This window comes from Lissotriton vulgaris, chromosome 4_1 (genome assembly GCF_964263255.1).
Source record: "Lissotriton vulgaris chromosome 4_1, aLisVul1.2, whole genome shotgun sequence".
NCBI classification, from domain to species: Eukaryota; Metazoa; Chordata; class Amphibia; order Caudata; family Salamandridae; genus Lissotriton; species Lissotriton vulgaris.
Genome location: NC_141691.1, coordinates 1,739,092,435 through 1,740,198,570, shown reverse-complemented (window position 1 = coordinate 1,740,198,570; position 1,106,136 = coordinate 1,739,092,435). Strand labels below are relative to the sequence as shown.

Sequence of the window (1,106,136 nt, the reverse complement as noted above, 5' to 3'; positions counted from 1 at the left end):
ACATCCCTTACATCGCAGGCCATTACAACGCAACCATTACATCTCATGACACTACAAGGCATACCATTACAACACATGTCACTACAACGCAGTCATCACAACGCATATCTTTACAACCCATACCATTACACTATCCAGCACTTAGCCTACTGTTGAACCCCCTGGAGTTAGAATAGTAATTTTTACCCCTATACTATCCAATACTTACCATAAATGCAATGTAATGGTATGCGTTGTAATGGTATGCATTGTAAAGGTAGTATGCGATGTAATGGAATGCGTTGTAAAGGTAGTTTCTTAAAATGCATTGTCGTGTCATGCAATGTAATGAAATGCGTTGTAAAGGATGTTGCGATGTGAAAAATGCGTTTTAAAGGCATGTGTTGTAAAATTATGCATTGTAACGTCAAACAACCGATACAGGAGATGTGGCCTCGATTTGGATAGCTCTTATCTAAACAAGGCTTTAACATTTGACTCACTGGTGGTAGTTGGAACAATTTAGCGGCCATATACTGTTGGAAGGCCTGGCTGTCCTTCAGGTATGATGATAAGGGTGTCGTCCCCAAGCCTCCAGCCTATTATGACTTCAGAGTCGTAAGTCAAATCCTGCGACCCGTAGTCTTTTGAAAGTCCCTCTTTTTAGTGTTAGGAGTCTTGCTGGCCTTCAAAAGTTAATTACAGTCTGGATCCTCATGGACTTCTAATCAAGAGTTGGACCTCAGTGTCACTCTGTCGTCTGTCAGGGTGCACTAATGCCTGTGTTTGAGAATCAATGTTTTTTCCATCTCTCACCACCTGTCCTAGTGATCATATACACAGGAATATGAGTAGACCTAGGAAAAATTAAATGATGTCAGCCTATTTTGTACAATTTCGAGAATTGTATGTTAAGCTTTCCATGCGAAATTCCTGAAATGACGCCATTACGGCACTTTGTGCAATTATGTACCATTCACGGTAAAAATGTAACACGAATGGCGCCATTTGTGGTAAAACTTACAGCAAACACAAAATTGACTTCTGTAGGGCTGCAGGGTGATAAACAATGTTAATATTCTGTTGTTTTCTAATCTTCGCACTTACTTGTGTACACAAGAACTCTAGTAATTTATGTGTGATATTCATGTATAAATATGCAACATAGTCCAGACTAATAGACCATGCTGTTCCATCACAGGAATAGCCTTAGTGAAGTTTACCCAGCCCCAGTCTTAGAAGAGTTTATATAATATTCGATACATATCTCAAAGTTCATTTTTACCAAAAACGCTAAGCGATATTTGTCGCTAACGATGCTTAGCAACTAATTTTTTAACGCTAAGCATCGCCAGAAATTATCGCAGATAAACCTTGCTATTATCAAGGTTTATCGCAAAAGCGATAAAAATCGGCCGCAATGCATGAATATCGCTGAAAAATCAGCGCTGTTCATGCATTACCGAGCTAATGCTCTTAGCCATGTTATCCACCTACCATTGGATAACATGGCTAAGAACAGCTCCGGGCAGGTGTTAGCTTTTGGAGATATTTGCGCTTAGCGCGAATATTTCCAAATCCTTGATAATAGGAGAAATGTCGCTTAAGAACATTTCTCCTATTATTTTTCTCTGGAACGCCCCCTTTGCATCTCATTAGAGATGCAATGGGAAGCGTAGAGAAAAAGGGTGCTAACATGCGAATTTGCGTGTTAGCACCCTGTTGCTGATAGGGAGATAATTTTATCTCCGCTTTCTTGGCTTTTAAAGCCAAAAAAGCGGAGATAAATCCCTTGATAATATGCCCCATGGTTTTCTGAACACTTCTCTGTATTCTCAATGTTTATCAGTATAAATGTGTAAGAAGCAATAGGTATTGGAAAATAAATTTCAGAGATGAATGGAGAGATCCTGGCTGCAGCAGCATTTAATCATGATGGCGCGATGCTCCGGGCAACAAGGAAGTTACCCAATGGTATCCAAGCCACCCACCAGAGTTCAGGTCCTGCTGGAAACTCTAGTTCATTGTTAGAATGCTGCTGCTCGCGCACCTTCCTGGTGTGCAGCGTCAGCCCAGATAGTATCAACACTGTATGATGCTCACTGTCCTTTCTTTCTCAGAAAGAAACTTACCACGAGCAGTCTTGAAGTGTAACATTCCTGCATTCGAGCCATACAAAAGGTAAGCCGTCTCCAGCCCGTCTCCCTGGCACACCTCACAACAAGTGTGAAACAATGGTTAGGAAGTCTCCAAATTGTGCCTGCCTTGAGAAGGGGGGGGGGGGGAGAGAAAGAGAGAGAGAGAGGGCGGAGAGAGAGAGAGACTTAAAAAAAAAAGGTTAAAGTACCGTATAGTTAGGTGAAATGTTGAGTAACCGCGTAATGTCCTAAAATAAAAAAACACAAACATTTACCAGTTAAAGTTTTCTGAAGTAATTATAACTCGTGCTCTGAGGTAATAATAACTTCGGGCCCCGTCATGCATAGTTTTGTCATCAATAATTTCATAGCAAATGTTGCAGTGAAGTCATAGAAGGTGTCATGAGTGATGTAATATGTGGGGTAATTAGCAGTGCATGTAACAATAACATTAGTTTAACCTTTTTTCCCCGGTGAATTTCTAGTTTTTTTTTAAAGTAAAGCAATATTTTATTACCATATGTAAAGCAAGCCCCCTGTGTGCATGGCTGGGGAGTGTGCCGCAGTTGACTGTGACTAACCCCCAAAGGCATTCAACCCCATGCAGGGATGACTGGCTGCAGGGCCTGAGCTCTGGAGGGGTTAGCCCAGGGCCATGCACAGTGTGGGGTTGGCTGACTCTGGGTGGGTTGGCCGCCGGGCCGGCAGGCAGCCAACCCCATGCTGAGAGGTTGGCGGCAGGGACTGGCCTGTGCCCAACCGCACCACAGGCTGCCAACCCCATGCTGCACTCAGTCTTCGGTCTTAGACAGTGCACTGCAGGGGTTATCCACAGCACCTGGCTTGTGGCCCAGCTCTGTGGCTAATTCACCCAGAGGCAACCAACCCCACATAGCACAGAGCCTTTGGTCGTGTGTAGCAAGAAATTGGCCAGAGAACCGGGTCGTAAGCCAAGCCCTGTGGTCAACCCACACAAGGCAGCTAACTCCCCCTGTAGGCTGCCAACCTCATGCCTTGTAGAGTCTTTCAAAACATGGCGGAGGGGTCCCCGGGGCACAGTCACTCAGAGAGGGATGAGGTCTCCTCTGGGGGAGGGATGGAGTCCTCCGTGTTTTTGAAGGCTCAAGGATGGGCCCGCCCCCCTCCCGTTTAGTTCTGAATACGGGATGGGAATTGGGTCCCTGTGGCCCCCTGAGGCTTGGGGAGGGAAGCTGCATGGGCTCCCTCTCCTTTCATTTGACCCAGGGGAGTGGGATCCCGGGGCCTAAAATGGGCTGGGGCAGAGGGCCCCTACTCCCCCCATACCCCATATATATTTAAAAAATGGCAGCCATCATTTCTTTTGTTTTTGCTGCGATCACGACGGAGACTCCACACTTGTAAAGATACTACTCGTAAAACATTTCTATGAATCTCCCAAAAATGTAAACTTAGCCGAAAATGTATGTTTACCTTTGTGAATCCGGCTAAGAGCAAGTAATATGAAATAATGATAAGTTAATCACATTTCTAACTATTGTTTTTAACACAGGACGGATGGAAAGGAGGCAGGAATAACAGAGTGGAGTAGATGGTTCTGAGTGAGGATATGATGAAATCCAGAGAGGGGCAGGCCTGGCAGATGGTGTAAGGGGTTCTAAAACCCAGATGCAATTAGAGGGAAACAGCAGAAAACAACTGGGCAGGGGGGATCTCGGAGGCAAAGGGTAGCATCTGAGGTCCGAAACGAAGAGTTTAACCCCTTCCATGCTCATGACGGAACGGTTCCGTCATGAGCGTCAGTTGAGCTGTGCTCATGACGGAACCGTTCCGTCATGTGCCGATAGGCTCATTAGAACCTTCAGCACAGCGCGAAAATTTGCGCCGCGCTGAAGGGGTTAAGAGTGTCAGAAAGATAAGCAAGTGCACATCCAGTGACACATTTGTTGAATGTCTTAAGGAAAGGTGAGATTCTGGCTGACTAGAGGAACATAAAGAGAAAATGGAAGAGCGACTGAAGAGTGACTAGAGACCAAGGACCTATTTTTTGAGGAACTCAGAACGAGTTATGTAATGTTATGTTATATTTATTTATAGCGCACACCGCTGCTCAGCAGAGTGTCCCGGCGCGAGCAATGGAAAAAGAAGCATGGATCTAGAAGAGGCTAAAAAAGAAGGGTTTTTAGTTTTTTCTTAAAGATTGTAGGATCCTGAAGGCCGTGCAATGTCAGCGGCAGAGGGTTCCAGGCTATAGCAGCTGACCTAACAAAGGAGCACCCGCCCAGTCTTCGGCGGTTAAATCTGGGGGTCTGCATCAAAAGCTGAGAGGAGGAATGCAGCTGTCTCGCTGGTATGTAAAAAGCAAACATCTTTTGTAGGTAGAGGGGACCAAGACTATAAACGTCCTTATGAGCAATTGTCAGCATTTTGAATTTTATCCTAGACTCCTCTGGGAGCAAATGCAGGGAGTGCAGGTGTGCACGCACACTACTCCTATTTGACAAACCCAAGAGTCTGGCTGCCGAATTTTGGACTACTTGCAATTTCTTTAGGAGGTAGCCAGGGATACCCATGAAGAGCGCATTGGCATAGTCCAGACGGGACAAAATCAGAGCCCGGACCACCGTTTCTTTGGCAGATCTAGGGAGAAGAGGAAGAAATTTCCTCAGTGCCTTCAAGGTGCCAAAGCAGGTCCTCGCCAGCTTCTTAATCTGTGTAGTAAAGTTCAAATTTTCATTGAACCAGACGCCCAGATTCTTAGCAGCCTTTCTCTCTGCACTAGGTATGGGGAAGCCAGGGGGCCATAGTCTTTCTCTAAAGTTGGCCGAAAACGGACCAGAGAGAAGGACCTCAGACTTCTCCTCATTGCATTTCAGTTGCCCCTGAGCAAGCCACTGAAACACGGAGGAAAGGCAGTGTTGTGCCGCAAGAACTGAGTCATCGTCCCTGCCCCAAGTAGGCCATCAACTTAGCCCATAATGATTATGCTAGAAAGACCAGGGGAGTGATATAGATGTTGAAAAGAAGGGGACTAAGGGATGAACCCTGTGGGACACCAGTGTCCACCCGCTGGGGCACCGAGGAAAACTGAGGAAGCCAGACCTGCTGGGAGCGGCCCTCCAAGAAAGATCTGATCCAACACAACACAGCAACGGAAACCCCAATCTCAGAGAGGCGGTCAAGGAGTAAGGAGTGGGGCACCATGTCGAACACCGCAGAGAGGTCTAATATGACAAGAGACGCTTCCCATCGGCGTCCAGACACTCCCAGATCACTTCAGACACCTCTAGCAATGCTGACTTGGTGCTGTGCAGAGGCCGGAAGTCAGATTTTGTCGGATGCAAGAGCCCCAAAACCTCAACATGATTAGTAAGTTGGTTCGTAACCACCTTTTCACGGGCCTTAGGCAAGCTAGGCAGGAGTCAGATGGGATGGTAGTTACCGGGAAGCTGTGGGTCAAGAGAGGGCTTCTTAAGCAGAGGAAGAATTAGTGCCTGCTTCCAAGATGCTGGGACCACGGCATCCCGTAGAGACATGTTGACCAATGCATCAACTTTGGGATTGATAACATCCGCAGTGACAGCCAAGAGTCTAGCAGCGCAGGGGTCATTTGGAGAGCCTGACTTGAGGCCCTTAAGAATTTTAAGTGAGCAGGCAAGATCAATAGGCATAAAAGTTGAAAACAAATTGACCTGGGCAGCCCCCAATGGCTCCAGAGTGGCAACAGCCTGCCCACTGGCAGGGGCTGTAAAAGTGCATTGAATGCTGCGTATTTTATCTAAGAAAAACTTGGAAAGAGTGTTGCACCAAGACTCTGACACCAGTGTGGCATAAGACTGAGCAGTGGGGGGCATACAACTTTTCACAATTGCGAATATTTCTTTTGAGTTACTATTGGCCAGTTCAATGCGTGACATATAATACTGGCCTTTAGCAACCACAATGGCAGCGTAATACCTTTTTTGTTTAGCTCTAAGAGCAAGTTTAGCTTTACCGCAGTAACCACTGGAGCACCAGGCCCTCTCCAACACTTTGCAGTCATGATTCAAAACCTTCAGCTCGAGCGGGAACCAGGGTTTGGAAGGTGAGTCTCTTGACAATTTGGTTGGACGCGAAGCGGATAGGCAGATACCGAGTCCGCAATCCAGTCGGAGAACCGGGACACATTACCCTCAAGGATTTAGTGGAGAGAGGGACGGGAGGCGGTAAGCGAGCTAATGAATTGCAAAGGATCAATTCTGCTGTAAGTTGGACGGCGCAAGCTACATGCCGGTCATGAGGGCCGCGTGACTTCCCAGGAAAAGAAAATAGGAAAGTGGTCTGACCAGGAGACAAGTAAGGGCTTGGCGACCAAGACGGGAAAGTTCGTACAAATAGGGTCTAAGGTATGACCCCCTTGATGGGTGGGGTAACTAACCCTTTGCGAGAGCTGAACCATGTGGAGAAAGACGAGGAAAACAGCTGAATCGCCCACCTCAGATTGGTCGAGGTGGAGGTTTACATCACCAAGGACCAAATAGTGAGAGAACCACAGTGCTCGCTCAGCCACTGCATCCCCCCATGATTGGAGAAAGGCACCAGCTGGGCCAGGGGGCGGTATATATGGGAACCACCTAGCGTGAAGTAAGCCGAGAGCTGGACACTGAAGTCTAAGGCCTCACAGCCATCCAAAAGGCTTGATGCATCATTATGAAGAGCTCAAGTATCTCTAAACAGAACGGCCAGACCCCCACCCCTACCGGCAGGGCGGTCAACTCAAAGGCATTTATAACCGCCCAGCGTGGCCAGCGCAACAACAGGATTAGAAGAAGTATCCAGCCAGGTCTCTGTGACAAACAAGAGATCTAACAAATTGTCCGATACCAGGTCGGCAATATCAACATAGTGCTTCTTCAGAGATCTCGCATTGACAAGTGCAGCTCTAATGTTTAGAGGCACTGATGGTTTTATCGGTGAGTTGCAAATGGGGGGGGTCGAGTGTAAGGGAGAAGCCACACTCTGGGCAGGAAAAATCCAAGACGAAGGACAGAGAGTGGGTACTGTGAGAAGAGCAAATTGAGGGTCTGAAAGTTTTTAGGTACTCACTCGTTAACTGTGAAATGTTGGCGGTTGAAGGCTTGAATCAGGCAGCATTCCTGGCCTTGAGCGACCCTTGACCCTGCTTGCAGGCCAGGTCGCCCCCACGCTGAATAGCTCCACGTCTGTGTTTGCACCTTCACTGTTCTCGCCTTCCTATACTCTGGTCTTATATTTCACTGCCTTTCACTGTTCTCGCCTTCCTATACTCGTTTTCCCCATTAGTATTGTTATCTGTTTTTTGAGTTTCTTAGTTACTTTTGCGTCCAGCTCATTTTTCCCCCACCCCCTCTTCTCTTTTGTATCCCACTACCCATTCCCGCCGCAACTTCCCTGCAGCCCCGCCTCCTCGCCGTGCATTCGCCGCCCCGCTCCCACCTCCCAGCTGCTCCTCCCTTCCTAACCTTAAATGGCGGCCACTGTGCGGCCGCACCACTGGCGCACCAGAGGCGCCCGTCCGCGCCTGGACCGCGCCCAGTGCCAGATCCCCTGGACCTCGCGACCACCACAATGCCAGACCCCGATACGACGCCAGCACTCTCCACGCACTCAACACCGGGCGAGACCACACCTGCTTCCAGGCCGCCCCAAAACGCACCCAAGGACCTTTCTCCTGCCGCACCTGCAGCTTCACCTGCGACAGAACCACCAAACCACTAAGGACCGGACCCAACAACCTCCGCTGCATACTCCTCAACACACGCTCCGCACGCAAACACACCATCGAGCTCTGGGACCTGCTCGACACCTCCGTCCCCGACGTGGCCTTCCTGACTGAGACCTGGTGGAATGACTCCTCGGCACTTGACATCGCCATAGCCATACCTGACGGTTACAAGATCTCCAGCAGAGACCGTACCAATGGAATTGGAGGAGGAATAGCCATCGTACACAAGTCCACCCTCAAGGTTTCCTCCCACTCGGACGACACCCTCAGCACCGCCGAACACCTGCACTTCCAGATCCACACCGACCCCAACACCACCCTCAGAGGAACCCTCGTCTACAGACCCCCCCGGACCCTGGCCACAGTTCAGCGACTCCATCGCTGACCCTGCCAGCACCCACGCACTCACCTCCACGGACTACATCCTCCTCGGGGACCTGAACTTCCACCTCGAGAGCATCAACAACGCCAACTCCACCACGCTGATCGCCAACCTCGCCAACCTCAGCTTTAGACAACTCATCACCGTTCCCACCCACGCCCCCAGCCACATGCTTGACCCCATCTTCTCCACAAGCCCCCACATCTCCTTCGACCACACCACCGAACTCCACTGGACCGATTACTGATGCATCCATTTCACCTACAAGAAGCCCACCACGCACCGCTGCACCCAACTGCTGCCCCGCCGATGCTGGAGCAAAGTCACCGAAGACCAGCTGACCACCACCCTCGCCCAGAAGCCACCATCCGACCCCACAGACCTAGACACCGCACGCAACCTCAGACAATGGATCAATGACTGCACCAACACCCTCTCCCCGCTCAAGAAACCCTCCAACAGCCGCACTAGCAAGAAAGCCACCTGGTTCACCGAAGAGCTCCAGACCTCCAAAAGAACATGCCGGAAACTGGAGAAGAAATGGCTACACGAACAAACATCAGACAGCCACGCAGCCCACAAGGAAGCCACCCACAGACATCACCACCTCAACAGATTAGCCAAGAGATCCTTATTCAAAGCCCGCCTTAACAACAATGCACACAACAGCAAAGAGCTCTTCAGCATCATGAAGGAACTCTCCAACCCCAGCGCGAACACCAACGACATCCCGCCCTCACAAGAACTATGCGACTCGCTGGCCACCTTTTTACACCTAAAAATCGCTGACATCCACGACAGCTTCAACCACACAACCGCCCCTACCACGCCAGACTCCACCTCCCCAGCGAACACCACCCACATAAACCGCCTGACCTCCTAGACCAACGTCAACGATGACGAAACACGCAAGATCATGAACTCCATCCACTCAGGATCACCATCAAACCCCTGCCCACACCACATCTTCAACAAAGCAGACGGAGCCATCACCCCCCAACTACGGAAGGTAGTCAACATCTCCCTCGAGACAGCCACTTTCGAGGAAAGCTGGAAGCTTGCCGTGATCAACACCCTTCTCAAGAAACCCAAAGCGGGCCCCAAGGACCTCAAGAATTTCCGGCCCATCTCCCTGCTCCCGGCAAAGGTCATCGAGAAAGTCATCAACACGCAACTGACCCGCTACCTCGAGGCCAACAACATCCTAGACCCGTCCCAGTCAAGATTCCGAAGAAACCACAGCACCGAGACAGCCCTCATCGCCGCCACAGATGACAACAGCATCCAACTAGACAACGGCAAAACATCAGCCCTCATCCTCCTGGACCTATCAGCCGCCTTCAACACAGTCTGCCACCGCACAGTAAAGACACGCCTCCAAGAAGCCGGAATCCAAGAGAAGGCCCTGGACTGGACCACATCCTTCCTCTCCGGCAGAACCCAGAGCGTCCGCCTCCCCCCTTCCACTCCGAAGCCACCGACATCATCTAAGGCGTACCCCAGGGTTCATCCCTCAGCCCGATGTTATTCAACGTCTACATGGCCCCCCTCGCACACGTCGCCTGCCAGCACGACCTCAACATCATCTCCTACGTCGACGTCACCCAGCTGATCCTTTCCCTCACCAAAGACCCAAACACCGCCAAAATCAACCTCCACGAGGGATTGAAAGCCGTTGCCGAATGGATGAACAACAGCCGACTTAAGCTGAACTCGGACAAGACAAAGGTCCTCATCCTCGGATGCACCGCCTCAGCCTGGGACGACTCCTGGTGGCCTACCACACTGGGAACAGCACCAACACCCACCGACCATGCACGCAACCTGGGAATCATCCTCGATTCCTCCCTCACCATGTCGAAGCAGGTCAGCACCGTCTCCTCCTCCTGCTACAACACCCTCCACATGCTCCGCAGGATATACAAGTGGATCTCCACCGAAACAAGAACTGAGACCCAGGCCGTCGTCAGCAGCAGGCTAGACTATGGCAACGCACTCTACGCAGGCATCCAGGCCAAACACCTGCGACGACTACAACGCATTCAAAACGCCTCCGCCTGTCTGATCCTCGACGTCCCTCGCCACAACCACATCACCCCCCCACCTGAGAAACCTACACTGGCTCCCCATCGACAAGAGGATCACCTTCAAGCTTCTCACCCACGCACACAAAGCCCTCCACAACACCGGGGCAGCCTACCTCAACCACCGACTCAGCTTCTACATCCCCACCCGCCAGCTCCGCTCCGCCACCTCGCCCTCGCCGCTGTCCCCCGCATCCAACGAGCGACCTCCGGCGGCAGATAATTCTCCTTCCTCGCCACCAAGACCTGGAACACCCTCCCTACCCACCTTCGGCAGACTCAAGACCTTCTCTCCTTCAGAAGACTCCTCAAGACCTGGCTCTTCGAGCAGTAGCAGCTCCCCGCCCTCAGTGCCTTGAGACCCTCATGGGTAAACTAGCGCGCTTTATAAGTATAATGATTGATTGATTGATTGACTTAGCGCTGACGGGCTTGCCTTCGGCGCGCCATCGGATGGCCCGCCGCGCTCGTCCGCTGCCTGTCCATGTGGCAGCCATTAAGTAGGGTTAGAGCTGTGATGGCGTGCAGCATGCAGTGACTAGAGCGCTGAGCGCGATTAGTGCGAGGCAGGTCAAAGAGTGCAAAGAACTGCCCTGACCTCGGCAAGAGTGCAAAAAGCAAACAAAGGAGACTAACACACTTCTAGCAAGTTATTAAAAGTTATTAAAATGAGATCAGCAATTGTCTAAATCACAGTGGTGACAAACAAGGCTGTTCCATTTGTGCAAAGAGTCTCCTTTCTTTTTATGATTTCTTCCATCCTTTTGTGTTCCTCTTTTAGGTCTGGGCTGCAGACAGCTTTAGCTGTTTTCTAGCAGATCTACTGTATCCAATACGTTTCACCCCCTCGAGGCGAGCTTTAGGGCAGATCCTTGCTCATGATTGGATGGCTTTGCTGTACATCATCGGTGTCTGCTTTTGATTCCATGGCTCTGCTCCCTATTCTTTTTTGTACGACCCAGGAGCATTTCAGTCTTAAGTTGTTCTGATTGAGTGAGTTGTATCCTTCCACTGCTGCTGTGAGAGAGCTCTTTTTTCTTGGTGTGCTGGCACAGTGGGCAGTGCATGTCTTTCATTGCTCTCTTCCTCACTACGTTTTATTTTCTAGGTCTGTCGTTAGCCAAGATCTCTTGATTGAAGCCAGCTCTCTTAATCCATTGGTCTAATTATCGCCTCATTCACATTTGTCAACTGCCCACTACAGCACACACAATGGGGCACTGGTAAATACACTGCAGCTATTGGCTAACTTCACCACGAGCATCAGCAGGCTGCTCTTTTACAAGAACCACATCTACCCACAAGTATTTCCCTTCATTGCCAAGCCGCACTGTGACAATGTTTGCTATTTCAGACCAAAAAATTATCTGAGTGGAGTATTAAAGTATGCATTGGTTCGTGAAAACCCGTTAGTTGCATGAATATGCTGAACCCACAAAACCCATGACCCAGATGAGGCATATATTCCAATCCAATCCAATCCAAAATTTCTTTATTTCGGTCCCTAAGACCATAAAAGATTCACACAAAATACATTTATACAACCACATTTTTAAAAGGTACATTGCAATTTAAAATACAATAGTAGATGGGCTTTAAAAAAGTACCAAAGGTAAAAATGGATTGGAGAGTCATTTACATAGTATTAGAAAGAATAAATTCAAAATGTTAAAAGGATGGTTATGATTGGGAGAAACATTCAACTTTTGTATATTTAGGCGAGTAACAGTTTTCTTCTTATCAGCCACATAGCCATAATGAACTTAGCCACAGCAAATACAATATGGGGCAAGGTACTTGTTTTTAGAATTCTATATACAGACAGATAAGACCTAGATCCCAAATTCCTGCATAATGGCACCAGCCAGTATTTTCTGGGTCTATTGTAGGCAGGGCAGAAGAAAAAAAGGTGAATTTCCTCCTCATCGTACATGTTGCATCCAGGACAGGATCTATCCCCCTCCTTAAGCCATTTACAGGTGAAGGTTTTTATAGGTAGAGTGCCTAGCCTCCGCTGTATGAACAATTTTCTCGCTAGGATGGGGAATATTATGTCCATAAAATCTTCAAATTCATAGGAATTCTTAAATTCCAAAAAGCGGTCAGTCAGGGTGCCGTTGGTGGTGGCCGACAGGTGAAGAGCCAAACTAGATTCCTTATGGATTCGCACCAGGTTTTTACAGGAAATGTTTCGACACCCCTGCTCTGGGTCCTCCCATAACTCCTGGAGTTTCAACCGATATAGTTCCTTTTTGACAAAGGCCAGCCAAGGGATTCTATCGCGCTTGTTCAAGCTCATTACATGGGTGAGATCACGCCTGTAGTGAGCGAGCTCGCTGGTGGTCCATAGCCTGCGCCAGAATCTTAGTGGCTTTGACTCTAATTCTATGGAGATGGAAGGTAATCCCACATCTAATCTAAGGGGGAGCAAGGGTGTGCCACGAGGAAGTGCCAAAAGGCGTCTTAAGAAGTTATTTTCCACGTTAGCCAATTCACGCCCCGCTCTGTACCCCCATAAGATGCAGCTGCTTTGGCTTGAGTTTTGTAGAGTTCTAGTGCCGGGCTTATGGGTTTGAAGGTGGAAGTATTCACAACCTTTAGAATAGCACCTGAAAGTTGGCACAATTTCAATCGAGATTTTAGTATTTGGGGGTCCCAGGAAAGATTCTCTTGCAATGTGACCCCCAGGTATTGAAAAGTTGTGACCCTTTCCAAACTGGCTTCGCCCAGGGTGGGATTTGATCTAGTCTTTGGGGATGGGTTGAAGATCATGAACTTGGTCTTTTGGGTGTTGATCTCTAGACCATGCTGTGTACAGAAGAGACCAAATCCATCGACGATCCTTTGTATCCCCATCGGAGATTTGGAAAGCAGGAGGGTGTCGTCAGCAAACATGACGGCTGGCACCCTCCTGCCTGCCAAAATGGGGGCATCATTGTCCTAACGTTGTCCAGGTGGGATATGATATTGTTAACAAAGAGGCAGAACAGGGTCGACGCCAAGACGCAACCCTGCCTCACCCCTCTGCGTACAGGAAACCTAGATGACAACGCTCCATCTCTCCCACACCTAACCTGTGCGTAGTTATTGTCATGGAGCGTAATCATGGCATGCAATATTTGTGTGGGAACACCAAGCTTTTTCAGGACCTCCCAAAGTTTTTTGCGTGGGACCATATCAAAGGCTGACCTCAGGTCCACGAACACCATGTACAGTCTCGCCCCCTCTATCCTCACCGTTTTCCAGTACAGGAGGACGAGGCGGAAGATCTGGTCCATGGTGGACGTGTTTTTCCTGAAGCCAGCCTGCAATGGGCTCAGGATTTCATTAGCCTCCATCCAGTCCATGAGATGATCCAAGAGAAGACGGGAGAAGAGTTTTTGGGGGACATCTATGAGACTGATCGGCCTGTAGTTGGCTGGGAGCAGGGGGGAACCCTTTTTAAAAATGGGCACTATCTCCGCCCCCAGCCAAGTACAGGGGATCTTCATGCCTCCCAAGATGGCATTAAAGAGGATTAAAAAATATGGGCCCCAGATCTCCGGATGGTATCTGAAAAGATCGCCAGGCAATCTATCCAGTCCAGGGGCCTTCCCCCTTGTTAATCTCTCCATTGCACCCACCACCTCCCCTAAGGTGAATTCCATATCAGTTGCTGAGGTTGGTAGATCTCCAAGGGCAGCATCGTCAATTGTGGGTTGTTCGGTCTCTTGGTATAGTTTGCCAAAGTGCTCTTCCCACGCAGAGGATGCAATGTTTGGCTCCACTGCAGCTTTGGGTTCTCCTGTGCCAAAGTTAACCAGGGACCAAATTGTTTTAAGGTCCCTGGATTCTAGTGCTAGGGAAAGCTCCTGCCAGTGGTTCCAGTCCCACTCTGACCTTGCCAGTGCCGCCTTATACTCCCGCCTAAGTTCCACTACCCTACCCCTGTCTTTGCCAGCTTTTATTGAGGCAATGAGCTCTGTTTTGGCCTTTTTACAAGAGGAATTATACCAGGTGGAGGTTCTGGTCTTTTTGCGTCGCAAGGGTACCACGGGATGGAAAACCTCGCCTAGTGCTCCCACCAGATTATCGTGGATTTGGCCCAGTTGCTTGTTAAAATCCGGTTGCCTGGGCAAATTGATTAAATCCTCCATTTCTTTGAATTTGGGGAGTGCTGCTTCATAAATTCTTCTTATGTTGTCTTCTGCACTAATTATGTTCCCCCATTTAACCCTACGTCTGTTGGACGTGAGAACCAAGTTCCCAGGGTCGCCACCTTGGTTGGAGGGAAGTAACTCGCCTACAGGAGCGGGGTGTTTCATTTCTAGTAACAGGGCGTTGTGGTCGCTATCTGTTCTAGGCACTATCCCCAAGTCCTGGACCTTGGATCATAGGGAGATGTCGACAAAAATATAGTCCAATCTTGATTCATGATCCCTCCTATTAAAAGTACACAGAGAGGGGCTATCGGATGGGGTTCGTCCGTTACAAGCCCTCACCGCGTAGTTCAAGGTAAGGGACATGATTTGTACTGCAAGGGGGGACCTGGTGTTTGGGTGAGGGGATTGACAAGATGGAACACCCCAGTAGTCATCTTCAGAAGTGATAGCGCCCTCTTTTAGACCTTCCAGAGGTTCAAAGTGACAATTAAAGTCACCGTCCATTACTATTTTACAATCACTTGGAAGTTGGCCCAGGAAGGACGAAAGGTCGTCAAGAGTAGGTGATTCCAAGGCCACACTGACAGGGCGGGAATATACATTAACAATTGCCAGGTTTACAGCATTTGGCCATCTGAGAAGCACACACTGGATGTCCCGGGAGGACGTGGGTATACTCTCCACGGAACACCCGATGTGTGTAGCCACCCAAACCGCCAAACCCCCCGAGGGCCTCCCCCTACCACTCCAGCTGGCCGGGATTTCAAAGACTGCATAGCCCGTTCTACTCAGGGGATCCCTTGCCCAGGTCTCCTGAAAGAGACAAATATCGCTCCCTTCCACTAAGAGATCCCAATCCTCTGTGTGAATTTTATTTGCAATGCCCGCTACATTCCAGGACAGGAACTTCAGAACCTCAGTATGAGTTTTCGGTTCCTGCCCTCCGGATGATCCCAATGGATTTTCCGCTACATCGTCCGCTGGTCGAGATGCGTGGCGATGAACAGGAAATTTAACAGTGGGCTGCAGAGTAGGAGTGGTGTTAAGGACACACAAGATTTGAGGTGTTGGGGTACTGTCGGATTGGCTCTGGTGTAAAGTGTCTACAGCCCCGCCATCAGTGGGTGGCTTTAGTATACTCCCTTGGGAAGGTTCCAGGTCACTAATATTTCGAGTCTCCAGTACGGTAGTTACCTCCCCCTGTCCCAGGGGTTCACTCTCACTATTTCTGTTAGATTGCAAGGGGACACCCCTACAGAGTCAATCCACTTCATCAAGGCAGGTATATCTGTTGGGATCTACATAATTAACATGGGCGGGGAAGATATTATGCCTAGGCCTGTATCTTGTCCCATCCACAGCAAAGCCCACCCGTGTCCAGCCTTCATCCCTCCTCAAGGTGTGGGTTGGGGCATTAGGGTAGAAATAGGAGAGGGAAACCAACTCAATGGTAGTATTACCTTGATTACCAAGCCAGTTGAAAATGTGTGTAACTACCTGGGGGTTCCTGAAACTAGCAATAATACAACCCCCCACTCTTTTCTTGACGGTATACCCAACCCATGGGACCCTTCTGACCATAAGGACCTCTCCCTTTAGGTGCGGTGGTAGGGGTCTGTGAATATTTAGCCAGCTGAGTACCTTGTTGCGTAAGGATTCATAAGGTTCCGTTACGCCACTTGCCAGCTCAGGTACCCCCATCAAAATTACAGTGTATCCCACCGCCTCTGGAGGTAGATGAACTGCCTTATGCCTAGATTTAGGGCCATCTGGCCTTTTAGAGCCGTTATCCATCCCACTCGAAGGTCTCTCCTGTCTGGGTTGCTTCGACCTCCTAGGAGCAGGTATCGGTGGCACTAACCTGGATGTTGTTACAGGTACTATTTGGCGCTCTGGTATAGCGCCATTGTTGGTATTTTCCCCAGGGAGAACTGTCGATGTAGTTGCAGCTACGGCCAATGCGGTCGTTGGAGAATGGGATGGTCCGGCGATAGGCCCCCGTGTTACCAGTGTACTATCTCCCCCCCCATCTGAACTTCAGTGCCCGTACTTGATTTTTCAAGGGCTATTAGTCTTGATTCAATTAAGTCTAATATAAAGGCGATGGGGTTTAAAAGACTCTTAAGGATGTCAGTAAGTGAGGTAATGAGAAGTTCTATGTTGTTAGTGGAAACTCCGCCGAAGATAAATGGTTCAGGAGGCACAGGTACAGAGGGGATGGATGGTGTTGCCAGCACTTCAGGATCATCATCATTACCAGAAACTAATAGCACAGAAGTACTTGAACTTTCTTCCCTCACGGGCAGTATGGAATCAGTTTTGGCCCTTTTAGCATTTTTAGATTTTCTTGATCTTTTCCTTTTTAGTTTCAGTACCGGATCCGCTCTACACCCCGCATGCACCAAAGAATTAGGCTCCCCAACCTGGGCCCCGGACTGCACCAGCTCCACAGCAGGGGAGAGCTCCACATCACTGATAACCCGAGATGTGTCCCTATCCCTCTGTGTGGATGATGGAGTCCTAAGCTGTTGAAGTACGGACTCAATAGTTTGGTCAATACTGTCCATTAAGGACAGGTGGGTGGCATCAAGCATTACTGGAATACTAGTGTTTGCTACGAAACTAGGAGAAGAACACACAGCATTATTATCTACACCCCCCTCTGTGGATGTTACAGGTAGCAAGGGGCCATTGCTGCCCGACATATTAATTTTGGAGAGGAATTTGTCCATAGTCCCTGAGATCGCAGTCACAGCCTTGCTTCTTGTTTCCCTAGTGGCCATAATATATCGTCCTACTGCCTACAGGTCCACAAGGGGAGCCGGGTGATAGGCCTTAGAGGGGTGGCCCGGACCGGACTCTTCCGTCCTCTAACGGCCTCAAACGGCCCGCCCTTTGCCCGGGCTTAGCCCGGCGCGCGCCCGCGCGCGTCCCTCGCGCGTCCCGCGTGGCGCGTTACCTTCTGTGTTTTTATTCCCAGTGATTCAGGATGGTTTCCTGGGAGGAGGAGGCGGGGTCAGGGGGGAAGAGTCACACAGGAGTCACACAGGCGCGGCCGATGACTGTGCCGCAGGCGTTCCTGGGACTCGCAGTCCCGCTCTCCCTCGCCGTCCAATCAGGTCACTAGGGCTCCCGGGGACACCAGGCACAGAGCAACAGAATCCGTCCAGCAAAGTCCTTCACGCAGCTTCGAGCCGCACCAGCATATATTCCCTTGGAAATGGGATCTGGTGTTGGTAGCTTGCACTTCTGCCAAAGTGGGCGGTATCGCCAAGTGTAGTAGGAGAACAGTGTGTGCGCCCTCCTGCTTGAAGGATTATGTTGTTTGGCTATGGCTTGTTAACACAGTTAAGTGCAGGACCCATTATTACCAATGTATTAAAAAGTGCAGGAAGTGAGCTTTGGCTCCTCCAAGGGGAGTGCGTCTCTCACCACCTGCTAGTAGCTGCTTGATGTATCACTACTCCTTCCAAGGTTGCTAACCTTGCCCTGCATCTCAGAAGTACACGGAAGGGTCAAACGTTATTTTTCTCACTGCATGCCTCTTTTTTCATGTTCCTTGCTGTGCGTGGTAGTTTCCCGTTTCAACATGGGGGGCGTGCACCTCTGACAGGGGGCGTGCCTCGCTCTCCTGCAGTCTACCATGGGTCATCCCTGCTTCGATTGAGCCTCTCTGGCTGAGAAGTCCTGCCTCCCTTCCTGCATCTTGCTTCTCTCCCTCTCACTGGGAGTAGGACAACTCCCATCGCCGGTGCTTCTCGGCCTTGTGCAGCTTTTCTGCTGTCATGAGGTCAAAACTTGCAGATGCCACGTGGAACTAGGTGACCTTTGACCTACTTGTGTGATAAGAACCTTAAAGGAATCCCCACATGCAGAGGCAGTGTGGAGAGTGCCTGACATTGATTGACACGTCTTTCCTTGCACACTTATGGCGCGCAGCACTAGACCGCAGGTGCGTTGATGTCATGTACAAAGGACACTCACTACACTTTACGTCATCGCAGGTCTGGTGATGTCATGTAGAAAGTAAACTTAATGTCATCTAGCTGTGTGTAATGCCATATACATGATTCTGCTTACCCGCAAGCCTGTTGCTTGTAACCCATACTTCTTATTAAAGAATATTGTAATATGTTGTCTATGCACACATAAACCAAGTATTACCAGTGCATAATTTAAAAAAAATGAAGTGCATGGGCCAAAAGTTGTTGGAAGGAGCACTCTACCAGTGCCGATGAGTACCAGAATTGCTGAATAACAAAGCTAGTAAGCTGGATTTCACACCACGCCTCTTCCATCACCTTACACATCCAGTGTCTATATCTCGCTCTTGCGGATTCTTATTAGTCGCCTCTTTCTTCCTTTGTACGGGCCACACACACTTAGGCTGTCTGCACTGCCGGCACTCCCAGATGTTTAAGTTGTCAGTTGTGCCTTCACCAGCACCTCCTGCCACGTGTGATCAGATTTGACGCCAATGACCAGAGCTAGAGGATGAACCACATGAGATTATGTGAACAGGACGCCGTCAATGTGTGCCAAGTGCAAGGGACATTCAACCGAGAGCTCACGCGGTTACTGTGGGTGATGTGCAAGTTCAGTGTGCAGGGCCATTTAACTGAGTCTCATGTCACATGCTGCATGTGTCACACAACATGTCTTACACACCATGTATCCTGCTTCCACTGGCATGGGTGGGTTTCCCAGATGATGCATCAGAGGAGGCCACAGCACCAGTTGGCACAGAGGCAATGGTGCTATAAGAGGTTTCAGGATATCACCTTACACTGAAGGCACTGGGTTACTGATAAACACAGGAATGTGTGGATGAGGCTGGGGCCCTCCATGAGTTACCGTACTCATCGCAGCAGACATGAAGTGTTACCCACAACAAGCATATATGAGTGGACACCAACTCTGAGGCCGTTCCAGATGCGTTACAAGGCCACGCTGTAGGGTAAGTGTGTGCAAGCCACCAAGATCATCTGCGGCGTACCCCAAGGCTCATCCCTCAGCCCGACATTGTTCAACATCTACATGGTACCTCTCGCCCACGTCGCCCGATTGCACAAACTCAACATCATCTCCTACGCCGACGACACCCAGCTGATCCTTTCACTCACCAAGGACCCCCTCACTGCCAAAACCAACCTCCACGAAGGGATGAAAGCCGTCACCCAGTGGATGAAGAACAGCCGACTGAAGCTAAACTCAGACAAGACGAAGTCCTTATCCTCGGCCTGGGACATCTCCTGGTGGCCGACCACACTGGTAACAGCTCCAACACCCACCGACCACGCACGCAACCTGGGGTTCATCTTTGACTCTACTCTCTCCATGACAAAGCAGGTCAACGCCGTCTCGTCCTCCTGCTTCAACACCCTCCGCATGCTCCGCAAGATCTACAGGTGGATCCCCACCAAAACAAGAACTGTCACCCAGGCCCTCATCAGCAGCAGGCTGGACTACGGAAATGCCCTCTACACAGGAGTCAAACTCCTGAAACGACTTCAACGCATTCAAAACGCCTGATCCTCAACATCCCTCGTCACAGCCACATCAAACCCCACCTGAGAGACCTGCACTGGCTCCCCGTCAACAAGAGGATCACCTTCAAGCTCCTCACCCACGCACACAAGGCACTCCACAACACCGGACCAGCATACCTCAACAGGCGACTCAGCTCCTACAGCCCCAATCGCCACCTCCGCCCTGCCGACCTCGCCCTCGCCACCGTCCCCCGCATCCGAAGAGCAACCTCCAGGAGCAAATTGTTGTCCCATCTCGCCTCCAAGACCTGAAACACCCTCCCCCTCCTCCTACGGAAGACCCAGAACCTGCTAACCTTCAGAAGAATCCTCAAGACCTGGCTATTCGAGCAGTAGCAGCACCCCCAGCGCCTTGAGACCCTCACGGGTAAGTAGCGCGCTTTACAAATGTTCTGATTGATTGATGATTGCAATGAATGTTGGTAGGAGGATGGAGAGAGGTGGTGACTGAGCGGATGCGTAGAGTTGTTTCATTGCATAGATCTGTTTCATCGAAAGTGTCTTGTTCACTCACTCTTCAGAGCTGGTGTGAAAATCACCAGTAAACACCACTGGGAAGGTGTTAACAAAATGGTGGAAGCCATAACGAGGAAGGCAGACAAAAGCACTCACAACGGAGAACAAACTAAATCTTAACAGGCCACTGCCACATTCAGTTTCAATTCATTTATAATATTTTTATTACGGTTTAAGAAAGTGACATCAGAGTCATGCAATATAAACACCAGTATAAAGAGAAAGTGAAAAAGGGCAAACAATTACGGGTATAGCCTGGCAATAAGGAACCTTTTGTGCATTTAAATAAAATGTGCATTAGTATCAGTTGCTCTACACTTGAATTCACAAGTGAATACAGACATAGAGCTAAAGCAATTGAGATACAATTATTAAGATGTGTTTGAGTTAGGCGTGGGCGGAAAATCCGTTCCGCTCGCGGATTTTGCGGATTTTCGGGAAATCCGCAATCCGCGAGATTTGCGAATTTCCCGCAAAATCCGCAAATCCGCGAGCAGCGGATTTTGCTCGCACTGCTCGCACTGTTCGCGTGAGTTCGCGCCCCGCGAATAAGTGCAAAATTGCAGAAATACGATCTTAGCAAAACTGAAAGTAACTACTTACCAGGTTCAAAAGTTCAGGCTCATCATTAGTAGCCATTTCCTGGAGTGCTTCCTGAGGGGCCCCTCCAGAGTTCAGTTGCCAGTTGAAACTATTATGTGACCCTGCTCTGAACCTCAGAATAGTTACACATATGCCACAAAGGTCCTGAATTACAGCTAAGGGAGACAAGCAGGAGCCAGGCTGGAAGTTAAAATCCATTAATCAGCCCCTAATTCATTATTGTCAGTTGGGGCAGGGCAGGTGTTGTAACTAATTTTGCAACAATGAAAGCACTTAGCAAGTGCAAAAGATCACTAATCAGGGCGCACTAAGGAAGCAGGTGCCAGCTAAAAAAATATTCTGTGACACATGAATCAGCCCCAAATTAATTCAGGTCACTTGAGGCAGGGAAGGTGTGCTTTGCTTTGCCGAAAATAATGTACACTGGACAACCAGAGGGTGTGGTGATGAAACAGAGGGTGGCATGGGTGGGCCAGAGGGTGGCATGAGTAGTCAGAGAGTGGCAGTGGTGACAGAGAGTGGCAGTGATGAAGAAGAGTGTCCCAAACAGGCTGGACACGTAGAAACAACAAGTTTGCGAAACTTGCGACCCGACAGGTAAGTTCGCAATTTGCGAAAGTGTACAAAACCCTCGCGAACTGGCAGAAACACGGGCGAACACAAAAAAAAAAAAATCCGCAAATTCGCGGGAATTCGCGGATTTTGCGGATTGCGAATCCGCAAATCCGCAAAATTCGCGAACGCGAGATCCGCAAAATTCGCTCATGCTTAGTTTGAGTATGTTTTTTTGGCTTAGATATAGGTAGGCTTCAATTAGGCCTCAAAGCCATCTTGTTTAGAATGGATCATTCACAATGTTCCTTTTGTGTTTATTTATTTTTTTACTTGACACTACATTCAGCAAGATGTGAATTGTTTATTTCTGTATGGCACATTGTTCTCAAAGAACTTGCTAGGCGTAGCCTTTTGCTACAGGTTCTGCCAGATAACACTGTAATGTATTCATTCATTATAGTTGTCTGTTGGTTATATAAAGTTTGTCCTACCATCTTCAGACGACAGTAGGTCAAAAAGAGGGAGCATCATCCTATAGATCTGGCATAATGTTCAAACGCATGTAAATGTACGCCATCAGAAATACTGTACATGTGCTGCATGCTCAAATGCTGTTTATTACATTAAAACGTGCGTAATGACTTTGGTAATGATGGGGGACGTATCAAAAGGATTGCTTTTTGTATAGAATCCATATAGGAGAACAATAGGCAAAGTGACAAACGGGGTGACGGCTGAGTGCACTTTTCAGGTGTAAATGAGTCCCTCATGCAATCCAATGCAAGCTCTTGCTGCAAGTTGGATTGATGCACCAAACAACCAATGCTTGAAGTGAGGGAGTCATTCACCCTTGGTGGATCCAACCCCCCCTTACTCTATGTATAAGTTAAAGAATTGGTAAAATTTGAATTCCAGACACCGGTACTCTCAAGCAAGATGTAATGAGTAAGTATAAAGGAGCAAACAAATAAAGCAAATAAAAAAGAGCAATACATCCTGGATAGCTAGTTTACTTTCAATGCACGGTTGGCTTTAACCCCTACTTTTCTGTGATAATACACGTGGATCTAATGTTGAAAAAAAGCTAGGCGATGCCCTGAATGTGATTCAATTGCCTCTCGAAGGACAATCTGGCAGTGTCTTCACTGCTGGCCCTCCCAGTCGACGCTCAGAGTACGGTAAGTTGAGTCCAGGCAATACTCGAAAATGCTGTTTCAGCAAACTCTAGCTTCTTGTACGGTTACATATGCTTCTTATGCTTGTTTGAGCGAGGAGACACATTTGTCAGGCAGACAACGAAGGGAGAGGTGGGGAACGCCCTGCTGCAGGTTGGAGGCACGTTTGCCTCTGGTGTAAACGCGACCTTTCCCAGGGCACGCAACCTGTCACTTCCGGTAGGGTAAACACAACAAGCGAGCTTGGGGGTTAATGTAACTTCAGGCCATGTTTGTCAAGTAGTTAACGTATTTTTTGTAAAACATTGGTCTTTAAAGTAGTTTCATACTGTGAATTTTGAAATGTGCACACGTCCCTTTTACCAAAATGGACTTAGCAATTGCGGGAGCCGTGTATCAGAAACTGCGTAATAGTTTATTGGCCCTGAACAAGTCAGACACCGCAGGCAGAAAGACGTCACTGATGACGTGGTTAAAGAGCAAGAGCCACAAAGGCCACTGCTCTGTTGCTTGTGCTCTTCAACAGCAATCAATTTTAAGTTCACGGTCACTCCTGCTGCGCCCCATGTGAACTACACATCCTTCACTCAAACCCATACTTTACCCAACAAGCTATGGCTAAGCCAATAGTTCTTTCTCTCTTTTAGGACCTGTTTGATTTACAATGGCTTTTAGCCATGCTGCACAGAACCAGGGATGCTGCACAAAGGCAAAGCCAGTAGGTCTCAAATGTGAGGCCTATTGACTTTGCCAGTGATTGTTGCTGATTCTGTCTGCCCAGGCCTGCCAATTGACCCATGTCACATGTGACACCAGTAGTCAGTTTTCACTAGCAGCATCTTGCATGCTAGTATTCGCCAGCTGGGACATATAGTCTTCATTTTCCTATTCCAGTTAATGGCCTAAAAGTTCCAACTTTCACATAGCTGCAAGCTAAAAAGCGAACGCTGGATGGAGGCGTCCAGGACATGAAATGCGGCCATTTGGCAGCGGCGCATCTACCTCTACACGCAACCTCTCCTGGGGATCCTATATTAACTCTTCAGAGTCCCTCTGGAAGTTCCTTCATTGCTCCTTTTCTAATGTCACTGTCCTGAGGGCCTGTCTCTGCTGTTTTGTATTAAGGATGTGGTAGAAGATCAAGTGGGTGTTTGGGGGCGGAGGTGCTGGTTTATTTTCCTGTTGCAGTTTTGCTGAGTACATTTAAAGTCAGTCTCTATTGTTTGTGCTCTGGTTCTTCAGACATGAAGCTCATCGCTGTGTAGTTCTGGCTTGAAAGCCATCTGTCACCAGACATAAAGTGATCAACCTAATAAAGAGCTCTCAGGAGTACTCAGAGAGGGGCTTTGGCTCCGCCCACATGTTTTTATTCAGGAGTGCATTTTTAGATTGGGCAGAAGTTGTGTGCTGCAACTGAAAACAAGCATTTGCAATGCAATAGGTCTCGCATTAGGAAAGTTTGAGCTATTGGTCTTGTAAATGACAATTCTTTCATTTATGTGTTGGTTTTGAAAATAGCTAAATTAATAGCTTTGTTATTTACAGTGCCAATAGTTATAACGTTTGCAAATGTGGCACCTATAACCTGGGTGTCGTGTCCCACAGCAGTAACACACGGACACGACTGGTATATCCTTAAGCTCTTTATTGGTGCTGCTACACAGGTCCCTGTCCCTACTCTAACTGTCCCCTGGATCCTATCCCCGGCTCCTCCTGTTCCTGCTCCTCCCTCTGACTCCACCCTGCAACCACTAGACTGCATCCCACAATACTACATCTCCCCCTTTCTTAACAAAATGAGCTTAATGTCCCCAGTGTTCGCAGTTCTTCAATCCGCCACACAGGTTGGCGGACAGCCTGTTCTTCAAGCCTCAGTAGTGTCGAATCCGCGGTGGGCTTGACTTTGGTCAATCTTTCTGTTGTCTTGATCAGGGCATCCTTGATCACGTTGCGTGTGGACTGTCTGCTCTCACATTCCGCAGTCAGCATGTCTCTTTCCAGTGGTGTAACTACTGTTGGTTCAGGTGCTCGATCTCTTTCGTGGGTGGATAGTGTTCTGGTCCTCCTCCGAGCACCCGCATCCACTTTGGCTTCCGTTTGTCTTGTCCGGTTGAAGGCAACGCTGTCCTCCGGTTCCGGGTCATGTATGCCAGACAGTATGGTGCTATCTGACGAGACTGTCTTGGCTTGGTTCAGTAATTCATTCACCGCATTTATTTTTGCTGCTGTTTGCTTCGTCAGGTCAAGAACAATACTGTCTTCCTGTTTCGAGTCTGGGGTGCCGGCTGGTGAGGTATGAACGGTGGAGGTCAGTTTGGTATGATTTGGAGATTGATTTGCTGTCTCGGGTTGTCTCTCCAACGCCTGCTCGCGCGTGGAACAGGCAGACCCTGGGGTCGGCTGAAGGTTAGCGTGTCTTGTTCTCATCCTATGATGACTTAGTTCTCCTGACATGTCTGGCTTCCTTTGCGGATTGACTGGTTGGTCCGTTTTTATTTGGGTGCTATTGGTCACGATGTCGGATTCCATTTTATAAGACCAGGACCAGGGCCTTCGAGTCAACCTTGCTGCCCCTACCCGGGGTGACGGTGTGGTATTAGTGTCGCGATGCATCTGTGTTCGATGCGACAGGTTGTCTGGTGGAGTGATCGAGTGTGCATTGACATTGGTGTGGGACACATCGCTCTCGACGTGAAGAATGTCCCTTGGTTCTCTGATGTGTTCAGGTGCTTGGCGCCATGGCCGGTGTCGGGACCACGACTCTGTCGAAGTGCTGTCTGAATCAGAGGAGTTCTCCCTCACTTCCCTCAGAGAATATTTCTTTACGAGTGTTGCACGTGGCCGTTGTCGGGACCATGACTCTGCCGACTCAAAAGATCGGACCGACGTGTTGTCTGAATCAGAGGAGTTCTCCCTCACTTCCCTCTGAGACTGTTTCTTTAAGAATGTTGCACGTGGTCGTTGTCGGGACCATGATTCTGCCGACGCAAAAGATCGGACCGACGTGCTGTCTGAATCAGAGGGGTGCTCCGTCAGTTCCCTCTGTGAGTGTTCATTTGGGAATGTCCTACTAGGTGGTCTTCGGAACCGGGTAGTCCGTGACGAGCCGCTTTCCCCTTCGGAATTGTTTTTGAAAAGCTTCTCCATGTGTCTTTGTTGGAATATCTTCAATGCTGTCTCATTTGGGAGATTGTTTGAAGGTTCCGTGCTTGTTCCTTGTGCTTGATCCCAAGCTTTTGCCTCTTCGTCCTTCTCGTCTGATGTTGCCCATCTACGCTCTGTTTCTTCGTTGTCGCGGGGCCCATGAATGCATGGATCTTTTCTTGCTGGTTGTTGTTGTTGTGAGGGATCAGTCCGTCTTGTGTGATCTGGTTCTCTTTCCCAATTGCTTGATGCTCCAACACCTCTGATTTGGGGTTTATGTGTTCTCCGGCCAGATGTTTCCTTGGACTCGTCTTCGCTGCTTGTCGACTGATGTCCCTGCGCCGACTTTCGGTGTTGACCAGTGCGACCCCTTCTTCTATGATTAGTCTTTCTCTCCCCCTTGCTGTGTGGGATGCCTTCTTGTCCAGGAGTGCGATCTGTCCCACTTGATGCTCTTTCTTCCTCCTTTGAATGATTCTTTGAGGAACCCCTGGGGGGTGAATAGCTTTTTGGAATTGTCTTTTGGATGGTTGACTCTGGGTCATCTGACTCCGAGCAGTCCTTGGTTGACCTTGAGTAGTCGGATGCTGAGAAATCTGACTCTGAGTAATCCGTGTTATTTTCTTTGTCACTGTGTCTTTCCCGTTGTCTTTTTGCTGGTCTGTCTTCCCTCTCTCTCCTTTCAGTTCTGTTTGTTTTCCGAGGGTTATCTGTCCGGGCGTCTTGATAATTTGCTTTCAGATTCGAGGCCTTTGATTTGTCTCTTACCTTGACGTGCAGTCCAACTTCAGCCTTCCTGATGATTTCTTCCAGTGACCACTTTCCTCGCAAGATCTTGAGTTTCGTGTCGGGGTTTGCGCAGCCTTCAATTATCCGGAGTCGGACTGCGTCCTCATTCGTAAAGGTGTTGAAGTGGCAGCCTTGTACCAGGTTTTTTAACCGAGTGATGAAGGTTGGCAGTGATTCACCTGGTTCCTGCCGAGCTGTGTTGAAAGCGATGCGCTCTCGATCCTCTTCCGATTGTGCGGAGAGACGGGCACATAGCTTCTCTTGGAGTCTTTTATAGATGTCTGTGTCTTCTTCGGAAAATGTTTCGATTGGGCATCGGCCCTCTGGACCCACCAAATGGAGGAGCAGCATTAGGCACTTCCTCTCTCTTTGTTCTCCATTGGCATCCAGGAAATCACTCAATGTGGCCAGCCATTGGTTCCGTTTGAGACACAGACTCCACGTATCCGTCTGCATCCCTGGGGGTGGTGCTTCAAAACAGGGATTGAACTGTTGTGCGATTTCTTCCCTCGCCATAAGAGTAGGATTTTGATGAATCATGCTCGCAGAGCATGGGCTGTTCACTTGTCTTCTCGTCTTCGTAATTGATCTGTATTTAGTCGAAGCCTGCGGTCTAGTCATGCGCAGGGACGTTAGCAATGCTTGTTTGGCCTTCGCCAGTGCTCGCTTGGTCTTAGCCAGTACTTTGTCTTCGCATGTACCAATGCTTGTTGATTCGCATGTATCAATGTTTGTCTTCTTAGATTGCTTCTTGCATTTGCATGGGCTTGTTTGTCGTCTTTTCAGCGCTTTGTTGTTCTTCACTTGCATTCGCCAACGCCTGTTTGCATGCGTCAATGTTTGTTTTGTTGCAGTCACCAATGCTTGCTTCACTTACAGTTGCCAATGTTTGTTTATTCTTCACTTGCATTCGCCAATGCTTGTTTGCATGCGCCAATGTTTGTTTTGTTACAGTCACCAATGCTTGCTTCACTTACAGTTGCCAATGTTTGTTTATTCTTCACGTGCATTCGCCAATGCTTGTTTGCATGCGTCAATGTTTGTTTTGTTACAGTCACCAATGCTTGCTTCACTTACAGTTGCCAATGTTTATTTTGATTCACTCTGCCAATGCTTGTTTTCTTTCTCGGTGCCTTACTTTAAAATGGCCGCTGTTGTGTTGCACGGGGTTGTCCTTCTCAGACGCCTGACTCTAAGATGGCCGCCGTCACTGCAGGCACACACGAGGCTAGCTCTCCAGGCTCATCCACTCGGGGCATTCAAGACTCACCGGCGGTCGGCTTCTGGGGCAGTCCACGCCAGGATTCACTCCTCCACGGTCACCATGGACAACAGGTGAGATCGGGGTGTGCTCCCGGCTCGCCTCCGCAGTTCCCGGTCGTCTTCGCCGATGACCTCCCAAACCTCACGCATCGGGCGTGAGGTTTTCCGACGTCCGATGTCTCTCGGGCTCGGATTTCAGCGCGCGCAGCAGCACTTGTTGGCGGCACGTTGTGGACGCCGTCCACACTTCAGGGACACTCTTCTCACCGCTCTGGGCACTTCACAGGGTCGGAGTAGGCTCCCGATCCCTACACACAGGCTGCTTTACCTTCGCGCAGTTTGGCGCTCGTCTTCCCAGCGCTCCGGCGGTCACTGCGCGGCTCCAGGCATCACAGTAAGGTCGGGGTGGGCTCCCGATCTCATCTCAGTGTTACTTCTGCCCACTTCAGCCTCTCGCCTCACAGGTCGATTTTCGGCGCGAAACGGCGCCAGATTTGAAAATGCACTCCCCGCACTGGCTCTTCAGCAGCCTTCCGCTCAGCTGCGCCAGGAGGGGGGGGGGGAAAGCTCCACGCGAGTCGCTACTCGCGGAGCACACGGGCTGATCGCTGGTCTTCCAACAGCGATTTCGGCGGGCTCACAGGTCGCGACGGCGACCCGGCCAGCAGGACCCTCAGGGACCGGACACTGCTTCTTCTGGGGTCTCGGGATGGCAGCCAGCCACATCCCACCTTCGTCGCCAGCTGTCGTGTCCCACAGCAGTAACACACGGACACGACTGGTATATCCTTAAGCTCTTTATTGGTGCTGCTACACAGGTCCCTGTCCCTACTCTAACTGTCCCCTGGATCCTATCCCCGGCTCCTCCTGTTCCTGCTCCTCCCTCTGACTCCACCCTGCAACCACTAGACTGCATCCCACAATACTACACTGGGGTTGCGCTGAGTGATGCTGTGGTGGTGCTGAGTGGTGCTGTGGTGGTGCTGAGTGATGCTGTGGTGGTGCTGAGTGGTGCTGTGGTGGTGCTGAGTGGTGCTGTGGTGGTGCTGAGTGGTTCTGTGGTGGTACTGAGTGGTGCTGTGGTGGTGCTGAGTGATGCTGTGGTGGTTCTGAGTGGTGCTGTGGAGGTGCTGAGTGGTGCTGTGGTTGTGCTGAGTGATAATGTGGTGGTGCTGAGTGATAATGTGGTGGTGCTGAGTGATGCTGGGGTAGCGCTGAGTGGTGCTGTGGTGGTGCTGTGTGATGCTGGGGTGGCGCTGAGTGATGCTGTGGTGGTGCTGAGTGGTGCTGTGGTGGTGCTGAGGGATGCTGTTGTGGTGCTGAGTGGTGCTGTGGTGGCGTTGAGTGGTGCTGTGGTGGTGCTGAGTGGTGCTGTGGTGGTGCTGAGTGATGCTGTTGTGGTGCTGAGTGATGCTGTGGTGGTGCTGAGTGGTTATGTGGTGGTGCTGAGTGACAATGTGGTGGTGCTGTGTGATAATGTGGTGGTGCTGAGTGATGCTGTGGTGGTGCTGAAAAAAAAGGCCAGCACCCGAGCTTAATGTCGTGTCTACCGTCTTTAGTTATTTAAAAAATATTCGCTATTAAAATGGGATCATAGGCGGTGCAGTTCCAATGTTTATAAACATAAAATAATATCCTGTGTTGGACAACTGTAGGGTTTGCAGCGTAGTGCCAGAGGACAGAAATAATTACCCACAGTCAAAGTATAACAGATGAACAGTTGGCAAAGGTCCATCAGAGCTCACATAACTGTAGAATGACTCGAAGCTCCCAGGGCCGCCAAGGAATGAGTTGTTAGGACCAGCAAGTAAGAAAGGGTTTCGCAGGCTTTACAACACGGGGAGGCTGCACCACACCAGCATGAAATGAACAGGGACATTTTTATCCAGAACAGCAAAAAACAAGTGTTGGACACATTATTTTGGCTCGGTGGAAAAACTGAACTTACATATGATACTGTATGCAGTGGAAGATAATAGGAGCGAGCATTTGTGCCACACAAAATTTTAACTATATAGTCAAAAATAAGTCTAAAAGTGTATAACAATTACAAATCGGAAACAACCTTGGTCAGACTCGCTTCCTACATATGTACAGGTCGGTCCATATTTAGCTTACATGGAGTACAGCCAACAGACACCAACCACGTGTGGCAGAGAATGAAGGCGAGAATAAGGTAGCATAACATGCTCTTGGCATTGCTGTGGGGAGGGGAGGGGAAATGCGAGACTCGGCCTCCAAGACAGGATGTGGCATAACGGCTAGAGCGGTCGCTTTTGAAGCTGGGGAACAGAGTTTGAGTCTCGGCGGGAGGGTCAAGATCCTGTGAATCTGGGCAAATCACTTAATCTCTCCATGTATAAAAAACAGAATCTGTGTGTGTGTGCACTGCAACTGGCTCATCATGTAAAGCGCTCCGATTCCATCAAGCCGAGTTTGCGTTATATTAAAGTGAAGAAAAAACACAGGAGACTGAGTTCAAACACATGCACTTGTATGGAGTGTGGGGGCAAAAGGACGGCCGTATGTGCTAGCATAACATGCTCTTGGCATTGCTGTGGGGAGGGGGAGGGGAAATGAGAGACACAGCCGGCAAGACAGGATGTGGCATAACGGCTAGAGCGGTCGCTTTTGAAGCTTGGGAACAGAGTTTGAGTCTCGGCGGGAGGGTCAAGATCCTGTGAATCTGGGCAAATCACTTAATCTCTCCATGCATAAAAAAAAATGAATCTGTCTGTGTGCACTGCAACTGGCTCATCATGTAAAGCGCTCCGATACCATGAAGCCGAGTTTGCGTTATATTAAAGTGAAGAAAAAACACAGGAGACTGAGTTCAAACACATGCACTTGTATGGAGTGTGGGGGCAAAAGGACGGTTGTATGTGCTAGCATAACATGCTCTTGGCATTGCTGTGGGGAGGGGGAGGGGAAATGCGAGACACGGCCGCCAAGACAGGATGTGGCATAACGTCTAGAGCGGTCGCTTTTGAAGCTGGGGAACAGAGTTTGAGTCTCGGCGGGAGGGTCAAGATCCTGTGAATCTGGGCAAATCACTTAATCACTCCATGCATAAAAATTAATCTGTCTGTGTGCACTGCAACTGGCTCATCATGTAAAGCGCTCCGATACCATCAAGCCGAGTTTGCGTTATATTAAAGTGACAAAAAAACACAGGAGACTGAGTTCAAACACATGCACTTGTATGGAGTGTGGGGGCAAAAGGACGGCCGTATGTGCTAGCATAACATGCTCTTGGCATTGCTGTGGGGCGGGGGAGGTGAAATGAGAGACACGGCCGGCAAGACAGGATGTGGCATAACGGCTAGAGCGGTCGCTTTTGAAGCTGGGGAACAGAGTTTGAGTCTCGGCGGGAGGGTCAAGATCCTGTGAATCTGGGCAAATCACTTAAGCTCTCCATGCATAAAAATGAATCTGTCTGTGTGCACTGCAACTGGCTCATCATGTAAAGCGCTCCGATACCATCAAGCCGAGTTTGCGTTATATTAAAGTGAAGAAAAAACACAGGAGGCTGAGTTTAAACACATGCACTTGTATGGAGTGTGGGGGCAAAAGGACGTCCGTATGTGCTAGCATAACATGCTCTTGGCATTGCTGTGGGGAGGGGGAGGGGAAATGCGAGATACGGCGCCAAGACAGGATGTGGCATAACGGCTAGAGCGGTCGCTTTTGAAGCTGGGGAACAGAGTTTGAGTCTCGGCGGGAGGGTCAAGATCCTGTGAATCTGGGCAAATCACAGAAAGGGCGCCAATTAGGTGAACATGGAGGAGGGATAATAGGGTCGGATTGCAGGGTAAAGGAGGGATGAGAAGAGTTGGGGGAGGGGTCCGTCCAGGACAATGAATGCAGAGAGATACGCATATGGGTGCGGGCAATGGAGAGACTTTTTGTTACCATTCCGAGATTTGTTTATTTATGCGTTTTGATATAGTGCAGACTTTACCAGAAGGTGTCATGCCTCCAAAAGAAAGGGAACGGAAGTGAGATACAAAAGACTTGCCTGGGTGGGAACGGGTAATCAGTGGCAGGATGAAGCCTCGAGCCTGCTTAGAGAAGAAAAACAGATGGCCTGAGAAGCGTCCGTGAAGCAGGGGGCGGGGAGCCGAACCCTTTGATGTAGCACGGCCGTGAAAACAAGCAACTAGGGGGAGGAGAAGGGAAGCCAGCGTGCATTGCGCACGCTGGGGGAGCCTTTGGGTGGGAGGCTGATGGCTTTGAGGTGGGGAAATGCGTGTGCTTGTGGTCATGTGATTTCATGTGAACTGTTGAAAATCCGCACTCGGTGAAACTTTCTGGTTTCACCGCAATAGGTCTCTCTACGAGACCTAAAAAGTGCTTCCCTTCAATGCAGCTGTGATTATTTTGTTTATGTATTCAGCTGCCTGAGCCAGAAGCAGTTTGGCTGTCTGAGCTTGAACTTGCAGGAGCCCACACAACACTTTCTAATTCTGTTAATGTGTCTTGGATAACTGTATCATTTTTTTCAGCCAGCAGCTCCAGCAGGAGGAGGCAGTCATGAGTAATGTATTACAGTCCCAACACCTTCCACATACTTCATTAGCTTTAGACATCAGCGTGCATTTATGTCCTTGATAGCAGTGTGGGATGGCTAGGGCTACTCTAATGTACGTGATTGTTTAGGTCTGGCTTGAAATCGCAACTGTTGCTTGACCTTATGTTATCAACAAAAAGAGCTTTCAGAGTACTATTGAGAAAGGGGCGTATTCTCCACCCACATGTCGGTACCCCTGAGTACAGGATTTGATTGGCCCGAACGTGTGTGCTTCCACTAAAAACACTGCTTGTATTGCCCTCTTTGGCTTGTGGCAAAGCGTATGCTCGATGTAGCAGGACTGATTTGGTTACGGTGCCAACCCAGTGATAGAAGGTCATAGGCCTCGTGTTCTGCATTCCTTCACTATACTCACTAAAACCTCCAACATTTCCGAATACTTAGTGAGTACTGAAGTTTGCGGCAGCATCCTATCGAATTTTGTATTATGGTGTTAGAGGCCAGTACTGAAAGGGATGCAGCTTTACAGAGCCTAGTGACAGTAAGCAATCATCACCCAGCGACTTCTTCACTAAGGGCCTGTGTTTGCTCAAGGCTTCTGTTTATGCCTTACCAGCACCTCCACAGAAGGCAGCACTCTTTGGCCAGTGTGCATAAATTCTGTATTATATCCCGAAATTGCAGAACTTAACTTTTTTTTGGCACTGTAATTGTCCTTTGACACAGGGCTATGGATCAACTTCAGGTTTCTTCCATTTTTTCTCCATCATTAACACAATTTAGAAACTCTGCGGAGAACGGTGTAAACCCAAGTTTTAGGTCCCAGAAAAGAAAATAATTGTTGTGATTTCTGCACATATCTTTCAAGCTTGGAATCTTGATAATCTAGGCAATGGAATTGTTGTCTAGTGGTCTTGGAATGTGTTCTAATACTAGTAATATTTATTCTTGTGGTGCAGCGCTTTAGCATCACTAGGTGAAGACTACTGGAGTCTGTCTTTAAGGAAACTGACATCTGAACAGAAAGTAGCAGAGATCATCATATATCCTTACAATGGCAATGAGTGCTTTCTTCGTAATCCATGGGCGGTGAAGGATCCATTCGGTTCAGTAAACAAACATTAATTTCATCGATGCACATGGCTGTTTTGGCATTTGCAATAGCAGTGTCTCAGTTGTCCATGACAAGCCCTGCAGATGTACTTGTGCATGAATGCGAAGTCTCAAACATGCAAGCCTTTCTCTTCCTACAGCTTTATCCCATCTCACCGACCTCCCCAAAGCATCACGTTCAACATGGTTACCGTATTGGACCCCTGAATTCTATTCTACTCTATTTCTCTCCCTTGCAGCGGAGTTATGTTCATTACTACTATTTAGCCCTGTGAATCGTGGCTTGTAGATGAAGTGCAGTGAAATTAAGGGTGTCTTCTTGTGGCTATTTCACTGTCAACATGGATTAATGTCTCGAATAGCCAAGGGTCAGTACCCCTGTCCTGTGCTGTTCTTTCCCATGGCATCTTTCACTGTGCCTTCCCTTTCTTGTTCAATAACCTAATTACTTTTCTCCTACAGAATCACTAAATGTGCACTCTTCAGTTTTCTTAATGTCATCCAGACCAACGGGGTGGGTTATACTGCCCATACCTATGGATGGGTCACGTTACACCTAGATTGCCTCATCAGAGCATAGATTATAGCTGGTCCTATAATAATGACCCCCCTATACCCACAGTGGACCCATCAGAGCATACACTATCACTGGATGTATAATGCCCATTCCTACAGGTAGCTCCATGCCACACCTGGGGTAACTCCTAAATGGTATAGACTGTGTCCTCTTAAAAAGGCCATTCCTCCCTTCTGCTGCATTGACTCCCCAAAGTACACAGTGGCATGTGGTGAGGGTTGCTCCCTGGCATCCTAAATAGACTCCTCAGAAAATATTGCAATATTTTCCTGTGGGTTTCTTCTGTATTGCTCCTATGAGAATACTGTGTAGAACATTTACCATGCCATGCAGCATAATGCCTTTTCCTTGGCATACTGAGGTAAACTGTGCACGCATGTACTATAGATGACTGTACAATGCCCGCTCTTATGGGTTGCTGTATGGGAAATGTAGGTAGATCCTTAGATATATAATATAGCTGACTATATAACAGCTTTCCCTCTCGCACTCCACCATGCACACATTAAAACATGTACTATAGATGGTAATATGCCCTGTCCTGTGGGTTTCTCCTCCCTAGATCTTGTAGCTTCATCCTATCCCCGTGTGCACTTTTCGCAGCATTTACTGTGGAAGGTGGCATAATATCTACGTTGTGCTGTTGCATGGGTAGAAACTGTAGGGCATATGCTGTGGTTGATTGCATAACTGAGTGGACCTGAGATATCAGGGCAAGTAATTAGCTGGCTCTTCTCTTTTGTGATCAACCACACCCAACTAGTATCCCTACTGCCATTTTGTACCAAGAGTTACTTTGGTTACATGCAGACCACCTCATCGCTCACCACTCTCCCCCGTCTGTTTAATACATACGGGCCCCACTCCTTTAAAATATCACACCACATGTCTCCTGGGCAGCAGCATACATATATGGCACCCAAGTTATGGTCTAGATTATTCTTGTTAGAACTATTGTTACAGAATGCTGCTGTACTTAAATATCACTTATATAAAATTGAAAATTCTGCATCCAATCAGACACTATTTTTGTAAACAATACTTAGAATACAATATTCCTGTGAGGGAGTCGGGTTTTCTTCACCAAATAACCCCCGCCACTGGTAGTATGGATCTTTGATTGTCGACAAGGAGAAATAAGGAGCAATCGTCAATATCAGTCCAATAACAGCTTGAATAGTAAATTACTTTTTGTTCAGTCAGTAAAAGAGAGTAATGGGAGTTGAAGAGTTTTCTTTCAATTCTTTTAGTTTTTCATCATTTATTCATTAAGGTTTGATCTTTACATTCCAGCATTAAAAGTTAATATAATACATCAATGATAATTAATTATGAAATAGAATACAATATATTTTTAAAATAACAGTCAATATGGTAATAATACAGTAAGTGTGTTCCATAAAGGAAAATGCCCTAGTCTAAATTAAATTGGAATAGCGAGAGAAAAAGGTGTCAGTTCATTTACTCATAAAGAGTACTGATGAGAGAGTCAATGGCACAAGCATGAAGCATTCGTATAATCAAGAGTCAATTGCACAAGCATGAAGCCATCGCATAATCAGCTGAAAGTGTTCTCAGTTTATAATTCAACAGACAATCAGCAAAATCTAAATAAGCAGCCTCTCATGAAGAAAGGCATCAGCAACTCAAAAGCGAGTCTCCAGTTAGAGTGGGGAAAGGAATCCGGAATCTCTCTCCCACTCTAGGAACAGGAACAGGCACTAATATAAACACAGAATATTCTATGTTGCATCATTATTTTCTTTCGTCTCTTTAGTCCTCATATAGAATTTGAGTAAACTCCTGGGAATCGTCAAACTCCCCCTTTTCTCAGACTGGTACAATAGTCTCTAGACACTAGGCCGTAAAATATAACATCATTGATATTCTGTGGTCCCGACTGTTCTTCTCATTACTCCTTCTTTCTGTTGCCTCCTCTCCGCCCGGTGTGAACCTTGCTATTCCTATTTCCTCTGTAAAGGTAAAATCTTCATGAGCCTGACACCGCTTTGCTGAAGTATCATATTAGCGATGATTGAAGCTAAGATAAGGCCTGCTATTTAACAGCTGCTCCCCTGATGCCCCTTGTGAAGCCTTCCGTGTCTGCTAGGGTAGTGTGAGGGGTTGTTCCCTGCCACTGCTGTGTGAACGCCTCAGAGCTAACACCAGTGCTGCAAGATTAATGCCCATTGGCATGGGGTGTTCCTCTGTACCTTTGTGGACTCTAGGGTATGCACTACTGCTGGTGCAAGATTGCACCTGTATAGGTAGCTCGTATCATCTTACGGCTCTTTCCTGGGCCTATTTCAACACGATTGAAAGGGCATATAAAGACCACTCCACAGATGGTAGGCATGACTGCAGATATCCTTACACTTTTCTCCAATACCCATGTGCCCATGCTTGTTTATTACCAGCAGGATTACACTTCGAGATATGAATCAGTTCTCCAAGAAGAAAGAAAGGCTTCCTTGTATATTGCTACATAGGAAACAGCGCAGACCTGGAAGCATAGAGCGAGACCTGGGATGGGTTGGAAGGTGTATCAGACAGGCTTGAGGAGACTAGACGGAGAAGGAGCCATTGGCTGAGAACCAACCATGAAAGATCTCTCTAACAATAGGTCTGCGTGGGTCCTTCCAGGTCACTTTAGGTTGCAGCAGCCTGAAACAGCCTGTGCCGCACAACTTTCTATCTTGAACAGGTCCCACTCCCCTCAGTTTACTCACTATTACCATATCCCACACCTTTATTGTTTTCACATTTTCCTCTTTACATTACGTTTCTTTTCTGTTTGTGTTGTGACATTGAATTCGTTCCTGGAGTGTCGAAGTTGACTAAAAAACTCCCTTTTCCACCTGGTGTCCCATCATGCACCCTATCTACCTAAACACCGACTAGGCAAGCCGATTTTCCTACTTCAAGCACAAATCCTGTTATACCCCCTCTTGTTTATTTTCCTCTTCATTGTACTGGCACATGCAAAGAAATAATGGCCAGCCATCGTGCATCTTATGGGTTTCCGTCCCGTTCGATATTTTCCCTTAAAGCAGAACGGAGTCAGTTAAGATGGTTGCCTCGCCAAAAACCCCCATCTCTAACTCTGTCACAGAACGAGCAGCTCACGCTCGTCAATGATCTCTCAGCTTGCGAGGACAGCCATGGGTTGGGTCAACAATCAAGGGAAAACCCGATCAAGCACACGAGACAGCCACGAAGAAGAATAGTTTACCACAGCCCATTCTCCTTCCTCCCAGCTGCACACACATACCATTGTGAGACATCACCGCCCTTGTGTAAGAAGTAAAGAACGCACAATGCCTCGTCCTCTTTACCTTTCCGACAGAAATGATCCTGTAACAATGCCTCGATTCTCTGTCCTCAGACACTAGTAACTCTGTAACTTGTCACCACAATCACCCCGATGCAATATGTTTGTCTATGTGTAAATGTAATTCAAGTTATTCTTTAAACGAGAACAAGCATGCTATGTCTTCCGTATGATTACATCATGAATGATTGAATCAAGTCCGGGGGAACTCCTTCTTTTGATTGTACTCATAATGTATATAAGTGCTGTTATGTTCCAAGTAAAGCAGACTACTCCTGAACCCGCTTGGTGAAGGAGCTCTCCCTTCACTCGAGTTCTGGAATAAAACCCCTTTCAACTCAAAGACCACAGACTCTGCTCCTCATTTTATGCATTACCATTTCTTGGGTAATTATAGAAATCCTGACAGCGTAAATAATTAGTTTTTTATTTACCACAGGAGGTACTTGGCTTGTCTCCCTTGCCGTATGCACTGCCAAACTCAGAGAGGGCTCCTGGTATTGTATATGTTTGTCAATGGCTAGTTATCAGAGCATGAGGCAAGTTGTGCACTGTATGATATCAAAGATCTGAGACCGGCTTTATTTTCATATAATTAACTATTCTTTGTTTCCTCAAAGAATCCATCCTTCTACTGTGAGCTGTTAAATCAATACTCTATTGCAGACTGAACTCCGCCCGATTCCAGTTGACGAAGTGCAGCAGTCACGTTTTCTCTTCTTTCTCTATCAAATCCTTAGCCCCTTCACCCCAACAAGGTCATCGGTCCACCCAGAGAGGAGTTTGCTGGACTATCGTCAGAACCTATCTCCAGTTTACCCCATTGGCTGAGTCCTGACTGTCTACAACGAGGTATAAGATTTGGTGTGCTGGTCCCATACAACCGGGTCCCTTCCCCACCTATGTGAGACATGGATGTCACATGTGTATACTTATCTCCTTTTGTAGAGGAAATGTGTGGAGCTTGTGTAATCCATGTTGCCATAGCCACAATGTAATTTATTTTGTATTTGCTACATCCAAGTGGTAAATGAGATGGAGGTTTGTGAGCGCACAGACACAAGATATGAATTATTCTGCTCTTCCAGACTCAGTCTTTTGTGAGTGGAGGAGAGAAGACAGAGGGACCTTTGAAGATTAGGGAGATGTCCCTACCTTCCCAGCTCATTGTTCACTGGAAGGGCCACACACCACGGTTTAATAGGTAGTAAGTGCGACAACAGACTCCCTTACTTTAGTTCCCTTGCTTTCCTGCTAGGCGACTCCCAGCACCACCCCACCTTCCTGCTAGCACCTAGTAGAAAATACTTTAGCTTGCCCAGTTTCAGTGGAATAAGCAGAACCAGTCTCAGAGAAGACTATTGGAATATGCAACTATCTTCAACTTTAGTATAATGATGTGTCAGAAACTTCCAGGTTGGGTGTCAAGATTATTTTACCAGAATCTTTGGTGTCCATACCGAGAAATTCTTTGTGCTACATGGTTGGTGTATGCACCGCCAACTCCCCTTGCTATGTTTGCAACTAGAAGCTTAGGTACTTCATTCAAGACTGCCAAGAAGAGCTGATTTGACTATGCTCAGGAGAGGCATTGTAGATGTTGTTGCATGAGGGAGAAATAGTCAAAACGAGAGGACCCCGTGTTGCCAAGATGGGATAACCCAAAGATGTATAATGCAGCACCAAGGAAGAGACAATCTGTCAGGATCTTCACCCCTATGTGAGGGTGAATCCCAGGAGTCCCCAAAGTGTCCCCACAGTATAAGATAAACGGCATACTCCAGTAGACAGTAGGTTCTGAGGAACTTGAGTCTGTATAAGTTTTGTTGCAAAAAATAAGCACGAGGAAGCCACGAGGTGCAAGCAGTAACGGGACCACGATCTGCTTTCACCACAAAGGATAAACAAGAGTGCTGTAGGAGAACGGGTGAAGATGCCAGCTCCAGGATCTAGGTATATGACTAAAGGGTCAGAGGGGGGCACCTAGCTTGTTTGGGAGAAGGGTTTAGTGTTTGGCCTCAGGGAACAACCCATGGAGCAAAATCCACCAAGCTGCGAGCGCCACGACTGAACCGCAGTCCCCTCGACTGGCGCATGTGCTACACCCACTGACCTTCAACACCAAGCTCACACCATGGATGTTGCTTCCGCACCAGGTCGGCTGCTCAAGATAACCATATGTACACCACATGGAGGGGTGCCGCCCCACAGAACTCCGGAAACTGCAGGCACTGCCTGCCCTACCCAACAACTGAATAGACAACACAAGGACTGTGCAACCCAGAAGAACCCAGAATGTGGGAACGTAATACCCATTAAACGTGAGGGAGAAATTGCAAGTGCTGGCCTGTAACCCAGTCATACTCTTCCAAAGATTTACTATATTCCACACCCACTGCAAGGGAGAAACATACAGACTAATTGTGAACTCTTGCACAAGAAGTGCCTTGATTGTCTCTCCAGTCACTGTACGCTATTGGTAGTACATTGTATAATTTGCTGCTCTACTAGATATTATGTACAATAGATTGTGGCGTGTGATTTGAGCAAAATGATTTGTTTTAAAATGGAGTTAATGACTTACACTTTTTAGTTAGTGAGCAATTGCTTTTGCCAGTGATTGTTGATTTTGTAGCCGTCCATGCCTTTGTGTAGTCATGCCCTTCAGCGTCAGTGTATTTTGGGCAACATATATTCACACAAAGAAGGGGAAGCTTCCATATACTGTATTTAACAAACTCTGGGAGTGGGAAACCCTAAGGGTTTGTTAATACTGCCCTCAACCACTAGATAGTCTCATGCTTCATCATAGGGCCGCTACTACACCCTGCTGTAGGCCAACATAAAGGGTGGAGCGCAAAAATATAGATCCACTTTGCAGAGGCAGGAATGAGATAAAATGATCTAGGAGGGTACCCTCTCTACTATTTATTCCAGGGTCCTTCCTAACAGGGTTAAAATGTTTCTATATTTCGGGTGTACTTAGGGAAGTAATGTCCCTGTCACCATCTCTGCTTTGATCGACATGTTTCAGCCAATTCCATCTGCCCCCCTAGGGGTCATTGGCATTCCTTAAGATATGGATCCTATTATCTCTCCTCCCCCAAAATATTCTACACATGGAGGTTTTATAGGTTACTATACTTGCCCTTTGTAGTAACACTCTAGGAAATTCCTGAAATACAATAATTGCCTTATTAGTAAATGTGATTTAAAAACCATTATTTTAAGTTGTATACATTTATCTGTTGACTTTCATGGCCCGTGGGAGTTACTCTATTCCCAGACTTACTAAATGGTGCACTTTTACAATACCCATCCAATCTCGTTATAGGTCTAGTGCTGATATCCTAACTAATGGTAGTGCTCCTTTTAATATCTGAGTTTCAGGGATACGAATATCTCAGAGTTAACATCTCTTTTGTTGAGTACTCGCTACTCCAAGGTCCAATCGTCGCCCATGAGGTCCACTCTTCACCCTCCGGTGGGGGATCTCTGGACCATGGTGATCCGTTTTCATTCAAACCATATCCAAATTGTTTCCCCTCATGTAACCTCGCCATTCAGGTAGAGGTCACCCACGTCCTTCTGGTCACATGATCTCCCCCACGGTGATCGATCCCCGCCATATTGGAAGGTCTTACATATATCCACTCCGTGTATATGGGTACTGTGTACCTCATTCCCACGCCTTTTCATAAACTGGATTATCGTCATTATATTCCATAGAACTGGAAATCAGGAGTGGCGACAAGCATGTTCATAGTTCTGTGCTCTTTGCGAAGGTGATAAATCTCCCCAGTCACCTGTTCCCACCATACAGGGTGGTATAGAGTCATCTTTTATGTACATATCCTCCCTTACATATCCTTTTGCATAGAACTGACAGTCAGGTTATTAATATCATACCTTCTTGGGGGATGAGGTGTTCTAATTTTTTTATATTTACCAATCGGGATTTGTTATTTACCAATCAGGTTAATGTTCCACATTCGCCAGTCCCCATAATTTATATCTTTTTTTCTATGGACTTATCATGGAGTCCATAATGTGATCCAGCGTGTAGAAAACCATGCAGAGATAGGGTTTAAGTATGGGTAAACTCTCTGCTCCTCCTTATCTAGTCTTTGTACCAGAGAGCACCTCTTATGTAATCATCTGTATTTCTCGCAATGTTGGATGTGGAGGATCTTGGTGATTATTCTCCCTCTCTGTATGGGCAGATTACTCCAAGCATTTCAAATGGTGCCTAGGAATTGCATCCTTCAATCCCTGTGTGTCACTCCTTAGCCTATGAACCCACCTTTCTTCGTGTCTAAACAGGAATGATTTCACATCAGTTATGTTTGTTTGGATAAAAGGTTTACCAATTACCACCCATTTTATATCCCTGTGTGTGCTTTTTTCATTAAAATGTGTTGTTAGTCTAGTTGTTGTCTTTTTACATCTTATATTACTCATATGTTTCAGGATCCTAATATTTATCTGTCTTGTCATGCCTACATAGAAGTAGTTACAAGGGCATTTATCACATATATCACATTCTCTGAATTGAAGTTAGTATGTGTATTTAGATTCCACGTGAACCTCAATCCTACATCAACTGTTTTCACATTATTTGCCAGTGGGCAAGCTTTGCATGTCCCACTACTGGTGGCCCTACAGATTAGCTTCAGTTCTTGGTTTCCTTGCTGGTGGTTGCGTGTGTACCAGGGAGTCTTTAAGGCTCGCCCTCTTCTTAAATGCGAACAGTAGTGTTTGTAGCTTCACACCTCCCGATTCTTCTTCACAAGTTTCTTGATGCAGTTAGAGGGTGTTCTAAATGTTTTTGTAATAACTCATCTTGGGTAATTCCATTCCTGCAGTTTGTTGCTCAGCTCTTTTGCTTCCACCTTGAGGTTGTTGATTCCTGAAGAATTTCTCCTGATCCTAAGGAATTGTTCATACGGTGGATTCTCTTTAAGAGCTTTTGGGTGTAAGCTTTTCAAAACAACAACAAGTTGTTCTTGAGTGTGAGTTTATGTTACAACCCGCTCACCAGTCTGCCATCCTTTGGTTTGATCTCTAAATCCCGGAATGGTAAAGAGGTCGTCGTTATTGTAGATGTGAAGAGCAAAAAGGCATTCATACTGTCCATTTACATCAGGAATTCTTCCAATGAGTCTCTATTTCCTTTCCAAATTAAGAAGACGTCATCAATATAACGACACCAGCATTTTATTGTTTCAGAGTAGCATAAATGTATTTGTCTCAAATTCTGATACATACAGATATGCCAAACTAGGGGCGCATGAGCTGCCCATGGAAGTTCCATGTAACTCTAGAAACAATGTATCCTTAAACTTAAAAAAAAAAATTGTAAGGACAATCACTGCTAAATTCAAAACGAAAGCTCTTGGGGTTTGGACCTGGCATTCTTCTGAGTATATGATTTTCTCTCTTACTCTCAATGTTTCTTCTTGGGTTAATTGATATACAATGATTCAGTATCTAACCCGACCTGAAGTTCCCTGTTTGGATTGAAGGCAATGTCTTTGTTCAAGACATCCTTCGTGTCTTTAAGGTAGGATGGCTTTTTCACTACTAATGGTATGAGGAAAAAAAACGCAAAATTGTGAGAGGGGTTCCAATACTCAATTGATTCCCGAGACTATGGGTCTCCCAGGGGGTGGCCTTGTCTGCTTATGGACCTTCGGTAATGTATAGAAATAGGGAGTCACCGTTTTTTTCTTTACACAGCAACTCTGCCTCTTTCTCACCTATCCGTTCATTAGCTGGGCCTTCTTCTAGCACCCCTCTTGTCATTCTCTGGAGTTCTGGGGTGGGATCACTTCCCAGAATCGTGTAATTATGTCTGTCTGAGAGTAGGCCTCTACTCTCTGAATTACTGTAGATAACCCTTTGTCCGCTGGCTTGATAATTATTAAAGCCCTCACTCAACTCTTGAATAGCTTTATTTTCTTCGTTTGTTAAAAATGAGGAAAGTTTTTTTAGGTATTTTATTCAGTAGCTCAATTTCACCTTTTGGGCAACAGTCACGCAAGTGTGATGGTAAATGGAATAACGTAGCTTGGTTTTGGAGAAACTGAGCTCTGTTCGACGTGTAATTCCCTTTCAATTCATCATTTTGCCGTTGACTTTGTTTTTCTCGATTGAGCCGATTATACAAAATTAAAAATGGTTGCCCTCAAAATTAAAGCAAAACAAAAAATTATAGCAAATATCTTCTGCGTCCAGAGTTTTTTTAAGAATGTTTTAAAGAAACCAGAACTTTGTACAATGCTGACGGTACAATTGATTATAGGAATGCTTGCGTAACACAAGATGCGGTGTTTTGCACTCCACTGCCACCCAGTGGTATTTTATTATAGGGACAATTTTGTGACTTTATTTTGCACACATTACAGTTTATGCCAGAGGTCTTCAAACTTTTGTAGGTTGAGCCCCCCCAGCTCAATATATTTTGCTGTTGCCCCCCCCCCCCCCCCCCCCCCCCGCCAACACCTGACAGAAATTTCTGGAATCTGGTACACTACATAATTGTCCGCCGCGCCCATATCCTAGGCCATATCCAGCAAATAATGTTCAACACAATAAGAGCGTTTAGTTGAGTGCAGGTTTGTGAGTGGATGTGCTGAAATGACAGATTATTACACAGCTCAAATCACCATTTTCCTAGATAAAATGTGCGCAAATAGTTTTTACTAGGGTGCTTTGTTTTACACAGGACATAGATTGATAACACGACCAACATAAATGTGCCGGGGGTGCCTGTTTTTCGCCACAGACGGTCAATCTGTGGATGGATTTTTGCTACTGCCATCCTCAGGTTCTGCTCCACATCCAGGGGCAGATTTACAAGGAAGTGCCGCAGCGTGGCACGGCAAGCCATTTGGCTGCACCACGCTGCGGCACTTCCGAAGCACAGGGATGCGACATATTTACAAAAATATAACGCATCTCTGTGTTTCCCCCTGCACTGGCGCACAAACTGCAGCCATGCGCTGGCTTAGGCATCCTTGCACCATGGTGCAAGGATGCCTGCGTCCTGGGGAGATTGTTAAGGATTTTGGGTGCCCTGGGCCAAAACTATTTTGGGGGCCCCTGTTCAGTACAGCTTTGAGTCTAAATGATTTACTTTCAGCTCTGCCATATCCTCTTTAGCCAGGCTACTAACGATGTACAGGCACTATGGTTGAAATTCTAAAAGCGTCTACATCTAATATTCATAGATAGTGATGTATGTTTTCACTGTTGTAACAAAGCAGCAGCCCACTAATTTTACAGTCAATAATATATGTGATATCCTCCAATTTCTCATATGCGAGGACTCGCTTGGCTCTAAAATAAACTTTTTTATGGTTGTTGCTTGAAACAAACACATTTCTCTGCAAATAGTAATAGACTCCTTACATCAATCACATTAAAAAGAAATTAAACAAAACGGTATTTACAAGAATCTGTTTAGGATGTATTCCAGGCCATTAGGGCAAAAACAAAGCTGTCTATCAAGGGCCCCCCTGGAGGACTGGATTGCAGTGCATGTAAATGTGTCCTTTTGTAATTTAGGATGAAAACCTTGATGGGGCATGACATGCCCATACTTGTGTACAGGTGCGCAACTAGATTCAAACTTCAGGTGGGGGCTAGCACTTGTTGCACACAGTGCCCCCTCCCACATTTCCTCCTTCTCCATGAATTCCCTCACTACCACTCACCAACGATGCACCTCATCTCTCTTCCTTTTGTTATAGCGCTACCCATTGTTTACTCACACTCCGTTGTGTGATCTGCATGGTACACCTTCTATGGAGCTGGCACATTAACCCTCTGCACTGTGTGGGTGGCAGGAGTGCTCAAGTGAGTGCATGGTGAGCCATGCGACAGTTTGCAAGTAAGGTAAGAGGAGTGATTGCAGGGTGAGCGAGGTGACCATATGAATTTGGGTGCAGATATAAGTGCAGAGTGGTACGAATGAATGTATGGTTAGTGGTGGGCTTATTTGAGTGAATTGCAGATTGAGCAGTGAGGGGGACAGGTGTGTGAAGTGTAATTTGAGCGCAGGTTGAGTAGTGTGCTTGTGTGACTGCAGGGTGAGGTACAGGGAGAACAGTGCAAGTGCTTTGTGAGTGCAGAGTGATCACTGTGAGTGCAGGGTAAGTGGGTGGATGGTGTGAATGCATGGGGATCAGTGTGCGTGCAGGGTGAGTGTGAAAGTGAAGGGCGAGAATGAGGAGCACGTTTTTGATTGCAAGGTGCATTCCCAGACACTTGAAGTAACTCAGAATGTTATTGTCGCCAGCATAGGGTTTCAAATGTGTTAAACTATTGCTAATATGGAGGTAAGCAGGGATCAGGGTGGAGGCAATTAATAATGTGGTGATCCTGCAACAAACTCCCAGTCTTGTGATTAGAGTTGCCAGCTCATTATTTTGATGTCCCAGGCGCTGCAAAAATAAGCAGGCACCTCAAGCTGTATTGTCAGTACTTGCCCATGCATACTTTGAATAGCAAATATAAATAGAAATAACTTTTACTTGTGTTCTAGGGCTGCCTGAATAATCTATGGCTGATAATAAAAGGGACCATGCTTCTTTATTTATAGACCAGCAATTTGCAGTCTGTTTAAAAGAACAAATGGCTGGCTGGCATTTTGCGCCTGCCTGCCTGTGTAGTTTTAAAAGAAACTTTTTCTCCTTTCTGGGAAGAGCTAATCCTCCCAGGAGCAGTTCTGTCAAGTACTATGCATCAGGAGGTAGACTAACCCATTTCAGTGAGTTGGTTCGCATCACCACACTGAAATGCGAAGTCACGCATATAAGCTCCTATGCCTGTCAATCACTGTGGCCCGAGTGGTGTGACTGTTAGAATAACACTTTTGTTAGTGGCATGGACAACAGGCAACCCACGCTGCTTGGCAGACTTCTTGGGGGCAGGGCTCTGAGTTGATTTAAATAATGTTGCGGGACTCCGGGACTCCGCCCTCTCCAGTCTGCAACCCGGAAGAGGGGGAATGACTGAGTTCGTGGCCGGTACTCCCGCCACTCAACCGGGATAAGGACACGTGGTGGACCGGGGAGCACTGCAGGTCAAAAGAGCAGGTAGGAAATATACAGTTCAAGGTTTAAAATATCAATATTCATTTAAGAGACAACAAAATGCCCCCAAAGTGCATGTAAGTCACACACACTCAGCTGAAAAGCACAGCACACGTCCACTCGCGAGAGGGAAGCATCGATTTAAATAATGTTGCGGGACTCCACCCTCTCCGGTCTGCAACCCGGAAGAGGGGGAATGACTGAGTTCGTGGCCGGTTCTCCCTTCACTCAACAGGGATAAGGACCCGTGGTGGACTGAGGAGTAGTGTGGGTCAAAAGAGCAGGTAGGAAATATACAGTTCAAGGTTTAAAATATCAACATTCATTTAAAAGACAACAAAATGCCCCCGGCGTGCATGTAAGCCACACACACTCAGCTGAAAAGCACAGCGCACAGCTCGCGAGTTTAGACTGTAGGATGTGTGTCCCGCTGAGGTATTAGATCCATGCCCACCAGGTGTGATACAAGAAAAGTTTTAATGATTTCCATTCAGAGAGAATAACTTTCACTGCAATAGTTTAAAACCTGTCTTTATTAGCAATGTTGCTCAAGAAAGGTCTACAGAAAAATACACCCCGTAGGGTGTCATACATTTCAATTATAAATAGGGCTCCCGGTTTTATGATATTTCTTTTTTTGCCATTTCCGTCTGTATTTATCCATATTTATTTTTGAGGCATTTTTTCTGTATTTATCCACATTTATTTTTGCCACAAGTAAAAGACGATGCTACAGCTAGTATTTTTCCACATTTATTTAAATTGACAATGCACACATGCGCTCACTTAAACTAGCGATTTGTTGTGGCTTTAGCAGTGCTTTAAATGGTCCGGTAATGAGTAATTTGAAAAGGAGAGTACCTGTGCTCCTCAGTTCTGCTATAAAAACACTTAAGGATAGAGTACAAGCACTTATCAAGAGCAAACATGTGCCAGTGCTTCTGTATTTCCATCTAAAGCCAGCTAGAAATCTGCCTTCAAATGTCTATGTTTTGTACACAAAAAGTATGTAAGGTTACCTATATTGGTGGTGGTGTGTTTGTGTGTAGATAGACAGACAGATGGATGGATCCCAAGCTACACGCCAGGTCCTTTTGATACATATCACATATATATATATATATATATATATATATATATATATATATATATATATATATATATATATATATATATATATATATATATATATATATATATATATATATATATATATATATATATGTAACAATTAAGGACATGGCGTGTAGCTTGTGAGCTCTCTGCTGCCAAAAGCTGTTTTCAATACCCCGGGAGGGGAGCGTCGGCTCCTTCTCTGCTCATAGCTGTCAAGGTTTCACATTGCTATGTGTGACATTTTCATAAATTCAGTGTAATTATGAGTGACATTTCAACGACTATGAGTGACACATTCACACAAGCAAAATCAAGCAATGAAGATTAGAGGAACATAAAAATATCAAAAATTACACCCATTTGAGCAACGAGAAACTCTAAGAAGAGCTTAAAACTGCTACAAAGCACCTGAAATGGAAGGGCACCAACTAGAGATACACTGGTGACTGCATTTTTCAGTAACCGAGGGCAGGCAGACACTGCTGCTGTTCAGAAGATGACCTGATCATTCATGACCACGCATTAGCCTAAAAAGCACATTTTATAGTATGGGCAAGCTTGGTATTGAAACTACCCTCAGAACCCCATCACTTCTGCATCTCTCCCACCCCGAGAAAAATACCAGACTTCTGTTCTCATTCTAACATTTTACAAAGGCCCAGATATGATTCTCACAGCCATCCACGCCATCAGTGGAAAGCAAAGTAATTTTTTTGTGCCAGAACAACTAAGCATATGGGAATAACATGAGGTAAAATTAGTGACAGCTGCAGCCACGTTCAGCGCCCCGTGCTAGCGACATCGCAGACTGGTCCTTTTCAGGGTACCACACTGTGCATTTCTGAGAGGGGTTGCTTTATTCTACAGCTTATGGTTGTGCAATGTATTGCAGAATGTATATAGCTCTTCATACCACTGATGAGGCCTGAAAGCGCTCCAATTCACATCTGTTTCGTTGGGGTGCAGGGTTGGTAGGCTGCTGCTGGGTATAGTTTGGCCAGTAAGGGGGTCTCTGATGCAGGGTATGACTTTCAGCCTTGTTGGTGAGGTGAATGTCCTCTGTACTGCTCTGTGTTTCTAAATCATCACTAGCTGAAATTTCTATTTCCAGTGCTGCCACGGATGACCGGCTCTGTACAAATTCACCCCGCGTAACCTTGGAGCTGTTGGCTTGGGATGAAGGCCGATGCGGTCTGTGATTGTTCAGTTTCCCTAAGGTCCAAAGTTCTGTCCTTGTAGGTGCGTACATTAATATTATTTACCGGCACCGCTCTGGAAATGGGAAACCGCACTTGGCAGCAAAAGGCGGGAGATCTCTGGTGGATGCATGCCCGCCTCTGCCAACGTGTGCCAGGTTTGCTTGTGCACTCACTCGCCGAGTAGGGCACCGAGGAATTCGTTTTCTCTGAACAATGAAATCAAAAATCAAATTTGGACTTCCGCACAGTCAAAACGAGCTCCCGCCTTCAGTGACATCTTTACTTACTTTTAGGGTATTAAGTAGCTCTGGAGCCAAGTGAAACATTCAGGTACGAATACTGTCTGCCAACACCAAACCAGTCCAGACTGTGGAGAGCGGGGGACATTGTAACATTCAGGGGCCTGACAAATAGCTCAGTGGGTTCAGCCATGACTACTGTCGAAATCTCACCCTAATCCACACCTCGAGCGTTTCGATCGCGGCATTTCATGCTGCTCAGGTCGATAAAATGATGGATCAGAGCATAAGGCTCTTCGAATAGCACAGGACATAACTTTAGACGTGCAGGCTACAAGAGGCCACCTCTTGCTAGCCAGAAGGCTTTTAAGGGGACGAACGGCATGCGTTTGAACAGTCTTGTTTTCACACTGCGAGGACCGACAGACAATACAAGCACTGGCTTTGCCAATAGGTCTCGCAGTAGGAAAGTTGGAGCTATTACAATTGCAAATAACAATGCCTTTTATTTTTGTTTTTATTTTAAAAACATAAAGGGCTTTGTCATTTACAAAACCAATAGCTCCAACTTTCCTACTGCGAGACCTATTGGCAACGCCAGTGCTTGTTACACGGAGCAGCCAAGTATCAGAGCCGCTTGAAGTGTTAGAAAAAAAATAAAAGTTCACCTCCAGGCTTGTGTTTTTCAAGGCGGACTTTCTTGCCTGCTTCCCTGGGCTGACGTTTTAAATCCGCGGAACAAAAGTAATTAATAACCCCTTTGGCCAGACACCCACTGCCTAACCCCACCTCCTCTTGCCCAACTCAATCTAATGCAGATCAAACAGCCTGGCAGTGCTGCCCCCATTGAACTATATCGGACCAAGATCCCCCTAATACCAACTATCCTGGATGAAGAAAATTCTTTCTTATCTTTTCATGTTCCTAAAATCCTTCCACCTGGCGATTCCTCACTGAAGATCTTAAACTGGAATGTGGCTGGCCTTGAACGTAACCTTGATAACCCAGAATGGAACACCTTCCTGGCACCCTACGACATCTGCTTGCTACAGGAAACATGGTGCCAGGAACCCAGACATAGAGTGGGTTTCTCGACCTTCTATGTCCCGGCTGTTCATCAACAAGGTTCCAAAGGACGCCCGTCAGGCGGTCTCCTTATTTGGATTAATATAGCTCTAGACCTCAGCGTTCTCCAAAGAACCACTGAATCTCCTGACCTCCAATGGCTAACACTCCAACACAAAGGGGGAAGGAAGCTAGAACTGTTTAACATCTATTTAAGGGACAGCAGGAACGGAGGATCTGCAACCTTATTAGGTCTAAACAACAACCTGGCCGCCTGCAATGCTGACTCTCTCGTCCTGCTGGCAGGCGATTTTAACTGCTGTTTTGAGCCTCTAGCTACAGAAGATATTCTGGATACCAATGAGGAGGACAACAGGAGGGGAATCCCCATCTTGAATCTCGACCCGATCCCGAAATGGTCACAACGGGCGATCGATATAAACGCTCTCTGTATGGAGCATAACTTGAGAGCAACGAATGGGCGTTCTAGGTCAGATTCCATGGGTGCCCACACATATAATAGGACGGGCCACTCTTCCAGAATTGACTTTGTCATGCTCAACTATACCCTCTGGTCATACCATCAAGACATGGAGGTTATAGAATCCTGTGATAGTGACCACAACCCTCTTGCTGTAACCATTTCTGATCCCTGGCACCAGGACTTCCAAGAAACCACGAACCAAATATGGAAATCGTCACGTGAGATCTTTCCCTCGAATTGTGGGAGACGTCTCAAATGGGCAAGAATCGCAACAGATGAGGCACGGATGACGCAAGCTAAAACCATCCTACTACAGGCTGAATCTAAGTTTAGTTCCACAAATGGTGATAGTAAGAAGTTTTTAACACTATTTTTAGAGACAATAACAGCGCTAAGTGGGCTATTCACCATTTCCAAACCCAGCGCCAGAAGCGCTGCAAAAGGCGCCCCGAGAACAAATGGAAAGTGGTTTACAGCGAATTGCCGAAATGCTAAGAGTGAACTCGTGGCTGCAGTAAAAGGGAAAGACCAAACTGCTATCAGGTCTGCAAGGAAACTCTACAGGAAATCTGTGTCTGAGGCCAAGCGGTCATATGATTTCAATTTCTGGCGTGATCTAACGGAGGCAAGCATAAAGAAAGATGCCAAGGGTTTTTGGGACTTGCTAAGGTCAAGAGACAAGCCCGTAGATCACCAATTGACCTGTAACATCCCTGGCGCTGTCTGGTTTGCCCATTTTTCGAACTTGTACACAGCACAAACAGGGCCCACCCAACCAGACCCGCTACTAGGGTTCAGTTCCATAGCTCTCCCACCAAATGAAGTTGCATTTACTACCGTAGAAGTGGAGAAGGCAATTAGTTGTATTGTTCCCAACAAAGCGGCAGGCCCGGATGGGATTCCGGGCGACCTGATAAAAAATAATCCACCATTTTGGAGCAGACTAATTGCAGAACTACTCAATGAGGCTACATTGGGGGGATCCTTACCTGATTCCTGGAGGGGCGCTGAAGTCGTCCCTATATTCAAGAAGGGTAACAGGGAGGACCCAGCAAATTACCGCCCCATTAGTTTGTTGGACACAACGCAAAAGGTGGCGGGGAAAGTAGTATTGGGCAGGATTCTGGAGTGGGTGGACGACAACCAGATACTATCCGATTTCCAAGCGGGGTTTAGATCAGGGACAGGTACCGTCGAGCAGACTTTCCGCCTTCTAATGCTCTATTGGAAGGTAGTGGTGCTAGGAGGAGGCAGTTTATATCTAGTCTTCATAGACTTGAAAACGGCCTTCGACCTAGTCCCACGAGCATTACTGTGGAAGGTCCTTGACGGTCTAGGCCTACCTCCTTACCTTTTGGCCTTATTGATAACATTTCATGCAAACAACTTTGCTCAAATCAGATGGGGTGCCCAGGGAGAAAAAACACCGTGTATCCCAGTAGACAGGGGCGTCCGCCAGGGGTGTGTGCTTGCCCCCACTCTGTTTTCGTTATACGTGAATGGAGTGGTGGAGCATCTTTTACAACATCCTGCTGATGCACCATCCCTGGCTGGAAGGAAAATCCCGACACTCCTGTTTGCTGATGACACCCTCCTGATTTCGAAGACACCCATAGGCATACAGGCGCTACTTACTAGCTTTAAGGCCTTCTGTGATACCAAGGGCTTAGCAATAAATATTGGTAAGACCGAATTCCTTGTTCTAAATCCCCCGAAGAAATCTGTAAAACCCCCCACTCTAGACTCCGTTCCATTAGAGCGGGTCAAAGAATTTGACTATCTAGGCATACGCCTCTGTGACAGTATGAATTGGAAGGCCCATCACCAGAAAGTGTTTCTAACCCACAAGAGGGTTGTTGGCGCTCTACTCAAAGAACAACGTGCCTCTTCCACAAAACCGATCGGGGCACTGCTTGACATCTATAGGGCCAGGGTCGTGAGTGCAGCGTTGTACGGTGCAGAACTTTGGGGAACCCAGAGAGTGGACACTTTGGCCCACCTAGAAAATAAATTTCATAAAGACTTGATGAGGCTACCCCAAAGCACTCCCACAATCCCACTCTTGCTTGACGCAGGTACTCGCCCTATCTGCGACCAAGCTAAACTACGTCCCTTATTGCTGTGGTCCAGAATTTGGAACGTTCCTGAACTCCATAGCTATGCGGATGCCTTAGAAGATGTCTTGTCCCTCCCTGGCTGGCATAAGATCGCCTGGCTTAGAGAGGTTAAGAAGGCGCTTACCTTGCTTGGTCTAGGATCTGCGTGGGAAAACAAAACTGCACCTCCCAAACAGGAATTGAAGAAGGCATACTGGTCCTGGGTCGACAGCGAGAGACTGGGTAAACCAAACCATCCAAAAACTGTTGCCAACTTCCTGATGGTTAAATGTAACCCCTCCAGAGAAGCTTATTTGGACCTGATACACAGCTCTCATGATAGGGCTTTATATTTTAAATTCAGGGCTGGGGTTTTACCTTTGTGCCAGTTCACTTCTACCTGGAAACCACCCTTGCAAACTGTTCCCGACTGTCCATTTTGTGAGCTGAAAACAGAATCCGTTGTACACTTCTTATTTGAGTGCCGAGCCTATCTAGCTCCCAGACGGAGGTGTTGAAGCCTCTTTTTAGGAGCCTAGGAACTCGTTCACACCTGGAAGCCTTGAGAATACTGCTCTCAGACACAAGACCCTTTTATTCAATCTGTTTGGCAAAATTCCTAGGATGGGCCTGGCGTATAAGAACCACTAAAAAACTGATGATCCAATAATGTCTCCCCTTCTTTTTAATATGTTTTTAGTCCAATGGACAGATTCCTTTTATTGTATAATGAATTGTAAGTTGTTTCCTCGATTATTGTTATATTGTGATGTTTTGCTTTTATGATATGTTTTTATATATCGAAATAAAGCTTACTTACTAATAACCCCTTTGTCATATTTAAATAGAGAAGACTTCTTTTTAGTATTTGTATGTCATCATACCCGGCCTCGGAAATTAGCCTAATTTATTATTTAAAACGCTGGTGAGGCTCCTAATTGCATTTATCATTCGCTATGACACGCTCAGAACTGAGAACCAGACCCGGTGAGATTTCCCCCCAGTTTGAATTTTGAAATAAAAATATTGTTCGCGTGATCCCTAGCTATCAGCGGTCGCCATGGCAACAGTCCTATTTGTCTGAGAGCTCTGTCCGCTGCCAATGAGAGAGACAACGGCGTCAACTAAACATAGGAATACATCAAAGGCAAATTGATATGCTCAATCTGATCAGCTTAATTAATATGAGAACAGAAGCTGAAGGGGGTTAACAGAGGGCACCTATTCATGGTAGACGGAGCCCCTTTTAGCTGAATGTGTGCGCCGGTAGTCGGGGTGGGGGTGGGCGATTTAGCGCACTGTCAAAAACATTATCAGAGGAGAAGTACCAGGCCTCCCACACCTAGCAGATGTGAAGCTGTCAGACAAAGAATAGCACTATTCATTAAATTACACTTATTTTCTCCCACTTTACAAGAATACAGCGAACAAAACAAGCAAGGGGAGCAGCTGAGAGAAGCGCTTTTTTCCCTTTTACTAGTGATGACAGACATGCAGCAATTATGGTGATAACCAAGGAATACTAAGCAAGAAGCCAGGCTCTGGTCTGTTTATCAGCTATTTTTTTTTTAATGTAACGACGTTTGCACCACATCCCTTGTATTTTTTTGTTTTTATTATTTATGTACGGCGGAGTAAAGTACGTCCTTTTTATCTTTCAAATGTGGTGCTTTGTGGGTGGCCTAGAGGTCCGTAAATTATACATATTCTCGAGTTTTCCCCCAATTAATAGCGACGCGCGGTGTAATTACATGTAGAATTAGACGTCTGTATGGAAGAGTAAAACGCTCCAGTAACTGTAAGCATGGAATATCGGAGTGGGGTGCAGGGAGCATGCTAGGGAGTGCCAGTGACTGGGAAGGCGGAACGAGGATTGTAAATATGTCTGCATTTATATAATAAATGCAAGGGTGCAATGGAAAGTGTTACCATGGGCCTGCGCTTGCTTCCATCGAATGAACATACGAGCACCCGTTATTTTTGAAAGAGCACCTTCTGGCGGAGGTAGGCGTTGCCTTGGCACTCCTGTGTGTGCAGTTTTAAAGAAGCTCCCGGTCATGGCAGCCCCCGGGGGTGCCACTGCCCTTTGAACATGCAGTCCTTGCAGTGAGCCGATTTCAGGCCTATTATCAATAGTCTGTTGTTTATATCTATCTGCACGAGCGCTGGCTGATTGATACAGACTGTGCACCACGTGCTCCATAATGCGCTGTCAGGAAATGCTGACAGACGCAATGAAGGAGCAATAAATGTGGGGCAGCAGTAATGCAAAGGTCCGGTCGGGCTGTATGAAAACTGAAAGCTGCGATATTGCTTCCCATATTACCTCACACTTGCCAGTCTCTCAGAGAATTTACTAGGTGAGTGAATTAAAATGGTCTCCTGATATGCGGAGAAGAGAAACAAGACGGAGGGAAGGCAGAGAAGGGGAGGGGGGAGGAGAAATGCGACACAGTGTGAAGCAGCAGGGGCCTTTGAAGTGAAGCTAAGCTTCACTTCAAAGGTGTGGGAGGAGTGATGCTACGGCCTGGGGGAAGCTGGCTGGGGAGGGGGAGGAGAAATGCAAGTAAGGCTGTGTTTGCGGGGAGAGAGAGGGGAGGTGCTGGAGCTGGGGAACAGAGTTTATGGCCCAAAAGCGCATGCCTGTGGCCACGTGAACTCGAGGAAAACCGCACGAACGAAACCCTTGGTTTCACGAGTATTTTGAGCACTTGAATTCTCTCTCCGCTCAATGCGCTTGCGCGCATTGATAGGTCGCGAGACCTAATAAAGTAGTGACAGATGAGAACAAACATTTTTTTTCTACTGCTGCAGCACTGTGAATTGAAGGGCTTAAACGTGCACTGTATGGGGCCTGGGACAGGAGGAGTCAGGGGAGTTGGGGGAGGCTACGGCATGGGGTGAAACAACAATAAAGCCTCGTAAACAAGTAAATGGTCTTTCAAAGACCTGTGAAGTACTCGGGTTCGGATGTGTGCGCGCCCGGGAAGGAGTTTCCAGAAGCAGGAAGGGGGCTTAGCTGGATTCGAGCAGGGCAGTGTGGAAACATTTTCTAGTATTTTTCCGTTTCTAAATATAAATACAGACAAAGGAAATATAGATTTCCGTCTCTATTTATATGTAAAAATCCGTAAAAACAGAATACCTGGAGCCCTAATTATAAACCATCCTTTTGCCGGCACAAGAGATCTGGACTTAATATTTGTGTGCCATAAGTTTTGCTGTTACATTCTCATGAAAGCTCGCATAAGTGTGACAGTATTTGGGAGTCTATCCATCTCGGATTCTTGCGCACAACCATTTTGTCTCAAGTACAATAATCAAAAAATAAAAAGGGAAAAAGAAGATATGAGAAAAAAGGTGGGGTGTATTCAAGATGAAGGAAACACACAGCGGATCCAACTTGGTAAGTTTATTGGTGCATCTACATCAGATAGGGCTCCCAGGCAGACAGGATGAAATATATAACATCATAACACATCTTCTTCTATTACTTCAACAAGAGAAAAAGAATAAAAGTTAACACAGTGCAGAAAAATAACTAATAATCTTTAACTTCTAAGGAAAAGATAATGTAGTAAATTCTTACATGTGGGACGAAGAGGAAACTGAATAAAAAATAAATACAATGTGAAGTAATCATATCTTTTGGTAGAAAAATGAAACAACGATGAAATCAATACAATATGAAATCTTCATATTTTTTTTTTATCACCAGAGCAAGTTATACCAGCATTCTGTTTCTGCTGAACCACCTTACCAACCGATGTTCAAATACTACACTTAGAATATAAAGCAATTCTCCTAAAATTCCACTTCTGGCCCTTCTCTAATATGACATGCCACGTGTGTACTTCTTTGACTTCAAAAGGATCAGAAAACTTGTTCAAGCCTTGCTCTCTTCTGCCAAGCTTCACTTTCACAAGGTCACCCACTTTGATTTTGCTACTTTTGCTAAAATGAACAGCAGAAGAAAAAAAACCTAAAATCTTCATGCATCCACTGGAGAGTAAGTTTGGTTTTAGGTATTTTTCCTCTCATTTTTACAAGATGAACTTTATTAGTGACACTGTGCACAGTGGTATTGTAGGACCAAGCCATGTCATCCACACATCTTTGAACATCACAAGCACCCTGAATAGCTAATTGTATAATACATTTGACCACTCTATTCATGCACTCAACCATACCCTTACTTTGTGGGTTGTACAGTCAAGTATACATATGCCTTATACCATTGCCTTCAAGAAAGCTACGCATGGCAAATGAAGTAAGTTGAGTACCGTTATCTGTAACTAAAATACGAGGAAAACCTCCCTTAAAAAAAATGTACCTCAAATGTTTGATAACATTACTGGTGGTACTACTCCTCAAAAATTCCACAGCAACCCACCTTGAAGAAACACCCTCTAGGACCATCACAAAACGATATTCACATGAAAGAAAATCCATGGGACCAATTAAGTCCAAACAAACCTTTTCCCATGGCAAACTAGCATGACCAGTTGAAATAGAACCAGGATCTTAACTTTTAATCGTTTCTCACTATCCTTACATAATATACAATTTTCGACCCTACCTCGAACATCATCATCCAGACCGGGCCACCAAAAATTGCACTTAAGGCGCTTCATAGTAATAGTTTGTCCAAGATGACCTTGATGTGCTAAAAGGAAAAGTTTTTTTCTGAGTGCCTTAGGGGGACCGAATCTTTCACCTCTCATAACCAAATCATCAGTAAAGCCAATGCTGAGTTCATCTTGCAACTTAATAAAGCCGCGTAGAGATGATTTGACATCACCTTCCAGCTTCCAACCAGAACAAATAGAATTAACCAAATCTGGATCATCTATAACAGCTCAATGCCATTCATCCTTAGAAATAGATTTGAACTCTTCAGAACATACATCCTACACACTTGCTATAACACACACCACTTCATCATCTGATTCAGAACATTGTTCAGAGTTGAGTGGCAATCGAGATAAACAATCCGCTTGTACATTCTTACAACCGGAAATATACTCAAGATTATAAATAAACTCTTGCAATCTTGCAGCAAATCTCAATAAACGAGGGGAACCATTGTTTGCACCACCTGGACACAACATTCTTATGAGGGGCTTGTGATCGGTCCCAAGAGTGAAATGGTGAACAGACAAAATATCGACTCCAAAATATCGACTGCACATAATATCGAGTTTTAAATATAGACTGGACAAAATATCGACTGGACATAATATCGACTACAAAAATATCGTTTTTCAGGTAAGTGAAGTAATATCGACTGTATAAAATATAGATAGCAAAAATATCGAATTTTTAATAATATATAATATTTTATAGTGTATTTTTATGTAATAAAATGTGTGAAAAGTGTGTATTAATGCTATAAAATATTTTATTAAATGGATTTTGTTTTTTTAATAATTGCGTTATGTAATTCTGTAGCGGGTTGTGGGTTTATAGGGGAATAGGGTGGGAAGTAATTTAATAATAATTAATTAATTAATATATGTTTGTAAATATTTATAATTAATAATTAATTGATAATTAATAATAATTAGTTAATTAATTAATATAATTTTGTACATATTTTGAATTAGTAATTAATTGGTAATTGATTAATTGTAATTAGTTAATTACATTAATTAGAGTACATTTTAATATATATAATTTTGTGTTATTGTTAAGTAATTAATTGGGAAAAAATAATATTAATTATTAAAATAATTACAGCTAATGTGCTAATATATTTACTTTATTGTTATTGTTAATTAATAATTATTTGGTAATTAAATAATATTGATAAATTTTGAGTAAAGGAGTATTTTTAGGGTTCAGGGTCAGTTTTTAGTTTTTGGGTAAAGGGGCATTTTTAGGGTTCAGTGTCAGTTTTCAGTTTTTGGGTAAAGGGGCATTTTTAGGGTTCAGGGTCAGTTTTCAGTTTTTGGGTAAAGGGGCATTTTTAGGGTTCAGGGTCAGTTTTCAGTTTTTGGGTAAAGGGGCATTTTTAGGGTTCAGGGTCAGTTTTCAGTTTTTGGGTAAAGGGGCATTTTTAGGGTTCAGGGTCAGTTTTCAGTTTTTTGGGTAAAGGGGCATTTTTAGGGTTCAGGGTCAGTTTTCAGTTTTTGGGTAAAGGGGCATTTTTAGGGTTCAGGGTCAGTTTTTAGTTTTTGGGTAAAGGGGTATTTTTAGGGTTCAGGGTCAGTTTTGGGTTTTTGGGTAAAGGGGTATATTTTAGGGTTCAGGGTCAACAAATAAGATTGTAAGAAATTATTTTTATTATTTTCATTTATTATTTAATTATTATAATTTAATTTAAGTATTTTTAAGTATATTTTAGTAATTAAAATTTAATATTAATTTAATTTAACACTGTTTTTAATAAAGTCAATATTTTTTACATCTATATTATTGTTAACGATATTTTGTACTCGATATTTTTGTACTTACCTGTTTGTAGATAGAAAGTCGATATTTTGTCTGTCGATATTTTGGCAACGATATTTTTGCAGGTCGATATTTTGGCAGTCTATATTATTTCAGTGATCCGAGTGAAATATGTGCCCCACACATAGGTACAAAAATGTTGAATGCCCCAGACAGAAGCTAACACTTCACGTTCGATCACAGCATAATTGCATTCAGAGCTACTAAGCGTATGTGAAGCAAACGCAACAGTTTTTTCAAATCCATTCTTAGTTTGAGAAAGAATGGCACCTATGCCATGTGCACTCGCATCCACTATAATAAAAGTATTTTTCCCAGGTTCATACTGAATGAAAATACCAGCATTAATGATCTCATCTTTGATATTTTTAAAAGCTTCATCTTGTGGACCTCCCCAAAAAAATGAGTACCTTTTCTGAGTAACATGCGTAGTGCCTTGGTTTTATGTGCGAAATTGCTGACACATTTAGAGTAGTACTCAATTAGCCCCATGAAGGATTTAAGTTGATCCTTTGTGAAGGGAGTGACTGCTAACCTAATGGCTTTTAGCAAATCTTCTTTGGGTTTAACACCACTCTGCGAAATACTGTATCCAAGATAATCTACTTCTGTCATAATAAATTTAACTTTTAACTTTTCTTAACGTAAGACCAGCATTAAGCAGAATTTGTCTAGATTAGAATTGTGTTCAATTTCGTCTTTGCCAGTAACCAGAATATCATCTTGGAAATAATGCATGTGTTTTGAACCTTGCAAGAGAGTGTGCATTATGCGTTGGACGACGTATGCAGCTAAAGCTAACCCGAAAGGGAGTCTCTTAACCTGAAAAACGCCTTCCATGGTCAGGAAAGCTGTACGTTTACGGGAATGAGGGTGCAAAGATACGAGATGATATGCTGATCTAAGATCAAGTTTGCTAAAAAATTTCGCTTTATCCATCAAGAGCACCATTTCCGAAATGTTGGTAAGGGGAAAATTATCAACAATGATGTTCTGATTAAGGGACCTATGGTCCACACAGAAGCATAGTTCACCATCTTTCTTTTTAGTAACCACCACCAGAGAAAGCCATTCAGAAACTTCCACCGGTTTGATAGTATCTTGCTTCTGCATGTCCTAAAGCATTTCCTTGACTTCCTGACAAATCGAAATGGGAATTCGTCTTAGTGGATGCTTAACAGGATGGACATGATCTTTAAGTTTTATTTCATGAACATACCCAATTAATTTCCCTAAATCTGTACAGAATACGTCATTGTATTTAGACAACACAGAATTAGTGCTAGGAAAGTTTTCTACAACTAAAACCTTCTCATCAGATCTGGGATCAATAATAATGTGGAGGTTGTGCTGTTGAGCCCAACCAAGTATAGCAGGCCCATCGCTTGAGATATAAGCTTTACCTAAAGAAGATTTACCTTTGAATTCAAATTTGGTTTCCATGACACCTTTGATATCAATAACTTCACCACTGTAACCTTTTGATGTGATATCGCTATTTGAAAGAGGAGTGTTGGGCCAAAATTCCTTTAAGATGTGAAAAGGGATGCTAGTAAACATGGAGCCAGGGTCACCCATAAGAGTGACAGGAAGATTATTCAAAATAAAAGTGGCTTTCGGTCTCTGCAAAGGGCCAGAACAACTGTCTTCCACGCACAAAGAAATATAGTGAGAAACACAATCTTTATCAACGAAGGCAACTCTATGCTTAGAATAATTTTTGCAAACTTTGCTTATGTGACCTCTCTTTCCACATTTTTTACACATTTTATCTCTCGCAAAGCATCCTGAAAAGTCTGCAGCATGACCCATACTGCCACAACGATAACACCCAACAAATTTGCTTTTGTCATCAGAAGAAAACTTCGACTTAAATTTAGAAGTAGATGGCTTAAATTTAGGGTCACTGTTTTTAGAATCATTGTCAGGTGAAGAATCTTTCTCTTTTTTACTGACAACTGACAACATTGACAGTATCTTCTTTTTTGCACTCGAGTGAATGCATTTCTTGCATACACTTTCCTCAACAACGTTGGGGATGTAGATTGCTTCAAATAACGTGGAATTCGTAGCGGGCCAAAGTTTTTCTTGCATCTTTTTGTTTTTACACTGAACGATCAACTGATCTCTGATGAGTAGATCAGTCATAGGACCGAAATCACACTTGATGGCAAGCTCTCTTAGATGAGTAACCATCTGCTCAACGGTCTCTCTGTACTTCTGAGGCAAAGTGTAAAATGTATGCCGTTGCATGACAATGTTAACTTGTTTCCCAAAATATTTAGAAAGTCTTTGCTTAGCTTCAATGTACGGATTGTCGATAGGTTCACCATCAGCACCTAAAAACTCTGGTAAAAATGTAAAAGCATGTTGACCAGCTTTACTTAGAAAATTAAGTAGGGGGCGTGTCCAAGATGGTGACCGCATAGGACGTGTTTTGTGGTTTCTCTGGTCTGCCGCTCCTATAGCATTGCTATCGCATCCCATCTGCCGTTCCAACGGGCGGGGAAACGAGGAAAGCTCTGCTGCTGACTGGGGGGCCCCCGGACAAGTCTTGCAACCCTTGCGAGTGAGCCGAGACCACGTGGCTGCACGGAGATGAGGCCTGCGGTGCGGCGTAGTGCACAGGGGCCTTCCAGAGGGCAGCGCTCTGTGGTGGCCAGAGAACAGTAAATGAGCACCCCCGGCTGAGACGACAGGACACAGCAGCATCGCGGTGGACGCTGCCTAGTGGTCCAGCGTACATCACGCCCTAGGCGGCTCCCCCATCTTCAGCCACAGATCTCGCCCGGTGCGGGACTGGCCTAGCGTGCGGCCTGTTGAATGGGGCCATGGAGGTAGGCAACGGGAGCAGTGGGGCAGAAGCGCACATGTGGTGGAGACCCGGGGGCACCTGGAGAGCTCTAGCAGTGGGGCCCAGCAGCCATCGGTACATCCAGCACCACAAGTGCGGCGGCCTGGTGGGCTCACAGCAACAACCGGTGAGTGAGCAGCGTGGGATCGGGGCGGTTGCACTGCCCCTCTGCTAACACACACAGCCTCCATGGGGTGGCCTTGAGGAATATCCTGGGGCCTGCACTTTGCCTGGTAGCTGGAGACAGCGCAATAGTGACCAGCGATCTTGGAGTAGAGTGTGGGCACTTGCTGGGGCCTGCGGGACCCCGGGTGGACGAGTTACCATGGCAGGGACACACACTTATCCATGCAACACGTGGAGCTACCGGCTGCGTCCTCTCCCCGTGGGGGTCTCCTGGGGACAAGGTGGGCAGCACTGGTGAGAGGCCTGGACAGCTCCGGAGCCCCCCTGGGCGGCGGATGTCACGGTCATCGGCCCAGCAGCGTGTTCCTCATATTCTGATCGTCACCGTTGATGGTCAGGTGTCTGGCCCTGTAGTGAGGGGATATCTGATCTGCCTGGAGGGGACCAGCGGACAGCGGCAATCACCACACAGGCCCACATGGCGAGTGTTCGGCCCAAGAAGGATCACTCTGTGAAGGACATGCTGCAGTCTAAGGCCGCGGGTCAGGGGGTAGAGATGACTACGGGGCCGCCGGACGGAGCGGATCCACCGGCTACATAGTTCTTCATGACGTCACTCTTCTCAGTGCTCAAGGAGGATCTTCACGAACTCAAGAACCAGCTGGCGATGGACCTCCGGGAAGTGCGGCGCGATGTCTTGGAGACTGGGGACCGAGTAGCGATGTTGGAGGAACACGAGAATGGGCGCGACGAAGAAATGGAGATGATGCAACAGGAAATATTGCTTCTCAAAGAACAGCACATTGAGGTACAGGGTCAGGCGGAGGACTTGCAGAACTGCTCCCGCTACAATAATATACGCATCCGAGGAGTGAAACAGGGGGCCAAGGAAGGTGACATTGGGGAATTTTTCCAGGCCCTCTTCCGCCACAACCTGGGCCTGGAGCACACGATTGAGGTGCAGGTCGACAGGGTTCACTGTGTGGGTCCACCCCGCTGGAGCGCTGCCCCGCCACCGGACATCCTAGCATGTGTGCACAACTTTCAGCTGAAAGAACTCATCATCCGCAAGGTCAGAGACACTCATCCTCTGCAGTTTCGAAGATACTCCACGCTGCTCTTTCAGGACCGGTCCGCTGTCCCCCTGCTTGAGTGGTGTGAATTTCGGCTGATAACTCAACATCTGAGGGGGAAGGGATTTCCCTATGCTTTGGGGCATCCATTTTGCATTATCTTTAAATATGAGGGCACACTGTACCAACTGCGATAGCAACAGGAGTCCGCCAACTTTCTGGGCCTTCCTCCTCCAGATTCCTCCCATCAGCAAGCTACGGCCATCGCCGGTGGCACCAGACCTGGCTGCTGGCAGGTAGTGGGCAAATCCTCCTCTCCGTCTCACATACCAGATGAAGCGGCAATGGCGTAAGAAAGGGAAGCTGTCTTGGCCTCACTGACCGGCAGTCTCACTCATTCGCCTCCAGCCTCATGCTGTTGTCTAGATCACCTCTGGGATCCTTACTGAGGCTGGGCTGGAGGGCCACTGCTTCCTGGCTCTCTTGGACTTAAGTAGACACACTATCCCAAACTGTGTCATCCTGACGGACTTTCGTCATTCCCGCACTGTTGCGCTTGCTCCCCATTTGGTTCTTGTGCAGTCCTGCCCTGGGTTGTTCCTTATTTGTTCATAATGATTATTGTTGTGCTGTTCTTGGGGGTTTTTTTCGGGATAGGGTGAGCTCTCTCCCAGTGAGCCCTTTTTCTCTGGCACTCACCCCTGTCTAGTGTTGTCAATCTCCCTCTTCTTCGGAGCCCCTCTTGGTACCCTACCCCCACTGTGTCATCCGAGGCCCCATAGTAGCCTAATCGGTGCCTCCCTTCATGAATGGAACTCAAGGTAGTTAGCTTCAACACCCAAAGTCTTAACAACCCCACTAAACAGAAAGTGATCTTTTCTCTGCTTGAGCACTCGTGGGGGTGATATTTGTCTTCTTCAAGAAATCCACTTGATCCACAGTGACACACACCGCATGCACCTTGGTCACTTCCCCTTCCAGTTTTGGTCCTCGAGGAACAGTAAGCGGAGAGGGGTGGCTATCCTTTTTTCCAAACGCTTCAGAGGTTCTGTGGTGGGGCCTGTCGCTGAGATTAAGGGGCGCCTACTGGCGTTTCGCTTCCATTTATGATCCTCTTCCTGCATGTAGCCTCCATTTACTCCCCTAATGACCGATCAGAGAGGTTCTTGCTGGACGCCTGCACTGATGTGCTGCACACTCCCGATCCTAAGTTGGTGGTGGGGGTGACCTCATCTTGGTGATGATTGCTGGGCTAGACTGCACTGGCTCACCTCCTGGGGGTGCTAGTGCTCTGTCGGCCGGAGGTGGCGACTGTCTGCGTGATGTAGGAATTAAAGATGCTTGGCACTGCTTGCACCCTGATGAGCGGGACTTTTCTTATTACTAATGCCCATCTGGATCATTTCCTTGTTACTCCAGCCGCTTGGACCTACGTTACAGACTCCACTATCAAGGCCCGCTCCCTGTCTGATCACGCACACATTACTCTGACTCTGCGCCTTCCTTCTGTGCTATCTTCCCCCGATTCACACTGGCGGTACAAGACTTACTACTTTGGTCCCTGGATGTCGTGGACGATGTCAGACGTTGCTTGACCGACTACTTAGCAACTAATGATGAGGGCTCTATGCCGCTATCCTTGGTGTGGGAGGCACTTAAGATGGTTGCGAGGGGACTTTCATTTTCAAGGCGGCCTACGAGAACAAGATCAGGCAGTCTAAGCGCGCAGAGCTCGAAGCGACCGTTAGAGAATTGGAAGCTATTCACCAACGTACTGGTGCTCCCAGCTAGAAAGTAGCGACTCCAGCTTTGGTGTTTAGATCTTGATTGGGCTGAGCATGCAGTGGTCCGCTTGAAGCACAAATACTTTGTTGGCTCTAATAAGGGTGACCGCATGCTGGCTCATTGCCTGCGCAGCCAGCAAGAAGCACAATCTATGAAAACGTTTCGGGTGAGGGCTGACAGACGATTGCGGTAGATGCAGGTATATTGGCCGCCTTCCGTTCATTCTACCAAACTCTTTACACAGCGTACTCCTCCATGTTGCCCGACCCTAGTGAGTATCTGCAGGGTGCAGCTGTAACCGCTCTTCCAGAAGGTGAAGCTGAGGCCCTAGAAGCTCCTATTCACATTGACAAAGTGATCTCTACTATCGCTCGGCTGAAGGTCCTGAAGGCCCCAGGGCCCGGTGGCTTCAGCCCTCTCATTTACATAACCTATTGCATAGAACTCGCCCCGCTACTCGCCTGTCTGTTTAATTCCTTTGCTAACACGGGGTCCCTTACAGCTTCTATGCTACAGGTCATCCCCAAACTGTAGTTTTGGGGATGTAGTTCTTATCGACCAATTTCCTAGTTGAATATAGACGCAAAACTGTTCTCTAGCATTTTGGCGCACAGGCTGAATTCCCGAATGCCTGTTCTGGTTGCCCGAGACCACTCAGGCTTCATTCCGGGACAATAGTGTGGGGGCAATACCAAACCTCCCTGCCACTTAATTGATAAGGTGCAGAGGTTCAAAGAGGAAGCCCTCCTGCTCGCTGTCGACGCAGAAAAGGCTTTTGACCGTGTGCACTGGCCATATGTATTCTCTACTCTCGAGTGTTTTGGGTTGGGACCCGGGTTTCGGAACTGGGTAGCAAGCATTTATAGTGCTCTTATGGCAGCTGTCCGGGTCAATGGCTCACTCTCGGATAACTTCGCAGTGGGGTGAGGGATGAGGCAGGGTTGCCCCCTCTACTCTTTGCTTTTCGCCCTTTCCATGGAGCCTCTAGCTCAACAGCTTCGAGACAAACCTTTGGCACAAGGTATCCCATTCGGGTTAGATCACCATCTCACCATCCTCTATGCAAATGACATCATTTTCTTGGTAGCGCACCCCTTGACCTTCCTGACGGCTATTGTGGATGACCTATGGAATTTTAACACGGATTCTGGCGTTAAAGTTAACATGCAGAAGTCTCAGGTACTTAACCTTACCGCAGGCCAGCCAACGGTGAACACCCTTCGGACTCGCTTCGTCTTTGATTGGTGTTGGATGGAATTACATACCTTGGATTTGTCCTCCACAAAAGCCTTGCTAAAACAGCGCAGGTGAACTACCCTTTTATATCGCATTCGCGCAGACCTGGCCCACTGGAGGCACTTGCCCCTGACTTGGTTTGAAAGGTTGTCTGCCGTTAAAATGAATGTGCTGCCCGGGCCCTGTGTCTGTTTCAAACTCTACCCCTGGAGCCCCCACCTCATGCGCTGTGCCACATTCAGACGGTGGTCGAGCGCTTTGTTTGGGGTCCATTTTCGCCTCGGTTGCAGAAAACTCTGCTTCAGCGCCCCAAGAAGGAAGGGGGCCTTGCCTTCTCTAACATTACCTGCTACTTCCAAGCTTCACTCTTACAATATCTTGTGGAGTGGAATCGTCCCATGACAGAGAAATACTGGTTCTTCATGGACCAGACGGTCGCGGGCCACCACATCTGGCGGGAAGCCTGGCTGCCGAGATCTGCACGAGTCTGGGGACTCTACTCTTCGCCGGTCACTCGCACCACAATGCTCACATGGGACTGGGTTTCTCACCGGGCCAACTTAACTACATTCCCCTCACCCCTGACCCCAATTTTCTCAAACCCTGCCTCCCACCTGGGATGGACAATAAGCTTGCTGTGCAGTGGTTGGCGGGGGATTGTAAGTGCCTAGGGCACCTGTTTAATATCAAAGCTCTCATCTCCTTTAAGAAGCTGCAGGTGGACTATGATCTCCCCAGAGCTGGTCTCTTCCTCCACTCCCAAATGATGCACTGGATCTCCGGGGCAACAACAAGCCCCCTAGCACTTCGACCGATGAGGCAGTTTGAGAAATGGCTAATTGGTGAGGAGGACGATCAGATACTTATCTCTGAAATAGGCTCCTTTCTCACAAGGGTCATCCTGAAAACCCACGCAGCTGGGCAGAAACGATGGAAGGCAGAACAGGGGGGCTACATTGTCTGACAAGGAATGGGAGGATGTCTTCTATAGGTCTCACCACACAACACATTCCATGGGTCATGCCGAAACGGCTTTCAAAATTGCGTCATATTGGTACTACACCCCCGACCGACTAGCCAAGTGGCAATTCCGCTGTGACAGCCTTTGTTGGCGGGCATGCAGTAGCCCTGGAACACTACTCTGTCTGCTATGGCACTGCCCAAAGCTTGGGAGTGAATTTTGGATGATATTTATAAGGCTTTCAACACCTTCATTCCCAGGCTCCCGGATTACACTCTTTTATGCTTACCCAATGCACTGACCTCTCCCCTGCGATCTACTAGAGGGAGACAGATGGCGCTTGCGTTGAATGCTGCACACCGGGTGATACTGGCAGGGTGGAAGTCTGACAGGGTCCCGGAAAACATGCACAGGCTGCATCAACTCTGGAGTCTTTTGGGGATGGAGAGACTCTCAATGGTGGCTTTGGGGCAGGGCAAAGACTACACTAAGACCTGGGCCCCCTTCATAACCCTCCTCTCCACTGAATTCCAGGAACTGACCTGCCCTAGTTATCTCCGAATCTTGAAGTTAATCCCTGAGGACATAGCTACCACCCGGTAAGGTTGCATGTTGCCAGACTTCCACATCCCTATAGCATACTGGAGTTTCGCGACGCACAGGGCACATAGGCTGAACCCACATCTTTTCTTTGTTCTTGCTCACTGGGGAGGGAGGGAGGGGGAGGAATTGGATTTTCGTTTCGTTTCGCTTTCTTTGTTCTTTGTTTACATGCAGAATGCCCCAACATTTCTATCGACCACAGGCGGTTGGCTTACTATCGCTCCGGAACTCATGGCTCGCTGGACTTCAAGCTTACCCACTCACAGTACGAGCGGTCTGCTGTCTTCCCTCGTTTTTACACACGGCCGGCCCTTTTGGGTTGTAGGCAACATGCTGTGTTAATTATTAGTGGGATAGTACCTCCATTTTTGTCGTGCCAACATGAACGGACAAAATGCTAGCCGGCCCACTGGGTTTTAGGCGACATTGTCCTGTTTGCCTTGCTTTGTAGTCTGCCAATAAAAAATAGATTAAATACTAAAGAATTAATTAAAATAGGTTTCTTTCTTGAAGCTTGAAACCTAAGACCATCAATGACCTCAAGGTAATTTTCAAAAATCCCAATCCACTCCTCCTATTCAATCGAAGAATATCACCTTCAATGAGGAAAGCTGGAGGAGGTGCTATCAATGGTTCCCCTCATTTAATGAGATTTGCTGCAAGATTGCTAGAGTTTATTTATAATCTTGAGTATATTTCCGGTTGGAAGAATGTACTGGCTACTGGTAGCGACTGGCTACTGGTATCGCCATGTGCAGGAAATAGACATCATTTAGGGATTGGCTGTCAGGGACTCAGAGGGGTAGCCTTGTATTGAGTGGAGGATTCATAAGTCCCATCTTTCCTTGGCATTTGCCTATGTGTGTGTAGGAGCGTAAGGAGGGGTATCTACATTATCTAGACTCTGTGCGAGTTGCGTAATGTCCTCGCCGTGTCTTCCCCATCTGAAGGTTGGTCAGCAACTGAATGGAGGACCTCTAGAATACGTTTCCATTCGTCCAGATCTCTTTCTGCATTGTCATCCGTACGCAGCATTTTTAGGTGAACTCCCTCAGCCACAACCCATTCTTGCTTAGCCTTCCTCTATTTAGGTAAATCAGGGAGTGCATTATGAGTCCAATTGATTGCGATTCGACGCTGGGTCACAATTAGGCAGAGGAGTGCAAATTTATGCCTCATGCATGCCCCTTTTGTTGTTACTGGAAGTACTTCCAGTAGACAATGCTTAAGGGATGCTTCAACGAGCAGCGCTGTGGCTGCACCTATCTCCTGTCTCACCCGCCGCCAATATACATGAAGGTGGACGCAACTCCAAATCATATGGAGGAACGTGACTGGATCTGCGCCACAACTGGGACAGGCTGCAGATCGCTCAGGGACAAAAAGCGCCAATCGCTTGGGCGTCAGATATGCATGATGTAAATAATAGAATTGAGTACGTTTACATCTGGTATTACTGGCTAACTCACGGACCTGTGCAAATGCTCTCGTCCACTCACCATTTGTAAGCAGGGCGGGTAAATCTGTTTCCCACCTGCCTTTGGTTTGAGAGCGCTCAATAGTATGGTCTTCATTTAGGGATTTTTATATATGCAAAATGAGTCCTCTGGTGGAACCTGGATCGAGAAGTAAGGTCAATGTGTGGGATTCTACTGGTTCATCTGTGAACGAAGTCCACACCTCCCAGGCTGTGCGTGTTATTTTTGCATACTGCAAGAACTGGCCATCCGAGACCTGGTACCAGTCTTTTTCTTCATTGAACGTTAAAAATACTCCGTTCGCGTCTAAGTTTCTGATCGCCAAACATCCTCCTTAGTACCACTTTGTGATTTCCATTACTGTTTGAATGAATGAAAATCCTTGCAGCCACTGCAGGGGGAGTGCCTTGGGATATGGGGCCCTCCGGATGATCAGTGTGACTGCCTGTTCCCAGGCCTCTGTCACCTGCCGGACTACATGGTGGCAGGCGTCAGGAGTTGGACAACCCATCATGAGGTAGCCTGAGAGTGCCAATCCGTTGTTTTGATCCGCTAGCAGTTCCTTCCTTATGTTCCGGCCTTCCTCACACCATTGTCCACAGATTGCAAAAGTCCCACCAGATAATAAAGCCTAAAATCTGGGAGACCCATGCCTCACAATTCTGCATCAAGCTTGAGGACACCTAGTGTTACTTTCCTGCTCCTCCAACCCATACTAAGGAGATTAGGAGGCTGTTCAGAGTGTCGAGCGTGGCTTTTGGGATTGTACAGAACAATTTTGGTAATGCATAGAGGCATCTCGGGCGCATCTCCATCCTTGCCATGGCCACTCTGCCAATGGCTGAAAGGGGAAGTTTATTACAAAAGGTTACTGATTCTTTGAGGCCATTGATGACTTTACCTACATTCAATAGATATTGCTCTTCCAGTCAGTGTGCCACTTGTATGCCTAGGCACCGAAAGTGACAGCTCCCCAATTAAATTCTACTTCAGGGAGGTCCTATATCATCTCCTTTGCCAGAGCTGCTAGCGGCAAAACAACAATGTTCTGGCAGTTCACATATAGGCCTGATGCTGATCCAAAGGAGGCTAAGATGCCCTGGAGCATTGGGATTGCTTCTATTGGGTTGCGGACGTACAGGTGTGCATCGTCTGCGTATAGTGAAATTACACGTGTATGGCCATCCACCACAGGTATACCCCACAGATGCATATTGCGTCGTAACCTAATTGTCAGTTGCTCCATTGTCAAGGCAAACAAGAGCAGCGACAGAGAACACCCCTGTTATGTGTCCCTCTCAATTGGAAAAGCTTACAATATCATTCTCCCATTTCGCACTAGAGCACTCGGTAGATGGTAAAGCAACTTAATCCAGGAAATATATCCTTTGGCCAGCCCTTCCTCAGGATTTCCCATAAATATTTCCACCGTAGGGTATCGAATGCCTCTTGGATGTCTAAAGCGATTGCCGCCTCTTGCATTCCACTGTCTGCTACTGAACGCAATACATGTGAGAGGTGCCGTATATTCATATGTGTTCCTCTCCCTGGCACGAATCAATACTGATCTTCATGCAACAGCGAGGTTACCACTCGGGCCAAGACGTATCGCCAAGACTTTAGCGAGGAGGTTTGTGTCAGCGTTCAGCATTGATAATGGTCTGTAGGATCCTAGGTCCCTCGCGTCTTTACCTGATTATGGGATCATAACTATTTGTGCCTCTCTCATAGATTGGAAAACACACAAGATGATGGATGGAATGTTGCACAATGGCAAAACATTTCACCACCAGTCACAGATCTGGGTTTAATCCATCGTTATTTTGCTCACCAAGCCACCCCAGTTCAGACATGGCCATATGCAAATCAGACTTGACCCTGTGCCTCATGGGAACAGTACAGCCCGAACTGCCAAGCCATGTCTTCCCTGGACTGGAATCAAGCATCCTATGACCGGTTTCCGGCTATCAGCCGTCTTCAGCAAGGATAGCTTGACTCCAGAGGCTTAGTGAGCAATGGACCACGTCTGGGCATACCCTTCCCACATAGGGTGAACAGCAAAACACACAAGATGATGGACGGAATGTTGCACAATGGCAAAACATTCACCCCCAGTCACAAATCTGGGTTTAACCCATCCTTATTTTGCTCACCAAGCCACCCCAGTTCAGACAAGTCCAGGGAAGACATGGCTTGGCAGTTCGGTCTGGACTGTTCCCATGAGGAACAGGGTCAAGACTGATTTGTATATGGGCATGTCTGAACTGGGGTGGCTTGGTGAGCAAGACAACGATGGATTAAACCCAGATCTGTGACTGGGGGTGAATGTTTGCCATGGTGCAACATTCCGTCCATCATCTTGTGTGTTTTGCTGTTCACCCTATGTGGGAAGGGTATGCCCAGACGTGGATCCCGTGTTCACTAAGCCACTGAAGATAAGCTATCCTGGCTGATGAAGGCTGATAGCCAGAAACAGGTGTGTTTTGCTGTTCACTAACCAGGAGGCGTTTTTTCTGTAATTGCACTGTGAGCCTCCACGTCACAGTAGTCAGCGCACTAGCTCCGGAGACACGTGTCACACATCCCATGATGAGGACACGCCCCTTTCAGGAACTAGACGTAACCTACCATGGAAACCGGTACAGTTACCAGCGGGATCCAGGCCAGCTCACAACAGGTTTGCTCGGTGGGAATACATCCTTGACCAAGTAAGTTCTTTGGCTCCTTAGTGATTTCGCAGCAAAGGCATATGTTCGGTACTTTTGCCCCGCTTACTCTTTGCATTTTAATTTACCGCCCGCAGTGTGTGACTACAGGAGGTTCCCCCTGGCTGGATTTGTCAGTCTTTTTTAACCAGGGTTGAAGTAAGGTCTTTTTCTGTTTTTGATTAACTCTTTTTTCCTTTCACATTGGTCAGCCCTCTGACTATAGCGCTCATTATTAATGCTGGCATAAGCGTGATCCAAGTTATGCGCTCATCACTTATAACCCTGGCATACCTCACTCAAAAATAAGTCATGTATATGTGGGTTATAAGGCAACTAGCATTAGCGCAGCAATTCACGTGCACTTGGCAATGATCACTTAATGAAAGCTGAACATTGTAGACGGCCCAAACGGGTCTCTGGTGCATTTTTGTGACCATGCACGGTACCGAACAGTATGTTTATCATGCATGCCAGTACTTGTCACCATGCATGGTTATTTGATCACCGCTGCAGTAAAGCGCTCAAATTTTAACCACGGCTCCTTTCGACTCATGAATACCTACTGAGTACACAACAAATGCACAGCATGCAAGTATGAGAAGTCACATGATTTGTGCATTCATGTGTTATATGTTCTGTGTGTCCTTTATGTTGTGTGTTTTTTCTTTTACAGATTACAACCTATAATTGGGTCCATAAGTATGATGCACCCACCACACTCACAGCACATCTTAGTGTGTGTGTGCTGATACTGCACTCACGTGGCTGCCTCCACTTTTTTTACTTTTTTCAGCCACTGCACTATTCACTCCATGGTCCTGATAAAAGTCTTATGATTAACGTAAGAGGCTGAAACATGTCGCTCTCCACCTAAGGGATGTTGAAGTACATTTTTCAATTCACCATTTGTTATGTTATGTTATGTTATAACAAATTTATAAAGCGCGCGTAGACCAAGGTTTAATGGCGCTATTCTGAACTGGTCGCATACTGAGGCAGGGCTTACTTGTGTGCTTGTTTAAATAGCCAAGTTTTAAGAAGTTTCCTGAACCGCAGTAGTTCTGTGCAGGATCGGATCTCCAAGGGAAGCGAGTTCCACAGCTGTGGGGCCAGATATGCAAACCGGCATCCACCATGTATTTTTAATAATGTCCTAAGACCCCTTTTATTAAAGTTTTTTCAAAGGGGCACTTCTTAGAGACATTGGTATTTCTCACCTGCTGCTCACCAAGCACACACCTCACTCCTAAAAAAATGCTCTGCTGAAATCAGCCCTTGTAGCCCAGCTGGATTGCATTTGGCAGCCCAGCTGGAACCCCAGTGATGAAGCATGCCACCAACTAGGTTGGTGGGTGAGGGGTCTTCTTATACATCCACTGGATGTTTGTCCTCTGTTTAAGGATATTGAGTTATCAGAAGTGGTATTATTTTTGGTGGCCTCATCCACATTGTTTCTACTATTATCTCAGGAGAAGAGGACGTAGCCCCAATCTCTCTTTTTCCTTACTCTCTTGTTGTATTTCTATCTAGGACCCTAATTCGATATTCCCGATTCATGCCCTTGTGCGGTTATAATCAATAATGTCCTTACAAAGGCATAAGAATCATATCCATATTCAGTAATAGCCCATGCAGTCCAAAGCACAGCACGGCTACTCCCATCGACTCCTAGAAAGCACAACGCGTTCTTTAAACAAACCAAGCCTCCAGTAGCCCGGGAAATTCCCCCCGCTTTTGTTTTGATTTGAACAAGAACTCCTGGAGTCCAGCAAGATCTGTTAGTTCTTAGTGACGCCTTATGTCCAACCTTACGTCAAACCCGGCACCTTTCAGGTATAAAATACCAACGGTTGCCTTAAGCAAACACACTGTGTTTTGGAGCAGAGCGGCTATCTACTTGCCCGAGAGCCTAGCTGATGTGAGAGCCCGCGGAAGCCGCCCCTCCCCTTTGACGCGCTAGAGAAGCTACTTTTTCTCACGCCGAGAAAATCCAGCTCCGGTGTTCCCGAGTCACCCTTGCAGGTTGCTGAGAGATCGAGTCCTGAAGAAAGAGATACCAGACCTCCCACATTCTATTACTAAGGTAGGGAGCTGACTAAACCCTTAAAGAGAATTCTTGATTCAGATCCTTGGCAAAAACAATCTTAACCAACTTAACTTAAACTGCTACTTACTTACTCCTTCCCAAGTATTAGGCTTAGGTCGGGTGCATCGGGGTAGGCGTAGTTAGAAGCACCAGTTGAGTACGTTAGTCAATGGTTTTATGTATGTATATATATTTTATCTATTTTAAGTATCATATGGCTAAGAAACCATATCTATGCTTTTACAGTATTATTTCGTAATACTACTTTTACTGTACGCACTCTACTTCATAATAAGTATTGTAATTGTGGCAATTCATTTCTCTTGCATGAGAAAGAAGACTGCTCAATAAAATAACACCTTTTTATTGAAAACGCCCATCTCTCTATTTCTCTGCACTCTGGTGAAACTAAGTATGCACGATTGACTGAGTGAAATAGCCGTCTATTTATTTCACACGATTCTAGAGATACACTCTTTATTCTGAGGGAGCAAAGTTGTCATGTTTATGCGGTTGTCAGAAGCGGAATCCCTTCTTGTCTAAATCAGGGAAGTTAACCCCTTCCTATTCATTCGAGAAAGTTTCTATTGACCTCTGAGCTAGCTGGCAAACCTAAATTAAGTCTAACATAGTCATAGAGACCTAGATGACCTCAGTCCTACGTCTACACTGCTGTTTATGTTATTCCAATGCGCAGAGCCTACTGGGAAAATAGGAACTACACTACATGGCGCCCAACGTTTGGTAAGGCGATAATCTAACGCAAGACACTAGAGTAACTCATTCGTGCTTGTTCACACAGAACCCTTTCTCCGTAAAAACTCCAAAAGACGTCTGGAGTGGGTGAAAGGTTAATATCCGCCGGAACTTAGTAGGAAGAGATTCCTATGTATTAGTTTTTGGTTTGGTCAACGTTGAAGGATTCAGTGTTCCAAAAATATTGGGCACCTAATCTTTGTTTCCTTGAAACTTGATCTGCAACAAAGAGCTTTCTGTCAGTAAAATGGTGGAAAATGACGATGAAGCTGAGAGAGCTAGAATGGTAGCTCAACTAATAGAGGATGACACAGCCATCCAAGAAAGTGACCCGAGCGTTATACTAACTCCTGTAAACGTAAGAAGAGCTATAACTCTTAAACTTATAAAAAATGGACTGACATCAAGTGGTGGTACAGTCATATTCGTGGTAGAGGCCCATGAATATCGGCAGACAGAGGTATTCTATTTATGGATACACTTTCCAGCAGCAAGCTCTATAACAAAAGAATTCCACTATTACAAAATAGAGGAACCTCCGGATATATATACTCCTTTCGAGGACGTTGAAATCCCACTAAATTACCAAGAGCACCTACTCTGGTTTAATGGCGCCCTAAAACATAATAATCACATCACCAGGCACGGTCCACTAGGTAGGCCGGGAGCAACGGGGGCGGTTCTAGCCAGTTACGCAACAGACCCAGACATCGAAACAATGTCAAGCGAAGAACTCCTAGTTAAACTGAAAGAATTAACGAAGGCATACAGAGAGTTAGTTCAACTAGCAGCATCTATGGAGATCCGCCAGAAATTGAAGGAGACAGATATAGCAGAACAGCCATCTGAACTTGCCAGAATCATAGAAAAATCCTATGAAGAACTAGGGAGAGACAGTTTGGGTGGGAAACCGGTAAAACCCCAACTAACTGAAAATCCTGAAAAAACCTTTATTAAAAATAATCTGAATACTCCAAAAAGGAGCTGGGAGGGTAATAAACAGTCCACTCCCAGGGAAAAACTATTCCAGTCCAGAGGAAGGTCTCCTCAACGGAGAGAAAAATCTCCAGACCGAGGAAACAAGTCCCCCCAAAGGGAGCCCTCTGAAAAAAGATACAACTTTAGAGATAGGGATAAATTGAGAAAACCCGATAGATATCAAGATGTTGACACACGTCCCTCTCGATCCCTCTCACTCAATCTTTCTCGATCTTCCTCACAGAAATCGGAAAGGAGAGGACGATCAGAACACAGAGAAGAGCACGTCAAGTCCAAAGACAAGGAACCTGCTCATCAAAGTAATAAATCACAATATCCCAGAAAGAAGGTAGCAAGTATTAAGATTAAACATGCCGAGGATTCTGAGGTCACAGCTGAAAAACGGAGAGTGGGCCCAGACAATGCTAGACAGCGCAGCAGAAGTGACCATAGCTCGCAAGATCCTGATGAATCATCTTGAGACAGTGGACACGAATGAATACATTCAGGTGGAAACTGCAGATATCAGGGTTAGCAAACCCCATAAAATATATGAAATAACATTACGTTTAGAGGGGGACAAAACGAGGAAAGTAAGAGGTCTCTTTTGGGATAACCTTTCAAAAGGCTATGACATCCTGTTAGCTGAAAAAGACTGGCCACCAGAGTTTGTCAGGGAGTGCCCTCATAGCGAAGAAATAATTATGCCTGCCTTCTCTAATCACATACCAATTCATAAAAAATATACACTTGCAAGAAAATGGGCAGTAGCCCAAGCTCCAGCTTTATATAAAAACCATGTAGGATGGGATGAGGATTCACCTCACCACAAAATCCAGTTAAAAAATCAACCCACTGCACAAAGGCAGTACCCAGTTAAACAAGAAGCTAAGAAGCAGGTCAAGGAGATTTTAGATCAACTTGAATATCAAGGGGTGATTGAAACATGCACCTCACAAATGAACAATCCTTTGTTTCCTGTCTCCAAACCAGACGATTCATATTGTCTAGTTTTGGACTACAGACACCTTAACTCCTGTTGTAAAACATTTGCAGTACAAAACTCACACAGTGCAACACTAATGAATAACATTGTGCGCAAAAAATATAAAACGACATTAGATATCTCTAATGGATTCTTTTGTCAAAACATTGCACCTGAAAGCAGGTATTTGACCGCTTTCTCAATAATGGGATCACAAAAACACTTCTGTCGACTCCCACAGGGATTCAAGAATAGCCCAGGATTATACTCAGCAAGGGTAACAGAGTTACTACAAATATACGACGATGAGGCATTATCCTATGTCGATGACATCTATCTCACAGATGATGACCTGGAGACTCACTTAAAAAGTGAGTCTCCATAATACTTGGGTTCGCTTCAGAGGGTTACAAATTCAACTTTAAAAAGTCACGAATTGCCCATCTAACAGTCCTATTTTTAGGATATGAATTATCAAGTGAAGGCAAGAGCCTGGCAGACAATTTCTTAGAGAAATGTGCTGTACTCCAAGCACCAAAAACGCTGAAGAATTTACAATCAATACTAGGTTTCCTGAATTTTGAAAGAACATATATACTAAATTATGCAGAGAGAGTTAAACCTCTCTATGAATTAATAAGACCTGATTTCAAACCAATAAATTGGACTCAGAAACACACAGAAATGTTAAGATCACTACAAACAGACATGTTAACTAAAACAAAACTACAAACACGTGAAAACACATGCAATCTCGTAATCCGAGTCATCCCAGGAAGATGCGGATTCACATACCTGACCTCTAATGAGGGAGAAACTGTACCTGTAGCTTACAAATCACATTTGTACACTAAAGCTGAAATTAAATCCAGTTCTACAGAAAAAATTCTGTTAGCGGTTCAAACTACTGTAGCAAAAGAAAGAGCCCAAGCCCAAGGTAGAAGAATAACTGTTTTTACAGCAGAATCAGCCCTTGAGGCATTAGTGTGCTCACGCAATTTAAATGCTGTGGCATTAGATCCAGAATGGATACAATGGGAAAATTCTCTTGCTGCAGAAGACGTGAAATACTATTTTGATGCGAAACTGAAGAAACTAGATGATCTAGAGTACGAACAAGACTATCCTCTGCCAATCGAAATTCTGCCTCTAGAAAAGTACACTTGTGTAATCCCCATGGACAGATTTGCACAACACTACAATGTAGTGGAAAAATCGTACAAAGCAGCGTGCGCGATTGTTAAAGGTCGCTAGCGCTCTGGTTAATTCAGACCGATGATTACCAAAACTGAATCAATCAGAAACTGTTCAGCTGAGCGAGCTGAAATAAGATCTTTAAAGATGGCGCTTGAAAATGCCGATCGTGAATTCCCGACACTAATAGTGTGCGATTCGCATTTCTGCGTCAAGTCTTACAACAGTGACATGCAGACATGGAGTAAAAACGGTTACAAAGATGACACAGGTGCCACTATAAAGCATAAATCGCTTTGGGAACAAGTAGTTCTTTTAAAGAAAGAACTACAGAAGACTCACGTGATACACGCACTGAGTCATCAAGTGATGGCGTTCACGTTGCAGGGAATTCATTGGCTGACACAGCCACAGCGGAACCGGTCAACCGGCTTCCTTAGCCACTGAAAAGCGTTCAGAAAAACATATAGATGGGGAAACCATGCTGGCAGTAAAAGCCTCATTAAAAGGAAATTGTGCAGCATTACCTTTCAACTATCCACTCAGTAATACATACATAATTGATGCAAACTCCGTTCCGTTTGCTCAAATCCCTGGAGTGGGGGATAGAATATTCCAAACACGAACCGGAGAGTTGTCTTGATTGAAAGCGCACACATGGGACTGGGTCCGAGGCACCAACCGATCTTGAAATCTTTAATAGAAATACAATCAGAGTACTGGTGGCCGGGAATGAGCGTGCAAATTTACAAATTTGCAATGGATTGTCCAGACTGCAACAGAGATCGCAGCTGTGAACCGGACCAGAATACTGCCTGGACATCTTTGTTAGAAAGCTTCAGGCTTTCTATGATACAGAAATCCAACCAGAGAAATGCGTCCCAATAATTATTAAGACAAATTAACTTGATTATGTAGACCAGCAGCATTCAGCTGACGCCAGAACTGTTATAAAAAGATTTGCGAGTCTTTATCGGCATATACGCAATTGACATGCTACATTCTGATCAGGGTCCTGCGTATAGCTCTCGAGCTTACAAAGAGGCCATGAACAGCATGGGCATCGCATTGCGGTACTCTTCTCCCTTCCATCCTGAGGGAAATGCGGTAGTGGAAAGAAAAAACCGGGACATAAAACAATCTATAACGGCGAGGGTATTAGGTTCAGGTGATGGGTGGGTCAAACATTTAACAAGTGTCCAACGTAGTCTTAATAATCTGCCAAGAAATTCTCTAAAAGGTCTCACTCCATACGAACTATTGTTCGGTACTAGAATGCTAATTCAGGATCTTGACTGTCACACTTCAGTGGTAGAAGAAAAATGCTTTGATATCAAAGACCGTTTGGCTGTTTTACAGGATTTAAATGAAACAAGAAAAAGCCTGAGTAACATAAAATTGAAACAACAGCCGACAACCACTGAAGAAAAACCACCTGTCCCAGCAAGACCTGTCTGGATTCCAAAGATTGGGGATCTGGTCAGAGAGAAGATCGATGTGAAGAAGGAATTTGGGCCTTCTTACAGAAAACCTGTACCTGTCTTAGCCATCAGCGGAACGAGATCAGTTGTACTACCGCCCCTTGCTGGTAAAAAGGAGAACCGAGTTGTATCCATCGACCTGGTAAAACCACAATCATGTGGCCAATAATAAGTAGGAGGCCCAGTGGACTCCCAAGAAATAGCAGAATACCGAAATTTGCTACAATCCAAGGGGCTCATGCTGAGAGACTAATCAAATTTGATAAACCTGCAGTGAATAAAAAAGGACTATGCAATAATGCCATGGATCTTGTGCCTCTTGAAACCCAAATAGTAACAGTTCGTCAAGAAACACCAATCTACAATGATGTAGCCTCTAACTATTCTAATGAAACAAAGAAAAATGCAAAAGCAAATGAAAATCCGGAAAAAATCCCAGCAATTGACAGAACTGAATCTGGCTACTTCATCAACTTCGACGACTTCTCAGAAGATCCAAGTGAGCATGAAAAAACGCCTGTAACAAAAACGTTCAAAGACAAAATAATTGAACTTTCTCTCCAACTAAAAGAAACATATCTGATTTCACCATGGATTGAATTATGTATTGTTTTAGGTGTACTTACTCTCCTGCTTTGGCTCATCATGGTTCTATGTTTGGGAAAATTAATTGATGGAAAATATAGTACAATGGACATAGCAAGTCAGAACATCAACTTGGTCCTAAAGCCTCCCACATCCTCCCACATCGAGAAAAGAGAACTGTCATCAGTAAACATCTCAGCCAAACCAATACCCGGTGGGGTAGCATGGGACAGAACTGAATATGAGATTTTTGGCCCGGTTGAGCTCTTGAAGTATCCACACCCGTTCAAGATTTCATTAAGTGACTTTGTGACACCAAGTGCTTTCTCTGATGATTGGGACTTTGAAAACATTAATAATATGATGTCAGATTTAGTAATGTCAGCCAAATTTACTGAACATGATTATTTACAGGGTTCATCGAATTATGATGCTTTATACTGTTATAACCACTTTGGTGATCACTATTTGCATAAAACTGCACAGCCTAGAAATGTTTTATCTTATACCCAATGGGAACACTGTCCAACGCCGCCAAAAGGCAGCTCGAAAACATTTTATGAGAAATTCCAGTACTTCTCAGGGTTTAATAACAGTGATCCGAAAACGTTTCATTTTAAAATGTTAAATAGGACAGGAATGAAAACAATGTTGACAAATACTAAATTGATTTATTCTGAAAAATTGTATGATAAAATGTCTACATTTGGTTTCGAATTTTGGAATAACAACATTGAAACAAAAACGATCTGGGGTAACAAAGATTGGCAAGTACAAGGCCTAGAAGCATTATTTGGGGCCTGCATGATCCCAGAACAAATGATATTTTTGAATGACACAATTCAACGAACTACTTGTCTTGGCTTAGCTAAGATAAAAGACTTAAATACACCGTCTATTCAGAAACCCATAACTGATGGTGATAGCACTACAGATGTGGAGATAGACATAACCCATATTTTTAACCAAAACAGAACACATCCTGAATGGAAAAAGTGGTTGATCTGGCCAACAGATACTAATAACTGTCAAGATAGATTCCTGAACAAAACACAAGGGTTAAAAATGACCAGGCCAGACCCAAGATACTCCCAGAGACAACATCCAGGGGTAGTTACAACATACAGTGTAGGGAAGCTATGCCTTGAGTGGCTACAGAAATCCACACTTGCTGAAATTAGGCAACACTTGACTTTACTTAAAGACGGTGCTGACTTGCGTGATTTCATAATGGGACCACGCAAACAGCGTCAAAAACGTTTCATAGCGGCCGGTATATACGCTGCATACAACGAAGCTTGGAAAGTAATGCAAATGAAACAGCAGAAAAAATACGAGAAATGGATCGTATTAATTTGGAAAAATCACTTTCTGTAGTGGACAATGGGTTAACGACTCTGTCCTCCAGAATATATTCATTGGACAGCATTGTATCATCTGCTATTGATATAATAGAACAGGACTTACTAATGTTACAACATGGACAGTCTCAATTACGTTCTATTGTACAGCTTGGTTGGACGTTGCAAAATCTGCGTTCAGGCTACGTACCATGTCGTTTAATCAACACAACGTCATTATTCTGTATCTTTAACCTTACTGATAAACAAATCAGTTTGGCACAAAAAGGAGCAGATTATATGATTCTGAGCATTGAAAAACTTGAGAGATTACCATTGACAATGTCAGAGAGCCCTGTCATTGAATGGATAATACACAGAACAATTTCAATTCCGATAACAACTTTCCAGTTCAAATACTGCCAAGAGTATATACCTGCAGGCCAGTATGAAAAGTTGGGTAAAGAATACATCAAATCAACATGGGATTTACCCTATACACACAGATGTTATAGTGAATGGAAAAGGGATGTATTGCTTAGTGGTAACAAATGTAAAAAATCACTAAGCGGTACACTTCTGTGTCAAGGTATAAACTTGCATGGAGCCTGCGAAGGGTCTTCAAATAACCTTTCTTGTCACCTGCATGGCACTCCTGCAAAACAGATAGAGCCATTTTTCAAACAACTTAGTTAGTAACGGGAGTTACATTTTAATAAGTGACCACAGCTGTTGTGGGATGGTGCCAGGGAAAGCTTATCTCGTGACCGTAACTTCCAGGGTTTTGCTGTATGCAAGTATTGTATCCGCACAGCAACCCAGATACGGGGGCTGGGTTATGGCCTTCGTTGAATATCTCTTCTATTCGAATTGATACTTTAAGCAGAATGAAGTCTATTCTTTTACAGACAACTGTGCCTCTAACGTCATCCAAAGAAACATATGATCTGCTAATGGCAAGGACATCGGCAGAGATACATTCTCTTTTATCGACAAATTGCCCCGCGCATTTCGCAGAAATGTTAAGCCAAATCTTAAACATGTCTGATACCAGTGGCATCGCACATGTATTTAAGACAGTTTTTTCGGGACTGTTAGCACCCTTTGAAACAGTTCTGGGCATCTTCCCGAATTTTGTCCATTCTGTCTTTGGCGGCCTACCATTAATCTTGAGACTCGTGGCAGGAATTTTTTTTTTGTTCCTTCTGCTCCAATATGGCAAGCCAATCCACAGACAAGACTCTAGCAATGATGGAAGAAACGATCCTAGCAATACGATACCGAGACCGTATCACTAAGGTCCTCGGATTGGCCCGGCTAAGAGATCTAACTACAAACTGGTTTCTTTCATTCAGACCAATCTGGCAGGATTGCATCTTAACTGTGCTTCGATGTCTGCTATGCGGAGAAGAATGCGTGTTAGACATCTGTCTTACACAACCATCAGCAGAACCAAAGGATATCGATACTTTGCTAGGTCCGGTAACGACTCATGCATCGTGTTGTCCCCAGAGGCTACCTATTCTGATGACGGCATTCGTATAGTCTTCACCACTACGAGTAGGTGGTGGTGAGGTACGAGAGGAAAGCAGCACCATACAGGTACAACCTTCTGTGAGCATTGCTGATCCAAACATCGATGATAGCAATCACGCTCCAAACTGCACAGTCGCAGCATTTTTGAACTTGGTCGAACTTTCACCTGATGTTGTAGACCATTTTTTTGCGAGTCTGTCTGATATGATGTTCTCTCCAGTCAACGAGAATAATTCCTAAAAAACAATGATCACACAGCGTTCCCTGAACTCTGAATTTGGCCTTCAGTTTTGATAAACAAAGCTACTGAAAAAATGTTGAACTATTTTTCACCTGAAAACGAAATAATTTTTTCCATTTCCAAAATATTTACTTTTTTTGGCACATGGTACTCTGCTTACAGTAGAACTATTCTTAGAGAACAGAGCTTCTATTTTTAGGATACTAGAGACAATATTTTACCTCAGCCTCTAGCACATACAGCATTTTGTATAAATATGTGATGGAATGGTCTCGACCTTCTTTTCTGCATTCAGAGCCATTTCATGTGTACATTTTCGCAAATCATTCTGCTAATATATATATGCATTTTAATGAATGATGACACTGCTTGAAAAGCGTACAGTACCAATACTCATTTTTGTGTATTTACCATATACCATTTCAAATGCGAAATATGTATTTTGGGGTGGGTTGGAAAACACACATGCATTGTTACATGTTTATTATTGCTTAGTTTTTAGTAATGATGGACATTAATCCGTGGAGTGGGTGTTGTATTTCTATCTAGGACCCTAATTCGATATTCCCGATTCATGCCCTTGTGCGGTTATAATCAATAATGTCCTTACAAAGGCATAAGAATCATATCCATATTCAGTAATAGCCCATGCAGTCCAAAGCACAGCACGGCTACTCCCATCGACTCCTAGAAAGCACAACGCGTTCTTTAAACAAACCAAGCCTCCAGGAAATTCCCCCCCCTGCTTTTGTTTTGATTTGAACAAGAACTCCTGGAGTCCAGCAAGAACTGTTAGTTCTTATTGACGTCTTATGTCCAACCTTACGTCAAACCCAGCACCTTTCAGGTATAAATACCAACGGTTGCCTTAAGCAAACACACGGTGGTTTGGAGCAGAGCGGCTATTTACTTGCCCGAGAGCCCAGCTGATGCGAGAGCCCATGGAAGCCGCCCCTCCCCTTTGACGCGCTGGAGAAGCTACTTTTTCTCACGCCGAGAAAATCCAGCTCCGGTGTTCCCGAGTCACCCTTGCGGGTTGCTGGGAGATCGAGTCCTGAAGAAAGAGATACCAGACCTCCCACATTCTATTACTAAGGTACGGAGCTGACTAAACCCTTAAAGAGAATTCTTGATTCAAATCGTTGGCAAAAACAATCTTAACCAACTTAACTTAAACTGCTACTTACTTACTCCTTCCCAAGTATTAGGCTTAGGTCAGGTACATCGGGGTATGCGTAGTTAGAAGCACCAGTTGAGTACGTTAGTCAATGGTTTTATGTATGTATATATATTTTATCTATTTTAAGTATCATATGGCTAAGAAACCATATCTATGGTTTTACAGTATTATTTCGTAATACTACTTTTACTGTACGCACTCTACTTCATAATAAGTATTGCAATTGTGGCAATTCATTTCTCTTGCATGAGAAAGAAGACTGCTCAATAAAATAACACCTTTTTATTGAAAACGCCCGTCTCTCTATTTCTCTGCACTCTGGTGAAACTAAGTATGCACGATTGACTGAGAGAAATAGCCGTCTATTGTTTTCACACGACTCTAGAGATACACTCTTTATTCTGAGGGAGCAAAGTTGTCATGTTTATGCGGTTGTCAGAAGCTGAATCCCTTCTTGTCTAAATCAGGGAAGGTGACCCCTCCCTATTTATTCGAAAAAGTTTCTAGTGACCTCTGAGCTAGCTGGCAAACCTAAATTAAGTCTAACATAGTCAGTAGAGACCTAGATGACCTCAGTCCTACGTCTACACTGCTGTTTATGGTATTCCAATGCGCAGAGCCTATTGGGAAAATAGGAACTACACTACACTCTTGTTGTTTTTACTACAGCTAAAATCATAGGCAGCATCATGATATTGGACTGCATAAACATGATGCCCCCAAGGTATGTAAAGGTACTTAATTCACCAGTGAAATTCCAAGAAAATATTGAAAATATGAGTTGCCCAAAACCGGGCATTACCTTAAGATGTGCATATCACCGTAGATATGCCTGCACAATACGTGGCCAAGAAGAGGTTATCCAAGAAAGGTGTGCCGGTCACTGAGTAAAATGGCAGTGTACTCGAACCGGTACTAGCAAATACACAGCGGTGAAATGTGGAAAATGCCGATCCGATCTGTGCAGTCATATAAGAGAGCGGGTGGCTCAAATGGAAGATGGCGGCACGTATTCGACGTAATGTTGTAACGTGGCAGCGTTATCGTGGATAGGTATGCAAACTATGCGACGTGAACTGAATGCTCCGCCCTGCGTTTCAGTGACGCCTGTAATGATGCCAACATATGACGGGATTTCAGCAGAACCTTTCGGTCATGAGCCACAGCATGTGACTCCAACAGCATCTCCAACACAATAGGGCAATTAAAAAGACAGTACCTTTTGCCAAATGTCAGTCATAAACACTCCCACACGAGGCAAAACTCTGGGTTCGGGAGCACTCGACTATGTCTCCTTCGTGTAGACTCTGGAAAAATCCTAGAGATGCCAAATATTATCAGGTTTTGCTTCCCAGTATTCGCGTTGACAGAAGATTGTCACCAAAATTGTTATGATGAATTGTCCAATGATAGCCCTGCCAAGTACCACGCATCAGGCGGCAGACTAACTCATTTCAGTGTGGCGGTCTGCATCACTGCACTGAAATGCGAAGTCACGCATAATAAGTATAGCGCCTGAGGGCTGTAAAGTTTTAGCGCTGCTAATCATGCACCTTTAATGCTGATTAAAACTAAAGCTGGTACGGCAGCGCGCCATGCAGGCTGCTCCCGGCAGGCTTGGGGGCTTGCTGAGCTGCTCTGCAACTCTAACTGCTACAATGTAACAGTAGGATTTGTGCGCCATTAATGATTCGTAACATCATGATGACTAACAGCAGGAGAGGGAATGGCGGCGCCAGTGAGTGGCAGCAGTTCAGGAAATGAATTTGTGGAAGGCTGCAGCCCATGGCAATGTCAGCGCTGCTCCCACCGCAGTAACATTTGCCCAAAAGAATGAGAACAATCCCTGCAACTGGACCGGACCCAACCCCATGGACTGCGGTGCCCACTGAGCCTAGAGCACACCTCTGTGCTGCTGCTGAGCCTGAGTTTGATTCGTGCCCAGGGGCCGTCGTTTGTAAAGTGAGTCAGTGGGTGGAGTGAGGTACCTCTCACTTGCTGCTGCTTTTAAGAGCACTCTGCTTTCTATAAGTTATAATAGCGCTTATCGTGTGTTCATTTTCAGTTGCCTCTGCCCTGCAACCTGTCACAAACTCACAAGTCTCAGTCTGTCTAGTAAACATTTGGGCCGGTCAGGGCGAGCTGTTGTGACTGACTCTGTGATTCCTGCCGGTCCAACAAAATACTTTAACAGCACCACAGCTGTGACACTTGTCAGCAGAGCCTGGTGTAGCACTGTGACAGTCTGCTTGTGTGATTTTTGCCACTGGCTGCCCAGGTAGTGGGCGCCGACCGAGGCGGACCTCTCAGAGTTATTATGATTTGAGTTGGAGAGTTTTGAAATAAGAGACTTAAACAATGTGGATGAACCCACTACAAGTATATGTTACAATCACTTACTGTGGTAAGTACATGGACCAATTCGGTGTACTTAAAAGACCCTCACACACCAACCTGGTTGGTGTCATTGGTGTCCCAACAGGGTGGCCGAGTGCCCCCCGGTTGTACTACGAAACCTGATAACAGCAGAGTTGGTGTGGTGTGAATATATAATGTGCCGTGAATTGATTAAAAATATCTCTGAGGATCCTTGCCTGTAGAAGTTATTATTGGCAGCTCAGGATATGGTTACAAATATGTGGTGCAACTACCAGGAGATTATTACCTTTAGTTAACTATGTGATGTGGTCCACATGTTTCAGCTCATAAAAGAGTGTATGGAAGGGCTTTCTTCAGGACCGGGTTAGTGAGACTAGTGAGTGGCAAAGGTGAAAACAGCCACGTGAAAAAAGTGAAGTACCTACACATGCTCTAAGATGTGTGGTCTGGGTGTCGATGTACTTACAGACACTTCTCAAAAAAACACTATATTAAGATTTTTGGCAGCTAATCGAGGCTTTGGAGGGGTCTCATCTGGTTTCCCAATTTGGTCTTGGTGAGAGTCCCACTTTGAACCTGCTGTGGTCTCCCGTAGTCCTGTCTGTAAGTACGCCGACACCCAGATCACACACCTTAGCGTGTGTGTAGGTACTTCACTTTTTTCACATGGCTGTTTTCACCTTTGCCACTCACTAGTCTCACTAACCCGATCCTGAAGAAAGCCCTTCCATACAGTCTTCTATGGGCTGAAACATGTAGACCACATCACATAGTCAAATAAAGGTAATAATCTCCTGGTAGTTGCACCACATATTTTTAACCATATCCTAAACCGGCAATAATAAATTCTACAGGCAAGGATCCTAAGAGATATTTTTAATCAATTCACAACACATCACATCTTCACACCACACCAGCTCTGCTGTAATCAGGCGTCGTAGCACAACCGGGAAGCACTCGGCCACCCGGTTGGGATCCCAATGATGAAGCATGACACCAACCAGGTTGGTGTGTGATGGGTCTTTTAAGTACACTTAATGGGTCCATGTACTTACCATAGTAAGTGATTGTAACACATACTTGTGGTGGGTTTGTCCACATTGTTTAAGTCTAGTATTACATTGAGGATCAGGACGTACCCCACTCCCTTGCTCTCTCCTTGTTTTCCCAGAGATTTGAAATAATACATCTCCCTGGCTGGCTGTGACCTATGCCAGCTAGCTGGGGAATTCTCAGGAGTGATAGTTTTCTTTTATGTTTATTTATTAGTGAACTGCATGAAACATGCCGCAGTCGTGAAGTGTGTGATACATTCAAAAGGAAAGACAGTATTCAGCCTCTCGCGACTGATCTCGCAGTTGTGTGGAAATGAACCCATCTGCTTACCCGTTTGTCAGCCACAATCCCACGCCCGCCGATGTGTCTGGCACACTCCAGTGGCACACTATAGACAACAACGAGACTAACAGACACATGCTCTTGAAGTGCCCACTGATATTAGTCTGGGTCTTCTCAGATCCTCTTTGTGCCTTTGTTCTAGTTTTAAGTGGTTCGAGCTCACGGGCCTATTTGAATCCTACTTGGACACCCGATGGCCTAAGCAGCAGTTTGGCACTATTCTGAGCTGCTAGGCCTGGAACTGCCAGGCTTTCATTAGAAAAAACCCTAACCCAGGTCTCCCTAGGCTGCTGACACCTAGCTTCACCCCCTGCCCTCCATGGGAAATAACTAAAAATAAATGGTACATGTGACCAGACACTCCTTTCTTTGTCTCGCAATCACAGGTTAATGCACTGAGGCTGGTTATTTGAACCTGGTAATGCTTACCTAATTCCTGGGTTGGCAGCTCTAGCCCCAAGGCCACAACTCCTCTCCAGGTATATCCCCAATGCTTCCTCCCTGTGGTGGGCCGCTGTGGGGCCTTGCACGAGGTCCCACTGAGCCCAGAAGAAGGGACGCAGACACAGTATGTATGGGTTAGCCGGAAAGACCCCGAGCGGTGTTCCGCCCTGTTTATTTATACCCCGGCACCAGCCCGCCCCGGGGTATGCGTGGATGCATTTAAGGTGGCAACATTGTTATTGTTGTTATTGTTAATTTGGATTTGTAACGCGCCCAATCACCTACAGGTCTCCCGGGTGGCCAATCACCTACAGGTCTCCCGGGTGGCTCTCTACATCCCTCCTTCAATTTAGTCAGTTCTTTCAAGTCTGTATTGTCCTTAAGGTGATGTCCATGCAAAGTCTCTCAATCTCTGGCTGGGCCCCGGGTTGGGTCGCAGGCTGTACCTCTGGCTCCGTGCAAATGGAGACGCCACAACCCCAGCCGGGGTTGCTTTCACATTCTCACTACTGGAATCGACCCTGGTATTTTGGCTCGCTGCCCGGGGTGAGTCTTCTCTCTCCTGCCTGTCTGTCCAGAGGCGATCTTGAGAACGATGTCCCACCGTCCGGACCAAACTCCTCCATAGCCTCCGGGTCCTCAGCCATTCTTCGGGCTGCCGCTGGTCCCACCGCCTTCTTGAAGCATGACACGTTGCAGGTGACCATCTGTCCGCCCCGCCGGGCGGTGACCATGGTGCCCTGAACTTTGTCTACTATCCACACTTCTGGTTCGTACGGGGTTCGGAACTTCCACCCCGGGTGTCGATCCCGAACCACCACGGTGTCCCCTACTGGCAAAGTCGGCTCTTGGGCGTGTCTTGCCTCACTCGCTTTTCGATTTGTGTCTCGCCTCCGAGCTTGAATGGCCTCGTCGTTCCTGTCTTCTGGCTTCCACGTGTGGTCAGTCGGGATGCTATCTCGGGGTGCTCTCTTGAATAGCACGTGTGCTGGGCACATTTTGTTGTGCTGTGTGGCGTCTGCCGATATGCCCCTAGGAACTGATCAAGTGCGGCTTCAGGATCCTCCCCACTGTCCACAGCAATCCTCAGAGCGCGGTTGAGGGTCCTCATCAGTCTTTCTACTTCCCCATTTGCTTGAGGCCATAGTGGGGTGATCTTCTGATGTGCGATCTGGAGGTTCTGGAGGTAGTTCTGAAATTCTCTGCCTTGAAAAGGTGGCCCATTGTCTGATTTGATTTCCTCCGGGAGCCCCATGGTGGCGAATATGCGATTCAGGGCCCTTTTGACCTGTGGAAACGCTGTGGAGGATATTACTTCCACTACCGGGAACTTGGAGAATGAGTCTACCAGGACGAGTGTGTGTCGGCCATCTGGGAAACTCCTGAAGTCAATGCTGAGGTGGGTTCATGGCCTCTGGGGGGCTTCTTCTGTTATCACCGGCGCTGGCGCTGGTTTGCTACCTGTGATGGTGCAGGCATGGCAGAAACGCACCATCTCGTCCACCATGCTGTCCTTGGCTGGGAACCAGACCTTGCTTCTCAGGCGTGCATTTGTTTTGGCCGTCCCCTGATGACCCACGTGTGCTAGCGCCAGTATCCTAGGCTGTAGATTTTCGGGTATTACAATTAGGTGTCCTCTTAGGATGACTCCTTCGTCACCCACACTCAGCTCACTCCTGACCTGCCACAGTTGCTGGCACATGTGGCTGACTTCCACTCGAAGGCTTTGTGCTCCATCCAGGAAGTGGGCCCATCTGTTTCCTTCTAGAGCGTGGCGGACTCTGGACAACGTTTCATCCATCGCAGTTGCTTCTCCTATCTCTTTCAGTGTCATTGTTTCCAGGCAAGCTGCTTGCGAGATCATGTGGACGAATGCCTCGGCTCCCATTCCGTCTTCTAGTGGGTGGATCCGATTGTTGTTGTCCGGGTGCCGGGACAGGTAGTCAGCCGGGTTGTGCGCCTGAGACAATCTTGAAATTATATCCTTGCAGCTGGACAGCCCAGCGTTCTATCCGTGGGGTGCGAGCCTGGCAGATCCTACAAACAGAGGCAGCAGTGGCTTGTGGTCTGTCACCACACTGAATTCTTGACCGCACAGGTATAGGTGGAAGTGGTGGCACGCCCACTTTATCGCGAGTGCTTCACGTTCCATTTGTGCGTATTGTGTTTCTGTGTCGGTCAGGGCTTTGCTGGCGTACGCCACTGGCTTCCATACCTCCGGTCCATGCTCTTGTAGAAGCACCGGTCCTAGGCCCACCGGGCTGGCGTCGACTATTAACTCCGTCTTGCGACAGGTTGGAAGTAAGCCATTACTGTTCTGTCCAAGAGATTTGCTTTTATGTCCTGAAAGGCTTTGTTGGCCGCTACCGTCCACTCCCATTTGTGATCTTGCCGCGTGAGTGCTCTTAGTGGTTCTGCCAGGGCTGCCAAGTTGGGGATGAGACGGCCGCAGTATGTGGCCATGCCCAGGAAGCTCCGCACTTCGGTGGGGTTCTGCGGGGTGCTGGCGGCCTTGATCGCTTCTGCTTTCTTGGGGTCTACCTTCAGGCCCTCTCTCGTGAAGGTGTATCCGAAGAAATCGATGGACTCCTGGTAGAAAGAGCATTTCGACCAGTGTAGGGTCAGTCCACTGTCTACTAGTCTCTGTAGAGTTGCTCTTAGATGTGCGTGGTGTTCCTCGAGGGTCGCAGAGTATACCAGGATATCGTCGCTTAGGTTGATTACTCCACTCAGTCCTGACAGCACTTCGCGTATGGCATTTTGGAATACCTCCGCGGCTGAGGATACGCCAAAGCTCAGCCGCTTGTACCGACGTAGCCCTACGTGGGTTGAGAAGGTGGTTATGTATCGGCTCGCTGGCTCTAGTTCAAGCTGATGGTATCCCGAGTTGAGGTCCAGCTTTGAGAACCATTTTGCCCCATTTAGGTCGGCCACTATGTCGTCCATGGTCGGGGTGATGTGTCGCTCCCTTTTGACGGCCACGTTGGGTAACCTCATATCTACACATAGTCTGATTGCCCCTGGTTGCTTTGGTTTGGGCGCTACTACGAGTGGGGACACCCAAGGTGTCGGGCCCGACAACTTCTCTATCACCCGAGGTCTTCCAGCTTCTGGAGCTCCGCGTCCACCTGGGGTCTCAGATTGAACGGCACCCGCCTATGTCTCAGGGCGACGGGCTGTACCGACGTGTCGATGTGAAGCTTGAACTTCTTCCCTTTTAGTTTCCCCAGGCCGTGGAATAGTTTGGGAAATTCCCTCAGCAGAGTGTCTGCATGGCCTTGATGCACCTGGTTCGCAACGAATACGAGACCTAGGTCTTCTGTGGTGTGGCAGCTCAACAGGGTGCCCTTCTTCCCTTCCGTGATGTGAAAGCGTGTCTCGGTGGAGTATTCCCCATTCACGACGGTTGTCTCTATGCCGCCTCTCAATGGTAGCAGGTCCGTTCCGCCGTAGGTGTATATCCTGGCGTTGGAAGGTGCGAGAGGGGGTTTGGGTGACATCTTGTCATACTGATCTGAGTCCATCACGTTTACCGACGCTCCCGTGTCGATGAGAGCTCTCACTTCGGTGCCCTCTATAGAGACAGGAAAAAGTTAAGAGTACCAACCACTCAATTTTTTCAATCCTTCTATTTCAGGAAGAAAAACAAACCAATATTACTCTTAGGTTTGTTGGGTATATCTTATTCGTACCCTTTTAATTTCTATTTTTTCATTTTTCAAAAAAGATTTTTATGTATGAAAAAGAACACAACACATTTATGACATTTACACATAAATACAAAACATTATTCACAAATATATACACTAATGTACAATATTCACTTTGTTTTTCACTTCATATACACAGATCCTTGTCTAAACTTGACAAAGTAACGCTCAGTGTTAGTTTCAACAAACCACATATAAATGCAGACAATCAAAAATAATTTTGGAAATAAACCATATATAAATTCATTGGTCTATCAATCAATTGATGTCTATTTTATATGCTGACGCGTTTTGAACCAGTTGACCTCAATTCATAGGTTCTCTTCAGGGCTCTGTCTTTAGTAAGTATCTAAAAAATATGTACAAAGCAAAAAAGTTCGTTTTAGCTTTCTATTTTAATCACTTATATTCTCCATCTATTCAAACTGTCACTGTTTTATACCTGTTTTTCCAGCAGCCGCCGGTCTACAGGTTTGACGTTAATTCCCCAATTCTAGTGATCTTAATCCTGCACTAAAAGTGAAAATAAATTCATCACCATTTGTGCAGGATATTTTTAGTCCAACAGTGTCCGGCCTCATATCCCCCAGACATACCTTTCTATGTGTTTCAGTGCTCAGGGTTCTTTTCCCGTTTCTTTATGCAGAGATGCTCATTCTGTATCTTAAAAGCCGACCTAAAATTTGGACAAACGTCATAAAATGTATCCAAAGAGTGGTTTGTATTCACTTTTTCTAGCGTGTTAAACTGGAGAAGCATACCTGTTGTAGTTTTACAATATAGTCAGCGCTCTCTTGCTTTCCCAAGTTTTTATGTAGGAACGATCCTCCAATAATCTTTAGTTAGGCTTTGGACCTGTAAGTCACGAATGGGTCTCTGTTAAATCTACCGGTATAACTATCATTTCATCCTTCCTTCCCTTCGCACTCGAGGCGGCATACCTGTTATATTTTAGCGGTCCTCCACGTGTTATTCTCTTTCTTTCGCGCACCAGTCGGAAGTTTGCGGGCACTCGTATCTTTTAAACCTATTATGGAGACCTGAAGTTAGTTTAGTTTGCGTGTTTGTAAAGCAAAACCTTTCTAGTGTTAGATGTTTTGCACTCCCCTTACCTGAGCTCACGGCGATCCGGTGACTGCAGAAACAATCTGTGGACACCGTCCCCATCTTGGAACGGTCTAATATAGATGACCCATGTGTTACGTGTCGGCCATTTTGAGAAAGGTAAACATTTCATGCCACCTCTTGCCAGACACAACAAATTGTTTTAAAACGCATTTGTGCGCTTTAAGCTTATATGCTTGATTTTCAATAAATCATTATAGATGAAGGCCCGAGTTCTAATAGTATTTACATTGTGTGTTCACTTGTCAGATACATCGTATGCGGCGGCCATCTTTGAATGGACTTTTAGACCGCAAAGGATATAATTCCATCACCCAGTACCAACTACATACATCTTTGACATGCTGAAACTCCAGTATTTATAGTCTTGAGGTTTCGAGTTTGAGTATTTATAATCTTGAAATCTCAGATAGTGAGATATGAGGTACGCTTCTTTTTGCAGTAAAACTCTTTCAGGGTCCACTGAATATTTCTTGTTCTGGACGCTAAACGAACAGACCATCTGAAATCACTCTCCCCGTGACAATTTTCTACAAAGTATTCGACCATTGGGGCAGTTAGAACTTTGTTTTTTATTCTGGATCTGTGCTGGGTCATGCGTGTATTTACTTGCTGACTGGTTTTTCCAATATAAATTTTGGAACAGGGGCACACAATTACATATATGACATTGCGAGTTTTACAATTTGTAAAACATGGGTGCTTCCAATTCACATTGCCATGGGTGAAATCCTCACCTTCCATTGTGCTGGCACATGCCACACAATTGCCGCATCTGTGGTGTCCTGCTATGGGTTTTAAACCCCACTTTGTCAAAAGATCATTCTTTGGTTTTGGTACCATTATATCTGCTCGTACAATCATTTGGCCAATGCTTCTATTCTTCTTATATGCGAATAGCGGCCGGGGGAAGGAGCATTCTAGGTTCTCCAGTAGGTGCCAGTTCTTTAAAACTGCTTGTCTGATCTTGCTGGTATCCGGACCAAAAGTAGTCACACAAACCAGTCGATCCAATTCCGGTTTCTTAGTGGTCTCTAAAAGGCATTCTCTCGGTGTGAAACGTGCCCTCTTGCTTGAATGTTTCAATAATTTGCGTGGATAACCTCTGAATTTCATTTCCTCGCAGAATGTTTCGGCGTGTTGTTCATAATCTGCGACATCCGTACAATTTCTTCGTATACGGAGTAGTTGTCCGTAAGGCAGATTAGCCTTTAGATTTCTTGGATGAGCACTTTGATGGTGCAACATCGTATTTTTGTCCGTCTTTTTCCTATACAGTGAAGATTTTAGTCTTCCTTCTGCACATGTAATCTCTACATCAAGAAAAGTCATTTTTGTGGCACTAGATTCTAGTGAGAATTTAATATCCTGATGCTTGGTGTTGAGCCACATATGGAACTGCATCAACTCTGTGTGACTCCCCTGCCACAGGAGCCACACCTCGTCGATGTAGCGGTACCATTGTTTTATATGTGCAATGTAAGGATTGTTGTAATCAATGAACTTCCTTTCATATTCCGCCATATACAGTACAGCCATTTCTGGGGCATAAGGACAACCCATAGCAGTTCCTTTGGTTTGCATAAAGAATTGCTCATTGAATCTAAAATAATTCTTTCTAAGGGCAATCTCAGCTAGTCGTAAGATAAATGAAGTTGGTACTTGGTGTGGTCTAACCCGGGCCTCCAGATACAATTCCATCACTTCCAGTGCCTCGTCCTGGGGAATCTGGGTATATAAGGACGTAACGTCCATTGTGACTAGTAGTTCTGAATTTGAATTAAACTCAGTACCCTCCACTTTAATTAGAAAGTCTGTGGTGTCTTTCAGATAGGACTTTACTTTGGAAACAAAGGGTTTTAAAAAGAAATCAACATATTTAGCCAGGGGCTCTGAACATGAGTCGCACCCTGAAACAATTGGGCGTCCTGGGGGTTCGTTCAAATTTTTGTGGATTTTCGGGAGAAAATATAGGATCGGGGTTCTTGGAAATTTCTTAATCAAAAAGTCTCCTTCTTTGGGACCCACAAATCCACTTTCCCTCCCTAGCTTGATTATATCTGCTATAATTCCCTGTATACTTTTAACAGGATCTTCTTCTAGTAATCTGTACCACACTCTATTGTCGACCTGTGACCGGGCTTCTGTTATATATTTATCCCTCGGCCAAACCACCACAGCACCGCCTTTGTCAGCCTGTTTAATTACAATCGAGTTGTCCTCCTTTAAGTTTTTCAGAGCAGCTCTTTGGCCTTTACTTATGTTCTGTTTGATGAACCCTTTGTTCCTTTCCAATTTATCTATAGATGACAACAGAGTCTGCTCAAAGGCATAAATTTGCTTGGGGATTTTTTGGGTTGGTACAAAAGTGGATTTATTCCGTAAACCCGTAGTTTCCTTCTGTACCAAGGATGGTTGATTCGTAAAAAAGGCTCTGAGCCTAATCTTCCGACAAAACTCTATTGCCTCAAGTTTCGTTTTTGTAAAATCCGTATATTGCCAGGGGACGAATTTCAGTCCCAAATTTAGGACCGATTCCTCGTCCCTTGTCAATATTTTCTGGGAAAGATTTACTACACTAGTATTGCTTGTTATGATTTGTAGGTGTTTTTCCTTGTCCGCATTTCCCACGGTACCTTGTATCTTACTTTGGATTGTTGGCCCTTCTCTAAAAAACTGACTTGCTTCTTGTTAGGATTGCCACGTGTATCTGAGCCTGATGATTCTGAGGATGAGGTCTCAGAGAAAGTCTTAAATCGATTGCGGGATCTTCCTTGGTAATTATGTAAAGCCCCTCGTGAATCAGCCTGTGTATAAAAATCGTCTTTTAGGAAAGGGTATGCCCCTGGTTGCTTTGGTTTGGGCGCTACTACGAGTGGGGACACCCAAGGTGTCGGGCCCGACAACTTCTCAATCACCCCGAGGTCTTCCAGCTTCTGGAGCTCCGCCTCCACCTGGGGTCTCAGATTGAATGGCACCCGCCTATGTCTCAGGGCGACGGGCCGTACCGACGTGTCGATGTGAAGCTTGAACTTCTTCCCTTTTAGTTTCCCCAGGCCGTGGAATAGTTCGGGAAATTCCCTCAGCAGAGTGTCTGCATGGCCTTGATGCACCTGGTTCGCAAAGAATACGAGACCTAGGTCTTCTGTGGTGTGGCAGCTCAACAGGGTGCCCTTCTTCCCTTCCGTGATGTGAAAGCGTGTCTCGGTGGAGTATTCCCCATTCACGACGGTTGTCTCTATGCAGCCTCTCAATGGTAGCAGGTCCGTTCCGCCGTAGGTGTATATCCTGGCGTTGGAAGGTGTGAGAGGGGGTTTGGGTGACATCTTGTCATACTGATCTGAGTCCATCACGTTTACCCACGCTCCTGTGTCGATGAGAGCTCTCACTTCGGTGCCCTCTATAGAGACAGAGCACATGGGTGGTGGTCTTTTCTTCTTTGACACTCTGCTGACATAGGAGATGACATATACTTCGTCATCATCGTCCTCTTCGTACCGCGGTCTTCTCTCTTGGGCCGGGTTATCGGGGGGAAACGGCTCTTGGTCTATCGACAATTGTCGAAAGCGCTGCGTTATGTTCTTGGGCCTCGGGCCTGCTGGCCGGTATCGTCCCCCTCAGCATTCTGCTGCAAAGTGGTTCAGTCGGCCGCACTTCAAGCACGTTTTGCCTTTTGCCCCACAGGTCGCGGTCGCCGGGTGATCTTCGCCGCAGTAGCCGCACTGATTTCCTCGTGTGGTTACGGTACGTTGGCGGTTTCCCTGGGGTCTCCTCTGGATTGCCTCGATCTTTTCCTCCTTGATGATCGGCGGTGTTCTGGCCTGGGCTGGCACCGCCACCAGCGTCCGCAGGGCGACCTCCATTTCCTCCGCCTTGCGTCAGAGAGTTCGTGTGAGCGGGCCAGGACTAAAATTTCATCCAATGAGATTCCGGGTTGTCGGAGTATGAGTTTTCTCAGCAGTTTGGATCGACACCCCACTATGATCTGGTCTCTGATCTCTTCCCTTGGGTTGGTGAAAGGGCAAGAGCAGGCCAGCCAGCTCAGCCGCGCGTAGAACATATCTACCGATTCAGAATCTGTCCGCCATGCCCTTTTGAATTTGAATTTTACAAAGTCGTGGTTGAGTTGGGGGTCGAAGTGGGTGTCAAGCGCAGCAACCGCTGCGTCATAATCGTCTTCCCGTCCAGTGTTAGGGAGCGTTTCGAAGAGATCATAAATCTCAGGCCCTCCATAGAGGATGAGGAGTGACCTTTTAACTGTCCCATCATTTTCTCGTGTGCCTTTGAAATAGAGGTTGAGCTGTCCCACCCAGGCCTTCCACCTCGACGCTGCCGTTGCTGGATCCGCTGCCTGGCTGAATGGGGGAATCGGCGCCGCACCCATGTGCGGGTGGCTGAGCGGAGGTGGTGCAACCGCCGCGGCTTGATTTTATGTTGGCGGCGGTGGTGGTGGTGGTGCAGCCACCACTGCTTGATTCTGGCCGCCTCCAGCTTGACCAGGTCCTGACGCTGGGACAACAGACATGGCGGCCGCTCTCTGGGGGAGCCCCTCTGGGCTGCTTGAGCGATGGCATGTTTGCGTTTGGTTTTCTCCTCTCCACGTGGCACTGAGCGAGTCCTGCCTGCCTACGCCTTGTGGTGGGCAAATCACTCTCCAGCGGTGTGTGGCTACCAGCCTCTTGTTTGTGGCCTGGAGGAGTGGGGTCGTAGAGGCAGTCTGCAGTGGCCCCTCGCCTTGCGGGACAGCGATGGAGCCGGGCCATGTGATCTCCTAAAGTATCCCTGCTGTCTCCTCGGTTTGCCAGTGCATGTTGGTCTGCAGCCCTCTGTTCGGGGGGTGAGCAGAGTGGACTTCTTCGCCTGCCAGGTCGCGCTGGGGCACGTGCGGTTGCGGAGCGATGTGGGCCTTTCTGCCAGCTGCAGGCTCTAACGCACCACGCTCCACTTCACCCCTCCCCCTGGGGCCTTGAACGTGCAGCCGGTTCCTGTTGTCGGCGTGCACAGTGAGGCGCCACAGTGAGGCGCACGCCGGGTCAGAGAGGGCGCAGAGTGCGGCGCGTGCCGGGGGGCAGAGACGACAACTCACCCACCCTAGGTGAGTCACGCACTCCGTCTCAGACTCTGCATAGTTCACTCATCTGATCTCCGCAGCATGTGCTTTAACCATTATTAGGTCACTGCAATTACTCCAGTTAGTTTCCACAAGAGGCTTGTTATTTTTCCAAAATGCCTGGGGTTTGAATTAATGTTTTGTTTGTACCCAGAGAGAAATATAGTTCAGTACTGGTTGGCACAGTGATGAACATCGGCATCTGTAATATCCTGCTAGGAGGCCCCAGCCTGCAACAGAAAGCACTGTGGATATGCACATTGTTTTAAACTGAAATTGCATACAGTATTAGATAGGCTGGTGCAAAATGCAGAAACGGAGCGGTCATTATAAACCTAGTCTTAACTTTCCATTTTAGGGGTTTTGTAGAAGCATTGCTCAAAAGGGTGTAATTTCTGACATTATCACTATATCTTTCCATGCACTTCAGTATTTGGATTTATCGTGAGAAAGTGTCAGTCATAGTCTTTGAAATGTCACTCCTAATTACACTGAAATTATGAAAATGTCACACATAGCAATCTGAAACCTTGGCAGCTATACAATGACCACAGGACAACAATTGGGAGAAAAAAATCTGAATGTTCCTAACAGATATTCAGTTAAAAAAAAAGAAACCAGAAAATGCAGTGAAACACTCTTTCGTGTAACATTCCGTGCTTTAAGTTAGCATTCTAGTTTTACTTAGAACTCAGCGACGAGAAACGTAAGGGGCGGGACGTCTCCCCTCGTAGGATGGCGGAAAGTTAGGACTGCGGCAATGTTTACACTGTAAGAAGAGGTGCAGTGCGCCTGGTCTTAACATGGCCACCTCTTCCGGAGACCTGTTTCAGGGAGCCTCACTGACGCCACTCTTTTACTGTGCGCAGGCGCTTTTCCGCCTCCGTGGTCTAGCTTCCTGTCCCAAGGCGGGCGGAGTCTCCCGGACCACATGAAACGCGTTGCATTGTGGGGGCTCCTTCCTTTCTCTCTACCCGGCCATATTGGCGGTGCAGTACTGGTGAGTTGGAGCTCCGACTTCGGGACACCCTGATAAAGAGTGAGGGTGCAGCAGGGTTTAGGGCGCCCATGGAGTAAGCTGGGGAAGCTTTAATCTATCTGGTTTTGTCTCTTGCAGCGCTAAAGCATCTCCCGGCGTCAGGATGGTGGCCGCCAAGAAGACGGTGAGTGTCCGACGGGCCTCACGTGGAGCTAACACGGGAGGGAAGCATTCAAGGCAGTCTATAACTAGTGGTTAGCCTAGCGCTTCTTCCAGACGGATTTTTTTATGCGTAGTTCCTGTCCATCCAATTTGACTGTAGGTCACACAGGCTGCACACAGCTGCCCTATGCCCCTTAAGTTGCACTTGAGAATAGTTGGGTAAGATTTATTTTTTCTACAAATATCAACTGTAAAATGTAAATGGGTCGAATGGGGTTCTGGCAGTTATGCAGGTATAGAGTAATAAAGCTCGCGCATTTCCGGCTTATTCTGTTGGATAGAACAGCAGTGAGTACTGTTTATTAGGTGTTTCGTGTACCCTAATGTTTTCCAGATCACTGTTGTCCCGTTCTCGTAGTGCACGGGTTTGTAGCCCTGTTGAGTGGATTGGTTAGTTTGCGAACTGACACCTGCAACCTACTTGTCAAAACAGGTCGTGTTTATTTTTTTGTCCGAATGTACCCAGTCTCTTAAAATATACTGTTTTTTTTTTTAATTCAGTCCAACTAGAATGGGACTAGCTTGACCATGTCAGATTGCACATTTGCCACTTTGACATCAGTGCTGTGGTTTCTGCTATACTACAGAATTGCTAATATCGCACCCGTTTCAGTTATATCATAACATGCTGTGACTTGAGAGCAGATTCTCTCAGGGTGGTGTTTTGTTTTAGTTCTGCTTTTCAACTTTTAGAACTTGTAACGTTGGGTTTCTAACTGTAAAAAGAAAACCCACTGGTTTGGCGATTTCCATACTACTGACACAACCTAATGTGTGTGCAGTGTCGGGATTGTGCGAAACGGTGAGGACCAACATGAGACAAAATCATGTTGACACTAATGACACCCTCGGTGATGCGCCAGGGGTAAACGTGTAGAGTATATGACACCCAATGTGTTTTTATTTATTTAAACTATAGCGTTGTCTTTCAGAAAAAGTCCCTGGAGTCTATCAATTCGAGACTCCAACTGGTAATGAAAAGTGGCAAGTATGTGCTGGGATACAAACAAACGCTGAAAATGATTCGCCAGGGGAAAGCCAAACTGGTTATCCTTGCCAACAACTGCCCTGCTCTGAGGTGAGTTCTCTAGACTGCCGTTACTACTTTATATTTTGTATGGAGTTAATTGAAGGCAGTGCTGTTGGTGAGCAGTTTTATTTGTATGTGAATTCACAAATGCAAACTATTTCTTGCAATAGTTAGTATGTTTGTTCACTATAATGCGGCACTGGCTTGTTTGCGGTACTTGCATCACAAACTAATTGGCGATGTAGTGCAAATTATCTGGTGCACTAATGTCACCAGTTGCTTGTACAGAAAATGGGTATCTGCATTTTACTATCACTGTTGCAGTTTGACTGAGTTGATGAAGCATATGTGCCAGCAGTTCTTTTAACTGAGCATACATGAAAGACCGTTTAACAAGTGATTTGTAGTTAAATAGTGTCGACGTCTTTGTGTGTGTGTGTGTAATAAACCAATCCAAGTAGCTGCGCTGTCCTCTTGCAGCATTGGCAAATAATTGCTTAATCATAAAAAAACGTTCCTGTACAGAAAAGTGCAGCTGACGATTTTATGTTCGATTTAATCCGCGATAATTTAATATTTGATCGCAATAGACGAGTACAATGGTCTCACACCTTTAGTGTAATGATTGTGGTATTCCGTTTTTACTCAAGAACTTGTCCTTTTTCTTAGACCGGAGTGCACAGATTTTTATTGTTGCTGTTCACTTTGGGCCTTGTGGTGCTGTTCTCTTCTGGGTGTGGTATGACGTTCTTTTAAAGGTTTATTTTGTAGATTCATGGAAGGATGCAGTTCATTCTATTTCCTTAACACTTAACCAACTGTATGGTTATGGTGTCTTGTTGGGTGATTGGGTTGTCAGAGGTTGTATTTGTGTTACGGTGGCGGACGGCGTGAATGTGCTGTGCCCCATTCTGTTTTGTTACATTGTTGAGGGCATGATGCTTCTCGGTGTGTAAAAGGTGTTTTGGTATAGATTGGTAAGTAGACTATTGCTGGCTATGCACACCTGTGCAGCGTTTGAATATTGTGTTCTCGGCCTATTGCTGGGATTTGGAACGCTTGCAGTGGTTCAAGCCTGCAATGTTTTGGGCGAGGCCAAGCACTCGTCAACGGAGTGAATCATAAGCCTTTGAGTTAATCACCTTCCCTGGACCTGTACCTGTCCCAGTCTCAGTGCCTAACTGGGAACGCAAAGCACCCATGGCAAATTTTCAAACCAGCTCCCAGTAAGCCTCACTACTACAAAGGGGGGCATTTAGGGATTCTCCGCCCAAGACAATTTGAGAGAAAATTATGCATTCAACTCAGTTGTCATCATGTTCAATTGTCAGTTTCTAAGCATATTAAATGATTAACTTATTGTGCACCAGGATACAACAAACCTTGAGGCTCAGTGATTCCCTTTCTATCACCTCTCAACGGTACCTCATCTCCCCAGAACTCCTCTCGCATGTATTTTTTTATAGCATCTCCCCTACCAGTGTAGTGTCAAAGCACTTTACCTCGCACACATACTGAGGATGACTCAGACACATGTAAATCAGTGTGTAGAAAAGGTTATTTTAGGCAAAGGGGATATGATTCAGGATTCACATATCTATACTGGTAGGCATGTTTCTTGGTCTCGACATGCACAAACTCTGGATTCAGACATAATACAGTAGTTAGGGTTGACTTTAAGAATGTATTTATACTCCAACCTCTTGTAGCAACATGAAGATCGTGAAATACTGGGAAACTTTCTAACCTGTGTTATGCAGTTTGCATGCAGCTCTTTCAGTTCATAGCTCACTGTGCTCGAATACAATTGTAACTTCTGAACTGCACAGTAACCAAATGAGACAAAAGCAGTAACGCACTGAGTTATGCACATAAATTACTGTTTTTGATTATACATGCTACCTTAAGTCAAAACCGCCCACAGACACAATCCTATCTCTGCTGGCTATATAAGAACGTTGCAGTTATTTTAAAACTGATACAAAATCGCCCCCCATTAACAAAACCACCAGCCACCTTTCCAGTCTCCTGGGAAAACGCCCGGTACGGCCAGTCTGGCCTTGCCCAGCCCTTAGCCACTGAGCGTGGTCACGGGGAGCCCTCGAGAGAGGCAGGAACTAGTGGGAGTTGGGATTTGGTGACAATTGGAGATGAGGGGAGTTTGTAAGGAGTAACATTTCAGAGTAGAATATAGGAAAGGAAGGAACTCGGAGGTTTTGTAAACAAAACATTGGCAATATCCAGAAGATTTTTTTTCCTGAAAGATTTGGATTTTGAGGAATCCCTCTCCTTACCAGACGTTTAGAAGCCATGTACAACCTCTTTAGGAGCATACTTCATTAGACTCCTTAGCCAGGACCTTTCAGTGGCTTAAATGAGTCCGTCTCATAAGCTATGTGGTGCTTGAGATCAAATAAGCAGTTGGGAGACTGGAGGGCTGCCTACATCAACTGTTAAGCGTTGGGGCTTGTATTGTTAAGTAGTTGGCAACAACTTTGCTATCAAGTATCTAAAGTAACAAAATTGATGCAGCCTTTTCTTTATGAGCACTAACTATTTTTGGTCTCCCTTTAAGTGTGAGACTCCTCGGATGCTTTGATAGGCTTCACTTGCTACACTAGAAGTACTTGCTCCGGTCATGTTTTGGAATGTCAGAAAATGTATACTCCACATGAGGGCTATTTGGCCTGTGATTCACTCCCGACATAGTTAACCATCATTCGTGAAGCTCATTCATGTGAGCTTTTGTGCATGTGACTTCAAGTTTAAATCTCGTAAAAACGCCCAATATATTTGTATAACTGGGATTTATTGAATGGTAATTTGTCCCCGCAGTTTAATAGTAGTATTGCTGTATTTATGCAATGTAATTTGCTTAATTTATGCATTTGAGTGGTGCAAAGAGTGAAATGACAATGCTTCTCTTTTGCCGTAACATAATACATTATTTCTACAGGAAGTCTGAGATCGAGTATTATGCCATGTTGGCAAAGACTGGTGTGCATCACTACAGTGGGAACAACATAGAACTGGGCACAGCTTGTGGAAAATACTACAGAGTATGCACATTGGCAATCATTGATCCAGGTAAGTAACCACCTTCCCACTTTACTGTGGGCTATAAAGCGTGTTCGAGACAGTTTTAATGCTGCTGAAAGGCACTTTTACTTTCATACATGTTAATTTTGTAGCATCCTTTTAATTCTTTGGGAATGCTCTTGATGAGTTTGTAAATTGTTGTGGTTCTGTGATTGGTTTTTACCTAGTCTTAATCTGTCATTTAAGATGTATGCATTGGAGGTCTATAAATGAGCCTTTACATTAACAATCCTGAGATTTCATACTTATTCCCTCCCTCCAGTGATGCCTACTGGCAGAATACGAGTAGAAAGTGTGTGTGTGTGTATGTGTATATATATATATATAATATACATACACACACAGCTGTGGTCGGTACTTGGTGGCACGGTCCTCGATAACCTCTCAAAATCAGATTAACAAAAATGTGGTCCTTTGTTTAAAATTGAACTGCGAATATATTCTCGCTGGTTTGATCTGTAGTGATCAGGTCCAGGCTAGACATTCGCTATATTAAAACTTAGCATTGCGTTCTCGGGGCTGGTTTTTCAACTGGTTCTGATTATGCATTTGCAAGTGACAATGTTTCTTTGCAGTAATTGTAGTTGGCAAATGCTGTCAGATTTGTTTGGTGGTAGCGTTTTCATTGAATGTTATATTTTACTAATGGTTGAATCGTAACTTGTTTTGCTGTAAATTTCAGCTACCTATTCATATCAAATTTGTTTATTGCAAGTGGTTTCCTATTCATTATTTTTAAAATTTATTTTGAGCCAGTTAAAAACGTAAACCTATTTTTATAGCGCACGTTCTGCAAAGAGTATGGATTTGCAGCACTAAAATATAGGTTTTATTCTAGTTCCAGTAGTGGTTATTAGAACAGTTAGTTCATGGAGAGGGTAGTTACTAAAACTTGAGCCATTTTGCATTCTTTATTTTTGCTTGAACACCTATCAGCACATTTAACGATGTAACAGTGTAGTTAATACATTTTATTGGCTACCTATGTCGGTTGACCGCTGATTTGTGATGCAATTTAATTTGAGCGTATTTGAAAGGAACAATTCAGCATTAAAATTCTGTTTCGTCCAATAAAGCCCCAGCCTTGAAACCTTTTAATGTTAATGCGGATGGTTTATTTTCATACCTTGTACAAATATGTATGCTTGATACCCAGTCAATTTTTCTCAAACCTAAACCCTTGTTTGATGATTTCTGAGCAGTTTGAGACTTGTTTTAATCTCATTAATGGATTTGAACGTGTGATGAATTTCCTGTAAACGATTTAGTTTCTCCCTTCGTGTTTTTCGATTTATTAGGGGCTATGCACTTTTGACAAATCATTCTTTGCGCACATGCTGTATCTTAAATTATTTAAGAGAATGGGGATAAAGTACTGTGCTCTGCTTTTTATACGTGGTATTTATGGAAGAATTGTGTATTTCAAATATGAACTTTTCTGACAAAAGCATTAATGTTTTTTTTCTCAAGTGAGTACCTTCATGTGGCAGTAGTAACCGAAATCTTCTTTTCATTATTGCAGGTGATTCCGATATCATTAGAAGCATGCCAGAGCAGACTGGCGAGAAGTAAAATCTGTGCGACTTTTGTTCTAAATAAAACTGGTTTCACAAAACTTGCTCTTAAATGGCTTTTTTATCAGACTTGCTTTGGTTGGTGCAAATGAATAAGTTTGGAGCTGTTTGCGACACATTGAGGAACTTTTCCATTCCTGCCACTAAAAGCGTGGTTACATTGAACAGTTGTCAAAACAATGCTGCTAAAAAATGGAATGGTTCAAGTTGCCAGTGAGTAACTCACTTACTGATAATTTAATTGTGCTCAGACTAAACTACCACTATTGAAATAAAAGGCAAGCTTTAAAATTGAGCATGCATGTTAGCTAGTTTTAAGCCAGGCAAGCCTTTTCTGTGGAAGCACTTGGGTTTGTTACAAACACTGGAAACCTTAGGCAGTGAAAAGAAACAAGACAAGTTTACTTGACTTTAGCTTACTGAATTATTGGGAGCTACAATGCTGCTGCCCTTTTACTCCCACCAATTTGCATAGTTATAATGACCTTCTTTTCACTTTTAATTGAGTTGACCATTCGCACCACCAATATTTTCCAGCATAAATGTATTCTACCTCGCTGCAGACTTTTGGTGTAGCAGCCTTGACCTTTTCATTAATCGGTCTGTGGGGCTTGTTTTGTTTCTCTGTTCAATCGCTTAGTGGGAGGGGTGAGCTGTAGAAAGTCAGTACAAATACAACATTTGCCATCTTGTCTGCCCCAACCTTTCTCAAGAATGTCACGTTGCTTTCAATTGCCCAGGGTGATCTATGGTTCTTTTTCATGTCCCCAATCATTTGAACTTTACTTTGCCTGTGCTTTAATATTGCTGGGTATTTGTCTGCATTGGTGTCAGTTTTCCCAGCAACATAGACTTTCAATAATCTGTAGTGATTCGTTATGATCGAATTTGTTCATGTTGGGTAGTTGTTTGCAGCAGTTATGGGTTTAGTATAATACAGAAGTGGGTATCAGTCTTTTAATGCAGGACCTGAAGTTCAGCATTTTCTATAGTTGAGTAATACCAAAGGTGAGTGATGTGATGGTGCAGATGGGGAATAGCAAGCAGCAGCATGACTTATCCTCACGTCTACTGTATCTTATCCCCTTCTGCAGGGCTCTGGGAGTAAATGAGGATGGTGCAAGTGGAAGAGTGAAAGTTTTACATTTGACAGTTGTATAAGCTGCCCACGACAGGTTTGATTCACCAACTTAGTGGTTAAGTTATCGCCCTACATCCTTAATTTAATTATGGTTCGTTGGTTTCATGGATTTAGTGGCTTGAATTCTCCAGTTAAACGCAGATATGGCTGGTTTTAAGAGAAGTACTTTGATGTGGTTTGCTTGCATGCAATGCACCTGCGGTTTTCGGGCACCCATTTTATATGAAAAGATCGATCCTCTTCAGTATCGTTCAGCAACAAAATATCTAAAGGATTGAGTAATTGCCATACACAAGCACTTTAAAACAAAATGTAAAGTGATGGATGTCTCAGTAGATGGCCGTTGCATATACCTGGAGGATCTGTTAGGGTGATTATCTTCAATATTAAATCCTAAGCTCCCACTTGGGGGCAGGAACACTTTCTGTATAAAGGTGAAGCTAAAATATTGGGCTCCAGATGGTCGTCCTTGAATTGTTGATGTATTATTGGCGCGGCACGGCCCTTGAGAAATGTCCTCATGTCTTGTGTTATAACAAATGTCCATGTAAGTGTCTTGTTAAGCGCACTGCTACCCGGAGGCGTCCTAGTGCTATAGACCGCTGGGGAACCAGTCCTGGCTTTCCCTGTGAGATGTTCCCTCCTGGGTATCTCCAAGGTGAAACCAGGCATCCCCGGCGTTTGTGGGGGGCCGTTGTGGAGATGAGGCAAGCTAATGCCCAGAGTTGCCGAGTGTGATCCCTGGTTAGAGTAGGCACCGAGGCGAGAATTATCGAGTCCGCTGACCCTGGGTCACAACCCTGCCGCGTCGGGAATTGAACCCTGGTCCTGGGCCGTCCTCTGCTTCCGGGTCTGCCGCCTCTAACCAGTGAGCCACAGCACTCCACTGGAGTGACTGGTTGGCCTATAGAGTCCAATACCCTGACCGACACAAGTTCTCTCGTCATGTTCAGATCCTGCTCCCGAATAGATTTGATAGAGGGCACTTTGGAGATGGACATGACCCATAGTATTGAGCATGGTCCTATAGTGCACTCTGACCATGTGATTGTGATATGGGAGGGAGACTGTGAAAACTCCTGGACGTTTGATAAATCCCTAATTCAAGATCGATTCATCTAATCCAATAGTCACCGCATCACTCGGGGGGGGGGGGGGGGGGGGCACCACCGCATCACTCGGGGGGGGGGGGGCACCACCGCATCACTCGGGGGGGGGGGGGGGCACCGCATCACGCGGGGGGGGCCACCACCGCATCACGCGGGGGGGCCACCACCGCATCACGCGGGGGGGCCACCACCGCATCACGCGGGGGGGCCACCACCGCATCACGCGGGGGGGCCACCACCGCATCACGCGGGGGGGGCCACCACCGCATCACGCGGGGGGGCCACCACCGCATCACGCGGGGGGGGCCACCACCGCATCACGCGGGGGGGGCCACCACCGCATCACGCGGGGGGGGCCACCACCGCATCACGCGGGGGGGGCCACCACCGCATCACGCGGGGGGGGCCACCACCGCATCACGCGGGGGGGGCCACCACCGCATCACGCGGGGGGGGCCACCACCGCATCACGCGGGGGGGGCCACCACCGCATCACGCGGGGGGGGCCACCACCGCATCACGCGGGGGGGGCCACCACCGCATCACGCGGGGGGGGCCACCACCGCATCACGCGGGGGGGGCCACCACCGCATCACGCGGGGGGGGCCACCACCGCATCACGCGGGGGGGGCCACCACCGCATCACGCGGGGGGGGCCACCACCGCATCACGCGGGGGGGGCCACCACCGCATCACGCGGGGGGGGCCACCACCGCATCACGCGGGGGGGGCCACCACCGCATCACGCGGGGGGGGCCACCACCGCATCACGCGGGGGGGGCCACCACCGCATCACGCGGGGGGGCCACCACCGCATCACGCGGGGGGGCCACCACCGCATCACGCGGGGGGGGGCCACCACCGCATCACGCGGGGGGGGGCCACCACCGCATCACGCGGGGGGGGCCACCACCGCATCACGCGGGGGGGGCCACCACCGCATCACGCGGGGGGGGCCACCACCGCATCACGGGGGGGGGCACCACCGCATCACGGGGGGGGGCACCACCGCATCACGGGGGGGGGGGCACCACCGCATCAGGGGGGGGGGGGCGCCACCGCATCACGGGGGGGGGGCGCCACCGCATCACGGGGGGGGCGCCACCGCATCACGGGGGGGGGCACCACCGCATCACTGGGGGGGGGGGGGCGCCACTGCAACAATTCAACAACTGGGTCAAATATGTTCTCTGTTTCAAGCTTTATTACAAATGTCACAAAGATGTTAATATTTCACTTCTGTTATTGGATTTTAGTCACAATAAAATACACTAAACATCTTCACAAAAGTTATTTACAAAAGTTTAAGCTATTGCCATTATAAATTACAATCACTTATTTAAGTATTTAAAAAAAAATTAAAAGCCATCGTTATTTGTAATATCAATACATCTAAGTCACGTAAATACAAAACATGTTGCTTTACAAATGCTATAGGTGTCATTTGCGAAAGTTATAACTATTGGCATTGTTTATGACAAAGCTATTAATTTAGCTATTTTCAAAACCAAAACATAAATAAAAATATTGTCATTTACAAGACCAATAGCTCAAACTTTCCAAATGCGAGACCTATTGCATTGCAAATGCTTGTTTTTTTTCTTCTAATTTTCTGAAACCTATAGCTTACGGAGTTCAAACATGGGTTTCACACCTGTTTCCACCACAAACTGCAAGTAAGTTGAAGAACCAACTATTAGAAAAATGGACTACCCGTTAGAGAAATGCTTTCGTTAAAGATTGGTTTTCTTTTACAACTTTGCTTGTTCCTGAAAACTGGAAGAGGTGTTCTTAGCACATCAAGCCTTTTGTTGATACAATTTTTAGGCAAAAATAAACGTACGCTTTATTGAACAGCACCTTTTCCTATCTTTTCAACAAAAACATAGTGCTATATTTTGGTTATTTCCAGGGGCATTCACAAACCATATGTACCTTTTATATTCCCTAAGGTGCGGGGAAAAGAGACAAATTTGCCCTGGATTCCTTTTTGTGAAAAATAGGAATTTCTATGTGTGAAGTTTCCCAAACACAAAAAAAGCTTAGCATTGGAGTAAAAGCCTCAGCAGTTTGGGGTTTAAAGCAAAATGTTTAGCCTGTATACTCTTCTACTCGTGGTGATCATGGAGAGCTTTGTTGATTCCATTCATCAATTTGAAAAGCTCAGCCAAAGAAGCCTTCAATAAAGAACACAAGACTGTTTGGCAAGGACAGGATTTTGCTGCCTAGAACTTCCTGGGGGAGAATTCTGTACCACCCCAAATGTGTCTGACGACTTTGTTTTTCACATTTCACAACTTATCTGTGGAAGGTGAGATGCCAATTAATGAATATCCAGACTGTAGAAGCTCAAATAAAATAGATCGACTTTCTCAAGGTTTATAGGAGAAATTTAATGTACGTGTACACGGAAACAGCAGGCTGTGCAACAGTGTCCAATTTGCAGAAGTTCAGCATGGATTTTTATTTCTGTAAACCACAAAATGGTGTTTCGGTACATGTCCAATAAAATCAGAAGAATTTTTGTAACTGGACCAATCATCGCGTGTTCACCATCTGACAATACAGAACCAATCGGAAGAAGTGAATATTGTGTGCCACCTGCAAGCTACAGTGTGGTGGTGCTAGTCTAATTCATGTGTCCAGTGATTGTGCCACGGGGGATTTTCCAATACTTAACATCTATCTATATGTAAATGTGGGATTCTTGTAAAGCGCACTGTTACTCTACCCGAGTGTCCTGGCGCTGTAGACCGCTGGGGAACCCGTCCTGGTTTTCCCTGTGAGATGGTCCCTTTCTGGGTATCTCCAGGGTGAAACCAGGCATCCCCGGCGTCTGTGGGGGGGCCGTTGTAGAGATGAGGCAAGCTTAATGCCCAGAGTTACCAAGTGTGTTCCCTGGTTAGAGTAGGCACTGAGGCGAGAATTATTGAGTCTGTTGACCCCCTGGTCCACGACCCTGCCGCGTTGGGAATTGAACCCTGGTCCCGGGCTGTTTTCTGCTTACAGGTCTGCCGCCTCTAACCAGTGAGCCACACCTCTCTACCAAGGATTGCTGTTGCTGGGCCAGAGAGCTATTATTGCTCAGTGTCCTTGGGCAAGCCTTGCGTTAGAAGCTGGTTGGTAGGAAAGGGTGCAGTGGTTCACTGAAGGTCACTTGGCTCTTGGCACATGTTCTGCAGGTCCTGCCGTCATCTAGTATCACAGAGCTGATAAAAGCAAAATGGATTTTTAACCAAATCAAAATGAATTCCACAAGACAACACATGATCACACAAGAGGCTGCCACAAATAAATGCACCAGTAGTGATACAGAGGCGCAAGATGGACATTGTGCTCAACTTTTACATTTGTTAGTCTCTTACAGTGATACATTTTCATCATATTTTATCATGTTACTAGCACATGCTTCAACAATCATGTTTTCCATATGTAGGAGAAATCAAATAAAAACAAGCAAAAGGTAAAGTGTCACATAACGAGCAAAGTTACTGTGTTTTTGTGTCTGAATGTTTTGTCTGCTGCACCTCTTCCTCTGTCACCTTCTGTCAGCAATGTGAAGCTACAGGGTAGCTTGTCATTGTTCGACTATGTGACTTCATGTGGTACAGTAGCATCAGCTTCTTCCTGTTTCAGTATCACCATCTCCCATCAATGATTCCATGTGGATATACCAGAAACTGTTATTTCCGACAGGGCTCAAGTCCCTATTTTACCCACCGTGATAGTTCTGAGCCACAGTGAACCACGAGGCAAACGGGATAAGTGAGCCCATCCCATAAAACTTTGATTAAGACTGGCCCATTGATTACAACAGAAGGGAAGAGGAAGCAAACAGAGAGCAGGGACTACTCACAAGATTAACAGTCAGTTGCCCAAGATAAAACGATCTAAACTAACTCACCTATCGGGCAAAGTTGTTAAATCATGTATAGGAGGGGTAACTAATGTCGGGCAGGATGGGTCTGATATTTTAACAGGTAAACTCAGTAAGTTGGTCCAGGAGGCCCTAGCATCAATTTTGGTAAGGCTAATCAATATAGAAGTCCAGTCCTAGTTCCCTACATAACCCAACTGAGCGAGATGTACCAACAAGCGATCTAGCCGAAGGTCAGTGTGCTAATTTAGTGGATGTCTCATCTAGTGCAGAGCCCCCTGGGAAGGTTAGATCTACCCTCAGTGCCACTTCCCACCCTTGTGGGCGTACCCAGGAGGCTATAAATAAAAGCATACCAGTTAAGTTATCAGAGGACCCTATTGTCCCAGGAAAAATCCCCTGACACCCCCCCCCCCCCCCCCCCCCAGTCAACACCCGGGTCAGGGCGTTTTGTTTCCCAAAACATCTAAACCCGGGGGTAGGTGCAGATCCCTTGTAGGGGACTCCACGTCCCACACTCACCTAGAAGGCCCTTCATGTGGGAGGGGGACCATTGACTCCAGAAAGTACCCCCTATACTCTGATTTTAGCCGGGGTTCCTTCCGCCCAACAAAAAAGCTGCCAGAGCCTTATAAATAAATCTGCACATTGGTGCTCCAGGAAAATTCCACCCTACTAATAATGGTTCAAATATATCATGGCCAGGTGGGTAGGTCACACTAAAAAGTTTCCGGGGGGATTGTGTTGTGCTCCATTTCAGTGATGCAAGGTGTGTGCACCTTGCCATAAATCAGCTGAAAGATTCACCCAGCCACCAACGGAAGGCGCGACCCTTGGGTTTCTTCTATCCTCCTAACCAGTTTTTCTCCCTTGGCATGCAGCCCACTCAGCCTAGACAACGTTTAGATGTCCCTACCCATCCCACCTCCTTCCACCCTAACCGTTATGAGGTACACTCAGACCTAACTGAAATTGATTGCTTAATAAGACAATCTGGTTGTCAACCAGATAATCGTAGTAGAGTTACATGTATGTTGAATCAGGGGGAATACCAACAAATGAGGTCTTTGTCAACACAAAACCCCCCAAAAACCCTGTCTCAAACTACGCTGGTTCAATTGATAAGGAGAACTTGGATAATTCTAGAATCTGCTCTCTGGTCACAAATGTAACCATTGAGGACATTTGTCAGGATGAGGGGCGACCCAGATACCTGTGGCTAGTCCATCTGCCACAATGGTTATACCACCGGATACTGGCCTCGGCCATTCAATACCCCCAGTTAAAGTAATCTGGAATGTTGCAGGTTCTAAATTATTGGATGAGGTCTGACTTGAATATATCAAGGGATTTCTTGTTATTTATTTGCAGGAAACCTGGGCTAACGAGAATATTGTGATGGGTGGCTATCACGCCTTTAACATGCCTGCCGCACCATCTTCTGCTGGGAGGGCAAAAGGAGGGCTGGTAACCCTACTCACAGTTAAATTTGGGTCCATAAAAGCTAATTGTGTAGGTTCATCACAGTGGATTCAATTGATTACGATTGTTAATATGATGCAGGTTAGAGTTCTACTTGTAAATTGGTAACAACATTTTTACCCAAAGAACTGTCATCCTATAGAAGCCCTGCAAGTGGAAATCACTAATGTTTCTGGGAAGTGGCAGCCTTTGTGTTCTGTCGGTGGGGGGAGTTTAATTGTACGTCATGTGAGCATAGCAATGAAAGAGTTTGTGGTCACGTGGACACAGATGGACAGGCTTTGTTGCACTTAATCCACGTCCCGCAGGGTGTGGCACTAAATTCCATCATTGAGAATGATTTGGACAGTTAGACCAATAGTTTCTCTATCCAGTGCCCCACTTTTGTTTGAGGGGGTAGGGGAACGTTTTATTGATTTTGTTTATTTCAAGGGAGTGTTCATCATTTGTTTGATTTTTATGTAGAACCAAAACATTTGAGTGACCACAACCCACTCATTGCCACACTTCAAGTAATAGCTCAAACTCTTTGAAACACCCCAATCCTTCCTTTAACAAATTTGGAAACTTTTTAACCCATTTGTTATCGTCGGAATTCGTTAATAAAACTTGCAAAGGATGATTGGGATCGAGAATGATCCCCAAGTTTTTCGTTTCCTTCCATCCCAGTAAACATTTTCCTACTTCTACCACATACATTTTAGCTTCAGTTCTTCTCTCCTTGAACGACACCATTGCATTAAAATATCCTAACACAGGTAACTTCGTTCCACAATACCCTTGAGGTTCAACATCAGTAGAGATTAGTTCCACGACTCCTAACTCCCTCCACTTCTCTTTGTCTATCAAAGTAAAAGGGGAACAGGAATCTGCCCACATGGGAACATCATAGTCATTTATGGTAACAATGCATTTAGGAGGCACATAAGCACTAGACGACTTATGATCAGGAGTATTAATATCTCCCACTACCATTACTTCTAAATCAGAATCCCTCCCAACTTGTGCTTCGCCTGTGGAACGAGATATAGAAGTGTCATTAATAATGTTTACAGATTTCTTACTATTGTGAAAATCTTTCTCCCTTACAAACTCTGAAAAATGACCTATTCTTTTGCGCTTGTAGCAACGACTTTTTGAGGCAGGACAATGACTAGCCTTAGCAGTGTTTATTACTACCACATCTATAACACAATTTCTTATATCCCGTTTGTTTTACAAAAGGAACTTTCTTATCTTCTGTGTCTGTCTTTGTACTTTTCTTAGTGGAATTTAACATGCATATCTTACTTTGGTCAAGATCATTTTTTTGTTTATCAGTCAAATCTTTAACATATTGACAATCTCCAAAGACTTATCTAACGCGGGATCTTTCAAATCTAATAACTTTTCTGGAATCTTCAGTTAATTATTAGGACCAACAACCTGATCTCTAATTATCTCATCTCTTAAATCTTTAAACCTACAAGGTACTGCCAACCTCCTTAAGGCAGCTACATATTGTTCTATCTTCTCACCTTGTTTTTGAGTGCGAGAAAAAAACGTATGCCTTTCAAACACTTAACTTAATTGTTTACCAACATTTTCAGATAATGCTGACATGGCACTCTCATACACGTCATACTGATCATCATCAGAGTCAGAATCAACATTACTTGCACTTGGCTGGAAATTAGGCAATGTGCTTAACACTTTCCTACCCTCCACAACCCAGACTGAGTTTCAAAATGGCAAATTTTCTCTTTGCCAAAAATACGTCTCCTCCAATAGCTTCCAAATATGTAACAAAAGCTTCCTTCCAATCTTCCCACTCCATGCAAGTGGGACGGCGTTTCTGTAAAAACGTAGGTGGTGGAGGAATATTCTGTGTTGCCATTGTTAATGTGTAAATGTACCAATTAATAAATATTCACACTGGCACAGAATATTAACAGTCACTAAAGATGGACACATTAAAATGCAGTACAAACGATTATGCGCAAAAGAAAAGGAACACATGCTGGGAAATGTAGCCTTCCCAAAGTTGTAAGTATCATCATTTAGGAACAAATTCTTTGAAGTGGACCTAAGCATGGATGCTATATATTAGATACATGTCATCAAATACGTCTGTATCAACCAATTATGTTTTAATATCTTTTTATTTGGACTTTTATAAATATATATGGGGTGCAATAAATACAGAATAATCAAAAAATAACTACGTTTGTTTTCAGTAAAATTCATCCATAGGTGTGAAACAATAAGGTTGACAATCACAATGCAATTCAATTTCTTTACATCAAAATGTGCAAAAAAACAACCATTTAGTTATTCAAATTTCTTAAAACACACAGTTGTCGTATCATAAGGTACAATTTTTAGCATGGCTAGGAGATACGTTCCTACGCGCGTTTCGGCTGGGTGCCTTCATCAGGAAAAATGTGACCTAAGGAATGAAAAAGACAGACTCTGATGCATGTATCACACATTTGTGTATAACTTTAACAAGGGCGGTCCTACACGATTTAATTAAAAATAGAAAAGCAAAAGGTTATGTGCTTAAATACTGGAAGGGAATAAAAACATTTGTTGCAAGCCACTACAAAAAGTTTTTGAACTAAGCATTAGATGCTGTGAATATGGTATAGAACCACCACCAGATAATGACGCAAACAAAAGAAGAGAAAAGGGAAAGAAAGTAAGAATCAAAGCCAGAAAGGATGTGACAATAGAGGGGTATCTGTCATGCAGTAGAGTGTTTGGAGAGAGGATTAAAGTTCCAGCATGTACCAGAGATTATACTGTATACATGTACAGTATAATCTCTGGTACATGCTGGAACTTTAATCCTCTCGGAATGAAGCCATGTATTTATACAATGGGCCAGTCATACCTTGTCTATGATACTAGAGAGTCTATGATGAAAGATCACGGCGGGCCCTGTTTGGTATTTGTTTAGATCTAAAAATGGGAAAATGACACACAGATGCCAAAGCATATTAGTAATCTCGCTTTTTGGTATATATTAGAAAAGGCTGCAATCGCTTAGGTATATGATAAGATCCTATTATGTATTAAAGCCTCAAGAATGTAAACGTCCTAAATTCCAGTAGCCTGAAAAAGGAAAGGCTAGGGTCAAAGAGATAATGATTAGGCCAGTGTGTTCAGATCACACATCAAACTATGGGGGCATGTCTCTAGTACTTATCCTTATAGTTACTACTATGGCCCGGGTTTAAATGGCAATATATAAGGCAAGGATCTGATGAAGTATTGAATCTTAATGCATATCACCAAAATACTAAAATATAGATTAAAGATGAAAGAAAGATATATTACCAGTCCCGGTCTGGTTAGCAGTAAGCTCATAACCATTACCTTTTATGTTGCACTCTTGTTACCTTCAAACCTGCAACCGAATTAAGGGGACATATTAGGACTCCTTGTTCTGTTTTATGTATCCTTCCTGTAGAGGGCCTCTGTAGACTGGAATTTCAGTTATCCACATCTCGCCTTGATTGACTCCTAATAAAACAGGTAATTTAGATGGGGATAACCATGGGGACTTACATAATGCACCTTCACTGGTAATATATCCAGGTCGACGATTTCTACGGAAATCAGTTCAATTCCTCTTTCCAAACATAATCCACACAGTCAGTAATGAGTAGATTATCTCTGCACGATGGTTGCAAACCGGAGGTCTCCAGACGTCCAAAATATTAAAAAAAAAATACTCAGGAACTGTCGCAGTCATCCTAGTGCCAAGGCAGACATTACTTCCTGTCCTGGAAGTATGCTAGCCTTCTTCATGGCATCCCATCCTCGTCGCCAATTTTGAGAGCACAGGACACTCTTCCAGTATTTAAAAAGATTTATTGAAGGTACAACGACCCCAGAAGCACCCTCTCAGCTCCTCAGCCAAGCTTCACTGCTGGTCTCTACAATCCAGATTCCAGCAGTAGAACCTTGTTGCTAGGAGATAGGAAGCAGCACAGTGAACACAGATTGAATGAAAACATAACACTAGGTCAATGGGGCGTAAGAATAAACTGGGGTGAAATACTCCTCTACTACTTGAGTGGCAAATGGTTAAAGCGAATCATGATTTGATCCCTGCCTTCAGCAGGATTCTCCCTCAGTAACGATTGCAAAAAATTTCTAAAGAATTTGTATTAATGAAGCTAATAGACTAACACGCCCGACCAGGCCCAATCAGCATCCAGAGACACGATGGTTCAATGCAGAATGTTCTAGAGCCCACAAAAACCTAAACATCGCCCTCCATTCTATCCCCCATAGCAGAGAACAAAGAAAAAGTGCTAGACGTTTATACAAAAGAAAAGAGGAGTTGAGGCGTCAAGCATGGAAGGATCTGGAGAGAGCAAGTTCTCTCAAAGATAGTAAAAGTTTTTGGGCCATTATTAACCGACCTCATTTTAGTGAGGAAGTGAATAAAATTGACTCAATGATCCTGGGAGACATTTGGGAATCCCATTTCGCAACCATTTTTAACCCAAGTGGTGGGGAGTTGATGGTGAGCACCCCGTAGACTTAGTAAAAGCAGCTGAGCTTAGTGCCTCGATTACGGTGGCAGACGTGGAAGAAGCCTTAGTGAAAGGAATTAGTAAGAAGGCCCCAGGTCCAGATGGAGTTCCATTAGATCTATTCAACTAAATATTAATCTTTGGGAACCCCTGCTGACCAATGTTTTTAGATCAGTGGCGATTGATCCAATCCCAGCCTCCTGGAAAGAGGCCATAGTTGTACCTGTGTTTAAAAAAGGGAATCTAATGAGATTATCTCTAAAATTCTGTATGGTTTTCGAAGGGGGCTGGGAACCACAGAGCAGTGCTTAAATGTGTCCCTGATTATGGGCAAGTGCTTGAAGGCAAAGGGTGGCTCTATCCACCTTGCCTTCATGGACTTGTCCAGTGCATTCAATACCGTCAACAGGCAGAAACTGTGGGCGTTAATGGGAGAAATGGGCTTTGAACAGGCTCCGATCCTACTTCTAAAAAGACTCCACGCTAACACCTCTGTCTCCATAGAGTTTGGTTTACAAGGGTAAAGTACGAAGTCCATTGCCTCCACTGAAGGAGTTCAGCAGGGGTGCATTCTAGCTCCTTTTCTTTTCCTTATTTATACGAATGGTTGGAAGTGTTTTTATTGGGCAAGAGAATTGATTTTCCCCATATTAGAGGTAACCCAGTACCGTTACTTTCATATGCGGACAACACTGTACTTATGGCCTTGACAGCCAATAGTCTGCAAATGTCATTGGATGCTTTTATGGATTTTATGTCAGCCCCTGACCTGAAGGTCCATTTTTCAAAGTCATTTATAATGGCATGCCGCCCAAGAGAGACTAAAACCCAAAGTTTAACGTAAGAGGCAAGGTAATAAAAAAGGTGGAAACCTTTACATATCTGGGGAATTTGTTCAATAAGGAGTTGAAATGGGATTCTCCTTGGTCAGGGGAAAGGCTCAGCAAACAAGTAGAGTTGTGGATGAGCTGTTTAGGTTTGCCTGTAAGTTAGGCCATAAGCCAGTGCCAGAGCTTGTTACTTTATATAAAGCAAAATGCCTGTCGGTTGCATCTTAGGGGATGGCTGTGTGGGGCTACCAAAAAAATCGTCTGTTACAAGTGGTGGAAAATAAGTTTATAAAACGCTTATTGATGATTCCAAATAGCTCTGCCACTTCTTTCTCTCGCCAAGAAATTGGATGAAATATATACAAGACCGCATAGGCTCTCCTCCCTGCTCTTATGGTCCAAAATATGGGTGTCAGACGAGCTACAGTTTTCCAGGTAGATCATTGAAGGCTGTATTAATTGGGACAAATCATTGAAGATCTCTTGGCTCAGTTTTGTGAGGGATAGGCTACTTGAGATTGGGTTGGGTGAGTACTTTGACTCTCGGATGAGTATCCCCACAAATGCCAAGGTAATAATAAAAGAGGGCATAACACCTGGGCAACCTTACCTCATTCTCAATTGGAGGTGTCCGGTCCTAGCTGCCCTTTTATGCCTAAACCACAATTTTACCTATCCTTCACCACGAATATTCAGATACTTTTTTTTTTAAACAAGACTCCGCTTAGGCACTTTGCACTTTTTAGTGGCATTTCCCAGACAATCTGGATGGACAATCTTACTCACTGCCCTTTGGACAATATGGCAACCCAGAGCACCCTGCATTTTATTCTTTTTTGTGCACTTTATAAGGAACCGAGGAGAAGATTTTTGGTACCCTTACTAAAGAACATTCATCCATGTACTCATGTTGAGGGGTTTAGATACTTGCAATCCCTGACCAGTTCTGTTATTTGCAGTGCGGTGTCAAATTTGATTAAAACTGCAACGGGTATCAGGAAACGTTCTGAAGCACAGTAACCGGTTGGGGAAAAGAAATATCTGTTATAGCTCCATTTTAAGAAACAGGAAATTTTATGGTCGATGAGGTGTTTATTTTTTATTATTTTTAATTGTGATTTTATCTTTTAATCAGGATTTTTTAACATCTTAAGAATGTATTGTCTGTTTGCTAAAATGTTGTGGTCTTGGTGCCGAATAAAGTTATTTTGGACTTGGTAGCATCAGCAGAGGCTATAGTAAATGCATGCAAGGGATGCTGGAAGGGATTGGAAGTGTGTAGCAAATAGGACTGGAACCCATTGCCATCTCTAAGAAGGGAAGAATGAAGTTAAAGGTGTACACAATTGAAATGAACAATGAACCCCTGAAGGTGTGTACCTAGAGTCCATGAACTTAAAATGATGAGCCAAGGCAACCCACCATACAATCCCATGTTGGATAGGTGTGCCTAAAAGCAATTCTATATTGAAATGTACAAAGAGCCAACACATGAATGAATGTTGCGTAATCATAGCCAAGCATACAATAGGCATAGATACTGAATCACATTAACGTTTGCTGACTGTTGAAGTTTAGGGTGGTTGTGTCACCATAGTCCTGTGACACCCACTGGAGTTCGAAGGTAAAGCTTTGCAGAGATACCGAACAGCTTACCTGTAATGTAACTCGCTCGTGGACTGGCAGCACAAAGAAGAAGTCATACATGTATTGTGGCGCCCACAAAAGATATGTAGAGGCAGTACACAGTGAGACTAAAGTGGGCCCAAGAAAATACAGCCACAAGATGTACACACTATATTCTCCACCCATCTGTTAAAGTAACAATAAGACCGCACCTGGGAAGTGCAAGCGTTCCGAAGCAAGGATGGTGTAGGCCGACAATCGTTGACGATCTCCAAAGGCGAAGAAAGGATGCAGCTCGAACACTGCGCTGCACCGGAGGGCACAGCAAACGAGTAAAACCAGGAGCTAGTGGTTGTGTGCTGTTGCCAACCATAAGATGGCAGCACCCATGATGCGCTGTGCAGGATGGCTCCCGGCGTGCGCCAAAAAGTGTCCCTCAGCAAGTGGTGTGTCGTCATAGAGGGTTCTCATCGTCGAGATGACCCGCACAGCTATACAAGTGAGGTAAGCAGCATGCGCCATGACAAATGGCTAAGTAACGGATTCACTGGCCGAAAAGTCAAGTCAAGTCAAGTCAGAAATTTGTATAGCGCGCTACATACCCAGAGGGTCTCAAGGCGCTTGAGGGAGGGAAGGGAATTATTTGTCGAATATCCGTTTTAAGTTGCTTTCTGAATGCTAGGTGGTTCTGTGTGAGACGTAGGTGAGTGGGGAGTGAGTTCCAGGTTTTAGCAGCGAGGTAGGAGAAGGATCTGCCTCCCATGGTGGTTTTATTGATGCGAGGAATGGTAGCAAGGGCTTGGTTGGAAGATCGTAGCTGGCGAGGGGGGGTGTAGAAGGAGAGTCGTGTGTTGAGGCATTCGGGTCCAAGTTCGTAGAGTGCTTTGTGAGCGTGGGTTAGGAGGCGGAAAGTAATCCTCTTATTGACGGGGAGCCAGTGGAGGTTTTTCAGGTGGTTAGAGATATGGTCTTTAAGCGGGATATCTAGTATGAGTCTGGCTGATGCGTTCTGGATGCGTTGGAGTTTTTTCTGGAGTTTTGCGGTGATACCGGCGTATAGGGTGTTTCCGTAGTCCAAGCGACTTGTAACCAGTGCATGGGTGACTGTTTTTCTAGTTTCTGTGGGGATCCAGCGAAATGTTTTTTTGAGCATGCGGAGGATGTTGAAACATGAAGATGAGACTGCGTTGACTTGTCTGTTCATAGAGAGTGATGAGTCCAGGATGATGCCCAGGTTCCGTGCGTGATCCGTTGGGATGGGTGCTTTTCCAAGGGTCTCTGGCCACCAAGAGTCGTCCCAAGCGGAGGGGGAGGTGCCTAAGATAAGGACTTCTGTTTTGTCTGAGTTCAGTTTCAGACGGCTGTGCTTCATCCACTCTGCAACCTCCTTCATACCTTCATGTAGGTTGGTTTTGGCGGTGGTGGGGTCTTTGGTGAGTGATAGGATAAGTTGGGTGTCATCTGCGTAAATCAGCTGGACGTTGAATTCTGTGGAGAACAAACAATGTATAGGAACTCACAAGGGTTGCGATGTGAGCACTTGTAGATGCACTATCTCCCATAGCAATGGTAATAATGGCAACTGTAATTGCAACTCCTCAACATCAAAGAGGAGAAATTTCATAACCACAGACAATAGGGTGATGTGGTAGCCGTAAATAGCAGTCATTGTAAAAGAGGTGCAACCAGCAAAAATGGACAAATAGCAAACGCTTACTTGAACACCGCTATCTAAGTCCTGAGGGGTCCCTTAGATTTCTTCGGTGACTGAGTTCACCAGACGAACACCATGATCCTCCGCTTGCGGTGCAACTCATAAGCACTTTTTTGCCTCAGTGCAGCTAGGTGACAGTTAAATACCAAAGCACCGTGGTGGCAGGGTGTAGCCATAAACAAATGTATTGTAGAACTAATTCCAAAAGCGCTGTGTCACTAGCCATTGTACACAACATAGAAGTTTGCCTTTGCTCCATAACGAATATGTATGTCCTTAGGGTCATCGAATATGTGGCTGGAATAATACAAGCATGACCCAGATGAATTTACTGCTGTAGATTAATGATCAAGCAGTACTGGTTACTCAAAAGTCCAAATTAAGTAGAGTAGATGAGCACAGCACACCAGCGATAGGGCTGTCCGATGGTGATGACACTGGTGGGGCTGAGAGACGTAGTGCTTCATCTTAACTTGTATCTTGTTGTCTTCTTTGATTTTCTGTGAGAAACTTCTTTCTTTCTTGTAGACGTCTTTGTTGTTCAGTGAAGAACTCCCTTGTATCTTCTTTTGTGTTTTCCTTTCCTGTGGATACCTCCTCCTGTACTTTGTGTTGGCAGCATTTGTAGGCTCTGTCGTTTGCTTCATCTTCAGGTCCTATTTTGTTCGCCAGGTCCCTAAAAATCCAGTTGTACTACGTAGGTAGTCACCTCCTCATCGCCAAAATAATGTAGTAATGAAGGTCCAAGCAGTTAGGATGTAGTTTAAGTAGGTTTATTAAAGAAGGTTGAAAGTAGAAGAGTTGTAGTGAAGCAGGTAGTTGAGTTCTGTAGAGCAACCCCACCAGGAGCAGCCTGCCTCCTGCTCAGCCCATTCTAAACTGTCACTCTACCTCTCAGGCACCCAACATTCCGAAGCGCCTCATCACTCCAACATTCCATGCAGCACACAGCACAACACACAGGCTAAGCAGGTGGTGAAAATGGCATAACATTAACATGGACAGGATACTAAGAAGTGCTATTGCACCAGGGGCATCACTTCAATGTAGATACAAGAATTACCCACCCCAATGGAAGATTGGTGAGCTGTTCTTTAAGTCTGATTGTAAGGTTTGCTTCTGGTACAGCTGATAGGCGTTTCACACTAATAGCCCTCCTACTATTTAAAGTTTCCAACATTGCCAGTCTTTTACCAGTTAGTCAAGGGCCTCATATGCAACATAAGGTACTTCAATTAGTGCTCTAAATTACATTGGTTCGGTCATCTGATTCTGTGGCTAAAATGGGATTGCTTATGTTATATTAAGTTAATCCATTTGTAGAGTGCAACAATTACCTCAAAGCTTGTCCTGGCACTATCAGAGAAAAGAATCCCAACACATCAAGATTTGGAAGTGGCAATATAAAAGGAACCAGAGTGCTTCAGAGAAATCAAAGAGCACTAGTTCCTCTGGAGCTAAGTCTTGAGAAACTTTCCAAAATTGAACAGGAACGGAATTTGCGTTAGGGTAACAAGAAATTGATTCCAAAGTTTGACTACTTTGAGTGAAAAAGCGTTGCCTCCTGAGTGGCTATGCTTGGTTCTAAGGAGGACCAGCAATTGAGCCTTCACAGAGCATGTTTAAATATAATGATTAAATATTTCTGATAAGTAAGCAGGGCCAATACAGTGGACTGATCAAAAAACATGACCGAGGGATTTGAATATTTGCTTTTCCACTGGGAGCCAGTGCAAGGTTTTTAACATACCTGACGAAGAGGAGAAACTGGGAAGGCCAAGGGCCATACTGGCACCTTCATTTTGTATTCTCTGCAGCTTCCCATTGGTCCCCATCCATGCCAAGATAGAGGGCATTGCAATAGTCCAGGCGACTAAGTATAATCACCTGGATCCCCACTTGATGCACATTCTTCGGAAGGAAAGACAGAATTTTCTTAAGCACCTTAAGCAAAAATAAACAAGTTGAAGCTACATGCTTGACCTGTTCAGCTAAGGAAAGGTACGATTTCAAATACACCCCAGACTGCCAAATGACCTTATTTGGAGTAGGGTGGACAGTCCTGGAGACAGGTCTGATGTTTGATAGCAATGGAGTAGAAATGTGTGAAAGTTGTAACCAGAGAGCTTCAGTTTTCTCTGAGATGATCTTTAAGGAGGTCTGTTGAAGTCAGACCGAACCAACTATCCTGGATTGATGGAAAGGTTCTAAAGGGTCCCTGTTCGTCTTGTCCATTGTGATGATTAGCTAGGTGCCATCAGCATAGGTCATACACTGAAGGCCAAACACATCGATCAGTTGCACCAATGGATGAATGTAAATGTTGAAGAAAATGTTGGCTTTACCCCTGTGGTACGTCTTGATGCACAGTCTTGTATCCCAACACATAAGGAGGTAGGGCAACTGCTTGTGTCCTATTGATTACGCATGACAAATCAAGTCAAGTAGTAGCAAAGCTAAAGGTTTAGCTTTGCCCAACAGCATCAGAAGTCCATCTACCACGGCGAACAAGCCTGTATCTGTACTTTGAAAAGGGCGAAAACTCGTACAGGTTCTAAGATATGTCTTTCAGACAAAAAGTTGGTTAAAATGCCATTTCAAAATCTTTATCGTGAAGGGCAATAAAGCTATGGGATGAAAATGAGGATTTTTCGCCGGATCTACTGACGGTTTCTTTAGCAAAGGTACTATTAGTGCCTTTTCCAATCTTTAGGGACAAGTCAAGGGGACAGAGAGCTATTGCATACCTCTAATAAAGGAGGTCCCAAAAGCCCTGAAGCTGCATTCCATTGCAATGGCAGTAAGGAATCCAAAGGAGGCCCTGACTTGTGTACACCAGTAATAGCAGAAATTTCAACCCAAGATAGTTGTGCTCAGTGGTCAGCGGAGGAAGCCTGCTTGTTATTATACTTTATATTAGGTGCTCCCTTAGTCTATCCTCTACTCCAAAATCCTCCCCTTGGCTGTATTAGTCCCATCTGAGGAATGTAAGACCAATGGGGAGGTAAAGACATCAGCGGCGGGGACTCCGCTAAAGTGGAGGACCGTCGCCCCACTGCTTTGAAGCAGTGAAAGAAAGGAAACAAAAGGATAATAACTCAAGGTTATTATCACTTTATGTTTTTCTGCTGCCGCAGGTTTGCGGTTGGGCCAGGGCTGCTCCAATGACAAAGGAGCACGGGGAGGAGTGGTTTGCCCACTCCAAGTGCGCATGAATGTTTGGTCGGCCTTCTCAGGCCTGGCCAAACATTCATACACACTTTGCATGTTCTCCACCCAGGCTGCATTACAGCCCTCATGGAGAATATGCTGAGTCTCCCATTACCCCACTGAGCACCGAAACAGTGCGCTCGGACCAATCACAACGCTGCATTGCGGCTTTGTGATTGGCTCAGGGTAGCCTGGGTGCTTACCAATCACAGCTCTGCATTGCAGCATTGTGATTAGCCTTGTGGAACCTGGGTGCTTCCTGTTCCAGCCACAGGGGAGAGACAGTGACGCAGAGGAGAGATGCGGCATTAGGTAGGTGTTTTTTAAATATGTTTTTTTTTTTTTTTTAAAACCTTTATTCAAAAAATAAGGAGATACATGCGCAAGCCCACAACCATCATGGCCGGCCGCAAAGACAATCAATAGAAGCAGGAGAACCGTAGGCCAATCTACAATCAGGATATTCCAAGGTACACCAGATGTGACTGTGAGGTGCGCAACACAGGATATGAGGTTTTCTTTTTTAAATTTTAGAAGAAGAGAGGGGGCTGCAACAACAAGGACTTCACACCTTACATGAAAAGGACACAAAAGAAACAAGGGGGACGTACCCCATTTACAATCGGAGATAGGCTATGACTACAGCAACTATATAATCTAAGCAGCCGCAGCGGTAAGACTGGACAATAAGCAGTATTACAGAAAGCAACATTGCTAAGTATCACCCCAGAGAGCCCACCCCCAAGAACAGAGAAACAGAGGCTTGTAGAGATGCCAGAAAAAGAAAAAAGGTGCGAGACCCAGAGACAGCCAACCCTACTAAAGAGGAAAGAACCCTCCCAAAGCCGGAAAAGAGCGATAGGGACCATAGAACAAAACAAACTAAAATAACAAACCCCCCCCCCCGTACCCGCCACCCTGCACCCCTGTAATGGCTACGGCCTAACCCACTAACAGCGTGCCTGTCGCCCCGGAACTGCCCCACAGTAGGGAAAAAGTATAAGAAGTGGAGGAGGAGAGAAACAGACCCACTCCCGGACACCCAGTGCCCCCCGCCGGCAGTGACCTCCCCAAGGCACAATCATCAGTAATCGAAGCAAACATTCGGCATTATCACGGGGAGAACATTCACCATTAAGAAACCCCCCCACCCCGCCCCAGTCCCGGTGAGATATTCGGTGCAGTCCCGGCAAAAGTGAACTGAGCTATACCATTAAAGTGGAAGTCAACCCTATAAGCATCACAGGGAGATCAATCGCCAAAGTCATAACAAACGTAGTAAAAGGGAACGTCTCAGGTGGTCCAAAACAGTGGCAAGGAGCCAGAACAGCTCAAAGTCGAAATCAGCCCTGTCCAGTGCGAATCCGTTCCGGAGCACGCGCCAACCAAGCCACAGCCGACCAGAAGCAGACTAAGCGTCCATGGCAGTCCGAGGCACTGAAGATGGAACAAAGTCCGGACACAAAATGGCGGCCTCCGTTATACAGGGGGGTCGGGAAGAAGAAAAACGGTAGTCCCCTTCGACAGGACCCTGAGACTCGGCGTTGACGAACAGAACCTCCAGCGACGATACTCCATCGACTAGGAAGCGTGAATGTAAGATCAGGCACTGTAGCGGGTAAAGGAGAAGTGAGGCCGACTCCCGAAGGAGCGAAGTCGGGCCGCCGCTCGGGCACCTCAAGATGGCGAAGCAAATCGCTTGGCTGGACCTCAAACTGCTGTTCAGGTGTTGCAGCGTCAATGGCCGGTCGCGAGCAGACATCATCCAGCTTTGCCGCCAGGGAGACACATGTGACGGCAAGTTGTGAGCGGAGCGCCCCAATCGCTGCCATTACGGAACGCAATGAGTGTGCGCTATCCATCCCCTCCATCCCGGGGCCCAAAGGACGGAGGGGAACACAATCTCCAGCCCACGTCGCCGGGCTCCGGACACACGTTTAAGCGATCTCAACAACAGGGGCGCCCCGAACTGGCACGCTCAGCACAGTCACCGGCCGTGGGTGCAGCCCGTCAGCCCCCGGGCCAGGAAACGAGGGCCAGGCACACAGCCCCCAGCCACGGTGCAGGAGGATCGCAGCACGTCACAATGTCTCTCCCTCGGCACCATCCATCAATGAAGTCACAAGTCGAAAGCGGAAGGAATTATCCAAATCCGGAAGACCGGCCACAATCTCGGTCCCACAGCTGATGTTGATCAGTTCCTACACGGACAGTGCAGAAATTGAGGTCCCGGCGGCGGCCCAGGAGTAGGCCAAAAATGGGACACGACAGAACTCCGTCGCCGAAGAAGGTAGAAAGTCCGGGATGGCACCGTTGGCATCAGGTAACCTTCATACATCCAGGCGTAGGGCGTGGGTAGAGGATAAACAACAGGATAGACGAGCCGCCGGCGGAGGACGGCGGAGCCGGGAGTTTATGCAGCCATCTTGGTTCGCGGCGTAGCTCCTCCTTAAATACGTTTTTTAAAGGTAATGCCAAATGGAGTTTACGAGCATTGTGGAAAAAATATCTGCAAAGCATTAATTTTGGTGTTTGGGGAGTTGGGTGTGTTCTTTTTGGTGAAGGTAGCATTAGTCAGTGATTTATAATTTAGTGCCGTTTTTGGTCCTTACTTTAGTCCTAACATTCATACATTGTTTTTTTCTCTTTGAACATGTTTTTATTTCTATTCAATAATCTTTCCCTCCTCAATATCATAGTACCCATTTTTGTATTTGACCTTTTGCTTCTTTTTTTCGATCTTTTTATTTTTATGAAGTTATGTTTTTTTCCCAATCCGCATGGCTGAACAGCGGAAGCTCCAGGGCAAGGGAGAGGGCCACTATCATGTATTCAAGCACCTCTCCAATAGCAGCTGGAGGCACAATCCACGCTCCGGAAGAGATGTATCCAGTGGGGGTGAATGCACCGCTGTTTTCAATGCAAAACTAGAATTTCATGCTCTCACTGGCAAGAGGAAGAGGCATCTCTTGCATCACCTCGGCCTAGAGGCTCCGGGACAAGTTGGACAGACATTTTCAGTATTTGTTAAGTTAAAATGTAATTTTTTACAATTTAAATTGGCCGCCTTGTGTGTGTGTGTGAAGTCGCAAATCACGTGCTTTGCAGAATTGTCTATTTCATGAAAACTAATGTCAGCTTTGTAAACGTGGGCAGTTGGCAAAACATTTTCTCAGGTGTGGAGTCAGGACACGAGGGCCCTCCTTTTTGCAGGACCAGGTTTGGAAACTTCGTGGATGCTACTGTTGTGTTACAGACACTGTAAAAATGCCTGAGGGAGGAAGAGGAGGACGTTTATTTCTGGGACTGTGATATATTAATAGAATAACAATGAGGGAAGATATTGTTACAGAATACATAGATCACAAGCCAGCATGTGTAAGCTGATAAAAGTTAGAAGGAAATGTGTTCAAGTTGGGAAGCGTATAGTATCTTAACACAGACATTAACACCATGAGATATGCACCCTGTGGGAAAGGGACCACTGGCGAACTTGAAGTCCTACATAATTTGATAATTATAAAGTTAAAGAAGGACTTTAATGTTGTGTACGTGTGTTTTTATATTAGAGCAGGCGAGTTATGCTAATTACCCACTATACCTGCCTGCCTGCCTTGTGCTTAGTGCATAGTCAGTGGAAGCGGGACATATTACCGAAGGTGGACCAGCAAAGACCAATGAAGGGAGAGAGAGAAAAACTCTGTTTATTTAGACCTTAGTCTTTAAACAAAATCGAATAAAATTCAGAGCACTGTACAAAACCAATTATTGGCAAGATAATACACAACTTTTAAAATCCAACAGTTTCTTCTGTACACTCTACCTAGCTACTTCTATACAAAAATCAATTTCATCAATATTCACATTTTTAAAATCTTTAAAACATATAAACCCTTCTATACATTCTAAAAAAGGAACTAAACCTTCTAAGAATTTTAAAATAATAGCAAGTTCTTTACATTCTGCATTCTTCCTTTGCCATAAAAATCTTAAGACCCTTTGAGTTTGCTTCACCTCTTTTACCCTTCGACTTTTACTAGATATAATGTAAAGGGAGGTTCCTCACTGTGCTTCCTTGAGCTTTTCCCTAGCTAGTTGAGTAACCCCTTTCAGATAATAACCAATTGCTATTTCTAGGTGTTCCATTCTTAACAGTATATTAATTGCTTGAGCTCTCAATCTTATGTCATATTTTATAAATAAGGGTCGCAAAAACCGTTTCCTCACTTCTACACACTTGAGGCAATTAAGTAGTATGTGCATTATTTCACACTTAGTCCCCATACCACACTTGCATATACCATCAGGGTGCATCATTTCTGCAATAACTCTCCCCTCCAATCGCCAGGGGATGATGTTGATTCTCATTTTTAAGATATCCCACCTGGGCTTCTAGGTAAGGATACCCTGCGTCGGCTTCCCATGCTTCTATCATGTTTTGTACCAATTTTTTATTTCTTAAGCATCCTAGGTCCTGTGTTCTGGAATGCTCCCTTCCTTGTGCTCTAAGTGCACTTTTTGTAAAGTCTACATCTAGGGGGTTTTGGGTTACACCCAGGTTTAGGCAACAGATTATCTCCTTTAATTTCTTTTTTGCCTCAGTTGCCCAACTTAGGCTACTATGTCGGATTTCCTTGCTGCACCAATGTGAGACATTTTGGGCTTCCCCTTGGGATTGCGTTTCTAGAATCTTGCCACCGCCATTTTGGCCTGGGTATTCCACCCTATCAATCCTGTTTCAAGTCTGATTGCCTGTAACATTGCTGACTTTGGCAAGGACAGAAGCATTTTTAAAGCCTTACCTTTCTCCCGATCCCAACCCCCCTTACCACTAAAGAGGAGCACCTCCTCACCATAAAATACTTGGGGGGAACCATGGGTGTAAAAGCTTTTAGCAAGGGTTTGTGTGACATATCTCCATAATTCTTGTTAATTTTTTTCAGACCGCCAATGGAGGAAGAAGCTTTTGCATTTTGGTTTTCCACATGTTTGTCCCATTTTAAGGAGGATTCGAACCATAGGCACAGATATTTATATTCTTTTACCATTTCTAATTTGGTTTTATCTGGATACCAGCAAAAGCTCTTTGACCTTTTTCCAAAGCACATGACCTTTGTTTTTTCCATATTTACTATTAACAATTTGCTCTTGCAGTATTCATTAAAAGCATTTAATTTCCTCTGTAACCCTAGCTCTGTCTGGTCGGTAATGACTAGATCATCTGCGTACAACAAGCATGAGACTTTTCTTCCACTCATTCTGGGACTAGCGCTTTTTTCCACCTCCAATGCTGCTGGCAGGTCTGCTAAAAAGATTGAATAGAGTAGGCGGGCCAAGACACATCCCTGTCTTAGCCCGTTACCTATATCTATTTTCCTTGTAAGAGCCCCCTGGGTGTCGTTTATTACTTGGGCCCAGTTCCCTCTATGTAGTTCTTTTAGTATTTCTAGTAGGTAAGCTGGTATATCGTATTTAATCAGGCACTCCCAAAGTTTCCCACGGTCCACCGAGTCGAAGGCTGCCCGGAAGTCGACAAAGCAACAGAACATATTTCCCCTTTGCTCTATCGACTTCCGGGCTAGAGCCCAGAGGGCATAACAGTGGTCCACCGTGGAGTGCCCTTCCTTAAATCCCCCCTGTTCCACAGGGATAATTAGGTTCGCTTCTACCCAGTTTTTTAATTTGCCTATCACTATTTTAGCAAAAATCTTCTCTCCAATGTCGAGTAGATTGATTAGTCTATAGTTTTTTGGGCTATGTATGTCCCCTTTCTTATGTATGGGCCGTATTATAGCCCCTTTCCAGGTATCGGGGAATCTCCCAGTGTCTAAAATCATTTGGAACATATTTGCGAAGAATTTTGCCCACCAGTCTGATTGTGTTTTAATTATCTGTGCCGGGAGGTTATCTGGGCCTGCCGCTCTTGTAAGGTTCAAGCTCTTTATCGTTTTTCTAACCTCAGTGACTAAAAAATTGAGTTTCATATCTACTACCAGACCGCTCCAGTCTGTGTACAGATTCTCTTCCCGATCTGTTCCAGGGCTATACAAGTCCTGTAAGTATTCCTCCCAAGCAGCTTCTTCCACTATACAATTCATTGCCCCTGGCTGGCGCCCTGCTGATGAATGCACTAATTTCCAGAACTGGCGTAGGTTTCTTGTTTCAATCGCCTCAAGAAGCTTTAACCAACAACCTGCTTTAAATTCTCTTTTTACCCTCCTAGTTAACATATTGTACTCTCTTTTTAGGGCCACTAAAGCATTTCCACGATCCTGATCCCTGTTTCGGGTATTCCGGCGTGCCATTCTCCTAACTTCTCTTTTCTTCTCCTGACATTCCCTTGTGAACCAGCTAGTTAATTTCCCCATCTTTCTATTACTCACTTTAGTTTTATTTTTTCCCCCATTTCCATCTTTCAGTCCCTTGCTGAGTATTTGGACCACCTCCTCGATTTTTCTTACTTACCAATCTAGAGTTTGGCCACTAACTGTTTCCAAATCTAGATTTTGTTGCAACTTTATTAATCTTGAGACATATTCTTCCGTTAGCCCGGTTGTGCAACGTCTGGGATAATCCATCTGTTGTTCCATCACTTGTGGGCGGCGTTCTAACTGCGCATCGAGGAACTCCAGGATTAACACATTGTGGTAATTTCCCTCTCTATTCATGATCCTAAACCCCGAGATTAGGTGGAAGTTCCAGGGTGCTAAAAAAACATAATCAATAGGGCATCTTTGTGCACCCAGCTTAAAGGTTCTTTTAGCAGGGCAGTCTAAGTGTTCTCTTCCATTTAGACAAAAGAGGTTTTTAGCTCCCAGGAAATTAACCAACTGTGTATCCTTTGCTCCTATTATACATTCTGGGAAAGTCGCTTGTGGTATCTCATAAGCCTCTAGTATTTCTTGTAACCAGCAATCTACATTCTTAGGATGTAGTTTATGATTAAAGTAACCAAGTAGTATAATCATGTCCTTACAATACTTTTCGCACAAAAAATCCATATCCTCTTTAAAAAGAACCATTTCCTCCGCATATTGCTCCATAGAGGCCCATTGCATATACACATTTATAGTCAAGATTGTATCCATATTTATGCACCCTGATAACAGTATTCAACAGACTAGCATACATTTACATTTTACAGTTATTTTGATTACTTTTTTCATAATTTTTGTTGACACCAAGGTCATTATTCCACCAGCAGGACGCCCAAATCTATACTTCTTGGCAAGTAGGTTTAGCTGGCAGAATCCATCGAAAATTGGGGTCTTGCCACAGAACCAAGTCTCCTGGATACACATGATCTCTATATTCTCTCCAAGTTCCCTTATGTTTTTCATCATCTCCCAGCCCATTTGTATTCCAGGAGGCTAATCTTATGCTATGTGGCGTACCTTTTTCCTATTCGATGTCATCTAGCCAACCTTCCTCCCCCTGCTCTTCCACAGATTTCAGTGAGGGGCCCGCCTGGCCTAACTCATTGCTCCAATTCCCCCACCAATGATCAATATTTGAATTGTTTGCTACTATTTTGATGTTTCCTAGCCGCACTTCATCCTCTTCCTCAAGCTCACATAACCTGACCTGTCTCTTTCCTAGGCCTGTGTGACATTTTAGAATGTTTTTTTCCCTGCCATCCCTTCTCGTCTACGTCTGCCAATACTTCGTTCTCCTCAAGTAGTCTAATTCCCTCCTTCTGTAGCTCGTTTGCTGCTTTCTTGATAGTCTCTTTTACCACATTGGAGTACAGTGTAATTCTTGTGATCTCCTTCCCTTCTCTTGCCTGTCTGAAACCCACTACCCTTAGGTTGTTCGTTCCTATTGCTTTCAGGTTCTGACATTTAGCAAATCCTTGCAGCAATTGTGACTTATTTAAGGGAGGTCTCTTTCCTAGTTTCTTCCCTCCTTTTCTTATCAGGATTTGTTCAAAGTATAACCCCATTTTCTCATCCTTCTCTTTTCTTACCCTGCTTAGTGGCAGCAGTTCTTTCATTTTGGTCTTCTCTAATTGTTTGATTGGACTATTAAGTCGTACCTCCCTTGTAACCCAGGCCTGCAGGTTTCCTCCCAGTTGTTTCCCTGCCACATTGGGCTGTACTATTGGATTTTTGCAGTCTGGGTTTTTCTGGGTTTTCAGGATCTTAGGAGGAGGCATAGATTTTATCTGCCATTTTGGTGTTTGTTTCTTTGATATACTTATATGGTGGTTGGGTCCCTTTGTATCCTTTCCCCTCGTACCACCTTCCTTTTCCACCCCGGTTCTTCCTCAGTGGTTTGCCTCATTTTCCTTGCTGTTGTTTTACCTGCGCCTCTTACTCTACTTGTTTGCCCATGTCTAGTTAGCTCTACTCTCCTTATTATCTTCATAGGCCATTTTGATATATATACCGATGACTCTCTTTAGATTGTTTATCATTTTGGACCTGGCATTTCCCCCGAGTATCCGGGTCTGGGTTAGGTATTTTATCTACCATCTTTGTCATGTGTTCACTTCCTATAGGCGGTTCATTACATTCCCCCTGTGCCTGTATTTGTGGCTAACGGTCAGGGATTTGTCTTACCATATCTGGCATATGGGGCCTTATCCCCTGAAGCTCCCCCTCTATTTTAGCTAAATACACTTTTTGATTTTTTTAAAACAGTATTATTAGACAGGGTTACTTCTAGCAGTCCTTGCAGAGTCCTTTGTAGTATCAACATTAGATCCAACATGGAGACAGCTGATGATGATAAGTCATGATTTAGTTCTGGATTCAACTCTGGTGTTGTGTTCAGTTCATCATCCTGATTCAAACTGGAATATCAAGCTTCCAGCCGACTTTTATTTTCATTTCTTTTCTGGCTTGTCCTGCTGCTCGTGGGAATTTCTGGCACTCTCTCAGTCCCTGCCATAGGAGTTGGGCTGTCCGGTCGGATGAGGCTGTCCAGGGTGAGGAAAATTAAATTTTGGTCATGATGTGTTCCCTAGCGCGTACCCCACCGACTCCATGTACCAGCTTAAAGTGCATGTAACTTCCCTCCTGTGCCAGCTATGAAGACGCAAATACATTTGCGTCCACCGTTAACTTGTCCTCTTTCAGATCCACCATGAATGGATTATGTAGTCCGTTCCTAAGTATGCTATGCCACCGTCTTTTTGTAGTACACTTTTCACTTTTTCCTGCTCTAGCCAGAGTAGGCCCTGAATTCCTGCCATCTGAACCTCTTTTGTGGCTCCTGACTCTGCCCAGGCTACCTCTGTACCCGTGAACTCTGTCCTACTTTCAGCGCGGCCCCTCGCGCTCAGCTCAAGCCTGCTTTCTGCCAAGACTGACTATAACCTTCGAGTTATCTGTTCCGCTCCCCGAGAATACATTCCTGCCTACTAGATCCTGTAAACATCCTCTCCAGCTGCAGAGCCAAAAGGGCCGACCCGTCTTGATGCAAGTAATTCATAGCCTCCGTTGCCATGCTTCCATGGAAGGCCCCGTGCCCCCACGCTTCACATGTAGACACTTAGGCGCTCATACACGCATCCACAGTTAGCATAAGAACAGCCTCTACCCTAGAGACCTTTCCGCCCAGATAGTATAGTTCCTAAACATCAGATATCAGATATGATAGAAGTACAAGTTGATCTGACATGCCAGACTTCTGTCTCTTTCCGTCAGTGTAAATGTCAAGACCCCTGCACCCCGTCAATCACACGTCATGCAGCTGCGCGCGCATCCAAGCTTCCGATTTCTGCTGACATTGCAACATTCTGTTAGCACCACCCCTTGGTGCCACCCACTTGCGTCACCTATCAGTGACGTTTCTAGCACACACCTCTAGTTCACGCCTAGTTTACGCCTCTTGATGATGTATTGGTACCACGTGTATACTGTTATCTTGTCTTCTCTCAGCTGTTACGCCTCTTACATTGAACCTTATGATGTAAATCAAGTATATAAGCTATGTATTGTCAATAAACGAGGGCGCGCTCATCTATCCCTTCTGACACCCCTGTGGTGGTCAGAACATGATATCCTGATTCCTTTATGAGGAATAAAACCCTTAGAAACTCTAACACCACGGACTCTGTTTTCTTTCCTTCTGATTGAGTTATCATTGATTAAGTACTTACCTGCATAGAAATTAAGAGAGTAAATTAATTATTTACGTCATTTTGGCGCCCGAATAGGGACCCCTCCCCCACCTCACGCGCCGGAAGGTGCGTTGCAATCCGTGTCCCCTGCCATCAGTTAGACGGACTACACGTGTACTGGCAGGATTTCCTGCATCCCCCTCTGACCCACGGAGGTGACGAAGACTGCGATCAGTACCCAGACGAGGCGGTGAGGAGTGCGGAGGATCCCGACCAGAGCCCAGCCGAAAGAAGCAAGGTCCGAGGTGTGAAGAGGCCCACCAGTTTTCCGAAGTTTTCCGAAGTTCCGAGTCGAGTCCAGTCGAGTTTTCCGAGGCCTTCTGTTTTCCGTGCTTCCCGGTGAGTACCATTGCTGGGTCGTATCTAGACGGGTTTGGGTACGCAAGTCCGGTCTGCACTGTTTTTAGGCAGTGTATCTGTACTGTTTAGCAGTATATAAAGTATTCCGAATTTTTGCACTGTTACACCAGTGTATCCGTACCGTTGAGCGGTACATTCAGTGTAGGGGGTAGTTAGCTATGTCTTTAATGTTTTTATGTGATTAATGTTGTGGTATGAATGTGACTGTTTTACTGTGTAATTATTGTATTTCTTGTATCAACTAGCAACTCGTATCAAGGAATAAAAGACCTAGCGTTCAGCAATAAGTAAGCAGGATGCCGTTCCTCAGCAAGTTAAAACAGATCGGAACTAGGAAAGGGTTACTAGAGGAAGAAATTCCTATCCCCCCTAGGGACACTCCAGGCAATTTTATGTATCAAAAGCACGGCATAGATGCCATATTATATCTAGATTTATGGGCCGATTACACCAAGCACCTAGATGAGAGACACAGATGGCCTGTTACCGGAACGTGGGATGCTGAGTGCATCATGAGGGTAGAAGAAGCATTATGGAAAAAGAAAGCTAGACAATCTCAGAAGGACGCCATAGAATTTTGGCGTAAGGAATCACGTAAGCGTGCTGACAAAGCACTCCGTAGAGAAGACAGACTTAAAGAATCAGATAAAGAGCAAGAAAACGAATTAGTTACTGAAGGGATCCGAGTAAAAACAGAACAAATAGACCGTGCCCGAAATAATCTTGTAAACGGTATGTATCTCATAGCAGATGGCACATCCGAACCTGAATCAGAGATACCGAAAAATTTACCGACACCATTAGTTCCAACTAAAGTAATGCATAAAACTACTAAAGACATATTCCTGAATTCGTATCTAGAGGATGTAGCACCAGCTTACACCAATCTGCCTGTTCGTGCCCTGCCTACTGACAGGGATGGGGGTGGCACTGCGCCCCCAGATAATGTTCCGCCGGTACCGCGACAGACCTCCCCTGTTCCGCCACCTCCGCCACTTCCTCCACTCAAGACGGATCTACCGAAACCAGTACTACCTGATCTTACTAAACGACAGATTCAAGTCCAGATACAGACTCCGCGGAGAGATAATGCCCAAGCATCCGCCTCAGGAGGTGCGACAACGGGTCTACAGACCCCGCCACCGACACACAGATTGCATTTAAAGGACACACAGAATCCTTTCCAGTCTCCCTACTCACCCCGGCTTGAGGCATTCAAAGATAGGATGTCATTTTGCAGATATGATCCAGTACCCGGAAAAGACGATCTAATGGTATTAGCATCACTGCGCTTAAGATCTGCCACCGATAACTTGCTATGCTGTGTAGGAATGCAGGAAGCTCTCGACAGACTATACAAATTCATACAGACAGGGAAAGACCCCGACAGTGTCAAAGCTGCCATGTATAAACAGAAAGTTGACATTCAAAAACAGATATTACGATTCTTCATTAATTGTGTGATAAGAGAACGAGACAGGCCCGGGACAGATCAAAGTGAGTTAGACGCATTGAACAAGTGGGGTCAAAATATAGCAGACGGAAGACATGACAAGGGGACTTGCATAGCCACTATGTCCCAGAAAATTAGAAAGGCAGTATTAACTGCACATCAGGAAGAAACTGATAAAACTTCCTCCGAGGAGGAAGATGAAGATGAAACATCAGGAAAGTCTACAGACATTATAGCATATGTAGGTAGGGGAAACTACCTTAGGAAAGGTGTCCGTCCGGAGAGCAAGAGAGTCCTTTTCTCTGCTTTAACAAATCCGAATTCTTCTGAGCATCAGTTCCAGGAAACTGATAAAAGGCTTCGAGATCGAGTAGGGTACCATGTACTCAATTCTATGGATGAACAGGAACTAGCCCGGTCAGCCGTGTTGTGGGCCGAAAACGCAGACATATATAATGATGACACGTTAGTGCAGACATTCTTGAACCTTTCCCCGGAAGAGCAGAAAATAGCAGGTGTATACATGATTCAGCACCTCCTCATCAAGTTCAGAAACAATAATTCTGATCCAGGTCCCTTACACGAGACATTAGAAGCACTACTCATGGACAGATGGAGAGGTTTTAGTACCAAATTAATACAAATAATTCTAGAACAACGGCGCAAGTATAACACCTTCCTGAGCTCTGAATATGTTCCCGCCCCGCCTCCAGAAAGAAAAATGTACCACATGCAATGCGGTGGTGGCATTGAAAGTCAGAATCCCTTACGAGAAGTACATCCAGTTATGGGTGAGGATCATACTCTGAAACGTGTGTATGTTCACACACCACTGACTAAGTTAGAACTGTTAGAAATGAAGAAATTAGTTCCGTGCCATGATAAAGACCCTGCGGGTTTTCACAGAGAGCTCAAAGACATGTTACTGATGGGAGATTACACGTATGATGATATTACAAAAATGTTGAAAGTACTGTTGCCCACGGGCATTTACGAGAAATTAAAGGAGAAGGATTGGGAAGTGGGAGAGTCAAAGATAGCATGGGCGGAGATAGAAGACGAAGAAAAGAAACGAGTCCCAGGGTTAGGCCTTGGGGATCTGACTAAAGCATTACCAGGTTTAATAGTACAGGTTCTGCCAAGATTATTGACAACCAGAAAGGAAGATTGGGACGCAATCTCGTCCTGTAAACAGAAACAAGATGAAGATACTAGTGACTTTTATTCAAGATTCGAGAAATGTTTCATTATCAATAGTGGTCTAAAAACTAGTAGCGAGTCATATCCACATCTTTTTGTAACAAAATTAGTAGAGAACGCCCTACCACTAGTTAAAAATAGAGTGTACAAGGTTGAAAGTACTTGGCAGGCAAATACGCCATCACAGATGTTACAAATGTTACAATATCACCAGAACAGAATCAGGGAAGAACAAGATCAGGAACAGAAACGTATGAAAGACACGAAAATGAAAATGTTAGTAGCTCAGACAATTCCAGCCGAGGGTCATAGAAAAGGTGGGGCCCAGACCAATCATTCTGCCGCTCCCGTTAAAGGGACATGTAATTATTGCAAGCAGCCAGGTCACTACGTCCATGAATGTCCAGTCCTGAAACATAACATCGAGACAGGTAAAACTAAAGAAAGACTGCGTCCGCCTAGACATGAACAGGGTCAACAACAGACCTCACAGAACGAACAGGCAATGCAGAATACACAGCCTATGCATGATCAGTCCCATACCGTACAGACAGTAGCAGTACCGCAGCCACAGCATGCTCAGACACAGCCCGCTGCCGCAACACGACAAGTATCACAACAGATGTACCAGTATGCCCAGTCAGCATATCCAGATTATCAGCGTTATACATGAAACAGCCTAGGGAGGGAAAGTGATTTGCCTCTTATTGAAATTCCTGTAGATCAAGAAGGTCCTTATGTACATAGTCACGTATTAGGAAAAGACAGAAAGTTTTTAATTGACACAGGGGCAAGTCGCACTACTATAAGTCATAATGAAGTTCCAGGGGCACCCCTCTCAGGCTCGCAGAATGTTTCCCTTGGTTTTTCAGGACAGCCTATTGTAAATGAAGTATCGGAACCAGTACCACTAGCTGTGGGTCCATTATCTCGAGTTACAGATTTGTTACTTACGAAATCATGTCCCGAAAATCTGTTAGGAATTAAAACACTGAAGGCTCTAGGAGCTATAATTTGCTGTTCCCCGGAGGGAGTCAGACTCTTTCTACGGGATTTCAAGGGTCATTATGTTCTACGTGACTTTGATGTCAGACTGAAAAATGTACCAGATCACTTATGGGCAAAAGGCCCAGCAGATGTAGGTTGTATGCATATCACACCATACCGTGTTACACTCAAGACAGGAGTTGTTTTACCCAGAATCAGACAATACAAGTTACCACCCGATGCTGTAGTGGCTTTACTGAAAATCATTGAAGAGCTTATTGCCCAAGGAGTGGTCGTAGAGACCGACTCCAATATCTGTAATTCACCTATCATTCCAATTCTTAAACGTACAGACCGCAATGCACCGCCAGTATACCGGCTGGTGATTGATCTTCGAGAACTGAACAAATGCATTGTACCACAGTATCCTGTGGTCCCCGATATCTCCTCCCTGTTAACTGCCATTGATTCAGAAGCAACGTTCTTTACTGTAATCGATCTCAAGAACGCCTTCTTCAGTGTACCCATTGACCCGGAGAGCCAATATCTCTTCGGATTCAGTTTAAATGGACGAAGTTTCAAATTTTCCCGCGCACCTCAAGGATTTACAGAAAGCCCCAGCATCTATAGTCAAGCACTGAAAAGACAACTAGATTGTATCCAAATGCCAGTTAATACCGCTTTACTACAGTACGTCGATGATCTACTGATCACCGCACGAAGTGAGCCCGAATGTGAACAAGCATCTCTGATAGTTTTGCATTTCCTAGCCGACAAGGGACACAAGGTGTCTCCTTCGAAGCTACAATTCTGTGTTCAGCAAGTTGTGTACTTGGGTCACTTGCTGTCCAAAGTGGGGAGACAGCTCACTCCCGATCGCATTCAGTTAATTGTAAACATGCCACAACCCCAGACACAAAAGGAAGTGCGGGCCTTCATAGGCCTCACCTCGTACTGCAGACAATGGATTCCTCAATATGCATTTCTAGCTAAACCACTCATCCAGTTAACAACACAGGAGGCAGCAACTTCGACTGTCCTCCCTTGGACTCAGGAACACACACAAGCCTTTGAGGAATTAAAGAAAGCTTTATGCCAAGCACCAGTTTTAGCGACACCATGTTACAGCAAACCGTTTACACTTTTTGTTACAGAACGTGACGGTACAGCATTGTCTGTCCTCACTCAAGATCAAGCAGGTTCACATAAGCCTTGCGCTTATTTTTCAAGCACATTGGATTCAGTAGCACAGGCACTCCCTGCATGCTTAAAGTCAGTAGCAGCAACAGCGTTAGCAATCAGACAAAGCGACTCAATTGTTTTAGGTCATCAGTTAACAGTACAAGTTCCACATTCTGTAGAGGTTCTGTTAAACAGAACCCAGACTCAACACTTGACTATAGCACGACTTACAGGTTACGAATTGACATTATTCCAGCCACACATAGAAATCAGACGCTGCAGTATCTTGAATCCAGCAACATTGTTACCTACAGTTATGACAGATCCAGCTCCACATGATTGTATAGAGATTATTAATGCAGTAACAAAGCCCAGACGAGATTTAACAGATGTTCCATTGACAAATCCAGACCTGACACTTTATGTGGATGGTTCATGCATGAGAACAAGTACAGGAGAGTTAGTGGCCGCGTATGCCGTGACCACTGAAACTGAAGTTAAAGAAACACATCGTATTGATACATTGTCTGCTCAAGCAGCAGAGCTCATTGCTCTGACCCGAGCCTGTATTCTAGCCAAGAACAGAAATGTTAACATATACACTGATTCCCGTTATGCGTTCGGAGTCGTACACGACTTCGGCATGCTCTGGCAAGAACGAGGTTTTCTGACCTCTCATGGTACAAAGATACAGCATGGTCCTCTCATTCAAGCACTGTTAGAAGCAATACATCTGCCTTCAGCCATATCAGTTATGAAGTGTAAAGCACATACTAAAGTCACAGATTCTGTTTCCCAGGGTAACGACCTGGCAGATCAGACAGCAAAACATACAGCACTGACTCACACTCAGACAACTGACACCACAAAAACAACAGATCCGACAATCTGTATGACAGTCAGAGATCCCACACTAGATGTTATTGACATTCAGACACATGCTACTGCAGACGAAATAAAGAAATGGATCGAACTAGGAGGGATCCAGACAGATCAAGGTTGGATGACGAAGGGAAAATCTACATGGTTTCTCCCTGACTCTATGGTTCAAGTCATGATAAATACAGCACATAGTCCTGCCCACCTAGGAGAGAAAGCAATGCTAGACAGTTTGCAAAATCTCTGGAACAATAAACACTTACGAGCAGCAGCAAAACAGAAAGTGCGTACTTGCATGATCTGTTGTCAGTTCAATCCAGGTAAAAGCGTCCCTGTAGAGCAAGGTGGATTTCATCCTCCCGATCACCCTTTTGAAGTCCTCCAGATGGATTATATCCAGATGGACCGTTGTCGAGGATTTAAGTATGTTCTCGTAGTTGTCTGTGCTCTGTCCCGCTGGACCGAAGCATACCCAGTCCCAGATTACACTGCTCCGACCACGGCCAAACAGTTGGTTCGTGAATTTTTCCCACGATACGGCATGCCTCGTGTCGTGTACTCAGATAACGGTCAGCCATTCTCGTCTGCCCTAATGAAAGAAGTTTCCTTGTTATTGGGATACCAGTGGAAGTTCCATTGTGTCCGACATCCAGAAGCCGCAGGCCTTGTTGAGAGGCATAATCAGACATTAAAGATCCGCCTTGCCAAAATATGTCAGGAAAAAGGGGTCGACTGGATAGTCGCCCTGCCAGTGGCACTATTCTATATGAGAATGGTCGCCCATTCGAGATCAGGGCTATCTCCGTACGAAGTGGTCTTTGGCAGACCACCGAATATGTGGGGGACGCCCATTCCTAAAAAGATAACCGATGTTGATTCTAATATGTTGACAGATTACCTTGCCTCCTTGATGTCTGCACTCCAATCATGTCGTTCACAGGTTGCCGCAGCCTTCCCTGACAACACCGATGTGAAGCCGCATGACGTCCGCCCCGGGGACGTTGTCCTCGTCCGTAATTTCGACAGGAAAAGTCCATTGGAGCCCCGCTGGAAGTCTCCGAAGACCGTTCTTCTGACTACAAAGACCGCAGTCAAGTTGGAAGGCAGAAAGGGGTGGGTCCACCTAAGCCATATCAAAACATTCCCAGGACTGAAACCGGAACAAGACACACCCACCCCCACCAAAGACTGTGATAACAAAGACTTTACCGAAGTTAAAAGAGAAAAGACTCCTCAAGAACAATATCGTATGAAATTGCGATCTAGCAAGTCAGACAGTTTAATTGTTTAAGTCCTCCCCTAGGTGAATCGGTTAAATAGTTTCTGACATGTATCCCCTAGATCGAGTTAGAGAGAGAGAGGAAAAGAAAAGAACATATTGCAAATCACTTCGTAGTCACTGCATAGTGACACTAATAATTATGTTTATTCTCAGTATTTTAATCATTGTTGCTAGCATCTTGTTACCCATATATTATCCTATTTTCAAGCGTGAACAATCTGCTTACAATGTCTCTGCTGAACACACGTTTAGTGAGTTACCTCCTCATGAGCTTTCCTACAGACTCGCGCTGCGCAACAATACATTCATTAGTATGTTACATCATTCTCATCAAACTAACAATGCTACAAATTGCTGGATATGTGGCCGACTCCCTCCCTACCAGAATTACAAGGGAGCCTTGCCTCTCTTTCCGTATCCGTTCACTCACAATGGCTCCTGCGGAGCATGGTTTAAGATAATTAATTCTTTAGATCCCGATATTGCTGTTTTCGATGGGGGTTGGGTTTGGGGAAACCTGAACTTGGTCCTACTAGACGTCTGTTACCCGGATAAGGAGGGACTCCCCATTAGAATAGGAGCTGATCTAGAAAATGAAGTATATGGATTAGGTAATTATACAATTAGCCTTATGATTCTTACTGTCGAATCCGAAGCCACACCTGTTCTACCTATTATGTCAGTACTGCCAGTCACTGGTGAATTATGTATCAAGAAGAAAGGTTCCGTACACTTAGGTCATAGTAAATGCACTACTGTGGTCGAATTCAGTGATCATGGAAAATCGTCTTTCAAAACTGTCAGTCATTCCTACTTTGTTTGTGGTCATACCGCATACATACGTCTACCTCCAGATTGGGATGGTACCTGTTACATTGCATTCCTTCTGCCACCTGTTTTTCTAGCCCCTTCTGATTACCATAGAAATAGCAATCTAGTAAAGAATAGACCCAGAAGAGATGCCCCCCTTGTCGACTACACAGAAACGGCATGGGAACAGTACACTGACTTTAATAAAGGATTCTTTTTCTTTTTAGGTCCTGTCCAGAATAGTAAATTAATACGCAGATTAACTAGAACACTTGAAGCCGTAGTAAATGAAACTACCTCCGCCTTAGGTAACTTAACAGAAGAGCAGTCCGCTATGCGGGTTGTTGTCCTTCAGAATCGTCTTGTAATTGACGTCATCTTGGCAGATAGAGGTGGAGCCTGTAAGGTCATCGGGTCAAGCTGCTGTGTTTTCATTCCACAAAATGCACCATCTGTATATCAAGCTATCACCCGTCTTCATAAAATTGCAAATCAGATACATCAGAATCCAGGCACCTGGACTTGGTCCGGTTGGTTCTGGACAACGTTAACAGCTTGGGGATGGAAGATCCTATCCTTCCTAGGCATTGGCCTAGTCCTAGTATTCAGTTGCTGCCTGTGCCTACAGTGTGGGCCAGCGATTTGTGGACTATGTGCCACTTCTTGTATTGAACATTCTAGTTTCCACTCAAAACGTAACCGAAAGAAAGAAGAACAAATGATGTTACAAGAACAGACTGATCGATTCATGAGGATCGATATTTCATGAAGGGTCGGTAGGGAACAAGGAGGGAATGAGGAAAATTAAATTTTGGTCATGATGTGTTCCCTAGCGCGTACCCCACCGACTCCATGTACCAGCTTAAAGTGCATGTAACTTCCCTCCTGTGCCAGCTATGAAGACGCAAATACATTTGCGTCCACCGTTAACTTGTCCTCTTTCAGATCCACCATGAATGGATTATGTAGTCCGTTCCTAAGTATGCTATGCCACCGTCTTTTTGTAGTACACTTTTCACTTTTTCCTGCTCTAGCCAGAGTAGGCCCTGAATTCCTGCCATCTGAACCTCTTTTGTGGCTCCTGACTCTGCCCAGGCTACCTCTGTACCCGTGAACTCTGTCCTACTTTCAGCGCGGCCCCTCGCGCTCAGCTCAAGCCTGCTTTCTGCCAAGACTGACTATAACCTTCGAGTTATCTGTTCCGCTCCCCGAGAATACATTCCTGCCTACTAGATCCTGTAAACATCCTCTCCAGCTGCAGAGCCAAAAGGGCCGACCCGTCTTGATGCAAGTAATTCATAGCCTCCGTTGCCATGCTTCCATGGAAGGCCCCGTGCCCCCACGCTTCACATGTAGACACTTAGGCGCTCATACACGCATCCACAGTTAGCATAAGAACAGCCTCTACCCTAGAGACCTTTCCGCCCAGATAGTATAGTTCCTAAACATCAGATATCAGATATGATAGAAGTACAAGTTGATCTGACATGCCAGACTTCTGTCTCTTTCCGTCAGTGTAAATGTCAAGACCCCTGCACCCCGTCAATCACACGTCATGCAGCTGCGCGCGCATCCAAGCTTCCGATTTCTGCTGACATTGCAACATTCTGTTAGCACCACCCCTTGGTGCCACCCACTTGCGTCACCTATCAGTGACGTTTCTAGCACACACCTCTAGTTCACGCCTAGTTTACGCCTCTTGATGATGTATTGGTACCACGTGTATACTGTTATCTTGTCTTCTCTCAGCTGTTACGCCTCTTACATTGAACCTTATGATGTAAATCAAGTATATAAGCTATGTATTGTCAATAAACGAGGGCGCGCTCATCTATCCCTTCTGACACCCCTGTGGTGGTCAGAACATGATATCCTTTATGAGGAATAAAACCCTTAGAAACTCTAACACCACGGACTCGGTTTTCTTTCCTTCTGATTGAGTTATCATTGATTAAGTACTTACCTGCATAGAAATTAAGAGAGTAAATTAATTATTTACGTCAAGGGGATCTCCCTCCAAGTCGTATTAGAAGAGGTCATGCAGTGATGACGACAACCGTGGTGATGGTAGGCCCCCCTGAACCAGTAATAACTGTAGAGAGTGATTGACCATATTAAGGGAGTCGGTCCTGTGTACCTCCACTGGTAGGGAGGCACATACTTTCTCTTCCCTTTCTGAGCTCCCAATCAAAGATGCTAGTTTACTTGTATTCTTTTCTTGGTCTTGTTCATGTACTTGTGCTGGTGTAACAACTTTTTAAAAATGTCTCCCCACAAATTCCTTTATTGCTGTGGCTCTGCCTGGGGGGTTGGCCACTGCTTTAGTCCTCTTTACTCCTTTTCTTTTTCCTTTCGCTGGAGTCAGCTCTATACTCCCACCGCTCTCTTCCAGGGAGCCCAGGCTTACTGAGTTTGCTGCATTCAGTTTTGACCTCAGATTATGTTCTGCCACTTTTTTCCCTTTTTTTGAGACCATCCTGGTGATTTCCCCAGTGCTGTTATTTTTCCCCTGGGCTGGTGTCTATTTCTGGTTGTTTAAAAGGGGTAGTATTGTAAGTTTCACTACCAGTGTAGCCTGGATCAAAAATCCTTGTTACTTAGGCTCTCCGTGTACACTAAAGTTTCCTCGCTGGGGGTGCCGGTTCAACCACCAATTAGTGTCTGTATTGTCTTTACCTGGCCCCAATCTCAAAAAGAGCCCGCCAGTGCAGGCGAAGGTGCACACAATTATACACAATTACAGGGAGGTTCACACTCCTCCTCTCCTCTTCCCCACTTACCTCTGTGTGTCTGACTCACTTGATCCGCCTCGTGCCCGGCCCCTCTGCCTGCCGCTTTGCGCAGGGAGCCCCCTGCACCCCACCGTTCACCGCATCTCCTTCTCCTCTCGTTTTTGTGTTTGTTTTTCCTCGCGTTGCAGCCTTCCTCGCGTTAGGGGCTGATTTCTGTCCTCTGCGCCGTTTAGTCCCAGCACACAGCTCTCGACTCTCTCGGCTCTCTCACGGCCCGCTCACGCTGTCACATCACGTTGTAAGGAAGGATGGGTCTGAGGCAGAGGCGAAGGCAGAGTCAGAGACAGGCTACCACGGGCTATGGGCTACGTGATCAATCAGAACACAACAGAGGAAATCTGCAATGTAGGGGTACGTTTTCTCTAGTACTTTTTTGACTTTATAATTATCTTATGAACTTGACACCCAGATTCCTGTTTGGGAAAGCCAATCTTGCTATTCTCTGGTTGTTTCTAAAGTAAGAACTTAAGTTCTTCATCCCCAAGAAATTGTCCTCCTCCAAGGTCTCCTCTGTCTCCACTGTCCACACAGAGGAGGAATGCTCTGCGGGATTGACCAAAACATTGCAAAGTGGTGTTGCTTTCCAGTTATTACACAACATGCCTGTGGCGCAGCATCGGAGCTACACAAGACCTCCGGGACCTCTGCTGCCCACCACCAGCACTGTGGCTCGTGCTGCGGGACACCTTAAGGATTTTGGGGGCCCAGGGCCAAACATATTTTGGGGGCCCCTGTTCAGAACAGCTTTGAATTTATTATCCAATTTGAGCCCCTGTTTCCCATGCAGTTTCCACTTCCTCATCTGCGTTAGCGATCCAGTTTGCATCATAGGCATTATCCTATATATTCCAGATGCAAACGGACGCGCACAGCTGACAGCGGTAGGATTTAGTGTTTCCTGCCCTGCTACTAGGTTTTTAATACTTTTAAAATTGTATATGTGTGGCTGAATTACTCTGTGTTTTTTAACCATTTCTCCTACCTACGCGCACTTGCACTTTACTTGATTCTGCTTGCCTACACCTCCTTAGCTGCTTCGATTCGCTTTTCACCTTTCCTCCAGTCCTGGTCCGCCGCGGCTAATATGCTAATTGTGAGGAGGGCTGGGGCTACTATAGGGCTCCTCACTTCCGCCTATGCAGTTTCCGCTTCCTCAGCTGCATTAGCGGTCCAGTTTCCATTATAGGCATTAGCCTATATATTCTTGATGCAAATGGACGCGTTCAGCGGACGTGTGCAGCTCTACTCCGGCGAGTTTCTTCCAGTATATTACAATAGGGAAAAACTGTTTAGCATTAGGCAGCTATCATTATGTCAGTGTACAGTAGCTGATCTGAGCTTGGAGGTAGACTTTCGATGCAATAAGTGCAACTGGTCCCTCCTCCAGCCCAGGAAACTCGCACCCAAGATCCTCCCACGCAACAAAAAGTGTAAAGACAATAAGATAGCAGAGGCCTTAAAGGCCACCCTTTTAAATTGTCACTCTATGCAAAAGCATGGACCACAGTTTATGGCCTACTTTTAGACGAACAGCCTGATCTTTTATTTCTCACTGACACCTAGCTATCTGAAGCCTCTAACCCTACTATCACCTCGGCCATCCCTACGGGTTATAAAATCCTTGGGAGGGACTGACCGAGTGGGAAGGGGGCTGTGTCACCATAATTTACAAACAAAAACTAGACTGCTCTCCCATCACGATGTAAAACATCGAGGGCACAGAGTCCTTAGGCTTCCACTGTACCTTCTACCCCCATCATAGCATAGCTGGTTTTCCGATTTACAGATCTCCCAGTGCAATTGGAAACGTTATTACTACGCTCAATACAGCCACCACCTCCCTGGCCTTCAAGTACAACTGCCTTATTCTGGGAGATTTCACAATACATATAGACAATGGAAAAGACCCTCAAACAATTTCCTTGTTGGAGACACTGCAGGCCTGCAACATGTTTACATCTATTTCTTCGGCCATCCACGAGAAGGGCCATACCCTATACCAAATCTTTCACAACTTTGACATATCACTAAGCCTACCTCTTCCATTTACCTGGTCTGACCACCTCCTATTAAAATACGTCATTCCCAACTCTGCCACAGACCCTCGGGCTAACGCAGGGCAGAGGGTCTCTAATTACAGGACGTTCCATAAAATATCCATCCCGATGCTAGCAGACACCCTCAGTCGTTCCTCACCGGAGCTGTCTGGCTGCCCGACTCGGACGCCCCCTCAATAGATTCATGGCTCCAAACTAACATTGATGCAGCAATACCGGTTGTTTCCTGCTCCTCAAAGAGGTCGCCCCCAACAGCTCCATGGTTTAACGATTCCCTTCAGATCTAGCAAAAGAAATTGTAGAAAAATGGAACGGAAATTGCGTAAATCCTATCTACCTGAGAACAGGAAGGTGTATAAAGACACCTTAAAAGCTCATTACATTCTCGTGTAGGCAGCCAAGAAAAATGTCTTTCAAACCAAGATAGAAAATGCCCAAAATAAGAGTAAGGACATTTTTAGCATAGTTAAATCCTTTACCACCCCGATAGCTGGCACAAAGGAAGAGCCATGCATGGAAGAATGGTCTAAGCAAATAGCTCAATACTTCCACAAAAAGATCTCTGTGATCCAACAAGCCTTTACTAATATCTCAGAGGAAGAACTGACCTTCTACCTTAATTCTAAGAGCACATTTTACCTCTTGGATCCTCCTTCCTTACAAGCTTTCCCTGAGTTTCAGCTTGAAGAGTCACTGACCCTTCTCCAAAGCATCAAGTCTGGCTCTCCTACCGACCCATGTCCAACGAATATCCTGAGCCTATTAGCTCCCACCATAAACCTCACAGTAAACCAACTCTTTAATGCTTCCCTCTCCTCAGGTAACATGCCAAAATTATGGAAGAATGCTAAGATTCTTTCACTGATAAAAAAGGCTAACGCCAAACCGACGGACACTGCCAACTATAGGCCAATCTCCCTTCTTCCGGCCCTCTCCAAAATATTAGAGAAGCATGTAAATAAGGCCGTCCAAAAACACATTGAAGATGGGAAGCTCCTTCATGAATTCCAATCCCGTTTTAGGGATAACTACAGAACAGAGTTCGCTCTTCTGGAAGTGACTGAATTTCTCAAGGGTAAGCTGGACCAGGGAGGCAAGGCTGTTCTTATACTGCTCGATCTGTCGACGGCCTTCAATGTGGTCCCACATGAGAGGCTCCTGGAGATACTTGCTAACATCGGCCTGGGGGGGACTGCCTTAACATGGATGTCATCCTTCTTGACAACTAGATCTCAGGACCTCTGGCTCCCCCGTTTCTCATCCCCAGTTCCGGCCATGAATGTAGGTGTCCCTCAGGGCTCCATTCTCAGTCCTACCCTTTTAATATATATATACTCCCCTTGCATTTCTGGTAGAGGAAGAGGGTGCCAAAATTGTTTCCTAAGCTGATGACACTCAGCTTATTTTTACATGTGAAAAAGGAACCGACTTTGATGAGGCAATGATTAGGTCTCGCCTCACAAAAGTTTATAACTGGCTTAAGATCAATCCGCTGAAGTGCAATCCTGACCAAACTGAAGTTGTTTTCTTTGGTAATCTAGAAATGCCTGACTGGAACTCTTGGTGGCCAAAAGATCTGCCACCCCGCCCGCGGAAAAGGAGAAAGTCAAAAACGTAGGAATTGTCATAGATAAGACACTCTCCATGCGCTTTAAAATTCAAAATCTAACTGGCGCTTTGTGACGTGGGTGAATGAATGGGACGGAAACTGAGTTGAGGAAAGAAGGCTTTATTGAACTTACAACACGTCTCCTCCTAGACGCCAGTCTTCCGGGGAAATATGGGTCGAGACTGTTTGGTGGGCTGACGTCCACTCGTCCCCAGGCTCACTCCGGTCCTTCTCCCACCGAGTCTGTCGTCGGGTTCCCGTATGTTCCGTGATGCCGGTTGTGGGGAGACAAAGAAAAGAGACTGTCGTGAGGGTTCGGTTAGGTCCAAACCAGAAGGGATGGGAAGTGAGGGGACACCGTAACAACTGTGACACACTTCTAACGAGGAAGGAAATACGTGAGGGTGCTCAAGGTGAGGTGAAGGGGGGGATAAAGGAGGGGGAGTTCTCAGCGTCTACTCTGTCCGCCTATCCCTCCTCCCAACCCAGCCCGTGAACTTCTCACGTACCTGTGACAGCCACGCTCCTTCTGGAGCGTGGCTCGGCGAGTTGCGGGTTCGTTGGCCTCCTGGCTCTCCCGGGGCTCCAGATGGTACTGTTGCACGGTCTGATCTCTCTCCTGACGCTCCGCTTTCCCCGTAATACACAACGCTCTGCTCACACGCCTCGTCCTGCTCTCCGGTGTAAACACACATCTCCTTCCTGGATGCCTTCCTCCTTATCGTGCCAAATGTAGTGATGTCGGTTGGGGGCGGAGTCTCATGAGGTGCGAATCCCCAATCACAGACGTCTTCTTCCTGGAAGTCGACACCGACGGAGGGGATGCTGGTAGTTGTAGGCCATGCATCCCGCGTGTGAAAAATAAGAGGGGAAGGGAGTGGTGTAGCAGTCCACCAGTGTGCATTGTCATTGTCTTTCCCCTTTGTCGACCCCACCTTGTCGCACGCTTGCTTTGGCATACTCTGGATGCTCAAAAAATTCCAGCCACTGTTACCGCTTGAGAGCAGAAAGATTATGGTGCAGGTTCTGGTGACATCAAAGCTTGACTATGTCTACAGCTTGTACCTCGGTCTTCCCAAATCCCAAGCACCTACAAGTGGTACAAAATGCAGCGGCCAGAGCCATCCGGAGACCTAAACCTAGACCTAGTATGGCCCCTAGTCTTAAGTCTTTACACTGGTTCTGCATAAAAGAACGGATCGACTTCAAAGCGATGACAATCTTCTTTAAAGCATTCCATGGTTTAGGAGCGGGCTACTTAAATAAGCGTGTTAATCGCTACACAACATATAGACCCCTAAGATCTTCCAATGCCAACCTGGTCATAGTACCTAAAATATGCTGTGCCAGCACTGGAGGCAGATCCTTCGGCTTTCCAGGCGCAAAATAGTGGAATAGCCTTCCTGAGTCTCTGAGACTAACCACAGACCTACTCTCTCTTTCAGGAAGAACATAAAAACTTGGCTTTTTATTAAATTATGGGTCTTTTACACACGTTTTCCTCCCTCTGTCCTGCGCCAGGACACTCTAGTCTGAGTTGCTGCGTGCTTTATTTAATACACTATTTCATTTCATTAGGTCCCTGACAGTGGAAAGGAACACTTGTCCAAATTCTAAGGACCTTATTTATGAAGCTGTGCTTCACTTTTAACCCGCCGGTGCATCACTTTTTGTGATGCACCGTGTTGTGATGTTAACTCATGTCTTTCTTCTTTCTTTATCCCTTTACTGGTGTCAGCCTATGTTGTTTGTGGAATGTGATGACTGCATAGAATGTTGGGTGTAAGAGGTTAGGCAATTGGTGTCAGCAGGCTGAGCAGTAAGGATACTGCTCCTGGTGGGTCGTACTTTATGCCTATTTACCATCTTGGCTCTACCATAAGCTTCCTGTAACTTAATTACAAATAAAGATATAACTTGGAACCTACAACTTGGCATCCTGAAGATTCTTACTTGCAACATTTGGCGACGATCTGGTCTTGAACCCTTGGAAACCTCCTGATTTAACTCCAAATCTGCCTGATCTTTAAGGAATTAATCTGAATTAAAATATATTCAGCAACTAAGGATTCAATCATTGCGACTACACTTCAGCAACTCACAGATTATGGCTTCTTCAGAGGCTTTTGAACTTGGCAGCCCCAGCCCCACCAGAGACCAACTCAGGCGTGCCAGTTCTCCTATTTATTTAAGCTGGGTGAGTTACTGTATGCTTCTGCTTCCGATATTACATTCATACAGTGTCTGTGCTACTTTTGACTTCTTTATTTCTAGCACAGTGTAGGCATCCTATGTGCCATTCTGCGAATTATTCTACACATTCTCGTATTCCTGCCCTCTGCGCTTCCTCCATGAACTTATCTTATCTAGTTTTTTAACTTTATATGCTGTCTACACGTAAATTGAACTCTGCCTTTGTGAGCTCTTCCAGCAGTGTTTTTAATGTTACCTTCAATGTTAAGCAAGCGTTCTAATTTTCATTAAATCTAAGTACCTGTTGTTGTTGTGAGAGACAGACCTTCCTTTAAGTAAAGTGCTACTTATTTTTTTTTACTGTGGCTATGCTGCGATCTCATACTTTGCCAACCGTCAATTTCAAAATCCAAAAAGTAAGATATGGCTCGAGCTTCCATTGTCATTCTGCCTTACCTGTTTCCTTCAAGCCTGGCATGGATCCTCTATGACATCTGCCCTTCCTGGCTGTTTTGGACGTTTGGGTGCACAAGTACACCGAAAGCCATCCTGCAAGCACGTTGTGTGCGTGCCGCCATCTTACGGTTGACTCCATCGATGCAAGTTGCCTTGTTCACTTCTGCGCATCCTTTGGCCAACCATGTTCCTCACGTCACCTTTTGGCCTCCATGCTAGCTCTTACACTACTTGAAAGCCACTTTTATGACAGAGTCGCTTGTTATATCTATTTGCCGTCGTTCTTGTGATGGACGTCCTGCTGATTTTACTCCTCTTCACATCCTGCACAGCGCATTCACGTAGGAGCAGTTGTTCATCATTATGAAGTGAGGGTTTTCGTATAAAGTTGTTTTCCACCAACGCGCAGTGTCATTCAGAATTAGACAAGCAGGAAGTTCTTCTTTGAGACTGAACCACGGCTTCTTTGTTCAAAAGCATATTTTCACCAAACACTACCAAATACCACAGACTACGGTGACTACGTTCTCTTATTTTAATTTATTCTTCTGTGGATACGATGTTCTATTATGTTTGGACATTAGTTGGCGGTCATGATGTTGTTTCACTTCGTTGCAGTTTATTTTTGCTTCTCTTAATTTTTGTGCCGTTGTTTTCAGCTTTAAGATATAGTCATATTTTAAGGCACAGTTTAGATTCTGACATATTTTATTTCTGTGACAACGTATTTACTGGTTCTTTTGTTATCAATGCTCTTAGCATTTTGAATGCCATTATACTTTAAAGTACGTTTAGTCCGTCATCTTTTGGCATATTTTGGTACTGCACTACTTAATTTTTAACATGTACTTTATTTCTTATGACAAGAATCCTGTGCACACGTTAAGCAAAGTGCATACACGTATCATGCTTAATCAAAAGAACACAATAGGTAGTAAATGGAACAAAGTGGACACAGTAGTAAGTCTTTTTGTTCTTCAAAGGATTGTATTTGACCTTCCTGGTTGGAAATATTACCGGCTACATGGATCGTTACCCCATTTGTGCTTAAAGCCCTGAAGAGTCACGGGCTCCTTGCCCGCTTCACGAAACACGTGTCGGCTGGTCATTTGCTTTTGAAGTTACCTTTCAGCAAAGGAAGGTCAAATACAATCCTTTGAAGAACAAAAAGTAAGGATACTGCTTCTGGTGGGGCGTACTTTATGCCTATTTACCATCTTAACTAAACACCACTGGGTATGGGCTCCCAAGCAGCAAGGCCAAACCCTGCCTTATATGTATCACAAAAGAAAATGCCAATGCTGCCAATGTCAATCCATAAATTGTTTACCTTACTCACACATGAATAAAACACTATGTGGGAATTGTCTGATTTTTTAATCAATCTGTCAGTTTTTTATTTTATTTAGAATAATCTTTTTTATATTTGATTTTTTCACATTGTAAATATTTCAACGAGACATTTCAAAAACATATCACATAAACAAACATTAAATCATTTGTTGTTAAACCTCCCCTTTTGTTTCATTCATACACACTCATATTAAAGATCTTTTTCAAACAAACTTCGCACACATTCATACTCCTAGCACACCAATATATTTACAATCTTGGCTCTACCATAAGCTTCCTGTAACTTAATTACAAATAGAGATATAACTTGGAACCTACAACTTGGCATCCTGAAGATTCTTACTTGCAACACACCAGCATCGTAGAAAATGTGCCATGTTGCGCCCTATTTACAAAGTAACGCATCTAGGCACATGTGTCACATTGTAAACCCCTGCACCGCATTATACCTGCGCCAGGCATAATGTATGCAGGGTGGGTGTTGCTCCGCAAGAAGCCACGAAGAATTGGCACATTGAAATCTATGAGAACTCAATGCACCACTTCTAGGACGCCATTGCATCAATATCTTACACCTACCTCATAGCAGGCGTAAGACTGATGCAGGCGTAAGACTGATGCAGGCCCTTTCACATGGGGCTTGCCGCATGTGAAAGGACACATTGCTGGAGTTGCGTCTATTTTCAGACACACCCCAGCAATGCATCACTTTTGTTCCTACAGATACGTCAGAAATACTGGCATATCAGTAAATCCTTGCATCATACAGTAAATATGACACATCGATCATGTCGCAAGGAGGGCGCACTAAGAAGTGACGCATTCCTGTATTCACACAGCGATGCATCTCATAAATAAGGGCCTAAATGTGTTAAATCTAATATTCAGAGATAGTTATGTGTGTTTTCAATATTGTAACACAGCAGCAGCCCACCAATATTACTGCAAAGAATCTCTGTGACGCCCTACCATTTCTTATATGTTAGGCCTTGTTTTGATCTAAAAGAAACTTTTTAAATGTATATTGCATGAAACATAAACACCACAGTTCTCAGCAAAATGGCTGTCTTAGACTCTCACACATCAGGTACATAAAAAATAAATTAATGGAAAACAGTATTTAAAAACAAACTGTTTAAGAAATATTCAAGGCCATTAGGGAAAACTCTGGAGAACAGAGCTGACTCTATCAGGGGGCCCCCTGAAAGGCTGGGCCCCTGGGCCAGAGCCCACTTTGCCCATGCATTAAAATGTTGCATTCATCCTTCCAGTGACGCTAGGCTCGGCCTTGCGTAATCCAGGCGGTTTCCGCGAGTAGGGGAATTTATTTCCAACATGTTCTGCCTAAAAGCAGCTGCTGCTGAAAATGGGAAAACAAGTCTTTTTTTTAATTGTTAATGAACTAAAATATATTTTGAATTTTTTTTTTAATGAAGCGAAACATAATGAGAGCTCACTCATAAGTGTGAAGAAAAAGCCTGCATACGAGGATGCATCGTCTCATACACATGTGTGCATGGATGCACGCGCACAAGGCCTCACATGTGGGTATGCGCGAGTGGCAATGGGGATTTTAGGGGCACTATATTGGGTGAAGAGAGGAGCTGACATTATTTGAACATGGTCGAAGCATACAGCTGTAAATGAAAGTTCAAGAAAAGCAAGGAAACCGAAATGAAAACAAAAGACTCTTTAATAAATAGAAGAGCCACTAAGACAGAGCTTCTTTAGTCCTAACGGGCTGGACGAGAGGTGCAGTAGTGACTTAATAGACGACAGTGGCACCAAAACCCCCAGAATTAGCTAGCTCAGAAGAGTGTACTATATAAATGACGACTGTCACAAGTTCTCTGTGAAACAAGGAGACCTGGGGTGGAATCTCGGCCACCCACTGACATTCCTCTCTGCTATGCCACTATACCTCGGTGTACCAGAGCGTAAAGTATTTAAAGATTACAATTCTAAAATAATACAACAAGCCTACTAGACATTCTCATTCCTGTACTCTTCATCGTAAAAACATACCTCAGAACCTTCATGGAACACCAAACAGGGATGGGAGGGGGGAGGGAAAACAGGTTGGGGCAAGTGGGAGGGTTGAGAAACAGGTTGCGGGCTGGTGGGGGTGAAAAAAAAACAATAAGACACAGCCAGCGTTGAATGCATCATACAGCCTGATTCATCAAGCATAATTGCGCTTGCAAAGGGCCAGATTCTGAGAATCTGGCCCTTTGCAAGTGCAATTTTTGCTTTTGGGATTCATTATCCCAAAAGCAAAAGTCTCTATTTAAGAAATCGCATATTTGCGAGGAATTGGATTTAAGGAATCTCTAATAGAGATTCCTTAAATCCAATTCATCAACCAATTAGAAAATGCGAAATCGCAATATTTGGTCGCAATTTACCACCAAGTCTGACTTGGTGGTAAATTGCGAAAAAAGAATAAAAAGCACTTTAGTGCATTTTTTTCTTTTGCATGTTACACACACACATGTCCTTTGGACATGTGTGTGCGCAACACCTGTTCAAATGTGCATTTAAGGGGTGCTACAGGGTGTCCTTTGGACACCCCTGGCACCCTTCAAATCGCTATCTTATTTGCGATTAGCAAATTGCTAATCGCAAATAAGGAATACACCCCATTCATTCCTATGGGCCTTTTGGCCCATAGGAATGAATGGGGAGTTTTTCCTTATTTGCGATTAGCAATTTGCTAATCGCAAATAAGGAATTTGTAGGAATCGCATTTTATTTTGCGATTCCTACATGAATACCGTTTTGCAAGTCTCTAATAGCGATTCCTTATGATTCTCTATTAGAGACTCGCAAAACGGTACCTTGATGAATCAGGCTGATAGTGTTTAAAAAGTAAAATAAAGAAATAGCACCTGAATTACAGCGAGAGCAGTGGATGGCTGAAGGAGGGAGACTAATTAAAGTGAATTAATCTCTGCTTGGACTATGCATCACCCAAAGAAAAAGAAGTGACACATGGCAATGACTGCCCAATTAAAAGACAGCAAAGAAGAGTGACAAGTCTGGAAATGAATGGTAAGCCCATTACAGAACACAACAGTCTTGCAAGCCAGAGTGCATGTGCTAGCGCATGCTCACATACACTAGACCTAAAACCGCGGTCAGCAAACCAGCTTGAAAACATAATCAAGACCCAAAAACAGGCCTCTCTAGAGAGCACGGCCTTCTCAGGCAAAGAATGCATTGTCACATGTAGGTGGACACACACTGAGCTGTGTTAAACCTATTGTAGAACTGGTGTGATATCATGGAATGTGAGCACGAGATGCAATACCATGAACTATGTGCAGCTGAGGTGTGATGCCATGGAGTCTGTGTCAATGAGGAGTGATACATGGATTGTGTGCAGGTGGGTGTGATAGTAGTTAGATAGTGTAGTTCTTGGCCCACACTGTAAACAGGGGTTACGGGTCTACCCCTGTTCTGGTTGCACCGTAGAAACATTTGCTCCTCATTTACTCACTGTACCATAACGTTAACCTGCCCGAGCGCCACTATCCTGCTTGTCTAAAAAACCCTCGCCGCAAGCATACATAGTTAGATTGTGAAACCAAGGACTGTTTGCAGGAGACGTGTTTTCTGTGTGCTGATGTGTTGCAATACTACGGACTGTATTGGGGTAATGGAGTGCACGTATGTGCAGGGGTTTGTGAGACAATGGTGTGTGTGTGTGTGTGTAAGCAGATGAAGTGTGAACCATGAGCAGGTAGTAATGATTCCATGTGTTCTGTATTGTATCAATGGCACCATGGGCCCTTATGCAAGGAATGACACTGGCCCCTCATATCCTGCTTTTGCAGTAAAAACATGAGCTACTAATTGGGGTGGACCCTGATGTTACTGCACCTGCTGCATGTGTGCGGCGAAAAATATGGCTGGGTTTGTCTCATCTTTTTTAGGAAATTAAGGCTGGGATACTGGGGGTTCCTTATAGGTGGAGGATGATCTGTCCTTTGAAAGATGGGTTATCAGATCCGAATTAAAAACCTGATAGAATATTGTTACTGGAGGCAATGCTAACTTATGGCATTGGCAATATGTGCTGGCCATCTCTGGGTCATTATTACAAGATAGAGGGGGAGTTCTGCTGACTGAGTACATCAATCACAGGCACAGGAAGGTTAGCTCTTCTGAAAGGATCCAGCAACACTGTCACAAGAAGGTTAGCTCTGCTGGGTGGGCAGAGAAACAATATGTATTCAGTCCTTAAGTTAACATCCCATCATAAGAATAATAAGTTATTAGGAACATGAAATACTCCACTTGCAGCTGTGCTACCTTCACAGTGCTTGATGTGTATGGTGGTTGCAGGTGGTGGACGCTGGCAAACATTGTTGGGGCAGTTAATCAAGAGAGAGAGAGAGGACTAGAAAGCTAGTCCGTATCCCCAAGGTTTATATGTCTTATCAATAAGGACTAGCTTAGTTGTGAAAAAGAGACTCAGCTAAGTGCGTTTGTAGGTAAACCATTTGGTTTGGTCATGAAGCCCTCATCCATCAACCTGGTTGGTGGCATGCTTCATCATCGGGCCTACCCAGTGACACCGAATGTGTCCCGGGTGTGCTTCAATGCCTGGTTACAGCGGAGCAGGTATGATTGCTGAGTGTGCAGTGCAGTGAAGTGAAAAGTGAAGTATTTAAAAGCTATACAGTAGGTCCCAGTACCCAAGGGTAAAGTTAATTTATTTTTAATCACTGGGCCTCTGTTAGCATTAAAAAGGCTGTTGGATGTATGGGAGTGTAGATTATGACCTCCTTCATCCAGGTGTGGTCTACATGTTTCAGCCAGGCCTTTGTCTTTGAAACTGGCTTTCCTCAGGACCAAAAGAACGTGGTGGTGCAAAATATGATAAATTAAGTGATAGTGTAATTATTTACAAAGGTGTCGCACTCGCTAAGGTGCGTTATATGTTAGAGGGGGATTCCCTCTTGCATTACTGAACATATAACATGAAGGACAGGGACACAAATACAAGGTAGAGTCATTAGCATGTGAGCATTGGATCACAATAATGTATTGCCGGTATCTATAGTGCGTGCACGAAATAAAGGTGGCTAAAGTGTATAACGATACTGGTGGTATGATTATCGTAAGTGGTAACCGGATATGCGGTTGTATTGGTGGTGAGCTAAGCAGCCGTTTATAGCACATGGTGAGGTAGTGGATACAGGAAAAATCTATACAGTATCCTCACACTGGCTAGTTGCTGTTAATGCCTCCTGGGAACACCTGGCAGAGGTTGTGACCCTAAGAGATTAGAGGGGGGGGGAAAGTTTAGGTCCAATCCTGTAAGGAGAGAAGAACACATGGCTTACCCAGATCGTCGCTGGTGGCATGGTACTCACGAAACCGGCCTGGACCCTCCTTGAACCTGTTGTCCTGCCGCGGTATCCCAAGTGAGAGGCTCGGTCCGCTGTTCTTCTCTCCTTACAGGATTGGACCTAAACTTTCCCCCCTCCCATAGTATCAGGAATTCAGTCAGTGCTTGAACCATTGTCACGGTACTGTGACCACTTTCTCAATCCACTGGTCCACCAAACGCCAACCTACATCAAGGACACAAAACATCTCCTGAACATCATCAAGGATGAGAGCTTTGACCAGACCACACAGTTACTTGTGGGATTAGATATAGAGAGCTTGTACACCAGCCTACCACAAGATGCCACCCTCCAAGTACTACACGATGAACTAATGGAAACCCCCTGGACTTACCATACTCCAAGGCGTTTCGTTCTTGATTGCGCCACCCTAGCACTCAAACACAATTACTTCGAATATGAGGGGCAGTACTAATTGGACCTAAACCCCCCCCTCTAATGCCTTAGGGTCACAACCTCTGCCAGGTGTTCCCAGGAGGCATTAACAGCAACTAGCCAGTGTGAGGATACTGTATACATTTTTCATGTATCCACTACCTCACCATGTGCCATAAACACTGTTTAGCTCACCACCAATACAACCGCATATCCGGTTACCACTCACGATAAGCATACCACCAGTATGGTTATACACTTTAGCCGCCTCTATTTCGTGCATGCACTATAGATACCGGCAATACATTGTTGTGATCCAATGCTCACATGCTAATGACTCTACCTTGTATGTTTGTCCCTGTCCTTCATGTTATATGTTCAGTAATGCACGAGGGAATCCCCCTCTAACATATAACGCACCTTAGCGAGTGCGACACATTTGTAAATAATTACACTATCACTTAATTTATCATATTTTGCACCACCACGTTCTATTGGTCCTGAGGAAATCCAGTTTCAAAGACAAAGGCCTGTCTGAAACATGTAGACCACACCTGGATGAAGGAGGTCATAATCTACACTCCCATACATCCAACAGTCTTTTTAATGCTAACAGAGGCACAGTGATTAAAAATAAATTAACTTTACCCTCGGTTACTGAGACCTACTGTATAGCTTTTAAATCTTCACTTTTCACTTCACTACACTGCACACTCAGCAATCATACCTGCTCCGCTGTAACCAGGCGTCGAAGCACACCCGGGACACATTCGGTGTCACTGGGTGGGCCCAATGATGAAGCATGCCACCAACGAGGTTGATGGGTGAGGGCTTCATGACCAAACCAAATGGTTTACCTACAAACGCACTTATCTGAGTCTCTTTTTCACAACTAAGCTAGTCCTTATTGATAAGACATATAAACCTTGGGGATACGGACTAGCTTTCTAGTCCTCTCTCTCTCTCTCTTGATTAACGGCATATTTGGCAGCGCACAGCTGTGAGGGACACGCTCCATAAACATGGCAGAAAACCATGGCCTCACCTTCAGTGAGGATGACATCAGCGAGATCCTTGCTGACTCCTCCCTCTTGGCAGACTTTAACATCTCTAACACAATAGCACAAACCTCCGACTGGGAAACATTAACTGAGAAAAAACGGAACAGGATACGGACCATCTTACACAACGTCATACTGGCACAATACCTATGAACAAACACAGCACCTAGGGGACTCCTCCAGTGGCGTCACTAGGTTTGGTCTCACCCAATGCGGGTAACTCATGGTGTCACCCCCAACTCGTCCATGATCGGATTACAAGTTCTAATTTTCACTTAATTCATAAAATACATTCAGAATGCCCCTTTATTTTGGCTTACATCATGCACGGACATGCCCATAATGAGATATTTGCAAAGCTCTCATAATGCATATGTATTATGACACACCACATGCAGGAAAAGAACACCACTGAGCAATCAACAGAGTTCATGTTATGCACATCAGTATCAGTCGTACACACTGCATAGTTTAGTACTTACACAGCAACATTATTCACAAGGCACTGGGTGTTTCAGATTCCAATGCACGCACCTTTGCAGGGTTATCGTATTGCACCTCAACGCTGATACGCCATGCCCTAATATCCCACCCCTGTGACATCAAGAGAGCTCTAAAAAAAAAGTCACAACTAGGATACTGAGGTGGTTCTCGCAATGAACCTCTATCCTGATTCGCATCATGAATGAGCATGCCGGAAGTGGGGCGCTACACACACTGCTCAGACACATGTATTTTCACAAATGCATTTTTACGTTGTTAGTTATCCAAAGAGTTCTTACAAAGTCACCCATAGCTTGCAGTATGGATGCCTGCTTTCTACGGACACATCTGCAGAGCCCTCATTCGTAGTGCACTTTCCTCTTGCTGCTCTGAGAGTGACAAGGGTCTTAAAGTGCCTCAGTCCGGTTCGCAGCTCGCCTCTGTTCAAAGCTGCGCTGTGTGCTGCACTCTGTGCGCTGAGGCATTAACATTACCTACCAATTAACACCAACGTCGTAGCCTAATTAGACAATAATCTTGGCCGGTGGCCGGGTAAGGTTCGACAGACAATAATATTATTTTGCATTTTGGTGTCACGTGACACCAAAAGGCAAAATAATATTACTGTCTGTCGAACCTTACCCGGCCACCAGCCAAGATTATTGTCGACACGGACCACGGGGTGTCACCCAATGTGATGGTGTCACCCGGTGCGGTCCGCACCCCCGCACCCCCCTAGTGACGCCACTGGACTCCTCGTCACCAATGCCCCCAGAATATTTCTAGACGACATCACATTCAGAAAAGATTGGGCACAGATAGCGTGGCACTGCACTAGAGACTGGCTAGTACTTATCATCAAAACGGCCAAGCGCCTCTCGGATGCGATAGTCATTGACATCCAGGCCACAGAAAGCCATTTCAAGACCACGCTAACTGCCTTCAAAAAGAAACTAGATGACCAAAACCGAGAGATGGCAGAGTACAAAGACTACCTCACCCAATCAAAAATTAACAAGTTCCAAAAGGACCTAAAAAGATTTAGCTACTCTAAAACATACCCATATGCTGAAGACGACTACGTAGCACCCACAAGAGCGGAAGGAACTACCGACAGCTCGTGTGACAACACTTCCATTTCCAGTGACTCAAGCTCGGGCTCCAACAAACCACGAGGCAGAGGATGCAGAGGCAACGCTGGCAACAACCTTGGCAGGGGCCCCCACAGACCCACAACTTCGGCCCCCCTCCCTTTGGATCAATGCAGCCTCCTTTCTTTGGCTATCCTCCTCTCTACCAACCAGGCCAAATGCCCTATTACCAAAGGGAATCAAAACCAAAGATATCCTTTTTTAGGACAAGGCCGCAGAACACGCGGCAAGAGAAGGAACTCCCAACAGGTTCATTAGGCGGAGGAAGAGGACCATGTGAGCTCCTACACACGTAACAAATCCAGGGAGCAAGCGGGGAACAAGCAAACAATAACCCCCAATACCAACCCCCTTGTCTTCAACCTCTCGAGCACACCCCTGATGGAAGGGGAACTCGCTGTCCTCAACAAAGGACTCTCGTTTGTCCCCACCACCAGATTAGACACCATCAAACTCCATGTTGAACTGGCAGAATTCTTCAGGAAACTTAAGCTAAAAGCCTTCTTTGAAAAAACCAGTACAAGTGAGAACAACAGCAACAACCCCAATGAAACAGGGCTAAAATTGAAATCCACTTTTATCCCCCCTCCAACGAGCATACCAGTGGAGATTTCTACGTTTGAACAAGCAGTGTATACAGACAAAGAGAAACTCAATCCCAAGAACGCGTTTAATAACCTATCCAAACATGACCGAGAAGTCATTAAACGCCTACAGAACAACCCCACCCTCATCACAAAACCTGCTGATGAGGGCGGCGGGATCGTTGTAATGGACAAAACCGACTATGACCCGAATGCCGCAGACTCCTCAGCGACAATCGGAACTATAGATGCCTCACCAAAGACCCGACCAGTGAACTACAAAACACCATAGATGCCTTGATCAAGAGTGCCAGCGACACTGAGCTCAACTCCAAACAAGAAGCAGATTACCTATGCACCAAGAATGCAAAAGTACCTTATTTCTACACAGTACCTAAAGTGCACAAGAGCATAATACCACCACCAGGAAGACCCATAGTATCGGGAATTCAGTCATTGCTTGAACCATTGTCACGGTACTGTGACCACTTTCTCAATCCACTGGTCCAACAAACGCCAACCTACATCAAGGACATGAAACATCTCCTGAACATCATCAAGGATGAGAGCTTTGACCAGACCACACAGTTACTTGTGGGATTAGATATAGAGCTTGTACACCAGCCTACCACAAGATGCCACCCTCCAAGTACTACACGATGTACTAATGGAAACCCCCTGGACTTACCATACTCCATGGCGTTTTGTTCTTGATTGCGCCACCCTAGCACCCAAACACAATTACTTCAAATACGAGGGGCAGTACTAATTGGACCTACACTCCCCCCCTCTAACCCCTTAGGGTCACAACCTCTGCCAGGTGTTCCCAGGAGACATTAACAGCAACTAGCCAGTGTGAGGATACTGTATACATTTTTCCTGTATCCACTACCTCACCATGTGCTATAAATGCTGTTTAGCTCACCACCAATACAACCGCATTGAAGCACACCCGGGACACATTCGGTGTCACTGTGTGGGCCTGATGATGAAGCATGCCACCAACCAGGTTGGTGGGTGAGGGCTTCATGACCAAACCAAATGGATTACCTACAAACGCACCTATCTGAGTCTCTTTTTCACAACTAAGCTAGTCCCTATTGATAAGACAAACATTGTTGGGGCCCAGGAATTATTTTTCATCATGAGACTTTTACAAAGAGAGAGAGAGGGAAACATGGAGAGAGAAGGAGAACGAGAACGATAAGAAGTGACAAAGGAAAAAGGAGTAATGAAAAGAACCTGCAAAAGGGAGATAGAGGCAGGAAGGAGGCGTGAGGTGGAATAAAGACCAGGCAGTTTTGATATTCAGAAACATCGTAATCACGTAGTCCCAGTAGCAGGCTGCGAAGAATGTTGTTAGGGCTCTTTATTTATTTTATTTAACAAATTAACCATTGTCCCTTTCCTCTTCTTATTGGATGGCCCCAGTTTGCTGTTGTAGCCTTCTCACATCCTCACTCCCCTCCTAAATAACTGCCTGTGAAGCTGTATCTAACTCTCATCATATTGTGCCCTAAGTTTTTGTCAAGTGTGTTTTAAAATGTAGGATTTGCCATGTAATTCCAAGTACTTTAAGGGAGAGCTCCACACAGCCTTTCTGTATATGTTCCTGTAAATACTGGGGAGGTGGGGTGGGGATCTTGACCCCCGAGGTATATATCCTAGCTACGGGCCTATCCCCAATGTGTTCAAAGATTGCCAGTCATCTGGGCATATATATCCAATTGCTGCTGCAATGTTACCGCCATGTTCTTTGATAAGTCTGACACGGAAGGATGTGCCCTTCAGTGGTTTATTGTCCTATCAGGCCTCTTTTATGTCCATGAGTGTATTGTTTATATCAGTGAGAGAAGGGATCATGTTATTTAAATGTGTGTCTATAACACTGAAAGGCTCCTGCTTCACTTGTATTTCTTCCTTTCTAGCTTTGATTGATATTCAGCCATCATGATATTCTAGAATGCAATCCTCACATTGTTGTGCTTCTAGGCGTCAGAGAGAATACAAAGCACTGTTGAATGAAATGCTTCGAATAATCTCAACCACTGGTAGTCACTCGGACCACATCCCAATCCATTGATATTCTGCACATCATGCCACCTCAGTTTGGACCCAGCTATATGCAAATCAATCTCAACCCTGCCCTAATAGGAACAGTGCAGCCCGAATTGCCAAGTCAGGTCCTTCCTGAACCGCAACACAAGCAACCCAGGATCGGTTTCGCCCTAGTTATGGGTTCTTCAGAGTGGTCCAGCTTTGTTTCAGTGGCATAGTGAGCCCAGGACCCACATCTGGCTGTCGAGCCCTCACACGGGTGAAACCAGTCCTAGGTTGCTTGTGTTCCGGTTCAGGTAAGACCTGTCTTGGCAGTTCAGGCCAGATTGTTCCCATGAGGAACATGGTAAAGACTGATATGCATATAGCTGGGTCCAAACTAAGGTGGCATTGTTGGCGAAAAAACTATGAATTGGGAAGCGGCTCCAAGCGATTGCCAGTGGCTGAGATTAATTCAAGCATTCCATCCATCATCTTGTTGTTTTAGCATTTGCCACCTTAAGTGCGCAGGATATGCCCAGACGTGGGTCCCGGGCTCACTATGCCACTGGAACCAAGCTATACGTGGCTGTAGAGCCCTAACCAGGGTGAAACCAGTCCTGGGTTGCTTGTGTTCCAGTTCAGGGAGGACCTGGCATGGCAGGTCAGACTAGACTGCTCCCATGAGGAGCAGGGTAAAGGCTGATTTGCATATGGCTGGGTCCAAGCCTAGGTGCCACTGTAGGATTGGGTGCAGCCTGAGTGATTGCCAGTTGCTGAGATGAATTCAAGCATTCTATCCATCACCTTGTTGTTTTAGCATATGGGTATCAGAAGACATGTCAGCCTGTGCACTGGATTGACAGGTTTTACTCCCATCAGCGGTTAACCTTTGATAGGCCTACAATGCGGCATGACACCATTCACCTGTTCCTTTAAAAAACACCCCAGTCTCGGAAAAAACAATTAAGCCCCTCCTTTGCTAATCTCTTTCTCCGTATCCACATGCCATGATTATAAAACCAGCGTCCCAGCCCCAATGCACAAGGTACCTGTCGTGTCCTCAAAACAAGTATAACTTTATACCACTAAAGCTATTGGTATGAGCACCTATTCAACCTGGGATCTCACAGGGACAGAAGATTCCAACCCCCCTCCCCACGCACCTCCACCACCACTCTACCAACTCAACTGGTATATCTTCGAAAAAGGAACAAACACATGAATAAATTGTTAAGCAAACATCTTACTGACTAATAAACTTCAATTAAACAGCACCATTGTTTCAAACCCCTCAACCACAATCCGTAATGATGCTTTGCTTTTCACTAATGCCGTCCCCCTTCCATTGACCAGTTTCATGCTGATATATTGCCTTTTGGGTCATCAGTCATATTCATTAGGTCATCTCTCCTAGAGCCCACATTTGTCTGATTATACACTTTAATTGTTATTCAAGTAGGTTCTGGTACCGCTCCCTCTCCTTAGTCAGATTCCTCAAATGAGGGAGAGGGTTCTTCACCCCACATCTCCCCCTTCATCTCATTGGGCATGTTACTCATTTGTTCCTCTTTTCCTATGCACTATTTTCCATCACTTGAGACATTCTCAGACACCCCCAGGTGACCGTAAGGGTCCAGTTTTCCCATCCGCTTCTACTCTCAGGAGTGCTGGACAGAGCGTCAAATATTTGATTTTCCTTTTCCAGAGTTCACGCTTCTCTGCGTTCAAGGTTTGTCACTGCATACAATCTTGAAACATCAGAGGCTTCGCACTCTCCACTGTCGCTGGTCCATGCATTCTACATGCTGGCAGGATAGCATCACTGCCTCTCAAACTGAAAATGCTTACAATATTTGCCTCTGGTGCCCCAGGTGCAGGGCATGGTACAGAGGCCATATGCATACCTTCCACAGAGAAGAATGTTGAGGACACCTTTGGTTTAAGCTTGTGACAAATTTAGTTTTCTATAAGTAGTTCTTTGCTCCTCCCCACTCACATTTCCGGAACGCCTATTATGGGTATTAAATGCACATTGTTGCCATTCACTACCCAGGGTGCTGACTGGATCTGCCAGTGCGCTGCTGCCCGCTTGGAAAAATGATCAGATGTGCCCAACAGTGGCCAACTAAAGGAAACGACAGCATCCCCCAATAACTGTGCTCAGAGAAAATTGCTTTTACACTGATTTGACAATCCTGCCTTTGATTTTTGGGAAAAAATGTGAACCAGATTAAAGTTCCGGATAGTCCTGATGAGACCCTAAGTTATCCATGGGATCAAAACGTGTCAACAACGCCAATAGGAAACTGCTTAACAAGTCACAGCTGAACTGTTTCTTAAAATGTGGACATGGATTGACTGAAATGAGTTATGTTTCAAAGATTTTTACTTTCTGTAGTCCCTTTGTGCAATTACTAACGGGGTCACCACTATAAGTTTTGGATTCTGAACAACATCCGGCACAGACAAGATATTAGTGTTGTCTTCTGATTCAATCGGTTTTCATGATTTGGAATTTTTTCCATGCAATAGTTCAGCAATTCTTCTCATTTTTCTCCTACGTCATTATAGTGTTTGGTATTACAATTATTTCATTTTTCTTTTGGTGTTTGGTGTTTTACTGTTCAATGACTACAGTCTGTCTGCTGTACTACATGTACGTCGATGCTGTAGGACTTCGGTTTGCCACACGTAGACGGATTTATTGAATGAAAGGTTACATCAATTCCTAGATGTTTCATCAAATATATGTTACAATTCCTGTACAAGTAGTCAGTGGCATTATATTCAAGAATAGGTCTTTCATGTACAGTCCGATGTATTTGCACAAAATGTTTGTATCGCACGTTTCAAGAACAGACATGTAAGGCGCCAACCCGTTTAGACTGCCAGACCTGGTGACCAGAATAATATTGTACATACACATTGGAAATGTCGCTCACCCTTACATATAAAGACTTCCTTCACTAAATCCCTTGCTCTGATCCAACTTGTCCACTAAAGTAGAACTACCAAAGCCTGACCCTAACCCGATACTTATACTACACAACACAAAATGTTTGAGCCTAAAGTGTGAAGAAGTCATTCAAAGGGTAATAAATGAGGGGGTAAGAAGCATGTGACGAATTTTCGGACTTCACAAATTCGAAGTTTAAAATTTTGAATTTCTAAAATTTCCACAGTCTTGAACAAAAGGCTGTTAGTGGAGGACTATGATGTCTGGTGTACATTGACCGGCTCATGACCGTTGCTGTGGCACAATGTTGGCTTGCGGATGAAGATTAGGGAGGAATGGCTGTGCCATCACCGTAGCCCAGAATCATGCTCGCCACTACAGCTCTCTTCTAGCCACACACACTCGTCTCTTTCTATCCTTCTGACGAAAGTCCATTCTAAAGTTGGACAAGTTGGCAGGAAGCTTTGCGGTGATGTTCAATTATGTGAAGGAACTTGAAATATAGTTTTATTACTCCACCTCTTGACTAACATTTTTTCTTACTTTGGACATATTTATAGTTGTTCTTATTGCAAGAGGCAATGAGCGTGGGTGGGTGTGTTATTGTTGGTGGTATTTGTTAGGGTGGGTGTTTAAGGTCGTGGCACATGTATTGTTGTTAGTTGTATTTGATTTTCTAGTAGGCATTCCTTTCATTACATTTATTTTGTGATACCTAATTATAAGGGCTGGGTGTAGTTTGCGAAGTAGCGCTTGGCAAAGCTACGCAAAAAGCACTTCGCGAGCCACGCTTAGCACTAAGCGATCTGCGTAGTACCCTGTTCCCACTGTGCAAGATGCCGTTTTCAATGAGTGCACAGTGCGGACAAGCATCCAGCACTGTGCAATCATTAAAAACAGCATCTTGCACAGTGCGAGCTGTAGTTTTCTGCCACTCGAGTAGATTTTTACTCGAGCTGCAGCTTTCTCAACCCGGACTGGTAGTTTCTCATCGCGAGCGGTTGCGAGCATACGCGACCACTCGCAATGAGAAACCTAATCTCCCCGCGTTGAGAATCTCGCCGGGAGGTTTATTTTCCACACTTGCTATCAGCAACTTGATGTTGCTGATCGCGAACGAGGAAAAGTCTCGCCGGGATGTCATTTTGCTTGCTCGTGGTCGCCAACTTGAAGTTGAGGATCACGAGCAAGCAAAAAATGACCGCTTCACTATGCTACGCGTGTTTGCACTATTCTACGTGGAGTTCACGTAGTACGAAGTAGCGCAAACTTCGCAAACTACGCGAGCGTAGCGCTTTGCCCAGGCCTACTAATTATGGCATCCTCCATCCACAAATGTGAAATGCCCCACCAGAGAGAGTTTCCGCAGTAAAATAATCCAATCCAAACAATCTTGTATCCAAAATACTCTTTACTTTTCACAGGAATTACATGAAAGCAGCCAACACGTTTCATCTAATACCTGTGGACTGCATCAGGGCGTAGTATTTTATCATGTTGGTCCCTCCAGTGTATCAAGAATCATCATCTCCAAACATGCAGAATCCCGGTTGGTGGTACACCCCTATTCCTCATTGGGCCCTCACGTTTACAGGTCAAAATTAAATCCCTTGTACAAACATTTGTATTAAGAGAGGGATGGCACCTTAATAAGCACTGGTTCCTGCTTCGTGAGTCGGCATCTCCCTGTGCCTAATTATGGCATCCTAATCCATTTTACTGTGTGGTAGTGCTTTGTTCAGAGTACTGTTAAAAAATGGCATCCAGACTATACAAGAAGGAAGGGGCATTACAGAGGCCATCACGAATGAAATTCTGTTGTGTACTCCAACTCCGTTCCATGAGTTCATGTCCCTAGCCAACATGATGCTGTTGTATTCCGGTTTAGGTGTCTGTATATAGGTTTTCCGGATACATGTCCTTATATAGACACAATTCACATTGCCCTTATATGGGCATAAGAGCCCAGTCCTTATTTAGACACTAGCCATGCTATCCACATACAGGCATGATCACCTACATCCGTCCACCCCAGCGTCACAACGAGTTCTTAGAAACCAGACCCGTAAGCTGTTGGGAGTTTCCCTAGCCCAGGATTATTGGTTTCTCCAAGAACTCATTTATTATGCATGAACCGCTATTCGCGAAGGGTTCATTCCTGACGTCTTACTCTGCCCGACTTTACGTCAATGCTAACATTCCAAGGCACCTACCAGGTATAAATATAACTTCCTTTCCCCAAGCAAGTAGGAGGAGACCTCGACTTTAGAAGAGCACATGCCCCGGCCTGATGCACTGACAAGACGATGTCATCCCTGCTCGCAGAGAATCCAGCTTACAGTGTTCTGACTCCCTTTGCGGGGTGTTCGAGTTCGAGATCCGGAAAGAGATTCCCACCTCTCTCATTCTCAAGGTATAGAGCTGACTAGAACCTTGAGGGACTCTTGGCATACAAACTTGGCATACAAACTATAGCCTACCATACTTTAGCCTATATCACCTACTTCTTACCTTGTACCATGGTACACTGGGGTAGAACTAGTTAGAGAAGCTACTCGCATTTTTAGCATATGTTATTTATGTATATGAATATATGTGTCATAGCTAAAAGATAATGCTAGCGCAGTGTTATTTCTTCCTACTGCTTACGTTGTACGTAATATATCTCGCATACTGTCTTTCGATTGTAACAGCTCATATCTCTTACACGGGAAATAAGGCTGTTCAATAAATCCTTTTTATTGAAATGCCCGTGTATTCTTTCTTTGTAACTCAAAAGAAACTAAGCATGCATGATAAGCTGAGTGAAACTGTTATTTGTTGTTTCCACGATTCTGAGAGTGTTCCGATTCTAAAGAGGAACAAAGCGGTCATGTTTATGCAGTTGCCAGAAACTACTCCTTTCTTGTTTACAAGGAGTTTCTAATAGCTTCTGAGTTAGCTGGCACAAAAAGTAATTAAGTTTAATATACTCGATAGGGGCATACTGACCTCAGTCCTATGCCAAACCTATAGTGTATATTATTCCAATGCGCAGAGCCTATTAGGGAAATAGGAAATACACTACAGTGCACGTACTAGCATCCCGCACTGGAGATCCTATCATGCCCACGTCCCATCTCTCTAGTTTCGAGCCCCAACATTTTGCTCCCTCATACATTCCTGCCTGCAGTGGTGTGACGCAACCATCAGAATTAGCTATGTCCTGCTGCCAATTGCCTTCCTGCTGAATCCACCTCTAAGTACCTATGGACAAAAGGCCATTGTTTATTAAACTACCCCACCCCTTTACAGTGTTAGATAGTTTAGTGCAGTGGCAAAGAGCTACATTTTTAGAAACGTGTCTTGTAAGTGGGAGAATGTGCAGTTATGACAAGAACATGATACTATTGGGATATGTGGCTACAGGTACCAGAGAGTTTATATGTGGTATATTCATATACATGTGGCGAAATTATTAACAATAGGCATACCCATCTACATATGTTAAATTGACCAATGATGCACTGTTATATTTTTTTAAGAATACAAAACTATGTAATTCATTGTACTGATTCTCTATTTTTTTATGCTTTACTCTTTCCTTCTGTCTACTATTGAGTCACAAAGAATCTTGATAAAGTATCCACTACCTACAAATTAGTGGCTTTAATGTGACCGAGTATATTTATATGCACACCAACACAATATAAAATAAAACGCCTCCTTTAAGATGGCGCTGAAAAGCATGAGTCTTAGTTTAGCTTTGACTCTTCATATAAATTTAAGTGTGTTTTTTGCGTTAGTAGCGGGTCCTTCAATATGGCGCCGATTAGTATGAGTCCCAGTCCGGTTTTTATTTTCACAATCGGGTTCCCCATAGAAATCCAAGTCCGTCCTTTGTGTTAACACCGAGTCCGACGCATCAAAATAAATAATGGACTAGACAACCCTACGTGCATCACGAGGGCAGACGCTGTTACAACGCGATTCCTTTTCCATTTACCGGTAAGCACAATCGCGAAGGAGACCTGTTCATGAAGATAGTTGTTTTTTTAAACTATCGAGTACTAAACGGGCAATGTATTTCTTTGTCATCCCGTACAGAGTGGCAAAACGTGAACTTCTGGCGAGATCCTGAAAAGTTAAAATAAGGCTCGCAGGTAAATCGAAATCTTTTGCGTTCGCTTACATATCTTAAACGCTGAATTGTACACTGTGGAATAGTGTGCGTATATGGCCTTGACCTTCCGTTTTCGTTTATTTTTTACTAGATTCATTCAACGTTACAGTTTAACACTCATGACTAAGAGGTGAGCGTTTATTTTAACACAAATCAAACCTTATTGGTTTGCTGTAGACAGCTACAAAAGGACAGCGTTCTAAATTTCATTTATATAATTTCCCACAGGGAGTAACGATCGGCATCCAGAAATAAAGGTAACGTGGTATTGAGTATACCACTTTATAATGCTTTTCACAAGCTGATAAGTTCATAAACTTTATGCCACTATCACAAATCTTTTCAGAGTCAACAAAGAAGTTTTCACCACATATGATTCGCATACCAACCAGTTAGTTAGGTAAGAATTGAGCACCTACCAATTTAAATAGTGATTAACTTTCTCTTCAGTATTGAAATTAATTAGGCTTTTCTTTTTCTCTTCTTTTCTGTCTTCTCTTATAGGCCCCTGACGAAGGGGTGCAAACCCCGAAATGCATTGGGTTGTAAACTAAAACTGTGTTGTGTTCAAATTGCTGAGCAAAAAATGTACTATCAAAGGCACTAATTGCATGTCGTTTATATGTATATATTGTAATGAATCACGCTATACTTGTTTGAATTTAAAATGAAATAAGCTACAGAATATGTCTGAATTAAATACAAGGCAATTGATATAATTTGAAATACTCATTCTTCAGTTGGTGCGCACTAGAGTCCTTGTGATCTTGCGATCCTTGGCTATATACAGTATTCATGGGTGTAGGCAGGCACCAATTTAGTGCAGCACACATACCGTAAAAGTGTTTGATTTAACTGAATTAATAGAGTGCAATACCACCAACCATTCATTATTAGTCTCGTACTGCACACTTGTGGTATTAGCACCGTAGATAAAATGTCGTTTGAATCTATAGCATCAATTACAGATAATCGTGCCAACACGAAAGTTTACACTTCAGATGAAGCAACACAAATATATAAACTAATAAAGGAGGCCAAAACTTTTGATGCCCAAGGAAGTTCAATCACTCAACAACTAAGACAATTAGAATACCTGACTAGACGCGAATTGAACCAACGGTTACATGCAACCACCCTGGTCCAGTACCACCGTGTGAAGAGAATCCCCCGGGGTCTGAGGCTTGCAATCAGACCCATGCTATATCGATTGAACAACAACCCTAAGTTCATGGAAAAATGGTTTGAAATCTTAAATAAGTGCTCTTTGGATCTAATATTGTTCACCATTAGCCAGGCATTGGATCGAGAAGAATCACACTATAGCACAAGTTCGTTTTCAGATCATAGAACAAATTCCACAGCGTCTAGGGTTGGATAATGCTAAAATTCTGCTTAGGAGAGAGATATATTGGATTCGTAAATTACAGACAGTAGTCCCAGATGGGCTTAATGACAAACTTGATATGATATGTTTTCTTTAAGTACAGTTTGGAATTAGCATCAGATCACCCTAGGGTTGTCGTTCACATAATGGCACCTGGTACCAGAGAGTTTATATGTGGTATATTCATATACATGTGGCGAAATTATTAACAATAGGCATACCCATCTACATATGTTAAATTGACCAATGATGCACTGTTATATTTTTTTAAGAATACAAAACTATGTAATTCATTGTACTGATTCTCTATTTTTTTATGCTTCACTCTTTCCTTCTGTCTACTATTGAGTCACAAAGAATCTTGATAAAGTATCCACTACCTACAAATTAGTGGCTTTAATGTGACCGAGTATATTTATATGCACACCAACACAATATAAAATAAAACGCCTCCTTTAAGATGGCGCTGAAAAGCATGAGTCTTAGTTTAGCTTTGACTCTTCATATAAATTTAAGTGTGTTTTTTGCGTTAGTAGCGGGTCCTTCAATATGGCGCCGATTAGTATGAGTCCCAGTCCGGTTTTTATTTTCACAATCGGGTTCCCCATAGAAATCCAAGTCCGTCCTTTGTGTTAACACCGAGTCCGACGCATCAAAATAAATAATGGACTAGACAACCCTACGTGCATCACGAGGGCAGACGCTGTTACAACGCGATTCCTTTTCCATTTACCGGTAAGCACAATCGCGAAGGAGACCTGTTCATGAAGATAGTTGTTTTTTTAAACTATCGAGTACTAAACGGGCAATGTATTTCTTTGTCATCCCGTACAGAGTGGCAAAACGTGAACTTCTGGCGAGATCCTGAAAAGTTAAAATAAGGCTCGCAGGTAAATCGAAATCTTTTGCGTTCGCTTACATATCTTAAACGCTGAATTGTACACTGTGGAATAGTGTGCGTATATGGCCTTGACCTTCCGTTTTCGTTTATTTTTTACTAGATTCATTCAACGTTACAGTTTAACACTCATGACTAAGAGGTGAGCGTTTATTTTAACACAAATCAAACCTTATTGGTTTGCTGTAGACAGCTACAAAAGGACAGCGTTCTAAATTTCATTTATATAATTTCCCACAGGGAGTAACGATCGGCATCCAGAAATAAAGGTAACGTGGTATTGAGTATACCACTTTATAATGCTTTTCACAAGCTGATAAGTTCATAAACTTTATGCCACTATCACAAATCTTTTCAGAGTCAACAAAGAAGTTTTCACCACATATGATTCGCATACCAACCAGTTAGTTAGGTAAGAATTGAGCACCTACCAATTTAAATAGTGATTAACTTTCTCTTCAGTATTGAAATTAATTAGGCTTTTCTTTTTCTCTTCTTTTCTTTCTTCTCTTATAGGCCCCTGACGAAGGGGTGCAAACCCCGAAATGCATTGGGTTGTAAACTAAAACTGTGTTGTGTTCAAATTGCTGAGCAAAAAATGTACTATCAAAGGCACTAATTGCATGTCGTTTATATGTATATATTGTAATGAATCACGCTATACTTGTTTGAATTTAAAATGAAATAAGCTACAGAATATGTCTGAATTAAATACAAGGCAATTGATATAATTTGAAATACTCATTCTTCAGTTGGTGCGCACTAGAGTCCTTGTGATCTTGCGATCCTTGGCTATATACAGTATTCATGGGTGTAGGCAGGCACCAATTTAGTGCAGCACACATACCGTAAAAGTGTTTGATTTAACTGAATTAATAGAGTGCAATACCACCAACCATTCATTACAGGGCTTTTATTGACACATTGTTAAATTTGCATTGCTTACCTTGGGTTGAAACATTGTCCGGGTCTGTTGTGTCTTGCTGTTAAATTCAACTTTCAAACTCCAGTACAAACAAGCTTAAAACAGAAGTTCAAGATGGTGATGCTGTTGTAAAGACAATACGCCTTACACTGCATGGTCTAAGATGCATTTTCTAAATAAGAGTAGGACCACATTACCATTGTAAATTTCAGTTGTTTAATTTATTTGTTAGGAACTGAAAATCGAACGTTGGTCTTAGACTTACCTGTAAGTAGCTTTAGTAACATCCTTTTCTCATGCCTGTGAAGCTCTTGTAACTTTTTGAGGTAATGATATCAGATTTGTTTTTTATTTAGGGGAAGGGGAGTGCAGAAGAATTAAAGCAACATATGTTTTGAAAAGTCGGTTAGAATACATTAAGAAATGGGGCCAGGTGTACGACGCGCAAAATAGCGCTTCGCAAATTAAGAGTCTTTTGCGACTCTCAATTTACGAAGCGCTATTATGCATGTACAACAGTGTTATTACACTGTTTTGCGATTCCCAATGGGGTCGCAAATAGAGAAGCTCATGAATATTAATGAGCCTCTCGCAATTTGCGACCCCATTGGGAATGACAGGTCCTCCCAGGTATGGTGGCCTGCTGGGCTTAGCAGGCCACCATGTCTGGGACTGCTTTTAAATAAAGCAGTTTTTTGTTTTTAATGCAGCCTGTGTTTCTTAAAGGAAAACAAGGATGCATTTTTTTTTTAAAAATGAAACGTTTTCGTTTCATTTTTTAAGGGCAGGTAGTGCCCTTTGTACATGGGGTTGCACTCACTATTAGGAAGGGAACGCCCTCTTTCTAATAGTGACTCGAAGTTCCAAAATAGCGAGTCACAAATAAATTGGGACTCGCTATTTTGGTATTGTACATACCCCTAACGCTTTTTGCATGCGCAAACGGGTTCGCAAACCCATTTGTGCATGCAAAATCCGTTGTACATCTGGGTCATGGTCTTTTAATTTTTTCTATAACCTGTACTAAAGCACTTCAAGGGAAATTAGAGGTAACTTTGCTTCGCTAATACTTGATTGTGTTATAACATAATAAATAATTTAGACTACATTCGGTTTCCAGTTGTTTTGTCAAAAAATTGGAGAAACGTTCTCCAAGTGGTTTTATTGATAAAAGGTATCACACGCCATTATAAACTCATATATAATACAGCGGTACATATTCTTAAACTTTACAAATGTCCTTGGTCCTGATAACGTTGTGTGATGTTGCATAGGTCACAATGATTTGTTCTCATTGTAGTCAACTTTAAATACATTCAGAAGTTGTTTTGTCGTGTTGATTGTCTTCATCGTCCTGGGTAGTGGAGGCACTGAGATGTTGTTTAGTTGTTCAGACACAGAATAGCCTTTACAATACTGTGTGGTACTAGAACACATTAGCTTTAGTCACTGTTTTTGGCCCAAATAGGTATTTCAGTACAGTCCATATAATCTTCATCGCACACGATTTTCTAGGGCTTGCATCCGCTTTGTTATCTCTTCCAGTAATGCTTAGTTAAGAAGAATAGACAGACTTGTATGCCTTTAGTTATTATTTCAACAAAAATCTGTAATTCAGGGAATTGGCGCAAAGCTGTGAATGTCAAATTTCTTACATTTTAGTAAGTGTTTTGGAGCTGAGTAAGCATTGATCATACTTAGAATAATCTACTGACAACATTAAAGTAGTAATTCCAACCTGGAAACAAAAAGAAAGGGTATAGCATAAATGGAGACCTAAACAATGTCTCTCCCTGTAGTAGCCTTCTACAAGTAATTCTGCCATTTTGACTGAATCAGGCTGCCAAAATTCCATTACGGAGAAATATCAAAATCACCAAACACATATCCACAAAAATAGTATTTTTTGTGGGAAATGGTATATATCTATTTGAAAGAATAGGAAGGAAATCAGCATTGGGCAACACTAGGGGTAGCCTGGAAAGGGGGTTTAGGGTAACTCTCGCCCCCTTAAAAAGGAGGGTAACGGGTGGACCCTCCTTTTCAACAGGTAAAAGACAAAAGCAAAAACGAAGAAACATGTTTCTTCAAGAGTGATTTTCTTCAGGTTGGTTTCAACAACCTGGTGAAAGCCATTCTGACAGAATAATTCAGAATAAAGGTTCGAACAACATTTATCAGAACATCCAACCTTCTACAATTGATCCATCGTTGACTACTGCTTACAGATTCTCTGATCACATAGGAGCATTACAGCGACATATATAAAATCACGACCTGCCCTCTGTTAAGGTCTTTCCACTTAACACTTCCGTGATATCCTACTGACCCCAAGCAGTGTCATATAGCCAGAGATCTCCTAAACATCACCCCTCAAACCTGCATCGGTTTTACACTCAGCCTTACAACTGTAATACAAAGCTGCTACAACTTGCACCTCCAAGGCCATTATCAAAACGTGAAAATTACTGTGGAAAAATGGATCCACCCTTATTGCATCAAAACTGCTCTTTAGCCATTTTATTAACAATACACAAACTTAGCTTGTTATCTAGATAAGACATTCTTGAAGATTATGTCACCAGGCTAGGAATATCAGATATTGTTCTCTGTCATAATAACACCTTGTTAGTCCCAGCTTTAAAGTTTTTATAAATTTCAAAAGAACTGACCAAACCACTTAAAAGGGCTGCCTCTTCAAGGTTTCAGAAGACATCCTCTCTCCATCACAGTTTGAAGAGATTGTAGACCTATTAGCTTCTCCAATGACACGACATGTCAATGAGTTCTCTGTATCCAACAGATTTAAATGTATATCTTTACACTGCTACTTAAAGACACCTACACTGCACTTGTCTGGGTTTTCAAATGGAATTATTTGCTTTCCAGCCATGCATTGAAACTTATCACACCTTTACACTGTGGCACTCTGCATTTTGTAAAGAGACAGAAAAACCTTTCTAGCTGTGTACGAGGGACCCATTGCCATGACTGATGACAGCTTTTTAGTCATTCTCTTTGATTTGGCAGTGGCATGCAAGACTGGAGTGCACAGCTTCCTTAATGAGCGAATCACCGCGACATTGGGCAATCAAGGTCAGTGCCTCAATATAGGAATTGTATAATTCCTCGTTGATCCAATGATCATTACCTGTGGTGTTCTGCAAGGATGCCTCTTGTCCTGCTGAATATATTTATATTTGTATGGTGCCCCTTGTAAGATGAGTTCAATGCTGCCCCATTACATCAACACATTTATATCGTACTCAGATTGGCCTGGTTCTTTTTTCAGAAACCTCTCACTGTGGATTTTTATAAAAACTGGATGCACCATATGGTTTGCAGCACTTTGATTCTAATAATGACATTCCACTTCCTTTACTAAATCTGCATAATAAAAAGGTGTTATGCTAATTAATGACCTCAACATGCCATCCTGAGTCAGCTTCATCACCAAAAAATCTCTTCTTGTTTTCTTTGCTAGCTCAAACGCATGCTCCCATAGATATCTTAAAAAACTGTCCATAGATAGCACAGTTAGTTGCCTAGACAACTTCAAGCTAGAATATGGCCAAGACAACCTTCTGTCTTCCAACATACCAATTCTGTTAGATCCAGAGTGTTCAAAATGCAGTTGGAAACTGATAAACTCAAAAAGAGACATTTTCTCACCTAAAGAGTATTCCCTGATTTCCTTTCCGCCAACCAAGGATTACATTGAAAATTCGTAAGTTTGATTGACTCTGTCAAGGCTAATTTAGCCATCCAACAGCTGTCCTTAAAGCAGGGATGTTTGGCATTTTTGCACCCACTTGAGTGAGACAGGGAAAAAAAAATGTCAGCCAGAGTAGATGTCAGCACCTTATGGATCTCTGCAACTTGTGTAAGAGAGGTGAAACTGCCATCGCTAGAAATGGACTGTTCTGCTGCCACCAAACATGGGATGACTGAGTCTTAAAGGGAAGCCATCCTATCACAGGATTGCTGTATGGTATTCTGCAGCAGGAATAGAAAGAGGTAAACGCCAGTAATGATTGTTTTGTGCAGGAAGACGTCCTTTCCTGCACAAAAACAATCATCCCCGCAATGCAGGCACCCTTGCAGCATGACGCAAGGGTGCCTGCGCTTGCAGCATATTGTGTGCCAGTGCAGGGGAAAGCACAGGGATGCGTCCTATTGTTGTTAATACAATGCATCCCTGTGCTTTGAAAATGACTCAGCACAGCGCAGCTAAAAGGCTTGCGGCGCCACGCTGTGTAATTTTCTTGTAGATGAGACCCTTTGATCTTAACATATGCGATCACATTTTGAATTACTGCAATCAATTTAACTGCCCATATTTTATACAAGAGGCCTAAAAAAGTTTGAAGACCAAAACCTTAGAAGGATGAGATCTGGGAACTTTCGCAACAAGGATCTGGGAATCAGCATTTTAACAAAAGTTTGATGTTTCTGGAAATAATTATTACCAACGTTTGTTCCCCTTTTTTCTCGAAAAAGGAATACAAGCTTGCGCCTCTGCTATTTGTACTTTCTTATTGGGGCCCACCTAGCATTCTCCCCTCTCCCTGGAAAAGCTAAAAAGTAAAAGCTGAAATACAAACTAGACACAAAGGAGTGGACCAGAAAGGATATGTTGTTGGGTTAGTTTCCGTACGTCTTCATTCGCATGGTTCTGTAGATCCATTATGTTTTTACATTTGCACTGCTCCTCAGAGGCGTCAAGGAGATTCTCTGGAAGAAAGGAAACCACAGTTACCACCATAGATCAGTGGGGGCATTAAATAAATACTCGATTAGCTCCGAGTGTACCCCTGTCCATGAAGGATGCTACCCTACTGCCATTTACTAACCATGGGATATGCCTGGGAGCCAATTTAAAGGTTAATTGTGATACGCATCATGTTGAAAATGAGCAAAAATACAATTTTCTCAACATTATTTTTTCCAAAATTGTACTATTTTACTTTTTACAAATATAAGATTCTGGATAAACAAATAGGGGTTTAGATTTCCTTCCAGTTTAAGTTGAGAGAAAATGAAAGCAAAGGGAGGCTCGCTTTGCTACTTTTTTAAGTAGTTACCCTTTTCTAGAAAAGGCAGCGCTTTTTCACTCAAGCTCTCGTTCATTTTCTCCGAAATTAAGATAATTTCCTGTGAGTTACTTCTTGGGCCATATTGGTTAATATTTGAATGTAAATGTGGATTTTCTAGCGTAATCCTGGGAAGTTCAAAAACCTAATTTCTGGGAAATTGCGAGCTCCGATTAGCTCATTTCAACTGTTCTGCAGGCCATATTATATGCCCAAAATGCATTTATTTCAAGGATAGCACTAAATACAACGTGTTTCTGTGCACCGGGCTCCTGCAAGTCACTCAACAGGTGATTAGGAACTCGAAACGTGTGCCCAGAGAGGAGTTTTGCCATGTGTCAACGAAGGCTGAAACGATCTCACCTTCTATCCGTGTCTTCAAACGGATGATGGGTATCGAACAGGACCCAGAATCTGCGCTTCCTTTGCTTGGCACGGGCTCCTCGGCGACTTCTGTGCAAGAGGAAGAAACAAAGCCACGTGTTACTTCGTTTAAAGCGTCACGTTAACGTTCCCATTACTAGCAAACCTCCAAAGCTTTATTGTTGTTGTTTTTCCTATGGGTGCAACATACATGTATGGCTAGGAGTAATATGAATTTATAAGTAGGTGTAAAAAGGTCTACCTGTCCACTCTGGTATAAAAAAAAGAGTGCGTTTATTATGTCGTAATTACATTGTTAATGTAGGAAATTGTTAGGGCTAGTAGTAACAATGATTGTATGTCCGTGCAATACATTACCAGCAGATGGCGCTGCTGGCTAGGGGCTGGATATTGTTCCACTGAAACGAGTCACGGTAATGCCAACGCTGCAAAACCATCTTTTGAACGCTGACGGGCCTGATGCTAGACATTCGTTCTGTGATATCAATTTTGAAGTCAAGACTTCAGGGTGGAAGTTTGTTCGCAGTGCAGAGTAAATCATAGAAATCACCACGTCTAATGACAGCTTAGGCAAGCAGCGTTACATTATTTTTGTTAGAATTCCAGCGTGTCTAGACTGCCCCCTACTCCTGGAAGCCCGCAGCATGAAGACAGAACCTAGCTAGCAATTTTTGTGTTGTCGCGCTACGCACCAATATTTAGAATAAATGTTATTTTTTCACAAAACTCCATAGGCTGCAGGAGTGGCTAGAGTATCTTTCGACAGGGGGCAGATCCCAGTGACTTTGCCTGTGGTTATATATTTTTGTACTTTTATAGAACAAGGGCCTGTGAAATTTCCAACACAAACCAGCATCAGTCTGCTCCTGAGTGTTCAGCAGAATCAAATCCCCTCCCCCCTCTCTTGCCCATCTTACTGAGGCGCGTTTCTGGGTACCACCAGCCTGCAGCTAACGAAAATCAGTAACCTCTTCATCCAGCAGCCAGGGCCTAATTTAAAACACATCTATCTATTCTCACTGTCTTGAAGTGTGTAATTGTTCGTTGCAGGTTTCGAAACTATCAGAATCCGACATCTTTGCAAAGAAATTACTTATCAGTACACAAACAAACGTATAGGCAGGTGTCTTTTTTGAGTTTGAAAAGCTTTATTGAGTTGAATAAAACAATGTAAAACATCAGTACAACGGCATAAGTAAAGGAAAACAGGAATGAAAATAATTATGGAGAGTATTGTACCAACATAACAAGAAACGCCCCAAAAGGGGAAAACACTATACAAATGAAAAAATGCTTTTATACCTTTTCATTTTGTGGGGGAAAGAAAGAGAGAAAGAAGGAGAGAAGAAGGGACAAGGGGGAGGGAAGGGGAACAGCAGTAAATAATAAATGGTAAACAGAGTAAAGAGGTATAAAATAATAAAAGTGCATATTAATAGTAATAACAGTAATACTAATAATAACAATAACAGGTGATCATGAGGCACTTTTAGATAAAAAGTCTGTTAAAGGGGACCAAAGTAAATCACGTTTAATCAACATGGGAATAGAAGAAACACATGCACGATCTAATCTATGATGATGGCAGAGTAAATTCCACCAGGCATCATAAACCACATTTTTGGTATCTTTCCAATTAGTTGTTATGATTTGAAATGCAATAGCAATGCAAAGGTCAATGAATTTACGAGTAGGAAGCGGGACATCCCAAACTGGGGCCAAACCACCCAGAAATACAGAAGAAATAAGAAAGGGAACATTCGTGGATAAAATCTTGTTAAGTGTATACCAAATGTGGGACCACATAAGTTGAACCTTAGGACAAAGAAAGAACATGTGAAACAAATCACCAGAAATGCATGAACAAGACCAGCACTTCTTAGTATCTAACAATTTAAATTTGAACAAGTCACAGGGAGTATAAAATAATCTATTATAAAAAAAAGTAAAGCGATTGTGTGGTACTAGCAGACGAGAGGTAGAATGAAGTTTGGACTAAATAGAGTCCCAGGTGAGTGAGGGAAAAGTTTGATTGAGATCCGATTCCCAGATAAGTTCGAGGTTAGTTTTAGACCTATCAATAGGCAGGCGTCTTAATATATGTTTTTGAATGCCGCGCAACAAAATTTTTTGGGAATTTCTAAAATGATCTAAATTTGCTCAGATGCTAATTATTTGCATGCATGAGGACTTATATTATTTACTTGTAGATTTCACGTACATAGTGGCGAATGGCTTCCTTTTCTCCAAGCTATTGGAAGCATGCATGAAGATACTGTGTTTGAATCTCTAGGAGCTGGCAGCTGTTTTTTAAGTCGCCTAACCCAGGTAGGACCAAGTGCAGCCTTTCCTAATGCTTTGTAATCAACCAAGCACTGCTTCATGACTGGAAGGATCCTCACGAAGCATCAATGTAGCAATATACAGCACTTGTACCGGACTAGAATATCATCATGGGGCCATATTGCACTAAGGGCGCACTGTGGGAGCGCATTGATGAAAAGCGGACCAGCTGATTCAAGCATCTGGGCCGTCTTTCACATATGTAGACGGCACCTTGCCTGCGCTTCACAGGGGGGCAGAGATCTTTTTGGAGTCATGTGCAGCGAGTGACTGCACCCCCAGCAGGGAGATGTCTGGGGTGGCCTTCTGGTACGGAAGAGGGCCCCTGAAAAACAGTTCGGGAAGAGGCAAACCAGAGGAAACAAACAATACAGCTAACAAAATTGCCTACTCGTATTTTATGTCGGTATAACTCATACATTTTAACACAATTCATTATTCCTGAGCAAGAACATTCACCCTAAATTTTTATTACAAAAATAACTTTTTACGTTTTCTTGAACATTGCTCACTTTTTCATATCATGTGGCATAGATTTATATATTTCACTATAACATATTCATTTTAACAGAAATGTAAGATACATATACAGAAAATTGGCCATCCAAAATTCCACTCACACTAAAAAAGTGTGTATGAGCACCTCAAATGACTCCATCTCATCCCATTCAATCAGACCCATACACACAAAAGACCATTAAAAGCAGTACGGTTTGTCAAACAAGATCATGCATTTAACCATAACTTGATTTATTATTTACTTCAATTATTGCAATATGATTCTATGCTATAGCCTCATAGCCTGCCGTTGCGGGTTATACCGGCCATGAAAGGCCCCTCCAGCATTAAAGGCCTGAGCCGAAGGCGAGGGCCTTTAAAAAGGGAGCTGGATTATAATGGGTGGTATACAGTGGTCGAAGTGGGGAAAGAAAAGTAGGGGAACTGTGGGCGGAGAATCAGAGGGCGGGAATAACCTGAGGATTGGATCAGTGGGCCGACTTAGAGGTGTGGCCAGGATGCGCAAAACATCCCAATCTTTAGTATTTGTGTGGCATTTCACTGACCAGTTACAGCTTATTATGTTATGTAATTCAACCAATGGATACACATGATTATTTAATGATTAATATGAGCTATTGACATTAGAAACATATTCCACTTTGTGAATTTATTTTAATCACAGAATGTCCCAAAAATACTTAAAAGTGGAAGGACAAGCCATTTGTTTCCGAGCCATGGAGTTTCTGTCGTCAGAAATATACACAGAGACAATCAATTTTACGTGTGTAAATGACTGTATAGGAAATGTTACATAAGACAAAGGACTACAAGGTGTAGGAGTCACATTACAACCATACTAGTAAGCAGTATAGTTTAATAGTGATTGGCCTGGAGAAACACAAACTCGGAATTTAAAATGTAATACCATGTTTGGGGGTTCTCTTTAAAAATCATTATTGATTTGTATCAAAAATAACACTTTTTGCAACATTAGGAGAAGCAAAGACTTAGGGAAAAAACCATAACATTCTATTTTATACCTTGCAGTTTGCATGCAGCTCTTAGATGAAAGTTAGTAGCTCACTGTTCTTTGTTAGGATTTTAACATAACCTGCAAGTAGCAAAAGGATCTCACTGACAAAAGCAGTAACCTACTAACCTAGTTAACATTATGTGCACTTTGTGATGGGCCTGGTAAATTTTCTTTGCAGCAGGCACATTAACCCTCTGCGCTATCTTTCCATGAGTCAAAACTTCTACTAGACAAATCTCCGATCTCGCTCTAGGAAGAAGTTATCATGACATTTTTATTATTGCCGAAAATAGCTGGAGACCAGGAAGGAGGCAGCAAGTGCTTTTAAAATCATAATACACTCCGCCCCCACTGAAAGTCAGCGCCTGTTGCGGTCACACCAGTCACACCGCCCTTGAGCCAGCTCTACTCAGGGGTCCTGTGACCTCAGTGACAGAGTCACTGTTGCTCTATGGTCTGCTACTTCGTAGGCCTCCCTGCAAGACTGGAGGTGAACTTCAGTATGGATTGTGGTGGGCAAGCCTTCAAGGTGAACCCACACTTGCCACTGCTAGGGTCCACCTGATGGTGCTAACACACCAGGGCTTTTCTGGTGCCTTCTAGGGTCTGGCATGGGAATATGCTCCCTCAGGAGAGTGGTCTGGGAGACTGTTCATGAAGTCTGAACCTGGTTCCCCAGTTCTTAAATTTAGCAGCTCTTCCCCCCAGTGCTACATCTGCTTCCTCACTGAACACCATACTGCCCCACTGAGTGAAACTCATACTGCCTTCAGCTACACTCCAATTTGATCTGCTATAAATAACTGGATGCGACTCAATTCAAATTACTCACTAGGAAAGAGCAATATGCTGCTTAAAAGAAAAGGTAACAACATCCTGGAAAAAGCAAACACTCATAAGGAATGAAAGATTTAATAAAGCATGTAAAATGTAAGCAGGAACATGGTGAACTTAATGCTTCTACAGTCATTATTCAGAAATCAGCTAGTATTTTTGCCTGAAAAGTTAAGGACATAACACAGGGCCCAGAAGGGACCCATTTCAATGTCCACTGCTTATATGCTTACAAAACGTAAGCAGTATGGTTTCAAAAGATCACATTTGTGAACACAAAGCCGCCGTACACATTTCGTTTTCCAATCCACCCATCAACCAGGTATTGCAGTACCTCCAGGCAGAGCCAGTCCTAGGATTTTCGGGGCCCTGGGCAAAAGGGAATGTGGGAGGCCCCTGAAATCTACATAAGTGACACCTTCTGATCTCGGGGAAGCTGCTTTGTGCAGACTCCACTTGGGTCGCAGCTCCACCTCTCAGCCACCTCAAGCACCTCTTGTACAGCCCATTTCGAACTGAAGGTGTGAGAATTGCTTGGGGGCTGAGTTAAACTTGAGTGGGCTAAAGTGCTGACAATGGGCGCCCTGCCGAGTCTCTGAACTGGCTGCCTGAGAGGTGTACCCTCCCCATGGCTTTCCCACACCATCCCTTATTGGCCCCGGGAGGGGGGGGCCCCCTCCCATGAGCCCGTTAGTGAAGCATTTCTTTCACTCTGATCGGCAATGTGTTGGGGTTTGAAAAAAAATATCTGGCCACTTTAAGAACACTCGATCTTGCTTTATTTAATTATTTTTCAGAGTTTGAACATTTTATTTCCAAGGCTGCACTTTGGAATAGAAAAATGTCAAAACGGCATTTCCAGCAAAAGTGGTTTTCTTTTTTGCATCCATTTCACAGGGGTACAAATGGACGACAGGAAGAGACGGTGAGAACCATTTCTTGATTCATGGTTTTCGGAAAAGTGAGAAGGAGTTAGACAAAATGAGAGGGAATAGGAGTAAGAAAGAGGGGGCAGCTGCCAGCAGCAGAGCAGAAGCAGACACCTTCCTTGTCTTGGCTGGGCAGGAAGTAAGAGATAGAGGCCTTTTCCTTCTCTGCTCCCCAGTCCCCGCCCGTCCACGAACAGAATAATTCTGACGTCCAGGGACGCATGTTCATAATAAAAAAGTAGGGGAACGGAATCTACAGAATTAAAGAAGTAGGGGCACGCCGTGCCCTGCCGTTCTCGCCCACTTCGACCACTGGCGGTATAGCCCAGCTACAAATGGCTATAAGGCGATTAGAAGATTTTGCCACTATAGGGCAGAATGTTCTAACAAAGAAAACAAAGGCCTCTTGGAGCACGAGGGGGTTTACATCCCCTCGGGCTCCGAGAGGGCTTTGTAAAAGAACATTGGAATGTTGCTTTGCGGGCTTTAACCAGTCCGTTGTATCTATGTCCCATGAGATGAAAAATTGATCAATGTTCACAAATGTGTAAAAAGTTATTTTGGAATAAGTGGTTACTATGAATGTTCTGGCTAAATAATAATTAATTGTTTGAAAATGTATGCGTTATACCAACATAAAATTAGTGGAGTAGTTAATTTTGTTAGCTGTATTGATGTCTAGTGGGCCCTAGGACCTCAATTCTCCCCCCCCCCCCGCCCCCTAGGTGTAACGTTTGGACATGCACTAGCTGTGCACCACTTTTTTGTGGAGCACACTCAGTGCACTAATCACAGGCTTGTCTCTTGTCCTGCATCCCTAATATGGCATGGGTGCAGAGGTTTCCCCTCGGTTGCATGTGTCCACACCCCCATGCAAACAATGGAATGCCCCTCTAGAACACTGCCAGTGCTATCGGAATTACCGAAGGTGCATACAAGAGTCTGAAGCACTTTCTGTAATACCAAAGTATCCCAGGACACAGAAAGCGGGCACACATGCCTGTTGTACCTCTGTGGTACTTTGTTATACAGCCCAAGTTGCACCATTTAACAACGTCTGCAGACACTATAATGCCAGCTATAATTGTGCTCACTAACAGATGCCTATAGCAAACCAACTTCATTAGTAACTGAAAGAAAAAGACAAAACTAAAAAGAGAGAACCAAGCAGGTGAGGAAGAGCCGCACAAAAATTCAAATGTGAGGCTGAGTGAGTGTAGCGTGTGGAAGAGAAATAACTGAATATTTCTTCACAGTGGCAGATGTTTAAGCCTTTCTGCGATATTGTATGAGAAAAAGAGAGAGAGCGTGACTCACAGTTAAATGTGCATAAAATGACAAAAGTATGGGTTGCTACCAATCAAAAAGTAGTTGAAACAACTAAATAAACCACGTGAAGCTTCGAAAACTACGGTGGTCATGAAGTCAAAAGGATGACGCTTAGAGACCCCTTTTCAACTGATGCCAACCAAAATGACTGTATATAAAGTTCTTCTTAAAGTGTCTAAACGATCACGGTAGCTAGCTACAGGGTGCAAACTTACCAGAGCTCCAGGAGCTAATGTTGGGTTGTACAGTCAGTAGGAGATTGTGGGGGTGGAGGAGGTATGAGGCCACACGATTAGAAAACAACATTCACCACGTATAATAACCATCATGTGCCATAAAGGCACTAGTATGGAAAGGGTGACAAATAGAGCTACCTAGACATTATGATCCACTTGAAATATCACTGGAATTGGTCTCCATGATTCAACAAATGCCCTAACTAGTCCACAATAGCACTAACTACACTCAACCAGAGAAAAGCAGAAGCACGATCTTTCAGGAAATACTGAATTATACTGAGAAGTGAAGACGAGGTGCAGAGCTATGATCTGGCGCTGGGACAGCCCTGGCCACAGATACATTGCCATGGGCACTGCCGATCATGAATGAATGAATACGCATTTCTATTGCGGATGGCTACCCTAGAGCATCCCAGCGCATTTAGGACAGGAGAACATACCACTACTCAAGGAAAGAGAAAGGTCTTCAGCAATTTTCTGAAAAGGAGATGGTTAGGTTCCAGGCGGATGGGATTGGGGAGCTGATTCCACAAGTTTGCAGCATGAAAGGCGAAACGTCGGCCACCCGTGCGTGCCAGACGAATCCTGGGAACCGTCAAAAGATTTTTGTTATTAGATCTAAGTGTCCTAGGAGCCTGATAGGGTTGCAGCATAGGCATGATCACCGGGGGGCCATTACTGGTGATCGACTTAAGCACAGTGCACATGGCCTTAAACCAAATTCTTTGTTGCACTGGAAGCCAGTGCAGCTGACAAAGGGCAGACCTAGCAGAGGCCCGCCTCTGTACATTCATCAGAAGTCGGGCAGCACAATTCTGGACCACTTGTAAAACATTGATAGTCCCCTGAGGAGCACCCAAGTAGACCGCATTGGCGTAATGAAGCCTTGACAGAATGAGGGCCTACACCAGCAGCCGCCTAGCGTCAAAAGGAAGGAGTGGCAGAATCTTCCTCATCAGTCTGATTAGGCCATAGCAAGTAGCGGCCACTTTGCGTGATTGTACGGAGAGACTAAGATTGGAGTCCAGCCATACACCCAAACTCTTGATTTGTTTCTTGGGCAAAGGGGGTGGGCCACCACAGGTCTAAGTTCGGGGGGGGGGGGCTGTATGTCCAAGTAACATGATTTCCGTTTTGGATCCATTCAATTTAGGGAAGGAAAGATCCATCCACTCGGCTACTTTGGTCAGACACGAGGTAAGATTCTTATCACTCGTGTCACTTTTGCTGAGCGACACCACCAGCTGGGTATCGTCAGCATACGTGACCAGCTGGACTCCCCAAGGAAGCACAATGTCTGCCAGGGGCCACATATAGATGTTGAACATTGTTGGGCTTAAAGAGGATCCCTGGTGGACACTATACTGTAAGGGGGTCTGTTGTGAAAGAGCCTCCTCTTCAAAGACCACGAAGGATCTATCAGTGAGAAAAGACTGCAGCCACTTGAGAGCAGTCCCCGCCACTCCCACATCCCTCAGTCTTTGGATCAAAATGCGGTGATTTACCGTATCGAAGGCTGCGCTTAGATCTAATAGAATAATCGCAGCACAGCCTCCGGTATCCACAATTTTCCTCGCCTCTTCCATCACAGCAATGAGGGCCGTCTCCGTGCCCTGCTTACTACGGAATCCCATCTGAGTGGGATGTAGAGCATTATTATTCTCAACATAGGCAGCCAGTAAAGAGTTTACATGTTTTTCAGCCAATTTGCTGATGCCTGGCAATAAAGAGATTGGGCGATAGCTAGCCCAATCCCCCTGATCTAAATTTGGCTTTTTAAAAAGTGCCTTAATTCTTGCTTGCTTCCAAAGTGGAGGAACCACTCCGGCCGCAAGCGAAGAATTAATTACATCACAAATAACTGGGGAGACAATCTCTGAAACAGAATTAAGAATCGAAGGGGGTGCGACATCGGCTGGGGATCCGGATTTAGGATTTCCTAAAAGACGCAATGCGTCGGATAGAGAGAGGGGGTGAAAATCTCCAGCCTGGCATATGGAAGGGAGGGAGAGGGTTGTGCATCAACCTCCAGTTGTGGAAATAGCGAATAGATATTAGTGACCTTAGTGGCAAAAAATTAGCAATCTCGTCACAGCGCTTTTGCGCATTCGTTGGATCAGGGAGGGAGCTAGGAGGGGTAATAAGGGATTTAAAGATTTAAAAATTTCCCTCGGAGAATTAGAGGCCAACCCAATCTTTTCCTGATAGGAACTGGATTGAGCCGCTTTTATTTTGTTCTTATACAACCTAAGTGCAACTCTATAGTCTGCCTTACTGGAATCGGAGAAATCCTTCCACCATTTCCGTTCGAAATGCTTGCAGGATTGCTTGAGCACTCTAAGCTCAAGCGTATACCAGGCTTTCTTGTTGTGTCCAGCACGATGAGAAAATTCTTTCTTAGGAAGAATACTGTCCAAAGAGGATTCCAACCAACTATTGAAATTAGCTTTGATGGGGTTGGGCAGGGTCCGGGGATGCAATTATTAAGATTGATTACCCATTCGTCCACTGGAAGTTTAGACTAAGTGCGATCCAGTTTTTTTGATTTCATAGAGAGTTGTGGCGAATCATGAGGGGTCCAGACAAAAGATGGTAATGAGTGGTCTGACCAGGGGACTGAAATGGTGTCCTTCAAGATAATATTGTCCAGGTTAGTAAAGAAAGGATCAGGCAGATGACCACATTTATGGGTAGGACCAGTTACAATTTGTCTAAATTGAAAGGCTTCAAGACCTGCTACAAAATCTTGCACATAAGTGGAGTCTAAATCGTCCAGGTGAATGTTAAAGTCACCAAGGATTGAAAAATTGGGGGCAGGGCTAGCCAGATTTATGGCAGTACCCGGAAGATCATTACAAAAATTAGCATGTCCCCCTGGGGAGCGATATAGAAGGATTCCAGAGAGAGTACAGGTGGGAGAGAAGCTAATGGCAAAGGATAATCTCTCACAATCCAACACAGAGCACTTAGCTGATCTACAAATATAGATAGTTTTAAAAATAATAGCAATTCCCCCACCGCGACCATCCTCCCGATCCTGCCTGACCATAGTGTAATTAGAAGGAGGAGCATGGACTACATCAGGATCAGAAGCCCTATTAGCCCAGGTCTCTGTAAGAAAAAGAATATCAGGACATCTCTCTTCAAGCAGCAGATGGATTTCGCTCGCATGCTTGGGAAGGGATCTACAGTTGAGATGTAAAAGGGAAAAGGATTCAACTTCACTCGTGTGTAAGGGCGGAAGCTCAGATGGCATAAGTGAGAAAGTGCAGTGAGGACAGAGATTAGCTTCAGCCTCAAATGAAATGGCATGCGTAGAAATATCCCCAAATGCATCTCTAACCCCCAAAAGCAGGTCCCTGCTATAGCAGATGTTGCCCGGGAAAATTTGGCCAAGGGTTCCAGCCCCTAGCCCTATCCTGGCGCAGACGGGCTTGCCTCTGGTGTGCTTCCGGCACGCCATTGGCGCGCCCGCTGCGCGCGCGCACTACGCGCTTGCATTTCCCTTGATAAATACACTGGCCAGAGAGTCCTGACCCAGCCACTAGAGCGCGTCCCAAACTGGCGCTGACTAGTGGGCGAGTGCCTGACCCTTCCTCATCCAAAATGGAGCGGCCAAAGTGTAGACTGTCATTGATCCCGCTCGAGCAGCGGGTGCAAGATGTAATTTTTAAAGTGCGGGTAAGTGGGAGTATTCAGTCTCGCAATCAGACGAAATACAGAAAAAAGTTAAAATGAGCAGACCGCTCGTAACACAGTTTAAAACACGCAGAACACTGCAGTCTTTCTGTTAGCTCCGCGAGATCGCAGTAGGTTGTCTGTCCTAAGGCGTGCGCTCGCGCTTCCCAAGTTAAGTACACTGGCCAGAGAGCCCTGACCCAGCTACTAGAGCGCGTCCCAAAATGGCGCTGACTAGTGGGCGAGTGCCTGACCCTTCCTCATCCAAAATGACGCAGCCAAAGTGTAGACTGTGATTGATCCCGCTCGAGCAGCGGGTGCAAGATGTAATTTTTACAGTGCGGGTTAGTGGAAGTATTCAGTCTTGCAATCAGACGAAATACAGAAAAAAGTTAAAATGAGCACACTGTTCATAACACACAGTTTAAAACTCGCAGAACACTGCAGTCTTTCTGTTAGCTCCGCGAGATCGCGGTAGGTTCTCTGTCCTAAGGCGCGCGCTCGCACTTCCCAAGTTAAGTACACTGGCCAGAGAGCCCTGACCCAGCCACTAGAGCGCGTCCCAAAATGGCGCTGACTAGTGGGCGAGTGCCTGACCCTTCCTCATCCAAAATGGCGCGGCCAAAGTGTAGACTGTGATTGATCCTGCTCGAGCAGCGGGTGCAAGATGTAATTTTTAGAGTGCGGGTAAGTGGGAGTATTCAGTCTCGCAATCAGACGAAATACAGAAAAAAGTTAAATTGAGCAGACCACTCGTAACACACAGTTTAAAACACACAGAACACTGCAGTCTTTCTGTTAGCTCCGCGAGATCGCGGTAGGTTCTCTGTCCTAAGGCGCGCGCTCGCACTTCCCAAGTTAAGTACACTGGCCAGAGAGCCCGGACCCAGCCACTAGAGCGCTTCCCAAAATGGCGCTGACTAGTGGGCGAGTGCCTGACCCTTCCTCATCCAAAATGGCGCGGCCAAAGTGTAGACTGTGATTGATCCCGTTCGAGCAGCCGGTGCAAGAATTTTTACAGTGCAGATAAATGGGAGTATTCAGGGAGAAAATACATTCAGGGTATCATGGGTCTGAGTAGGACAGCTGAATGACTTGCATGTGCTGGTTTATTGAAATTAAAAACTTAGTCAGCTCCAAACTGATGATGACATGAATAGATTTATCTTGGCTTTAAAAGTGGCTTTATTCTCTGGAGTGGAAGGTACAATTAAAGGTACTTAAGTTGTCTCTTGTGAGTGCTAATGAGACCGAAAGCAGGTCATAGCATGCTGCAGCTGGTTACACGGTGGAACTGACTTGAAGTCAGTGATGATGTAGTGTTTAATGGAGTTTCTATAGCCATTTTCTAATTCACAATTTATTTCACATGCATGTTAGAATGGATCCATCCTGTGCCTATAATGCATATTACAAGCATACATTTCTTGTCAGCCCATGTGACATCAATATCATGCTCAAAGACACACAATTGATAGACAGATTGCAGAACAAATCAAAACATTCACCCCAGTCAAGAAATATGGGTTAAATCCATCATTCTTTTGCTCACCATGCCACCCCAGTTTAGACCTGGCCATATGCAAATCAGTCTTGACACTGTGCCTCATGGGCACAGTCCAGCCCGAACTGCCAAGCCATGTCCTCCCCTGGACTGGAAAAAACGCCCCCTGTTGTACTCAAACTGCCCACGTGATTATGTCTTTATGAAGCGGGTTTGATTTAAAAGACTCCCAAGACTTGAAGGAATTTGAGGTTGGATTTTAGAATGGACCCAATCCGGAACTGCTTTTTACTGTTGCTGAGAATTTGGAGGTACTCGATACTTTTGAATACTATGAATCAGATCGTATTTGTCTTTTTGTGGAATGCTGAGGCGAGCTGCGCTCTGGTATCAGTGTTGACAGAACATTTAAGATATCTGTAAGCGTCAGAGAAGGAGGAGTACTCCTTTCTGGATCATATTGAGGCTGAATTAGCCCAATGTTGTGGAAACTACTAAGAAGTTGATTTGTAAACTGGGAGGTATTATGTGTTTTTTCCTGAAGAAGGTGATTGTCAAAATATAGCGCCCACCGAAACGTGTCGATGATCTGACAAGGAAAGCCTACTATTAAATCTATGTGGACAACTGTTATTGAGAACAAGAAACGTTTAAGAATGTGCTCATAATATAACAATTGATCTGTGCAAGATTTAGTGGTTCTTTCTGTGACTGAGAAACATTTTCCTGCTTGTTCTCCCAATCTTTTTTGCTGTTATTATAAAATACAATCGCTTTTTCTGTGTTTTTTTTCAATTTAGTGAATTGTATTCCTTACCTATTTGGTTTTTAAATTGTGGTTTTATGATGAATATAGAAAGGTACTGTAATTTTTAACATATGTTTTTTTAAATAATCCTTTTTAGAATGTACTGAATACATTTGTACTGAATACATTTGTATTGTCTATTGGATCCCATTTAATTACTTGACTTCTTGATTCCTATGTTCATTGTCCTCATGTGGGTGATATAAGGTTTCTATTGTGAGCCTCTATTTATGTGTATGTATTCACCCAAAGGGTTTTTTTTGTGACTAACGTTTACAAAAATGAATGCCTGTGCCTAACACCTACCACCTGCAACCACTGGCACAAACTAAACACGGATTTTCAATCAACTTTCCATTATGTCCCCCCTCTGTGTATGAGCAAAACAGTAGTTTTTGCCTGTGAGTGCCCTACTCCAGACCCGATGTGCCTGGCTTGAGAGGCCCAAGCCCAAAAATAACTTTGTTGTCATATAACACTGGAAGAATACCACTACCACCTTCGCCCCTTCCTAAATATATTTAGGAACCCAATAATATGTGAATTCCAATAGTGTAGTGAACTAGGTTCAGACTATCCTAGCAGCTCTACATGTATGGAATGTAGGACAACTTGGGAGTATATATTTGATCCTGATGTTCTGAACCCAGACTATACCGTGCACAGAGCTCAGCCTGTGAACCTTCTCAGTAACAAGTCCTATGCCAACACCTTTATTGCTCAGGCCTGATTGTATGGAAGACTGTGAAGGCAGGATACACCTTGTTAGACATCTTGCTCAGAGACAGTTTTAAGCTGAACTTCACCCTGTGTGAACTTAAATAAATAAGGTATTTTACCTAGGAATATATGTGTGGCAACTGTCAGGGTAACCAGCCTAGTTTGGACCGTTCATTAGCTTTTCTTGACGTGCTGGAGAAAGTCGGGTTCTGATGTTTAAATAGAACAAATTGCAGTCCAGGAGCCATATTATGAGTAGGGTGCACTTTCCTTGTTTGTGTCACTGTGCACCGTTCAAAAGGTGTGCGGTGTGCAAACAAGGATTGTGTGCCATATTACAAAGAATGAGGTGCCCCCAGAGCAGCCACAAAGGCAGCACATTCAAGTGAACAATCAACCAGATGTTTAAAAGCTGCTCTGTGTTTCACAGTGCAGGCAGCAATCCTCCTGCTCTTTCAAGGGGGATTGGAGATCCCCTTGCTGGCAGGTGATTGATTGAGTGATGCACCTGTCTGCAGTGGAATGTCTGGGGGTCCCTGGGACCCCCTTTCTTACTCCTAGAAGGATGCCTTTAGTAAGTGCACTGATAGTGCACCACTTTCTTCTGGTGCACTTTCAGTGCATCTCCTAAAGGCATGTTTGCCTCTGCACCCACATCTGTAATATGACGCGGGCTCAGAGGCACAATGATTCGTTCATTTGCATGGGGGCACGGCCTCATGCAATGAGGGAATACCCTATCATGATAGCGCTGGCGCTACATGCGCACATGCGCTATCAGTAGTACAGAAGGAGGTACACAAGTGCCTGCAACCCCTTCTGCAATACCAAAGTGCCCCGGGGCGCACAAAGCAGGCACGCATGCCTGTTGCATACCCAGGGCACCTCCTGTAATACTGCCCCAGATTGTTAAAGGTTTTGACCTGTTCTTTTATGGGTGCAAATTTCTTTTTCAAGAGACATACCAACACTATTTGGGATGCTAATCAACCCAGATATGTATATTACAAGCAGCTGTGAACCAAAATAGTTTCCGTCTAAAAAAACGTGCCATGCGACCAGAACTCACAACACTAGTCTAACCAGATAACCTGAGACTAAGAACGTCTGATGAAATAGAGCATTCTCACGAATGCAGCCTCCATTACAGTGCATATAATCTAGTCCCATCTCGCAGCTTTCACCTAGCACTCTATTTTGGAGAGTACGTTTAATAAATGCCTTTAACTTAGAAACTTTCAGTCATTCTTGTCAAACACCAAAAGGAGTCAAAAGTAGGAAAAAGCACCGGTGCGCAGAGACCGTCTATAACAGCATTGGATGAAGCATCCTTCGGGAGAATGACTGTATGTATCTATTAATGTGTGTAGAGCATCAACGTGGATACAGCTCAGCAGAGAGCTGTAGAACAAATCGTGTGTCAGAGACATAGGTATAAAGAAAGGACAACAGAGTGGGGGTTCAGCAAAGGCTTCATCATGCTCCATCATTAAATTGACAAATGGTCAGAGTAACTAGGAAAGATGAATAGATGAATTAGGTGGGGGTGCTCCCACTGCAGCAAAGATGCTTACCTGGGAGGAGATGTTCTGTCTGGCCATTTCTTTGGGTCAAACCTTGGCAAAAAAACAGAAATGTGTTCATAGAGGTTAACAAGAATAGCTTTTGAAATCATATAAACAAAGTGAAACCAACCTTTTTCAACACAGGATCATGAGCTTGTGGACATTGTGTGTTAATGAAATGTTATTCCTAGCTGAATGGCCGAAGAGCTGCAGTAGTTTCCTGGCATACATTCATTAAAATACTCAGTTGAAGCTAAGAGAGCCCTTGTATTTAGGGGGTGCCTGTATCGTGTTTTAGTCTTCCTGTATGTATTTGCGTTACGCTTGTTTTTCACAATTTGCATATTATGGTATACCATGCTAAAACGTCATACTTTAATTTCCCTTTTTAATTTGCAGAGTATGTACAAATCACTTCTGTGACCTGTAACTTGGAGCTCACTCCTATATAAAGTTCTCTGTAACTTAAGGGTCTAGACCACGCTATATACAACTGATAACATATAAATCCAAAAATACAGAAATCCAAACCACGGCCAGACCTTCTCATTCCTCCCAGCTGTATACGTATGTACAGAGTGCAGACCTAGTTAGAGAGTAATGGTGAGCAATGGTGAGCAATGGTGTTCTGAACAAGGGATGGGAGCCCAGAGTTCAAAAGTAAACCTCATTTATGAGTTTAGAAAGCAGGGCTACAGGAGTACCCTTCTTCAGACCCATCCAGGGTTCACAAATATGCCTTGAAAGGCCCATCTCCCTATGAGTAAATGCACATTTAGGGAGCAGTCCTTTATATGTGTACTCATTTTAAATAAATGTTCGTGAAATATTCCCTTTTCATTCCACTTTTAGATATTTTGGAACCAATTTGCAAATGCATGTAAGAGTACTCCATTGAGTACTACAAGAATACTACTTCATGTACTAAATGCCTTTGTGAAAAGGCCCACAGTGCTCTCTGAAGAGGTGGATATTCAGCTTCTTTCTGACTTGCTGAAGGGCTGGGGCAGTGTATAAAAATACATACACCAAATAGGGTTTTCAGCATTATATTTATACCCAAGAGCTGAGAGAGATTTTATGTTATGCATTTGGTATCTGCAAAGGGCAATTTCTGTGAGTGTCTGGGATTGTTTGTGCTGAGGGCAGGCCATGATATCTGCATTCAAAGTCAATGGGAATTTCCCTGGACTAACTTATGGAAAATCATTTTGTATCCTAAATAACAGTTAATTATAACACAAGCATATTATTCAAAAATAATTTCTTGCCACCAACTAAAATGTAACGTTTACACGCTTTCTTTATTTAAAAAAATCTTTTTCCTGACTTGGCAGGGTGTTATCCTTAACATAAGGAACCTAAAGACAATTAAAATTTCAGAGAAAACTGTTTTTCTGAAAGACAGTTAATATAAACCTTTCTTAATATACAGTAAAAATTAATAAAACATTCATCAATACATAAACGCTATTACAGTATGCATAAAGAACATATATCACAAAATAAATACATATGACTTGATTAAAGAAAAACAGACAAGTAAACCCCTTCTTTTCAGAGGAACAACAGATGTTGCTCCCAGATAATCAGATCCAATAGCCTTATTGTCATTCGTGTGAGCCTTCCAATGTCCAAGATTGGCGTATTTATGGAAACCATTCGGTTTTACTTGGATTCTATAAACATTGTGCTTCGACGCGTTTCGGTGTTTTAGCCTTGGATATGGTGTACACCTTACTCAGGACAAAATTTATTGGGGTCATCAACACCAAATTGGTGGAATCCTTCTAAATATTAGAAAAATATCAGTCAATACATTGTTTTGTATCTCCTCTCCAGTTGCATAACATGTTTTTCAAATAACACACCACCTTTTTACTCTATTTTTCATACATAGGTTTATCTTAAAATTAACTGTGTTCTAGGTACTCTCTCTACGTATATCTTAAGTATAGTCAGTATATACATTCCAAAGATCTTTGTTACACATCTTGCATTGCTGATTCTCTGCAATTGATTATATATATTCTCTCACTATACATGGTGACATTCTATTACCGTTACATTTTAGATGTTAGCTTCCTTACATTTGCAAGACTGACATATAGGCAACCTCTACTGACCTTTATATAATACCTTTACAACTGTGGAGTCTCCGTATATCTAGGACTACAGGACTATCCTATCTTTTTATGTGCTGAGACTTCACAGTGTAAAGTGTAAAATGTAAAGTGTAAAGTGTAAATTTACCTTTCTGAATAATGCTCTTAAGGGTACTCTATTCTATAACATATACTACTGTGGCCATGCAGTGTTGTAGCTCTGCAGTTAAGAATAATAATAATCATCATATTGTCCATCATCAGCATTTTTAACATGCCAGATCTCTTTTGAGATTAAGGAACGGATAGTAGAGATGGCCACAAAGAGCCTGAAGTGAACTGGAAATATTGGCAGGATCCTACTGACATTTGGTAAGGTGATAAATATTTCCAGAACTAGACTTAAAATTAATGAATGGTGCTATTCCTTGCCAACATTTCATTATGGGATGCCTGGTATAGTAGCAGAGTTAAAAAGAGTGGTTCCCATCTCTTTTCTTTTGTGAAAGAAGCCTTGGTTTATCCCGCTACATGCAGTCTGCAATCCCCTGTAGTTTATAATTCGCTCAATGCGAGGAGCGCGCAACGATCCAAGATGGCCGCTACCTGAAGTGCTCCGACCCGTCAAGCTCTGCTCGTAAAAAAAGGAACCTCTTCTCGGCAGCGCTGCTGCCTGGCAACAACGGGACTGCTCGGCTGACATCACCTGGCACAACTTGGCAAGTTTGTGGACCGAAATATGGTCTTTTGGACATTTTATCCCTCAAACTTGCTTCTTACCATTTTCGGCCGCCATTTTGTCTGCTCTTACACGCAGCGTTTTTTTTTTCACTGCTGAAATGTCGTCTTATGAACCCTAATTGTTTTTTTAAAAACACATTTTATTAGTTTTATGTAGTCATCATACAGTAAATAACATCCAGCAATGTGGGCTAGTCCCTGCAATAGTCTACCCCGTGCCCTTACACTTCTATTAAACAACCCGGCTATGATAGCATATTCTGGAAACAATTTATCAATGACTTGAAACTGCCAGTCATACTTACTACAAAATACCCCCAGCCGTCAGTACACCCCCCTCCCCCTCACCGGTGCGTTCCTCCTCACTGCCACGTTCATCTTGTGCTACATATCAGTTATAACTGACCATACCTCTCTAGATACCTGTACTCGCTCGGGCGACCCCCACTACTTTGTTAATCCACATCCTGCTCTTCATCCCTCTGATAGTCCTGTAGTGCCTGTAGCAGTGCTTCCCATGCTGTCGCTGCCTCTATTGCTTTTTCGTTATTAAGCCGTCTTGCTTGCTGGTACCTAATTGTACTCTCGCTACTCGCCCACTTTAAAAACTCCGCCTGCCATCTCTTGCTACTAGGTCCCTCTCTCGCCTTCCAATGCCTTGTTATTTCTCTTTTTGCTAATATTAACCCCATGTCCACGAACTTACTAGTTACCTTGGTTTTAGATGTGTGAGGGAACCAGTGCAAAACGCTTGTGGCCATGCCAAACTTCAGTTGCCGCTCCGTGGTGGTATTCAAAATATCACCCACCTCTTCCCAATAGTTTCCAATCCCGGGGCAGGGCCATATCATGTGCTCCAGTTCTACTCCTGTCCTCGCACATCGAGAGGGCACGCTGCCTCTTCTACCCTAAAATATTTCCTGATATCCCTGGTGTTAAATATGCCCTATGAAGTATATAGAAATGCACCAGCTGGAATCTCGCATTCCTCGTGCTCTTCCACGCTCTACGCAATATCTGTGCCCATGCCGCCTCAGGAATAAGTTTCCCTATGTCTACTTCCTATTTTTCTCTCAGGGTATCTAGTGGGGCTAGCCCTTCATTTATCATTCTGGTGTAGAGGCAGGTGACCGCCTTAAAGGTCAAAGCTGCCATCATGGTGTATTGGCATACCATTGTTGTCTTAGGTTCCGCCAGTCCTTCTCGCCAGTGCGACTGTATTGCCCTTGTCAGTGCTGTATGTATAAGAAATCCTCCCCTAAGTAGGTTATATCGTTCCTATAGGACCCGATAGGGTAATAATACTCCATCCTCGCACATATCTCCAATTACATGGATCCCTGCAGTCTACCAGTCTTGTAATGGTGTCCAATCGCCGCCATGCGGCAGCGTTGTTACCATCCCCAGTGGGATTTCTGGCGCATAGGGGTGCAAAACTCCCGCTCTGCGCTGGGATCTATTCCAGCACAGTCTCAATGTTTTTTCTTCCATAGAAAGATCTTTAAGGTCCAGCCTTTGTTGCATAACTATGAAAGACAGGATGTGGCTTGGGATCCCTCTACCTCTCTGCTGTTCGGGCCCTCTAAACTCCCGCGCCACAGCCTGCGTCAATATTTGTAATTGGGCCGCCAGATAGTACAGCTCGAAATCAGGGACTGCTAGTCCCCCCTCCGCCTTAGGTCTAATTAACGTTGCCTGTGCCACTCTCCGTCTACCAGAATCCCACAGGAACCCCACTACGAGTGATTTTAGTGTTTTAAACACCGAACATGGGATCCATAGTGGCAACGTTCTAAAAAAGTAAAGTAGCCGAGGAAGCGCTATCATCTTCAAAAGGGCTATTCGGCCTGTCACCGACAGCAGGAGAGCAGCCCAGAAGGTAATGCTGCCCTTTAGTGCTCTCACGCACCTTCCCACATTTCCCTCCAGCATATCAGAGGCTCCGTGGTAGACATGCACTCCTAGGTACACTAAACAAGACGGTTCCTACCGTACTTCTCTATGTGTAATGGGCTGGATCTCTCCCTGCTTCATTGGAAATAGGCATGTTTTTGTCCAATTCACTTGTAGCCCTGATATGTCTCCGAACTCCGAAAGCAAATTCGCTGCTCCTTCCAGTGCCCTCCCTGCATTCTCGAGAAAAAGCAACAAGTCATCGGCATAAAATGAGATATACTGCTGGTCTCCCCTGTACCATAAGCTGTCATAGTTCTCGGCCAATCTGGCTCTTGCTGCCAACGGCTCCATAGCTAGGGCGAACAACAAGGGGGAAAGCGAGCACCCCAGCCTCGTTCCTCGTGCTACTGGGTATTGAGGTGAGATCAACGACCCCACTCGCACCCTGGCCACAGCAGATGTGTACAATACTTTCGTCCACATCACAAAGTCAGTCCCCAGGCCAAAATGTTCCATCGTCTTGCATAAATATAGCCATTCTAAGCTATCAAAGGCTTTCTCGATGTCGACAGATAACACCATTGGGTGTTGCGCCCTCGGTTGTTTTTCCTCAATTATCCGCACCAATCTCCTAACATTTGTGGATGTGTTCCTAGTTGGGATAAACCCTGCTTGGTCTTCTTGGATTAGCGCAGTCATATGCTTTAAAAGGCGGGTCGCCAAAATTCTGCTCAATATCTTATAATCAGTGGTCAACATTGATAGCGTCGGTAAGAGGCCGTGTTTTTCCCATCTCGACCAGGCTTCTGAAGCGGGATCACCAACGCCTCGCTCATGGAGGAAGGCAGTCAACCCAACTCTTTCGCTTCCCTGTATACTTCTACGAGCCTTGGCGCCAGTACGTCCACATACTTCCCGTAGAACTCTATTGGCAGGCCGTCTACTCCTGGTGTTTTATTTCGGGCCATGTGCTTGATAGCACTCCTGACTTCCCCTACCTCTATGTCCTGGCCCAGACATTTCGCCTGTTTTTCCTCCAAATGTGGAAGTGTTACCCCACCCAGGTACGAGTCAATTTCAAGGTCTTCCGCCACTAATGAGCTTTCGTACAGGTCCTCGTAATACTGCAAAAAACAGTGTAAAATCTCGTTTTGGGTGTAAACCTCCAATCCATCTCTATCCTCTAGGGCCAATATGGGGAAGCCTCTCTTCGCTGGATTGGCCAGCCAAGCCAGCATTGTTTCCGGCTTGTCCCCTTCCGCGTGTGTCCTCGCAGTATAAGTTTTGTAATCAAAACAGAGCAATTTCTACATTTCCACTGCCACCTCTTCCTTCGCTGCCATAATCTCCGCTTGAGTTTCAGGGTGGCCAGACCTTGCTAGTTCTGCCCTGCGCAGCCTGCCTTCAGCTCGGGTTACATCTTGCATCAGCATCTTTCGCACCCCTACATGTTTCCCAATGCAGATCCCCCTGATGACTACCTTAAAAGCGTCCCATTCTACCGCTCTCGTGGAGGCCAATCCAGCATTCTCAGTAAAATAGTGGGTTATCCTTTACTCACCTCCCTCTGAAATATCGGGTCCTCCAGTGTCTCAGGCAGTAGTCTCCAAGTGGGGATGGTCGACACCCCGGTCATCCAATGCATAGTGAATAACAGTGGATTGTGGTCCGAGATCGTCCTCGTAAGGTACTCTGTGTGTACTACGATGGGCACCACTAATGGCGAGCACAACACTGTGTCCAAACGGACATGCAGGTCATGCATCCCCGAAAAGTATGAATAGTCCCGGTCTAGTGGGTGATGCATGCGCCACACGTCCACCAGGTTCCACCTGCTCTGCCATTCCAGCCTGCTTTTAGTCAATCTGTGTACCGGGAAATCTGCTAGTGGAGGATGTGCCTATCCAACGATATATCTGTCACAGAATTAAAATCCCCCCATCACCACCGAACCCGCTAAATAATGAGCTAACGATCCCGACAATCGCTCCCAAAAATGCGATTGCTCAACATTAGGTGCACAAATGCTACAGAGCGCTATGTCCCTACCGCGGAGTCTGCCTTCTATGGCCACAAACCTGCCTTCTGGTTCTATTTTTACCTGGAAAGGAACTCCAGCCCTAATCCATATCAGTGCCCTTCGTGCAAATGCTCAGTATGTAGTGTTAAATAATTGCCCTCTCCACCGTCTCTGCAGAGCTACCCCCTCTGCCCTAGTGAGATGAGTTTCCTGGAGTAATGCTATGTGGATACCTCTGCGAACTAGATATGTGTGAATTTTGTGGCGCCTTGTCATCGTGTGGAGCCCCCTCACATTCCAGGTGATGCATCGTAAATCAGCTGTATCCCCCATCGTTAACAGGTATTGTCTGCATCTCAACTTGTACTCCAGAAACCGCACCGGTGAGCCCCCAAACCCAAGTCCCCTCCCAACAAATCAACATGTCCCCCCCCAAGAACAGGTCCTAGAACCAAACAGCTAGTACCCATCCAAACCATTGAAATAGCTAACACACGTCTAACCCCGCCAGCAGTCGCTGAGGGAATGCCTTATGGGCAATGAGGGGGACTTTGTGCTGACGGGCCACCGCCCAACTTTTGTACCTCGTCCGCCCCAAATAAGCCCCAAATAACGAAGAACCTCAATTAACCCCACCCCCCGATCGCCATCAGACCCCTCCCTAGAGCATTTTAGAAACTAGTACACCTGAAACACAGATCCTTTTGAGAATAATATTCCCGCCACCTCCCATATCCGCCTCAATTCCCATGGGCTTTCCTGATCCATGTCCCTTAGATTCCTCATCTTCTCCCCGCCATAACCTGTTCTCCACTCCAGTTACTTTAACCTTCGACCTTCGTGCAGTATCCCATCCGCTGTCGCTGGAGTGATCTCCGGCAGTCATACACTATCTACTTTGGAGGTTTCCGTGTCTGATTGTTCCTTGTCCTTCTCCGAATCAGTCCCTCCAGGGGATCTTCAGCCTGATTCATGTACGGGCCGTTTTGCGTGGCCCTAATAGCGAATCATAGCGACTCGCTATTGAGGACACGCAAAACGGCATTCATGTAGGAATTGCTAAATAAATAGCGATTCCTACATGTTCTCTATTTGCGAGTAGCAATTTGCTACTCGCAAAAAAAGGAATAACTCCCCATTCATTCCTATGGGCCAAAAGGCCCATAGGAATGAATGGGGAGTATCCCTTATTTGCGAGTAGCAATTTGCTACTCGCAAATCAGATAGCGATTTTAAGGGTGCCAGTGGTGTCCAAAGGACACCCTGTAGCACCCCTTAAATGCAAATTGTAACAGGTGATGCGCACACACATGTCCAAAGGACATGTGTGTGTGCAACATGCAACTTAGAAAAATGCTTTTAAAAGCATTTTTCTAAGTTTTTGCTATTTACCGAGAGGTCTGACCTCTCGGTAAATAGCGGCCCAAATTTGCAAAATCGCAATTTTGTAATGTGTCATGAATAGCATTTAAGGAATCTCTAATAGAGATTCCTTAAATGCTAATCCTCGCATGTTTGCTAATTCTTTAATAGCGATTTTTGCATTTGGGATCATGAATACCAAATGCAAAAATCGCACTCGCAAAGGGCCAGATTCTCAGAATCTGGCCATTTTGCGAGCGCTTTTAGCTACATGAATCAGGCTGCTTGTCTCCCGCTCACCCGACATCGCTGATATCTCCTCCAGCACCCCTCGCCGCTCCGCCTCCGCTTGTAGCACCGAGGGTCTCTTCAAACCTCGCCGTCTCTGCCGAAGTCTCTGCGATTTTCGCTGTGGCAATCCTTCAGGGACGTTTCGCATCCTTTGGTCTTGGCCATCTTTCCCAGCTCTGTAAGATTCCAGCCAAGCACATGCATCATCTGGAGTGTCATGGAAACATGTTTTGCCATCCACTATTATTCGCAGCCTCTTCTCTCAGTTCTCGCTTGATGGCCAGGAAGGATGACCGACCTCGCTGGGTATCAAAGGTATAGTCCGGACATAGGTTGACCTTACTATTCCCGACATGATAAGGTCCATCCGTGCAAGCCTTCTGGAGCAGCATGTCCCTGTCCCGGAAGTGCAGCAGTCGGGCCACCATCGGCCGTGGGGGTCGTCCCTGTGGAGGTGGGCTGGCCAGTACTCTGTGCGCTCGTTTTAGGGTGTAAAAAGAAGATAGACCCTCCGGCGCTACTACTGTCTTCAGCCAGGTCTCGAGGTATTGTACCATGTCCGGACCCTCTGCTTTTTCCGGAAGACCCACGATGCGATTGTTGTTCCATCGGTTCCTACCTTCGGCATCCTCGGCCCGCCTTTCCAGCACCCCAATACGATCCAAAGCATTAGACACCACGGACTTCAGATCCTTCTGCGCCGGCTCAACTACCTGAATCTCTCCCTCCACTGATTTCACTCTGTCTACCAATTTGGCATGGTCCGCCCGCAGCAGTCCCAAACCTGTGGCGACCTGCGCTATGTCTTGTTGAAGAGCAGTGCGGGTGTCTGCTATCGCGATAGGATTTTGTCGAGTTGAAGTTGCAGGTTGAGGTCCTGCGGCGCTCCAGGCCCATCTTGTTCCGTCCGTCCAGGGGATTCGCTGTCGGACAACGGTTGAGCTCCGTCTTTCTTCCCCTTCAGTTTCCCCATGGTGGGGGGCGTCAGCAATAGTTCCAGCCACCCCTCGCGGCCTGTTCAAAGCTATGAGGTTGTCCATGAGCGCTCCCTCCTAACTCACTCTGAGGATGAGGATCTGCTGCGTAGCTCTCCCCCCGCTGTGCTGGCGCCAGTCTCCGGCGTGTGTGCGCTACAACCTGCTACAACCCCGCATAGCCCTTCGCCTCCAGAGCCTCGATTGCCCTCCCAGTCCAACCACACATTCGGGTCCTGTCGGCCTATAATCGCCTCAGAGATGTTTCTTCCTCCGGGATCCATTTGTCAGAGCCAATGATCAGGGTTCCATGTCTCCCGGGTCAAACCGGGTCAAGCCGCTTCCTTGTTTCCTCCCAAGTAGGATCGTTCAGTCTGCCGTTCTGGGCACCTCAGCCCCCGATTCCCAGGGCAAGCAGCCTCCACTGCCTCCAGCGCCCCTCTCCTGGGGAGCTACTCTCACTGCTGTATCGCCGCTTTGGGCCTTCCGCCGCTCCATCCGATTCCGGGTCCGAGGCCCTCCTCACGGCCCTCGCGAATCGCCCGTGATTTGGGCAACAGCGTTTCTCCTCCAGCCGCAACTCCCTAGGAATCTCCCCCTGGGGCTCACCGGACCACCATTTGCGCTTGGTTTGTCTCTTTTTCCCGGGTCACTACTTGCGGTAGTCTCGGGATCCCGCGCCCGCCTCCACAGCCCGCAGACTCGGGCTTTGCTACTCCCCGCTCACCGGCACTAGTCTGGGTCCCCCACTCGGCCTGGGTGACCGGCCCCGTTTTCAGGTCCCGGTGGGAGATGCACTCTGCGTCCGACGGTGTCGCAATCTCCTCCACCGCAGCTTCGCCAGGCTCACAGCCGCACCTCAGGCGATCGTCGGCCCGATCTCCGGTCGCCCACCATGGAGGGTCACTCTACTCCTCTCCTCCGTCTCCCCCAAGCTGTCGGGGGCTCCCAGGTCACCGCCGCGATTTGCTCAATCTCCGCTCCGTGCCCGCGCCGGGACTGGGAAGCGGCCGCCACTGCAAACTCCGCTCCCCGGAGTTTCGATTTCAATCTGTAGCCGCCATCTTGTGCTCGTCTTCGTTCTCCGCCGCCCTCCAAATATCATTCGAGAATCACTATTTTGCCTGCTCCAGCTTTCATTTGCTGCTCAGGCGGGCGTGCTCTGTTCCCCCAGTTTTCGGTAGCGTTGGGGGCTCGATAACTTAATTTAGCAGGATAATTGTGGGCTTAGCCGCGGAGCTCGTCGTTCAGACGGCTTCCCCCATCAGCCCCCAAGCCACGCCCCGTCTTATGAACCCTAATGATTGCAATTAGCCTATCCATCGAGGAAACTGTTTTTTTCCCCTTCTTTCCTTTTGGAACCCTGCTATGTTGGTGTTTTGATCTCCACTTTTCATTTACCTCAATGGGATAGCCACAAGTACTGACAATACCTACCCATAACTATGTATAAAGGAAGGCGGTGTGAGTGCCTTTCTTCTCATACAGTAGTCCTTTCTTTTTCGCAATTAGCACTATTGTCTTTCAGGATAATACTATTTCTTGCAATGGTTTTCACAGATATTTTCCTGTTCTCTCAGTGAGCTATTTCTGTGTCCCATATTACTTTGTTTTTTATTGCTGCATTGATTTGACCACTTGCTAGCCTTTGGTTAATTAGACTGCTGACCTAATTCAATCTTTTTTCAACGCCTCCTTTCAAATATCAGCGTTGTTTCTTCCAATGCCTTCACTTCTGTTTTGGATTATAACGTTCCTGAGGTTTAACCTCCAACATGGATTCCTCACATTCTAATAAACCTCATGGGTCTTCTTCTGGAGGGCGTAAGGAGTCAACGGCGTCTTCTGGTAAACGCGTCAAGAAAGACCCACCTTCCCCATCGAAATTGCAGCTTCCTCTCACGGTGGAGGACATCATGTAGGAATTGCGCCTTATTCGTCCCTTCATGACTGATACTGCAGCTACTCTCCAGAGGTTGGATGACAAGTGGTCTAGTCTTAATGCAAGACTTACTGATCTGGAGCAGAAGGTTAGTGATGCCCAGGATGTTGTTGCAAAAGTTGATACCCTTACAAAAGAAGCTAGTCAACTTAAAAAGGTCACAGAGGATTTGGAAAATCGCAACAGGCGTAATAACCTCCGCATTTATGGTATTCCGGAAGGTTCTGAAGAGTCTGATATGATTAATTTTCTGAAAAACCAAGTTCTTCAAATTGTTGGCTTTTCTAAGCCCATAGACTTCAATATACAAAGAGCTCATCGCCTGGGGCCAAAAACCACATCTTCAACTTCCAAGTCCAGAGGTATAATTGCTTATTTTCTCCTTTATTCAGATCTTATGATGATTTTCAATGCAGCTAAACAACATAAACAAATGCTTTGGTCCGGTCATAAAGTTTTCTTCACCCAAGATGTCTCCAAGCCAACTGCTACTCGGAGAAAAGAATTCCTAGACTTAAGACCTGAGTTGAGATCCATGAATGCACGCTACGGATTAATTAATCTCTGCTTCTTTAAAGTAACTTATAAAGACAGAACCTTCAGCTTCGAAGATCCCGCTGACCGCCGCAAATTCATTCATACTCACAAAGGAGAACTTATGGAATTAAGCAAGCCTTAACTGTTATGTTAAAAATTATTTGTCTCTTTTGTTTTTTGTTTATTCTTCCCAAGTTTCTTAGGTCTTCCCTTTGCTGTCACTCTGTGTACACTTTCCATCCGTGTTGCCTGATGTTTGTATTGTTTTATCCAAATCCGCTGCTGTTTTCCCTAACTGTTGGTAAGTTCCCTTCATTTTGTTATATTTGGTTACCTTTAGTCTTCAGACTTCCTTCTCATTCTGTCTTTCCTATTTTTATTGTAAACTGTCTATCTCTCGGTGTCTCTTCTCGTGTGGTTATTCTTGTTCTTCGCTGCCCCCCTCTCACATCAATGTTTTTTGTTGAACTGTCTTTTATGGCTAAAGCCACTTGGCTTTCCGCCATCCTCTTCCTTGGATTCTTTTTGGGGTTTTTTCCCCTTCTTTTCCCCCTTTTTCCCCTTTATCCTCCTTTTCTGGCAACGGCTTTCTTATTTTCCATTTTTATAGTCTTTTCTTATTCCTTTCAACCTCTGTTCCTCTGCAGCGCCTTCTATCTGTCTCATTTTTTTCTTTCCTCTCTCTCCTTCTCTCCTTTGGCGAATGTCTGTTTTTTCTTTCACAGTCACCTATTCTATCTGTTTCTTTTTTCTTTTTTTTCTCTCTTGGTCTTTTTTGGCATAGTGTTCTCTTCTTACCATTTGACACTTTTATGATGGCAATTTTTTACTCTCAATTTTACTCACTTCTTTTGTTGGACCTTTCCATTTTATATTCTCTTTTTTCCTTTGGCTATTCTCTTTCTTCATTCCCTTCCTTTTTTTACACTGGCATCCTCTTTGGTTTCCCAATACTTTAATATACATCTTTCCTCCACCCTTTTCACTTAGGAATTGTATATCTTTCTATGCACCTTATCTATGACAAATCTCCACATCATTTCATGGAATGTAAAAGGTATGCGTAATCCTGTTAAGAAACAGAGTGTTGTCTCACCTTGCTAAATTGAAATGTCATATTGCTTTGCTACAAGAATCCCACCTCAGGTTACAAGATTTGGCTTCACTACGTAAACACTGGGTGGGTGAAATGTTCTGCTCTCCAGCTGATAGTAATATGAATAGTGTAGTTATTCTATTCCATAAGTCATTGACTGTTCAATTACAAAATGAATTCAAAGACACCAATAATAAATGGCTTTTGTTAGATGTAACAGTTAATAACTCTCCTTTTTCTTTTTGTAATGTATATGGCCCTACCGATATTGATTCAACCTTTTGGTCTGAGTTTTCCATTTTTCTCTCCTCACACGCTACTGACAATTTGATTTTAGGTGGAGACTGCAACCAACTAATGGATCCTTTTATGGATCAAAAATCTCAAGCCAAATATGTCCCTAAGAAGATGCAGAAATCCTTTCATAAAGCAATCATTACAAGAGGTTTAGTGGATGCATGGAGAACTTCCCATGCGGATGTTATAGAGTATTATTTTTTTCTCCCGCCCACAGATCCCATTTCCAGATAGGTTATATTTTCCTCACTCAACATACTCTACAATTCATGAATAGTATTGAGATTGGCTCCATTCTTATTTCTGACCATTTCCCCATCATTTTGGACTTAGACCATCCTTCTCCTGTGCCTTCATCTAGGCGTTGGCGCTTTAACAATTCTCTTCTCTTAGATTCTCAATTCTTGGAAAAGTTTTCACTCTTTGCTCAAGAATTCTTTCTCCATAATATCTCTTCTGTCTCTCAATTTCACTTAATTTGGGAAGCCTTTAAGGCTTCTGCCAGAGGTTTTGTTATTGATTTTGTCTCCCGTAAAAAGAAGAAGGTTTTCTCGGATTCTACTTCACTTCGTAAACAAATTAAATTGTTGGAACATCAATATTTCTCTGCTAATTGTCCGGATACATTATCCAAACTTATTAAAGCAAAAATGCAATACATCAAGCAATCTTTAGATTCGACCTGCAACAATCTTCTTAAATTCAATGCAAAAATGTATGGTGGGCGGAATAAAGCTGGTAGATCTCTCGCCAATTGCCTCAAAATTTAAAAGCAAAAAACTAAAATTGTTGCTATTAAGGACACTTCTGGAGTTTTGCATCTCTCAGATTCTAAAATTCTTGATTGCTTTACCGATTTCTACTCCTCTTTGTATACCCCAGAATCTTCTCCGTCTCCTGACCTTATTGATTCTTATTTTCAACAAATTCCTAAGTCTCCCGAAAATCAAGTTGATCTTTCTTCCTAGAATTCCCCCATATCTGAACAAGAAATTACTGATGCCATTTCCATTCTGCCCAAAGATAAAACCCCAGGTCCGGATGCTCTCTCCGTTCGATTCTTTCTCCAATTTAAATCACTTCTGACCCCTCATCTCTATCTTTTATTAATCACTTTCTTAGTACCGGTACAGCACTTGGTACTTTTACTCAGGCTATGCTTTGCCTGATACCTAAAAAAGATAAAGATCCATCCCTTTTCAAAAATTATAGGCCCATCTCTTTGATTAACACAGATTGTAAAATCTTTGCAAAATTACTTGCCATGTGTATTAATAAAGTTATCCCCGATCTTTTTAATATATACCAATCCAGATTTGTCAAAGGTCGTTCCATTACAGATAATTCACGCGCCTTTCTTAACATCCTCCATCTGGCCTCTAAATTAGATTTTCCTTTAGCCGCCATAACATTAGATGCTGAGAAAGCGTTCGATAGGGTCAATTGGGAATTTGGCTTTGGCGCTCTTAAATGGCATGGTTTTGGCCCTCCTATCCTCCAATACATTCAAATCCTCTACTCAGCTCCTACTACTTCTGTTTGGGTAAATGGTCATCAGTCCAATTATTTCCCTCTTCTCAGTGGGACTAGACAGGGTTGCCCCCTTTCCCCCCTTCCTTTTGTCCTTGCATTGGAACCCTTTCAAGAATCAATCAGACGCTCCCTCCACTATTCAGGTTTTCAATTCAAGTTACTCGACATTAAATTTACTGCTTATGCAGATGATATTCTTTTGTACATCTCTAACTTATCTACTTCCTTGCCAGCCTTTTTTTCACATTCACAGGAATAATCTAATGTTTCTGTATATATACTTAACGTAGATAAATCTGAGTTCCTACCTCTCAATAAATTCTGTCTTCCTTCTATGTTCTCTACTACAGGTTTTGAATGGAACTCTAAACATATCAAATGTCTTGGTATCCTCTATGCTAATACCATCAAGGAAACAAATACAATTAATCTTTATGACATCCTTATGAAATTGTCCGCTCTGACTGATGGTTGGTCTCCTCTTTTCCTCTCATGGTGGGGTAGATTAGCTACCATCAAGATGATGCTCCTTCCTATTATTAATTTTTACTCCTCCATGCTTCCTCCTTTTCCGTGTTATTAATAGTTCTCTTTCCAAGTTTCTTTGGAACAATCGCAAACCCAGGATTTCTTTGGCTCGTCTTCAGTTTTCTAAAGAATTGGGTGGTGTCAATTTTCCTAATATTCGCCGTTATCACTCTGCTTTCACTCTAAAACAAATTTGGACTTCTTTATCCGAAACTTCGGATCCTCCTTTAACTGTATGGAGCTCGTTGGAACAAGCTCAGTACTCTCCTTTTTCTTTTCTTTCTGCTATTTGTTTGTCCCAGCCACCTCAACGTTTCTCATCTCCCATTTTTACCCATTCCAAAGCAATCACTACCTCTCTGCTGCACTCTCACTTACCTCCTACTGATCCCTTTTTACGCATTCCAATTTGGTATCATAAACACATTAAGATTAATAAACTGTCCTTATTTTATAAAGTGTGGATTGACAAAGGTATTATTACACCTCATCATTTAATGAAAGATGGTTCTTTTATGGATTATTCAGATCTCCAAACCTCGTACAACATTTCTTCTTTTCATGCCCCTCATTATCCTCTACTCAAAGACTCTCTCATTCGCCTTTCCCTTCAGGAATCCCCCACGATCACACCTGATCAAACTCTCTCTCCCTCTATTGATTTCTCCACTCAATTTAAAGCTGCTACCATTTATAACATACTCTCCCGCCCTCTCCAGGTTAGGACCAAGTCCAAAATAGAGCTTGTATGGGAAAAAGATCTGGCCCTAACAATCCCCTTATGCATGTAGGATAACATTTGGACACAAATTCACACCTCCTCACGTTCTGCTAGCACTACGCAGACCTTATATTATTTTTACAACAGACTTTTTCTCACCCCCTGTGATATGTATAAGTTTAGATCACTAGATTCCCTGAAGTGCTGGTCCTGTCTTCAAAATAATAACCATTTCCTTCATATGTTTTTCCTTTGCCCTTTAGTTAAAGCTTTTTGGTCTCAAGTTTGTTCAAAACTGAATGATATTTTATCTATTAATGTTACTTTTGATATTTCACATGTTTTTTGGGTAGTTGTTCTTCTGTTTGGAATGTTCAAGTTATGGGGGGTAAATTCATTGACTTATTTTTTGCCATTACTCTTCAGATTATTACTACCAACTGGAAAGACACTTCAAAAATCTCTTTCCAAGCCTGCTGGAATTTACTCTGCCATCACCACAGACTTGATCGTGCTTTTGCTAATTCTACTGCTTTGTTGATCAAAAAGGACTTGCTATGGTTGCCTTTAACTTCTTTTCTCTCTAGGTCAAACAGTTAATGTTTATATATGCATTTTTATTGGCTTTTTATTCTCAGTAGAGTTTCACCGTCACTTTTCCTCTTTCCTTCTTTATATGACCCTTCCTTTTGTTTTTTCTCTCTTCTCCTCCTTTCTCTCTCTCTTCTTCCCTCTCTCCCTCTCTCTTTCTCTTTTCTCTTAAAATCTAAAAATGCATTTGACTTTGTATAGTTTTTATTTCCAGCTGAGGTGTGATTCTTTTTAGGCTTTTACCTTGTTAATTTTTTATTTGAGAACTGACACCTCTCATCATATAATCTGTATTGATGTTTTACTTTGTTTATTACTTCAATAAAGCTTTCTAAACTAAATAAAAATAATTCACTCAATGCCAAAAATAACATTTTCACAAAGAGTTTTGTAGGAATCAACTGGAATGTCTGTTGCAAGGAAGGAGATGATGAAACATCATGGCTTAGCTGGTGCTAGTACCTTCACAGATGCTGGCTTTCAGCTTCTCGGTTATTGCACCCATAGAGCTGAAGTCCTCTGCGTAGAAGAGATGTCGGTTTTCCGGCATGGATGCTATTTCTCGCAGCTCCTCCTCAATAGCCTTACCGACCCCAATGGCGTAGATTATTATGCCTGTTGAAGAGAATATTTATCATTATATAATGTCTGTATACTTGCTATATGGTATAACTCATTTATCTTTACTACACTTAAGCTTCTACTGATAATACATTAATCAATGTATGAGTTGTGCATTGCATTGTAGTGTGTCAACAACATTTATTACGCCAGTTTGTTGTGTCTTGTATATCCACGAGCCTGCTTCACTCTTCTGAATACTTGCTGGATGATTGATGGATCATGTGACAACATTGTATAAACAATTGAGAACCTATATTTCTCGGCCTGGTTAAGGGGGAATTAAAAATGTATCCTGGTTTTAGCAGACCCCCAAATAAATATTTTCAACCAACTGAGGGGCATAAAATAAAAAAACTTCAGCTTAAGACCTACAAATCAAATTTTATTTTTTAAGTCTTAGAGAACACGTGGTGTGCAATCATAAGTCGCTTGCTCCGGGCCACAAGTTTCAGTTCAGTCGCTCACCAGATCAATATCACTGCATCGCTACAAATTCTGTATGCAAATAATCAGAAACCTCTTTCAAAGTAGACAAATTCTTCTGTGACTTGGTCATAGTATTCTGCATTGTAAATCTATGTTACAATTAATTTTGATTCTTAAGGTGAAATTTCTTAATTATGTACCCCGCCATTGATTGAATTTATTTTGTACTTGAAGGTATACTTGACAGGGCACGTGGCTGTTCACATTGTGTGCATAACACAAGTCTGAACTCTATGACTGCTGAAATGAATGTCATACCTTGGTATTCATATATATGGAAGGTGTCAGACTCCCTTCAGAGGTCCAAGGGGCACGCATGGGTTCCTGGGCCCAACTGTGGTAGTTGAGGCTTTTTCCCCCATATGTTCTGGGATCCAACCTACTATAGTCCCACTCAACTAGGCCAAGTACCTCTTCTGCACTTGACTCTCAGTGGTAGCTGTGGTCAAGCAGCCAAGGGTCCCTTGGAAAGAGGTTGATGCAGATACAGTGGTGAACAAGACTCATAACTCAAATTGCAAACAGTACGAACAATAAATCAATATCCAGCCAAATTCTTGCTTTTATAAGAAAAAGTTGTTTTTTATTTCTAACTCTACACCTGCAAAGAGATATGACAGTCAAATGCAATAACACAATCCCCCTTGCGGTTGGGCTCTAGTAGGAGTCAGACGAATCCCTGTCCTACTTTCCTTTCTGTCACACATTCAGGGTTACTCCCCATTCACTTGGGGGTACATCAGGGAATGCAAACTAGTAGGCCATACTAAGGAGTTCTCTTTTGACTCTTCAGGATTTCAGGCAAAAGTGTCCATGGTGCCACAGCACCTTTAGCAGTGACTCCCCTGGGGCCCCAACGGCACTAGTTCAAGTCCTAACCCACTTCTTCAGCACGGAAGCATTCAGCGTTACAGCAGGGGCCCTCAGCGAAACACTCACAAGGTCTGATCCTGCTGAGGGAAGTCAGACTGCTTGTGGTACACGCTGCAAAGTCAGCAGGTGCTGGCTCACTCTCCGGAGTGGCGCAGCTGCTCTCCCCAGCGATTGGAGCAGCTTCCAGCTCTCAGTGATGCAGTAAGTAAATTCTTCGACAGCGGGGGGAATTCTGTCCTTTGGCTCCTGACTGGAGTCCTGCAGCTCCCTCTTGGTCAATGGGGATCAGTCAGGGAAGATCATTTGGTATGGCTAGACCAGCTGGTCACAACTTCACTCCAGTCCTGGGCGACTGCCTGAAGTTTTTGATGATTTGGTCCGGGCAGCAACTCTTGTGATATGGGGTTGGCACTGTACCTTCTAAGTGCAGCGTAGACTCTTCAGTTGCGATTGCCCACACAACAACGGACCCTCCTGGCATTTGAGGTCACCGGTCAGCCGTTCAGGAGGCCTGGCAGGTTTGTCACACAACTTCTCCAGTGGCCCCCTCTGCCATATGGGGTCACCACTAGAAGGCAGTGTGGGCTTGGTGCCCTCCACACAGTGCTTGATACTTGGTTCAGAAATGGTGGCCCTCTCCTGGCATGCAGGGTCACCACAGTCTTGCACACGGGCTATGACCCGATGGGTTCACAGCTGAATCCGCATACCTCACACAGAGAGTTCTCATGGTAGGGCTCCTCACTGGACCTCAATCCCTCCAATGCTCTCTTCTTCCTCACAGGTCACATGGATTGTGGCAAGCAGGCAGGAGCTGGTGCTCCAGGCTCAAGGGCAGGTGGCTTTAGTTTCCCTGGCTGATGCTCAATTACCCAGGAGGGAGACTAGCAGGCATTGGTTCCCAGTCCTAGTAACAGGCAAAGGTCTTGCAGCAATACACAAACCTGCCTGGGGGGATTCCTCTCCTCCTTGTGTATATATCAGGCAGGCCTGGGGTTCCCAAAATGGCACACAGTGCCCTCCATATAATGTACCATTGCAGGCACATTCATTCAATGTACTTTCACAGCACATTTTCAGCCCAGCACTGCTCGCCTACGCACTGTACCTTTACATGCACTCTTGCATTCAACACACACCATCAGTCTTGGCACACTGTTCAGTAATGACAGTTTTCTGTCTTTACCTTGCAAGTAACAGGGACCCGCTGGTAATGGATCAAATTCCTGGGTCAGGGTAAAACAAATTATGACAAATAACAAGCCCAGGCAAAGCGAAAGAGGCGGCAATGTGTGCAACTAAAAGAGACAAATATGCACTAGAAATTACAAATAGAATCAAATGTATTAAATATCATAATGATAAAAAGATTCAGGGTGTATATATTTTGTTAGGTAAAAATTAAGAATTTCTTTGTACATGAGAATAAAACAATGTAATCAACAATTCATATGGTACAAATCAATGTTGAGAGGAGATGGTTTTCAGCGACGCGTTTCGACACAGAAGTGTCTTCATCAGGAAAGTATCATCTCTGGTGGAAATGTATGGACCAATGTAGGATGTGATAAAAATTATGTCGAACATAGGATAAGGATCGGGAAAGTGACAACCAACAGGATATAGCGGTGACACTAAAGCTGTATAGGCGACCTTGCGGTTATATGAGGTTAATTGAAGATACAGCAGACGTATTAAAACCGGGTCGAAATGTATAAATCAAAATGCTGCAGGTAACCTGAGTATTATATGATTGCAGAAGGTATTGTAATGGGACCAGCCGTAGCCACGCCGTCCTGAAATTTCGGTGTGTGCGCAGATTATTTAGGGCGTTTTAAATGGAGAGGCGTGTCGGAGAACGAAAACAGGCTCACGTGTCGGAACAACGCCATCCTTTGATATTGACGTGCGCGCAGATAATTTTGGGCTTTAAATGGCGGAGCGTTTCGGATAGTAGAAACAGGTTCTCCAGGCTTGGCGAGGGGCTAGATAAGCCTCCTAAGCCTCCTAAGTTCTAACGCGGGCTTCTATGTGGATCGGCAGCAACACACAGTTCCCTCCATATAATGTACCATTGCAGGCACGTTCATTCAATGTACTTTCACAGCACACTTTCAGCCCAGCACTGCTCGCCCACGCACTGTACCTTTACATGCACTCATGCATTCAACACACACCATCAGTCTTTACACACTGTTCAGTACTGACAGTTTTCTGTCTAAAACCAGGGTGTGCAGGCACACAATGTACTTCAAAAAGGCACACATACATCAAGCACATGCTGTCCCCGTGAACGCAGTGTACAGCAGTAAATCTCTCATGTAATGTATACCTCTCAGGCATACATACACCCAGTACATGTACTAACCACATATGTACTGCACAGGCTAAAAAGGCCCTGTTCACTGCTACTGATTATTACATGGTATGCTGCCTCCACCGTGCTCGTGCTGCTTAGCTCCTGGTGAAGGCGGTAGCCGTTCCCCACTATGAGTGTAGCGCTTTGGGGGCCCCTCCCTGTCCTGCAGGCTTCCACCTTATCTATTGCCATGTTCATCAATGTTTAATAAATACAGGAAACCCCTTTCTAACCAAGCTGTTCCAGAGTGATCTAATGTCCCAGTGGCGATGTGCCCTGATGATTGCATATCATTGAGTCTTACCTGTGCACTGCATGTTTTAACTCCAGGCATATAAATTCCTGGGTATCATTCAGTAGGTATCTTTTCTGAAGGCATGCATCACATATCATTGGGTTGTCAAACCTATCCCAGCTTCAGAATCACTTTAGATTTCTTAGGGTCGCCTAGATCAAAGATAACCACTTGGATGTCTCCATTGTCACAACATTCTCACATCCCACGTCTCTTCCCGCACTGTTCCATATGAGCAGGGCAACATTTTCTTTAGGGTTCATTAGATGTTTGGGAGCCCATCATCGATATATTAATTTAAGGTTTCTCTCCAAACACATTGCAGGTCTATTCAAATTTAGAGAAGGCTTATTTTGTAATTGAAATGCCCAGTGTTCAAGACTATATATTGTGACTTTTTTATATTTAATTAAACCTAGGAGTGATATCCCCCATTATATACTCCTCTACGTAGAATATACAGCACTATCATTGAACTGCCTCTATCCCACAACAGAACCCTTAATATCTTGTTTCTGGACAATATAGATAAGCCTGGGTAAAAAATTAATTTTACATTTAAATAGCTTTTCCAAGAACAGATATATGAGTCGTCCTCCAATATGTTGCATCCTCCTCAAAACGATTCAACACTGTGTACAGATTTTCTTCAAATAAGTTTTTACTCGCAATATATATACCAAGGTGGCTGAAAACCCTGGAACTGACCTAAAAAGGGCATACATCATTCCATATGGGATTTACACCCGTAAGTGGGAAGAAGACTGAGTGGACCAGCTAATTTAAAATCCAGAAAGCCTTCCATAGGTGTTGAAAATCTTAAATAGTTTGCTAGTCGTAGAGTCTGGGTCAAACGCATGAAGAAGCAGATCATTATCATAAAGTGACACTGCCTCGATCCAAGTGTAGGACCTGAACCAGGCCATCTCTACATGACCAATTAGGTAGGCGTTCCACCATTAGCTCAAAAAGCAGATGGTACAAAGAACAGCCCTGATTGGTTCTTCTTTCCAATGCAAATGTCGAGGGCAATACACTGTTCAGCTGAACCCTTACCCTGGGATGTGTGTACATCAAAGTAATCCATGACCTAAAGCTAGGACCCAGGCCAATTTTATGAAGTGCAGCCACCATGAAAGACCCACTTGACTGAGTCAAAGGTCTTTTCTGCAAAAATAATTTGCCCCCTTTTCATGCCAACCCCATTATTTATGGCAGGCTCTTCTCCTCATTCTCGCACTTACTACTGGCTTGCTACTGAGAAAGTTTACATGGAGGCAACTACCAACAAGAGGTATACAAATACCTACAAAATTGTGTCTTTTACTTCTGCAGACTGGCCCACTCAGGAATGTCCAGAATCTGACTCCTTACAAGCATAGACTCAGAATTGAGATTTTGTATTGGCAAACTGGCATTTTGCACAGATATCTTTAAGTTTGGTGCGTAGAATGCTTTGTGGATCACGCCCACAGTTATTATTGCCAACCTGTTCTGTCCACACCTTTGCCCTCACTCCTCCCAGTTCTGCTTGGCCCTTCCCCTTCCTCTTCAACCATCTTCTTCTCATTAACAGTGCAAATTCTAAAGTGCAAAACATAAAGTGCAAGGTTTTTTATTATTACACTATGCCACAGAAACCATCATGTCTACTTGTAGGAAAATATCCTTTTTTGTGTGGTCACCCCACCCCCCACATTTTTAGCTAGATTTCTTGCTGATGCAAAGACTTTGAACACTGTAGTGCTGCCATTTGGCACCCTGTGTGGGTGTTCTGGCCCCTAAAACAGGTAGAATTGGCTAATACCTGATTAGAATATTTAACTTACTTATATGTTCCTCCTAAAGGATGGTACTCTGTATACCCAGGGCCTGTAAGATAAATGTCACTAGTGGATAGCAGGACTTATTCTTCCTCCTCTCAAGTGGCAAGTGAAAACATGACTATAGGCCTACTACTGCAGTCCAGCAAGGCAGTTTTAAAACTGCCAATTTGACCTGGCAAAATAACCCTTTTGTCAGCCCTAAACCTTCCTTTTTCATAGATATGTCACCCTATAGAACAGCCCTACATTTCCATATGGCAGGCTGCATAATATTTAAAGAGTAGGACATGGGTTCTTAAATTTTACATGTCCTGGTAGTAAAAAGTGTCCACAGTCGTTTTTCGCTGTGGCAAGACTGTCTCCCCTATAGAAAAGCACTGGGTTACATTAGAACACCTTATACCTTCAGTTTGGGAATAGCTAAAACCATGGTTCAACGATTCAGATTTATAGAAATTTAAAATCTAATCTGATGGTTTATGTTTATGGTTATGGGATTTGTAAAGCGCATGACTAGCCTTGGGCATCTCAGCGCTGGAAGACAGAGGTGAGGGGAGTCAACACTTTTTTTAAAAAGACAATTCGTTTTTAACGAGTCGAATCTCTGGATCTAGGCTGTTCCAGTGTGGGGGAACCAGATGTGTGAAAGATATTCTTCCCCATCTGGTTCTTTTAATTGTGGCCGCTTTCATCAGAAATTTTGAGCTAGATCTAAGGTGCCGGTGGGGTGAATAGTGAGTGATCAACTTTTGGAGGAGAGCAGGGCCTCTCCCATACATGGCCCTGTGGGCAAGACTCAGAGACTTGGCAAATTGTTTTTTTCCTGCTTAAAGGCTCTAGGCTTTTCAGAGTTATTCTCCAGCTGTCACCTGACTGCCTGCTGGGAAATGTGAATGGTTCCCATGAAAGGGAGAAAAAGGGCCTTGGCTGGGAGGAGGTGTGACTTCCTACTTATAGGAGGCGTCCACCAACTGCATAAGCTTCAAAGAGTCATCCGCGGTCACAAGTAGATGTAACTCACACCTAGACCTGCCCCTGTCATTGTCCAAGTAGTTAGAGTGGCACCAATCCCAGTGGGGGGAAAACATATTCCAGAACTTGTTTGCTGAGGGATTCAGCATTTCAATAGACACACCTCAGGAGTGTGCCCAGAGCTCTGACCAGTGGGAGAAATGTTCTGCCATCTTGGAATTTGACAGAGAAGGGCACAGGGGTAATTTTAGGGCCAACCCCTCAGTAAATGATGGCAAAGTGGGTAGGGTTGCTCCAGGGAACGTTTTCCCTATTTGACAGGGAGTTTCCCACACCCAAAAGATAGTGCCAGGCATAAAGGTGGCATCCCTGGATACCTTCTTCAGAACACTGCTAGTCCTGATTTAGATAGAAGAAGGACTGCATCTACTAAACCCTGATTTCAGAAAGAGGACTGCACTTGCTGTAACTTGTGGAGAGAAACCCCAAGGGCTAAACCTGCTTCCATTTGACCTAGGACAGAAGAGTGGACTCCAGGGGCTAGTTAGCTAGCCTCCTGTTAAGCTCCAGGAATGCAAAAGCTGCAAGAAGCCCAAGTATCTGCTGAGCCCAGCTGACCAGTTCCAACTGGATTTGCTCTGGACCCTGCTGGCGACTTCTGAGAATTGAGTCCTAACCCCCAAAAGGTCTGAGACTCTAGACTTGTGTTAGGAGTGTACTCCTCCAACCTCAAATCTGCAAGAACTGGACTCTGAGAACTTGGTTCCAACTTCCTGTAAGAAGAACAAGAGGTTCATATTGGGATACTGCTGAAACCTCAGCCGCTGTCGAAGAATCGTCGCTCAAATTCATTTGTCCGGATGTCACACACAGAGCTCCTCATGTCACCAACAACCAACCCGAGTCTCCTTATGAGCGTAAATAGATTTCACCAAGGCCAACGCGGAAACTGTATTCTGCTGCTACTGAGACTGCCCAGATGCAGGATCCGGATTTTAGCTGCACAGAGCTCTTCATGTCGACAACAACTACCCCATGTTTTCTGCCAAGTTCCGAACCTGGACTAGGACTTCTACAGCCTGCTGTTGACAAACTGTTCTTTGGATCCAGCTTGCAGCCCAACCTGCTGACAACCCTGTCAGTAAGCATTTTTCTCCAAGTAAAAGTCAGAGACTGAACTTCACACCGGACCAGATGTGGTCCCTGCATCAGAACTGCGCTCCATCGCAGTCAGTTTTAACTTTTGACTCTGACCCAGTCTAGCATGACCAAATGGCGTTTTTAACTTTTTGGTCCTTTCTTTCCAAGGTCAGTACATTAGGCATTAGGCAACATTAATTTGGATAATAGTAACACCACTTATTTACACTGCTTCAAAATGGCAGAACTAAAGGTTTGAAGCTCTGTACATTAACATTATCAATTGGCTTCTCCGAATGACCAGGATTTTGGATTTCCAGTGTTCATCCCCTCTGCTCTTTGTACCGTTGCTTACAGCTCACATCATGGGAAGGGAAATAGCAAGGAATAAGATGGGAATCATTGCATTAAAAGAAATGGGAGTCACATGATTGGGCACCCAGGGTGTTCTCGAAGGTGCAAAACCAAGATGAATATCAAGCGCAAAATGGAACATATATCTATTTCACAATTCTTTATTTAAATATCAAAATAAAAAAGGGATAAGGGAACGAGGCAAGGAACATAAGGCTTGATACATGAAGCAATCAGACAGTGCAAGGCCCACAATGTAAAATTAAACATAGCACCAGATGCATAGCCTATGATGGTCTCACAAATCAGGGGCCTTGGAGGTCAAGGAAGGACGGTACCAAGTAGAACGCATGGGTCACCATCTGTGCACATGACGGTTGATGAGGTAAGAGGAGCTGTAAGAAAAACAGGATATGACAGAAGACGGAGAGAGAGAAAAGCAAACAGGGAGCCCACACTCACATACACGCCCTGGGTGGGAGGGGAAAGGGTGGGATAAGAGGGAAGAATAGGGAAGTGAATAAAGAAATGAGAGGCAGAGGGAGAGCTGGTGGTGGAAAAGCAAAAGTGGAGAGTGGGAAGTGGGGAGTGAGTGAGCACCCTCAAGGGCCATGACCATGGCAGGGTCCCAAGGGCAGAGGCAGCGTAGTATAACATCGGGCCTCCTCATAGGGAGTCAAGGGCTCTCTCAACTAGGAGCTAGAGGGAATCATCCTGGAGAAAAGGTGCCCTGGTAAGGAGGAAGGTCTTCCTAGTCCTGCAAATTGTAGATGACCTGCTCATAGGAGGTCATCTGGTACATCGTTGAGAGCCATTCGTCATGGGAGGGGGGGTAGGTGACCGCCAGTGACAGAGAATACTGATCTTTGCAGTGGCGAGCTCCGTATGCAATAGATGGCCCTGAAGGCAGGAGGGGTCCGAGGAGGCTGTGAGGTCATGTAGGAGGATCAGGGGATGGGATAAGGGAGTTGTGACAGGTAGGGTCTCTCTCAGCGTGGCACCAACCACCTCCCTAAGAGGTCGGACTGTGGAGAAATCACAGAGGATATGAATCGGGTCACATTGAGCATGGGCACAGCACCAGAAATTTGCATGAGGTAAGAGTCCTGCTGCCTGTAGTTTTCCTGGAGTTCACAACCAGTCATGTAATGACTTAAAGAGACAAAACTTAAACCGCGCTTTTCAGGCTGCATGGTCCAGTACCTCCAAAATATCCGCCTAATATTCTGTCTGAAGTCTGGTTTGCCATTTGCCACTGAGGTTATTCAGGAGGGGCAGAGAGAAGAGTTGGCGGCTCAAGAGGCTATAGAAGCAAGACATCACCCAGCGGAAGCGATGCCCGCCCTGAGGTAGGAGACTACAGGAGAGGGGTAGAGGACCTAGAAGCGTGCGCACAGGCAACAGGTGAGGCATTGCTTTAGCTGCCAATACTACCAAGAACTCTTGGGAAGCTGTTGAGTGAATACTGCGAAGGATGTAAGGTCACCCTAATCTAGCACTTGTTGGAAGTTGTGGTTGCCCGCACACCTCCCAGCTCAACTTCTCACCACCTATGTGAAGGCCAGAGTTACCCCATAATGGTGTGTGTTAGTATAGAAGAGGATCCACCCCGAAGAGGCAGTGGGCCCGTCGCCATGAGGAGACTATTGCTAACAGCATCGAGATGTTGGGGCCTGGCATGTTTGCAGGGCCGGACTGGTGCTTTCGGGCACCGGGCAATCCCCCGGTAGGCTGGAGGGGGGTGGGGGCCGGTTTTGGATCAGGGGGCCGGTTTTGTGAGTGAGGGCCGATTTTCGGTCCGACCCGACCGTCACAGCGTCAGTGTGTGTCTGTGTCACACAGGTGCGTGTGTTTCGTCCTGTCTGAGATTGAGTGAGACTCTAGTCTACTACTCACTCAGTCTTAGACTCCGTCTCCAAGTTCAGCAGGCCTGCCGCTCCGCCCATACTGCAGCAGCAACAACCAGCCTGATTGACCGGCAGTGTGTTTGCACACTGAAGTGCAACCTAAAAAAAAGCGGAAGTGTTTCAGGAGGGAGGAGGGAGGTGCCTGTGCGCAACGCGCAGTCATGCCCTACCTCCTCCAGCGCGTCTGCGCGCCGCCGCCTAGGGTGCAACTGATGTTCCCGCATGCGCATTGCATAGTGGGCAATGAAAACTGCGCACAGTCAGTGTTTCCTACAGGTTGCAGCCATCATCAGCACGACGAGTGACGAGAGCCAGCCAGGAGAGGACCGGAGCGGCCACCATAATTTATTTATTGTACTGTGGTGGCTAGGCCGCTGCCCGCCCTCCCCTGGAAGTAGCCCTCCTGTCCTCCTGTTTCTGCCAGTGCCACCAACAGCAGGAGCCGGCCCGACCCGTGACCGTGGTCCATGAGTGAGTAAGTGTATTTTTTCCGCCCTGGCCCCTGTACCGACAATAACTTTTAATCATCATTAGATTCATTACTAATCACTCATTGACTGTCTTTAATGTATTCACTATCACAAACACTGAAGTTGGCGGGCGGGGCGGGGAGTCGCGCAGTGGTGGTGGTGGTCTGGACCGAGGGACCAGGCCTGAGTGATTCCAATCCGACCGCATTACCATACAGTGTGTAACATACAGAGCTGTGCTGTGCATATATGGCCAGTGTTAAGTTACCTACCAGTGACCGTATATGCACAGCACAGCTCTATGTCACATGAGGCCTCTCGTAGTCGTCAGCTCGAGCCTGCCCATAGCTGCCAAGGTTTCAGATTGCTATGTGCGTGACATTTTAATAAGTTCAGTAATTATGAGTGACTGGCGTTTTTCTCGTAAGACGACAGCAACATATACATATCAGAAATTAGTTTTGCACCCATTTGAGCAACGAGAAAGTAAACTCTTAAGATCTTACAGAAAGAAGCCTGCGCGCCACGCCGGGGATTATTGAGAATACCCCGCTTCACAAAGTGCCTCCGAGTCCAAGTATTGTTCATAATGTGCCAAGTGTCTGGAGCGGCTCCGGCAAATGACACGCTGACTCATATATTTTCTTTAAGATTTGTAACAACACTCAGTAATAATTTGCACCTGCTGATATTTGTATATTCATTCAGAAATCTTGATTGCACATTTTTCCTCAATCACCACCTTGACCCTGAGAACTTGCTGGAACCATAGTCAAATAGCACAGCAAATTACAGGCTGGCTTGTAGGGCGAGTTAATGTCTGGGTTTAGGAGTCACAGCCTGCAGAGTGCTGCGGGCTACAAATTAAGAAATCTAGATCGTAGATGAGAAGGTTCAAAGGTCATGGGTGAACTAGTTCGTCCAGCCCCGCATTTGTCATATAACTCTGGGACTTGTAGTCTTGTTTTTATATTAAGACTGCAATTGCCAGAGATTGATGGAAAAACTCGACTGCACTAATTAGTCATGCACGGATCTGGAAAACTTGGGAGCTGTGGTACAACAATAGGGCGGCTTTAGACTTCCCTCCTTGGGCACAATCATCAGTTGCCGAGAATGACTGAGCAGAGCTGCTGAGCCAGAAAGCCACCCTGATGCAGGACATTGCCATAAGTCCCCTGTGGAACTACAATCGATGGTAGAAAAGACTACAAGTCCCTGCTTTCCTCTGGACCATGCATCACTAAAAACGTCCCTTCCAGCATCACACAACTGCTGCCTGTCTGAGTTCTAAACACCAAACTTGGAATAGTGAACATGGAAAACAGGCACTTGAATGAAGATAATTCTACTCGGAAGTGGTGATTTGCTGGTGCGCTGTTACCTGGACGCCTGAGGGTTCATCATGAGACGCTCCCATCCCTGCTCCTGGGTCTACATTCCCGGAAGTGATGGCCATGGAGGACTCCATCCGCTCTGAAACACTGGAGGTACCCGAGAGGCAGAATGGTCCCTTCAAGTGAGTTATTTTAGTGAGCCCCATCATAGAGGCTGAAGGTGACAAGTAGTTAACACTGGGGGAAAGAGCGGCCTCTGGTGGTAGACCCTAGTATGACACTCTGAAGATAGCATCTTAGATCAGAAGTGGTATTTACAAGGGAAGGTGGAGTCTGATTTTGGAGTGTTGCAGGCTGCAGTGAGTGGTTGAAGTAAAGATGGCTCCCTGCTCTCACTCACTCGCCCAGACTTCTATTCAGTAATCACTGTTGCATGGTAAAAACGCCACTCCCGTGTCTTCCGCAGTATTCATTGAGAGTGTGGCAGGGGTTGGAAAAAGTGTTGATTGTAATCAGGGTGATATTGTAAAAAGAAACAACACATGATGATCTGATCATCCATCGGTTTAATTTAAAAAGGGTAAAACAGAAACAGAGTGTTCTCTGAATATCATCAAAGCGCCGCACTGCCTTTACCTACTGTAATCAGAAGCACTCCAGTAACAAAGTTTTATATTATTGACATGGAAATGTACTTATGCATGTCTGTGCCATATAGATATACATTAAACAACAGAGTAGCAAAAAAAATTACAGATTCAGTGAGAGACAGGAATCACGTAATTTTGCGCTCAGTCTTAAACTGATTTTTAAAAATGGGAGGTGAAGTGTATCGAGTAAGGGAATAAACCCACAGACAGCAGCAGAAGTTAAAATCCCTATTTGTCCTTTACAAACTGCGTGAGCTTGGGAAAGTTACTCCCTTCTCTCTTTTTCACTGTTATCTTAACTGCGAAATGGCATCTGTTAGGAGAGGGATTTCCTTGAGAAGGGCCATGTAATCAATATTGTAATCCGAGATCTGTTTCAGACTTGACACGCCATCCTGGGCTAAGAGACAGGGTACGTTGGAATTCCTCCAATCAATGTTCAGTTGTTACAATTTGAACTTGGAGACACTCACTACAGCAACAGGAAGATTTACCTCTGCTGCTGGCTAGGCAAGAGTCTGCACACCATCACCAGCCATGACACTACGGCTGCATAATTTTACCCTCTCCACATGAATAATTCCAGGGGCCCATGTGATGTCATAGCCCAGATCACCTTTGCTAACATAAGAGGAGTTGCAAGGACGTGGAAACTGCCCAGGATTGTGACATTTTCAGCAGTTATTTCTATTTTAATTGTAAAAGTCAATAGGGCTCCTGCATTACTTTAAGACAGGGCCGTTGCTCATACAGACCCCAATGGTTATGTGTCACCAGTAATTGACATTGCCAATTGGGCCATTATTTCACGTTGCTTCCTTCTAGACCCCTAGATTGAAGGCGTGTTTCCGTCCCTCTCTCCCCAGCCTGCCTCCACGACATTCCTGCCCATCCCCACACAGGCACTGGAGTTACCTCAAGCCACTGAGAGTTCATTAGCTGACTAGACATCTTTTTAGACAGGTTAGCAAAGGAGAGGTCAGTTTTGCCCGAGTGTGGATCTTGTACATTCCCATGTTGATATCATTCTATTCATCTTTAGTCTGTAAATTGGAGCAAGAGACTTTTTCAGCCAGCATTGGTTAAATTCTCAACAGTCCGCTGGCTGTCCCAGAAACTCTTCTCTTTCAGAAGAGAAGTTCAACCCCCCCAAACTCCCCCTAGTGGTTGCTCACGGCGCTTCCTCGCTACACACCATGTGGGGGTTGGTCTCACTTTTACTTTGTTTTCTCTGATTCACTACTTGTGTCTATTTTTGGTGCTCTCTGAAAGAATGCCTATGTATACATATGACTGGGTGGATAACCTGATGTTCTTTAAGGTCATCATCTACTGTTTACTGTGCTTTAAAACTAGATGCAATTTGAATATGTAATGAAAAATGTGCTGTAAAATTCACCATTTTGGTCTGTTGTTTTTGAAACCCCCCTTGTGGCCTTCGGGCTCGCTCGCTGCGCTAGCTCGCTACGTGCCGGACGGGGGCTGGCTCGCTACGCACTGGACGGGGGCTGGTCTGGCAAAATTTGCCAGGGCTGCTTTCAGTTCCCAGTCCGGCCCTGCATGTTTGCATCACTCTTGTAGAAGTGGTACAGTTCCTGTGGGCAGCCCAGCAGGTTGCGCTCTGGCAGCACCCAAAGCCATAGGTCCAGGGCCCCAAGTGCAGGGCCAGGACATAGTGCTCAACCGAGGTAAGACCCAGACCCCACAAGATCGGTGAGCCAAGAGTTTGCTATTGGCTAACTGGGTGTGGGACGACCCCAGACGAAAGACCATGTGCTCTGGCCTATGTTTCATAGCAATGAGAGAGGTACCAGTAGGTGTAGCATGCTAAGGATAAAGGTGTATTGTGACAATGTCACCATCGTGACTGCCTGTAACCTGCCCCATAATGAGAGGCTGAAGTGGGACCACTTCTCAAAGTCTAACTTTATGCACGCCAGCAGGGTGTTGAGGTTATCCACCACTATGAGGTCCAGCCCTTGGTTTGGTTAGACCCTCAAGTACTTATGGCGCACTGGAAAGGGTAAATGGACACTGCCGCACTGATAGTCACCCACAAGATTAAGCTGGAGAAAAAACTGCCACTTGGATCCTATTGGTGCGTACACCAAGGCAAAACATTGTGGCCGGCTGCCGAGCCATTGTTTAAAAAAGGCATAGTGGCCATTTTGGTCTGTACATTTCTTGAGGATGATAAAAGGCAGGGATCTACACAAAAGAATTGCAATGCCACACTTCCTAGGCTGCCCGAGGCTGTCGCCGGCGCTGCCAGACAACTGCTGTAAACCACCCATCCTACCCAATCACACCACAATTTTTCAGACTCCACTTGGGAGAGGTGGGTTTCATGTAATAGGGCCATGTCGACATGTTTAGACTGCAGATGGGACAGCACTTTCTTACATTTGATAAAATGTGTCAGGCCATTAACTTATCAGGAGACAACATACAGGGGTGGGAGGGGTGATGCCGGCAGCCATCATAGTAAAGGGGTGGCTGGGAGGGTGCGGGGAGCAGGAAGAAAGGACGAAAAAAGAGGGAGGTAGGAATAAAAGAGAGAAAAGGGAAGAAAATGAATCAGGAAAAGAGAAAGGAAAGAGAGATAAGGAAAGAAAAAGGAAGAAATCCTTGGACACAGTGGGGGCAGACAACACAGAGTAGGGGTGGGTGCCACTGCCAAGCACAGATTTAAGGGGAAAAAAGAAAATTGGGCGGTATGGGGGTGGGCAAGACAAAGGAGGAAAAAGGGAAATAATATGACATGGAACCTAGGACGAAAGCCTCAGGGGAATCCGGCAACTGTGTACCTTGGGCCTCAGTCTGGAAGTATAGGCGTGACAGAGGTACCACGGAGAGGGGCATAGAGCAAGGGGGAATACATCAGGTTGTGGTGATAGAGCCTTGGGGCCAAAAAGAGAAAGTGCAGAGGACCAGAAGTTCCAAAGGCCCTCTGAGGGGGTGTGGGGAGGCAAGAGAAGAGGGCATGGATAATACCTCCTGTGTTGGGGAATACCGGTGGGAAGAAGTGGGGGACCTCAGCGGGTGGGTAGAAGCTAGGGAAGGAGCTCTGGTACAAGACCCAGAGGGCAACAACGGGGCACTTTAGAGGCAATACAACAGCAGTAATTGAAACAACAATACGCTGCTCAGCAAGGCACAACATCACAAAGCATAACAATGCTTGGCAGAACACTGCAAAATGCTGCTGAACGTGGGAAAGCCTATTATGACACAGCATCAATACAGTTCAGGAAAGAGGCATGCATACAGTACTGGTATACTAAGCCATCCATCCAGAGGGTGCTGCATGCCCTATCGTGCAGCAGTCAGGGCAGACGAGCAGCAGTCATAGTAAATGTTAGACTTGGGGTTCTCTAGTTGGCATAGGTAGGTACCTGTGACAAATAGGGATCCTTGCGTCTAGTCAGAGTAAGGGGGTACACTCCTGAAATAACCCCTGCTCACCCCCTTGGTAGCTTGGCACGAGCAGACTGGCCTATGTCAGAGGCAGTGTGTACACATACAGTAATAAAGTGACAACACTACAGATGGACACCACACAGGTTGTATTATAAAAATAAGTATCTTTTATATAGTTTTAACACAATTGACAAAAATTAAAATGGTAGAATTAGCTTAGTTCCCTTAAAATGGTAAATGCGACACTCTGAGTTCAATGTACCTGAAGATGCGTAAGGCAAGACAACGAAAGTGTTGCAAGGACGGCAATGCGTTGAAAATCTGTTGCAAAGAAATAAAGATGTTGTCTTCTTCTTGGTGCGATACAATGCGAACCGCGACAGGCCCTGCAACACGCCTCCCGGTGATGTGGCGGTGTCTGCTGTGACGTCGATCCTCTTCTACGGCGATGCACGGTGCTTCAACAACATTGCGAGCCGCGACAGGCCCTGCAACACTTTTCCTGGTGATGCGGCTTCGTCTGCTGTGACATCAATCCTCTTCTCCGGCGATGAGCCGCGCCAGGCCCGGCGACACGCTTCCCAGTGATGCGGCGGCATCTGCGGCAACGTCGATCCTCTCCCCTGGTGATGCGAGGCGCTTCAGTGGCTCTGCGATGACTCAACGATTCTTCTGCGACACGCTTTCCAGTGATGCGGTGGTGTCTGCTGCGATGTCGATCCTCTTCTCCGGCGATGCGAGGCGCTTCGTGTTGTGAAGCGGCAGCGGCAGTTCGGCAACACGCTTCCTGTTCTTGAGTCACGATTCCAGCTCCTTCCGACAAGCAGTTACTCAGAATGTCCAGCACAACTGCAGGCACTTCCTAAGAACTCTTGGGAAGCTGTTGAGTGAAGTCTGTTGTCCCGGAGACTTCAGCAGGAGGCACGCTCTTTTCTCAAGCCCTTCTCAAGTGGATGAAAGTACACACAAAGTCCCTCTCTCCTTTCTTTGGCAGTCAGGCAACCACTGCAGGCCAATCCCCCAAGCAACACTTCAGCTTAGGGATAGTCTTTCCTCTCTGGTTCCACTCCTCAGCAAAAGGTTCTTCCTGTTGCCCAAAGTGATCTAAAGTTCTGGGGTTTGGGTCCCCTCTTTTATACACAGTTTCTCTTTGTTCTCTGAAGGCAGAGAGGCCTTTGCCTAGTCCAAACCAGTTCTGGTCAGTCCTGGATTACTCTGTGTATATAACTCCGTCTTTCTTTTCACAGTGCAGGGCAGAGACATCAGACACACCACAAGAGGTGGAGCCAGCATTGTGGAGGGAAGGCACAGCCCTATTCAGGTCCCATGTGCAACTCCTCCCTCCCATCTAAATGCAGATCTCTCTATTCAGCACTGGGTTGAGTCACACTGTCTCCTGGAATCCCTCAGCCCCTGTCACTAAAACGCCAGACAAGGAATACACAACCTAGAAGAGGCAGGCTTGGATGGTTAGACAAGAAAATACCTACTTTCTAAAAGTGGTATTTTCAAAAACAGAATGAAAAACCAACTTCACTAAAAGATATATTCTATCATTCTGAGTTCAGGCATACTAAACTTGAATTTCTATCTAATTCCCTGAGTCAGTTAGGATTATAAGATGTAATAATCAAACTGCCCATTCTGGCCTATGGGGAATAGGTAGCCTTGCAATAGTGAAAAACGAAAATGGCTGTAATTCACTATTAGGACATGCCACACACATCAAGGCGTGTCCTACCTTATACTTACAATGCACCCTGCCCTTGGGCCTACCATAGGGGTGTCTGATATGAAGAAAATGGAAGGTTTAGGGACTGGCAAGGGGGTGCACATGCCCAGTCAACATGGCAGTACCAGACTGCACACAGGCTCTGCAATGGCAGACCTGAGACACATTTTTACAGGCTGCTTCTGTGAGTGGCACAACCAGTGCTGCAAGCCCACTAGCAGCATTTGGATTACAAGCCCTGGGCACATTCAGCGCACTGTACTAGGGTCTAACAAGTAAACCAAGCCAGACAATCATGGAATCACTAATCCATACATCAATTTACAATAGGGAGAGCATATGCAAGTTAGCACTAATCAGCAGTGGTAAAGTGCCCAGAGTCTTAAAACAGCCAACAACAGTTCAGAAAAAATACAGGAGGAAGGCAAAAAGTTCAGAGATGACCCTGCAAAAAGGGCCAAGTCCAACAGTAAGGAAGACTGCGCCTCAGTCCTCGGGCTGGTTGGGTTTTCAGGGGAGAACAGAATTTGTCATGGCCTGGTCCTGAGTAAGAGCAGCCACTGCTTTGAGGACCATGTCCTTGCCAGCCTGGGACCGGTCCAGCTCCCTGCCTCAGGTGTGGCCCTCACCAGAGTCCCAATGGTTACCTGAGGTATTGGGTGTTATTTCCCTGAAGTGTGAGGTCCGGCAGGTAAGTCCAAAGGTGCAAAGTCCATCTCTTGTTCAGAGAGGCTATCCAGGAAGAAGCGTAGGAAAAAATCCTTGGACCTGCCATCCTTCGTGATCCAAATGAAGAGTCTGAATTCGATGTACAGCTTCTGCAGTTGGGGCTTCAAAGCCAGGAAGGCCTTCCTCATGTAGTTGGTTGTTCGGGAGAAGTCAGCGGATATGCAGATCTCATGCCCCTCATAGGCTTTCAATTCATGGGAGCGAGCTGTAGTCAGGAGCTGTTGTGCCTGCTCATGGTGGTGGAAGCAGGCAATAGGAGGGCGTGTCCTCTCTGACATGGCTGAGCGGGGATGGAGGGGAGGGGACTCCATACGGTGAACCCACTGTATCTGGAGAACGGGGCATCCCCATGAGTGTGGGGAGAAGGTTCCTGGGAAGCTCATGATATCCGAGCCCTTGGCGCATTCCGGAAATCTGTAAAAACGGTCATTTCCCCTAGCTTCCAGCTCCGTGAGCTTCTCCTGCAGGTGCCAGAGCTTTTGGTCCCTACCCGGGATGCTGTTGAGATGCTCTTCCAATGTCAAGAGATAGCACTGCAGTCCCCCCACTCTGTCCTAGAAACCTGCGATGTCAGCCCGGGTGGATTTAGTCTCTGTGGAGAGGTCTGGGTCCATGCCTTCCAAGCTGCAAATGATTGCAATGATCTCCTGCACGATACTTTCCATCTTAGCATTCAGCTGTGGGTGGGGAGGAGTGTCCGCAGTGGCTGAAGTGGTGGACACTGCCAGAGGTGCTGCCATAGGAGGAGGTTGGGAAATGATCTCCGTGAAGAGCAGCTGATGGAGGATTTGCCGAAGGGTATTGCCAAAGTGTGAGGTGAAGAAGGAAGAAGCCCAATCACCCCATGTGATGGCTCAAGATGTATCTGGCCAGTAAACTGGCCCCTCTGCTGCAAGGGAAGGCGGAGGAAGAGGTAGGTCCCCCTCGGTGCAGCTGAGTCGAGAGAAGGCCGCTGCTCAGAGAGGACAGAACACTCAAGTGGGGCAATGCCTTTTGGGTGGCGCATCCAGGTAGGGCTGTCCAAGTCACAGGGCACGCCCCTTATCCATCCAGGGCCGCTCCAAGGGAGATGGTTCTCACCCTACGAGCTGCACATCGTCCTCAGGGTCAGGGGGGGGGTGAAGTGATGAAGGCCTCAGGTGCCGTGAGGGCCAACCTCAGGACCTACGAGTCACCATTGGCCATATGCCACTGAATGTGCAAAGGGTGCAGGGGCTCCATGCTCTGGGGCAGTGGAAAGCAATAAGGAGGGCAAGGAGGGAGTGCGCAGTAATAGGCTGCAAGCCGCACTCACCACAAGATGGCTATACAGTCCAGGTCTATGAGAGGTGGAGAGAGCCAGAATTCCTGCGCTGTGTCCTATGAGTAGACAGCACAGGATGGTGGTGGTGTGGGGGGTGCAGTGCCCTCAAGGACCTGTCCATACTACTGCAGCTCTGCCCCTCCGAGTCGCAGATTATTGATGAAGCTCTGAAGCTGTCTTATCCTTTGGTTCCCATGACCTCACATGGGCCAAAGAAAAGTCCATTTGGCCTGGGGCATCAACAGTGTCAGCAGCGTGGGTTGGGGGAAAGGGGAACAGTAGCGGTGGTGAGGGGGTGGACCACTCTAGGGTCCACCAGGGTCTTAATGGATTCGGTAGCAGTGGTGAATGGGTAGAACTCCCATAGGAGATTCCAGGAGATGATTTGGAGGGGGAATACTGGGAAAATCTCCACCTTCATCATTACATAAGGGGCCGCACAAGCATCTGAGGCCCCTTCTGTAATAGCAAAGTTCACCGGGGGCACGCAAAGCGGGCTCAAATGCCTGTTAAACCCCGGGGCAATTTATGTAATACGGCCCCAGGACCGTGATGAGTAGAGCACACCAGACTCCAGCCTGGATAAGAATAATTGACCTCCCAGCACAGGACAAATGCCAATATCCTTTGGCCCACCCACCTATACAGATAAAGCACAACAAAGATACACAAAGCTCAAAGGCAATTTACCTTCACAAAATCCACATATATCACAAATAAACGACATTTTAAACATACTCTCTACTAATCTAAAAAAAAAAATCAAGCACCAAAAAATATCAGACACAATCAATTGATATATTTCCTAGTTTTGCAATTAAAGGCTCACGGATAGAGCATATGTTATGTTATGTTATGTTATGTTAAAGAAGCTTAGTACCGCGCGCATACACCAATTGGTTTCTTGGCGCTCGGAGACCAGTGGAAGGACACAGGGGAGTGAGTGCAGCTAGCCATGAACAAGACGGAACAGATGAGTTTTCAAGAGTTTACGGAAAGTAGAATAGTCAGGAGTGAGGCGGATAGAGAGAGGAAAGGAGTTCCAAGTGGACGGAGCAAGAAAAGAGAAACAGGCACCACCGTGCTTCTTGCGATTGAACCTAGGAGTAATCAAAAGATTGTGAGCAGAGGATCTGAGGTGTCGGGAGGGAACATAGGGGTGCAAGCAGAGGGAAATAAAGACAGGAGCAGAGGCAAAGAGAGATTTGAAAATGGTGCATCCCAATTTAAAAATACAACGTTGCGCAACCGGGAGCCAGTGTAGAGTTTTTAGCATCGGGGTGACGTGTTGGTGTTTGGGCTGCTGAAAAATTAATCTGGCTGCCTGGTTTTGCACCAGTTGGAGTCGGTGGAGATGGTATGCAGGAATCCCCACGTATAGACAGTTAGCATAGTCTAAACGTGAGGTGACCAGGGCCAGAATGACAAGAGTGAGAGCCTCTGGTGATAGGAACCTTCGGATCTTCCCGATTCTGCGAAGATGATAAAAGCAGGCCGAGGTAATAGCGTTAATGTGCGGCCGCATCGAAAGGTCACTAGAGATGGTAACACCTAGGCTCTTCACTGAGTTGACTGGGCGGGGAGGGGGACCAAGGGCAGGGGGCCAGAAGTTGGAAGTCCAGGGATGTGGGAGCCCGCCAATCAAAACCAGCTCTGTCTTGCTAGGGTTGAGCTTCAGCTGGCTGAAGTTCATCCACTCGTAGATGGTAAGCATTGTGGTTTGAAAATTGGAGCAGGAAAAAGGAGAGGGGTCGATGGGAAAAATAAGTTGCAGATCATCTGCGTAGTTGAAGGTGGTGACAGAGGAGTGACGGAGAGAGACAAGGAGGGGCTGCATGTAAAGATTAAACAAAAGAGGGGACAAAGCAGAACCCTGGGGAACACCACAAGAGAGTGAAATTAGGGGAGCAGAGAAGGAAGACAGGTGAACCGATTGGGAGCGGAGTTGGAGAAAGGACACAATCCAAGACAGGGCCAGGCCCGAGATGCCAGCGTTTCTGACACGGTCGACCAAAATAGCATGGTCGACCGTGTCAAAAGCGGCCGAGAGATCTAATAGCACTAGGGCCTTGGCCAAGTTCTTATCAGCCCCCTGTCTCAGCGTGTCCATGACCGCCACCACCACTGCCTCCGTGGAATGGGCCGGTCTAAAACCTGCTTGTTGATCATCGAGGAAGGGAGTTTCCTCGATGAAAGTGCTCAGGCAGCGGGTGACGTAGGTCTCCAAGACCTTCCCCAAATAGGGGAGGGGGGAGATGGGTCGATAGTTACCCAGGATCGCAGGGTCAGAACCAGGTTTTTTAAAATGGGTACCACCACAGCGCTTTTGAAAGCATTAGGGACAGAGCCTGTAGAGAGTGATCGATTTAGAAGGTCAAGAGGAGGGCCTGGGCAGGCCATAAAAGCATCTCTTAGGATTGAAGGAGGGCAACAGTCATTAGGAGAACCAGAGCCAACAGCCTGGAGTAATGAAAAAAAGGTATCCAAGGAGATAGGGGGAAATTCGTGCAGGGAGTGAGGATTCGGAGAGGGAAGGGCACTGACCTGAGACATGGTGGTAGGGGGGATATTATTTTTAATTTAAAAGCTTGGTGTAGTGCAAATGTGAATACCACAAGATAAAACTGGGCAGCTATTCCCCTGCCTCAAACAGAGTGCATTGTGTGTGGTTGACAGTGGTTTAGATTATGGCTTGTCCAGAGCTTTTGCTAGGAGTTTGCATAACTCAATTCTTAGGTGGGAAATCTTGGGAACGGTCTTCAGCACACTGTGCTTGGTGCACGGGTACCTGTGGAGTGTTGACATTCTCATTACATTCTCTCTTATTACAGATCAAGGACATGGACATTGTTTGCTATAGAACAAATCCCCAAAACAAGCTGCAAGAAAGCACCTCGTGATGTGAATGAGAAGATGATCTATTCCACACAGACTGGTGTTCTGAGGTCAGCTTACCGTGGTGCTTTGCTTTCTTAGCCCAGACTGCGACATCGTCTTGCGCCCGCCCATCTGTAAACACAATCGCCACCTTGGGCACCTTTAATGCAGGCGCTCTTGCCCCTTCGGCTTCACTGAAGCTCTTGTAAAACATGTGCTTGAGGGCATGCCCCGTCATCGAACCTTTCCCCATGTACTGCATTTGGGACACAGCCTTCTTCATCTCCTGGGCTGAGCTGTGCTGCGCCAGGGTGAACTCTGTGCGGACCCGGGTGGAGTACTGCAGCAAGCCCACTCTTGCAGCTTTGGGGGAGATCTCCAGGGAATCCAGGATTCCATTCACAAACTGCTTCACTATTTCAAAATTGTCTTCCCCAAGGCTTTTGGATCCATCAATGACAAACACAAGATCGATTGGTCCTTCGGTGCATCCTGCATAATGAAAAGAAAAGGATTACACAGTGGAGCTCAGTGGGCACTCAAGAAGCGTTCGAGCCATGGGCATGCAATGTTGTAAACTATAAGAGAAGGCAGGCTCAACCTCAATACACATACAATTTTTTAATAGATATTTTGAATTAATATCACAAAATTGCCAAAGTCGTTCACTGTAAAACTTATGATCGTACAATGTAATGACACATGGTTAACCTTGCAACTAAAAAGTACTATTTTCGATTGTGAGATAATATTTGTGGTTGAGCTGTACTATAAATTCCAGATACCTAAAAAGGTTAACTAAAATGAACACAAACAACGGGCTGAGATAAAGGAAGGGGGAGAGAGTGACAAAATCCTCAAAAGATATCTTAGAAATTGACATATGTAAATATACACACATAATAAAAAAACAATTTTAAACAGAATCAGGTTTGATAATCGAACCGATTATATTCATGGAGGTTTTTGTTCTTTTACTTTTATGATATTATAGGATAGAGATATTTGTAATAAAGACCAGCATTTGTTGACGTTTAAAATTCTATAGTCGAGTTTACTGAATTCCTTTCAAGTTGATGTGTGCTCAATTAAACTATGTTGCCATTACAAAAGAGAAAAATAGCTATATTCTTTCCAAACTTTGTGTTAAAGTAGCTGTAGCAACTACTATCATAATATCAGAAGGTTTACTTATGTTTCTAGAAAAGGTGAGAATTGTAGACATAACACAATTATTTTCCAAGAAAGTGGAATTATTGCCTTAAAAAGAAATTTAATTTTATCTTAAATATGCGTTAATGTTTAGAGCGTCAGGGATATTATGCATATATGAACAAATCCCGTTTTTGCATTGGCAACAATTCTTGGCTAAGGTTGTGCTTAAATAAATATGCAGGTGGCAATGAGGATCGGTTACAGAAAAAATACAGCAACATGTTCATATTCATCATCTTAGAAGCACATAGAAACAAAGATGTCATTTAGGGGTCATCAGAGGTACCAGCTGCTTTATTTATTTATTTATTTATTTATTTATTGACATTTTTAGAGCGCGGCGAATACCCGTGGGCGTCTCGGCGTCTCGGCTTTCCCTGACTTTCCCCTTGTTACCCCTAGATTTCACCCAGAGACCACAAGGGGCGGTGCCACAACAAAGTGAAACAGAGGGTTTCATGAGCTTGTTTACTTCCATTAGCCTGCAGTGAACATAGACATTAGGTAGTCTTCTTCACAGTGGCAGCTGTTTGCTTTGGGCAAAGGGGCTCTACGCACCCAACTCCTTTCATAACCAACATGCCAATTTTCTCATTACTATTGTAATGACTACATTAGCAATTAGCAAATTCATTCTACCTGGCTGGCTATCACTCTCCGACTCTCGTTTCAGAGCGGGTGAACCAGCCAGGCACTTTTCACAGGCACACGCACTAGTGCACATGTGCCAACGCCAGATGCCCGGTCCGGCCAGTCTCGCATTGCGGTTGCCTTCAAATGGTGCCCCTCATCTACACATAGACCCTCTTTCATGCGTATTTAATTTATTTTATAGTGCTACTCATCCCAATTTTGAAGGGAAGGGTGTCGGAGTGTGTTACATCACCCACATATTATATAGAGACAATAACTCATATAAATGTGAAAGTCAATGTTTAGGAAATGCTACCTAAGATAATGGAGGTTGCAAGATGTAATCATACTTTAATCCATCATTCAGTCTTTTACCATTCATTCTGTCCTTCCATCTGTGTGCCCATCCATATCCATATTCAATCATTCACAAACATATCCATCACGTATCCTTCCATCTATCATTTCACTCATCCATCCCGCCATCGACCCTTTGACTCATCCATCCATCCACCCTTTCACCCAATCCATCTGTACACTCATCCATCCACTCTTTCACCCATCCATCTATTCACTCATTCATCCAGCCATTTACCTCACTCATCTGTCCATTGACCCTATAACTCATCCATCCTTTCACTCATTCATCCATTCTTTCTCTCATCCATCTACCCGTTCACTCCTTCATTCATCTATCAATCCTTTTGCCCATTTACCCTCCCTTTGACTCACTCATCCAGCCTTATATCCATCATTTCACTCATCCACCCATCCATCCATTCACCCAGCCACTTATCAATTCATCAATCCAGCCAACATTTCACTCATCTATCCATTCATTCACTCGCCCATCATCCACCCTTTCACTCATCCATCCATCCTTTTACCCATCTATCTGTTTACCTTTTCTCTCATCCATCCATCCCTCCACTCACTCATCCATCCATCCATTCTTTCTCTCACAATCCATCCATCCATTCTACCTCTCATTTATCCATTCACCCTTTCACTAATCCATCCAGCCAGCCATCCACCCATCTCTTCACTTACTTACTAACCCACCTTTCACATTAATTGTGAGCTGAGAGTTTGGCTGCAGAGTTGCTGACAGAATAGACCAATCAAAAACTCCACCCTTGCTGTAGTTCCTAAAGCAAGGGGTGGGGTGGGGGTGTTTCACTATGCCCCTGCACATAGGCAATTTGAAAAAGTGGAAGTCATGAGTCATGCATGATGCACAGTGCCAGAACATGAAGCGACTCTGACTTGGTGTTGTTTCCAGAGCTTTAAGTGGGATGGAAAATCTGGGGGGTTCTCTCTAAAGGGGGTGATCGATGTAATTAAGGGCGTGACTTAAAACACATAAGTTAAAAATGTGTCCTTAGCATAGTGTGCCGCCCGACTGGTATGTATATAATACAAGAAGTTAACAATACACCTACAACAAGCCTTGGCTATTGGCTTTGTCAATGGTTGTTAATTGCATACAATAAAAAAGCAGCAACCATGGCTTGGTTGAATATAATATTGAAAAGGCATCAGTTCTAAAATGATGAGACTGCGAAAAAACTATAACCTCTTCTTTTTAACTTGTTTTGCCCCCTTCTTTTCATGAACTGTATTCTCACGTAGCAGCATGGGCGTTTTCGTACATTCCTTCCATCTAACAGAATGCCCTGCCCTAGACCGGGGCTGGAGGAGGCCAACACATGCAGTAACAGCCCAGACCGGCTCATTGTCATTCTGTATGTGGGAATCAGCCGCATACGGAATGATGACTAGGGCGGGGTGGGGCTGCTCTTGTGCTCAGAGGAGCACGAGGCGGCCCCATCAGGGAGCTGAGGCTTCTAACAGGGATCAGCGCTACTCCCCAATGCCCAACATTACGGACAAAAGGCGCCTGTAAAAGGGATCGCCACGTACAACGGACGTGAGGTCTAAATTCAGACGGTCTGTGAAATTTATGGAAGTTGGTCACCCTATCGTCCTATCCTTACGACCTTTCCCCTCTGGGCCCTCTGCGACCTGCTGCAGACAGTGTGCTACATTGGAAGTGGGCCGGTCACTGAAACCTTTCGCCAGATGCCTGGCCTAGCTTAGCTTAAGAGCTTCTTGACCCGACCCAAAACCATTACCAAAGCGTAACTTAACCACATTGTGCACCTTACGCGGAGCATTCACAGAGACGACACAGGCGCAGCGACCCTTCGGGCCTGAACACCTCGAGCTGCCTCCTTCCTTTCCCAAAGTCACTGTTAAAATGCACCAGGCCAGAGCCACACCCAGAAAGATACTTTCTAAACCGAGAGGAGGAGCAACAAAGTCATTTTGTAACTGGAACCCAAAGCCTTTAGCCTATCAAACTGATACATGCCTTGCTGACTTCGAAGGTGCGGTTATTATGCATTTTGCTTGATTTGTTATCACTTCAAACTTATATTAGGTCAGATTTTGAGAATGTGTTGTCATTTTGAAGGCCATGTGGCACTAATATGAACAGTGTGCATGCTACTGTGTGCACAGGGCATGCAGTAGGTGACATAGCAAGATTCTAGAACTCCAGAGGAGACATAAAAAACACTTTTAATATGAATGTTTGTATTTAAGTGGAGAGGACAGCTTCGGAACATTACTCATGAGAAAAACTTGCAATGCTTTTTTGAGGAAATAGTAGATTCTACACCAGGATATTCATTTATAGAATGTGGTAAATAAATATTTACCGTATACTGAATTTCTATGCGGTATAAGTTCAATAAAATAGCTCAATCAAATGAGAGGCAGAGTCCGTGGCATCTGAGTTTATAAGGGTTTTATTCCATGTAATGGAATGGTTCGAACCATGGTATCGTGTTCCTTTACCTCGAAGGTTCAGGAAGGGATAGACAATGCTTTATTAACAGTGCACAATATATATAGTAAATGCATACAATGGTGATGGATACAGAAGGCGTAACAGCTGAAAGAAACGAGATAAGAACACATGTGCGTAACAGGAGGCGTGCACGAGGGGGTACACGGAGGTGTGTGCTAGAAACGTCACATGAAAGTGTCACAAGTGGGTGGATTCATAGAAGAATCCTGCAGTGTCAGCAGAAATATATGGCTGGATGCGCGCGCAGGCAACATGACGTGTGATTGACGTGGAACTGGAGGGTGAAGGGGACTTGACATTTAGCACTATAAGGGGAAACAGAAGTGTGGCGTGTCAGAACAACCTAAACCCAAATCATATCTGATATCTTGTGTTTGGAGAACTGTTTTATCTTGAAGGAAAGGTCTGTCGGGTAGAGGCTATTCTATACTGACTGCTAGTGCGTGCATATGTGTCTACATATCTACGTGTCTACGTGTAATGCGAGGGGCCATGGGCCTACCATGGTAACGGGAGCTATGAATTACTTGCACGGAGACAGAAAGACCGGGCCCTTTGCTCTGCAGCTGGGGAGGTGTTTACCTAAATCTCTAGACAGGAATGTATTTCGAGGAGCGGAGCAGATAGCTTGAAGGCTGAATACTGTCTTGGCAGGCAAGCAGGCCGAGCCGGGCACCGCCCGCCACGCAGGGAGTAAGGCAAGGGTCATGGATGCAGATCCAGGCTGCAGCTTTCAGAGGCAGAAGGCAGAAAGGGCTCGATGGCAGAAATCAGGGCCTAGCTCGCTAGAGCCAGGAAAACGTGAAAGTGCACCATGTAAAGACGGTGGCACGGCATACTTAGGAACTGAATTATCGATCCATTCATGGTGGATCTGAAAGAGGACTTGTTAACGTTGGACGCAAATGTATTTGCGTCTTCATATCTGGTCATGGAGGGAAATTACATGTACTTGAAGCACGTACACGGAACCGTTGGGGTACATAGTAGGGGACACAATTGACCATAAAAATTCCATTACCTCATTCCCTCCTTGTCCCCTACGGACCCTTCATGATATATCAATCTTCATTAGTTCATCAATTTGTTCATATAGCATCATTTGCTCTTCCTTTTTCTGCCGGGATTTAGAACCTGAACTTGGATGGGGAATGCATGATGTGGCGCACAAGCCGCAAATCGCTGGCCCACACTGTAAACATAGACAACAACTGAATACTATGAGAAGGGCTATTCCGAGGAAGGATAGGACTTTCCATCCCCAGGCTGATAACACGCTCCAGAGCCAACCGGACCAAGTCCAGGTGCCTGGATTCTGGTGTATCTGACTTGCAATCTTGTGGAGACGGGTTATGGCTCTATATACTGATGGTGCGTTTTCTGGAATGAAAACACAGCAACTCGATCCGATGACTCTACAAGCTCCGCCCCTATCGGCCAGGATGACGTCAAGAACGAGACGATTTTGAAGAACAACAAGTCTCATAGCAGACTGTTCCTCTGTTAGATTGCCTAAGGCGGAAGTAGTTTCATTTACTACTGCTTCAAGGGTTCTGGTTAATTTACGTATCAATTTACTATTCGAGACAGTACCTAAATAGGGAAAGAAACGTTTATTGAAGTCTGTGTATTGTTCCCATGCCGTTTCAGTATAGTCGACAATCGGGAGATCTCTCTTGGATCTACTGTGTACTAGATGGGAGTCCCTATGATAATCAGGGGGGGCTAGGAAAACAGGTGGCAGAAGGAATGCAATGTAACAAGTACCATCCCAATCTAGAGGTAAGCGTATATAAGCTGTATGACCACAAATGAAATAGGAATGGCGGGAAGCTTTGAATGTAGACTTGCCCTTATCACTGAATTCGATCACAGTAGTACATTCACTATGACCTAGGTATACTGAACCATTCTTTCTGACACATAATTCACCTTTGACTGGTAATACTGACATGGCGGGTAAGTCTGGTTTTGTATCGGACTGGACATTCAGAATCATGAGGTTAAGTGTAAAATTACCTAATCCATATACTTCGTTTTCTAGATCGGTCCCTGTCCGTTGTGGAAGACCCTCCTTGTCAGGGAAACATGCTTTATGCATAACTGTGTTCAGATTTCCCCATACCCAATTGCCCTGGTAAACTATGGAATCAGAATCTAGAGAATTTATTAAACTAAACCATGCACCACAGGAACCATTGTGTGTAAATGGATACGGAAAGAGGGGCAGAACTCCCTTGTATTTCTGATAGGGAGGGAGTCGGCCACATATCCAACAATTGGTAGCGTTGCTGGTCTGATGGGAATGATGTAACATACTGATGAAGGTATTGTTGCGCAGCGCAAGTCGATATGATAACTCGTGAGGGGGCAATTCACTAAAAGTATGCTCAACAGTGTCATTTGAGGAAGAATGTGCACGTATAGAAATAGGAAAGTACATGTGTAACAATAGGCTTGTAATAATAATCATAAGACTCAGGAAAAACATAATCAATAATGTCACAATGCAGTGGCTGCGGAGAGATTTACAATATTTTTGTTTCTTGATCTGTTTCTGTCTATCTCTCTCTCTATTGGGGTCTAACTTGTACATTCAGGAACCTGTCTAACCGCTTCACCTAGGGGAGGACTTAAACAATTAAACTGTCTGACTTGCTAGACCTTAATTTCATTCGAAATTCTTGAGAAGGAGTTTTCTCTACCAGGGGGAGTTTAGTGTCAGTCTCTGGAATGGGGCAGGGCTGGGAGTCTGTACTTGGCGGAAGTCCATGGCATTTCTTGATGTGACTCGAGTGGAGCCAGCCTTTGCGGCCCTCCACTTTCACTGCTGTCCTTGTAGTTAATAAAACAAGCTTCGGCTCCTGCCAGCGGGGCTCCAGCGGACTCCTCCTATCGAAATTCCGGATGTAGACTAGATCTCCAGGGACGATCTCGTGTGGCTTCACCTCGGTGTTGTCGGGAAAGGCTGCAGCTACCTGTGAACGACATGATTGTAGTGCAGACATCAAGGAGGCAAGGTAATCTGTCAGCATATTACAGTCAACATCTGTGATCTTGCGAGGCAGAGGCGTCCCCCACATATTCGGTGGCCTGCCAAAGACCACCTCGTACGGGGATAGCCCTGTTCTTGAGTGTGCTATCATTCTCATATGAAAAAGAGCAACTGGTAAAGCTACTATCCAATCTACGCCTTTCTCTTTACACACTTTGGCGAGATGTGTTTTCAGGGTCTGATTGTGTCTCTCTACGAGACCTGCTGCCTCGGGATGTCGGACACAGTGGAACTTCCACTGATATCCTAGCAGGAGTGATACCTGCCTCATGAGCTCGGACGAGAATGGCTGACCATTATCTGAGTACACGATACGGGGCAAACCATACCGTGGCAAGAATTCACGTACCAGCTGTTTGGCAGTGGTCGGAGCAGTGTAATCAGGGACTGGATATGCTTCTGTCCATCGGGAAAGTGCACATACAACTACGAGGACATACTTGAATCCTCGACAACGTTCCATCTGGATATAATCCATCTGGAGGACTTCAAAAGGGTGATCGGGAGGATGAAATCCACCTTGCTCTACGGGAATGCCTTTACCTGGGTTGAACTGACAACAGATCATGCAAGTACGCACTTTCTGTTTTGCTGCTGCTCGTAAATGCTCATTGAACCAAAGGTTTTGAATACTGTCTAACATGGCTTTTTCTCCTAAATGTGCAGGACTATGTGCTGTGTTAATGATAACTTGAACCATAGAGTCGGGGAGAAATCATGTGGCTTTTCCCTTCGTCACCCATCCTTGTTCTGTCTGTACCCCTCCTAGTTCAGTCCATTTCTTGATTTCGTCTGGTGTAGCATGTGTCTGTATGTCAATTACATCTAGGGCGGGATCCCTAACTGTCATGCAATGTGTCGGTGTCGGGACTACTGTCTTTGTCATATCAGTTGTGTGAGTATGAGTCTGAGCTGTATGCTTGGCTGTTTGATCTGCCAGGTCATTACCCTGGGAAATGGTATCTGTAACTTTCGTATGTGCTTTGCACTTCATGATGGCTATAGCTGTAGGCAAATGTATTGCTTCTAACAAAGCTTGAATGAGGGGACCGTGCTGGATCTTGGCACCGTGAGAGGTCAAAAACCTCTTTCTTGCCAGAGGACACCGAAGTCGTGTACGACTCCGAATGCATAACGTGAATCCGTGTATATGTTAACTCTCTTATTCTTTGCTTGCATACAGGCTTGAGTCAGAGCAATGAGCTCTGCTGCTTGGGCTGACAAGGTGTCAATGCGATGTGTTTCTATGACTTCTGTTTCTGTCGTGACTGCATATGCGGCCACTAACTCTCCTGTACTTGTTCTCATACATGAACCATCCACATAAAGTGTCAGGTCTGGATCTGGTAATGCGATATCTGTCAAGTCTTGTCTGGGTTTCGTCGTAATGGTAATGACTTCAACACAATCATGTGCCAAAGGGTCTGTCTCACTTAATGGCAAAAGTGTAGCAGGATTCAATGTATTGCAACGTCTGATTTCTATGTGTGGCTGAAACAATGTCAATTCATAACCTGTCAGTCGTGCTATAGTCAAGTGCTGAGTCTGGGTACGGTTTAAAAGAACTTCCACGGAATGTGGAACTTGTACTGTCAATTGATGTCCTAACACTGTGGAATCACTTTGTCTGATTGCTAGAGCTGTTGCTGCTACAGATTTCAAGCACGCAGGCAGAGCCTGGGCTACTGGATCTAATGTACTAGAAAAATAAGCACACGGTTTGTGTGAACCTGCTTGATCCTGGGTGAGTACTAACAATGCAGTACCTTCGCGTTCTGTGACAAAAAGTGTAAAAGGCTTGCTGTAACATGGTGTTGCTAAAACAGGTGCTTGACATAAGGCTTTCTTTAATTCATCAAGAGCTTGTGTATGTTCCTGAGTCCAAGGGAGGACAGTCAATGTCGCTGCCTCCCGAGTTGTCAACTGTATGAGTGGCTTGGCTAGAAATGCGTACTGAGGGATCCATTGTCTACAGTAAGAAGTGAGGCCTATAAAGGCCCGTACCTCCTTTTGTGTCTTGGGTTGTGTCATGTTTACAATTAACTGGATGCGGTCAGGTGTTAGCTGTCTCCCCCTCTTGGACAGCAAGTGCCCAAGGTACACCACTTGCTGGGCACAGAATTGTAGCTTCGAAGGAGACACCTTGTGTCCCTTGTCAGCCAGGAAATACAGGACTGTCAGTGATGCTTGTTCACAATCTGGTTCACTTCGGGCGGTGATCAATAGATCATCGACGTACTGTAGTAGGGCGGTGTTAGCAGGCATGTGAATACTGTCAAGCTGTCTTTTCAATGCTTGGCTATAGATGCTGGGGCTTTCTGTGAATCCTTGAGGTGCGCGTGTAAATTTGAAGCTACGGCCATTTAAACAGAATCCGAAAAGATATTGGCTTTCCGGATCAATGGGGACACTAAAGAAGGCGTTCTTCAGATCAATTACAGTAAAGAACGTTGCCTCAGAATCAATAGCTGTCAATAAAGAAGAGATGTCTGGAACCACAGGGTACTGCGGTACAATGCATTTATTCAATTCTCGCAAATCGATCACTAATCGATAAACTGGAGGTGCATTCGGATCAGTGCGTTTAAGAATCGGAATGATAGGGGAATTACAAACGTTGGAGTCGGTTTCTACAACCACTCCTTGTGCAATGAGCTCGTCAATGATTTTCAGTAAAGCCACTACAGCATCAGGTGGTAACTTGTATTGTCGGATTCGTGGTAGTACCACTCCTTGTTTGAGTGTAACTCGATATGGTGTAATGTGCATACAACCTACATCAGTGGGGCCTTGTGCCCATAAATGTGCAGGAACATTCTGTAATCTGGAATCAATATCTCTCAACACATAGTGACCCTTAAAGTCACGCAGAAACAGTCTTACTCCTTCCGGAAAACAACAAATTACTGCTCCTAGAGCTTTCAGTGTCTTGATACCTAACAAGTTTTCTGGACATGATTTTGTGAGCAACAAATCTGTAGTACGTGACAATGGACCAACTGCAAGGGGAACTGGTTTTGAAACTTCATTAACAATGGGCCTTCCTGAAAATCCAAGGGAAACATTCTGTGAGCCTGAGAGGGGATCCCCTGGAACCTCGTCGTGACTGATTGTCGTTCTGCTTGCCCCTGTGTCAATCAAAAACTTTCTATCCTTTCCTAATACTTGACTATATACATAAGGACCCTCTTGATCTACAGGAACCTCAATAAGAGGCAAGCCAACCTCCCTCTCTAGGCTGTTTCATGTGTATCGCTGATAATCGGGATAGTCGGATTGTGCATATTGGTACATCTGCTGCATTGCATGTTGTGTGGTGGCAATGGGTTGTGGCTGTGGTACCGCTACGGTCTGTTGTGGAATCTGCATAGGCTGAACATTCTGTGAAACGTGTTGTTGGACCTGGTCCTGTCTAGGAGGAAGCGGTCTCTCTTTAGTTTTACCTGTGGCTATGTTGTGCTTCAAAACTGCACAATCGTTTACATAGTGACCTGGCTGTTTACAATAGTTGCATGTCCCTTTAACAGGAGCTGCCGAATTATTGGACTGTGTCATACCCTTTTTCTGACCGTCAGCTGGAACTGACTGAGCAACTAGCATTTTCATTTTCGTGTCCTTCATACGTCTTTGTTCGTGATCATGTTCTTCCCTGATTCTGTTCTGGTGGTACTGTAACATCTGTAACATTTGGGAAGGCGTGTTTGCTTGCCATGTACTTTCGACTTTCAATACACGGTTCTTAACCTGGGGCAGGGAATTTTCGACTAATTTGCTTACAAAAAGATGTGGGTATGACTCGATACTTGCTTTCAGGCCACTATTAATAATAAAACATTTCTCAAATCGGGAATAAAAATCACTAGTGTCTTCATCGGGTTTCTGTTTGCAGGCTGAGATTGCATCCCAGTCCTCCTTTTTAGTTGCTAACAAACGTAGCAAAACCTGTACTAACAAACCTGGTAATGCTTTAGTTTTATCCCCAAGCCCTAAACCTGGGGTACGACCAGTCTCTTCAGTTTCTAATGCAACCCAATCAATCTTTTGGTCTCCCACCTCCCATTCTTTTTCTTTGAGTTTCTCGTAAATACCGGCAGGCAATAATACTTTCAATATCTTCATAATGTCGGGATAGGTGTAATCTCCCATGAGTAACATGTCTTTTATTTCACGGTGAAAACCTGCAGGGTCCTTATCATGACTAGGCACTATTTTCTTCATTTCCAATAATTCCATTTTAGTTATGGGCGTGTACACATACACACGTGTAAGAGTATCATCAGTGTTCCTGACTGGATGTACTTCTCGTAAAGGATTCTGTTTGTCAAAGTCAAAGTGAAATGGCTTCCTGACTGGGGGTGGGACGGAAACAAGATGTGGAGTCAAGAAGGTTCTATATTTGTGACGTTGTTCTAAAATTGTTTCAATTAAATCGGTACCTAGACCTCTCCATCTTCTCAGGAGTAAGTCTTGCAGTAAATTATATAACGGACCTGGATCAGATGCTTCGTTTTCATACTGTATGATGAGGTGTTGGGTCATGTATATACCAGCTAGTCGCTGTTCTTCTGGAGTAAGACTTAAAAATGTTTGCACTACTGAATCATCTTTATATATGCTATCATCTCCGGCCCACTGTACTGCGGACCGGGCTAGTTCCTGATCACGTAGAGTATTGAGTTTGTGATAACCTACTCTTTCTTTCAGTACTTTGTCAGCAACCTGGAATACATGTTCAAGGGTACATCGCTCTGGTATCGGGCAAAGGTAACGTTTCTTGTTTTCTAAACGAATGGGTCTATCGATATGATACGGTCTAAGGAGTTTCTCTCTACCTACATATGCCATCATGTCTCTACTTGCTAGTTGCGAAATTTCTGCTGTCTTCTCTGGTTCATCCTCCTGTGAGGAGTCCTGATCGTCTGATTCGAGTGGCTCTTCAGACTCTCGACGGACATGTATTGCTATTATTTCTTTACGAATCTTTCTGACCATAGCATGTACACATCTCTCTTTATCATGTTTACCATCAGCAATATTCTGACTCCATCTATTCAATCTATCCATCTCATCTTGCGGAAAGCCTGTCTGATCTTGTTCCCTTATCAAACAATTAACCAAAAATCGCATAATTAAACCTTTGTTCTCAACTTTCTGACGTGACATGGCTTCACCAACACACTCTGATCCTTCTCCTGTTCTAATAAAATGATACATATGGTCTAGATGGTCTGGCATTTTTGGTAACAATTGTAAATATTCTGTAACACGTCTTAAACTCAGGGAAGCTAACAGCATGGGCCCTGTTTTACCAGGCACTGTGTCATATCTACAATCTGTGAGCTGTTCTCTAAGCTTTTCGGCTGGGGCACCTTTAGGTGTTCGCGACATTGCGAATTCTCTCATTGTCACTCGTTGTAACTGTGGCGGGGTGCGGTAACCTATAGTAGCACCTCCTGAAGCGGAGGCTTGGGCATAACCTGACTGTAAGGTCGGTCTCGGCTGTAACGTAGTTGGAACCTGGACCGTGCTAGACCCAAAAGGATTAAGCGGATTAATAGGGGGACCAACAGGTACGGGTGCAGGAAGCGGTGCAGGGAGGGTCGGTTGTTGCGGACCCGGGGGCAGATGATCATGGGGTAGGTTAAGGTCAGGGGGGGCGTGGCTTGGGCGCCGATGGCGATGGTCGCCTGAGAGCTCGGCTCCGGGACTGAGCCTGGATTTATCCTGAATATCGGAGGCTGAGGGGCACCCCAGACCCCGCATTCGGTTGAGCGAGGCGACGACACCCGCCCGAGGGCCCTGGTGAAGTTTGGTCGGAGGTGGCTTTGAAGAAATGCCGAAGTTTGCGGAGTGGCGGAGTGCGACCCAATATGGCGCCCGGACCCCTTTGTCCCCTGGATCGGACCTACGGAGTTGAGGAGGTCTCGCGGGTGTCGGTCGGCACCCGGCTTCACCAGCCTCAGGAGTTTTAGACATTAGACACTGGCCGGTTCGGACCCTCTACAGCGGGACCATACTCGATTGGACGTCCGGGCGGGTGCCCACGCACTGGAGGGCGCCGGGCACGGGCGCACTCAGCACTAGGCAGTGGTCGACACCGCGACTCCGCAACGGGCTGCGGGTTCCTTGCCGCCCCAACTACATGGATGGCGCGACGCTCGGGCGCCACAGGATAACCAGGGGAGCTGATGGCCCGTGCCCCAGAGCTGTGGTGGGTGAACGGGCCTGCCCGACTCGGAGACGGGTATCTCCGCCCCCTTATCGGTGCCCTCGGACGCCGTGGCGGTGGCGTGAGCCGAAGCGGCGGAGTCTCCACAGGCTCTGGAGAAGGAGATCGCCCATTCCGGACTGGAGAGCGGAATCCCGGGGAACACGTGCTGGACACTTGTCCACGGAGGTGACTACTCCGGATCCTTTGCGGAGAGCCCCTGGCAGCATGGGGAAACCTAGAGGAGCCAAGGGGTCCAGCCAGGCCACCTCGGACTCTGAGGCCCAGGACAAGGAAGAACATGGTGATCCTAAAAGACCTGGTGGCGCACCACTCCAGCAACAATTTGACCGTGTACTGGAGGCTATAGAGGCGACTCGGTCGGCCCTACAACAGGACATTGCCCAGGTGGCGACTGGCCTGGGTCTCCTTAGGGCAAACCATGGCAAGCTTTCGGACCGGGTCAAGGAGGTGGAGAGCACGGTGAGGACTATGGAACCGGCGCAGAGAACCCTGGCTGCGACGATAAAGGATGCCATGTCCCGAATCGAGACCCTCGAACGGAGGGCGGAAGATGCGGAAGGCCGAAATAGGAGGAATAACATTCGGGTAGTGGGCCTGCCGGAAAAGGTTGAGGAAGGCGACATGGTGCGCTACCTGGAGACCTGGCTCCGAGACACGGTGGTCCCGGAGGGCCTGTCCTCCTTCTATACTCTGGAACGTGCCCACAGAGTTCCAGCGCGACCCCCGCAACAGGGACGAGCCCCGAGGCCGGTGGTGGCGCGGTTGCTACATTTCCGGGACAGAGACCTGATCCTCAATGCCGCCAGACACAATGGCCCGTTCCAAGTTGCAAACAGCCAGGTGAATATCTTCCCTGACTATACCTACGAGACGCAGCGCAAGCGGTTCTCCTTCCTGGCGGTTAAGCGTGAACTCAGGAGTGAAGGCATCCAATATTCACTCCTATTTCCCGCGAGGCTCCGAGTCATTGTCGACGACAAAACCCAGTTCTTCGACACCCCGGAGGAGGCCTGTGACTGGCTCGAACTGTACCGAACAGGGAAGGATGGTTATAGCGCCTCGACCCATCAGGCGGAGGAGCCGGAACAAAGGAGGCGATCTAAAAGGGACAGGAACCGCCGCGGCCGCACAGGAGGACCCTCGACAGCGGAGACATCATCTGAGCGGAGGGGAGTGTTGGATGTTCTGTCGGAGCTGTCGAGAGCAAGGGGCGAAGTCATCGAAGAGGAGGAAGAAAACCCGGGTGCTCGGGGGGCTCCATCGGACTCGGAAGACTCAGTGGCAGACAGTACCCACACACCGGTGATCACACCGAAATCGGTGGAGGACCTTCTGGACGGTCAGGGGTAATGGGATCGGTTGCCTTGTTTTGGGTGGGGGCCCGGCAGGGGGGAGGCGGCTGCCGTCCTTTATTGCTGACAATGGGAGAGGGAGGGTCGGGAGGCTTCTGCTCTTGCCCCGAAAGAATTTGATACGGGGAGGCTCATGATAGTCCTAGTAGCCTGGGCGACGAGGGCCCACTGCCTCCGCTCAGCCCGCACCTGGCCCATAAGGCCCTCCTACGGTGGCGACCGTAGGGCTAGTGGGGTTTGTGGGGTTTTTGGGGTTGTTCTCCGTAGAAGTTTGGATGGGATCTAGATGGTGCAGTTTGGGTCCTGTTCTGGGGTGGTTGGGTGGGGGTTCTGTTGGGTTTTGGGGGGTTTGGTTTTGGTTGGGGAAAATGGCCGCCGACAGCGCTGGGAGGAACGATGTCTTTTCTTTGTGGGGACCCAGACGGGGGGACTGTGCAAGAACACTTTGGGACAATGGCTGATGTTGCTAACTTGAAATGTATTACTTGGAACGTGAGGGGGCTTCACACTATGTCCAGGCGTCACAAGGTCCACGCTTATTTAGTGCGTAGGGGAGTGCAAATGGCGCTGCTGCAGGAAACGCATCTGAACAAGGCGGAAGGGGCGGCGCTTCAGCGTAGGTGGCGAGGGCAGGTCTTCTCCACGGCGTACTCTGCTTATGCCAGGGGGGCGCTTATATGGATCAGGGCGGGAGTCCCCTTTCAAGTCACGAGGACAGTGTTGGACCCGGAGGGGCGCTTTGTGGCCATATCAGGGACGCTAGGAGGGAGGGACTTGAATGTTTGTTGTGTGTATGCCCCCAATATGGATCAGACTGCCTTCCTTTCCGGGTTATCGGGCTCGTTGGCCCACCTTTTCACCGGTCCCCTCCTGCTGGGGGGAGACTTTAACTCCGTGGTAGATGTAGATATGGACCGCTCGCATCCCCCGCTCCCCGACTCCCCGGTCCGGCGGGTGGCAAAGGGCCGTCGAGATTGGCAGACCCGATGGGGTTTGACGGACATCTGGAGGGCGCATCACCCCGCGTCTAGAGATTATTCGTACTTTTCGAGCCTTCATGAGCTGCATGTTAGACTGGATAGCTTTCTTGGTTCGTCCGAATTAGTCTCGTCGGCGGTCCGATCAGAGTATTTATCGCGGACCATTTCGGACCATAACCCCCTCCTACTGGACATTCGCTGGTTCCCTGGGACGCCAGCGGTACCCACCTGGAAGATGCGCCCCGAGATCCTTGAGGACAGTGTCTTCAAGGCAGACCTAGGGGAGAAAATCACGGATTATTTTGCATCCAACGGCGGTTCCGCGAGTACTAGGGCGCTCGAATGGGACGCTTTCAAGGTGGTGGTGAGGGGGTACTGTATCTCTAAGAGGGTGGGCATGCGGCGTGTTATCCTGGCTGATTTAGACGCAGCGGATCGGACGCTTCGCGAGCTCGAAATCAGCCGACCCGGACACCCGGAATTACAAACACGAACGGTAGAGGCGAGGGAGAGGGTGGCGGTGGAGGTCGAGCGGCTCCGCTGTTTCGATTATAAGGCCTACACGGTCCGATCTATAGCGGAGGGCGACAGATCGAGTGCATTACTGGCGTGGTTGGCCAACCGTACGCGCCAGTCCCAAACGACGACTGGGATGCGTGGGGCGGATGGGACAGAGGTGTACACCCAACCGGAGATTCTTACTTGCTTCCGGCATTATTACGAATGTTTATATCGCAGTCGCTCCGCACGCGACCCGGACCGGCTTGTTGACTATCTTTGCCCGCTGGAACTCCGCACGGTGGAACGAGAAGTGGCAGACGCCCTGGGATCTGACATAGGCTTGGGGGAGATCCGCGGGGCCATCAAACGGATGGCGAGGAACAAGACCCCGGGCCTGGATGGCCTGCCGGTGGAGTTCTATGCAGCTTATGCTGACCTTCTGGCCCCTCGTTTACTGGTGGTCTACAGAGAGGCGAAGAGGCTGGGTCGCCTCCCCGGCTCGATGTGTGAGGCGTTGGTGGTTCCTCTTCTCAAGCCAGGCCGAGACTCGTCTGACCCGGGGTCCTACCGTCCCCTCTCTATGTTGACGGTGGACTACAAGATATTGAGCAGCATCTTGGCCTCGAGGCTGTTGGGACACATGCGTTCCCTAGTACACGAGGACCAAGCCGGTTTCATCCCACGGCGAAATACGACCATGAACATCCGACGGTTGTTCCGCTTGCTTGGGGAACCGCTTGTGGATGCCCCGTCCCCGGTAGTTTTGTCGGTGGACCTGGAGAAGGCGTTCGATAGCCTAGAATGGGACTATTTGGACGTGGTGTTGCGGAAATTCGGCCTTGGGGAGGGATTTGTTAAATGGACGGCAGTTCTTTACGCTTCTGCTTCAGCCAGGGTTAGATCGGGCCCCTTGATTTCATCGCGTTATCCGGTGGAGCGTGGCACGCGGCAAGGGTGTTCCTTATCCCCGCTTCTTTTTGCACTAGCGGTGGAACCACTAGCGGTGCATCTTCGCTCGGGAGCCCACTATACGGGCTTATGGACAGCGGCGGGCCCGCATTATGTTTCGCTCTATGCGGACGACCTGTTGCTCTTCCTGGAGGATCCGATCGACGCATTACGGGGAGCGGAATTAGCGTTAACGGAGTTCGGGGAAGTTTCAGGACTACGAGTGAACTGGTCTAAGACCTGCCTCTTCCCGATGCGAAGGGGTGTCCCCATTCCGGCGCTAAGTGGAGAGATCAGATGGGAACCCGACTGCTTTAAATACCTTGGGGTATTTGTGTACCACGACCAGCCCGACCTCCTGGACGGAAACATTGCCCGGGGCATGCGAGCACTCCGAGGCAGCATGGATTTTTGGGCCACGCTGCCGCTCTCCGTGGCAGGACGCATTGCCCTGCTCAAAATGGTGGCGCTTCCCCGACTATTGTATTACTTTCGAACTTTGCCGATCTGGGTTCCACCGGCTACGTTTCGCCGCTTGCGTTCTATGGTGATCGGGTTCCTTTGGGGCACGGGCCGGCGGCGGGTGGCTCTCAATACCCTGATGAGGCCGAAGGACGAAGGGGGGCTCGCTGTACCGGACTTTGAGAAGTACTATCTGGCGGCGCAGCTCCAGATATACACCCAGGAGATAGCCAGGGAGTTCAGAGGCCCGGAAGACGACAGGAGGACGGGCATAGCCAGACACGTCCTATCGTTTATCGCGCTGCGACAGCGTTTGGTCCTTCGGGACCTGTCGATGGAGGAGCGGACTATCCGACTCTGTTGGAATCGGGCTCATAATAGAGGTCACCTGCGGACCCCATATGCACCTGAAATACCATTGGGGATGCTGACGGCCCTCCCCCACGGAGGAGACTGGTCGCGACTGGCGGACTGGGAGGAGTCGGGTTTACAGCTCGTCGGAGACCTGTACGAGGACGGAGTGCTCCTGTCCTTTCAGGATCTCATTGACCGCTTTGGGATCCCCCGGGGCGACTTTCTGCTGCACTCGGCCATTGTGCGAGTGATCCAGGCGTATTGGCAGAACGGACTAGAGGAACCTCAGTTGTCTCAGGTGTGCCAGTATGTAATGATGTCGGCAGGAACAGTGAAGGCGGTCACATGCCTTTACGGCAGGCTGATCACCGAGGGGTTGGTCCCTCTCACCACACTGAAGTCCCGCTGGGAAGAGGACATCGGTAGGGAGATCCCGGAGACGACTTGGTCCCAGCTGGTGAGGCGAGCATGGAAGGGTACGCGTTGTGCCCGTTTCCAACTGGTCCACTACTATGTTCTCCATAGGGCGTACCTGACCCCGGTTAAGATCAGGCGTTATTTTGCCACAGCTTCGGCGGAATGCCCTAGGTGCCCGGCTCAGGAGGCGGACCTCCTACACATGCTATGGTCCTGTCCCGGATTGACGGCCTACTGGCAGGAGGTAGCGGCGACCTTAGAAGAGGTGACGGGGAGGCGCTTATCGTTCGACGCGGCGGTAGGGCTACTGCACTGGTTCCCCCATACCCCCCGGAATAAAATCTCCAGTAAATTTATTGACCTGGGGCTCCTACTGGCTAAACGAGAGGTGACCAGGAATTGGAAGGCACGTGCTGGTCCTACGGGCAGCAGATGGCACGGAGAACTTTTGAAATGGGCGGCGGGTGAGAGCGCGCTGCGATATCAGTTGGCTTGGAGGCAAAGCAATGAGAAGGCGCAGGAGGCCGCGTTAGAATGGGAAACGCTGGTGCAGGCCCTCAGGGATTATTGTACCCCCAGCGATTCCGAAAACGAAGAAGCAACTAGTCCCGAGTCCCTTTAAACACTAGCATTAACAGCACTATTATCTTCCCCGGGGGTCAAACAGTGGATCCTACAGTGAGAAACTCCCTGGCGCTGATGGTGGGGGGGGGGGGGGGGAGTTTCATACTGTTTGGTAGTTGAGGGGGGGGGGGTTTCTTCTTTTTGGGGTTGGGGTTTGTTTAGAAAAGCAGATGACGGACAGTGTGTTATCCGGACCAGCTCCAGCACCCTATTGACCCCAGCTACATTCACCGCCTAACCCCAGGAACACGAGCCGTTTGGCTGCATAGCAATACTATGGAAGGGGGTCGGCGGCTGTGTTGTGTAAGAGTTGGCTATAATATGATGCTGGTCATTACTGTATTGTTGTACTAATTCCTGCAATAAAAATATATTTAAAAAAAAAAAAAAAAAAAAAAAAAAAAAAAAAATGGGGTAGGTTAAGGTCAGCAGGTGGTACATGGGCGGGTACATTGGTATATGCGGGAGCTACGTCGTCTAAGTAGGAAGAAAGGAAAATATCTGCTGCGGTCTTGTGACGTAATTTAGTTGGGACCAATGGAGGGGGCAGATTTTTCGGTGTTTCCGGGGTCGCCTTGGGCAGGCCCTCGGCCAGGACTGGATACAATCCTGTCAAAATAGCATTACTCCGTCTATCGTGTTGTTCCATTCTAACTCGTTCCCCTTCTTCTAGTAGTTCTTTTTCTTTGTCTTTTTCAGAATCCTCTCTGCTTTTCTCTGTCTTTCTGAGTGCTTTCTCTGTCCGTCTATGTGATTCTTTACGCCATAGTTCGATGGCATCTTTCTGTGACTGTCTGGCTTTCTTTTTCCACAATGCTTCTTCTACTCTCATGATGCACTCGGCATCCCATGTCCCTGTAACGGGCCATCTCTGATTCTCTGCTAAGTCTTTAGTGTAATCCACCCACAAGTCGAGATATAATATGGCATCTAAGCCATGCTTGTGGTACATAAAATATCCGGGAGTGTCCCTGGGTGGGATGGGAACAGCTTCCTCAAGTATCCCTTTCCTAGTTCCTATCTGACGTAGGTTAGGAAACAGTGGCATTCTGAACCTTGATACTTGATACTTGATACTTACTCGGACTTGGACACAACTAATACAATAAACACAATAATGAAGATCAACAATCACTCATGCCACGACATTAAAACACATTTAAACATTTCAGAACGAACAATAACTAGATAACTGGATACTGGATATACTGCTAAACAGTACAGATACACTGCTAAAACAGTGCAGACCGGGTCTGTGTACCCAAACCCGTCTTGACCGGATACAAATTAATGCACCCGTCTAGATGCGTCCCCAGCAACGGTACTCACCGGGAAGCACAGAGCGGAAGGCCTCGGAAACTCGACACGACTGGACCGGACTGGACTCGACTCGACACGTGACATAGGTACTGGTGGGCCTCTAGACACCTCGGACCTTGCTCTCTCGGCTGGGCTCTGGTCGGGATCCACCGCACTCCTCACCGCCTCGTCTGGATGTCGATCGCAGTCTCCGTCACCTCCGTAGGCCTGAGGGAGATACAGGAAATCCTGCGGGTACGCGTAGTTGTCCGTCACGGCTGTGGCAGGCGGCAAGGCCTGCGACGCATCGCCGGCGTGTAAGGTGGGGGAGGGGTCCCTATTCGGGCGCCAAATTATGTGGTAAATAAATATTTACCGTATACTGAATTTCTATGCGGTATAAGTTCAATAAAATAGCTCAATCAAATGAGAGGCAGAGTCCGTGGCATCTGAGTTTATAAGGGTTTTATTCCATGTAATGGAATGGTTCGAACCATGGTATCGTGTTCCTTTACCTCGAAGGTTCAGGAAGGGATAGACAATGCTTTATTAACAGTGCACAATATATATAGTAAATGCATACAATGGGGATGGATACAAAAGGCGTAACAGCTGAAAGAAATGAGATAAGAACACATGTGCGTAACAGGAGGCGTGCACGAGGGCGTACACGGAGGTGTGTGCTAGAAACGTCACATGAAAGTGTCACAAGTGGGTGGATTCATAGAAGAATCCTGCAGTGTCAGCAGAAATATATGGCTGGATGCGCGCGCAGGCAACATGACGTGTGATTGACGTGGAACTGGAGGGTGAAGGGGACTTGACATTTAGCACTATAAGGGGAGACAGAAGTCTGGCGTGTCAGAACAACCTAAACCCAAATCATATCTGATATCTTGTGTTTGGAGAACTGTTTTATCTTGAAGGAAAGGTCTGTCGGGTAGAGGCTATTCTATACTGACTGAGTGCGTGCATATGTGTCTACATATCTACGTGTCTACGTGTAATGCGAGGGGACATGGGCCTACCATGGTAACGGGAGCCATGAATTACTTGCACGGAGACAGAAAGACCGGGCCCTTTGCTCTGCAGCTGGGGAGGTGTTTACCTAAATCTCTAGACAGGAATGTGTTTCGAGGAGCGGAGCAGATAACTTGAAGGCTGAATACTGTCTTGGCAGGCAAGCAGGCCGAGCCGGGCACCGCCCGCCACGCAGGGAGTAAGGCAAGGGTCATGGATGCAGATCCAGGCTGCAGCTTTCAGAGGCAGAAGGCAGAAAGGGCTCGATGGCAGAAATCAGGGCCTAGCTCGCTAGAGCCAGGAAAACGTGAAAGTGCACCATGTAAAGACGGTGGCACGGCATACTTAGGAACTGAATTATCGATCCATTCATGGTGGATCTGAAAGAGGACTTGTTAACGTTGGACGCAAATGTATTTGCGTCTTCATATCTGGTCATGGAGGGAAATTACATGTACTTGAAGCACGTACACGGAACCGTTGGGGTACATAGTAGGGGACACAATTGACCATAAAAATTCCATTACCTCAAGAATTTTATAAAGTGCAAACTTGACCCAAAAGTATCATACAGATGTACATACTGAAAGAAACCGCAAACCCGTTGTAGTACATGAGAACTATTAGTCAGTCCATTGGCTGTGAAATGATAAATCGCAGACTCCACAGAAAAACACTGTAGAAATTAAATATTCACAGACTTCGAAACTACCCCCCTTTTGACGGCGAGGCTGCGAAACCTACAAGCTCTTCAGGATACGGCAAGGGTGAAGGGTGGTCGCCCTCAAGCCCGCCCTTGCAAAATTAGTTCAGAAATTTGGTTAGCAGAATCTTCTTGATCTCACTTTTAAGGTGTGTATTGCTGGGTAGGACTGAGACTTTGATGGTAACAAGTTCCATATTCGCGGTGCAGATTCTGTGAAAGTGCAGACATAGGTATTCTTTTTTCAGAATCTTGGGGTTCCAGCAAAAACGAACTTGACTCATTATGGAGCATATGCATCCTTCGATCTTGAGCTCGTGGTGTAAGACTTTGTGTTCCGTGCATCTTATCTTCAACTAGATCCTTGCTTCAAACAGGACGCACCGGAGCAACTTGAGAGAGGTTGTTATGTAATCAAAACATATTCTGTCTGTTATCAGCGTGCCTGAAGCGTTAAGGGTCAGCTTGAGTTGTTTTAGGCTTGATTTAGGTACTCCTGATAATGTTGTGCTCCCTTAATCCAGTTTGGAAACAACCAAAGACTGTATTGCAGTCTTGAAGTCTGGAGGTGGGATGAAAGGTTTGAACTTCTTAACTTGTTCAATTGGAAAAGAGCACTGTGTGTGGATGAGTTTACGTGTGCTTGAATGATAAGGTTCTTATCCACGGTGGTTCAAAGAGATTTTGTAGATTCAATATTGATTGGTTTGCAAATGAAGGCATCAAGGTGTAAGATCCAAACTTGTAGATGAAGGGTTTTGTGTTGAAGAGAAGAGTAGGAATTCAGTAGGGTAAATTTAAGATGGTTACGGGTCAGCCAGGATTGGGTTTTCAAGCGAGTCATATTGAGTCTAGTGAAATCTTCTATGGAGGCGATCTTCATGTATAGTTGGGTGTCATCTACATACATAGGGTATGGCAGGTTAGCTTGTTTCTGATCTCTATCGGTGTTTACATGTATAGATTCCAGATCTCCCACTTCAACTGGGATTGTGCTAGATAGGAAGCACACAAATTGACATGTTGTTGGCTGATTTGAAGAAACAAAGTGAACCAATTGAGATCTGTGCCAGATAGCCCCTTTCTCTGTTGCAGCACCTCAAAGAGGCAGTCATGGTTGACTGCGTCAAATGCTGATGGCAGGTCAAGCAAGATGAGAAGGCTGGAGTCGTTATGATCAAGAGTGCTGAGTGCGTCGTCCATGGATGGTAAATTCAGTTTGTGGTCCAGTGTGAAGCCAGATTAGAGCTTGTCTGGGAGATTAAATTGTTCGATGTTTTCGCATGGATGGTTGTGAACTCATTTTCGAGCTGTTTCACAAGGAAGAGTATTTTCGTCACAGGGAGAGAATCATTTAGGTCTGCTGGATCGTTGCCTGTTTTTTCTATGAGGGGCGACATGTGAGCCATTTTAAGGCAATCTCAAATGTTTTTTTGGGTTAATGATGGATTCGCAATTTTCTTCCCAAGTGATGTGATGAGATGATTGATATCTTTTGAGATTGTGGAGGGTATTGGGTCATTAAAGTGTGTTGTTGGTTTTATAAATTCTATTATCTTGCAGTTCTCCTCTTCAATGAGCGTTCTGAATGTGTTCCAGGTCGCCTCATTTTTGGAAGTAGCAGGGTGTTGGAGTTGAGTCAACTGTTGTAAGTTATTGTGTCGAATAGTGTGTGTGGAATTCTGGAATCATTTTGCAGTCTGATTAAACTTTTTTTTTAAATTTCGCGATTTTATCTTCAGAGAAGGCCAGGAAGACTGCATTGCTCTCATTGGCGGTGTTATTGACCACAGTGGGATTTTTGGTTCCTGACTGTTGTTTTATTATTTCACTAGCTGATTTTTGGCTTTGTCTAGTTGGGTTCTAAAGAAAGATATTTTGCTGTTCCACATGATCTTTTCATAGGTATTTCTTCGCTCTCTAAGTTGGTACAAATGTGAGGTGGTAGGTTTGTTTCTCCTTAGACTTTCAGCTTGACGGCGTCTCCTCCTCTCTTCGATTAAGTTTTTGATGCACCATGGCGGAGATAATTTATTTTTGTTTGTTTTGAGGCATAGAGAGCCTAGTCTGAAGCTTTTTAATTTGTTGTAGTGCTCATTTAGTTATAATACATTATGTTGAACATTTGGGGAAGAGAGGCTGCTATGGCAGAGGGAGATTAGGTTGGCCCTGTTGGTGGATGAAGTACCTCTAGCCCATCTTTCTAGATTTGATCCCCTGGAGTTTAGAGTTCTGCTTAAGTGATGAAATGTAGAAAAAGATTTGGTGATGACTGACCAGTTAGTCGGGTTAATAGAGTCAATGCTAATAGCTCCATTGTTTGATATAATTAAGTCAAGTATGGCACCTTTGGTGTGTGTCTGACCCTTGCATGCTTGCATAATATTTCAATCGGTGAGGATATTCTTTAAAGTGGACACGTGTAGCTCTTCATTGTCGTCCCAGTGGAGATTGAAATCTCCTAGGGAGATGTTCTTAATGTCCAGAAGAGAGTATAATGCGATTGTCCCCATAAATTGTTCAATAAATAGTTGGTTGTCCCAGGGTGGGGGGTGGGGTGGTATAGGAGATGGAATCATGTTAGCAATCTGCCAGCCTTGAGAATCTGGACTCCCATACATTCACAGCAGAACAGTTTCTCCACTGGTATCGGGTTCACGTGTAAGGAGTTTCAGTGCATGATTGCAGTCTCGCTACCTAGATGCTGTGGGTGATCTAGGCATTTTATGGAGAGTTTGGGGGGGGTCTTAGTAGATCCATCAGGTGTACTGACGACTGATTTCTCCATGTTTTCATGAGGAAAATCATGTCCAGTTCATGGGTCAATAGGGTTTCTGCTATGTTTGTGGCATGTTTTGTTGCAGATCTGCAGGTATGTAACATGCATTACAGCGTCATCCCCGACTATCAAAACTTGCTTGAGTGGCCAAGGATAAGTGGTATCATGATCAGGTTCCCTTAGCTGGTGTTCTTTGTGTTACAGTGTGCTCCATGGGTGTTGTGATCAGTATGTGGAAGGTCTGTGAGGAATGTAACTGTGGGAGTTCTTGGTAGGACAGCAGTAGATCTTCATTTTCTTCCACAGTGATCTGATGGAAGGATATTTTTAGGAGGTTGTGGGTCATTAGCTTTTATTTTGTTGAATATTCGGCTGAAAGACACTAAATGCTGGTTGGAGATTTGTACTAAGATATTGCAATTTTTGTAAATGTATATTATTACCACATTGTTGAGAAAGAGGGATGGGGACATGGATACCTCAAGACCTTGAGGTATTTCGGATTTTTTTGCTACTACCAAAAGTGTATACACTGACATTCTCCATCTGGTTGTACGGTGTGTGTAAAAGATAAGTTCAGGCTTAACTGTTCCCTTGTACATGCAGAAAAAAGGTGTTGGAAATTAGTGTTTTCGGGAAATATTGTGTTAATTTATGTTTGAAATTTCTTGCAGCATTTTTGGTGAGGTTGGGTGGGAATATTATTTTGTTGGAGTTAGGTCCAGAATATGATAGACTTTTTTTCAGATTGGATGGTTTGTGATAATTTATGGTTAAATATCAATTTGTGTGTGTTCTGAGAGGAGACAGCACACTTATAACCAATCTGATAGTGTTATTGTAAATAGTAGGTGGTACTGCCCAATAGGTTAGTGAAGTATAGTTCTGAAGCAGAAAGGCTACATCTCTAGACAATAATCTGAGGAGTGCGTTTAGTCCAAAAATGAAAGAAGTGTGTTCCGAGCCCCTCAGGAGGATTGCCTTCTTATAGCTTTTATTGCAAGTGCTCTCCATTTCCTTGTGTTTAATGGGTGTGGACACTTAGGGCTTCATTTGGATGGTGGGCGGATCGCCCGTGCCAGGCAGGCGGTAGTGACCGCGGGCCCGGCGGTGGCGATCTGCCCAACATCCCTGCAGAAAAGACCCCCGCCATATTACAATGGCTGGGGGGTCCACGGCGGATGGAAAGACCGTCCGCTGATTTTCCACCTGATCGACATGTCGACCGGGCCGAAAAGGGTTCAATATGGTGGCAGTGTCTTAAAGACACCACCAGCAATATTAGAATGTGGCCTTGAACATGCATTTATGCCGCCACGGAAAGGCATGCAGAGTCTGCTTGGGGGACCCGTTGCCATGGACTCCGGGAGGGGGTGGGGGGTGCACATGGGGGGTACCCCCCTGCCTTTCAATGAACAATGTGCCAGGCACCGGGCGGTGCATGTCACATTGTGCATTGAAACACACAACCTGCCTCTGTGGCATTGCTGCACCGCCCGCCACAATGTTGCAGATGCTCTATGTGCCCACCAGTGTGGCGGGCGCATGCTAATCGGGAGTGCGGTACCCCCGCACCCTCAGCGCGCCGTCCCGGTTCCCGAGGGTATGGCAGGCGGGCAAAGTCCGCCCGCCTTACTAATGGGGCCCATAATTTATGTTCATTATAACTGCTGTGGTAATCTGATAAATATATACTTGTACTAGCATTGGAACTATGAGCTGCATTTGTGGTTTGGTAGGCATCTTTGTATATGATTGGTCATGTAGAGGTACTGAGAAGCAAGGATGGCCTTGTGAACATGTGTCATACACAACTGGTATATATGTGTCTGGCAAGTATTTTCAGGAGGTTAAATGGGGAAAAGAGTGCACAATGTTTGTTTGTTGTTACCTGCAGCTCCGCAAAGATTTAAGAGAGGGAACAATCAGTGGTGGCCTCCACATACAAAATGTGCTGGGCAGGGGGACCATAATAATAATAATGATAATAAAACATTAAAAAAAGAAAGTTAAACTTACCTGCCACCGGATGCCTCCTGCATGGCACCTTGGTGATGGGCCTACATCACAGACTCCCTGTCTAATTCATGCGCTACAGAGCAGGATTTGCCTGAGGGGTTTCTCTAACTCGGCTGTTCAATACAGCCGGGTTAGAGAAATCTAAGTGTGCATGTGAGTTTTGGTTGGTCTGAGGCGGTAGGCCAAACACACATGAGCACTTAGGGAGTGCACTCGCACTCTTTCTCCTCCTCTCATGCCTCGGCTCCGCCCTTCCCGGCACATGTTGATTGAGCCGCCCAGTGGCTTTAAAAATTAAAGCAATACTGAAATATCGTATTCTATTTTTTGCTGCTGGCTATGAGCCAGTGGTACAACGCTCCTCCCCCATTGCGGAGGGACCGCCCCTGGAAACAATGTTTGGTTTTGGAGCTAGTTTGCCAGCAATAACCTCAGGGGGTTATGCAAAGTTGTTGTTTTTTAGAAATGTTATTAGGCACATCCAGCAGGATTGGCGGTATTGGGTTAAGACTCTCAAGCAGTGAAGTCACTTTGTGAAGGATAAACATGAATTCTTGGGAAACCTGCATGCTGTTAATTCTTCCCATAAACATGCTCCAGCATCAGCTTTTCAGCTGTAAGGTAACCTCCTTGGGTTGGAATAGCGAGACCAAGGCCAAGCCACAGGATTATACCAAAGTATGTCCTTGCTTCTGCTCGCAGGTACATTTATGTACGATAGAGGGCACCAGACACTGTTCTGAAACAATGTCTGCTGCAGAAGCAGAAGGAATTCTTTTCTATTTCACTTCCACTTTCTCACGTTAACATTTCAGTGAGGATCAAGGGCCAGGAAACACGCTCTTCCTAAAGCCATGCTGTTTTAAAAAGAACAATGCGAAAGGAAGATGTTAACACTCTTGTGAGTTTCAGTTCAGCATGCTACAAACAGGAACACCCACTTTATCATTTCCAAAACTGCAGCTGGTCCGACATTTGATCAAATAATACATACAAGAGAAATGCAAGACAATTTATTCACACGGTTTTTTGCACCCAAAACGTATTGTATTTGAACAAATTCAAACATATCAGGTACCAAGTATGTGTTTTATGAATAGCATATACGTTTTTTTCCATAGTCCTAATGGAAATTTATTTGAATTTTGAAACAGTGAAACATAGGCCCATTCTTAACAAATGACAGCGTCACTCCTTGTACATTTACTAATGGAAAAACGAATTTAAAAGGAGACTTTGGATCTTAAAATAGCTGCATGTCTATACTAAAAATAAGAGAGTAATATTTCATAAATAGAGCTAGGGGGATTATTTTGTTATTACCAACTACCCACGGGTTCTTTCATGAGGATTATATCTCGTTTACGGCTTTATACCTCTGAGCAAACAAATTAGCTCAGAAACGATTATATCAGAAAACATATTCTTTCCTTAATACCATCCCTAGACTAGAATATATATATATATGTATATATATCAAGCTCCAAAGTTGCCCACGCAATGAGTCGCACTCAGAATCAGCGGTAACCAGAGTCTTTATTCAGGTAAAAACATCGCCTGCAGCATGATCCGGTTTAACAGCCTTTCCATCCTGTAAGCCTGACGCGTTTCAAAGGGTAAACCTTCTTCCTCAGAGGCTGGATGGATCCGGTTTTCGCATGCCACACCTCCTTTCTTTAAAGCCAATGTCCACGCCCTCAGATGGGCTGTTCCTATGACTCAGTGGGGCTTATGGGAGATGTGGTCCTCGCATTACATACTGTTCCTAAAGGTTTAAAGCCCACAGATGGGCCTCATGCAGCAGTGTCCGTTCTGAATCCTGCGCTGAAACGCCACCAAAAGGCTCCATAGCTGCGGAACCCGTGGCCCTCCAATTCTCTCGGGGTGGTGCGTCCTCGGCGGCTGGGTCTGCCGCCAGTATATCAAGCTCCAAAGTTGCCCACGCAATGAGTCGCACTCAGAATCAGCGGTAACCAGAGTCTTTATTCAGGTAAAAACATCGCCTGCAGCATGATCCGGTTTAACAGCCTTTCCATCCTGTAAGCCTGACGCGTTTCAAAGGGTAAACCTTCTTCCTCAGAGGCTGGATGGATGCACCACCCCGAGAGAATTGGAGGGCCACGGGTTCCGCAGCTATGGAGCCTTTTGGTGGCGTTTCAGCGCAGGATTCAGAACGGACACTGCTGCATGAGGCCCATCTGTGGGCTTTAAACCTTTAGGAACAGTATGTAATGCGAGGACCACATCTCCCATAAGCCCCACTGAGTCATAGGAACAGCCCATCTGAGGGCGTGGACATTGGCTTTAAAGAAAGGAGGTGTGGCATGCGAAAACCGGATCCATCCAGCCTCTGAGGAAGAAGGTTTACCCTTTGAAACGCGTCAGGCTTACAGGATGGAAAGGCTGTTAAACCGGATCATGCTGCAGGCGATGTTTTTACCTGAATAAAGACTCTGGTTACCGCTGATTCTGAGTGCGACTCATTGCCTGGGCAACTTTGGAGCTTGATATGTATGTATATATATATATATATATATATATATATATATATATATATATATATATATATATATATATATATATATATATATATATATATATATATATATATATATATATATATATATATATATTACCTACTGGCGGTTGCCAGTAGGTAGTTATAGTTAGGATCAAGTATTCATAGGAAGTACATTTTTTGTTATGCTTATAACTTTGGCGTCGTTTGATGAATCTTCATAAAATTTTAAAAATAATTCTTTGTTCATATCAGCTCCTATGTTGAAAGTTTGGGGGTGGTTTGTCAAGGGGGGGGCCGAGATAAAAGGGGGTCCCAAAACATGTTTTCTCCATGTTAATTTTCATAGGAAACCAGCCGCGGCCGGCAGTGGGAGTACCTGCAGGGCGGTGACGTGGGGAGGGGGAGGGGCAGGGTAGGGGGTAGTAATGTATGGATTATGGAGTTTCCCAGGTAAGTAAACATCTAAATAAATAAAACACATTTTGTTGAGTGCACTGCAACCCCAAATGCGATGCAGTGCGCGCAACAAAATTTGTTTTATTTATTTAAATGTTTACTCACCTGTAAAACTCAATAATCCATATATTACTACCCCCCACCCTGCCTCTCCCCCTCCCCACGTCACCGCCCTGCAGGTACTCCCACTGCCGGCAGTGGCTGTAGGAAACTTTAGACAAGGCTACAGGTCGAACAGGTGAAAGGAATTACCCCACATTTGGCAGGGAGAAGGGTCTTGGTCTAGAAAGCACGCTTTTGTTTATTTGGTGTAAATCCATTCAGTAATTTTTGAGAAATATCGAAATTTACAGATATTGATATTTGGGAATTCTGGCATCTGATTGGCTGAGGTGTTACAAGGGAAAAAAATGGCAAAAAGAGTAGGAAAGAGGAGGGTAGGAGCACTGTGAGCTCTGTAGGGTGGTTAGGGTGTGCTATAGAGGAAGTGTGAAGCAAAGTATTTACCCTTACCAGTGTGAAAGTGCTATTTTGCCCACTGTGAGATGGTGCTGAGGTGAGGTGCCGGTACACTAGGGGATGAAAGTGTGTGCCTAAAGTGTGAACTGAGTGCTGTAAACTGATTTGCTGTGGGCGCTGTACCATACTGGCCGAAGCGAAGTATTTACCCTTAGCGGTGTGAAAGTGCTGTTTTGCCTTCTGTGAATGGTGCTGAGGTGAGGTGCCAGTACACTCGGGGATAAAAGCGTGTGCCTAAAGTGTGAGCTGAGTGCTGTAAACTGATGTGCTGTGGGCGCTGTACCATACTGGCCGAAGCAAAGTATTTACCCTTACCGGTGTGAAAGTGCTGTTTTGCCTAGAGTGAGATGGTGCTGAGGTGAGGTACTGGTAAACTCGGGGATGAAACTGTGTGCCTAAACTGTGATCTGAGTGCTGTAAACTGATGTGCTGTGGGCGCTGTAGCATAGTTGTGCAGGTGGTGTTAGTATGTGTTTACAGTATAGTAGGAGTGGGAAGCAAACTACTCACTGGTACTGGTCTGAAGAACAGGGGCGGCTGGTGACATTTGAAAGTGGCGGGGCGTAAACTTTCTGTCAGTGTGCACCGTGGCGAGCGAGCTCAGCAATGAGCCCGGACATCTAACATTTTGAAAAAAGAGTGGGTAAATGGTGCATTTTCAAGCTCAAACTCCAAAGGTTTTGCGTGGCAGTGATCAAAATTCAAGTGGTGAAAGTGGTGTTATCCTCCCTCACCTCCAGCGCCTAGTGGCAGCTGTGGGATTCCTTTTGTAACATGTGTCTTGTATCACCCTTAGGCCTTAAGTAGAGGGTGAGCCTCAGAAGGTGGTGTAAATCCAGATGCATAACCTGGAGGAAGTAGGTGCTCAGCCTGAAACCTGGCAGCACGCACAAGAAATGAAGTGAGTACGGCAGACAGTATGCTGGATACAACTGCTGGAGTGGAATTGCAATATGGAACTCACAGACCTTGGTGCACTATAGCACTCAAAGGCAAACAGACTTAACAGCACACACATGCAAGCATGCACTCTGCACAGCACTATATAAGCAGTAACACCATATAGGCTTAGGGTGAGTTAAGCATACAGCAGCTGAGGGAGTTTTTGAAACGGAGCAGTATTATTTAATTCAGCAGGCAATACTCTGGTATCCTGCTAATCCATGAACATAATATCGTTGTTTCACCACCCTTCAGAGAACTCGATGTGCGTACTAACAACCTATTGGGACTTTTAATAAGAACTTCGATTCTGGTGTTTTCCCTTAAAGCCTGTGGAAGGTCGAACTATTCAGTCTTGCAGCAGGTGATATAGGCTTGCAAAATACAGACACAACATATGCCTGAAGTGAACTGGAGAACATGGAAACAGAAATTTGACGGGTCAAAAAGCTGTTGTGCGCACAATCACAAAAAGTGGTATTGTGTAAGGCATATCTCTGTCTTTGACAGCACACTCCACTAGCGCTTTCATTAGGTTATCTGCACAGCTCACTCATCACAATAGTGCTGCACGTAATACCTATGTCACCACCTAACATGCAAACAAACGTCATAAAATCAAAATGCCTTTTGGCATCATAAGGACCATGTGAATAAATCGAAATTACTTTTTGACATTAAAGGTTCTGAGTTATATCATGTTCTTAGAATCACAAGTCTCGACTGTTTACTCTTGTGGCGAGATATTACATAGATATTTTTCCCAGTAGGCAGGTAGCTTGTTTGGACTGTAAAAAATGAAGCCGACTCTGTGCGATGTAACTGGTGCTCATGTTAAGCGCTCGTATGCCCTATTGCCCATGGGCCGAGTTCGCGCTATAAAACTACAAAAACAAAGAAAAAAGAGAAAGAGCATGCAACAGAAATGATTGGGATTCCCAATTCCCCATGTCTTATAATTTGTCTGTAGATTAGGCAAGTATGTTTTAGGGTGTGACAATGCATGTTTGGGGGGCGAGGGTTGAGGTGTGTATGTAGGAGGTAGTTTAATGTATGTTAGTGTGTGTGCGCGTATTTGTGCATGTATGCAAGCAGACGAGACAGTGTGTGAGAATGTGTGGGATAAAAGTAAAACAAAGAAAGAAGAAGCCGCAGAGAAAAATAGTTACCAAATTAGAAATAGCGTGATTTAATTGAAACCACCTATTCTCGTTTTTGACGTTTCAACATTTCTAAGATAAAAAGAAAGAGGTTTATTTCACTGGCAGCCCAACAAATCAATACCAGGGCCCGCCAGCATCTGTATAAACATGTTACCATTAACCAGTCGCAGCCAGCATGATGGGGGGAGGGTGGTATGCGCGGGGAGGGGGGGAGACTATTAATTAAATAAAACAAAAACAAATAAACTTACCAGGATGAGGCATCTCCTCCGCCGGTCCCATGTCGCATCACATCTCCGAGCCCTCTCATGGCAAGTGGCAAATCATAAGACCGGATGCGACTGGGGCGGCTACTCAGCGAAATCCTGCCATTTGACAGGGCATGGGGCGAATGTATGTCACCGCCCGAGCAGGATCCTATCTTCAGGCTCCTGTACTACACTAGGCATGCGCAGCGTGCCTAATGTAATGTAAATGCTGAAATTAAAAGTGCCCCTTGCAGACCCGCAGTCGGAGACCAGTTCTGGACTCCTGCTGCTTTCGCCTGCGTGCATGCACTGTGCGTTTTTTGAATGTCTCTGTCATGCACACTTGAGGCTGTGAAACAGCTGACAGCACAGGCCAGAAATGTAAACAGATGAATTGCGTCTGTCGTCTGCTTACATTTCTTGATGCCCGTGAGCAGTTTTCCTTGTTGATTCTGCCGAGTGGGGTGCTGCGCCGGCACCCCTATGGACCAGCCGCCTCTGCTGAAGACTTGGGAGTGAAACTGTGAGTCTAAGTCGTGAGCTTATTGCTGTAAAGTGATGTGCTGTGGGCGCTGTAGGATACTGGCCGCCGTAGCATACCTGTGCAAGTAGTGTTAGTATGCATTTATACTATACAGGGAGTGGGAAGCGAACTACTCATCCCTTCCGGTCTGAAGACTCAAATGCAGTATTTTAGCATGCAGGAATAAATAAATAATCATGAAGAATATACTGAAGAATGCTCCAATGCCACAGAAGTCAAAAGGTGAAACGAGGTGTGTCGAAGAAAGTGGCTGTGTGTAATAAAGGGATGGAGTTTGAAAATTATATAGAAAGTGTCTTTATTTAAGTGTCAGAATTGGACCCACTGGTGCAAGGGCATCCAGCTGAGGCAAACTCCAACCGCTTCTGCTGTATTCAAACGTAAGCTCCTGCATCAGTGAATTTCATTTTACATGTTACAATGCCATGTGACATAAACAATACCTATTAGACTTGAATGACTCTAAATTTTATAAGGAAAATAAAGGTAGGGTACGATTACCACATGAATTCTTTAAGAAAAGTAAGAACAAAAATTTCCAAAATGTAATCATTAAACTTTTTATGTACCCTAGTAATGCTTTTTGTAATAGAAAATTATCAACAGTCGAACAGTCAGCAATCTGTTGTACAGTAGATTCAATGTGGTGCATGTCAGAATTGGTACTAGTTCTACCCACATTGGAACTTTGAGGAGGAATACAAACATTGCGCTTCTGAGAAGATCATTCGGTACCTTTCAAGTCAAACCATACATTATTGTCTTCAGCTGTTTTAAAAAAAACATTCTTGTGTACAGAGCTAAGGCTTTGAGCTGAGACAAACTCCAACCGCTTCTGCTGTATTGAAACCCAAACCCCTGCATTAGTGGATTCCACATTACATGTTACAGTTCTATGTGAGATAATCAATAGCTATTAGACATGAATGATTAAATTGTATAATGAAAATAAAGGTAGGATACGATTACCACACTGTGCTAACCAGTTCCTAAACAAAGTCGTCTTTTTTCTTTTTTATCGCCAGGTTGTGAGCAGAGGCTGAGTATGAGCAAATTTGTGTGAAAGGGCTTCGTGGGTAACAGGCAGGTCGAGAGACGTGTGCACAAAGAATAGACGTGGTTTCTAAATGGATGTCGGATTAGGATAAATTAGCAAGTAAATAGCGTTTTCCATAGGCCATACATCACCGATCTCTGGTTAGAGTGGAGAGATAAGGGGCAATAATGATGACAGAGTTCAAATGTCTGAGTATACTTAGAAAGTTATTATATCAAAGTAGTAGAATTGAAGTGTATTATAAAAACATTAAAGGAAAAAGTAAAAAAAAGATGGAAAAAATCCATTCCAGAATAACATGAGTTTCTTGCAAGTCAAGGAGATTGCAGTCCAGAAGTTCTTCAACGGTTTGAGATGCGTAATGTTCCAAGAGGCTATTGTTGCCATTGTGTGAGAAAAGTTAAGCGATCCAATTCATATCCTCGAAGGGACAGTAATGTTCCTCGAATGTTGGAGCGCAATTTGAATTGGCTGGCAATCTGCGAGGTTGTGAAAGGTCGCACGTTGCAGGAGATCTTTTGCGGCTGCACAGAAATCCCATTTCGCCACGATACATTTTTGCATTGCATTTGCCATTGCTCCACTGCCAGAACAATCACGTTCATAGTTTTCAAGATACTGCTTAACCTGCTGGATATCGGGTGCTATTGTTGGGATTTTGGCAAGGCATAGATCCATTTGCCAGTTGAATGGGCAAGTTTTGTAAACAAAAGATGGTTGTACGTGTATTGCGTATGTGTAAATAAATGTTATGTTGTGGCTGGCTCCAATAATAGACAGAGGCAGGAATCCAAAAAGTTTTTCCATTTTTTTACAGTATTGATGTAGCTTGGCGTAGAGGCGTATTCTGTCGGACATAGTTGTTACCGCAAAGAGCGTAGCCATTTTTTATAGACAGAATTCGTAGTAGGATGGCCGCAAAGAGAGCGAGAATTATGGGCACTGTACCTGTTATTCCAGAGATGATCGAATGAATGAAGTCTGGTATTAAAAAGAAAAACAGTTTGAAAGCGTGTTAGAAGGCAGTAGGAGACCGTGTTAAAAAAGTGTGCCAGATCTTGAGTGTGAGATGTGTTGAAAATTGTGTAACAATTCACAAAGTGTAATTGTAGGTTCGCATTTAAAAGGGAGTGTATTTTACTTGAAGTTTGTGGTATCTGCAGTCGATAAATTTCTCTTGCAGAAGTGAGGCAGACTTCTGTTGTGAATAAAAGCGCTTTCAGTTTGGTTTGTTTAATGAAATCTGTTTTCAAAGTAGGGATTGAAGGCCAAGTTGAAGTTTGGGAGTTAGTTTGTGTGGGTAGGAACAGACATTACCACAGGATGTTACTGGGTTTGAGACAGTAAGGACATGCGGTATGCCAGCTCACTTTCCGTAGGAGTGCATGTAATTGAGAAGCAGATAAATGCTGTTAGAAAGCTGTGTGAATGTTGGTCTGATTGTGGGAGTTGGCGTGCTTTTAAAAAAGCAAGCAAGATTGGGGGCTGTTAGCTTAGAAGCGCCGTGTAGTTGGACATTCTTGGATAGTAATGAATGACTGCCATTGTGGTCGCACTTTTCACATGTGAAAAAAACTTCTGTGTGCTCTTTAAGACAGCGATATGTAAATGGGAGAAACCACTGCTCGTGAATAAACGTGGTACCTTATATAATCACATACAATAAGACAAACGACATGTACACCTAGCAGACTCAACGACACAACATACTGTGGGAACCGTGGCTAGCCATGTACACAAGGCAAACATGGCATAGCACCTCTGCCACATAATGCGGAATGCAGGGAAAGATGGGAGCAAAGTATGTGCGAAGGTGGCAAGTGATTCTCGATTATAAAAGTATACAATGCAAAGTGTTGAGGGGATGTGCCGGGCAGACTTGAGTATGCAGACCACAGAGATGTACATGTCAACATACACTGATGGTCTATTAAGTGAAGTAGACAGTGGACGCAACCATGATAGTACAGTCAGTAGGGAAGATTACGAAAAGGTAGCGCATATGTGCCTTCCCCCCAAATGTTTCGCGTAGTGGACTGGCTCGGCGTACGCAAGGGTAGCGTAGGGGTATAAAGAAGAAGCACGTTTCTCTGGGTGTGGTTTTGTTCCAGAATGGCAAACAGGTCTGCCAGGTCTGCCAGGTCTCGCAGCTTACACTGCCACGAGGTTGACGCCGTGAGCAAAGGTGGCTGCGTGAATGATGCTCTCAGCGTGCTGGTATCTAGAAACCGTCATGGCCACTGCAACGCATATATGTCCCACAGTTCACCTTTCGACACAGTCGTATGTGAAAAAGGGCCCACCACGTGCCGGCGGAAAACTCCTGGGCCAAGGTCAGAGAGCTCGGAAGGCTCCTGAGATTAACACTGGCTACCGCGACACAGGCACACAGCGCACAGCCTGAGGCTCAGCAGCGTGGAGTGAATCGTATACTACTAACACAGTAGTCCAACAGGTATCAACAGTGGAACGGTGTTTTGATACCATAGTGGACGATGCTAGAATTGTATCTGAGAGTGGAGATGAATGTACTCCCTTCGACCAGGTGCAACCAACTCTAGGTCCCAAAAGTGGAACCGTGTCTTGCCGCCAGATTCATCATGCTTTTTTGCGCTCGCAAGGGGCCGGATTCTGAGAATCCGGCCCTTTGCGAGAGTGATTTTTGCATTTGGGATTCAGCATCCCAAATGTAAAAATCGCTAATTGCGATCTCGCAATTTTGCGAGGAATGACATTTAAGGAATCTCTATTTGAGATTCCTTAAATGCAATTCAACATCCTATTTACATTTGCGAATTCGCAATTTCTAGGCGCAATTTACCGCGAGGTCAGACCTCGCGGTAAATTGCGAAAACTCAGAAAAATGCATTTAAATGCATTTTTCTGAGTTGCATGTTACACACACACATGTCCTTTGGACATGTGTGTGTGCAACACCTGTGTGTAATGTCATTTGAGGGGTGCTACAGGGTGTCCTGTGGACACCCCTGGCACCCTTCACATCGCAATCTTATTTGCGATTAGCTAATTGCTAATCGCAAATAAGGAATACTCCTTATTCATTCCTATGGGCCTTTTGGCCCATAGGAATGAATGGCGAGTTATTCCTTATTTGCGATTAGCAATTAGCTAATCGCAAATAAGGAATCAGTAGGAATCGCATTTCATTATGCGATTCCTACATGATTACCGTTTTGCGAGTCCTTAATAGCGAATCGCTATGATTCGCTATTAGGGGCTCGCAAAACGGCCCATTGATGAATCAGGCGGTTGATCCCACAATGGAAGATGTCCTATATTACCTGCTGCTTGGTTTTCACTGAACTCCCTCCGTTGAGGTGCATCAGACTCTGTGCTACCATAGCTAACTGCTGCACATGAATATTGTGCTTGGTTGACACCAGTTGGTGCAGTACAGCAGGTCCGAACAGTGAAACAGGGTCTTGATTCTATGATTAAGGATGTCAGAAGTTAAAGTCTGTGTTGATTTCTGTGTACCCCCTCTGATCAGGTGCAACCAACTCTAGGTCCCAACAGTGGAACGGTGTCTTGATCCCACAATGGACAATGTTAGAACTGCATATGAGAGTGGAGATGAAGGTACTCTCTTAGACCAGGTGCAACCAACTCTAGGTCCCAACAGTGGAATGGTGTCTTGATCCCACAATGGGCAATGTTAGAACTGCATCTCAGAGTGGACATGAAGGTACTCCCTTCGACCAGGTGCAACCAACTCTAGGTCCCAACAGTGGAAGGGTGTATTGATCCCACAATGGACAATGTCCAATATTACATGCTGCTTGGTTTTTATAGAACTCCTTCCGTTGAGGTCCAACAAACTCTAACTGTTGCACATGATTATTGTGCTTAGTTGACACCAGTCGGTGGAGTACACCGCGGTACAGCAGGTCCGAAGAGTAAAACGGGGTCTTGATTCTATGATTGAGGATGTCAGAAGTTACAGTCTGTGATCATTTCTGTTACCACCGCCGATCAGGTGCAACCAACTCTAGGTCTTAACAGTGGAACGGTGTCTTGATTCCACAATGGAAGATGTCCGATATGACTTGCTGCTTGGTTTTCATAGCACTCCCTCTGTTGAGGTGCATCAGACTCTGTGCTTGCGTAGCTAACTGTCGCACATGATAATTGTGCTTTGTTAATACCAGTCAGTGGATTATACCGCGGTACAGCAGGTCTGAACAGTAAAACGGGGACTTGATTCTATGATTGAGGTTGTCATAAGTTAAAGTCTGTGTTGATTTCTGTGTACCCCCTCCAATCAGGTGCAACCAAGTCCGTGCTTTCGAATCCAGCGGTACATGGCTGTGAGCGTTAATGACCACTGCCTCTGGCCTACACTGCGGTAAGCAGGGTTCACAATTTAGATCGATGGGAGTGGTTTAATTACAGAATCCAGTAGTCAAGTAACTACAAAGTCTAATGAAATATACACAATATTGTTTTAGTATAGTTGCTTGAAGAACTTTTTTTAGATTAGTTATAGGTTTAATAAAGTGACCTAATTAATCTTGCAAGTCAAAAGTAACAGTGAATAGTGTAAACTGTGGACAGATGAAATCACAATTCGAATTGTGTTGATTTATGTATTGCAGAGTTTTCTGTAATGTATGTTGTATTTTGTGAAGAGGCAGTGAAAAAAAGTATTCATGGTTGTGTGTGTGAGTACTGCCTTCTTTTAACACTGCAGACAGCAGTGTTCACAATTCAGATTGAGTCTCTTTTGTAGATGACGCAGTTCTGTAGGAAAAGACATTGCTCTAGTGCACTCTGTCTAACTCATATGCATCATTGCAGGCTCCGCACACGGTCTTTGTGGCTTCGCGGATTAAAAACTGTGGAGCTCAATTCAATGCCACGTGACTGTGGGCCCTTGCTGAACGCTCTCTCTGGCCTACACTGCAGACAGCAGTGTTCACATTTGAGATTGAGTCGGTATTGTAGATGACACAGTCCTGTTGGAAAATACATTGCTCCAGTGCGCTCTGTCTGCACCACTCATACGCATCATTGCAGGCTCCGCAAATGCTTTTTTGTTGCTTCACGTATTGAAAACTGTGGAGCTGAAGTCAATGCCACGTGGCTGTGGAACTTTGCTGCCCGCTCGGTCTGGTTTAAACTAGACACAGCACTGTTCACAATTCAAATTGAGTCTCTATTGCAGATGATTGCATTGTTGATGGCCAAAGATATTGCTCCTAGTACGGCCACGGGCCTAGTACGGCCCGTGGCTGTGCACATGCTGAATGCTTTTGATGTGGTTATGCGAGTGCACTAGAACTGATGCAGTGTTTATGATATAATCTTTTTGTGTATTATTTCAGACCTATTGATTGTGTCAGTATACCACAAGTTGTGGTTCTTTTCCGATATAATTTTTTCTGTATTATTTCACATCTACTGTCCCTACCTTACTGCAGCACAATTTATCGATTCTTTTAATATTGAATCTCTGTGTGTGATCCAATGATTACTGTTGTAGTTGATGCTAGCAGCAACCATTCCCCAACGGCTGCTTTACACTCACCCCACACACATCCAGCACAGACGGCACTGAATATGTGACCCTCGTAATAGAAAAGTGGTCTGTGCTACTGTGTTCATTATCTATGCATTATACTGCCCCTGGGCCGTACCGCATTACATTGTGCTGTGGACAGTGTATGCAACCTCTGGTAGTGGAGAAATCTTCAGTTATGTAACTTTTAGGTGTATGGCTATCACCTGTGGAAGGTTACTTTACAAAGTATGAATATTGATGAAGATGATTGTTGCATGATGTGTGTAGTGTAAGATATGTGTATGTAGCAAAAAGTTTAGAAAAAAGCTCTCTAAGCAGAATAGGTGTGTCTCATCAAATGCAGTACAGAGATTGACTAAAATGGGTGGTGTTTACGATCTGTTACAATGGGAAATGTTATGAACTAATGAAATGCTTTTTTTTATGGTCACATGGCAATCGCGCACCCAGCGCGTAAGTAGACCGCACCTGACGTGATTTTGAGAAAATATATGTACTATAATATACGTTTATTACAGTGAGAAATATATAAATGTTTAAAATATTTTTGATTATCGCTTGTTCTCATATACACTTTAAAGTTATTTACATATAGTTTTGAGACAAAAAAAGAGGGAATAGAGTACGCGGCGCAACACCGTACGTCTATGACGTAACATAGGGCGTGGCAGTGTGCACTCGTCGCATACACAAAGCGCAGCGGGCGCGACCCTTTATGTATATGATGTAACGTGCGGCTTGGTACTGCGTACCAAACTAGCAGCTGGCGCAACCTCATATGTATATGTTGTTACGCGGGACACGGTGCCACAAAACCGTCGGATACGAAATGTGCCTCATTTAAATGTGGTGGATAGGTTTCGCGTGCTGATCGTGCATGGTAGACTACTGGTACGGGACTGTAGTTTTCTACAAAAAAAATTATATACATATTTTTGGGGGAAGTTATAAAACATTCGATAATTTTTAAAGTTAAAAAAAGGATAAGACAGTTGCAAAATATTAAAAAACAATTAGAAAAAATATAGGTTTTATAAATATTAAAATATGAAATTAACATTTAAAAAACCTTTGAAATTCACTGAAAAAAACATAGGTTTTACAAACGTTATAGTTAGGAATTAGCATTTAAAAACCTTAGAAATTCACAGAAAAAACCATAGGTTTCAGGGACCTTGTAGTTAGTTGGACATTTGACTCATATAAAACCAGAGAAATTCGCCAGTTATAATTAGTTGAGCTAACTATAACTCGCGCGTCCGCAATGCAATGCTGATGATGTCACATATTACATCACTCATGACATGGTCAGTGACATCACTGATGGCATCTCAAATGACATCACTGATGAAATCATGCAGTGAAGTGAATGTGTGTTTCTGTAAAGTTTAAATATTTTTCATATATATCTATGCCAAGGTGTATTGAAGAATGAGTGGATTTACATGTGCCTGATTGGATTATTTAGTAGGTGCGTGACTGTTTAAGTGAGGGATTGAACGTGATTGAACCGTTCCTAGAATACTTGTTTGCAGTCCAGAGAGGACCTGGCCTGGCAGTTCGGGCTGGACTGTTCCCATTGGGCGGAGGGTCAAGACTGATTTGCATTTGGCTGAGTAAAAAAATGATGGATTTAGGGCCAGATTTATGACTAGGGATGAGTGATCGCCAGTCACGTATCAAACGGTGGATGGGGGAGGGGGCCCGGCCCAGGTGGAACGAGTTTTGGGGGTTGCGGCCTCCTCTCCACACTCTTACCTCACACTTAGCCATGATGGGCAGAAAGCGTAGGGGCATAAGGCCTAGCTATACCACTGGTGTTTCACATTGTTCAGCATTCCATCTTTCAGTTGTTCTTTTTGCATTTGTAAACTATTTCAGACTGCAGATGTATGATGGAATACAATGTGTTCCCCCAATGCAAAACAACTCTCTACTTGGCAAGGGCACCAAAATAGGCTAAAACGACAGAGAGAGAACTACCACGTGTGGTGCTATATGCCTTACCTCTGGTTTACATGTGGAAATCCAGCTTCACCCCAATGTTTGATTGAGATCAAACACAGCTGCCTTATTGTGTGAGCCTGGGGAATACAATATGGCAGATCTGCATATGTTTATTGCTGTACTAGCATAACAGTAGGTGTCATATACTTCTCATGGACTGCAGCCACACCTCTCACGAAGGCTGCTAGATTTGTAGCCACAAATACAATGAATCTTTACCCTATAGAACAGGCATTGTGGTTGTGCCACATGCCGGTCCTCAATATACTACCTCACATGGTGAGCAGCTGAGTTGGCTGCATCAAGAATCAAATATGTAACCAACATATCCAATCATGCAGCAGCAGAAAGTCTCCACTCCAGATGATCCTTAATAAAGCAACCAATTCAAACCAACAAAACAAAAATACTGGCCCAGGAAGCTCCATGTACAGCAAACAGGCCTGCAACCAAGACTCCATGCAGGGCTTTGGAGTTTACCGCTGCTGGACCTGTAACTATGTGAGCCCTACTGCAGTGGGCAGTTCAGGGGTAGGAGGACAGTTGTCATCTGAAATGCAATAGAAGCACAGTGCCACCCTCCTATTTAATATTACTGGGGAAGGGGAGAGAAGACATCAGACAACTAGTCCACCAACCCAATAACTTGATCCTGTGAGCATCAGGGTGCATATTGCTCAAGGAGATGCATGCACTCTGAGTTGGGGATCTATGCTGCCTCTTGGAGTTTACCGCAGCAAAACCTGTTCATGAAAGCTGAGCCGGAGAAGATGTATGTTCGGATGTGTATATCTAATATCCTGTGACCTGCCCCCAACAAGCACTAGGGTGCATAGTGCCCCTAGGAGTTTGGAACACACGGAGCACGGCCTCTTAGAGTTTGCAGTGATGGGAGCACGGATAACACTATCGCAGAGGCCACTCTCAGAAGCAGCTCCATCATACAGGGATCTGCCTAGAAGCACTGCATGTTTGAGATGAAAATGTGGGGCTTATATTGTGGTGCAGATGACACAGTAAGAGAAGTGTGAAATGAGTAGAGATTTGAAGGGATGTAGTCTCACAAGTTAAAGATAACAGATTGAAAATGGCGCACTGGGACGCTTCCAAGTTGATGGTGGTTCTGCATTAGAAAACATCTAAGCAGGTTGCAAGAGCTAAAAACCACAACATCAGGAGAATAGGGAGAGTGAATAAATCACAAGAATGTTGTATTATATGTGTAGGACAAATATTGTAGAGGTGTTGCTCATGTGCAAGGCGTAATGAAAAATGAATCAACAAGTGAATTATCAGGAAAAATGCTAGAAAGTCCAGCACGTCCACTACCAGGATTAAAAAAAGCATAGGAATGCAGGTTATTATTGCAAGAATAATTACAGACTTTGATACGGAATAGAGTATAAGGTGCTGCAGTAGGCAGATAAATCAGCCCAGTAGATGGACTTTGCAAACATGCAGGGAGGAAGCTGTCACTAGTAGTTCAACCTTTCATGTGTGATTGAGTATTTTGCTGGCTTGTGGAGCTTCAGGATATTGACATCTACCACTCCCGAGTTAGGTTGAACTGAACTGATTTCTCCATTTCAAGGTTCACGATTCAAGATACAAAATGGTCAATATTTAATTTGACATCGAGTGCTCTATTCCGAATTCCTACTTTTTTAAGTCCAACGCCGCAACAGCACTTTTTATATGATGTAATGTGAATGCACCCACTTTTTCCTATTCATCAAATCTAAAACCAGTAGTTAAACGCTACTGCACTGGCCACACCTGGCAGCAGATGGTTGCTTCTTGATTTGCTGGATGAGGTCTACTCCTTGCTGCTGAGCTCAGTCTGTCCTCAAGCCGGGCGAAACACAGACTAATAGTAATCACATAATCATATGCATTTGTCCTGCTATATTTCAGGGTCAAAGGAACTTAACACGGACCCATTACAAATAAATGTACCAATGTAAAAATAAATCTCTTTAATTACATAACTTGGCTGCATTCGACCCAACTTTATTCCAAACTTGCATTGAAAACTTGCATTGACATAATGTGTTGCAAAGTCAGAGATGCTCAGTTCTTACTGTGGAAATGTAAACATTACGGCTAGAGAAGGTTGGTGGGACCATAGCAAAGAGTAGGGGTGTTACTTACTGCGGCACTCTTTCCCATCCTCTCCCAGTGTGTATCCTTCAGAGCACGAGCAGACGTACGAATTCTCATTATTAACACAAATGTGTTCACAGCCATGGTCAATGGACTTGCACACGTCGATCACTACAACAATAAAACATTTGTTAATGAGACATGATGGTTATAAGACCTGTTTTCCCATAAGGCAGAGGTCTTCAAACTGGGGTCGGGCCCCCTGGGGGGGCCTTCATTGATCGCAGGGGTGGGGGCACCAGTGCCAGGCCATCGGAAGCATCATGAAGATATCAGTGCTCGGTTTTCAATGAAAACGTGTGTGGCAGTAAGCCACTCTGTAATGGCCCATCAAGAACAACTGTTGTCCTTTATATCCTGTCTGAAAGTGGGTGTGAAAGGGGAAGGGTCTACAAATATTCCTCAACCGCCCCTTCCCCCCGACCTCATTTCTGATAATCAAACTGCCTGGCTGACCAGAATAGTATGTTTGGCAATCATGTATTTGATTGCATTTTTAAAAGAGGTAACACAGTTTAAGTGCAATATTTAAATATGTTAAAATAATATTTAAACATTGCCAATTTAATAGAACAATTGTGAAAAATGTGCTGCTGTATGGGGTCTGATTATTTTTTCTTTTTTTTTACACACAGGGGTGGCACTGCAATAAAATGTCTGAAGACCACTGCCATAAGGTGACCACCTCACTCCTTATTGGCAATTAGTCAAGGTCATTAAGGGTAATGTCTCCAGTTTTCCCCTACAAATCATTATTTTCTGGTGTTTTAGTCTAACTAGTTTAATGAAACCAAAGCAAGACTACACCACTCATAATGCATTAGGTTGTCACAAGAATGTTCAGGGCTGAAAAAAGTGTCTGTAATGGTCTATATGGAGATGCTCATCCTAATTCCTCCCATACTCTTCCCTTTGTCTATTGCGTCATGCCCTTTGAATGCTACCCTCATCAAACATACACCTCGCAGAGCTGGTTACTTGTAAATTATTAGACATGCTGACCTACTCTTTTTAGGGCTACAAACAGCTTAACCTGTCTGAGCTGTATGTCAGAGTATCGACTACAGACATTCCGTGCTACAAGAATATCATAACAAAAACAATGACAACCAAAATACCGAGCAGGTGAGCATGTAAAGTATAGATTTACTACTTGATTCGATCGCGTGGGGTGGGATTACCTCTGGGCAGCTCTGGTTGCATTCGGCATAAAAGGTCAGTACTTGAAATGGGTTAAATCCCTGTATGATCAACCAAGGGGTAAAGTATGCTACTCAGGACAATGCTTACCTATCTTTCCAATTAAACGTGGCACACGACAAGGGTGTCCTCTGTCTCCTCTGTTATTTGCTTTAGCAATAGAACCCTTCTTGATTGCATTGCACAAGCAAGAGATGATTGTACCGTTTAAAAATGGCCTTAAAGCACTAAAAATAACTGCTTATGCAGATGATGTCATCCCCAAAAAAGAAATTAAGTTAACATTTTTAAACTTTAAAAAAGGGGAGCGGGACAAGGTGTACGGTAAATTAGCCACCGTGAAGTTTTATAAAGACCTGAATCTAACTCCGGGGCTACAACCCTACCTTGTGAACGTGACTCGCCCATCACACCAATTTGTATTAATCCGTGTCAGATTGGGTATTGTCCACCACCTTGTTGCGTTTCCAACTCAGAAAGTCAGATCAGAGACTCCCTGCCCATGTGACAACATTTCACGCCAGAGTTGCTGCCATTTTTTACTCTTTTGTAAATTTTATTATTTCCTTAGGTTAAAATACCTCAAGCCTATTTTTATAAAATACAATACTCGTACCACAAAGACCGCATTAACACTTCTATCCTCAATGGAGAATGTGGATATTTGTTTTTTTATGGCTACCTATATTTTGAAATGTACAGCTGCCAGGAAAAGTATAGTACTGTAACCTTTTGATACTTACCTGTCTGTAAATTTTTGAGATGTACAGCTGCCAGGAAATGCATAATGTTGTTTTTATTTTATACATCCCTGTCTGTACATAACAGTTTTTTTTTTAATAGTTAGAATTTTGGAACGGTCACTTGTGTTTTATGTCTATAGTATGTATTGTAAGGTCCTTTTTATACACTAAACACTCACTTTCCTATGCCTTTAGAGCGGTTTGGATTTGGTTTGTTTTAATGTACAGTTGCCAGGAAACTCCATTTGTGTGTTAAATTAATTGATTTCCTGTCTGTACTTATTTGTATATATCCCTATTTCGCTTTTATCTCTTTTTAAACTTAACTGCTGCCCATGATTGACATATATGTTTCTATTCATATTAGCTTTTTTACACCATTAATGTGAATATTGTGTACTAATTGTGTATATATGGTGATGTATTTAATGTCGCTTGTATGATTTGTATTCTCAAATCGAATAAAAGCTTATGAATATGAATATGAAACTGCTTATGCAGATGATGTAGCGGTTTTCTCTACAAATGTCCCTGATGCGATATCAGGTGTAGGTATCGAAGCAGATAAATATGGTATGGCATCAGGGTATAGGTTAAATATCAGCAAAACGCAAATAATTACAAATTTTACTCTACTTACACCAATGGATGGAGTATGTAATGTGGCAACATACCTCGGGGTAAAAATCTCTTCCAATCTTGATTCAATAATTGCACTTAACTATGAACCTTTATTAAAAGAAACTTCTCTTCTTCTTAAGAAATGGCACAAACTTCCAATGGGGATCTTGGGGCGAATTAACTTAATCAAAATGAAGATCTTACCTAGATTTCTATATCTTTTCCGGTCTATACCCTTAAGAGTATGTAATACTTATTTTAGCAGACTGGAGGGTATCATCAGCAGCTTCATATGGGGGTATAAGAAAGCACGACGGGCGATATCTCTGCTTAAACTCCCCTATGACCAAGGTGGACTTGGGTTACCAGACTTTAAATTATATTATTGGGCTGCTTTTTTAACTCGTTTTCGCAGCCTACTTATTCCCGACAAATGTCTTTATTTTCATAAATTCATATTAGGGGGGGAGGCTATTATGTTTTTGTACAGACTCAATGACCCCAACTACTTTAAACGAGTACGGTTCAAGACGATTCGAGACACAGTAAATATCTGGCGATCTATCCTTAATAGGAATAATATCTCCCTATTTCATGCTAAAACACCACTCTGGTATAATCCAGGGTTACCAGGTGTTTTTCAAGATCCAGCTAGTTTTATGTTTTCGGATAATGGCATAAATAATCTGGGAGATCTGTATGACCATACTGGATTTTCTACTTTTGAAAAGCTAAAGATGATGTATAAATTACCAGAAAGGGCTTGCTTTAAATACAATCAGATCAAGGATTATATTACCCGTAGAACAGGCCTTGATAGTATATCTGAATCCGAAATCTGGAGCTGTATGTATAGGGATTCTGACAAGGCACTGATCAGCTGTGGTTATAAGACTTTCTCTATCTTACACAAGGATGATATCAGTAAGGTGGCAGAAAAATGGAGTACAAAGCTGGATGTGAATGTAACACCAGATATGATAACCTCCTCACTAAATAGCCTAAATAATGCAGTTCAATCGTCTAGTCTGAAATTACAGCTGTTTAGAACTTTGTTTCAACTGTATTATTCTCCAGACAGGATTCTAAAATGGGCTTGTAATAATGAATCGAACGAATCGAATGATCGTACAAAATGTCCTAAATGTGCACTCAAGGGGGCAAACATTGTTCATATGTTCTTTTCATGCCCCGAGTTATCCATTTTCTGGAAGGATGTAGCTGGTGTTATCTCGACCAAAATGGCTAGGCCAATTATACTCACGCAACTGGAAATTTTGATCGGAGTTGCTGGGGTAAAGAATAGATCTCGGGACTTGATGAATATACTTTTTACATGTGCCAGATTAACTATTGCCAGGGCTTGGATACAAAGTCATCCCCCCACGGTCATGGAATGGTGGCTTTTAGTTAAAGACATTTATAATATGGAAAACTCTTTGGCGATAACTAAGGGACGGAGGCAAAAACGGAAGGTACAAGAAATTTGGGGAGTAATTATGTCTTAATGATTAAACAGAAATATTGATTGTTAGTATTGTTTTTGATTGATGCCTTATCTTATATGACTTGTCTGATATTGTATATATATCTATTTGATGTTACTCATGATACTAATAAAAAACACTTAAAAAAAAAAAGATTTACTACTTGATATCTAATTACTTTCAAGATAAATGATTCGTCATGGCACTTACCTGTGGAGTTAAGTACAGTGCACCTAAGATTACCAACATATACTTACCTTCTTGATATTTTGGTTGTAGCTATTGTTGCCACAATATTTTTGTAGCACGATGTATGAAACTTGATATTTTTTAAGACCACACCATTGTTGGTAAGCAGACTCATTGTCTCCAAAATATTTAGATTGGCCTTTGATTCAGTCACTCGCTCATGATGGGGTGACTTTGTTGTCTATCTAAGATGTGGTTGTACGGCTTGTACTTTTCCAAGTAAAACTGTGCGTTTGTTGGACAACATAACCATCAAAACTGTGCAAGACTGATTCCACGTACACTGTCTGGATATGTTGGCCAAAGCCCTGCTAGCTCAAAGTGCACCATCTGTAACTCTAACCTTACAGGGTAACAAATGGATGTGCAACCTCAGAACATGACAACTCTAACTCCCCCAGGAAATCATGGTAACAGATTTCGAACCCTTTCACTTAGTTACTTATGCATACCCCAAGAGATACACAAGAAACATACAGTACAGCGTTTCAACATTTATTGAAGCATTGTGATTCTTAAGTAAAATACTTGTGCTGCAATAATCAAATGAATAAACAGAATGATGTGATTAACATTATGAGAATGGTGGAAAAGATTAGCAGTTCAACCATTTTGCTTATTACAGAAACGATATGCTTGCATATAAGCACTGTAATATTTTGTACTCCTACCTAGCGCATCCTAACCTATCATGTCTACGGTGATCTAATCTGCCAAATCCCTGTAGGGAGATCTAACTCCCTGTTACCTGTGGGTTAGTGCCATCAAGCTTCCAGGCTTGGTGTAGAGTTGGACAGCATCCCTCGCACTAGGTAAACAGGAATAAGCTGAGCTGGAATTCCGGCAAAGATTAACCTCTCAGTGCCTGTGAAATGCTTCTCTGTCTAAACAAAGGCATGATGTCATATATAATAACATCCTCCATATTACCGTGCCGAAGCCCCAGCCAGGACGCTGTTGTTTATTCTATTGAGACAACTCTGTCTCAGAGCGACCAAAACAAATAACAACATATTGCGTGATGAACTTAGCCCTTGTACAGAATGTTCAAGGTGTTCTGATTGAGTGCCTATGAAGTGGTAGTGTAAGCAAAACTGAGTTAGAAGAATATTAACCTGTATGTGTATGCATATGAATATGTGTCACATGTCATCGTATTTAGGGAGCGAAGGTTACTTAAGAACGTGATCATGTAAAATGGTGTTTCTTAACCAGGCCTAATGTAGCCATGTGAGAATGTGTGCTCCTGATTCAATGACTTTCCTCCCTAGTCTTGATCATGTCCTGCCCAGGAGCATTTTGATTTACATTGCCTCTATGCTCCCCAATATTCCCTGCCCTCTCCTGTCCCACTCCCCTTCCAGTGTCGCATATACATTTTTTTAAGGGGGCTCGGCAGCTGCTAATTGCTGCCAGGCAGCTTGCAGCCACTCAGACAGAGGTCACAAAAGAGATAGATTGGTCAGGTGAGTAGAATAGTAATTGAACTACTCCATGGAAAGACACTCCAAGGAGTCGAAATTCTATTGCATTATCAACATCAGTTTGGGAGACTAAGGCAAAGAGCATAGTGACCTCCTCGAAGACATAGTAGATCAACGAACCCAGCCGGCAGCCAGAGTAGGTAGAAAAGGTTCCACCTCAAGCGATGCAGCATGGACCTTTATAGGCCATGTAGGCCACTTTCAAAGCCTCTGTACTTAATATGAAGCTCCAAGGAGACATTATTTAAAATGTTTTAAAATGCACTGAAGGTATGTGGATGTTCTGCCCTCCTCTGCACTTTCAATGAACCAGGGCTCCCTCCCCATGTCACTGCCATGTGCTGCCTATCTCCCTGGTGTGGAGGCCCCAGAGATTAATCCGGAGTGCATGGGGCAATGCCACTAACAGTAGCCCAACAATGGTGCTGATGTTGGCTGCGGGCATTGGTGTCACTGGAGCTGCTTGCCATTGGCTGTAGATGGAGCACAGGTGCAGGCACAATGTAGCCCAGGGCAACTGCAGTGCAGTGGTGGGTGGTTAGCTGGGCAAAACAGGGGGTTAGAGAATGTATGGGCACAGGCAAATGTGGTTATGCATTAACAGAGGGGCTGTGCAGACTGTAACACTGCACAATATTTACTGAGGGGTTAGTAGTGCACCCCAAGAGAAATGAAGAGCTGCAGTCTGACTGCACTGAGTCTCATCTACAGCTATGGAGAAGGTGTGCTAGTACCCTGAGCCTGGGTGCCACTGTTTTCACCCCCATGGATGGTGTCTAAGAGTTACAGCTGAACATGTATCACTGACATGGAAGGGAAATTCAGAAGCGTACTGAGCTTATTCGTTTTGTGTTCGCTGTTCAGCATCACCTCTTGGTTTATTTCATGTGTACACGTAGGTCGGTGTGTGTTCACCATACATTTGAACTCTTTGCTCCCCATTATTTCACTGGTTAAATCCAACGAGGCAGTAAGTTGTTTATTGTGGAAGGATGAATTGCACAGGTGAACAGCACACCCCTGCATACTATGCCCAATACATTGAGAAGACATGGATTGGCAACTTCAACTGAACTGTTCGTAAACATAAAGGAAGCAACTTTAAATAATAATCCATTTCTTTATATCAAAGGAAGCTTGGATGAGGCAAACTGATCTAATCCTTAATCCTGTAAATATAGAGAGAATTTGATGGTGGGAAACCCTTCCACATCTTGAAACCTACTTAAAAGTGATTTCCATTCCTAGTGTTTATCCTTAAAGGGTCCAGGTCATGTCAATCAGAACCGTTTATATCAATAGTGTCTCCGACATCTCAAAAGTACCTGTTGCAGAAGCTGCAGCATCTGCACAACGTGGTGGCGAGGATAGTTCTAAGGCAGAGAAGTGGGATCATGTTACTCTGGTCCTGAGAGCCCTTCATTAGTTCTTGATGGAAGAGAAAATAACATGTAAGGCATTATGCGCGACTCATCGAGCCTGGCATAAAAGCAGGATCACTCTTCATACAGTAACCAAGCAGAACCTGTAATGTGCATCAGTATTCTTGCCAGTGGTACCTAAGTTCCAAAAACAAGGAACAGGAGCATAAGCATTCCCAGTACTGGAGACCAAGGCCTGAAACTATCTCCCGGTCAAAGTGTATATGTTACCACCTGCAGTTCAGAAAGGCTCAAAGAAAAGTTTCTGGTGTGAGGTGACCCCAAGAACAGCTCTCAGAATGCCAAAGACTTCAGTTTTGTGGTCAGTTAAACAGTGCCAATATGCCTCTTGTTGCTTAACGGCACACATACAAGATCTGTCTAATGCACAGTTGATCCCTTCTCCGGTGGCACATGACCGATGAATAATAATGAGCTGCTGCTCAGAGGACACAAGAGATAGACTGGTCAGAAACTAGCTCTATTGTATTTTAATTTTGCATGTTGAATTATCTTGTGTAGGATAAGGTACGTCCGGAGAACCATTCTGCTTACTAGTTCTGTCTAGAAACTCAAGTGCATCTCACCGGGACACCCCAGGAATCCATATTGGGTGTTGCTTCATATCTCTGCAGACACATCATCACTTAAGGCTAGACTAGACTGTGCCTTTTGTGTAGAGTCGGTCTCATGACTGTATATTTGTCGCCTTCCGTAATATTACTTATTAACCTAATAGTAATGAACTGCTGCTTTAAGAGCATAAAAGTAATAGCATCACAGTCTTCTAATTGGATGAGTTGTATTCATCCATGCTTACTTCACAGGACTTTTTCTATTTTACTTTCAGCCTCCATCAGAGTGCATGTTTCCTTGCTCTCTTTGGGTCCGATTCATAGAGGTAAACGTACACTTTTGTGTAAGTTTACTACTTTTCAGTATCCACATAGGTAAAGTTTGACCAAAAGTTTAACTTTACTACTTTTCGGTATTCACAAAGGTAAATTTATACCAAAGTTCCAACTTTACTACTTTTAGATATTCACAATGGGGAACTTTGACCAAAAGTCTAACTTCTCTACACGAGGTTCACAAATCGATCCCCGGTGCCGGCAGCAGGTTAGCCCAGCACCATGTTACTCTGGGCAATAGCTCGCTTAATCTTCCAGACGGCCCCCAGTGACGGGACAATTCTCCGGAGGCAGCTGTGCACTTTACAAATGCTAGTATTTCATTTCATTTCAATCAGAGTGATAACAGGCAGACAGGAGGAAAGGTCCATACTCATTTTCAATCAAAGTTGCAATGCTGCCTTGCTCTAGGGGAAGAATGCACGTCAGAACCATGCCTACTATGTCCCATATTTACTCACACTTTGCTCCAGGTTTGCATTACTTTTGTAATGTAAACCCAGACCAAAGTGTTGTGGTGGTATTTACTTTCCAACTTTGTATTACTTTGCATCATGTCCTTATTATTCAGATTAACATATCTCCCAAAACACGTTAAAACTACAAAACAAAATACAATTCCACATGACAAATACTGCCAGATGTACGAACCTTAGTGTTTTCAACTTGTAATTTACATTTAACGTGGTTCGGCGCTCAGATGGGGACTTTGAGCCTGTGTATGTTCTCCACCCGGGCTGTGCAATACAGCCGGTGAAGAACATGCAAAGTGCGCATGACTGTTTGGCCGGCCCAAGACGGCCGGCTAACCATCATTCGCACTTATGTATCCCAACCACTGCTCCCCTGCTGGCTCTGCCCTGCCCCGCCCTGAAAACCTGCTTCAAACAGAAAAATAATATGGTAATAACATAGTGTTATCATTTTAGTTTTCCTTTTTCCATCGCTGTCTCTTCCCTCTGCATTCCGCCGGAAGACCTCACCTGCGTGAAAGCAGTAAAATTTACAGACGGATTCCACTCACCTATTCATTCCATCTAAATTTATAATTCTGATGAACCTAGTAACTCCATTTATGGAGCTCATCAGATTTAGCGGGTCATTAGTAATGAAGGTCTTAATGGTGACTGTGGGTACAGTTGTACCCTTTAAGATCCCATCAAATGGGGACCTCTTTTGGGGGCTTTTCAATCAGATATTTGGTGAAATATTCAGAGAACATTGCATTTGAAGGGACCCAGTCCATTTACAGTAAAAACTATAAATGCATACCATAATAGTTTTGAAAAGTTGTAAGTGTGATCTCCACATAGAATTTATTCAGTTTTCCAGGATTAATATCCGTTTTATCCAGCTCATAGTATGGAGGACAGAGACATTTCTGTTTGTAGCAAAATTTCTTTATTTTAATTCATATGACAAAGACAGCCGACACGTGTTTCGCCCCCTCTTGGCGAATTGCGCCGGGGCTTTCTCATGGCTGTTGGAAAAGGAATGAGACAGAATGTTTTAGATTATGTGGTCTATGAGCAGTTTGACCCCAAGAGAAACCAAAGATAACACCTAGTGTACAGGAGTGGTTGGATTGGTTTTGTGATACCATATCACCTAAAAAGATTATGTTCGTGATCAGGAAAAGTCTTAGTGCCAAAGTCAAGAGCAGTGATTAGAGAAATACCAAGAAGCCGTGCGGGACAAAAGTCCAGAGAAAAAAGCCTTATGGATGTGTTTCAGTATTTATTCAAGAGGATAGCTAGATTCGGTTAGCGTCAGAGGAAATGTCACTATATTTGGTTAGTCAATCAAAGAAATACCAAAGTATCAAAGCAGAAGAATAAAGTGAGTAGAGAAATACAGTGTGGTCGAAAAATACAATCATCATACCTAAATGGATTAAATCACGTTGGCAATTCTTATTTCCAGATATGTACAGTGTCCGAAATTTTAAAAATCTAATTCTTCAATATTAAAATATTTCCTGTTGATTTAAACAGAACGATTCATAAGTGCAATTGTATTGACCTCCAGTCTTGTATACAGCGTATTGAGTAAAACATAATGACAGGCAACCTTGCAATATATAAGGACAGTGTATTTTTAAAAAAACAGTTTTCCAACATAAATATCCGTATTTGTGGTGTCTATACATGATGTTTATCTAATCCATTGACAGTAGTGCCTAGTAGTTAATATGCTTTTGTCACAAGAGCTAAGCATTCAAACGATCTTGTATCAGCAAATATTTCAAAGGATGATAGTCCTAATACATTAAGTTTAGGTTATAACACCTATATTGCAAAGGCATGTATTAGCCTGTTTTCAGCAGTATCTGATTAAATGTACACATGGTATAAGGGTTGTTTTCGCTAATCCACAGCACATATTTTTGCACATTTTTTATCACACGCATTTTTTTACACTTTTATTACACATATTGTTCCATGGTTACAAGCGGTGTGTACTAATAATTCCTCAAAACGGACCTTTGTTTATAGATGTTGTTTGGTACTGTGAGTTGTTTTAGTGGCGGTGAGGGTTAATAGGATTAGAGAAAATAATAAGCCTCATATCGGTGCATATATTGAAATATTTTAAAGAGGCAAGGTCGCCCTGCTTAATCCGCCCGTTTGGGAGAAAGTATGTAGCTTTGACCGGCCGAAATGCCGTAGGTCGTAATCCTATTGTGTATCAGGAAGTTCTCGATAGAAGGTTTTGTGGGTTGGTGTCACGCGAGCAAACAAAACGGCGTGCAACCAAAATTACCCCAAGTATACACATTATGTCTAAGTTACGTGATGTTAAAAAGGATTAGTTACGAGCATATCTGTCCGGAAGGGACGGGGATGAGAGTCATCCGTATTAAAACGAGCTGCAACGTGCAGTTTAAAACAATATGCACACACACACGACTTACTGGTTTAGGCTAATGCCCTCGATCCTAGAGTCCTCCCGGCATGGTGGTTCTTCGGTCGAAACCTCCCGCATCATACGAACGCGGGATCCGGCAGTTAAAGGGAGCGACCCGGAAATGAATGTATTAAAAAAAAGGGTTGTTCTTTTTGGGGATGTTTATTTGTTTTTTATTTTTTATTTTTTATTTTGTTGACAGGATGGGCATGTAATGGTACTCGTACTAAGTTGAGATTTAAAACGTAGGCGTTTTAACAGAGCGAGGGTGTTTAAGTTGGGGAAGTTAGATCATAAAGGTGTCCTGATCAGATCGATACGGCGGGCGCCATTTATAAATGGTAAAACAGCCGACCAAACAAGTGTAAAGTTTGGACAGCTTGTGTACAATAAATCGTGTATATACCTATTCACTCGTATGTTTATTCAGAGCAACAAAAAAATATTAGAATGGTTTATTCCAACTAGCGTATGTTCACTTTCATTAATTAATTATATTTCCACCGTTTGTCAAAAATTAAACGTAATGACTAAGCTTCCAGATAAAAAGGCCTGGTAGTTTGTATTGATATCATATTAGAACACCCTTAATGTCCCGCATAGATTATATTATGTCAGTGTACCTCTGCATTTACCTAGGGGGAGTAATAATTTAGACGTAATGACTTAGCCTCAAGATGTTTAGGTGAGGGTAAGGGCGCACAGTTCTTATGCATCCAGGGGTACATCAGAGATCTTTTTATTGGGGTAATATGGGCTATTTACATTTTTCGACACCTCCAATGTCACGCGTAGAATCTATTATGTCATAATACTTCTACATTTTCCTAGGCAGAATGACAATGGGTGAGCGTAATTAGACATGATAGCTATCGCTGGAAAGATGATACTGTATAAGAACCCAGATGCAATTATAAAACTCATCTATTATGTGAATGACTTAGTCCATGATGTTATTACAGTATCTCACATGCGAGAGTGTGAGAATTTTTTTTTTTTTGTAGTCTATGATTCGTTTCCAATTATGCAGACCTAAGACTATGACCACGATATTATGGTGTCACCCTCACAGTTACAGCATATCGTCCGTTACAGCCAAAGATGCCACTCTTATTCTTGACCACAAAGTTATGGTCTCACCCTCACAGTTACAACATATGGTCAATTATAGCCAATGATGCCACTCGTATTCTTGATTTTGTTACAGTTTCCATTCCAATGATTAGTGAGCTCTCTTCTCGACGAAGCATCTGGTCCAAATCACCTCCTCGTTTGGGAATTTTGAGTCTTTTTAGGCCTACCAAAGTAAAGCTCAGATTGTTTTTGTGGTGCCGAAGGAAATGATCTACAAGGGACTGTCTAGTGTCTGTACCATGGATGTTCCTGTAATGTTCCTGTATCCGGACTTTCAAAGGTCTTTTCGAGCTGCCAATGTAGTATTGTCCACAAGGGCATGTTATTAGGTAAACGACGTAAGTACTTTCACAGTTGATGAAATCTCTGATCTTGTGTTTGTTGCCATTGATTAGGACCTCTTTAGTTCTAGATTTGCCCAATTTGCAGATTGAACAGTTCATACAGGTAAAAAAAACAATGGTCTGCGGTGGAAATGTTCTTGGTTTTGGTTGGGTGTCTAGAAACGATGGACAGATCATATCTCTTAGGTTTTTGCTGCGCGAGAAACCCATCTGAGGTTTTTCTTGTATTGTGTTGGACAGAGTTGGGTTATCTTTCAACAGATGCCAGTGTTTTTGTAAGGCCTTACGAATATGTTGTTGACCGTTGTTGTATTCAGTTGTAAAGCGAATAGTTTGATTTTTCTCTTGTAGTTGGTTATTGTGCAATAAGCTCTGTCTGTCAGATGTTTTGAATTTAGTAACTGCTTTGGTAAGTTGTTGCTCTTTGTAACCTCTTTGTCTCAGGCGTTCAGTTATGTTTGCTGAGTGAGTTTCATATTCTTCCACAGAGCTGCAGTTCATTCGTGCTCGTCTAAATTCCCCTCCTGGGATGTTTATGATGGTATGGGCAGGATGACTGCTGGTGGCATGTAAGATGGAGTTTGCAGAACTCGGTTTTCTGTACATTCTAGTGTGTAGCTGATTCTCTGAGATGTAGATAGACAGGTCCAAAAATTCAATTTCTGTTTTAGAGATATTATGTGTGATTTCAATACCCCATTGATTAGGTGACATGGACTTGATGAATGATCTTAGTTTGTCCTCAGTTCCTTGCCAGATCATTAAAATGTCGTCAATGTAACGACCCCACATTATTATATTGTCTGTCACTTCTTCCGATCTTTCTTGCCACAGCCAATGTTGTTCAACCATCCCCATTAGGAGGCAGGCATATGGGGGTGCAAATTTTGCCCCCATTGCAGTCCCCCGCAGTTGTAAGTAGTATTTTCCATTGAAGAGAATGTAGTTGTTGAATAGACAGAATTCAAGAAAGTCAAGGATCATTCTGTTGCGCGCCGTTAGATGGACTGAACGAGTTTGCAGGTATTTCCTAGTGGCAGCTATACCATCTGAGTGTTTAATTGAGGTATATAAACTGGTAATGTCAATAGCAATAAGAAAGAAATCTTCTTGCCATGTTATGTTGTCCAGTTTTTGCAGTACATCCTTTGTGTCCCTGATGAAGGACGGGAGGGCTTTCATCAGGGGCTGTAGCTCTGCGTCAATGAAAGCTCCTAAGTTGGAGCAAACAGAATCAATACCGGCGATTATAGGTCTTCCTTTTGGTATTCGCCCTGGTTTATGCACCTTAGGTAGCAGGTATAGAGTTGGTACAACTGGGTTTTTGATATATAAAAGATTTTTTTCTTCTATGCTGAGAAGTCCTTTTTCATACCATAGGTCAAGTAGTGCAGATAGTCTTTCTTGGATTTGTTGCGTGGGGTTCTTTTCCAAAACTTGGTAGCAGGTGTTATCATCCACTTGACGTTGTGCCTCTAGGAGGTAGTCTGAAGTGTTTAGAATAACTACATTTCCCCCCTTATCCGCTTCTTTTATTGTCAAGTCCTTATTTTGTCGTATTTCCGCCAAAGCCAGTCTTTCCTTAGTTGTTATGTTTTTTGGGATATATTTCTGCTTGGCTTTGTATTTGTCAAATTCCTTGTTTAGGTCTTCAGTTACTTTGGAGAGAAACATGTCGATCGAATTGCCTGGTGGTAGCGATGGGGTGAATCTTGATTTTTTCTTTAAGGGATTGGGTTTGGTATGGAAGATATCAATACCTAGTTCATCTGCAGTTGTGGTGAGTGATTCCAAGTCATCTGGTGTTTCTTCAGAGGAGAGATGAAGGAGGAGATTGCTGTTTTCCAGGTTTTGTGCAGACAGTTCACTAGTTTGGTTATTTTGATTGGTCACCGTCCGTCTTCTCGGATTTTCTTGGAAGAAGGAGTGTAGTTTCAATCTTCTAGTGAATTTAAAGAGATCTATTTTGGTTTTCACTAGGTCCCATTGAGCAGTTGGGCAAAAGGACAGTCCTTTGTTAAGGATTTGATTATGTGTTTCCGACAGGGTAGTATTCGACAAGTTGAGTACCAAGTTATTGGTTATGTTTTGGTCAGGTGTTGTTCCTTTTTCCTGGCTCTGGTTTGTACTCCCAATGTATTGGGTTTTGGTGTGCCCAGGTTTGGTGGTCGTGATCGGTTGTCTTGTATATTTCCTAGGCGGTGTTGTTGAACCTCCTCCCGAAAATTTACCTGCGGTCTCAGATTGGATGATAAGGATAGGTTTTCTACTGACCCTGCCTCAGATGACGATGGGGTCTGTATGGGTTCGTTGGTTGTATTGCTTGTTGTGGATGTATTGATATTGTCATATTTTTGTGCAAAAGTGTACACTCTCCCTTGTTGATAGTCCTGCAGGTCACGTCTGAATTTCCGATTTTTCCTTTGTATAATATCTTCCTCATATTCATCCAGGAATTTGTTTAAGATCTCAACATTTTTTGTTGTAATCTCACCCCAGTTTGCATCTTCGATTCTTTTGGATAAGTTGTCAACTTCTTTTTTATTGGTTTCATACTCTTCCATCGCAATGTCAATTAGTTGTCGAATCATGTTATTGGAGGCAGTGCGGAGGTTATCTTCCCATAGTTGTAGTTTTTCGGGAGCTGTAGTTTCAATTGGAGGGAAGATCAAGATGCGTAATCCCCGTGGGATCAAGTTGTGTTCTAGGTATTTTTTGAGGGATGCTACTTCCCACCACTTAGAGGTCTCCTTCTTTGCAACTTTTTCCAAGGCCTGGAAAGTACTTTTAGCTGAGGTTAAGTTGGTGGTGCTGGGTGTTCGACTTATAGTTGCGCCTGTGGAGGCAAATGCTGCTTCCAGTCTGTCATTCCGTCTGTCACGTCTCGAGTTGTAGGATGCCATTTTTTGTTAGTTTGTCTTCAGAACCACAATGGTAAGTTTCTTTTAGTGTTGATCAGTAGGTTGAAAGAAGATCATATGTTGTAATGTAGAAAGAGTAGCAAAGGCCCAAGGGTTTTAAGGCTTTGGACAACACTTGAATAAGTATAGTTAATCTGTGGGTGGAGACACACTCGAAGCTCTGGACCTCTTGGGCTTCAATTTAAGGAAACAGTTTTGAAAAGTTGTAAGTGTGATCTCCACATAGAATTTATTCAGTTTTCCAGGATTAATATCCGTTTTATCCAGCTCATAGTATGGAGGACAGAGGCATTTCTGTTTGTAGCAAAATTTCTTTATTTTAATTCATATGACAAAGACAGCCGACACGTGTTTCGCCCCCTCTTGGCGAATTGCGCCGGGGCTTTCTCAAGGCTGTTGGAAAAGGAATGAGACAGAATGTTTTAGATTATGTGGTCTATGAGCAGTTTGACCCCAAGAGAAACCAAAGATAACACCTAGTGTACAGGAGTGGTTGGATTGGTTCTGTGATACCATATCACCTAAAAAGATTATGTTCGTGATCAGGAAAAGTCTTAGTGCCAAAGTCAAGAGCAGTGATTAGAGAAATACCAAGAAGCCGTGCGGGACAAAAGTCCAGAGAAAAAAGCCTTATGGATGTGTTTCAGTATTTATTCAAGAGGATAGCTTGATTCGGTTAGCGTCAGAGGAAATGTCACTATATTTGGTTAGTCAATCAAAGAAATACCAAAGTATCAAAGCAGAAGAATAAAGTGAGTAGAGAAATACAGTGTGGTCGAAAAATACAATCATCATACCTAAATGGATTAAATCACGTTGGCAATTCTTATTTCCAGATATGTACAGTGTCCGAAATTTTAAAAATCTAATTCTTCAATATTAAAATATTTCCTGTTGATTTAAACAGAACGATTCATAAGTGCAATTGTATTGACCTCCAGTCTTGTATACAGCGTATTGAGTAAAACATAATGACAGGCAACCTTGCAATATATAAGGACAGTGTATTTTAAAAAAAACAGTTTTCCAACATAAATATCCGTATTTGTGGTGTCTATACATGATGTTTATCTAATCCATTGACAGTAGTGCCTAGTAGCTTAATCCGCCCTGCTTAATCCACACATTATGTCTAAGTTACGTTTTAACATCACGTAACTTAGACATAATGTGTATACTTGGGGTAATTTTGGTTGCACGCCGTTTTGTTTGATCGCGTGACACCAACCCACAAAACCTTCTATCGAGAACTTCCTGATACACAATAGGATTACGACCTACGGCATTTCGGCCGGTCAAAGCTACATACTTTCTCCCAAACGGGCGGATTAAGCAGGGCGACCTTGCCTCTTTAAAATATTTCAATATATGCACCGATATGAGGCTTATTATTTTCTCTAATCCTATTAACCCTCACCGCCACTAAAACAACTCACAGTACCAAACAACATCTATAAACAAAGGTCCGTTTTGAGAAATTATTAGTACACACCGCTTGTAACCATGGAACAATATGTGTAATAAAAGTGTAAAAAAATGCGTGTGATAAAAAATGTGCAAAAATATGTGCTGTGGATTAGCGAAAACAACCCTTATACCATGTGTACATTTAATCAGATACTGCTGAAAACAGGCTAATACATGCCTTTGCAATATAGGTGTTATAACCTAAATGTAATGTATTAGGACTATCATCCTTTGAAATATTTGCTGATACAAGATCGTTTGAATGCTTAGCTCTTGTGACAAAAGCATATTAACTACTAGGCACTACTGTCAATGGATTAGATAAACATCATGTATAGACACCACAAATACGGATATTTATGTTGGAAAACTGTTTTTTTTAAAATACACTGTCCTTATATATTGCAAGGTTGCCTGTCATTATGTTTTACTCAATACGCTGTATACAAGACTGGAGGTCAATATAATTGCACTTATGAATCGTTCTGTTTAAATCAACAGGAAATATTTTAATATTGAAGAATTAGATTTTTAAAATTTCGGACACTGTACATATCTGGAAATAAGAATTGCCAACGTGATTTAATCCATTTAGGTATGATGATTGTATTTTTCGACCACACTGTATTTCTCTACTCACTTTATTCTTCTGCTTTGATACTTTGGTATTTCTTTGATTGACTAACCAAATATAGTGACATTTCCTCTGACGCTAACCGAATCTAGCTATCCTCTTGAATAAATACTGAAACACATCCATAAGGCTTTTTTCTCTGGACTTTTGTCCCGCACGGCTTCTTGGTATTTCTCTAATCACTGCTCTTGACTTTGGCACTAAGACTTTTCCTGATCACGAACATAATCTTTTTAGGTGATATGGTATCACAGAACCAATCCAACCACTCCTGTACACTAGGTGTTATCTTTGGTTTCTCTTGGGGTCAAACTGCTCATAGACCACATAATCTAAAACATTCTGTCTCATTCCTTTTCCAATAGCCTTCAGAAAGCCCCGGCGCAATTCGCCAAGAGGGGGCGAAACACGTGTCGGCTGTCTTTGTCATATGAATTAAAATAAAGAAATTTTGCTACAAACAGAAATGTCTCTGTCCTCCATACTATGAGCTGGATAAAACGGATATTAATCCTGGAAAACTGAATAAATTCTATGTGGAGATCACACTTACAACTTTTCAAAACTGTTTCCTTAAATTGAAGCCCAAGAGGTCCAGAGCTTCGAGTGTGTCTCCACCCACAGATTAACTATACTTATTCAAGTGTTGTCCAAAGCCTTAAAACCCTTGGGCCTTTGCTACTCTTTCTGCATACCATAATAGTGCTGCAAATTGTTACGGTATGCATTTATAGTTGTAACTTGTCTTTCCAGTTTACCCACACTAGGCACCTTGCATAGCTGCTGTATGTATGCTGGGATCATATGGTCTTTATAAGAAGTGGATTACACTGTGGACCGGTACCCCTCTTCTTAAGCTACATTATGATCAAAACAATAACATTTCTACATCTCTCTCAAAACTTTAACCACTCTTCCAACAAATATACACAATATAACAGATCTAGAAAAAGATATTTGTTTTTATTATTTTATATTAGTTCATAGTCAAATTTGCTTTTGATTCATGAAAATATGTCATTAATTTCACATGATACATTTGACAAAAATCAACATGAATGAATTTATTCCAAAAATGATTACGATAGACGTAAAGATGACTTTCCTCAGTATTCCGCCAGGAAACCTCCCCTGTTTGAAGAAAGTGAAATCTATGGGTGGAACTCACCAGCAGTGTTCCCTCTAAATTCCTCATATTAATGAACCTGCTGCCACCAGTTAGGGGGCTCATAGGAGTTAACGTGTCATTCGTAATGAGGGCCTTAATGGTGTCTGCGGGTAGCGTTGCACCCTTAACCATTCCATCAGATGGTGACCTGGGTTTTGAGATTTTGAATCTCAACTGATCTGTACAGGACGTGACATCACTTGAGTTCCCATCATCCATCTGCACAGGAAGGGACAGCACTCATATCTCCTCCCAGGATCTCCTCAATGGCTGCCATATGGTGGACGCTGCCAGTGTGCCAAGTGCAAACCCGTACGCGCATAGAGAGCATTCAGCGCCACGAACCTTGGTCCTCCACAATCCGCCACTACCATACTGCAACCCTCCATGCTCTCCACCCCAGCTGCTGCGACACACGCTATTGCCTCACCACCAAACACCAAGGAGCATTCTCTTTAGCTTCCCGCAAGTTTTCATTCACTCACGCACCCAACAATCACTGCACCAACAGCACCCAACACCCCACTCTCTCACGCTCACACAGTTCTGCAACCACCCTCACAACACTCCACACATGCATGCAAGCTCCTCAACACCCGGCACCCTCCAAACACACCACAAAGATCTGGGACCTGCTAAACGACAATGCCCCTGACCTACTTTTCCTCACGGAAGCCTTGCTGGACCCTGCATCGGCACCTGACATCAACACAGCCACCTCCCCCAACCTTTCCCAGGCTACAAGATTGCAAGGCAAGACAGACTTAAAAAGCTTAGAGCTGTAATCGCCATAATTGAAAAGAACATCATCAGCTGAACCACATCCAAGGACATGTCATCCTCGAACATGGAACACTTGTCGTTCAAGCTCCAAGTCACACGCCACATCACCCTAAGCGGAACTTTACTCTATAGACCACTAGGGCTGCACACCAACTCCACCGGCACGATTACAGACTTCGTCACACCACTCGCACTCAATGCTAGCAAGTACATCCTACTCAGATACCTTAATGCCTACCTGTAAGACCACACCAACCCCAACTCAAGAACACTTATTGAAGAATTTGTAAGCCTAGGCCTCACCCATCAAGTGAAGCGACCAATTCACATCACCAGACACCTCCTTGGCCCTATTTTCACAAACTACGGCAACATCCAAGTCGACAATACCACACCAATCCCCTTGACAGACCATGCGCTTGTCAAATTCAGCATCCCAGTCCAATGCACATGCACCACCGCCAGACCAGCCTGCTGAAACTGAAACAGCATCACTGACAAGTACTGGAGCACCGCTCTCAACACCTACTGACCCGAATACAGCAACAGCCTCCACAAAGCAATCAATTGGATCACTTCCTGCTCTGACTCCCTGGCTCCCCTTAAACACAGCAATGCAACAAAAACCTGACCCCAGGCCAGTTGGTACACAGAAGAACTCTATGCATAGCTGCCATGGTTTTAGATTGCTATGTGTGACATTTTCATAATTTCTGGGTAATTATGAGTGACATTTAAATGACTATAAGTGACACTTTCTCACGAGCAAAATCAAGCAATGAAGACGAGGGAAACACATATATATCAGAAATGACACCCATTTGAGCCACGAGAAACTCTAAGGGCCTAATTGTGAGTCTGGCAGTCCGAGGACCGCCAGACTCATGGTGGTGTGGCGGTAGCAGTGTTGCGACCACCACATTACGTCCCTGGTGGTAGTGCTAGTGTTTGACCGCCGACTCAGCCATGGAACCGCTGTTCTCTGGTAGTTGGTTGTGCCATTGCAAACCCGCCAAGCATATTACAACTTTCATCTCCACCACTGATTTCATGGAGGTCCTTCCTCCATGAAAACAGTGGTGTAGATAAAAGAAAGGGGGCCCTGCAGGGCCACTTGGTGCCTCACACCTTGTGGATGCACACACGGGCACAACATGTTCCCACCTGTGTGCATGCACAGAAGTTCCAGCACAGCATGGACTTTCAAGTTCATGCCGTGCTGCAACTTACTTTGTTCCCATAGTGGGGCCTATTTTGTAGTCACCGCCATGGGAACAGCAAAGAAATCGCCCACCAATGACAAAAAAGTAATTATTTGGCGAGCAGTTTTCACATGGGTTTGGCGGGCGGTCCCACTGTCGCACCGTCAAACTCGTAATCGGGCTCTAAGTTAACTTCTGCAAAGCATAAGAAATAATTGTTGAACGGCTTTCATTTATCAGACTCTAGCTAAAATTGCAGAAAATAGTCTGGAAGAAATTCATAATTTTGCAGTAAGCACCACTGCATTGGAAAGCTAAGAGTTGGAGGCACTCATTAAGGTCACAGCTAGGCAGGTTTAAAGTAAATTTGAGCTTTGAGTCAGATTAGCACTCTCCAGAGGCGCACTGTCTGAGACTGAATTGAGATTGGCTTACACATGTGTGCCCCACAGTAACTAGCTAGCTCCAAAGCCAGGTCCAAGTAAAGTGCAATCCCTACTCCTAGCTGGGTCTGGTAGCCCAGTGCACTACTACATCCACTATTCTGTGATTCACCTCATGGTCACAGGTACAATTACTGGCAGGTTCGCTCAGTATTTCTTTGCTCAGGGTTGGGTGGCATGAGTACCACTGAGCCGAGTATCAATAAACATCTGTCATTAAAGACCAAGGGCTGAACATCTGCATTTCAAATATGCATGTTATGTTGTATATAGTCTACAGCATCTGCTTGGCAAGGCACTGCTATGAATGGAATGGGATGCTATTTTGAGCAATCTTTTTTTTACTTGCTTGTTCGGAAAGTATTTGTGCTTAGTAAAAGATATTTGTAAACAAGGCCCTCGGTGCTCGTGTTCCCAGTAAGGCATGTTCAGCCCTATCGGTCCCTAGTGAAACTGTCACCATGATTTAAAATACGTGTGGGAAGAGTCAGCAAGTTACATACTTGACTGTTCTCCTTTGATGTCACAGGAAGTAAGTTTGAAGAACACCATCACCTAAATAAACTGCTACCTTCCTTGTAAACATATATGGAGTCAAATATTCTGCAAGAATCACCACCGTGAAAGTACCGCACGGCAGAGGGGAGGCCTAACCACAAGGACCAGTCAACTTTAACCTAGGCTGGAGCCGCCCCGGCAGAGGGCAGAGCTGAGAGCTGTGGGCAGGGATCAGATGCTGGTGCCCCCGCCACATTTATGGAGAGCGTGAGGGATTCAGGAAGGTCATGTGCATTACCTTTCAATCACTGCCTGGACGGCTAACAGCAAAGCCTCCCTCCCCAGAGTACGGTGAGGATGTCTTGACCCTCAGGCAGTGCAGCAGGGGAAAGCTGAGCCTGGAGGTCCGACCTTTTTTAGTTGTGACACTTACTCTCAGACAGCGAGTGCTGTTACATCTGACCACCAGTCTGAGCAGGGCCGCGGTCCAGGACTCAGTGGGCCCGAATCACAAAGGTAATCTGGGACTAAATCCTAACTTTACAACTTTCGGTATTCACAAAAGGCATTTAGGAGTTGTAAAGTTAGGATTTCCTAACTAAACTACTCCTAAATGCCTTTTGTGAATACCGAAATTTGTAAAGTTAGGATTTTTCTCAGTTTAGGAGTAGTAATAGTAGGAATCCTAACTTTGCTACTTCTAAATTCCCCGTCACGAGGACTACAACCCATCATCGTCATGCTCACACCTATTGTGAATACATACCTGCACCTCTTCTGCGACCTTGAAGCTTGGAAATAAACAACTGTCCTCCCATTGCTGAAGAAATCCTCTGTGGACCCCTCAATGCTTGCTAACTACTGAATGATTTCTCTGCAACCATTCTGAGCCAGGGTCTTAGAGACAATCATCAACAGATATCCCATCAAATATCTCAATGACTACTAACTCCTCTACACCAATAAGTCGGATTTCAGACCCAACCACAATACAGAAACTGCCATCATCACACCCACAGATGACATCCACATCCCCTGTACAGAGGAGACAAGGTGGCCCTCATCTTTCTGGACCTCTCCAGAGCATTTGACATAGTCTCTATCCTCATCCAACACCCTCATAGCATCGGAATCCAATGGAATGTACACTGATGGATCTGCTCCTTTCTGCCTGGAAGGACCCAATCACTCATCCTGGAATCGTACAATTCAGATGCCCACAACCACATCTGTGGAATTCTACAAGTATCATCCCTAAGCCTGACCTTCTTCAACGCATACATGATACCTCTAGCCAGCATCATCTGCTTTCAAAGTATCAATGTCCTCTCTTACATTGTAAATGTAAATGTAAATGTATTGGCATTTATATAGCGCACTACTTACCCGTAGGGTCCCAAGGCGCTTCGACCGCTGCGAAACCCTTCCTGGCTTCCCTGAGAGATGGTCCCTTAATGGGTATCTCCAGGGTGAGACCAGGCATCCCCAGCGGTCTGGTTGGGCCGTTAGTGAAGATGAGGCAAGCTAATGCCCAGAGTTGCCGAGTGTGATCGCTGATCAGAGTGGGCACCGAGGCGAGAGAATTATCGAGTCCGCTGACCCTGGTCCAGAAACCTGCCGCGCCGGGAATCGAACCCTGGTCCCGGGCCGTCCTCTGCTCTCGGGTCTGCCGCCTCTAACCAGTGAGCCACACTACTTCACATTGATGACACACAACTAATTCTCTCCCTCACAGACAAGACACCCAGTACCGGGATCAAGTTCAATGCCTACATGACTGAAATAGCTCACTGAATGAAGACCCACTGTCTGAAGCTGACCAACAAGACCGAAATTGTGATCTTCGGGCAGAATACATCACTGTGGGATTCTATTTGATGGCCAACAGAGCTAGGACTGACATCCACCCCCACCACCTATGCCAAGAACCTGGGAATAATCATCTATCGCAAACTCAACATGACCTCCAAAGTCAATGCCATCACCACCTCATGCTTCCATACCCCAATTGATGTTGAGGAAGATTTTCACTGGCTTCCAATCAGCCATCAACCATCACGCACACCATGGTTACAAACAACCTGAACTATGGGAACACCCTCTATGCCGGGATCAACAAAAACTCACCAGAAGGCTTCAGACCATTCAGTACTCAGCGGCCAGAATCACTCTCGACCTCCCACACCACAATCACAGCATGCCACACCAGAAGGAACTCCACTGGCTACCCATCAACAAACTAGCACACTTCAAACTCCTCAACCACACTTTCGGGGCACTATGTAACACTGATACCTCAACAATCGCATCTGCTTTCACAAACCTTCCAGACATCTCCGCTCGTCCAGACTCCTACTTGCACAAATTCCGTACATACGAAAACCAGATCCGGCAGTCGTGCATTCTCCTACATCATTCTTAATGCATGGAACAACCGGCGGCTACACATACAAGCCTTCTCCTCACTTCTTGAATTCCACAAGAAGCGGAAGACCTGGCTTTTCGAGTAGTCCCACTGGGCCATAGGTGTTCCTAGACTCACACCTGCTCAGCGCCAGGATACCCTACCAGGTGATAGTGCGCTCTACAAATCAGCATAACATATCCTGGTCATATATTCAGAGGATCTAACATTTGAAGGGACCTAACTAAAAAAAGGTTTTGCCAACCTACTTTTGCAGCTTTTCCCGTCATCCTGAAGTGTGTATCCTTCAAAGCAGAGGCACATGTACGACCCGTTGCTGTTTGCGCACTGGTGCTCGCAGCCGTGATCTGTTTGGTCACAGTGGTCCACTCCTGAAAGACCAGAACATTAAGTCAGTTGGAAGCCAAGCAAATTCACAGATTTCTCATCTACTGGTATTATTTTTAATACATGATATTTATGTAAGACATTTACCTTACAAAATTGCATTTAGAACCGTAATGAAATGTATTTCCTTAATAATACTGACAATTTAAACTGATACTTAATTCATTTGCTCTGTTTATGATATTGTGATCATGTAATCCATATTTTCTTTGCCTAGTCTTTTTTAAAATGATACTGTGACACTGGGCACTTCACCAACACCAATAAAGTCATTGCTCACTGTATGATGCTAACACCATAGCTTTTAGAATTTGTGGTTCAAAATATGAGCACTTTAGAGAAGTAGAATTCTTCCGACCCATACCACATATGTACAAAACCTGTGGGAATGTTAGGCCAGGCTCCAACCTACATATTTGTAGGAGTTTTGCCCAGCCTAAACTTGCACACTTCTTGTGTCCTGTGGGTGTGAAATGTACCAAAGTCATGACTCAACACACCTATTTATTTTAAATGCGCACATTATTGATGAGGTCACTAAGTAAATTTTCAAACTACTAGGCAGCAAGCACTGTTAAGTAGTTTATTTTAAATTGTGCCTCATTTGGAATTTCATAGGTGTTGCTCCACCCATATGTTTTCAAAACGTGCACCTTTACCAACATTTCTCCTTGCTGATTATCCCTCATTGTGAAGTGAGAAACAATGTAACTACAAAAACAGTAAGTAATATTTCTATAAAATATAATATCATACAAACTCTGAGCTACTCTGTTAACATTGATAGTTATTGGATACCCATTCTGACATGGAAAGTCACCATTGCATACCCTTTTCAAGGCTAAGAGTTCTTCCCAACCGAGGTCTTTAAAGGGTTGAAGTGAGAGGGCCAACCATAGTAGATCACCACAGTCAAGCACCTCTTAATTAGACAGAAAAACCTGTTGGCAGTATTTGACATAGGTGTATTACCAGTGGGCTCATACCTAACCTTTCAAACAAGAAGACTAAACTGGAGTCCTTGATCCTGACAGTTTAGGTTTCATGCATCTATTTGGGAGATTAGCACAATCAAGTGCTGCCTCTCTCAACACAGGGAATCACACTTAGTTCAAACACAGAAAGAGAGTCAAGGAGTCCAAAGTGAGAGAAACTGATTTTTATTAAGGCACTGTCAGGTTTCTATACAAAATGTATGGCTGAAGCAGTAATCCCAAATCAGACAACCTAATGATACTTATATGCCATGATCCTGCGGAAAAAAACACAGGCTATGCCCTCTATACAATGAAGACTAGTCCAGCTGCTTTGACACCTTTGATCAGACTATAGAGATTCAACCTATGACAGCATGTGTGACACCTCCTTAATCCTTCTTTTGTTAAACCTGACCATAAACATCAGGATCACTCAGAACATCACTGACAGAACAACCCCTAGCCACTGGTGGGATGACCAGAATTCCTTGTTGCTAGGAGACGGAGTTTCAACACTAATGGAACATGTGTTTAGCCTGTACTATCTGGCTTATTTCTGAAAATCCAAGAAATGTGTATTAGCGAGCCCGATAAATATTGTGATAACAACCAACGAGGGATTAGTGAATCTCTGGTTCTGTGATCCAACCACAGCCACATCTGTCACGGTGTAGCAAACTACAGGACCTCCAATCAGTGCTTAAGAAAGACATTTATATCTTGCATGGGTGTAGTGAGCAATATTAACTTCTTTGCTTCATCATCGGGTCCCAGCCAGGAAGCCGAATGCTACCCGGCTGTACTGCAACACCTGTTTGCAGTGGAGCGGGTTCTGAGGTGTAGTGAATGTGATGAAGTGAGTGAAAATACAATAAAAATACCTCCAGATTGCTACCCGTTACTTTATTCTTCGTGATCTGGGGTATGGTTAAAAGAACAAGAGAGTGGATAATATGCTACAGATACTATGTGTAACAGTATTTATTATCAGATGGTCAACATGTTTCAGCCCGTGGAAAAAATATTAGGGCTTGTTTCAGGACCTCTCTAAACAAAGTGAGTGATGTGAGAAAAAGTGAGTGGTAAAAAACCATGTGAAAAGCATTTTAACATTCATGCTAAGGAGTGCTTTGGATGCGTGGAGGACTGACCATGTGTGGGTCCTCTCAAAATGTAGAATACATGCAAAGGAATAAAAATGTAATAATACTATTAATAATTTGGCTCAAACCACAAAAAAATGCAAGTACTCATGCCACACTTATCTCTAGTACTGGGGTGTGATATCCAGTGTACGTTCAGTTCATATCTTGAATATCGCCAGTACTGGTGGTAAATATCAGGTGCTAAGTACTGATCCCTGTGTCAGACAACCTTGTATTCTGTGAAACTTATTTGGACATGCCATGCCATGCACACAACATAATAATAGGTGCCATGCACACTTTATAACACATGCGGTGATGGTGCCTTTCTATTATGTAAAGAAAGCGCTGTTTGTGTATTTAGTTCCCGTTTAGAGCTAGTGGTAACACCTGTGGGTTTTGTGGGTGTACCACACTTGCAAATATAGTGCGCTGTGTTGGGGACTGGTAGCGCTAGTTACACGTGTCAACATTCAGTAAATACTACTTAAATATGTTATATTTACATTTGTCCAGTATTAGGCTGGCTAATCTTGTCCCGGGGTGGGAGGAACTTGCGCCTCTTTCCTGTCACATACTGTTGAGAACGGGTTTATTAAAATTGCGGAGAAAGAAAAATAAGCGGCATCAATAATGACTCGCAGACCGGATCTGTCTAGAAATGCAATGCTACGTGTTAACATTGCAAGCGGGAGTCCAGCGGTACTAGACCTCTGTACTCCGAATGATCTTACTTGTAGTGGGAGAGGTATCCGCTGTTAGACCTATTTAGGTGTCCGCGTGGAGAAGGCTGGCACTCGTTGGAGTCCGGGGCAAACTTTCATGGAAGTTGCTCCGGTGTGCGACTGCTTCCGGGGTGTGTGTGCGTCATCACGCAGAGGGCGTGTGACCAATGCAGCGATTACTGTGGTAATTCGTGCCTGCATGCCCTACAGTGCCTGACTCTCAGACAGCACATACCATAGTTAGCAGTCTAGTTCCCCTCCACCGCCCGACAGGCTGCATACGTCACAGGCCTCCACTCTCTTGTTCTTTTAACCATACTCCAGGTCACCAAGAATAAAGTAACGGGTAGCAATCTGGAGGTATTTTTATTGTATTTTCACTCACTTCACCACATTCACTACACCTCAGAACCCGCTTCACTGCAAACAGGTGTCGCAGCACAGCCGGGTAGCATTCGTCTACCTGGCTGGGACCAGAGGAGGAAGCATGACACCAACCAGGTTGGTGTGTGAGGCTTTTATTAACAAACTTTGAGGTTCCAGACACCATAACTTCAGACGATTCAGAAAAGGGGGTGGTGATGAACAGAGTGTCTGAATTAAGCAGACCACTCTTACCCAGTCCAAAGATCAGGGCTTGATCCATCACCATTATTTATCTCACTGCACCATCCCAGCTCAGAACCTGGCTATATGCAAATCAGTCTGTCCTTTTCCCAGTGCATCATGGGAACAGGGCAGACTAACCTACCAAGCCAATTCTTCACCAGAAAGGAGACAAACTACCGGGGACTTCAGACAGTCATTTTTTTGTGGCCATCTTCTTTGGTTACGAATATATATAGGGACAAGGACGGAGGTCCTACAGTCCTAGCTCTCTACCTTCTGGTTTTGAATATGTTTAAGATAACCAGCATAATCCTAATCAATACTTTTCTGCTTGGAATCTCCTCTAGTCTGCCTACTTCTATTTTGAAGTCATTTCTGAAGACGCAAATAATAATAGGGTCAAAGCAGGCGGAGGTTTTTCCAATATGGCTTGAACCTTCTGTTTTAACCTCTTGTACCTTCCATTTGAATTGGGTGTTTATATAAATTGTCAAATCACTGATGACTGCTGTTTTTCCGATCCTGGGATGGTTCATATTCAAAGGAGCCCTGTGATTTAGTGAATCAGCTGTGTCCCTTACACCCATCCATCCTTTTATCAGCCCACATCGGTCCTCCTTCACACCCTTGTCTCTTGCAGACCTCAATGCCCTCAAACCAACCTCCAATGAAGATGATGTCTTACTCTCATCCTTCATCAGAGTCCTCTCCAGAGAAGCTCTATCACCCTCATTAACGATTGCAAATGCCTCTTATGCTGGAGGCATCACCCAGAAGCTCTGGAGAAAAGCCAGACCGTCTGACTCCTGAAGAAACCACCATTAGACCATGGTGAGCACTTCAACTACCTGCACTGCAGTCACCTACCCTTTAATAGCAAGAACATTAAAAAAGATTATCTCAGCAGCATCATCCAGCTTCTGCACGACTAACAATCCAGCTTCAGATCATGCTTCATGAGTGAGACAGGAACCTTACAAATCACAGACAAAACTCTCATGCCCACAGACAAAGATTACCACAACTCCTGATATTGCTGGACCTGTCAGCCACCTTTGACACAATTGACCATCCCACCTTCAGTCACACCCTGAAGTCTTGAATAAGATTCACTGGTACTATCATCCACTGGGTTTCCTTCTAGCTATCCAAGCAGTACTAATTCGACAACTTGTGCATCTTATGGTCCCAGCAGTTCCCTATCACCCGTGGTGTCCCCAAAGTTCCCCCTTTGCCCTCTCATCTTCATCTTCTACTTGGAGCACATTAGGACTCGACTCACCAACAACAGTATCAAAGTTCACCAATATATCAAGGACAAGCTTCTCTAATTGAAAGTCTCAGCTGTTCTAGGCATCCAGGGCCTCAAACGCTGCCTAAACCTTATACACACCTAATATCAGCCACCTACCTGAAGCTCAACATCACTAAAACAGAATTCCTTCTATTCCACATTCAGTCCAAACATGGTGCAAAGCACAAACTTCAAAGGATTTGAAGCCCTCCTTTCACCCTACACTAAGTCCCTTGGCTACACCATGCACATCAACCTTACCCTCAATAAACACTCATATTTACGAGTTCTGGCGCATCTCTGCATATCAGCAGAGATGGGGCAGAACAAATGCGTCACGCAAAAGTACCCTTGCGTCACGACAGATGCGCCGCATTTACAATGCGGCGCGCCGTGGCGCAAGGGTAGGCAGATGCGTGACGCATCTCGTGACGTAAGGGCGGCACATCGCTGGAGTCGCGTCGCAAGCGCGACGCAACTCCAGCAATGCTCAGGGCCGCCCAATACTTAACAATCTGCGTCAGTCCTTACGCCTGCTTCAAGCAGGCGTAAGGATTTGACGTAGCATCGTCGCGGAAGTGCCTGCGTGAAATCTTGTAGATTTCACGCAGGCACTTTTGCGAGGCGCACAGGCGCCGGAACGCCCACCCTGCGTGGGAACGCCCCCATTGTGGCGCTGGACTTTATAACGTGATGCATCTCCCTCGAGGCGTCACGTTATAAATGCCTCGCAGGGATGCGCCACGTTTACGCCGCTGTTGCGTCACGCAAGGCGGCGTAAACGTGGCGCGAGGGGCTTGTAAATCTGCCCCTCAGTGAAGTAAAGCGAATGCAGTTCAAGCCCTCATACGCTGGCATCTGGATGGTGACAATGCCCTGCTCAACAGTATCCCTGACTCCACACTGGCCTACCTTTAGGAAGCCCTACAATCCACAGCACATCTCTCTCATCAAGGTCCTGAAAAAATGTGAGCACTTTACCCTACCTTGATAGAACTCCATTGGTTCCCCTTGTCAGCTCGCACCATCTTCAAAACTAACTGCACTGGCTACAAAGTCATCTCAAGCAGCAGCCACACCTATCTGACAAGCTCACCATCTTTAGTGGCTTTCAGCATAACTGCAGCAAAGACACTTTCAGACTATGGATGAAGAAGTTCAAAAATGAAGTCTACAGGCCTTTCCCATCTGTACACCTGGGATGTGGAACAAAATTCCTTAATCAATCAGGACTGTTCCAACCCATATCCAATTTAGTAAACTGCTGAAAACACTACACCAAAACGCAGTAAGAGCCTTCTTTTGCTTTCATGACTCAACTACCCTTTCATTCTGTCCTTGACCGTATTTGTTTCTTTTAACCTGTACAGCTGTCCACTGCCTTTTGTCTAGGTACATGCTATACAAATGCCATGCGCACGTATACCTACATACAAGGCTAGTTGTTTCCTATGATGGTTTTAGTTTTATGTTAGGTCTTGTTTCTATGTGAACTAATATGTGTGTTTATCATCTTAAGATGAGCTGTTGTTTAAGTTCACGGATTTTTAACCTCAGAACACAGTCTCTGAAGTGTTTTTTTTTTTTTTAAGTAAAAGGCCAGGAGGTTATGATCTTCATTGCCACAAGGCTTGCACATTTCTTTTACTATTTGTTCTGTAGCCTAGTAGCAGTCTCCCATGTTAACATGCCTTTTGGCTATACCACTATTGCCTGATATTTCTGTTTTACCATTTAACTTTGTTAGTTCAATTTAATTTCAGTTTTTAACTAGTTCTCTACTCTTTGATCTCTTAATCAGTCCTTCACAGTTCTGGGGAAGGAGGTTGCTTCTTTTTCTACGATGCTAACTGTGATAAAAATCCCAAAAGAGGCACCTATTATTATAAAAAAATTCTATAAGAGACACCTAAGAAAATCGAGAATACAATTTCATGTTCTCAAAATTCATTTATGTAGTTAAAATATATCAATCTCAATTATGGCAAACAAATGTGTGTGTACTCATCGATATGTAATAAATAGTTTAATCACATTTACCAGTATTCTTTATGTACCTTTACCAAACCAATGTTTTCTCAACATCAACATGTAATAGATATTTGAATCACATTTACCATTATTCGTTGAGTACCATTATGTGTATTAATTTGATTAACAAAGAAACAATATTGTACATAAGCCCTGAAATTAACAAACCAAAAACAGCCAAAACGTGTTACGAGACATTTGCCATTTTTTCAAGGAAATATCTGCACAGTCCTTAGTAATTATTGAGCTCCTGCATTGAAATCTAATACACACTTTATTTTCATTTGAAACTTCATTCTCTGGATCCCCACATATGGGCAGTGATATTTCATAAGGAGCAGATATTCCTACATCAACATGCCGTTTCTACTGCTGTTTTTCACGTGATGTCCAGCTGGTCACTCTACCGACTCATCGGTTTGCAAATATATTGAAGCTGTAATTGGAATGCGTAATGTAATGTAATGGTGTCTTGTAAAGCGCATGTATCACCCCGCCATGGGGTATCTCAGCGCTGTAGACTGCTGGGGAACCCGTCCTGGCTTTCCCTGTGAGATGGTCCCTACTGGGTATCTCCAAGGTGAAACCAGGCATCCCCGGCGTATGTGGGGGGCCGTTGTGAAGATAAGGCAAGCTAATGCCCAGAGTTGCCGAGTGTGATCCCTGGTTAGAGTAGGCACCGAGGTGAGAATTATCAAGTCCGCTGACCCTGGTCCACGACCCTGCTGCGTCGGGAATTGAACCCTGGTCCCGGACAGTCCTCTGCTTCAGGGTCTGTCGCCTCTAACCAGTGATCCACACCACTCCACGTATATAGTCTGGTACAGCTATTGTTGTTTTAGAAGGTATTTTAGGCCAATTGATCACTTTCTTTGAAATTGGTTGTTGGAGCTTCATTAGAAACTACTTTTGCAAGTATGTCCTGAATCAAATAAGTAAAGGGTGGAGGACAGTTTGGATAATAAGTCCTTGTTAATAATGAGTAGAGAATTTGCAGACATCGCTTGATGCTTGCTAACACACCAAGACGGGCAGTGCTGATAGGGAGCACTGATCTGATTTGTGCAGCACACTTTTAATTGGCTGCACAGCAAAGAATTGGCCCCTGATCTTGAGGGAGCACTTTAGTGAAAAATATACAGGCTGTTTGAAACAGTCGTTCTGACTTTCATTGTGCATGCAGCATCTAGCCTTCGAATTAAAGGTGGCAGAGTTCCTCCTGCAGGCATGTGCAGTGAGTTGCTGCACCCAGCTCCAGGGTGATGTCTGAAAGGACCATAGGATTTCCATACACACTCTACAAGGGTCTACCAGTATGTGAGGGGCATACTGACTGTGCAAAACCTCTTAATGGTGCAGAGTAAATGCATCCCGTGACAGATTCTTTGTCCCTGCACCCACATGTACAATAATATATGAGTGCAAAGGAAAAGTATTTGCTCATTTGCATGGAACCATGCTAGCTTGAGACGCACACGTAGTGTCGGACAGCGCGATTGGTGTTAAAGAAGAAGTCGAGATGCTTTTCTTTTTTTCTTCCTCAGCGGCATGCATGAAGTACTTGTCCACGTTTCTAACACATGGCGCTGACTGTGACATTCATTGGGAGAGTCACCTACTGCCATAAGAATTTCAGTTACGAAACCGTTTGGCTAGAATATGTTTTTTCATCTTTTGCACAAGCCCAAGGCATTTGGTAATCTTTAGGTGGCTACACAACTTATTTTACTGGCTGATGAGAAGCTGGGTATTAGCTGGACTTCATAGTTACTTGATACCCTTGTAAGATGGAGCACATACCTTTTGGACAGAGATGGAGACAGAGACAAGATTGGTGACATGCATTGAGCCAGTGTATGTTTGAAGAAACCTCAGTTCCAATCTATACCTGCAGACTCTGATCAAAAAGGAAAGATTGCATCCCTTTCAAGGCAATGTTGGCAAATTATGTTCATTCTTTCGAGGAGAATGGAGTGGCCCACTGTGTCATAAGCTGCAAGAGGTCTGTGAATATGAGGGTGGTTTGTTTGCTTTTAACAAGGTTAATGAAGAGAACTTCTCAAAGGGTGGCAAGGATGATTTTAATTCCTCCAGCCAGCCGACATCTCTGTTGGTCAAGAAGCAGTATGTTTTGTTCAAGATATAAGTGAAGTTGCTGTGTTGCTTCTTTCTCCATAAGTTTGTTGAGATAAAGAAAATTTGAAATCACACAGGAGTTGATAAGATAGTGAGTTGGCTGTTGGCTCCTTGAGCAGTGGGGGTGATGGTTGCATGTTTGAATATACCTGGAGATCTGCCATCTAGAAATGATTAGTTAACTGGGTTTGTGATTTCAAAAGCCAGTGAAGGAATGTATTGTACAAGTGTTTCCAGTTAGTGTATCATTGGTGTACCTGCTTCTCTTATGATGTCCTTATGGTAGCCCTTTGTTTCTTTTGTACCATATTTTATCAGATTTGGACTGTGTTTTTTGCTGTATTCCTTACAGTTTATAATTGGCTCCCGCTGCTCATTGATACATGTTTCATTGTCTTTTGACCTTCTGTTAGTTTTTTAAGTTTAATAAAACCGTGTTGTGTGGTTGTAAGGCTATGGTGCATATTCTTTAGAATTGTCTCAGGATCCTCAATGCTTTGATTGTCAGGTGTGAAAGCTTTCAAACTCTTTTCAATATCATAAACCTTTATGTTATTCAAATGTCTGATTAGGATAGACTTTTACTTGGGATGGTTGCAAGGTTGAGAATGATACTGAAGGTTAGCTATCAAGAAGTGGCTAAGCCATGCGTGAGGCCATATGGAGAGCTTTTGATTTTGAAGTGATGTCAGGTTTTCAGATTTACCCTGAATTTGAGTACAGCCTTTGAATACCTGATTAAAGAAGAGTACTTGTATATGATGCTCTACAATGGGTCAAAGAGTCTGTTCCAACTCTTCGGTTCTGGGTTATTTGCATTTGACTACCATTTGATGTAAATTCAAATGTAACCAACTAAGAACTTTGTACACAAAAGATGGGGAAACGACCTTGTTTCTATGCTGGCAGGACTCAAGAGGATCTTTATCTAGTGGGAGTTGACGACTGGATTAGCACTTTATACCAAACGTTTAACCTAGAGAAGTTCACATTAAAACAAATATTGCTTTGAATGGCAAATAGGATCTAACCCCACCAAGATGGCAAGTACTGGAGCATTTAAAACGCCTCTCTTTGCTTCAGTTGGATATGAAGGCTTCGGCATCACCCGTTCTGCTTCATATTCTTTGCCACATCTATGCAAATAGCTCTTTCTAAATCAGTATAGACATGCCATGCGGCTTGATATCTAAGCAAAACATTCACATATCATTAGGTTCTTGTCCTAAACAATCCTACCCCAAGTTGACCATGGTGACATTTTTGGGGATTTTTAATCTCACCTGGTCACATGTCCAGACAATCTGATAGTACAAAGTACTTGGGATACCCAGAGCAGAAACTATACATACATTATTTACATGATTTAAACGGCTACTGGCAACTTACGTTTGCAGCTTTTCTCGTCATCCTGCAGTTGATATCCTACTTCACAGAAGCACTTGTACGAGTTGTCAATGTTTGCGCACATGTGCTCGCAGCCAGGCTTCACCAGGGCACAGTAATCCACAGCTGAAGGAGAAGGAAAATGTGAAGTCAGTATGAATTTATATGAGTGCACACAGTTTATAATTGTTACTGCATGTCAGAAAAGTAAAAGAATAAAGGATGCTCTTTTTAAAATTAGTACCACCACCTAATACTTAACATTTTTGACCTGTACACACATGTTGTAGATTATTGAAAATAAACGTGATTATCCATCTTTTTTTTTGCCCATTGTTCTAGCTTTAACAAGAGTGGAACCACGGAAGATTCCATTTGTTGTGTGGAAAGTGGTGGAGGTTCTGAATTGAGTTAGGATCAGGCTGGCTTGGGCAATTTACTGCTGTTAGTTGTGTTCTTGACCAAATGTCTTGAACCTTTTGCCTGCATTCCAATGGCATTACTTCAATTTACTGATGAGCTAGCCAGCTAATCACATGATCAACACTAAACAAAATGATGTCAAGAAATGGACCTGCGAAGGGGGCGTGGCTTGGACGCCGATCGGGATGGCGGCGTGAGCTCGCAGCTCCGCGCGGAATCCCGCTAATTCTCCTGTTTTCGGAACCCTAGGCGACCCGGAGACAACGCTCCTGTCCTCTGAAGTGTAAGGGGACAGCTGGGCACAATCGGAGAGTCGCTGGGGGACTGCTGGCCCGAGAAAATCGTGTTGAGGAGGCGGCCGAGAAGTTGCCGAGGGTGCGAAGAAAATGGCGGCGAGGAGGTCGGACGGCCCCGAACTTCAGCCCTGAGCCAAGTTGTCGCCGACTGGCAAGAGATCCTGCAATCGGCTGATTGAGGCACTAGGATCGGCGGTGCTGTGTCCTGGGACCAGGGGACGCTGACTTGACTCGCCCGGAGCTGGGGGACCCTCGTTGGCCACCGCCCTAAGACTCATCCTTCCCCCCTCAGGCTTCCAAGGGGGGCGGCGGAACGGAGCTCGTCTAACTGGTCATTGCTTCTGAGAGCGTTAGTGGGGACATTGCACGGCCCGGTGCCCGGAGACTGGCACGGAACTACTGGCGCCAGCGCAGGACGGGCTCCTGGACCTGTGACGCAGCACCCTAAGATGGCGGCGATCGGAGGGCCGGAGGCCGAGAGACGAGCTGAGGGGGACTCGGCGACATCAACTCGGCTGGGCGAGAGTCCCTCCCCGGAGCTCGACCAAGAACAGCGGCTGAACCGGCGTTTGGATGCCATACTTGATGCGATCACCTCAACTAAGGAAGCGCTGCATCAAGACATTGCCCAAGTGGCCACGGGCCTGGGGCTGCTACGTGCGGATCATGCGAAGCTAGCGGACAGGGTCAAGGACCATGACCAACTGTTGCTGGACCTGAAGCCCTCGGTGGTGACCGCAGAGCATAGGATCACGGACATATTGGCCCGGCTGGACTCGCTGGAGCGGAGGGCGGAGGATGCCGAAGGCCGCAATAGACGGAACAACGTGCGGGTCGTAGGCCTGCCGGAACGGATTGAGGGGGAGGATGCGGTGGCCTATATGGAGAACTGGTTCCGCACTGTGGTAGCGCCGGAGGGGCTTACTCCTTTTTTCACTCTGGAGCGGGCTCACCGGGTACCTGCCCGCCCGCCAGGGCTTGGCCGCCCCCCCCCGACCGATGGTGGTGCGGCTCCTCCATTACAAGGACCGGGATCTCCTCATCCAGCGGGCCAGGATGTCGGGCCCGTATGAAGTGGAGAACAGTAAGGTTACAATCTTCCCGGACTATACTCAAGCGGTCCAGAAGAACAGGGCATCGTTCCTAGCGGTGAAGAAGGAGCTCAGGGAGGAAGGCATCCAGTACTCCTTGCTCTACCCGGCTAAGCTGCGGATCGTTATGGATGGCTCTACGCACTTTTTTCAGACTCCGGATGAAGTTTGGCAATGGCTGGAGTCGTATAGAGCGGGGACGGACAGATCGCATAAAAGTAGGCGAGACCAACCCAAGCAGCCCCGGGTAAGGCAATCACAACGCATCAGATCCCGCAACAGGCGCCAGCGGGAGAAACGGGAGGCTCAAATGGCGGCGGAGAAGAGGGATGCGCTCGCAGCGACGGCGGCCATTACAGGGTCGCAACAGAACAGCGAACGGGCAGAAACGGACTCGGGAGGGGAAGGAAGCAGGACGGGAGAGGAACTCTCAGAGGCAGAAAGTTCGAAGGGGCCGATAGTGACCCCACAGACATCGGATAGTATCTTCTGCGGCTGAGATTGAATTGGGACTAGATCGAGACTTCATGGTAGGGTGGTATCCTGTTGATGGAGGGCGGGATGCCGGGTGGAGGAGCTGTGTGCTTCGGAGGGGATGAAGGCGCGGGGCGCGGGCTCCGCTTGCTGGGGTCGGCGGTGAATCACCCCCCTGGGGCCCTTAAGGCCGTCTGTGGTGGAGACCACAGGGTAAGTGTGCGAGGCGTTGGTTCAAGGTTTGGATGGGGCGGACATTGGGTTCGTGTGCTCTGTCCTGGGCAGAGGGGTTTGGGAAGTTTTTCTGTTTTGGGTATGTTCGGGGGGGGGCAACTGCATTGGAGGGGCTATGAACCATCGTTATTTGAATCGGACTGTACGAAGCTGGAATGGGGACATTACCTAATTTGAAATGCCTGACCTGGAATGTCCGGGGGCTGCGAACTATGGTGAAACGTCACAAAGTCCATGCCTATCTAGTACGCAGGGGGGTTCAGATTGCTATGCTCCAGGAGACTCATCTCACTAAAAAAGAGTGCGCTGCCCTGCAGAAAAGATGGCGGGGCCAGGTGTTCGGCACCACTTACTCAGCGTATGCCAGGGGGGTGTTGATCTGGGTGAGGGCGGGGATACCCTTTCAAGTGCTGAATCAAGTAGTGGATCCGGATGGCCGGTTTGTGGTGGTGGAGGGGAGGTTGTATGGACGGGATGTGGTTTTCTGCTGTGTATATGCACCGAATACTGATCAAGCTCGATACTTTGATAGCCTCTCGGGGTCCTTGGCCTCTTTCCTGGCGGGCTCGATAGTGTTAGGGGGGGACTTCAATTCGATCACGGATGTGGCTCTGGATAGGTCCCATCCCCCCCTGGTGGACTCCCCGGTGCGCAGGTTGGCTGCGCACAGGAAGGACTGGCAGGATAGATGGGGGTTGCTAGATGTCTGGAGGGAGCGGCACAGGGGAGCCAGGGATTATTCCTTTTATTCTGCTCTCCATGATCTGCATGTCAGGATTGATTCGGTGCTCTGCGGTGGATCCCTAGCCCCATTGATTTCCCATGCGGAGTACCTGGCTAGGACTATTTCTGATCATAACCCCCTATTGGTACACATTCAGTGGCAGAGAGAGCGCTCAGTGATACCAACATGGCGGCTTCGGCCGGAGACGCTTGAGGATTCTGTGTTCAGTGACGCGGTTCGGCAAGGCATTGATAGCTATTTCGGAGTGAATGAGGGCACGGCCACGAGTAGGTCCACTGAATGGGATGCGATGAAAGTGGTGGTGAGAGGGGTGTGTTTGGGTAGGTTTTCAAATGCTCGCATGACTGTGTTGAACGACCTCACGAAAGTGGAAGAAACTTTGAGGGACTTGGAGCGCCGCAGGCCGGCTAGGCCAGATTTACAGACCCAGTTATTGGAAGCGAAGGAAGTGGTTGCCACCGAGACGGAACGCTTGAGGTGCTATGACTACAGGCAGTATATCATCAGGGCACATGCAGAAAGGGACAAGGTGGGTACCCTTTTGGCCAGACTAGCTAACCCGGAACTTAGGGGCTGCCCGATCCTCAGCATTTGTAGTGCGCAGGGAGGCATGGTGTACTCCCAGGCAGCGGTATTGGAACGTTTTAGGGGGTATTATGAGGAATTGTACCAGAGTCAGTTGGGAGTGGAGGTTCAGGACATTGCGGAATACTTGGGGGAGAGGCAGCTTCCGGTCCTGGACGAGGAGGACGCGAAGGAGCTGGGTAGCCCGATCACGCTCACAGAAATACGAGTGGCCATCAAACATATGGCCCGCAACAAAACACCCGGGGTGGACGGACTGCCGATTGAATTTTATCAACAGTATGTGGATAGCTTGGCTCCCAGGCTGCTGGTGGTGTATACGGAAGCTTTCGAGGCTGGGGTACTGCCTGGGTCCATGCGGGAGGCCTTGATTGTACCGCTCCTAAAACCTGGCAGGGATGTCGCGGATGTGAGGTCTTATCGCCCGCTATCCATGCTGACGGTAGATTAGAAGATTCTGAGCCGTATCCTAGCCACCAGGCTGGCCCCACATATGACGGGCCTGGTACACAGGGACCAGGCCGGGTTTATACCCACGAGGAGCACGGCGCTGAATATCCGCCGCCTAGTGGGGATAATGGATACCATCTTGGACGAGGAGGGAGCTCCGGCGGTCCTGTCCGTAGACATCGAGAAGGCCTTTGATAATTTGGAATGGTCTTTTCTGGATGGAGTGTTAGAGAGGTTTGGCATGGGCGAGGGGTTCCGTAGGTGGACAAGGGTCTTGTATACCTCGGCGACGGCGAGAGTGCGTTTGGGCGGCCTGGTGTCTGCGGCGTACCCGGTGGGCAGGGGCACACGACAGGGTTATTCTCTGTCCCCCTTATTGTTTGCTCTGGCGATGGAACCCTTGGCGGTCCATGCGAGGTCAGGTGACAGGTACGCGGGGATAGCCAGTGGCGGGCAGTGGCATTACATATCGCTATATGCGGACGACTTGCTCCTGTACCTCGCTGACACCTCGCGGGCATTGGTCGGAGCGATGGATCTACTGTCTGAGTTCGGCCGGCTGTCGGGCCTTAAGGTCAATTGGGCGAAGACTTGTGTGTTCCCGCTGCGCGCGGGATCGCCAGACCCTGGCGGCGACTTGGGCGTGGTGTGGGAGCCCTCTTGCTTCACCTATCTGGGTGTTCGCATCTACCACGCGACTGCGGACTTATTGGAGGGCATCATTGGTCGATGTGTCCGGGCACTGAGGGGCAGCTTGTCCTTCTGGTCGACCCTCCCGCTGACGGTTCTGGGTAGGATTGCACTTCTGAAAATGGTAGCGCTCCCCCGCTTCCTCTATTATTTCCGAACGCTGCCTGTCTGGATTCCCCAGGGGATCTTTAGAGACCTGAGGTCCATGATTATTGGCTTCCTGTGGGGGCATGGCCGCCGTAGAGTGGCTCTGAACACGCCACTTCGCCCCAAGCTAGAAGGGGGCATGGCTGTGCCCGACTTCGAGCTGTATTATCTAGCGGCACAGTTGCAGGTCCTTACACAGAACGTGGCTAGGGTGTTTCGGGGTCCAGAGGAGGATCGGGACCGGGGGATTCAACGCCACGTGCTGTCCTATATCATTATGCAACAGAGGCTCGAGTTGCGGGCCCTCACCATGGAGGAGCGGACGCTCCGGCTGTGCTGGCAGAGGAGCCTTCGGAGAGCGAAGGCGTCGCGGCCTTATGCACCGGAGATCCCGATTGGAATGCTGACGGCCTTGCCGCATGGGGGTGACTGGTCCCCGTTGCTGGATTGGGAAGAGGCGGGACTGCAGGTAGTAGGCGACTTATACGTAGACGGGGCTTTGGCGCCGTTCGAAGCGCTCCGGGACCAGTTCGGGCTGCCCGATGGGGGGTTCCTCCTACACGCGGCAGTGGTGGCTGCCATGCAGAAGCACTGGAGAGGGGGGCTCATGGAACCAACAACGACTATGGCGTGCCAATATGTGGTGATGGCAGCAGGTACGTTCAAAGCTGTGACGTGCCTCCATAATAGGATGCTGAACGAGGGACTGGAACCGCTCCGAGGGCTCAAGGCTAAATGGGAGGAGAGCGTGGGCCGGCCTATACCGGATACGGCATGGGGCCACATCCTGCGGCGCACGTGGAAGGGCACGAGAAATGCGCGCTTTCAGCAAGTGCATTTCTATCTGCTTCATAGGGCTTATTTAACTCCTGAGAAATTACAGCGGTACTTCCAGGTACCGGAAGCCCGATGCCCACGGTGTTCGTCTCTGGGAGCGGACATGGACCATTTGTTTTGGGGGTGCTCACACTTGAGGACCTATTGGGCGAAGGTAGGGGAACTCCTGAACGAAGTGACTGACAGAGAGGTGGAATTCGATATGGCGGCGTGCCTGCTGCTCTGGTTCCCGCATACCAAACACACCAAGGTGACGAGCAAATTCATCGACCTGGGTCTGATATTGGCGCAGAGGGAAATAACGTGGCATTGGAAGTCCAGGGGGGGACCCTCACTGCGTAGATGGAAGAATGAATTGCTGAGGTGGTCGGACTGCGAGAGTGTGCTCCGGATGAAGCAGGCTGTCAAGATGGGGAATGAGAAGGCATTGGATGCGGCGCGTGCATGGGAATTAGTGGTACAGGCTTTGCGTGACTCATTGGTAGAGGATGAGGATGGTGAGAACTAAGCCGATGGACACCGCGGGGCGAACACAAGAGTATTATACCCCGCACTGTAGTGGATCCATTTAGCTCGACAGGACGAGGCATACACCTTAGCAGTTGCCAGGGGAGGGGGGGTTTTGGGGGGTTTGGTTAATGGGAGTTTGGGGTGGGCCGGAAGCCATTAAATGGTGGCCCGCTAGGGCACCTTGGATCTACTAGGATGGTGGGTACTGTGTGGAGTGTGGAATGGCTGGGGGGAGCGGCTGGGCGTGACAGTCCCATAGCGCCTAGGCCAGGTCCCGACAAGGCGGTACCCCTGATTATAACTGGGATGGCTGACGGGCGTGATGTTGTGGGTGGGGGGGTAAAAGCAGATACGCAAAACGACATTTCAACCATGGTCCCTATGGGACGTGCACCGTGATGTTTTCCTATTGAATGAAGTAATATGCCGCCCGGCCTCCGGGATGCGGGCTGAATGGCTGTGTACGATCTGGACTTCTCATTGAATGGGGGGGATGTCACGAGTGAACTGGCTGATTTACTGTATCCTGTGGTTTATAACTCTGCAATAAAAATATATTTAAAAAAAAAAAAAAAAAAGAAATGGACCTGCGACCCCGAAGTGTCTGGAATGAAGTTTACTGGCAGAAGAATACAATGAAAATTCTAGCTTGAGTACAAAGGTGTAAGAGGAGCAATGGGCAGCCAGGAACCTGACTCTCAATGAGGACATAGGGGTTGAAAAATTTGTAGAAGAGTCAAAAGTGCACGAGGGAGATTGAAAATGTAGAATATAAAAGAAGGACGGAGTACAATAGTAAGGTAAATATATGAGCAAAAGGAGCAGAGCAACAGCTAAAGGAAGTCTTTCATGAAATAGTAGTATAAAAGGGGTCTAATACAAAAATCATTCAGGTGTAGGAACAATCTTCACTATTCAGAGTCAAAATTATAAAGAATGCAGGCAATGTAATAAAATACAGCATTCTGCCAGAATGTGCAGGGAGAAAAATAGAAGCAATGGTGCAACAGCTAGGAAAGAATTAAATGAAGCAGCGAGGAAATTTGGGGCCTCATTTATGAGAAATTATGCATCGCTGCGTGAAAGCAGCGATGCGTCACTTCTCAGTGCGAACTCCTTGTGACATACCTGATGCGTCATATTTACTGTATTACGGATCATGTCGCAAGGAGTTACAGATACGTCAGTATTTCTGACGTATCTGTATGGTGCTAAAGTGACGCATTGCTGGAGTGTGTCACAAAAGTGACGCAACTCCAGCAATGCATCCTTTCACATGGGGCAAGCCCCATGTGAAAGGGCCTGCATCAGTCTTACGCCTGCTGTGAGGCAGGCTTAAGATTTTGACGCAACAGCGTCCCAGAAGTGACGCAGTGAAATCTCATACATTTCACTGCGTCACTTCTAAGAGACTTTTTGCGGGGGAACGACTACCCCTGCATACATTATACCTGACGCAGGTATAAAGTAGCGCAGGGGTTTACAAAGTGACTCATCTGCTTAAATGCGTCACTTTGTAAATAGACTGCAACAGGAGGCATGTTTTACGACGCTGATGGGTCACAAAAAGTGACGCATCGGAAGAGCAAAACTGCCGCAAGGCCTCATAAATGAGGCCCTAAGTGTATAATGGGGAGAGGATAACTCAGGTTAGACACAAAGGTAGGAGGGTGGAGGCAGCAGGTAGGGAAGATGTAAAAAGATTTTTGAAAGAGATGGTGTCTGACGCGGTGATTGAACCTATGGAGGCAGCAGAACGGATTTCACTAGTAGTAGTAATGAACAAGGGTGTTGGAAAGTTAATGTTTTGTGTTGACCAAGAGAGTCTCAAACGCAACACTGTCATGGATAGCTTTCCATTGCCTAATATAAATTTAAATATGTTTACGTTAAATGTAGGTAAATATTTTTCAAAGCTAAGTTGGAGAAGTGCTTTCTACAAAATTAAATTGCATCACAAGTTGAAACCATTAATGCTTTCATAACCCCAGATGGGGTACTTTTTTCATATGCCTTCATTCTTGGCTTGGTTGTGCAGCAAGCATATTACAAAGAATGAGGAATTCATTATTTGGTCACCAGAAACAAGCTTTATTCTCTGAAAAAGATGTATTAATTTCTATGAGTATGATGGAGGAGCAGAATATGGCATTAAAAGAAGAGTTAGATTGGTTGCAGATAAAGTATGACATTGATGAAACAGAAATAGATTATGTGGGATACACTATTTCTATAAGAGTAAAAACAAACATGATGGGAGCAATTAAAGCAACACCGACACCAAAAGGCAAAGACCAGGTAAGATTGTTTATGGGATTGGTAGAGTATTATCTGAAATTTCTGACAAATATTGCTGAACAGAATTAACCTTTGCGATTGTTAGAGACAAAATGAAAACACATTGAGTGGCTCCCAGCTCAAATGAAGTTCTCTGCAGACATAAAAAGGGAACTATATGAAGCTGATATACTAACCCTTTTTGACGTTAATAGAACACATATATCATGGTGGATGCAAAGACCCACAGGATTTTGGCGGTACTATCAAGAAGGAATGAAGAGGGTGGTAACCTGTGCTTCTTGACTGTTGACAACAGTCAAGGCAAACTCTTTGGTAATTGAGGGGGAAGTACTGGCTATTATTGAAGGTAAAGTTTGAATCGCATTTAGTCATTGCTAAGGGTTTTGCAGCCGAATAGAATATTGAACGTGTCAGCAAAGTTTGGCAAGGATAGCAACCACATTCCAAAGATGAATCTTTGTAATGAAATACATTCCAATATGTAATAACAAACACGATTATTGTTAATTACATTTGACTTTAGGAGTGGAAATGAGGAACAAGGAGTGGACTGAGTGAGGAATGGCTAATGTGTGGGACCGTCTATAGGAGTAAACTATAGCAATCGCAAGAGAGGAGTAGCTACAGGCAGATGAGTCAGACAAAATGTTGAAGGCGCTTAGGAAGTTGATCAAGGATGGAAACAAAGGGTGAGTTGTGTGGAAATAGCAGTTAAACCCTTTTTCGAGGTGAAGGAAGAAATGACAATTGATGAGTAAGGTTTTGTGAAGATGGGAGAAAGGTTGGTCCTGTCAGAAGATGTTCTGGTTAAGGGTGATTGAATTGACAGATGAGGGGCATTTAGGACAAATCCTGACTTTGAGGATAGTGAAGAAAAAGTATTGGTGGCTTGGAATGTACTAAGATGTTTTAAAATGGGCAATGAAAGGTATGCAAGGAAAGTAAGAAGAGGATCAAACTAGGAGGAGCTAAGATGCAAGAGATACAGGATTCCTCCGTAGATGATGTTAGTCCTAGATGTCATAAGTCCAATATGGACTTTGCCAGAGGCAAGTTATTTTGCTGTCGTAATGATAGATGTGCTTGCCCATTGGCTGGAAGTGAAGTGTGTTTGAGAAATAACCATGACAAGAACCATCAAGGTGTTAAGGAAAATAGTCATAAGTGAAGGAGCCCGGAAATATATAACCAAAAATAATGAACCCAGTTATTTTTGGGAAAGATGGAAAAATATTAAGAATTTGAGATGAATCACATTAGATTTTCGGTCTATAATTCATAGTCTAAAAGAATGGTAAAAAGGACAAATTGAACAATAAAAGGAGTGTAAAATTAGATTGGACATTGATAAAGCAAAAGATTTGATGTGGGTAAATCCTACCTGTATGAATAGGGTCACCGGTCACACAGCTATTGTGCTAATGAGGGGCAGAAAGGCTAAGACTAGGCTGACACTGAGTTGCTTGAAAGATATCACGGGAGATAAACAGAATTTGAAAGAAAAGAACGGAAAGGTAATGGATAAGTGAACTTGGGGCAAGGAAAGAGACTAGATAAATAAAAGGTGGACACACAGGTCAGGGGTTGTCGAAATCTAAAGGGCCATTCAAAGTGGCCCTACAGAGTAGCTAGCGACACTGGGGTCTACTTAGAGAATTGACACAAATGGATCAGAAGAGTACCTTTGTATCAGAAATTAGAGTTATAGGAGGCGATGACCAAGAAGGAATATGACGACAAAGGTTGTAGTACGTAATGAGGATTCAAAGGGAAGCAGCCACAGAGGAAAGGCACTGTGGTGATAGGAGTGGCCGAGAGGAAATAGAAAAAGACATTGCAATAACGAGCAGCGATATAGGGTTACATGATTATGTGTGCTAACTGGCAGAGGTTTGCACTTCTGCAAATTGCATCCAAAACTTGTGTATATCTTTCTCTGTCAGTTTTTGTGCAACTTCAGCCATCTAATTGCTGTCTTTGAATATGGTTAATTTTGCCTTCTAGTCATACATTTTGTATCTTACTGAACATACTGTGTAAGGAATGGGGATGTTTTGGAGATTTATCAAGAGTGAACCTCAGCAGGTTCCATGTGTTGCCATAAAGAATGTGATGGGGGTTCTGAAGTCAGTTAGGCTGAAGCTGGCTGGGGGAGTTTACCAGCTGTTGTGTTCATGAATAAACATGCAGGGCCAGACTCCTCCACTGCCTCCATAGTAACGGAGTATACTTTATGATAATTTTTTATCTTAAACCTTTCAACCCTCTTGTTTTAATTATATTTAATTTCCCATTAATATTACTGACTAGAGAGCTGGTCGAGCAATAACTGAATGACTGGACTCCAGTTTGTATTTTACTTTAACCAACGCTCTTTCACTTTGTGCTTGGTGCAGCGCATCACAGTGGCTTGTTAATCTGGGGTCACACTCCCTCTAAATTAGAAACACAGTAAAAGTCTAGTGCTGTTTATTTTTGATTTTGTAAAAATATATAATTTTTTTTATATAGGGGTCGATTCCAATTCGGGTAACTAATCCGTACGACGATTCCAATTTGTAGCCGTTTCCGTACGAATCGTACAAATCCGTCCGAATCGCGTAGTACGATTCGTAGTAAAAAAATACATCCGAATCGTTGTGAACCGTACGAAAAGCAAGGGGAAATCGGTACGATACGGACCCTGAAAGTGAACCGTACGAATCGTAAACATGCCGTACGACCCGACAAGTACGATCCGGACTGGGGACCGAGAACGCGATTCGTACGGGAAACGTCGTTTGAGCAATTCGTACAGAGAGCCACACATTCACATACGCACCATACCCCTGCAATCATGGGGGTACGCACCGTACCCCTATGCTCTGTACCCCTATGCACTGTACCCCTATGCACCATACCCCTACGCACCATACCCAGTGGCACCGTACTCCTACGCACCGTACCCCTGCAATCATGGGGTGTACTCGTGTACAGGGGGGGGGGTCCGTTTCACAAGCGGTTCGATTCAAAATCTGCTTTTACAGTCGTTTTAAACTCCCGTAGAAAAAGAGTCGTACGGATTGCTGTCGTAACGAATCGTACTTGCTGGGTCAGAAAAAGTTGCTTTGATCCGTACGGATGTCGCGTACTGCGTGTTCCGAATGCGATTTGTACGTATTTGTAAGTCGTACGGTGTTTGGTAGAATTCGTACGGAGATCTGCTTTGGGTTCGGATCGTACTTCATCGTACGTATGGGGACGTTGAAGGTGTATGATTCGTACGGGAAAAAGGCTCCGTATAGCTATTCGTTGGGGATTTCACCGAATCGGAATCGACCCCTTAGTATTTATATATATATATATTTTTTTTAATCTGTCATTGTTTAGTTAAAGTTTACCTTAATAATAATATTCAGTTTTTTAATTAATTGCGATGTATGTTACTAATTTATGTTTGATCAATTTAATTGTTCTTATTGTTGCTATTATAAATGTAATGTTTTTGAATTGTTTAAATATTTGTTTATGTTTTAAATGTATATATGTATATATAATATATATATAGTTGAAAGTATTTTTAAAGCAATATTTTACATTCTTTTCAGTATTTAAATTAAATTGCATGTATTTTTTGGCTATGTATATGTTAGTTCATTTTTAATTTATCATTAATATATTAAATGTAATGTATTTTAAAAATTGTTTAACTATTGTTTTTATATTTTTTAAAGAATATACATATATATGTACATATTTTATTTACATTATTTGTTAAAAATACTTCTTTTTATTTGTTATTTTTTCATTTATTATTTTAAATACATTACTTATAATGTTATGTATATATGATATGCTCTGTATATATCGGATACCTTGTGACTGCTGGTAGTTTGAGCCCTTGACCTTTTTTTTCCTTGTATTAGTTGGAGGCACCTGATTCCACTAGCAGGACCCGCTCACTACTTCCATAGCAATGGAGGTCACTTTATGCTCTTAACCCCTTCGATGCTGATGACGAGCTCAGCTCGTCATCAGCCACGGGGGGCGTGTGCGGATGATGAGCTGAGCTCGTCATCTAACGCGGCTTTCAGAAAAAAGCCGCGTAGCGCAAAAATAACCGCCGCAGCGATGCGGTTAAACCAAACTATTCCTCCTTCTTCTTTCAATAACATTTACTTTCCAAGTAATACTGTAGACCAGGAAGATGGTGGGGTGGAAAAATGACAAAAATTTGGAATAAAAAATATTGTCAATCAATGAAACATGATTTTTAAAACTGCTAGTCATCCGTGAGGGAATTCAGGCACAGTTATCCTTCCTGTTGTGGTTGGAATTAGTTGCACATTCAGGTCTTGAGTCCCTTTCTGAATTCCTGAAGATAGAGTGAGGTCCAAAGGTGTAGACTGTCCCGGGACTTTGCAGCGAGGTAGGAGAAGGAGCGTCCTCCACTATTGCTTCGGCAGATGCCTGGGTGTGTGCGAGGAAGGGGTAGCACAGGTGTCTGGAGGTTTGGAGAAGGCTCAGGCGGTGGTTGATGTATGCAGGTCCTTGATTTTGCAGGGCTTTGTAGACGTGGGTCAGCATCTTTGATTGTCAGTGGAGTTTCTTGAGGTGAGTGGTGATGTGGATCCATTTGGGGAGGTCAAGGATGAATTCAATATGGTCTGCAGTCTCTTCAGGAGGTGTGTGGTAATTCCGATGTAGAATGCTGTCCTACCGTTGATGTGGATACACTGCTGGTTACCATACCTTTCTAAGACTACTAAGAGTAAGCACAGCAAAAACAGAAAAATTACCTTAATATGCTGTTTTTGAGGAAATTTACCATGATGTATTGATGTATGATTACCATTTCTCATTGAAGCCCTGAAGAAGTCTCATTGTAAGAGACGAAACGCGTTGGCTGGCTAAGAAGTGAATCCATTTGTGTTCTTGGATTTTTTGTGCTGAAATACTATAATAAAGAACTTGAACAAGAAACTCTGCAAGAATTTAGATCCTTTTTTACAAGATTGTGCATTTCTATATGTTCTGTGGACATTTGAGACTATAAAGACAATACTTTCTGGATAGGTGCTGATTTCTTATTATATACTAGAATGCATTGACGTTGACTGATGGCGAGGGCTTGAGTGATGGTACTCCTGATGCTGATGGGGAGACATTTGAAAACCTTTTAGAACATGCAAATGGTGAGGAAGCAGACGGAGGAGACTGAGTTGTTCAGGCTTTTCGTGGTGAGATTTCTGTCAAGTATGATGCCGAGGTTGTGGGAGTGGTGTGTCAGAGTGGGTGGGAGTCCTTGTTCAGAGGGCCACCAGGAGTCATTCCGTGTAGACCTTGTATTCCAGAAGATCAGTATTTCTGTTTTGTTTGTGTTGAGTTTTAGGCAGCTGTTTTGCATCTTGACTGCGATACTGGTCATGCACAGACAGAAGTTGGCCATCGGGTGATTGGGTCTTCGGATAGAGAGAGGATGAATTGGGTATCGTCAGCGTAGGATATGAGGTTCACTCTGTGGGTTCTGATGATGTTCGCTAGAGGGGTCCTGAGGCTGAGGGACAAACCCTGAGGACACCTCAACTGATGTTCTTGGGTTTCAAGTTGAATGGTGGTAGGCGGATTCTTTGGGTTCTTCCGCTGAGGAAGGAAGCGATTCATTTGGTGCGTTCCCTTAGATTACGATACAATGAAGTCTCTTGGTCGGGGTGTGGTGGGATATGGTATAAAATGCTACCGAGAGGTTGAGGAGGATCAGGCCGGCTGTATCTCCCCTGTCCAGGAGGATTCTGATATCATTGGTGGCAGCAATCGGGTGGTTTAGGTGATGTGGTTAGTGCAGAATCCGGATTTAGATGAGTCCAGTAAATTGTTGTTCTCTAGGTATTCCGTGCGTTGACACTTGATGGCCTTTTCAAGGACTTTGTTGAGGAAGGGGAGCAGATTCTGGGCCATAGTTCTTGAGCACGTTGAGGTTTTTGGAGGAAGGATTTGACTTCAGTGTGTTTCCATTCTTCTGGGAAGGTGGCCGTGGTGTTGGATGTGTTGAACATTGCGGTGAGCTTCTTGCTAATCATCCTGCTACTGAGGTCGAACATGTGGTGGGGACAGGGGTCAGTGGGTGCTCCTGAGTGGATGGATTGCATGATGGCTGTGGTGCTCTGTGTGGTGAGCTGGTCCCAAGTTGTGCTCTGGTGGTCGCCTGCCTCCCATTTCCCCCGCCACAATATGATGGCTGGGGTTACCGCTGCGGATGGGAAGACTGTCCGCCGTTTTTCTGCCCGGTCAACTCGCCGACCGGGCGGATAAGGGTTGAATATGATGGCGGTGTCTGCTAGACATTGCCATCCATATTACAATGCATGCGGGAAGCAGCCTTTCCGTGGCATCGTTGCTGCCACGGAAAAGCATGCGGTTTCGCAGTTGGGGGCCCATCGCGGGACCCCAGGATGTTAGGGGGTGGGGGGCACATGGGGGGTACCTATGGTACCCCCCCTGCATTTCCATGCAGAACGTGGCAGGCACCGCACGGTGCCTACCACATTGTGCATGCAAATGCACAAATGCCTTTTTTGCATTGGGGCGGGTGCTGCTGACAGCACCACCCGCTGCAATGTAAAAAATGTGGGATGCGCCGGCCAGTGTGCCGGGCAAATCCCAATTGTGTATGCAGGACCGCTGCACATATAGCGAGCGGTCCCATTTCACAATGCGATAGCGGGCGGACACAGTCCGCCCGCCATTGTAATAGACCCCAAAGTTTTCAAACTTGACATTTTTACATGCAATATTTTTGACACAATATTCAGGTGTCACAATGTTGTAGTTGATGATATTCTGTCATAGAAGCAGTCGTGAGGCTTAGGAGGTGCTGGGCTCCAATTTGTATTTTATTTTACTCCACCATCCTTCATTTCAAGCGCAATGTAGTATACAATCTTCCCAATCTTGCCCACACCCCCACTGAAACTGGATTTTTGAATAATGTGTCTGTACGACTGTGCAGCAGGCGTGCCAGCGGAACTCCAAAAGTAAGCCCGTCTGTACCCCGACCGCACCTAGCACCAGAAACCCTGTTTGATCTACTCCTGACCCCATTGGCGTAGCAGACCTGCCTCTTCTCTTCACTTCCTCAATCGAGGTAAGCCATCTTGCAGCTCCACATTGTATACACCCAGTCTAGAGGGCTGTTTTATCTGTATTAAATGAATCATCTCTTCTCCCAATTCCCTCCATAGCTCCCTCTGAGTGTTAAACTGACTCCACATTAATGTATTATCCCTAGAGCATCATTAACTCAATGTTTAGGACTTTATATCTACCAAGACACCTGGCATTCTCTTTATATCAGAAACCTGGTAAAGCTTGAGGCTAATCTGTATATTGTGAGCGCATGATGCTCAGTGGGCTTATAATCGAAAAACATCAATGCTGGGCTTTAGCACACATATGGAGATGCTTATAACGTATCATATAAGTCAGCAATAAAAAAATCTCAACACATTCTAAAGCATAGTGGCCATCTTTACTTTATAGAAATGCTGTCATAAAAGCTCCTCCACCAAATAGACCATTGCTATCTGAATTCATTTACTCATAGTCCTACAGCAACAAAGCACCCTCCTCTTTGGAGCTCAGTAATACACTCTCTGAACATTTCTCATACAAAATCGCCTCCATCCCAACCCTCCTCTGATTCTCTAGACTTTCTGATGATAATATTTACTTCACCAAGTAGAGCCTGTATAACTAAGATCAGTCTTATCACCTTCTGATCCCTACTCCCCCTCTAGCCTACACTCAGGGATCACTTATATGGGCTCTGCTCCCACGCAACAAGGTATGGTCCTTCCTCTTCTTAAAACAAATCTGCTGACCCTTTTGACCCCACCAACCAGTATTACTCCTTCCTACACCTTTCAAAATGGTAGAGAAAACAGTGGACAAACAACGTATTAACGATGTGGGACCCAATGCTTCATCTGACCTATCCTGGTCAAGATTTTAGACGTCCTTGAGCATGGAATCATCCTTCTTGGTCACCACATATGACTATCGCATCCTCCTGGATCAAGGAGGATCCGCAGCTTTGATAGTGTCTCCTATTCTATGTTTCTAAAGGGACTTTTTGACCCTGGCATTTCCTTTAATGTTGTGTGCTGGTTTGCTTCCTTTTATACTTCAAAAACCCAAACCATCTCCTTGCCATCTTTTCACTCCCCCACATCTAAACTATCGTGTGTTGAGTCCCATGGGGATCCATACTTAGACCTGCACTCGTCAATGTTTATGTAATACAGTTTGCTGAGCGTTTTGGATCTTTTTGTGTGCAGATGACTGTATCTATTTCTGATTATATGGAGGAGCTTCAAGGCAATTTCAAACCCTGCTTGACAAGCATCTCGCTATGGATGCAGGCCAACGGCTTAAAAGTAAATAGCTCTAAAATGATAATTATTATGTTTGGTAAACTCTCCACCAGCTGTTCTCCATCTTATTTGCCAGTCTCTCTAAGCCCCACTCCTTCCTCTACCATAACCACAAAATATCTGCAGGTATCATATTTTATACCAACAGCTCTACAACGGAATTGCTAAACATTCGGCAAACTGTTTTTCCACTTTAAGAATGTTAAGGAAAGTCTTCTACTGGCTTCCATGTTCAGTGCAAAAACAAGTCATACATGAGCTAGTCATCTCTCATGCTGATTATTGTAATGCCTTATATCTTGCCATTCCAGACTACCTGACTGACCGGCTTCTGTTGATTAAAAAAATGGCCACCAGACTAATTTTCATTCTCCCAGCTAGATTTCACATCTTTCACCATTCACAAGAACATCACTGGCTTCCTATCAAAAATCGCTCCCTGTTTAAAATCCTTTATTTCACACATAAGGTGTTTTATCAAACTGGTCCTACCTACTTGAATAATAGTCTGAAATCTAATTCCCAAAGTGGAGTCTTTAGTTCAGCTAATTTTGCACTCTTTGCCATTCCTCATATCAAGATCAATAGGTTTGGTGGCCGTGCCTTCTTCTTTCTGGCAGCTAAGAAGAGCTGGAATCTGCTTTCCACCTCCATCCATACAGTTCCTGATTTTCATTCCTTTTAAAAGCTATTGAAAACCTGGCTTTAAACAGTTATAGTCTTCTAGCCAGGACTCCTTCGGCCCAAGGACACCCTTCTGGGGGCTTTGTTCATGCTATCTATACTAATATAATAAAGAGAGAGCCAAAACCTTTGAGGCGGGTAATCTCAGGAACCACAGCACCAATCACAACACCCAATACAGTGTTGGAAAGGGCAGTTGCAGCAGAAGGACATAGGCTATGCAGATGCCCACCCTATACATTTTAAAGGTAAAAGAACCGTGCCAGCAAAGTAGTCCCTTGTGGGCGTGTCTGCGCTGTGCTGTGGGCGTGGGCTGGGGCGTGACAAATGCTGGGGGCGTGTGGTACGTTCCGCCCTTCATGCCATGTCTCATATCGTGTGCTAATCCCACCCTGCTCCCTTTAAATATCCCTGCACCCCATAATCATAACCCACCCTTACTCCTTAAAATACTCCAACACCCTTAAACACTAACCAATCTTAACCCTATAAATATATTCTGTACCCCAAAACCCAAACCGATCCCTAAACCCTAAAAATACCCCTGTACCCCAAAACCCAAACCTAGCCCTGAACCCTATAAATACCCCTGTACCTCAAAACCCAAACCTACCCCTGAACCCTAAATATACCCCTGTACCCCAAAACCCAAACCTAGCCCTGAACCCTAAAAATACCACTGTACCCCAAAACCCAAACCTACCCCTGAACTCTTAAAATACCCCTGTACCCCAAAACCCAAACCTACCTCTGAACCCTAAAAATACCCCTGTACCCCAAACCCAAACCTATCCCTGAACCCTAAAAATACCAATGTACCCCAATCCTACCCATGAACCCTAAAATACCCCTGTACCCCAAAACCCAAACCTACCCCGAACCCTTAAAATACCCCTGTACCCCAAAACCCAAACCTAGGCCTGAACCCTAAAAATAACCCTGTACCCCAAAACCCAAACCTACCCCTGAACCCTAAAATACCCCTGTACCCCAAAACCCAAACCTAGCCCTGAACCCTTAAAATATCCCTGTACCCCAAAACCCATACCTATCGCTAAACCCTAAGACTACCCCTGTACCCCATAACCCACAACTATATCTGAACCCTTAAAATACCCAAACACCACAAAACATATACCTCAGTACCCCAAAACATATACCCCTATACCCATACTTACCTTATCCAAACATTAAAAAAAACATGCTTTTACCATTCATGCATTTACAACGAATTTCGTTGTAAATGTATGTGTGGAAAAAGCATATAAAATATAATGCCATGCGTAATAATGGCATTGCGGAGTCATGGTACTTTCGTAATGAAAGTATGCGGAGTGATGGTATGCGGAAAGAAAGTTGTGGAATAATGGATGTTTACCCTCCCCCGGTAAGTACATTGGTGGCACGGCGGCCCACATCTACAGCAACATACTCATATTTTTTCACCACCCATTTGAAAAATGCACAGGTCTCTCTCATTGATGGCCAGCACCGACATGCACTTTTGGACACACCTCCCGCCACAAGTTCTAGAATTGCGAACTTTAGAGCTGGGGAGCTACGTTAGAACCTCAGCATCAGCTCAACATCCTGTGATTCCAGGCAAATCGCTTTGTCTCCCCGTGCCTACCACAAATGAATGTGTTCTTCTGTAATTTAAATTGTGCTCATGCCATGTTGTCGAGTTCGTGCTATATAATATTGCAAGGAAAAATAAAGTAGGGAAACTCGAGTTGACACACTACTGAACGCACACTTTTAAGTGCATCGGCAGTGCACTGTGAATCGGAGCATTTCACAGGCCTGTCACAGATAAGAAACGCTATCAAAACGAAATCCTACAAAACAATATACTACTGGCCGGCAGCAATTCATAACTGGACAATGTCGGGACGGGCTGCTAGTAGAAATATAAAAAATAAATAAATACATTGAATAAAAGAGTTGAACCTATTCACTACATTCCAGGGGAGTTAAATCACCCGGCTGTTTAAAAAAATTCTCTCCTTTTTATAAAACCACTCCGAGCAATTTTCTAACATTAATAAGGCTATTGCTCACTAACTACGCGGTGTCACTGAATTCAGGTTTACCTTTGGGCAGGGATGACCTAACTGAACAATTGTGTTCACGGGCATACCCTCCTGACGGGCACCAGTTCGAGTTTATGTAGCTCATAAAATTGTGTATGTTCTCCCCGTTACTTTGGGGATATTCTCTCCACTGTATGATTGAAAAAAAACCTGGATGAGTATGGATTTATGAGACCAACTACTTTCGGGAAACCCAGCGACCGAACTACGGTACAGGGTGACGAGTGGATTTGACTGCGACAGTCCTGAGGAAGACCGAAGTGACCTCTTGGGGCACAATGGAAGCGGTCGAAACATGTTGACTCTAGTAGTGGTAGGAGGGAAGTCTTGAGGAACCTCATTTTCTCAATAAGACATTGTCCCATCCTTTCTCTTTACTTTTAATCCTGATAGGGGTATCAAAATTGGGTTTAATAAAGCAATATTTTCTATTGGCACCCCTAATCAGTTTTAATCACATCCTAACTGCACTTTTTTCGTCGCACTTACATCAGATTCACGAGGTGTTCACTTATACGCTTCACCACTCATGTATGTTATTCATTGTACGTATTAATTGACTGTATCGTACGTCTTGTCACGTGGAATTTATTATTTTTCCCCCTCCCTAATGCTCCGCCCTGGATGTGGCTACACCAGGGCGTTTGTAGCAGGCCCTATAATGAAGCATGTCACATACTTCGGTATGTGAGTGAGGGCAGTTTTTCCAAATTGGGGAATTTTCCTCTGTTGTAGTTGTGTACTCTATATACCCCCTGCGTGTGATTAACTGGTAGCCTTAGGGGGCCTGGGGTATTGGAGTTTAAACTTTTGGGGCCCTCTCCCTTCTTGTGTGTAGATCTATTGCTCACTACTATAATGTTCTAACTCCATAGCTGTACCATATTAGTTTTAAAATAGGTTCTGTGTTCTGACACCACGACAGTCAGAGGAAGGGCAAAGGAGAATCAATCATGCCCATCTCACATGCACACAATATACTATCTATGAGTATGTTGTACTCTAAAGAGATCATGTGTAGGTACTGGGACAAGCCTAAATATGAAAAATGCCCACCTCATTTGGATACTGCAAGTAGCAAAGTTATAGTTCAACAACATCATCAGTCATAAAGTTCCAATTAGCGCATGGTTGATGTGATCTGTAAGTCACCTTCCCAGCCACTATGCCCCTGGTTAAGTCATTTATTTTGTTTATCAATGTATTTATATATTTTCAAACATTATTTCTAGGTATGTTGATAAAAACACACACATATAATCAGCATTTAGTGGAGGAATCAGTGAGAGCAAAGGCTAATCAAAATGATATACTGTGTTTACAGAAGCATGAGTTTAAAGACTATATGCAGTATTTTGTCCACTTCAGACAAGTTATTAGAAACATTACTGCAACCCCAAAGGTCTCATAGTGATAAGAACGTATTCCTCTGAGAGGGAAAGGATAAGTAAGAGCTGGTATGAGAATATGCTCCAACATGCATTGGGGATTCTTGCAAAAGTCTAGATGAAGAGTTAAAGGACCACCAATGACCAAAGCGGCTACATCAAAAAGAGCAAAAATGGTGAGGGGTTGAAAAACAAAGGCAAATTCGGTGAGTGTCATGAACAGAAGGGCATAGGTTAACAAGCATTGGAAATGCAATAGGTCTCGCAGCATTAGAGTTAGTGCTTTTAGAATTGTTTATGGGTTTTTTTGTAAATCTTTAGCATTTTTGTTTCCTGTAGCCAATGCTAAAGAATTAAAAAAAAAAGCCATAAACATTTCTAAAAGCTCTAACTCAAATGCTCCGAGACGTATTGCACTGTGTGAGGGTGAGGGGTTGAGGGTGAGTGAGGGTGAGTGAGGGTGAGTGAGGGTGAGGGTGGGTGAGGGTGAGTGAGGGTGAGTGAGGGGTTGAGGGTGAGTGAGGGTGAGGGGTTGAGGGTGAGTGAGAGTGAGGGTGAGTGAGGGTGAGTGAGGGTGAGAGTGAGTGAGGGTGAGGGTGAGTGAGGGTGAGGGGTTGAGGGTGAGTGAGGGTGAGGGGTTGAGGGTGAGTGAGGGTGAGTGAGGGTGAGGGGTTGAGGGTGAGTGAGGGTGAGGGGTTGAGGGTGAGTGAGGGTGAGGGGTTGAGGGGGAGGGGTTGAGGGGTTGAGGGTGAGTGAGGGTGAGGGCGAGTGAGGGTGAGGGGTTGAGGGTGAGGGGTTGAGGGTGAGGGGTTGAGGGTGAGTGAGTGAGGGTGAGTGAGGGTGAGTGAGGGTGAGGGGTTGAGGGGGAGGGGTTGAGGGGGAGGGGTTGAGGGTGAGTGAGGGTGAGGGGTTGAGGGTGAGTGAGGGTGAGGGGTTGAGGGTGAGTGAGGGGTTGAGGGTGAGTGAGGGTGAGGGGTTGAGGGTGAGTGAGGGTGAGTATGGGTGAGGGTGAGGCTGAGGGGTTGAGGGTGAGTGAGAGTGAGTGAGTGAGGGGTTGAGGGTGAGGGGTTGAGGGTGAGTGAGGGTGAGTTTGAGGGGTTGAGGGTGAGTGAGGGTGAGGGTGAGTGAGGGTGAGTTTGAGGGGTTGAGGGTGAGTGAGGGTGAGGGTGAGTGAGGGTGAGGGGTTGAGGGTGAGGGGTTGAGGGTGAGTGAGGGTGAGTGGCGTCGGTGCGGTGAGAGGCGGATGTGTGGCGACACAACAACAAAGAAGCAGCGAAAACAAAGCAACATATGGCTGGGGAGTTGCAAAGACCGTAAATTAATTATAAAGGGAGGTGAGATAATGAGAGCACGTGCTCAGTCCCCTTGAAGGGGAGGGGGCAATGGCGGGCGCGAGGCAGAGACTGCTGGCTCCTTGACATATTAAGCATGAAATTCCCTCCTTTGCCACTATAGAGAAGAAATAATGAGTGAAAACATTAAGCAGCTCTCTCAACCAGAATACAAATCTCGGTAGCGAAATTCGGAATCATGGCAATATTATAGGGCGCCTAGCGGTTTTGCTAGCACTTTAAGGTAAGGAATTTAAAGACACCATGGCAATAACTTTTAAACCATTAAAGTTTGGAGTGCAAAGCAAACTCACCACCGTTACGCTTGCGAGGAACGAAACTTTTAATCAAACAACATCCCCTTAATTGGTGAAGGAGGATCCTGTTCCGGGAACCGGTCAGATATATTCATTTATCTGAATGTAATCTGGCCCCACAATTACTGCAGTTGCGAACCAATAATAATATAGTCTCCCTTTTAAATTGAGCTCTGGAATGTGATGGCAATTTTGAAACAAAATGAATAAAATATAAAAGGCCAAAACACGAAAGAAAAGTGTAAACCCAGATAAAGAACAGAGCTAGGAATTAGTGTAATCAAATCACTACTCGTAGCAAAAGAGCATTTCAAGACCACTCAATGATAATCTTTTCATGAAACATCAGGGGTATTACAAGAATCACCTTAACTTCAGAAGCACTGAACCACATATCATATATAATTATATAATCTGCTTCCAAGAAACCTAGGCCACAAGCAATAGCTCATTAGTGGGCTATAGCGAACATTTCAAACCTGCTCTCAAACAACGTTGAAAAGGGCATGCAGTAGAAGGTTTATCACTGTGATTAATAACATACCAAGCAATCTGTGAGACTGAAGGATGACCTGGATTCGTAGCCTTATAATCAATTTAGACTTCAGTCAAAATTACGGTTATATCTTTAAAAGTATGATTATTTTAAATATATAGTGAAACTCAAAACTCAAACGAAAAAGTGGCATATTCAAGCCTGGCCCTGCTGTCCCCTGGAGCAGATTGGATCAGTCTGCAAAGACCAGGGTCTGAGGTGAGGCGGAACCGACCAGCGGTGGTGATTTCGCTTCCGTGAGGCTGCACGTAGGCTCTGAGGTGGGTACGGCGACCGGGGCCTCGTCGTGTTGGATGCCACTCATGTTAGGACAACGCGGAAGCCACAGATCCTTCTGCCCTGGAAGCTGCACCCCCTCTGTGAGCAGAGACCAGTGCGGAAACCAAATGGCTGGGGGCAGGCTGCCTTGGAGGCCCTTGGACGCAGTCTTCAGGGATCGCTTCCTTGTCTTACCCTCAGTGGTGGGAGACTCTGCGTTCTAGCAGTGCAGGAAGAGCGGAGCTGCTGAGAGATGCTGGGACTGGTGCTGGGAAACATTTGTGCAGAGCAAGGCTGGCCCATGATGTCCGGGGGCGAGGCGATCCACAGGATGTGACAATCTACTCCTAGCACCGTGCATCGCCTAAAAAACGAGGAAAAAGAATACAGGAAGGAAATACCTGAAAGGAGAGAGACAAACGGAAACAAGCCTTTCACCGTAACACGGCGGGCAGGGGAGGGGGCGGGCAGGGGAGGGGGCGGAGAGGGGAGAGGTGCGACACGGCAGGCAGGCAGGGGAGGAGAGTAGGAGGAGGAGGGGGGAGGAGAGTAGGTGAGGCACGGCCTAGCGGCAGGCAGGCAGGGGAGGAGAGGAGGAGGGGGGAGGAGAGTAGGGGAGGCACGGCCTAGCGGCGTGAGGGGGCGGAGCTGGGGGGAGGCTATGGAAGAGAGTAGGCAAGGCGACACGGCGGGAGGGGGCGGAGCGGGTAAACAAAGACGGACATGCACGCGCCCGTGACTTTTAAGGTCAAAGCTTAATGCGCATGCGCATTGACCTTAAAAGTCACGGGCACTGCAAGGAATCGCCACGATTCCTTGCAGTGTGGATAAAGAGTGGATAACTCGCAATACTCTCGCCTTGCTCGATGCGCATGCGCATCGACAGGCGAGACCTAAAAAGGTCATATACCAAACCTTTTAGATCCTGCTCCTGTATATTGCACTTCTGTGGATCTAGGTATGATTGAACCCATTTTTCTAAGAAAGCTCTTCAGTCTTGCTACCTCAACCCACCCTCTCCCTCTCTTCCTTCAAAGCATTGACCTGCAACAAACGCCTGAAGACCTGTGTGACACTTCTGCAACCTCAGGTGCTCTCTCCTACATAGCAGTGAAGGTAACAGGGATGGGTAGTACCAAAACAATACACCCCAAGTTGAGTTCCCTGAGCTTCTTAAGAACCCAAGAGTGATAAAATAAATATGATAGGATTCCACCCACTCGTTGCGTTGACTGAGAACAGCAGGACATCGAATGCTGGGAAGGCGTCAATGGATCACTCACAATATCAGGAGGGAGTAAAAATACTTAAGATGTCAAGCAAAGCTCTTGGATGAGAGCTTTTTTTAAACGTATTGGCAGCGGAAGAACAAATAACAGTAGATCCTTGCATCCCAGAAGGTCTGCATGTTTCACCAATATTATGTATTAATATAAATACAGAGTAGGCCTGGGTGGTGAACTCTGCTTGGTTCACGTAGTTTGCAGAGTTTTCTGCACTCCGTGGGGTGCACGGAGTGTAGAAAACTCCGGTCCACGTAGTCCGGTGGAGTTTTTTTCCCCCGCTTGTGCTCCGTGAACAGTAAGTTGGCGATTGCGAGCTGCTGCTCGGGTAGAAGTTCTACCCAAGCGGCAGGAAGATCAGCATGAATGCCAGTTCGCACTGCACTCTGCCACTTGCGGAACTTCGCAGAGTTTTTGTGTAACTTTGTGGAGTTCTGCATAGTGAAAGTTCGCAAACTACGCCCCGGGGCAAACTCCTTGCAGTACCTTAACCCCTGGAGGATAATCGCAGAAAATGTATTCCTCTCAGGTAGTCCTTTAATATTTTCTCACAAGCTACATTTGGCATGGGACCAATCAGGCTGAAGTCCAACATTCAAATGCAAGACCAGTTAGATACGGTCAATTTAGTTCTTATGGATAGTCAAAACAGTTTACAGCACCCAAAACCCCCATTCACAGATGCTTAGAGAGGTTAGAACAAAGTTTTGTGCCAGCCAGGCTAGATGATGGCAAATGTCAACTTCCATAAGTTTTAAATAATTGTTCTAGCATCATTTTTGATTCTTATGCAACTGGTTGTCATACCTTCAATGCGTTTGTTTTCTGTAAGAACTTTGGAACAGATGCTGAAGGAGTATGTTCTCTTAAGCTGTGTCCCTAAATGTTGATAATCTAAGCATCTCAAGTTAGACAGATTCCAAACCTCAGTGACATTTTGTCATGGTTATGCAGTATGGCTCCCGAAAATCTGACCAGCATAAGAACAGGGATGTAACTCCCTCTGGAAAAATCACACTCACAATAGCTCTCTCTCCTGGAAGACCTCAGCATCTCAGGGCTCTTACCATGAGTGAATGACCCCATCCACCTGACCGACCACCTCCTTAACTCCATGTTCATCAACTTCTTCACCATCACAATAGCCAGACCTACCGCACTCACCTGGGTGGGCTACTCCCTCGTTCACTTCAGCATGCACTTGCCCAACCAGCTAGGCATGGGCGGAAAATCCGTTCCGCTCGCGGATTTTGCGGATTTTCGGGAAATCCGCAATCCGCGAGATTTGTGAATTTCCCGCAAAATCCGCAAATCCGCGAGCAGCGGATTTTGCTCGCACTGCTCGCACTGTTCGCGTGAGTTCGCGCCCCGCGAATAAGTGCAAAATTGCAGAAATACGATCTTAGCAAAACTGAAAGTAACTACTTACCAGGTTCAAAAGTTCAGGCTCATCATTAGTAGCCATTTCCTGGAGTGCTTCCTGAGGGGCCCCTCCAGAGTTCAGTTGCCAGTTGAAACTATTATGTGACCCTGCTCTGAACCTCAGAATAGTTACACATATGCCACAAAGGTCCTGAATTACAGCTAAGGGAGACAAGCAGGAGCCAGGCTGGAAGTTAAAATCCATTAATCAGCCCCTAATTCATTATTGTCAGTTGGGGCAGGGCAGGTGTTGTAACTAATTTTGCAACAATGAAAGCACTTAGCAAGTGCAAAAGATCACTAATCAGGGCGCACTAAGGAAGCAGGTGCCAGCTAAAAAAATATTCTGTGACACATTAATCAGCCCCAAATTAATTCAGGTCACTTGAGGCAGGGAAGGTGTGCTTTGCTTTGCCGAAAATAATGTACACTGGACAACCAGAGGGTGTGGTGATGAAACAGAGGGTGGCATGGGTGGGCCAGAGGGTGGCATGAGTAGTCAGAGAGTGGCAGTGGTGACAGAGAGTGGCAGTGATGAAGAAGAGTGTCCCAAACAGGCTGGACACGTAGAAACAACAAGTTCGCGAAACTTGCGACCCGACAGGTAAGTTCGCAATTTGCGAAAGTGTACAAAACCCTCGCGAACTGGCAGAAACACGGGCGAACACAAAAAAAAAAAAAAATCCGCGGGAATTCGCGGATTTTGCGGATTGCGAATCCGCAAATCCGCAAAATTCGCGAACGCGAGATCCGCAAAATTCGCTCATGCTTACAACCAGCCCAGAACGGCCAAACACTCACATCATCTGACACTAATGGAACAAAATCCCTGAGGAAATATGAAATTCTGAGCCTCCGTCTTGATGCCTCCCATACCACGACCACATGGACTTCATTTGGGAGTAGTCAGGAGTCTCAGCTGTGACCTCTAGTTTGCATCCTGCTACTCCTGGTACTTCCTTTGCAACCCCTGGCCTCAGAGGAGGCAAAAGCCTTGCCCCCTCTAAGGCCAGGGGTCACAAACAAAGTGCCAGGAGTAACAGGGAGCAAGCTAAAGGTCACAGCTGTGACCCCAGAATGCTCCCAAATGACATCCATGCACTACCACATAACCTGCTACATCATAAACATCAACACGTGGATCACCTTCTGCATAGATGCCCGACTCCTCCGAGAACCAACCCCCCTCACTCCAAGCCAGTTGGTACACAGAGGACCTCTGGCTCATGAAGCATCACTGCAAGCGGTGGCTCCACTCTAACAGTAACACCAACAGAACAAATGGGCCATCCAGATCTTCCACCTGCACCTTAAAACTACCAAGCACCTAGCCTCAACAAAAAGATTCAGAGTACAGAGCAACTACAACTCCACCAAAGAAATCTTTGCCATTCTGAAGGAATTCACGTCCTCCTCTGCCAGCCCCAAGACTACTACCCCCCACCCCCTCCCGGAACACTGCACCTTTCCCGTTACTTCACAGACAAAATCAATACCACTACAACAACTTCACCCCCCAATCGGACATCTACACCCTGAAAGTGGTCCGCTCTAAAGACAGGGAAACCCCAGAAACTGCACCTACCTGCTGGCCATCCATCAACACAATGGAAACCGCTAACACCATGTGTTCCATCCATTCAGGAGCCTCATCAGATATGTGCCGGCACTAAATCTTCACCAAAGAGCACTACCACTTCTGCAGAGCCCATAAAGCTTTTTTCAGCTTATCCTTCTCTATCCCCACCACTCTGGACTCCTAGAAACACACCACCAACTTATCGTTCCTGAATAAACCTTCGGCCAAGACCCTGACCATGGGCAACTACAGACCCATCTCTCTCCTCCCATACCCAGCCAAAGTCCTGGAGAAGTTCCTAAACTCCCATCTGACCAATTACTTCAAAGCAAACCACCTCTTGGACCCTTCCCAATCCGGCTTCAGACCCAGAAACTGTACCAAGACAGCTGTCATCGTAGCCACAGATGACATCTGACTCATCATGGACCAAATAGACCTGTCAGGACTTATTCTACTAGACCTCTTGGCAGCATTCAATACTGTCTTCCACCCCATCCTCATCCAACATCTTCACAAGGCTGGAGTGCATGCCAGCACTATGAAGGATCAGCTCCTTCCTCTCTGGGTGCACCCAATTGGTCAGCCTAGTCTCCTACTCATCCGAAGGCCACCAACCTAATCTGCAGCATCCCACAAGGCTCTAGCATGAGCCCCACCCAGTTCAACATCTACATGACTTCCCTCCCCAGCATCATTCCAAGGATTTAGCATCATCTTCTATGCCGAAGATACACCACTCACCCAGTCCCAATGAGAATATATGTACGCTACCCAAGCAAACTTCGACAACTGCATGCCCTTTGTAGCAGACTTGATGAGAAGGAACTGCCTGAAACTCAACAGCAACAAAATCAAAGTCTTCCTGTTTGTCAAAGACACCTTGCTGTGGTCACCAGGTTGGTGGCCCATTGAGCTAGGACTGGTTCTCCACCCATCCAGTGCTGCCAAGAACCTTGGAATAACGATCAATAGCCGAATCTGCATGTCAAATTAAGTCAACACAGTTGCTTCCACCTGCTTCCACACCCTTTAACTGCTCAGGAAAGTCTTCAAATAACTCCCTCTGGATATACGCAGATCATCTTGCAGGCCTCGTCACCAGCAGTCTCGACTACTGCAATGCCCTCTGTGGTGGCATCTCAGACCAGCTCACCAAAATGATCTAAAAGCCACAAGACTGACACTGAACCTACCCCACGACACTCCTATATCCAGAAACTTCTAAGACCACCCAATCTATAAGCACTCTCTTTGCGTGCAGTGCAGTAGAATAAGAAATACATTTCAAGGGGGATTTTTGAAAATATCTTCAACTTAGAAGAAATTGTAGTAATGTCTGTAAGCCAGCTGCTACACAAGTGTTTAGTCTAGCACTGGGCTAGCATTTAGACAGCCACAGTGTAGGAGACAGATATCAAAAACATGTGCAAAACTAAGAAAACATGAAAAATTTGGGCTAGATAGTTCAAGGACCTGGGTTACCACCTTTTAAATTCTGAATGGAAGAGGCTGAATGCAAATAACAAGGATACTTTTTTTGCATTTGCAGAATGTAGTATACCTCCACCAGCCTAAATAGGTTCTTGGTAAGATACTCAAGTGCTCAAGATGCCACAAGGCTGATGGGAATTGGGTTCATATGCCGTGGCTCTGTCCTTTATTAAAAGATATCTGGGAGGAGGCTAGGGAGAGTCTTGAGGCTAAGCAAGGCGATCAACATCTCGATGCCCCTTGCTACGCAATGATTCTGGGCAGATTCCCATCCTCAAGCAACTTCAGGTCTTCGGTGGTCAGCTTGATGATTGCTCCTATGTGGAGACCTGAGGATCCTGCATATCTTGCGACATGGTGGAAGAGACTTATTACATGCAATCTAATCCACTGGATGACTTCGACCAATTATGGGAGATTATAAAGAGCCATTTTGTTTTAGATTGTAACTGTATAATTAACTTTGCCTAAACTCATGAGTAATAAAGGGCACTTCTTCCTAATTTATTTATTAATTTAGTTATTTATGTATTTATCTAATTCGTTGTTTATTTTTTGCTGTATTCCGCCCTACTTATTTTCAGCTCAAATATTGTGATAAAGTCATGTTTTTTTAATATTAATTGTGTAATTCAACAATAGACAACTATTGCAAGGAAAAAAATCATCTTGGCCATCCCAGTTCTGATCGTGCATCGTTGACAATTTTGTGTCTTTCGCAGTAAAAAATAAAAATAAAAAAGATTGCTATTAAAAGAAGAAAGCCCCATGCACTTTGAAGGTGGCATTCTGAATGTAATGAGAACAATAAGGTGTTCATTGCGCTGACATAGCCATGATATTAGATGCGTTGTATGTGCCCCAAAAAGTGCGATACTGCACAATAATTGTTCGAAACATTGCAAGCAGGGCGGGGTACATTGGGGTGATTTTAGCTTGTTTTTCATGTTATAGAAAGTTAAAGTGACACTTTTAATGAACTAGTCTGTTCAGTCTGCTGATTTAATGTCTAAGTAAATTTTTTACATCGATTATGTAAAGGCTAATCTGGTTGTTTATTGATTTCAAATGATCTTGAGTTTCATCAGAATGTATGAGGAGCAGCACCGGATACATAGCTCATAGTTTGAACCCAGAGTATTGGAAATAGAACCATAACCTATAGACGATTAGTCAGACATCAGTTTAGAATCTCCATGAATTCTGCAGGGTTTAGGCCAGAGAGCAAAACCTAAGGATAAGGTGGAAACCTCTGTCAGACACACACATATATTTGTTTACCCCAGACCCAGAACATCCCTATGATTGCTGTAACAATTTCTATATTCATGGGCTCTGCTCGTGATATATATATATTTCATAATACCAATCCAAGTATTTGTGAAGTCCACCTGAGATATATTTTACATAATCTCAATCTCTATAATCATTGAGTACACTAGTGATATATTTTACTTAATCATACATCTCTATATTGATGGGCTATGCTCGAGGTTTATATTTCATAATACCAATCTATGTATTCGTGAGGTCCACCTGAGATATATTTTACATAATCTCAATCTCTATATTCATTGGCTACACTTGTGATATATTTTACTTAATCATACATCTCTATATTGATGGACTATGCTCGAGGTATATATTTCATAATAAAAATCCATGTATTCGTGAAGTCGACCTGAGATATATTTTACATAATCTCAATCTATATATATATATTGACTACACTTGTGATATATTTTACTTAATCATACATCTCTATATTGATGGGCTATGCTCGAGGTATATATTTCATAATACCAATCTATGTATTCGTGAGGTCCACCTGAGATATATTTTACATAATCTCAATCTCTATATATATTGACTACACTTGTGATATATTTTACTTAATCATACATCTCTATATTCACAGGGTCCATCCAGGATATATTTTAAATAATCTCAATCTCTATATCCATGGGATTCACTCATGATATATTTTACATAATCGTAAATAACTGTATTCATGGGGTCCACTCGTGATAATCTTTACATAATATCAAACTCTACTTTCATGGGATCCAATTGTAATGCATTTTACATAATCTCAATCTCTGTATTCAAGGGGCCCCCCTGTGATATCATTTTCATATTCTCAATCTTATATTCATGGGCTCCAATCTTAATATATTTAGAACAATCCGTGATCTCTGTTTTCATGGGGTTCACCCCTTGACATATTTTTTTCCAAACCTTGGCCCACTCCTTACCTTATCTTTTCACCCTCATCTCTTCTGCTGATACATTTTCTCCCATAATAAATACATTGAAAAAATAAATACAATTATTCCTAGCCACTTACTTGTGCAGCTTTTCCCATTATCCTCAATTTGATATCCTTCAAAGCAGAGGCACTTATATGAAGTGTCAGTGTTTGTGCACAAGTGCTCGCAGCCGTGATCCGTCAGGGCGCAGTAGTCTATTCCTGAAAGAGTATGTAAGTATTCAGTAAGAACTCAAGTGCTGGCACTTGTTTAGCATCTTCAATTATTATAGCATTATAGCCCGTTGCCGAAGACTTTGAGGGTTAATAATGGCCCTCCTTCCCAGTTACAGACCCAACATTCGAACATCCTGGCCTCATTGCTGCAAAGGGAAAGCCAAGAACTCCACTGTATTCAGTCCAGCCTCAATGAGTGGAAGCCTCTGAGAGGCAATCAGATGGGACTATGGCTCATTTATGGTGAAACCAAACAGTGTTAAAAGTTCCACCTTTATCCAAAGGTGGAACACGACTGACTGTGGTGAGCTTGTTTTCAGCAACCAGTGGTCGAGGTACTCAATACAACAACACCCGACCTCTGAAGATGGGCAGCAACCACCACCATCACTTTCGTGAACACTTATGGGGGATGGGGAAGGGCGAAAGGGAGCATGGCAAATTGAAAATGCTATTGACTCATCTAGAACAACAGGTAATGCCTGTGGGACTGCAGGAATGGTATAAGAAAGTACATTTCCTGCAAGTTCAAGGACACCATCAATTGCCCTGGTCCAGAACAGATAGAATCTGGGACAATGTGAGTATTTTGAATTTGTCCTTCTGTAGAAAGGTCTTGAGGGGATGGAGGTACAAAATAAGCTGAAGCTTCCGTCCTTTTTTGGGATGAGGAAATAGCAAGAGTGACTGCCCTTGCCTTTCTCCAAGTCAGCTACCGTGTCCATGTCACCTTTGGAGAGCAAGATGCGTTTCTCCAATAGTAGGATAGAGAAATGTTTTTCTGAAATCTGTTACAGGGTTGGAGGGATATTTGGCGAGGAGCAAAGAAAAGGTAGGTGTGGGAGGGATGGGCAGGAAAGAATCGAGGAGGCTTAATGTGCTTCTCAATCTTGGCATACTTTATTTGGGGCGTGGACAGAGTTTGTCAGCAAAAGTCTAGGGGCCTCATTTATGACTTTTTGCCGTAGGGAAGCGCAGCAGGCCTTCCTGCTGCGCTTCCCTACGGCAAAAGAAAAGGGCAGAAATGCGCCGTATCTATAAGATACGGCGCATTCCTGTCCTTTTCCCCTGCGCCGGCGCACAATGGGCTGCCTGCGCCAGCGCAGGCACCCTTGCACAATGGTGCAAGGGTGCCTGCGTTGAGGGGAAGATTATTTTTGTACAGGAAGGGAAACCTTTCTGTACAAAAATAATCACAAGAGGCTTTTCCTCTTTCTATGTGTGCTGTAGAATGCAGCACACATAGAAAAAGGAAATACGAGGAGAAATAAAGACATTTCTCCCTGTTGCGTCTCCCTTACGCCTCTCCTGGGGAGGCGTAAGCTTTTGGCACTGCTTCAGAGTTACGATTTCACGTAAATCTGGGACAGTGTCAAAAGGCCATGGATGTTGCTGGGAACGCCCCCAGCAACACCCATTGCACGCCCCTTTAACGCAGAACACTGCGTTAAGGGACTGATATTTATCAGGCAGCAGTACGCCACAAAAACTGGCGTACTGCTGCCTGATGAATACCACGCAGGCTTCTGCGCCACGGAACTTCATGAAAAGTGAAGTTCCGATGGCGCAAGGGGCCTCATAAATGAGGCCCTCGGTCTTTTTCCCTTAGGTTACTTGTCCCTTCTTCTTTTCTTCTAAATTGTCTTCTTCTTCCAGGAGGATGTTGCCAGGAGGCTCAGTAAAAAGAAGAAGGTGGCGGTAAGTATCTCGGTTTATGACACTTAGGTATAGGATAGTATCCTTCAACACACCCCAGAGTGATGGAAAGGGAACACAAACAGAGCTTAGGCTTTGTGAGATAGAGATGTGAGGTCCACAACAGTTGGGTTGGCAAATTTACTGTCTCGGGTTTCTTATATTTTCTCCCTTTTCTCCCCTCCTATTTCTCGAAGGAAGCGAGTTGAAATAAAAAAAAAGTGAAAGTGTAAGGAAGGGGATTAAATCATAGGAGTGACCAGACTTTTCATTGTTTCATGTCCCTTTGCTCACTACAGTGTATATCTATTTCTTTAGTCACCCGTCAAGGTTGGCGTGCTACCCTGTTCTCTGGGATCTAGTGAATAGGCATAAAAACTTACAGAATTGCCACATGGCACATAAGGATAGCACAAAAAAACCCCACTTCTTTAAAGATACCATATGGTGCTCTTGCTGCACTCCTCTTGGGCCTGCACCGCTTAATTAGAATTGCGTTTGCTCGAACCCTCCCTTGGACTCCCTCACCCACCCAGAGTATGTACAACAAATGCTGCAACTCTCCTGAGTTGCCACTGCATGAATGCATCCCCTGTGGCCATCCACCACTCCTCACTCCTGTCCTCTGGAACTTTGGCGTCTTTCTCCATTTCCCTCAGTCAGGCTTCTCCAGTTGGCAGTTCCTCCCTGTCCGCCAGCGTTTTTCTCAATCCGCTATTCTCAGCATCTTCCGGAATTCCCCGACTCTAACCTCCGTCTTCGTGCCTCCCTTGTGGGTTGGTGACGTCCTTTTCTCTTCTGTTTTGTCCCCGGTCTGGGTAGGCCTGCCTTCTTCCTGTGCAGGAGAGTCCGTATTTGTAGAATTAACCCTTTGTTTTTCCTCTCTCCAGGGACGGTGTCATCGGCGTCCAGAGCTGGTGCAGGAGTACTTAGGTGAAAAAGGTAAGTCAGGGGATCCTCTTGCGGTGTACCTAGTTCCTTCTTACAGTAGGGCATAACCAGTTTGAATAATTTACACAGTGCATTTGTTAGATGTGATGGGCCACCAACTCGGAAGATAGTCTCTAATCCTGCCTCCCGTTGGGTGTGGATGCATCGCTGAGGGCAAACTAAAGTGGCTTGTTCACCATTGTATCAGGGGAGGAGGAGATGGAAGACTGGTGCTCCTACTTTCTCACATGTTGCCTGATGGACCTGCATCCGTTGCGTCAAAAGAACTGGGCTATCTGTTGCATCACTGGTTGAGAAAGCTGTCTCTATCTATACACCAGACCTCTGGAGTAGCCTCCAAATTTCCAAAACTCTTCAGAGAATTGTTTGGCACAGGCGTATAGACCCAAGGAATTTGCTGAACCTCTACAGCCTTTAAAGCATTCCAAATGACTTTCCTCCTTCTCCTTGAAGAAGTGAGACCCATCAAAGGCCACGTACATCAGTGAAACTTGGAAATCTCTGGAGAAATCAGTAAGAACTGAGTGGGCCTCGTCTAGTCACATTGATGAAGCACCACACTTGTACAAACTAATCTGTGCAATCCATGGTACCCAAACATGCTGGGATAACATATTTGTTCGAAGTCCAGCCCATCATGTATCCTCTAGGCTAAAGAGGCTCTAAGGTCTTCCAAACGGCCAGCAAGATTTCACTGGCCATGCCTCAAAGGGCACTGGTATATCAACCCTATAGGCACTGCATTTACAAATTGCAATGCTATACTGGCTGAAGGAAACATATGCTTGCAAAGGAGCCATTTGTTTTAGATTCTCAATCTGGGAGAGTGGTAGGAAATTAATTAGGATTCTCTTTACTGGTCAAGATATGTATAGTAAAGCGTTCTGGCATAGGGTGCATGGTGAGAAATTACGGCTCACCTGGCACCGGTCAATGATGTTTAGTCACATTTCTGTTCACAGGTGGGCTAGAACATGCTTTAGTATATCAGGTACAATTCTTTACATCCAACTCATTGTTCTGGTACAGCACAGATCACCACCTGGTCTAATTGATCTCCATCTATTTTCACAGATGACTCCATGACTTTGCTCTGATGACCCTTGTAACCGCTTAAGGGTCAAAACATTGTGAACATAATAAAGGCAAACCAACATAGGAATCTTTATCTATTGTACTTAAAACTATAAGTGGTTGCTTGTTAGCAACAAGCCAGCCCCTTTGTAATTGCATTACGTTGTTGAGTGTTTCATTTTGTATAATTTTGTGTTGGGTGTCACACTGGGGACACATTACACCAATTGATGTTTTTGTATGTGTGCTTTCGGCTCGTCACTGATCTTGAATGGACAACTGAGGATATTAAATTGCTCTTTTTATTTTATAATGGTTTTCTGTTTATTTATTGTCACACAAGCATTGATTGCTTGAGATAATTTGACCTCCTAACATAAAATTGAGCGTGAATGATACATATTACAACCTTTGTTGCATATTATTGGATACCCAGGTTTTCATGGGTGTAAGGGTTGCTCTTGTAGCCTTGTAGCTTAGCATGCCAAGTAGCCATCAGAATATCTGTGAGAGCATCATTAAATGGAAGTGAAGTCTCGAAAGTTGCTTGCCCAGGCAGCAGAATTTTTCTTGAAACATTTATTTTATTCAAAATGGAGGGCAGCTGTAACTCTGGCACCTCGGCCTGCCGCCTAACCACCACTGCAAATGAGGCACTCTTATATGTTTGAGACCCATGTGGTGAGTCAAGCACTGTCTCAAGGGAGGTGTCAAGCCCACTGGCGTTTGTAAATCCATGTTTCAGGCATCATCAACATAATGAGGTTAGAGCAAGTAAGCGGGTAGCATCGACCCCAGCATCGGAGTGACCAGAACCTGTGTAGATCGTATAGCCGAGTAGAAGTCTGCACCAGAGTAAGTATGGAGCCAGTAATGGGTCTTAAAGGGGCAGACAACACCAGGGTGGGACTCACCGGCAGTAACCTGGCTAGAAGTCTCTTTACTTCCATGGGAGCTGAAAGCACCCTAGAAGGAGCTGGAACATACTCAGATTGCAGCATGACATCTTTGAAGGCTTCAACTTGTTGCGTGGTCGAAGATGTCCCAGAAAACTCAGGCGCATCAAGACCAGCTGATGAACCAACTCTGTGACCGACGACCTCAACGGTGTGCAACTCACACCTGGACGCCCTCGTCTACAACTGATGCACAGCCTGAATTCCTTGTCTAACGGCTTAAAGCATGTATGCATACTAGTCATTGTATACTAGTGTATATGCCTCAGTTCTGCATGTAGCCTAAACAATGGTGAGACCACGGTTTATGTAGACAGTGGTTAGAAAATACCTCTCGATCCAAAGGGACACAACAGCTAAACTTATGAAGTAGAGCGATTTTGTAAGATTAGGGTTTATTGGTTGGAGCAAATCTGAAGAAGGAAAAGATTAATTGGAAAGCTTAACCTTTGTAGCATCTTTAAAACCAAACGTTTCTTCGTTAGCTGCTCTTAAAATAAATATATTTTTGTGATAGCGCCTTGATTCTCGGGTAAAAGCCTGTGTTAAATATCTACAAGGTTTTACATGCAGTTGCTTTTTCCAAAAGTTATATTTCTTTTATTTGTGTACTTGGCACACATGTTCATGCCTATAAAACTGAAAATGATTGTGTTTCTTTCCTGCTAGTCATGGCTGCCTGCCAACAAAAATAGTAAAACTATGACATCTTGAATTCTTGATGGTAGAGTGATGAAAGTAACATGCACGGCACACCCACTGCATTCCATTAGATAAACAGACAAAGGTTCCTGGCCCTTTTCAAGTAGCGTGCCCCTAGTAAGACAGTATTATAATAACACCATCAACCACAAGGTCATCCATAGGTGGCCAGGTCATTCAGCCTGGTATCTTTCAGGAGGTTAGCATCCAAATATCACTTGGGTTACCAAGATTTTTGCTTCCCATAGGAAACTCATACCGTATATTCCAAATGGGAGCACCCTTGTTTAATACCAAAAATGGATCAGGCATCATAAACTGCACAAACCGAGTCTTGCCCGTTGCCGCTAATTTGATAGGCCCTCTTGTATCCGTTAGAATGTTCCTTGAGATTGTTGTGGGGAGTTACATAATCTTCGTTACTTATTGAGGCAGGCATATGTTCTTTATTGTTCCTATCACACTTGCAGCTTCAAAATCTCTTAGCAGTGTACATGAGGTAACACCACTAATGTACACTAAGCTCTTTAACCATGACTGCCTTCATCAAGGGGGGAGAAGCTTGGTTTATTTCACTGGTGGCCTTGCCTGCTAGGCACGCTGAGGCCTTGATCCCGTGCTCATTGAGCTAGTACGGCTCCTATCCCTCGATATAGCGACAGAGTGGCGTACAAGTGAGATATCCATCTGGTCGTGGCCGCAGAAGTTATTCGTTGCATTAGCGGGAGGAGCTGGATAAGATTGTCTCCCAGATTGTGTTGCGTAATCTCCTGAAGATAAATATGTCCAAGGTGGTGGGGTTCCCATGGGTCTGGAAATGTTGCTGTGTGAGGAACTGCCCTGCCACGTATAAGTGGTCTAGTCCAGATAGGGCCATCTTGCATAAAGATGTGTGCACCGTATTGCGGGGAAGTAGGGGAAGAGAGCTCCTACTCTCCGACACACCATGTGCCACGCTCAGCTTGTCATAGCAACCGTTCTCACCTCCCTGTGGGGCCTTGGCTGCCTACTGGGCAGTACTGACATTAGGGGTATGCCCAAGGTCTGTTCGTGCCCCAGCTTCAGATAGGGAAGGTATGCATTTGGATGATACAAATATGTCACATAGTGAAGTATAATTTGAAATCCAGAATTTCAAAACCTCCCTGCTCACACACCCTTGTTAGTGTGTCCCAACAAATTCGAGTGACCTCACCAGCCCAGAGGACGTTGACCAGAAGGACTTAAGTGTATGAAAAAATTGTTGATAAGAGGGCTGGGGATAATTGGAAATAAGGAAAGGAACTTAGGCAGAACAACTATTTAAAGCAGAGCCACTGGACAGCGGGGACAATGAAAGCTTAGCCCACGCGGCTAGTTAACGCTGTATCTATGGCCGGACAATAAGTTAGATGGATTGTGAATGCCACCTCCCTGTGTAAGACGATCACTAGGTTCTTCACAGAGTGTGCGTCCCATCGAAATAGGCATTCCATTGGACACTATCTCGTATCATCAGTAAGTGGAAAAAAAGAACAAACCTTAATGTAATAAAAAATAATGCTATAATTGTTGAACGAATACAAACTTTTTATAACGGCTAAGACAATGTTTATGTTAGCTGATGCCATGAAGAAATAACTTACTGCTGCAGGTCTTCAGATCCTCATTGATGACAAAGCCTTCAGAGCACTGACAAATGTAGGACTCGGGGCTGTTCAGGCACAGTTGCTCACAGCCATGATTGGTTTCCGCACAGTGGTCCACCTCTTCATTCAACCATTCATTCAGGAATGCAATCCAGGAATTGTCAAAGAAAAAGAAAGAAGATGTTTCAGAACACTTCCCAATGTGCACTTCATGAAGACAAAATAGTCTACAAAGCATCAATGACATTCGCCACTCAAGAATGAACCAAGCAGTGTACACGGGAAACATAGTTTACAACACGGGGATTACATCTTGATGCCATTACATCACGTTTTTTACAACGCAAGTCGTTACAACAACTTGCGCTGGATGGCGCTCTATGACAAGGAATAGTATAATTTACTATCCAACACCTTCCCTACTATACATAGACTAGAGTTGGAAAAGCAAATTATACTACTCCTAAGTCCAGCGCCCTCCAACGCAAGTCGTTGTAACAACTTGCGTTGTAAAAACCGCGATGTAATGTACCGCGATGTAACTGTATGCGTTGTAATGTCATACATCTGGGTACACTTGTGCTGATCTCACAAGGACAGGGCTGGCCTGGCCACTACCTCTTACAGTTCAGCCAAGTTCTTCTTTCTGAGAGTGAGAAGATGATTTCCATATTCAGATCACAGCAATAGTTCAACACCAATAAATAACAAGTTCTAGAGAAAGAAGGTCCATGAAGCTGTCCTGCTTGAACTATATACTGAGATGGAAAAATTAGTCTAAAATAGTGTTAAAAACTTCAGAGTAGTGTATACTCCCTCTGCTACACCATGTGTTGGAGAGGCGCGATGGAAGATCGTGCGAGGGTTGATTATAACTCAGGCTAGTCACACAAAAAAGGAAAGAAGGGAACAAGTAGCTATTTTGACAAAAAATATGAATCTTGCTCACAAAAGATGTGCAGAACACGAGGTAACAAGAACCTAATATTGCCTAAAATAAAGGACATGTTAAAAATGGAGCTAAACTCCAGTTGAGAGCCCTAAGCACTTTGGTATCCAGTCTTATTATGAATATGAGAATTACTCGCCGTTGTCATTGATAAATATTGAAATGACCTCTTTAGTGAAGATCTATTTTAGGAGGCTGTCTCCTCCTCCACTTTCCATCCCCTGCAGCTCAGGCTCCCCCCTCTACTTGGTAGTGTAACCTTTGTCTGTTCACCCTTCTGATGTTTTGTAACTAGGTTTACCACTATATAAAACCCAGTGGCAGCCCCTCCATTAGGATGAAGGCGCGTCGCCCACCCTGGCACCACCCTCAAATAAAACGATAATAAACCGTGAATTAAACCTGTTTTATTGTAATACCCCAGGACCCAACCCAGGACTCTGACAAATCTTGGGGGTGGTCCAGGGGATGACACTGCTGGTGGGAGAGCGGTGAGCTCTCCCTTCACTGTGCAGGACGGTTTGGCCAGCCGTCTCAGGCCGGCCAAACAGTCCTGCGCAGTGAAGCTCTCTCCAGCCCCAGCTGCGTTGCTGGGGCTGGAGAGAGCACGCACCGGCTCCCAATCTGCCTGGGAGCACAAGTTGCCAGCGGTCAGGCCAATCCTGACGCTGCTTTCATGCAGCGTCAGGATTGGCTGCAGTGCAGTCTGGGAGCCTGATCCCAGAACTAGGAAGAGCACGATGCTGCAGGCAGCATTAGCATTCTGGCAAGTCATCTTTATTTTTTATGGGGTTTTTTGTTCCCCGAAACCCCCAACCCCCTCTTTCCCACCTCCCTCCTCTGGCCCTCCTCGCCACTAAGGCAGGGGACGGACCATTACTGATAAAACCACATGCCAACATACATGCAATAGACTGGCCCAGGTGATTGCCAGGTGTATATATCCCAGGCAGACTGATATGCCATGAATCTAAGAAGCTGTGACAAAAATTCTGAAGCTATGACAGCTGTTCTCTCAATCGGTGCTGTGAATGTACTCTAAAGATTGATATGGAGTTATCTTGAATGTGGATTAGAAATTATTCAGAATATTCAAAATGTTTTACTTGGAAACTTGTACAAAGATCTAGACCAATGGTGCTGTCTCAGACCATCCCACCCTTATAGGCTCGATAGTTATTCACCAGCAATGTCCTTCTGTGGTCTCCTCCTACCTTTCCAACCATTACCAGTATGTTCACGCGGGCACCACCAGGAACAAAAGATCCTGATCAGCGAATGAGTCCCTGGACCTTCTGTCCCCTGATAAAACAGGGTCAAGAGAGGACAACTTGGATTCCTCAAAGTCTTGTATTGGATATTAAGGAGGATCCCTTCTCTCCCCATTAGCTCTGATGCTCTTGACCATGAAATGACACCAGACCACCTACTTTATCATTTATAGAATATGCTATTCAATCGAACTGCTCACACCTTGTAGGTGACATAGTGTGTGTTGGGCAAATAACGATTTGGGGCGGTTCCCTACATGAATGAAATATTATGTATAATATATGTCAGATCACAATAATATAAAACACAATCTACAAACTATCTAAGGGTTACCTTCAGTTTCAGCACTTATGTGCAAACACGTTATTGTTCTTTCTTCAGGTCAACAATAAAAACGAATTTACTGAGGTACACTGATTAGTACTCAAAGGACATATTCTTCGAACCGTGCATATTTGGATATTTCCCTATGGGCTCGCTGTAGATCAAAACAAGCATTGGCAAAGGCAATTAGCCAAGCTTTCATCAAATATATCTTACACACACACACACACACACACACACACACACACACACACACACACACACACAGACACACACACACACACATAACTGTTAAAACACAAGATTCACACACGAACACGCAAGAACATCTTGGTGATGGTGTTAATGAGGGTGATAGTAGTGGTGATGCTGGTACTAGTGGTGATAGTGGCAGCCATAGGGATATTAGTAGTGGTGGTAATGGTAGTGGCATTAGTGGAGATAGTGGTGGTAGTAGTGTTGATAGTGGCTGTCGCTGTAGCAGTGACCACAGATATGATTGTACTAGTGCAGGCGGCAGTCGTAATGGTGATGATGGCAGTAGCTGTGACAGTGCTAATGATGGTATTACGTGTAATGGTAGTACTGCTAGCAGTGGTTATAAAGATGGTACTGTTGAGGTTGACTCTGATGTGGTAATTGTGGTGGTGGTACTGGTAGAGGAAATGGTGGTGCTAGTGGTGGTGATTGTGGTATTGTGATAGTGGTGGGTGTAATGGTGGTAATGCTGGTAATGAGTGTGCTGGTGGTAATGGTGGAGGTGGTAAAGGTAATGGTGGTCGCTATGTGTGTAGTGGTAGTGGGAATGGTGCTGATGGGGCAATGATGGTGATGGTAATGGTAGTAGAAATGAAGTTGTGGTAGTAGTGGTGGCTATGTTAGTCATAATGGTGGTAGTGGTAATAATCAGGGGTAATGGTCGTTCTAATGTTGGTAGTGATGTGGTAATGGTGCTGGTGGTAATGGTAGCAATGGCAGTAATGGTGGTAAAAGCGGTGACAGTAGTGGTGATGGTAATAGTAGTGGCAGAAATAATGGTATTGGTAATTGTAGCGGGAGTGGTTATGGTGGTGGTACCAGCTATAATTTGTTTTGTAGTTTTCTTGACATTTGTTTTACTAAAAAAGATCTTATGTAGCCATACAATTGCAAATAAATTAGATATGGTGTCAACTTTTCTTAAACTGGGATTCTAATGAGCATTCTTGCTACTTAATTGCCAGTCAATTGATTTTTTTTTTACTGCAATGTTGTTCTTGATAGATAAATAAGAGCGGCAACACCATATGGCTTCAGATTGTGACAAATCTGTCTCAATTGCTGCAACTAAGGCATTTTTTTCACTCTTTAACATGAATATGCAATGCTGCTATGTATTTTGTTGCAAATATTCTCCTTTAAACTTGTGAAATGTGTAATAATACATACAAAATAATTACCAGTGCTTTAAATTGAGATGAAATAGTGACATTTTGCCCATTTTTAGGTATCGCCTGCACAGCCCTAGCCGGTAGGTTAGGTACCCCGACTCACTGCCCCATGTTGTATGCTATGGTGGGTGGAAGCAAAATGTGAATGACAATTGAGCAGACCACTAGATGAAGAGGGATGGAGCTCCTATATGTGTGTTTATAAGTATCCATCATTTCATCTTTTTTTATTTTTAGAAAACATGTGACTGATGACGCAGCGAAAGTTACCTTTAGGTCAACCCTAAAAAGGTTATATTTCTCTAGGCCAGACTTGAAAAGGTTATATTTAAAAATGTGTTGGTACAGCCACATTTACAAAGAGCACTTTTGTAATTTGGTACCTCCAAATGTTCAAGTCTTTAACCCTCCAGGGTCTGCAATCCGTTGAATATGAAGGCATTTCAGTTTATACGGGACATGGCTGGAAAATTTGGGGAATAGCTGTCTGTACCACTGTTTATTTCAGTTCTTTCAGCACCATGCCTTTGACCATCTAAAAGCATTGACATCCGCAGAAATTACTAGGAATTGAGGGGTATTACTGTCAAGTCACCATTCCTCAAGGTCCAGATCTCTGGCCCTCACACAATTTACAAACGGCAACATGACTGCTACTGAGACCCTTACACTTACTGTCCCCCACTTGCCTTTAGCTTGGTTTTATCATTCCAGGGCTTTTATTATGAGGGGTGTTCCAGCAAAACTTTGCCAAGTGCAGCGTAGCGAAATTTATTCTCACGTGTGGCCTGCCAACGTTAAGTTGGCGAGCATGAGCGAAAATGTACATCCCTTAGGAGGATTTTCAGCGGTGACATTTTCTCAACGCGGGCAGTCACAGCAGATCGTGACCGCTGAGTTGAGAAAGCTGCTGCTCGAACAGAAAATCTACTCGAGCAGAAGAAAGGAGCAGCGCCCTCTGGCATGCGCTTGGTGCAGTCTGCGCTGATTTTACAGCACAGAACAAGCTCCCATCTCTAAGAAACAGCACGAGCAGCGTGACGTGACAAATTCTGCCTGATAGCAGAACTCCGCCAAGTTTTTATGGATGCATGTAAAACTCCACGAGCTCCCCCCACCCCTAGGTATTATGCTGTGTTTGGAAGCAGAGGCCAGCCATTTTAAGTAAATGAAGGTCCATCATCAAATAACTTTATTTTCGATCACAGAAATCTTACAAGGTGCGAAGTGCGACACAAATATAAAATGGTACAGGCAATAAAAATCATTTTACGAAGTGCAAAACGGGACAATAGTTAAAACAATAGAAAATTCATAAGTCATTGTTCAGGAAGTGAGCCAGAATCATATGTATACAGTTCATAACAGTTAATAAAAAAACTGCTCATATAATACATTTCAAATGTTTGATCCATAGTGCATGCCAGAATCTGGCCAGACCAAAAACTACCACCCTGCGAGTGTCAATGGCTAGAGTTCTAAAAACCTCTAGGTAATGGTCAGTGTGAGAAGTTGGCCCGATATGCAGCGCTCGCTATTCTAGCGACCACTATGTATCGTTCCAAACGACCCTTATGGTGATTGGTTGTAAGTCAACCTTAGACCAGCTATCCTAGTAGCGTGGATACGAGCAGTCTTCGGGCTAAACTCTAGAGGGCGTGTTAAGCCAGCTGTAATACCATCGCATACCCCTTGAACACCAAGTGAAAGGACACCACACAAGTGTTATGAAAATAAACAGTATATTTATTAGAATCACAACAGCCCTGTACTCTTTATGAGGACAGGGTACTAAGCACAGAACCAAAGCTCTTAAAAAATACTTCAAGTGCACAATTAAAACAAGTGCCCGGGGGCACGGAAAGTTTAGTGGTCTCGGGCGGACCCGATAAGGCAAGTCGGAAGCGAGGGACTCGGGACCCTAGAGTAAGGAGGCTATGCAAGCACCGAAATGCCGAAGTTACCTAGCCACGAGGGCTGCGGCTGCACAAGTCTTACAGGCGTCGGGGGTCTTCGCTGACGAGCCAGGAGCCGGAAGAAAAGGAGTTGCTGGCCGGCGACCAGTGATGAATAGTTCGTAGAGATCCAAGCCTGGATCAGTGATCGTTGATACCTGAAAGCAGAGGGGACCAAGTTCGTACTACTAGCTAGTAGTCAGAGGGTACCAGGAAGGCACCGGATGGCCGTCACCTCGACTAGGTGAGTGGGCGACGCTAGGCTCGGCAGTCTCACGGACCAGGAGGCGTTGTCGGCGACCAGGATGGAGGTGCAAGCTGTCCCACGAAGGTTAATGCTGTCGGCGTCGCTGGGCCCAGGATTGGGGCAACAAGCCTTGGCAGATTTCAGGGCCACGTGGTGGGCCTAAAATGGCGTCTTGAGTGGACCAGGAGGGTCCGGGGTGCTTCTCTTGGAAAAGGGAGCAAGGGCCGATCTGGAGCAACCAGACCAGCAGCGTTGGTTGTCGGATGTCATCAAAGAAGGGCACAAGCCAGCGGGTAGTGACCAGACAACGTGCTGAGCAGCGAGCAGAAGGGCCCCACGCAGATCGTGGAGATGCTGGGAGACTGCACTTCGGTGCTGGAGCTACTCAGGGTCGGGGCTTCTCGGACCCCAGAGCACTCACCAGAGAATTGCTTCGATGGTCGTGCTGATTAAGAAAGCGTGCAGGTTTTGATGATGGCCGGTCCCTCGAGGTCTCGTCGCACCCACAGATCTCAGCTGAGCTGACGACGTGGGTAGAGGTAAGAGGTGCCAGGGAAGCCGGTTCTCGTCGAGCTGGGCCGTCGGATCCCTGAGGAAGGACTTGCAGCAAACTGCAGAGTTCTTAGATGGGGCCTGCGGATGCAGGGTGACTACTCCTTAGCCACAAGGGAGAAATCTTGAGAAGAGTCTCGAAGTCCTTTCGTAGAAAGTATTCTTGATTCAAAGATGATCTAATTTTGAAGGGTCCCCGCTCCGGCCTTTATCCTAAAGAAAGGGGCGGGTACATGACTAGGTCCTGCCCTAAGGGTGGGACCAGGAAGGGAGTAGTTACACCCCTCTCCCCCTGCTGGACTTGCCCCAGGTCAGGGGCTGCGCCCCTGGAACTGGTTCTAGCCGGCAGATGCGTAGTGAGCACCGGGGTGCCACTCCGCAGTCACCTTCTAGCAAAGCCCTACCTACCCAGAATACACAAACTCTGTCTGGGACGGTGCGAACACCGCCCTTGACAGGAAACCCTTTGTCCAAGCTCTCCTCGCTGGAAGGGCTCCCAGCAGCAGGAGGTCAGACTTGTGTCTGTGGTGGCAGCGTCCATTTTGTGGAGCTGAGGCTTCAGTTAACTTTAACCGGGGTTCACAGTTACGTACATGTCGTGTCCCTCTAGAAGGGCGGAATGCTAACCTCGTCGCCAGAATTGGTGAGGGGGCAGCATCCCGATTCGTATGACACCTTACTCGACATGTCTTGATAACGCGATACCGAAGTTACCAATATGATAACCGTTATCATGGAACAGCCATTGGGTCTTGGTTCCGCAAGCTGCAACCGGGCTCAGGTCGTGCCAGAGCCCAATTCACACGGTTCCATGCACTCTGCCTTCAGGATTGTCAAGGCCTAACATAGGAGTGACTGAGAGGAACTCGGGTGTCCATTTTAAGGTTAGGTATAGGGATACTACACCTACAGCAACGGGCGAGTACGCCACGTGGCCCCAGCTGTCGTGCAGCCAGTTGTGTCAGATTTAGATGGCCAGCCAGGGGTGGCATAATACATGCTTCAGCCCCTGGTAGGCCCTGGGTACACCGAGGCCCTGAGTTACAGGGTCTGACAGGGTGGCCCAGTTCCAATTGGGTAATGCACCTAAGGTACACACATCAATTTAGCGAGAGAACAGCTAGGCTGTGGGTCTGATTGGCAGGCCCACAGCCCGAGAAAGTCGTAAACCAGTGAAACAAAAGCAAAAAGTCCGGGTGATCATAGGATTGCAGACCCTACTCTCCTACATGACCCCCCCCAAACGTTGGGACAATAAGCTAACCTTGACCAGGTGAGTCTTCTTGTTCTAAGTGGAAATACCTGGAGAGCCCATCTGCATTGCCATGATCAGTGCCAGGTCTATGCTCCACTGTGAAGTCCATCCCCTGTAGCGAAATGGACCACCTAAGCAGTTTGGGGTTCTCACCCTTCATCTGATTTAGCCATAGGAGGGGCTTATGGTCGGTCTGAATCTTAAAATGAGTGCCAAACAAGTATGGCCTCAGTTTCTTCAGGGCCCACACCACAGTGAAGGCCTCCCTCTCTATAGCTGACCAATTTTTCTCTCTGGGGGTCAGCCGTCTGCTTATAAAAGCAATGGGCTGGTCATTACCATCAAAATTCAGTTGAGATAGAACAGCTCCCACACCCAACTCAGAAGCATCTGTTTGGACAATGAATGGTTTGGAGTAGTCTGGACTCCTGAGGATAGGTGCCGTGCACATGGCCTGTTTTAGGTCATCAAATGCTTTTTGACAGCTCGCTGTCCACTGAACCTTTTTTGGCATTTTCCTACTCGTCAGTTCATTGAGCGGAGTCACAATCGATCCGTAATTCCTGACGAACTTCCGGTAGTAACCAGTCAGGCCCAAGAAAGCTCGAACCTGAGTCTGGGTGGTTGGAGGAGTCCAGTCCCTGATTGACTGTATCTTGCTCTCCAGTGGTTGAACTTGGCCTCCACCGACAAGGTGGCCCAAGTATACAACCTGTGTCTGCCCTATATGGCACTTGGTAGCCTTGATAGTGAGACCTGCTGCTTGCAGAGCCTCTAACACTTTCCGCAGGTGGACCAGGTGATCCTTCCAGGTGGAGCTAAAGACAGCAATATCGTCAAGATACGCCGCACAGAAGTCATCCAGCCCGGTGAGAACGTGATTCACCAACCGTTGGAAGGTGGCAGGTGCATTTTTCAAACCAAAGGGCATCACCACGCACTGATAATGCCCACCAGGGGTAGAAAATGCGGTCTTAGGCTTGGCGTCCTCAGCTAACCTGATTTGCCAATACCCAGCTGTCAGGTCAAACGTACTTAAGTAGTTGGCCGAAGCCAATCTATCGATAAGCTTGTCTGACCTTGGTATTGGGTGGGCGTCAGTCTTAGTGACTGCATTGAGACCCCTGTAGTCTACGCAGAACCTCATCTCTTTCTTACCGCCCGGGGTGTGAGGTTTCGGCACTAGAACTACGGGACTAGCCCAAGGGCTATCCGAGGGTTCAATGACTCCCAGCTCCAACATTTTCTGCACTTCACTCTTGATGCAGTCTCTAACGTGATCGGGCTGCCTGTAGATTTTACTCTTGACGGGCAAGCTGTCACCAGTGTCGACCTCATGGGTGCACCAATTGGTCTGACTGGGTGTTAGAGAGAACATATGCCGGAAGGATTGAAGAACCTGTTTACAATCCTCCTGTTGATGTTCGGAGAGGCTGCCACAAAAGACAACACCATCTACCGATCCATCGTCAGGATTCTGAGTGAGCAGGTCGGGGAGAGGGTCACTCTCCTCCTCCTGTCCCTCATCTATGGCCATGAGCAAACTCATGTCCTTCCTGTCGACATATGCCTTGAGCCTGTTGACATGGAGCACCCTGTGGGGGCTCCGGGGAGTTCCCAGGTCTACCAGGTAGGTGACCTCTCCCTTTTTCTCCAGGATGGTGTAGGGCCCGGACCATTTGTCCTTGAGTGCTGCTGGAGCCACTGGCTCCAACACCCACACCTTCTGTCCGGGCTGGTAAACAGTCAGGACAGCCTTTTGGTCATGCCAAGTTTTTTGGAGTTCTTGGCTGGCCTTAAGGTTTTCGGATGCCTTCTCCATGTATTCAGCCATCCGCGAGCGGAGACCAAGCACATAGTCCACTATGTTGGTTGCAGGCTTTTTGAGAGGTCTCTCCCATCCTTCCTTCACCAAACACAGGGGTCCTCTTACAGGATGCCCGTACAAAAGTTCAAAAGGGCTGTAGCCAACCCCCTTCTGGGGACTTCTCTGTAAGCGAATAAAAGGCAGGGGATCAGGACGTCCCATCTGCGCCGAAGCTTTTCAGGTAGTCCATGAATCATCCCTTTCAGGGTCCTGTTGAATCTCTCAACCAGCTCATTGCATTGTGGATGATAGGGTGTAGTGAACTTGTAGTTGACACCACATTCCTTCCACATAGCAGTTAAGTAGCTTGACATAAAGTTTGCACCTCTGTCGGAGACGACCTCCTTAGGGAAGCCCACTCTGGAGAATACTCCAACTAGGGCTCTAGCCACAACAGGCGCTGTAGTGGTCCTAAGGGGAATAGCTTCAGGATACCTGGTGGCATGATCCACTACCACCAGTATAAACTTGTGCCCTGATGCTGTTGGTGGTTCCATGGGACCGACGATGTCGATCCCCACCCGTTCAAAGGGCACCCCCACCACAGGCATTGGTATAAGGGGGGCCTTTGTCGTGCCACCTGACTTACCACTGGCTTGGCAAGTGACACAGGAGCGGCAAAACTCCTTGGTATCTTCGTTCATGTGAGGCCAGTGAAAGTGTGAGACAAGCCTGTCCCACGTCTTCGTCTGACCTAAGTGTCCTGCTAAGGGAATCTCGTGGGCCAAGGTAAGGAGGAAACCACGCTGAGACAAGGGGACGACCAGCCTCCTGGTCATGCCAGGCTTGGGGTCTCTTGCCTCAGTGTACAGGAGTCCATCTTCCCAGTATACCTTGTGGGTACCTGTGGCGTTCCCAGCAGCCTCAGCGGCAGCCTGCTGTCTGAGGGGTTCAAGAGAAGGGCAGTCTAACTGGTCCTTCCCCAGGTCCTCTCGTGTGGGTCCCCCTTAAGCATGAGCGAATTTTGCGGATCTCGCGTTCGCGAATTTTGCGGATTTGCGGATTCGCAATCCGCAAAATCCGCGAATTCCCGCGAATTTGCGGATTTTTTTTTTTTTGTGTTCGCCCGTGTTTCTGCCAGTTCGCGAGGGTTTTGTACACTTTCGCAAATTGCGAACTTACCTGTCGGGTCGCAAGTTTCGCGAACTTGTTGTTTCTACGTGTCCAGCCTGTTTGGGACACTCTTCTTCATCACTGCCACTCTCTGTCACCACTGCCACTCTCTGACTACTCATGCCACCCTCTGGACCACCCATGCCACCCTCTGTTTCATCACCACACCCTCTGGTTGTCCAGTGTACATTATTTTCGGCAAAGCAAAGCACACCTTCCCTGCCTCAAGTGACCTGAATTAATTTGGGGCTGATTCATGTGTCACAGAATATTTTTTTAGCTGGCACCTGCTTCCTTAGTGCGCCCTGATTAGTGATCTTTTGCACTTGCTAAGTGCTTTCATTGTTGCAAAATTAGTTACAACACCTGCCCTGCCCCAACTGACAATAATGAATTAGGGGCTGATTAATGGATTTTAACTTCCAGCCTGGCTCCTGCTTGTCTCCCTTAGCTGTAATTCAGGACCTTTGTGGCATATGTGTAACTATTCTGAGGTTCAGAGCAGGGTCACATAATAGTTTCAACTGGCAACTGAACTCTGGAGGGGCCCCTCAGGAAGCACTCCAGGAAATGGCTACTAATGATGAGCCTGAACTTTTGAACCTGGTAAGTAGTTACTGTCAGTTTTGCTAAGATCGTATTTCTGCAATTTTGCACTTATTCGCGGGGCGCGAACTCACGCGAACAGTGCGAGCAGTGCGAGCAAAATCCGCTGCTCGCGGATTTGCGGATTTTGCGGGAAATTCGCAAATCTCGCGGATTGCGGATTTCCCGAAAATCCGCAAAATCCGCGAGCGGAACGGATTTTCCGCCCATGCCTGGTCCCCCTGAGCCCAGAAACTCAACTTGATCAAGCTCGAGTTCTTTAGGTTCAGTTTCCCGCAATTCCTGGAGGTCAGCCTCCTCTGAGATCTGATCCTCGACCTGGGGCAAGGGGGAATGCGAAGCCTTAACCCGACTGCTCTTCTTCTTGGGTGGTGTCTGGTCCATTGTTCCAGGATCCAGCACCTGTTCAGTGGGGCATCGTCTGACCTGTGACCTGGTCACAGCAAACACGTGTGCTGGCAAGACTAACATCTCCATGTGAGTCCGTTGCTCCACTTCTGACCATTGTGATGACTCCAAATCATTGCCCAACAAACAATCCACTGGGAGGTCTGAACTAACAACAACCTTTTTCTGGCCATTTACCCCTCCCCAGGAGAAAGCAACAATCGCCATACTATGACTGGTAGTGACGTTGCTGGCATTGGTCACCAGGAAATCTGTACCTGGCATGATCTGTCCAGGGTCCACAAAGTTAGGCGTCACCATGGTGACGCTGGCACAAGTGTCCCTATAGGCCTGAGCCATTCTTCCATTTATTAAAGGTGTCTGTCGGTATTTGCCCAAAGTATTGGGACTGACATCAGGGGATATATCCACATCCCTGTACAGACAAGGACAGCCTGAGTGAGTGTACCAGCTAAGCTGTCACACCCCTCAGAACCCAAGGTTAACCCAACTAGTCCCTTGGGAGGCACACTACTACTGCTGGCTGTACTAGGGGGCACAGGTGCCTTAGGGGCTGCAGTAGCAGGAGTCTGCCCTCCTTTCTTGGTGCACTCACTAAACCAGTGAGTTTTACTTTTACAGTATTGGCACCACCTCTTCGATTGGCCTTCTTGATTCTTCTTTTTCTGGGAAACCTGACCCCCCCCCTCTTTGGGTTGTTGGGGACCTGTCGAAGACTTCTGGTCAGTTTGTTCCCCTTTCGAATCTTTACCCTTCTGGTCTGCTTTCTTCTGACCACCTTGGTTCTGGCCCTGGATTTGCTTAACCCTTGTTCTGACCCATCTGTCTGCCTTCTTTCCCAATTCTTGGGGAGAGGTCAGATCCGAGTCGACAAGGTGCTGATGCAACAACTGGTTCTGACAATTGTTTAAAATCTGTTCTCGCATGATCAAATTATACAATCCTGTGTAATCAGTAACCTTACTGCCCAGCAACCAGCCCTCCAAAGCCTTAGTGGCACAATCAACGAAATCAGACCAGTCCTGAGACTGAGTTTTCTGGGTATACCTGAACAGCAACCTGTACTGCTCAGTGGTTAGGCCGAACCCATCAATCAGTGTGTTCTTCAGGATCTGGTAATTGTTAGCGTCCTCGACTCTAGTAGTGAGGAGCTTATCTCTACCTTTACCGTCAAAGGAGAGCCACAAGATAGCTGCCCACTGACTCTGGGGGATGCACTGTACAGTGCAGGCCCGCTCCAAAGCAGTAATCCATTTATGGATGTCGTCCCCTTGCTTAAAGGGGGGCACTATCTTATTCAGGTGCTTAGTGTCTAAACTCCTGGGTTCCCGTGGGGGAATGCTGCCACCAGTGGGAATGGTCCCACTCAACTCTTGTTCTCGAGCAAAGGCGAGTCTCTCTTTGGCTAGGGCAAGTTCTTCCCTCTCGATCCGCAGATTGACTTCCCTCTCCTTTGCTTCGTACATTCTCCTCTGAGGTGATGTCATCCCTCTTCGAGCAGAACCTCGAGAGCCATTGGTTCGAGCGGATCTGTTAGAGCCTCTCGACAGAGACCTAACTCGTCCGTTCCCAATGTTAAGCTGGCCCGAGAGAAGGCCCAGGGGTCCCCTAGTACCAATCTCGTGCCGGCTTAAGTTGTCCTGAGTTAGCTGACTAACTATGACTGGACCTTTGTCTGCCTCGTCCCCAGATGTCTCTGGTTCCTCGTCATCCTCTTCATCCTCGGCGGAGAGATGGATAAGGTCAGGGTCACCTCGGGTTCCCTCGAGGGGAGGCATCTCCATTTCCGGATGAGAAGGGTCGGTGTTACCCGCCCTCCTAGCATCATAAGTCTCCAAGAGACCAATCAGAAACGGAATGGTAGGGTTTGCACCCTGTTTTAACTTCCGAGATGTACAGATCTGTCGCATCTCGTGGAGGCTAAGTGCAGCATATCTGGAGGTGACCTGTGGAGGGTCGACTGACACAAGGGGAGACTCAGAGTTTCCTCCTTTGTCCGACATGCTGCTTCTAGTGTGGTGTAAGTGATGCACCTACCTACACTATGGGTTTACCTACTAATCCCTTGCTAAGAGTTGTAGCCAAGGTGTGCTAAGCCTTGAGGAGCTACAACAGCTGGTTCAGTAGAACTCAGAGTATTCTAAGCTAAGTTATATGTACCTGTAGTACTTATGCGATCTTTCACAAGATATTCTTAGGATACGCGTGGTAAAACAACAGCAAGCTCAAATCCCACCGCTGCCACCAATGTGAGAAGTTGGCCCGATATGCAGCGCTCGCTATTCTAGCGACCACTATGTATCGTTCCAAACGACCCTTATGGTGATTGGTTGTAAGTCAACCTTAGACCAGCTATCCTAGTAGCGTGTATACGAGCAGTCTTCGGGCTAAACTCTAGAGGGCGTGTTAAGCCAGCTGTAATACCATCGCATACCCCTTGAACACCAAGTGAAAGGACACCACACAAGTGTTATGAAAATAAACAGTATATTTATTAGAATCACAACAGCCCTGTACTCTTTATGAGGACAGGGTACTAAGCACAGAACCAAAGCTCTTAGAAAATACTTCAAGTGCACAATTAAAACAAGTGCCCGGGGGCACGGAAAGTTTAGTGGTCTCGGGCGGACCCGATAAGGCAAGTCGGAAGCGAGGGACTCGGGACCCTAGAGTAAGGAGGCTATGCAGGCACCGAAATGCCGAAGTTACCTAGCCACGAGGGCTGCGGCTGCACAAGTCTTACAGGCGTCGGGGGTCTTCGCTGACGAGCCAGGAGCCGGAAGAAAAGGAGTTGCTGGCCGGCGACCAGTGATGAATAGTTCGTAGAGATCCAAGCCTGGATCAGTGATCGTTGATACCTGAAAGCAGAGGGGACCAAGTTCGTACTACTAGCCAGTAGTCAGAGGGTACCAGGAAGGCACCGGATGGCCGTCACCTCGACTAGGTGAGTGGGCGACGCTAGGCTCGGCAGTCTCACGGACCAGGAGGCGTTGTCGGCGACCAGGATGGAGGTGCGAGCTGTCCCACGAAGGTTGATGCTGTCGGCGTCGCTGGGCCCAGGATTGGGGCAACAAGCCTTAGCAGATTTCAGGGCCACGTGGTGGGCCTAAAATGGCGTCTTGAGTGGACCAGGAGGGTCCGGGGTGCATCTCTTGGAAAAGGGAGCAAGGGCCGATCTGGAGCAACCAGACCAGCAGCGTTGGTTGTCGGATGTCGTCAAAGTAGGGCACAAGCCAGCGGCTAGTGACCAGACAACGTGCTGAGCAGCGAGCAGAAGGGCCCCACGCAGATCGTGGAGATGCTGGGAGACTGCACTTCGGTGCTGGAGCTACTCAGGGTCGGGGCTTCTCGGACCCCAGAGCACTCACCAGAGAATTGCTTCGATGGTCGTGCTGATTAAGAAAGCGTGCAGGTTTTGATGATGGCCGGTCCCTCGAGGTCTCGTCGCACCCACAGATCTCAGCTGAGCTGACGACGTGGGTAGAGGTCAGAGGTGCCAGGGAAGCCGGTTCTCGTCGAGCTGGGCCGTCGGATCCTTGAGGAAGGACTTGCAGCAAACCGCAGAGTTCTTAGATGGTGCCTGCGGATGCAGGGTGACTACTCCTTAGCCACAAGGGAGAAATCTTGAGAAGAGTCTCGAAGTCCTTTCGTAGAAAGTATTCTTGATTCAAAGATGATCTAATTTTGAAGGGTCCCCGCTCCGGCCTTTATCCTAAAGAAAGGGGCGGGTACATGACTAGGTCCTGCCCTAAGGGTGGGACCAGGAAGGGGGTAGTTACACCCCTCTCCCCCTGCTGGACTTTCCCCAGGTCAGGGGCTGCGCCCCTGGAACTGGTTCTAGCCGGCAGATGCGTAGTGAGCACCGGTGTGCCACTCCGCAGTCACCTTCTAGCAAAGCCCTACCTACCCAGAATACACAAACTCTGTCTGGGACGGTGCGAACACCGCCCTTGACAGGAAACCCTTTGTCCAAGCTCTCCTCGCTGGAAGGACTCCCAGCAGCAATATACCAAGTACCAATATAGCTTAGACGATACAGAGAATGACCTTTGACAAGTGAACAATAAAGTTTTTGTTTGCGCCCTTCCTTCATGTCAAAATACGGAATTAAACAGATAATACCGATAAAAGAATAAACAATAAACACGAGACACAAGGAATGCCCGTTTTAAATGTGAGCAATAAAGTTTTCAGTTGCCACTTGAAATCCGCAAAATAGAAAAACATAGCGGTTTAGGTCAATTGTGAAGATCCATCTAAAAATCACGTGACCACATGACGAGTTTTAAAAGCGACGACTAAAACAAGGCTAGTCGACATATCATTAAACGAAGCGGTGATCGAAGAGACGCCACGCAGAGCAGCTCCGGGAAAACCAGCCGTGTGCTCACATTAGGTAAGAAACCGATTACGGGAACCGTGCCACTATTAATAGAAAGTTTAGTCATTATCTAACCAAGCTACAATCGCGTAGCGAGCGAGCTAGTAATCATTAGCTAGATTCTCCAATTAAACTTTAAAAACTGAGCTACAATACTTTTGTATATTTTCTATGCAGCCACGTGAACGTTACTACCCGGCTGCCAAACAGGAACCCCATTTCGGACATTTGACCCACAACTCTAGGTAAGAAAGAATAATAAGTATAAAATGCAGTTGGGGAATAAAGTTAGATCACGCATCCCTCTAACTAAGTGAAACGCTCCTTTTGAAATATCGTTGCAGCAAAACACAGCGCAAAGAGTGAATGGGAGGCACCAAATTGAGTACGCCCCTTTGTGCAATAAATAAGGTAATTTTGCTGTGACAAAAACCACATAATAGATCCATGAGACCTGTGCCATCATCGATTAATAAGCGAGAGGCAAACAACTAATTGATTTTCTGTAATTCATGCAGGAATGTACAAAGTCCGTCGTTGAATAAACCTTTAAACAGACTGGTTTTGGAATAAAAACGCCTTTATACATTGAGGTAAATAAACACAACGCTCACTAAAAAAATGAGGTCAGGGTAACCCATACCCAAATATTTAATGTTATACCCCTCCTAATTGCAGATAGGATTGTGGAAGCTTGATACCACTACAGGCGAACACCAGAGGAATACTACACATTTGGTAGATTACTACTGGAAATATAACCATTACGGTTAGTAACCATATATATTAGAGTGTATGAGTGGTGTATGAGTGGTGTGTATACATGACATGAGAATGTGGACAACACTAACCAGAAGGTAAAATTCGGGTACAATGTTTTAGAATAATCAGAAATACAAAGGTTCTTTTGGAGTATGTTTTGCAATTTAGGCTTGACACTTTTGGGAGTAATAGGAGTTTTTTGGGAACTACAATGACATAAACATGTGATATACTGTCTCTGTGTGTAAAAAATTCCCCCTGATGATTTTTCGATAGACAATGTGGTAAAATTGTATAATACCTAAAAAAGAGACTGATCCATGCACATAAATACCTAAAAAAGAGACTGATCCATGCACATAGACCCCTTGTGATTACAAATAGGCCTCCCCTTGATTTTTCGAACTATGACTGATAATTGTATTCGGATTGGAAAACATTCAAGTATAATTGTTTCAAATATCTTTCTCCATGACTGAATCATGAATAATGTGGTAAAAATCATAACAAATACATAGAATTGTGGATTACCCATAGACTGTCTGTGGTCATATATAGTTGTTTTTTGTCATCATATATCAGGTTTGAAACTCAAGTACAAATTTAGAGACGGGAGTAAATTTAGTCCTGTTTAAGATAGGGACAAGATAAAGAAATGTGAAAAAATGTGTAACCGGCATACATTAAGTCAGAATCTAATAGTTGCATTGTATTTTATTTGTGCATTAGGTTTGACATTTAACCTGTGGAGAATACATATACAAACTGTCCTGAAGAAGGGAGCCATTATCATTTAAAGCTTCCGAAACGCGTCGACGCCAATCCCCAAGTCATATTCGGCGTTGTCAATAATCAATCTGGTCCAAAGGAATATTATTCCTCCCATTGTTGACAAACTAGGGCCCGAAATGATATAACAAAGACAGATATTAGTGTCTCTTTTGATTAATTTCTCCACGTCCACATTAGGTGGTTTTAATTGTGTATTTTATTTGTGTATTTCATGTTTTTAATTGATGATCCATTGATATCCTTGTATTTTTTTACAATAAATTGTACACTTTTTAATTATAATTAGATTGGGTGTGTTCCTTTCTGGTAAGTGTTCTCCAGTTCCACAAAATGAATGGTGTGATTTGTGTTTGTCAGTTTGAGTCCTGATCTAGGAGCAGGAAATAATACATTCCCATAGGGAAAACTCTTTGTTTTACTTTTCAGTATATTGGCGCTCCATTTCCCTATGGGTCATTAAGAGCCCCTCTCTTCCCTTTATACATATTAGTCGGAACCAAAGGAGTAGAAGTCGCGAGGGGCCAAAAATCATGAGGAAGGGGCGGAGGGACCTTGTCCGAATTAAATTGTAAAAATTTGCTCTGAAGTCACTGCGCAGTATCAAGCATACAAGCGTGGAAATTCTCCAGGGAGTTAGAGTGGGATCCACCCAAGGATAAGATAATCTGAGTGTCATCAGCATAATTAACTAGCTTCACATTGTGAGACCGAATAATGTCTATTAATGGGCTCAAATATATGTTAAATAGAATCGGGCTGATGGCAGACCCTTGGGGAACACCATGCCTAATGTTGAGAAAGGCAGATTGGAATGGAGGTAGAGCCACTGCCTGACCCCTACCGGAAAGATAGGAACGAAATCAGTCCAAGGCCGTGCCTACTATTCCCATCTCCTCTAGGCGGGTCAACAAAATGTCATGGTTAACCGTGTCGAAAGCGGCAGACAGGTCAAGCAGAAAAAGTATTGCTGATTGACCCGTCTGTCATTAGACGAAGCTGTCAGCAGCCCATACTTTGAGTACCACTGGATTAATATATGGGCCTCGGGCGCCCGATTTACTTGACATGGGGATGCCCCCAGGAACACTATAATATCTGGAAGGAATGGGCCGGGCCAAGGGGCATACAGTTGGAACCTTGCACAGAAAGGCCATGGTTCACTTTCGGCGATACACGCCTACGCAGCTTTAACACACTTGGTTCACACGCGGGATGAGAGGCTTAGATTTTGTTATATAGCTCAGTGTTATTTTGCCATGTTTTTCTGCACTATTGCTTAATTGCGCTGTTGTAATACTATATACGGTGATATGTCCTGTACCTGTGTCGCACGCAGTGAGCCACTACTCATTTTGTAAAATTCTATCAAAATACTTTTTATTAAAAAAAAAAGAAGAAAGTTGAGCAAATTATGGATATTCCAGCAATGAAAGAAGTGTCTCAGGATTTCAAAGATAAAAACACAAAAGCGGGAACTTGTACAAAGTTTCTTCATAGTGAATAATGATAGCAATCTTGATTTGAGTGAGTATAAAAATGAAAAAACATGGCTCAGGATGACTCTATGAGGAACGTGTTTGGCACAGAATTGGCAATAGATCTCACTAGGAGAGTTTTGGCGTTATTCTTGAAGGTGAGGTCATTTGTCCCAGTACACAAGTCGATGCAAAGCTCATTCTACTTTCAGATTATCCCAGATGAGGGTGCTTCTTTTTATTGGCAAGGATGTATTTTTTAGGTAAAGCAGGTTGCTTCTAAGGATAGTTAGGTGTCATCGAGGAGCCAGAGAAATGGTATCGGAGGCAGCTGGGTGGCAGTTTTAAGGTCTCAGGCTTTCTTTCTAGCTACCACTGTTGGTCCTGCAGGACTCTGGAAACTTGCAGATGGAAACTTTATGGGGGTCATTAGGATGACATCCTATCGGGACTAGGGAGCGCCCGCCAAAAGGGCGGGGGTCCCGTGGGTAGAATTAGGATGCAGTCGCTACAGTGGCGGCCGCATCCTGCATTTCATATCATTGTAGCGGGCGGTGCTCTCTGCACTGTCCGCCACAATGCCATAAATGCATGTATGCATTTGCATACACAATGCGGCAGGCACCGTGCAGTGCCTACCGCATTGTATATGCAAATGCAGGGGGGTACCACAGGTACCCCCGTGTGCAACCCCCACCCCTCCTTCTCTTTGGGGGCCTGCAGGGGGCCCCCAAAGTGAAGACCGTATGCCTTTCCGTGGGGCCATGGAAAGGCACCTGCCCAGGCTCATCGTAATATGGCTGGCGGTGTCTAATAGACACCGCCGCTATATTTTTCCTTTTCCGCCCCTGCCGCAAGGCGACCGGGGCGGAAAAGCGGCGGACGGTCTTGCCGTCCGTTAAGGTCCTCCCCGCCATACTAATATGGCAGGGGGAAAATGAGCGTGGATGTCGGGCGGATTGCCCCCACCAGCCTGGTGGGGGCAATCCGCCCGACATCATAATGGGGCCCTAAGTTTCTGTATGTTTAGGCAGACTATGTAAATCGAGGTTGTGTGGCTCAGCAAGGAGTTTATGGCATGTCCCAATGATATCAATTTGCTCTTTCCTGCATCTGAGGGAAATGGAGGATGGAAATTGATGAAAATTATGTAATCCAACATCAAGCGTCACTGCTCAGCCAACGGGGAGCACTAGGCTTTTCGAGTGTGGGCTAACAGGCTGTCCTAGAATGGGAGGCAGAGTAAGGGGGTAGTCTGATAACCAAGGAAATGGTGGTTCTGACCCATGAACCGGGAGCAATTTATTTACACAACAATTTAGATTGATGAAGACAGGGGAAGATCATCTGCTTTGATTGAATGCTGGGAGCTTGGGTGTCATTTGAAGGACCAAATGTTATTCTGAGTGCTGTTTAGATCAAATGTTAGCAAGTGATCCCATGGATATGTGTAGCGCACTGTGAGGATGGCTAGCACATAACACCTCAGACAGTTGCACCACTGTGGTATCTACCAAAATTTATCACAAAGTCCAAAAAAAGCAAAAAACAGCCACAGTGTATTAAATTGTAAGTACTGGTGTAATTTAGCTTACAGCGCATTAACTGATATACTTGTGCCCCGCATTGTGCCCACAAGGGCAAAAACGAAGTGGGTACTGACAATAGTTCTTCCCAGTTACTATTACACACAGTGATAAAATAATTTCTGGCGCAGGGTCCATTTTATCTCTATAATGACTTGTTGCACAATGCATGAAATCAGCCAGACGAGAGTTCACAAACTCTAAGACGAAGTAAAGTTGAGGAAAATGTAGACGTTTAGTAGCAAAAATCCTCCTCACGATTATTGCATTATTTTTACTTGAACATTAAACACACTGGTGGAACTATAGACTCCTGAGGTGTCAAAGTACCTGTGACACCGGACCAGGGTAACAAAGAGGTAGGTTGAACCTAAAGGTTATTTGGAATGATGGCAAAATAACCATCACTTGGAGCTGACTAAGTCCAATCAGCCGCAAGTGAACAAGCACTTACAAAGCCAACAGTTCGGGCTTTTATTTTTAAAACAGAAAGTGCTCCCTATTCATTGGCAAGTTTGTGTGTATGTGTCTTTGGTTGTGTGAATCGGCTAGAGAGTAAATGTGTCAACTGTTGCAAGAATGAGTGCATGGGTAGATGAATAAATGGGTGAGTGGCTTAATGTACAGAAAAATAGATGGGTGACGAGACTACATGCACATAATAATGCATGAGGACATTCATTGATAGTGCATGGATGAACATGAGTGGTGACAGTTGCCTGTCTTCAGCCTCACCACCTCACGGCTCCCTGCTCACCAACCTCAAAGATCCATGAGACTGGTGTGTGGGAGACCTATGCCAATCACAGCAGCTTGTCACTGCACGGGGTAGATTCTGAGCTCACGAAGTAAGTACAGAGTGCATGGATCATTACAGTAGTGCATGGTCAAGCGCCACATAGCGCTGGAGAGCACCACAGACCGCGTCTGTCACATTTCATGAGTCCGGGATATATGTCTTAAACTTCACTGCCTCAAGTCACCTCACACAGCTTCTCGAAGGGCTAGTGTTTGACAGGGGTGATAGCCACCAGAGACGGACTCCTTTGTCGTGCGCGGCTCACGCCTCTGTGAGGATTCATACATCTGCTCTACCAATCAACTAGCCAAATGCGTGTGGAGAGGAACATCTCCGTAAGCCTTGAATGACAGCGACCAAACCCAATGGCTAATCATTAATGTACATAAAACAATAAGTAAGCAACCACATGTTGAGGGGCCTGACTAGCTGCCCCACTGTCTGTATATTTTTACTGATGGTCATAGCTCTGGGACAGAAGCTCCTGTCTCTAAGCAGAATTGAAAACAGAAGGAAAGGATCGTTCGTACTGCAGTAGTTTGATGCAGTCAGAGGTAAACATCCTAGAGGAGGTGCAGAGCTTTGCCAACAACCTCATCAAGCGCCAAAAGTTGTCAACACTGTCAGCAAGTGGAGGATAATGTGAAACAGCGCTCACCCCATGTCACGTGTAATCTTTGAGGATAGCTATGAGAGATGAGCCAAGTCCAGGAGCATGCCTCTGTGTCACTCAAACCCAGTAATGACTCTTGTATTTCATTCTATGGTCTTCAGAAGTAGGAGGGGGAGCAGGCCTTGTCATACTCGTAATTGTCTGCACTCAGATGATGGAGGTAGGTTCTTGAGTCAGCAGGGGACCTGCCTCAGAACTGTTTCTGTAATGATTTGAATTAAATGCCTTTGAAACAGGGATTCAGAGAAGCAACTACCCTTTAGCAAAGCAGATCAAGGAAATTGGATGCAAGCGTTTTTCCTGTCCTGCGCATCGTTGGCTGAACCATAATGGGATCAGCATCTTTTCCAAAAGTACATCATTTCTTTCAGCAGGCCAGTCAACAGCTAGTGAATTTTATTTGGGTATGATCTAAACTCAGTTTGCTCATTAAAGGCGCATTCTCTGAAAATGTCATTGCAGGTTTCAGAGCGCGCTTCTGTTATTTACAGAGCACTGTACAGCCGTAACCGTATGAATAACACTTGAGATGGCTCTGACTGCACTGCACGCACTGCATTCTAGTATGCAGTTAACCTTTTGTCTGAGGCAGCCTTTGAAGTTACCCCGGGCGTGGGGGGCGTAGCGGGGCTACGCGGAGGGCCACGGAGTTAAGAACAAACTCCGTGGAACTATGAGGAGAACCTCTAGGCCACCCGCTCTATTAACAATTGCTTACAAGTTAAATAAAACAACTTGAAATTAAATAAAAACACCTTACCTTAGCTGCAACATCCCCGGGCTGCCCTCCTCCTCTTTATCACATTCTCTAGAAAACTGCGTATGTGAGCGCGCTCGCGCATTTCTCGCGAGAAAGGCACATGTGTATTTCCACAGAGTTTGTTCTCAACTCCGTGGCCCTCCACGTAGCCCAGCTGCGCCCACCACGCCGGGGTTACTTCGAAGGGCGGGTGGGAGGTGGGGGCTGGTCACTACTCCAGTTCACCGCGGAACGTGGAGTAGGCAAATCTCTGCCCGGGGTTACTTTGGAGTCTTACAACCCAAAAGTAGGGAAAACTAAAGCTGAATTATGAAAGATAAACCACCACTCATCATCATCAACCTTCTTTATTCGATTTTAAGAGATAAAATCATAAAAGTCAGACACAAAAAAGACATCATACAATTAGATTGACTTCAATACGCCAGAAAGACAGCAAGATAAAAAATAGCGCACAGTGGGAGTGGATAAGAACTGAAGAAACAGTAAGGCAGGTCTCACTTGGTTTAAATTCATGTTCTTCAAGAGTGGAAGTATATATTTAACGCGCAAATGGTTGTATTTTGAGTAGACTATGACTATGTGCAAGGTATCATCAATGGAAACATTAACCCAATCACACACAGGGAGCTTAGAGTCATTTAAACCGCCACGATTAAAAGGCACAAGCCGCTTGAATAAATTAGGTCTGAAGAAAGCAGTCGTCGCTGGTGACGGGGCATGTCCAAGGTAAGGTACGGCTCCAAGCCGCTTACACTTCTCACTAAAAGCTTGCTCTGAGCTGAAGCATTTCGATCTGCTGTCATCTTATCTCTGAGCGCTTTTTTGACCCATCTTTTATCTGTTTGAACAATGCCACTTGGATCATGATAAAGTTCTGGTCTCCCTAAACTTTTCATTGTGTAGAAGACATAAGTCAGCCAAGGGATCAGAGAAAAGTTATCAAGGTTCATACAATCTTGCATGATGATCAGTCTGTTGAGGCCTAGCTCCTCCTTACACCAGACTGAAAGCCGAAGCAACAGAGGGCAGAGCCGAATAAAATCAATCACATGGCCCATGTCCAACTCTTCATGAACAACCTCAGAAGGTATACTTTTTGGGACCCCTAAGAGGCCCCTGAGGAATTTGTTTTCCGCCAATTGGATCGGGGTAACTTCCCCATATCCCCAAGTGCCACACCCATAGCTAGCTATTGGGATACCCTCTGCCTTGAATATATCCAGGACTGTTTTTATGTGAGAGTGTCCCAGTCGCCGGGAGAAGTCTCCAATACTAAATATTGCCCTGTTAACAGCTGCCATGTTGTGATTTATTAAGGGATGCCAGCTGAGACCAGAGTGTAATTGAACACCCAAATAGCAAAATTTGTCAACCTGGCTAATATGATGAACATCCACTATGAATTTCATTGTCTTTATCTTAGGCGGGCCAAACTTCATCAAATGTGATTTCGAAAAATTAATGGAGAGATCAAGGTTGTTCATAAAATCAGTAAATAAGTCTAAAAGTTTCTGTAACCCACTAGCAGTCCGAGCAATTAAAACTGTATCGTCTGTGTAAAGCACAGCGGGGATCATGCGACCGCCAGCCATGGAGGCGTCAAAGTGAGGGTCTGTAAGAACTGATTTGAATTGATTAATATAGAGAATAAATAAAAATGGTGCAAGCTTGCAACCCTAGCGAACCCCTCCCTTCAGTTTAAAGGGTGGTGTGCATTCACCATTGGGGCCATATCTGATAGAGGCCAAGAGGTCCCTGTGAAAATCATGCTAAAAGTATACTAGAGGGGCTCTATGTCCAGCTGAGCCATCATGGACCACAGCTTGGAACGGTTAACTCTATCAAAGGCTGAGCTGAGGTCCATGAAAGCCAGATGGATTGCCCCCTCTTAGCCCTGCTATACTTGCAAATCAGCAGATAGAGATTCAAATGTTGCTCGACAGTGCCCCTTCCTATATTGCAAATTGGACAGGATATTATGTTCCTCCGCCCAGTTAGAGAGTCGCTCCAGCAGGATCCGGCCTATGATTTTCACCTCTGGATCAATAAGGGATATTGGTCTATAGCAGGCAGAATCTGACCTGTTTCCCTTTCTAAAAATTGGGACTATAACTGATTGACGCCAGGTTAGTGGGAGGGAACCTATAGCGATTGCATTTAAGTGCTAGGTTATTAAGGGAGCCCAGAGATCGACAGAACATTTCAATAAATCCCCATTTGGGTGTGCAGTCAAGACTTTTCAAGGGGGCAGCCGGGGTAATTTGCCATCGGCACCACACTTTTTCTGGTGCTACACTGCAAACTGTATTTATATATCACAAAAGTAAGCCTAGGCATTTTGAGACATATTCATGATGCAGGACATTATAGCCCCACTAGTGGACGACCTATCCCTGATCTTCTACCAAATGTATCCCCAGGAATTGCTTCTAGTGCAGCCAGAATACCAGAGAGGGGCCACACTTGAAACCTGTAACGCAGGCCCCGTAAATGTTTCTGACAGGCCAGAGTGCAGTGTTTCCTTTAGAATGGCAGTAAGACCTGGAAAAATAAGTATTTATTACCTTTCTGCCCAGGTGCTTTCTAAAATAGGCCCTTTGATCATTTCAAATCTGTCAGAATCACTGCAACCCAGCCCACTAACTGATTGTCGGATAGAAATTACACCACTGGGACCAGGCAGACCATGTGATTTGCCCACCGGGCAAGAAGTATTCATGACTGGATTCCTGACCCTCATGCGGTGTGCAGAATGGGTCAGCTGGGACTCCCCTCATCCCTGTCGATCTCAGGCCAGCTGATGGTCCCCTTGAATATATGCTCAGATGGAGACCACACTCCCGGAGCCCATTTCACATAGATATTTGCACTTGTAAATGTTGTTGCAAAAGTAAACAACAGGGTTTGGAAATGCAAGGTGTGAGAAATTGAGTTATTGGTTGAGGGATGTGAAAACTTTCTCAAGTAACAACCACAATTTTTGTCAGGTTTAACCACAAAATATCACTACATTAACCTGTGCTTAACCTTTGGTAGCTTGGCAGAGAAGGACTCAGCTTAACTTAGAGGCAACGGGTAAAGTATTAATGGAGACACAAACAGTATTAAAGTGAAAACACAACACAAGAAAAATCCCAACCCAACCTAGAAAATAGAGCACATTTTAATAAATTAAATGATTTTAGAATTACAAAAATCCAGTCATTAGAACTGGAGATATTGAATATTAAAGGTTTGAGTGAAAATATCGCCAAGAAGCAGAAGTGCCAACTGTGGATATCTGGTCGTGCTGGACCGGGACAAAGTCACAAGTTCAGGCTGACCACGATGGAGTACAGGCCTGGCACAGGACAAAGTATGATCCACTGAGTATTGTACAATATGCCCTCGGTGCATGGTGCTGCATTGCGAGGCTGCGCATTGTCTGGCATCAATTCCGATGAAGCTGTGCAGTGAGGCTTTGCTGGGTTTTGTGTAACTAGGCATCAGTTTTGATTAAGCTTTCACATAAGCGTCAAGGCTTTGCAGGGCCCCGCGTCACTTGGTATAGGTTCTCATCAAGCTTTCAGCTGTGTGGCGAGTCCTTACGAGGTTTTGAGTCGCTTTGCGTCAGTTCTAATGAAGCTGTCAGCTGGGCGGCTATACTTTGCAGGGCTTTGCATCGCTTCCTACTGGATTTGTTTGAGGCAAGGAGAAGCTCTCTCTGATGCCAGCCAAGGGTCCAGGACCTTGTGAGGCACCACTAGGGGATCAGGAGCTCACTCAAGAAGAGGCCAGAAGCAGAGCTGCCACGTTTTCACAGCGCATATCTGTGTGACATTTCACTGTGCGGGTGTGCCTACGAGTGGCATCTGCACCCTCATGTGTGACACTTTGTGTACCACTTTATCACATGTAGTTATAAAAGAAAATGTGTGGAGCACTAATAACTGGCAACCAAATTTGTGATATATCAAGCAAAAATGTGTACTTAGTAGTTCACGAACTGAGCACTTTTCCACTGATCCATTTCTAAAGAATCACAGATTTATTTATTTAAATAAAGACTTGTCCTTTTTTTCATCTTGCTCTTTTAGTGTTCAGTCTATATGGAGTAACATATATCCTTAAGTTAATGCCAAGCGGCTATTCCAATTCACACATTTTCTTTGTCTTTTGAGAATTTTAGTCTTGGTTACAGTGTTATAATTTAGGACTACAAGTCCCAGAATACAACGAAAGTCTGGAAGTGTGTGAGTTAGTCAGGGACCGAAGAGGGAAATATGAGAGGCGTGCATCTTGTTCAGTTAAAGTTTGATACAGAAGCGTGAAATTATGTGCACTGCATAATGATAAAGGAACAACCACCACTTAAGGCGGGGTGTGTTCAAACGACACAGACAGTGCAATTGACATCATGTTTAGTGAAGCATTCCAATTTATTAAAGAATTGCTTTGAATTTCTACCTCAAGTAGAAAGGCTAAGAAGCGCTGTGAGTGCCATCAGGAGCAGGAGGCTTTATCACCCCCACACTACTTCTAATTTTATATTCTTGCAGTTTTATATTGGGCAGACTTGGCACAAGGGCATTGGAGCACTTTACGTGAGCCCTGATTGAATTAAACAAGGTCAGATTCAGTTAGATTTATTTATTTATTTACATGGAGATGAAGTGATTTGCCCAAAACCACAGGATGTTGAGCTGACGCTGGGACTCCACCCTGATTCCCACTTCCGAAGTGATTATTTATCACCGTAATGCCACATCCTCGTCCTATTTGAAACCCAGATAGCCTCGTCAACTCCTTTACTTATCCTTGAGAAAAAGACAGCCTCCAACTTAATGATACACGCCCTGAAGATCCTCTGCAGAGATAGTGCATATCCAAAATGCACACAAATACATGCTCTCTTCGACTTTAAAAGTATTTCTAAACGGTAGGCGCGTGAGTTCCTGCGCAGTGTGTGCCCCCTTTGGCCTTTGCAGCCCTCCACTTCATCAGCGAGTAAAGACAGTAAACAGAAGGGCCTGGAGTCTAAATTGCCTGAAACACCAATTCAGGTGAGAACAGGTGTTACGACAGCAGTGACAGTCACCAGCCGTGCACCCACCCAAGTAGGAACTCACATGATTGTAATATTGCAGTGGCCAGACTTGTAAGTGAAGGAATGATTCTGAGCAGGGCATACATGGAGAGGTGTGTCTCTCATGGGGTATTTCACCTTGCTAGTGTATGCCGCGCTGCTGCCATATCCACATGTCCATGAGATGTGCACTTCAACACAGCATTTATTTTGTCCAAACTGCGTGGTGCTGCGGAAACACAGATAATTAGGCATCACAGTGACACACTTCAAACTACAGTTACCATAGCAACAAGTCCAGGCCTGCAGGAAATTGCCTGGAGCAGGTAGCAGCAAACACCAAACCCAAACGTGACCATGCTGTTGTTAATTATTCTTACAGCGCCACACCCAACATTGATGAGGTCGGAAGAGCTATAACGCGTGACTAATGAATTTTAGTGCAGAGATGCGGACACCAGCACTAAAATGTGTTAGTCTAACCCCTCATGAGTGGTAGGTGGCAGGGCTGCAGCAGGGCTCAGGCAGGTCCAGTGCAGCAAGTCAGCTAGGCAGTTGTAGGGAGGCCTCTGGAGTGTGTTGTGTCCCTGTAGCTCAGAACAGGAGGCCAGCCAGCTGACCCTTGGAGTCTCTCTGGTGGTCCTGGGTTCAAGGAGCAGGTCCAAGCTACCTTCCTCATGCAGAATGGCAGCAGGGCAGTCCTTCCAGTAGTAGGGCAGATAAGGCAGTTCTTGCAGCAGTAAGGCAGCAAAGCAGCCCTTCTTATGGGTCTTCTACAGGTCCAGCAATGATCTAATGATTGTCTCAGAAAGTCCAATACTTAAACCTGGTGCCAGCCTTTGAATTGGTGGGGTTCTTTAAACTTCTCTTCTCATGTCAAGACTACAAGTAGTCAAAAGAATGGTGTCAAGTTCATTTGTGGATGTGCTGGAGGCAGCCCTTTGAAATGTAAGTGGGGCAGGGAAGACCTCTGCCCCAACCACCCTGGTAGGATGGCCCATTCTGCCAACACCTGGTCCTCAATTGTCTCACTGTCTGGGAGGAATACACAAAGACCAACAGCTAAGCTAATACTAGTCATGTGACCCAGGATACTGGCAGAAGACTCAAATGGTTAGAACAAGAAAATGTAAACTTTCTAAAAGTGCTATTTTCAGATTTGTGATTTAAAAATTCAACCTTTACCATTCAAGCGGGTTTTAGATAATAATTAATTTTAGTGTAAACATAATTTTTCTAAACGCTCCGAATCTTCAATTATCAATTATTAAGCGTAATAAGCTAACCGAATTTTATCCTTAAGGGAGAGATAGGCGTTGCAATACTGAAAAACGACCTTAGGAGCTTTTCACTACCAGGACATGTAAAATGTAAAGACACATGTCCTAATTTTTTTTACAATGCACCCTACCCTATGAGCCTTTATGGACTATCTCAGTGGTGATTTATATGTATTAAAAAGAAAGGTATAGGCCCGGTTTATTTTGCCAAGTCGAAATAGCAGATTAAAACTGCACTACATTGTGCAGTGGAAGGGCTGAGACATGTTTTAAAAGGCTACTTTGGTGGGTGGCACAATGAGTGCTACAGGTCCACTAGTAGGATTTTAATTTACAGGCCCTGGTTATGTGGAGTACCATTTTTTCACGGCATATGCACACCGATTCGCACAGTATACAAACATCAAGCTCATTAGCTTTTCCAATTCATTTTTACTTCTCGCTCACTCAAGCTTCAGTGAATAATTACACAGTCTAGACATTTGCGGAGGGCCTGCCCTCAGTCTCAACTAAGAGGTTGAAGAAAACATACTACCTGTGTTGCGTCAGAGTTTAGCATTTTTGGTCAAAACAAACTGTGAAGTACTTTGAAATGTTTCCCGATTTGACAGTTGGCAACGATATGAATCATGGTAGTTTTTCAGCCTATTTACGTATGTGAATTGCGAATAGCATTTTTATTACCTCACGGACACGTTTGGTTTCTTGAGGGCCGATCTATTACATTGATCAGCTACATTTACAAGACTATATTGTACTCCTTTTTACGAAAACAATTTGTCCTTGTCACAATTTGTTGTATGTTTCAGAATAGTACATACATGTTTTTGGAGGTGAAATACATCTTTTAAGGTATGAAGCAAATTTAGACTCAAGAAGGGATGTAGGCACGGCGCACAGCCTAGTTTGATGGGGAGGTTTAAATAAGAGGATGTTCCTGGTTAAGTGAATTTATAGGTCCTGGTACGCCAAATAGTTAATCAAGGGGTGAGTGCATTACATCAAGTGTAAATGCAACCCTGCAAGTGGGCACTCTGTGATGGTTCGTTGTAAAAACAACAGACTCCAATGAAAATAATCAATGAATGTTCCTTTGATTTAAAGAAATTTGCGCTTTACTTGAAATTTTTTTTGACTGATACATTCTCAGTTTTCAATGTTCAAAACGTTTTTCACAGTTCATCATGTGTCACAAAGGTTAACCAAATGGGCTCCGATGCATTTCGAGCCGGTTGGCTCTTTTTCAAGGAGCACTATAAAAGGAATGCAAAGTAATGTACTCATCAATATATATATATAGGAATACCATAATTCAATTACATCAAATCACGTATTTAACATTTTCAGAGCATGCTTATCAAAGGGTGTGGGGTGATATGCTGAAGGATCCGGGGTGAAGGGGTGGGTGGTAGGAGGGTAGAGCGGAGTGAAGGGATGGGAATGTGATGAAGTTTGCAAGTAAAGGGTGAGAAGAGTTGCGAAACGAGTGTTTGGCAGATAAATTTAACAAGTGTGTTTTTTTTTTATGGAAACGAAGGTTGGTGCCCGGAGTGTGGGATCGTATAAAATACGAGCGTTCTCAAGGGGGGTGTGCAAGGCGTTAATGCGGCGTGGTGAAACAAGTCTAAAAAGGTTCGAAACAAATGCTTTGTACTAAGCGAGACTTACGGTTGTCGTGGCCTGTCCACGGTCGGAGAATCTAAAAAAAGCGGGTGAACACCACTGGTTACAACAGTGCGGTAAAAGTTACAAATGCGTGTGTGGGATATTAGCGAGGAGGATGGAACTTACGGGGGTGGTTGGTATCTCAGGCCGGACTCCTCACACGGAGTGTGGCTGGGCTGACGGAGTTCGCGTAAACTCCGCTTCGTTCACTCATGGAGTGTTCAATGGGATCGGGATACTGAGGGAAATATCCGTAAACATAAACGATGGACTGATGAGTGGGTCGTCGGGTGGGCGGCCATCTCAGAGTGGAGTCGGATCAAAAAGTGAATGGGCGGAAGGAGGGATAGTGAAGGGTTAGTGAGGAAGGTGTATGAAATCCAAGTCTAGCAAACCATTCCAGGCAGCAAAGTGCATAACATGTACCAGGGGGGTACTATAAATAACAACTTAATTCCAAACGATCATTGAGGCCATGCTGCTTCATGGCTTGGAGTCTATAAATCCAGGATGTTTCTCTTTGTAGAAGTGTTTTGTTAATGTCTCTTCCTTCCATTTTTGGTACCATCTCTAGGATTAGGAATTTTAACTGTGCAATGTTATGATTCGCTTCAATGAAGTGAACAGCAATGTTGGATTGGGTGTTTTTAGTTCTGATGCTCGATTTGTGTTCGTTAATCCTAGTTTTTATTTTCCTGGTGGTCTTGCCTATGTAAATCATGCCACATGGGCATTTCAGCAAATAGATCAGATTACTTGAATCGCATGTAGCGTTGACTCTTAATTTTATGTCAAATCCCCTCGTAGGGTGAGTGATGATGTTCCCTTTGATTATATTATTGCAATTGTTGCAATGGTGACATGGGCGGATGCCAGTGTATATACATTGTTCCAAGGTTTTTTTTAATAAAGTTTCTTTGATGTTTTACGCTCGGGTGTAAGCGAAGATAGGTGTTTCTTTAAATAGGTCACCAAAGTCTGGTTCTGAGGATAAGATGCGCCAGTGTTTCATTACGATGTTTCTGTATGTTTGGCTGGAAGTAGAGTATCTGCTGACTAGCACTGTCCTCTTATTGTCCTTCTTCATAGTCCCCTTCAGGGCTTCTGCTCTGGGGATGGTAGAAACATGCTTCATGGCTGCATCGATGGTTGCTTTCGGGTATCCTCTCTTCAGGAATCTCTTTGCCATGGTTTCCATCTGATGGATGCTGGTCTCAGGATCTGATACAATGCGCTTGACCCTCAACAATTGGCTGAAGGGGAGATGTTTTTTAAGGGAATTCTGGTGGAAGCTGGTATAATGTAAGGTATTGTTCCGGTCTGTGCTCTTGCGATATAAGTCTGTTTGTAGGCCTTGGTTGGTTGATTTTATAAGTACGTCAAGGAAAGTTATTTCTTCGTTGTTAATGTTCCAGGTTAAATCGATCCGGTTGTCTTTAGTGTTCAAAGTTTCAAGGGCAGTTTCCAAGTTTTCGCATGAACCTTTCCACATGAAAAAAAGGTCATCTATGTATCGGGCATAGAATTTAAGGTTCTCCGTCCAGTTGCTGTCAGAATAAATGTAATTAGATTCGAATTCACCCATGTAAATGTTGGCGTAGGACGGTGCTGCACAATTTCCCATGGCCATTCCAGACATCTGTAAATACCATTTCTTGTCATGTGAAAAATAGCTATGGTAAAGGGTAAAGATCATCAACGCCAGGATGAAGGTTTGAAGTTGTTCCGCAATATTACTGTGTAGTAGGGCTTTCTCTACTGCCTCAATGCCACCGCCATGTGGGATGGAGGTGTAGAGGCTTTTGACGTCAGCTGTGCATAAGATGATTTGTTCATTCTCACTGATGGATATTTGAGACAGTTTGGTAAGAAATTCAGTGGTGTCCTTAATGTAACTTTTGAGGTTGGTGACAGACGGTTGGAGATAGCGGTCAATAAATTTGCCAATTGGTTCATGTATTGACCCTCTTGTAGAAACGATCGGACGGAAAGGTGGGTTTCTTAAATCTTTGTGAATCTTCGGTAACATAGTTATAGTAGGGCTTCTGGGGTGTTCCACTATCAAAAATCTTTTCGTTCTCTCATCAATAAAGTATTGGAACCTTCAACTGACATTAAACCAGATTTGCTACCAGGTCTAAGACCACAAAGCACCTACATGCCTCCTTGTAGCCACAAGAGCATCAACACATTTGAGACACTGGTTAAGCAGGACATCTCAAAAATAAACGTCCGAAAAAAACACAAACAAAACTTGACCACCAAAGACAAAGACACTTTAAGAAAGATCGCCAATAACACCTCAATTAAATGCTTGAAAGCAGACAAAGGTGGGGCCTTAGTCATTCTCAACACTGACCTATATAACCAGAGAATCACGGAACATATCCAAGATCCGGACACATACATGCCACTAAGTGGGAACCCCACTATGGAATTTAAAGCTGATTTAACGTCCCTGATTACAAGAGCCTTCGACGATGATATCATCGATGAGAGAACGAAAAGATTTTTGATAGTGGAACACCCCAGAAGCCCTACCATAACTATGTTACCGAAGATTCACAAAGATTTAAGAAACCCACCTTTCCTCTTTTTTTAGATTCTCCGACCGTGGACAGGCCACGACAACCGTAAGTCTTGCTTAGTACGAAGCATTTGTTTCGAACCTTTTTAGACTTGTTTCACCACGCCGCAGTAACGCCTTGCACACCCCCCTTGAGAACGCTCGTATTTTATACGATCCCGCACTCCGGGCACCAACCTTCGTTTCCATAAAAAAAAAACACACTTGTTAAATTTATCCGCCAAACACTTGTTTCGCAACTCTTCTCACCCTTTACTTGCGAACTTCATCACATTCCCCTCCTTCACTCCGCTCTACCCTCCTACCACCCACCCCTTCACCCCGGATCCTTCAGCATGTCACCCCACACCCTTTGATAAGCATGCTCTGAAAATGTTAAATACGTGATTTGATGTAATTGAATTATGGTATTCCTATATATTGAGGAGTACATTACTTTGCATTCCTTTTATAGTGCTCCTTGAAAAAGAGCCAACCGGAGCCCATTTGGTTAACCTTTGTGACACATGATGAACTGTGAAAAACGTTTTGAACATTGAAAACTGAGAATGTATCAGCCAAACATTTTTTCAAGTAAAGCGCAAATTTCTTTAAATCAAAGGAACATTCATTGATTATTTTCATTGGAGTCTGTTGTTTTTACAACGAACCATCACAGAGTGCCCACTTGCAGGGATGCATTTACACTTGATGTAATGCACTCACCCCTTGATAAAGCAAATTTAGACCACAATTTGTCCATTTGACTTTTGAGTGAATATGATTATCTCATATATGCAAACATTCTGCTCGCTTTTGAATTAGAAAGCAACTATTGTCCACGTCGGCAATAAAGCTGGTGAAGGAACTGCCTTCTCTTGTAAAAAGGATTCCTGACAGATGGTCAGATAAGAAATAGGCTGGATTAGGCCCCATGCCAGGGTTGGATTGGTATCAAAAGCCGTCCCGGGCACACCAAAAAAAAGTGGCCCACAGTGGCGTATTGCCTTTCCGCAAAACACTACTTTGGGGAAGTTGTATGAAAAGAAAGGAGAGTGGGGGGCATGTTTTATTAACTTCACTTAGATTTTAAAAAAATGCACTGACTAGTTCATACTGCTGAGCCACACATGAATGCAAGTGAGACCACTTCTGCTCGGGCTCCCTGCCCCCACTCAATCAGCTTACATTAATGGGCCGGCACAGCGAGAAAAAGGGAGTTATACTTCAGCCCATCTGCTTCTAGAAAGGCCACTCAGGCAGCCACTGGGCCACTGGCGGCATCCTAACAGCACAGACAGCCCCCAGTCTTCTAAAAAAAAGCAGCCCACAGCTGGAACTCGGCTACCGGCCCTTCGGCCATTTTCTGAGTGCCTTGTTACCAATTCGACCCTGCCCCATGCTATTCCGTCAACTTTAGTTGTGGAGCATCTTATCATAGCATATTGTACTCAATTTATCCACCTTTGAGGGATAAAAGTCTGTGTGTACTTGCTGGGATTCAAATATATTACCTTGAAGTCAAACACAAATTCCTGGAGTGGGTGCATGTGTCCACTGAACCACCAGTAAGCACCACTGCAAATAAAAATTAAAGAGTGCTAATACAATGAGGAAAGTTAATAGGTAACAATCCTATAGCTTAATTCATTTATGCGGTCTTGCCTACAGACAGCCATAGCTGCCTGTTTGAAGCATATTGTTTCCAATACATTACATATACTTAGGGGCAGATTTATGTCGGACTTGCGGCACTTTTGCGCCGCCGTTGCGTCACTTCTGTGACGCAGCGGCGGCGTAAACCCTGCGCCACGTTGCGACATCCTTACATCGTGATGCATTTTCAGGACATTTATTGGACCCGGTATTTAGCAACTGTCTAGGTCTAGTAACAGAATCTCCTATTGCTCTCCCATGGACAGATCATCAACTCATCCGGCTAAACTGGCATATCCCCAAACCGCCTATCCTTCCGACAGGTTTACGGGAGGCTCGAGACTGGCCGAAACTGTCAACTGATGAGTGGGCTTGTGAACTCCAAGCCACAATCCCTCTAATCACTACAGACCCTATTGAAGCAAATGACACCTTGAACAGTTGGATCACTCAGTCATTGGACACTACTCTTCCTGTAGTAAAATCTCACACCAAAAGATCCATGACGTCTGCACCTTTGTACACTACAGAGCTTAGGGAGGAAAAACGCAAGTGCAAAAGGCTGGAAAGGAAATGGCGTCTGGGATATACAGAATCCGACAAAATAGCATATAGAAACTCCATCAGAAACTATAAACTTGAGATCAAAAAAGCTCAATCCCAGCATTACACACAAAAGATTAATGATGCTAGGTCCAATTCAAGGGAAATATATAGAATAGTAAAAAATCTCACTACACTTCCCCAGCCTCCAATAAATAGTGAGGATTTACAAACTCGTTGCAACAAGCTGGCAGATTACTTCTTTAATAAAATAGATAGCATCTATTCTGCTTTCCCAGCCATTCACTCACAGAATCAAGCAGCTACTGCCGGTTTTTCCGAATATGAAGCAGCAGAAAATAAAACTCAAATTCTGGAGAATTTCCCACTACTACAGCAGGACCTATTAGCTAGCCTAATGACCCAGGTAAAATCGGGCTCCCCCAGCGATTCGGCCCCTCCCAAATTCCTAAGGACAGTCAGTCAGATCATCCTACCGGTCATGCTAAAAGTACTTAATGCCTCTATCTCCACCAATATAGTTCCCCCTAAGTGGAAGGAAGCGAGGGTAAAAGCACTTGCTAAGAAACCGAATATTAGTATCACCAATCTCAGCAATTATCGCCCTATTTCCTTGCTCCCCTGGGCCAGCAAGTTACTGGGAAAATACATCAATGGCCTTTTGACCAAATTCCTTGAGGAAAATAATCTCCTTGATCCCTCGCAGACCGGCTTCCGCCCCAAGCATGGGACGGAATCGGCTCTCCTGGCGGTCTTGGAAGAAACTAGGGGCATCTTGGATCGGGGAGGATCGGTGGCAGTCGTCCTCCTCGATCTCAGTGCCGCTTTTGACACTGTAAATCACACTATCTTGTTGCAGCGCCTCAGGGAAATTGGGATACAAGGAGGAGCATTGGAGTGGATCCGCTCTTTTCTTTCCAGCAGGCAATTTCAGGTCTTTGAGGGAGCAATTATCTCCACAAGCAAGCCCTTGAACTGTGGAGTACCGCAGGGCTCCTCATTGAGTCCGACGTTGTTTAACGTCTACATGAGACCACTGGCGGGGGTCGTCCGTCCGTATGGTATTAAGATCGTTACCTACGCGGACGACACCCAGCTGGTGGTTTCCCTCACGTCGGCCGGAGACCCTGTAGGCACAGTGGACCTGCCCAAATGTCTGAGCGACATTGATCGATGGATGACCATGTCTTGTCTCAAACTTAATGGAGACAAGACAGAGGTCATGATGCTGGGACATCTAGCACCTCCCACGATTAATCAAATCTGGCCAACTTGCCTGGGCACCCCTCCAGTCCCCAGAGATACCATCAAGAGCCTGGGAATCTGGCTGGACAAGTCCCTAACATTCAATCATCAGGCCGCTGTATTATCTGCTACCTGCTTTGGCCTCATTAGAGTGCTGAAAAAGATTCTCCCATTACTACCGTTTGAGGCCAGACAAATCGTGGTCCAGGGACTGATACTTGCCAGGCTGGACTTTGGAAATGTGCTCTACCTTGGGACCCCTGACTCCACACTTAAAAAGTTGCAGGTAATCCAGAACTGTGCGGTCCGAACCCTGCTCCAACTCCCTCGCAGGACCTCTGCGAAGGCCGGACTGAAAAAATTACACTGGCTTCCGGTGACAGACAGGATCAGCTTCAAATCCCTTTGTGTTGCCCATCAATCTTTTTGGGAAACCGGGCCACTGATTAGTCGCCCCCTAATTACCCCCTACCTCCCCAGCAGACAACTTCGATCCACAAATGCATTACTAGCTGTAGTACCAAAGGTCAAAAGATCTAGATCAGGAGGTCGCTCTTTTTCCCTGAACGCGGCCAAATTATGGAACAGTCTTCCCTTCCACCTTAGGTCCAACTCTGACCTCACCTCCTTTAGGAAAAATTTAAAAACCTTCCTGTTCAATAAATAAGTAACCTTTCCTGGACTCAGCCCCATAGGCAATCACCTGTTAGTTTTTCAGCGCTAGGACGCCTCCGGGCAGCTATTTTGCGCTTTATAAAACTCATTTTCATTTCATTTAATTTCATTTCATCTATGGAGATGCGTCACGGTGTAAGGCCCTGCGCCACATGAAACCTGCGTCAGGTTTCATGTGGACATTTCCACACAGGGGGGCGTTCCGTCGCATGAACGCGCCTGAAAAGTGACTCAGTGAAATCTACAAGATTTCACTGAGTCACTTTCCCAACACTGATGCGTCAAAACCCTGCGCCTGCTTGAAGCAAGCGTAAGGTTTGACGCACCACGTTAGAGATAGGGCAAGTTGGAATAGTGCTCGAGTTGCGTGCCGCACGCAACACAACTTCAGCACTGCGCCAACTTTACGTCCTAGATGCGACACGCATCTGTTTATTCCTGCGCCATGGTGCGCCGCATTGTAAATACGGCGCATCATGGGTGGCGCAAGGATAAACTTGCGTGCCGTATCTTTCCTGGCGCATCTCTGCCGATTTGCAGAGATGCGTCAGGCAACATAAATGTGCCCCTTAGAGAGAGTTTTCGGTCAGCTCGTTGCTCAAGACTGGATGGCATTGTTGACTATCTCAGCAGTGTCATTTTAAGGATTTTAGGAGCCCCAGGCAAAAAATATTTTGGGCGCCCCTGTTTGGATTAAGGTTGAATTTTATTACATCCTTTTTCTAGTCCAAGCTCAATGTTGCCTAAAAATATTGAATTACGTGATGAAGTTTAAGATACCAAAATACACACACATGAGCTAGAGAGAAAGTTCGCTTTCCCAGGGGGCCCCTTCGGCATGTGGGGGCCATGGGCTTTGTCCACTTTGCCCATGCCTAAAAACGTCTCTCAAGTTTCTGCTCTTGATTCAATTGCTTTCCTCGCTGTACTTGTGTTTGTCCTGCCCAGGAGTATTGCTGTCTTACAAACTTCTGATTTGACCTGTGATGGGATGAGTTGTATCCTTCCACTCCACTGCTGACATAAGGAGACTCTTTTTTCTTTGTTTATACTCCCATAAAAGTTGCTTCCTATTTCAAAATGTTTGAACTTTAGTACTTTTTAAAGCAACCATCGCCACTGAGTTGGTTGCTAACATTTTGGTGCTCCCACATAGTTTATTTTTAAATTTTTCAGTTACCGTTCAAACAAGCTTATTGACGATGTTTGAACAGTAAATTAAAAATAGAACAATAGCTACATTTGCCAGGATGCATGCGCATGCCTGCATTATGAGGCATGTATACGCATTTGCCCCAATCCTTGAAAGGCTTTTATTTATTAGAATACACATTCCAAGTTGGTTGCACATGCATTTACATGCTTGTGCATGCATATGTGTTGTGATGCACTGACAGTCATTTTGAATTAGCTAAAGCCAATGCAAAGAATCATTCATAAAGCCAATAGCTCATCCTTTTAGTGCTCAAACATACTGGCTTTGCCAATGCTTGTTTTATATATCTCACCAACATTTTCAGCGTTGGGGTGTCTGGTCACTATTTAAATGCAAACAATAAGGGTACAAGTTAAAAGAAAACAGACTTCAACCCTCAGCATGGCATAACAAACAACAGGGGGAGAGAGATCATAAAAGAGTTAGGGCCATATGTATCAACATACCCTTTTGCGATTCCTTAATAGCGATTTTTAAGGAATTGCTATTTAGAAATCGCAAAATGGTATGTATGAAGAAATTCGCTATTTTTAAGCGATTCCTTATTTTGCACCCAAATTGTTTGATACATACCATTTCGCGAAAATGGGTTCGCAAACGCCGAAATTCGTTTGGGAACCCATTTGGCCTTGATACATACAGCCCTTAGTTACTTGTTGAAATCACACAGAATAGCGGTAGTTTAAAACTTCTTATAATGTGTATGTAGTTTACACGTGTGTATTTTTCTTTCCGATGTTCGCTTTCAGTCCACAGGTTGAGTGGGAGCACTGCCTAAGCATTATCTCATGAACTTTTTGTCATGTACAAAAGTCTAGTGCATGAGAAGTGTGGCTCACTGGTTAGAGCAGGCAGACCCTGAAGCAGAGGTCAGACCCGGGACCAGGGTTCAATTCCCGACGCGGCAGGGTCTTGAGCTCAAATGTCCATGGACTCGATAATTCTCGCTTCGGTGCCTGACCTAATCATGGGTTCACACTCTGCAACTCTGGGCATTAAGCTTGCTTAATCTCCACAACGGCCCCCCCCCCCGTGGCGGGATGCCTGGCTTTCACCTTGGGGATGCCCTGTAGGGGCTATCTCACAGGGAAAAACCAGGACGGGTTCCCAAGGCAAGCGCGGAGATACCCCTTCGGGGGTCGATTCTGGCGCTATATAAGAATATAATAATAATAATAATAATAATAATAATGAGTGCCTAAAGTAGGTACTGGAGGGCCGAACCCACACCACATGTTCAGGATAACCACTGACTATGTAAATGATTGTGTTGGACGTGGCTCTTTTTTCAGGATTATCCCCAAACCTTTTGCCCTCGTCCTCCTATTTATCTGACCTGTTTTGTTGTTTTTCTGACTTTTAGCACTTTACCACTGCTAACCAGTGCTAGTGTTCTCTGTTTAAATGTTATTGGTGATTTGTTTATCAAGGATTGGCATATTAAATGTATTAGTAAGTCCCCTAGTGAAATGCACAAGGTGTGCCTAGGGCCTGTAAATCAGATGCTACTAGTGAACCTGATTGTGCTATCAAAATGAGAAACCCTGCCAGATATGCCTCAGACCTGCCACTGCAGTGTCTGTGTGTGCAGTTTTCAAATGCAATTTTGACCTGGCAAATGCACCCACTTGCCAGGCACAGGCCTTCACTTTAATTACATGTAATTCACCCCTAAAGTAGGCCCAATGCAGCCCCATGGGCAGGACGCAGTATATTTAAAAGGTAGGAAATATACCAGTATGTTTAATATGTCCTAATTGTAATATACTGCTAATTATAATTTTCGCTATTGCAAAGACTATCTCTCCCATTGGGTAACATGGGGATTGCCTTGAAATATCTTTTAAGTGTAGCTTTCCATTGGGAGTAGATAGAGATTTGGGGTTGCTGAACACACAATTTAAAAATACATCTTTAGATGAAGTTGGTTTTTAAATTGCGTGTTTGAAAATGCCACTTTTAGAAAGTGTGCGTTTTCTTGCAACCATTCTGTGCCTCTGTCTGTCCGTAGAATGCATGTCTGGGTTGGCTGACAGTTGGGCTATTGTGCATTCATTCTAGACAGTCACACAAAGAAAGCTAAGGTGTGCCCTGCATATCATGCTGATGGCCCATCACCAGGTTGATGGACCTTCCTGAACTAGAGTAGTGGGAGGATTTGTCACTGAAAACTGAATATGGCTGTGCCTGTCCTCACACAAATCAGTCTCCACCCACTATAGTGTGTCTGGAGCCAGGTCAGGGAAAGGCTGGGTCTTGTGCACTACAAAGACTTTGCTTTGAAGTTCGCTCACTTCAAAGGCAGAAAGGGCTATAAGTATTGGACCTCTGACACCCAAAATCAGAACACTTCTGGACTGAGGACATTCTGCCAGGAAAACGAGCTGGATGCTGTACGAGGGACTTCCACTCTGTTGGTTCGTTGTGCTGGCCTGCTGCTTTCTGCTTCTGTCATGGGACTGAAAAGACTGGGCTTTGCTTGCTACATCCTGTTTCCAATGTTCTCCAAGGGCATGTGAATGCTTGCTTCCTGTTTAGCAGTCTCAGCCATCAAAGACTTCACCTACCAGAGTCTGGCCTCTTCTGCTGAAAGTCCTGACTTACCAAGTGGTGCCAAATCCAGTTCCTGCTGCCTTGAAAGTGTAACCTGGTGATTTTAAAGAGAAAATCCAAGCATCGATTCCAGCGTCGGTTTTCTTCATGCATCGCTGCAAAAGATTGACGAACCACCGCAGCCTGCACCAAAGCATGGTTCCCATTGGAAGCATCAACCACAGCATGCACTGAAAGCGCCAGCTCGCGTTTGCACTGCATCAGAAAAATCGCTGCAGTGTGAGTCCTGAGCACTGTGTCACCGACGCCCATGGCACCCACTCCGACTCCAACGCAGCACCTGCTTGTGGCTGAAGAATCAACGCAGCAATTGCTCGCGGCAGAAGAATCAATGCAGTGCCTGCGTTGCGGCTGCAATTGATGCAGCACCTGCACCGACACAGCACATCTGGATTTTCAATGCATCATCCCTTTATGCTGACTCTTCATCAACACCACAGTAAGGAACCGAGGCCGTGTGTCCAGAAACCTACGCATCACCTCCCCTGCCACTAAGGAACTGATGCATCACCTCTCCTGCCAGTAAGGACCCGACACATCACCTCCCCTGTGTAGTAAGGAACCGACACATCACTTTGCTTTAGTGGCGAGTCACCTCCACTGAGACTTGCACTTTCTTTATTTTTTGATGCATCTGAGGTACTTAGTGCTTAAACGAACGCATCCATTGATTCCGTGGACTAAATTTGCTAAATCTTTAAAAATGTATATTTCGACTTGTGTATATTGAAGATTTGTCATTTTGATCTTGTCTTTTTCAGATACATATTAGCTATTTTTCTCTGACTGGTGTGGACTGCTTTTGAAGTGTTTTCACTGTGTTACTGTGTTACTGTCTGTGTGTGTACACATGCTTTACACATTGTCTCTGAGATAAGCCTGTCTGCTCGTGCCAAGCTCCTAAGGGGGTGAGCAGGAGTTATCTTAGCTATGTGACTCCCTAACCCTGACGAGAGTGAGGGTCCCTACTTGGACAGGGTGCAAACCACTGCCAATAAGAGACCCCATTACTAACAGATTCCATTTAAGAATGTCTGTTGGCTACTATATATTTTTGGTTCACATCCTGGAAATCTAATATGCATATGGCCCTCCAGGATCACTGTTGGAAGCCCCTTGTCTAGTGTTATTGACATCAAGGCACTTCCTTTCACTCCTGATGCCAACAGATGCTAAGATACTACACTTGTCTTTGCTTTGCAGTGAGATCTTCAGTCTCCTTGGAATTCAAATATTTAGGTAAGGGCATAAGGACCTGACAACTCTGTACGTACAGCATATGTTTACCAATTTGTTTACCAGCAACATACAATTTCTGCTTTGCCAAAGAAATGATTCAGAATGTCTCCGTATATCCCCCTTGCAGTCTTTTAGCTGGTATTTCTGTAAATGCCTAGGTTTCCAAATCCACTCTGAGCCTCTTGCATGCAGCCTGGGATATATCCATGTCTCCGAGAGCAGAAATTGCCCACTCAGCAAAAGTCTGCGTACAGCCAAGAAGTAGTATCTGTCCTGCGAGGACAATCAGTAAGGAAACCTTATTGTTTGTGCTGGTATTATTATGTTGATGAAGATGATGATGATTATTATTGTTGTTATTAGTATCTGACAGCAGTTGCTTGCCCTTTTTCTACCCACTGGAGCAGTTGTGTGCACTGCACTATCAGCACTACATAGACCATGTAGAAATGTTTCTGCATGTGACAAGGGCAGGAGACTGAGCCCTAATATTCTTTATCACTTCACCAGAAATGGATAGGGGATGGAAGAGGGGAGGTAGCATTAAGTGACTAGATATCTGTGTGTCATCAAATAAATGAATGTACGCTACCTAGGGTCAGGTGAAATTGTGTACATTTTTCATACGCAATACATATAATTGTCATGAAAACCAAATATCACTTGGGTGGTTGCCTGCATGGAAATAGTGCCTATTTCTCATTTTCAATTGCTAGGACCTGAGAGGGGATACAAAGTCAACACTGTGAACGCAAAGATAGGATGTTTATTTTCCCAAAATGTAAGCAGATGGGATGCACGAGCCCCCTGTCCGGTGGTAAATCCGTAACTTTAGTCAGATTTTACAATAGAGTGCAAGTGAACCGCTTTGCTCTGCACTGGCTTTGGCAGGAACATCCAAGCCCATAAAATCTTTCAGTGGGTCCAGCTGGCATGGCTCCAGTGTTTCCATAACTTTACATCATCGCAGTGGAGGCTGGGTTCACTCTCCCTCAAAGGAAGTACCGGAGCCTTAAACACCCAGAACTGCTCCATGCATCAGTCGGGTCGGCCAGTCCAGTCCAATCCAATTTCAATTACAAATATGTAAGTACATCATAAACTTACTTATATAAATACATCATCGCACCCTTGCTTTTAATCAGACCCGGAGGGATATTGTATAAAAGTTGCTTTTCCTACAAATTCTGCGTCTAATCGTCAGTGATTCTAAAGTCCCCTATAAATCCTGGGCTCCGCCCTTGTTCTGACACCTTATAAATTAGTGTAAAACTGGTGACAAAAGTGTTAGTTCCCACAATAAGAAATACAATGTCTGTATTTCCTGAATGTAATGGCGTGTGGGGGACCCTAAAACCCAATACCGGGAGAACGTGAAGGTCACGTCTTCAGCACGAACACGTCAGCGCCTTTTGACGTCGTGATTAAGAGGTCAAACGTCGGGCCTGGGTTCAGTAACCACAAAGTAAGACATCCTTGCTTATGTGTGAAATTTGGCTGTTACATCGCAACACTTCGATACATCACCTCGTCGGACAAAAAACGCTTATAACTAATTGAGCGCTTCCACAAAGGACAGTTCAACAAATTAACAAATGCATTTGAGGTGGTTATTTAAGAAGAGTGGGGCAATTCAGTAGCAAGCCAGCCTTTACAAACTTAAAAGTCTTGAGGCCTGAATCAAATATAAACGCCAAATGTGCCTGCCCATGAGTCCACTCTAGCTTCATTCTGCACCGTCCAAACAGGAGCTGGAGTCCTCTCCCTCTTGTTACCTTTGACGGGGATGGTCGGCTGTTTCCTCACACAAAGCTTTAATTTCACCAAAATTATGCTGTTAGAATTCCGACCTCCTCCCCTTGCTATATCGAGGCCTCTTCCCATCCTTCACCATCTTCACTGGTTTCCCATTCATCCGCGGGTTACCTTCAGAGTTCTCTGTCTAGTGCATTGTTGTGTATAAGGCACGGCTCCTTCCTCCTTGCCTCATCGCCCTTATGGGTTCTTGAGAGCTCGGCTCTCCTCGAATGTCTGTCTTTTGGTAGACCCTCGCACCCACAAGACTTGACTTGGTGGATGTGTTTCCTCCTGGAATGCTCTTCCATGAGACATCAGGCCCCATCGTTCGCTCTCTCTAATCTGTTCTGTATTACCAGCTGATCTCATACACCATCAAGAGGATTCAGACTCTTGAGCGCTTTATAAAAAGCATTTGACGTAACAAAACTGAAGGACCATCAGACAGTGGCATTTGCAAGACTCATCCTCTCCACCGCCACCAGCACTATGACACAGAAGTGGAGCGTATAACCTTGTCGATCTCGACCATGTTCAGAGTCACGTAGAGGGAGAGATCCTCCGGAGAAAATATCCTCCAATGGAGATCAGTGGGTTCAGGGCTCTCAAGGACTATATCTGGCTCAAACTGAGGAAACCACTAAGCCAATGACTAACCCAGTAGTGGCCTGTGGTGGGAGTGCTGCCGGGCACTGAAGTGGTACAAAAGGGGATGGTGATGGACGGAGCATCTGAATCAATCAAACACTCACACCCAGTCAAAAGATCTGGGTTTAATCCATCACCGTTCTTTAGCCCACTCTGCCACCCCAGTTCAGACATAACTGAAGTGGGGCGGGGGAGGGGCACGGTGGGGGAGGTAAATGGCAGAATACGGTTCGTTGCGCGGACTGAATCGCAAAATGCAATGCAGCGCACACATAGAAATTAATTTTATTTATTTCTTTGTTAACTTACCTCTGTGCAGCCGTATTCCGCAGTTTACTACCCCCCGACCTACCTCTCGCCCACCCAACATCAGCGCCCGGCAGCACTCCCACCACGGGCCGCTACTGGTCTAACCAATTGTATAAATGAAGGGACTGAAATTACTTTATGTCATCAGATAAAACACAGAAAATTAATAAATAAATAGATGGTGCCATGTATGTGCTGTTCCTTAATCTGTCAATTTACACCCAATATCAACATTTGTCACCAGGTTCTTCTGCCACCAATTCCATTACCAGTGCCTATTCTAGCATGTGACCTCCAATTTCTTCCACTTCAGTTATCATAATTTCTCTTCCATGCTTTCTTTGGCTTAAAAACACCTTCACAGTTTCATCACTGTATTTATTTTCCTTAGTGGCAGCGCACTGTCAGCACTGCACTGGCTATGTTCTGATATACCTCATTTACTCCAGTTTCTGCAAAAATATTTCAGGGCTCGAAAATTCCAATCCCTGAACAAACCTCTCTTTTCCCAAAGATCCCAGTAATTATCCCACTCAATAAATCCCATTCTATCAGGTGCAATAATTATTGTCAACATCTCCAGGGCATTCATATTGAGAGCTTAACTCTGCTAATGTTAGTATATTCAATTAATTTGTATCAAAATTATGTGTAAGCAAAATGCACTTATTCCACCTTGTTGTGTTTAGATATTATTTCCAATGGTACCCACCATGCACCTGTCCGCCATTCGCTTTTGGCCAAAGGCCCAAATTATTTATTACTTATGATCATTGCAATTGCTATATTATGATGATAACTATGTTACTTATGTGGTATGCCTTATGAGAATATGGTTTTAGTTCACATGCTCATGTAATGTATAATGTCTTAGGGACAGTTCTTTGACTTTGGCGGAGGGGTAATCTGTCGTTATGGAGTATCCTCTTTGCCAAAGCGTAGATCCGTCTCTCCTCGTCTCCCTCATTAAGAGTCAGCCAGAACTTCAGTATGTAGGTAGTGGAGACAACACCACCTACATACACCTCCGATGGGTGGATGGAGTAAGGGCCGTCGGACGTTCTTCCGTATGTTCGCACTCCCTATTTTGAGTGGCACTAACAGACAGTGAAAACTGCAAAATTATTCATGCGCCTTCAGAAAAATCTCCCATGGTGAGGGGGAGGTCATTGTGTTTTTTTTGTTTTTTTTTTTTTAAAGAAAATCGTGCTTTGGAAAAAAAATTCAAAAATAAAAAGAAGTTGAGCGTTTGCCATATGGCTCCATCATGTTGATGGAGCCGACAGTGAAAATGTCAATGCATATACAGAACCCTCTATGACAGCGATTCCTGTAAATACATGAGAAGCTCGCGGGGGCAGTAGTCATCTCCACATTTGGTGGGTGGAGTATCCTCGTCATGGAAGTAGAAAAGTATTCGGTCATGGCCATAGTACTTAATCTGCCTGCCAAAGTCAAAATCAGGCCTTGTGGTATTCACTGTGTATGTCCATAGGTATGAACGTAGGAATTTCCATGTAATGCTTCACCCACTGCATCAGTGATCACAGGGACAGTTTCTCACAAATGATAGCTGAGTGAAATAGCTCAAAACCATGGATTTTCTCTCAGTCGGAGAGGTACATCCTGAAATCTATGGAGTTTGTTTCCCTACCGCCAAGGACACTGGCTGGTTTCACCTGGAGCTCTCAGACCCTGACCTTGGGGGCTCGGGCGGCACACCTGTGCAGACAGGTATGCAATAATGTACTTGTCTTGTCAAGCTATCAGATGCTAAAGCAAAGACTCTGTAGGAAGGGGATTTATATAGAAAGACATGTTGCCTATGTACATATCATTTACTCAGTTAATTTTTTATCCCCATAATATCTGGGATATTTGCTACTATAATTCAATATATCTTCTACAAGTTTGGTTTCTAATAAAAGCCTCTAACAATACTAGTACAGTCTGCTGCCCTTTCTTGGCTCGATATGAGCAGGAGCCGCTTCTCCGTTATGGCAGGAAAGCATTGCCCCACTGCTGAGAGCCGGGAGATAAAATAAATAAAATGGTAATGTAACTATTTATTATCATTTTATTTTTCCCTGGTTGAGCCTAGTGGCCCGAGTTTAGAGCGGGCGGGCTATAGCATAAGACATCAGCAGGGAGGAGGAGAGTTGTGCACTGTAGGTGGCACTGTCGGTTTATCCGTCAGTCTTAGGATGGGAAAAGCAACATGCGCACTAACATTTCCATTTCCCCAACCCAGCTCCCAACCCAGCTGTGCTGCACAGCCGGTTAGAGAACAGCAGCAGCTCCTCCGCTGTGGTTGGAGGAACGTCGCCCCTCCCGCCAGCACCCTCAAAAACTTGAAAAATAAAACAATAGGAAAACAGGTTTAAAACTCGTTTTATTTGTCTTCTAAGTGTTGTGGGCAGGGCCAGGGGGATAAAGTACTGGAGGGAGAATGGTTAGCACTGTTATCAGTGCGCCTTATAGTTTGGCCGGCTGTCTCAGGACAGCAAAACCGTCATGCGCATTGAAGCTCTCTCCAAGCCGAGCTGCGTTGCCGGGTTGGAGACAGCATGCATGGGGTCCTAGTCTGTCTGGGAGCACACATTCACGGCACTCAGGTCAATCCTGAAGCTGCTCTCATGCATGAGTATGCTTCCCGATTGGCCGCAGGGCAGTCTGGGAGCCCGTGCCTGCAGTGGAGAGTAGCAGAGGAGGGCAGTGCTGGAGGGCAGCAGGTAAGTACTTTTTTATTTTGCATTTTTTTTTTCTCCCTCGTCCCCCATCCACTACCACCTTCACCCCGCCCGCCTCTTTTTCCTGATACGAGCCACTTCTGGTGGAGAAAAGCCACAAACTCCCAGTGCCTGAACAAGCTTTAGTTCAGCCTGCTCAGGCCAATCCTGGCGCAGCTCTCACACTAGGTAATAGCATGAGAGCAGAGTCTGGATTAGGTGGGGAGTCTGGGAGCCTGAGCAGTGCAACGCGATCCTGGAAGAAGCCGAACCCCAGAGGCTGCAGTGGCAGGAAAGTCATATTTTTTAATAATTTATTTCCTCCCGCAACCCACCTGTGTGCTGCCCTTGCCCCACCACTTTGTGTTCTTAGCAGCCACAGCTGGCTTTGAGGAAAGGTGAGGGGAAGTCAACAAAATACCTGCCGTTTCTATAGATAATGTTTGTTCCTAATGTTAGTCTCTTCCAGGTAAGTTTGGAAAAAGTTCACAGGACCAAAGTCTGTTAACCTTACTGTGAAAGGTAAGTTGGTATACGTGCCCTGCCCAGGGGCTAAGGTAAATCTGCTGAGTGTGCTTAGGATGGATTTGGTATGCAACAACACTTTGGAGGGGAACATTTGAATGGTTACACATTTCATCCCCTAGGGTAGTATTGCTACCTTCCCCACAGAATCACTCACACCTTCGGATGAGACATAATTCCTGGGAAGAACACCCAGGTGGATTGTCTCACTACGCCCACAAACTGGTGTTCCATGTATTGGAAAATCTGATGTGCCTGTTTTTTTGATCAATCAGAGCGACAAACAAATGTGCTGGTCCCATACGGAAACAAAACAAGAAATAAAGCAGAATGCAATTCATTCTTTTTAGGGGCATGTGTCGAAGCAGGCTCTCCGTGAATACTGTACGTGTCCCAATGCCGGTAACACAGCCCCACATCCAAGGCACAAAACAGACTATTCTCAGAGTCAGCAATGAATGCCAAGGAGTCACCGAATTCCATTCTCAGAGTTCTTCACTGGACAGTGCAGATTGAAATGAGGGAAGGACTTACCTCTGCACGTTATGCCATCAGAATCCAAAACATGGCCAGTTCGACATTTACAGATGAAGGATGTTTCTGTGTTGATACATTCGTGGTCGCATCTATGGTTCTCCAGCGCACAGTAGTTTATTCCTGTGTAGGATTGAACATAGATTGAATTAGCGGTCACTTCTCCCACATGGCACAGACACAGTTGTTCTTTCAAGAGCACTATTTCTTCTTCCCTGTTTGGTGGATTGCCATGTCTGGCCTTTACCCTTCTTCTTGGAAAGGGTCTATAATAAAACCTATTTTTAAAAAAGGGAGCGGTACAGACCCCAAACATTATATGCTTAGTAGCCTTCTTGATATCTCATTAAATATTTTCTCTAAGATTATTTTATCCAAACTTGAAGGCTGGGCTTTTGAAACCAAGAGTATATTAACAGAACATGGGGGCTTTCGGGAGGGTCATTCCACTATAGATCATTGCTTTGCATTATGGCCCTTTATTCTGAATGCACTGGAGGTAAATCAAAAGCTATGCTGTTGCTTTGTAGACTTCAGGACAGCCTTTGATTCTGAGGATAGGGATACTATGGGGGAAACTTGATGCCTGGGAGCTTCTGTTAAACCTCCTTAGTGTACTTCTACCCTTACATTCTGGTAATTGGGCTCACATGGTGTTAGACAACTCGGGTCGGTTATCAAAAAGAATTTCCATTGAGAATGGCCTCCGGCAAGGGTGCGTTTTAGCACCTCTGCTTTTTAGTCTATTTTTAGTCCACCTTTATTTCTCAATCTAAGACTTTTCTCCCTAAAGTTGGGAAACATCTCATTACTGTCTACTACAAGCTGACGATCTATTACTACTTGATTGTACACTAAATGGTCTAAAAAGGATACTAGATGCTCTAGCAACGTATAGTAAGCAGAACCAGCTCTGCATTTACATGGAAAATACCAAAACCTTGTTTTTTTGGGAAAAGTGAAGAAATACATTTGGTACATAGACACACAGGAGGTGGAGCAAGTCCACCAAAATAAATACTTGGGTCTGATATTTAGTAGGAACCTGAGCTGGGGCACGCATTGGGATAAAATTAAGCAGAAAGCCATATTGCAGGCCAGTTGTCTATCAAGATGTAATAGTAGATTTTAGGGAATTTCCCATTCTCCACTACTAAAGGCGTATGAAGGGAAGATTCCACCATTGGGTCTGTATGGAGGAGAGGCTTTTTCCCTTGATCTGAATCGGACAGATTAGAAGGGGCCATAAGAAGAGAGTGTAAGCTGGTTTCCTGGAACCTGATGGCCTTTAGTCGGGCCATATGATATTTTATATACTATCGGAAGATGATGAGGTGTCCATAGTCTCCAAATTGTGTTAGGAGGATATTCAAGGTAGTGACAGAAGGTGGCCAAAGGATGTGGGATCTAGATTAATTGCCCTTAGGAAACTTCATACAGACAGTGGTATAATTACATCCTGGTCTCCCTTCTCAGGAAAGCGTTTATTGAAAGAGTATTTTGCTTTGGTGTCTGAATCTAATGACCTATTCTACCTGAGCGAGAAGCCATCTATCAGTTTCGCAATTTCTAGTCTAGGTCAGGACATGGCCCATTAGGATGACGGGCGGACATCATGGAAAGGGACTGCCCGCCATAAGGGCGGAGGTCCCGTGCCTGCAATTAGGATGTGCCCGCAACAGTGGCGGGCACAGCCAGCATTCCTGACATTGTGGCGGACGGTGCACTCAGCACCGCCCGCCACAAAGCCAGGAAGGTATGCTGTGCACTTCCATGCACAACATGGCAGGCACTGCGCGGTGCCTGTCATGTTGTGTATGGAACTGGTATCCCCCCCATGTGCACCCTCCACCCCCGAAGTCCCTGGGGGCCCACAACGGGCCCCCAAAGCAGACTCGGCATGCCTGGCATTGTAAAATGCCCATACTAATATGGCCGGTGGTGTCTGATAGACACCGCCACCATATAGAACCCTTTTCTGCCTGGTCGCAAGGCGACAGGGGCGGAAAAGCGGCGGAAGGTCCCCCAGCCATAATAGTAAGCCAGGGGTCATTCCGGCATGGATGGCGAGCGGATCGCCCCCGCCAGGCCGGCGGTGGCTACCGCCGGCCTGGCGGGGGCGATCTGCCCGCCATCCTAATGGGGCCATATCTTTCCTACTTGTTACAGTTATCATGTACAGGGTTGCAAAATGAAATATTAAGGGTCAGGGTGGGATGTAATCCAATCCACTCATTCCGCCCATACAGTGCCAAGGTTCAGGATAATATGGGTCTCTGCCGCTGCCCCCTGAATGCAAAATGTTCCTTGCTGCATACACTTATCGATTGCGTCTTTTATTTCACAAATCAAATTAATTTTTTAAGACCTCTGTTTTTTAATAGTGGGAAGGGAGTATCGAGTAGTTAAGATGGTGCCCTTTTACTGATTTTAATTGCTAAATGTGTTTTAGAACGTTTTATGAACAATTGTCTAAACAAACTTATTTTCTACCTACCTATCTATTTCAAAAAGGCATCATCCTACTATACATTTCTTTAATATACATTTGATCAAATCTAAGATTGCTGTGGTGTCACTTTCTCAAGTGTTTAGTGCCACTGAGTAATGCTTAGACCATTCGTACTGATCTATTGTTATCCCATTACAAAGGTAAATAACAAGGTGAATTGTATACATCACGCTTTTCACTCCACAGTAACTCTGTATGTGAATGTTCGCTTTTTTTATGAAAGATTCAGAGGATGCCTGACATTTAATTCAGACGAGGCGAAATGTTTGTGATTGTTGAGTAAAAATGAGGAATGTTTACCAAAAACAAGTTCACCGCAGATTAAGGCCAGAATAATGAATGCAATTTCAGAGTAAAATAATAGAGGACGCTAGTTGTAATGTGTAGAATAAAGCACTCCAGCATGTACATAAGAATGCCGGACACTCGTGTAATTTGTCTTACGTGTAATTAAGTGTAGGAGTTTAGTAGCAGCTGTTGCACTGTGAGTAGAGTGGGTGTGGGAGTAGGTGTAAAGTGTCAGCGTAGAGTGGTAGCTCTGGGGAGTATGTGGTGTTCTACAATGGGTTGAAAGAAGGGCTCTCTGGTTACTGTTTGGGGATGTGGTTGTAGGTGTTGGGGTTGGATGCAATAGCTGTTGTAAGGAATATGTTGCAGTATATGGTGTAGGTGGTGTTGAGTGAGATTTAGGTGTAGGCATGCATCAGTTTCTTACCTTTCACAACAACCATCAGCTAAATACATGAGGTCTACCTCAGTATCCATGAAACAAAGATCACTGTAACATGCTGATACCAAAATGTGCTCGGGCTTTGTGCATGCCAATGGTCATGGAGGCAGCGAGACGCATACTACAGCTTCCTGTCTTGTGCCTCACTCCTTCATTACACCAATACACAACTTACCCCAAAAGTGACCCTAAAGTAACACCATGCCAAAACTAAAGCAGAGCATCCACTGAGATTAAGGCAATAACATAGGGAGAAGGTGAGTTTGGAAGTGGTATCTAACAAAAGCACTCAGGGGCCAGCATCGGCTGGAGTATGGAAAGTGCCCCTCGGATGCAACAGGCATTTCCATTTTACAGAATGGTCCACGGAGAGATGCACAGCCTCTTCTGTAATACCAACCATGCAAATCAAATTTCTTCGTTTTCAATGGGGTGTGGTCCTATGCAAATGAATATCTTTGCTCCTGCTTCCTGGGTGTATTACAGGCGCAGACACAGGGGCAAATAGGCTTTCTGGAGGTTCACTAACTATGTGCCATCCAGAAAGAAGTACGATTAGTATGGCCCACCAAGGTATCACGTATGGTATGGGTCTCTAAGACTTTCTTGGAATCCTTCGCAGGTATATATGTAGGTACACACTGAATCCACTTGCTGGGGGATTCCTGCCTCTCTTTAAAATCAGTTCGGTCCCCAAGCACTCCCAAGCACTAAAGGATGAGCCTGTCCTTTGCAAACCCTTGTCCGTTTTTTTATTGCTGTCCTGCTTCCAGTGCAGGTGTTGCAAGTTTGCGCCAGTACTTCCCGACTTCACTAGCCACACCTTATCAGATGGGAAAAATGTGCCACAGTAATGTAATATGTCCCCATATCACCTTTAATTCGCCACAAACACATTTTGGATAGATTTCCTGTACAGCTGTAGAAATAAAAACAAGATCATAAAGTGGAACCTGACGTCGGCAGTCAGTCACTTCTGGGAGCACAGTGGAGATGTGATGCGACCACTGCAGTCGGCTTTTGTAACAAATAAAGTAAGCAGGCTTTGGATGGCCCACAGAGACAGGAAACACAGAAACACAGGAGTCTCAAACCCTTTTCTGTCAGAAGAGTTACTCATGTTCAACGAAAATCACCCTGAGCTACTAATATTGTAAGTGTCGTAATAGTGACCACATCAGACAAGGTTACATTAGTGGCCACTATATGCAAGATTTCCAGAAGTTATCACCTCAGTGCATCAGGCATGGTTGCCAGCAGCAATGTAAGAAAAGGGGCAATAATATTTGTGAAATGTCTCTCTAACACCACTTATTTATCACTCAAGTGTCAGCTGTAAATATATTTTGAGAATTCAGCCATTTTTCTCCAATCATCAGCTTACGATTTCTGAAAATATACACATTTTTGCCTTGAATACACACTTTTCAGTGTAAGTATACACATGTTTATTCTACCAATCGAGCGCTTCTTATTTAGTAGGCTATTGGCTGCACACAGAAGAGCTACTTGCAGGTAGCTGGGAGAGCTACCGTAGCTCTCCAGCTACTCCTTGGAGAAGCCTGCGTAATAAAATGTTTTGTTATAATACATAGTACTTACTTTTGCATGTCTTCTTATTTGGAGTAAGAGTAAACCCTGGGTGGCATTTACACACGTAGGACTCCTCCTCATTCACACATTCATGCTGGCATCCATGCTTATGTAGAGCACAATAGTCTGGCCCTGAATAGGAAAAGAAGCAAGCATTCATAGATTGTCAAGATGATATCTAACAAAACATTATGGGATTCACAGAAAACATATTTCTACCCTTTTATACATTGCAAATCCTTATAGTTATAACATTCTCTAAAAGCAGACACAAGACCGCTTAAAAATATCACCAGGCATAAATACTGTGTGCACCTGTGTCATTAAAGCACCTTTATAAATACAGCAATAACAGGCTTAACTTCCTTTTATTATTGCATTTATTTATTAGTGGTTTTATATAGCATGAACTACATCTACAAAGGCAACTGAGCAGGAGAGCTAGAGTAGCACCAACAGTGACCATTTCATAGTATGAGTCGTCTGGGAAGGTGCAGGAACAGATGACAACTCGAAGGATTGCTCTAGCAGAGCATCTATTCGAGAGTATATATCCCAAATGGGCATCCCAGAAACTGGAACCATTCATCCCATGAGCCCCTGCAGACATTCATCTGTGCCCCTAGCAATGGAAAAACTGGTTCTAACACAGCAAGAGAGCAGGTTCCCTCATTTCAATGGGTGTGTGTCTGAAATAGAATACCAGGCTCCTGGAGGAGGCAGAAGGCTATGGTCATCTTGAATGAGGGACACTGAAAAGGTTTGTGGTAAATATTGAAAAGAAATAATAGAAAAAATTGATTTACTGAGCTGAAGTTGCCAGGATTAGGCGCATGGAACTCTCCCATCACTGACTAATGACTAGTGAAAGACTTGCCCATCACTACCACCTCCTCAGAGAATTCCTGAAGGACATCAAGATGAGGAAAAAAGATTTTACCTGGTTGATGTGGGGAAAAGACTGAAGGACTTCTGTTGACACCCAGGGACTGGTAATGCTCTACAAAGGCCAAGTGGCTGGTCTCTTGCTGCTTCTACAGGGACACAAAAGGCAGAACGGCTCCCTGCTGACCATTCGGCCCCGGACCCCGGGAGAGCCATGGCTGAAGAGTGACCTGGTGCCTAGACACCTGTCCTGATGACATTTGGTTGTAAGAAATATCGACTTTCAGAATATTAAGACATTTATGGGACTTATGGGGTTATTTAGAAATGGGCAGATGCAGGTAATCTTTCAAAGAGATCATTGCCATCACAGACACTATAAATATGGCAGGCAGGACATCCACTACTTTTTCATGGCTATTCTGTTCAGTCAAAATCTAAATAAGGCTCTCAGTCATTTTCTAACCTCCTGACACCAAGGCAAGGTGCTGTGCTTCCCAAGGAAGGGTGTATCCTCAGCAAGTAAGACTTCCAGATTTGCCACTGGAACTATGAAAGGGGGTCGGAGTACACAGCTTACATGTCTCAGCGCCATTACCCCTTTGCATCTTGGTCAATGAAGTACAATATTTTGCGCTCAGTTCAAAGTTCAACAAAGTATTAATCAGCTATCGGGGTACCTCATACCTCTAGACACATGTTTTTGGATTCCTCCGTCATCAGTAGAGAAAATATTTTGTGGTCGCCGAACATGTAGCCACACAATTTTCCTAGGCACAATGCACTCCAGGAATGCAGGGGCTTCAAAGCATGTCAGCTTGGAGGCTAACAAGATTTTTTTTCAACAGTGAAAGCAGGGTAGGAGCACACTGCTTAAATGTTTCATCGCTGTTACCCCTTTGCATCTTGGTCGATGTAGTACAATATTTCGAGCTCAGTTCAAAGTTCAACAAAGTATTAATGAGCTATTGCTGGATCTTTATGTCGTATCTAGGACTAGGCGGAGTACACAGAGTTCTGCTATGTGGAACTCCCCGAAATGGCAGAAAAACTCATAGCAGGAGCCTTTTTAGGTCTCGCCTGTTGTCGATGCGCATGCGCATCGAGCAAGCGAGACTATTGCGAGTTATCCACTCTTTATCCACACTGCAAGGAATCGTGGCGATTCCTTGCAGTGCACGATAAATTTAAGGTCAATGCGCATGCGCATTAAGCTTATGCGCATGCGCATTGACCTTAAAAGTCACATGCGCGTGCACGTCCGTCGTGTTTTACCCCCTCCGCCCCCTCCCGCCGTGTCGCATTTCTCCTCCCCCCTCCCCTCGCGCCGTGTCGCATTTCTCCTCCCCCCTCCCCTCTCTTCCCTCCGTCTTGCTTGTTTCTGTTTGGGGGCTTGGCACCTCGAGCCGCCGTGGCGGCGCCACACTTCCTGGATGACCGCTCTGTAGATAACGGAAGTAGGGGCGTGTTGCTGATGGCCATCGCCTTGCTGCCAGGTGACACAGTTTGCTGCTGCTGCTTCCTCTTCTTCGGTAAAAGCAGATCTGGTCCACGCCGGTGCTGAGTGACATTCCCCGGAGAGGTGACCTCTGCTGCAATACCCGGCTGGAACCCCTGATGTGGTTTGGTAAAATGCCAAAAGTTGTACTTTATTCCTATACGACGAAAAACCATTTTTAATATAGAAAAGACCATCTTTTTTGATAGTGTACCATCGACTTTTTGACGTGCTCGCCAATTTTTTATCTGTGTTTTTATGGCCGTTTCTGCCGAAATAAAGATTCTTGATGGCTATATATGTTTTGGGCGCACCATTTTCTATTTTCGTTTGCCGCGTCTCGTACTTTGCATCCAAAATGCACCCTCCCCGCTTCACGGCTGGCCGCAGCGCTTTCATCGCAGTGGATCGGATCTACAAAAGCGGTGTGCATGTGCGTCACCAGCAGCAGCTCCCCCGTAACCTGGGATGGGCATGTCACCGCTGCGTGTGCAGAAGTTGCAGAGACTGCTACAGCGACGAGTATGGCATGGTAGTCACCGCTGCAACATGCAACTCTCGCTCCCTGGGCTATAGCTGCATCCCCTCCCTCCTGCTATTGGCTATCACTTTTAAATATGCTCCTTTCTCCCGTCCAATGCTAAATGGATGCTGCGCGAAGCAGGCACCATGTTAATTAAAAAAAAAATCTGCGCCATTCACACTTTCTCCTCCATCAATGCCCTTTGTGTGCCTTTTTGTTTTTTTTTTTGAGCGGGGTCGGTTTTACAGTTTTTGCTTTTTTTGTATTTTTTTGTATTTTCTTTTCTATATATTCGGGCAGCTCTCACCATGGGTTATTTTGTCCTCTGCAGCACACACAGCGCTACCTCAACTCTGGTTGCGGCCTTTACTCCTGCAGCTGCCTAACCCCCGTCTACGCCACTTCGCAGCCCACCCGTGGACGAGGGGGGAGGAGGAAGAGTAAGGATCAGTGAACCTCCCGGAGGCGCAGGTCAGAGATAACTATACTAAAACACACACACATGGAAGAGTAGAGATCAGGTACATTTATATTTTTTTTACACCGACTACACTCCGCAGTGCCCTTTTAACAGCATGACAAAAGTGTCATCAGCAATGTTTTATTAAAGAGTGATGTAGACAGGTTGCCATCGCCCACAAGAAAGCAACTGGCTCCTTACTATGCCAAAAAATATTTGGGTTCTCTTTAAGTTTGCATCCTAATTCGGTGTGCACCTGAAACCCTTTCAAATTCCAAAACACTTCTACATTTTCGACATTAGGGAAATGAGGCATAGGAGGAAAGTGAATTTTTCAAATTTGTACAGTTTTGCTTAAGTTGAGAAATCGGGGGGGAAACAATGCTCTCCTTTGTAGCAGCTTCTGCACAACGTTTTACATTATGAATTTCTGTAAGGTTTCACATTTGCCTTTGCTTTTAAAAAGACCTTTTGTGGGTTTCCTAAAAACGTATAGTGGGCTTTACAACCCGTCAACTGCTTACTATTGATGAACTTTGTCACTTTCATTTGTTTGCTTCTTACTTAATCCTTCTTCTAGTCCGACTCCTGAGCATAGCCTCTTTAACATCCGTTTTTTTTTAATTGGATAATTTGAATCCTTCTGCTAACTCACTTTCAACTCAAAATTTTCGATTGAAAAATAGCACCAGTTGTAGGGCCTGGAACCCATTAACCAGTGCCTCAATGGCAATTAATAAGATGCAATATTATGTTTACACTGAGGGCTATGTCTGTATTTTGTACTGAATTGTATTGTTCCCTAGAGAAGGCCAAAGTTAGAAGAGATAGACAGCAGCTATAATTAGATGGTCAAATTGCTCTCCATTGTGGCCCTGGTGCATTCAGGTTCGAAGTCCATCTTTTACAGCATAGTTGAGCTCTGTGTTAACACATAAAGGCCTGGAAACAATATATTCTGGGCTGTAGGCTGCAGTCGCCTTGTACTTTATTGTTGCAACTGGTTTACTTGATTTTATTTTTAGGGCTCGCCTGCTGATGCGCTTCTGCGCATCGCTGGCGAAGCTCTATTACGGCTTATCCAGTGTTGATCCACCACTGGCGATTCCAGTGGCAATTTCTTCAAGTGCATGTGCTTTTTAGGTCATTGCGCAAGCGCAAGCCCTAAAAAGCGCGTGCACAATGCCACCAGCCGCCTGCCTGCCTCGCATTACCAGATCAAAGGCAGCCCAGCCCCCCTCCCACAAGCTTCTCAGCGTGTGCTCTGCCTCAGGCCGGCATTTCTCCTCCCCTCGGGCAAACAGATAGCCACAATAACACCCTCCCTGCTCCGCTTTTTTTAGGTCTCGCCTGTCGATGCGCATGCGCATCGAGCAAGCGAGACTATAGGGGCTCATCGACTCTTTATCTAACTTGCAAGGAATCGTGGCGATTCCTTGCAGTGCCCGTGACTTTTAAGGTCAATGCGCATGCGCATTGAGCTTATGCGCATGCGCATTGACCTTAAAAGCGCGTGCGCGTGCACGTCCGTCTCCTAACAACACACACACACCCTCTCCCCCGCTCCGCCCCCTCCCGCCGTGTCGCATTTCTCTTTCTCCTCCCCCTCCCCTCTCTCCCCTCCGTCTCGTTTCACACACACCCTCTCCCCCGCTCCGCCCCCTCCCCGCCAACACCGCCTCGCGAGCTCGTCATTCCAAACCCGCCCTCCCCCGCCTGACCCCGAGCCTAGTGGTCCCGCTTCACAGCGCATTTTTTAACCAGGTCTCTCTGTGGCCCAGTCCCTCTGTCCACAATGCCTCCCCAAAACTTGTTGCTGAGCTGCGGCAACTGTCCACCATACAGTTCCCAGTTTGTGGCTCTGTAGCGCGCCTGCGCCTCTGCCCGTGGCCCCATGCCAACACCCAAAATGGCGGGCAGTGCCAGTGCTTAAGCAGCCATCACGACTCCAACATCCAGTCTTTGTTGACTGGGTATGTTAGTCTGGCGAGGGAGAGGAGCGGCAGGTGGAGGGTGTTGCCACCCGCCAAAGGGTTTCCGACTAACTGGGAGGCGAGCCACCCGCCACCACAGCTCGGTGCGTGCAGTGGCTGTCTCGCGTCTCAGCATGGCTCTCCCCGGCCCCTTTACCTCTTTTGCCTCGCAACAGCGCCTCTTCCGCGACTGGACTCCAAAGGTTAGTTTTGTGTAGTGAATACCGGTGAGGTTCAGGTCAGCTCTGATGTCCCACAGCACGCGTCTCTCCACCTGCGGCAATCCGCTCCCCTCTGCACGCCATTCTGGTGCCGTGCACCATCTGTCAAGGCCTTATGCGCACAGATCGGCAGCAATCTGATTTCTCCTACTGTTTTTTTTTGCGTGTGGCACTTTCCAGCACTCTGCCCTCCAGAATATGGGCACTTGTAGCTCTCGATATATGTTGTGGAAGGCAGGATAATGCTGTTGATTTCTCCCAAACTGCAGGAGCCTATCTAGTATGCGCCCATCTTGCTAGCCCGCCTACTAGCGCCCCGGGTCCCCAGGCATTGACCTTTTACTGTGGGACTTTTTTGTGGGGTTGTTTTGCTTCTTCGATTTTCCCCTTCAATATCTGTCTGAGCCATGGGTTAGTCATCAGGCTATTGGTCACCCCACCATCACCCCCCTCACACCCCCTCATTCACCCTAACACACACTCACATTCTCACACACCCTCTCACACACCCCTCACACACCCCATCACTCACGCTCTCACACAACACCTCACACACTCCCTCACTCACACTCTCAAACACTCCCTCACTCACCCGCTCACACCCGCTCAGTCTCACCCTCACTCTCCCTTACACTCCCTTACCCCTCAACATCACTCACTATGCCTACCCTCCCATCACACTCACCCTCACCCTCTCACACTCAAATCCCTCATACTAACACCCCTCATACACAACACCCTTAACACTCACACCACTCACCCACACACTCTCACACACCCCCCTCACCCACCCTCAACATCTCACCCTCACTAAGACTCAAACACTCACCCTCACTCACCCTCAAACTCTCACCCTCACCCTCACTCATCCTCACACTTACTCACCATCACTCACCCTCACCCTCACTCACCCTAACTCACCCTCAACACATCACCCTCACTCACCCTCACCCTCACTCACCCTCAACACCTCACACGCAACTACTCACTCACCCTCACTCTCACTCATCCTCACTCAACAACACTCAACTTCACTCACTCTCAACGCCTCACCCAACACCTCACCTTCAATCACCATCGACATCTCACCCTCACTCACCCACAAAAAATCAGCCACAACACCTCACCCTCAATCACTCACCCTCAAACATTCACCCACACTCACCCTCCCTCACCCTCAATTCCTCACCCACACCCTCAACACTTCACCCTAAACACATCACTCATCCTCAACGCCTCCCCCTCCCCCTCACTCACACTCACCCTCACTCACACTCAACACCTCACCATCACTAACACTCAACACCTCACCCTCACTAACTCTCAATACCACAATCACACTTCCCCTCACTCACACTCAATACCTCACCCTCACTAACACTAAAACACTCAATCACCCTCACTCTTACTCTCACTCACACTCTACACCTCAGCCTCACGCTCAACAACACACCCTCAACACCTCACCCTCACACCCTCAACACCTCACCCCCTCAACTTCACTCGCCCTCACCCTCAAACACTCACCCTCAACACCTCACACCCTCACCCTCAAATCCTCACCCTCAACACCTGAACCTCACTCACTCTCCACACCTCACCCTCACTCACTCACCCTCAACACCTCACCCTCACTCACTCACACTCAATCACCCTCAACACCTCACCCTCAACACCTCACCCTCAACACCTCACCCTCAACACCTCACCCTCAACGCCTCACCCTCAACGCCTCACCCTCACTCACTCTGACTCACCCTCACTCACCCTCACTCACAATCACTCACACTCAGTCACCCTCACTCACCCTCACTCACCCTCGACCCCTCACTCACCCTCACTCATCCTCACTCATCCTCAACACCTCACCCTCACCCTCATCCACCCTCATCCACCCTCAACCCCTCACCCTAACTCACAATAACACTCTCTCACCCTCACCCTCAACTCCTCACTCACCCCCACCCTCACTCACCCTCAACACCTCACCCTCACACAGTGCAATAGGTCTCGCAGGATTTTTAGTTAAAGCTTTTACATTTGCTTATTGCTTTTTTGATTTGTAATTCTTTTGCATTGCCTACAAAAAAATAAAATGCAAAAGATTTACAACAAAAAACCTATAAACAATTCTAAAAGCACTAACTCTAATGCTGCGAGACCTATTGCATTTCTAATGCTTGTTTAAATAGTAAAAGGGGTAGCATGTCCAGCGACTCCAAAATATTTTCTCTACTGATGACGGAGGAATCCAGACACATATGTGTCTAGAGATACAACAAAAAGATATGGCTTTGGATGAAGGACAATAATGTTGCATTTTTTACAACAGAGTCAGGTAATAACATTTCCTATTGCTTTTCACCTCATATCTAGGCACGAGGCACAGGCATGGGATAGTAACTACCTATATTTACTGGGTCGTAGGGTAATAATGGGGTAAGCTCATGCATGTCGCATCTCTGTCACCCCCTTTATCTTTCTTGTGCATCCGGTCATGATCACTCCTCCATCCAGCAGATCTTTCTCTGCTGATAGACAGGTTGCAGAATGATGTGCATTTTCTGTCAGAGATTCAGAACAGATCAATATTTAATGCCTGTATACTATTTGTTTCTGATTGGCTGAACCATACTTACCATTCTATACAAGATGTCAAGTAAGCATTACTCCCTCTGATGAGGGGGCTAAAAATTATTACTTGCCAGCCACAGAAGTATGTGCTTGAACTGTAAGCAAGGGCGCATAATGGACAATAAGACCAATCCATAACAACGCAAGGATGCAATGGGGTTATTAGCAGCTGTCCTGTCCAGGACATGGGCACTAGGTCCCTGGGACAGCGCAGGGGCGAGGGGACACCGGACGCCACATCCGGTCAAGGGGTGGGGAGAGAAAACATTCTGGAGCTGGACCTCGAGGAAGGAGGTCGTGATGCATGCATGATGTAAGCCAACCAATAAAGAGAATACCTGTAAGATGCACATCATGTCCTGTGTGAGTTCCTGGGCGGTAGGACACGACATCTGGCGACAAAGGACGGATCCGGTCCCTGCGTGCAGAAATCGCGATTTGAAACCAGGAGCCCACCCTGGATCGCGTCGTGGCAAAAAGGAAGAGGGAAGAGTGAAGCGCCATCAAGAAATCAGCAGCGACGTGGGAGCCCACCCCGACCGCCGCAAAAAGAAAAAGCAACAAAGCCGGTAAGCGCCAGCAACAGGAGCGCGAAGTTCGAAGAGCTGAAAAGCCAGCGCGAGCTCTCGCAAGAGTCTCGGCGGCCATATTGGGGCCAGGCGTAAGAGCCAATAGAAACGAAGAATAAGCGCGGCGACCATCTTAAAGTCAGGCGGCATTGTAATTGGACAGGAAGTCTCACAAGAAGATTGGCGGCCATCTTAAAGTCAGGCAAAATGAACCAATAGGAGCGGAGAACAGCGCGGCGGCCATTTTAAAGTCAGGCAAAGGGCGAAAAACATTAGAAAGTGCCGATCAAAGAGGAGAAAAGGCACAAAGAAGGATAAATAACGACAACAAGTGGGCATAAGAGAAACACCAGAAGAGAAGGGGCAAATAAAAGGACAAAAGAAAGAAAAGAAAGGAAATTAAGAAAAACGCAAAAACAGGCATAAGCAAAGGCAAAAAGAGGCAAAATAAGAAAATAAGGGTTGAACAAGCAGCAATAGAGCAAAGAACAGAAAAGAAGGTGACAGCACAACGAACAGGTGCAAATAAAGAAGATACAAAGCACAGACAAAGAAGAAAATAAGGAAAGAACAAAGGGTGACAAGGACAAATAAGAGAATCGAACTAAGGGAATTGAGCGCTAATAAAGCACAAGCAAAGACAAAAACAGTAAATAAGAGAAAAAGACAACAAATAAAAAGAAAGAAAGGAAAATAAAGACACATAAGAGAAAATAAAAACGATAAAGTGCTGACTAAAAAGAAAGAGTGCCGAGTCGAGCACCAGGAAAAGAAACAAGCACAGGCGATAAAGAAAAGAGGACAAAATAAAAAGATAACAGAAGAAATAACAAAAGAGGGCCAGGAAGAGCACAGAGAATAGAAGAGTGCCGGAAGAGCACGGAGAATAGAAGAGTGCCAGGAAGAGCACAGAAAACAGAAGAGTGCCAGAAAGAGCACGGGAAATAACAAAAGAGTGCCAAGAAGAGCACAGAAAAGAAGAAAAGGAGCAGAAAGTGCCGAGTCAAAGGAAAAAGATAACAGAAGAAATAACAAAAGAGTGCCAAGAAGAGCACAGAAAGAAGAAAAGGAGCAGAAAGTGCCGAGGTGAGCACTAATGAGCACTAATAAAGCATAAACAATAGGGAAAAGAGGACAAAGGGAAAAGATAATGGAAGAAATAACAAAAGAGTGTCAAGAAGAGCACAGAAAAGAAGAAATGACAGACCCCAAGCAAGAAAGAGAAATTGCACAATACCGAAAACCACCACCATTCAATTTGTCGGAGCCACAAGTAGGAACAAGGTGGGAGAATTGGATCAGACATCTGGAGAGATACATGGAAGCGACTGATGTGACAGAAGCAAAGAAACTGGGTCTATTAATAAATTTTGCAGGCAATGACATTGAGGACCTACTAGTGACGCTGGAAGAAGATGATGCTGCCACAAGCACCCCACTGAGGGGGCTAACAAATAAAGGAAAACGTTTCACATGGACTGAAGAACACCACAAAGAATTGAAAGAGATCAGATTTGCTATGACGACCAAGGACCACCTAACACATGCTGACCGGAGGCTGCACAGAGAGCCAAAGTCAGATGGCAACGAAATGGAACTGGTAGCAAAGGTGACACAACACCAACAAGGAAAAGATCACCGAAGACAGGTGGTGACAGAAGAAAGCAGAAATGGAACGGCGATGAGGGAATCAAGAAGAATGAGACTATCACACACAAGAAGGGTAAAAAGAGTGGAACAAGAAGACACTACTGCAAGAGATCAAACAGCAAACGCAACAACAAAGGCCCATGTAAAGAAAGGAAGACAGGCGACAAAACGGAAAAAGAAAGAAAGGAGGAATCGCGATGGTCAAAGAAGGACAAGCGAGGAAATGTGGCAACGAGATCCCTGGAGGCAAGTTGAAGAGGACAAAAGCAAAAGAACGAATGGCAAAGGCGGCAGTTTGGCCAGTGTCACGTCACAGGGCACCTTTCGCATGTCAGCAAGGCAGAAGCAAGAGAAGCGGAGAGGTCAAAGCAAGAACTGTAGAAAGACTCACAAAAGGAAGAAACTCAAGCGGATGTCAGAAAACAGCGATCAAATCAAGAAGGAAACAGACGGAACCAAAGAGACTAATTGAAGAGGTGTACTCTTGACTATCAACAAGAGTCATTAATGGCTGCTTTCTAAGTCTGCTATTGGGCTGGTCCAAATACAGCATTCTAAAATGGCTGCTAATATAACTTTGCTGTCATCATGTTGGTAGAACCTTTCTGTAAATGCCAATGCAAAGAGAGTGGCAGAGAGTACACTGAAAAACACCTGCAAAGCAGGTTAATCAGAAGAGGCGTCTTACTTCGACACGTTTTCTGGTCTTGATTAAGAAGAAATCCTTGCCGACATTTGCAGACATAAGACTCATCAGCGTTGACACACTCATGCTGACATCCATGATTGCCCACTGCACAAAAGTCCACAACTGAAAAACAATAAAAACAAATTATTGCAGAATAATCCTAAAATACGTCTGGACAATGCACATAACTTTAAATACACAACATACTGGGTTCTGAATTAAAGAAGGGCCTTTCATATGGATTGGCTAGAAACATATGTGATTTTAAATTGAAGCATCATTAATCAATCTTATATAGAACTCACTATAAATCAAATCATCTCTAGCAGTTTAAGGCACCACTGAGAGGCCCAATCACTGTAGCAAGTGCCCTTGAGAGCAACCAGCCTCTAACCATTTGAAATGTAGAATTTAGCCATTTCGGAGTTTTTCGACTCAAAGGAAGATCTGTTTTTCATTATAAAATACTGGAATCCATTATTAATATTAAAAGATTTCATATTTGTCATTGACATGGCAAGAACTTTGTTTTTCTCTAGTGAAGTGGATTCATCTGGCCCGAGTTATGTCTCTATGGGCAGAAACTTCATGTCACTGAAATGAGAGCTCCTTTCGTGTACGTGTATAGCAATAAACAGAAATGCACGATTTTATTAGTAGAACTTTGTATAGACAAGTTGCTGTTCTGGTAGTATCTTTTATTTGCACAATAAGTGTGACTTGATTTAGAAGCAAGAAGGCTGCCTTGAATGAGTAACGTCACCACACCCCTTCGAGCAGCTGAAATTGTTAGATACTGAGTTAATTTTAAACTGCTGCTATCCACTTGTTTTGTTTAGTTATCCATTTTCCACCAGTAGCCCAGCGACAACATATTAGTGACACTACACCCCCTTTCCTCGCTGGCATATGTGATGCTTCTTTAACCTTTTTTTAGGGTTGATGTAGCCAGAGTTTTTTTATCTTTGAGTTTTTTTTATCTTTGACCAAAAAACAAGCAGGCAGTGAGGTGATCCGAGATTATTAATTATAATTATTATTTCCTATTAGTAAAGCACGAACATAAGAGTTACTTAAGGGTTTCAAGGCGCTGGGGCCCGTCGGGGAGATTAAGCTATTACCCAGAGTCACATGATGCTGAGCTGAGCTGCCACTGGCATTGGGGATCAAACCACGAACCCCGCGCTCTGGAGTCAGCCGCTGCGCCACACCTCTCCTCTGGCCTACTGCAGCCATTGTTTGCTGGTATTAGCCTTCCTTGGCCCCAGCTTGAAGACAGTTGCATTCACACCCCAGAGCATTGTTTGTTTCTCACTGGGCTGCTATTAGTGCAGCAGTGCAGGCCTAAGGATTGCTTCCATTGCAGGGCATGCGCAGTGAGGTTTCCATGCACCTCCTTGGAGGCTGGTTGTTCTAGGGAGCACCAGTGGCTGGCTGCATAAGAGCGCTGCTCCTGCTCAGACTGACTACTGCAGTCTTCGGCTGTAGTTCATTGGGCTGGCTGTAGCTTGCCATGCCCCCTGTTGGCTGACTTCTGACAGTATATGGAGCTCAGGTTCCAGTCAAGCACATGAGCTGCAGGAGGTGACCACAAGAGTTCAATCAGGACCCGCCACAGCACCCACATACACAGATTGCATTTCTATTTTTAACGAGTTGTGTCTTGCTCCCTGGCCCTGCCTCTTCACTGGCAGCCCCATCACTCACCCCATGCCAGGCATTCCTAGTTGCCACCTGTCTCACCGAACCTGCCGCGATCTAAGCAAGTCCTCCCCTAACTCGCCCTACTAAGATGGACAGATGAACCCAACTAGTGCTGCCACAGAATGGTAACTGGTTGTGTTGTGGTTCTGGCTACCATTCTCATGCCGGAACCAGATTTCAGAATTCACAACCATCATTCACATGGTGTCCAGGTGATGTTGGCCAACGCTACGATGCATATTTGGTGCCTGCTACACCATGCGCCTGAAGGTGGAATGTGGGGGTCTTTTTGACAGTAGCGGTCGGTGGTGGGAGTAGCTGCTGGGCGGTGATGTGGGGAGGGGGAGGGGCAGGGTGGGGGAGTAGTAATCTATGGATTACAGAGGATTACAGGTAAGTAAACATATAAATAAATAAAACGAATTTAGTTGCATTCACTGCAACGAAATTCGTTTTATTTATTTATATGTTTACTTACCTGTAATCCTCCGTAATCCATAGATTTCTACCCCCCCCCCCCCCACACACTAACCCCCCCCCCCCCCCTCCCCATGTCACCGCCCGGCAGCTACTCCCACCACCGACCGCTACTGCTTTTTAATTTTTCTGCTGGACAGTGTGGGTGGCTGCAGATCCCTCAATCACTCTCCTTGCACACAGGAGTTTGACAATTGAAATTGTTTATGTATACTCCCATGCTTCTCATATTATTGTACTTGAACTTCCTGTTTTAAGGTTACTTTTGACTTTGTGATGTAATCTTGCTTACTCAATAGCCGTTTGTGCTCTGAATAAATATGGATTTATAATGTTTCTTGATTTACACTTTCTTACTTGGAGCATTCATGGGGTTCAATGAGTCACAGAAGTTAGTAGCAATGAAATGGGGGATGCAGTCAAGGTCGGACTGGGACAGAATATGGCCCCGGGCACCAAAATAATAGTGACCCCAATAGTGAATTAGAAAGATACAAATGTGGCCAATGTTAGCAAATCGGGCCAGTTTGGAAACTTTTCAAGGGACACTTTATAAGTGTTTTGCATCGTAGACTGCATGGATTTGAGCTTGCTGCAGGCAATGTTTGTTTTAATATCAGCAGTAAACACCGACCCAGCAGACCATAAAACAGACCCACAAACAACCATAAATCCTGTCTACATGCTGACCTTTCAGACCAGTCCATCGGGCACTGCCTGACTGCCCGATAGGCCAGTTCCATCCTGGGTTCAATCTACATCTTCGATCCCTTCTTACAGTCCTGTAGGCGTGCATGTGGGACAACTATTTAGTTCAGGTACCACATTTGAGCATTTTATGAGTGTGTCACTGGTATGTTATGTGGATTTTTAAAGCACACATATCACCCTGAATAGGGCATTCTTTCGCAGGCAGATTCTTGGGCTGGTGGGTGATGCTAAGGAGCTCTTAGAGTGCAGACTTGTGAACTGTATCCATTTGCCCCTTAGGAGGACACAGCAGTTGTGGTGTGCTTGTGCCATGGACACTCTTATGTGAAAGGGAAGTGTTTTAGACGCTACACTTGGATTGAAACCTCTTAGGCACCATCTTGAATTGGAAGCACAACCTAGTATGTACAAGCTTTCGTTTGTAAACCCATTGGAGTTCTACATAAACGCCAATATATGTTTTTATAAACATCAGTATTATATAAGTTTAACGAAGGCTTTCGGGTTCATTTTGATGAAGACCATTACTCAGAGGGCCTGCAGGAATGTATGTCATTACAACGCATACATTCACAACGCGGTATTTTACATCGCGTTTGTTACAACGACTTGCGCTGGAGGGCGCTTGACTTAGGAATAGCATGATTTACTATTCCAACTCCAACCTACGTAACAGTAGGGAAGGTGTTGGAATAGTAAATCATACTATTCCTTAGCTTAGAGCACCATCCAGCGCAAGTCGTTGTAACGACTTGCGTTGTAATGCCCGCGATGTAAACATACAGCAGTGTAACAACCGCGTTGTAAAGGTCGTTCTCCGGCCTGCAGACCTGCCAACTTAAAATAAATCCTACTCTGTGTGATAAGGGAGTCTGACCTTAGATGGAGGACTACCTAGGAGGCATTCTGACCCCCATCAACCTCCCAACCCAATCCATAAAAGAAAAGCACATGGGGCCTCATTTATAAGGCCTTGCGTCAGTTTTGCGCTGCTGATGCGTCACTTTTTGTGACGCATCGGCGGCGTAAAACATGCGCCTTGTTGCGCCATATTTAAAAAGTGACGCATCTAGGTAGATGCGTCACTTTTTAAACCCCTGCGCCACATTATACCTGCGTCAGGTATAATGTATGCAGAGGGGGCGTTCACCCGCAAAAAGCCTCGTAATAGTGACGCAGTGAAATCTATGAGATTTCACTGCGTCACTTTTAGGACGCTGTTGCGTCAAAATCTTGCGCCTGCCTCACAGCAAGCGTAAGACTGACGCAAGCCCTTTCACATGGGGCTTTCCCCATGTGAAAGGACGCATTGCTGGAGATGCGTCACTTTTGTGACACACTTCAGTAATGCGTCACTTTTGCGCCTACAGATACGTCAGAAATACTAACGTATCTGTAACTCCTTGCGACATGATGCGTCATATTATAAATATGACGCATCAATCATGTCGCAGGGAGAGCGCAGTGAAAAGTGACGCATTGCTGTTTTCACGCAGCAATGCGACACTTTTCATAAATGAGGCCCAAGGAGTTGCTGAAGCTGACGCTGATGTCCTGGGTTGTTGATTACAGCCTCCAAAGGCAAGCTCGAGAGCCACTCTCTGCAGTGGTTCTCAGCTCGCCTTCCATGCCATTGTGTGATATCAGCTCTCCGCCAGGAGACTGTGTGAAGGGAGCCGATATCGTGTGACACATCGTGACACCCTATGAGTTGGCAGCTCCAGGTCTGGTCCATTGACCTTCTAATCCATGGACACAGAAATATGGGTCTATGGGCTTGCTCCCAAAACCACCTCATACTGTTATGGAGCATTTCAGGCCAAGCAGAACAATTGGGGAGGTTCATGCATCCGAATTTTGGATGGGATGATGGGCTGAGGCGGTTTCCCTTAAGCGAGTCACTGCCCCCACCCCTCTCACCAATAGACAGCAAACTAACTGGGGAGCCATCCATTCACTAATAGTGGCAGTCAAGAGGCAAATATGGCATAGCCGGTCTCTTTGGCATTATTCAGACTTTTCAAGCGTAAACTCTAAACTGAATTCTTTTTTCATCTTTTCTTTTTGATATGGATCTACATGGAAGGCCTCCCTCCGTGTGACCACTTTGTTATATATTGTGCACATTTTATTTTCCTTTTTGTTTGGTTTCACAAGGGGCAACTCTTTGACACATTGTTTTCCCCTGCCCCTTTTGACATTGCTCTTGCACCCTGAGTTGCTTTCAACCCAACTCCTTTCCTCAAGTGCCTTCTCATCCCTAGTGCTCCTTTATCTTCAAGCTTATGCTCCCTCTCCTGACATCACATTGTCTGCTTCTTCCCGAAGCCCACTATCCCTGTTGTCTGCCCACTGTGCGTCTCATATACGGTCCATTTTCCATCTCACTCTCTGACATTTTTCCTGACGCTGGAGTCACTTGACTTATGCTGCTTTTTGTCAACATTTAGGGGCTGATTCCGATTTCGGACGGAAGGGCTCCGAACGACGTTCTGAGCCCTTCTGCCCGCATCGGAATTTGCTGGCCGGATTCCTTTCTGACCGAGCCATTCCGATAGGCTCGGTCGGAAGGGAATGCGACTCGGATTTCATGATGGCTTAAGAAGGGCCACCGTCCAGAAATCATTCAGTATTTCCCCGGCCGCCCCTTTACGACCGAGGGAGTACGATGGCAGTTTTTCACTGCCTTTTTGTGCCGGTGCTTACGGCAAGAAAAGGCAGTCAGAAAGTGTGTTTGGGGGCCCCCAGTAGGTAGATGCCCCTCTGTTGATCCCTGCACCCGGTCGCAGGCACCTTGGTGTGCCGGCCACAGGGTGCAGGGATGAACTGCACCCCTCCATTTCACAATGCGGGCATGCATTCCAGGTGGAATGCATGCTCCCATTGTGTAACATACGATTGCAGCTGAACAGGGTTCGGTCGCATCGTACTTGCAGGGCCGTAACCGACGACAGTAGATCGGTCGGTCACGGTTCCTAACCGATGTCGGACAGACTCAGGTGGTAAAGATGGGTACCGGAGGAGTGAGACCAAAAAAATTGCCTTATCTCTTGGAGAATAGCCTTGTGCCCCCTACATGACTGCACACTTTCATGCTCACAATCATCTTTACCATTCAGCTATCCATCCATAAACTCACCTAGTCGTTAGTCTATGTATTTATTCACCCATTCATCCATCCATGTATTTACTCATTCGTCTGTGTACCCAGTCGCATCTGTGTACTCACTCAATCTTGCATTAAGCTACCTTTTGAGTCATTTTTACATTTACACACTCAACAATCCGCATATACATATACACACATAAAATAGGCAACATTCATAGAAACATTTTTTTAAGCCAGACATCTTGGCTTTGCTAGTTCTTGGTCTCTTTTGCTTTGGTCTTGCGTGCTATTGTTCCATTTGAAAAAAAAATGTTCTGACAGGATACAACTTCTTATTGTCTAGTTGCTACACTCCTGGTTCTCATGAACTTAAAGAGGAGTGAGCTGCTCTTCGTCACTATCTTGCCCATTCTGTGACTGCACTGTCCCATGACTTATCAGCCAATTCTCTTCCTGTGACCATTGTACCGAGTGACTATCATGCACCTATTCCCCCGCAGGCAATAGCTTAGATTCTTTGTTCGCCAGTCACAAACAATAGGTGGAGTGCAGCATTTATCAATAACTGTACACTTTTATGCTAACTTTTTACCAATAACTTAAGGAAATTGTATTGAAATCGGTGCTTTAACTGGAGCTAAACTCAGACGAGGTTATATATTGTGAGTGGCTGGATATGCGGATGACCTTTACATTCAGTGAGAGATGACACTCAGAGAGTCCCTCTGCAGGTCACTTTCCCCTTGATGCCCCAAGATTATCCATAGCTGCATTCTTGAACTACAGAAGAGCAGCAGAGGTTCCTGGGTGAGATTTTGTTCGCCCCCCTCCCGGCCAGTTATGTATGAGTATTCCATGGCCACCACCACAGCCCCAATAGCGGGGCTCTGGCAACTCCATAACTCAAGGGCATTTATTTCTTTAATTGCTTGTCTTTAGAATGACCGGGATGTTAGTAGAACTGCTGACCTTGGAACTGAAGGAGCAGGGTTGAACGCTGGCCTCAGCTCAACATCCCGCGACTCACTCCATCTCCTCATGCATAACAATCCGTACATATGTTGGTGCTCATGTAGAGCACTCCAGTGCCCGCTGATTCACGCAATATGAAGTTGAAAAATATAAAACACTGTGAACATTCTGCGGTTGTTGAACTATGAATACAAGCAGGGAGTTGCTTGAAATCTCCAATCTACGGGACTAATGTCAACAAATACAACTGACCAAACAAAAACAATGTCATTATTTTATCTTCATTGTCAATTGTAGGTCAATGTTCAGGTACTGGACTCCTTCCTGCCCAGTTTTTAACTCCCACAATATCAATGTGTTCTTTGTGCATGACTATCAGTACCTCAGCCCCACATTCCTCCAGTATGTCGGTTCTATGACCCTCAGCAAGTTAAATGGGTACAAACATCTTGACCAGAGATGTGCAGAGTAGCACAGCTTTTCCCTCCTGAAATTCTCATTCGCAGACCATAACTGCAGCAGTTCAGGTGCTTATAAATGTTGTTTTGGAGACGTAACATCAATGAACGAGTAACAGTATTTTGTAATTGATATCCATAGTTTTGTTCCATGGGAATGTTACTGTTTGTATTAATTGAGCCATAACTTTATCTTCACTGGGTTTGTTAATGCATTTCTGAGGTTTTGTTTTCTAAAGGAGCATTAGTCGTTGGATGGAGGGCCGCCACCTGGTGTCTAACCCCCACTGTGCCCGCTCTTAGCTGTGCACACTAGGGTTGGATGGGGAGCCTGCCCTACAAGTTGGGCCCTGTGCCCACCAATATTGGGTCAACTCTGCTGCACTCTTCGTGGCAGGGTTTGGACACCGAGACTAGTCTGGGTCCAGGCCCTACCTCCCCTTCATCAAATACCACCCCTTACACGTGGCCTTTGGAGGGTGGATGAAGTGCTTGTGGATCCTTGTGACTTCTGCAAAATATCGTCCATTTCTGAATATAAAATGATGGCAGCCTGTGCTTTATCCTCTAAGTTTATTTCTCTCACTTTTTGGATACATTTTCGACATCTCTGCCACCCTACGTACCCTTTTTCTGACCTAGGACCGATGAACATGCCTGCCCTTCTCTATGCAACGTTTGTCCATGGCGCATATCTCTTAAATTCGGAAGAATCATAAATTCCAAGATGGCGGGCAAAAACTGTTCAAGCCATATGTCGTCCAATCACATTTCATGAAAACTTCTAAAGTGAGTGACAAAACTTTTATGTTTAGTGCTGGCGAGTTTAACAACTAAGATATCGCTACATTTTAACCCTTAAAAGCCAGCTCAAAACTTTTTCGAATACAAATGTCTCTAAAAGTACTGAATGTGTTACATCAAACTACAAAAGCAACGCTTACTGACTGAAGTTATATTTTCATGAATATTTTCTTGTAAATATGTTCAGCGTTTTTGCTGTAATGGAGAGCAACATTTCTTATTTAAGAAAAAATTGTAAATGCATGTTTTTGCCCCCCCTTATCTTTTTTTATCCATAAATGGATCTGCACAAAATTTGCAAAGCCAAAATGTAACTGGTTAAAGTAGATAGGTGCAAGATGATTTCGTAATAATTCAATAAATGGAGGGACAGTTATATGCAACCCAATAATCAATGGAAAGTTAAGCTAAAAAACAGCTACATAGTAACCGTTTCTGTATGTCATATTTAGCAGCATATACTATACAGTGTTTTAAAGAACCAATAGTTTATATTTTTAACAACTTTATTTTAATTTTGAAGGCATGGAAAGTGACAGTCATAGTAGCAAAACATGTTTTAATGCAATTCAACAGATTATAGCATCAAAAGCTCCTATGGTACATGCGATTGTGAATTACAATTGTATAGAACTGGCTGAACCATCACTTAGGTAGGTGGAAGCAGAATAATCGGCTTCACGTGATATGTAAGCACTATGAATCAGAATCATTGGCTTCACATGATATGTAAGCGCTATGAAGCAGAATCATTGACTTCCCATGATATGTAAGCACTAGGAACAAGAATCATCGGCTTCACATGATATGTAAGCACTATGAATCAGAATCATTGGCTTCACATGGTATGTAAGCGCTATGAATCAGAATCATCGACTTCCCATGATATGTAAGCACTAGGAAGAAGAATCATCGGCTTCACATGATATGTAAGCACTAGGAACAAGAATCATCGGCTTCACATGATATGTAAGCACTATGAATCAGAATCATTGGCTTCACATGGTATGTAAGCGCTATGAATCAGAATCATCGACTTCCCATGATATGTAAGCACTAGGAAGAAGAATCATCGGCTTCACATGATATGTAAGCACTAGGAAGAAGAATCATCAGCTTCACATGATATGTAAGCGCTATGAATCAGAATCATCGACTTCACATGATATGTAAGCACTAGGAAGAAGAATCATCAGCTGCACATGATATGTAAGCGCTATGATGCAGAATCCACGGCTTCACATGATATGTAAGCGCTATGAATCAGAATCATCGACTTCACATGATATGTAAGCGATATGAAGCTGAATCATCGGCTTCGCATGATATGAAAGCGCTATGATGCAGAATCATCGGCTTCACATGATATGTAAGTGATATGAATCTTAATCATCGACTTCACATGATATGTAAGTGCTAGGAAGAAGAATCATCGGCTTCACATGATATGCAAGAGATATGAAGCAGAATCATCGACTTCACGTGATATGTAAGTGCTAGGAAGAAGAAACATCGGCTTCACATGATATGTAAGCGATATGAAGCAGAATCATCGGCTTCACATGATATGTAAGTGATATGAATCTTAATCATCGACTTCACATGATATGTAAGTGCTAGGAAGAAGAATCATCGGCTTCACATGATATGCAAGAGATATGAAGCAGAATCATCGACTTCACGTGATATGTAAGTGCTAGGAAGAAGAAACATCGGCTTCACATGATATGTAAGCGATATGAAGCAGAATCATCGGCTTCACATGATATCAAGCGCTATGAATCAGAATCATCGGCTTCACATGATATGTAAGCCCTATGATTCAGAATCATCGGCTTCACATGATATGCAAGCGCTATGAATCAGAATCATCGGCTTCACATGATATGCAAGCGCTATGAATCAGAATCATCGGCTTCACATGATATGCAAGCGCTATCACTCAGACAGACAGGTCAGAGTTCCTGTCATCTCCTCTTGTAAGGGATAGGTCACATATATGGGGGTGGCGGAGCACATTGGACAACAGAGGGTGTCACTTCCTAAAACTTGAGATATGCATAAATGAACTTACAAACTTTGTCGTGGTGCATCGCTGAGAAAGTTTCCATTGCAAAGTTGGACTACATCTAGCCCACCGCATGTTAATTGGCAGGGCCCTGGCTGCTTCCACAGCTGCACTGTGGACAGACTGACTGCAAGTAGTAGATCAGAGCTGAGAGGGCTGTTTTGTCAATAGGATGGTCAGAGCGAAGATACTCTCCTCTCTGCACTCTCAGCAGCTGAAAAGGAAGGGTGATCCCTGTTAGGGATTTAATATGGGCGATGATTACACTCCAAAATGTTTTTATAAGGATCAATGTACCTCTTTTTCCACAGTCCTTCCTGCTGGGGTCTGAACCCCAAAAGATCATCTTTACACTGAAAGGTCTGCAAGGGAGGACATAGCACATTGTCATTCCTTTATATGCATTTTCCCTATGTTGGATGCAAATGGAGGCCTTACTCCAAATTACAGCCCGTGAGTACTCTGGGATCTTCACTTCCAAATCTTTTTTCACAGTTTAACATATATTTATGTTTAAGTAGTGGTCTAAAGGTCTGAATATACCTGTATTTAGTAATGTTATGCCTCTGTGCCTCAACTTGTAGTATTTAGAGATTCTAGGGGGCATATTTACTAGAAAATGATACAGCGCAGCACTTCAAGACATCTTGATGCCCCGAGGTGCGTCATTACAAAAGGGCAAGGATGCGTTGTATTTATGCATCCTATGCTTTCCTCTCTGATGGTGCACAATTTGCTGCAATGCGCCAGAGCAGGCACCCTTGCACCATGGTGCAAGGGTGCCTGTGTTGTAGGCAGGATTGTTTTGTGCAGGAAGGGACACCGTTCAGCACAAAAACAATCATTGATGGGAGTTTCCCCTTCTCCATTCTGCAGCACACATGGAAAGAGCAAAAAACGAGGAGAAATAAAGGTATTTCTCCTTGTTGGGCCACTTTAACGCCTCCCCTGGGAAGGTGTTTGAATTGGACGCATTCCCAGGTTTATGAAACCTTGAAATCTGGGAATGCATCAGATTCTATAGATGTTGCGTGGGAACATCCACAGCAAAACCCATGGAACGCACTTTCACACAGAGTAATGTTTGAAAGGGGGCTATATTTACAAGGCCATGAAAAGCCACGCAGGGTGGCTTTAATAACCTTGTATATACACAAATGAGGAGGCTTATTGCAGCACACCTATTACCCCCGTCCCTCCCTCGTCTCCCTTCAGTACAATTGAGGCCCGCCTCCCACCCAGACCGACCTCCAGCATAAAAACCCTGCCCGCCCCACCTCCACCTGTTTTTTTCTGTCTCCCTAGTGGGACTTACCTTCAGTTCCTCCCTGTGGCGGTGTCGGGGAGTATTCGCGTTGGTTCTCTGCGACGGTGGTGCCCGCAGCAATGTGCTTCTGGCGGTGCCTCCTGTACTCTTCTCCCTTTTGGTATGGGGGTAGAGCGGTGGCTCAGGAATCCACGGCGATGTCAGGCGGTCGTCCTGTGGCTGTGTTTCCGGGTTGGGCTGTGTGGCTGCCTCCTCTCGGTATGCTGTCTTCGCGGAGACCAGGTAGGACGGGCTTGTGCCAGTTTTTATGTTTCTTTTCCCCTTTCTGCTTGGAAGGTTCTGATGCCTTGGGGTATCGGCCTTGGTGCTGTAACTTGGCGGATATTCTTCTGACTTTGGTGGCACTGGCTCTCGCTGGTTGGGGTTCGTATCCTGCCAATGCTCCATGATTCCTTGGGTGGTGAACTTGGTGGTTATCCACCACTGGGTCGCATAAGGTTGTTGTGGGCATGCTGGTGTCCTCTTCCTCTGCGTATCCTGTCCCCCTGGGGAGCCCTGCTTGCGTGGGCTTTGTGGGGAGTGTTGTGGGGGTGGCTGGGTGTTGCCACCTTGGGCCCTCTGCATGCCTTGCCTTGAATGGGGCATCCTGCCTTTCTCAGGTGCCTTGCACTGGGTCCTCTCCATCGTCCCCGATGTGAGTGTCTCCTCTGTCTTTCGGGTGGGCGCGGTTTTGTCGCCCTGGCTTCTGCCTCCTTGCCTGAGAGCCCTGCTGGGTCCCTGTCACTGCTGTCTGGTCAGTTCCCTGACGGTGGGTGGTCGTCTTTGGCGTTTCCTCCTTGGTGGCAGCGGAACGTTTCTATTGGCTGGGTCCTGTGTACTGTGGATCATGGGTACAGGGTCATCTTTTTGAGGGTTCCTCCTGATCGGGGATTCGGCTGCCTCCGGTGCCTGTCTCCGGTTCCCGCTGGATGGCTCTGCTGGAATGGGGGTCCTGTTTGCTTGCTGGGTTCCTGTCGGGGGCTCGGGTGTGGGGCCCGCTCCTTTCTGTTTCTGGGGCTGGGGTGTCCGACAGCTTTCGGCCCGTCCTGGTTTTCCTGGGGGTCTGCTCCTGGATATGTCCCGTTCCCTTCTGCGTGTTGGCCCGTTGGCCAGTCTTTCCGCTGGTCCTGCTTGGTGGTTTTTGGTGTGCCGTGGGTCTCGGGATGCCTCTCTCTGCATCCCAGTCGCTGCTTCTTTTCTGCGTTTCCTGCGGTTCACTGTGGGGAACGCCTGTTTTCTGTGTCTTCCCGCATGTCCAGACGCTCTAGTGGCTCTCCTTCATGCGGCTGGGGTTTTCCTTCATACTTCTCTGGTCAACCTCTTACGGCATGCGGCTGGAGTGTCTTTTTGCTCGGTCTGTTCGGGAGGTCCTTGGTGGTTCTTCAGGAGATTGAGTTTTTGGTGACCCGGGGAGTGTCTTCTCTGGTCCCCTCTCGGGGCAAGGTGTTTATCGGGGCTCGTCTTCTGACTTTGCTCGGCCCTGTTCCCTTGTCCAGTGCCGCCTGGTCTCTCTTCCTTCGTGGGCTCGGGCCTTGTGGTCCAGGGACCTCCTCAGGCAGTTCTTTGGCTGCAGGTGCAGGGACACCTGGCTTCTGAGGTATTTCTGGTTCCCTGGGCTCGTTTTCGTCTTTTCCGCCTGTCCGTCTGGCTCCTGTTGGGTTGGTCTCCAGGGTGCCGGGGTCTGTTGTCCCGGCTGCCTTTGTCAATCCGTCTCCGGGGCGGTCTCTCCTGGTGGCTCGACCACCATCGACTTCTGGCTGGGTGTTCACTGGCTCCTCCGGCTCCGCTTGTGGTGGCTTCAGTCGTCGGCCTGTTCGGGGCTTGGCTGGGTTCGGTTCGGGTTCCAGTTCTGGTTCCTGCTGATCTCCCAGGGGTCCTCTTGCTGGCAGATGTTGGGGCGTTTGGGCTTGCCCTGGTGCTCTTTCGGGGCTCTCTGCGTGGTCCGTGGGTGTTGGCTCCATCTGTTGTTCCGGTGGCGTAGTCCTCTGTCCACGGTCAGGGTGGGTCCAGGTTCTGGTCCTTGTTCCTTCATTGCCTGCGTCCTGTTTCTGTGGTCTCAGGTCTGGGTGCTGGAGCTGTCCGCTCTCTGCCTTCGGTGGATGGCCTGTGTGCTGGCAGTTCTGTTGTACTGGATCCTTCCTTCGTCCTGGGTTTTCTCTCTCCTTCTTGGCAGTTTGGGCTGGACTGTTCCCATGAGGCAGAGGGTCAAGACTGATTTTCATATGGCCATGTCTGAACTGGGGTGGCGTGATGAGCAAAATAATGATGGATTAAACCCAGATCTGTGACTAGGGGTGAATGTTTTGCCAATGTGCAACATTTCTTCCATCATCTTGTGTGTTTTGCTGTTCGCCCTATGTGGGAAGGGTATGCCCAGAAGTTGGTCTTGTGCTCATTACGCCACTGAAGTCAATCTATCCTGGCTGATGATGGCTGATAGCCAGAAATCGGTCCTAAGATGCTTGATTCCGTTCTAGGGAAGACATGGCTTGGCAGTTCGGGCTGGACTGTTCCCATAAGGCACAGGGTCAAGACTGATTTGCATATGGCCATGTCTGAACTGGGGTGGCGTGATGAGCAAAATAGCGATGGATTAAACCTAGATCTGTTATTGGAGATGAATGTTTTGCCAATGTGCAACATCCCGTCCATCATCTTGTGTGTTTTGCTGTTCGCCCTATGTGGGAAGGGTATGCCCAGACATGGGTCCCGTGCTCACTACGCCACTGTAGTCAAGCTATCCCGGTTGATGGCAGCTGATAGCCAGAAACCAGTCCTAGGTTGCTTGATTTCGGTCCAGGGAAGACATGGCTTGGCAGTTCGGGCTGGACTGTTCCCATGAGGCACAGGGTCAAGACTGATTTGCATATGGCCATGTCTGAACTGGGGTGGCGTGGTGAGCAAAATAATGATGGATTAAACCCAGATCTGTGACTGGGGGTGAATGTTTCGCCAATGTGCAACATTCCGTCCATCATCTTGTGTGTTTTGCTTATCTCTCTCCTTCCCTGTGTCTGGCCTGTTGGTGGGTCATTGGGGCCTCCCTGTGGTGGTCCTGTTTGCGGCACCGGGGTCGGACAGGGTGGTCCGGTTCTGGTCTCTGGAGCGGGGTCCCGGGACTTGGAGGGGGTCGGCGGCTGGTCCTCTCCTAGGCCTCTGGATCTAATGTGTGTCTCCCCCCCACCCCCCACCTCCCCTCCCTTTCCGCTGCTCCGGGCCTTTCTGGTTCGTGTCCGGCGGGTCTGTGCTTGGGGGTTGTTGGTTACTCCCTGTTGGCCTTGGGCTCCTTGTTTTCCTCTCCTGTCGGGGTTGTGTTGCGCTCGGTGGAGGTTGCATCCGGTGGTTCTGTACCCTTTGGAGTTTCAAGCCCTTCCCTTGGGTTCTGTGCGGGGGTTACGCCTGCTGCGTGGCGGTTGTACGGCAGGGCTTGGCTGTGTTGGGGGTTCCTGTCTGGTTGGCGGTTGCTTGCAGGCTTCCGTTTGGTCCTCCTCTCGGCTGTCCTATGCTTGGTGTTTGCTGGTCTTTTCGGCCTGGTGCTCTGCTCTGGGTGTTGTTCCCATGGTGCCGGCCTCCTTTTGGTGTGGCGGTTCCTTCCAGCTGGGGCTCTTCTGGGGTTGTCAGTGGCTTCTCTGAGGGTGCAGTGGGCGGCTTTCCGGCTTCATGGTGCTCCTGGCTTCCTTGCGAGTCAACTGGGGTCTGTTGCCTGTTTTTTTTCCCGGATCTGGTGTGTTGTTTCCCCACCCTGTTGGGTCCTTCCCTTCAGGGTCTTTGCTGCTGGTGTTGGATGTCCTGTCCGGTCCTCCCTTTGGGCCCCTAGGAGGTCTTGGGTTGTGACTCTTGACTGTTGGGACTTGTTTTTTGGGTGCCGTCGTACCTGCGTGGTGCTTGGGGGTGTTATGGGCCCTGTCTTGTACATTTCCCTTCTGCAAGGTCTGTTCAGATCTGTTGGTTTTGGGTCTGGTTCCATCCTTTGTCCCTCGGGTGGCTTGGCGTTTTGGCTCTGTCACGGGGTGGTTCTGCCTGTGTTCTGACCTGCTCCTTTCTTGGCTGTGGAGTCAGGTATACTCAGTTTGGCTGTCCGGCGTGCTTTGCTGTGGTGCCTGCTGGTTGTCGAGTCCTTCTGGGTGGCGGTCTCTTTGTTTGTTTGCTTTGGTCCGACTCAGGTGTTATTTGCCTTCCTCTACTCCGTGGGGTTGTTGGTTTCAGTCCACTGTCTTGATGGCTTTTCCTCTTGTGGGGGTGGTTCCTCGTGTGGGGATTCGGGCCACGGAGTTTTGTCCTCTTTGCGTGTCCAGGGATGTTGATCTGCTGTGCTTGGGGCACTATTTTGTGTTTGGTGTTCTTTGTCACTTAGTTGTCTGTCTCTGTTTTCTTCTGCTTGCTATGTCCTCAATTGTACTGAAGGAAGGCAAGGGAGGGATGGGAGGTAATGCTTCCATTTCTAACGATAATGGCCTTCCTTCGAGGACCCTCCCTCCCTCCCGTTGCGATTCAACTGAGTGCTAGCTTGGCTTTTTTATGTACAGGTGGAGGTGGGGGCGGGCAGAGTTTTTATGCTGGAGGTGGGTCTGGGTGGGAGGCGGGGCCTCAATTGTACTGAAGGAAGGCGAGGGAGTAGCACTATTATCGTTAGAAATGGAAGCATTACTATGTAAACCAATCCAAAATGGTATTGGACAATTATTAATAACAGATTAAGTCACAATTATCCTGGGCATATAAGGATAATTCAATGAGACAAGTGATATGTAGAGCATTCAAAATGGTCCACAAGCGTCATTAGTAGATAATTCTTTTATTTGTTTCTTAAAGTTTCGCAGCACACGATTCAGCCAACACGTGTTTCATCTGTGCTCAGACTTTTTCAAGGCAATATTGGGAATAATGAAGCAGTGAGTTTTAATGTGGGTCTGTTCACATGGCAAGTCCAGTAGCGTGTTCACCAGCCCAAAAATGGTCACGCAATGAACCCGGTAGTCAAAAAAAGAAGAAAACTGCAATGCGGTACATTATGCAGAACACTTCCAAATTTAAAGTGATGCGCTGCGCACTTTTAGAGTGTCGCCCCGTGAATTTTATATACGCTGTCAAAATGTGCTGTAGTTATATAATAGTAAATCTCCAATGTCGTAGTCCTTAAAGTCCGCTGCAAGTGCAACTATGTGGTAAGTTGCAAAGAACCGGGTGCGACCATAGTAAGTCGGCAACCCTGTGCACGCGTTTGACTCCACCGGAACGGCACGTCAATCTGCTGACTTACCACATAGTTGCAGCGAACTTTAAGGACTACGACATTGGAGATTTACTATTATAGAACTTCTGTCATGTAGCAGCCGCTACTGCAACTTATTATTATGATGTATCTAGCTCTTTCTATCTAAAAAGCCCTCTGTTAATTTTGCTGAGAGGATTGTGTTATACCAAAATAAAATTACATAAATTAGGGATTTTAGGCTGGAGAAGATGGTTAGTGGTTGTGATTTTTTTTGTTGTTGAAATAACTAATCATTTTTGGGTAATAAATATCATTATTATCATTAGCAGTAGTGCCACTATAATATTTATAATGTATGCTGGTTCTGTGCGTGGGCCCGTGTATAGATTGGCGCATGCCACTTCTGCACTAGCCCTTTCTATGAACACTTGAGGTAGGGGCACAATTCATCAACTTTTAATGTTGCAGTCATTTATTTCAAAGCATTTACATGGCTCATTCAAGCTGCCCATATCTCTGCTCTTTTACACAGATGCTAAGGTGTACAGTCCAACCTCGGACACTCTGATCATAGCTTCACATGGAACCCAAACACATCATGCCCCGTTAACATGGCGTCTCTCAGATCAATAGCACGTGGACCGCTCTGCATCACAGTACATGACAAAGCTATTCACCTGTCTTCAGCCTTGCAGTACATGGAAGGTTGTGACCCGAATGGCCCTCAGTCTCTCACAATAGTTCTAAGTACAGGACCATAGAGCCAGTGGTCCATATAGTTATCTTGTTGCTGCCAGTCTTGAAGCCAGCCGCCCACACTATTCGTTATCAGTGGAGCAGCATCTCTGTGCATTCAACACCTGTAACTCAGTGCAGCAACAGAACCAGTGAGACCCTCGCCACATCTCGGAAAACAACATCTTTTTTTGTTACAAGGGCAAAATCGTTACATAATAGAGGGTCTGCTTGAATGATCAAAACTCAACTAAATCAGCTGTGTTGTTGTGTGTAGTTCCAGAGGGACATAAACTGCAAGGCGCTCTCAACATTCAGTGTTCAGGATATTCTGTGTATATTTGAACCTCAGAATATACACTATTTGCTTCATTTCGAAGCAGTTTCAATATTTCTCGGGATGTTTTGCTTGATTATGCATCAGTTACAAAGCAGTTACAAGCTGTTTTACACAAACATGCACCACAGGGACTGGACCGCAGACGGTAAAGGTGCACCAGCGTTTGTTCTCTTAGAAGCAACACAAAGGGTGAAAAGACAGAAATTGTATTAAATGCATGAGTCCTGCGTTTGGTACCAACTTCTTTTTTGAGTTTAGAAAGCTTTATTGAAAGAAATATATCATGTAAAACATCAGTACAAAATCACTTGCAATAAGAAAAAACAAGTTGAGATAAACGGTATGAAAGTGGAATCAAGAAACTTCCCAAAAGGGAATAATAAAAAAAAACATACTAAGAGAAAATGCATTTTAAAAGGTTTTGTGGAGAAGGAGAGAAGGGAGAAAGAAAAGAGAAGAAGGAGAAAGAGAAAGGGGGAGGGGAAAGAGAGGAAATTGGTACCAACTTCTGACTTTCAATGGATTGAGGAAGAGAGTATCAGGCGCAGATTTGCAGGGGATCTAACCCTGCCAAAATCATTTCCCCACGTTTACGCTTCCTGCCTGACACCCCCATTCCTTTTTGGTGTGATCCCAGCTCACCACTACCATGGAAACACCTGACGGGTGAAAATGTCAGTACTTTTCAGAGGAGGGAAACAACCTGTACATTTTTGGTGAATGCACACAAACGTACTAGTTTGAGGGTGTCCACCAACATCTGCAGGTGAAGGCCAACACAGCAGGCATTGCCCATAGACCCTCTCCTACTGATACCGGTGCAGGTGTGTTAAAATACCCCCTGCAGGGGAACCTTTTCGAGACTATAATATCCTCATAATAAATTAGGCTAATACTAATTCTTTGATTTAGATTTGAGAATTGCAATGCACCAAGGGATACTTTTGTACAACCAAGTTGTACTTACATGCACAAAGCACTTTGTGAATCAAGCCAATTTTCTCCAGCACTCTCCAGAACCCAATGATTGACAATGGGCAATCTAACCACTTTCTCTCCTACTAGGCCTAACCTTTACCTACTTTCTTAGCTCTTACCTGGCCTTTTCTCTTTAGCACTTTGGATGGAAATTACAGGAGCACAGGATCTCCTTGTCTTGATTTCCCCTTGGAAGAGTCGGCCGGAGTTAATTTAGAAACTGATAACCAATGCCCCAGAGGGGTATCGACACAGTGCAGTATACGCAAACAGTAAATAACAACATTAAAATGACCTCTTGTGGTACCTTGACTTTACCTTAAGGTTTCTAGGTGATACGTTAGACCTTCGTGAAACGGGCAGAGATATTGCCACGTAGACAATCAGGTATTATTAAGGAGGTGCCTAATGCTGACCGGAAACCCATTAGGTGCAAAAAGAACAAGTAGTTTTACTGTGAATGTAAAAACCTTAATAAATAATCTAAGTATAAATAGGCTTAATTTTAAAAACATTATTTTCATGTAAAGGATAAATATAAACACTGTTGCTCCTTAGAATCCCAATCAAATAAACAGTTGCTTAAATGCACTATTGTTGATGATACATGAGGTGTGGCCAAGGTGGGAACCTGCAAAGTCTTGTCTCCTCTGAGTTCTGTGTTCTGGGCTCCCACCGCAGCTTATAAAACAAAAAAAGCTTCTTTGAAACAAACCCCACATGGCTGAAAGAAGGCCAAGAATTGGGCGGGTGGCAGAATAACGACGGCTTTCCAGCCCGTTTTCACAGCATGCCTTCCTACTCGAAATCCAGGTTGGCCATCACCTTTGCAGTGGCCCGTAGCCTGGAACAGAGGGTGTCAGGGGGATTGCCAGTGATTCCCCAGAAGCTGTGGATCATGTGGGGGCCGATAACAGAGGTGAGGAGAAGAAGTCCTCCAGCAGGGATAGTTGCTCCTTGCATATAGTGGCATTTGATAACCCGGATTGTGGTGCATCCATCCCCGCACCCATCTGATGGGATACGGCCTATTCCAACAGTAGCAACCCATATTAGGAGGAGAAAGAAACAGCAGGAGAGGAGCAACCCCAAATGCCAAGAGACACCAAAAAAAGATCTCCTCAGGTGCGCTGTGGCAGGGTTTCCCTCACAATACGGCACACAACTGAGAGAAGATGGAGGTGCTAAGACTCGCTGCGCTGAGCACCAAAGGGTGCAGTTCACCAATCCCCCAAGTCTTTAGTGTAACAGCGCTAGAGGTAAATTGTCTTCCTCCATCTTCCATAAGTTGACAGTGGCACTTGTAGTGACAAACTGTGATGGCAAGAAACTGGGCGAAAATGTCTAAAATGGCCTCTATCAAAGATATGCTACATGCTCTAAAGTTAGATTGTGCTACCCCCACAGCAGCTCAGACCCCTTGCATGGATCGCTGACTTCAAAAAGTCGAATAGCCCCTCAATCGGGTTGAAGTCAATCTGCTGGAGCAGACACAAGAGCAGGATGAACTCTCCACTCAAATCGACATCTTAGAGTGGCTAAACATGACAATGTTAGAGTAACGTGACAACATCGAGAACCGCTCTAGGTCAAACGACATCTGCCTATGGGGCATTATTAGGAAGGTGCCTAATGCTGACCTGGAATCCCATGTACAAGACCATTTCACCCAAATTTTACAGCAACCTGATGCACCACTGATTTGCCTCATATGCAGCCTCAGAGTGTTCTCGACCTTCCAACAACAGAAAATGATGGCTGTTGAGAAGGACTGGGGCTGACCCCTCCAGCCATCATCCTGCCTTCCGGTATTTCAACAAGGTTCTTTGATCTCTTGCTTCGCCTTCCTGAGCGATGGCTGGGACGCTCGAGTCTTGTTTTCCCCCGACAATGCAGCAATGAGAGTGCTGCGACACTGCTGCCCTGTGTCCCTGAGCCTGTTTTCACTTTTCGAGTCTGAGGAAGCGCGTCCTCCTGACCCAGCTGCTGCCTCCCTCTTCTGGGGCTGCTGCCTGGGCGCTCAAGCTGACTTTCCCTGACATTGCAGGATGCTGAATATGGACACTGCTGCCCCTGTAGCCCCGAGTTTTCCTTACGTGACGACCCGATTGTGATCAGCGATTTCCAGCCTTCCTCCTTGGTCCTGTGGCTGCCACCCCCATCCATTCCTGCACCGGGGAGTAGGTTTACTTGTGGCTTTTGGATTGTATTTTTGTGTATACCGCCATCTTGTGTTGATGCTATTGGTGCCTGTGACCTGGGTCCTACATCTTGATGGTTCGACCAATTCCAATAACGCTGGACTGCTCCCTGTGTCGCCTGACTGACCTTTACCTCAAGTCAACCCCCATGCCTTCACCCCTCTCTGCTTGTTTAGTCACCATGAGGCACCCTTTTTGCCCCCTCCCTCGGACTCGCTCTATATCCAAGGTGATCCGACACAGTGAGTGTGGGTCCTGCACTAGATGTTTGTTTTTTCTTGATCCCTACTGGATCGTTGACTCTTGAACTCTGACTTCTTTGGTGTCCCCTGAAGTCCTATCTTCCATTGCTGGACAACCAGACCTGATCTACTCTCCAACTCCCTGATTCTCCCCCTCTACTTTCTATGTTCCATGGATTTGTTTATGTTGTAATGCTATGCTCTAGTAACTGACGTAACTATGTAACTCTGTTTTTTATTTTTTTAACGTTAACCTCATGTAAAGCGCTCTGATACATCCGGATCTAGCCAGCGCTATATAAAACTCTGCAAATAAAAATAAATAAATACAATAAAATGGCAACAGATACACATCCCCTTCTTCCAGGAGAAACAAAAAATCCTGGCAGCGGCTCACAAGCAAATAATAGTGAGTTTTGGGGTGATACCCTCATTTTCTTCCAAGATGTTTCTTTGCATACCTTAACTAAACACAGGCAGATCAAAGACATTGTTACCCATCTCCAACATAAGAACATCCACTCCAGCTGGGGCATTCCGTTCTGCCTGCATTTCTCTAGCAAGGGAAAACGCTTTGTTGCCAGGGAAGTCCAGGAGGAAAGGGATGTGCTCATCGTTCTGAATGCAATGCCACCAGATGAAGGGGCAGCCTCTTTGGCCCTAGACAGCACTGAAGGAGAGTGGACATTTCCAAACACAAGGGCATCACACAAGAGCAGTTGTCGCCTTTGCTGACAGCAGGAAAAGGAAAGCTATCACCCATCCTTTGGGGTAGACTGACAAACCTCATCTGCATTTTCTCCTGACTGAGCCACTCACTCCAGCACTCCCTCCACAATTCTCTAGAGTGGATATCCTGAGGTTTCTTCTGGATACTGTGGATAGTTTTGGGGGTCAGGCGGCATTCCTTTCTCATAAAGCTAGCCATAAACCTCAATAAATGACCATGGTCTCTCATAAGTACTATTTTGCTTTCCCAAGCCTGGAAGGCTTGGCTGATAAAGAGGGGCCACAGCTGGGGTTAAAGTTTGGTTCTTTATAGCTGTTTTATTTTTACTATTACCTTGTTTTGTGCATGGATCTTGAAACTGTATCTTGACACTAACCCTTTGAAGTTTAGGTGTTTAAAAATGGATATGGCTATTTGTACCGGGTGGGACAGAGTGGGGGGAGGGCTTCCCACAAACACTATGCAACGCAAGACGTTATTGGGGACTTTGAATCTTGAGTGGAAAGCGAATGATCCAGGCTAAAATGGTGCCCCCTGCTGATTATATCATTAAATATCTAAGGCCTCAACTCCCTGAACAGATGAAAAGCAATCCTGAAAAGCAATCCTTACAATGGCTTAAGCAGGTGGTAGATGTGGCACTCTTTCTGGGGACCCACTTGCTGGAATGAGACACCCAAAGGTTGAGATCCAATTTGGTCCCTTTCCAATATCAATCCACGTATAAGACTAAATCATCAAAGGCGGTGGCTACGAAGATAATGGCAATGAGTGTTAAACTGGACAGACCCCCTTTGACCTTACTAGTGACCTATGCCCTAATAGCAGCAAAGATCAATTCTACTCTGATTTGTTTCCTTAGAGCTTCTCTATTCACAGTTGGAGGGCTGATAAAAGGAGGTGATTTTAATGTGGTACTATAGCCGCAGTTGGATAAATCTCAACCTAGTGCATCGACGGCTTAACCCCCACCAGCTCTAATGAATGCTGTAAAGGACCTGAGCTTTTTGAACATCTAGAGGCACCAAGACAGTGGGAAAAGATTATACATTTCACTCTGGTGTCCACAGATTCTATTTCAGGATAGAATTTGATGCTCTCCAGAGATCTCCAACCAAGTATTATCAACTCTAGTATTGGCGTTAAAGCCTTTTCCGATCATTCCCAATTTGGCTGCATTTCACCTGCCACCCCTCACAAACACCACGACAGTGACCGTGGCTACTCAACAGAAGAACCAACAGTGTGAAATATCATTCAAGAGGTAATCCAAAGATATTTCTAGAACAACGACAATGTTGTGATAAGGAAATCCACTCTGGGAGGCGCGTCTGGCCAAACCAAGAGCAACCGATCTTGAAACACAACTCTCCCAAGCAGAAACTCGACTCAAGCAAAGAGGCACGACCCAAAGGCACTTACTCAGAATACGAGGGGAGGTGCCACAGCACACTTTCAAAGCAGCACAAAAGTTGCTTTATTAAAAGCAGAACTATTATGAAAGGGGAGGCAAGGCAGACAGGCTCTTGGCTTACAAACTAAGGAAAATAAAAATGGATTACCACATAAAAGAAATACTTGATACACATGGCATCAAGCAAAGGTGTTTTTGAGGTCTCGAGCGGCCCCATTCGTAGGATCAGGCAGTTTGCAGCCACAAAAATCTTATTTTAATATACAAAAGGCAAATTTGGCAATTTGTTCCTGAATCAAAATTTCGATTGGAGATTCAGTATTTGGAAGATGCATGTTTAGGGTGTCACTTCCAAATAAAATTTTCTAATGGTATGTATTAATGTTTTGCAACAGAATTCTGGGTGCAAAACATTAATACTTTACCACAAATTCAAAAGTGGTGGTAATCCATTTGCATGTCTACAACCACGGACCACTGCCAACTCTTAAAAAACAAAACGTACATGTTTCTTTGTCTTTTTTTAAACACTTTCAGCATTGAAAACAAAAAAAATGCTTTATTAAAAAGCAATCACCAACATGGTCTGCTGACCAAAGCAAGCCATCATCCCTGTGATGGTGGCGATTGCAAGGGGCTGCAAATTGCGATTTGCAACCTACCAGGAATCGCCATTGAGAAATAAGCAGTTTCATACATTACGAATAGCAATTCCTATTTGCAATTCGCGGATAATAGCAATCAGGAAATCACTATTCCTAATATTGGTACATCTGCCTCTATATTAACCCTGATCTGTAGTCTAACTACAGGGAGCTCGAAGAGGCGATTACCATAGAGGAGGTAAGGGAGACATACAAAAATATGGACACCAATAAAGCACCCAGGCATGATGGCTTCATCGTCTCTTTCTGCAAAACATTTGTTAATACATTAGCTGACTCGCTAACAAGGGTATTCCTAACTTTACTACTCCTAAACTGAGGCAAAATCCTAATTTATGACTTTCAGTATTCACAAAAGGCATTTAGGAGTAGTAAAGTTAGGATTCCTAACTTTATTACTCCTAAACTGAGACAAAATCCTAACTTTACAACTTTCAGTATTCACAAAGGGCATTTAGGAGCAGTAAAGTTAGGAATCCTAAGGGTGCATGAGCAGGTATGCCCCTGTGATGCCCAGTACCATTACTATGGCATTGCAAGTGAACAGACAGCCATGTTAAAGTTTGCACTGAACTGTGGTTATTACGAGTTACCCAGCTACATAATGGTTGCACTAAAACTATGTTGTTTGGTATCAAACACCTCATCTTAATAATCTATACTGATGCCAGTATCAGGTTTATTTTTACATGCACCCAGAGGGCACCTTAGAGGTACCCCCTGAAAACCTGCCTGTCCTTTAGTGTGCAGACTGACTGGTATTGTCCAGTCTGCCACCACAGACGAGTTTCTGACCCCCTGTAGGTAAAAGCCCGTGCACTCTGCTGCCAGAAACATTGTTTGCTCCAGAGGCAGGTTTTCACACCTCCTCCAGCAGGTTGGCTAATGAAATAAGCATATCAAGGACAGAGGCTTCAAAGCCTATGCCACCTTGCATATGCAACCATGGCGTTCCCCAGACCTGGGGAATGCCACCCCTTCCCTGAGTAACAAACCGGGTCTGGCGTGTGGCACAGTAAGGCTGCGCCAATTCAAGAAACAAACAAAACAATTTGCCAGTACTGTGCAATTTTTTAGATTTTTTGTTGAAGAGCTACTAATTGCTCTCTCGAAAATGACCACTCTTTCAGTCAAGTTATGAAAACATAGTTTTGTTATTCTTTATTTTATCAGAACTGTCTTTCGAATTTATCTAGTTCATGTATTTCGCAGTGTTTTGTTCTGCGGTGTTTTTTGAATAAGTATATACTATCTGCCAATATACATAACACAGAGGAGGAACAGGGAAGTACACGCAGGAAATGATAAATCAATGGGTTATGCAACAATTAGACAATTGACGCAAGACATAGACACTGAACAACAATGAACATTCATGGCTATCTAAGGGAGGTTAGGGCGGTGGGAGTTGGTGGCATTTCTCTCAAACTGTTTGTCATAGAAACACAGATTTTAGCTTAATTATATGTACAATTCAGCTTATTTACAAACAAATCATATTTGAGTCCAACTGGATAAATGCTTGCATTAACCACAGTATGAAACAATCCATTTCAGGCCACCTAACAACTAGCGCCTCAATTGGTCGACGCGTTTCGAATCCTAAAACTTTGATTAGGATTCTCTTCAGGACCACACAAAATCAATCTGTGGAAAAACAAATAAAAAGCAGACTGTCAGTGGAAAACAGAGAGACTCTCAACTTTCACTCAGCATCCAGCACACACTCAAAAAGTTACCTGTCAGTGAAATGGCTTGGGCGTGATGATAGACTGAAAAATCAAAAAACATTCTTATTCAGAACCTATTTAAAAATAGGATTGCTAAACTCAAAATTACGAGAATCTTGGGTACTCACTAGAATGTAGTGGTATCAAAGACCTCATACGGGCATCCAAACAGGCGAAAGATCCATTTTTCCGTTGTTTTAACTCAATTCGGGATCCAACCTCGAAGCTTAATCTAAAAAAGAGAAAACAGCAGCTCTCAGTGCGCTATCTAGGGCTCTTTAATAATCCACGGTAACGCCACGAGCGGCGGCATTTTTTCACCGAGCTGCAACTAATGGCGGGATTATCACTCTGCACAACGCTCCTCACTACATGCCTGAACGAGGAATTATTTCATGCAAAGCGGCTCCGGCGGGTGGGTTGCAAAGACCGCTGACCTGGATTGTAGGCGGTGTCTAATTACCTGAGGCTGTGCGTCTTGTTCCTCCACTGGGTCGCGGTTGACAGTAAACGCGATGCTGGTTATCGCCGGGTTGTGTTGTTTTGAAGTCAGGGTTGTATCCGGGTTCAAGCTCTATGGCTCATGGGAGTTGTAGTTTAGGTGGTATGACTCATGGGAATTGTAGTTTGAGGATCGTCCTTCGACGTTGGAGCGAGCGCTGCACTCAATGGAAACGAAGGAAAGGAACTCGGATTAGATAATCAGATGCCAGCGGATGTATATTTGATTAATCAGAGTTTGGGTTCACTTGGCTGGTGGAAAGCCCATTACGAGTGTCCACTCACAGACTATATAGTTCAGACATTTCATTCAGACCTTGTGTGGTCGTATTAAATTTCAAAATCAGCATGGCTTCTCTTTGGCGTAGTTTGGCCTCTACATCTCCGCCTCTTGGGTCATGGTCAATTTTGGATATTATGGTCCATTTCAGATCTTGATCCCCATGTAGCTCGTCGAGCCAATGTTGAACCAATGGGGCGGTCACCACTTTTTTCTTTATTCGAGACTTATGTTGGGACATCCTTTGTCTGGCTTCTTGTGTTGTTTTCCCTATGTACAACTTGTCACAAGGACATAGGATACCATAGACGACATTCTTTGATTTACAATTTGTAAATTGTTCGTGCTTCCAAGATATTCCTGCATGTTGGAAAAGATCCCCTTCTATGGTAGATGAACAGCAGAGGCATGTGCCACATTTACGGTGGCCAGTGATGAGTGGAAGATTCACATATTCCCGAACTGTCAGTGTCTTTTGTTTTGGTATTGCTGCTCGCACGATGTAATTGGCGATGCTCTTATCTTTTTTATATGCAAACAGGGGGCTTTCTGTGAATTGACTGTTGAGATCTTTGAGCAAGTGCCAATTTTGATGGATCAATTTTTTAAGCATATTAGATGATGGGCAATATGTCGACACACAGACCACGCGTTGTTGTTGATGTTTTTTTCTCCTCTCAAGTAGATCTTCTCGTGGTGTCCACCACGCTCGTTTGATTGCTTGTTTTAATAATTTGGCTGGATAGCCACGGGCTAGAAATTTCTCTTTTAGGACCTCCGCGTGTTCCATAAATTCGTCTTTGAAGGTACAGTTTCTGCGGATGCGCAGAAACTGTCCTACTGGGAGATTTTGCTTAAGGCTTCTCGGGTGGTTACTAGAGAAATCCAGTGCCTTGTTGCGGTCTGTGTCTTTTTTGAACAAGGTAGTGACTAATTGTCCATTTGCACAATATACCTCTACATCCAAAAAGGACATTCTGGTGCTCGAGGTCTGCAGTGTAAATTTTATATCAATTGTCCTGTCATTGATCCAAACATGAAATTGGTGTAGCTGTTCTGATGTCTGTGTGTCGACATATTGCCCATCATCTAATATGCTTAAAAAATTGATCCATCAAAATTGGCACTTGCTCAAAGATCTCAACAGTCAATTCACAGAAAGCCCCCTGTTTGCATATAAAAAAGATAAGAGCATCGCCAATTACATCGTGCGAGCAGCAATACCAAAACAAAAGACACTGACAGTTCGGGAATATGTGAATCTTCCACCCATCACTGGCCACCGTAAATGTGGCACATGCCTCTGCTGTTCATCTACCATAGAAGGGGATCTTTTCCAACATGCAGGAATATCTTGGAAGCACGAACAATTTACAAATTGTAAATCAAAGAATGTCGTCTATGGTATCCTATGTCCTTGTGACAAGTTGTACATAGGGAAAACAACACAAGAAGCCAGACAAAGGATGTCCCAACATAAGTCTCGAATAAAGAAAAAAGTGGTGACCGCCCCATTGGTTCAACATTGGCTCGACGAGCTACATGGGGATCAAGATCTGAAATGGACCATAATATCCAAAATTGACCATGACCCAAGAGGCGGAGATGTAGAGGCCAAACTACGCCAAAGAGAAGCCATGCTGATTTTGAAATTGAATACGACCACACAAGGTCTGAATGAAATGTCTGAACTATATAGTCTGTGAGTGGACACTCGTAATGGGCTTTCCACCAGCCAAGTGAACCCAAACTCTGATTAATCAAATATACATCCGCTGGCATCTGATTATCTAATCCGAGTTCCTTTCCTTCGTTTCCATTGAGTGCAGCGCTCGCTCCAACGTCGACGGACGATCCTCAAACTACAATTCCCATGAGTCATACCACCTAAACTACAACTCCCATGAGCCATAGAGCTTGAACCCGGATACAACCCTGACTTCAAAACAACACAACCCGGCGATAACCAGCATCGCGTTTACTGTCAACCGCGACCCAGTGGAGGAACAAGACGCACAGCCTCAGGTAATTAGACACCGCCTACAATCCAGGTCAGCGGTCTTTGCAACCCACCCGCCGGAGCCGCTTTGCGTGAAATAATTCCTCGTTCAGGCATGTAGTGAGGAGCGTTGTGCAGAGTGATAATCCCGCCATTAGTTGCAGCTCAGTGAAAAAATGCCGCCGCTCGTGGCGTTACCGTGGATTATTAAAGAGCCCTAGATAGCGCACTGAGAGCTGCTGTTTTCTCTTTTTTAGATTAAGCTTCGAGGTTGGATCCCGAATTGAGTTAAAACAACGGAAAAATGGATCTTTCGCCTGTTTGGATGCCCGTATGAGGTCTTTGATACCACTACATTCTAGTGAGTACCCAAGATTCTCGTAATTTTGAGTTTAGCAATCCTATTTTTAAATAGGTTCTGAATAAGAATGTTTTTTGATTTTTCAGTCTATCATCACGCCCAAGCCATTTCACTGACAGGTAACTTTTTGAGTGTGTGCTGGATTGTAAGAAGGGTGCAAAGACAACCAGTAACCAAAGACCCTTCTCTGTGTTGCCCGGCGGTATCGCCTCTATGACCCACCAATATTAATCAATGAAGAAGCAGGCGCTGGAGACTGAAAGGCAGGAAACGGGGTTTTATTCTCTCCAGAGGAGAACACATCAATTCGGACAGCAAGTATCGTCACGAGGTGCTCTACCCGCATCTCTGAGGCCTGGCCTCTTATACTCTGGTTTATGATCTTTATTGCACGTAACACATTCTTGCAACACTTTGATATGTGAAAGAACAGCCTCGGAATCTCCCCTTCAGGCCCGTTCCCACATACATTTACAGTTGAATTCCCCACCCCGGTCACAACAGGTGATGATTATCGCGCAGCAGGACATTCCGCCGATTCACGGAATGTGAGGAGTTTGATCGGATCTTGTAGGGTGGGGGCTTTGATCGGCTCGAGGGTCTTTTGATGGGGAGGGGAGGCTTCCTACTGTACGGGGTAATAAACAGTATCCGCAGGGCCAGGTGGTGGCTTGGGAACAAGGAAGACAGACGGGCACACAGGAAAGGGAGGCTTGCGTCAAAGGGCCTGAGACTATGAAAGGAATGAAGGGAGGTGTCGCGCTGGGAACAGGATGGGATTTCTGAGGCAGATCTGCGCTGAAGAGGGGTTTATGACCCAAGGCATGTGAGAGCGAGGGGGGGTTGTCAGCGTGCGGGGGATGCCTGCGAGGTTAGGAGAGAGAGAGATGCTGGCTATCAGCGAGGGCAGGGAGGCCATGGTGCTTAAAATGGCTGCCGTTTACGCTCAAGGCATCTGGGAGCGGGAGTGATCAGTGCGTGGGGGTGTTGGTGAGGGTGAAGGTCCGTGTTGGGGGTCAGGGGCGCGCAGAGAGTGGTTCTGATCAGAGCAGCTAAAATGGTGGGGACACATGACAAAAGTGTGGCATCAGAAAAAGGCAAGATGGCGCAGATGATGTTCACCAAAACGTAACAATTTTCCACAGTCCTCCCTTCAACATTTCCAAGACATCTTGCTGGCCTATTTCCTATCTATATCTACTGTGGTGGTCATAAGTAAGGGGATGGAGACCTAGGCAAAGGAACTGTACATAAATATCACATTATAAATATCACAGTTGAAAATCTTGTCATCTAGTAGGCGGGTTCTTCGCTAAACTTGTTGCAGAAAAAGTCATAGTAATGCAATATCAGACTGGAATTACATAGCGGGGGTGTTGGGTACAGATCATAGATGCTTATAGTCATTCGGAATAGGAACTGGTAAGTAAGTCCTTTTTGTACTCGGTGGGAGCATAGTCAGATTCAATGGTGGTTGGGAGAGAAATGAGACATAGCAAAAAATAATCAAGGTCTCCAGTGTCTTATGGTCGTGAACCATTATTAGCTAATTCTCAACAGTCTCTGCCGTCTTCCGTTGACACCGTTAAGCGCCTGTATTACAATTCGTTCTTTCAACAGGAATGTTCATGTGGGTTGAGTCGTTGGAGGTCTGCGGGCGAGAGTACGTTTTTGCTTCGTTTCACCAGACCTCATGGAGAAATGCGTTACGGTTTTGGGGCAGGTGCATTTTCTTCCGTAACCCGGAGCACAGTTATTAGAAGACAGAAAAGGATTGTGATGAAAAAGTGCAATGGTCTTCGAGTTGTGGAGTCTGTTTGTTTCTTGAGTCTCTGTGGTGGGTACTTCCTGTTGTTTCCGTCATCTTCGAGGCGTTCAGCAGCGGGTAGAACAACATACTTCGTTCATCTTCTCTTTGGGGTGACCCTTGGTGGAGTTTAGGTCGTCGTTCTGAGATTGACATAGTTCGTGGTCTACTTAGTCGGAGCTTCCTCCCTTTAGATGCAGGAAATACCTCATTCTGGATAGCTCAATAGGATTTGGAGGATTTTGAAAGTTCAGGTGGAAAGGGGGGGGGGGGTGTGTGTGAGTAGTCCTTATGGTAGGTCGGAGGAGGAGGGGATGGAGCAGGGCCAAGTCGGGAACAGACCAGAGGGACGGAAAGTTTTTAGACAGACGGGTCCATAACCAGTTTCGGAGAGCGGGGACTTCTCGGCATACGTCGATCATAGAGCAGGGGCCTCAGGTCAGCCCCTTCCTTTCGTTTTGTCGGAAATAATGCCTCGTCCTGCGACTCCTTACTGTTACAGTCTCGCCTTGGTCACCGTCGCTGATGGTCCACGATCTTCGGACAGGCCGCGTGCTCCCACATCCGGTCTCTTTCTCCTCCGACAGTGGTACCCTTGAATGAGTTTGAAAAAACAGTCTTTAGAGATTTTGCAGAGGAAAGTAATCACATAAATCTATTTCTCTCCCAACCCCAAGCAACTGGGGTATACATCCGCTACATCGAGGTTTGCAAACAATTGATGATCGGTTCGCTGGATTCCCAAAAATTTTCCTTTGTGGCTATTTCTTTGGTGTTTTGTTGGTCATTACATTCATTTGTCGTGGTACGAGGTCTGATACCCATTTATTGCATTCGTTTATTACAGTCATGTCAGTTCTTCTGGCAGAGACCTATTTCCCTAGTACAAGCCTTTGCAAGACTACATCGGTCTTCAGGGCTTTGCATTTTATGAAAAAGTGCAACGTGCTATTCACCATAATCTGATAGGTATCTTTCTGAGGGATGAACACAGGCTAAACGATTTTTCATTATACCATTGCACCTTATCTTTCTGCTAAACATTTTATTTTCAACAGGTTTTATCACAACAAGTTCTTGTGTTTCCGATCTGATTTTAACTTTGCACACATCATTCTAATTTCTATATAGTCTCTTACAACATGGCTATTTCATCAAAGATTTCGGGGTTTGCGATGACTATTTAACTTATCTGTGGGGTGAGAGGAGCCTTATGGGAGACTATTAGTAACGTAGCGTATCGGGGCAAGGGACATTCTTCGGACTCTCCTTCCGGGCAGCTGATACGAAACTGGGGGCATTCTGGGAAGACGGGGATGTCTTGATCATTTTTTTACTGCTTGGGGTATGGAGACAACTTGGGACGGGGAAGGTTGCATTACCATAGACATTTTTTATCATAGAAGCCACTGACAAGTAGTTCCCTTAAAATGGGTCAGATTAGAGAACCTTAGTCGTCTTACCTGTCCCTTTCTTTTCGGTCAATCTGGGTTTCATCAATATTTAGCAGAAAAGGAGAGGTAGTAACGTGGTATCGATGCAATTTATATTTAAGACAAATTTGTGCAAATACTTGTGGTATTTGGAGCCAATCAGGTGGTTCGCCAATTAGGTGCCAGTTGCTAGGAAGAGCGGAAGAGTGGAGGAGAGAGAGAGAGAGAGAGAGAGAGGGAGAGAGAGAGAGAGAAAGATAGAGAGAGAGAAAGATAGAGAGAGACAGATAGAGAGGGAGAGAGAGAGATCAACAATAGGCTAAATAGTACACGTGCGACATGGAGAGTGGCCATGTACTATTTAGGCTATTCAGTGCATTACCCGACATGAGACATTTTGGGTTTGTGTTAGAATGTAGAAAGCATGCAGTTTGGGACGGGAGAGCATTAGGCCAGGTACATAAGGACATGCATTGAGTCGGGTGTCTTTAGGAGCCATCTTGCAGTGTAGGTCCGCTTCATGTATCGGACATGGTGTGGCTCCAGATCTTTTACCATACCCTAGTCGTTATTCCAATGTAACCTGTAGAGGGAGAAAAAGGAAGAAAGGGAGGGGGGGACAACACTCGAGCATATCAAATGTACGGGCACGAAAGTTATTTACTTACCACATACTCGTACTTATCTTCTCGGGATATAATCCCTAGGGTCCTGGTTTCTGAAGTCAAGGGGGCGGGCAGTGTGATAGGTTGTTCGTGGGGGGTTCGAGGGTGGCATTATAGATCGTGTGTAGGGAAACGCTAAAAAGAGGAATCAGAGGCGCCTAGCGCGAGGTACCTGGTTTTGTAGATGTATCTAGCCACCGGGATCCTTAAATCATTCCCAAAACTGCGATGTTCTAAGGCATATCAGTTCTTCGGTCAACCCTGTCCCTTAGTACCTTCGACCACCATACCTTTATAACATTCTATCATTCACACCGCTTTACTTTACCCATTCTCAGAAGTCGAGGTCCTTCTTCATGCGTTAGTTCCTGAGCCTAGTCGCATATTTGGAGGCAGCGTATCATACCTTTTGATTCGATCATCAATCCAGGGCCGAACAATCATTTTCTAATAACCTTGAAAAGAGAGCAAAAACTGTTGCGCACAGAATAGCCCTCCCGCCAATTCCCACATTTAAAAAGTATGCGATACCTGTTCATAGTTTGGAAAACCTTTATTTGCGTGATCGTTCAGTAAGTAAATATGTGAATGCAATCGTATTTGGTCGGACACGGCGATGGCTGAAGCACATACAGTAGGGGGGGGGCCATTTTGCAGTATTTAAAAACATTGAAAAACGTCTACTTAGTTATTTGCAAGAAACTGAAAACGTCTTTTAATAATTGAGGGATCATAGGGTATTTATTTCATAAATTGAAACACAGTCAGACTAATTGCAATCACATTTCCTAGATGTAAACCGTGGGCGTGCGTCACAAGCTACGTTATGTATCGGTTACAATAAATATCATAATAAATTGTACATTGAAATCAACATTTTAACAGGATCCTTTCAAATGTTCGTCAAGTGAACCCTCCTCCCTTTTTCATCAAGTGCACAAAGGTTAACGTACATAACTCAAAACATCAAGTCTTGTTAGCCAAAGAACACCACGAGGTGTCCGTTAGTTCCTGTTTGGTACCGGCGCCATTTTAGGCGAGGCCGGTTTAGTCCGGAAGTAGCATCAGGGGAAAAATGTCTCCGACGATTGGCGGTTGGACCAGAGTCCCTTTCGGCAGTTCAATAACCTGTGCTAACAGAGGGGCTGGTGGTGTGGACCGTCAATCAAAAAAAAGGGGAAGGGAAGTAGAATCTTTCTTACCGGGTCACGTTGATGCTCAGCCGGAACTTACTCAAGTTCGTTAGCCCATAATGTTCCTGGGTGGTTCAGACTGAAGCTGGTGCAGACACGAGGGCACCACCATCTTGTGGCTATGTCGTGGTCGTTCCAGTTGTTCCCTACCGGAAGCCTGTAGGGGCCGAGGGCTTCTGGGACTCTGGTAGAATCTTCGAAGCTGTGGGGATGTTGTCGGAGGTGGGGGCTCGTGCCCAGGTGGGCAAGTGCCCGAGTTGCAATACCGGACAAAGTTACTCCAGCGGCCTAGACCCGCCTTCCAGAGGGCCCAGACACCATTTTGAGACCCTGTAGCCGCCGCCCTTCGTCGTGCCTTTCGGGAGTGGAAGAAACTTCTTGAGGTGACAAAGACAGGACACCGTGCTGTTGGAGCAGGACATTTGGTTCGGGGCACCAGGGGGGGCAGCTGTGGAGCCTTCATCTGGGGAGGTGAGGGAGGCTCGTCCGTGCCGCCTCCCTCTCCCGGCGCATCCCACGCCATCCCTTTGAATCAGGGGTGCACATGATGACCACCCTACACCCCTGACTCCGACTCTTGGGGGACCATTGTATGTCCGGTGCTGCACAAGTATGCCCGTCGGACATTGTATGTTCTGTGCTGCGAAAATAGGCCCGTTGAACATTGTACGTCCTGTGCTACGCAAATAGATCTGTGGCCTGGCTGGAGGATTTCGGCGCCGGGCCGGGGCTGGGAAACCTCCTACCTGTGGAGGTGGGAGAGGTTCGTCCGCGTCGCCTCTCCCTCCCAGCCCACCCTGCATCAGTTCAAAGGAGGAATTCGTGATGGCCGGACCAGGAGATACGAGGGAGGGGGTCATCTGCCGCCCCCCTCCCTACTCGTGGCCCAGGGGATGTCACCCCAGGAAGGACGGCATGGGAAGACCATTTCAAGTCGGCTGGTGTAGCCTCCTTGTACCTTCTCGCCGGCGATTTCGTTTGGGCTATTGTCGTTGGCAGGCCCCGCCCCACACGTGCCGTGTTTCACCTTCCGGATGGGCGGGATTGTCGACCTGTTACATTTTGAGAACTTCCGGAGTGAGCGTAATATGTTTTGTATTGTTCCTATTAGTACAGTTTACTCTAAAGAATGTTTTACTAGTTTTTCTATTTATCGTTGGTTGTGTGTTATCTTTATCGTAATTAAATCCTAAATTATATAACAGATGCTTGGTTTCCCTGAGTCCTTTTTCTAACGGGAGGTTGTCTACGCAGGCCTGTATTTGCTTTTGTTTTTCAGAGTGGGGGGCAACAGGGGGGCAATCAGTCCCAGAACTCTAACATGTCGTTAAAATTAGTCTGACGAAATTTGTGCCATCGAGCATAATCGAACGTGGTGGTTCTATCCGTCCTGTCCGTGTTAGTCTGATTTGTTTTTGTCTCGCGCCTTTTCCCTTCCTGCCGGCCTGTTATTTCTGTCGACCCTCCGCTCTTACTTATGTTCTGTAGAGTCGGGCATTGGGCTTTCCAGTGCCCGAGACATTTACAGAAAGCACATTGGTTTTGCCTTAAATCTGTTCGTCCTGTGCATAGTGTTGGGGGATTACTTTTGGGTCGTTGTGTCTCGGGGTTGTCCCGTCGGCACATCCCTTTACACCGTCCCCTTTTTATGTCTAATCCTCTGAACTGTGTCGTCGCTGGCCCTTCCTTTTGCCTACTAGACGTTTGGAGGGTTGCCTGTCGCGTTTCTTTAACTACTTTGACTTCGTCTCTTTCCTTTCGTTGCGTAGCTTCTTTGCACCACATACCGAGACTATCGAGCATAATAGGCGTTGTCTTATTATTACGAAGGGCTATTTCTACCGTTTCTATTTTGTCTAAATCGAAGGATCCTATCAGTGGCCACTGACTTTCTCGATCCTTTTTCGTATATTTATGCCACAGCTGGCTATAGGCTATAGCGGTCAATCCATGCTTCATGAACATGTCCTTATTAGGGGTGCCTTCCAGCGGAGCCGGATGGTTCATCTCTAATAAGCGGTCCGGCCTAAACAGGCTACTAACCAGTGGGGAGAAGACAGGCATGATGGATCACAATGGGGATAATAGTCAGCACTACCTATCTTATCACTGCGTGCAAAGACTAGACAGAATATTTCTATTCTACGTTGTTTGCAGGCAGAGAATACCTCATGAACCAATTTCGGGCAATCAATGTTAGGTCAATAAATAAAAATGGTCAATGGGGAGAATGAGTAGGTTCGCAAAGGTCTGCGTCACCTACCCTTTCACTATCTGCAAAGAGGGGACCTATTCTTCCCTGTTTGCAGACAGAGAATCTCCAGAAAACAATCTGTAACAGTTAATCAATGGGGAGGGGCAATTGTTCAGTGGGGGAGAAAGATAGGTCCGACGGATGCGTACCTATCCTTCACTGTTTGTAAAGGGAGAGCCTGTTGTTTCTCCGTTTGCAGACAGTGAATCTCCAATAAATTAACAAAAAGTAATACTAGTATTTTCTCATCAATTATCAATCACTTTCGCAATTCGTCGTGTTTACACGACCTTACCCGGACCGCATGGACAGTTTCTTGTCTTCCGAATCCAGCGCCCGATCGTCCTCTTCTCTTCGTACTCCTCGTGGCACTCCTGATGGTTCCCAGTCAGGACCGTAGATCACTCGAGAGAGGTCTGTTCGGAACCAGTGAAGTTCGGATGATCGGCTGTCAGACGAGGGTCTATCGGACAGGGTACCTTCCGATCGTTGCAGTCGTTCACTCTGTCGTCAGGACCTCTCCCACTGGATCCACGAGTCGCTGATGGGCCCACGTTGGGCGCCAATTGTAAGAAGGGTGCAAAGACAACCAGTAGCCAAAGACCCTTCTCTGTGTTGCCCGGCGGTATCGCCTCTATGACCCACCAATATTAATCAATGAAGAAGCAGGCGCTGTAGACTGAAAGGCAGGAAACGGGGTTTTATTCTCTCCAGAGGAGAACACATCAATTCGGACAGCAAGTATCGTCACGAGGTGCTCTACCCGCATCTCTGAGGCCTGGCCTCTTATACTCTGGTTTATGATCTTTATTGCACGTAACACATTCTTGCAACACTTTGATATGTGAAAGAACATCCTCGGAATCTCCCCTTCAGGCCCGTTCCCACATACATTTACAGTTGAATTCCCCACCCCGGTCACAACAGGTGATGATTATCGCGCAGCAGGACATTCCGCCGATTCACGGAATGTGAGGAGTTTGATCGGATCTTGTAGGGTGGGGGCTTTGATCGGCTCGAGGGTCTTTTGATGGGGAGGGGAGGCTTCCTACTGTACGGGGTAATAAACAGTATCCGCAGGGCCAGGTGGTGGCTTGGGAACAAGGAAGACAGACGGGCACACAGGAAAGGGAGGCTTGCGTCAAAGGGCCTGAGACTATGAAAGGAATGAAGGGAGGTGTCGCGCTGGGAACAGGATGGGATTTCTGAGGCAGATCTGCGCTGAAGAGGGGTTTATGACCCAAGGCATGTGAGAGCGAGGGGGGGTTGTCAGCGTGCGGGGGATGCCTGCGAGGTTAGGAGAGAGAGAGATGCTGGCTATCAGCGAGGGCAGGGAGGCCATGGTGCTTAAAATGGCTGCCGTTTACGCTCAAGGCATCTGGGAGCGGGAGTGATCAGTGCGTGGGGGTGTTGGTGAGGGTGAAGGTCCGTGTTGGGGGTCAGGGGCGCGCAGAGAGTGGTTCTGATCAGAGCAGCTAAAATGGTGGGGACACATGACAAAAGTGTGGCATCAGAAAAAGGCAAGATGGCGCAGATGATGTTCACCAAAACGTAACAATTTTCCACAGGATGCTGAGTGAAAGTTGAGAGTCTCTCTGTTTTCCACTGACAGTCTGCTTTTTATTTGTTTTTCCACAGATTGATTTTGTGTGGTCCTGAAGAGAATCCTAATCAAAGTTTTAGGATTCGAAACGCGTCGACTAATTGAGGCGCTAGTTGTTAGGTGGCCTGAAATGGATTGTTTCATACTGTGGTTAATGCAAGCATTTATCCAGTTGGACTCAAATATGATTTGTTTGTAAATAAGCTGAATTGTACATATAATTAAGCTAAAATCTGTGTTTCTATGACAAACAGTTTGAGAGAAATGCCACCAACTCCCACCGCCCTAACCTCCCTTAGATAGCCATGAATGTTCATTGTTGTTCAGTGTCTATGTCTTGCGTCAATTGTCTAATTGTTGCATAACCCATTGATTTATCATTTCCTGCGTGTACTTCCCTGTTCCTCCTCTGTGTTATGTATATTGGCAGATAGTATATACTTATTCAAAAAACACCGCAGAACAAAACACTGCGAAATACATGAACTAGATAAATTCGAAAGACAGTTCTGATAAAATAAAGAATAACAAAACTATGTTTTCATAACTTGACTGAAAGAGTGGTCATTTTCGAGAGAGCAATTAGTAGCTCTTCAACAAAAAATCTAAAAAATTGCACAGTACTGGCAAATTGTTTTGTTTGTTTCTTGAATTGGCGCAGCCTTACTGTGCCACACGCCAGACCCGGTTTGTTACATATTTGATCTAGCGGGCGCCGGCCCGCGAGGTGGTTTTAAGAGACCTGAATCAGTCTCTTTCTTCTTGAATTAAGTGTCTCCACAGTCTGTGGTTTGTGGTCAGGGGCCACTGTTGTTTTCTGGATCACCACATTGGTTGTTGTTGATTACATTCGTTTGTTTAATTCACTTTTTCTTATTTTATTTTTATATTTTCTTCACCTAACTTTGTATGGTATGAATGTGAGTGGTTGGTACTCAAAAAAAGATATATATAGGCAGGAGTACTAAAGAAGATTTTTGTCACACCCTAGACTATGTCAGAGGAACAGACATTTGCGTATAGTGAGGATCACATTAAAAAACTCTTGAGGGACCCTCCTCCATTTGGCTCCGCCACACTCAGTAACACGGCTCAAGTGAATAATGAATCAGATAAATTGGTCCGTCTGAAGAAAAAACAAATAAGGACAGACCTGCATGGCCACTACCTACTCCAACATCTTAGGTCAGGTACTATACCATCTGGACTAATAGTGAAAAACATACCAGTGATATTCACTGAGGACAGCGTGTACAAAAAAGGTTTTAGTTTCATTGAAACTAAGTGTAGTCGAGACCTGATGGTCCTAACTATTGAAACCGCTCAACGTTTATCAAAATCTCAACTTGAGGAAATCGAAAAACTAGAATCCGAAATAAAAGCGAACCCCTTAATTCAAGACTCAAAGACACCACTTGACAGAGTCGAAAAGGAGATCCTTGAATTCAAAGATTTTACTGTTCAACAGAAGGATAACAATTTTGAAAGAAACATACGTAATTTTACTTTTGAGAAAGCTTATCCGTATCTGCAACAAGAGTTTTACTCAAGACCTGAAGCAAGACGCTTTCTCAACGATAACCAAGGTAGATCTCGCACAAAATACCTTACCTTCTCTGACACTTCATCCTCAGGAGGGAGCGACTCTGACCAAGGACCTTCCCGTCCGCAATATAACCATAGAGGTGGATATCAAAGGAACTACCAGCAACAATATCAGTCGAATTACCAGCCCAACTTTCAGAATCAACAACAGCAACCTTTTTAAGGACAGGGCCAACAAAAGCCCCGTGGAAAAACAAGATTCAACCAACCATGGGAGATGTCAACAAGAAGGCAAAATTACAAGAACTAATACCACATCAAAAATCTTCAGTATTCAACCTTTCTCAAACTGCTCTAACTCCATCTGAAATAAGTGTCCTGGAAAAGGGACTCACTTTTGTACCATCGAAGTTTACAGACTTTGTCAGGTTGAAGCTCGAATTTATAGAATTTTGCCGTAAGATCCGATTGATAACCTTCTTTGCGGACAAAGAGAGTCCTCCTCAAATTGAAACAACTGGCTTTAGGAAGAAATCTAGCTTTTGCCCGCCAGCATATAAAGTACCCAAGGAGGTAACATACTTTGAAAAAACCATACTTTCAGCCCTGGCTGCGCAAGAAAAGAAGAGAAACGGATACATCAAATCAAACTTGTCTCAAGAACAGAAATCGGCCCTGCAATCTATCAAACAAAACGAAAGCATTATAGTGAAGCAAGCCGACAAAGGCGGGTCGATAGTGGTTTGGGGAACAAATGAATACATCTTGGAAGTGACCAAACAATTATCAGATCCAAACTGTTACCGGAAAATCAACAAGGACCCCACTCTGGAACTACAGAAAGAATTAAGCCAGATTCTAAACAATGGACTAGAACAAGGTTTTCTTGGAAAAAATGAATTCAATTTTCTATCCAATAAACACCCACGGATACCATTATTTTATGTACTCCCAAAGGTACACAAAAACGAGAAAACCCCCCCAGGACGACCCATAATCTCTGGATGTGACTCACTATTTGAACCGGTCTCAAAATTTATAGATTTCTTTTTGAAACCTTTTACACTGACGGTCAAGTCTTTTCTTTTGGACACCACGGACTTCTTGAAAAAATTGGAGCAAATACCATTCAATGAGAACCAAGACCTGCTAGTGAGCATGGATATAGTCTCACTTTACACACAAATTCCCCAAGATCAGGCATTGGAGGTCCTGGAGATCTTCTTGGACAAACGGGTTAAGCCTTCAAAAATACCAACTGAATTCATATTGCAACTCGACAAACTAGCTCTAACTAAAAACTACTTCAAATTCGGCGACGATTTCTACTTTCAGACCAAGGGGGTCGCCATGGGCTGTCCTTTTGCCCCGGAATTGGCGATCCTCTATATGAGCCAATATGAAGAAAGGTACATTTATAACAACAACCCATTTCTCCAATGGATAGGAGGTTGGGTAAGATATATTGACGACATCTTTTTCACATGGTCAGGGACATCAGAACAGCTACACCAATTTCATGTTTGGATCAATGACAGGACAATTGATATAAAATTTACACTGCAGACCTCGAGCACCAGCATGTCCTTTTTGGATGTAGAGGTATATTGTGCAAATGGACAATTAGTCACTACCTTGTTCAAAAAAGACACAGACCGCAACAAGGCACTGGATTTCTCTAGTAACCACCCGAGAAGCCTTAAGCAAAATCTCCCAGTAGGACAGTTTCTGCGCATCCGCAGAAACTGTACCTTCAAAGACGAATTTATGGAACACGCGGAGGTCCTAAAAGAGAAACTTCTAGCCCGTGGCTATCCAGCCAAATTATTAAAACAAGCAATCAAACGAGCGTGGTGGACACCACGAGAAGATCTACTTGAGAGGAGAAAAAAACATCAACAACAACGCGTGGTCTGTGTGTCGACATATTGCCCATCATCTAATATGCTTAAAAAATTGATCCATCAAAATTGGCACTTGCTCAAAGATCTCAACAGTCAATTCACAGAAAGCCCCCTGTTTGCATATAAAAAAGATAAGAGCATCGCCAATTACATCGTGCGAGCAGCAATACCAAAACAAAAGACACTGACAGTTCGGGAATATGTGAATCTTCCACCCATCACTGGCCACCGTAAATGTGGCACATGCCTCTGCTGTTCATCTACCATAGAAGGGGATCTTTTCCAACATGCAGGAATATCTTGGAAGCACGAACAATTTACAAATTGTAAATCAAAGAATGTCGTCTATGGTATCCTATGTCCTTGTGACAAGTTGTACATAGGGAAAACAACACAAGAAGCCAGACAAAGGATGTCCCAACATAAGTCTCGAATAAAGAAAAAAGTGGTGACCGCCCCATTGGTTCAACATTGGCTCGACGAGCTAAATGGGGATCAAGATCTGAAATGGACCATAATATCCAAAATTGACCATGACCCAAGAGGCGGAGATGTAGAGGCCAAACTACGCCAAAGAAAAGCCATGCTGATTTTGAAATTTAATACGACCACACAAGGTCTGAATGAAATGTCTGAACTATATAGTCTGTGAGTGGACACTCGTAATGGGCTTTCCACCAGCCAAGTGAACCCAACCTCTGATTAATCAAATATACATCCGCTGGCATCTGATTATCTAATCCGAGTTCCTTTCCTTCGTTTCCATTGAGTGCAGCGCTCGCTCCAACGTCGACGGACGATCCTCAAACTACAATTCCCATGAGTCATACCACCTAAACTACAACTCCCATGAGCCATAGAGCTTGAACCCGGATACAACCCTGACTTCAAAACAACACAACCCGGCGATAACCAGCATCGCGTTTACTGTCAACCGCGACCCAGTGGAGGAACAAGACGCACAGCCTCAGGTAATTAGACACCGCCTACAATCCAGGTCAGCGGTCTTTGCAACCCACCCGCCGGAGCAGCTTTACGTGAAATAATTCCTCGTTCAGGCATGTAGTGAGGAGCGTTGTGCAGAGTGATAATCCCGCCATTAGTTGCAGCTCGGCGAAAAAATGCCGCCGCTCGTGGCGTTACCGTGGATTATTAAAGAGCCCTAGATAGCGCACTGAGAGCTGCTGTTTTCTCTTTTTTAGATTAAGCTTCGAGGTTGGATCCCGAATTGAGTTAAAACAACGGAAAAATGGATCTTTCGCCTGTTTGGATGCCCGTATGAGGTCTTTGATACCACTACATTCTAGTGAGTACCCAAGATTCTCGTAATTTTGAGTTTAGCAATCCTATTTTTAAATAGGTTCTGAATAAGAATGTTTTTTGATTTTTCAGTCTATCATCACGCCCAAGCCATTTCACTGACAGGTAACTTTTTGAGTGTGTGCTGGATGCTGAGTGAAAGTTGAGAGTCTCTCTGTTTTCCACTGACAGTCTGCTTTTTATTTGTTTTTCCACAGATTGATTTTGTGTGGTCCTGAAGAGAATCCTAATCAAAGTTTTAGGATTCGAAACGCGTCGACCAATTGAGGCGCTAGTTGTTAGGTGGCCTGAAATGGATTGTTTCATACTGTGGTTAATGCAAGCATTTATCCAGTTGGACTCAAATATGATTTGTTTGTAAATAAGCTGAATTGTACATATAATTAAGCTAAAATCTGTGTTTCTATGACAAACAGTTTGAGAGAAATGCCACCAACTCCCACCGCCCTAACCTCCCTTAGATAGCCATGAATGTTCATTGTTGTTCAGTGTCTATGTCTTGCGTCAATTGTCTAATTGTTGCATAACCCATTGATTTATCATTTCCTGCGTGTACTTCCCTGTTCCTCCTCTGTGTTATGTATATTGGCAGATAGTATATACTTATTCAAAAAACACCGCAGAACAAAACACTGCGAAATACATGAACTAGATAAATTCGAAAGACAGTTCTGATAAAATAAAGAATAACAAAACTATGTTTTCATAACTTGACTGAAAGAGTGGTCATTTTCGAGAGAGCAATTAGTAGCTCTTCAACAAAAAATCTAAAAAATTGCACAGTACTGGCAAATTGTTTTGTTTGTTACCCCTTCCCTGAGGCCAGGTGGGAAATTAGTTATTCAGAAGGTGTCAAACATACAGGCTAGACACACCCCTAAGATGGGCCACCTGAAGTGGACAGCCGAGAAAGGGTTTTACAATTTTGAATTTGGTGAAACTAGTAACTCTTGGTCAGGATTATGCCCACTCTCCACAGGAAGGGGTATTTTAGGGCATATAGTCACCCCAAGGGTAAGTAGCTCATTGTCTACAACTCTACACTCCCCTAAATGCCCCACAATTCAGCATTTAGGGGTCTCCCTGAAACCAGGATCTCAGATTAATCTACTGGTAACTAAAGAAGGACAAAGAAGAGTCAAAGTCGTGAGATCAAAAGCCCTGCATTGACATTGGCGCCAAACCATACCTGGCTGCTTGCACTGCGGCAATCACAAAGACCAACTCATCCAGAAGCTGAACAGCCTCCCCCGACCCTTGGAGTACTGTTCTCCCCTTAAACAACCAAGCAGTATCTCCTATGGGGTGGAGAAGCCATCCCCCTGCACCAGCAGGCACCGACTGCATCTGCCTGGTTCACAGTGCTGCTGGCCATCAGGCCCACTGACGGAACAGCACTTCAAGAAGAGGTCTTCATGGCTCTAGCAGGTCAGATCCATCTTGATGCTGAGCCTGAAGATACCAAGCCCTCCAGGAGCGTCCCAGCCCTAATACCCTGGGTATGGGAGCAGTTGCCTAGGCAAGGCTTCTTTTGTATCTAGCCCGGACACCACAGATGCTGACACCAATCTGCCATTGAGGGACTTCAGGATCCACAAGATCATCATCAAGACTGCCCCTACTGCCCCGTTTTTTTCCCCTCTCCAGGTCATCAAAGCAAACAGAGAGCCTCTAACTTCAGCGGCCTGCCAAGCAAAACTCCTCTGCACCGAGTCCCCCAGCCCTGGTTCACATAAACCAGCTATATCCCTGTGCTGCAGAGAACCTTAAGAGCTGAACCCCCCTTTGGGTTCTGCCGGACTAGTCCCCAAGGCCCCACCTGCAACCTTTCTTTTGCAGGTACTTCCCATGGACTTTAACATGCAGTGCACAATGCTATCCAACGCAACCATCATCTCTGCACTTGGACTCACCAGGGCAGGTAAAACCAAACTGCTGGTGGTTTCTTGGCCCCTCAGCACCTTAAGTCCTAGAAGGCACCCTCAAAAACTGTTTGCAAGTATATCCATGCAGTGTATGTTTATATCATAGGATAACCTTACCACTTTCATAATAATAAGTTGCAGTAGCCTCTGCTACCTGACGGGAGGGGTGGGGGAAGGAAATTTAAAAAAAACACACTCATCTTGGCTTGCCGGTCAGCTGCCATCTCTCCTCAGTCCTCTTCCTTCTTGTCTCCGATGGCAGCAGGAAGCAGCAGAAAGCACCAGGGTTCACTTAAGCCAAGTCTGGGCGCTGTGGTTCAGCGTCAGATGGGGACTGGGAGGCTTTGCATGTTCCTCACTAGTCTGTGTAATGCAGTCCGGTGGGGAACATGCAAAGTGCCCATGACTGTTTGACCGGCCCCAAGAGGGCCAGGCAAACAGATATGTGCACTTAAGAAGTGCAAACCACTCCTCCCCCTGCTCTGGCAAGCCCCACCCACCCCACCCCGAGAACCACTGACTTCAATAGGAAAAATAAAATGATAATAGCGATACACTATTCTCATTATCTTTTTTCTTTTGAGCAGTGGGGCAACACTCCTTGGTTTTAGCGGAGGAGCCGCCACTGTAAGTGTAATGGGCAAACAAATATCTTTAACATATGTGGATTCACCTTAGAGAGGAGGGAGTTAGCCTTTAAGGTATGATGTAAAGAGATAGGTTTCAGTGTTGTGTAGAAGGCAGGCAGGGTCGGAGCATTCTTTAAAAAATAAAAACACTTTGGGGCATATTTACAATGAAGTGACGGAGCGTGGTGTTCGCCTTCTTGGCTTAACGTAGCTCTCCGCCACTTATGAAATGCAGGGCTGCACCGTATTTATAACAATAAGATGTAGCCCTGCATTTCACTGTGCACTGGGGCTAATCTCATCTTCCAAGTTCCAACGCAGACACCCATGCATCATAGAGCAAGGGTGCCTGCGCTGTGGAGAATGTTTGCTAATGGTCAGGAAGGGGCCCCTTCCTGCACATAAACAATCTTCAATGGGAATTTGTGATTTCTATATATGCTGCTTTGTGCAGCACACATAGAAGTTACAACTCGTCATTTTTAAAATGATTGTTTATGTGCAGGAAGGGACACCAACATCCAATGATTCCCTTGATTTTAGATCGATTGATTATTTGCTAGTGAATCCATAGATAAAGGGGAGACTTAGATCTGGCGGAGGGGGAGAGGCCGGGAGCCTGAACGAAGGTCCTCCTCCACTTACTATTTTTAGTTATTGTAGATTAGATGGGCGACAGGCACACTGCTAGTTGGGGTCGAGCGTAAGCTATATGCAGGGGTGCAGGGTGGGGGTGGGGAGTTGCGCATGTTGCGTTGTTTATTTTTCTTTTTCGTTTTCCCCTTTTTTTGTGGCTTTTTTCATGTGTAAATATCCGTCATTTATCCTGATTATATTCCAGTATCAAGTGGCAATACAAGCATTACTATCCTGATTCGTTTACGATATATGTAGACGTCCGTAGTTTATCCTGTTTATGGCTTTAATATCGAGGGGGCAATGCAAGCTTTGTTATCCTGACTTTATGGGTGGGTGGGACCTGAGAGCTGCACGCTGAGGATATATCGTGAATTTTATTAGTTTTTGTATTGTCGACTGATTATAGGTGGTGGGGTCTCAGGGTCCTGCTTGTTGTCCCGCATATATCCTGATCTTTCAATTGTTTGATTAAATGTTCATAATTGACTGTATTGCACCTGGTACGTCTTTTATTATTTCTGTTTTTATATAAACAAAAAGATTTTTTTTAAAGTTTGGATAATTAAACAGTTAGGAAAAGCCCGCTAGTATGAAAGACATGGTATGAAGCTCATGCTGCGGGGCTCCTAATAAGGACCATATGTTTAGATAGGTGCGGAGAGGGTGCCAGATATCTCTGGTCTAGAGGTAATGGGTTGCAGTTGTGCTGCCCAGTGTATGGCGATTGCCCGCTTGGCCAGCAATAGCGCAGTGGAAATAAACCTGCGAGAAGATTTAAGAAACTCATGAGTGTTCCCCAGTAGGGCCATAGTTGGGTCAGACTGGAGCGCAGCATCTGTAATAGTGCAAATGAGAGAGTAGACAGTAGTCCAATAGCTGCTGATGATGGGGCATGTTCTGGTGAGGTGTGCGAAGCCTGCATCAGGGCCGCGCATTTGGGACAGTGGGAGGGATGTGTGGAGTTAAATTTAGTCTGACAGGGTATCATATGCTCTGTGTAGAAATTTAAAATGCAGAAGTTTATGTTTGGGATTGAGGGATTGGAAATACAAATTATGTCACCGGGTCTGAACAAAAATGTGGTACTACTAACAGTATGTGAGTGTACTTACATCTATGTGTTTGTAAGATTAGGTAGGCACCTTGTGAACCCTAACAGGGTACCCATCAGTCACCACTCGGAACCGCCCTTCATCATTTGGGATTCCTGTATAGCCATTTGTTAGGAACAGCAAGGGTAGCACAGTAGAGGAGATGTTGAACCTCTGATGTTACCAATGCCGTCCTGTATGGTCTGAGTCTCACAGGCTATTTTAAAGCTGGAAAAAAAGAGAGTGACTGAATATGCAGTGCATGTAGTGAGAGTGAAAAGTGAAACTAAAATTGGGTGAGAGGGCAAAAAAATTCCTTTATTCCATGTCTTGCTCGCTCCTCCAATATTAAAAAGCAGTGGGGTAAATTAAACAAATATTCACCCAGATGTATTGGTCAACATGTTTCTGCAAATAATGGACCAGAGTCCGTTGCATTCATCAGGACCTTTCTTAAGCTGAAGCTACTGCAAATATGTGAAGTGATAAAGAGTGACTACAAATATTAATCTGCGACCTGAATGGAGATCACCTGGATCCTTTAGGTGTCATCTGATTTCGTAGTTTTTTTAGTTTGGGATTGAGGGATACCAGTATCATTTGAGAGCAGCAATAGGCCCCAACCTTGTTGGGTATAGAGTAACCCAGGTCTGCGCTCTAGGCCTTGCAAACACGCTTAGTGGAGTCTGGTTTCAGGGTCGGGCAGGACCGGTAGAGTCAGGATATCAAATGACTGCCGTCACCATTTGTAATATTAAGCGAAAACTCTTCTGGGGCGAGAGAGTATGTGGGAACACTGGAGCGAAGGGTGTTGATAAAGGCATTGTATTATAAAGTGGTCAATGCAGGTAGCTCGTGGAAAACAGAGGTTGTCCGCGTTTGAGAGTACATTGCCGTGGGGGAATATATCTCTGGTGGTATACAATGCGTGGCCGGAATAAACTTCCTGAACAAGTTTCTCCTGTGTGAATGGGAGCCACAGGTTGTCAGCTAAGAAAATAGCAGAGGAGTACAGGACGCCACTCCCTAATGAGCGATGAAGTCACCTCCAGGCCCAGCAAGTGGTGGACAGTGTCTGGATGACAGTTGGATCTATGGAAATGCCCTTCGGTAAGAGGAAGGAAAGCAGCAGCTGCCCTTGTAGATCCAACTCAGGTTTAAGGTGCAGTATGCAGGCGTCTGGATGGTACCAGGAATAAGAATATTGGTGCTGTGCAGCCAGCTATTAAAGGTAGAGGACGGGGCGCCGAATCCACCCCAGTCATATGGGAGGGTTGAAGTGTCCCATCTGAACCGAGGATCGCGACCCGCCCAGACCAATCGGATCAGGAGACTGCAAAGTGTAGAGAAAAAGCTTTGGGTGAGAGGGATCAGGATGTTTAAAAACAGGAATAAAAAATGTGGAAGATTATCATTTTAATGAGCGGTATCCGGACTGTTATGGAGAGTGGGAGCGATATGCAGTGATCAATTTGGGATGATAGTTTGGTGACAGCTGGGCCGTAATTCAATTGTATTAGGGTCAGGTCTTTCCTAATGTCTCTTGGGATGTAGTTATAAGATTCAAGAGTAAAGAGTAAAGCAGTAGAATGTTTGATTTCCAGGTCTTTTTCTTTCTAGTAAGTGTAACTCTCAGGAACAATCTCAAACTCATTCCCAGACTCCAAAGACTTCAGAACCAGGTGCCAGATTTAGGATGTGAAAGGACGCATTGCTGGAGTTGCGTCACTTTTGTGACACACTCCAGCAATGCGTCACTTTTGTGCTTACAGATACGTCAGAAATACTGACGTATCTGTAAGTCCTTGCGACATGATGCGTCATACATTAAATATGACGCATCAGGAATGTCGCAAGGAGTGCGCAGTGAAAAGTGACGCATCGCTGTTTTCACGCAGCGATGCGTTGCTTTTCATAAATGAGGCCCATAGTTTTTTGGCAAGTGGTAGTTTAATGGCCCAGCGGTGAACTTCAAACTCAGGGATGTGTAATTGCCAAATATGTATTCTGCTACCTTTGATTTATATTACCCACCCGTAATTGCCACAGTAACTTCTTCCTGTTGGAGTTTAAAGATTATTATTATCCCTGGAGGTAATTAAAACGTATTTATGGCCTGATGTGTTGCCTGAGATCAATGAGTGGTTGGTAAGAGTACCAGCAACCAGAACCAAGCTCAAAAAGAAACTGCAGAATTGAGGACGGAGGTTTGAATACGAGCCTAGTGCGTACAGTACCAGATTTGAAAATCATCTGGTCCATGATCCATTCTTTGGGTAACTGGCCAAACATAGACTGCCCCAGTAGATAACGAAGCTTCGAAAAATAATATTTTTGCATTTTACATGGGGATGACATGGCGACAGCGTCCTTCTCTAACAGGGGCGGCTCCTCTGTTCAAGTGGACGAGCGCCTCCCCACTTAAAATCCCCCAAAACTCAGAAAAATAAAATGGCAATTTATTACCATTTTATTTTTCATCCCTGTCCCGAACAGAGCATCAGGACATGGACGGGGCTGCCGCTGAATGACAGCAGCAGGGAGGAGGTTTGGCTGTCTAGGCACTTGTATAAAGTGAGCATGTCTATTTGGCCGGCTGTCTTGCGACCGCCAACCACCCATGTGCATTGTAAACATCCCTAACCAGGCTGTCTTTGGATTAGAAACAAGTGCAGGCATCCAGAACTCTGTGGAGCGCCGATTGAGGCCGCTTCCTAGAATCAGGGCGCTGATCTCATGCTGCATGAAAGCAGCACCATGAATGGTCAAAAGAGTTGTTGCATCCGGGTTCGGTGGTGAGAAAAGGACCGGAGCAGAGGACTTCGCGTTCAGGCAAGTTTTTATTCATTTTTATTTTATTTTCTGCATGTGTGCCTCCCCTCCCGCACCCCCCACCCTGTAGATGCAAGCTGCCACTCTTCTCTAACCACCTCCAAAATGTCATCAGTTCATAACCACTGACACCCATTGTGCTAATCCAACTCTACAAACAGGCTCTCACTTTCCAGACACAAGCAGGGAACTGTTACCAACCAGATTCTAGCTAATGCTGCTCTAACTGGATGCAACCAGAAAGATTCCCAGCCGAGGCATAATAAATAGCCCATGATAGAGCAATAATGCCATCAACTCACACTCACCCCCATCACCAAATGTGTGTAAAAAAAAACTACACGCTTCTCTCTAGCTTGCATCTTTAGTATCACAATCTGCCTAAACTTACTCTGCAAAACAACATGGCTGATTTAACATGCAACATCCCTCATACATCCGAGGAAGAAATACCAGAGAAATCTACCATAAAAACCGCACCATTCATCAAATAGTACCTTCTCCTTTACTTTTTCAACTTCCTGTTTACCACCTTCAACCGAGGAACACCACAAACGTATGGAAGCAAAGATTCTGACTTAATGAACTAAAAAGAAAACATCATCCCTCTCTCCCATTTTAAAAGCAACAGTGACAAATCTAAGACACCGCTAAGCAAATGCCATACTCTAAAATCTGACCTAGAGACTGACCCTTCCAATGCATCTAAGGAAATTACAATGCGTTTAAACTAGCTTTTGTACTGCGCATTTGTTATATTTAGAATTTTATTTTAAAATTGCAATTTGACATTGCTTAAAGTGAGCTACACTTTTATTGAAAAACCCCAGAGCTATAAAAGCAAAGCGATGTGAAGGTGGTCACTTCCCTAAACAATCGAACTAGCTTTGGAGAAGTGTTTCTTTTAACACTTTCTCTAAATGTAAGAGAGCCAATTCCTTCTCCTGATTTAAGCCCTTGTCCTGTTCATGAGCTCCTGCGGGTTGCCGTAGGAGGCCCGGATGTATTTCACAGAAGTAAAGATTTATGACTGAGCCGACCTGTTAGGAGCAGCTCGTGTCCTAGGCTTAGGAGGCGACAGTGACGAATTGCCTGTTATTAACAGGTTACTTAGTCCTATACATCTTGATGTTCTTTTCATTTCTTCTGGATTGCGGCCTGAAACAGCAACGTCCTCTCGGAGGCTGAGGAAGGAGGGGCTTGATGTGGGATACATTCTGCAGTAGCTGACAGTCTTTCAAAATAATGTTCTTTGATTCTTTTTGCAGTCACCGAGAGACCTTGAATCTCTCACTTGAAAGACAATATGGCGTCTTCCTTAATCCAAATATGCTGCACAAAGTGAGCCCACCCAGACGTTTCTTTTTTATATATCTCGAATATTTAAATGGTTTGAACACACAAAATACTGTTTAAAAAATCAAAGATCAAAAGACAGAGTGAAATTAGAAGAAAATTAAAACCAAATACAATGGAAATCAATAAAACAAAAACGTTAGAAATGGGATTCCTGGTTGGCTGAGGTATGCACCCAGCCCAGACAGGAGCCACCACTCTAGTCAGGGTAAGCTAATCATACTCTAAAAGATAACTTGTGCTCACCCTGTGGTAGCTTGGCACAGAGCAGTCAGGCTCATCTAAAGAGGAACTGTATAAAGTATTTGTGCAACACACAGTAACACAATGACTAAACCACAATTAGACTCCACACACTATTATGAAAATAAAGTATTATCTTATAAACAAAACAAGAGCAAAATGGCAAAAATCCAAAGTACAGAAGTTGAGATATTGAATTTTGAAGGAATAAATGCAGTAAAGCACTTGGAAGCAAGTAGCGCTAACAAGGTTACTTTGGGTCACCCGGTAGAGGGGCAAAGTCAAAGTGTGGGCCCGACAGCGATAGAGCCCCAGCCCGCTACAGTTCCCACGCAGGCCCTGGTGAGCGAAGTATCTTTCTTGGTCACAAACAGTGAGATGTGTCTATGTTGAGGCCTGCAAGTGCAGTTTGTGTCTATCTTCTCCACGCAGTGAAAGCGAGGCATCAGTTCTCAGGACGGGTGCCGGGGTACAGAGGCGTTGAGCGATGCGCCAGATTCTGCCACACAGTCGAGGGAATGTGTCAATCTCACTAAGCTGCAGCAGCAGCAATACACTGTGCAATGCGAAGGATCTCTGAAGGCAAAGTACAGATTCGAAAGCGATAAACCGATTTGACTCCCGCAACTGGGTCAATGCACCAGTTCTGGTACACGCAGACAGTAGATGTGCCGAAATCCAGGTTGCAAAGGCCTGGGCCACTTCCAGTGAGCCAGGCACAGAAGTAGGGGTATAAACTTTAATATCCCCACGTCTCAAGCAACAGGAGGCAAGCCAATAAACCAGTGGAGATTATTTGGAGTGAAGACAGAGCTCATCTCTTCTTCGGCAGAGTCAGGGAGCAGCAGGAAGCAGGACAACAAACAGAAAAGCAGGCCTTCTAGATCAGCAGTCCAGTGAGTCCTTTAATGAGCACAGCAGTTCTTCTGGCAGAGCTTCTGTTACAATTCCAGTAGTGTTTGGTTTTAGGGGGTCAGAGATACAGTACTTACACCCAAAAGTGCCTGTGATGTGGGGGTAACTTCAAAGCAGCTCTCCTAAGTGCACACGTATCCCTTTCAACCCAGTCCTGTCCTGCCAGGCTATCTGTGGGGGGTAACCAGTCCTTTGTGTGAAGACAGGACACATCCTATTCAAGTGAAATGTTAGCCCCTCCCTTCCATCCTGCCTAGGCAAGGCCATCAAAATGCAAATGCAGGTAGATGGGTACTCAGACACACCTATCCTTCCTGTGTTGTGGCTGTCTAGAGGGAATTCATAAAGTGTAGCTATCACCCACTCCAGACGTGTATTGGAGACAGTCTGTCAGGCATACAGAGCAGTAAGTACAAAGAAATGTCCACTTTCTAAAAGTGGCATTTCTAAAACAGTAATGTTAAATCCAACTTCACCAGTAAGGAGAATTTAGCATGACCATTCTAAAGATATGAAACATGAAAAAGCTACTCCTCTCTGATCAGGGTTTGCAGCTTAGAAGTGTATTTAGGAATTCGCAATGCTAGCCCATGAGGGGGGTAGGCTTCACAGTACTGAAAAATGAATTTAGGGATTTGTCACTACCAAGACATGTAAAGGTTAAACACACATGTCCTACTTTGAACTTACATGGCACCCTGCCCTTAGGGTTTCTCAGGGCCTACCTAAGGGGTTACTTATATTTAATAAAATGGGACTTTAGACTTGGCAAGTACTTTTAAATTCTATGCCGAAGTGGCAGTAAACTGAACACACAGACATTGCAGTGGCAGGCCTGAGACAGGTCTGAAAAAAGGCCACTTATGTGGATTGCACAATTAGTGCTGCAGGCCCACTAGTAGCATTTGAAAAACAGGCCTTGGGTATATGGTAAACCCCTTTACAAGGGATTTACCAATACACCAAATATTTCATTCAGGTATACCCCAATGTCTGCAAGTTTAGGGGAGAAGCACATGCACTTTTGCACCGGTTAGCAGGCAGAGTCCTAAGGAAAAAAAAAGAATTAGCAAAAACCGGGGGTAAGGGCAAAGTGTCTAAGCATTCCAGGTCTAACAAACAAGAACACAAATTTACCCGAGTACCACAAGTAGATGCAGGAAGTATTGCAAAAATTGGTATAGTATTGAGTTCAGTGTGGCAAGAGCAAACGTGTTGGTATGCAGTTTATTCAGCAAGAAAACCTGAGTATAACTTCACAGTGCCTGACCTGGCAATTTTATTTACATCCGAAATGAGGGAAGGACTATTGTATTCCCAGATAAAAAGCGAGGCCCTCTCATCCAAATGAGTTGATTGCCTCAATCATGTCTAGAATATTTATATAGGGTGCTGACACGTGTGTGGATATGGAAGCACTTTTGTTGTTTCCTGTGCGACTGGCTGAGTGAATGATGGATTCCATAGATTCTCTTGTGGTTTTGCACTGACAAGATAGTGATTAGCTTTGTGTAAGGATGACAGACATCTATCTCAGGAGCATACACAACATATTTACAATCTCCAGCCTCATTCCGAAACCATTTGGTCTCTGTGGGTTAGGGAGTTTGGCCAGTAGCTTCTTCTAAGTATCCACAAATCTCTCAGCCAGAAAGGAACTACTGCACTCCTCTTCCTTCTGAGATCCGCATTCCAGAAGAACTTGACCTCCTGTTTGAGATACAGATTGGACTGGTAAGCTAACCAGATATTGCCCCAATCAGTGGCTTCGGGACTGTTGGACTCCTGAATCTGAACACTCATATTGGCAACCATATCAGCTGTAGAAAGTGCAGCGTGAAGGAAAGCATCTTAACCATCTTTTCAATATATGAACAATTCCAAAATATTTCTCCTCAGATGTGATATAATTCTGTTGTAATTGAAGGATGAGGAACATCATTCTCAGAAACATGACACAATTTATAGAAACACATGGAAAGGATTCGATTTGACATGCTTGTTTTTTAATGATCCACAGGTTTAAGATTAGAACTTGCAGACGTTTGGTGGGGGTCTTAACTATGGTCTTCGCAAAGGGGCACATCCTGATCTCCAGAATACCATGAATTCACACAGCCATTTTTTGCTCAGGACATTATCTTAAAGATAAATGCATTGTTAATATGCAGAGCCTAAAGATTTTTCCCTAAAGGGTCCCTTGCAACTCACCAAGGTCTAGAATGGCCAGATGTTTATAGAAACTATAATTCTCTAAACACCATTTTTTTTAAAGTAGATTATATTCATCTAAGATATTGATATACATCTCTAAACATCTACACTGTTAGTAGAATATATAATGCCTTGTTTGCCATTCATGCCCATGCTGCTTACTATTCGACTTCTACTTTACCAATATGCACTATTAAAGTCACTTTATAAGCCAAGAATGTGGATTAACCCAATCACAGGAGGCCATTTATGAGAAGAAGCACTAGAATTTCTGCCATCGCTTGGAGACTTTAATTACAAATTATCAACCTTACTGGTGGCTGCCACCACACATGGGGAATACAGACATTTTCAATCCATCAATCAATGGTTCATTATTCAATTATAAGATATAATCATAAAAGTACAGAAAAATATTTTCTTAAATACAGTGTTACAACCATTGGTAATTTCATCTAAAATAGGACTATAAAACACTTAGAAAATGATTTAAAAAAGTGAAAGAAATAAAAACACAATCAAGCATAATAGAAACTATCATGAACAAGTCAGTGGAATGACTTATCATCAATAAATAAAACCTATAAAGCAGTAGAATCGTGCCAATTAAAGTGCATTTTTCGAAAAGGCTCCCACGGAAGAAGTCACATAGGGATTTGGGAGCATCCGCAGATAGTGAAGGGCGCGCTTATATTGATAAAAACACTAACCCTGTGCGGAGTATGCGGAGTGGCTCCCCGCAGAGTTCCACAGAGTTAAAAAAAACTCAGGGGAACTCCACTCCGCTCCGCCCCAGCCCTACAATGAAAAAAAACAAAAAACACTCACCTTTTCATCCTCGCCGTTGTGTCTCCTTCTTGCCATCGTCGTCCTCCTCCTCACGTCTCCCTACATACTACGTCTTGCGTCAAATGCGTAAGCGCAGTTCACGCAAGACGTAATATGTAGGGGATGCGAGGAGGGGGACGACAGCAAGAAGGAGACACCGTGTACGTAGGAGGATGCGGGGAGGAGGACGACAGAAAGAATGAGACACTGCAGCGAGGAGGAGGGCGGCCCTCAGACAAAAGAAGAGAAGGGAAGTGGTTTTAAAAAATAACAAATTGCAGGGTGTTGACTCTGCTCAGGGGCGAAAGCACTCCTCCACGGAGTAGAATTTTTCGCCACAACTTTGCATTCACAGCGGAGCGTGGAGTTGGTAAAACTCAGCTAACTCGGTTGGCGGAGCAGAGTACTTGGCCCGGGCTTCAAAAACACTGTTTATTAACTATTTGTAATCAGAACATTTTCCAGGTACATCATACAACGTACAGAAAAATATAAAATGTGCAAGGGCTTGGGGGATAATTCATCACAGGGACAGAGCAGAAGGCTTTCTGTGTCGAATTGACCAAGAGGGAAATTCAAGTGGCATCTGATGGTACCTAGATGAAATTTTGTGAGTAATGCCCTTTCCATTATGTTATTTACGTAGAGCAAATATGGCTTGAGTCCTTCTGTTGTTTGTAGACTCACCAGTTCTCTTATGTTGGGTCTCATGACATCTCTATCTTCCCTATTAGATGCTACCCTTTTTAGGAACATGTCTTCAATTTTGGTAGACTCCCCATCTTAGATAGGGCATTGGTGGGAGGACAATTCTGGTCTTCCAATGGCTTCCACTGTTTTTTTGCTATGGGATTCTTAGGCCGTAATCATAAAACAAACAATCCTCTATAATCTCATGGCTAAAGGAGGTCTCTGGGTTGCTCCAGATAGAGATCCTTAGTTGTAGGGGGGTAAGCCATACCAAATCCATGACATAAGTCAGGCTCGGTGAACAACCTTTACAACTAAACTTTTACAACGCAGTACCATTACAACGCAGGCATTGCAACGCAAACCATTACAACGCATTGCGCTGGGGGGCACTCTAGGATAGGGAATGAGTTTGATTTTCTATCCAACACCTTCCCTAATGTCCACAGGGACTGGAGTTGGAATAGCAAATTAAACTTTTCACTATTCAGCACCCCAAAGCGCTATGCGTTGTAAAGGTTTGCGATGTAAAAACCGTGTTGTAAAGGCATGCGTGGTAAAAGTATGTGTTGTAACGTCATACATCCGTCAGGCTCAGTTCCTCCTGTATATAGTGCAATGAGCTGCCTGGTCCAAGGCCAAGAAGTCGCCTGCAGACATGATTTTCTTCCCTTTGCAGGCTACTACTGTATCTGCGCCCTCATATTCCAACCCGAAAGTAACAACAGGTAGGCATTTTGATCTATAAATTTCCAACAAAGGGACAATAGTTTTACCCTCTACTCCGGTGGATACATTAACAAGAGCCCCTCTGCACTGTTGAATAGTGAGCAGCGGTTGGAAAGGCAGAGCTCTCACTGTTGGTATCAAAAAGCACTCCAAATAAGGGAATTCACTGACCTTTGTGATGTTGAGTCCCTTGATAGATATTGTCTTACCTTGGTGCACTGAAGGCCACACACCATAAAGTGTGACTTGGAAAAGTTGGTGTCTAAGTCCAGTTTATCCACAAAGGATAGGAAGTTGTCAACTAGGGCTTGAAGCCCATTAGATGTGCAGATAGCAGAACCGTATCATCAGCATAGAACAACACCAACATGGGATTTGACTTGATTCTAACTAGGTCATAAAAATCACTAGTGTGGATGGAGTCTAAGTCATAAAAATATAGGAGTAAAAGGATAGGTATCAAAACGGACCCTTGGTGAACATCTTGTGCCAAAGAAAATAAGGGGGTGCATTTCCCATCTATATCAAACCTCACCCTTGCTGAGACCTCCCAGTGAAGTGCACGCAGGAAGTCAACCACATCCTGTGGCATGTCAATCCACTGAAGAATGGACAACATGTTGGATCGGGTGACTCTGTCAAATGCACTGCTCAGGTCCATTAAGGCGAGGCATAATGGGCATTTCTTCCCAACTATGTATTTTCCCACTATTAGATTAAGATTGAGGCATTGCTCCAGTGGCCTTCCCGAAAGCCATATTAGGCCCTACTCAGAACACTATTCTGCTTAACCCAGTCCTCTATCCTCTTAAGTATCACCCGACCAGAGCCCTTGACAACAGAGTCAAGAAAAGAAATTGGCGTGTATCAGCGAGGATCCTGCTTAAGGCCTTTCTTAAATATGGGTTCTATGGTAGCTTGCTGCCTAGGGGCAGGGATCTCACAGGATACTTCAGCGTTCAAGGCAGAGGTAGTAATGGGGGGGCCATAGATCAACATTACCTTTATACATGTCCATGGGAACCCCATCCTGTTCTGGGGCTGTACTGGAGGGGCTACCATTTTTGGCCTTTATTACCTCCTCAAAAGCAAACCTACTTAATAAAGGAAAAGAGGGACAAGCATTGTCAAGCTCTTCAGGCATTTGATTCTTCAAAGAGTAGATATGCTTGACATTTTTTAAACCCAAAGTAAAAAGACGTGAGTGGCAATGTGGACAGTGTTTGACCTGGCCCTCTCTGCTGTGTCACTCCCAAATGTTTTTGCTTCACCCCTCTTGTTGGCTTTTAGAACTCTGTGTACCTTATCACTGCTAACCCGTGCTAAAGTATTTGTGCTCTCTCCTTTAAACACGGCAAAATTGGCTTACGCATTTAGTTTACCTATAAGTCCCTTGTGAAGTGGTACTACAGGTACCAAGGGTCTGTAAATTAAATGCTACTAGTGGGTCTGCAGAACTTATTGTGCCACCCTCTTAAGTAGTACCTGTCTCAAGCCTGCCATTGCAGCCTGTGTGTGCAGTTTTAAACTGCCTTTTCGACCTTGCAAAATAAGCCTTTTTCCAGGCCTCAACCTTCCATTTTTCTACATATAAGTCACCCCTAGGGTAGGCCCTAAACAGCCCATAAGGCAGGGTGCATAATTTTTAAATGTTGGGAAGTTACTTTTAAATTTTACATGCCCTGGTAGTGAAAAACTCTCAAATTTGTTTTTCACTATTGCAAGGCCTTCCCACACGTAGGATAACATTGGGTTACCTTATTGCATTTAATAAGTGATGACGTTTGATTGGAAGCAAGTATGAAAGTCTTGTTTAGTGTTTGAGAAATTGTCATTTAAAACTCTTTTAAATGGTACAGTCACAATTCGGAAAATGGCACTTTTAGAAAGTTGGCATTTCCATGTCTTAGCCATTTGGTGCCTGCAGCCTGTTTCCTGGGTCAGATGACTAGGTGCAGTTGGCCTTCTTGTATTCCTCCCAGATAGTATCACAAAAGAGGTCTGAGTGTTGGCAGGATGGGCTATTTCTGACTTCATAGGGGGTGGAGATGGCACCTATCACACTTGCACTTCAATTGCTCAGCTCACACACAAAGGACTTCACATTAGCCTACTTTGCCCCCAGACAAACTTGGTTTAGGGCAGGGAGGCAGGAAAATACAGACACCTCTGTAGGGAAAAGTACGGAAGCTTTTCCCACTTTAAAGTGGGCACCAGGTGTAAAATAAAAATGGGACCCCCTGACCCACTATTCAGTACAGTCCTGGAACTGTACATAATACAGAAGAAGGACGCCCGGCTGCCCTGCTGCCCTGCTTCTTGTTTCCTGCATTGCTTGGTGAGTAGGAAAACGTGTGCTGCACGCTTTATCCAATGTAGAAACAACAGTTAATGGACAGAATGCAGAACAATGTCATACAGTCACCCCAGTACAGAGATCTGGGCCTAAATCCATCGTTTTTTTGCACTTCACACCACCCCAGTTCAGACATGGCCATATGCAAATCAGCCTTGACCCTGTGCCTCATGGGAACAGTGCAGCCCAAACTACCAAGCCATGTCTTTCCTGGACCGGAATCAAGCATCCTAGGACTGGGTTCTGGCTATCAGCCGTCTTCAGCCAGGATAGCTTGACTCCAGTGGTGTGAAGAGCATGGGACTCACGTCTGATCATACCCATCCCACTCGGGGTGACAAATGCAGAAACAACAGTTGATTGACAGAATGCAGAACAATGTCATACATTCACCCCAGTACAGAGATCTGGGCCTAAATCCATCGTTTATCCAAGGCTGAAGAGATTCCAAGGGTCAGCTTATTGACCCTGTCTTCTGAGTTACAGGTTACAGGGATACAGCAAGATCCAGAGGCCTCATTGCAACGGCCTAGCTGATCCTCGACAACTGAACCTGCTTGGACCTGCAACTGAACTTGCTGAGCCCTCCTGGTTTCTGCTGGAGTTAGTTCCTGATACCCAAGATGTGCCTTTCCGGTCCTACGTCCTTGATGTGACGTAGGTTGAGCCTCTACTGGAAGAAAATGAGAAATCCTGAAGTTTTGGGCTCTTCAAAACCGCATATGGGCTTTTTCATACTAAGTTCTTGCCTCCCGCCAACGCAAAGCTCTGGTTCGTGATACAGCAACCAGCAGCGACGATCGGCAATATGAGACCTGAACTTCATACTGCAGCCTGCAGTGACTGGCAACATGAATCTTTAGCCACGACCATCCATTACACCTGACAGGATGTTCGCAGTACAGCGATGACCGTCCTCGATGCTCAGCCTGCTCAGACTTTTCGTAGTCCGTCATATTCGGGTGACGAGATCACCCTGAAATGAGAGTTTCCGTCCTGAACCCTCGGGTTCCATTTTGTGAACGGCAGCCATTTTGTGATTGCCCTCACATAAGCCAATGACTTTGGCCAGAAACGAGTCTGAAGGACACGTACACCTTTGCTGACTCCTCTGTGACCTGGGCAAGCTGACTCCACTGCCTGAAGCCAAACCTGTTCAGCCAGTTCCTATCCCAGTGGCCGAATGAGATTAGCATCAAGGCGCAACATGTCGTAAACCTTTCATTGCACACAAACCATGCCTAATCTTACACACACCTGTCCCTATTTCTTCCTTTATGGCTTGCTTTACGAGGAGGAGGTGCCCGTTTTTATTAGGGGTTCGTCGATATCTGATGAAAATACTGAGCCTTGCCGGTTAATTGATTATGGGCTGGACAAACTGAAATATGGGCTTGTCATCATGACTCTGCTTTTCCTTTGTACTAAAAATATGTGAATGGTCAACTGTAAAATAAGGAATGTTTGCCAAAGCGTAATATTCTGTATAAAAGAAGAAGGTTGGCTTTGTAAGATTGAGCAGTCTCCTGAGAATATACACCGTGTTGTACTTCTAGGATACCTGTTACTGGCTGCAGCCAATAAATTCGATCTTTGACTTCACCAAGAAGACTCTGTGTTTCTGTAGTCTGAAACAGGAAGAACTCGAAGTCTTTGGGTGTGTTCCCTGGCACCGCTGGGTTCTAAAACCCAGTACTTCAGTTGGCACCCAACGTGGGGCGATTTCAGCGGTACCGGTCCAAGCCAGAGGTTCGTGAGGAGCTTCGTGTGAAAATTCTGGAGGAAGGCCGCCACTTCATCGACCCCTGTATGTCGACGTGGTCCGAAAGTCTTTGCTGCGAGGTTCTCCGCTTCCCGACGGCTACGAAGGACTGCTGCCCTGACTATCACCCTGTTTTGGACCCTTGATGATTGGTAGAGCGAAACGATAGACGAGTCTTCTGGTGACGTCATCGATCATCAATACCTCAGTTAAGTATAAGTGGAGCGTCTCCCAGTCCTTAGTTTGGTTCTTAGTTTTTGGTATCCCCTTGGGATCACTTTGATTTGGAACTTGCAAGTGCCAAAGCCAAGGGACTCGTGTATTCACGAGACTATCGTATTCGATAATCCTTTGAAGTTTGAAGCTAGACTAGAGAGCGAAGATGCCTGGTCTTAGCAGACTTGGAAATTTGTTTTGTCTTGGTTGTAATAGGGATTCCCTATTGGAGGACTCGGTTCCTCCGATTGGAACTCCAAACTATGAATTATATGTGAAGCATGGCGTAGGCCCCATCGCATATAATGCAGTATGGATCCGATACACCAGGAAAGATGGTGTTTTAAAATGGCCCCAATATGGTAGTTTTGACGCAGAGATTTTGGATAATCTGGAGGTTAAACTTTTTAAGAAGAACGCCCGGCCGGCAATGTTGGACTCTTTTCGCATATGGCGCAAAGAAGCCAAACAGAGAGAAATGAAATTAGCGAAGAAAAATAAACGAGAGCGAGGTATGTCAATGGTACAAGCTGCCATTGCGTTTAGGGATAATGAGGAAGAGCAAGAGAGCGAACAGACGCTTAGAGCGAAGAAGTTAGCGGTAGATAGATGCTACCCAGTTTTGCCGCTTAAAGAGCAGAAAGACAAGACAGATCTTACGAAAGATCCTTTAATGTCGCATCTATTGAGTTCACCGCCACCTTATGCACAGAGTGCTACTGCACCACCGCCACCAGTTGTGGCCGTGCAACCTCCCGTTCTTGTGCCACCTGCGATTCCTCCACAGCCAGCTCCTCTTCCGTTGGTTACTGTTCCTTTGGCGCAGCCTCCTCAGGTGCCGCCAACTTTGCCTTCTCCTTTGCTTGCTACTCCTACGTCTGTCCTTAATTCTCCTTCTGTTCCGACTTTGGATTCTTCCGCTATTTTTCCGTCTTCCCTTATTCTTCCGTCTTCTCCTTCTACTAGACAGCGAATGACTGCTGCTTTTTCTGGTTTCTTGACTCCTTTGTTGGGACAATTGGGTATGTCTCCTGTAGTGAGAATAGACAATTGCGTAGCCAATTGCCTGACAGAGATGAACGTGTGGTTTTGGATCATATGGCACGTAGATGGGTTACGTATACCTCCCAGTATGATCTTGAGGGTATTATGGATGTTTTCCGGCAATGGAAAGCACCGAAGCAACGGTACGTTTTCGAAATGATGTGTGTGTTCCTCCATGAACAATGGAGTGACGAAGGGGGTAAAGCTCCTGAAGAATTGTATCGTTTGCGTTCCGAGTTTGCGAAAGGGACGATTGTGAGTCTCCTTGACATCGAGAGAGCGGTGTCGACGTTGTTGTCGTTTCGTAAGAATGCTCCTTCTGAGCGGTTGTTTGAGCCTGATTCGTCAGTTAGGAGAAAAGCGCGTCAGTATCCGATGCGAGAGGTTCCTCCAGTTTGGAGACCTCAAGATGGAGCTGTGCCTGCGCACTTTCAGCGAGTGTGGGTACATGTTCCTTGGAAGCGTGCTGAAGTCTTAGCGTTTAAGCAGTCTTTACCTGATCCGCGCAAAAATCCTGCGGGATATTATAAAGAGCTCACTCAAACTGTAGGTTCATGCGTCATGAATTTAGCAGACATAGACATGTTGTTTGGCAACGTTGTGCCACAGCCTATCTGGAATGTGATTCGACATACGGATCATGATCATGAATTGGGTGATACCTGGGTTAATATTGTTGCTGCGAATGACAGACAAGTTGGAGGTGCTAAGCCTGAAGATGTGATTGCTGAACTTCCTGGTAGAATAATTAATTTTATGAAGACTTTGATGCCCGAAGTGCGTGTTAATTGGGATAAATTATCTGCATGTAAGCAGAAGAAAGATGAGACGGTGTCTGATTTCTTTACGCGGTTCTAAGAGACCTTTGTAGATCATAGTGGTCAGGATATGGCTACCGAGGGTGGCCAGAGATTGTTCGTTGACAAGTTTGTACATAATTTGCTTCCCGAGTTGTGAACTAAGTTGAAGGATTCCGAGAGTGCTTGGCCAGTTTCTACGTTAGCGCAGATTTTAGCTGCGGCTCAGTACTATGAAAATAGGCGCAAAGATGAGTTAGAGAAAGCGGATAAGAAGACTAAAGAATTGAAGACTAAGATTCTTCTACAACAAGCTTATCCACCCCGTACTAATAGTCAGCACGATTATCAGCAACCTCAGCAATATTCGGGAAACTCGCAAAGGAACGAGTTTTCTCAACAGTGTTTCTTGTATGGGCCTAATCAATGTGCGTATTGTAAAGAAGAGGGTCACTACAAGAATAGTTGTTCGGTTTTGTTGCAGCGCACGAATGGTGCTTCTGGTGTAAGTGGTAGAGGTGCTCAACAAGTGCCTAGAGGTAGAGGTCGCGGACAGAACGTACGTCTTTTGCCTCCACAGAACTCAATAAATAGTTTTGATCAACAGCAAAGTTTGTTTGGTAGGACAGCACAGTACTATGTAGATGATTACTATGTTAAAGGTGACAAAGCGAATGGTAATGATTGTTAGGACAGCCATGGACAAAGAGAGGGAGTTGTTTCAGTTCCAGTAGATCAGAGTGGACCCTATGTTGAAGTGATTGCATCAGGTGTGTCAGAACCTTTTCTGCTAGATACTGGTGCTACAAAGAGTTCTATTATGCATTCTAAACTCCCTGGTGTGGTTTCGTGATTCCGAATTGGGTTCGATAGTTTCGAAACCAGATTTGTAAAGATTGTCGGAAATGGATGATCTTGGTGTCAGCAGACCGTAAATGACGAGTTTAACGTGTCTGAGTGTTTTCGTATGAATCGATATAGGAGAACACTCCGCATTTGAGGATTTAGTTCAAACCCTCGGGTTCCATTTTGTAAAACGGCAGCCATCTTGTATGGTTGCCCTAACATAGGCTCTATGATTGTGGCCGAACGAGTCCTTGACACGTACGCCTTAGCTGACACTTGGTTGACCTGGCCGAACTGACTTTTTCCCTGGGGCGAATCCTGCTGAGTTAGTTCCTTGGTTAGCAGCTGCACTGATAAAGATCAAAGAGCAGGACGTGGTCCGACTTTATGGCCCACCGTTCCCACTCCTCTATCTCCTTTCCATCTGTTCCTGCCTTTCCTTTACAACATGTTCATCGATCTGGGTTGAAGGTTTTATGATGGGTTTGTCCGGCCTGATCGAACAGGAAAATAGCATATGTGCGAACGTTTGTGGTGGGCTGGACAACGGAAAGTGGGATTAACTTTTACTGTCGAGATTCGCTACTTTTTGAAATGCTACTTGCTCATTGGTTAGTTTTGTATGCACTGAATGTAAATTGTGATATTGCCAGAAGCGTAATTTTCGGCATAAAAGACCGAGTTTCGTTCACTGAGATGGTGCAGTCTCTTTCGGACTACCCGTGTGTACTTCGTAGACCTCTGTCCCTGGTTGCAACCATTAAGCTTTGGTCTTTGACGTCATCAAGAAGTATCCCGTGTCTCTGTTTGCCAAGACAGGGGAATCCGGGGTCTTTGGGTGTTGCCCTGACACCGCTGGGTTTTTGTATTAATATTGGTTCTGAGAAAACCCAGTACCTCATTTGGCGCCCAACATGGGGCGACTTCAGCGGTACCGGTCCAAGCCAGAGGTTCGTGGGGAGCGTCGTGTGAAAATTCCGGAGGTTGGCCAGCCACTTCAGCGACCCCTGCATGTCGACGTGGTCCCGAAGGTCTCTGCTGCGAGGCTTCCGGCGTCCCGACGGCTACGAAGGACTGCTGCCCTGACTGTTGCCCTGTTTTGGAGCCTTAGACGTTTGTAGAGTGAGACGATAGACGGGTCTTCTGGTGACGCCATCGACAATTCAGTTAAGTATAAAGGGAGCGTCTCCTAGTTCTCAGTTCTTAGTTTGGTTTGTATCCTTCAGTGGATAGCTTTGATTTGGTACCTACAGGCCCCAAAGCCAAGGGATTCGTGTATTCACGAGCTTATCGATTTTAGATTACCCTTGCTGTTTGAAGCTAGACTAGTGAGCAAGATGCCTGGTTTTAGCAGTCTTAGGAATTTGTTTAGTTGTGGTACTATGAGGGATTCCCGGTTAGAGGATTCGTGTCCGGTTCCTCCGATTGGAACTCCTACATACGAGTTATACGTGAAGCATGGAGTAGGTCCAATTAGCTATAATGAGGTTTGGATAAAATACACGAAGAACAACGGTGTCCTACAGTGGCCCCGTTATGGTAGTTTTGAGACAGAAGTCTTAGACAATCTTGAAGTGAAGTTGTTCAAGAAAAAAGCCCGGCCGGCGATGTTTGACTCTTTCCGCATTTGGCGCAAAGAAGCCAAACAGAAAGACATTAAATTAGCGAAGAAGAATAGAAAGGGTATGTCAATGGTGCAAGCCACCGTCGCATACAAAAACGATGAAGAAGAAAAAGATAGTAAGCAGATGCTTAGAGTGAAGAAGTTAGCGGTAGACAGATGCTACCCGGTTTTGCCGGCTAAAGAGCAGAAAGACAAAAAGGATCTTGTGAAAGACCCTTTGATGTCGCATTTGCTCAATTCTCGACCACCCTATGTGCAGAATGCTACAGCTCCACCACAGCCTGTTGTGGCCGTGCAAGCTCCTATTGCTTTGCCTCCTGTTATTCCTTTACAGCCAGCTCCTCCGTTGGTTGTTCCTTCTAATGTGCAGCCTTCTCAAGGATTGCCTGCTTTGCCTTCTGCTACTACTGCTGTTTCTATGCCTGTTCCGACTATGGATCCGACTACTATTGCTTCGTCTCCTCTTGTCCTTCCGACTGTTCCTTCTCCTAGACAGCGGATGACCGCTGCCTTTTCTAATTTCTTAACTCCTATTTTGGGACAAATGGGTATGTCTCCTATGAATGAGCGTAGACAACTGCGTAGTCAATTGCCCGATACAGATGAGCGAGTGATTCTAGACCATATGACACGTAGATGGGTGACGTATAAGTCCCAGTATGATCTGGAAGGTATTATGGATGTTTTCCGACAATGGGAAGCACCGAAACAGCGATATGTTTTCGAACTTATGTGTGCGTTCCTCCATGAACAATGGATGGATGAAGTGGGTAGAGTTCCTGTAGAATTATCCCGATTGCGTTCGGAGTTTGCCAAAGGAACGATTGTGAGTCTACCCGATGTTGAGAAAGCGGTATCAGTGTTACTGTTGCTGCGAAGCGACGTTCCTATTGAACGGTTGTTTGAGCCAGATTCGTCAGTTAGGAGACAAGCGCGTCAATATCCGATGCGAGAGGTTCCTCCAGTATGGAGACCTGCTGATCCTAATGCTAATCCACCGACTTTAGCACATTTCCAACGTGTGTGGGTACATGTGCCATGGAAGCGTGCAGAAGTTTTAGCGCTTAAGCAGACTTTACCAGATCCGCGAAAGAACCCTGCGGGATATTATAAAGAACTTACACAGACTGTGAGTTCGTGTGTCATGAATTTGGCGGATATAGATATGCTTTTCGGGAATGTTGTTCCACAGCCCATTTGGAATGTCATTCGTTACACAGATCACAATGCTGAGTTGGGTGATACGTGGGTGAATCTCGCTGCAGCAAATGATAGACAAGTGGGAGGTGCTAAGCCTGAAGATGCTATTACTGAACTTCCTGGTAGGATTATTACTTTCATGAAGACTTTAATGCCTGAAGTCCGTGTTAATTGGGATAAATTGTCAGCCTGTAAGCAGAAGAAAGAAGAGTCTGTTTCAGACTTTTTCTCGCGTTTCGAAGAAACGTTTGTAGATCATAGTGGTCAGGATATGGCTACCGAAGGTGGCCAGAGATTGTTTGTTGATAAATTTGTGCACAATCTTCTTCCCGAGTTGTGTACTAAGTTGAAAGATTCCGAGAGTTCTTGGCTCGTTTCTACTTCGGCGCAGATTCTTGCTACGGCTCAGTACTATGAGAATAGGCGTAAGGATGAGTTAGAGAAAGCGGATAAGAAGACTAAGGAATTGAAGATTAAAGTTCTTCTACAACAAGCTTATCCACCCCGTGTTAATAATCAGCGTGACTATCAGCAGCCTCAACAGTATTCGAGGAACTCGCAAAGAAACGAGGCTCCTCAACAACAGCGTATTCAGTATGGTCCTAATCAGTGTGCATATTGCAGAGAAGAGGGTCATTACAAGAATAGTTGTCCCGTTCTGCTGCAACGTGCAAATAGTGCTCCTGGCGTTAGAGGTCGAGGTGCTCAACAAGTACCTCGTGGTAGAGGTCGCGGACAAAATGCGCGCCCTTTGCCTCCACAGAATTCAATGAATAGTTTTGATCAGCAACAGAGTTCTTCCGGTAGATCTACACAATGATTACTATGTTGAAGGCGATGGAGAGCAAGGTAATGATTATTAGGACAGCCATGGACAAAGAGAGGGAGTTGTTTCAGTTCCGGTAGATCAGAATGGACCTTACGTGGAAGCGATTGCATCAGGTGTGTCAGAGCCTTTTCTGCTAGACACTGGTGCTACGAAGAGTTCTATTATGCATTCGAAACTCCCTGGCGCACCTTTGTCTGGCTTAAATAATGTTTCTATAGGTTTTTCTGGCGCCCCCGTTATGAATCCGATTTCCGTTCCATTGCCTATTTCTGTTGGTCCTCGAAGACTTGAAGCACCCCTTCTTTTGACAACGGGTTGTAATGAGAACTTACTAGGCCTTGATTTGTTGAAAAGATTGTATGCGACATTGTACTGTTCTCTGTCAGGTGTACATCTTACGTTGGGTGAGAATGTGATTTCTCCGATCTATGTTTCGAAAGATTGTCTTCCATCTGAATTGTCTTCTTTACCAGACTCATTGTGGGCTACGGGTCCAAATGATGTGGGCCTGTTAGACCTTCCTCCATACGTTGTGACGTTGAAGGCAAATGCTCAGTTGCCATGCATTCCGCAATATCGTATTTCAAGCGATGGTGAACGTGCGCTTTTAGCGATCATTTATGATCTGATTGACAAAGATGTTATTGAAGAGACTCGAGGTAATGTGTGTAATAGTCAGGTTTTGCCTGTTCTAAAGAGAACTGATTCTTCACAGCCTCCTGTATATAGGTTTGTTATCGACCTTCGTGAAGTGAACAAAATAGTTGTTCCACAATTCCCTGTTGTACCTGACATTACTGCGTTACTGACATTGATTCCAGCTTCAGCTACTTGGTTTTCGGTGATCGACTTGAAGAATGCTTTCTTCAGCATCCCGATTGCCATAGAGAGTAGAGATATCTTTGGATTCTCTTTGGGAGGACGAAGTTTCCGTTTCGAGCGCTCCTCAAGGATATTGCGAGAGTCCATCGATTTATAGTCAAGCTCTGAAGACACAACTTGACTTGTTGGCCTTACCGGATGGTGCGGCCCTTATCCAGTATGTTGACGATTTGTTAGTCGCTGCCGATACTGAAGAGATATGTAAGGATGCCACTGTGTCTTTGTTGTCTCATTTGTCTAGATGCCATCACAAAGTTTCTCTTTCCAAACTACAATTTTGTCGCCAAGAAGTTACCTATCTAGGTCACCTCTTATCGAAGGAGGGAAGGAAACTGACCCCAGAAAGAATTCAGACCATTGCGAAAATGAGTGTCCCTACGACACAGAGAGAAGTATGTGCGTTTTGGGGTATTACATCGTACTGTAGACAGTGGATCCTAAATTTTTCCCTTTTAGCGAAACCTTTGATAGCTCTTACGGTTAAGGACACTCCGAATCCTATTCCTTGGACCGACGAATGTCAAAAGAGCTTTTCTGAATTAGGTGATGCATTGTGTTCGGCTCCTGTGTTGGGTACTCCCGACTACAGTAAGCCTTTCACATTGTATGTCCATGAAAGGGAAGGATGTGCATTGTCGGTTTTGACTCAACAATTTGGCGGGAAGCAACGCCCATGTGCGTACTTTTCGTCAATTTTAGATCCTGTGGCTAGAGCGTTGCCGAGTTGCCTGAGAGCAACTGCAGCAGCGGCTGTTTCGATTCGACAATCTGCTGGTTTGGTTATGGATAATACGCTAGTGGTTATGGTTCCACATGCAGTGGATACCTTGTTGAATCGGACAAAGACACAGCACTTGACTAGTGCTCGGTTGTCAGGGTATGAGCTTACGTTATTGGCGAGCCATGTGCACATCAAGAGGTGCAATACTCTAAATCCGGCTACGTTGTTGCCAATCTCGCTTGAGACAGACGATGATAGCGAAGAGCAACACGATTGTTTTTTGAGAACTGAAGAAGAGACGAAAGGGAGGATTGATCTGAAAGATACTCCTCTCCCTGATTGCAATGATGCCTTGTGAATTGATGGCTCATGTTTTAAATTACCGAATGGCGATACCACTACAGCATATGCTGTGACGACTTTACATACAGTTGTCGAAGCTGCTCGAATTCCATACAATTCTGCACAAGCGGCAGAGTTGATCGCACTTACGAGAGCATGTGTGTTAGCGAAAGGGAAAAGAGAGAATGTATATACTGATAGTGAGTATGCGTTTGGAGTGGCACATAGTTTTGGACGATTGTGGCGTGAACGTGGATTTTTGACATCGCATGGGACGAAGATCCAGCATGGGCAACTGGTGAATGAACTTCTTGAATCTCTTACGCTACCTTTGCAAATAGCGATTGTGAAGTGTAGCGCCCATAAGAAAGTGACAGATGATGTTGGTCGTGGTAATGCGTTTGCGGATGAGGTCGCGAAAGAAACTGCTAGAAATGTAACGAGTCGAATGTATGTTGCGGGTCCATCAAGGTGGGTTCCGGAAGTAGGCATGTGTGAAGACACCATTGAGAGTGTGAAGATTATTCAGAGTGAGGCTTTGGAGAAAGAATTGGATGAATGGAGAGAGAATAAGGGTAGATTGGATGCGAGTGGTTGTTGGACTGATTTGTCCGAACACAGAAGATGGTTGCTACCGAATGCGTATGTGCTTCCAGTTGTTACAATGGCACATGGATTGGCGCACATTAGTGTGAAAGGAATTTGTAAGTTGTTGGCTCCGGTTTGGCAGAATACAGGAATACCCAAATGTGCAGAGAACTTGGTTAAGAATTGCATGGTGTGTTTGATGCATAATCCTGGCAAGGGAACTCCAACACCAGCTGGTCATTTTGCTCTCCTACATATCCGTTTGAGGCATTGCAGCTAGATTTTATCCATATGGAAAGATGCAACAACTTGAAGTATGTGTTAGTGGTTGTTTGCTCTTTTTCTAGATGGGTAGAAGCTTACCCCCTTAAGGACAATACTGCCTTGTCCACTGCCAAAGTTTTAATAAAGGAATTCTTCCCTAGGTTTGGATTGCCGAGAATCATTTGGAGTGATAACGGAAGTGAGTTTGTGGGACGAGTGATGAAGAAAGTGTGTGAAGGTCTTGGGATTAGGCAGAAATTTCATGCTGCAAATCATCCCCAATCAGCTGGTTTAGTTGAGTGCTATAATGGCACTCTGAAGCTAAAGTTGGCCAAAATTCAAGAGAGCACTGGTTTACAATGGCCAGATGCATTGCCTTTAGCGCTATTGTCCACTCGAATGACTGTGCACTCGCGAATGGGTTTGAGTCCGTATGAGGTTGTGTTTGGTCGCCCGGCGAATATTTGGGGCGTACCAAGACCAACGAGATTTAGCGACCTTGAATACCCTGTTTTTCTTGATTATTTGCGTGAACTGACAACTAAAATGAGTGTTTTACATCAACAGGTTCACGATTCTCTTCCACAAGGTACAGATGATCCAGGACACGTGATTGAACCGGATTCCTGGGTGTTCATCAGGAACTTCCAAAGAACGAAGAATACTCAGCCCCGCTGGACTGGACCTTATCAGGTCCTCTTGTCAACGAGATCTGCGGTGCGAGTTCGTGGTAAAAAACATTGGATCCATGGGTGTCATACGAAGAAGGCACCCCAACCTTTACCATACGATAAGTGGGTTCAAGACGGTCTTGCAGATTCAGAAACTGAAACTGTCCCGAAGTTCGTCACGTTTAGTGATGCTCGTTTGATTGGTACTAATTCAGAACTGGAGAGTGATCAGCTTTTGCAAGAAGCAATACCTCCTGCGAAGCGGTTGGACACTACTGATCCTCAGCTGTTGTTTACCGATCAAGAACTACCTGGAAAAGATAGATACAATTTGAGATCGAGAATTAAGGACATTGACTTTTAGAAAACGCATTTGTAAAATAATGTTGAAGAAATGTTTTTTAATTCCGTGCATACTTTTACTACTGAGTATCGTAATTTTTATAATTGGTTATGTAGCATTTGTTTCTAAAGAGACGTCTAATTCCACTGTGCTATCTACACCTTCCCCTACTATTTCCTCTCATTCTTTTCACCCTTTGACTGAATCTGAGGTAGTCAGACGTAAGGAGTTCGTTAACAATTCCTTCGTACAGCTTTTGCACCAGCATCAGTTAGTGATTAATACAACGAACTGCTGGATTTGTGGTTTAATGCCTCATACAGCCGATAAGGGAATTCCTTATTTAGTTTTGCCCTTTAGTCTAAATGGTTCGATTCGAGCTTACAGAACCATGTTCATATATGCCCACAGTATTGATCCCTTACGCTCACCTAGAGATAATCCGAAGAATAGTCCTATAGCTAGAGGCATAGTCGATATGATTTATTTATTTATTTATAAAGTTTTATATAGCGCGGACTAGATCCCGAAGGATATCAGAGCGCTTTACAGTTATAGGGAAAGGTAACAATCAGATCATGAATCAAACATGGGTAGTAAAATAATCATAAGATCAAATAGTTCACACATAACAATGCAATTATAAGTCAACAGGGGACAAGGAGGGGGCTATATGATGTTGCGTGGTGATATAAGGGCAGTAACTGAATAATCATATACAGGAATAATAGTCAATACTATAGTAAAATCTAAACATGAATAATATGAGGCTTCTACTAAGCATTAAATCAAGTGGTGAACAACTAATAGAACATTTACAGAACTGGGTGAGCGCGGGATGGGCAAGACGATGTTACATAATGATTTAAGGGGAGCAAACACAATAATCATGTACAGGAATGATAATCACTACCAAATAATAATCATATACAGGAATGAATCATACAATACAATGTCCAATGCATTTTGGGCAGAAGATATAGTACAAGAAAGGTATATATATTGTCCCTCCTATTAAGGTAAAAACTTCTTCATGAGGTTCTCCAAATAAAGCACAGAGCAAACAACTGAGCTTGCGCCATACAAAGAGTTTTCATTGTGTAGGGACTATACATCATTTCACATTGTTAAATATAGGAAATGACAAATGGGTAGGAAGGAAACCCATATATTTCTGAAATGTACACAAGATACTGAGTTTAGGAGCACTGATTATTTGTACACTTCTGAATTTGAGATAACCAATACTTCAGAGGGCATTCTGCAAAATGTCTTCTTTCTTGCGACGTGGCTTAAGTTTGGAAGACACAAATAATGAAAGCCATACTATTCTGTGTATGCACATGTCTCCCAATAAAAATGGTACCCTATTTGTGTTGCTGGGCCTAGTGTCGGTTGATTCAAGGGACTAATGCAGTAGAGACTATTCCGCAAGACGAGAGACAACCATATAGTGGTTGGAGCGTAAGTGGATATGGAGTAAGTCTGAGTAATAACCAGCGTGCGAAAAGTCCTCTACCGATCTGGATAGTGCCCCATAAGGGTTACTATTGTCTGCAGGGCAACGGTAAGAATCCGAGAGCTCAGTTAGGGAAGAGCGTTTGCACTGAGACTTACGTGTTTCCGTCACAGTCTTCCCCAGCGTTTTTAGCTGCCAAGGGTACTTATTTTGTCTGCTATGACAAAGCATATACATGGTTGCCCCATGATTTTTCGGGGACATGTTTTGTCTTCTTTCTGTTAACCCCCCACCTATACAGCTGAGGCAGATTATCACAAGATGAGAATTACGAGAGGTGTCCGCACCTTTGTCTGGCTTTGATAATGTTTCCGTAGGTTTTTCTGGCGCCCCCGTTACATATCCGATTTCTGCTCCGTTGTCTCTTTCCGTTGGATCTCGTACGTTTGAAGCACCCCTCATTTTGACTACAGGTTGTAATGAGAATTTGTTGGGATTGGACTTATTGAAGAGATTGTATGCGACACTGTATTGTTCTCCGTCAGGAGTACACCTTACCTTGGGTGAGAGAGTGATCTCTCCAATGTACCTGTCAAAAGATAGTTTTCCATCTGAGTTGTCTTCTTTACCGGATTCATTGTGGGCTACTGGTCCGAATGATGTAGGCCTACTGGAGATTCCCCCATACGTTGTGACACTGAAGGCGAATGCTAAGTTACCACGCATTCCACAATATCGTATCTCGAGTGATGGTGAGAGAGCACTTTTAGCGATCATTTATGATCTGATCGAAAAGGGTGTGATCGAGGAAACGAGAGGTAACGTGTGCAATAGTCCTGTTTTGCCTGTTTTGAAGAGAACTGATTCTTCACTGCCTCCTGTATATAGATTTGTCATCGATCTTCGTGAAGTGAACAAGATTGTTGTTCCACAGTTTCCTGTCGTGCCTGATATTACAGCTTTGTTGATTCTTATTCCGGCTACTGCCACATGGTTTTCGGTGATTGGCTTGAAGAATGCTTTCTTCAGCATCCCGATTGCCATGGAAAGTAGGGACATTTTTTGATTCTCTTTAGGAGGACGAAGTTTCCGCTTCAAGCGCGCTCCTCAAGGCTACTGCAAGAGTCCATCGATCTATAGTCAAGCTTTAAAGACACAACTTGATCTGTTGGTTTTACCTGATGGTGCAGCCCTTATTCAATACGTTGATGATTTGTTAGTTGCCGCTGATACTGAAGAGATTTGTAGGGAAGCCACTTTGTCGTTGTTACGCCACTTGTCTGATTTTCATCACAAAGTTTCTCTCTCCAAGTTACAATATTGTCGGCAAGAAGTAACCTACTTAGGTCACCTCTTATCGAAGGAGGGAAGGAAACTGACCCCAGAAAGAATTTAAGCTATTGCGAAAATGAGTGTGCCTACGACACAGAGAGAAGTACGTGCGCTTTTGGGTATTACGTCGTACTGTAGACAGTGGATTCCTAATTTTTCTTTGTTAGCGAAGCCATTGGTAGCATTGACCTGTAAGGATACTCCAAATCCCATTCCGTGGTCTGAAGATTGTCAGAAAAGTTTTTCCGAATTGCGCAATGCGTTGTGTTCGGCTCCTGTGTTGCGTACCCCCGACTACAGTAAGCCTTTCACATTGTATGTCCATGAGAAAGAAGGATGTGCATTTTAAGTGTTGACACAGTTGTTTGGCGATAAGCAACGTCCGTGTGCTTACTTTTCATCGACTTTAGATCCTGTAGCTAGAGCGTTGCCGAGTTGCTTTTGAGCTACGGCGGCAGCGGCTGTTTCGATTCAACAGTCTGCTGGTTTGGTTATGGACAACACGTTAGTGGTAATGGTTCCACATGCAGTGGATACCTTGTTGAACCGTACGAAGACACAGCATTTAACTAGTGCTCGATTGTCGGGTTACGAGTTGACGTTGTTAGCGAGTCATGTGCACATTAAACGATGCAACGCGTTGAATCCAGCCACGTTGTTGCCAATTACAGTTGAGACAGTTAGCGAAGAACAGCATGACTGTTTTCTAAGAACTGAAGAAGAGACGAAAGGGAGAGTAGACCTTAGGGACACTCCTCTTCCTGAGTGTGATGGTACTTTGTGGGTTGATTGTTCGTGCTTTAAGCTGCAGAATGGTGATACGACAGCCGCATATGCTGTTACGACTTTGCATACGATTGTTGAAGCTGCACGTATTCCACATAATTCAGCACAAGCAGCGGAGTTGATTGCATTAACGAGAGCATGTGTTTTGGCAAAAGGAAAACGAGTGAATGTGTATACTGACAGCCAATACGCATTTGGCGTGGCTCATAGCTTTGGACATTTGTGGCATGAACGTGGGTTCCTGACTTCGCATGGGACAAAGATCCAGCATGGACAGTTGGTGAATGAACTTCTTGAATCTCTTACTTTGCCATTGCAAGTAGCGATTGTGAAATGCAGTGCCCATAAGAAAGTTACGGATGATGTTGGTCGCGGAAATGCGTTTGCGGATGAAGTTGCGAAAAAAACTGCAAGAAATGTGATGAGTCGAATGTATGTTGCGGGCCCTGCAAGATGGGTTGGTGACGTTGGAATGTGTGAAGATACGGTTGAGAGTGTGAAGTCCATTCAAGCTGAAGCTACAGAGAAAGAGTTGAATGAATGGAGAGAAAGTAGAGGTAGATTGGATTCGAATGCTTGTTGTATTGATTTGTCTGAGCATCAGAGATGGTTGTTGCCTAATGCGTATGTGCTTACAGTTGTTACAATGGCTCATGGGATGGCACATATCAGCGTGAAAGGGATTTGTAAGTTGTTGGCTCCAGTATGGCAAAATGCTGGAATTCCTAAGTGTGCAGAGAATGTGGTCAAGAATTGCATGGTGTGTCTGAAATACAATCCTGGTAGGGGAACCCCAACTCCAGCTGGTCATTTTGCTCCTCCTACGTATCCGTTCGAGGTTTTGCAGCTAGATTTCATCCACATGGAAAGGTGCAACAATTTGAAATACGTACTCGTTGTTGTTTGTGCCTTTTCAAGATGGGTAGAAGCATATCCCTTAAAAGACAATAATGCCTTATCCACAGCTAAAGCCCTTGTCAAAGAATTCTTCCCTAGGTTCGGAATGCCGAGAATGGTCTGGAGTGACAATGGGAGTGAATTTGTGGGTCGAGTCATGAAGAGAGTGTGTGAGTGTTTAGGTATCCAGCAAAAATTCCACGCTGCAAATCACCCCCAATCAGCAGGATTAGTAGAGTGCTATAATGGCACGCTAAAACTGAAATTGGCCAAGATACAAGCGAGTTCTGGTCTTAAATGGCCTGACGCTCTGCCTTTAGCACTCCTATCAACGAGAATAACTGCGCATTCGCGAGTGGGACTTAGTCCTTATGAAATTGTATTCGGCCGTCCGGCCAATATATGGGGAGTGCCTAGGCCGACGAAACTCAGTGAAATCGAACACCCTGTACTGCTTGATTATTTGTATGAATTGACGGCTAAATTGCGTGTTTTACACCAACAGGTTCACGATACTCTACCTCAGGTCTCTGAAGCTCCAAGACATCCTATCGATCCTGGATCGTGGGTGCTGGTCAAGAACTTCCAGCGGACAATGAATGATCAGCCCCGTTGGACCGGCCCCCACCTAGTCCTTCTCTCAACAAGATCAGCTGTTCGAGTGGAAGGGAAAAAGAACTGGATCCACGGCGTACACGTCAAGAGGATCCGTTTGCCTCTACCGTACGACCGTTGGGTCCAGGAGGGGATCGCTGACTCTGAGACTGAGACTGTGCCTTGTTTTCTGCCTTTTAGCGATGCGCGTGTAAAAGGAACAATTTCTGAACAAGAAAGTGACAATATTCTGCAAGAAGCTGTGCCACCGTCAATTCGATTGAACACCACAGAGCCTGAACTCTTGTTTCAGAACCAGACAGTACCTGGAAAAAGCCGTTATAATTTAAGGCCGAGAACTATGGACAAATAAAAATTATTTTTCTTTGCTATTTTTGAAAGTGCAGCTCTCTCATCTGAGAAACTTGCTTATTTTTGTTTTTCGAACCGCCATCCGGGTTCAGCTGCTAGGGTCGCGGTTGCCTAAGTCTTTGGAGTGCAGCTGAAGACGTTAGGTCGACAGTTCAGGTCGGTCTAAGGGAGTTGCCCTGGACTGACAGAAGCATTCCTTAGCATAGAACACCCTACCGCCGCGGGCAGCAAATTAGAGAGGATGGAGTTTTTCGAGATGGAGAGACCTGCCAAACAGATGATCTTTAAAGCCAGAATGTGTATATTGATGACAAAGAAAAGATTTTTGATATTATGTATTTTCATGTTGCTTAGTGTGATGACGTTTTTAATAGGATATGTTTTATTCTCTTTTCAAGTGACCTTTGCACCCACTACACAGTCCACACCTCCTTCTTCTACTGTTCCCTCGCATTCTTTTCACCCTCTGCCTGAACATGAATCCACTAGAAGATTAGAGTTTATTAATAACTCCTTCGTCCAGCTTTTACACCAACACCAATTAGTAGTGAACACAACTAATTGTTGGGTGTGTGGTCTTATGCCACATACAAGAGATAAGGGTATCCCATATTTGGTCTTACCATTTAGTTACAATGGTTCTTTGTGGGCGTTTCAAACGATGTTCATATATGCCATAGAACCATATCCTCCACGTTCCATGAGAAGTAACTCGAGCAACAAGGCATTGGTAGTGGGAATCACAAATATGAGCAGAAACATTGACTCTATAGCACGATTCCCAGAGATGAGTTACAAGCTTATGATAGATGGAATATAACAGGATATGGAGTTACTCTGAGTGAGAACCAGCGAGCAAAGAGATCCTCCCCGATTTGGATTGTACCCCATCAGGGTCACCTATGTCTGCAAGGTAATGGCAAAAATCCCAGAGCTCAGTTAGGGAGAAGTATCTGCACTGAAACGTACGTTTTTGCATCTCGGACTTCCTCTTCGTTCCTAGCAGCTAAGGGTACCTATTTCATCTGCCATGATAGAGCCTACACATGGTTGGCCCCTGACTTCTCGGGCACATGTTTTGTTTCGTTCCTGTTGCCTCCCACCTACACGGCTGTGGCAGATTACTATAAGACAAGGATAGTTAGAGGTGTCATCAGTAAAGAAGGCACTGCAGGACAAGAATTTGGGATTTCGTAAAGGGTTTTCTGCCGTTTTGGGTACCTATGGTGAACAGCAGGAACATAAGGCAACTGACAAGGGTGGTTGAATCCACTGTAGTTGAAACTGCCGGTGCCCTTAGTAATTTGACTGCTGAGCTCTAGTCAGATCGCCTTATGACTCTTCAGAATAGGGTCGCATTAGACGTCATACTTGCAGACCGAGGTGGGGTATGTAAAGTGATCCAATCAAGTTATTGTATTTTCATCCCAGACAACGCTCCGATAGTTTACCAGGCCATTTCCAAACTGCATAAGATCTCCAAATCTATTCATGTGGATAAAGGAGATTGGTCATTGATGGGGTGGTTCTGGGAACTGATATCTGCCTGGGGATGGAAGATTCTGATAGTCATTGGGATGATCTTAGCCATTCTTTTCCTGTTCTGTCTGTGTGTACAGTGTTCTCCTGCAATATGTGGCCTCTGTGCTACATCGTGTGTAAGGAAACCTGTATCAGGAAACGGGCTAAGTAATAGGATGATGCTAAAGCAACATCTCAGTGACTTTATGAATACAGACCTGGACTCAGATTAGCATGAGTATAGGTTATTGCCTATGTAAGGGCAAAAGGAGGGTCTGTGGTACTGAAAATTCTGGACCCTTGTTATAAACTTCGTCGTAGCATGACGATTTTGGTATTAGCAGACCGCAAATGGTTAGAATACTATGCACAAGCATTTCCGTCATATTCGGGTGACGAGATCACCCTGAAATGAAAGTTTCCGTCCTGAACCCTCGGGTTCCATTTTGTGAACGGCAGCCATTTTGTGATTGCCCTCACATAAGCCAATGACTTCTGCCAGAAACGAGTCTGAAGGACACGTACACCTTTGCTGACTCCTCTGTGACCTGGGCAAGCTGACTCCACTGCCTGAAGCCAAACCTGTTCGGCCAGTTCCTATCCCAGTGGCCGAATGAGATTAGCATCAAGGCGCAACATGTCGTAAACCTTTCATTGCACACAAACCATGCCTAATCTTACACACACCTGTCCCTATTTCTTCCTTTATGACTTGTTTTACGAGGAGGAGGTGCCCTTTTTTATTAGGGGTTCGTCGATATCTGATGAAAATACTGGGCCTTGCCGGTTAATTGATTATGGGCTGGACAAACTGAAATATGGGCTTGTCATCATGACTCTGCTTTTCCTTTGTAGTGAAAATATGTGAATGGTCAACTGTAAAATAAGGAATGTTTGCCTAAAGCGTAATATTCTGTATAAAAGAAGAAGGCTGGCTTTGTAAGATTGAGCAGTCTCCTGAGAATATACACCATGTTGTACTTCTAGGATACCTGTTACTGGCTGCAGCCAATAAATTCGATCTTTGACTTCACCAAGAAGACTCTGTGTTTCTGTAGTCTGAAACAGGAAGAACTTGAAGTCTTCGGGAGTGTTCCCTGGCACCGCTGGGTTCTAAAACCCAGTACTTCACCTTGACAAGGATTGTGGCTTTTGCTTGAGTAGGGTTTCACCCCTAAAACTACAACCCAATTTCTCACAGACAGTGTGTATAACTGTTGCCTTATATTTAGAACTGTCCTATAGAATTGTCCTAAATAAATGGGAAAAGGCCACAGACAAGCCTCTTTAAAAAAGGTACCTTTGTCCCCTAGCTCCAGACAATCCTCTGAAATTCTAGTACCAGATCTACTTCTAAAAAAATTGGTCCAAGGTCAGATTCATGAATTGATTGAAACATAGGCCAGTTTAAATCCTTCCCAAATTTGCAATCATTCTGAGAGGGGGTATTAAATTGTCCTGCTCTCAATCCTTGATGATATTTTGTATGGCAGCTGCTGGAAGCTGTGCCTAACTCTTTTAGTTCTATCACTGACATTTCATACTGTGCGGCGAAAGACAGTAACAAATGGCTACATGTCTGCCAATGTAAATTGGGCAGGTTGACATGGAGCCATTACTCTGACTGCCCTTACTCCCCAGCACCGTTGGAGAAGTTTAGCCACGGCGGGGACGGAGTAGTCTTCGGCGCGGCCAAACGTAAAGTCCACCTGCATGTAGATTGGATGGTGGACACTAAGGGCCTGATTATGATGGCGGTCTGACCGCAACCAACTGCTCATCGGTTGCGGTCTGACTGCCATCTGCTGCTGTGGTCCACTGACACATTACAATCCATGCAGTCGGAGGCAGCAGTCAGAGAGACTGTCCAACGCTTTCCGACGGGCTCAAGGAGCCTTTTTTGGTGCATCAGAAACAGTTCAGAATCCCTTAATGATGGTGGCTCCGCCTCGATTATGATGTCGGTTTTCGACAGCCATTTCATGTCACCTTTTCCGCCATGGAAAGGCTGTCAGAAAGCAACATTGAGGTCCCTTCCCATCCTTGACCTCCGCATTTGGGCCTGTGGGACACATATTGTGCCCACCTAAACATCCCTGTACATTGGTGCCTGACACACTGTGCAAGGATGTTTGAAAACATCCATTATTCAATGGAAGCTTGTGCTGTGGGCCTTTTATGCCCACCGCGCAAGCTTCCATTGAATGATGGATGGTTCCATTCAAATTGCGATGTCGGAAGCGCTGGCCTAAGGTCGGGCAGTTCCTTTCCTGCAACAGTGTCAAGCACACTTTGTAATAGGGCCCTATGTTGGCCAAGAGGGAATGCCATCACCCCAATGATAGAGTTCCCTTCCCACCAACAGATACATCCTGCCCTAAATTGCAAATTGGAAATGGTGGTCACTGCAATTACTTATTTGTGTGTATTTAGATACTAGATTGTCATGGAAACACCAACAAGGTTAGGTGAAAACACTTGTGAAACAGGCAACAATTTAGGTTCTGAAATGTAAAAATGTATTTGATAGCAAATCCATATGATTAATTATTTAACTTTATCACTGTATGTGTGCTGCAAAAATACTTTACTTACTGCCTCTAAGTTAAGCTTGACTGATTTTTGCCAGTCTACCAGAGGGTTAAGCACAGGTTAATCTAATGGCTTTTAGTTCACCCTGACAGAAATTGTGGCTGTTGCTTGAGCAGGGTTGTCACCCCACTCAACCAGCAACCCTGCAGCCTCTGCTTTGTGTTGTGGAGTGCCACGGGGCTAATCATTGCTTCCAATATTGTTTAATCTGTTTGTCTAGCATACTCTTCCAGTTAATTAGGTATTTCTGTTTTTCGGGAGGAATTAATACAAGAAAATGTTTTTCATTCATCTCGCGCAGTGAAATAAATTATGACAGTTTGGAACAGTGGCAACTTGCTAAACATGTAAAGAGAGTATTAATTTGCTCTTTTAAGTATCTCAGCAAAGTATTTTGTAATATTTGCTCCTGTGTGGTTTTAAATAAGTTGTCCTTGCTTGCCCTTGGAAGTGATTTGAAAACTCCAATGTTGCATATGTCAGATGATTTTGTAGTTCGAACTACTCTGCTCACTATTTGCCCCAGACAAGTTAATTACTCCAGTCGCACTTTTGATTTAAAAAAATGTTTGTGTAGGGAAGCAAGTATATTTCTCACCAGAAAGAAAGGTTTGTGACTCAGAGCAAAGGTCTTACAAGCATAAAACACACACACAAGATTTCGCTCTTAAACTGGTAGACATCGAGGATGAAACATAAATGCCCTCATTTGGAGCTTGGTGGAACGAGTTTAATGTTGCTTCACAAGCCAAAACACTTGTAGTTCCCTACCTCATTCAGAGGTGGGACTGTGCAAGCAGAGCTTCAGCTAGTTCCTTCAATGGAAGCCCTTGGCCTGGAGGCCTGGCCACCAGACATGGTGGTCCTGGGAAGCAATGGCCCTGATATCAAGGGAGAAAACTTCCTGCACACCTGACTATTCAATGTTCGTTTTTCAAAAATAAACTCTTTTGGAAAAAGAAACTGAACTGCTGGATGAAGACAAAGCAACATTGCACCCACTGTGTACATAGTTGAACTGCCATATCGGTGGCTTCACTCTTGACTTAGTGATTCGTCTAAATTGGGAAGGCGGTCCACCAAGCGGGTGGGAGCGAAGGCCATCATTTCTCAACACTCTCTGCCTTCGTTCTTAAATCAACACACTCTTACTCTTCCATTAGTATAGCTGGAATATACCTCATATGAACTTAAAAGGTGATTGTAATACTCACTGATACACTTCTTTCCATCGTCGTCTAACTTGTATCCCTCGTAGCACTGACAGACATATGACCCAGGTGTGTTCACACATATTTGTTCACAATCATGGCTCTCCAATGCACAAAGATCTTGAGCTGTAAATAAAAAAACTATTTTTAAGCTTGCAGTTAAGGAACACACACACACACACATATATATATGTATATATATAATAAGAAAGCCAAGGAGTTATTAAACTAGTAGCAGCTAAAGAACACACTTTAGATAGGGATGATGGATGAACAGGCAAATATTTACAAACATTTCTGTGCACCATATCAAGGTAGTTCTATGTATGTAGACATCTACATATATGGTACATAAGCCCTGAACATAGTCCAAGTGTCAATGTGTCAATGTGTGAATGGAGGTGTAGCTGTGTAGTAGGAGTTCCAAAAATGGAGACCTTCTATCAAGAGCACAGCGCTATCCATACATAACAGTCTGAACCCCATAGTTTTCACTTGCGTTTTAGGGCTCTATTCACAAAGCCATTTGTGCATCTAAATGTGTACATCTAAACCAGGCAGACCTTTTAAAAAGGGTGGAGGATTAGCCTGCATACTTCGATCCGACCTCACCATCTCAAAGTTTCACTCCGAACCCATGGACTCCTGTGAATACCTTGGGATCCGCAGATAACCACTTCCACAAACTTCATATCCTCTACCATCCCCCAGGTAAGAACGCAGGATGACATACCAATTTATGAAAATCATTACTACAAGCTCTACCCCTCCTTCCAACGACAAATTCTTCAGCGACTTTAATCTCCATTGGGAAACCCACTAGACAAGCAGGCCATCGCCCTCAAAACCTTCCTAGCGGACCAGTCCTTGATCCAAGCTATCTTAAAGCCCACTCACTCTAAGGGTGCTTCTCTTGACTGGCTCATCTCTAAACAAAATACGATTGAATCTATCCTGATCACCCCGTGTGACTGGTCAGACCATCACATCATCACCTTCCATATTTCCTCCACTTCCAAGAAAACTTTCCCGCATCAAAACAAGCCGAAACAATGGATAAGAAACACAAAAAACCTCGCCTGGAACAACCTAGCCTCCCACTCTGAGAAAGTTCTCATCCCCCCCCCCCAACAACATGTCAGATGTCAATGACCTCACCAATCATTACAACTCCATGATGACCAAGGTCTTAGACCAAGCTGCTCCACCAAAACTCAAACGAATTCCAGACAAGACAAAAACCCATGGTTCAACAGAGCATTGAATGAAGAAAGGCGTAAAGATCATCAGAATGGAAATGGAGACAACATCCCTCCCCACTCCATCTTAAACTACTTCGGAAAGCTAGAAACTCCTATAACAAACGTATTCTACAATCTAAAAAAGACTTCTTTAGATCAGAACTAGACAATGCCAAAAATAGACCTAAGAAACATTTTGAAATTCTTAAACAACAATCAGACAAATTGGCTAAAACCTCAATCTCGACTTTGAAATCACAGCTTAGCAGTGAAGAATTCTCTTCTTTCTTCACAGCAAAAATAAACTCCCTGCAATTTGAGATTAACACAGCAGCAACTAACTCAGCCACCCCAAAAATCATTCAAACCGAAAACGCTGAACAACCTGAGCTACCTCTGCCAAAAAATAACTCTCACTCGTTCACTTTCAAACTCTACGATCTTAATGACAGCACCAAAACCTTAGTAACTACTAAACTCAACAACCACTTCAATGACCCAGTCCCCTCAAATTGCATTCCCCACATCTACCAAGTCATATCCCCTCTCTGGACCAAAATCATCAACGCATCGCTAGCACAAGGGCACATAAAACCGGGCCAAATCACCCCTATATTAAAGAAACCGATAGCAAACTCCGCCGACCCCAATAATTTCCAACCCATAACCAACATTCACATGCTAGCCAAGGTCCTGGAAAAATGTGTTCAGCAACAACTGAACCAACACATCATAGACTTCAACCTTCTGAACATCCACCAATCAGGTTTCAGGCCCGGCCATAGCACAGAAACAGCCATTCTGCACATAGTTGACAACGCCCTCCTAGCTCTTGACCGCAACGAAACCTGTCTTCTAGTCCTGCCTGACCTCCCCTCAGCTTTCGACGCGGTCAATCACGACATAATTCTGAGAAGAGTGGAAAACAGGATGGCTTTATCTGGCTGAGTACTTCAATGGTTCAAATCCTTTCTGGAAAACAGAACACAATCATTCATGGTGAACACAAATCTTTCTCCCTCCTCACTGAACCTTCTAGGAGCACCACAAGGCTCCACCCTTTCACCAACCCTATTCAACCTATATGTCGAACCACTGACTGTCAACCTATATGTCGAACCACTAACTGAGCTACTACAGCAAGCGAACATTACCTACCATATGTAAGCAGACAACACTCAACTTTACATCAAGATGTCCTCCATTGAAGACATAAAGACGATGAACCTGGCACTCAAAAAGACCGTCCACTGGCTAACAACCAACTTCCTCAAGCTAAACTCGCAAATAACAGAATTTCTTCTAATCTCCCCTCCCACCCCCAATAACTCCCTGAAGACAAATGAATGGACCAAGTTGATCACTGCTCTGAACTGCATGCCAACTTTGTTGGACTCCACCAAATCACTCGGAATTACACTAGATAAGAACCTTAACATGCAAACACACATCAACCTGTTAGCTAAAAACGCCCGCTTACACCTCAGTTACCTTAGAAAAATGAAACCATTCATCAAAAACCCGGACCTCAAAACTGCAGTTCAGTCCTTAGTCATCTCAAGGCTGGTGTACCGATGCATAACCCTCGCGGGGCTTCCCAAAATCTCAACCGCCCGTCTAAGAGCCTGTTTCAAAGCCTTAGCAAGACTCCTAACAGGATCTAGGAAATTTAACCACATATCACCACACCTGAAAGTACTCAACTGGTTACCTTATGAAGCTTGAATCAACCTAAAATTGGCAAGCATCCCTCACAAAGCGATTCACCACAATACGCCCCAGTACCTATCCCAAAAACATACCTTATCTGGAGTAATCAGACATTCTAGGAGCATCGACAACCTACTCCTAAAACCCTCACGTTTCAGCAAGAAAAAAACATCTGACAGAGCATTCTCCGGACCAGCACCAAGAATATGGATCTCACTCCCTCCTTTCATCAGAAAAATCTCCTCTGTTCAAAAGAGAAGCAAAATCATTCCTGATGTGCAAATACCTCCCGTAAACTCTCACTGGAACCATTCCAGTTCTACACCCTCATAATTGCCTCTTCACCCCCACTAAGGACTCCCTCGCTCCTAGTACCTGTTGCTCAGAACAACTTTGACGCCTTTGACAAAACATGCTGATTTTATGTATTGCTTTATTTTGATACATGTTTTATTTGTTCTTTGTACTCATTGTAAAGCGCTCTGATACCCTACCCTGGGTCTGGTCCGCGCTATAGAAAACTCTAAAAATAAAAATAAAATAAAAAAAATAAATTCAATTTAGCAGCACAAATAGTGAGATTTATCAGCGCTTAGCCTTGTTTGCACTTCACAAACTGTGAGTTTACACTTGTATATTGCCTTACGTCCAGATTTTCTCCCTTAGTATGAAACCTAGACTATCACATCTTATTGGTGTAATATTCTGAGGGAGTAACTCTATTACTAGTAGCTTGGAGTGAGCGTTCTAGAGAGAAATATCTTACAGAATTAGGTAAAACCCACAAATGTGTAAGTTTGATGGCATTTTCAAATATTTTCAAAGCATATTACCATTCTGGATATGATCAGAGAGTTATTTCAGACAAGGGCAGGAGTTAAGGCCTCATGTACAAATGCAAATTTGCAATTCGCAAATCCTGTGACTCATAAAATCTGCAATTTGCAAAATTACAGTGTTTGTGGCTGAAAATGACTTTTCTTTATATACAAAAGCCTTTTTATGAATATGTAAATGTTTTCCCTTAGAACCACTTCCCATTTGTGAGTATTGAAAAAAGTGTCAAGGTAAGTTGGAAGTGGTCCACAGGGTACTTTTTGAATGAATACAGCTGTGTTTTTAAATGCAGTCTTGTTATCTTTAAAGAAAACGAGCTGCATTTAAAAGAAAAGTTTTCTGTATATAAACACAAATACAGACATGGTGGTATGCGGACGCTGGCAGGTCACTATCCCTCTGACTGCACCAAATCATAGGGAGTCGCAAATTGCAGCCTGCCTAATGAGTATTAATGAATACTAATAACCTATGTGATTTGGCATTTTTGTGAACTGACCTATTTGCACATAGGGCAGTTCGCAAAATACTATTCGATTTGTAAACAGTTGGTGTACAATGTGCGACCTCTATTTGCAAATGGAATCATAGTACATGAGGTTCTAAACCTCTATTCTGGGTAGAAATGGAAGTAAAGAGCCTGAAAACTGGTGAAGGTGCTGGTTAGGAGTTCTTTATTGGGGAAAAACCTTTCCCTTTTTGAGTAGAAATAAAAAATAATTAGAAATTGCTCTTATTCAGAACTTTTTGCATGAGAAAAAATGTCCTCTAATATACTGCATACCTGGAACAATGCATGGACCAAAATGTATCAAATACTGCTTGTGAAATCTGGATGCAAGCACTGGGTAAAGGGTTTTCTCATACTCCTAGCAATGCAAGCAATGTGGTCGTCAAATTAAGAATCTTTTAAAAGAATGATATAGTCCATGTATTAGGAGGTATCTGGCATAGTTTCTGTGTGCTGTGGCTTTGCTTGTCTAGTTCTAACATATTCCTTTCTTAATAACTACACACACACAGGGAAAGAAAAAAACAATTGTCATATGGGCCCACTTTAATATCTAGATTATTTGAGACAATCCTCAATATGCCTATTATTTTCTTCCTCATTACATCACTTGCCTGATGACGCATACAGCCTCACCGACAGACTCTCCAAACCCTTGGCTTTGTATACAGAACGCTTTTGTTTGTCCCCTTCCCAGACTTTCCTTTCTTGGATCGAGCCCTGTCTGTTCTCAACCCATAGCCACTAGGGATAGTGGAAGCCAAGGAGAGACAGGGTAAAAAACGCAGGGAGTTAAGGGAATAGGAAAAATAAGAGGCTTGGGGGATTAACGCTGATCCATCACAATGAAAAAAGGAAAGAAAAATTAAATGACCAAATCAAGGCAAAAGGAAGGAGAATGAACAAAGATTACACAATGAAACACCCTAATAAAACCACATTAAAAACGTAAGTGTATATATTGGAAAGGGAAAAAAATAAAAACAAAGAGAATGAAATTAAATTGTAAAACTGGCAAATTTATACAGTTCATATCTTTTTTTTACAAAGTAAAATAAAATGACACTAATCCTCTGATAGTTGCCTGTTTTGGTCAACGGTTAATTCACCCTTTCTAAAGGACGATAAAGCCCCACACCTTGCATCTAATGTCAGTAGTGAGGCTTGGGTGTCTCATTTTTCGGCTATATTTTATGCTAACGGTTCTATTGTGGAAGAACAAAGCCATTGGCCTATACTCCCATTGGATATTTCATTGGGAGAAGTTGAAAGTAGTATCGGGGCCAGCAAGGGGGGCAAGGCACAAGGGCCTGGCGGAGTCCACATTGATGTGTATAGGGCCGTTCCACAAATGTGGGGACCTATCCTCACTCTGGTTCTTAGCACGGCTGTGGTAACTATGATCCCGCCTACCTGGGGAGACTCTATTATTTTCCCTATTTATAAAAAGGGGGACAGGTCTGCAGCAAGTAACTACCGCCCAATCAGTCTGTTAGACTCTTTGGTGAAAGTTATGAGTAGAGTGCTGCTGTCCAGGCTGGAAGCTTGGGCTGAGGATGAAGGGATTCTCGTAAGCTCACAGTATGGCTTCAGAAAGGGCCGAGGAACACTGGATCAGTGCCTGAATCTAGAACTCCTAATTGGCAAGTACACTACGGCAAAGCAGGGTACCTTGTACCTCTGCTTTGCCGACTAGAGTAGTGCATTTGACCTAGTAGACCATTCAATCCTATGGCCAGTCTTATTGGAAATGGGTGCACCGGAACCCATTATCTTTTTCTTAGCTAGACTTTACGAAAAGATGCAAACGTGTGTGCACTACGGGGTAAACGGAGTGTGCACCCCAAATTTTAACGTAAAACGTGATATTCAGCAGGGTTGTGTCCTTGCCCCCTTGTTGTTTACCCTTTTTGTTAACGCCATGGATGCTGTCCTGAAAAAAGTCCAAGCAGATGTCCCACAGGTTAATGGATCAGGCGTGCCAGTACTGCTTTACGCAGACGCTGTGCTTCTCTCGAGGACCCCTATAGGTCTACAGCGCCTGATGGATAAGTTTCCTGATTTTATTAGTGAAAGAAAGTTGTTGATTAATAAGAGTAAAACTCTTGTTATGACTTGTGGGTCTAAAAGTAATAAAAGGCCCGCCTTTTTTATTGAAGGGGTAAAAGTGCAGCAGGTGGAAACATTTTGCTACTTGGGTGTTACCTTTACGCATAATAATAGCTGGTCTCAAGAACTTTCAAATGTTAGGACAAAAATGGTAAAGAGTGCCCACGGTATCTTTAAATTCGCCTCTAAGATTAGCGATAGACGGATTAGGGACATGATGTCAATTTACAATGCCAGGATCGTCTCAATTGCATTATATGGTGCTGGGATATGGGGTTTTACTAATGCAGATGTTGTGCAAAGAGAAGAAAATAACTTCCTCAAAAAACTTCTTTGCCTACCTACCTCAGCCCCAAACGAATTGACCCTCAGAGAACTGGGCGTCGCCTATTTAGGTGACCTCATTTCGTTGAGACCACTGATGATATGGCGTGCGATTTGGGGGAAGGATGAAACAGCCTTTAATCAAAGCGTCAATAAGGATTGCCTTGACCTAGACAACTATACCAAGATACCCTGGCTTAAGTATGTTTTAGACAGCTTCAGGGATATTTTTGGGCTCAATGTACTGGCTGAACCGTGTTCTGCAGGGAATATCCCTAAAGCAGGCATGAAAAACATCATTATGCAGTACAGAGCACAGAAACGTCTAGAAGTTAACTGTCGCCTTACTACAGTCTGTCTTTATAATAAATACATAGAAGGTGACGTACCACAGCTATACCTGAGTATGGTAACTAGACCTGCACATAGGTTGGTTTTAATCAGACTAAGATTCGGTACGGCTCACGTTCTGGTGGCCTTTCCCCAACTTAAGAAGCAACCCGTTGGGCCGTGCCAATGTGATGGGCATTCCAAGCAAAGTACCCTGCCCTTTATGTTAATTTGCACTCTCTTTTTGAATGTTAGGGTGGCCTACTTGAAACCGATTTTTGTAAAATATGGTGTCGGAAATGTGGAGGATGCGATGAAGCTAATTTATAATATGAATTCTCCGGACAAATGTTTTTATATTGCCACTTTTATTTCCAAATCAGTTCAGATGAGAAATAGTATGTTATTTTAAATATTTATTCCTTTTAACCTGTATTGTATTTTATCATGCACCTTTTAACTGGATTGTATTGTATGATGCATTTTGCTTATGTGCTTTTATGGTCTTTGCACAATATGAACCGAATAAAGCTTCATGAAATGAAATGACACTAAAAGTACGCTATAGCTACAAAATAATCTCAAGATGATAATTGCTGTTTGTTCCTACTATATTAGTTGTTTCAGCCAAATAAAACTTTAAGATCTGGAGCTCCAAGGACTTAATGCTGCAAATGCAAAAAAGGCTCCTTAAAGGCAACCTAAAATCAGTCCTTCTGCGTGGAGCAGAAACTTGGAGGACAACAGTGACCACCACCAACAATGCTTAGACCTTCATCAACTCCTGCCTGAGGAAAATCCTTCAAATCCCTGGGCAAACACCAGCAGCAACAACAACCTATGGCAGCAGACTTCCCAACTCTTTACTCATGAACAAATCATAAAAAAAGTTGCTGGGGATGGACACACCCTCTGCAAGCCTGAATCAAACATCACCAGGCAAGCCTTGACCTGGATCCCTCAAAGGAAACGGAAAAGAGGAAGGCCAAGAAACACCTCACACCAAGGTCTAGAGGCTGACTGTGTCAGAGTGAGAAAAAAGCCCAGGACAGAGGTGGCTGGAGAGTCCTGGTTGATGACCTATACCCCAGGAGGGGTAGTAGGCATAAGTGAAGTTAGAATATTAGTTATGGTTGATTTTAATTATTACATTTCTGTTGCCTTAAAGTATGATTTCACTTTTAATTTTTAACACAGTTTAGTACTTGTTGTTCAACATCCAAATGCATGTTTGTAATTACTTTTATGCCAAATACCTTATTATTTTTTGTTGGGAAACCATTTAACTGACGCTTAATTATTTTGTTCACTTTTATTTTAATGTAAAACTCGTGGAGTGTAATACCCTACACACTTTGTTTAATTTCCATCTTTGTTTACACCAGATTAGTTATGTCCCAAGTAACTTTGATTTCCAACTAAATACAAAATGACATGCTCATTCATTTTGCAGTCAGAATTCTATTAGCTAACTTCATAACTAAAATTCCCAGCAGCATAACTTTTGTTTTTTTAAACATTTTGTTTTGTTTGATCTAAGATTTTGTATATAAATATTGCAATATCAGGCACAGTAAAACACAATATAAGCATAATCCAATTGGAAAATAGAGTTGGGCATTGTGATAATACACTGTGAAAAGAATATTAGAGCATGTGTCTAAGGGGTCTAAAATTGCCAAGCAAAAGCAATTTTACAAAGGGATTCTATGGTTGAATTGCAATGGTACATCCAATTTGCTTGTGTAATACACTGCAGTATTGACCGCAACATTGTATGGTAATGACATCAAAAGTATTAATCACATATCAACTTTCAGTAGCCATCAACAGGATAAAGAAAAAGAAAGCGATGTGCTGCAACTCCAAATAGCCCCAGTCCATCCCCTACCATCCTCAATCAGTACAAAAAAGACAATCAGCTCAGTTTACAGCTTGCAGTATTTAAAATTCCAGTGCTGATCGCTGCTTCAAGTGGTGTGTGGGTGCCCCTCTGCAGGTGTAAGCGATGGCTCAGCAGTCTCATGTGTCTCCGCATCAGCCTGTTGGCAGGCCTGAAGATTGGTCAGAATAGCGTTCCAATAAGAGGAAATGGGGTATTTGCAGAGGCCCAGGTTATCCTCTCTATGTAGGGACACACCCTCTTCCCAGATAATGGCGGAATGTGGCCAAGCCTCTCCCGATGGCGGCTCATGGGACTTCCAGCACCGGGTGATCAGTTGCTTGGCCACTAATAAGCCTAGATCAATAAAATGTGTGGTTGCTCTGTGCTTCTTGTCCCTGGGGTAAAGACCTACCAGGCAAACATCCCATGTTTGTGTGAGTTGTCTCCCTGTACAGGTGAACAAATGACGCGTCACTTCATGCCAGTAATGATGGAGTGATGGACATGCCCACAGCATGCGGAGAATATCAGCGTCTTGCTGATCACAACAAGGGGCGGCAGCATCCGTTCTATGGAAATAACAGTTGATTTTCTCGAGTGTGAGGTATGCCCTGTGTATGAAATAAAGTTGTATCAGTCTGAACCTGGCATTTCGGGGAATGAAGGTATGGCCCTCTAAAAGCATATTCCATTATTTTGTAGTGCAGGGGCGAGCTAAATCATTCTCCCAGCGTTGTCGCAAAAAATGTCAGTGGTGTAGCGGCATGCACCCGGAGCGAGTTAGCAAACCAGCGGGTAGGATGAACTCATGTACCCATGACATGAAAATATTGAACTGTGAGGGCAATTGAGGCTCTTGTGAGATATGCTGCTAAATGTTGTTGCAGTGTCTCAACCCATGAATTGTAACTAATAAAGAGTTTACGGTGTAGTCCCTCTTCTTGCATCAGTGTCTCATATGAGAAGAGTATATCATCATAATACAAATCAACAAGTGTGTGGAAGCCTGCTGCATGCCAAGCCCCAGTTCGCCTGTCGACATAATCCTTTAGCTCCAGGGCGTGCCCAGCAGTGGGATAAAAGGGCGAAAGGCATAACATGTTTAGTAAGATATAAGCTGCGGTGAAAATAACGGTGTGCCATATGAAGTAGTTCGGGTTGAGAACGCGGCGCCTCAGTGCATGGGTGGAACAGATGGAGGAGGGCTCCCAGGTCTGACGCAGGGGCATCCGTTGCCATGTCTACAAGGTGTATTCCTGCCATCCAGCTAGCCACCCATTGAAGCTGGAATGCGAGGTAATAGTTTTTATAGTTAGGCACCGCCATCCTTCCCTGATCAGTTGATAAATACAGTTTTGAAAAGGCCACTCTACATCAAGATTTATTCCATATAAAGTCATGGTTGAGTCTTTCAAGAAGTCATAAAAAGGATGGGGGAATATACAGTGACAAATTGGTAATATAATAGAGGAGCCATTTTCAAAAGAGAAATGCACCCAGCCACCGATAACAAGAGCATCTTCCAGAAGGATATCTGGGATGTCAAGGAGACGATCGACGCTTAAGGTTACCATCAAATAGATCTTGGTCTGCATGATCAACCCTGATGCCCAAACAGCGTGACATGGTCAGCTGCCAAGCCACATGTGCTCCATTATTAGTGAGAGCTGGGTCAGGAAGGATATGAATAAATAGAAATAAACAGAATTGTCCCCAATTCATGTGTAATCTAGATGAGTACCCTAACTTGTCGAGGAGATGGGGTGTCCCGTCCAGAACAGAGTGGACATACCTGATAATAGTAAGCCGTCTGCAAACAGCTATATAGCATGCACCCCATCGCTTAAGGATATTCCACAGGTCCCTGCCAATGAGAGTGTGGCTAGGGTCAGTGGCTCTATTGCCAGAAAGAAAAGTAAGGGGGAAAGGTAACAGCCATATCAAGTGCCCCTACACCAGGGGCGGTGGGTGACATTTGAAAGTGGTGGGGCGCAAAGTGATTTGCATACAGCACCCCTGCGAGCGAGCGCAGCGAGCGAGCCCGAACCCCAAAAGGGGGGTTTGGGGGGATTAACCCCCCCAAGAAAATTTTGAAAAAACGAAGAAAAATCGTGCATTTTCAAGCAAATTTGAGAAAGCAGGAAGGTTAATAATGCAATTGTGAAAGTGCAGTTATTACATTAATAGATGGCATAACATAGGTAGCTTCTTATTCAGTATAACCACAGAGCTTCATACATTCCGTCCTATTACGCTCAGGTGCTGAATTCAGACTATAAGACATTCATGAAAATCTCAGCTCTAAGAGTGGAGGAAGTTGCACAGCAGCTGGGATCTCTGTGACAAAAGCAGTGACTCACTGACCTATTACATCATATGCATTTTGTGATCTGCATCAGGTACATGTTTTTTGCAGCAGGCACATTAACCTTCTGCGCTGCCGCCTGCTGCTATTTCACTACTGGGACCACAAACATAGGCTAGCTCTGCCGGACTATTCTTCAGATTCCACTACTATTCTGTTTATGCAGAGTCTAAGTACAGGCTGCAGAGCTGTCCCTCAGATTACAAACATTTTACAGACTAGAGAGCAATTTTAAATGGCTTATTCCTGGATGAGCTGAATGTGAGAGGGGTCTCTGTCAAACTGACTGACTTCATTAAGGAAAACAACTCCACTTAATCTCTCCTTTCAGGCCATCCAGGTAACAGGTGGAGAGGTTATTGATGTCTTCCTGTAGCATCATTCCTGTTTGCGGCTGTAGGGGCATAGGATGGGAAGGACCTTTGTCCAAACCCCCGCCTTACTCCATATTGCCACCATGCCTCACCTTCACCACCTTAAATCCAAGCACCATTTCCTTCCCAGAACTACTTCCACACACTTCATGTTCCAGTACTGTGGTGCATGTGGCACTCATTTGGAATCAGCCTCTGCGACCTCTGGGTGGACCTACAGTCCCTCTTCTGCGGTATCTCCAATGTGCCCTGGGTTGTACCATTACAGCTCCTGAATTGCCCCACAGATCTACTACTGTAGTGTCTCTAGTTATTCATGGGATGTTTTGCCCAAAACCTCTGCCTTCCTCTTCCTCTCCCCCTCCTCACTAGCTTCTCTTGAGCCTCCAATGGGGCGGGGGAGGCCACATGTTTAGCCTCTTTTTTAAGCGTATCTGTGTCTCACATGTCAGCACCTAAAGAGGTACATTGTGGCACATAAAGAAATATTCAAATGACTAGGCTACCTTAAGAGCGAACAAAGTCATTGCAGACATTCCCATGCCATATCGTTCCAGTAGGTTTCTCAGACAGAATTCATGATGTTAATATACGGAACATAGCCCATAATTTAATTACCCATCATCTAATCACACCTTAGAACTATAGGCAAACACTATATCTCTCATTTTAGAAGTAGTCAATTAATTTGAACCATATTTTCTAGATTAATCCCTAATAACAATATTGAGCGCAAAGCTCTGAAATGAAATGAGCATTGAACCAATGATGTTCTGGTAGGCAACCTGAGTTACAAGTGGACTTGGGAGCCAAGTACACACATTTATTGGTGGAACTCAGTTCACATTATCCAATATGGAGTATACATTGGGAAACCCTGCATGTGTGTCAGGCTTATGGATTGTGATCTGTGAAATTTGATCTATTTATTAAGATTGAACTTCCCTTTAATTGTACTTCAAAATCTCTGCTTCTACCCCCCTATACATATAAATGTACACTCACTAGCCTCTGCTCATCCACTTTCCTCCCTGTGCTCTCACACCAAGCCCCTCCACTGCCTACAACGTTTGAACGATTAATGCACTATTTTACCTGCCCCTCAGGCTCACAAACCGCCCCCTTTGCACATATTCTATTCTCCTTGTGCCCCCACACTAACACCTCGACTGCCTGCATCCTCTTAACACTGCCATCTCTGCTCCCTGCCCGTCCAGCTCACAAACTGTCCCCTTTGCGCATAAGGCTGCCTGCTCTGAGCAGGCAGTCCACTATTGCCTTAGTACAGTGGTTCCCAAACTTTTTTGACCTGTGGCTCCCTTGACCTAATTGGCAGTTGGCCATGGCTCCCCACCAGTTTTTTACCGGTGAGGGATGCAAGCCCGACCTCGGGAGCACTTCCAGTTGTCTCCCTGAAATTAATTGGGATGCGATGAAGGTATTATAACCATATTTGTAACAAAATAAAAATATACTTTTTTTCATAAAAACTTTAGGTTGCCATGCCTTGATGGAATTCAGGCCTTCTGCATCCAGGATCAGGAGTGATATTTCCATATCCATTACGACTTCCCCTACCCTGCTCCAGTAATTTAGGAAAAAGCTGAAGAGACATGTTTTTTTCAATAGCACCCCATCATGATGTAGTAAAAGTCCACTCTTAAAAACCAGCTAACCTGCCATTTGCACGTGGACTGTGTGTCTATGCATTATATAGGGATTGTGGTTGCAGACAGCCGTATATATGCCCGCAGATTTTGTGTTGCACTGAAACATTTGAGTGTGCCTTGCACTCAGGAGAAGAGGGCCCAACCCCAAGCTATCCAACCTTAGAGTGAGTGAGCAGGCCATAGAGACAAACGTTTGACTTGCATTCTGGTGCCAGAATCTGCCACCAGATACTATGCTTTGTTATGGATAAAAATGGCTTTACATTACATACACAGGGCTAGCACATAAAAACAAAACCAGATTTACAAATACCAGAATGTAAACGTAAAAGTAAGACTGGGAGAGCCATTCGCAGAACACATGAAACAATTGAAGCCCTCTTGTGTTTTACAGATCACTACCATTAATAATCATGACCCATGTGTAACCACTTGCACATGCGCAGCTAACCAAACATTTAACGTGGTTAAACTCACATAAAAGACAATGACATGGCAGCCGAAGGGATAAAATGACATTATCATAAATTGCAGATAGAAGCTCCCAGAAGTGGCCGTGTGTAAAGGCTGCTGCTGCTGTGCGCTCTCCTGGGCCTGGCTGGGAATGAGCATGCTTGCTGGGAACCTAACGTGTTGCTAACATCATGGTAATGCGGACTCTCTTTTTAGCAGATTATGTAGTTGTAGGGCAGGCCCCTAACCCTCCTCTTAGAGCTGTCACTTGTCAGAACGGAGTAGCTGGCCCTAATCACTACCCCGCTTCCTCAATAACATGTAAAGTAAATTCTGGCTGCAGCACTTGACTTTCCTGGCTTTGGCACTTGCTGGCCTCGCTGCACAGACCCAGCTCCGATGCTCGCCCTAACAACACGGTTGTGCGCCGAGGCCAGCAAGTGCCGGGCCGGGAAGGTTAAATGTTCCAGACCACGTTTTAATTTACATGTTATTAATTTTACAGGGTTTGTGCCGTCATGTTTGGGACGGAGATGGTGAACGGCGAAGAACTACTACACAATAGACGAAAGATATGAATCATGTGGCTGTACTAACAGTTATCAATTCATTAGCTTATTTTTGTGAATGAAGTGTATTGTCTTGTGTGTTTTCTCTCTCTCCCTCCCCTTTCTTTAAGGCGGAAACCATATTTGGATTGTGCTGTATGAACTTTTATATTAGTCATTAATTGTTTTCATGTATTTTTGATAGTGATATTGGGACTGGATTTTAATAATAAGTCTGTTTTTATTAAATATATTTTTTAGATATGATTTATGATCTTGTGGCATTATATACTCCTGTAGGTGGGGTCATAGGTATGTATATGTGATCAAGTCATGGCAAGTGAAGTGTGTGGTAAGTGTGACGTGAATAACCGGTTGCTTAAGGGAACATTTGCAGATATGAAAATCTAATATGGAACCCCCTCCCTTTGGTCAATAGGGCCCCTCTCATACTATTTTCACTTTGCACCTTGTTACAATGATCGTGGCTGCAACTTTCCTGACATTGGTTTTTAAAATCTGGTTTATGGGTGTTTTTGATAACTTAAACAGAAAAGTAACTTGATTAAAATGTACTTTAGGCCCCCTGAGCCAGAACTGGCTTAAAACCAGTTACGTCATGTCATTCATCTCACCTTAACAGCTGGAATATATATCCTTGGATAGGAGAGTTGATGACTGGCTCAGAGGCTTGCCTCTGTGCCCAGGAAAGGCCAATGGGTGTTATCTATTGCCCAAGTAGTAGTGATTAGCCATCTGGGAGTGGACATGAACAGTTGGCAAAAGAAATGGCACCTCTAGTACTACCACCTTTTGATTTGGATATGCCAAACATTGTTAGAAACAGGATAAAACTGGCACACCACCACCTCAGAACAAATCTGAGACTCCATCTGAAGAAGGCATCCCTGATAGAAGAAGAATTCTGACTCCTGCAGGAAGAAGCCTCACACAGCGACTCAGGATGCCCTGGTGGCACCCAGGGACTGGAACTGCGCTCCAAGGATCAGGTGGTTGGCCTTCTGTTTATCTGCTTCAGGGACACCAAATTTAGGACTGATGACTCCATGAGGGCCCAGCTAACTAAAGAGAACTAGCCCCTGCAGGGCACCTGGCTGGAGAGAGACCTTTTCTCCAGAAGCCTGCTATGAGGAGCTAATGGCTGCAAGACTAACCAGAAGCAGCCTTAGAGGCTAAATCTGTAGGTAAATATTTTGTCCAGCACAGCCAATTTGGTATATCTGACCTCTGTCCACAGCAAACTGTTTTTCCATAGTGCTTGACGTTTTATAGTCACTTTTTGTCTTTAAAATTTACGATCCGTTATCTTCGGTTCTACTTAACGTATTTTGATAATCATTGGCAATGCTGGAATAGACTGGTGGTTAATTAGTCCTAATATCTGTGGGGAGAGATAGGCTTTGTTTAAGAAGTTAAATTGATGCAGGCGGAGTCTTGGGTTCCTGGAGAATTGAGCGGAGTATTCTAATGCAGACCCATTCCTTGTCAGTGATATACTGACCTACATCCTGTCTATGTAACCCTCACTGGATGTCATCATGCAGTGCTTGACACAGGAGGGTACAGCTTTCTGCCAAGATCCCAATGTGAATACCATAATGAATGGTGCACAGTTGGGGGAAATCGGCGAGTGCCTTCGGACTCCATAGATCATGAATGGTTCCCATGAATGTGCCAATAACTAAAAAGAGGCTAGGGTTCTGGGTCCATAAGTGTTCATTATTTCCTCATAGGACATTAGGTGTTCACTGTTGTATAGGTCCCCTGTGGCCACTAGGCCACAGTTTCCCCAATTTGCAACCCTGTATGCTGGGCATCGTAGTAGTGCTTGCAGGGGTATCTTTGGAAAGTATTTCTGGTGGGGATTGCGACCTGAACAGCTATCGCCCAAGCTCTACTGCATAGCTGCTATAAGGACTGGAAGGTCATTCTGTGTACTATAGGTTTGTGTGCAGAGAAGCCAGAGTAAATCCTTAAAGTGCTTGCTCAGGCATGCCCTTTTGGACTCCTAAGTGTCTAAACTGTGGCCGTTGTCTTTAATAATCAGTGTTTTTTAGCTCTACAAAGCATGCAGTCTAGTTGTCATGTTATGAGGCAACAACATGGCGCCCTCCAGGGGAATTGCAGTGAGAGGAGTGATTCAGGATAAAAGTTAGCAAGGTGCTCCCAGCTGAGCCGAATAGCACCATGATTTTTGTCGTGGGGCAAGATGGCCCTGAAAGTAGGTTTTTAAACAGCTTATCTGTTTGTCTAACACTTGAGTTTTGCGACATTATGCATGTAATGTAAAGGCTGACATGATATTTATGTATTTCATATTTGTAATTGAGTCTAACTTTTGTTTTTCTGTAGATACAAGTAATAAATTATAAGGAAAACAAATACTTTGTTCTTAGTACTCTGGCATTTGGATTTTTGTAATTTATCAATGAAGGTTTGTTTATTGTACGAACGATGGAGATTGTATGTAGAATAATTTCAGATTTAGTTTTGAATGTACACCAAGGGGTGTATGATTTTAATAATCCAATAAACACCTTGGTATAAGGTGTACATCTCTATTAATTGCTAGGCATATATATGCATGCACCATTCTTGAACAGATGTATGCAAGGGCAAATTGTCATTCCATTTTTGCAAGGGCGCATATTGGTTTTCAGAATATTCACATACCACAAATTCCTTTTTCCACACCTGCGTTAGCCCTGATGGGAAAAAGCTTTGTGACTCAAGCCCGAAATTTGTGGGACTTAGGGCAGAGTTGTGAGGTCATATATACTTTTAAAACTATTTACTGGAGGCATTATGAAAAAGGGTAATTATTTATTGAAACGTAGGCTGCAGACCAGAGTTGTGAAACCTAAGTCCAGAAGGTCAGTATGTAGGGCAATTTTTCAGTAAGCGGACTGACTATTTAAATATCATACCTGGAGAACCTAACATCTGGTATGGATCTGTCCCATATGCTCCAACGTTGGATAATCCTATTTTAAAGGGGTTCGAACATCTCTTGCAAAAATCGAACATTAAAATATCTCACAAAGAAGGAATTTTTTACCCAAAATGAAGTGGCAATTTATCCAATGTTATCATTGTGTCCAGTTTATAAAGAGATTCGTCTTTTTTTAAATTAGGAAATGCAGGGTTAAGTGTATTTACTTAAATTTTGAGTGATTACAGCGATATAAAATCTAGAAACGAAAATCCATAGGAATTCATATAAGCCAGGGCTCGATAAAGCGATGCTTGGATATTGACTACTGTGAGGCTGCAGCAGTCACGGGTACACAGGATTCAGAGCACTTCTGGAGTTCTGGTGTTCACACTGTGAACACCAGAACTCCAGAAGTGCTCTGAGTCCTGTGTACCAGTGACTGCTGCAGCCTCACAGGCGAGCTCCAAGGTTTATTCGTGAATTCAAAAAAGTCGACCTTTTTCTCCAAACCAAGCCCTGAGAGTGCCTTCATTTCTAACCTGATGAGGCTCGTTGTAGTCCAGGTCTGTTTGCAGGGATTTGTGCTTGCGGTCGCTGCCTTGCATCCCTGTGACCTGTCTTATTGTGTGACCTCGAAGCCCTGGGTCCCCTGAGAACGGCTTCTCCCGTTCTCCGAGACAGTGCCGAACAATAATTCCTAATGTTTTTGAAGTCTCTCCACCCCCGCGGTGCGCCTCGCGGGGGTGGAGAGACTTCAAAAACATTAGACAAGAGACAATTCTGCGATCTCCTTTATGACGAACAGAGATTTTCAGGAAATGTATTTTTGCTATTATTCCGGCTCAGTTGCTGGAGGGGGCAGCTCAACACAATTTTCAAGCAGCTGAACCGAGGAACGCTTAGGTCGCTGGCATCCCAATGCCTCTTTCTGACTAACCTCCGCCTCTCTCTCCTGCCGCCTCCTCGCTGGGGGTTGATGCCAGTCTCTGAAGAAAGCAGACCCACGAGGAGAAATGGAGGCGTCGCATCCGGGTGCGGCGTGACGTGGGCAACGTGTAGCCAATCCTGGCGCTGGGGGGGGCACATTTGCTGCTCGCCCTGTCGCCACTTGCAAACCCGGGCTACAGCAGGCAGATAAGTCCCCGCAGGGTCCCACTGGGGTACTGTAGTGCGCATGCTTGCAAAAGTTGGAACACAACTTGCACTTGCGCACTACGGTCCGTCTGTCTGCTGCAGCCCGAGTGTACTGTCACTCAAGCTGCAGCAGGCCACCACCCCCTCGCGCATTACGAAATCTCCGAGTTTACTCAGTAATTTATTGAAAGGATTGCGGCGGCGGCCGCGATGCGGGTCCATGTGGCTGGTGGGGCTACGCCCCTACGCCCCAATGGACGCACCGCTGCTGCCCTACACACCAGCAATGGTTCGGTTATAAGATTCTCAGTCTTGACCCTCGAGGTCAGCCCTTTATAAAGGAGTTGCACCAAACGGAGATATCGGGTCCAACACATTATTGTGAGAGGACATCGAATAGATAGGCCAATTCAAGAGTTTTGAATGCCTTTTCAAGATGTAGTACCACGCATCCTGATTATGGCCAGGGGCGTAGGGCTTAGCGTAAGAGCCAAAGAGGGTGTCGTATATTGAATGAGGTGGTACGGGCTGGCTGGTCCAAACTCATTTTGATCTGTATCTATCAGAGAAAGTGGCTGTAGCGGCGGACCTTTTGGCAGTTTGGAGCATCGGTAGAAGAATCTCTCGATCAGCCCTTGCGGTACGCCTGACCGCCTCCACTCCTAGCCTGACCCTTCGAGACAGACGAGGCACGACCCCTCTTGGATTTTTCCAGCGTTAAAGGCAACATAGCGCTTGCGCATTCGCGCACATGAATTTTGCCCACCCCCCTCCGTCCTGAAGAAGACCCGCTCCATAAGGGATAAAACCCCTACCACCTCAGGGTCGAAACGTGGACCGTTTTCCTACTGCCACCTGGCATAAATGTGATTTGTAACACTGGCCATTTTAGGATGGCGTTTGAAATAAGTAATTTGATGAACTCGTGTAGGGCTCCCCTGTGAAGCCACTATTTAAAAAGATTGTATGCTTGACTTGTCACATCTCCTAACTACACCAATCCCAAACACTTCACCCCACCCCTTCCCTCCTTTGTGGGCACCCAATTATTGTGAAGTATCAAATGAAAATGCATATTGATGATGCCTTGAACACCATGTGAATAAACAACTTAGTGTTCCTAAAGTAAATGAAATTGAGTTTTGTGTATAACCTCTTAGCAGCTATGGAACGTCCAGCTCCAGTGCTGAACGTTCCATTGCGCAGGTGAGGTTCGAACGTCCAACGGCCGACAGCAGCATTCCTGAGGTAGTGGTGCCGTCGGCCGTTGGAATAGGCGCAGCACCTAAGAGGATAAAGAATTCGTGTATTTTTTCCTAAATCAGTCCTTATGTTCTGGGACCCCTCTTTTCTATAACACCCCAGGCCCAGACAGCATCCCCTCAGTGTCACCTTCAGTGCATCCCATTATAACAAATTTGAAGAGGCCATGCCTATATTCAGGTCAAAGTATTGTTCTAGAGCAGTACTTAGGGAGGTTCGAAAGAGAGGGTCTTCTAGTATAGCAGGTTGCAGGAGCCAAGTGGGGATTGGGGATGGTCTTGTATTCCACGTGAGGTGCAAGCATTGTGGGTTATGATAGGAATGGGGCATCCCAAATAATCTGTGTGTGTAATTGAGGGTAATAAATTAAGCGTGCATATCAACTGATGTATCCTGCCGTATTTTGTGTGGGTAGGATTAGAAGGAATATGCATGAGTAGAGGAGTTACACGTCCTTCAGACATCAGCGAGTTACCAGTGGCTTAGCCAATCTTGTAGTACTTATGCGTTTGCAGAGGCCGACGTGCATGGCAGGTGTTGGAAGTAGCGGTCCAAACTAGTGTCCAAGACGCTATTGAAGTCTCCTCCTATTATCCAGGAGACCACACTACATGGAATGTGTTTGCACAATTGACTGTAAGAAGGAACCCTGATCAGTGTTAGGCACATAAATGTTTCCTAACAGTAGAAGGCACTCATCTAGCTTGACCTTGATAAATATGTAACAACCCTCCCATTTTTTAAACATTTATATTAGGAATACAATTGTACATTATGAATATTTTAGCACTGAAGATATACAGTATTTTATGTGGTTTAAATTATTTGTTTTTTGGTTTGTTTATCATCCCCTCATCATCTTCACCCCCTTGCTTTGAAGCCTTATATTGGAGCTGAACATTTGGACTGAAATATAAATATTTTTTGGGAAACTCTAACGGAGAAAAAGGAGAGTATTTTTCTGCTAAATTCATTTTGTTTTATTGACATATCAATGTGCCAAAATACTGAATTGTTTGGATGCGGTCAAAACCACATAGTATCCATTCTGCACCTTACTACACTGGTAGGATTTGGTCAGTTTGAAGTTTTCACTTACACGTCCATACCACAGAGTGTGCCTTAGAACTCTCAAATCTATTATTTCCTTTTAAATTAGGATTCCGAACCTGTCAACATTTTTGATTAAACTTAAATGCTTTCATTCCAAGGTAAGGAGATATCCTAATGCAGCCAATAACAGATGTAACCAATCAAAGGGGGAGCACAACATGTAGGATACATTCACAGGCAAGGTTATTACGCTTTTTGGATTTTCCAGGGAATCATAAGTATAACTTGGAATTTAGTTTCAGAAAAATGACCCATAGTTCGGCCAGGCAATCAGAGTACTCAGATTCACGGTTCCAGATTTGGAACAGTGGAATTGAAAGGAATGATGGGATACAAGGCTGGATTGTTCGATTGGGATCCTTTATTTTTTAACATTTTGGATTTGTCAATATCTGCGGATCAGATTTATGAATCCTCTGCAAATTAAAATGGCCAAGATATACAAAAGTGTTAAACTTTTAAAACCCATTTAGCAACTTTTTTAAATGCTTAGATCTCAAATACCACTAAAAAGATTTACACCAAACCAATGAAAGCATACTTTCTGAGTAAAGTTCTGTTTTCATGCTAAGTTGAGTATAAATTCGTTCAGCATTTTTGGATATAGGCTCAAGCAAACTTTCCTATGGGAGATAAAATGGGAAAACACATCTTTTTCACCTCCATTTTATCTTAATTTTTCAGCACGGATCTGTACGAAAATTGCCATGCTGCTACTTAGATCACTACGCTAAGCTAGTGTAAACTTTGTACAGGTTTGTCCATGTGGTCAAACCTTGTAGAGAATCAAAAATGCTTTTTCAATTGAAAGTGCAACTGAGCGAGTCACTGCTTAGAAAGTCCTCAGTTTAACCGCCCCACATTGAAGAAACTGCCAAATTTTCTCCAATCATAGATACGTTGTCAAATGACAATGTTCGAGTGCCTTTAATTAGAGGTAAGTGCCAAATTTCCTAATATTTTCCCTGTCTCAAGATTGTGTCAACTCATACAATACAATATTTAAACTGCTTTAATCCAAGGGTGGTCTTAAAAACGGTCTTAAACTATAGCAAAATCCTTTGTAAGCCAGGGTCACAGTTCCTGGCTTAAGATAATATTAACACTTGCTCCAGCAAGTAAATCTGATCCAGTGGGCCCTGTTCGCAAAACCATTAGTACTGCATTACCCGGCCTCCTGTGATTGTACTATTTGGCTCAAACACATGCAACATCCCACTGTCCTTCTCGTTAGGTTTGCCCTATGTGCATGCATATAAGCTTTCACAGAGCACAAATGGCTCCCACCTAGCAGTAACAAATTCTAAAGCACAGGTGGGGACAAACACACAAACATCCAGCAGACTAACATACATACATCTAACCCAAAAGCACACACATGCAAGCACACGCACCCACACACACACCCACCCACACACACACACACTCCCACCACACACTAGAATGTGTTAATGCAATAAACAAAGCCCCATGGTCTTCACCTTTGCACATGAAAGCATACACACATAGCTCAATGAGTAATAAATATACACATAACCACAAATAAGATCTGTAAAGAATATTTGTACTACAATGCTGGTGTCACTGGCATCAACGGCTACAATTGTGTTCCTGTTGATGTCAAATGGTACAGGGATACTCTCACCACATATCTCTTCCTCTATGTTATTGAAAGGTTTTTACAAATTTCGAGTAATACTCAGTTAAACCAAGGAAAGACTGTAAGTGGTCCTTGATATGGAGAATAGGTGCCAATCTTATTGCCACAAGCAAGTCTTTTTCGGTTTTACTCCTTCCAGAGACAACGTGTGTGTCAGATTCTCAATTTCGGTTACTAGGAAAGCACATTTCTCTCTGTGTAACGTTAAACCAGACTCTGCAAGTCTGCCTAATGTCTCCTTCAAAGCTTTGTTATGGCTACTTATACTATCACCAAATACCAATATATGATCTTGGAAATAAATTAAAGTTTTTTAAACCATTGAATACTTCACTTACCATCTTTTAAAAGACACTCGTCACCAATGACAACCCAAATGGCATCCTTGTGAACTAGAAAGTGGCTTCCATGGTAATAAAAGCAGTCAAGGGTTTGAGGAATCATGGCGAATTTAGTGGTACGCGTGCTGAAGGTCTGATTTAGAGAAATACTTTCCCCCTTGCTATAATAAGATTAGCTTGTTGATGTTTGGTAGTGGGAAGGTATCTGAGATTTAAACCCTTTAAATCAATGCAAAAAAAGCAATTTGCCATCTGCTTTCTGTGTGATTACCACTGGGGAGAGCCATGCATATGTCTCAATGGGTTCAATTATTCCATTGCTCAACATCTCATCCAACATTTTTTTACCTCCTCCTTTATGTTTATTGGAACCATTCTGACGTTATTTTGGACCAGGGTAGCTCCTTGCTTAAGCTTTATTATTTGCACATATCCTTTTAATTGTCCTAACCATTCTTTGAAAACTTCCTTAGCACCTTCTAGTATGTCTTCCACTGTTAACTTGTCCACCACCATTGCTTGCACTGCTGAATGTGGATCAATTCATATGTGGAGGTCATACTGGTGGGACCAACCTAATATTGGTTGTTCTGATTCAGCCAAATAGTATTTGCGTTTAACAGCCCTTTTCTTGAACTGAATTTCCGCATGCATATAGGCTGTAATATTTACTTTTTCACCTTGATATCGTCCTGAATTTATATCTTTCTGTAACAATCTTACATTGGGCTACTCTTTTTAAAACAAACTTTTGGGTATGATAATGTATAATTATCCAGAATTTACCATTGATCCCACTTTTTTGTCCCTAATGGTAAATTCTGCCCTGGGCCTATTGCTCCTCCTGTCCTCACTGTAGGAATCCCCAGCATAAAAAAACACTATCCATGTATTTGTATTCACTGTTCGATGCACCTACAAATAAAACTCAATCTGATTGTGAGGTATGGTCTGCACTAGATATTTCCTCCATGAACACCACCACTTTACCTTTGCCAACCTCCCTACACATCCTGGAAAAATGTCCTTTGCGGCCACAAAGCATGCACGCTTCCCCAATATACAGTTCTTCAGTGAGTGGTGCTCCTATCACCAGCCAGCAGCAACTGCCAGTCCTGCTGAGTTCTGATGGACACACCATGACAACAGAATGGCCATACCACGAGATTCCATTTACTATTACTAATTTAATAAATAAGCAAAGACAGATCACTATGCTTGCCTTTCAAAAACAATAGTATTAGAAAGTCAATTAAGCAACATATCTGCAGTGCCTGGATTTGGTGAAAATGAAGTAAACTTTAAGCATAGGACTTTTTTAAAAAGAAAAATGTGTTTCACAGCCATGCCTGTGTGCGACAACAGCTGTTAGCCACTCTACATGTGTTCCCCCTCCACCTGTCCCCGTAGAGCTTGCATGTTTCACTGTTTTACAGTAGGTAAGAGATGAGGTGAGAAGCTTACTGCTGCAAGTCTTCTGGTCCGGGTTGAGAAGGTATCCTGCTTGGCATTTACACAAGTAGGAGCCAGGGGTGTTGATGCAAAACTGAGAGCATCCATGAGCCAATGTGGCACAGAGATGGGTAACTGAAAAGGAAAATACAAATGGTTAGATGAGCAAATAAATAACAGGAAGTACATCGTTTTACAAAAAGCAGTGTTATCATCATGTTTTCACATAACAGTGCCTGGATCAACCTTGACTATGAACATAGAACCCCACCGTGGTCATGGACTAATGAAAATGGTCTGACTGTGCAACTTGCATACATTCCTGCCTCTTCTTGACTCACTTACTGTGGTGCATATGGATAATTTATAACTTTGAGGCTCTAAGTGTAGGCTGGGAGATTATTGCATGCAATGCATGTGGCATGCAATGCATCTGACTAATACAAAGTAGAAGACATGATAATTAATCACAATAAGTCAGGAAAAGGGGAGAGAGGTCTCAAGCCAGAGAATACCTAACAAGAAGCCCTGGGAGAGGCCAATGCAATAATTGCTTCAGGTGATGCTCCTATAACAAGCGCTTTGTTATTCAGTCTTTCAACCCTAAATGGTATTAAAAGGAAAAACTACACAAAATGCAACAAATTAATATTTGCCAAGTTGGTGATGAAATATTGCAGTATTCATCCTGCACTAACTCCTTCCATTGTAGGCGCAAAAGCATTAGAATAAACCATGAGCAAGTCAATCATCCGGTAGTTTCCATCGGTTGTCAGCATTGACCTAAACCTATTGCTGTGTAGAAATCTGAGTGCATAGAATTAGCACAACTTATAAAATCAAACCTAGCTAACACAACATTTCATAGTCTAAGACTGTCTAGCCTAGCTGAACTGAACATATGGTTACTAGTATTGAGCACCCAGACAAAAAGAGATAAAGGAAGACAAGGGGGAAAAAAGAAGGAAGACAATCATAGAAAAACAGTGACAAAGAGAGAAAGCAGGGATGAAAAAGAATCTGCAGCAGGGAATAGTGAATTCAAGACTAAGCAGCATTGGTATGCAGAAACTCCAGCATTTGGCAGTGACAACGATTGGCCCCTAAGGAAAACTTGGGGTTCCTGACCATATTATTTTCAAATTACATGGTCTGATTTGGAAAAATATCTGTGAGTGGGTCTTACTCCTGTAAATTCAGGACTAATGAATATTTAAGTTTGAAAGAGTGCTACATCTAATCAAAGGAAGTAAATTGAGCCTACAGAGGGATGAAGTGAGACTTGAGACAGCGCATCTTATTAGAGCAAATGGGCCTCACATCGTCTGATTTCACTCTCACAGTATCCTCTCTCCTACCCTTTATGAGATAAATACCCCAGTGAGCAGCACCCTAGCTATTCGGCAGGTGCTCCTTTATCTAAGTCCTCTGCACCCTCCTGTCACTCAGCGAGTCTGGGCGTACATTCTCTTGCATGGCTCCTAAGTGTGGAACAGCCTCTCTCTCCACATCAGAGCCTTCTCCTACCTTTTTGAATTCCACAAGAAGCTGAAGACCTGGCTTTTCATTAACCAACCTACCGCAGGCAGGGCTAGCCATGCAAACCTGCTCAGCGCCAGGATCCTTCCGGGTAATAGTGCGCTTTCCAAATACACATGGCATAACACGATGACTAACAGATGCTAGAATGGCCTCTATAGTCAGTGGTATTATCCCAGAATAATTTTATTATGTTATGTTAGTTTAATAACCATGAAGGCCAATGTTCAAGTTCCTCAGCAGGATCATCTACGGAGGGCCTTCCTTTCTTCCTGCAAAGGCTGGATAAGACTCGGTCATTAAAGGACTACAGAGGTCAGGATTTGTATGGATCACAAGAATATTAGTTCCATTATTCTGACTCACCACCAAAAGGCACAAATGTCAATGACCAAGGTCCCTGTTCTTTAAGGGGGTCATCTACGGAGCGAATTTAGTTCTTCCAGCCAAAGGGCTAGCTAAGGCTTTGAATCTGTCATTAAAGAAGAACCACAGGTGATCTGCCATGATTCTGAATGGACCTCTATAGGATTAGTGTCATTATTCTGGCTCACCACCAAAAGACAAGTCAGTGTTAAAGACCACAGTCTCAGTTCCTCCACAGGCTCGCCTATGGACAGCATTTCTTTCTTCCAGCTGAAGGGATAGAAAACAGTTTTGACTCTGTGATTAATGGGCCACCAGTTATCTGCCAGGATTATGTATGGACTGAAAGAAGATTACTTTCATTATTCAGAAAAACCTTCTGGAGTTATGACTATGAGAATTTACTAAGTGTGGTTTAGGTTCCAGATGTTAAAAAAATGTGTAAAGTTTTTTGCGTATATATTCTCAATTATCTACTAACACAAAGGGATTTGTAGGATTTAGTGGTGCTTCAAATTCAGCAACCTCTATCTCTATCCCCTCAACATCGATAAATTTGCTAACTGACGTTCCATTGATGTCATCTGTTTTACATTTATAAATCCATACATGCTTTATGACCTTGAGTGTTGTTCTCTTTCGAAAAGCCAACTTGATTTAGACACAGGTTGTCATGCGTACGGTAAAGCCAAACTGGTTTGACAGCTGGAAAGATCTATTTGTCAGAGGTGAACCTGCTCGAATCTTATGTGTTATAGTTATGATGCATTATAGCTGTAACACACCAAAAAATGGCATGCAGCGTGTGCTGAATGAATGTAACAATTATAAACTAGAAAATAAACTGGTGGCAAATCCCGAAAAGACAAAGGTGATGGTCTTCATGGAAGTACAAGCATAAATCATCACATAGCTGGGGGCTTTACAACCTTAAAATCATACATTCCTCAAAATATAACTACTTAGGTGTCTGGTTCACAGAGATTGGCAAACCAAACCTACAATTAAAACACAATGTCACAGGCAAAGCCTCTGCTATAGCATTCACGCTATGTAGGCTACACAGACATGAGTCTACACAGTCCATCAGCAGATGCGCTTATAAGAACCATCAAAGCAAAACTAATACCAACAATTTCTTTTGGGCACCAAGCATATCCTGGCAAATTCTCCTCAGCCTTGGACAAACTCTAGTGTATGACGTACAGACAAATCTTTAGTCTGCCTAAGTACACATGACAATCTCACTTGTGACTCGAGTTTGGTTTGATAGGGCAGGATTTAGGGTGTAAGGCATGCTTTCTCAAATACTATGATTCCATTTATCAGTCCAAATTATGTGCCTTTAAAGCCCCTTTGAAGGAGATTTGTTTAAAAAAATGCTATCCTTGGGCCCTGTAGTTAATCGCTGCAGCTAAGGACCTGAACATGCACCTGGAAACAGGGCTGACTACTTTGACTTCTCCATCAGAATAAAAAGTCACCCTAAATACACATCTGGGTTCTAGCCAGAAATGCGGATTTAGATGAAATAGAACAGGCCGTCTACACATCTTCAATTGTAAAATCCTATGATAGAACAAAAATGCAATCATACCTGAAAGCTGCTCTAAGCAGGCAAAACAGAACTCAAATGCTCTGAGCGCGACTCCTGGTAGTCCCGACCATATAGGCTGAGGGGCTGCACCCCCACATTTTTCACGGCAATAAAAATGTCTGTCATGTTGAACAAAGATCGCCTGACAGACACTCTTCTTGTTCAGGTCAGGCAGCCAGGAGCTTGACATGCACTAAATGTGCATGCTCCTGGCCGCCTGAGCTGAACTTTGCCAGGCGGAGAATTTCACAGCCCTGTGGGCTTGACCTCCTCGGCCTGGTAAAAGTGCCTCGAGGCCCTCCCCTTCAAGACAAGGGGGAGCATCACTAATTACCTCAGACATGGGCGCTTCTGTTTTAAGCCCTGAAGTGCCCTGGACCAAGTGTCAATCAGTGACACCTCCTTACAGAGTGGGGTGGGGTCAGCAGTCTCACTGACCCCATTTCCACTCTGTGACGAGTGAGGGACTACTGCCTTACCTCATTGGCTGACCTAAGGTCATCCAATGAGGGAAGGCTGTAGTCCTAACCCTGCTACAACCTCTGAGGCGTCACTCACTACAGTGAAGGTAAGTCTTATGTGTTTTTTTATGTTTGGTGACTGGGTGTGTATGTATGAATGTATGTGAATTTGTAAGTGTGTTGTGAATGTGTACATGAGTGTGTGTGCACGTGTGGGAACGCATGGGTGTGAGTGAGTGTGTATGTGTGCGTATGTGGCGCCCTACGCCTTCCCTGGTTAAATTGCTGTCTGCCATTGCCCAATAAACGAGTTAAGAGCCAATTGGAAAACAGCTCTACAATAGCTGAATGCAGGTTTTGTGACCACATGAGAGAATCGGTGTTGCAACTACACTGTTGCTGCCCAGAATTTATAACAACACAATGCACTTTACTGAAGCCAATGTTTTTAAAGCATGGAATTTCGAACTGTCGAGAAGCCCTGGACATTTGTCTCAGAATTAACACCCCAATGGCTTAGCCTGGTTCAGCAAGTATATAAATAAAATATCAAACGCTATCAAATTAAGAGGAAACACACTGCACACAGCAAACAAAGACAATAGGCAAGTGATCTAAAAGCCTTTGAATTGAGTAGCAGGCAGCTCGGCGTTACATTCTATAACTAATTTTAAGAAGTGTATCTGAGGGCGTTCCCTCACGCTGTTGTCTGTGTACGTCCCTCCAGGGCTTCAATCTAGTACTTTCCAGGACCTTGGTGTTGCCATTTTGTCTATGCCGGCTGGTCGTCTGATCGTGGGGGGTGACTTTAATGCGGTTTGCTCTGGCCTCCTCGACCGCCAACCGCCTCGCGACCTGAGTGGACCACAGATGTGGTTGCCGTCCTTCCTTGACTCTACTGGGCTGGTGGACACGTGGCGGCTTTTGCACCCCACGCTTCGCCAATTTTCTTTTCTGTCGGGCGCGCACGGAAGTCTCTCGCGCCTTGACTATGTCCTCACGCTGGCCTCGGATGCCCTAGCTGTGTCGGAGGCCCGCTTCCTTGCCCGAGGGATTTCTGATCATTCCCCGTTGTGGGTCTCTTTCGACTTTGGCGTGACTCTGTCGGACCGCCCGGCAGCGATCAATCCCTGGTACTTTCGAGATTTTAAGTCCCGCACCCTTTTGGCCAAGTCTATTGACCTATATTTTACCGAAAATGTGGGCTCGGTGGAGTCGGCCGTTACACTGTGGGAAGCTTTTAAGACGGTGCTCCGTGGTGAGGCCCAGGCACTCATCGCGGCCACCCGCCGGGATAGAGACTCGGCTATGCTGGCCATTGAACAGGAGGTGCTACACCTCGAGGCCCAGCTGCGTTCTGATTCGGACCCCCTGGCCCTCCATACTCTTTCGCTGAAACAAGCGGAGTATCATGACTTGGCCACTAATGCCGCCCTGGTTCTCGCCAAAGAACAGCAGGGCCACATCTATGATGTGGGCGACAAGGCCGGGAAACTGTTGGCTTGGCTCGACAGGAGGGAGATGGCCAGCCGAGTGGTGCCGGAGCTCCTCGGAAACGACGGTACGCTCCTTACTGACCCCAGCGCCATTGTTGACTCTTTCGCGGACTACTTCCGTGGTATCTATGAGTCTGTCTCGGAGTTCTCGGAGGCGGATAATACGACCTTCCTCGCTGACATAGACCTGCCTAGTCTCTCCGAGGAGGAGAGGGAGGACCTGGATAGGGACATTACAGCGGATGAGATCGACCTTGCGATTCGCTCCCTTAATTCGGGCAAGGCCTCTGGGCCCAATGGTATTCCAGTGGAATTATATAAAATCCGATCGGATGCGGTTTCCCCGCATCTCCGCAAGATGTTCCTTGAATCCTTTGAGAGAGGCTCCCTTCCCCTGGACCAGCGACTTGCTACCATCGTGGTCATCCACAAGGAGGGCAAACCACGGGACGTTTGTCGCTCCTACCGTCCCATCTCCCTCCTTAACGTGGAACCTAAGATCCTTGCCAAACTGCTGGCTAATCGGTTGGTTGGAGTGATTAGTGATCTTGTCCACCCCGATCAATCGGGATTCATCCCACACCGCAACACTGCCCTGAATCTGCGTCGCCTCCACGGGGTTATGGCCCGGGCCCACACTCTTACGGACCCGGCGGTGTTGGCGTCCCTGGACGCTACCATGGCCTTTGACTCCCTGGAATGGCCTTATTTATGGGCGGTTCTGGCTAAACTTGGGTTCGGTCCGATCTTCATTGGCTGGGTGAAACTCCTCTATGCGGACCCGATGGCCAATGTGACGGTCAATGGACGCCTGTCGGCATCCTTCCCCCTGCGCCGTGGCACCAGACAGGGTTGCCCCTTGTCCCCCCTGTTGTTTGCCCTGGCTCTCGAACCCCTTGCGGCGCAGTTACGGTCCCATCCCGACTTGAGAGGTATCGAATGGGCCCCCGGATTTGAGGACAGGGTCTCCCTCTACGCTGATGACATACTGCTGTACATGTCTTCGCCGGGTAGTTCCCTTATTGTGGCCTGTGATGTCATCAGACTATTTGGGCGATACTCCGGCCTGGTCATTAACTGGGCCAAGTCTTCCCTCTATGTCCTTAAAGGGGATACCCCACGCCTCCCGGGGGGCTGCGGTATCCAGATCGCCTCGCGCGGCTTCAAATATCTGGGTATATACATATCCGGTAATGCCAAGCTCAGATATGATAACAATCTGCTCCCTCCACTTCAGCGGCTGCGGCGTGACGTCGATAGCTGGCGCCACCTGCCGCTTTCCCTCCTAGGCCGCGCGGCCCTTTTTAAGATGATGGCTCTTCCCAGGTTCCTTTATGCACTACAGAATTCGCAAGACCCTGTCCCTGCCCGCTACTTTCGCGACGTTGACAGCCTTCTCCGTAATCTCCTCTGGGAGGGCCGCCCTCGTGTGGCCCTCCACAAACTCACGCTCCCCTGGTACGATGGGGGCATAGCCCTCCCCGACGTGCGCCGGTACTATTGGTCATCCCAGCTCGCTGCCCTGAACCATGGATTCTACGGCCCAGTGGAGAACCCTGGATACGCCATGGACAGATGGCTGATGGGAGGCGGTAATTACTACCGTGCCCTATACTCCAAGTCCCTTGACCGCAAACTGACGGGCCCCACTCTAACGGCGGTTCGTATCTGGAAAGCAGTTACCAAGGCGCAGGGATGGCAGGGCAGACTCACGAGGTTCACTCCCCTCTTTGATTCTGACATCCTGGGTAGACTGTGGCACACCAAGGGCTTTGACAAGTGGGACCTCATTGGCATCAGCAGGGTTGAGGATATGCTTACTAGGGGCGTGATTAAGACCTTCTCCCAGTTACAGGCTGAATATCAGCTGGGCGCGGCGGAGTTCTTCCGCTATGCACAGTTGAGACATGCGCTGACTTCGGCCTCCCCGCCGGACGGCGCCATTCCGGAAAGTTCCCCGCTGGAAGATAGGATCCTGGATGGGCATGTGCCAGACAGTGCGATTTCCCTCTCGTACAAGAAACTGATAAATGCACGCGCAGACCTCCTCCTTGACCTGAGAGAGCGGTGGGTGGCGGATGGCCTTGAGCTGGACGACGAGGATTGGCAGTGTGCGGTTTCCTCTCCTAAGGAGGTTGCCATCTCTTCCCGTCTCCGCCTTGTGCAGTTTAAGATTCTCCACCGAGTGTACGTGACTGGGCCCCGATTGATGCGCATGGGTTTCTCCTCAGATGGGCTTTGCCGCAGGGGGTGTGGGGCTCCTGCCACCTTCCTACATATCCTCTGGGATTGCCCGGTGATCGCCTCCTATTGGAGGAGGATCCACCGCGTGATGGCGGAAGTTACTGGCGTGGCCGCCCAAGCGGAGGCCCGTCGGTGCCTCCTAAATGTCTGGGAACCGTCCGATCATAATGTTGCACAGACTAGGTGGGTCACCCTTGGGAACATGGTGGCGAAGAGGGACATAGCCCAGCGGTGGGGTGCGACTGCGGCCCCTCTACTGGTGCAGTGGAAGGCCAACATGGACTGGTGTATGGTTCGGGAGAAGACGGTCTATGTAGCCAGGGGGAGGCCGCAGAACTGGACGAGGATCTGGGGAGCATGGAACGAATATAGGGGGGATATTTGCCAACCACCTGCACCAATTGACCAACAGGAGGCTGCGTTCCCCTGACCTGTGACGCCAACTGAACTTCGAAGTGCTTCTTTCTCCTGATGCCCTTCCCTTCCTCCCTCCCTCCCGTCCTGAACACTTCCTTTTCTTGATCGTATTCCTGCCCTATTCCCTACCCATCCCCGACACACAGCGTCATGCTTTACGTACTGCCACTTTCGCGCCCACGGGCGCCAGTTGTTGTTTTTCTATAAAAAATAAAATTAACCTTTAATGAGTATGTTCCTAATGTTGGACGCTAATGCCCTCCTTTGCCTATGCTGCCTTGCCTCCGGGATGTTAGGCTAAATAGCTGTGTGTCCTGATTCCGAATAAAGGTTTTCAAAAATTAAAAAAAAAAAAAAAAAAGAAGTGTATCTGGTTTTATTGATGTTCTTAATTTTTATGATATTATACCAATATAAAGTAATTGAGACCATACATCATTCATTCATTCATGCATGCATTATATCTGTAGCATTAGGTAATTGATAAGCTAGAAACCCCTCTGTGTCAAAACTAGGGGGCATATCATCAAATAGGCGATAAAAAATTATCGCCGCTTTTGCGTCCATTTTGGGATGAAAAGCGGCGATAATTTTATCGCCTAATCAGCAAGGTCACGCTATCACGTGCAACCTTGCATTAGCGCCTGATTTCTGAACGCCCAACTTTGCATCTCTAATGAGATGCAAAGTGGGCGTTCCTGCCCTGACATAACTCGAGAAATGTCGCTAAGCGCCATTTCTCCAACTATCAATGGGTAGTGATAACCTCTGTTATCGCTACTTTCCTTACTCCTGCTTCAAGATTGACTTAGCCATGATATCCTATGTAAAGTGGATATCATGGCTAAGTATGCCTTGCCCTATCATCAAGCTATTGCCAAACTTTGTGAGATTATCACTGGATTCCCAGCGATAATCTCACATTTGGCAGTTAGCGTTTGGAAATTTATCGCTTTTGAGATAAGCGTTGCTAATAGCACGCTATCTCAGCGATAAAATTCCCCGTTACCCGGCGATAATTATCTTAGCGCCAAGTGCGCTTAGCGATAATTATCGCCGGTCCTTGATGATATGCCCCTTAGATCGGTCAATTGCACTCACTTATATACCGGTCATATATGGCTCCTTTCTGAGCAGTGTGTTTCAATGTATAACGAGACTCAGGACCGGACTGGCCGTAGCAGGCACTGGGCAATTCCCCGGTGTGCCTTACGGGTGTGGGCTTGTTTTCGGCTCCTGGGGGGCGATTTTGTTACAGGGCCGTTTTTGCAGCAAATAGGCCGAAAACCGGCCCTGGCAAAGAGCTCAGCGGCAACCCCAACCCCTGGGAGGGCGGCCGAGCACTTTGCCAGGGCCGGTTTTGGTTCCAAGTCCGGCCCTGACAAGACTCCCTAGAGAGGGGATCTCTCCTGCTCAACCTTCTGTCTGCACCATAACCAAATGGCTACCACATAGAGTAATAAGAGAGCTATGAAGAGAAAGGGGCGCGGCAGAGCTGTGGTAAGCTGACTCTGATTGCTATTAGTTTGCCTGATATTGCTAAATGCTCTTTTGTGCCTTCAGAAAGGCAGACCCATTTTAAGCTTTGATCCTGCTATCGGATCTGCACTGTCCTCAGTAGAAGTTCCCCATTAAATCTCGGTGGACATACGGTGGTCAGATTTAAGGAGTCTGGCCGGTACCTGCCCTGGAGTTAACAGGGATAAAGAGTTATTTTCCCTACACTCAGGGCTTTAAGTGGGCCGGGTCTCACCGGGTCTGAGCACTAGCAGTTATTTGAAGGGTGCCTGGAAACGGGTCTCTATCGGGCTCGGTTTTGTGCCCTGGCACAGGTGGTCCACTGTTTTCCGGACTTCAGTGACAGCAGCCACATGGATGCGCTCTGCTCACACTGCTCACTTCTCACTAGTGGAGAAGTTAAGGCATGATGTCACGCCAGGTGAGTGTTGTGGGAGAAGGGAAATCCTTTAAAGAGAGTCATTTTCTCTCTGGATTTCCCTTCTCTTTTTGAAACTCAGGAGCAGCAACATCATCGTGGTTTCAGCAGGGCTTTAATTGGAAGCTTTTTCAAATATTATATACAACAAGCCATAGTTGCTGCTTATTTGTCTTGTGCAACTAACTGCCATTGACAAAGCCAATAGTCCTGCCTTGTTGTAGGTATGATGTTACTTGTTGTAGCATATATCTGGATGCAATGACAGAAACTTGTCGTAGCATATATGTGGATGCAATGACAGAAACCACAAAATACAAGTCGGGCGCCACACTATGCTAAGCACAGATTTTTGGCGTATGTGTTTTAAGCCACGCCTTTAATTACATTGGCCACGCCCCTTTGAGAGACCCCCCCAGTTTTTTCCTCCCACTTAAAACCCTGCCTACACTGTAGAATAACATGTAGAGCTGGGAATATCGGGACACATTTTGTGTTAAATGCATAACAACACAAATAGTGAGCACACGCGCCACCTCGCGGTTGTTAAACCTGCTCTCGCTGTAGGATTGTTTTCCTCAAAATTACTCTAAATTATGCGAACGGGGGTAATCGCGTTGGTACCGAAATTTCCACGTTAAAGAGTAGCGTAGAATTGTCTAAATTACTCTGATTACGCCAACGAAATTAAATTACGCCTGGGCCTAATGATGACCCGGAAGGAGACTTATATTCAGCGACTTCTCCGCTAATCAACAGCGACGGTTTCATTACAGGAGCTGCGTGAGGCTGACCAAAGACATAAGGTCTCTGAAACACTCCTAAAAGCATAAACAGCTCACATTTCTAGTAAGTCTAGAAATGTGTCTCGTTCCATGGGTGTTGTGTTGGAACACCCACAGCTTCACCCATGGAACGCCCCTTCCGCGCAAAGTGCTGCGTTCGAAGGGGCCATATTTACAATGAGAGGAAAAGTCAGGCAGGGTGGCTTTTCCTCTCCTTGTAAATATGGAGGAGTGAAATGCACCTCCAGTACATCATAAAAAGTGACACACTGGTGGCGTAGGGGGCTTGTAAATCTGCCCCCCCCCTGTATTTACCTGTGTTTTGACTTCAAAATTACCCATGACTTAATTTATCAAATTAAGTCCCCTGATTTCGAATATAGGCAAATCCCTTTGACAGTGGCACTGAAGGCCTTAGAAAGTGATGGGACACGTAAAAGTGAAATATATGGGGGGGCGTGGCCAAGATGGCGTCGGAATAGGACGCTTTTGAGAGCCTCTCCGACGCCGACTCTGCACAGCAACGAATAGCGGGGTCCAGGACGTTCCTTTCGGCGATCCGAGAGCAGCGGAGGACACTGGAAGCTTAGGGTGCCATCCGGTGCCGTCGGAGTGCTGCCCGGAGACCGGTGGCGGAGATTGCAGCGGGGACGAGCGGAGGCCTACGACGCACCGGCCTCTAGTGCCCGAGGGGCCGGCCACACCTGACGCGGCAGCCGGCGTGCCGAGGGACGTTCAGCGCTCGCTGCCGGGACCCGCCCCCGAGACTTGCTGACCGGCCGGAGGTGGGTGAGCCTTGTGCGTGGGTCGGGGACCCGAGTGGTCAAGGAGCCAGCGAGGCGCGACTGGAGCCTCGGAAGGGGATCGGGAGACGGCACACCGGGTCCGGAGGGGGAGCCCAGCGCCGAAGAACCTTGAGGCTGCGTGCACACGTGGGGGGGCGGCCCCGGCTCATGGAGACCTGCTGGAGCGGGGCGGCTGAAGGAGCGGCTGGCGTTGCTGCGGACCCGGCACGGGGTGCCAGCTGAGTCACGCACGCCCTGAGACAGGCTTGAGGCGGCCCTCTTTTGGTGCGGGCGGAACGGTCCCCGGAGTAGCGGTGGTCACGTGGCGTGCTTGGGCACATCTCTTTGGCGGACATTGGCCCTCGGGACTCCCTGCTGCCTGGCCTGTAGGGCCCCAGTACCGGACCATCGGCCCTTGGGGGCGGAGTTCTGAGCTCCCACGGTGGGTTTCTGGTTTGCAGAGTTCGTCGAGGGCAGCCTCAGCGCCATCTTCTATCTGGGGCCCCTCTATCTGACCGGGACCTGTCTGGCCTCGCTGCTGGTATTATGGAGCTGGGGGCCTCGTGTGGTGACACTACCTTTGCCTGGTGCCCATAGTGTCAGTCCCCGGTGCGGCGGCCCACCCTGCCCTGTGGGCCGCGCTTAATGACTGTTGCATTCCCGTGGTGGTACTAGTTGCTGGCGGAGGAGGGCTGTGCCCTTGCACGGATTGCCTGAGGGAGTGATCTTCACCACTTGCGGGCCCAGCCTACCACCGCTGCAGGGACTTCGGGGCGCGGGAGGCCCACCACGCTGCGAGCTGGGGCGGACCCTCAGGATGACCACCACACTGCGCAAGGGGAGGCCGGGGAAGGATGGTGCCCCCAAGAACTCTCAGCAGCCGGCCTCACCGGGAGCTAGTGGCTCATCGAGGCAATCTGACGATGAGGCGCCTGCCACTAAAGCCTTCATGACAGAGCTCTTTTCCTCCATCAGGGAGGACATCTCGGAACTCAGATCACAGTTGGCATCGGACCTGCGGGAGGTGAGGAGAGATGTGGATGGGATCGGCGAACGTGTGGCGACACTGGAAGATCGCGACCTCAGCTTGGCGAATGATGTGCATCAGCTGCAGCAGGACATTATCCGTCTCACGGAACAAAATTTAGATTTGCAAACCCACACGGAGGATTTGGAGAACCGCTCCAGGCGGAATAACATTCGCATCAAGGCTGTGCCATGGCAAGGAGAAGCCGGGGACCTCCGTGAATACGTTCAGGCCCTATTCTTGCAAATCCTGGACGATGAGAGTGTGCAGGAAATACGGATGGACAGGGTGCACAGAGTGGGGCTGCTCAGACGGGGAGGGGGCCCTCCTCCTGATATCCTCGTCTGTGTGCACGATTTTCAACTGAAGGAACGTATCCTGCGCCAGGCTAGAACCATCTCCTCTCTGCAGTTTCGAGACCACCATCCACAGCTGTACCAGGATCTGGCTGCCTCGACCCTTCGGAAGCGGAGGGAGTTCCGTCCAGTGACCACCTTCCTGAGGGAGAATAACATCTCTTACTCGTGGGGACATCCCTTCCGGATTATCTTCCGCTGGCAGAACCGGCTGGCGCAGATAAACACTTTGCAGGTGGCGGTTGATTTGCTGGGCCTAGAGGATGTGGCGCCATCTCAGGGGAGCCGTTCTTCACCGTCCAGGAGACGACGACGCTCTCCTTCCTGGCGTAGAGTCGGCCCCTCTCCAGAGCGGAGACGGCCGGATCGTACGACTAGCGTGCAAGAAAGGGATGCTGCGGTTGCATCGGTGGCTTCCGCCACTTTGGCTGATTCTCAAACGAGCTCTGGAGCTGCTTGACCCCTTCTCCCACTGATGGCGTCGGAGGGGCTCTGACCCCGAGGCCCGGGAGTACTATTGTACTTTGGAGAAGACACACCGGGCCGTGGTCCAGGGGGCTACCGACCTGGTGCCCTCTTCCCCAGATCGATCCGGAAGGAGTCCCTCGGATCGTGACCTACTGGACCTGATGACTGTTCGACTCAGGTTCTATGTCTTAAGTCTCTTGCTGTTGTCTTTTTTTGCAGGGGGGGGAGCGGGGGGGGGGCTCTGGTTCTGGGGAGTTATGGGGGTTTTGGTTGAGAGGGGATGGTTGGTGCTGGGGTTGGGGTGAGGGGGGTGTGTGGTGGCGACCCTGGTAGGTTACTACTGGGTGTGGTTGATGCTTGTGATAGTCTTTGCCGCTTCCTATATCAGGAGCTGGGCTGGGACTTGTCCGATCTCTGTTTACCTTGTCAGGTCATGCTGGTTGATCCCTCGGGGGGAGGGGGGTGGGTTTCCCCACGGGAGGGAGGTGTCCGGGATACTGAGCCCGAGTCCTTTGTCTATATGTCCTGGGATTGCTGATCTTCCTATGTCTTCTTGTCCACGGAGCTCTTGGAAGTCTGGAGGATGGGTCTGGCTGGCCCGAAGGAATGGCCTGGGTCATGAAGGGGGTTGTTTGGCTGTAGCTCTGCTTGGGGGTGTAATGGTTGGGTGTGGGGTGAGGTTCCGGTTCCGCGCCCTGATTGTCCCTCATGCAGGTATTGAGCGAATTCCTCTACTGTCCTTATGCCTGTTAGTATAGGTAGCTGGAACGTGAAGGGTCTTAACTCCCCGCAGAAACGCCAGAAACTCTGGAAGTACTTGCTGGACCACCATCTAGATATAGTTGCTCTACAGGAGACTCATCTGGCCAGGAAGGATGAACTGAGGCTTCGGCATAGACAGTTTCCTCTTCTCTACAGGGCCTCGGCATCCACTAAGCATAGGGGGGTGGCCCTTATGTTTAGGGCTTCTCTCCAGTTCCAGCCACTGGGAGTGAGCAGTGATAGGGAGGGCCGCTGGCTCATGGTGAAGGGCTTGTTGTATGATCGCCTGTGTACGTTTGTGGCTGTGTATGCTCCGAATACTGGTCAGAATGGGTTTTTGCAAGGGCTGATGGACAAAATGGGAGACTTTGTGGAAGGGCACTTGATACTATTGGGGGATTTCAACATGTTGTGGGACAGGGATTTGGATGGCTCGGGTGCACGCAGGGCAGACACTGGGGTCTTTTCAGGGGCTACACAGCAGCAAGTAAGCGACCTGGGTTTAGTGGATAGCTGGCGCTTCATGCACCCACACACGCGGGATTCTACATCATACATACTCCCGCATTGATTACATCTTCGTCAATCAGGCTCTCAGGGGGGACATCACTCTAGCTGGTATTTTCCCACTGTCGCTATCTGACCATAGTTTAGTGGTGCTTGGGCTACACTGGGCGGTGGGGGGGGACGGCTGGCGGAAGTGGTACTTCCCGGCGGCGTTGGTGCGGGATGATGTCTCTTGCACCGCGTTGCGACGGGCGCTTGCAGACTTCTTTACTCTCAACCCACCCTCCGATACGTCGGTATACACCACGTGGGATGCGTGCAAGGCCTCTATACGAGGTACGTGTCTCGCTCTTAACGCGAATCTTAATAAGCTCAGGCGAACTGAAAGGGAGGCCCTGGAGGCGGAGTTGGCTACATTGGAGCAGGCGCATAAGTCGAACCCCTCTAGGTTGACCCTTCGACCCCTCATGGCGGTGCGGGGGAAACTGAGGGCGCACTATAACAACCGGGCCGAATATACCCTCTTGCGTCTCAGACGGGTTTCTTACTCCCAGGGGAACAAGGTGGGGCGTCACCTAGCCCGGCAACTCCGGGATAAGCGTGAGAAGGATTACATTGGGGGCATACGTGACGACACGGGTGCTGTCCGGCATAGGGACGCGGACAAGGCGGCCGTTTTTGGCCGCTTCTACGCGAAACTTTACTCAGCGGATGCCTTGGACTCCGCAGCCCAAGAGGCGTACCTGGGGGGTCTTCCTATTCCACAGGTCTCCAAGGAATGGAACGACTTGCTCTCTTCCCCCATTTCCAGGGAGGAGGTATTGGGGGCCATCAAGGGCCTGAAGCTTCACAAGGCGCCCGGCCCCGACGGTTACACAGCCCAGTTCTATAAAACTTTTGCCTCGGACCTATGCGATTTCTTGGTCTCACTCTTTAACGCGATGGCATCCGAAGGGCGAACCTCGGAGTCTATGGCGGAGGCCCTGATCACCATTCTCCCCAAAATGGGGAAGGACCTCTCCGAATGTGCCTCCTATCGCCCGATAGCGCTCCTTAATCTAGATGCTAAGTTGTATTCGTCTATCCTTGCCGGTCGACTGAAGGATTTGATGCCGGCCCTGATCCACCCGGACCAGTCTGGGTTTATCAAGGGTCGTCAGACCCATGACAATCTACGCCGCGTGATTCATCTGATTGAAAAGGCGGAGCGTTTTCACATTCCCGCTGTGCTGATAGGACTCGACGCGGAAAAAGCGTTTGACCGCGTGGACTGGGGCTTTCTACACCGTACATTGGAGGCCTTCGGATTTACACCTCTCTTTATTAGAATGCTTGAAGCCAATTACCATAGCCCTACCTCGCGGGTGCTGGTCAATGGCTGTAGATCTGGGCCGTTCTCGCATTCCCGCGGCACGCGCCAGGGGTGCCCGCTATCGCCGCTTCTTTTCGCCCTCAGCATAGAGCCGCTGGCCTTGGCGATCCGGGAGAATGAACGGATCTTGGGACTTCCCTTTACGGGGGAACAGCACAAGATTTCGCTCTTCGCGGACGATGTGTTGCTCTCTATCCAAGACCCGGTGCTATCGCTCCCACACGTCCACACGGAACTCTCGGTCTTCGAAGCTGTGGCTGGTTTCAGAGTGAACCTCAACAAATCGTGCATTCTGAACCTGACCCTTCCGCCTCCGGAGGTTCAACGGGTTAGCTTGCTTACCCCGCTCCCGTGGGCGACCTCCTCCCTGTTGTATCTGGGGGTGCGACTGACCTCTACCTTGGGCGCGCTGTTCCAGGCGAACTTCCCACCAATGCTGGCTGTGATCCGGGCGGAGCTGGAGAGGTGGAAACCCAAATTTATCTCGTGGCTGGGTAGGGTTCATGCCCTTAAGATGGTCCTTCTTCCCAAACTCTTATATCTCTATCAGGCACTGCCCATCCCGATAGGGGTGGATTACTTCCGTCGACTCAAAACTCTCATGCTGAAATTCGTTTGGCAGGGTGGTCGGGCACGGCTTTCCTATGCGGTACTTCGACGTCCACGGGCGGAGGGAGGGGTGGGATTTCCAGATATGCACCTCTATTATAAGGCAGCCCAATTGAGAGTCCTGGTGGAGTGGTCCCAGCAGCTATCCGAAAAGCATTGGCTCCACATGGAACGAAGTGTAGTGGGACGGTCCATTTGGGACCTGGCCTGGAAGCCCAAGGCGGACCGACCCAGGAATGCGTACATTTGCACCCCCACTAGCACGGTGCTGAAAGTTTGGGACGCTATTAGTGGCGATGACCGTTGGACAACGTTCCCGTCCCCATTTACTCCTATCCACTTCAATCCAGCCTTTCCACCAGCTCTGACGGATGGACCCTTTGGGCCTTGGAGAGAGGGTGGATGCAGGTCTCTCACCCACCTATTCCATGGCGTGACACCTCTTACGTTCCATAACTGTATGAGGGATTACGGTGTCTTACCTACTGAACGCTTTCGTCATCTTCAACTTCTTCACTGGGCGACATCGCCTGGGGTGGTGGATGCGGCCACGAGACCGTTGACGAAGTTTGAAAACTTTATCCTCCACACTTCCACCATGAAGGGGACGATCTCTTTTTTGTACAAGATGCTCCTTGATACCACGGTGTCCCCCCGACCTCGGTATATGGAACATTGGGAGACTACGCTGGGGCGGGACATAACTGACATTGAGTGGAGGACTCTATGGAGGGATGTGACAACACATAACCATTCCACTGATCTTAGGGAGGCGCACATGAAGCTCATCTTCGATTGGTATCTATATCCATCTACACTACATAGGATTTTCCCAGCTTCCTCTGATAGATGTTGGCGGGGTTGTGGGGAACTGGGGGACTTTCGCCACATTTGGTGGGATTGCCCATCTATCCGACCGTTCTGGTCTGAGATTCTCTCGCACATCAGGGAAGTGGTGGGCTATCCGGTCCCGGACTCATTGGACTTTGTCCTGCTGGGGCTGAGAGATCCATTGCTCCAATATCAGACGAGGGCAGATAAACGCATTTTATGGCTGTGCCTTGGTGCGGCTAAACTGACCCTGGCGGCTGCCTGGAAGAGTCCGACGACTCCGGCTATCTCCTTATGGCATGCTCGTCTGTGGCGCCTCTTAAGTATGGAGAGGCTTTCAGATATCTTTCGGGGGAACTTTAAAAACTTCATGTTCACCTGGGGGCCTTTTGTCCGTTTTCTGTCCCGTGGATTGCCATCAGCAGTGATCCCTCGGCGCTCCGTGCGCTCCACCTCTTCCAATTTTAGCCACCTGATTATGTTGTGATGATTTGAATGAATGTTGGTCGCCACCACTAGGGCTGAGGGTGGGGGGTGGGGGGGATGGGTTGTTACGTTGAGAATGTTTATCTCTTTGTTGCGACAGATTTTGCATACATGGACATACGATTTGGCCTATCTTTGGTCTGTGACCGAGCTTGAGTCGCTCCTCCTCTTTGAGATTTGGGATTCACTGCGGCGCAGTGAGCGTGCCTCGCCACCGCTGGAGGTTACAACATAAGACTTTGGCGTTGTTTAAGTCGTCGTTCGAGGTTCTTGAGAACATGTTCTAAAGGCACCCCCTGTGTGGGGATACATGGCGGGATGTCGCCTGTTCCTTCTTCTCTCTCTTGCTCACTCTTCCTCTGTTTTTCCTCTCTTTTCTTCTTCTATGATATAACTTGCAAAATAAAAATTTTACAAAAGTGAAATATATTTAAAATGCACAGTAAATGCTTTATAAAAAGAATATAGCCTGAACACCTCTGCAATATTAATTACATTTGGAAGCATAGCATAGCTACAAAATGAAATTCGTAACGCAGACGTGATCGGCCATAAACTATTTATAAAGCATTTAACGCCCGGAGCATGAAGTAATGAAATAATAAACACTACCTTACCTTGGCTTCACACCTTCATTCAGCACATATTCAGCTTGCATGCACATCACCCGAGGTTACATTCTCCCGCATCGCCCTACCTGGCTGCAAAATTGGTGAATGCTGATTCAAGAGAAAATAAGCCCGAAGCTTCCCAGCCAATCTAATGCACCCTGCGCCCATTATGCATGCAAGATTGCATTTTGCCCTCAGAAAATAGCACTAAATAACAGGAATAAATTAATCGTAGAGATTAGTGCTCCCGGGGGTGGACTGGGAACCACAACCGGCCCTGGCAAAGTACTCGGCCGGCCCCCCCATCCCACTAGGGAGGGGGGGGGGGTTGAAGGTGCCGCCGAGCTCTCTGCCGGGGCCGGTTTATGGCTGATTTTGGTACAGGGGAGATTTTTCAGATATGCATGAAAAAACGTCCCTGTAATAAAAACGGCCCCCAGGGGCCCAAAACTGGCCCCAACCCGTGCAGCGCACCGGGGGATTGCCCGGTGCCCGCTATGGCCAGTCCGGCACTAAGTGCTCCCTATAAGGTACTGGTATTGCTAGATTAATGAATATACCACTCTCCAAAGCTATGACTGTACTGTAAGACCAAATTTCTGTATTATCAGTTTGATTATTGTCGATGGTCTCCTTCATTGGGAATATAGGGGCATATTAGCAAGGGCAATATCGCCGCTTTAGCATGACTTTTTCCCGCTAAAGCGGCAATATTTTTATCACCCTATCAGCAAGCTGTCGTTAACAGCAGTTAGCGACAACTTTTAGGCGATAGCCACCGGTGTGGGGCCCGCTTTGCATGTCAGCGATATTTATCGCTAATGACATGCAAAGTGGGCGTACCCAAACTGTTAGCGACTGAAAGCAGTTGCTAACACAGCTATCGCCTATTACCAACGCAGGCTTAGCGATAAAAAAAAGTCGCGCTAGGCGCGTATATCGCTAGAATCTAACGCCTGCTAATAGGATGACTTACCTGTGTATTCAAAGGGAGGTGGATTGTCAGGTTAAGCCCCCATTGGCGTTAATGCGTGAATATCACTGGATTTCCAGCGATATTCACGCATTTCGCCGCTATCGCTGGATATTTTGGCACAATGGAGAAAAACGTTGCTAATAGCATGTTTTCTCCGCTAACATATCCAGCCATAGGCAGCAATAATAAAAAACGCGCTAAGCGCGTTTTGCGATAAATATCGAAATTCCTTACTAATATGCCCCATTATTTCCTTCTTTTTCTTTTCCTTTCTCTAACTGTGGGGCATATTAGCAAGGAATTGCGATATTGAAACGTCATACTCCACTAGTGTAGGAGACTTTCTAGAGGGTAGGGTAGAAATCTAAGGCCCAGAATTAGTAAGGCTTAGTGACAGTGCAAGCACATTGCAAAGTGGTGAATGCTATTTATATCCAGTTCAAAAGGTGAACTTTGCCCCACTTTGCGCCACCCCAAAAAAAGCGTTATTGGGGCAGATCAAGTCCAACTCCCACAGGTTTTGATGCAAACCCAGTATGCTAAGATATCCATACCAGTGGATGTATGACGTTACAACGCATACTTTAACCACGCATACCTTTACAACGCGGTATTTACAACGAATACCGTTAAAACGCATAGCGCTTAGAGGTGCTGGATAGTGGTAAGTATCATTTTCTATTCCAACTCCAGTCCCCGTGGACACTAGGGAAGGTGTTGGATAGAAAATTAAACTTATTCCCTATCCTAGAGTGCCCCCCAGCGCAATGCGTTGTAATGGTATGCGTGGTAATGCCTGCGTTGTAATGGTAGTGCGTTGTAAAAATTTTGTTGTAAACGTTGTGTACCATACCAGTCTTTGCGTGAAAAGCTAACACCTACTTGAAGCAAGCACAAGCAAGGAGAAATATGTTCATTTCTCCAAAAAAGGAAACTTAGTGGGTGTGCTGCAATGTCTAGCTTCTGAGTTTGCCTACCAATAGGTATCCTTGTGGAAGAGTCTGCCTCTGTTAGACAAGGGATCCCTAGTTGGCTGAGGTAGGTAAAAGTAGGGACCCCCGTTCCCACGTCAGGGAAAGGAAAATCACCCTCTAAGATAGCCCCGCTCACCCCCTTGGTAGCTTGGCACAAGCAGCCAGGCTTATCTTCAAGGCAAATGTGTAAAGTATTTGCAACCACTCTCACAACAACCCAATGATGACACCACAAATAGACTCCACACAAGTTTTATTAAAATGAGTATAAACTTTATATAAAAAGATATACAATAAGACCACACAATATAAATCCAACATATGATGGTGTTTACTATTTCTCCTGGCCGCTTGTTAGACCAGCAAGCACTTGTAAGTTCTGGCGGTATTAATGAGCACTTCTAAACATTCTCCTGTAATCCTAATATCATGTTATACAGTTTGTAATGCTAGAATCAGGCACTTTTGCAATGTAAAATACTGTAAGGCGTAACAAAGCAATCAGACACTGTGCAATGCAAAAGGAATGCAATGCGTAACCTAACAATCAGGCTCTTTGTAAGGTAAAATAATACAATGCATAATACAACCACCAGGTATGTCGTTATGCAGAAATAGGGCAATGTGTAATACACTAATCTTTTAATTTTGTTATGCAGGAATAATGCAATGCGCAATACGCTAATCAGGTAGTTCGTTATGCAGAAACAATGCAATGCGTCATACAACAATCAGGTAGTTTGTTAAGCAGATAAAATGCCATGTGTCATACATTGATCAGGTAGTTTCTTATGCAGGAATAATGCAATGCCTAATACTCTAATCAGATACACCGTTATGCAGAAAGGATGCAATGTGTAATACGACAGTCAGGTACTCTGTTATGCAGAAATGGAATAATGCGTAATACACTCAGGCACCGATCACTGTGCCTTAGGCGGTCTCTCCGCCTCTCCTTCTGACTTGCAATCAGCCTCTCAACAGTTGCCCACAACACAGGTACGATCTAATCAAAAAGTGCAGCTCCACACTCCGGCCCCTGTACTGCCACTCCCTTGGCATTACCGGCCTTGATACAAGCCGTAGCAGTGGCTCGCGCTGCCGACACGAGAGAGAAGCGGAGAGCATCTCTCTCCGAGCCCGCGCCCCGCCCCAGGAGTTGACACACGTTATCTGGGGGCCGTAAACTCACTCTCCTCTCCTCGTCCAGTGGCTGGGTCTCCAATACAACTTTGTAAATTGTCAACGGTAGGCTCGGGCCGGCAACTCAGCTCCTCCGGGACTGCCAGTCCGGGCCGCTTCAGTTACGAAGATCTCAGACTGTCACAGAGCACACGCACACAGCGTCGCTGAGTCCCCTTTAAGCTTTGGGTGCATGATCACTGGGCTCTCCACACACAGGCCTCAGGCTGCATGAAGATCATGCGCACAGCATCGCTGAGACTCACTTTAACTCCGGTGCACACAATAACAAGGCAAATCCTCATGAAGGTCTCACGGTGCCGAACGCACATGCACACAGCGTCGATGAGAATCACTTGGATTCCGGTGCACACGATCACTGGACAATCCTCTCAAAGGGGTTCAGGCTGCACAAAGCACATGCACACCACGTTGCTGAACCTTGCTTGGACTACAGGTGCCCACGATCACAGGGCACGCCTTACGAGGGTCTCAGGCTGCAAAAGGCACGCACACACAGCGCCACTGAGACTCTCATGGAAACTTTTGTGTTCCTGTGTTTCCTAACAGGAAGCCAGCTCCCCTCGGGCCATTGGGGATAAGTTACTTCAGGACACAGCACACAGCAAAGTGCCTTTAGCCTTTCCTTGGTTAAAGCAGTAAACTGCAGGCCAGCCCCGGAACACACAGCAAGGGTCAGTCCTATCCTTCAGTCTCTTCAGTTGTTTCTTCCTTGGCAAATGTCCTCTTGACCACAAAGTAGCTCCAGTCTTGTTCACACTTGATCAAGAAATTCTCCAAAGTTCAGGAGCTTCAGCTCTCATAGTTATACCCCTCAATGGCTTTGAAGTCTTTGTGTTTCAGGGGGCACTGGCCCCTGTTCAAACCAGTTCTGGGTGCCTCTCTGCCAGTGACACCTTTCTTCCTTTGATTAGTGAGGGTCTGGATTCTCAATCACTCAACAGGAGATAGGACAATTATTTTATAGCAGCAACCCAGGTCTCTTCACCTCTAGGGGCTTCTCCTCCCCCTACACTCAGGATGCAGGTCCGCCTGTTACTGTCTCACCTCCTCCCCTGGGTCAAGACATTCCCCAGAACCTATAGCTTTCAAATCCAGACAGTCAATCCACAGCCAGGCAGAGACACACAGAAATGTTAGAGCACAAACACTCAGCCACTTCTAAAAGAGTGGCTTCTAAACACACAATGCAAAAACCACCTTCATAAAAAGATGTGTTATTACATTGTAAGTTCAGGCATATTAAACTTCAACTTTTCATCTGAAGCCTTTGGGAAGATAGGCTAGAAAACATATTACACAGCCTTCCCATTCTATCCTACGGGCAAGATGGCCTTTCCACAGTGAAAAACGAAATGGAGATTATTTCACTGTCAGGACATGGCACACACCTTAGTACAAGTCCTACCTTTCACAGCACTGCACCCTGCCCAGGGGGTACCCTGGACCTACCATAGGGGTGCATAGAAAGGGAAGGGTAAGGTCTGTCAACTGAGTGCACTTGACAGAACAACATGGAGATTTAACAAACTGCGTGCAGGCCCTGCAATGGCAGGCCTGAGTTCACTTTGTAAGGCTACTTGTGTGGGTTGCACAAATAGTGCTGCAGGCCCACTAGTAGCATTTGCATTACTGGGCCTGGCACACATAGTGCCCTTTACTAGGGACTTTACTAGTAAGGCAAACATACAAATCATGGACAACCAATTACCATTAAACTTTATACAGGGAGCACTGTCACTTTGACACTGTTTAGCAGTGGCAAAGTGTCCACAACACCTAAGTTGGCAACATCATGTCAGAAAAAAGGTTTAGGGGGGAAGCAAAAAGTTTAGGGACTTTAGCCAAAAAAGGCCAAGTCCTACTGCCTCCATTACAAATCCTATGCTAGATAGTGCACACTCACCTTTGCACAGTAGCTCAAGACTGTACGTCCCACAATGCAGCCTTGTTTGAGAGCCAGTGCAGGGTATTACTCAAGCTGCAGGACAATCTTTGTAGTTCTGTGTTTCCTCCTGTACCCAAAGCAGCAAAGCAAAACTGAATGCTGCGCTGCGCTGTGTGAAAAAAACTGTACATCTGTGCCTCAGTGCATAGGGAGCTGGCAATGCAAATTGCAGGGAAATGGCCCTCACTCATCTGTCTGTGGGCATTCACAAACATTTTTAGAAGTCTTTTTCTACTGTGGAAATGCAGGTGAAACTGCTTCTAGAGAGTCAGTGGTGAGTGTAAATCCATGGTGGGCAAAGGTTTGAGTCACTGCCACATTTAAGGGGTTGTAAGGAGATGGGTGTCTGTAAAGAGAAATATAAAATATGCATTTCTGTCCTAGGCAGAGAAATGACAAAATACCCCCCTACAAATCATGGAAAGTTTTCGGGGAGGGGGGAGGGGGGGGGGGGTGTTAGGACAAAGAAGCTAATTTTCTAAGGAGGCACAAAACAACAAGCTGCCCCCTCTGCAAAGTGCCTTGTGTTAATGTGGTGGTCATTCTGAAGGCATGGAAACCCCCTCTAGACAGGTGGGATCTCTAAATATATTAGGTGGTTGTCCGCCGGGGGAGCAGAGGCAGAGATTCCGTTACCTGGTTCTAAATGACCAATATGGTTAAATGGGGCCACCTAGTGCAAATTTGCAAAAGTGTATCCATGCATAGATTAGGCTCTTTGGCCTCTTTGTAGTAGCTAGGAGCAGCAAGGTCACTTGGGAGGGAGTTCCCAGTAAAGCATCATCAGCAGTTCATTAGTTCTAGTGGAAAAAGTGTAATCTGATCTGACATTGGACCACTTGTGTCTTTGGCAACTAAGAGATGTTAGGAGGTTACGGTATACATTGGCCTAGAGCAAAATGGCTGATTCTATGGTTTATGTTTGAATTATAACTTTTAGAGCAATGTCGCAGCAGAAGCTGCAAACGTATATGTGGTGAGTTTTACTTCCATTCCACCTTATGGTGCTTTGGGGGGTTCACAAAAGGCAACTTAAAGGCTGTATTGGGCCTTTGAGGTCTGCACCACTGGGCTCACTACAGGCAAATGGAGTATATAGGGCAAGAAGATATAATGTGGGCTTTGGGAGTGCTGGGGCCTGAGCATATTTTCAATGCATTGGGGTAAAGAGGTTTTATTGGGGCTGAAGAGGCATGTAGAGTAATGTGGTGGCAGTCACAGGCAGTCAACTGCAATGTAGCAGGGTGGGAAGGCAGTAATGGAAAGAAGAAGTGTGGCAGCAAAAGCAGGTTTGCCAATCTTATCGCTAGAGAGTAACTAGTATTCGGAAGGGCATGAAGCCCTGCTGTTGAGGGTTTGGTGAGATAGATGTGACCAGGATAGATGATCAAAGCACGGTTGTCACAGCCAGGGAATCGGAAAGCCAGCTGTGGTGGTTGTTCATTACCAGTTCTAGCTTGAGGCGCAAGCATTTGAGATTATTGCTAACTTGTCTCATAGAATGGCTTTGGGAAATACTTTGTGGATGATGCAGGCTTTAGTTCCTTGTCTGCGCTGTTGCGCATCTGAGTGGACCATGGCAAGGGTAAATCTCTCACATCTACAGCAATAAGTGTTTGAAATCAGTGACAAAATTGCCAGGGAGTCCTTTTTATTTACCTACATGTACACATGCATGCAGTTGGCCCATACAGTACTCCACTATGATTACACACCAAACGTATGACCTTCATGTAGGACCATCCAAAAAAGTCAAACTTGGAAGGTGGTTTGCCATAATAATCCACCTCCTCCCCCGCCACCCCACACACCACAATAAGAAGTTCCTACTCACATAACCCAAACATACGGTAACTATATAAAACAAATACATCACTCTCTCACTATCAGTCCCATAGAAGACCAAAGGAGATACAAACAAGGAAATACTTCACATAGTCCAGACATCACCAACACACAGTTACAGTCATTCCACGTAGGACAGTAAAACACCCCTGGAATGCAAATATACAAACTGCCAGCCCACCATGCAGACAGTGTAGAAAAAGTGATATCAAGAGAAAGGTGTGTTCAACCTGGTGGGCTACACAAACATCATGCACGTAAGTACAACAGGCTTCCCACCTTATGCAGTTAAGCGTCCTACAAGCACACAAAGCAGAACAACAGGCATCTCTGATTGCAAAGTTAAATGCCCTCTATGAATAGCAACACATATGTGCGCCAAAGTGGGACCCAAACCTGACATCAGATGTCATCTCTATCCGAGAATCACAATCAAGGCTCACAGCATGTGTGATGCTGCAAGGTTAGTTTGCATAGGACTACACAAAATAAAAGTGCATTATTCTTTGCTATATGAACAAATCTCAAACTTATTTCGGGAACCAGAGCCATATGTACCAAGTCCTTTTCCCATTTGCAAATGGGTAGAGTCTCAGAATTGGCCCGTTTGCAAATTTGAGAAAGCCTTTTGGGATGTATCGTCCCAAAAGGTAATCGCAAAATAGAGAATTGCAAAATTAGCGATTCTCTGTTTTGCAAATGCAATTAAGAAATTACAAATTGCGATTCCTTAAATGCAATTCTGGAAGTACCAGAAATGTGCTATTTGGCCTTAAGGAATTTCAAATTACCACCAACTTCAAGTTGGTGGTAATTTGCGATTTTCTTCAAAAAACCCTTTTTTGATTTTTTTAAAAGTGCCATATGTCGCACATACATGCCCTTAGGGCATTCATGTGCACAAAATGTGCACACATGCATATGTCAGGCGTGCACCAGGGTGTCCTTTTGGCACCCTTGCAACCTTGAAATTGCATTCTCAATTTGCGATTCTCTAATCGGTAATCGCAAATTGAGAATGTCTTCCCATTCATTCCTATGGGCCTCCTAGCCCATAGGAATGAATGAGAAGATATTCCTTATTCGTGAATCTCAATTTGAGATTCGCAAATAAGGAATATGTAGGATTCGCACTTTTTTTGCAAATCCTACATACATTGCATTTTGCGATTTTCTAATTGCGATTCGCTAAAATGTGCAATTTTAGAATCGCAAAACTCTTTTTTTATACATATGGCCCTATGTTCCTTTTATCTAGGACCAAAATTCACACTTCCCCTCAAAGCCTCCTTCCTCGACCCAAACACTTTTGAAGGTTCATGGGATCCGGAAACCCTGGCAGTCAGGTCAGGAAAGGTTGCGTACCTGTGGATTATGGGCACTGGGCATGGATGTTTAACCTGTATTCAGTGCTAGAAATTAGTGTGTCCCACTGTCTCCTGGTTCCGGCAGCTATTTCTGGGCCGGATCTGGAATCCGACCGACCCAAGGTAACATGCTGAATTTGTTCTGGTGTCATTTTCTGACGCCACGGCACAATTCTTCAGTGCCCGTGCTTTCTCTGCAATCCTTTTGGTGCAGCAACTTGCAGGCAACAAGGGGGCTTTTTTTTTTTTACCTCCAGCTAGGCTCAAAACAAAGGTCTGATTTAGGTTTAAAGCATTTTTATGAAAACAAAAGAAACATGGGGAAGGGAAGTGGAGGTCAAGGTTACATACAGTACAATGAAAAGAAAAAGAGACATGTTGCAGCAGTTCTGGTCGGAAGGGGGGAGGTCGGTGGTCCAGGAGGGGAAGGGAAGGCATCAGCTGTAAGGCAGTAAGGCAGTGCGCACAACCCTCCTATATTCCCCGACCTCCCAATCAAAGCTAAAAGCGAGTAGCTTCCTGCAACACAGCAAAACACAACGCAGTCCCTCCAAGCCCCCGCCCCCAGAAAAAGGAAAAAGAAGAAAACAATACCCCAACATCCCCGTCCAATAGCCCTTAATAGAAGCATCCGCCCCAAACAGCCTACCCCCAACCCCTAATCCCCCCAGCCCCATCCCTCCTAATGCGCCGGGGCCGCCGGTGGCGTCAGCCTAAGAAGGCGCAGGTACCTCGGACATGTGAGCTCCCGAAATTCTGTGGACAGCAGTGCCAGGAAGGGGTGCCAGAGCTCCTCGAACTGATCTACATTTCCCGCCACTGTAAGCGACATCTTCTCCATACCCAGTACCTGCCAGAGTCTATGTAGCCAGCCAGTGATGGAGGGGGCCGTGGAGGTGCGCCAGTGGACAAGGATATTTTGGACCGCTGAGCCTAGCGCAATAGCAATCTGCCTACCCCTGCGGGACTTCAGCGGGTACATTAAGTCGTTGGGGAGGCCTAGCAAGACATACGCCGGGAAGCGCGGCAGTTCAATCTCAAAGTGTCTATCCACCTCATCCAAGACCTCTTTCCAGTAAGCAGTCAGTACCGGGCAATCACAAAGAATGTGCAATAGAGTACCCTCCTGTCCGCAGCCCCGCCAACATCCCTTGTCGGTGAGTTTGTGCATCTCATAGAGCCTCTCCGGGGTGTAATACCAGTAGGTGGACACCTTAGTAAAGGTCTCCGTCAGCCCAGTGTGGTATGCAGAGTGTCTCGCCCGATATGCGATCTTGTCCCACTCCTTGTGGCTCAGGGTCCTGCCCAACTCTCTGTGCCAGCGCTCCCTCCCCGGATTATGGAAATGAAACGGCGGGGGTTGGAGAAATTTATATAGATCGGAAATAAGCTTGGCATCCGAGGTCCGGGTCACTAGCCACCGCTCGTAAGGAGTGATTTGACGGGCTGCGACGTCGCGCACCTGGGGTTGGAGAGCCCAGTGGCGGACCTGCATGTAGCGCAATCTGTCTACCTCCGTCAGACCAAATTCCTGTCGGAGTTGCTGGAAAGGAAGCACGCCCTCCGGCCCGTAAATCTGAAAAAGTGCCCTGCAACCCGCACTCACCCAGTGGGAAAAAGCTCCCGGCTCTAAGCCCGGAGTAAAGTCCGGGTTACCAACTATGGGTGTAAACGGTGATGGGAAGGTAGTTAGCTCGCGGAGCTCGCAAACCGCGTCCCACACCCGCAGGGGAACCCGGGTGACAAAGGAGGCGTAGAGGTTAGCCGGGCGATGTGCACGCCGCAGGAACGGGACCTCCTGAAGGGTACGTCCCGCTACCGCCTGATCCTGAAAGAGCCAATGCTTGTCAGATTCCCACCTGCTCCATTCCACCAAATAACGGAGTTGCGCCGCCTGAAAATACTTCCGGAGATCCGGGATACCAAGACCCCCCGCCTCCTGAGCAAGCGTGGAGAGAACTCTCTTCATCCGAGGCCTGCGGCCTTGCCACACGAAACGGGAGATGTCAGCCTGCGCTTGCTGTATCCAACCCACAGGGGGCTGGAGAGGTAGAGCGCGAAAAAGGTACAAGATCTGAGGCAGCACCGTCATCTTCACCGCTGCGATACGGCCCAGCCATGAGAGCAGGCCCTTGTTCCATCGGCCGAGTTCCTCCTTAATCTTCCTGCTAAGGGAAGAGTAATTTGCTTTGACCATTTCAGGCAGCGAAGGCGCCAGCAGGATCCCCAGGTATGGCACCGTGGATGAGGACCACTGCATGGGGAAGAGACGCTGAAGGTCTCTCCTGGTGTCCGCGGCGAGCGACACGTCCAGGGCAGCCGATTTGCCCATATTCATTTTAAAGCCGGCCACGCGTGCAAAGGCGTTCAGTTCCTGGACGCAAGCAGGGAGGGACCTCCTGGGGTCATCCAGGGTCAACAGGACATCGTCCGCATAAAGGCTAACCGTATGGGTATACTGACCCATCTTAACCCCAATAGCGTCCGGATTATCGAGTATCCTCTGGGCAAACGGCTCCATGTAGAGGGCGAACAAAAGCGGCGAGAGGGGGCAGCCCTGTCTCGTACCGCGCTCAATGACAAAACTACTAAAGCTGTGCCCATTGACCCGTACCGATGCTGATGGTCTTTTATAGCAATTGAAGACCATCGTGCGTAACTTCTCGCCGATTCCCAGTTTCCCGAGAACCAGCTCAAGGTACGGCCAATGAACTCTATCAAAGGCCTTCTCCGCATCGACCGACAGTAACATCCGCTCCCCCGGGACGCGCGAGGCCTTTTCCAATATGTGCGTTACCCTCTTGGTGTTGTCAACTGTCTGTCTACCGGGTACAAAACCAGCCTGGTCCGCCTCCACCAGGCCCGGTAGGTGCAGTCCAAGTCTGGCCGCTAGGATCCCCGTGTAGAGCTTAAGATCAACATTCAGAAGCGAAATAGGCCTATAAGAACCACACAGGGTCGGTCCTTCCCGGGTTTCGGAATAACCGACACAGTCGCGGAAAGAAGGTCCGGCGGGATAGCCCCCGGTTCGGAGAAGGAGTTGAACAGGCGAGCCAGGATAGGCGCCACTGTGGAACAGAAGGTCTTGTAAAACAAGGCCGTGTAGCCATCCGGGCCCGGGGCTTTACCGTGTTTCAATCGTGCTATAGCGGAGATGACTTCCTCCACATGGATGTCCCTCTCTAGGTGGTCCGCTTGGGCAGGCTCTAGCACCGGGAGGGTCACAGACTCCAGATAATCCTCAGCGTCCCTCGGCGAGGAGGGTTCCGCGGCATACAACACCTCGTAGAAGCTACGAAAGGAGTCCGCCACCTCTGCGTCACCGGAAACAGAAACCCCGTCTGCACCCACTAGCTCCTTCACCACATTGCGTTGCTGCGCAGCCCTGAGCCGATGGGCCAGGAGCTTACCGCATCTGTCCCCGCCCGTGTAAAAGGCATGCTTCAGACGCAACGCCGCATATTCCGCTCGATCTAGGTCCAGCGCAGAAAGGAGTTTCCTCGCCGCTTTCAGCTGCCTCCAAACTCGAGGAGCCCCTGTTCGGCGGTGAACCTGCTCAAGTTCCCTGACCTGCGCAGTCAGCTCGTCTCTCTTACATTGCCGCTCCCTGTTCTCGGCCGAGGAGATGGAGATAAATTCCCCCCTGAGGACCGCCTTCAGGGCCGCCCACTGCGTCGCTTGAGACGTGTCGGAGTTGCCATTGTGGACCACATAGTCCTGAATGACCTCCTCCACTCGCTTCACTACCGACTTCTTATGTAGAAGAGTATCCCGGAGCCGCCACAACCCTCTGGAGGGCAGACCTATCCATAGCCGAGTTGAAGACAATGTTCAGGTCTCCCCCCAAGACAACATGGCGATCGGGCGAGGCAGTGACGTCCACCAACACTGATTCCAGGAAACGATCCTGGTGATCATTCGGGCTGTAAACGGAGCCAACCGTAAAGGCAATACCCCCAAGCCGCATGCGATACACCAAGAGCCTCCCCTTTTGTTCGGCATATTTGTACAAGACCTCGCCCCTGAAAGAGCTAGCTAGAAGAATGGCTACGCCTGCAGTCTTGGTCGCTGCCGAAGAGAAGAATTGGGTGGGGAACTTGGCAGAGCGCAGCCTATGACAATCTTTGGGCAGCAGATGAGTTTCCTGCAGAAGGCATATGTCCGCTTGCGTCCCTTCTAGTAGGGATAGGATCGCCCTGCGCTTCACGGGATTGTTCAGACCCTTAACATTAAGGGTCACCACTTTCAAGGATGGCATCTCCCCCAGGGAACCGAAGCGCTGTGCAGCAAGCGAGGGATCAGCGGAGGGGGCGCGCGGGGCAGGCGCTCAGGGAAGGCCAAGACCGGCCTCACGCGTGCTTGGGCATTATCGGACGGGACCCCACCAACAACAAAACAATTCTTAAGCCCTCCCAGAACCAACCCATGGCAACTAGCCAAAACCACAAACAAAGAAAAACACCCCATTGTCTCAGTCCAGCCCGAACGGGCAAGTCTGTAGAAAACAATCAAGTGGACGTTCAGCCACTCACCTCCAACCGTTCCCTCCCAACCCCCAGCCCCAACCCAGCATCGTAGAGGCTAAGCATCTCTCCCCCCGGAGTGAAGTTAGGCCGTCAAGGCCACGCCGTTGGATTCAGGCAAGGTCCTGGCCGCCGTTCTCAGGGCTTCCTCCATATCTGCCCTGATGGTAGGGGAATCAGGGCGACTCGCAGTCGCCGACGATTGTCTCCTCGTCGATCTCCGCCGGCTCCGTCTCTCCGAGCGCCTCCACGTGGGCGTCGCTCCGTCTTCCTCCGTGGCCGTGAGTCCCAACACCCCACAGATGTCTTGGAGGGAGCGCAGCTGGTGTAACACTCCGTTCCACCTAAAGATGAGGCGGAAGGGGTGACCCCAGGAGTAGGGCGTCTCGTGCTCCCGCAGAAAGTCTGTAGCAATCCGGAAGGACCTGCGCTTCTGCAGCGTGATGGCGGACAGGTCCTGGTAGAGCGCCACTGGCCGCTCTCTGAAAGTTAGAGGCTGCTTCCTGCGGGCCTCTGCCATGATGCGCTCCTTCAAGGGGAAATCAGGCAGGAACGCCAGAATGTCCGTTGGGGGTGCTGATGACTGGCGCTGTCGGCCCACTCTATGCGCTCTATCTATGCGGATCGGGAATTCTGCATCCTCTCCCAAAATCTCTCGGAACAAGTCCTGTAGATAGGCCACCAGATCCGTCCCCTCGTCCGCGGATGGGACACCCCGCACCCGGATGTTGTTCCGTCTGGACCTGTTCTCGAGGTCCTCAGAGTGGGCCTGGAGCTCGACACACTGCTCTCGGAGACGGAGAACGTCCTGCTGGAGATGGACTATCTCCTCATCCCGGCGCTGGGCCGCCGTTTCCACCGTGTCAACACGCTCGCCAAGGCCCTCCACCTCCCTGCGCACTTCTCGGACCTCACTGGCCACTTCCTTCTTTAGCGTCTGGAAGTCGTCCTTGAGGGAGCTAAATAAGTCCTCCATAAAGGACCTCGTGACCGGCGGTTCGCCTCCAGTTGCGTCTGCCGAGGCCCGGGAGGACCCCGGCGACGGCTGCGTCCTGTCCCTCAGCTGCTGGGCCCTGCTGAGCATGTCCGGCAGAGTGCGGTCACCCCTTTTCGAGCCTCCTCTCCCAGTCATCGTGGCCGCTGCAGTGGGCAAGGTTCAGGGCCGGCCGCCGTAGATGCGTCCAGTCGCTCGTGGGCACCAGATGTGAGACCCTGCTGAAGACAAGGGTGCTGCGTCACAAGCGACAAAATGGCGGCTCAGGCCGGGGCGAGACAGTCGATGTACCGACCAGGGTGGCAACCGGGGGCCAAAGTCAGGGTCTCTCAGCAGCGCACCCCTTGGGAAATTAGGTTAGGAGCCAAGGCGAAAGTAGGCACCCGCCCGCCCAAGGCACGGGTGGAGGTCGCCAGCTCCAGCTCCTCAGGGAGAAGATGGCGGCAGGGCGGGGCCCGGGAGAGCGGCCCGGGCTGGCGAGACCGCCAGCAACCCCCGGGGCACAATAAGCAAGAAAAGTCCACAGCCAGTGTCTCACAGTTTCGCCAGCGGGTCCGCCCAGGTCGGCTGCCGCGTAGATGCCTCCGTCCCTCGCCTCCAGGTCCGGGGCCCGCGCCGCACCATGCACCGTCGTCGGTAGCGAGGGGCCAAAGCGCCAGCTAAGGTCCAGGGTCCGCTGCGTGTCGGTGGCACCGATCACGTAGGCTTCGGCCGGGGGGCGCTGTTATTCTCCGGAGCACGTCGGGTCCGAACACTCGGGATCACCAGCTTTCAGCACCAGGCCCAGCCGAGGCGCCTGGACAGCACTGCAATACGCTCCGCCTCCCAGGCTCTCCTCCGTGCTCCGAACTTTGAGCAAACTTTCGGGGTACTTCCCCCGGGGCGATAGGAGTCAAAATAGCATCAATAGGTGCACCAGGAACTCCGGCACAGTCCTCTCACCCGCAAAGCAGCTGCAGGGGAAGAGAAGCGCAGAAATCGGGGCTCGAGCTGAGCCGGGCCAGAGGAGCTACGGGAGGAAGCGTCCGTTCACCCCGCCATCTTGGCCACGCCCCCCCAAAGGTCTGATTTAAACAGCCATCAGCCCTCCTTTTGTTTAAGTATCATCCTGCCTGGGAGCAATCTAGAGTCTAACAGGCACATACTAATTCAATGGAATAGAACAAAGGCAAACAGCTTGCATCACAAGTACTTAAAGGAAACTATCGAAGGCAGGTTCTTTGAGCTCTGTACAACTCCTTACATAGGATACGTGCTTGCACCTGCCTGTATGCACAATTACACACATATTGATTTAAACGGCACCTACAAATTTTTAGGTCTCACGCCTAACGTGATACACTGCGCAACAGTGTTCGCGCAGGCGAGAGTCCTTTTGTACGGGTTTTTAAAATGGACCTAGGAAATGACAGCGCTTGTGCGTGTTCATTTCCTATGGTCCATTTTGATTGGGATTTGCGTGCGTGTTGTTTTTAACAGAACACGCAATAGGCCATGGGCGGTCGCGTAGCTCCGCACATGGCCTATTGGTGTCTGTTACGCGCACCAAAGCCCATATGTCTTCAATTATCGTGGCCAGACACGGGCGCGATAATTGAAGACATATGCCTCGCAGTGGCGCACGGGCGCGCACCACTCGCAGGTGTTTTTTTACAATAGCGAACGCGAAAGCGATTGCTTTCAGTGCTGCTTTTTTTTTATTGTGTGCGCCCTGCGTGGATGAGCACTTGAGTTCCCTCTGTGAGGGATTCTGTCAGCTTGTTTTCAATGGCTCGGTTGTGACATCACCATAATTCTATCTTTCAGTGGGAGAGTGACAGCTCTGCTCTCCCTGCCCTGGTTGTAGTAAAACGGAGAACCAACACATCATGTAAGATCATCGGGACAGAGTTGTTTTTCTAGTGTGTGTATGTTGGTGGCCACCCACGCTTCAGCTCTGTTTTGGCCGCATTCCTTCTGATGAGATTTCCGCACCTCCTTCAGCGGGTTGGCAGTTAAACAAGCTGCATATCTGTCTCCTGCACTTTATTCCTTGCATTTTCCCCCTTTCCATCGCGCATATGTTTTTCTGCATTACCCTGATGCCTGAAAGAGTCAAACATCTGATACTGGGGTCATGCTGGCGAAAATGGAAATCCCAGCAGAAAGCATCCCCTAAGCAAAGTGCGGTGCCCTGCTCTCTTTTAATCCTAGTGATAACGATTTGCACCTTTGCTGTATACTTTTTCCGTGAAATTTACAAAATGCAGTAAGAGCATGCCCTCCTTCAACCCTGTCAGATAACTAGTTAGTAAAAGCCCCTATACCGCATGTTTCACAAGTGTGCCAACTTCCTCATAGTGAATGTTTTCAGTTTGCACATTCACACGCTCTCGGGTGTGCTACAACGTTCCACGGCAGGGCCCATAAACTCCTGCAGCCACTTAGAACAGAAGCAAGTCCTTCTTTTGCAGAAGTTGTATGAGATGTATTTTTAGAATACGTTTTACTACGTGCTTCGGCAGACCAGCCTCGTCTTCAGCAATGGCCGGGCTCGCGTTTTTGAAACAACTTCCTCTGGGCCTGCTTCGGCCGGACGTTCGAAAAGCTACAAAAAATATATACATCTTGGACGCACAAACCTTTACATGTGAGGTTTGGTTAACAGGAACACAGATTGCAGCCTACATTTTCAAAATCACTTGTGGAACTTTATTTATTATTATTATTTGTTTCTAAGCAGTCGACATTGTTTAAAAGTATCAATGAGATGGGGCTGGATTGTTTTCAACAGTCCACCAGAACCATATATAGCAACTAAAACCTGAAAAGGGTGCAGAGAGATCTTCATCCGGTTATCACCAAGGGCATCATGGGAGGAGTGAAGAATTTAAGATTAATATTATTTTGAGTTTTATATAGCGCTAGCTTGACCCGAAGGTATCAGTGCGCTTTACATGTTACCGCACGGTCGCCGAGCTTACCGCCCTCCTGAAGAAGCCAACGGCGGACCCCACCGACCTCAAGAACTACCGCCCCATCTTGCTCCTTCCCTTTCTGGCCAAAGTCATTGAGAAGACCGTCAACAGACAGCTGGCCGCCTTCCTCGAGACTAATGGATCCCTCGACCCCTCACAGTCCGGGTTTCGGGCCAACCACAGCACCGAAACCGCCCTAATCGCTGCCACCGACGACATCAGAACCCTGATCGACAACGGGGAAACAGCGGCCCTCATCCTCTTGGACCTCTCTGCGGCGTTCAACACAGTCTGCCACCGCACCCTAGTGAAGTGCCTCAGCAACATCGGAATCCGAGAGAAAGCACTGGAGTGGATCATCTCGTTCCTCGCTGGAAGAACCCAGAGAGTCCGCCTCCCCTCGTTCAGATCCGAGGCCACCGAAGTCATCTGCAGCGTTCCACAAGGATCTTCACTCAGTCCAACCCTCTTCAACGTCTACATGAGCCCCCTCGCAGCCATTGCACGCCAACACAACCTCAACATCATCTCCTACGCCGACGACACCCAGCTGATCCTCTCCCTCACCAACGACCCCACCACCGCCAGAGCCAACCTACACGAAGGGATGAAAGACGTCGCCGACTGGATGAGGAGCAGCCGCCTTAAACTGAACTCAGACAAGATGGAAGTCCTCATCTTGGGATCATCACCCTCCGCCTGGGACGACTCCTGGTGGCCCCCGGCCCTGGGCACCGTTCCCAAACCAACGGACCACTCACGCAACCTGGGCTTCATCCTGGACTCCTCCCTGTTGATGACCAGACAAGTGAACGCCGTCACATCTTCGTGCTTCAACACCCTGCGCATGCTCCGCAAGACCTTCAGATGGATCCCCCCCGAAACCAGGAAGACCGTCACCCAGGCACTCGTTAGCAGCCGACTGGACTACGGGAACACCCTCTACGCCGGAACCACAGCCAAACTTCAAAAAAGACTCCAGAGCACCCAGAACGCCTCCGCACGACTCATCCTGGACATCCCCTGACCCAGCCACATCACCGGACACCTGAGAGACCTGCACTGGCTTCCCGTCAGCAAGACGGGAAGCCAGTGCTAAACACACACAACCACACACAACCACACACAACCACACACACACAACCACACACACAACCACACACACACACAACCACACACACACACAACCACACACACAACCACACATACACACTACCACACCCAACCACAAGCACACACACAACCACACACACAACCACACACAACCACAAGCACACACACAACCACACACACAACCACACACAAAACCACACACAAAACCACAAACACAACAGTGGTGGCTGGTGACTTTTTTAACTGGTGAGGCGTAAAATGATTGTCATACTGCACTGTAGCAAGCAAGTGTAGCGAGCGAGCTTAAACAACCTAAGGGGGGTTGTAAAAAGAGTGTAAAAAGGGTGCATTTCAAGAAAATTTCAAACACAGCATACCATACCCTGTATCACATCCATACCCTTGGATTTAAACCTCGATAGTCGGTGAAAGCTGCAAGGAGAGCCCAAAATGAACTAGAAATAGAAATACAGCCACAAAACGAGTGCTTTTCTTGCTCCAACCTTCATTATTCTCTAAAATATTAACTGTATAAAATGACAGGTAAAGTAAACATCACAACAATGCATATGCCCATGCCTCCTGAGGGGTGAATGAACATTAACAATGAGACAATTACTGCACGCTGAGGCCTGACCAGTTTTTCACTTTGTTTTTTTTTTTAAGTTTGAGTTTATTAAACAATAAAGAAATACAAAGAAAATGCGAGCAGTGAAAAAACAGTCAAAAGTTTTTCACTTTGTTACATGATTGTTTTTATTTGTATAATATTTATCTGACTATATGAATGAGTTTAATGCTTACAAAGAACAGATTATGTGTACCTGCAAATAGTTTACATACCTGGCTTTTCGCATCATATTAAGCTAGCAGATGACAATGCAAAACCAAATGTAATTAGATCTATGAGCTGTTGTTTAAAGAATTAAGCCACAGTATTAATCTATGCTTAAATAAAAAGTGCAGACAGTAAACCTATGCAAACAGCAGAGCCCAGGTAGGGGTGGGTAGAGATGAGGTATCAGCACACTACAGAAGTACTGCCTAGAGGAATTAAAATGTAGGAATTACCACTGGGGCCAGTTCCCTCAGTTTGCGCAGGCACACGCCAGACATGGAACATGGCACACACGGGCCGTGCACACTTCTCACTCAACACGGAAAGCTTTCATACCCCAACACGCACATTACACCCTACTCCCGCCAGTGCGACACTGAAAGGGGAAGCGGCAGGCAGCAGGACCTCTGCATCTCTCCCTGGCCAGGCTCCAACTTCACTCTGGTAGTGGTACCTGCTGCTGGCTGCGCGCACCGAGCATACTTCGTGGTATTTAGGGTACTCTACTTTCTTCGTAATTCTGCACTTTTTTTTAAGTATAAAACCAAACGACAATCTGTCGTGGCTGGGGGGGAGAGAGGGTGATGTCGCGCGGGTGGGGGGGATTAAATATTATTATTTTTTTTTTTTACTTACTTAAGTCACCGTCGGTCCGGGTCCGCACCACCTCTGCCCACCGACCCCTTGGCGCCTACGTCACGCACGAATGGGGACTGGCAGCCCCTCGCAGCCAATCCTGGCGCTTGGGGCACAGGTTTCTCTTCGCCCGGAGCACGCCCATTAGGAGCCCAAAGGGCTCCTAATGGGCATGCGCAAAAAAGTGCAAACGCAAGCCCGCGTGAGTGGGCACAGGTAAAAAATTCACCCTCCGTCCCCACTCATGCGCACTTGTGTTGCTTGCCCTGGTGACATGACATCATCATGTCAGCCAACATGACGCCACCCTGCCCACCCCCTTCAGACTCTGAAGGGGGTGGGCGATGTGATGTCATGCTGACTGACATGATTGGAATGTCACTTCTCCCGAGTACCGCCTGCCTTGGCGTCTTTACTTTGAACTTAAGTAAACTGAACTGATTCAGTTTACATAACGCCGAGGGGGAGATGCGGGCGGCTGCGGGCGGGCGGGGGGCTACGCCCCCACCCCCCAATGGACGCACCGTGCCTGAAACACAACACACACAACCACACACACACAACCACACCGTCAGTGCACACTTTCACTAGACACAGACACCATCAGTCGTCAGTGCACGCCTTCACCAGGCACAAACACCGCCAGCCGTCAGTGCACTCTTTCACCGGGCACAAACACCACTAGCCTTCAGTGCACACTTTCACCAGGCACACATACACCACCAGCCGTCAGTGCACGCTTTCACCAGGCACACACACACACCACCAGCCGTCAGTGCACGCTTTCACCAGGCACACACCACTAACCATCAGTGCACGCTTTCACCGGGCACACACACCACCAGTCATCAGTGCACGCTTCCACCAGGCACACACACCACCAGCCGGCAATGCACCCTTCCACCAGGCACACACAGCTCCAGCCATCAGTGCACAATTTCTACAGGCACACACCACCAGCCATCAGTGCACACTTCAATTGTTAACGCATCCACAATTAACTATTGTAGCAATCGCAGTATGGTGCACTTTACTTTTAAACATATTCATCTAAAGCGCAGCAGGCCACCATTGCTATAAAAATAAATACAAATTTTTTGGGCCTACAATTTATAGACTTTTCTCGCAATTGGTGTTGCAATATTTAGCTATGCCAATAGTTCAAACTTAATTAATGCAAGACCTATTGCATTGCAAATGCTTGTTTAAAATGGTATTCTGTTATAGGGCTACTCATCCCAGTGTTGGGTGTCAAAGCACTTTACATCAAACAGAGAGCCACAATAAATCACACATGTGTAAATAAATATACAGGAAATGGTACATAGGGCAATGAGGGTTATAGGGTGTTTGAATCCTATATCATCCATACTTGTAGTCAGGACATAAAGTCATAACTAAAGTCAGCAGATAAAACGTTGCACAGTTATTTTGGTTGTCTGTATGAACAGGACTTTACTACTGCAAAAATGAACCCTTTTTTGCTAATATAACTGAGTGAGAAAAAAACACAACATGGATCTAAGCCCATGATTTATAGTTTGCATGCAGCTCCTTGATGCCAGCAAATAGATCACTGTGCTATATTAGAAGGCTTGCAACTTACGAGCTGGAAGTAACAACATTATCTCAGTGTCAAAGGCCGTAGCCCACTTACTTATTTAAATAAAATACAAAAGACTAATTTTCTATGCTACTTTATACACTGGACACAATGTTGAATTCCCCGGAAGTGTCTTAAGCATTAGAGGTAATTTACCTCTTTTGTAATCCCCTCAAACTCGCAGGGCACACAGTGACCTCAGCAGCAGGTGTCTTAACCTTGTAAAATGTTTTAAGATGCAGCCTCTTTGTGACCATTAAATAATCTAGAACAGATTGTGAATATATAAATTGACTGCCAGACTCTTCTTATTGGGCTCCGCCCTCGTGACTCCACCCACTTTCCTCTGACACACTTTGACCCCAATTTATGGGTTCCTGGAGTACACTTTTTCCAATTCCCGCACAGCCTGTACTCATTATGTTACACTTGGGACTTGGCAATATTTACTGCCTGGGGTGCCTGGAAGTCTACAAAAGAAAATACCACCGCAAACCATGGCATAAAATAACAAAACATGACTCATAAAATAGAAGACAAACACAGGTGACAGGTTAGCTGTACGAATACACAAATAAAATCCTTACCACACAACTTCTTCTGGAAAACCGATGTCAGGGACTCTATCTGGCTGAAGTTGTCGACGAGGAAGACGTGTTCTTCGTGAGGATCGCTGCCGATGGACTTCAGGGTGTTCATGTCCACTCGTCCCACGCCAATGGCAAAAATGAGGATCCCAGTATTTCGCGCCTTAGCTGCAATCTCTGCCACGGGATCCTGTGGTCTCCCATCTGTCACAATCATGGCAATTCTTGGCACATTTTGATCCAAGGGCCGAGCACCATCTTCCTCGGTGAAGGCAATGTTCATCGCATACTGAATGGCCACCCCTGTCATTGTGCCTGTGGCCAGGTGCCTCATCCGCTGGACTGCATCCTCCACATCGGATTTCTTCTTATAAGTCTTGAGGGAAAACTCCTGCTTGACGGTGCTGCCATACTGGAGGAGACCCACCCTAGTGGAGTCTGGCCCAATGTCCAGAAATTGCAAGATGGTGACAAGAAATTCTTTCACCTTCTCGTAGTCGTAGGGGCGAACACTGCGAGAGCTGTCGATGATGAACACAAGGTCCAGGGGTTTATTTTTACATGTTTTCTCTTGAGGAAAAACAGAAAGAGGCATATGTGAGACCATGGAATACTGATCAAAATGATACATTCAATCACATTTCTAAGGCACCTGGAATAAAAAAAACGTTATGTAGCAAGTTGTAACCCACATTTTGTAGCAGTATAAACATCATGTTATTACATATCACCTGATTCAATGGCACTCATTCCATGTAACTGACAAGGATAAATGGCTCTACTGTAATTTGAAGCTATAATCACTTTACAAAGAAATCCCTACAGCAGACATCTTAAGCCTTTGGGCTTTTATACCCATTTAAAATGCCTGAAAACGTGTAACGTGTAGTCAGTGTTTCATTTTTCACCAAACTTAATATAAGTAGGTTCCATGCTGTATCAATATAATAATAATAAAAAAAAATATTTAATACCATCATTTACCTGTGTCACTTTCTATCTTCACAATAACTGCACTTAAATTAGTTTTGAGACGTTCGGTGAAGGATTTGCTAAATATTAGGGCTATCATTTACTATTCCATCTAATTCTACATAGCTGGAGAAAAATGCTTACAATATCTATGTTTTCTTGCATATATTTCTTTATACAAGTGTCTTAAACACTGGTGTTATTGCAAAGACCTGAAAAAGAATTCAAGTATTATAACTAAGGCTCCCTGTTTTCCGTTTTTACTGATTTTTACAGATAAATACAGACCGAAAATATTTATTTTCTTGTTTGTATTTATTTTTAAATGTGGAAAAAAATGGAAATTGGGTTGCTTTTTGAGTAATTATAAATACTGTCTGTGACAACTGCCATGCCAATAGGTGTGTGGACTGATAGATAAGGGGGTTAAAAAAGAAAGGGATTTTAGTAAAGAGTCTTTAACAGCAGTAGATATGCATTAGGTTGATACTGAAATTTGCATATTTTCATATATGTGCACTGATTTATCTTCTGTGGGTGTTCGCAGCACTGAAACCTGGCAGCCATTCAAGCATGAGTGCATATTTATTGGTTAAATGAATGTAAAAATATACTAATATCAGCTTACTTTTTCCACAAAACCCAAAGTAAATATGGATAAATACAGATAAAATTAGCAAAAAATAAATATGGCTAAATACAGACGGAAATGGCAAAAAATAAATACCATAAAACCGGGAGCCCTAATTATAACATAAAACAACTACATGAACAAAGACCAATAGCCAAATTTCAGTACATCCTTTCGGCCTGTAAAGTGGATTATTACCTTGAATGATCTGAAGAAAAGAGTACACAGACTGAAATGCAGTGGGACAAAAGACTCTGGGAGGTCATATTCTGCTCTATGTAAAGGGGAGGGATTTCTTTCCAAGAGGGGGGTGTGATGGTTCTGGTTGTTTGTACGTCCGACCACAGATTGACCCTGGAGAACAAGAAAATTCATCGCATCATCGCATAATTTTAAGTAACACACCCCATGATAGAGAGACAGCCTGTTCTCAGCAGGGAAAGCAAGGGCTTCTTGCTACCAAATAAAAAAAACTATTCATAAGTGACTTGCAGTGGTCTGGCGCTGATGAAAAATAATGCATAGGTCCAGAAAAAATGTCAACCTCTTAGGCAGGAGACATAAGGCCAGATGTATTATTTACTACCTGCGAAATACTTGTTGGAATTTCCACCAAGTATTTTTGTGACCAGTAAATAATTTTCCAAACTGACCAATGTACCAATAAGTCCAGAAAATTTGGATTCGGAGTGGGTTGCCTTTTGTTCTCACTCATTCAGGACCTCATGTACACAAATTGCGCACTTACTTTTTGAGAATGGAATAGCATTTTGTGAGTCGATCTATGTACAAATAGGTCAGTTTGCAATATACCAAACAGCTGGAGGTTGCAGAATGGCCTGCCTAGTTAATATTCATTAGGGAGGTCACCATTTGAGATCCCATACGATCGCCCACAATCACAGGGATGGTGACCCGGAAGGATCACCAGGTCTGTGATTATGTTTAAAGAAAAAAATGCTTGTTTTTAAATGCAGTTTGTTTTCCTTAAAGTAATAAGGACTGCATTTAATAGTGAAATTTTTCTTTTTTTTTTAACGTTTCACTGAGAGTTGTCCTCTGCCAACAGTTGATTAACCTCTTTTTAAGGTTTCACAAAGAGGGAAAGGGTCCTGAGGTGACCGCATCCCCTTTGCAATACAGAAGCTACCCATTTGAGATGTCAGTGACTGTTCAATGGTTTGTAACTGCTGTTTAGGTCACAATGTATGTATATATGTATGTGTGTTCTTGTTAGAACCGGCTGTCTCTAGTTGGCAGAGGTATGCACTTCTGACAAATAGGGACACACCTTTTCTAGTCAGGGCAAGGGGATCACACCCTTCGATAACCCCTGCTCACCCCCTTGGTAGCTTGGCAAAGCAGACAGGCTTATCTGAGAGGCTGTGTGTTAAGCATTTATGACCACATACAGTAATAAAGTGAATACACTACAAATGGACACGACACAGTAGTCTTATAAAAATAAGTATTTTTATATAAGGCTTAGCACAAGACCAGATAACGACAAAAATGTACACAATCTTAATCAATCAATCAATCAGTGACACTTATAAAGCGCGCTACATACCCGTAGGGTCTCAAGGCGCTGGGGGGGGAGGTGCCGCTACTGCTCGAACAGCCAGGTCTTCAGCTTCTTCCTGAAGGAGAGGTGGTCTTGGGTCAGGCGCAGGTCGGTCGGGAGGGAGTTCCAGGTCTTGGCGGCCAGGTAGGAGAAGGACCTTCCTCCTGTCGTCGCTCTTCGGATGCGGGGGACGGCGGCGAGGGCGTGGTTGGCTGATCGGAGGTGGCGTTTGGGAGCGTAGAAGTTGACTCGGCTGTTGAGGTAGCTCGGGCCTTGGTCGTGTAGGGCTTTGTGTGCGTGGGTGAGGAGGCGGAAGGTGATTCTTTTGTTGACGGGGAGCCAGTGAAGGTCTCTCAGATGTCCGGAGATGTGGCTGGTTCGTGGGATGTCGAGGATGAGTCTGGCTGAGGCGTTCTGGATCCGCTGGAGTCTCTTCTGGAGCTTGGCGGTGGTGCCGACGTAGAGGGCGTTGCCGTAGTCCAGTCGGCTGGTGACGAGGGCCTGGGTGACGGTCTTTCTGGTCTCGGTGGGGATCCACCAGAAGATCTTCCGTAGCATGCGTAGGATGTTGAAGCACGCCGAGGAGACGTTGTTGACTTGCCTGGTCATGGAGAGGGAGGAGTCCAGGATGACGCCCAGGTTTCGTGCATGGTCTGTCGGTTTGGGTGCGGTGCCCAGGGCGGGAGGCCACCAGGAGTCGTCCCAGGCGGAGGGTGAGGAGCCCAGGATGAGGACCTCCGTCTTGTCCGAGTTCAGTTTCAGGCGGCTGGTCGTCATCCACTCGGCTACCTCTTTCATCCCTTCGTGCAGGTTGGCTCTGGCGGCGGCGGGGTCGTTGGTCAGGGAGAGGATCAGCTGGGTGTCGTCGGCGTAGGAGATTATGCTGAGGTTGTGTTTGCGTACGATGGCCGCGAGGGGGCTCATGTAGACGTTGAAGAGGGTGGGGCTCAGAGATGATCCTTGGGGGACGCCGCAGATGACTTCGGAGGCCTCTGACTTGTAAGGTGGTAGGCAGACTCTCTGTGTCCTTCCGTCGAGGAAGGAGGTGATCCATTCCAGCGCCTTGTCCTGGATGCCGATGTTGCTGAGGCGCCGTACTAGGGTGCTGTGGCAGACCGTGTCGAATGCCGCGGAGAGGTCTAGGAGGATGGGGGCCGCTGTTTCTCCATTGTCCATCAGGGCTCGGATGTCATCGGTGGCGGCGATGAGGGCGGTCTCGGTGCTGTGGTTGGCTCGGAAGCCGGACTGTGAGGGGTCGAGGGATCCGTTCGTCTCGAGGAAGGCGGCCATCTGCTTGTTGACGGTCTTCTCGATGACTTTGGCTGGAAACGGGAGGAGCGAGATGGGGCGGTAATTCTTGAGTTCGGTGGGGTCCGCTGTGGGTTTCTTGAGTAGAGCGCTGAGTTCGGCGTGCTTCCAGCTCTCGGGGAAGGTGGCTGTGTCGAAGGATGTGTTGATGATGTCTCGCAGGTGGGGTGCGATGACAGCGTCGGCCTTGTTGAAGACGTGGTGAGGGCAGGGGTCGGTCGGTGATCCGGAGTGGATGGAGTTCATCGTGCGGATGGTGTCTTCGGTGCTGATCGGGGTCCAGGCGTGGAGGGTGGTGGTGGGGGGGGGTGGTTGTTCGGTCATGGTGTGCGTTGGTTGGTTGTTGAAGCTGTTGTGTATGTCCGCGATCTTGTTGTGGAAGTATGAAGCGAGGGAGTTGCAGAGGTCTTGCGATGGGATGATGTTGTTGTTTCCTGCGCTGGGGTTGGAAAGCTCTTTCACGATGTTGAAGAGTTCCTTGCAGTTGTGTGCGTTGTTGTCCAACCGGTCCTTGAAAGCTGTTTTCTTGGCGGCGCGGATCAGCTGGTGGTGTTTCCGGGTGGCAAGTTTGAAGGAGGTCCTGTTGTCCAGTGTCGGTTCCCTTCTCCAGACTTTCTCGAGGGCTCGGCAGTTCTTCTTGGAGCTCTTGAGTTCGTCGGTGAACCAAGGGGCCTTCTTGCTGCCGGGTCTGCTAGGCGGGGTCCTCAGTGGGGCGAGTTCGTCCGCGCAGTTGCTGATCCACTTCGTGAGGTTGTCGGCGGCCTGGCTGGGGTTCGCTGAGCTGGCAGGAGGGTGCTGGCTCAGGGAGGTGGCGAGCTGGTCTGCTGTGATCTTGTTCCAGCTTCTGCGGGCGGTCTGTTTCTGGTGGTGGTGGGTCGTCGTTCTCTTGAAGGTGAAGTGGACGCAGCTGTGGTCCGTCCATAGAAGCTCAGTGGCGTGGCTGAAGTTGATGTCTGTGCTGGAAGAGAAGACTGTGTCGAGTGTGTGTGGCCGGCGAGGTGGGTGGGGGTGGACACCAGTTGCTTGAGTCCCAGGTTGGCGAGGTTGTCGAGCAGGGTGCTGGTGTTGCGGTCGTTGTTGTTCTCCAGATGGAAGTTGAGGTCTCCCAGGAGGATGTAGTCAGCGGAGGGGAGGGCATGCGGGCTGACGAAGTCGGCGATGTCCTCGCTGAATTGCGTGCGTGGTCCCGGGGGTCGGTAGATCAGGGTGCCTCTGAGGGTGGTGTTCGGGTTGGTGTGGATCTGGAAATGCAGGTGTTCGGCGCTGGTCAGGGTGTTGTCGGTGCTGGTCATGAGACGGATGGTGCTCCTGTGGACAATGGCGATGCCTCCTCCCATCTGGTTGGCGTTTCGGTCCCTCCGGACGATCTTGTAGCCCTCTGGGATAGCGATGGCGATGTCGGGAGCTGAAGAGGTGTTCATCCAGGTCTCTGGGAAGGGAAAAGGGATAGTTCAAAGGTAGTTTCTTCTTTAGCACAAAAGTCTTTAGTATCAAAGCAAATCTTCTTCTTGGCAATACAGTTCTTAGCAACAGGGTAACCCACACGGGGGCTACACGACATCGAGGCAAAGTTAATCCAAAGGTTCGGCGTCGACCTGCGAGGAGCGCTACGTCGAGCCCGGAGTCACACGGACCCCCAACCACACAGTACCTTTAGCGGCGTCGAGCAATCCGGCGTCGCGTCTTCGGTGTCGATCAGGCCTCAGCAGGCGTCGTCGTCGATGATGCGGTTGCACAGAGTGAGCAGCGCTCACGGCGTCGAGAGGGCACGAGGGCGATGCGATCAGCAGCGGTGCAGACACGAGGTCCCTTGGAGCTGGAGCCGTACTCCCACTCACTGGCGTTGCTGCTCGCGTCGGTCGGGCCCGGCGGCCGGTCGTCGAGAAAGCGGGACACTGGGGCCGTTACCCACTATGTCGAGCTGGATTCGGCGACGTCCGTCGGCGTCGAGATTGCTGGTTCTTTCAGAGGTGCTGGACTCACGGTTCCAGCTAATAGCACTTTAAGCAGATGAAGTCCTTCAGCCCTGTGACTTCAGCAGGAGACTGGCACTCTTCCAGTCCTTGGAGATTTTCTTAGCAAGCGTGAGAGTGCACACACAGTTCCTCTCTCCTGGTTCCTTGGCAAAAATAAAGAAGCACTGCAGGATTCCCCCAACAAACAGCACACTGGCAGAAGGGGTAGGCAAGTCCTCAGATCAGCAGGCCTCTTGTCCTTGGTTACAGGGTTCCTTGTCAGAAGTGATCTAAATTCTTGGTTCAGGGGTCCTTCTCTTATACCCCTTTTCGGCTTTGATCCCTTTGTCCATGCAGGGGAATTTCCCAACATCCTGGGTCTGTTGTGGGTGGAGCCAGGCAGAAGCACCTGGCCTATTCACTGAGCAGGGCTGGGTCCTCAGACGCCCAGCAGGAGGTGGAGCCAGCATTGACACTGGCAGGAGCAGAGCTATCAGCCTCCTGGCAGGAGGTGGGGGTAGGATCATCCATGGCAGGCACAGAGCCATCAGCTGCTTGGCAGGAGGTGGAGCCAGCATTCTATCAGGCAGGGCCGGCTATCAGCAACTACTCTCCCCCTACTCTCAACGCAAATGTCCCACTCATCCCACACTGACTCATCCAGACCTCTGGAGCCACCCAGCTCCTGTCACACACACGCAAGACCAGCAGAAACCAGATATGGTTAGAGAAGAAAATAGACACTTTCTAAAAGTGCTGTTTTCGAACCCAGAGTCCAAAAACCATCCACACCAACGGATGCATAATTAAACCCCGAGTTCAGGGATACCAAACTCGACATTGCACCATGCTCCCCGAGCCAGCTAGGATCATAGCATTAATAATCCCGGCGGCCCATTCTACCCAACGGAGAGCAGGCTACCTCGCAATAGTGAAGAACGAAGATGGCGGTAATTCACTATTAGGACATGCCAACTTGGTCAGGCGTGTCCTACCTTACACTTACAATGCACCCTGCCCGTGGGCCTACCATAGGGGTGACTAACATGAAGTCAAGGGAAGGTTTGAGGGGCTGGCAAGTAGGTATACTTGCGCAGCCTGCGTGACAGCACTAGGCTGCACGTAGGTCTCGCAATGACCGACCCGTAGACATTCTTTTACGAGGCCGCTCCTGTGGGTGGCACAACACGTGCTGCAAGCCCACGAGCGGCATTTGTATTTACAAGCCCCAGCACTCCTGGTGCACTAGACTAGGGTCTGACAGTAAACCAAATAAGCCAAACATGGATACAATAGATACATCAATTTAACCTAGGGAGCACTTGCGCTATGGCACTGATCAGCAGTGGCACGGCGCCCAAAGCATATACCAGCAAAACATCGTAAAACAGTGGAGGCAAACAGAAAAAATGGAGGAGAGACTCAAGCAAATGATGTCAGGTCTAACACGTGTCCCCTCCAGCTGAAATGTGGGGAGAACTACCCTTGACCTAGGGAGTCCTCATCACTAAGGCGGACAAATCTGGACAGACCATCAGCATTGGCGTGATCTGTACCAGGGCGGTGTTCCACCGTAAAGTCCATCCCCTGTAGGGAAATGGACCACCTCAACAGTTTCGGATTCTCACCCCTCATCTGCATCAACCATCTGAGGGGCCTGTGGTCTGTCTGAACCCGGACGTGAGTCCCAAACAGGTAGGGTCTTAGCTTCTTCAGCGCCCAGACCACAGCAAATGCTTCTCTCTCTATCGCACTCCACCTCGTTTCCTTGGGAAGTAACCTCCTACTGATGAAGGCTACAGGCAAATCTCGGCCCTCTTCATTCACCTGAGCTAGAACAGCCCCCACGCCATGCTCTGAAGCGTCCGTCTGGACAATAAATTCTTTCGAGAAGTCGGGTGCCTGGAGTATAGGTGCTGTGCACATTGCAGTTTTCAGGGTGTCGAAGGCCGTTTGACAGGCATCAGTCCAGATCACGTTTCGTGGCTGCTTCCTGGAAGTCAGCGAATTCAAGGGGTGCACAATGTTACCGTAATCCTTGACAAACCTCCTGTAATAACCCGTGAGTCCTAAGAAGGCTCTCACCTGAGTTTGGGTTTTGGGCGGTGCCCAAGCCAGGATGGTATCAATCTTGGGTTGCAGGGGGGAAACCTTGCCGCTCCCTACTTGGTGCCCCAAGTACACCACCGAACCCTGCCCAATCTGGCACTTACTGGCTTTGATTGTGAGGCCTGCTCCACGCAGGGCCAACAACACTTCCTGGAGGTGGCGCAAGTGTTCCTCCCAGCTGGCGCTGAACACTGCGATGTCGTCCAGGTAGGCGGCACTGAAATCCTCCAGTCCAGCCAAGACCTGGTTGACCAACCTCTGGAAGGTGGCAGGGGCATTCTTCATCCCAAAGGGCATCACCCGGAACTGGTATAGCCCATCTGGTGTGGAGAATGCGGACCTCTCCTTTGCCCCATCAGTCAAGGCGATCTGCCAGTACCCAGACGTTAGATCAAACGTACTAAGGTACCGGGCAGCCCCCAACCGATCGATGAGCTCATCAGCTCTGGGGATGGGGTGCGCGTCAGTCTTCGTGACCGAATTGAGTCCTCGGTAATCCACGCAGAACCGGAGTTCTGGTGAAGCACCAGGCGCTGCAGCCTTTGGGACCAAGACCACTGGGCTGGCTCAAGGACTGCTAGAGGACTCAACCACCCCTAACGCAAACATTTCGGAGACCTCCTCCTTAATGTATGCTCTAACCTTGTCAGTCACCCTGTAAGCCTTGTGCTTCACAGGAGGGCCGTCTCCGGTGTCAACGTCATGGACACACCAATGAGTGACACCCGGAACCAAGGAAAACAGATCCGGAATTGTCCCAACAGGTGGCGACAATCCTGTTTCTGCTCAAGGGTCTGTGTGTCAGAGAGGACCACACCATCCACTGACCCGTCTTGCTCTTTAGCACACAGGAGGTCAGGAAGAGGCTCACTCTCCTCCTCCATTCCAGCATCTGTAGCTAGGAGCATGCCCACTTCGGACCTTTCTAAGTGGGGCTTCAAACGGTTGACGTGCAGGACCCGCAAGGGGTTCCTGGGAGATTTCAAGTCCACCAAGTAGATGACATCGCTCTTCTTCTCCACAACCTTAAACGGTCCAGTCCACCTGTCCTTGAGCGCACAAGGTTTCACAGGGGACATGACCCACACTTCCTGACCAGGCTGAAGCTCTACCAGAGTGGCATTCCGGTCATACCAATGCTTCATCTCCTCCTGGCTGGCCTCCAGATTTGCCTGAGCAAGTTCTCTGAAGCGCCGAGTCTGATTTCGAAAGGCCAGCATGTAACTGTATACATCCTGGGGAGGTTTCCTGGGAGATTGCTCCCAGCCTTCCTTGACCAGACTCAAAGGCCCTCTTACCGGGTGACCGTATAAGAGCTCAAAGGGGCTAAACCCTAGAGACTTCTGCGGCACCTCTCGGTAAGCAAACAACAGGCATGGCAAGAGGACGTCCCATTTCGGCCTCATTGGTTCTTCGAGACCCATGATCATGCCTTTCAGGGTCCGGTTGAATCTCTCAACCAGCCCATTTCCTTGAGGGTGGTAAGGAGTGGTGAACTTGTAGGTTACCCCACACTCCTTCCACAGAGACTTCATATAGTTCGAAATGAAGTTGGTGCCCCGGTCTGACACCACCTCTCTGGGGAACCCCATCCGGGAGAAAACACCCATCAGTGCCCGTCTCACCACGGGGGTCGTCACTGTTCGGAGAGGGATGGCTTCTGGGTACCGTGTGGCATGGTCCACCAAGACCAGGATGAACCTGTTGCCCAGGGCTGTCTTGGGGTCCAGGGGCCCAACAATGTCAATACCCACCCGGTCAAAGGGGGTACTGACCACTGGAAAAGGTTGGAGGGGAGCCTTCTGCTTCCTTCCGCTTTTCCCACTTGCCTGGCAAGTGTGACAAGTCTTGCAATGGATGTCTACATCCCTACGCATCTGAGGCCAATAAAAATGGGTGACAAGCCTGTCATAGGTCTTGTCCTGCCCCAGATGTCCAGCTAACGGAACGTCGTGAGCCAACCCCAGTAGGAAGGCTCTGAAGCGCTGGGGTACCACCAGCACACGGGCTGACCCAGGCTCAGCAGCCTAAGGCTCGCTATACAGGAGGTCGTTCTCCCAGTACACAAAATGTGACCCTGACTGATCACCTGAGGATTGGGCTGAGGCCTGCTGCCTCATGCCCACAAGAGAAGGGCACACTTTCTGTTCCGCACAGAATTCCTCCCTGGAGGGACCACCATCCTGCTGCCAATGGGTCAGCTCGGGCAAGTCTCCCAGTTCGGCAATTTGTTCCCCTGTGGGCTCCAGGGCATCCCCCTCAGGGTCTACCTCCTCCTGGACCACGGGAACTACAGGGGACGGTTTCCCGCGCCCCCTGCCTCTTCTCTTCACAGCTGGGTCCTGGGCCGTACTTTATCGAGTGGTTGCACACACCCACTCTGGCACACCCAGCATTTTCAAGTGCGCCTCTCTCTCCACCTTCGCCCAAGGGGAATCTTCTAAATCATTGCCCAGGAGACAATCGACAGGCATGGCGGGCCTCACAGCAACCTGAAGAGTACCTGAAACTCCCCCCCCATTCAAAGGAAACCTGAGCCACCTCACACTCTTTCTGGGAGTTGTCGGCAGCTATCACGGGGTAGAATGAGTGGGGAACCACCTGCTCTCGGGACACTAAGTGACACTTGACAGCTGTCACACTCGCTCCGGTGTCTCTGAGAGCTTCCACTCTATGGCCATTAATGGTCACCCACTGCCTATATTTACTAGTGTTACTAGGCAGAGGGGGTGGAGGGACCATTTGCATGTCTCCTAGCGAGACCAGGGACATCTCTGCGGGACCCCTCCCACCATGGACAACCATCTCCTCCCCTCCCAAGGCTACACTCGCCAACTGACGGGGGTGCACGCGGCGGTGCATTCGAATCCTTCTTGGGACACTGGGGGTCATAAAACCGGTGTCCCACCTGCCCACAACCGTAGCAGGTCATTGGGCCCCTATGAACAGGTTTACCCGTCGGGGCCCCTGGCTTCTTCTCAGGGGGAGGCTGGGAACCTTTCCCTTGGTTCCCTTGGGGATTACTTTGGGGCCCTTTCTGGGACTCCTTCTGTTTACCCTTGTCCCCCCCACTCTTCTGCTGGGGACCCTGCCCACCTTTGGCTGAGTCTCCCACTGGACCCTTGTGGACCCTGGTACTGACCCAGCGGTCCGCCTCCTCAGCAAGTTTTCTAGGGTTAGATATCTTGCTATCAATCAGGTGCTGGCGCAGCTCTGGAAAACAGTTATTAGACAAATGCTCCCAAGCAAACAAATCAAAAAGAGCTTCATAACTTTCCACTTTGCTGCCCTTTACCCAACCATCCATGGCTCTGCAAAAATAAGACACATATTCAACCCACGTCGTACCAGGCAACTTCTTACATTCTCTAAAAGCTTGTCTGTACTTCTCGGGGGTTAGGCCATACCGCAACATAAAAGCATCTTTCATATGAGCATACGACATCCTATCCGCGACAGGCATGTCTAACAGGGTATCTCTCCCCTCATTCACAAAGCGACCCCACAACCCCGCTCCCCAATTCTTTTCAGGGACCTGGTGGGCCAACAATGCTAACTCATATGCTTTAAACCACTGACCAATATCTTCGTTCCTATGATAATCTTTTATCACATCTTTGGGAAAGTAAAACTTACTTTCTGCAGGCTCAGATGGAATGCTGCCACCAGAGGGATTCAATTCTAACTTCTTAGCTTGGATGTCCAACTCCCTCAACTTGGTATCACGCTCCAAAGCTAACTTCTCTCTTTCAAAATCTAACCTTTTGGTCTCCAAATCAGCTTCTCTTCTACCTCTTGCATTTTCTAACTCCAACTGCCCATTTATCCTTAGCCTTGCCATTTCCATGTTGTATGCTCGCTCCTTCGCCCTTTCTTCTCGTTCTTCAGGGGAAAGACCTTTGGAGGAAACACTGCTTCCGGGAGAGGACTCAGGCCCATTCGCTGGCGCCTCCTCATCCCCTTCCACTGGCGGTACCACCACCGGATCAGTGGGATCTCTGGCTTCCAACCAGGCCTGCAATGCTTTGAGATAGGTTTCCTTAGCCTTGAGACCTTTGGTAGGAACTTTAAACTTCTTGCAAAAGGATTTCAACTCCTCCAATCTGTAGTCGTTTAACTTCGCTCTGTCGAATTCCTCCTCAACAACAACAACAGGGGTAGTGACTCCGGTGTCACTCATGGTCAAAACTGGCAGTGTTCAAAAAACCAAGTTTCAGAAAAGCGGAGAACCAAAAATAGGATCCTTCCCAATTAGATTGTGATTGTGCTACGGTCTGCTTTTGCTATGTAGCGCACACTAATCACTGCATATGAGTCATAAATGCAAGGTCCAAATCCTCACCGCTGCATCCAATGTTAGAACCGGCTGTCTCTAGTTGGCAGAGGTATGCACTTCTGACAAATAGGGACACACCTTTTCTAGTCAGGGCAAGGGGATCACACCCTTCGATAACCCCTGCTCACCCCCTTGGTAGCTTGGCAGAGCAGACAGGCTTATCTCAGAGGCTGTGTGTTAAGCATTTATGACCACATACAGTAATAAAGTGAATACACTACAAATGGACACGACACAGTAGTCTTATAAAAATAAGTATTTTTATATAAGGCTTAGCACAAGACCAGATAACGACAAAAATTTACACAATCTTAATAAATACTCTGGGAAGGGAAAACGTGATAGTTCAAAGGTAGTTTCTTCTTTAGCACAAAAGTCTTTAGTATCAAAGCAAATCTTCTTCTTGGCAATACAGTTCTTAGCAACAGGGTAACCCACACGGGGGCTACACAACGTCGAGGCAAAGTTAATCCAAAGGTTCGGCGTCGACCGCGAGGAGCGCTACGTCGAGCCCGGAGTCACACGGACCCCCAACAACACAGTACCTTTAGGAAAATGAAGCACACGATGATCAGCGGCGTCGAGCAATCCGGCGTCGCGTCTTCGGTGTCGATCAGGCCTCAGCAGGCGTCGTCGTCGATGATGCGGTTGCACAGAGTGAGCAGCGCTCACGGCGTCGAGAGGGCACGAGGGCGATGCGATCAGCAGCGGTGCAGACACGAGGTCCCTTGGAGCTGGAGCCGTACTCCCACTCACTGGCGTTGCTGCTGGCGTCGGTCGGGCCCGGCGGCCGGTCGTCGAGAAAGCGGGACACTGGGGCCGTTACCCACTATGTCGAGCTGGATTCGGCGACGTCCGTCGGCGTCGAGATTGCTGGTTCTTTCAGAGGTGCTGGACTCACGGTTCCAGCTAATAGCACTTTAAGCAGATGAAGTCCTTTAGCCCTGTGACTTCAGCAGGAGACTGGCACTCTTCCAGTCCTTGGAGATTTTCTTAGCAAGCGTGAGAGTACACACACAGTTCCTCTCTCCTGGTTCCTTGGCAAAAATAAAGAAGCACTGCAGGATTCCCCCAACAAACAGCACACTGGCAGAAGGGGTAGGCAAGTCCTCAGATCAGCAGGCCTCTTGTCCTTGGTTACAGGGTTCCTTGTCAGAAGTGATCTAAATTCTTGGTTCAGGGGTCCTTCTCTTATACCCCTTTTCGGCTTTGATCCCTTTGTCCATGCAGGGGAATTTCCCAACATCCTGGGTCTGTTGTGGGTGGAGCCAGGCAGAAGCACCTGACCTATTCACTGAGCAGGGCTGGGTCCTCAGACGCCCAGCAGGAGGTGGAGCCAGCATTGACACTGGCAGGAGCAGAGTTATCGGCCTCCTGGCAGGAGGTGGGGCTAGGATCGTCCATGGCAGGCACAGAGCCATCAGCCGCTTGGCAGGAGGTGGAGCCAGCATTGTATCAGGCAGGGCCGGCTATCAGCAACTACTCTCCCCCTACTCTCAACGCAAATGTCCCACTCATCCCACACTGACTCGTCCAGACCTCTGGAGCCACCCAGCTCCTGTCACACACACGCAAGACCAGCAGAAACCAGATATGGTTAGACAAGAAAATAGACACTTTCTAAAAGTGCTATTTTCGAACCCAGAGTCCAAAAACCATCCACACCAACGGATGCGTAATTAAACCCCGAGTTCAGGGATACCAAACTCGACATTGCACCATGCTCCCAGAGCCAGCTAGGATCATAGCATTAATAATCCCGGTGGCCCATTCTACCCAACGGAGAGCAGGCTACCTCGCAATAGTGAAGAACGAAGATGGCGGTAATTCACTATTAGGACATGCCAACTTGGTCAGGCGTGTCCTACCTTACACTTACAATGCACCCTGCCCGTGGGCCTACCATAGGGGTGACTAACATGAAGTCAAGGGAAGGTTTGAGGGGCTGGCAAGTAGGTATACTTGCGCAGCCTGCGTGACAGCACTAGGCTGCACGTGGGTCTCGCAATGACCGACCCGTAGACATTCTTTTACGAGGCCGCTCCTGTGGGTGGCACAACACGTGCTGCAAGCCCACGAGCGGCATTTGTATTTACAAACCCCGGCACTCCTGGTGCACTAGACTAGGGTCTGACAGTAAACCAAATAAGCCAAACATGGATATAATAGATACATCAATTTAACCTAGGGAGCACTTGCGCTATGGCACTGATCAGCAGTGGCACGGCGCCCAAAGCATATACCAGCAAAAATCGTAAAACAGTGGAGGCAAACAGAAAAAATGGAGGAGAGACTCAAGCCAATGATGTCAGGTCTAACAGTTCTTATATAGCGCTCAATTTTACACTTGGGCATCTCGGCGCTTGCCTTGGGAATCCGTCCTGGTTTTTCCCTGTGAGATCACCTGTGCTGGGCATCCCCAAGGTGAAAGCCAGGCATCCCGCCGCGGGGGGGCCATTGTGGAGATTAAGCAAGCTTGTTGCCCAGAGCTGCATAGTGTGAACTCGTGCTTAGAGTGGGCACAGAAGCGAGAATTATCGAGTCCGTGGACAATTGGGTTCAGGACCCTGCCGCATCGGGAATCGAACCCTGGTCCCGGGTCTGACCTCAGCTTCAGGGTATGCCTCCTCTAACCAGTGAGCCACACTTCTCCACAAGCCATTGATACACTCCTCTCTGACTCTCAAATAAGAGGACAACGCCTCTTTCATACGATTTGGACAAGAGCTCAAAAGCCCTTGAATTTTCACATTCATAAAAGGGCTTTTGAACATAAAGAAAACCCCTTTGTGGCCGCAACCCCTGTGATTTTGTGAATCGCAAGGTTTGCAAGCGCAAATGCAAAAAGTTTGCAAGCACACATGAGGCCTACAATTCCTGAGGTAGATCGCAAATTACTGCCTTCTCTGAGTGGAGGCCTTCACAAGGATAGCAGGCACCTGGGATCAGCAAACCACCTGTCTGTGACTGACTTGAAATATAGTATTTTTAGGTCGCGGTACTATCCGGTTCGTCAGAACCGGAAGTAGCGAGATCTTATGTCTCTTAGAGGGGCTCTTCATCCTGCCTCTAATTTTGGCTCTCTCCCATTGGCTGGCTTCCTAAATGGAGGCCAGCCATTGGAGGAGAGAGCCTTCACTCCAAATAGGCTCCGTCCTTTTCGGATTTGGAGGTGTGTTCGGTGGTCTTCTTTCCACTTTTTAGGCACGCCTACTTCTGAACACCGAACACGCCCCCAAATCCGAAAAATCCCTGAAGCTTGAGGCAGCCATTTTGTTTCCTTCGCAGTGAAGGTGAGCCATTCCTCGCTGTCCTCTTGCGTTCTTCTCCCTGCCTTCTGCTGTCTTCTTGCCTTCTTCCCCCTACCCGTGTATGTTTCTCGCCCCCCTCCCGTCCCGCTGTCCGTGTATGTTTCCCGCCCCGCTGTCCGTTTATGTTTCCCGCCCCGCTGTCCGTGTATGTCACCCCGCCCCGCTGTACGTGTATGTTTCCCGCCCCCCTCCCGCTGTCAGTGTCCTGTGCGCTCTTGTTTGTCCCGTCCGATTTCTTATCGTCACCATCCCGTTGTCCCCCCCCCTCCGCAGCTCTCTTCTGTCCCGTTCTCCCCCCTCCCTCCGCCCGCTGCTCTCCTCTGTCCCGCTCCCCCCTCCCTCCGCCCGCAGCTCTCCTCCATCCCGAAACGTGAATAACATTTTTGCAACCCTCAGATAAACAATGAGCCTGAGCAACTGAGGCGTGAGTCAAGATGTACAAGGGCGATACGAGTGGCAGGTTCTCCGGTCAATGTGGCAATTGCAAGTACCAGACCAGGAAATGCGGCTCTTGTGCGAAAAACAAGCTTTAGCAGAAATCTTTATGCAACTTCTTGGATGGAATTTACGTTCCAGGCATTACATGATTTTCTCCTCGCACAAACACACTGTGAGTCACAGGTGTAGTACAGGTTTGCAGACAGGCTCTCAGTGGCGGGTTGTTGTGGTCTGACTGCGTGTTTGTATGTTTCCAGTGAGACTTTGGCGCAGGCCAGGCTCAGGGAAGCATATCCTATTGTTACGAGGCTGCCATCCCATTGTGTATGTCTCCCTCCGATTGCAGAAGTGGCTGTCCCGCTTTTTTTTGCTTAAATTTTTTGTTTGTCCCGTGTTTTTGTCACCATCCCGTCATGTATGTTCCCCTTTTCCCGGTGTGTCCGTGTCCTGTGCGCTCCGATTGCAGTAGTGGCTGTCCCGCTTTGTTATCGTCACCATCCCGTTTTGTATGTCTCCCTCCGATTGCAGTAGTGGCTGTCCCGCTTTTTTTTATCATGAAGCTGAACTTGTAAACTGATTTAACCATGCTTCAATGTACACATTACCGTGCCATTGTAGTGTGCAAGATGATTATGTCCAGAATGTACTAAAGATATTCAAGCGGTGAAAAACGTTTTTTAATGCCTATTTACTGATATGCTGCATTTACACACACGACCTGCTATATTTCTGTATGCATAAATATTTACTCATGGAAGTACTCATGGGACTCTTGACAGTTGTAGCACCTTGGAAGAATACATTATTCTTTATACATTTCATGAAAGATGAAAGTGTCTGTAAAACTTGGGCATAAATCGGCAAATGTCATACTTTGCTTGTGAAACTAGACAAAAAGAGGGAAGGGCCGATTAGTAGCTTATAAATCATATTTATTTAATTAACTTACTTTATGAGGTGTTTGACAACTTACACCAGAATGTTTAATTGGCATTTCTCGTTGTAGATGGCACACTTGGATGGTATTAATTGTATCGACTCTGGACAGATGACAGGCTGAGGCGGCTCTGTTGGATTCGAATCTGTAACCTAAGGGTCCAAGACAGATTCCCCTGGCAGGCTCCCAGCTTCCAGAGCTGTCTACCCGATATATGGGAAGAATGCAATAGGTCACAGCATAAGAATGTAGAAAGGGGAAGGGGCCTATTCCTCCAATAAAATCGGACAGCTATCTGTGAAGGAGAAACCTTGCTGTGATAAGGCTTTCTGCCCTGAAGGCCAGAGCCTCCCTTCATCTTCTCAGAGGGATGTCTCTGTTCACTGACATTTTCCAGATAAGCTAAGTTCTCTGGATGCAAGGGCATCCTTATATCAGGAATGAGGTCCTTGTACAACGATTTGAATTATGCCCTATGCTTGCTCAGTGGGTTGATGCACCTGCTTTAGAGTTTTAGGTGCAACTTGCAGTTCACGCGTTAAAATACCGCCAGGAAAGACTTAGCCTTTCATACTTCTTAAGAGCATTAAACGGAGTCCCATTGAATTGTTTAAAAAAGAATATACATAAATAGCACTGCAAACGAGCTGGGTTAGGCTATTAGAATGTACATCTCACACGGATGCTCCTTGTGCATGCTCCCCGTGGTTTCTGTGCGCCCATGGAGGCTGTGTGTTCCACTGAGAGTCTGTGCTCTTCCCAGACTGCCCTGGTGACAATACTATTGTGGCCTTAGGCTGCTAATTTGTAGCTCACAGACTTCAGTATGTTCCCCTAGAGTGGTGTGAGCTAGACTCCGGATACCACATGGACACTTTGGAAATAGGCTGTGACTGAGTTTGTAGCGCCCAGAGGGTGTGGTGTGTGTGTGCTAGAGAGAGAAATAAGGAACGAAGAAGGTCGAGTCTATGTGCACTCTCTTCCCCCACACCACTCTCTTCCCCCACACCACTTTCTTCCCCCACACCACTCTCTTCCCCCACACCACTCTCTTCCCCCACACCACTCTTCCCCCACCACTCTAACACACAACTTTCTTCCACGACCACTCTTCCCCCACACCACTCTTCCCCTACACCACTCTCTTCCCCCCACCACTCTCTTCCCCCCACCACTCTCTTCCCCCCACCACTCTCTTCCCCCCCACCACTCTCTTCCCCCACACCACTCTCTTCGCACACACCACTCTCTTCCACCACTCTCTTCCACCAAAACACACTTCGCCCACGCCACTCTCTTCCACCACGCCACTCTCTTCCCCCACGCCACTCTCTTCCCCCGCGCCACTCTCTTCCCCCGCGCCACTCTTCACACACTCCACTATCTACACCATACTCTTCCCACACACCACTCTCTACTCCCACACCACTCTCTACTCCCACAACACTCTCTTCCCCCACACCACTCTCTTCCCCCACACCACTCTCTTCCCCCACACCACTCTCTTCCCCCACACCACTCTCTTCCCCACACCACTCTTCCCCCACACCACTCTTCCCCCCCACCACTCTTCCCCCCACCACTCTTCCCCCCACCACTCTCTTCCCCCACCACTCTCTTCCCACACCACTCTCTTCCCCCCACCACTCTTCCCCCACCACTTTTCTCCCACCACTCTTCACCCACACCACTCTCTTCCCCCACACCACTCTCTTCCCCCACACCACTCTCTTCCCCCACACCACTCTCTTCCCCCCACCACTCTCTTCCCCCACGCCACTCTCTTCCCCCACACCACTCTCTTCCCCCACACCACTCTCTTCCCCCACACCACTCTCTACCCCACACCACTCTCTTCCCGCACACCACTCTCTTCCCCCGCACCACTCTCTTGCCCCCACCACTCTCTTCCCCCGCACCACTCTCTTCCCCACACCACTCTCTTCCCCCAACCACTCTCTTTCCCCACACCACTCTCTTCCCCACACCACTCTCTTCCCCACACCACTCTCTTCCCTCACACCACTCTCTTCCCCCACACCACTCTCTTCCCCCACACCACTCTCTTCACACACACCACTCTCTTCACACACACCACTCTTACCACACACCACTCTCTAAACACACACACCACTCTCTACTCCCACACCGCTGGTATTTCTCTGCAGGTAGATCTTTTAATAAGTATGCCTAATACATAATATTGGAAATTAGCTTCAGTTTTGTGGGTCTGCATGGTCAGGATCTCTCAGTTCTTTCTCACCCTCAAATCTAAGGAGGGAATTATTAACGAGCAGTTAAATAACTTTAAAAGGCTCCTTAAGATCCAAAAGGACCACAGGCAACAATTCCTAATTCAATTGAGCCACTGCTGGAAGGATTAAGCTGACTGTTCAGGTTGCAGGGCTGGGCAGCGCTGACTAAGCCTGGAGAAACTTTTACAACTCTTCCTCTGGGTAACAGCGAGGAAGCGTTATAAAAGGCTGAAGGCACAAATTAAACTCTGGCAGCCGTGTTCAGCCCGGACTCACGTGTTGTGACCTATCCTGCAGCAGGCACCACCAAGCTGAGACTGTCCCGCAGCTGCATCGTGTTATATTCAAATTGATGGCATCGTCCCTTCTTTGCTGCACTCTCTGCTCAGCCCCGCCCCCATCCAGCCTGCAGCCCTCACTCCTCCACTGCACCATCACTCACTGCTGCACTCTCTCCTCAGCCTCTTACGGTACCGTCCTTCACTAATGCACTCTCCTCAGCCTCTCACTGCACCATCCCTTCACTCTCACCTCAGCTCCACTATACCGTCCCTTCGAACTCTCTCATTACCTCACTCTCTCTCTCACTACCTCACTCTCTTTCAATAACTCACTATCTCTCTCACTACCTCACACACTACTACACTATCTCTCATTCACTCTCTCTCTACCTCAATCTCGACCTCACTACTCAACTCTCTCTTTCTCACAGCATCACAATATCCCTACAACAATAACTATCTCTCTAACACACTACTTCACAACTTCACTCTCTCTATCTCACTACCTCACTCTTTCTACATCACTACCTCACTCTATCTATTACTATCTCACTATCTCACTCTCACTGCCTCACTATATCACGACACGCTCTCTCAAAAATTCACTACAACACTCTCACTACCTCACAACTTCACTCTCTCTCTCTAACTCACTACTTCACTCTCTATCTCACTACCTCACACTCTCTCTATATACTACCTCACTCCATTTCTATCTCACTGTCTCTCTCTCACTATATCACAACACACTCTCTCTAAAGTTCACTACATCACTCTCTCACTACCCCACAACTTCACTCTCTAACTCACTACTTCACTCTCTCTCTATCTCACTACCGCACTCTCTCTCTCTCTCAAATACACTAACTCACTTTCACACTCATACACTACCTCACTCTCTCTCTAGCTCACTACTTCACAACATCGCTCTGTTTCGATCTCAATACAGCACAACAACTCTCACCCTCACTACCTCATTCTTTCACTACCTCACTCTCTCTATCTCTCACTACCTCATTCTATATCTACTTCACTCTTCCACAAAACAAAAATAACTACATCACTACTCAAATTATATCTATAAAACTATCTCTCTCTCTCACTAACTCTCTCCATAACATCACTCTATTTCAATATCACTCTCACTACCTAACTATAACACAAGTCACTCACTCAAAAAATAACTACAACACTCTCTCGCTGACTCACTCTCTATCTCACTAGCTCACAAGTTCACTCTCTCTCTCTCTCCAACTCACTACATCACTCTATCTCACTAACTCTCTCTCTTTCTATCTCACTAAGTCACTTTCACTCTCTCTTACACTACCTCAATCCTTCTCTATCTCACTACGTCACAACATCACTCATTGTTTCTATCTCACAACCACCAAAAAACACTCTCCATCACTAACTCACTCTCTCACTACTTCACTCTCTCTGTCTCACTACCTCACTCTATCTACCTCGCTCTCTCTCACTACCTCACTCTCTCTCTTTCTATCTCACTAAGTCACTTTCAGTCACTTTCACTACCTCACTCTCTCGCTATCTCACTACCTCACAAACTCACTCACTGTTTCTATCTCACTACCTCAGAACATCCCTATACCTCACTCTTTCACTACCTCACTTTTATTCTCTCACTACCTCACTCTCTATCTACCTATCTCTCACTACATAACTCTCTACTCCACTCTATCTCACTACCTCACTATCTCACAACTTCTCTCTCTCAAAACATCACTACCTCACTCTCACTACCTCACTCTCTAACTCACAACCTCACAACGTCACTCTCTTTCTCTAACTCACTACCTCAATCACTCTCTATCTCACTACCTCACTTCTATCTCACTAACTCACTTTCACTCTCTTTCACTATCTCTTTCTCTATCTCACTACAACACAACATCACTCTATGCTTATATCTCACGACCTCACAACATCACTCTCCCTCACTACCTCACTCTTTACTACCTCACTCTCTATATCTCACTACCTCACTCTCTATCTACCTCACTCTCTCTCACTACCTCACTCTCTCTATTTCAATACCTCACTCGCTCTCTCTATCTCACTACCTCACTCTCTCTCTGCTAATGCAATAGGTATCACATATGCAAAAAATAAAGCTAATGCCAATACAAATAAAAATGCCATTTATTTAGGGATACAAAAAAAGATAAAAAAATAATGAGCAATTCCAATAGCTCTACCTATAATATTGCCAAGACCGTTGCATTGTAAATGCTTGTTTTTAATGCAGCCTGTTTTCCGGAAAGCAACTGGGACTGCATTAAAAAAGAAACATAGAAAAGTTTTAAAATGTTTGTTTGACAATTGGCTTGAGTTCCACAGCAAACAATTTTTTTATCATTCGCAATACTCTTCCCTTTTGGAAATGGGTTACCACCCCAGCTTGGAGGTTGGTAACATTATAATGGTTTACGGCTGCTATTTTGGCCATAAACCATTAATAACTATGTTTAGCAATCCCTATTTGGAAAGGATGCCTACAACAAACCCTTTTCAACTAGCTATTCCTTATCCCTTCCTAAGCCCTTTTTAGGAGTCGGAAAAAAGTTAAAGAATTCCGAAATGGATTTAGTAAATCACAAAAAGCATTTTTTGTGTTCACAAATTCTGAATCAGAGCGTTTGCATCTGCAAAATTACCTTATACAGCTGTTTCATAGAGAGGTAATTAGAAGAGAGTATATTGTCTGGAGAGGAAATGAAAAAAGGCTGTAAATTTAGTTTTGTAAATGGGTAACCAGGAAACTGGTTCATTGGAATATGATTTCCAAAGATCAGTCATTTAATAGATGTCATATAAAACAGAAAATTTACAAGCCACCCAGAATCATATATTAATATATTTATATGTTTTTGTGAAGAAATGTGAAATAATGCTTTATGACAATAGTTATCACACATTTCAATATATGAAAAGGTGATTGCTGTATCTATAACTTTCATGGAATGAGTAAATTAAATGTTTCAAACAAAAAGTAGGATTTAAGTACAGTTCAGAGTGCTTGGATTTAAGAAAGAACTATACTTAAAATTTGGTGTGACCAACTAAGGTAATTGTGTGGATTTTATCCCTAAGTCTTTGGGTATCACTTTGTGCAACACTGTAGCCTGGTGGCGGTTTCTAGACTTCCTGTTTAAATGTGACAAACAGAAACATTGAAAATGTAAATGACACTGCTGTATTTTATTTAACGTAACTCTGACCCAGTTTGTCAACGCAGGCAGTCTTTCTTTCTTTTTCTTGTTTATCTCCACAATGTAATGTATGAACAGGTCATATGTCTTTGATCTTTCTCTTTTTTATAATGTCTGGTAAACTGAGAAGAGTGTATAACAATTATTGTGGGTTCTTGTAACCCAATTTCTCTATTACAACTGTTTTTGTATCTCCTGATTTGTTCCTTGCAGAAAATAATAAAACTCAAAAAAAAAAAAGAAAATGTAAATGACAAAGCAGAAAGTTGAGGAAGAAGGTCATTGTTATCCTTCCCAACACCAATTACATATTTACTAGGTCAATAGAAATGGGACAGCCATTGTCCTTGTCAAGTGTAACGTCAAGAGGGTATGTTGGTTGGTACCCAGAAGATAAAAATGAGAGAGACATCACCCCTAACCCTGGAATTTCCAAATCCTACACTCAGACAGTACCGATTTGAGAAGAGCTCTTTCTGACGTTGGATTTCAGCCACTCAAGAAGTTTGTGTGGTGTCCTCAGGGGTTTTAGCTAACAGGTAGCACAGTAACTGGTAAGCTAAATGCCCAAAGAACCACATTCATGCTTTCACTCTGCCAAGCCTAACTGCACTTGTTGATTAGTAACAAACTTTCATTTACATTGCTCAAAATTCACACTGAAATAATCTCAATCTGAGTTATCCAAACTCTGGGTCACAACCTACTGTTGGGTCGTGAGCCGAATTTTGATGGATCATGAAAGTTCTGTATTTATCTTGTCACATTTGCTGCGCTTCAAAGAGTCAGAGGTCATATGTCAAGCTTTGCCTTCTGAACAATTGCTGCTTTTTCAACATGGATGTTGGTGTTTACAAACTCCTCTTACTTTGCAGTCAGAGAAAGAAAAGTAAAGTGAATCTTGCTGGGGTAGAGTATAAGTGCAGTTTGTCATTTTTTGTAACACACAATACAATGCAAATAACTGTGAATGGACTGTACACGTTCAGCTGTTAGGAAGGCTAAAATGAAGCACACTTTTATTTTAATTGTGAAGTGTGATGGAAACACATCTGTTGACCCAAATGTGACGCATTGCTGGAGTTGCTCATGAAAGTGATGCAACGTCAGCAATGCGTCACAACAGAGAGGTGAGTCCCATTTAAAAAGCCTTGCGCCATTCCTTACGCCTGGTCTGAGCAGGCGTAGGGATTTTGATGCAGCGAAGGCGTAGAGTGACGCAGTGAAATGTTGTAATTTTCACTGCGTCAGTTCTACATGGCTTTTTGCATGGTAACACCCTCCCTGCATACATTACACCTGGCACAGGTATGTGACGCAGGGTTTTACAACGTGACGCATCTCCCTAGATGTGTCACATTGTAAATGGGCCGCAACCTGTACACCGCCGGTGCGTCACAAAAGTGACGCAACGGCAGTGCACAAGTAATGCAAGGGGGTTGTAAATCTGCTCCAAAGATTTTAATAGGATCAAAACAAATCAATACACTTTACATGGGGATGCACAAATGATATATATTCACTCAAACGCGATTTCCACACACCATTTAAGTACAATATAGTTTTAGCATTAAACTGTATGTCTGTGCAAATTTAGTGACCATTTCAATGGAAAATGTGTGGTTTGTAAATGGCAATGCACTACCACGGGATGGTTTAGTTATATTAAAAACTCTCCCGCATCATGTCCAATAAATCTAGATGGGTCTTGAAAGACCCATCTTTGGGGTCTTGAAAGTTTGTCATTCCAAAAATTAGGCCATGGTTCAAAAAGGTTTAGGAAGCACTAATTTAACCATATTTAGCCTGTAATTATTTGCTACCCATTCAAGCATGCCATTAATTCATGACCATCAATGTCCTCATTTTTATTTTTAGTCCTGCTTAGGTGTAAATGAGAGATTGACTGTATTTATAAAACTTATTATTTAGGACTCACTGGTTCCTGAGACCACAGATTCATGAGTATGATTGTGCCCTGTCCAAGACCAATAACAGTCATTAAGCATGCCAAGACACATAGCCATGTTTCCAAATAATTAGACATGGAAGTATCTCCATTTAGCTCATATAATTTCTGCCAAACAAAACAACACTGCCTCATAGCACAAAGCATTCCCAGAACTGACCAGGCACACTAACCTTTTATAAACTACGCAGTGAAATTACCAACTGTGTGAATCACCCATTTCTAAACTTCTGAATATATACCAGTAAATAGGTGTAATTCATTAAGTGCACACAAAGTTGTGCCTTTAGGCAAACTATGCTACTACGCTACTATTGAGGCATGGTGCCAGAACTGTTATGATTTACAAATCTATGCATTCTTTATTTTTGTTTTAATGTTATTATTACATTAATAAAAATATACTGGTAGACACTAACTTAATAGTCACTGGCTGAGCAGCAGACACTCTTAATACTGAGGATTATGAAAAAGTCCAGACCTCTTAGAGGTCTTCAGCTGTTCTGCAAGATCAGATACCTTTCTGGGACGTTCACACATCTTGGGCGCAGCAAACACTAACTGTAGGACTAACAGGTACAGCTCTATGGTACACTAGCTGATGTAATTTGTAGTGCCATGTGTATTGTTTTCCACATTTGGATTGTAAATTTCTTCATCTACATGTGATGCGTGATATCACGAGCAGCATATTGGGACAGATCTTACGGTTACTTACTTACTATAAATGATGCATTTCCCACTTTCTAGGGGTTTGGGTTTTAACCTTAATGCTAAATGATTTTCGATTTCATTATGTATCTTTTCTATCCTCTTCTCTTTCTTTTTCAGTGTCTCTAACTTTCACTTCTTCCATCCATCCCTCATCTTCTCTTTCACCTGAAAGGCAGGTCCACTTCAAGGGTAAAATGCCCATGGTACTGGATATGTTTACCCAAACTGGGACTACCTTTTCAACATCCATCTTACTAATGTACCTGACATGCTTCTTGTCTTTTCCTGCCTGTAAGGAACATTATGAGGCTTTTGTGTGCAGGACCACCATGGTTGACTTGGGCATTGCGCACTGGAAGGACCTGGGCATAATTGGTAATAGAATCGAAACTGAACGGGGCGTGGTTTGGACGCCGAGGAAAATGGCGCCTTAGTACTTTTCTCCTCCCGTAACGCTGCCTAATAATCAAAATCGGAACCTCTCTAACTTGCCTCATCCTGGTGGAAGTAACGGCACCGTGAATCGGAATGTGAGGGAAGTGCGGCGAGCCGAGTTTCGGAGGTAAAGGAGCTCGGGGAGTCGTAAAAAATGGAGTAATCTCGGAGCGCCCAACGCTGCTGCGACGCTGACGGGAGAGCGTGTGTACGGTGTTTCCAAGTACACCCTTCGAGAGCGATACACTCACCAATGCGCTGCAGATCTAGAGACACCGCAATCGCTCTGAATTTCTCCAGGGATCCGTGAGTACACTCGCTTTTCAACCGGCATGTAACGGCTGCTGTAGCTGACACGCGGAGCCTTTGCCAGGACGGAGCCTTTACCAAGATGGCCGCCGCCGTTCTCATAATGGCTTGATGCGGCTCAATTCCCCCATCACGCTTGCATGCGACAACGGCCAATACCCGCACCAACAACGATCCCCGCATCATGTGTAAAGAGGGACTGGTCATTTGAGGGGTGCTTTTCTGGCAAATAGTAAGCGCGAGCTTCCAACGCACTGCGCTCGGCGCTCATACTGATGTAACCACGTGTTCTGGCAGACCCGGGCACCTATTCATGGCGGCACAATCTTTACCAAGCTGCAAATGACCGCAAATAACTGCAGGCTGGACTCTGATACCGATGTTGATGTGCTCCCTGAGCCCTGCTTTTCTGGGTGAGTCAACAACGTTAGGTGCACGAACAAGAAGGTGACTTACCAATTCTTCATCGCAGACAAGCATCATACAGTCTCCTAGTCACTCATTGTCATACACTTGGGTCCAAGGGGTGGCGGTGAAGAGTTAACTCATCTGCCACGTACAAGACGGGGAAGAGCACCGGGGAGCCCACTCAAATCAAGTGTTCTGCTGTAAGATCTACCCTATACATCCATAAATACCGTCTTCCACGAGGTGCCACCCAAGCACCGGAACTGGGACAATGGATTCCAAGGAGCAAAACTCCCTGAAAAGGGTCAAATCTGACCACTCAAACCCAGGTTCTCCTAACAAAAAGTCACACCTGATGCAATAGACATGATCCTAAGCAGGCTGGATGAGGTGAAAGACCTGGCCAGGTCGACCAAAGAGGAGGTTGTGGCAATTCGACAAGACATAAGGGACATCAACGCTCGCCTTACAGAGACGGAATCAAGGATTAGCCGACTTGAGTACATCGAAGTTAAAACGTCTGCGGCTCTAAAACAATTGAACATATACTCGGATCACACTACAAGAAAGCTGGCTGAATTGGAGGACAGGAATCGAAGGGGGAACCTGCGCTTATTTTCGGCCTTCCGGAGGGATCCGAAGATTCAGAAGGCTCATGTATCCAATTCCTGGAATCATGGTTCGCACAGGCTACAAATCTGACCTTCGTTCATCCCCTAGAATTCTTAGAATACTTTCTGTTTATGCTCTGTTGTGTTACTTCTACTCTGAGCTGCATGTGGAAAGCGCCGGGACACTCTTTTCGAGTAGCCGTGCGCTATATAAACGCATTATAACATAACATAACATAACATAACATAACATAGAATTCGACAGGGCCCACAGAGTGCCGGGAAGGATCACCAAAACGCAAAAAGGCCCCAGGCCTATAGTGTGTAAACCACTTCGCTACCAACACGTGGAACAAATCCTTGCCTTTGTCCGGAAACACAACCATATTTTATGGAAGGATGCGAAGATCTACATCTCACAGGACTACAGTAAGGAAACGGTGGAAGTGAGGAAAGCGTTCCTGGCACTTCGACCACAATTGAAACCAAGGGGCTACCAGTTCGGCTTTATGGGTGCAGCAAAATACAGAGTGATCGTGCGGGGGCCCCCCCACATCTTTTCAGACCCCATGAAACTCAGGCGTATGTTGGACGATCTGGATGAACGTGACATGGACACCAACAATATGGACAATGGGACAGCTTCGGCCTCTGGCTACAAATGAGTATCCTTTACTTAAGTTGTCTATGTAAAATTTCATAGTGCTTTCACAAAATAACGTGACTATCGGTCCTGTCTCTCTGCATAAAATATTCGCAGAGAGCAGATGTTGCTCTTGGCTGTTGGTAGGGTACTACTGGCAGTTAGCTGCTCATTCTTTTTCGCTCAGGACTTCCGCAATACTTATAATCTAGGTATAAATTTTGTACTAGCTCACCGCCATTCCTGGGCACAACTCATAGTACTCATTTTGCTCGCTACTGTACTACATCAGTCGCCTTATGGCGTGTTAGACTCAATAGGAGCTCTTTGCCTTAAACCTAGTATTTCTTTCCAAAGTTGTTTTCTTAGATTTTGTGATGCACAGTCTCAGAAATATTGACGACTACAGATAGCTTATGAGTGGAGCCTTTTGCTCCTTCACAGTACAAAAGCTGTTTTCTTATTGTTCTGCATAAATGTTCCAATGTTGGAATGGTGGTACCTCGAATCTAAACCTGAGACATTTCTCTCATGGGTCTAGCTGAGTTATCACTACGTTAAATGTATAAAAAATTGTTCTGATGTTTCTACTATATTAGCATATACGGGAGGGAACACCGCGATTTTCCTCAAGTCACCATGCTTTCTGTTTGCGGTTGGGGAGGGTGGGGTGGAGGGTGTGGGAGGATTGGGGGGGATATGTGTTATATGTATTGGTTTTCATTTTCTTGCTTTTTCTTTTTCTTTGTGCCGACAAGATTTGGCGTTTGCATGCCATCCTTACAAGTTTGCACGATTACTCGATACTCCTATGGTTCGGGTGCTACACTAAACAGGTCATTGAGTCTACTACAATCCATGTTCTCACTGAACTACATAGAACTAATTTCTCTGAGAATCATACCAATACATTCTGTCTGTAATTCTTTAGAATGACGCGCTCTACTATTGATACGCCACTTGGGGTGGCCACGGCAGACAAACTAAAAATTCTGTCCCTAAATGTGAAAGGTTTAAATCAACCCGTTAAAAGGCAAAAGATACTGGATTATTTGCGCAGGCAAAAAGGGGATATTGTGTTGCTACAAGAAACCAAATTAGATAGTAAACAATTCTATACGTTAAGAAACAAATATTATTCTGAAGTAGTAGGCTCTGTTGCGGTGAGGAAAAAGAATGGAGTATTGATATTGATAGCTAAGAGATCCAAAGTTGAGTTACTCTCATCGTCAGCAGACGAGAAGGGTAGATGGGTTACGACCAAACTAAGCAGAGATAACACAGAGTTTTATGTCACCAACATCTATGCTCCCAACACTAGTGACTTAACTTTCTGGGAGGGTTTAGCGAAACAGGTTGAGACTATTCCAGACTCTGCTATATACATAATGGGTGGTGATTTTAACTTTCCAATGGACCCATTCCTAGATAGATATTCACGGTGCACTTTCAAATCAAACAAGTCTCACAAAGCACTCCTTAACCTATGCCAATGTTTCCACCTGGTTGACACATGGAGATTACAAAATCCCACAGATAGGGACTATACGTTTTGCTCCTCACCACATGATTCCTATTCGCGTATTGATTACATCCTAATCACACAGAATGGGGTTCCGAGAATAGAGGACTCTTCTATTGAACCAAGAGTTATGTCCGACCATTCGTGTATCTCCTTCTCCATAACCAACGCTAAGCTTTCTTCACGACAAACATCGTGGCGCTTAAATGACGAAATACTGAATAAAGATAAACATCGACTCGCTATCCAATCTGCCATTCTCTCGTATCTGGAGTTGAATGGAAGAGGGGACACCTCTGACTTAGTACGCTGGGAGGCATTAAAAAGCACGATCGGGGGGTATGTATCAAAATCCGTTCAGCAATGAACAAAGATCACAATGCTAAACTGGAAGCACTGGAGCGAGAGATATCGGACCTAGAAAACAAATATTAAATAGATAGGGACAGAGTAACACTCAACACAATGACTGCTAAGAAATATGAATACAATAAACTTGTGAGCGAAAGAGCAGGCGTATGGTTAGACAGGAGATGTAGACTCAAAATCTGCGAATCCAACAAAGCGGGTAAGAGCTTGGCTGCTTATCTAAAGTTTAAAGTCCAAAAGAACTCAATTAATGTCATTAAGGATACACTGGGGGGCGGGCCACTCTGAACCAGACGAAATAGCAGAAGTTTTTAAAGACTTCTACGAAACCCTCTATGCCAAAAATTCATCTGTAGAAGAGGGAAAGATTCAGGACTACCTGAACGTATGTGACCTACCGAAACTCTCCCTGGATGATCAACAGGGGCTTCACGAACCAATTACGGCAATTGAAATAGAGAAAACAATTAGGATTTTAAAGTGTGGTAAGGCTCACGGCCCTAACGGCTTCACTGCTAAATTTTACAAAAGTTTTGCCTCCTTTCTGGTGAACCCCCTCCTCCATTTGTTCCGGGAAATAAGCGACACAGGTGCAGTAAGAGGAACTCTGGCTGAGGCTACTATCGCTGTACTCCCGAAAGACGGTAAGGACCCCTCCTTCCCAAAAAATTATAGACCTATTTCCCTAATTAATCTGGACTGCAAGATCCTAGCCATGATTCTCTCGGCACGTCTACAACGTGTTCTTCCTAACCTAATCCACCCTTCTCAAGCAGGGTTTCCTAAAAATAGATTATCCAGTGATAATACCAGAGTTCTAGCGCATGTCCTGGAAAAAGCTAAGCTCTTAGATACACCAACGGCGGCAATAACATTGGATGCCGAGAAGGCTTTTGATGAAGTAGACTGGGCTTTTCTTTAGGCCGGGTTAAATAAATTCAACCTAGGAGCAACATTTACGAAACTTGTCATGTCACTTTACGCCTGTCCCACTGCAAAGGTTAGGGCGGGTGGCTCTTTCCCCTCTTCCTTGTCCCTGAAGCAGGGTACGAGACAGGGATGCCCCCTCTCCCCATCCTTGTTTTTGTTAGCAATTGAACCGTTCCTATATCATATAAGGCATAATGATGCAATTGCCGGTATACCATTTCAGGATTGTACCATATAACTGACCGCGTACGCTGATGATGTGCTAATTATGTCAGAGAGAGCGGATGAGGCTATTCCGGCGCTCATGCATACCATTGATGAATTCTCCAAGGTTTCGGGCTACAAGCTAAATAAGGACAAAACGGAGGTCAAACTCCTGAACAATATTGGTAATCGTGAAATCCTCGGAAACTCCGGCCTCACCTGGCAACCGCACTGCTTCAAGTACTTAGGCCTTGATTTTGGGAAAGATTTAATTTCAACACTGAAAATCAATGAGGAACTAACCCTGAAAAAGATCTCAACACTATTAGATGGTTGGTCACCCAAGTTTCTCTCCTGGTGGGGCAGAGCAGAGACTCTCAAAATGATGTCCACCCCTCTGGTGAACTACCTAGCTAGCATGCTTCCTATGACTTTTACAGATGACTTTGTTAAGAAAGTGGACAGGCTGTTTGGTGAGTTTTTGTGGCGGGGGAAGAAAGCCAGGATATCTTTGAAAAAGCTGCAGATGGCAAAAGAAAAAGGCGGCCTGGGTCTTCCCTCGTTCAGGAACTACCAGACGGCTTTCCTCTGCAAGCAGGGAGCCTTATGGCTAGTAGACTCTCCATCATATGTCCCAGTGTGGCTAAACATTGAGAAGTCTATCATAGCACATGCACCTTTACCGATCCTTCTTAGTATGAACTTGGCCTTTGAATGAATTTACCTCATTCCAAGTATATCCGGTTGAATACCAGACGAGCTTTACTAAGGCTCGATCAAACCCATAAAACTAACCTTACTATTAAAAAAAACACTTTTATGTCACTTTGGAGAAACCCTATGTTCAAAATAGACGGCGAAACCCTTTTCTGGAAATCATGGTCTGAAAGGGGCATTAATATGGTTAAGGATCTTTACGAGGGAACGCAACCCATTCCGTTCTCAAAATTACAGACGTCATATGACCTGTCCCCCATAGACTTCTACCATTTCCTGAAACTGAAGTCTATCATCTCAAAACGTAATCTTACTACCGACACACCTTGGCTTGTGACACATCTTCCACACTTCACTCGTGTTGGCCACTTTGTATCTAGAGTCTATAAACTACTCCTACCTTTACCCGGGAAATCCCACAGAAGGGCTGAAGGTAAATGGGAATCCGAACCCAACACAACGGGGATAGTGTTAGATTGGGACATAATTCATACAACCGCCTTAACTAACAAAGTGTCCCCAATTCTCTGTCAGACAAAATATATGTTGCTGAACAGGACGTTCTGGACCCCATAGAGACTCTTTAAATGTCATCTAAGAGATACACCTATTTGCTGGAACTGCCAAACAGGGGTAGGAGATTTCGCACACATGCTTTTTCACTGCCCTATATTGCAGACATTCTGGGGGAGGATGTTTGACTATATTCACCAAACCTTTCACATCAATCCCACAAGGGACTTTATTTATGTTGTTCTAGGAGCACTAGACCCACAGCTTCATGACATTCATGACCGCCAACTTCTTGATCTGATGCTAACACTGGCTTGCAAGGTTATCTTGTGTAAGTGAAAAAGCTCGTCGGAGGTTACTTTTGCAATATGGCGGGAGTGGCTCTCCTTCTTGAGAGGGGCAGACAACCCGGCGTTGCAGTCGGCCACTTGGAGTCCCTCAAATAAGAAACTATGGAAATCTCTCGATGCTAAGTATTTTCAATATGACCCCACGTGAAGCAACGGGTGAGACTGTGGTTTACTCTTGTATGGTTCCCTGCATGTATAGCTCCGCATCTGAACACACTGAACGACCTTATTGTTGCTAGCTTAGATGCCATGTATTTGGTCCTCTTATCTTATGTTTATTTTCCTTACGTGTGTGTCATTTAACAACATGCATCAATCCATCTATGTAATTGAAGCTTTTTTGTAATGTTTTTCCTTTGTTTTATCCTAAATTCTCAATAAAAATGATTTGAAAAAAAAAAATTAAAAAAAAGAATCGAAACTGAACGGTCACTCTGATGCCATTTCTAGGCATGGTCACTTTCAATTTTACTCATGGTGGAGCTGGAAACAGCAATGCCACCTTCCACCACACTCAAGATAAGGCAAGGGAAGGTAAAGGAAAGGCGAAAAAGACATCTGATGGTTTTTGAACAAAGTTCCATTACGAACCATCTCCAACTCAAGCCCAAAGGCCATTCATCTGGGCCAAAGGTCCATACAACAACACTTACTGGGACACCATCAGGGCTGAAGGTTATGTGGTGGGCTCTACGATAGTCTTGAAATGACTTCACTGCCCTAAATGCCAGACTCTCTCTCACACACACACACACACACACCTACACACACAGACACACAAGACAATAGAAATGTGTTATTCAACTTTAGCCCATGCAGTGATCTATGAATCCACCTGAAAGCTTTAGATATCGATAACATTGGTTCGCCAATCTGAGAGCAAGAAGGCGCTTGTGTGATACATCTTGTCGAGGATACGCATCTGATGGAAACAGTCAATGACGAAGTAACAGAGTGCAGGAGACCTTGCCGCTCTTGAGCCACAAGGGCACCAATAGTACCAGTAAGCTCCCCTCATTAAGTGGATCTGGTCTCATAACACAGACAGCTTTTTTTCAGAAATGTAACCAATAGTATCAACTTTGGCTTGGAATTTAGACGGCCCAGGACCTTAACGTTACACATGGAGAAATCATCCAAGTGGGTGCCTGGTACAAAGGCGAACACAAGACTTGCCTTATCGAGAGCTGGATACATGAGCATTAGGGTTGGGTGAATTTGCCATGATTTTCTCTTGTAAACTTCCCATAATTCTAGAAAATGCTACTGTTGCTGCTTGCTGTTAATGAAGTTTTCTACATTGCGTTTCCCACATCAAAATACAGCATTCTCTCCCCTTTTATGTTGTTGTGTGAAATAATGTCGCTAACATTCACCCTGTTATAGAACTAAAATAAAAATGGTGTTGAAGCAACTGGCATGAAAACCGCACATCAAATTTCAGCTCCAAGTAGCACTTGTGAAGAAGAAATTGATGCTCACGAGGAAATATTGCCAGTTGTAGAGGTAGAAAAAGTGGACCATGAACTATGTGTAGGTGGATTTTTTAAAACTTCATCTTTTTCGTTTGTGTTGGCCACTAACAAGCATGGCAGTAGAGGAGAATCCCTCACAAGTATGCATGAAAATTAGTTTGTCGTCACTTGCCATTTGGTTCTCGTCTCCTGGGAAGGATGTGGAGAGTGAGCAGGGAATGTAAAGAAGCTGAGATGACACCATGATATATTTGCTTCTCCGCTTGGACTCGACCCCTGCTGATGTCACAGCTTTGACACCGCCTTTGTCGCGGGGTATGTCACATTTTCCGCTCTGCATTGACTCATCTGTGAGATGGTGCTCTGCGTGGCACACACACCATGAATGCTCCATTCTGCCTACAACACTGGACACATTATTACACTCAGTGGCGTGGCTTGGTCAGCAAGACTGGGGGTGGGAGCTTCAGATTTCCCAGCAGTCACTGCTGCCATATACTGTTAACATACATTATCTGGGAAGCAGGACATAAGGGGTCTCCAGAGGCAGTGGAAAATGACAGCAGTGTGGATTGTTAGCGGTTCTTAAAACAAAATATTTTGCAAAATAACCAACACATTTTAAGAACTTCAAGCAAAAGATAGAGAGTGTGCTTGTGTGTGTGTGTGTGTGTGTGTGTGCAAAACTCCTGGGTGAAATCTGACAGCCACCTCACCATACCCGAGTGAAAGCACTTGCACCCAACTATTTACTACAGAATACATTTATTAGGCGGGTGTAACACCCCAAACAGCCACCTTGCACCCCATGCTACGCAACTGAATACACTTAGAGTGGATGGGACATGCCTCTGTACCTGACTTGAGGCCGGAGATGTGGTGTTTGTCACAGAGCACAGACCAGAGGCACGCGAGCTCTAGGGACGTGTGTCACTGAGGGCAGATCTCACCTAAGAGGAAGCATGTTGTCTGAAACAACGGTCTCCCCTTGTACGTCCGGTGGGATGCGGTCTCCACACTGACCATTCACCCACCTCTAGTCTTTAAGGTGACCCTGGATAATGCCACTGCGCGCCATCAGAGGTTTCTTTAAGATGCCTATGAATGACCCCTGGTAACGTTACCTGAAGGTGGGTGTTGACCATAACTTGTTATTTTGTTCAGGCGGGGAGCATTGTAAGCACACTAATGACTCCCTTTCCAATACACCCTGTCATCCCTTCCTTGCAACCAGCTGCCAAGGGGCAGATTTAGCAAAGTTTGTCAGCAAATAGGAAAGGTGTGACTTGCAAGGATGAAAGTTACACCTGTATATTGAATTCATTAAACTTTCTTACTAAACATGTAAGTTACACTGGTCAGAAGACACAGATACCTTTGAAGTATTAGTGAATAAAACTCACTCAATGTACATGTACATATTTCACACAATGTGGAACGCATGGTTGCGTAGGTATAGGAAATCTGAGCATTTTTTATTTTATCTTTTGAATTTTTTTTCCATTTCAGTTCAAAATAGCTTCCCTAAAATAAATATTGTGGCGTGCCTGTTGGCTCCCCCGAAGGCAAACTAGGGTACGGTTTGCACTAGGACACACTTACAGCAGCACTTACACTTTGATAATTCATGTTTAAGTTACATGTAATGAAAAGTGTGGCAAACACGCTTGCAGAGGTTATTCAAACTCACCTTGTCACACCTGTTCAGCACACTTGAATAACATTTCTCTGGCCACTTCTCTAACACACTGACAAGTCTACAGTAGGCTGCAAATGTACAGGTTATGCACACGGAAGTGCATGTTGAGTATATGTGAAGCACAGTACATGTATGTACGCATAAGTACACACCTTATGCACATAGGACTAAAATACACTCATTCAGGTGCCTAAACATTTGACATAGCTAAACATATAACTTTTTCCATGCTTAATCATAGAAAAGCATTTTGTGCATAAGGCCTTTAATTAGAACCTGCGTAATTTCTGGTTTAATTGGGATTAAGGTGCCTTACAGTTTCAGCTTTAAGAGGGCAGCACCCATGGGCTCAAAATTACTATCATGTAAATGCCGCAATTAAAGTTGCTGTGCTGTTGTGCAAAGGAGAAATTCAGCTCAGAGCTATTTTTAGGTCGAGCATTCGAGACCTCTTGTATATACTTTAGTATATATACTTTAATATATGCTTATATGTGTATGTACTTTGTGGGTTCTGGAGATCAGCCTATGACTTGTCTGCTTCCGCTTGGGGACTTTTTTTCTGTTTAACTGCCTCTATTTAACTGCCTTGCTAGAAAACAACCAGCAGAGATCAGTAAAATACCAGAATTGCTTTCTGCTGATGGACTTTCTTTTTTAGGCCTCGCCTACGCAGCGCGCATATGCTGCATGGGAAAAAGACCTATAGAAATCGCTTCGGCTTTTCAGCCAAAAACGTGCATGCATTGCATTGCTTTCAATTGCAATGCGTGCACGTTTGGCGATTCCCTTGCGGGAGCAAGCTTTGGGAACATATGTTTGCTCGATCCCACAAGGGAATCGCTGTGTGTTTTCTCGAATTCCCCCCACAACCTCCCACTTAGCCCAGTACTGTTTCACTTTTGCGACCGCGGGGCCGCGTTTGTGTTTCAGCGCTTGTTAATACTGCCTACCAAAATACGGCTTATGGGGCCGGCGTTGTTGAAAACTTATGGGCCACACAAACTTGGGATTCTAGTCCTTGTACAGAACAAATCTAAATCCAGGCCACTGAGCAGATCACGTTGTTTTTGAAATAGACAGAAAACCAAACACACCCATGCGCACTTCACGGTCAGGTAAAGACTTCGCGCTGCGCTGAGCCACCGCGCCCTGTGCATGAGTAAAACCTCCCACAGGTGTCCTGTATGACACAAGGGAAATTCAGCACAGTTCACGTAGTTCATAATTTCTTCATATAATTAATCTTGGCTCTTTAGCACCTAGAACTTAAACATGGCATTTTTGCAACTAATCACAGAGGCCAATTCGCAAAGTCATTTCTGAGTACATAATGTAGTACTACACAGTGGTGTAATGCTAAATGATGGGGCACTTCCTGGGAAGGCACAGAGGGGCCCCTCAGTCCCCAATAGTTCAAAAGTATTCAGAGGACCACTGAAGGGTGGAGACCCTCCTTTATTGTAGGGGCTTGTGTTAACATCCTGGTACTGAATACAGGTGTACTACTTCAGGTGCCCATAAATACCTTTGTGAATCAGCTCCACATCTCTGTTTAAGTGCCCTACCAAAAGGCAGTAGGAAGCCCTAGGCTCACCTAGGCTGCGTTCTGACACCAAATGCAAAGATAATCAGCTGGGAATTTGCTCGCAAGTACCCTCAAGTGAACATAGCATAGCTATGTCACAGAACAATAATAACATTACAACTCTCCTTCATGTTTGGTGGGTCACTGGGGAGACAGCACATCACTGGCAGAGGAATGCAGCAGAAGTCCTGGAGAGCAATGGTTATTTCTGTTTTAAGCCCAGACCAAAAACTCTTAAGTTTGTGAGGGTTGACCCGGGGACCCACGGTTCATGCTTTCAGAAAACCTGACAGGGAAAAGGATGACTACCACAGTGGTAAGGTGCAGATGTGACACTCAGCAGGGCTCTGATGAAAAGTGAAACTTCAAACTGATCAATGCATTTAAAAAAAAAAACGTTGTTGATTTGACAACTTTTTTTTCACATGTTCTTCATTTAGCCTAGGCTGCTAGGAAATGGCCCGTGTTTGGTTTGCTACTGTTATAAATATATAACTAGGCAAGTTGGAGCTCACTTTTCATCGCTCAACATCGGATATTTGGTAAAAAGGTCTTAAAAACATTGGCAGCCTCATCTACACAACACAATACCGGTGCATGCTCTAGAGCTCTCAAGAGCAATACATTTCCAAGTGTTAACGTTAGCAGAAGCAAAGTTTGTTATGCAACAGTATGCAGAGTGGCTTATGGTTGGTGGGGCATTGCCACACCATCTCAGACACAGCAGGCACGACTGCCTGGAGTCCCCCTCGCTCCCCCTCTTCTCCTGGACTGCATGTGCGGGTCTTCTCCCTTGCACCCTGTCCATTTTTCCCCTGATCAGCATCGGCTGACTGCTACCTGGTTACTGAGGCCCTAGTGAGGTTGAGACATATTTGGGGGAGTTTGAAGTCAAATCAGATTATGCTGTGCACGCCCAAGCCTAGGTAGCAATGAAGCGCAGTTGGTAACGCTGACTGAGTGTGTTCTTTCACTGTGTTACTTTCAATTGACGGGACTGCCCCCGTTTAGTCTGGTGAAAGCCAAAAACGGAATTTAAATCGATCTCATCCCACAGACTTTTCAGGAGAAAAAAATTTCAATGTTTGCTGAGGCCCTTCAAAATATTTACCCAACTACACCAATGAGTGTCAATGAACATTTTCGATACAAAATAATCATGTCTAATGATCGATGCAGACAGCAAAAAAAACAAGCATTGGCATAGTCAATAGGTCTCGCCTTTGGGGCCTTATAAGTTTTTAGTTATGCAGCACAATATCCTTCCTCCAACAACATCAACTGTTGCATAGCTAAACACTTATGAAGTCCCAAAGGCGAGACCTATTGGCTATGCCACTGCTTGTTTTATTTTTCTGTCAACTCCCTCAATATAACTGTCTTGATAGAAATGACCAGCAGAGGTCAGTAAAATACCAGAATCACTTTAGCATTCTCTAGATTCCAGTCCATAGAAATTGTCTTCCACAAGCACCCGTAGACAATATATTTTTTTTAATCTTGCATTTTCAGTGATAAGAGGCAAAAACAACAAGTGATGGACAGAATGCAGAACGATGTCATACATTCACCCCAGTACAGAGATCTGGGCCTAAATCCATCTTTGGTTTGCTCCCCATGCCGTTCCAGTTTGAACCCAGCTATATGCAAATCAGTCTTGACACTGTGCTCAATGGGAACAGTGCAGCCTGAACTGCCGGGCCAGGTCCTGCCTGGACTCGAAACAATTCAGAAAAGGGGGTGGTGATGAACAGAGTGTCTGAATTAAGCAGACTACTCTTACCCAGTCCAAAGATCAGGGCTTGATCCATCACCGTTTTTTAGCTCACTGCACCATCCCAGCTCAGAACCTGGCTACATGCAAATTAGTCTGACCCTGGCCCAGTGCATCATGGGAACAGGGCAGACCAAACTACCGAGCCAATTCTTATACTGGGAAGGAAACAAGCTTCCGGGGACCGGTTTCTGGCATTTCAGCCGTCTTCGGCCCGGCTTGCTTGAATCCTGATGGTGCAATGAGCAAGGGACTCACATCTGAGTATACCCTTCCACGCTTATGGTGGACAAAAACGATTCAGAAAAGGGGGTGGTGATGAACAGAGTGTCTGAATTAAGCAGACCACTCTTACCCAGTCCAAAGATCAGGGCTTGATCCATCACCGTTTTTTAGCTCACTGCACCATCCCAGCTCAGAACCTGGCTACATGCATATTAGTCTGACCCTGGCCCAGTGCATCATGGGAACAGGGCAGACCAAACTACCAAGCCAATTCTTATACTGGGAAGGAAACAAGCTTCCGGGGACCGGTTTCTGGCATTTCAGCCGTCTTCGGCCCGGCTTGCTTGAATCCTGATGGTGCAATGAGCAAGGGGCTCACATCTGAGTATACCCTTCCACGCTTATGGTGGACAAAAACGATTCAGAAAAGGGGGTGGTGATGAACAGAGTGTCTGAATTAAGCAGAGCACTCTTACCCAGTCCAAAGATCAGGGCTTGATCCATCACCGTTTTTTAGCTCACTGCACCATCCCAGCTCAGAACCTGGCTACATGCAAATTAGTCTGACCCTGGCCCAGTGCATCATGGGAACAGGGTAGACCAAACTACCAAGCCAATTCTTATACTGGGAAGGAAACAAGCTTCCGGGGACCGGTTTCTGGCATTTAAGCCGTCTTCGGCCCGGCTTGCTTGAATCCTGATGGTGCAATGAGCAAGGGACTCACATCTGAGTATACCCTTCCACGCTTATGGTGGACAAAAACGATTCAGAAAAGGGGGTAGTGATGAACAGAGTGTCTGAATTAAGCAGACCACTCTTACCCAGTCCAAAGATCAGGGCTTGATCCATCACCGTTTTTTAGCTCACTGCACCATCCCAGCTCAGAACCTGAGAACAACGGGCAACCCCTGGGAGGTCTGCTGAAATGCTTAGAGGACGTCAAGGAGTGGATGACCAACTCCTTCCTCAAATTGAACGGAGAGAAAACGGAGCTCATGCTTCTAGGCCCAGCTCCGCCAGTACCTTTCACTTCCTTGTGGCCCCGCGGGCTGGGCGCTCCTCCCACCCCTAAGGAAAATGTAAAGAGCCTAGGAGTGTGGCTCGACAAAAAGCTCTCTTTTTCCACCCAGGCTACCAAGTTGTCCGCCACATGCTTCGGCCTGCTCAGAATCCTGAGGAAGGTCCTCCCGCTTTTACCTCTGGAAGCAAAAAAGGTAGCAGTACAAGGCCTCATCCAGTCCCGCCTGGACTCAAATAATGCTCTATACGTAGGGGCCCCCGAGATGACCCTCCGGAAGCTGCAGGTGGTACAAAACTGCGCAGCACGTACCCTGCTACAGATTCCGCGAACCCAGTCTGCCAGACCTGGACTAAAGAGTCTGCACTGGCTGCCAGTGAGGCAGAGAGTGGCTTTTAAGGCGCTATGCATTGCGCACCTGGCCTTCTGGAAAACAGGACCAGCAATCTTTGACAACTTTGTCATCCCCTACCATCCAAACAGGAACCTCCGGTCCACGGAGGCTTTCCTAGCAGTTGTTCCTAGAGTAAAGCGAGCCAGGACCGGGGGTAGGCTATTCTCCTGGAACACTGCTAAGCTTTGGAACGCTCTCCCCCTTCCACTTCGGTCCAACCCAGATCTGCTCTCGTTCCGGAAAAAGCTGAAAACGTTACTGTTTGCCAAATCCTTTGAGTGCTAACTCTTCTGCTCCGTCTCTGCTTGAACTCAGCGCTTGGACGCCCGTGGGCAGCAACCGCGCTTAATAAATTTATTTACATTACATTACATTACATTACATGCAAATTAGTCTGACCCTGGCCCAGTGCATCATGGGAACAGGGCAGACCAAACTACCAAGCCAATTCTTATACTGGGAAGGAAACAAGCTTCCGGGGACCGGTTTCTGGCATTTCAGCCGTCTTCGTCCCGGCTTGCTTGAATCCTGATGGTGCAATGAGCAAGGGACTCACATCTGAGTATACCCTTCCACGCTTATGGTGGACAAAAACGATTCAGAAAAGGGGGTGGTGATGAACAGAGTGTCTGAATTAAGCAGACCACTCTTACCCAGTCCAAAGATCAGGGCTTGATCCATCACCGTTTTTAGCTCACTGCACCATCCCAGCTCAGAACCTGGCTACATGCAAATTAGTCTGACCCTGGCCCAGTGCATCATGGGAACAGGGCAGACCAAACTACCAAGCCAATTCTTATACTGGGAAGGAAACAAGCTTCCGGGGACCGGTTTCTGGCATTTCAGCCGTCTTCGGCCCGGCTTGCTTGAATCCTGATGGTGCAATGAGCAAGGGACTCACATCTGAGTATACCCTTCTACGCTTATGGTGGACAAAAACGATTCAGAAAAGGGGGTGGTGATGAACAGAGTGTCTGAATTAAGCAGACCACTCTTACCCATCCAAAGATCAGGGCTTGATCCATCACCGTTTTTTAGCTCACTGCACCATCCCAGCTCAGAACCTGGCTACATGCAAATTAGTCTGACCCTGGCCCAGTGCATCATGGGAACAGGGCAGACCAAACTACCAAGCCAATTCTTATACTGGGAAGGAAACAAGCTTCCGGGGACCGGTTTCTGGCATTTCAGCCGTCTTCGTCCCGGCTTGCTTGAATCCTGATGGTGCAATGAGCAAGGGACTCACATCTGAGTATACCCTTCCACGCTTATGGTGGACAAAAACGATTCAGAAAAGGGGGTGGTGATGAACAGAGTGTCTGAATTAAGCAGACCACTCTTACCCAGTCCAAAGATCAGGGCTTGATCCATCACCGTTTTTAGCTCACTGCACCATCCCAGCTCAGAACCTGGCTACATGCAAATTAGTCTGACCCTGGCCCAGTGCATCATGGGAACAGGGCAGACCAAACTACCAAGCCAATTCTTATACTGGGAAGGAAACAAGCTTCCGGGGACCGGTTTCTGGCATTTCAGCCGTCTTCGGCCCGGCTTGCTTGAATCCTGATGGTGCAATGAGCAAGGGACTCACATCTGAGTATACCCTTCTACGCTTATGGTGGACAAAAACGATTCAGAAAAGGGGGTGGTGATGAACAGAGTGTCTGAATTAAGCAGACCACTCTTACCCAGTCCAAAGATCAGGGCTTGATCCATCACCGTTTTTTAGCTCACTGCACCATCCCAGCTCAGAACCTGGCTACATGCAAATTAGTCTGACCCTGGCCCAGTGCATCATGGGAACAGGGCAGACCAAACTACCAAGCCAATTCTTATACTGGGAAGGAAACAAGCTTCCGGGGACCGGTTTCTGGCATTTCAGCCGTCTTCGGCCCGGCTTGCTTGAATCCTGATGGTGCAATGAGCAAGGGACTCACATCTGAGTATACCCTTCCACGCTTATGGTGGACAAAAACGATTCAGAAAAGGGGGTGGTGATGAACAGAGTGTCTGAATTAAGCAGACTACTCTTACCCCGTCCATAAGCGTGGAAGGGTATACTCAGACATGAGTACCTTGCACACTGCACCATCAGGATTCAAGCAAGCCGGGCCGAAGACGGCTGTAATGCTAGAAACCGGTCCCCGGAAGCTTGTTTCCTTCCCAGTATAAGAATTGGCTTGGTAGTCTGGTCTGCCTTGTTCCCATGATGCACTGGGCCAGGGACAGACTAATTTGCATGTAGCCAGGTTCTGAGCTGGGATGGTGCAGTGAGCTAAAAAACGGTGATGGATCAAGCCCTGATCTTTGGACTGGGTAAGAGTGGTCTGCTTAATTCAGACACTCTGTTCATCACCACCCCCTTTTCTGAATCATTTTGTCCACCATAAGCGTGGAAGGGTATACTCAGATGTGAGTCCCTTGCTCACTGCACCATCAGGATTCAAGCAAGCCGGGCCGAAGACGGCTGTAATGCCAGAAACCGGTCCCCGGAAGCTTGTTTCCTTCCCAGTATAAGAATTGGCTTGGTAGTCTGGTCTGCCCTGTTCCCATGATGCACTGGGCCAGGGACAGACTAATTTGCATGTAGCCAGGTTCTGAGCTGGGATGGTGCAGTGAGCTAAAAAACGGTGATGGATCAAGCCCTGATCTTTGGACTAGGTAAGAGTGGTCTGCTTAATTCAGACACTCTGTTCATCACCACCCCCTTTTCTGAATCATTTTGTCCACCATAAGCGTGGAAGGGTATACTCAGACATGAGTCCCTTGTTCCCTGCACCATCAGGATTCAAGCAAGCCGGGCCGAAGACGGCTGTAATGCCAGAAACCGGTCCCCGGAAGCTTGTTTCCTTCCCAGTATAAGAATTGGCTTTGTAGTCTGGTCTGCCCTGTTCCCATGATGCACTGGGCCAGGGACAGACTAATTTGCATGTAGCCAGGTTCTGAGCTGGGATGGTGCAGTGAGCTAAAAAACGGTGATGGATCAAGCCCTGATCTTTGGACTGGGTAAGAGTGGTCTGCTTAATTCAGACACTCTGTTCATCACCACCCCCTTTTCTGAATCATTGGACTCGAAACAAGCATCCTAGGACCGGTTTTCAGTGATATGACCACCAAAGGCCCTGCTTTTATATTAAAAACAGAGATTTGGACTATACCATATCCCGCTGAAAGGCAATATTTCTCTCCATGTGTTCCCATACCTGGCGTGTCACACAGTTTGGTGCTTACTTTCCCTCCATGTTAAAGAACAGTCGATGTTTCAGCACCCAGGCTAATGTGTTGCATACCTAAATACATATAAGGTTCCAAAGGCAAGATCTATTGTATTGCAAATGCTTGTTGATAAGGCTGCTGTGGCAGCCGCCACAAAACTCCAGTAGAGGGCAGGGTGCACAAGGGGTAAGGGAGATATAATTAAAAAATGTACTTGTCTTTTCAACTGCCGACACGTTGGTGCTCCTCTTCACTCCTGACGGTGTACCAGCAGTCCCAGGGAGACCAGCACAGTCTCCCAACCCAATCCAGATGCTGGTCTTATAGCATGAGAGCAGTGCCAGGATTGGTCTGACCGGACTCCATTGCCGCTCAGACAGTGCCTTAGCGCCTGAGGGATTTCTCCAACCCGGCTGTGCAACATAGCCGGGTTGGAGAAACATAAGTATGCATGTCTGTTTGACTTGCCAATTACGGCTGGCCAAACCAACATGCGCACTTTACAGTTTACTCTTCGCCACAACTCCCTGCCATGCTCGAACTTGCCCAAGACTCCTAGGCTGAGTTAGTCAGCAGAATTTTTTGGGGAATATTGTTGTATTATCATTTTATTTTCCGCTCAGTGGGGTGACAATCCTCATTCATTACGGAGGAGTCGCCCCTGTAAGGTAGCCCTGCTGTTGTCTTCCCCTGCGCTGGTGCACAAACAGATTGCCTTGCGTGTCAGAAAGCCTCTCAATATGCTGCAATGGATAGTTTGTGCTCTTGGCATAGAGCTCGCAGTGGAAGCATTGCCTTCCAGTAAAAGTCCCTATTCCTAGAAAAACTCAGCAAGATCCTGCGCATTGGAAGTGTGTTGTGCGCTACAGCACACATGCAATGCATTGTTTTTTGGCAAAATGAACACATTTCCCCTTGTTTACGCCGGCCTTCAGCAGGCGTTAGTTTTTGACACAAAGCCCGGCCTTGCTACATTGGAAGATCGGTCTTTGAGGCAAAACCTATTGGTATTTGTGCAGATTCATCCAAGTAACGCCCCAGTAAAGCGCATTTTGTGCTGAGAAAAGGACACCTTTACAGCAACAGCACAATACGTCTTTTGCACTGGATAGCATATACCATGCAAGACCTTGTGTTGCTTTACGTCAACGGAAAGCCTTGGAAGATGTGGGCTTCAGTGTTTTCACTTTTCGCTGCTTGGTAGCGGGTGGGTGTTGCAGGGACTACGAAAGGAGACAAGTGTTTCCAGCTTAATAAAATCTCGAAAATGAACACAACATTTCTTAAGAGCGTCTCTGGCTTGCACACATCACAGTCACCAGTTACTTGTTTCTATCTCACCCTCTATGGACCAATTTTCAAACGGTATACATTGTAAAATAGAATTCCTGAGCCGTTAGCTCAGATGAACGTCAAGAAACGCCTCTCCACGCACACGCAGAGGCATCGACTAGGCCTCTTGAAAAGGCACCCAGACGGTGGATGCTGCAAAAGCCAGAATGAGCAAAAATGCAATTTACAATCTAAAAAAGTATAATTTCCAGTCTAATTGGATGCAGAATTGTTGGCGCCCAAATCATTTTCCACCGTCGTGGTACTGTGTCTGATTATTTGTGCTGGAGCAGAATGTAATATTGCATCTTTGTAATGTGCCAACAGTGTATTTAAATAGACACCGAGTGTGTGTCGACCGACGTGTTATGTAATAGCGCAAGGGCGGAGGGGTTGGGACCTCTGCTATGGGAGCTGAACTCTGCCTTCGCCCCCAGGGGGAGTGACTCCACCAGTCTCCACCTTCATCCTTTGGCACAAAGACTGTGCTCAGCCTGCTGAGGCACCCATGCGTTGGCACGGGTCCAGGATGACGTGAGCCTTTGGTACAGATGCCCTTACTGCTTACATTTTCTAAATGTCAACGTGGCAAGAAAGTCCCCTTTTCACTGCCTAGGAGTTATATTCAGTGCTGTCTGAACTGCGGGCACGCTGTGCAGTTGCCCGGGCCCCCACAAGCTTGGGGCCCATGCAGACCAGAAATGAGCACTAACTCTCCCTAAAACATGTTTATTCCTGTGAGTGGTTGTGCAGGCAAGGCCCAGTGGACTGCTTGGCCCAGTGGACTGTGATGCTGTTAAGATGGCCCTCGTTGTAATGTTCAGTGTCTTGCACTCCACCTGCAGGACAAAATAATTGAGTTTGAGGTTCTCTGCTTCCATCTGGTATGTGTCTACGTATATATGTTATGTGTATAGTGCAAGCCTAGTCCAAAGGCAGCGGAGGGCTGTACAAGGTCAAATGCAAAGATACATCCAATGAGTTATCGGAGGGGGTAGGTTGGGCTCTGAGAGCTGATGTGGAGTGTTACCTAACTGTGATGTAATGTTCTCTAAAGAGTTGTATCTTCAGCTCTGGTCTGAACTGGAGTGGCCTTTGGTGCTCAGGAAGAGACGTGCAGCTTTTTCAACAACGTAAAGCTGTCATATTGGTTTGTCCCAGAAGGCTGTGAAGGAGGATTGGGATGGGGCATTTTAGGATCAGATAGGGGTGCTTGGCTTCTAGAACTTTTCACCCCCACTTAAAATCCTCTACAGAAGGAAGAGACAGATAAGAAGAGACTGGAGCGATGATGATGGCAGAGTGCCCAACTAGACGGAGAAGCTAGCTGATGCCAGCAAGGATAAACTTCTGAACATTGACTCCAGCTGACCCCCAAGACAAGGATGGTCTCTCCATGGCCAGGTGTGTTGGCTTCCTTATGCCCCCTGAGGAAAGGTTTGGAAAATGGACCTGCTGGAGGACCCTGAATGGTTCTACTGGGCCATCTATACACTGATCCTTGCCTTCGCTGACACGCAGGTGCTCTTCTGGAAAACCAGGCGGCTCTGGGACCTGGGCAGTGTGGCAGGCAGGGTGTTCTGCTAACTGGCTTTGGAGGAGCTGTGCAGAATGTTCACCCAAGCAGAAGAGAGCACCAATAGCCCAGGCAGAGGACAGGTCGGGTGCGTGAAAGTCCAACGTCCCATGAAAAGCACCCCTGTAGAGGCCTTTAGAGGCCAGGAGGCCTACAGAAAATGCTCCTGGTGGCTAAGGCCTGCCGCCAAACGTTAAATAAGACAAATATAATGAAACGTGGTCCCACAGAACCTGAGAAAATTGGCCTGCAAAGTCTGAGTGAATATATCTCCACTGTATTCTTTCACAATACACCCTTGGTGGGTCAGGGCCTGGGAATAACACATCTTCATTGATTTATTTCCCAAGGGGAAGGGTAGTGCATGGGCCCCTCACCACTAATTCAGTGTGGCCAGATGGCCCCCATCTCCCTGGGGGCAGCGCTTATAATTTAGGTTACAACTGCCTAAGTCTAGGGGTTGGGGCGCGCCCACCCCTTGTCTCCCTGCTCACTCTACTTTCGGGCAAGGAAACCTGCATTGCTCCCACCCCGAGAGGAGGTGAGAAAAAAGGCTGCTCCCACCCATCAGGAGTGCAAAGAGGTGATGCCGGCTACTTTGCGTCATCAGTTAAAGGGTGCTGGATGCAGAAAGCTAGTCGGTCAATGGGGGCCTTGGAGCTACTCCCACTGAACCCAAGAACCTTGCTGCTTGTGGACCTAACACAAAGCTATTCTAAAACAAAAGGATTGAGGGCCAAGGCCACTCATCTAAAATTCATGCATTGGGCAATAGATGAAAATTGCATAACAAAATTGTGGTGCTCCAAGGATTGACAGGGGCACCATCAACAATTTCCTAGTGTTGTAGAGGGCTGCAGGAAGTGAAGCCTCTAAAAGTGATTTAAAAAAAACATCACCCTAAGTCTCATTGGCCTTACAAGTTTAAAACACTTTGAAGTTGGAGCTTTTGGGCTCTGGAGTATGGGGACCCCTTGTGTTGGGACCTATGACAGCAATAGCAGTCTGACAAAATTAAAAGCAAGACTCAGAGACACGTTTTGAATGTTAACTCTTCATTGAAAATGCTGATGTTAACAATACAATGTTTTCCATTTTAATAAATGCTTATGAATATTGGTACTACACCCATTAATTTTTGCAAAAGGGAAACATGACATATGGTTAATCTGACCAATGTGACAATGCTCTGATAAAGCCAGTAGACCTGCCTTATTTCTATTGACACCCCTTTATATTGTAATGTTGGATGTAGTATAGGTGGGGGTAATATGGTTATAAGGTTCAGGACTCACTAACAGAGTAACGTGATATGAGGGTGTCACCGAAGATATTTCCATCTATCAGAATTTTCATATTTGTAATTTAATATGTAGTATTTATTAGTGTGTTTAATAAAAGTACTATCCCTTTTTCAAAGAAAAGGCACTGGCTGAATAATAATGTATTGAGTGTAGTTGTTGCATACCAGTGAGTTGAGGTTACTTCACCTCCCTTGAGTAAGGATTGGACTGCTCTGCTTTGCTACCCTCAGGGAGTCAAGTGCTACAATGGGTTACTTGATTCCCAGTAAATTGCAGACGTATTACTTGTGAAGGACTCACATCCTTGACCACTAATAACCCATTTTCTTATAATGGCATTTTCGGATTCTACAACAAACTAGCTACCAAGAGCTTAAAAATTGCACCTACACTCTTCTCTCGTATGAATTTAAGGACTGCACACCGTGAAGGCCACTACGCTATAACTGCACCAACAGACCTTTCAACAGCAGCACTTATGGACAGGATAACAATCAGACTTAAGCATGATTGCCACTTGAGCCTACACTGTCTGTTCATCCACTAACCATTAGCCCAAAACAATTTTGCACTGGGAAGTTATACTGCACATCACACTAGTTTAAAACTTTTTTACCGTTTGTGGTCCTCCTCTCTACCCTAGCAGATGCATCTTCTGTGTCCTCTTAGATGAAACTTCTATGTCGGCATAGATACCCACATGTCACTTGACCCTGAGTCCTAACAACGATGGATGAAGTTATGTTCTGTGCTCATTTATCATCGGCTTGCAATCAAAACTTGCTAACCTGTGATGAGGCATACAATGTATATCTGCATTAATATTTCCCACAGTTACTTAGTGTGGAAGGATTCTCCAGAAGATGTCTTTGATCCTTCCCAAACATCCTTTTTCTTTCTTTTGTTTCTGACTCAGTAGTCTGATTATAAGTGCAGGATACTCTCTCACACATTTATCTACTTCAATGATCTACTAAAAGCCAGAGAAGGGGATATACTTTTCATACAATTATCTTAGTTCATTGAAGCCTGTGTTCTTCTCAAGGCTAAACCTACTCTTTCAAAGTTTAAAGTCATTTTGCAACATTGACATTGGATGTTGACCCAATTGTTATTTTTCAAAACAGAATTCTTAGTCAAAAGGATGTCACACAACTTCATACATAGATGTAAACCTCTCCTAACATATTGTCCCACATTAAATCCTACACGTTTTCCCACTTAGACTCCTACACTGCTTGAACTCCTACCAGGACCTAAATGATAACTTGCAAATGCTCTACCTAAACTTGCAGGTAGATTTAGGTCTCATCTCTTCTTGTCCAGGAACCTGCTGCTCAATACAGAAGCGATCCAGGTCAGCCAACTAATCACAGCCACACTCTGTAACCAGACATACCACAATGCCATTCCATTTGAAATCCCGTCTTCTGATCTCATTTTGCTGCACACATGAGGTGCAGAACAGCTGCGGAACATGAGTATACTTAGCTACTCAACTAACCTGCCAGTAAATCTAAAGTTGTTGAAAACATAGCTACAGGTTGACAGTCACACCTTCAATCACAGACAATGTTTATCCTAACTAGAAAGAGTTGGTTGCCTGTAGTGGTTCATGTCAACTGTCATACATCAGACATGCAAAGCTCAGTACAGCCTACAATTTATGTATCAGACAGATGGAGATGGACTGAAATACTACTTACAGTTATGCCACAATGGACATGGTTCATAGTGTAAATCAAGTTTACCACATCACATATCATTAAAGCATGTTTTAAATATTAATAAACCTTGTCAAGATTTAAAGTCCCACATCACCCTGTTATCATGGTCTCTTGTCTCTCAACGTCTCTATGATGAATTAATAACTAACTTCTCTTCTCCGCTGAGATTGAGGCATTACTAATACTATCACATTGATTTCTAAGTCGTTGAGTTTGGGTGGGGTTATCACCATAATGTGTGCTGTAGTACACTTGATATCCTTTTTGAACATTTTGATCCCTCCATACTGGAGGAGTCTGATACCTGGTGAACAAATCAAAACACTCATTTATATCTGACCCCAAGGCATATACAAAAACCCAACTGGGAAGTATATGATAGACCACGTGCCACATAAATGTACCAATCAGTTTTCACTGTCCAGTCTGGTTTAGGATCAGTTCAAAAATCTCCTTTCATCCCCACTTCAAAAATTAACCTTCAGTCACAGAGGAGCCATAGTCCAGTCCCGAACCTTCCCTAATCACACAAGATCCATCTTCTCAACGTTCTATAGAAACGCATGGCGTCTTTCTGGCCAACCACAGAATCAGGATCAGTCAATGTGTCATAGACACCCAATGCTATCTTAAAGTCTCATCAAGCATGGTCATCGACTAAGTCAAAACTTACCTCACACTCATCCAGACCTTGATGACCAGTACCTACAGCAAACTAGACACCACATGGACTATATATAGATTGAGGTCTCATTCTCTGAGATTCAGACAACCTACTAATCTCCCTCACAAAGATCCACATCACCGAGCAGGCATGTAACTGTCATGACTCAAACATCAGCACAGTTAAAAATCAGTCTTCTCCTCCCTGAAGCTGTCTTCTGAGCTAAGATCTAAGTGCTGTTTCCCCTTGTCTGGATGGTGGCAAATCACCCAAAGTCATGATATTACCAAAATGGATATGAAGAGACACATTAAAAAAAGACAAGGGCAAAACTTTCTTAATTTATGCAAACAGACTAAGAAACAACATCCCTCCCCAGATGACGTGCTCCTTATTTTCTCTGCTGCTGAATACATATTTCGTCAATCAGCACCTCTTTCACCACTAATAAGGAATCCAACTTCCAGCAGACCCCACAGTCCATGCAAAGGAGACTTTGTATGTACCCTTTTGAATGCGATATTCACCCTAAATTTCTGGTACTGAGCTCAACTGCTTGCAACTCGGTTCTTCCTACATACATCCCAACATATGCAAAAAATATATACACTCGGATTGCCTCAGAAGGGTTACTAGATGACCCAGGGTCACCAAAACACTGTGGGCCTGATTCACAAAGGTAACTTACACTTTTGAGCACTTTACCATTTTGAGTATGTTTACTGCTTATTACTTGTTCAAAAAACCAGTGGACCCGATTCACATAGGTAAACTGCGATGAAAGTCTAACTTTATGATTTTTGTGTATTCACTAAGGACATTTCCTGCTCGTAAATGCCCTTTGTGAATACCAAAAGTTGAACTTTACGACTTTTGGTATTCACAAAGGGCATTTACCAGTAGTAAATGCGCTTTGTGAATACCGAAAGCCATAAAGTTAGACTTTGGTCTCATTTTACCTCTGATTAGGCTGAAAGCATATAAGTTACTATTACAAAAAAAGTAGTAAGTCCAGCACCACATGCCACAAGCCAGTGTTACTGCAACACCTTCCTAAGGAAAATAATTGAGGCAATGAATTAAAACAAAATCCCTTAGGAAATAATGTTAAATTTCAATTATTTAAAATAGTTAAGTATGCGTATGTACAAACAACTAGATAACTTCCATTGTTATAAAAGAAGCAATGTACAAGTGGTCAGATCAGTTTACAACGATTATTATATCAAACTGGCAACATGGAAAAATGATAGTCTGTTGATTGTTGAGGAACACAGATTTTTGCACAATGATTGTCCAAGGATGCCTATAATCAACTTCATTCCAAAAGTGCACAAGAGCTTATCCTCTCCCCCCGGTAGGCCCATCATTTTGGCTAGGAACAGTCTGTTGGAAAACACTTCACAATATGTATACTTTTTTCTACAGTAGTTTGTCTGAAATTTACCATCTTATGTCAAGGACACTGGAGACTTTCTTAAAAGAATTTATGACTTTCCGTAGAGTCAAGATTATTTGTTAATGATCATGGATGTAACCACCCTTTATACTAGTATTAACCATCAAGATGACCTCAGAGCAGTGGAACGTTTCTTCAAAAGCAGATCTCTTAAACTATATGTGCACAGCAAGATGCTAATCTGTATGATACAGTTTTGCTTGAATAACAATTTCTTTTTATTCAATAAGGACATTTTTCATCAAATTTATGGTGTCGCCATGGGGGCTTGTTTCTCTCCCACCAATGCGTGCTTGCACATGGGCTGGTGGGAGGAACGAGTTCACACGGTGGACCACATAATGAAAGTTGGGACAAGCATGTCAATTGTTGGCTACGGTACATTGATGATTTATTTATAATTGGGAAAGGTCAAAGAAAAGTGCTGACAGTTTTGTAGCCAAAATCAATTGCAATACAGTTAATCTTAGGTTTACAGCTCAGATTAGCACAAATATGGCTGATTTCTTGAATGCCAATGTATTTATACAAAATAACAAAATTGAAACGAAATTACATAGAGAGGAAACAGCTGGTAATTCAGTGCTCCATGCCAGTAGTTTCCACCCTTGACATCTGATCAATAGCATACCCTTTCGCGAAAGGTTAGACTCAAAACAATTTGTAGCTGTGAGGAAGATTTCAAAAAGGCCAAATATGAATCCAAGCAGTGATTCCTCGCCCGGGGGGATATTCCTCTAGGATAATAGATCAAGCTATTTTAAAAACAGAGAAATCTATTATATGATAGGCAACCTATATGGAAGTGACACTGAACATGGTAATCTAAAGGCCAAAGATGGGTAACCAGGCTGATAATGACCTACAGCAAACAAGAGCGACAATTAAGAACCATGCTGAGAAAACAGTGGCCTCTGATTCTAAGTGATCGAGTCATTGGGTTGGTACTCCCTAAAAAAGTGATCACATTCAGAAGAGGCATATCTATGAGTAATGGCCTTGTAAAGAGCAGTCCAGAGGTAACAGTGGGTGACAATTGGCCATCTATTAAAAAATTATTTTACAAATGCAATTCATGCAGGTCTTGCCAGTTTGGTACCAATATGTCACAATATGACACCCCATTCCATGACAGGCATATCAAAATAGTTAAATTCCTTACATGCAAGACTGATTTTGCAGTTTATGTTCATGAATGTACATGCTCATTGTGCAATTTGGGGAGCACTCCTCATACCCAGTGGTTCGACTTTTCAAGGACATTCATAACAGCAATCTCAGTCATCTCAAATACTACGTGATAGACACAGTACTGAAATTAAGGCGTGGAGGTAATCGAGAATCAATATTACAGAGGTTGAAGACCAGATACATTCTAGATTTGGATACCAAAGCCTCATATGGGTTGAATGCCTGTGAAGATATGTAAATTTTCCTAGAGTATTTCCTCTTCTCCATTCAGCATTTGTTTGTCCCAAAGTAACTCGCAGGGTCTGTTTCTGTAGTATAAATGAATTCACTTTAAACCTTTTGGATATTGGAATCTATCAGTGATCAGGTTTTTAGAACAAAAAATCTTTATCTTCCGAATATGTAGCATCACATTTCATAGATAACCATTTTTTATATATAAATAAAAGCAGTTTGCACTTTGTAGCACTTCGGCACTTTAGGGTCTATAATATTTTGCTGCATAACTTTGCCCACAAGGGCATTATTGTGTCAACGCAGTGATCGCAGATGTCTGTCTTATCGAAAGAGCGAGTTGATATGCCAAGCAACATTATTTGATTTAATGAATAACATTACAGTAATTAAGAGAAAAATATTAAAAGTAGGAATTAAAATGCTAGGCCAAATGATCAAAGATTGAATAACAGAAGGTCCCCAACTTGAATGTATCGAGGCACTATGCACTTAATATGCAGAATTTGCACAGATGTATTAATAGGCATTATGATCTAAAAGATGGTTTATTTAAAGCTTTCAGTGAAATACACTATACACTATACACTAGTTTTCACAAATGCGGAATTTTGCACCCAGGTCATTCATGTTGGGGTGACGTACTGTTATTTTTAATATTATTGTTAGCATTGGGACTTTATTCACTTCCTAAATGTTTCTCCAGTTTTACCATCAGTTTTCTCATCATGTATATTTATATATGATGTATTGTTGTAATAAGTCGTTCCAATGAGGGTTTCTCTCTTGTCAAAAAGAGAATGGATTTGTGATCAATGGCACTGTTACATATTTCATGTATGTAGTTATAGTCAATTCATGAATTATTCAAAAAAAGGTTACCCCCTCAACATACTTTGAGGTCCAAGAGCCAGGGGGAAAAACCTAGAAAAATTGTATAGGCAAATGCTCCTATACGACCTATATCCATTTATTTGAAGGGCCACTCACTGCTCAAATCGAGCAGTCCCCACCAATCAGTCTAACCATTCCCAAATGTGCAAAAATATATTACTTTTTATTCATCTTTTTATTTTTTAAATTATTGATCATTACAGCATAACTGCTGTTACAAATATCAGCAAAACATATTAAGCAAATCATGTATTATCATATGTTAATAGCATCTACAAATAGTAATATTTACACATGAAATACATAAGTAGACACATGAATCTGCTCCTAATCATTAAATCACACAGAAAAACAAAAAAAAACATCAGATGTCATCACCTCAAACAATCTCACCACTCATACCAAACTCTCACAAACGAGTAGCTGCCACCTTCATCAGGACCACTCTTTTTAACTGATTTTCAAGTGAAGGGAATAGGGGGTATCTTGTCACAACCCCTTATTATTCAAGATAAAAATCCTTTATTTTGTCACAGGGGCTAATAGGTAAAAATCCTCTTGTGTGGTGATACACATCCCATCACACAGGCTGGTCTTGCTATGGACCCACTATTGGTACATCCTGGACGGTAACTGTTGGGTGTCTATGGGCCTTCTCGAAATAATTTGGGCCTCGGATTTTCCTCTACAGAATATCTGAGATCTTGGCCTCCTCGTGGCACTTTGTGTCCTCCGTTCAAAGATTGGTGCAGACTTAACACGACAAAGTTGCATCTTACATCTCGTACTGGTTGAAAATGGCATCCATGTTTGAAAGATGAATAAAAAGTAATATATTTGTGCACATTTGAGTATGGTTAGACTGATTTGTGGGGAATTCCCGATTTGAGCCCTGAGCTTGTCATCAAATAAATAGATATAGGTCTGATAGGAGCATTTGCTTATACGATTTATAGTCAATTCATACAATCTGTGCAGTCTTTCTTCTATGTTTACCAGGGTTAACAAGCACGTTTGGCCCTTTAAATAGCTTTAGAATCCCCACAACGCATCATGTGATCAAGGCCAGGCTTGGCCGAAATGGGTCATGGTGGACAGTGAACAATAAAAACGAAATAATTGCAGAAGTAACCTGTGTCTGTGTCTCGACTTCTCCTTGGGGTGACAGACATTACGTGTGCTGAAGAAATAAATAAATAAATATATATATATATATATATATATATATATATATATATATATATATATATATATATATATATATATATATATATATATATATAATCGATACAAATTATATACAATTGTGTATATTTATCATTTGATAAAACATATTTTGCCCTATTTTTAGTGTAAAAAGTAATGTAACAGTATTTTTATTCAAATATAAGTTAAATAATTTTTACCAAGTCTGCACATCACATTTGATAGCTATTTATGCATAATAACATATTCTTTCTGCAGGTGTAAATTATTTGTGTTTAATTTACATTTCAGAAAAAGTATTTTATTTTAATTTATTATTTTCATTAATTAAAGTTTTAGTTCAAAACTAAGCTAACAGTGCTGCATTTTTTTTAGATCTACACTTAAAATAAGTATATAAAAGGAATTTACATTAAAATGTAACAAAAATATCTTTTATATTTATTGTCAAGTTAAAGTTTTTTATTTTTCCCTATGCTTTACCACATGGAGATCTCCGCATGGTAAAGTATAGGGATGAATAAAAAGTTGAGGAATACTATTTTTGAAGGAACATTTATGAGAAGCGAAAGTTTTCCCTCGATGTGCATATTACATGACTGTGTAATTATTCACACCTTCCTTTATTTTTTCCGTGCTATATTTTTATAGGACTAGAAACACCAAATTTGCACTGAGTTGCATAAAACGCCTTTTTCTATTAAGATCGGAGCCCTCTTTTAATAAAAGCATTGGACAGAAATAACAGTGTGGATATCTGAGGAATAATCTACATACATCATGACGTATGTTAATAAATGGCGGGCTCGTGCTGTTTTCCACACTACCCCTGTCTTCTTAGACAGCCAGCACTGTTTGTCGCACTCATCGCCACCAGCCAGTGACGGATGCAGGTTAATGAACCATCCAGGCACTAAAACAGCGTATCCCAGAACTCAGCACTGGTGGAAATAGCGCGAGCTGGCACACCGCCCATTCCACCAATATCTATGATGTAATACGCTGTTAATCATTTGAAAATCGTTTTCAACTGAAACGTCCCAGGGTATAAATCTGCCACGGGTGTCACGATTAAATATGTCTCCCACAGATTGTTTGCACTGTACTCAAGATGTTATGACCGACTCTGATTTGACCATAATACCATAATGGATATACTGAGGCAGGGTTGGATTGGGATTGAAAATCGGCCCGGGCAGGTTGAAAAAAAGTGGCCCACATTTGCATATTGCCTTGCAAAACACTACTTCAGCGAAATTATATTAAAAAAAGTGTGTATGTGTGTGTGTGTGTGTGTGTGGGGGGGGGGGGGGTAAAAAAACTGCACGGATTAGTTTACAATTGATGAAACACCTGAAAACAAGTGAGGCCACTTTTGCCCAGGCCCCCTGCCTCACTCAGTATACATATATTAATGGGCGGGCCTAGGGAGAGAAAGGGACTGACACCTCTGCCATTGATAAGAGGGAGATAATGGACGCCCATTTACCTCCAGAAAGGCCACTTAGGCACCCACTGGGCCGCTGGCGGCATCGAACAATGTAGAACCACCAAAATCGGCCCCCAGGCTGCTCAAAAAAGCAGCCCACAGCTCGAACTGGACACCGGCCCCTCGGGCATTTCCCGAGTGCCCTCGTTACCAATCCGAGGCTGTACTGAGGGCACCGAGTGATTTAAAACGCCACATTGCATCAAGAGAGCATCCCCAAAAAGTAAACAAGGAGACTAGGAGGCTCTTGAGACCCGGAGTGTAGAGCGGCGCTGATTGCTGCTCAGCAGGTCATTTCTCATGATGGTAATTGTTGCCACCTGGGAAGGATGGAAGGTTTAGTCTTCTTGGCAGCATCTTTGCACAACGGTCCGTGGAGGCTGCGACGGTCAGGACCACGGAGCAGAGCCCCGCTGATTGGAACCTGCTGTCACGAGACGTGCACGGGCAGCACGGCCAGCGAATGTCGAAGTCTCTGTGTGCTTCCTGTTGTGACAACCATGTATCGACATGCGAGGACGGCGCATGTGGTCACATCTACTCAACCTGTATGTTCCCTCTTGTCCCATCCATGCATCAACAAGCGAGGACGGCGCATGTGGTCACATCTAGTCAGCCTGTATGTTCCCTCTTGTCCCATCCATGCACCAACAGGCGAGGATGGCACAGGTGTTCACATCTAGTCAAAATGTGTTTCCTGTTGTACCAACCATGTATCAACATGCAAGGATGGCACATGTGTTCACACGATCTAGTCAAAATGTGTTTCCTCTTGTACCAACCATGTATCAACATGCTAGGATGTCCACATGATCAAGTCCACGGCTTAAGTTAAGCCAGTGGTTGCAGGTTGTATATTGTTTCTATCACAGGCTTTATTTATATAGCGCCTACTAACTCTGTGTGAGGCACCAAAGTGCTTGTATACAGTGGCAAAGCTTGGGGAGGGGGAGGGGGGGGGGGGAGGGGGGGGGGTTGTGTCACCCCCCCCCTAATAAATGCATTTTCTGTTTAATAGTTGGGTACAGGTGCTTTCAGTCATGAGTGGTGCGGTGGCTGTTGGAATTCTCCTGCAATTTTTACACACCCTTACAAAAATGCACACACACTCCCTCTCTGTTTTGAAAGTCTTCAAAAATGTTGGTAATTTTTGCAAAATATTGTGTTTTCTCTCACTTGGTATCCCTACCAGTCCGCATTGGTCTACCTTTCCATTGCCCTTTTAGCCCCTTTCATGCACCCTGCTTGTTCTATAATGTATTTTAACATTATATACCAGCGTGATTGTCCGGAAAAATCTGAAGCTCACGCCCCCCCAATCTTACTGAGCAAACCACGCCCTTCCCCCTGCCTGCATCCATGGGCAACAAGCAACGCCATGTTGTGTGTGTGGTCGGAAGGGTGTTGCCTTTCTTTTTTGAGCCTAAGTGGAGAGTCATGAGTGATAACCACCCAGGTGCGGTTATTGATTTATTGGAAGCAGCGCTTAGAAGTTTGGCGGATGAAGAGGTGTGTGAGAGATGAGCCGTTTATGGCTTGAAGTACCCTGCTGTTGTTGAAGATGCAGCCAATGGTCACGAGCTGTCTGAATGACTCAGCTCTGGTCACCATTAGTAGGACGCAAGGGCACTCGTTTTTGAGGACAGACACGTATTTTTCCCTCACCAGACTTTGACCCACAGGAAGATATTGAAAACAAGCATTTACAATGCAATGGTTTCGCCTTTGGAAAAGTTAGAGCTATTGGCATTGCTCATGACATTTCTTTTTTTTTTTTACTTCTAAATAAATGGCATTGTTGTTTACATTGCAATAGGTCTCACATTTGTTGGAGTTGGAGCTACTGGCATTGTAAATGGCAATGTTTTTTATTCATGCTTTGTTAGCAGTGGAGTGATATTTTTTTTTAAGTGCCCACTATACCATATTATAAGCTTTTATAGCAACTATACAGTAAAGCTATAGCTATTTTAACGTAAAAGGGTGTAAATGGATGAATACAAATACCAAAAAGAATCTTAAACTGTATGGTGGAATGTATAGCAGGTGACAGACTACCGATCACAACATACGTACTTTAAGTAATTGTGGAAACCATATGTAATAAAAAAATCGGTAGTATGGGGTGTCAATGACGCTTATGCAAATGATGCTCAGCTGGTGAAGTGGTCAGCTCTGTTTGCAGATACAAAGTGGTGAAAGGTGAAGTATTCAGCTCTGTCTGCAGGCACAAAGGGATGAATGGTGAAGTGGTCACTCTTCAGCTGTGAACATGCTCTTTACTGTTGCTCATGGGCATCAAGAGAATCTGCCAGGTCTGAGTCATTTCAGACACCTTATGTGAGGGCTGGAGTTTGTAAATGCACCTACATTAAACACCACTAAGAGATGAAGCGATTTCTGTGACATCACGTGATTTTTCTCCAAAATGTTTTTTTCACTTTCACTTTTTGGGTTTTCCGGGATGCTCTGGCATAAGATTCCCGGTTCCACCATGATTCGTTTTGTACAATAAGAAAACACAATAACTAAAAATACTCTCAAACTACGGTTTAACAGAGACACCTTTTTCTGTGTAAAAAGCACCTCACCATGGACCAAGCAGGGGCACGTGCCCCTAATCCACAGCAGGATTGAGACACTTCTCTGACAGGAGTTGTGCCAACCCACCTGCAGCCAACGCCATGGGTCACAGGAACATGAGATAGAGAGCAGGGGAGGAGATAGAGAGAAGGGGAGGAGAGAGAGAGAGAAGGGGGGATGAGAGAAGGGGGGATGAGAGAGAGAAGGGGGGATGAGAGAGAGAAGGGGGGAGAGAGAGAGAGAAGGGGGGATGAGAGAGAGAAGGGGGGAGAGAGAGAGAGAAGGGGGGAGAGAGAGAGAGAGAAGGGGGGAGAGAGAGAGAGAAGGGGGGAGAGAGAGACAAGGGGGGAGAGAGAGAGAGAAATGGGAAATAGGAGAGAGAAATGGGTGACAGAGAGAGAAATGGGTGACAGAGAGAGAAATGGGTGACAGAGAGAGAAATGGGTGACAGAGAGAGAAATGGGGGACAGAGAGAAATGGGGGACAGAGAGAGAAATGGGGGACAGAGAGAGAAATGGGTGACAGAGAGAGAAATGGGTGACAGAGAGAAATGGGTGACAGAGAGAGAAATGGGTGACAGAGAGAGAAATGGGGGACAGAGAGAGAAATGGGGGACAGAGAGAGAAATGGGGGACAGAGAGAGAAATGGGGAAGAGTCTGGAAGGGTGAAACGAAAGGGAGAGAAGGCGATAGTTCGGGGGGTACAGGAAAGGGGCAGGAGGTGGACAGGCAATATACATTTTAAAAACAAGCGGTAGATTTGGAAGAGGAAAGCAAAAGAAAGATAGGGCGAGTACAATGTATCAATGGAGGATGTGAGAGGATGGGAGGGAGAAAGGAAAGGAGGGGGCATACTAAGTGGAGAGGGGTGTGTGAGGACAACGGTGAGCGGGCAGGAGGGACGGCGAATGGAGGAGGTTGAGCTGGTCAGGGTGCGAGGAGAAGAACGAGAGGGAAAGGCAGAGCAAGGAACCAACGAGGAAATAGAGGGGAAACGCGAGAGGGGACGGCTGGGGCATAGGGGAGAGTGAGGGCAGTAGAGAGCCCCCCCCACACACACACAAACACACACACCCAGAGCAGTCACATACACACACACTCTGGAGCAGTCACACACACACACACACTGGAGCAGTCACACACACACACTCTGGAGCAGTCACACACACACACACTCTGGAGCAGTCACACACACACTAACTCTGGAGCAGTCACACACACACACTGGAGCAGTCACACACACACACTGGAGCAGTCACATACACACACACACTCTGGGGCAGTCACATACACACACACTCTGAGGCAGCCACATACACACACACCCTGGGGCAGTCACACACACACACACACACACACACCCTGGAGCAGTCACACACACACACCCTGGAGCAGTGACACACGCGCACACACACACCCTGGAGCAGTCACACACGCACACACCCTGGAGCAGTCACACACGCACACACACACTGGAGCAGTGACATACATATACTGGAGCAGTCACACACACACACACACACACTGGAGCAGTCACATACACACACACACACACACTGGAGCAGTCACATACACACACTCTGGAGCAGTCATATACACACACACCCTGGAGCCCCGGTGTGTCTAAGACGACAACGTATGTTTATCAAGCATCTCAACAAAGCATCAAGGGAACCCTGTTTTGCAAGACTATTTCACCTCAGTTATCATACCACAAATGAGCGGTTTTAAAAAAGAGACCATATTCCATATTTTTAATTGTACACCATGCACCCATAATGACATTTATCCCATATTCAGGTTTAACCATGCTCATTTTTGCGCCTCAAGTTCCTGCTGAATGACTTGTGCAGAGGTGGTCATGGTGCAGTCAATGAGGAGAAAGGTCACAGTTCAAACCCTCTAATCAATACCACTGTCGAGAAGGCTGCACAGATTTACCAGCCCTGGATTTAAAGGTATCCTGGCAACAGCATCACCCCACGCCTGGGCGCTGACAGCAGTGACGGATTCACAGGGAGAGGACCCCCGAGCGGTCACAAACTATCCCCGCGCGTGCCGAGCAAGAGGGCGGCACACATGTTGACAAAGACAAAAGAAGCCTTGGCAAAGCCAGAATGTTTGGTTTGCATTTTGAGTGCCGGCTAAAACATTAAGAGCGCCTGATGCACAGGAAAAAACGAACTAACCGATTTTTATATACGATGCATCTACGGAATATGTACTTTAATGTGCCATGATCTGTGTTTTTCTCTGTTTTGCCCGTTTTTTGTCGTTTATTTTTGCCTGTTTGTATTTTAAAGTGTGCGCTCTCCTTCCTTGTTGCCCGCCTACCGCGCCACCCCCCGCCCTCCCTTCCCGCCACCGCCGCTTGTCCCCGCCCCTTTTTCTTCTGTAACCCTCCCCGCTCCCGCCTCCCAGCTGCCCCGCCCACCCGCGCACTTGGCCTTAAATGGCGACCGTGCGACGCAGGTGAGTGTGACCCACTTGTGGGACACCCCCGCGCCGCACGGCCACCAGCTGCTGCGTGTGCCCCTTGCCTGCCCTGCTGCCTCGTTGAGCCTCGTTTGCCGGCTGCCGCCGCTGCGAGTGCTTTTGCCGCTTTTTTCCTGGTTTTGTCAAGCATTTGTGCTTGTCTTGCCGATCTGTGTTTTTCTGTTTTGCCCGTTTTTTGTCGTTTATTTTTGCCTGTTTGTATTTTAAAGTGTGCGCTCTCCTTCCTTGTTGCCCGCCTACCGCGCCACCCCCCGCCCTCCCTTCCCGCCACCGCCGCTTGTCCCCGCCCCTTTTTCTTCTGTAACCCTCCCCGCTCCCGCCTCCCAGCTGCCCCGCCCACCCGCGCACTTCGCCTTAAATGGCGACCGTGCGAACGCGCAGCGGCCACGCGCAGCGGGCGCGCCGAATGTGCGCCGAAGGCGCGCCAAAGGTAAGCCCGTCTGCGCCCGTCCGCGACCGGATCGCGACCAGCGCCAGGACCCCTGGCCCCCGAAGAGCCCGACCGACCCGCCTGACGTACTCCGCCGCCACCCTCATCGCACTCAACACCGGCCGACTCCCAGAATGCCATCAAGCCACACCACGACACACCCACGGACCTTTCAGCTGCCACGCCTGCAAGTTCTCCTGCATCCGGACCAGCCCCGCACCAGCACCCGACAAGTCGAACTCCAGCAGCACCCACCTCAAGTGCATCCTGCTCAACACCCGCTCCGTCCACAGACACGCCATCGAACTCTGGAACCTCCTAGACGCCACAGCCCCTGACGTTGCCTTCCTCACGGAGACCTGGATGAACGCCTCTTCAGCTCCCGACATCGCCATCGCCATCCCAGAGGGCTACAAGATCATCCGGAGGGACCGCAACGCCAACCAGATGGGAGGAGGCATCGCCATCATCCACAGGAACACCATCCGTCTCACGACCAGCACCGACAACACCCTGACCAGCGCCGAACACCTGCACTTCCAGATCCACACCAACCCGAACACCACCCTCAGAGGCACCCTGATCTACCGACCCCCTGGACCACGCACGCAATTCAGCGAGGACATCGCCGACTTCGTCAGCCCGCATGCCCTCCCCTCCGCCGACTACATCCTCCTGGGGGACCTGAACTTCCACCTGGAGAACAACAACGACCACAACACCAGCACCCTGCTCGACAACCTCGCCAACCTGGGACTCAAGCAACTGGTGTCCACCCCCACCCACCTCGCCGGACACACACTCGACGCCGTCTTCTCATCCAGCACAGACATCAACTTCAGCCACGCCACAGAGCTTCAATGGACGGACCACAGCTGCGTCCACTTCACCTTCAAGAGAACGACGACCCACCAACACCAGCAACACACCGCCCGCAGAAGCTGGAACAAGATCACAGCAGACCAGCTCGCCACCTCCCTGAGCCAACACCCTCCTGCCAGCTCAGCGAACCCCAGCCAGGCCGCCGACAACCTCACGAAGTGGATCACCACCTGCGCGGACGAGCTCGCCCCGCTGAGGACCCCGCCCAGCAGACCCGCCAGCAAGAAGGCCCCATGGTTCACCGACGAACTCAAGAGCTCCAAGAAGAACTGCCGAGCCCTCGAGAAAGTCTGGAAAAAGGACCCGACACCGGACAACAGGACCTCCTACAAACTGGCCACCCGGAAACACCACCAGCTGATCCGCGCCGCCAAGAGAACAGCATTCAAGGACCGGTTGGACAACAACGCACACAACAGCAAGGAACTCTTCAACATCGTGAAAGAGCTTTCCAACCCCAGCGCAGGAAACAACGACATCACCCCATCACAAGACCTCTGCAACTCCCTCGCCTCATACTTCCACAACAAGATCACGGACATACACAGCAGTTTCAACAACCAACCAACGCACACCACGACCGACCTGCCACCCCCCCCCACCACCACCCTCCACGCCTGGACCCCGATCAGCACAGAAGACACCATCCGCACGATGAACTCCATCCACTCCGGATCACCAACCGACCCCTGCCCTCACCACGTCTTCAACAAGGCCGACGCCGTCATCGCACCCCACCTGCGAGACATCATCAACACATCCTTCGACACCGCCATCTTCCCCGAAAGCTGGAAACACGCCGAACTCAGCGCTCTACTCAAGAAACCAACAGCGGACCCCACCGACCTCAAGAATTACCGCCCCATCTCGCTTCTACCGTTTCCAGCCAAAGTCATCGAGAAGACCGTCAACAAGCAGATGGCCGCCTTCCTCGAGACGAACGGATCCCTCGACCCCTCACAGTCCGGCTTCCGAGCCAAACACAGCACCGAGACCGCCCTCATCGCCGCCACCGATGACATCCGAGCTCTGATGGACAAGGGAGAAACAGCGGCCCTCATCCTCCTAGACCTCTCCGCGGCATTCGACACGGTCTGCCACCGCACCCTAACACGGCGCCTCAGCAACATCGGTATCCAGGACAAGGCGCTGGAATGGATCATCTCCTTCCTCGACGGAAGAACACAGCGAGTCCGCCTACCACCGTACAAGTCAGAGGCCTCCGAAGTCATCTGCGGCGTCCCCCAAGGATCATCACTGAGCCCCACCCTCTTCAACGTCTACATGAGCCCCCTCGCGGCCATCGTACGCAAACACCACCTCAGCATCATCTCCTACGCCGACGACACCCAGCTGATCCTCTCCCTGACCAACAACCCCGCCGCCGCCAGAGCCAACCTGCACGAAGGGATGAAAGAGGTAGCCGAGTGGATGACGACCAGCCGCCTGAAACTGAACTCGGACAAGACGGAGGTCCTCATCCTGGGCTCTTCACCCTCCGCCTGGGACGACTCCTGGTGGCCTCCCGCCCTGGGCACCGCACCCAAACCGACAGACCATGCACGAAACCTGGGCTTCATCCTGGACTCCTCCCTCTCCATGACCAGGCAAGTCAACAGCGTCTCCTCGGCGTGCTTCAACATCCTACGCATGCTACGAAAGATCTTTTGGTGGATCCCCTCAGAGACCAGGAAGACCGTCACCCAGGCCCTCGTCACCAGCCGACTGGACTACGGCAACGCCCTCTACGCCGGGACCACCGCCAAGCTCCAGAAGAGACTCCAGCGGATCCAAAACGCCTCAGCCAGACTCATCCTCGACATCCCACGATCCAGCCACATCTCCGGTCATCTGAGAGACCTTCACTGGCTCCCCATCAACAAGAGAATCACCTTCCGCCTCCTCACCCACGCACACAAAGCCCTACACGACCAAGGCCCGAGCTACCTCAACAGCCGAGTCAACTTCTACGCTCCCAAACGCCACCTCCGATCAGCCAACCACGCCCTCGCCGCCGTCCCCCGCATCCGAAGAGCGACTACAGGAGGAAGGTCCTTCTCCTACCTGGCCGCCAAGACCTGGAACTCCCTCCCGTCCGACCTGCGCCTGACCCAAGACCACCTCTCCTTCAGGAAGAAGCTGAAGACCTGGCTGTTCGAGCAGTAGCGGCACCCCCCCTCCCCAGCGCCTTGAGACCCTACGGGTATGTAGCGCGCTTTATAAGTGTCACTGATTGATTGATTGATTGATGATTTCAGAGTTCTTTTGAGATATAAAATATTCCTTCATGCGCTGCAATGCAATCATTCCATAGCAGGCTGAATACTATACCACCACACGTCAGTGCTGAACGCTTACATCCCTCAGTCTTCTTGCCTATTAACCGACCTCATCTTAGCTATCCGTTTGTTTTTTGCCACATGTAGTTCCGCATTTATCAAGCGAAAACCAAAACAAAGGGCAACAACAAACATACACTGGAGATCTTTTAATAGAATATCACATTTTCGGAGTTTTGGTACATCAGCGCACAGTGCATGTTCTGGACACAGGGGAAGCTATTTTAATCTAAAACTATAAACTACACTCTGCAATTTCCCAAACGTCATATTCATGCTATTAGCGTAGATGGGATGAAAAGTATGACATTAGGACCCCACCAGGATGGAACATAGCAAAAATAAATGGTCATGTTCCTTTTAAAATAAAATAAAAATCTGATTGAAAAACGACGTGTCTATAGCAGTCCAAGTGTGCACATGTTCACACAAATAAAGTGAGGTGCCTCCTGGCACGTGGCAAGGACAAAAGGTAATTTCGGTGAAATGCCATCTGCCACTCAGCCGCCCTGTACCTCAGGTGGCCTCCCTAACGTCTAAAGTCAAATCATTTCTTCTTTTTCGGACATCAAAGGGCTGTAATACAAAGTTTCTCTTTTTCTGCCCAGAAACAGTGTTCATTTTCCAAATCCTTCGTGTACACGTTTCACTTATCCCTTGTGCAGCCTCTGATGTGCCTGTCACATTGCACACTTTTTATCTGAAAAGAAAAAAGCAGCTGCTACTTCCAAGACAAAACGCCTCGTGGAACACGTACGAAGTGGGAAGTTGCAGCATAGCGCTGGCGGTACACGGACGGATGGGGGGGGCGCAAACGGACAGCGGGAGCGGGAACGGCGCAAGAAAAATAAAACAGCACTCACTGTGGTGTTTCCCAAATAAAGTAGACACTCACCTGGAGAGGGAGGCGGGGATCTGATGTAGGAGGGGAGGGGGAGAGCGGAGGCCGTGTTACAACGGCATCGGGACCGGCTGCGGCTCGGGAGGCGGGGATCTGCTGTGGGAGGGGAGAGGGAGGCGGGGATCTGCAGTGGGAGGGGAGAGGGAGGCGGGGAGAGCGGATCGGGATCAGCTGCGGCTCGGGAGGCGGGGATCTGCTGTGGGAGGGGAGGGGGAGGCGGGGATCTGCTTTGGGAGGGAAGGGGGAGAGCGGAGGCCGTGCAGATTCGGGGGCGTTCCCGGCTTTTGGCTGACGTAGCCAAAAGCCAAAAATTCTCGGGAACGCCCCCGAATCTGGTCCGGCCATGACGGACGCCTCTCTGTTCCAATGGCTAGCCTCCATTTATGGAGCTAGCCAATGAAACAGAGGGCGGGACTAAGAGTACACTGTAAGACACATAAGATTTCTCTGGGGGCGGAGCTAAAAGCTCCGTTCCCCAGTCGAAACCTAAAAACACACAAGGAGGAAAGAAGGAGCAAGAGAAAGACAGAAAACACGTTACAAACGGAGAAACCAGGAACCTGCAATAGTCAGATAAAGGGCGGTGTATGTTTGGTGGTGGAATAAAGCAGCATGGGGTGGAATCAAGACTACGCTGCCTTGGTGCTCAGCATCCTGACATGCAAGAGCACTGGCCACAAGCTCCTAAGCAAACCTTAGCACCCCGGCACTGATCATTCATGTCATTCTGCACGAATCTTTTTGTTGCGTCCATGCTTCATTATTTGAGCATGTCATATATGTTCTTATCGAGTCAAGCTGTATGCATCTTTTTGCAACTTCCCCTCATCCACATTTGGCAATGGGGCATGTCATCAAATCACGTCAACGTAACATGCATTCATCACATTTGAGGGCATCATATGTGATCATGCCATGTCAGTCTGTATGCCTATGTAAGATCCATGCATTAACATTTGAGGGCGTCACATATGATCCAACCATCTCGAACTCCATGCATCCTCTACTGACGTTGATCCATCATTATTCAAGGAAACCACTTGTTCTGATCTCATGTCAATCCGTAAACAGTGAGCTGTCTTATAGAAGTTTGGAGTTTCCAATGCTCCAGCAACCATATTAAAGAGCCACAACTGCAGCCCGATGTGGCACCGCGTGGGGTACCTCTGGCACGCACTGTTTTAGACAACCTGGGTGTCACTAATCAATGAGGCTGAAAGAGCAGGAGGAGGATGGAACTCTCTGACCCCCCCCCCCCCCCCCCCCCACCCCCCAAAATGCACTGCAGGCAAATCAAGGCAGAACCCAGATCTGGTGACAACACTGAGCCAAGTGTGGGCCCTGAGAGACGCGCCTAGCAATGCTCGAGTTACCTTCGAACATATTGAAATGCAAACTATCCAAGGGCCACTTAAACCTCGCTAGGGATGCATTGTGGGATAGCTGTGACAGGACCTTTGCATTAACACACCAACAGCTGTAAATGGTGATGGAGCACGTGCCGCAGGTAGGGGGATGCAATCCAGAGGAGTGGTCTCTTGGTTTTGCCTGCACAGCTTGCAGCTGCCTCTCTGTGAGGTGAAAACCATCGACAGGAAAGGTATTTAAACCGGGCTGATGGTTGCCTGCGCCGCAGATGAAACCAGGGGGTATCTGGCAACCCCTTGGTTTCACTTCACCTTTCTCTTCTTGGTCCAGGAGTTTTCGGGAGGTCATGGGCTGGTCTGTCCGCTCTTCCTGAATGGATCTTCTGCGCACCTCGTTTAGTGATGTAGATTAGGTAGATGAGCGATTCACTTCAGAGGAGGGATCGATTTAGAGACCGGGAACCTCTTCACCCAAAGATCAAATGAAAATTCTTTCTATGCCTAGGGAAACTTCCTCCATAATCTGCAATCTGTCTCCATAGAGGACAAGCTCAAGGAGGATGCCTCACCCAGTCCCGGCTCCAACCATCCCTTCAAGCATGAAACCATCAGCATGAGATGAACACTTCTGGGGGCTCTGACCCTCAGGGGGATACCTTTACTGAATGCATACTCAGGCAGGCAGGAGCGGGGGTCAATGCGGACAGCAGCACATGGCCCGCAGCGAGTGTGTGCTGAGATGACACTGTCAGATTAGCATTGCTGGGACACTTATCTGGTGATGGTAATTATTGTGTGGGATCTATGTCCCTGAAGTTTGACAATATCTTCTTTAAAGCTAAGTATGCATGTCTTTCCAAATAGCTTGCTACATGAACATTATACCACCTATGGAATGCAGTGACTTACCACAAACCAGTTTAATGTACACTCCAGGGACTGCTGCCTTCAGCCAATTGATTCATCAAAGCCATATGATCTTCTCTGCATGAACGTTTTCGATTGAGCTGTGGAAGAGGATGCCATGCGCTATAAAGGATGACCCACCCCAACCCTATGTGTAGTCAGGATACGGTAAGTCCAATGGAGTTTAATGACCCCCTATAGGGCGTCCGCTTCCTGGTGCCGGTATATGGTTATTGAACTTGCCTGTCATGCGCGGCGCATTGCTAATGTACGCTTGTGGATACTCTATGCCACACATCAACACTTCCACGCTTCGGTTAAGTGCGACAGGCCACAAAGTGTAATGCCTTTTGATATTGAGCCTGAAATGTGCAATGCTCTCTACAGGCAGCGGGAACTCTTTCCGGCACACCTTCCTGTTCCTTCAAGAGATATTTACGGTTTTGCAAGTCTGCCCTGCACATCTGCTCAGTGGATTTTCCCTTTCGCTGTTGAGCTCCATTTGCTGCCAGGAACACCTCATGCTTGGCAGGGTGAGCTAGCTTTGGCCTGACACCTATTAAAGGCCAACAGCCTAAATGCTGCCAGGGCATCTAGCTATTCCATGGGATTTTTTTGTTTTTTTTGTTTTCAGTCAGCACACACTGTCTGTGGTCCCCACGTTCAACACTGCATTTAGATTCTGTGGCTGAAGCCCCCATCTCATGGTACCCAGCAGGATCCTTGCTCCAAAGCAGAGAAGGGATGACGTGCTTAATTTGTAAAAAACATACGTTCCAGGGCCCTTATCAGGAGACTATTGCAGCTTGCACCACACATTGCCTCTTCCAGCACTGCCAAATACAGTACCCACCCAACACCTAACGATAACAATGCTAGAAGTGTGACAGTTCGGACCATTCCAGGCCACCAAACCTATACGAGTGACCTGGGTGGCATGTATTAGTAATTTCTAATGCACATTCAATTAATAAACGACTATTGTTGTGTTATCTCTAAATGAGACAAACAACACCATCATGTGGCAGGCAGTAATAAGTGCCAGTGTTGATAAATAAGATCTTGTGCAGAGCACCGGAAACCACCGGCTCAAATTAAGGACTAGAGGGATGTACTGTACAATGTGGAAATCCGGCTGAGGAGGAGACTGGGCGAGGGCTGGGTGGGAGCCGGAGGAGACAGAAGAGAAGTGGAGGAGGAAGAGGGAGAGGAACGCATGGGAAAGTGGAGAGGAAGACGGGTGGTGGTGGCAGAGGGCTCTAGGCCCGTGGTGAGAGAGGGTGTGTGGCTCACAGAGATACACCATAGGAAGATACAGAGAAGGAGAAGACACCAGACGGCTTCTCAAGAATGCTGCCCACCTTCAGCCCATTGCCTGTCATGCCAGAGCAGACTGCTCGTTGAGGCGTCTAACACGGCCCATGCGCCCTAATTAAAGGTCTATGGGTTTTTTTTTCCGGCAGAGTGCTATGGGGTTTGCTATTTATTTTAAAATGTTGTGCAGTACAACACCCTTCGAAAGTGGGTATTATGCACTGCGCGTGTTTGTTTTAAATCCCACAGTTTACAAGGATTGATTTTCTTGCCCTGAATGCCATTCAGGGCATGGATAGACTCCCACATGACCATGCCTTCCCGGTGCTCCTCCACTGCACCTACCCCACTGGTCTCTCTCCCACCCTGCTACATCCCCAGATGGTCGCTCCTCCCCTCCCCCTTCTTACCCTAATTACCTTCTCCTAGAGGAGATGGCTTGGGGATTCACTTAACAGGTGGAGATATTGATGGCGTCCAGAGCCATTTTCCTTGTTGTTTGAGCCTAGAAAGTGACATGGGCCACACCCTCTGGCCTCTGCCCATTCACGTCTTCCCATCTCCTCATGCAGCACCATGTTCAGAACACGTCACAACCGCCTGCAGCTCATCAAACACCTTTGTAGGGGACAAACTAAAACCAGCAGTCCTTTCAACCATCCACTTTTGAAGGGTGCCCAGAAATATGACTCAAATTAACGCACTTTGTGAGGTCATCAAGGGTATGAAGCAGAATATAAGTACTACAATACAATACTATACATTAAAATCTAACATAAGACAGTCAAGGGGGGAAGACGACAGGCAGGAAGGAAAGAGGAAAAGTGCACGAAACATAAGATCGGGAGTAGGGGGAGGCATAGGTTGTAAAATTGTAAATTGATATTTGTATAGCGCACTACTCACCCGCAAGGGTCTCAAGGCACTTGTACGAATACCGCTGTGGAACCCATCCTGGCTTTCCCTGTGAGGCGTCCACTCCTGGGCACCCCCAAGGTGGAGGCCAGGCATCCTTAGCGTTGTGGGGGCCGTTGTGGAGATTAAGCAAGCTATTGCCCAGAGTTGCAGAGTGGGACTCTACGATTGGAATAGGCACCGAGGCAAGAATTATCAGGTCCGTGGAATTTTGAGCCCAAGACCCGCCGAGGCGGGGAATTGAACCCTGGGCCAGGGCTAGACCTCTGCATCAGGGTCTGCCGCTCTAATCATTGAGCCACACTTCTCCACAGGTTGTAGGCATGTAAGGATAAACTTTACACACCGTTGAAGTGCACAAATGGTGAAAATCCCAAAGGTCTATTTGCAGTTCATGTAGCCAAATTTCCATGAATACTAAAATGGGTAAATATAGTACAACAGTGATCCAATGACGTGTGAGCACACCACCTCCTAACTTTGAATGCTACTGGCAGGAAGACAGACAAGAACAAGATCCATTGCAAGAAGCATAGGAGGAGCTATCAGAAGATTGTGAAGACGGACAAATAGGCTTCCCTGGACAAGGTGCCAAATTGAACACGGCAAAATTAGTATCCATCGGGAGTTGGGTTGTTCCAGAGGCCTCACAATAACCCCTTGTGTGGCTCACCAGCAGTGCAAAGACCTTCTATTTTCTCCAAATACAAGATCACCATTTTCCGAACTTCATTGTCAAACCTCTGATCCTTAGCAGTACCCTCTTACTATTACCCCACCTCATCATCATCCCCTCTTCCCTTCAGGAAATCCAATCTAAAAGACAAGTGTCCAACTTGCCTGAAGAGCTCCAAACAGCTCCAGGCATAAAGAGGTCCATCCTTTCATTTGAGGGGAATACAAAGCCATCATTACCACATCTTGATGGTGAAAAAGTCTATTAATTAACATGAAAATGAATGTGCAAAGATAAATGAAAATGTATTGCTAAAATGACACATATCTGAAATATACTTATTTCCAATAGACAGCCATAGTAATACATATAAGCCATAAAACAAGCTAAGAAGCAAGTTTCTTTAAATAGAAGCAAACCTAATATGGCTGAAATGTGCACAACCCGAGTTAAAAGCTTGACCTTGAAGTGGCATGTTTAGAAATGCTCGTCATATCTGCAGAATGTTCCGGTTCAACAAGTGTATTACTTTATAGGCAACATTTTTATTCATCAATGTCAAAGAACTTCCTATTTTCTCTTGCTTCACAGTATGTTTGAATAGAATAACTTGTGTATTATAGACAATAATTCTTGTTCCTATTAAATGGAATGCATTACCTAACAGTGATCTTGCCTTTCATATTAGTAGTTAATTGTTCTCGCACTGAAACAAATTGAGACGTAGAAGGTCGATCTATGCTAAAATGCCCATGGGAACTAAGCCTTTATGTTTCCAGAATCTAACCAAGCAAGACTGTCCGTAGCTAACATTGCGATAAAGTTTGCAAGCTGTATGCATTTTCGTGGGAATGGAGGAGCTGAACCTTGTCCTGAAGAATGTTGCCATCCTATTGGTCCCTGGAGGAAGAAGGCTGATGCCTATGCGCATTGACCTCAGGGCAATGATATACTGCTTAATGCACTACATGTATAGACTATAGTCACTGGTCCTACCCTGGAATGGATCTCATCCTTCCTTTCCAACAGTAACACATGTGTGCTTGGCCAATAAATTCATCATTGCATGATGTGACACGAGGTGTACCTCAGGGGGTATCCTGCCTGCTTTACAGCATTTATGTGCACCGCTTGGATCAGCTTCTGCAGCAATATCAAGTGAACCTCGAAAGGCATGCCAATGAGACACAAATCCACTTTCATTTGGAAACCAAGACTATAAATTATGACAACATCATGACTTACAAGATCACATATTCTACTGAATGAAATGTAACTTCCTAGGTCTGAATTGGAGACCGCTAGAGAGGGAGACAGCGTTTAAAATGCAGTCATTAAATCTCAGTTCCTTTACAGCGCTGTCGTTACAACGACCATGTTGTTAGAACGCAATGACTTTACAACGCAAGTCATTAGATGGACTTGCTGTAGGGGGCGCTTTAACCAAAGGAATAGTATAATTCACTATTTCAAAACCTTCCCTACTTTTGCACATGCCGGAGTTGGAATAGTAAATTATACTATTCCTAAGTCCAGCGAGCCCCCTACAGCAAGTCCATCTAATGACTTGCGTTGTAAAGGTATCACGTTCTTACAATGACTGCGTTGTAAAGGAACGCAATGTAATAGCATGCGATGTAACATGCTATATTCAGCTAGAGATAGTGATTTTTAGGAGGATCAGAATCCAACTGACCTCCAGGCTCGTTACCTTCCAGTTTTGAAGCACCATCATCCACTGCTGTGAAGGTGAGGAATCTGGTAATGACGTTAAATGGTGAGTTTCTCTCCTTTATTCCCTAAGACCACAAGGTGGTCAGGGAAAGTCAACCTGCAGCTGTTCCTTTTTGAAGAATCCAGTTACCTCCTGAACTGGTCAAAGGCTCACATAGACAGGTTATAGCATCCGTGTACTACTGTAGCATCACCTATACCCATTTGTTTCCCAAAAACTAGTTGACTCACTGCAAAGCCTTTAAAACCAGATGGCCAAAGAATGCCCGAATCAATGGATATCCAACAACATGAAACCAACCCTGAAAGCATTTCACTGGTTCCTACTCGCTGCTAGACCCAACTTCAAAGTTCTCATACTCAGGTAGAGACAAGGATACCTGCAAAGTCTAGCACCTGACTCCACAAATAACAGGACCCTAGGCTCAGAGATGGCAGCCCAGAATTCCCAATGAACTGTCAAATATATCAAACACGTAAGGAGGTCCTTGGAAGTCCTGGTGTGGTGCTGTGGAATGCTCTGAATCAAGTCTTAGGGCAGAATCAAACTACATCTGCTTCAGGAAAGTTATAGAACATAAACGATAAAAATAAAGTATTCCACACAATTACGAATCAAAGATGCAAAGGAAGTGGTGGCAAATAGTGAATTTTAGATAGCTCCCTTCCTTTACTTTAAGTAACCCAACCTTTGTATCATTGAGATTTCAGTCATTATGCTATGAAATCACATTAGAATGACTAATCACTTTATACACCCTACCAATAAAAAAAATACATTAACGAATAAACGGCCTTCCTTGAGGTGCAGAGGTAGGAAGGAGACATATACAGAGTAGGCAGAGAGACTCATTAAGGGTTAAAGAACATGAACATTCCAATAAAGAAAGTATTAAAAGGAAAATACTAGAAACCACAAACAAGACAAAATGAAAGATGGAAAAAGGAGTCGCAAAACATTCAAATTACTATGTAACTGTGACGTGCTAACAGATCCTGTGTATACATCTGAGGGATGAACGAAAGCAGGACAGAAAGAAGAAAAAGACTTTAAAACTATTGAGGCACTTGGGGGGAGGGGGTGGTGCCTAATCCTACTGTTTCTGCTATTCCGAATGGGGGAGTTCTTATGTTCTTATTACACAATGCTGAAGATGATGGAGATTAATTGATGATTGCAGTAGACTCTGGATGACAGAGCTTTGCATACTATGGGCTCCATTATGATATCAGGCGGATCCCCACCGCCATGGTGGCGGTGGCGATCCGCCCGACAGAAATGCCCGCCCGCTACCCTTTCCCCCCCGCCACATTACAATGGCGGGGGGACCGCAGCGGAGGCAAACACCGTCCACCTTTTTTCCACCCCGGTCGCCTTGAGGCCGGGGCGGAAAAGGGTTCATATGGTGGCGGTGTCTATCAGACACCGCCAGCCATATTAGCATGCGTGTGTATAGGTGCCTTTCCGTGGCGGCGATCCCGCCACGGAAAGGCATGCGGTCTTTGCTATTGGGGGCCCCTGCGGGCCCCCATGGTGAAGGCCGAGGTGGGGGTGCACAGAACGGGTACCTATGGTACCCCCCTTCATTTGCATATACAAAGCGGCAGGCACCGCGCAGTGCCTGCCGCTTTGTATATGCAAATGCAAAAATGCATTTTTAGCATTGTGGCAGGGGGTGCAGAGTGCACCGCCCACCACAATGCTAAAAATGAAGGATGTGCCCGCAACTGTGGCGGGCACATCCTAATCCCCCCAACGGGACCCCCGCCCTTATGGAGAGCAGTCCAGAATACCAATAGGGTGGCGGGCGGCCGCCCGTCATCCTAATGGGGCCCTATGTGTGTTTCAACAATAAAATCTGCTTTAAAAAAAAAACTATTGAGGCACAATTAGAGTATGGTGGGTGGTATGGCTATCCATCAGGCCAATGGAAGAATACCCTTTCTGACCTGGTGGAAAGTTTCCTGCCATATTTAGAAATCTCTGCCACCAAAGTTTTTTTTACCTAAGAATAGAGAAAGACAAAGAAAAGCACATGTGCCTGAGACAATTGTAGTTTCCTCGTTGATTTCTTGTTCAGTATCACTTTTCGTTGGCGGTTCAGCAGGAGAAATGGACGAAGGAACATCCGCCATAAACAGGTCAGATGTTCTGGTGGAGCCAGAGGAGGCTTTATCATTGGCAACATGCCACTTCCCTGACTCTGAAAATCACACTGGAGTGTGAAGTTGGCAAATGTCCTCCATCGGCGTCTGCAACCTCTAAATGAGCCTCATAGTCTTCACCAGCTTTTTGAAACACAAGCATGAACCGAGTCCGGCTGCATGCGGCCGCATCGTACTCGCTCGGTCGGAGCGCAGGAGTCCGGCTTGGTCGGAAAACACTGCGGATCCGGCTCGGTCAGAGAGCTTTCTGACCCAGATCGGAATCGGGCCCTAATTGTAGCATTTTCTTTTAGAGACACCAGCTCTTTGTTTCCATGTAGTGTGCATGAGCTGTGGTGTAGCTACCACTGATGCAGCAGGTGTAGTGGCACCAGGGATCATTCAACCATGTATATTTCTGTATCTTCCTATTCCAGCAACAGACAAAGGGGCCACTTTCCTTGCTTATCCCAGAACCCCTGGCATCATTCCTATGTTACTGGCAATTGCCTGGTCTTTCCAAAAATATGCCAAACCTTAGCGATGTGCCACTGCTAGCAAAGATGAAGGATTGTGGAGCATATACCCAAGCCTGGTGATATTAGATCATTGCTGCTTTAGCGGACGTTTTGGGCCGCTAAGCGGCGATAATGATATCGCCCTATTAGCAAGCTGTTGCTAACTGATGTTAGCGACAGCTTAGAGGCGATAGCGAGCGGTTTGGGACCCGCTTTGCATGTTAGCGATATTTATCGCTAATGACATGCAAAGTGGCCGTACCCAACCTGTTAGTGACTAAAAACAGTCGCTAACATCGCTATCGCATATTATCAACGCAGGCGTAGCGATGGAAATATTCGCGCTAAGCGCGAATATCTCCAAAAGCTAACGCCTGCTCAGACCAGTCCTTAGCCAATATATCCAATGGGAGGTGAATATTATGGCTAAGACCCTATTGGCGTTAATGCATGAATATCGCTTTATTCTCAGCGATATTCACGCATTTCACCGCTATCGCCGGATATTTTATCGCTTTAGAGATAACGTTGCTAATAGCACGTTATCTCTGCGATAATATCCGGCGATGCTTGGAGATAAAAAAAACTCGCTAAGCCCATTTAGAGATAAATATCGCTAGTTGTTGGTAATATGCCCCTGTATTTTTTGTCAGGAAAGTGAATTTGCTCGAGACCTCACACAAATAACAATAAAATTATTAGGTGTAGCTGCAGCACCACTGTCTCAGCAAGTGTGAAACCCTTGCCTACCTCTTCTTGGTTCATGCAGGCTTTCCTTCAACCTAAATTGAAGTTTTCCTTTTGTTATACTTACAAGCAGAGTTTGCTTTCATAAATGTAGAAGTAATAATCACTGTACAGTGAATCCACGTGTTTTGGAAATGCACACCACTCACATTCTTACATCACCGCCACTCTATCATAAGCCAATTTTACAAGTATTACGCTGAGGTGCATAAATACTTTATGTATTATTTCATTGTGCATTACCTGAGAAGATGAGGTTTTACAAATGTTGTGCATTTGCAGTTTTTCATGCAATATATGTCATTGCATACTGTGAAGTGAGTCGTATGCATGTGTCTTATTGGGTGGAAACAGTGGGTGCGTGATTATGATGAGCAGCGATTGACAGCTTTGTATTTAAGGCAGAATGCAGTGCCAGTTTCTCACAGTGCCTGTCAGTGAGTCCTAAAGCTGTTCGGGCAACATGCACCTCCAATTTTGGCCTCTATACAAACCACAGAGAGTGTTAGTCACATATATGTTCATTGTAACAGTGGGAACATGGGTGGAAGAGTTACACAACTTTCCAACGAAGACATTACCAAAGAGAAACAAAATTCAGCGCTTCCAGCAGGTGAGTGTGTGTGTGGTGTGTGTGGGGGTGGGGGAATGTTGAAGTAGAGGAGATGAAATGTAGAGAGTGAAAAAATGGTGCACAAGAAGAAAGATGACGTGTGAGGTGCATATTGAAGATTTTAGAAAGCTGTGGGAACAAAAGGATGTAAGTATCTAACAGTGTGAGGCACTGTAAAGAAAATTGGTGTCAAGGGCAGACATTTCCAGTTCACATTATCTTAACAAAACCATTGTTACTCATTTGTTTGATACAGCTAAAACCCAATGGCAAAGCCAGTAGGTCTGGCTTGTTTGAGGCATTTATCCCATTGTTGTGTTATGCCTGATGTAGTAACAGAAAAATCCCAGTGTTATGGTATGGTCTCTGGAACCTGATGTGATATTGAAGAAAGGCTCTTGGGTTACAATCCGATGTTGCATATTCGGTGCAATGAAACAGTTAGGTGTCAGGGTTTGGGGTTGTGGCAGTCTGCTGCCCAGTTCCTATGGTGTCAAAGTCTGTCATCCTCATTTTGCTGTGCTGTCATCTATTGTACTACAAATAAATTCAAATGCAATTGTTAACAAAATAACCTTTTTTATTAATTTGACTGAGTCTTTGTCATATTTTTAAATGCCACTTGCTGTATCATTTCCTGTAGGATATTCTAAAGGAACATATCTGGCTAACCCTCCCTACGAATTTCCAGGCTTGCATAGCTCTTCCTCTTGTGCAGCACGAATGCCAAAGAAAAGCTGCATCACAGAAGGATTAACACACAATGCAGGTTTATAAACCTTTTTAGAATAACAATGCTAATGGAGAAACATGTGAGTGCATGCCTGTTTGGCCCAAAGTGAAACCCCAGGCAACTCTTACATGCATGGTCAGTTTCTTGGCGAACCTAACCTTGGCTGCAGTGCACAGATGTGTTACATTGCAGCAAATGGAGGAAATAAATTAGAGGGAACATTGCTGGTAATGCTCTATCACCACAGAAGTCTCTACCAGACTATAGAAAATGTTATTAAGCACCAAAGAAATACTCCCCAATGCTATTCACATTGTAAACATGTAGGTACCCCTAACAGTGCTTTTTCTAAGACCAATAACGCTAGAATATAAAGTGCTGTTTAAGTAATTAGGAGGTGTCATAAACACATCGTAAGGGCTTGTGGATTGCAAACAAAACTTAAAAAACAAAAGGTTTGTACAGGAAGCCAATGCAGCTCGCAGCACTGTTGTCTTGTGAGGTCTTTCAGGAGCATTCAGCACCATCCTGGTAGCCTAAGTATGTATTTCCTGCAGTTGATGTAACAATCTCCGAGCCAGGTCTGCATTCAGGACATTGCAATAATTCAACTTGGCCCCCACAATAGCACTAGGCACTGCTGCCACCAGATATTGCGATAGTTAGGGACTGCTTCTGAGAAACAGATTCAGGTAGCACAAGGAAGTACCATAGCAACAGTCTCCACTTGTGCCTCTGTTGAGAAAGTAGCATCTTTATGTACCCCCAAAGTACTGATCTTGGTAGCGATTGGAATCAAACTGAAAAACTGAAGACAGGATACAGGATGGTCCATACTGCCAGGATATGGTCGGAAGCACAGACTGCAACAATGTTTTGGTGTTTCAGTGTTTACCAGTTCACCTCAATGATGTTTGACTCTTCCCCCTTTACACATTGGATTATCCTTTTAGATCCAAGGACAGACTTCCAAAGACAACACCTGAATGTCGTCAATATGAGGGTGAAATGAACCCCTCCTCTGAACCTGGTTAATTGAAAGGCTTGCTTGACATATACATTTGACAATGTTAGGGAAAAGTGTGATCCGAGCAAGAAGCCATAAAGAGATTACAAAGAATTTAAAAAGTGAAACCCTCCAGAACTTCAGGGCCAGTTTTAGAGGCTGGGGAGGCAGAAGACTCCTGCAACCATTTGTTTTATGGACTCCAGGGGAACAAAGTGGCAAAGGTTTTCGAAAAACAGCTCAAATATCTAAGGAGAGAATAATGTCTACCCATCCCTGAACAGGAATTTGCAACAAGGTTGTTTGTGCATCCAGCAGCGTTCTCTCTGTGAACCTGCTAGGCCATAAGCCCATCAAAAGGTCATCTAAAGTACCACGTGATTGAAGAAGATGAGCTGACGTGGTGCCACCACCCTCTCCAAGATCTTCAGCGAACACTAGCCCTATTTATTTTGTCAGTGCTTTTTTTCTGGCACAGTTCTGTTCAGAAATATCTGCACGGCGGCCATATCTGGCGCAGCACAGATAAAGACAATTACATGTCCTCAGAGTAGGAGCCAAATACTAGCTGGACTTCAGCAGGAGATCAGTTATCCTGAGTTCGCTTTTAAGAAGTTCATCCAGTTGGCAAGGGTCAAAAGTTTAGCACATCTTCATATTTCAAGATGAAGCAGCATCTTGTTTTTGCTGGATTTTTGGTTTATAAGATGTTCATCACCAAGTCCTCATGCTGAATATAACCACTTTACTTCATGTGCACTGAAGGAGCAGTGATGTAACAAGAACTCAGGGGGACCCCCGGCAGAGTATGCACAGGGGACCCCATGCCCTATGCCCGTACCTTTCCTATAATGACCTGTAACCAAATAACGTCTCACACTTTGATTAGCCTTGGCTGAGGGACTGGTTCTCTTTGTCCAAAATATCAATACTCTGGGGTTTAGAATTTACCAGTTAAGAAACATTGCCCCTATCACGAGTTTTCTCCATTGCATTGGGGAATAACAAGTAGATGTTGGTGTTTTCTGCACCAAACCCCTTGTGTTCTGTTATTTATCAGGTCTTTTCACCTAGTAAGAAATGTCAGGTTTATAACCTTTCCACGCGTACTGGCATTGGGATCTGTAACTGCAGGTTTCAAGCAGATCCCTCCAACATGACCAAAAATCCCTGAGCTTTCCTATTCATCACAGGGCACACATAGATGTCTACACCAAATGCTCAACTCATTGAGCAATGTCACTAGCTTATCTTAGGTTCTTTCCATAACACACAAATATCATTCTATGTTTTGCTTGAGGTGGAGGAAGTTTTAGTCCTTTCTATGGGCTAGCCTGACAATGATGTGAGCATCACCAGAGCTTTGAATCCGCCCACAAGTTGGGAGCCAGGTGTACATGTTTTGATCGGGCAGAAGTTGTGTGATTATCTTAAACTCCTTTCACAAAGCACAAATAGCGTTTCATGTCTTACTTAGGGTGGAGTAATTTTGTTGTCCTTTTTTATAGTCTGGATCAAGAGAGCAGCTGTTGCCAAACAAATATATGAGCATAGCTAGAGAGGGGGTTGAGCCAACGTACAAGTTGGGATCCAGGTGTACATTTTTCTATTGGACAAAAGTTGAGTGCTTTCACAAAAAAGGGCTTACCCTCCACACAGATGTGATTATTTTGTTTATGTATCTCCTTGCCTCAGTTTGAACTTTCATGGGCACACACATGACATAGTAATGCTGTAAAAGTGTCTTGGATAACTATATCATTCATGGTGTTTGTCTTTCTCTGGCAGCAGCATAGATGGGAGCAGGATATCCATGAGTAATGTATACCATGCCATATGTTCTTGAATTTGTGTGTGTGTTTTATTGTGATTGGAACAGAGGGTGAATGTAAGAATTAGTCAATGGATGGAGGACTGGATGTATGAGTGCACAGATGAGTGACAGAGTACATGTACGATGACGTATTAGGTGTCTAAACGTATCAATGACGCAAGAGGCACTTTTTCTTAAGCCAGACCTATTGGTGTTGCCAATGTTTATTTTATATGCACACTCGGGAGCAGTGAAAATAGAAACGTTTGTTTAACACATTGAAGTTAAGTTAAATTGAGGTGGATAATATCAGGTGTTGTTATTACTTTATTCGTTTTTATCTGTGTGTGGAATTTATCCTGAAGGGCACAGCCCGCTCTCTAGCAAATGCAGTGAACCCCTTGACTACCTTACCAGAAAGAGAGACTTGCTGCAGAGCTGTGAATGCCTGTTCTTTAGTACTGGGCTCAAAAGTCAATGCACACTGTAAGTCAGAACAGAGGTGCTTTGAAAGAGCTCATGGGTGTGTGAGAACTGAGATACCTGTCCTTATTCCAATTAAGGTCATAGAGTTCTGTATGTTTCAGGACTAGTAGATGACATGCATGATACAGGACAGGATAGGAGTATTTGTAGCAGATTTGTGCATCTCTGAAAACTGGAGTACAAGTGGCGAAAGGATCCTTGAAATAAGAGCGAACAGGATTGCAAGATCTCTGTCTGTGACTCAATAATGAGCCAGAAATACTTGCATGAGGCTGCTTTAAAGCAATTAGAGACTGCAAAAATGGTAATAATATAACAAACTACCATAGGAGCACTCCAAGCAGTACTACAGCCTCTCATTACCAGGCAACCCCAGCAGCGACCTTCAGGACTTCCTATTGTCTTCCCTTAAAAATCATGGTCAATCATCTCTCCACCGCATTGCAGCACTGAAACAGTACCCTAGGCAGCACTGCATACTCCTATCACGAGGCCACCCACCCAACAGCACATCAGTAGCCAGCTTCAGGAATTCCAATCACATGCACTTCTAAATCTTGGCAAAAACAACTCGGCTGGTGGAGACAGTTCTGAGCAGGACTGGGGCTACCAATGTCTCCGTTAGTGCTATTTCCTCCCTCACTCTGGGTTATTTTTACCAACCTGCACATTTAATTAATGACATTAGATCACAGACTATTTTTGACCTGAGACCAATGACAAACTCAAACTATCTAGTCCCAACTTACAATCGTTTTCATTGTCAACTCTGGATGGGCTGGGCTGACTTAATGGGGAGGCTAGTATAGACGGCGAGGAAGACAATATGAGAACTTCCTCTACAGAATGCGTTGATGATGGGAACACTTCCCAGACAATAAGTGAGGGAACTACGCTGACCCAAGAAAGAACTCCCCAACCAGCTAGTAGCAACATACCAGTTCCCCCGATAGTCAACAACAAATACAACCCCACACAAGTTAACTCTGAGCATCTTGGATGTATGTTTTGGAACATGGCAGGTCTGTGGAGCAAAAGACAAAACCCAGAAAGGCTAGAGTTTGTAGGTCATTTCCAAATTATTTGCCTACAAGAGACATGGCTCACGGAGCCCATTCATACGAATGGCTATAGACCATACTGTACTTCCGCCATTGCTGAAATTGAACCATGACTTGGAGCACATTGCCACAGACAACAGAAAGCATATGATCATTCTAGGGGGGGTGATTTTAATACACATCAGTGCAATACTTAGTCGGGTAAAATTTGTGGAATGGTAAATATAGAGGATGGAGATCAGTCTCATTTTAACCATAGTACATACGGCGATCAATGAATTAATAGTTAAATTTGACCTGACATTTGATCATGAAATTTCTTCCCCCTAGGCTATGTGTAAGAATACTTTTAATGGAAGAAATAACCACACCATTATTGATCATGTTTTACTGTCTAACAGGTGTGCTGGTCTTGTTTTTAATTTCTAGTCTCAATCGATTTCATTAAGTGATAATTTTCCTTTGAGTTAGCAATTATCATCAGGAGCGTGGCAAAACTACCCTACAAACAGAAGAGATTGAATTAGAAAGGTGTAATGGTTACCCCTTACATTGGACACAGATTACCCCGGAAGGGTTTCTTAGACAATTGATAGGTATTAATAGAGAAGCCTTTGAGTTGTGCCTAGATGACACTACCCCAACTAATGAACTAGTTACGGCCTTCATGTCAATCACACAGGGTATAAAGGAGAGTCTTTTGTTGTCAGAGAGAAAGAAGAGGTGGTTTGACACGTTATGCACTAAGGCCCATAAACGCTTAAAGGAGGCACTACATAAATCTCTTAGGAGCACTACTGAAGTGCGCCGCTGTAGAGTTGAATATGTAAATGTAAATTGATACTTGAATAGCGCACTATTCACTCGCAAGGGTCTCAAGGCGCTGTACGAATACCGCTGTGGAACCCATCCTGGCTTTCCCTGTGAGGCGTCCACTCCCGGGCACCCCCAAGGTGGAGGCCAGGCATCCTTAGCGTTGTGGGGGCCGTTGTGGAGATTAAGCAAGCTATTGCCCAGAGTTGCAGAGTGGGACTCCATGATTGGAATAGGCACCGAGGCGAGAATTATCAGGTCCGTGGAATTTTTAGCCCAAGACCCGCCGAGGCGGGGAATTGAATCCCGGCCCCAGGCTAGACCTCTGCATCAGGGTGTGCCGCTCTAATCATTGAATAATTAAACAACAAGGGGTGGTGATGGACAGAGTTTCTGAATTAAGCAGAATACTCTCACCCAGTCAAGAGATCAGGGCTAGATCCAACACCGTTTTTTAGCTCACTGCACCATCCCAGCTTAGGACCTGGCTGTATGTAAATTAGTCTGTTCCTGTCCCAGTGCATGATGGGAACAGGGCAAACCAAACTACAAAGCCAATTCTTTCACTGGGAAGGAAACAAGCTTCCGGGGACCGGTTTCTGGCATTACAGCCGTCTTTGGCCCGGCTTGCTTGAATCCTGATGGTGCAATGAGCAAGGGACTCACATCTGAGTATACCCTTCCACGCTTATGGTGGACAAAATAATTAAACAAAAGGGGTGGTGATGGACAGAGTTTCTGAATTAAGCAGAATACTCTCACCCAGTCAAGAGATCAGGGCTAGATCCAACACCGTTTTTTAGCTCACTGCACCATCCCAGCTTAGAACCTGGCTGTATGTAAATTAGTCTGCTCCTGTCCCAGTGCATGATGGGAACAGGGCAAACCAAACTACAAAGCCAATTCTTTCACTGGGAAGGAAACAAGCTTCCGGGGACCGGTTTCTGGCATTACAGCCGTCTTCGGCCCGGCTTGCTTGAATCCTGATGGTGCAATGAGCAAGGGACTCACATCTGAGTATACCCTTCCACGCTTATGGTGGACAAAATAATTAAACAACAAGGGGTGGTGATGGACAGAGTTTCTGAATTAAGCAGAATACTCTCACCCAGTCAAGAGATCAGGGCTAGATCCAACACCGTTTTTTAGCTCACTGCACCATCCCAGCTTAGAACCTGGCTGTATGTAAATTAGTCTGTTCCTGTCCCAGTGCATGATGGGAACAGGGCAAACCAAACTACAAAGCCAATTCTTTCACTGGGAAGGAAACAAGCTTCCGGGGACCGGTTTCTGGCATTACAGCCGTCTTCGGCCCGGCTTGCTTGAATCCTGATGGTGCAATGAGCAAGGGACTCACATCTGAGTATACCCTTCCACGCTTATGGTGGACAAAATAATTAAACAACAAGGGGTGGTGATGGACAGAGTTTCTGAATTAAGCAGAATACTCTCACCCAGTCAAGAGATCAGGGCTGGATCCAACACCGTTTTTTAGCTCACTGCTCCATCAGGATTCAAGCAAGCCGGGCCGAAGACGGCTGAAATGCCAGAAACCGGTCCCCGGTAGCTTGTCTCCTTTCTGGTGAAGAATTGGCTTGGTAGTTTAGTCTGCCCTGTTCCCATGATGCACTGGGCCAGGGACAGACTGATTTGCATATAGCCAGGTTCTGAGCTGGGATGGGGCAGTGAGATACATAACGGTGATGGATCAAGCCCTGATCTTTGGACTGGGTAAGAGTGGTCTGCTTAATTCAGACACGCTGTTCATCACCACCCCCTTTTCTGAATCGTTTTTAGCCACTATAGGTGTGGCAGGGTATACTCAGACATGAGTCCCTTTCTCACTGCTCCATCAGGATTCAAGCAAGCCGGGCCGAAGACGACTGAAATGCCTGAAACCGGTCCCTGGTAGCTTGTCTCCTTTCTGGTGAAGAAATGGCTTGGTAGTTTAGTCTGCCCTGTTCCCATGATGCACTGGGCCAGGGACAGACTGATTTGCATATAACCAGGTTCTGAGCTGGGATGGGGCAGTGAGATAAATAACGGTGATGGATCAAGCCCTGATCTTTGGACTGGGTAAGAGTGGTCTGCTTAATTCAGACACGCTGTTCATCACCACCCCCTTTTCTGAATCGTTTTTGGCCACTATAGGTGTGGCAGGGTATACTCAGACATGAGTCCCTTTCTCACTGCTCCATCAGGATTCAAGCAAGCCGGGCCGAAGACGGCTGAAATGCCAGAAACCGGTCCCCGGTAGCTTGTCTCCTTTCTGGTGAAGAATTGGCTTGGTAGTTTAGTCTGCCCTGTTCCCATGATGCACTGGGCCAGGGACAGACTGATTTGCATATAGCCAGGTTCTGAGCTGGGATGGGGCAGTGAGATAAATAACGGTGATGGATCAAGCCCTGATCTTTGGACTGGGTAAGAGTGGTCTGCTTAATTCAGACACGCTGTTCATCACCACCCCCTTTTCTGAATCGTTTTTGGCCACTATAGGTGTGGCAGGGTATACTCAGACATGAGTCCCTTTCTCACTGCTCCATCAGGATTCAAGCAAGCCGGGCCGAAGACGGCTGAAATGCCAGAAACCGGTCCCGGGTAGCTTGTCTCCTTTCTGGTGAAGAATTGGCTTGGTAGTTTAGTCTGCCCTGTTCCCATGATGCACTGGGCCAGGGACAGACTGATTTGCATATAGCCAGGTTCTGAGCTGGGATGGGGCAGTGAGATAAATAATGGTGATGGATCAAGCCCTGATCTTTGGACTGGGTAAGAGTGGTCTGCTTAATTCAGACACGCTGTTCATCACCACCCCCTTTTCTGAATCGTTTTTGGCCACTATAGGTGTGGCAGGGTATACTCAGACATGAGTCCCTTTCTCACTGCTCCATCAGGATTCAAGCAAGCCGGGCCGAAGACGGCTGAAATGCCAGAAACCGGTCCCCGGTAGCTTGTCTCCTTTCTGGTGAAGAATTGGCTTGGTAGTTTAGTCTGCCCTGTTCCCATGATGCACTGGGCCAGGGACAGACTGATTTGCATATAGCCAGGTTCTGAGCTGGGATGGGGCAGTGAGATAAATAATGGTGATGGATCAAGCCCTGATCTTTGGACTGGGTAAGAGTGGTCTGCTTAATTCAGACACGCTGTTCATCACCACCCCCTTTTCTGAATCGTTTTTGGCTACTATAGGTGTGGCAGGGTATACTCAGACATGAGTCCCTTTCTCACTGCTCCATCAGGATTCAAGCAAGCCGGGCCGAAGACGGCTGAAATGCCAGAAACCGGTCCCCGGGAGCTTGTTTCCTTCCTGGTGTAAGAATTGGCTTTTGTAGTTTGGTTTGCCCTGTTCCCATCATGCACTGGGACAGGAACAGACTAATTTGCATACAGCCATGTTCTGAAACTGGGATGGTGCAGTGAGCTAAAAAACGGTGTTGGATCTAGCCCTGATCTCTTGACTGGGTGAGAGCTTTCTGCTTAATTCAGAGACTCTGTCCCTCACCACCCCTTGTTGTAAATACTTTAGTATTGAGGCCCTTTTGTACAGCAGGTTTTGTGTCATCATGGGGTGAATCAATTATCATACCTATTTACAAAAAAGGAGACCGCCTAAATCCAGCATACTATAGGCCGATTTCCCTGCTCAATTCTTTAGTTAAAATAGCGGGTCGTATAATCCTGAATAGACTACAAAATTGTGTGGAATCGCATGAAATCATGTCAGACCTACAATATGGCTTCCGCCCTGGGATGGGACAGTAGAGCAGAGTCTCCACTTAAATATGCATGTCCCTCCCTAAAACCCATCTTACTCCTCCTCTCTTAATGTCTACCATTTTGTATAAGGGACACCTTTCTCCAGCCACTCCCCATGATCCCCCACATTTAATACCAACTAGTAAATGTACGTGTGAAGATCTCACTATAGAAAATATAGGAAAGTTGGAGATTTGCACTTGTAGGTTTGTCAACAGTATTTTTAGTGTTTCTGCTTTTGTACTACTGCTTTAGGACTACTAGAAGTACTACAAAATGCAATGGCTAATAGGCCTCTGTAAGAGTGAATTACACATGTAAATTACTCACAAGTGTTATTTAGCTTTGTGAATAGTCCTGGGAAAATTTAAGTGTGAGTCAAGGAATCAGAGAAAAGTCTAAGGTTCAAATCTTTGCACAATATAAACCTAGGAAAACAGTATGAAGAGGCATGTGGACTTCCACTAGCAGGCCTATTAATCACCCCAAACCACATAGGGATGTCATGGTATTCGTAAGTGCAGCTGAACTTGACCCATGCCAAACAACAGGCGTTATCCATCACCAAGCCAGCGGTGCAGGTGGGAAGGATTCTCAGAAAAAGGAACACCCACTGGTGCACTAAGCCACTAAGCAGCTATTCCTGTCTCTATGTGGCAAGCCAAAACAGATTAATGTTTTAGCTTCTGATAGGGTTCCAAGTAGTTTCTCATTCATTCTTCCCTGGCAATCCAGCTGCCTTCTCTCTGCAGTTGTTAAAGGACACCCCACATGATCAGACAGGGGTTTTACTGCATACTGTTCAGATTTGTGGCCGACGGGTTGGGAACTAAAAGGTTGATGCAGAGTAAAACTCAAGGGTTGGATCCGGAGCGGGCAAAAAGCAAAGCTTTTTCAGTAGCATTTCTGGCCAGAAGTGAAGCCAGTCCCCCATAGCCCGAGGAAGCAATGGGAAGAGATTCACACAGCTGTGTATACACAGGTTTCCTTCTGTTCAGACTCAAACTGGATCCCCCTAACCCCTTACAGACCAACCAACATCCGGTCTCCTGCTGTGATCCTCACTGTGAACAGACCCCAGCCCCTGCTGCATCCAATGCTACTCGTGCCTGCCTTCAAAGCTGTGAGTACATCATCCCTCTTGGGATAACTATCAGTTCATCCATCCGACTCTCACTCTCAGGCAGTAATGGGATCGTAGACTCTGGACTGAGCATACCAGTGCGCAGATAGTGTGGGGCTAGAGTACCCCTGCCAGTCTGTTTTACACTGCAACAGGTCTTGTTTGATTATTCATGAAGGCATTTTGTGCAGCGCTGCATGGTGCTTTCTGTAACTTCATAGCACCGATGGGTGAGCATACATTACACTTATTGAAATGGGAAGTGAAATGTCAGTGGGGTGGGATAAGTTACCCAAACCTACATCCACCCATGTGATCACAACTGACAGTGAGCCCGAAGACTTCAGTTTTCAGATGACTCCTCAACTTCATGGGGCTGGGTTTAGCACTTCGTCGGTGTTAAGGGTGCTCCAGAGTCTCAGTCCTTGCGCATCTAGAGGATCAGGCACGTCTTGTGGGATCGTTGGTTGCTCTAATGAGCAACCTTGAGTGTAGACCTCAGGTCTCACTCTTTATTTGTGTACATATTGTTTCCTAAAGTGGTGCTAGATATATTTACTCCCTACAAGAAAGGTCTTAAATGGTATCTTGGCCATAATTCTCGCTTCTTGTTTTACAACAAGCGAAGAAGGAGACGCTTAATGCTTCTTGTATCAGGAATTCACAAGGCTCCAGGAGTTTACTTACACACATCCAGGACCAGGGTTTAAGTCCCATTTAGAAACTGTGCACCCCTCATTGCATGATTTTCAGTTAGGCTCAATAGTTATCCCTCAGCACAAATGCCCAGCCAAGAATTACCCTAGCTCTCTAGTAGTCATTGTAGAATTGTAGACCTAAACTTGAGCAACCCTCCTGGGGTCAATTAGGATTACTTCTTTGGGCGCTATCCCCTGCTATAACCCACACATATGGGGCTACAGCAGTATTACACCAATGACCTAGGTATGATGGAATGTTTCCCAGACAAATTTTTCATTATTGCATTCTTGGCCTTTGTGATTGGTACCTGCAGGCTGGTGCTGGTTGGAGAGACTGTCTGTGGGTCTTGGATGTGAAGCAATCATTATAGTAGGTGGATCTAATCAGCAAACAACCAAATAATTTCAGGAACTTTCCTAATTGCAGTGCAATATCCTGCTCGACAGAGAGCCTTGGGGTGAGGCAGAACCTCCTGTCTCCTCAACGCATAATACACAGGGCAGGGCTGCAAAACTGTTCCTATGGACGTGCAGTGTCACTACTACAGGCATGGGCCTGAGGTTAGCACAGTAGTTTGTGAGACCTGTGTTCCGGACACATGCCCTTTTAATTCATCCATAATAGGGGGAAAAAGTGAAAAGTGGCTCTTTCAAGGACAGTTCTTTCTTGTAAAAGAGATATAAATGACACTGGGATTTACTCATCTCTTTGTTTGCTCCATCTACTCACAAATGCAATATAAAAGCACCAGCTGTAATATTTCTGGGGAACCAGTGCAGCACAGTCTGAAGGCTGTTGTCAGTTGGATGGATTGGGAGGCATTGAGAGCTGGCTACAGGAATACAGCCCTAAAAGGCTTTATGGCTGCACAGCTCTTTTTAGCTCAAAACATGCTGTGTCTCAAAGATTGGAAACTAAGGGCGGACACAGAACTCTGCTTCGCCAGTGTAGTGTGCTGAGATTTGCCTACTCCGCACTCCTCTGAGAACGCGGCCCGGTCCCTGCTTCTGAACCCAGCTAGGTCGGGTGAGTCTGCCCTGGCCCCAATGAACCTTTGTCCCCAGCGATGGGACCCACGGCAGGCTTGCAGGACCGGGGGGTTCCTGCACCCCAGGGCCCGTCGGACAGAGCTCAAGCCCCGGCCCAGTCCCAGCTTCCGAACCCTACGCCAGGCTGAGGAGAGCCTCCCTGGGCCCCGATGGACCCCATCCCCAGCGACCAGACCCTCGGCTGACTTGCAGGACGGGGGCTCCCACACCCCAGGGCCTGCCAGACGGAGCTCAAGCCCTGGTCCCAGTCCCAGTCCCAGCTTCCTAACCCTAGGCCAGGCCGGGGAGAGCCTCCTCAGGCCCCGATGGACCCCCATCCCCAGCGACCAGACCCTCAGCTGGCATGCAGGATGGGGGGCTCCCGTACCCCAGGCCCGCCGGATGGAGCTCAAGTCCCGGGCCCAGGTTCCGAACCCTACCCTGGCCATGGAGAGCCTCCACGGGCCCCGAAGGGACCCCCAGCCCAGCGTCCCCCCCCTCATCTGGCATACAGGATAGGGAGCTCCCGCACCCTGGGGCCCGTCGGATGGAGGTCAAGCCCCAGGCCCGGTCCCAGCTTCCGAAACCTAGCCAGGCCGGGGAGAGCCTCCTGGGCCCCGATGGAACACCGCCCCCAGCGCCTGGACCCTCGGCTGGCTTGCAGGACAGGGGGCTCCTGCACCCTGGGGCCCGCCGGACGGAGCTCAAGTCCCAGGCCCAGCTTACGAACCCTACCCAGGCAAGGGAGAGCCTCCACGGGCCCCGATGGGACCCCCATCCCCAGCGTCCCCACCCTCGTCTGGCATACAGGATAGGGAGCTCCCACACCCTGGGGCCCGTCGGATGGAGGTCAAGCCCCAGGCCTGGTCCCTGCTTCCGAACCCAGCCAGGCAGGGGAGAGACTCCCCACTCCCCGATGGATCCCCATCCCCATCCCCAGCACCCAGACCCATGGCTGGCTTGCAGGACCGGGGGGCTCGCGCACCCCAGGGCCATCCAGACGGAGCTCAAGCCCCGGGCCCCGTGCCTGCTACCGAACCCAGCCAGGCTGGGGAGAGCCTTCCCAGGCCCTGGTGGACCCCCCTGGGTGGGGCAGGACATCCACAAGTCTAAGCCATCCCAGACCGGGCCCAGGCGTTCCCTGCTCACGGCTTCTCCAAGCTCTCTAGGGTCTCCAGCTCCGGCTCGCCCCCCCCCTCGGGTGGGTGTGCCTTCCACCTTCCCGGTGCCTGGGGGTCAGGAACCAAGGAGGGTTAAGCCCAGGCCACGTCCTCTCCCCGACGGCCTGCCCGGGGAGCCCATATTCCTTGACTATTGTGGGGGCTTACAGAACCCTGGGGAAGGACAAAAGGTCACCCAGCCCGTAGGTCCATCTGGTCGCCCTGCCCGCAGGGCCATCTGGTCGCCCAGCTTTCAGGGCCATCTGGTTATGCAGCCAGGTGACCAGATGGCCCGGGGCGATCCATTTGCCCTTACAGTCAGACGACGGTGAAGGTGGCCAAGGCGCTCCGAGGCCGCTGTTCGAGAGGATCTTCTGCGGGGCTGCTTGCCTTCCTGCTCGACTTGCATGGGATCAGTGGGAGGGGGGGCCTCAGCCGGCCCATGCCATCTAGGTACCCTGCTGACCCACAAGGGACGGTGGCCCCCGTTTCAGCTCCCCGGTAGGGCAGGGATGGGAGGGGGAGGCCCCCGTGCCAGAGGGCATGTGGAGGAGGCAGCCTCCCACAGGCTCCCCCTCCGCGTCCCTCTCTCCTGCCTGGTGACAGAGGGACCCACCCCCAGGTGTGGTGGAGCAGGGCATCCGCGGGTGCCCACACACGGAGAGACAAAAGCTTGGTTCAGAGGATGACTTTCAATAGATCGCAGCGAGGTAGCTATTCTGCTACGTATGAAACCCTGACCCAGAATCAGGTCATCTACGAATGGTCACACAGGCACCGGTGGGCCCAGCCGTCTCCCCGGATGGAAGAGGCGGGTGGAGGCGCAGCCTGAGCGAGATGCAGGTGTGCCGGCACCGGGCAGCAGTGGCATCCCACGGAACGGTTGTTCCAAGCTGGTGCGGAAATGGTCTGGGCGGAGCGACGGCATGGTGCCCAAGGGGTAACGGCCCTGCCAGGCGGCAGCATCCAGGACCTGGCGTCACCCGACCCCTTCCGCTCGGGTCGGACCACTGGGGGGGGCGCAAGTTACCGGGGGCGCTAGTTACCTGGGGCGCGAGTTACCGGGGCCGCTCGGCCTTCGCTCTGCTGGGTTTGAGGAATGGCCTCCACCAAGCGGCAGGCCCTCGAGTCGGACGGTCCATGCAGGGTGGAAGCTCTTTGCTTGAAACAACAGCCAAGGCTGGCCAAGCAGTCCATCACTAAATGGACCAAGCATTCCCAATCAATCGGAGTGCGTGGCACTGGCCGGGGCCTCCCCCGGCAGGCCTCCCTGTGCGGGGAATGCCGGCTACGCATCCCTGCCACTCCCGGAGTGAGCAGGCTTGGAGGAAAAGCCCATCGGAAGGGCTGGGAGGCAGGTGCAAAACCAGGCCCCTGGGGGCCCCGGCAGGCAGGCCCAGGTCCTGCCTTCCCCTGTCTCGGAATCACTGGACCTCACGGAGGTCTGACTGACCCTATTCCTAGTAATCCTGAGGAAAATTACCCCCCTTTCCTGTAATCCGTGCACACCGGGTGACGGAGGTGCCCAAGGCGCAAATGTGCTCGACCTCTTGGAGCCCTCGCTGGGATTGCAGAGGCAAATGAGCCCTTATCGGGACTTCCAGGGAAACCATTGCAGTAGACCAGATGGCCAAGGGGAAAGGCGCGACCAGATGGCCGGACAAAAAGAGCAGCCATCTGGTCGCTCTGTGCCCCCAACAAAAGGGCGAGGGGGTGCCAGGGCATGGTGGCAGAGGCCCGGGGCCCCAGCCGGGCCTTAGCCATGGGGCTGCAAAGGGTAGTCGACGGGCCCTCTGACCCGGGGCCTGCGGACACCTTGACAAGCAGGCAAAGCGAGGGAGGTCTGCAGGGGACCCACGGACCCCCTTCCCAGGCCCTTGACGGAGCGGCAGGCTGGAGGATGGGGCCCAGGGTGGGAGCGCACGACGGGGCTCCCAGGCCCAGAGGCACAGGGGAAGTCTCCCTGGGCTCGCAGTACCCTGTCCCGGGCACCATGCCATGCAGCAGGCCCTAGGACAGAGCCTGGGGTGAGAAGGCTACACTCCCCGGGGCCCCGGCCGGAGCTCCTGAACCCAGCCAAGCAGGGGGAGTCTCCCCGGGCACGACGGAACCCCGTCTCAGCCTTTGGCAGAGCGGCAGGCCGGGGGACAGGGCCCAGGGCTGGAGCACCAGACCTGGGGCCTGACAGGACCCTGGACCAAAGCTGGGGCTCCAAGGCACAGAGGCGTAGGGGAAGCCTGCCCGGGCCCGCAGGACCCCAACCCAAGCACCCTGCCATGCGGCAGGCCAGAGGACAGAGTCCGGGGTGGGGAGGCTGCCCTTCCCAGGGTCCTCAGGGGCACAGGCCAGAGCTCCTGAACCCAGCCAAGCAGGGGGAGGCTTCCCGGGCACGCCGGTTCCCCGTCCTGGGACTTTGGCAGAGAGTCAGGCCGGGGGACGTGGCCCAGGGCGGGAGCACCGAACCCGAGACCTGGCGGGCCGTGGGCCTAGCCAGGGCTCCCAGACCCAGAGGTGCAGTGGAAGATTTCCAGGCCCGCGGGACCCCGTCCCAGGCACCCTGCCATGCGTCAGGCCCGAGGACGGAGCCTGGGGTGGGGAGAGCACCTTCCCCAGGGCCCTCAGGGGCCTGGCCGGAGCTCCTGAACCCAGCCAAGCAGGCAAAGGGTCCCGGGTACTATGGAACACTGTCCCGGCCCCCTGGTGGAGCGGCAGACTGGGATACAGAGCTCAGGGCGGGGGCCTCCCGGGCCCGCAGAACTCCATCCCGGGCACCCTGCCACATGAGAGGCGCGAGGACAATAGCCTGGGGTGGGGAGGGCGCTCTCCCCAGGGCCCTTAGGGGCCCTAGCCCACCTGGTCCGTGGCTGAGAGCCCCCAACCCGTGAGTAGTTCTGGCATACCCTGTCCCTAGTAATCCGGAGGAAGGGTACCCCCTTTTCTGGTAACCAGTGCGCACCAAGTGACGGAGGGGACCCAAAGCGCAAATGCGCCTTTCCTCCCAGAGCCCTGGCTGGGATCCGGGAGGCAAACAAGCCCTTATCGGGACTTCCTGGGCAGCCCTGCCATCTGGTCACCCCATTGGAAAGCATTGCGCTCGACCAGATGGCCGAGGGGAAAGGTGCGACCAGATGACCAGGCCCGAAGGACACCAATCTGCCCGCCCTGAGCCTTTGCGGGAGGGCCCCCGCCTGCCCTTTGGAGGGCTCGGGGGCTCAGCATCCTAGGGGCTCATAGACCCCAGCTGGGCTTCGGGCCCGGGGCTGGGGACGGGGGTCCCCGATGGACCACCAACCTGGGGTCCCCCAGGCACCTTAACAGGTGGCGAAGCAGGAGGGAGGCCTGCCTGGGTCAGAGCAGGGGGACAGAGCCCGGTCCCCTGGGCTGAGTCAAAGGTACAGGGCCGGCACGCGCACAGGAGGTCTCCCCAAGGCCTGTGCCCCTGTTGCCCTGCCACATGGCAGGCCCGAGGACGGAGCCTGGGGTGGGGAGGGCACCCTCTATCCCAGTGCCACCAAGGTCTCCTGCCCAAGCTGAGCTGGGGAACGCCCGACAGGCCCCGGGCCCATGGCAGAGCAGAGGGTGTAGCCCAGTGTAGGGAGTGCCTGGCCAGAGCTCTCGGGCTAGGATGCCCAAAGGAGGACCGCCCGGGCCCAATGGAGCCCGTCCAGGGCACTTTGCCACGCGGCGGGCTGGAGGACGGAGTCCCTGACAGGGGGAACGTTTTTGCCTGGCCCTAGCCCATCTGGTCGCCGGCTGAGAGCCCCCAGCCCACGAGGGGTTCCGGCGTACCATGTCCCTAGTAATCCGGAGGAAGGGTACCCCCTTTTCTAATAACCCTTGCGCACTGATGACAGATAGGACCCAAAGCGCGGACACGCCTGATCTCCCGGAGCCCTGACTGGGATCGGGGAGGCAAACAAGCCCTCATTGAGACTTCCAGGGCAGCCCAGCCATCTGGTTGCCCCATTGGAAAGCATTGCACGCGACCAAATGGCCGAGGGGAAAAGGCACAACCAGATGGCCGGACCCGAAGGTATGGGGCTACAAGGTGGGACCTCGTCAGAACTCTAACCCGGGACCCGCAGGCACCTTGACACGCAGGTGAAGCGGAGGAGGCTGACCTGGTCCGATGGACCCCCATGACGGGCACCCGGACCCTCAGTTGGCTGCAGGACATGGGTTCCCACACCCCAGGCCGAAGCTCCTGAACCCAGCCAAGCAGGGAAAGGGTCCGGGGCACTATGGAACACTGTCCCGGCCCCCTGGTGGAGCGGCAGACTGGGAGACGGAGCTCAGGGTGGGGGAACCCTTCCCGGGGCCCAGAGGCACATGGTGAGGCCTCCCAGGCCCGCAGGACTCCGTCCCGGGTACCCTGCCACATGGGAGGTCCGAGAACAGAGCCCGGGGTGGGGAGGGCGCTCTCCCCAGGGCCCTCAGGGGCACCTTTAGAGCTCTTGTACCTAGCCAAGCAGGGGCAGGCTCCCTGGGCCTAGCAGAACCCCATCTTGGGCCCCTGGCAGAGCGGCAGGCCAGGAGACTGAGCCTGGGGCCCCTGGACCCTGTCAGGCTCCTGGGCACAGGTGAGGCTTCCCCTGGCCCATGAGCCCCCATCCTGGGCACCACCCCACACGTTGGGCAGGGGGACAGAGCCCCGGGCTGGGGAGGCGTCCTGGCCAGGCCGGCTGCCGGCTGAGGACCGCTAAGCCGAGAGGGGTTCCGGAGTATCCTGTCCCTAGCAATCTGAAGGAAATGTACCCCCTTTTCTGGTAACCTGTGCGCATCGCAAGACTGAGGGTACCCAAGGCATGGACACGCCCGACCTCCCAGAGCCCTGGCTGGGATCGGGGAAGCAAACGAGCCCTCATCGGGCATTCCAGGGCAGCCCGGCCATATCGCCGCCCCATTGGAAAGCATTGCGGGGCCCGAAGGCCCGAAGGATGCCAATCTGCCCGCCCGAGCCTTTGCAGGAGGGCTCCCGCCTGTCCTTTGTAAGGCTCGAGGGCTCTGCGTCCCAGGGGCTTGGATACCCCGGCTGGGTCTAGGGCCCAGGGATGTGGACGGGGGTCCCTGATGGACTTTCGACCCAGGCACCTTGACAGGCGGGCAAAGCAGGAGGGAGGCCTGCCATGGCCCAAAGGACACCCGTCCTGAGACCATGGCAGAGCAGGGGAATGGAGCCGGTCCCCTGGGCCCTGCCGGAGGTCCCAGGCCGGCGCACACAGGGGAGGCCCCCCAAGGCCCGTGTCCCGGGTGCCCTGCCACACGGCAGGCCCGAGGACAGAGCCTGGGGTGGGAGGGTACAGTCCACCCCAGGGCCACCAAGGGTGCCAGAACTCCAGAACCCAAGCAGAGCTGGGGAACGCCCGACAGGTCCCGGACCCATGGCAGAGCAGAGGACGTAGCCCAGTGTAGTGAGTGCCTGGCCAGAGCTCTCTGGCCTGGACACCCAAGTGAGGACCGCCTGGGCCCGATGGAGCCCGTCCCAGGCACTTTGCCACACAGTCTGCCGGAGGATGTAGCCCCGAACGTGGGTGGAGGTATTGCCCGGCCCTAGCCCACCTGGTCCGTGGCTGAGAGCCCCCAGCCCGCAAGTAATTCTGGCATACCCTGTCCCTAGTAATACAGAGGAAGGGTACCCCCTTTTCTGGTAAACAGTGCGCACCAAGTGATGGAGGGGACCCAAGGCGCGGACGCGCCTGACCTCCTGGAGCCCTGGCTGGGATCCGGGAAGCAAACAAGCCCTCATCGGGACTTCCTGGGCAGCCCTGCCATCTGGTCACCCCATTGGAAAGCATTGCGCTCAACCAGATGGCTGAGGGGAAAGGTGCGACCAGATGACCAGGCCCGAAGGACACCAATCTGCCAGCCCTGAGCCTTTCGGGGAGGGCTCCGGGGCTCAGCGTCCTAGGGGCTCATAGACCCCTGCTGGGCTTCGGGCCTGGGGCTGGGGATGGGGGTCCCCGACGGACCACCAACCTGGGGTCCCCCAGGCACCTTGAAAGGCGGCGAAGCAGGAGGGAGCCCTGCCCGGGTTGGAGGAGGGGGGCGGAGCCCGGTCCCCTGGGCCCAGCCAAAGGTACAGGGCCGGCACGCGCACAGGAGGTCTCCCCAAGGCCTGTGCCCCTGTTGCCCTGCCACATGGCAGGCCCGAGGATGGAGCCTGGGGTGGGGAGGGCACCCTCTATCCCAGGGCCACCAAGGTCCCCTGCCCAAGCTGAGCTGGGGAACGCCCGACAGGCCCCGGGCCCATGGCGGAACAGAGGGTGTAGCCCAGTGTAGGGAGCGCCTGGCCAGAGCTCTCGGGCTCGGACGCCCAAAGGAGGACCGCCCGGGCCAAATGGAGCCTGTCCTGGGCACTTTGCCATGCGGCGGGCTGGAGGACGGAGTCCCTGACAGGGGAGAGGTTTTTGCCTGGCCCTAGCCCATCTGGTCGCCGGCTGAGAGCCCCCAGCCCACGAGGGGTTCCGGCGTACCATGTCCCTAGTAATCCGGAGGAAGGGTACCCCCTTTTCTGATAACCCTTGCGCACTGAGTGACAGAGAGGACCCAAAGCGCAGACACGCCTGACCTCCTGGAGCCCTGACTGGGATCGGGGAGGCAAACGAGCCCTCATTGAGACTTCCAGGGCAGCCCAGCCATCTGGTTGCCCCATTGGAAAGCATTGTGCACGATCAAATGGCCGAGGGGGAAAAGGCAGAACCAGATGGCCGGACCCGAAGGACGCCCATCAGCCCTCCCTGCACCTTGAGGGAAGGGTATGGGGCTACAAGGTGGGACCCCGACAGAACTCTGACCAGGGGCCCGCGGACACCTTGACACGCAGGTACATGAATTTATATAGCGCAAATCACCACCCGTCCTGGTATTCCCCTGTGAGATAACCCCAGCAGGGTATCCGCAAGGTGAAAGCCAGGCATCCCGCCGCGAGGGGCCGTTGTGGAGATTAAGCAAGCTATTGCCCAGAGTCGCAGAGTGTGAACCCATGAGTCGAGTAGGCACCGGAGCGAGAATTGTCGAGTCCATGGACATTTTAGGACTCAAGACCGCGCCGAGCCAGGAATTGAACCCTGGTCCCGGGCTGACCTCTGCTTCCAGGTCTGCCTCCTCTAACCAGTGAGCCACACTTCTCGAAAAGCGGAAGCGGTGAAGCGGAGGAGGCTGACCTGGTCCGATGGACCCCCTGACGGGCACCCGGACCCTCAGCTGACTGCAGGACATGGGTTACAAACCCCAGAGCCCGCCGGAGTCCAGTCCCCGGAACCGGTCCCCACTTCTGAACCCAGCCAGGCCGGGCAGGGGGGAGCCTCCCTGGGTACCATGGAGCCCTGACCCCAGCAGACAGACCCTCGGCAGGCCGCAGGACAGGGGCTCCCGCACCCCAGGCCCTGCCCGAAGCCCAGGCCCGGTCCCTGCTTCTCAAGCCAGCCAGGCCGGGGGTAGCTGGGAGCCTGCCTGGGCACGAGGGACCCCTGTCCCAGGCACACAGAACCTCGGCTGACCGCATGATGTGGGCTCCAACACCCTGAGGCCCACTGGAGCTCAGGCCCCAGGCCCTGCTTCTGTGGAGGCGGGTGGCGGAGCGGAGCGGAGTTCCACAGAGTTTTTTCATAACCACCCAGGGTTACTGGAAACAGCCTCTAAATACGTTCATGAAAACAAAAATTGTTGTGAAATCCACCAGCGGTGTAGACATGGTTTTGCAGCACACTCAATTTTATGGGGTTTACATTATATACCTAGGTTGATTTGGGGACATTTAGAAAGTCTGTCCAGGGATAGATTAGTGGCAGAGGGAAGGTAAATGGCTCCTTGGCCAAGGACGAAATAGTGGCCTTAGGTGTGTAAATGAAGTTGTGGGGCTTGGGTGGACAGATTTTGGGGTGAACTTCAGTGCACAATTGGGAATTTTTGTTGTAATGTTTGCAATTGTATGTTTTTAAAGATTTCATTAGTCTATTTTAATCCTGGAGGGAGTTATTATTTCTTGACACCTATGTGTTACTTTTCTGTCTCACTAGCTATAAATCCTGTGCCCAACTGGTTATGCTTAGCTCTTTGCAGTAAATGCTTTAACCCACTAGGACGTAAAGGGTATACACAGAGCTCTGCAGCAGTAGCTCTATTATCCCACGCATCAGACTCACTAAGATTCACTAAGATTCGAAGTCTCAGTACATATGTAGGTGTCCAAATTATTGGATTCCGAGACCTAGCTCAGGTGTAGGAGACTGAACTAGTTGATTAGTGTACCCTAACAAGAAAGAAAAATTTCTTTCTAGTGTCCCCTCACTCACCGGGGTTGCCCCACGGTGACATGCTTCATCATTGGGGCCATCCCAGTTCTCTACGAAAAGGGGCATGCTACGACTCATGAACTACGTAGGAGCACTTACAAATGAAAGACTATGTGTGGTGCAGAAAGGTGGTGGAGTGGATGTGGGTGAATTAAAAATACTGTGCTTAGTGGGCCTCGACACATTTATTATGCTCCTAGGCAGGTATATTAAAAGTGGGGTGAATATCACTGTAGACCAACCTTTAATGAGGATAGGTTCAGTAAAAAAGAAATGGTCAACATGTTTCATGCTACCTCTAGCATTTCTTCAGGACCGTGACGGGACCAGCCCAGCATTTGCCACTCTTATGTCCCTGATTAGGGAGTGATAAATTAAGATAATACTTTTATTTAAGGCATGCATTCACAATGGAGATACATACGTTTGTACCGAAATTCGATGCTGTAAAAAGAAAGCACATCATTAGTGGCATACATCCCCTCCCTGTGGGAAGGGTCACATAGTGTTCTTTCATGCCGCACATATCCGATACTATAGTGGATGGTTGAACCTTATTGGTGCGTGCAGACTGTCATTCCAAGTGTTGGACATATTAACTGTGCTGGGTGATTTGTGAATTCACACATATAAACTAGACAGGACTTAATGTGACCAAGACGATAGACACGTAAAACATATAGGGCCCGATTCACAGAATGAACTTAAGACTCAATCCTAAATTTACTACTATTTTGGTATTCACAGAATGCACTTACTACTTTTGGCATTCATAGAATGCACTTACTACTTTTGGCATTCACAGAATGAACTTACTACTTTTGGTATTCACAGAAGTTAGGATTTTGTCTTAAGTTTGTCTTAAGACAGACTTAAGACAGACTTAAGACAAACTTAAGACAGACTTAAGACAGACTTAAGACAAAATCCTAACTTCTGTGAATACCAAAAGTAGTAAGTTCATTCTGTGAATACCAAAAGTAGTAAGTGCATTCGGTGAATGCCAAAAGTAGTAAGTGCATTCTGTGAATACCAAAATAGTAGTAAATTTAGGATTGAGTCTTAAGTTCATTCTGTGAATCGGGCCCACAGTAAGTACATAGATAAAAGAGAAACTCTCGATATTTACATAGTATTGTGCTAAAAAATACTTCATGGTCTCTCTGGGGGATCGATTCCACCTAATGGACTCATTGCTAGTGGTCCGCAAAAGGAGAGAAGATCGATATTTGTCAATTCGCCAAATGGTAATCAAAATCTGTTGAGACACCTAAAGTGGTGTCTCATGGTTCCGTAAGGGAAGGTTACTTACTTCCGACGTGGTGAAAGTGCTCGGTAATACCTAATAGTCGCCGCCCCGGGACCACATCTTACCCGACTGCTGCTCCGGTAAAGTTAAATGGAGACATGCTTCCGGGTTCTTTCCCAGAAATGCTAAACCACTAGACCCGGCGTACACGGTGGCCATATTGGATGTATGCTTTTACGTGGTATAATAAAGGGCATTGAAGGTTTTGTGCCGGTTCTAATAGGGCGAGTTGTGCGGCAAAAATTAAGACCTACACGGAGGGTAATTCAAAAAGATGGCATGGGAATGTAAATTATCATCCATGTCTATCGTAATAAGGGTATCATTGACACAAAAATAGAAAAAGGAGAAATTAAACAAATGAGAAATGAAAAAAATGAGAAACCCATTCGACTGTATTAAAACAAGGTAATAAGTTGTCAAAATAAATTATATGTATATAGCTAAAATCAAATTGTAATTACGAAGGAAATGATTACAGGGGACAGATCGTCTTTAGATAGCAGGCTCAACTTAGGTAGTGCAGTATGACAGCGCTTAAAAAGTACTGTTGGTATATTCACTGTGAATGCTACTCACCTTAAATGTCCTTCTCCAATAATAAAGTTATAATGCACTGAGATGGGTGTGCATTTATACAAGTACCAGGTACTGCAGATGTTTCTAGGTACCCATAAAGGAGAAAGGGGGGAAAAGAAAGCAGGGGTAAATACAAAGCCTACAAAAAAATTAGGTATTAGTTCCTGAAGGCGCCCCACAGAATGTCATCATTAAGTCCTAGGGTGTCCGTGTGAAGTTTAAACACCCATCGTTGTTTGCGTTCATGAAGTATTCGTTCTTGATTTTCTTTGGTTTTTACAACTTCTAGCACTACCCACGTCATGTCATTTGGTGTGTGGTTGTTTTCGATTAAATGGTTCATCATACGAGTCGTTGCTCGTTTACATCGGATGTTGCTCCTATGTTCAACTATACGGGTGCTGATCTTATGTGTAGTCATTCCAAAGTAGTGTAAGTTACAACAACACGTGATCATGTACACTACTCCACTGGTGTTACAATTGGACATCTGCTTTAGCTGCCATGTGGCATTGTTGTTAAAGGTAACCATCTTTGTAGTTGATGTGAAGTGGCACACGCTGCAGTTGTTACAAGGATAATGGCCCATCGGTAGAGGTTGAAGTCTAGTAGTGGTGTTAGTCGGTTTTGGGCGTGTGTGGACTAAATGGTCTCTCAGGTTCATTCCTCGGCGATGACTAAACATAGGGATAGGTATGTTGAGGTCTCCACTGTTGACAATCGACCAGTGTTTCCTTACTATTTTCGTTACTTGGTCCGACACTTTATTGAAAGTTGTGATGCAAATGGGTCGTTGATTTTCATTGGTATTTTTTACTTTAGGTTCTAACAGTGCATCTCTGTGGTTATTTCCAGCCCTCTTTTTGGCGTTCTTTATCAATCTGTTTGGGTACTTCCTTTCTTTCAGTTTCAGGCTTAGATCTTCTGCTTGTATAAGGTAATCCTGTTTGCTTGAACAGTTTCTCCTTAGCCTTAGGAATTGTCCAAAAGGGAGGTTCTGTTTAAGATGTCTAGGATGAAACTGTCGTAGGACAGCAAACAGTTCCTCGCTGTAGGTTTAAAATGTGTGGCTGTCTTCAAGATACCTTCATCTGCCAGAATGTTTAAGTCTAGAAATACCAGGTGGGATCTGCTCATGGTGTTTGCAAATTTTTGGAAATTATCTTGTTGGTTTAACCAGTTGAAAAAACTTGTAGCTTCATTTTCAGTTCCATCCCATATTAGAAGAATGTCGTCAATGTAACGTTTCCATAATGCAATATGGTGCCTGTAGGGATTATCATTACTCAGGATCTTAGTTTTTTCTAGGTGATGTACGTATAAACCAGCTATACTCGGCGCGAAAGTGACTTACAGGTGAGGCAGCATCTATGCTTGAGTTGAACTAACCTCCTAGGCTTTCTCACGGGGCTTAGAAGCTGCATCCTGCAGGGTTTACATAGATGACTATAGTAAATACATTAATTGAATTGTCTACCAACCCCATTATGGACTAGCTTTAGAGTTGGTTGGTAATGTGAAGTCCACCAGTTTTTGAAGAAAAGGCTAAATCTGGAAGACAATCCACTGATGGATTTTCCCCCAACCACACGAATTCTATGAAGGGTAAAATTCTCATTACTGCTCAAAGTTAAATTGCTGATCTGCAGATTACACATAGCTCTCTACAGCAGCGCATTAACCTACTAGGGTTTCTCTAAAGCACGCGTACTCAAAGTACGCCCCGCGGGCCTCCAGCGGCCGGGCTAGCCTTCCCTGGCGGCCCGCAGACCTTACAGACATCGTACCTGTGTTCTTTTTATTTTTTTTATGTTTCAGTAAACACCGCCGGTACTGCTCTGTGGGGGTGGGCGATTCCAGCCAGAGTCAGAGTGGAGCTGCAGGGGTGCTAAGAAGAGGTGAACAAAGCCTCATTACCATGTAAATGGTCTTTTAAAGACCTGTGAAGTACTGGGGTGGGGCTGTGTGTGTGTCAGCCTGGGCTGACACAGCTTCCCAGACACCCCTTGCTTCCTGGGCACGGAAAGTAAAACACACGTGTGAGTAATGTTCCGACATTTTAATGTGTATCATGACTAATTAGTGCATGTTGCACTCCGCGTGCATCGAAATGCCAGTAAATCAGTCAAAAATATAAATCCCAGAGGCATTGTAAGTCCCAAACAAGGAATTTACTCGTGGCCTACTACTATGAGGAATAAGCATTCACAATGAAAATGTGTCTGGTATTTTAGGTCTCGCTTACTCATTGGATATTGGCCTTCCTGTATATCCATTTTTAATATATCATGTAATGCAAAATCAGGAAACTGGCCTAATCAATAATTCTTCTCATTTTATCCATTCCCAAGAATGATGAAATCCGTTCATTGGTTTCCCGTGCTGGGCCTTACAAACCAAACACACTGCTGAAGGATCCACCCGGGTCCTACTCCTGGGAAGGGAAGAGAGAACTTCAATATGCAGGCAAATACTGTCTCCCTACACGCGGGGGGGGGGGGGGGAACAGGACAGCAGGTGTGGTGACAGAGGACAGCAGGGAGTGAGATACCGGGTGAGGTGGGAGGGCAGCAGGGGGTGAGAGCCGGGTGAGGTGGGACGGCAGCAGGGAGTGAGAGCCGGGTGAGGTGGGAGGGCAGCAGGGAGTGAGAGCCGGGTGAGGTGGGAGGGCAGCAGGGAGTGAGAGACGGGTGAGGTGGGACGGCAGCAGGGAGTGAGAGCCGGATGAGGTGGGAGGGCAGCAGGGAGTGAGAGACGGGTGAGGTGGGAGTGCAGTAGGGAGTGAGAGCCGGGTGAGGTGGGAGGGCAGCGGGGAGTGAGAGCCGGGTGAGGTGGGAGGACAGCAGGGAGTGAGAGCCGGGTGAGGTGGGAGGGCAGCAGGGAGTGAGAGCCGGGTGAGGTGGGAGGGCAGCAGGGAGTGAGAGCCGGGTGAGGTGGGAGGGCAGCAGGGAGTGAGAGACGGGTGAGGTGGGAGGGCAGTAGGGAGTGAGAGCTGGGTGAGGTGGGAGGGCAGCGGGGAGTGAGAGCCGGGTGAGGTGGGAGGGCAGCAGGGAGTGAGAGACGGGTGAGGTGGGAGGGTAGCAGGGAGTAAGAGACAGGTGAGGTGGGAAGGCAGCTAGGAGTGAGAGCCGGGTGAGGTGGGAGGGCAGCAGGGAGTGAGAGCCCTGTGAGGTGGGAGGGAAGCAGGGAGTGAGAGCCCGGGTGATGTGACAGAGGAAAGCAGGGACTGAGAGCCCAGTGAGGCGGTAGGGCAGCAGGGAGTGAGAGCCCTGTGAGGTGGGAGGGAAGCAGGGAGTGAGAGCCCGGGTGAGGTGACAGAGGACAGCAGGGACTGAGAGCCCAGTGAGGTGGGAGGGCAGCAGGGAGTGAGAGCCCTGGTGAGGTGGGAGGGGTGCAGGGAGTGAGAGCCTGGGTGAGGTGACGGAGGACAGCAGGGAGTGAGAGCCGGTTGAGGTGAGACAGATAGAGATAGAGACAGATAAAGACATATAGAGACAGAGACAGATAGAGGCAGAGACAGATAGAGACAGGGGCAGACAGAGCTAGATAGAGTCAGAGATAGAGGTAGAGACAGACAGCAATGGAGAGAGAGAGAGACAGAGATAGAAACAGAGATAGAAACAGAGATAGAGGCAGGGACAGATTGAGACAGAGACATACAGAGACAGATAGAGGCAGAGACAGACAGAGATAGAAACAAAGAGAGATAGAGGTAGAAACAGAGACAGATAAAGGCAGAGACAGACCAAGACAGGCAAAGACAGAGAGACGGAGGGGGAGACAGAGGGAAGGAGAGGGAGACATAGGGAGACAGACAGAGGGAGGGGGAAAGACAGAGGGAGGGAGACAGACAGAGGGAGGCAGACAGAGGGAGATAGAGGGAGGGAGATAGAGGGAGGGAAATATGAGAGGAAGGTAGTTAGAGGGAGGAAGATAGAGGAAGGGAGGGAGATAGAGGCAGGGACAGATTGAGACAGAGACAGACAGAGACAGATAGAGGCAGAGACAGACAGAGATAGAAACAAAGAGAGATAGAGGTAGGGACAGAGACAGATAGAGGCAGAGACAGACGAGACAGGCAGAGACAGAGAGATGGAGGGGGAGACAGAGGGAGGGAGAGGGAGACTTAGGTAGACAGACAGAGGGAGGGAGACAGACAGAGGGAGGGGGACAGACAGAGGGAGGGAGACAGACAGAGGGAGGGAGACAGAGAGAGATAGAGGGAGGGAGATAGAGGGAGGAAAATAGTGGGAGGGAGATAGAGGAAGGGAGGGACATAGAGGGAGGGAGGGGGTAGAGAGAAGAAGACAGCGAGAGGGAGACAAAGAAAGGGAGACAGAGAGGGAGACAGACAGAGGGACAGAGACAGAGGGAGACAGAGAGAGGGAGACAGAGGGTGACAGACAGAGGGAGGGAGACAGGCAGAGGGAGGGAGAGAGACAGAGGGAGCCAGACTGAGGGAGGGAGCCAGACTGAGGGAGGGAGACAGAGAGAGAGAGGGAGACAGAGAGAGGGAGACAGAGAGAGGGAGACAGAGAGACGGAGACAGAGAGAGAGGGGGAGACCGAGAGAGAGAGGGAGACAGAAGGAGAGGGAGACAGAGAGAGAGGGAGACAGACAGAGAGAGAGGGAGACAGACAGAGAGAGAGGGAATCGGAGGTAGGGAGGCAGTGGGAGCGAGTCAGGGAGAGACAGAGGGAGAGGGATGGAGACAGAGGGAGACAGACGGAGGGAGGGAAACAGACAGAGGGAGACACAGGGAGGGAGACAGAGGGAGGGAGATAGAGGGAGGGAGGGAGATAGAGGGAGGGAAGGAGATAGAGGGAGGGAATGAGATAGAGGGAGGGAGATAGAGGGAGGGAGACAGAGGGAGGGAGACAGAGAGAGGGAGACAGGCAGAGGGAAACACAGAGGGAAACAGACAGAGGGAAACAGACAGAGGGAGAGAGAAGGAGGGAGAGAGAGACAGAGGGTGACAGAGAGAGACAGACAGAGAGGGAGACGGAGGGAGTCAGGGGGAGACGGAGTGAGGGAGAGGGAGACAGACAGAGGGAGGGAGACAGAGAGAGACAGAGGGAGAGAGACAGAGAGAGAGGGAGCGAGAGAGAAGGAGACAGAGAGGGAGACAGAAATAGAGGGAGACAGAGGGAGGGAGACAGAGAGAGATGGAGTGGGAGGGAGGCAGAGGGAGTGAGTCAGGGAGAGACAGAGGGAGGGAGAGGGAGACAGAGGGAGGGAGACAGATAGAGGGAGGAGAGAGATAGATAGCGGGAGGGAGAGAGATAAAGGGAGGGAGGTAGAGGGAGGGTAGGAGATTGAGGGAGGGAGACAGAGGGAGAGAAACAGAGGGAGGGAGATAGATAGATAGATAGAGAGAGAGAGAGAGAGAGAGAGAGAGAGAGAGAGAGAGAGAGAGTTGGAGGGAGGGAGGCAGAGGAAGCGAGTCAGGCAAAGACTGTGTTCAACCTCACGGTCACAGTTGCCCTTCCCCCCTCCCCCACTAACCCCGCCTCCACCAGTGCGGCCCTCGGCCACAAACCACACTGTAAATTCAGCCCCCGAGAGAAAGTTTGCGAGCGAGTACCCATGCTCTAAAGCATGCACAGCTTGTTTATTTTTTCCTCTTGTTTCCTTTTCCTTTTCTTTTCTTTTTTTAACATATTTTTTTTCTAGTCCTTGTTTATCTCTATCCCCTTAGTTAGTTACAGCTCCAAAATCTCTCTTTCTCTCAAGTGGTGTTGTATTTTATGCTGTTTTTTTTTCCTGGCTAATGATTTTCCCCTTTTTCCTCCATTTCTGCCTCCCTTTCAAGCTTGGTCTTTTTCGTATAGTTTCTTTTCTTCTGATGATTCCTATTCAATGTATTTTCCTTTTTCTTTTTATGTCACTTCCCAGGAGCATGCCTGCTTTGAAATCTTTTTAATTGGATGACTTGTGTTCTTCCTCTGCTTATCTTCAAGGTACTTTGTTTTAGGTTTTGCCTAGATGTTCTAGAAATAACTCTTGTGGACCATCCCAGATCGTACAGTGGGTTTTCGGCCAGACTATTGCTTACCAGTGGTTGGCTTTTTGTCATGCTCATGTGCTTGCTTCTTATACAATGCCTTTCCTGCCTCTTCTCATGTTCCCATCCCCTTCCCCCGAAACATAACTTTTTTTTACCATCCTTTTGAAAATTGCGCAAATAACTCCATAAAAGCAAACACATTACCAAAATGTCACTAAATGTTACAACTTGAAAAATATTATGCATCAGTAGGCAACAATCAACTCCTCAGACACAAATAGCAATAACTTTTTTCAGGGAATATATCGATCACCAGCTTCTAACAACATATGGATAAATGCCCCACACAGGGTGCACATTAGTAGCTCCAGTTCTATGTGCCTCTGTGGGCCCCACACACAATATAATTAAATGACACCAGACAATATATACATCAGTGGTCCCCGCCAGTACATGCATGGCCAGTGTCTGTAATAAACATCAATGGTTTAGGCAGCACACATTGGTCAGCAGTTGAACACCCATCACCCACACCTAGCAGAATAGTGCAGAAAGAACTCGATGTTATGAAAATAGAGGAGAGTTCTCTAAACAAGCCTTGCTGTTCTTGCTTAGATTGACTTTTATATAAACTGAAACATTAATCATGAAATCACAGCAAAGCAGCTGCACACACTGCAAGTGTTTTTATAACTCAAAATGAAAATGAGGTTTACATCTATTGTGGGGTTGGCTGGCAATGTACATGTGGTATCATATTTGAGTATGTATGACTATAGTGTTCATATAGTTTAAGGGTCCTTTAGAGCTATATTTGGAAGGATCCAATTCATTTATCCAACCTTGCATGTAATTAGAGTATTCTATTACAAATATGGGAGGTTTCGAAGAAAATCCACCACTTCCCTCAACATCAGGCCACCTGCACACCTGCACCTCAGACCACCCACTCGCCTGCGTGTTAGACCACCCGCTCACCTGCGCATCAGACCACTCGCTCACCTGCGTGTCAGACCACCCGCTCACCTGCGTGTCAGACCACCCACTCACCTGCGTGTCAGACCACCCGCTCACCTGCGCTTCAGACCACCCACTTGCTTGAGGATAGAGCACTGAGGGCAGCACCACTTACATGGCTGTACCCAATGCATGCCCAAAGTTTCTTGGAAGTCTGCATCGTGCATTGGTTGAGGTACAATAACAGATGAGTCGAGGTTGTGATGCCGGTAATAGGGAGCCGAGTCTACACAAATAGCTGAAGAGTGAAGTATTTATTTTCCAGAACGGAGTATTTAAAACCTCACAAAGGTGCAAGGAGCCATGCCAAGATGAGGATAAGGAAACAACTGCAGTCCTAAGCAAGCCGCAGAACTTCACATAACATCCCATTAACCTTAAAGGCTGATACAGCTAAATATTAACATATTTGCTTCTTTCTCAGTTTCTTTATTTTCTTTCTTCTTTTTAGACTTAGCCTACATGTGTTTCGTCGTGAAGGGTGTACCCTACGACTTCTTCAGGGCTAAAAAACATAGCAACAAACTAGTTTTGGTGTGTGCCGTGTTCAACCAGGTTCACCCGGTGTTGAAGTGCTATTCAGGAATGCCTTCGTTAGTGATAGGATGCACCCTTGCTTGGATAGGATAATGGCATGTTTACTTGTTAAATCATTTTATAGACCTATTTGCAACTTGTGTGAACTACCATTAATGCATAACACTTTTGTGGAAAAATCAAAATAATTCTTGTAAGGAGTAGCACAATCTCAAGAACGCAAAAGTATTTCTTGTGTCATGCAAGTCTAGTACGGTGTAGACCTTAAATCCCACGCATACCTGTTTTTTAATGTATCTGACTACTAGGCTCAGTCCTAAAGTCAAATATATATGTACCATGTCAAAAATCCAGATTGAGTCACGATGCCCGGCAAGGTAATTCACTTATATGATATTGTTTATACCTTGATACCTGTTCTACTTCCGTCCTGGATATCAGATGAACCATGACTTTGTGCCACGTATCTGTATATGATAACATACTTAAGTTGTAAAAATGTTATCAAAGGCAAAAAACCCTTGTACCGGGTAATTCACATTCTAATCCAAACATTTCTCACCAATGTTACGCAGTCTTGTGGTCCAAACTCCTCAATTATTGGTGTGTCTGACAAATCTCAATCACCATCGTATTCATCCTGTCTTTCACAACCCAATTATGTGGAAAATGGCTGATTTCTCCTGTGAGCTAAATATAGTTGCTGTAATACATGTTGCCTGCATCTAGTTCAGTGCACCACTCATCTCGACTGTATATAACCCCTGTATGTGGGCTTATCTGATTCTCATAGCTTGGCTTGTGTCAGCGAGTACGCTACATGCGTCCCTGGTCCACATCGCAAGTGTTCAGCAGCGGAACAATTACCTCTGAACCACTTGGGTAGTTAACATTGATGCCGGACTTCGCATTTGGTACGCAATACTATTCTTACTTGTATCATCCCAAAGCGGAAGCCAAATTGGAAAGACTGATATTTTCCTTGTGCATGTTGTACGATGATCCCTATATATAATATTGTAATGTCACTATGTATATACGTGCATGTAGTATAATATTAAAGCCAATGGCATAGTAGAAGGCAACATTCAAAACCTGTTGCTTAAAATGGTATCACGCCTTGCAAGCTTTATGCTGATCGTGTCAGACTGATCTGGTTGACTGCGCTCTACATATCATACTTTAAACCTGTATGTCGTGTTCCTTAAAAGATAACAATCTATTTATTGAATTTTGATCCTATGTCATAAATATCAGTATAGTGCCATTACTACTGTGTAGTTTAAAATGTGGGGTGACGTACATCACGGTTGTCACAATATGCAAACAACGAAGGAGCAGACTTTGCATTTGAATCATTTCATCTACCCATTGTGATACAGTTTTTTACCAATACATCATATTTATTTTTAGTCCCCTACAAAGTACTGTAGTTCATGATCAGTATTGAGGCCCAGTTCAACTGACTTAAGACGCATTATCCACATGGCTTCTTTGCGTCTTAAGGTGAGTTCTCAGTTACCTCCTGAAGGTGATCAGATATACCCCATGGCAGTACATGCAACAGCATGTGAGGCACAAGTGCAACATACATATTTCTGCTTTTACGGGATAGACCAAAGGCCTTGATCCTCGAGGAGGTAACAGAGAACTCATCTTAAGACGTAAAGAAGCCATGTGAAGAATGCGTCGTAAGTCAGTTGAACTGGGCCTCAATACTGATCATGAGCTACAGTACACCCAACTCAGTTCAGCTTCCATTCTTTTCGTATTGGTGAAGCCCTACCAGCCGCCACCTCTGTTTGATGATCAGATAGTGCTGAGAATTGGAAGGTTGAATTGGGTTGCTTCAAGCGATAATTTTACCATCATTGAAACCCATTGTCTTTAAGTACTTTTGTGATTTTCCTCCCTTGAATAGCTCTTGTCTGCACATCTAGATGCCATGTCTCTCCAGGAGGTGTTGGAACACTCTAACATTTAGAGGGCTTGGGAGATGTATCAAACCAGTGACTTTGCTTAGCAGACCAGAGAAGCTGGCCTCAACATGTGGTGATATGCGAGTGACGTTTTAATAGCAGATATTAAGGTCAATTGTCAATAAGATGGCACAAAGAGGTCTTCCACATCTGGTGCTAGTTATACTTCATTTGGGAGGTAATGATCTGGTACAACAGGGTCACAGGGATATTTTGGAATTGTGGATCATTGACTTTGCATACAGGCATTTCCCTAATGCAGTGACAGCTTGATCATGCATAATACCAAAACAGGTGTTGCATGGAGGTGTCTCTATTCAGTCTCTTAGTCAATCCACAAAGTGCCTGACCAGAAAAGTACTGAAATTTACAAATTAATCTAGACTCAGATGCATCCTCCATGGATACAATAGAGGAGCAAGGTTCTTTCTCCCCGATGGGGTTCCCCTTATCCCTTTGGGTAATGACATGTTTGTAAATAGTTTATTTTCTTTTTCTTGCAGCTTAAGAGGAGGCCATGTGGTAGGTGAACCATTCCGGCCTGTGAAAAGGTGAACTCATGGTTAGCGGGGACACTTTGGGTCATCTTGGCATCTCATCCTTCCCGCCCCGGTCCGACGCGGTGAACAGCACTGTTGCGCGGAGGGCGAGGAAGGGTAGAGACAGGTACTACCGGTTGGCTGGGGGGACGGTTAGCACTCTAGTCGCCATCCCCTGATCAGTCCTTAGGGATATAAGGCGTAGAGATCATGGCCGCGATGTGGTGAGTGGGCTGTGGCAGGGCCTCTTACGGCTGTATGTTACGCTGGTTGAAGCTTGTGTGAACCGTACGGGAGCTATAATTTTAAATGGTAGTGCGACAATTGTGTTTTTAACAACATTTTTATAGATTTCACTTTACCTGCTCTGGGGGCTCGCTAAGACCAACCCGAGGCCTTCTCGATCTCCTCTTTCCCGCCCCGGTCCAACGCGGTGAAAAGCACCGTTGCGCGGAGGGCAAGGAAGGGTAGAGACAGGTACTTCCGGTTGGCTGGGGGAACGTTTAGCGCTCTAGTCGCCATCCCCTGATCAGTCCTTAGGGATATAAGGCGAATGCTTAAACGACCGCACAGCGGACGCGCGTGAAGGCGAAGGCGCGCCAAAGGCAAGCCCGTCTGCACCCGTCGGCGGCTGAACGGGGACCGGGGGCAGAACCCCTGGCCAATTTGCAGTGAAAATGCAATATGGTAGGGTGGAACTGTTGGCTTTATACCCCCTTATGGACAGCGCTTGCAGACACAGTATGTCGGCTACTCAAGTTAGCGCATGTCATTACTGTTCATTTAGCTGGAGTTTGGACCACATAAGGCAGGTAGGAAGAGGGCTTCTCTGTGGTGGGCTATTGAATTGCAGATCCCTTAGTAAACACAAAATTGAAATTTCGGATTTGCTCGCGGACACTAAGCTTGACCTCTTGTTTCTCACTGAGACCTGGTTGGACGCCAATTCCTATCCAGATATTATAGAGGCACTCCCCCCCGGTTATATTATAACTAAAATTGATAGAGCGGTAGGCAGAGGAAGGGGGATAGCGGTAATTTCTAGATCTTCCCTTGAATGCATCATTGAACCTGTCATATTATGTGATAGTGAGACTGGCTCCTTTACATTAAAGATAAGCCCTAACCTTAGGGTGAAAGGGTTTTTGATCTACAGACCCCCTGGTTCCCCTACACGCTTTCTGCCTAGTCTGCTGGAGGGCATTGCTCATTTAGCCTTAAGACATGATAAGCTCCTGGTTTTGGGTGACCTGAATCTCCATTTGGAGGACCCTCTGAATAAGGAGGCATTCGATCTACGCCAGGATCAGCAGTCACTTCATCTAGGCTTGAAGTCATACTCTCCTACCCATCAGCACGGACACCTACTCGATCCGGTGTTCGCCAGCTGGGAGGATGTAGAAGTGTCTACCCCTCTCCCTGTTCCCTGGTCGGACCACTTTTTGGTGCCTTTTGTGATAAGGATGCCAGAGATCGAAAGTCAGGAGGTAATATTGGGCAACCACCCGTGTAGGAAGTGGAAAAACTTTGTACAGGACGATTTTAATAGAGAGCTGACTGTGGGTGGCCCTCTGGGTGGTTCTGACCGTGAAACCGCCTGTGTGAATCTGGAGAGGCGTATAATCAACACTCTTAAAAAGGTGGCACTGCTGCTCTTGAGCAAACCTAGGGGCAGAGGGCATAAAACTGCACCCTGGTTTACCCCAGCTTTACATCGCGTAAAAGCGGAATGTAAACATCTGGAGAGGCAGTGGAGAAAGGGATTTCGGAACCAGGATAGATTGATACACAGGGAGAAACAGAGGAAATAGCAAGGTCTGTTAAGACGGGCTAAAGCCACCCATTATAAGGCCAGAATCGGAACGGCGGAGAATTCCACTAAATAACTCTTTAAAATATATAAGGTAATCTCCTCCCTGGCTGCTACGGCTGTGCCAAGCAGGGGTTCTACTGAGGAGTGCAATCGGGTTGCAAATTACTTCTCGGAGAAGGTGAAGGAAATTTACTCATCCTTCTCAGGGTCTGTAATGAGAGGCGCTGAATTTGAAGAACAGATGGGAGAAATTAAGACAGGGTTGAGACTGAACAACTTCACTGTTCCCTCTCCTGAGACCCTTAGGAGTATCTGCCTCAGTGTTAAATCTGGATCACCAAGAGATCCTGCTCCACCCAAGATGATGGGTGAGAGTTTGGATACTCTCGAGCCGTTCATTAGGCATGTGTTAGATGTCTCGTTTAGTCTACACACGCTGCCAGGGAACTGGAATCGAGCCATTGTTCTCCCAGTCAAGAAGAAGCCGAACGTCAGTGAAGACAGATTAGAAAATTTGCGTCCCATCTCGTCGCTTTTGCCATTCTTGGCAAAGGTGGCGGAGAAGGTGGCTAATCGCCAACTCATGACTCATTTGGAAGACGCGAGTCTCCTTCATCCGTCGCAATCGGGATTTCAGGCAGGGTATTCTACGGAAACTGCTCTACTATGTGCCATGGAAACCATTAGACAGGGGGCTGATGCGAGGCACACCATGACTCTGATCATGTGAGATCTCAGTGCCGCCTTGGACAATGTAGCACACTACACCTTGCTGCAGTGTCTGAATAAAGGAGGTGTCTCGGGCCCTGCCCTGAAGTGGCTGAAATCCTTCCTAGTTGATCGCAGTTTTCAGGAAAGACAGGGTGTACACTACTCCAATGACATTAAATTGGAGCAGGGAGTACCTCAGGGCTCTGCCCGTAGTCCTACCCTGTTTATCTTATACATGTCTCCTTTGGCGGAGAAAGTACAGGGCTTTGGAGTGGAGGTTGTCTCTTATGCTGACAACACCCAGCTGTTGATCTCCCTATCCCAGGCACCGGAGATTGCGACCTCTAATTTCAGGGCTTGCATGCAGGAGCTTGCCTCCTGGATGGATAAGAACTGCCTGAAACTGAATGGCAGCAAGACCGAGGTGCTGGTGGTGGGAGGTGATACATCGAGCTGGAAGTTGGAATGGTGGCCTCCGAGTTTGGGCCCTACCCCCATACCTTGCACCGAGGTGAAAAATCTGGGGACCTGGGTGGACTCCACTCTTTCCTATGATGGACATATTAGACGGGTAGTTGGGAAATGTTTTGGAGTCCTAAAAAATCTCTGTAAAATGTTGGATCTCCTACCGTTAGGGGCTAAGAAGACGATGGTGCATGCTCTTATCACATCTCGCCTTGACTATGGCAACATACTCTATCTTGGGGCCACAGCAAAGGTTCTTGGGAGAGTACAGGTCTTGCAGAATGCTGCCGCACGGCTGGATCTTATGCGGTCTAGGAGGGCGTCTTCAAAAAAAGCCCTTGTCTCATTGCACTGGCTCCCAGTTAAGGAAAGAGTTATGTTTAAGACATTATGCACCTGTCACCTTATTTCCCAGAATGTTGGCCCTTCATATCTGAGTGACTTTGTCACCAGATATGTGCCGAGGAGGTCTCTTAGATCCAGTGGGACTGGGCTGCTGGAAATTCCAAAGGTAAAGAAGGCTAGAATGGGGGGCCATTCTTTCAGGTTCCGGGCTGCTCAGAACTGGAATAAGCTCCCTCTTAAACTCAGGTTGGAAAGCTCTGAAGCTAAATTTAGAAAGATGCTTAAAACATATCTGTTCTCCGGTAGTACGAAGTGGTCCTCAGTTGCGGTTACTGTCACCTCCCTCTCACTCAGCGCGGGGATGCGCTTTATACATTTCTTTATTATTATTAATATTATTATTATTAAGAGTATATTCTAGTGATATTTATGTTTGTTCTTACAGGTTACCCCTGGCAAAGGGACATCAATGTCCCGAAATGCATCAGGCCTGTTTCTAATCATTTATGTATTAAGTTGGGGGAGGAGCTTCGCGGGCAACCAAGATGGCCGCGTGAGCTCGGAGCTCCGAAGACCCTCCGATCCTCCGTATTGATCCTGCTATCTATCCTGTCCCACAGTAGTGGGAATCTGTTGCAGTGCTGTTGCTGAGCCGGGGCCCGTTCTCCGATCGAAGATCCGAGTTTCCTGTGCTGAGTTACACCGTGGTGAAGATTGGGGACGACGACGCCATACCAGTCTGGCATTACGAGGGTGACGGTGGTGCTTCCACACGGAGACAGTCCGAGACGGTTGGAGCTGCCCCGTTCTGCGCTGCTGGCCAGAACAGATTGTCCAGCGGCCTGACGTTCTGATGAGGCGGTGGAGGTGAATACTGATTTCTGCCGCCTGGAAGCGGCAATATCGGTTGGACCTTTCTTCTGGCTGTGTTACCCCCGTCGCCCATAATGGCGGGCAGAGGGGACCCGGACAAAGGGAAGCCCCCAAGAGTCAGCAGGAAACCTTCCCTCTCACAGACCACCATCTCTGAACGTTTCTCCCTCCCAAAGGGATCGCCTGGTGCTTCAGGCCGAACTAAAGACTCGCAGCGTGATGTGTCTCCGGAAGATACTGAACCCACCCTCCGGATGTTATGGGGGCCATTGCGGGCATCAAGGCCGAAATGCACAAGCAGCACGAAGTGTTGTCACACAAGGTCGACACGTTGACGATTGAAGTCAACCTTATCAGGGCGGACCTCGGAAAGACGAACGACAGAGTCAAGTCGCTCGACATTAAGACGTCGAGTTTGACTGCTGATATGTCCGACCTGCAGTCGGAGGTTCGGGACCTGAAAACCACGAACACGCTGCTTGACCGCAGGCTCGACGATTTTGAAGGACGCGCAAGGCGCCAGAACGTCCGCATTATTGGTGTGCCGGAGGGGGCCGAGGAAGACGCTGCCGATCTCTTTGTGGAGAACTTGGTGTTGAAGCACTTGGCTCCCGGTGGACTAAGCAAGTTCTTTTCGGTGGAGCGAGCACACAGACTACCTGGTGGCCAACCGAAACTGGGAGCATCACCGCACCCCATCATTGCCAGACTCTTCAATTTCAGGGACCGAGATGCGATCCTCCAGGCATCGAGAAGAGGTGGTCCGTTGAAGTTCCAGAATGCCGACGTGAACTTCTTCCCCGACTTCACTCAAGCGGTTCAGAAATGCCGGCAAAGCTTTATGGGCGTCAAGCGTAGGCTGAGGAGGATGGGGATGAAGTACTCCATGCTATTCCCGGCGAAGCTTCGGATAGAACATGGCACCCGGGTGGTGTTCTTTGACTTGCTGGAGGCTGCTGGGAACTGGCTGGACACCTTGCCTCAACGTCGGACTGCCCCTGAGGACCAGTCGGAAGAGGCGTCGGGTGGTCCTGATCTTCAGGAATGAACAATGCTTCCTCGGACTTCTTTCGGTGGATGGCCCTGCAAGTGCAATCAGTCACGGACTACTGTTTTCTTTTTCTTTCTAATGCTGTTTTTTCAGGACTGGGGGATAACGGGGGGTGATAGGATGTCTCCTTTCTCCTCGGGGGGCTTTCCGTAGATTCATTTTTGGGGGAGACAGGCACACTGATGGTTGGGGGGGCTTCTTAGACTAATGCAGGGGTGCAGGGTGGGGGGTGGTTGGTTTGGTTGTTTCACTTATGTTCTTCCTTTCTCTTTTCTCTTGAGGCAAGGTGATTCTTCTCCTGTTTACTATGTTGCGGTAGCTGCTTTCCGGGGGTGGGGGTTGGGACGATGCTTCTTTGATGATGGGGGGTAAGACGCTAAATGTGTTGAGTTGGAATGTGAATGGGCTGGGGGATCGCATTAAACGTGGGGTGGCACTGCAGATGTTTAAACGGTGTGTACCCGATGTCATTTTGCTACAAGAGACACATCTCATTGGCAACACGTGCCACGCACTCAATAGGAAAGGGTTTAAGATGGTGGCCCACTCGGGGTTCTCTTCGGGGTCCCGAGGGGTGGGGATTATGGTGCGCATGTCTCTCCCATTGGAGGTGGAGACTAGGGTGATTGACGACAGAGGTCGCTATGTTGCCGTCGTGGGCAGATGGGAGGGACGTACCCTGGTTTTGGTTTCAGTTTATGTCCCCCCAGGCCTGCAGACGACTACCTTCCAGGATCTCGGGGGCGCCGTTTTGGGCCTTCCTGAGGGATTGCTCATAATGGGTGGGGACTTTAATGCAGTGGTGTCAGGGACCCCTGACCGTTTTCCGTCCAGAGATCTTCGTAGCGCACAGTCATGGCTCCCAAATTTTCTGAGCACCATGGGTCTCATTGATTGTTGGCGGCTTCTCCATCCCGCCCAGCGGCAGTACTCCTTTCATTCGGGCGCGCACGGAAGCCTCTCCAGGATTGACTATATCTTGACTCCGGCGGTCCAGGCCTCGGTCATATCCGGCTAGAGGCATATCGGACCACTCCCCGGTTTGGGTGTCGTTTGACTTTGGCATCGTGGCGGCCTCTAGACTAGCATCGGTCAATCCTTGGTACTTTCGCAACCCCAAAACTCGTGACCTTCTAGCTAAAGCTATCGACCTGTATTTCTCCGAGAATACGGGCTCGGTATCGTCGGCCTTATCTCTGTGGGAGGCCTTCAAAACTGTCCTGAGAGGAGAAGCTCTCTCCCTAATAGCCGAGGTGCGCAGGCGCAGGGATGAGGAAATGGTGCGGTTGGAGTCGGAAATTGAGGACCTTGATTCTCAACTGGAAACGGACCCGACACCCGATTTGCTACACGCCCTCTCCTTAAAGCAGTCGGAGTACCGAGCCACTGCCACTGACGCTGCAAAGGTGATGGGCAGAGAACAGCAAGGGAGGATTTACGATGCAGGGGACAAGGCGGGCAAGCTTATTGCATGGTTGGATAGGAGGGAGATGGCTTCCCGCGTGGTGCCCGAGATTCTGGGTGAGGACGGGGTGGTTGTTACTGACCCCAGCGCTATTGTTTCGGCTTTTGCCGACGACTTCGAGACGGTCTACACCTCGGTCTCCACCTTGACTGAGTCGGACTCGGCCTCTTTTCTGGAGGGTGTTGAGCTCCCTTGCCTGTCGGACCCCGAGTGTGACGACATGGATAGGGGCATTACGGCTGACGAAGTGGCGCCCGCGATACGATCTTTGCGCTCCGGCAAGGCTCCCGGTCCCAACGGTCTTCCGGTGGAACTTTACAAGATCAAGGCTGACACCGTCGCAGTGCCCCTGCGGCGTATGTTTTTGGAGGCTCGTGAAGCTGGTGAGCTTCTGCTGGACCAGCGATTGGCCACCATTGCGGTTATTCATAAGGAGGGGAAGCCCAGGGACCTTTGCAGGTCGTACCGCCCGATCTCCCTGCTGAATGCTGAACCCAAGATTCTGGCTAAGTTACTGGCCAACCGGCTGGTGGGTGTGATCGCCGATTTGGTTCATCCGGAACAGTCGGGATTTATACCTCACCGCAACACCGCTCTCAATCTTCGGAGGCTTCACGCTGTCATGGCTCGGGTGCATAAACTCAGCGAGCCAACCGTCTTGGCATCACTAGACGCGACAATGGCGTTTGATTCCCTCGAATGGAATTATTTGTGGGCGGTGTTGTCTAAGTTTGGGTTTGGCCCCGACTTTATTGGTTGGGTCAAGCTTCTCTATGCCTCCCCGCTGGCCAATGTGACGGTCAACGGCCGGGTGTCAGCTTCCTTTGCCTTGCGCAGAGGTACCAGACAGGGTTGTCTGCTGTCGCCGCTCCTTTTTGCTCTGGCGCTTGAGCCGCTCGCTGCCTGGATACGTACCCACCCTGACATCTGTGGGATCAAGTGGTCGCCGGGCTTCGAGGACCGGGTTTCATTGTATGCAGACGACATCCTGCTCTACCTAACTTCCCCCTGTCGGTCTTTGATAGTGGCTTTTGACGTGTTGAGCACTTTTGGGGGGTACTCGGGCCTAGTCATTAATTGGTCGAAATCCTACCTCTATATGCTCAGTGGAGGAACCCCACGCCTTCCTAGGGGTTGCGCTATACAGGTCTCGCAGCAGGGGTTTAAGTACCTGGGTATCTATATATCAACGGATGCCCGGGCACGATACACTAATAACTTGCTTCCCCCTCTTGCGCGCCTCAGGCGCGATGTGGAGGGTTGGAAAAGATTGCCGCTGTCCCTGTTGGGCCGTGCAGCATTGTTCAAGATGATGTCCCTGCCGAGATTCTTATATGCGCTCCAAAACACGCAGGACCCCGTCCCTTCCAAATACTTCAAAGAACTCGAAGGTCTGCAGCGGGCCCTCTTATGGGAGGGTAGGCCGCGTATTGCCGTAGTTAAACTGACTATTCCTTGGTATGATGGCGGCATTGCTCTGCCTGACATCCGTCGGTACTATTGGGCCTCTCAACTGGCCGCTCTTAACCACGGCTTTTATGGCCCGGCGGAGAGTCCGGGGTGTGCCATGGATCGTTGGCTCTTGAATGACGGGATGTACTACAGAGCGCTATATTCTAGATCTCTGGATGGAAAAATGACTGGTCCCACCAAGACTGCCGTGCACATTTGGAGGTCCATCACGAAAGCACTGGGGTGGAAGGGTAGACTTACTATGGCCACTCCACTGTATGATTCCGACTTGTTGGGTAGGCTGTGGCACTCGAAGGGGTTTGACCGGTGGGACCTTATTGGTATCTCCAAGGTTGCTGATGTGATGGCCAGGGGGGAAATCAAGTCTTTCGAGGCTCTGAAAACTGAATTTCAACTGAGTGCCACAGAATACTTTAGATACGCCCAACTACGACATGCCCTTACGGCTGCCCTGCCCGTTGGTGAGAAGGTTCCCGAATCAACCCCGCTGGAAGACAGAGTGCTGGACGGCCACATGCCTGACAGTGCCATTTCCCTGACCTACATAAAGTTGATAAATGTTCGAACGGATCTGTTGTTGAATGTGAGAGACCAGTGGGTGCGTGATGGGATTGAGTTGGATGATGAGGATTGGCAGTGTGCGGTGTCTTCCCCCAAAGAAGTGGCAATCTCGGCCAGGCTTCGCTTAGTCCAATTGAAGATACTCCACAGAGTCTATGTCACTGGCCCTAGACTGATTCACATGGGGCTCTCTGAGGACGGTCTCTGTAGGCGTGGGTGCGGTGCGCTGGCCACTTTCATGCATACCATCTGGGAATGCCAGGTTATTGCTTCTTATTGGGAACGGGTGCATGCGGTTTTGCGTGAGGTGACTGGTGTGGATTTGCCTGCAGAAGCTCGGTGCTGCTTGTTGAGCGTGTGGGGTCCGACTGACTACACTACTGCCCAAACCCAGTGGGTCACACTGGGGAACATGGTGGCCAAGCGAGATATTGCGCAGAAGTGGGGCGCCCGACTCCCCCCACCGTGGGACTGTGGAAAACCAATATGGATTGGTGCATGCTCCGTGAGAAGACTGTATATGTGGCCCGGGGTAAGCCCAAGAGGTGGGGGGTTGTTTGGGGGGCCTGGAATGACTATAGGGGTGGTCTTTGTGTGCCTCCCGATGCAGGTCCGCTGGAGGTACGTCTCTCTCCCTAGCCCTTCCTTCCACCGAACTTCTCATCTTAATAGAATCCTGCTTTCTCCCCCCTCCCCCCCCCCCCACTTTGTATGCTTCTCCAGTATGGTTACTACAGAGAGCTAAATGGTCCCACCCGCCCCCTGGAATCGTGCATTGCTGCTCATGTGTTGTACCTTGCCACTTTCTTTCTTTTAATGTTCCCTTCTTTGTTGATTCGTTAGGTTCTCATATTTATAATATAAAATTAAACCTGATGTGCTCCTCGATTGATTTGGGCGCACCTCTTCTCCGTTTTTGCAATGCTGCCTAGCCTCAGGGATGTAAGGCTAAATAGCCGTGTGCCTTGAATTTTCAATAAAGGTTTTCCAAAAAAAAAAATGTATGTATTAAGTTCATGTTAATAGCATACTTGTATGAATTGTTCATGATGCAACGATGATATGATTTTGTATGCTCATGTTTTTTCATACATTTATTCAATTTCAGTGAATGTTGTTCACACTAATTTTCTGAGTAACTTTGTATATACCAATACAATTCAAGGATCATGATTGTGTTATTGTTGTTTCATCTTTATTGACATTATAACTCTTAGGAGTATAGGGTCCAGTTGGGCTCTAGTGTACAGTGCACAGTGTGTACTACCGTTTGGGTTAGTATCTTAGTTTCACTTAACTACATAGCAGCCTTACAGCCACTATAGTACTAAAGTTAAGATGTTTCCTAGAGCATGCAAGGAAAATTGTCTCAATACCTCTCCTTTTTGGTGGTAAAAGATAGTTATAATTAGGGTACAGTGGGTCCCTCACTCACCCATGCTCTGGTGTCACTGTCACTGCTGCCTACATCGCTTAAGTTGTTAAAAGTTTGACAGCCTTATGACAAGTTTGGCGGTCCTCTTGTCGACCCGCTTCGCCCATTGTGCGCCCACCAGATTGCGACTTCAATCCATGGCGGGTGGGCGGTGCTGCGCCCTGTCTCAGGGAGGAGGCTGTTAAGGCTTGTAGGACAGCCTTAACAGCTGACCGCCACAGTGAGAGTGCCTCCAGCACATTCCTGCACAGTGTGGCATGCACCGTCATGCATGCCATACCCTGCAGTAACGGGGGTGCAATTCCAGGGGGGGGCACAACATGTGCTCCCCTGCATGTCCCCTAGGCCCATAGGCGGCAGAGAACCATGTCTGCCGCCCTTTTCATGGCAGGCTCACTGCATATTCCTAGCCCTTAAAGCTGCATGACCGCCACAGGATCCTGCATCCCAGCGGAGACAGCGGGCCTTTGTCGGTCTGACCACCACACTCTGAATACTGCGGGCGGACCTGCAGTGGCATCGGTGGTCGACTGCCACCACGAGTATGGCGGTCCTGAGGACCGCCGTATTCGAAATAAGGCCCTCCGTCTTTGTCTTTTGATCTACGTGTTTATTTCCCACCTGGTTTCAGTTCTACAACTGGCTAAGAACTGAACCCCTCCTGTTGCCAGGTGACTCAAGGGGTTGAATGGGACAGGTTAAAAAGGCAAACTGTGGAGTCAGAAGAGGCAACACTGAGATGGCGAGAAGTAGCCAAGACCATTAGACTGCCCTGTCCAGGTCGTACCACCTGTGGCCCCTACAAAGGGGCACAGGGAAACAGGCAGGTTGGTGGTCTAAGTGCGATTGCAATTTTAGGCGAAACATTTTCTCCTGTAGCTGAAGTCGTAAACACAGTCAAAACAACTGTTGTGCATTGTCCTTATAGCATATGCTTCAATTCAGAACAAAACAGAATACTAATTCGGAGCACTCAGCTGATTGTTTTCAAATGATTTGCCTTTATTTCTTGGCACAACAATTATGTTATTATTGCCTTTTCTCCAAGTATTTCACATGCTACTTTAAAAGACATACTAAGATTTGTGACTCAGACTCAGTTTGGCAAGAAAAGTGCTTGTAATAAATAGGCCCACGCTTGAAGGAATGATAGGATATTACAGTGCTCTTGGCCAAAGTGTTTTTGGCGAAGATCCAGCTAAGAACGAAGTACTTTGGAATTATTAGAACCCGAAATAAACCCTGTGGTTTAAGATATTTTGTACCCTTTTGGGGAATAATAGCTACCATTGTTTTAAAGCAAGTATGCTTTAATTTCCATACGAGTTTCATTTTTAACTGACAACCTTAATTTAATATTAAAACAAAAATTATTGAAATCACACTACATGCGTATTTTTTTATTGACTTACTACTGAGGATTCAGCAAAGACAGAGCACATGGTCATTTTGCATGTCTACACCAAAGCAGAAAATTAGGTGAAAACGAACAGGCAAATTGAACCAACACCAATTATATTGGGGAACATCCTTTACGACGCAGATTTTACTCCGCAGTGCTTTTACGACGCGTCCGTTACAACGCAAGTAGTAACCACGACTTGCGTTGGAGGGCGCTAGACGATTAAGAATAGTATATTTACTATTCCAACACCTTCCCTAGTGTCCACGAGGACTGGTGTTAGAATAGTAAATTATACTATTCTCAATCCGCGCCCCCAACGCAAGTCGTGGTAACGACTTGCGTTGTAAGGGACGCGTTGTAAAAGCACGCGTTGTGACGGTACGCGTCGTACCGTCAAACATCCATTATATTTATTCTAGTTTTAAAGAGGGACGTGGAAGGGGAAAGATGAAGGGCGAGAGAGTAAGGATTTCAAGGAATGATGGTGAGCATGGAGTGTTGTGTTTCGATTTAGATACCCATACATAGGTTTCGCAAATCATGCCCTTTTATAGGCACAACTCACATTGCCCTTATTTAGGCATAGAATCCCAGTCCTTTTTTAGGCATCAACCATGCTATCCAAATACAGGCATGCTCACCTACATCCGTCCATCCCACGTCACAACGAGTTCTTAGAAACCAGACCCTTAAGCCATTGGGACTTTTCCTGCTTGGATTATTGATTTCTCCAAGAACTCATTTATTATGCGTGAACAACTATACCTTAGGGGTTCATTCATGATGTCTTCCTCTGCCCGACTTTACATCAATGCTAGCATTCCTAGGCACCTTCCAGGTATAAATATACCTTCACTTACCATGGCAAACCACGGCTCGGCTACACAGCTCGATACGGCTCGCCATGGCAATTCCGAAGGAATTCGAGTCTCCGCCTGACCCACTGAGCAGACACTGTCATCCTGCTTGCAGAGAATTCAGCTTCCGGTGTCCTGACTCCCTTTGCGGGGTGTTAGAGATTGAGATCCGGAAAGAGATTCCCACCTCTCTCATTCTAAGGTATGGAGCAGACTAGAACCTAGAGGGACTCTTGGCATATCAAAGGCAATACAAACTATAGCTTACCATACTATAGAAAACAGCACCTACTTCTTACCTCATACTACACTTAGGTCAGGTACACTGGGGTAGAACTATTTAGAAGCACCAAACGAATATACAAATTTTTAGCCCGTGTTATTTATGTATGTATATATGAATATATGTCATAGCTAAAAGACCATGCTATTACAGTATTATTTCTTCTTACTGTTCACGCTGTACGTATTATATTTCGCATACTGTCTTGCGAATGAAACAGCTCATATCTCTTGCAGGAGAAATAAGACTGTTCAATAAATCCTTATTGAAACCCCCGTCTATCTATTTCTGTGTGACTCTGAAGAAACTAAGCATGCACGATTGACTGAGTGAAACTGTTATCTATTGTTTCCACAATTCTGAGAACTGTTCCGATTCTAAGGGAAACAAAGTTGTCATGTTTATGCGGTTGTCAGAAACTACTCCCTTCTTGTTTATTCGAGAAGTTTCTAGTGACCTCTGAGTTAGCTGGCACACAAGTAAATAAGTGTAATATACTCGATAGAGGCATACTGACCTCAGTCCTAGGCAAAAACTATAGTGTATATTATTCCAATGTGCAGAGCCTATAAGGGAAATAGGAACTACACTACATGGCGCCCAATGGTTTGGTAAGGCACTAATTAAATGCTAGATACTGAAGTAACTCAGTCGTGCTTTTCTCAGAGACCCCTACTCATAATACTCCATAAGACGTCTGGAGTGGATAGGGATAATATCTGCCATAGTGGAGTAGGACAAAAATCCTATGTATTAGCTGTTTGGTTTGTTCAACATTGAAGGATACAGTGTTCCAAAAATGTTGTGCACCATATCTTTGTTTCCTTGAAACTTGCTTTGCATTTTTTCAAAAACAATGTCTAATAATGGGGATAATAATACCGTGACCGGTGACGCTGCGGCTGACCCAGTCGTAACAGCTTTAATTATACAGGTTTTAATGAAACCGTTGAGGATGTTATAAACATCCCTCAAAATTTAAGGAGAGCCATCACTCTAAAACTTTTAAAACATGGCCTAACACCGAGAGGTGGTAAAGCAGTTTTTGTGATAGAGGCCCACAAATCTTTTCAGACAGAGGTATTCTATTCATGGATAGTATTCTCAGAATCAAATCCAGTAACACATATGTTTCACTTCTACAAAGAAGATGAACCACCTGAGGAATATATTCCTTTTGAGGATGTTAAAATTCCACTCACATACCAGGAGCATAATCTCTGATTTAAAGGCGCCCTAAAATATTTCAATCAAATTACCAGGCTTGGTCCACTAGGTAGACCAGGAGCAACATAGCTGATTTTAGCCACCTACACACCTCATCCTGACATCGAAGAGATGTCAAACGAGGAGTTACTCACTCAACTCAAAGAGTTAATAACAATTTACAGACAATAAGTCCAACATGTAATGCAGACCATTTCAAAACAAACCTCTCCCCAGGGGAATACACTAAAAATTACTCCACAGACTTTACACAAAGTCATGGGTAAAATGCCCTCAAAACATGAACGAATTCCATTCTGGATAGCTTATAAAATTACTCAAATCGAAGGAGTATTTCCTAGTACTAGCCCTTATGAGAAACACAGAATCCTAACAATCTGTTTACCAATGGGGATCACACCACATCTGGAAGATTGCACCACTTGAGGCACAGTCTTTGCTGCTATCTATGTTAAGCAAAACCGAAGGGGATGATGGACGGAGTGTTGAACAATGCAAGCACTCACCGCCAGTCAACTGATCTGGTTTAATCCATCATCATTCTTTAGCTCACTCCGCCACCCCAGTTTAGACATGGCAATATGCAAATAAGTCTGACCCTGTGCCTCATGGGAACAGTCCAGCCCGAATTGCCAAGCCATGTCTTCCCTGGACCGGAAACAAGCATCCTGGGACCGGTTTCTGGCTAGTCAGCCATCATCAGCCAGGCTAGCTTGAATCCAGTGGCAAAGTGAGCAACGGACCCACGTCTGGGCATACCCTGCCAACTTAGCGCAAACAAAGGAAAACCAAAGGGGATGATGGACGGAGTGTTGAACAATGCAAGCACTCACCCCCAGTCAACTGATCTGGGTTTAATCCATATCATTCTTTAGCTCGCTCTGACACCCCAGTTTAGACATGGCCATATGCAAATCAGTCTGACCCTGTGCCTCATGGGAACAGTCCAGCCCGAACTGCCAAGCCATGTCTTTCCTGGACCCATCCCCCTTTGGTATCACTATCTATATTAAAGCACATGGTGTTCCTTCTATTGTCGTAATACCTGATGTCCTGAAACAAATTCAAAACAAATACGGGGCAGAGCCTGCTCTAAATTTGGGTATGAAATTACTGAAAAAATTCAACCAGGTCTCAACAATAATATTAGCTAATATTAAAGGGGAGGCAGCATCAGTGGCGATCCGCCAACGCTTAAGAGAATTTGATGTAACAACATCAACAAGAACTACCCAGAATAATTGCAAAATCCTATGAAGAATTAGGCAGAGGCGGTTTGGGGGGGAAACCAGTTAAACCACAACTGTCTGAAGGTCCTGAGAAAGCCACTCTATTAAATACAAATACTACATCTTCTAAAAACAAGTGGGAAAATAAACAAACAACATTCAAAAGTGAAACATTCTCAATCCCAAGGTAGGTCTCCTTAAAAGGAGCCCTCACAAAGGAGGTATAACCTCAATAATAGGGAAAATTTGAAAAAACCTGACAGGTATCAAGATACTGATGCACGTTCCTCTCGTACCTTTCAGATATCGTCACAGACATCCGAAAGAAGAAGACGGTCAGATCAAAAAGAAGAACGCGTAAGTTCCAAAGACGATCAACACGTACAGAAAAACAAACCAAAACCTCAATTCTCCAAGAAAAAGGTAGCAGGTCTGAAGATCAGACATGCCGAGAATTCTGACAACACAACTCAAGAACGGAGAATGTGCTCAGACAATGCTGGACAGTGCAGCAGAAGTAACAATAGCACGCCAGAACCTGAAGGAAATTCTGGAGACAGTGGACTTGAATGAGTACATACAAGTAGAGACTGTAGACACCAGGGTTAGTTCTCCACAAAAGTTATATGAAATAACACTCCAGATGGAGGGAGACATACCAAGAAAAGTGAAAGCACTCTTTTGGGAGATACTTTCAAAGGGTTATGATATACTTCTAGCAGAACAGGACTGGCCACCAAACTTTGTAAGGGAGTGCCCACATGGTGAAGACATCATTATGCCAGCCTTCTCCAACCATTTTCCAGTACATTTAAAATACACTTATGCCAGGAAATGGGCAGTTGCCCAAGCCCCAGCATTATACAAAAATCATGTAGGATGGGATGAGGACTGACCTCACCACAAGATCCAGTTGAAAAATCAACCTCCTGCACAAAGGCAGTACCCAATTAATCAAGAAGCTAAAAAACAGGTCAGGGAGATCTTAGATCAACTTGAAACATGCACCTCCTCAATGAACAATCCTTTGTTTCCTGTTTACAAACCAGACAATGCATATCGTCTAGATTTGGAACTCTTGTTCAAAGACATTTGCAGTACAAAATGCACATAGTACAGCATTAATGAATAACATTGTGCGCAAAAAATATAAAATCACATTAGACATTTCTAACGGTTTCTTTTGTCAGATTTGTCAGAACATAGCACCTGAAAGTAGGTATTTGACAGCTTTCTCACTAATGGAGACACAGTGTCACTTTTGTTGACTCCCACAGGGTTCAAGAACAGCCCTGGTTTATTCTCCGCAAGAGTAACAGAGTTACTACAAATTCATGATGACGAGGCATTGTCATATGTTGATGACATCTATCAGACAGACGATGACCTGGATAGACACTTGAACAGGCTGAATACCATTATATTGGGCTTCGCCTCGAAGGGCTACAAATTCAATTTCAAGAAATCTAGAATTGCCCACCTCAATGTCCTTTTCCTAGGATATGAGCTTTCAAGCGAAGGTAAAAGCCTGGCAGCTAACTTTTTAGAAAAGTGTGCACTGCTCCAACCTCCAAAAACGCTGAAAAACTTACAGTCGATTCTAGGTTTCCTAAATTTTGGAAGAACTTACATTCTAAATTACGCAGAAAGGGTTAAACCTCTTTACGAACTAATCAAACCCGATTTCAAAATCAAAAATTGGACACAGGAACACACAGATATCCTGCGTTCACGTCAAGCTGACATGTTAGCAACAAATCACTTACAAACAATTGTAATTGTACGCAATTTAGTGATCCAAATCATTCCAGGTCAATGCGGATTCACCTACTTGACTTTTAATGAAGGTGAAAAAGTACCAAATGTATACAAATCACATTTGTATACACAAGCGGAAATGCGCTTCACTTCAACAGAAATAATTCTGACAGCAGTTCAAACCACTGTAGCAAATGAAAGAGCTCTAGCTCAGGGGAATCGCATAATTATTATGACTCCAGTACCAGCCTTAGAGGCAGTTACAAAAGCGAGCATTCATAATGCAAAAGCTTTACATCCAAGATGGATACAATGGGTTAATTCTCTTGCTGCAACAGATATTGAATATATTTTTGATCCTTATTTAAAAACACAAGCATTCCTGCAATAGGAACACAAATGTCCTCTGCCTATTGAGATTCTCCCTTTTGACCAGTACAAATTTATAATTTATACTAACTGATCTGCACAACCTGCTACGGGGAGTAAACAAGCTTATAGTGCAGCATGCCCGATCGTTTAAGGTTGTATGCGCAATGGCAAATTCCAACCGATGGTCACAAAAACACAATTTCTAGAAGATTGTACTGCTCAGCGAGCTGAACTACAAGCATTCAAATTGGCACTCGAAAATACGAATCGCGAATTCCCCACACTAATATTGTGCAATTCTTTTTACTGTTTTCAATCATATAATGAATATTTACAGAATTGGCTTCAAAATGGTTTCAAAGATGCAAAAGGTGGTACAATCAAGCATAAAAAGCTTTGGGAACAAGTAGTTCAGTTGCAAGATGGACTACAAAACACTCACATGATACACACGCTGAGTCATCAACGTGCTGGCGCTCACGTTGCAGGGAATTCATTGGCTGACGAAGCCGTGAAGTGGGCTGGGCAAACGGCTTCCGTAGCTGCGATCACTCGTTCAAAAACGAGAATAGACAGTGAGATATTATTGGCTGTCAATGCTTCAAGCAAAGGCAGCGGTGCAGTGTTACCTAAAAAGTGTCCACCCAAATACTCGTATATAATTGATGCGAACAACGTTCTGTTTGCTCGATTCCCTGGAGTGGGGGATAGGGCAATTCCAAACATGGAACGTAGATTAGGACTAATCCTAGCAGCACATGAATGGATAGCCTCTGCCCATGCAGGTGTTTCCGCCACAGTATCATTGTTAAAACAGAGATATTGGTGGCCCGGCATTAGGAAACAGATCAAAAACTATGTTTTGGAATGTGAAATTTGCCAGAAGATGAAAGTCTCTACAGTGAAACGTCCTGCGCAGACGCCCCTGTTAATTTCAGATAAACCATTAGTGTGTTTTTACATGGACCACTGCGGTCCCTTACAAAGGGATGGTAACTATAAATATATCATGGTCGCAGTGGATTCCTGTTCAAGGTTCCTATGGATGTGGCCTCAGCGCTCGGCTGACGCTCGAACTGTTATAAAAGATTTGCAAGTCTTTATCGGCACATACACAATAGGCACACTACACTCTGACCAGGGCACTGCGTGTGCTCTCGAGCTTACAAAGAAGCCATGGCCAGTTTGGGCGTAGCATTGCGGTAATCCTCTCCATTCCATCCTGAGGGAAATTCGGTTGTTGAAAGGAAAAACCGGGACATAAAGCTATCTATAACAGCTAGAGTTTTAGGTTCAGGTGATGGGTTGGTCAAACATCTTTATAGGGTCCAACGCTCATTAAACAATTTGCCAAGAAGTTCTCTAGGGGGTGTCACTCCATATGAGGTCCTGTTTGGGACAGGAATATGGGTCCCAGATCTCGATTACAAAGGCACAGTGGTGGAAAATAAACCTTTTGACATCAAAGATCGTTTGGCTTTTTTACAGGACTTAAATGAACTGAGATCGAAACAAAGCAAAGCGTTTCTGAAGCCAACCACCACTGGCGAAAATCCAACCATCCCAGCAAGGCCTGTCTGGGTCACAATGCTTGGGGATCTAGTCAGAGAGAAGATCGCGGACAAGAAGGAATTTGGGCCTTCTTACAGACAACCATTACCTGTCCGAGCTATCCACGGATCACAAACAGTACTTCTGCCACCCCTTGCTGGAAAAAAGGAGAAAAGATTTGTGTCCATCGACCTCATCAAACCACACTATGTGGCCGATACTAAGCAGTAGGCCATGTGGACACAGACCAAGTAGCAGACACACTTCTCTAGCTACTATCCAAGAGGTTCAAACTAAAAGACTCATCACCTTCAAAGAGTCAGAAGTGAGAAATGAAGGGCTAAGCAACAATGCTATGGAACTTACTCCTCTTGAAACCCAAATAACACCTGTCTACACCAACGTATCATGTGATCAACTAGTTCCAGCGATTTCAACGAATCCTGATGCAATTCTAACCATTGACAGAACTGCCTCTGGCTATTTCATTTACTTTGATACGTTTTCTGAAGATCCCAGCGAACCTGAAACGACGCAAGCACAAAGAACTTTCAAACAACAAGCAACAGACTTTTTTCATCTTCTGAAAAAGACTTATCTGGTTTCACCATGGATTGAGCAATGGATTGTTTCTGGAATATTTTTCTTTCTGCTTTGGCTATCTTTAGTAATAACGATGAGTATGCTGATAAATGGAAGATATATTGAAATGGACACAGCAAGTAAAAGAGTGTACTTACTTCTGAAACCACACAAATCATCCCATTGTGAAGCAAGAGACTTGTCAGCAATGAACACCACAGCCGTTCCTATACAAGATGGTATAGTTTGGGACAAAACTGAATATGACATATTCGGCCCGTCTGAACTTTTGAAGATTCCACACTTATTTAAAATTTCATTAAGTGACTTTATTTCCTCTAGTACCTATTCTGATGATTGGGACTACGAGACTGTTAATAACATGATGTCTGATCTAGAACAAGCATTGGAAATGCAATAGGTCTCGCATTAGAAAAGTTGGAGCTATTGGTCTTGTAAATGACAAATATTTTATTTATGTGTTGGTTTTTAAAATAGCTAAATTGATAGCTTTGTCATTTACAATGCCAATAGTTATAACTTTCGCGAATGTGACACCTATAGCATTTGGAATGCAACATGTTTTGTATTTACGTGACTTAGATGGCAGCTCTGGTTGTTAGGCCATATCTCTAGAGAGCACGAGAGTGCAGCAGGGGAGAGAAGCACAGAGAGGGAGCAGAGAGTGCAGCAAGGAAGAGAAGCACGGAGAGGGAGCCCAAGAGTGAAGCAAGGGTGAGATGCACGGACAGGGAGCCTGAGAGTGCAGCAGGGGACAGAAGCATGGAGAGGGAGACAGAGTGTATCAGGGGCGAGAAGTACGGACAGGAAACCCAAGAGCGAAGCAAGAGAAGGAAGCAGGAGAGGGAGTCTGAGATTATAGAAAGGGAGAGAGTTGAGTATAGAAAGGGAGAAGATGAGTTTGGGAGAGAGGCATGAGAGGTGGAAGGCAGAGCAATGGAGATAGACCTGGGAAAGGAGTAACCATGGGGGAGATGAAGATGAGAACAACAGGGAACAAGGCACAGAAACTACGAGTTAAAATTGTATTTTAAGCCATTCCCCAAAGTTGACATCATTTCGTATTACTTTGACTGCAGCATACCCTTGCTGCTTAAAAGTGCTAAGATATCACTGCTGTCAGCAAGAGCAGTGTAGGGAACTACCACACCCAGCCTTGCCATATTTAAAGTATCCCCGATATCAATGTCAAGAAAAAAATGCCTTTGCACTTACTACACCCAACCCACATGCATGCACCCTTGGCACAGGGCGTTAGTACCTTCAAAAAGCAAGCCATGCTGCAATCGCACGGAACTGTCTCAGTAGCAGATTCAGAAAGTAAGCAAACAAGTTTTCATGCGCGCTTTTTAAAAAGAGCGAAATTGAAAGGCTATCTAAGCAGCTAATTAGAGCCTAAGAGTGCAGCAGGGGACAGAAGCATGGAGAGGGAGACAGAGTGTATCAGGGGCGAGAAGTACGGACAGGGAGCCCAAGAGCGAAGCAAGAGAGAGAAGCAGGAGAGGGAGTCTGAGATTATAGAAAGGGAGAGAGTTGAGTATAGAAAGGGAGAAGATGAGTTTGGGAGAGAGGCATGAGAGGTGGAAGGCAGAGCAATGGAGATAGACCTGGGAAAGGAGTAACCATGGGGGAGATGAAGATGAGACCAACAGGGAGCATGCACCCTTGGCACAGGGCATTAGTACCTTCAAAAAGCAAGCCATGCCGCAATCGTACGGAACTGTCTCAGTAGCAGATTCAGAAAGTAAGCAAACAAGTTTTCATGCGCGTTTTTTCAAAAGAGCGACATTGAACGGCTATCTAAGCACCTAATTAAATTTGAGGGTCTTGAAACGGACTATGAAAACATTGTATAAATAATTATTTTACATGATACTTTCAAAAGGCAAAAGATAAGACGTTTGCACACAAGACGAAAAAAATAGACGGCTCGCAAACTCTTAAAAACAAGCAAAAGGCTGTGGGAGTGACCATTTGGTAAACAAGACGGAGGGCATTGATGTGGGGAGGGGGAGGAGAAATGCGACACGGCCGCAGCAGAGGGCGGAGCGGGGAGAGCGGCGATTGGGGAGAGACACGGCCGTAGTGTGAAGCAGCAGGGGCCTTTGAAGTGAAGCTAAGCTTCACTTCAAAGGTGTGGGAGGAGTGCTGCTGGGGAACAGATGGCGATTTGATGATGTGCACGCGCATTTTAGGTCAATGCGCTTGCGCATTGACCTAAAAGCGCACGGGCACAGCATCAAATCGCCAGTCAATCGCCAGTTTAGGTAAACCTTATTTAAGCCCCTATAGTCTCGCTCAATGCGCATGCGCATTGAGAGGCGAGACCTAAAAATCAGCTGCATTCTCTAATCATGATTATTTAGAGCGTTCTTCAGACTATAAACAGCTTTATTGTTACAACAACTATGGTCATCATTTCTTGCATAAATCTGCATCACCTAGAAATGTATTTATGTATAACCAATGGGAACATTGTCCTACACCACCAAAATTTATCTCAAAAACGTTTGCAAAGAAGTTTCCATATTTTTCAGGTTTCAACATTTCCAATCCGCAAAAGTTTTATTTAAAAAATGTAAACAAAACAGGAATGAAAAGTATGTTAACCAATATGAAACAGATTTATTCTGCAGCCTTTATTACCCAACTGTCTAGAGAGGGTTTCGACTTTTGGAAAGACACAATTGACACAAAATCTGTTTGGGGTACAAAAGATTGGCAAGTGCAGGGAATAGAAGCTTTGTTTAGAGCCTGTATCATCCCACAGCAGATAATGTTTTTGAATGACACTGTCACACAAATGTCTTGCCTTGGGCTATCCAAGATCAAAGACATGAACACTCTGTCCATACCTGCACCTGCAAGTAATAGCACTACACAGGGGTAGGTCGACCTACATACTATTTTGCATCACAAAAGATCAGATCCTGAATGGGAAAAATGGTTGCTCTGGCCAACAGACACAAACATCTGTCAAGAACGATTCCTGAACAAAATACAGGGTTTTACTTTCAATAGGCCAGACCCATGCTAAGTTCAAAGACAGCATCCAGGGGTAGTAGCAACAGTGTAGGAAAATTGTGCCTTGTTTGGCTCCAGAAATCTACACTAGAGGATGTGAAACAACACTTATCTTTACTTAAAGAAGGTGCAGACCTTAGGGATTTCTTGCTAGGTCCAAGAAAACCGTGTCAAAAACGTTTCATATATGCAGGTATCTATGCTGCTTATAATGAAATATGGAAGGTTACCCAAACAGACGCTGCAGAAAGAATACGAGAAATTGGTCTTAATAATTTAGAGAATTCTCTCGCTGTAGTCGAGAATGAGTTAACGACTCTGTCATCCAGGATTTATTCATTGGGCAACATTCTATCCTCTGCCATAAACATTATGGAACAAGATTTGGTCATGCTGCGACAAGGCCAGTCTCAATTACGTTCTATTTTGCTATTAGGCTGGACGCTACAAAACTTGTGTGCAGGCCGTGTGCCTTGGCATTATATCAACACGTCGTCTCTGTTTTCAGAATTGAATCTCACTGATAAACAGATCGAACTGGCACAAAGGGGAGCAAAGTATACAGTGCTGAGCATTTAAAAACTGGAAAAATTGCCATTTACGGTAGCAGAAAAACCAGCTACTGAGTGGATCATTCATGGCAAAATAAATCTGCCTGTTACAACTTTTCATTTTCAGTATTGCCTCAAAAATATACCAGCAGGCGAATATGAAAGGTTGGGTCAAGAATACATCAAGACATCCCGGGATTTACCTTACACACACGGATGTTGGAGTGGGGGGCGTGAAGTGTTTTTTAGTGGTACACACTGTGAAAACGCACTAAGCGGTTCTCTCCTATGTCAGGGTATTAATTTAAATGGGGCTTGTAACTGTTCCACTGCAAATTTGTCCTGTCACCTGCAAGGTTTACCAGCCGCAGTATTTAATCCAATTTTTGGACAACTTTCAAATGGAAGTTACATTATGTTGAATGATCACAACTGCTGTGGCATGTTGTCAGGAATCCCATATCTAGTAACAATTACTTCCAGGGTCACTTTTTGTATGCAAGTCTTGTTCCCCCAAATAGACACAGTCAAGGAGTCGACTTTATGGCCTTCACTGAACATCTCTTCTATACAAATTGATACTTTAAGCAGAATGAAAGCCATTCTTTTGCAACAACTTATGCCTTTGACCTCGGCCAAAGAAACCTATGATCTACAAATTGCAAGGACTTCGGCTGAGATACAGACTCTGTTAAGGACAAACTGCCCTACACATTTCACAGAAATGTTGGGACATACCTTAAACATGTCTGATATGAGCGGTATTGTGCATGTATTTAAGAATGTATGTGCAGGACTGTTAACACCTTTTCAAGCAGCCTCTGAATCATTCAAACTTCGTGCACTCAGTGTTTGGTGGTCTGCCGCTAATTCTAGCACTGGTTGCAGGAATCCTATTTTTATTCCTACTGCTACGCTATGGCAAGCCAATCCACCGGTGTCAATCCCGGAATCTTGGCAAATGCTCTCCTGGAAAGGAAGTGTTGTGAGCGCATAGTACAGCTTTTAGGTTTACCTCATCTACAAGAATTAAATACCACATGGTATCTGTCATTCAGACCAATCTGGCAAGATTGCATTTTACCTGTTCTACGCTGCCTGCTTTGCGGTGAAGAATGCGTGCTAGACATCTGTCGAACACTCCCATCAGTCATGCCAATGGAACTCGATACTGTGCTTGACCGGGTAATGGCCCATGCTCTGTGTTGTCCCCAGAGGCTACCAATCCTGATGACGGCATTCATTGAGATCTCACAGACGCAAATTGCTACTGCTGAGATACGAGAGGAAACAATGGGCACGCAGGTAACATCAGAAACAAACATTGCTGATGCTTCCAATGCTGAAGGCGATGCTTCGCATCTATATGCGGTTAATTTTCTAACCGAGGTATTCCAACTATCACCTACAACGGTAGACAATTTTTTGTCTACAGGAATAGAGGATTACATGTTTTCTCCATCCCCATACACTGACTTTTGATTCAGCGCACAGTGTACAGTAAGCATGGGCGAACTTTGCGAATCTCGCGTTCGCGAATTTTGCGGATTTGCGAACTCGCAATCCGCAAAATCCGCGAATTCTCGCGAATTTGCGGATTTTTTTTGTGTTTGCGCGGGTTTCTGCCAGTTCGCGAGGGTTTTGTACAATTTCGCAAAACGCAAACTTACCTGTCGGGTCGCAAGTTTCGCGAACTTGTTGTTCTACGTGTCCAGCCTGTTTGGGACACTCTTCTTCATCACTGCCACTCTCTGTCACCACTGCCACTCTCTGACTACTCATGCCACCCTCTGGCCCACCCATGCCACCCTCTGTTTCATCACAGCACCCTCTGGTTGTCCAGTCAGTGTACATTATTGTGGCAACGCAAGCACACCTTCCCTGCCTCAAGTGACCTGAATTAATTTGGGGCTGATTAATGTGTCACAGAATATTTTTTTAGCTGGCACCTGCTTCCTTAGTGCTTCCTGATTAGTGATCCTTTGCACTTGCTAAGTGCTTTCATTGTTGCAAAATTAGTTACAACACCTGCCCTGCCCCAACTGACAATAATGAATTAGGGGCTGATTAATGGATTTGAACTTCCAGCCTGGCTCCTGCTTGTCTCCCTTAGCTGTAATTCAGGACCTTTGTGGCATATGTGTAACTATTCTGAGGTTCAGAGCAGGGTCACATAATAGTTGCAACTGGCAACTGAACTCTGGAGGGGCCCCTCAGGAAGCACTACAGGAAATGGCTACTAATGATGAGCCTGAACTTTTGAACCTGGTAAGTAGTTTCAGTTTTGCTAAGATCGTAGTTCTGCAATTTTGCACTTATTCGCGGGGCGCGAAGTTGTACTGGGAAGCCGCGAACTCACGCGAACAGTGCGAGCAAAATCCGCTGCTCGCGGATTCGCGGATTTTGCGGGAGATTCGCAAATCTCGCGGATTGCAAATTTACCGAAAATCCGCAAAATCCGCGAGCGAAACGGATTTTCCGCCCATGCTTAGTGTACAGGGAAGACTCTGAATTAGGCCTTAATTTTTCAAAACAAAGACAAAACCTTGGAACTTTATCCTATGATTACGTTTTTTTCCAAATTTGTATTGTCCTTTTTGGGTAAAGTAATCTGCTTACAGTGGAACTATTCATAGAGAACAGAATTCTTTGAACACTTCCAGAGACAATTTGTCACCTTATCAAACTATTTCATTTATATAACCTGACATGAAATGGTTTCAAACTTTTTCTTCTGTAATCACAAGCCATTTCGTCATGTGTGTATATTTATGTTCATTAATTTAGCATTCACTGTATGCATATGCTTAGAATGGAACATTGATTTAATATGTACAGCGCAAACACAAGGAGATGATGGACGGAGCGCTGACACTTTTTAGACGCTCACCCCCAGTCACAGATCTGGGTTGAATCCAACATCGTTCTTTAGCTCACTTTGCCACCCTAGTTCAGACACAGCTGTACGCAAATCAGTCTTGACCCTGTGCCTCATGGGAACTGACTAGCCTGAACTGCCAAGCCATGACTTCCCTGGACCGGAAACAAGCATCCTGGGACCGGTTTCTGGCTAACAGCCATCATCAGCCAGGCTAGCTTGAATCCAGTGGCAGAGTGAGCAAGGGACCCACGTCTGGGCATACCCTGCCAACTTAGGGCGAACAAAGCAAACACAAGGAGATGATGGACGGAGCGCTGACACTTTTCAGACACTCACCTCCAGTCACAGATCTGGGTTGAATCCAACATCGTTCTTTAGCTCACTTTGCCACCCCAGTTCAGACACAGCTATACGCAAATCAGTCTTGACCCTGTGCCTCATGGGAACAGTCCAGCCCAAACTGCCAAGCCATGTCATTCCTAGAATGGAAACAAGCATCCTGGGACCGGGTTCTGGCTAACAGCAGTCATCAGCCAGGCTAGCTTGAATCTAGTGGCAAAGTGAGCAAGGGACCCACGTCTGGGCATACCCTGCCAACTTAGGGCGAACAAAGCAAACAAACACAAGGCGAGGATTGACGGAGCGCTGACACTGACTTTTGATTCAGTGCACAGCGTCCCGGGAAGACCCTCAATTAGGCCTTAATTTTTTAAAACAAAGACAAAACCTTGGAACTTTTTCCTATGATTACTTTTTTTTCCAAATTTGTATTGTCCTTTTTTGGGTAAAGTAATCTGCTTACAGTAGAACTATTCATAGAGAACAGAATTCTTTGAACACTTCCAGAGACAATTTGTAACCTTATCAAACAATTTCATTTATATAACCTGACATGAAATGGTTTCAAACTTTTTCTTCTGTAATCCCGAGCCATTTCATCTTGTGTACATATTTATGTTCATTCATTTAGCATTCACTGTATGCATATGCTTAGAATGGAACATTGCTTTAATATGTACAGCGCAAACACAAGGAGATGATAGACGGAGCGCTGACACTTTTTAGACACTCACCCCCAGTCACAGATCTGGGTTGAATCCAACATCGTTCTTTAGCTCACTTTGCCACCCTAGTTCAGACACAGCTATAAGCAAATCAGTCTTGACCCTGTGCCTCATGGGAACAGTCCAGCCCGAACTGCCAAGCCATGACTTCCCTGAACCGGAAACAAGCATCCTGGGATCGGTTTCTGGCTAACAGCCGTCATCAGCCAGGCTAGCTTGAATCCAGTGGCAAAGTGAGCAATGGTTCCACGTCTGGACACACACTGCCAACTTAAGGCGAACAAAGCAAACACAAGGAGATGATAGACGGAGCGCTGACACTTTTCAGACACTCACCCAGTCACAGATCTCGGTTGAATTCAACATCGTTCTTTAGCTCACTTTGCCACCCCAGTTCAGACACAGCTATATGCAAATCAGTCTTGACCCTGTGCCTCACGGGAACAGTCAGCCCGAACTGCCAAGCCATGTCTTCCTTGGACCGGAAACAAGCATCCTGGGTCCGGTTTGGCAGTTCGGGTTCACAGTATTCCATGCAGACCGCTGCATTTTTTTGGGTGCTATTGAGTGATAGTGGAGTCTCTTTTTCTGTAAATGGAGACAGGTGAGCAAAACCCAATGGGGATTTTATATCTGGTAGGGTGAAGTCCGTTTCTAGAATTGCAGGAGGAAGTTCCTGAGCTATGTTTAAGAGCAATTGTTCCTGGTCTCCCCGCTAACCTCCTCTTTTTTGGTCTGTTTGCTATCTTGTTTGATTATCATTGGATGGTCTTCTTTTATATTTCTTCTTACACTTTTGGATGGTCTTCTTCTATATTTCTTCTTACTCTTTTGGATGGTATTCTTCTATATTTCTTCTTACTCTTTTGGATGGTCTTCTTCCATATTTCTACTTATTCTTTTGGATGGTCTTCTGCTCCTTTGTTTCTTATTACACTTTTGGAGGGCCTACTTCTCCTTTGTGTCTTATTAAGCTTTTTGATGGGTCTTCTCTTATATTAATTCTTAACTTTTGGAAGCTCTTCTCATATATTTTGTTTTACACTTTTGGGTGGTCTTCTTTGCCTGTACTTTTTTTCTTACACGTTTGGAGGGTCCTCTCCCATATTTGTTCTTATACTTTTGGATGGTCTTCCCCTATATATCTTTTCTTACACTTTTAGATGGTCTTCTTCACCTGTGTTCCTTTTTGCACGTTTGGAGAGTCCTCTTCTATAATTATTCTTATACTTTTGGATGGTCTTCTCCAACATTTTTTCTTACACTTTTGGATGGTCTTCTCCTAGATTTCTTCTTAGACCTGTTTTTTTTTTCTCCTATATTTCTTTTCTAAGTTCTTGGTAAAGTTTTTTCAGGACTTGAGGTCATTTAGCCTTATCTAAGGAGACACTGCTCGGCCCAGTCCACACTAGTCTAGTCGACAGTGATCTTCGTTCAAAGAATGTTAAATAGAAGAGCATAATCAGTGTCAACCATTTAAAAAAATATATTTTTAGCGGTAAGATATCTTCAAGGGAGTAAATTAGAGCATTAAAATATGTCTAAAGGTTTACTTCATTTGCAATCTGATACTGGTGTATGTTGGGGCATTCTGTTCACAAATACCTGATTCTAGTAGTAAGACCAAAGATTGATTGATGTAAAATTTTCTGAGGCCTATGCTCTAACCAGATTGGAGAATATTTTTATCAAAGCAGGAATACTAAGCCAGAAGGTGTACTTTCTTGAAAAGTCAAATCTTTAAAGCTTGTGGACAGGTGAAAAAGCAACAGCTGGTTGAATGTCTGGAAGTGAGGATACATTCAATGTTATTGCAATTGTCCACAGAAGGTGAAGCATCTGAAGATTTGATGCAGACATTGGATTTTTCAGAGACCATTATAGGTAACCAGTGAACCCCAGAGAGCAAGGGGCATGGAGATGGGCTTTACAGCAGCCATGCACAAGGGCAAGTGAAGATGGTGTTGATGGGCTAAATTTTTCTGACTTTTTGGCTCAGAGCACATGGCCATAATGCATGTGCGCAAATGACCAATTCAGCTAAATGGAATCAGAGACCCTGAGCAGGGCTCCATGGTCTGTAGGGGCACAACATGTGCATCTTATTTAGCAAGTGCCTCTGGTGTACCCTTGCCTGTTCATATGAGCTTGACAGTAGCCGCAGCAAGTGTTTATGAATCCTAATTTCACAGCTTGCTTTTATCTGTTCTTTGTACTTGTGTAAGATGCCTACCCCCTTCAGCTATCTTAAATTCTGCCTAATTTTAGTGGTTACATCCCAAGTGCATGTAAAGCACAAGTATGTACCATAGGAGTGTGGTAATATGTGCCTGGACTGTGTGCACTGTGTGGATGGGAGTTCATGGAAGGTCAGAGGAATCCATCTTGTATTGTCCCTGAAGACATGTTGTACAATTTAGAGGTGGAAGGTAGTGTACCAGAACTGTATTGTGTAATGCTGGCATTCCTGAAGTTTTTGTGTAAGATCAGACTCTGAGCTGTGAAGAGGATGGATATGGGGCTCCCTTTAGAAGTGAAGAAGTGGCGATTTGCTGTGTCCTGATTTTTATTTCTTCTTGAAGCACTCCCATTAGATTATATGGGGAGTATGGGGAGTGGATGTGCAGGGACTGAAAGATACACACTCACCATGAGTGACAAATTGACCCAGCATATACCATGAGGAGGGCAGCATCAACCTCTCTATCACCTGAGTTCAAAGGGGACAGGGTGTATTCTTCCATGGAACCTCTTCCTGTCCGGTTACAGAGCATGGAATGCATCTGGAGGCAATCTGACAGAGATCTGTATGAACTACCTGTACATACTATATCTTTACTATGGACCTTGGTAAGAATATTCTCTTAGCATCCTTAGAATCTTAATTTCTCTTATTGACTGATGTACTGGATCCTTGAAGCCAAAGGTTGCTGGCAGGAAAGCGGAAGGTGGGCCAGCTCCCTATGTAGCATAGTTTAGCATTTCATTCACACACTTAATAATGTCTCTGGTCTTTAGAGAGCTGTTTCTTCTCTGCCATAGGTTTGTTATATTTTAAATCTGACTTGGTTGAAGGTCATCACAACCGCTTATACAACCGCTTATCTCTTGACTAGTATTTTTGCTGGAGACTGAGACAAGTCTGGAGAATGTCTGGTTCTGGAATACCTCCAATGTTTGGAAAGGCCTTCTTTAGGAGGGAGAAGTGTGAGAGAGGATGCTGTGTCTCTCAGTTTTTCCCTGTTAGACTTTATTTTGCAGTCACAAAGCACCATGGTACTAATGCAGCTAGAAAATAAAACAAACTGCCTACAATTAAGACCTATTTCTTCCCTATCTGAAAATACTCAACTAATTATCTCTGTCATACAGTCCACTGATATCATATGAGTACTGTGTGCCATGCACTGCACATCCAGATTTGGCACCTAGGCACCTGCCCTGCCATCCCCTGGTATATGCTGTGAACCAGACGACAATTCCATTAGTAATCGGCCTTCTGCCACAGTCCAAATCCTTTAGGGAACCGGGAACAGAAAAAACACATACTGCCCTTACCACTTGACCAGTAGAAGAAAGACACAGTCTCTTCACAAACACCTAATCGTCCAGCAACGGCTCACTGACATAATATCAGAAACAGAAATATTGTGTGGACCGAATATTGTGTCAAAAATTTAGAGCACCAATATGTTGAGAAGATAAGTGCAAATAGCTAAGTATAGATTTACTATTCTTAACTCCACATCTACGTACCTTGAAGATATATATATATCGTCACTGTATACATATAAGAAGATATATATAGTACAACTATGCCTACCTTTAAAAACTTAACTTCACAATAGGTTTTGTCCTTGATATTCTTGACACAATATTTTGGCCCACAATATTTCAGTTTCCGATATTCTGTCTAAACACCACCAGCAACATGTCTTACTTTTCATACATTTTTCATGAGGCATACTGCATACCAGTGGGACAGAAACTCGTATTTGCCAGACAGACGAATGTAGGTGGAATGGATGGCAGTCTTACAACTCACAGGCTAGGAGTTAAAATAAATATGGCAGGAACTTTGGGAAGGTTTAGAAGGTCAACAAGTTGTATGTTTGCAGGTACAAACTTACTTCACAAAAAGTAACATATGCAGGGAAGAAAAGAGATAAGCAGTTGTCAGAACCTTATTCAGAGGGCGGTGGGGCAAGCAGAAGCTGTTGTGCCCAACTGGCGAAGTTGAGGCCTTTTATTCTTGCTATCCTGGAGCCCGACCTACTTTGGATCCTGAGCAACTGGGCCAAGTACCCCTTCAGTACTTGACTTCCTTCCTCCAGTGTGTCACACCCAGCTCACAGGAATCCAGCAATCCACAACTCTGTCTGAGGGAGATTTGTCTTCTTCCTCATGTTCCTCCACTTAGCCCTGGGTCCCCCAAACTAGAGCCCCAAATCTTCCATTTATTGCACCATTCACAGGCAAACATACATCCAGCACATGCATATAACACATATGTAGTACACAGCACTACATCTCCCAGGAACTGTAACATTTGCAGGCACACATACACCCAGCACATGTACAACACACACACACACTGTGCAGTGCTAGATACCCAGCCATTGTAGGACAAGGGAGAGTTACGCATACAGCAACTGAACTATAAATAAGTTATCCTGTAGGCTTCACTCCAGTGACACAGGGAAAAAGGCCAGTTCACTTCTACCAATCACTACATGGTATGCTGCCATTAACACCCTCATTCTGCTTACCTCCTGGCAAAGGAAAACAAGTGGTCCTAGACAAACATTTTCAATCGTCAATGAAAACATTACATTTACTCATCATATGCGGTTATCGTTCTGCAGGAGAAAAGAGAGAGAAATAGGCCTAATTCATTTATGAACATAAAACAGTACCCACAGGTGAGAAAAAAAAGGGGGGCGGTAGAAAGAATAAATTCAAGATAGATAATTCCAACTTATTTGGCGTCCCAAGGTTATTAATCCTTAGCCATGGGAGGAGCCTGCCCCTGAGGACATTTAACCCATAGTCAATACTTCATACAGACACAGTGATGTCATCAACTGTGAGGCTTTTTCGAATGGCAGGTGGCGGGGGCAGGAAACAAGAGGGTGCATGCCCCAGGATAAGGGGGGTTTTCATCGACGTTTCGACCCTGACGCGGCGGGGGTAGTGGTACTCCTCAGCTACGGGTCTTCCTTAGGACGGGGGAGGGGTGGGGACCTAAGTTGATTTATGGAGAGCCCCCAGCAGATTGGTGGGCAACCCTTGAGTGGTGTGCCATGGACATAGTTAGTCCCAACAATTTCAAAGGTAGTAATGAAGACGTCCGTGTAAGGAATCAATCCTTAGTTGAACCACTGTACATGTGCCGGTGAGAGAATAGTCGTATTAGGCTTCTAAACTCGTCATGTAACTGCTTCCTTCATAAATCACTGGCGCTGGGAAAATCGGGGGCTCCGTCAGAGTGAGAATTATCTATCTTGAATTTATTCTTTTTACCCCCCTTTTTTTTTCTTGATTCACCGCACGAGCACCATCCCCTGCACTCCGTTAAGATCACCACTTGCTAGTAACCAAAAACACTCCTCCTATAATTATTTTATTAAACTGCCATTATGTTTGTGTTGGCTTGAAACTCCCCTGCAAGTTCTGTTTTATGTTCATAAATGCATTAGGCCTATTTCTCTCTCTTTTCTCTTGCAGGCCATAACCACATATGATGAGTAAATGTAAGGTTTTCATTTATTGACGATTGAAAATGTTTGTCTAGGACCACTTGTTTTCCTATACCAATTGCTATCCAGGTCCTATTGACTATATGGGTCACCCCATTCTTATTAATGTTTACCTCCTGGCAAAGGCAGTAGCCTGTGAGCGCCCTTCCCAGCCCACAAAGCCTGCAATCTGTTAACAATGCCTATGGCATGGTGCACACACACACACGATTTGTGTTCACCCATGACAAAAAAAATCAGCATGAGGGATTCAGACATCATTAAATTGGGGCACTCAGAGCAGGGTTGCACGTCCATCACCACACAAGAGACTTTTTGTCTCAACAGTGGTTATATATTGGTAACATGGAGGCTTCTGGTACCTAGGTTCTTACATCATGAATTCAATGTCACTTAACATACTCCAACACAAGACCATTCACCATGTACCCAGACATGAAACATGTGCATTACAGATGACCTTATGGAATGGAAAGGAAATTAAGATCTCCGGTTGAAGGGTGATTTATTTCAGGTGTACCTCATGTTAATCAAAAAATTGCATCAGTTTGTAAGCATGACAAAATCCAAGCACAGAACAGTGTTATTACTCATTTTACTCATTTTACAACAAAGGCAAGCGGAGGCAGACATTAAGGCCTGGAAGCAGAAGAGAACTCACCCAGTGGAGCGGCCTGCAGGGCAGCATTTCTGCCAGCTCTTGGGACAGTGCCCGGTTGACGCCTCCCTCTGAGCTCAGCGGCTGAAGAAAACTGGAGGGCGTGGGTGAGGGAGAGCAGAATGATGGCTGGAAACACCAGCTTCATGGTGGAGATCTTGGATAGCTCCAAGGCCAAGAAAAGGAGCCAATCTAAGAGAGAAAAAAGTGAAATCAGGGACTAAAGTTATTTGGAGAGAGACCACTTCTGGCATGCACTTGCGAAAAAGCCTGCTTTATTGGAAGCAAGCCGAGCTCATACTTGCTAATAATACTTCAGTATAGCCACACAAGCTAAGTCACCTTAAACAATGCTCTAGCAGCAAAATATACACCACCCCAGCTCTAAAAATCACCCTCCTTTTAGGGCTCTATAGCACAAGCCCCCTTTTACATTCTAAACCTTAACATGTTTGTCTAGGGAATATGCATGCCCTACTCTTTGCCCTGGAGTCCCCTCTACCTTCTTTTTCCACCTGCCCACAATAGACCCAGGCTGTCTAGTATCCAAACTTTGATGAGATCTTTCCCCGTCCTTCTCATTTTCTATCTTCCCATCTCTTGCGCTGACTTATCCTGAGCTCTCTCTTTCCACCTGCCTCCAGCCACTGCAGACACAGGCAGATTCAAACTAAGTAACCTCCCACCCTACCTGCTACCATATCAAGTCTCTTATAGTATGCCAGGGTGGATGGTGGCTCTGCATTGCTCTGAAAGGATTGAATCCCTTTGTGCGTGCATCCTTTAGCAACAATGCGGTAGCCCAATCCTTTAGCAACAATGCGGTAGCCCAATGGCTGCCGGTATTATCTATATAGCGTCACCCGTTGACCCCTCCCAAAGAGACAAAGGGGAGAGTGTGGGTCCCTCCCCTCCCCGCGTGGCTACCCTAAGAGTAACGGTCATGAGCAAAGCAGTCCTGTGACCTTCAGAGCTTCAGAAGGGAAATCTCAAGGTCACTAGGCATTGGTGGCGATATCCCCTTCTCCTTATTTACAAAGCGGCAATAAGCCACTTAACGTGGCTTCACGCCGCCTTGTAAATAAGGCCCCATTTCACACTTTACTTGAATGGGGTGTGCGTAGGGTGTTGCAGTGGGCATTCCGCAGCAACACCCATTGCTGTTTGACGCTGCAACATATTTACAATGTGGTGTAAATATGGGGCAACACCAAAAACGAATGCCAGGTAAAACCTGGTCTTGGGATGGTGATGGGAGGAGAAATTATTAATTTTTCACTAATTTGTCCTCGTATTTTGCAGCACACTTAAAAATCATAGAAACACACATAGAAACAGCAAATCGCCTTTAAAGATTATTTATGTGCAGGTGCCCCTTACTGCACGTAAACAATCGCTCCTGCAGCCCAGACACCCTTGCAACATGGTACAAAGGAGCCTGTGCTGGCACTAGGCAGCTTTTTTAGCATTAGCATTAGTGGAAACGGAGGTGTGTGCCATAGTTTTGTAAATACTGCACATCACTGCGTTTAAAAAATGTCAGAGTACCAATTTTGGAGTAACACCGCGTTTTGACATTTTATTGTAAATATCTTTCATTCTTTCTAGAATTCAGTAGAAGACTACCAGTGGGGTCAGTCTGGAGTTTAGAAGACTAGTACTATACACCACGTACACACACTCATCACTGCAGCCACATACGGATCAATTAAAGACTTGAGAGAATATGGTGCCCCTCCTAGCCAGAGTAAAAAGCACTGGCACAGTGAAGGGCATATTCAGAGGTAGTACCACAGGGCCCAATTCACAGAACTAACTTAAGAAAAAATCCTAAACTTACTACCATTTTGGTGTTCACAGAAGGCACTTACTCATTTTGGTATTCACAGAAGGCACTTACTCATTTCGGTATTCACAGAAGTTAGGAGTCCTAACTTAAGGACTCTTAAATGCCTTCTGTAAATACCGAAAGTCTTAAAGTTAGGATTTTTCTCAGTTTAGGAGTAGTAAACTTAGGACTCCTAACTTTAGGACTCCTAAATGCCTTCTGTGGATACCAAAAGTCTTAAAGTTAGGATTTTTCTTAGTTTTGGAGTAGTAAAGTTAGGAGTCCTAACTTTAGGACTCGTAAATGCCTTCTGTGAATACCAAAAGTCTTAAAGTCAGGATTTTTCCCAGTTTAACAGTAGTTAAGTTAGGAGTCCTATCAGTGAATCAGGTGCAGTAGCTCCGGAGCCCAAGGGCGTTCATGCTGCCCTCACCACAACTATAGCTCGTTTACTATATACATGCTGAGGGTATGGGGATCTGTTTTCCTTGCTTGCGTTAGAGCCTGTGTCATTTGTGACGCCGTTGGGTCCAGTAGCTTGTGTTTTAGTCACTGCAATGGTTTTAAGGTCAAAGGTCTTTACAAGGTCAACCCATGTGAGACATCTGCATCACCAGAGTTTCTAAATCGTTTTGTTACTAACGTGCAATTGGCAGGGCCTCGTCTTCATGAGGTTCTTGTCCACCACAAAGATGGTGTGTTTTTCAAGATGGGAGGCGCGCTCTGTTGACTTTGCTTCTAGAGCTAATGACTAGTTATTGAGAGGGAGGAGCAAGAAGCAGCCACCCTCCTTCTCAGTGTGGTGAGAGTTGGCCCTGAAGAGTATAATGAACATTGTCCTTCCTCTCTTGGCCAGCGCTTTGGTCCACACAGGGTGCAGGCACTTGATGGACTCCTCCCTGTTAAACATTTGCCTGCTTCTGTTGAAGAGCACTGAATGGGGAATGCTGTGTCTCATGTTTCCAGCATATTTTCCCATAGGAATGAGATGGAGAGGTGGAGTTTAGTGTGCCTGAACTCAGAATTTAATAACACATCTTTTTGTGAAGATGGTTTTTAAATTGTGTGCTTAGAAACCACGTTTTTAAAAGTGGCTGCTTTCTTGTCTTAAACCATCTTGTGTGCCTCTGCCTGTTTGTGTATTGACCATCTGGATTTGGATGTGACAGGCTCTGGGAAGTGTCCTGACTCCAGAGAGGAGGATGTGAGACAGCAACAGGCTGGCATGCATTTGATGGGGGTGGGGGGTAGCCCCCTGGATGTGAAGAGGGCTGTGTTGCTGCCACAAAAGGATGACTCCACCTCCTGCTAAGCATCTGGGCCCCAGACCCTGACTATCAAAGGAAGAGGGTGTACACTGCCAGGAAGACACCCAGGTCTGGTTTGGACTGGGGTCAGAGCCCCCTGAACACAAAAACGTCAAAGGCATTTAGGGGTATAAGTGTGAGAGCTGAAACCCCTGAACTCATGACTGAAATCCAGATTAAAACAGGATTGAAACTACTTCAAGGTCAAGAGGAACCTCTGCCAAAGAATAACAGCTGAAGAGACTGAAGAAAAGGCTTGCCCTTGCTGTGTGTTCTGTGGCTGGCCTGCAGTTTGCTGATTTGACTGAGGAGAGGATAAGGGACTTTGCTGTGTCCCCCTGCTTGAGAGGACTTTGCTGTGTGCTGTGTCCTACAGTAATTTGTCTCTAAGGGCCCGAGGAGAGCTGGTCCCCTGTTGTGAAAACTCAGGAACATAAAAGTTTCCAGGTGTGTCTCAGCGATGCTGTGTACATGTGCTCTTTGCACACCTAAGACTGCTGTGTGGCCCATGGTGCTGTCTACAAGGTGCCCCGTGTTCATATTGCCCCTGCAGTGTGAACCATGATCCACGCTGCTGCATACCTGTTTGTGGCCCAAGCCGTCATCGTAACTGAGGCTCTGAGGAAAGATCGCCGCCGCCGGCCCAAGCTGCAACGTGCTAAAGGATTTCTTGAAGCTAAGGAAGCTGCAAGGTGAAAGAGATAGTGATCGTTGCTCGTCGAAAGGAATCTGCCCAAGATCATCAGTGAAGGAGAATGCAGCGTAACCTGTCCGGCTACAGCGTCGCCTAGCAACAGAGCTGCAATATGATCGGGATCGCCAAGGACGTCCGATGAGCGAAGGGAGAGAGCGAGACAGAGCACCCTCCAGGTAAGGCTTGGACTCTGGTCGGAAGCCGCAAGCATGTGTGGCCTGGGGAGGCATGCAGGAGGATACAGGAGTGCTCCAAGCTCTCTCCCGCTGCCTTACCTGGTTGCTTGAAAGCAGTTGCTGCTACTTGTACGAGTTTGGAACAAAGTGAGACGATTGTAATGGGATATATGTTGAAGGTATATGTGCCACATTCAGTTGAACTTTTGTTATCACAAACTCACACACAGCATCTCACAAGCAGTTGGTTAACAAAACATGAGCAGGTGATTTTGGGTGGGGAGAATATGTCTGTGAAAAGATGCACAAGTTTGAATCCAGCTAACTTGTTACCGATTCTGAGTTGTGAAGTGGTGGTGGACAAAGCAGATCATGATTGTTTGTATGTGACTGAATTGTGTACAAACCCAAGGCCTAACATACAGTATACTCCATTACCTGAATCTGATCATGTTTTGTTTGTGGATGGATCATGCTTAAAAGATTTTGAGGGTACCTTGCAAGCTGCATATGCGATTTGTAAGGTGACGAGTGTCATTGAAGCATCATGGTTGAAATGAGTGAGCTCAGCACAAGTGTAAGAGTTGATTGCGTTGACAAGAGCATTTTGTATTGCAAAGCAAACACGAGTAACCATATTTATGGATAGTAAATATTGTTTTGGGGTGGTGCATGATTTTGGCCAGTTGTAGTCTCATCATGGGTTGATGACCTTTTCAGGTTCACCTTTACGAAACAGAGAGTGTATAAAAAACCTATTGGTGGCACTACAATTGCCGTCCAACTTGGGGTGGTGAAATGTCCAGCACATAAATCTGGTTGTGACTATGTCACCGTTGGCAACAGATATACTGACGGAATTGTGTAAACTGTGAAGAAGCTACATTTCGGCTACATTTCGGGGCTGGAATTGTGAACATTCTGAGGTATAACTACCTCGTGGGAAAAAGGTTGTCCCCTCCTGTTGCTCTAGCAGGCTGGCTAATTACCTTTCAATTCTTGTGCGTGACACGCTGTCAGTCCGAAATTGACTCTTTCTGAACTGAACTTTCCTGAATTTTTTTGCACTTCATTGGCTGGTGATGTTGCCATACCTCTTTGGCTGAAAGTTTAGCTATTAACTATTGCATGCTGTGCATTAGCTCATTGATCTTAGGTTCGTATGAAATCTCGAATTGCATACTGAAATTGTAATGTGCATCTTTTCTCTCTCTCCCTCCCCTCATGCAAGTTATTGATTTATGATGTATTTTGCCTTGTTCTGTAAGTTTATTGTGAATTTACCTGTATTAATTTGACATAACCAAAGTACTGATAATTCGAATGTGTTTTTGTCTATTGACCATTCATCTTGAAGCTTAGATAAAAGTACCTTAGTAAATAGTTTGTCCTTCTTATCGACAATATTTATTTGACATGTTATGGTTATGACTATTGTTGTTTGATAGGCATTTCTTCATTACAGGTCTTATCGGAGGACCTCATGATCTATATGTGGTTGTAGAGTTTCTATGAGCCAAAACTCTTTTTTTTTTGTCCTCATTTGCCTTACCCTCAATTTAGGAGATACCAACCACCTTGCGTGTCCTTAGCTTAGAGCCGGAGCAAAATGAATTTACCCGTCTCCTGTGCCAGAACGCGAGTATAATATAATGGTGGCAGAGAGGTCCCAGGGGTAAGAGGGGCTTTTAGGGGCTTGCGCTGACTCCATCAAGGTATGTTTCAACCTGTAGGACCAATATCGTAACGAGGCTAGACCCGGTCCAAGGAGTGTTAATGGCATAATCATAGGATCCGGGGGAAAAAAAACAAAAAACCCTGGAATACTATCTCCACTTTATCAACAAGTCCCAAAAAGCCAGGTTACGCTTACTGCATGATCTAGTCAGGTCAACCTTCGATGTTTCGTATAGGGACGTTAGCCATCCAGAGTGTGAGGGGGCAGTTTTCTCTACTCAATGTATACAGATTTGCCTTGTGGCCAACAAAATGGCATAGAACAAGAGGGACCTAGCCTTACCGGTGATACTGTCCTCCAAGCCAAAGATGATAAGTGGCAGAGTAATTGACAGTGATGTATTTAAGATGGAGTTTAAAGTAGACTTCACTTCCTCCCAGAAACGGCCGATGTCCGGGCATTCCATGAACATGTGGATGTCTGATGCTCCCATAAGGTTGCAAGGTTAATCCGGGAGAAATTTAGAAAGGCTCAGCGGTGTAATGTATGCACGCTGAACTGTGAAGAGATGGTTTCGTCTTAGCCATGATGGTTTCACAATTTTGTAGAGGAGGGAAAAAGAGTTTAACCATACCTCCTCACACTGAAAGCCAGTCGCCTCCTCCCGCAGCTCATCTGGGAGGGCAAACTCCCCATCAATTTCCTCCAACAGCTGCCAATACCATAAGGCTACCTCCTTTCCTCCCCTAGCTCGTTCCACTAACAGCCGCTCCAAGTTGCTGGCCTTCCCAAGTTGTACACCTTTACGACACTGGGCTCTCACCCAGCTGTCCAATTGTATGAACTTAAATCTGGAGAGCCCCGGGCCAATGTGGTCGCGTAACTCATCCCAGGCTATTACCGATCCTTCCACCAATAGCTCACCCCATCTTATAGTTCGGGCGTCCTCTAATGAGTAAGACAGGCTGTCCCTTAAACATAATGGTAGACCCGGGGAGTCCCAAATTAGGGAGAAATTAGAGTAATAAGACAGCCTCAGTCTTTTTCTGATGGTTAACCAAGCATTAGCCCATGACTGTAAAATTTTAAGCTTGATTTTTAAAAATAAATTCTGGCTCCCAAACTTAAACAAAAACCCATCCGCTGATAAATTTGCCCCAGTTAACATGGCTCTATAGATCGAGCCACTGGGAAGGTTAGATGGTGTTTTTAAAAGCATCCTAGAGTGAGACAGCTGAAAAGCCCATGCATAGTATAGTAAGTCAGGCAGGGCAAGACCTCCCTTTTCGCTCCTCCTCCTTAACTTTTTCCAAGCGAGTCTGGTAGATTTATATTTCCAGATAAAGGAGTTGATTTCTCGCTGGCACTTATCTATCAATTTGGCATCAAATGCCAGGGGAATTGGATTAAAAATAAACGTAAACTTTGGGAGGATACACATTTTTACCAGATTCACCCTACCCATTATAGAAAGTGGCAGGTGAGTCCAAGATTTCAGAAGCCTTTTACTCTCATTAAATATTCGATCCAGGTTAGTTTGTCCAATACCACCCACTTCTTGAGTGATTCGTATCCCAAGGTAGCGCATAGAAGTGGAGATATTTACACCCACCCGTATATCAGGGACATTCCTTGCCATAATTTCAGTTTTACTTGAATTGATGCTGTACCCCGAGATACGCCCAAACTCCTCTGCCCTCTGGATGACAACGGGAAATTACAGTACCGGGTCAGATGTAAAAACCAAAATGTCGTCAGCATAGAGTGCTACCCGCCTTTCCCACTCCCCAAACTTGAAAGATGGAATATTGGCCTCTGCCCGCAAGACCTGGGCAAACGGTTCAATATACAAATTGAAAAGGAGGGGAGAAAGCGGGCAGCCCTGCCTCGTACCTCTAGTGATCTTAAAGGCTTCTGTCAAGACCCCATAATTAGCAGCCTAGCCGAAGGAGCCCCATACAGCTGGGCGATGGTTCTACAGAAGCCCTCCCCAAAGTTAAACTTTTTTAGTATGTCATACAGATAGGGCCAATTAACCCTATCAAAGGCCTTTGTTGCGTCTAAGGTGAGGGTGGCCAGTGGAAGGGAAAAGGCAGAGGCGATGTCTATTGCTCCTACTAAGTTGTGTGTTAGGTCTGATAATTGTCTCCCTTTAATAAAACCTTTCTGGTCTTGATGGACTATGGTGCCAATTACACTGTCCAGTCTTGCCGAAATGATAGTAGTGAAGTTTTTGTAGTCACTGTTCAGCAACGATATCGGTCGATAGGACCCACATTCCGAGAGAGGTTTCCCTGGTTTAGGGATAAGAACAATTGTGGCCTCACCCCATGATTTTGGCGGTGAATCTCCTTCTCTTAGAATGCCATTGAAAAGGGCCGTCAACACTGGGACGATAGCATCCTCCAATGTTCTATAGATCTCTCCCGGAAGACCATCTGGGCCTGACGCTTTTCCTTTTTTTATTTGGCCAATTGCTTTCCTCACCTCGACCTCCATTATTTCATCTCTAAGCTATTGCTCTGTATTGTTGAGAGGGTTGGAAGCGTAATTCCCTCCAACCATCTATCTCTTGCCACCTGGTCGTTGGGAAGATCTTCCCTGTAAATCGCCTAAACAAATTCAAAAAACGCGTTGCCGATCTCTAAATTAGAAGATCTTAACGTAGCCTCCCCGTCTACCCTAATTTCTCTAATGTATTTGAGGGCTTGGTCAGACTTTATCTTCCATGCCAATACCCTACCTGCGGCTTCCCCAAATTCGAATTGGGAAATCTTGATCGCCTCCCACCTTTTGTTTACCCTCTCTTGCAGGATGTTTTCCAATTGTAGTTTTAAATCAGCCAGTTTCGTCTGCTCCTCTGATGATCCTAGAGACGGGCCAATTTTTAACTCTATTAGTTTCATTTCCTGCTCCAAACTGGCTGTCATTTCCCTGTATTTTTTCTGCCGATAGGAGGCCCGACTAGTGATACGACCTCTTAAAAAGGCCTTAAATGCCTCCCAGACTACAGCTAGAACTGAGGATTCAAGATTTAATTCAAAGAATAAGATGGTCTCTGCTACCAAAAAGTTAACTTCTTCGTCCTCAAGCAAGTGTGTCCGGTCAAACGACCAAGATGGAAAATTAATCTTACTGTCGGATCTCAAAGTAAATACCAAAGCAGAATGGTCCGACAAATGAAAGGGGAGATAATCTATCGCTGTCAGTGTCCTTCAAGCAATAGCTAAAAAGGGCATAATCGATTCTAGATTTATGCTTAAATCGGCTATTCCGGAAGGACACCCCCATTTTATTACCTACTCTTTCTCTCCACAAATCTGCCAAGCCAAGCTGGGTCATAATCGCAATGAGGGTTTGCCTAGATTTAGCAGAGCTACAGGCTCTAGAGTTTACCGATTTGTCTTGCCTGGGATTAAGCACGATATTAAAATCCCCCATCCAGATCGTCGGATCTTGGGATGTTACCAGATGATTCCTAACGGCATCCAAATGTGATGGGTCACCTGAGTTAGGGCCATAATAGCCCACCAAGATACAAATCTGACCGTCCAGTGAGGCTCTCAGTATCAACCATCTCCCTGTGTGGTCTTCTTTGTGATCTAGAATTTGGGCTTTTACAGATTTTTTGAAAATAAATAATACCCCCCTGATGTTAGCATTGTGGTCTGTGCAGCAGAATTTGTCAATCCATCTCTGTTTTTTTAGTATAACAGTGGCCTCTGCTTTAAGAAGATGTGATTCCTGGAGGACTATGATCTGCGCAGGGGGGTCTCTCAAGTATTGTAGAATACGATCCCGCCTACTTCTCATGTGCAGACCATTGACGTTCCAGGACATTTATTGAACAGAGGTCATGATATCCCGCCTAGCCATAGCTCCTTCACAATTTTTAGCTCCCACTGGCGAAATCCTAGTCTTAACATTTTAGGATTCTGGTGTTGAACATGTAACAAAAAAGGACAGGCTAAAAAACAAAAAAAGGCAGACTCATGAGGAATTTTTACTATTTTTAGTCTCCCTCCCTTACCCCTCCCCCCCCTGGAAAACCTACCCCTACTTACTCTGGCCTGATGTCTAGCCAGATTTACGCCCAACAATAGCCTGCACCTCAACCCCACACTGCTGCTCTATTCAAAAGGAACAAGCTACAATTACCTGCCGAAATGGACGAAGAGGAAAATCTTAGGTTTGTATCCCAGGAGTACTCTTACAGTGTAGTGCAAAAAAAAAAAAAATAATAATCTTTTTTCTTTTTCTTTTTCTTTCTTTTCTCCTTATCCCCATTTTTTTTCTTTCCCTCCTCAGTCATTTATTTTATATATGTTTTTTTTGGGGGGGTTAGGTCTTTGCTACACAACTTAGTGATTTTTTTTTTATTTCTTAACCCCTTTTATTTATTCATTATGGGCCAGATGTAGGTAAGTATATTTTACCGATTCATAAATACCGAATTTTACCGATTCGGTATTTATGAATCGGTAAAATAGAAGGGGGGAGATGTAGGTAGAATCAGTTTTTGAATTACCGATTCTGTAAAAATCGGTATTTACCGAATCGGTAAATACCGATTAGGTAATGCCCATTGATTCCTATAGGCATTGAAGCCCATAGGAATCAACGGGCATTACCGAATCGGTATTTACCGATTCGGTAAATACCGAATGTTGCAAGGGTGCAGGGGGTGTCACTTTGACACCCTCTAGCACCCCGAATTCAGGCATGTGTGACATGTGGCACACAGACATGCCCTAAGGGCATGTCTGTCTGTCAGATGCCATAGGTGTGCATGCACACATGTGCATGCACACCTGGAATCGGTATTTTACCACCCAATTGGATTGGGTGCTAAAATACCGATTCGGTAAGGCCTGTGGGACTCAGAAGAGTCCCACCTACATCTCGATATTTTACCGAATCGGTAAATTTACCGATTCTGTAAATTTACCGAATCGGTAAAATAGGGCCCCTACATGCCAAATACTTAATACCGGTCGGTAACAGCCGAAATCGGCCGTTACCGACCAGTATTTTGGCTCCTACATCTGGCCCTATATCCTCTCTTTTTTTTATTTATTTGTTTATTTCTATCTTGATCCTTACTTATCCCTTTTACCCTTTTAGGCTTAGTAGTTTTCATTTGATTATTTCGAAAATTGGGAGATCTTACACGTAGGAGTAGCTGTGATATTCCAACTGGACCTAAGTTAACTTCAACTTCCACTCTGAACCTGGGCATGATATCTGATGGGCTCTAATAGATCGTCAGCATCCAGTGGGGAACGAATGTTGTGCATTTTATTATTGTACATAATGCGCAAGAATGCCAGAAATCTCATCTGGACTGTGGCGCCTAATGACCTAAATTTGTCCATGCACTGCCCCAACTCCCACTGTCTATCCAGAGTGGTTTTGGATAGATCTGACCGTACCTCAAAAGAGGGAAGGAAAACATGGCGGCCGTCGGCTAGAGCGGACCGCACGCTCTGAGCAGCTTTCCAAGACCCTGTGCTGCTGGTAACGGGACTATGCCGTAGGACGCAGTCTTCCGGTCTACCTTGACCTTTGATCTTTACTTTACACCGAGAACGGGGATCGCGCAACTGTGATTCTCCCCCGACTGAACCGTGACGTGTTGAGTGGATGTGCCTGCCTGCTGTACCTCCCCTTCCCACCTCCGCCTTTCTTCCGTGCTGGAGATGGGCAGCCGTGGAGCTTAGGCGCGGCCGTGCGGCTGCTGCCCGTGGGCTCCTTGGCGCAATAGCTGGTGATGGGTGGGGAGGAGGGCCAAGAACGAAGGGCACTGTCCTGCCAGGATCTCATTCTTCTCTGGCCGGTGCAAGGTCGGTGCAGGCTGCTCCTAGAGCCGACGGTGAGGCGGTTGATTCGGACGACTCGGAGGATTCCTTCTCTCCCAGAAGTAAGGCGACTGAGCTGGCCAAGGGTGGAATAAATACGGGTGGCAAGGGCAAAGAACTGTTCGTAAGGGATACGAGGAGTAAAACTAGGAAGCGAGGCAAGGGGCACCGGTCGATGAAAAAAAACCACAGGTTCCAGGGTGCACCACAGGGTTGGTTCAAAGTGAAGGTCAGGAGCACGAATTAAAGTTAAGTGAGGCTAAGGGGGCAATTACAAAGGAGGAAAGTAAAGGTAAAGGCACAAAGCAAAGAAAGACAAAAAATAAAAACCCGAGAATTTCTGGTGGCATAACACCATCTCTGCGCTCCTTCTTCAAAGTCCTGCCCCAAGTATTAGATATTTCACAAGGTATGGCTGCCTCCAGGGTAGAGGTCTTGCAGGCGGACTTGTCTACTCCTGTCTCTGTTTCTATCTCCACTTCTAGCCTGTCTTCTGAACCGGTAGCGCCCTTAGTTCCTTTAGTTGTCTCCGTTCCCACAGTTAATCCCTCACCTGTTGCTTTACCTGATGTGCCTGATGTACCATCTGGCCTACCGGCGTTCTCAGTGCTTACTACTGTGGGGGATGCATTTACCTTAAAAGATGAGCAGGCAGGTGAATGGGGACAAGCGGAAAATTCATTAGGAAAGGAGACAATGGGCGATGGTGCAGAACGGAGTCAAGGTGACCTGGGAGTAGGCAATACACTTGAGGTTCTGGTCAGATCAATAACTGCAATGAGGGAGGAGATAAGGTGTGATTTTGCGGTCTCTAAGGCCAATCAAAATGATATAAGAGCATCCTGCGAGGTGCTCGAACAAAAGGTAGACGGCCTGTGTGAAAGGACTGAGATTTTGGAAAGCTCTGTGGGTCTTCTGACATCGAATTTAGAAACTGCCAGATCTAAAATACAAACACTGCAAAGAGACGGGGAGAGTATACAGGAGCGGATTGAAGTATTGGAAAATTATTCCAGACGGAATAACATTCGACTCCTGAAGATCCCGGAAGGAAAGGAAGGCGCAAATCTCAAAAGCTTCATAACTAAGTTATTGAAGGACTCCCTTAACCTCGAGGAAACGGTCGAGGACTTAGATAAGGACATCCAGCGAATACACCGGGATCCTTTCGGCCTTAATCCAGCAAGAAACAAACCTAGAAAGGTTTTAATAAACTTCCTGACATACTCACTCAAAGATAAGATCTTGAACCTCGCACTGAAAGCCAGAACACTACAGGAGCCAAAACTCTTAGTTATAGTAAAGATTATTTAGTTTGGTTCATGGTATTTTAAATATTTGTGAATGGTTATAAAATGTAAACTGCTTCAGTTGGGTCACTGTCTTCCCACTCCGTAGTCCATCGCAAACCTCTGATCAGTGGATTTCCCCTTATCCATACCGTCTGTGGCTCAAGCACTAGTGTGAAAATCAATGGGGAGAAAATGCACGCCTCTCTGCCTGTTCCCTTCTAAGCTTGATACACTTACACCCAAAAGTTATTAGCTTAGTCATTAGGCATTGGTCTTACAAGTGCGTTATTTTCCTTGTGGCCGAAATCGATTAAGAAAGATTTAAAGAGTGGCTTTTTAGTGTTCAGGTTTTCCACAACACATTGCAAAGGATTTTTTCTAATTTTGGGCTCTCCTATAACTGAGAGCCATATGTAGGGTTTGGAAGACGGTTCTTCCTCCTCCAGGGTGGTGGAGGACATGGCATCCACCACCCTGATGGACTACTGTTCGACAAATTCTGAGATCACTGCTAGCTGAGCGTCGATCTCTATAACTTTGAAGAGAACTGTTGTCATAGCAGTTCCTGTCACGGTACAAAACATTTAGCAGATAGACGCCATCGGTTTTGAGCTCTGTACACCAAGCTTTAACAAACTTTTTGTTTTTCAAAAGAGAAAAAGAACAAAGTGGGTACTTGTTTTTGAAAAAAAATAATAAATGACCGCCGATCGCTGGGTGTGGTGGTCATTATTTGTTTTTTATGTCCCTCTCCACTAGGTTTTACCTGCCAGTGACAGACAATAGAAAAAGAACATTACACTGTCCAGCCTAATTAGGGTGGGTTTTGTAATGCCCTTCCTCCAGTGCCCTCTACTCCATAGCACCACTGGAAGAAGTTTTCTACGGAACAAGCCAACGGGGTGTGTCCTGGAATGTTTGCGGTTCTCACAAACTTAAGTAAGGCGTGAGACCAACATATTGATAGGCAGAGTACTCCGTCATATTTGAGTCAGAGTAACATGTCTGTCATCTCAAATCACCCTCGGAGATTGCTTGGCATTAGTGATGTCTAGAGATGCATTCATTTCAAAGCCTGCCAACATGGAGATTGCTGACCATCTTTTAGTGACGTCAGTCTTTGGCTTAAAAACCACATTTCCAGAGCTCCTTACTTAACGTTGCAGCATCAGTCTGAGCTTTTCTTCGAGTCTGCAAAACTAAAAATAGTCACTGGAGACCAGACTGGGACAACAGGAAGGCGTGAGATTTGAGTGTTCTGATAACCTGTGGGCCACTTTCGAAGTTGCACAGAAATAATGCTCCAAAATACTGCAGCAGATCCAGGAATATAAAGCCCTGTCTGGCCCCATCTTTAGTTTAGTTTAGTTTAGTTTAGTTTCAGGATTTGTAGAGTGCATGGCTGCCCAGGGGCTTCCCAGCGCTAGTGGAGAGTGCTGCATTGAGGGCTGGGAGCCCATTAGTGGTTTAAAGAAAACAGCCAGGTTTTGAGTTTTTTTTCTGAATGCAAGCTCGTTTTGCAATGCTCTTAGGTCAGGTGGGAGCTTGTTCCACAGTTATGGAATTAGGTGAGCGAAAGATCTTCCTCCCCATCTTGATCTTCTGATTCTGGTTGTGTGAAGGAGGTGTAGATGGGAGGATCTTAGTAGCCCAGTGGGGGCGTGGCTTGATATCACGTGTCTGAGTTTTTCAGAGCCTTGATTTCGGTATCCTGGTGCTTTACAAACACTATGTGGAGATGACTGCAGTGCATCCTTCGAGAAAAGGACTACTCTGCTGGAAGCAGTAGGTTAGTCTCAAATTCTTTGCATCCCAAAAGGTGTGCTTCCCCTGCAATGCAAGGACAGTGAAGAGTTTGTTCGGTACTTTGGGTGTCCCATTGATGCAAACAGCGTTCACCATCTTGCAATCGTGGCCAGGCCATCTGCAGCACAAGAAATACACGTGCTGCTGTGGGCAGAATTAATGTGGCAAATGGCCCTGGGGTCACAGAGGAGCACTGGTGTACAGTGCACATATGGCTTTAGGTTGCTGCCCACTTTTTCTCTCTTCATACCTTGCCATTCCGCCCCGCGTCCCATCACCTTGCTGACCCCACCTGTCCCTGCTATCCGGACTTCCTTGCTTGTACCTCATGGGCTGCTCTAGTTTCCTCTCACTGTGCCCCATGCCTTGTGTAGTCTCAACTCCGCTGCTGCATAGAGTGACAGTGTATGTGGCCATTGGGCAGAAGGAAGTTGGAATTCGTTGTAGTTTTTTTAGGCAAAGGGACATGTCTTCCATTCTGTGTTAAACTAAAGCCACCAGAGCAATTCATCCTTGTTTGGAAAGTTCCTCCGTGTCCACGCCTATGACTTGACGTCTGGCAATACCAGATGCAGACCGGGAGCTTTAGTATCTCATGGTCACAGTGGAGACCATTGCCTGTGCCCTTGTCTGCCACAATAAGGAACCAAGGAGCCAAAGGAGAAAATGGTGGTTTGTGGTTCTTGTGTCTCCTGCTGTTCTCAGAAGCAACAGTGTCTTTAATCCCCTACTACCTTTGCTCTTTATTGAGTCTATGCTGTCATTCTCACTATGTCTCTATCTCCCGTCGCAAGGTACCTGCCTGTGACCATATCAGGATCCCCCAAGTCTATGCCCTACCATCCCACCAACACCCATTTTGCTTAGTCCCCGCCCCTGTCCATTCATCTTCATGAGTTCCTGAGCCCTGGTCAACAGAGCTATGTATTGTGGCTACTGATACATTCTCCCAACCTGTGTCATCGTTTCTCCATCTGCAATTGCCCCATTCGTCCTCCACAGTCCCCAGGCCCAAGAGGTACATGAACAATAACCTTGTTGCCCACCCACTGCCTGTGGCACATTGTGGGGGGTGTAAAGTATCCCCCCATGCAAATCCCCCACATAATACCTTCCTTCCCCAATGACACTGCCCCGTGCTAGTGCTGCTGTCCCTCTCTGCCACTGATGCCCCCGCTTCAGTTTCACCCCGTTGGCACTGGCTCCTTGCTAAAGTACTGGTTCCCCTTACTAGCATTTGACAACTAAAGAACTGTGTGAGAAGGGAGTATGTCTCCCAGTACACAAATTATGAACGTGTGGCCCAGGATGGAAGAGCCCTTTATAACACTTGACCTTAGTCCATTCTGCAAAATATTGGGCACTTTTTCAGATCAAAACTCAAGCTCTCCTCAGAACCAGGAGCCAGATGTAGGAAGGTTTTTTTTTTTACATCACAAACCCTCTCATTCTGTATGATACAGGGGTTGCGACTGTAAAAAAACTCTTTCCATATTTACTAATCCCATTTTTTGATTCAGAAAAGTTTTTCTAAATCGCAAAATAGGTTTAGAAATAATTACTGGAAGAGGAGTCTTAAGATGGTCCCTTCCAAATAGCAATTCGGTAGCCAATGTATTAAAAGTTTGCATCTGTTTCCAAACCATTGATAAGCTACTGACTCCCAAGTTAGGGCGGCTACTGATTCGCAAAGGGGATGGAGGACCCTTACCTGTGAGGAATTGGGGTGGGAGCTTTAGAGGGAATAGGTAGTGATCCAGGGGCCCACTGCATGTTATCAATTACGTTTTCCAAAACAGAAACCGTTTTTTTTTTAAATCAGCCCTGGTACTTTTGAGGAACTCAGGCTGCTTTAAAAAAAAGTTTAGTGTTTTGAAATACATTCACAGAGATGGTGGTCTGTTGTCCCTTGTTGTCCCGACTTAACCTTCTCTTTGCCCCCCCCTCCTTCACACCACACCCACCGGTACCCTTACTGATCTTTACCTAACCGTCTCTCTATCACTTTACCCTACACCTTCTCCATCCCCCCACACCCCCTCACCACTACCCTTAGCTCCCCCATCAGCTCATCAAATCCACCCCTACTCCCACTGATCCCGATTCAGCAGCCGCTCAGCTCCCACCCACCCTGACCTTCCCACTCCCCCCTCCATTGACACACCCACAGATAGAGCACTTTGTTCTATATCCGACCACGATCTCCCATCAAAGGACCCCACAGATGCTACTACTCCAGACATGCAGCCGAGATAGCTCACTTATTACTGACTAATGATCCAGACATTATGTTCTTGACTGAAACTTGGTTAAATGACACTTCCACTCCCATCTTGGACATTTTGTTACCCCCAACTATGACATCACCAGACTCGACAGAACGGACAGGCCAGGTGGAGGGATAGCCTGCATACATCAGAGCAGCCTAACAGTGTCTAAGTCCAATGCCCCAGCCCTCTCTTCCTGTGAATACCTCTGCTTAAACATCGCCAGTAACAACAAACAAATCTGCTCTTTTCACATTTTCTACCACCCTCCTGGAGATAACCTCACATTCATAGAGCAACTCATGGATATTCTAGCGTCAAACAGCAGTCATCAAAATAAGCAAATATTCCCGGGGGATTTCAACCACCACTGGGATGACCGGAACGACCCCGGGGTAAATAGCCTCAAGGCCCTCATCGCCGACCTTAATCTCAACCAAATATGCAACAGCCCTACACATGACAAAGGTGCAATTTTGGACCTAGTAATTTCTAATGTGGACTCCACATTGCTTGACTCGATCCTCTCTTGCGACTGGTCTGATCATCACATTATCACTTTCCAAGTCCTAGAAGAGGTTAAACGTCTCCCAACACAACCCCTGAGACCTAAGATCTCGAAGAGAAACTGGAATAACGCTGGCTCAATACCGATAGCATTAACAAACTCTAACCTTCTATGCCCCCCGGAAGACCTAAATGACTAACCAATCACTACTTCCTCTCCATGACTAATATTCTTGATAACATGGCCCCGCTCCAACTGAAAAGAGCCTCCACAAAAGATTCAAAACCTTGGTATGACGGTAGGCTAAATGAAGACAGACGCTCCCTCAGACTAATGGAACGACGCTGGAGAGCCGCTCCCTCAAATGACCACCTCAAGCCCCTAAGATTCTCCAGGAACTCTTATTTTAGAAAAATCAGAAAGTCTAAAACTGACTTCTTCAGGACTCAACTCGACCAAGCCATGAACCGACCCAAAAAGCTTTTCGAGCTTATCAAAACACAAACCAAGAGCAGACCCTGACTTTGGAACGCCATCCTTCTCAATTTACCCAATTGTGAAGAATTTGCCTCCTTCTTCGCTTCAAAAACAGAATCCATAAAATCTGATCTACTCAATGACCTCCTATCCATCCCAAACATGGATAAGAATCCATCTGCGGTCCTGATTGGTGCCCAATCTAATATCCCCCCTAAAGTCAAACTCAAAAACAACGCAACTTGGTCACACTTCAACACGTACAGTGAAGACTTCATTCTAAAGACACTAACCTCTCTGAATCCCTCCAACCATTTCACAGACCCGCTCCCGGCTAACTATTTAAAGAACTTCATTCCCCTGCTACTACCTCTATAGACCAAAATCATAAATACGTCCCTCTTTCAAGGAATCATTCCTGACAGCCTGAAAACAGGTCAGGTGACGCTGATCCTAAAGAAAACAACAGCTAACTCCTCAGACCTAAATAACTATCGACCGATCTCTAACATACCTACGTTAGCCAAACTCCTTGAAAAATGTGTTAGCATGCAGCTGAACAACCACATTGATCAATTCAACTTGCTTAAACAATTTCAATCAGGTTTCAGAACAGGTCATAGCACCGAAACGGCCATGACTCATGTAATTGATGACGCTCTAAAAATGTTGGACCAAAATGAAGCCTGCTTACTTATCCTTCTCGACCTATCGTCAGCATTTGACACCGTCAAACACGACAATCTGCTTGAACTCCTGAAACACAGAATAGGTTTGTCTGATACTGTACTTAACTGGTTCACCTCCTTCCTGCAAAACAGATCACAAAGATTCAAGGTCAACCAATCCTTGTCTAATCCTATGCCTGTAACACTTCGATTCCCACAAGGCTCCTCCTTCTCACTGAACCTCTTCAACCTTTTTATGAAACCTCTTACTGATCTTCTCACCTTCACTAAAATCCATTTCCATATGTATGCAGACGACACCCAAATCTACAATAAGATCCACTCACTGGATGACATCAAATCACTCAACTCCACCTTACTAAAAACCCAAACTGGCCGAAAATCATCTGAAACTAAACTCCCTCAAAACTAAATTCTTCCTTATCGTCCCCCCCCCAACAAATCACCCACTATCCTAGATTGGTTGAAGCATTTAACAGCTCTCAAAGCTCAGCCGCTCATTGTCGATTCAGCGAAATCGCTTGGGATTATTCTTGACAGCAACTTAAAGATGCAGAATCATATCAGCGCTTCCACAAAAGGAGCCAACTTCCACTTGAAGACCTTGCGAAAACTGAAACCCTTTCTGCCAGCCTCCGATTGAAAACAAGCAGTTCAAGCCCTAGTATTACCTAGAGTGGAATATGAGGCGGTAACCTGATGCGGCCTCCCAAGGGCATCGACAGCCCTACTAAGAGCCACTATCAACTCAGGTGCGAGACTCATCACAGGCTCAAAGAGAAATTCTCACATATCCCCTGACCTCAGATCCCTCAACTGGCTACCGTTTGAAGCTAGAATTCATCTTAAAATCGCATGTATGACTCATAAGGCCCTTCACCACAACTCCCCTGATTACCTTGCTCAGAAACTGGAGCTCTCTGCGGGCAGCAGAGCCTCCAGGAGTGCCAAGACACTTCTTCTAAAACCCCAACGATTTGCCAAGAAAAAAAACTATATCCGTTCTTTCTCTGGTATGGCTCCTAAGATCTGGAACGCTTTTGCCCACTGAAACAAGAACTAACCCGTTGTCTACCTCCTTCAAAAAAGAATTGAAAACGATCCTCATGGCGCAATTCACGTAAACTTTGGCAATTCTGCTAACCTCCTGTATTTTACACCTATCGTGGTCTCTGTGCTCAATATCGGGCATTTGATCTCCCAAGACAGTTAGTTGACTGTACTTGTATAAGTTATGTAACTCTACTTCGCATATCTCTTGTTTTTGCTACTTTTGTTTTCTCTCTTACATTTGACTTGTAAAGCGCTCTGTTACTCGCAAGAGTCTTGTTCGCGCTATATAAAACCTTCAAAATAAATAAATAAATAAAATAAACAATCTTTGTGATCATAGCCGATCACCGGGTGTCCCAAATTGTGACCTGCCTACTGAATATTATTAGGGAAATTGTTCTATGACCCCCTGACATTCGTTATTTTGTGCTCAGACCTAATACTACATAGGGCAGTTCAAAAAAATTCAATAGTGGTAACAAAAAATTGTAATATGTGGAACCACTTTTTGCATCCACTATTATAGAGTACATCTGGCCCTATGACTTCTCGCTTTACCTTGGTCTCCGTTTCTGTGTCCCGCTCTTCCATCCCGTCTATGCACCAATCAGAACACCCCAATCTAAAACTACTGTCCTGATTACATGACGGAAGTTAAATTCGTCTCTAAGCTGTAGGATTATATCATCACGATCACGCTCCTGCCAAAATGTATCTGGCCACTGTATGCGAACGACGAGGGATTTGTGTGAACGACGAGGGATTTGTGAATGATGACGGTAGTTAAGAGGGTTGTGGTACATTGTGAAACGAAACAAAAACAAGCTGCAAAGCAGCATAGAAAGAACGGTTAGGGATACATGATCTTGCTACTGTGGACTAGTGCTTACAAAGTCGGTGTGCAGCCCTGTAAATTGATGTAAAATTCCAAAACACACCGACTCTGGGCCTACGCAGTTTCCCTCCCGCGCTTCTCTGCTTTGGCACCTCCACCTGCAGCCATGGCCGCGGGTTGGTTCGCACGTCCCAGCAGGGGTGTGCGAGTGATGACGGGTTACCGGTGACGTCAGGGAGGTTGGTTTACGCCGCACGTTTTGACTACAGCACTGGACTCGCTGTTTCTCTCGGTGGGTTGTGACCTTCGGGATGCCGCACACGGCTTCTCAACGGAGTTGTGGCAGGAGTCCAGAAAAAGAGAGTACACGCGACGCATACCAGGCTGGTTATCAGCGGGGCAGACCCGCCTGCCCTTTCTACATGATCTGGTAATGAGTGAACGGTGAAAGGGCTGGCTCTCCGCTAACATGTGACTCATTGTGGTTACACCTACAGCAAGAGATACCCGGACACTCGCTTTGATTACTGCGTGCCAGACACACGAGCACACCGCGCAGGGTCTGCTGACAGCTCTATTTTTATAGTATCCTGAGTACTGGCCTGCTCTGTGAACACCCTGTATCTGCAAGATCCTGTCGCCTCTTTATAATATTATGTACACTCGCTACAGGGCTTTAAGTGGGATGAAACACTAGGGGGTCTCGCAAAGGGGCGTGGCCGATGTAATTAACGACGGGGCATAAAAAACCTAAGCAAAAAAAAAAATCTGTGCTTAACATAGTGTGCCACTTGTCTGGTATTTTGCTGTTTCTATCATTGCATCCAGATATATCATACAACAAGTAACATTACACATACAGCAAGCCAGCACTATTGGCTTTGCTAATGGTTGTTAGCTGCATAAGAGACATTTAGCAATATCTATGGCTTCCTTGTATTTAGTATTGAAAATGTTTCCGTTCTGAAATGATGAGACTGTGAAAGAACTATAAGGAGTCTCTTAGAAGTTACCTCAAAGGCAATGATGGGTGGTACTGCTGCAGAGATAAGATGTTTTTCTCACCCTTAGAGTGAGGGCAAAGATAAAGAGCTCGTTAGGGACCTGTCTCGGGACCTGCTTTTTTTTTAGAACTGCCGGTGCTGAGCACCAGTAAGACCCGGCCGACTTAAAGCCCTGATTCTTTATACCTACCATGCAGAGTTTTGAGTGGAATGAAACATGTGGCGGTTCTGCAAGAGAGGGTGAAACGCAGCCTATCTTTGAGCGGGTTCCAAGAAGGTGGGCTGTTTAATTAAGGGCGTAGCTTAAAATATACCCTGAAATCCTGTGTTTCACACAGCAGGCCACCTGACTAGTGCTTGAGTGCCTCTGTCTGAGAGTTATTGTATTCAGACACATCACTCAATTATGGACATACATAAGATAAAACAAAATATACCTATTAAATTGCCAATGTTATTAGTATCAGATAAATTGATAATTTTATTGTAAGAAATGAGAATTGATAATATGTAATTTCTGAAATTGTGCGCCTGTGAATTAAACATTACTGAGGTCTGAGGAAGGAATTGGTGTCTGCAGTGTGTCTCAATCACTCCCGTTCTCGCCTTTACACCACTTTCCTCTGCTCTTTCTGTAAGGCACTTGTATCCTTTTCTCCCCACATTCTTCTAAAACCCCCCGTCTGCATATTTCACACCTCATCTGTTTCCTCTTCCGTATCCGGTTTGCAGTCTCCTTTTATACGTACTTTGCATCTCATTCACCCCACAATCCATCACACACATTCACCAGCGAGCAGTTCCTGCCAATAATCCAAACAGCCCGTGCCTTCTTCACACAGTGTTTCATACAGTCACGATTAAAGTGGCACATATCACCATTGCTCTGTGCTCTCTGCGGAAGAGTTAAGGATTGGATGGGAATGCATTCTGACACACTGACTCTCGGAGAACTTTGCACGGCCTTCGGTCTCACCCCCACACCTCTCAATAAATGTTATAAACATCCACCCACAATCGGAACTCACACAGACACGTACAGATGACCCACTTCACAGAAGGTACACTTTAGGATAAATATGCTGCAGGAAAAAACTACAGAAAAACTGCCCCCTAAAATACATAAATACACTAAATGTAAATCAAGTAAAACATATAAACTGGGGCTGTTCGCTCAGTCACAGGCCTAACCATCATGGTTTTTACTGTCACTGCTGAGGTATCGATCCGCGTTTTTTTCTATAAAGGACACCAATATAGGTCTCAATAGGGACCCGTTTTCACAGTCAGTTTTTAATTACTGTTGGGTCTGAGACCCAGGGGGGTCCAGCCCACTTAAAGCCCTGCTACAATGTTTACATTAGGGCTCGGGTAAGAAAGGCAATGCCTTTTGCACTTAAAGCTTGTTTTATAAGTAAATACAGTCCTCAAAATGACAGACTATTTAGTAAGGACAAATAGTAAACATCTGTCTTTGCTTCTCCGCCCACTACTATGGTGGATTGTGGTCCTTAGAATCTCTCTGTACAGCGTTCACGTGGAACTGTGATAATCCTGGCAGGGTCAATTTAGCCTCCCATCACTCTGATGTTGATGATTACCTTCACATTGGGTAATAGTAACACCTGTTAGTGTCAGCACTTAGAAAGTGGAGACCTACGGTTTGATGTGCAGTGTAAAAACAAGTTATTGTTATGCTTAGTGTAATTCGTAGTAGTATTAAAACACATCTGTCTTTACCGCAAGCATCTTCACTCCGATTGACATGACATCAACCTCTACCGCTGTTTCGATTATATTTTGTTTTTATCCACAACTGAATGATTGATATATGTTTACAGCCGATTTGGAGTGAGGGAGGTGTTGCAGAGTGGTCCAAATGAAGAAGGTGCTCTCCCACTCAAACTATATATTTTTCATTCATTACCATCTGTGGCCTTCTCTTAGTTGGCACATAGGCCTGACTGCGTTGGTTGACCAAGCGGATGCCACCACACATGCTTTACCCTGTAGCATCTTCACCCCCCTGCAGGGCCCTGCGTACATGGAAGGATAGCGACATGAAAAACTACCCAACCCCTACAACAAGGCGGTGATGTATAAATACACACGACCCAACCCCTACACAGAGGCGGTGATGTATAAATATATACGACCCAACCCCTACACAGAGGCGGTGATGTATAAATACACACAACCCAACCCCTACACAGAGGCGGTGATGTATAAATATATACGACCCAACCCCTACACAGAGGCGGTGATGTATAAATACACACAACCCAACCCCTACACAGAGGCGGTGATGTATAAATATATACGACCCAACCCCTACACAGAGGTGGTGATGTATAAATATACACGACCCAACCCCTACACAGAGGTGGCGATGCATAAATATACACGACCCAACCCCTACACAGAGGTGGCGATGCATAAATATACACGACCCAACCCCTACACAGAGGAGGTGATGTATATTATACACGACCCAACCCCTACACAGAGGCGGTGATGTATAAATATATACGACCCAACCCCTACACAGAGGCGGTGATGTATAAATATATACGACCCAACCCCTACACAGAGGCGGTGATGTATAAATATATACGACCCAACCCCTACACAGAGGTGGTGATGTATAAATATATACGACCCAACCCCTACACAGAGGTGGTGATGTATAAATATATACGACCCAACCCCTACACAGAGGTGGTGATGTATAATATATACGACCCAACCCCTACACAGAGGTGGTGATGTATAAATATATACGACCCCACCCCTACACAGAGGCGGTGATGTATAAATATATACGACCCAACCCCTACACAGAGGCGGTGATGTATAAATACACACAACCCAACCCCTACACAGAGGCAGTGATGTATAAATACACACAACCCAACCCCTACACAGAGGCGGTGATGTATAAATATATACGACCCAACCCCTACACAGAGGTGGTGATGTATAAATATATACGACCCAACCCCTACACAGAGGCGGTGATGTATAAATATATACGACCCAACCCCTACACAGAGGTGGTGATGTATAATATATACGACCCAACCCCTACACAGAGGTGGTGATGTATAAATATATACGACCCCACCCCTACACAGAGGCGGTGATGTATAAATATATACGACCCAACCCCTACACAGAGGCGGTGATGTATAAATACACACAACCCAACCCCTACACAGAGGCGGTGATGTATAGATATATACGACCCAACCCCACACAGAGGTGGTGATGTATAAATATATACGACCCAACCCCTACACAGAGGCGGTGATGTATAAATATATACGACCCAACCCCTACACAGAGGTGGTGATGTATAATATATACGACCCAACCCCTACACAGAGGTGGTGATGTATAAATATATACGACCCCACCCCTATACAGAGGCGGTGATGTATAAATATATACGACCCAACCCCTACACAGAGGCGGTGATGTATAAATACACACAACCCAACCCCTACACAGAGGTGGTGATGTATAAATATATACGACCCAACCCCTACACAGAGGCGGTGATGTATAAATATATACGACCCAACCCCTACACAGAGGTGGTGATGTATAATATATACGACCCAACCCCTACACAGAGGTGGTGATGTATAAATATATACGACCCCACCCCTACACAGAGGCGGTGATGTATAAATATATACGACCCAACCCCTACACAGAGGCGGTGATGTATAAATACACACAACCCAACCCCTACACAGAGGCGGTGATGTATAAATATATACGACCCAACCCCTACACAGAGGCGGTGATGTATAAATATATACGACCCAACCCCTACACAGATGCGGTGATGTATAAATATATACGACCCCACCCCTACACAGAAGCGGTGATGTATAAATATATACGACCCAACCCCTACACAGAGGTGGTGATGTATAAATATATACGACCCAACCCCTACACAGAGGTGGTGATGTATAAATATATACGACCCCACCCCTACACAGAGGCGGTGATGTATAAATATATACGACCCAACCCCTACACAGAGGTGGTGATGTATAAATATATACGACCCAACCCCTACACAGAGGTGGTGATGTATAAATATATATGACCCCACCCCTACACAGAGGCGGTGATGTATAATACACACGACCCAACCCCTACACAGAGGCTCTGGTCCAACCCCTCCACTGAGGCTGTGCTGCATACTCCACATAGTGCTGGGACCTAACACTACACAGAGGCTGTGCTGCACACAATTCTGATCACAGTCGTGCACGGTCGGTGTGTGCCTTATACATCGAGGTGTAACCTCAGTGAGGAGGCTGTGCAGGAGGACTCTCAGAGCTGACCCTGCACAGGAGCTGTGTGCTGGAAATCTCTGATCTCTCACCCCTGTACATATGTCACTGTTCACATACTGCAGTGGTCCAGTGATGTACATCAACAGAGTGGTTGGGAGACGATTCGAGATTGTGTACATCAAGTGAGAACATTGCACACATTTATCAGATGTAAAGCAGGTGCAGTTTTTACGTCACTTGCTGAGAATGACACACACGAGTGGGAGTAACGCCTGAAGGTCGCTGATGTAGCGGGATTGTGATACAGGCATGGGGCAATCTTTGATCTATATCTAAGAACTCACTTGCTATATTATGGATTTAACCAACATTAAATTAGAGCAGCTCTGAAGAAGAGGGTTATCCCTCGAAACACGTATTTTGCTGGCTGTACGATGATTTGAATAAAGATCGATTTTGCAGTAATCACCCAATAATGATTAATGCAGATTATGTTTGCATGATGAGATATTCAGTTAAATTGTAAGTTCTTATTGGATTTGAGATCCTCCTAGACCTCCAATAGGGTTGAAGTTTTACTTTGACAAGGAACGTGGGGTTTGGTCTTGGAGGAAAAGACTCCGGGCCTGCTATCCACTAACTCCAGTCTGTTGCTATTCCTTTAGCCACTAGCTCACACCTACAAGTGGGCAGTAAAGTCTATAACCCCTGCACTGTGCCCCACTCCAGAGTACGTGCGACCTTACCCCCACTGTATTCCTTAACATGAATAGGCCAACAAGCGGTTGTGTCTGTAGTGGTCATTTGTTGGCCGCAGTTTTTAATACATGCGTATACTTTGGCATAATTTGCCTGCCCAGGTCATAAATCATCATTGGGTGAACTGTCATATTTGCATCATAAATCATAAGCATTTGCATCATACATCATATCTGTCATAAATCATATGTACATCACTAGTTAGCAAATTGGACTGACAGTTTGTTGGTTATCTCATTTGCAGGCTTGTCTTGTTTCTTGTCCCTTCTGGGTTGCTCTTTGGTTGGATTTTGCGCTCTCTTTGCGCTGGGGGTTGCTTCTGCCCGGAGTTAGGCCACAACTCACTACCTTGCTGGACTCTTTTGTGCCCTGCCATCTGGCGGGGGCTGGGCTGCGAGCGCCGTCTCCGCGTGCTGCCCCCTTTCGGTAGGCCAACTCACCCAGCCGTGAGGCATCCCAAAGTGAGTGGTCCTAATCCGGCACACCACCCTCCAGTGTGCCTCCGTACCAACCATTGTCCTTGTAGCTCTTCGCCAGCGTCTTGCTTGCTTGCCAGCACTGCAACATTTCTGTTTGTTAGGTGTGGGTGGGTGATACAAAATTTGTTGTAGCGCAGTTGCTGCTCCCCCGCTCCACGAAGTAAGAAGCTTACTTGGGGGAGCGGTGCTTCTATCCCCTCCACCAGAGATTTTTCGCCTAACTGGCGGGTTCCCCTATTGGGGGGTTCGTATCCCGCTTGGGCCACCAGTGGCTGGGGGGGGGGGGGGGGGGGGGGAGGGCGGCGCCTTTCTGGCGGCCGCCACGGTTGGGGGCGCGGATGCTTCTCCCGCTCCTGGGCACCCAGCACGCCAAAAAAACGGTTCTTTCCGGGGCTCGGCGTTGGTTATGGCGCCGGCCCCTGAGGCCCCCTTTGGGGGCAGCCTCTGCTACAAGAGGGCCTATGCTGCACAAAACCCACAGGTGTAACCCTTACTAGCAGGTCTGTGGTGCAACTCTTGCACCTGAATACCACAGAGGGGTCTTCAGACCTGCGCACTGAGAAGTGATGCTGTGACAGGGATTACCCTGAGATGAGACCCCTGAACAAGAGGCTGTCGCGAGACCTGACGATGAACACACACTACCATATACCTCTGCTCTGGACAACAACCGTGGAGACCAAACGAGGGATCGGAGCCTTGAAGGAGACTGCCCCGTACAAGCTGCAGATGGGCCCCCCAAGGGTCCAGGGATGAGGAGACTGCCTGGTGCAGTGTCCGGCGAGCCCCCTCCAAGGGCCTGTCTGGCACATACCATGAGATGGAGAGACTGCCCTGTCCAAGCTGCAGAAGCCTCCCCCCTCCAGCCCCCCCCCCCCTTCCACCCCTCCAAGGGTCTAGGGATGAGAAGGCTGCCCGGTGCAGTGTCCTGCTGGGACCCGTTCCAGGGGTCTGTCTAATAAACAGAGCCCAGAGACGGGCAGACTACCCGTGCAGACCCCAGAGAGACCCTCTAAAGAGTCCGTCTTGTAGGGAGCCCCGAGGCGACGAGCTTGCCCCGTACCCTGTCCTGCTGGGGTCCGTTCCAAGGGTCTTTTGGTAGAGTCCAGAGATGAGGCAAGTGCCCCGCACAGTGTCCGGTGGGATCCTCGAGGGTCTGTCTAGTAAACAGAGTCATGAGATGGGCAGGGCAGACTATATACAGCAGAGAGGACCCCTCTTCTAAGAAAGGGTATATTGAAATCCCTGGAGGTGGACAGACAGACTGCCCCTTACGAACCACAGACGGGATCCTTTCCAAGGGTTCGTGTAGTACAGAGGTGGGAGGCGGGCAGGCTACCCGTACTGAGCAGACAGCACACATCCTCGAAGAATAGTGGACTGAACTCGCTGGGGGTGCGCGGGGCGCTCCGTACAAAAACAAGATGGGGCCCCTTCCAAGGGTCCTTCCAGTGTGGAGCCCAGAGATGGGCAGGCTGCCCCCTGCCTCCGCATGGGACCCCCTCCAAAAGACATGTCCAGTCCAGAGCCAGGCAGGGCGGCAGGCTGTTCTGTATAAACTCCAGAGATATCGCTGAGGCTACTTCGCGGAGTCGCCGCATGATCTGTCTTCAGTCCACTAAAACCACAGACCCGACGGCTCGCTAAAATGTCAGTGTATTCAGTCCTGGGTTAACCACTAACTACACGCTGCAGGGTAACCGCAGATCTGACCTCAGCGCAGCATTCTATGACAAGCCTGGATGAGTGCGCACGACGGATATCTGCTTACAACACCCCTGCCACGCGCCCCCCGGCACCCTGCCAGTGCAGACCAGACCCCCCAAGCACAGGCATGTAAGCCCCAGCGCTTTATTTACGAGCGCTGCGAAGTTTTGCTGCACAGTGAAACTTTAGGTCAGAGCCCTCCGCATGTTGCCTCCGTAGAACCCCCTGTGGGGGCAGCGCACCCCTCATCCTCACTCCAGAGACATCATCCGATGCCCCGTGCAGGGCATTGGTCTTACCTGCAGGAGGCGGTGCTGGTCCAGGTGGCTCTGTCAGCTGTAGACTGCCCGGGGCTCTGGACGCGGACAGTCCACCCCTCACGTGCAGATTTCTCTCGCCCAGGGCAGGCTAGAGTCGTGCCTGTGGCGGGCCCCTCCTGCTGGTGCAGCCTCAGCCCGGATCCCTGGACAGATGCCGCCTCTCGGCAGTGGAAGCGCTCAGCCCTGGTGCTGGTCTCCGCGGGGCTCCAGGGCTCGCCTCCCTAGCCCAGGACAGCTCTCAGGATGCGGTGCTCCCGGGCGGCGCGCAGCGGCGCTCGTCACCCTGCCAGAGCATTACGTGGCTGCGTAGGGTGGGGTGGCCTTTCAAAGCGCTCTCCGGCTCCTCCGCGCTGCGCCTCCGCTTCCACACATGAGCTCAAGATTTCATAGTTCAATGCCAAATGGGGTCTCGGGTATCACTGCCATTTCTGGCCCCACCTCTCCATCCTGCGGTGCGCACTGGAGCTCTTCGGACTGATGGCGGGACTGTCACCGGGACACGCACTGTTGCTGATGCTTCCTTCATGGTCTTACTATGCGCCTTTCTACCTGCGTTCTGCCAGCGTACCTGTGTCCTCCATTTACCTGTGTACTCTGGCGTTCATATGCAAGTGCTTGAGAAGTCCAGGGCGGGTTTCACAGAAGTTCTGTCACCTGAAGTAAGTGTGTGACATCAATAAAATGATCAAACACAATACAATGATGGGAGGAGCGCTGACCCCTTTCAGACACTCGCCTCCAGTCACAGATCTGGGTTAAATCCATCATCATTCTTCTGGTCACTTCAATACCACAGTACAGACCCAGTCATATGCAAATCAGTCTTGACCCTGTGCCTCATGGGAACAGTCCATCCCGAACTGCCAGGCCAGATCTTCTTCCCTTATACATTGTGACTGGGGGTGAGTGTCTGAAAAGTTTTAGCGCTCTGTCCATCATCCAATGCAAAATTGTCCCAGGCCTGCCACTTCAGAGCCCGTGGGGCAGTTTTAAAGGGCCATGTCGACCTGGTAAGTGCAACCACTTGCCAGGCCCAAACCTTCCCTTTTATGACATACTAGCAGCCCGTCCCGACGTTGTCCGGGTATGAATTGCTGCCGGCCAGTAGTATATTGTTTTGTAGGATTTCGTTTTGATAGCATTTCTTATCTGTGACAGGCCTGTGAAACGCTCCGATTCACAGTGCACTGCTGATGCATTAAAGAGTGCGCATTCAGTAGTGTGTGAACTCGAGTTTCCCTACTTTATTTTTCCTTGCAATATTATATAGCTCGAACTCGACAGCATGGCATGAGCACAATTTACATTACAGAAGAACACATTCCTTTGTGGTAGGCACGGGAGACAAAGCGATTTGCCGGGAATCACAGGATGTTGAGCTGATGCCGAGATTCGAACGTAGCACCCCAGCTCTAAAGTTCGCAATTCTACAACTTGTGGCGGGAGGTGTGTCTAAAAGTGTATGTCGGTGCTGGCCATCAATGAGAGAGACCTGTGCATTTTTCAAATGGGTGGTGAAAAAATATGAGTATGTTGCTGGAGATGTGGGTCGCCGTGCCACCAATGTACTTACCGGGGGAGGGTAAACACCCATTATTCCGCAACTTTCTTTCCGCATACCATCACTCCGCATACTTTCATTACGAAAGTACCATGACTCCGCAATGCCATTATAACGCATGGCATTACGTTTTATATGCTTTTACCATGCATACATTTACAACGAAATTCGTTATAAATGCATGAATGGTAAAAGCATGTTTTTTTAATGTTTGGATAAGGTAAGTATGGGTATAAGGGTATATGTTTTCGGGTACTGAGGTATATGTTTTGGGGTGTTTGGGGTATTTTAAGGGTTCAGATATAGTTTTGGGTTATGGGGTACAGGGGTAGTTTTAGGGTTTAGGGATAGGTATGGGTTTTGGGGTACAGGGGTATTTTTAGGGTTCAGGGCTAGGTTAGGGTTTTGGGGTAAAGGGGTATTTTTAGGGTTCAGGGGTAGGTTTGGGTTTTGGGGTATAGGGGTATTTTAAGGGTTCAGGGCTAGGTTTGGGTTTTGGGGTACAGGGGTATTTTTAGGGTTCAGGGCTAGGTTTGAGTTTTGGGGTACAGGGGTATTTTAGGGTTCAGGGGTAGGTTTGGATTTTGGGGTACAGGGTTATTGTTAGGGTTCAGGGCTAGGTTTGGGTTTTGGGGTACAGGGGTATTTTTAGGGTTCAGGGGTAGGTTTGGGTTTTGGGGTACAGGGGTATTTTAAGGGTTCAAGGCTAGGTTTGGGTTTTGGGGTACAGGGGTATTTTTAGGGTTTAGGGATAGGTTTGGGTTTTCGGGTACAGGGTATATTTATAGGGTTAAGATGGGTTAGTGTTTAAGGGTGTTGGGGTATTTTAAGGATAAAGGGTGGGTTATGATTATGGGGTGCAGGGGTATTTAATGGGAGCAGGTTGGGATTAGCACACGATATGAGACATGGCATGAAGGGCGGAACGTACCACACGCTCCCAGCGTTTGTCACGCCCCCAGCACACGCCCAAACCACAACGCAGACACGCCCACAAGGGACTACTTTGCTGGCACGGTTCTTTTACCTTTTAAATGTATATGGTGGGCGTCTGCATATCCTATGTCCTTCTGCTGCAACTGCCCTTTCCAACGCTGTATTGGGTGTTGTGATTGGTGCCGTGGTTCCTGAGATTACCCGCCTCAAAGGTTTGGGCTCTCTCTTTATTATATTAGTATGGATAAGTCACCTCTAAGGTAGGCCCAAGGCAGCCCCATTGACAGGGTACAGTGTCCTTAAAAGGCAGGACATGTACAATTGTGTTTTACATATCCTGGTAGTCAAAAACTGCTACATTCTTTTTTCGCTACAGCAAGGCCTATCTCTCCCATAGGTTAGCATTGGAGCTGCCCTGTAACCTTACAAGTTATCTTCCAATTGGAGTTTGGTGTCTCCGGACTCACAATTTAAAAATACATCTTTTGGTAAAGGTGGTTTTCAAATTGCAGGTCGAAAAATGCCACTTTTAGAAACTGAGCACTTTCTTACTTTATATCATTCTGTGACTCTGCCTGTCTCTGAATACACGTCTGGGTCAGAGTAATGGTTGGGCTCTTCTGCATTCACTCTAGACAGCCACACAAAGAGAGCTGAGGTGTGCCCTGCACATCCTGATTGCACATCACCAGGCTGATGGGCCTTCCTGAGCTTGTGTGGTGGGAGGAGTTGCCACGGACATCTGAATAGGGCTGTGCCGGTCCCCGCAAAAAGGAGTCTCCACTCCCTGTAGTGTGTCTGGAGCCATGGCAGGTAAGGGCAGGGTCTTGTGCACTACAAATATTATTTTGAAGTTTGCCTCCTTCAAATGCTGAAATGGGTATAAGTACAGGACCTCTGACACCATAACTCAGAACACTTCTGGATTGAGGGCATTCTGCCAGGAAGAAGAGCTGCGTTGATGTCAAGAGGGACTGTCACTTAGCTGTTTGCCTTGCAGTGCTGGCCTGCTGTTTGCTGCTTCTGTCCTAGAAGTGAAAGGACTGGACTTTGCTTTCTACATCCTGCTTTCTAAAGTACTCCAAGGGTTTGAGTTGAGCTTGCCTCCTGTTGGAAGTCTCCGGGCCATCAAAGACTTGGTCTGCCAGCTCCTGGGCTCCTCTTCTGAAAGCCCCTCTCTGCCAAGTGGTGCCAAATCCAGTTCCTGAGCCCTTGGAAGTGAGTTCTGGTGCAACAAGAAGAAACATCAACACTTAGGGGCAGATGTATCAAGTCGTTTTCATGTCGCAAACGCTGCGAATCGCAATTTCGCAGCGTTTGCGACACAAAAAAGTGCAACTGGCATGTATGAAACAAATCGCATCGCATTTTAGGAATTCACAATTTTAGCGAATTCTTAGTGTGTGAGAAGTGTTTTTCTCAGAATTTCTTGCGATTCCTTATTTTGCATGTTCTTACTTTTGCGAATTTCGCAAAAAAGAAATCGCAAGTTAAGAAATCGCATCAAGATGTAGGAAAAAATCACAAATAGCGATTTTTCTAAAATCGCTAAATAAGAAATCACTATTAACCCCAAATAGAAGCAGGTGGTAACAGAAAAAAAAGGCTCCCAGAACGCATTGTTTCAAATTCCAAAATATTCTGTACCTGATTGCCAGGAGGCTGCGCATTCAAGCTCTTGCCCAGAGAAGACAAAGACAGGAGAGAATCTTCAGAATACGCATTACGCTGTTCCAGCAGACTCAGGAGGAGATTTATGACAAATACAGACTTCATCCACACACCATTTTGGACCTGATTAATGAATTGGAACATATTTTGGAACATCCTACAGGCAGGACACAATCAATCCCAACACATGTGCAGGTATTGTGCTCACTGCACCTTTTGGCTTCAGGGTCTTTTCAAAGTGTCATTGCAGAGGTTGGTGGAGTGTCACACAATGCCCTATCACGCTTTTTTCATGTGTTCCTGGATGCAATGCTAAGGAGACTCCAACATCATATATATTTTTCTAATACACAACAAGCCTTACAGGAAACAAAGTTGGATTTCTGTCAAATAGCACGATTTCCACATGTAATTGGATGCATTGACGGAACCCATATTGCTATTACTCCACCTGCAGCCAAAGAATATGTATTTCCGAATAGAAAAAGCTACCACTCGCTCAAAATCCAGATCATATGCAATGCCAAAAACATCATCAATTATATTGTTGCAAAGTTTCCAGGGAGTACACATGACTTCTTTATTTTCAGACATTGCACAATTCATAGATGTCTTAGTGCTGGTCAGTTTGGAGACGGATACCTGCTAGGTGAGTAACACTCATGCAAACATCCATCCATCCATCCATTTATTTCCAATGGAAAATACAGTTACTATTTTCTCTCTCACATGCAGGTGATAGTGCCTATGCAGTGCGTGATTTCATCCTAACACCATACTTAAATCCTGCAAATGCAAGTGAAAGATGGTACAACAGGGCACACCGGTCCACACGTGGGGTAATTGAACGTACATTTGGAATATTAAAAAGCCGTTTCAGATGCATACACAAAAGTGGAGGAGCATTGCAATACAATCCTGAAACATGTTGTAAAATTGTTACAACATGTGCAATGCTGCATAACATAGCCATGCGCAAAGGCATAGACATTGAAGTGAGTGAGTCTGACTCATCTGATGATGATGACATCCCTCCACCAATAATTCAAGTCAAGTCAAGTCAAGTCAAAAAGCTTTATTTCGATAAAATTTCATTATCATAAAAGCAAGTTAATAAAATTGGTAACACATATCCAGTTAATAGCAAAAAGTAAGACATTACTAGAATAAATATTCTTTAAAAAAGGAATTAAACAGAGTATTTAAGCTTTCTGGCTCGAATAGCCCAAGCCCAGAATAAAAATTTACCAATAATGGCAGTAGCAGGAGTTGGAGCAATGGCTGGCCGTCAAAGAAAGACAGAGATTACACGAAATTATTTTTAGGTAAGAAAAAACAAACTACAGACTCATGTTTGCAATTGTTGTTTTAATTCACAACAGACAAACTATAGTGCATTGTGTGTAAATCGTAAATTTCTAATGCTGTAAAAGAAAATATCCATACCTGGAACACAAAGACAGCTTTCACAATGCTGCATAGGTTACTATTTCAAATGTTACTTTTTGCGCTGGCGGCTTGAAGCATGTTGCTCCTGTGAATGCATGGCTTCTTGTTCAGGTCCTGTACTAGCACGCCTTCCACTTCTGCGTTGGCTCAATTGGGTTGTTGGGGTAGGGTTTCTACTGCTCCTACTGGAGTTGTCCTCACTTTCAGCAGAGCCTAGGAGAGCGCTTGCACCAGAGTTGAAGGTTTGCATAGTTTCTAAGACCGAGGTCATTTTGTCCACACTTTTAGCCATTTCACGTGTGCCGTCACTCAATTCACCCTGCATGTTAATGCTACGCCTGGTGAAATTGCTAGTGACAGAACAAAGCCTGTTAATTGCCTTAGTGTAAGTATGCATCCTGACATGTGCTGTCTGTGCAGCCCTGTTACGAGCATTTTCTGTTTGTGCAAGGGTCAGGCAGAGTTTCTCAATTGATGCAGCCATGCCTTTTTGATTTTTATTGGATTTCAAAAGCTGCCTATTTATTGACCTGACCGGAGTGCCTTGTGTTGCAGGCGCTGCACATGAAGCATATCCTGCTCAAGGCCAGCAAAAACAGTGCCTCCTTGACTTGGCCCACTGCTGCTCCTACATGTCTCCAAACGGAATGACCGTGCCCTCCTTGGTATTTGTGGTTGGTCTCGTTCCTCACCGGAAGAACCCAGAGAGTCCGCCTCCCACCATACAAGTCCGAGGCCTCTGAAATCATCTGCGGCGTACCACAAGGATCCTCACTCAGTCCCACCCTCTTCAACGTATACATGAGCCCCCTTGCGGCCATCGCCCGCCAACACAACCTCAACATCATCTCTTACGCGGACGACACTCAACTGATCCTTTCTCTCACCAAGGACCCCAGCACCGCCAAAACTAACCTACACGAAGGAATGAAAGAAGTCGCCGAATGGATGAAACAAAGCCGTCTGAAACTGAACTCAGACAAAACAGAAGTCCTCATCTTAGGCACATCCCCCTCTGCATGGGACGACTCCTGGTGGCCGGAAGCCCTTGGAAAAGCACCCATCCCGACAGACCACGCACGGAACCTTGGCGTCATCCTGGATTCTTCACTCTCAATGAACAGACAAGTCAGCGCCGTATCCTCTTCCTGCTTTAACATTCTTCGCATGCTCAGGAAAACATTTCGCTGGATCCCCTCCGAAACAAGGAAAACAGTCACCCACGCTCTAGTCACGAGCCGACTGGACTACGGAAACACCCTCTACGCAGGTACCACCGCTAAACTCCAGAAGAAACTACAACCAATCCAAAACGCCTCAGCCAGGCTCATATTAGACATCCCACGCAACGAACACATCTCTGGTCACCTTAAAGACCTCCACTGGCTACCCGTCAATAAGAGGATCACTTTCCGACTGCTTACCCACGCACACAAATCACTCTACGACATCGGACCAGATTGCCTCAACTCTCGACTGTCCTTCTACACCCCCTCCCGCCAACTTCGCTCTTCCAGCCAAGCCTTCGCCACTGTACCTCGCATCAACAAGACCACCATGGGAGGCAGATCCTTTTCATACCTGGCTGCCAAAACATGGAACTCACTCCCCGCCTACCTTCGCCTCACCCAGAATCACCTAGCGTTCAGAAAGCAGCTTAAAACGTGGATATTTGACAAATAATCCTCCTCCCCTTCCAAAGCGCCTTGAAACCCTCTGGGTATGTAGTGCGCTATACAAATTTTATGACTTGACTTGACTTGAGTCTTGAGGGAACACTGTGTCAGTCTCATTGGGTACTGAACCTCCATCTAAATTTTCATCATCTTCCATTGCTGGCAGAGGTGCAACATGTCTGCGCTTCCTGTATATGTTTCTATTTTGGACAGGGGCATCAGTGGCTACTTCTTCTGTGTCAAACGTAACATGTGGAGGAGAATTATCCAAATCAATTTCTGCCCTGGAGTCCGTTGTATGTTCTGTGGATGTAGAGTGTGAAAAATGAATTTGTGTTTCTTCAAAATAAATTGATTTCATTGCAGACAATAACTTGCACTACACTGTTTTACTATCCCAAATTACTACTTGCAAAAAACTCATGTGTTCCTATGATGATAAGTGTGACAATCATTATTGCACTACAACTCCCATGATGCATTGCTCACTTCTGGTTTCACAGTCTAACTGGACTACTATTTAACTTAAAATGAGTATAAGCACAGGACACACACACTTTCATTACACACATTCTTTGAACTAATTTGCATGAATGATCTTACCTTGTGTAGTTGCTGTATGGTCTGAGCTATCAATGCTAGCCACTCCACTCACACTCTCTGGTAGCAGGGTTGATTCTATTAATTCTTCATGGGGTGTTGGTTGGTCTACAGATGAAGTACCACCACCTGTTTTATTTGCCTCTTTAATTCTGTCTGCAAGTCTCTCTTTTGATCTTAGTCGCATGTCATACCATCTCTTCTTGATTTCATCAATGGAGCGAGTGGTAACTCCTACTGAATTCACTTTTTCCTGGATCTTCAACCAGATTTCCCTTTTTCTTGAGTCAGGAACTTTTAGTGCTTTCTTGCCAAAAAGATCCTCATGGTTACAAACCATTTCTTCTATGAGGATTTCTTGCTCCTTTTCTGAAAATGTTTGCTTCCTTTTTCTCTTTTCAGCTGACATTTCCTCCTGTGCCTTCTGTGACTCCATTGCTCTCCAAACAGGTCTGCTCTGCCTCACAACACTCTTCCAACTGCCACTGTGTGTGGCTCTGGGAAGCAGGTGCAAGCAATCACTGGAACTTCCTGGTTGTGATGCCATCAGGCTGTTCCTGCATTGCATGATCCTGTTTTAGCGATTTCTTAATTTGCGAAATTCGCTAATTAAGAAATCGCAGAAAAATCACAAATTATTCTGCGATTTTTAAGAAATGGCAAATTTATTGCAAATATGTACATACATCCCATTTTGCGATTCCGAAATTGCGATTAGCTAAAAATCGCAATTAAGGACTCACAAAATGAAATGTTGATACATCTGCCCCATTGATTCCAAGCGTCGTTTGGAACTGGTGCCTCATTGCAAAACTCGATGCATCACCGCTAAGTGCACCAAAGTCTGGTCCTCTAATGATCCAACGACTGTGGCTTACAACGCAGGCCCTGACTTTTCGCCCCAGCGCCTCCTTAGAATTGCAGCTGCGTGAGTTATGAGCACTGCATCACCGAAGCCTGTGACACACCTCTCCGACTCCGATGCAGGGCCTGATACAACACTATGGAATAGACACAGCGCAACTTTACTTTCAACGCAGCATCACAGCATTTTCACCGGGCGCCAATTTCATCATCAACTTCGCCCCACATTAAGAAACTGATGCATTGTGCCCGCAAATGTTGCATCACCTCCCCTGTGCCATGCATTGTCCCCGGACATGGACGTCTCAACGACTCTGTCACATTAAGGAACTGACACATCCCTTGCTACAAGCGATGCATTATCTCCTCTGCGCAACACACTGTCCCCGAGCGTCACCATGCCAATGACTTGCATAGCGATACGAAACTGACACATCAACTGCTTTTTCAATGCCTCACCTTCCCTGCACCATGCATAGGGGCCTATTAGGATGGCGGGTGGACTTACTTCCGCCCACCACCCTTGCGGTGCTGGGACCGGCCGCCAGTGGTGAGGTAGTCCCGCACCGGCAATTAGGATGCCACGGTGTCATCCACATCATTGTGGCAGGCGGTGCACACAGTGCCGCCCGCCACAATGCTGTTGCTGCACACTGTGCATTTGCATGCACAACGTGGCACCGCATGCAACGTGGCAGGCACCGCGAGGTGCCTGCCACGTTGTGCAGGCAAATGCAGGGGGTACCATTGGTACCCCCATCTGGCCCCCAACCCCAACATCCTAGGGACCCGCAACAGGCCCCAACCAGCAAAATCTGCATGCCTTTCCGTGGCGGCGTGGCTGCTTCCCGCTGTCATAATAATATGGATGGCGGTGTCTAGCAGACACCGCCACTATATCAGGCCCCTTTTCCACCTGGTCACCTGTGTGACTGGCGGAAAACTGGCAGACGGTCTTTCTGTCCACCGGGGTCCCCACGGCATACTAATATGGCGGGGGGAAATGGAATGCGGGCAGAAGAGAATGTCAGGTGGATCGCACCGCCATGCGGGCGGTGGCGATCCGCCCAACATTCTAATAGACCCCTTAGTCTTTAATTTTTAACACATCTAATGCACTTCATTCTGGCCAAGAGCAACCATTGATTTCTAGGAGCTACAACTTTATTTAACCTTTGAAAATTCATATCTTGACTTGTGTATGTTATATATTTTTGTTATTTTGGTTTTGGTTTACTCAGATAAATATTGACTATATTTCTAAACTGGTGTGGAGTCCTTTTGTGGTGTTTTCACTCTATAACTGTGTTCATGTCGGTGTACAAACATTTAAGACATTTCCTCTGGGGATAAGTCTGACTGCTCTTACCAAGCTACCAAAGGGGTGAGCACGGATTATTTTGAGGGTGTAACTTACTTACCCTGACTACAGTGAGGGTCCCTACCTGGACAAGGGGCAACCCATTGCAAACTCAAGACCCACTTTCTAACAGTATCATTCATCTATACATATGCAAACATTGAGTAATGTTATGTTATATGTATTTGTAGAGCGCACCATCACCCATGAGTGTATCCCAGTGCTGAGCAGGTGTTTGTGCGTAGCCCTGCCTACGGTAGGTTACTTAATTGGAAAGTCCAGTCTTCAGCTTCTTGAACAATTCAAGAAGAGAGGAGCAGGCTTTGATATGGAGTGGAAGGCAATTCCACACCTTGGGAGCAATGTAAGAGAATGCCCATGCTCCTGAACTTGTTCTGGGCATGCATAGGACCTGTGAGAGTAGGAGTTCTGCAGAACGGAAGTGTCTGGGTAGTTGATGGAAGTAGATGCTACTTTCACAGACTACATGAGACTTACGCATATGAACACATTGGTCCGAGGTGAACTCTTTGAATGTCAGTGCCGTAACCCTCCTGGCGACCCATTATCCCGACAGCTACTGCAATTTGCCAGACTCAAAAAGATGGTTATAAAGCCTATTTTCTGATGTACCCTATGAGATTGATAGTCCATAACCAACAATGATTCGACTTCTACTTTGAAACCAAACCTTGAAAGGCCCGAGGCCTGCGTGCTGTTGGCTGGTATTTTGCAGTTGCGAAGGGCTAAGAATAAATTAAATTATCATCAACTCTTTGTTTAACTACAGTTTTTTTGGATAAATATGTTTATCATTATCTTTTCCTTTATACATAAAAGGAATTGTAAGAAACAATATACTTTTGCATATCTACATTTGCATGTAAATATCACTGCATTATAAAAAAACCTCAGATTATGCATACTGCGAGGAGTGGGATTCAGGTCCTCAAGGGGACATACTCTCTAATATGTAATATGGCATTAGGAGAATACCAGGATCTAAAGACCACCTCTTCATTTAAATTGATGAAAGGAGATGCAAATGTTCAGGTTGAAAGGCTAAACTTGTGTAGTGCCTTGAATGAGTGCATGAGGAAATTGAAATTAGTGTTTTGGTGTATCAGGAGCCAGTAACGTTTTCTGAAGTGTGGAGTGAAATGCGCTCTGTTTGGGAGGTTGAGGATGAGTCTGGCTGCTGAGTTCTGGATGGTTTGTAGTCTTCTAGTGAGTTGCTTAGTGGTCTCAGAGTAGAGGGTGTTCCCTTAGTCCAAATTGCAGATGACTATTGCATGAGAGACAGTTTTTCTATTCTTGCATTGGAGGCATTTGAAGATCTTCCTCAGCATCTTCAAGGTGTGGAGACTGGATGCAGTGACGGGGTTGACTTGTGTGGTCATGTCCAGTTTGCTGTTGATGATCATTCTGAGGTTCCTGGTGTGACTGCTGGGTGTGGGCCAGATTTTGGCTGACCACTAGTTAGAGGCCCATGGTGAGGTGTTCTTGCTTAAGATCACTACTTCTGTTTTTCGGTGTTTAGTTTGAGACAGTTGTCTTTCATCCAGTTAGCGACTTTGGGCATGCAGGCGGTGAAATTGTTTCTTGTGTTGGGGGTCTTGTCCGAGAGGGAGAGTTGCATATCATTGGCGTGGAAGTGGATGTTAACATTATGAGCGGGGATGACGCTGGCCAGAGGGATCATGTATGCATCGAGGAGAGTGGAGTGGAACGATAAACCTTGAGGTACTTAGCAGATGAGTTAGCCAGCTTCCGAGGAGTAAGGTGCCAGGCTGATAGCTTGTGTACTATCAGTTAAGAAGGAGCATATCTAGCAGAAAACCGGTTACTGCAGGACAATCTCGTGCCAGAACCTGATGAAGATAGGGTGTGAGACTATGTCAAATCCTGCAGCGAGGTCCAGGAGAATGAGGGCTGATGTATCTCCTCTGTCAAGGATCATGCAGATGTTATCTGTGGCAGCGATGAGTGCTGTTTCTGTACTGTGGTTAGGCCTGAAGCTGGACTGTGTGGTGTTGAGGAGCAGATGGTTGCCAAGGAGATCAATAAGACTCGGTTGATTAATTTCTCTAAGATCTTTGCCAGGTATGGTAGGAGAGAGACGGGTCTTGTCGGAAATGGAGTTGGTGGTTGACTGGGTATGAATAGGGGTGCGGGAAAATTCCACTCTGCCGACAGTTTTCGCGGAGTCCTGCCCACTTAGTGTTCAACTTGGAACATGGAGTTCCGGCAAAACTATACCAACCACAGCGTTGCAGTTTTTCTCGCATGTGGCTCTCCAACGTTAGGTTGGCGAGCAATAATTTGCATTCCCTAGCATGATTTTTGTGTGCTAGAAGGCCTCCTGGTGAGATTTCTCAATTCGGGTGGTCAAGGCATGCTGTGACTTGTCATGCTGAGAAACCTGCAGCTTGGGTAGAAAATCTACTCAAGCGGCAGAAAGAAGCAAGTCCCTCTGGCGCGCCACATGGTGCTGTTCCTGCTGATTTTACAGCAAGGAACAAGCCCCCGGTGTTAAAAATCAGTGCAAGCAGCGCATTGTGCCGATTTCTGCCCACTTGTGGAATCTCGCAGTTTTTATGTACTTCCATGGAATTCCGTGGAATGAAACTCCGCAAGATTAGCCAGCCCCTAGGTGTGAGCCCTGGTCAAGCAGCAACCACAATCCTTGTCAGGATGAGGCACAAGTCAACCCTAAATTAATCTGTGCTCAGCCCTCTGGTAGCATGGCACAGAGCAGTCAGGCTTAACTTAGAGGTAACAACCAAGATGGATCGCACACCACTAGCCTCTCCTCCGGGTCGCCCCTTGGCACTCTGGTACATGTAGTGCATGTAGATGAACGAGTAAAAAGTAGTTCACCACAGTTGGTGCGAGTAGTTACTCATTATCCCCAAGTTCTCTGGACCCGAGACATGGCCCGGGTTTCGGGACAGTTTCCCTCGTCAGCAGAGCAGTGTTTGGGGTGGATGAGAAGGCCGCCAAGTAACCGTCACAGGCCCTGATGCCTCTCCGGCGCGCAGGTGCGTCTCCATGAGCTCGTCAGCTCAGGGCTCACGGGAGCCATTTAAGTACAACCAAGATGGATCGCACACCACTAGCCTCTCCTCCGGGTCGCCCCTTGGCACTCTGGTACATGTAGTGCATGTAGATGGACGAGTAAAAAGTAGTTCACCACAGTTGGTGCGAGTAGTTACTCATTATCCCCAAGTTCTCTGGACCCGAGACATGGCCCGGGTTTCGGGACAGTTTCCCTCGTCAGAGAGGCTAGTGGTGTGCGATCCATCTTGGTTGTACTTAACTTAGAGGTAATGTGTACATTATTTGTGCAACACTTCAAACAGTAATAAAGGAAAGACAGAACTTTCCTTAATAAATAAAACAAGACTAAAATAACACAAATCCAATCAGTAGAACTGGAGATATGCAATTTTGAAGATTTTGGTGAAATTAGCACCAGAAAGCACTATGCCCCAACTGTGGATATATGGTCGTGCAGGACCAGGACAAAGCCACAAGTTCTGGCCGACTGCGATGGAGCATTGGCCAGCTACAGGGACCTAGTTAGGCATGCTGAACATAGTACTTTAAGTCCTGGTATGCAGAGCATTGCCAGGATCCACGTCGAAGATGCATCGTGCAGCCGAGCGAGGTGTCGGTTCCGAAGTGCGGCAAGGCTGAGATGCGAGGGTCTGCATCATCGTCGCAGAGCTTGCAATGCGAAGTCTGACATTGAGGATGCAGTGCACAGTCGGGGCAATGATTAAGTCCTGAGGAGCTGCGGGACTGCAATGTGTAGTTCAGCATCGTCGTTGAGTCTGCAGCCGACAAGAGATGCGAGGGCCTGTCCTGAGGATTCGTCATGCAGTGGTGGCTCCGATGGGACTGCGGCGGCAATGCGTTTTTTTGTGACAGGTCAAATCTACCCAGCAGCGGAAATGCATTGGTTATGCTTGGGTTTGTGCTGCGCAGCAGAGGAGAGGCGTCGGTTACGCTGGATCCAAAGACTGGCAGAGCACCTTAGGCCGACTTCCAAGGGTCCAGGACTGGAATGGCACCACTTGGCAGTGTAGACTCACAGATGGCAGAGTCCAGGTGCAGATGGGAATGCTGGTTGGAAGCCTATTGTGTCCCTGAGGGTTTGGGTCAGGAGGCCAGCCAACTAGCCCTTGGAGTCACTTTGGGTTCTGGGTTTAAGAGATTCAGGTCCAGTCCTTCTCACTCAGGACTGAGGGTAGCAGGTCAGCAGAGCAGGGCAGCAGTTCTTCAGAGCAGTAGTTCTGCATAGTCGCAGCCCTTACAGCATCACAACAGTATTCTTTCTGGCAGAGTATCCACAGGTCCAGAAGTGTACTGAAAAGTTGATGTTTGAGTTCTAGTATTTATACTCAGTTGTGCCTTTGAAGTGGGGAGAAACTTCTAGACCCATGTCTTTGAACTGAACAGGTGCCGAGACTTCCTGGCCCTGGCTCCAGACTAACTACATTGGGTATGCAGCCCTTTGTGTTGAGGCAGGACACAGCCTATTCAAGTGTAAGTGGGGCCGGTCCCAGCTCCCCCCTCCCATCCTGTCAGTGATTGCTCATCCAGTCCCACCTATGCTCGCCATTGTGTGTGTCTGTCTCAGAGGAATACAAAAAGTCCAACTGTAAACAACACCTAGTCATGTGAACCAGGGACAGCCTGCAGGGATCAGATGGCTAAGGCAAACAAAATGCCAACTTTCTAAAAGTGGCAATTTCAAAATTGCAATTTAAAATCTGACTTCATTTTAAGTTAGAATTTTTCATTACAATTTCAGAGACACCAAACACAAACTGATTACCTATCCCATTTGGAAATTGCACTCATAAAATGTAATAAAGCAACTCAAATGTTATCATATGGGAGAGGAAGGCCTTGCAGTAGAGAAAAATTTATGTAGGAGTTTTTTCCCTACCACACATGTAAAACATAAAAGTACATGTCCTACTTTTTAAATGAAATGCACTCTGCCTTCTGGGCAGTCCAGGGCCTACCCTAGGGGTGACTTATATGAATTGAAATGGAAGGATTTGGCCTGGCAAAAGATTTACTTTGCCAGGCTGAAAAGGCAGGGTAAAATTGCACACAGATAGGCTGCAATGGCAGGCCTGAGACATGTTTAAATAGCTACTTAAGTGGGTGGCACAATCAGTGCTGTAGGCCCCCTGTTAGCTTTTAATTTACAGGCCCCTGGCACAAGTAGTCCCGCTTTACTAGGGTCTTACAAGTAAATTAACCATGCCAATTGAGTATAAGTCAATCTAGCACGTTTTAAGGAGAGAGCACAAGCACTTTAGCACTGGTTTGCAGTGGTAAAGTGCTTGGAGTAAAAAAACAAAGTCAATAAAAACAGGAGGTCTGAAGGCAAAATGTTTAGGAGGAAAACCACAACAAGGATGCCAGGTCTAACAGATCTGTAGTTCGGAAGCGTGGCTGGGCTAGCAAATGTTTTTTGAGCCTGTGTGAGACATTGGCATGTTTCCAGGTGTTCGGGAATGTGGGTGAGTGGACTGAGACATTGAAGATGGGATTTGTGTTTCGCTGATTGGTAGGAGTTCTTTGTTGAAGCCATGGTGGGGGCAAAGGTCAAATAGGCCTCCATAGTGGATGATCTTCATGGCAGCAGTGATGTTGATGGTGGTGATAATGGGTCATAAGGTTTTTGCTCCTTGGTTGTGATGGGAAGTTGAATTTTGACGGTGTTGGGGTCCAGGTGAGGATCACAGTTGCTGTGTATGATTTTGTTACAGAAGCACTCTTAGAGCTTGTTGCAAAGGTCTTCTGATGGAGTGATGTTGTTGAAGGTGACAGGACATTTTGATTGTAAAGATTCTTGCTGCTGTTAGTGCTGGAGTTGATGAGATCTGCGAGAGCAGCACGTCTGATGTTTTCTGTAACTGCTGGTTGTAGCATATTAGAGCTGATTGAAGATTATTTTATATGTAGTGTCTTGACTTGTTCTCCATCTGCGGTCCATTGGCTTGCAGTGGCATTTTGTCGGCCTTAATGCCTCAGGGTACCAGCTGGCCTGTGGTCGGGCTCTTGCCATTGGGGTGTGCTTGAGGGGAACCAGGGTGTTGGTGCATGCAGTGATCCAGCTGTTGAGGTACTTTATGTCTTCAGCAAGTTGTTGGTTTGCTCGGCCTGGTGCGCAGAGAAGGCGGAGGCCCACTCCTCTTCTGTGATGCTTTTCCAGTTGCAGCAGGTTGTTCTTGTGGTGGTAGGTCTATGGTGGTGTGGGACGTGTATGGTGAAATTGACAAAGGTGTGGTCTATCTAGGTCATAGTTGCTGGCTTGTCAACTTTAATATTGCTGATTGGGGAGAGAATCGGATCCAATAGGTGTCTGTCTGTGGGAATGGGTTTGGTAACGTGCTGGGTCAGGCCAAGATTTGCGGGGTTTTCTAGAAGGGCCATAGAGATTGGGTTGGTGTGGCCTTCTGGATGAAAGTTAAGGTCCCCAAAGAGGATGAAGGTGCTGGCATTGATGATATGGGGTACAACAAAGTCTGTGATATGGCTGGCGAAGTTGGTGCAGGGCCCTGGTATTCTGTATGCTGGGATCTGCCCAGGGAGATGTTGGCTTTGATGTGTATCTTGAACGTGAAGTGCTCCATGAACCTTGGGAGGGTGTCCATGTAGGTGGTTCTGTTGATATATCTTTGAATATGATGGCCACTCCACCTCCGGGCTTGTGCTGATGGTCTTGCCTGGTGATCTTGTAGCCGGCAGGCAGGGCTATAGTGATGTCCAGTGCAGAGGTAGGGGTTAGCCATGCTTCTGTGAGGAAGATTAGGTCCGTAATGTGGTCATGCAGTAGCTCCCACATCTCTGTGGGGGGATTGGTGAACCAGCAGGTGTTGAAAGGCATGCAGCAGTGTGGCATGTTATGTTGGTGATGAATGGCCTGTGTGAGCCTGAGTGGGTGGATGGTTTGTGTGCGGGAGTGCTGCTGGTGCAGGAGCGGTAGGTGTACGGTGTGGGTGAGTGCTTATGACCTTGCAGAAGGTGCATTTCAATGCTTCTTCCATATTGTGTGCTGTGGCCGCAGTGCAACAGCCAGGGATGAGATCATGGAGGAGTGCAGCAGGGTAGCAGTGGGTGGGAGGAGATGCATTGTTCCTGGAGTTTGGCATGCTCTAGGTGTGGACTACTTCAGATGGGTTTGGCATGCCTTCAGTGCTCGCTGCATGCATCTTCTGAGCGTCCATGCAGTAGCCGCCATTACGAAGGTCCTGGGAGGGAGGCAAAGGGTGTTATAGGTGGGAAACCAGTGATATCACTTCCTGTGCAGATGGGTGATGGGAAATGAAGTACCCTTGCTTGGAATCATATTTTAAAAACTGTTTTAGCGGGAAGCCAGAGATGTCACTTCCTGTGCCGATGGATTTTAGGAAATCCATTGATGTCACTTACTGCGCATATGGATGAAGGGAAAGCAAGTGATGTCACTTCCTGTGCAAATGGATCATGGGAAATCCCAAAATGTCACTTTCTGTGCGGATGGATGATGGGAAATGACGTCCTCTTGCTTAGCTTCTTTTTTTAAAGACAGTTTTGACAGAAAACCAGAGATGTAACATCCTGTGCCAATGTAACTTCATCCACCCATCCATATATCCATCCGTCCATCCATTCACCCACCCACCCATTCACCCACCCACCCATCCACCCACCCACCCATCCATAGAATAGAATAGAATAGAAACCATTTGTAAAGCGCCTGGTTACTCAAAGACAGAGTGTCCCCAGCGCTGAAGACTGCAATAAGAGCTCAGAGGAAAGAACACAGGAAGATCCAAACAGGTCAAGGGAGGAAATGATGATTAATTGCGAGGGAATAGGAAAGTTTTGAGTTTCCCCCGAAACCTGATTTCGGAGGGTTCCATACGAATCTCGAGAGGAAGCTCGTTCCAGCCCTTGGCAGCCAAGTATCTGAACGAGCAGCCGCCCATCCTGGCTCTGGTAATTTTAGGGATTTTGAACGTCATCATTCCAGAAGATCTCAAATTCCTGGTAGGTCGATGTATTGTGAGTAAGCGATGACGATAACCTGGGCCAGTGCCGTGGGCAATACGATGGGCAAAGCATAGGGATTTAAATTTAATTCACTCCTTGATGGGGAGCCAGTGGAGTTTGGACAAGGCAGATCTGCCTGAGGCTCTTCGATGAAGTTTGAGCACAAGACGCGCAGCAGCATTCTGGGCACACTGGAGTTGGTGGAGTCCCTTTTTGCTCAAACCCAGTAGCAGGGCGTTACCATAGTCCAGATGGGGGGTTACAAGGGCATGCACAATGGTCTTCCTGGAATCCATGGGAAGGAGGTCAATACTTTCCGAAGAACTTTCAGTACGCTGAAACATCTGGCTGTGGATTTACTGATATGGGGCTTGTAAGAAAGGTTAGAGTCCAGTATGATGCCCAAGTTACGCACCGAGGCTGCAGGACTAGGAGGACTGCCTAATTCCGCAGGCCACCACATGTGAGACCATGCGGAAGAAGATTTACCTACCACCAGCAGTTCAGTTTTGTCGCCATTAAGGCGGAGACAGTTGTTATTCATCCAAGCTGCCACGGAAGAGAGACAGTTGGAGAAATTGGTGGCCTCTTCACTGTGGTCGGGCGTAAGTTTAAACATCAATTGGGTGTCATCAGCGTAGCTGACAATGCCCACCCCATAAGTCTCAACTATGCGAGCCAGGGGTTCCATGTAGATATTAAACAGGGTGGGGCTCAGACTCGAGGCCTGAGGAACCCCATGGCTCGCCTTTCTGAGAGAGGACCTAAATGGAGCGCAGTGCAGCTGAAAGTTCCTGTTCACCAGGAAGGACTCCATCCACGCAAGGGCTGGCCCCTTTACTCCCATACCAGATAGCCGAGACAGCAGCGTTGAGTGCAGCACAGTGTCAAAGGCTGCACTTAGGTCTAAAAGTACCCACGCTGCTGTCTCTCCCTCATCCACTATCAGGCACATGCATCAATCTCGGCATTTGCGATTCCTTAATTGCGATTTTTAAGGAATCGCAATTAAGGAATCGCAAATGCCTATGCATCAAGAAATCGCTAAATAAATTGCGATTCCTTAGAATTCCTTATTTGCGATTAGCATTTTGCGAATCGCAATTAAGGAATCCCTTCCCATTCATTCCTATGGGCCTAGAGGCCCATAGGAATGAATGGGAAGACAATCTCAATTTGCGATTCGCAATTAGCTAATCGCAAATTGAGATTGCGATTTCAAGGGTGCAGGGGTGTCCAAAGGACACCCTGTTGCACCCCTGAAATCAAACAATGCACATATGTTGTGTACACACATGCTCTAAGGGCATGTGTGTGCACAACATGAAAGTTAAAAATATGAACAAAATTGCATATTTCTAACTTTTCGCAAAATTACCATGAGGTCCAACCTCATGGTAATTTTTTCTCTCTAATTGCGAAATCGCAATTTTTTTAAGTTTCATGCATTGCTTTTAAGGAATCGCAAAATTGCGATTCCTTAAAAGCAATCGCACTTTGAAAAATCGCTAAAATAGCGATTTCTTCACTTTTAGGTTGATGCATCCCAAATAGTGATTTGGGAATCGCAAACGGCCGAATTTTGCGATTCGCACCGTTTGCGATTCCCAAATCGCTTGATGCATGTGCCTGTTAGTGTCTAAGACTCTCGGTGGAAAAAAGTAGGGCTGACTCAGTAGAGTATCCAGCTCTAAAACCTGATTGAGTGGAATGCAGGAGAGAGTGTTCTTCCAGATAACTCATGAGCTGCCTATTCACTACTTTCTCCACAATCTTAGCACAAAAAGGGAGGAGTGAGATGGGGCGGAGATTCTGGAATTGGGAGATGTGGATGTTGGCCTTTTTTTTAAGGAGGATCACTTGGGCGGTTTTCCAAGCATCTAATACCTTGCATTCTTTAAAGGAGAGCGATACAATAAGACTAATGTGGTCAATTATTGTAGTCTCCATGACTCCTCTACAGCGGGTAGGCGGGCAGACATCGCTGGGAGAGCCAGATTTTATGCTGTTTGCTATGCTAAGTAGCTCTTCTTTGTCAGGAGTAGTAAAGCACGCAAGGTAAGAGGTCCCCGTGTTTCTGTTGTTGTTGTCTTCTGCGAGTTTGCTAGAACTGGCCTCATCCTTAGTGAAGGTAGCATGAATTTTATCGATTTTATTTACAAAGAAATCTGCAATGGAGTCACATAGTTCTTTCGAAGGAGTATCTTGAGCCTCCAATCTGGTTGGAATCGTGAGTTCTTTATAAATAGAAAACAATTCTTTAGTGGGGTTGTCCGCTAGATCAATTCTGTTTTTGAGATGGCAGCTTTTTTCCGATCTCATAAGTTTATGGTATTTGTTTAGTTCGCTCTTATATAGTAGTTTATCCTCTAGATTGTAGTGTTTTCTCCAGTTACGCTATAGGGTTTTACACCTGGCTTTGGCAGATTTTAATTTTTCCGAAAACCAGGGGGTGGTTTTGGATTGCCTGGCCGGGGGCTTGGAGGTCCAAGGAGCTATCTCATCCAGAGCATTGGACAGCCAATTTTCATAGTTTTTCCAAGCCTCTTGAAGAGAGTTGCTTTGCGGAGGGGGATTTTTTAGAAGGGCATGTCTAAAGGCTTCTTGGTTAAACTTCTTCCAATTTCGACGTTTTAGGGAAGTAGGTTTCAGAGCTCTGTATTCAGTAGGTGAGTTATCAACCAAGAACGGGATAATAAAGTGGTCTGACCAGATTATTCTAACCGGGGGGAGGGCAGTAATTCCCTCCCAGTTGGCAAAGATGGGATCTAGGAGATGGCCTAGTTGGTGTGATGGGGCAGTAGAAAGAAGATTTAACCCCAGTGAGACCAGAGCTGTTGCCACCTCCTGTGCCTCCTTACAATCCCTATCATCAAAATGAAGGTTTAAGTCACCTAAAATGATGAATTTTTTGTAACGGAGAGCTGGTTCTGTTATAAAGTCTAAGAGCTGATTCTCAAATTGTCCAGCTGCTCCAGGTGGGCGATATACCAACATACCATTGAGGATGTTTCTTGGTCCTAATTTGATGGTAAATAAGCCGCTTTCACTGTGCAATAGAGTGGCTTTGACTAAGGTGCATGCTAACTCAGCCTTATGAATGAGGGCTATCCCTCCCCCTCTTTGTTTTTGTCTATCTAGACGGAGTAGACAGTAGCCAGGGGGGGTAGCTTCAAGCACATCCGGAGAAGATTCCTCATCCAGCCACGTCTCGGTTATAAAAAGCACGTTGGGCTTATATGTGTTTATTAAATCATATATTTTCAATTTATGTTTTTTTAATGACCTGCAATTTAGTAGTATCATATTAGGTTTAGATGTAGCCTGTATGTTAATCCTAGGTAAATGAAAAGTGTGGTTGCATGAGTCACAAGTAGTAGGTAATTGATCGACTTGGTAGCTGTGGTCACAGTGATTAGCCACAATAGGACGTAAGAGGAGCAACTCCTGTTTCGTATATTGCAAGTGGTACCTGGCCGGATCCACGGTGTCAGGTGGTTTCGGGGGACTAAGAGGGGTTGCCCTACGTCCCGGTCTGTCGCGGACGGGCGCAGATGGGCTGGACTCAGGCTTGACTCCGGCGCGAATGCGGCGCGCCCGCTGAACGCGTCCGCTGCGCGGAGCCATGAACGTTTATTTTTATAGTCTTGACTCACCTAAGATGGCCGCCGTAAATGCTCCACCCGAGACCCAGGAAGCCCAGCCCTAGAATCGGCTGGACCCTCTGGGGGAGGCAGCGCTGACTAAAGTGAGTGAAATTAAAATAGTAACAGCAAATTTAAAATGCTGTCTGCACCCTCAAATCTGTGAAATGCCAAGCGTCGCGTTTAAAATCGGCGCGCTGGTGCTGGGGGGGAGCGGACACACAGGGCAAGTGCAATCAGTAGAAAATAGTTGTTAAGGTAAAGAAAGACCGCCCGGCTCAAGCCTCAGGCGAATAATGCAGAGTTCTCGCGAATTAAGTCCCTTCCTTATTTTTATAGTCTTGACTCACCTAAGATGGCCGCCGTAAATGCTCCACCCGAGACCCAGGAAGCCCAGCCCTAGAATCGGCCGGACCCTCTGGGGGAGGCACCGCTGACTAAAGTGAGTGAAATTAAAATAGTAACAGCAAATTTAAAATGCTATCTGCACCCTCAAATCGGTGAGATGCCAAGCGTCGCGTTTAAAATCGGCGCGCTGGTGCTGGGGGGGAGCGGACACACAGGGCAAGTGCAATCAGTAGAAAAGAGTTGTTAAGGTAAAGAAAGACCGCCCGGCTCAAGCCTCAGGCGAGTAATGCGGAGTTCCATCCATCCATCCATCCATCCATCCATCCATCCATTCATCTAGCAGCATGAAATCATCCCTCTTTCAACTCACACCAATGCATTCATCTATACATGCATGTACAAACATTAATCTTCCTAGTTACTCATGCATACTTCTCGCAGTTCACTCATAACGTGGAATAGTTAACTCACAATCTTCGATCATCAGTCCTGAACACCACTCATCCATTTTACAGTATATACCTGTTACCTCACATATGAGTGCATCCATCCTTTTATTTGTACCCATACATTTATCGGTCCGCTCACCCACTCCAATTCATTAATCTATTCTCTCATAGCATTAATTCAATCACTGCAAACCATAAATCTATATGCCCATCTAGGTATGTGTATGTAAGTATGGGGCTTTATATAATTCAAACCTAGACACAAAGCAATAGAACATCCAACCATCCATCCATTACTATTTTTTCAGCAGTTCTATACAGTGCAAACTTGGCCTTAAAGCATCAAATCAGTTTGCATGATCAGCAGATTGCATTACACAAGGTAAGATTTTTTAGAAATTTTTAGGCACAGGGAGTTTACCCAGAATCAAAACCTCTATATTTTTGCCAATTTTATGAAAATTGTGCTTTGAGATGTACTGTTTGATCCATTCTTTTCACCACTACGTTATCATACCCACCCAACTCAGGAAGATTGCAGGCCCACTTGAGTTGCTGGGACGCTTTGTTCAAATGGAAGCAGGAACTTATGCATCACTACTTTCAAACTTCACTCGCCACCACAGATAAATAGTGAAAAATGAATTTGCTTTTTAGTTTTGAAAAAAACATATGACACACATACAATGAATTACAAGAAATATGTGGTTGGAATTGTTGCACCACAGGTTGTCTTCCTTTTTGACCTGGTGCAAAAATGGTACAATAAAGCATTTGTTGCCTTCTTGCACCACTGCATATGTAAGTACTCAAGCTCTATATTTCCAGGTTCGACTCTTGCCATACACGTCTCGATTTGCTAGGTTGAAGCTCAAAAGTTGTGATTCTAGCCTAATACTAAAAACAGACAGATGTGGTCACACACATTATTGCATGCTCTTGTGACACACACGTGGTGCATGGGTGAACAGATGTGCCCGTGGTTGACGGGTGAGTAATGGGTGTAAGGATGGAGGGATGGATGGACAAACAGCAAGTTTCTGAAAATGCTCACACCTTGCGATCTAACGTAAAATGTGGGACAAGCCCATTGCGCCGCCAGTGCATCACTTTTTTTGACGCACCTGCGGCACAATGGGCTTGCCTATAGTTACAAGGTCACATAAAGTCACTCTGCATGCCTTTTCTTGACCTTGTAAATGTAGGCCCCTTTCACGCATTACTCTGCGTGAAAGGGGCGTTCCATGGGTGTTAATGTGGGTCTTCCACGGAACATCCATGAAATCTGAAGCATTCCCAAATATACAATGTTTGGAAAGCTGGGGATGAATCTGAATCCCAAGACTCCCCAGGGGAGGCGTAAGGAGGTGCAACGAGGAGAAATGCTTTTATTTCTCTTTATTTTGTCCTCTTTCTATGTGGGCTGCATTCTGCAGCACAAACAGAAAAAGGAACATGCCATTAATTATTGTTTTTGTACAGGAAGGCTTACCTTTCCTGCACAAATACAATCATCCCTGCAACGTAGGCACCATTGCAACATGAATCAAGGGTGCCTGCTTTGGAGCACGGCTGCTGTTTGTGTGCCGGTGCAGGGCTAAAGGATAGAAATGCGCAATATGTTGTAGATACGGTGCATTCCTTCACCTTTTGTTTTGACGAGCAGCAGGAAGGCTTCCTGCACTGCCATGCGTCAAAATATAGTAAATGAGGCCCTGTATATTTTGGATAAATAAGCTCAATTCACTCAACGCCTAGATTGCTGTTTCCATGAAAATCTTTTTTTGCCCAGAAATACCCGATTTTCATTTTGGTTAATACAAGTCTGGTTCCTTAAAATTAACTACACGTACTAATGGCACTCAAAAATAGATTCTGCCTTTCATGCCTATTTATCATTTTTATAAAATACCCATGATGTCATGGATTTTCACAACCCTTCTGCCAAGGATAGCGAGAGGTACTCCAAGAATACCTGCTACAAATCAGGGATGAGAATCACTATGCCACAATTGTGTCAAGAATGCTCACACATACACACACAAACGCATGCATACGCACAGCACATGTGCCTATCACTGACAGCTTACCTTTCAAGGCTAGAGTGGCTGCAGAGAGTCCTCGAATTATAATCTTGGCTCGGATCTTACCTCTTCTGTCCTTGGCAGAGGCTGTCAGGTGAGGCGCCAAGAATCTTTTGCTAGAAGTCATAAGTTCAGTCACTGCACCCAACACTTCTGAGTTTGTTTTTATAAGGTAACCGATTCAAAACAAAGCACTCACTACCTTTGTATTCATACGTTATTGAGTTTATTGTCTAAGCTGTACACATGCAGCCCCTACAGGACACACATTTCAATCACTAGCAATAGGTTTTCCAAATATGTACATTGCATTGCAGTGCAGTGCATGGGCCTTTAACGATGTAACCATCAGTACAAGCAAACATGTAACAGAATAATGGGGTCGCATTTAAGTATGGTGATTTACATCGTAGGAACAGTCAATCAATCAATCAATCACTAAAATGTGTATAGCGCGCTACTCACCCGTAAGGGTCCCATGGCGCTTGCAGTCCAGTCTCACGGAGCGGGCCATCACTATTGTTGAGTCAAAATTGTGCTATTGTGTGTGAGGGGGAAAGGGTATGGGATTACTTACATTAATATATGGGTGAGTGTGTGTGGCTTTCTGTTTTATCTGCCACTTCCTGCAATTTATCGTGTCTTTCACAGGTCTCATTTGGCCACTCACAGCGCCACATTGAGACAACTTTCCTTTATGGGCACTTGTTAACCTTTCCATCTCCACCACCAGCTTTTCTCATATTGTGGCCTATAATTTAGCAATGGGTCTCCTGCTGTCCCTCTCTTCTAATCTATGTGCAATGGCATGCTCTCAAAGCTTGCCCGTTTAATTACTGAGCACTGCCATCGGACCAGGTGAAGTAAGTGACCCGACTAGGGTCACCCGGGTCACTCGCAACCACCTCTCAGCTTACCACACAAATGAAGAGTCTGTCAGACAGTAGAGAATACAAACCAAATATATTTAATTCAGGTACACTCGAGTGGAGTGCGGTCCGACCAGCATCCTTGGATTGCTGCAGAGGGACTGACTTCAGCAAGCATGGCAATACATAATGTACAATTCAGAACCAATAAAGACACTCCCTCACTGGAAATTTCCAGTTGGTAGCTGGTGAACAAAGGAGATACAGAAGGATGGGTTTAATTCCTGAGACCAGGTTTCTGCTATCTCAGCGCCAAGTTCACTCTGCCTGTGCACGGCGCTCTAAGAGTGGGAGCAGGCCTAACTAATGGGAAAGCTATGTACTGACAAAACAGTGTACTCATTAGCACAGCGAAGCTCAACCTTGGAGAACCAAATACGATCGCAGTTGCTTTCAGCTGGGGCAGAAAGAGAGTGAGACAGAAGTTAGTTTTGATTATGGCTCAAAAAGGCGGCTGAATATAAAATGGTGCTGCAAATGCCATCTTAAGACATACAATACATGGAAAACTCCAGTTAAACATTTTTATTCCAACACAGGCAGGAGGGCACTGGAGACTTCCATGATGTAGCACATGCCCTCTTTGCCAGGAAGGATGCTAAGTCGAAAAAATCTAGTGCCAGGGTTAGTTCCCTCGGGGTAAGGGATCAGTGCCAGCAAACAACTGCTCGGATTGCGAAGGTCTTTCCTCCCAGTCAACATCATAATAGCACTGGTGACATCCTCCCACACCTCATCACAAGCAGGCAGCTCCAAACCATTTGATAGAAGCCTGCATCCGTGTTTGTGCTGCTTGGACAACTCAAGGCAGCATTCGCAAACATTTTATGAATTTATTGATGGATTATTATTGTTCTATATATGGCTTTACATGGAGTGCATTCAAACCAGAGACTCCTAGAAACATTTTGTAGGTAATTCAGACGCTTCTTCTGCTTTCTCCCCAATTTATGTTCTAGTTGTCCTTCAATCATTCTACACTACAGTCACCTGTGTCGTGTTTTGTTGGGCTTTATAGAACCATGAAATCATCCTGCCCTCACCCATCATAAAGAATAGATGTGCTACTTTGAGTGTTTGTGGTTCCAATTCACCCTGTACCACTCTTTCCAAAATGTTTCTATAGTGCCCCGTGCATAAGGAATTATCCAAGTAGAAACCCACAATTGTTCCACGAGTGATATAAATATAGAAATACTCCTGATGCTTAGCACTCCCCTGTTCTCAGTATTCCTGCCTTTGTCCAGTCGCATAGTTGTCTGCCCGTAAAGTAACTTGATTGCCGGCGAACACAATAAGTGAAAGGAACGGTGCATGCAGTACAAATTGTTGTTTTGTTTAAAACATCTCTGCTAGAATGCCAGTGTAGTCCACAGTGGGCATCTGGATCTCTCGTGAATCAGTTTCTGTCCCACGAATAGTCATCAAATGCCCACCTCTCTAGCCTGTGTCTGTCTATACCGGTGTCACTTACTTGCTGCCCATTGACCACCAGGCTGCCTATTGAATCTGATTGCATAGATCATATAACTCAGAGGTGGTTGCTCCCAGGCCACATACTGTCACCAAGACCCTGCTTTGCCCAAGGACGTCCATGCCGTTTGGTCTCACAGATGACTGCTGTTAGACGCGACAGCCTTAAGGTGGTCCTCCCCCAACCTTTTGCCTTCCACCTCCACTTTTTCTGACCTCATTTTTTCTGGTGTTAGGACTCTGTACACTTTACCACTGCTAACCAGTGCTAACGTTCTTGTACTCTTTGCCCTAAACATAGTAATATTGGTTCATCCCCAATTGGCATATATAATGTACTCATACATCCTTAGTAAAGTGCACTACATGTGCCCAGGGCGTGTAAATTGAATGCTACTAGTGGGCCTGCAGCACTTATTGTTGCACCCACTTAAGTACTCCTCCAACCATGGCTCAGGTCTGTCATTGAAAAGTCTATGTGTGCCGTTTACACTGCCATGTTGACCTGGCAAAATAAACATCTGAGATATGGAGTGTTGTTACGCTCCAATCCCAGTCGCACAGCGAAGTCCACAAGCATACAAAAATACTCCAATCCCATAATCTCATCCGTTGCTAACCATTTAATGACAGTTTCATCCAATATTTTTCACTTTCTTTCTCCATCCACATAAGGTTACATGCTTTTCCATTGCTTCTAATGCTCTAGATATGTCCATCCAGGCCTTTTTCTAAAGCAGTGTGAAAATGCATTATCCATCCTAGGCAGTATTTTCCACTTCAACCCAATGCATTTCGGGCTTGATAGCCCTTCTTCAGGGGTAACTGCAAATTTAAAAACCACCATTACTGCTTTTTAATATTAGACATGTGACATACTCGGTACTTCGCTCATTTCATTATATCAAGCCTGCAAACCGTACATAAAGAAACAGAATCCTTCCCCTGCGAGTGCTCTTTTATTCTAAACCAACACCACTTTAATTTTTCAAAATGAACACAGAGTGTAAGCATAAGGCTGTGTACTGTACCCACACAAAGGGCTGCATACCCCCTATAGTGAGTCTGGAGCCGCGGTAGGAAGGGAGGACCTGTGTGCAGTTCAAAGACCAGTCTTTGAAGTCTTCCCCACTTCAAACGCAAAATTGGTTATAAGTACTGGACCTCAGACACCACCATATTAGTACCTGTGAAGACTCTGCCAGGAAAAAGGGCTGCTGTGCTGCTCAAGGACTGCCACTCTGCTAGACTGCTCCTTTGAAGTACTCCTGCCATGCTGTGCTGCTCTGCTGCCTTCTGTTCCCGCAGTATCGCTGAGCTGCTGTGTCTGCAAGTGCAGGGCCTAAGTCCTGTGGAAGCCGGGGTCTCGAGTTGGATTCGACCCCGGCTGAAGTCGGTCAACAGCGGGGCCGGTAACCGGAAGTCGCCGGTCCGGCCCCACTTCTGCCGCAAGTCGTGATCGGCCCGGTGTGGCTCCCCCCCTGCTCACAAGCCACCAGCGAGGTGAGGGGAGATTCCCGATCGTGCTGCGGCTGCCGTCCTTTCCAACGGCAGCACCGTGAACTGGCACACCCTGTAGTGCGTAGGGAGACAGACGACCATCAGTGGTGTGGGACCCCTGGATTGACGGGTCGAGAGTGGGGCCCGAGTACTTCTGTTTGGCGGGGCAACCGTGAGGTGCTGGCCCTTAGTGGCGGAGGACACCCCCCTTCATCATTTATTGAGTGGTCCCAGATGGGGCGCATCGGCGCGATTGGCGAAGCGGCTGAGCCCTGCAACCTAGTGGGAATTTTAGAGACTGGGCCAGTACTGGTCCCATAGATCCGCTCCAAATACGTAGCAGCCAGAGCCAAGGAGAGCTCTTCAGTTCCCGCAACAAAGGTGAAAGCTGCGATGGCAGAGACATAAGGGGGAAAGGCAATGCTGGAAGTACCCTAGCCTTAAAGACTGAGATACAGTTGTAATAGAATTATCCGTGGAGAGGGTGCCCACGAACCAAGAGTGGACTCTGGGGGTATGGCCATCGTCCTTGTCCAGACCATATTACTGAGTAGTGGGACGACCTCATGTTGCGCAGTGAGATTGGTGCTGGTTGAGACACCATCTCGGTGGGCCCGCACAACTGTGTACTAACGGCTATTGCGATCGGAGAGGTGGGCGTGGCGAACTGCTCTGAGAGCTGATTACTGTACGGAGGGGTTGACAGAGAGCCAGTAAGCGGGCAAAACATCGACATTGGTCTAACTGGTCCTCCAGTCCTCTGGCTGTGTTGTTGGCGGTGGATGTCAACGGTTGGCCTTTATGGGGGTTGGGAGGGCTGCAGGCCGTCTACGTCGCCCTTTGCTACAGCTGTAGCAAGTTTGAAAGACCGAGTGACTGGCCCTGATCCCAGTGTCACAATGGCGACTAAACCTGAGGCGGAGAAGCAGCAAACCAAGTCCACCATGAGGGTCCGCTATGTACAAACCAACAAGTTGGATCGGTATACCCATCCCATGGGCTCGCCTACGGGGTCCGGACGAATGCAGGATGGAGGTGCAGAGGCCTCCGGTCATGCATCTGAGCTCACGCTGCATGACATGATGGCAGCCATAGACGGGGTTAAAACATCTCTCGGACAAAATATGGAGTCGCTCGACCACAAATTGGACACAGTGACCATAGAGGTCAATCTGATCCAGGCCGACCTCACCAAAACGAGGGAGAAAGTGAAGTCGTTAGATATCAAAACGGCGAGTCTGACGGAAGACGTGGCGCAGTTGCAGCAGGAGGTTCGGAACCTCAGAGCCTCTAGTGAGATTGTGGGCCGCCGGCTGGACGAGTATGAAGGGAGGGCCCGGAGGAAAAATGTGCGTATCACAGGTGTCCCAGAAAAGGCTGAGGGTCAGGCCTCTGACTTATTTGTGGAGGATATTACACTCAATCATCTGAAACCCAAGGGGCTGGGAAACTTCTTCACTATAGAACCGGTGCACAGAATACCAAGAGAAAGGCCGCATCCAGGGGCCCCGCCTCGGCCAATGATTGCGAGGGTCCTCAACTTCAGAGATAGAGACGCTATCCTGCAAGCCTCTAGGTTGGGAGGCCCTTTAAGATACATAAACTCTACCCTCAACTTCTTTCCAGACTTCACCCAGAGGGTCCAGAAACAACGACAAAGCTTCCTTGGAGTCAAGCAGTGGCTCAGAGATAAAGGATTTAAGTATGTCATGATGTTCCCTGCTAAGCTGCAAGTCGGAAAGGTCTGCTTTTTTGACAATCCCGAAATTGCTTCGGACTGGGTTGACGGCCTTCTTTCACGGGCGGAGCCTCAGAGACGAAGCGACGAAGATGGAGGGGGCCCACAGGAACAGGAATGATGAGTAACGCTATTGTCAGTGGTGTGGGATCCTACCGAGGGGGGGCATGTAGAAGACATTTTCACGCGCCGCTTTCCTAGATAGAAACTTAATACCGGTTTAACTGTCCTGGGGGTAGGATGGGGAAAGGGAGCGCTGTACTCCTTCACAAATCTACATTTAGATAGTTGGTTAGCTAGAGTATGGGGCGACAGGTACACTGCGAGTTGGGGATTGGCAAATGCCGTGAGCAGGAGTGCAGGGAGCGGGTGGGGGGGAGGTGTGTTGTTGTATGTGTTGTGGCGTGATTGTGGCTTATTTTTTTGTTTTTCTTTTAGTTTTTTGTCTCAGGTGATGAAAATGTAGCGATGCGCGTTTTGCATGGGTACTGTGACGCGGAATAGCAAAGGGTCAGGGATGAAAGTGCTGAGTTGGAACGTAAATGGCCTGGGTGACAAGATCAAGAGAGGGATGGTTAGTCAGCTCATTAGGTGACATTCCCCAGACGTGATACTACTGCAGGAGACGCACTTAGTCGGCAACAGATGCTTAGCCCTCCATAAGGGAGGGTATAAATTAGTGGTGCATGCTGGATTTACAACCGGCTCCAGGGGAGTCGGGATCCTGGTCAAAAATTCCTTCCCTTTGTCTGTGCGGGCCACCTGGGTTGATCAGAGGGGCAGATACGCATGTGTCTCGGGGCAGGTAGGGGGCCGGACGGTCACTCTTTTGTCTATTTATGTGCCGCCCGGCCTCCAGACTGAGACCTACCAAGATTTGAGCACTATCTTCCTCTCATTACCTCTTGGGGATCTAGTTTTGGGTGGTGATTTTAACTCTGTGTTGGATGGTGAGATAGATCGTAGCCCACCCCGTGCGCTTAGGCAGACGCAGAGATGGCTGTCTGAATTTTTCGACGCTCTGGGGTTGGTGGACAGTTGGCGAGTATGTAATCCCACATCTAAACACTACACCCATATCTCGGCAGCCCACGGCAGTCTGTCTAGGCTGGATTATGTGCTGCTTTCTGCGGCGATGGCGCCCATGATCCATGAGGTACGCTATCTCGGAAGGGGAATTTCTGATCAATCCCCGCTGTGGCTGAATCTCACTCTGGAATTGCCAAGAGTTGGCAGAGTGGCTCCCATTGGATCCTGGCAGTTAAAAGACTGTGCTATTAAGAGAGAGGTCCCCCAGATGTCAGATCGTTATTTCATGGAGAATAGGGCTCGGTAGACTGCACCCAAACCCTATGGAGCGAGCATCCAGGCTGGTACCGGAATTGGAAGGGCCAGAGTCGCTCATGATCACGGCTCCGCAGGCTGTGGCAGATGAGTTCTCTAAATACTATCAATATGTCTATGCGGCCGGCAGTGACTTCACGGAAGTGGAGAATAGTGAGATGATTGGGGACATAGTCATGCCTCGTCTGTCAGAGGAGGACAAGAGCGATCTTGATTCCGCACTGACGGATGACGAAGTTGCCCAAGCGATTAGGCAGATAACATTGGGTAAAGCGACGGGCCCCAATGGGATACCTATTGAATTATACAAGTTAAACGTGAATAAACTAGCCCCTCATATTCGCCCTATGTTTATGGAGAGTAAGGAGAGTGGGGTACTTCCCTATGATCAGCGTGTGGCGAACATAGTGGTCATTCATAAAGCAGGCAAGCCTAGGACACTGTGCTCCTCCTATAGGCACCATATCGTTACTCAACGCAGAGCCTAAAATATTGGCGAAACTTCTAGCTACCAGACTGGTCAAGGTGATTACGTCTTTGATTCACCCGGCTGCACGGAGTCCTCGGGGGGGGGGGCGAAAATCCATGAACAGACGGTGCTAGTCTCCCTAGATGCCACAATGGCCTTTGATAGAGTAGAGTGGCAGTATTTATTTGCAGTGTTGGTGAAGCTGGGCTTTGGAAGTTAATTTATCAGTTGGGTGCGCCTGTTATACACAAAGCCTCTGGCTAGAGTGGTCGTCAGCAATTGCAAGTCCTGCGACTTCTCATTGGGGAGAGGCACCAGACAGGGATGCCCACTGTCTCCGCTGCTCTTCAAACTTGCGATGGAGCCATTGGCAGCATGGGTTAGATGGGATAGGTCAATCGGGGTTTGCGGTGGACTCCTGACTGGTAAGATAAGATTTCGCTATATGCTGATGACGTGCTGCTTTATCAAACTAGCCCCAAGGGGTCCTTCCGAAACTTCCTAGATGTGCTGGCTATTTTTAGCAGATACTCTGGTTTGGCCATTGACTGGGCCAAGTCGGTGCTGTTTTTAGTGGTGGGCGATGCACCGGCGATCCCGCAGTTGTGCTCTGTTCGTGTCGAGACAACAGGATTTAAGTATCTCGGTATATACATCATGCTTGATCCAAAGCTGCGATATGACAGTAACCTAGCTGCTCCGCTAAGTAGGTGTAGGAAAGATGTGGAGCGCTGGAAGACCCTTCCCCTCTCTTTGCTTGGAAGAGCCACTCTTTTCAAGATGATGGCGCTGCCCCGGTTTCTGTATGCTTTACAGAATTCGATGGACCCGGTGTCATGAATGACACCATCAGCTTGGTACCCCAATATCTATACTTCCCCCACACTCCGCAGGGACAGCTGGAGACCAAGTAAGCCGTCTACGCCATAGCTGGCGTGTTGGGGACAATTGACTGCACACAAGTCCTACTAGTGCCCCCTGTTGACACTGCACACAATAAGCACAACAGAAAGCGCACGTATCCCACCAATGTGCAGGCACTAGTGGACCAATGGGGAATCTCTGCCAACGTCACCACCAACCACCCAGGCAGTGTGCATGATTCATACACCTTCGACAGTCCATCATCAACCAGCGCTTCCAGGATGGCACCCATGGAATTGCACTGCCCGTTGGCCAATACCAAATGCACACACCACACACCTCAACTCTACAATCATGCGACTCACAACACAGGAAATGCACATGTCACAAGCTCACAAACAACATGCACACCCACCAGACACAACTCAATGTGGGAACGTGGCTCCGCCATGGACATCAGCCATCAAGGGCATGGCACCTCAGCCACACAATAGCAGATTGTGGGGAGAGGTGGGAACCAGGCATGTGCGAAGAAGGCAAATAACCGATGAATGAGAATGTACACTATGCCAAGTGTGGCGTGGATGTGATGGCCAGACTGTGGTATGCAGATCACAGACACATACCCATGTCGGCACACACCGCTGGTGTTTGGAGTGTAGTGGACAGTGGACGCAACCATGTCACCCCAGCCAGTGGGGAACATTAGGGGACTGTAGCTTGTTCTGTTCCCCCTGTAAGCATGAGTGGAGAGGGCTGGCCTGGTGTCACTAACTCTGTGCATTGCGAGCCTACGACACATGGCTGTGGGCCACTGCTGATCACTACATCCGGCCTACACTGCGGTCCAGTAGGTCACACATTTGGGACTGAGTCTTGATTTAGCAATGGCGGAGTACATATCAGTGTACCAGCATCATCGCAGACTGCATATGCTCTCAGCCCTGGAGCAATTAAGTCTGTTCCCCGACATTCATGGACACACTCTAGTCATACATCGGTGGCGTCTGAGTGTATGGCAAGGAGGTAGTTTTCATCCTCATGTACCTGATAACGAATTGGTGGTGGCAACGGGGCTGTCACTTTCCACTCCCCCATTTGCTGCTTCTGGATAACATCAGACCTCTGCATCATGTCGTGGAGGACACCTTCCACTGTTCCCCGCAACCCTCCGCCACATTCACCTTCGACATCGACGAGGACCCACTAAGTCTGTGTGGCCCTACCTCAGTAGACCGCAAGTCACCGTCCTGTGGCGGGGTGCATGTGCGGGCCACTGTGCATCCAGGGCTACTAACTCTGTGCTGGTTAAGTTATGGACCCTTTCTTCTGTTATATTGGATGACCTCTGACCCGGTGGTCTTGGGGTCTTTGACGCCATGTGTATGTGGCCCTGCGCTGCCCGCTGCCTCCGGCCTCAACTGCGGTCCACCAGGGCTCACACATCCAATCGAGTCCTGACTGGCCCGGACGTGGCATCCCCACAGGAGGCACACACCACCATCACCAGGACCACCTCCAAACACCATCTGCCAGAGTTGAAACAGTGGTACTGGCAGACTGATGGAGTTGCTCACACCTGTCGTGGATGCCATCATCTGCCTGTTACCCTGCTCAGCACTCCAGGTTCCACTGACTCAGTGCACCGCAACCCATGGACCGTGGCTGATTGAATTTTGTGCTTTGGTGAGGTTGCGCAGGAAGTCACCTCAGGCAGTGTGGGAGACCATGGACATTAATGAGGAAGAGGATGCAGTTCTAACACACCCCACTGCATCTTCATCATGAATATCCTAAATGGAGACAAGCCTATTTTCATCACATGAGCGTGCTCAGCTCTAGTGTCCCAACCTCAGTGCACTGCAACTCACGGACACTTCTGTTTGATGTTGGATGACCTCTGTACTTTCTCCGTCTCCCTCCATGTTGCATAGCAGTTGACTCTGTTATGCCGGTGTTTTTAGTTTCCTTTGTGCACTGGTGTCCACTGTTCAAGTTGTTGCCAGCACCAAGCACTCCGTGCTGGCTGGCTTACACTCACCCCACACACATCCAGCACAGGCGTCACTGTACATGTGGCGCTGCCAATAAAGGGGCTGGGCGCAAATGCCCATAGCCAGTTCAACATAATATCTGCATGTGTCCCTATGGCCTTGTTGTATGCATGAGGGCCCTGAGCCCTACGACATTACATTGTGCTGTGTACAGCGGGCACAGACATGTCACCCCAGGCAGCGGGTTGGAGCTTGGACATGTAGCTTTGTCGTCACCCACTCATTCATTATGGGAGTGGCCTGGGCCATCGTACGCAGAGCCAACATGGGTGTGTGACTGCTATTTGCGTGCCCCTGGGCGTGGTCTGTACTGTGAATGTGCATCTGCATGTGTCTCCATGTCAGTGTGTGTCTCCTTTGTGGTGTGTAGGTAGTCTCTGAAGGATATTAGACACCCACATATGTGATCTAGTTCGCCTTCCATGGGTTCGGACCCCACCCGCACTTGATCGGCCACCTCGTCTGGCTTTCTGACACCTGGCATTGGGGTGCCATGTTTGGGTCGGTGTCAGGTTTCACGGCGGGGTCTAGTCTCGAACCCTGCCTTGAGACGCATTGCTGTAACCTAAACTACAATTCCCATGTTTCCAGGGTCAGCGCGCGCGACGCCCGTGGTGATGACGTCACACGCGCAAGGAACATTACCGGTGGAGAAACAACAGCGCCCGCCGTTGATTCTGGTTGTGTGACGGTAAGGCTGTTCCGAGCGTTACCAGCGTATCCTTTTGGTGTTTGTTCAAAGTTCCGGCTGGTGAGTACATTCGGAGCGTTCTGCTTCTGCTGGTGGGTTGCGCCTTGCGGCGCCTTCCATTCCTGGGGAGTCCTCGGCTGAGGCTCCTATTTTCGAACATCCCTGAGGTCAGCCGTTTGCCTAGCGGCTTCTTCTGTATATTTCATGTTGGGTGGATTACCGGGTGAGCATCGGTGATCGGGGAACTTCCCTCCTATGCTCTGGTGAAAGACTGGCTTCCTGATTCACGGAGCAATTGTTCGTGTCACTCGTCATTCCTCTTGCCTAAGTTCTCATCAGAATAGGGGAATTTTGGATTTACCTGCATGTGACTCTGATTGCCAAGAAGTGCCTTATTAACTTTGGGAGTATTGTCAAACTAAAGACGTATTCAGCTTTTTAAGGCTTCAGAATATATATTTACGGGCTTATGAGCTTCGCCTGGCTGGCTACCTACCATATTGACCCCTGTTGAAGCCATATTAGACATTTATGTTGGTATGTGAATTTATACTGTTGTGATTAGTGCACTAAAACACCACAGAGGAAAACTGACCACATGGTTCTTGTGTTTTAGATTGAGCTACAAGTTCAACTTTTCTGATTGCCAGGCAAAGCCATCCATTTATTCCTTTCCAGGTATACCGCTTTCACTTCACACTAGGGTGGGGGTAAAGGGTTACTTAGCAGTGAGTTGTACTTATAGTCTGTGCTTGTCTCATGGTGCCTTGTTCTCGTTTCAGCTTCCCCTCCCAGCTGCTCCCTTCCTTCCCCTCCTGAAAATCCCTCGCTTGATCATTCCTGTGTGTCTGTTCACATTCAGACCCAGGGGCTGTCGAGAGGTGGACCCCATAGAGCATCGTGAGATCCCGAGGACCGTTGGACCTGACAGAATCAACGGCCCAAGAAATTTAGTCCTCCCGATTTCACGATACAATGTCCACTATGGATGATATTTTGGAAGCCCTGGCGCTGGTCCAAACTGAGCTGCAAGCATCTAGGACCGAGACTGCTGCATTGCAGGCTCAAGTGGATAGGTTGAGTCGTAACCCCTTCAGTGCTGGTACTCAGCAGGCATCTTCCGTCGTAGTAGAAGTTCCCGCCCCGATACCCCTGCCCCCCCAGAACGTTTCCATGGGGATAGTAGTAAGGTGCAGGTGTTTCTTACACAGGTGTTGTTGCATTTTTCCTGTAAGCCCAAGGTATTTAACACCAATCACGCCAGGGTAGCTTTTCTCATCTCGTACCTAGCAGGAGATGCTGCGCAATGGGCAGTACCATTAGTGAAAAGAGATGATCCCTTGTTAAGAGACTGGGAGGCCTTTCGGTCTGATTTTGAGAAGACTTTCAATCGCAGCTCAGCTACACTAACAGCAGACAGGGAGTTGTTAGGCCTGAAACAGGGTAATAGAGATTTGATAACCTACCTCAACGATTTTAGAAGGCTTATCGCGGAAACGGATTGGCCTGAAGAAAAAAGACATGCCATTATCTATACCGGCCTCACAGAGGAAATGAAAGATGTACTTGCACAGATCGATCCTCAGCCCAGTACCTGTGAAGACATGATTAGCCTAGTTTTGAGACTAGATCATCGCCTAAGTGATCGTAAGGGTGACAACCGAAGAAAGGACAGGATAACACCAAGATATGAGAATCCCAGAGGGCTGGAGGGGGCAAGCCAATCTAAACCTGAACCCATGGAAATAGGAGCTGTGAGGTCTCCGTTAACTACGGAAGAAAGGGAATATAGACGAAAGAAAGGCTTGTGTCTATATTGTGGCCGGAAAGGGCACTTCATTCGGGAATGCCCTAACAGGAACAAAACAAGAACCGATTACAAGAAGGTGTCTGTGGTGGCCTCTGAACAAGAGTCGGGAAACGAGAAGGCTTGAAGGTGGAGGAAGGGATTCCTTCAAGTAAGTTCATTATCCCTTCATTGGATGGAGATGAGAGACAAGAAGGTCTAAATTTTTTTGTGGATGTTAGGTTGGAAGTACAAAAGAAGACGTTAGCGATAAGAGCTATGTTGGATTCGGGAGCAACCGGGTGTTTTATGGATCATGCCAAGGCTATTGGGTTAGGACTTGCTCTAGAAGAAAAAGAGACTCCCGAAGCAGTGTATGCCGTGGATGGCAGAAAGTTGGATTCAGGTCCCATCCGACTGCAGACCAGGGAGCTTGGTATGACAATGGTTGCTGAACATCAGGAAAGGTTGTTTTTTAACATCATTCATGCACCTCAGTACGGAGTGATTCTGGGTCTTCCATGGTTGCGTAGACACAACCCAATCATAGATTGGGAAAGTCAAACCCTACACTTCACGTCGGACTACTGTCAACAAAATTGTTATCCTGTGAAATCAGGTCCTGCGTCTGGTTTAGCTAGCATACATCACATAGCCACCGCTGTCGAACAGGATGTAGAACTTCCATTTGAGTATCGTGAATTGTCGGAGGTGTTCAGCGAAAGAAAGGCAGAAACTTTACCACCGCACCGGTCTTACGACTGTCAAATTGACCTAATTCCAGGGGCTAAGATCCCAGCGGGGCGTGTGTATGCGCTTACTGAACCGGAAACAGTACATCTCCGTGAATACCTAGACAAGCTTTTGAAGATCGGTTTTATTAGAGAATCCAAATCCCCAGCAGCCTCCCCGTTGTTCTTCATCCCGAAAGCTAATGGAGAACTCCGCGCTTGTGCAGACTATAGGGCTCTAAACGCCATTACAGTCAAGAATAAATATCCCCTTCCCCTCATCAACGTGTTGTTGGAACAAGTTAAAGATGCGGTGGTTTTTACGAGGCTGGATCTCAAGGGGGCTTATCACCTGGTTCGGATGCGTTCAGGCGATGAATGGAAGACGGCCATCAAGACCCGTTTTGGACTTTACGAGTACCTGGTAATGCCCTTCGGGCTCTGTAATGCGCCTGCCGCCTTCCAGTTCTTCCTGGATGATGTACTCAAGAACTATTTAGATCGCTTCGTTGTTGTTTATATTGACGACATCCTGATCTATTCCAACAGCACAGAACACCATGTGGAACATGTGAAGGCTGTTTTGAGAACATTAATGGAACATCATCTCTACTGCAAACTCAGCAAGTGTGAGTTTAACACTACCTCGGTGGAGTTTCTAGGGGTAATGCTCACACCCCATGGTCAAGAAATGTCTGAGAGAAAGATTCTGGCAGTGAAGAATTGGCCCATACCCAAGACTGTAAGGGACATTCAATGTTTCATCGGGTTTGCGAACTTTTATCGTCGGTTCATTGAAAACTTTTCAGCGATGGCATCCCCAATGACAAGGTTGTTAAAGAAGAAGGTGCCCTTTGAATGGACGGAAGATGCTCAGAGGGGTTTCGATGACCTAAAGAAGGCTTTTGTTTCTGCTCCTGTGCTGGTGCACGCTGATCCCAGTAAACCATTTATCGTAGAAGCGGACGCTTCCGATTCTGCTGTAGGAGCAGTATTGTCCCAACGTCACTCTAATACCGGCCAGTTACATCCTGTAGCTTACCTCTCTCGCACTCTGAATTCGGCGGAGCAGAATTACGTAATAGCTGAAAAGGAGTTGTTGGCAATAAGAACCGCTTTTCTGGAATGGAGACATCACTTAATGGGAGCGAGACATGTAGTAACTGTGTATACCGACCACCGTAATCTGCAATACATGGCTGCTGCCCGCCATTTAACACCTCGGCAAATGCGTTGGATGATGCATTTCGCGGACTTCGACTTCATTGTCACATACCGACCAGGAAAGGATAACCGAAAGGCGGACGCATTATCGAGGCAGTTCACCAAGACGGAACCAACCGACGCAAGGGAGGAGTCCATAATCGACCCGAAGAAGGTGATCGGCGTCACCTGTACCCAGATGTTTCTCAGAAGTGTTATCAGAAATATCCAGAAAGATGAATGGAAGAAATGGTTATGTGAACACAATGAGTGGAAGATGGTTCAGGGTCTTCCGATGAGACAGAAACAGCTGTTGTTGCCCATCCAAGCATTAAGAAAACAAGTGTTCCAGTGGTACCACAGTGCACCGTGTGCGGGCCATAACGGAATCAGCAAGACTCTGGAACGAGTACAAAGACAATTCTGGTGGCCTAACATTAGGAAGGACGTGGCTGCGTGGGTGGCTGAGTGTCCTATTTGTAGTCAAATGAAGGTACAACCCTCCAGACAAGCAGGATTGCTACAACCACTTCCCACTCCTGAGTTGCCTTGGGAAAACATTTCAATGGACTTTGTGGTGGGCATGCCGAAAGATCAGGGGTGCACTGCCATCCTGGTGGTGGTCGATTACTTAACCAAAATGGCTCATTTCATCGCCTGTAAACAGGTTCCTTCTGCTAGCTTGTTAGCCAGACTTATTCTCACCAACATAGTGAGGCTACATGGATTACCCCGAGTGATAATTTCAGATAGAGGCAGTCAGTTCACTGCAAGGTTCTGGAAGACATGGTGCAAGGCCTTAGGAATAACATCTAGCACCTCTACGAGTTTCCATCCCCAAACCGATGGGCAAACTGAAAGGGTCAATCAAACTCTAAAGCAGTACTTGAGATGCTATGTAGAGGTCACTAAGGAAGATTGGGTAGACAGATTATGGCTAGCTGAAATAGCATATAACAGTGCAGTACATGGTTCCACCAAGACGGCTCCGTATTTCAGCACATATGGTTTTCATCCTAATTTCCTGCCTTTCCACCATCCTGCATCAGCCACCCCTGTCCCCGAAGTACAGGAAAGACTACAGATCATTCGTAAGACATGGCAGCATGTCAAGAGTCAGTTAAGACAGGCCAAGGCGAGGTACAAGGCCTATGTGGACAAGCACAGACAAGCAGGGCCGGTATACAAGGTGGGTGATTACGTTTGGTTATCCACCAAAAACATACGCTTTAAGCGTTATAGTGTTTTCAACCCCAAATATATAGGCCCGTACAAGATTATCAAGCTAATCAATCCTGTGGTGGTTAAACTGGCTCTGCCATCTTCCTTGCGCATCCATCCTGCCTTTCACGTGTCTTTGGTGAAACCCACGCGAATACACAGAAAACTCGTTCCTGCTGAGGTCGTCGTGGATAACGAAGAAGACTATGAGGTGAGAGGAATTGTAGACTCTAAGATATACCGCACCAGATTGTGGTATTTGGTAGCATGGAAGGGTTATGGTAATGAAGAAAATTCCTGGGAGCCTGCCTCAAATGATTAGTGCAAACAACAAGGACCCCCTGTTTAAGTACTGAATTTGTAATACAGGGAAATAAGCATTGTGTAGAAAAGACAATTGATAATATAGCCAGGGAAACTGAACAATATGAGAAGCACAACCAATTAAAAAACACAAGCTGAATTTATTCATAAATATACATCATCATATTAAAAAAACAGTTAATACAAAGTCATGTGAACTCAATATTCATAAAAAGCAGAGACAATCAATCATATATTAAAAAATATATATTTGTAACACATTTATACAAGAAAGCATGTATAAAAAAAAGCATATATAGAAAAAGAGGTGGCGAACAATATAAAACGACGCGTGTTTCGGCGTTAACAGAACGCCTTCATCAGGAGCCACAATCAATCTGTAAAACATATAAAATAAATTAGAAACATGTAGGGGTTATAGGTAACTCCCATCCTACTATCAATCAGTGCATATACATATTGTTGTGCTTACATATCACAAAAATCCCTAAGGGCTGCAGCCAAACAATATAGCCACAACAGATACAGACTAATATATTTATATTTGAGCAGTAATTATATATGGAACTAGGAAAATTCAGTTTCCCTGGCTATATTATCAATTGTCTTTTCTACACAAAGCCTGCCTCAAATGTCCATGCACCCAAGTTTGTGAGGCAGTTCCATCAACGCTTCCCGACCAAACCATGTCTCTGTCAGTGTTCTTCGGGAGAGGGATGTACTGTCAGGTTTCACGGCGGGGTCTAGTCTCGAACCCTGCCCTGAGACGCATTGCTGTAACCTAAACTACAATTCCCATGTTTCCAGGGTCAGCACGCGCGACGCCCGTGGTGATGACGTCACACGCGCAAGGAACATTACCGGTGGAGAAACAACAGCGCCCGCCGTTGATTCTGGTTGTGTGACGGTAAGGCTGTTCCGAGCGTTACCAGCGTATCCTTTTGGTGTTTGTTCAAAGTTCCGGCTGGTGAGTACATTCGGAGCGTTCTGCTTCTGCTGGTGGGTTGCGCCTTGCGGCGCCTTCCATTCCTGGGGAGTCCTCGGCTGAGGCTCCTGTTTTCGAACATCCCTGAGGTCAGCCGTTTGCCTAGCGGCTTCTTCTGTATATTTCATGTTGGGTGGATTACCGGGTGAGCATCGGTGATCGGGGAACTTCCCTCCTATGCTCTGGTGAAAGACTGGCTTCCTGATTCACGGAGCAATTGTTCGTGTCACTCGTCATTCCTCTTGCCTAAGTTCTCATCGGAATAGGGGAATTTTGGATTTACCTGCATGTGACTCTGATTGCCAAGAAGTGCCTTATTAACTTTGGGAGTATTGTCAAACTAAAGACGTATTCAGCTTTTTAAGGCTTCAGAATATATATTTACGGGCTTATGAGCTTCGCCTGGCTGGCTACCTACCATATTGACCCCTGTTGAAGCCATATTAGACATTTATGTTGGTATGTGAATTAATACTGTTGTGATTAGTGCACTAAAACACCACAGAGGAAAACTGACCACATGGTTCTTGTGTTTTAGATTGAGATACAAGTTCAACTTTTCTGATTGCCAGGCAAAGCCATCCATTTATTCCTTTCCAGGTATACCGCCTTCACTTCACACTAGGGTGGGGGTAAAGGGTTACTTAGCAGTGAGTTGTACTTATAGTCTGTGCTTGTCTCATGGTGCCTTGTTCTCGTTTCAGCTTCCCCTCCCAGCTGCTCCCTTCCTTCCCCTCCTGAAAATCCCTCGCTTGATCATTCCTGTGTGTCTGTTCACATTCAGACCCAGGGGCTGTCGAGAGGTGGACCCCATAGAGCATTGTGAGATCCCGAGGACCGTTGGACCTGACAGTCGGTGAAGTGTCGCGAGCCAGCCGTGCTTGCGGATGCTTCCAGCTGGGTGGTCTGTTGCAGGGTCTGTGTTCTCCTCTAAGTAGCTTGCTGCTTGGGTCCTGGTGGTGAGTTGCGTGGGATGTCCATGGGCTGTTGTAGGGCACCAGTGTAGAAGGTGTGGTGGTCCTCTCCAGCATCACAGATGTGTGGTCTTCTGTGCTCTGCTGGAGGTGCTGTGTGTCCTTCTGCAATGTGAAGGGGAGATGCATGTTGACATTGTGTTGACATGTATGTTGGTGCATTGTTCTTGTTTACATGCAGACTGTATGACAATGTACATTATGACTGTTTGGGAGTTGCAGGATTTGGATGTGGGACCATGTACATTTGAACTACATGACGGATGTGAGGTTGTACGTGTACATTTCCATTTCATAGTTTCCAGCTCTGTCAGATGTAGTAGGGCTGTTTCTGCGCGTACACGTAGCCAGTTGTGTCCTCTGTTCTGCAGTGTCGGGTTTGCGCATTGTACCACATTGTCATCAATGTGGGTGTGCTGTTATTGCTATGTGTTTGTGCTGCAGTGTGCCACATGGATCAGGAACTTGATCTAGGGTCATTGTGGGTGTGCAGTGTGCTACACCTTGTGCATGTGTGCCATTGTGCCCACCTCCCCCCGTCACCACAGTCCCTGTTGATGTTGTGTCAGTCCTCTCGAGCTGTGTCCATACTCCCTACTCCTTGCACCGTCTCCACACTGATGACTGTGACCTCGGTTTGGTGGGCAAGAAAAAATAAAAATGCGGGGGCCTGTGCGGGCCCTCACAGTCCCAGGAACTGACACTTCTCTGGGGCTAACTGTTTTAAATGCCGCGGGGGGTGGCCGCCCTTCAGCATTGGGGACCGTCACCTCCAAGGGATATTTTTTATTATAATGTGTGGGGTGCTCCAGCCCCCCCACGCGGCCCTAAGGACCACCACCTCCTTGAGGCTACTTTACTTAAATGTGGGGGGCCATGCATCCCCCGCTTCCCTAGGGACAATCACCTCCCGGGGCTATTTTCAAGACGGGAGGAGGGCTGTGGGCCCCCCCTCCTGGAGCCGTAATGGCTCTGGGGTCCTCCACCACCCAGAGCCGGCTCCAGCAATGGCCTGGGGTGCTCAACCCCAGGACATTGAAGTTTGCTATGGCTTGGCGGGAGCACTGTCCCATTTAAAAAAAATGTGAAGGCCTGACCCTGGGGCTGAAATAGGCCTGGGGAGGGGAGCCAGGCAGCCCCCCTCCGTTAAAAAAAATAAAAATCCAAAAATAAAGACCTGCCCTGGGGCATGGGGTCCTCAGTGCCAAAATAGGCTTGGTAAGTGGGGGCCACGCAGCCCCCCTCACTTAAAAAATAATAATAATATTAAAGGGCAGGCCCCGGGGATCGGGTATCTGGGGCCAAAATTGGTGCAGGGAAGGGGAGCCAAGCAGCCCCCCTCACTGTATTTATTTTTTTTAAAAGGAAAGGGCTGGACTCCGGCACCCCTTCAATTTAAAAAAACAGACTAGCCCCAGCAGCTCCTTTCCATAAAACATATTTTTTTTTAAACTCTGGCAAGTCACCAGAGGTCATGCCCTCTTTACCACCACTCTGCAAATGTGCCTCCTGGCGCAGTGGTAGTTGGGGAATTAAATCCCCTTGAATCCTGAGGGTCTCTAGGGGCCAACAAGCCCTCTTGTTACCTCCAGTAAGTCCAAGACAGCGGAATGATGAGAGGACTTGAATGACCCACCCCTTTTCTCTACCACTCTGCAAACACACACCCTGGCGTGCTTCTGGTTGGGGAATGAATTCCACTTTACCCTTGAGGGCCTCAGGACTAAAGTGAACTAGTTCTCCCAACCAATAGTGTGCTAGGAGTCGTGTTTGCAGAGTGTTGGAGAAAGTGGGCGTGGCCTCTCACCACCTTTCAGCAATCCAGCGGTGTAGGCCTTACTGGAGGTAACAGAAGTGCTAGTTGGCCACCAAGGAACTTCAAGAGCCAAGGGACTTCGTCCCCTAAATAGTAGTGCGCCAGGAGGCACGTTTGCAGAGTAGAGAAGAAAGAGGGTGTGGCCACCAACAACCTCTCAGTAAACCCACTGTGTGGGACTTGCTGTAGGTTACAGGAGGGATAGTTGGCCCCCCAGGACCCTCTATAGCCAAGGAGACTTCATCCCCCTACTAGAAGTGCATCAGGAGTTGCATTTGCAGAGGGGTGGAGAAAGGGGGCATGGCCTGCTCTCAGATCTCAGCAAACCTGCTGGATGAGACCTACTGGAAGTAATAGGAGCTGTAGTTTGCCCCCAAGCACATACTTGGGGGCCAACTACCCATCTTTGCTGAGAAGTTGTCAGAGGCCATGCCCCTTTCTCCATCACTCTGCAAACGTGCCTCCCAGCGCACTACTAGTTGAAATAAAAAGTCCCTTTGGCTCCAGTGGGATCTTGGGGGCCAAGAAGCGCTCCTGGTACTTCCTGTAGATCCTACACAAAGGAATTCCTGAGAGCTGGCCGGAGTCCCAGTCCCCTTTCTCCACCACTCTGCAAATGTGCCTGCTAGTTAAAACACCTTAGAAATTCACCAAAAAAAACAAAGATTAAAAGGATGTTATACTAGACAAGTAACAGTCTGCTCTACCTATATGTTTCAACTAAACGCAATTAAGTTTTTATTGCTAGACCATGCGCTCAAATACTAACATGAATCAGACTATTAAGTCAGTATTTTATTTTTATTATCAAATTAATCAAGACAGAAAAATGAATGCATAAATCATGTGTTTGCCAAATAGTAAATATACAGAATTCACTGAGACTCAAAACACGATAATTCCCATGGACAATCTTTCACGCAAGCCATTCATACATTCTCACACTCATATAGAACCATTCAAACCGTGAAGACACACTAGACATTCACCCCAAAATATAAAACGTTATAATTCATAGCCCCTAAGCATATGTCACATCAGACAAATGTTTTCTCATGTTATGTTATGTTATGTTATGTTACCTGCATTTGTACTGCGCGCAGCTGCCCCAGCTAAGGGGCGTCCCTGCGCATGGCAAGGTAACACGCAACAGCCACAAGAAACACAACAGCTAAAAAGAAGAAACCAGGTTAAAATAAGAACGTTTTAATAGCCTTACAAAAGGAGAAAAGATCAAAAAAGGTCAAGTTGCTGATATGCAGTTCAAAGCTCGTAACTTAATAAATCCAAATGGTAAAGAGGAACTTTTGTTCAGATGTATAAATGACATAACCACTAGTACATCTACACATAAATTGATCAGTGATGTATAAGACTAAGGGGTGAATAAGGTCAAGACACTGACGCGCGTTTCGGTGTTACACCCCCTTTCCTAGGGTACCACCTTCTTCAGGGCATGAGGGCTTATTCATATCCAGAGTCATGGGACCAAGCAGACATGGATATCAATTAAAGACGTCTGAGAATCAAGCAGAGACGATAAAGATGATACATAGGCCTTACTCACCTCAATAATAAATATCGATGAGGTGTGCCAAAGGATGGTTGCAATAACCAGCAGCGAGCAAATTAATGGAGAAATATTCGTCCACCAGAGGGGGTCGTAGGCCTGGGAGATAAGTTAACCATTCACAGTGTAACGTGCATTTCCTGAGAGGATAACCAGGTGGTCTGATCGTGAGATTGATATTGAATGATGAAAACTCCAGTTCAAAGAGGCAGACAAGTCCAACAATATCGGCAACAGCAACAATGGGCCACAAGGATCTTATAGTTAGCAAATAGAATTTTAAAAAACCTTAGGAATTCTTACAAAAAAACAAAGGTTACAGGGACGTTATAGTTAGGGTCAGATTTTACTCATACAAAACCAGATAAATTCAGCTGTTATAGTTACCTGAGTGTGTATAACTGTATGGGTAAGTGGCTAATTATAACGTCCCTGTTTGGATTTTTTAGTGAATATATATATTGTGTGATCCTAGGCACACATTTTATTTCACGCAGCCTCCTTTTTCTTTATTATCACATATGAGTGCACTTGTAAATACTACAGTTTAGCATGTGCACTGTTCAAGCACCTCTTATGTTTAATAGACTATTTGTTGTTCTATCTTTAATAAAAACTAGGCCACGTTTAGGGTTTACATGACTGCTGAATTGCCTTTAAGTGTACTAATGTCAAATTTGTTGGTTGTGATCCATAAATGTTTCTAAAAATTATCACTTTTAATAAAGTTCTGTCTAGGTCTGATGTACTAGGGTAAACGTTTTCTCCATATTAAAGAAATACACTTTTTTTTAATTTTGAAGAGATTGTATCATATTTTTACATAATCTATGTTGCACAATATACTTGCCAAATGTTTTCATTGCTCGGTTCTTGCACAGGTCCTTAGAGCCAAGCCAGACTCATGTCTCTGGATTAGCTCACTCTATTAATTTGCTTGCAAGCCTTCCTCTATTTACAACTCTGGCTTACTACATGTGGCTGTCAGTCACTTGATAAAATGATTTGTAAAGCGTAAAGGCTTCCACAACATGCAATGATTCAATAATTCTACTATCAAGGCTTCTTGCTGAAGAGACAAAGAAGATTACATGATTTAAAAATACTTTTAAAGTAAGTGATTCCATGTTAAGGACCCCAGGCCATTGTGTTCTACATGTCTGTAATCATTAGATTCCAGGAAGAAATACCAGGGGCAGTTGGGACGGGCAGGGGCGTAGCATCAGCAGGGGTGTTTGGAATATGACACCCTTCAAATGTATTCTTGGTGTGGTAGTTGGGTCTGAGAACCATGAGTCAGGTCGGCTATGTCTGTGATGTTTTTTCTCTTCATTCTCATCTCACATAGAGGCCTGAACTTTTTTCTTTTTGGATCAGCATCTTAAATATATATAGTGACCGGTTTGCCAACAAATAGTTAATCTGTACCCAAAGAAGAAGAACTTAAAATCCCGTCAAATGTACCACGTTTTCGAATACGCAAACACTGTGAGTAGTAGGCCTGGAAAGCTGCACCCATCTCAGGTTTTCAGGCTTAGTACGGGCAATCAAAGACCCAAAACGTGATAAGATGAATGCTTGCAAATAGTCTAATCAGTGGTAATTGCTCAGGAAGCATTCCAACTCCTCGTTTTTTGCCCACTGTGCAACTCTAGACAGAGGCCCACCTAATGTGACTCGGTACTAACCCTATTCCTCATGGTAGAAGGCCATCCAGAACCTAGACTATCTCGCCCCTCCAACCTGCAGCCCACTGATTTTTAATTGGGACAGTTTAAATCACACCCCCGTATCTCACTGACTAAGCTATACCCTTGAGCCCAAAGCACCAAGGGCACCCACAGAGCATCATTAGTGGGGAGGTATGTGAGGCACCTGAGGCCAGGGCTGGGACTTCAGTAGCTCGGTACAATCTCGTTTGTGGCTGTTGAAGGTGCCTCGATGCGTCTGGGCCTCCAATTTAGCAAATTCACTGCCTGACTGACAATGATGTTTGCCCCTTACAGCAAGGGTTGGCATCTTTTTGACTACACCGACAGTGAATAACAGGCGTAAATATTCATTATTGGTAAAAGAAAAAGGGGTTGAAATGAAGGAGAGCAGAGCAAAAATGTCACGTGTTTATGGCAAATCCTTCCAATGTATCTTTGATGTCCACTCCAAGGTCCCCCTGGAACAGTAAGCCTTATTCTCTTTTAAATCTCTGGTTTATAAAGGGAACTTTAACTCTGTTGAGCCAGAAATTAGTTTTAGATTACAGGGAAGAATTGTAAACATGAATGGCTGCAATACATCATTAGGATTTATGCAGTTTATGCAAAAGCACAGGGCAGCAAAGATTATAACAACATTTTTGCAAAGTGTTTCCACAGGGACTCTTTCTTTCAACATTGACTGTTCTGTGAAGGTGACGCAATGGGGCTGATTACGATGTTGGTAGGAAAGCCTCCGACTTCTAGTCGGAGGCTTTCCCACCAACATGGTCAGTTTGCAGTTTGACCAATTGATTACGATGTCGGCGGTCGGAACGTAAACCGGCCAGTCAGTCCAACTCGGTTCTGACTGGCTCTTGGATTCTTACAGTCGGTCGGAACCGCACTGTATTCCCCAATGGATGGCGTTTCCACCATTGGGATTATGATGCTGGTTTCCCACAGCCTTTCAGTGCGAGCCTTTTCGACACAAAAAGGCTGTTGGAAAGTGACTTTGGGGCCCCCTGGCAGGGGCCCTTCACCCTGCGGCCTATGGTTGGTGGTCAATGGTGTACCACCTGTAAAACCCTGTACTGTGTGGCAGCACCATGGGGTGTCTCTCACAGGGTGCAGGGTTTTACACACACTCCCAATTCTTTATGGGAACCTGTATTATGGCTATAATTCAAGCTCTCATAGAGAACAATGGGAATCAGACCAAACAGTGGTCGGTAATCAGGTGGTCGGAACCGCTGACCTCAGGTTGGTCGGTCCTGAGTCCTAGATGGTGTCGGTCGGAGGCAACTCCGACCGACATTGCAATAAACCCCAATATGTCCACTGTTGCACCAAATGGCTATGCTGCAGGGAAGCTAGCAAGGTGCCTGGGCCTGTAAGGTGGATTGCTATGTAACTGGAAAAATTATAATAGTTTCTGTGCAACGGTTTACAATCTCTGTGATCCAACCCACGGTCCTCTATTTTTTTTAAAGGAAGAGGTGCACACTGAAGATATATTTCTTTTCTTGAAGTTGTTTGGATACAAGGTGGCCACGGGTTGCAAGAAAAATGCCTGGGGTCCCAAATGAGAGCCTATAGGTTACACATGCGGCCTCAGGCAAACCCTAAGTGAGGTCCATGTTCAGCCAGTCCTCCCCACTTCTGAGCTAATTCTGGCCTCCCTCTCCATGGCAGTTGCCATCTTGGATCCCTAGTGCACTGACTATGCTTATTTTCTCTCTGTTTTTGCTGTTACTTTTGTTAAAGGGTTCTATTGTGTTTTCTGTCTACTGAATCTAGGGCCTCTATAGTCCCTTCTTGCCTTTTAATAATAAAATCTGTTTGTGATAGCATGTCACAGCAGGGAGCTCTGGTACACCATTGCCTGCTGGCCATGCAGGGATTCTATTTGGAAACAGAACTATGCCTGGATCCACAGAACGTCAGTATGTAGGGACTGAGTCACTGGTCCACATCAGTACCTGTCGGCAAAATCCTGACTAGCTCATAGTGCCTTACCTGCCCTTCTAACCTTCCCAGAGTAACAGGTAAGTTGGCACCCCAGAACACAACATTCTAGTCCCCTAGGGGGACCACAGTAATGATACTTGACAGGATTGAGCCTGGGACTAGATGGAATTCATCGAGCCTACCATTGATTACTAAGATTACCTCTGTAAGGAACCTTGAAAACCACAAGTTCATTGTATTTTACGAGCCTTGAAAAAGCCCCAGGTAATGGGCCACAAGAAGGGTGAAAACACGTATCAGCTGCTCTGAAGCATCTTGGCACTTGTCTTGCTATCATCCCTATCAATGATGGATTGAGAAAATCTCTATTTGTGACTAAGGGCCTTATGTATGAACACATTTTCCCATAGACACAGAATGGGTAAAACCCTTTGATACATCTGGCCCCATAACTAATAATTGCACAAATGTACTACAAGCTACTTCTAGATTTATTGTATTCTGGAACACTTCAAAGTGACAACATTCACTAGCATGGCATAGGTAAGGGGAGGACGCACTCATCTCTTTTACAGAACCACAGAAACCGGTCATCACCTTTCGTTCTCTCACTCATGCATGTCCATAATAAACAAAATAAAGACATGAGGAAAGTTTGCTATATTTATTGAAATTATTGTGCTCTATCATGTAGCAACAGTTCTGCAATTAGAAAATATATGCAACTGAGCACATTAATTAGCATTACTAATAAGCTGTATACAATGAAAATCCCTATCATGGCCAATGATATATTTACCTAAGCCTAACCTCTCTAAATGACCACAGTGATATATCAGAGATCTCTGGGATTAGAACCGACCCTCATATCTGGCATCTGCCGGTAGCTGGTCTGCATCTCAGATTGCGCAGATCGGGCACGCTCGTCCGGGGACATTTACTCTGCAAGAAATCCTCCTCTATCTTACCAAAGCTGCAATTCCATGCTAGAAAACAGCATCTGGGTTTCTCTGTCATGTCTATATGTTAGAACGTGTTAGTGATCAGGCACAGAAAAAAAGGGCATGATGTTGTTCGACCTTGTATGAAATGTCTAGACCAAGCCCAAGGAAGAAATGCTGAATAGCAAAAACTTGTGCAGCTGATTTCTAAAATAAAAGTGTGGCACAAAAACGAATATGCTGTGTGTACCATGTGCAAAGCAAAATCAGCCTATAACGTGTGCAGATAGGCTAATATAAGGGAGTGCTACAGTGGGCCCCCCAGGGATCTCAAGATAGTCCCTCCCAAACATTAATTATCATTAACACAATTTTTAAACTTGTTTACAGTCACAGCCAGATCTTCACCTAATTTCAGGAACACCTGTGTGTCATCTGCAGCTATTCACAAATAGAAGCTGTGATTATGTGTAAGGAATGTACAGAAAAAGCAAATTGTCCATGACTGTTGACCTTTAAGGTGAATGGCAGGAAACCAGGAAGACAACACTGTCATGCTTGTCTCTCTCCTCTGAAACCAGCTTCAAAGACAAACTGTTTCACACTGTCCTGCTAACAATACAACTCTCTGTTTGTTTGATAAATTGTACTGTTTGCTCATCCAGGCACTATGTTGAATTGAGAAATGTGCGAGCCCAGCTGAATTAAATTCAGTATTTATGTATTTTGTTTTGGAAAGATTTTGACTTGGAGCTTTACGTCCCCACCTATATAAATCTCACACTTTATATATACTTTATCTTGTTTCATGATTATTTCAGGTTCAGGTTAAAATAAATAAGCTGAATAAGAAGCAAACTGTCTGAAAGATGTTGCATATTCCATTTGATGTTTCATTGGGTCCTGGGTACTAGTCTCTGGAAAAATGTTTCAGAGCCTCCCCAAATTCTTCAATAGAGCTAAATCTGAATCTGTAGATGACCATGTGTGAGAGTTAAAGAAATTAGTGGTGTCCTGTAAGTTTTGTGTTTTACATGACGATTTTATGAGGGATCAGCTAGTAATGCATTTCAATAATTCAGTATTCAAGAGAAACTGTGGGTGTGTGGGTGATAGAGCGCGCAGGTCGCCCGTCTCTTTATTTCACCAAAATGTACGTACTTGGGCCCATAACGTGTTTAACACTGTATTTTGGTGAATCGGGTGAGCTTACACATCACTATCAGTAATTCTTGTGTTTTCCTTACTATTATTTCCAGTGTACCTGACTTACCACCTTATCACAGGTACCTATGTTCCTGACGAATCAGGAGCTAGCAGGGGTAGGAGATAAGACTAACCAAAATCTCTTGTACATTTGAATAACAAGTTATACGTTTGTAATAACCACAGACACCTGAAGGGTTTTAACGACTTTTATCTAGTCATAAAAGGTATTTTCCATACGCCATGAGAATGAAATTTACACAGATTAGAATATCTATAACTAGGATCAGGACTAAAACGTAGCTATGAATGAGAGTGAGCACCATTGGATGTCAGAAAACTAAAGGAAAAGGGTAACAAGGAACATGCTATTCAGTTTTCAGGCTTATACTAAGGCAGGTAAAGTGGAAAGAACATCCTATTTAAGTAGAGCTCTAGAATTCATCAGTGATTTATAAAAAACAGACCTTATGCTATTTACTACTAGAAGGCTTAGATACTAAGGGAGGGTAAGAATGGAACACACTGAGTAAGCAAACAATTTAATAATATCCTACAGGTAAGGGTAAAAGTGGAACATAACTAATAAAAACAGTTTGCATGTACAATCCTTTGGAAAGAGACAGGGGAAATAACATAGGCAATTATGCTTTATTAAAAGGAGGAGAGGAAAGAGTATAGATAGACGAACACCCACAGATATATATTTACCTAGGACGGGAATGAGGACTAATCCTGGCCACGGGTCAGTTGGGGAAAGGCGAGGACAAGGACCCTCAAGGACTTAGGATGCCCGTAGGCGAGCAAGTACAGCTCATGGACAGTCAGGACAGGATACCCCTCAGGATTTGGATCAGGACTGGGCTCATCAAAGGGTACGACCAACACTTACAGCTTCGGATGCAACGCCTGCGCTACTCCCTCTCTGCACGGAATCTGCCAATAACCCCTATTGAGTTTTTTCGAATCTCCCAGCAAAGTGCTTCGCCAGCACTTAAGACTATTCCACCCCAGTGAGATTGTGGAAATTACGGACAGAGTGCTCCGCAGCTCTCTGTATCAATCACCTATAGAGTTCGTAGGGTCGGTGACAGGTCAGCTACTGGGACAAGTCGGACAATTTCTCTAGCTAAACCTAGGCTAGTTATACTGTTTTCGGGTCAGTGGACCACCCACAAATGTTGCAAGTGACAGGATCCCCAACTTTGGATTGGACAAGAGAGGTGGTTAGGTCATTGTCACCACCTAGAATTTAGTGTTCCCATAATTAATATGTATTTTTCAGTATCCACCCCTTACATTCCAGTTCCCATGGCATAAGAGTGCCGAAACAATAGGGCACACAAACTTTATCACAAAATGTAACATTTCAGGTACAAGTCGAAGTCTTCTCCTGGAGCAGAGGTCGCTTTCCCAGGAGCATCTGAGCTTTGGTAGCCAGCTAGCTTAGTTCCACTCCTGCGCAATTCGTTTTCTCCCTCATCACATGGTTAGGGTGACATGGGCTTCAAAGATGGAGTGGCGCACAGCTCTCAGGCCCCCAAAGTGTGTCACATGAAAAGTAAACGAAAACAATTTAGAAACATAGAAAAAATGAATACACTGTATACCATGATTAGCTTCACTGCACCCCTTACTTTATAATATCTATAGCATTAGGAGTTATGCGGAAATAGACATTTGTGCAAGAGCAGCGGTAGCAAGCAAAGTGCATGTTAAAGACAAAGCGGCCATGTTTGCAATAATGCGCATGAGCGACAATTCCCTCCAGAACTACGAGTGCGTCACATCACATGGGTATGGCCGACGCATGCGCAGACTGAAATCCCGCATAGCAGCGACCATGTCAATTGCAAGCGTAGTTAGGATTAATAAACACATAGGCAAGCGTCTCTTGGACACCCGCGTGTTGTGTGAAAGTGCGGTATTAATAACATAACAGGTTGGTTAATAACGTTAAAGATTATGCGAGGTTCTTGAATTCAAGCAAGTCGCATAACGTGCAAATCCTTGCTCCATCAATCCCCTCTTTGATGATATTTACTATCATCACTATTAATGGAAACAGATGCCAACTTTTTTTCTCTTTTACATCTCATTCATCTCGATCTCCACAAACTTGTTATTGAGCCTCTTTTCTGCATCCTTATTAGGATGGGAATTCTTGGCTCTTTTATAAATCTGATTTCTCAGCTCTTCTAATTCCAGTTCATCAACATTCCTTTTCACTCCTCTCTTATTCACAGCATACTTCTTTCTGCATTTTTGACATTTGCAGCAAATTATTATTATTAGCACAATAAGCTTATCCCTGCTATTGGCATCAGTATTTTACTCACAAGACTTTTACCTATGTTAGAAAACCAACTACCTATTGAGGAGAGACCATCAGTTAGTCTCTTCCAGGCACTGTCAACCTCCAGTGGTTTGAGTTCCTTTTCCAAATTAGTTATGTTTGTCAAATATTTCTTAATTTCAACACTTTTATCCGGAATGTAAGTGCAACAATGTTGCGCTTTCAACATTCTACAGACTCCGCCCTCTTTTGCCAATAAGGTATCAAGAGCGAGCCGATTTTGTAAAACCATTGATCTGATCGCAACCAATTCGGTATTGACCAGCAGAAATCCAGCAGCAGTGTCAGTTGATAACCGATCCACTACTGTAGAAAATTTGCAAATTTGATGAGTATTCAGAACCACTCCCACTCCAGGTATCAATGCACTAAATATATCACCTAAAATTTCTCCTACACTTTCTCTTCTACTACGTACTAAACCATTAGTATTTTCATTGCTTCCAGCGGCGTTATTCACATGGTATATTTTCGGGAAGACAATGCCAAAATAGCAGCTTCCATACCAGTGATCCGGCAATTTGAAATAAGCCTTATTTCCACAGATATAATAAATTCCAGGAAACACAGGTTTTGACCCATTTTTGAATCCCCAACCTCCAATTACCTTATAATTGTGTTCGCATTCACTGGAACTGATGAATACATTGTTATAATAACTAGTCTTTTCCCTATGAAGACAAAGTTTTCCCTTTCTTTCGAAGTCCAACAACAGTGCAGGATTAGCTTCACCATTTGAGGTGCTTTCCATGTTTTCTGCCCATTTAGGAGTTTTCTGTCTTTTGTCATTGGCTTTTCTTTGGTAACTTTCCCTCCTTTTCTCTGCCATATTCAGGAACATTTTCTCTTGTTCATGTAATGAACAGGTCAAGTTATCCCTGTGTGCATCACCTAAATCTATAACACCTACAGTCAGAAAATATTCTCCCATATAACGTGTCACATCACTTTTTGTGTGTACAATATTCAGGTTTCCCCGAATAGGAAGTTCAGAAAAAATTACGTCAGAGTTTGAATAGTAATACTGTAAGGTGCTTCTATAAAATAAGCTTGCTAATATACTACAGGAAATTCCATAGGTTAGGGGTAGATGGTGATAGGTCACACCTTCAGCTACAGAAGTGGGTAGCTTCATGCATACATAACAGTCTTCTATTTCCATTGCTTCTACATAGTGTACTAAAAGATTTGCAAATACATTTAAATGTGTTCTGTTTTTGATTCTGTGATAATGTAGTCCTCCCTCATCTGATGCATCTACGTCTGGTTTAGTCTGCTTAAGGCTAAATGTATTCTCACGTCTTTCTACACTTCGTGGTGTCTCTTCTGTCGGTTGAATGTCTGAGTCTTCCGTCACTTGTTTAGTAGGGTACAGGTTAGAATCTTTGCTTAACATGAACAGGATACTAATTGTTAGTCCTATCCATAATATCAGTACTATTGCTACACTACATAAGCATACTTTACAGCATGTTTGACAGCAATTCTGTCTAGGCCTTCCATTCACATTTGAATCAGACATTGTGGCTTAAAAGAAGTCTTCCAACCCCTCTTTGTGTCTTTACACAAGTGGCTTACACAGGCAAAGTTTTCAGGTTGGGTCTTCTTTGGAGACCCGATCAGCAATCAGATCTTCCTCACTTTCGTCACTTATTTCGAGGTCTTCAAATTCCTCTAACACCAGGTAAGTCCATTCAGGGCTTCGATAATTTTTGTTTTGTCTTTTTATCCTGGTACTTTTTCTGCTCGGCTGGGCTCCTGTATTCTTCTTTTCACTGGCAGCCCTTTTTCTGTCTTCTAATTTCTCCTCTACTGTTTTCAATCTTAGTCTCAGTCTTTTTATGAATCTGGGTTCACTTTTCTTCTTCTTTAGTCTTTTAACTGTCACTGTAGTTTGGCTCTCCTCACGAGCCCTTTTATTTTCGTTCAGTTGTGGTACCTTTTCTTTGACGGTATCTTCGTCCCTTCCTGTCTGACTAGTTCCAGGTCTTACTTCAGTTTCTTCTGCCTGGTCTCTAAGCTGGCCTTGTTCAGGTATACTTTGGATTTGACTTTGACTTTCAACTGTTTCAGACTCGGTCTCCTGAACACGCTCGTTTATTTCTATCTGTTCCTGTTCATGCACTTCGAACCCTTGATTTTCTTCCGCATGAACTTCAGCCCTAATTACTATCTGTCCCTTTTCGGTTTCTGGAGTCTTTGGAGGTGTGTCGATGACTTGGTCTGTCCCTACCTGACCTATCCCTTTTTCAGGTCTGATGTGATTCTCGATAACCTGATTTTCTCCGTCTGTTCCTGTCTCGTCCTCACTATCCCACTCTCTATCTAGGTAGGAGTACTTTCTGGTTCTTATTGGATCAAGAATCAGATCGTCTGCTGGGAACCATTCGTCTTGACTGGTGCTCGGTTGTTTGACATCAGCTAGTTCCGGACCCTCATCTGGAGACCCCTCAGCTGCACAACCTTCAGCCTCAGTCGCTTCTTCTTCGGTTACCCGCTCGGTATGACTGGCATGGATCCACTTTGGCACTCCTGCACACTTTACTGCAGTTGTAGTGACAAGAATCACTTGTCTTGGTTTTCCCCACTTCGGTCCAAGGCAACTCTTCCGGGTGTGTTTCTTTAACACAACCCAATCACCTGATTTCAGATTATGGCCTGGAGTTGTTGGCCAGGCGACGGCGTCCTCCCCAATCTGGTGAGAGAAAGAACACACTTGGTCACTCAGCTGCTTGCAGTATTCTAGTACCAAATCATCAGAAATACTTAGCAGTTTGTGTCCTGGTACCCACGCCTGCCGCATCACTCTTCCCATTAGTATCTCATGGGGACTCAGGCCTGTCTTTCGGTCTGGAATGCTTCTCAATCCCATCAGGACAAGGGGTAAAGCGTCTATCCAGTTCAATCCTGTAGAGTTACACATTTTTCCCAATCTTGACTTTATAGTGCCATTCACCTGTTCGACTACTCCAGAAGCCTCTGGATGGTATGCACAGTGCAGTTTTTGGGTGATTTTGAATGCTTTATAAAGTTCAGTTAATATGTCATTGGCAAAATGCCCACCTCTGTCTGATTCAATCATGACTGGAAAACCGTACCTAGGTATCAGTTCTCTTAGCAACAATTTGGCTACAGTGATAGCGTCATTTTTCTTTGCTGGGTAAGCCTCCACCCATCTTGAGAACAGGCAGACTATAACCAAAACGTACCTATATCCTTTGCACATGGGTAACTGAATAAAGTCAGCCTGTAGTCTGATAAAAGGACCCTCTGCCTTTCCAATTGTACTTTTCAACACTACTGTTCTCTTCCCAGGGTTAAACTGCTGACAAGTTAAGCACCTCTGGCAAAGTGCCTCTGCAATGTTCCTGAACTTCGAATTGTACCATACTTCTTTGAAAACACGGACCATTGCATCTCTCCCCATGTGTGTGTCTCCATGTATCAGTCTGGCCATGGGAGCAACCATGCTGTCTGGCAACACAGGCGTACCATCACGACAAGCCATGACACCATCTCTATTCCTCGGTTGACAACCAACTTTCTCCCATCTTTCCTTTTCTTCTGGTTCTGCTGCCTGTTGCAACCCTTTCAGTTCCTCCCAAGTAGATACACTCTCAAACACCATAAGTTGGCAGCTGTTTCCGCCTCCCCACAATTTGATATTCAGCGCCATCTTGTGTCGTGCACAATATTGGGCTATTTGGTCAGCATATCTATTTCCAGCTGTCACATCGTCATTGCCAGATTTGTGAGCAGCACACTTGACCACTGCCAATTCTTTGGGTAACTGGATTGCTTCCAGTAAGTTCTGTACCACTTTTCCATTTCTGATAGGGGTACCTGAGGAAGTCATGAATTCTCTTTGCAGCCATAACTGGCCGAAGTCATGCACAACCCCGTAACCATACTGGCTGTCAGTATATATGGTTACTCTTTTGTTTTTCCCTTGTTTGCAAGCCCTTGCCAATGCAATCAATTCAGCTACTTGTGCAGATTTTATTTCCCTTAAGTAGGATGCTTCTAGTGTCTTTTCTAGAGTGACTACAGCATAGGCAGCACTCAGACCTCCATCCGCATGTCTTAAACATGAGCCGTCCACAAACATTTCAAGATCTTCTACTGGCAAGGCTGTTTCTTTTATATCAGGAGGGGGTTTTGTACTAAATTCAGTTAGGTCAATGCAATTATGCTAAATTTCTCCCTCAACTTCTGCACCCTGTGTATTTGGTAGCAAGGTAGCTGGATTCAGTATGTTACATCGGGAGATTATCACATTTTCTGCACCTACAAGAATTCTTTCATACTTAGTCAGCCGACTGGGAGTGAGATACTGAGTCTTGGTTCGGGTCAGCAGGATCACAACTGAATGTGGGACATATACAGTTACAGGATGTCCCATGACAATGCATTCACTTTGTTCTAGACTTGTGCAAGTTGCAGCTACTGCTTTCAGGCATCAAGGCAATCCAGCAGCCACTGGATCTAAGGTAGCAGAAAAATATGCCACTGGACGTCTGGTCAGACCATGCTCTTGTGTTAGGACTGAGAGTGCACAATTATCTCGTGTGTCACAAAACAGGTCAAAGTTTTTAGAATAGTCAGGCATTCCTAATGCAGGATTTGAACACAGACAGTTTCGTAATTTTATCCAGGATGTCATACTTTCATCATCCCATTCAACTGGATCTTTTGCTCCTTTCTTGGTCCTTTTTATCAATGGTTTTGCTAGAACAGCAAATCCCACAATCCACTGTCTACAGTACCCTACCACTCCTAAGAACATTCTGACTTCTTTTTGAGTTCGTGGTAACTCCATGTCTCGAATTATTCTAATTCTTTCAGAAGTGACTTTCCGACTACCTTTTTCTATCTGGTGCCCCAGATATTTCACTGAGTTTTTACAGAACTGTAATTTGTCAGGTGATACTTTATGTCCTCCTTTGCCTAAATGATTCAACAATGCAATGGTATCAGTAACACAGTCGTTCCGACTTTTAGACGCTACTAGGAGGTCGTCTATGTACTGAACCAAAACTGATTCTCTAGGCAAGATTAGTGATTCAAGGCATCTTTTTAAAATCTGGTTGAAAATCGAAGGACTCTCTGTGTACCCTTGAGGAACACGATTCCAGACATAGACATGACTGTTGAAATCAAATGAGAAAAGAAATTTGCTGTCTGGATGCAATGGGATGGAAAAGAATGCGTGACATAAGTCAATAACGGTAAACCATTCCGCATTCCATGGAATGTGGTACAAGATCACTGCAGGGTTTGGCACAATAGGACAGCAAGGTACAACAATCTGGTTTACCTTTCGTAGGTCCTGCACTACCCTGTACTTTCCACTAGACTTTTTAATTCCAATTATGGGTGAATTACAAGGACTGCTCATTACTTCCTGTATGATGTTTGCTTCTAGCAATCTTTTTACTTCAATGGCAACTCCTGCTTTCACTTCTGCATTCATTTTATACTGTCTGATATTTGGGTAAACTGCATTTGGTTTGATAGCTATTTGAACTGGATCTACATTTGCCATTAATCCCACATCTCTCCCAGTGAAATCCCACACTTCGGGTATCACTCTCTGTTGGAGCTCTTCAGGTAAGTCCTGTATCATCAGTTTCTTGATTTCTGAGTCAGGCCTTAGTAACATCAATTTGTACAGTCCATCTTCATCTGGGGTCTGAATTTCAACGCCCTTTGGTGTGCAAAAGATGGTACAGTTCATTTTGCACAGCAAATCACGTCCAAGCAAATTCACAGGACTGGAGTCACAGACAACAAACCTGTGCATTTCTTTAAAATTCCCTATAGAAATCTCCATTGGTTCAGTTACAGGGGTTCTAATTATTTGGTTTGACACGCCCACTACTTGGATGGCTTCTCCCGAGAGGGGTAGGTTAGGAACGTCTGCTGTTCTCACAGTAGAACGGGTAGCACCAGTGTCCAACAGAAAGGTGACATCATTTCCTTCAACCTTTCCTTCAATGTATGGCCCTGTCTGGTCTACCGGTAAGGAGGCGCCAAGCACGCACTCCTCGTCCTCCCCCCTCAGGCCCCGTCAGTATGGTTCATCACAGAGGAATGTATCATTCAACAGGAATTGCGAGGTTGCTGCATTTCTATCCTCCCTTCCTTCCCATACCTCAATCTCCTCATCCTGCTGAGCCTTGTGCTTAAAATTTTGCCTAGGTGCACGAGGCAACTGATTCTGTTTTACCTGTTGCTGGGTTTTTCGTGGCCCCTCATTCTGCACCTGTGGATTTAAATCATTATTTTTCAGGTTACCATTCTGCAGCATGGGACACTCATCTCTCCAGTGCCCTATCTGGCCACACCCGTGGCACGGGAACTTCTTCCTGGCCTCTTCTCGACTCATTTTTACTCGGGGTTTCCCTCCACCCCCAGAGCCTACATTTTGGGAATTATTGTTTAGTTTTCCTAACTGCTTATCCTGTTGTTCTGCCAATTTTACCTGTGCCCACATTGCCTTCTCCTTTAGTGCTTTCCTTTTATTCTTCATCTCATCCTCGCAATATTTTGCGTATTTCAGGACCTCATCTATGGGTTTTCCTTGCCAACAGATTTTATTGTCTCTAATCCACTGTGAGATTTCAGGCCTCAATCCCAACACGAATCGGTAAATGAAATGAGTCATATCCTTCATTTCAATGTTATCTATTCCACTGTAGGTCTTGAACACCTGCAATAATCGTTCATAATAGGAATGGACAGTCTCATCACGATTTTGGGTAGTTCTATCTATACGGGTCCAATCAGTTTCCTTAGCTGGCACTTTTCCTTTCAGATGCAATATTACCTGGTCATACTTTCTCATTACATCTGGTGATGGGGCTCCGGTTCTAGGATCTCTGGGATATTCTTCACTAGGCCAATCAACAGCAATTTTACAATCTGTCCACAGATCTTCAGGAACTACAATGTCAAAGAACCCATCCAGGTACTTCAGGAGGCATTTCTGGACTTTAACGAACCTCTTGACCTGTCTATACCACTCAACGGGCTTTTCTCTTCATTTTGGGAAATCATTTGTGAAGGATACTATGTCTTGTCGGGACCATGGAACATGTACATATTTCCCTCCTGGCACTTCTCTCATAGGGCACAAAGTTTCTGCCTTATCCACTTCCCTTAGGGCATACTCAGAGGATGCTTGCTTGGATCTACTGTCTTCCTTTTTCTTTGCCCACCTGGCTTTCCATCAGTCTAAATCTCCCCATTTCTGTAACAGGTTTAACAATTCCCTTATCTGTACCTTTTTCCCAGACACATTCATGTGTTCCAGATCTTTGTCTGAAAATTCTGCTCTGCAGGGCTTCTGTAACACCTTGGATTTACTGATGTCTACTCCCATATTAGCAGCTGTGTCCATTAGTTTCTCGTGAAATACTCTGGTATTTCTAGTCAGGCTTTTGCAGATGAACAAAAGTTCATCCTCATCAAGGGTATTCAACCGGTCTAGTCCCACATTCCCAGCCATTAGTTCTTCCATTTCTATTCTTAGCTTGTAAATATCTAATGGTTTGGGCTGTGGAGTTTCCTTTTCTAATTCTCTGGTCCATCGATCTAGCTCCTCTGGAGTCACTACTGTAGCGTTCTGGGTACCTGACGCTGTTTCAATTAAAACTTCCTTGACCCTAGTCTGAGGTCTCGTCCGTGGTATACTGCTTTCCGGTTCCCTTATGGGCAGATCCATTAGGGAAATCATAGATTCACATTCGCTTGCCTGATCATCAACGATGAGAGGCTACTTCCTGGGCTGCGCTACAGCAGGGGAAATGACTGGAGTTCTCGGATTAGCCGGTCTATCCCCATAAAGAGGGACAACGGGACCAATAGTTACTGGAATTGTTAGGGCTTCAGGACTGAGATTTATCTGTGCTATTGTCTGAATGAGTGCATTTCGCTGTTTAATTAAGGCTTCCTTTTCCTGTTCGTGCAAAACCCTTTCAATGGATGTGTCATGTAATACTTGCGGAACTAAAGGTGGATACAGACTCGGGGCAGTTGGGACTGTCATAACTGGTCTTTCATCACCGAATGGTCTATAGTTTGGGACAGTGGTATCAGGTCTACAAAATCCGTCCCTATTAGTTTGCCTATTACCTATATCTGTTGTATCTGTCTCACTGGCCCTTCTACTTCTCGGACGTCTGAAAACTGGGTTTTTGGTACTCAGGGATCTAGACTCCTCATCATATGGTGGTGGATTTTTCATAAATAAATCCTCTAGATACTCATCTTCTGATTCACCTGCAGCCATCAGGTGTCGGGTTTTCTCAGTACATTTCCCTCCCGCGGGTTCCTCTATCCCAAACACTGGAAATAGTCCCTCAACCATCATATTCTGTCTCCACTGTTTCATTTTCTTCTCTTTGGTTTCTCGTTGCAATTTCGGATACCATTTGCTCACTCCCTTATCCATTCTGGGTCTATCTCGCTCTAGAGCCTCAATCTCCAATTCCTCTAGAGCCTCATATTGAGTCAATCTGGGTCGGGGATGTAAGTCATTCATTCGGGTCCTCAAATTAAACAAAATTCTACCATTGAATGAACCATCTACAGGAAAAGCTAGGATCCCATCATCCTCAGTATACTTCGCCCAGTTTTCCAACCACACGCAGGTATGATACCCTTTGTCAAACATCATAAAGGATGCGGGAGTATTAGGTGGTGGAATGATTACAACCTCCCTAGTTCTGACGGGCTTGTCTTTCTTGAAATAATTCTTGATCTTTTCGGCAAATTACATTTTCCTCTTGCTTCCGTACATATTGTAAGGTCTACCTCTGAGCATCTGCTCCTTATGAAAACCTAGATTTTTCGGATCAGGTAAGAATTCGGGATACCACATACACCTCTCCAAACTATCTTCAAGCTCGGATTGAGAAATTTTGTTTATATATGTACTTCCACTGCTAGCGCGTCTTACAAACTTCACTAGCCAATCAACACTCTGATTGCAAACAACTTCAGCCAATGGGAGCGCGGCCTTTCGTGAGACGCTTTCTCACGCTCCGGCACTCACCCCTCCCTTACAATCTCAGCTCCGTAACACACCCGCTGTTTTGACCAATACCAGTGCGGCACAGAGTGACGTCAGCGCAGTTCCGCGACTGACTCCCTCCTTTACAAGGTAACGGAAACTTGATTTCTTTTCTTAAAGTGCAAGTGCTCTATTTAGTTTACAACGTATAACATTCGCCACTGTACTCGAGTGTCTAAAAGGAAAGAATTTTGATTCGCTACAAGTAAACCTCTTCCGTCTACTTTTCATACACTATGGATAGACCCTCCTGCCTACCCTTCACACAAGCACTAGAGAACCCGCTACTTCTTTGACTCATCCACTCTTTCCCGGATATACACTAAGTCTAAAGTTTCACCAGCGAACTCTTCTGCTCACACTCAAGCTTCAAAGAACCTATTACTCCTCCCTCATGTGACCCTTACTAGGTAATATCACAATGGAAGTTTCATCAGAGAACCTGTTGCTTTCATTTACTCAATTATTCATATAGAAACCCTAATTAGCGCTTCCAGTTCTACTTAACCTTGCACTAATTTTTCCTCGAGTCACTGACCTCACTGCAAAGTGGATTCTCCTCACCACCCGCTATTCTTCCCCCGGGGACTTCCAGACAACATATAACAATTACTAACGGTTTTGTTAATCACATTAAGTAAAATAGCAGCATTTCATGAAATAATACATTTTATAACATTTCAAAACATTAGCACTTAAAATCGAGCGATAACTGTAAAGAAAAATTTAATTTTAGCAGCACATTTTATTTTTCACTTTTCATCTGAAAATATCTTATCTACCTATCTTAACTAGTCCTAACCATCTTCCTGCTACCAGAAAATTACTGATAGAGCGCGCAGGTCGCCCGACTCTTTATTTCACCAAAATGTACGCACTTGGGCCCATAACGTGTTTAACACTGTATTTTTGTGAATCGGGTGAGCTTACACATCACTATCAGTAATTCTTGTGTTTTCCTTAATATTATTTCCAGTGTACCTGACTTACCACCTTATCACAGGTACCTATGTTCCCGACGAATCAGGAGCTAGCAGGGGTAGGAGATAAGACTAACCAAAATCTCTTGTACATTTGAATAACAATTTATACGTTTGTAATAACCACAGACACCTGAAGGGTTTTAACGACTTTTATCTAGTCATAAAAGGTATTTTCCATACGCCATGAGAATGAAATTTACACAGATTAGAATATCTATAACTAGGATCAGGACTAAAACGTAGCTATGAATGAGAGTGAGCACCATTGGATGTCAGAAAACTAAAGGAAAAGGGTAACAAGGAACATGCTATTAAGTTTTCAGGCTTATACTAAGGCAGGTAAAGTGGAAAGAACATCCTATTTAAGTAGAGCTCTAGAATTCATCAGTGATTTATTAAAAACAGACCTTATGCTATTTACTACTAGAAGGCTTAGATACTAAGGGAGGGTAAGAATGGAACACACTGAGTAAGCAAACAATTTAATAATATCCTACAGGTAAGGGTAAAAGTGGAACATAACTAATAAAAACAGTTTGCATGTAAAATCCTTTGGAAAGAAACAGGGAAAATAACATAGGCAATGATGCTTTATTAAAAGGAGGAGAGGAAAGAGTATAGATAGACGAACACCCACAGATATATATTTACCTAGGACGGGAATGAGGACTAACCCTGGCCACGGGTCAGTTGGGGAAAGGCGAGGACAAGGACCCTCAAGGACTTAGGATGCCCGTAGGCGAGCAGGTACAGCTCATGGACAGTCAGGACAGGATACCCCTCAGGATTTGGATCAGGACTGGGCTCATCAAAGGGTATGACCAACACCTGCAGCTTCGGATGCAACGCCTGCGCTACTCCCTCTCTGCACGGAATCTGCCAATAACCCCAATTGGGTTTTTTCGAATCTCCCAGCAAAGTGCTTCGCCAGCACTTAAGACTATTCCACCCCAGTGAGATTGTGGAAATTACGGACAGAGTGCTCCGCAGCTCTCTGTATCAATCACCTATAGAGTTCGTAGGGTCGGTGACAGGTCAGCTACTCGGACAAGTCGGACAATTTCTCTAGCTAAACCTAGGCTAGTTATACTGTTTTCGGGTCAGTGGACCACCCACAAATGTTGCAAGTGACAGGATCCCCAACTTTGGATTGGACAAGAGAGGTGGTTAGGTCATTGTCACCACCTAGAATTTAGTGTTCCCATAATTAATATGTATTTTTCAGTATCCACCCCTTACATTCCAGTTCCCATGGCATAAGAGTGCCGAAACAATAGGGCACACAAACATTATCACAAAATGTAACATTTCAGGTACAAGTCGAAGTCTTCTCCTGGAGCAGAGGTCGCTTTCCCAGGAGCATCTGAGCTTTGGTAGCCAGCTAGCTTAGTTCCACTCCTGCGCAATTCGTTTTCTCACTCATCACGTGGTTAGGGTGACATGGGCTTCAAAGATGGAGTGGCGCACAGCTCTCAGGCCCCCAAAGTGTGTCACATGAAAAGTAAACGAAAACAATTTAGAAACATAGAAAAAATGAATACACTGTATACCATGATTAGCTTCACTGCACCCCTTACTTTATAATATCTATAGCATTAGGAGTTATGCGGAAATAGACATTTGTGCAAGAGCAGCGGTAGCAAGCAAAGTGCATGTTAAAGACAAAGCGGCCATGTTTGCAATAATGCGCATGAGCTACAATTCCCTCCAGAACTATGAGTGCGTCACATCACATGGGTATGACCGACGCATGCGCAGACTGAAATCCCGCATAGCAGCGACCATGTCAATTGCAAGCGTAGTTAGGATTAATAAACACATAGGCAAAAGTCTCTGGGACACCCGCGTGTTGTGTGAAAGTGCGGTATTAATAACATAACAGGTTGGTTAATAACGTTAAAGATTATGCGAGGTTCTTGAATTCAAGCAAGTCGCATAACGTGCGAATCCTTGCTCCATCATGGGGATGCCCCCCTAAACAAAACTATAGCTATTGTAAAGAAGGGTGAAATATCTAAAAGATGTGCCAAAGTTGCTTAAAAAAGCAAAGGAGAGAAAGAAACAGTGGGTAACGTGTCTAATACTAAAATTGAAGGAAAGAAGGGTGATAGACGCACGTGCAAAAATGTGAGCAGGAGAACTTCAGGTGTTAACAAACTTGAGGGCAAGACACGCGCCCGTCTTGTTTCAGGTGTGGTACCAAAGGTCACATGGCTAGAGATAGATGGTGCCCTGCAGCGAAAATGCGCATTTTGTGGAATTATTGGGTATTTTGCAAATGTTTGCTGGAGGAAACTCAACGAAGGAAGCAAGAAATATGTGAAGTGTGTGGATAACAAGGAAGATGAAGGAGATGAGAATAACGAATGCTCGAGTAAAGATGGGATCCTATGCCTTGAAGATGTGTGGGATGGTGAAAATGTGATGTTAGATATACGTTCTAAATCGAAAAAGAAACCAATGGGTAATACAGGTATTGGTGGTGTACAATTGCATACTGTTCTGTGGTACTGAAAATCTGGACCCTGCTATAATGTGGTACCGAAGTCCAACACTCGTGTCAGAAAATATCATCGTATCATGACGAATTTGGTATCCACGGACCGGTAATGATTAGGACATTATACCTATGCATTTGCGTCACGATCAAGTGATGCAATCACCTTAAAATCGTGGTTTCTGTCTTGAACCCTCGGGTTCCATTTTGTGAGCTGCATCCATCTTGTGATTGCCCTTACATAGTCAATTGACCAAGGCCGAATTCGATCTGAGAAGGACACGTCCACCTTTCCTGACTCCTCTGTGACCTGGGCGAGCTGAGTCCACTGCCTCAAGCCAAACCTGTTCGGGCAGTCCTCATCCCAATGGCCGAGCGAGATTAGCATCAAGGCACAACATGTCATAAACCATTCACCGCATACAAACCACGTTTTATCATACACACACCTGTCCCTGTTTCTTCTTCAGGGCTAGTTTTACAAGGAGGAGGTGCCCGATTTTATTGGGGGTTCATCGATATCTGATGAAAGTTCTGGGCCTGGCTGGGTAATCTATCACAAACTGGACATACGAAAATGTGGGCTTGCCATCATGACTTTGCTTTTTCTTTGTTGTAAAAATATGTATATGGTTGAACCGTAAAACAAAGAATTTTTGCCTGAAGCTGATATTTTTGTATAAAAGGAGAAGGCTGGTTCTGTAAAAACGAACAGTCTCCTGAGAATATACACACTGTGCTGTTGTACTTCTAGGACGCTTGTTACTTGGTTGCAGCCAATAAAACTCGATCCTTGACATCACCTAGAAGACTCTGTGTTTCTGTGGTCCAAAACAGGAAGGGCTCAAGAGGTCTCTGGGTGTTCCCCCTGGCACCGCCGGGTCCCTAAAACCCCGGTACCTCAGTTTGGCGCCCAACTCGGGGCGGTATCAAGCGGCGTCGGTCCAAGCCAGATGTTCGTGAGGAGCTTCGTGTGAAAATTCCAGAGGACGGCCAGCCACTTCAGCGACCCCTGTATGTCGACGTGGTTCCGAATGTCTTTGCTGTGAGGTTCCCCACGTCCCGACGGCTACGAAGGACTGCTGCCCTGACTATCGCCCTGTTTTGGACCCATTGATGCTTGGTAGAGCGAAACAATAGACGAGTCTTCTAGTGACGTCATCGATCTTCAATACTTCAGTTAAGTATAAGTGGAGCGTCTCCCAGTCCTTAGTTTAATTCTTAGTTTTGGTATCCTTGAGATACGCTTTGTTTGGAACTTGCAAGCGCCAAAACCAAGGGACTCGTGTATTCACGAGAATATCGTATTCGATAATCCTTTGAAGTTTGAAGCTAGACTAGTGAGCGAAGATGCCTGGTTTTAGGAGACTTGGAAACTTGTTTTGTATTGGTTGTAGTAGGGACTCCCGATTAGAGGACTAGTGTCCGGTTCCTCCAATTGGAACTCCAACATATGAGCTATATGTGAAGCACGGCGTAGGCCCTATTGCATATAATGAAGTCTGGATCCGATACACCAGAAATGATGGTGTCTTAAAATGGCCACAATATGGTAGCTTTGATACAGAAATCTTGGATAATCTAGAGGTGAAACTTTTCAAGAAGAAAGCCCGGCCTGCGATGTTTGACTCCTTTCGCTTATGGCGCAAGGAAGCCAAACAGAAAGAAATTAAATTAGCAAAGAAAAATAAACGAGGTATGTCTATGGTACAAGCTGCCATTGCGTTTAGGAATAATGAGGAAGAGCAAGAGAATGAACAAACACTTAGAAGTAGGAAGCTAGCAGTAGATACATGCTACCCAGTTCTGCCAAATAGAGGACAGGAATCAAAAGAGACACTTGAGAAGGATCCTTTAATGTCTCATTTACTGAGTTCTCCACCTCCATATGCACAAAATGCTACTGCACCCCCGCAACGCTTTGTTATACCGCGCCCCGCCGCACGAACACCAGTTCTTCCACAAGCACCAGCTCCTCTTCAGCTGGTTTCTACCTCTCCGGCGCAGCCCTCTCAAGGGCCGCCTGCCTTTGCTACATACTCCATCTGCTTTCTCTACGACATCGCCTACTGCTCCAACTACTTATCCTGATACTACTTCTGCTACTGCCTCGACTTCTACTTTACATCAGCCTGTCTTTTCTGGCGATTCTGCCTTTCCACCAGCTTCTCCTTCTGTTCGACAGAGAATAGCAAACACTGTCACTGGCCTTTTCTCACCTTTCTTTGGGTCGCCTAAAACGACCCCTAACATAGAACGAAGACAGTTGCGGAGTCGAATGCCTGATTATCAAGCGAGAGAAGTACTAAATGAGTTAGCGCATAAATGGGTTACCAATACTGTAAGATATGACGTTCAGTCCGTCATGGAAGTTTTCCGTCAGTGGGAAGCACCTACACAGAGATACGTTTTTGAACAAATGTGAATATTCCTCTGTGAAGATTTGGAGGGAAATGACCCAGAGTACGACATGCCTGAATTATTCCGTGTGCGATTCAAGTTCGCAGAAGGCATGATTGTGGGTGCCGATGTTGAACGAGCAATAGAAATGTTGTTGTCTTTAGGAGTAAGGGAAGCAATTCTAGATCGCTTTCTGAGCATGACATGCCAGGTAGGAAAAAGGCGCGACAGTATCCCATGAGAGAGGTTCCTCCAGTTTGGAGGGAAGGTGATGCAAATGCGAATCCAGCAATTCCCCCGCATTTCCAGCGTGTATGGGTACATGTCCCTTGGAAAAGATCTGAAGTTTTAGCGCTAAAGCAGACATTGCCTGATCCCTGCAAAAATCCTTCAGGGTATGATAAGGAGTTATCACAAACTGCCAGCTCCTGTATAATGAATCTGGCAGATGTAGACATGTTGTTTGGGAATGTTGTTCCATAGCCTTTATGGGGTAAGATTCGTCATGCAGATCATGATCAAGAGTTAGGTGACACATGGGTTAATATTGCTGCTGCTGATGCTAGACAAGTGGGTGGCTCTAAGCCCGAGCCTTTAGTAGCAGAACTCCCTGGTAGAATTATTGCATACATGAAGACTTTAATGCCCGAATTACGTGTGAATTGGGACAAGTTGTCCGCGTGCAAACAGAAAAAAGATGAGAATGTGTCTGACTTTTTCACACGGTTTGAAGAAACATTCGTCGATCATAGTGGTCAGGATATGGCTACTGAGGGTGGCCAAAGATTGTTTGTAGACAAATTTCTACATAATTTGCTTCCTGAACTGTGTAATAAGTTGAAGGATTCAGAGAGTGCTTGGGCTGTCTCCACATCAGCGCAGATTTTAGCTACAGCCCAGTACTACGAAAATAGGTTCAAAGATGAGCTAGAGAAGGCTGACAAAAAGACTAAAGAATTGAAAAATAAAGTCCTTCTGCAGCAAGCTTATCCACCTCGTAATAATAGCCAGCATGATTATCAGCAACCACAGCAGTATTCAAGGGACTAACAAAGAAACGAGTCTTCTCAACGGCGTTTACCATATGGTCCGAATCAGTGTGCGTATTGCAAGGAAGAGGGTCATTTCAAGAATAGTTGTCCGACTTTGTTACGACGTTTGAATGGTGTTTCTGGTGCAAGAGGTAGAGGTGTCCAGCAGGCCCCTAGATGTAGGGGTCGTGGACATTTCCCCCAGAATGCTCCGTCTTTTCCGCCTCAGAATTCCATGAACAGCTTTGACCAACAGAATAATGCGTCTTCTAGGACAGCTCAGTACTATGCTGATGACTACTATGCAGAAAACGAGAATGAGGGTAATGACTGCTAGGACAGCAATGGACAAAGAGAGGGAGTTATTTCAGTTCCAGTAGATCAGAATGGACCTTATGTCGAGGTGATTACATCAGGTGTGTCGGAGCCTTTTCTGCTGGATACTGGTGCTACAAAAAGTTCTATGATGCACTCAAAACTTCCTGGCGCACCTTTGTCTGGCGAAATGAATGTTTCAGTAGGTTTTTCTGGCGCCCCGGTTAGGAACCCGATCTCTAGTCCTATGTCCCTTTCTGTTGGGCCCTATGAATTAGAAGCACCCCTCATTCTTACAACAGGTTGTGGTGAAAACTTGTTAGGATTGGATCTGTTAAAGAGACTATATGCAACTTTGTACTGTTCTCCCTCGGGAGTGCAACTTACCCTGGGTAAGAAAGTGGTTTCTCCAATTTATTTGTCAAGGGAAAAACTTCCAACAGAATTATCTTCTCTTCCAGATACACTTTGGGCTACCGGTTCTAATGATGTGGGTCTTTTGGAAATAACGCCATATGTTGTAACATTGAAAGCCAATGTTAGGTTGCCACGCATTCCCCAATACAAGATCTCTAGCGAAGGCGAAAAGGCGTTGTTAGCAATTATTTATGATCTGATTGAGAAAGATGTCATTGAAGAGGCAAGAGGCAACATGTGTAATAGTCCTGCCCTGCCGGTTTTAAAGCGTACTGATCCTTCCAAACCGCCTGTCTATAGGTTCATGATTGATCTTAGAGAAGTAAATAAGATTGTTGTGCCACAGTTTCCAGTTGTTCCTGATATTACTGCCTTATTGACTATGGTTCCAGCTTCAGCCACTTGGTTCACAGTGATTGACCTGAAGAACGCTTTCTTCAGCATCCCTATTGCCGAGGAGAGCAGAGACATTTTTGGCTTCAATTTAGGAGGCCGAAGCTTCCGCTTCAAACGCGCTCCTCAGGGCTACTGTGAAAGCCCATCCATATTCAGTCAGGCTCTGAAATCACAGCTTGACACGATTGTTCTGCCTGATGGCGCGACTCTCATTCAGTACGTTGATGATTTGCTGGTCGCTGCCGATACTGAGGAGATTTGCAGGCAAGCCTCTTTGTCATTGTTGTGTCATTTATGTGATATGAAGCACAAAGTCTCTCTTTCAAAACTGCAATTTTGTCGACAAGAAGTGACCTACTTAGGTCACATCTTATCGAAGGAGGGAAGGAAACTGACCCCAGAGAGAATACAGGCAATTGCAAAATTGAGTGTCCCAAGGACGCAGAGAGCAGTGTGTGCTTTCCTGGGCATTACATCATATTGCAGGCAATGGATACCGAATTTCTCCTTGTTGGGCAAACCTTTGGTGGCCTTAACTTGCAAGGATACACCGAAACCCATTCCATGGTCTGAAGAGTGTCAGAAAAGTTTTCACGAATTGCGTGATGCATTGTGTTCGGCTCCTGTGTTGGGTACCCCCGACTACAGTAAGCCTTTTACGTTGTATGTCCATGAGAAGGAAGGTTGTGCATTATCAGTTCTGACACAGCCTTTTGGGGACAAACAGCATCCATGCGGTAACTTCTCAGCGACTTTAGATCCCGTAGCTAAGGCATTGCCAAGTTGCTTGAGGGCCACTGCGGCAGCAGCTGTCTGTATTCGACAGTCTGCTGGGATAGTAATGAATAATACACTGATCGTTATGGTCCCACATGCAGTAGACATTTTGCTAAATAGAACGAAGACACAGCACTTAAGTAGTGCTCGATTATCAAGTTATGAGCTGACACTGTTAGCGAGCCATGTACACATAAAGAGGTGTGACACATTAAACCCAGCCACGTTATTGCCCATTCCAGTACAGACAGATGAGGTCGAACAACATGACTGCTGTTTTAGGACAGAAGAAGAGATAAAAGGGAGAGTGGATCTACAGGACACTCCTCTTCCTGAGTGTGACGATGCTTTATGGGTTGATGGTTCATGTTTCAAGTTGGCGAATGGTGATACGACTGCAGCATATGCTGTAACAACGTTGCACACGATTATTGAAGCTGCACGTATCCCACACAATTCTGCACAAGCAGCAGAATTGATTGCACTTACAAGAGCATGTGTGTTAGCAAAAGGAAAGAAAGTGAATGTGTACATGGACAGCCAATACGCCTTTGGCGTGGCTCACAGTTTTGGACGATTGTGGCGTGAACGTGGGTTCCTGACATCGCACGGTACCAAGATCCAGCATGGTCAGTTAGTAAATGAGCTTCTCGAGTCACTGACCTTGCCACTACAAGTTGCAATTGTGAAATGCAGTGCCCACAAAAAGATTGTAGATGATGTTGGTCGTGGGAATGCATTTGCAGATGAAGTTGCGAAAGAAACTGCAAGGAATGTAATGAGTCGAATGTATGTTGCAGGCCCTGCGAGATGGATTGGTGATGTGGGTATGTGCGAAGATACAATTGAGAGTGTGAAGTCCATTCAATCCGAAGCCACAGAGAAAGAGGTGAATGAATGGAGAGAAAGTAAGGGTAGATTGGACACGAATGGTTGTTGGATCGAGCAGTCAGAGCATCAGAGATGGCTGCTACCCAATGCGTATGTGCTTGCAGTGGTGACAATGGCTCATGGAATGGCTCACATCAGTGTGAAAGGGATCTGTAAGTTGTTGGCTCCAGTATGGCAGAATAGTGGAATCCCTAAATGTGCAGAGAATGTGGTCAAGAACTGTATGGTGTGCCTGAAGTACAATCCTGGTAGGGGAACCCCAACTCCAGCTGGTCATTTTGCGCCTCCAACGTATCTGTTTGAGGTTTTGCAGCTAGATTTCATCCACATGGAAAGGTGCAACAATCTGAAATACGTACTCGTTGTTGTTTGTGCCTTTTCCAGGTGGGTGGAGGCGTATCCCCTTAAGGACAATACTGCCTTATCCACAGCCAAAGCCCTTGTCAAAGAGTTCTTCCCCAGATTCGGAATGCCTAGAATGGTCTGGAGTGATAATGGAAGTGAATTCGTGGGACGAGTGATGAAAAGAGTGTGTGAAGGGCTAGGCATACAGCAGAAGTTCCATGCTGCAAATCACCCCCAATCAGCTGGACTAGTAGAGTGCTATAACGGCACTCTAAAATTGAAACTGGCCAAAATTCAAGCCAGAACAGGTCTTAAATGGCCTGACGCCCTGCCTTTGGCACTCCTATCTACAAGAATGACTGTCCACTCTAGGGTGGGACTTAGTCCTCATGAAATCGTGTTCAGCTGCCCAGCCAATATATGGGGAGTGCCAAGGCCCACGAGGTTCAGTGAGATAGAGTATCCTGTACTGCTTGATTATTTGCACGAATTGACGACTAAATTGCATGTTTTACACCAACAGGTCCACAACAGTCTACCTCAGGCCTCTGAAGCTCCAGGGCATCCTATCGATCCTGGATCTTATGTGCTGATCATAAACTTCCAGCGAACAAAGAATGACCAGCCCCGGTGGACGGGCCCTCATCTAGTTCTTCTCTCGACCAGATCTGCCATCCGAGTGGAGGGAAAGAAAAACTGGATCCACGGGACCCATTGCAAGAGGGTCCCATTACCTCTGCCTTATGACCGGTGGGTCCAGGAAGGAATTGCTGACTCTGAGACCGAAACTGTGCCTCGCTTCTTACCCTTCAGTGATGCACGTTTGAAAGGAACTACTTCAGAAAAGGAAAGCGACAACATTCTGCAAGGATCTGTGCTACCGTCAATGCAGTTGGACACTACTGAACTTGAACTCCTATTTTTAGACCACACAGCTCCTGGTCGAAACCGCTATAACTTGAGGCCAAGACATATGACTATGGACCAATAAAAACATTTTTTTTTTGATTGTGCAGCTCTCTCATCTAGGATACTTGCTCATTTTTGATTTTCGAACTGCGATCCGGTTCTGCTGCTAGGGTCGCGGTTGCCACAGTCTTTGGAGTGCAGCTGGAGACGGTTAGGTCGACAGTTCTGGTTGGTCTAAGGGAGTTACCCTGGACTGAACAGAAGCACTTCTTAGCAGAATCAATCACCCACCGCGGGTAGCAAATTAGAGGATGGAGTTTCCCAAGATGGAGAGACCTGCCAAATCTATGAACTTTAAAACGAGAATATGCATGGTGATGGCAAAGACACAATTTTTAATAACATGCATTTTTATGTTGTGTAGTATAATGATGTTTTTGATTGGCTATGCTTTATTCACCTTTCGAGTTTCATTTGCACACGACACTCAGCCCACACCTCCTCCTACTGTTTCCCCACACTCCTTTCACCCTCTACCTGAACACGAGTCTGCCAGAAGGGTAGAATTTGTAAATAACTCATTCATTCAGCTCCTACACCAGCACCAGTCTGTAATGAACACAACGAATTGTTGGGTGTGTGGACACACACGACAGACAAGGGTATCCCATATTTTGTCCTGCCATTCAGCTACTATGGTTCTCTGTGGGCATTTCAAACCATGTTCCTATTCGCCATCGAACCATATCCCCCGCGTCCCACAGGAAAAAACTCAAGCAACAAGGCACTAGTGGCACGAATCAGAAATATGAGCAGGGATATTGACATATATAGGACGATTCCCAGAGATGAATTGGAGCCTTACAGTAGATGGAATATAACTAAATATGGGATTTCCTTGAGTGAGAGCCAGCGAGCAAGGAAATCCTCCCCAATCTGTATAGTACCCCATCAAGGTCACCTATGTCTGTAGGGAAATGGCAACAACCCTGGAGCTCAGTTAGGGAAGAGTGTCTGTACTGAAACTTACGTTTTCCCGTCCCAGACCTCCCCTTCATTCTTAGCGGCTAAGGGCACCTACTTCGTCTGCCATGATAGAGCGTATACGTGGCTGCCCCCTGACTTCTCGGGCATATGTTTTATCTCATTCCTGTTGCCACCCACCTACACGGCCGAGGCAGATTACCACAGGACAAGGACAGTTAGGGGTGTCGTGAGCAAAGACGACACTGCGGAACAAGAGTTGTGGGGATTTTTGCAAAAGGTTTTCTGCCGTTTTGGGGGCCTATGGTGAACATCAGGAACATTCGCCAATTGACGAGGGTAGTTGAATCCGCCGTGATTGAAATGGCTGGTGCCCTTAGTAACTTGACCGCGGAGCTCCAGTCGGACCGCCTTATGACTCTTCAAAACAGGGTTGCCCTAGATGTCATACTTGCAGACCGTGGTGGGGTATGTAAAGTGATTCAATCCAGTTGCTGCATTTTCATCCCTGACAATGCTCCAACAGTATACCAGGCCATCTCCAAACTGCATAAGATCTCTGATTCCATTCACATGGATAAAGGAGACTGGTCCTTGCTGGGGTGGTTCTGGGAACTGATATCCGCCTGGGGATGGAAAATTCTGATATTCATTGAGATGGATTTAGCCGTTCTGTTCATGTTCTGCCTGTGTGTCCAGTGTAGTCCTGCAATATGTGGCCTCTGTGCTACATCATGTGTAAGGAAGCCTGTGTCAAGGGACGAGCTAAGTAACAGGATGATGCTGGAACAGCATCTCAATGACTTCATGAATACAGATTTGGACTCAGATTAGCATGAGTTATTGCCTATATAAGGGCAAAAGGAGGGTCTGTGGTACTGAAAATCTGGACCCTGCTATAATGTGGTACCGAAGTCCAACACTCGTGTCAGAAAATATCATCGTATCATGACGAATTTGGTATCCACGGACCGGTAATGATTAGGACATTATACCTATGCATTTGCATCACGATCAAGTGATGCAATCACCTTAAAATCGTGGTTTCTGTCTTGAACCCTCGGGTTCCATTTTGTGAGTGGCATCCATCTTGTGATTGCCCTTACATAGTCAATTGACCAAGGCCGAATTCGATCTGAGAAGGACACGTCCACCTTTCCTGACTCCTCTGTGACCTGGGCGAGCTGACTCCACTGCCTCAAGCCAAACTTGTTCGGGCAGTCCTCATCCCAATGGCCGAGCGAGATTAGCATCAAGGCACAACATGTCATAAACCATTCACCGCATACAAACCACGTTTTATCATACACACACCTGTTCCTGTTTCTTCTTTATGGCTAGTTTTACAAGGAGGAGGTGCCCGATTTTATTGGGGGTTCATCGATATCTGATGAAAGTTCTGGGCCTGGCTGGGTAATCTATCACGAACTAGACATACGAAAATGTGGGCTTGCCATCATGACTTTGCTTTTTCTTTGTTGTAAAAATATGTATATGGTTGAACCATAAAACAAAGAATTTTTGCCTGAAGCTGATATTTTTGTATAAAAGGAGAAGGCTGGTTCTGTAAAAACGAACAGTCTCCTGAGAATATGCACACCGTGCTGTTGTACTTCTAGGACGCTTGTTACTTGGTTGCAGCCAATAAAACTCGATCCTTGACATCACCTTGAAGACTCTGTGTTTCTGTGGTCCAAAACAGGAAGGACTCAAGAGGTATCTGGGTGTTCCCCCTGGCACCACCGGGTCCCTAAAAACCCGGTACCTCAGTACCTGATTCTGGGTCTCCTTGCACCATTATACAATGCTCGGTGTGGAAGAACAAATTTTCTAAAGTAATTGGTAAAGAGGTGAAACCCACAGATATTCATCCTGTAACATTAACTGGAAAAGAGATTCCTGTGGTTGGGTTCGCTGAGGAGTTGTACCTGATTAAAGACAGATGTGCCCAAGGGAAATTATATGTAGCGGAAAAGGGGCCATCTGTGCTGGGGTGGATGGATCTCAAGCTCTTGGAATTATTCTTAATCCAACATGAAAGATCAGGCAATGCTACTGAATGAGCGAGACAAGAGTATTGTGGAGGAAATCAAAGGAAGGTTCCTTAGTTTTTTTTTTCTGGCAATGTTGGGAAGTTGTGTGGGTTTGTACACAAAATAGTACTGAAAGAAGGTGCAGTACCAGTATATCACAAACCCAGGGGAATTCCCATAGGTGTGCGTGAAGGAGTGATGGCTGAATTGGTTGCTTTGGAAAGCAAGCGCATAATTGAACCAGTGGAAACTGCTCAATGGTTGGCTCCCTTGGTCGTCACACGCAAGCCTAATGGTCGTTTGCGCTTATGCATTGATTAGGGGGACCTGAATAAGAATATAGTGGTGGATAAGTTTCCATTATCCAGGATTGAAAAACTTTTGGCACAATCCAAAGGTGTAACATTTTTTCAACCATTGATTTAACCTCAGCCTATCACCAGGTTCAATTGGGAAACAACCGTTACAACGCAATTATTACAACGGACTACTTTTACAACGCAACTACTACAACGCATGCTCCTTTACAACGAATGCCTTTGCAACGCATGACATTACATCGCAGATGCTATTAGAACGCATGCCATTACAACGTAAGTATAGGTAAGTATATAATTTTATTACAACATTTATTTAATTAATAAAAAAATATTTAATTAATTAAATATTAATAATTTAATAAATATTAAAACTAAAAATAATTATTAATAAAAAAAGTACTTTACATAAATTAAATAAATTAATTTAAGTAATTTTAATATTAATAAAAAAAGTTCTAAAAATAAAAAATATAAGTAATTTTTACCCCTACACTATCCAGCACTTACCCTACTATTACACCCCCCTGGAGTTAGAATAGTAATTTTTACCCCTACACTATCCAGCACTTACCCTACTATTACACCCCCATGGAGTTAGAATAGTAATTTTTACCCCTACATTATCCAGCACTTACCCTAATATTACACCCCCCTGGAGTTAGAATAGTAATTTTTACCCCTACACTATACAGCACTTACCCTACTAATACACCCCACTGGAGTTAGAATAGTAATTTTTACCCCTACACTATCCAGCACTTACCCTACTATTACACCCCCCTGGAGTTAGAATAGTAATTTTTACTCCTACATTATCCAGCACTTACCCTACTATTACTCCCCCCTGGAGTTAGAATATTATTTTTAATCACCTACACTATTTTAAATACATATATATATATATATATATTTACAAATACATACAAAAATGTAATTAAATAAACTAAATTAATTTAATATTTAATAATTACATTTTTATTTAAAATTATATACTTACCTATACTTACGTTGTAATGGGATGCGTTGTAATAGCATCTGAGATGTAATGTCATGCGTTGTAAAGGCATTCGTTGTAAAGGATCCTGCGCTGTAAAAATTGCGTTGTAATGGTATGCGTGTTAAAATATGCGTCGTAACGTCATACATCCGGTTCAATTACACGCTAGCAGTAGGGACTTGACAGAATTCTTTACCTCCTTTGGTTGTTACATGTTTCTTCATATGCCCTTTGGCCTTGCATCTGCTGCCGCTGTCTTTCAAAGATTGATGCATAAATTATTTAAGAACATGAAAGGTGTCACTTATTTCCAAGATGACATTCCTGTGATGGGCCGAGACAAATCTGAGCACAATGAAAGGCTAATCTCAGTCTTAAGCAAAATAGCAGAGAAGAGGTTAACTGCAGAATTAAAAAAATGCAAGGTTGACATGACGTGAGTTACGTACTTAGGCCATATGAGGTAGAAGGTGATGGTATGTCACCAAAGAAGGCTTTGATTGAAGCCATTGGTAATGCGTCAGTTCCCAGATCTAAATAAGAAGTCAGGTCCTTCTTGGGTCTAGCAGAATGCTACGCCAAATTTGTGCAAAATTTCACTATGAAAACATATGGTATGAGGCAGTTACTTAAAACTAAACAAGAGTTTATCTGAAATGATAACTTGCAAGAAGATGTTGAAGGGATCAAGTTTGACTTAACTACAGCTCTTCCCTTACAAGGTTTCAACAGTCTTGCACATAGTATCATAACCACGGATGCCAGTGGGAAGGGTTTAGGATTATTTTTGACACAAGTAGCTGATTCAGGTGAGGAGGACACTATTGCATTTGCTTCTCTTTCCTTAACCCCAGCAAAAAAAACCATCTTCGTGATTGAGAAGGAAATGTTGGCAACAGGTTGGGCTATGGAAACATCCAGACAATTTGTATGGGGCTCCAAATTCACCTTCGTACTGACGATAAACCTTTAGTTAAGGTCGTAACGTCGGAAGGGATAGTTAAAGCCACACCAAGGATAGCTAAGATGACTTTAAGATTACTTCACTTTAGGTAAAGGGAGTGCTTACCTGGAAAAAGAAATCAAGTAGCTGATTACCTTAGCAGATCCCCCTTACTATGTGATGAGATAATTGGAGCCGATTGGGATTGGGATTAGTGTCATCAGTGATTAGAGAGAAGCAATTCTGAAGGTAGAGTGGGATTTAGAATACATACAATACAATGTGCTGAGTAAAGTTTTGAATTTTATTGTAAAAGGATGGCCAAGTAATAATGAGCTGCAGGATGAGTTAAGAGCTTTATGTGAGATCAAGGAAGAGTTGTCTGTCAACAGTTCTAATTACATCTTCAGCAGTAAAAGATTAGTGGTTCCCATACATTTCCAAACAAATGTATTAAAGATAACTCACGAAGGGAATGTAGGCCTTGTTGAATTGAAGAAAAGGGTCAAGTCTGCATATTGGTCGCCAGGCATAGATAATGATGTGGAGAAGTTTGTTAAACAGTGTTCTACTTGTGCTGAGTCTGATAAGACGCAACACTTTATAAAACCTACAATAGGCTCAAGACTAATATTCCTGAATATCCTTGGGAAGAATTGAGCATAGACTTTTTGGGTCCTATTGAGGATGAGAATGGAATTTACAAGCATGTTATTGTAGCCATAGACATTTTTTCTAAATAGCCCCCAATAGAAATCACAGACAACTGTGACAGCAAATCTGTAGTGAATTTTTGGGAAAATGTATTCATTCGAGAAGGCATTCCCAAAAGTATTCTTAGCAATAATGGCCCTCAATTTATTTCAGAGAGATTTGAGAAGTTTTTAAATAGGAATGGCATATATGGAAAAAGAACACCTGTTTATTTCCCTGCTGGGGACGGAATTGTGGAACGCTTTAACAGAGTCATCATAGGGAGTATGCAGGCATCCTTAAATGTCTGGAAGGATTGGGTAAAAGAACGTCATCGCACCATTTGGCCATATAGAATTACTCCAACTGGCACTATTTATAGTCCATTTAGCTTTCTGAGGGGAAGAGAACCTTTCACTAAAGATAATGTGGCATGGAATGAAATGAGCGTATGTGGCAAATGTCCTCCTGCTGTGGTGAGGCCTAACCTGAGGAAAATGCATGATTCATACAAAACATATATTGACATGAAACATAATACGAAAGATGCAAAATTGGAACCTAAAGATTGGGTAAAAGTTAAATTAGGATCCAAAATGTGGAAGGGGAAAAGCAAATGTTCTGCACCTTTGCAAGTAATTAAAGCGTAATCCATGTCAGCAAAATTAAGTGACAACAAGCTATGGCATCACAACAGAATGGCAAATTGTAATCAAATTCCTGATTGAAAGGTACTAAATAGTAGTAAATAGTAGTAAAGTTAACATGTATTCTGCTATGGAATGGATGTTGGAGGAGGTGACAGATATTAATCTAAATGATGCTCCTATACCTGTTTCTGCTTCAAGTGGAAGCGTTACTAGAGATAGGTTACCACATATCTTTGTCCAGCCAAAGCGGGATGTGCAATTTCATGGTCACTCCAGAGATGTAATTAAAACACACAGAGAAAGACAGGTAACCTTACCTATGAAATTTAGGATCATTTAGCAATCATTATGTGATTGCTGTGAGGGAGAGGATAGGACTGTACAACAGCATACTTCAGCCATTCAAACTTGTACTCTATTCTCTATATAAGTCTCAACATTGTAGCTAAGTTATGGATTCCCTTAAGGGATATCTTAAGGTAATTAAGCTCTTATTGCATATGTAACTTTATTTACGTATACTGCAGTGTAGTCCTGATATATATGTCTACCAACTTTCTTCAATTGCTGCACCCTACCTTGAAGGTTATGTGCTGAAGGAATTGGAATGATATTTAACATTCTTGTGTAAAGAAGGGAGATGTGGTATCTAGGTTACCGGTTTCTAGGTAACGGGATACCACAGGCTTGTGGAGAAAATCTGGAAAGTGGGGAGTGCAGGGCAGTTAGAAGCAGTTACCGTGATGGACGGTTGTACCGGCTTGCTCTGAATAAAGGATACTACTACTTACCTCTTCAGTCTGCTGGTGATCTTTACAGGCATGCTTCAAAATCAGGCCGGTCTTAGGCAGACAAAGGATTCACCATACGCCATCTTTGGAGATAACTTGCCCACACCTCAGACTTTTACCGGGAATGCCTCACACCTGCTGGTTCAAAGGCGATGCACTGCACTCTCCATGCGCTAGAGTTAGAAAGATGAAGCACTCAGCACAACCTAGTTTCAGGGATGAAAAAGAAAGGAATAAAGCGCCCACCATGCACGTCACAATCAAATCCCAAATGAAGTGCACCCCACACGCTAATTGCAGGTGACTGAGGAGGTCGGACTCAAAGTCCTGCGGCCACTTCTGGGCAATCATCGGTCCCAGGAGAACAACTGGGGCATGAGAGCGGAGAGGCAGGCAGCAAGCACACTTTTTTCCTCAGCAAAGTGGCAGTCTCTCTAGCAGCCAAGCAGGTCGGCACACCAAAGCAAAGTCTAAGTGGTTGTTTCACTGACAGCACAGCAATCATCTGGTGCAGCATGTAGAGACAGCAATGGCTGGTTAAAAGTCCCAGGCCATGCCTAAAAATGTTGGGTCAGAGGCCCTGTACTTATTCTCAAAATGTCTTTGATGTGGAGATAACTTCAAAAGACAGCCCCAGGTGCATTGCATCCTTGCTCCACTATACCTCCTACCAGTTCCGGGGTTTTACCCTACCACTGGTCCCCCAGCCCAGGATTTGCACCCTTAGGCTGTACAAGGGTCTCCTAACCCTACCCCTCCTGCTGCGGTTCTGCACCCTCCTCCTAGGAGTGATAACACCAGAATCTAGAACTGGCAGGGTCATTGTGGCAGATGTACTGCACAATTCTCCCACTAGTTCAGGAGTTACACCCTGAAATTCATCTCCCAACCCAGGGTCTGCGCCCTTGGGGTGAACTGGGGGTCAGGGGTGAATCCCCCATTCCCCTTCCCCCTCCCACCAGGAGCGGTACCCCAGAAGGCAAATTGGTAGGGACGCTTGTGACAGCCACCACTCCCTCCAGGTCAGATGTGAGATCTTGAACCTGGCTTCCCAACCCAGGGTCTGTACCCTGAGGCTGAGAAAGTGCCTGGCAAGCCAGATCTTCCTGGGAGTACTCATACCCCCTCGCCCCTGCCAGGGAAACACATTCTTCAAGTGTTGTCTCAGAGTCTGGCAGAGAGGGCCTCTCGACCCGTTCATTTGACTCAGCATGAAGTTCGTCCTGGCAAGAAGTGGCATCAACAGGGTCACTGCTGACCTCAGAGTTGGCCCCTGACCCTGTTGTTCTCCCACTGGGGACTGCCTCCCCCTTCCACCCGTCCATCTGGCCTTCTGTACCCTCCACTCTGGAATGGTACTACCAGACACCAGAACTGGCGGTTCGCTTGTGACAGTCAGCCCCCCTCTCAAGTTCACCTGAAAATATGGCATCCCCCTCAGCAGTTGGCCTCCGGGTACAGACTAGGGCCCCTCCTGGTGCTTCCTCTGGGTACCATCCGCTCCTTCCCTGGGAATGGACATGTGACCCTCTACCTATCCCACTACACTGGGATCCATCTGGGCTACTGCAGACCTTCCCAGCTTGCCTCAGTTGGAGGAAACCTGAGCCACTCCTTTTAAGATCTCTCCCAAATGCCTTTTCAGACAATCAGGCACTCAACCAGAGGTCTGCCTCCTTTGCAAGTTCGCTAGTGTCAGAGAGCTTACACACAGACAGGTGTCAGCTCTGACAATCAGATTGAACAAGCCTTCAACATTGTTTGCTGTGCTACCTTTCACCCATCACTCTAGTTCTTTGCAACAATCCTCCACAAACTACGAAACTGTCTCACCAGTCTTGGGGGGACCAAGAGTAGTGATACAGTTTCCTACTGTCCCTGAACCTCAACCTGAACTCTTCTGGGGTGAAGCCATACCTCCTTATCATTGTTTCTTTCATTAGGGGGTAACTACGCCTGTGACTCCCTTCTAAGGACAGTAGGGCATCACTCCCATCTTTAGGGATATAACGGCCCAGGCCAGTTCCCCAATCCTCCTCAGGGACCCCGCGCACTACCAGGGCTTCCTCATACTCCTGCAGCCATTGACATGTGTCTTCCCCCTCCTTGAAGTTCGGCACAAAGTCTGTGGGTATTTGTGTGGTATTCCTAGCACTAGAGTCACAATTGCTGCCTCCACTGGACTCCACCTGCAATGGTGGTGAGTCTAGAACACTTAAACTACGCTCATGGGCTAACCTTTCCTTAAGAACTAGGGGGCATATTAGCAAGAACCTCATTAAAATTATCGCAATTTTGGAGGCAGCAAACTGCAGCTAAAACGGCGATAATGGGCTTGCTAATATGCGTTATAGAATTCCAATAGCCAGGTAAGCTGTCCTGCCGCTAAAACAGCGATAATTTTAACAAGGTTCTTGCTAATATGCCCCTAGTTTCTCTCTGGCGAAGGCCCTTCCTGCCTCTGCAATCCTCTCCTGAACTAAGGCTCCCTTCACCTCAGCCTTTCTCTCCTCCACAGCCAGCTATGCTAGGTTCAACCTCGGGACCCTGTCCTTCCATTTGTCTCTGAGCCCCTCAGGGGTCATGGTATGGGAGGTGACACTGCTCCTGGCACTAGACCCAGCTGGCTGTCACAAGCATCCCTCCTCCTCAAATTCTTCAGGGCCATTGCCCTCCCAGGGTAATGGGCTGGGTACCCTCCAACTCACAGTCCCCACTAATCTCGGGGTCCTCCTCAGGGTCTCCCCCAAAACTATCACCCTCCTGGTTCTCTGTTGACGCTCTTTCCCTATGTGCCATTTCAAATGCCTGGAGGGCCGTCCTGAGGGTGAATGCTGTGGATCCTTCTCTCACAGCTAGTCCCCTCTCCCTGCATAAAACCCTTTAACTCTGCAAATCATAACCCGAGAGCCTATCTGTCAAAGGTCGATTTCTTTTTGGCAGGTACTAAAACACAGCTTCAGCAATATGATTCACAAGTGTAAGAGATGAAGCAGGAGTAATAATAAAAAGAATGACACATTTTTATTTATTTGGCTCATTTATAAAACGCATGAATTTCTCCGCGCTAAATACTTTATAGGTAAATCATTGAAATCATAAATAGTAAATTGTGAAATCAGGTGAAAAACAAAACACATAGGGCCTGAATCACAGAAGTAAACTTAGACCAAAAGTCTAACTTAAGACCTGAAGTATAACTTTAGACTTAAAGTCACTTTTGGTCTAAGTTTGGACCAAAAGTCTAACCTAGACCAAAGGTCTAACTTAAGTAGTAGTAAAGCTAGACTTATGGTCTAAATTAGACTTTTGGTCTACACGTAGACCAAAATTCTAACTTTAGTAGTTAGACGTTTGGTCTAAGTTAGTCTAACTTTAGTTTTATAAAATTAGACTTTAGGTCTAAACTTAGACTTCAGTTCTAAACTTAGACTTTAGTCTGTGTTTACTTTTGTGAATCAGACCCGTAATGTTCAAAGTGCAGAGTTTGTAGTGCAACAATTAGTCACTGTGGTACTGTCCATACGCAGGTCCTATCCTTACCGCTGATTACCAACGATAGAAATGGGTTTCTGGTTGGCTATGGTATGCACCTAAGTCAGGCAGAACCCACCACTCTAGTCAGGGTAAGGGACTTACACAACCATGATAATCCCTGATCACCCCCTTGGTAGCATGGCCAGAGCAGTCAGGCTTATCCCGGAGGCAATATGTAAAGCGTTTGTGCAACACACACTCACCAGTGACACAGTAAATACACCACAAAGGAGACTCCACACAGTATTATATAAATGTTAGGCGGTAATTTAGGTACCAAATGCAGGGCATCACAGCACCTGCATGCCTATTACCTTTAATATGGTAAATTCTGCTGGTTTCCAAAGATATGGCATATTCCAAAGGCAAATCAGGGGCCTCTGTCGAGCTTCCACCCCGTGATAAGATGTAGTGCCCCAAGGTAAGTGCCAAAGTGGAGATACACATACTGCACAATCCCATGGAGAGGCCTCTTTCGGTCCTCTCTGCCATCAGGATCACAAAGCCAGGTAGCCGCTCTCGGTCTTGGGTGGGCCTTGCACACAGGGCCCTCGCTGAGGGAAGAGAGAGTCAGGTTGTACCCTCTCAGATGCAGGCTGGACAAATAAACAAATGTGGCAACACCACTCCTTTCAGATTAGAAATCATTACTTACAGACATATAAGGGAATTCCCAATGCTAACATATGAGAGATGCAGCTCTCACTGTAGTGAAACTTGAAACAGGGTGTTTGTCACTACCAGGACGTGCCACACAATAACGGCACATGTCCTACCATTTACCTTCACATTGCTCTGCCTATAGGGCTACCTTGGGTCTAATTTAGAGGTGACCTATATGTAAAAATTCCAAGTCTATGTTGCAGTAAACTGTGCATGCAGACACTGCAGTGGCAGGCCTGAGACAGGTGTGAAAGGCTATTTCTGTGGGTGGGGCAAGCAGCGCTGCTGGCTCACTAGTAGCATTTAATTTACAGTCCTGGGTATATCGGATACCACTTTACAAGGGACTTACAGGTAAATAAAACATGCCAAACAGGTGTAGACCAAATCATACCATGTTTAAAGGATAGAGCACATGCACTTTAGCACTGATTAGCAGTAGTAAAGTGCCCAGAGTCCAAAAACCAACAAAAACAGGTCAGAAAAAATACAGGAGGAAGGCAAAAAACTTGTGGATAACCCTGCAAAAAAGGCTATATCCAACAATAACTATAATCCAATCTGGATAATTGCTTTCATTTAAATGAAAAACATTGCTTAATCATCTTACACTCACATTGGACATATATGCTAGGATTCTTGTTCATCATCCAGTACTGTATCAGTCAATACACCCGCCATCACCAACTGAACAGGCATAGAATATTTGTATAGATCTGCTGGCCGATCTGAGGACTCCAATCAAGTTCACCACTGCAGGTCCCTAAAAATACACACTGTGACTACATCTTTACATCGCTCAATGATATTCAGGCATGGGATATAGTAAAAAAGTCTGCTCCAGCAGATCTCCTCAACATTTCTCTCTTCAACTGCACTTGCTCAAGACCGTAAACTTTAAACAAAATATCAGGTTAGAAAACCCAGTGCAGTAACCAGCTAAGTAAACCATGATAATAATGAATAGCATAGTGGGAACTCCAGAGGAGCTGCTCAAAGCTCTCATTCTACTGAAACCATTAAACTGCTAGTCTCCCACACTTCTTCATTCACCACACTGCTAAGCTCTGCATCCAATAACACAATACCCGCTTGTTGGTGGTCACCACACACAACAGGACCAAAAAAACAAACACTATAACCTTCCAACCACACATCCTGCATGGTGTAGCTTGCTGCCCACATAGGCAAGCACTTTAGTGCCCCACATAGAAGAAGTGAGCGCTGTGGGAATGCTGCAATATAATACTATAAAATGTGAATTAACATTTGATACCAAATCTGCTATAAACTGTCTGATGGCCAACTTAAACATGGGTAGCCAATCCAACTAGATTAGCTATTTTTATTAATTTCTTGATTCAGGTGGTGGTTGAAATTTGCAATAATTTAATATATAGGAAAGAATTATGGAAATAAGGCACAAAACACATAAAGACATCTACATTAAAACCAAAAACTGTACAAAGGCTACACTGGCGTAATGAATCTTGAGGGGGCCCCCCTGCAAGGTACGTGGAGGGCCCCCTCCGGTCAGAGTACTGTGCTGAGGGGACCCGTTGGAGTTTGGGGCCCCCCACACAGTGGAGGATGTGGGGGCCTGTGTTACACCCCTGAAAGGGTAAATTCAACTGTGCGCTCAGTCCACAGTCAACCATCAACCATCCTCCTTTCTGCTTTAAAAACTATCCAATCAATAAAAAACACAATCTTTTCTTGACCGAGTGACGTTAACTTTCCAGGTAAATTATTTGAAGTCTGCTATTCCGAAGATATATTATCTGCCATATTAATTGCCATAATGCCTGATAAATCGGGGTTACATGTTATGTTATGTTATTGTTTTTTATTGTGCGCACAGCTGCTCCAGCTAAGGAGCGTCCTGGCGCATTGACAAGGCAGGACATAACATAACAGGAACCTAAACATAACCTAAGGGGCAGACTAAAACAAAAAAGTTTTAATGGCTTTCCGGAACGCCATGAGGTCCTCCAACAGGCGAATTTCAACCGGCAGAGAGTTCCACGTTGTTGCAGCTTTGACGCTGAAGGAACGTCCCCCCACATGGCAAAGCCTGTATCTGGGAACCACAGCCAAAGCCTGGCCTTGAGAGCGGAGAGTGCGTGAGGGAACATAAAAAGAAAGAAAGGTGGACATAATCTCAGGGCCGATACCTCTCAAGATTTTAAAGGTCAGGCAAAGGACCTTGAAGAGAATTCGCTTCCTCACTGGAAGCCAGTGCAGGGAGCGAAGGACACTTGACACCGGACTGAATCTGGGCAGGCCGACAATCGCTCTGGCCGCAGCATTTTGTACCCGTTGCAGGCGGGTGAGCTCCGCCTGGTTGGCCCCAACCAGGCGAGAACTAGCATAATCCAGGCGGGAGATGACAGTGGCCTGGATTACCAGTTGCCTGGTTGGGGCATCGAAAAATTTGAGAACAGGTCGTAAGCCTCTCAACAAGCCAAAGCAGCAGGCAGCTGTCTTTTTGGTGTGACCAACAAAGGTAAGACCAGCATCCAACCAGACCCCCAGATTTTTCAGCTCCGACACCGGAGTTGGAGTTGGTCCCAACTCTGGCGGCCACCATTGATCCCCCCATAGTTCCGCTCCCCTTCCTACAATCATAACCTCTGTCTTGGTGGCATTAAGCTGGAGACAGTTTCCCATCAACCAGCTGGCCACCGCCTTCAGTCCCTCCTGAAACCTGGGGGCATCTTGTTCCGCATCCCCGCTGAGAGTAACCGCTAGCTGTGTGTCGTCAGCATATGAGACCAGAGTTAGGCCCCACTGCCTGGCGACCTCAGCCAGCGGTCTCACGTATAGATTGAACAACGTGGGACTCAGCGAGGATCCCTGCGGAACCCCCATGGCCAGTGGCTGGAAATTGGACTTGAAGGGAGGGATGGCAACACAGAAGGAACGACTGCCGAGGAAGGAGCGGAACCACTGCAGTGCCTGGCCCCCAACACCAATCTCCTCGAGCTGATGCAGGAGGATGCTGTGAGAGACCGTGTCGAAGGCGGCGCTGAGATCAAGCAATACCAGCGCCGCCGTCTGACCAGCATCCAACACTGCGCGGAGATGTTCCACCATCACGAGGAGAGCGGTCTCCGTGCTGTGCCCAGCACGGAAGCCGTTTTGTGTGGGGTCGAGGGCGTTGGTCCGAGCTAGATGTTCCGACAGGGCCAAGTTGACATAGGCCTCTGTTATCTTCGCCGGCCAAGGTAGCAGTGAAATGGGGCGGTAGCTTTCGGGCTTCGATGGGTCCAGGGTGGGCTTCTTGATAATCGGGGACACCACTGCCTGCTTCCACTTAGTTGGAACCACACCCGACTCCAATGAGAGGTTGACAAGGGAGCGTATGGCAGAGCGTCCCATAAAGGCCTGGTCTCGAAAAAGAGTCGGTCTTACTGGATTCAATGGAGAGCCAGATTTAACTTGCAAAGCAAGTTTGTCAAACCCCTCTGGAGAAAGCGGAGAAAATGAAAGCAGGGTAGTATGAGATACTGCCCCTTTGAGGCTTCCCAGGTCAGTCTCTGTACTGGGGAATGTCCGGTAAATAGCTTGGACTTTTCCCAGAAAGTAGGAGGCGAGGGATTCACAGTGGGAGGTGGAACCCACATCCCCAGAAGAAGCCCGCTTCGCCATGAGATCTTTCACGGCCTTGAAGATAGTTTTAGACGGATTGGAGCTATTGCGGATTTCTTCAGCATAAAATGCCGCCCGGCTCGGCAGATAGCCCGGTGGTAGATCTTGACGGAAGCAACATATGCAGCTTTCAAGTCAGCCTCATACGTCTTCCGCCATGCTCTCTCCGCACGTCTACAGGTTCCCTTCAAGGCACGTAAGGCGCTATCATACCAGGGACTCAACTCTCTGGTGCTGATTTTACTTGACACAATAGGAATCAGAGAGTCTAGAGCCCTGGCAGTCCAAGAGCAAAACTGGTCATAGCCCTCTTCCACGCCATTCAATGGACCCAGCGGGTCTTCAGCCAGAAGACGGTGAAAGTCATCTAGCCTGAGTTTGTTCCAAAGCCTCCTGGATACCCGTCTGACCGAAGAGATGGAAGGGGTCACGGGTGTAGAACAATAGATGGCCACCAGGAAATGATCGGTCCAAGCTATCGGGGAGATAGATGTGATTTTAGCCTCCGGTAAGTTGGTAAAGAAGGGATCCAGGATATGCCCTCCTATATGAGTAGGCTGAGAAACCAGTTGGGAGAGCTGAAAGGCCTCTAAGTCAGCAGAGATGCTGCGTACCGTCAAGTTGGAGAGAGTATCGAAATGTAGATTCAGATCACCCAGGATGGAATAGTTAGCGCAATCGATAACTAAAGCGCCAACCGCATCAGGGAATGAATTTCTGAATACCACATCGCTACCCGGTGGACGATACACAACCATCCACATATTGTTCTTCCTTGATTCATACACTTCAACTGTACTGTCATAGCAAAGGCATCTTACCTTATGTACTAAAACATCTCAAACAATTGTCATACCCTAATCACCCTATTTCTACAGCCCTCCATTTCCTAAACATTCAGATGTACGAAGCTTTTTACTGTCGTAAATGTCCCGTTTCACAGAATCAGCCCATTTTCGGATGAAAATTTGCATTTTTCAATGTACCATGCCCTAGTTGCGATTCTTTAACTTACTACCGAATCACAAACAGGGTTTGCGATTTGGTATTGGTAAGGGGCACGTTTAGGGCGTCCTTTCTTAATACCAACTCGCAGTGGAATGTGTGAATGTTTTGCGACCAAAATGCGGTCCCAAAACATTTGCATTTTATCACCAACAAATAAAGCAGATGGACTCCTGGATCAATAATGTTTGCAAAGCGCTAAATATTCTGTATGGGCTACTGCTCCCATAGCTCTAATGTTCACAAAACACAGAGCACACCTAGAATGGGAGAACACAGAACCAATGCAGCAGTACAGAAGTGATAATGACAACAACACTCAATACTTTAACAAAAAGGAGAATACAATCTCTTGCCATAATCATTACTTTGTAGCAAGTTGATAAGGTGTAAAGTTCACAAGCCTTGTGGCTCGCGAACCAATAAACAGCATAAAGAACATTGAGTGAACAAATGGACAGGCCCAGCCTGGCTAACAGTAAAGTGTCCAATCCCACATGCTCACCAGCCTTACAATAGTCTACAAGGGTATTGACAAACACCCGCTGATTGTTCTACCTTTTCACATGCATGATCAGGGGGCATTATGAAAATAACAAAAGTCAGTCCAGTAAAACACTAAGGGGCAGATGTAGAGAAAGTGACTCAGTGCATTCCACAAGCCTTTTGGCTGCGCTGCACTGAGTCACTTTCAGGGCACAGGAATGCAACATATTCACAATGATATGTTGTATTCCTGTCCTCTCCCCTGCGCTGGTGCACAAATAGCTGCCATGTGCCTGCGCAGGCACCCTTGCATCATGGTGCAAGGATACCTGCATCATTGGGAGATTGTTTTTGTGCAGGAAGGGGCACCTTCCTGCATTAAAACAATCACTAAAGGCATTTTCCTCTTTCAATGCGTGCTGTAGAATGCAGCACGCATTGAAAGAGGAAAAAACAAGGAGAAATGAAAACATTTCTCCTCGTTGCGCCTCCCTACGTTTCCCCTGGGGAGGCGTGGCATTCATAAGCATTTCCAGATTTACGATTCCTCGTCAATCTGGAAATGTGTCTGATTCCATCGGTGTTGCGTGGGAACACCCACACCAACTCCCATGGAACGCCCCTTTCACGCAAAGTGCTGCGTGTAAAGGGGCCATATTTGCAAGGTCAGGAAAAGCAGCGCAGGGCGCTTTTACTGTCCTGTAAATATAGAGCAGTGAAATACGCCACCAGTGCATCACAAAAAGTGACATACTGGTGGCGCAGGGGGCTTCTAAAGCTGCCCCTCAGTTTGTCAGAATGAGTCACCACCCGTTTCATCTGCACATTTAGTGATCAGCCTTCAAGGCAGCCCTGTTTCTGGTCCAGGTCACGAGACGTGGTGCGTGTTTGCGAACATCACTCATTGTTGAGGTTGTTTCTTCAGCAGCTCGCCTTTGGTCTTGTGGTAGGGTGCAGCGTGTACTGGGCTACTTCTTTAATCTCCCGGGGCAGGCTAGGGGCTTCCACACAGGAAAGGCAGTGACAGGGTAGACAACAGAGCTTCTGCCGGACCTTCCTATATCGTCCTACCCAAGAGGGGGAGGGGTGCTGCAGCTCCACTCTCTGGATCCACCATTCTTTTTTTTTTTTTTTTTAAAGAGCTTATAGAGCGCTCAGTAACGCCATCACGGCGTGTCCCCGCGCTAAGCTACCAGTGAAGCAGCATAGAAAACCCAGACTCTATGCAATATATAGATGTGTTTTGAGCAGAGCTCTAAACCGCAATTCATTGCTCTCCAGTCTCAGCATAGGAGGGAGTTTGTTCCAATTTTGAGCTGCTTGGAGCGCGAAGGAACGTCCACCCATTCTAGCCTTCCTAATCCTGGGGACTGTCAACAGTCCGGTACCCTCTGAACGGAGGGTCCTAGTAGGTTCATAGCGGCTGACTAGATCCTTCAGCTATGTCGGTGACTTGTCCCAGACAATACGGTGGCAGAAGAGGAGGCACTTAAATAGCACACGCTTCTTCACAGGCAGCCAATGAAGCGCATCCAGCGCCAATTTTGAGCTGGCTCTCCTGGGTCTTCTTAACACCAGTCTGGCGGCGGAGTTCTGTATGACTTGTAGGCGACCTATGCTGCCCTCGGTTGCCCCAAGGAACAGAATGTTGCCGTAATCTAACCGCGAGGTCACCAGTGCCTGCGTTAGTGTCCTTCTGGCCGATAAAGGGAGGAGGTCTAAGGTTTTGTTTAGGGTCTTTAGAACTCCAAAACATTTGCCCACAAGGCGCCTTATGTGGCCTTCATATGAGAGGGAGGGATTCATCCAAATTCCTAAATTCTTGGCCTCCTGACATGGTATGGGGGTAGGGCCCAGACATGAGGGCCACCACTCATCCGACCATTTTTTGCTTTTTCCCCCTACCACCAGCACCTCTGTTTTAGAGCCATTGAGTTTTAGGCAGTGGGCATCCATCCACTCTGCTAATGCCTGCATGCAGGATTTAAAATTTTTAGGGGTGTTGGAGGTGCTCTGTGATAGGGAGATCAGCAGCTGAGTGTCGTCAGCATACGACACTAATTCCACCCCAAAAAAGTGTACAACTTTCGCCAGGGAGGCCATGTATAGGTTAAAAAGAGTGGGGCTCAGAGCTGAGCCCTGAGGCACTCCCTGGTCTAGGGACATCTCCACTGAGCGGCAGGTCCCCTGCTGTACCTGGGAACATCTCTCCGTAAGGAATGATTGCAGCCAGCCCAGCGCAGGACCAACGACCCCAGCTTCGTTCAGACACCGTAGCAGGATGGAGTGCGCTACGGTGTCAAAAGCCGCGCTTAGGTCGAGCATGATCAGGGCCATTGTATGACCAGCATCTGCCCCCGCTCTTAAAGTCTCAGTGGCTCTTAGGAGGGCCGTCTCCGTAGAGTAGCCCGCCCTAAATCCAGATTGAGAGGGATGGAGTAAATTCCATTTTTCCAGGTGCTCCGTGAGCTGAGCGTTTACCACCTTCTCGGCGACCTTCGCCACGTACGGCAATAAGGAAATGGGTCTAAGGTTTTCTAGTAACTCCAAGCTGACATTGGGTTTTTTCCTTATTGGCAGTACTATGGCCTTCTTCCACTCCCTCGGGACTTGTTGAGTGGAAAAGGAGGTTTGTAGGACGTGTCTAATGTGAGGTTCCAAGGCTGTCAGGCCCTCTGATATGACCCAGGCCGGGGCCGGATCATTAGGGGAGCCGGACTTCACACTTTGACAGATCTTTATTAGCTTGTCAGCTGCGGGAACCTCAAAAGTTAGTAGAGAGGAATCCGGTGCTGCCAATGAGCTGACTGCTCTGAAATCTGTACCCTTATCTGGAAATTGGGAAAAGGAAGCATAAATCTTTTTGACTTTGCTAGAGAAAAAGTCAGCGACCTTATTGCATCCCTCCTTGGATGTCTTTGTGGGGGTATTGGAGCTAGAAACCAAAGATATCTCTTTATATATTTTAAACAGTTCTCGCGAGGAGCTCTCGGCATCCTCAATCCGAGTCTGAAAGTGTTTGGCTTTTGCTCTACGCACCGCATACTGATAGCTCCGGTGTGCTGAGCTGTAGCTGTTTTTTGCTTGCTCACTCGGGTTTCTTCTCCAGCTCCTTTCTAGCTTTTTGCATTTAGATTTAATTTGCTGGAGTTCGGTAGTGAACCATGGGGCGGTACGTTGTCTACCTTCTCTGACTTTACCCTTACACATGGGGGCTAGCTCATCCAGAGTGGCAGTTACAAGTAGGTTAAGTTCCTTGTTCGCCTGATCACTATCTGGGGCACTTATTGGTTGTGCTTTCTGGATGGCGCCTATAAATTTTTCTTTGGAGAATTGTCTCTATTTGCGCTTCATAATATTTCCTTTCCCATTGTCCATAGTCCTAGCGGTCTGATAAAAACATTGGAAGGGAACCAGAAAGTGGTCAGTCCAAGGGAGCTGACGAGGGGTAAGTACTTTTATCTTATCCCAGCTCGCAAAGATAGGGTCTAAACAGTGACCCCTCTGATGTGTCGCTGCTACACTTAGCAGGGTTAGCTGTAGTTCTTGTAAAACAAGGCGAACATCCTCTGCCTCCTTCTGTACGGGGTCCTCTAGGTGTAGGTTCAGGTCACCCAGCACCAAAACCTTATTGTGTTTGATAGCGGTCTGAGCCACCCCTTCGAGTAGGCTACTACGGAAGTTGCCCAGGGACCCAGGAGGTCTATAGATTAGGATGCCAGAGATAGCGTCATGTTGCGTCAGTTTGATACTAAATTCACCTGCTTCACAGTCATCAATTTTTACTGGCTTTAGAGTACACTCGAAAGGGTGTTTGACGATAATGGCAATCCCACCTCCCCTTCCTATTGTCCTATCGAGTCTGTGGAGGGTGTAACCAGGTGGGATGGTGTCAAGTATATCCGGATCAGAGTGTTCTCCCAGCCAGGTCTCAGTTAGGAACAATATCTGCATGTCCTCATCCAATAAGAGATCCCACAGCTGAAGAGTGTGTTTGCTGATGGATCTGCAGTTTAGGAGACCCCCTTTAGCCAGAATCGAATCTGAGTCAGGAACAACTGGCACTAAGCAGCTTCCTCTAAATGAACAATGAGGACATGGACCTAGGTCCAAGGGCTCCATCAAGTGATGACAGTGAGTGGGTAACACGGGACATAAGTCTGCAACAGGGATCACCCTGATCCCTGCCCAAGATGAACAATGAGCTGCAGACCACCTTCAACTAATACCTGCAAAGACAGGCAGCTGGGGAGGTGCCCACTACCAGCCAGGGTCCACTTCATCCCTACATGTTCAATGTCCAGCAATCAGGCGAGGGCAGTCCTTCCCTCTTAAGAAAGGTGTCTAGGAACGCCCTCTCCTCTGAACACAAGGATATGGTCTATGTGTTTGTCATCTATGGGCATTCCTCTCCAGCTTGCAAATACAACATTTCCACAAACATAAATATGTGGGATGAGCAATGGGTAACGCTAATGACTGACGCACCAATAGTGCTTGTAAAGCATCTGTTTATGGGATGTATTGGTTCTAATGTTTGCAAAGGGTTACACCTGTGACCATTGCATATAGTGATAATGAACATTATATTCACTGAAAGAAAAAAAATAAACATAAAGAAAACTCCGTCTGTCTTCAAGTCTTTGGGCTTCCGTTTAAAGGGGGGGGGGGGGGGGCTGTCGGCAACTCACCCCGGTGCTTTGCAGCAGCTCAGAAAACGTCATCTGGTTTCTCCAGGTAGGCCTTGATCAGAGGGGGTCAAAGGGGGACTATCCCCGTGGGACGATGGGTTGGGAAGAGAAATCCAAACCCCGCCCCCCCAAAAGGGGTGACCTCGACGAGCACCGATCTGCTGTTTGGAAGGTATTTCAGAATCATGTATTCTTGAAACTCTGCGAAAAAAGAAAAATCCCAGCGAGCTTCAGCCACAAATGAAAACAAAGGTCCAGGGGTAGCACAATTGCACACAGTATCCGCTACTTATGATACATGTAAGCAGATGTCCTTGGTAGAAGGATGCTAGTAAAACGAGAGGGGTGAGAGCACTGGGCCATAGGTCTATTTTGTTTACATCTGTCAGTTACAACTGGTGCTTGGCATCAGAAAATACTGGTTGCTATATCCAGAGTCTACTTTCTTAGTTGCATTATTCCTCGAAGCCTCGTTAACAGCTGATAAATATTGGCATTTATTGCCAAATCAAGGTCAGAGTATCAGCTCCATTTTAAGGCATGGTCAGGTGGCAAATTGCCTAGTGTTTCGAACTTCCAAGCTCTCTTGTTCGCCTTAGTCTCAGCCTCTTTCCCTCTTTATGCCTACCTCTACCTCTACCTCTGACTAGGTCTCCCTACCTCATCCTAACTAGCTTCTCTCCACCTTTATATGTACCTCTTTTTCTCACCTTGACTATCTATTTCTCTATCATCGCTCTCCCCACCTGACCAGACCAATATGTGCCTCTCTTTCAGCTTCTCTGGCTATCATCCTCTAACTTACTCTTCAAGCTACTTCCTTCTGCATAGCTTACCTCTGTCTTTAGATTTCCCTCTCTTTATATCTCACCTTTTTCTATCTGATTTCTCCTTCTCTTTACCTCTCAATCTTGTTGTACTTCATTTCACTCAATAACATCAATTACTAAAAACCTGCTTTCTCTCTACCCCACCAATTACTCAATATCTGCCCTTCTCTTTGCCATGTTTGACTACCTCAGCACCACCCAACACCCTTCTTTCTCTCCCTCATATATCTGCCACTATGTATTTCTTTTTACTCCATCTGACCTCTTCTACCTCACCTTCTCTCTTTCCCTTAATCTCTGCATATCTCCACATCTCTGTGTAGCAATCGCCTCTCGCTCTAACTCAATTTTCTCTCCACATCTCAATAGACTTCAATATAGCCCATCTTGCTCAGGACCTTACCTTTCTCTTTGCCACTCTCACTGCTTGTCTCTATTTCACTACCACTCTTTACTCTCTCTAAGTCAACATTCTACCCGCACCTGACTCCTCTATTTCCATCTCTCCTTTAATCCCTCTTACATCTATTTCACCTCCCTCTCAAACTCATCCCTCTTTAAAACTCAGCACTCTTTCTTTGAGGGTCACAAGAAGAAACAATTATTAAAGGTGTGTAATAACGCCCATGATGAGTTCCCACAGTCGGTATAATGCCTGTCACCCTCCTTCGATTTCTCACAGAATGCCTTCCACCGGTAACCACCACTCATTCCCTCCTTTTTAGGTCTTGCTGAGCCAGCGCATGCGCTGCACGGCGAGACATTTAGTGTATGGCTCCGGAAAATGCTACCACATGCTTTTTCTTGTGGCGGCTGGGAGCTTGCTGTTACGCGCACAAGTGAAGTTCCTATATTCCCAATAGGCTCTGCGCATTGGAATAGCATAAACAGCAGTGTAGACGTAGGACTGAGGTCCTCTAGGTCTCTACTGACTATGTTAGACTTAATTAGTTTTGCCAGCTAGCTTAGAGGTCACTAGAAACTTTCTCGAATGTTCAGGAAAGGGTTAACCGTCCTGATTTAGACAAGAATGGATTAGCTTCTGACAACCATATAACATGACAACTTTGCTCCCCCAAAATAAAGAGTGTATCTCTAGAGTCGTCTGAAAACAATAGGCAGCTATTTCACTCAGTCAATCGTGCATGCTTAGTTCCACCAGAGTGCAGAGAAATAGAGAGACGGGCGTTTTCAATAAAAGGTGTTATTTTATTGAGCAGTCTTCTTTCTCATGCAAGAGTAATGAATTGCCACAATTGCAATACTTATTATAAAGTAAAGTGCGTACAGTAAAAGTAGTATTATAAAATAATACTGTAAAAGCATTGATATGGTTTCTTAGCCATAGGATACTTTAAAATGGATAAAATATATACATTACATAAAAACGTTGACTAACGAACTCAACTGGTGCTTCTAAGATACGCCTACCCCAGTGTACCTGACCTAAGCCTAATACGTGGGAAGGAGTAAGTAAGTTGCAGTTTTTAAGTTAAATTAAGTTTTTGCCAAGTCTCGGAATCAAGAATTCTCTCTAAGGTTTTAATCAGCTCCGTACCTTGGTTATAGAATGAAGGAGGTCTTGTATCTCGGTTCTCGGGACTCGATCTCCCAGCAACCCGCGATGGTGACTTGGGAACACCGGAGCAGCGTCTCTCTTAGTGCGTCAAGGGGAGGGGCGGTTTCCTTCGGCTCTCATAACAGCTGGGCTCCCGGGCAAGTAGAACGTTGCTCTGCTCCCAACCACTGTGTGTTTGCTTAAGGCAATGTTGGTATATTTATACCTGAAAGGTGCCGGGTTTGACGTAAGGTTGGACATAAGACCTCACAAAGAACTAACAGTTCTTTCTGGACTCCAGGAATTCTTGTGCAAATCAAAACAAAAGCAGGAGGTTTTCCCGGGCTGCTGGAGGCTTGGTTTGTTTAAAGAACGCGTTGTGCTTTCTAGGAGTCTATGGGAGTAGCCTTGCTGTGTTTTGGACTGCATGGGTTATTACTAAATATGGATATGATTCTTATGCCTTTATAAGGATGTTATTTGTTATAACCACATAAGGGCATGAATCGGGAATATCGAATTAGGGTCCTAGATAGAACTACAATAGCTACGCTTCTCCAATGCTCGCTATGCCTCTCCTTCTTCCTCTTTTCTTAAGGCTGTAACGCAATGAAGCTCAAGAATACTTCTGAGGGGGGCAAGGGCAACATGTGTGAGCGTGGTTGCTTTTGTGGATGATCGTGGATGAGCAGAGAAGGAAAAGGACTCTGTCTCTTCATGACTGCCAAGAGAAGACACAGACAATGTCGTCTTCTTTTCTGTGCTGGCAGCTGACCCCCCTCTTCCTATTATTCCCTCTCTTTCTATATTGCTCAGAATACTTCAGAGGTGGGCAGGGGGCAACATCTGTGAGCGTGGTTGCTTTTGTGGACAATCGGGAACGGACAGGGAAGGAAAAGGGCTCTGTCTCTTCCTTACTGCCCAGAGAAGACACAGACAACGTCCTCTTCTTTTCTGTGCTGGCAGCTGACCCACCCTCTTCCTATTATTCCCTCTCTTTCTGTCTTGCTCCTCACTTACTGAAAACTGTGTGTGAGAAAATGCAGGAGGGGCTCACCAGTGTGCCGCCATGGGAGGACCTCTCCCTGAGAGCCCATACTCCTTTCAACGCTCGGGATATGCAGGACTGCGAAGGACTACAAAATCCATTCCCCTATCCTGTCTCTCTACAGAGAGACGTCGACGTGAACCCGGAAGTAGGCGGGTATAACCACAGAAGTTCTTGCCGAAGCCCAATGAAAGGAGGAGGAAACGAACAGGAGGCGTCTCAGACCGGTGGCACAAAAGCAGCAGGAACAGTGTTGAGAGAGCAGAAGAAAGAAGGCAAACTTGCAAGCGGATACCTGAAGGAGACCCAAGGAACGAGGATGCCCTGGCAGAAGGAGACGCGGAACCGGACGAGCGGTTGTGCGAGGAGTGGTGATGTCTGCCGGAGGATGCTGGAGAGGGGCCGCAACTCAAGAGAGTTGCAGCAGAGCCGGTGAGTGATTGTGTCTCGAGGGACCAGGGGATGGGTGTGAGGGAAGCGGGTGGCGAACACATGAAGGGACACGGATAGGGAACTGGGGGTTCCACCTTGAAAGTACCCGTGTGTAGTAAGCTCACGTATTTCGGTTCCCTGAACAGGTGGCACTCTATTTAACTAGCTGTACAGATAATGAGCCTCATTTGTTCTTTGCCATTACTCTATTTAACCAGCGTGACAGATAACGAGTCTCATTTCGTATTGCAATTCTTTTTCATGGCACTATGTTAGACCGAACACTAATAGGTCCCATACGCACTGTATAAAGACTCCCCCCACCCCCAACCAGCACATAAAGAGAAGCCCTGTGAGCACTTCAAGGTGTGGTGACGGGTACATAATACAGATTGACTTTAAAAACCTGTGTCTGAGGGCTCCCTCTTTTCCTCTCTTATGAGCCTCCGGGGAGACAACCTTGACAATGAAGAAGAGGAGCCGGGAACGTCGACCTTTGAATCCCCATCAAGCTCAACCAAGATCAAATCGGTAGAGGAACAAGAAGAAAAACATCCTGAACAACATATCACTTCTACAATTGATAATAAAAATCGTCCTTTTGGCAAATACATACAGCCTCCTCGCCTGTTTATCAAACCTGCCCTCCCACAAGTGGTGTCAGAAGTGGGATTGAAAGGTATCATGGAGGCTGCCCTAGGAAAAATGGCGGAAAACCAGGAACATCTGGGAAAAGTGATGGAGCATTTCCTGACAGTGGTCGAAGAAGATCGGGGCAAACAGCAACAAGTACTCACAGTACAGGGTCAAGCTCATGGAGCAGCAATGGACAAAATCAACGAGGCTCTTGGATACCAGAGAGGCCCCACCACCCTTCCTTCTGTAGTCTTACAACGATACGTGAGTGGGGAAGACCCAGACTATTTTTTCAATAATTTTCAAAGGATGGCGAATGCAGCATCTTGGCCAGCTGATAAGTGGAGCCGATAAGTTGGTCCTCTCTTATCAGGGGACTTACAGGCCACCTATCAGGTCGCAACGGCTCAAGGGGTGGTTCCCTATATAGAAATAAAGCGCTGCATTATGGAGAGGTTTGGTGTAGACGATGAGACATATCGGCTAAAACTACGGCAAATGAAGGAAGGTCCCCAAGAGACACCCAGAGCATTGTATTTTAGAGTTAAAGATATGGCCGATCGCTGGTTAAAACCAGCTACTACAGATAAGGATGGGATTATGGCCAAAATATATTTGGAGCAATACTTGTTCTCTCTTCATCCTCCTATTCAAAAGTGGGTACGTCAACAGGCTAATCTCACCCTTGAAACTGGAGTGGAAATTGCCAGTGCCTATAATAGAGCACAAGAGATTCAGAAGAGGCGAGAGGAACCTACAGGGAAAATTGGGGACCCGGAACACATTGTCCTCCTTGTCCACCGTTAGTTAAGAAGCCTGAGCCCTTAATGTTTATGTTATGTATTTATTTTTATATAGCGCATATATCACCGTTCGGTCTCAGAGTGCTTGCGGGGAGCTGGACTAGAGATAGACAGACAGGGGGATTTTATCAATTTAAAAGAGCCAAGTTTTAAGATTTTTACGAATCGTTTTGTGATTAGGGTCAGTTCTGATAGACAGTGGTAAGGTGTTCCAAGTGGTGGGGCCTATTTTAGAAAAGCTTCTATCCGCATTTCTGACTGTCCTAACCTTTGAGACTTTTAGAAGATGTTTATTGGATGAACGTAGGATCCTTCCCGGACAGTAACCCTGAAGCTTTCTCTGGAGGTACTTGGGTCCCTGTCCATTTACAGACTTATGCGCTAGGCAGCATATTTTAAATTTGATGCGTTTTCTTATTGGGAGCCAGTGGAGTGTCCTAAGGCACGGGGCTAATGGGGTGCGGGGTGGGAGGTCAAGTATCAACCTCGCTGCAGAATTTTGCAGAGTCTGAGGTTTAATTAAAGAACCTTCATTCACATCAGCCAATAGCGCATTGCCATAGTCAAGGCAACTGATTATAAGGCCTTGAATAAGGGGTTTCCGAGAAGCAAGTGGAATCCACTTGAAAATTTTTCTGAGGGTTCTCATTAGCCCAATGCTAGTGTGAACCACTTTATTTATGTGTTGGGACAAGGACAGTTTGTCATCGATAATGACTCCCAAGTTCCTAACTGAGTTTTTCGGGGCTGGACAAGGGCCTAAAGACGGTGGCCACCATTCGTCCGTCCAGATTTTATTGGCCATACCAAATAGCAAGATTTCTGTTTTCCCAGCATTTAACATTAAATAGTTGTTGGTCATCCATTCTTGAATGGAGATCATACACTGTTGGAATCTCACTTTGGCATCTAAGTGGTTGGGGCCTAAGGTTATCAGAATCTGGGTATCATCGTTTTCTGGATGCCATACCCCTACGACGACCCGATGCCTCTAACATATCCAAGGCCATGATAACTGTTATTTCAAGGGTGGGATTCCCAAAGGAGATCTTGACCGATCAGGGGACTCCCTTTGTGTCCCGATTGATGAAACAGGTCTGTGCGCAGTTAGTCAAACAGATTAGAACAGCGGCCTATTATCCGCAGACAGACGGATTAGTTGAAAGGTACAATGCCACTAAGCATGGGCGAATTTTGCAAATCTGGCGTTCGCGAATTTGCGAACTCGCAATCCGCAAAATCCGCGAATTCTCGCGAATTTGCAGAATTTTTTTTTGTGTTCGCAAGGGTTTCTGCCAGTTCGCGAGGGTTTGGTACCAGTTCGCAATTGCGAACTTACTTGTCGGCTCGCAACGGTCGCGACTATGTTGTTTCTACGTCTGGTTCATCATCACAGGTTGCCAGCACCCTCTGTTTCACCACTGCCACCCTCTGTTTCACCCATGCCACCCTCTGGTACATCAATGCCACCCTCTGGTTCATCATCACTGTAGATTATGGGGGGGAAAGCAAGCACACCTGCCCTGCTTCAACTGACATGAATTAATTTGGGGTTGGTTTATTAATGTGTCACTGTTTTAAAATTCCAGTCTGGCACCTGCTTCCTTATCAGTAATTTGCTTTCTGTTGCAGTGCATTTTTTTTTCCAGGACCTTTGTGGCCTACTTGTAGCTATTCTATGAGCCTGCTGTGAGGGTCAGAGCAGGGTCATACAATTGTTGCAACTAGCAACTGAACTTTGGAGGGGCCCCAGTCAGGAAGCACTACAGGGAATGGTTACTAATGATAAGTTTGAACTTTTGCACCTGCTGAGTGCTTTCACTTTTGCAAACTCCTTCTTCTGCAATTTTGCGGGATTCGCGGGGCGCGAACTTGCGCGAGATCGAATTCGGAAGTCGCGAATTTGTGCGAATATGCGATTTGTTTTTTGCGGCGTGTTAGTTTGCAAGGTTTTGTGCGTTTTAGCGAGCCGCTTGTAGCGCAACGGCGCAAAGTTACCCTCGCGGTCGTTCACGGGCGCGGCCATCTTGTTTGCATGACGTATTTCCGTTTCCGGGCGCGATGTGTAATCTCGCAAAGTGTGCGGCTGTCTAGTGCAATTTTGCGTGTGTTCGCGAGGAAAATCTCGCGCGAACTTACCCACGCGGTCGTGAACGGGCGCGGCCATCTTGTTTCTCATTCATTGCTATGGTTCTGGGCATGCTTCTTCTATCCTCTCTGAATCTCTGCCATCCTTTGCTTGTTTGAAGTTTTTTTGATCTATTTTACTTATTATCTATCTCTCTATTTTTCTAGCTCTATATTTATGTGTTTTCTGCTACTTTGGGTTAATTTTAAACTACTTTTTTTAACTCTTTTCTTTTCTTCTCTTCCCTATTCTATTTTCTTTATTATTTAGCTTCCTTTGTGCCCAGACCATGGTAAAGGGAGCCGGGAAGCATCCTGAGAAGGGGAAGGGTCCCGCACCCCGTGCCCGGCTCCCGTGCGGGCGTTTGAGGGGGGAACAGGTCGCACCCGGGAGATCTTCAGCCCGGAGGAGGTGGCTGCACTAATTTTTTATGTTCAGCGCCGCCTCCCCAGGACCATCATGGCAGGAGGCAAGATCGGTAGTGGGTACGGGATCCGGGAGCGCCGGAAGCGGTGGGAGAAGGTGTGCCGGGCCATGTACCACCACTCTCGGGTCCGGCGCACCTACAACCAGGCCACCCACCGCTGGACGGATATCCTGGACCGGGAACGCGATCTGCTCGACCTGCTCGGCCTTGAGATCCCCGGGCTTGGTGAGTAGTAGTAGCTATTTCTTTACTATGTTTTCTCCTGCTCTGTGTGTAATTATCTTGCAAATTTGTGTTTTTTACCAAGAGCAATAATGCTGCTGATTACATTGTAGGTAAATTATATTTCAAAATCTTCTGTGCATTTCAGGTGCACTGCTCTCCTTCTCAGTAGCGCTGCTACTATGCTTATTTGTTTTCATTTGTTTTCGATTTTGTGCTCATTTCATTGGCCTGTGAAATTATGCATGAGTGTAGTTTAAAGAACTGCCTAATGCTAGATACTAAGGGTCAGATTTTTAATTACCGGCGCATCCCTGCAAAGTAGCAGGGATGCGCCAGTAATTGTGCGCCACGCCACCACCACCCATGGTGCGCCGTATTTACAATGCGGCCCACCATGGGCCCAAAACGTCACCAAAGCGTTACGCATCTGTGCCGTAAAGGCGGCGCATTGCTGGAGTTGCGTCGCAAGGATGGCGCAGCTCCAGCAATGCTCTGGGGTGCCCTATCTCCCCAATGCTGCGTCAAGCCATACTTCTGCTTCAAGCAGGCGCAGGGTTTAAGTCATGCATCATTGTCCTCAAAGTGACTGATTGAAATCTTGTAGATTTCCCTCAGCCACTTTTTACAATGCGTTCCTGCGCAGGAACGCCCTCCCTTGCGCCGGAACGCCCCCTGATGGCGCAGGGCTTTACAACGTGATGCATCTCCCATATGCGTCACGTTGTTAATATACGCCGCACCATGGCGCCTCTTTTGTTCTGCCGCTGAGTCACAAAAGTCACGCAACAATGGAGCAAAAGAGCCGCAAGGGGCTTCTAAATCAGCCCCTACAGACTCAAGTCCAGTCCTTCCCTTGTACACATGGCGATAAGAAGAAATAGTGGTGGTGGATTGATAGTTTGAGTATTTTAATGACTGGTTAATGTAGTAGGAAACTTTAGTTTTGTCGCTGATCTGCAATCACGATGGACTTTGTCTGTCACTTCGCGTGCTGCGGACTGCTGCCTGCCAGTCCTAGGCAAACCTTTTTAGTACTTTATTTACTGAGTTACATAAGAACTTTCCAAGTCGACGGTCCGCAAATCAAGCAATACTAATAACGTAGTAGACCACATGAGATCAGTCAATATATCCCGTGGAATAGTTGTCTATTTGCTATTTCGCCAAAATATTTTGTTATTGTTCTTTTGAAATGTTTGATTTGGTTGACAAGTCTCATCCATGTTTTCTGGTCTTTCGTTCTTTCATGTTGTACATCAGCTCCCCCAGGGGCAAGAGGGCATTGGAGGAGGCTACTACTGCTGCTGAACAGGATCGGTCAGGCGAGGGCTCCTTTGCTGGCCCCGGTAAGTTTTAATTTTAATATAGAGTACCTATTTTTTCCTAGCGTTCTTCATTCGATTTTTTCTAAATCGTCTTTGATCTTCTTGTAGACTGTATCTAAATTCTTATCCTGCCTCGACTATGACTCCCTGTGGTATTACTAGATTATTCTTATTAGTCTGTCTGTGTAGCTAAGTAAGATTGCACATTTGGCAATTCCGTTGAACTCCCATTCTAGTCAGCAATAGCTCTATGCACTGAGTGCAGTCCTCTGGGATTGTCCATAATGTCTTTTCAAGTCTTCTAAATGTTTATGCTTTGATAATTGCCAACAATAAAAAGGTGAATGACCCCCAAGAATGAATAAGATACTACTTTACTTTGGTTTGGATAGGAGGACAATCCATTCTACTACTGTTGCAGGGACAAATCTGCACAAACAGAACTATGGACACTAAATAGTGCATTGTTTATCAATTATAATAGGCGCAGGTAGACTTTCCACATACCTCAGTGATATCAGACTTTGAAGAACCCCCAATCTCCTTACTGACTAGATAGTGTGGCAGAGTCATTTAGCTCCCGAATTCATCGATGATTGATCCCCAATGATGAATGAATATCCAACGCAGGACAAGAGTACGGAGTTAGAGTCCAGAAGTGTCAGAGGCACGGGCTCATGCTTGCAAATTGCAAAACCTTTTGCTCATTCACTCATGGCCAAAAACCACAGAGTCTAAGTTTTAAAGCTTTATTAAAAGTAAAAATATTTATTAAAATAAAGCTTGTCATAAAACAGAAACGGTTGATTAAAAATGGAAAAGTGCTAATAGTGATTTATTATACACATTTATTGTGGGCGAGCCGAGCCCTCACCTGGTTTGAACTTTAATTTTTATTTTTGGTGATGAATCGTTGGTCCCTCTGTCCTAGTGGTGATGATGATGATTTTTTCTTAGAAGTGAAGCTTCTGTCTGTTATTAGAAAAATGGTGCGTGTTAAAAAGCAAGCATTCATCAGTTGTGCCAAAAAGTGCAGCAAGACAAGACCCTTCACTGGAAAATTTTACTTTAGAGTAGACAGTCACAAATTATTAGATTGGTTTCTGTATTCACATTTCTTCATTCCTAGACAAAATGCTAGTGAGTGGTGTATGTCTATGACATCTAACATTCTTAAATGTACTTTGTAGGTGGAACATCTGGTGCTGGGCCCAGCGCGGAGGTGGAGGAGGGAATGTCTGGGGAGGAGGCGGTGCAAGTGCCGGAGCCGGACCAAACTGCTGTGCGGGTTGCCACGGTAGTGGCGGGCAGTGGTAAGCTCTTATATTCCTTACTTATTGAGATTGCAGACTGCATAGTGTGCTGCTCCCCATGAGAAAATGTAAGGTTTGTCCAGATGAGAGACATGAAGAAGAATGATTGACATTTAGGGGCCTATTATGATGGCGGACGGACCTGAGTCCGTCCGCCACCATAGAGTAGGAGGGACCGTCCGCAGGTGCAGTGGCGGCCCCTTCGTGGTAATTAGGATGTGACCGCCACCCTGGCGGTCACATCCTGTATTTTTATCATTGCGGCGGGTGCTGCTTGAAGCAGCACCCGCCGCAATGATAAAAATGTAAGTTGTGCATTTGCATGCACAAAGCGGCAGGCACCGCGTGGTGCCTGCCGCTTTGTGCAGGCAAATGCAGGGGGGTACCATAGGTACCCCCCATGTGCACCCCCCACCCCCCCTTCACCTCTGGGGGCCTGCAAAGGGCCCCCAAACAAAAATCTGTATGCCTTTGCACGTCGGAAATGCCGCCGTTTAAAGGCATGTGTTCCTCCAAACATCCTAATATGGCTGGCAGTGTCTGATAGACACCGCCAGCCATGTTAGTGCTTTTCCGCTGCGGACGGGAGGCGACCGCGGCGGAAAAGCTGCGGACTGAAAAACGATCCCCCAGCCATCCTAATCTGGCGGGGGGTCTTTTTCAGTACGCTGCGGATTTCCCGCATCCTCCGGGCCGGCGGTGGATTCCGCCGGCCCGGAGGATGCGGGAAATCCGCAATCCTAATCTGCCCCATAGTTTGAATGGATGGATGCCTGCATCATGGTACTATCTGAGTCTTAGAGAGCATATGTGTATCTAGAGAGAGTAGACGGTCACTGGATGAACTAAGTGTTACTTTGAAGAGCATGTAACACCGCACCCGTACGTCCGTCCCAGTGTAGGAAAGGCAAGGAAAAGAAGTTGTAATTTTGTCCGAATACTACCATGCATAGTAGCAGTAGTTTGTATTGCAAGCACAGCATATATCCGGCTATTACGATGGCCACTCACTACCTCTGTTAATAAGTTTAGTAGAACTCGGTCATTCATGTGTGGATGTATCACTGTTCACTAAGGGTGGGCGTAAAATCCGTTTCGCGGGTGAATTTGAGGATTTTCCGCGATTTCGCAATCCGCGAATCTCGCGAAATCGCGGTAAAATCCGCGAATCAGCGGGGACGAATTTCCAGCCAAGCAAGGGTTACAGCAGCAGGTGCAAAAGTTGAACCTAATTTCTTTGTAACCTTTTACAAAAGGGTTACAAACAAATTAACTTCAACTTGGACACCTGCTGCTAATTGCTTCCTGGCGCCTCGTTGCCTACTTGCAACTATTCTCTGACCCTGCTCTGACCCTTGAAGCAGGGTCAGAGAAAAGTTACAAGTAGGCAACGAGGCACCTGTCCAAGGAATTAAACCTCATCAGGAAGCACTTACAGATATAAAAAACAGGAAGAAGGGAGAGGATGGCAAATACACCCATTTTGAGTTGTCAGGAGGGGTTAAACTAAAAGAGACCTTTACAGCACAATTTTCATATGCATTTTGCTAAAAATAAAAAGCTGTATGTTCTGAAGGGGCAACTCAGGAATCTGGCCCTTCAGAGATCCGGCCTCTCTTTCTTTCTCTCGTTCTCTCTCTCCCTCTCTCTTTCTCTCTCCTTCTATCTATCTATCTATCTATCTATCTATCTATCTATCTATCTATCTATCTAAATATCTCTCTCCCCCTCTCCCATAAACAACTGCATGGGTAACTTCGCTATGCAAGCGGCTCGCGAAGACGCAAAAAGCCCCGCGAACACGCAAAAAACCCCGCGAACACGCAAAAAACCCAGCGATTACGCAAAAAACCAAAAATCCGCAAATTCGCACAAATTCGCGAATTTTGCTGATCGCAAATTCGCAAATCCGCAAATTCGCGGATCGCGAATTCGCAAAATTTGCCCATGCTTACTGTTCACTCAATAAAAAGCAAAGCACCTAAAGTCATCCCATATGTAAGTAAATACATACCATGTGCAGTGATAGATAATCAGATTATTTATCTTCTTCATTTTCCTTTTCTAGTATTCATTGGCACTGTAGGGTGAAACTAAAATTAATTAAGCAGTAGCCCTTGCAACAGTGTATTCTCAGTGCCACCCGTAATAGAAAAGTAACAGCATCACCACCTGTATGTACTGGACTGGTACAGTAACGCAAGTCTGTCTCACTCATCATGGCGGGCGTCTGTTTTCCTCGGGTGCAAGTTGACTGCGCTGGCATGATGCCGGCTTGCAGAAGTTAACGTACCAATTTTGCTAAACAAGAGAGAAGAAGAAGAATAAGACTGGTGTACTGTCATAGTCGACTCTAATGGAGTGAGTCCATAGTGCTCGTAGAATTGATTCCTTAAACTCCCACTAATGTTAGAGCAAGGGTGAAGAAGTGGGAGGTTAGATAGATACTGGCCACAATAGTTATGTACTGCACTTGCAAGTTGCCAGTTCTACTGTGACACAACTTTCTGCTGAATCATTTTTTGTTAATCTTAAAGAGCTTTGGTTACAGACTATGTCTTTCTTTCTTCATATAGATGCTCCTTCCCAACCAAGCCGGAAGGAGCTGGCTACACGGGCCCGGCAACGGAGGCTGGAGGCCACTGTCGCTGAATATCGGCGGCTGGTGGCCCAGGAGGAGGGGGACACGCAGTCTACCACTACATCTACAGGGACTGCTGCATCCTCCTCCATGCTCCCTGGGCCACCCAGACGGCGTAGGTCTCCAGCGGTACGGAGCCGGGGTACCGCAGCCACCCACCACCGTCGAGCGAAGAAATCAGCTGCCCCCCACAGCAGTTGGAAGAAACGTATGCACCGCCTTTCCCTGAGGGTTTCCTACCTCGAGCAGGAGCTGCTCAACACCAAACCCCTGCTCGAGACCCTCCGCAAGGAGCATTCCGACCTGGCCCGGAAATTCAACAGCAGCAGCCAGCAGTAGAAGGAGTGTGTCCCTTGCCCCTTTTTTAAAGACTTCTGGGGGGTGGGAATTGGGAGTTGGGTTTTTTCACTTTTTTGGACTTTTCACGGACATTCGTTGGGGTTAGGGAGTGGGGGTGGGTTGGGTCTTGTGGGAGATTATTTTGTCAGGGATATAAATATACTTTAAACTCTATCTTAGCATACATGTTTTTTACTGCTTTTGAGGCTGGTGGGTGGGGGTTTAACAGTAACTTTGTTTTGGTGACACTTAAGTGGCATCTTGATTCAAGTTGTGTAATTAATTGCCCAAATGTTTTCAAAACTAAGTGCCTCTCACAGAGTAAGTGAATTCAAGAGTGCTAGGACTTTAGTACTACTACCGTCAATCTCTCGTCTCTCCTAATACTCCATTATACTACCTCCCACCAAACGCTTATCTTACCTGTAATTTGTGTTTGAAAGTAGGGCTAGGCCCAGGGCTGGCTCCACGGGAAATGGCGATTAGGGTTGGCAATCCTGGGCGGATGAAATCCTCATTGCGGTGGTACTAGTGGTGTGACACAGTGGCAGTTGCATGCCTATGGAAAAAAAGAAAATGAAACCTGGTTTGTCCTTACTGTAGCATTACAACGGTACGATAGAGAATATAGCAGGTGACAGTACACTAGAACAGTGCCACAATGTAGCCTAACAAATGGTAAAGTATTGAAAGTATAACTAGTACTTGCGTTGAATTTCTTTGACATTGGCTACTACTACAAGAAATAGTACTTAAGCTGAGTAAGTCTAGAATATATCCTTGGATTCCTTCACCAGCCTGTTGCTATGACCTTATCCTCTCCTCCACAGCAAGTGTGTGGAATTATTGATGTCATTTAGTCACACATCAATCAAAACCACACAGCCCGGGGGAAGAGGGTTAGGGTTTGGAAAATGGATGGGAATGGGGGTTTCTTTTTGGGTAGGTTTTGTTGAGAGAAAAAAAAAGCACAGCATGGACAAATAATAATTGAACATAAAGAAATCTTTGGGTACAAAGCTAACCATAAATCTTTAACGTGACATAATGGAAGTGCATGCACTACTGAATGCATTGTTACTGAAAAGTAAGTAGTACGTTCGACAACCGTGAATGACAGAATGAGACAGTACAGGGCTACATTAAATTAGGTTTAAAAAATAGCCGAAGTAAAACCTATAGAATGGCTGTAGGGATCAATTTAGAAGCAGAGAGAGATCCAAGAAATGCAGTCACACTCATAGAAGAAAACAATGGATACTGTATCTGTATGTTGTTGTAGTTGTCCTGTTGAATTTGGTAAGTAAGTTGCATGCAGCAAACCATTCCTCTTATTAGCGGCACTACTCCATTCCAGCTGACGCTTCGTCCATCAATGTTGGTGACCAGAAGACACCCTGTCCACTGCCTGCCTGGCGGATGCTGAATTGCGGCTCGCTATTGTGAAGCCTGACTCCATCCTTTTTTTCCCATTGCACAGACTGAAACCCGGCCTGTAATTATTGAACGAAAAACAGGAAGTGATGTTACAACACCACTGATAAATAAATATAAGGTATGTACGCTGTGTAGTGCAAAAAGTCACACTTTGAGTTTCCTAATATACAGTACAATATTTTTGAAAGTGCGGACTCTGTCTGAGTCTCCTTTTGATGGATAAATAAGTATGGGCAAAATAATTTAGCGGATCTTTCCCCTAAAGCTAGGTGTACTGTAAACTGTGTTTTAGAACAAAATTAGACCTTCCCAGCAGTGCTCCCACTCAGACCCTTACTAAAGCCAGTCGCAAAAATGTAGAAGACCCCCAATCAGATCTCAAAAAACGAGGGCAAGCAGAAAACTGGTGACAAAACGTACTTTGAAAGTAAAAGTAGGCCCAAATACCCCCTTACCCACCGTGGATTGTATTCAAACCATTTGCAAGCAAGTAAAAGTATCCATAGCCAGCATCTCTCCAAGACTCGAAAACCCCCCCACCCAAACACATGCAATAGAAATACTGCTAACCCTAACGAGCCCTAAGTTAAGAATAGTGGCAAAGGCTTTCTTTAACTATGCCAAATCCCCCCTTTCCCACCATGGATTTTCTTCAAATGACTTGCAACCAAAATTACACATTCCCACGAGTGCTCTAAGACCCTAGAACTCAGTTGCAAAAATCTAGAACACCCCGAAACACATGCAATCCTGCTGCTAGGGCTAACCCTAACGAACCCTAAGTTACAAAAAGTGCCAAAAGGCTTTTCCTTATGGATTTTGTCCAAACCACTTCTATCCGGTATTAGACCTTCCCAGCAATGCCCCAAGACCCGCCAACCCACCCACAAAAAAGCACAACACCCCCAAACAGCCAAAAAGGAAAATCTTATACTTGCAATATTTCTCGGCCTTCGGTCCAAACGCGCTGTGCAGCTAGGTCATAACTCCCGTTTTCCACCACGGATTTCCTGGAAAGCAAATGCAATCAAAATTAGACTGTCCCAGCAGTGCTCACAGACCCCAAAACTCACCCACAAACACCCGGAACCCCCCCAAACAGCACCTGAAAGGCAAGCAAGTCAGCAAAAACGCTAAACAAATTTCGCCTCCGATTTGGTCCAAACCACTTTTATCCGGTATTAGAGCTTCCCAGCAATGGCCCCAGAGCTGTCAACCCAGGCGAAAACTAGTAGAAGACCCCCAAACAGCCAAAAAGCAAAAGTACAAAAATGGGGACTTAGTCATTTTTTGGCAATTTCCAAAATCACTCCACGCGTGCTCTGCAGCTAGGCCCTAACTCCTCTCTGCCACCATTGATTTGCTTCAAACCTCTTGCAAAAAAGCACAACACCCCCAAACAGCCAAAAAGGAAAATCTTATACTTACAATATTTCTCGGCCTTCAGTCCAAACGCGCTGTGCAGCTAGGTCATAACTCCCGTTTTCCACCACGGATTTCCTGGAAAGCAAATGCAATCAAAATTAGACTGTCCCAGCAGTGCTCACAGACCCCAAAACTCACCCACAAACACCCGGAACCCCCCCAAACAGCACCTGAAAGGCAAGCAAGTCAGCAAAAACACAAAACAAATTTCGCCTCCGATTTGGTCCAAACCACTTTTATCCGGTATTAGAGCTTCCCAGCAATGACCCCAGAGCCGTCAACCCAGGCGAAAACTAGTAGAGACCCCCAAACAGCCAAAAAGCAAAAGTACAAAATGGGGACTTAGTCATTTTTTTGGCAATTTCCAAAATCACTCCACGCGTGCTCTGCAGCTAGGCCCTAACTCCCCTCTGCCACCATTGATTTGCTTCAAACCTCTTGCAATCTAAAGTATCCATAGCCAGCAGTGCTCCCAGACCCAGAAACCCACCCACAAACACCAGGAAGCCCCCAAACAGGCCCCCGAAAACGCTACATTGAGCAAAATGTCAGAAATAGCAAAAAAAATTCTGCATGGATTTTGTACGAACCACTTCTATCCAGTATTTGACCTTCCCAGCAATGCCCCAAGACCCGCCAACCCACCCGCAAAAAAGCACAACACCCCCAAACAGCCAAAAAGGAAAATCTCATACTTACAATATTTCTCGGCCTTCGGTCCAAACGCGCTGTTCAGCTAGGTCATAACTCCCGTTTTCCACCACGGATTTCCTGGAAAGCAAATGCAATCAAAATTAGACTGTCCCAGCAGTGCTCACAGACCCCAAAACTCACCCACAAACACCCGGAACCCCCCAAACAGCACCTGAAAGGCAAGCAAGTCAGCAAAAACGCCAAAGAAATTTCGCCTCCGATTTGGTCCAAACCACTTTTATCCGGTATTAGAGCTTCCCAGCAATGGCCCCAGAGCCTTCAACTCACCGCAAAGAAGTAGAACACCCCCACAAGTGCAGAGTCTTTCTTCATTGGGCATAATCCAGCCCTCTGCTTTGAGGGAAATAGGAGTCTGGAGGAGGAGGATAGAGGAGCATGTTCTTGTGAACTTGTGAACCTGAGGAATGCAGACTGTGGCACCTTCAAATCAATAAGCAAACAAGTGAAGACAGTTCTGCTGATGGGCTTGTTTTTGTGATTAGGTGATTAAAGTTTGAATTATATTAACTGTGCACAACAAAGAAAGACAGACACACAGGAATAAAAGTGAATAAGGACGAAAAAGAAAGTTATTGATTCATTGTCTCATTTTCAGGGCTCGGTGTCAGGGAATAAGAATAAGGCTTTGTCATCATACTTTGCGAATTCAGGCAGGGTGAGGTCAGTGTCACCTAACAGAGAAGAAATTCCCTCATCTACGTTGCTGTCCACCTCGTCTTCATCCGGCGTGCTTTCTCGTACTTTGTAATCTGGTGGTATGAGGTGCTGATTCATCTTGATCATTGTTAACCTCTCCAAATTTTTGGGCGAGAGGCGGCTCCGTTTGGAAGTTACAATGCCACCAGCAGCACTGAAAACACGTTCAGAAGACACACTTGCGAGTGGGCAAGACAAGTAGTTTATAGCCAGGTTGGAGAGCTGTGCCCACAATTCTTTTTTCCCATGCCAATACGCCGATGGCTCAGCATTAACATAGACCTCTGTTGAGTCATTCAGATAGTCCTGCACCATCGACTCAAGGTCCTCCAAGGTTCCTCCACTTTGCTTACTTTTTGCTGTGACCTTTTGAGAACCAAACCCAAGCCGAGTTAGCCAATCCTCTTCTGCATCCAATGTTACTGTTGTGTCTGGTGCAGATGATCCAGTTGCCGGTGTCTTTAACGGCTGAGAGGTCACTTGTGCCACAACCACAGGTGCAGAAGTGGATTCTTTTGACTTGGGATGGCCTGCTGATGCTGATGTACTGCCTTTTCCTTCAATTTTCTGCCGTTCTCTTTCAAACCTCTTGGCTGACAAGGCTAGCCAACGTTTGTACTTTGTAACATCTTGATAACCAAAAGGAAAGAATGCTTGGCCTGCCAGTGCCTTTTTGTAGCGTGGATCCAGAATAGTAGCACAAATGTAATGCTGTTCTGAGTAGATCATTTTAAGACGTTCATCACCAAGTAGGCGCTCTAATAATTTCTCCGCCAAAAGAAAAGCGTCTTTCATTTCTTCATCTTTTTCAAACATAGAAGACACCGCCTTCAGTTGGTGCTCCAGCATGCGCAACAATGGGATAGCTTTTCCCAAATTACAGTCCTCCTTGCTGACTGAACGTGTGAAGACCTCAAAAGGACGAAGTATGTCTGTCAGGCTTTTAACTAGGTCCCATTGCGCCGCATCTAGCCTCAGGTCCTTCTGAGCTGTACCCAATGGTAGGAAATAGTGATCGAGTACCGTATACTGCTCATACAGACGCTCAAGCATGTAGAAGGTTGAGTTCCAACGTGTTGCCACCTCCTGGATGAGTCCTTTCACTGGCATTTGACGTTCATGTAGCAGGCTCCTCAGATGCTTCCGGGCCTTAAAAGAATGGCTGAAATGGTTGCACATTCTTCGGCAGATGGCCACTAACTCGCACGCTGGACTGTCTTCATCACTCAAGAATTTTTTAACAACCAGGTTTATACAGTGCGCCAAACACGGCACTCTGAAATAGTCACCCAGCTCCATGACCTTAACTACATTAGCACCATTATCCGTGGAAACATAACCGATCTGGCGTTTTTTGGGGGACAGCCAGTGAAAGACCTTTGTGTTAAACTCATTCAAAATGTTTTCTGCTGTGTGACATTTCTCCAAGCCAAACATGGCTAATGTTGCATGTTTCCGAGCAGCTTTAAAAACTTGGTCCGGGTCAACACCTGCGTTTAGCTTTGCTTTAACCCCTGAAAAAGAGACCCAGTGTGCAGTGATGCACATGTAATCAGCGCCTGTGCCACTGGTCCACATGTCTGTTGTCAGATGTATAGTGTGAACAGCACTCTTCTGCAAAGCTGCCCCAATCACCTCCAGCACATCTTCATGTAGTGCTGGAACCGCAACTCTGGCAAAATAGAACCGGCTAGGAACAAAAGAAAAAGGGAGAAGGTCCAGAGCTAGCATTTTAGCCAGCTTAGTGTTATACAGACGCGTCAGTGGGTGGTTGCGTTCATTTGGCGCTTCTGTAAACAACATGGTTCTAATGTTACCCTGGACCAAGCATTTACGGGATGATGATGATGACTTCTTCGACCCAGTTACGCTCGCTGATGAACTTTTTTGCATTAGTGTCTCACTCTCTCCCACACTCTTAGTGTGGCTCACATGGGGTGTGCTGCTGACGGGTAACTGGGTGTAAGTGAAGTGTTTGACACGTCTTCTTCCTCCTCGTCATCATCAGATGAAACATCAACGTTTTCTTGACGTGCAATTCGGGCTTCCTTGATCGCCTTTAGGTGCGCAAACCATTGGCCAGCGTGCTGTCTCTTAAGATGACCTCTCTGGCCTCCGGTACCATAGTTGGTACTAAACTTACCATGACTAACTGCAAGCTTACAAATGCTACAAATGGCGAAGTTTTCCCTTTTTGGGCAAACACTAAAGAAGTCCCAAGCTGGGGACTTGAATTGTCTGTGGGGACCGGAGGAGGCGGCGATACTGGTGGTGGTGGTCATGCTGCTAATGCCAGATGAAGTGGAGGATGTGGATTACCGAACTTTAGTACGTTGTGCACTTTCACCACTACTAATTGAGGTCGAGGTGGATGGAGGTCCCTTCTGGCGAGGAAGAAATATGGAAGCGGTACGTGTTGGTGTACTAGTTAACTCCAATGATTGTTGTGTTTCCATTGCCTCCTCGTCGACAACATCATCATCACGCTCAGCAGCTTCTCGGGCTAGGGACAAAATGTCTGTTTGCTGCATGCCCGCTGGGGCTGCAGTGACCTTTATGATGACTGGGTCGTCGTCGTGAGAGCCTTCATCAGCAGCAGTATCCGCCACTTCTTGTTGAGCCTCATCACACTCCATAACTATGAGACTTTGGACGAGCTTCCTTTTACGCTTAAGTACCTTTGTCAGATCATGGTGTGCCTCACTCTCAGACGGCAGTGGTGCTGGTTCCCAATTTTGATCCATATCATCAGAAGGAGGTGTGCTTGAAGAAGATGTAGACACCACCCTTGATCTCTTCCTTGCTAGGGGTGTGGAAGACACTGAATGATCATCAGGAGGAGTGGCTTCCTCAAATGATACCTCGCCTTGATTGTCGATTTCCTGATGTGCCCCTACTTCGGGAGGAATAACTATTGTGGGCACTTGTGACCCTCCATGCACCTCTGCTTGCGCATCCCCTTGCGCTGCCTCTCCTTCCACTTGTACTTGGGCCTGTACTTGCACATGTGGTTGTTGTTGCGCCTGTGGTTGTTCAACACTTGTCAGATGAGTTACAACTATCTGTGTTGATTGAGGGACATTGCTGCTACTTTCTTGCGATGAGCCAACATCACTGGTCGATGGTGATTGAACAAGTACACTGGCTGCCTCTGCAGCACTCAAGGGCTTGGACTTAAGTTGGCGTGGTGGTGGTGGTGGCACTGAGCCCAATGGAGCGGGGGTGCTGCTCCCAGCTTGGTCCCCAGCAGATCCCGCTGCTGCTGCAGGCGTACTTTTTATTTTACTTCCAAAAAATGTGGCGGGCGGCACACCAGTCTATTTGGTAACTTGCTTCTTCTGCTCCTTACTGGCAACTTTCTTGCTAGAGGAGCTACGGGGAACTTTTTTTGGGGCCATCTTCTTCAGAGCAGGTCAGAACAGCAAGCCGCAGTTGCACGAGTTGCAGAGTTGTCTGTGGCCAGACGTGACGTCGCGTGACGTTATGCTGCACACACATACCACTGCAGGACTTCTTCCTGGCACTGGTGGTTCTCTTGAGTCTTGTGCACCTAAAAGCAATGGAAGACAGAGGAACATCAGTTCAGTTATACACCCCAAAAAAACGAAAATCACAGAAAAATCTGCACAATCCCAAGCCATCCAGGCCCTCCATGATGTTTAAATTCAAGACACCCCACAGAAAGACTAGGCCCATGCACCACTCACTACCCCTGGGCATAAAGGTTGAAAGCTAGGCAAAATGGTTGCAGACCTAAGAACACTGCCTGCATTCAAAATGGCCCCCTGCCTCCCAGCACATGGCCAGGGCCTGCCTGTAGCAGCACTCAAAATGGCCCCCACCCACATGGCCTGTCACCATGAACACCCCAAAAAATCGAAAAACACAGAAAAATCAGCACAAACCCATGCCATCCATGCCCTCCATGATGTTTAAATTCAAGACACAAATTTGGAGCAAATTATGAAAGGATAACACACTCACTCAATTTGAGTAGGAAGGCCCTCACACACCGACCTGGTCAGTGTCATGCTTCATCATCGGGCCCCACCAAAGAGGCCGAGTGCCTCTTTGGTGTGCTGCGACGCCAGAAAGACTGCGGAGCTGGTCGTGTGGGGAGGGCGTGATGTGAGTGAAATATAATTAAAAGTGCCTAAGAGGGTATCAAAAAAAGGTTTTTAATGAGTGATCCCTAAGACACAGGTAAGTGGTATATGTGTCTGAATTTACGTGCCAAGGTTGTTAGGATTTGGTTAAATTCAGCTAAATACCACAGAGTTAATTAATCAGTCAACATGTTTCTGCCATACTAGTGGTATAAATTCACCAAGGCATTCTTCAGGACTATACCCCGGCGGTATGGACACTCTAATAGTCCACCCTAACCTGGGGACGTGAAAGTGAAAAAAGAAAAGGTGAAAAAAGTGCTTAAAATTAAAAGAGCGGGTAGCTCATTCTAAAGAAAAAAAAACAAAATCAGGGGTATCTCAGCACCTGTGGGGAGAAATACACAAACAAACACACATAGACATACATATAATTAATATACGCCATTGCGAATTATCATAGTGCTCCATAGATGGTGGCAAACATTAGTGTGCCCATAGTAAACGCTATTTTTAGCACCATCCAAGTAGCCCTTTGGGGATGTTTAGCGTTAAACTCTGGGAAGTGAAGTGCTAAAGGTGTTTAAAAACTACAGTTGTAGATGGGGGGATAAAAACACGATATGAATTCTCCTTATAGGAGGGATCAATTGACCAAGAGGTCGGTGACCCCCCTAAGTTGGTAAATATGGGTGATATCTCACTTTAAAACAGTTTAGAAAAGGGGGTGGTGATGAACAGAGTGTCTGAATTAAGCAGACCACTCTTACTCAGTCCAAAGATCAGGGCTTGATCCATCACCGTTATTTATCTCACTGCCCCATCCCAGCTCAGAACCTGGCTATATGCAAATCAGTCTGTCCCTGGCCCAGTGCATCATGGGAACAGGGCAGACTAAACTACCAAGCCAATTCTTCACCAGAAAGGAGACAAGCTACCGGGGACCGGTTTCTGGCATTTCAGCCTTCTTCGGCCCGGCTTGCTTGAATCCTGATGGAGCAGTGAGAAAGGGACTCATGTCTGAGTATACCCTGCCAAACCTATAGTGGCCAAAAACGATTTAGAAAAGGGGGTGGTGATGAACAGAGTGTTTGAGTTAAGCAGACCACTCTTACCCAGTCCAAAGATCAGGGCTTGATCCATCACCGTTATTTATCTCACTGTCCCATCCCAGCTCAGAACCTGGCTATATGCAAATCAGTCTGTCCCTGGCCCAGTGCATCATGGGAACAGGGCAGACTAAACTACCAAGCCAATTCTTCACCAGAAAGGAGACAAGCTACCGGGGACCGGTTTGTGGCATTTCAGCCTTCTTCGGCCCGGCTTGCTTGAATCCTGATGGAGCAGTGAGAAAGGGACTCATGTCTGAGTATACCCTGCCACACCTATAGTGGCCAAAAACGATTTAGAAAAGGGGGTGGTGATGAACAGAGTGTCTGAGTTAAGCAGACCACTCTTACCCAGTCCAAAGATCAGGGCTTGATCCATCACCGTTATTTATCTCACTGCCCCATCCCAGCTCAGAACCTGGCTATATGCAAATCAGTCTGTCCCTGGCCCAGTGCATCATGGAAACAGGGCAGACTAAACTACCAAGCCAATTCTTCACCAGAAAGGAGACAAGCTACCGGGGACCGGTTTCTGGCATTTCAGCCTTCTTCGGCCCGGCTTGCTTGAATCCTGATGGAGCAGTGAGAAAGGGACTCATGTCTGAGTATACCCTGCCACACCTATAGTGGCCAAAAACGATTTAGAAAAGGGGGTGGTGATGAACAGAGTGTCTGAGTTAAGCAGACCACTCTTACCCAGTCCAAAGATCAGGGCTTGATCCATCACCGTTATTTATCTCACTGCCCCATCCCAGCTCAGAACCTGGCTATATGCAAATTAGTCTGTCCCTGGCCCAGTGCATCATGGGAACAGAGCAGACTAAACTACCAAGCCAATTCTTCACCAGAAAGGAGACAAGCTACCGGGGACCGGTTTCTGGCATTTCAGCCTTCTTCGGCCCGGCTTGCTTGAATCCTGACGGAGCAGTGAGAAAGGGACTCATGTCTGAGTATACCCTGCCACACCTATAGTGGCCAAAAACGATTTAGAAAAGGGGGTGGTGATGACCAGAGTGTCTGAGTTAAGCAGACCACTCTTACCCAGTCCAAAGATCAGGGCTTGATCCATCACCGTTATTTATCTCACAGCCCCATCCCAGCTCAGAACCTGGCTTTATGCAAATCAGTCTGTCCCTGGCCCAGTGCATCATGGGAACAGGGCAGACTAAACTACCAAGCCAATTCTTCACCAGAAAGGAGACAAGCTACCGGGGACCGGTTTCTGGCATTTTAGCCTTCTTCGGCCGGCTTGCTTGAATCCTGATGGAGCAGTGAGAAAGGGACTCATGTCTGAGTATACCCTGCCACACCTATAGTGGCCAAAAACGATTTAGAAAAGGGGGTGGTGATGAACAGAGTGTCTGAGTTAAGCAGACCACTCTTACCCAGTCCAAAGATCAGGGCTTGATCCATCACCGTTATTTATCTCACTGCCCCATCCCAGCTCAGAACCTGGCTATATGCAAATCAGTCTGTCCCTGGCCCAGTGCATCATGGGAACAGGGCAGACTAAAATACCAAGAGGTCGGTGACCCCCCTAAGTTGGTAAATATGGGTGATATCTCACTTTAAAACAGGGCGCTACTAGCACCATGGGTCTCGGGAGGAGGATTGGAGCGCACCTGGCACATCCTGAAAAGGAAAAGAGTTAGATGGCATTGCTTCCAAAGCATTCCGGTACTTAGCTCGTGAAGATCGGGATACCCGTCCTGCCGGTAAAGAAAACTCACGCCCTCAGCGCTCACAACCCGCTTTTGAACCTTCAAAATTCCTCGGAACCGGACCCCGACGATGGAGAGCGGGGCCGGAGAGTGAGTTTAAATGCGCTTGTTTGGGTTTCAGCGCGTGATCCCGGGTTGGGCGTGTCTCGCTCAAAGCGAGGCTTGGAGCGCACACGCCCATGTGGGCGGGGTGCGGTCCGTTTTGCAAACGAGGCTTGGATTCAGGAGCCTATCGCTCGCCGGCCATGAATGTTGTGCCGGTCGGTGTCTTTTGATGGGATTTTATACCATTTTAGCGTTAATAAAAATTACTGACAGTGCTCCTGTAATTGAGAAAAGGGGATTATTACGAGGCACTAGGTGTTAAGTGCACGATGGTGGCAATACAATGGGGTTCTTAACGCAGGTTTTGCCATGGTTGTGTTTGTTTACACAAGTAATTGCAAGGAAGGGAATTAGGTATCAATAGAATTCAGTATTTTTTGCATCAGGGAAAACAAAGAAAATAAGAAAGCATATGTATATTGCTGTTAGACGCAATATAAGTTATATGACAATGATATTGAGGGCCCAGCCCATGAGTTCATGACAGGACAGTGTTCCAAGGGATGTCGTCGTTAAGGCCATTGATGTTAGTCCCTAGACGATACACCCAACGCTGTTCTTTTTCAAACAGTCTGTTTTGTACATTTCTTGTACCATCAATTGCTTCAATAATGGTCCATCTCATGTCATTGGTAGTGTGATTATTGTCCAGGAAATGGCGGCTCAGTTTAGTTGTTACTTTTTTGCACCTTATATTACTCCGGTGCTCGCAGATGCGTTGTTTGACCTTTCTTGTGGTCATGCCTACGTAGCGGAGCTGGCAGGGGCAGGTGATTAGGTAGACCACGTTTACTGAATTGCAGTTCGTGTGTTCACGTTGGGTCCACACTCTGCCTTCTTCAAGTGACAGTGTTTTAGTAGCTTGTGTTAAATGGCAGACGCTACAGTCCGAGCAGGGATAGTGCCCGGTGATTTTTGGCAGACCCCAAGCTGTCGTCACTGACGGCATTGTGTTGAGTGGTTTTTCTTTTGGGCGAGTGTGAACCAATGCATCTCTCAAACTGCGTCCTTTCTTGAAAGAAAAAAGGGGTTTTTCCCAATTTTCTTTAAAAGATTTCACAATGTTCCAGTGTTTATTGATACTTTTTTTCATAGGATTTGAGAGACTTCTGTATGTGGTGACACAAGTAAGTGGAATTTGGTCTGAATTGTTAGTTTTTTCTTCAAGGAGTGCCTCCCTTGGTTGGTTTTTTGCTCTTTTGAATCCCTTATTTAGGGTAGATGTCGGGTAGCCTCTGTTTTTTAGTTTTTCCGTGAGGTTAGCTGATTGATCTTTGAAGTCTGAGGTGGTACTGCAATTCCTTCTTAGTCTAAGATATTGTCCGTAAGGAAGGTTTTCCTTCAGAGGACGGGGTGGAAGCTGCTGAATTCAAGGAGGTTATTCTTCGCAGTTGGTTTGTTGTGGGTTTTGGTGGTAAGTGTCGTTCCACTGACCGAAATGACCACATCCAGGAACACAATGTCTGTTTTGCTTATAGTGTTGGTAAACCTCAGATTGTGGTCTAGGGTGTTGACCCATGTCAGGAAATTTTCGAGGTCACTATTATTGCCTGTCCAAATGAGCATGACATCGTCTATATAACGCTTCCATAGAAGCATTGACGACGAGAAGGCTGCATTGGGTGACAAAATGTGTTTGGCTTCAAAGTCAGCTACATACAGCCCGGCCACGCTAGGCGCAAAAGTACTGCCCATAGATGTACCTGAGCACTGGAGGTATAGTTGGTCTTTGAAAGAAAAAAAGTTCTCTTTTAATGCTATGGTAGCACATTCGATGATTAAATTTTTCAGTGTCTGGTACTCCCAAACAATGGAGTCAAGTACCTTGGTTAGGACTTCGATGGTGTCATCCTGTGGGATACTTGTGTATAGGCTTTCTACATCCAGGGTCACGAGAGTGATTGAATTCTCAGGGAATGTGATCTCCGCTAGTAGTCGTAACAAGCTTTTTGTGTCTTTTAGGTAAGTAGGTGTTGACTGTACAAGAGGCTTTAAAAAATAGTCACAGAACTGAGATAGAGGCTCCAAAAGTGAGCCAATCCCTGAAACAATGGGACGTCCAGGGGGCGGTAGTCTATTTTTGTGCATTTTAGGCAACGTATAGAAGTAGGGTATGACACTACTTGTGTTGTATAAAAATACTGCTTTGTTTTTGGACAGGTGGCCTTGTTCCTCTGCTTGTTTCACCAGGGACGTTATCCTTTTTGCAAGGTCAGCAGTGGGATCAGATGTAAGTGGGGTGTAGTTTCTGGGATCCCCGAGTAAATCATTACAGGTGTTCTCGTAATCGGTTGTGTTCTGGATAACAATACCTCCGCCCTTATCTGCAGGCTTTATAGTTATAGAGGTGTCGTTCTGCAGTTGATGTAATGCTTGGAATTCAGCAGTACTGAAATTCCCAAATATTTTTGGGTTCTGGCAGTTTTCTAGATCTTTGAAAACAGCTTGCTCAAAGGCGGTTATAGCCGCTGGTATTGTGTGCGGAGGGGGAATAAAAGTGGAACTAGGTCTTAGTCCCGTGTCGCCTTTCCTAATTGATTCCATTGGGTCAGTTTTTCCTTCAAAGAATGCTTTCAGTTTCAGTTTGCGAAAAAAGCCAGCGAGTTCACAATGCAACTTGAATTTGTCAGGTTTTGCTGTAGGTACGAAACCTAAACCCTTTTCTAATACTTGAATTTCTATTGGAGTTAGTGTTCTTGCAGACAGATTTGTCACTAAGCTCATATTCCGCTCGTCCCCCGTTGTTGGTTGCTCCGGGTGTGGTTCGCTACCGAGTCGTCCTCTTGCCAGGATACTCTGGTGTTGCCTCTCCTTTTGCCTCGGCCTCTCCGGCCGCTCTCTAAAAAAGGCTGTCTGTACTGATGCTGAAAGTTAGCCGGGGGCATAAAGCCCGGATTCCAGCCCATGAATGGATAAGGTGGTTGTTGGTAGGCATAAGGATGTGGACCCATCCCCATTTGTGGTGGGTACCATTGTTGATGGTTACCTTGATTGCCATGCCCACCTCTGTTGTTCCTATTACCACGGTTCTCTCTTCTCTTTGTTTGTTTAAAAGAGCTGCTGCTTGATCCACTACTGTTGGAAGATTCATCGTCTGAGTAATCAGAGTTGTTAGCATTGCGTGTTGGTGGAGTGAAGGTAGCAGCAGAATAGGGGTACACCTTTTCGAACTCAAACTTCTTTTGGTCCTTTTGAAGTTTGGTGGCTTTTGATTGCATCAAGTTGTCTTTATACTCATTCATTTCTTTGTTTAATTCATCGAGCCGTTTTTTGTAGCCAGTAATTGTGGCTTTGAAATGAGACTCAGTCTCTCTGATTTCTACCATAAGGGCTTCGGAGAGTCTTAATGCTGTCTTTATTATTAAGACCATCCAGTCGCGCGTGCAATGCCACGCGATCATCGCCCAGTCCTTTCTAAAAGCAGCATCATTGAGAAAGATGCGGGGGGCGTTTGTTACCAACAGACCTTTAGGTGCTGTGTTGGAGGTCAAATAACCCTTGAGGATCGTGCCATGAAGAATAGTGCGTATATGGTCTTTCTTTTTCTCTGATAAGTTTTCCCATTCAGCAGGCGCCTTGATACCTTCGGGTTACTGTCTGCGCGTTACAAATTTTCTTTCAATTCAATTCAATTCAGTATTGGCTATTGCCTGTGATATGTGTGGATCTGCAAAGATGGTAGCATCTGACATCAGCTCCTCGATTTCGGCCTCAGAGTATGTAAGACCCAGGTTCGCCATAGTGAGATATCAGTGTAAGGAGATAAAAGGGCAAGCAATGATAAGGGGTTGTTATCCTGCTTGGAGTAAAAAAACTCTCACAGCTGTGCGCTGCTATGATATATTTCAACAAAGGGAGAGGTAGGGAGGATCAAGGACACTCTCTCAGTCCCCGGTTAAATGTACTTCAACAAAAAAAGAGAGGTCTGGTCAGTCACAGGACTGCCACAAATTTGGAGCAAATTATGAAAGGATAACACACTCACTCAATTTGAGTAGGAAGGCCCTCACACACCGACCTGGTCAGTGTCATGCTTCATCATCGGGCCCCACCAAAGAGGCCGAGTGCCTCTTTGGTGTGCTGCGACGCCAGAAAGACTGCGGAGCTGGTCGTGTGGGGAGGGCGTGATGTGAGTGAAATATAATTAAAAGTGCCTAAGAGGGTATCAAAAAAAGGTTTTTAATGAGTGATCCCTAAGACACAGGTAAGTGGTATATGTGTCTGAATTTACGTGCCAAGGTTGTTAGGATTTGGTTAAATTCAGCTAAATACCACAGAGTTAATTAATCAGTCAACATGTTTCTGCCATACTAGTGGTATAAATTCACCAAGGCATTCTTCAGGACTATACCCCGGCGGTATGGACACTCTAATAGTCCACCCTAACCTGGGGACGTGAAAGTGAAAAAAGAAAAGGTGAAAAAAGTGCTTAAAATTAGAAGAGCGGGTAGCTCATTCTAAAGAAAAAACCCCAAAATCAGGGGTATCTCAGCACCTGTGGGGAGAAATACACAAACAAACACACATAGACATACATATAATTAATATACGCCATTGCGAATTATCATAGTGCTCCATAGATGGTGGCAAACATTAGTGTGCCCATAGTAAACGCTATTTTTAGCACCATCCAAGTAGCCCCTTGGGGATGTTTAGCGTTAAACTCTGGGAAGTGAAGTGCTAAAGGTGTTTAAAAACTACAGTTGTAGATGGGGGGATAAAAACACGATATGAATTCTCCTTATAGGAGGGATCAATTGACCAAGAGGTCGGTGACCCCCCTAAGTTGGTAAATATGGGTGATATCTCACTTTAAAACAGGGCGCTACTAGCACCGTGGGTCTCGGGAGGAGGATTGGAGCGCACCTGGCACATCCTGAAAAGGAAAAGAGTTAGATGGCATTGCTTCCAAAGCATTCCGGTACTTAGCTCGTGAAGATCGGGATACCCGTCCTGCCGGTAAAGAAAACTCACGCCCTCAGCGCTCACAACCCGCTTTTGAACTTTCAAAATTCCTCGGAACCGGACCCCGACGATGGAGAGCGGGGCCGGAGAGTGAGTTTAAATGCGCTTGTTTGGGTTTCAGCGCGTGATTCCGGGTTGGGCGTGTCTCGCTCAAAGCGAGGCTTGGAGCGCACACGCCCATGTGGGCGGGGTGCGGTCCGTTTTGCAAACGAGGCTTGGATTCAGGAGCCTATCGCTCGCCGGCCATGAATGTTGTGCCGGTCGGTGTCTTTTGATGGGATTTTATACCATTTTAGCGTTAATAAAAATTACTGACAGTGCTCCTGTAATTGAGAAAAGGGGATTATTACGAGGCACTAGGTGTTAAGTGCACGATGGTGGCAATACAATGGGGTTCTTAATGCAGGTTTTGCCATGGTTGTGTTTGTTTACACAAGTAATTGCAAGGAAGGGAATTAGGTATCAATAGAATTCAGGATTTTTTGCATCAGGGAAAACAAAGAAAATAAGAAAGCATATGCATATTGCTGTTAGACGCAATATAAGTTATATGACAATGATATTGAGGGCCCAGCCCATGAGTTCATGACAGGACAGTGTTCCAAGGGATGTCGTCGTTAAGGCCATTGATGTTAGTCCCTAGACGATACACCCAACGCTGTTCTTTTTCAAACAGTCTGTTTTGTACATTTCTTGTACCATCAATTGCTTCAATAATGGTCCATCTCATGTCATTGGTAGTGTGATTATTGTCCAGGAAATGGCGGCTCAGTTTTGTTGTTATTTTTTTGCACCTTATATTACTCCGGTGCTCGCAGATGCGTTGTTTGACCTTTCTTGTGGTCATGCCTACGTAGCGGAGCTGGCAGGGGCAGGTGATTAGGTAGACCACGTTTACTGAATTGCAGTTTGTGTGTTCACGTTGGGTCCACACTCTGCCTTCTTCAAGTGACAGTGTTTTAGTAGCTTGTGTTAAATGGCAGACGCTACAGTCCGAGCAGGGATAGTGCCCGGTGATTTTTGGCAGACCCCAAGCTGTCGTCACTGACGGCATTGTGTTGAGTGGTTTTTCTTTTGGGCGAGTGTGAACCAATGCATCTCTCAAACTGCGTCCTTTCTTGAAAGAAAAAAGGGGTTTTTCCCAATTTTCTTTAAAAGATTTCACAATGTTCCAGTGTTTATTGATACTTTTTTTCATAGGATTTGAGAGACTGCTGTATGTGGTGACACAAGTAAGTGGAATTTGGTCTGAATTGTTAGTTTTTTCTTCAAGGAGTGCCTCCCTTGGTTGGTTTTTTGCTCTTTTGACTCCCTTATTTAGGGTAGATGTCGGGTAGCCTCTGTTTTTTAGTTTTTCCGTGAGGTTAGCTGATTGATCTTTGAAGTCTGAGGTGGTACTGCAATTCCTTCTTAGTCTAAGATATTGTCCGTAAGGAAGGTTTTCCTTCAGAGGACGGGGGTGGAAGCTGCTGAATTCAAGGAGGTTATTCTTCGCAGTTGGTTTGTTGTGGGTTTTGGTGGTAAGTGTCGTTCCACTGACCGAAATGACCACATCCAGGAACACAAAGTCTGTTTTGCTTATAGTGTTGGTAAACCTCAGATTGTGGTCTAGGGTGTTGACCCATGTCAGGAAATTTTCGAGGTCACTATTATTGCCTTTCCAAATGAGCAAGACATCGTCTATATAACGCTTCCATAGAAGCATTGACGACGAGAAGGCTGCATTGATTGTCAACATGTGTTTGGCTTCAAAGTCAGCTACATACAGCCCGGCCACGCTAGGCGCAAAAGTACTGCCCATAGATGTACCTGAGCACTGGAGGTATAGTTGGTCTTTGAAAGAAAAAAAGTTCTCTTTTAATGCTATGGTAGCACATTCGATGATTAAATTTTTCAGTGTCTGGTACTCCCAAACAATGGAGTCAAGTACCTTGGTTAGGACTTCGATGGTGTCATCCTGTGGGATACTTGTGTAGAGGCTTTCTACATCCGAGGGTCACGAGAGTGATTGAATTCTCAGGGAATGTGATCTCCGCTAGTAGTCGTAACAAGCTTTTTGTGTCTTTTAGGTAAGTAGGTGTTGACTGTACAAGAGGCTTTAAAAAATAGTCACAGAACTGAGATAGAGGCTCCAAAAGTGAGCAAATCCCTGAAAGAATGGGACGTCCAGGGGGCGGCAGTCTATTTTTGTGCATTTTAGGCAACGTATAGAAGTAGGGTATGACACTACTTGTGTTGTATAAAAATACTGCTTCGTTTTTGGACAGGTGGCCTTGTTCCTCTGCTTGTTTCACCAGGGACGTTATCCTTTTTGCAAGGTCAGCAGTGGGATCAGATGTAAGTGGGGTGTAGTTTCTGGGATCCCCGAGTAAATCATTACAGGTGTTCTCGTAATCGGTTGTGTTCTGGATAACAATACCTCCGCCCTTATCTGCAGGCTTTATAGTTATAGAGGTGTCGTTCTGCAGTTGATGTAATGCTTGGAATTCAGCAGTACTGAAATTCCCAAATATTTTTGGGTTCTGGCAGTTTTCTAGATCTTTGAAAACAGCTTGCTCAAAGGCGGTTATAGCCGCTGGTATTGTGTGCGGAGGGGGAATAAAAGTGGAACTAGGTCTTAGTCCCGTGTCGCCTTTCCTAATTGATTCCATTGGGTCAGTTTTTCCTTCAAAGAATGCTTTCAGTTTCAGTTTGCGAAAAAAGCCAGCGAGTTCACAATGCAACTTGAATTTGTCAGGTTTTGCTGTAGGTACGAAACCTAAACCCTTTTCTAATTCTTGAATTTCCATTGGAGTTAGTGTTCTTGCAGACAGATTTGTCACTAAGCTCATATTCCGCTCGTCCCCGGTTGTTGGTTGCTCCGGGTGTGGTTCGCTACCGAGTCGTAGTCTTGCCAGGATACTCTGGTGTTGCCTCTCCTTTTGCCTCGGCCTCTCCGGCCGCTCTCTAAAAAAGGCTGTCTGTACTGATGCTGAAAGTTAGCCGGGGGCATAAAGCCCGGGTTCCAGCCCATGAATGGATAAGGTGGTTGTTGGTAGGCATAAGGATGTGGACCCATCCCCATTTGTGGTGGGTACCATTGTTGATGGTTACCTTGATTGCCATGCCCACCTCTGTTGTTCCTATTACCACGGTTCTCTCTTCTCTTTGTTTGTTTAAAAGAGCTGCTGCTTGATCCACTACTGTTGGAAGATTCATCGTCTGAGTAATCAGAGTTGTTAGCATTGCGTGTTGGTGGAGTGAAGGTAGCAGCAGAATAGGGGTACACCTTTTCGAACTCAAACTTCTTTTGGTCCTTTTGAAGTTTGGTGGCTTTTGATTGCATCAAGTTGTCTTTATACTCATTCATTTCTTTGTTTAATTCATCGAGCCGTTTTTTGTAGCCAGTAATTGTGGCTTTGAAATGAGACTCAGTCTCTCTGATTTCTACCATAAGGGCTTCGGAGAGTCTTAATGCTGTCTTTATTATTAAGACCATCCAGTCGCGCGTGCAATGCCACGCGATCATCGCCCAGTCCTTTCTAAAAGCAGCATCATTGAGAAAGATGCGGGGGGCGTTTGTTACCAACAGACCTTTAGGTGCTGTGTTGGAGGTCAAATAACCCTTGAGGATCGTGCCATGAAGAATAGTGCGTATATGGTCTTTCTTTTTCTCTGATAAGTTTTCCCATTCAGCAGTATTGGCTATTGCCTGTGATATGTGTGAATCTGCAAAGATGGTAGCATCTGACATCAGCTCCTCGATTTCAGCCTCAGAGTATGTAAGACCCAGGTTCGCCATAGTGAGATATCAGTGTAAGGAGATAAAAGGGCAAGCAATGATAAGGGGTTATTATCCTGCTTGGAGTAAAAAAAACTCTCACAGCTGTGCGCTGCTATGATATATTTCAACAAAGGGAGAGGTAGGGAGGATCAAGGACACTCTCTCAGTCCCCGGTTAAATGTACTTCAACAAAAAAAGAGAGGTCTGGTCAGTCACAGGACTGCCACAAATTTGGAGCAAATTATGAAAGGATAACACACTCACTCAATTTGAGTAGGAAGGCCCTCACACACCGACCTGGTCAGTGTCATGCTTCATCATCGGGCCCCACCAAAGAGGCCGAGTGCCTCTTTGGTGTGCTGCGACGCCAGAAAGACTGCGGAGCTGGTCGTGTGGGGAGGGCGTGATGTGAGTGAAATATAATTAAAAGTGCCTAAGAGGGTATCAAAAAAAGGTTTTTAATGAGTGATCCCTAAGACACAGGTAAGTGGTATATGTGTCTGAATTTACGTGCCAAGGTTGTTAGGATTTGGTTAAATTCAGCTAAATACCACAGAGTTAATTAATCAGTCAACATGTTTCTGCCATACTAGTGGTATAAATTCACCAAGGCATTCTTCAGGACTATACCCCGGCGGTATAAACACTCTAATAGTCCACCCTAACCTGGGGACGTGAAAGTGAAAAAAGAAAAGGCGAAAAAGTGCTTAAAATTAGAAGAGCGGGTAGCTCATTCTGAAGAAAAAAAACCAAAATCAGGGGTATCTCAGCACCTGTGGGGAGAAATACACAAACAAACACACATAGACATACATATAATTAATATACGCCATTGCGAATTATCATAGTGCTCCATAGATGGTGGCAAACATTAGTGTGCCCATAGTAAACGCTATTTTTAGCACCATCCAAGTAGCCCTTTGGGGATGTTTAGCGTTAAACTCTGGGAAGTGAAGTGCTAAAGGTGTTTAAAAACTACAGTTGTAGATGGGGGGATAAAAACACGATATGAATTCTCCTTATAGGAGGGATCAATTGGCCAAGGCATCCTTGAAGAAAAAACTAACAATTCAGACCAAATTCCACTTACTTGTGTCACCACATACAGCAGTCTCTCAAATCCTATGAAAAAAAGTATCAATAAACACTGGAACATTGTGAAATCTTTTAAAGAAAATTGGGAAAAAACCCTTTTTTCTTTCAAGAAAGGACGCAGTTTGAGAGATGCAGTGGTTCACACTCGCCCAAAAGAAAAACCACTCAACACAATGCCGTCAGTGAAGACAGCTTGGGGTCTGCCAAAAATCACCGGGCACTATCCCTGCTCGGACTGTAGCGTCTGCTATTTAACACAAGCTACTAAAACACTGTCACTTGAAGAAGGCAGAGTGTGGACCCAACGTGAACACACGAACTGCAATTCACTAAACGTGGTCTACCTAATCACCTGCCCCTGCCAGCTCCGCTACGTAGGCATGACCACAAGAAAGGTCAAACAACGCATCTGCGAGCACCGGAGTAATATAAGGTGCAAAAAAGTAACAACTAAACTGAGCCGCCATTTCCTGGACAATAATCACACTACTAATGACATGAGATGGACCATTATTGAAGCAATTGATGGTACAAGAAATGTACAAAACAGACTGTTTGAAAAAGAACAGCATTGGGTGTATCGTCTAGGGACTAACATCAATGGCCTTAACGACGACATCCCTTGGAACACTGTCCTGTCATGAACTCATGGGCTGGGCCCTCAATATCATTGTCATATAACTTATATTGCGTCTAACAGCAATATACATATGCTTTCTTATTTTCTTTGTTTTCCCTGATGCAAAAAATCCTGAATTCTATTGATACCTAATTCCCTTCCTTGCAATTACTTGTGTAAACAAACACAACCATGGCAAAACCTGCGTTAAGAACCCCATTGTATTGCCACCATCGTGCACTTAACACCTAGTGCCTCGTAAAATCCCCTTTTCTCAATTACAGGAGCACTGTCAGTAATTTTTATTAACGCTAAAATGGTATAAAACCCCATCAAAAGACACCGACCGGCACAACATTCATGGCCGGCGAGCGATAGGCTCCTGAATCCAAGCCTCGTTTGCAAAACGGACCGCACCCCGCCCACATGGGCGTGTGCGCTCCAAGCCTCGCTTTGAACGAGACACGCCCAACCCGGAATCACGCGCTGAAACCCAAACAAGCGCATTTAAACTCACTCTCCGGCCCCGCTCTCCATCGTCATGGTCCGGTTCCGAGGAATTTTGAAGGTTCAAAAGCGGGTTGTGAGCGCTGAGGGCGTGAGTTTTCTTTACCGGCAGGACGGGTATCCCGATCTTCACGAGCTAAGTACCGGAATGCTTTGGAAGCAATGCCATCTAACTCTTTTCCTTTTCAGGATGTGCCAGGTGCGCTCCAATCCTCCTCCCGAGACCCATGGTGCTAGTAGCGCCCTGTTTTAAAGTGAGATATCACCCATATTTACCAACTTAGGGGGGTCACCGACCTCTTGGTCAATTGATCCCTCCTATAAGGAGAATTCATATCGTGTTTTTATCCCCCCATCTACAACTGTAGTTTTTAAACACCTTTAGCACTTCACTTCCCAGAGTTTAACGCTAAACATCCCCAAAGGGCTACTTGGATGGTGCTAAAAATAGCGTTTACTATGGGCACACTAATGTTTGCCACCATCTATGGAGCACTATGATAATTCGCAATGGCGTATATTAATTATATGTATGTCTATGTGTGTTTGTTTGTGTATTTCTCCCCACAGGTGCTGAGATACCCCTGATTTTGGGTTTTTTTCTTTAGAATGTGCTACCGCTCTTCTAATTTTAAGCACTTTTTTCACCTTTTCTTTTTTCACTTTCACGTCCCCAGGTTAGGGTGGACTATTAGAGTGTCCATACCGCCGGGGTATAGTCCTGAAGAATGCCTTGGTGAATTTATACCACTAGTATGGCAGAAACATGTTGACTGATTAATTAACTCTGTGGTATTTAGCTGACTTTAACCAAATCCTAACAACCTTGGCACGTAAATTCAGACACATATACCACTTACCTGTGTCTTAAGGATCACTCAATAAAAACCTTTTTTTGATACCCTCTTAGGCACTTTTAATTATATTTCACTCACATCACGCCCTCCCCACACGACCAGCTCCACAGTCTTTCTGGCGTCGCAGCACACCAAAGAGGCACTCGGCCTCTTTGGTGGGGCCCGATGATGAAGCATGACACTGACCAGGTCGGTGTGTGAGGGCCTTCCTACTCAAATTGAGTGAGTGTGTTATCCTTTCATAATTTGCTCCAAATTTGTGGCAGTCCTGTGACTGACCAGACCTCTCTTTTTTTGTTGAAGTACATTTAACCGGGGACTGAGAGAGTGTCCTTGATCCTCCCTACCTCTCCCTTTGTTGAAATATATCATAGCAGCGCACAGCTGTGAGAGTTTTTTTACTCCAAGCAGGATAATAACCCCTTATCATTGCTTGCCCTTTTATCTCCTTACACTGATATCTCACCATGGCGAACCTGGGTCTTACATACTCTGAGGCTGAAATCGAGGAGCTGATGTCAGATGCTACCATCTTTGCAGATCCACACATATCACAGGCAATAGCCTATACTGCTGAATGGGAAAACTTATCAGAGAAAAAGAAAGACCATATACGCACTATTCTTCATGTCACGATCCTCAAGGGTTATTTGACCTCCAACACAGCACCTAAAGGTCTGTTGGTAACAAACGCCCCCCGCATCTTTCTCAATGATGCTGCTTTTAGAAAGGACTGGGCGATGATCGCGTGGCATTGCACGCGCGACTGGATGGTCTTAATAATAAAGACAGCATTAAGACTCTCCGAAGCCCTTATGGTAGAAATCAGAGAGACTGAGTCTCATTTCAAAGCCACAATTACTGGCTACAAAAAACGGCTCGATGAATTAAACAAAGAAATGAATGAGTATAAAGACAACTTGATGCAATCAAAAGCCACCAAACTTCAAAAGGACCAAAAGAAGTTTGAGTTCGAAAAGGTGTACCCCTATTCTGCTGCTACCTTCACTCCACCAACACGCAATGCTAAAAACTCTGATTACTCAGACGATGAATCTTCCAACAGTAGTGGATCAAGCAGCAGCTCTTTTAAACAAACAAAGAGAAGAGGGAACTGTGGTACTAGGAACAACAGAGGTGGGCATGGCAATCAAGGTAACCATCAACAATGGTACCCACCACAAATGGGGATGGGTCCACATCCTTATGCCTACCAACAACCACCTTATCCATTCATGGGCTGGAACCCGGGCTTTATGCCCCCGGCTAACTTTCAGCATCAGTACAGACAGCCTTTTTTAGAGAGCGGCCGGAGAGGCCGAGGCAAAAGGAGAGGCAACACCAGAGTATCCTGGCAAGACTACGACTCGGTAGCGAACCACACCCGGAGCAACCAACAACGGGGGACGAGCGGAATATGAGCTTAGTGACAAATCTGTCTGCAAGAACACTAACTCCAATGGAAATTCAAGTATTAGAAAAGGGTTTAGGTTTCGTACCTACAGCAAAACCTGACAAATTCAAGTTGCATTGTGAACTCGCTGGCTTTTTTCGCAAACTGAAACTGAAAGCGTTCTTTGAAGGAAAAACGGACCCAATGGAATCAATTAGGAAAGGCGACACGGGACTAAGACCTAGTTCCACTTTTATTCCCCCCCCCCGCACACAATACCAGCGGCTATAACCGCCTTTGAGCAAGCTGTTTTCAAAGATCTAGAAAACTGCCAGAACCCAAAAATATTTGGGAATTTCAGTACTGCTGAATTCCAAGCATTACATCAACTGCAGAACGACACCTCTATAACTATAAAGCCTGCAGATAAGGGCGGAGGTATTGTTATCCAGAACACATCCGATTACGAGAACACCTGTAATGATTTACTCGGGGATCCCAGAAACTACACCCCACTTACATCTGATCCCACTGCTGACCTTGTAAAAAGGATAACGTCCCTGGTGAAACAAGCAGAGGAACAAGGCCACCTGTCCAAAAACGAAGCAGTATTTTTATACAACACAAGTAGTGTCATACCCTACTTCTATACGTTGCCTAAAATGCACAAAAATAAACTACCGCCCCCTGGACGTCCCATTGTTTCAGGGATTGGCTCACTTTTGGAGCCTCTATCTCAGTTCTGTGACTATTTTTTAAAGCCTCTTGTACAGTCAACACCTACTTACCTAAAAGACACAAAAAGCTTGTTACGACTACTAGCGGAGATCACATTCCCTGAGAATTCAATCACTCTCGTGACCCTGAATGTAGAAAGCCTCTACACAAGTATCCCACAGGATGACACCATCGAAGTCCTAACCAAGGTACTTGACTCCATTGTTTGGGAGTACCAGACACCGAAAAATTTCATCATCGAATGTGCTACCATAGCATTAAAAGATAACTTTTTTTCTTTCAAAGACCAACTATACCTCCAGTGTTCAGGTACATCTATGGGCAGTACTTTTGCGCCTAGCGTGTCCGGGCTGTATGTAGCTGACTTTGAAGCCAAACACATTTTGCCACCCAATGCAGCCTTCTCGTCGTCAATGCTTCTATGGAAGCGTTATATAGACGATGTCTTGCTCATTTGGACAGGCAATAATAGTGACCTCGAAAATTTCCTGACATGGGTCAACACCCTAGACCACAATCTGAGGTTTACCAACACTATAAGCAAAACAGACATTGTGTTCCTGGATGTGGTCATTTCGGTCAGTGGAACGACACTTACCACCAAAACCCACAACAAACCAACTGCGAAGAATAACCTCCTTGAATTCAGCAGCTTCCACCCCCGTCCTCTGAAGGAAAACCTTCCTTATGGACAATATCTTAGACTAAGAAGGAATTGCAGTACCACCTCAGACTTCAAAGATCAATCAGCTAACCTCACGGAAAAACTAAAAAACAGAGGCTACCCGACATCTACCCTAAATAAGGGATTCAAAAGAGCAAAAAACCAACCAAGGGAGGCACTCCTTGAAGAAAAAACTAACAATTCAGACCAAATTCCACTTACTTGTGTCACCACATACAGCAGTCTCTCAAATCCTATGAAAAAAAAGTATCAATAAACACTGGAACATTGTGAAATCTTTTAAAGAAAATTGGGAAAAACCCCTTTTTTCTTTCAAGAAAGGACGCAGTTTGAGAGATGCATTGGTTCACACTCGCCCAAAAGAAAAACCACTCAACACAATGCCGTCAGTGACGACAGCTTGTGGTCTGCCAAAAATCACCGGGCACTATCCCTGCTCGGACTGTAGCGTCTGCCATTTAACACAAGCTACTAAAACACTGTCACTTGAAAAAGGCAGAGTGTAGACCCAACGTGAACACACGAACTGCAATTCAGTAAACGTGGTCTACCTAATCACCTGCCCCTGCCAGCTCCGCTACGTAGGCATGACCACAAGAAAGGTCAAACAACGCATCTGCGAGCACCGGAGTAATATAAGGTGCAAAAAAAGTAACAACTAAACTGAGCCGCCATTTCCTGGACAATAATCACACTACCAATGACATGAGATGGACCATTATTGAAGCAATTGATGGTACAAGAAATGTACAAAACAGACTGTTTGAAAAAGAACAGCGTTGGGTGTATCGTCTAGGGACTAACATCAATGGCCTTAACGACGACATCCCTTGGAACACTGTCCTGTCATGAACTCATGGGCTGGGCCCTCAATATCATTGTCATATAACTTATATTGCGTCTAACAGCAATATACATATGCTTTCTTATTTTCTTTGTTTTCCCTGATGCAAAAAATACTGAATTCTATTGATACCTAATTCCCTTCCTTGCAATTACTTGTGTAAACAAACACAACCATGGCAAAACCTGCGTTAAGAACCCCATTGTATTGCCACCATCGTGCACTTAACACCTAGTGCCTCGTAATAATCCCCTTTTCTCAATTACAGGAGCACTGTCAGTAATTTTTATTAACGCTAAAATGGTATAAAATCCCATCAAAAGAAACCGACCGGCACAACATTCATGGCCGGCGAGCGATAGGCTCCTGAATCTAAGCCTCGTTTGCAAAACGGACCGCACCCCGCCCACATGGGCGTGTGCGCTCCAAGCCTCGCTTTGAGCGAGACACGCCCAACCCGGAATCACGCGCTGAAACCCAAACAAGCGCATTTAAACTCAATCTCCGGCCCCGCTCTCCATCGTCGGGGTCCGGTTCCGAGGAATTTTGAAGGTTCAAAAGCGGGTTGTGAGCGCTGAGGGCGTGAGTTTTCTTTACCGGCAGGACTGGTATCCCGATCTTCACGAGCTAAGTACCGGAATGCTTTGGAAGCAATGCCATCTAACTCTTTTCCTTTTCAGGATGTGTCAGGTGCGCTCCAATCCTCCTCCCGAGACCCATGGTGCTAGTAGCGCCCTGTTTTAAAGTGAGATATCACCCATATTTACCAACTTAGGGGGGTCACCGACCTCTTGGTCAATTGATCCCTCCTATAAGGAGAATTCGTATTGTGTTTTTATCCCCCATCTACAACTGTAGTTTTTAAACACCTTTAGCACTTCACTTCCCAGAGTTTAACGCTAAACATCCCCAAAGGGCTACTTGGATGGTGCTAAAAATAGCGTTTACTATGGGCACACTAATGTTTGCCACCATCTATGGAGAACTATGATAATTCACAATGGCGTATATTAATTATATGTATGTCTATGTGTGTTTGTTTGTGTATTTCTCCCCACAGGTGCTGAGATACCCCTGATTTTGGGGTTTTTTCTTTAGAATGAGCTACCCGCTCTTCTAATTTTAAGCACTTTTTTCACCTTTTCTTTTTTCACTTTCACGTCCCCAGGTTAGGGTGGACTATTAGAGTGTCCATACCGCCGGGGTATAGTCCTGAAGAATGCCTTGGTGAATTTATACCACTAGTATGGCAGAAACATGTTGACTGATTAATTAACTCTGTGGTATTTAGCTGAATTTAACCAAATCCTAACAACCTTGGCACGTAAATTCAGACACATATACCACTTACCTGTGTCTTAGGGATCACTCATTAAAAACTTTTTTTGATACCCTCTTAGGCACTTTTAATTATATTTCACTCACATCACGCCCTCCCCACACGACCAGCTCCGCAGTCTTTCTGGCGTCGCAGCACACCAAAGAGGCACTCGGCCTCTTTGGTGGGGCCCGATGATGAAGCATGACACTGACCAGGTCGGTGTGTGAGGGCCTTCCTACTCAAATTGAGTGAGTGTGTTATCCTTTCATAATTGGCTCCAAATTTGTGGCAGTCCTGTGACTGACCAGACCTCTCTTTTTTTGTTGAAGTACATTTAACCGGGGACTGAGAGAGTGTCCTTGATCCTCCCTACCTCTCCCTTTGTTGAAATAAATTCAAGACACCCCACAGAAAGACTAGGCCCATGCACCACTCACTACTCCTGGTGAAAAGGCCACAACAACAGCCCAAAAAAATGAAAATCACAGAAAAATCAGCACAATCCCAAGCCATCCAGGCCCTCCATGATGTTTAAATTCAAGACACCCCACAGAAAGACTAGGCCCATGCATCACTCACTACCCCTGGTCATAAAGGTTGAAAGCTAGGCAAAATGGTTGCATACCTAAGAACACTGCCTGCATTCAAAATGGCCCCCTGCCTCCCAGCACATGGCCAGGGCCTGCCTGTAGCAGCACTCAAAATGGCCCCCACTGACATGGTCTGTCCCCATGAACACCCCAAAAAATCGAAAAACACAGAAAAATCAGCACAATCCCATGCCATCCATGCCCTCCATGATGTTTAAATTCAAGACACCCCACAGAAAGACTAGGCCCATGCACCACTCACTACCCCTGGTAAAAAGGCCACAACAACAGCCCAAAAAAACGAAAATCACAGAAAAATCAGCACAATCCCAAGCCATCCAGGCCCTCCATGATGTTTAAATTCAAGACACCCCACAGAAAGACTAGGCCCATGCATCACTCACTACCCCTGGGCATAAAGGTTGAAAGCTAGGCAAAATGGTTGCAGACCTAAGAACACTGCCTGCATTCAAAATGGCCCCCTGCCTCCCAGCACATGGCAAGGGCCTGCCTGTAGCAGCACTCAAAATGGCCCCCACCCACATGGCCTGTCCCCATGAACACCCCAAAAAATCGAAAAACACAGAAAATTCAGCACAATCCCATGCCATCCATGCCCTCCATGATGTTTAAATTCAAGACACCCCACAGAAAGACTAGGCTCATGCACCACTCACTACCCCTGGTGAAAAGGCCACAACAACAGCCCAAAAAACGAAAATCACAGAAAAATCAGCACAATCCCAAGCCATCCAGGCCCTCCATGATGTTTAAATTCAAGACACCCCACAGAAAGACTCAGTCCACCCACCACTGAGTACCCCTGGGCAAAAGGCCCCAAAACAGCCCAAAAATCGAAAATTCCAAAATTGTAGTTGCAGCAACTGTAATGCCCCAAACAAACTTACTTGTGAAATTTCTAATCCAAAAGTGATCCAAAGAAAGTCAAAAAGGCCTCAAATCCAAATATCCAGCAGCATCCACAAAAAGTAATCCTTCCAGGTGAAGAATCCGAATGAAAGTGACCAGCACATGAAGAAAGCACTGGGAGGAGCCTGCTGCACAGGAACAGGAAGTTGGAGACTGTGGGGCACTTCCTTCCTCCCACCCCCCCAAAATGGACTCCTTGCAAAAAAAAGTGCAGGCAAATGTCAACCTGAGAAGTTATTCTGATAAAAATCATAATTTCCAGAAGGTTTATGCTGCTTGCTGGTGGATTTCTTGTTCAGAATTGCAAATTTTGTATTTTCGCGAGTGCGAGATTGTTGCTGCCCGCCGCATCTACCTGTTCGCAATTGCGAACTCCCGCGATACGTGATGACGGCGTACTCGCGTTGACAAACTCTCGCTGTGCAAGGTGGTAAGCCGCGATGACGCAATCGCGGTCGCCAAACTCCCGTGGGATCCCGCAGCAAGATCCAAAATGGCGCAGCACTCGCAAAATATCGAGAAAAACAACTCGGCAAACGCTGAATGACGGTAAGTGAACGCCGCGCGCCGCAAAATTGTATCACCAAGAAAAAAAAATCTGCTGCGTGCGAATTTGCGGATTTTCGGTAAATTTGCGAGCGTTCGCGGATTGCGAATTTACCAAAAATCCGTAAAATCCGCGAGCGGAACGGATTTTCCGCCCATGCTTAAATGCCACCATCAAGACCACCCTTAAGAAACTCTTAGCCCTGGAGTCGAGGAAATGGGAAGATATGCTGCTCCTGGCATTATTTTCTATCCGGTGTAAGGAACAAAAAAGCACCAGATATTCGCCCTTTGAATTGCTATATGGTCATAAACCATGTACCTTGTTAGAGATGGCCCAAGAAAGATGGGAAATGGAACCAAATGATTCCAAACCCCTGACGGAATATGTGGCCAACTTGAGTACCCTCCTGGACCAAATCAGGGCAATCGTTCGTAGTAACTTAGAGGAAGCCCAGAGGGCACAGAAAGGGCCATATGATAAAGGGACCAAAGAGAGGACTTTCCAAGTGGGGGATTCAGTACTGTTATTGGGGCAGTGGCAGGGCGCATACACTATAGTTGAACAGGTAACTCCTGTGACTTAACGCGCCGAAACAGATCCGGCTAGACATACCTCTCAAATATATCACATTAATTTGCTGAAAAAATGGGAGGGACCCTTGCTGGTGTCCATAAGCATGGCGGAAGTACAGACACCGTTGTTTGACCAATGTATCGATCCTGATCTGTCTCCTGTACTACAAAGCAGCCTATCACAATTATTGCAACCCCTTCAGGATACCTTCTCTACCTCTCCTGGCAGGACCACGCTCATTAAACATGCTATAAAAACACCTCAGGGGAAACAGGTTTGCTTGAGATTCTACCGTATTCCTGAGGCTCGTCGTCAGACCATAAGATAGGAAATCTAAAAGATGTTGCAAATGGATATAATTGAACCCTCTGTGAGTGAATGGAACTCACACATTGTTCTTGTGCCAAAGCCAGATGGATCGGTGCAATTTTGCATCGACTTCAGAGAAGTCAATAAAATCTCAGAATTTGACACCTACCCCCTTCCCAGGGTGGCTGAAATAGTCGAGAGAATAGGCAGGGCTAAATATATCAGTACCTTAGATTTATGCAAAGGATATTGGCAGGTGCCCTTCAGAGAGCAGGATAGAGAAAAAACTGCATTTTCTACCCCGGATGGGTTATATCAATTTAAGGTGCTACCCTTTGGGTTACATGGGGCGCCAGAAACGTTTCAGAGAGCTGTGAATGTGGTATTGCAACCCCATGAGAAATACGCAGGCGTTTATATTGATGATATAATCATCTATATCGATACCTGGGATCAGCACCTGTTGCATCTCTCCCGAGTAGTACAGACCTTAGGGCAACACGGTCTCAAGATAAATCCAGCTAAAAGCCACCAACAGCCCAGAACGTTCGATACCTTGGGTATCTATTAGGGGCGGGGGTTATAAGACCACAAGTTTCTAAACTAACTGCAATCTCCCAAATACCCTTACTCACATCCAAGAAGGATCTACAAGCTTTTCTCGGGTTGCTCGAATATTACCGCCAGTTTATCCCTAGGTTCTCACAAATGGCAGCCCATTGGACTATGCTACTCCAAAAACATGTCAAACCCGAAGAGGTACTAAAACACCCTCCTTCGGATATAATACAGGCCTTTGAGTCCCTGAAAACGTCACTGACCTCGGATACTGTTTTAGCTACTTCAGACTGTTCCTTCCCCTTTGTCCTTCAAACAGACGTGCAGCCTCGGGATGGAGAGAAATAAAAGGTTTTACATATGAAAAATAAATACATAACTAAATAAAGGAAGACAGAGTGGTTGCAAAGTGGCCAGATTGGTTTCATTCACATACAAACACATCAGCCTCACTTGACAAACTTTGCAGTGAAGCGCTACTTTTCTTTTCTCGTCTTTCTTTGAACAGCATTGTAGTCCCCAGGTGGGGAAGTGCACCATTCCTGGATGTATTGCAATACCTGGTTGATGGGTGGATTGGAAAACAAAATGTGTACCTCTGTGTTTATGGATGTGGTCTTTTTAAACCATACTTCTGTGTGAGCGTGGATGCTTTTGTGGACGATCGGGACGGACAGAGAAGGAAAAGGACTCTGTCTCTTCTTTACTGCCCAGAGAAGACACTGACAATGTCCTCTTCTTTTCTGTGCTGGCAGCTGACCCCCCCTTCCTATTATTTCCTCTCTTTCTGTCTTGCTCCTCACTTACTGAAAACCGTGACTTGAAGAAACAGTTCACAACCTCTCTTTCCTTCTTTCATTTAGTTGCTTCCCTGCAAAATGGACCCAAAAAAGAAAAACACTCTTGCAGGAAATGCCCTTTTTCTGACATTTCTCTATTCCAAAGTGCAGCCGCGGAATGGAGAGAAATAAAAGGTTTTAAATATGAAAAATAAATAGATAACTAAATAAAGCAAGACAGAGTGGTTGTATAGCGGCCAGATTGGTTTTATTCACATCCAAACACATCAGCCTCACTATACAGACTTTGCAGTGAAGCGCTACTTTTTTTTTCTCGTCTTCCTTTGAACAGCATTGTTGTCCCCAGGTAGGGAAGTGCACCATTCCTGGATGTAATGCAATACCTGGTTGATGGGTGGATTGGAAAACAAAATGTGTATCTCTGTGTTTATGGATGTGGTCTTTTTATACCATAGTGTTGTGTGAGCCTGGTTGCTTTTGTGGACGATCGGGGACGGGCCGAGAAGGAAAAGGACTTTGTCTCTTCCTCACAGCCCAGAGAAGACACGGACAATGTCCTATTCTTTTCTGTGCTGGCAGCTGACCCCCCTTCCTATTATTCCCTCGCTTTCTGTCTTGCTCCTCACTTACTGAAAACCGTGACTTGAAGAAACGGTTCAAAACCTCTCTTTCCTTCTTTCATTTAGTTGCTTCCCTGTGAAATGGATCCAAAAAAGAAAAACACTCTTGCAGGAAATGCCCTGTTTCTGCAATTTTTCTATTCCAAGGTGCAGCCTCGGGATGGAGAGAAATAAAAGGTTTTAAATATGAAAAATAAATAGATAACTAAATAAAGCAAGACAGAGTGGTTGCAAAGTGGCCAGATTGGTTTTATTCACATCCAAACACATCAGCCTCACTTTACAGACTTTGCAGTGAAGCGCTACTTTTCTTTTCTCGTCTTTTTTTGAACAGCATTGTAGTCCCCAGGTGGGGAAGTGCACCATTCCTGGATGTATTGCAATACCTGGTTGATGGGTGGATTGGAAAACAAAATGTGTACCTCTGTGTTTATGGATGTGGTCTTTTTAAACCATACTGTTTATGTTTATTAAGAATATAAGCAATGGACATTGAAACGGTTCCCTTAAGGGCCCTGTAGCCATATCCTTAACTTTGCAGGTAAAACCTCTCGCCGATTTCTGAATAGTGAGTGAGAGATCGTTAAGGTAACCATGTTGTTTCTGCTTACATTTCGCATGCTTTACTTAATCTTGCAATCCCTATGAGTGTTTGCTTTTACTTTTTTTTTCATGCAGCATATTACTCTTATGAAATGCATAATTTGAATTAAGTTGCATACTGGTGTTTATAGCGGGGCACAATTGGGTTGTAGCTGCAGGCAATGTGAGATTTTCTCAGTGGGGCAGTATGGTGTTCAGTGGGGAAGAGGATGTGGCACTATAGCCAGAGCTGTCGAATTTGGAGCCGGGGAGCCAGGTCAGCCTTCATGACCAGTCCCCCAGACCACTGTCCTGAGGGAGCACATTCCCATTCTATACCTTATAAAGTCCCACTAGACCTTAGAAGCCCAGGTGTCTTAGCACCAGCAGGTGGACCTTTGCAGTGGCAAGTGGCAGTGGCAAATGTGGGTTAACCTTGAAGGCCAGTTCACCTCCAGCTTTGCGGGCAGGCCTACGAAGCAGCACACCCTAGAGCAAAAGTGATCCAGTCACTGTGACTCTGTCACTGAGGATACATGAACCTTGAGCAGGTTAGGGTGGTGCGGACAGTGTGACCGCACTGGGTCCCTTTTTCGGGTGGGTGCACAGTGTTTGCAAGTATATTATGGTTTTAAAAAAAACTTGCTGCCTCTTTCCTGGCCTCCAACAACTTTCAGCAGCAATAAAAATGTCATAATAACTTCGGTGATTAATGTTCTTCCTGGAGGGAGATCAGAGTTTTGTCTAGTGGAAGGATTGACTCCTGGAAAGGTGGCACAGAGGGTTAATGTGCCTGCTGCAAAGAACATGTACCATGCAGATCACAAAGTGCACATAATGATAACTAGGTTAGTAGGTTACTGCTTGTGTCAGAGAGATCCTATTGTTACTAGCAGTTTATAAGTTAAAATCCTAACATAAAACAGTGAGCTATTAAACTATACTGCCTACTAGTATGATTGTCATGTGGCTTCTACACCTTGTAGTCCTTTGTCTTATGTAACATTTCCTATATAGTGATTTACACAAGTATAAATGATTGTCTCTGTGTAGTGTCTGAGGCGTAGGTGATCTTTGGGTCACCAACAAACATTGTTGCACAGGGCGCCACCAGCACTAAAGCTGGCCCTGCCATCGAGGCCAGTCTGCCTCACCCATTGGTACCTCCATTTGCCTTGTTTCAGCAGTAGTAGCTGCAACTCACCAAGGGTCAGCAATGAAGGATTTGCACACACACCAAACTAAGTTTGCAAACTCCACACTCTCTGCTTCATGCACAAGCACTTTTAACATGTGCTACCTGCTCTGGAGCCACTGTAATTATGCAGCAATGGGGGACAAAATGATGCCGCAGTATTGACTAAGAGACGCTGCACAGCATTAGAGAGAGCTTGCAGGGAGAACCGGAGGGACCACAAGCCGCCCCTCCCCTCTCTGACCAGAAGTACTTCAGGGAGCATCAATATCCGCCCCGCAGACACACGCGGGTGTGCGCCGGGCTAAGCCCGGGTAAAGGGCGGGCCGTCTGTAGCCATCCGGGACCGTTCGAGGCCAGCCTGGGCCACTCCCTTAACAACCAGAGCTAAAATTAGAAATGTACCCTGCAGTGGTGAGTGGTGTGTTTTTCTTGTTATGTTATGTTATGTTAAATTAAATTTATTAAGCGCACGTACGCCCGTAGGCTTCATGGCGCTGTGGAAGACTAGCAAAACATAACATGTGACAGAAAGAAAGAAAATTTAACTAAGGATAAGCTTGCTTAAAGAGCCAAGTTTTAAAAGCCTGTCTAAAGGCTAACAGATCTTCGTGGAGTCTTAGTGGCAGTGGCAAGGAGTTCCACAGGGAGGAAGCTAGGAAGTGGAAAGATCCTCCTCCCTGGCGTTGTTTCCTGATCCGGGGCACGACTAACAAATTCTTTTGGCCAGAACGGAGAGCACGGGAGGGAGTGTAACTGACAAGCAGGCTGCTAATGAATCCAGGGCCCTTACCTTGTAGAGCCCTGAAGATAATGCATCCCGCTTTAAATGCTGCTCTCTGTGCTACAGGCAGCCAGTGGAGACTGGCCAGTCCAGGTCTAATAGACTGCCACTTAGGAATTTTACAGATCAACCTGGCCGCTTGGTTCTGAACCAGTTGGAGTCTCTTGAGCTGCCCCGCCGGTAGACCCAGATATAAACTATTGGAGTAATCCAAACAGGACAGCACAAGAGCAATGATGACCTGAATCAGAGCAGGGTGGGTTAAAAGGTGGGCAATCTTCTTAATCTTGCGAAGTTGGAAGAAACTTGCAGATACCACAGTCCCTACCTGGCTTTTGAGCGAAAGATCTTCATTGAAAGTGATACCTAAGCTCTTAACTGTTTGGGATTTAGCTGGAGGATCTCCCATTTCTGGAGGCCAGAAGTGTGGTCCCCAATACAGTTCACTCTTCCCAGGCAAAATCAGTTCAGTTTTGCCTGGGTTGAGTTTCAGATGATTTAGGCCCATCCATCTCTGAATGTGAACCATGACCTCCCGAAATTCGGTGGCAGCGCCAGGGGAGTCCAGACAGAAGATCAGTTGCAGATCATCTGCATAGTTAAAAATTAAGGCTCTAAACTTTTTTAATGAAAATAACAAGGGTCGTAAGTACAAATTAAACAAAAGTGGGGACAGGGACGAGCCTTGGGGGACTCCACATTCATTTTTGATTTTGGGCGCTGTAAAAGTTCCCAATCTCACTGCCTGGGTACGCTCCGAGATAAATGACTTCAGCCTTCTAAGTGCTGAGCCTCTCAGGCCAGCCTGTTCAACACGGTCGACCAAGATGGTGTGGTCGACCGTGTCGAATGCGGCCGACAGGTCGAGAAGTACCAATGCTTGGTGAATGTCCCTATCTGCATTGCTTCTTAGTACATTCTGGACCGCCAGTGTCACCATCTCGGTTGAATACCCTGGTCGAAACCCAGCTTGATTAGGCTCCAGATATCCAGTAGTTTCAACGAAGCTAGAAAGACAGCTAGCAACGTGTGCCTCCAGAATTTTTGATAGGAATGGCAGCAGGGATATCGGGCGGTAATTAGATGGATCGTGAGGATCAAGACTGGGTTTTTTGATCAGGGGAATCAATAGAGCATGTTTAAATCCTGCCGGTACCTTTCCCTGGTTAAGTGAGTCGTTAAGCAGAGAGAGGATCCCGTGAGGGATAGAGTGCCCAATCTCTGTAAAAATGTGGGGTGGGCAGATGTCATCGGGTGATCCGGACTTAACCCGTGCCAGGAGAGTTGAAAAAGTTTTAGCATCTATAGCAGGAAGGGTGTCTAATGTAGTGGGGTTATTAAAAATGTCATCTAAAGGAGACGATTTAGGAGAGCTAGCAATGTTGCGTTTTATATTTACAATTTTCTCTCTGAAAAAATCATTCAGAGAGTCACACAACTTCTGGGTAGGGGCTATTGATGGGGCTGTCCTATCATCGTCACAGAGCTCGTTGACTATGTTAAAAACATCTTTAGTTTTATTTGAGGAATTTAAAATTTTTGGGGAAAAATAGTCAGATTTATGTTGGAGCAAGATTTTTTGGAACTCCTTTCTTGCGGTACAATACACTGTCCTGGCTTGAGGGGAGTAGCTTTGTCTCCATTTCCGTTCCTTCTGTCGAACTACCAGTTTAAGGTCTTTCAGTTCTTGGGAGAACCATTTGTGAGCTTCATTTCCTCTAACATTAGGGACCCGTACTAAGGGGGCTGAGAGGTCAGCTGCGTTAAGTAGCCAGTTAGACAGCGCTCTCTCGCTAGTGTCCAAATCATCGTACGGGGGTGGTACGGTTTTGTTTAAAATGTCAATAAATCCCGGAAGGACCATAGATTTCCATTTGCGGAATTCTTTGCTCTTGCATGGCTTGGGTTTGACATTTCCGCCTACTTCTAGTGTGAAATAGATGATGAAATGATCCGACCAGATACATGGGCTGATGACAAGGTTGGATAAAGATAGATTATGCGTCCATATCTGGTCCAAGCTGTGACCTTTCTGGTGAGTGGGTACATGGATGTGCTGATTTAGATTCAGGTCTGTTAGCAAATCTATCAATTCAGCAGCTTGAGTATCTGTGCCTATGCTATCAAGCCAGTAGTTTAGGTTCCCAATAAGGATGATTTTAGAGTAGCTGACTACATATGAAGCCAGCTGCTCCGCCAGAATGGATAGATATTTGGCCATGTATTGTGGGGGCCGGTAAATCAGGACCAGAATAAGGGACCCACTTTCAGTGTCGAGATTAATCACCAAGTTCTCAGTGTCTGGAAGGATCAAAGAAGGCAATTGCCTGACCTGAAGGGATTTCAAGATTATAGCTGCTACTCCACCTCCGGCCTTCCCAGGTGTACGGTTGGCAGTCAGAATATAGTATTCTGCAGGAAGAGCCACGAGTACGTCAGGGAGGGAGTGAGGGGTTAGCCAAGTTTCAGCTAATAAGAAGATGTCAGGTTTTACCTCCTTCAGGAAAAGAAAGATGTCTATCTGGTTTTTGACCAGGGACCGAGTATTGAGGTAGTAGCAGCGCAAGCTGTGTTTTACAAAGGGTGCAGTTTGGGGCTCAGGAAAAGGTTGTTTTAAAGGCTGAGCATGAGGCACAGCATTGATGGAAGAGGAAAGCCCTAGGCTTTGAATGCGAGTCAATGTGCGTGGGGCTAAGGAGTGCTTACAGGGACCATCAGGATTGTGAGGGCGTAAAAGCCGGAGTTCCTGAGATGAGTATTTATAAAAATGGCCAGGGGGAGTGGGCCCGGCTCCCGGTCGGCCGCGGACGGGCGCAGACGGGCTTAACTCAGGCGCAACTCCGGCGTGCCTCCGTCGCGCCCGCTGCGCTCGTCCGCTGCGCTGACACATGATGACCCGTTTATCACCCCTGGTATTTCTTGGATGTTTGGGGGTTGTGACATTATGGGCAAACGCAACGCTAGTACCCCAGCACGCAAAACTACATCCATAGATACTGTGTTGGAGCAGGCAATGAATATGGTCAGCGCCGAGATCAAGCTGACGGAGAGAAGATTGTCCTTGGGCCCCATAAAATCCCAATGTGTAGCACAAACTGATACTCTAGATATAAGCGATCCACAGGTACCGACACATAGAGTCACTGAACATTCGCCACAAACCCCCACTGGAGAGAATATGCTGGGCATGGAAGGGCTTGGCTCCATAGGAACAACTGTTGACCTTGAATCTGGGTGTAGTCCAACTGAATCATTGACCACAGCCAATCTGGACATAACCCCTAACCCAGAAGTAAGTGGCGTGAGAAAGAAGAGGAAGGTGGTGAAACCAGCCTGCCCTAAATGGAAACAGCCCCCACATTTGAACTCACAATGTACAACGTTAAACACGTGGATTAAGGGTCCCATGGTCTCTGCAGACCCAATCCCCAGTAGTGACCTAATTGACTTAGTTGATGCGGATACCAAAAGTAATTCCACTCAGACGAAGTTCACGCAGACTGCTTTTTCTAACTTCACACTCGGGGATACTGCTATAGATATAATTGTTGACATATTGTATGATCGTGTTAAAGGGCTTGTGGATAAAAGTTTTGATAAGTTATGGAAGCGATTAGACCGCCTGGAATCCCTAACTACTAAGGTAACACCACCTTGCAGGGAAAACAATGAGCCACCTCGACAGGTTAGCATCCTGGAAAATCCCCCTCAGAATGTGCAACTGGCACGACAAGTGCCCCAAACCGTAAAGTCGTTGCCTGCCTCCCTTGATTCTAATAATAAAACGGGAAACCCCCTAGCCTCTAAGTTATACACTCGATCTGCCAATACCCTAAATGTAAACCCTGATGATGTCCAAGTTGGTCCGATATTGGCACCAGGGGGCATGCAGAACCAAACCTGGATGTTTTAAATTTACCCCCTGCATCCTGCCCATATGTGTTAACTCTTGTAGGGGTACCCCCCCAAGAGAAAAATAAATCAGAGTCTTGGGAACAACTGTGGAATAAATGTGTGGACTGGATGGCTAAACACAAAGGGTACAGGAGGTCTGATATACATGAACTCTTAATGGTACGAAGGTTAGGCTGGGTGGGACCTGCAGCGAAAACTATCAGGGGTGATTGCATTGTTATTAATTTTTCCCGGCCTAGGACCATTGGATCTATATTAGCAGTCAAAGAGACCAACTGCCTTTTTTCTACAAACATCTGTGCATTACCCCTTGGTTTCTTCTGTAAACCACCACGTACACAGTGCCCACTTCTCAGCCTGTCTTATCAGTCGGTAAATAGATTTTTGGCTATTTCTGACTTAGACACCCTCGATTGATCTTTACCCAAAACTCAACCTACTGGATTGGTCAATACGGTAGCCAAGAAGACTTCTAATATCAGCCCCCGGGTGGAAACGACCCAATTTATCGATTGTTCTGACTCAATATTAAAAGTGCTGAGTTGGAATGTGGCAGGTTTGACCTCACAATTAAACATAGAAGATTGGGCAAATATGATAAATAAATTCGACATCCTTATGTTTCAAGAAACCTGGGCAACTAAAGAGCTATATTTCGAAGGGTATGAGTGCTTTAACATTATTCCCCCTAATCCTAAACATGGCAGACATTCAGGGGGTTTATCAATATGGGTCAGCATCGCTTCAGGTGGCAGAGTAAAACTAATTCCCACCGAGAATGTTAATTCCCAAGTTCTGTTCTATACACGGGGGCCTCTATTTGTTTCATTAATTTTTATAACGATGATTTTTTAACTACACCAAATGTTAATTTTGTTCATCTTTTTAACTTTATTCAGGATCTGGATAATTCATTGGGAAAGTACAAACTGGCAGGGATATGCCTGGGGGTGATTTTAACGCAAAGATAGGAGAAGGAATTACTGGGAGTTCTTCCCAGTTTATTTCACTCAACCCAGGCAAGAGAGGATATGAGCTATTAGACCACCTATCTAATAGCAGTCTTCTAAATGTGATGGATATTGCAGCCGTAAACACTAATGATAATCCACTACCCACCTACAGAGGTTTAGGACGAGCCTCAACTATAGATTATGTCTTCATATCTCCATCATTAGAAGACTACTTAGTTGAGGCAGAGGTCAGGGCATCCACTTTTGGAGACCATAATCCCATTATAGTCTCGTTAAGGGTAGCCACGCGACCAAATATTAGAAGGGAACTAAAAGCGGGAAACTTAGAACTCTCAACTGATAGTTTAAGAGTTAAATGGAAGGGCAAGGATTGGAGGGAGGTCCTCCATAAGATGGTAAAAACTTATCCATCTCTCTGTGAGACTTGTCTCACTTTGGCTGACCCCAACCCAGAGGCAGTTTCTGCTTTTACTCTACTATGTGCAGGCATTAAAGAACTGATCTCCAGACCGGCAGCCCTACACAAATCTGATCCTAGGTGGTTTGATAATACCTGCTCTAGGGCTAATAGGGATCTCAGAGCAGCTTTATCAATTTTACCCTAGAGATCCTACCCTCATTAGAACCTTAAGGTACAATTATAAAAGTGTAATAAAACTAAGGCGAGACGTGGTCTTAAAAGAGTATTGGAATAACTTGGCCTGTGCTGCTAAACTTAATAATACAAACAACTTCTGGTCTGCCACTAAGTCCTTGAGAGCTTTTAGGAGTACATCCACCCCCCTAAGCTGCAATATAACTAGTGAAGTGTGGGTCGCTCATTTCTCGAAAATATATGCTGCCTCGCCCCAATGCGAAGACACTCTGGAAAATGTTATGCCTACTAAATTCAAATTTCTTTGATTGAGGTTGAGGAGGCAATACTCCAGAGTGCGGGAAATAAAGCCCCAGGCCCGGACAGGCTGCCAATTGATCTTATAAAATCTAGGCCAGAGTTCTGGGCTCATTTGCTACTTAACGTTTTTAACAACTTAATCACAACAAAAATTCCAAATACATGGTCCACATCTGTAATTATCCCCATTTTTAAAAAAGGAGATAGATCTAACCCAAGCTGTTACAGACCCATTTCCCCCAATCGATAACACCCTAAAAATATTGGGGAGAGTTCTATTTAACAAGATCAGAACTTGGGAAGAGGATGAAAATATAATTAATAAATGTCAGTTGGGTTTTCGTAGTCACCTTGGTACTGTGGAACAGTGTTTGAATCTTAATTTAATCATAGGGAAATACACCATCGCCCGACACAGTCCTCTTTACCTGGCATTTATGGACCTTTCGTCCGCTTTTGATTTTGTTAATATATCCAGGCTTTGGTAATGCCTTTTAGACTATGGGTTAGATAAAGATTTGGTGTATTTTTTAACATATCTGCATAGGGACTTAACGGCCCGGGTAAGGATAAGTATGGATGGGGCAATGTCAGGAGACATAGTGGTCGGGAGAGATGTTAGACAAGGGTGCGTTCTTGCCCCACTCTTATTTATTTTATATGTTAATGAACTTCATAATGTCCTGTCTAACCAAACCACCGATGTCCCTATAATTAATAGTAACAAACTGCCCGCCTTACTATATGCAGATGATGCTGTTTTAATGGGTCGAACACCTAAAGCCTTGAGAATTTTAGTTAGGGGATTTGTAGTTTTTATGAATAATTTGGACCTCTGCACAAATTTTAAAAAATATTTTTTAATGTGTTGTGGCCCAAAGAAACGCTCCATTAATACCATTACCTTGGGCCCTGATTCCTTGATATGCACTCGCACTTTCCCTTATTTGGGCTTACAATTCTCCGATAATGGGTCCTGGACTCCACATTTGGCTTCTGGACGGACCAAATTTTCAAGAGCCATAAACTCAGTAATAAATCTCCCCCAACCGAAAATAATTGAGGTGGTACTCAACTTCAGAAGAACAATGACCCACCACCACCCACAACAGATTCCTCGCAGGAGCTGGAGCAAGATCACCACCGAGCAGCTCACCACCTCCCTCCGCCAGAACCCTCCCGCCAGCACAACGGACCCTAACGAAGCAGCCAGCAACCTCACACAGTGGCTCACCAACTGCGCAAATGACCTCGCACCACTGAAGAACCCTCCCAGCAGACCCAGCAGCAAGAAAACCTCCTGGTTCACTGACGAACTCAAGAACTGCCGCACCCTCGAGAAAGTTTGGCGTCACGACCAGACCACAAACAACATGACTGCCCTCAAGCACGCCACCCGCAAAGACCACCAGCTGATCCGCACCACTAAGAAGACAGCATTCACAGAACGACTGGATAACAACGCCCACAACACCAAGGAACTCTTCAGCATCGTCAAAGAGCTCTCCAACCCTAGCGCCGGAAACAAAAACATCACCCCCTCGCAAGACCTCTGCGACTCACTCGCCTCGTTCTTCCACCCCAAGATCGCCGATATTCACAACAGCTTCGGCGCACCTACCACGCACCCAACTACCGAACCAACGCCCCCCCACCACCACCCTCTACGCCTGGACCCCAATCAGCACCGAAGACACCACCCGCACGATGAACACCATCCACTCTGGATCGCCAACCGACCCCTGCCCCCACCACGCCTTCAACAGGGCCGACTCCATCATCGCACCCCAACTCAGGGACATCATCAACACCTCCTTCCACACCTCCGCCTTCCCGGAGATCTGGAAGCACACCGAGCTCAGCGACCTCCTGAAGAAACCAACAGCGGACCCCACCGACCTCAAGAACTACCGCCCCATCTCGCTCCTCCCTTTCCCGCCAAAGTCATCGAGAAGACCGTCAACAGACAGCTTGCCGCCTTCCTCGAGACGAACGGATCCCTCGACCCCTCGCAGTCCGGTTTCCGAGCCAACCACAGCACCGAGACCGCCCTCATCGCAGCCACTGACGACATCAGATCCCTGCTCGACAACGGGGAAACAGCGGCCCTCATCCTCCTGGACCTCTCTGCAGCGTTCGACACTGTCTGCCACTGCACCCTAGTGCAGCGCCTCAGCAACATCGGAGTCCAAGAGAAGGCACTGGAGTGGATCATCTCATTCCTCGCCGGAAGAACCCAGAGAGTCCGCCTCCCCCGTTCAGATCAGAGGCCACCAAAGTCATCTGCTGCGTACCACATGGATCATCACTCAGCCCAACCCTCTTCAACGTCTACATGAGCCCTCTCGCAGCCATCGCACGCAAACACAACCTCAACATCATCTCCTACGCCGACGACACCCAGCTGATCCTATCCCTCACCAACGACCCCGCCACCGCCAGAACCAGCCTACACGAAGGGATGAAAGACGTCGCCGAGTCGATGAAGGACAGCCGCCTGAAACTGAACTCAGAGAAGACGGAAGTCCTCATCCTGGGATCATCGCCCTCCGCCTGGGACGACTCCTGGTGGCCGCCTGCCCTGGGCAGCGCACCCAAACCAACGGACCACCCACGCAACCTAGGCGCCATCCTGGACTCCTCCCTCGCGATGACCAAGCAAGTGAACGCAGTCTCATCATCCTGCTTCAACACCCTGCGCATGCTCCGAAAGATCTTCTGATGGATCCCCACCGAAACCAGGAAGATGGTCACCCAGGCCCTTGTCACCTGCCGTCTGGACTATGGAAACACCCTCTACGCTGGAACCATGGACAAACTCCAGAAAAGACTCCAGCGCATCCAGAACGCCTCAGCACGACTCATGCTGGACATCCCGCGCCGCAGCCACATCTCCGCCCACCTGAAAGACCTGCACTGGCTCCCCGTCAACAAGAGGATCACGTTCAGACTCCTCACCTACGCACACAAGGCTCTCCATGACTTGGGCCCAAAGTACCTCAACAGCCGCCTCACCTTCTACACACCCACCCGCCAGCTCCGATCCGCCAGCCTCGCCCTCGCCTCCGTCCCAAGAATTCGGAAATCCACCGTCGGAGGAAGATCCTTCTCCTACCTGGCAGCCAAGACATGGAACTCCCTCCCCACTCACCTACGGCTGACCCAGATTCACCTCTCCTTCAGGAAATTACTCAAGACCTAGCTGTTCGAGCAGTAGCGACCCCCCCCCTCAGCGCCTTGAGACCCTTACGGGTGAGTAGCGCGCTTTACAAATTTCTATGATTGATTGATTGATTGACTGTCCCTACTTAAAATCTATAGGACACAATGTGTACCAATCATGAGCTATGGGGCTGAAATTTGGGGCCATATAAAATTTGAAAAGTGTCCATGCCGAAGAAAATAGATTTTGCAGGAGACTTTTGGGCCTACCAATTTCATCGTCCACCTTTGTATACCATAACGAGTTCAGAATGCATACTTGGAGGATTACATTAGGTCCCGCCCTGTTTTGTTTTGGCGAAAGGTTTGGAAAAATCCAGCAGCCGCATTAACAAGGGAGATTCTGGCTGATTGCCTAAAATGTGATAAGGGTGGTGATATCCCTTGGCTGGCCCAAGTGCGGGCAAATTTGACTGCGGTCAATCTTGACCATATTTTTAATAATCCTTAGCAACTAGATGGAATTGATGGAAAGACTATCCGCAAAGTTTTATATAAATATTACGGGGACGCAGGATATGCTCTAGAATTCCGCCAAAGTATCTGTAACAATATATTTTAATGACAGGCGAGGGAGGATCTCCTGTGCTCTCCCATTAGTTACCTCTTAAGAGATATTACTCGCTGGGAGCGAAGTCTTCTTTTTCGTCTCAGATCGGGCTCAATAAAGTATCTGTTGTGCTTCCCTATAGGTTATCAACCTAATATTGAGAATTTGGTTTGCCCATGTGGTAACTTAGGGAAACAGTCTATGCTACACTTTTTGTTCTTTTACTCTTTTTATCAAAATTACAGTATGCAGTTATTGATACCGTTTTTCAGGGCAAAGGGCACAATGGATTTTAAGGTTGCATACAAAATTATTCTCCAGCTTAAAGATGATGACATAACATATCGAGTGTGCACTTTCCTGAAAATGGCAATCCGCTCATGTTCCTCTATGAATTGATGATTGCTGGATTAGGTTGTACCATATGTATTTTTTTGACTTTGTATTGCTTGTATTTATATTTTGCACTACGCACACTTGCACTTCTATTTAATGCTGCTAACTGCAACTTTCTTGAGATTTAATGACTTGCCCGTCCTTAGCTGCTCTTTCGTGAAACATTTGCACTTTGCACGCTGTCACTTTAACATCGTTGATGATATCAAAGTTATGGATAATTTAGTAATATCTTAACTGATTAGTTTTAATGATGAGTCTTATTTTAATATTTTAATGATGATGGACTATGTATGTGATTATGAGTAATGTTTGTACTTTTATGAATAATGCACATCCGAATAAAGATTAATGATGATGATAATGATGATGATGACTAAATTATGCAACAAAAAAAGGCTGCAGCGTAATGCAATATATGTTCTGATACTTTATTATTTAGACATTTTTACTCATGTTAAGTCTCTGCAAAGAATCTGCCTCATTAGTATCAGTATAACATACAAATGCAGCAGTGAGAAAGGTGATCAGTCAATCTTTGCAAAGTGCTGTCCACTTTGTAGCAACTCAAGTCACGTTCTTTAGTAACTTTTTATCCGTTTGAGCTACAAAAATGATTAGTTAAAACTGCAGGATTATGCAGTGGATGATGTATTATGTGACAAATATGGCAGAGCCATAATTATATAGAAAACATTTGCAAACTAGGATATTTTGCCATTCATGTTTGAAATGCTCGTGTGGAAGAAGGGAGGAGAAGTGCTAATTAGAGAAACTACATGGCTTGGAGACAAATGGCTTGTGATTCCACTTTTAAGCGTATTTGCGACATTGTGTGATTGGAAATATATTCCACTTTGTGATTTTATTTAAATGCCAATAACTCCTATTAAACCTTAAATAATCAAGTGAATCCATTGGTTGAATTAAATAACACAATAAGCTGTAACTGGTCAGTGAAATGCCAAACAAATAAAAAAAATTGGGATGGTTGACTCATTCTGGCCACACCTCTGACTCCGCCGACTTATCCAATCTTTGGGTTATCCCCACCCTTGGAGTCTCCGCCCACAGTTCGCCTACTTTTTTCCCCCACTTCGACCACTGGGTACAATCATGGACTTGAAACAGTGCAGCAAGGAGATGTATATCTACTGTGTGCGGTGAAGAATTGTAAACTCCAGAAGTTTACCTCTTCATCACCCTTGGATTACGCTCTCTTGCGCGCATTCCGTCTCTCTTGTTTTCCTCTCTCTCTCTCCCCTTTCTTCACTACCTCTCTCCCTCACTCTAGTCCTCTCCACTTTATCATGTTCTCATCCTTTCTTTATCTTGCACTTTCTCTCGCCATCTCTGTATCCTCTCCCTGAGTCTCTTTTTTGCTCTCTGTGGCATTGTCTGTCTAAAGCACACACACTCGTCTTTCTCTGTTTATCTGTTTCCTCTACTCACCCCGCAACTCTTGCCTTTTCTTTCCTATCAAGTACTGTTTGAAAGACGCAAGAAAAATATGATATCTTTATTTAAGGTGTTAAGAATATCGTAACATTTACATCCAGAAAGACAGATTAGAAATATTTTTTCCTTTAAGGGCAATAAAAAGTTTTATTTAAATCTATATCCCTAGAAAACATTATAATTTCTAATATTGAAAAGTATTTTCTCCTAATAGAAATTAAATGGTAATGTTTCTGATCAAAGCATGTATTTTCAACACACGCTTTTTAATCGATGTGTGTAATGTTTAGCTCCATTTAGCTTCAGAGCCGTGTGGGTGCAATACAGATTCCATATGCTTTACTCATCCATTTCTGGCAGCCTGCTGTAAATCGTGTAGACAACTTGTCCCCAAATGGAGCTAATCACCCGGAACACCAACCCTTATTCCTTACAAACTTGCCACAGACAGTCGCAAAGCTCTCCCTGCAATGCCCCTTGACTGGTCTTGATGTTCTGCTCGCTCAGTAAAAAGACAACGATTCGAACAGCTAAACATGTCAAGGCTGACTCGGGAACTACGGGGCATGTGTTTGCCAAGGACAACTGTCTGGCTTCTCAGGAGAGGAGCAGTAACTCATTTGCCTGGATAGTTTTGCATGATTTTCTTGTCTGATTGGCACTTCCTAGTGCCGCCTGTTGGGTACTGCTTTGAGGCAATTTCTTAAGATTAGGTGTCTGGGGAAGAAGTATCCCCTGTGTCCGATAACTCTTTTTATGGTTTATAGTCTATCTTCTGCAGATTCTTCATCCCTACCCCTTCTCTCCTTTTGAGGTTGGGCCAGTACTAGAAAGGTTCCATTGTAGGTTCGGGTTGATACTTACATCTGTCTAGTTTCCCCCTCCTTAGGCTTTGGTTGGCCACCAGGAAAAACAAGTATTGGCATAGCCAATAGGTCTCGTCTTTGGGACCTTATAAGTGTTTAGCCATGCAACAGTTAATGTGGTTGCACCAAGGATATTGTGCTGGATAACTAAACACTTATGAGGTCCCAAAGACGAGACATATTGGCTATGCCAATGCTTGTTCCCAAATGGGTGCAGTGTTTTACCAAATTCCCGACAATTTCTTGTATGTTGCAAAATTTGAAGTCATCTCACAATAATAGCAAGCTCCTTTTCCTGATTCATCATCTTTGGTTTTTGTCGACATTTCATTCTTTGGTTTTAGTCAGTTCATTCTTAGTTATTACTAAGTTGAGAATCTGGTTTTCACTGCGTCTCTTGATGGCGCTGATTGACGTTGTCTAAATGATGGTCCTTCAGACAGAGCAATCGTTTCTGAGATTTCGTGCATGTAGTTCTCGTGACTATATGATCATGATTCATTTCGTCTTTATCCTTAAATTCACACCTAGATGCAAGCATGTGTGAGTAAGCTGTGTTTGCCTCTATTGAGTCCCAAGGTGCTTAATATCTGTAAAGTTGTCTTGTTGCATTATTATACTGAGTGTGGTGTGAGAACACGTTTCCTTGCGCTTGTTCGCCTCAATATAAACTCCCCACTCCACTCTCATGTTTTCTATAGTAGTATTGTTGTCAAACAAGCGACTTCCTTCCACACCAAAGAAATTATCTAGTAGCACCTGCTTGCCGCCTGCAGTGCACTCAGCTCCTTCAATGGCAACAAGATGTATTTCAAAACCCTTGACCCATTGCCCACACCATTCTCTAGATGCCCCAGGATGCTCCAGAAATATGGTTGGAATAGAAACTATGTTCATATCACCTGCAGAAAGCTCCCAGGTACAAGGTGGCTTGTATGAGCACCCACAGGTTTAATGCTTGTCAACCACCCCCGATTCCAGACAGAATGCCTTTCACCGTTACACGCTACCCACTCCCTCCCATGCGTTCTAATATTCTCATTCCATAATCGCGTGTGAGGCAGCACGCATACACACAAACACACACACACTCTGGGGAAAGGACAGGAAGGCAAAAGAGAGACTATAAAGGTAAAATAAACAACTTCAGTCGAGCCATGACTATTTATAGCAGTGACATAACAATTTAATTAACACAGGATATTACAGGATGATAACAGATTGTAGTCACAATATAAATCTTTTCCTGGTGGTATCTTACTATTTTTAGAACTTGTGTTGTGTTCAAAGCCAATTTGTCCCTCTGAAAAATGTTGATCGTCTGCAGGGATTTGTTGAGCCATCTTTCAAAGAAAATAGTTTTCACATGATTTTCTCATCAAAATTATGGAAGGGGGTCTAGAAACTAAAGTCATTTTTCTATAAATTCACAAATATCTTCTTTAGCCATGTTAAAAAAAAGACTGATGTGCTGAGCAAAACATGGACTTCCGACAGCATTCTGCCACTTGATTCCCCAATGTTCTACTTGGCCTCACTGCAGGGTTCCATTGAACAACCAGAAAGCTTACAAACCCATGGCAAATGTGAGGCCCACTGAATGACATCATGGTGCTGGATTCACAGCTGTAGACTGGAAAACATTTCTTGCAGTGCAGACTGCAGTAAGTTAACAACATGAGGGGATTGATTTTGTCACCGAAATTATGGTTGTTGCTCTAAAAAGCTAAAATAAGGGCTAATTTTCCATAAATTCTGAAATATCTTCTTAATTCATGTCAGAAAAAAGTCTAGATTGGCTTCCAACACAGTCAACCAACACAGTCAACCCAGTCACTACTGTACCTTCACCACAGAATTCCAATGAATAACTAGAGTGAAATCGTTCTGTATTGAAGAAAAAAGCAAGGCACGTCTGAATGCCATTTTTCTGAAATTGGGGGCTATTTCTTGTGGAGTAGGCTGAAGTAAATGACCATTGAGGTGTTAGTTAGATATGAAACCAGTTGGTTAGAAATGTGTTGGGAGGTATGGGTTTTTAGCCCTGTGAGGCAAAATACATTTCAAAGTTCCTAAAACAGTTAAAGAGAAAGATCACTACTTAATCCAGTATATATTTCCCACATCTGATTACTCAGGCTTCTATGTCAATAAATAGTTCCCACTTTGAAAATAGTAATATATTGGTAGACTCTGAAAGTTTTTTAATCTTCCATTTAAATTTGTTTGGGAAGATGTTTTTTAGAGGTACAGGAAGCTTTTTACAGACAGATCACATATTTAAATTAATACATTTGTGATACAATGAGCATGGAGAACTGCCACTGGTGTTGCTGTTTGGACATTGTTATATTTAGCTTGGGTGACTTCCCTGCTGTTCAGCTGGTGTGGGTCTTGGAATGCCTGATGTCATCATAGAATCTTGGGTGTCTGGCTGGTGTGTGGAGTGGCAGTTGATGGCAGGCAGGTTGAGTGGCAGGGAGGCCACTCCTGGTGGGGTTATTGTCATCTTAACTCTTTTACTTGAAACTGGAACTTGGAACTAAGCTTTATTATATCTAGGTTGTTATATACCTTTTGAACGGTTTGGAGCTTCACGGGTGCACCGGCTGTCCTGCTATCGACGTGACGTGGGTGGGGTAGGTGCCTAGAGGCCTGCTGCCAGCAACTGATGAGGTAAGGTGTCATGACCCCCGTTGAGTACCTCCGCGAGCGCTCTACGAGGTTCGCCGCGGCTGGATTCGAAACAGCACTTCAGCAAACGGTAAGCAGCGCCGCTTGAATAATCACCTGACCTCGCGGTTCCTCTTACCCGTTTTTAGGTGCTCCACACTTGTTGCTGGCCCCACCAGGTCAGCCTGTGGAATCTGCACACGGGAATGGCGGGTAAGATTCCTATTGTCTACTCCTTCCATGTGAGCATGGTGATTTATGCTGAATATGTCACCCACAACCGGTGCTAGTCACCTCCAATTAATTTACAGAGTGTCAAATGGTTTATCGCTTGTGCCGTTTTTCTGCTTGATAAATACGGTTTTTAATTCCTCACGTCACTTTATTATGTAGGGTCAACTACACTCACTGATGCTTGTTTGATTGAGCCACAACACACGGCATGCTTGGTTGACGTGATATAGGCAATGACTATGATGCATGCCACCTTCAGAGCATGCCAGCCACATACAGGACGCAGTATTACCTCGTTCTGCCTCTATCCTTTAACCTACTCTCTCACATGTATGCCACTCACTGACGGGGTCAGTGCAATTTCTTAAACATCCCGTTATACATCACCAGCCCGTTCCTTTGGCACAATATGATGTAATCGGGCTTCAGACACAGCAGTGATAATAACCGCCTGTTTGTTTCCTTCCTAGTTCCTGGGGGATCCATAAAGAAAAAGGTTATTCCACGACACTAATCAGGTCGTATATTCGATTCCTCTTACTATTGAGGGACCGTAAGCAATGATATGAGCACTACTGGTCCTGATGAATTGCCTTTCAGGCAAGATACATGTCGACCACACTCACACTAAGGGTTGAATGAGGATTGATTACCTTACCCATCACTCCTCAAGACCCCTTAATTCCCTTTTAATAAAGCAGTGAGCCATGCTATTAAATATTTTGTTTAAAGGACTCTACTGACTTTTTTTAAGACTACACTCACGCTCACTATTGCACTTTTTTTAGGCCCCTCACACTCACACACCCATTGGCAAGGAATAAAAGAACTCCGCCAAAGTGCAGCCTTCCGTGCTGCCCGACGGGCATTGCACCGCCAGCCTGTCGCAGGAGCAGGAAACCAATGATGACGCTGGACGGTCATCGGATGGGATAACAGTAGTTGTCCAACCGGTAACCTGTGTGAGGTATCCTTAAATTCCGCAAAGGGTTCACATCATGCACTTCCCCCGTCAGACATAATGAGAGAAAGGTTAGCTTGAGCCAATCAGTCGGCTCCCTCTGGGGAACTTTGTACATTTACTTTGTTTACTACTTCATAGGACAAGTACATTGGACCCCATTAAAAATCGTCCACTTTTATTCCCCCTCTTTGATACTAATTCTAGCGTGCTTTTTGCACGGGAATCTTCCTCTTAGGTTACCAGTGGTGAAGAATTTTCGCCAATTTGGACCAAACCGTTTCAGTATTTACTGCAATAGAACAACAAGTTTTGACACTCTGTACTGGCTCACATAGTCCTTGGCACCGCATCCTCACCGGCTTACCAACATGGAGGATGTCCTGGGTCTAAGCTTCAATGAAGACACCATAGCTGAGGCATTAAGAACCACGCCATCACTCCTCAGCAATCCCCCAGTCTCTGTGTCTGGTGCATCTTCTGATGAATGGACCACATTGACAGAAATGAAGAAAGAACTAATAAGAATAACGATCCATGGGATCATGATGACGGAATACTTGAGGAGCAACATAGCACCACAAGGTTTAATCGTCAACATCATTCCAAGACTATTTCTGGATGATAAACGCTTCAAAGTGGACTGGTGCCAGGTTTCCTGGAAGTGCACCAAGGACCTGTTATTTTTGATTAGTCTGAAGCACTGCAGGAGAAAATCTCAGCCCTTGAAGCGACCATGAAAAATGCGATCTCAAAGAACAACAAAACAGCTTTCACGACCAAGCTATCTGAGATCAACCAAGAAATGGCTGACCACCATGAATTCTTACTTAAACAAAAGACAACAAAACTAGAGAAGGATATTGCCAAATTCGCAAAAGAAAAAGTATATCCCTATCTAAAAGATGACTTCAAAGGGAAAAAGAACAACTACTCATCTGATGAAAACACAAGCAGTGACAATAGACGTGGCTCTACAAGCAGTGATTCCAGTGGTGGCTACCCCCCAAGGAATACACGACCACCGCGCAAATGGCAACAGGGTTACCATCAAGGCCCTGTGTTCCATGGTCCACCGCATATGACACCACCATGGCAATACCCTTTTTATCCACAGGGCCCCCCGCAATTCTACCCCCTCAATCCGCCACCTTTTCAAGGCAGAGGTTGGGGCAGAGGAAGAGGGCGAAAGCGAGGCGGGCAAAAGGGAGTACAGTGGCAGGACCAGACGCCAGCACCGACTGCAATGGAGACCAGGAGCTCGACATCCAGAGGGAGACGAGTCTGATCGTTAATCTATCAAATAGAACCCTCTCTTCAACAGAGAAAAGTGTCTTGGAAAAAGGCCTTGGATTTGTCCCCACTCTAACCCCTGATACCTTCCAGGAAATGATTGAGCTCAAACAGTTTTTCAGGAAAATACGCCTTCGAGCCTTTTTTGACAATCGTCCAGAACTCCCTAGCGAAGACACAGGCCTGAGGAAACCTTCCACCTTCACCCCCTCTGATGGGATGATACCACCTGAAGTCCTGACTTTTGAGAGAGCGGTCCTCAAAAGTATGCAGAACAAACCAACCATCAAACCTTTCCACAATTTATCTAATGCGGAAAGATTAGCATCCATTTCCTTGGGCAAAGATGTCTCAATTGTCATCAAGCAGGCAGATAAAGGGGGAGCCACGGTCATACAAAATTACGACGATTATGACCGTGAATGCAGACGCCAACTGGCTAATACAACACATTACAGACCCCTTCTGGAGGATCCTACCAAACGACTGACTACAACCATCATGGCTCTTGTCATTGAAGCTGAGACAAATGAGTGGATCAGCAAGAAGGAGGCAGATTTCTTGGTGACAACGGACCCGGTCACACCGTATTTTTACACCCTCCCCAAAATACACAAGGGCACCACCCCAGTCCCGGGGAGACCCATCGTATCCGGTATCGGTTCGGTGTTGGAGCCTCTGTCACAATTTTGTGACGCCTTTTTTCAACCTTTGGTGAAACTCATCCCTTCTTATTTACAAGACACCAGAGACGTCCTGCGTCTGATTGATGACATGGATGGAAGAGAAGACATTGATCTTCTCCTGACCCTTGACGTGGAAGCGTTGTACACAAATATTCCTCAACAAGCAACGCTAGAGGCGGTAGACTCATTGATGCGACAAGAAGAATGGGTGTCCCCGACCCCTGTAGCCTTCATTATGGAATTGGCACACATTGCCCTCACTGAGAATTTTTTCAAATACGAATCCAGTCTATACCATCAGATCCGTGGAACCTCAATGGGCTCGACCTTTGAGCCGAGCCTAGAGTGTATCTATATGGCCTCATTCGAGAAGAACTGTATCTACCCTCCAGAACACAATCCGTTTCGAGAAAACCTCACATGTTGGCGTCGATATATCGACGACGTTTTGGTGTTCTGGAAGGGTGACCGACCAACGTGCGAGGCGTTCTGCGTGTGGATCAATCAACAAGACCCATTCTTAAAATTTACGGGTACTATTTCTGAAACATCAATACCCTTCTTAGACCTAACCATCTGCTTGGATCCGACAACGATCAGTACCACCTTGTTCAAAAAGGATACTGACAGGAACAGTTTACTCCCTTACAACAGCCACCACACAAGGGCCCTGAGGGATAATTTACCCTTCGGGCAATTCCTCCGCTTACGGAGAAACTGCAGCTCCATCAGAGACTTTAAGCAAGAAGCAAAGACTCTACAACACAAACTCCAGGATAGGGGTTACCCCACAAGACTGCTAAAGACATCATTCAAAAGAGCCTTAAACAATAACAGAGAGGCCTTACTTGAAGTTCATCCCAAAGAGCAAGATGACACTATTACATGCGTGACCTCTTTCACCAAGCATTCAACGTTCATAAAAAAGACTGTGAACTCACACTGGGGCATTCTCAACTCCGCAGGGATAGAACTACCGCGGCCACGCTTTGCTTTCAAAAGGACAGCGAACCTAAAAGACACTCTGATCCATACCCGCCCAAAGAAAATGAGTACTCAACCAGTCAAAACCCTCTGGGACCTTCCACCGGTCACTGGTCACTACCGCTGTGGCTCCTGCGTAGTATGCCCCCAGACCATTCAGGGAAAAACCATTGAACTCCAAAGAGACTTCACATGGACAATTAATAGACACACCAATTGTAATAGTTCAAGGTGTATCTATGTCCTCATATGCCCTTGTAAGATGCTCTACATTGGGATGACGATGCGCTCTGTGAAACAGCGCATTATGGAGCATAATAGCAATATCCGCTGCCTCAAGACACATACCAAACTCTATGAACATTGTAAAGAGCACAACCACTCCACTGAGAACATGCGGTGGACTGTCCTTGAATGTCAACCAGCAATGAGCCAACAAGCCCTCTTTAGACTTGAACAGAGATGGGTACATCGTTTACATACCGATGAATTGGGCCTTAATGATGCGGTGCCTTGGACGTCGTTAGCCAGATAGTACCTAATGCGGACTTTATTGTCCTTTTCCTAGTAATCACTATTGCCTTTCTGGTGATTATTTTCCCGTTTCAAGATGGCGCCTATGTTTACCTCGCTAGCCGAGCAGGAGCGTCTTCGCTCTCTACTAGCGTGACGTTGCCTAGCAACCCAACGGACACGCCCCCTTCGCGCCCGCGTAGCTCGCTCTCATATGAACGGTTTGGAGTTTCACGGGTGCACCGGCTGTCCTGCTATCGACGTGACGTGGGTGGGGTAGGTGCCTAGAGGCCTGCTGCCAGCAACTGATGAGGTAAGGTGTCATGACCCCCGTTGAGTACCTCCGCGAGCGCTCTACGAGGTTCGCCACGGCTGGATTCGAAACAGCACTTCAGCAAACGGTAAGCAGCGCCGCTTGAATAATCACCTGACCTCGCGGTTCCTCTTACCCGTTTTTAGGTGCTCCACACTTGTTGCTGGCCCCACCAGGTCAGCCTGTGGAATCTGCACACGGGAATAGCGGGTAAGATTCCTATTGTCTACTCCTTCCATGTGAGCATGGTGATTTATGCTGAATATGTCACCCACAACCGGTGCTAGTCACCTCCAATTAATTTACAGAGTGTCAAATGGTTTATCGCTTGTGCCGTTTTTCTGCTTGATAAATACGGTTTTTAATTCCTCACGTCACTTTATTATGTAGGGTCAACTACACTCACTGATGCTTGTGTGATTGAGCCACAACACACGGCATGCTTGGTTGACGTGATATAGGCAATGACTATGATGCATGCCACCTTCAGAGCATGCCAGCCACATACAGGACGCAGTATTACCTCGTTCTGCCTCTATCCTTTAACCTACTCTCTCACATGTATGCCACTCACTGACGGGGTCAGTGCAATTTCTTAAACATCCCGTTATACATCACCTGCACGTTCCTTTGGCACAATATGATGTAATCGGGCTGCAGACACAGCAGTGATAATAACCGCCTGTTTGTTTCCTTCCTAGTTCCTGGGGGATCCATAAAGAAAAAGGTTATTCCACGACACTAATCAGGTCGTATATTCGATTCCTCTTACTATTGAGGGACCGTAAGCAATGATATGAGCACTACTGGTCCTGATGAATTGCCTTTCAGGCAAGAAACATGTCGACCACACTCACACTAAGGGTTGAATGAGGATTGATTACCTTACCCATCACTCCTCAAGACCCCTTAATTCCCTTTTAATAAAGCAGTGAACCATGCTATTAAAAATTTTGTTTAAAGGACTCTACTGACTTTTTTAAGACTACACTCACGCTCACTATTGCACTTTTTTAGGCCCCTCACACTCACACACCCATTGGCAAGGAATAAAAGAACTCCGCCAAAGTGCAGCCTTCCGTGCTGCCCGACGGGCATTGCACCGCCAGCCTGTCGCAGGAGCAGGAAACCAATGATGACGCTGGACGGTCATCGGATGGGATAACAGTAGTTGTCCAACCGGTAACCTGTGTGAGGTATCCTTAAATTCCGCAAAGGGTTCACATCATGCACTTCACCCGTCAGACATAATGAGAGAAAGGTTAGCTTGAGCCAATCAGTCGGCTCCCTCTGGGGAACTTTGTACATTTACTTTGTTTACTACTTCATAGGACAAGTACATTGGACCCCATTAAAAATCGTCCACTTTTATTTCCCCTCTTTGATACTACTTGTTATATACCTGAATCAAGAACTTCTTTATGTACAACAGACATTTAATGTTTCATTTTTGCCTTGTCCTAGTTCGTGTTGCCAGTAGTTGAATCTTCTTGCATATATGTGCACTGGCCTCAAAATTATTTTTATTGAGAGTTAAACACATAATATAAATATGTATCTCTATACAAATATATTTCTTTATACCCTATAAACTGCTACCCCCAAATTCATTTAAACATGTTTAAAAAAAAAACATTATAAATCAGACAAAACAATGAGGGTGTCTTTTTAAAGCACAGTGGAAACTGTCATAGACGACACCGTTTTCACGGACATGGAACCCTATAAATATATAATACCAACACAAGGAAAGGAATGTTTTTATTAATTTCAAGGACGTATAGCAACAGTGACAATACATTTTTTCATGTATATATTTAGCCATCTGTACAGCAAAGTGTATGATTGGAAAGCTATCCTCTCCAACAATATCTCTTAGTGTAGGCACAGCCTGTGAGACAGGTGGATATTCTATTTCTATGTTAGAACTCTGTGATCTTCTTCGCAAGCAGCTGTTATGGAATAAGGTGTAGTGATATGTGTGTTGAAACGGTAATGAGATATGTATCAGGTACTAGTTATGAATGTTCTGGGTAGATATCAGCAGACTATGAGCCAATAAAAATTCAGCATTGATGGCAGTGTACAGCTGATTTACAATTGTTCTCAGGAAACAGTCACTCTGTGTTCTAGAAGAACCTCAAGATATAGGGGGTCATTATGATTGCGGTTTTTCCGCATCCTCGGGGCCTGCGGAAGGCACCGCCGGCCCAGAGGATGCGGAAAAACCGCAGCGGACTGACCAAAGACCCACCGCCACATTAGGATGGCTGGTGGGTCCTGGTTTCCGTCCGCAGCTTTTCCTCCGCGGTCGGCTTACAACCGCGGCGGAAAAGCTCTAATATGGTGACGGTGTCTTCCAGACACCGTCCACCATATTAGGATGGCCTGTAAATTATGCTTTTCCGCTGTGGGTTTTCCGCCGTGGAAAAGCATAAGGAACTTCACTGCGGGGGCCCGTTGCGGGACCCCTAGGTGAAAGGGGGTGGGGGGTGCACATGGGGGGTACCTATGGTACCCCCCTGCATTTGCATGCAGAAAGCGGCAGGCACCGCGCGGTGCCTGCCTCTTACTGCATGCAAATGCAATGCGTGCATTTTTAACATTGCGGCGGGTGCAGCTTGAAGCTCCACCCGCCGCAATGTTAAAAATAGAGGATGTGACCGCAACCCTTGCGGTCACATCCTAATTGCACAGGAGGGAACTCCGCATGCCATGCAGAGGTTCCCTCCTGCTCTGGGGTCGCGGACGGACGCAAGTCCGTCCGCGATCCTAATGACCCCCTAAATGTCATGATCCCTTATTAGTTTGAATTTGGGTGTCTGAGTTCTTTTGGAGTTCTAAAGAAAGGATGCCATTGGGCAAAGTGCTCTTTATAAGTTCTACACTCACACATTCACTTAATCTGGGTTTCACAAACACATATAGTCCCAGGGCAGAGCCTATTTTAACCTCTTAAAGCTCTTCCTGGGAAAACCTGGAAGTTGCTGCTGGCTGGGTTTCAACTCTCATAAAGTGTGCAGAAGATCCTGCCCACTGTCTATTCTTGTATAAAATCTCCTGAGGAAGCACAAGTCTAAATTAGAGCTGTGGTTCACCTGTGGTTTGGTGGCTGGACTGATCTCCTGGTCTTGGTATGCTGTTTAAGGCCAACATGCTCCCCTTAGCTTGCGTGTCCGTCAGCTCTACTGTGATATTTTCTCCTTTCTCATTGACACTCCTAACTTGGTGCAGACATGAAATCATATGTCTAGAGGCCAAGCGATACGTTGCAGATAAGTGTCAGTGGCTTCATGTGCACATCAAAAAGAGCAGCGGTGAGGGCAGAAATCCACAGGAGCCAAGGCTCTGTTCAGTAGGTCCACAGTAGTATTGGCACACCTTGAGAAGGTGTTCCCTGGCCTCAAAGAATGGCTGAAATCACTTTTCAAAAGTTCTATATAGTTCCACCACCTCCTCAAGCCACTCCAACAAAAGGGAGTGATCCCATAGATGTACCAGAATTGATGTGAAATTGGCTTGTAGAGGTGCAGCAAATATCAGGAGGATGACACAAACGTTTTTGCAGATGTAAAGGGACGCGGGGAAGAGCAGGTTAGATTGGCATTAAGTTTGTCCATTAACAGTATCAAGGCAAATCTCTTTTAGATTCAATTAGAACTGATCCTGACACATACATGTAATGGATAACTTACACAATTCCTTGAGAGTGGATAGGCATCCGTCACCTAATACACTCGGAAAATCTGTTAGCGGAGAGCTCAACTCGAATGCAAGCGTGCTGGGCTGTCTTCAGTGCATTTGTAAGGCAGTGGTGATACTGTAGCTGATTGGATTTATTCACAGGTAGTCACTTTCACCTCATTATTTTAGAATGGGCAATTGTTAACAGCAGCCAGATGTGCATGTTGGCCAATTTATTTATCTATTTTCAAAGGTTTGTTTACATTTAATTAATCAAAGGTCTCTGAAGTAAGTAAGACATCAGCAAAGGGTTACCGTGGCATGTTGTGGTATTACCAAATGCACCAAAAAGGAATATCTTGTGGCGCAGTGTCTTAAGAAGACACCTACATACACGGCACAGGGCAGCAACATTTTTTTATCTGATCACTTTAAAAAAAATGCTTTTTAGAGGCAATTGATCAAAGTTCTCCTTCAGAGTCCCTGGGAGAAACTGGCCTGCACCATGATGAGTTGTACTTCTTTATTGGTTTCTACTGTATTGTATTGTAGATTTACACTGTGCTCCTACTGCTGGGGAGCTGCTATATCACTTTGCAGACGAGTAGTGCGGACGAGTAGTGCGCCATTCCACGGGACCACATTTAGTTTACAGTCCTAGTTTTGCAGTTATTTATATTTATATGTTAGAACATTGGAATGTTGGGAGCTCCATTGAAAACATTGGAGTACTGCGGGCTTATAATGGCTGGTAGAAGCCCTGAGCATCAACATTGCAATGTTTAACAAAGGCCCCACAGAGCCCGAGGGGATTTCAACCCTTGGGCTCATTGAGGACTTTGGGGCACAGTTCAAGCCCCTATTGCCATCACAACATCACTTTCAGTAACGTTGTGATGGCGATAGGCATCGTTAAGCCACATTAAGTGGACCCCTTCATGCTATACTTAGCGTGAAAGGGGAGGGCATGGGTGTTGCGGTGCACGTTCCACCGCAACACCCATTGATTCTGATGCTGCCCCCCTATTTACAAGGGAGGCGTAAATAAGAGGCAGCGACAGAATTAAGACCCGGGAAAACCTGGTCGTACCCTGGTGCAACGAGGAGAAATGTTTCATTTCTCCTTGTTTTTGCTGTTTTCATGTGTGCTGCGTTGTGCAGCACACGTGAAAACAGCAAAAGGCCAATGATTGTTTATGTACAGAATGTTCCCCCTTGTTGCACATAAACAATCTTTTTTCTAAATGCCGTTTTGCAGCTTCTGTGTGTGCTGCATTAAGCAGCACACATAGAATTTACAAAGTGGCATTTAAAGATTGTGTATATGCAGGAAGGGGAGCATAAACATAAACAATCTTCCCCCGCACGCAGGCACCCTTTCACTATGGTGAAAGGGGGCCTGCGTTGGCACTAGGCTGCTAAGTGTAGAGCCAGCACAGGGGGAAACCCAGGGCTGCACCATATTCATGTCACTACAACGCATGCCACTACAACGCAGGCATTACAACGCATAGCATTATAACACATACCATTACAACGTATAGTACCCCTACACCATCCAACACTTACCCTACTGTTGCACCCCCTGGAGTTAGAATAGTAATTTTTAGCCCTATACTATCCAATGCTTACCTTAAATGCAATGTAATGGTATGCGTTGTAATGGTATGCGTAGTAAAGGTAGTATGCGATGTAATGGAATGCGTTGTAAAGGTGTTTTTTTAATATGCGATGTAGTGTCATGCGATGGAATGGAATGCGTTGTAGTGCATGTTGCGATGTAAAAACTGTGTTGTAAGTGCATGCTTTGTAAATGTATGCGTTGTAACGTCATACATTCCTCCACCACTTCCCTTGTACATATGCCCCTTTGTTTTACAAATTATAACATTCTGCCCTCCAGGGCGGAAGGTTCTAAAAGCCTTAGAGCCCTCCGTAGCGGGCGGTTCCGGTCATTAAAGGTCCTCTCCCGTGTGAAAGGCCTTCAGCTCGGGTGCGTAACGCTGGCACGAGCCTTTAATGGCCGCTAGAGCCCACTTCGGCTGGCTCTGGCTATATTATATAATTTTTAGAGGGTGTATACTGATTCATTTCATGCAATTTCTAGTATAACGTTTGTTGTTTTTGTATTGACGCTGACGCTTTCGTTCTTCGCATTTCAAATTGTGTCTGTGTGTAAAGTGCAAGGATGTTGAAGTGCAGCCAATGCAGAGAAGAGTTTGATTTGCAATCGATGTTGAAATAACCAGTGAATGGCTGACAACACATCCCAAGAGCCTTTGCAGCCTCAGTATTAGGTCTTACATCCCTCTTACTGCGGTAAGTGTAGAGGGAATTACCAGGCTGGGTCTGAATTGTTAGCACTGAAATGTCTGCACAGTGGTTGGGAAAATAGCAGACCGATGTTTGGACACTGACATGCACTTTGGAGCCAACTGGAGAGAAAGGCTGGAGCTGTCCGCATCCAAATTCCAAATCTGCGTGTTGTTCTTGTGTGTAGATCTTGCAGAGTGTGCCAGAGGGGATCTTTGCTGGCCCGCTTCTTTACTGTTGCATGTTTTTGGGAAATGAAGATAATCACAATTTTATAGAAGTGTCCCGGACGGAGGAAGAGATCTTTATCGCCCTTCCTGTTTCTCGTGTTTTTAGAAGCAATGAAACTCATTCGTACCTGTCAGATTAATAGCTAGTGTTTTGTATTTCCTGGGGCTGGTGAGGGCTGCCAAGTGCATCAGGGAAACAGGGTGGTGCACGAGGCCGTCACGCCTGGGAAGGATATACTGAAACTGTCGATATTTGAAAATCATTTTGTAGTCAGTTTCAAGCAGACATCAGTTAATTCTTCTGATGACGACTGTGATTTGTTTGATCATGTTTCACTTTAATAACTCTTGTGAAAAACTGGTATGAACTATCCATATGGTTATCTTCTCTCTCCATATCAGCAAAGCATCATGGGCCCATTCACAACTTCATTTAATTTACACAGGCAAATGCCTTTTTATTATGAGATTATATCTGCTTCGGTAATTGACTACAAATGGAACTACACTTGAACAAAGATTTACTCACATGTATTTTTTCGTATCGTAAATGGTCTCTGAGGGGACAGGAAGGTGTGAAATGACCTGCAATGCTTGGAAACACCCGAAAAAAGTACTTGCTTTTGGGTACTCAGAACTTTTTCTATGGGGCATCAACCAAAATCCCTTTCGCAAATGGGCCGATTCACAGAATGCGCAGATTTGTGACCGGTATTTTGACACTTGGGATGCATCAACCCAAATGCAAATTCGCAAAATAGGTAATCGCAAAATTTGCAATTACCTAAATTGCGAATGCATTTAGGGAATCGCAAATTGCGATTCCCTATTTGGGATGCAACAAGCCTTTCCGAAATGCGACTTCACATTTAGCAAACGCTAATTACCATCAACTGCAAGTTGATGTTAATTTGTAAAAACTTTGAAAAATGCATTTTTTAAAGTGCCATGTGGCGCACACACATGCACTTGGGGCATGTGTCTGCACCACATTTGCACACATGCAAATTTCGGGCGTGCATCAGGGTGGCCTTTTGACCCTCTTGCACCCTTGAAATTGCATGCGCATGTTACGAGTACCTATTTGGTACTCGGAAATTGCGCATGCAATTCCCATTCATTCCTATGGGCCTTATGGCCCATAGGAATGAATAGGAAACTATTCCTTAATTGCGAATCACAATTTGCGATTCGCAATTAGGGAATATGAGGAATCGCTAATATTTTAGCGAAACTTACATGCATAGGCAATTGCAAATCCATTGCGATTAGTTAATAATCGCAATTAAGGAATCGCAAGTGCCTAACTTGATGCATGTGCCCCTATATTCCTTTGACACCCTGTAAATGATTAAGGGCTAGATGTATGTAAATCTAATTTACCAATTCATAAATACCAAATTTTACCGATTCGGTATTTATGAATCGGTACATTAGATGTAGATAAATAATCGGTAATTTTTACCGATTCTGTAAGATTTAGTATTTACCGATTCGGTAAATACCGAATCGGTATTTGCCATTGATTTCTATGGGCCTTGAAGCCCATAGGAATCAATAGCAAATACCGATTCAGTAATTACCGATTCGGTAAAATTACCGAATATGTATGTTTTCAACACCCCTACATAACAATGCCCAAATACCGGTCGGAAACGGCCGAAAATCGGTATTTTCGGCCGTTTCCCACCGGTATTTGGGCACCTACATCTGGCCCTAAAGGAAGTAAATCTGTTTCCAGAGTGGGAATCAAAAGGAAACAACATCAACATAGGTTGGGGCGCGTGAGAAAGGGTTTATTGATGGGGAAAAATATTTTCCCCGTGCACAAAACAGTTTCAAAGTGGAAATGCTTGAACACAATACATTTTCAGGTACGTGAATGTGAAAATAGTCATACATTTACTACAAAGTTAGAAGGAAACCAATAAGACAAACAGTAAGATGTATGAAGGCTCTTTGCATTCTCAAACGGCTCAAGGCTTTTTATTATGTATTATGAAAGGTAGTAGAAAGGCATTTGGAAACTGGAATGGGTACCCAAGGGACCACATCCCCTTTGAGAATGTTGAAATAAATATTTTTAAGACCAGGCAATACTCTTAAAAAATGTTAGTAAAAATAAAGATTGCATTAATTTAACAGGACCACAAACATGGTGGTTCCGCTGACTTCAGCAGGCCACCATCCCTGTGATTACTGCGATCCCTAGAGGGTCTACAGTTGCAGCTTACCTCAATACTATTCCTGAGATATGTCGAATAGCAACCCACTAGGAATTGGTAATTTGACATCCAACTTACTAATACATAGGTCGGTTCGCAGAATACCACATTGGTCTCAATAATGCTTGCTGCAAATTGCAACATTTTGCGACCAGTGCTACATACATCTGGCCCAAAATGTCTTACTTTTTTGTGAAGCATTTCGTAAATGCAAACGAGATTGTGCACCACACAAACATGAGGAAAAGGTTCACTCGCCTCTCCTTGATTATTTGCACGTGCCAACTGCTTCTTGAAAGGGAACCTAAAGGATCTCAGGAAAGTAGTTGTAGTATATGACTGCACCCCCTCTTGTGTAGTCCTTCAGGGCACCTGCAAGATTCAGGAAATAGGGTGACTCCGACCAGATACAGGTAACATTCACCCGCCACATGTCTGTGCAGGAATATTCAAGCCTTCCCTTTGTAAGGAGGGCAAGGCCCAGTCAATGGCTGCAGCCTGATGACCCTCAGTAACCCATGAAAGATGACCATCTGCAGGAGAGTAGTGTAAAATAATGTCTACAATTGCGTAAGTGCACATACTTAGCGCACACTCAGAGGCTTTTTTTCCCTGTGCAAGCTTCAGCAATATAGAACACAGGAAACATATTTCTCTCATTAGCACCAGACTGAGACACATGTAAATGAGCATACACCCTCTTTGAAATATACACCCATTCATAAAGTGAGCCTGATTCTATATTACAGAGTGGCATTTGTGGGTAAAGTAGGACAGACCTACAGCCGGCTTAGACTGAGACATAACTTCTGAGCTCATGTCCGCCCTGGAGCCCAAAGAAGAAGTTGAAAGCAGCCCGGAGTGACCCAAGGAAGCAGCTAGAAGTGCTCATGCCCTGTTGGCCCCTTACCCTCCCACTGGCCTGCTTGCCCTGCCCTGTCCTGGGGTTTGCCCACTGCAGTTGCAGCCTTAGTTAGCCCAGCAGCCTAGAGTAGACCTGCAGCAGCCATTGCAGATAACCTCTAGTGGGAAGAGGTCTCTGGTGAGTGCGGCTCAGCATCCTGCGGCTGCTGCATTGTGCTGCACTGATAGGGTGGTAGGATAGGGGTCCCCAGGCACTCCAGGGTGGGGAGCGCTTCCTTCTCTCTTCCAGTGTGAAGCCAGCTCCAATTACAGAATGTGGGCCATGCTGTCCCACCCGTCACCCTCTTCGGTACAGGTCCAGATCAGTCCAGACTCCGCACTACATTCTGCCTTTCTGGAAGGGCAGAAACCAAGTCAAACACCGCAAGTGTGTCTCTAGAAGGCCCTCGTGGAGAATGCACAAGAACAATGAGGTAGAGTTATAATGAGAACAACGAGATCCTGGACGCAATTGAGCAGAGTCAAGAAAACTACCACACAAGACCTCATCATGGCTGGGCACGGAAGATGCAAAAGCCTTAAATAAGGGCCAGGCCTAACTGATCCAGGCACACATGGGAGTCCAGCCTCACCCTAAATCCTCCTTTGAGGAACCACAAATGACTTTGCAAAACCCTGCAAAATCCCAATCTCATTGTAAAATAGTAATGGCCCCAAAAGATACATCTCCTGTACTGTTAGATGCAAACAACAGTATTCTCAACACCTGACCAATAATAGAAAGATCCCAGGAGAGGTTAAATATAAGAACAAGAGCAATAAAATGACACCCTATTATAAAGAAAGAGCAGAAACAACACCTAAATGGCACTACAGAGCGCAGTGTAAAACCCAGCAGCTAATTGGGTGGATGAAAACATAAAAAAACCTGATCCTACCCACTCAGGCAAGAAATCAGCAAATTGGATATTGAGGCAAATCTAAACCTGAAAACACAGAAGGTCATAATAATGGACCAAAGGTCAGAACAGACAGAAGACTAAGATAGTTAAGGCTAAAATAGACAAGGACGTTACAACAAACTACCAACTACAAGACCATACCTCTTCAATGTCTTTGTCTAAATGACATAGAAACAACTTAAGTCTCAGCCTTAGAATCTATCATGGCTAACAGATGTAATGCAAGGCACACCTGATTAAATATCTTCAAAGGAAGACTCATTCCACATAGATGACGATGATATGGATGAAATGGACATATTTGTTTTGCCATGTACCACTCCCTCCCCCAACACATTTGAGTAATACAGAGATCAAACACCCAGAAACGCTTCTAAAACACTTGCTCAAATGTAATATATCCAAGAACAAGACCCCACATATGGCAGCAAGCCAGATGAGACTCATCTGGCCCAACCTGGGTTTTCACTCATGAGATCAATGTGCAGTACTCTAGATGCTATATCCAATGCATTATTGCTGAACTCACTGAAGATGGAGGATCAAACCCTGCTCCTACATGGTATTGAAACCAGTGTGGCCACAATCGACAAATTACCGGAATTAATGGAAGAGGCAGTAGGGGACTCAATTAAACCCCTTGGGATAAACAACATACATTGTTAATAGAATAGCTCAGGGCTTTGCCCAAATTAGGCAAAGTGCCTGAAGTAGTTCAGACAATCCTAGAGTACTGTAAGAAATCTCTGAAAGACAGCATCCAACATCTAGGCCATCTTATATCAGCCAGCACTTCAAACACAGTGCACAGGCAATTTACTGCTGGAACAAAAGAGGAACTAGTTACACTAAATCAACCTCATCAAGGAACTAACATCTCCCTCAAGCAATATTATGGCCTAACATCGAGTTTGATAATAAAGTAAGAAAAAAACCATGACTAAGGCAAAAACGAATAAAAAAGCAGCTACTTTATCTACAAGCAAGATCAACTAAGCCAGGATACGATCACCAAAAATCATCCTAAACTCCACTTCACAGGAGGAGAGGACAGAGAGGATAGAGATAATACAGAAGGTGTTCCTGAATCCTCTCCCATGTCGACTATGTGGTATGAACTGCAAACTCCACACTCAAATTCATAGAATCCCTACTGGACCACACAATAATGAAATAAAATACATGTTAATGTATCAAAACTAGAAGCTACCAATGCTATCCAAAAAAGCACTTCAGGCAACAATCATGATGAAAGAAATATTATGCTGGGAGGAGAAAAAGATGTAAGCATTGGAAATCCAGGATTAAGACACTATGGGGCATATGTATCTTTGAAAATCGCATTCGCAAAGGCCGAAATTCGCCGAATTTCGGCCTTTGCGAATGCGAATTCTCAATATGGTATGTATGAAGCAAATGTGGTTCAAAATAAGGAATCGCACAATTTGCGATTCCTTATTTTGCGATTGCATGTAAGGAATCGCACAATGTGCGATTCCTTAAATGCAATGTATCATGCAATAAAATATTGCTAATTGTCCCTAAGGAATCGCAACTTACCACCAACTTCAAGTTGGTGGTAAGTTGCGAATTCCTTTCAATAAGCAATCTTTTTAAAAACAAAAGGTGCCATGTGACGCTCATACATGCCCTTAGGGCAGGTATGTGCGCCATATGCGCACACATGTCATTTTCAGGGGTGCAGCAGGGTGTCCTTTGGACACCCCTGCACCCTTGCGAATATTCTCAATTTGCGATTAGCAAATTGCTAATCACAAATTTTCCCTTCATTCCTTTGGGCCTCCTGGCCCATAGAAATGAATGGGAAATTATTCCTTAATTGCGATTAGCAATTTGCTAATCGCAATTAAGGAATCTTAAGAAATCGCTAAAAAGAAGCTGATTTCTACATACATACCATTTTGCGATTCTCAAATAGCGATTAGCAAAAAATCGCTATTTGAGAATCGCAAAATGCTATTTTGATACATATCGCCCTATGTGATTCACCTTCTAAACACATCCACCACTTCATCCCATTATACAACCTTTAAACTCTTCCTAGAAGCAGACCAAAATGCTGGAAAAAACTTTCTGCAGGCACTATTTTCATCATCTATGCTTGAAGCGTATGGTGTATTCCAAGATCATAATATTAAATAACTAAGACCTACTGAAGCTAACCTAGGGAGATGATCCCTTAGCGGATCTCACAGTTAAGACTATATTGGGGAACTTCTTACAAAACCATCATTAGCGCTTAGCAATGGACCAACATGACTTCAGGAAGTCGACTTAAAAAGATCCAAGCTCATCCCTTAAAAATTAATTGTCCGCCAAGGCCGAAAAATGATTGATGATAACATTACATCCAATAAAATAATTTTTACCGCTTTGTATAAATCTGGAGGAGCTTAAGATATTTTGAACTAGGGAACGTTCTGAATCATAAATGTTTATCAAGTATGCACAGAAGTCATACCATTAGTGACATTTCTGGAAAGAAGATGAATCAATTGCAGTGAGCCCACAGATAGCTTAGGGCCCACTTGTTCCATGACAAGAACAATCTTAGCCAGTAAAGGTATTCTTGCTGCCTGGGGCATAAAAGCTACAAAACGTATTAAGGAACAATACCCTAAATTTGTGTAGTGTTCAGAAAAGAAACGTATACATCCTGACTGCCACAATGTAAAAGAGGCTTTTAGAGCCACAATTAGCCCGGGATGAACCGTTTGATTAAGAAGGATCTCGACAAATTGAAGGTTGTCTTCTGCCACCTAAAACGAGAGAAGGATATTATGGTAATAACACACAATAGCAGTGACATGATAACAGCAGTTCAAAAGAGCAATGACAGGAGTTGGCTAACCTCTGTCTTTTCAGTCACAAAAAATACCCAGCTATAGGAAATTGCTTTGGCCAGGACCCTATTCCAAAAGGCACAATAATAAGTCACAATATTGCCGGGCTAAAGCATAAAATCAAAGACAAAGACGCGGAGGCCTTTATTAAAACTCCTACAATTGTTTGCTTTCAAGAGGCCTAAAAGAATTGTCAATGAATGGGTTTTTCCCATGTCATCCCAGCCACTATGTGAAGTAAGGGCAGACCCAAAGGTGGCTCAACTACTAGATTTCAGTCTCACTTACTTTTTTTTTTTCATTTCAAAAGAATTTTATTGTTATAAAGAAGCAAATGAAGATACAGATTATAAGTAAAACTGATACAATTGATAACAGATAGGTAGCAATCAGAAGCTGACATACAAAAATGAGTCATAGCAAATACATCCAGAGATAGAAGCAATCTGCCAAAAACAGAAAAATGAATCAATTAATAGAAATTAAATATCTGAGGCGGACTCCACAACCGAGAGTATCACTATCAGCTGGTATAATCAGGGGAAGAGAGGAAAGGAAAGAAGAAAGAAGAAAGAATGAGAAAGAAGAGGGAAAGAGTGGAAAAAAGAGATAGAAGACAGAGAAGGAGGAGAAGAAAGAAAGATAGAAGGATTTCCAATGAACACACCCGACAGACAAGACGCCATTCATCCAGACGAATCGAAGGGATATTGGTCAACCAACCCCTTGGAGGACAACTCCATATAGTTATCCAGAGCCTTCCAAACCTCACTAGCAATAGATGGAGAAAGGTGAGCATGATCGACCGAGGTATGAGCACTTCGTAAAAAGGAAACCCAAGCCCACCAAGTATGGTAAGAAACAGAGGAAAAGGATTTCCAGTCCATAAGAATCACTTTCACTGCAATAGTCAGTAGGAGATCCAACAACTGTATTTCCATGGGTTCCAAGGGGAGAGGGACTGGGGCAGCTAATGGACCTAATAGAATTAATGGGAAAGAGAGTGGGAACCTAATACCAAAGATGAGCATGAGGTGTTTGTGAATGAGGTCCCAAAAGGGTTGGAGGAGGGAGCATTCAAAAAACATATGCGGAAAGTCACCTGCCAATAAACTGCAGCTCAAACATAGGTTATCTTCTTTGAGATTGAGCGAATGTAAACGAACAGGAGTCCAATGAAGAAGGTTGACAGAGAAAAATTTAGATTGCATTAACGATGGGGCGATTTTATTGCGAAGAGAAAGTTTACCAATCAACTGCCAAGTGTCTGAAGAAATATGGTCAGTAAGACCATGCTCAAAATGGTGCAACCATTTTGTTTGAGCAACTGTCTGCGTAGGTAGTGAAACAGTTGATAAAAATGTATAGATTTTAGAGGCGACATGACCAGATTTAGTACACATGTGAAAGAGAGTAATCGTAGGAGAAGTAGGATGAAGACGCAACTTAGCAAGTGCAACTTTGATTTTGAGAAAAGTATAAAAATCTAAATTAGTTAAAGAATATTGTTGAGCTAAGGAGGAAAAAGGTAGTGGCTCATTATTAGAGCCATAAAGATGTTTAACAAGCGACATCCCCTTAGCAGCCTAATAAGATATCAGAGAAGGATCAATATTAATTTTAATTTTAGAATTCCGCCAAATAGACGACCACCTAGATTTGTGAAGTGGAATCAACACTTTCTTGTCTACGTTCCGAACCGCAGCAAGAGTATCCAGAATAATAGAGCGGGAAAATGGGATGGACAAGGCAGACGCAGTGCAAAAGGAAGCAGTCGGTAACGGAGAAGCCAATTCCTGTTCTATTAACAACCAGGAAGGAACATGAATAGGGGGAGAAGAGAACCATAGAGCACCTTGAGACGCCAAAAAGGCAGTTTGGTACTTCTCCCAATCAGGAAGATTGCATCCTCCCATATCGTAAGGCTTCCGCAAGAATTTATAGGCAATTCTAGCCCGTTTATCATTCCATAAAAATTTAGAGGTCAGAACATCAATTTCATGAAAGAAGGAATCCGATAACTTTACCGGGAGCATAGAGGAGACAAAGTTAACAATAGGTGTAATCATCATTTTGAGGGTCTGAAGGCGACCCCACCAGGAGATGTGTTTCGGGGACCAAGGGCCAGATGTAGGTAGGCATTTACCGGTCGGTAACGGCCGAATTCGGCCGTTACCGACCGGTAAATGCAATTTGAGATGTAGGGCCATGTATTTTACAGAATCGGTAAATTTACTGATCGGTAAATTTACCGATTCTGTAAAATACCGAATCGGTATTTTTTCCGATTCGGTAAAATTGATATGTAGGTGGGACTCTTCTGAGTCCCACAAGCATTACAGAATCGGTATTTTACCATCAAATACTATTTGATGGTAAAATAACGATTCTGGTGTGCATGCACATGTGTGCATGCACACCTGTGCCATATGACAGGCAGACCTGCCCTTAGGGCAGGTATGCCTGCCACATGGCCCCGAACCTTTTTTGGGGGTGCTAGAAGGTGTCAAAGTGACACCCCCTGCACCCTTGTCAGAATCGGTATTTACCGATTCGGTAAATACCGACCGGTAATGCCCCATTCATTCCTATGGGCTTCAAAGCCCATAGGAATGAATGGGGCATTACCGGTCGGTATTTACCGAATCGGTAAATACAGATATTTACCGATTCGGTAAAAGGAACATCTGGATGTTCCTACATATCCACCCCTCAGATTTACCGATTTTTAATTACCGAATCGGTAAAATTCGGTAATTAAAAATCGGTAAATCTCATTTACCTACATCTGGCCCTAGGTGTCCAAAAGACGACGTACTTTAAGAATAGTCTGGGTTTCATTATAGGCGATTGTAGCATATAAGGTCCAGCAAAAATAGATACCCAAATATTTTAATTGCTTAGACTGCCATTTAAAACCAGCAGAACCCATATGCGTAGAGAAACAATAGGCATTTAAGGGGAACATCTCAGTCTTGTCCTTATTTAAGGTGTACCCTGAAACCTTTGAAAAAAGGGAAATCGTATCCGAGATAGCAGGGATAGCCAAGGCAATATCATCTAAAAAAATAAGGACATCATCCGCGTACGCAGCAGTTTTAATACAATGAGGACCATAAGAAAAACCTTTAATGTCTGGGTGTAGCTCAATCAATCGAAGAAGGGGGTCAATGGATAATAAAAACAAAAGTGGAGATAAGGGACAACCCTGTCTGGTGCCTTGGCGAAGATTTAAAAAGGACGACGTAGCACCATTGACTCTTATGTTAGCTCTAGGTTGAGAGTATAGGGACATGACCATATTAATAAAGGAATCACCAAGATTATGTGCACACAAGACAGCACGAAGAAAAGGCCAAGAGACCTTATCAAGGGCCTTTTCAGCATCAAGAGCCAAGGCCGCGGCTGGGAGATGAGAACGTTTAGCTGACCCGAGAATGTGGCAAAATGTACGTATATTATCACGCGCAAGACGGCCCTTTACGAAACCAGTTTGAGAGGGATGTACCAGTTTAGGGATGAAGGATTCTAATCTCTTGGCTAAAATTTTAGCAAAAATCTTAGCCTCCATGTTAAGAAGGGAAATAGGACGGAAGTTTTTTGGATCTGAATGATCCTTTCCCTCTTTTGGAATCACTACAATGGTAGCATCAGCCGCCGTGCCAGAAACAGACCCATCCTTAATAAAAGCGTCAAAGATAGATTGAAGCTTGGGAACAATCACAGGAAGAAAAGTCTTATAAAACAGAATAGGGTAACCATCAGGCCCTGGAGCTTTGCCAGAACAAGTGGCTTTAATTGCGGCAATAATTTCTTCAGGAGTAATCGGACCATTTAAAAAATTGCTATCTTCCACAGATACCGACTGCACCGGGACAGATTTCAAGAAGTCCTGACACTGCTCAAAAGAGGTCTGATTAGAAGGGGTATATAGATTATTGTAGAAATCACGAAAGACTTTAAGAATTTCTCCAGTCTGAAATTTTTTAGAACCAAGGTGATCATTAATAGAAGAGATTTGAGAGGACTTAAAGGAAGAATCCTGAAATTTTAATGTAGCCGCGAGAATCTTCCCAGCTCGATTTTTTAACAATAGCCTTTTGGATTTCTGAGCCTGAACCCCAATATGGGCTCTTTTGGTAACTATAGTGTTATATGTGTACTTTAATTGCTTGATTGACTGTAGGCAATATTTATCTTTAGACTGTCTAAAGGTAGATTCCAGCTTTTTTATTTCAGTTGCCAGATCTGTAAATTCTTTTTTAATAGCAGCATTCCTCCTTGACATACATTTAATAACCTGGCCACGGAAAGTACATTTAAACGAATCCCAGAGGACAATTGGGGAAGAAACTGAGCCTTCATTCTCAAGGAAAAAGGTTTTGATTGCACTAGAGAACTCATCAATCTGGGCATTATCATGCAAAATTTCTGTATTTAATCTCCAGGAGCGAGCTCTTGATTTAGGGGCAAAGGACAACAATGTAAAAGTAACCGCGGCATGATCAGAAATCAGAATAGGATGAATAAGCGGAGAGGAGGAAGACGAAACAAGAGAGGAGTGAACCAATAAATAATCAATACGAGAAAAGGTAGAATGAGGTGAAGAAAAGAAGGAAAAATCACTACCAGTGGGGTTATGAAGACGCCATACATCCTGAAGATGAGTTATGGAACACATGTCAAGCATTTGTTTATGGGATTTTGGAGGGCGAAATTGAAAAGCTGAATTCCTATCTAGAATGGGATCCATAGGTAAATTAAAATCCCCACCAACAATAAGATTCCCAGAATGAGGCGTGTCATTTAATTTTTTGGTAACTGTTTTCCAAAAGGACGGATCATCCTTGTTAGGGGCGTAAATGTTCATAACATAAAGATCAGCATTACCATCAGACAACTTAGTTAACAGCCAACGACCCTCAGTATCGTGATCAGAAGAGACTATGGATAAACCTGAATTTTTTAAAATTAAAGTAATGACTCCATTCCTTTTGCCACAAGCATCGGAACAGACAACATCTGAAACCCATTCCTTCTTCAGGAATAGCGCCTCTCTGGTAGAGACCTTTGTTTCCTGAAAAAGGACTAGATCTGAAGAAAGAGATTTGCAATAATCTAAGATTTTTGACCTTTTCACTGGATGATTTAAACCCTTAACATTAAGGGACAATACATTCAAGCCCGGCATAGACAGAGACTGAAAAAAATAATATAATCCATAGATGGGAAACAAAAAACAATCAGCACGAATACAATCATCCAGACATCAAACATTAACGTCGAAGAGGGAGAGTCCATGAGGGAAATCCAAAAGAAGAAAGAGAGGAGAAGAGAGAAGAGAGAGAAGAACCAGCAGGGGAGGTCTGAAAAAGGCCAAATTCATACTATGGGGAACGTGGGAAGGCGAGCAAGGGGACCGTCACGAGGAATGAATACAATTGATATAAACAACCCCAAAACAGTATATAGCTGGGTACACGTAGTTAGGAGATAGGAACATCTGCAATACGAACTAATATCATTAGAGTAATACAAAAACAATTCATCCCATAAATCTATAAAGGCAATACGCATATATCAAGTTAATTCACAAGTAACATATAAAGTAATCAAAAAAGTGGAATAGGTGAAAGAGAGAGAGAAATGTAGTAGAATAAATGCAATAGCAAGTCTCAGTTATAGTTATACCTTATCATAAAGAGAGAAAACACCAAGAAGACATCATAAAAGTAAACGAAGAGTAGATAAAATGAAGGCGAAGCAGGCAGCATAAAAAACAGGAAAGAATAAATAGAAGAAAAACATATTTCTTAAGAAGACTACAGGGTGTAGCATAAAGAAAAGAGATGAAATGCAATAGAGCAAGGCACTAAAAAGGAGGTCAAAATAACAAATAATGAAGCACCACACTAGATAAATACAAGGAGCTATGATATAATGAGGATGAATATGAAAAAACGCAAGATAAGCAAACAATTAACTGTCCTTAAATATAGAAAACTTGTTATAATAACTTGATACGAAAATGCAGAAACATGTCAAATATATAGTAATAGAAAGTAGGATAGCAAGGGACTAAAAAGTCTAATAAAAATAGAATAGCTTATTATAAATTATAAGAGAAGTACACAGAATTGCAATGGCTTATCACCGATATAGGAAGATATTAAATAGTTGAGAAGCAGAACAATCAATGAAACAGCACTGTAAATATATATCAAACCTAAATATACAATAAATATTCAAAGGTACTTGTAAGCAATGAATTATCATGCATAAGGTATATAAACCTCGTTATAATTAGCGAAAGAAAACAGGAAGGAACATCAAAAGATAATAAAGTCATATATGATATTTAGACAAACTGGTAATAAAATATAAAAGCGATCCAATATCCGATACTTAATAGAAAAAAAACATATAATAGTGGTAAAGCAGTCCAAGTATTAAAACAATAACCAAGTAAGCTTTTAAATAAATGCAAAGTACAATAATTGTAGCATGGTGAGCGCAGCTAAACGCAACTATAGAAAATATATAATAATAATAAGCCTATGACCAACGCTTATATCATAACACGGAACAGTACCAGACAAATTGAAGTCAAGAAGACTAAAGACATACAAGAAAAAATGACCACATACGACGGAATATCCAAGTACAAATCAAGTGAGAAACTAGACTACTCAAAAAACGATAAAGAAAGAAAAAATCCAAGGACGGGGATAGAGGAAAGACGAAATATGAATACACACTGTACCAACAGAACCAAAAATAGATAGACGCAAAAATGCTATCCAGAAAAAGATCATACAGAAGCAGACTACTACTACAAAGCGGAACAAGGAAACAAAAATGAGATATGTCCAATATAACAATGAGGAATGAGAGAACGAAGACAGGCAGAACAAACCATAAGGAAGAAGAAAAAACACTACCAAAGCGAAAAGACAAAGGCAATGAGAAGGAGAACCGACAAGAGAAGAAAAGGCACTACTACAATAATGAGAAAGAGATAACAATAAAAAAAAACTAACATGCCAAATGACAACATCATAAAGACGGAAAAGAGACCACACTGAATACAAGGAAAAAACAGCATCGAAAAACGTGACTGAGAACACCAGTCACAAAAGAAAGCCATAGACGCACCATCAACATGGAGCACACAGGTCTAAAAAGATAAACTCAATAGACCCAGAAAACAGAGAAAAACAAGGAAGGCAAAGAATCACATCAAGTGCCAGAAGCACCAGGAACAAGCGAAGCCTCCATTTGAAGCTCCATCTGTAGTTCCATCTGATTGTCTAAAAAAGAGGCCAAATCAGCAGGTTCATCGAAGATTCTGGAGCGACCTTTGAAGGTAATGCGAAATTTGGAAGGGCCAGAGAAGGAAAAAGGGATAATCATCTCTGATAGACGCTTCCGAAGATTAAGAAAAAAAATCGAAATACGGTGTCCTTCCCAAGAAACAACTTTAATCTTCCGCATATGGGCCAAAATTTGTTCCGTGTGGAGAGAGCCTTAAGATAATTTCTAATGGCTGATACCTCCACCTGTAGTAAATCTGTATTAGTTTTGGTAGACTGCGCAATGTCATGCACATCATGAAGAAAGGTAAAGATGCCTTCAAGGGACTTTGTTCAATCTAAGTTTTGTTATTTAAAATTAATATGAGAAGAACCAATTTATCGTCCTTACAATGAGTGAATCAAAACTGATCAAATTGTGTTGTCAACATGAAACATATAAACAAAGGCACAGGGTGTATACGAAAAAAGTGTTTTTATCAAATAATTCATTAAGAAAAATCAGCTTCATATACAGACAAATAAGCGAATAAGATTTTAGGACTGTGGGTACACATAAAAATAAATTGCTAAGTGACTCAACAGAACCTAAAAGACACCTATCCCAAAACACATTGAGTAAAACAAAGCAAGGGATGAAGTGCAAAGTCGACGTTTCGGTTTCTTAGCAGTTATTTGATGAAACCATCCTCAGGACTGTAATCAGTTCAGATCTGTATAGAAATATTGTAGTCTGTTTGCGGATTATCGTCATCCGCAAGAAGATCTTGGAAGGATCACAGTATCCTAGGGACCTGACTATCGAATGCGGAGATCGCTCATCCAAGTGGGATGTAGCGTCTGAACTTCACTCACATAGGGTTCGCGTATTCATACACAGTAGAATTCATCCAGTGTGTGTTAGGTGAATTATTATCAAATTTCTGAGATAGAGGTAACAGCTATGTAAGTTTGATTCTATGTCAGGACTTTGGCCGATTTCGTTACAGGGCCGATTTTGCAGCATAACTGCAAAATTGGCCATGTAACAAAATAGGCCCTCAGGGGCCCAAAACCGCCCCCCACCCGTGCGGCGCACCTGGGTATTACCCGGTGCCCGCTACGGCCAGTCCGAGCCTGGAGGAGGACGCCACTTGGTGTAATGATCGTGCCATGAAGGAGTTACTGGCCGATCTGGGTTTATTATTAACGCTCTGCTGCCCAGGCACATTTTAAACAAACAGGCAACAGAGCCAGTACTGATAGTTTCAACGCCCACAGGCCTGTTCTTTTCAAGGAAGCAGGATATATATATTTTTTTTGTGCACCATGTGTTATTTTGCCCAGGGTCTGGTCCCTCTAAGAGTGAGCAAGATCCTCACATTATACACTTGGCTGACATCCAGCCCCACAAGGTAAACCCTTTTAAGGACAGAGTACCCGGTCTGTCACCCAGATCCCTATTACCTACACTCATCAACCCCCATTATAGTCCAATAAGTATGGATAGGAGCTATGAGGAAAACTCCCAGGGAGGGGAAAATACCCTGGCAGACCTCCCTTGGGACGATGAGTTCTATGAAGCGGTAGATGCTTCAATTTACAGAGCAGTGGGCGTACCCATGACGCCCTTAGAGGAGAAACTATCACGGAAGATAGACGAAGCCCTAGCCCGACTGTCTACTCTTCCCATTGTTCCTGCCCCCAGCCTGGGCCTCCAGGTGTTCCACTGACTTCAGACCCAGCTCCCCCCCTGCCAAGCTCACTCGCGATACAGGGGTGGTTCTTAGTGCCTTTGACAGGCTCAAACAAGCCTTTCTGTCTACGCAACCACTTTTGCCACCTGCAGGGGATGGTTTGTCAGCACATCAAGATGTTCTGCCCACTAACGATGCAGGGGACGATGATGCTGAGCTCCCTCTCACCCCTTCCAGGACAACTCAGACATCCACCCCGCTCATCGGTTTGGGCTCTGTCGGATAAGGTTGCCTATGTGGCAATGCGAATACGGAAGCCTTTAGAGAAAGAGGCCCAAAACTGCCTCTGGGCAGAATGCCTGTGACCTTCTCTGGAGGGAAAAGTAGCCCTCACGCCAGAAATTGACACCCATATGGCCATAAGAGATCCTAAAAAAAGGAATTGACAGGTTCTGGCGATCGTGCCAGGACAAGCTCTTAGACGTTTTAGGCTCCTTCACAGACATTTTGGACATGGCCGAGGAAGCCAAGATGTCAGGTTCCCTGATCTCCCTAGAGTCCCTTTCGTGTTTTTAGGCAATGCCAACTGTGCCCTTTCCACAGAGCGCCACCGTTTGCTTCTTATTAAGGTAGACCCCAAGCTTGGGGACCTTGCTGACTCAGAGGCAGGGGCAGTGGCACAAGGAGGCCTCTTTGGTGAGCCATTTGTCAAGGAGCTTGGTAAATTTGTCAACACTTTTACCTCCCTTGACAAGGCACAGTAATCCATCAAGAAGGTATTTCCCCGGGATTTCCGCAGGGCTGGTCGAGGTCGGGCTGCTCGACTGGCTGTTCCTCCAATCAACCCTCGAGAGGGCAAGGCTCTGAGCAGGGTGAATATCAAGACCAGTCCCGTTTTGGCAACTTTTACCATGCAAGAGGCAGGCGAGGCAAGGGCAGAGGATACCGAGGAGCCACAGCCTCAGCCAATACCGGTGAGTGTTCTTCCTAGTTAAAGTTAGGGGGGAGACTGGGGATTTTTTTCCCAGGCCTGTACTTCCATCACAGGGGATGCATGGGTGTTGCAAACGGTTCGAGGTTTTCACATAGATTACATGGGTGATCCCGTCCAATGGTGCAGATCCCGTCCCATCCAGTTTTCCCAACAGAAATCCTCCTTAGTGAACGTGGAGGTCTCATCCCTTCTAGCCAAAGGGGCTATTGTTCCCTCCACTCAGCATCCCAGGGGATTCATCAGCAAAATATTTTTGGTGAACAAAACGGATGGGGGCAAACACCCCAGGATTAACCTCAGCGAGTTCAACGAGTGGCTGGTCTATCGCCACTTCAAGATGGAAGGAATTCATCTGCTCAGGGATGTCTTGCGTCCTTCAGACTGGATGGTGTATCTGGGCCTAAAAGATTCCTGCCTAGTGATTCCGGTCTTCCCTCCCCACCGGAGGTTTCACCAGTTCATCTGGCGACGGCAGACGTACAAGTTTGCATCCCTCCCCTTCAGCCTGTCCTCAAGCCAGTGGTGGAGTGTTTGAGAGCTTGGGGGGTGAGGATGATATTTTATTTGGTTGTTATGGTCCTTATGGATGTGTGTCCTCATCAGCTTCTGCATCATCCTGCCCTAGGGTTTTTCAATGGTGGTACCCACCCCGTATTTGAGTAAGTAATACAGTTTGATTTCTTGATTGTTGAGATTAATGATTGTGTTGTCATTTCTTTCGTGGAATATCTGTCTCACTGCTATTGATTTGCAGGCTTGACGAGTTTCTATTCGTTAAGTGACAATGTACCTTTGTCCTCGTAGGTTCTGATGCGAATAAACAGGACTCATGCAAGGGATCCAACGGCTGACTTTGCGCGACAAAAGATGATGAAGAGGCAGTAAGGACAGACTATGTTGGAACTGGAGTGTCCCTGATTGGAGGGCTCAGGACTGTTCCTGATTGAACACTTATCTTTACTACGTTTTTTCCCAAGGTTTCAATGGAAATGTAGTTTTGTTTGTTAAAGTTAGCTGCTGTTAATAAAAGTGAAGAGAGAAGGCATAATCCTTGCCTCAGAGTCTTTGATAGAATTGGAACTTTCTGTTACGATAGCTAGGAAATTTTCCTTGACTACATCTTAATCACTTTTGAATCATGCAACCTGGCAGCGGTTCTTTATACGGCACTTGAAATATAAGCTATACAAAATAGAGCCTATGCTATCATCTCACAATTTGGCAGTCAAGCGCCAAGCAAACAGCATCTTTTTGCTTTACACCATGCCCCATTATTAGTCAAACATCAAGCTTTAGGCTTCACTTCTAAAATCTTTATGCAATGCAGGTTTGCAACCAGGGAAGGTACCCAGCTCTTAGAAGCAACAATAACTGTTCCTGTTTTTAAAAAAAAGATCTCAACCAGATACCTTGAATTATCAATGTCACTGCTAGGCCGCTTTGGAAAAATGTATTGGAAAATCATCCTCAATCGTGTGCAAGATTGGGCTGACAGTATTTTGATAGTATACAACCTACCTTTATTAGGCGAGGAGTCAGGACCATAGATCAGGCCATGAGACTTTATCTTATCAGCTTCAAGTATACAAAATTGAGGAAATCAATCCTTTTCTTTTTGTTGATCTGAAAATGGCATTTAACTCAGTCAACAGAAACCTGAAAATGGAGAACATTAAAAACCAAGGAAAGCCCAGTGAACTATTGTGTGCTTTGCAATCCCTTCACAAGATGCCTCTGCAAGGGTGAGATATGGTGCTAATGGGTAATGTACAGCAGAATTTCCCATCCAAAATGGAGTCTGTCAAGGCTGCGTATTAGTGTCAACATTATTTCATCTAAATATAAATGAAGACATGTGAAGATGTTTTCCGGATTTAAAGCTGAATGTCCAAATGGTAGAGGTGGAGAGGTTCCAGTCCTCCTGTTTGCTGATGACGCAGTGCTGATGGCACAAACAGAACTATCGATGCATCGCTTGCGGCAGAACTATATGCACTACTGTGCCACCCAAAAACTTTCCATCATTGTGGAGAAAACAAATGTTCTGATCTTGACACCTTAAGCTCCACTAAGGAAAATGTTCCAGGTCAGGGAACTGACTTTGGAATGTGTTTATTCCTTTGACCATTTAGGCATTCCCTTCCACCAAAACGTGTCTTGGACCAAAAAGCTGGAGATTACATTTGTCAAATCGGAGCTGTCTTGCACTGTAAAAAGAATTTTGACAGAGAATCAATAAAAGCCATAGTACTGTGTATTATGAAAGTGTATGCCGCAGTCCTGTATGAAGCTGCACTATTGGCTATGGACGAGTACTGGACCCACAAAAAAGGGAATTGTTTCCTGCGAGGATTGCAGCGCTAAGGTTCTGGCACCCTAATGAAAGCATTAAGACTGGCGCATAACTAGTATCAAGACCAGTTGTTACAGATTAGACTGAAACATATAAATCAAAATATTTATTCCATGTAATGCGGCACAGCAACAAACTGCATCTGGCTGGCAGGCAGGAACAGTGCAACTGACCTGGTGCCTAGCAGCAGTGGACATTCTAAGTAGAACAGGAATACAAGTGAATGATGCACAGGGTTTAAAGAGACATGACTATAATAAATATGTACAAGGCAGAATGTAACATCTCCTTTCTTAACAAAAGAAAACAGGAACAAAAATCAAAAGAAACAAAATAGAAAGAATGTGAACAGCCAAAAGAACAGAACATTCAGGTTATATAGTCAGCTAATCCTCTAGGTGGACATCTGGAGCAAACGGACATCTTAACTCTAGAAGAAACATCACCATTGGAACGTGACTGTACATCAGGCAGTAGCATTTTGCAAAGAAGGACAATTGGTAAGACCTTGCAAAGAAGGATATTTAGCAACACGTTTGATGTTCCATAACTTACCATCTTGAGTAATGACACTGTTACTAAAAGCTTTTACAACTTTCATAGGTTTACCAAATTTGTTTGAAGATTTAGTAAGAAAACCAGGTTTCCTAAACCTGACCCAATCACCAATGCAAAAATTAGATTTCTTCACCTTCCACTTGTTGTCATGCCATTCTTTGACTTTGGCTTGTTTGCACTCCACTCTTTCTACAACATCTTTACTCAGATCATCAGAAAATGATTTATTGGAACACTTGTCCTTAAACCACCAAGGGCAAATAGAAGAAGCTGGGTCCCGTCCTTTTAATAAACGGAAAGGACTAACTTCTGTTGTAGAATGTGGAGTTATTCTGTATGACCAAAGTTTCCCTCTTAATAAATTTCTCCAGGCAGAACCCATCTTGATGACATCAGAAACAAAACCCTTTAAGACCATGTTGAAACGTTTAACTAAACCATTCTCATGAGGTTCATACACAGACACAGTACAATGTTTAATATTTTGTAGTTTGAAGAAATTTTCCATTTCCAAAGAGGTAAGTTGCACCCCATTATCTGTTACAAGAACAGAAGGACACCCTTCTCTGGAAAACACCTCCTTGAAAAACTCAATCACCATGCTAGTGAAAACTGAAGAAACAAACTTAACCTCCAGCCACTCAGGGCCAGATGTAGGTCGGTCGGTAACGGCCGAAAATCGGTATTTTCGGCCGTTACCGACCGGTATTTCAGAAATGTTATGTAGGGGCATTATTTTACAGAATCGGTAAATTTACCGATTCGGTAAATTTACCGATTCTGTAAAATACCGAATCAGTATTTTTACCGATTCGGTAAATCTCAGATGTAGGTGGGACTCTTCTGAGTCCCAAAGGCCCTACAAATTTGGTATTTTAACACCCAATCCAATTGGGTGTTAAAATACCGAATTCAGGTGTGCATGCACTTGTGTGCATGCACACCTAGCCATGGGACAGACAGACATGCCCTTAGGGCAGGCCTGTGTGCCACATGGCGCACATGCCTATTTTTGGGGTGCCAGAGGGTGTCAAAGTGACACCCCCGGCACCCTTGCAAAAGTCGGTATTTACCGATTCGGTAATTACCGAATCGGTATTTCTCATTCATTCCTATGGGCTTCACAGCCCATAGGAATCAATAGGGAATACCGATTCGGTAATTACCGAATCGGTAAATACCGATTTCTAACGATTCGGTATTTCCACATCTGGAAATACCTACATCTCCCTCCTTCATATTTACAGACTATGAAATACCGAATCGGTAAAATTCGGTATTTCAGAGTCGGTAAATATGATTTACCTACATCTGGCCCTTAGAGTGGTAATCAACCAAAACAAGAGCATAACGGGAGTCAAATGGAAGATACATGAATGGATCTGAAATATCGAAAGCAATTTTCTTCCAAGGTTCATTTGGCCAAATCGAAGTTTTCAATGGAGGAACATTAACCCTCAACATCTTCTCACTTCCCATACAAACATCACATTCCCTTACCTTGCGATCCACCATTCTATCAATACCCGGCCACCAAAAATAATTCCTAATAAGACGCTTCATGGCAGACATTCCAGGATGCATTTTATGAGCAATATCTAAAATCACATTTTGCATTTCAAAAGGAGGCACACATTTTCCAGACTTGAAAACCAAACCATTTTCTAATTCCAGCTCATCCACAACAGTAAACATAGGAATGGCACTTTCCATTATATTCTTTTTATCAGGCCAACCCTCCAGAATGTACTTCTTTATAGTCTGTAAAGTGACATCATGATCATCCGCAAGATTCCAAGCTTGCTCAGAAATATCTTCAAGCGAACCTGAAATTACATCTTGTAAACACGTAACAACTTCTTTCTCAACAGAAATTTCATCACTAGACGATTTACAAGGCATGCGAGACATAAAGTCTGCAATGACATTTTTTTTTACCTGGCACAAACTCTGCTGTAAAACAATACTCCTGCAATCTTGAAGTCAATCTAGCTATACGAGCAGTTGAACTCCATCCACTACCCGTAGACAGAATGTTTACCAAGGGTTTATGGTCGATTCTCAAAAGAAACTTACTACCCCATATGTAATTGCGAAAATGTTCTATGGCCCATACACAGGCTAGCAGTTCTTTTTCTATACCGCATACCTTCTCTCCATTTTATTCAAAGTCCGTGAAGCAAAACAAACATTCCACTCTTCCTTACCCGAAATTTGAGACAAAACAGAGCCCAAACCATACATACTTGTATCCACGGTGATTATACACATTTTGTTCAAACAAAACGGTCTAAGAGTGGGAGCTTGTAGAATATCAGATTTTATGAGATCAAACGCTCGTTGTTGTTCTTGGTACCAAACAAAAACAGCATTATGTCTGAGAAGTTTTCTTAAAGGCTCCGTCTTGGATGCAAGATTGTATACAAATTTGCTATAGTATTCGCACATACCTGCGAAAGAAAGCAATTGTTCCATATTTTCCGGAGCAGGAGCATTAGTGATGCCATCAACATTTGATTTTTTTGGAACCACACCATCACCTGACAATATGTGTCCCAAGTACTCAACAGAATGTTGAAACATCTTACATTTGCTAAGTTTAAGTGTGAGACCATTTTCTCTCAACTTTTCACACACACGCCTTAGATGTTTCAAATGATCATCATTATTAGTTGAAAAAAATCAAAATGTCATCCTAGAAGTATCTAACAAACTCATCCAAATCTCTAAAAATATTGAACATGACTCTTTGAAATACAGATGCCGCCGATGCTAAACCAAATGGCATTCTAGTGTACTGATACAATCCTTGGGGGGTGATAAGTGAAGTAGTGTGGCTCACTGGTTAGAGGCGGCAGACCCGAGAGCAGAGGACGGCCCGGGACCAGGGTTCGATTCCCGGCGCGGCAGGTTTCTGGACCAGGGTCAGCGGACTCGATAATTCTCTCGCCTCGGTGCCCACTCTGATCAGCGATCACACTCGGCAACTCTGGGCATTAGCTTGCCTCATCTTCACTAACGGCCCCACCAGACGGCCGGGGATGCCTGGTCTCACCCTGGAGATACCCATTAAGGGACCATCTCTCAGGGAAGCCAGGAAGGGTTTCGCAGCGGTCGAAGCGCCTTGGGACCCTACGGGTAAGTAGTGCGCTATATAAAATGCCTATACATAAAAGCTGTTAGGCATTTCGACTCTTCAGTAAGGGGTACCTGATGGAAGGCTGATCTCAGGTCTAGGGTTGAAAACACCTTTGCCCCCTCCAACATCGATACAACTTCATTTATGTTTGGAAGTGGATGACAATCCACAATAATACTTGCATTAAGAGCCAGAAGGTCCACACACATTCTCAAACTTTCATCGGGTTTCCTCACTAAAACAATGGGAGAAACCCATTCTGCCGATTCAATAGGCTCAATAATGCTCTCTGCAACTAAATCATTTAACATTTTCTTAAGTTCCTCCCTAACATTTATAGGTACACTTCTTAGTTTTTGTTTGAGAGGAATAACACCATTTTTAAGCTTGATTTTATATGAATAGTCCTTGATCTTGCCCAAGGTATCCGAGAATACATCTTTGAACTCTTCTTTAATTAATGCTTCTAACTTATTTGAATCACCTTCTTTTACCACTGCAAAATTAACTTCATCCAAATCACTACCCAACATCACTGGCTCTTTAGCACGAGGATTGAGAGAAATGCCAAACTTCCACTGGCCTCTCCATCCCAGTACATTGACACCTTTGATGGCTATATATAATTTGACACTCAAACATTTAGTTTTAAAAGTAAGATCCACCACAAAGAAACCTAAGATATCAATTTTATCCTCATTAAAACTCACAGCACAAATGTCGGATGGAAAAATATCCTTCAGACTAAGGATAGAACTCAGTCGTAAATTAAAATAAACCTTTGTGATAATCGTCCAAGGAGAACCTGAGTCGGCCATGAGTTCTAACTTGATATTTAAGACTTCCACCTCACACAATGGTTTTTTTACACAGTTGCAATCATTAGGATCAGTTACATTTGAAACACCCTCCATCAAATATACTACGAAACCCTTCTTGTCCTCACAGTGATTCCCATTACATTCACATTTACTCACTTTGGGAATTTCCTCCAAAACTGATGCTACTTTGGTTTGAGAATTAGGAACGAATTTCTTTACATCTCTACACATGTTTGAAAAATGCCCTGACCTACCACACTTCTTACACTCTCTGTTGATAGCGGGGCATCCACCATATGAAGCCAAATGTGATCTACTTCCACATCTAAAACATATAAAAGACTTGTCAAATTTTCTGACATTGCCCTGAAGATTTATCTTATTAGAGTTGGAATTATAATTAGGATGTGCATTTTCATTGCTAAATGATTCTGGGCGTTTTACCAAACATACTTCATCCACAGAGTCAGGATTCTGTTCAGTGTGTTTCTTAATTGTACTCATCCATTTTTCAGACTGTTCTAACGACTTTGTAATGGCAATAGCTTCAGATAACTTTGGATCACCTAATTCCCACAACCGTTCCTGTGTTTTCTTATTTTTTACGTGAACAATAATTTGGTCTCTTAACATTTCATCACACATACTACCAAAATTACAATGTATGGATAATGACCTTAGCGCAGTAATAAATTCATCAAACGACTCTGTATCCAGTTGCGCTCTGGTATAAAATGTATACCTGTTTAAAGCAATATTTGTAACAGGTTTAAACCTCTTCTCTAATCTTAATAAAGCTTCCTTATAAACATTAGTGCCCTCACCCTCCCCTTCGGAGGGCGGAATTTGTGGCAAAGCCCTTAACACCATTTGGCCCTCAGACCCTAAGCAATGTAAAAGAATTCTTTTCTTTCTCTCTGCTCCCATGCGTTCGCCATCTATGGGCTTCATGTAATTTATAAATTATTCCTTCCAGCGTGTCCATGGCAAAGGAGGTTCCCCTTTATGCTGTAAAAATTTGTCTGGAGAATCAAATTGCATAGCCATAAGTTCAGTCTTTTGAAGAATAAATAATACAAGAAAGATCAGAAAACAAAAATAATAAAAATAAAAAAAATAGAATATATATATGACGGACTGGTAAAAACCAAAGTATGTAACGATGAAATGTTCCTGAATTGTTAATTAATAAAATGGATTATTTCCATCCAAGTCATTCAATCGTCGAATTTCATAAATAAATATCTCAACTGGCTCCAGAATATAAAAGAAAACGATATTTCGTATGTTTAAAATAAGAATAAATAACTTCCAAAAGAAATAGAACAAATTAATGTTGCTAAAATATCGTAAATCTGCCGTATATGAATCCTTCGTAACTGGCTTTCACTCGGTGACAGGTTGTCATGGAGACGGAACAAACAAAATGGCCGCCACGTTTGTTTCAATGACGTTACATGTCACGTTGCATCGCGTCAATTTCCCTGTAGACGGAAATGTTATCTTTCTTGGTACAGAATGCTGAGAGGCCGTCTCGTGGGAAAGATGCAGGCGCACACCAAGAAGATATCAGTAAGTCTGATCTCGCTCGCGGAGCCAATTTCAAAAGTAAGCTTCTTCAAAACTGGTGAAAAGGTTTAAATTCGTCTTCACGCCAGCAAAGTAGATAGAAAATCCAAATTTTCAGGAGAACGAAGCAGAATGACTTCACGAGATCAAAAACGAGTGCAAAATGTCTTCAAATTAAAATCCAAGTTCCCAGATATGTAGATAATTCCTTTAAAAATCGGATTTCACTCCACGCCTGTGCCGCTAAGATGTTGGTGGGGTATGGAATCTTCTTTGTTGACCCTCGTCGCCAAAATATGTTACAGATTAGACTGAAACATATAAATTAAAATATTTATTCCATGTAATGCGGCACAGCAACAAACTGCATCTGGCTGGCAGGCAGGAACAGTGCAACTGACCTGGTGCCTAGCAGCAGTGGTCATTCTAAGTAGAACAGGAATACAAGTGAATGATGCACAGGGTTTAAAGAGACATAACTATAATAAATATGTACAAGGCAGAATGTAACACCAGTGCTTAATTTGAGCCAGTGGTTTCTGGTGCTCGGCACTGACATTTAATTGTAAGCAGTGGCCTTAGTGACAGTCAACCCATATGGTGGTGCTTTCTCAGATGTGCACTAAAACCGTGTTTATTAAGTCAAATGGCATTGCAAATTAATAATACCAACCTCTCACACCATTATTATAGCTTTGTGTGGCCTGAAATAGTCTGAATTGTCACACTTGTAGGAGGGCTTTGGTTAGGTGTTCTGTTGGCACTGTCATTGGCAGCACTGGCAGGGGCAATGCATGGTGCAGGCTGCAGTAGTCTTCTGAGAAGGGCCCTTGCACTTAAATGTTTATAAATTAAGCACTGAGGGACTACAGTTCAGTTTAAACTTGTTCTTTAATGGACCAATACTGCTGCACAAATGTACTTAAAAACTCTTACAGGTAACCTGAATCACAAGAACGCAATGAACATTGACTGACTGGACCACATTAGAAACATGTTATAGAAGACAGGTTTGTCCGAGTTCTGGAATAACCCTGACTTGATGTCCAAAGCTAATAATACGCTAATCAAAAGCAGCTACCGAATGATGCCCGTGAGAATACATTTAATACAGCCAGCAAAAGCAAAACAACGCTATTATATGTGACTTAATGACATCCTAGCTAAAGAGAAGTCTGTATTTAAATTCAGAATAGAAATTCTTACGGTCTTAACCTTTGGAAAAAATGGACTTTGCCAGAGATCCCTTCGGACCATTGGAATTGTGAATTTGGCGGCAAAGACAATAATGCACTTTATGCTGTATTTCTTTAAAATGACCAGACATCGAAGTAATTTCTTCGACCCATATTCTGGCCATTTAATATGAGGTCATGCAAACAGACCATGGACTTGTGCCTGAGGAGTGACTCACAAACCTGCTGCTGCTAATATCTTATCCATATGGAAATTAACAAGACTGTAATTCCTCTATTAAATCTGACTGAGGAACATGTTTTTAATAATTGAAGCTGCTTTACTTTTAAATAGAAATGCAACTTGTGTTTGTATGAATTATTAGCTAAAACAAGTATTATAATTCTTAATCTGATACTTGGTGTCTTGCTGAAGGTGCAAGGTAACACTCATTTAGCAAAAGCTTGATAATCTTCAAATATGAAGAGCATGTTAGTCACTTTCATTATTGCGATGCCATCTGCTGATTAGGGTAAAAAGCCCATAACTGTAATGTCAACGTTGCAGCTATTATTGATAAGCAGCTGTGTTATGTGGCCATTGTGCCACCAGAGGATATCCCACTAAGCACCCTTAAAACTCTAAATTCAAGGGAACCTAGCACACCAAGTTTGTCATCTGAAAAAGCTGGGAAAAACATATCCCAATTATGAACATGCATGTGTTCTTGTTTCAGCCTTTTCTGCAAAGCACAATCCAAGTCATATTGCTATTAGGACCTACTGCATGCGGTAATAGTGACGTACTCCTGGAAATCTCCCAAGTTGAATAGAAAACTATCAAAGGAAAATACATTCAAACCCCCCAAAATATAGCCGGGCATTGTTATGTACATAGAGCTTCATGCCCTAGAAGCCATGCATGAGAAGAACCACCTGTCTCATGGCTCCTTTAATATCAAAAAATGAACCCATTCCTGAATGTCCATTCTTAAGTATGCCTTTTAATATTCTCACAACGATATATTGTCTTTCACTATAAAGACACTTATGTCTCACTCCCCTCTGCCTCTCAATCCTTGCAGTCGAAATCAACAAGGTTGCTCCACTCCAAAGCAAAAGGAAAAGACCCACTCCATCAGCTCCTTGGTTCAACAAAGCTCTCTATGACAAAAGGAAAAACCTCAGAATCTTGAAGAAGTACTGGAGACACTCTCCATCCACCCCTAACCTCTCTCTTTTACGCTCAGCAAGATCCAAATACCACCAGCACATCTTCCAGGAAAAAACATCTAATTTCAGATCCCTCCTCGATTCAGCTAAAAACAGACCAAAAAAACTTTTTGACCTCATCAAAAACCCAAATTGTTCTCCCCAAACCATCAAGCCTGAGGATGCTTCAAAGAAAGCAACTGAGTTCGCTATATTCTTCGATCAAAAGGTAAAATCTCTGGTGGAACAGGTCACCCACCCCACCCCCATTGAGGAGCGAAAAGCCTTAGTCACCTGGCAGAACTTTGCCGCCATCTCGGAGGTTGATCTTCTCAAATGCATCCGTGAAACCAAACCCTCCAACTATTCTTCTGACCCTATACCCAGTGGCATCGCCATTGATTTCTATACTAACACTCTTTCCTACTGGACTAGGCTAGTCAATCTCTTCCTCAGTCAAGGATCCCTCCCAGTTGTCCTTAAAACAGGACAGGTTACCCCCCTTCTAAAAAAAACCACTGCAGATGCAAATGACCTCAATAACTTCTGCCCCATCACCAATCTTCCTTTTCTTTCAAAGATCACAGAAAAATGTGTTGCAAAACAACTGTCCCAACACATTATGGACAATAATCTCCTCGACATGTTCCAGTCGGGCTTTATTCATAATTGCAGCACTGAAACAGCCCTGCTGCAAGTGATCGATGATGCGCTGCATAGTCTCGATTCCGGGGATTCGTGCCTTCTGATTCTTCTTGACCTCTCTGCAGCTTTTGACACTGTTAATCACAACACCCTCCTGAACATTCTTCATCAGAGAATGGTCGTGGAAGGCACAATACTCAAATGGTTTGCCTCTTTCCTCTCGGACAGACCCCAAATGATTAAGATTGTGAACAGTCTCTCGTCTCCAATGGTGGTTGGTCAAGGAGTCCCTCAAGGTTCTATCCTTGCTCCCATTCTGTTTAATCTTTATCTGGAACCATTAGGGAATCTCCTAAGCAAATCTGGAATCCTCTACCATCTCTATGCGGATGACACCCAAATATACCTCAAGGTGTCTTCCCCTCTTGATCTCTCACTACTCAGCTCTACTCTCAACGCTATTCACAACTGGATGTTAGTACACCAACTCATTCTCAATCCCTCCAAAACGGAATTCCTCTCTCTCCCCCCGCCTCCTGTTCAATCCTAGTTGGATCAGTTGAATCTACTCAACAGTAAACCCATCATTGTGGACTGTGCTAAATCCTTAGGTGTCCTACTCGACAAAAGACTCAACCTAATCTCTCACATCAATCCATGGCCAAGAGCGCACGTTATCAGCTACGCCTTTTATGGGGGATTCGTCGTTTCTTCCTGGAGAATGACCTAAAAACCTTGGTTCAGTCGCTAGTTCTCTCTAGCCTGGACTATTGTAATTCTCTTCTGACTGGCTTCCCAAATCTCACCTCTCTCCCCTCAAATCCGTCCTCCATTCACGAGCTCGCTTCATCTCAGGGTCCAAATGAAGTGAGCACATCACTCCTATCCTGTCTTCTATCCGATGGCTTCCCATAGAGGCTAGAGCTATCTACAAAACGGCGTGCATCACCCACAAAGCTGTGCACTCTTCCTCCCCTCGCTACCTGGCGAATAAACTAAAATTATCTGGAGGCTCAAGACCGTCTCAAAATGTGGAAACGTTCCTTCTTGAGCCCCCCTCCTTCAAAAGGGAACAATTGATGGCACAATCGTTCTCAGGTAATGCAGTGAGAATCTGGAACTCGCTTCCTCCTTCGCTCCGTGCCATCACCTCCATCCAGATCTTCAAAGCGGACCTCAAAGCTCTTTTATTCCAAATACACTTTCAGAACTAATTCCCTCCTTCTCAGACCACGCCAGGAAGTCCTTCAGTCAGTGTAAATTTGTCACATATATTTATACTTTTGTTTTTACATCCTATGCTTGCTGCGTTTGATTTTGTCTTCCGTTTGCCTGCGTTGTTTTGATTCTATGGCCTGCTATTTTTTGCCAGGAAGTTCTTTAGTCATTGTAAAATTGTCATTGATATTCATATTTTTGCTTGTACAGTCTGTGCTTGCTGTGCTTGAGAATGTGTGCCTTATGCGTGCGTCGCTTTGATTCTATGCCATGCTATTTTTATTTGTTCCATTCCTGTAACAGTTCTCTCAGGTAACGTAACTGGTTCTATTGCACAGTGCTCTGACACCTTCGGGTAAAGTCCGCGCCTTATAAGAATGCATTAAATAAAAGAAAGAAAAGAAAGGCCGACATGCACTAGAATCCAGTAATTTTATTTTATTTGGACAGGAGGGATGATGACAAAGATCAAGTTTTCACAGTCAAAAATGGAGCATTTAGCTCCATGTGTAGCTTTGGTGGTCACCTCATTTGGTATAATGGTAGACCAGCATAGACAAGGTTTTATTTGTGAGACATCATCGTGAGTCGCACTGTCATTGGTTGCTTGCTGCTGTAGCCGTGCTGTGATTGATTGACCCCAGCCACTCTGAAATTGGTTGATGCTCGTTTGTTTGTGTTGTGAGTTGTTTGGTTTGTTTCGAGTGGGAATAATGGGTGCCAAACTGAAAAATCCTAAAGCCACTAGTATATCTTAGGGAGGGTGAGAAGATACCTCCCGAAATGATGACGGTGGTCTCACTTTGCATGTGCATTTGGGTGAAAAACTGGCATGTGTATACTTGTGGTGACAAGGGCATGTCATTTCTTTTAGAGGGTACATGAATTTTTTTTAAACACTTGGTTGACTGAGACATACAATATTTAAGCGGCAACCTAGACCTACACAATTTGAAGCCCAAAATGAAGGGGATTGGGTGGCCCTAGAGAAAGAAAAAATAAAGATGAAGGGGTAGTTTAAAAATTCAATGTAGTATTGGTTAGAATCTAAATGAGGCATTCAGAAAAAACACATGGAGGGGGGATATAATGCAAGGTGTGAGGGTTTCTTCCTGCCATAGTTGAGGAATCATGCAAAAAGAAAAGTGACAAATCTAAAACTGAAAATCTAAAGAGGAAGTTGATTCAGATGAGGAGGATAGTTTCTTAACTGACTTGATGAATTCTAAATCTCCTCCTTACAGAGATGGTCCAAAGGCACAAGCACAGAGACCTACAGCACCTGATTGGGTGCAGGTTAACCAGGCATGAGTACTCAAGGAATAATGGGGCTTGGTACAACAGGTGCAAGTGCTCTGTTTGAAGGTACAATGACAGCTTGACCTGGTTCAAGTGGGGTTACAGTTGCTATGGACACAGTGGCTACTACACCTCCTAAAAACAGAGGAGTTATTATTGCTAACTTGAAGGTTGAATTTGGAGAACTTCTGCAGGGTACAAGGGATATGTATGGGATGCGGATATCTAAGTTGGATGATTAAAATATATGCTCAAAGAAGAAGCGAGGTGTGAAAACGAAGCTCTTGAAGAATAGCAGAAAAATATGGAGTGGATTTATACAAAAATGGATAGCTTAGTTAAGAATTACAAAATGGAATTGAGTTAATAAGAAATAGAGAATATGGGATCACTCTGCAAGTTCTTATCCAAAATGTAGTCGCACATATAAAAGACAGGAGAGACTTGAGAAAAAAGAAAGAACAAGTTAAAGAAGAAAGCTAGTTTTAAAAAAAGAATATTGACACAGGAAAGAAAGCGAATGTGGTCATGAGGGAGTCTGAAACGGAATCAGTTTTAGTAAGAAACTGTTCCAGTTTGTGAAAAAGTCAAGCATACACTCTGAGTCTGAGGAACTCCTAGGGGAAATCAGTTCACAGTGAGCCAAGTTTCTGTGGAAAAGAATTAGCAGTGGTCAAAAGACATAGAAATCAAGAATGTGAATCAAAAGGACAAGTGGCACAGTCCGTGGAAATAAGCAGCAAAAGACTACACGGGAAGACTCTAGGACATGAATCAATTAGAGAAGAATCAGAGACAATTGAAATTAATTCTGAGAATAGTGAATCTGACTTGCTTGATACCAAAAGACCAACAAGAAGCAGGGTGCCAAACAGAAAGAATGCAACATCTGAATCGACCTATATAGCATCTGTGTCAGAGAAGAATCAGATGTAGAAATGTAGGATCTGACAAACTGTTGCCATTTCATTTTTTAAAACAAAGTAAAAGAAAAGCCATTTTGAATTAGTGCCTAATCCCAGTAAGTTTTTAACACTTAAGCTTTTAAACCTTGCAGCAATTTTTGGTTTTATGAAGAAGACAATTAGATTCCGGAACTTTATGAACTGAATCTTTGACAAAAAAGATAATTTTGAAGTCTGATTTTGGACATTTGAGTCCTGATTTTTGTACTTTGCATATTTTTCTTTTTCCTCAGTAGAAGATGCCATACAGCAGATGCTGTAAAATGTTTGGATAGTTTCTTAGATGATAATATTAATAGTGTTAATTGGCTTAATGTTATCTCTGATTTGTCCGGTTAGCTGTGTCTCATCTTCACAGAGTTAAGCAACTACTATACATAATGGTATAAAACATGTGAGATTTACACATAGGGATAGGTCAGTAGAAGGATTTAGGAAAAATGTATATTCACTTTTATTAGAAGAGTACATTAGAGTAATAAAAGTAAAAAATTGCTTTGTGTGCGCATATCTTCCCTTCTCAGCTGAAGAAAGCTCGCATGCTTTCAGATACTAATGTCTTATAGCCTATCATGTGATGTAATGTAATTGGTTAGTGCTTTTCCTGAGCAAGAGCTTCTGTTTCCATATCTTTTGGATTTCGATGCTTTGCTGAAAGAATTTCCTGTTTCTGAGAATTCTGGAAATCAGATGACTTATTCTAAATATTTGAAGATTACCCAAATTAATTTGAAAACTAACAAAATGTAAAATGGGCATGTATATGGCTTGAGTGAAGAAAAGTGAGAGTTGTTAGGGAATTACAAGAAGAGGAGAGTAAAGATTGAGAATGGAAAATGAAAGGAGAGGACAGTTGTGTATCGTTCAACAAGGATCTAAGGGAACTAGATCAGTGGAGTTGGTTGGAGGGAGAGTGAGTGAGTGTAAAAGGAGGTATGTTGTCAATTGAGAATTTGCAGTTGGTGAAGAGCCAATATTTTCAAGAATTTATTATGTGTGTGGTAAGAAGGCCTATTTTAACCTGCCTCATAATTGGTAGGGGAGCTCCTGTCTATTTTTGGTATTCCTGAGGGTTTGCCAGTCAAATGAATTGAGTGATGCTGGTAGTTTGAAAAGAGTGAAGAGTGGGGTTGGACATATTGTGTTAGATGCTATGATTCCATCTATTGGAGTGGCTATTAATGATGTGAAGATTAGAAGATTATCTATGCTTGTAGATCACCTTGCTTCTAATACTGTTGAAGCATTAACCCAGTTAAATAATGAGCTACCTGCAAAGCGAGTGATGATTATGCAGAATTGGCTTGTGCTAAACATCCTTCATGTGAAGGAGGCTGGAGTCTGTCAGGTTTTGAGGGTAAGAAAGCACGTTATCCTTATCCCAGATAATAGTAAGCTTCCTTATGAATTTGATGTCATTGCTAATATTTCTCTTGAAGTCAAAGCCTTTGAAGATTATGGCTTATGGGAATTCGTGCCTTCTTGGTTTGGTGAGACTTGAAAGGTATTCAGAAAGGCGGAACAATGGTTTGATGGTTTGGAGGGAAGCATGCTGCGTGTTAGATTAACCCCTGTGATCATTGTGCTAATTTGTGCAATAGTTCTATTTCTATTTTTGAATTCTCTTATTCAATCGTTTCTCAAATGGGTTGTGTTTGTAAGAAGAAGGAGTCAATGATGTCAAAAAGAAAGAGAGAAGAAACAGAGTTGGAAGATGTAAGAGCGAGTCTATGATCGACTTAAGATGTTGGAAGGATCAAGAGGCAAGTCTGAACTGGGGTGGCTTGGTGAGCAAAATAACAATGGATTAAACCCAGATCTGTGACTGGGGGTGAATGTTTTGCCATTGTGCAACATTCCGTCCATCGTCTTGTGTGTTTTGCTGTTCACCCTGTGTGGTAAGGGTATGCCCAGACGTGGGTCCCGTGATCACTACGCCACTGGAGTCAAGCTATGCTGGCTCATAAAGGCTGATAGCCAGAAACCGGTCCTAGGATGCTTGATTCCGGTCCAGGGAAGACATGGCTTGAAAGTTCGATCTAGACTGTTCCCATGAGGCACAGGGTCAAGACTGATTTGATATGGCCATGTCTGAACTGGGGTGGCTTGGTGAGCAAAATAACGATGGATTAAACCCATATCTGTGACTGGGGGGTGAATATTTTGCCATCGTGCAACATTCCGTCCATCGTCTTGTGTGTTTTGCTGTTCACCCTGTGTGGGAAGGGTATGCCCAGACGTGGGTCCCGTGCTCACTAAGCCACTGGAGTCAAGCTATCCTGGCTGATGAAGGCTGATAGCCGGAAACCGGTCCTAGGATGTTTCATTCCGGTCCAGGGAAGACATGGCTTGGCAGTTCGGTCTGGACTGTTCCCATGAGGCATAGGGTCAAGACTGATTTGCATATGGCCATGACTGAACTGGGGTGGCTTGGTGATCAAAATAACGATGGATTAAACCCAGATCTGTGACTGGGGTGATTGTTTTGCCATTGTGCAACATTCCGTCGATCGTCTTATGTGTTTTGCTGTTCACCAGGGTATGCCCAGACGTGGGTCCCGTGCTCACTAAGCCACTGGAGTCAAGCTATCCTGGCTGATGAAGGATGATAGCCAGAAACCGGTCCTAGGATGCTTGATTCCGGTCCAGGGAAGACATGGCTTGGCAGTTCGGTCTGGTCTGTTCCCATGAGGCACAGGGTCAAGACTGATTTGATATGACCATGTCTGAAATGGGGTGGCTTGGTGAGCAAAATAACGATGGATTAAACCCATATCTGTGACTGGGGGGTGAATATTTTGCCATCGTGCAACATTCTGTCCATCGTCTTGTGTGTTTTGCTGTTCACCCTGTGTGGGAAGGGTATGCCCAGACGTGGGTCCCGTGCTCACTAAGCCACTGGAGTCAAGCTATCCTGGCTGATGAAGGATGATAGCCAGAAACCGGTCCTAGGATGCTTGATTCCGGTCCAGGGAAGACATGGCTTGGCAGTTCGGTCTGGTCTGTTCTCATGAGGCACAGGGTCAAGACTGATTTGATATGGCCATGTCTGAACTGGGGTGGCTTGGTGAGCAAAATAACGATGGATTAAACCCATATCTGTGACTGGGGGGTGAATATTTTGCCATCGTGCAACATTCTGTCCATCGTCTTGTGTGTTTTGCTGTTCACCCTGTGTGGGAAGGGTATGCCCAGATGTGGGTCCCGTGCTCACTAAGCCACTGGAGTCAAGCTATCCTGGCTGATGAAGGATGATAGCCAGAAACCGGTCCTAGGATGCTTGATTCCGGTCCAGGGAAGACATGGCTTGGCAGTTCGGTCTGGTCTGTTCTCATGAGGCACAGGGTCAAGACTGATTTGATATGGCCATGTCTGAACTGGGGTGGCTTGGTGAGCAAAATAACGATGGATTAAACCCACATCTGTGACTGGGGGGTGAATATTTTGCCATTGTGCAACATTCTGTCCATCGTCTTGTGTGTTTTGCTGTTCACCCTATGTGGGAAGGGTATGCCCAGACGTGGGTCCCGTGCTCACTAAGCCACTGGAGTCAAGCTATCCTGGCTGATGAAGGCTGATAGCCAGAAACCGGTCCTAGGATGCTTAATTCCGGTCCAGGGAAGACATGGCTTGGCAGTTCGGTCTGGTATATTCCCAGGAGGCACAGGGTCAAGACTGATTTGCATATAGCCATGTCTAAACTGGGGTGGCTTGGTGAGCAAAATAATGATGGATTAAACCCAGATCTGTGAATGGGGTGAATGTTTTGCCATTGTGCAACATTCCGTCCATCGTCTTATGTGTTTTGCTGTTCACCCTTTGTGGCAAGGGTATGCCCAGACGTGGGTCCCGTGCTCACTAAGCCACTAAGCCACTGGAGCTATCCTGGCTGATGAAGGATGATAGCCAGAAACCGGTCCTAGGATGCTTGATTCCGGTCCAGGGAAGACATGGCTTGGCAGTTCGGTCTGGACTGTTCCCATGAGGCACAGGGTCAAGACTGATTTGCATATGGCCATGTCTGAACTGGGGTGAGCAAAATAACGATGGATTAAACCCAGATCTGTGACTGGGGGTGAATATTTTGCCATTGTGCAACATTCCGTCCAGCGTCTTGTGTGTTTTGCTGACACTATGTGCAGCAAAGTGTGGATTGTTTATTTTTGAATGACGGTTCATGAAGAGTCTGTTAGAGAAATCCTTTTGCAACAAAATTCAAGATCTTTCAATCCAGCAAGCAGTATTGCATTCATTCACAATGGTTCACTGTTGTTTATGTAACTAGTTTGCTCTAACACCCCGGGCAACATTAGAAGGGGCAAATCAATATTCATAGTGGAGAGGGGGAGAAGAAGACAAAGAGCCCCCCTCTCCAACTTCTTTCAGACCGCTCTTTGGCACTCCTTGCAGTCCCCACACCACTAGGCCCTGAAAGAGGACGGCACAGTAATGGCCTAACAGACAGCCACTACACCCTGGATCAGCCCTCTTGGCAGTCCCCTCAGTCTGCCCCCGCCCCCATGCCCTGTCACTGCAACTGCAGCTGATGCCGGAGGTTTACCCTGCAGCCCAGTTAGTATCGGACATCAGGGCTCCCACCAGAGCGGCGGTTGAGGCGTCTGCTATCTTGCGGCTCAGGTTATGCACCTCCTCATCAATATTCATAGTGGGTTAGTACTAAAATGTGAAATTGTAATTTGTTGGAACAATGATTATACTGTGCTGAATTTGCAGTTCATAGCAATTTCTATGCACAAAAGCTGTGTATAAATAAACCTTTGAGCTTTTCTGAGAGACCCTGAAACTTTTCCTTATTCTCTAGTCATGTACTCCAATTTGTTACAGATTTTGCTACACACTTCAGCCTTACCCTCTCTCTAATTTTTTACCATTACTTTATAATTTTGCATTTTATAATCTTCATAGCAAATTATTTCTATGTAATTCAATGAGATTACTACTGCACCTGAATTTATTATTTTCAGTAGTGTACCTTTGAAGTTTGCAATAAACCTTCATGGTTTTCCTAAATTTCAATCTCATTCTCCCTTTTTGCGTCAGTCCTTTTATATTGATTGTATTTGGAAATGTAGTTTTGAATCTTATCTCTAGGGACACATTGTCTTATAGAATTTAAGGTTAACACCATCTCTGATCGACCAAATGTTTGGGCATGCTACTGTAATATAGATTTCCAAGGACCCTGTGCACCCACAGTATTATGGCAGAACAGCATAGGCTGAATCAACATAATCTAGCCTTAAGAATGCCATCAAATATTCTACAACAGTATCACCCTTAACAGGTACAAACGGCATTCTACATATTTACATAATGTAGCTGAACAAGTATGGCAAGATAAACGAGAACATTAAGTTCTAATAACCTGCATTATTAATTTATGTTTAAAAATTAGTAAAGTCCTTAGCGACCTTGTGTAACCAGATATCCACTTTCCCCTCTCTGACCATGAGTTTCGTACTTCATCATTTTTGTCAATCCTATTTTCTCCTGTGCTTAGATGGCCAAGTGCCTGGCTTCAAGAACCAGCTCAAACAAAAGATAATGGAAACGAGGGAAACTTTCTCCACATACACCCTGGTCACATGTCCCTGTGAAAAGGCCCCCCCAACACTAAATCCCTTTGTGTAAAGAACCCAGCCCCAAAAAGAAAGGAAGAGCAGAAGGTGAGAGGATGTAGCTTTACGGCTAGAGCAGTCGACCTCGGACTGGGGAACCGGGCTCGAGTCTTGGCAACGATGCTCAACATCCTTTTACTCTGGACAAATCATCTCCCCATGCCTAACAAAAATGAATGTGTTAATCTGTAACAAAACTAGTGCTCATGTAAAGTGCTCTAATACCCGATGTCTTGGGTCTAGTTCGCGCTATATAAAACTCTTTAAAAAGAAAAAGGTGGGGGCGTGGCCAAGATGGCGACCTGAACAGTCACAAGTCCGCGTGGCGCCCTGCCCTGATCCTGTTACAGCACCTTTAAACATAGCATATTGCCCCCGATCCAGCGGCATCCGAGGGACCCTGCTGCCCACTGCCCCCACGGGTGCTCCGGACATCGCTGCGAGCCCGGCGGCGCCACTCGCGGCCCTGGAAGAGGCCGGCGGCCCCGGCCCGAGGGAGAGTCCGGCGGACCGGCAGGCTGGGCGCTGAGAGGTGGGGACCCGACCAGTGGACGCTGCGCACCCTCCCTCATCCTCCAGCGCAGGCTGGCAACCGGTGGAGCTGATCTTGGCGTGCCTGGCTCCCGGCGGCCTGCTGCTATAGCGCCGGGGGCGCGTAAATTGAGGGCCCGGACGGGGCCTTCCCAGCAGAGGGCCAGCGGACCACGAGAGCGGTGGGCCCGTGGACGGCGGCTGCCTGAATCCGGGGTGCCAGGCAAGGAGAGTGGACCCCGTGTGGCCCAAACAACACAGGCGGTGAGAGGTGAGGCGAGCTGGGAGTGCTTGGGCCGAGGGTCTGCCGGTCCGACTTGTGAACCACCGGGCACTGACATAGGGGAGATTCTGTCCTCCAGAGACGCCAGCCCCAGGCGGTGGGCCTTCCAGTATGCAGTGCATGCGGGGGCTGGGAGGTGGCCGACCTGGTTGGGGCCTGGCCCCAGCGCCCCTGCATCGGAGACCGAGTCCTTGGCGGTGGACAGCCCCCCAACACCGGAGACACGCGTGAGAGTGCGGGGACGCGGTGCGAAGGCACAACTGGGCTCCCTGCATAGACTAGGAAGGGGTGCCACACCCGGAGGACACTGGCCTGCGACACATCAGAGCTCCCGAGGGGCCGACAGCGCCGACCCGCCATAAGCCTATCTCCGATCCCCCGTCCAGACCTGGGCGAACGGCCCATACCGGGCGGGCTCCAACCGGCGCCTAGTGGGAAGCAGGGGCCCAGGCCAGTAGCGGCGTTGAGAGGCTGAGGGCTAACAGCGGCGACACTCCAAAGGGGCGCCAGTGGCTACCAGAGAGTGAGGGCCGAAGAGACGGGTCTGGACGAGGTGGATGGACCCGCTGTGAATGTCCAACCGGACAGAGGGACACGGACACGGGTCGGATAGACGGACCTCGAGACTGACAACACCCACTCCAGCACCTGCAACAAGGACGGCCGGACCCCGGTGGACTCCCCCTCACGGTGGAGTGACCGGGTTAGGAAGCAGAAGCTGCGGAAGTGGACCACAGCGAGGGGCACAGCGATGGCGAATGCTAACCGCCGGGGGGGCCGCTCCATCACAGATCTCTGAGTGAAGCAGCCGTCTAAAGGGGACAAATCCCAAGCAGCGTCGCCGTCATCCTCTCTTGCCACTAACAAAGGTGAATCCCGTGAAGAAGCCCCTGTCAAGAGGTCCTTCCTGGAATCCCTGTTCGGCACTCTGCGGGAAGACTTTCAGACCCTAAAACAGGAGCTGGTGAGCGAACAGAGGGAGCTGCGTAGGGACTTGGATGGGCTTGGGGAGAGAGTGGCAACAATGGAGGATTCCAACCATGTCCGTTGTGAGGAGCTGGTGCATCTCCAACAAGAGGTCCTGCGACTCCGGGATCAGCAAATGGACCGCTCACAATGAGGACCTAGAAAACCGCTCTCGGCGGAATAACATACGGGTCCGGGGTGTCCCATCGAAAGCAGAGGGGAACAGCGTCACCACGTACCTCCAGGATCTGTTCCGAGAGGTCCTCAAGGAACCCGCAGACTTCCCCATTCACATAGATCGGGCGCACCGAGTGGGCCTGACACGTCGAGCTCCGGCCCCTCCTCCTGACATACTGGCTTTCCTCCCGGACTTTCCTTTTCAAGGAGAGGATTCTCAGAGAAGCACGCCAGTCCCAACCTCTCCGGTTTAGAGACGCATCAGTGGAACTCTTCCAAGATCTTTCCGTGATAACACTCCAGAAGAGGAGGGAGTTCAAAGTTGTCACCACTTTCTTGAGAGACAAAGGGGTACCCTACTCTTGGGGCCACCCGTTTAGACTTATCTTTCGGTGGGACGGGGCTCTTCACCAACTGCGCTCCCTCCACGACACCTGCGAGCTACTGGGGCTCGAGGTACCAGATCAGGAACATAGCGATGATGCAAACACGGAGTCGTCGCAGGAGAATCAATCGCAGAACCAACGTGATGGCTGGCAGAAAGTCCGCAGACGGCGACGGCCCAAGTCAAGTGCCCGCCCGGACCAAACAACAATTGCCAAGGAACATGCTGCAGCGGTGCAGGAGGTGGCGAAGGACACCTCGGGGCCCTCTTAGACCAACCGCAGAGGGGGCATGCATGGATTCCCGCGACAATGAGGAGGGTGGGGGGGAGCCATGATGGTTGCCAATGCCATATCCCCAGTCTACTTTTGACTCCACAGGTTCTGGTCCAATTTGACCTTGGTTACCCTGCAGGTCTACACTATCTTTGGCAGACCTGGGACTATGACTTTCTCTTGGGTTTTGTTGGTGGGGGGTGAAGGGGAAGGGAGAGGGGGTGGGGTTTGGGGAGGGGTTGGATGGCACAGTTGGGGTTGCCGGGGGAGGCTCATTTTTGGGGTGGGGGGTTGGGGTTGGGTGGGGGGAGGGTCCTCCTTGTCCACTAGAGCTGAGAAGAATTGTTTTTCCACTTTTTACTTCTTTACTATGGCACAGACACTGCACACGCACGGCGCGCCTGCCCTTGATACTGGTCCGGGATGACTCAACCCTTGACAGTTCTCACTTTAAATGTACGGGGGCTTAACAATCCAAATAAGCGCAGGGCGATTCTCTCCTTCCTGAGGAACTCGCAGGCTGACATCTGCCTCCTGCAGGAGACACACCTGCTACCCAAAGACCAACATCGGCTTAAGTCCCGCTTCTTTCCAGAGCAGTTCTTCTCCTCGGCATCCAAGAAAGTGGCGGGGGTGGCGATCCTTGTAGCTAAAACCTTCAGGGGACGGGTGGTGCAAAAAGAAGCGGAGATTAAGGGTAGGCTGTTGATTCATCGCTTCCTAGTGGCAGGACAGACGTTATTGATTGGCACAGCATACGCACCTAATGAGGGTCAGGAGCGATACCTACACAAAGTATTAGAAGCGGCCACAGCCAATACACATCCACACTTGCTACTCGGGGGGGATCTAAACCTGGTATTTCATAACACGGCAGACCGCTCTAATCAGCGCTTCGGTCAGGTCGGGACGCTTTCCCCAGAGGGACACACACATCTCACAGACTTAGGCCGGGTTGACCTATAGCGACTCTCACATCCCCGGTCCACAGCCTACACGCACTATTCAGCTGCTCATAAATCATATGCGCGGCTAGACTATTTCTTATGCTCTACCCAGCTGGCGGCGCACGCGAGAGACGTCGACATCCTTCTGGCCTCGCTATCGGATCACTACCCGGTGGTGGCGTCCTTCCTGGTACCAGACACCCCCAGCCCACAGAGGCACTGGCGCTTGCGTGTTGGCTTAATGCAAAGCCCTGCTACGGTCGAGAAAATATCGACTGCCATCAGCCACTTCCTTGCGCACAATGCCAATGATGATACCTCCAAAGCCACCCAATGGGCCGCCCTTAAGGCCGTCCTGCGGGGAGAATTCATCTCGGTGGCTGCGGCCAACAATCGAGAGCGCGCTCAAAAGAGAGCCGAACTCATGCAGAGAGTGGCAGAATTGGAGCAGATACATCAACGCACGGGGCGGCCAGGGCCTGGCGCCAACTGTGCACTGAAAGGAAGCTGTTGGCGGCCTTAGACCACGATGTGGCGGACTTCGCAGCCCTGCGTTTGAAGCATGCCTACTACACCAGGGGGGGACCGGTGTGGGAAATTGCTGGCGAGTAAACTGAGAGAGCAGCGCCAGAGGCAGAGCGTTCGGGCTATTCAGTCCAACACCGGAGACCTAGTCACGGAAGACGCGGCCATAGCGGCAGAGTTCGGTAGCTTCTATGCCGACCTTTATGACGCAGACACCTTAGACCCACAGGTAGGCAGTGATTATCTAGATGGGGCGACCCTCCCCTCCCTGAATGAGGCTCAGGCGAAGTTCCTGGATAGACCCATCGGTCTAGAGGAAGTCATATCGGCGATTTCTCGCCTCAAGCTAGGGAAATCTCCTGGCCCGGACGGATACCCCGCGGCCTTCTATAAAAAATTCTGTCCACAAGTGGCCCCTTTATTGCGGGATCTGTTTAACACGTTTGATCAACCCGGAGCTATCCCCCCAAACCTACTGGAAGCCGCTATTTCCTGCGTGCGGTTCCTACAGGCCAATATCGCTCCTAAATATTGACATTAAACTGTACACAGGTATCATAGCCAACCGACTAGCCCCCTATATGCAGCAGTTAGTTGACCCGGACCAAGCCGGTTTCATACCTCAAAGACAAACGAGCGATAACACCAAGCGAGTCCTCCACCTGATAGAAGCCGGCTCGCGGGCACGACCGGGCTGCATGCTCCTCACCGTTGACGCTGAGAAAGCGTTTGATCGGGTGCACTGGCCCAATTTGGACCTAGCCTTGCAGCGGTTCGGCCTTGGGACCAATCTCCGTACCCGCATCTTCAACTGCTACAGACAACCTAACGCTACAGTCCGGGTGAATGGCCACACTTCGCCACGATTCCCGATTGGCAGGGGGACCAGGCAGGGCTGCCCGCTCTCTCCCCTCCTATTCGCGCTCTACATGGAGCCCCTAGCCCAACGGATCAGACAACACCGGCTTATCCGAGGCATCCCCTTTGGGGGCGATACTCACAAAATCAGTCTGTACGCCGATGGCATTCTGCTCTCGCTTATGGACCCCATGCAATCTCTGAGGGCGCTCTTCATAGAGCTGCATACCTTTGCCCTAGCCTCGGGCTTTAAGATCAATGTAGATAAATCGGAAGCATTGAATGTGTCTCTATCCTCTGAGGTTTTGACTGGCGCTAAAGCGGAGTTTGGCCTGCGGTGGTCTACGTCAGCGGTACCCTACCTGGGGGTCCTGCTGACGCCCACGCTCCAGGCCACGGTAGAGGTCAACTATGCCAGACTCAGCTCGTGCCTTACCGAGACCCTTAGGAAATGGAAACACCTCACGTTGTCCTGGCTGGGCCGTATTGCTGCCGTTAAAATGACGCTGCTCCCACAGGTCCTCTATGTCTTCCAGACCCTCCCACTGCGCCCCCGGCAGGTTGGCTCCCGAAATCACAGGCTGACATATCCCTATACGTGTGGAACGGTCGCCACCCTCGTTTTAAGCACCAACTCGCCGCGCTTCCCCCGGCTCATGGGGGAGTGGGACTGCCCGATCTCACCCTGTACTTTCAAGCGGCACAATTGCGTACGCTGGTGGAGTGGTACCAGCTAGAGTCCAGCAAACACTGGCTCTTTCAGGACCAGGCGGTGGCAAGCCGCACGCTCCAGGGTGTGCCCTTCCTACCGCGACGCCATAGACCTCCCAACTTGTATGCCTCGTATATCACCGGTACGGTCATGAGAGTGTGGGATAGGGTAGCGGTCAGGAGAAACCTCACCTCCTTCCCTTCCCCGCTAACGCCGATATTCGACAACCCGGAGTTTACCCCGGGCCTGGATTCACGGGCGTTTGCGGCTTGGAGAGCTACACCTTGCCGGGAAATTGGCCACATGTTTGATCTCCAGGGCATCCTCCCTTTCCAGAAGGTGAAGGAGGCCTATGGCATACAAGAAGCCGATCGCATGCCCTACATGCAGGTCCGGCACTGGGTCCTACAGCCCTCGATCAAACCGGAAGCGCAGCGTTTTCTTACACCCTATGAAAAATGGCTACTGACACGCACGTCGGAGAAGAAACTGCTTTCCGACATATATCAACACCTGCTCCTCACTAACATATACACTTATAATGCAGGGCAGGCTAGATGGGAAAGGGACCTGGGAAGGCAGCTCACGCGCAAGGAGTGGGAGGGGATTTATCACAGGGCCCGCCATTCGGCCTACCACTCAGGCCTCACAGAGACACTCACAAAAGTGGCCACCTACTGGTATTACACCCCAGAACGCATACACCGCTGGGATCCCCAGGTCAGTGACCGCTGTTGGAGAGGGTGCGGAGGGTTGGGCACACTGGAACACCTGCTGTGGAGTTGTGAGCGTCTGCAGAACTATTGGACCTCTATTCTTGACCTGATAGACCTTCATTTGGATACCCAACTCCCCCGATTCCCCGCCTATGTGTTACTGGGACTGCCCAATGCATTGATGTATCCCCTGAAGTCTATGAGAAGGGGAGATTGATTGCGCTTGCGCTGGGAGCGGCTGTGCAAAACATTGTAGCCTGCTGGAGAGATCCTCAACCACCAGTGCAGTTGGGCTGGTTGCACAGACTCTGGTCTATCCTGGGCATGGAGAAGCTTTCACTGACTACGGCGGGTAGGGGGGACGAATTTGCGGACCTCTGGCGGCCATTTCTGACGCTGCTTACTGGGGAATTCAGGGAGTTGAGCTGTCCCCGATACCTGCGTTTGCTACATCTTGCTGACACACCTATCCCAGAGACCAAGACGAAGGCCCGCAGAAAGGCCTCCCGGATCTGAAGTTTCCCTTGTGTTGCTTTGATCACTGCCACTGGTTTCTTTAGCGTTTCCTTTCTATTACCTCAGCGGACAAGGGGGGAGAGGGGGGGAGAGGGTAGGAGGGGAGGAGGGGGGAGTTTCGTATAATACATGCATTGTTGTTGCTACCGACTGTTCTTCTGACTTTCAAACGCGGCCGGCCCGAATGGGTTGTAGGCGGCATGCTGTGGTTAAGTTGCACCATGTGACACTCGCAGTAGCGAGGGCACCGATACAGTTTTGTCACTGTTCAACCTTGGTCGCCCAAAGCACTGGTCGATGTATTGGCTTTCAATAAAAAGATTTAATACTAAAAAGAAAAAGGTGCCGTGGTGTAAGACCATTACTTTGAGGGGGAACTAGGGGTGGCTTCTGATGGAGTTTGGAGAAAAGTAGAGGAACTCTTTCTCTGAGATAGCTTTTGCTAGAAAGAAAATCCACTATCAGAAATGAGTCAAAGTTACTGGAAATATTGAGTGGAGAAACGGGTAAGCTTTTGTGATATTAGCTGAGACAATTGTGCCAATGAGAGCGCAGTGGCAGCCGGCTCCCGGTTGCCGGGGCAGGCGTGGTGGGGTAGGGGGCGCGTGGGTCACAACAATTAAAATAAAAAAAACACTTACCTTCCCGTTGGGTTCCGCTCGTCTCTGCTCTCGCTTCCAAGAACACGAAGCAGGCAGCCAGCCTCCCTCCCCCGACCAATCACAATGTTGCAATGCAGTGTTGTGATTGGTCTGAGCACTGTGACACGGCGCTCAGCCAGAGGCAGTAGGGGTGGGCATGTTCTCCTTGCAGCCTGTAATGCAGCCTGCGTGGAGAACAGGGAAAGTGCGCATGACTGTTTTGGGTGGCCCTAGAAGGCCAACAAAACAGTCATTGCGCACTTAGGATTGTTATACCCTCCTCCCCTGCTCTACAGCCCTGCCCCTCCCCCTCATGCAAGGTGCCGCAGCAGGAGGAAAAAATAAAATGATAATAACATAATGTTAATATCATTTTTTTCCTTTCTTTTCCTGCTTGAAGGCAGTGGGGCGATGCTCCTCTGCCTTAGCAGAGGAGACACCACTGAATGATCGACTGGATAAGCCTTTTACTAACCGTTTAAAGCCCCAGCATCACCCTCTCTTACAATAGAACTGACAGTCATCATCTGCTCATTCTGCCCCCATCAGAGGGCCCAAACCAGCATCCCAACAGACACAGTATAACCATGGGGCAACAACAAAAAGCTCAAAAGTTGGGCCCTCACAAGCCATCATGGAGGAGGCAAGAATATTTGCAGAAATATCACACTTCCATAGGAGGTGCAAAGACTAGAACTGTGGGAGTTTTTATGATCCCATAGTTTTTCAGAAGAAGTTGACAGCCATGTTTGATGCAAGATTATTTAATCTACCCATATTCGGGCATACTCCATTTAGATTCTAGAACTGGACAGTTGATGGAGCAGATTCCATCTGGAGTCAGGCATTGTTTTATTTTTTGTGCTTCAGACAGATTGCATTTAAAATTGACACGCACATTTTGGTGCAAGTTAAAAATATGGCACATGAAAAATATGAAAGTGAGGCCTAGTCAGTCTGAAATGCTTGTGCTGAATTAACATGTGTTTTTGCAGTGTAGAGAAATGTGGCCTTTTTAGCTTTGAAGATTAATAGAATGTGTTTCTCTCTTCCCAGTTGTTCCTCTAAATTCACTATTTCTGTCTTAAGAGACTTTGGCTTGTTGCATATTTTGAAGAAAAAAACATATATATATATATACTTCAGTTTATAACACCTCTTTTTATAATGTGTGTGAATTAACAAATGCACCAAACACTACACATGGGGCTAAATGCTTTTTTTCATGAAAAGCTATCTAAAATATTAAAGCAAGTTGCTGTGTGCGCTGTATTAACTGTGTGCGCTGTATTAACTGTGTGCGCTTTTAACATTTACACTAAAGCATAAAAATGCTATGTTGTACATTGCACATTTTTTGCATGTTGCACATAACCAATCATAAAAGTTGCTCTAAACTAATAGCTTGGCTAGGCAAACATGTATAAGGGGTATTAGTATGAGGGAGGGAAACATAATGGCTGATTTACATGAAAGTAATATTCTTTTGTGTTTGTTTTATTTTTGGGGCCTAAGAAAACATGGGTGCCTGTGAATCCAGGAAGGCTATGACTTGCATTAAAAGAAGAGAGCATGCGCAGACTGTGCCAGCTTTCTTCGTGACAAGAAGGAGTCAAGGCCACTGTGAACTGAACATTCTTGTGATTGTGCCAATGTACCAGTTAGCTAAAGTATCCTTCTAGCCTGTGCTGTGACAGGAAGGAAAGAAGGACACTGGAGGAGGATATAGTGATTTATTTATTAATTAATTTAGAAGTATAACATTTCATTTTTTATATTGTTTTTCATCAAGTAAACAATTTATGATTCATATTCAATCGTTTTATAAAGCAGATATTAACAGTCAATATATACAAATCCAATAACGGACGGAGATGTCTACATCTGCCGCACTGCCTGAATCAACGCTCCGTCCGTTATTGGATTTGTATATATTGACTGTTAATATCTGCTTTATAAAACGATTGAATATGAATCATAAATTGTTTACTTGATGAAAAACAATATAAAAAATGAAATGTTATACTTCTAAATTAATTAATAAATAAATCACTATATCCTCCTCCAGTGTCCTTCTTTCCTTCCTGTCACAGCACAGGCTAGAAGGATACTTTAGCTAACTGGTACATTGGCACAATCACAAGAATGTTCAGTTCACAGTGGCCTTGACTCCTTCTTGTCACGAAGAAAGCTGGCACAGTCTGTGCATGCTCTCTTCTTTTAATGCAAGTCATAGCCTTCCTGGATTCACAGGCACCCATGTTTTCTTAGGCCCCAAAAATAAAACAAACACAAAAGAATATTACTTTCATGTAAATCAGCCATTATGTTTCCCTCCCTCATACTAATACCCCTTATACATGTTTGCCTAGCCAAGCTATTAGTTTAGAGCAACTTTTATGATTGGTTATGTGCAACATGCAAAAAATGTGCAATGTACAACATAGCATTTTTATGCTTTAGTGTAAATGTTAAAAGCGCACACAGTTAATACAGCGCACACAGTTAATACAGCGCACACAGCAACTTGCTTTAATATTTTAGATAGCTTTTCATGAAAAAAAGCATTTAGCCCCATGTGTAGTGTTTGGTGCATTTGTTAATTCACACACATTATAAAAAGAGGTGTTATAAACTGAAGTATATATATATATATGTTTTTTTCTTCAAAATATACAAATCCAATAACGGACGGAGCGTTGATTCAGGCAGTGCGGCAGATGTAGACATCTGCCGCACTGCCTGAATCAACGCTCCGCCCGTTATTGGATTTGAATATATTGACTGTTAATATCTGCTTTATAAAATGATTGAATATGAATCATAAATTATTTACTTGATGAAAAACAACATAAAAAATGAAATGTTATACATCTAAATTAATTAATAAATAAATCACTATATCCTCCTCCAGTGTCCATATTGTGTTAATAGGGTGTCCCTGGTTTCTTATGATAATTACTTAGTTCACTAGCAAGTTGGTATTTGTGTTATAGATATGTAGATAGATATCCTTTTCTAGCTATAACTTTCCTTACTTTAGTTCATTTCCCTATGTTATAGCTAGCTATTCATATAGGGGTCCCTTGCTTTCCTTAACAGGAAGGAAAGAAACAATAGAAACATTTTTCCTAGCAAATGTTGCAAACTAATAAAATGTATTTACTCATTTATGCTTCTTTTGTTAAAACTGGTATAGTCAGGATTTTAGAATGAATCAGGATCGGGAGACATCATGCAATTGTGGCTGACCAATCAGGCACAAGTTTTCCTGAAGATGCAACATTTTTGTGTAGTCTGCCAAGAATTAGAGTATAAATAATGACCTATTTGGAGGCGTGGTTGGCTTTTAGCTTATTTAGGCTTTTTTGCACATTTTGGCTTTTGGTTTAGGTTCTGCTTCATTCATATGGGTTAGGTACAAGAACGTCGCAGAAAGAGATTGCTGAGGTTAAAGATTGTGTTCGAGGAGAAAGAGGGTTCCCGTACTCATGTTTTTTTCAGAGTCCTTGCACGTCATATTTTGGCACGGCAGGCCACATTCCTTTGAGATCTTGTGAAGGGCGGGCTGTTTTGCTCTTTAGACACAGACAGGAGCAGAGAGTGCAACTGATTAGGATAGAATTAGATGCTAAACTTTAAGTTTATTCTTTTGCTAATTTATTAGGCTGAAAAGATGTATTTGTCTTATGCATTTGCTTTTCTTAATGGGAGATTTTTGCAAACTATTGATTAGCCTTACAAGACTATTTTTCTTAGAGACTCTTTAAGAGTTTTGACTGACATTTTGCTCCACATTTTCTTTTCTACATGTGAAGCTTATATGCAGACTGTAATATGTTCTGTATTGATACTAATTTTCCTATTTTCCAAATTCTGCAACCTGATTGATATTTTACTAATGAATAAAGGGTCAGAGAAAAACTTAACTGTTGACTAGAAAATAAAACCCTTTAAACTACTCAACAACTCTCTTCATTGGCTTAAATAATAATTGCATTTTTGACTGTTCATGTTTATTAAAGTCTCCTGAAGGTAATACATGGTGTCAAGGGCCCAAACACCTTTTTCGGCGGTAAATAGAGGTAGTATGAGGATTTTGCGTCGAGAAAATTACCAGAAGAAATTTACCGCTGCATCACAGTGTTCTATTCTGACCTGGCATATTCTTAGTTTTTGACACAAAGAGCGTGCTATAATAAAGCTTCAGTTAAGACTTTCCTTCAGCACTACATCATCAAATACTACTGAGTGCTGATGGGGCTTTTCTAAACTAAAGTGAAGAGAAAAATCTAAGATATTCATAAAGAGAATGAGGTGAATATAATGTGAAATATCTTTTTAATGGCAACTGAGATGATGAGCAGTAACCAGGAGAGAATCCATAGCAGGAAGAAACTCCAGAACTTAGGGGAGACTAGGATGGAATCCAGGCTGGCAGGTGAAGACCCATGGAAGGCATGTGGAAGGCATATCAAAACACAAGAATCCACCAGAGCACCTCAGGCATCAAAAGGATTTTACATTGACCCTGAAGAAAAAGGAAACATTATTAGGACAACCAAGCCAAAAGAAAAGCAACACAAGGAGACAGAGCAAAGTTCAATCAGTCATTGTAAGGTGAGTGGAAAAGGCAAGAAAAGATTGTCATGGAGAGACCCCGATAGGAAAACTTCCAGATAACAACCAGGGTTGAAGGGGGCATACTATACTCACGTCATTGTCATTTTAACAATCTTAGATTTCTTCTTCACTGAAGCTAGAAAAAAATCCCTATTATAACCTGTCAATTAGGTGGAATAATATGCAAACCCAAAGCCCAGCAATGACATAGGTTCAGGAAGCTTTAGGTAGAAGGTACTAAAGTTGCAGTTCGAGACCAGCCGACCATCATAAAGATATTTCCTCGTCTAAAGCCTGCAAAAAGACTTTGGAGGCCATGCATATATATCATAATGAACTCCGAAGCAGGAGATGTCAATGCCTGGGACAGACATAGGCCTTTGAGGGTTCCTAAAAAAAAAGAGGATCTGGTCAGAAACGTGAAGGGAGAAGATACTGTTGAAGGCAGGATACTATGCAGAGGGCGACGAGTGTGGTGGAAGTGGGCTGCACGGGTGGCTGTCTTCGTACAATCCAAGATGCAGGAAAAAAGCACCAACCAGAGCAAAATGAAGGCCTGATAGGGATAACAACTGATGTCAAAACCTGCCTATGGGAGATGAGGCACAGCTGAGAGTCTAGTTTAAAAGATAGGTCTTTCAATGAAAGATCTGAATTTGGAAAACTTGAGAATCAGAAGTATAGAACCATGGAGACATCCTGGGTGGAAAAGCATCAAGAAAGGGGAGGTATTCTGAGTCAAATGCCTTTCATGAGGGGACAGATGAGAGAGTCTTTCCATAAATAAATAGTATTGCATAGAGGAAGGTGGGATGTGGTACAGATTGCTAGTTCGGTAAGAAAGATCTCTAGCAAAAACTGTAGACCAGAAGTTGGCCAGTGAGGAAGGAGAGGAAGCAAGGTGATCCAAGTTTTGTCCTAAGCACTAGTGAAGCCAGGTCTTTCAGGGTTCTATGGTATGGGGTGCTCAAGATTCACTGACAAGGTCAGCAGCAGTCTTCAATAGCTTTGCTATCCTGAGGATCCCTAAACATTTTCCACACCATTAGATAAAGTTGGTGTTGAAGAATAAGATCCTGAGGGTTACCCTTCGGATTCAGGAGCAAATTATCGAATGTGGGAAGAAGGCAAGGGAACTCCATGCTGGTTCTACAAAATGAGGGAACCAGGCCTGAGGGGGCCCATGAGAAGACCATGCTGCATTGGATGCATCTGAAAAAGTGAAGTAGTCTTTGTTATTTTTGCAGTTTTATACAGCACAGCCGTGGCTCAAAGGCCTCAGAGCGTTTTACATAAGCACCGGATTACATTAAAGAAACTCATTTTTTTATGCTTGGGAAGAATAAGTGATTTGCACAGAATCACAGGATGTTGAGTTGGCGCTGGGATTCGAACCTGGTTCCCAGTTCCAAACGTCAACAGCTCAGGCTGTTAGAAGAGCACAGGAAGAGAACACTGGAGGCTAGATAAGAAACTAATCCTACAGGAAAGCACCCGATACCCAGGTTCCAGGATCTGGAGGCCAACTCACAAAGACTGGAAGCTGACTGTTCAGCCAGTAGGCAAAAAGATCCAGGTCTAGAGGGCCCTATAGGGAACATATGAGATGAAACATGGCCTTGTCTAACATCCAGTCACTGGAGTTTTGAAAATGCCCGGAGAAACAACCTGCAATAAACTTGGAGAGACCCAGAAGGTACTTTACCACCATGGAAAGGTTATTGCAAAGACAGTGCCCCCAGAGTTTCTTGCAGAGGTCAAAATTTGTTGACATATCTGACCACTGAAATGTTGTCTATCCTCAGGAGGATGCAGCAGAACAACTTGTATTTAGTAAAGTTCTTGATAGCAAAGATACTCGAAGTTCAGAGAGATAATGTGAAGATTTTTTCAGCAGGAGACTAAAGGCCTCCAGTTGAAAGTATCCAAGATGGGGCCCTAGTCTGATCTGCTCACATGTGAGTTGATGAACATGCCTGGAGAGGAGACAAAATGGCCTTGCCAATCCAGTACCCATTGTTTTAAACCCACCCACATAGTGCTGTGTTTGCTTTGCTGTTCAGCAGAACGTGGGCTTGGTAATAGAATCGTTGACACAGAAGATGGGTTTCCAGCATTACAAGACTCAATAGTTAAGGGAAGCTGAATAGCTGGCTTGAATTGAGGCTACAAGAAGGCCAATCAGATTGGGCAGGCATCTCAGTGGCAGAGGGGGTTGAAGGCACAGACTTTAACTCCTGCCTAATGCGAGAAACCTTCTTTAGGGGATATTCAGGGTACAGATTACATCATCTGCTGTAAACACCCAGAAGTTTGAAATTTGAGATGGAGAGGAGGGGGAATTTTTGAAGTTCACAGGAAAGCCTAGGTTGTGCAGGAGAGAGATTTTCAACAGTAGGTGGAGAGTAATGAGCAAAAGGGTGGGTGGAGATTGGCGCATTGTCTCTAGAATCCATGTTACAAATTGGGTTGCTGGTTGACTAGGGTGTGAGCCCTGGTCAAACAACAGATGCAATCCCTTGCAGGACGAACCACAAAAAGTCCCTAAATTAACCTGTGCTTAACTCTGGGTAGCTTGGCATAGAAAGCAGTTAGCATTAACTTAAAGGCAATGCGTACATTTTTATGAAGAAGACAACCAGCAATAAATTGAAAATAAAACACCAACTTAGCAAAATAGAAAACATCGTAATACAATAAATGACACCAAAAACAACAAAGATCTAATCAGTAAAATCAGAGTTATGAATTATCTTAGGGAAAATAGCACCAAAAAGCATAACTCGCCAACTTGGGATATCTGGCCACGCCAAACTGGGTCAAAGTAATAAGTTCAGCCAACCGCGATGGAGCGCAGGTCGGCTGCAGTCACTAGGTTAGGCCCACTGAAGTTTAACCACTCAAAGGTAATGCTAAGAGTCCTGCTCACGTTAGAAGGAGCTGCAAGGAGCAGGGAGAGTGTTGCATGAGACTGTCGACGTTGTGCGAAGAGCAGGATGGGTGTTGCTGGAGCTTCACATTGGGGGGCCCCGTGAGCAGTTGATGCTGCAGTGCAAAAAGTCAGGCTAATGGAACTTCGTGCTGATTCTTGGTGCTAGCTGTGATGTCTCGGTGCAAACAGGCCCTTTTATGGCCATGGAGAGCCCAAAAGTTTGATTTCAGCTCCCTGAGCCACACCAAGGATCCAGGTCCTGAGTGGCACCACTTGGGGGTCCATAACTCACTTCAGTGGGGTCCAGGTGCTGGTGCAGGATTTTGGGGAGCCTTTTATGTCCCAGAGACCCAGATTAAGAGGCCAGCATGCTAGTCCTTGGAGCTACTCTGGTAGCCCTGGGTTCAAGATGAAGTTTCAAGATGAAGTTGCAGGTCCAGTCCTTCCTCCCCAACCAAGAGGGCAGCAGGTCTGCACAGCAAGTCAGCAGTTGCTTCAGAGCAGCAGTCCAGCAGAGTGACAGTCCTTTCAGCAGCTCGGCAGCCCTTCTTCCTGGCAGAGTATCCACAAGTCCAGAAGTATCATGAAGAATTGGTGTATGAAGTCCTACTTTTATACCCTGGTGCCCTGGTTATGGAAGGAGGGAAAAGCTTCTAGATAGTGGCTTTGAAGAGCATGGAATTTCCTGACTACCCTGTCCTGGCTACAAGATGGCTGCAGTGACAGTGTGAGGTTGTGATGTTCTTTGTGTGAAGGCAGAGCACAGGCTATTCAGTTGTAAGTGGGGCTGTCCTCAGCCCCTGCCCCCCATCCTGCCAGCAGATGGCTCATCCAGGCATGCCTGTTCTCTCTATTTTGTGACTGTCTGGGAGGAATTCACAAAGTCTAACTGTCAGTTACAGCAAGTCGTGTGACTTAGGCCAGGCTAGAGGCACAAAAGGGCTAAGGGCAGAAAAATACAAATTTTCTAAAATGGGCATTTTTTTAATTGTGATCAAAAACACTACTTTGCCATTACAGAAGGCTTTTCACCACGATTTCAAAGACACCAAACATGACATAGCTACCAGCTCGCAATTGGAAATTAAAGCCTATTAACTGTAATAAGGAAACCACAAAGGGTGAAGCATAATGGCCAGAGCTGACGACTTTGGAGTTGGGAATACAGGTTTGAGTCTTGTCGTCGGCTCATCATCCTGTGATTCTGGGCAAATCACTTAATCCCCATGTGCCTAGGAACAGCGCCTAGAGAACCTCACAGATGACTAGCAGCGCTATACAAATCTGAATATCATTATTATTATTATTATTATTATTATTATTATTATTATTATTATTATTATTATTATTATTATTATGGGAGGGGTAGGCCTCACTGTAGTGAAAAAATAATTTAGCAATTTTTCACTACCAGGAAATGTTAAACTTGAAAGTGCATGTCAAACCTTTTAATTACACAGCACCCTGCCCTATGCGCTACCTGGAGCCTACCTTAAGTGGAACATATATTTTTTTTAAAGGGGAGTTTAAGGATTATCAAGGGGTTTTTAATGCCAAGTCAACATGGCAGTTTAAAACTGAATTCAGGCTGCAATGGCAGACCTGGGACATGCTTGAAGGTGCTACCTTTCACGTGAATGGGGTGGACACTACGAAGCAGAGCATAATAAGATAATGGACATCATACTGGCACCAAACTGTCATCATTCACATGTTCACGACTACTACAGCAGAATTCACTCGAAGGGTTCTACTTCTTGTTTCTTTTGTTGGTTGAAAGGCTGTGCCATGGTTGCCTTTTAATGTCCAATACTGTACGCTATGCTGCTGTTGCTGTTCTGCATGCATGTCGCTATCTATTGGGAACGCAAGGGGCCGGAATAGCTTATAATTATCAACAATTGGTACTGAGGTATTGTGTTATTATGTTGTTTGAAAATAAGTAAAGAACTATGGCAAAAAAGGTACTACTTAATTGAGTGACGTACAAAGTGCTGCAGGCCCACTGGTAGCATTTAATTTACAGGCCCTGGGTGTATGGTATACCACTCTACAAGGGACTTATAAGTAAATTAAATATGGCAGTTGGGTATAAGTCAATGTAGCCATGTTTTAGCGGGAAGAGCACAAGCACTTTAGCACTGGTTAGCAGTGATAAGTTGCACAGAGTCCAAAGGCCAACGAAAACGAATTCAGCAAAAAGTAGAACGAAATAGGAAAAACGTTCAGGGGGAAGAGGGAAAGAAAAAGTAGATCTTACATTCAGTTGGAGGAGAAAGGCTTGATTGCTTGAATCCATGTCCTGCGCCTCTTGAGGGGCAGCGTCCACGTGGAAGGAAGTCTGTGGGCATGAGTTATAGGTGATATTAACACGTCCACAGCAGTGGTGGCTGGCATCAATGGGAAGGGGGGGTGCGGCGTGCTCAAATAGAATAAAATAAATATATAAATAAATGGGTGCTCATGAGCAAATATAAACTCAAAATATATATTTTTAAATTTTAAATTTTACCTGACAACAAGATCTCCAGCTCCGGACCAGGAAACTCCTTGACCAATCAGGGTGCTGCTCTCACCAGCATGAGTGCATCACCCTGTTTGGAGGGAGTGGCCTGTCTTGGTGCTCCACAGCGCTATGGAGGCCTGCAGTTGCCTAACCCAGCTGTCTGCAGACAGCTGGGTTAGAGGTTTCAAAGTGCGCATGTCTAGCTGGGCGCTGCAAGGCGGCCGGCAAAAAAAGACATGCCCAGTTTGAAAAAAGTGCCCATACAGCCCACCATCCTTCCAGTCCCTGCTGCTATGTTTCAGCAGCGGCCCCACCCACGTCCTGACGCTTGGATGAAAAATAAAACGGCAATGATGAATTTCCATTTTATTTTTTATCTCGGGGTTCTTGGGCATTTAAGTGGGGCGACGCTCCTTTGCTCCAATGGGGAGCTGCTCTTGGTCCATAAAAGAAATGGTGGCAGAAGGGTTGATTATTGGCTACCAGACAACTGCACCTCAACGTCACCACCTGAGGCAAAAACTGAAAGATGTTACTCTGGTTGGCGTGGGCCTTATTAAGGGAAGTGAAAGAGGATAGATAATTAGAAATAGACTTAATAGACTTAATATATTTATTGCGAAATAGGAGGCCGTCCTTAGGATCCAGAATGGGATTAGATGCCAGCTCAATCAGACTCAGATCCAGACGGAGAAGCATAGCATGACACACACAGCTCCATGGAGTCAGAGGCGTGGTCATCTTCAGAAGAACCAAAGGAAGGAAAAATATGGAAAGAATTGGACATAGATTTTTTAGAGAAGGCACAGAAGGAGTGAACTTATCTGTTGCCAGCAGTAGCAATAAGGGAGCGAAAGGTGACATTAGATTATTAATTTAGAAAAACACAAAAACACAAAACTGAACATAAAATAATCATGTGCCTTGAAAAATGACACTAAAATCAATTCAAAATCAAAGGAGTTAAGTCAATCTATGACGACTATTTGGACCGGCATTTGCTGGTTTGGAGTGAAATAACCAAAAGTCCTCCTTAATACATGCATGTACAGTTTTGTCTAACAGTTTTGTGTTCTATGTAGGATGTGTAGGATGTGGACACTTTATTGATTTCAAGTTATTTTTGCAAATGTCATTTATTTGTGTGTAAATTTCATTGTATATCAGCAGGCACGGGCCGTGCTGGGCGTTACACTGGGGCGGTGACGTCAGGCAGGTGAGGGTCAGGGTGAGGGGATGTAAAATACGGGATAAGGACCATTAGAGGTAAGTATCGGAAAAAAAAACCAACGAATTTCGTTGCCCACTCTGCATCACATTTGGCGATGCAGAGTGGGCAACAAAATTCGTTGGTTTTTTTTTTCGATACTTACCTCTAATGGTCCTTATCCCGTATTTTACATCCCCCCACCCTGACCCTCCCCTGCCTGACGTCTCTGCCCCAGTGTAACGCCCGGCACGGCCCGTGCCTGTATATAAGTGTAAATTTGTGTAAATATGTGGATATATATGTGTCTTTTTTGCTGAGTAAATGTCTTTTGAAAAAATTTAAAAACAAACACAAACAAATGGTATAAATAAAAATACTTGGTCGCATCAGACAAATGGTGGTTTCGACCTTTCTGAATTTTGAGTACAAATGTAGGTGGTTAGGCACTTTTGTGTTTTTCTCATTTAAATAGTATCCAGCCTATCCACCAGTCCTCAATGTCCTAATTCCTTAGGTTTTTCAATTAGATTATTTATGGCATCATCTAATTACTGCTGTCCGTTGTAGCTATTGCATACTGTATCAACTCATTTTCTAGTGTATAAATCAAAGCTGACCTGAAATAGTGTCTTGATACATAGGTAATTAAAGACTGTACCCTAGCACAGCTCTATCCAAAGACTACATCCTAACACAGCGGTGAACAAGGCAAACAGGCCAAAACTGTTCCTTGTTAGGTAAATCGGATTCTTAAACTGCAGAAGGCAACTGTTAAGAAGGATTCGCTGGTTGTACAGTTCTTGGACTATCTGGGTAGCGTTTTATTTCTCATTCTTGCCTCACCTCAGCCCTCAGGTCAATCAGAACCAGAAATCAAACCACCAGTATCAGGTCCTCCTGTTAATTTCTGTGTGACTGGTCCGACAAGGAGACTTTTGGAATTAGTTTTTCTATATTGTCCGATTGTGCCAGCATTCCTGCATTAATGATGTCTTGCTAAAAATATGATGCGTTTTTCTGCAGACCTCGTTGTGTGCCATGGTACTGTATGCAAAGGCACTGGGATAAAGGATTAGGCAGGTTGGCGGGTATCTAAATGAATAGTTCGTAGGTCAGTTGAAAAGTTATTTAAGTCAAAAGTGTTTGCACTAGCTAAAGATAACTTACTAACACCGGGTTTAAATCTGTACGATTAAGAGATGGTCTTTTAGTTTATACTGGATTAGAACCAACATTACCTGGTCAATCAATCAATCAGGGAATTGTAAGCGCGCTACTCACCCCTAAGGGTCTCAAGGCTCTGGACGGGGCAGGGGGAGGTAGCCCACTCTGTTCAGCCAAAGAGCCAGGTCTTAGGGGGCTTCCTGAAGGTGTTCAGGGAGGGGTCATGTCTGATGTCTGCCAGTAGCTCCTTCCAGGTCTTGGCTGCGATGTAACAGAATGATCTTCTGCCTGATATGGCTCTGAGGATCCGAGGAGTTTCAGCCAATGCGAGGCTGGATGATCGCAGGGTTCTTTTGGGTACGTGGAAGTTAATTCTGTTGTTTAGGTATTTGGGTCAGTTGTTGTGCAGGCAATTGTAGGCATGAGTGAGGATTTTGAAGGTGACTCTTCTCCACGGGGAACCAGTGGAGTCGCCGCAGGTGTTAGCTGATGTGTTTGTGCCGGGGGATGCCGAGGACGAATCTGGCTGCGGTGTTCTGTATTGTTTGTAGTTTGTGGAGTAGGGAATTGTTGATGCTGGCGTAGAGTGCATTGCCATAGTCGAGTTTGCTGGTGAGGAGTGTGTGGGTGACTGTTTTTCTTGATTCGTGGGGGATCCATTTTATGGTCTTTCTGAGGATACGGAGGGTGTTGAAACAGCTGGAGGTATGGCGTTGGCCTGGCGGTTCATGGTGAGTGATGAGTCGAGTATGATGCTGAGGTTCTTACGTGGTCTGTGGGGGTAGGTGGGCTTCCGAGGGCTGCAGGCCACCAGGTGTTGTCCCATGCTGAAGGGGGGTGTTCCAAGGATGAGGAGTTCTGTTTTCTCGGCGTTGAGCTTTAGGCAGCTGTTGGTCATCCAGACTGCCACTTCTTACATTCCTCTCTGGAAGTTGAGTTTTGTGGTGGTAGTGTCTTTGGTGAGGGAGAGGATGAGCTGAGTGTTGTCGGCTTAGGATACTATTTTGAGGCAGTGTTGTCAGACGATGTACGCGAGGGGGGCCATGTAGATGTTGAAGAGGTCGGGCTCAGAGATGACCCCTGCGGCACTCCTCAGGTGATGTCGGTGGGGGCGAAGAGTAAGGGTGTAGTCTGATCCTTTGGCTTCTTCTGGTGAGGAACGAGCGGATCCAGTCTAGGGCCGTTCCTTGTATACCGGCCTCGCATAGTCTTGTGATTAGTGTGCGATGAGAGACGGTGTTGAATACTGCACACAGGTAAAGGAGGATGAGTGGCCCTGGTCCATTAGAGTGCGGATGTCATCTGTGGCTGAGAGTAGAGTGGTCTCCATGCTGTGGTTGGCTCGGAATTCAGATTGGGACGGGTTGAGGACAGTGTGTTCTTCGATGAATCTTGTCAGTACCCTATTGGCTGCTTTTTCTGCCACTTTTGCTGCGAAGGGGAGCAGCGAGATGGGCGGTAGTTTTTGAGGTCGGTGGGGTCCGCTGTGGGTTTCTTGAGCAGGGGCCTGACTTTGGCCTGCTTCCAGTTGTCTGGGAAGGTGCCTGTTTTGAAGGTGGTGTTGTCGGTGTGTTACAGTTGGGGTGGATGGTGTCTGCGGCTCTGTGGTAGATATGCGTGGGAGCCCCCGAGTGGATGCCTTTCATGTCACAGCGGTGTCCATGGTCGTGATTGTTTTCCAGATGGAGATGGTGGGCTGGCTGGTGTCATGGGAGGTGAAGGGGTGGCTGGGGTGTCTTTTGGAGGTCGGTAAAGTTGTCGTAGTGTGTTCTGATCTGGAGTGGAAGAAGGTTCCGAGCTTGTCGCAGAGGTTTTGGGATGGGGTGATGTCTGTGGCTTCGCTGCGTGGGTTAGTGAATTCCTAGATGACGTTGAAGAGTTCCTTGGAGTTGGTGGAGTTGGTGAGGAATTTGTTGTCAATGAAGTTCCTTTTAGTTGTTCTGATTTGGTTGTGGTAGTCCGCCATGGCCTTCTTGTAGGTGGAGTAGCTGTCGGTTGTTCCTCCAGATCTTTTCCAGGCAGGTGCATCTGGCTTCTTGGAAGTTTGTGGTGAATCAGGCGGTTTTTCTGGGGTGTTGTTTGCCGGGGTTGCGTAGCGGGCGAGCTCGTCTGTGCAGTTGGAGATCTACGTGTGGTGTTCTCTGGCTGCGGTGTTTGCGCCAGTGTGGTTGGCTCAGGAGAGGGTGGAGTTCAGTTGCTCGTCTGTGATCTTGCTCCATGGCAGGCAGTGGGCTGTTTTAGGTACTTTGGGTTTCTCAACGGTGAAGTGGACCCAGTGGTGGTCGGTCCAAGGTGGTTGCGTTGTGTGGTGAAGTGGACGCTGCTTCCTGCAGCAAAGATGAGGTTGAGGGTGTGCCCTGCCTTGTGTGTTGGTGTGTTGACAAGCATGTGAGTCCGATGTTGGCAAGGTTGTCGCAGAGGATGGTGGAGTTGAGGTCGCTGGGGTTGTCGAGGTGGAAGTTGAGGTCTCCCATGAGTATGTAGTTCGTTGATGCGATGGCGTGGGGCACAATGAAGTCGGTGATGGTGGTGGCGAAGGGTGTCCGGGGGCCAGGGTGTGTGTAGATGAGTTCCCCACAGAGTGTGGTTTTGGGGCTGGTCTTGATCTGGAAGTGCAGATGTTCGGCGGAGGGGAGGGTGTCGCTGGAGGTGGTGAGGCGGAGGGTGTTTTTGTGGACTATGGTGAGGCCTCCTCCCAGTTGGTTGGGGCGGTCCTTCCTCTGGATCTTGTAGCTGTCTGGAATGGTGGTGTTGATGTCGGGGGTGGAGGCGGCACTGGTCCACGTCTCTGTGAAGAAGGCGACGTCGGGTGAAAGAGAGTCGAGTAGGTTCCAGATTTCCATGGTGAACTTGTGCACGGTGCGCACGTTGAGGAGGATCCAGCTGAGGGTATTGTTGGTGGTGGTGCTAATGGGGGTCAGAGTGGTGGGGAAGGTCTGGCGACAGCGGGGGAAGGAGAACTGGTGAGGTCAGTTTGTAGTCTATGTGTCTTCCGGGGTTGAGTGCGAGGAAGGAGGTGGTGTCGTAGGGATGGACGGTCGGAGATCCAGGTTTCCTGGTGCTGGCCGCGGTTGGGTCACAGACGGGTGCAGACAGGCTTGCCTTAGGTGTGCCTTGGGCGCGCCAGAGGCGCGCCCACTGTGCGCATCCGCTGCACGACCCCGCAGCAGCCGCCTTTAAGTAGGGGAGGGACGATCAGCTGGGAGACGGGAGTGTGTGAGGACAGGGGACAGGGCAGCAGGGGCAGTAGCAGTGGGAGAAGGTAGCGGCGGGAAGGGCACAACAGGAGTAAGGAGGGCTAAAAGTGAAAATAATAAGCCACAATAAAGTCAAAAACACAGCACAATACACAAGGGCACAACTGGAGTATAGTTACTAAATAGCAGGAATAAAAACTGACAATACCGGGAATTACGAGCGCCAAGGGGCGGAGCACACGGAAGGAGCACTGGCAGGAAAGAGGTCTCGAACCTTCCCTGGAGGGGGCTCGAGGCTCAGCGGCAATGAAATATGAGCGGAGCTGCTGGAGGGAGAGTCTGCCCTTGACCAGGGGTCAGAGGTTTTACTCCTGGTCAGCTGAGCTGTGGTTCTGGTGGCCCTGGGTGGTGCGGTCAGCGATCTATCATGTTCTGTGTCAGCTCTGGCAAAGCAGGATTATATGCGGTGGTCTCTCTCTTCACTTGGCCACCAGCTTTGCAAAGCAAAAAAGACCAGTTCAGCAGGTCATCATCTTTGGCAGTTCTGACCTCCAGGCTAGGTGCAGACAGGTGCTTGACTTTGGCAGTTGCGACCCCCTGTCCAGAAGCAGATGGGTTCTCGTCTTCCGCAGTTGTGGCTTCCAGGCCAAGTACAGGACTTCTGATTTGGTGTCAGTGACAGTTCCTCATGGGAACACATCAAGTTGGGCAGTTTTAGTGCCATTGCTTATGGGCACTGAATGGATGCCGAACAGCACAATGTCTTTCTGACTGATAGCTTCTTTAACCCTTTCGATGCTGATGACGAGCTCAGCTCGTCATGATGCACAGTTGAGCTGTGCTGATGACGAGCTGAGCTCGTCATGATTACAGCAGAAGAGTAATTTCCAGCACAGGGGGGGGAAACACCTAGCAGCCAAGGTGTTAAGGAGTTTACTAAGGATCCACACTATGAGACTCATATCTGTTCTGGCTTCACTCCCCCTGGTAGTTGGCTACTTCCTGGTGTTCCACAGGCTAGAAACACCTGGGCTTCTTTCTCCTGGACAGTGTCTCTTCCTGCAGGGCCATGTACTCTCCTTCCACTGCTGGACAGACAGGCTTCTAGGCACCAGACGGATCATCAGATTCTCTAGCAAGTTGTGTAGACTTCAGGTGTTGTCCCCTCGCCTCTAGTAGTCTGGCTGTCAAGCAGACTCCAGCCATGGTCACACAGTAGCTCTTTGAGTACTCTGTGGAGCATTCCATTTCTTGGTCTTGTAATACCTGGAAATGGAAGAATGTGAGATGGTTTGGGTCTCAAATGTATACTCTTTTTGAAGACATAATATGTGAATTAATTGTCAAAGGCCTGGAGCGAGTTTAATGTGGTTCCTTTTCAAATGTAAATTTCTGTCTGCAGGGCTAACACAGCCTTTATGCAAGGTAATGGCTCACTTTGGAAATAGTGATGATGCTGACTCCAAGCCAGAGTATTGAAAAGCATAGGTACAATTAAGTGTGAAGACTCTGAACCTGGCTGTCATCACTCTTCCTGAAGTAGTAATCAAGGTCTGAAAGGAGGGAAATCTTGGCTAGAAACTTCCCCACCTTTAACATCAGTCTCTGCTGACGCACCCCTCTCTGCTGTTATTCACAAAATGGCAATGCTCAGGAAAATCTAATCAGCAATTCCTTGCTAAATGGTCCTCATGAAATAGCCAAGGGCAGCCTTTTCACTTTCCTGGCTCAGCGTCAACGTCTTCACCCTTCAACCTCAGGAATACAAGCAAAATACTTCCACTGTCTGGGGACGCTGTATCCATCCCCCATCAAATTCATTTATTTATCATATTTATAAAGCGCAGCTGTCACCAAACTGGTATCCTGGCACTGATAGCATAAAAAATAGGCAGTATAATTGAGAGGCTTTATTCTGATCTCTTTACAAAAGTAAGAAAAACGATGGGCCTAAATCAGAGTTTCGAGTACGGAGTTGAGACCATCAGGATGGTGGAGGACAATACCTCTGATATCCTGAGACCTCCACCTGCCAAATTTTGAGTTGTGCAATGGCATTAGAGGAAGTATTCTGTCAAGCAGCCACAATTAAAGAAATAGGACTATAATTTATTGAACTGAATGTCATTGGAATATGAATGCATTTTCCCATTAAATCAGAGAAAGTCAAATAGGCATCAAAGAAAGAGAAGAAATGAAACTCATAAAGATTTGTATTCCTCGACTCTACTATAAATAACAAAGGGTGGGTGATTAACTCCGCTCCTCTGGTGGAGTTCTCAGAGATTTTGAAACTCTGCGCTCCACTTGGAGCACGGATTTAGGCAAAACAAACTCTGCTCCGTCGCGTGGCAGAGTTTACCACCCACACTGGAGGATGTGTCACAGCCCGGGAAACATTACACTACTGAAAGACTCAGATCAGGCAAAAGACTATAACATCCGGCAAGGTTTACCCTGAAAGAGGTGCTTTCAGTCAAAACGGTGAGCCTGGGAAATGTAATCTAACCTATCGAGCCAGGCGGCGAGAAGTGGTGGGTGGAAACAGATGAATTAAGCGCTTTGCCATTGGTGCAGTGGTGAATGGTGGGCGGCATCTTGTGCGACCAGCAACGCGCCTGGAAAGCAGAGGCATGCAGCACCCATTGCGGGGAGACACAAGTGAGCCTGACAGCCCTGGGTGCAATGGTGGAAGAGTTTGGCTCTAGGAACAGCAAGCGGAGCAGGAGTGCCTTGAAAGCAGCAGCAAACAGTGGCTGCCAAGGATTTCCTGCAAGATGAGGGTGCCCCACCACCATCCTCCATGATGTTGGGGTTGCGTTGGCAGCCCATGTTGAGCCTTCTGCTCCAGCTGCAGTGTGCAGGTAGGACCAGAGCATGTGTGTTATGTGTGATTGGGGCAGGCGAGTGCATGGAGCACAGGACCTCCGGGAGGCAGCGTTGAGGACTCCGGATAGGGTTCCCTGCTTGCTGTTGGCAGTGTAGATCTGCAACTGTGCCTTTACTAGTGCAGAGGTGTGCATGCGGTGCATGCGTCCTCCAGACATAAGTGTGTCTAACAACTGAAGCGAGCCATCCTCTCCTGCCTGGCATAGCTCTTAGACCTCATCCTTGCAATGTACAGCGCTCTGTTGCTTCATAGGTTAGTGGGCGCTACAGAAATGCTAGCATATTTTTACATGTAGCGTGTGGGGATGAACAGTCTTACCAAAGAACATTAGAGGTTAATCAGGGTGAAATTTGACCTCAAATAAAAGGAGGTTTCTGGCACGACTCTGTGTAATATTTTCACATCTCAGTGAGGGTCAGGAACGGGTGACATATGCTATTTCATTTGTCTTTCACATGTCTAACATCACAACCTAAATTCTCTTTTGAGACTTCGAATATTGTGCATTTTGTAGTAACACCAGGTTGGCAGGCCTCGCGGCCCCCAGGGCACGGGGCAGTGCGCAGGGGTTAAACTGCATGAGATGCCTGTGAACACGCCTGGCAATGGGCCGTTGTGGAGTAATGGAGCACATTTTGTTCTTCATATTGCTATAATATCTAAGCCAATGAGGTATCTCAGTGAGCTGGGCAACAAATGGAAGTGTATGTATTTGTGCGTGCACATGTGTGTGGAAGAGAGGTATGGTCCGGGCCGCATTAGACGGTTAGCAGGAGTCACATTTGCTCAATGAGGGAAATGAATGTTGACTCAAGGTGTACAAGGTGGGACAAGTCACGCCTATACTCAAGAAACCTACAGCTGACCTTGCTGACCTGAACAATTACCGCCCTATCACCAATATGCCCACTCTGGCCAAACTACTGGAAAAATGCGTACAACTCCAACTGACAAAACACATCGATCAGTTTGACCTCCTCAACCCTCATCAGTCAGGTTTCCGAGCAAGACAGTACGGAAACGGCTATGACACACATAATTGATGACGCCCTCCAAATCCTAGATCATAATGACACCTGCCTCCTCATCCTACTTGATCTCTCCTCAGCATTCGACACTGTCAAACATGAGAATCTACTTGAGCTGTTAAACACCAGAATGGGTCTATCTGGGACTGTTCTCAAATGGTTCACTTCCTTTCTACATAACCGATCTCAAAAGTTCAAGATCAACAACGTGTTATCCCCATCTGTGCCTGTAACATTAGGAGTCCCACAAGGATCTTCCCTATCCCCAACTTTGTTTAATCTAGTCATGGAGCCACTCACCACCTTGTTACAAGCATCTAATGTACACTTTCACTTGTACGCCGATGACACTCAACTCTATCTCAAACTACAATCCCCGGAAGACATCAAACTTCTGAACTCTACGCTCAGAAACACCCAATCATGGCTGGCCGATAATCACCTCAAACTAAATGCTCTGAATACTGAGTTCCTTCTGATCTCACCTCCTGCGAAAATCTCCACCACCCAAACCTGGCTCAAGCACCTAGCTGCATTCAATGTCCAACCCACTATCGTGGACTCCGCAAAATCCTTAGGCATCACACTTGACGCCAATCTCAACATGCAGCAGCATATCAGCAAAGCAACTAAGGGAGCTAATTTCCAAATAAACACTTTGAGGAAACTTAAACCCTTCCTCCCAGCTAAGGACTTCCAAACTGCAGTACAAGCCCTAGTCATCCCACGTATAGACTACGGAATCGTCGCTCTCTGCGGACTCCCCCTATCAACAACTGCACCCCTTAGAGCCACCTAGAATGCTGCAGCGAGACTTATCGCTGGATCAAAAAAACATTCGCATATCTCCCCTGATTTAAAATCTCTGAACTGGCTGCCTTTTGAAGCCAGGATACAGCTGAAAATCGCTTGTATGACTCACATGGCTGTACACCGCAAGTCACCCAACTACCTCACTCAAAAGCTGACTATATCAGGGGGCTTGAGATCCACCAGAAGCACAAAAAATCTCCTCTTGAAACCGCGAAGATTTCGGAAGGAAAAAACATATAAACGATCCTTCTCCGGAATGGCTCCCAAGATCTGGAATGCACTTCCTCCCAAAACAAGGCTTATCTCCTCCACTGCATTTTTTAAGAAAGAAGTAAAAGCCATCCTTATGGCTAAATTCACTTGAACTCTTTTTTTGGATATATCGAGTACATTGCACCAACTTTGTATTTTTTCTTTTATCTGACTGTCTAATTGTACTTTTGTTTTATCTGATTGCTATCCTATTTTTGCTACTCACATACTACCTACTACTATTTTGTACCCAAAAGTTTGTTTAATCGCTCCCTTGTTTCCCTTACCCATTGTTCTGTAAAGCGCTTTGATATCTGCAAAGATCTTGTTCGCGCTATATAAAACTTTGAAAATAAATAAATAAAATAAAATAAAGGTAGAAGTTGCCTATTTTACCAGCTCCTGGAACTCTGCGGAATTTAGCAGAGTTTTACTGTAACTCTGCAGGCTCCACCGAGGCATACAAATAACCTCTTGGACTGGGCCTAGTCATTTTTGTCTAGTTGGGTCTGCTACTTCTGGCTCTAGCTGTCCTCGTCCCTCTGGTCTTGGTCGATGCTCATAGGCCTCATAGCCCTTTTTGTCTTTATGGTCCCGGGACTTCTCTTCCTTCTACCACTGGTCCCTTCAATCCTTTGTCCACTGGGTCCAGATCCCCCTGTCCAGATCCCCCCTGGCCCTCGCGATCCTTCTCAACCTGGGCCCGGAAACCCTTCTGTTGCTTTTCATAGTCTATTTGTTCCTGCTCCCCTCTACCAGTGGTAACCATGACCCTCATAGCTTACCTTTCCCTGGGCCTAATTCTTCTTGTCCGGATCATCATGGCTATGGTTGTCCTTGCCATCCTAAGGGCCCAGCTCTTGCCTCTTATTCTCCTACTTTCATCCTCCTCCTACGACTTCCATCCCCAGCAACCCCTCCACAAAGACTTTAGTCAGGTATAGTCTCTAAGCCTATCACACAGGTTTTGTTTTTCTTTTTGACTTCTAGATTTCTTTTGCTGAAACAGCAATGTCAAGTACAGAAATTAGGGCCCAGTAGAGACAATGGAACTCATTTATGAGCCCTTGCGTCACTTTTACGCTGCCGTTGCGTCACTTTTTGTGACGCACCAGTGGCGTAAAAAATGCGCCTTGTTGCGTCATATTTACAAAGTGATGCATCTAGGTAGATGCGTCACTTTGTAAACCCCTGCGCCACATTATACCTGCGCCAGGTTTAATGTATGCAAGGGTGGCGTATTGACGGAAGGAAGGGTCGTAGAAGTGACGCAGTGAAATCTATGAGATTTCACGGCGTCACTTTTAGGGCACCGTTGCATCAAAATCCTGCGCCTGCCTCACAGCAGGCGTAAGACTGACACAGGCCCTTTCACATGGGGCTTGCCCCATGTGAAAGGACGCATTGCTGGAGTTGCGTCACTTTTGTGACACACTCCAGCAATGCGTCACTTTTGCGCTTACAGATACGTCAGAAATACTGACGTATCTGTAAGTCCTTGCGCAATGATGCGTCATATTGTAAATATAACGCATATTTGGGGGCGCAAGGAGGGCGCAATGAAAAGTGACGCATCGTTGTTTTCTCGCAGCGATGCGTCACTTTTCATAAATGAGGCCCAGGACCTTTCCCACATAAAATACTGCTTAACGAGTTTAAAATCAAAACTACAGGGGGTGTGACCAGGGAGGAGACCAGGCCAGACGCATCTCCCCTGAGCTCCTCGCGGACGCCATCATTCCCCCTCCCCATGCAGTAATAGGGGGCAGTTTTGTCCTTCAATTTGATCCCCACATGTCAGCCAGAGGCCTGGAGTGATGGTGCAGCACCCAGAAAATAGCGATGGAGCCCTGTGGCCTGGGAAGCCAGTGAGATAGCGCCAAATTTCTCAGAGGTGCTGGGCCCGCACCGCGTTGCCTCAAGCCTGTGGCAGGAGGAAGCCAGTGGGTCCCCAAGCAGCATAGAGAGGCGAGACCAGGGGCCTTGGCTCGACCAGTGGCATGCTGCAGCAGGGCACTGTGCCTGTGAGCAGCCCCAAAGTGGAATCACCGAGGGCCTGTGAGGAGGTGTACTGGGTTGCGACATCGCCGAGGCTCAGTTGGAGGGCAAGCCAGCGGGTACAGGGGCCCGCATTATACAGGACAAGATTGCAGTGGGGAGCTCTGAGATGGCAGCAGTCATGCCCCCTTTCTTATGCTGTGCCTTCGCTAGCGATAGTTAGGTTTCAAGTTCTTGTTTGCAGAGCTTGGCCGCTCGCTTAAATGCTGTCATGTCACCCAAGTCCCTAACCAAAGTTTTTAATTCCGTCTTGGCACCAGGGATAGTCAACGATACAATGCTGGAGTCTCATCTTACCCTGCATCTTAAACCAGATAAAGCCCTGATGCTCTGCTCTTTATTTGGGCCAATTGCGTTGAGAAGGCATTTGATACGGTTGATTGTACATACCTATTAAAGGTGTTGGATAAAGCACACCTAGGTCCAGAGATTAAGCCTTTTATTTAGGTGAATTTTAAAAAGCCATCTGTGAAACTTAGAGCAACGCTGCCTTCACGCCCAACATCACCCTGATCTAGAGGGAAGAGGCAGGGGTCCCCCTTTGTGTTCGCCCATAAGATAGAACCCCTGGAGGCCAAAATTCTGAGTAACCCCGCAATCCAAGGCATGCCGGTGGGCGACAAAGAACACAAACTGTACTTCTTTTACCAATACATCCTTTGCTTTATTACCAACCTCACCAGCCCTCCGTTGCTGCTGGAGGAACTGGATCGCTTCACACAGGTATCAGGGTTTACAATCAACTACTCTAAAGTGTGGGATGGGATCGCAAATCCACAGGCAGTCCTTAGAGATCTCATTCGAAGAGGCGGGTTCATGTGAGTCATGACATCCATCACATATTTAGGAATACAACTTCCACCCACGTTAACGCCCTCTACGATAGCAATATACCCTTGCTCATCACAGCCCTCTTCAAAGATCTATATAGGTGGGGCAAGCTCGAGATATCATGGTTGGGATGGCTGAGCAGCCTCAAAATGAACTTTATGTCTGCGGTTCTATATATCCTCCAGACCCTTCCCCTGACCATCCCTCCAGTTTTGGACACTTTCCTTTTTCTTTCTTTGAGAATCGAGTGACTACCGATGATGAGACAGGGGCCTGTCTGGAGATTACATACCAGTTACCCCGTTGGTGGTGTTTCTGTGAGGTGTCACTCGTTTCTCGCACATTTTTTCTAAGTAGAACTCGGTCCAACACTGACAGTGTGGATGCCTGGTACTGATCTAGAGGTGTCAGACAGCATTTACCTGGTGTTCTGTGTATCTGTCAAGGAAGATTGGCCTTTTTTAGCTTGAATTTAGAAACTTTTGGGCGAGGTGCAGTGAATTATCCCCTCAAAAGCTGTAGGGGATTATAATAGTTATCAGTACGCACAGACTGTTCTATTATTCCAGTAACTGACACAAGTTTACGTCCTGTGGACAGGGTCTTTTGTTGTTGGTTCATCCCTCCAGCAACCCAAACACTTATTCAAATCAAAAAACTCATCTTTGTATCGGAAGGCAAATCTCTGAGAGTGGCAAAATCACCCATTGAATCCCTATTCCCAAACAATGTTCGCCGTAGGGACATTTCATGGTTGTATAGTCATATCCTCTCTCTTACCTCCACAAAAAAAACATTACTATGTAACAACTGGAAAAGGAACTGGACACCGAGATCTCTTAGGAAACATGGGGGCTATCTGGCAGCGAGCTTCCAGGTAATCTATAGGTCTCTGCTACAAGGAGAATGCCTACAATTTATTGACCAGATGGTACCTTACTCCTGTGCAGCTACATAAGATGTTTGGTGGCTCAGAGATGTGCTGGAAGGTGTGGGGAAGTTGGGGTACCTTTCTAGATGTGTGGTGGAATTGCCCACAGATCCAGACCTTTTGGGACACAGTCTTCCCTCAGATACACTATTACTAATGTTTCTTTACCCCGTGATCCATTAGTGATCCTTCTTGGCGACTCAGGAGAAGATCGACTATATACCACAACAACACCACAGAAGCAGTTGTCCCCCCACCTCCTTCTAGCCATGTGCCTGAGCATTGTCCAGATGTGGAAATTGCCCCAGTCACCATCGCTTAACATGTGGTGGGAGAAAGTTTGGGCTATTTACGTAATGGAAAAACTCACTATTATTGTACGAGACAGGGTCTCAAAACTTGATCAAATGTGGCACCCTTTCACTACCTACATTAAAAGAACACAGAACTCTCGGGTAATACAGCAGACAATGTCCAAAACCTTGAGAGCATCCGGGATCTGTGATATGGTGTCCTAAAAAGCAGGGAGCGGTGGCCGCCTGATAAGACAGAGGACTAATCGTTTACATGTTTTTGCGCACCCTTAGAAGTGCAGAACTGAGGCAATATACAGATGGACTTGGGGGCAGGTATGGGGCTCCCTAAACAAGTAAGATGGACTATGTGCTCCCTTGCTGTCGACAGTGATTGGCTACAAGTATAGGGGTATGTGGTGCTACCTAATGTGTATTCTGTTTCTAAAATCCAAATAAAGTTGTGAAAAAAACTACAGTTCCCAAGACACATTATGCAGGTGACAAAAATATCAGTGTGGCTGAATGGGTCGTTCATGACATGTTACCAATAAGCATCAATGCCCTAAACCTACTCTGATCTAAAAGTGTGTTTATTCACAGGTAGAGTGAACTCCTGTGACTTGCCCAGATCCATTACTTACCTGTCTTCTGCTTTCACTTACCCATTCCACAGAAGCCCCATTACAGTGTCTTGCTCAATTTACCTCCTCCAAGTGTCCCAAAGCACTGTACCCCCAAACACTAATTACCTACTGTGCGTATCCCTCCCTCTGTTTGCTGCTGCTTGTTGACTGCTGCTGTGCTGCCAGATTTGAAAACTAAGCAACCACAATCACCCTTAAACAGAAGCCTGAAGCTCGCACAATGCCTTCCATAGGAAGCCCAAAAAGAGTCCAGCCCACAAAAACCATCAAAATGAGCATTATGAACATTAAAATAACCAATGGATTCTCATAAGTGAATAAAACATTTATGTAACATGCTTTCAAACAATACTCAGTATTCCTTGCTGACAGCCAAATACTCTCTAACTGAAGGGCAAAATATCTGTGTGTCATATCCTAAAGCTTCTGTTTGATTTATACATGTCTTATTTGCATATTATTATTATTTGAATATCAAAACAATATAAATGTTTTTTTCAAAATTGAATGTATGTTTTTTCCATCTGTAAACAGCTTAGGTTAATTCATTCAATTAGCTTTTTACACACTACTGTATGTTTGTATATGCACTTACTTTCATATGCTTTACACATGTTGCATTCCCATTACAAGATGGCCACCACACTACAGCCTGAAGTCACTTTATTCTTTATGGTGGGCTAAATAAAGACCTCATCCACACTACTTATCCTGCTGCTGGTCAAATTGTTCATCATTTCTACTAGTCTATCAGTGGCTAAACAGCAAAGATTATTTACTATTTTGCAGGCAACTGGGTAAACATCATATATTTTGTATTATTTGGCCCGCGGCCTGGTAAATAGACACTTCCAATGTGGAAAGCCAAGCAGGTCAGAACTAGAAGCCAAACCACGAGACTGAGTGAACCAGGTTTGGAATCCAAGTACTGCTCTCCCAAAGACATCCCATTCTTTCTGGCCTAGCTGCCAGGAGTGTCCTTGTACACAGAACAAGAAGGCAATGGTAGCGAGATAGGGGATAGAAAGAATCCAAATTGCTTCCTGAATGTGATCCCTTGGACTTTACATGATTTACAGGTTAGTGAAAATCTTTCTGACACTGCTAGGGACACATGAAGTTAGGAAGTCTTTCAGACATGCTGCTCTAATACATTCCTGTGTGCTTGAGTTTTGGAAGTAGATGCTTTCAACATGTGACTTGAATCTCTTGAAATAGAAACTTTTTTCCAAGTCTACTGGCAAACTCAGTACAGCACTCTGCTGCCTTTAGGTTCAAGCTTTACAAATACTACATACATACATACATGCTATGCTCCAATTACACAGAGGTGTAGGCGATGCTTTCTGTACTGCCAGCCCCCCACCCCAGTAGCATGTCCCACCAACATGTCTCAGTACAAAATACAACACATGAACAAATTATCTGAAGCCACATGCTATGTGAAGGTATTTCCAATGCTTAATTTGAGCCGGTGGTATTTGTCTACAAAGCAGCAGGTACTGTCCATTATATATACAATGTACGCATGCATTCGATATACACACTGAATGCTAGTGCAAGCTTCTGGGTGTCACATTGAATCTGAAACTTTATCTGAGTGAGGCCTGTATGCTGCACTCCTCTCTGACACAGAAAGGCCTGTTCAGGAATACTCATTCACAAAACTACCTAGGATATAGGCAGTGGTCCCATGTCTGCAAAAGAGGACACACTCTACAGGTCAAAGAACCCGATCTGGACCTTGGTATTACCACAGACAGGCCTGTGCTGTAGTGTGCACTAATGATTAGCATGTTAATTAGACCAGCAAAAAGTCAGAATACCCGTTTCAGATGCAGCTGGGACACCCAATGCAGGGACACATGTCTGTGTACCATGGTGGGGGCATTCCAGTCCCAACTCATATTGATTCTTCAAATATAGATGTATTTGTGTTCCAAACGTTATAAACAAAACACATTCCTGAATCTAAAATGAGTGGAGGAACATTATTAGTTTAATTATAAGTTCCAAAAACAAAATTTACAATGAACTAAAATCATGAAATATTGTCCAAGACCTCCTTACAAAAAAGGTAAACAAGAGAGTCCTTGACACCTAAAGTATTTTGCACCGGTACCTTTTTGACTTGTGCACAGTTGAGGATCTAGGCTTTCTTTCCAGGATCAGATTACAAGATACTCAGATTGACCACACTGAGTGAACCAGAACTGCTGAAGATAGGTGAATCTGAGTAGTGTCTCTTCCAAAAGTGCCCCCCTTTTACCATTTTACTGCTAGTAGTGCCTTTGCACCTGGGAAAGGGTGGTGGTGGTAGGTAGGGCCAAATCTCTAGCAACTGTTCAAGATGAATTAAACTCCATGTTCAACAAACACAGGTATTGAATCTGGGGATCACAGGAGGCAAGATGGCCGTGGACCGATCCGCTGAGTGAGAGGCTGGTTTCTCTCTCCTCCCGTGATTGAAGCAGAGGGTATGCAGACGGAAAAGGTGACCCTTTAGATGCCCATATCGATGCAGTTGAAAACGAGGAATCACGGGGCAGTTGCATTTAACTTGCTACAGTTGGAGCAGAGGATTTTGAAGCGTGTGGACTTGGTGGCACGGCTGGTTAAAGACATTACCCTATTCCTGAGGCTCGAAGTAGTGGCAGAAGACATAAGAAGGCCGCTACAAGGAAAACACGATCAGATTGCGACGAGGAATCAGGTTGCCAGAAACAAGAACCTGGATTCGGATGTGGAAATGGCCTCAGCCGCAAAAAAGAGAGAGCTGAAGCGAAAGGAGAAGGAGCGCGAGGCCGAAATCAGAGCCCAGCAGAAGGCTGAGCGCCGGGCTATGACAGCGGCGGCTAATGCGGGTCGGGCGGAGAAGAAAGCGCTGAGAGCGGAGACAGCAGCAAAGGAGGCAGCAGCAAAGGAAATCACCCCCAAAATGGGAAGAGGGGGGCTGAGGCAGCCTACCTTGGCGGAATCCTTCGGCAACAACAGCAGAGAGGCATCGATGGACCGAAGCAGAGGACAAATCCGGGCCGATGCAGAGGACACCATGAACATGACACCGCCGCCGCCACGAGAACCAGCTCCCGGGGAAGCGGCGGAAGCAGTGGCAGAGGCAGAACAAGTCGGACAAGCAGGAGCACTGAGGGAGGCTGAGACCTGCGCAGAGGATTGTAAGCTGGTAGGAGTTACAGATCCGGGCCTGGGACAGCTGATAACTGCGCCGGGAACCGAGCCTGGTAAGGACACACCCAGCGTCGTCCTGGAGGCAAGTAAGGCAAGTGGGGGTGCAGGACTGGAGGGGGAGGCCCCGGCATTGGCATTGGTAAGCCAGTTAACAACAGAAGGCAAGAAAGTAGGCGATACGGCTGGTGGAATGGATCCTAATGGCAGTGTTAGTGGGCCTGATAATCAGACTAACACCCCGAGCAGTAGTGGTCATGTAGTGCACCATACCAATGTCGTTACTGCTCCAGGGGTCATCCCCAACCAATCTTTGGTGGCAACAGCGAATCTACACGACGACCCTTTACGTGTGGTGCCACATAGGGAAACAGCAGATGGCCAGGGGGGCGGTGTAGGGAACGGTGCAGATAAGACCATAGAGGAAAATGTCGACGTCCGTGCAAGTGGCTTAAATTTGGACAAAGGAGTGTTGAAGAAGGCTCATCTAAGAAATAATGGACTTGAAGGTGGCGCTTCTGCACAGTCAGCAGGGGGGATCCCCGTCGTTGGAATAGCAGGTGCGTTAGGTCCACTGGCAGGTTCACTACCAGGGACCCCAGGAGATGATATCTTCTTCTCATTAAACGACGAGACTGATGAAACAGATAAGGCTTCAGGCATGCATAAAAACAAGGGGCAACCACTTGAGTCTGAGACAACTGATTCGGATGTAAGCCTAGAAGAGACAGAGGTATCTACGTCAGAACAGGGCTCTGAGACAGACACAGATAGGCCCATTCTTCTTTGGATGACAGTGTGCAGAGGCAAACAGTGGTAAGAAAGAAACGACAGAAGACCAGGAAACCGCAAAGCAGGGGCAGCCCTAGGCATATTGAGAGGCCTAGTAAACTGGTTTGGGACTACTCAGCTACCTCGAAGATGTATCAAGACGAAGGAGGGAGTAGGTCTAGACATAACGACTCACAATCTCAAGGACAATCTCAAGGACAGGGCCCCACAATGGAGATGCTGTATGCCACTCTTAGGCAAATGCAGGGAGAAGTGAGGGTTGAAGCTAAGAGAGCGAAACGGACAAGTAAGAAAATTGAGGGGTCACTGAGTAAAGTGAACAAGATGTACGCGGAGATGGCTGGCCGAATGACAGAAGTAGAGGAAAGAACAGGCCAATTGGAGGATGAAGTCACTCAGTGGAAGGAGTTCAAGACGGCGCAGGAAAAATTCAATGAGGACTTACAATGGAAGGCAGAAGATGCGGAAAACAGGCAGAGGAGGAACAACATAAGGCTGCTGGGGATTCCGGAGGGGGCTGAGGAACAGAATCCTAGGGCCTTTGTGGTTACTTTATTAAGAGAATCATTTCCGGAGATCACCACTTGGAACTGGGACGTCGAGGTACAACGGGCCCACAGATTTCCACTGACAATTAAGAAATCATATGGCGCTCAGAACGAGAGACCAAGAGCTATGCTTATATACATTGGAAACTTTCTGGCCAGACAGGAGATCATGGACAGTGCTAGGCCACAAGATCGCCGGGCTTTCAAAGGAAACTCCTTCTACGCCCGGCCGGATTTCTGTCATGCCACGGTGAAGAGGAGGTGGAGATTACGGCAAATGATAGATCCATTCCAAAAAGCTGGATGTGAGGCCTACCTCCTGTTCCCCGCAAGGCTGAAAGTAATACTAGAGGTGCGTACAAGAATGTTCTTCTCGGAAATTAAAGCACAGAGCTTTTTGACTGAACTAAGAGAAAATAGAAGGAAATAGATAATACAAATAAAAGATATAGGATACTAACTGATATTGTCTGAATAAGAACGAGTCAGAAGAGGCCCTAATGAGATGAAGGATTATAGCACTATGTATATGCACAGTAGGATTTGAATTGGTGGGGCGCGTTTATGAACAAGGAGGGGCTTTCTTTTTGTATCTGCATCTAATGTGGGAGAATACATGTAGGGAGGGGGGGGTGGTACAGCAGCACTCAAGGGGGTTGGGAACCAGTCATACGTAGGTCAGGATTGACCTAGTTGCCTGTGGACAGGTGGGGTGGGGGGGATAGGGGAGGGGGGATGCACCAGAGGGAGAGAGACAGGGGGGATCGTACAGGTTGGGAGAAAAGAAGGAAAACAAGATTACAGCACACAGTGGAAAGAAAAGAAATTAATAAAAATGAGGAGAGGCAACAAAAGCATGAACTGAGTAGGATAAAAGAGCATAAGAGCATAAGAGTTGGGCTAAATGATCAGAAAATAAGTATACTAGAAGAGTTAAAAAAAACTTTTTTTCAATGAGTACAAACATTAAAATCGTGACTATGAATGTATGTGGGCTGAACGATAGAATAAAAAGGCAGCGGGTAGGTCTATTATTGAAAAACAACGGGGCGGATTTTTTTTGTTTACAAGAAACACATGTGGAAGGGAATAGGTCTTTTTTGTTGGAACAGATGGGTTTTAGGTTGTTAGCCAATTCTAAACAGGGGGCTAGAATTAGAGGGGTTGCTATATTGACAAAGCATTTAAATATAAGAACAAGGAAGAAATTTGAGGATCAGTGGGGGAGATGCGCCTTGATTGAGTGTTTCATAGGGGAGGTATGGGTCACTATAGGTTCTATATATGGGTCAACAGAGGATGATCCAGAGGTGTTTGATTTTTTAGATACTGAATTATCTGCATGGGCGCCAAGTGCTATCTTGGCAGGAGATTTTAACATTGATGGGGCCAGGGGATTGGGGCTAGACTCTATGGGACAATACTATGGGAGGAAAAAGAGGGTTTGTAGGGCAATACAGAGTCTAGTAAGGAAAAATGCATTGATGGATGTGTGGGGGGCCCAGAAGTCTTCAGACCCGGGTTACACATTCTTTTCGGCTCCGCATCGGAAATGCGTTAGATTAGATTACTTTTTTGTTTCAAGGTCACCAGTAACAGCTTTGATGATAGACAGGATGCCACGGATATTGTCAGATCATAATCCCCTAAAGTTAACAATAGAAGGAATTGGGTTCAAGAGGGTGGTAGGATCTTGGACATTTGAAAGGGGATTGCTGAAAGATGATGAGTATATTACACACATGCATTCATGGATCAAGGAGTTCTGGGAGATTAATAGGGGGAGCACCACCATTGGGAATGATTGGGACACATTTAAGGCGGGGGTAAGAGGTGAGACACTTAGCTACTCTATCGCTAAACAAAGGAAGGAAAAAATAGAGAGCGAACAGTTAAATAATGCCCTGAGATTAGCTGAGGCGAGATTGGAGCAGGCCATAGTAGATCAGCGCGAGTATAACGAGCGTGTATTGGAATTAACAATAGCAAGGGCAGAGGCTTTAGAAGGGGTGGCAATCAAAGCTGCCAGGACATACGACACACAGAGAGAAAGGTGCTATGAATTCAGTGAAAAGATAGGACATACTTTAGCAGCACGTACAAGACAAAGGGTAGCCAAGGGAGAGACTAAGGAAATAAAAGATAATGCGGGCGGTTAATTACGGATGAGAGGGGGATAACAGAGGTATTTAGGGAGTATTATAGTAAATTATACAAAGAAGAGCAAACTCGGGACAGGGGGGAGATAGCAGATTATTTACAGAATATTCCGGGTAAAGTACTGAATAGCGAGGATAGAGATTTTCTGGATGCTGATCTGAGGGATGAGGAGATTAATGAGGCCATATTGGGTTTACCAAAGGGGAAAGCAGCTGGCCCAGACCTGATACCAGGAGAGTTTTATAGGGTATTCCTGCCCTCCATATTTAAGGATCTAGCAAGAACATTCAGGGGGGTGCAGCAAGGGCAGGCGATCCCGGTAAGCTGGGCTGGGGCGGACATCGTAATCATACTTAAAAAAGGGAAGGATGCAACAGAACCAGGGTCGTACCGCCCCATAACATTAATTAACGCGGATACCAAAATATTTTCGAAGATACAGGCAGCTAGATTTGCTAAAATAATCACTCAACTGGTCAGCACTAATCAGCATGGCTTTATACCACAAAGGGGCACTACATTACATGTCAGGAAGATGATAACACTCTTTGATGCTCAGGAAGTAGAGGGGAACGTTATGGCAGCCATGTTATTGGACGCAGAAAAAGCCTTTGACAGGGTGGCGTGGGAGTATCTGTGGGCAGTTTTAAGAAGGGGGGGAGTAGGTGAAGTATTCGTAAGAGTTATACAATCACTTTACACAAATCCCACTGCTTGTGTTAGGGTAAATTCAGGCCGCACTAGACCTCTGGCTATTACTAGGGGAACGCGGCAAGGATGCCCTTGCTCACCCCTCTTGTTCGCTATGTACATTGACCCCTTGATACGAAGATTTGAGCAGAATGAACAAATTATTCCGCTAACTACCAGGATGGGAGACATTAAAGTCTTAGCATATGCAGATGACATTGCGGTCATCACACCTAGCCCAATAGATGCAATAAGAGAAATAGAACAGGAGGCAGATCAGTTTGGTCGAATAGCGGGGTATGCTCTGAATAAAAGTAAGTCACAAATTATAAAGAACGCTTACACAATATGTACAGATGCACGGGTGGTTGTTGAGGGGGTGTACTTGATTATTAAGATCACGGCAGAACTAGAAAAATTGGTGGAAATTAATATTAAGCCTATTATTACGAAAGCAAAAAAGGACCTGGACAGGGTAAATAATTTACATATGTCCATAGTAGGTAGAGTAAACTACGTAAAAATGAATCCGCTGCCGAAATTTTTGTATTTATTTAGAACTATTCCGCTGTTTTTTAGTATGATTTGGTTTAATAAGGTGGAGAACATGGTAAATTGATTTCTGTGGTCCCAGGGGAAGACAAGAAGAGCCCTGAAATATATGTCATTACCACGGGACAGGGGGGGATGGGCATTACCAGATCTTAAAATGTATTATTGGGCGGCAGCATTGCAGCAAATGACTGGTTTGTTGGGAGGAGCTGAGAGGGAAACTGAAAATCCTACAGGGTCAACAGAGGTGTACGGGATAATTCTCGGCGATGAGACAAACAACGCCCTCCTTAGATACTCGGAGCCAAGCTATTTTAAGCGAACCAGGTTTAAGACATTAGAAGCGGCAGACAAAATATGGAAATCGTTTAAGAAAAGTTTTGGCTTAGGGAGGTTTCATGCATATACTAGAATAATAGAGGATCCTATGCTGCCACCAGAAATATTTGCCGACACTATATTTAGGTAATGGGCTCGTTCAGGAATTAAAAATATGGGGGACCTAATAGGGGAATTAGGGGTACAGCAATTCACAGAAATCCAGCAGGAATTTGGTATCAGCAGTAGGACTTTTTTAAAATATTTGCAAATAAGAAGCTTCCTAGGTAATAAACGTGGTGGACCGATGGGCTTTAAAGGAAATTCGATTCTGCAGATGGTTGAGGGGGCAGAACCCTGTACAATTAAAAGATTATATGCAGAACTTATAGAGCATCGAGGGGATGATCTGGAGAAATACGAGACTAAATGGAGGGAAGCCCTAGGAGTATCAGAGGGAGTATTCTTAAAGTCACTAAGGTTAGGAAGAGAAACCCTTTGCTCGGCGGCGTTGCAGGCACAACACTATAAGACTCTATACAAACTGTATTATACCCCAGCGAGAATCGCCCAGTGGGGAGGTACACAGGGGATTAGATGCCCAAGGTGCGACAGCATGGAGGCAGATATACTGCATATGTTTGCGGGGTGTCCAAACCTCTCTCCATTGATAGAAAGTATTGAATCATTCTTTGATAAATCGTTGGCATATAAATTGAAGCTGATACCAGAAGTAATACTATTAGGAGTAGAAGGGAGCAATTCGCAATATCAAGATGACGGCTTCATATTTGTGGCTATGGCTGTTCTACGCCTATGTATAGCAACTGCATGGAAAGATAAGACACCACCCCCGTTCCAGCACTGGCTGGCTAGGTTATTGTGCATCCACAACTTAGAGAAAGCTATTTATGCCAGAAGGGGGAAAAAGGGCAGAACACTTGGTTTACAGTTGTGGAAGCCTATTGCAGATTGGAAAAGAAGGATGGCAAATGTTTAGGGGGGTGAATAGCTAGAGGTGTCCATTTGTACTCATGTCTGTACTCATGTTTCTTGTTTTTGCCTCTTCGGTGGATTAATCTGTCCTCTTTCTTTTGACGATTTCTGTTCTTGATTCTTGTTCCCCTTTTTGTATCTTGATTATCGTGCTTTTGAGCTCCTTTCTTTATTAATTCATGTCTCACTGGCTTTATTATATTGATTCCTTCTCATGGATTTTCTTCTAAATCTGTTTTTCTATAAGACGTATAAATTGTGGAAGTATGTAATGGAATCCCTTTTTAAAAAAAAAAAATATTATGTGATTATTTAGAAGTATACCTGCTGTTAAAGGATATTGTCTGGTGCGGGGGGCGGGGGGGGGGGGGGGGGCAAAATGTGCTGTAAAAATTGTCAATAAAAACATTTTTTTTTTAAATGAATCTGGGGATAGCAAGGGTTCAGCCTGAAAGGCCAAGGGCCTGAGCTGAGTTACCAGAGTCAAGTGTCTCCACTAATTAATGATTTCCTTTCTCAAAGAAATTATTATTAGCAGCAGAACAAAATGACATAATCATGGACAGAACATTATTAGCCATAAAAAAGGTCTTCCAAGAATAAAGACTCTACCTACTGTGGGCAAAGCACACTTTAACTGCGCATGGATCACATATGCTTTCGGTCATTGAGGTCAGCAAGGGCTCGTGAACTGGACACCGAGCTTAAATGAATATAAATGAATAATGCTGTTTCGGCTGAGTAGGAAAAACATCAAAACGGGTGCCTTGTTCAGAATCAGCCAGTTTGACTTCTACACATTTGAATCATTCACTGACACTCTCTTCTGGCCACCTGGCATCCTCCCTGAGGGGTCGGTCATAGCGTTGGGAGCCATGGTCGCGTATGATAGGAAGCTGCGTCCTGGATCCACAGATTTGGGTCCGATCCCTATTTGATCCATTGACATGTGTCAGGAGCCAGCCCTTTATTCGTCACTCTCAGTAGAACTCCCAGAAGCAACGAAACGGGGCAGAGAGCCCAGAAGTATTTTTGGTCTGAATCCATTTCTAGTGATGTGCATGGGTTCGTCCAAACCTGTGTAGTTTGTGTTGATAACAAAAGTCAGTTTGCCTGTCCTCTGGCCTAATGCACCAGACTACAGCCCAATCAAAGCATGCCACACTACAGCCACGCTCTTGATTGATGAATGACCCCTTTGCAGTGATTCACTGCAATCCTTGGCAGATCCCTTCACCAGCACGGCCCATATTGTACCACTTGAGAACATGCTTTCAGGCACAGCCTGGCACAAGACTCCATGTTGTAACTCTTGGCAGTTTGCCATTTGTTTTATTGCAAACAGGGCGCCACAGTTTACTTGAGTTCAGGTTCCGGGCGGCTGTGCACATTGTTGTAGTCAATGCCCACTAATCATTATCAAATCAGCCTCTAACAGATGGACAAATGGAGCCCGTGGAGCAAGCCATGGAGCAGTGTTTATGTTGTCTCTTAAAAAAAATCTATTCATTTATATAAGTTTGTTTACCCAAAAAATTGTCTTATAAACTAAATGCAAACGTTAAATTCAATGACAAAATAGCAACACTGCATATATTTTTCTGCTATATTTAAAATCACATTTAGTCTGCAAATTACCATAAACAATATATCAATGAATAACCCTTGGTTAACCATATCCAGTTCTTCAATGCAGCACCCATTTCTGGGTGGGGGGCCCTCTCAGCATACCGCTGCCGACCTCACTGTTCCACGGACCAGCCACCATAGCGTGACGAGGCCTTTCATGAGGGCAGACGCGCAGAGGTATTATTTACTTTACCCTCTCCAACTGATTGCAGCTGACACTAGCTTTAGCAGGCCCATCTTTAAAGCCACAAATTGATCTATCAAGCACCTATTTGTCAGAAACACATACTTCTGATGGGAGCTCGATGAGCCAGTAGGAAATGAAAGGAGGTGCATAGCTTACCTTAGAGCTTCACAATAGAGATGCGTTTCAGCTCTGACTTCACCTCTAATACATTGTGCTTAAAGGGGATTTTCAGGGGCCCTTGATTTTGCCTTGTTAACCCTTGCCTTGGTCATTTCTCCTTTGAGTTCCCTGATCAGTTCAGGATTGCAAGAACCTAAGATAACTCTCTCCTAGAGTCCTAGATGTATAGCTCCATATCACTTTGTTTGACTGGCCAGTCCTTTTTCCTAAATTATTAATTATCATACCACTGATAAACAAATAAAAATGATACGATACGAGTCACTCGATATAAGTGCACACCTTTTAATTGGTAGCATATTTACAATACAAGACATTCTACAGAAACACCACATTCCCCATAACCACCCTATAGGCAGGCTGAATCAGAAAGTGTAAATCCCATGTAGAAACAGAGTATCTGCTTATTGCAATATACTACAGGATGCCTTATATACTAGTGTCAATGTATTTTTGTGAGCCCGTCATATTTTATCCAGAGTCTCTAGATTTTTTTCACATTTTCTCAGTCACCTCTGGCTGGTGTAGATCACCCTCTCTGCCTCAAATGGTTACTCTTATGGTAGCAAAACTGAACTTGTCCACAATCCTAACAGTACAGCCAGTGTGTCACATTTCTCTATTGAATCCCTGTGAGTAGGTAACCACGCAGATCATACCATCACCGCTCGTTCAGGCAATTTGGACTCAAAGAGGATGTATGGACGACCACATTATGGAAAGGTTACTGTTCGCATGGGAGTCTGTGGCTTGAGTACAACGGCAGTGCACGGTACGTTTGGTCCATGTCCACAATCCACAGAACCTCTTCGCTGGGATTGCCTATTGGGGTGTGGAAGCATGACCTGCTTATCTTGGGCCCAAATTAGCACTCAACCTCAACCTCTCTCTGGAGCATCCACAACACATGTAAGACCAGCACCCATTAACAGACATCATGGGGAGGGAAAGAATTCCTGATGCATAAGCAACAAAACCAGATGCAATTGCGATTCTCATATTAACATGACTCGAGAATCTGGATTTCACTAAAGACACGGAGGCTGACATTATGCATTATTCCTTTAATGCAGTCCAAGCAGCCGCTTACATCACAATATTAAAAGGTTCCAGAATAGAACAATAGCAACACATGAAAGGCATGATCCATCAACGATCTGCCTCTTTTAAATTTGGAGGAAAATAAGTTCATGAAACTTGAAACATCAAAACGATCTTCTGATGAGCAGGATGAAGGAGAAGGAAGAACGAAGGTAAAACCAAAGACCAGACGACACACAGTTAAGGAGCGTTACCTGAAAAGAGAAAGAAGTAAATATCTCTAGGATGTAAAAAATAGTGTCAAGCTTATCAAGCTAAAAGGAACAAGAGATGAAACAAGTACTGTTAATAAAAGGAGGGATAATGTCAGCCTCCGTGTCTTTAATGAAATTCAGATTTTCTAGTCATGTTAATATGAGAATCGCAATTTCAGTACAAGAACAGAGTCTACATTATGCATGTTGGTAGCTTTGTAAAACAGCATCAGACAAATGTTCAATAGGCCATGCAATAATGACGTGCAAAGGTGCTAGCATTTGACCAGTCAGCAGCTTTGAGAATGTCATCCAACTCACCTCCAGACCAGAGAGATTTACTGGCCATAGCACCCCTCTAAGGGAGTGAGTGCGACATTTCTTTAAGTCAATACCTGCTAAACTCATAACAGTCTTAACCCATCTAGCAATAGAGGTCGAGGTTATACCTTTGTGGGGTTTAACAAAGGATATAAGTAATTGGTTAACATCCTGAGGGTGAAGAGCAAACATTCTGTGATCATACTCACTCATGCAGTCCACAACGCAAAGTTTTGGACATAAATCAAAACGTGGGTAAAAGATTGAATCAGACATAGTCTTTGTTCTTCTATAAATCTCAAATCTGACTCTGAACATGTAAAAAGATCTATTCGTAATCTCCAGGGCTTTGACATCAGAGACCCTTTTGCATGAGATTAGGCATAGTGGAGTAGCCAGCTTAATGGAAAGAGTTTTATTTTTTTTATTATGGAGAGTATTAACAGGCCAGTTATGGAAAAGATCAAGAATTAGTTTGACATCCCAAAGACTTTCATATTTAGGTTTAGGAGGTCTTCTTAAACGAATGCTTTTCATCACTCTACAAACAATGACATTTTTACCTACCATTTTACCATTGACAAGGACATGACCAGCAGAAATAGCCTATCTATACCAATTGATAGTTCTACTGCTGAGGCCTTTATCAAATTGTTTAACATGGAAGTTAACTGTGACAACAATAGGTGCTTCCAAGGAATCCAGGTTCCTTTCCAGGCACCAATGTACCCAGGTTCTCCATATGTTCTTATGTCTGTAGTGTGTGCCTGGGGCCCAAGACGCTCTGAGGAGAGTTGCAGCCGTCGCCGAAAGTCCTGAGATTTCATTGGATCTCCTGATACTCTCCAGGCAAGAACGGTTAAACTCCTGTTCTGAATTATTAGGGGGTGAACTCCTCTGTCTACGTCTGCAAGAAGATTCTCTAGGGTAGGAATTAAGAAGGGGGGTTGCAAGCTAGTTCTAGAGTGTTGGGGAACCATGCTTGGGATGGCGAAAAGGGAGTTATTAGGACAAGGAAGCACTGATCCTGTCTCACTATCTGAAGACCTCTCTGAATCATGGCAAAGGGAGGGAAGGCGTACACCTTGGCTACTTTCCAAGATTCTAGTAAGGCGTTGACTGCTAGAGCAACCGGGTCGGGCATCCAGCTGAAGTTGTTCTCCAGTTGAAAGTTTAGTCTGCTCGCAAATAAGTCTATCTCTAGAGGGCCCCAGATCTTGTTTAAGGTACTGAACACGGAAACATTCGGTTTCCAATTGCTGTGATCTAACAGTAATCTTGGGTTCCAGTCTGCAGAGTATTCTGCTTTGAGAGCGATCTTATGTTCCAGACAGAAGAGCAATCTTCTGTTCCAGACAGAACATCCAAAGATCCAAAGTTTCTTTGCTAGATTCGAGAGGTCCTCAGATTTGTTGCGCTCATCAGGGCGTAAAGCCCAACTGTTAGTTCTAAATAATTTATGTGGTGAGATGATTCCTCTTGTGAGCAGATACCACCAGTGTTCTGATTGAGAAGGCAAGCTCCCCAGCCATGAAGGCTCGCATCTGATTCTAAAACAAACTCTGATTTTGAACCAAACATTGATTTTCCATTCCAAGCGTCTCTGTTCTCGAGCCACTAGGCTAGTTCCGATTTGGCTTCTTGATCCAGACAGATCCGGTCTCCGTACCAGAGGCCAGTTCTTAGTTGAGGGGACTGGGAAAGATGGCTTGGATGGAGGAGGAGAGGAGACCCACAAGCCTGGCTAGCTCTCTCAGAGATAAGTCTTGCTGTTTCAGGATGTGTCTTATTTCTTTCCAGATTTTGGTAATCTTTTTTGAAGGTAGTAAAAGGAGACATTTCAATGTGTCTACTGTGAAACCTAGGAACTCCAGAGAATTGGAAGGGGACATAATTGATTTATCTTTGTTTATGATGAATCATACACTTTCTAGGAGATCCATCACAGTCTTCAGGTCTTTGGCTAGTTGTGAAGGCTCTTGAAACATTATAAGAATGTTGTCTAAGTAAATGATTAAACAAATGCCCCTTATTCTTAGAGATGAGACAACAGCGCACATGACCTTGGTGAAGCACCAAGGGGCAGAGGAGAGTCCGAAGGGGAGAGCCTGAAATTGGTAAAGGTGATTTTCCCTAAACAAATTAAAGAAAGGGTTGGTGGGATTCAGCCATAGCAATAGTGAAGTAAGCATCCTTTCAGGGCCGGCCTTAGGCATGTGCAAGCTGTGCACCTGCACAGGGCCGCCAAACCCCAGGCGCCGCCACGCCAATATATATCCTTAATATAATAATCCTCTAAGGATGGATACATATTTGCGGGCGGAGCCAGTGGCAGGGATTTGGCAGCCTCCGGCTCTGTTCCACTTCCAAACACCCTAACCCCCTTCCTGAGCTCCGGGGGGCTCCGCCCCGCCCGGACCCCCTCTTCCCGGTGCCCCTACCTACGCTCCCTGCCCAGGGCCACCATGAGCCTAGAGCCGCCCCTGATCCTTTAGGTCTAGTTTGACTAGCAAGTCTCCCTCTAGAGGTAAATCCCTCAAGAGATGGATGCCCTCCTTCTTGAAGTGTCTGTAAACCAAATATTTGTTTAGTTCTCTTCAGTTCTAGACAGGTCTTCAACCTTTGTCTATCTTTTTTACAAGGAAGAATGTGCTTATAAATCTTAAAGGTTCTAATGGGACCTAAATTATGTCTCCTTTCTGAAACATAGAGGAGATCTCCTTCTCTATTTTTTTTTTGTTACTCTGGAGAGAGAGGCATGTCTCTTGGGAAAGAAGTTTGTAAAGGTATGTGACTCCAATCTATCATTAACCCATTGACAGTGTTTAAGAAACAAGGATCTTGAGTGATCAATCTCCAATTGTGAAGGAAGTATTTGAGTCCGTCACCCACTTTTTGGGGAAAGAAGGAGAAGGGAGAGGGGAGAGAGTTCTCACTTGCTGGGTTGTTTGAAATGAGGGTTCCACAGGATTTAAATTCTCTGGTGCGTTGGCCTCTAATTCTCTGGGGGTAGAATTGAGGTATGTTGTACTGCTGATACCCTCTTCCGAAACCGCAGGATCTTGGAAATGGCCTTTGATTGAAGCGGCCGAAAGAGAGGACTCGTCTTCTGGCCTGCCATGAAAGGTTAGGATTGAAAACTCTGCGCATATTTTGCTGTGCCTGATCCAGAGCGGTGAAAGTGGAGATGTATTTCTCCAAGGATTTAATGAAGTGTTCTCCAAAGAGTAAAGCTTTTGGGTTTTGCAGGGTTCTTTATCCGCCATGTCAGTTAGTTTTGTATTTATTTTAGTCAAAACAACTCTTTGTCTTTCTGCATTAATGCTAGCATTGGCATTACCCAATAGAATTAATGTTCTCTGGCTCCATCCCCTGATGAGATTGGTGTTGGGAGGGGTGCCATTGATGTGGCTGTCTTCTGCGGAATCTAGGATTCTGGCTAATGGTCCCAGTACATCGAAAAGACGGTCTTGGCACCCTTTCGGGGATTTTTCCATCCCTTATCTTAATTCATGTCCAAGTTTAAATAGGAATTTAATGAGTTCACGGTCCAAATTGGGGGTATAGCAGCTTTTATCCTCAGTAGAACGTCTAGAGCATTCAGCTCTAAGGATGTTACGAGTGTCCCTTTCTAAGAGGTTTCTTATCCATTTTTTAATAAATTATGCGACGTGGTTCTGAGGGAACCACTCAGAACTTCTTGGGAGTTTCAGATTTAATGGGAAACACATTTCTTCCCCTAAGGGGTCAAGGAGAATGTCCTTAGAGGATGATGGGAGTTCCTCTTATGGATTGTAAAATTCTTGATCATCTTCCTCAAGATTAAGGACACACTCATCAGGTGTGTCTGAGGATTCTATATCATGAGATTCGTTATCTCCCATATTGTAAAGAGCATTATGATATTTTGTGCCGCTAGGGACACCCAGATGTTTTGTGCCGTTAAGGACACCCAGATAAGTTGTGCCGCTAAGGACACCCAGATAAGTTGCGCCTCAAAGGACACCCAGATAAGTTGTGCCGCTAAGGTCACCCAGATAAGTTGTGCCACTAAGGACACCCAAATAAATTGTGCCGCTAAGGAAACCCAGATAAGTTGTGCTGCTAGGGACACCTTGGGAGTTTGAAGTGCGAGGGCCTCCATTAGAAGTTGAGGTGCTAGGACCTCCCTGAATTGATGAGGTGCTTGGACCTCCTATATTGCTCTTATCAATGTTTTTACTTTTCTTAAGTCTTTTACCCCTTAATTCAGTGATCTTGTCAGAGTAGAGGTTTGGAATTTCTGAGATTTTGTCCTCATCAGGGAGTGACCTTTTAGAGGACATGATCTGACTTAAGGTCTCAAACATGCAGGACCTCAATTCCTTATGAAGGATTTTTTGCAGGGCTTCGTTGTCTATGTTAGGAGTAGGGGCAGAAACCTTGTTTGAGACGCAGTCAGATATGGTATATAGGAAATGTTAACTTGTAAAAAGTGGTAAAGCCCTTTAATGAAAGATAATTAGGGAGGATTTCCCTTAATAATAGTGACAATGTTTATAGATGAAGGAATGTCAAGAGAATAATTCCTCTCTTATTATAATTAATTTTGTTATAGAATGTTGAAAGGGATTAAATTGAAAAATAATCGTTTACACAAAAAACAAAATATTAAGGTTCCATTAATCATCTAAACATCTTTAACTATATTCAAACATTGAAGATGTTGGACAAAGCTGGCAGACATTATGAGCAGGGACTTATTTAAACTTCACCCCCCCTAGTAGCCTTGAACTCTGGTCTTACCTGACAACTTCTGTGTTCTGCTGTCTGAGGTTATATTGACTTACATCTCTTAATTTGTGGCAACCTGGTTTTGCAGCATAATCCCATGAAAACATGAAAAAAAGCAGAAACAGGTCAGCACATGCATTCAATACAAAGGTCACACTTTAACATGGAGCTGCTCTACACATAGACTATGAAAATGTCAATAAAAGAATGCCGTTCAGCACAAAATCATTAAAGACCAACATGTGCTAACCAAAGTCAGCTTCATCACACTATCCCAATCAGAGATTGCTCCCTAACACAACTCTAGCCAAATACTCTGCCCTAATACTGCTCTAATGAGGTATCTGGAAGTCTTATCTCAGAGCAGATAACTGTTAACAGGGATTTGCGTGTGGCACACCAATTGAACTGCATATGTATTTTTTGGCATGTAATACTGAAAGCCACATCAGTCAGAACAAGAAATCAAACAGGTACCAAACTGAGTGAAGCTGGTCTGCAATCCAAGCAAAAGCTCTCCCAAAGACATCCTCTTCATTCCCAGTTAGCTGCCAGGAGTGCCTGTGTAGAAAGTTAGAAATTGGGATTCTGGTTGAAAAAGGTATGCCCCTCTCCAAGCAGAGGCTACAATCTTAGTCAGCGTAAGCTAAGGACAAACTTAAAGATAGCCTTTGCTCACCCTCTGGTAGCTTGGCACAGAGCAGTTAGGCTTATCTAAATAGGCATTGTGTAAAGTATTTGTACAACACACACATGTAGTAACAACAACAACAATCTTTATTCGACAATTAAGTCATAAAAGTATACATATTAAAAAATTTTGACACAATATAAAATCTTATAAAAATACATTTTACATAAATAGTTAAGAAAAGATTAAACTCCACAAGACTAATGTCGAATATACAGCTTTAAAAATACAAACTCTTAAAATGCTCGTTTAAGAAGGGGGATACGGAAATTACAATAATCAAAAAACTAGGCATCAGATCTCATAACTCAGTACATAATAAGGGGAGCCCTGCAGCAAATTAAATCTACCCGGAATATGATCAAATGAGTTTCAATCGAATTACCCACGTCCATTTTAGGGCATTTATCATCACTAGCCCCAGCCCACCCTGCTGTTAATGACCTTGTAGGGAGGGTGCCTACCCTGAATTGGAAGTAGAGCTTACGATCAGACGGTTTCTCGATGGCATCCCAGTAAGGTTCCAAAGCTGGGTAAGCCTTAAATTCAAGAAATCGCCCTGTGAGGTGGGATGAGAGGCCTTTGGCACATTTTTCTGAGGTAACCAACTTCCAATATAAGGCCTTCATATCGTTCTTAGATGGGAATATTGCTGATGTTGGATCATCCCATAGTTCACTCATGCCCATTTTCCCCAGCAGGGATCTAATTGACTTCAACCAACTGATTTTATGAAAGTGATCCTTTTCGATGATTTCCTTGAGACCCAGGGCATAATGATATAGCTCCTCGGTTGTCCATAATCTGCGCCAATATAATAGTGGATGCAGAGTGGCCAGATTTTATACCGCTCTTTTTCCAAGATCCCAGAGCAATTGCGTTAGGGGGTACTTTTCGGGACACTAGTAGCTTTACGCAAAAATTCATTTTCTACTAGTGTCAAACCTTTCAAATTTTTGAATCCCCATAGTTCAGCTCCATAGAGGACCGAGCCTAACACCTTCATCCCATAGATCTCGAGGAGTGGCCTAATAGGTTTAGTAAGGGAGGACTTAAGCCTTTTGAGAAGAAAACCTGACTGCTGCTGGTATCTTAATTTGGTCAGGTCTATTTGACTATTCCAAAAACCACAGTTGATGGACAGAATGCAGAACAATGTCATACATTCACCCCAATACAGAGATCTGGGCCTAAATCCATCGTTTTTTTACACTCCACACCACCCCAGTTCAGACATGACCATATGCAAATCAGTCTGACCCTGTGCCTCATGGGAACAGTCCAGCCCGAACTGCCAAGCCATGCCTTCCCTGGACCGGAAACAAGCTTCAGAGGACCGGTTTCTGGCATTCCAGCCGCCTTCAACCCGGCTTGCTTGAATCCAGTGGTGTGGAGAGCATGGGACTCACGTCTGAGCATACCCATCCCACTCGGGGTGACAAATGCAAAAACCACAGTTGATGGACAGAATGCAGAACAATGTCATACATTCACCACAGTACAGAGATCTGGGCCTAAATCCCTCGTTTTTTTGCACTCCACACCACCCCAGTTCAGACATGGCCCTATGCAAATCAGTCTGACCCTGTGCCTCATGGGAACAGTCCAGCCCGAACTGCCAAGCCATGCCTTCCCTGGACCGGAAACAAGCTTCCGAGGACCGGTTTCTGGCATTCCAGCCGTCTTCAGCCCGGCTTGCTTGAATCCAGTGGTGTGGAGAGCATGGGACTCACGTCTGAGCATACCCATCCCACTCGGGTGAGAAATGCAAAAACCGCAGTTCATGGACAGAATGCAGAACAATGCCATACATTCACCCCAGTACAGAGATCTGGGCCTAAATCCATCGTTTTTTTGCACTACACACCACCCCAGTTCAGACATGGCCATATGCAAATCAGTCTGACCCTGCGCCTCATGGGAACAGTCCAGCCCGAACTGCCAAGCCATGCCTTCCCTGGAACGGAAACAAGCTCCCGAGGACCGGTTTCTGGCATTCCAGCTGTCTTCAGCCCGGCTTGCTTGAATCCAGTGGTGTGGAGAGCATGGGACTCACGTCTGAGCATACCCATCCCACTCGGGGTGACAAATGCAAAAACCACAGTTGATGGACAGAATGCAGAACAATGTCATACATTCACCCCAGTACAGAGATCTGAGCCTAAATCCATCGTTTTTTTGCACTCCACACCACCCCAGTTCAGACATGGCCATATGCAAATCAGTCTGACCCTGTGCCTCATGGGAACAGTCCAGCCTGAGCTGCCAAGCCATGCCTTCCCTGGACCAGAAACACCACCCTTTTTTGTACCGCTTTGTTTGCCATAAGTTGGCAGGGTATGCTCAGACATGAGTCCCTTGCTCACTTTGCCACTGGATTCAAGCAAGCCGGGCTGAAGACGGCTTCGGGGTCCAGTCGAGGGTAGATGCAGGTACACAGTGGGTGCCGAGCGCCGAGGGTGGTGTGCCAATTACTTTCCCACCCCCCTCCTGTGACCCATGGTGTGAATCCTTAACACCACAAAAGTGCAGAAACCGTAAAGCTGGAAGCCTCCTAAACCAGGAGTAATAAGGAAGACGATTTCTCTTCCCAATTTTTTTGCACTTTACACCTTTTTGTTAATTTTCACTTTCACGTCCCTAGGTAAGGGTGGGCCTTAGAGAGTTCCATTCCGCCAGGGTTTAGCACACGCAGAGTCCTGATGAATGCCAGGTAAATTCATACCGCTTCGTGGCTGAAACATGTCGACTGATATTGACTGATATTTAGGAAACTACCACTCAACTAATTGTGGACGAATTTCCAACACATCATTTTTTAACAACCCGTCCTTAGTGATCATTAGAATAAAGTTAATTTTGATACACTACGGACTACTTTTTAACCATCCACCACTCACTAGTTTTTTCTTTGCACAACACCGCCTGAACTCACCAACCCGCTCCGCAGTAAATCTGGCGTTGTAGCATACCAAAGAGACATTCGGTCTCTTTGGTGGGGCCCGATGATGAAGCATGTCATCACTAGGTGGTGAGTGAGGGCTTTCTTTAACGTCTTAAGTGAAGCCGTTTACTTGCTCCTAACTATGGTTCAATATTACCATTGTACACTCTTTTTTTGTTTATTGACTATTACCGGGGAATAAGAGTGTCATTCTACTCTCCCTGCCTCTCTTTTTGTTTGGACGATAATATAATCTCCCCCAATTTGCTTTGTGGACCTGCCCACCCAATTAACTTTCCTAACAAATAAAATTTCTGCGCATATATGGGATGGTGGAGACCGATTTGCATTAAGCCAAAAAATACATTTATTCTTTAATTCCATATATGTCTCCCTCTTTCCCTGTTCTAGTCATGGAACCCCCTGCTAGTATTACCACGTAAGGGGCTGACTCTGGGGGCAGTTCTATGGTTGGCAGGCTAGCTATACCAAGAGCAGAGGGAAGGTTGGTCGCTGGTCGAGGTTGCACTAGTGGTTTACTAGCCCCCATGTTTTTATCCCTTTCAATCTGGGCTGTTTGAACAGCCCCTCACAAGTTAATAGGAGGATTAACAACGCAGGGGACATCAGGCTTATTTACTGGGGTATCTTTACTACCATTTAGCAAGCCATTAGAATCTGTGCCCCCGGCCGTTTGCCCAGATGAACTTGCCTGAATGCAGTGTGGGCCGCTACCCCGATTGCCCACCCGTGACTGGACTGAAGCAAGCGAAAGTTCCAGGCATACCAGTCTTGTCTCAATACAGTCAAGTCTCTCATGTATTGGGTGGATTAGCTTCTTGACAGTAGATTCCAGCCTTTTCTAGAAGGAAGAACCCAGCTCACCCGATAGACCACCCTCAGCGTTGGGCGGTGGATTAGCCCCTTTGTTAACCCCTTCATTACCTGGTGGCGATGGGTTGGAACATGCTAAAATACGTGGTGTAGTATTCTCCTTATTTTCTGCCTCTTTTACATTCTTTGATTTTTTTGCCATTGATTGTGCTTGCACCCCTGGGCGTTTTCTTTTTGGTGATGCACGCTTTAGATTAGTTACTGCACCCGCTTTAGCATTGCTGGCTGATCCAGTCTTAATGTTGGGTGAGGTTAGTCTCATTAAAGTAGTGCTCGGGTTAGTGTTAGTCATAGGAGCAATAGGCAGTGGTTCCGGGGATTCAGAGTGGTCGGCTAACAGAAAAGTACAGCTTCTCTCATCCCCCCAATGAGGACAACGTACCCTGGAGATCAACCTCATTAGCAGTGGGTGACCAAGCCTTTGCCAAACTTCCCATTGAAGACCTCTTATCAAAAAGAGGGTCAAGAGATAGTCTTTTTTCGGTACGTTCGATGTCTTTGGCCAAGGCTGTTGATACTCGTATGAGGAAATTATCCAGGGTGCCCATTAGAGATCCACCAGTACCTTTCCTGCTATTCCCTCCAGTGGAGGGGTCAGTGGTCATAATGATTGCGGCAGGTATAGCACGGTTATGAGAAAAATGAAAATATCCACACTCTAGTGACCAAGATAGATCTATACAAGTAGTCACTGGCCTTATTTCAGACACAGATATTAGGGAGGTGGCCCGTCCAATCCTTGTCCATGCTTGAACGGGCTTAAACGGGCCCACCCTTGGCCCGGGCTTCGCCCGGCTCGTCCCGCGGGGTGGGGCTATAGGGCTAATTAAGTACACCTGGGCAGGGCGTGGCGGGAGGGCGTCTCACTCCCCTGCTGATGTATTATGGAGAGCGTAGTTCTCCAACTGATCGTGGCCCCTCACTGCTTCTGCCAAACTGCTGCGAGCATTTCCGGCAAAGCGGGAAACGTGAGAGGTGATGAAAAGTTCCAAGGGTGGGAAGCGTGGTTCTCCTCCTCTTCGTAGACCCCAGTACTGCTGCCAAACACACAGGGCTCAATCTGCGAGTGTATCCCGAGAAGCAGGAAACGTGAGAAGCTTATCTGGATGCACCTGGGCAGGGCGTGGCGGGAGGGCGTATCTCTCCCCTGCTGATGTATTATGGGGAGCGTAGTTCTCCACCTGATCGTGGCCACTCACTGCTGCTGCCAAATTGCTGCAAGCGTTTACGGCGAAGCGGGAATCGCGAGAGGTGATGAAAAGTTCAAAGGGTGGGGAGCGTGGTTCAACTCCTCTTCGTAGACGCCAGTACTGCTGCCAAACACGTAGGGCTCAATCTGCGAGTAACACAATGAATCCACCACAAAAGGCTCCACATAGGTTAATGAAAATAGATTGTCATATTAAAAACAACACAAGTCCCCAAAAAAATCTAATGTATAGAAGTTGAGACATGAATTTTAAAAGGATAAATGCAATAAAGCGCTGAGAAGCAAGTAGCACTAAAAGGTTACTTTAGGTCATGCTGGACCGAGGCAAAATCAAAGTTTGGGCTGACCTCAGTGTCAAGCAATGTGCCAGATTCTGCAACACATTTGAGGGAATGTGTCGATCTTACCAAGCTGCAGCAGCAACGATACCCTGTATGATGTGTCAATCTCTGGAGGCAAATTGCTGGTTCCGATGCATTGTGCTGATTTTACTCCCACACCCTGGTCGATGAGCCGGTTCTGCTACACTCCGACAGGAGATGCGTCGAAATCCGTGTTGCAAGTATCTGGGGCACTTTCAGTGAGCCAGTTACAGGAGCAGGGGAAGAGACTTTAATTTTCCTGAGTCTCAAGCAATGGAATCAAGACAACAATCTCTTGGAGAACACTTCAATGGAAGTCAGAGTCCAGCTCTCCTTCAGCAGAAGGAGTGAGCAGCAGACAGCGAATCAACACAAGAGAAAGGCAGGCCTTCAAAGTCTGAAGTCCAAAGATGAGTCCTTTAAGTAGCACATCAGTTCTTCTGACGAAGGTTCAATTCAAGATCTATAAGTGTCTGATTACAGGGAGTCAGAGACCCAGTACATATACCCAAAAGTGCCTCTGATATGGGGGTGACTTCAAAGCAGCTCACTGAAGTGCACAGGTTTACCTTTCAGCCCAGTCCTGTGTGCCAGGCTATGTATGGGAGTGGTAATTCAGGCATTTGTGTTGGGACAGGGCACTACCTTTTCACGTCAAATGTTAGCCCCTCTCTTCTATCCTGCCCAGGCAAGGCCATCAGAATGCAGATATATGTAGATGGGTACTCAGACACACCTATCCTTCCTGTGTTATGGCTGTCTGGAGGAAATGCACAAAGTGTAGCTATCACCTACCCCAGACGTGTGTTGGAGACAGGCAGTCAGGCACACAGAGCAGTAATTGTAGAATAATGCCCACCTTCTAATAGTAGCATTTCTAAAATAGTAATGTTTGATCCAACTTCACCAGTAAGAAGGATTTATCATTACCATTCCAAAGACATGAAACATGAAAAAGCTACTCCTCTCTGATAAGGAACTACATCTTAAAAGTGTAGTCAGGAATTCCCAATGCTAACCTATGCGAGGAGTAGGCCTCATAGTAGTGAAAAAATGAAATAGGCTGTTTGCCGTACCAGGACAAGGAAAACACACATAGCACCCTGCCCTTAGGGCTACCGAGGGCCTACCTTAGGGGTATGCAAAAGTGGGGAGTTTAAGGCTTGGAAAGTAGTTTTAAATACCAAGTTGAAGTGGCTGCAAACTGCACTCACAGACACTGCAGTGGCAGGCCTGAGACAGATTTAAAAGCTACTTCTGTGGGTGGTACAATTAGTGCTGCAGCCCAATAGTAGCATTTAACTTACAGGCCCTGGTATATAGTATACCACCTTACAAGGGACTTACTAGTAAGTGAAAATAAGTCAATCAGGTACACACCAATTACACGCATGTTTAGGGAAAAAGCACATGCACTTTAGCACTGATTAGCAGTGGTAAAGTTCTCAGAGTCCTAAGGCCAACAAAAAGATTTAGCAAACTGATGAGTCAAAAAGCAAAGAGATTGGGGTAACACCTCCCTAAGGCTGATGGGTCTAAATGCACAGACAAAGGTGGCAGTGGTAGTGAGATCGGGGATAGAACAAATACATAATACTTCCTGAGTGGACCTCTGAGTCCATACATGACTTCCAGGCTTGTGAGAATCTGCCTGACACTGCTAGGGACACATGAAGTTAATAACAAAATAGGTAGCTTTGGATTTTGGGTCCTAGCTCAGCTGGCACCCAGAACAACCTACTACAATTAACAAAACCTGCCCCATCTCTGATAGGCTCTCTCAAGCAGCACCTGCCTCCTTAATTAGTGAGGATATTTATAGTATGCCACATTTCTGCAGTACTAACAGGGTGTACCTATCTCATTTCTAAAATCATAGTTGTGTCTGTGTCTCCACGTATTCCAAACACCCTTATAATTATAAAGGTGTTCTATAAAAGTGTGTGCAAGGTGGGAAGGAATCTCACGGAAACAACCAGCAAGGAACTGCTGACAGGTACTCATCAGTGTATTCCACTTATCATCATCGGCGCCTTCCCACCACAATTAATGAATAAACATGTAAGTAATGTGTGTAACTTAATAGTGAAACTAACTACGCAAACCTACTGCAACCCAACCCCCTGGGCTAGAACACCTATAATCACTGTGCCTACCCACTAAATCTGAGCTAGACACCACCAGCACTGTGATAAACTTTATTCACTGCTAGGTATCTGCTCACATTAAAAACCAGAAGCTACTGTTAAGCTTCGTTTTAACATATAAGAAGCCAACATGTTTTGTTGCCTATCAATCTTTGTCGGCAACTTCTTCAGGGCTAGGGGTCAGTCCACACCTTGCTGTCACTTTACAGCAATAAAACCTGTGGGACACAGACACAAACACAACATATAAAGACATACACAAAGTGACACTGATCAATGGTTGCCCCCCCCAAAAAAAGGTTCAGTTGTATTGTAATTACTCAGTGGACATAAAGTTTTTACCTGGTGGTTGCCACTATCTGGCATCCCTGCAGCCACCAATGTAACGGACGTGTATACATCCACGTCTAGTAGTCTCAATCCCACTCCGTCAACCTGTAATGGAATGCACATACACACTGCCAATTCAGGGCCCACGATGTTACTGTTAGTTCACCAGTTATATATCATTTTCATCGTAATCTAATTTGCCCAACATCACTCCATCTGCCACTTCCCACCTGTTTACCCAGCGACGCAATTCCTTGGCTTGATGGATTGTAGTCGTCCCCGGGAGGGGGGATGTGAGCGGTCAAGGTTGGTATCAAGAACAGCGTTGAGATCCCCCCTCCCCCCCCTCCCCAGTAGCCAGGTGTATTGAGACCAATCCGCCAACTCGGTCAATAAGCGGGCCAGGAATTCAACTATGTTGGGTGCATATAAACATCTCAGGACTATCTGTTCCCATCAAGTGTGCCCCTAAGTATGACATAGCCTCCATGAGTATCAATCTTGGAGCCTAACATTGCAAATGGGACCCCTGCTCGTATCCACACTGCAGCCCCTCATGAGAATGCGGAGTAGGTAGTGTAATGTAATTGCCCACTCCAACGTTTGCTCAGTTTCTGTGCTTCTGAGGTTACCAAGTGGGTTTCCTGAAAGAACACTATTTGTACGCCCATCTGTTTAATTGTGCAAATATTTTGTGCCGTTTTTGGATTGAACCCATACTCCGAACCTTCCAAGTGATAAAGGCGTAAAATTTAGCCACTGTCGGCATGATGTAACTGAAGGAATAGTGTACAAACATACCGCCCAAAAATAGGCCCACCCAAAGTGCTCTCACGAGTATTGACCACTCCAAATTGTAAAAACCAAACAATTCCACTAGACCAAACTGGAAACTAAACAGTAACATTATAAACTGGGAAATAGTATGTGCCTTGGCCATATTGGCAGGTCGAGAGATCTCATCGAGCAGGGGTGAGTGAGTTACAAATATATGGTGGAAAACACAGTACCAACAGGACCCAGGATAATAAACAGTGCAGGATCCAGAAACAATCCCATATCTATCATATATGAGTGCATGAATATAGGGTGCAGAAATGGTATATAGGGCCCTGGCCTATCATAAACAGAGACATGTACAGTGGTAGTGCAGTCCGCATATACTACATCTGTTGTGCACGTCAAGCATCTCCAGAGCATCCCGGAAAGGCACCGCCCGACCTCAAACTACTGCTGCCCGGTGCTGGTGTAAAAGATCCACCCAGCTCCATCAGTCCAAAGGATCATTGCATAGCTGTGGGGATACTAAGGGGAACAGCTCCATACTTCCCGCAGAGTCTGAGTCTGAGCCATTGTTAAACGAGGAATTGGAACTGATGTATGGTCGGGTGGACCGCAGTGCCGATGCCGCATGGAGTGCCTCCTGCTGGCCCTCCCGGGCCTGTCGTGGGGAAGGCACTCCTCCGACATTGTCCTATGTAGTGAGCCCCGTTCTATATCTTCGGAGGGCATGCTGCGATCTCAGTGGCACCACCCCATGAAGTTATCATCTTGTGAAGTCTGGAAATTGTTGCTCTAACCAGTTCCAAGCACTCTCTGGAGTATCCCAAAATAGGGAGCGTTGACCATGCAGAATGTTAAGTTTGGCTGGGAAAAGGAAAGCATAGTTGAGGCCAGCTGCATGTAAGTGGGTTTTTATGCTCTGAAATGTGGAACGTTTGCGCTGTACAGCCATGGTATAGTCAGGAAATATAGAGAGTTCTGCATCACTGACCAAAATGGGGCCCCTATTGCGGGCCGCTTGTAAAAGCACATCAAAGTCTCTGAAATTAAGAATTTTAGTGTTTCTAGGGCATGAATTTGCCCCAGGAATTGGTTTCCTGGAGGGAACCCGATGCACCCTCTCCACAGTGAACAGTTCAGAGAGTCCAGAGGGAGCCACCTCTGTTATGAGCCATTCCTTGATATGAAATGTCGCATTGGGACCCTCTGTTCCATCCAGAAGACCCACTATGCACAGATTCTTTTGCCAGGATCTCTCCTCAGCATCATCCGTGCGCACCTTAAGATTCTCCACCTAATGATATAGTTGCAAAAGCAGGGCAGTATGTTCTTTTGAACACAGAGCTATTGTCTCCAATACTGTTTCATTGGCCTTGATGCTGTTCGCCAAATTGCAGAGGTCATCATTCAGCAGGCTAAGATCCATAGTGATCACCACCAACTGTTGCGCTATGGCCACATTCGGGCAGCGAATGAGTGGGAGAGCTCTCCGATGGTGAGGTGTGAGAGGAGATTCGAGCCATAGGTGTCCCTGACTAGGCTTTAGTGTGCCCCATAACTGATTTCCACGCTGAAACCTTATTGAGGCAATGGTTGGTGTAAATATTGATGTTGAGGGCAGACTGTATAGGTACTCACAGTGTGTGTGATCCATTGTTGGGCAATCAGCCGGGGTCTTCAATGCCTTCTCCCGCGACAGCGCTGTCCTCGAATGGTGGGCCACGGCGCACTGGGGATGACCCGCAGCCATGATATAGGAAAGCCATCTGAACTGCCCTCACTGTATCATCTAAGGAAGCGTCCATGCCTTCCTGCAGGATGGGCGGAAGACCCAGCCAACACAAGGGGCACCACAACCAATTAGGCAGCACTGTGCCATCGAGCACAGGCTGTTGCTGGATAACTCCCTCAATGCAGCGGAGAGGGCAGTCCGCGATGGCAGTCCCAGTCATCCTCAGTTTTCACATGGCATTCCGCTCCCAAGTGGCGGGGGGGATCGACTGATTACAGTGCTGCCGGCGTTCCCCTCGACTCCAGGACAGTACCACCGACGGGCCCAGCACAGCCCATGCCGCAGGTAGCAGGGCCGCGTCTTACCAGGTCTCGACTTCGGACATCACCCGATACAGCACAGGCACAGACTATAGATGCCCGCTCCAGCAACCCGCAGAGCAGCAGGTAAGAGAAAGGTATAGAAGGTTCTCGACAAGGAGGCTCTTGGGTCTTGTGGCAGTGGTCTACCACTCCAGACCAAAACAGGCCACTGCAGCACCAGGAGAGCGGGTCCCCACCAGGCCGCACCGGTCAGAACCACTGGATTCGGTCTGCCGCTTCATCCGATGGGGGTCCGACACCACTAAGACTCCGCCGGCCGAGCCCGGCCGTGCTCCCTCACAGCAGCTTCTCCCGTCATTACGGAGCTCCAGACCTCCAGGCAGGTCTGTGTCAGCTGTCGCACCAATACCTCTTTACAGCATCCATCGCCTTGACCCACACCGGGGCCGGGACCACACCAGCCACCACATCCGCCCCTGGGCAACGCTCCAAGGCACACCAGTTGTTCGATGCAGCAGGATTGCCGGGATAGTAACAGGATTTTGATTGCTGGGTCCGGGAGAGTGTTGTCTATGCGACTGCCATCTTGGGCTGCTAATCATGCCCCTCCGCAGATAGAGGCACGTTAACAGGAAGCCTGTGCACTCCCACTGAGAACCAAGAGTGAAATGATACAGAGCCATGCAAAAATAAAAAAGAGTTCTCTTACTTCAGCAGTGGAAGGATACAGCTCATTAGTCAGAACAAAGGTAGACCAAAATTTGACTGGGCAGGGAAAACACAAGAATAGAAAAAAAGCCATGGAATCAGGAGCCTCTTACTCATGAATTGATCAGGATCCAATCATGAGCAAGGGGCTGGCCCAATGGTCACTCTAAATACATGTCATGTATTGGAAAGAATAGGCCTGTCAACACACAGCTAATGTGTCTGTAGTTAAGATCTAAAAAGATTAAAGGGTGGAATGGAATGCACACTAGCCTGCTCATTGAGAGGCCTCTGTTAGTCTATCTTTGACCTCCTTCAACCCACAGCCCTTTTGGGCTTTATAATTTCCCCCCTTGTCCAGCATTCCACACTACTTCTAGGAAAAGAGCATACTGACTCGATACATATTTTGCATTTTGAGTAATCTAGTATTTGCTTTAGATATAATTCCCTGGCTAAGCTTGCTCTCACATTGGGCGCACGCTATGATTGCTGTGCTCCCCTGACTGTACAGACAGAATCTTCTGTTACAGCATCAGTGGGGAAACTTGTAATGTCATGTGAAAGGACAGCTTTGAAGCAAATGATTTTGTCATTTGTGATGCTGTGTGAGATCCTGAGGTATGTTTTTGAGGAATTGTACCAAATGGCTCCCTGCCATAATGATTTTCCCCAGTATTGTTTTTTTCACTCGTCATTATTTCCAGGTGTGTTCGTTCAATTGGAATAACTGGCTCGCACCAGGGCCACCAGTCCCAGAATTCATTAGATTGCCAAACAAAACCATGGGTGTGGTGGACTGTCCTTGGTCCCACAAGTCATCTGGTAAGGTAAGATTTGGGAATTTTGACCATTTTCATTGTATACCCCACAGCTGATAAATTGCAGATTTTTATGGAATGTTATACGTTCTGGCACTAACACAGCACGATTTCTCTGCAATAGAAGCACCTTTAAAGTCCATTGACTAGCGGTTTTAATTTATAAAATTGGTTATCTTTGACCAAAGTTAAGCTGGTATGCCTAGAAAATAGGTAGAAGGCTTTTAGGATTAAATTTATGACCAATGGGAAGATATGTGTTGCCAGAACGCTCTATTTCTGAATGACATCAAGTTTCTAGTCCTGGCTTTTGATTTGAGGTCCTTGTGCACTATGGGAGTTGTAGTCTGGGCTCACCTCATGGGAAACAATTCGTCCAACTCTCCTATTCATGATCTATAAAAATGTCCGAGAGCATCACGAGCTGACTGCAGGCGTAGAACGATCTGGAAACCTTGGAGTGGCAGAAGATATTTGCACTCAATAAAACTCAGTGAAAACCTAGAAGGTGTTTCATGCTCTAATAGACAGGCCACTTAACTAAACTTCAGCCCTGGCTTTTAAAGGCTCTTGGTATTTGTTATAGTTCCTCCGCCTGGAACACTTGATGATCAGTTCTACAGATGCTCCGGGCGGCCTGTCGGGCCCTACAACACTTGGAGCAACCCCAGTTCCTCCTGAACGCAGACACCTTCTTGAGAGAGGTTTGTCAGGGATCGGCGGAAAACTGAGCGATGCTTCGCCGGTAAAACCGTTTGAAGACTGAGATTCAAAGCTGGAGATGGAAGTTAGTGAGGCAAGAGGCGCACGTGTTCAGAGACCTATATATCAATCTCATCCTCTGGGACACTTTAGATTTGGCCTAGCATCAAACCAGCCCAATGTTTAAAAAAAAAAGAAATAATAATTAAAGCTCAACTTTCGGTCAGCACTCTTCATCCATTGGTCTATTGAACTGTCATTTATTTACATTTTGCTTCCACCAGTAAGATCACTGAGTCAGCCCATTTCCCCTCTACCCTGTCCTAAACTGTGATTGACGGCGTTTTGTCTGATCATATATGATCCTAATTTATTTGCTGTTAAGGTTCTCGTAATGTACTCATTCTTACGGTGAACGAGTTCCTGGTGAGCCATTGTTCCATATAGCACTCTTGAAATAGCGGTGTCCTCTTGTGTTTTTTTAAGCTTCACGTGTGTGCAGCAGAGGAGTGCACTGTGCCAGGGCCGTCCTGCCCCTTTATGTTTATATAAATGTTTTATTTTTTTATTTATTTTTATATATTGTATGTGCATACATAAAAAATGTTTGAACTCTTGCCAGGTCCAGATCCATGGGCTTTGGACTGCTTGTGTAAGCTGGCATCTTGAGATTAACATAGCAATATGTTTAAAATAAACACTCGTCTGACTTTAACTGTTGACTTAATTCAACAGCCCATGTAGCAGGAATTTACATGTTTATTGAACAGATATTGGACTAATGAAAATAATAATTCAAGTAAAATACTTGATGTACATGACTGCTGCCTTCAAAACCGCAGTACCTGCCTCAGCGCTGGCATGCTGGGGATTTAATTATAAATCTGTTGCCTATGAAGGTTTTGCAAAACTAAGATTACAACATCACATCATTGCAGTCATGAAGGAAGTACTTTGTGGCTCGGTTATTACAACAGTTGGTTCTGGGATTCGTAGTCTCCGTTTAGTACAATCGCATCCATTCGAGTATCACACCTGAAAACAGTAACTCTTAAAAAGCAAGACCAAGGGCTGACAAAGCTGCAGCCCCATGACATTAATTCATATGGGAACCCCAACTAAACGTATTCTGGGAAAGATACAATCCCACATGCAGCACCCACGTGACCTTACTCTTCAGACCGTTATAAGAACGTCTAAATAAAGGAGATGTTTCCAAGCCTTGTTGAGTTATGTCCATAGGGCAACATCATTTTGCATGCTGGTACTTGTAGTCCATTACCTGCAATCTACAAGTGTACATCCATGAGAAGTCGGCGCAGAGCTCAGAGTGAAGGTATCACTAAGGGAACAGACTCCCTTTCATCTATTCTACAGTGCAGTGTGGCCCAGAGAGCCGGGCACAGCTTATTCCTCCCTGTAAGAGTTGTTTGGAAGCCCGTCTCTTTGACTTCATGGCAAGGACTACAAATATTGGGGCCTAATCACAAACTGCTTTTGTAGTGTGCATAATAGTACCACTGACATCCTACACAATGCTATTCACTAACCGGCTTGCTGAGGTGTCTAGCTCCACCTCTCCTGTCTTTTATATGATGAGGTCCCCGCCCTGACCCCAGTGTGCTCCGCAGTCGCAGGCATGCGTTCAGGGCCAGACTGACTACCGGGCAGTTTGGAATGCTGCCGAGCTGGGGGTTGATTCCACTGCGGTGGGGGCTGATTTCGTTCATGAAAGACCTGCGTGTGTTTCGAAATAATTAAAGCAAACCGAATTTTGTTTAGCACACGCAGGTCTCCATGAACGAAATCAGCCCCCAGCTCAGCAGCATTCCAAACTGCCCGGTAACCAGTCCGGCCCTGCATGCGTTTTAGTAGCAAATGTGGGACGGAGAGGGGTGGAGTAGCTAGAAAATGGGAAATATTTACAATTGAAGGGGCCGGGTTATTGAGAAGTAAGGAGAGGATTAAATGACAATTAGGGACGGTGTTTGTAGAGACATGCACTTACCCACGAAATAGTGCCAATATCGGCCCGTACCCGCTTACACACAACCCCCCCATCCCACAATAACGGACACCGCACAAGTTGATGGAGAAAGTTGTTGCAGTTTTATTAGCATATACATAATGTCAACATGTTGGGTTAACTTACGGGCGATCCAGAACAGGCCGCCCCTCGCGACCCGCCCACCTGACCGAGCTATAACCCCCCCCCGCGGTGTTAAACCTTAGGGGCGTTATCAGTTTGGGGGGGAAGGTCTAACCCCTACCCCCGGCGAACCTCTTGTTCGCCCATTTACTCAAACCCCCCCCCCTCGGGGGGCAGAGCGTTGGCAACCCCCGGTTGCTCAGGTACACAACTGCCCGAAGGACTAACGGGGCGCCGTCAGTCCCCCAGGATCCTTTTACTGTGGATCTCCCTGGGGGATATATCGCTCACGCACCCTTCCGGTGCTCCTGTAGAGGGTACCCTTCTGTACCTTCCTGTATTGGATCGCCCTGTAACTCCGCCTGCAACACAAAAACAATTCATTAGTAGTAGCCCCCCCCAACCCCGATCTGCCCAAGAGCAGGGTAAGCGGATGGGAGGGAAAAGAACGCCGGGCAGTCCAGGTCCGCGCTGCGGGATTCTCCAGAGGTGGGGGGGCGAGGGTCTACACGCCGCTGCACAGGAACAAAAGAGGACGCCAGACCCTCGCCCCCCGGGCTATATAGCCCTCCCCCCTCTCCCCCAGGCCAGAAATGACCTCACGCGTGGGGGGAATCCCAGGTTGACCACTGGCTGACCACCTAGTCAGCCAACCACTAGACCGCTCAGGGTCCGTGCCATCCTATGGCACTAAAGATGGCCGCCCTCGCAGGTAGCCACCTTTGGTGTCCCGGGGCAGCCTGTCATAGTGCCAATATCGGCCAGTACCCGCTTACACACAACCCCCCCCCATCCCACAATAACGGACACCACACAAGTTGATGGAGAAAGTTGTTGCAGTTTTATTAGCATATACATAATGCCAACATGTTGGGTTAACTTACGGGCGATCCAGAACAGGCCGCCCCTCGCGACCCGCCCACCTGACCGAGCTATTACCCCCCCGCGGTGTTAAACCTTAGGGGCGTTATCAGTTTGGGGGGGAAGGTCTAACCCCTACCCCCGGCGAACCTCTCGTTCGCCCATTTACTCAAACCCCCCCCCTCGGGGGGCAGAGCGTTGGCAACCCCCGGTTGCTCAGGTACACAACCGCCCGAAGGACTAACGGGGCGCCGTCAGTCCCCCAGGATCCTTTTACTGTGGATCTCCCTGGGGGATATATCGCTCACGCACCCTTCCGGTGCTCCTGTAGAGGGTACCCTTCTGTACCTTCCTGTATTGGATCGCCCTGTAACTCCGCCAAGGCTCCCGGTGCGGCAGCCGCCGTCCGAGAGTCCCCCCATCCCTTATCTGTCCTCTATTTACAACCCGCTGCTCCCATTGCTTCAGATAGGTCCAGCAGGAAAATGGCTATCCCTACTTCTGATAGATGGACGCCATCCTCATCAAAACAACCCGTACATTTGGTGTGCAACAAACTGTGTCTTATGAAGCCGAATCCCCTCTGCTCTGTGAATTTGCGCATGGCACTGTTCACTCGTCTGCGGGAAGTTTCGATGGCCACCCCTGATCTAGCGCCCTTCCAATGCAGTCTTGGAGTGATCTCGGACCACCATACTTCGCACAGCCCCAACAGATTGCTCAAATTGCTCAGCGTGCCCCTCATTAACTGCAGCAGGGCCCTGCGCTCCAAGGGGACCAATTCCTCGCCTCCCAAATGCACAATTAGTAAGTCTGGTGGAGATTCGCCCCCGTCCAATAATTGCTGAAATACGCGCTGCACGCTACTCCAATGCAAATCGTGCAACACTATCCACCTGATTTTTGTTGTTGCAAAACCATGCTTCCATTTTCCGCTATCGGCCCACCGGGCTACCCTTTGGATTCTCACATTTCCTGCCACCCAGACCGATTTACCTAACAAATAAAAGATGCAGATGTGTAAAAAACGTTTATTACATATCCGATTATACACCGCAAACAATACATTGAATCAATGTCACAAACATATTACCCAAAAATGCCCGCCAACCAGTCCTGTTTTAACCCTCTCATGAGCGTATGTACCGTTTGTAACAGCTGGACTCCCAGCGCCCCACCTGCTTTATATTTGCCACTGGCAGCCCTGCCTGAAAAGCTGTAGTCGCAGCACCTATCCTAAATGAATGAGTACAAAACCTTTTCCCCTGTCTGTTGCAGCCCGCTAATTCTAAGCAAGTGTCCATGACGCGCCGCAGTTGGTACTTGGTCAGGGGGGTTTCATCTGCATGAATCAGAAGGTAACCTTCCCCCGGCGGGCGCCGCGCAAGATAAGTTTCCACCAGTTGTACGGGGCAATACCTGGCGATTCCCAATTTGTTCAGCACTATTACCTTGCCTGCACCTCCTTGGTCTGTTTTAGATTGCCTCAACCTTATAGACAAGCAGTCCCCGACCAATGTGGCGTCCTGACTACCCAAAGCGATACCTGATTTGTCATTCTTTGATGCAGCCACAATCTCCCCTATTCTGAAGGCCCCAAAGAATGCTAGTGCAAAGGTAGCGGAAAAAAAGTGCTGCCTCAAACGTGGAGCTGGTGGCCCTCTCTGTGTTGTCCAGCATCCCTTTCAAAGTTGCAAAGTCAATCGCTGCCCTGTTATCAGGAGCTCGGGGCTCACTTCTCGACCAACCTTTCAGCGCTGACTGTATTAAAAAGGAGTTGGTTGGGTCAGGCTGTCCCCTCAGCCTAGCGCGGTGACTAATGGCCGACAAATGGCCCACCACCCAAGATTGTGACTTGCCCTCATCCTTCGCCCACATGATAAAGTCCTGAGTCCTGGACTCCAACGTTGGCAGCACCTGCTCCCAATCCCCGGTGACTGCACAGAACTTCTCCACGCCTGCCCGGTAACGCTTGACTGTTCGCGGTGCCAAAGCCAGCTCGCCTAGACCTCTCAATCGCCTCTCAGATTCAGAATGAACCACAGGTGCTCCGGGAATCTTGCCATCTCTTCCTTTGCCCTCGGCCACTCCTCCCGAAACCTGTGCCACTGAAAGCGAGAAAGAGCGTCAGCAGCTGTGTTCTGGACCCCTTGGATGTGCCGCGCTCTAAATTCTACATTACCGACCAGACAAACCCTCATCAACTCCCTGAGTAAGCATAAAACTAGAGGGAAAGACGCAGACTGAGAATTGATGGCCTGTACCACCGCCAGACTATTCGACCACATCAAGACCCTACGCGCGGCTAACTTCGCTGGCCAATGGTGAAAAGCCACAACAATGGGGAACAGTTCCAGCACCGTGATGTTGGAGGTCACTCTCTTTTTTCGCCAGACGTTCGGCCACTTTTGCGCGCACCAGTCAGTGTCAAGAATAACCCCAAATCCTTCCCTACCAGAAGCATCTGTGAACATGGCCAGTTCAGGCGACCCTGCCCACGGCGCCCTCCAAACCACAGAGCCGTTGAAATCAGCGAGAAACATTGCCCACATCCTGAGGTCCTCCTTCATGCCCTTACTAAGTCTCACCAAATGATAACTCTTACTGCCTTTCGCGCATGCCCTAGCCAGCCTGCGCGCGAAGACCCTTACCGCCGGAATGATTCTGGCGGCAAAGTAAAGTTTCCCCAGCAGCCCCTGCAAGGAACCTAGCGTCACTTTGTCCTGACCTAGAGCCAAAACAATGGACTGCTCCAGGTCCCGAACCTTATCCGCTGGTAACCTACACTCCCCCTTCACCGTGTCAATCTCAATCACTAGAAAAGTCAACACCTGCGCAGGCCCCACTGTTTTACCAGGAGCTAAGGGAACCCCCAAAGTAGTGGTGAGTTCCTCAAATTTCTGCAATGCCTCGCTGCACTCCATAGACCCTTGAGTCCCTACAAAAAGGAAGTCATCCAGGTAGTGTGACACCCCTTTTATTCCGTAGCGAGATTGTAACGCCCACTGCAGGAAGCTGCTGAATGCTTCGAAGTATGCGCACAACACTGAGCACCCCATCGGCATGCATCGATCATAGTAGTACATTCCATCCAACTTGAAACCTAGCAGGTGTTGACTGCTGGGGTGCACCGGCAACAACCTAAAGGCTGACTCTATGTCTGCTTTCGCCAGCCACGCCCCCACACCTGCTCTCCTGACTAAATCCAAGGCCACATCCAGTGAGCAGTAAGAGACTGAGCAAGACCCTTCCTCCAACCCATGGTTGACTGATGCTCCTTCAGGATGAGAAAGATTGTGAATCAGCCTGAACGCCCCTGGCTCCTTCTTAGGGACCACCCCCAGTGGCGACACCACAAAGTCTTTTAACGGTGGACTTGCAAAAGGGCCCGCTACTCTCCCCAGCAATCTCTCCTTCTCCACTTTCGATCTCACCACTAGAGGCAAATCCCTCGCGGACCTCAAATTCTCAGCCTCTCTGGGGGCCTCACAACCCACATATGGTATCCTGAAACCCTCGCTAAATTCCCCCAGCAACAAGAGCCTGTCACGCGCGAGCGGATATTCCTGCAAGAGGGGCAACAAATTGTTCAAAATCACAAGCGAGGGCCCCTTGCACGCCCCTGCTGAACTGCGTGCACATTCATCCAGAATCAAATCGGGGGAGGGGGAGGGGTCGGAGTGAAGAGGCGGCGCGCTGGAGTTATTGCTTGCTACCTGCCTCCTTTGTAGGCTTGGGGGCGCCCCCTTGCTGAGTGGTGCACGATCCTGCTGCATGAGAGCCTCCACACTTGTTGCATGAATGCCCAAACTTACAAGACTTCCCCCAGGCGCAATAACCGGCGTTGAAAGATCGACAAATACCCGGGGATGATCTCTTAAAGAAGCCTTTGTTACCCCCTCTATTCCTGTAACCACCCCGAAAGGACTGTCTGTCCTGCTGCTGCTCGCTCCGCTGCGAGGCGTTGTTCGAGTACTTGCCTCCCTGCTTCTTGTCTAAGGCCCCCCCATTACGAAGCAGGTTGGAGCCCATATGGTCTAGCCACAACTGAACCTCTTTCTGGTCCCATCTCATCTCTGGACACAAGGACATCCTTCGCCTAAATTCCAAGTCATAAGACACCCAACCTTGACCTCCCCAACGCGCAGCCTCCTTCCGTATCAAGGTACTGTACTGGACTAGCGCCTGCGCCTGTTCAGGATATTTCTCCAATATCACAGCCTGGAAAATTGCAAATGCATCTAGCCAATTTTCTATGGTTTTTTCAGGCCACTGTTGGTATTTGGTCTTTTTATCCTCCTCCTTAACTCCAGCCTTCCTGACATCAGTTCCTTCCTGACCTAACAGCAGTAGCGAAAAGATATCTATCAACTCCCGCTTCCATATCAATTCCTTGGCCGCTAACGGGACTTGCCATGCCAGGTGACAATGACCCGACAACAGGGGTGCGGCCGCCACTCGAGGCTCAGTGTTAGGGGTAGAAGGAGATGCTGCCAAGGTAACCATGCCAACTGCGCTTCCTGTAGAAGAAATGGTATTAGATGACACAGATGATACCCCAGCACCACTGCCCAATGTAGGGGCCACAGACGTACCAGTGTTTTGAGCGGGAGTGACCACCCCCGCAGCCGCAGGTACTGCTGTGTCGCTGACGATGGCTGGCGCAGGCAAAACAGGCAGGGCGGGCTGCAGCGGCGTGGGAGGCGCCACAATGCTACCGCTCGCCAACGACGTCGAAGAGCTCGCCACCACGGCAGGGGTGTTAGTCACTTGCATGAGCGACGTCGTAGAAGGCAATGCCGCCGCCGGCTGAGTGCCCCACACAGAAGCCGCCGCCTTTGCCCCCCCACTGTTGTCCGCCGGTGTACCTGCAGTCTTGTCAATCTGTGTTGGTGGTACCATGGCTCCAATGAGCTCTCTCATGAATTCTTTGAGGGAATCAGACTGTCTTGCAAGGTCCTCCCGAGTGGCATACACAGGCTGGACAGGGACAGGTTCTTTAGAAGCGGCCTGTGCCACCCCCGGCAAAGAGTTTCTTGGCGGGGGCTCAATTTGTGCGGACACAGCTCTGCTTTTTCCTGATGAGACGCCCGGTAACGCACCAGGCAACGCGTGTTCGGGCGGAGGCTCTATATGTGCGATCACAGCTTTGCTCTTGGCTGCTGGAGGGTCAGGCGGGAACTCTTTGGATGTTTGTTTCTTAGCCCGTTTGGAAAATCTAGCACGGACCCTGAGCGGTCTAGTGGTTGGCTGACTAGGTGGTCAGCCAGTGGTTAACCTGGGATTCCCCCCACGCGTGAGGTCATTTCCTGTCCTGGGGGAGAGGGGGGGAGGGCTATATAGCCCGGGGGGCGAGGGTCTGGCGTCCTCTTTGGTTCCTGTGCAGCGGCGTGTAGACCCTCGCCCCCCACCTCTGGAGAATCCCGCAGCGCGGACCTGGACTGCCCGGCGTTCTTTTGTTTAAGGTGATGGACTTGTGCGATGCTCGTGGGATGAGAGGGGGAAGGCTGGGGTGGGGGGGGCGGGGCTGGCACGGTGGTGAGAGCTGGGCGCGCTTCCAGCATCTCGCTTTGCTGAGGAAAGGTTTTGTGGCAGATTCAGGCTTTAGTTTTCACCTGCGGCGTGTTTTGGGCGCTACTTGTGTTATAGAGTTAAAAAAAAAAAAAAGAGAAGGGGAGGGGTGGGAGCGCTTCAGGTGTAATTCGGTGGGTGCCCCCGCGGGGGCCTCGCCCTCTCCTAGGTTGGGGAGTGGCGGGCGTTGGTCCAGATTCATTGCTTGGGTTTCCACTTGCTGCGTATTTGGGCGCTGCTTTTGTCCCGGAGTAAAAGGGGTGTGAGCGCTTCGAGTGGGGTCGGTAGGTGCCCCCGCGGGGGGCCTCGCGCTCTCGGGCATTGTTTCTAGAGTGCAGAACTTGTTGGAGTCTCTGGCTCATTCTTGCTTGAAACAGCACTGGGGCCGTGTTTGTTTGTCTCGTGGTGGTGGGTCCACTGGTGATCAGCAGGGATCACATTTAACACAGAAGTAGAGAACCCAGCAAATCAATGAATAGTCAGAACAGAGGTGAATGCGGCCTTCATTAGTATCTAAAAATGTCAAACGTGCATCAAAGATCATATGCAAATATAATACATACATACTAATGTTTCAATGTGTGTTTGATTTTGGTACAGTAGAACATTACTTCATTATGTAACATTTCTTTGAGCTTCTTGTTTCTAAACATAAATCAAAACATTTATTATATTGTATTGCAATTTATTTATCTAGCGCTTACTTCCCGTGCCGCGGAGTCAAAGCGCATTTCCAGCTAGGAGCACTGTCGCCCACCACAGGCCCGCCGCGCAGGCCGCATTCCAAAACCCGCCCCCCCTACCCGGCCCGAAGGTGCAAGGCGCGAGCGGCCACCCCACGTGCCCCCGGCAGGCCCATTCCTGACCCGACCCCCCCCCCTGAGGGCCCGAAACAACATCCCCGCCAGCCCTCCTGCCGCCCCCCCCACCCCTGCAGCAGGCTGCATTCCAGCAGCCGCATTCCGAGACCCGCCCGCCCCGTCTCCGTCCCAAAGGTGAGAGGAGCGGGCGGCCCCCTAGCGCAAACGCCCCCAAAAACCAAAGCACGCGAAAGAAGCGCTACACCCAGGACACCCAAACAACTGGGAATGCACAAAAGCAACCCACCGCTGCACCACCTAAGCTGGGAAGTTGCTGCCCGAGGCGCCGTCCAGTCTGCTCCACAGGGATGTCCCGCCACTCACTGGCGCAGCGAAGGAGCCCCCCCCCCTAACGTGCGCCCCCCCAAGCACAACTACAATCTGGGCGGCCCCCCCCCTGCATAGCGGGCCGAAAGCCAGGACCACCGCCCGAGAGCGCGAGGCCCCCCGCGGGGGCACCTACCGACCCCACTCGAAGCGCTCACACCCCTTTTACTCCGGGACAAAAGCAGCGCCCAAATACGCAGCAAGATGAAACCCAAGCAATGAATCTGGACCAACGCCCGCCACCCCCCAACCTAGGAGAGGGCGAGGCCCCCGCGGGGGCACCCACCGAATTACACCTGAAGCGCTCCCACCCCTCCCCTTCTCTTTTTTTTTTTTTAACTCCATAACACAAGTAGCGCCCAAACACGCCGCAGGTGAAAACTAAAGTCTGAATCTGCCACAAAACCTTTCCTCAGCAAAGCGAGATGCTGGAAGCGCGCCCAGCTCTCACCACCGTGCCAGCCCCGCCCCCCCCACCCCAGCCTTCCCCCTCTCATCCCACGAGCATCGCACAAGTCCATCACCTTAAACAAAAGAACGCCGGGCAGTCCAGGTCCGCGCTGCGGGATTCTCCAGAGGTGGGGGGCGAGGGTCTACACGCCGCTGCACAGGAACCAAAGAGGACGCCAGACCCTCGCCCCCCGGGCTATATAGCCCTCCCCCCTCTCCCCCAGGACAGGAAAAGACCTCACGCGTGGGGGGAATCCCAGGTTGACCACTGGCTGACCACCTAGTCAGCCAACCACTAGACCGCTCAGGGTCCGTGCCATCCTATGGCACTAAGGATGGCCGCCCTCGCAGGTAGCCACCTTTGGTGTCCCGGGGCAGCCTGTCAGAGTAAGCAGCGTCCTATTCTCGAACTGCACTTCTAAAGTTCCCACAGTCAAAGGACACAACACAGTTGAAATATACTTCAAAGTCCAGCATCAGTCATGGCCACTCTAGGGTACTACAACGCCCTCTCATAGCAAATGATGGAGGTGGGGACTTAAAATAGAACCATAGGAAATAATATTAATATCAATAAACTAAATCTAATGTTTAATAACTATATATACAATTATTTTAATGTGAGGACAATTAAATATAAATTATCAATTAATATTATTTTAATATAAAATCATTTAAATACTTTTTTTAACCTTAAAATTTAATTTAACTGTTTTTTAAGAAGTGTTAAATCCATTTTATACATAACTTTTAGTAAATTATTACATAATAAATAAATATAAACATTTTACTGAAGTGGGTGTTATTTTAAATAAATCTTTAAATAATGAAATGTAATTTAATACACATACATTTATTAAATGATTAATTTAAAAAGTAGTTGATAGTACAGTAGCAGATGAATCTACATTTAAAATACATATATAAAATATTATTTTCCATAAACATTTCACTCACAAAGATTTTTTTTAAAACTTTAACTTTCAAAATTTCCCTATACTTTATCATAGGGAGATCTCTGCATCGATTATGGGGTCCCTGCCAAGTGTGTAGAATGTCAATTACGGTCATAAATTACTACTAGTAGTAACTTTACAGTTGCATATGACACTATTTACTGACTTCGCCCTCTGTACCAGCATGTGCGGACATGTAAGTCTACACTTTTGTGCAACTTTACACTCGTAAATGGTGAATAGGCAAAAGTAGTAAAGTTACTCAAAAGTGTAAGAGTAAACTTGCACAGGTAGATTTACTCATATGTAAATTTGCCTTTGTGTTCAGCCCCCATAGTTTTTGGAACATACTGAACTTGTTTTCAAATACAGGGCCTATTTGTTTAAGGATCGTTTCTGGTGATGTATGAAATGAAAAGGCTTAAAGTCAGCAATATGACATTAGAACAGTTGCCAACCATGTTAAAAAAATTTGGGGACAGGGTACTCAAGAATTACCGAAACCCATTGTTCATCTACGATCTTATAATCCTATACATAGTTACCTGTGTGCAAAATAGCTATACAAATTGTGCAGTTACTTTGCCAGTGTCAAATGCCATTCAGGAGAACACTGGGCAGGCTGGGACTACTGGGCCTAAGCTTTGGGACTGGGGTAATTTGCCTCTACTGTTCCAGGGCCTGTCCTACTATCGCTCTGAAAACTAGGTCAAGTACAACTCTTTCATCTGCGTGGTTGCGATGGGGAGCAGTCACAGACTTCACAGGGAGATTAGTGTGGGGGTACTAAGGCTCTGCACGCAACACTACTTGCAGCAGTGTAATAAGATCAATGTCCAGCCCAGTGCCTCTTTTCATGAAAGGCAAGTACTTTATTAGACTCAAAGTACTATCACGTGAGGATACCTGATTCACAGGTGTGAGTCTTAGGCACTGTCTCAAGGTTTTATTGGTTCATGGCATAGCTTCTAATAAGCTGCAGCATGCTTCCTCCCACTTCTCTCAGCACACATTGTTTCTAGAGTGCAGAACTTGTTGGAGTCTCTGGCTCATTCTTGCTTGAAACAGCACTGGGGCCGTGTTTGTTTGTCTCGTGGTGGTGGGTCCACTGGTGATCAGCAGGGCCCTCCCCGTATGACACAAGGAAGTTCTGCTGGATGCGAGCAGCTGCAGCGAGTCCTAATGAAGGCTGCAGCAAGAGCAGATGCTGGCCCTCTGCCGAGCTCCAACATCAGTTGATGCATTGAGCTCAGAGGTCTTGACAGCGTCCTTCCACCCCGATGGTTGGGTGATTTTTTTTTGCAGCCGGTTAGAGGCTCAATGGGCGGAGTAAGTTGGCATTCTTCTTCTCTATTTTGCAGGGCTAAGGCCATGACAACAGATTTCCAGAGGGTCTACTGGGATGCAACAACAATCGCTAGATTGGATGCTGAGGGCTTAGGTAGTTCAACTGTCAAGCACAATCTTTGGCTTATTTTGCCAAATGGAGATGGCCCGAAATCTTCTGTTTATGATGATCCAGGTCACCTCTGGTCTGGGCAGGGTCCTCTACTCATTATGGGGCATACTGAGGCACCTCAGGTTTGATAGTCTTTACTTTATGGGAAAGTTAGGGAATGCATGGTACAAATTGGCAGCACCTTGGTCACACTGTCCACATTCTTTGGGACACACAAAGTAGGTGCCACAAGCGGGCACGTAACCCGGCTTTATTTAGGGCTACCAATTGGACACACAACTCCTGGTACTTTGGCAGCTGCAATGGGGATAATTCAAGGAGACTGCCTGCCAGAAATGTAGTTACTGGTTTGGGGGGAGAGACCGTATTCAAACAGAAACCACAATCCTTGCCAGGGTGAAGTTACAAGCAAACTCCAAATTAACCTACACTCAGCCCTTCATTAGCCTGACACAGAGAAGTCAGGCTTAGCTTAAAGGCAGTGTTTAATTCCAAGTAGCGATGGGGGGCCTCAAGAATCTGGGAGTGTTCCTCCCGGAAGTGCCAGCCATATCCTGGGAGCGGAACCTGGCACCGGTATGGGAGCGAGCTTGTGCGGCCCTGAAAGTTTGGTCGCGTAAGCCCTTGACAATATACTGCAGATCAGTCATTTTCAAGATGGTGGCGCTCTCTCGTTTAATATACCAGCTACAGAATCACCCGTACCCGATCACACCTAGGTGTTCCGGCTGGTGAATTCTGTGCTTGGGCAGTCCCTGTGGGAGGGGGGCGCAGTGCGTGTAGCGCTGCGCACTTGCTTTCTGTCCACATACTGGGGCGGACTCGCGACCCCCAATGTCCTTTCTTATTACCAGGTCTCACATTTGTTAGTCCTCAATGAGTGGTAGAATGGCGATAGGGGGGATCCAGCCTATGCTAGACAGGGGCACAGTCATAAGTGCAGGCTAACCACAATGGAGCATGGGCTGGCTACAGGGACCCAGTTAGGCCTACTGAACAAGAGCACCTTAAATCCTGGTTGCAGTGTATTGCAGAGTCCCGCATCGAGGATAAGTCACGCAGCGCCGATTCCTAGAAGCTACAAAGCTGCAATGTGATGTCCTGCATCGAGATGTGTTGCACATCAGCTGGTTCCGAGGAAGCTGCGGGGCTTGTGATGCGGTGTCCTGAATCGTTGTCGAAGATGCCGTCAACAAGGGGCTTGCAATGCTCAGGCCTGCGTTAAGGATGCATTGTGCAGCAGCAGTTACTGGGAGGCTGTGGGTGGCGATGGAAAGTCCTGGCATCTGAAAAATTTGCGCAGCAAAGGCTATGCATTGATTCCGCACAGCAGAGTAGATGTGTTCATTCTGCTGAAACCACAGATGGTCTGGCAGAGTACCTTAAGGCTTACTTCCAAGGGTCAAGGACTGGCTGAAACCACTTGGCAGGGTAGGACACACAGATGTCAGTGTCTAGGTGCTGGTTTCAAGGTTGATGGAACTTCTGTCCATGAGGCTCTAGTCACAAGACCATCCAATTAGCCCTTGGAGTTACTCTGGGGTCCTGGGTTCAACACATGCAGGACAAGTCCTTCTCACCAAGGCAAGAGGGCAGCAGGTCAGCACAGCAGGGCAGCAGTCCTTCAGGGCAGCAGTCCAGGGGAGTGGCAGTACATTCAGCAGCACAGCAGTCCTTCTTCCTGGTAGAGTCCACAGGTCCAGAAGTATGCTGAAAAGTTGGGGTTTGAGGTCCAACATTAATACCTGGTGCCCACTTTGAGATGGAGGAATATTCTACAGGTTTCCACCCCCCTCCCCTGAGGTGTCAAGCATCCCCTTTCTCCCTGTTCTGGACCCAGCTTGTCTGGGGTCACAATAGATTAGTGTCAAACCCTTTGTGAGAGTGCTCAGGCAGAGCCTTTGTGATGTGCTAGTGTTGTAGGTGATAGCTCCTCCCCGTCATTAACCCAGAGTGAGCCATCCTGCAGCACCTATTTTTCCTTTGTCTCCCTGTCTATGAGCAATACACAAAGATCAACTACCAGCTACACCTAATCATGTGGCCTAGGGTCAGACCGCAGGCACCAAATGGTTAAGACAATAAAATGTCAACTTTCTAAAAGTGTAATTTTCAGAATTGTCATTAAAAATCTGACTTTACCATTAAAGCGGGCTTTTAATTACAATTATTTTCACACTAAATTCAACTTGTCTACCTGCTCCCAATTGGAAGTTACAGCTTATTAAATGTAATAAGGTAACACCAATGTTCTCCTATGGTAGAGGTAGGCCTTGCAGTAGTGATGAACGACTTTAGGAGTTTTCAATAGCAAGACATGTAAAACATAAAAGTACATGCCCTACGTTTCAAATACACTGAACCCTGCCCTCTGTGTTGTTCTGGGCCTACCCTAGGGGTGACTTATATGTATTAACAAGCATTTGCAATGCAATAGGTCTCGCATTATTTAAGTTTGAGCTATTAGCATTGTAAATGGCAATTGTTTTTTGCTTTATGCTATATTTTTTTTTTTACATAAAAAGCTTCATATAAAATATGTTTTATTAAAGTTATTTATGCAGTATCTAAATTTTGTTTGCATAAAACAGTATAATAATATCTTAGTAAAAAAGTCAAATATTTTAATGGAAATTCACCAAACGTTCATTTATGTGTTGGTTTTGAAAATAGCTAAATTAATAGCTTTGTCATTTACAATGCCAATAGTTATAACTTTCGCAAATGTGACACCTATAGCATTTGTAATGCAACATTTGTATTTACGTGACTTAGATGTATTGATATTACAAATAACAATGGCTTTTAATTTTTTTTAATACTTAATAAAAGTGATTGTAATTTATAATGGCAATAGCTTAAACTTTTGTAAATAACTTTTGTGAAGATTATGTTCAGTGTATTTTATTGTAACAAAATCCAAGAACAGAAGTGAAATATTAACATCTTTTTGTGACATTTGTAATAAAGCTTGAAACATTGAGAGAACATATTTGTGCTGTGGTGGTGCTGAGTGATGCTGTGGTGGTGCTGAATGGGGCTGTGGTGATGCTGAGTGATGCAGTGGTGGTGCTGAGTGGTGCTATGGTGGTGCTGTGGTGGTGCTGAGTGATGCTGAGTGATGCTGTGGTGGTGCTGAGTGGTGCTGTGGTGGTTCTGAGTGATGCTGTGGTGGTTCTGACTGATAATGTGGTGGTGCTGAGTGACTGTACTCACTGTCACTCTGCACTCACTGTCACTCTGCACGCACTGTCACTCTACACGCACTGTCACTCTGCACGCACTGTCACTCTGCACGCACTGTCACTCTGCACGCACTCTGCACTCACTGTCACTCTGCACTCACTGTCACTCTGCACTCACTGTCACTCTGCACTCACTGTCACTCTGCACTCACTGTCACTCTGCATGCACTCTGCACTCACTGTCACTCTGCACTCACTGTCACTCTGCACTCACTGTCACTCTGCACTCACTCTGCACTCACTGTCACTCTGCACTCACTCTGCACTCACTGTCACTCTGCACTCACTCTGCACTCACTGTCACTCTGCACTCACTGTCACTCTGCACTCACTGTCACTCTGCACTCACTGTCACTCTGCACTCACTGTCACTCTGCACTCACTGTCACTCTGCACTCACTGTCACTCTGCACTCACTGTCACTCTGCACGCACTCTGCACTCACTGTCACTCTGCACTCACTGTCACTCTGCACTCACTGTCACTCTGCACTCACTGTCACTCTGCACTCACTCTGCACTCACTGTCACTCTGCACTCACTCTGCACTCACTGTCACTCTGCACTCACTGTCACTCTGCACTCACTGTCACTCTGCACTCACTGTCACTCTGCACGCACTCTGCACTCACTGTCACTCTGCACTCACTGTCACTCTGCACTCTCTGTCACTCTGCACTCACTGTCACTCTGCACTCACTGTCACTCTGCACTCACTGTCACTTCGCACTCACTGTCACTCCGCACTCACTGTCACTCTGCACTCACTGTCACTCTGCACTCACTGTCACTCTGCACTCACTGTCACTCTGCACTCACTGTCACTCTGCACTCACTGTCACTCTGCACTCACTGTCACTCCGCACTCACTGTCACTCCGCACTCACTGTCACTCCGCACTCACTGTCACTCTGCACTCACTGTCACTCTGCACTCACTCTGCACTCACTGTCACTCTGCACTCACTGTCACTCCGCACTCACTGTCACTCTGCACTCACTGTCACTCCGCACTCACTGTCACTCTGCACTCACTGTCACTCTGCACTCACTGTCACTCTGCATGCACTCTGCACTCACTGTCACTCTGCACTCACTGCATGCACTCTGCACTCACTGTCACTCTGCACTCACTGTCACTCTGCACTCACTGTCACTCTGCACTCACTGTCACTGCACTCACTGTCACTCTGCACTCACTGTCACTCTGCACTCACTGTCACTCTGCATGCACTCTGCACTCACTGTCACTCTGCACTCACTGCATGCACTCTGCACTCACTGTCACTCTGCACTCACTCTGCACTCATCATTACTGTTCCTTTTGTGGCATAAAACGGGTACCTCTTCTGCGTGCACTGGTTTATGTCAGAGGAGCTAAGCTTGGTCAATGTCTGAACAAAATGGCAAAATGATATGTTCCTGCAACAGCACAAGGCCGTAGATTAGAAGCTACGAGGTAAGAGACAAAATGTACCCGCAATACCAAAGTACTAAACGCTTCACTGTATCTTGGAGGAATGTACTTACAAAAAAAAAAATCAATCACCCATAACAACGAACCCACCCGACCCGTCCTTATCAAAACAGATCAGACGAAGACTTGATGGAGAGGGCCAGGCACACAACCCGGCCATCGGTCGCCTGGGAAACCAGATCCATCCACGGCTCAGGAGTCCTCTGTGCGTGGACAGGGTGTACTCCAGGAATCAAGTCCGTGCAATTGTACCTAATAATTTTCTCATAAAAAACTCACTGCGCATTCCACCCTCAACGAACAACACGCTTGGCAAAACAACATGCACGGCAAAGGAAACCGGCCGCTCGCACACTCTCCTCTCCTGCCTCCTTGTATCATACCAAGTCACGGACATGCGCAGACGTCGTGATGCGCATTTGATTCAAGTATTTTACAGTTTTATAAAAAATACTCACTGCGCATTCATCAATCAACGCGCGCGGCAAAGGAAACCGCCGCGCACACACGCTCCTTTGCCCTAAGGTAAGCAATTACGGCGGACTCCCGCTTTCGTTTTCCGCCGGCCTGCGAACAGGAAGTCAGGCAGGCCGGGCGGGACAACCGGAAGTAGGAGGGCGGGAGCCTACCCCGCCTCCCACGGAAGAGCCGCGATTGTTTGGCGCACCGGAGCAGGCAGGAGCCTACCCTGCGCCCCGGTGCCGAAGAAGGGAAGAAGAGTCTTGCTGCCGGTGGGAGCCGCTGCACTGAGGATGCCGGTGAGTGGGGCTTCGCCTTGTGGGGGGGGGGGGGGGGGCATCTGTGTGCGCGCGCGCGGCGGCGGACTGTGTATGTGTGTGAGCGTGCATGTGTGTGTGTATGTGTATGTGTCCTGGAGTCTGTGTGTATGCGTGTGTGTGACGGGGGGGGGGGGTTTGCCTGTCTGGGTGCCTGCGTGTCTGTGTAAGTGTAAATGCGTGTGCGTGTGTGTGGAGCCGAGAGGAGAGGGGCTGGTGTGTGTGGAGGGGTCTCTGTGTATGCGTGTAGGTGACGGGGGTGTGCCTGTGTATGCGTGTGTATGTGCGCATGCGTGAGTGCTGTGTATGCGTGTGGCTGTGATGTGCGCATGCGTGAATGTTGACGCGCGTGCACGCAGCTCAATCCAGCCGCTCGTCACAGTTTTGTGTCCCTCATTCCCCCGTGTCAGACGACTATAAGTCTCCGCCCTGGACGCATCCTTCGGATGCGAATTCCAGGGCGAGACCTAAAAAGGAAGGTTTGGTCCTGAAAAAGGTTTATTTGGCCAGGTCAAAATGTCAGGCTTAAAACTGCACACACAGGCTGCAATGGCCGGTCCTAGACATATCTAAAGGGTGGCACTATTTGTGCTGCAGGCCCACTAGTTGTATTTAATTTACAGGCCTGGGGTATAGGCAGTACCACTTTATTAAGGAGTTATGGGTAAATTAAATATGCCAATTGGGTGTAAGCAAATCCTACGGGTGAGCAGAGAACCTTTAGCACTGGTTAACAATGATAAAGTGTGCAGAGTCCTAAAGCCAGGAAAAACAAAGCCAGCAAAACAGGAGGGTTAAAGGCAAAAAGTTAGGGGAGAACCACGCCAAGGATGCCAGGTCTAGCCGCCTGACACCCTTCAGGAGTACCACAGCTCATTCAACGAATCTGCAAGGACAGAATTGGGTTGATCATGTTAGATAGGTACTTTCTGTTGGACAGACACTCTGCACCAGGGACATTGGTCAGCTCCTCTTGCAGGGTTGGTGTCTCTTTCCCACTCACACAGGCAGGACTCCTTGGTTCCCAGGACAGGTTCAGATAGTTTTCCTTCAGATCATACTGCAGGTGATGTTCCCTCACCTCCTGGCAGTTAGCTATCAGATGGACTCAAATTCTTGGTTGTGCAGTAGTCCTCTGAGCACTCTGCAGAGTACCCTTGTCTCAGTGGAAGAGGACTTGGAACTGGAATAACAATTGGGTCACTAGCTCCCAATTTTATATTGCTTTCACCGAGAGAGGATGTGGATTTCAAAGTTGCCTTTACTCAACCAGTTTGGGTCACAGTTTCTCTTTCATGTGTTTAGCCAGGTCATCTTCAAGTCCCAGCCTTTATCTCAAGGGATGCTTTTCACAGCAGGATAGTATCCAGGTAAAGCACACGGCACAGAGGCACCAAAGGGTTGTGAACTGGCTGCATCGTGGCTATTTACAATCCCTTCTGACAGAAGCCGGGAACACAGACAATGATCTGCTCCCCTTAAAAGAAACTCTTCAACCCTTACCACAGATACTGCTGTCCTCACCCTTCACTCCTGCCATCCACCAATTGGCACCTACAGGAAAATTAAATAACAGCCCTCTGTATCAGAAAGAACCTAAACGACTTCTAAGGGAAAACCTGCCTCCTTTTTCCTGACTTTAATAACTGACCCATGCCCCCTCCACGCCCTCATCTCAGGAGTGTCAACAACACACTACTGTCATCCAGGGAAGCAACCTCCCCTCCATCTTGTGCTCATGCCGGTATAAGAACTTCCAAAATGGACCCAATGTCCTGTATCACTTTGACTTTTTCGGACACACATGTAACTGTCTGCCAACACATGCAAATGCTCAGCGCTCAGGATCTCAGTGCTAGGATTACAGGATCACTATGAGCAGTGTCATTTTCGACGAATGGGCCCGTAGTCTTGCATTGATTTGACACAGGTAAAAAGGCTTGGTCACTATAATCACTGCAAATCAATGAACATAATGCAACATAAACTAACATAACGTAATCTGACATAACTTAATATAGCATAGCGTTACATAATACAACATAACATAACATACTGCCTCTACTTAGGCCGCAATGTGTCATTCTAGGTCTGTGCAACCCTGAGATCGTATTTGTGGTAGGGGAACCCAATATCAGCACACTCTTGGTAGCGGAACGCAGTCTCAGCACATTCCTTGGTAGGAGTGGGGAACGCAGGTCTTCCAAAGGCCTTTAATTCAGGCTTAATGTGTAGTAGTTTAGAGGTGAGTTGGCCAGTACTTAGTGCATGATTGTTTAGCGGTAACACCGCTAGTACTTAGGGATTTTCTTTTTGTCCTTATTTTTCTTACACATACATCGGGGCTTATTTACAAGCCTCTTGCACTGCTGGTGCATCACTTTTTTTGATGCACCGGTGGTGCAGTGTGCTGGCCCATATTTAGAAAGCCATGCAAAGTATGAGAAGTGTGGCTCCATGGTTAGAGCGGCAGACCCTGATGAAGAGGTCTAGCTCGGGACCAGGGTTCAATTCCCGCCTCGGTGGGTCTTGGGCTCAATTTCCGCAGACCTGATAATTCTCGCCTCGGTGCCTATTTCAATCATGGAGTCCCACTCTGCAACTCTGGGCAATAGCTTGCTTAATCTCCACAACGGCCCCAACAGCGCTAGGATGCCTGGCTTCACCTTGGGGGTGCCCATGAGTGGACGCCTCACAAGGAAAGCCAGGATGCGTTCCACAGCGGTATGCGTACAAGCGCCTGAGATACACCTTCGGGGGTCTATTCGGTGCGCTATACAAATACTACTACATTTACAAAGCCACCCTGCATGTCTTTCCATGGCCTTGTAAATATGGCCCCTTTTCACGCATCACTATGCGTGAAAGGGGCGTGCCATGGGTGTTGTTGTGAGTGTTCCCATGCAACAACCATGCATTCTGCTGCATTACCAGATTTGCAACATTTTGTAAACAATAGAATGTGTAAGAATCCTATACCTCCAAAGGGGAGGCGTAAGGAGGCAGAACGAGGAGAAAAACTTTTATTTTTACTTGTTTTTTTCCAAATTCAATGCATTCTGCAGCACACATAGAAAGAGGAAAACACCATCAATGATTGTTTTTGTGCAGGAAGGTGTACCTTCCTGCACAAAAACAATCATCCCCACAATGGTGCAAGGGTGCCTGCCTTGGCACATGGCAGCCAATTGTGCCCCAGCGCAGGGTAAAGCACAGGGATGCGTCATATTGTTGTAAATATGACGCCTCCCTGTGCTTTTAAAATGACACAAATCGGTGCAGAAAAATGGCTGGCAGCACCGCACTGCGTCTTTTTGTTGTAAATAAGGCCCATTGTTTTCAGCTGCCAGGCACAAGGTCTAAGGAGTTCAGAGCTTCTCTAGAACCAGCTGTATCTCAGATTTCCATGTCTCACAAGATTTGATGGTGTTAAGGGATTTGGAAATCCCAGGGCCATCTTGTCATCTCTCGTTAGCCATGCAGATCTTCCCTTAATTTGTCATCAATTCTAACCCCAGACATCAGCATCAGCTCCTTCGCTAAGGCAGAGGAGCGTCGCCACACTACTTTTCAGTAGTGAAAAACGAAAAATAAAGTGATAATAACAAAGCTTATTATCATTTTATTTTTCTTCGCTCACTTATTGCAGCCGTGCCGAAGGCGGGACGGGCCGTCCATTCCGACACGACACAGCTGCAAGAAGGAGAAGGCGTGGGGGACACTGCTTCAAGTGCGCATGTCAATTGGGCCCGCCGTCTAAGGCTGGCCAAACCGTAATGCGCACTTCGCTCTCTCCACCCGTGCTGTGCTGTTCAGTCGGGTGCAGAGCAAGCACAGGGTTGTAGTCGCTTAGTGAGCACCTAACTAGGGCCCCATACCAATCCCGGTGCTGCTCTCATTCTGGATAATACCAGCATGAGACCAGCATCTGGATTGGCGTAAGGGAGCCTGTGGCATGCCGGGAGTCGAGGAGAAGAGGCCAGAAGGGCACTGACGCTGCAGATGGCAGGTAAGCATTTTTTAAATTCTTTTTCCCACACATTTTTTTATTCTTTTTCCCACGTTGCCTCCCTGGGCTGTGTCCGCCGCACTGCCCCACCACTTGAATGCCCCTGCCACTGCCAGGCATACAAATCCCTTTGGCAACCAGCTATTCCCTCATGTTCTGTTTTGCTCTGGATGCCTGGAATGGGTGGACCATTATTTGTCTCATGCTATCAGTGAAGACAGGGCCACAAACTTAGAACAGACATTCCCCTTCACAATAACATCTCATAAGTGTTTATTTTAACCTATTGCTGTGTTAATCTCAAATGCCAAACTAAACAAGCATTGTCAAAGCAATATAAATCTGGCCCTGGCAAGAGTGCAAAAGTATGTACGCAATATGCAATCACAATGAAAAACATATATATAATGGTGTCTCCCAGCAACACAGGCACACCAGCCCTGGCCCTGATTTGCACTCCTTTTCAAGCAGCTGCACACATATGTGAAACGTATAAAAAAGCAAGAGCAACCCATTAGGTTAAGAGTGCTAGTGTGTAGAACAATGATTCACCAGGAACTTGTTCACCCTAATAATGAGAACATCAATAGCAAATAAATGAATAGCACATGTGATCAGGCAACGTCCGGTCAAGACAGCCAAGAGACGGAAGAGGCTGATCCACTGCTCTTGTTGGTGGAATTAAAACTTAAATGACAGTTGAACAGACCAATGGATGAGGAGGCTGACTGGAAGTTATGCTTTTATTATTGTTGTTTGAAAACATGGGGCTGGTTGGACTCTAGACCAGACCTAAAATAGCATACAGTTTTCTAAAGAGAGTCACTGTGGCTCCCACAGAATTCTACTGTAGCCGGCCATGCCCAGACCATATGTATAAGATCACCTCCTCCGCAAAGACGTCTTGCCAATCGCCTGTCCTGGAAATTAATATATGTTACCCAGTAGAGATAGGGAGAGACCGGCTGTGTGCAGCAACTTAAAGTGTGAGATACAAAATCTAGGATCCCTTGTCAGCTCAGCATGAACCACAAACTTTCCAGTCTGTATCTTCGAGTGATAACATTTTGATGGCATGGTATGTATCCCTCATCTTCTGACTTCAACATTTGTGCCATCAAAGTGTGGGCATCCTTTTAATTCATCCTCAAATTGTTAAAAGTTAGGCTGCAAACGTCAACATTATCGGCGCCATCTTGCTCTCTTTCGAGCCCATTCGTGCGCGTAAGCGGCAGCCATTTTAAGCACCATGGCCTCCCTGCCCTCGCTGATAGCCAGCGCGTCTCTCTCTCTCTCTCCTAACCTCGCAGGCATCCCTCGCACGCTGACAACCCCCTCCCGCTCCCATATGCTTCAGGTCGTAAACCCCCCTTCAGCGCAGCTCTACCTCGGAATCCCATCCTGTTCCCAGCGCGACACCTCCCTTCATCCCTTTCATGGTCCCAAGTCCTTTGATACAAACCCCCTTTTCCTGTATGCCCGTTTGTCTCCCTTGTTCCCAGGCCGCCACCTGGCCCTGCGGATACTGTTTATCACACCCCCGTACAGTAGGAAGCTTCCCCCTATCAAAGGACCCTCGAGTCGATCGAACACCCTTCACCCCATGAGATCCGATCAACTCCACACATTCCGTGAATCGGCGGAATGTCCAGCTTCGCGATAATCATCACCTGTTGTGACCGGGGCGGGGACTTCAACTGTAAATGTGTGGGAACGGGTTTGAAGCGGGGATTCCTAGGATGCTTTTCCGTACATCAAAGTATTGACAAATATGTGTTTCATGTAATAAAGCAATAAACCTGCGTATAAGAGGCCAGGCCTCAGAGATGCGGTTAGAGCACCTTGTGACGATACTTGCTGTCCGAATTGATGTGTTCTCCTCCGGAGAGAATAAACCCTCGTTTCCTGCCTTTCAGTCTCCAGCGCCTGCTTCTTCATTGATTAATATTCTGTGGGTAATAGAGGCGACACCGCCGGGCAACACAAAAGGGTCTTTGGTCACTGGTTGTCTAGTCACCCTTTTACAATTGGCGTCCCAAACGTGGGGCCCATCAGCGACTCGTGGATCCAGTGGGAGAGGTCCTGACGACAGAGTGAACGACTGCAACGATCGGGAGGTACCCTGTCCGATAGACCCTCGTCTGACAGCCGATCATCCGAACTTCACTGGTTCTGAACAGACCTCTCTCGAGTGATCTACGGTCCTGACTGGGAACCATCAGGAGTGCCGCGAGGATTACAAAGAAAAGAGGACGATCGGGCGCTGGATTCGGAAGACAAGAAACTGTCCATGCGGTCCGGGTAAGGTCGTGTAGACACGACGAATTAAGAAATTGTTTGATTGATCGAAAAATACTAGTATTACTCTTTGTTAATTTATTTGGAGATTCGCTGTCTGCAAACGGAGAAACAACAGGCTCTCCCTTTACAAACAGTGAAGGATAGGTAACGCATCCGTCGTGCCTATCTTTCTCCCCCACTGATCAATTGCCCCTCCCCATTGATTAACTGTTACGGATCGTTTTTCTGGAGATTCTCTGTCTACAAACAGGGAAGAATAGGTTCCCTCTTTGCAGATAGTGAAAGGGTAGGTAACGCAGACCTTTGCGGGCCTACTTATTCTCCCCATTGACCATTTTATTGACCATTTTTTTTGACCAAACATTAACTGCCCGATATTGATTCATGAGGTATTCACTGCCTGCAAACAACGTAGAATAGAAATATTCTGTCTAGTCTTTGCACGCAGTGATAAGATAGGTAGTGCTGACTATTATCCCCATTGTGATCCGTCATGCCTGTCTTCTCCCCACTGATTGGTAGCCTGTTTAGCCCGGACCGCTTATTAGAGATGAACCATCCGGCTCCACTGGAAGGCACCCCTAATAAGGACATGTTCATGAAGCATGGATTGATCGCTATAGCCTATAGCAAGCTGTGGCATAAATATACGAAAAAGGATCGAGAAAGTCAGTGGCCACTGATAGGATCCTTCGATGATGATAAAATAAACGCACTAGAAACAGCCCTTGGTAAAAACAAGACGACGCCCACTATGCTTGATAGTTTCGGCATGTGGCGCAAAGAAACTGAACAACGTAAAAAGAGAACTGAGAGTAGGTTGGGAAAGGAGCTGCGGAAAGCAGCCCACCTAGCGGCTCAGAAACTAGAAGAAGAGATAAAAGAAAGAGAGGAAGCCAAACTGAAACTAGAAATAGAAACGTCAAGCCAGTGTCCGGTTAGAACATCCTCCACACTCTACCCTGAATTACCCTCGAAACAACGAGCCAACGATGATCTGCTGCTAGGTCCTCCGATCATCTACATGCCCCCTCCATATGCCACTTCCCAACCCTTAGCACAGCACCCACCACCCCCAGGTACAAGCGAGAGTAGCGCCACAGCTTCGGCCCCCATGGCCTCTGTGCCGGCCGGACCCCTTGCATTAGATACTACGCAAACGACAACGTTAGGCGACCCCGAGGCCCGAAGGGTTGGTTCTGCAAGAACAAGCAGACTAAGCAAAGATGAGCGAGCAGGGGTTAATAAGATAGCAAGGACACTGGTAGAAAGGAGGGAAGATGAAGAGTACATCACGGATGTGTTTAACTTGTATACAGGGAGTCACAGACGACACTTTACTGTACAACTGTGTTACCATGTCTTGAACGCATACGAGGACCGATATCGAGACAAAGGTCCACAGAGCCTAACGACTCTGTACCGGAAGGTCGATATCGGGGATGAGGGTGAGTGTGATGTGACGGACCTCCTTACGCGTACGCTTGAGGTTTTCCGCCACCTCACTGAACGAAAACCGGCAACTGAACCTACGACATCCGTAGTGACCGAACCACAAACTGAACAATCTAACGCCATGATGCCGATACGAGAGGCTGCCCCTTACTGGGTTCCTCCACGAGGTGAAGGGACTAACGATGACGCAAACCACAAAGATGCAAAAGGAAGGGTAGTGTACAATTGGGTCTACCAACCATGGGACCGGCAAGAGATTCTGACATTCCGGAAATCTCGGCCTGACCTACGTAAAAACCTCACTGCCTTCTATACTGAGTTGGGTACAGCCCTAGGATCAACGATTATGACCCTGGCTGACATCGACTTGTTTTTCGGGTTATGCCTACCAGCTGATGTGTGGAAGCAAATCCGGAAAGTCGACCACCTTGAGCTGTTTGGACATAACTGGTCACAACTCGATGGCATAGATAAACAGCGAGAACCCGGACAAAAGCCTTTGAAAGCCATTTTAGACCTCCCAGATAAAATCGTACAGAAATTAAAAACCCTGATCCCAGAAAAGAAAGTGGACTGGTCGATAGTAACGGCCTGTCGCCAGAAACCTCAGGAGGATGTATCGGACTACTTCTCCCGGTTTGAAACGGTGTTCTCCGATTACAGCGGCCAGGACTTGACGACTGCAACCGGACACCATCTTTTTGTCCAGAATTACATTAAGGGTCTGTCACCAGAGGTCTCCCAGAAACTGCAGGCCAGCGAGAGTAGTTGGGCAGCCTCCAAACCTACGGCTATCCTCCAGATGGCCCAATATTATGAACATCAGAAAAATGAAAACGATAGAGCAACAGAGAAAAAGAAGAAAGACTTGAAAGAGAGGGTGATGATTGCACAACTGCAAGGGGTGACTATAGGACGAGACCAATACCGGGGAAACTATCAGACGAACGTCCCTAAAACTGCACCTCCCAGGGACCGCACTTCGACTCCCCACATTGGACGTACAGACATTAGGGAGGACCAGTGTGCTTTCTGTAAAGGAACGGGCCATTGGAAATCTCAGTGCCCAGTTCTTTTGGAAATCATCAGAAATAAAGACCCTAGGGACATAGCAAGTGGGCCGAGAAATAGGGGACAGCAGCGAGGGCCCCCAAATGGCACGACTAACGATAGATCAGGCAGGCCAAATACATTTGACCGACCCAGACAGAACCAATGCCAACAATCTGACTACGATGACGTTCACGACTTTGCATAGGACTGCCTAGGGCAAGGGAGGGATCCAGTCGAGCTCTATGTTGACCAGCAAGGCCCTTACGTCACGGCTAAGGTCTTGGGTACAAAGTCTCCATTTCTGGTAGACACTGGCGCAACACGTAGTGCGTTATCTAAACGACTGATTCCAAGGGCACCCTTGTCTGGCTCACTAATAACGTCGACAGGTTTCGATGGAACGCCCTCCACTTACCCTTTGTCCGCCCCGATCCTCTTCGACTTAGAAAACAACACCACTGACACCACGTTTTTGCTTTCCTCCAATAGCCCTGACGCAATTATGGGACTTGACTTATTGAAACACTTCCGAGCGACAATTAGATGTTCTCAAGACGGAGTTCGAGTTTTTCTTTACGACAACCCCGTTCTGCTTAGGCATTGCCCTCCCAGACGCATGTTTTCCATCACCGACGCTGACACATCCCTGCTTGACACTCTGCCTCCGTATCTGTGGGCCAAAACGGACTCGGACGTAGGGCGCATGATGATTGACCCAGTGCACATTACTGTCCGACCAGATGCAACGCTCCCAAAACTTCCACAATATCGGATATCGCCCGAGGGCGAGAAGGCATTGGTAAAGATTATTCAGTCACTGATAGACGCAGGAGTGGTAGAGGAAGTGGTTAGCAACGTTTGCAACAGCCCAATCTTGCCCATCATCAAAAAGCAGGGAGAGGGAGATGAGAAAGCACACCGCTTTATCATTGACCTTCGAGAGATCAACAAAGTGGTGGTACCCCAGTACCCCGTGGTTTCAGACATCACCACCATCCTGACTTTGATTCCCTCTACTGCCACCACCTTCACTGTCATTGACCTTAAAAACGCATTCTTTTCCATCCCCATCCACCCAGACAGCCGATATCTCTTCGGCTTCACCCTCAAAGCCCGCTCATATAGGTTCTGCCGAGCACCCCAGGGCTACACAGAAAGCCCTAGCATCTACAGCCAGGCCCTCAAGAGACAACTGGATCAAGTCCAGTTACCCGATGGAGTGGTGTTAGTGCAATATGTCGATGACATCCTTTTGGCAGCCGACACCACTCCATTAGCTGTCACAGCCACCATTCAACTCCTGCACTTCCTCGCAGAAAATGGCCACAAGGTCTCCAAGAAGAAGTTGCAATTCTGCCAACCCCAGGTCACTTACCTGGTCCACCTTTTGTCCAAAGACAGAAGGAAACTCACTCCCGACCGGATCCAAACCATTCTCGAAACTCCTATCCCTAAGACTCAGAAACAGGTTCGCTCCCTACTAGGCCTCACCTCCTTCTGCCGACAGTGGTTACCCAACTTTAGCCTCATAGTAAAACCACTGCTTTCACTGCTAGCTAAAGACGTCCCTTTCCCACACCCTTGGACCCCTGAGTGTCAGACCTCCTTCACGCAACTACGAGACGCCCTTTGTTCGGCCCCTGTGTTAGGTACCCCCGATTACACGAAGCCCTTCTCCCTTTACACTCACGAAAGGGAGGGGTGCGCTTTATCTGTCCTGACCCAGTCCATCGGCCCAAAGCAACGACCGTGCGCTTACTTCTCTGCCACTCTTGACCCTGTAGCCAGAGCCTTGCCTGCCTGCCTCCGAGCTGTAGCGGCTGCTGCAATCTCTAACCGACAGAGTGAGGGGATCGTGCTCTCGAATTCCCTCACGGTACTGGTACCCCATGCAGTTGACACCCTCCTGAACCAAACCAAGACGCAACACCTGACGAGTGCACGACTGACTGGATACAAACTGACTTTGCTCGCACCCCATATCACCCTGAAAAGATGCACCACACTGAACCCGGCAACTCTGTTACCCTTACCAGAGGACGATCCCAATGTGCACCCTGTGCATGACTGCGTGACCCTTACGGACGAACAGACTAGAAGTAGAGTTGACCTCAGAGACACGGCTTTTCCTGACCCTGACGGAGAGCTGTGGGTGGACGGTTCTTGCATCAAACTCCCTGATGGCACCACTTCAGCTGCCTATGCAGTCACCACGGCTCGAACTGTAGTCGAAACAGCCCGCATCACGCAACGATCTGCCCAGGCAGCGGAACTGATTGCCCTAACACAAGCCTGCATTCTAGCAGCAGGAACCACAACGAACATTTACACCGACAGCCAGTATGCCTTCGGGGTGGTTCACCATTTTGGGCTCCTTTGGAGGGAGAGGGGATTCTTGACCTCACACGGCACCCCCATTTTGCACGGGGACCTAGTCTCCACCTTGATCGAAGCCGTCCTTCTCCCCAAAAGGCTTGCAGTCATCAAATGCCAGGCACACAAGAAGGTGACGGACATTATAGGACAGGGAAATGCACTAGCTGACATCACTGCCCGAACGACAGCTGAAAGTAGGACGACAACACATATGTACGTGACCAGATCACAAGCAGAAAAATGGACTGATGCTAGGGACACTATTAGAGACATTCAAATGGCTAGCACACAACACGAACTCACTGAATGGACACGGGTGGGATTAAAAGATGACGAAGGCTGCTGGCGGACAAAAGACACAAACAAATGGTTGCTACCTGACTCGTACCTGATTCCCATACTGACTATGGCACACTCCCCCGCCCACATAGGGTCAGCCCCCATGATTGAACTTGTCTCCAGAGTTTGGCACAATGATAAAATCACAGACTCTGCCAAACGTCTGGTCCAGCAATGCTTGATATGCCTGCAACACAACCCCGGGAAAGGAACTGTAGTACCCCGGGGAGGGTTTGGGGTCCCAAATCACCCGTTTGAAGTCCTGCAGATGGACTACATCCAACTAGACAGATGTCAAGGCCTGAAATATGTACTTGTTGTGGTATGCACATTTAGCAAATGGGTGGAAGCATACCCAACCCGTGACAACACTGCTATGGCCACAGCAAAAGTTCTGTTAAAGGAGTTTTTCCCCCGTTACGGCCTTTGTCGAATTTTGTGGAGCGACAATGGCCCCCACTTCGTAGCCGAAGTTATCCAACTCATTTTGAAGGGGTTGGGTGTAAAACAAAAGTTCCACGCAGTCTTCCACCCCCAATCTGCTGGACTAGTTGAACGACATAATGCCACACTGAAACTAAAATTGGCCAAAATAGTGGCTACCACAGGACTGAAATGGCCAGACGCACTCCCACTGGCATTGCTCTCAATGCGTTCCACCCCTACCAAACACCACTTGACACCATACGAGGTTGTATTCGGCCGACCTATGAATGTCTGGTCTGCACCGAAACCAACTTCCATTCATGACGTCCCGGACGTCCTAATGTCTGATTACTTATGCCAGTTGACTAAAACACTGTCTGTTATCCATCAACAGGTGCTGCATGCCATCCCTGACACTTCCAGGGGTCCCGGACACACCATCCAACCTAGGGAGTTCGTTCTGATCCGGAACTTCCAGCGTGCCAAGAGTCTGGAACCCAGGTGGACGGGCCCCTGGCAAGTCCTCATCACCACCCGAACAGCACTTCGAGTGGAGGGAAAACGCAACTGGGTGCATGCGCACCACTGTAAGAAGATCTCCTCGACCCTGGCCACGACAGAAAACATCGACAACCAAGAAGAGCTCCTGAACAAGGACCGACCGTCACTGACCTGCTATCCTGATACCGAAGCACTTGAACTTTCAAAATTCTCTGATCCCACTGTACCATCCAGAGAAGGGTATTTCCTGCGCCGAAGGGAGGGAGCTCCGGCTAAGTAGACCACGGACTAAGTTGAATCTCAGAACGGTGACCTAAACACAACCACGGGTTACCGGGAGAGAAGCTAAACGAAGTCTGTGGTTCTGCCCACCACCGAGCCCCTTGAAGATGATGGAAGCGCCAGATAAGAAGATGATGGAAGCGCCAAATAAGAAGATGATGGAAGCAACAGGAAATACCCACTACAGAAACCCAAGAGCAGACAGACTCCACAGCTCAAAGACAATTGCACTCTTCATCACAATCCTTTTCTGCTTTCTCCTCATGACCACACTCTGGATTGTGGAAGAAAATGCACCTGCTCACGAAACATTCCTGACCACTGCTCAGCCTACCACCATGAAGGAACATTATCTGATTTCGCTCTCTCCTCAACTCAGAGAGAGGCGAAAGGAGTTCTGGAATAACTCTTTTGTACAGCTACTTCACCAGCACAACCTCGCCACCAATGCCACTAACTGTTGGATCTGTGGGTTGCTACCCCACGCCACTGGACACTCGATACCATTCATCCCTTCACCTTTCTCAGTTCACGGCTCCTGCCTTGCTTGGCTGATCCTTCTGCAAGAAAGCTTTAAGGACAATGCCACCTCCAGCAAAACTGTAACACATTACTACCACGGGGTCTGGCGAAACAAAACGAAGACGCACTTCTGCCCGCAGACCTCCAACGACTCAATCCACATGGACATTCCTGCTAAAGAGCGAATTGAAATGCAGGTGTTCAACAATCCAACCAGACCCACCTTCTCCTACCTGCGGAAATGAACGGCTGCCACCCTGACTGTGGCCCTATCAGTCATCAACGTCACAGGCCACATGTGCATAGAAGGACTTGGGACACAGCTGGTAGGCCGCAGCGCCTGCCGTTTCACCAGAACTTTGGACTCCACCGATCCGCCTTCCTTTGTATCCTCTCCGAATATGTATTTCGTTTGTGGCACGAAGGCTTACACCTGGCTCCCCAAGGGCTGGGGGGGCACTTGTTTCATCTCCTTCATCCTTCCTCCAACTTATGTGGCCCCAGCGAATCATCATAGACAAAAACGAGCCAAGGACATTGAACAAGCCGACTCGACAGGAGCACAGTTCCTCGATGCAATGAAGGGACTCGTTCCACTCTGGGGCCCGATGGCAAACAGCCGTGCCATCCGACATCTGACCCAGGCAGTTGAGACAACAATGAACATCACAGCTGGGATCCTTGCTAATAACACCGCCGAGCTTCAAGCGGTCCGCTTGGTGGCCCTCAGAACCGCCTTGTCCTAGATGTGGTTCTTGCGGACCGTGGTGGAGCATGCCGAATCATTGGGTCTAGCTGCTGTACATACATACCGGACAACTCACCCTCAGTGTACAAAGCCATCGAACATCTTCACAGACTCTCTTCAGAAGTCCACCAGGAACAAGAAGAATGGTCGCTTGGTGGTTGGTTCTGGAACACCGTTAAGAACTGGGGCTGGAGACTGTTCACCATTATCCTGATTCCTGTAGTTGTAATATGCGGTCTATGCTTAGGAATTCAATGTCTGCCACCTCTGTGTTCATTATGTGCAAATTGTATTTGCCCTAAGACTGTGGACTTTGGAAACGAACGCATGAGAGCATTATATGATGCCGAGGTTAGGAATTTGATGAAAATTGACATTGAGTAGGCAAGTTGGCTAGATATGTTGAAAAGGGAGGACTGTTAAAAGTTAGGCTGCAAACGTCAACATTATCGGCGCCATCTTGCTCTCTTTCGAGCCCATTCGTGCGCGTAAGCCGCAGCCATTTTAAGCACCATGGCCTCCCTACCCTCGCTGATAGCCAGCGCGTCTCTCTCTCTCTCTCCTAACCTCGCAGGCATCCCTCGCACGCTGACAACCCCCTCCCGCTCCCATATGCTTCAGGTCGTAAACCCCTCTTCAGCGCAGCTCTACCTCGGAATCCCATCCTGTTCCCAGCGCAACACCTCCCTTCATTCCTTTCATGGTCCCAAGTCCTTTGATACAAACCTCCTTTTCCTGTATGCCCGTTTGTCTCCCTTGTTCCCAGGCCGCCACCTGGCCCTGCGGATACTGTTTATCACACCCCCGTACAGTAGGAAGCTTCCCCCTATCAAAGGACCCTCAAGTCGATCGAACACCCTTCACCCCATGAGATCCGATCAACTCCACACATTCCGTGAATCGGCGGAATGTCCAGCTGCGCGATAATCATCACCTGTTGTGACCGGGGCGGGGACTTCAACTGTAAATGTGTGGGAACGGGCTTGAAGCGGGGATTCCTAGGATGCTTTTCCGTACATCAAAGTATTGACAAATATGTGTTTCATGTAATAAAGCAATAAACCTGCGTATAAGAGGCCAGGCCTCAGAGATGCGGTTAGAGCACCTCGTGACGATACTTGCTGTCCGAATTGATGTGTTCTCCTCCGGAGAGAATAAACCCTCGTTTCCTGCCTTTCAGTCTCCAGCGCCTGCTTCTTCATTGATTAATATTCTGTGGGTAATAGAGGCGACACCGCCGGGCAACACAAAAGGGTCTTTGGTCACTGGTTGTCTAGTCACCCTTTTACAAAATCCGAGACTAGCTTGAAGAAATTCAGTTCAGTATGTGTATTATATAAACCACATTTAGGTATGTCGGGTTTTGCAAACAATAATCTTGCTTCACATACAAACGTTGCCGTATGTACAGTGCGCCTGAGAAAGTTATATTTCTTGGTTCACTCATGGCACTGTTGTGAGGGCGTTGAATTTGAGAACGATATATCTTTAAAATCGATTACTTTTCACATACGTAAATTAACTGATATGATATAATGAAGAGAAATACAGGCCCTGACTCGGATCTCCCTATGAATTACCTCACTTGCTGATATCTATGAAATGGGTGTAAATGGGGTCGTGTGGTGGAGGGGGAAGGGGTGGTGTCATGAAATTTAAGTGCCCTCCACAGAACTAACTGTGTAGTACTTAGTGCACCTCCGTTGAGCCTCTTTGTCCCTGAGCCAACAAAGGAAATATGGGATGGGTAAAGGCATTCCCTCATTTGCCTAGAGCCACACCTCAGTGCAAATAATGAAGCTCCTCTATTGTGTTGTGCTTACTCAAAATATGGAGGTGTGTTTCTCCACATTCTGGGCACGAGCTTTCGCCCCCTTCTCTAGTGTTACTGAAGACGGTCAGCAACACACAGCTGCGTGGACCCTGCTGCAATGCCTTCTGAATGTGTAGCGGCCTGCTGCATGTTTCCACCAGGCTAGGACTGAGGCTGATGCCAGGGGCGGCTCCAGGCTCATGGTGACCCTGGGCAGGGAGAGTAGGTAGGGGGCCCGGTAGAAGATGTCCGGGGCGGCGCAGAGCGGAGGCCAGTGAAGAGGGGGGGTGGGGCGGGGTCAGGGTGTATGGAAGTGGAACAGAGCCAGAGGCCACCAAATCCCTGCCAGGGGCCACCACACAAATATGTATCCATTCTGAGAGGATTATTATATTAAGGATATATATTGGCGTGGTGGCCCCTGGGATTTGGTGGCCCTGTGCAGGTGCACAGCTTGCACATGCCTAAGGCCGCCCCGCTGATGCCCTACTGAAGCTCTGCTCCCATGATGTTCTCCTGCAGTAAATTGTACCTGCGTAGAAGTTCCAAGAAAGAAAGTTAGTAAGCTTAGTATGCCCACATCTGGAGGCAGAAAGAGAGCTACCACAGACTCCAGCTATGATCTGGTGGTGGTAAGCTGAGTGCTGCCTCTGCTGTTGAAAACAATGGGGTAGACCCAATAAGTCAATAGGACCTGGGTAATTGTATATCTATAGAAAAAGTGGTCCTAGACACAATTTTTAAAACAGTACGAATAATATAAGTATTAATTATTCACAATAAACAGATAGTCAGACATAATCTGAAAAAACAAACAAATAGAGATGTATTGTTAGCTAATTCTGCTATAAATGCAATGAACCCAACACAACAGTATCAAGACAAATTATACTGCAGTTTATTTACATATTCATAAAATTTGAACAAGAGGAAAAAAGGAAAGTTGGTGCTCAAGTGATGAGAAGGAAAAAGCTGTAGGCAAAGGTTTAGGATAATTCAGTGCAACAAAGAAAATATTTTACATTGCACATATAAAGCCTACCCATACAAAGTATATATACACTATTATACAAGCGGACAAGGGGGGATTGGTATAGGCTTTTTAAAAAAAGGGGGGATCGTCGACGTTTCGACCCTGGCGCAATACGGGAAAATCACGACCTCTGCTGCGGGTCTTCTTCAGGACAAATGGGGGGCGGGGGGAAGGGGGCACCACGAAAAAACTGTGAAGGTGTCGCAAGGCCAGATCAGTTGGGCGGTACACCTCTGACTAATATGTTCAGTTGAGAATCAGTTGATAGAATGGTGTTGAAAACGAGCAGTCGATATCAATCGTGCCTAGTCCGGTAAAACAATAGGCATTTAACCGGTTGCTGAAGGCGAGGAAGAAGTAGGTCTAATTCAGGAGGACCTTTAATTAATTCGTAGGTCCCTGTATTCAATGTTGAGAAGCAGTCAGTTAAGGTTAGTGGCTGGTAACTGTAGATTCAGTCCGGCACATCCCGACTCTCACATCCGGGAGAAACCACTGATTCTCAACTGAACATATTAGTCAGAGGTGTACCGCCCAACTGATCTGGCCTTGCGACACCTTCACAGTTTTTTCGTGGTGCCCCCTTCCCCCCGCCCCCCATTTGTCCTGAAGAAGACCCGCAGCAGAGGTCGTGATTTTCCCGTATTGCGCCAGGGTCGAAACGTCGACGATCCCCCCTTTTTTTTAAAAGCCTATACCAATCCCCCCTTGTCCCCTTGTATAATAGTGTATATATACTTTGTATGGGTAGGCTTTATATGTGCAATGTAAAATATTTTCTTTGTTGCACTGAATTATCCTAAACCTTTGCCTACAGCTTTTTCCTTCTCATCACTTGAGCACCAACTTTCCTTTTTTCCTCTTGTTCAAATTTTATGAATATGTAAATAAACTGCAGTATAATTTGTCTTGATACTGTTGTGTTGGGTTCATTGCATTTATAGCAGAATTAGCTAACAATACATCTCCATTTGTTTGTTTTTTCAGATTATGTCTGACTATCTGTTTAATGTGAATAATTAATACTTATATTATTCGTACTGTTTTAAAAATTGTGTCTAGGGCCTCTGCTGTTGAGCACACTCTACCTCATGTGTTTGCTTGTTTTGGCCTTTGTGCGGACACAGAACAATAACCAGCGAAGTGACTTTTAGGGCCAGATGTATCAACATTTGATTTTGCGAGTCTATAATACAGAATTATACTGATTCGCTACCATAGACTCGCAAAATGCAATGTATGTAGGTTTCTGCAAATATTTTGCGATTCCTACGCATTCCTTAATTGCGACTAGAAAATTGCGAGTTGTAAATAAGGAATGGCCTCCCATTCATTTCAATGGGCTTAGATGCCCATAGGAATGAATGGGAATTGCATGTGCAATTTGCGAGTACCCAATAGCAAATTGCACATGCAATTTCATGGGTGCCAAAAAGACACCCTGTTTCACCCCTGAAATATGCATGTTTGTACATGTGGCGCACATACATGCCCTAAGGGCCTGTTTGTGCACCACATGGCACTTAGAAAAATGCAAAATTGTGCATTTTTCTAAGGATTTGCAATTTACCACCAACTTGAAGTTGATAGTAAAATGTGATTCCTTAAAGCAGGGTCACAAATTTAAAAGTGCTTCCTGCATTGCATTTAGGGAATCGCAGATTGCGATTCTCAAAATGCATTCGCAAAATAGGTAATCACGAAAATTGTGATTCCCTATTTTGCGATTGCCTTTCGGGATGATACATCCCCAAAAGCTTTTTTCCCATTCGCAAACGGGCCGATTCTGCAAATCGGCCCGTTTGCGAACAGGAAATCGCTTGATAGATCTGGCCCTTAAGTGCCAGAAAAAGTGTCTTTAGCCACTCTTGGAGATCAACTAATTCGATGCAGGGGGCTGGCACCAGGTGGATTTAACTTTATTTATTTAACATTGCATAACGTATATTTGTAAAGCACCTATTCACACGGAAGGGTATGTTGGCCCTCAATAACAGATGTTTATTGTTACCCAACTGTACTCATTTTATTGACCTCAGAAGGATGAAAGGCTGAGTGGACCCACCTGGATTTGAACCAGTGATCATGAGGTCAAACACAGGCTCCTACAGTGGACACGTTAGTGCACTAAGCCGCCAGATCCGGCCAGTATTTATTTATTTTAGAATTTATAAAGTGCAACAATCACCTGAAGGTATTCTGGTGCTGATAATTATGTACAACAATTATTGAGAGTATAATCCACTATCCTCGAGGCTGAGCACTCTTTTTACAAAGAAAACAAGTTTCTACTCCAAGTTTTTCTTTTTCAAGTTCATCAATTTTATTTGCATGATTCAAATCGTAGTCGTTGAAACGATGTATGTTTATAACCAAAAATTCATAGCGAACATAATTCCATTCTTATGTCGTCATAAACTGATTCTCAGGGAAGTTTCCATTCACCCAATGCATTTCGGGTCCACAACAACATGACCCTTCGTCAGGGGTATGAAAATTAAGCGCAAACAGGACCAAATTAGTCACTCTTACGGTATACTACAACATTAAGCATAACACTTTGTCACAACGTGATATCGAGAACTCATTAAGTGAGAACTCCATGACAATTAAATCATGAATCACGAAACATTTAAAGTTGACTAGCGGCTACATTTAACTCTAACGACTAAAACTCAAGAATTGCATTTTAAAAACTCTAAATCAAACACTTTATCACTTACGAGTAACAGGACGCAGCGTCTTCACGGTTGGGATTCAAATTCCGCGTGTGTGAACGGAAGTTCTGGTCACGAGATTTAAATCACCTGATCGGGCCCGCGGCCAATGACGGCCCAGTGACTCCGATCATGTGAGAAACCTTTTTCGTTTTCCGAGCCATGAGTTGAATTTGAATCTCAAAACTTTAAATATATCACATTGTGTTGTGCTGAACAATAACTGAAACGCTTGCTTTGATCAACAGACAATTCAATCATCGAGATACTGGGAAAATGTACGGGGATCAGAAAATGTCAAAAGTCAACGCTGAAGTTCCAAATCATAAAAAACATGCATGTTCAATCCGGTCATTTAGCCCGAAGGGCTGGGTTGAATTCAGTTTTTTTATCCAATAAAATTCTGCCCTTTTTCACAGGATCCATGTCTGGGCGTTGCTGGATACTCTCGATAACCATGAATTTTAATTGAGAAATTTGGTGACCCATTTCTTTCCAATGGCTTGCCAACGCTGATTTCACGTTGCTCAGTCTGATATTGCTTTTATGCTCCGTGATGCGGACCTTGATCTTCCGCTCTGTTTGGCCAATGTAGATTTTTCCGCATGGGCATTTGATTAGGTAAATGCAGTTGGCGGTATCGCATGTACTGGAGTGATGCAAATTGATTGGAAAACCTTTTGTCGGATGACTGATTGTTCTTCCCGTAATAACATTATTGCAATGAATGCAGTTGAAACATTTGGACATGCCTTTCCAAGCTGTTTTGGGTTTGGTCGAAGTGTTCAATAATTCTTTCAAGTTTTTAGACCTTTGAAAGGCGAACGTAATTTTCTTGTCGAACAAGGTATTCAGATCCGGTTCAGTTTGGATCAAATGCCAATGTTTATTTAGAATGTTTTGAATTTTACGAGAATCTGAAGCATATTTTAACACACAAATAGTTTTCCGTTGTTGTTGTTTGATCTTGGTAGCCAATAGATCACTTCTCTTCATTTTCTCAACCTTAGTTGATGCTTTTTCCAAAATATCAACAGGATAACCTCTCAACTTGTACTTTTCTGTTTGTTTCTCTATTGCTGTCTTTGATTCCTGTTCATCTGAATTGATTCTTTTCAATCTGATGTATTGGGAGGTAGGCAGATGTTTCTTTAAGGGTTCAGGAAGAAAGCTCGTAAATAGCAAACTGGCGTTTCTATCTGTACATTTATGGAAAACTTTGGTGGTGATGACATTGTTATTCAAAGTGATTTGAACATCCAGAAATGCTATGGTTGCGTTTGAAATTGTGTAGGTGAACTTAATCCTTTCATTGTGAGTGTTGAGTTTAATGATGTTTGACTCGAGAGATTCTTTAGACCCATGCCATATCAAAAAGATATCGTCGATGAAGCGCTTGAATAAAATCAAGCCATCTGTCCAGGTTCGATTGCTCAGAATGTGATCTTTCTCGAATTTTTGCATGAAAATGTTTGCATAGGAGGGTGCTCCCCCAAAACCCATCGAGGTTCCGTTTGATTGATTGAAAAACTGACCATTCCACTCGAAATAGCTGTGATATAATGCAAATTGCATCAATTGTAAGATCAGGATTTGTTGGTACTCCTCTAGATCGCTGTTGAGCAAACTCCACTCTAAGGCTTCAATGCCATCTTTATGTGGGATGGAAGTGTATAATGCAACCACGTCTATGGTGCATAACAAATAAGTTTCTTCAAGGTTTAGCTTGACTTGGTTGAGCATGTTTAAGAAAGCCGTTGTATCTTTGATGTATGTCTCACCCTGTTGAACTCGGGGTTGCAGAAATTTGTCTACAAATTTCCCTAAAGGTTCCGAGATTGACCCGCAGGCCGAGACAATGGGTCTAAATGGCGGTTTAACAGGATCCTTATGTATCTTAGGCAACATATACAATTTAGGCCTTCTGGGGTGTTGCAATTGAAAAAACGCATATGTTTTTTGACTGATCCATTTCATGGTGAGTGCATGTTCCAAGATTTGTTGTAACACTTTTTGATACTCTTGAGTTGGATCTCCAGCTAATGGTAAATAAATGTCTTGATTGTGAACGTGATTGTCCACACTCATCTGGTAAAATTCTCTGTCCATCACGATAAGGGCGCCACCCTTATCAGCTTTTTGGAAGACGAGGCTTTTGTCTTGGGTGAGGTTTTTCAGTGTGTTCCATTCTTTGGTGGTTATATTGTTTTTCTTGGGTTTGGCAAAAGCAAATTTCTGTATGTCAGATGATACAGCCCTTTCGAATGCTTCAATAGTTTTGTGGGTTGTTGCCGCACAAAATACACTGGGCGGTTTAAACTCATGATCCCATGGTTCTGGTGTTTGAATCGGCTCCGTATCCTTGAAAAAATACCGCAGTTTCAGGTTGCGAAAAAATTTGAAAGTGATATTTCTGTTTCACCTGCGTTTGTTCTATATGTTGGTACGAACGTGGTTCCTTTGTTCAACACTGATATTTGCATTTTAGTTAGCTGTTTGGATGATATGTTGATTACTAGGTTGCTTTCTGTAATTGACTCTGTGTCCTCCTGGCCACTTCCTCCTCTGTTTCTTTTTCTTTTTGACCTTCTTGTATGTGGCTTGTCGTCGGAGGTGCGTTTGCTGACGGACTTGTGTCTAAAAAAGACTGTTGTTGAACGTTAGTTGAACTTTGAAGGTTTGGCTGCTTGTTTCGCTGCTTTGGTGATTGGTGGTCGATTTTGTGAGATGTCTGAATCAGAAACAACACTTTCTTGCGACAATGCCGTGTCAGACTTTTTTTTGGGGTTGAGACTGCCATTTCTTTTGGTTATATATTTCAGCCCACGTGTATACTTCTTCAAGCTTGTAATCCAAAGTATCGCGTCGGTACTTTCGGATTTTTCTCTCATTGACTTCTTTTGCGTAGCGGTCTAGTTTCTGATTAACCTCTTCCAGAGTTTTGTCTAAATCAGGAATTTTGTTGAGTTCATCTTTGATTGTTTTTATTTCTTCTTGAAGTTCCGCCAAAACTTTTGAGAGTTCTTCCACAATCAATAAAATGAGATCCAAAGAACATTTATTTAAAACCTGATACCATTTCTCAAGGAATTTTTTGCTGTTTTTGCATAGCATTGGCTTAAGGGCTATTCTGAGTCCCCGGGGAATCCTTTGATTTTAGTGGTAATGTATTAATGTGGTTGCATGCAACCGTTGGTTTATTTCCTTTTTGCTGATATATTCGAATTGTCTGAGTATTTGAGCAGTGGTCGTTTTTTGAGGAGTGATGCGTCTGGTCTCCTGTATGAGCTCATAGATTCCTTCAGCGGCTTTGTCCGTGAATACTAAGGTCTCTGCTCGATTGGCGGTTGAAAGTGCGATTTCGTCCATTTGCCTGTATTTTGTGGTGCTCCAGGGATTAGGTAGACTGGACTGTTTGAATTCAAAAAGGAATATTATCCACCGGGATAATATTCCTTTTTGCTGATAATTATGTAGTCAGAAATGGATAATAACACAATACTCACACTACATGTAACATCCTATGAGATTAGGAAGAACCAGATCTTTGACAAAGTCATGAAGTTACAAAGACGTCTTATTTCAAAGAATTGCTGCTAGCTGCATTTGAGAAAGCCTTGTTTCCAATGGTAGCCCTACTAAATTTGGAGTATTATTATAATATTATAAAGGGGCAATTTTTCTGATGTTAGCATCCTTGTAAGCTTTTAGAAGGAAAATCTGCCAGATATATGTTTAGAACGAGGGTCGTGGAAAGCTTTATTTATAATGCAAAATGACTTGAACATTATTCTTTGGGATCTGTCAGCCATGAAGTTTGATTAAGGCTGATTTTACTGAATCAAATTTCCTTACATTGAAAATAATTCTGGCCATAGCATTTTGTATCAGTTGGAGTGTATGTGTGGTCTTTGCAGGTGGTGAAATATAAAGGGCACTGCAATACACTAGTCTTGTTGAGATAAATAAATACTCATTGTTGAAAAAATCAAGACTTTCCCATTGCATTTACTTGATCTTCCAGTCAGACACTAATCACATTTAACAATATGCACTGGCTCAGGTTTTTGGCTGAGGGAAGGGGGACAGAATACAAACTTCCAGATGGTGGTTTGGCAGAGAGGGGTCAAGAGTTGTTTTCCCTTTGTTAAGTATAAATTGATTTTGGAACATCTATATTAGAATTTCTCCACACATGCATGCACAAATTTAGCTGGGGTTCCATAAACCACTAAGATGATTTGACTGTCATCAACGCCCATACATAAGGCCAGGCCGAAAGATTAAATCATATATGCCTGTGGTATCATGTGAACATTGAAAAGTAAAGGGGAGATCATAGACCCCTATGGAACACTGCATGACACACTTTTGAACTTGGGTACCGTTGGCCAACTTTACTCTCAATGTATCATTTAAGAAGTGTGGGCTATGACTTGAACATTATTCTTTGGGATCTGTCAGCCATGAAGTTTGATTAAGGCTGATTTTACTGAATCAAATTTCCTTACATTGAAAATAATTCTGGCCATAGCATTTTGTATCAGTTGGAGTGTATGTGTGGTCTTTGCAGGTGGTGAAATATAAAGGGCACTGCAATACACTAGTCTTGTTGAGATAAATAAATACTCATTGTTGAAAAAATCAAGACTTTCCCATTGCATTTACTTGATCTTCCAGTCAGACACTAATCACATTTAACAATATGCACTGGCTCAGGTTTTTGGCTGAGGGAAGGCGGACAGAATACAAACTTCCAGATGGTGGTTTGGCAGAGAGTGGTCAAGAGTTGTTTTCCCTTTGTTAAGTATAAATTGATTTTGGAACATCTATATTAGAATTTCTCCACACATGCATGCACAAATTCAGCTGGGGTTCCATAAACCACTAAGATGATTTGACTGTCATCAACGCCCATACATAAGGCCAAGCCGAAAGATTAAATCATATATGCCTGTGGTATCATGTGAACATTGAAAAGTAAAGGGGAGATCATAGACCCCTATGGAACACTGCATGGCACACTTTTGAACTTGGGTACCGTTGGCCAACTTTACTCTCAATTTATCATTTAAGAAGTGTGGGCTATTTGCATGGACTGATCTATGTGCAAAATACAGGCATTTACGTTTAAAATCTTATTACAGTTCAGTAAGAAACACCACACACCCCAATATCTATAGTCAAACAAACAATGACAACCCAACAACAGAGCTGGAACAGAGAGCATTTAAAGAGTATTCATTTATGACTAGGCCACAAACGCAGTTAATCCTGGATTGGTCGTCTGGCTACTCATCATTAATGAATTACTGTAATCTAAAAGTTGATCAGTTTATTTGCAGCTGCAATTCTCTTCAGAGTCCTCAACTGAAAATGATACAATGAAGTTACAACCAGGGGCGGCTTCTCCGCCTAACCTAGTTATTATCACTTTATTTTTCTTCACTAAGGGGCGGGGTTAGGGCATAGTGTGGCTGGTGTCAAGGAAGAGTATTATTTCCTCTCTGATCCAAGACTATGTCCCGACCAGAGAGCTCCGCTCCTCCTCTAAATACTTTCTGCAAATTCCACGTTTTAAGCGTAAAAAGTGGGGTGGAGCCAATTTTTCAACTCTGGCTCCCACCTTCTGGAACTCCCTCCCTGATCACCTACGCTTGGCCACACAATATTCATCTTTCCGTAGAGATTTAAAAACGTTCTTATTTCGGCAGGCTTTTCCCTTGTAACCGCCCTTTTTTCTTTTGCGCTTGGTTACTCCGCCCTTGCTAGTCTTACTACTATAGCGCCAAGAAACCGTATGGTGAACGCTGCGCTTTACAAATGTTTTAAATTCCAAATTCCAAGAGTGCTGGATGCACACTGTAAGTGCGCATGATGGTTTGGCCGGCTGTCTTGGCCCAGCCAAACAGTCACGCACACTTTGCATGTTCCCCACTAAGCTATTATACACAGACTGGAGGGGAACATGCACAGGCTCCCTGTCCCCTTCTGAGCACAGAACCACAGCGCTCAGACCAATCACAATGCTGCATTGCAGCATTTTGATTGGCTTAGGAGAGCATGTGTGCCTCTGGGACTCATCAGGAAGCAACGATGGAGGAGAGACGGCAGCAGCAAAGGAGATAAATGGTTTTAAATGTTTTTTTAATGTTTTATCCCCCCCTCGCCCACCGCCCCCATTCCCTGCCAGGCGCCAGCTTTGACCTGTGGGCAGTCATGAAGAAGCCCATATTGCTCCGGTTCTCCAAAGAAACCAGGCACAAAGACAGTTCCCTGAGACATTAGGGAGAAAAAGCACGTCTGCATTGAACCAGCACCTCCACTGTCTTTTCTATGTAAATACTGTTTTATGTTATATTTAGAGGTGTCAAACATATAGACAATACATGAAGTGCAGACCTTCATTAGTCACAAGAGTTATCTCCTGGAATGCTACCTAAAGTCTATTCAGTACTCTTCGGTTCCTGTAATCCTCTACCAGTTTAGGGTGTTTGTGAAATGTTGGCATTATAATTTCCTCCCCTGATGGCCACTTCCTTCTATACTTTCACCAAAGGTCAAATGCCAGGCCTCCTGTCTGCATTCAGTGAATAGCTACACTTCTTTTAGTAACAAAAGGTGTAGAACAGCCATTCGGTAGTATATTGTAATTGTAATTGGATTTATATATCGCTTACTACCCCTGACAAGGCATTGAATCGCTTTACGGCGAGTAGCAAGCTTCTCTGGAACCTAAGGTTAGTGGTAAGTCCAGTGGTTAATGTTGGTTATTGTAATTAGTAATGTGCGCTTAAGAAAACATGCATCCATTTACTCCAGTTATTTTGTAATATATTAATACCAGTTAGGTGTGCTCATTATTTGTTTTTCTTCTTTGTACGCAAGTGTAGTCCCAACACACATTGCCTAATGTCCAGTTTTATTGTATTTCCCACTACTTTTTGTTCCCAGAATATTTGCAAAACTTTATGTCAAATTTATCCAGTTTGCCACCCCATATGGACATCTAGAACAACTCCCAGGATTCAGATGCTAAACACTGTTCAAAACAGTTGGGGTAAGATAAAATATTTGAGAGGGAAGCCTCGGAGGTCCCAGGAGGATTAGGACTACTGCCTTCCCTCAATGATTGACCTTAGGTCAGCCAATGAGGGAAAGCAGCAGTCCCAAGCCTTGGAGGTCCCAGGAGGGTTGGGACGGCTGGAATGCCAGAAACCAGTCCTCGGAAGCTTGTTTCCGGTCCAGAGAAGGCATGGCTTGGCAGTTCGGGCTGGACTGTTCCCATGAGGCACAGGGTCAGACTGATTTGCATATAGCCATGTCTGAACTGGGGTGGCAGAGTGGGCTAAAGAACGGTGATGGATTAAACCCTGAACTTTTGACTGGGTGTGAGTGTTTGATTGGTTCACATGCTCCGTCTATTACCACCCCCTTTTGTACTGCTTTTGGCCGCCATAAGTGTGGCAGGGAATGCTCAGACGTGAGTCCCTTGCTCACTTTGCCATTGGATTCAAGCAAGCCGGGCTGAAGACGGCTGGAATGCCAGAAACCGGTCCTCGGAAGCTTGTTTCCGGTCCAGGGAAGGCATGGCTTGGCAGTTCGGGCTGGACTGTTCCCATGAGGCACAGAGTCAGACTGATTTGCATATAGCCATGTCTGAACTGGGGTGGCAGAGTGGGCTAAAGAACGGTGATGGATTAAACCCTGATCTTTTGACTGGGTGTGAGTGTTTGATTGGTTCACATGCTCCGTCCATTACCACCCCCTTTTGTACCGCTTTTGGCCGCCATAAGTGTGGCAGTGAATGCTCAGACATGAGTCCCTTGCTCACTTTGCCACTGGATTCAAGCAAGCCGGGCTGAAGACGGCTGGAATGCCAGAAACCGGTCCTCGGAAGCATGTTTCCAGTCCAGGGAAGGCATGGCTTGGCAGTTCGGACTGGACTGTTCTCAAGAGGCACAGGGTCAGACTGATTTGCATATAGCCATGTCTGAACAGGGGTGGCAGAGTGGACTAATGAATGGTGATGGATTAAACCCTGATCTTTTGACTGGGTGTGAGTGTTTGATTGGTTCACATGCTCCGTCCATTACCACCCCCTTTTGTACCGCCATAAGTGTGGCAGGGAATGCTCAGACGTGAGTCCCTTGCTCACTTTGCCACTGGATTCAAGCAAGCCGGGCTGAAGACAGCTGGAATGCCAGAAACCGGTCCTCGGAAGCTTGTTTCCGGTCCAGGGAAGGCATGGCTTGGCAGTTCGGGCTGGACTGTTCCGATGAGGCACAGGGTCAGACTGATTTGCATATAGCCATGTCTGAACTGGGGTGGCAGAGTGGGCTAAAGAACAGTGATGGATTAAACCCTGATCTTTTGACTGGGTGTGAGTGTTTGATTGGTTCACATGCTCCGTCCATTACCACCCCTTTTTGTACCGCTTTCCTCAGAAAAGGCAGCAGCCCCTCACTTGGCATTCAGTGGGATGGGGTAATTGAGACTGCTGACCCCACCCCATTCTGTGATGAGGTGTCACTGATTGACACTCAGCCCTGGGCACTTCAGGTCTCAAAACTGAAGAGCTCTGGTATGAGGCAATCAGTGATGCTTCCGCTCATCATGAGGGGAGGGCCTGAAGGCACTTTTGCCAGGCTGAGGAGGTCACGCCCACAGGGCTGTGAAATCCTCAGCCTGGCAAAATTCAGCTCAGGCGGCCAGGATGCTGCTCATTTAGAGCATGTCTAGCTCCTGCTTGCCTGACCTGAACAAGAAGAGTGTCTGTCAGGCTAACCTTTGTTCAATCTGACAGACACTCTTCTTCTCTGGAAAAAGTTGGGGTGTGTGGCTTCTTTGCCTGTACGGATGGACAGCTGCTGACTTTGCCCAATTCACCCTTGCCTCTCTTCTGTCTTTTCCACTTTCCTTGGCACCCCCATTTTTTCTTTCTCCCCATGGTTCAGTCCTCCTCACTAGAGTAGAATGGTAGAGAATGTTGACCGAAGGGGTTGTTAAACCTTTCCTGTGGGACACGTCTGAGCTATGGGTTCCTGAGGAACATTAAAGATGAGGGGAAGGAAATTGTTTTACCTGATTTATTATTCAAGTGTCTACTTTACAACACTTGTTAGCCTTCACTGGGGCCAGAAACATGTAGCATAGATTCATGTCTCCTTGGCAGCCTTCCAACATTTGGTTCTCCCTGACAGGTGTGCCTGCAGGCAACTCAGAGAGATATAAGTAGCTGAGTGTTTCTGACCTCACTTATTCCAACATATGCATTTATTCAGGAGAGCACACTGATAGGCATTGCAGCCCTTGTAACTTGAATATTAAGCTGCTTGCAACTGGAACATCATTTATTTGCAAACGCGTACCTCATTTTGCATTTTAGAGGAATACTAGTCCTTCGTATTCTGACAAACAGGAAAGTATCTGAATTTTTCCATTCATTTTCTTTTACAACAGGTTATAATTATATGTATTTTAGCCTATAAATCCGAGTGCTGTAAAATACACATTCTAAAATGTCCTGAGGGAGGTCTCCTTCCTTGAATCTCTCTACGACTGTTCAGGCACGATTGCTTTGCTTTACCACGTGGAGCAACGTGGGGCTGGTTTGTAAACATTTCGGAAAGGCTTATTTTGGTTTCCAATTTGCTTTCGATCACAATCTTCTATAATTAAATTTCAAGTCTGCACTAATGTGTAATACTCTTCGGGCAGATTTACAAGCCCCTTGCGCCACCTTTGCGTCACTTTTAACATGGGAAAAGTGGCTCAAAAGTGGCGCAAGGGGCCTGTAAATCTGACCCTTAGTATTGCATTGCTTTCCAGGAGCAGAGTTATTAGTGGCCTTACTGTTCATGATAATTCATTGAATTTATGAGTAAACCAGTTAGCAAAATGTTCTTCTAAAATATAATTCATCTTCGTTTTGGGTCTATTTGGATGTTGTACTGACTTTCAAAGCATTGCACTGCCGTTGGCATGGAGAGCCTTTTGCGATGGTTCCATTGGACTAGTTTGGTTGGAAGAGGCTGAGGTGAAGCTAGGACAGTGTAAGTTATCTAGAATGAACTGGGATTCCACTACGTCTTGTTGGTTATCACAAGTGGGCTTTAGTGGCCCCTCTGAAAATGTGTAAGGTGGTCCATTATGCAATTGGCTGGGGTTTTCATTGTGGCGTGTGTAGAATTGGGAAATGGAATGGTCCTGCTCTGTCTTTTCTGGAATTACAAGAGGTTGCACTGTAGACTATCTGAAACTGGTTGAGGGGTCGTGAGAACTTGGGTTGTTGATTGAGTGGATTGATAACTCTGCCCATGCAACAATCACAATACCTTTCAGGGTGAACCCCAAAAACATTAACTTAATCTGTGCTTAACCCTCTGGCAGCTTGGCACAAAAGCAGTCAGGCTTAACTTAGAGGCAATGTGTAAAGTAACCATGCAGCACAAAGACATGAATAAAATGAAAACACCACACAAGAAAAATGCTACTCCAATTTTGAAAACTAGAGTAAATTGTGATAAAATATTTGAATCCAAATCAAATCAGTAGAACTTGTGAATTTGTAAAGATAAAAAAAAGTAGCGCCTAAAAATCAAATCACCAACCATGGACATCTAGTCGCATGAGGCCTAGTCAAAGTCGAATAATATAGCCGACTAAGAGGGAGTACAAGTCAGATACAAAAAGTGGATTGGGCCCAGTCGGCGCTTACCTTCGGACTTAGAAGAAATTTCCACAAAAATGTCAGAGAAGATAGAAGTTCAGCTGGGTAAGTCTGATGGTGGTGTCCAAGGACTAGATGTTGTTGTGAAGCGGTTGGACGAAGTTGCAGTGAAGATTTCCACCTTCGGTCACAGCTTCTTTTTTTGAAGTCGAAAATCTCCTATGGGACAAGGCTTGGGCCTGAAAATAATGAGGAGTCCACAAGGCTGTATACCTCTTCCGCAAAGGACCACTGAACAGGATTTGCTGCTGCGGAGAAGAACTTAATGGGACTGCGGCAAAGTCAGGCCGACCAGTGATGCACCTTGAGTGGATAGACGAGCAGGTTGGTCCCTGTCTCCTCTCAGTTCTCAGAGCAGTTTTCAAGCAACCATTTTCTAAGTCTCACTTTTTTGGATTTGTGCTATCTGGACACCTTTAGCACCACAGCCAAGGGCCCAGGACAGGGAAGACACCACTTGGAGGGCTGGGACTCATTCAGCCTTCAGGGTTCAAGATGGTTGGAGCCTTTTCTATCCCTAAGGCTCTGAACAGTAGGCCAGCCAACTCGCCGTTGAAGTCACTTTGGTAGTGCTGGATTCAAGCAATCAAACAGGGCAGGCCTCTGAGAGTTCAAGGCTGGTTTAAGGTAGCAGGTCAGTCCTTCCAGGTGCAGAAAATCAGTCTTCGGAACTACATAACAGGTCACAGCAGCAGGCAGTCCTCTGAGAGTCCTTCCGCAGGTCCAGAAAGTGAACAGAAGAGTGGGTTTGAGGGCCATATTTTTATACCTGGTGCCTTTTTTTGAAGTAGGAGAAGTTTCTAGAGAATTCCCTTCAAAGTGCTTGGAGTGTCCTGCCTCCCCTGCCCTCCCCTGGTTACAGACTGGCTGACACCCCAATGCACTGGTGTCAAGTCTTTTGTGTGAAGGGAGGCTATAGTCTATTGATTTGCCGCTCCACCCCCACCAGTGGCCTATCCTTGCACACCTAATCCATCTATTGTGTGGCTGTGGGGAAGGAATATAAAAAGACTTAACTGCCATAATCACCCAGTCTTGTGACCTGGGAACAGGCTGCAGGCACCAAATAGTTAAGGTAGGAAAATGACAAATTTCTGATAGTGGAATTTTCAAAATTGTAACTTTAAATCCGACTTTACCATTAAGGAGGATTTCAAATTTACATCTTCTCAGACACCAAACATGAAATCCTTACCTGCTCCCAATTAAATGTAATAAGGCAACCCAAAGTGATCCTTTGGGAGGGGTAAGCCTCACAGTTGTGAAAAACAGAATTTGTGAGTTTTTCACTACCAGGACATGTAAACTTTAAAGGTACATATCCAACCTTTTAATTACAATGCACCCTGCCCTATGGGATACCTAGGGACTACCTTAGGAGTAACTTATATGCAATAAAAGGGGGAGTTTAAAGCTTGGAATGAGGGTTATTTTGCCAAACTGAACTAGCAGTTTAAAACTGCATTCTGGCTGTGATGGCAAACCTGAGACATGTTTTAAAGGGTTACTTAAGTGGGTGGAACTATAAGTGCTGCAGGTCCACTAGTGAAATGTAATCTATAAGCCCTTTGTATATGGTATATCACTTTACTAGGGACTTAAATGTACATAAATAGGGTTGACGCAATTTTACCATGTTTTAGGGAGTGAGCACAAGCACTTTATCACTGGTTAGCAATGGTAAAGTACATAGAGTCCTGAGGTCAACAGAAATGAATTCAGAAAAAATAGGAGGGGTGAAGGCAAAGCATTGGGCGTGACCCTGCAGAGGAGGCCAAGTCCAACAGTGGTCCACTGTGTTCACTTTGTCTTTTTTTTTATTTTATATTTTTATTAGAACAGGAAAAATTGGTAAAGTAAATAGTTTACATGTCAGTTTACATATCAAATAGCAAGACCAATAAATTAATCAAGCATAATCAACAGTTATAAAAACATTCCACATTGCAATTTCCAATGGCAACCTACAAGGAATCAGACTCCTGCTGCCTCTAACTAGAATATCCTAACTAAATGTTTTTAAATTAATACGTTATATTAAATAGGATTAATAAATAAAGTGCAAAGTGCCAAGTGCAAGTAATTTTGTTTTGTGTCTCACTAATATAGGAATACAATAACTTCTACAAAGTGCCACGTTCATATATAACTTATTTTTAACTAGTTCATGATCACCCGTTTTCATCTATGAAATCATGAGGAAAAAAAGGTTGCCAAATACCTCTAAATCTTACCACAACTCCTATACGTTTGGCATAGGCCTCTTCAAGTCTACAAGTCCTAGTCATTTTATTAAACCAATGTTCAATGCTAGGTTGTAGACTAGTTCTCCAGTTTTGCAGAACAAGTGATCTGGCAACTGCAATAGCAATTAAAATAAAATATTGCTGATTTTTTGTAAAACATTTCACTTCGCCTGAAGAACCAAATAGCACCAGCATGGCTGATGGACTAATTTGCATGGATAGAATCAAAGAAATTTCTGCAAAAACCCTCTTCCAGAAATATTGTAAATCATTACATTTGAAAAATCTATGCACCCAGCCCCCTTCACCCTCTCTATTACAGCGAAAACATTTATTCGGGCAGGTTAGAAACATCAATTTCTGGGGTGTAAAATATAGTAACCATCTAGATAAAAAATTAATTCTTTTAAAATTGGCGCCTCTGAGAGCTTTATTTGATAGATCACTAAGCTGATTCCACTCTCTGGTATTGAACTTGCAGCCTGTCTCCGAATGATTTATTTGGAGCTCTTTTGACAGGATCTCTTCCGAATTGGCTTTTTGATGAAGTAGCTGATACCAACAGCCAACCCCTACCATTTTATGTACTATCTGCTTGACAATTTGCCTTACTGTCTCATCTAGCCTTGTATATTTAATTTTAAGAAAGTTGGATATTTGTACAAAGCTCAGGGCCAGCGCAGTATTCGGTGTAGTGGCCTGGAGACAAACAGTTTCCCAGTTAATTAAGGAATCAAAGTTATAGAAATCCCCAAGCTGAAGATAACCCAGTTCTTGCCAGTCCTGAAAAAGCCCTCTGGAGAGTTTAAGACCTCCTACTGCCCCATCCTGTATAGGGGTGTAAGTGTGAAATAAAGGGACGTCTCGTGATTTAAAAAATAACTGCATTCTATCAGCCAGTGTGAAGATGACCTTATATCATGTTTTTTTGGGAAGTTTCGCCAAACGTTGGAACGCGGGGAGTCAATGGCGCTTTCATTCAACATACGCATCACATTTTTTAAATCAAAAACAGAATTCTCTTTACCCAATTGGCAAAACCGATTAAGTAAAGAAGCCTGATGATATTTTAAAAAATGTGGGAGTGCCAGTCCTCCTGAAGTTACATCAAGTTGCATTATAGAGAACTTAACCCTAGGTTGTTTATTATTCCAAACGAACTTCCTTATTAATCGATCCAACTCCTTAAAATAATAATTCGGGATTTTCAAGGGCAGATTAATAAATAGAAACAAAAACAGTGGAAGGACCACCGTCATTTTAACCATTGAGATGCTCCCAACTAAGGACAGTTGAAGCAGAGACTAGTTATCGAATAACTTTTTGACTTTCGTGAGCAATCTAGTATAATTCAAAGAAAATAATTGCCAAAAATCATTAGTGACATGTATACCCAGATATCTAATTGGGTGCGGAGGTTTTAGATGGATGGCAGGTGGGAAATCCAAAGGAGTGGTATTAAATGCAAAAATTTCGTTTTTTGCATGATTAACTTCGTATCCTCCGATTTGCGTTACGTTTTCAATTTCATCCAACACATTCTGTAGGTTATCTGCCCCTGCCTTCAGATATAAAATGATATTGTCTGAATAAAGCTTAATTTTTGCCATACCATCAATGGGAAGGACGATACTTATGCTCTACCGGATGTTCTCAGCTAGGGGTTCAATAAAAAATGAAAATAGGAGCGGAGACAACGGGCACCCACTGTGTTCAGTTTGTCATGGCATGAGGAGCATGCCACCTTCTCTTGTCTGTCTGGCATTTTGTCCCTGGTAGGTACACTGTACCATGTCTGGACTGGCCTGTAGAGGGTCCATTGGGCTTTTTCTGGACTGGGTACTAGTTGCGGTGGGAGGAACTGCATTCTAGCGTTGTACCTGTAATCCATCTTTTAAAATCAAAAAGTATACCTACGAAGACCAAAATTCAAGGTGCTGTAATTTAAAAGGCATGACGTACTGATATGAGACAGTGAGATCTCGGCTGGCTTTTAGCCTTCAGATACAGATGCAAACAGTATCCATGCAATACAACGCTGGTTTGCAACAATCTCCTTTCTGCTTGATTAGAGAGCTCTTCTTTCTGTTGTATAAAGTGAATCTCTGGCTCAGCTCTACAAAGTTTGTTTTCACAACCACTGGTGACACTTAATCCAATGCACCAGCACTGAATGTGAAAGACAGGTTATTGTAGCCCCACAGAACTCCCCCCAATATATAAATGAGGTGTGTCCATGGTTTTGGGTTACTGAAAGATAGCAAACAATCTTTTATTAATGATTTACACACTCAAGATCACTAGCAATGGAATATTTATTTAAACATATTTATTTGAAAATAGTTATTTAAAATGGCGGGATCTAGTGCACATAATATTGGTAACACCACAGAAGATAATTAAAAGTAGCTAAGCTTTTCTATGACCGGGAAAATTGTAACATCACAATTTATTAGCCTTAAACCTTCATTGTGCTATCTCTAAGTGCTAAGTTAGTTCTAGCAGATGAATTAATGATAAACCTGAGTTTCAGAGGTGGTGAGCATACATGGACAACAGGGTTTATTGTCAAGTTTGGAATAGTGTGTCAGCTATTTAGAGTACAAGGCCAAGAGCTAGGAGATTGCATCTACGTGGAAACACAATCTTGGCACCAGTTTGTGAAAGTAGAATGGAATGCTTCGCAGATCCTTGGAGAGTCTTTCTGGAGGCTTCCTCAGTCGAGATGGAATCTGGTGCTGTGTTCATGTGGATCTGTGTCTGTAACCTAGGTGAAGTTTCTCTCCTAAGTGGCCAAGTGATAGTCCTTATATATTGTATCTTTTCTAAGATGAAAATTGCAATGTCCCCATAAGAGTGTTTTGACCTAATCATAAACATCAGTGGATCTACTAATAAGGTGAAAATACGTCAAAATAGACTACATTATTTGGGTTATGGTTGTTATATGACCTTGAAAAAGGCACTTGTCCCAGACTGATGTTGCACTGGGGGGTATGTTGATTTCTATTTCTGAAGGACTTTACTTTCACAGTTCTTTGGTCGATAGGCACAGACGACATCGGCGTCAAAGACAGACATGTTGATGATTCTGCATAATAAAAATGTCACACTCCTCATCAAAGATAGCAACCTCATTACCTTGGATAATTTTGGGGACAAAGGTTTACAAGCTGGACAGGCTAACTAAAATGTAGTCAATAGCTAAAATGGAACCTGTCATGTATGTATTTCAGAGCCTAAAACTAAAAGAAAGAAGCTTAAAAGCAAGTGATTAAAATAATAGAATTATAGAGGGAAACAGTCATAAGGTTTATGACATTCCTGTAATAATTTATAAGCTGAATAGTTACTAAATCATCACTGAATGTATTTTTGATTGATCATGTTTACAGACATATTCATTATACATGTACTGAATAAAAGCACATGCCAGAAACCTGCATTTGATAAGACAGCAATTTGTCACTAGTTACATGTTCAATGACATGTCTTCAAACTGAAATCAAAAAGGGGTCTCTGTGCTGGAAGACATGATCCTTAAAACATCACAAGCTGCCCACATCATCTTGTGAGGAAAGCCAAAATACAGTGATGTAGGGTGATCTCTTCCTCAGTCAGGCCTGCATGCTCATCTGTAGTATATTGCTCACAAAATTTGATTCTGGAAGCCAAACAGTTTTTCTCCATTGTCAAATTCAGTGAACATACACCTCATATACTTAAATCACCACCACATTACAATAGAGTTATCAAGGTTCCAGGTTAATTCAGCGGTGTAGCTATGACTTTGGCCACTCGCGGCAGTCCCTGTATTTGCTGCCCTGCGGCAGCTGCGGATAAGAGCAGGGGAGGAAGCCCGCCAACCCCACAACTTGTGCAGCCCGGGGCAGACCGCCCCACCCTTGCTATGCCACTAGACTAACTGCACTGTGAATGTATTTCTTGGTTTTATTAAAGGCAGGCAGGCTATTATATGACTTGTAGTGTTACTTTAAATACTTTAAAAACATAAGACTTAGGAAAAAACAAAAATAATCTTTCCAAAAATAATTGCAAGAGAACTATCAATACATGAGGGACAGTGGTAACCAACCAGGAAGAAGATGAATTTATGTAAGTTTGTTGTTGAGCCTGCAGGAGCTTCAGACTCACGAACCATTAGAAAAAGTATTCCTGGAATAAATGTAAACCCCCCATTCCTGTCCCCTTCTCAGTTTGTTCCTGGTATTGAATTATTTGGTGCAAATTAAATATGTATGATAATAATAGTCAGGTGGGGGAGGCAAGCCTAAAAATAAACTGAAGCAGGATAATACTATAGATCTACATTTTATAGGAGGATTAGGGGCTCCTATTTTGTATATTTAACAGATATTGACAACTGTCATAGAAGTCGCAGCTATTGTTTTGCAAAATGTTCAACATTTAACATCTGTAAATCAGTCAGCTGATCAAAGATTGTACTTCAGTTTTGAACAAAGAGCATTGAAACCATATAACCTGACCTATGCCATAACTTATTTACCCAATAATCTGTTATTGTTTGAGGGCTTCCCAATCCACTGACCCCGGACTGAGGAGCGGCTTCGCTTGGTTTCTGCCTCCTCCCCCAATTCCCTCATGTTGTCTCGGATGGTTTGGAGAAGAGAATGGAGTGAATGTTGACTGGGGAGGTGGGGTGAGCCCCTCAATTTCTGGGTGGAGTCTGATCCTGGCTGCTCTTGCTGACCTTGTGGCGAGGATGCAGGCCAGAGAGCAACTTGAAGTAGCCCTTCTCTCTTTCCTCTCCCCAGGTGGAGGGATGGGTTGGCTGGTGGCCTATTACTGCCCATAGTGTCATCTAACCCCAATTGAGGAGCACTAGGCTCTTTCTTACTTCAAACTCTGGAAGGGCCAACACCCGCATTCTGCCTGGAGCTGATACCTGCCACCATGGGTGTGTAGGTGCCCCGCTTTCTTAACAAAGGCTATAGTTCCTTTTTGACACATTAGTGGTCAGATGACCACACAGCACAGGCCTAGATGGTGCTCCTGCCCCACAGACATCAGGCACCATCAATATGACCAGGATCCTGCAAGAATGCTGGGCCTTCCGACAGGCGGTGGAAACCAAACTGGGGGAAGTGGGACCAGATATCTCACTCATACACCAGGGCCTCCATAAAGTTTCCAGGAGTGTCTTAGTGGTGTAGGGCTGGGTCTCCATGCTGGAGGATGAAATGGCTACCCTTTGGAAAAAAGTGTGTCACGTACTTCTGACCACCAAAACTTTGTAACAAAAAGAGGAGGATGCCAAAAATCAGTCGAGGCATATCAACATGAGGTTTGTTTGATTCCCAGAGCTAGCAGGCCCCTCTCAAACAAATTAATCATTCGAATACTGGATTGTGTCTTGGATACCCAGTGGGGTGTTGTCCCCCTGGTTTGTTGTAGAAAGAGCACATCGGACATTGCTGCAAAAGCCTCCCTTGGCGCACTTCAAGACACTTGATTGGATGCATCTTTCATTTTTGAGACCGAGATGTGATACTGTAAGGGGCACTTAAAAAGGGAGAGCTACTCTATCAATCCTCCCGCATAATGATTTTCACGACTAGGCCAGGCAGATCCAGAAGCAGCGCAAATCGATTGAGGCGGTAAAATGGAAACTTAGTGAGATGGATCTCGCCTTTACGCTCCTTTTCCCAATTAGACTCTGGGTTATCTACAAATCTGAGTCATACTTTTTCGACACCCGAGAGGCAGCATGGGAGTGAGTGGTTGAAAAAAGAGTGCTGCAATGATACACCTCCCCACTGTCAACCTACTGAAGCAAATACACTGCCTCTTCCGTGAATGGATCACACCGGTCCACCAGGGAGGAAACTCGCTCTCAGGCCGGTCGCGAGTGGGAGGCTCCCGAGATTACTTTGGAATGGACATCAGCCATCCTTACAAGGATCATGGAGACACTGAGAGACCACTATTGCGGGACGTGGCTGGCGGGATCAATCGGCTTCACACACCGGAGGTGGAGATCCCTGTGATTCAGAGGCTGGAGACCGTTCAAGGTCGATGGGCAGGCTGGATGAACACGTATGTCTTTTACAGTTGCAAGACGGTATAAGGCTTTCATCCTGAGACCAGGTGTTTTGCTAGGATGATGAACATTTTGGGGTAGTTGATATGTTGATATGCTGCTACTGAAGGAAGCCCAAGAAATGCCCACATCCTATCCATTTCAATTGCCATTTAATGTTTGAGTTTGCTTTTGTAGGCATTGAAAACAACCCTGTCGATGTTGTGTACTTAGCGTGAGGAGGTTGGGGGAGAGGGATAAGGGGCAAAGTCCCACCCTAGTGGCGAATGACAATGTAGAACCCAATGTCATGAAAATTCTTTTGAGGAATGTCAATGGTCTGGCCAAAAAAAGTAAAAGGGGAGCTGTTGCCCAATACTTCTGCAGACAAGCCCCTGATTTAGTTCTGTTGCAGGAAATGCACGGGCCCACACCGGATTTACTAACTATTCATGGGTGGGAATCCTTATGGGACAAAACTACTAATTTCAGGTAACCTGAAAATGGGAAGACCCAGCTGGCTGTTATGTCGGCTTCCAGTGCGTACGGGGCTGACTATGAATTCCTAAATATCTCCCAGACTTTAACAATGAGTCCTTGAAGTGGTAGGCCTCATAATATTGGAATCTGATGCTACTATTCATATCATATGAATGACTTTCTGGATAGGGACGCAGATAGATCTGCGCCCGAGTTGGCACCCCATACTTGACTATATCTATAGAGCAGTTAGCCCGCACAATGAGCGTGACAGTTTGCTAGAGGCTAAAGCACCCGACAGCTCAGCAATACTCCTATTTTTCTGTTAGATTATGTATTTGTCCCTACTGACAAAGCCAACGTCATACACGTCTCAGAATATGTAAACCGGGGCATCTCAGATCACTCCCCTCTAACCATTACCCTGGGTGGAAGGGGATGAGTAAAGGAGATTTTCGCACCTGGCAACTTGGTGCGTTAGAGCTGCAAAATGCATATGCGGTGACAGGACTGAGGGTGGCTTCTAAACACTACTTTGCCAGAAACATAGATGCAGTTAAATCCCCAGTTACACTCTGGGTAGTCTATAAAGCAGACCTTTTAGACAGAGCACAAAAACTAGCGGCCCAGGGAAATAGATGGAAGACCCAGAGAATAGAATCCCTGAAACAAGACATGGAGGGAGAAGCTTGTTACTTAACCACTGACGCACTCACCTATATGCAGTAGCAGGTGGCACGGAGAGAGGAATATAAAAACATTTAACACAAGCTGCTAAAAAACACTATTTTGTTTGCACAACAACAACAGTTATATAAGGCTGGAGATAAATCAGGCCGCCTTCTGGCCTGGCTGTTCTGGGGAGTGGAGGAATCGAGATGGGTGGGAGAAATCCTCTTGGATGATGTGCAGATGCTTAGTGCTGATTGGGAAGTAGCAAACCCCACAAGATGATAGACGGAATGTTGCACAATGGCAAAACATTCACCCCCAGTCACAGATCTGGGTTTAATCCATCGTTATTTTGCTCACCAAGCCACCCCAGTTCAGACATGGCCATATGCAAATCAGTCTTGACCCTGTGCTTCATGGGAACAGTCCAGCCCAAACTGCCAAGCCATGTCTTTCCTGGACCGGAATCAAGCATCCTATGACCAGTTTCTGGCTTTCAGCCAGGATAGCTTGACTCCAGTGGCTTAGTGAGCAAGGGACCCACGTCTGGGCATAACTTTCCCACATAGGGTGAACAGCAAAACACACAAGATGATGGACGGAATGTTGCACAATGGCAAAACATTCACCCCTAGTCACAGATCTGGGTTTAATCCATCGTTATTTTGCTCACCAAGCCACCCCAGTTCAGACATGGCCATATGCAAATCAGTATTGACCCTATGCCTCATGGGAATACTCCAGCCCGAACTGCAAAGCCATGTTTTTCCTGGACCGGAATCAAGCATCCTAGGACCTGTTCCTGGCTATCAGCCATCTTCAGCCAGGATAGCTTGACTCCAGTGGCTTAGTGAGCAAGGGACCCACTTCTGGGCATACCCTTCCCGCATAGGGTGAATAGCAAAACACACAAGATGATGGACGGAATGTTGCACAATGGCAAAACATTCACCCCCGTCACAGATCTGGGTTTAATCCATCGTTATTTTGCTCACCAAACCACCCCAGTTCAGACATGGCCATATGCAAATCAGTCTTGACCCTGTGCCTCATTGGAACAGTCCAGCCCGAACTACCAAGCCATGTCTTTCCTGGACCGGAATCAAGCGTCCTAGGACCGGTTTCTGGCCATCAGCCGTCTTCAGCCAGGATAGCTTGACTCCAGTGGCATAGTGAGCACGTGACCCACATCTGGGCATACCCTTACCACATAGGGTGAACAGCAAAACACACAAGATGATGGACGGAATGTTGCACAATGCAAAACATTCACCCCAGTCACAGATCTGGGTTTAATCCATTGTTATTTTGCTCACCAAGCCACCCCAGCTCAGACATGTCCATATGCAAATCAGTCTTGACCCTGTGCCTCATGGGAACAGTCCATCCCGAACTGCCAATCCATGTCTTTCCTGGACCGGAATCAAGCATCCTAGGACTGGTTTCTGGCTATCAGCCGTCTTCAGCCAGGATAGCTTGACTCCAGTGGCTTAGTGAGCAAGGGACCCACGTCTGGGAATACCCTTCCCACATAGGGTGAACAGTAAAACACAAAAGATGATGAACGTGTATGCTCAGACGTGAGTCCCATGATCTCCATGCCACTGGAATCAAGCTATCCAGGATGATGAGGGCTGAAAGCCCGAAACCGGTCCTTGGATGCTTGTTTCCAGTCCAGGGAGGACCTGGCTTGGCAGTTCGGGCTGGACTGTTCCCATGGGGCACAGGTTCAAGACTGATTTGCATATGGCTGGGTTCAAACTGGAATGGCATGGTGAGCAATAAAACAACGGATTTAGGCCCAGATCTCTGTACTGGGGTGAATGTATGGCATTGTTCTGCATTCTGTCCATCAACTGTTGTTTTTGCATTTGTCACCCCGCGAGTGGGACGGGCATGCTCAGACGTGAGTCCCGTGCTCTCCATGCCACTGGAATCAAGCTATCCAGGCTGATGAGGGCTAAAAGCCCGAAACCGGTCCTTGGATGCATGTTTCCAGTCCAGGGAGGACCTGGCTTGGCAGTTCGGGCTGGACTGTTCCCATGGGGCACAGGGTCAAGACTGATTTGCATTTGGCTGGGTTCAAACTGGAATGGCATGGTGAGCAAAAAAACGATGGATTTAGGCCCAGATTTCTGTACTGGGGTGAATGTATGACATTGTTCTGCATTCTGTCCATCAACTGTTGTTTTTGCATTTGTCACCCCGCGAGTGGGACGGGTATGCTCAGACGTGAGTACCGTGATCTCCATGCCCCTGGAATCAAGCTATCCAGGCTGATGAGGGCTGAAAGCCCGAAACCGGTCCTTGGATGCTTGTTTCCCTGGCTTGGCAGTTCGGGCTGGACTGTTCCCAGGGGGCACAGGGTCAAGACTGATTTCCATATGGCTGGGTTCAAACTGGAATGGCATGGTGAGAAAAACAACAATGGATTTAGGCCCAGATCTTTGTACTGGGGTGAATGTATGACATTGTTCTGCATTCCGTCCATCAACTGTTGTTTTTGCATTTGTCACCCCGAGTGGAACGGGTATACTCAGACGTGAGTCCTGTGAACTCCATGCCACTGGAATCAAGCTATCCAGGCTGATGAGGGCTGAAAGCCCGAAACCGGTCCTTGGATGCTTGTTTCCAGTCCAGGGAGAACCTGGCTTGGCAGTTCGGGCTGGACTGTTCCCATGGGGCACAGGGTCAAGACTGATTTGCATATGGCTGGGTTTAAACTGGAATGGCATGGTGAGCAAAAAAATGATGGATTTAGGCCCAGATCTTTGTACTGGGGTGAATGTATGACATTGTTCTGCATTCTGTCCATCAACTGTTGTTTTTGCGATTGGGAAGTAGGGCATGATTTTGCACGATGCTACCAACAGCTGTATGGGGGGGCATCAAGCTGCACTGGCCCCAGATAAGGCCAAATTCTTACAGGAACTACACCTCCCGCACCTCACTAGATAAAAGCAGATAGCCTTTGAAGAGGCTCACGGATGCCATTGCCTCCATGCCCAACGGAAAGCACTGGGATGCAGTGGCTTCCCAACAGAGCTGTAAACACAGTTTTTCTCAATTGTCAATTCATATATGCTTATTATGCTCCAAGAGGCCTATAAAGACAAGACGCTTCCTACTGATCTCCGCCATGCCACCATAATAGTGATATTGAAACCAGGCAAACCCCAGAACCTATGCAGCTCCTATACCCCCATCTATCTCTTCAACATAGAAGTGAAGTTGTTGACCAATGCTTGCCAATCGTCTAGTTAGGAGGATTTTCGCATTGGTACAAGCAGATCACAAGGCTTTATGCCTCGGTGCTCAACTCAACAAAACCTTAGGGGACTGCACAATTGGCTACATAGTGAGACATATGGAGGAACCTCTGGCTATATCGTCCCTCGATACTCAAAAAGAGTTTGAGTCCACTGACTGGACATATCTTTATCAGACGCTATTTGCATTCGGGTATGGACCCTGATTGTGCAACTGAGTTGCCTTGCTATATCAAGCAGCCAAGGTAGCAGTTGAGGTCAATGTATCAATGTCTGTCCTGTTCCCTCTGGGATCCGATACTGGTCACGGGTGCCCTCTGTGGCCTCTGCTTTTCACCCAGTATATAGAGCCCCTGGCGTGGTGTGTGAGACTGAGAGCAGATATCATTGGATTTCCAGATGTTATGGAACAACCTGAAAAACTCTGGCTTTGATATATGCGGATGGTATCCTCTTGTACCTCTCTGACCCAGAGATGGCTGTCCTGGAAAATCTCTCAGTATTCCAATCCTTTGAAAAACATTCTGGCTATAGGATAAACTGTGAGTAATAGATAAGGTATCCCCTGGGCCCATGGGATAATCTGGGCGACTGCTATTGTGGCCTTCGGGTAGAAAAGATGGGGTTCAGATACCTTGAGATTGATGTAATCCTGGACAAGTATTGGAGAAATCTAGACGGGGTCATTCAGGACTACTGGGCAGATGCCATATGATGGAGATTGCTACTGCTGTCCTTGATGGGGACGGCTGAAATCTTTAAAATGATTACACGGCCTAACCTACTGTATTGTCGACAAAATACACCATTTAGTATCCCCGAGTCCTACTTAGATAGAATAGACAGAATCACACATAGTCCCTTCTGGGATCAGGGCACACCACAAACCGCTGTCCAATCCTTACATCGGTCAGTTTACAACTGTGGTTTTGTGCTACCAGATGTTGGAGCATACTGGTGGGGGGAAACATCCTTTACAATGTAACCATTACATGGTGGTATGGTTACATAGTGGTTTTAACAACACAAGTCGTTACCACGACTTGCACTGGAGGGCTCTCTAGACTAAGGAATAGTGTGAATTACTATTCCAACACCTTCCCTACTGTACGTAGACTGGAGTTAGAATAGTAATTCACATTATTCCTAAATCCAGCACCGTACAGCGCAAGTCGAAGTAACGACTTACGTTGTTAAAACCGCAATGTAACATACCGCGTTGTGATGGTACGCGTTGTATCATCATACATTCACTGGTGGGCAATACAACGACAGAACATTAATGAATAGGGGTTTGCCACAAGACTTGACCTGGCAACAGGACTGGAGAGACTAGTTTTGGAAGACCACACTCGAATACATTAAGTATACAGTGCAACATGTAGGAGGCTGTTGTTGCACCTCACCCAGATGGTGCTTGAGACCTGAGACAAGGCAACACAAGGCAACTAGACACCTGGGATGGCAGGGAAGATGGCCAAGCAAACGCCACTCTGGTAGAGAGACATGTTACTGGAAGTCGAAAAGCTGTCTGGATTTTGCCAATGGGATATCATAGTCATCTCCATGATAAGTGACGTAGTAGATGTGAAGGGGTGAGGTTGTTTTAATCCCTACAAAGAGAAATCTGTTTGAGCCACACTCAAAAATATAGGTTCCTGTGACTGCATCATGCTCTGCAGGCTGAGGACATATATTGGAAATTGATCCCTGACAGTAGCCCCCTGGAAGCTACAATACAGGGAGAAGAATTAACAGTAAAGAAGTATTTGAAACATATTGTATTATCATCAAAAGCAAACCTAATATACTCATCCGACTTAGGACAAAGTGAAAGAGGCTCAGGACATATGGAGACTGGGAAGCGGCCTTAATGTGCCCTAAGGAAATAGCTATTAATGATAAATTACAGCTCATGCTGCTGAAATCCTCCACAGGATATATGCTTGCTGAAAGGGACATCGCCCGGCTCTGGGAGGGTTTGAGCATAAGGACTAAGCAGCAGTGGCTCACGGCATGGATAGGAGTATGGAGGTGGAAGGGGGTTGACGCTAGCAGGGTTGCCCCAAACAAATTGACACAATATAGGGGAGATGGAGGGAACATTACTGATTTAGGTAGAAGGAGGGAACAGCAATATCTGTTATGGCTAATTGAGGTCCTGCCCATGTATCTAGATGAGGATGTAAGATGGGACTGAATAGAAGGTGGATTTGAGCAGGTGGGACAGTTGGGTGGATCTATTGTACATAGGACTACTGCACTGCGGTAGCTATGTATCGATTTACTTGTTACATGAATGGGTCACATGTTCCTTTGAAATGGATGTTGATTGTTCTCTATTGTAAAATTGACGTAAAAATACTTTTTTTTTAAAAACAGAGGAACCTACGGGTTCCTAAATGAAGCTGGAGCTTTAGCCTGCCTTCTTTTTGCCCAACATTATTTTTAACATCTCACTATACACACAATAGAATTGTCAGAAAAACAAAGATGTTTATTACTTAATGAGTTGCATGTAGTTGCCTGAAAAATAGAAAAAAACACATCAGGAGAGAATCTGCTGGGGTCCTAACAAAGGTGCTATCAATAAGGGCCTTTTACAAGAAGTGACATAAAAGAGTATCGCACATTGAGCCAATGAAGCTTTACTGGAATGAGACTCAACATCCTTCTGGGAAAAGATGTATTACAAGGTTAACATTAAAAAAAAATCTAATCTTACATCTCTTCTACTTTCCCATCGGCTTCCACGGTGCATCTGCTCTGGAAGTGGCAAAAAGTAACTGTTAACTGTACAATAAATCTTCCCCGGTGAGGCCAAGAATACAAGAAATTTCAAAACAGAAGTGGCACCTGCTGAAATTACATCTGCTGAAATGCGAACAACACACCTTTCCAAGTACCGGCAACACTCAGCTGTTGATAAAGATTTGTAAGCTTTTGCAGCAATCCCAGAAAAATTCATATGAGCCACAAAACCACTCATGAAAGCCTGGAATTGTCCAGATGATGCAAAAATGAAATCAGTTAATATGAGCCTGTCACAATGACTTCGTCTTCTGTTCTTGGAAATGTACAAAGGAACATGGCATTATCAGTACAATATGCTGATAAATATTAAGAAGATTTTTTCAACACGGAAGAAATTAGTTAAATAGGGCATCGATTATATAAATAGGAAAACGGCAAAGAGGGGCAGGGGTCGAAATAGACCATGACCAAGATTAAGACTAAGACGGATTAAATAGGTCTTTAATCAAAAACAAAGTGTAATTAGTAGGAAACTTTATAACTAAACAACTGGGTTTTCATAGGCACTCCATGAGGGGGGCAGATGGCTAAATAGGCTTTTGCCTATTAGTAGGGAGGGTTCCTCATGGGTAGAGAGGGCACAGGGAGGAGGGGGGCCAGGGAGGAGGGGGGCACGTGGTGGGGGTGCAGTGGGAAAAAATACTAAAAAATCTTTTACCTCATTCGAGCCTTTTGAATATCTATGGCAATTCTCGCCTCAAAAAGGGTTGATGTTTTCATGTAGGAAAAGAGGACGATGGCAGGTGTGATTTTAAAAAATAGAGGGATAATATTTGTCACATGGAACGTTAATGGCTTAAGGTGCCCTAGAAGGCAGAGGTTAATCCTCAAACAATTCGAATTATCAACTGCACAAATATGCCTATTGCAGGAGACACACTTGAGTCATGAGGAAAGCACCTCAATTTTTTCAAAGACTAAGTAGGTAAAGTGCTTTGGTGTTTCGAAACAAACAGCCCAAAATAGAGGGGTCGCTATCCTAATTAAACAAGGGACGCCTTGCAGCATAAAAAAAGTTCAGTCTGATTCCTCTGGGAGAAGGTTGATCGCCACATTAGCATTCGAAAACCAATATATGGTCTGTGCTTCTTTTTACGGTCCAAACACGGACGATCCGGCTTATATTCATAAATTACAATCTTTATTGCTGCTGGAACTTCCACCATACGTGATAGGGGGAGATTTTAATGGCCTGATAGACCCCCTCAAGGATAGATCTAACTTAAGTCGCTACAAAGGTGCGGTGAAGGTACGCCGGGCATTAGTTAATATGTTACACGATATGGATTTAGTCGATCTATGGAGGGAAATAAAAGGAGACGAGAAGGGTTTTACCTGCTATAGTTTAAAACACTGTCATTCATCTAGGATTGACTACATTTTCTTAGATAGAGGCTCAATAGCTAATATACGAGAAGTCTCAGTTCTCCCGAGTCACCTGTCTGACCACGCACCACTACATTTCCTATATCAGATTAAGGAGGTGCAGCGACAAGCACCAAGATGGACTCTTAACAGGGCCAAGCTGCAGGACCCCGAGGTGATTGCCGCTGTACAGGCCCCGTCCTTGGAGTTTTTCTTGCTGAACTCAGGCTCTACAACACCTGGTGTAGTCTGGGACGCCTACAAGGCCTGGCTTAGGGGGAGACTACATGGGATTATCTGATATAAGAATAAGACTGAAGCTGGGGTAATAAAGGGTATTGAAGAGAAGATAAGCGGTCTGGAGGGAGAAAGAGATGGTGTTAGAAACGGGGACCAGGAGCTACTCACTCAGATATTGGGGAAGTTGGAAGAGGCAAGAGCAGAATACAGAGGGAGACTAGAAGCTAAATGTAGGGTGCAGTGTGACATCAGTAGGATGCAAAATTATGAATATGGGGAGAAGGCTGGCGCCTTACTAGCATGGAAAGCCAGAACTGATCATGCTAGGAATGATATAAAAGAACTTAAAATTAATGCTAGCGGGGATATCTCAAATAAGATAGAGGATATACAGGCCTGTCTTCTCTCTATGTTTTCAGAACTGTATAAGGAAGACTTGGCTCCCCAGCCAAATATGATTCAGTCATTTCTTAGTAATAAACAACTCCCCATACTATCAGAAGAAAGCAAAAATAACCTAGATGCCCCCTTTACGTCAGAGGAGATCGCAGCTCAGATAAATATATATAAACACCTTAAAGTGGAGCTCTCAGAAGTATTGGAAGATACTTTTAATTCAACTTATAGCTTAACTGGGAAGGTCCCTAACACCTGGAAAGAGGCAATAATAGTTTTGATATTAAAACCTGGCAAGGATCCAAAAAAGGCAGACTCGTATCGTCCAATCTCCCTGCTGAATGCCGATTATAAGATCTTTATGGGCATTTTAGCAGGGAGATTGGCTAAATTGATACCCAAGTTAGTACACCCAGATCAGAAAGGGTTTGTCGCTGGTAGACATATCCAGGAACAAACACAGCTCCTAATAGGCAATATTGATCTGGCTATCCAGAGGAAAGAACCCTTGGCCATTGTCGCTGTCGACGCGGCCAAGGCTTTCGATAGAGTTTGCTGGGTATATCTTTGGGAGGTCTTGAAGGCTATGGGATTTGGTCCAATTTTTATACAGACCTTGCAGAACTGCTATCAGGGTGCCTCTGCCCGAATATTTTTGAATGGGTTCCTCACTGCGAGTTTTAATATTCAGAGAGGAACGAGGCAGGGGTGTCCGATATCGCCTCTTTTGTTTAATTTGTATGTGGAACCATTAGCCCAGATGCTCAGACTGGATGACTCAATCCACCCATTTAGATCGGAACAATACTGCTCAAAAATAGCTTTGTATGCTGACGATTTGATACCATACACAAGCGACCCAGATACAGCTATCACGAGGACGGAAGAGTGTATGTGTGAGTTTGGATCGTTCTCCGGGTTTCTTGTTAATAGAACTAAGACGGAGGTGATGTGCTGGAACCTGGAGTGGCTAGGGACAGTTAGTGAAGAGATGAGATACTTGGGGATTTTTGTAGTGAAGGAAATTGAAAAGATCCCTGAGTTGAATCTAAAGAGGGTGGTAAAGGAAATTGACAGTTTATTTTGTAGATGGAGCAATCTCCCACTGACCATCTATGGGACAGTCAACTTAGTGAAGATGGTTATCTTCCCTAAACTGTCTTACCTCTTCTCTTCAATCCCATTAACATTTCCGAGTAAAAATCTGATACAGAGCAAGATCAGCAGTTTTATCTGGGGCAATAAAGGGGTCCGCCTGGCGTGGAAAAAACTTATACGCAGACTAAAAAAAGGCGGGTTAGCCCTCCTAGACGGAAGGTTGTACGCAGCAGCATTCCAGTTTAAAAGCATACGGATGCTGCTAGTAAAGCCAGGGGAATCAGCCTGGGGGAGGCTGCTGGGTGAAATGGTGCGGGTGGAAGGAGGAGGAGATGGTGAGGCATTTCTGTATAAATTCGGATCACCTAGGTTCTTCAAAAGGGTACGTCTGAAAGTTTTAAGAGCATCCCTGGAGTTATGGTATAGGCTTAGGCGTAGCTGGGGCGTGGGATACTATTCTGAAAATGCCCCTGTGTGGGATACACCAGGAACTCCGGACTGCCTGCAGGATTGCTTGGCATTGCCAATAAAGAGGGCAGGTGTCAGAATTTGGTCCGAACTGTTGGACTCTGGGGGGATATATCCCTGGGAGTATCTGAGTGAGAAGATTGGCCCGGGGCTCTCGAGATTTAAATACATACAGTTAACATCATGGTATGAGGCAGAAAAGGGGGAGATCACGGGAAATAGAGAGATTGAAGATCTGTTGCAAGGGGCATGCCCACTGAATAAGGAAATCTCTATGTGGTACAACAGCTTGTTGGAGGCAGAGGACCAAGAGACACCTGCCCCTGCTGCGATGTGGACGGGAGCCCCATTTGGGCCATTAGCAGACTCGTTGTATGAATCATCATTAAAGACTCTATACAGATTTGTTAAGCCTGCCTGCTTGAAAAAAAAACACTTCTTCGTCATTAATAGACTCTATTATACCCCTGCAAAAATTGCAAAGTTCGCTCCTGATCCTGTCCCCAAATGCCCTAGATGTGCGGCACCTCTTGCTAATGACCTACATATCTTTTATGAGTGTTTAACACTTGCAAGATTTTGGGCTGATGTGGGGGACAATTTATTGGACATCTTCAACACCACCATAGAGATAAATTTGCAATTGGTATTTTTTGGAGATGATGGTCGCCTCAGTCAGACTTTTTCGCAGAACGATAAAGGTCTATTATTGTATTTGATATTGCTGGCTAGAAAGGAAGTGTGTAAGAGGTGGAAAGACCCCCTTCCCCCGCAAAGGGAGGATTGGCTCAAAGCCGTATTCTCTATGGCAAGATTAGAGTACGATGGTGTGGAGGATAAGATTTTGAACATTTGGCACCCCCCATGAGCTGGGGTAAGAATTTAAGATTACTGTAACATCCTTGGTCTTATGATTACACCAGGGCCCCTTACAAAACAAAGGGACCGGTCGGACGACCCAAGCAAGTGCGGTAAGCCGTAGGGGCGACAGATAACGAAGGCGGCTTCATAAGACCAAATAAACAAAGGAAGAGTGTCCGTCAGACAAGCGTTCAAAAATGATAATAGCACGTGAGAAGGAGGCCAGTTGTAAGTGGTCGTATGGTAAGACCAAATTCAAGAAAAAATGCAATATTTTTCCAAGAAACCCTCACTCACCCTAGTGGTGATATGCTTCATCATTGGGTCCACCGGGAGAGATCGAATATCTCCCCGGTGTGCTGCGACGCCAGGCGACTGCGGAGCTGTTTTTTTGTGAGGGTAGGGGGTGAAAAAAGTGGTGAATTAAAAATGTCCAAGGTTGTACCAAAAAATCATTTATTGGCAGGTCAACCTGACATGATACAAACTATGTGTGGGGAAAAACTAACCAAATAAAGTATACTGGTGTTTCCCTTTTTAAAGGAAGGTCAACATGTTTCTGCCCGTGGTATGTGTGAATTTATAGGGCTTTCTTCAGGACCAGTTAGCGAGTGTTACCTTGACAGGTCTGGGTGCGCTAAGGCCCACCCTGCCAAAGGTAGTGAAAGTTAAAATTGCACTATGTGTAAAAAAGGTGCATTAAAAATGACAAACTTGTCAGTCTGGGGTTATTACCTCTGTTACGAGGAACCGAGAAGTCTGTGGACAAAATGGTGAGACAAACAGACGAGAAAACAGACAAAGAAACAAGAAATCAATTGATATTATTCATTTCTAATGACAATTGATGCAACTCGGTGGCGTGACACGTGCTGGCATACCTATCAAAGGCCGTGGCCGTGATGAATGGGATGCGGAGGAGAAGTTGTGCCACAAACCTGAGTGGTGGGCCTCAACTACCGCTGAGAAGTGTGATCCAGCGCGTTCTGTTGCAAAATTTAAGGCAACAGACTGATAAAAATGGAGACTTACAGTGTTAAGTCCAACCGTGCGGGAGGCCAAGAGTGGCTACCCGTTGTTACATGGCTACCTATGGTCGGGAGACAAGAGTTGGTCCCCGAAGTGGTGAGCGTGAAGGCAAAGAAGCCGGGTAAATACCGGTAACTCTGCTGGCCGTGGCTTGTACCTTAGATCAAGCACACATATGCATGGACGTGAAAAGGAAGATTATCCTCACTTGTAAACAAAATGAACCACGCCCCATAGACCTCAGGAGGGGGGTGGGAGCGAAAATGGCACACCCTGTTTCGGAAGGAAAAACACATACATAGAGGATTTTAGAGATCTGGCAGAATCTTGTTAAATGAACTTATCTTAATGGAAGATGTCCGAAAAAATTCCTTACGCCCGCAATGCTCTGCACCCTCTCGGTACCTAGCTGTTCCCTCACTGGATCTCGTGGATCCAGAGTGAAGGGCGAGCCCGGTGTTATGAGGGAGGTGACAGGGTTTGGGCCAATGGGAGTCGATATTTAAAAAGAGGCTTGGAAGGCAAGTCTTGTGATCCCGCGATAGGTTAGGTCAAGACGGGGATTGAATTTGGGATGGAAACGAGGCTTGGGAAGCAAACATTGTGCGGCCTGGTGATAGGCCAGAGCAGGACTAGCATTGTATGGAGCTCTGGTTAGTGTTCAGTGGGTGATAGATTTTAACGTTTCAGAATACTCGTCCATGGAATTTGGTCATTGAGTCCATGGATGTGGGTACTGAGTCTATACACCCAGCGTTGTTCTTTTTCAAACAGGATGCTGTCTCTATTTCTTGGATTGTTGACCTGCTCGATGACTGTCCAGGTCATATCATTTGGAGTGTGATGTGCCTGCAGATAATGTTCGCTTAATTTAGTGGTAACTTTTTTGCAGCGAATGTTGCTGCGATGTTCGCCAATGCGTGTCTTTACCTTACGGGTAGTCATTCCCACATAGCGTTTTGCACATGGGCAAGTAATCAGATAGACTACGTTAGCAGAGTTACAGTTAGTATGGGATTTTTGAATCCAAGTTTTTCCGGGTTCCAGATTTAGTTGTTTAGTATGGGTGGTAAGGTGGCAAACACTACAGTCAGTGCACGGAAAATGGCCAGTAATTGGAGGAAGGTGCCAGGGTTCTGTGACAGACCTCGTTAATGTAGCCGATGTGGAGCATGGTGGAGGCCTTGTGTGTACCAAGGCATCCTTAAGGCTTCTGCCCTTTTTAAAAGAGAAAAGGGGTTTCTCCCAGTCTTTCATGGTACTGGTGATTATTCTCCAATTTTTATTGATGGATTTCTTGATGTTGTCTGAGAGAGTGCTGTAGGTGGTCACACAAGTGAGCGGCACCTCTGTGTTTGTTTCCACACTCTCCTCAAGAAGGGCATCACAAGGTTGGTTGCGTGCCCGGGTCTGACCTTTGTTAAGGATTCCTTGCGGATATCCTCTTTGCTTCAATTTTTCGGTCAGTTCTTTAGCCTGGACCTTGTAGTCAGTGATGGTACTACAATTCCTTCTCAGGCGAAGGAATTGTCCATAGGGCAGATTTTCTCGTAGAGGTCTTGGGTGGAAACTGCTGAACTCCAAAAGATTATTTTTTGCTGTAGGTTTATGATGGGTCACCGTGGTGAGAGATGTTTCCTCTATCACTACGTCAAGGAAGACAATAGATTCTTTGCTGTAGTTGTGGGTGAATCTCAGGTATGGGTCAAGGGTATTGACCCAGCTCAGGAACTGTGTGAGGCTGTCTTCATTCCCTGTCCATAGGAGGAGAATGTCATCGATGTACCTCCTCCATAATCCTATGGAGGAGGCATAGGGGTTTGTAGTAGGTAAAATATGCTTGGTTTCAAAGTCATATACGTACAGCCCCGCTATGCTGGGGGCAAAAGTACTCCCCATTGAGGTACCCGTGCACTGGAGGTACAGTTGTCCTTTATATTTGAAATAATTCTCTCTGAGTGCCATTCTCGCACACTGTAAAATGAATTCCTTTGGGGTAGTGTACTCCCAATTGACTGTATTTAGTGCTTCCGCCAGTACCCGCAGTGTTTCTTCCTGGGGGATACTGGTGTAAAGACTCTCTATGTCCATGGTGACCAGTATGACAGAGTCCTTTGGAAAAGAGATATCTTGGAGTAGTCTGAGTAGACTCTTTGTGTCATTCAGGTAGGTACTTGAGTTTTGCACTAACGGTTTCAGGTAGTGATCACAGAAAGTGGATAGTGGTTCCAACACTGAACCGATTCCAGAAACGATCGGCAGACCCGGAGGTGGTAAGACATTTTTATGGGTTTTCGGCAAAGTGTAAAAATAGGGAATCGTTGGGCCTCCTGCCATTAGGTATGCAGCTTCATGTGGGGAGATATGCTCATTGGTTTCTGCCTCTCGTACAAGAGATTCTATGCGTGTTTTCATTTCTGCGGTGGGGTCTGTAGAAAGGGGCAAATAATTCAGGAGTGTCATGCACACATTGTCGTATTCGGAGGTATCCTGGATCACAATCCCGCCGCCCTTATCGGCAAGTTTGATGGTAATTTCCTTATCATTCTTTAGATTCTCCAGGGCTTTATGTTCTGCAGCCGTGAAGTTGTTAAACCGTTTAGGGTTTTCAGTGGTTTCCAGATCTTTCACGACAGCTTGTTCAAAAGCAGTAATTGCTGCAGGTATTGTGTGTGATGGTGGCATGAAGGTAGATTTCAATCTAAAGTTGGTATCAAACTCCTGTTCATTTATTGTGGATTGCTCTTTGGACTAAAAAAATGCCTTTAATTTGAGTTTTCTGAAGAATTGTGAAAGTTCGCAATGGAGTTGAAATTTGTCGGGGCGAGAGGTCGGGACAAAGCCTAGGCCTTTTTCCAGTACTTTAGTCTCCTCTGGGGTTAGAATTTTCTTAGAAAGATTAGTCACAAGACTCATATTGCGCTCGTGCTGGCCGTCGCTGTTCGCAGAGGCTTGAAAGGTGAGATGAGGACCAAAAAAAAGAAAAAAAAAAGAAAAAAACAAATAGGAATAAATACAGGTGGCAAGTGAATGGAAGGCAGTAGCAGAATCGGATTGTGTCCCTCCATTTGAGGAGTCATCTACCGATGGAAGCAAGATTGGGATGGCATTGATAGTTGTAAAAGACTCAGAAAATAAACCTGTAATTGCCCATCTTCAGCTACAAGAGCTAATTAATTTAGGGATGGGCGCAACTCACAGAGTTTCACTCTGTGGAATTTGCAGAGTTATGTTACCAACTGTCAATGATGCTACAACCAGTGACATCATGTTAGACTGTACAATACATCACAGAGATGTGCCATTCCAGCCTAGCTGGAAGCATCTCAATACAATATAACAAGTTACAGAAAACACTCAGAAAAAATCAGCGGAATTTTCCCAACGGGCAGAAAATATGCTGCTCGCAATGGTCAGGTGCAATTTAGCGCCTGTAGCGTGAGCAGTGCTGAAAATTAGCATGAACAACACCATGCATTGCGCAAGAAAGCGCGCCCATTCAAGTTGATTTTCCTGCCACTAATGTAGAAAATCTACTCAAGTTGCAGCAAAACTACTCAGACAGCAGCCCTCCCTGACCCAACTGCTCATGTCTGCAAGCGCCAAGAGTCGGCAAATCTCTCTTGTGCTTGCAAGCGTGCATTGTGGTTCCTCGTGTTGTCCCGGCGAGGCGCAAACTGCGGAATAATTCCATCATGCAACGATTGGTGGAATTTGGCTGGAACTCTTCAATACAAGTGTAATGCAGAGTTACCCAAATTCTGCCAATTCCGCAAGCACAGGCCTAATAATGATGCCTTCTGTGTCCGTCTTAGGAGATGCACCTCGATATCATTACACACCTGAAAAGCACACATAAGGTGTTCAGGACAATCTTGTAAGAATGTATTTGCTTTGAGAGTAAATATAGAGTAATGGAAATAGTCTTCAGCTAAAACAAAGTAAAAGCTGCGAACATTCATAGATCTGTATAAAGCAGGCTTTACTGTCGATTCAGAATCTGTTAGAAGAAGACACGTGTCTGTTAAAGTTTGGATTGCCAGGGGCTTATTTGTGAGCCCTTTGCACTGCCGTTGCATCACTTTTAGTGACACTGCGGTGGCGTAAAAAATGTGCCACATTGCGCCATATTTACAAATTGACGTATCTAAGCAGATGTGTCTCTTTGAAAAGCCCTGCGCTACATTATACCTGCATCAGGTATACTGTATGCAGGGTGGGAGTTCCCCAGCAAAAAAGGCCATATTAGTGGCGCAGAAGATTTCACTGCGCCACTTCTAGAAGGCCACTTTGTCAAAATCTTACACCTGCCTCACAGCAGACGTAAGACTGTCACTGGCACCTTTATCATGGGACTTGCCCATTCTTTTGTTCACCATGCCACCCCAGTTTAAACTTGGCCATATGAAAATCAGACTTGACCCTGTGCCTCATGGGAACAGTCCAGCCCGAACTGCCAATCCAGGTCCTCCCTGGACCTGAAACAAGCATCCTAGGGCCGGTTTTGGGGTTTCACTCCTCATCAGCTAGGATAGCTTGAATCCAGTGGCACAATGAGCCCGGGACCCACGTCTGGGCATACCAGGTGCACTTAGGGCGAAAAAGCAACAGACACACAGTTGATGGACAGAATGCAGAACAAATCAAAACATTCACCCCTAGTCAGAGACCTGGGTTAAATCCATCATTCTTTTGTTCACCATGCCACCCCAGTTTAGACTTGGCCATATGCAAATCAGTCTTGACCCTGTGCCTCACGGGAACAGTCCAGCCCTAACTGCCAAGCCAGGTCCTCCCTAGACCAGAAACAAGCATCCTAGGACCGGTTTCGGGATTTCACCCCTCATCAGCCTGTGTTTTGATTTGTTCTGCATTCCGTCCATCAGCTGTGTGCTTTTGCTTTGTCACCCCGAGTGGGACGGGTATGCCCAGACGTGGGTCCCGTGCTCTCCATGCCACTGGAGTCAAGCTATCCTGGCTGAAGAGGGGTGAAACTCTGAAACAGGTCCTAGGATGCTTGTTTCCAGTCCAGTGAGGACCTGGCTTGGCAGTTTGGTCTGGACTGTTCCCATGAGGCAAATCCTTATCTATGTTGGGGTCCTATACATTAGGGTCAAACATGGTGCCCCCCTGCATCAACAATGCTCATTATTGCTCTGCCATTACTTGTCTTCAGACAGTCAAGAATCAAATTTTTACCCTATTCTGCAAAAGCTTTGAGCAGTAGTCACATGTTTAATTATTACAATGAACACAATCGGGTACTACCTGGGATCATGGGGAAGATAAAGGATAATCCTCATGTAAGAGAAATGTAAATAGTTTCAGCTGAGGAACTCTTCTCTGTTTTTGAAGCTTCAGGCGTCAAGTTGCAAAAGTGGCTCCACCTCAGAAATGGACACTTGCTGTTTGCAATGTTATCCCAAAACATGGGGGAAACAGGGAACACTTACACTAATGCAAGTAAATGTGCATTTTTACAATCAATCTCTCTTGCACCATTTTCTTTGTGCAACTTAAAACGCCTTGATATCTACTTTATTTATTTATTTATTTGTATAGCGCAACTGTTAGGTTTGGGGGTCTCTAGTTGGCACAGGTAGGTACTTGTGAGAAATAGGGACCCTCTCGTCTAGTCAGGACAAGAGGATTACACACCTAAAATAACCCCTGCTCACCCTCTAGGTTGCGTGGCGCGAGCAGTCAAGGCTTATTTCAGAAGCGTTGTAAGTTATGCAGTTGTGACCACATACAGTAACCTAGTGACAACACTACAAATGGACACCGCACAGGTTTTATATAAAAAATAAGTAGACTTTATATAGAGTTACCACAAGACCATAAACGACAAAAATACACACTATGATTACTTTAAGATGGTAGATTTAGTTCAGCTCAGTTCTTAGATGCGACACTCTGCGTCAATGTACCTTAAGTTGCATTGCGCTTCCACGACAAGCAATGTTGCAGCAATGGGAAATGCGGCAAGGTCAGGTGCAAAGAAATAAAGACGTGAAGGTCTTCCAGATGCGGCACACTTCTTGGGGTGCGAAAAGCTCTCGGTTCCATGCGGCGACACCCTTACGATGCGACGGCAACAGCTCCAGCGGCGGCGCTCTTCTCCCACGATGCGTGAAGATTCCGCTCGATGCAACAACTACAGCGGTGACATCGAAGATGCGATGGCAGCAGCTCCGATGGCGGTGCGCTTCTTGGGGATGCGAGGTGCTCTTGGTCGATGCGGTGCAATGCGACAGTTCCAGCGGCGACACCCTCCGGCTTTGGAGTTGCGACGGCAGGCACAGCGATGACGACACGCTCTGACCTCATTGCGAGATTCTTCTCCTGAGGCGGTGCAGTGCGACAACCACAGCGGCGACACCCTCCTTCTTCGGAGTTGCGACGGCAGCAGCAGCGACGGCGACACGCTTCCTCTTCGTTGCGGCACGCTACTCTCTGATACGGTGCAGTGCGACAGTTCCAGCGGCGGCACCCTCCTTCGGAGTTGCGACGGCAGGCACAGCGACGGCGACACGCTTCTTCTCGTTGAGTCGCGCTTCCAGCTCTTTCCGGCACACAACTCCTCAGAAGGCCCAAAACAGCAGCAGGCACTTCCAAAAGAACTCTGGGGAGTTGAGGGGTGAAGTCTGTTGTCCCTGAGACTTCAGCAGGAGGCAAGCTCTTTTTCAAGCCCTTGGAGATCCTTCACATTTTGAAAGCAAAGTACACAAAGTTCCTTTCTCCTTCCTTTGTCAGTAAGGCAACCACTGCAGGCCAATACCCCAGGCAGCACTTCAGCTTGGGAATAGTCTCTCCTCAATTTCTTCAGGTTCCTCTCCTCAGTAAAGGTTTCTTCTTGTAGTCCAAAGTGATCTAATTTCATGGGATCAGGGTCCCAATATTTATACCCAGAAATCCCTTGTTCTCTAAGGGGAGAGGGGCCTTTGCCCAGTACAAACCAGTTCTGAACACTCTGTTTACCAGACTTCTCCATTCCTTTCACAGTGCAGGGCATGCACATCAGACGCCCCACAGGAGGTGGAGCCAGCATTGTGGAAGGCAAGTACAGTCCTGGAGCACTTTGTTTACAGGACTCTTTCTCTTCTTTCAGTGTGCAGGGCAGAGACATCAGCCACTCCCCAGGGGGTGGAACCAGCATTGTGGAAGGCAGGCACAGCCATATTCAGAGATCAAGTGCACTCCTCTCTCCCATCTAGGTGCAGATCTCTCTATTCACTACTGGGTGATTCAGCCTGTCTCCTGGAATTCCCCAGCCCTGTCACTCACAAAACCAGACATAGGAATACACAAACTAGCAGAGGCAGGTTTGAATGGTTAGAAAAGCAAATACCTACTTTCTAAAAGTGGTATTTGCAAACACAAAATATTAAAATAAACTTTACTAAAAGATGTATTTTATTATTCTGAGTTCAGGCATACTAAAATTGAATGCCTACCATGTTCTCTGAGACAGTTAGGATTATAAAATGTAATAACTCTAACAGCCCATTCTGGCCTATAGAGAACAGGTAGCCTGGCAATAGTGAAAAACGAAAATGGCGGTAATTCACTATTAGGACATGCCAAACACATCAGGGCTTGTCCTACTTTATACTTACAATGCACCCTGCCCTTGGGCCTACCATAGGGGTGACTGATATGTGGGTGCACTTGCCCAGTCAGCATGACAGTACCAGACTGCACGCAGGCTCTGCAAAGGCAGACCTTAGACACATTTTACAAGGCTGCTTCTGTGGGTGGCACAACCGGTGCTGCAGGCCCTCCACACCACTGGAGTCATGCTATCCAGGCTGGTGAAGGCTGATAGCCAGAAACCGGTCCTTGGATGCTTGATTCCGGTGTGGGAAAGACATGGCTTGGTAGTTCGGGCTGGACTGTTCCCATGAGGCACAGGGTCAGAGCTGATTTGCATATAGCCAGTGTCTAACCCAGGGTGGTGTGGAGTGCAAAAAAACGATGGATTTAGGCCCAGATCCTTGTACTGGGGTGAATGTATGACATTGTTCTACATTCTGTCCATCAACTGTATTTTTTGCAATTTGCAGGCCCACCAGCAGCATTTGGATTACACACCCTGGCACACTCAGTGCACTAGACTAGGGTCTGACACGTTCACCAAACATGGAACCCCTATTAGTACATCAATTTACAGTATTGAGCACTTGCACTGTGGCACTGAATAGCAGTGGCACAATGCCCAAAGCATCTAATACCAGCATAAACACATGAGGCAACAGCAAAAATGGAAGGGAGACCCATGCCAATGGTGCCAGGTATAACAGCAACTAATACTCTGGAGCGTGTAAGTGCTGGGCATCCGAAACCTAAAGGTAGCAGACAGAGAAACTAAAAATCTACCTAATAGAGAGGGCTAAAGGGTAACTAACCAGGTCTTAAGATCTTTCTTAAAAGAGAGCAGATCAGGCGAGTTCTTTAACTTAATAGGCAAACGGTTCCATAATCTGGCTGTGATATTAACAAAGCTTTAAAGTCCCCAGTTCGAGAGTTGGGCACCTCTACAAGCTTGTGTGATGAAGACTGAAGATTTTTGGAGGGAACATACCAGCTAAACTGGTTTATCAGATAATCTGGACCATGGTTATGAAGGGCTTTGAAGGCAATACAAAGAGCCTTAACATTGATATGTTTTTCTACGGGTAGCATATTCAAGGATTTAAGGGCTTGCTTGGCTGAAGAGTGTTTAGGAATCCCTAAAAGCAGGAGAGCTGCCGAATTTTGAAGAACCTGCAGCTTAATAAGGAGTCCCTTCTGTATACCAACAAAGAGGGCATTGCAATAGTACAGCCTGGATAGAATGAGCGCCAATACCACTGTTGTTTGCAGTTCTGGTGGTATAAAAGGGAAGATTTTTCTCAGAATTTCCAGTGTGTGAAACGTGGATGATGTAAGAGCCTTTACTTGATGGGAAAAAGACAGTGTTGTATTGAAAATGACTCCCACCTTTTTTGCCTTTGTGATCGGAGTAGGGAGGGGTCCTAATTCCTGATGCCACCATATGGAGGACCAAATGGACAGATCTCTGCCACAAAGTAGGACTTTATTTTTTTTTAAATAAATAATTTAAGGCAGTTCTCTGACATCCACCTACTTACTTGTTGCATGCAGGCTTGAAAGTTATGGGCAGTGTCCTGAATATTGTTTGAAATAGAGACAATGATCTGTGTATCATCTGCATATGATACCATCACAAAGCCATAAGATTTAATCAGCCTGGCCAGCGGGGTGACATACAAGTTAAAGAGGGTGGGACTCAGTGATGAGACTTGTGGAACCCTACACAGGAGCTGAAATTGAGAGACATACACCGTCTACACCAGTTTCTTGAAGGCGACCTATCAGGAGGCTATGGTCTACTGTGTCGAATGCCACAGAGCGATCCAAAAGGATCAAGGCGGCCTTTCCTCCATTGTCTACTGAGCGTCTAATTTCTTTTGCTGCGGTATTCAAGGCCAGGTCCGTACTATGCTCGCTCCGGAATCCGTACTGTGCAGGATCAAGGATGTGATTAGTATTAATAAAGGTAATTAGTTCTTGGTTCATATACTATTCAAGAAGTTTTGCAGGTAAGGGCAGGCAGGAAATCGGACAATAGTTACTTGAGTTTGATCTATCTAAATTCGTTTTTTTTTAACAGGGGCAGAGGGCAGAATGGAAGTGTTTTTCCAGATTTTTGGAAATGTTCCGTTTTTAAGAACTAGATTAAATATATCTGTAAGTTGCTCTGTAACTCTATCAGCCGCTGCCTGAACTATTTTAGGTGGATAGGGATCCGTCGGTGATCCTGTTTTAGTGGTACGTAAGAGTTGACCAACCTGATCATGAGAAATAGGAGGAAAGTCCGACAAATTGAGGAGAATCGGAAGTTGAAGGAATTTGGAAGCTATTGACTCGACTATCTCTACATCACTTTGTGGGATAGAACTACTCATGTCCTTTATGGGCCACAGGGAAAACGCACCATATATGCTAGATACCTTTTCACAGAAGAAATATGCTAGGGTGTTACAAAACACTTGATTTACTGCAGTATTCCTAGACTCCTGGATACGGCGGAGCGCCTGACCAGTGACAAACAGTTCTTTAGCATTATTGTTAGCTGCTTTCATTTTCTCCGAAAAAACAATCGGTTTTAGTTTTATGAATCATTTCTTTGTAGTGTGTAATCAGTTCCCTGTATATTTTTTTCTCCGTGGAGTCAAATGACTGTCTCCAGCATCTCTCTTGTCGCCAACATCGCCTTTTAAAAATCCTACAATCCTCAGGGAACCATGGCTCAGTAGGGGCGGTTCTTCTAATTTTCTTACTTTGCGGGGGAGGGGGGTTGCATGTACTGTTGAAGCAATCCAGCTGTGATAATCTAATGATACCAAATCCCTTTTACAACATTCTGAAATACCTTAAACTAAATACCAATTATTGTAATCATAATCACTATCCTGGGAAGTTAATGGGTAACATGAGGAAATAACCTAGGGGCATATTATCAAGGGGGTTTATCTCCGCTTTTTTGGCTTTAAAAGCCAAGAAAGCGGAGATAAAATTATCTCCCTATTACCTAGCTGTCGCTAACACCAGTTAGCGACAGCTAGTAGGAGATAGCGACCATCTTGGGCCCCACTTTGCATGTCAGTGATATTTATCACTAATGACATGCAAAGTGGGCGTGCCAAGATGTTAGCGACTGAAAACAGTTGCTAACATCGCTATCTCCTATTACCAACTTTTGGTGATATTCGCGCTAAGCGCGAATATCTCCAAAAGCTAACACCTGCCCTGAGCAGTTCTTAGCCATGGTATCCAATGGGAGGTGGATAACATGGCTAAGAGCATTAGCTCGGTAATGCATGAATATCGCTGACTTTTCAGCGATATTCATGCATTGCGGCGAATTTTATCTCATTTGCGATAAACCTTGGTAATACCAAGGTTTATTTGCGGTAAAAATCGACGCAGCTGAGCGGTAATTTTTTGTCTCTAACCAAGCAATAGCGATAATTATCGCTATTGCTTGGTAATATGCCCCCTAACCTCTAGCAAGGCTCGAGATCGAGGCAGTACAGACTTAGGCAAGGGCGTAAATCAGTAAGAGAACAACAAATATGAATAAGCTAACTCAGAATATCTTTATCCTCCATCTTTCAGGAATGTCTTTAATCTGTGATCAAAAACCCCATCCTTCAAAACTCATTCCATCATCAATTACATGTAAGTCTTAGGCACTTTCGTGTATTTTATCTATCTGTTCTCGCATGGCCGCACACATGTTAGGAATACAGATGCAGCATTCAACACTAATAAAGGCACAGGTGTCTCCCTTAGCAGCCACGGCAAATTCAAGAGCCATTCTAGTTTGCAAAAGAATGCACTGTGGTGCCAGCAATTAGTGGGAGATTAAATCTAGGGTAGTAGCAGTTAAGTTTACTACCTTCTGTAATACTTTAGCATATGAGTTTATCTCTTAGATTGATAGTCCCATCCCATATCATGGGATCAAGAGAGAAGACATATAAGCAGTGTCTGAAATGTCTTCGAACTGCCCAGTGTGCAGAGTGGGTCGTTGCAATGAAAAATGTCTGTCTCATTGCTGGTACAACTGGGCAGTCCTTGGTTTGCCCAATTTCGAATAGCTGTTCGGAGCGGTTTTTACCGGATCGGATTCGACCCCAAAATGTGGAAATGTTCAGATTTCACTTGTAAAGCATCAAATCGTGCAGGAAAGTGTTGCCTATGTTGATAAGTTGTTTGTTCTTGAAATGGGCAGCAGGTTCAGTGCAGTTAACTTATTCCAGGCTCCCCCCACCCCCATCCTGACACAGCTACACAATAATCCGGCCAAACAGACTTGCAGCAAAGATATCTGCTCCCTCCAGATCCTGATCCCTCCAGCCTTCCCGCGACCTGATCTCTCATTGGGTAACACCCAATTAGGGATCAGGTATCTGGAAGGCTTCCCAATACTCTATTCACCAGCCATAGCCATTGCCATGGGCACGAGGCGGGGCAGCATGTTGATGAAGTCCTCGCAGTGTGTTGGTAGGAGCACGGGTGCTTCAGTTTTCTTGTCCTATGTCTCTCAGTTCTCTAGTGTTCTTGAGTGTCATGCATGAATACAGTAGAGCAATCCACAGCACTTCATAGCAGTGTTGGTGAAGAGCAAGGTCTGGTATTGGCCGTGCCACCATGGCTGGAGCACTGACTTCCATTGGTGGATCTTCATATGAACCTAGTTGCCAGGTTGCAGATTGTGGCGGGCTTTAGCGGGACTGGTGAGAAGTGCAGCTTGCACCTGAAAACATAAGCTGTTGAGATAGTGAGTCATTTGTTTGCAGTATTCTAAAGTTACATAAGCACACAAGTGGTGGGAGGGGAGCAAGAAAGTTCATGGTCTTGTCCATTAAAATCAGGACCATGAACTCAATGTATTCTTCTGACGAGGGGTGGCCTGAATTGATCGGAGTCCCAGTGGTAGAGCATCAGGCTACTTGAGACCAGTTTTACTGCATACATTAGACACTTTATTTTTCAGAGTCCCATTGCATCTTTCAGTTTTCCCAGAGACTCAGAGGGGCAGCACGAGGACATGTTGTTGAATTCATAGGGTTTTAACTAGTTCTTGGACAACAGTGGACACAAAATGAGTTTTGTTGTCGCTTCTGAAATGGAGGAGGATTCTAAACCTGGGGATAGTCTCTGAGTATCTTAGCCACAGTGATTGCATCAGCTCGGGCACAAGAATTAGCTTCAATCCATAAAAAAACATACACACTAACATTAGTGCCTAAACATGGGTTTGACAGGGAAAGGGCCGCCATCGCTGCTTCGCGAGGCCACGCCCATCTCTCTGGCCACGCCCACTCCCTCCTCAAATGTGCCAGCCTCGCAAGCGCAGCGGACGAGCGCAGCGGGAGCGGCGTTTGCGCGCCGAAGGCGCGCCTAAGGCAAGCCCGTCTGCGCCCGTCCGCGTCCATCCGCGGCCCAGGCCCTGTCCCCCTGTCCAAACCATATCAGACCAATATGGGAATATAACATATACGAGGCAGGCATTACTTCAGCTGCGCAGGAGGCTGCCGACGGAATGCTATCACAAGCTGCGGGTGGAACAATGGCCCCTGAAATGTGCGGGCTGTGGCCATACTATACACAGAGACCAAGCAACGAGTAATGAGGGTAAGGAACTTTCTGCCGTATTACTGAACTGCCGCTCAATGAAAAAACATAGCTTGAATATCTATGACCTACTGACTGACGACAGACCCGACTTGGTCTTTTTGACCGAGACATGGCTGGATGAACAATCCATCCCTGATATAGTAGAGGCCCTTCCTCCCGGCTTCGATATTCTTCACATCAATAGAGGGGACCAAAGAGGGGGGGGATAGCTATTATTCACAAAAGCGACCTATCAGTCTCTCTTGAACCAACTCCCATTAGTAAATGTGAATCAGGACTCTTCTCTATCACGGTCAGCCCTAACTGTACCATTAAGGGCTTCCTTATATACCGCCCCCCGGGTGTGGCAACTGCGTTCATTGAAAGCCTCCTGGATGTTTTAATGCAATCGGCCTTACGCCATAATAAATTCATGATTGTAGGAGACCTCAACGTGCACTTAGAGGATGTCTACTGCAGAGAGGCCGTCTCCTTAATTAATGAACTCAGGGCTCTTATGTTTGAGTTAGCTGACAATAGTGCCACCCATCAAGCAGGACATCTATTAGACCCTATTTTTACTAACTGGGACGATATAAGGGTCTCTGCTCCGATTAAGATCCTATGGTCAGACCATTATCTGATACCATTCCAATTCAGAAAACTGCCCAACAGGGGGCCCTTACGGAAACCTCCCGCTATTAGACGCAGGGACTGGAGGAAATTCAGTCACGAGGCCTTCCGTCAAGCCCTACAACAGGACCCCCCAAAACATAGTGATAATATGGAGGAGGCATACAAGATGTATGAAGAATGGGTTCAAGGTGCGCTGGACAATGTAGCCCCTTGGACTCATAAACCCATGGCAAGGAGCACCAAATCCGCTCCGTGGTTCACCGCTGAGCTACGCTCTGCTAAAACCAAATGCAAAACCTTGGAGCGTAGATGGAGAGTGGATTACGCCCCCTCACTACGCGAAGCTTATAAGAGCGAGCTCAGAGTCTACCACAGCCAGATCAGGAACTCTAAAAGAGAGTACTATAACAACAGGATAGGTGGTGCAGAGAATACTTCGAAAGAACTCTTTATGATTCTAAAGGAACTCTCCACTACTCCCGCGAGCTCAGGGGAAGTTCCACCCACGACCGAGTCATGCAACGAGATTGCAGACTTTTTCATAGGGAAGGTAGAAAAGATCTATGCTTCTTTCCAGACTAATTTAGAGGCTACTAACTTGCCCGACCATAACCGCGGTAATATGGTCAAAAAAGAACTCAGGAAATTTGCGGTTCCCCAAACTGAGGAGTTTATCAACATCCTATCGGACATCCACTCGGGCTCTCCCCTTGACGCGGTACCAGCGAGAATTCTCCGTAATCACCTTCCCAGGTGGCGAAGCAGATAGGTAATATGGCCATGCTTTCCTTCGATGAATGTCTAGTGCCGGACAGCTGGAAACTGGCCCAAGTCGTCCCAATAAAAAAGAAAGCCCACTTAAGCATAGCGCAACTCGACAATCTAAGGCCTATCTCCCTTCTCCCCTACTGCGCGAAGGTAGTAGAAAAACTGGCCAATCGTCAGCTGGTAAGTTTTATGGAGGAAAACTTGCTCCTGCACACGTCTCAATCGGGTTTCAGAGCGAAACACTCGACTGAGACTGCCCTCCTCCTATCAACAGAGTTGCTGCGGAGCAAGGCGGACGAAGGTCACACGGCCGCACTAGTCTTATTAGACTTAAGTGCGGCGTTTGACACCGTATCACATCCCGTACTACTGAACCGACTGAGGGAAAAGGGAATAACCGGTCCCGCTCATGAGTGGCTGGTATCCTTTCTGAAAAACAGAAGATTTCAAGTGCATTGCCCACCTTGCAAATCCAGTGTAAGATGTCTCAGGCAAGGGGTTCCTCAGGGCTCTATTTTGAGCCCTACATTATTCAACCTGTACATGGAACCCCTTGCCAAACTGGTGGAGTCATATGGTGTGGCAATAGTCTCCTATGCAGATGACACACAACTGGTGATCAATTTGTCCCGTGATCCAGTTGTGGATGCTGAGAATTTCTCGGCTTGCCTTGTGGCTCTAGACGGCTGGATGAAACAAAACTGTCTCCGCCTTAATGGTAACAAGACGGAAGTTCTTATTGTAGGTCCACGTCCTTCCATCTGGACCTCTGCCTGGTGGCCCACCGAGCTGGGCTCTGTCCCGGTCCCAGTGGACACAGTTAAGAACCTTGGCTTTCATCTGGACTCTAATCTTGCCTACACCAATCATGTGGGTAAGGTTGCGGGAAAATGCTACGGACTTTTGAAGGTCCTAAGGAAAATCCTGGACCTATTGCCCCCTAGCTCCAGAAAAACCATGGTACACGCCTTGGTCACTTCCCAGTTAGATTATGGGAACTCCCTCCTATGTGGACTTAGTAAAAAGGGCTTAACACAGCTTCAACGCGTCCAGAACGCTGCAGCGAGGCTGGTCCTCAACCTCCCTAGGAGAGCCTCGGGGAAACATGCATTACGCACCCTTCATTGGCTCCCAATAAAGGAAAGAATCAATTTCAAAACCATGTGCATCACCCACCGTATAGCCCACAAAAAAGCACCTCCATATCTCCAGGACTTGCTTTCAGTATATCGCCCTACACGTCCTCTGAGGTCGATGGGTAGCATGCAATTAGTGGTACCTCGGATACACAGAGCAAGGATGGGAGGACGCTCTTTCAGACTCCACGCCAGCAACAACTGGAACAACCTTCCTATCGAATGGAGGATGGAGCCCTCTGAAACCAGGTTCAGACAGAGGTTGAAAACCCTTCTCTTTCCCAGGTTAAACTCAGCATAGTGTATTCTTGCCCCTGTGTCCAGCCTCTTGAGCCCGGCTGAAGAGTTGTAGGTAGGGTTGTCAGCGCGGGGACGCACTGTTCTCTGTGCAACCAAGCGCTTTATAAATGCCATAAACTAAACTAAACTAAACATGGGAGAATCATTGAAATATCTGGATAAAATCTATTTGTACATGAACAAAATGAGTAGTTGTGACACCTTTACCAAAGTGTAAGCCTGGTATATGGTGCTAGTATAGCAGTACTCTCAGGCAATGGGAAGAAAGAAAGTAAGGTGCAAACCAGAGATTACCTGTGGCTTGTATCATTTCAGCTCAGCTAACATGGCCAATAGCAGGGTACATGCTGACTAAATTTGGGAGCAAGACCTTTGAAGCAGTCGCTCGTTCTTGCTTGTCTCACCACTTTCTGCATTTTTGACATTCGTATTTAGGCCAGATACTCTATTCATTGTTTCCTAGAGTGGGCATTAAAGGTCATGGACCCTAAAATTCAGACAGTGCAGTTACCACAGAATCATGTCCCAGCTGAAGTGAGGAACCCTTCCTGCATCACGAGGAGCCCTAAATTATGAGCAACTCTGAATGTGTACTTGGGATCAGTGAATGTGTTTATAGTTTTTTGAATGGCTAGAATACAATCACTTGCAACAGCTACTAACTCAGCAACTTCAGCAGAGTTCACTTGGGGTAAAGATCGAAAACAGGATAACCATCAATCAAGGCCCCCTTGCCATTTGTGAAACAGGAACCATCAACATAATATAGAAGATCAGAATTCGATGGAAGTACATCAGCGAGAGAGTGACAGACAGAGAGAGAGAGAGGAGAGAGAGTGAGAGAGAGAGAGGGGGGGGGAGTTAAGTGGGCAATGGTACACTGTCATGAGGCTCCCAGTCAAGGAACATTAGAAATAGGGAAACTCGATTCAGCACAGGGTATCGAACTTGTGGAAAACATGGGAAGGCGAGAGCAGCAGTATTTCATACTTAGAGAAGCAAGACATAGAAAGGTACTGAGTTTTAGTAGTCAACAGTAGAGCGAACACTGCATGTGGATCAGCAATGATGAGAGGCAACAAAAGTACAATGTTTTCAGACACTTCAACAAGATTCTGCCTCCTTGGGCCATCGCAGGTGACGCACCGGCGGCGTAAAAGTGACGCAAGGGCTCAAAAATGAGGCCCTATGAGTTTCAGGCGCTGGTTTTCCACACCCCATTACCTTCCTCTTTTGACAGTGGCCTGGGCCTTTTTTCCATGCTCCAGGCTACAGACATCCTTGACTCACCTCATTGGCAGCCATGGACTGTGTGGTCATGCAGACCCACTCAGACAACACTAATAATTCCAGGTGTGACCTGAGGTCCACTTCCTTCCAGACAGTGTGCTCCAGATCATTGCCTATCAAACAACCAACAGACATTGCATGTCTCGTAGCTACTTTTAGAGAACCTGATACTCCCCGCTCAAGGGAACCAGAGCCACCGGGTGTGACTCTCATGGTTGTGTGCCACTACAACGAGGTGGAATGTATTGGTTATCACCTGGTCTGAGGACACCAGATGACACGTTACAGTAGCTGGCTCCTGTGTTCCTTAGAGCCTCAACCCTCTGCCAATTGATGGTGACCCACTGCTTATACTTAGAAGAATTGGAAGGCATGTGTGCTTTTGGCACCATCTCCTTGTCTCCCAGGGACACTAACTGTGACAATCTCTGCCTCAAGCGCCACATTGGCCAACCCGAGGATCTGCCCACCAGTTAGGACACTTGCCATCCCCTTTCACGGGCCCAAACTTGTAGCACCCCTGCTACTTGGGGACAGACCTACCGGTCTTCTTATTCCAGAAGCCATGGTGAGAATTGGTCTGAGTTTCCTTCTCTGGCAACTGTTTTCATGGGCTTGAGATAACTCCATATTCTATCCTTCTCCCACTCTCCTCTTTCTTCTGTGGGGACCCAAACCATTACTATCAACCAGGTGTTTGGAGCAGCTCTGTCAAACAGGCATTGAGCATTGCTCTCTTAGAATCAGGTAGGACAGCCCAATATAGTCATTAATTTTGCTGGGAGTTTGTGGCTATTCCTGAACCTAAGGTGGCACCTCTCAGGGGTCAGCCCAAACTTGGTTAGTAAAATGGCCTTCATGGGAGCATTTGACCGCTAGTGTCTGTAGGGTGTCCCTACCCACTGTGGGCATATGTTTCCACAACTTCGTTCCTCCATCCCTCTCTGGAATCCTCTGCATTTTGACCAGCAACTTGAGAGCTGCACTTTGCGCAACAACATTGATAGCCAGCGGTGACCGCCATCGTTAAGCTCCAGCAACGACCATCCAGGGCGCCCAACATAATCTTCTCATGGCAGTGACAAATGTCAGCGATGCCCAGCCTGTGCTTTGCTCTACAGCAATGGACATCCATGACGCTGTCCCCTCGTGGCCTTCTCCACCACAAACTGGATACTTTGCGCTGGAAGGTAACTTTTTCCGAGGGACTAATTTGGTCCCTATAACCGGCCCGCGGACCATCGCGATTGGTCTTAACTTTGATTTTCACCTGGTCATGCCTGACCAGATAATCCCAAAAGGCGCTTTTTGCTTTTAGGTGTTTTACTTACCTTAAATCTTTGAAACGTCATATCTCGGTTTCTGCTATTTTGATTTTATTAAAGTTTCCTCTATTTTTTTATAAATTGGTGTGGTATTTTCTTGTGCTGTGTTTTTCACTTTATTTCTGTTTGTGTGCTGCAAAAATACTTTTCAGATTGCCTCTAAGTTAAGCATGACTGCTTTTGTGCCAAGCTACCAGAGGGTTAATTTAGTGACGTTTGTGGTTTACCCCGACAAGGAGAGTGGCTGTTGCTTAAGAAGGGCTCACACCCCCCTCAATCAACAACCCAATTTCCCCCATCTATGATTTATTTCCTCCTCACTACCCATGAAATATGAAGGTGTATCTTTTCCTTTCCCACCATAGAAATTCACTTAGGGGCATGTTTACTATTATTTCATGCAACAAAGTGCAGGAAGTGAAATTACTATGCTATGTTCTGTGAAAGGGAAAGAGCAGAACTGTGCATAGTTTCGAAAATACAACACTGGCACACTTGTGACTCCCTAGCGTCAATGCCGGCATATTGCAAGGGTCCCTGCGTTGTTGTCAGATAGTTTTGGCTGCAGAATGGCGTACCTTCCTGCCCATAAATTTCCTCTATTTCCTCTTTTAATGTGTGCTGCATAATGCAGCACACACGCAAAGAGGAACAAACGGGCAGAAATAAACATAACCCCAGGTAGATGCACCGTTTTGGTGCAAACCCAAGTCTTTGTAAATATAAGTTTTCATCAAAATACATAGGTGGATGCAAGGGAATGCCCAAGCACCACCCATGCAACTCCTACCTGATGCAAGGTAACGCACGGCAGCGCTATATGCTGAGTTGTGTTAGGTTTTTTTTTCGAAGCCACAAAATCCAGATTTATGAGGCTTTGTAAACCCCAAACTGGATTTTGCGTCAGGCTGTGACACAAAATCTTAGCAAATCTGGGCCTTAGTTCTGCCTATCCCAGAAGTAAATATGTGTGTGTTTCTTGGGTGAGAAACTACCTACACCAGAGTTTTTAATACATTCCAGTGAGATTGTGAGTGTTCCTCATAGTTTGGTCGGTATGCAGACAAAATAGTGATTTTTAAATAGCGACAGACAATAATGTCGATGTTTAAATATCGAAGGGACATATTATAGAAGGTAAGTTATATCGATAGATTTAATATCGATATTAGTAATATCGATGTTTTAAATATTGATGTTAGTTATATCGATGTCAATAATTTCGATGTTATTAATATCGATTTTTATATTATTTTTATGTATATTATTATGTATTTATTATGTTTTTAATTTATATTTATGTAATTTAATTAAATGTGGTATTTTAGTACTGTAGCGGGTTGTGGGTTTATAGGATAATAGGGTGGGAAGTAATTTAATTATACTAAATTATTATTAATTATTAGGAATCATAAATTAATTTTAATTAATTGATAATTAATTTTTATTAATTGATTAATTGATAATTATGTTCTGTAGCGGGTTGTGGGTTTATAGGGGATTAGAGTGGGAAGAATTTAATTATACTAAATTAAGTATTAATTATTAGGAATTATAAATCAATTTTATTTAATTGGTAATTAATTTTAATTAATTGGTAATTAATTGATTAATTGATAATTATGTTCTGTAGCGGGTTGTGGGTTTATAGGAAACTAGGGTGGAAAGTAATTTAAATGTAATTAAGTAATAATGTTTTTTAATTAATTGTTTTGTTAATTATATTTTTGTTAATAAATTATTAATTGGTAATTATTTAATATTAAATTGTATTTATTATTATTTTTTTAGTTCATTTTTGATTGTTAATCATGTTTTTAATAATTATGTATTGCTATTTGTCAATGGTTTATATTTATTTAATAGTTACGTTTTTTATTATTTTAAAATAATAATTTATTTATAAGTATGTTATTATACCCCTACGCTATCCAACACTTTCCTTACTGTTACACTCTCTGGAGTTGGAATAGTAATTTTAACCCTACGCTATCCAACACTTTCCCTACTGTTGCACTCTCTGGAGTTGGAATAGTAGTTTTACCCGTATGCTATTCAACACTTTCTCAACTTTTGCCCTCTCTGGAGTTGGAATAGTAATTATACCCGTACGCTATCCAACACTTTCCCTACTGTTGCACTCTCTGGAGTGGGAATAGTAATTTTAACTCTACGCTATCCAACACTTTCTCTACTCTTGCACTCTCTGGAGTTGGAATAGTAATTTTTTCCCCTACGCTATCCAACACTTTCCCTACTGTTGCACTCTCTGGAGTGGGAATAGTAATTTTTACCCCTACGCTATCCAACACTTTCCCTACTGTTGCACTCTCTGGAGTTGGAATAGTAATTTTAACCCTACGCTATCCAACACTTTCTCTACTGTTGCACTCTCTGGAGTTGGAATAGTAATTTTTACCCCCACGCTATCCAACACTTTCCCTACTGTTGCACTCTCTGGAGTTGGAATAGTAATGTTTACCCTTATGCTATCCAACACTTTCCCTACTGTTGCACTCTCTGGAGTTGGAATAGTAATTTTTACCCCTACGCTATCCAACACTTTCCCTACTGTTGCACTCTCTGGAGTGGGAATGGTAATTTTTACCCCTACGCTATCCAACACTTTCCCTACTGTTGCACTCTTTGGAGTTGGAATAGTAATTTTTACCCCTACGCTATCCAACACTTTACCTACTGTTGCACTCTCTGGAGTGGGACTAGTAATTGTTACCCCAACGCTATCCAACACTTTCCCTACTGTTGCACTCTCTGGAGTGGGAATAGTAATTTTTACCCCTACGCTATCCAACACTTTCCCTACTGTTGCACTCTCTGGAGTGGGAAGAGTAATTGGTACCCCTACGCTATCCAACACTTTCCCTACTTTTGCACTCTCTGGAGTTTGAATAGTAATTTTAACCCTACGCTATCTAACACTTTCCTTACTGTTGCACTCTCTGGAGTTGGAATAGTAATTTTTACCCCTACGCTATCCAACACTTTCCCTACTGTTGCACTCTCTGGAGTTGGAATAGTAATTCTTACCCCTACGCTATCCAACACTTTCCCTACTGTTGCACTCTCTGGAGTGGGAACAGTAATTTTTACCCCTACAATATCCAACACTTTCCCTACTTTTGTACTCTCTGGAGTGGGAATAGTAATTTTTACCCCTACGCTATCCAACACTTTCCCTACTGTTGCACTCTCTGGAGTGGGAATAGTAATTGGTACCCCTACGCTATCCAACACTTTCCCTACTTTTGCACTCTCTGGAGTTCGAATAGTAATTTTAACCCTACGCTATCTAACACTTTCCTTACTGTTGCACTCTCTGGAGTTGGAATAGTAATTTTTACCCCTACGCTATCCAACACTTTCCCTACTGTTGCACTCTCTGGAGTGGGAATCGTAATTTTTACCCCTACGCTATCCAACACTTTCCCTACTGTTGCACTCTTTGGAGTTGGAATAGTAATTTTTACCACTACGCTATCCAACACTTTCCCTACTGTTGCACTCTCTGGAGTGGGACTAGTATTTGTTACCCCTACGCTATCCAACACTTTCCCTACTGTTGCACTCTCTGGAGTTGGAATACTAATTTTTACCCCTACACTATCCAACACTTTCCCTACTTGTGTACTCTCTGGAGTGGGAATAGTCATTTTTACCCCTACGCTATCCAACACTTTCCCTACTGTTGCACTCTCTGGA

General features: G+C 45.7%; 2 protein-coding genes and 1 non-coding gene across 5 annotated transcripts; 2 read left to right on the top strand and 1 right to left on the bottom strand.

The window, feature by feature from the left end:
• The first annotated feature begins 99,598 nt into the window (after window positions 1-99,598).
• On the top strand, window positions 99,599-105,640 carry RPL30 (ribosomal protein L30). 2 transcript variants are annotated; one of them, XM_086966038.1, is made up of 5 exons: window positions 99,599-99,695; window positions 99,813-99,858; window positions 100,829-100,974; window positions 103,883-104,013; window positions 105,548-105,640. In XM_086966038.1, exons 2-5 carry the CDS (start codon window positions 99,838-99,840, stop codon window positions 105,595-105,597), a joined length of 348 nt encoding a protein of 115 aa, XP_086822164.1. In that variant the 5' UTR covers window positions 99,599-99,695; window positions 99,813-99,837; the 3' UTR covers window positions 105,598-105,640. The 2 variants fall into 2 exon arrangements, with proteins under 2 accessions (XP_086822164.1, XP_086822165.1); XM_086966039.1 differs by having other exon boundaries at window positions 99,662-99,695; window positions 99,813-100,055.
• On the top strand, window positions 104,455-104,589 carry LOC147724485 (small nucleolar RNA SNORA72). Its single transcript, XR_015295418.1, has one exon. It is a non-coding gene; the product is annotated as a small nucleolar RNA SNORA72 (small nucleolar RNA).
• Window positions 105,641-176,408: 70,768 nt separating the features above from the next.
• MATN2 (matrilin 2) lies at window positions 176,409-741,525 on the bottom strand. Of its 2 annotated transcripts, XM_086966035.1 has the most exons (19): window positions 741,167-741,525; window positions 712,138-712,326; window positions 566,726-567,295; window positions 526,519-526,641; window positions 502,234-502,356; window positions 420,167-420,289; window positions 409,075-409,197; window positions 404,231-404,353; window positions 354,693-354,815; window positions 347,552-347,674; window positions 315,609-315,731; window positions 305,164-305,286; window positions 280,862-280,984; window positions 236,322-236,735; window positions 213,352-213,504; window positions 196,265-196,306; window positions 180,752-180,841; window positions 179,931-180,029; window positions 176,409-176,839 (listed from the first exon to the last, which is right to left on the bottom strand). In XM_086966035.1, exons 2-19 carry the CDS (start codon window positions 712,280-712,282, stop codon window positions 176,790-176,792), a joined length of 2,793 nt encoding a protein of 930 aa, XP_086822161.1. In that variant the 5' UTR covers window positions 712,283-712,326; window positions 741,167-741,525; the 3' UTR covers window positions 176,409-176,789. The 2 variants fall into 2 exon arrangements, with proteins under 2 accessions (XP_086822161.1, XP_086822163.1); XM_086966037.1 differs by lacking the exon at window positions 347,552-347,674 and having other exon boundaries at window positions 176,412-176,839; window positions 741,167-741,452.
• Window positions 741,526-1,106,136: the final 364,611 nt, after the last annotated feature.

Bases quoted from the DNA above. Each gene is read 5' to 3' on its own strand.
- MATN2 (XM_086966035.1), bottom strand. From the start codon at position 712,282: ATGAAGCTGGTGTTTCCAGCCATCATTCTGCTCTCCCTCACCCACGCC. The intron at 354,816-404,230 runs GTAAGTCCTTCC...GGTTGAATGAAG, and splicing joins TGATGGCATAACGTGCAGAG to AGGTGGACCACTGTGCGGAA. The intron at 315,732-347,551 runs GTAAGTGGCTAG...CTTCTCCTTCAG, and splicing joins TAATGGGAAAAGCTGCACAA to CTGTGGATTACTGTGCCCTG.
- RPL30 (XM_086966038.1), top strand. From the start codon at position 99,838: ATGGTGGCCGCCAAGAAGACG. The intron at 100,975-103,882 runs GTGAGTTCTCTA...TTATTTCTACAG, and splicing joins AACAACTGCCCTGCTCTGAG to GAAGTCTGAGATCGAGTATT. The intron at 104,014-105,547 runs GTAAGTAACCAC...TCATTATTGCAG, and splicing joins ATTGGCAATCATTGATCCAG to GTGATTCCGATATCATTAGA.